The sequence below is a fragment of the Leptodactylus fuscus genome, chromosome 1, assembly GCF_031893055.1.
Source record: "Leptodactylus fuscus isolate aLepFus1 chromosome 1, aLepFus1.hap2, whole genome shotgun sequence".
NCBI lineage: Eukaryota > Metazoa > Chordata > Amphibia > Anura > Leptodactylidae > Leptodactylus > Leptodactylus fuscus.
Genome location: NC_134265.1, coordinates 119995232 through 121119925, shown reverse-complemented (window position 1 = coordinate 121119925; position 1124694 = coordinate 119995232). Strand labels below are relative to the sequence as shown.

The 1124694-nt window shown below is 41.5% G+C and overlaps 6 protein-coding genes across 7 annotated transcripts; 5 read left to right on the top strand and 1 right to left on the bottom strand.

The window, feature by feature from the left end:
* Positions 1-7732: 7732 nt before the first annotated feature.
* LHFPL7 (LHFPL tetraspan subfamily member 7) lies at positions 7733-11211 on the bottom strand. Its single transcript, XM_075262799.1, has 3 exons — positions 10982-11211; positions 8753-8891; positions 7733-8042 (listed from the first exon to the last, which is right to left on the bottom strand). Exons 1-3 carry the CDS (start codon positions 11189-11191, stop codon positions 7783-7785), a joined length of 609 nt encoding a protein of 202 aa, XP_075118900.1. The 5' UTR covers positions 11192-11211; the 3' UTR covers positions 7733-7782.
* Positions 11212-38183: 26972 nt separating this feature from the next.
* Positions 38184-187566, top strand: KIAA1671 (KIAA1671 ortholog). The gene is made up of 12 exons (XM_075276575.1): positions 38184-38383; positions 72192-73706; positions 76563-76659; positions 86318-89113; positions 90554-90679; positions 155106-155227; positions 176194-176419; positions 178305-178476; positions 179606-179721; positions 180824-180987; positions 181392-181473; positions 183978-187566. Exons 2-11 carry the CDS (start codon positions 72247-72249, stop codon positions 181468-181470), a joined length of 5358 nt encoding a protein of 1785 aa, XP_075132676.1. The 5' UTR covers positions 38184-38383; positions 72192-72246; the 3' UTR covers positions 181471-181473; positions 183978-187566.
* Positions 187567-195722: 8156 nt separating this feature from the next.
* CRYBB3 (crystallin beta B3) lies at positions 195723-211394 on the top strand. The gene is made up of 6 exons (XM_075276622.1): positions 195723-195839; positions 198331-198411; positions 202316-202434; positions 207941-208073; positions 209857-209999; positions 211036-211394. The coding sequence occupies exons 2-6, from the start codon at positions 198337-198339 to the stop codon at positions 211247-211249; spliced, it is 684 nt and encodes a 227-aa protein (XP_075132723.1). The 5' UTR covers positions 195723-195839; positions 198331-198336; the 3' UTR covers positions 211250-211394.
* A 25048-nt stretch (positions 211395-236442) lies between these two features.
* Positions 236443-253969, top strand: CRYBB2 (crystallin beta B2). The gene is made up of 6 exons (XM_075276623.1): positions 236443-236576; positions 238078-238152; positions 243655-243773; positions 247712-247844; positions 250894-251036; positions 253642-253969. The coding sequence occupies exons 2-6, from the start codon at positions 238099-238101 to the stop codon at positions 253808-253810; spliced, it is 618 nt and encodes a 205-aa protein (XP_075132724.1). The 5' UTR covers positions 236443-236576; positions 238078-238098; the 3' UTR covers positions 253811-253969.
* A 165028-nt stretch (positions 253970-418997) lies between these two features.
* Positions 418998-629245, top strand: GRK3 (G protein-coupled receptor kinase 3). 2 transcript variants are annotated; one of them, XM_075276596.1, is made up of 21 exons: positions 418998-420175; positions 492991-493067; positions 551462-551535; positions 560977-561078; positions 564878-564952; positions 576422-576483; positions 578732-578783; positions 579246-579337; positions 579633-579732; positions 588807-588885; positions 590578-590708; positions 598747-598841; positions 602042-602149; positions 612336-612402; positions 612590-612690; positions 613194-613260; positions 614889-614984; positions 617168-617330; positions 618226-618362; positions 621453-621566; positions 623683-629245. In XM_075276596.1, exons 1-21 carry the CDS (start codon positions 420063-420065, stop codon positions 623842-623844), a joined length of 2067 nt encoding a protein of 688 aa, XP_075132697.1. In that variant the 5' UTR covers positions 418998-420062; the 3' UTR covers positions 623845-629245. The 2 variants fall into 2 exon arrangements, with proteins under 2 accessions (XP_075132697.1, XP_075132696.1); XM_075276595.1 differs by lacking the exon at positions 418998-420175 and adding an exon at positions 431686-431798.
* Positions 629246-653480: 24235 nt separating this feature from the next.
* Positions 653481-1109969, top strand: MYO18B (myosin XVIIIB). The gene is made up of 44 exons (XM_075276574.1): positions 653481-653637; positions 671333-671448; positions 674081-674218; positions 674995-675027; positions 677838-678353; positions 680076-680142; positions 681594-681706; positions 687524-687700; positions 689490-689688; positions 698500-698642; positions 698966-699066; positions 711844-711907; positions 744697-744841; positions 804506-804676; positions 811095-811185; positions 813803-813995; positions 815334-815414; positions 823009-823156; positions 823920-824079; positions 831314-831497; positions 835399-835609; positions 853497-853606; positions 860550-860615; positions 872330-872458; positions 874858-875001; positions 875119-875208; positions 900866-900985; positions 903653-903761; positions 906203-906330; positions 934248-934402; positions 945667-945790; positions 950941-951141; positions 954976-955086; positions 955548-955652; positions 962686-962838; positions 1028876-1028989; positions 1033337-1033453; positions 1036191-1036274; positions 1044660-1044797; positions 1044959-1045144; positions 1083966-1084099; positions 1094316-1094480; positions 1100941-1102124; positions 1109783-1109969. Exons 2-44 carry the CDS (start codon positions 671410-671412, stop codon positions 1109794-1109796), a joined length of 6855 nt encoding a protein of 2284 aa, XP_075132675.1. The 5' UTR covers positions 653481-653637; positions 671333-671409; the 3' UTR covers positions 1109797-1109969.
* Positions 1109970-1124694: the final 14725 nt, after the last annotated feature.

Genomic DNA, 1124694 nt, shown 5'->3' with positions numbered 1-1124694 from the left:
AAAGAGTGGCGTTATTTTTTCAAGGACAACTTTGTTTTTATGAATGGTACAGATCATAAGACATATACTTTAATGTATTGCCTTTATCTACATGTTATCATTTTAGGCGTTTGTTTTGTTGCATCTTGAGAAACTCTGCACAACAAACCCATAATTGTGTGCCCAAGCTCCAAAACTGGCCCATGTCATAAAACACTGAGGATTAGGTCACCCACTTTTCTAGGTTTTTTGGGTTTTTTGATGGCCTGTTGTGATAGGCCATAAATATCTGATCGGCGGGGGGTCAGCACCCAGACTGATCAGCTGTTTGAAATTACTGTGGAACAATACAGTGCACAGAGAAGGAAACAGATGACTTAATACATTGTAGACTTGCCAAAAAATGCCTTTGCAACTCACCTCCGTTTTTCTTCAATGTGAACAGAGCCACAGTAACATCACATGGCCACTTTACAGAGTATAGAGTGATCTGCTTCTGGCTTTCTACACTGTATAGTAATGAACGCTGCCGCAGTCCTGAACAACTGATCAGTGCATGTGTCCGGTGTCATTCCCCCACTGATCAATTATGAATGGCCTATTTTAACAGTAGGACAGCAAGTAAGTACCAGAAAGCCCCTGTAAAGATTTAATTTTAACTCTAGAAGTACATGATCATCTCTTTATTACACAGTTTCTACCCACTGGATTGTAGACGGCTGCATAAATGGTATATAGATGTATATTAGGATGACTCCTTTTACTGATCTAAATAAAATCTAATCTCCAAATTTATTCAAAACATCCATGCCCAATGTTCATAGCACAAAGTTTTGCAAAGTAAATAATACAATTAGATTTGTTAGTACTTCTGAACCTCTCATAGTCCATTTGCATCTCAACCAGAAGTCAAGGGCACCTTTATCACTTGGCATCAGGCTTAATATTGCACAACAGTGATTGCAGCTTAGTAATGTTTGGTAGTTGTAGGTGCATGGTATGGAAGTCCACAAAAATAAACCTTTTTGTTATGCACACTCATGCATCCTTCTGTATTCTTCAGTGCAAAGTTTAGCAAGTTAGAAATATTGTTTATAGCTACAAATATACCTCACAAAACATGCTTTGATATTTCTCTTATATTATTTATACCTCTAATGCTTCATCTACTTAAATTTAATTTTCAATTAGATTTGTACAAATATACTAATCTCTCATTAACCCCTGACAGTTCTGAATGTCTCCTGCTCCGGGTTTGAGCACAGTACATTACAGCGTACCCCAAGCTTTTCAGAGAGGAGATGTTCAGTGAATCTGCAAAAGCTCTGGTGCTTCCGGGGTTAGTTCTTGGTCTTGTTTTAAAGCCACGAATAATGACTTTAAAATAAGACCAGGATCATGCCTTTATCTCCAATAAGATCACTAGATCTACTAGCAGCTTCACTTCAGCCAGTGCAAAGGAGAACATGTGCAGCTGCAGGGAGAGGGGAATGATTCCTTATTCTCCTGCCACTTTGACTTCAGATAACCCCATAGGTGGGGGTACCATAGACTTTCGTTCATGATATTATTTCCATCATCAATCAAAGTGTATGCTTGCCGTTTAACCCCTTAGATGCTGCAGTCAATGCTAGTCCACAGCGCCTATCTGGTTTTTGCAGAGAACAGTAAATGTAGACATTTTTTTCTCTTGTTAATTAAAAAAAATAAATAAAAACGCACAACTACTATTACCACATCCGTAAGAAACAAAAGTAAAATCAGTAAATTATTTATTGTATATAATAAACTCCATAAACCATAAAATTCAGATGTCATAATTGATGTATGCTGTTCATCTCACATCTTGAAAATAAAAAGTAATAAAAACTGATCAAAAAGTTTTATGTACCCACAAAATACATGGTCTCATAAAGCTACATTGAACTAAAATTAAAAATGTTCTGAAAATAGGAATGCAGAGAAGGATAAAATGTTACTGGTTTAAGGCTAAAATGCATTTGCTGCTAGGGTTAAAAAGCACCAGCGTTATCTGCCAGGAATATTTATATTTAAAATCTGGCATAAAAAAAGTACCATTTTCAGGAGTCTTTTTCCTTTTTAAGGTGACTATTTGGGGGTTAAAGGGGTTATCTAGAATTAGAAAGATCTGCTTTTTTCCCCCAAAATAGAACTTTTCTTGTACATGGCTATATGTTAGATTGTGGTTAATCCCTATTCACAGTGGGTGACATCTGCATTACCAGGCACAGCCTTTTGGAAAAGTGTGGCAACATTTTTTTTTTGCAAAAAAGTGAGACTTTTTTTTATTTGCACAAAAACCCCACAAGGTTGGTAGTTTTTGAAATACTGGCCTAAGCTTGTGACATCTCTAGAATCACTCATTTGTCCTATTCTAATCTCAAAATAGTATTTATTGTATGAATAGCAAATGAAATATTGTCACTCTGAAGAGTGCCTACTGATCTAACCCTTATGGAGTTGTCCGTGGTTAGTGAAAAAGATCTCCTCTTTAATAAAAACAACAGTGTTCCTGTCTATGGATGGTTTCTGGTATTGCACCTTGATCCCATTAAATTGAAATGCAATACCAGGCACAACCAATGGGCAAGAGCGGCACTGCTTCTGGAAAAAGTATGTCTTATAATCTGATGCAATCCCTTAAAGTAAATGTTATCAGCTCAAACACCATGTATAACTGCAGTTCAGACACATCGGTCTTTTTTATATTGATCTCATGCTCCAATGCTGGGAAATTCATCCATTTATAAAATGCTACCTGGGGGCTCATTTGTATATTTATAAAAAGCTGCATTTGTCAGTGTTGGATCAGTGTGAACTGCCCTGTAGTACTATGAATTTAGTTTATGACTGATGTTGGTGCTCACAGACTCCCTTCTTCTCGTGACTAATTTTGGAGATCTAAATTCTGCACCTTTTCCATTTAAACCACCTTGAGAGGTCACTGTATATCTGCAACTGCAAATGGAATCTGAGAATAGGGACCTCACAATTTCATTGGAAAGCACCAATAATACCTCAGTGTGAGTTACATCAAGATGCAACACTAGAAACGCTGCAGACTCTCTTGGCATTATTTGTGAAACATTTCAAGTGGTAATAATTATGTTTTCTAGAGTGTGATGCTTTTAGAGTACATTATAAGAATCTGAATAATCTCATATGGAAATATGTTCTCTTGTTGAGTTCTCTTCTAATTCCTTATCATTACAATTGGAAATGTTCTGCAAGGTGTATATGTGAGTTGTCTCATATTCTTAATGATATGTCTTGTCATATTGTGGACACTAGGACTTCCTAGAGCATGCTCACATAAGGTTGCAGAGATTTTGGCAATTTTTCCATAGATCTGAATCCAGTTAGTAAAAATGCTTGCTCTTGCTCCAAAAACAATCTCATTCACATGCAAGTAGAGGGTTTTTCAGTTTGCAACAAATCTGCTAAATGTGAAATACCCTTACTATTTTTTACCAAATCACCATGATTAGAATATGGTCACACACACATAAGCTAAATTTCTCACTAAGTCATACCTCCAGTCGTCCCGAATTCAGTGGGACAGTCCTGGATTCCAGTTCCTGTCCTGATTGAAGGGGAGGTCCAGTCTTCAACTCATCTGTGCCCAGAGGACGCAGATAAGTTGAATGCATTGGTGAAGCAGGAGCCGTCTTCTCCCTGCTTCACTACTCCTCCCTGTGTGCTCCAGGAGCTGTAGGCGCAATGTGATGACGTCACTCACATTGTGCCTGCAGCTCCTTGAAGCCTTCAGGAGCAGAGACTTCAGACAGAGTAGCACAGGAGCAAGAAGGGGTGAGTATAAGTGTTTTCTATGTTAAACTGTGGGGGTCGGGGACATTAAACTGGAGACAGCTGGAGGGTGACATTAAACTGTGTGTGCACCAGAAAAAGGACATTAAACTATGTGGCAACTAGAAGGGTACATTAAACTGTGGCAGCTGGAGGGGGACAGTAAACTGGGGCAGCTAGAGGATGACGTTAAACTGTGGATGCACCAGGAGAAGGACTTTATACTTTACGAGCAATTGGAGGGGAACATTATAATTAGGGGGCATATAATGTTAGGGTGACTTTAGGGGTATTATACTGTGTGGAGGCACAAAGAAATTGATAGATATGGGCAGGGTCAACATAGAAGTGGGTGGAGCGAAATTTGCTGCAGTGTTCCATGTGCATCGCACATTTTGTCCCTCTTTTTGTCCTTTGAAAGTTGGGAGACATGACTAAGAACATATGTTAAGTGTAAAGAGAGGCTCTCAACTCTTGCATTCTTTCTTGAGATACCCGCATTGTACTACTGCCCTGTTATTCCTACTGGAAATGTATAAATAAATAAACAGAAAATTAGGAATCAGGATGGGAATGCAAGTACTTATTGTCAGGAGAGCTGAGACGCCCCATTTAAAATCAACCGAAATCTTAGGGCCACAGCTACTTAGGGGCTGTTAATAGGCTTGAAAATGAAGAGGAATGTGAGGCAGACATTGGCTTCAATTCTTCTTCATTTTCCAGCTCTCAGCTTTAGAATGACAAAGCAGAGCATTGGCATTACACCGATTAGGCCCAGATGAATGGCAGGAAGTCTCGGACTACGCCGCTATATCCACGGCACGATTGAGCGGGATGCACAGTTTTTCAGTGTCCTGCTCTGATCTCTGCCTCCCCATAATAACAATGGGAAACACAATCAGGGCAGAATATGACGATGATTTTAGGTTGGCGTTGTCCTCAAAATCAGTAGCAGATTCTGCTGTGTGAACATACCTTTACAGTGCAGCTCAAGAATGAAGTAAAAATTTACTTCTTACAAATATGACTGCTTTTGGAGGTTCCTAGAGATGGAGATTTGGTAAATATATTTGTGATTATGAAGGACAGCATTTTTGCTGACTGACTGTTGACAGTCAGCCTCATCCCAGCCCGAAATGACTGGTAACAGAAAACATACCTTAGATAGATAAAACTTTTTAGTTTTTTTGAGTGTCAATAGTTACCTATTCTCTTCCATCCAAAGCTATTCTACAAACTGTATATTGTACATGTTATGATTATAGTGTATTTTTGCAACTCAACAATGGTGAACTCGTTTTCATTGATTTTATTCACATTTTTTTTTTTTTTATGTAAATTTCTCTGTTCTGTTGTTCAGAGAGGCAAAATAAGAATATATTCTATATGGTATATGTATTTTCAAACAAATAAAACTCTTTGTTGTTACTAAAGTGGGACATGCCTTTTTATTGTCATTTGTTTATCTCATATTTTTTAGGGATATTCCATAAGTAAATTGACTGTTGACGCTTCTTACCTCTGTTCCATATTTTTAATGGCAGTTAGTCTACACTCACACAGTTTATTGCACATGAACCTGTTTTTCAGCAGACTGTCAGATTGACATGGGAGTGTTTGCATTCCTTTATCTACAGCGAAGATGAGAGCGACAGGTGGGAGATTTTACCTGCTAAGTGCAAACAAGCTAAGAAACATATTTTCATACTAAGCTCCCATTATATAATAAGAGCACCAAAACAAACTGGAGGGCCAGACCTCAGGACTACTTGTCGAAACAAAGTTTGTGGCATCAGCTGAAGTGTCTCAATCTTCCAGGGGAGGAGATCTTGGGAGCACATTATACTGTGTGGGCTTAACCAAAAATTTTTGGAAAATTCATAATGAAAACTATAGGGGCTACTCCACTGTGAGGAGGAGCCACTATGGCATACTAAACTAACGTTAGTGCTATGGGGCTTAGACTTTGCTAGTTACATCCCTGGACACTGCAGATATTTACATTTTTCTCAAGAACTCGGGTATCCTTTATATAAATCACATCACCCACTCACACTCGATTTGTGATCCCATTGATCGAAAATACCTAACTATAATTTCAAATTCTAATTATCTGTATAATGGACAGCAGATCGTGAACCCATTGTGACCCATTTTATAATATATTAAAGGGCCAGTAATAATTATATTACAATATAAAAAAATATATTCAATAAAAAAAACTAATTGTTTTTTGGTATTTTGTGTAGATGTCTCCTTATACACTGACCAGGATGAGCGTGATCGCTGCCGCTCAGTAATTTACAACTAGACTCGGCTGCTGATCCAGTATATAATAAAGTGTATAATCTTCTACATACAACCTCAATTCCAATGAAGTTGGATGTTGTGTAAAACAAATAAAAGCAGAATACGATGATTTGCAAATCCTTTTCACCTATATTCAATTGAATACACTACAAAGATAAGATATTTCATGTTCAAACAGATAAACATTTTTTTGCAAATATTCACTCATTTTGAATTTGATGCATGCAACACATTCCAAAAAAGCTGGGCCGAGGGCGTCTTTACCACTATGTTACATCAACTTTCCTTTTAACACTCAATAAGTGTTTGGGAACTGAGGATATGAATTGCTTCATAGGTTGAATTCTTTCCCATTCTTGCTCGATGTACAATTTCAGTTCCTCAACAGTCCGGGGTCTCCCTTGTTGTATTTTGCGCTTCATAATGTACCCCACATTTTCATTTTAAGACAGGTCTGGACCTGACCAGTCTAGTACCTGCACTCTTTTACTATGAAGCTAAGCTGTTTTAACAGCAGAATGTGGCTTAGCATTGTCTTGCTGAAATAAGCAGGGACGTTCCTTAAAAGGATCCCGCTTGGATGTCAGCATATGTTTCTCCAAAACTTGTATTTACCTTTCAGCATTAATGTTTACTTCACAGAAGTGCAAGTTACCCATGCCATGGGCACTAACACTCCCCCATACCATTAGAGATGCTGGCTTTTGAACTTTGTGCTGATAACCCAGACAGTCCTTTTCCTCTTTGGCCCGGAGGACACGACATCCATGATTTCCAAAAATAATTTGAAATATGGACTGGTCAGACCACAAGACACTTTTCCACTTTGCGTCAGTCTATCTCAGGTGAGATTGGCCCCAGAGAAGCCGGTGGCGTTTCTGGGTGTTGTGAAATATGGCTTTCACTTTGCATGGTACAGTTTTAACTTGCACTTGTAGCTGTAGCAATGAGCTGTGTTCATTGACAATGGTTGTCAGAAGTGTTCCTGAGCCCATTTGGTAATATATTCAACAAGAGAAAAAGACATGGGTCTCACATCCCAATCTTATACATGATCTTGTGCTTCTCAGTACATTTTACAATAATGAACATGAGGTTCTAAGTAAAAGCCCACTAGATCCTTCACAGCGACCTTTTTATAGTGGGTCCCTACACTACTGGGTGTGGCACTGAACAGTGACTGCCACCACCACAATACAGGGCCCACAGGGAGAGTAACCCAGCAGCCCAGCAATACCCCTGCTGCCATGCTAAGCCCCCAGGCTCTGGGCCACATTGCTCCACGGGCACCACACCACAGCACTGGCAGACAGCACCGCACCATGTGAACAGATTACAAAGAAGTTCACCTTACCACAATTTCACCTCCAAATCATAGCATCTTTTAATAGATGTTGCTCCAGCACAGATGGCGTTTTTGCTCCCTTGCCTACTCCTGTCTAACACTGCCCTCCTGACTGTACAGAGCCTGAATAGTATATGAGGCACCACAACTAACAGCAATGAATGCTAGAGAAAGAATTCCAAGTGTGCCGAAGTCAGAGGAGCAGCACCTAGTAAATGAAGTGGGTTCTCATGATCACTGGGGGGCCTGGGGTCAGTACTCATAAGCAAAATAGAATAGAATTCTCAAACATGCACACTTTTGGTACTAATATAGGCAAGTTAATACATGTGTTCTTCACAAACCAGCATGCGCTGTGTTAATTTGGACCTCAATACTTTTGTCTTCATTTCATTTATATTGTATCGGCCAATGATTGGAAGAAAGCAAGAGAACATCGCTGTTATTATGGCCATCATATATCCCCATCCCAGTGAGCAGCTGCCGCTTCTGTAGCATGTGGATGAATTGCAGATCTGTTTTGCAAATGTAGAACAAAGACTGATGGGAAACAGGAGCAGCCCAAGAATTGTAACAGCCACTGTAAATGGAGTACAGAAGAAAATAATTAGAATATATGGATATATTGGTATTATTAAAATTTTCTCCTCAGGTAACTGTCCTGATATAGAAATCAATATGAAATTACTGTTAATGCTACGCTGTTGAATCTTTAGAATTATAATACTATACACTGATCAGCCATAAATATTACAACCACCTGCCAAATATTGTGTAGGTCTCTCTCTTGCTGCCAAACAGACATGAGCAGTATATGCCTGACTCCGCCAGAGCGGATCCAAGACCACCCATTTGCCAGTAGAAAGCCAAACTGGTATATCAGGGGACAAAATTAAAGCTTCATGTACATGACAGATCCATGTGTGTTCTATTTTTTTTTTAACAAAAGGCATTCAGATGTCAAAGTGCCATCCATTTTACATTAAATTCAATAGGTTGCTCAGATCCATGAAAACAGATCTGAATAGAATATGCGGTATAAATGAGGCATTGGAAGACAATCTGATAGCGCACTAGTCGTTTGCATAATGCCTAAGTGCATGACTTGCTTTGGAATTGTGGGAGCTCGAGAGAAAATACCACCTGCACTGGAATCGGTGGTACAGTGCCTATTAAAAGATGCAAAGTGGTGCTGGAGGAGGTCATAAAAGGTTTCTGAAATACAAAACACCAGTCTTTGTATAGTCTGCTTATATCTTTTGAAAGTAAGACAATTTTAGGTTTCTGTACCCGCAATGATTTGTGTATGTCTGGCTGGAGTGCAGATCCTTCTTTGACATAGACCAGCTGGAATAACAGTCCATGACAGAACAAGCAAAGCTCCAAAGCTTAATAACAGCCAACCAGCAAAAAGAATCACAGCCGAAATCTAGAGATAAAAGAAATATGTTTCAGTGTATGCTTTCTATATACAAAGGAGGTAGGCAGCATTTAACTAGTAATTCTTTAGCAACCCTTACGCATTACAACCTGCCAAATGATACCTGCCATCCATAATATTGTGTATTGGGCCTTCTGACTCTCACTCTAGGACATATTTCGGAGTTTAATTTCAGCTGTCCATTGCTTTTGTTCTCTAGGAGATAGGAGTTGTCTGACAGTAGCTTTATATACTCTCCTTATTCAGGACACAAGCACTATTTAGCAAAGCTGGGTGTACATGTGTATGGCCGTCAGCTGTCTTATGTGTATGGCCAGCTTAAAGAGAGTTTGTCACCACAAAACTTGATATCAAGTACAGTGCATTGTAAGGGACATTATTCTGTGCACTATCATATCATATTTAGATATATGCAAAGACAGCTCAAGTACAATGGGTGTGCCAGAGCCTGAAAGGCCTGTGTATCTATAGGTTATAATCGCCCAAAAAAAACTACTAATTTTGTTCCTACACTAAAAACTGAGAATAATGTTTAAAAATATACTTCTATAAAATGTAACATTGTGTGTGGTAAAGTACTGGAGGCGGAGTGTTTCCCACCCATAATGCTCCGATGAGTGAAGTAAAGGAAGCAAAACATAGTTGCTGAGACATTTTTCTTTAAAATGTTGGGTGGACTGGATTTTTATGGAGTTGGTCGTGGGACATGCCATGATCCCAGTACAACTCTTTCCCCCAACAATAGGTGAACCCGGTTGTATCTGCTGGGCTCATTACAGGGATAAATAGAAGCCTAAAAGGCCCCATAAGGGTCAGAGCTTCGAGCGTAAGATTATCATCATTTTATAGACAATCATCTTGGCTATCTCATACATAAATTTGACTTGCAACTATTTAGCATAAGATTAGTTGTGCAGATTCTTGTCATGTAACTGAATTGCTACTGTTTTGCTCTTGGTGGAAAAATCTTTTTCTTCTTGTATTCTACAAATTACAAGCTGTTCTCACATCTGTAATAGCTCATTGCATTATTATTGTTGATTCTTAAGTGAAAGGTCACTGGTAACCTACTTGAGAATCAGCCACGAAGATTTTCTAAAAAAGAGAAATAGCATCATCCAGCTTCATCCATCAATAGTGGTTTCTCAGCCAAGAAAATTGCCAAATTGCATCATGTGAGTGCCATGACAGTTGGAAGAACGTGAAATGAGGTCTATCCGTCCATTCAAAAGCCAAGGGAAGGACATCCAGGCAAAATATTGGAGTCAACAAGTCCGCTCATCATAAGGTCTATCAGTTCTAGTGTGGCAAACAAGGCAGAAGGTGCAGAAGCCTCAACTTCAATATCATCATAAGAAGCATCAGCTAAGTGGACAGTAGAAGTTCAGAAACAGGTGAATTTGAGCGATGACATGAAAGTCAATAGACTGGGCTCTTATGGGTACAAATGAGTACAAGGGAAAAACCAGGGAAAAGTTGGCTAACCGATCAGGAAGGGGATAAAACAATGGTAATTTCACATTCAAAGCTGTAGTGAATGGTGAGCAGGGTTGAACCTACCTTTTTCGCCGCCCGAAGCGGACGACAGAAAACCGCCCCACCCCCGCACCCCCCCGGAGTGGGCAGAGTGTAGTGGGCAGGGCAGAGCGAAGGGGGCGGGGAGGAGCGTCGTTAGCAAGCGGAGAGCAGGCAGGAAGAGGACCTGCTCTCTTCCTGAGTGTGAGGGGAGGCCACTGGAGCAGCGCTGCTCCAGCGGCCTCCCGAATCCACCGCTCGGTGACGCTAAGGCAGTCCAGGACAGCTTGTCCTGGACTGGCTTAGGTAAGCAAAAATGCCGCCCTCTCCGGGGCCCTGGCATAGCGCTGCCTGAAGCGGTCACTTCAGGTCGCCTCATGGGAGGTGCGGCGCTGATATGGAGCCTAAAAGTCAAAAGTCCAAAACATTGTTACCCTTTTGCTAGTCAGTGTATACTGTTCTGATGGGCACTTACAACAATGACATATCTATCAGGTGACTTTACAATACCAGTAAAAGCTTGTAGTTGCTTTTTCATGTTGATAATACATTTCTCTGGTTACCTTCCAAAATATATCTGGAATTTCCTCTAAGGTTCGGAAAACTATGCAGGTTTGATTACATGGAGAGCTGGTTTCCCCACCACACTGTACAAACACACCAAAAGATCTGTTCTCATTTTTAAACCATGCAGAAGACATTAGGCTGAATCCTAAGATGAGAGATAAAATGAAGGACAAAGCCACCCAGAGAGATCCCATACAGGACACCATTAGGATAGTAGACCATCAAATCCTGCAAAACAAAAAAGAAAACTTCATTCAGTTCTACTAACAGCTTATCAGTTTGACTGAAGCAAGTGTACTTTAGCCTAGAAACTTACTGACCTTAACATAGAAGGTTTGCATGATGGGTAGCTACTGTAACTAAAGGGGTTGTCCACTTTCAGACCCCAGAATTGAGAGACCAATTTTATTGTTGCGTAATAAAAAGTTGCACAATTTTCCAAAATACTGCCTTTATCAATTCCTCACTGTTTTCTAGATCTCTGCTTGTTATTCATTCTGGATATAACCAGTGGATAATAATCAGTCCATGGTCATGTGATGTACAGTCCATGGTCATGTGATGGATACACATGTGCACAGCTCATTACCAGGCAGATGTCAAATTACTGGGCTGTGACTACAAAGAGTTGTGCCTCTGTGTTCATGATCATGGACTGGTTTTTATCCTCTGTTCTGAATAGTGGACAACCTTTTTGGCATAAGGTTAATCAAATTGGACAACTTCCACCGAAACTATTGCTCACTGGATAAAATTGAAAAAAAATATAATTTTAGCTACCAAATGACAATCAAAAGAAGTCAGCCATTATTGAAATTTTTGGTTCATAGACACTAGTCATGAAATAATGTTCCCAGCAAAATTGTTAATCCTTTGCCAGGTTCGGTCTTACACTTAGGGCCAGTTCATTCATGTATGGACAACATGGATCAAAATGTATATGTATTACCTTGGTGGAAGTTTTGTTGATAGTTTTCTCTATCCTTGTTTAACCTACTTTTATTTACTTCTTTTAATTCACTATTCACATTTTATTGCTTTATTTATTATATAAGTCAGTTATTGAAAGTTCCACTGTGTTGTCAACAGAACAGAAAACGCAAATTGTGGATGCAAAATTTTCAACATTTACAGTACTAGTAAAGTGGATGTGATGTAACCCAATCTCATTCTGCAGATGAAAACAGTTTGTAAATTGACCTGTGATGCAAATTTCACATCTGCAGCATGTCAGTTTATGCTGCTGTAGATTTTCACTGCAAACTTCACTCCTTTGCAATAAACATGGAAAAAATCTATCAGACTCCTTTTAGGAAATCCTTTGCACTTATTGCAGTTATAGGTGTTTCGGGGAGTGAGTGGCACGCTGTATCCATTACTCGCTACTTTGCTCCCTATTCCTCTCTGCTCCAAGGTCACAGCAGGCCTTGTATCAGAATGGTGAGTATAGAATACAGTTCACCACTCACTTATTAGACATCACTGACAACCAGGGCCTTCTAATACAGGACTTGCTGTGACTTTGGAGCAGAGAGGGAATGGGGAGCAAAGTAGGGAGTAATGAATATAGCTTGGCACTCACTCCCCGGGGCACCTATCAACTTCAATGAGCGCAAAGGATTTCCTCAAAGGAGTCTACATGTGGGGACACTGAAGAAGCCATTATACTATACTATATTATACTATACTATACTATACTACAAGATGGGGCGCTGAGGGTGGCATTACGTAATTGTTGTTGGAGGCTACAAATGAAGCTTTGTTTTGTTAATACGTATAAATGACTGCTACATTGAGGGTACTTGGTTGGGACTTTTTTTTTTCTCATTAGGGAATACTTTGCTTCAAAAGAGAACACTGCCCTAGTGAGCCCGAGTTGTGGCGCAATATAAGCGCTAAACGTACATAACACTAGACAATATAGATAACGCTAGATAATACTTATCCTATGCATGTTCTACAGCCTAATGGATTTCCAATACATACATAGTTTTATTAACATTAGATATAATGAATGACACTCTATTGCATTAGCAGCAAATGTGATTTTCTACTCATACTCATGTATGTAACTGTGTATGTAATCTATACCATCATATTAAACATGATAAATAATATAACTTCATAGAACGTTAAGATTCCACTTTCTGTCTTACCTTCGTCCATGTATGAGAGTGTTTTATGTCCTCCAGCTCCTTAGATTGTGCTCTCTTACCTTACTGAGGTAGCTTGCACCTGAACACTAAGTTTGAGTAAGCTTGTACTTGGGATCCCATTTTATCTGTGTTGACTTTTGTACGTTCTGTTTATTCTTCTGCTATAGATGAAAGAGGGACATAACCTTCAAGCCTGTACTTTTTTTTTCAATACCCATAATACCCATTATTTAAACACTTATCTTCCGCCCCGGCCTGGATTGATTGATAAAATGTCCAAGTGTCGATATGCAAAGAAAAAAAATAATAGACAACTATTTTGTAGAACACGTCTTTCATAGTCCTCAAAGCATACCGTATACTGTTCTATGTCAGTGTGAAATATAAAAGCACAGTTAACCAAGCGTCTAAGCAATGTTTGATTGAACACACAGTAACCTGTCCCTTCTCTTGTTAAAGATAATCTATTGTATACAAGATATACAAATTAATTTTAGAAGTGTCTCCACAACTGTTGCTTATTGTTTTTGTTACCACAAGGTTCTCAAGAATCCTCCATGTGTCCTTCACCCTGTAGCTATAGGTAGCAAGTACTATCAGACACACACAGTGTAAACCATGGACACTTTTCTTTATGATTAGATATTTATAGTGTCTATATAAAATTACAGTAACACCACAGGAACAGCTCTACATCTGATTCCATGCAATATTTTTGAGATACTGAATTGCCCTTACAAGCTTTCACCAAGGTGACAAAATGCATGCTGTAAATCCATCTGGTCACATTGTCTCTCTCTGTCCTGAGATTAGTCATGCCAGAAATTACAGCTGCAGTTCCAGGTTTAAGAAGGCCGCTAACAGTCCTATGAGAGGGGAACCACCCCTGCTGATCTATCTGCATCCCAGTGGACACTGCAAAACTCACAGTGGATACTCATATTAGATCTGCACCTCCATCACTGTTGTTTTGCATCGGTTGCCGCTAAATATGAAATGTTTGACTTGCAACACTGTATCTCCTGAGTCATTTACCTACAGTTACCATTATGGACACTCTGACTCCCATCTGTTTTAGGATGTGTCCCAGAAGAAGACTGCCACCACCTTCAGGTAGCCCTGCAGGCCTATCAGCCAGCATCAGGTACTCTGACAAGTTCTTCTCTATCTGATGCAACTCCCATCATCTGGATTCTCTCCAACAGGTTTCTGCATTAGGTTAGTGTATTGCACCAGTTATTTTGGTGGTGGATATCCTACGACATAAGTTGTTTATTACTGAATTTCCCCCTTTGTTGCACTTGCACTGGGCCAGCAGGGCAATTCATGCAGTTGTGCTCCACTACCACTACTGCAGCTCTTCCCAGTCACCATGTCTACATTATTCCAGGCTCAGTTCTCTGCAAACAGCCTTGCACAGTTTTGCATTCACTGTTCCTACTAAATCAATCAATCCAGCCAGCCCTACAGCACCACACTCTAGTCTGTTGCAGCCTAGTGTTCTGCCTTGGACTCAACATAGTTCACTGCCAGTGTCTTTTGTTCTTTGAAGTGTCTCATATTTAGGAGACTTGATGTCTTTATGATGAGTTATGCCCCTTCTCAATGCCCAGGTCTATCTAATGCCACTCGACCAATGGCCACCATGCCATGTGATATGACAATGTTACAAAGGAACAAATACATCTTTGGACCATATTAGTCAGTAGATATTAATGTGAATGCCACATTTACATGATATACAGATGTGTGAATAAGACCTTAGTCTCCTCATTTGCAAACTCCCCACCATCAATCTTAATCATCCAACTCAAGTTGATTCATAACGTCTTTCCCTTGACAATTCTAGACCACCAGGTTTGCTGACGTTAATTCCTTCTCAGTTTAGGGCTCAGGAATATTACTCAATAAAGAACGGAGGAAAATATAGTAAATTATATTATAGATAGGGTTGAGCCGATCTTGAGATTTCAAGATTGATTTTAGAATCCGATTTCCGATCATTTTCCAGCCGATCCCGATCGTGAAATTTGCTCGATCGCCGATCAGAATCCGATCCTTTCCGAACCCGATCCTCAACCCTGGTCAATGCTTCTCTATGGGAAAAGTCACTTTTAGGGTTGAGCCGATCTTGAGAAAACCTCCGATCTCGATCCCGCTGGAAAAGATCGGGTCGGAATTCCGATCGCGATCGTGAAATTTACTCGATCGCCGATCGAAATCCGATCTTTTCCGATCCCGATCGCTCAAACCTAATTATAGACTTTGTTCTGGATCACCAAGCTTAAAAGGAGCAGAGCAGCCAGGTCCCTAGGTTCTCTACTCACTATCTCTCCCAGGTTACCTCTGCTACACACTGTATGGTTCCTACCTGTCAATGCTGCTGTGCACTTTCTTTTGCTGTTGATGCAGCTGAGCCTGCCCTTAGGGCCAGCACACCATTGCAACTTGAAGGGCTAGCATGCACACTTGTGATCCTTCCCAGTCATCCTGCCTGATAACCGTTACTGACTCTTTAGCCTGTAACTGCCCCGACATTTCAGTGTGGTGCATTGGTATCACTCTGGCCTCTGGTCAGTTACCACCTATATCTGGATCATTTTGAGAGAAAATAACCTTATAGTCTCCCTACACAGCAGTGAAATCCAAATCTTTGCACAGGGTTAAATGAACACCAGAAAGACTACTTAGACAACACCGTTAGGAGTGGCCCAACGTCAAACTGGGTAGGTGGCACAGTGGGTCCACAATCCAGCGCTCATGAAAACTATAAAAACTACTATAGATAATACAGAGGGGGGGCTGAGTATCAAACACACAGAAATAAAATGCCTGCTGAGGTCCACTGAAGGGCCTGTTCCTTCATGATAGACTAGAAGAAGGGGCTATCACAAGACTACTCTTCTACCTCTAGTGCACCAAGTTATATTGAGTGATCCCTTAAAGGGGTTCTATCTGTATTAAAGAAGACATGGCAACTTTGTCCATCAGGTCATTTCAATTATGATGATACCATATTTATATAGTTACCATATGTTATTATGTTTTACCGCTATTATTGAATAAAACATCATTTTGTGAAAATAAACAATATTTGCTAGGGGTCACTGTATTCTTGTATTTTTGTTGATGGAGTTATGTGGGGCTTCTTTTTGCAGGGAAAATTGTATTTTGTAATGATACAGTCCTATGAAAAAGTTTGGGCACCCCTATTAATCTTAATCATTTTTAGTTCTAAATATTTTGGTATTTGCAACAGCCATTTCAGTTTGATATATCTAATAACTGATGGACACAGTAATATTTCAGGATTGAAATGAGGTTTATTGTACTAACAGAAAATGTGCAATATGCATTAAACCAAAATTTGACCGGTGCAAAAGTATGGGCCTCCTCAACAGAAAAGTGACATTAATATTTAGTAGATCCTCCTTTTGCAAAGATAACAGCCTCTAGTCGCTTCCTGTAGCTTTTAATCAGTTCCTGGATCCTGGATAAAGGTATTTTGGACAAACAATTCAAGTTCAGTTAAGTTAGATGGTCGCCGAGCATGGACAGCCCGCTTCAAATCATCCCACAGATGTTCAATGATATTCAGGTCTGGGGACTGGGATGGCCATTCCAGAACATTGTAATTGTTCCTCTGCATGAATGCCTGAGGATTTGGAGCGGTGTTTTGGATCATAGTCTTGCTGAAATATCCATCCCCGGCGTAGCTTCAACTTCGTCACTGATTCTTGAACATTATTCTCAAGAATCTGCTGATACTGAGTGGAATCCATGCGACCCTCAACTTTAACAAGATTCCCGATGCCGGCATTGGCCACACAGCCCCAAAGCATGATGGAACCTCCACCAAATTTTACAGTGGGTAGCATGTGTTTTTCTTGGAATGCTGTTTCTTTTTGGACGCCATGCATAACGCCTTTTTTTATAACCAAACAACTCAATTTTTGTTTCCAAAATGAAGCTGCCTTGTCCAAATGTGCTTTTTCATACCTCAGGCAACTCTATTTGTGGCGTACGTGCAGAAACGGCTTCTTTCTCATCACTCTCCCATACAGCTTCTATTTGTGCAAAGTGCGCTGTATAGTTGACCGATGCACAGTGACACCATCTGCAGCAAGATGATGCTGCAGCTCTTTGGAGGTGGTCTGTGGATTGTCCTTGACTGTTCTCACCATTCTTCTTCTCTGCCTTTCTGATATTTTTCTTGGCCTGCCACTTCTGGGCTTAACAAGAACTGTCCCTGTGGTCTTCCATTTCCTTACTATGTTCCTCACAGTGGAAACTGACAGGTTAAATCTCTGAGACAACGTTTTGTATCCTTCCCCTGAACAACTATGTTGAATAATCTTTGTTTTCAGATCATTTGAGAGCGGGCTGTCCATGTTCGGCGACCATCAAACTTAACTGAACTTGAATTGTTTTGTAGAAAGAAATGGTCCAAAATACCTTCATCCAGGATCCAGGAACTGATTAAAAGCTACAGGAAGCGACTAGAGGCTGTTATCTTTGCAAAAGGAGGATGTACTAAATATTAATGTCACTTTTCTGTTGAGGTGCCCATATTTTTGCACCGGTCAAATTTTGGTTTAATGCATATTGCGCATTTTCTATTAGTACAATAAACCTCATTTCAATCCTGAAATATTACTGTGTCCATCAGTTATTAGATATATCAAACTGAAATGGCTGTTGCAAACACCAAAATATTTAGAACTAAAAATGATTAAGATTAATAGGGGTGCCCAAACTTTTTCATAGGACTGTATGTGCAACTTTTTGATCAGTTTTAGGGCATTTAGGAGGGGGCAAAGTAACCTATTAATTTGCACATTGTAGAATTTTAATTTTTTTACACTGTTCCCTGTGCATTACAAATAATGTTATTTTTGGATAGTGTTGACTCATATGTACACAGCAATGTCTAATATGTTTATCTTTTGGTTTACATAATTTATTTTTCAATTTGGAAATGTTTCTTTTAAGTTTTTTATTCATTATTTTATACATTAAAAACTTTTTTATTACTTTGCGCTTTTAATTTTTTAATGCCAACAATGGGTCTTAAACTTGGGGTCACTTGATTTCCTGTGTCACAAACTGCAATACATATACTATTTATTGGTTCTTAGCTGTTGAATGGCCTCCTGGCTGCTGTGGCAACCCCTCAGACCCCATGAACTGAACAGAGGAAACCCAAGAGAAAGAAAGAGGGGCACTCTCATCCCATTATAACCCACATGTCATGATGCATGTTGGGGTCAAAGTTATGTTGGCCAACAGTTCCCATTCACTAATTCAGGTATAAAAAACACTGATCCACAAGAGATACTCTGATAAACCCCATTGCTTACTTTCTTCTGTTTACTGTACAGTCGCCTTACTAGTCCTCTGCTTGGACACCTACTCCTGTGGTAGTCAATCATTATAAGGCTGGAAAATTTGCTTTCATTCTAAACACTGTTAACAACCTAATATGATGGGTAGGTGAAAGGTCCCCTACCCTACCCCACTACCCTCTGTAGGTTCCTATTGCAACATTTACTCTAGACAATGAAGTGGGCTGTAGTAATGTCTTGTGACATCTATACCTGTTTATTCCCATTATATACAACACATTATAGATTATTATGTCAATTGCATTTAAGTGTTATAACGATTTATTTTTTTGTTTTTCAATGAAACTCATGGATGGTTTTGTGTCTCAGGGTTCTATGTATCAATGAAATCAATCTCATTTAGTTTGCCAGGTGAGTCAAATTAAAGAAACCTACTTAAGAAGAATGTTCCACATTGTTAAGCAGGACACAGGTTTCAAGCAATATGGGAAAGAAAAATTCTCTCTCTGCTCTCAAAAAGTGGCAAATGCCAAGTGTCATAATGCAATGCCTTGGACAATGTATGAAAACATTAGATACTTCATGAAAACTTTAGCGTGATTTTTATAATGTGAAGAAATTTGTGGCTGATTCAGTGCACAGACAGGTTTGAGAAAGACATAATAAGGAAGGTTTCTGCCAGACAAATTCATTGGATTAAGAGAGCAGCTGCTAAAATACAATTACGAAGCAGCAAGCAGATATTTGAAGCTGCTTGAGCCTCTGGAGTCCCACGAACCTCAAGGACTTCAGAGGCTTATGTTTGGTTCACATGTGCATTTGGTAATCCGTTCGGAGAGTCCGCATGGGGACCCATTTGCAAGCGGTGTGCAGTGAAAGCACACGGACCTCATAGACTATAATGGGGTCCGTGTGCTTGCCGCGCGCTGCCCGTACAAAACATGCGGACATGAAAGTAGATTGTGAACTATTTTCCTGTCCACACGTTCCCTGCGGAGATCTGGCGGCATGCACATGGACCCCATTAAATACCAACGCAGATATGAACGAGGCCTTACAGTTGTACATAAACCTACTATTCAGCCACCCATAGCAGAAATGGTTGTTGTGAGCCCAAACATACAGGAAAGCTCATTCTGAAACAGTGCAACCCTGGATAAGTGACGTGCAACCCTGGATGTTCCAGATAGATGGAATGAGTAGTGGATAAACATTTCAACATTATACTGACTGCCATTTGCATCGACCACTTGGGTAAATCAGACAAAAATATAATTTGTATAATAATCTGGAACACAGTTTAATAATATTCGGCAAGTAAAATGCAGAACGTAGCAGATCTTCAGTCTGGGACACTGGACATCCACATTAGTGCAGAGATTTTGTTGTAATGGAATCACCCCTTTTAATAAAACCCAGAGCTGATGGAGATGTAACTGTGTGGTTACATTTTTACTTACAAGAAATGACACACATCTATTATTTTTACTAGACATATATAGTGAATCAGGTGCTTCAAAGAAACAGACAGGCTGCAGCCACTGTCCTGCTGCACTTGCTGAATGTTATGACAAGAGCAGGGGCTCATGTAAAACACCTCTCATGGAAAGTATTACAAGTATGCTGGTTGCCATAACTGGTTTGCATATGGCTGTTTATGTTATTGATCCTAAAGATTCATCAACCTATATGTTTCACATCTAACCATATAAGATGAAACAGGACAGGAGATTACATTGCTGTTTTGCCTACACTGTCACACTTAACCTCCATGAAGCTTCAAGGCTAACTATGGTCTCGTTCAGTCAGTATTTACTTGTATCTTTACTTTGTGTCACATTATACATTACAACGTATGTTCATATATATAATACATACAAAAGGAAGTTATACAAAGTTTTTTTTAGTACATTCCTGTGTTGACTAAAGTTCATAATAACACATGTCAAGACCATGTGTTGTTGATACAACCAGCATACAACTGGTTACCATGCTGTGTAAGTGGACAGTCTGTATTCTGTAGACCATCTATAGTTCTCCCTTCCCTCATCCTTGGAATCAGGATGTCATGGACAACAACCCCTTCTGCCTTCCTGGCTCAACTTGTTTGTGTTTTTTTTTGCTCTATATATATTTGTCATAGTTCCTGTTACTGTTCCTGTTTCTAACTATGGCCTTGGTCTCCCTTGCTATATTCCTACATGGACCCCCTACATATTACTCCGGGTACCTGCAGTGCTACACCCTACTGGTTCTGACTCTTTGCTATTCCTGACTACAATTATGCCTCTACCCCTAAAGACTATTGTTGGTACCAGCAATGGCGTAACTAGGAATGGTGGGGCCCCGTGGCAAACTTTTGACATAGGCCACCCTGAAGACCCCGACCAACTCCCTTGCCCCGCATTCCTGCACACAGTATTATGCCCCATAGTGGCCCCAGCACACAGTATTATGTCCCATGGTGGCCCCTGCACACAGTATTATTCCCCATAGTGGCCCCTGCACACAGTATTATGTCCCATGGTGGCCCCTGCACACAGTATTATGCCCCATGGTGGCCGCTGCACACAGTATTATGCCCCATAATGGTCCCTGCACACAGTATTATGCCCCATAGTGGCCCCAGCACACAGTATTATGTCCCATGGTGGCTGCTGCACACAGTATTATCCCCCATAGTGGCCCCTGCACACAGTATTATCCCCCATAGTGGCCCCTGCACACAGTACTATGTCCCTTACTGGCCCCAGCACACAGTATTATGTCCCATGGTGGCCCCTCCACACAGTATTATCCTCCATAGTGGCCCCTGCACACAGTATTATCCCCCATAGTGGCCCCTGCACACAGTATTATCCCCCATAGTGGCCCCTGCACACAGTATGTTTAACACGTGTTTACGCCTCCGCAGAAGGGGAAGCGCAGGCATCCATGAGCAGGAGCCAGGATTGGTAAGTAAATAGGGCCCGTTACCTGCTAGAGTTTCTCCAGCAGATAACGGACTATTAAAAAAAAGAAAAAAAATCTGCAGCGGTAGTAGCTGACGCTAATGTCCCGGGCCCCACTAGTTACGCCCCTGCTTGGTACTCATACTGCTCTGCTAGTGACTACTCGTGTCTCTGTTCCTGACATGTATCTCTGCAGTCTTCAACTATATTAGAAACAACAACCTGGGAATACTCCTGCAGCACAATTGTCACCTCCTTGCATGAGTTGAGAAAAAAAAAAAAAACACAGGATTTCTTAGTCTTTCCACCCTGAATTTGAGTTTGCCAAAAAGACATGTTTAGAGAGATCACTATCCATTACATGATTGTAACACACATATAAGCATGCAACAGATATCCAGGTGTGTCCAAGTATGTGCTTTTTTACATGACAATGCTCAGCACCCCACTGTTCATGATACTGTAAAATTCTATTTCCAAAAGCTTATATTTCCAGCCTGATTACAGCGCCATAATACAGAAAATAGCCATCAGGCTACATTCAGACAAATGGGAAAACTGGTGCCTCTTGGGTGCAAGATGGACATGAAATATGGACATTTTCGTGGCTGTTTTGCACTTCTTTTTTTTGTGAATCTAGCCTGAGATTTGTATTTTGGGTGATGTCCTGCTGCCCTGTGAGTGGTATTTTCCAACTTTTACTCTACAGTGTCTGTGCCCTTCAGACACAGAGTTGACTACAATGAAGTGGCTGATGACTTGGAGTAGTGACATAACCGCATCGACCCAATTGCTCCAAGCCGCTGAGAGCAGAGTGGTGAGGTGAGTATTGCTATTTTATTAACTAACTTGAATATTTTATTGTTTCTGGATTTTGACAACTACTACTTAAAGGGATTGTATAGGTTTTGTGACTTTTGGCATATATATATATATATATATATATATATATATATATATATATATGATCAAACCAACGGACCTTGCCCCAAATGGTATCAATAAAAACGTCATCTTTTTCCACATAAAAAGATGCCATACCGAGCTCCATACATGTAAATATGAAAAAGTTACAATAGTCAGAACATGGCGACAAAAAATATTTTTTTTATTTTGCAAATAGTTTTTAAAAGGTATCCAAACAAATACTATATAAATTTGGTATCACCATGATTGTACTGACCCACAAAATACAGGTAACATGCCATTTTTACCACACAGTGAACGCCATAATAGTTAAACCCATACGAAATTTGTGAAAATGCGTTTTTTTCCATTTGCTCTTCATTCTGTATGTTTTCCAGCGTCCCAGTACATTGTACAAGATATTGAATTGTGCCATCACAAAGTACATTTTGTTTCGCAAACAATAAGCCATCATGTGACTGCATTTTTAAAGTGAAATGGAGAACGGAATCCCCCAGTGGAGACCCAATGCAGGTGTGAACCTAGCCTTATGGCTGTAAAATAGTGTCTAGTGTCTGTAAAATAAAAGTCAGAAAAATAGTAGAGCTTCAGATCTCCTCAGATCTCTTCCAAACAACTAGAGAGTTCCATCTTTATATTACAAAAGACAGTATGGAAATTATTGATAGTAAGACATATATGACATATATATGATAAAATGCAGAATGATAAATGATTCTTCTCTGGACGCCTTGGCTTCCATCGTGTTTAGTTTCCCAAAATAACATTTAGCGCATAGTATTAGATAGGGGCGTAACTGCTGTGGTAGCAGCAGAGGCAGCTGCCACAGGGCTCGGGATACTAGGGGGCCCGGTGACAGCTGCTACCGCTGCGGATTTTTTATTTTATTTTTTTAAATAGGCTGTTACCTGCTGGAGTAACTCCAGCACGTAAGGGGCCCTATTTACTGCAGCATCGGGGGCTGCCTGAAGATGGAGAGGAGCTGCCTCATCCACAGTCCATCTTTTAACAGTAGTAAAGTCAGCAATTGCTGCCTTTACTACTGCACCCAAGTAGGTTCCGCCTGTGTCCGGGCCCCTGCTGCCTCCCGGAACTTGCATAGTGACAGCGGGCAGGAGAAACTTCTATCTCCTGCCCGCTGTCCCCAGGCCCTGTGCCGGCATCTATACTAGTAGATTGAAGAACCTGAGACATGACGTCATCATGACGTCATCAACGGTCCTTTAATCTACTAACATAGACTCAGTGTCTTTTGTGGGCGGAGCTACCCGGATTGTACAGGTCAGTGTACAATGGGGGGAATGGGTTATAGGCTGTGAGGAACAGTGGTAGATGGGTGTGCAGGCTGTGTGTGAGAAAGTCTGCACCCCCATTCCTTCCTTTCTCACATACAGCCTGCACACCTATCTACCCCTCCTACTCACATTCTGCACCCCCCATTCTGCCCTATGTGAGCAAGAGGGGTACATGGGCATGCAGGCTATGTGTGAGCAAAGAGGGTAACCTGGGGGCTCAGGCTGTGTGTGAGAAAGAAGGGGGAATGGGGGTACAGGCTGTGGGTGAGCAAGAGTGTGGTAGAATGGGGAGTTCCCCCCTCCAGATCACCCTCTTGCTCACACACAGCTTGCACCCCCATTTCCCCTCTTGCTTATACACACCCTGCACCCCGCATCACCCTCTTATTCACAAACAGCCTGCACGACCATGTACCCCTCTTGGAGGGGGCCCCATGTCAAAAGTTTGCCACGTGGCTCCGCCACTCCTAGTTACGCCTCTGGTATTAGATAAACAGTAGATATTCTGCAGGTGAAAGTGTCTGCAGATACAGGTTTTGCATCTTCTCTCATTACATGGAAATGAACTTGGTTGTGAGGGAAAGGACACAAAACCAGAAATATTTCTCAAATTCTAGTGCTGCATGTAATACAGAGGAGGCAGGGAGGTTTGCAAATTTTGCTTTTATATAGTTGTCTTTGTAGGTCCCCTTAGCATCCTTCTTGTTAAAAGATTTAGGCACTTTACACAGTATAATGTCTCCTTTTGGTCCTCATACATTATAATGTTGTTATGTGGCCTCCACACAATATAATGACCCCCTTATGGTCTTAAAAAAACTGTATAATCTCGCCCTTATGGTTTTAACACAGTATAAATTAACAATCCTGGCTCACACACAGCACAATTCTGGTCTTCAGACCGTGTTATTAATGTACTACCCTTTGTGGACACCAAGTAGTGTAGTAGACCTTTCGTAGTGCCATTGATTGATTTTAACGTTAAAAGGGTTGTCCATTTTTTGCCTGTCTGGCAGTAATACCTATAGGAAGAATGGGGGTTCCATCCTCTACCATTCACACTTCAGAGAGGAGAAGTCAACGGTTAGGGTTATTCTTAAAGAGGTTGTCTGGGCTAAACAATACTTTCTAAGTAAGCTGGGGGGGGGGGGGGGGGACCCAAAGCATACTTAACTGTCCTTGATGCTCCGGTATCCTCCCAGGGCAGTCTGATCTAGTTGGCTGCCTTCTTGCTGTTGAATTTCTCACTGGCTGTGACGTCCCCGATTACCTTCTTAAGGCCACTGATTAGTCTCAGCGGTCACGTGACTTTGGAGGCCAATCAGCAGCCTTTCTAGAAAACGCTGATTGGCCTCAGCTGTGACTTCTGCCAGAAGACAACAACAGAGCTGCAGGACCGAACCACATGGGGAGGTCTCGGAGCACCGGAGTATCGTTTTATTATATTTTTTTCACCTCCCCCAGCCGAATTAATAAATAAAATTTTAGCCTGGACAATTCATTTAACCCTTGCTGTCCTTTAGTTTATGGTATGGAAGCAATCGTCTGTTTCACAACTACTGTAAATTGCAATGATAGAGCCACATGCACAACCTTCCCTTTAACACATCTTACTTGTTTGGAAAAACATGAAGTGTCACCAAGTATGGGGAGCCAGAGATACAGTAGCTGGCAGCAACACAGAATAGCATGTAAGTGCTGCTTTCTGAGTAATGGATGTACTGTTTCTCCTAGGACTTCCTGGCATTCTATGCATTGTTTATCCGGCAACATATACTGTGTTTATCCTGGCACTGTCTATTTGGCTTGGATGTACAAAACACTTTTTCAACTGATGCTCCATTCACAAGGAGGTTTTAGGGGAAGGAGGGGGCTTTGGTCCTCAGCTCTCCTGATAGCTGGGGAAATAAACCCCCTAGTATTCAGTGTTGAATGTATAAGGCTAAGTTCATATATTCAACAGACATTGCATTTTACTGTTCTATCATAGGGCCAGAAAAACAAAAGTGGAGGACCTTTGGGACAGCAGGACAATCCTGCATTTGAAGTACCGCTGTTTTCTGTTGTGGGTCCTGGCTGCCTCAACTCCGGTGTTGACCGCATGATGAAACAATAAGGGGCATTAAATTGTATGGTGCCACTGGGGAGGCATGGTGGTGTGAGGTTCTCATATGTGCGTTATGCTTTGTGAGGGCCATTATAATTTGTGCAAGTCAAGTATGTCTATGGTGGTGATGAAGGGGCCCACTTATGAAAACTTGGCGCAGGGCCCATCGATATATTAAAATGGCTATGATGTGACTACTGTCAGGAACAGGGGCGCACCTTTCATGAGATGACCTTAAGCAAAGGCCTCAGGCAGTGCCTCACGGAATAAACTGTGGGGCAGCAATTTTTAATTGTCTTTTTTTTTTTTTTTTTTACTCACCTGTCCACGCTCTTGCCATGGCCGCCCCCCGCTGCTGCCCCTAGGCGGTGCTACACTTATGTCATGATGCTGAACAATGCCAAGACGCTATATACAGTGTCCTTGTGTTCTTCAGTGTCAGCTACAGTGTACCTTGGAGGCTGCAGCAGAGGACGGCCAGAACAGAAGCTTGAACTGGTGAGTAAAAATTATTGGCTGCGGATCTGTGTGGGGTTGGGGGTAAAAAGGGAATCATACATTGCATCTGGGCTTTAAGAAAGTGGATGGGTCATATAATGTGTGGGAGGTATAAAAGGGGGCCATAAACTGTGCAGGGGCCATAAATAGGGGGATCATATCCTTTGTGTGGAGGGGGTTTTAAAAAAAGAGGGTCATATACTGTGTGTGAGCCATAAAAAGGGGTCATATACTATAGGAGTGGCATAAGAAAAGGTTCATATACTGTGTGGAGAGCAAAGAAAGGGTTCATGTACTATGGTGTTGGCCAGAAAAAGGGGGTCTTATATTGTGTGGAGGGCTAGAAAAAGGGAGTTATACCATGTTGGGAGCCAGAAAAAGGGCTCATATGCCGTGTGGGGGCAGCAAGAAAAAGTAGGACATGTATTGTGCTGTGCAATGGTGAACCTAGCCTCTCTGCTGCCTGAGGCGGATGATCGCCTCTTTTGATCGCCTGCCTCAGACAGCAGGGGGGGGAGGGGGGGAATATTACAATAAATACAATGCAGTAATACTCATAGGAGACGTCTCCCCACATTTCCCGTCTCTTCCCTTTGGACCGCCATGACCACTTCTTTCAGCTGTGACTTAACTCTGTAAAGTTTGAAACATAGACATCTTTGACTTCTCACTTCTTCACGCACCCAACCCCTATATATATATATACACTCACCGGCCACTTTATTAGGTACACCGGTCCAACTGCTCGTTAACACTTAATTTCTAATCAGCCAATCACATGGCGGCAACTCAGTGCATTTAGGCATGTAGACATGGTCAAGACAATCTCCTGCAGTTCAAACCGAGCATCAGTATGGGGAAGAAAGGTGATTTGAGTGCCTTTGAACGTGGCATGGTTGTTGGTGCCAGAAGGGCTGGTCTGAGTATTTCAGAAACTGCTGATCTACTGGGATTTTCACGCACAACCATCTCTAGGGTTTACAGAGAATGGTCCGAAAAAGAAAAAACATCCAGTGAGCGGCAGTTCTGTGGGCGGAAATGCGTTGTTGATGCCAGAGGTCAGAGGAGAATGGCCAGACTGGTTCGAGCTGATAGAAAGGCAACAGTGACTCAAATAGCCACCCGTTACAACCAAGGTAGACAGAAGAGCATCTCTGAACGCCGCACAGTACGTCGAACTTTGAGGCAGATGGGCTACAGCAGCAGAAGACCACACCGGGTGCCACTCCTTTCAGCTAAGAACAGGAAACTGAGGCTACAATTTGCACAAGCTCATCGAAATTGGACAATTGAAGATTGGAAAAACGTTGCCTGGTCTGATGAGTCTCAATTTCTGCTGCGACATTCGGATGGTAGGGTCAGAATTTGGCGTCAACAACATGAAAGCATGGATCCATCCTGCCTTGTATCAACGGTTCAGGCTGGTGGTGGTGGTGTCATGGTGTGGGGAATATTTTCTTGGCACTCTTTGGGCCCCTTGGTACCAATTGAGCATCGTTGCAACGCCAAAGCCTACCTGAGTATTGTTGCTGACCATGTCCATCCCTTTATGACCACAATGTACCCAACATCTGATGGCTACTTTCAGCAGGATAATGCGCCATGTCATAAGGCTGGAATCATCTCAGACTGGTTTCTTGAACATGACAATTGTTCACTGTACTCCAATGGCCTCCACAGTCACCAGATCTCAATCCAATAGAGCATCTTTGGGATGTGGTGGAACGGGAGATTCGCATCATGGATGTGCAGCCGACAAATCTGCGGCAACTGTGTGATGCCATCATGTCAATATGGACCAAAATCTCTGAGGAATGCTTCCAGCACCTTGTTGAATCTATGCCACGAAGAATTGAGGCAGTTCTGAACGCAAAAGGGGGTCCAACCCGTTACTAGCATGGTGTACCTAATAAAGTGGCCGGTGAGTGTGTATATATATATATATATATATATATATATATATATATATATATATATATATCCCACAGCAGCCCCTGCAGCCTATATTATGCCCCACAGTGGCATAATAGACTGTGGGGCATAATAGAGGTTGCAGGGGGGCCGTTGTGGGACATAATAGAGTTTACAGAGGCCACAGTGGACCCTTCAAGCTCTATTATGCCCCACAGTTGCACACCCATGAACTATTATAATCAGGCCCCCAAGTATAATAATCGGAGCCCCAGGGGAGGTGAGGAAACATAATAAACACTATTACTCACCTCTCCTTGATCCGATGTTAAAGAGGACCTTTCATGGGTTTAGGCAAAGGCAGTTTTATATACCAGTGGAAAGCCGACAGTGCGCTGTTCCCCAGGAGGCAAGCCTTCTGCTTGATGGCTTTGGTCCTTTCTCAGAACCTAAAATCGGTTAGAGATAATGAGGATATGGCTTGGGAAAAGGTACTTAAGGAGGTTGTTTTGGGTTGCATGGCTGGCCCCTTTCAGGAGCCCCCTTTGTCCAATTTGTGGGTTTCCGCATTGGGTCTGGTACCCAAGAAGGAAGCCGGCAAATTCTGTCTCATCCACCACCTTTCTTACCCTCACGGGTCATCAGTCAATGATGGCATTTCAAAAGAGGATGCGGCAGTGTTGTACACCTCTTTTGATCGGGCCATCCTTCTGGTCTGTAGCGTGGGTCCAGGTGCACTTTTAGCAAAATCCGATATTGAGTCTGCTTTTCGTTTGTTGCCAGTGCACACGGATTGCTTCCATCTCCTGGGTTGTATGGTAAGAGAGCAGTACTTTGTAGACATGTGTCTGCCCATGGGATGTTCCATCTCTTGTTATTATTTCGAGCTCTTTAGCTTCTTTTTAGAGTGGCATTTGCGGTTTGAGACAAACATCCCATCGGCATTGCACTATTGGGACGATTTTCTCTTTGTGAGTCCGAGTGGCACCAACGTGTGTACCTATCTGCTCTTTACCTTCCAATCACTGATGGAACAGTTGGGGGTCCCCTTATCCCAAGAAAAGACGGAAGACCCGACTACTTGTCTGTCCTTCTTGGGAATTAAAATCGACTCGGTTAAGGTGGTTTTTAGGCTTCCTCCTGAGAAACTTAGTCGTTTAGTTTCCCTGGTTGATGAGTTCATCACGGCTAAAAAGGTTACCCTCCATCCGATGCAGAGCCTCTTGGGTTTGTTGACTTTCCCCTGTAGGGTGTTGCCGATGGGCCGCGCTTTCTGCTGCCGGTTATCACTGGCGACAAAGGGTGTTCAGAAGGCTCATCATTTTATACACAAATGGGGTATTCTCATGACACTTGTTCACTAACCTGCAGACTGTTGTGCTCTCTTCACTTCCTGCTTCTCTCGGCACATAGGTGGGCAGGGTTTCACTTGCACGGGACTGGTTGTAAATGAATTACCACAGTGTGAAGCTGATGTAGCAGAGCTGGATTTGAGTCAGTTTGAGGTAAGTGACTCCCTATCTCAGCCCTTATCAGCCAAATTCAATTAAACTGACTGATAAGAGCTCAGAAATCCTGGAGCTCTCTGAGAAGCTCCGCTACTTAAAAGACACAAACAGCTCAGAGATACTCCCAGCCCCTCCCTCCCCCGTGAGAGCAGGCAGCTACATCACTTGAAAAATGAGCAGATAATCCCAAGCACCATAGAAACAGAGTGTAAGGGGGCCACACGGTGGCTCAGTGGTTAGCACTGCAGCCTTGCAGCGCTGGGGTCCTCGGTTCAAATCCCACCAAGGGCAAAAAGCCATCTGCAAGGAGTTTGCATGTTCTCCCCGTGTTTGCATGGATTTCCATCCCATATTCCAAAAAAAAGACATACTGATAGGGAAAAATGTACATTGTGAGCTCTATGTGGGGCTCACAATCTACATTTAAAAAAAACAAACAAAAAAAAAAAAAACAGAGTGTAAACAATGAAGTGAATAAATTAAGATAGCGGCCAAACAAAGCAGTTTTGATAAAGCAATGCATTTAGGAAAAGTCTTAAATCCACATAAACTAGCAGTATAGATAGGATCCTTGTGATGGGACAACCCCTTTAAGGAGCATTTGGAAAGCTTTCCTAGCCAACTTTAATGGCAGGGCCGTTTGTCAACAGGAAGAGGTCTGCAATGCTGAGTTGTCGTTGTTCATCAATGCGGTGGGGGGATGGTTTCGCAGCCAGTTTTGCCGATGACTGGGTCAGGGGATCTTGGCCAAAGCATTGGTTTGAACTAGGTTTGGTCAGGAATATGGCTCTCTTGGAGCTATTTTCGATCGTGGCTGCGATTGAGTTATGGGGAAGTAGGATGGCAAACCGTAGGATCTGCTTTTGGTGTGACAACCTTGCGGTAGTGCAGGTGATTAACAGTCAATCTTCTTCCTCCCTCCCGGTCCTGGCGTTGCTGAGGCGTTTAGTTTTGGTGTGTTTAGTTAATAACATTTGGTTTAAGGCACATCATGTACCTGGGGTGGAGAATAAGATGGCTGATGCCCTTTCTCGATCACATTTACAGGTGTTCCACTCCCTCCATCTGTCCCGCACCCAGTGGGCTGGAGCTGCCCAGATATATTATGGAGCCTGGCAGAGAGCAATTGCTAAAATTGGTTCAGGAATCGGTGTCTGCTACTACTTGGAAGAGTCATTCTGCTGCGTGGGTTCTTTGGTTGTCTTCGTTGGGTGGTGTGGTACCCGCAGACAAAGATGAGTTGTTGGCTGTTTCTTTGGATTCTTTGGTGACTATACGCCGGCAGGCTTTCTCCTACTGCATGGTAGTCAAAAGATTGGCCGGTATGGCTTTCATGCTTAAGTTGTTTGGGAGGGTTCACATAATGAAGCAGTTTGCCATCAGTCAGGTTCTGAAGGATTGGAAGAAAGAGAGGGGCGGTGGGGATTGTTGGCGTCCGGTTTCAGTTTTTTGGGGCGCTTGTTGGGGGTTCTAGTGATTGTGGGGATGCGTATGAAACCTTGCTCTTTAGGGCTGCTTTTTCCTTAGCCTTTTTTGCAGCCCTCCGTATTGGGGAACTAGTTAGCCCTAGCAGGTCTAGGTCGGGGGGTTTGGCGGCGGGTGACGTCATCGTATCCGAGTCCAAAATTAAACTTTGTGTCTGTCAGTCTAAGACCGACTGTTTTGGGTAGGGGTTTTTGGATTACAGTGGGTAAATCCGGCACTTCACCTTGCCCTGTTGTCGTAGTGAGGGAGTACATGGGTAGACGCCCACAGACGCCAGTGTTTCAAGTTCATGAAGCAGGTTCCTCCCTTACACGTTTCCATTTTTTTTTCCTGTTTTTAAAGCCTGTTTAGTTGAATTGGGTCTGGAGCCTTGGGATTTTGGGACTCATTTGTTTCGGATTGGAGTGGCCACCACAAGCAGATGCTTGTGGTTTGGGTGAGGAGGCTGTGAAACGTCTGGGCCGCTGAAAGTCCGATTGCTACAGGTCCTACATAAGGACAGACCTGATGACTCACTGATGTCTGGCGTCCGCTGGGTATTTTGGGTACACTGATTCGGCCTTGTTTCGAGATTTCGTTGTTCTTTCTTCACTTGTAACTTTTGTTGGGTTTTTCTGTTATTGCGGGTTGCTGTCCTAAGGTCTGGTTGATCGGACACTCTTACCTGTACTGGGCTGAGAGGAGAGCTGGGATTCGGCCAGGGGCTGCTACCTTTGGTTTTAGCGAGGTCGAAGTTTGCTGGCGTGGATTCCGTGGTCTGCGTTGGCGTCAGGTATTGCCTGAGATTGTTTCGGCTAGCAGGTTGACCAGTGCTTCAGCAGTGGTGGTGATACATGCCGGAGGGAATGACATTAGCCAGTTGAAGCTGGCTGAACTAATTACAATGATCAGACAGGACTTGCAGAGAGTGTGCGATTTCTTTGATTCTTAGTATGAGTCTTAGTATGGTCTGAGGTGGTTCCCCGTAAATCGTGGCGAGGTGCCAGGGACCTTGTTGCCTTGAAGCGGGCCAGAAAAGTGCTCAATATAAGGGTATCAAAATTTGTGTGCTCCATTGGTGGCATATCAGAGCAGCATCTGGATCTCGAGGGAGATAATGGTGGTTTGTTACTGCCGGATGGGGTACACTTGAACCCTATTGGGAATGACATTTTTCTGTGGGGCCTGCAGGATGGTATCGAGAAGGCGCTAGTGCTTCTGTGTGGGGAGGCCAGCAGCCAGGTGTAGGGGTACACTGTCTGCTGGGTGGTGGGTTACCATGCCCAGGAAGTTTACAGAAAATCCTACATGCCCGCTGGTAGAGCGGGGCATCCAGGTTACAGGTGATCCAGAAGTTAAATTTGGGCATGGTTTGCTTGTTTAAGGTTTTACAATATTTATTAAATAAAGCTGTAGCCTTCCCACATAAACCACATATTTTTTTTCTTTTTTTAATGTAGATTGTGAGCCCCACATAGAGCTCACAATGTACATTTTTCCCTATCAGTATGTCTTTTTTTTTGGATTATGGGATGGAAATCCATGCAAACACGGGGAGAACATACAAGCTCCTTGCAGATGGTTTTAAGCCCTTGGCAAGATTTGAACACCAGGACTCCAGCGCTGCAATGCTAACCACTGAGCCACCGTGTGGCCCCTCATAAACCACATATTTGACGCCGTAAAGTGTTTTTCTTTACTGGGAAAGTGATATTCTATTCACCTACTTTTATTTTATATATATATATATATATATATATATATATATATATATATATATATATATGAATCCCCTGGTGGGCCCTGAGCCCCGACTGTTAAGTCCTCATTGTACTAATGCAGATACATTGCTCAGGGGCCCCCAATTGAGCACCTGACCAATGCATCTGCATTTGCCTCAACACACACGGGCCCCCATTAGCTGATGCTGTACATAGTGTCCTCCTGATATATAGGGAAAGTATATATCGGAGGACACGTGTGCAGCTTCAGCATCAGCTATAATGGCTGCTTGTAATCCTCTCACTGACCTGCTGCAGCTACTTTATAGCTGCTTTCCTGTGAGGACCTGCTGTGCTGCCCGGACTTTCTCCCTCCCCCTCCTCCTCACAGTGAGTCGTCTCTCACATCGGAGCGGAGCGTGTGTGGAAGACTGGAAGCAGTCTGCTGTGATGGTTCACTCTTCTGGAAAATGTGAGTCTATTATTTTGGTAAAATCTGTCTATTTAATATGTATATATGTATACATTTGTTTAAAGTTTGTGTCTTGTATATTGTGTGAGTACTGTATGTTTGGTTTGTATACAGGTATATATATACAGTATGCTATAATAATGTGTAGGAGTGAGTGTATATATGTGAGTATATAGTATTCATACATTCATATAAGTATATATATGACATATATGGTATATGAATGCATATAAATGTATATGTGTGTATATATGCAATAATAATGTATATATGGTATATGTATAAGGCCTGGTTCACATCTGCGTTTGGTAATCCGATCAGGGAGTCCGCATGCGGGCCCCCCCGAATGAACTACGAAAGCATTAGCAAGTGGTGTGCAGTGAAAGCACATGGACCCCATAGATTATAATGGAGTCTGTGTGCTTTCCGCGCGGTCTCTGTACGAAACATGCGGACAGGAAAGTAGATCATGAAGTACTTTTCTGTCCGCATGTTCCGTGTGGACACCGCACGGAAAGCACACGGACTCCATTATAATCTATGGGGTCCATGTGCTTTCACTGCACACCGCTTGCTAATGCGTTCAGTAGTCTGTTTGGGGGGTCACCATGCGGTCTCCCCAAATAGAGATGTGATCCAGGCCTGAGTGTGTAGGATTATAGTGTGTGCAATCCCATCCACACATTGCAGAAAAATGCACACAGTGGGCACACTGCAATTTCCAAAACTGTTGTGGTTTTGGAAATTGCAGCATGTCACTTATACCTACATAAACACTGGCAGTTTCTCTATAGATATCAAGGAAGCACAAAGTTCTCAGAGGAAACCTCTGCGGAGTTTCTGCAATAAGTGCTGTGGGAAAACTGATGCGTTGCCGCCAGGGTTTTTCCACAGCATTTTTTTCTGTGGGATGCTACATGGGGCCTTAGCCTTATAGTGTAGTACACAGTATATACAGTGTTGGCCAAAAGTATTGGCACCCCTGCAATTCTGTCAGATAATGATTCCAGAAAATGATTGCAAGCACAAACTCTTTGGTATTAATATCTTCATTTATTTTGCTTGCAATGAAAAAACACAAAAAAGAATGAAAAAAAGTCAAATCATTGATCATTTTACACAAAACTCCAAAAATGAGCCGGACAAAAGAATTGGCACCCTCAGCCTAATACTTGGTAGCACAACCTTTAGACAAAATAACTGCGAACAACCGCTTCCGGTAACCATCAATGAGTTTCTTACAATGCTCTGCTGGAATTTCAGACCATTCTTCTTTGGCAAACTGCTCCAGGTCCCCGAGATGTGAAGGTCCCTTCTCCAAACTGCCATTTTGAGATCTCTCCACAGGTGTTCTATGGGATTCAGGTCTGGACTCATTGCTGGCCACTTTAGAAGTCTCCAATACTTTCTCTCAAACCATTTTCTAGCGCTTTTTGAAGTGTGTTTTGGGTCATTGTCCTGCTGGAAGACCCATGACCTCTGAGGAAGACCCAGCTTTCTCACACTGGGCCCTATATTATGCTGCAAAATTTGTTGGTAGTCTTCAGACTTCATAATGCCATGCACATGGTCAAGCAGTCCAGTGCCAGAGGCAGCAAAGCAACCCCAAAACATCAGGGAACCTCCGCCATGTTTGATCCTAGGGACCGTGTTCTTTTCTTTGAAGGCCTCTTTTTTTTCCTGTAAACTCTATGTTGATGCCTTTTCCCAAAAAGCTCTACTTTTGTCTCATCTGACCAGAGAACATTCTTCCAAAACGTTTTTGGCTTTCTCAGGTAAGTTTTGGCAAACTCCAGCCTGGCTTTTTTATGTCTCTGGGTAAGAAGTGGGGTCTTCCTGGGTATCCTACCATACAGTCCCTTTTCATTCAGACGCCGACGGATAGTACGGGTTGACACTGTTGTACCCTCGGACTGCAGGGCAGCTTGAACTTATTTGGATGTTAGTCGAGGTTCTTTATCCACCATCCGCACAATCTTGTGCTTCCTCATAATTTTGCTTCTCAAGTCCTCAGACAATTCTTTGGTCTTCTTTCTTTTCTCCATGCTCAATGTGGTACACACAAGGACATAGGCTGAGTCAACTTTAATCCATTTCAACTGGCTGCAAGTGTGATTTAGTTATTGCCACCACCTGTTAGGTGCCTCAGGTAAGTAACAGGTGCTGTTAATTACACAAATTAGAGAAGCATCACATGATTTTTCAAACAGTGCCAATACTTTTGTCCACCCTCTTTTTTATGTTTGGTGTAGAATTATATCCAATTTGGCTTTTTGACAATTCTTTTTGTGGTTTTCCATTGAAGACAAATTAAATGAAGATAATAATACCAAAGAATTTGTGATTTCAATAATTTTCTGGAAGAAAATGAGTATTATCTGACAGAATTGCAGGGGTGCCAATACTTTTGGCCAACACTGTATATATATATTTTTTTTTGTAACGTAGATTGTGAGCTCCATATAGGGCTCACAATGTTCATTTTTTCCCCTATCAGTATGTCTTTTTGGAATATGGGAGGAAATCCAGGCAAACACGGGGAAAACATACAAACTCCTTGCAGATGTTGTTCCTGGCAGGATTCAAAACCAGGACTCCAGCGCTGCAAGGCTGCAGTGCTAACCACTGAGCCAACGTGTTGCCCCTAGTACACAGTATATTAAGATGATCAGGATGAGGCCCAACAGCGAGACGCAGCTCAAAAACCCTGTGGAATAAATAGCGGCGAATATCAATGTATTTTTTCCACAGCGTTTTTTATCATGCTTTTGATGCATTTTCCCGATACTTTCTCCCGATTGCGCAGCTAAAAGTAACCGGCCATGTTTTTAGAAGCGCACGCATTTTAGAGTTTGTGGCTGTTCCACATCTTTTTTTCCTGCAGTGTGCGGATGAGGTAAATTTGATTACATTTCATTCACTTTGCTGGTTTTGTAAAACACATTTTTTTTTTCTATAGTAGCCAAAGAAGTTGTGTTTCTGCAATATGAGGTTTGAGGTATTTATGGCTTATTCTGAGCATAGGTTATAAAAAAGATTTAGGGTGCATTCACACTTCGGATACGCTGACTGATTCTGAACGTTAAAACACGTTCAGAATCAGCGCGTATAAAGCAGATCCCATTAATTTCAATGGGAGCCGGCATACGAGTGCTCCCCACTGAAATAAATGGGCTGCTTTTTTCTCTATGGGCCCCTTCACATGGCGTAAGACCTTGGCTCATTCTGAGCCGTACACGCGAGCGCTTCTAAACACTTCCCATTCACTTCAATGGGAGCGCTCGTAGAGAAAAAAGCAGCCCATTCATTTCAATGGGGAGCGCTAGTATGCCGGCTCCCATTGAAATGAATGGGATCTGCTTTATACGCGCTGATTCTGAACGTGTTTTAACGTTCAGAATCAGTCAGCGTATCCGAAGTGTGAATTCACCCTAACCCTGCACAACCCTTTTAATATGCCCCACAAATTTTAACATCCCCCTTCTGCACAGGATGTCAGCCCCATCACTGCTCCCACACAATCTAATGGCCCCATCACTGTACCCCATACATTATGGGGGACCAGTGAAGAGACCACTGTATTGGGGGAGACCAGTGAAGTGGCCATAAAAAATTTGGCCCAGACATCCCCTTAAAAGAGGTGTTCTATAAACTGGAATGATCACTGTGGTGGCCGCCAGGGAGGTGCAAAAAAAAAAATCAAGTATACTCACCTGTCCCCAGCACCCCGTTGTCCCCGCCTGTGTCTGCTTGGTCTCATTTCTGGCAATTCTTTACCTGACTAGTCTCAGCGATCACATGAGGTGCAGGACTCCCAGCAAGGAGGTGCCAGCACGAGACCGAATGGACACTGGCAGCACACAACGGAGCGACGGGGACAGGTCAGTATGCTTTTTTATTTATTTGTTTTTTAATTTTACACTTCCCGCCCGGGACATGAGTTGCTCCAATTCATGGACAACCACTTTAAGGGCTCGTTCACACGAGGAAGTTGGCAGCAGATTTTGAAGCAGAATTCGCCTCAAAATCTGCTGCCAAAAATTGCTTCCAATGACTTCAATGGGAGCTGCTTTCTTCTTTTTTCCGCTAGCTAGTAGCGGAAAAAATAAGCGAGCTGCCCTATCTTGACGCAGATTCCGCGGCTGCATCCATGGCGGGAGGCTCCGGCCCATGCATTTGGGCCTAATCCGGAGTGGAATGCCACGACGGGATGCCTGGCATCTGCGACAGAATGATCACACGCAGAGTTCATGTACCTCCGTGTGAACTAGCCCTAAAGGATTTATTCATCTTTCTAATATTAATGGTCTGTCCATAGGATAAGCCATCAATATTACATCTACGATGATACAACAGCCAGGACCTCTGCAGATCAGCCTTTTCCAGGCCCGAGCAGCTATAGGTAATAGTAGCATTTATAGGAGCCATGCTGTTCACTTGCCATACAAGGTGTAGCAGTACATTTAGGTAGTGCACATGGTATAGTGGGTGAGCAGCATTGGCTCCCGACATGTTATTACCTTTAGTCGTGGTCTTGGTACCGCCGCTGATCTGCAGGGTCCTGGCAGTGGGCCCCTAGAAACAATTCCATTGGTGGGCCCTAGACACCCTAGTCCGACCCTGTGTGCAGTAAGTCCATAACCTTAGTCTAGAAACACCTCTGGCAGTGCACACATTATATGAAAGCGCCTACAGTACATTGGACGCGTGTAATGCGATGCACAGCCAGTAGGTGGCGATGGAAGTCAGCGACACCCTGTTCCCTTATCTTTAGCCACAGGTTGCCATGCTAACAAAGCTGCTTCCAAGACTTAGCCCCGCCTACATGCCTGACAAACAAACTAGGTTGCGCAGCCTTTGTCCCAGCCGGGGTTCCCTGTGGAAGGCACGGCAGGGCAGTGGGCGTGGCCTGGACTCTTTCGCAGCAGGTTGAGTTGGTCGGGTGGAGCTGGCTGTGTTTAGGCAGGTGGAACATGGAGAAAGAGGAAGGAAGACAGTGAGGACAGCACCAGGGAAACAAAGAGGGACGAGGCAGCCGGCCAGGTAAGACTGCTCTGGAAACTGGGTCACGGCAAACTTTCCAACTCCTGCCTGTGTGCTTGTGATGGGGGCAGCGCTCCTGTATGATACACCTGTACCTGGGGGCAGTCCCTTCACACCTGACCCTGGTGTCTCAGGCAACATAGTGCTCATCTGCTGGGAGTACATGGAGGTGAAGGGTCTCCCAGGCAGAGAGGGCAGGCGGCTGTATTGGAGCGGATACTGTATATACTGTGGAGGAGAGACATGTCCTGATACAGCTGTGCTGCAACTACAACTCCCAGCATGTCAGCAGACACACAGGGCATGCTGGGAGGTGCTGGGGAGCCACAGGTTGCAGATCACTGCTGTAGTGTTTCAGTAGGTGGAGGACACCTGTGCTTCCCTCATGCCTCTTCAGATACACTTATGTGCATTTGATTCCAAGCATTGTTCTCTGTTATCAGCCACCTCAGGCTGAGGAGAGACAGAATGCAATGTCCTAGAATTGGATTATTGACAGGAAGTACAGATGAAATTTCTGCCTCCACAATCGCTGCTTTATGTCCAGATCTGAGAACGTCCTGAATGCCACTTTGTGATTTATCCTACCTACATGTGCACTATTATAAGGTCTATGGTCCTCTATGTTTATGCACAAAGTTCCTTTATTCTCCTAGATTAGTATTGTGGTTGCAGATTGATTGTTTGTGGCGTGCTGCTATCCCGTGTCCATAAGGCAGCTTTATACCTGGACCCGAAGAAATCTACAGTCCTATTCATTAGATCAGTAAGAAGTCCTGGTGCAGTATGGTGGGCACAGTGGTGCGCACGTATCACAATTCTGCCAGTTTGCCCACATGATGCACTCCCTATTTATCAGGTCCAGACATTTTCATACTTGCCGGAAGGAAGGGTTTGTGGTTCTTCTGATGTACTGTGTGTACCTGACTTACAAGGATTTTCCACCACTACTACGTGTAGAAAAGTAGTGATGAATTGATCGGATGTAACCATCTTGGGAACTCCGACAGACACTGCAATGTAATGACCTGCCATTGTAAATCCCCATGTGTAGTAGAAAATATGAGCATACAGAGTGCACAATACTGTGGGCTTTGTTTATACCCAGAGTACCCCTTTAACATCCCTAAGTTAATGGGCTGAGTCGCTGACTTTCCCTTGGCTGCAATGATTTGCTCTCACCGTCTTTAGCTTTTGATGTCCACTTTGTCAGTGTCTGTGCTGTAATAAATTTCCGGATTATCATTTCAATAAGAAAGGTGGCCAGTATTGCCATATTAGGTTATTTCAGTCGCAGTATTCCCATGTACAGTAATATCAGTGGTATCCAAAGGTCAGTGCACTCCTACTGTGCCTATCCCACATTCTGCAAATCCTGACTGGGAGGAAAAAAATAAAGTAAACATTCTGTCTCTCTCCCTGTCACCCTATTACACCCCCTCAAACCAAAACATGGACCACTGGGGACAAATGAAAGCAAAAAAGAAATTCCCATTCTTCCCCCCAGCTGTGTGCTGTGGAACATGGACCCCAGTGTTTATATGGGGCATGAAGCCTTGTTTGTAGCTGGAGTCATGGAGTAGAAAGGCAAAGTTCTAACAATAACAAAACTTTCCAAAGGAATTCACGTTTAGGTTGGAGTTCTCGAAAGCAAATGCTGGTCAGTGCTGTAAAATCTGTACAGTGCAATTCTGGCTGCTCGTTCATTCATGCATGTCAGGCCAGGCTAAAGGCATCTGTATCATGTTACATGAAATACAGAGTAAACCCCGTACACATGCTGCAGTCCCTTCTGTAAATGGATCTTGAAGGGGATCTCTTCTTTTAGTGATTTACTTGCATGTCTAATATTGTAAAGGTGGGATCCCTGTGCTGTGACCTTCACCCACTGAATCTCGGCGTGAAAAAGCCTTATTTATTTCATTTTATAGCACCACCGTATTCTGCAGTGTTGTAATAAGGTTGTCATCACTCACATCAGTCCCTGTCCACACTGGACAGGGACCGGATTCACAAAACCATAGTATGTCTGTATAATACTGTCCATATTACAGTTGAGGATCACGTTCCAGCCACCAGTCTATTTATGTGAACTAGCAGCACCAGAGGGATCTGTGATGCTGTATGTTCAGGTCAATAGACTCGTGGTCAGGACAGGATTTACAGCTAAGGCCATGTGAATCCAGCCATGGGAAGATTTCCTAGTCACATTGCTAACTATTAGGTATTACATGCAAAAGTTTAATAAGCTGGATCAAGATTTCTGTGAGGTTCCTCCTAAGGCCTCATGCACGTCTGTTTCGGTTTTTCATCCATTTTTAACATTTACTACCTACAAGAATAAGCACCCAAAATAAATACCAAAAACACATTTTTTTAACATTTGAGTGTCTGATCTGTGCATCAAGGAAACATTGATAATCCCATAGAAGTTAGTGAATGGATACACTAAAGGTAGAGCTAAACTTCCAAAATTTTTACTGGTATAGAGCCACCTTGTGTACATGTGTTCTAGATTTGTTCCATCAACACCAAATAAGGGGGTAGACATCGACCAAGCCAAAATTTAATAAAGTATATCGCAACGTTGATTGATTATATAAATACTGCCAGAAAATCAAAAGTTGTTCCAAAGTTTAGTTACTCAATTTAACACTCCACCCCTACAAACTAAGTGAGTTTATCGAAACTCATAGGCCTGGATGCTCATTTAGTGTTGGGTAGTTTCCATATTTTCAGTTACTTAGCTCCATTTTAGCCCTAGAACCTACTTCTTAAAGGGTTTGTCCACTTTCCAACCAATATTAGACATGTTAGTGTTCTTATAATAAGTTATACAATTTTCCAATATACTTTCTGTATCAATTTCTCGTGGGTTTTCTAGATCTCTGCTTGCTGTCATTCTTTTTGCTTATTCCCGGTGGATAAAAATTAGTCCATGGTCATGTGTTCTACAGTCTTTAGTCATGTGATGCGCACACAGGTATACGGCTCATTACAGCCACAGCACAGTAATCAGACATCTGCCTGGTAACGAGCTGTACACCTGTGTGCTCATCACATGACCACGGACTGTAGATCACGTGACCACGGACTGATTTGTATCCACTATAATTAAGCAGAATGAATGACAACAAGCAGAGATCTGGTGAACTGTCAGAAATTGATAAAGTGTATTTGATTGTTAAATGTTATTATTGGTATAATAAAAAGTTAGTGACTAAAATTGATATGTTCCCGAGGGCGTCACCATTGTTGTCATCACACCAGTTAGTTATGCTTTCCGGTGCCCCCCCCCCTCCCCTCCCTGATATGATTGACACGTACGCATTGTCGTCCTGTCAATCATAGCATATCAGGAAAAAGCCAACTGTTTTGGTTTCAGTGTATACAAAAGGGTTGTACCCCTTATTTTAGTGTTGAGAGTAATTTCCCACAGACTTTCACAATCTGGTGTAGTAGCAATTTGAGATTACATGGAGGCATCTGTCCTGTATCTAATCTGGTTATACATTTTAATGTGGCCATGTTATGCAAACTGACATACGGACCGAAATCCCTTCCTGATTGCAGTCTAATGACTCACAATTATAGGGGTTTTCCAGGATTTAGATTTTTATGGCCTAACCTTAGGAAAGGTCCTAAATATATGATTGGTAGGGGGCCAACCAAAGGCCATCTTACAGTTCCGGTGTACGGGCTGCTCTTGACACCCATACTATACTCAGCACAGGGTTGGAAGCAGATAGTTCTGGACTAGAGATGAGCGAACAATGTTCGGATCAGCCGATCCGAACAGCACACACCCATAGAAATGAATGGCCGGCCTGCGTCACAGGTGCTTCCATTCATTTCTATGGGTGCGTGCTGTTCGGATCGGCTGATACAAACAGTGTTCACTCATCTCTATTCTGGACCATGTATAGTTCCAGTTGGTGGTATTGAAGCTCGGCTCCTGTTGACTTTAGCTGAGCTGCAGTACCAGCTCTGGATTACTATGTTAAGGCATAGAGTCAAATGCTACACACAACTGATCCTTGCAAAGAGCCGCCTGTCAGCCCTACAACAATCACACATTTATGGCCTATCCTAAGGATAGGTCATAAAAACTTAAATCCTGGAAACACCTTTAAGGCCAAATCATTAGAGCCACAGGTGAGATTTCTAATTATAATACGTAATGCGATCGTGTGATGGTTGTATGATCATGGCTACAGGTATGGCCAGTGTAAGGAAAGAGCACAGGTGCTTTGTATGATACCTTGTCTTGAATCAATGCTACATCAGACTGTTAACGTTAGGTCATTAGACCCGCACTTGGGACTGAATTGTGTCCACCTAATTTAGCCCTCTATTAACCTTTAGACTAATATCCACTGAACCTGCCAATTTTGGTGAAGGCAAAAGACCATGTAATGTTTATGGTGGCCCCCCAACTCTGCCCTATATCTGCTGAACGGGCTGTGCGATTTCAGCATGTCTGATCCGTTTGTTGTAAAGAGGGTTAAGTTGCCCCCAGAGATGTTGCTGGTTTTATTACTTATCTCTCCTTTGATATTTGTAATGAGTCTTTAGTGTCTCGTTCTCTAGGCTCCGTTCCTCGAAGAACAGTGAAATCTCATTGCTTTCTGTATTTGCCTTCAGTATTTGTTTGACTGCATCAGCTCTCAATGCCATAATACCTTGTGTTTTAGAAACAGGACATTAGAGAATTCATTGTTCTGTGCATTTTAGTTATGACTTTTGTTCTGATCATAATAGGCTGGATTGTCTCTGGCATTGCCTTTTATAGAATTCATACAAGACTTCTAGGCACAAGGCTATTCAGCTTGGGTTGTATGCTCCAGGAATGAACACGATGCTTCTACAATGGCAAATATGTACACAGAGGGGTTGTTAAATATGTGGCTAAAAATAAGCTGTCTAAATATTATTCATGCATTTTCTTTCCACTTGCTGAGTAAAGGAGGTCCTGTGATGGAGGTATAGTAGTTACATACAGTCATTATTAGTATGCCCTGCACACCATCATCTTCCCTTTGCACACTAGGAGTTGTAGTCGGACTCAATTCTATTTACTGACTTTATTTTTTTGAGTGTAGACATAAACTTGCAAACAAAACAAGTGATGCATAAAAGAAATAAAAACTAGTGTGTATAGCAGAGAATAATATTGTTTACAATCAATGTACAGATGGAATATAAATATTTTATAGTATATAGGGACTATCTTATAACAGGAGGGCAAAGGCCATGTAAAGCCTCCAGAGCATTGAAACTACAACACCCATCATGACAGCTTGCAGAATTCTGGATACACTCATAACAAATGAAGAGTCCCCCTTGTAGAGGAATCAGAGGTGTAAAGGGGAAAATAATCTGATCAATAATATAGCACATTGAAATGTATCGCTTATCATTTGTATGATCATACCTTCCCATACAGTTTACATTATTGTAGGCAATGCAGCTCCTGTTTACATGAGAGAATGTGCTGTGGACTAAAGATGATGCTGACATATGTTTAACACTAGGTTGCAACATGAACATGTTTTAGTGTATATACTACACACTTATATACACAGTCCTCATCACAAACGTATTTATAAATAGGGAGAGCAGAGATAATACATTGAGAACCATCAGATAGTTGAGGAGGAGGAACCTTGCCATATGACGTATATGATATTATGCTGCTGTGTATCCATTACTTTGCCTGGAAGGCTTGTCTCCAGTAGTGATTTCTCATTTCCATCTGCTGTGTTTCTCTTGTGCCAGAAAAGGCTTGTCTGTTGGGTGGGTTAGGCCCATGGGTATACTTCTCAGGATCATACACTGGCCATCTGGTCTTTACTGACCATTGCACTTCCAGATCTTTACTACTGTTCATTTTAGTTTTCAATGCTGTTCTTTATACTCTGGTGAATACTTGTACATAATGCAGGAGAAGTTGGCTTTAGGGCATAATTTAAAGCTTATAGTGTGTGCTGCTCTTGGGTTTCTTGTATTGTTATTCACATGATATACACTAAAGCCTAGGTTGAGGTTATTTGACTGGTGTCTTTTGGTGGATTTCACATGAACAAGCAGCCAAATGAGTTTATTTTTATACATTTAAAGGGGTACTGTCTTTCTAAAAACATGACCTATAGTATTTTTAAGGGTATGTTCACACGGGAGAATTTGAAGAAGAATTTGATGCAGTGTTCTGTCTCGACATCCTCTCCAGTAACCAGTCTTTCTGCTGTGGCTTTGCATGCATGATATGCCTCATATACACTTAGGACCAGTCAAGTGTGGCCTTTTGCCGTGATTTTCACGATTATTTAGACATGTACATGGTGGTAAGCTAGAGCACGTTGCTCCTTTTTTTTTTTTTTTTTTTTTTTTTTTTTTTTCAGCTCATTGCTAAAGGAATTATCCATTGTGACATCTCATTGACAGCAATGTGAGGCAGATGTGGGCTGTTTTTTGGAGACCATGTTGACATGGAAGACCACTTGAGATCCTTCTCCAAATTCTGCTATATTAACAATACCCAATTTTTTTTTAAAATACAGTTAGAATGAAATGATTTCAAGGAGAGGAATCTCATTTTACTATAACACATGAGTGTTATGAGTTGTAGAAAGTATACAAGGACTATTAACCATTCATACTCGGTCACCTAATCTCCTTCATGTATGCACAAAGTGAGCGAAAGCAGGAGGGAATACCTCTGTAACAAGCATTATATTGTATACTTGGATAACATTATTGAAGCACTGTGCCCAACATAGTCAAATATAAGTGAGATAGTGGCACAACCCCTCCTGAATGCGGCAGATCTTTGAATATATGTATTTCTGTTTCTTAAAGAAGTCCTGTCACCTCTCCTGACTTTTCTATTGGTAGATCCTTGTATTGCCCAAACCTAATTCTTGAAACCTCTTTTACTTATAAGTCTGTGCTGTGCTTTTACTCCTCCGAGAAATTTATGGATAATTTGTCAACTGGGTTAAACAATTTTCTTGGTCAAAGGGGTGTGCCTTTACTTATTCCAACAATGTCACCAAGTTGTCAACTTATTGGAAAAAAATCAGAGGATTGGCACAACACAGGTTTAAATCCCAATACTAGGTTTCCTTTCTGATACTTTCATATATCGTATTCCATAGAGACCTGTTTTTCATATATAAGTCTGGAACAGTAGTATGCATGTTGAAATGTATTCGCTGTCCAGAGTGGCAGAAAGACATTGTTAGCATAGGGTCCCCAAATAAGGAAGAAAAACTGTTGTTTTTTTTTTGTATTTGTGACAGTAGAGATGACACGACAATCCCTTCAGTTTTAGTGAGGAAATGTAGCAGTCAAAATGATAAGCATGAAACAATGACACTACTTCCATAAGAAAGCAGAATGGAAAGTGTTAAGGAATTGCTGGTGACCCCATCAGAACTTAGGAGCAAAGAATAACTGTGTATGATATTTAAAGTGGTTTGCCCTTGAAAGCAACGTATGCCCTATCAATGGGATAAGGGGCCAAGTTGCAGATCAGTGGTCAGTCATGATGCTTCTCCTTTTGCTTCTATGGGACTTTAGGAAATAGCTGAACCCTCTACTTGTTCTTGTGATGGGGTGTCCTAGTAGTTGGACACCCAGTCATCTGCAACTTTTCATCTGTGGAAATGGGTTCAATTGTATTAAAGGACAAACGCTTTTTTTGTAGAGTCTAAAGACGTACCTAAGAACCGACATTGATGCCAGATACCTATTGCTGTTTCATTCACAGTCATTCTTGAGTTGGATAGCAAAAAAGTCAATGGTACCGCACACTCTAAAATTATATGTGGTGCTAGCGAAAAAAGGTCCTTCGACCCAAATATACTAGTGAAAATAGATTTTGCTGCACACACTGTTTTGTGATCAAAGGAATATAGAGATTTATTTTACAATATAGTTAACGCCTTTTGACACAATGCAAAATATTGGCATAGAAAGACAGGCTAGATCAATTGGATATGACGTTTCGGTCCTTAGACCTTCATCAGACGCGATCTAGTGTGGTAGCAGGATCAGTATAAGTGTCAAGGCCTGCCGTTGAATAGGTTTCTGCTTACTCTTTTTCGACTATGTGCTCACTTTTCCTATCTTCATTCTCTGGATGGTATCTTCACCAGTCTACTGATCTTTGGAGAAGCTTATTGATATTAAGCAATGTCACAACTGCCAGATGTCCTTGAGCAACAACCTCCTCTGAGGAGCCCTCCACCCATCTCTGAAACATAGCAGCTCAGCCAGTCTTGCTTCCATAGGCAGTCAGTGGAAATTCAACATAATGAGATTGTCAAGAGGCAGAATGTGAAAAGCAAAGCTTCATAAAGACAAGTGGCAAAGTAAGGCATTGTATGTATGTCCTCATAATTTATATAGACCCAAGTGTATTTATATCATCGGTCTCTGCACTAGCTTAGGGACACATATAGTAAGCCATGACACCAATTGTAGAGGTAAATTCTACAAATTGTGATTTTAATGGAGTTGAGCAGGGGAGGCTGAGAACATATCCAGTGTGAATAGTTGGAGAATAGAGTATGTATTGGAACCTCTGCCTGATCTTTTCAGGGCCCCAAAATTGGTAATCTGAGCCAGTGCCTCAGGGTTATGGAATTTTTATTTTTTTTTGGGCTTAAAAGGTTGATTATTTTATTTATTTATATTTTAACCTCCTCAAAGACTGACTGCCACCCCTATCATTTCTCAGCTGTAGGGGCTGTTAGGCTGAGTTCACACGGAGATTTTTGGTCAGACTTTTGAGGCCGTATCCGCCTCAAAATCCTGACCAAAAAGACGCCTCCCATTGAAATCAATGAGAGCTGCTCAGGAGTTTTTTTCCGGGAGCCGTTTCTTCCGGCTCCTGGAAAAAAGAAGCGAGATGCTCATTCTTCAGGCCGAGTCACCTCACGATTCATCCTTAAGACACTCCCTCCTCCGGACTAGGCCCATTCATTGGGCCTTATCCTGAGCGGAGTGCGTGGCTGGATGCCGGTGCAGTGCATCAGCTTTCAGTCGCGGCTACTCTTCTTTTGGTCTGGAACCTGAGGCCGCCTCTGCCTCAGGTTCCGGACTAAAAATCGCCATGTGAACTTACCCTAACTAGTATAGTGACAAAGTGCAGAAAATAATCAGCTGTTTGGTGAGCCTAGGGTGTGACCACGAGAGTAGCTGTTTTTATCTGTATATTTGGGAGTAGCTTTAGGTGCTGACCACGGGCGAAAATGGTTGCCCTAACTCCCCTTAAATTGAAATTCCAGACAATGTTGCCTTTGACCAGGAAGGATCTTCATTTTGAAGAGACAACCCTGCAGTGGTAAAGGAACTAGTACATAGCTTCTAAAAGTGAATATCTGACTAGTATCACCTGCATCCAGTACCATTTGGGGCTACCGTGTTTTACTGAACAATTAGGCCTTATGTATGTGGCCGTAGTATGGATCTGTGTTGTATAGATATGTAGTCGGTGTACCTCTGCTTGTATAATCAGACACTCCGTACCCCACACACATATTTTTATCCTATATATTCTGCTAGAATGTGCTTCATATGTAAAATCCGAAGTATCAAGTTTATTAATGAAAGTTTAGTTGATACCTCTTGTGTGTTTTTAGCCCTACTGCGTTTTGGAGCCCATGAAAACTAATGTAAAAATGTTGATATTAATAAGTGAATACTACTCTTATCAATCCCTATTGCAACTATTAAAGATAAAATTGAAGACCTAAGTATAGTTGCTCTTGGCAGTGCCGCCTAATTTCTTGTGTATACTTAGAGAAAATAATACATCCAGAATAAATATATTATTTGGCAGGGCACTGTTTTGTAGTAAGGTTGTCCATATTGAATTGGCGCTGGTTTTAGTTTGACTTGGTTGCTGTATTTGATGCACTTGACCAGATCAGTTGGATTACATTGTATATTGTTCTGTGTGCCTGTGTGGAACGCAGTTGGGATTGTATGGAGTACACACACCCTCTGCCTACAGCAATGTGTTCAAGTATGCGATGTTCAGCTTTACATATAAATTCCACTGTATTGCTTCACCCAGTAATGCAGGTAATGACACTAGTGGTAGCTAAGGAGGTTGCAAAACACATTTTTGTTGTCCTTTCTTGCTAATCCAACCGAGTTAAACTGGTAATGTTCATTTTATCTTCAGCATATGGGTGTGAGTGGAAATGCTTAATACTGGCTATAGTGCCCTCATAGCTGGAAGTGAATGGCAGCCATTGGACCTGTCGAAAGATGCAGCCCCAAAGGATATTGGACTGTGGAACTGATCTGATCATGCAAATCAGCATTATACCTTATTCTATGATAGGATTCTTGTGCAAAACCTCAAGTCATGATGGATTCAGTTGTCTATAAAGATTCATTTACTGCTGTTGTGCCCTCCCGAATGATGATGAAGGTTATGATGATGATGATGGTCATGATGATGTTGTGTTGCTATTTCATTCTATTGGCGTGGTTGGCTTTATCTTGTGAGCTTGCTGTTTTTGTGGTCAGATTGTGTCAAAGCCTGCATGAGAATTAGCAACACTTTATATGTTAAAGGAAGTAATATTGCGGTAGAGCCTTTCGAATGTGTAAGTCAGAAAAATATTTGCAACAAATCTTTGGGTGAATTTACTCTAACCATAAAGATATATGGCATTGCCATATGTAATCCTCTCTTGTTTCTTATCATATAAAGGTTATGAATAGAAGATGGTACCTATAAAAGTTGATTGAATACGGTTTAGATGGTCTTATTGATTGCAGTGTCAGTTTCATGCCCTATATATTATTTATCCTATACAAATGGCACAGTAGTGAAAATGGTTGTTCTGTCCAGGGCGGCAGCATAGGAACAACATGAACCAATCGGCTGAAGCTCACACGAGCAGAGACATACATTACACTGTTTGCTGTGACAGGTTTGCTTATTAGTATGCCAAGGATCAATGCTCTTCCAAGGTCTGGAGGTAAGCTCTTGCTGTACTTACACTAGCGTTTGTTTCATGTCCCTCATCTCCCCTTCTTCATGCTTGATGATTCACATCTACAAACTACTATGAAGTCTGCCTTGCATCATTTATCTTGCATGCCTGGTTACATTTACAAAAGTGTGCAGGGTGTGAAAAATAAAATGTAACTAAATGTTCCAAAGTTTTGCGAAAGGAAAAAATAGATCTGACAAGAGTGCAGGCGGAAACGGTGCAAACCTTCCTCCTTGGAAGCAAAGACTCTCATGGTTGTGTATCACTTTTCCTTGTCACAAGATTTATTGTTATGTTGTTATGCTTACTTGTATAGCGCCATCATATTCCACAGTGTTTTACAGACATTGTCGGTCACTGTCCCATATAGAACACACAATCTACATTCCTGATCAGTATGTCTTCGGTAGTATTTCCTATGCCTCATGCATATGACAGAAAATTTCAGTCCATTCTTTGGCCTTTATTATGTGTACATGGAGGTAAATTTAAGAGGGATTGAAAAACATTTACTTCAAATATAGATATATTTGGAGTAGGCAAACAGCAAAATATTGTCTACAGAGTTATGGGTTGTCCATCTCCTATTCATATGCCCTTCACAGTCTCGGAGTCTACTTGCCCCATTGCGCTTACAGTATTGTGTTGTGCCATCACTTCCTGGTCAGAGGAAAACTTGTCCAGTTTTTGTGGGATGAGACAAGATGCGCCAGCTTATGTTTTCCACGTGCATGCGTTAGATTTGGGTGTCCATGACCCCTTCACTGGTCGACAGATTGGTCCATTTTTGGTAGATCTTAACCACGGAATACTTTGAACATTTCACAAGCTTTTGCTATATTCTCTGACCCAGCTGTCAAAGTTAATCGGATTCTTCCTGTAGCCTATTTTTCCTGCTTCCATCCTCTTGAAGGGCCTGACTATTTACTTCCTGCCTAATATATCCTATCACTTGACAAGTGCCGTTGTAATGAGATATTCAATGTTATTTATGTCACCTGTGGATTTAATGGTATGGTTTATCAGTGTATATTGTGCCATGAAATGCTCAGAATATGATTGTTCCATTTCTCCGAAGGAAGGGTTGACAAACGGTGATGTAGAAAATTCTAATTATAGACCTGTATGTATAAGCAAATAACACTGGCTTGTGATGTCTGCCTCATTTTACTAACCTGTTTCTTGTTTGCATTGACTGCGCATTGTAAGCCAGCACATCTGTTGATGCACCATCCCCAAATACCAATGTATGGGTGCTCCACTGAAAATGGTGAGTGATGCACGTCTATGGATTCACACCCTGCAAGTAACCTTTTACCACGTGTAGCTGGCTTGCTGCCCGCATCTCAGACTCATTAAGTAAAAAAAAAAACTTTGATATATAAATTCCAAGTTCATGAGTCACAATGAGTCCGCCCAGGTTATTAAAACATGTAGACTATGTTTTGTGGCTAATGCCTATTACCGGTCTGTTATGTATAAACATAGAAGATGTTCATAGATTACATGAGTATTCCCACTACGGAGTAATTATAAACTTAATATGCAGTTAATGTGCATTGTCCTCCATAATATGATCAGTTGTGTAGTCTTACAGCTGTTAACGAGTTGCCATTGGTTATATCCTGTATTAGTCCTGTGATGTGCTACCATTAATTTGCGATTGGATATTGTAGTTTTTGATGGATGGGAAGGCAGCCAGTCACTTTGGGGTGGATTAACTAATAAATACTTTTTTTTTTTTCTTTATGTAGATTGTGAGCCCCATATAGGGATCACAATGTACATTTTTTTTCCTATCAGTATGTCTTTGTATGTTCTCTCTGTATTTGCATGGATTTCCTCCCATTCTACAAACTCCTTGCAGATGTTGTTCCAAGCGGGATTTGAACCCAGGACTCCAGCATTGCAAGGCTGCAGTGCTATCCACTGAGCCACCTTGTTGCCCCATAGCTAATAAATACTTTAATAGTTAAATAATTAACTCTCTCTAACACTTTGTGTACTTCGTACGATGTGTGGGCAGGGCTTTTTGAAAAAGAGGTGTGGCTTAATATACTAAACTTTAAGCCAGAAATTGCGCCAAAATGTTGACCATTGTATAAAAATTTAGTCGGAATCTAAGCCATCTAATAAGTAGGGTAAAGTTAGACCATACAGTCTAAAAGTATGCCAGATCAAACCACATTAGACACTTTGAACAATCTGGTGAAGTTTAAGGCTGTCTAGTCTAGTCCAATGTATGTAGCGCTGCAGCACCCATTTTGGCTTGCTGCTATTAAATACGGTCTCTCCACAAAGGTTTCCCCCGTTTTGTACCTATGTATATATCAGGTCTGGATGGGTTTCCATGGGTTACCATAAAATTACCCAGGAGTAAATTCCAACCGAAACCTGTCTCTTAACTCTGACCACCTCTCCAAAGCCGGAAAAGCCCATTACTTTCGCAGACCTAGTGACAGATGGTCCACAGTACTTTGGATAATTAACCTGCAGCTTTGGCTTCCTATACTTATCTTTCCAGAACTTTATAGGAGCAAAGTGGTCTATGATTGAATCCTTCCATAGGACCACTATGTGGAGTATGAGTATCGCAGTGCTGAGAACTAGGGACTGTTGGAACATTTGAGATTGATGGGAAACAAAAGTTTAGGCTCCATGACTGTGTGTTTTGGTCAGGACCCAGTAACTTCTATGGCCCCATACACATGTGACATGTAAAGGCCTATGTGGGGACTGTGGGCCCATAGAAACTCAGGGCATGTCTTGCCCTGTTTCCCCGAAAATAAGACAGTGTCTTATATTAAATTATCTTCCGAAATATATGACCTGTCTTATTTTCGGGGGATGTCTTATGGAGCGGCTGGAGCGGGGGACAATCGGCAGTCATGCCGGCGCTTCCTTAACGGAGTGCCGGCATGACTGACGGTTGTAGGTGGTGCAAGAGGTGGTGGTGGGGGGGAGGTATGCTAGTTACCTTCCCCATCTTCATAGCAGCGCTGGTGCTGCTGTTGGTCACGGTGGTGGAAGTGGTTGGTGGGGCTTAGCAGAGATTAGCGAGGCTTCCGGGTGCCAGAGAGCCTCACTTAGTGGGCATTGGAGCCGGCTGAACGCTGTGCTCCGTGTGCACAGGAAAGCTGGCTGCCTCCTCTGCTGTGATACTACTGTTCTGGCTGCTGTGGGATAAGCTGGGAGAGTGGACTCCCCACAGCATACGATGCTTTCCCAGCTCATCTTACAGTAGCAGGAACAGTGGTATCACAGAAGAGGCAGCAGCCGGCATACCTGTGCACACGGAACATCGTGCACAGTGTTCTGCCGGCTGCAGTGTTTTTGGGGATGTCTTATTTTCGGGGGGGTGCCTTATATTAGGCAATTTAACAAAACCTCCCCATGCCTTACTTTTGGGGGATGTCTTATTTTAGTGGAAACAGGGTATTATGGTCTGTTTTACAGTCCAGCCTCACTTATTGAACTGTATGAGCCATTGTAAAGCACAGATACCTTCCATGTTTTATCCATTCTATGTGCACATGGTTGTTTGGTGGAAGCCAGGGCGGTGGAGTCCTGTTTGGGATCAGTTTTGTTTGGAGTCTGAGTCAAGGAAAAAAAGTTATAGACTCTAGCTTCAAAATCAAGTGCTAAATTTTTACTTTTATCTATAATTATTGATACTGTATAATTAACTAGATTCATAGTTCGTTGCATATTGACTTTCTTAAGAATTCAGTCACTAAATGTTTTGTATGGTGGAGGACTTTTGCATTTTTTTTGTTACTTGTGGTCTGGTAACTGCTTTTCCTGTAGATGAAGGGTATTAATATATTTAGTTTCTAGTAAGGTCCTATATCTTAAACCGGGTAGCTTCAAGCTGGGACTAAACTATTAAGGGACCCTGTAATACAGGATAAAATACTAACGTAAGAAACCACTTTTACACTAACATGTTCCAGGTGCTGAGGTTATGGAGTTAAAGAGGTTACTCACATTTTGAGGATGTGTGATATCCATATACATAAAGATCTGCCTGCGCACCCATTTATTCCAATAACAGAATGCAGACATGTGGTCATTTTTAATAGACCCATGATCTATGGAAAAATAATAGAGAGATTTTATCTGGGTCCATTTTGCAGACAATAGAACTCCATTAAAGTTTTTGGAAATTTCAAACACGTACTGATGCTTCCCCATTTTTCAAAGACCCAGAGAAATAGAAAAGTATAGGAAATGAGTAACAAAATGTATCTATTTTTCACAGACAGCACCAGATCTTAAAGGGATCCTATCAGTCAGACACAATTTTTTGTAGGTACTACGTCGGAATAGCCTTAAGAAAGGCTATTTGTCTTCTACCTTTCGTTGTCTTCTTCGCGCCGCCATTCGCCTACAATCCTAGTTCTTGTCGGTATGCAAATTAGCTCTCCCGCAGCACTGGGGGTGGGCCCCAGTGCTCAGACAGCACTGGGGGAGTCCCCAATGTTGCGAGAGAACTCTCTCCAGCGCCGCCTCCATCTTCTTCAGCAGCGTCATCTTCAGCCTCTTGTTCCAGCGGTGGCTTGTAACTTCTAGGCCTCGGGCAGAGCAGACTGGCCCACAGGCCACGAGAAAATGGCTGCTTCCACAGTATTATAAGCGTCCGTTTTCTCGTGGCCTGTGGGCCAGTCTGCTCTGCCCGAGGCCTAGAAGTTGCAAGCCACCGCCGGAAGAAGAGGCTGAAGATGACCCTGCTGAAGAAGATGGAGGTGGCGCTGGAGAGAGTTCTCTCGCAGCATTGGAGACGCCCCCAGTGCTGCGAGAGAGCTAATTTGCATACCGACAAGAACAGTGATTGTTGGCGAATGACGGCGTAGAGAAGACGATGAAAGGTAGGAGAATAGCCTTTCTTAAGGCTATTCCGACGTGGTACCTATAAAAAATTGTGTCTGACTGATAGGATCCCTTTAAATAAGGAGGATCATGTGATTATGACGCGCATCACACATCTGCAAAATTTGGATGTGTGAATTAGTCCCGAGAGAGCACTTGTATTATAATGTATGGCTGTTTCTAAAGTGGTTTTCTGAAATGTTAAAAAATTTAGGAAAAAAAAGATAGTCATAGAATAACAGAAGAAATTTTACTCACCTATCACAGTCACCTCCTTGGTCTTTACTTATTTTCATGTATCAGTGAGGTACTGTAAACACACTTGATCGCAGGCCTCGGTGATGCTGGTTTATATAGCATGATACAGCTGATTCTAGTGAATGACTGCAGTGCCCATATAGGTGTATAGCACATTGTCTGCTGCAGGAAAATCAGTGATGGCCAACAGGGACCACCAGAGAAGCAGGGAATTGATCCATTAAGTAATGTTTCTTTTGTTGTGTTTATGGTGTATCCTCCCTTTTGCCATTTTTTTTCTGATCCTATTAAGCCCCATTTAAAGCTTCATACAAACGTTTTGGTCCATGTGCTATCAGTTATTACAGATATATAAAAACTGGGAGCATATGGACCTATTCATTTGTAAGGCCCTATACACGCATACATAGCCTTTACAGACCAAACTGCAAAATATGGAGCAGGTCAGTTTTTGCAGCTTGGTTCATCATTTCTTTTAATAGAGTCTGTGGGAAAACGCTGACTGCATATGGATGCCATCCATGTGCCATCTGTCCAGTTTTCCAGAGACCAATGAATATAGTTTGTAAGAAGGTCAGCTGAAGTATGGATTTTGATCATATGGATTCAATTCTTGTGACCACCAACTCTGGAAATCACGTACCTTCCTAAGTGTCTAGTCTCCTGGCTTAACCTGTTTTTCATTCCAGTCCCAGCTATCACTTTTCTGCCTCGCTGCTATTCTCAGATGCTTAAGGGTGCATGCACACTGAGTAACGCCGGGCGTGTATGAGAGCCGTACACGCCGGCATTACAGCAGACTGCCGAACACTTCCCATTCACTTCAATGGGAGCGCTCGTAACAGCGGCGTTTACGAGCGCTCCCATTGAAGTGAATGGGAAGTGTTCGGCAGCCCTGCTGTAACGCCGGCGTGTACGGCTCTCATACACGCCCGGCGTTACGTAGTGTGCATGCACCCTAAAGCTCTAATCCTCGATCCTCTGAACAGATAAATGTTTTTTTTCTGTTGCCGATTGCTGACCTGAAGTCCTGAAAATAACAAGATACGCTGACATACATACAATGGTACATTTTTGTAAGATGTAGTTAATATTAAAAAAAAAATTTGCTGAAACGGAACAGATGACATAAGAGATATGTATAATTTTAGAATATAGTGTATAACACAAACACACAAACTTTCTGTATATTTGCAACTTTAATAAACTAGAAACAACAAATCCATCGTGACTTATTAGCATAGCTTTGAAGCCTAGTAATGGGGAGGGTACAGAAGCAGCAGTCACCTCTAGACCTTCTGCCACCAAGGAAGTGGGGGATATGCTGCATTGAGGCTGGGGGTGGGGGCTTTAAGTTATTCCTCATGCCATATGTATAGTCTGAATAGGCAGTACAGAGTTTATCACAACCCAATACTGTTTAGTATATGCCTCTTCACCTGCAACTAAGGGGTTAGTCAGCCAGCGGCCTATTCCTCTGTGCCTGAATGAGATGATCTGTCCCTGCACTGGCAGCTCTCGCCCCCTCCCACCAATTTTGCACCTAGTCTTTGTATTTGTAAACCAGGCCTCAGGCCAATAAATAATGTCTGAAACTTGACTCCTTCAAGTCTAAAGTGCATAATGATTTCAAAGCGTTCCCTTCTTGTGCCACATCCTGTGATTTTTGTTTTTTTTTGCTTTTTTTTCAAATCTTTTTCTTTTTATCTGCTTTAACTTGTATGTAATATAAATTTGTGCTTCACAACTTGTTCCCGATCGTGTAAATGCTAAATGGTTACATTCATTGTTGTACTACATGAGATCTGGAGAGAGGCTGCACTTTCTGTTTCACAACTTGGATACAGGGCCTGAGAAACTGGGAAGATTTGGCTCTTGCCCCAAAGCTCAAGAGTCCGCATTGAATCAGCTTGAATGTCAAATACGGCCAGAAATGGCATCAAATTAGAAGATTTGTTATTCCCACACTGCTTATTTTGAATTGATTTCTTTTATCATTCTTGAAAGATTCTGACAATATCAGTGTTTGTACTTAGTGTTTTTCTAACACTCTTGTTGTGTGTATGGATGGTTATATCTTAGTACACGCATATTGTATATCACTGTATATTAGCACTTCTGGCAAACCTTATTGAAGCTTCACATGATAGGCAGTGCAGAATACAAACGAGTAGGTACTATCTGAAACTTTCTGTAGTTAATAATCTTTTTATTTATTTATAGATAGAGCACTATTAATTCCACGTATTTCCATGGTGCTGTACATTTGAGGGTTTACATAAAAACAATATACAAAACAAGTGCAATAGGTTTCCATTTTCACTTATTTATATTATTAGCTTTCATTGACACGAGTTTACTTTAGCCGTGTGTTCCTCCTAAAATCTTCTCTTTCTGAAAGATGGAATTGAATGCTTGCAGGAGGAGAAAAGAATATGAGCTAAAATCTCCTTGTGAAAACAAACGCTATATGTAGATACGCAAATATATTGGTTCAGTGGTCAGCACTGTTGCCTTGCAGGGTTGGAGCCCTGGGTTTGAATCCAGCCATACAGCTGAATGAGGTTTGTATGTTCTCCTCATGTTTGCTTGGGTTTTCTCTGGATACCCTGGTTTTCTTCGAACACTCCAAAGACATATGATAGGGAATTTAGATTGTGCACTCTACTTGGGACAGTGATGACAATATCTCGGTAAAGCACCGTGAAAATGATGGCACTATATAACCCCCCCCCCCCCCCAAATAAACTAAAACTTAATAAACTAAATATATGTGCATGTGAGGTTAGATTCACACCCAGTGACATGAACAATGGAGAGGTGGATACACAAATCAAATCAAATCAAACAAGTTTTATTGGCACGTCTGAATAGATATTTGGCATTGCCAAAGCTAGTAAAGTGTGTGTGTGTGGGGAGAGTTGGATTCGGGTGGTTGAGTGGTGGGTATGAGGGTGTGTGGGGGTTTCTTTTGGGTATAACAGTCCTCGGAGTCTCATCTTCCTCTTCGTTGGCGACCGCTATATGGGGGTGGGGGGTTTGGGGTATAACAGTCCGTGGAGTCTCATCTTCCTCTTGTTTGGTGACAGCTGGACACGTATTGGGCAGCGATCTCCACAGTGGCCTCTTCTTCTCCCAGTAGGATGTAGAGTTTCCTCTTCTCGTCTGCAGATGTGAAGTCTGGGATGTGGGCAGAGAGTCTTTGGTAGTAGACGGCCCTCACAGCTGAGTATTTGGTGCAGTGTAGCAGGAAGTGGGTCTCGTCTTCTAGGACCCCCTGGTCACAGTGCTGGCACAGTCTGTTCTCCCGTGACTTGTACGTCTGCCTGTGTCGCCCAGTCTCCATCTCTAGGTTGTGGGCGCTCAGTCTGTACCGGCTCAGGGTCTGTCTGTGTTTGGGGTGGCGTATTCTCTCCAGGTAGGTGGCCATGGTGTAGTTCCTTTGTAGGGATTGGTACACTGTGAGTTTCTTGGAGTTATTTATTTCGTTTCTCCATTCTTCAATGTACTGCTCTCTGTTTGTCTCTGTGGTCGCCTTTATTTTGGCCTTGGTTATCATCTGTTGGTGTTTTTGGTTTGGTGGTTGGCTGTTGTTTGGTTGGGGGGTGTCTGGCTTGCTCAGGTGGCTTAGCCAGGCTTGGTAGTGGTAGGAGTCGGGCTTGCTCCCTTGGATGTGTGCCTGGAAAGCTAGCGCCCTCTTCTGCATGGTGAGCCATAGGGGGAGTCTGCCTAGCTCTGCCCTGCAGGCCATGTTGGAGGTGTTGCGATGGACATGGAGCAGGTATTTGCAGAACTCCAGGTGGAAGTTCTCTGTTGGGCTGGAATCCCACTTTGACTGGTCTGGGTAGGTGACTGGGCTCCAAACACTGTGCCCGCAGACCCCAGTGACTATAATGGGGTTACTGGAGTGTCCGTTGTTTTTTTTTTTAAAACCTATAAAGATGTTATCTGCGGACTGAAATTTAGTAGCATGCGCAGTCTGGGTTTTGCAAGCTGTGGTTTTTTGTTTTTTTTTTAAATTTAATAGGACTGCTGAAGGGGCCATAATCATTTATAAAAAGAAAAAAAAAAAACAACTTTGCCCACTCTTTACTTATTCGTTCTCCCTGGCCTTAAGTTTCCAGCATCAGGTCTGGTATACAGGTCCCTTGGCTGAAGTTACAAGTGACATCTTGCTTGTGGTCAGTGACTTCTGCAGCCAGTCACAGGCGTTAGCGTTAACTTTCTCACAAACAGTGTGCGACTGGTTATGACTTGCTATTTCAGCAGAGGAGATCACTGAGGCCTGTGATTGGCGGCTGTGGTCACCTGGCACATACAGCCTGGAGACCTGTAAACAGAAGACATGGCCTGCCTATGCTAGAAACTGGATCAGGGAAAGATTAGGTGTGTTTTTTTTTTTTTGTTTTTTTTTTGCGTGTGTTTAGGGATCCTTCAGCATTCCTATTAAAAACTAAATAAATAAAAAGGTGACAAGTTAGGCCCAGTTCACATCTGCACATGGGTTTATATTCGGGGAGTCCACTTGGGGACCCCCCGAACAGAAACCTAATCTGCATCAAAAAGAAGTTACCTGAGGAAATGCACGGACCCCATAGACTATAATTGGTTTCTGCATGAAAAATGCGTAGAGAAATAAGCTACTTGCAGGACTTTTCTCTCCGCATTTTTCATGCAGAGAGGGGAACGGAATGGCCCGGATGCAGATGTGAACCGGACCTCAATGGGGCTTTCCAGGATTATGATATTGAAGACTTGTCCTTAGGGTAAGTGTTCAAACAGCTGACAGGTGGGGTCCTGAATGTCAGATTCTTTCTGATCTGATATTGAAGAGGCCACATTGTTGAAGCAAGCACTTCAGCTTCTCCACTAATTAAAACGGTTGTCCATCACATCCATTGGTCATATGGCCATACGGCAACTTGGTCACATTCAAATGAATGTGTCTGAGCTGCTATACAAGTACAACCACTATACAATGGATATACATGACTGTCATCAGTAATACCTGAAATCTACAGCAGCTCTTTCTGTTTCTGTTGCACAGACCACCAAAGAAGTGCCAAAATTATTAATAAAACCAGGATGTAATTCCAGTGTTACTGTATTTAGAAAAATATGAAGGTACTATGGACCCTTTATTTTTAAGAGACATTTTAAGGTTTGGTGGCATATATTTCATTGTGGAAATACCCCTGTAATGTGCTACAAATAATATACTGGAAAGTACTGTGTCTGCCATACTGACTTCATATATAGTAGCCCTACGTTTATTCATGTATATAGATGTTAATACATCAATACTGCAGAGCTAGGCAAATGTGTGCTTTGCCTATTTTAAAATGTATGTCTCACTTTTTTGTTCCTGTGTTTGTTTGCTGTCTTCACAGGTTTATTTTTAAGGGCTATTCCATCTGGTAAGGTGATGGCCTATCACTGGGTCCAACATCCAGTAACCCCAATGATTCTGAGTTTCAGTGCTGCAGCCCCTTCATACTCAGGATCTTTGAGTGTGTTAAAACCCCAATGAATTTTATTGCATGCCAGTGATATGCAATCACTTTATTATATGGGAATAGCCCTTTTATCCAACATATTCCATAGATAGCCTAAAGGATTATCTAGTGAATAAAAATAATTTTTCAACCAATTTCAGGGAAGGCATACTCGCCGATTACAATGCCCTTCCACTCTAAGACTATTCTGCCGGCATTGGAATCTATTTCCTGCTGCTGCGATGATACCCTGACATTTTCAGCCAATCGCAGGCTGTAAGTGGCCACTGCTGCAAACAGCATTTGGCTGCAGCGGTAACCTATCTCTGTGTTAGGATGTTATCGCTGTATCAGGAATTTTGGGGGAATCTAGCAGTGTCAGAAATATAGTAGTCAGCGATCGGTAATGTAAGGATGGCTTTTATTTTCGTGCACCATTCTAAGCTGTTTCAAAAATACTTCTCGTTAGTTGGACATTTGGTGCACACCTTAAATGTTATTCCTTCATGGGGAGAGAGGCATAAACTTCTGCAAGCCTCCTCTGGCTATGACCTACTAAGCAAGAATAAGGAATTGGGCATTTAGAAATCTGCTGTTGGGGAGATTTGGAAACATCCACTATACATTTGTTGGTTTAACAAAAAGGTGTTTAATGCTCATGCAAAAAAAACCTTTTCTGAAAATAATCTAACACTACTTTGAAAGTTTACACAAGTAGCGTTACAAAGTTATACATCTCCACCATCGTCACCATCTATGTCCTCTCTGTTCTGCCAATAACCTTAGACTTGTATCATCTGTTATCCGAACATCACACTCCCCTCTCCAAGACTTTTCTCGAGCTGCACCAGTGGTCTGGAACCCTTTACCCCAGACGATCAGATTAATGGCCAAATACGCCAGCTTCCAAACTGCCCTAAAATCACATCCATTTAGGCAGGTTTATCACATAACTTGATCACATTGTTCTACATTTCTGCACACTAAGCCAACATTCTTATCCTAAACCATCCTTCCTACTCTATTCCTCAGATCCTGACCCCCCCCTCCATTTAGATATTACCTGGCACTCCATGCACTCCCTACTTCCTCATGGATTGTAAGCTCTCATGAGCAGGGCCTCACTGTTGTTTGATAAGTTAATTTCTTTGTCACATTGTGATGTCAAATACTGCCTGTTCATGTACCCTCTGGCTTAGTAAAGTGCTGTGGAATATATTAGCGCTATGTAAATAAAGTTATTATTAATAGATGTATGCAGTTTTCTAGTATCTAAACTTAAGCTGCAGTAAATTGGTTATATACCTAATCACAGCACCTTGTACTGGTGCTACTACGAGGGCTGTGGAGTCAGAGTTGGGACCATCTTTGGGTAAAGCTAGGCCTGGTTAACATCTGTGTGTGGGTTTCTATTTGGAGAGTCTGCTTGGGGACCCCCTGAATGTAAACCTATATGCGCGTATCACATTGAAACCAGTAGGGAAAAAAGCAGCCCATTCATTTCAATGGGGAGTGCTCGTATGCCGGCTCCCATTGAAATGAATGGGATCTGCTTTGTACGCGCTGATTCTGAACGTGTTTTATGTTCAGAATCAGTTTAGCATATACTTCGTGTGAATGCACCCTAAGGAGATAAGATGTGAATCGGTGGCCTGCCCACTGGTTCCCCCCACTAATCATGACAATGGAGTAATTTTACTCCCTGACCTGAATGGTCAGACAGATGTACTCCCATTCTTTTTTCATGGAAGTTGGAACTGAAGAAAGTAGCCGATAGTCCTCAGGAGTCCCATTGTCCTCTTTTTTTTTTTTTTTTTTTTTTTTTTTTTTTAAATTTGTTTTTTAAAAAGTGCCATGTGCCCCCCCCCAAAAAAAAAATAAAAAAAAATAAAATAAAATAAAAAAATTGCCAATGCTAGTTGCTCTTATTTTTTGGATTTGTGCGTTTCAACAAATGGGCACGTGTCTGAATAAACATTTTGCAGTGTGTCAATGTACATGTGAGGGTGATTTAATTCACTTTAATCTGTTTTTCTTTTAATATTCATAAGGGAGTCCATGGATAAGTCATAGTGTGAATCACTGACCGGCACTCAATCAAATTTACATTTGCAGCATATTTCTTAGACATTCTGCCATATGTCATTCATATATTCTAATGGAGTCACGCTACTGTAATAAACTTGTTTGGAGAAATGTACCATCGAGCTTCGCAGAGCTGTTTATAGATGGATGCACGTTTAATGGACATTTCAGATTTTCAAAACCAGAACTAATTCAGAATTCAAATATCTCTAAAAAAACCAAAAAAATGATACCCTGATCTCTTTGGTGCATACATGAATTATGCTAACAATGCAGCTTATTGGGAAGGTTGGAGAGTTGACCATTTACATGTAACAATATGACAACAATAATATGACTGTATGAATAGACAGTTTTGTGCACTTACATTGGGAGACCATCATTAGGGTAAGACCACATAGTCTGACTGTCTCATACAGCTGACACCCTGTACAACTAATGGTCATGGGGGTTCAGTTTTGACTGCATCGGCAAACTGAACTTGTAAGCTTGTCTTTTACAATTGTTTAGATGTAGTTTATTCATAAACCGTTTGGGGTCAGTTTCCTTGTCTGTCTGTGCCTCAGCACCCCCAGAGGACTTTGAGATCCCGTAAATGGGTCTCCCCATTCAGATTGTCTATTGTTTATTTTACCTGACAACAAGTGCAAGTTGCTTTTCTTGTCAAGGTCAGTGAGTCATGTGGAGCTCAGCTCAACATTCTTCACCACACCTCACTTGCTTAAAGTTCAGAGAGTCTTCGCAGCGGCAGCTCAAGTTCAGGTTGTGCAAGCAGCAATTTGTAAGCTGATCACAGTATACTGTGACTTTTAAGCAGCAGTTATTCTTTGGACAGCATACAACCACATTTGCTTCTGACATATACCATGCGTCCAGTTGAAAGGTACAGTTTTATTTTTTTTTTGGCAAATTTACTGTTTTAACAAGCTAAGACAGGACATTAAATGGCACGGGCTTCCTTTTTTTTTTTTTTTTTTTTTTTTTTTTTTTTTGTCCTGTCCAAAACACAGGATCCACACTACTCTAGTGCTGTCTCCATCAATGACTGGTTTCCATGTGGCCACTGCAATCAGTCCCTGTACTTATTGGTCATGTGTGGTAGTCTAAGGGTGAGTTCACACGGAGTAAAGTGCCGCGTGATGTGGCACGTAGACGCTGCATGAGATTTTGTGGGCTGTATACGCTCCCATTGATTTCAATGGGAGCGTGGATCGTATACGCGGCGCTATTTTGCGGCCGTGATTTTGCGGCCGCAAAATAACGCCGCGTCTACGATCCTCACTCCCATTGAAATGAATGGGAGCTTTTGCGGAGCGCAATCTGCCGACACGTGTATACGTGCCAGATTGCGCTCCACTTTCCTCCGTGTGAACTCACCCATAAGAGGAAACTTCACCACCTCTTTCAACTCCAGCTTTTTGCATCCTTCAATAGGTGCTCCACTGATTCTGGTGCCGTTGGAAGTTTTTTCTGACCCCACCATTCCTGAGCAACGAGTGCTGTTATTGCATAATCTAAATAGCAAACTGTTTGCCATAATTGTCAGGTGACTAGAACCAGGTAGAAGCAGTCATCCAAAGACCTTCCATTTGACATTTGAGGACCTAATTAGCATATTGTGTACTAAAACTAATAATTAATTGCTCGAGAACAATGGGAGGTTGGAGAAATAATTCCAGCTGTGCTGGAATTTGTGGAGCTTTGCCTATTGAAAGATGCAAAGAGTTGGTGGAGGTGATGAAAGGTCCTCTTTAAGGCACTGCTGAAGAGATTCTCTACACAGACGACATGACCGACGCACTGATTACTGAGGACAGTGATTGGCTGCAATAGTCACATGGGGGGGAGATTGATGTCATGGTTGGAGAAGGTCATGATCTTCGTTCCCCACACATATCAATGAGCCTTTACTGCCCAAAACCTTGTGACCAGTTCACCAGTTGTTCTTCCTTTTGAACCACATTTGGGAGGTATGAACCACAGCACAAGACCTGTCATTCTGAATGCACTGCCCTAGTCGTCAGCCATTATATTAATTCAGTTCTTTAAAGGGTTTGTTCCAGAAATGTTTCTTTTTGCCCTATCCTTAGGCCTTAAATCTCTAAATGGTGGAAGTTGATGACCCCATGCCCTGTACCGTGGTCGGATATAGTTACTGAAGTTCAGCTCCTCTTGATGTTGTCTTCACCCCACCAATCAAATATGGCATATCCTAAGGGTAGTCAATGAAGAAAATATTCTTGATCAACCCCTTTTAACCTTGACTATTTTTCCTGTTTATAGCACACAAACTTTGAGAATTAACAGTTCACTTGCTGTCCCACACACCCCTTTATAGTTGCCTTTAAAACATGTTAATGTTCTGTATATCACTTGTTAGTGTGAAGATACCCACTGTACTGTCACCGCCTTGTTTTCACTTAGTGCTAGTTAACTTTTTACCTGATGTATATTTTTACAGGTTAAGGGTGGCACACAATGTACTGGGATGCATGGGGCAACACAGTGGCTCAGTGGTTAGCACTACAGCCTTGCAGCGCTGTAGTCCTGGGTTCAAATCCCGCCAGGAACAACATCTGCAAAGAGTTTTTATGTTCTCCCCGTGTTTGCGTGGATTTCCTCCCATTCTACAAAGACATACTGATAGGGAAAAAAAGTACATTGTGATCCCTATATGGGGCTCACAATCTACAAAACAAAATGTACTGGGATGCAGGTATCGCCACATCCAGTCCCCAGGCTGCCTGCATTTTCACTTCTCAGTTAGTGATGATATATGGGAAGAATATGCAAATCTGCCTTCCATGATGTAATTAGGAAGACAGTTGCTGCCTCATTGTTGCAAACCAATAGAGGGCGCTCACTGGAATGTGCAAGCCTGTCTTAAGACAGGATTCCAGTGAAATAACCCAATAATGGCTGCTCCCTTTAGCCTCATGCCCGACCTTCCAAGAGGCCTTTGTTTAGCAATGACGCTGGGATTAATACCAGGTATAGTCTCTCAATCGAGGACAGCTGTTTCGATCTGGTTGGATCTCTTCAGCCCGATGTAGAGAGGACTATAACCTGGTAGAGGTGAGAGGCTTAGACAGGGTTCGGTGAGCGCCCTCTATTGGTTTGCAACAATGAGGCAGCAACTGTCTTCCTAATTACATCATGGAAGGCAGATTTGCATATTCTTCCCATAGTTCCTTGCAAAGTGGAGTGCTAAAGGCTTAACAAGTCTCCACACACCTATATGGTGGTCTCTCCCTAAGGAGTGACAATATCCCCCGAACCCAGTTAGTGATGGGCAGATTAAATTCATATGTCTTATTACTGGGTGCGTGTAACAACAGATCTGTGCAGCCAGTAATTTAATACTGCTGAAATTAATTGGCATTTCACTTCCATTGGAAGCCTCGGGACTGAATGTGGCCTTAGTGGGTAGGGGGGTGTTCACACATGGAATATGATGCTGAATTTGTCAAGCAGAAAATTTCTGCTTTTGGAATTTGAAAAAGATTTTTTTTTTTTCTTCTGCTTGTCAAAAACCAACACGGACATAGTGCCTCGTATATTATTTTGCCTTTATTGGGCAGAGCCAAATTCTGCTAGCAGATTTTCACAAATTCTCCGTCAAATCCAGCATCAAAATCCAGGCCTATGGAAAACCTGTACTTTCCACCTCCTGTTTATTTCAGTGGTAGATCTCAGATGAAATCTGCCTGAAGAACGAGCATTATGCTTGTTTTTTGCACTAGCTACGATCTCTCCTGAAATGAATGGGAGTCGGATTTCAGGTGGAATTTTAGGTAGATTCCATCTTAACTGCAGTGTCAAATTCCTTTGTGTGAACACCCCCTTACCGTGCATTTTTAAGGTTTACCTGCAAAAAAAGCTCAGCCAGTAACGGACTGGTCAGTTAGAATGAAAACACTGGTGGATTGGTCTGGTGTGCAGTCTGATACCGCACAATGTTGTGTGTGTGTTTTTTTTTTTTTTTTGTTTTTTTTTAACCCTTCCAGGTATTAATATTATGGCTGATTGGTGTGTATGATGTGTATATACTGCATGTGTGATTCTGTGGGTGTAGTGTTATATTCTCATTCCTTATGCAAGTTTGAGCTCTAGTCAGCTGACAAAACATGTTATCTAACCTGTTGAGGCTCATACTTTGCTTTATTATATGTAAGCCATCCTATAGAATTGCTTTTTTTCAGTAAGTGATTTATCCTCTGGCCTACACACCCACACAGTGTTAAAATCTAAAGTTCACAGTTAGTGTTCACTGAAGTTCCTTGTTGAAAATCTTTCTTAGTAAATAATAAAGTTATTAAGATATGGTAGTGCTAAAAGTCAATGGCCGTGTCAATGAGAAACTAGTTTGTGAGCAATCTTTGCATATACATTATTATCATATGTAGTGGGTTTGTAAAACGCAATTTTATGTAGTCAAGACATATTAAAGGGTTCTCTGAAATTAAGGACATTATGCGATTCTTAGTGCAATCTCTTTATCTAATGGAGACCTTTTAATCTATACATTAAATAGAGAGCTGCTATTTTCATTCTACAGGATAAGACTGGGAACCAGCATAAAATCTGATCAATTATTGTACTATTATTGTATAGAATAAGAACCTCATTGGTGCCCATTCTAGGATATGAAACTTCTTTAGAAAGAAGACTTACAACAACCTGCAGTAGACTGTATGTACTTACCTGTTAGCAGCGGTATACATTTTATTATTAGTGAAAGAAGGGAATACTTTTGTACCTACAGAAGGGTTCCTGGGACTATGATATTGAGTGTCTATCCTTAGGATAGGCCTCCTTTATTAAATCAGTGGGGATTTCAGTCCCAGACCTCACTGAAGGAGTTGTGGGGCTGCAGAGAGAATTATATCTCCTTTATTGTTTACCAGACATAATGTTCTTCACCTCAGCTACCCTGAACTTTTTTTTAATATAGAATACAACATCATTATTATAACATGGTAAACCTCTTTAATGATAGGTTTATTCTGATTACTGCAGGGGTAAAACCTCAAGACACTTGTAAGTCCAACCTTTTTCCACAGCGTGTCTATGTGAACCCTACACTTGAGGGAGGGGTGTGTGGTGGTGGTGGGAGAGAATGTGATAAAATGATAAAAAGTATATCCTATCCATTTATTCCCCTCTGTCTCTGGTGTTCTCTACCAGTCTCTGTTTGCTTGGCTGCAGTATTGTGCCTTATGCCCACGTCACCACTTCAACCAATTGCTAGTCTCATTGGTTAACCGTAGAGGACCAGCAAGGCCAATGATAAGGGTATATGACCATGTCACTGCTACATCTAAGTGATCAGATATTAACAGAGGACTGCAATTGTGATGCTGGAAACAATATAGAATTAATGGGTTACTACTTCTTTAACTTTCCTTACCGTCATATGCCCAACTCAAAAACCCAATTAGGTTAAATTTCGTGCTATGGAGGTAACTAGAAGAAAAATATGGCTTTTGGCAGGTTCTCTCAAAGAGTAACTGTTAGGCTGGGTTCATATCAGCGTTGGCTCTCTGTACAGGGATTCCGTTCCCTTCCTTGTTTGAAGAATGTGAAGAGAAATGCGTTGCAATCAGCACTTTTTTTCATCCTTTTTGGGTGGAAACTACGTTGACCCTATTATAGTCTATGCTATAACTGCTATAAAAGTGCTAAGGAAAATGTTTGTTTTTGTACCGTGTTAACCAGTGGGTATGAAATATAAAAAAAACCTAAAAACTTGCAAGTCTTCAGTATCACCTACTGAAGACTTGCAAGTTTTTTTTTTTGTTTTGTTTTTTTATAAAAGTGCTAGAAATATTACTGTTGTCTGTAGCAACTAGTGCCTTTGGCGATTTCTCACTTTCTTGGCTCCTCCTCCTCCTCCTCCTCTCTCTTCTGCGTATACTTCTATGTTGCCTGATATGACTGTGACCACTAATCATCATCAAACTACAGACCCATCACAAATAAAACAGGTACTCTTTACATTTAGAGATCCCCCTATAAAACATTACCATGTATTGTAGAGATACAGAATATTATTTTGTTATCGTTATTAATACGTCTTTGGTTTTCAGTTTGGTTACATTTGAAACTTGACAGAAAGCATCAAAGGCATTTGTTTTCTTTTCTTTTCCTTTGCGTAATATAAAAGCTTAAGCTGTATAATAAGAACACACAATGGGGTCAGGTTTAAAAATAGTTCAAAATCCTGGCACCTGAGTGACTGCCAGGAGCAACCTCGCTTTTTCCTTTTGCCACTGTGCTAGTTTTTATGCATGGCTTCAGTGAATGCACTTGCCATTATCTAACATAAAATTTGGATGAAGGGATAAGATTGAAGATATGACAGTGAAGCGCTATACTCCGAATTACAAATATTTAGAAATTTATGTGGATCTAATCGGAGTTGCTTTTCGTGTGACCTGGTTTGGGATAATCTGCAGCTTCAGGTCACATGCTTCAGTATATTGAAAAGTTTGCCAGTAATGGTTAACTCTGATCAGTTTTCGGCACTGGATTTCAGTTACCATCATTGCTGTCTTTCATCTAAAGAGAAGCCTCTTTATTTATGTCCGTGGCACATCCATTCACTTACATGGGAAGCCTTATTATAGATACACTAAGCATGATTGAATTTCTCAGAAATAGGAAAGAAGATCAATTACCATTACAAATAGTGCACTTAAACCAATCTAGAAAACACAGCCAATATGTTTTAAGATCATATATGCCTGCTACCACACATTGATTGATGAAAAGTAAGATGTTGGCATACGGTGTTTTTTTTTTTTTATTTTTTTATTTTTTATTTTTTATTTTTTTTTTTAGTTTTTTCTACAGATGAGTACGTGTCTAGAAATGTCTCCTAGATAGCACCATAGTAAAGAATATAGTATTAATATGTTTTTTGTTTATATACCACCTACATATTTTATTGCCCTTTTACAAATCATAGGTTTCACATATAATCTGCACCATTACAGAGCAATAAATTATAAGTTTACACAATAAGAGTGAGGGCCCTGCTCACAAAAAATTACCATCTATTGGGTAGAAGGGGGGACACAAGAAATAAAAGTGTTTATTCAGTGGTCCATACATTTTTATGAGATGGGGGTAATTCTGATAAATAAAGCTGCTTGATCCGTCCCCAGCCGGTGTTTTTCTGAAGCTACATTCACTCAGCCATATTATGGATCTGAGTTACATGAATCTGTATTATGGCACCACCTATAATGTACATATTTCATATGCCATACAGGGTTTCTTCATCACAGATTTATTTGAAATCTGTTAAATGATTTATTGCATGCTGCATTATGGTGGTATTCCCTCCCAAGAGTACTGACACTTTGAGAATATACAGTCCTGTATGGAGACCCTTTGGATACATGGGGTTATAGGTGCCGCCTTAGTATATAAAGTGGTTGTCCCAACATAATAGTTTTTCATTTGCCCAAAGAGTAGGGTCATAAGAAATATCTGAAGGTCTCACTCTTGGACTCCAACAATCACTAGAACAGGGCTTTCTTGTCTTTCATGGTTAAATGGAGTGAGAGTCTGGATGTATCACTTCCATTCATAGTTTACTAGAATGACATAGATTTATGTGTAACCCCAATAATCAGACCCTTATCTATTCTCTGGATGCAGCAGATCCATTGCCAAATGTTTAATATAAGGTTAGATACACTTTTATCTCTCTTTAGGCCATGTAACAATCAGCAGTTTAGTAATGGTGCGAAATTATATCTTTCCTTTGATATATTGGTTTATGTACAGCTGCATTAGGTGTGGCCTTTTTATGTCTCTCCACTTGTACTTGGCTTTGTGCTTTCTGTGAGCCAGACAATGTACTTGATGTATGTATTACATTTCACAGCATTTATTAACTTCCCTGTTAATTATGTGTAAATTACATAGTATTTGGCTTTTAGGCATGGTGACAATTTATAGTCAACGCAATATTGCATTAATAACTTGTAAAAATGGCACTTAGGAACATAAAAGGTGTAATAAAGTAATGCCTTTAGTAGTATGAGGATTATTATATTGTATGTGAATGTTCTTTAGTTTTTCAGTGGGTCTTCAACATGAATTGCACTTTATATATTGTACTTATCCTGAGCCCTGTTGGGTCTTTGTTAGGTCTTGCTACATTATTAGTAACTGGGCTATGAATATCTGAGAGTACCTGCATTTCTTTGTTTCCTTTGCAACCACACTACAGAGAAAATGAGTGTCCACAAAGTTGTTCTACTGGTTATACCAGCTGATCATAAAAGCTTTCTAAAGTTGGGACCCTTTGTGATCAGGTGTATCATGGGGAACAAGCAGGCTAAGATATTGTTATCCAAATGAAGCCACCCCTTATTATTAGCTAGCAAACATATTAGTCTTCAGCGTTTCTTAATTATAGTTAGAGTGCTACATATCTGGCATTGAGTTAGAATCTAATTCTCTACACTAAAATAGCACCTTTTCTAGTGCTACACTTGTTATAAAGTACTATATAAAGTCAAAGTTTAAAACTGATATCAAAACACCACAATACTTTTGAAGAGACCTGAAAAACAGATGGTGGCATATTCAAAGTATTTATTTAAAAAGGACCTTTCACCACCTCCACCTGCTCCAAATCTATTCTCTCAGTAAGCTCTGCATCACTGATTCCTGAACGTTAGAATTTTTTCTCTAGCCCCCACCATTCCTCAACAATCTGTTCTGTTCATTTTAGAACCCTATATACTATCAGGTTTTCCGCCCAGGTCATGGGTGGAAAAAGTCAGAGACTGCCCATCTGACAGTAGACAGTCTAATTAGCATATTGGATGCTGAAATTAACATAACCAATTCCAATACAAAGGAGTGGTGGGGACAAGAGAAAAAAAATCTAAGTGAACCAGAATCAATGGAACGGCACTTATTGAAGGATGCAAAAAGTTATTGGAGCTTCTCATTGTATTTGGTTTTCCAGTCTTATGTACATAAAGCTTATGAATTGGAATATACATTATAAAGTGTTGTTTCTGACATATTTTGCACATATTTTCTATATTTCTTGAACAAAACCAGATCACTCCTTAAAGGGGTTGGCCACTTTCAGACCAATATTGACAAACAAATGTACAATAAAAAGATATACAATTTTCCAATATACTTTCTGTATCAAGTCCTCACGGTTTTCTAGATTTCGGCTTGCTGTCATTCATTCTGTTACTTCTAGAGGATAAAAGTCTGACCTTGGTCATGTGATTTACGGTCCATGGTCATGTGATGAGCACACAGGTGTTGCTCGTTACAGTCACAGCACAATATTCAGACAGCTCTAGAAGTAACAGAATGAATGACAACAAGCCGAAATTTAGAAAACCGTGAGGAATTGATACAGAAAGTATATTGGAAAATTGTATATCTTTTTATTGTACATTTGTTTGTCAATATTGGTCTGAAAGTGGCCAACCCCTTTAAAGAAGGAAATGCTAGTACTTCATGTTAACTTTCTAGGAGTTCTCCAGCTGTTTTTTTTTATTGATGACTTATCCTTAGAATATAAAGTTGTAAGCAATTAGTGGGGCCTTGGACCCCTGCTGATCAGTTTTTTGAAGAGTCTGTTACATACCAGAACTATGACCTCTTAACTGTTTAAATTGGACACTATCATACCAATAGCAGTTATAAGATGTATTTACATCCTCGTAGCGTTGACAGTGTGTTGAGGCTGTAATTGCATTGCACACCTGCTGAGAAACAGCCTGCAATGTAAACCGTGAAGAGGTCACGGTTTTCGTGTGAGCACGGTGGTCTCTTCAGACAGAAGATCGGCAAGGATCCTGTGTGTTAGACCTGTGCTGATGTTTGACCTCTGAGTTAGGTCATGATTAAAAGAAGTTAGACAACCCTTTAACTTAATGTTTCATGTTGCCATCCAGAGGAAATTAATGTAAATAGTTTTTGTTACCTTCTTATTGAACTATTTTATTTTTGAGCATCATATTTTAAAAGATTTAAAATATGTATGAGCTTTTCAAGGCAGTGTAATACATGTCTTTTTTTCTTTTTTTTCAGTATTGTTCGTTGATCGCTTCCCTGACTTGGAAATGTTGAAAGTAACTGATCGGCCATGGCTACGAAGGTAGAATTGTCAACCCGAACCACACGAAGTGATATTTTAACCGAGACAAAACCGTCAAGGACATATATTAGCCCTCTCTCAGATGCAAGCAATAAGTCCAGTGATACCAATATTTCCAACTCTTTAATTATTGAGGATACGTTAAGAAATCGTCCCAAAACTGTAAGCATGCTTAATACTGGATTGAAGCCAAGACTCTCACCAAAGCCTTTTTCTAGAGAAAAGCCTCCAGAAAGCAGGAGGTCAATAGGAATGCCTTTCACCTTGTCTGGAGATGTGAAACAACACAGTGATGTGCCATTTCAAGCCACTACCAGCATATCTTTATCTGGAAGTACAAAAAGTAATGAAAGTGAAAGAGTAGGCCGTCGAATATTTACATCATCCCCCCAAACAAGCACTGATGAAGACCAAGACAATAACTTGGAAGGGTCTTCTCCAACAGCAGCCATAGGTAGGCGGCAGACCAGCCCTAGATGGTCTCCAGGATCAAATAATATTTGTGAATCTAAGCCTACTCCACAAACAGATGAAAGGCAGGTCACATCTAAGCCCCCACTAATATCTAGAAAACCTGAAATTTCTCAACAGGAAAAAATCTATCCGATCTACTCAAGAAGAACGCTTTCCGATGTTGTGGATGAACCAGGAACATCTGTAGATAAAAGTCTGGAAAAAGATAAACCTGAAAACATTGATAGCTTAACGGTTAGGGCTCGGTTAAGGCAAGTACGTCGCCCAGTGTCTGCTGTGTTTCTAGAATTAAATGAACCTGTAAGTGACCAAAAAGTAGTTGATGAACCAAGAAAATGGAATAGAAGACCGTTGTCTGAAGATCTTACCTCATTGTTTGAAAGCAGAATCATCGGAAACAAAAAAGAAAGTGCTTCTGAGGAAACTAAAGAAAATAGGCCTTTCAAGAAAAATTCTCAGAGCAGCAGCATCACAGATGATCTGTCTAATCTAAGTGCTAAGGAGGGAGAATACACCAGTGATAAGAACTTTATTAGCGACACTAGAGGTATAAGTGGAATTTCCTTGAAAAATACATATTCTCCACGCTTGGAAAGAGCCAAGACCAAGGAAATGCCTTCTAACAAGGAGCAGCAAATATCTGATGTTGCTGAAAATGAAGGTATTATGAAGCTGTCAGCAAATTTTAACAACCAGTCTTCAAATTTACTCCTTGATCAATATGATGGTTCACTTGGTGAAGCAAAGAAGTCAGATGAAAGTGGAATTACTCCTGGAATTATGAAAAAGCGTCTTGGTCTTTATGTAGCCAATACCAACTCCTCTGAGGAAGCCGAAGTGCCTTCAACCACAGAAGATAGAAGTGCTGCCAACGCCGAAAGAAAATCTAGAAACTTTATTTCTGATAAAGATACAAAGTCAGAGAAAGAATGGACAACACCATCCTCAACAGTGACCACAGATTTGACAAAAAAGTAAGTGTATTAATACAGGCACATGTACAGTAAAACAGGTTGCCCTCCTATTAAAAAAAAAAAATGATGGCGTATCCTTTTAGATAGACAATTAATTTTAGATTGGCGGGGGCTTCCACAGTCAGGACACTACTTTCGGAAGCAGTTGATGTGTGGGAGCTCTGACAGTCTAACGGTAATGGCCTATGTCAAAGGGGTTTCCAGGAATTGAATAGATCCCTGCTCCTGTCCATTGCAGCCCATATTGTTCCTCCAGGGGGCTTCAGTGTTCTTCAGTATCTGCTCCCTAGAGGCAGAAGTGGAGGCCAGACGTGACAGGAGTGGGGATTGATGAGTAAAATATTGGCCACTACCTGTTGGAATAATCAAATAGGTAACAGCTGGACTTGTGTGGCACCAGGGGAAGTGAATAAAAACAAAAAAACAGTTATGCTCTCCTCTCCTGGCTGTCCCGGGTCCTCTTCAGGCCTTCGTCTGACGTCATGTGCCTAGGGGGCACCTCTGGCGGCACAGTCAACACCGTAAAAACGGTCTGTAAGAAAGTCACACAAATGCATTTTTTTCCTCTAATTTCCCCTGTACAGAATTTTTTCTAGCTTCCCAGTACATTGTCCGTACTACTAAATCATACCATTATGAAGTACAATTTGTTCCACAAAAATTAAGCGCTCATATGGCTTTCTGAACGGAAAAATAAGAGAGTTATGGCTTTTAGAAGGTGTGTAGTTGAAGGAAAATCGAAATATGGCTGTGGTGGGAAGGGGTTAATACAGAAATTAAATTGGAAAACTATACAACTTTTCATTATACACAGAAGATCGTTTATTTGCTGAAACTGGACATCATCTTAAAGTTTCAGTTCCCCATGATCTGTGATATTAACGGTTGACCTGATGTCTCAGGGCCTGTCACTTTGTTTGCAGTGTCCTGGTCTCTTTGCACTGATTGTTTTTACGCCTCTACCTTGTTTATTGACTCCCCAACAGTCTCCATGTTGGATGCTAGAGCTCAGGGGACTGATTCAGATCTGGGAACTCCATAGAAATGAATTCCAATGCAACACTTGCCATTGCAGTGCAAATGTGTAATAAGTTTTCCTTGGTCATGCAAGAACCAGACCATGCCCTGAGGTTTTTTTAAATTACTATACCTCTCACCTGCCGAGCATTGTATCAGGACTGTGAATGGACTCCCTACAACCAATGAGTGAGAAATATAATATATACCCTTAAAATCCTAACCCCTCACTTGGCCATTGCGGAAATAAAATAAGTGGTCAGTACAGCACCTAAATTTGTGTCTGGAACTGGGTTAAATGTTAACAGTTTAGAAATATGACTTCAAGTCCGTGTTCTAGTAAGAGGATAGTAATATGTGACAGCAATGTAATCCTTTTCTTGACATGTTCTTGTAGGGGTGGGGGAATTCATTTCACAGAAAATAAGATAATCAACCTTTTGTAAATCATTAACTAGGTAATAAAAATGGAGTAAAAAGTGTCATAAAAATATTAACTGCCTAACAACCATATATCATAAGTTCATATCTTCTGCACACACTTGCTGCTTTGACATGGATGTCAGTTTAGTGCTTTTTCGTGAAGTGTACTTTATGATTTGTGGTGTTACGATGGGGAGTAGGATTAAAATGTAATCCTGTGTATGCTTTTGTCTGAAATAATGCAAAACTAAAATAAAGTATTAAAATGGGTTCCCTTTCGTGGTATAGTCCTTTTGATATATGACATGTTGTTGTCTTGGCTCTGCGTATAAGAGCTCGAGTATGGATTTCCCATGGGCATTCCCATCTCTGCCATAACATTGGTGGTATCTGATCTCTAGGACTCTTGCCAATTTCAGGAATGAAGAGACTGAGGTTCTTTCAGATTATTTTGCAACGGCCCTATGCGGCGAACTGCAGTCCTCTCCATTCGAGTGAAAAGGAGCTATGTTGTAAGAAGAAATCGTGAAATAACCTCAGCACTTTTCAGGGGGAAAACTATATAAAATGAGTCTGTACATGCCTGTTAAAATCTCTATTATTCTAGGAATACTCTTTCAGATTGCATTAATAACATGCTTTAAAACCCCTTAAAAACTTGTTCCACATCTCCTTCATTCTAAAGTTCAGTAGGGGGCCTAACTACTCACAGCTAGCAGCAAGGGGTCATTTCTACTTGTTAGAAACACCCATTAAAGGGAGCGGCATGTAGGGGTCTTTAATAAGAGTATAAGCATGCCTTTGTGGTCACAATCCAATGCCTAAAAACAAACATGAGGCAGGCAAAGGCTGGAGGAACCAGGGCATAAAATATGCTGAAAATATTTTAACATGGCCCACTTTACTAAAGTCCCACACCTTATGGAGTGACATGCCCATAAAATTCCCATGTCATATATAATACCGTATGTGCTAAACCCTGGTGGATGCAGGAGCATTCTGCTAAATTGGGATGTTTTTGGACCATTGGGAAATCGCCCCTCTTTGCTTTGACATCTTGGTAGAGTTTGCATTCATTGGCCACACACAGATATTTTTTTACTCCACTTAATAGCCCCTTCATGGCACAGTTGTTGGTTTAGGAAGGGACTTTATAGTGTGTATTATAACACAAAATGTGACTGATGTTATTTAGGTGTCATTTTTAGTTGTGTGACTTCTAGTCCTTTCACAGTGATGTGCAGAAAACAAATTTGGCCTGCAAAAGATTGGACTAAAGATGGAGTCCTATCTCTGTCTACCTTGGTGCAGTCCTGCCAAGTGCCAAGATAACTATTCTTCAGCCGTTACTGTGTAAGTCACAACATTTCTGTATTTTTACCCATTTTCTAACTTTCTGTTTTGGCTTTTTAAAAGGTTCTTAAACTCTTCTTCAAAACTGGATATGAAATCTGAGAAGCCAAGTGAAGAAAGGAGAAGTAGTTTTTCCTCTCAAGATTACATAGCTCACAAGGTATGAATTAGCCTATCCCTAAGGATATATTCTAAGTCTCTTTTCATGTTGATTCTCTAAGGCCTGGTTCACATCTGCGTTCGGGGAGTCCGCATGGGGACACCCCCCCCCCCCCCCCCCACGGAATACCGAATGCATTGACAAGCGGTGAGTAGTGAAAGCACACGGACCCCATAGAATATAATGGGGTCCATGTGCTTTCTGCGCAGAGTCCACACGAGTCATGCGGACAGGAAAGTAGTTCATGAAGTGCTTTTCTGTCCGCATGGCTCGTGCGGACTCCGCGCAGAATGCACACGGACCTCATTTATAGTCTATGAGGTCCTGTGTGCTATCATAAGCTCACCACCAATGTGTTTGGTATTCCATTTGGGGGGTCCCCATGCGGACTCGCCGAACTGAATAACAAAAACAGATGAGAACCAGGCCTAACACACTTAACATTTATTTTATTTATTTATTTTACCACAAGTTTTTTTTTTTTTTTCACACAAGGAATCTGGCAATAAAAACTAGGTTGATACCATGTTTCATTCATTCCTCCATATACCAAAAAAATTATGTCATGGAAAGGGCTTTAATTTCAATTTAAAAAAGTATATGTCTGTCTTTTTTTTTGCAGGATTGAAAAGCAAAGTCTGACATGTTTCTGTCGTGCAAATAAATTGACAGACATATATAGTTTCTTTAACTATTGAAGTCAGCAAAACTGATCTGTTTGCATACATGTTTTTTTTTTGTTTTGTTTTTTTTTTTGCTGTCATTGTCCATTATGGGTGGGGTTTTGTCTACCGTTGTCAGCTGGAACATGTAGATGCACCCTAAAAAGTACATGGATATTACAGCATATTTTCTGCTTTCAGAAGGTCTGTCCCTTCAGGATACCTGCTTTTCATGTACCTTATTAGTGCATATGCACACATAAATGTTTATTCATCTAAATATGCTCCATGTAATATTATGTTGTTAAATTTCTTCGACAACTGAATATATATCTGAGCTCTTCTGTTGGGTAAAATTAAAGTTCTTTGCAGTAGCTTAAAATAACCAGGGATCTTATGGGTGTATCAGACTGAAGATATTGTGTATAATGAGACAACCCCTTTTAACACAGGTAGGCCTGCTTTATGTAGTAGCTCAGATAAATTCTATATGGACAATAGTATTGAGACAGCTATACATTACACGTATAGGAGCTTTTATCAAATCACATTCTAAATTTATGGGCATTAATGTGGAGTTAGCCCTCCCTTTGCAGCTATAACAATGTTCACTCTTCTGGGAATGCTTTCTGATAGATTTGGTGCCCACTTATCCATCATAACTTTGGAGGTGGTATTGGTGGGGGGTGGGGTGGAGCTGCCTTGCAGTCTCTGTTCTGGTTCATTGTAAAGGTCTTAAATGGGGTTGAGGTCTGGGGTCTGTGTGGACCAGTCAAGTTCTTAAACACCAAATTCATCCAACCATGTCCTTACGTACCTTGTTTTGTCACTGGGGCACAGTCAAGCTGAAAAAGATCATGGCCTTCTGCAAAATGTTGGGAGCAAAAAATTATCAAAAATGTCTTGGTATGCTGATTGTGGGGATAACGTCTATCCTTAAGGAGAGACCACCTTCTCAGGTGTGTGGAGACTTATACAGCCATAGTTGCTCCACTGCAAGGGAACATGGGAAGAATATGCAAATCTGTCTCCCAAGATGTAAACAGGGAGGCAGTGCCTCTGTTATGCTGCCCTGTATAGCAAGCACCCTGAACAACATGCCCGACTTCCCAGAAGCCTTCACTGCATGACGCAAGGTTATAACCAAATCAATTTCTCAGCTACGGACGGCACCGTTTCTGTCTCTTTGGACTTCATCAGCGCAGCCTAGAGAGAACTGATTTGGTTTAAGTGAGAGGCTGAGAGACCAGATTGAATGGTGCCGTCCGTAGCTGAGAAATTGATTTAGTTATAACCTCGCATCATGCAGTGAAGGCTTCTGGGAAGTCGGGCATGTTGTTCAGGGTGCTTGCTATAGAGGGCAGCATAACAGAGGCACTGTCTCCCTGTTTACATCTTGGGAGACAGATTTGCATATTCTTCCCATGTTCCCTTGCAGTGGAGCAACTATGGCTGTATAAGTCTCCACACACCTGAGAAGGTGGTCTCTCCCTAAGGATAGACGTTATCCTCATAATTTGGTCTTTCTGCCTCTCACTTAAACCAAATCAATTCTCTCTAGGCTGCGCTGATGAAGTCCAAAGAGACAGAAACGGTGCCATCCGTAGCTGAGAAATTGATTTGGTTATAACCTCGCATCATGCAGTGAAGGCTTTTGGGAAGTCGGGCATGTTGTTCAGGGTGCTTGCTATAGAGGGCAGCATAACAGAGGCACGGTCTCCCTGTTTACATCTTGGGAGACAGATTTGCATATTCTTCCCATGTTGGTATGCTGAAGCATTAACATTTTTCTTCATAGGAACAAACTGTAGAAAACAACCGCTCCACCATATTTACAGTCAGCACAAAGCAGTCCAGGAAGTAATGTTCTCCTGGCATTCGCCAGGCCAAGACTCTTCCATCAGATTGTCAGATATAGACGTGTGATTCATCACTGCACAGAACATGTTTCCAGAGTCCAGTGGCAGTATGTTGTACACCACTCTATTTGATGCTTAGTGCTGATCTGCCATGGACAGTCTTTGTGCTGATGTTGCCTGAGAAGTTTTGGAACGTCGTAGTTATGGAGGCACCAGCGTGTTAGTGACTTTTAAGCCGCTTTGTCTTCATTAAGCAGGTTTATTATGCCTTGTACACCAGTTTCTCTGGCATCTAAGGAATAAAAAGTCACATTTTTTTTGCGTAAAGTAGCTTTTTGCATGTCCTTTTTTTTTATATACTTTTGCCTTTACCACTTCAATGAAAAGTGGGCGGTGAGCTGGTGTACATTTCCCTTGAGGTGTGTAAAGCCTGATGGAGGCGGGCACCTTGTCATATATGAGGCACACACTTTGTCATTTATGAGGTGCACCTTCTGCTGGCTCCAGGGTTCTGCCCCTATGTGCCTCATCACTTGACAACCCTGCTCTGTAACTTTTCGATTCCTAAGCACTTTCACTTTTCAATATTACCACTGTGACGCATGCTCTATCCAAGATGGGAGAAATTGTACAAATTGATTTGTTACAATGGTGACATTTTGTTACAGAACCATGCTGGACTTGGGTGACTTTTTTTTAGAATGACCCATTTTTTTCATAAATTTCTGCAAAGGCAGATTGGATATCTAGGTGCCTGGATTTTATACACCTATGGCAACAGGACTGAATGAAACGCCCTGCATTCAAAAAAGACGACCTATGATACTCTTGTCATTTCTCAGACACGCTGTGATCAAACGTAGTTATATAACAAATGAGCTGTCATACCATAAATGTTATGTTAGATAATGTGAACAGACTAACCCTACCTAAAAGGGCTAACTAAGTGCTGAATATGTGACCCCCTCCCCCGATTGACACTTTAATGTGATTTTTAGAAGGTGCAGTAGCACCTAGCCTCAAAATTAAATCCATGAGATTCCCTGGTTTGTTAGTCTGGCTGGTGATAAACTCCCTTTGAATATCCATGAAACTTTTTGCATTATAGAAAATGATCCCTAAAGTTTACTGACATCTACAAATTATGTGTAAAAAAAATAATTAAATAAATAAATCTGCAGTTTTATGCTCCTAAACTGGTGTACCAATATGTGCTGGAGAGAGATTTCTAAACCTCCCCATGTGGCAGCAATAGTATCCCACGGCCCTTTTTATCGACTCCCCAGCAAAGTACACTGTAGGAGACAATGAGCTCACCCAAGCCTAAGACTTATTTTCTTACTTCTGTGTTTGCCTTCTATTTATTTCCTTTTAAGTCATTTTTATATGAACGTACACTTATCCTGGTAAAATGTTTGTTTTTCGTTTCCAAGCTAAATGTCTCGCCTTGGTGTACCTCTTTTTCACTTGCTGAGCTCATTGAAGAGAACACTTCATGGAGGTCACGGGAAGGAAAGTTTCTGGCTGCGGGGCTTGCAGGATATTTTTGGTTGTGGTTAATTAATAAATGCCGTCTGAAATGTTCAGTTTGTTTTTTCACGTGGTTAGTGAGACTGTTTTCTGCTTTCTTTCCCAAGATGATAGAGTTTACAGAAACAATGGGGGTGATGATACACTAAGGATTTCTTTGTTATAAAAATGTTAGGAAGATAGCGCAGAAGTTTTAGTTGGCTTTTGTTAGCTGCACATTCCACTGGTTGTGTAGGAGTTGGTGGTGGCAGAGAGAATGGATGCAAATGGATTCGAGCTGGAGTATAAATGAATAGCTGTAAGGAAAGAATTCTAAGAAAAAAAAATGACACTGTTTTCTAGTAGAATAACTTGCAGATTATTGGATGCTGACAACAGTGAGTTCATGGATCTGCCAGTCTTCAGAACTGTTGTTAAAGTACAAAAGCTTTTGTGGCCATCATTTCGGTAGAAGTTTAGGTAAGAGACTCAACGCCTGTACACCTATTTATAATACAGGCAGATAATCTGCTGGTAACAATCACCTATCAGAAATATGGTCAGGTCAGTCATCACCCATCACTGTACTTCAACTGCAACCTATAACACCCTCTCACTGCTGCTATTATTATTATTTATTTATATAGCACCATTAATTCCATGGTGCTTTACATTTGGGGGTTTACATACAGTACACAAAATATACAGGTAGATACAGTCCTATGAAAAAGTTTGGGCACCCCTATTAATCTTAATCATTTTTAGTTCTAAATATTTTGGTATTTGCAACAGCCATTTCAGTTTGATATATCTAATAACTGATGGACACAGTAATATTTCAGGATTGAAATGAGGTTTATTGTACTAACAGAAAATGTGCAATATGCATTAAACCAAAATTTGACCGGTGCGAAAGTATGGGCACCTCAACAGAAAAGTGACATTAATATTTAGTAGATCCTCCTTTTGCAAAGATAACAGCCTCTAGTCGCTTCCTGTAGCTTTTAATCAGTTCCTGGATCCTGGATAAAGGTATTTTGGACAAACAATTCAAGTTCAGTTAAGTTAGATGGTCGCCGAGCATGGACAGCCCGCTTCAAATCATCCCACAGATGTTCAATGATATTCAGGTCTGGGGACTGGGATGGCCATTCCAGAACATTGTAATTGTTCCTCTGCATGAATGCCTGAGGATTTGGAGCGGTGTTTTGGATCATTGTCTTGCTGAAATATCCATCCCCGGCGTAACTTCAACTTCGTCACTGATTCTTGAACATTATTCTCAAGAATCTGCTGATACTGAGTGGAATCCATGCGACTCTCAACTTTAACAAGATTCCCGATGCCGGCATTGGCCACACAGCCCCAAAACATGATGGAACCTCCACCAAATTTTACAGTGGGTAGCATGTGTTTTTCTTGGAATGCTGTTTCTTTTTGGACGCCATGCATAACGCCTTTTTTTATAACCAAACAACTCAATTTTTGTTTCCAAAATGAAGCTGCCTTGTCCAAATGTGCTTTTTCATACCTCAGGCAACTCTATTTGTGGCGTACGTGCAGAAACGGCTTCTTTCTCATCACTCTCCCATACAGCTTCTATTTGTGCAAAGTGCGCTGTATAGTTGACCGATGCACAGTGACACCATCTGCAGCAAGATGATGCTGCAGCTCTTTGGAGGTGGTCTGTGGATTGTCCTTGACTGTTCTCACCATTCTTCTTCTCTGCCTTTCTGATATTTTTCTTGGCCTGCCACTTCTGGGCTTAACAAGAACTGTCCCTGTGGTCTTCCATTTCCTTACTATGTTCCTCACAGTGGAAACTGACAGGTTAAATCTCTGAGACAACTTTTTGTATCCTTCCGCTGAACAACTATGTTGAACAATCTTTGTTTTCAGATCATTTGAGAGTTGTTTTGAGTAGCCCATGATGCCACTCTTCAGAGGAGATTCAAATAGTAGAACAACTTGCAATTTGCCACCTTAAATACCTTTTCTCATAATTGGATACATCTGGCTATGAAGTTCAAAGCTCACTGAGGTTACAAAACCAATTTTGTGCTTCAGTAAGTCAGTAAAAAGTAGTTAGGAGTATTCAAATCAATAAAATGATAAGGGTGCCCATACTTTTGCACCGGTCAAATTTTGGTTTAATGCATATTGCACATTTTCTGTTAGTACAATAAACCTCATTTCAATCCTGAAATATTACTGTGTCCATCAGTTATTAGATATATCAAACTGAAATGGCTGTTGCAAACACCAAAATATTTAGAACTAAAAATGATTAAGATTAATAGGGGTGCCCAAACTTTTTCATAGGACTGTATAATACTAACAATGACCGACTGGCACAGTGGGGTAGGGGGCCCTGTCTGCAAGGGCTTACAGTCTATGAGGGGAGGGGGGTAGAGACAGTAGGTGAGGGTAGAGACTGTACAGATGGCAGTGTGGTGATAGTGTTATTGCAGGTTGTAGGCCTTCCTGAATAGGTGAGTCTTCAGGGCCTTCTTGAAGCCTGTGATTGTGGGGATCAGTCTTAGGTGTCGTGGTAAGAAATTCCAGAGTATGGGGGATGCACAAGAGAAATCTTGGAGACGGTTGTGTGAGGAGCGGATGAGAGCAGAGCGGAGTAGAAGGTCATTGGAGAATCTGAGGTTATGTGTGGGCAGGTAGCGGGAGATTAGGTTGGAGATATATGGAGGGGACAGGTTGTGGATGGCTTTGTATGTTAACATTAGTAGCTTGAATTCTATTCGCTGGGCACTGGGTAGCCAGTGAAGTCATGCCTGTGTGTGAGACCTTCCCCATTTTAGGATAGGTCATCAGTATTATATCAGTGGGTACCCTACAGCCAGAACTCCAATGATAAGCTTTTCTTGGCAGTCTCCAGCACCTCTAGACAGGGCTGGAAGTAGAAAACTACATACTGTATTTAGCGATCTTGCTGCAATATTGCAGCTTAGCTCCTAAATGAATGGGAGGCGAGTTGCAGTGCTCTGGCATGAACAGTACACAGTGTACGGAGGCTTCTGCTTACAGTTTCATCCACTGTATATTTCGAGCAGCTGATCAGTGTGAATGCTAGGTGTCAGACGCCCGCCGATCTTATATTGATGACCTCTGTCATGTGAGGCTAAACCCAGGTGCACAGCAAAGCTTATTAACATACAGATTAAAAGGTTTTTTCTACAGCAAGATTACACAAAAATAAATATTCACTATGTCACAAATATACCCTAAAGTAGCTTATAAATAGTGGTCAAGATTTGGGTAAAATCATGGTTACAACTAAAATAATGGCGTACAGTATATACTACATTTTAGAATGCTTGTGTTTAAGTATTAAGCTATACATTCCAATGAACAACCTCTAGAGGTAAAGTAACACACTATCCTAAGGATAGGTCATCAGTATCAAAACCCCCTCAAAGCATGGATAATCTTCTTTCAGCTACTTTCTCACACTGTGTTTTCATGAGGGTTTTTTCCATTGAAAAAAACAATAAACTACATAAAAAATCCCTTTATTGCTTTGCGTTTTTGTCCTTGTCATTTTTATTCATGCAACATTTTTCCTGTTCCCTCAGCCTATACAACTCTTGCAATAAAAAACACTAAAGTGACAAAGCTATAGAATGGCAAGAAAAGCCAAATGAAGAAAAAAAACCTCACAAATAATTCTTGTGTGAAATCATGTATTTTATTACTTTTATGTACTTTGTACTTTGAATGTACATGAATACTGAGTACTCCTATACATTGTACTCTCTACTTCTGCTGTTTGCACTTAGGAAATAAGTGGATACACTAATACAAGTTTCTAATGTGAGCTTTGCATCAGTCTGACAGAACCTGGTGCATTATTTATTCAGACCTCTTTACATTGTGCTTACAATAAAATAAATGCTTAAAGAAAACCGGTTGTCTTGGACTTCTTGTCCAGCCTCATTATGTCATGGAGCAGCAGGGGTTTAGCATATTCATCTATTTAGATGCAAAAGGTTTAGTATAACTATTTCTATTGGATATCTTAACTGAGACTCTGTCTTCCTAATTACATCATGGAAGACAGACTTGCACATTCTCAGTCAGCGCCCTCTATTGGTGTGCACACTTGAGGCACTGGCATCCTAATTACATCATGGAAGGCAGATTTGCATATTCTTCCCATGTTCCTTTGCACAGTGGAGCGCTCATGGCTTAATAAGACTCCACACACCTAAATGGTGGTTCTCTCCCTATGGAGTGACGATATCCCCTCAACCCTATTTCCTCTTACTAAATGTCTCAGAAATCTGAGTTTTTACATATATATTTTAGTGGCCACTCCTGCTCACTGACTGGCATCTGTCTGTATGCACACTTACAAATCCCTCCACCCTCTAGACTCAGAATTAGCAGCAGTCTCATTCCATATTTAAAATTGTACTGAAACTGTTTTTCAAAAGCTATATATTATTTTCTCAGCCCCTTTGTATTTATAGCATGATGCTTGCAGATTGGACAACATCTTCAATGTCCCAGGTTCTCTAGCTATGGTTCCAAAACCTTTGTCAAAGCACAAACTTGTAATGAATATTTGTAATGTTCTGCCCTTTGTTATTTACACATCAGTATCCCAACTACTAGTGAGTTCAGCCGCTGAACGGGTCCTATGGCAGGTCATGTGATTAGCAGACTGACCAGCCATTTCACTTCAGATGGTAGTCCCTGCTTCCTGTGTAAGTCTATGACAGTGGGGCATCCAGGCTGTTATAGACTTGCATAAGGAAAGTGACTTCTGTTTGAATCAGCAGGGCCTTCTACCAATCACATGACCACTTTCGGTGGCTGGATACAGTGAATATTCTGTTGGCTGACTGAGCTCGACAATAATTACACTTCAGTATTCCCAGGACTCGAACATTGGAGTGGTACAATTGTGGCTAGCGACAAAGGGTCCGGTTTTGTCAGATATGTGGGATAAGATATTTCATGCTTGAGCAGAAACAGAGTCTTAGAGCCATTTTAAGGCTGTCTACTGTTGAATTCATTTTAAATACTCATTAAAAGTGTTTTCAGTTCTGTTTTTGTGAAATGTGACAGAGAGATAACATTTTAATGAATGTCCTAACATACATTTAATGCAGTGCTTGATTTGCTAACTATAGATCAGTCCGTAAAAGCCCATCAAACACTTAAACTTGTAATAGTTTCCCTGATGAAAATTGCATTTGTCAATGTTCACTTCGTCATCACATTTATTGTATCTGTATAAAAGGACCATTTGTATCTATCATTTATGACACACTGACTTGCATCTCTAGAAATACAATTCCCATCTAGATGAATTTTTAGTTTAACATAAAAAGTTAATGAAGTGTGATGTAATTCTCAACCCTTTTACATAAGGCACTGGTTGCTACTTATACCTTGGTAATTCATTTAGTGAAAACCTATTAGTCTAGTGAAGTCCCTTATATACTCTTATAAAGTCTATAAGAAGATGGTAAAGTTATTTTTATAGTATTAAAAGTTGAAATGTTCTGCAGGTTATTGTAATACATTGTTTATTGAGAGAAGACAGTCTGATGAATGGTTGCACACCATTAAATATTATTAATGTTATTTATTTTATATTTTCAGGAAAAAAAGGACTGGCAAAATAGTTCATTATTAGAGGAGAAAGCGTTCAGACCAAGAAAGTCTTTCAGACGAAATGATGAACCTATAAAACTTGACAAGAGTTCAGATGTACCAAAAGGCAGGAGAGATTACAGTTACAAAGAATTATATGATACAAAAACTGTTTCATCGGATGAAAAAGATAACTCTACCCAAGTGGAAAAAACGGTGAAAACTGTGAAAGCAACCATGTTTGAGCACAATGTGGAAAAACATAGTCCTCCTGAGGTATACCACTCAGGAAATGTTGTGTCCAGCGAAGTCTCCAGAGTTTTTGCCATATCAGAACGTCTAAGGACCAAACATGAATCTTCGAGTTGGTCACAATGGTTAAGTGAGGATATTGTGCAATCCATGTCCCACGTTCAGAAGGACCCTGGAATAAAAGACAGTAAATTTAGTGAAAAGTCCCTTGATTCAGTTTCTTCTTCAGACTTTGGAAATTTACAAATTATGGCACCTCAAAATCTTAGAAAAGTTGATGAGAACAGGAGAGTAGAGCCAAGGTATGAAGTTGTCCAGGCCATAGGGGAAAGAGTTCAGAGTGAGTCTATTGAAATGGCACCCGAAGACAAAGCCGTGACGCTTCGTTCTCGGCGCTCTTTTCACAACAAAGATCGAGAGCTAAGCAAAGATAGTATTGAACGTTCGGGGAGTAGTCTACAGAGAAGTAAAAGTGAGTATCGAAAGAAAAACCCCCTTAATAGTCCTCAGGAATATTCTCAAGGCAAATTTTTTACTCGAGACACTGATTTTCAGTTTGAAAGAAAAAATTCCTTTAAAACAGACAAAATTGATTCTGTTAGTCCACAATTGGAAAGTCTTTACAGAAGAGAACAAGTTTTTACAAGAAAAAGTTCAAGTGATGAGACTGAGAAAGAGAAATCTCAAGAATTGGACAATAAGAAAGAAACACTGGAAAATACATTAGGGAAATATTCTTCAGACTATTCTCATTTTGGTACCAGTACAGCAGGTAAGGGAGAATGGAAATCATCTTTCCGAGGTTTCAGTCAGAAAACTGACAAGACGATTAGTTCTCTGGACTCAATACAAAAAGATTCAGAAAAAGGTAGCAAAATTGTGAAGGAGGTTCCAACAATTCCAAGCTCAAGTGTAAGAGATGAAACAAATTATTTAACTCAAGTAAAAGAATATAAAAAGCAACCGTCACTTAATCAATTTCATCTTCCGAAAGGATTGTCAACCAAGAACACCAACAAAGAGGAGTCAAATGACTTCACTGACATCATGTTAAATTCGGAAATTGAACAAATAAAGAGAGACTTATTCACCCGTCGGTCTTCAAAAGACGCTGATAAGAAAGATTTCAAGGAAGAATTTAAAGGAGATGATATTCTGCTAAAAAGGAAAGACTCTTTTCAAAGAGGACAGAAAATTGGTGATGGCACGCATGGGATATATGACTCTTATAAATCTGAGCATGGTGACATAAGGAATAAGACAGATGAGTTTAGATTCTCATATGAAAGAAAAGACAGCGTGGAAATTGCTCCTGCTAAAGACCCAACTCCAGTGGATAAGAAAGCAACGTATTTTGCAGTAACAGGTATAGACAGTAAAAAACAGAGGAATGATGAAGAAAATCAGGTCAGCAGTAATAACAGGTTAACGTCTGATGAACTTTACTTTAAGCGCAGTGTGAAAATGGGCATAACAAGCTACAACTCCACAACTGATTCTTTCATAAAAGAAGAAAAAATTGCAGAGAAAGATATAGATACCTCATATTCAACAAGAGGAATTAAAACCTACAGAACTATGCAGGCTCAAGATAATTTAATGGAAAAACCAGAAAAGGCACCAGAAAAACACAGTGTTATTGATATTGATGCTTTGCTCAAGAAACGCAGGGAAAAGTCAAGTGCAGATGATGAAGCTCCATCATATCTGGATACTCAAACAAAACCCACACAGAAATCACATTTAACAGAGCCAGAGAACACGCAAGAGTCAATCACCAAAGGATCTCCTCCTAAGCTTGATGGGACATACAAAACTAAAGTTGTAGACATAGATTCTCTTATGGCTGACTATAAGTCCAATCAAAGAAAGGAGAAGGAGAATGTAACCAGAGATGATGACTATAATTTACCTAAATGGGAAAGGTCAAGATCTTTCAGGGACAGTGCCTCAAAAGGTTCAAGTAGCAAATGGAAAGATCCATCAAGACATTTAACTCATGATGAAGGCTATAAGTATGAGCCTGTGGCATCACGGTATAATTTACCTCAAGAAACTACCTCAACAAAGGTTGATCACAAACCGAATATTTCAAGAAGTTCTACAGGTTTAGAGAACTTAAACACAGTTGCAGATAGAAGTTATGACAGAGATCCATATAAAGGAAGAGAGGTTCACAGCATTCTGGAGTCTTCGGTAAGAACCCGCAACTATACAACACAATCAACCACAACAGAAGCAACTTCTACTTCACATATACAAGGCAAACAAATTCTAATAAAAATGACTGGTGATGAAAAGGAAAATCAAGTGGTAGAGCGTGAGCATCAGTCCTCTACACGTAGGGGATCCATTCCAGACGAAAAGACGCAACCACTTTCTGAGGCTAAAAAGCCAGGAAAAGCCAGTGATTTAATCAGCCTTATGTTGGAAAATAAAGACCGGAGAACGGACCGACATCGTTCTAGGATAAGTGCACAAATGGATCTTCCGCAAGAGCCAAGAACACACCGTGCAGTAACGCAGCAAGAATGGACACACTGTGAGAGCAAGGTATAGCAATTTTGTTTTATCATTAAGTATAGTTCAGGCTGTCCATGTACTCAAGAATTTTGTTTGTTTTCTTGAGACTTCTTTGATCTAGGGATTGCATTGGTAGAATTACTACTTAGATTCTTAGATTTTAGAACTACTGTAAGCCCTAGGACTGTCTCTGCTGTGTTACTGTCTCACCCTGTTGCTTATAGGTATGCTTGCTGTTGTAATTTTGGATAAGGTTCTCACACAAAACTTGATGCTTCTAGAGGCAAGTCCTAATAGAATGCTTGTTACAATTCATTAACCGGCACAATACACTGCAATACTCTTTTATTGTAGTATATTGGACAGGTGATTGAGCCCCCTTGTGGTAAATTACCCTCAACGAGACTTGGGGGGGAAAAAAAGAAAATTTAATAAAATATTTTTTTAAAATTACAAAAACTCTATTTTCCCCATTAATATATTTTGCATGTTTTAAAAAGATAAATGTGAAAAAAAAAAACCTTATTTATTGTCGCCACCTCTGTAACAACCTGAAATATAGTATTTTTACACTATTATGCCAAAATCAACATTTTTGTTTATCTCGCCATCCAAAAAAAGGATTCCAAAGCGATCAATAAGTTGCTTGTATCCTAAAATGATTCTTTGTCCTTAAGGCCGAAATAAGCTGGATCTTTAAGAGATTAGGAGGAGTTTCTCAAAGTGGTCTGCTGCTGTAACACACTGAATTTTCCCATGGTGGGACTATTAAAGCATTATCTTATCTGAGACAGGGTTCACACTATTCTGTTATGAAGGTGTCCGATAAAAAAACATATCATAACAGACATTAATGGACACTAACTGATGTTAATATGTCTGTTTTTTTAGCTGATCCATTTAATGGATCAATAAAAAAAACCAAACACACTAGCATCCGTTTTTTTTTTAATACTGTCCGTTGTTTTGATTTTCTGCTTTCTGAGCATGCGCAGAAAACGAACACAAAATAACGGATACTAACTGATGGCTATCAGTTTTTGTCTGTTATAGGTCGTTGCCCATAGACTTCAATGTTAAAAAAAAAAAAATTACGGACTATTGCCTTCCGTCTAGAATCCGTTTTTTTTTTCAAACTGACACAAATGTCCTGCACGTAGGATTTTTTTTTTTTTTTTATCCCCTGGGAAAAAAAGGCTTCTGAGGGATTGTGTGTAAACGGACACAAGATAAAATCCCATCGCAATGGATGGAAATTTTAACGGATTACTGACGGTTCAGCTAGTGTCTGTTGCTAAAATCTTGTAACGGACAATAGCTACAGACACTGATGACTGTCAGTGTGAACTTCCCCTTATCTTACCTTTTTGGAGTTGTGTGTGTATAATATATATATAGATACACACACACAATGTTACGAGTTGTATAAGATATGTAATAAGTTATGTTACAAATGTGTTTCTTTTGTAGGAATTTTACAAAACAGAGGAAATTAAGCAACGACCAACAAGAATACGAGAGATGGAGATTGGAACAGATATCTCTCAAAGAAAGAGTCTATATCGTTCCAAAGAGTATAAAATGAGCTCAAATGAGGTGGGATTTTTACCTACATTCAGACTTACATGTTTTCTTAAATATTTTGGCATTATGCCTACTATTTTGATGTGCTTTCATGTGTTTTTTAATATAAAAAATACTGTACGTGCGAAATGTTCTTATGCAGGGAAAGCCTATTACATACATTATATTTGTTTTACATATGTGTAGAAAATGTGGGACTTTACTTATAGTTTTAAGATCTTAGTACAGTCTTGGTAATTGTTAGTAGTTTTTCCCTCCAAAAAACACAATTCTCATGGGAAATGAATTTTTGGAACATCCAGTATGTTTAGTATTTGTTTTACTGATAATTAGAAAACTTTGACTCCATAATGGGATATGATCCCAGCACGCTACATCCTGTTGTGGTCCTCCGTTGTAGCTGTATGTTCTGCAAACAAATGTAGAGGAATGTGGTTAGAATTACCAATGTAGATAGTAATGGATGTAGCATGTTGCTTAAGGGTTGTGAAGACAGCAATGTACATATTCCCAATTATACTAGTAATTCCCAATTATACTAGTTTTTCTGCAAGGAAAATGTTTCACTGGTTACTTCTTTTCGCGTTTGCTGCAGCACCTGTATTGTGAATGGGGTTGCCCATGATGGGAAAAAAAACCCTTTAGGCTGGGGCCCCACAGACCGGAAACCCCGCGATTTGCCCACAGCAGAGACGCCGTGGGAAAAATTGCGGCGTTGTACAGTGCAGGCAAAGTGGATGGGATTCATACGACTCCCATCCCCACTTTACGGAAAAGATCGCAGCGCGGACACACTGCGATTTGAAAAGCTGTTGCGGCTTAGCAAATCACAGCATGTCAATTATATCTACGGAAACACCGGCGACTTTCCCGTAGATATAATTTTAAGAGAAAGTCTGCAGAGGAAAACTCTGTGAACTTTCTCTTAAAAGCGCTGTGGAAACAACCGCTATGCGTTCACGTAGCGGTTCTTCTCGCAGCGCTTTAGTGCTGCAGATACGGCCCGTGGGGCCTTACCTAAGATTCCATATAGCAGGATGCTTCCATAAGGGTCCATTCACATGGAGTTTTTTTGGCGCTGAGTTTGCATCAGAATCCACGTGGAAAAATAGCCTCCCATGACATCAAGAAAAAGGAACCCATTGAAGGCTTTCTTTCCACGTGGATTCTGACGCAGATTCAGCGTCAAAATCAGCGCCAAAAAACTCCATGTGAATGGACCCTTATACCTATAGTGAAACCACCAGCATTTCCATAGGCAATTGACATGCTGTGATTTCCAAAACCGTGACAGTTTTGGAAACTTCAGCATGTGTGCTACGCATATTTTTCCGCAATGTAATCCCATCCACTTTGCAGAGACTGTAAAAGTTATGGTTTTTTTTCACATGGGTCCAGCTTTAAAAAGGACCTGTCACCAGATCTAAAAAGGCAGATGACTGATCACTTTCACCATAAGCGTTTTGGTATATTGTTTTTCCAAATCTGTTCAGCTGTTCCAAAGCTATAAGCCATTTTATTGCTGATGTAAATTAGGGTTTACTAGGTAAGTGGACAGTAACTTTGCATGACCTACAGCACACTAAGACCTCATCTCACTTGTCTTGTATACCCTAATTTTCATTAACGCTACTTATATCTTTGGAATGGGTGACTCCTTTTGTCTGGGGTATGGGGGCACTCGTCCACATTAGGGAGAGTGTGTGCCTACATAGGCAGTACGGAGACTTACAAGTCATTCCTACTCTGCTAGGGATTATGGGTAAAAGATATGCAAATCTATTCTCCTGGATGGAATTAGGAGAACACAGTGCACTCTGTACACCACCCTATAGAGGGCAGCATCCTTAACATCATGAACGACTCAGTTATAAAGTCTTTTAATCATAATGTGGATTTAATTGCTAAATCAGTATTTCTGTCCCAAAAGGAACAGATTCCCAGTTATGGACAGCGCTGTTTCGGCCTATTGGGCCATCCTCAGCATAGCGTAGGGATACTGATTTAGCAGAATGAGAGACTATAGACCAGGGTATGGGGGCACTCGTCCACATTAGGGAGAGTGTTTGCCTACATAGGCAGTACGGAGACTTACAAGTCATTCCTGCTCCTGATGTTAAGGATGCTGCCCTCTATAGGGTGGTGTACAGAGTGCACTCTGTTCTCCTAATTCCATCCAGGAGAATAGATTTGCATATCTTTTACCCATAATCCCTAGCGGAGCAGGAATGACTTGTAAGTCTCCGTACTGCCTATGTAGGCACACACTCTCCCTAATGTGGACGAGTGCCCCATACCCTGGTCTATAGTCTCTCACTCTGCTAAATCAGTATCCCTACGCTGTGCTGAGGATGGCCCAATAGGCCGAAACAGCGCTGTCCATAGCTGGGAATCTGTTCCTTTTGGGACAGAAATACTGATTTAGCAATTAAATCCACATTATGATTAAAAGACTTTATAACTGATTCGTTCATGATGTTAAGGATGCTGCCCTCTATAGGGTGGTGTACAGAGTGCACTCTGTTCTCCTAATTCCATCCAGGAGAATAGATTTGCATATCTTTTATCCTTTTGTCTGTACTAGGTAAAAAGATTAAACACTACTCCCCCTGCTGGTCTCAAGTTAGAAATCAACAGGACCTCTTTTGTTTTCTGCAAGAATTAGTTTTTTCAGTAACATGCAGACTGCCAGCAGTGTGGGCAAGATGCATCTTATTCGTGTGCACTTCTACATCTGAATCGACTACACTTCCTCAGCATAAGTGGGATTTTTTTATTTTATGAATGACCTGGTACCATGTTACCATATCTCCGGTGTGGCAGAGAAGCAAGAAAGTAAATCTGCAAGGATTAGGATAGGGGTTGTTTGTAAGTACTTGTTTGGAGGACAGGTTCACTTTAATTCCTGACTTGCAGTATATTTGCTGCAGGGCTTTGGGGCTTGTTCTCATTACAGAGATCATCCTTTGAACTGTGATTATAAAACCAGGTCATAAATCAGAAGTCATCAGCTCACAGGCAGCGAGAACTGCTGATCACATACATCTGCCCTTCAGGCTTTATCTGCCTCAAGATTTTAAAGTTCACTGTTGAGTCTTCTGATTTACTTAATGTGATCTAGTCTATAAGTAAGATCTACCTTATAGTGTATCTAGCACTTTGGCCTATTTATATCAGTGTCTATGTGCAGATTTCTGAACCTGAGCAGAATCCAAGCAGTGGCAGTCTGAAGTGAAGCATAGATGTAGTTGTGGTTATGCTTGATATTACAGCATTGTGCCAATCATTTGAATGGTGCTGTATAGAGCAATGAAAACAATGAATGGCTCCCGTTTGGGGAGTCCACTTGGTGACTTCTCTCCCCCTTCCCGAACGGAAACCTATACGCATTAAAAACCGGTTACCTAAGGAAAACCGCAAACCCCTAGACTATAATGGGATCCGTGTGGTTTCCGCACGAAACATGCAGAGAGAAAAGTGCTGCTCTCGGTACTTTTCTCTCCACTTGATTCGTTTGGACACCAAGCGGAAACCACACGGACGACATTATAGTCTATGGGGTCTGTGCGGTTTCTTAGCTAACCGCTTTTTAATGCATATAGGTTTCCGTTTGGGGAGTCCCCAAGCGGACTCGGTGAACGGAAACCAGAATGCAGATGTGAACCGGGCCTTAGGGTGCATTCACACTACTAATACGCTGCCTGATTCTGAACGTTAAAACACGGTCAGAATCAGCGCGTATAAAGCAGTTCCCATTCATTTCAATGGGAGCCGGCATACGAGCGCTCCCCATAGAAATGAATGGACTGCTTTTTTCACTACGAGTGCTCCCATTGAAGTGAATGGGAAGTGCCCGCGTGTACGGCTAGCTCTGCTCATTCCGAGCCGTACACGCGAGCGCTTCCCATTCACTTCAATGGGAGCGCTCGTAGTGAAAAAAACAGCCCATTCATTTCTATGGGGAGCGCTCGTATGCCGGCTCCCATAGAAATGAATGGAGCTGCTTTATACACGCTGATTCTGAACGTGTTTTAACGTTCAGAATCAGGCAGCGTATCAGTAGTGTGAATGCACCCTTAGACTGGAAAATGAATGGCCTAAAGAGAAGCCCTCCATTTTAAAAACTTGGTTAACCCCTTTAAAGCTTGAATAAATTAAAGCAATTGGGGTGACTTGATGTGTATTGAACTGCAATTAATCAATTTTATTAGCATTTCTGCTGTGAATTAACATGGTTGTTGTGGATGGGACCCCCTAGATAATGGTGGACTTCCCTTCACGTCCGTACTGGAATTCCTTCTGCGAATATCCTCGGGTGACACGTTCTCTGTGTTGCTTCTGAAGCTCAGCCACTGACTAAAGGATCTTGTGATATGACTTACCCTAAAATATGTCATTTCTGTTTTTGTACTTAAAGGGATCCTATCATTCACACACTATTTTTTCTAGGTACCATGTCGGAATAGCCTTAAGAAAGGCTATTCGTCTCCTACCTTTCGTTGTCTTCTCCGTGCTGCCGTTCGCCTACAATCCCGATTCTTGTTGGTATTCAAATTAGCTCTCTCGCAGCACTGGGGGCGTCCCAATGCTGCAAGAGAACTCTCTCCAACGCCGCCTCCATCTTCGTCAGGAGCGTCATCTTCAGCCTCTTCTTCTGGCAGTGGCTTCCGTCGTGATACTTAGAAAAAATAGTGTGTGAATGATAGGATCCCTTTAAAAAGCAAGTACACTGGAAATTATCTATTTCAGAGGAATTAGAGTCAAGCATCATTGAAGGTTAATTTTTCTTTAGAAGAGCAATTCAGATTAATGTAAAGCACTCAGTATGTTCCAATATTTTTCCACATAGGTTGTAGCTTTTGGCTTTATTACTAGAGGGGCAATTCACTAGGCATCAAATTTAATACCGTAGAAAATTAGCCACGTTTTAGTAAAATATGTAAAATGTAATAGTTTTGTTGCTTTGTCATATAGAAGTAGAGAGATCATTAATTTCCGTGCACCACTACCTTTGTAGCTATTGTGCAAACCTATGTAAGTATATTGTTTAGAGAGGAATTTCCTAATATAACTACTTCTGCTATCACTACTTTTAGATGTTGTTCCACTTACTATCTATTAACAGGCCAGAGATGAAACCTTCACATATACCTTTAATATGGGTAGTTGGGAGGGATAGCTACCTGCTGAGCCAGCATTCTGCCTAAAGTTACTCCACCGTTTCCTTCCTATATGTGTGCACACTTACACTAGTCTGAGCATGTATTCTAAATGGAAAGAAGGAGATAAGCCTCTGATGCTGTGGCTTAACTTTCCTGGGAACAAAGTAAATTCTACATACCCAGTTCTTCCTTCCTCAGCTTCATCTGCCAGGAGGCCCATATGTAGGTTTTTGATTGTGCCAAAATAAGCAGGCTTGGCACCAGTTTGCTTTATGGGTAGAATACATGTTAGGTGACCAGGCGTGATGCAGCCAATCGGTTACTGAATTGGATCATACCTTCTTTAAGACCTTGTCTGTGTGCTGTTTCTGGCATTTCAGCATATCCTAGTTTATGTGACTGCAGTAATACAATATATATATATATATATATATATATATATATATATATATATATATATATATTCAATGAAAGGATTGAAACCAAAAATCTGCAGCAAACACTTTTATGTGTGTATGCAGCCTTGATGTGAACACCCAACTGACCTACTATACAAAAAAGGTGTTATGGACTCATAGTGTTGATCTCTCATGAGCGCTGTGGTATTCTCTCTTTCACATACTAAATGTATTTCCATTTCCGCCCAGGGCCATTCATTTACTACTTATGTAATTTAAAGGGATCCTATCATTAAAACTCAATTTTTTTTTGTCCCTAACATGTAGGAATAGCTTTAAGAAAGGCTATTCTTCTCCTACCTTTAGATGTCTTCTCCGTGCTGCCGTTCAGTTTAAATCCCGTTTTTGTCGGTATGCAAATGAGTTCTCTCGCAGCACTGGGGGTGGGCCCCAGAGCTCAAACAGCACTGGGGGCGTCCTCAGTGCTCCAAGAGAAGTCTCAAGCACCGCCTACATCCTCTTCAGGAACAGCCTCTCCCTGTGTCATCTTCCGGCTGTGGCTTCAAACTTCTAGGTCTCGGGCCTAGGGCAAAGCCGACTACACATGCCTGACGGCCACAAGAAAGTGGCTGTTTACACAGTATTGTAAGCGGCCATTTTCTTGTGGCCGGCAGGCATGTGCAGTCAGCTGCCCAAGGCCTAGAAGTTTGAAGCTGGCGCTGGAAGAAAACGCAAAGAAGACCCGTTCCTGAAGAAGATGGAGGCGACGTTGGAGAGTTCTCTCACAGCATTGGGGATAACCCCAGTGCTGTTTGAGTGCTGGGGCCCGCCCCCAGTGCTGCGAGAGAACTCATTTGCATACCGACAAAATTGGGAATTATACCGAACGGCAGCACGGAGAAGACATAGGAGCACGGTAGGAGAAGAATAGCCTTTCTTAAGGCTATGCCTACTTGTCAGGGACAAAAAATTGAGTTTTAATGATAGGATCCCTTTAAACTACCCATATACCATGGTTTTGTAAAAGGTAATAAATCCTTGCAGTTTTAGGCCTTTGTTGTGAAGTGATAGATTCTGGTTTAAATAATGATCCCTGGAGTCAGAAATGCATTTGATGCTGCTGTGGCCAGCCATGTCTACAGATTACTGTATTCAGAGGAATGTTAACTATTATTTCATTTAGAAAAGGCCATAACCACTGTTTAATGTAGACCCCTGTAATGGCGATCTTATGCACGGAGTACTCTTACAGTTAAAATATTAACATAGTGGTTTGCCTGACCTAGTTCTGTCCACTGTACTCTATGTTTTGCTTGACTCTGGTACGAAGCACAACTTGGATACATTTATAGAACTAAGTTGTTTTCTCTGTAATGTTCTTGAGTTGAGAATACGGTCACACTCCAGGTTCCTTCTTTTTCATGTCATCTGACCTGTGGTTGTCACTTTTGCAGCCATGGTTGATGCTAAGAAATTGCAGCAGTGGTTTAGTCTATGAGTACAATGGAAACCACCTTGTGAGTCACATTCTGCATTGTGAGTTTTGTCTGTAGGTGAAGACACGCTCTGTAATATCTCCACATGGTGGCAGTGTAAGCAGCAGAAAGCTTATATAACATAATTTCTAAGAATTTATCCCTCAGGACTGAAGCTCGGAGCAGTCACCGTGCAGCTGCCTTTATAAGACGTAACATGTCATGGCTGCTACAATAACTTCATAAGCAATGCTTAGCATTAGTTTAGCGTCTAGAGCAGGTTTATACCCCTGTATGTGGACGTGCTGTATTATGCTGTACACACATTTTTGAGTTGCTCTCCAACAGCGTCTACTGAATAAAGATCAAAAGAGCGACTTTTGTGAGGGAGTGGGAGTGTGTACATGCTTTTTGTTGAATAAAGAGAATAGACCAGTGTGGCAAGACATGTTTTATACGCATGACCCTTTTTTTTAACACCTTTTTTTCACCGTATGTGAACATGGTCATATAGTACAGTAAAAAAAAATGGTTTGTTTCTAACGAAGAATAAAATATGACGTGAATTCAGAAGTCTTAGGGCTAGTTCACACGGGGACATGGACGCTGATTTTGACAGCTGATTTCGCGGCCAAATCAGCCTCCATAAAATGGAGCCCTATGTGAATTGCTAGCTTTTTTTTTTCTGCTAGCTTTTTTTATTGCTAGCTTTTTTTGCTAGCAGAAAAAGAAGCGACATGACCTTTCTTCAGGCGTTTTCCGCCTGAAAAAATGAATTGGAGTCTATTGGGCGCTGAAAAAACAGCTAGCGGTTTTTGGTCGCTTTTTTTTGCAGCTGTTTTGGCAAAAACAGCGACTGAAACAGCTAGCTGTTTTTTATCACACTTTTGGAAGTGACATCCCAGAGGAGTGGCCATGGGTGTTGGCTGCTTCCTGCAGCCATTTTGTGACAGTACTCATCACAGCACAGCACATCTGGATACAGCAGCATTCATTGGGCTCCCTTCTCTCCAGGAAATTTTATTTTTTGATATCAAAGATAGCAGCTTGCTATGAAGTAGCAGTGAGCTCTGCTCAGTTGGAGATGTGTGCTAAAATGGCGCCTACAGACAAAAAGGGGTTGGTTTTGGCCATGCCCAGTGGGCTGGCTAGTTAAAAAATGGGCTGGGGAAAAAAAAAGCTTCAAAAAAACAGCGACCGAAAAAGCGTCAAAAACAGCGTCCAAAAAAAGCGAGGCTTAAAAATCAGTGACAAAATCAGCTAGCTTTTTTCACGTGTGAACTTAGCCTTATAGTTTAGTGCTCTGTTCTCTAGTTTATACTTTACATTGTACTAATCGTATGGATTATTAGACGTTGGATCAAGGGAATTTCATTTTCGTTTTATTTGTGGCTAATATTACATGGTAGTACAGGAAAGAGAATCTTTCACCGGTTCCAAAGTGTTAAGTGATGCATCATTTGATTGATACTGTGCCTCTAAATAATTGTCTGTTTTTAAATCTGTCCAACTTTTTAAAATATTTGCCCCTTGGAAGGTTACATGCTAGCTCATAGGCCTGGTTCATATCTGTGTTCGGTACTCCGTTTGGGGAGTCCGCTTGGGGACATTAAACGCATTAAAAAGCATTTTGCAAAGAAATCACACAGACTTCATAGACTATAATGGTGTCTGTGTGTTTTCCGCGCAGTGTCCACATGAATCTTGCTGAGAAAAAAGTACTTCAAGAACTACCATATATACTCGAATACCCTATATTCACCCAGGCTGAATTCCAAGTGGGGGAAAAAAAAACTGCCCTCAAGCTCAGGGAAGGGGCAGACAGACAACCAAAACACCCCCTCTACTTCCCCAGCACCCAGCATCTGCTGCACCCAAAAACTCCGACCATTTTAATTTTTTTAAATTTTCCAGTAGCTGCTGCCCCCCCCCCCCCCCCTCGGCTTATACTCGAGTTAATAAGTTCTCCCAGTTTTTTGTGGTAAAATTAGGGAGGTCGGCTTATATTCGGGTCGGCTTATACTCGAGTATATACGGTAGTTTACTTTCCACATGATTCGTGCAGACACACCAACCCCCATTATAGTCTATGTGGTCCGTGTGCTTTCATTACTCACTGCTTTTTAATGCGTTCGGTATTCCATTCGGGGGGTTTACCAAGCAGACTCCATGAACGAATTGCTGAAATTTTTACCAGGCCTAACAGTGACCAACTGATACAGTGGGATTGAGGGCCCTGCCCCTATAGGTTCAGTGCACTGTATTCTAATGTATACCTGGTAATCTGCGATATAACAGAGAGGACCCCTTCAGCTTCAGCTCTATAAGATGCTTTTCTGTCTGACTGTAAGAGAATGCCAGTTAGAACCAAGATAAAAATAACATGTATGACATTTGTTGTGTTGTACCTCTCCAAAGTTACCGCAGTTTGTGGGTTAAAACATAGTGACAGATTCCCTTTAAAGATGATCATTTAAACACTCAGACTTTTGGGTTTTAGCCATTCAGTCGGCGACTAGTTTGTGTTTCAACCTACGTTGTATTTTGTTTCCTGCTAATGTGGCTTTTTGTATCCTGTTTGTATTTTTAGTCTATTGAATATGTTGAACATAATAGGTTCTTTTCAGTTGCTTTATTTTTGCACTTTAGAACATACATACTGTATTTCATCTATCTTGGGTGAGTCTAACATTACATAGCAGCATTGTTGTTTTTTTCCACAGAAACTGTGTCACTTTTGACTATAGGGTGTGCCTTGTATTGCAATTATCTGGACCGGATGTGCAGTACCAGACATGGCCAGTGAACAAGAGTGCCGCTATTTCTGAAAGGATGGGGGGGGGGATTTTTCTGCTCTCTAATGGCCAAATACCAGTTTTAACATACATGTGTCCCCCTTTGCTCACGCAAGTTAACCAGAAAGTTCAGTTTATGATTTTTCCTCTGTGCCACCTTGGAGAAAATGAAGTGCAGAATAAGTAGTCAGTGAGTGGCTTTTTATACAGCATATCCTTCCCTTTTCTTGGAATTAGTGTAGTTAGTGATCTATAAGAGTACTTAGTGCAAAGATACAATTAAACACTGCCAGGGGCTGAGAATGTCAACACAATTAAAAATGGCGGCCATACATCAGCTTCCACCTTTCTATGAAGTACTTGGATAGAGGTCTGTGTTCATTTTGAACTCAGTCATTAGTAAGATCTTGTGCATACAGATCTCAAATGGACCTAGGCTTTTATTCAAAGGCTTCGACTAGTCACGCAGTCATTACACTAAATTGCACCCTGTGTGGCGTGACTGACATGTCTGCTACTATCAGGTATGGTATCAGGCTGACATCTGCGGGCCTCACAGGTTGTAATTTAGTATGATAACTACATGACTAGATGAAGCTGCTCCCCAACCCTGTGACAATTACAGTACAATTTACATTAGGTCCTTAAAAGCTTATAACTTTTCAGCAACACAAAGTTTAGTGAGGGACACAGTCACTACTTGAAGCAAGGTCCAGTTTAGAGTGAACAAAATACACTCGACAGAACTGCTTTAACACACGCTGCCATTGTTATTAACCCATTCATGAATAAAGAAAGGATCAGCAACTGTCGGCACTCCATCTGTTCTGAAACTACCACTACCATAATACTATGAATGTTGTGTTTCTCTTTATTATAATTCATACTGTAATATATATATTTTTTTTTTCTTTCCTATTGAGAGACATTCACTCCAGTCCTACCATAATGCAGCTTCCAGGCATATCTTCCTTTACTAATGGCATTGCTAGTAAGCCATTCTCTGCTTGTCCAGATACTTACCGTATTTTTCGGACTATAAGACGCAGGTCTAAGGTTTTAGAGGAGAAAAATAGGGAAAATAAAATTTTCAGGCAAAAAATGGTAAAATATTTAATGTATGGGAGTTGTAGTTTTGGAACAGCTGCAAGGCCACATTGACAGGTGACCCTGCAGCTGTGCGGGGATGTATAGGGCATTTTTTTTGTGGGGCCAGGTGTACTTTTTAGTTATACCATTTTGGGAAATGTTTATTGCTTAGATCACCTATTATTTAATTCAGAGGCAAAACAGAGAGAAAAACCCGGCGGTTTAGCACTTTTGATTTTGACGTTCACTGTACATAAAACTATTAGTAGACCGGGCATTTTCAGACACAGGGATACCTAATGTGTATGTTTCACAGTAATGTTATACTTTTATATGTATTCTAGGGAAAGGAGGTGAACTTTTATTTATTTTATTTTTTATTATATTAAGTTTTTTTTTTTTTTTTTTTTTTTTACCATTTTATTATCCCCCGCCTAGGGGGCTTGAACCTGCAGTCATTTGATTGCAAGTCCCATAGACTGCAATACAAGTGTATTGCCGTCTATGGGAGATTCTATACATTACTATCGCGGAGTGTCATAGACCAGCCGCGATAGTAATGTATAGCTATGACAGGCCTGGGAGCCTTCATTAGGCTCCCAGCTGTCATCGGAACAGGTCGGCTCCTGCGGCCTCGCCGTGCAGGAGCCGGCCTGCATCACTAAAGGTATGGGGCTGGGGGGGACCGGCCCCGGGGCTAACTAACTGCCGGGACCTGCGGAGGAGGAGCGGATTTACAGCATGCCACCGCTGGTTTTCTTCAGCGGCAGGAGCGTGGCAATCTGCAGGCCCCGGCAGCTAAGACACTCCCCGGCATCTGCTGTAATAGACCGGCAGATGCCAGGGACTGTCTTAGCTGCCGGGGCCTGCAGATTGTCACGCTCCTGCCGCTGCAGAAAACCAGCAGTGGCAGTAGCGCGGCCATGCTGCAAATCCGCTCCTCCCCCCACATTCGGACTATAAGACGCACCCTCATTTTCCTCCGAAATTTTTGGGGAAAAAAGTGCGTCTTATAGTCCGAAAAATACATAAATAAACAGTTGAATTCTCATTTCTAGGTTACTGCTCCCACATCTTCTTCTTCTTCTTTCCCTTCTCTATTTTCCAGCTTACCTCGGTTTATTTTAGTTTTATTCTATGTAAAGATGACAATAAAAAACCAAAAATTATAAGTACGCAAACCTGCAAGCATAAATACTAAAAGAAAACCATAAATAATTATGCAATCTATAACCGAAGTCTTATAGAAAAAAACCCCATTATTCTGAGTGCACAAAATATCACTTGTTTTGGTCGTCTTTGGTTGTACAGAGATGCTGGCCAATGGATAATATTAACCAATATCATAATAAAATGATGCATATTTATATGCGGATGTGGCTGATTCTCACACACACATAAAACTATATATGCATAAGCTTCTTTTAACGCATGTTTGTGTTTGTAGATCATAAGGTATCATTTTCTGTGTCTCTTTAATAGTGAGCTTTTTAATTTTTCCATCCTTTAGTTTAAGTATATGACAATTGCCAAAGTAACTACAGATAGAAGTGGGAGTTGCTGTAGATGACATAAGGTGGCTCCTAGGATACTGTAACAGTTTCTTGTTACATGCCATCACAACGTGGATGCAGAGTTCCTCCAGCCAGCGGTCTAATAGATACTGTAAGGTCGGTCACATGAGCAGCCTGTGGTGTGCTGATGAGAGAGGAAGTGTCTGTGCTGCGGGGGAACCTGTGAATTATACATGCCATTCTACAAACTGAGCTAATGCTATAATGACCTGGTCTGTGTAGTGTCCTAAGAATATGGACTATTACTACCTGCCTCAAATGTTCAAATGCTTCCAGACAACTTGGGTAAGAGAACGAATGAAGTGGGGTATCAGATGTGTTCTTGTTAATTCTTCTGTCTTCTGGGAATTTAGCTTTTACATAGACAGTTTATTACAACAGTATGAATACAATATTGCGCGGCGCACCTTGTAATCTGAGAGGCGTAACTGATCACTGGTGTAATTCCTGCGACTACATATTGCTACCTATAATCTATCTACTTTATCTATCTGATTTTAGCAAAAGGCATTCAAGGTTCTGAAAACGAGGTCCTTTATTACTTTTTTATGTCTTGTTTAATAGTATAATATTCACATTTACGTCACTAACAGCAATGCTTCTGATATTTCATTTATAGTATAGATATTCACAGTATACCCTTCTCTAATAGCATTGTTAAATTCATATTAAAGATGTACTTTTCCTTTAATTTAACTGCTGTAATGTACAAGTATTGTAGACGAGATGACATTTTGTCAGGTTGTGCTGTCAGTTTTAATTTACCTTTAGAAAGGGCTAAAATGTTGGTGTATTTATTAGCCTAAACATGGATATTATATACTTTCAGCAAAAGTTGTTCAGTCCCCACTTAATTTGTAAATGTGATTTAGTGAGTGTAAAAAAATAATTGTTTTCTGCATTCATTTCGGTCGGGCATTGCACCATGTAATCCCCCAGTCTTAAATCCTACATTATGTGAAATGTGGACCGAAAGTCAGTTTCCCCATTCAGCCATAAAAAACTGACTTTTAGTGTCTCATAGAAATAAATAGGAGAACTTCCATTTTGGCCAGCAAATGCTTTAGAATTTGGACAATCTGGTTGGGGGTCACATAACACTGGACCTAGGAAGAGTTTGACAGTACGTGAATAATGCAGGTAGTAAGATTATTGCACTAGATATTGTTCATAACATGACATTTGCAAATGGAGGGAAGGACAAAAACGTTTTGTCGTTTTTTTGTTTGTTTTTTTTTGTTTTGTTTTTTTTTGGGGGGGGGGGAGGGTTTGTTCACAACCTGAACCACACCTGGGCATAGGTTCTTTCTGGTATTGCAGCTCATTCTATTGAAGTGAATGACGCTGAGCTGCAATACTACACACACAGAAGCTATGGACCGGTAAAGAAGCCATGTTTTTGTAATCCTGGACAACCAGGATAAAAGGGGTTACCCAGTTTCTGCAAATATGTTATTGTTTGTTTAGGTGTAAGCTAAAACCTTGTTCAGCAAACGACTATTTCGCCACCCCTCACCCAACACAGTATGTCTGATGTAGTCAGACACCCTTCATGTCTATCAGCTAACCTTGCCAAAATCGGTGGGTTTGCCCAGCAATGTGTATGCCCAACTTTCCCTTATAAGCATCTGCAAGCAAACAAGTTACATAATGGGACATGGCATGGCACTGCAATAGTAAGGTTGTATGTAATAATAGTACAAAAACATTAAAATACTAGGCACATCATCACTGTTATATCTAAATGTAATTCCTCCCGCGAGCATACTATGGGTATGGTTGTGTTATCCTGGTGCAAAGTTGTGACTAATATACATGTTTATGCCTGAGTGATGGTGTGACAGGTGGACAGAATGGAACATTAAGCTTCCTTTACTTCATCCTGTTTTGTTAATATCATATTACTTCTGTGTGTGAAGATGGTAACCTGTAGGCATTGTTTTCTCTCTGTGTTGTGAGGGCCTTGTCTCTTTTATGGAGAAAACCTGCTTAACTGGTCATGAGAAATCCAAGGAGATCAGTGTATACCATCTCTCTTGTAATGCCAATGACCTGGTATAAAATCAAAATGTCGGGGACCACACGGTGGCTCAGTGGTTAGCACTGCAGCCTTGCAGCACTTGAGTCCTGGTGTTCAAATCCTGCCGAGGGCATAAAGAAATTTGCAAGGAGTTTGTATGTTCTCCCCGTGTTTGCATGGATTTCCATCCCATATTCCAAAGACATACTGATAGGAAAAATGTACATTGTGAGCTCTATGTGGGGCTCATAATCTACAAAAAAAATCAAATAAATAAAAATGCCATTTTTAGCTTTACTTTTCCTAACAACCTGAATGAAAGTGCTAAGAAATGTAGCCTGCCCCTTGTTGCACTGTACATTTATCACATTATTTCTTCATCCTATTAGGATATTTTAACACTGGCATCATGGATTCTATTCATAATAGAACCATGGCAGCTATCTCTGGTCCATGCCTCCATAAGGATGTCTGTGTGCACCAGTATATAACACTAAATAATCTGTACCCCTGCTAAAATCCTAAATGTAGTAGTTGTGAACACAGCCTAAACACATCCAAAACAACCAAAGAAATAAATAACTAGGATGCTGGAGAGAACCTACTGTGTCTGCTCTTCTGACATTTTAGTAATTGTATTCCCTGGACAATAACAATGCTACACCACCTGGTTTACACTTCTGTATTGTGTAATTTCTTTATTTCTCCTAGAAATTCAGAAATAAATTGACAACTGGGTGTTGACATTCCCCTTGGCAAAGGAGTGCACCCCACACAGTTGGCATAGGGACAGTCTGTGCAGGGACCCGTACTTACATGTTTATGGTTGAGAGGAATAATTTTCAGCCAGATAAGTGTTTGCCTGGCTCTTAAGCTAGGTTCTGTCATTTTTGTTGGGAAACCTCATTCTATAGTGGGGTGAAGTGGCTATTGTGTATAGAGAAGTGGTGCTGCATACATGGCTATTTACATTACCTTCTATTGGAGTACTGAAAAAAAACAAAGCTAATGAAAGCGATTTATAGGGTGACAGATTGTGTCTAGTTTAGGCAGTTATGTTTTAAGCCTCTTGCACACAATTGTGTGCTAGATTAGTGTACTGTCCAGGATTTTCCCGGATGGCACACTGATTCATTCCTTTCTGTGAGCCCATGCACACGACTGTGAATTACTCAGTCCCGTGTCCGGGCCGACAGTCCAAGCCACAAAATATGGAGCAGATCCTACTCCTGTCCGATTTTGCGGCTCCTATTCTTTGAATGAATGGGATTGCAGGTGCACGGACAGCCCACGGGTAACATCTGTGTGCCACCCGAGGAAGTTGATCCTGCTACTGTTCTTGGTCCTTGCAGCATGCTCTTGTAGTCCTTGCAGCATGCTCTTGTAGTCCTTGCAGCATGCTCTTGTAGTCCTTGCAGCATGCTCTTGTAGTCCTTGCAGCATGCTCTTGTAGTCCTTGCAGCATGCTCTTGTAGTCCTTGCAGCATGCTCTTGTAGTCCTTGCAGCATGCTCTTGCAGTCCTTGCAGCATTCTCTTGCAGTCCTTGCTGTTTGCTAATTCTCTGTGTGCATGAGCATACTGCATACACAAAATTTTGCTATTGATTTGGTGACATTTGAGCAGTGGAACGATCAAGTCCCACAACCCAGAGGCCACACTAACAGCATCATAAGAAAGCTATGATTTTTATTTGTTACCACAATTTTTTCAAAATCTTTAGATTTTTCTTGTACATTAAACAAAACAAAGTGAATACAGAAGTATTAGATAAACCATAATAATGACAAAAATGAGACCCAAAAAAATGATCCTTGTCCTCGAAGCATGGTCAACTCTTTACTTATGTATCTCAATCTCTTCTGTAATAAGTCCTGGCACCTTAACCTACCCCAGTGATCCTTTCTAATTTGTAATATTGTACAAGACCTGAATGACCAAGTTATCACTTTGTTTCCATTTTGCAGAGGATTTTGTGGAATGGCTTTCTTTGTACCTCTAAGCATACTGTACATACTAGCAAAAGATAAAGCTGGACTCTTTCCCCCGGCTATGTTAGGCATTTGTCAATTTTTGTAGGAGAACCAGTTTAGCAGTCAATACCACAATCGGGATAATCATAGGAGTACCTTATGCCCTGGTGCCTCCCTAACCTTGAGGGGGTTAGGTCATGAAATAGAAGAAACCGCAGTTCCTTTCATAATAACTTTGTATTTCGTGAAATATGCAAAAATTGTAAGCTTTTTTTGTATTCAGGAAGGATCTCTTATTTTGTGGTAACTTTTCTATGATGCATGTCAGCTAAAGGGCAATGTTTACAGAATGCTGTAGCCTTATATATTACTTGGAAACAAGGGTGGGCTAACAGATTAACTGGGTGTTGGTGCCTGTGTAGCGTCTGATAAGGCCTCAACATGTCACGTTACAGCCATTGCATTCCACAGGACATAACCAAGTGCTAGCATCCTGTGCCCTTCCTAGATCTTGATCTGCAATTGTATTCACAAAAGAACAAGACGCCTCAGTCCAAGTGAACTTTTTTTTTTTTTTTTTTTTAAAAAAAGAACTCCTGGATAAAGTTTTTAACAGACTAATAAACTCAGAGATCTCAGTATATATACTGTGGAAACCAAAAAGTTTTATAGTAAGAAGTGAAATCCTAAATTGACTGTGTGTTCTTCTGTTTGCATTTTGGAGATACTTAGCGGAACAGGTTTATTGCTTAGACTACAGTTCCCTAATTTACTATTATTGGAATGTCTCTGATGAAAAAAATGTCCTCCAAAATGATAACATTGGTGAAGATCTAGGTTACTTTAATTCCCTTTAAAATCCTTCATAAACGCTCCATTTAGGGTTTCTATTATGTCATCAGGATTCATGTTCCTGAGTGCACTTGAATAAATCTGTTTTTTCTGGATTGTACCCATCCATAACTGCACTAGATCCATATTTCTGCATTAAGCAAGTGAATATACAGTCCTATGAAAAAGTTTGGGCACCCCTATTAATCTTAATCATTTTTAGTTCTAAATATTTTGGTATTTGCAACAGCCATTTCAGTTTGATATATCTAATAACTGATGGACACAGTAATATTTCAGGATTGAAATGAGGTTTATTGTACTAACAGAAAATGCGCAATATGCATTAAACCAAAATTTGACCGGTGCAAAAATATGGGCACCTCAACAGAAAAGTGACATTAATATTTAGTAGATCCTCCTTTTGCAAAGATAACAGCCTCTAGTCGCTTCCTGTAGATTTTAATCAGTTCCTGGATCCTGGATAAAGGTATTTTGGACAAACAATTCAAGTTCAGTTAAGTTAGATGGTCGCCGAGCATGGACAGCCCGCTTCAAATCATCCCACAGATGTTCAATGATATTCAGGTCTGGGGACTGGGATGGCCATTCCAGAACATTGTAATTGTTCCTCTGCATGAATGCCTGAGGATTTGGAGCGGTGTTTTGGATCATTGTCTTGCTGAAATATCCATCCCCGGCGTAACTTCAACTTCGTCACTGATTCTTGAACATTATTCTCAAGAATCTGCTGATACTGAGTGGAATCCATGCGACCCTCAACTTTAACAAGATTCCCGATGCCGGCATTGGCCACACAGCCCCAAAGCATGATGGAACCTCCACCAAATTTTACAGTGGGTAGCATGTGTTTTTCTTGGAATGCTGTTTCTTTTTGGACGCCATGCATAACGCCTTTTTTTATAACCAAACAACTCAATTTTTGTTTCCAAAATGAAGCTGCCTTGTCCAAATGTGCTTTTTCATACCTCAGGCAACTCTATTTGTGGCGTACGTGCAGAAACTGCTTCTTTCTCATCACTCTCCCATACAGCTTCTATTTGTGCAAAGTGCGCTGTATAGTTGACCGATGCACAGTGACACCATCTGCAGCAAGATGATGCTGCAGCTCTTTGGAGGTGGTCTGTGGATTGTCCTTGACTATTCTCACCATTCTTCTTCTCTGCCTTTCTGATATTTTTCTTGGCCTGCCACTTCTGGGCTTAACAAGAACTGTCCCTGTGGTCTTCCATTTCCTTACTATGTTCCTCACAGTGGAAACTGACAGGTTAAATCTCTGAGACAACTTTTTGTATGCTTCCCCTGAACAACTATGTTGAACAATCTTTGTTTTCAGATCATTTGAGAGTTGTTTTGAGTAGCCCATGATGCCACTCTTCAGAGGAGATTCAAATAGGAGAACAACTTGCAATTGGCCACCTTAAATACCTTTTCTTATGATTGGATACATCTGGTTATGAAGGTCAAAGCTCACTGAGGTTACAAAACCAATTTTGTGCTTCAGTAAGTCAGTAAAAAGTAGTTAGGGGAATTCAAATCAATAAAATGATAAGGGTGCCCATACTTTCGCACCGGTCAAATTTTGGTTTAATGCATATTGCACATTTTCTGTTAGTACAATAAACCTCATTTCAATCCTGAAATATTACTGTGTCCATCAGTTATTAGATATATCAAACTGAAATGGCTGTTGCAAACACCAAAATATTTAGAACAAAAAATGATTAAGATTAATAGGGGTGCCCAAACTTTTTCATAGGACTGTATGCTTCTATGCTCCACAGCGGTATCTAGTTTGTAAGTCATTCTTGTACTATGACAGGAGGTGTTATAGCAGTGGAGTGTAATATCACTGGTTGCACTATTGGACAATAACTGGAGCTGCCAACATTGGGGGCACCTGCAGGGGCCTACAGAGCCACTTGTTTAAAAACACACATATATGGTATATAGCATAAAATGTAAAACCTAAAAAAGCCACTAGGTGGTGCCCTATTCACAGTTAAATTCCTGCTGTAGGCGTCCTCTTGTGCTGCAAAGAAGTGGATACCATTAGCATACAGTACATGTAAAGCTGTAATATAAGAATATATAAATGGGATTAACATCTATCATTATTCAGTTTTGTTCTGTAATTCTATTCTTCTTAGGTTCATTACAAGGCATTTGTAAATAGAATTGCTTTCAATGTACTCCATAGATGATGATGATGATAATGGCAGAGCAGGTTTCAGTCTATTTAACACCTAGCACTTGACATAACTTGACCCCTATAGCGGTGAATGTGGAAAAGTTATTTTATCTCAAGGCCCATATAAAAACATGATGTTTTGGGATGATCAGTATTGGGGTTGGTTTACATGATCAGGTTTTTTTTAGATGCGGTTGTCTCCAGAGGCAACACAGATTGTTCTTTGTAAGGACTATGAACCTATGGAATAGCCTACCCAAGGAGCTGGTAACAGCAGCAACACCAGGCAGCTTCAAAAACAGCAAAATAGCATGGATGATTATGGAAATGTACAGAATGGTTTATCATTTCCTCCAGTTATGCCTTTTTCCATTCCTTAACTTAAAAAAAAAAAAAAAAAAAAAAAAAAGGCTATCCATTTCAACAATTTAACTACGTTTTTGAAGCCAAAATTGTGTTTGGCTCATAATAACTTATGATGAACAGGAGAATTCTCCATTGGGCCCCTGAGTGAAGGTGGGCGCCCGAGTGGCCCACCATTGCATGAGTAGCGCACAGCATAGTACATATATAATACAAGTAGGAAGATGGTGCACAGCATCTCAACCAGTCTGTAAACTAAACCAGGTAGATTAATCAAGAAATGACCAATGTTATTACTATATAGTTGTCTAGACACAGAGAAAGTGCTACCATTACCTTCTCTCCTTGAGCCCTGTCTTTATGTCGCTGTCACCAATCATCTTACACTGTTTTGCTGCTTCCATATGATTTGTATTCCTGGCTTGCTCCACCTGAAGAGATAAGCTAGTGTGCAGGCTACTGACAGTCTCCAGTACATCAACAGTCCAATGTGTGTCAGTTCAGGTTTAGGAATTTTGTAAACAGGTATTATTGGCCCCCAGAATAAATTTACTGGTAGGCCCTAGGCACCCTAGTCTAACACTGAGGACAGGAAGTAGCTTGCAGACAGCAGGAATGCAATAATTCATGGAGCTTGGTTCTCTGTCACTTGGTCACCTTTAGACTCGTGTCACTTTGTCTTTCCTTTACAATCAGTGACTGGCATTGAACCATCTCTGTATTGTCTTTTTTTACTATGCTAACTATAGCTGTGAAACATAATACATATGAGGCATCCTTGATACTCAAAAGTATTTGTTTGCAGATCAATTTGACCCTTCATTCTAGTTTGTAGCTTATTATGTTATACACACAGATCTTGTTATCCCCTACCCCACTAGAGGATGTGTGTTACTCTAAAAGGTACACTTACTCTGAGCTGGGAGAAGCTCCAGAATCCTCTCTGATCAGTGCACAGACAAGGAAACCTGCGTGTCGACATCTGGAAGTTGTGAAGAGAGACCTGGCCCTCCCCTTCCACTCCTGTCTTGAGCCAGCTGGTTTCTAAGGACAGAACTTTCCTAGTAGCAATTAAGCAAGGAGACAGCTAATGGCAGGAAAATTAGTGGACATTTCATTTATGACCAGGCACGCGCCTCACTATAAATGAAACACATCCTTTAGCAGCCCATTCACCTAGATTGACACTAGTTTGTGGTCGCAAACCCCTGGTTTGACCTTTTTTTTTTTTTTGTGCCAGAAAAGTCTTTTTGTATAATAATCTCTCACTATGTCGTGCTTTTCCTTGGTTCTTGCTACTAGAAATTTGACAACTGGGTGTTAACATTGCCCTTGTCAATGGAGTGTGTACTTACGTACTCTCACACTGATGGCACTGACTGGACTTTATAGGGACATACCCCCAACTGGTAATACTATTTTTAATTTATACATTTCTAGGAGGAATAACAGAGCTAATATAAGGGATAAGATGCTCAAGAATTATTATATTATGATCAATACTATTATTTACTAGGGTTAGGTTCACATTTGCACTGCAGAATTGGCAGAAAATCGGCAGAGAGGAAATTCCTGCAGACCTGAATGACAAAGACCCATGCGCAGATGTGAACATAGCCTTAAGGGTCAGTCTACAGAATTCCATGGTGCAAAATTCTTAAGCACAAAAATGCACATGAAGGGTGGGAAATCTTCTGTAGGGAAATCATTAAAGCACAGGAACTAACAATACCTAGAAGGAAGAAAAATGGGAAGCACCTAAAAATATCAGGATGGATGACCAAAAAATTACATAATCTGCTAAAAAGGAAAAAGGAAACATACAAAAAGTGGAAGATGGGAACTATACCTAAGGAAGAGTACACAGCAGTCTGCAAACTCTGCAAGACAAGCATCAAAGGAGCTAAGGCTGAACACGAATTGAAGCTTGCAAAAGAGGCAAAGAGTAAGGTAAAAGGATTTTGGGGATATGTTAAAAGCAAAAGAAAAGTGAAGGAGACCATTGGAGTCTTGAAGAATGACAAAGGAGAAACAGTTAACATGGTGGAACAGCAGGTGGAGCTACTAAATTCATATTTTGTATCCGTCTTCTCCCAAGAAACTAATGGAAATATCGACATTAATGGTGATGGAGATGAGGGGAAGGAGGACTCCAAGCTGACTATAAGCAAAGGTCTGGTAAGAGAGCACTTAGCCAAATTAAAGGAAACCAAGTCCCCAGGACCAGATGATTTACACCCTAGAGTCCTGAAAGAGATAGCAGAAGAAATAACAGAACCCCTTGCTATAATCTTCGGTAAGTCATGGGAAACAGGAGTGGTCCCTTTAGATTGGAAAAGGGCAAATGTTGTCCCCATCTACAAAAAGGGGAAAAGGGACGATCCAGGAAATTACAGGCCGGTAAGTCTGACCTCGATAGCAGGAAAAATCTTTGAGCAAATTGTCAAGGAACATTTACTTCGGTACCTGGATGGGAAGGCATTAATTAACCAGAGCCAGCACGGCTTTATGACCAATAAATCTTGTCAGACTAACCTGATTTCCTTCTACAACAAAATCACTGAATGGTTGGACCAAGGGAATGCCGTGGACATAGTATATCTTGACTTCAGTAAGGCATTTGATAAAGTATCACATAACCTTCTTATTGAAAAAATGATTAAGTATGGCTTTGACAAAAAATCAGTTAGGTGGATTCACAACTGGCTTAATGATCGGGCACAACGAGTAATACTAAATGGCTACACATCGAACTGGAAGAAAGTCAAAAGCGGGGTGCCGCAGGGCTCTGTTCTGGGCCCAGTACTTTTAATATCTTTATAAATGATCTGGACGATGGAATTATTGGGGAACTCATAAAATTTGCAGATGATACGAAGATAGGAGGAATAGCCAACACTAGAGAGGAGAGAGAGTGTATTCAAAAGGACTTAGACACTGGAACAATGGGCTGAGGCGAACAAAATGGTATTTAACAGGGACAAATGCAAAGTTCTACATCTGGGTAACAGAAATGTAAAAAACATATATAGTATGGGAGGAATAGAACTAAATGATAGCATAGGGGAAAAGGACTTGGGAATAATAGTAGATCACAAATTCAACATGAGCCAACAGTGCGGTGCTGCTGCAAAAAAGGCGAATAAAATTCTGGGATGTATTAAGACAAGCATTGAATCTAGATCAAGAGAGGTCATTATTCCGCTGTACTCTTCCCTGGTCAGACCACACCTGGAATACTGTGTACAGTTCTGGGCGCCCCAATTCAACAAAAACATCGATATATTGGAGCAAGTCCAGAGAAGAGCAACCAAAATGGTGGAAGGTCTGCAAACCATGTCCTATGAGGAGCAGCTAAAAGAACTGGGATTGTTTAGTTTGCAGAAGAGAAGGCTGAGGGGAGATTTAATAGCAGTCTACAAATATCTGAAAGGTAGTCACAGTGCAGAGGGATCTACGCTATTCTCATTAGCACAAGGAAGTACAAGAAGCAATGGGATGAAACTAAAGGGAAAGAGATACAGATTAGACATTAGGAAAAACTTTCTGACAGTGAGGGTAGTGAGAGAGTGGAATAGGCTGCCACGGGAGGTGGTGGGCGCTCCATCAATGGAAATCTTCAAGCGGAATCTGGATAAACATATAGCTGGAATGATTTAGGAAAACCTGCACTCGCAGGGGGTTGGACCCGATGGCCCTTGAGGTCCCTTCCAACTCTACCATAAGAATAAATGGGTAGTTGAAATATGTTTGCCATTATGTTCTGGGAAAGCCCATATATATTTGGGATCATCCGTTCTGCTATTGTATGTCTCTGTAAGGAATAGTCTTCTGACCTACTCAGGATGAGGCCTGGTTCACATCTGCATTCGGGGAGTCCGCATTGAAGTGTTTTCCGTGCGGACTCTGACCAGATTACCGAATGCAGATGTGAACCAGGCCTAATATAGTTTAAAATAAATAAATAACACTCTGATCTTTTTTGCTATAATGGGGGCCTATTCGTCCAGAGACCTTACTGTGAAGGGACTATAAAAGACAGGAGCTAAAATAAAAATAAAGCATGAGATTTGTATAGAAATGACACATGGAGTCACATATAATCCAGCATAAAGCCTACATGTGGAAGGAAATGTTTTTAATTCTTCCTTTACCCTGCTTGGTAGTTATTGTAACATTTTAGCTTTTTTTTTTTTACTGTTTTATGCCTTTTGACCTGCCAGACTTATATTTGATAAAAGGATCACACCATTGTTTTCAGAGTACGCCTTTCAGTTTTCCAGCAAGTGAAATGTTTACTATGTAAAGAGGAAATTGTAGTGTTGTATCAGGAAAGCATTCCATTGTGTTATGACTTTTTTTTGTGTGTTTGTGTATATTGTTTTTCAATCTAAGTTGCTGTGTAAACATCGTCATTAGCCGCTTGTATTGGTCTGCAAATCTCTCATCTGGGACCTGCCACTCTCCATTGCTGCAAAGAAGCCGTACTCTTACATACTGGAGTAATGTGTGACATATGAAATTTTTATACAATATTCCTATACTTTTTCATGTAACATTTGGTGACTGTGCATTCATTTGAATAGTAGCTGAGCTGTGATGCCGCAATTTAGCCACTACTTCCAGGTGTGTATATAGATATTACAAGGCTTCATACAACTGTGAAAGTGCAATAATAAGTAATTGAGTAGTTCTTAAAGGGTTTGGCTTGAGTACAGACCGCATGCCCTGTTTGACTTTCAGCAGACACCGCTCTGATAGAGTTGGCCTGCCCATGCGTAACATGTAATGCTACATTTCTACTGTAGCCCCTTCCCCAATAACAGCTGATCACTGAAGCTTTGCGAAAGCAAGTTCTTTTATAAAGCGGTTATCTTTATGAAACCTACCCTTTTATTCCACAATTGGTTTGGTCCTGAAAGGGTTAAGTTAATTTAGTAAATGTTACTAGAGTGTATTTATTTTAGCAGCTATTAGTCTTGTAAAGCTGTCCCCTTAAGTTCTGTATGTTTTTCCTTTTTCCTCCCTTCTATGCCTGTGATAAATGTTGAATCAACATCGGCTTTTGTGAACCTTTTTTTCCTGACTGGGGGGAAGGGAGCCATGCCAAGGAGAGATAATACATGCATGCTTTTATGGAGCGGCACCAGTAAAATAATTCTCCTGGATCCTTACTCTCTATCGCTGTCTCCGTTACAGTAAAAGCATTTATTTAGGAGCCTGAACTGTTTGGGTTTTGCTTTTGTTTTTTGAGGGGTTTTACCTAAAGAAAGTGTTGGTCATGTTCCATAATAGAATGTATTTCATTCGGCTACAGTGACTATCTGGTATTTCAGCATTTAGGCGTGGTTGTTGCCCTCATGTAAGTGTACGAGTGAGAAATGTAGCTTGGAGTGGAGGAATCCTTCATGCACAGAGAGAATGCCTTGCCTGCCTGCTTGTATGGCCTCCTGGAATTTATAATGTATTAAGTAAGGAACAAGTCCAGACTGGTCCCAAGATAAAACATATCACTGTTTCATTCCACTGGCTCCATTCTTCCTACCTGTCGTAGTGTCAGAGATTAGATTTAGAATGTGCAGTGCTATATATCACAGGTCCCAAACCTTTTCTAACATAAAATCTGTTCATTTGCAATATATAACTACATTTACACTGTAGCACTGTTCTGGGGATTAGATAGGTCTGTAATATTTTGAGTTTTACTTGGCACATTGTAACCACTGCATATGGCCACAGCTTGAGGCCACTATGGCGAGCCACACAGTAGGGTGACCAATGCTACATTTGTATAAAGTCTTAGATGGTGACAAATTCACCTGTGTGGCTCCTTTTCATTCAGACTCTTGTTAGATACACTCAGAATTGTGTTTTTCTGTGCTTAGGCTATTGTGTAACACAAAATGTTCCAGCATTGTGAATGAAGAACATTAGGGCTCATTTAGTAATAGCCTCACAAAGGGGACGCTTTGATATCAAGTGCCCCCTGCCCCCATAGACTGAAGACTGATACAGATGTTATTAGTGATAAGGGAGGAAGAAAATATTTAAGATATAATACAAAGTTTCCTATATATGTATGTACATGTGCTATTCATTTACGAAAGTGGTAAACATAAAGTATTAATTCAGAATGTATATAACATTTCTTTTCATTACAATGGCAAACCCACCCACCTTATGATCAACTGCATTATTAGTCTGACCCCTCTAAGTCTTCTCTATCAAAACTGAGCAGAACACAAGCTTTTTGATAGATTTCTCTTGCCATCAGCCAGTTTTGTCCGCTTGGTGCTTATTATAAGGCAAGATTTCTCATTCGGGATTGAATATGGCTACTTTGCCATAGAAACAAAACCATAAAGCTCCATATAGATTGCCCCTTATGTTGACGGTGCTTCCAGAGACTATTTGGACTTTTCAGAGTACTGTAACCAAGGCCAGATGATTTTACAGTGTTAAATGTTCTGTGAGGATTATCGTTTGACAGCTGAGCTGTTGTTGCTAAAGATCAGCTCCAGCAGGGCAGAGAACTGTATGCTATGACAGTCACTGAGGACACTGTTATTGTATGCCTGGAAAAGTAAGGAGGTTAGCAGGGCGGTAGCTAAAGACTTATTGGCTTAGTATGACGGCTTCTAAACTTTGTAAAGATCCCTTGCTTGCTCTGAATTATAGCCCCCTTTTTCATGAAATGCAGCATTTTATTCTTATATAAATTATATGAAAAGGGCTATGTGGACATTTCTTCTCCTGCTGGGGCGCCACTCTTTGATCTAGATAACCTCCCCTAAATGTCGCACAGACACTATCTGCTGTTAGGAATGGTTGCCTGGAGCAGAGAGCAAAGCACCTTATCAGCTAATTCACATAACAGTAAAACACTTTATTTTTTTTTATGAAATGTAGCCACAATGCAGAATAAGAAAGGCATATTTGAAAAGTGCAGAAGTACTGAGGTACTGTCATTAGTTTGATACAGATTTTTTCTGCTGACAGACTCCCTTTAATTAGGCAGTTTAAAAAAAATCTACAGAAAAAAAGAGGAACTCTTTAATTCAGAAATATCCAGGTGTTACGTACGTTGTGTTCCTTAATCTGACATAACTAAACAACTGCACGCATTTCTGGTAAAATATTCCCTTTCTGTGCCAGAGGTCTGCAAGTCACATACAATAACCTTTGTGATACACCTCATTACTGCACACTCGATTGAGTCTTCTGGCTACCTTCCATGTTACCATGTTAGCGGTAACTAGGCGTGTTACCCAGTGCACTTGTTAAACAGTAAAAGGAAAACAGAAGATGCTAGTAGATAAAACATAAGAAAATGACCGTAAGGTTAAATACTTTAGCAATGTCATCTCTCCAGAAGAAAGAAGGCCTCTTTTTATTGTAGTTACCCCATGCACCTTTTACCTGAATACAGTGTGTACATAGCTCTATAACTCAATGCGGCCTACAATGAGGCTGACAGGGTTCTGCTGCGGCCTCTCTTTGCAGTTGTTTATGGCAGCCATTAAATGGCTTTACGCATAATATCAAACAAAGATTTGCAAACTTTGAGTCAGTTTCTTTGTAGCGTAAGTTAATATATTTGGCAGTGTTCTCATATAAGCCATGGTTGTAAATTGTTTTTATTTTTTACTTGGCTGTTTTCTGTGCTAGGTCCTAGATATATTGTAAGTTATAGGACTTAGTTAACTGTAAACACTTTTTAACAAGACCACCCCTGTCTGTGTAGTAATTTGTTGTATTTCACATAATGTAACAATTCTGGAGTAACATTTGTATAACTGTGTAGTTATTCCTAATAGTACTTTATGAACAAGCTGACATGTTACCATTCCCCTTGTCAAATACCGTCAATACTGATTTTACCGTGCCACTGATTGCTGGGACAAATCCCCAACTGGTACACTCAGCTCTCTAAATATTCATACATTTCTAGGAGGACTAACAGGGGAACAGCAGAACACAAAGTTACAAGGAAAGATGCTCCCGAATTATTTCATGGGGAAAAGAAGTAATTACTAAAATGAGCAAGGAGGAGACGTGACAAGTCTTCTTTAGCTGCCGACTCCTTTGGAGTAGTAAATGTGCAAGGAGCACCGTGCAGCAGATGTGTGTGTGGGGGTATGTAGAGGCTTTGAAGTGAGATCTGCTCCTCTTTTCTCCAATTACTGTGTTCCCAGCTTGAGCCTGCTGGTTTCAAAAGACTGAATTTCCCTTGTAACAGGAAGTAAGCAGCAGATTAGCAAGAAGTAACTACCTAAGGCTAGGTTCACATCTGCATTCATGTTTCTGTCTGGGAAGGGGGGTCAGGAACTTTGTAGAGAGGTTTTTCAGGCAGAAATATTTCTAAATGAAGTAAATTACATTTCAGTCCAGAATCACATTTTTTAACATAGTAGGGGAGATCCCTTCTTACGGTTTTCAATAGTGAATGCTTTAAGGTTGAAGAAGTGCCAAATTTGTCACAGTGGCTCAAGATGTCTGATAACTTCTCTTGCTAAACAGTTAGATTAAGCACAAACAGGATTGAAATGCGACAGAATAAATTGGAGAAAATGCTTCAGAAATGCAATATAAAACACAGACTGAAATATTTTTAATTGTGTTTTTGCTCATAGCTTTTTTTTTTTTTTTTTTTTTAACTTCTTGGAGTCTTTTCTCTAACCCTCGCCATTCCTGAATTTTTTTTCTCTAGCCCTCACCATCACTCAATACTTCCATAATGTGCGTAGAGGATCGAGAGTGATGAGAAGACCCAGTAACCATTGTCTAGCAGTTGTCTAATGTCTATAGGTAGTTTGTAGGTAGCATTAGCACATGAATACGTGTTGCCTGTTTTACAGTCTTATCAGGAAGCTGAGGTAATATACATAATGTACAAGCATATTTTGCTGAAGAGATGTCGCTGCCAGTTCTGTCCATTACTTCAGCAAGGTTTTCCCTGATATTTCTAACCTTGATTGTAGCCGCATGTTCATTCATACTACGGATATTCAATTTTAGACAAAATGTTTTTTAACTGCGTTTGTCAGAAAAGTATTCCACTTAGGCACATTACTTAAGATGGTAATTCTATTAGACAGCATGCTCTGTTCCTGACCCTGACACACATCATGTGATAAACCTCGGATGTCTTTCCTGCTTCTAGCCTGTAAATGTTTCTGATAGCGCCCAGAAAATGTGTTTTCTCTAGAAGTAAATAACATCCTATGGATTTTGGTTGATTATTTGTGGCTTTATTTGACATTTTGGTACACTAGACAAGTCCTACTCCAGACACTATAGCAATTCTGGATTTTCTTTTATACTCTATTTTATGCCATTCCTCTGTTACTCTTTTTAAGAAACATAAGGATAATTTGACATCTAAGTGTTCCCATCCATGGGGGTTTGTCCATGCACACTGTGACATTCTCCAGTCAGCATCGATAACTGTGAACAGATACTCTCCTTCAAGGGAATTGGTACACCCAGATATTTAAGAATAAGTTGTTGGGTTTTTTTTGTTTTACCAAAGACATGCCTGGGACAGCGCTGTAATTTACCTTGGTTGACTTCTACAATTTAAATAGTTTACAGATAGTCTGACTTCTGCTATGGTCACGGTATGGTTCGAGGCGGGCCTCTTCCGGATTACTGATATGGTTGACCCTGCGACATTGGAGCTCAGGTCCTTTGCCTATCTTACGGCCACTTTGAATCTCCCAACTGCTGAGTGGCTTCACTACTCCTAGCTAGCCCACTTTGTTCACTCTTTCCATGGGTCCCCCAAGGTATCACTTCCCATGGCCTTTGAGTGGATTTTCCATGCGGGCACGTCCACCAGAGGCCTCATCTCCTCCACCTACCAGCTTCAGGCTCAGAAGTCCTCTCAGTATGTGACTTTTAGGGAGGCTCAGTATAAACTGTTGATGCACTGGTATCACACCCTCGCCCTTCTTTATGCCTTGAACCCGGCAAGTCCTTCGAGGTGCTGGTGCTGCGACACTGCAGAAGGTACTCTACCATATTTTCTGGACATGTCCCCTTGTCCTGGGCTTCAGGGGGTACCCTCTTTAATCCGGTTGTCTATCTCATGAACCTCCCTCCTAGATACTTGGGTTGCAAGGGCTACAGATTCTTTCTCTACCTATGTAGTGCAGCGAAGACCCAGTGAAGGATATGAGGAGCCTTAATTTCCTGACTGCTAATCTCGATAATACTCTGGATGCCTTCCACTCCATCTGGACCCCCTGGCACATGTCTCCTCGCTCCCTTTTGTTCTTTCCTTGTCCTTTGTGGTTTGTTCCCCCACTGATCTTTAAAGGATGACCTATCTTGAGGATTGATCAACAATAAGAAAAAGAACTGAACGGAAACCTTAATGCAGATGTGAACCAATCCTAATTGGTTACCTCTGTGCTTTCACCCCTGTCCCTAGAGTTCTGCTGTGAGCTGAATAGGGATCCAAATTTCTTTAGATATTTTTTAATAAGATATGTACTATTCGTTTATGAAAAATGTTTTTATAATGGATGTGCGCTTTATGGGAAATGTACTGTGTTCACTGAAACATGTCCCCCTTAAGCAGCAATGCTTTGGATCTATATTGGTTGACAGCTTTGTAGATTTACATGATTTACTAGAAACTACAAGTGTTACCATAACATCAGCAGTTATGAAAAAACATATAGTGATTGAGTTGCTTTAAGTTTGTGCTTATGAAAAGTGATATATTTTTTTATTAACTCTCTGCATTTGTGGACAAAACATTAGCATAGCAACCCTTGTATCGCTTTGCATGAGCTGCTATTATTATGCTGACCTTATGTAGGTCATTCTTGTCAATTGGCCCAAATACCAGGACTTGTTGACAATATGGCAAGTAATTTGAGTGGAGTACTGGGAAAGCGTTTTCTGTTCAGTGCTGTGAATGGTAAGAGCACAGCGGAGGGAGGCATAAGAACATACTGCCTGTTCCAATCATGCTGGCCTTCAGAAAAACAGCTGACCATAGTGCTCTCCATCATGATGACTGTCAGGTAGCCCAGATTATGAGTCCCATGATCACTACTTTATTTTACGTATAGGCTATGTTCACATCTGTGTCATAATCCCCATTCAGAGTCTCCGCTGAAGTACATCAAATATCCTAGAAGTAGAAGTCCTGCAGGACCAGTCCTGAGAGCCAAGTCCAGTCCTGAGAATTACCTGATACTTTAAAGAGGGTTTGTCAATTCTAAAATGCCCTCTAAATGAATAATATTAGTATGCAGGGGCCTTTAATAGGGGCAGAAACATACCTTTGTGTACACAAACAGATACATGCTGCTACAAATTTGCTGGGTGTGAGTATATCCTAATTTTCTGGTATTTTGAGTTTTGGACTCCTTTGGATATCAGTGGGTGACAATTTGTCACAAAACCTAACGTCATGGATAAACCAATCCCATCACTTATTATGTATTTATCATGAATGTATGGTACTTCTGCAGGCCTCTATCCTAAATCCATCACTGACACAAGATTTCTTAGCAATTCTGAACAGGCAAATGTTTCCTAGTATAATATAAAATAGCCCAAATATAGAGTTTGACTCCAAACAATGAAGTGTGTGGGAGCGCTCCTCCTTATGAACATAGTGCAGCTTCCATGTGCTGAATGTAAATGAACAAACTCCTTTTGTAGTGAGGAGGCGGCTAGGTACAGTACATACTGGCACACTAGAAATAGCTTGCTGGTGAGGTGCGCTAAATTCCTTAACTCATTCTTTTCCTGGCAGTCTCCATGTAGTGATTTTATAACGGCATACAAATTTTATTGCATGCAAAAGGTGGTGGCAACCTATAGTGCTGCTTTCACCAACTTTCTAATAAACATCATTGTGCACATCAGGCAACATTCAGACAAGCCACTGTAAACCTCTATGGACTATTGTCTATAATATTCCATTGGATTGGGCATGCTACATATTTAAAGAGGTTGTCCAGGCTAAATAATATTTTCGAAACCATACTCTCCTGACTCCAATGGTGTCCCATGGCGGTCCAGCCCTCTTGCAATTGAATTTCTTATTGGCTGTAATGTCCCAGCTCCCTTCTTTAGGCCGCTGAGTGACCTCGGCTGTCACGTGTGGCACGTACTTCCACCAGAGCTGCAGAACCAGGAGGCATCGGGGACAGATGAATATGGTTTTCTTTACCTTTTTTTTTTTTTTTTTTTTTTCCTTTACTCTCCCTGGCCTAAATGAAATTGTAGCCTGAACAACCCCTTTAACATTATGAAAGTATGTGCATAAGTCAAATCTATTATCTGTATCATTCAGTGTTTAAAATACAGAGCAAGAATGAACTCCTATGACCTAGGACACACAGCCAGAGCACCTTCTGACAAGTATAATTTTACCTGACAGGTTAATTCCAGGCAAGATTCCATCAATAATGGTCATTTAGAAACAATTGCTATTGATCAGTTACACTGAGATGATCACTTAAGGCCATGTAAATTGGAAGGCACATAAAGTTATAGAATGTAAATTCACTGATGTGAGAGAATTTTATTCTACAATATTTCAGGACAAGTAACAGTATGTAGGGTACAGAAATTTTTTAAAAAAAATCAAGTTTTTACAGAGGCATGGTGTGTATGCATGCTTGAATAATTCAGGTAGTTATGAGGTTAAATGGGTTTATCCTTAGCATAGGATATCGATATCAGAACAGTGGGGCTCCGGTGCCTCTCAACCCCATCAGGCAGTTGTTTTAAGTGGCCACGGTGCACAGATGAGTGCTACGGCCTCTGCAATATCTACACTGGTCCAGGAGAACGCCATACTTTTGCATCAGCTGTTCTGTGCATGGGGGAGTGCTGTAATACCCACGTAAGCCTCTTCCACAGTTTGGTATTCTAAGTACAATGTTTTGTGCTGATGTAAACATTTAGAGGTTGCAGCACCCACCTCAGTGCCCCAGTCCCTCTAGACAGCTGATCAAAGGCGGTGCCAGGAGCTTGCCTCCCAATTCTATGATATAGATGGTCTATAATAAGATTAGCTGGATAATCTCTACATCCCAGAGAATGTGTCTGTTATTACAGTTCAATCTCTATCGAGGAAGTGGGTTTAACTAATAAATGTGACTTTAAAGGGGGTTCATAAGTTAAAAAAAATGTATGGCCTCTCTTAAAGGATAGCTCATCAATATCAAATTGATGGAGATCTGACACTTGGCACCCCTATTGATTAGTTGTTTTCAGCAGCTGATGCAGAGAATGGAGCAGAAAGTAGACAGTTCTGTTCTGTGTTGTGGCCAAAATAAGTTTCTGCAGCTTAGTTCCCATTTGAGTGAATAGGAGCCGATCTCCAATAGCCTGCTCTGGCCACTGTAAAGAAAACACAGCTGTCTGCTCCTTGCTCCATTCTCTGTATCAGCTGCCAAGAACAATATTGGGTCTCTGATAGCGATGACCCATTTTTAGTCTTGTAAACCTCTTTAAGGCAAATGCACATAACGGAATTTATTACATTGGGCCTATATAAAGCTCTTGTGTACTTTAGAGCTTTAGTTTCCAGACTTCGTTCTAGTGTACGTCTTAAATCGTATGTGCAGGTTTATCATGTGCAGGATTATCATGTTCTATCACAGTGTGTGTGTATGTGTGTGTGTGTGTATATATATATATATATATATATATATATATATATATATATATATATATATATATATATATATATATAATCATGGTTTTTCTGATTCTAGGCGTTTGGGTGCAGAGCATATAATATGTATTTGGTATTCAATATGTCACCCTATATTAGTTCTATGCAGATTGCTCCAGGTACAGCACATCCTAAAAATATTCCTAAATATGTTCCTTCCTCTCCTTTTATGGTAACGATGAGGGCAATAAACAAAACAACCTTTAGATCCTGTCCTAAAGGGTTAAGGTGTCACAATGTCACATGACCATAAGCTGTACATAGATCATTCCCATAGATCTCACAACCCCAGCCTTCCCAGGCAGATGCTGTCCCCTGGTTGCTATGACAATGGCTGCCTGTAGCGTAAAGAGGAGAAAAAAAAAAAAAAGCCCTGCCCAAATCGTTTTCCTTTGGCAGACCTCTGCGGCTGCCTCACCTAGCCTATTGTTTCACTGCTGTGGATTATAAGGAGAAGGCAATACGATAGTAGATAAAGGCAGAAGCAGGCGGATGGAAGGCAGCAGTGACAACCTTTCATTCTGCTTGCTACAATATTTGGAGAAGAAGGCAGGGGATTCAGCCATTCATTCTACTCGGCAACATCTAGGCAGGATTCTTGGAAATGCTTGCAGAGAAGAGGAGGTCTGGGGGATTTTGAAATAGGCGTGGAGGAAGTGTGTGCATTTTTTTTTTTTTTCTGGCTCTTCGCCTTTAGGGTTTATCTGTCCCTGCTGCATTCTTCAGTTATGCAGCTCCTTTGCAAAGCAAAGACCTGATGTCATTCAGAAAAATCTCTTGGCAAAAGGAGAGAGTGTGCTTGCAAGCACGGTCTTGAAGAGAGCAGAGCAGTCCCTTTCAGGCAGTTCACTGGCTAACACAGCCGTGGATTTACACAGAGGCTTAAGCTGTTCTATTCGACGTCTGCTCACAGTTTGAAGAAGAGCCATGGTGTGTGCAAAGAAACCAGAGCTTATTATTTTTCCTTAATTCTCCATTAAACCACCTAAAACGAAGCGTTCACCCTGTGTAATAACGGCTTACCAGATTTGGAGGAGGTAATGTACATTTCCAGCAACAATTGGGAATTGAAGAGCTTTGTAGACGGAAGAGAGAATGGACAGCTGCTGCTATATGTGCGTATGCTGAATGTTTAGGAGATGGCAACTTACTCAAGTTTGTAAAGGTCAAAGCACCTTGTCTGTGCCAAGTACTGTCAACAAAGATGAGGACACAGGCTTTAGTTTAGGTCGCTCCATTGGATTAATGAACTAGATTGACTTTATTCTTTGTACTGTTGATGCTTTTTTTTGGTAACTTTTACCCCCTGGATGAAAACAAGGACGGTAGGCCCATAGACCCTTTTTTTTGGTCTTGCTACTTGTTTTGGCCCAAATATTGCAGTCTTTTGATTCTTTCTGGGTTATGGAGTATCTTGGAGACAAGTTAACCGTGGCACATACTCATATGAATCAATGGATGGGCACCATGAGGAGATCCCTGCAAGAAGCCTTCAGTTTGGTCACAACTGCTGTTACCCACGAGAGAACTAGTGTGGAAGGTGGCAGCAGGAACCCTTTTAAACGCACATCGTCCTTCCGACACTTTGCCTCCCGGAGCCGTGAATCCTTCCGTAGGTTTTCCGTAAGGAGCCAGCAAAGGTTTTCTTCTCTAAGGAAAAGGCATGCTGTCCCAGAACAGGCCGACTCTGTAAGCCTCTTCATGTTTGTCTTTTGTGGAGTCATGTTCTGCAATGCAAAAATTGCTATTTATTTATTTTTTTGTTTCCTAAAACATATGCTTTCATAATTACCTTTTAAGTCGTCATATATACTTCCTATGTTTATAAAGAAATGGGCAATATTGGTAATATTCACTGTATTCAATGTCGTCTTAATTTTATATTGTTTCTTTTACACTTCCATTTAGTCTTTAGTGTTTCGGTTAAGGATTTCTCGTATCATGGCTTTGGATCAGCATTGCATCTGTGTGTTTACAGCAGTGTTACCTGCTGCAGTGTAATGATGGTGGCGAATAGCTAATACTGGAGCTGTATGCAGCTGTAAGATGACTACCACTAACCCTTTTTCCAAGCAAGATATTCAGTATATATACTAACATGAATGCATTATTATATATGTGTGCTGAATTTCTAAGTAGTCTCCCCTGCATCAGTGCCTACCACTATATGACTTTTCAGATAATCCCTTATCATTTGCATGTGTATTATATCCTATTTTTGCTCCTCTCTTCATTAGGGGTACGGATCCATAATAACTAAACTAAAGACTTTAGTTTGGTAGTATTAAACCAACCCTTTTCCTATAGCTAGCCCATACCTTATATGTATATATGGTTGTCAGTAGAAATACCAGCTACTGCAGTAGGCCCTAAAGAAGGCTTTACTCCAACCCCTTTCTCCTTTTGGTTCTCTGGATCGGTTCTTGACTGCTGTATCACCTTATCCTATGATCTTTATCTTAATGGTGCCATTTTGTGCCAGCAGGCCATAGCACATAGTGATTTTATTCTACCACTAAATGCAGGGCCATGTCTGTTAGGGACCAACGTGATGTTGCTGTGGTTTTATGCCTGCCTTTAATAATTTAACATGCTTCTGAAATAAAAATAACTATATTGTGAAATGACTTTAACCCATCATCTCATCAGATAGAAGGTTAATGATATGGCACTTGTTTTTAGCACAGAACTGGAAAAGTGTGTTTTAAAACATGGCAAAAACCTTTTCCCACCTGGCCCCTTTTTTTTGGCTGTGCTATACCCACTGACTAGAAGAGATCTAGTAATTTTGGTCCTAAGGCAGAAATATTTAGATTGCCACATCTGGGGAACAACCTTGCCCTCGGGGAACTGTATCCATGCGCCACACAGAGGAATGGCTTGGTGGAAAGTGTTATATCTGGGCCTGTTAATTGATTGACTTGTACAGAAAATATGCAGCCGCCTCCTCCCCCGAGGGTAACATCCCTAATTTCCTGGCATGTGTGAGCACATTTGCATTAATCAATAGCACATATGAAAGTTGATAGCTTTATACATTCATGTTGTATATAACAATATATAGCCTAATAAATATGTAAATTAGTCTGCCATATGTTATGGGATTCCCATAATAACAAGATGGTAGAGAGTACACATTTAGGGCTCTGTTCACATATGCATTGGAGGTTCAATTAGTAACTTCTGTTGTAGATTCTGTCATTTTTGATGAGGAAAATAGCGCTGCCAAGGAATCATCAGGCGACACTCGTGTTCCTCCAGCAACAGATTCCTTACATTGTTGTTGGTTTCATTCAAGCTGAAATATATAATGCAGATGTGTACAGAGCCCAAAGGTGGCCATATACATTAAACTAAGGTGGTTGAACCTGCTGATTTTAGTAGGGCTGTCCTGGCCGACCATCTGATATTATTTTTATTTATTTTTTTAAAATGTAGATTGTGAGCCCCATATAGGGATCACAATGTACTTTTTTCCTATCAGTATGTCTTTGTAGAATGGGAGGAAATCCACATAAACACGGGGAGAACATACAAGCTCCTTGCAGATGTTTGAACCCAGGACTCCAGCGCTGCAAGGCTACAGTTCTAACCACTGAGCCACCGTGTTGCCCCCATCTGGTATTAGTTAGATGTTTGGCTGATGTTCTTTTGGCCTCTGTAAGGGGATGATTTTTATTACAGTATTTCTGACACTTTGTTCTCAAGGCAGATAAGCCACTGTTAGAAGTGTCTATCAGTGTCCTATTTTCATCTCCCAATTGAGAACACATGCATGCTTAGCTGAGCCAAGCATGCATGTGTATGGGGGTGGGGAGGAATAGTTGTCCTGTATAAAAGTGTTTGGACAACAGCTAATGAATGTGCATGGCTAGCTTCACACATCAATTGCCATATATAATCCTACCTATGGCCGGAAAAGTAGGGATAAGGCTTGGTACATTCAAACTATGTAAAATGGACACGATTTCTGTTGACCTTTAGCAGTGTTAAGATGAAAACCGTATATTTCCATAAATTTTCTATGAACCAACACATCAATAGTTTGTCCTACATTATGTATTCATACATTTTCCTTAAGTACATAAGCAGTCATGTGTATACAATGTGATTCACAATTACACAACTTCCACTACAGCATGAATGTCATGTGAACCATTTTGCCTTCTTTTGAAAAAAAAATAAAAAAAAATTATATAATATTTTCTGCAATAATGTAACATAAACCGCTTTTACTTGGCGCTGGCATGACAATAACCCAGATGAGAAACTTACCAGCGTTCAAGTAGGAACAGATTGTTCATAACCTTCCTTATCCTTTTTACAGGACTAAATGCTTTGATATGGTATTGAAAATCCATTTTGTAATGTTGATGATATTTTTCTAATACTATTTCTGTGGTAATTTGTTTTGTATTTGTATTTTGTATAGGAAGTTTCTGGCTGCATCCCATGTGCTCATCCATGGTCAAAAGCCCAGGTATGGTTGCACAGTCAGCTGGGTTGGACTTGAAGTATAGTCCAATAATTTTACCTTTTGTCCTTTTTTTTAATTTTTTTTTTTTTAATTTTTCTTTTAAAATCTGGATCACGTTCTTGTAAGTACTGCATCATGTGTAGTCCTTAACATATGGGCCCCTTACAGAAATTTTATGCTTACTTGGAGGGCATTTTGTGACATATTTGACCACACATAAAAAATAATACAAACGCTAAACATTCAGTCAAAATTATTGTGTCTATAAAGAAAATAATTCACGAGACCATAACTCTGTTTGGCACTCAACAATACGCTTTTCATGTGGTCTGAAAGCCACTTCAGCTACAAGCCAACCTTATAAGCACCTTAGCTGGTTGTTAGTTGCCAAGTGAAAGGAAGCTTGATCCCAAGAGATATATTCCTAGTACAGGTGATGTCTTCATTGATCTTGCAGGACTTCAGTGTTGGTTTTTCTGTCTTACATCACCACTTCTTCATCATCTCTTGCTTATTTGTCTATTGGCAAGAATGGTCCTCAACAAAGATCTGTAGCAGTACAGTTTTCTTCATATTGTATCTCGGGCATCCTTTTCATTATCTATGTTCAAATACCGGTTTTGAGGTTTGGTGAAACTCCAACATAATGGTAAAATTCCATGGACTTTTAACATTTGCCTTTTGGCTTCTTTAATGAAGACCTCGGATAGAGCCATTTTGTCATTTTTGGTTTAGGGCAATTTGTTCTTGATAGCTGAGAAAAAAAGATAATTATTTGTGAGCATGGCCGTTCAGCTCAGTGGCTCTGGGACGTAGGGTCGGGTCGATGGTGGTTGAGAATGATTGTATTTGTCAGCAATTCTCCAGCCCGTGAAATTTGACATTGGGAACTCGTGTAAGATTTCAGAACACTGTGTTTCTGAGCTGTTTGGTAGAGGGAAAATTGATGCATGCTGCAAAGGACATTTTGAAGGTAGGATTTATACAGGTGAACTTGAAACTTGGAAGGCCAACTATCAAGACTCCCATCATAGTAAACACAAGCCTCCATATTTTTATATATATTTGCCTTTTGCCTTGATAGGGGCAGAGTTTCCCTTTTTACTAGTGTTGCCCTTGGATTTATATAATTGATTTTATAATTTATAAATGAGTCTTGTATTTTTAGTTGCTTATAGAAATGTCAAGTGTAGAAGTCGCTGCAGAATTTTTACATTGATTATATTACTAATTTATATGAAATTATGCTGGATACTTCTACCTTTTATAGATTTCTAAAGAATGAAGATGATTGTTCCTTGTGGTAGCTTAGAATGCTGAACAAATGCTTCTTAGGCCAAAAGCTCTTCCTCTCCTTGTTACAATATATATATTTTGGGGCATGGCCCTTTTTTGCACCAAAGATGTACTGCTTTGATATTTTTGTACCCCGCTCAATACTTTTTAGAAAGCACCAATGTTAAATTCTACCCATAAACTGTGGGTCATTTGTAAGCTAAAACAAAGTCAACTGTGTTTTTGAAATTTTTTTTCTTTCATATTTGGACAAAAAACATTTATTGTGAAAGATCGTTCATCCACCAACAATGTTTTTGAAAGAACATCCCCTAAAGATTGTTCGTCCTTTGCCTGGTTCCATTGACATTGTATGGTTTTTGAAATGCGTGTGGCTGTGTTGGCAAAATGGTCATTCACGAGACGATTGATGGTTGGTCAGCAATCAACCTACTTTGATCCAATATGCATGACTACTTTAGTACTATATAGTAGGTATAATGGGTGTGGCTTGATGACAGGTGGGTAAGGGTCCCAATCCGTACGTAGTATAATAAAGAGTCCCACCAAAAATTGATTTCTTTTGCGTGAGTGCTTTAATATTCTGAAGATTTGAACACGGTTGGTGAAAACGATATATAACATAAACGTTTTCGGCCACGACGGCCTTCTTCAGACTCTACAATTGAAAAAAGTGTCAGACAAAACGACAAGTGAGTGTTCCACCAAAATTTCGCATTTTACATTCTATACATGAGAAATTTAACCATAACCAACTGTACAAGATAAACATACTGTACAAAATATACATAATCATCACTCAAGTTGAAATATTATGATGATCCCGGACACAAGCAGATAGACCAGGAGATTCTCCCAAACATGGCATAAACCACATGGAATGATCTCATCTTTAAATATAAATACACATATGGAGACATATATGAGGTCCTTGGTCGTAGATAGAAAGGATAGAATCATAGAGAGAAGCCTGTAGTACATAACCCGTTTTTGGTGAGCAAATTGAGATGATCCCTTGAGTGCCATAGTACCCTGTGATAAGCAGATAGGAGCAATTACTGTACATAGATGATGATTATAAGACATACCGTTTCAGATAAGATGCAAGAAATAGAGGATTAGGGAAAGCCCAAAATTAAAGAGGGATGCCCCTGTAGAGAGAAATTGAGTGTGTTATGCCTGAATCTAGAAGATAACCCTAAGGCACTGAATCGGTATGAGGCAGAAAAAAGATGTAGGTGCTCACCCTAAAAGCTGTATCTCAAAATGGAACATAAAAGATTGGTTCCAATAAGAGCGGGGATCTTAGCCCTAAAAGAACAATATAACGTGATATCAGTATTCTGTAGTAAATGATATATCTGTAGTAAGTCTCATATAGGATACTGGCTTACCCTAATATGGACTGTAGTGAATATAGTCACCAGGTCAGTTAAGCATTGGAGTAAGCAGGGTCAGCTGCAATAAAACCAAGATATGTAGAAAAACAGACTATAAAAAAAGGGAGCATATGTAAATAACAGTGAGAGGGATGGTTCAATTATAATACCTGCTAATTGACGCCTATGTGATATCTCAGGGAGTATAACATTGGTGGTGCAGTGTCTCCTATGGTAAACAAAACAATATTAGCTGGACTATAGTGAAGGTAAACACTAAGGAGGTGCCCAAAGAGTCCTGTCCTGTCCTTACCTCTAGCGAGCGTTGTGTACACATCATACAACGCTCGCTAGAGGTAAGGACAGGACAGGACTCTTTGGGCACCTCCTTAGTGTTTACCTTCACTATAGTCCAGCTAATATTGTTTTGTTTACCATAGGAGACACTGCACCACCAATGTTATACTCCCTGAGATATCACATAGGCGTCAATTAGCAGGTATTATAATTGAACCATCCCTCTCACTGTTATTTACATATGCTCCCTTTTTTTATAGTCTGTTTTTCTACATATCTTGGTTTTATTGCAGCTGACCCTGCTTACTCCAATGCTTAACTGACCTGGTGACTATATTCACTACAGTCCATATTAGGGTAAGCCAGTATCCTATATGAGACTTACTACAGATATATCATTTACTACAGAATACTGATATCACGTTATATTGTTCTTTTAGGGCTAAGATCCCCGCTCTTATTGGAACCAATCTTTTATGTTCCATTTTGAGATACAGCTTTTAGGGTGAGCACCTACATCTTTTTTCTGCCTCATACCGATTCAGTGCCTTAGGGTTATCTTCTAGATTCAGGCATAACACACTCAATTTCTCTCTACAGGGGCATCCCTCTTTAATTTTGGGCTTTCCCTAATCCTCTATTTCTTGCATCTTATCTGAAACGGTATGTCTTATAATCATCATCTATGTACAGTAATTGCTCCTATCTGCTTATCACAGGGTACTATGGCACTCAAGGGATCATCTCAATTTGCTCACCAAAAACGGGTTATGTACTACAGGCTTCTCTCTATGATTCTATCCTTTCTATCTACGACCAAGGACCTCATATATGTCTCCATATGTGTATTTATATTTAAAGATGAGATCATTCCATGTGGTTTATGCCATGTTTGGGAGAATCTCCTGGTCTATCTGCTTGTGTCCGGGATCATCATAATATTTCAACTTGAGTGATGATTATGTATATTTTGTACAGTATGTTTATCTTGTACAGTTGGTTATGGTTAAATTTCTCATGTATAGAATGTAAAATGCGAAATTTTGGTGGAACACTCACTTGTCGTTTTGTCTGACACTTTTTTCAATTGTAGAGTCTGAAGAAGGCCGTCGTGGCCGAAAACGTTTATGTTATATATCGTTTTCACCAACCGTGTTCAAATCTTCAGAATATTAAAGCACTCACGCAAAAGAAATCAATTTTTGGTGGGACTCTTTATTATACTTTAGTACTATGTCTGACTTTGGCTTATCTTCCTTGAGAACAAAAGGATTGGTCTTGACATCCCCATACACTTTGGATGGTCGGTTGTTCTCCCCAACATTGCCAACTCAATTACAATACATAATATTTTTGATGGAACTATTCTTTCACTTAGAAGTAAAAAAAAACATTAATAGGTGAAGCATTTGGTTGGTCATCTGTTAAAAGTAAATAAAGGCAATATAAAAAATATTTATTCTGTATCTATGTAATGCAGTAAAACTGGCAATGAATCGAGATAAACAAAAGAGTCACAATATCAGGTTGGCAGAAAGAAGTAAGTAGTATTTGTTTGGTCTCAGGAGCAAGTATACCATATGTGCAAAATGTAGTTGTATAGGGGCCAAGAAGGTAAGGGGGAGCACATAGCTCACATTTACTGATGGATTGTTAGAGAGACATAATGGAGTATTCGATGATGGCCTGTTCAACTACCAAGGACCCATATATTGCGCTTTCAAAGGGTCCCTTTGCTGTCTATGCCTACCACTGACTTCCATAGATTTCAGTGGAAAGAATCACATGTAAGAACGGCCACATATCAATTGATTTCTGTTCAGAGGAAGCAGAAAACTTTGATATCAGCAGTCCCATTCTTCTGAAAGGTGAAAGTCCCAGATGTAGGGGCCACACAGATTAAATATTTATTGTATATCCATATTAAGAGGTAACTAACACCTTTTATAGGTAGCATATGCCTCTTTTCCACTTTGTGGTACTGAATTGTCTCAGCTTGTCTTGATGCACTTGTGTAGTTTTCTACCTGGTACTTTTATTACAAAATAACAAAATGAAAAAAGTGAAGCTCTTACCATTTGGAACGAAGTGAAGTCAAAATGTCTGCATGAACAACTTCAAGAGGCTGCACGGAGGGAACCCCGGACTGTGGCTACGGGATGTAACCCCAAACTGCAAATGAAGAAATTGTCCACTCTAGCATGCCGAATAAAAATTTTTACTTCAAAAAGAGTTAAAAAAAAAAATTACATGAATATGGATCCCATACATGTTAAAACCAAAAAAGAGGACTAGCTTACGCGTTTCAGGAGTATACAATGGGTTCCCTTAGTCATAGCTTAAAGCTTAGTCATTAGAGTAATGTTTTAACTCTTTTTGAAGTAAAAGTAATTTTTTTTATCCGGCATGCTGGAGTGGACAATTTCTTCATTTGTACTTTTATTAGTACCCAGTTTCTGCTAGGTACCAAGGAAGCCAAAGTGGTACTGATATTCATTGCTTAGATGAAAACCAGCTACACGAAGAGGGCACTTTTAACAGAGGAAACAGAATGCAAGGTACCTTAAGAGTTGAGATGAACCAAGCTGAGTCGATAGGGTACTATGCAGTGGAAAAGTGTGTTTAAAGTTTTTTAATGCTGTTGTTTCCCATGATATGTCTCACTCTGGCAGTCTCTTATCTCTCTCAGCTCCATAAGGTTGGTATGCTAATTCATTGGAGTTGTTGATGTTAATGGAGGATTCTTATCTGTTGGCCAATGTCACGGAGCAAAGGTATACGTCTTCCTCCGGAAGGTCTTTTGAATCAACACGGACACAAGAGGTCGGGAGACAACAGCAATTTATTGTAATCCACAAAGTTAGTAGCCGGCGGCGGTCACATCAACCGTAATAACAATAAGTCCACAGAAGTCACAATCCAATGATAGCTTTGGTTCCTTGGTCCTGTAACTAAATCCTGGCTCTCTACAGAGCTGTGCACAGGCCGGCTAACTCATACTAACTGCAAGCTACAACTATATACTAAACTGTTACTTCCTCTATCTGTGGGTGGGAAGGGCTGAGTCACAGATCCTTCCCCCCTCACCTATACCAAGGAGAGCAGACTCCCTGTCTCTTTTGAACAATGCACAGTCCAACATCTTCTTGGAGACACTGATCAGATTATCTCCACCCATTGTCCTCACTGGTCCTCACTAGTTAGAGGGATTTGCATACAATGTGCTAACACACTAGACCCGAATCAGCCAACTACACACTGATGTTTACAACAGGTTACAGAATACATTCCACATGAAATATATATTACACATTGCCTATTGCCGGACTCTAACCATCCCATGACAACCCCTCCCCCTCTCAAAACATGTGCATGACACAATTTGCCTACACAGGTAAATTGGGGAATGCACATCAGTCTCTATAGATCATATGTCCTCCTGCCGGGATAACCCATCTGCGTTCTGGTGTTGGTTCCCTCGGCGGTGCTGAATGGTAAAGTTGTAGGGTTGAAGGGCTGGCATCTGTCAGAAAATCCGGTGGATCCATGTTGGCTTCTCCCTGAGCTTGGCTTCGGGTCACTGCTCCCACAAAGTGGCACTGTAGATTTCCAACATCGTTGCCTAACAGAACATCGGCCGGCAGCCCGCTCATCACACCAATTGTGCATCGTTTTGGTCCATAACCATAGTCGAGTTCCATGGTAGCTTTAGGAATACGTCTTTGAGTACCTCCTGCCAACTCGATAGAAATGCCAGGGCCCTCCTCTAGGGCCTCGGGTCGCACAACTCGGGGGTCCGCTACGGTTAGGAAAGCTCCCGAGTCCCGGAATCCAACAACTGTTCGGCCATCCAGTAGGACCTCCTGCAAGTGCTTCCTCTGAAGGTTTGCGGGATGTGTGGCGGAAGGCTGAATCCCATAGACCCCTGGAGGTGGAACAGATGGGTCATTCATGGAGTCATCTGGAAATGGGGCCAAACTTTCTGTCCTAGGGGTGGTTCCCAGGTAGTGAATAGGCCGGGATGCCACGGTGGCCCGTGCCCCCATGTTAGCAGGGCAACTAGCTTGCAAATGTCCAGGCCGCCCGCACCCAAAACATCTGCGCTCTAGCATTCTTCCAGTGGGTCGTTGTCTAGGGACAGGGTTGTTCATAGCTGGAGGCCGATGGGCTGGGGCAGGGGTAGAGGGGGAATTGTAATCCTGAGGCCGGACACGAAAGGTGGGTGGCTGGCTGAAGGGTGTCTGGCGGACTGTGGTAGTTTTACGCTCCTCTGCAAACAACCTCTTCCACTGCGGCTTGATGGTCAGGCCCTCATCTGCAAGAGAAGCAGCTTGCTCAACTGTGGCTGGGTTCCGTTCCAGCACCCACTCACGGATCTCAGCGGGGCACTGGGAAAAGAACTGTTCCTTAAGTATGACTTGGAGGATCTTATCGACTGTGACAGCCTCCTCTCCTTCTAGCCAGCGCTTGCATGCTTGCTTCAACTTGTGGGCGAACATGTGGAAGGAGCTTCCCCCATTGTAAGACAAAGAGCGGAACTGAACTCGGTAGGACTCTGGAGTGACTGCATAATACTTCTGCACCGCTCTTTTAATGGCCTCATAGTCCCACTGATCACTAGGGTCCATGGCTCTGAGAGCTTCCGCAGCCCCATCTCGTAGGTTCCCCACCAGATACCGGACCCAATCCTTCTCTGGGACTTCCATCAGGCGGCACTGGTGTTCGAAGTCCTGAAAATATCCATCAACATCCCCAGCCGCTTCATCAAAGGTCTTGAAGTGTTTATGGGAGACATATGGTGGTTCTCTCACTGTTGGGCTGGGGGTCGACGTTTGATTATAATTCCGCGCAGTTATCTCAGCCATTCGCATTTCATGCGCCATTCTTTCCTTTTCATACGCCATTCTCTGTTCCTCCTTCTCCGTTTCCTGAGCCCTCTGTAATGCTCTACTCCTTTGCTCTGCAGTTGCTCCTAGCCCCAGCACTGCCAATTCCTCCTCATACAAAACAACCCATCTGCTCTTTTGGGTCTGTACCTGCCACTCCCGTATCTCTACTGTCTCCTGGGGGCAGCCCTCCTCATGGTCGCTTTGCAGGGTCATCTCCTCCAGTGCCTCGATCAGTTGATCTTTCGTTCTTCCCTGGTAACTCAGGTTTAGTTCCCGGGCCCTTACTTGTAGACTTGCCATAGTCCAGTTCCTGTATTCTGAGGTTGTGGCTCCATTAATCGCTGGGCTGCTGTAGTCCATCTCGCTGTCCGCTGTTGATCCCACCGCTGCCAACCAGTTGTCACGGAGCAAAGGTATACGTCTTCCTCCGGAAGGTCTTTTGAATCAACACGGACACAAGAGGTCGGGAGACAACAGCAATTTATTGTAATCCACAAAGTTAGTAGCCGGCGGCGGTCACATCAACCGTAATAACAATAAGTCCACAGAAGTCACAATCCAATGATAGCTTTGGTTCCTTGGTCCTGTAACTAAATCCTGGCTCTCTACAGAGCTGTGCACAGGCCGGCTAACTCATACTAACTGCAAGCTACAACTATATACTAAACTGTTACTTCCTCTATCTGTGGGTGGGAAGGGCTGAGTCACAGATCCTTCCCCCCTCACCTATACCAAGGAGAGCAGACTCCCTGTCTCTTTTGAACAATGCACAGTCCAACATCTTCTTGGAGACACTGATCAGATTATCTCCACCCATTGTCCTCACTGGTCCTCACTAGTTAGAGGGATTTGCATACAATGTGCTAACACACTAGACCCGAATCAGCCAACTACACACTGATGTTTACAACAGGTTACAGAATACATTCCACATGAAATATATATTACACATTGCCTATTGCCGGACTCTAACCATCCCGTGACAGCCAACAATTATATTCTCTAAGCTCTAGGGTTTTGTTTCACAAATGAGCTCATGATTCTGTGAATTATTCCAGTAAAACTGTGGTTAATGCTTGTTCTATTATATTTTAGTTGTTTCTGTGACCTGCAGATTGGAAGAGGGAATTTGTAGATTAGAACATTTAGTTGGTTTTTTTTTTCAGATTCCTGATCCAAAGAGTGTAGCTTGTGGTGTGTGGGCATAACCTGGATTGTAAGAATTTATGGGTTAATAAACCAAGCACAACCTTTCAGCAGCTAGATAGTGTTACAGAATGTGATAGCACAAGTGTGGAAGAAGCTATGTGCTTGTCATTTGGATGTGTCTGCTATTTATATGGCTTTGGCAAGGAGCAGATTCTACTTACTTTAAAGTAAAAGTAAATGTGAAAAGTACAAAAAAAAAGTTGGTTTGAAAAAGAAAAAAAAATGCTAAAAGGATCAACAGCAGGGTCAACTTTTCATGTCTGCAAATAACTGTATGATCAAATGTATCTGCCTGTCTGTCGATCTGTTCGGGGAATAATTCTTGCATCAGGGAAGAAATGCCCTCAACCTTCCATTACTGGTTTCCTTTGCTGCCGTTTATTGTTGTGAGGTCGGGTGACAGATTGTTATAGCACTAGTTTAATTAAGTGACTGAACATATTCAATATTAATGGTGAGCAGGCCCATATATGTACAGCTGCTTGTCTGAAACCATACTCTACTGTGGGCTCTGTTTATATATAGATATGAAATCGGCAATGTGAAATATATCCGGGTGGAGAATATAGCACCAAACTAAAATGCTGTAATGTTTGGCAGTCACCCATGGTTTAGACCTTTTTCTGTTTTCCTCTTATTTTTCCTGTCCTACTCTCACTAGGTCAGAATCTTTGCTCTATTTACTAATAGGGCTTGTTCATGTTTGCACTGTGAAACCCATATTAGCTTTTTGATAAAGTGGCATTCTGCGGGCTGTGCACAGTAATGCACTCTTGGTAAAAACAAATGACTGGTCGCGGGTGCCAGTTTAACCTCAATCCATTCCTTAGTATTTCTTGGTTTTAGGCATATTGTCATTTATAGGGCTAAATTGTGAGCTTTGTTGACTAGTCTCCCTAGACAGTCAGGAGCCCCTTCAATCTATGTTTATACACTGATGGTTTCTGATATAGCCCCCTCCCCATATATCTGTATTTTCTTTTAATATTTACTTTTTGCCTTGAAAATATATTCACCTTTTGAACAAAATGAGTAAATCAGGAAATGTGATTTTCAGAGTTTTATGAAAATGGCTGACTGTGGTGTATGCCTACTTAGGGTAGATAAGCCACTGTCTGAGGTGCCCCTCTCCCCATCTAGAGCACGTATGCTTGGCTGAGCATGCATGTATAATGGCTGTTCAGGAGAAATGGCTCAATCTCTATTGAAGGTAACACCTTTTGTTATAAGTAAGTGAATAAACCTTCTTAACCTGTTCTTTTTCACTTCAAACCTTGCACTTGTAGTAGCTCTCATCCAGAAAAATGCAACTTGTATAGCGTTCATACCTATTTCAATAAAAGAAAATTGAGCAAAATTGCTGTAACATGTTATTGTGCCTTTGGCATTGAACAAGCTTAGACTACAAAATAATGTAATGCCTTTAAATGTGTGAACACAATTTTGAAGGTTTTGCCATCATTTATTCTGCCTTCCAAAGCTGTACAGAATGAATTCCAAAAAACACTGCATTGTAGTTTTCTAATGAGTTGTAAAAGAATGTGAATAGCGCTTTTATAACATAACATACAATGGCACACACATTATTGTAACGATGCACAGAAGTCCTTGGATGGCAAATGGTTTTGGGGTGGAAAAGTCATTTTACTATATTTTAGAGCTTACTAAAAGCTGAAGTGAAAATGGGGTTGATTTAAATATAAAGAGCTGTTCTTTCTGTGATTGTGATATTGATGGCTTGTTTTGTGTGTCAGAATCAATAAAGATATTCTAAGAGAATATCTTAGAGAATAGAATGCAGTGGTTTGGGTGTAAAGGCGCTATATCTGCGAATGTAAGCTTTTACAAAATGGAAAATGTGTACATTGTCACTAGTCAAAGCAAAAACTATTTTGCACACTGTTAGAGTAGAATTGTTAACAATGTAAAGTTTGTAGACTGTAAGTTCTCATGAACTAGGGTGTTTCCTTACTGTACCAGTCAGTTCATAGTTATTATACTTCTCATTTAAGGGATAATGGAATGGTATTCTAAGATGGTGTTACTTAGGTGCAGTGATGGGTTCCCACGCCCCGGCAATGCTGAAGAGAAATCACACTCACTCCAGTAACATTTAGCTTATGCACATTTATTGAGTACAGTAGTTGTAGTGTGACCTTTCCGTCACATGGACCTTTTTCAACAAAAACAATATATGTGTAGTTTAGAATGTAAGAAAGGAACATATATATTGCGTAAGTATAATACACATAACAGAGATGGTTGAAGTATAATATCTAACCCTACTGGATATGCTGCATCAGACTCAAGTAGTATATTCTGAGGTTCAAAAATATAAGGTCCATCAGAGGTCCATTTTCAGTACAAGATAATCAACTGTTGAATGCAAGAAAAAAAGAAGGGCATCCAGGTTCAACATTTTTAATATGGTTAGGTTCACACTTGCTCTGGGCTGTCTGCCAGGGGACCCAAATGACTGAGAGCCCATCCTCTAAAACCGCGTTTACCAGCAGAACTCATAGACTATAATGGGGTCCATCAGGTTTCCAATATTTTTATATTGAAACTGGCAGACAGAAAAGTCCTTCGTGCAGGACTCTGCAGATATGAACCTAGCCTAAGACTTAAACGAGTTCTTCAGGCAGTTTTTTTTTTTTTACATTTTTTTTGTTTTAGGTCTGTTAATGATGTTAATGGGTTAAAAGTACACTCATATACTTGTAGCAGTGTTTTGAGTGATTCTGGCGTCTTCTGCATTTGTTTACTTGGTGTTAGTTTCCTGCTATGTAGTTTGCTGTTGTACCTTCACACCTCACCTCCCTGTCACTGCTCTCCCCCCTTCTCTCTCACTCCGTTACACCCGCTTCCTGTCTCCCTAGCTAAGCAATCTCCTCTCCCCCTTCCCTTTTGTTTCCCTAGCTATCCAGCACATTACTAAAGACCCCGTCACGTTGCGCAATACTCAGCTATCTTCTGCTCTGGGAGACTATTCCTCCTCTCTCCTTCACTGGGCACAGGCTGGATTCACTGCGCAAAGACCGGAAGTACCTGTGAGGCCTGCGCTGTAGAGATGGAGTGGCATCTCTACTGCACATGTCTCGCAGACTAAGCATCTTCAGCCTTCAGAAAGCACTTGAAGAGAGAGAGAGGGGGAGAGCCGTTCCTGGACAGAAAGGCTAGTAAGTATTGATGGGGTTGGCGGGGAAGAAGAGTACTGGTGACGTTCGGTTTCGGAAGTAGTGAAACGGAATGTCACCAGATTATAAGAAAGTGTTATGGGTAATTTTAAATGTGGGTTTTTGGGGTGTTTTTTTTTTTTTTTTTATACAAGTAAATTAGAAGTTAGGTGGTGGGGGTTTAGTTTAGGGGTTAATTTGTATTTTATCTAGGATAACCCCTTTAAGGAATATAAAGTTGCGTATGGGCAGTTGTTCTGTATTATAATGGCTCTATACACTAATTTACAATAGTTTACAGTTAGTACAAAATAATTCCATGTAGTAGGACAGTATGTGTGCCAAATTCTGCAGCTTTTTAAATGTCCGAGGGTACATATACAATCCAAACAACTATTCAGATAAAAATATAGGCTCTGCTCACAAGAGCATACTGTCTATATGAATACAGAAGTCTTACAAAAAGTTTTGTTTGGTACAATGATCCAGCTAACCTTCATGAAGGAAAAGTTGGATAAGCCCTCTTTCATAGGGTTGTATTGGACTAAAACGACAAAACATGCCAATCATTCTTGGTCTTCATCATCGCCTATTACACAGGCTGATGCAGAGCTCATGCTCCATTTTTTTGCGTGAAGTACGGCCTGTGAACAAGCAGTGTGCTGCCTGTGATTTTTTTCGTCCTGGAGATTGTAACAGATGACCCAATGAATGAGCAAATTCGTGTTCGTCAGGTGATTGTGACACTATTAGACTGTTTACCAGGAATGAGCACCTGTATGAACATCAGTTAAGAATTGTTTCTTAAATTTCTAAGTTTTAGTTACGCTTTTAGACAATTTTTTCACATAAGAAACAGTATGGGTAGGAGTAATCTTTGAACATGTCCAGATCAAAGAATAAGTTGTGATGCTTAAATATGGTCGTTCCTCCATCAACGATTGAATACTAGGTATGCAAAACTGGCAGGAGGCTACATTCTCTGGCAAATCTATTTCTGCAACGAGGTCTTCACCGCGTCTTCTTTCGGTGGTGTCTTCTAACTTCTAGGCCTAGGGCAAGCCGACTGCGCATGCCCACTAGCCACGAGAAAATGTCCGCTTACAATACTGTGGAAGCGGCCATTTATCTTGTGGCCGGCGGGCATGCGCAGTCGACTTGCCCTAGGCCCGAGGCCTAGAAGTTAGAAGACACCACCGAAAGAAGACGCGGTGAAGATCTTGTTACAAAAAAAGATGGAGGCGGCGCTGGAGAGTTCTCTGGCAGCATTGGGGACGCCCCCAGTGCTGTTTGAGCACTGGGGCCCGTTCCCAGTGCTGAGAGAGCTCATTTGCATACTGAGAAAAAACGGGATTGCAGGCGAACGGCGGTGCAGAGAAGACAAGGGAAGGTAGGAGATGAATAACCTTTCTTAAGGCTATTTCGACTTCTTAGGGAGAAAAAAATGTGTTTAAAAGATAGGATCCCTTTAATGGTAATAGCAATCTTGTATAAATACTGTGTATATAGACTACTCTAGTTCTTCATACTTCACTTTGACCAGCTGTCACCTTTATAAGATATACACAGTTTTTCTCATTGTTCTGGTGTAGTGACCTGTGCTAATAAAGTAGACTGTATAAATATGGCAGGCCTGTCAACAGTAAATGCCTCGATAAGATGTATTAGCAGCGATAAACATGACCTTTTCACGCTGCTTTCAACTGAGAGGATGGACATTGACCTGCTGGAAACTTTCATATCTACAGTATTCGTGCCGCCAGGGTTGTAAAATATTTTAAAAACAAACACATCTCTTATGATGCCAGTGGAATTCTGACAAGCTTTGTGCTGTAGATTACTTGGCAAAGGAGGATTTTACTGAACGTGATTCATGTACTTCTGTTTTTCACTTTCAGTAAATGAACATTTATCTCTTCTGCTTCCAGACACACATTTGAGCATTCACCTTAATAGGCACATTTCTCACTAAACAAAGCCAGTATGTTCTAAAATTAGAGTCCTCATTATACACATAAAGAAGAACTGAGAAACCACATCTTCTATACTAGAGAATGAGGTCTGCAAATGTACTGTGGACTATACGAATATACGACCAAATACTGGGGAGAAGGGAAAAGGAATTGCTTTATACTCAGCCTATACGTTCTCCTGGTGCCTGTAGTTCCTCAAATGCCTCCTTGGAGGATTGCGCTCGGATGAAGAGAAAACTCTCTCGGTGCAGAGTTGCATAGAAGAATCCAACGAAAAAAACATCCAGCGAAGCAGTGGAGTATGTTGAATAAAAACTTCTCCTTTATTATAACAGCCTTAAAAGTCAGCACTACACATAAAATCGGAAAAAGGGGAGGGGGGGCGTCAGACTGACGCGTTTCGGATGTTAATCCTTCTTCGAAGACTTCGAAGAAGGATTAACATCCGAAACGCGTCAGTCTGACGCCCCCCCTCCCCTTTTTCCGATTTTATGTGTAGTGCTGACTTTTAAGGCTGTTATAATAAAGGAGAAGTTTTTATTCAACATACTCCACTGCTTCGCTGGATGTTTTTTTCGTTGGATTCTTCTATACGAATATACAACAGGTTTGTAGAAAGCAGATATAGAAGGATCAGCATGTAACTGTGAAAAGAGATGTGTTGCAGAGAAGTTATTGATTTGGAGTGCCGTCGTCCTGTGTCACACTTCACATTACAAAACTATATACGACCGATTTAATAAGGAAGATACTGTATAAACTATTATAGTCTATTTACATCAAGTATGGTAAATGTTCCACTCAAAAATGTCATGTTCCATGTCCTTATTTTGTTTATAACATCCAATACCATGGATATAATCCACTAGTGGGATGTTCATGAAGTGGTCACACACGTGCAGTTCTCTGTCTCTGTGTCTTGGCTCTACAATATTGGTGCATGGTAGACGGACTCATCTGGGCCTGGGCTCTGTGAGATTGTTGTGCATGAAAAATGATAGGACAGTAGCATAGGATCAGAGGAATGGTACAGCCCGCAGACAATGTGCAACAATGGGGACAGTGGGACCGAGTCAGTCATATATGACAAGGTGAACACCATCATAAATGAGGTACACTCCCTACTGGGCTGTGCGCTTGGGGTGAAATGTATGTGAGCCTTAAACCACTGAGCTACTAAGACTAGGTGAAAGATCAGGACCAAGATGGATCAGTAGTCTGTCATTTTCGCTTGCTCATCCAGAAATGCAACATATACAAACCAACCCTGTACAAGTTGTTCAACGAAGAGTTGTTTGAAATCTTGAATGTATGGCAAGCTATACTTCTAAAAGCAGTAAATCCATAAACTGTTTTATTTGCAGTGTTACAAATTGTAAAGAATATGGCCACCTTTTGGGGTACTTTTTTTTTTAATTTTTTGTTTATGAACTACTTACTTGTTGGCTAAAATAATTGTATGTAATTTGGATTTTGTTAAACATTTCAGTCTTCTGCAGTCTGCATGTATTCTCATACTGTGCAAGCTGCTCAGTCCCATTCAGTGTGAAATTTTGTAACCGCAATGGTATCACATACCGATCAAGTAGTACTCAGTGGAAGGGATCTTCAAGCCATAAAATCATGTATTAGAGATCACTGAACTTCATAGTTCCTCTCTCTGATCCACTGAACACAAATCTAAGCTGACATCGTTGTCACCTAAAAATTCTTAATCAAAGAAGATGTAATGTTTAGAACACCGTAGACTTTAACTTTGTCTCTCCCAGAAATAAATGTTTTCTCACTGACGGATAGGAGATGTTTTTGCTCCCTAATTTTGCGCTATATTACAGGACTTCTCAACTCACAACTGTTTCAACCCTTGCAGGAACTCGTAGATGGGTTTGCGTTGAATCATCTCTCATTTCTTGCTACACCTTGCTGGATTTGCTCAGGGCCTTGCCTGATGGACTGTCCTCCACCATCATTCTTGGCTCCATTAAACTATGGCGTCAATCCCAATTTCATTACCACTTCAAACCATCCCTCACCCCTGTTGTCTGTTTTTAACAACCTTATGTTCCTGATCATCCTGGATGCTAGACCATTTCATTGGTGGATACAACAACGCTTTATACACCTTCAAAATTTTAGGGTCAATAATCCCTCTTACCATACAGATATTTTTATCTCTATACCTTCGGCCCTTCTCAGAGGGTTTTCATTCCATTCAAATATTTTACTTAGAGACCTTCCTCCAAACTCCTCTAGCCTTAGTTCCACCCAGTTTGGATGAATCTGCTTTGATGACCCATTTGGTAGAGGTACTATCTCTCGCCTGTGCTTTATCTTTACAAAGGATAACTGACTTCCGTAATGTAACGGCTGCCACAGGACCTGGGATATTAGGGGGCCCGGCGGGCCTCTGATGTGATTTTTTTTTTTTTTTTGTTTTTTTCTTTAAATAGGCAGTTACCTGCTGGAGTAGTGTTTGCCTTAAGGTAATGCTGTACCTTTATTGTTTTTATATATAATCCTTATTTGTATGCCCCTGACGTGGGTTTTATATATTTTGTATTTGTATGGAATTTTCTTTACAGATCTTTCATTGAAACCTTTTTTTAACACTAAGAATACCACAGAGAGGGGCATTTATTTAATAAGGGGGAGTTCACACTTCGTCAGCTGTGTCCGTGGCTATTGTCTGTTATAAGATTTTAGCAATGGACACTAGCTGAACAGTCTCACATTTCCATTCATTTCAATGGGATTTTATCTTTTGTCCAATAGTGTTTGTTTGCACCCAAGTCTGTTTTTTTTCCAGCGGACAAAAAAATCCTACATGCAGGACTTTTCTTTCAATTAGAAAAAAACGGACAGCAAGTGTCGGTTATTTATTTTTTTTTTAACATGGAAGTCTATGACCAATGGACTTATAACGGACAGTAACTGATAGCCATCAGTTAGAGTCCATTTGTGTCTGTTATAATAGGTATGTATAATATACCTATAATATAATAATAGTAAATGTCCTCCAAAGTTGTCTGTAGATTCTATTTTCCATTTTTAAGTAAACATCCAGTGTAAAACATATCTGCTAAAAATATTTTAGAAACTGATTGTCTAGGGCCAAGTGTCATAATATATGCCTGCTGTTTCTCCAAAGAGGTACCCAGCAACGCCATCATTGATCCAAAGAATATGGACAAAAACAGCAATATTTTGGCACCAATTCATAAGGAAAACTGATTCAGCTGACCCTAACCTATCTGTGGTGCTGGGTTGATATGCTAGGTTTGGGGGACAGACTCCCTATAAAAATGATTTTGAAACATACTATATTATTTTGGAAGAAAAACATATAGCAGAAAGAAAAAAAAAAAAAACAGACTAAATTTTATAGGCAGCTATAAACCCTTCCTAGACTGTGCCCAACATAAAGTAGAATACAAAATGATTTCCTCAGCTGTCAACACCTTGCGGATACACAGCCTTAGAATAGCCCCCTACGGGAAGAATAATAAATCTTGGCTGTTTTTAAAATCCTATCTAATGGCAAAGCTGCAATAAATTGAAGGGGCAGCATTTGCATATGTATCGGTGCACACTCATATATCATGTAACATGAATGTTTATTAAATTCAAAGCTGTATTTTTCCTGTGATCTATTATTTATTACTCTTTAGGCCAGTCTAGTCATGAAATATTTGGATTTTTTGATATAGTGGAATAAATCTAGTTCTCGTGGCATAGCGGTGTGTTGCTTATTGATGTGAAGGAATGTTGCCTTGTTTAGCCTCGGATGAACATTAAATGGGATGTTCAACCCCATGATTTTGTTGAGGTAGTGACCTCCGCCAGAATACGGGTCACTTCCAGTGGTCAGTCACCTGCTCCAAATCAATCATGCATGTGCGCGCTGATTAAGATGAACACTGACACAGAATGCAGTTTTGATCTCAGTCCATGCAACTGGGCGCTCTGGCTGCTCACACAGTACTGAGGTTTATCGAGAAAGTCACAAATCTTATACAGGAATGCAAGAAAGATAAGATAACGGCAGGCTGTAAGCATGTACGTCTTGTATCCGAATACACTGGCGATCAGTCATTGGCTCTTAAGTTTCAACATCTCTTAGATTTCGATTTCCAGAGAAATGATACTGTCTTTCTTGTAAACCACATGACGATCATGTGCGTCAGCCTCTGGGTGCGGTGCCGGATACAGGCGCCATCTTAATGTATAAACGTTGCACAAAGAAAAATATAATTTCTTAAGCAGTATAAAGAATGTATAAAAATAAGAATGGACATGGTCTACCTTCACAATTTTTTTTTTTCTTTTCCTTTTTTTGTTTATATCGATTTGTTAATAGAAGAATTCCTGTTGGAATATACAGATGGGTAACTTAAGATATAACTTATCTTTGGTATCTCACTGTGTAGTAAGAAGTGGATTGTCCACATAATGTGACTATTGCCCATTTTCAGTACATGGTTGGCATGTAGGTTGTTTTGTTCTGCACAGACTTACCATAACATTGTTTCTGCTAGAGGACCTGGATGTTCCTGGATGCATAATGATCTTATTTCTTCTAACATGGCCATATGTAGTAGCAGAAGTATATTACTGAGTCTATGCTCTGCTCTTTGGTTGCTCAGCAACTGTGATCTTAGGGATGTTAAAATATAACCCATTACAATATGTTTGATAGTTACTACGACAGTGGATCACTATATATATATTTCATAGGGAAAACAACTCTGGCAGCAAATATTGTGGAAAAACTAATATGACTAGGTAAAGTAAAGGGGTCATCTGCTATTTTAAGATTGATGATCTATACTTAGCATAAGCCACTGTATTAGTTTGGAGAGGTCACAGTTAAAAAACGGAATAACCCTTTACCGAATTGTGGCCACACCTGGGATTGGTTTATCTCCCTTGAGGATAAAAGGATTGGACATGTTCACACCCTACATGCATGTCCTTTCCGTTCCCAAACATCTACTGTGTAGGAAAAAGATGGGACATCCCATTATAGATTAGATGGCTTGTAGATAACTTTCTTAAGGTTGTCTAATGGCTGATACGCTCTCATGTTCTTTTGGTTATGGCATCCATGACTTTTCCATAAGGGAATGATTTGGTGTACGTCACATGGCAGCAATGAACCATAATAAAATAATGCGTTCTATAGCCTACTGCATATAATTTCACTCTCTATACACCCACCTAGGAGATAAATCTTCACTTTCGTTTAAATGCACTTTCTGGCTGTGACACAGCAGGATCCTGGAATTGTACAGCCCACGTCCATACCTATGTACTGCTCACAACCTTTTATTTGTCAGCTGTGACTCATGCTTCAGAGTCTTTATAACCTATGTGAGCCACAGAGAAGGAATAATAAAAAGTGACATCATTTCTCCATTACCCTCTCTTTTTAGTAGTCATTATATTTACTGAAATAAAGAGCTAGAGGAATGCTGACTTTTCTGAACAATATACGTACTGGGAAATCAATCCTATTTTTTCAGAAAATAAACTGTCACCTAAAGGTCAATAAAATATCATGTGTATTTTTATTTGTTTTGTCACATGACACAGTATTTCTTTCTTTATTTTTGTATAGAGAACTGCCTCTGATACCTTATTGCAGGGGTCAGGAACCTTCGGCTCTCCAGCTGCTGTGAAACTACAACTCCCAACATGCTCCATTCACTTCCATGGGAGTTCCAAGAACAGCAGAGCAAGTGTGCATGCTGGGAGTTGTAGTTTTACAACAGCTGGAGTGCCGAAGGTTGCCTACTCCTGCCTTACTGGATTACATTTAGTGGCTTGCTGTCTATGAAATATTCTTGCTTGCTTTTTCTAGATCAGCCATGGCCTAAGCTTTTAAAATGACTTTACTGTTAGAGTCATAGACAAGGCCATAGAATGGCTCTTTACAGTCTCTGAGCTGTATGAAGCCGTAATATGTCACCCATGGATATTTATGGGGCCCTCCTTTACTTCCATATTCTATACGATTCTATTTTAAGGCATCCATACTGCATCCTGGCTCTGCTACATCGCAGCATACTCAGTTGTATGTACATCTCTGCATATGGAGAGCATACTCAGCTGTGCTACAGCGCTGCTTAAAGGGGTTGTCCCATGAAAAGCATCCTATCTATACTAGTTTATGTGGATTTAAGACTTTTTTCCTAAATACATTGCTTTATCAAAACTCCTTTGTGTGGTCGCTATCTTAATTTATTCACTTCATTGTTTACACTCAGTTTCTGTGGCCACTGGGCTTATCTGCTCAATTCCCAAGTGACTTAGCTGCCTGCTCTCAGGGGGGAGGGAGGGGCTGAGTGCTGGGAGCAGCTTGTGACTGTTTATGTCTAACAAGTAACGTATCTTCTCAGATAGGGGAGGTGAGAGCTCTGGGATTTCTGAACTTGGCTCTTCCACTTATCAGCCGATTTAATTGAATTTGGTCTGATAAAGGCTGAGTTAAAGAGTCCGTTACCTCTGTATGTAATGTAAGCTGACTCAAATCCAGCACTGCTAAATCAGCTTCTACATCTGCATTTACAACCAATCCCTCATTACTTACTGCAAACATAGCAGAGCAAGTGAAACCCCGCCCACCAATGTGCCGAGAAAACCAGGAAGTGAAGAGAGCACAGAGCCTGCAGATTGGTGAACAAGAGTTATGGGAATACCCCTTTAAACTCTGCTACATCTGGCCATTTGGATCACAGGGGTGTTCTTATGTCAGTGTCTGAGCAGCTTCTGTGTTGGAAACTGCTGAATGGATGTTGCATGCAGAAGAAGGAAACCTGTCATGCAGAGTCCAGCCGTGAGCGTTTTGAGCTTTCTGCGGCGAAACGTTTTTCTTTTTTTAAACCAGACACAGAGTACTGCATGTCGGACTGTGTCCGGTTTAAAAAAAACTGTTTAGCCGAGTTTGGGTTTGAAAGATGCCTGCAGGTTTCCGTCTCCTGCCCTGTTTTGTGCAGGAAACTGACACCTACAGAACGGAGACCGGGCGCAGAAGTGAACGAGCCCTGAATCTGATTTTTCATGTTTCACATGACTTAAAAAAAACTTTGCATTAGGCTAAGGCCCATCAGGCTGCAAACGCTGCGCTAAAGTGCTGTGGGAACAACCGTGGCTGGAACGCATCACTATTCTTTCCATAGCGCTTTCAACAGAAAGTTCACAGAATTTTCCTCCATGGACTTTAACATTACATCTACGAGAAAACTGACAGTGTTTCCGTAGATATAATTAACATGCTGCAATTTCCAAAACTTGGCCGGTTTCGGAAATCGCACCATGTCCGTACTGCGATTATAAACACAAAGTGGTCATGGGATTCGCATGAATCCCATCCACTTTGCAAGTACTGTAAGACGCTGCAATGTTGCTGCTGCGGGCAAATCACGGTGTATCCAGTCCATGGGCCCCGGCCTCAGTCTGGTTTTTATGTCCCTCCCAAATGCCACAGATTTGCAGCATTCACCTACTACTTTCTCAGTTTTCATAACCTTATGCCTTGTCCATCCTGGTGTTGAAATTTTAGTGTTGAGGATTATACCTTCCTTAAAGTAATTTGGTCTTTACTTCAGTATACAGATAGAACTGTAATCCTAGAAATGTCATTGTTTATTCTCAACTCCATAGAAATTACGCTGGAAGACTTAGTGTTTTTCAAAAATACCCTTTTACTAAAACTTACTGCATCAATATAATACCGTATATACTCGAGTATAAGCCGACCCGAATATAAGCCGAGGCCCCTAATTTTACCACAAAAAAACTGGGAAAACTTATTGACTCGAGTATAAGCCGAGGGGGGGAAATGCAGCAGCTACTGGAAAATTTAAATGGTCGGAGTTTTTGGGTGCAGTAGTTTCTGGGTACTGGGGAAGGGGAGGGGGTGTTTTGGTTGTCCGTCTGCCCCTTCCCTGAGCTTGAGGACTGGGTTTTTTTTCCCCCACATGGAATTCAGCCTGGCTGAATATAGGGTATCTGCAGTGCTCCTATTAACCCCTTCCCGACGGAACAGGAGCACTGCAGATCATCTATATTCAGTAGACCGGGCACTTTCAGACACAGGGATACCTAATGTGTATGTGTTTCACAGTCATTTTCTACTTTTATATGTATTCTAGGGAAAGGAGTGATTTAGAACTTTTATTCTTTTTTTTTTTTTTTTTTTTTTTTTTTTTTTTTAAAGCGCTTTTTTCACTATTTTATGGGAGATTCTATACATTGCTATTTTTTTGCTTGACTCAAGTATAAGCCGAGGGGGGCTTTTTCAGCACAAAAACTGTGCTGAAAAACACGGCTTATACTCGAGTATATACGGTAATTATAGCAAAAAATATAATAAAATAACTTTCTAACCATAGAATTAAATACTTTATTTGGAAATACATTTTAATAGACATTGGCTTAGTTTTAATTTTATTTTATTATTTTTGCTAGTAATCAAAAAATGTTTCTTCATGATTGATTCATTGTACATGTTGGAACATAGCTGAGGTAAGTGCAAGTGAAATACCTGAGGACAGAACAGAGTACCCCCAGGGCTGTTTGTTCACTATTGTTGCTGAGGAACCGGTTGTTATAGGCCAAGTCTATGACGTTAATATGTAAGCTGAAGGTCTAAATTATATTTTTTTCTTTAAGAAGCTCTTAGGTTGCTATTAGGCAGTAGCTAAATGTCATTGAGTGTTCATATCAATGGTATGCATCAACTATAAATAAAATGATGCGTATGCTCTGTGTAATGGACTTTTTAATGTTTCAGCTGGGGAGGGGGGTGATCTTAGGTTTTCCCGTATCTGTAGTCATCTTCCAGCTGACCACAAATAATCAAATTCTGTCACTCTGCTGTCTGGTTTGTGCACTATAACCGGTAATATACATAATGTCATATGTGACTAATAGTTTCTAGTAAAAATCAAAACCAGTCAAATAAGAAATTCTTACTGTTTCTGCTATATAGTCATGCCTATAGTTTGCACTATTATAGTGCTTAAAGGAGTTGTCCTTTTGGAAAAACTCTTGTTGAATAACCTCCCGGTTGGGATCCCTCTATTAGAACAGAGAGGTGTTGCAATGAGAGACGTTTTCACTGTTTCCATGCAAGTGGAACCCGGTGTTTGCCTTTTAGGTTTAATGGGAGATTGGATTGATATGAAGTCTGGCCTTGGCATTTCACAGTCTCAATCTCTTTTTTTTTTTACAACTTTTGCAGAATTGAAAGCTAAAATGAATCTGCTTATTCACTTTGAGCGTGGCACCCGGCTAAAGAGGAAGGCCCCTCCATATGTATGAGAAAATATGAAGTGGGGGGCCATCTGCCTAGTGTTCTCCTGCTGGATAGAATATTCACCCTGGGCATTACTACCAAGATACCCTGGTTCCTAGCCTCATTTGTTCATCTAAGGTGTACAAAAAGCCTCTTTTAAGCCTAATTGTGCCTTATTTATTGTCCTTATACTCTGTTGGCTCCTTGTAACAGATGCCTTTTGAGTCTTATGAGATGTCATTATGCACTGTTGCTGTATACCATATACAGCTCTGGAAAAAATTAGGAGAGACTGCAAAAGTTTCTCTGATTTTTCTCTTCATTGGTATATTTTTGAGTAAAATGAACATTGTTCTTTTATTATATAAACTACTGACAACTTTTCTCCGAAATTCAAAGCAAAAAAATGTTGTATTTATTTGCAGCAAATGAGAAATCGTCAAAATAATAAAAAAGCAGTGCTGCCAGACCTCAAATAATGCAAAGAAATCAAGCTCATATTCATTTAGAAACATCAATACTAATGTTAACTCCAGAACAGTTCAGAAATCAATATTTGGTGGAATAACCATGATTTTTAATCCCAGCTTTGATGCTTCTTGGCATGCTTTCCATCAGTCGTTCACACTGCTTTTGGGTAACCTTATGCCACTCCTGGCACAAAAATTTAAGCAGTTCTTTGTTTGATGGCTTGTGACTATCCATCGTCCTCTTGATTACATTCCAGAGATTTTCAATGGGGTTCAGGTCTGGAGATTGGGCTGGCCATGACAGGGTCTTGATGTGGTGCTCCTTCATCCACACATTGATTGACCTAGCTGTGTGGCATGGCGCTGTAAAAAAAAACAGTCCTCAGAGTTCACAGGGAGTGCTCTTTGATCTCCTCTTTCTGCTGATTGTTGGGGGACCTAGCAATCGGTCCACTGAGATTTGACACTTATCCCTTATATACTGAATAGGGGATACGTTATACAAATAATGTATTAAAGTAGACAACCCATTTAAAGGGATTCTATCATTAGAATCCATTTTTCAGGCCTACCACATTGGAATAGCCTTAATAGAGGCTATTCTTCCCCTACCTTTAGATGTCTCTTCAGTGATGCCCTCCATCTTCTTCACCGCGTCTTCAACCGAAAGCGCCGACTGTGCATGTGCGGCGGCTATTTTACTGTGGCCTCTTACGCGATAGTCTGTTGGGCCAAATGAAAGTGGCCGCTGCATATGTGCAGTCAGCACTTTCCGTTGAATATCACCATAACGTTGACACGGAGAAGACATGTAAAGGTAGGGGAAGAATAGCCTTTCTTAAGGTTATTCCGATGTGGTAGGCCTGAAAAAAAAGGTTTCTAATGATAGAATCCTTTTATTTCTGTTAATACTGAATTTCCCCATGGTGGGACTGTTAAAGGATTATCTTATCTAAAAGGGGCTCTATCACTAGATTTACGTGTTATGCGCTAAAGATATTCCTGAATAGCCTTTTAAAAAAAAAATCTATATGCAAATGAGCTCAATCGTGCACGGTGGGCATTCCGTGCACCCCTTAGCGTCATAGCTTCCGGGTGCCCACCGCTGCCTCCAAGCCCTCCTCCTCTTGCTTACTCACTGCCTCCATTGTCAGCGTTTTCTATTGAAATCATGCGCGTGCGCAGTAGCGCCCCCTCCAGCTTGATTTCAATAGAAACTGCCGACGATGGAGGCAGTAATTAAGCAGGAGGAGGAGGGCTTGGAGGCTCAAGGAAGAGTGGTGGGTGTCCAGAAGCTATGATGCTAAGGGGTGCACGGAACGCCCACTGTGCACAATCGAGCACATTTGCATATCAATTTCCACGGCAATTAACAAAAACGGGGGGGGGGGTCTTTTTACAAACTAATAACAGCATCTGAATAGCCTTTTTAAACGCTATTCAGGCATATCTTTAGCTCATAACATGTAAATCTAGTGATAGAGCCCCTTTAATGTAAAGAAATGTAACTACTGTGACTCATCATAATTTTCTACCCATAAATACCCCCAGTGTCACTTAGCTTCTTGTATTTTGGTAGGTCCATACAAGGTGCATTACCTAATTAAGTAGGGCTACTAAGCTCAGAAATAGCACTGTTTAGTGTAAGTAGATAGTAAAATACGGAAAAATAATTAGTTTTTTTTATTTTTTTTTATTTGTTAATGGTTCCTGCTGTGTCTGGAGTTGCCTTTTTAGATGGTCTGTTTTAAAAGAAAAAAAAAAGTAAAAAATCATTGCAGTAAAGTGTGTAGTTAGTAAAAGATTCATAAAAGAGAGTCCCTGTATCTAGGTCACTGTAGAAGCCTATAAACATTATATACACAAGAGCGAACATGTTTTGAGTTTCACATGAATGGCTTTAAACCTTATAATTGAAGTCCGTATAATGAAGATCTAGTCTTTACCTGTTTGATTAATTTTTACAGAATTTGATATGCCTCTTTGGCTGAGTCTGCAAGTTTCCAGCACTTATTTGTGTGCACTACCCAAAAATCCCAGATAGGTTATACATAATACATTAATACTTTTTATTTATATAGTACCAGCGTATTCCGCAGCTTTCTCATAAGTATTGTATCAAAGGCATTTAGGCTATTTTGTAACTCTTACGTCGGCTTTCCTTGAAAATTGTCTAGCAGAAGTAATGGTCATGATCTATAAATTGGGTCATGGTCACACATGACTCCTTCACATTATTAATATGATCTCAATGTTGAGTGCAGACATTACGTATCCACACACATACTTACCGTTATAATGAAGTTGCTTATTTTTTATTTTATTATTATTTTTTTAATCAATGATTGATGTATTATTTTACTATATTTTCAGGACCATGTAAAGCAATGTTTCTCCAGATCCTCCACATCCAATAAGGACACAGATTCTCTTGTGCAAGAAACAGACAGACAGTATGGCACATGGGCTCAGGATAAGCAACAGCCTGGAGAAAGGTGAGATGGTTTCTGGGGGGGTTTTATGCTACAATTTTATATAACAGAAACTGTATATGGAACAAGAAATCAGTATGGATTGTGAAACTATCCCATGAATTGTAAAAAGAGTATAAAAGAGCAAGTATTTTGTCTGGAGTCCATATTATTTTACTAACCATGTGGCTTCAATATCTTCAGGCCACAGTAATTTGGCATCTAATTTTTTTAGTGGTTATTTCTGCATTGTATAACATTTTATGTACATTTTCATTTTTTAGCTACTATTTTCTATTATCATTATAATAAAAAGTTATGTTGGGCCACACTGACTATTATTAATATGAATATATTTTAATAAACAGTAGTCCCCTCAGCAGTCCTCCCATCAAGCAGGGACAGTCAGCAGGGACCTTTGTTTACTTGGTGCTGAAGTCACCAATCAAGCAGGGACAGTCAACAGGGGCCTTTGTATACAAGCAGCTGACGTGACCACTCCAACCAATCAATGGTCTCACAAGGCGTACTACTGTTATTGCCACTGTTATTGAGTGAGAGGAGCCATGATGCCAGTTGTATTGGAGGTGACTGTTGAAGCCACGGATTGACTGGAATGGTCACATGAACAAAGACCAGGGAATGTTCTGAATGTCGTGCACTGAAATGGTGGTGGATCAGAGAAGCAAGTAATTTTTTGGATTTTTTTTGGGGGGGAGGGGGGATTTTTTTTTTCTCCAATTTGCTGTTGTTTTACCTTTTTGTTAATAATTTTTGATAAGGGTCAGCTAACCTCTTGTAAGATATAATTACGTGATGGCTCTTAGTACTATCTGTCAATGATATAATGTTGGCTTTAGTATTAGTTATACTGTAACCACCTTGGTAACACTAGTGCATAAATGTATTTACAGCTATGAACACATCCAGAGCCAAATGTAGAGAACTAGAGAACCACATGTGGCTTATAAGCCACTGATTTGTAAACACTGTTGTTGAATGCGTACATATAAAGTGTTAAAAATTCAGATTTCTTTTGTCTCCCATTCAATATGCACCTATTCCCATACACATGTATAATCCAGCATGTATAACCTTATTTAGTTTATTGCTTTTTATCTGGATCCTTCACTTCTGCTAGGTCATGTGACTCTTACTCTACCCACATAAAATCTACTGGAGTTAAGACCTAGGGAACTGACTTCCTGTATGCCGGACTATACCACACAGGTTCTCCACAGGGGGAGACAAAAATTTCTATTAGTAGACAGCTCCTACCTGGTTACTCTTGGTGATTTTACTGTGTGCCTAGTTTTTGGCTGTTGACTATCAAAACGGTCATCATTATAAAGCCCGGGGACTGCCAGCTTGCCAATGATCTTGTTATAGGTCCTTCGCATTGAAAGGCATGTGAAAAATTAGTTTTCATATGATACCTTTCTTTCACTCGTCTGTAGCCCTCAGTTACTTGTCTTCCTACTGTTAATTTCCTGTGGTTAGAAATCTGAGCGTAGGTAGCGCTAACATTACTGTTCTTGCTTTAAACTTTGTAGTACAAGTAGTCTATTGTTTAGCGCGGTTGACTCTAGTTTCAGGACAGTACACTACCTTGTCTACAGATAATAGCCTTTTTATCTATAAGGGACACCACTATTCAAATCATAATCTAAAATGTTGTGTACTGGCTCACTGCAATATTTGGTGGCATATCAGATATAAGATTGGAAAAGCTACTAGGACATGAATCTAATGCAGGTCATACACATAAAATAGCAATCTCACCTGATCTCCCATACACATGCATTGTGGACTCTGCTCCACTGGGTATTGCATGTATAGTGAATAGGAGAGGGGAGAAAAATCTGGCCATGGCATATGTCCCAGAGAGCAAAGGTATTGGAGATCTGCCATTGGAGGAGATATAGCTGGCGTTCTTGCACACTATATGATTGGTGAGGTTTTGGCCAACAATGATGTAATTGTATGGGCTACTGTAGGCCTGAAAGACATGCACCACACTAGATGGTCAGCCAGACCTGTCAAAATTGAAAAGTTTGGCCAATACACATCTAAGGGGTTGTTCACACTACTGTCGGAAAAAAAACTGACATAAATGATAGTCCGTTACCATCCATCATAGCCATTGACATTAACCTAAAAATGAAAAATAACGGACACGCCACATCTGTCATAAGTCTGTTATTTTCAGCTAAGACAAAAATCCTGCACCCCCAGTTGTTTTCACCAAAATAATGGGCCTGTAATGGATCTGATGAAAATGGAGGCTAAAGAACAACAGAAAAAAATCCCATTGAAATCAATGGGGATTTTAACAGCTTTTTGATAGATCTGTTAGGGTCCATTCACACAAAGGAAAATGGTGAGGAATTTGGTGTGGAATTTTCCACGTGGAAAAAAGCCTCACATTGATTTCAGTGGATTCTGCTAGCTTATTTTCCACTAGTGGAAAAGAAAAGCTAGCAGAACCCATTGAAATCAATGGGAGGCTTTTTTCCCCGTGGAAAATTCCACACCAAATTCCTCACCATTTTCCTCCGTGTGAATGGACCTTTAGTGTCCATTGATAACATTTTCTAAAGGATGCTAACAGTGGACACTAACAATGGTAATGTGAACGCACCCTATTTTGTATGGAAAGCTTTTTTTTTTTTTTTTTTTTTTTCTGTCTAAAATCCCTCATATTCAGTCACTGTAAATGAGAGTTCTGATTTTATTGTATCATCAGACCTGGGAATGTTTTTCTATGGAATTTTGTTGCAGTGTGTTTTTCTTTTTACTATTACTGTAGGTTCACTCTACCACTGTTACAATCCATTGTTCTATCCATCATAGGATGCTAGCAATGGTTATTAATAGAGATGAGCGAACAGTGTTCTATCGAACTCATGTTCGATCGGATATTAGGCTGTTCGGCATGTTCGAATCGAATCGAACACCGCGTGGTAAAGTGCGCCATTACTCGATTCCCCTCCCACCTTCCCTGGCGCCTTTTTTGCTCCAATAACAGCGCAGGGTAGGTGGGACAGGAACTACGACACCGGTGACGTTGAAAAAAGTAGGCAAAACCCATTGGCTGCCGAAAACATGTGACCTCTAATTTAAAAGAACAGCGCCGCCCAGGTTCGCGTCATTCTGAGCTTGCAATTCACCGGGGACGGAGGTTTCCGTCCAGTTAGCTAGGGCTTAGATTCTGGGTAGGCAGGGACAGGCTAGGATAGGAAGGAGAAGACAACCAACAGCTCTTGTAAGAGCTAAATTCCAGGGAGAAGCTTGTCAGTGTAACGTGGCACTGACGGGCTCAATCGCCGCAACCCAGCTTTCCCAGGATCCTGAATGGAATACACTGTCAGTGTATTCCCGTATACCCGATATATACCCCCGATACCCGTTCCAACGGTGTGCCCCCCCACCTTCACCCCAGAAATACCCTGCAAGTCCCCTAGCAATAGAATTGGGGCTATATACACCCACTATTTTTGCTACTGCCATATAGTGCCATTGTCTCACTGGGAATTCAAAGAATATATTGGGCTTACATATAACTTCAATTCCAGGGAGAAGCTTGTCAGTGTAACGTGGCACTGACGGGCTCAATCGCCGCAACCCAGCTTTCCCAGGATCCTGAATGGAATACACTGACAGTGTATTCCCGTATACCCGATATATACCCCCGATACCCGTTCCAACGGTGTGCCCCCCCACCTTCACCCCAGAAATACACTGCAAGTCCGCTAGCAATAGAATTGGGGCTATATACACCCACTATTTTTGCTACTGCCATATAGTGCCATTGTCTGACTGGGAATTCAAAGAATATATTGGGGTTATAAATACCCTCATTTCTTGCTACTGGTATATAGTGCCATTGTCTGACTGGGAATTCAAAGAATATATTGGGGTTATAAATACCCTCATTTCTTGCTACTGGTATATAGTGCCATTGTCTGACTGGGAATTCAAAGAATATATTGGGGTTACAAATACCCTCATTTCTTGCTACTGGTATATAGTGCCATTGTCTGACTGGGAATTCAAAGAATATATTGGGGTTACAAATACCCTCATTTCTTGCTACTGGTATATAGTGCCATTGTCTGACTGGGAATTCAAAGAATATATTGGGGTTACAAATACCCTCATTTCTTGCTACTGGTATATAGTGCCATTGTCTGACTGGGAATTCAAAGAATATATTGGGGTTACAAATACCCTCATTTCTTGCTACTGCCATATAGTGCCAGTTTCTGACTGGTAATTCAAAGAATATATTGGGGTTACGTGCACCCACAATTTTTGCTACTGGTATATAGTGCCATTGTCTGACTGGGAATTCAAAGAATATATTGGGGTTACAAATACCCTCATTTCTTGCTACTGGTATATAGTGCCATTGTCTGACTGGGAATTCAAAGAATATATTGGGGTTACAAATACCCTCATTTCTTGCTACTGCCATATAGTGCCAGTTTCTGACTGGTAATTCAAAAAATATATTGGGGTTACATGCACCCACAATTTTTGCTACTGGTATATAGTGCCATTGTCTGACTGGGAATTCAAAGAATATATTGGGGTTACAAATACCCTCATTTCTTGCTACTGGTATATAGTGCCATTGTCTGACTGGGATTCAAAGAATATATTGGGGTTACAAATACCCTCATTTCTTGCTACTGGTATATAGTGCCATTGTCTGACTGGGAATTCAAAGAATATATTGGGGTTATAAATACCCTCATTTCTTGCTACTGGTATATAGTGCCATTGTCTGACTGGGAATTCAAAGAATATATTGGGGTTACAAATACCCTCATTTCTTGCTACTGCCATATAGTGCCATTGTCTGACTGGGATTCAAAGAATATATTGGGGTTACAAATACCCTCATTTCTTGCTACTGGTATATAGTGCCATTGTCTGACTGGGAATTCAAAGAATATATTGGGGTTATAAATACCCTCATTTCTTGCTACTGGTATATAGTGCCATTGTCTGACTGGGAATTCAAAGAATATATTGGGGTTACAAATACCCTCATTTCTTGCTACTGCCATATAGTGCCAGTTTCTGACTGGTAATTCAAAGAATATATTGGGGTTACGTGCACCCACAATTTTTGCTACTGGTATATAGTGCCATTGTCTGACTGGGAATTCAAAGAATATATTGGGGTTACAAATACCCTCATTTCTTGCTACTGGTATATAGTGCCATTGTCTGACTGGGAATTCAAAGAATATATTGGGGTTATAAATACCCTCATTTCTTGCTACTGGTATATAGTGCCATTGTCTGACTGGGAATTCAAAGAATATATTGGGGTTACAAATACCCTCATTTCTTGCTACTGCCATATAGTGCCATTGTCTGACTGGGATTCAAAGAATATATTGGGGTTACAAATACCCTCATTTCTTGCTACTGGTATATAGTGCCATTGTCTGACTGGGAATTCAAAGAATATATTGGGGTTATAAATACCCTCATTTCTTGCTACTGGTATATAGTGCCATTGTCTGACTGGGAATTCAAAGAATATATTGGGGTTACAAATACCCTCATTTCTTGCTACTGCCATATAGTGCCAGTTTCTGACTGGTAATTCAAAGAATATATTGGGGTTACGTGCACCCACAATTTTTGCTACTGGTATATAGTGCCATTGTCTGACTGGGAATTCAAAGAATATATTGGGGTTACAAATACCCTCATTTCTTGCTACTGGTATATAGTGCCATTGTCTGACTGGGAATTCAAAGAATATATTGGGGTTACAAATACCCTCATTTCTTGCTACTGCCATATAGTGCCAGTTTCTGACTGGTAATTCAAAGAATATATTGGGGTTATAAATACCCTCATTTCTTGCTACTGGTATATAGTGCCATTGTCTGACTGGGAATTCAAAGAATATATTGGGGTTATAAATACCCTCATTTCTTGCTACTGGTATATAGTGCCATTGTCTGACTGGGAATTCAAAGAATATATTGGGGTTACGTGCACCCACAATTTTTGCTACTGGTATATAGTGCCAATTTCTAACTGGGAATTCAAAATGCGCAAGGCTCCCGGAAAGGGACGTGGACGAGGCCGTGGGCGAGGTCGGGGGAATGGTTCTGGGGAGCAAGGTAGCAGTGAAGCCACAGGGCGTCCCGTGCCTACTCCTGTGGGGCAGCAAGCATTGCGCCACTCCACAGTGCCAGGGTTGCTTGCCACATTAACTAAACTGCAGGGTACAAACCTTAGTAGGCCCGAGAACCAGGAACAGGTCTTGCAATGGCTGTCAGAGAACGCTTACAGCACATTGTCCAGCAGCCAGTCAGACTCTGCCTCCTCTCCTCCTATTACCCAACAGTCTTGTCCTCCTTCCTCCCAAAATTCCCAAGCTTCACAGAACAATAACCCCAACTGTCCCTGCTCCCCAGAGCTGTTCTCCGCTCCTTTCATTGTCCCTCAACCTGCCTCTCCACGTCACGATTCCACGAACCTAACAGAGGAGCATCTGTGTCCAGATGCTCAAACACTAGAGTCTCCTCCATCTCCGTTCGATTTGGTGGTGGATGACCAGCAACCCACCCTCATCGACGATGATGTGACGCAGTTGCCGTCAGGGCATCCAGTTGACCGGCGCATTGTGCGGGAGGAGGAGATGAGACAGGAGTTGGAAGAGGAAGTGGTGGATGATGAGGACACTGACCCGACCTGGACAGGGGGGATGTCAAGCGGGGAAAGTAGTGTGGATGTTGAGGCAGGTGCAGCACCAAAAAGGGTAGCTAGAGGCAGAGGCAGAGGTCAGCAGCTTAGGCGAAGCCAGGCCACACCCGGAATCTCCCAAGATGTTCCAGTTCGTACCCAGCCCCGAAAAACTCCCACCTCGAGGGCACGTTTCTTGAAGGTGTGGAGTTTTTTCAAGGAATGAGCCGAGGACAGATATAGTGTTGTCTGCACAATTTGCCTCTCGAAATTGATTAGGGGCTCTGAGAAGAGCAACCTGTCCACCACTTCAATGCGCCGTCATTTGGAATCCAAGCACTGGAATCAGTGGCAGGCAGCAACGGCAGGACAAAGGCCGCCTGCCGTTCACGCCACTGCCACTGCCTCTGCCACTGCCACTGCTGACTGTGCTGGCGATGCACTCCAGAGGACGAGCCAGGACACCACTTCATCTGCCTCCGCCACTTTGTTGACTTCTCCCTCATCCTCCCCTGTTCCTGTCTTATCTCCTTCTCCTGCACCATCAAAGGCACCATCAGGCGCTTCTTTACAACAACCCACCATCTCTCAGACATTGGAGCGGCGGCAGAAATACACTGCTAACCACCCACACGCGCAAGCCTTGAACGCCAACATCGCTAAACTGCTGGCCCAGGAGATGTTGGCGTTCCGGCTTGTTGAAACTCCCGCCTTCCTGGACCTGATGGCAACTGCGGCACCTCGCTATGCCGTCCCTAGCCGTCACTACTTCTCCCGGTGTGCCGTCCCCGCCTTGCACCAGCACGTGTCACTCAACATCAGGCGGGCCCTTAGTTCCGCGCTTTGCACAAAGGTCCACTTGACCACCGACGCGTGGACAAGTGCATGCGGACAGGGACGCTACATTTCACTGACGGCACACTGGGTGAATGTAGTTGAGGCTGGGACTGCTTCCCAAACTGGCCCGGTGTACCTCGTCTCCCCGCCTAACATTCCTGGCAGGGACACGAGAAGAACACCCCCCTCCTCCTCCTCCTCTACCGCCTCCTCCTCCGCCACCGCCTCCTCCTCCGCTGTTAGATTGACCCCAGCTACGAGTTGGAAACGTTGCAGCACTGGCGTTGGTAGACGTCAGCAGGCTGTGCTGAAGCTGATCAGCTTGGGGGACAGACAGCACACTGCCTCCGAGGTGAGGGATGCCCTCCTCGATGAGACGGCAATATGGTTTGAGCCGCTGCACCTGGGCCCAGGCATGGTCGTTTGTGATAACGGCCGGAACCTGGTAGCAGCTCTGGAGCTTGCCGGACTCCAACATGTTCCATGCCTGGCCCACGTCTTCAACCTAGTGGTGCAACGTTTCCTAAAGAGCTACCCAAATGTTCCAGAGCTACTGGTGAAAGTGCGGCGCATGTGCGCCCACTTTCGCAAGTCGACAGTAGCCGCTGCTAGCTTAAAATCTCTCCAGCAACGCCTGCATGTGCCACAACACCAGCTTTTGTGCGACGTCCCCACACGCTGGAACTCAACGTTTCAGATGTTGAATAGAGTGGTTGAGCAGCAGAGACCTTTGATGGAATACCAGCTACAAAACCCTAGGGTGCCACAAAGTCAGCTGCCTCAGTTTCACATCCATGAGTGGCCATGGATGAGAGACCTTTGTGACATCCTACGGGTCTTTGAGGAGTCCACAAGGAGGGTGAGCTCTGAGGATGCGATGGTGAGCCTTACAATCCCGCTCTTGTGTGTTCTGAGAGAATCCCTGATTGACATCAGGGATAACTCCGATCACACAGAGGAGTTAGGGATAGCATCCGATCCGTCACAGCTGGAGAGTAGGTCCACACATCTGTCCGCTTCACTGCGTTTAATGGAGGAGGAGGAGGAGGAGGAAGAAGAGTTGTCCGATGATGTGATGGTGATACAGGAGGCTTCCGGGCAACTTCGAATCGTCCCATTGTTGCAGCGCGGATGGGTAGACATGGAGGATGAGGAGGAAATGGAGATTGAACTTTCCGGTGGGGCCAGAGTAGTCATGCCAACTAACACTGTGGCAGACATGGCTGAGTTCATGTTGGGGTGCTTTACAACCGACAAGCGTATTGTCAAAATCATGGAGGACAACCAGTACTGGATCTTTGCTATCCTTGACCCCCGGTATAAAAACAACATCTCGTCTTTTATTCCGGTAGAGGGGAGGGCCAATCGCATCAATGCTTGCCACAGGCAATTGGTGCAGAATATGATGGAGATGTTTCCAGCATGTGACGTTGGCGGCAGGGAGGGCAGTTCCTCCAGTAGGCAACCAAGTTCTCACCGGTCCACACAAACGAGGGGCACACTGTCTAAGGTCTGGGACACCTTGGTGGCACCCCCTCGCCAAAGTGCCACCACGGAGGGTCCTAGTGTCACCAGGCGTGAGAAGTATAGGCGCATGTTGCGGGAATACCTTTCCGACCACAGCCCTGTCCTCTCCGACCCCTCTGTGCCCTACACGTATTGGGTGTCGAAGTTGGACCTGTGGCTTGAACTTGCCCTATATGCCTTGGAGGTGCTGTCCTGTCCTGCCGCCAGCGTCCTATCTGAGAGGGTGTTCAGTGCAGCCGGTGGCATCATCACTGACAAGCGCACCCGTCTGTCAGCTGAGAGTGCCGACCGGCTCACTTTGATAAAAATGAACCACCACTGGATAGAGCCTTCATTTTTGTGCCCACCTGTGTAAAGCACCCCAACATGAAACTCCATGTCTGTACTCAACCTCTCCAATTCCTCCACATCCTCATACTCATCCACCATAAGCGTTGCACAATTCTGCTAATACTAGGCTCCCTCCACCCTGATTTCCCCCAACTCTGCTGGTTAGAGGCTCCTTTCACCCTGATTTCCACCAACTCTGCTGGTTAGAGGCTCCCTCCACCCTGCTTTCCCACAACTCTGCTGGTTAGAGGCTCCCTCCACCCTGCTTTCCCACAACTCTGCTGGTTAGAGGCTCCCTCCACCCTGCTTTCCCACAACTCTGCTGGTTAGAGGCTCCCTCCACCCTGATTTCCACCAACTCTGCTGGTTAGAGGCTCCCTCCACCCTGCTTTCCCACAACTCTGCTGGTTAGAGGCTCCCTCCACCCTGATTTCCACCAACTCTGCTGGTTAGAGGCTCCCTCCACCATGAATTTGCCCAAACTGGGCTGTTTAGAGGCTCCCTCCACCATGAATTTGCCCAAACTGGCCTGTTTAGAGGCTCCCTCCACCATGAATTGGTCCAAACTGGGGTTTTTAGAGGCTCTCTCCACCATGAATTGGTCCAAACTGGGCTGTTTAGAGGCTCCCTCCATCATGAATTGGTCCAAACTGGGGTTTTTAGAGGCTCCCTCCACCATGAATTTGCCCAAACTGGGCTGTTTAGAGGCTCCCTCCACCATGAATTGGTCCAAACTGGGGTTTTTAGAGGCTCCCTCCACCATGAATTGGTCCAAACTGGGCTGTTTAGAGGCTCCCTCCACCATGAATTGGTCCAAACTGGGGTTTTTAGAGGCTCCCTCCACCATGAATTGGTCCAAACTGGGGTTTTTAGAGGCTCCCTCCACCATGAATTTGCCCTAACTGGGCTGTTTAGAGGCTCCCTCCACCATGAATTTGCCCAAACTGAGCTGTTTAGAGGCTCCCTCCACCATGAATTGGTCCAAACTGGGGTTTTTAGAGGCTCCCTCCACCATGAATTGGTCCAAACTGGGGTTTTTAGAGGCTCCCTCCACCATGAATTTGCCCAAACTGAGCTGTTTAGAGGCTCCCTCCACCATGAATTGGTCCAAACTGGGGTTTTTAGAGGCTCCCTCCACCATGAATTGGTCCAAACTGGGGTTTTTAGAGGCTCCCTCCACCATGAATTTGCCCAAACTGAGCTGTTTAGAGGCTCCCTCCATCATGAATTGGTCCAAACTGGGGTTTTTAGAGGCTCCCTCCACCATGAATTGGTCCAAACTGGGGTTTTTAGAGGCTCCCTCCACCATGAATTGGTCCAAACTGGGGTTTTTAGAGGCTCCCTCCACCATGAATTTGCCCAAACTGGGCTGTTTAGAGGCTCCCTCCACCATGAATTTGCCCAAACTGGGGTTTTTAGAGGCTCCCTCCACCATGAATTTGCCCAAACTGGGCTGTTTAGAGGCTCCCTCCACCATGAATTGGTCCAAACTGGGGTTTTTAGAGGCTCCCTCCACCATGAATTTGCCCAAACTCTGCTGGTTAGAGGCTCAATCCACCCTGATTTTCAAAACAAATGTTGGTGCCAACCTCAACTTACTACAAGGGCCAAATTCACTGCTGGTGACAAGCTCTCCTCACTGCAAGTGCCAAATACACATGTTTCAAGGTGTTTTCCTACTGTCAGAGAGGTGGTATTGAGTGTGTAAAGTGTGTAGTTGTTAGGCAGTGATGTTGGGGTAATAGAGGGTCTTTGGTGTGTTAGATGCCCCCAGACATGCTTCCCCTGCTGTCCCAGTGTCATTCCAGAGGTGTTGGCATCATTTCCTGGGTTGTCATAGTGGACTTGGTGACCCTCCAGACACGGATTTGGGTTTCCCCCTTAACGAGTATCTGTTCCCCATAGACTATAATGGGGTTCGAAACCCGTTCGAACACACGAACATTGAGCGGCTGTTCGAATCGAATTTCGAACCTCGAACATTTTAGTGTTCGCTCATCTCTAGTTATTAACAGATTAGAGTGAAGGACACAAGAAAACAATACCGGAAAATTTCTTTTGTTGTGGAATGCCATGTAGCACCTACCAGATAAGGGTGGGTTCACACTACTGTTATGTAATGTCCATTGCTCTCATCCATCACAGGATTAGAGCCACAGACCTTACATGAGAGGTGTAAATGGAACCCCCTCTGTCTGTGTACATTCCCATTGACTATAATGTCAAAAATGTGATGACTGCTTCCTTCGTGATTGTTTAATTCACAGGGAAGAAAAGTGAAAAATGGGGTGAATGCAGAATGGCTCCAGACATTTGTCGTTTAACGTCCATTGCTCTCATCCTATGATGGATGAGAGCAAAGGACATGAAATATCGGTAGTGTGAATCCACCCTTACCTGGTAAGTGCTAGATGGTATCCCACGTTAATAGGAATTTTCTGTTTCTAAAAGTGATCAACCATTTCACATGGCATAAAGAAGATTGGATGACTGTTTACACAGTACACTTGCTTTTATAAAAGTACTTCTGACTGTTCTATTAATGTGCCTCTTTTGGCCTGCTTCTAAGGAGGGCTCCTGATAAGCATCTATTGGCACTTAGAGAAATCTTAGAGAAAGCAGTATGATCAAACAGGAAGTTCCCATGAGTCTGTGGGATCTGCCAACTACAGACCAAAACAGGCATTCCATTGTCTGAATCAGGTTTATTGTAACAGTTATTCAACCAGAGACAGTGGAAGGAATTTACTATTCCATCTACACCAGAAAGCAAGGATTTTTTTAATTTATTTTTTTGTTTTTGCACCAAAGATGTGCAACTTTTTACGTGCCACTTTGTAAGGGGGCGTTCACACTACCGTCGGTGTCCGCTCCTAGTGTCCGCTCAAAATCTGGCCCGGACATTAGGAGCGGACACTAGCTGTGTCCGTGACACCTGTCATTTATTTAAATGGGCATCGGGTGTGTTATTTTGCACTCCGTGCCCGTCCTTCCCTGTCCGCAAGTGAAGATGTCCGACTTCTCAAGCGGACAGAAGAACCCTACATGTCAGGTTTTTCTGTCCTCTTGAGAAGTCGGACATCTTCACTTGCGGACAGTGAAGGACAGGCACAGAGTGCAAAAGAACGCACCCGATCGCCATTTAAATAAATGACAGTTGTCACGGACACAGCTAGTGTCCACTCCTAATGTCCGTGCCAGCTTTTGAGCGGACACTACCTGTTGGACACCGACGGTAGTGTGAACGCCCCCTAAGAGAGTCAGGTGGAGTGGAAAAGATATGTTTTGGCCCATAATATTTACTATAGCTAATGTTAGAAAAATGGCATGACTTTTATACCTCAAATATAAATGGCACACTGGGCCGCCCATGGTGCACCAGAATTAATAGGCTTGAGTGTCTTAATTCGGGTGCATTGCACACCAGTAAGTAATGGATTAAGACTACAGTGAGTGAAGTCTGCTGACCTGGATTGACAAAATTTGCTCAGAGGTGTACTCAATCTCCAGCTGCTAAAAGAGCAACATGTTTAAACACAGTGACATTTTTCTCTTTATTTTTTACATTTTTAATGGGAACACCCTTTTACTGCTTTCTGTCAAAGGTTTGTTAGAGAAAGAAATGCAGATGGAGTTGAGACCTGATTATATTGACAACCCTTCTATCAAAATAAGAGGCTGTCGGATTACTGTAGTTATGGCTATCGGTATGCTGAGTGTGTGTGTATGTATGCGTGTGTGTGTGTATGTGTATATATTTATATATATATACACATACACACTATCTGTAAAGCGCTGCGGAATATGATGGCGCTATACAAGTAAGCATTATATATATATATATATATATATATATATATATATACACTCACCGGCCACTTTATTAGGTACACCTGTCCAACTGCTCGTTAACACTTAATTTCTAATTAGCCAATCACATGGCGGCAACTCAGTGCATTTAGGCATGTAGACATGGTCAAGACAATCTCCTGCAGTTCAAACCGAGCATCAGTATGGGGAAGAAAGGTGATTTGAGTGCCTTTGAACGTGGCATGGTTGTTGGTGCCAGAAGGGCTGGTCTGAGTATTTCAGAAACTGCTGATCTACTGGGATTTTCATGCACAACCATCTCTAGGGTTTACAGAGAATGGTCTGAAAAAGAAAAAACATCCAGTGAGCGGCAGTTCTGTGGGCGGAAATGTGTTGTTGATGCCAGAGGTCAGAGGAGAATGGCCAGACTGGTTCGAGCTGATAGAAAGGCAACAGTGACTCAAATAGCCACCCGTTACAACCAAGGTAGCCAGAAGAGCATCTCTGAACGCACAGTACGTCGAACTTTGAGGCAGATGGGCTACAGCAGTAGAAGACCACACCGGGTGCCACTCCTTTCAGCTAAGAACAGGAAACTGAGGCTACAATATGCACAAGCTCATCGAAATTGGACAATTGAAGATTGGAAAAACGTTGCCTGGTCTGATGAGTCTCGATTTGTGCTGCGACATTCGGATGGTAGGGTCAGAATTTGGCGTCAACAACATGAAACCATGGCTCCATCCTGCCTTGTATCAACGGTTCAGGCTGGTGGTGTCATGGTGTGGGGAATATTTTCTTGGCACTCTTTGGGCCCCTTGGTACCAATTGAGCATCGTTGCAACGCCAAAGCCTACCTGAGTATTGTTGCTGACCATGTCCATCCCTTTATGACCACAATGTACCCAACATCTGATGGCTACTTTCAGCAGGATAATGCGCCATGTCATAAAGCTGGAATCATCTCAGACTGGTTTCTTGAACATGACAATGAGTTCACTGTACTCCAATGGCCTCCACAGTCACCAGATCTCAATCCAATAGAGCATCTTTGGGATGTGGTGGAACGGGAGATTCGCATCATGGATGTGCAGCCGACAAATCTGCGGCAACTGTGTGATGCCATCATGTCAATATGGACCAAAATCTCTGAGGAATGCTTCCAGCACCTTGTTGAATCTATGCCACGAAGAATTGAGGCAGTTCTGAAGGCAAAAGGGGGTCCAACCCGTTACTAGCATGGTGTACCTAATAAAGTGGCCGGTGAGTGTGTGTGTGTGTGTGTGTGTATATATAATATATATATATACACACTTTATTAGGTACACCATGCTAGTAACGGGTTGGACCCCCTTTTGCCTTCAGAACTGCTTCAATTCTTCGTGGCATAGATTCAACAAGGTGCTGGAAGCATTCCTCAGAGATTTTGGTCCATATTGACATGATGGCATCACACAGTTGCCGCAGATTTGTCGGCTGCACAGCCATGATGCGAATCTCCCGTTCCACCACATCCCAAAGATGCTCTATTGGATTGAGATCTGGTGACTGTGGAGGCCATTGGAGTACAGTGAACTCATTGTCATGTTCAAGAAACCAGTCTGAGATGATTCCAGCTTTATGACATGGCGCATTATCCTGCTGAAAGTAGCCATCAGATGTTGGGTACATTGTGGTCATAAAGGGATGGACATGGTCAGCAACAATACTCAGGTAGGCTTTGGCGTTGCAACGATGCTCAATTGGTACCAAGGGGCCCAAAGAGTGCCAAGAAAATATTCCCCACACCATGACACCACCACCACCAGCCTGAACCGTTGATACAAGGCAGGATGGATCCATGCTTTCATGTTGTTGACGCCAAATTCTGACCCTACCATCCGAATGTCGCAGCAGAAATCGAGACTCATCAGACCAGGCAACGTTTTTCCAATCTTCAATTGTCCAATTTCGATGAGCTTGTGCAAATTGTAGCCTCAGTTTCCTGTTCTTAGCTGAAAAGAGTGGCACCCGGTGTGGTCTTCTACTGCTGTAGCCCATCTGCCTCAAAGTTCGACGTACTGTGCGTTCAGAGATGCTCTTCTGGCTACCTTGGTTGTAACGGGTGGCTATTTGAGTCACTGTTGCCTTTCTATCAGCTCGAACCAGTCTGGCCATTCTCCTCTGACCTCTGGCATCAACAACGCATTTCCGCCCACAGAACTGCCGCTCACTGAATGTTTTTTTCTTTTTCGGACCATTCTCTGTAAACCCTAGAGATGAGGGGCCACACGGTGGCTCAGTGGTTAGCACTGCAGCCTTGCAGCGCTGGAGTCCTGGTGTTCAAATCCCGCCAAGGGCATTAAACCATCTGCAAGGAGTTTGTATGTTCTCCCCGTGTTTGCATGGATTTCCATCCCATATTCCAAAGACATACTGATAGGGAAAAATGTACATTGTGAGCTCTATGGGGGGCTCACAATCTACATAAAAAAAAAAAAAAAACCCTAGAGATGGTTGTGCGTGAAAATCCCAGTAGATCAGCAGTTTCTGAAATACTCAGACCAGCCCTTCTGGCACCAACAACCATGCCACGTTCAAAGGCACTCAAATCACCTTTCTTCCCCATACTGATGCTCGGTTTGAACTGCAGGAGATTGTCTTGACCATGTCTACATGCGAAATGCACTGAGTTGCCGCCATGTGATTGGCTGATTAGAAATTAAGTGTTAACGAGCAGTTGGACAGGTGTACCTAATAAAGTGGCCGGTGAGTGTATATTTAATGTAGAGAGCATGTGAAGTAGCAGAAATATTCTTTTCTTTCACTATCCCCAGTATGTTTTATTTTGCATTTTAAGCCACAGCATTGATCTGCACAGATTTTCTAGTTAAGAAATTGCAGTAATATTTCAGGTTCTGAGCTGTGCTTGAGGCAGGTAACACCAGTTATGTCTTTATGATGAATGAAGTGCAAACACAGTGATGTTTTTGACAAGGCTAGCTCAGATGTTCTTCTTTAGGTTACTTGTAGTCAAGTGAAAAAATAGGTATTTTGCCTGAGGCTTAGGTTATAGTAGCCAATCCTTCTTTTAGCTGAACCCTGTCCATTCTATTTCCATTTTCGCCTTTTATGTCTTCTCCCTCCCCCGTCTTCTCTCTTAAACTCCTACTCATTTTTCATTTAATAATCTCCTCTTCTCTCTCTTCTACTCCATATTCTTTATACTTTCCAGAGTTACCTTTGCCTGCAACCACCATCTAAATTTTCTTATTCTGGCTTGGCTATAATTTCCAGATTATTTCTTTAAAAACTAGGTATTAATTTATAGGGAGCTACTGTCCAATAGGTTGAACTAGTAGCAAATTTCTGTTTTTCACCAATGAGGCCTTATTTGTATTCCTTATGCAGAATTCTTAACAAGGCTGCACCAGTCTCCCCCTAATAAGGCATTAGCCCTTCTGATGCACCTTTTCTCCATCTTCCCAACTCTTTGCATCCATTAATAAGCACTGTTCAACTCATTCCGGCAGAGTTGGAATTTTTTCTCTAGTCCCCACTAGTTAGTGCAATGGTATTGGTGCCCAGTAAACTATAGTTAGGCTTCTACCGTCAGGTGGGTGGTCTCCAGCAGTATGCTACTGTTTTCTCTAGGACTCGGTCATTGTATGGAATAGTCTAAGTCCTCTAGATCTTTTAATTTATATATTGGTAAAGCATATTGGTTTATTCCTACAGAGCAAACTTGAATAAGGGATGAAAAAGTTGGGAGCCTTCTCTTAAAGGGACTCTACTGATATCCCCTAGCATATTAAACTGCACCACCATGTTACAGTGATAAACAATATCACGCAAGTTGTAAAGCCAATGGCAGAAGAATGGCGCCATTCTTCTGCCATAGGCTTTACAACTTGCGTGAGTACACAGTGTTCCTCTTTTCCTACTACTCGTTTTGCCATACATGCGGGCTAGGTCCGGTCTCCAGGAGGCTGACCTGAAGTGGTTCCTTACTTACCTTGCTAACGGAATATATTTGTCCTCTGAAAAACAGAGTCTGCTGAAGGTCCATGGGACCGAAAACGTTCACTTGACTTTACTAATAAAATGGTGATTGTTATGACATTTGAAAAATGTGACGTTTTTCTCTACAGAGGTATATTATGTATCACTGTAATGGGCTAACAGTTGAATGTGCCTGAGGGAGGTGATACACTCCCTTTTAAGATATCTTGCACATCTTCCAGGAGCTTTCCCAGGCCATACATTTAACATAGTCTGAATGCCGTTATTGCCTATGTTCTGTCTGCTTTTCCTATTGACTTCTTGCCTTCCCTCCCCCACACTTCCTCATCATGGTAACAACATTTTTTCCATTGTTAAACATATCCCCTGTGGTGTAAATCTATGCACTGTTATAATTGCTGTATAGTCGTAGGAAGCAGAACTATAGAGGCATCTCTAAGAATGTCATTATTATAATATTTGTCCTATTAGGCTACAAGGATTTAGTTGAGGTGTATTCACACCCAGCAGATATGTTTCAGCCATTTTGGAGATGGAACATCCGTTCCATTTAAGGTAGAACATGCCATGTTGTTTATAGTGTTGCAGCTTTTTCTACTGTGACAATATCCGTAAATAACACTAAAGATGTTGGCATTTTAGTGTAACTTAGAATACTCTCATGTACTGCCATGGGCGCAGCCCTAATTCAAGCCAGGGGGTAGATTTCACTGTAGATCTTTGGGGTCCCATCATGCAGGGAGTTTATTTCTAGCTAATCTGTAATAATGCAGTGATAAAGGAACTCTCCAGGTTAGTTGATTGGTTGGCATGTTACTTAACAGCCCAGTATATTAAGGCTTGTTTAGTCTGCCCACATAGGATAATGGCATTGTTACTGTGCTGCTAGAGTGACTGCATGCCTATAAATAGACCCGTGACACCCATCCAGAAGGGAATAAGCGCTGCGTGACGTACGCCTCCATACACTTAACTCACTGCTACATCCAAATATTTACAGGCACTGCAGGACTGCCTCACATATCTACTTCCCTAGTAGGACAGAGATAAAGAGGAAGGAGTCAGGCCTGAAAGAGAGAGGCTTATCTCATCATCCTTGTTTATAGGATCAGTCATGGCAGAATTCCTGTCAGAAGCTGGGGCTGGAAATAACACTTGTGCTTAGTGCCTGCAAATCTTGTATTGTGTGGAGTGGACTGTGTCACACACAAGGATAGGGAGGAGGAGGAGGAGGAGGAGACACATTTATCCAAGATGTTTCATTACCTTATTCAGCGTATAAATGAGATTCCTCATAGCACCTTCACTCGCTCCGTCTAATCTGGTCTATTTTGGTTAAACCTTTGTAATCCCTGTAGTCCGGGGCTTCTGACACCAGAGGGATGAAGTGTTACACCCGCAGGGGGCAGTTACAATGCAAGTCTTAGTATAACGCTATGCACTTTGTGTTTTCAGAGGGCAATATCAATTCTTCGATTTGTCTGTGCATCGGATTGAGGATGTTTTTTTACTACTTTTATACTACTAGAAAAGCAGCAGTTTGTCTCCTGTACATTGTGGTGCATAAAACTACCCCTAGACATTAGATGTAAATTGTCGGGGTCTCCATTTTGGCTCATAGTTGTATAAAGATATTACTCCAGTGATTTGCAATGGCTAACTCCTAACAGATGTCGGCACAACACGTAGTCCATTGTATTTTTTCATGATTTTACGTTGGATTTTTTTTAAAATCATTTTCTTAAAATGTCATGAAAAAGGCGTCTCCTTTATAAGACTGAAATGGCTAATTCAATGTGTAATTTGTCCATTTTGCTGCTGGTCATACGTGTGATTCCTACTTGTAATCTAATGTGTACATGCTCCAATTCAACTGGATGAGCAGATAATTGATTATCAGGATGCCAGTCTGAACAATGCACAGGAAAACCTGAACAAATTCCCTGACATTCCCGTAGTTTTCATGGTTTGACATTGGAAACATTTTCCAATAGGATGCCATACATTTTGATTATTTTGACTGTTAATACATAATAATTATAAAGCTAGTAGAAGAATAGTGGTTATTCTCCATCTCTCCAATTTTGCTGTAGACCCCATGGATATAACCTTTGCTCTGTTTTTTTGCAGAGCCATAATAGGGTTTCCATTAAATTTCTTCTTCTGTGTCTCCGTTATATGAAGGCGCATACATGTTTTTTTTTCTAGTGTTGGTTTCTGTAGGAAATATAAATTGTGGCTTTCTCCCTCAGATATAGTATGTGGAAGTGTTCCTTGTGGAGAAGAATACGCCTCTTTTTGCACTGACATTCAGGCTCTGAGAACACAGCAGCTTAATAGGCTGATATATCTGTTATAGGAAGTGAGCTGTGAGCAAACCTATAGGAGAAATAGTTGTACATGAACAGGCTTCTGGCATCTCTCTAGTTTGGTTTGGAGAAGGTACATCTGAAAGTCAAATGGGTGGTCTTAAGTGACCGCTATTACAATATGCAGGAGAGGCTCGATCACTAGGTCAAGGCCACTTGATTCTTTATGAAAGAGAAACAGAATCTTATTAAAAAGCTGTACCTTACTCTTTCCAATAACCTGCTGCCTGTACACAAGACTGCATGCTCAGTGTGATAGGTTTGCTTTAAAGGGATTTTTTTTGCAAATGAATGGCCTATCCTCAGATCTAACTCTTGACATCGCTCCGATTTTAAGCTTTCCCTGAAGCCACTGTATGGAAAAACAGCCAGAAGCAAATGGCTGTGTTCTCCGTGTAGTGACTGAGCTGACTTACTGCAGGTTGTTTCTTATGCAAGTGAATTATAGCTGACCAGCAGTAACTCAGCACAGCCATTATACATAGAATAGGGCTACATGCTTACAGCTCTTTTCTCTGTATAGTGGCTGATCAGTGAGGTTCCCGGATGTCATACTCCTGTCGATCGGATATTGGTAACTTATGCTGTAACTAGATCATCAATATCATTTAACTAGAAGACCCCTTTACTAGATAAACGTGGAGTGAAATGGTAAATTTTGACAATTTGTGGACAACAGTGGTCAAATTATTCTACACTAAATGATTATTCACAATGATTTTGTACATGCCCAATGTCTTTAAAATGTTGTGAGCTGGTGGAAACCTTAATTTGAAAGAACCCACAGACAATTGATTGCCTGCATTCTGGTCGATCATACTCTTCTGGCTATGGCTGGCTGTAGTCAGTGCTGTTAATAAATAAACAGAAGCTATTGCAGTCCCAGAGGCCCATAGTGCAAATGTTTCAGGTCTGGTAACTGAAAGCTGCAAAATGCACACTGTGCTTTCATATTGAGACTGCAGTACATTGAGAGCGATAGCAAATCTAATATATAAGACCACACATTTGACCAGCTACAGAGCATCTGCCTCCTACAATGTGCCTACAGAAGTCCCAATTTCTGTCCTTTTTGTTAGTTGGCTACATTAACACTACCATTATTTTCCTCTGCTCAGATCAATGAGAAAAGGAAAATGGTTATTGTAAACACCGCAGCTTCCTGCATTTCTGCTGGTTCATCTTGCATGGTATGCAGACCAATCACTAGATTTGTATGACATGACTGCCCTCTGCTGTTTGCTCAATGTATTTATTGCATTAACAGCTACAATATGTCCATTTTTAGAAAACAGTTACTCTAGCATCAATGTACGAGTAACTAACCAGTATACAATTTTATTAAATAGTAAATGAACCACGCTAACCCTCCTAAACTATTTAACTTATCTTTCGCAGCTTTGTTAAAGAATCCTCATCATATGATAACATCAGTAGCCGCAAACAGCAGTCACACAGCCGCTTGTCCTCACTGTCCCACACTGAGACTGACCAGCATGATTCCATCACTGAAGCTCGTGAAGGAAGTCTGGATAGATCCAGCATGGACCTGGATTCCACCGATGGAACAGCAAGCACACCATCTTTTCATGAAGCCAAAGCATCTGATTTCTCCTTCATGGATGTAAGAAACATTTGCAACTTGTAAAACGAGAATGTTCTGAAAGCAAAACCCCTTTGAATTATACTCTAAAACTAGGCGCAAACTAGCAAAAGGCCTCAATTCTAGTAGCAGTCTCTGTTTCTCTGTAATAACTGAAGGGTAACTCTCCACACTCTGTATTAATAGGATAGAAGAATCTTGTTTAAGGTTTTATAACCAACTATTTATGTTGGTTCATTTCGCAAAAACCCTACCTAAGGAAGCGATAATGGGTAAAATCTATATGGCATGCCTAGCAAAAGCCTTGACAAAGTGTTGCAGATGTTAGCTCCAACTTTGGTCACACTTCTGAATACAACATGGTCATACCCACAAAGTAACAATAAAGCAGCATCTTTTGTACAGGCTGTTGTGATCAAGTACAAAAGTGAAGATGGTTGTTATGGATCTTACTGTTTTATTCTGCAAAACAGTACATATCTAGTGAATACAATAAAAAATATAATGTAGCCAGTACTTCTAAAGGGAACTAAGGCATGTACTATATGATGTGGTGAGGTTTGTGTGAATTATTTTAAATGTTTTTATGTAAAAAAAAGAGAAAAAAAAATGCAGTCCTATTCATTGGTTTGTTGGCCATCAGTCCACATAGAAATTTGACTATTGTTAAGAAAAGTGACTATGGTTTATGTCTTCTCTCCTCTGACAATGTTTTGACACACGAAATGATTGTGAAGTATCAGGCACTCCTATAGTTAGACACACAAACAGCACACTATTTTCATGGCTACAGTACCTGTTTTTTTTGACAGAAGACTACCTGAAGCTTTAGATTTGCTGACAAGTATATTCTTCTATAAGAATGTAAAACCAGTTATGCTGCATTACTTGGTCCGCATCTGAGCCATTCGTTACGTTTTTCTATTTTGTCATAGAATCAGAAAAACTTAAAGGAGTATGGGAACAGAACCTTTACATGATACCAACAGTGCCGAACAGATCCCAGTGACAGAGAGTCGGGTTACTGTTAGGGTGTCCCTCATTTTGTTGGACCTTCAGGGCTTTTTCGCCTGGGACTTTTCACTGAGTCTGCACTTCATGACCCTGACGGAGCCTCCACAGATGTGTACAGTTTATCTAGTATTCCTGTACATATCATTCAGTGAACGTCCATTGTTGGTTAGATACACTTGGGCAATGTTATGAACATTGTATGCAGTTGCCTGATCTTACAACTCTACTGGTACATTTGAGGCCCAGTTCACATCTGCGTTGGGTATTCCATTTGGGAAGTCCACTTGGGGACCCCCCCCCCCCGAATGGAATACTGAACTCATTAAATAGCGGCTAGCTAAGCAACCACACAGGAGTATAGACTATAATGGGGTCCATGTGTTTTCCACACAGTGTCCGCATGAATCATGCAGAGAGAAAAGTGCTGCTTGCAGTACTTTTCTCTCAGCATGATTCATGCGGAACACACAGACCCCATTATAGTCTATGGGATCCGTGTGATTTCTAAGCCAACCACTTTTTAATGCGTTCGGTATTCCATTTGGGGGAGGGGGGGTCCCCAAACAAACTCCCCGAATGGAATACCCAATGCAGATGTGAACTGGGCCTTAGTATGATATTTACAAATTCATTTTTATGTGCTGGTACGATGAGAAAATTTTTTTGTAGAATTTTTACAGTCAATTTCCTCTAATTTAATTCCAGCTATGTAGTGCAAAACAAAAGACCTCCTTGTTTAGGACCGCAGAAGTATTCAGCTCCCACACCCTCCAATACTGACATATTCACTAAAACTTGATGTAATTACTATGTCAACAATTTCAATTATTTCGCCACATCTACTTCTTCTGAAGTACAAATCCTGTTTAAACCTTTCTTGTTTCATTCACAGCAAACTTCAGTCTTAGATTCCACAGCACTGAAGAACAGGGTTCAGCTAAGTCGTAAGAGCCAGCGTCGTGCACCTAGCCAGGCACAGCGTAGAAGTCGACTTTTGCTGTCCAGTAGCCAGCTAGCGGTGATAGAGGATACAGACAGTCCTTGGATGTTTACTGATTCCACAGGTATGTATGTGCTAGATATGGCCATTGACTCTACTTGAACCTTTAAAACAGAGGGAGTTTTAGGGGCTAATAAACTGGATAATTGGCTACTATTTACTTGTAAAATTGTGCGATCGTTGGCGATTCTATGCAAACAAGGACTGCTCCTCCCAGAAGCCTTAAGGGGTTGACCAGGCTAAAATTTTATTTTTTTAATTAGGCTGGGGGAGGTGAAAGAAATTAAGAAAAAAAAAATAAAAAAAAACCATACTTCCCTATCCCCAGTGCTCTGGTGCTTCCCAGTGTGGTCCGGTGTTGCATCCCCATTGTTTTCTTCCAGCGAAGGACGTGGGACGTCACTACCTGTGACGTTCCTGGGTCTCTTCGTTAGGTCACTGATCAGCCTTGGTAAAACTCTTTAAGCTCTTCAATATTAACTCAATGTATGGCGGTATTATTCGGGGATGAAGTGGCTCTATATGCTAGTAAGTTTTTAATACTGAAGGACGATAACCCGCATTGGACAAATCTGGTGTCAGACTCCCTTTTAAGCCTAGTGCAGTTGTCTCTGCTAAACCAGGTTTTAAAGTCTTTTTCTCTGATACCCTCAGTTTTCCAGATAGCATTAAAACTCTGCTAAAATGTTCACTCTTATGACCTTTTTACATTATATTAGTATTTTACATAAAATGTTGAAGGGGTTCTCATTTATCTCAACATTTATCTTGTAGCTGATCCTGAATTACAGTCTCCATTATACTTCTGAATGCTTCTATGCTGAAATCTGTACGGTACATAGAGATTTTTTGGTAATTTCCATTCGGGAACTTTACAACAGTATAGTCTTTACAATGTATTAAAAGATATACCACTGCAGTATAGAAATTCATTTTTCATCCAAGATGTGTCTGCTGACAAGCTGCAGGTCAGGTCTGAGTTATCATACAGACTGTAAGTCAGTATCAGTGCAAAGTCTTGTAAATTTTATCTGTACATTTATAAGCTGTCAAATCGTGTTATACCCTGTAAATAGTGCTGTAGGCAGAACTCTGTATACAGCACACCCTGAGGTCCTGCACGAAGCATACAGCGTATTAGTTTGGTTTATTGGCGATCTTTACTGTTGTGATCACTATTTCTGGTATTTTAGAAGACAAACCTGAGAAAAAGGATGAGGTTGATGCAGAAGAAGAAAAGCCTCATAGGTCTTCACTTCCATCCCAGAGGATGCCAATGTTTCCTGGAATGGACCACTCTACTCTGATGGCAAGTGAATTTGATGACAATCCTTTTTATCATGTCACGTATCTGTAACTAGAGAGAGAACATTAAAATTGTGCCTAGTATATATTACATTTATACTGTTCAATTTATTTACGGAAAATAGCTTGGTGTATGTATATAGCTTAAAATGAATGTCCACTTGGGATATTTCCATTTTGGTAAAAGGGCTCGTCCTGCTGCTGGGACCCCTGGTGCCCATCTGTAAACTGGTGTAAATGTAGAAAGGCCTTAATCTCCCAACTGCACTACCACTGCTGTTGCAAAGCATTACACATTAATGGACTGACTGTGTACTGCACGGACTTGCTTGCTTTACCATAGTAAGAGGCTCGATTTGTAACTACTATGCACTGTAAAGATAGAGGTCCTGAGTGATAACCCCATCTACTAAATCAGAATAAAGTTTGGATATATTGTGTACACATATTTGCAATGTAATGCTAGCAGTTATACAAGCAAGTTAGGATATAGATATTGATGTAGGTGATGATCTGAACACTTCTGGTAGGTTTTCTACAATATTGTGTGTCCTGTCCTCTCACCAGCACAGTCTATCACTTTTCACAGTTTAGGCTAGGTTCACATCTTCACAGGAGTCTCTGCTGGAGACTTCACTAAAGGACTTTTCTCTCTGCCAGTTTCAGTATAAAAACGGCAGACCCCATTTATAATCTATAGGGTCTGCAGGTAACCACTGTTTTAGCAGTCCAACTCTCCGTCATTCCGAACCCCTGGCGGACCTGAATGGCGGAGACCTGTGTGCAGATGTGAACCTAGCCTTACTTTAGTTTATTATCCAGTATTGTAGTTGAACCTAGAATTATAATACCATACATTTCTTTCTAATATTCTTGTAAATGTTCACATATTAGTGCCATTTTTTTTCTGCCAAGGAACATATTAAAATTTTACAAACTTAACACAAAGGAAAGTGGCTAGATTACCTATAGTAGCAAATATGGGTGCTGCTTTACTTTTTACAAAGGGCTGACCACTGGAATCTCTATTTATGCTGTGAAATCTTCAATTGCATCATCATCATCATATTCCATTGTCATTTTTCACACTTATATTTTTTCAATAGGCCCAACTTCGGAAAAGACAAGAGGCAGAAAGCAGCAGTGAATCTTCAACTCAACCTTCTTCACCTCAGACTTCTGCTCAACCCTCAAGGTCGCCAAAATCCCCTCTCCCACAAGGAACATTGGGTGTCAAACTTTTGCCAACCTCTGCGGACATACAAGACAGGTCAGCTGCCCCGACCCTATCTGTGTAACTGCCAGCCGATGGCCCTCTACTCTTATGTTACTGTAAGCTGGAGTGCTGAGCAGGCATGTTTTCCATGAGATAGAAGAGCTTTGATAGAGGCCTAGCTCCTCTTATCTTGTGAGAAGTCACGCAATGCATTTCCTCTGATGGAAAATGTACTGTAATATGAGATTGTTTGCAGATCCAACTAACAAAAAATCTCATGTCTGTGGCCAGTTTTAGCAAATTATTAAGATTGACCCATGTTATGAAATGGCAAAAAAGGGAATACTGCTCCTACATGAAAAGTGTTAAAGCATGTGTAACTGTATAGATGAAACATTTGATGGGCCACACTGAGGAACATAGTTGCCATACTAGTTCTTTCTGTTTTGTTGTTTCAGAGGGGCAAGTGCATCCCCACAGTGGTTAAAGGAGCTGAAAACAAAGAAGAGACTTAGCCAATATGAGAACCACAGTTAACAGGTACGCTTGTATTCTACCCTTATGTGCTTAAAACATATATTCTATGGTGCTTTATGTGTAGCGTATATATGTTATGGGCATATTTGCATGCAGATTTATTGCAGGAGTTTCAGCAACTGAAAAGTAGTACATTTATCTTAATAGTGTTAAATTGGTGGAAAACACAGGGATTTCTACAAATATCATTTAAGTGAATGAGACAGATGTAGAAATTTCTGTAACAAATAAGCCATATGTGAATACACCCAAAGGCTGGAGACACACAGGGAGCACTCATGGCAGGTTACCTACCGTAAACTCATTGGTGCCTAACCCGCTGCAATGCACAGTAGCGATGTACATTTCTACGAATATCATCCACTTGCCGCTAAGTCATTAATGCTGCAGGTTTCACCAGCAGCTTTCAACCTTTGCAATGCAGGTACTGTAAAGGTCTTTAAAGGGTACCTGAGTTTTTATGAAATGTTCAAATATGAGCAGAATCTTACTGGGCAATCTGTTCTATGACTGTATAAGCCTTCATACATTATGTCCTATCTGTTTTTGCTGCTAATAATCACATTTTGGCTGAAGCACAATTTAAATTTTTTTCTCAGGTGGTTCTTGTGTACAGTGAGCTCAATGAGCCTCGGTATGTCCGTGGGTTTGCCCGATGCTGATGCCAGCCCTGGCTGAAACACAATTTACATTTATGTCTCAGACTGTGGGCGTGTCAGTAAGGAGCAGTCTGCCCCTCTCCATTACTGATACTGTTCTTCCATTCTGCTGAGAGTAACTATACAATAGCAAACAAATAGCTGAGAAAAGCCCAAGTGACCATAATCTATGAGATTCTGAATCTAGGAGATACATGAAGCCGAGCAGTGAAAACACAAGAATAAAAACATCTAAGAGCAAGTCTGGAAAGCTGTCCGTGAATAATATCTCATCTGCAATCACACAATCAGCTAGACGTAGATACAAGTACATACCGTATTTTTCGGACTATAAGACGCGCTGGACTATAAGATGCACCCAGGTTTTAGAGGAGAAAAATAGGGAAAAAAAATTTTCACACATTTTTTCCCCCAGATTTCGGAGGAAAATGAGGGTGCGTCTTATAGTCTGAATGTGGGTTTGCAGCATGGCCGCGCTACTGCCACCACTGGTTTTCTTCAGCGGCAGTAGCGCGGCAATCCGCAGGCCCCGGCAGCTAAGACAGTCCCCGGCATCTGCTGTAATAGACCGGCGGATGCCGGGGAGTGTCTTAGCTGCCGGGGCCTGCAGATTGCCGCGCTACTGCCACCGCTGGTTTTCTTCAGCGGCAGGAGTGTGACAATACTGCAGGCCCCGGCAGCTAAGACACTCCCCGGCATCCGCCGGCCTATTACAGCAGATGCCGGGGACTGTCTTAACTGCCGGGGCCTGCGGATTGCCGCGCTACTGCCGCTGAAGAAAACCAGCGGTGGCAGTAGCACGGCCATGCTGCAAACCCACTGCTCCTCCGCAGGTCCCGACAGTTAGTTAGTCCCCCCCCGGCCTCATACCTTTAGTGATGCAGGCCGTCTCCTGCACGGCGAGGCCGCAGGAGCCGACCTGTTCCGATGACAGCCGGGAGCCTAATGAAGGCTCCCAGGCCTGTCATAGATATATATTACTATCGCGGCTGGTCTATGACCCTCCACGATAGTAATGTATAGAATCTCCCATAGACGGCAATACACTTGTATTGCCGTCTATGGGACTTGCAATCAAATGATTGCAGGTTCAAGCCCCCTAGGCGGGGGATATTAAAATAGTAAAAAAAAAAAAAAAAAAAAAAACACTTAAAAAAAATATAATAAAAAATAAAATAAATAAAAGTTCACCTCCTTTCCCTAGAATACATATAAAAGTATAACATTACTGTGAAACATATACATTAGGTATCCCTGTGTCTGAAAATGCCCGGTCTACACCTGGCCCCACAAAAAAAACGCCCTATACATCCCCGTACAGCTGCAGGGTCACCTGTCAATGTGGCCTTGCAGCTGTTCCAAAACTACAACTCCCATATATTAAATATTTTACCATTTTTTGCCTGAAAATTTTTTTTCCCTATTTTTCTTCTCTAAAACCTGGGTGCATCTTATAGTCCAGTGCGTCTTATAGTCCGAAAAATACGGTAAGTAGATTCTTACCTTGTAAGCTGTGAGATTTGCAGAACCTTCAGTTCTTTGCACAGTGTAACACTTTACAAACGTGTGTGCTGTCGGTAAGTGGAATCAGCCCCTCCCCTCTCCATTCACTAGACGTCTTTCTTATGTAACGTATCTATGGACAGACTTTTCTGGTAAAATAGGAGTGCAAATTATCTAATAGGGAGACACTTAGAGGCAGAAAGAAGAAACAATTTAAAAGTGCATTACATTTTGGTTCAGAAATAAGAATAAGTCGTCTGAAAAGTGAGTGACCATTTAAGTTCTACGTGAATTTCTTCTTATTTTATGGTATTTAATGCTGTAATTTTTATTGGTTTATTCTAGATCAACATTCGTCCAGAAGAGGACACAGCAGTTTAACATAAGCCTTAATCCACCCAGCCCTACAGATGCACACCTTTCTGCTGTCTTGCTTCATCTCAACTGCAACGTGTTCCGTGCCTTCCCATTTTTGCGGAAAAAAGCTGCTTAGTACTTACACAGATACAAAAATGTATTTTATTGTAGAAGAGATAAGTCACTTTAAAACCGAAAAGGATACCTACTTGAAACAGAGCTGTACAAAAGCCAAAGGTCATGCCTCCTGATGACCTAATGATACAGAGGGAGTCAGGACAGTGGCCACTAGCGCCTGTCAGTGGAACGAATGTGTATACATGTTCTGTATGCGGAAGACTCAATGTAGAATGAGTGGGGGGAAAAAAGACTGACTTTTGTATTTGTTTATGAGAAAAAAAATCAATTTCACAAATGAATTTATCTTTTATGTCGCTTAGAATATTGTAATTCACTATCCAGATGATTTATTCGTCCCAGAGTATATAAATATATATATATAGAAAAGAACAAAATGTTTACTGCCAATAACAACAAAAATGCTTGACTACTTTTGTAAAATAATTTTTAAAAATTGTTAATAGGAAAGAGAATGTCAGAATGAACACTTGTATTTTATGTTTTCCTTGCTTTTATTTTGGCCTCTGCACAATACTGTTTTTACTGCTGAACAATATTTTTTCTGTTCTCCCATAGACTTTGCTTAGAACACAATATTTCAGTTTGTAATTTTTTTTTCCATTATAACAGGCTGCCAACCATTCTCTGACCATGTAACTACCATACTTTTGGCTTCCAGGAGACGCACTAAAAATATTCACATAATATAAGCATGGTTTGCCTATTTGCTGTTTTACATATCCTTCTATGCTCCATGTTTCGCTTTGCATGACCCAAAAGATTCATACCTTCAGTCTGTGTCTTTACCATTACCTGTCTTCCATACATATCTGCTGCCCCTTGTGTCCCCGTCTTCTGTGTAACGTCTTATTTCCTGCATGTTTCTGCTTTAGATCTTGTGCCTATTTTTGCATTTCAGATGGGGCTGGATTTATCAGAGTCCAGTAGGCCTATGTCTGTTCGGGGCAGCTCTTTCTCTGCCGAGCTAATTTATAGTTATTATATGGTAGAAGCACAATGTGACAAATATAAAAAGCTACAAAATGTTCTGCGTAAAAAGATGTGGTTAGTGGTGTGGATGGAGCTTAAATTGCCAAAGGTTTTGTCTCTTGCTGTGTAAATCCAGCCCTGCCCTTCCATGCAAAACCATTAACTCTTCTTCTTTGGCTCTTGTGCATGGGTTAAGTACAACTTCATATTGTTGCCTTATAGCAGATCATGCTTCAGAAACTAGATTCTACCTGACCACAAGTAGAATGGAAGAAGGCTGAAGCAGCAATAATTGTAACCTCTTGGTGTACATTTCCCATTACTTTGAATGTCTGCTTTTATCGGGGACCATTAGGACTACTGTGTCTTGTGTGGCAGGCTTTTCCCTTATGGGGATGATTATGTGGATCTTATCTGCATCATGAAAAAAATGAAGTGAGGAGTTCAACAAATCCATCTGACTGGTCATGAAACCATAAAGTGGGACAATGTGTTTTGAACAAGATTTTGAGGGGAAGAATAACTTCCAAATGAATATGTACAGAAGTGTTTTCTATTTCTTGTCAGGGTATGATGGAAAGCATTATGTGGGGAATGGGAAGTTCCTTGTGCTTTCCTGCAGAGAGAGGGTTAAATCTGGGGATTTATTCTTCTACCAACAATCTTAGGAGGAGTTTATTAAGAATGGCGTTTCCTACACCAGTCTTACTTCACTCCTCAAGAGACACTAGGTGTACCAGAATTATTGCTGCAAATTTTTGGGAAGTCCCAACTCCTGAACTCTCAAAGGAGTTCAAGAGCTGGCTTAGATTTCTGGTATAGCTCACTCATTTTCTTTTGGCTTGAGTTATAGTAAATTTGACAGACCACTCTGCCTACGGTCATAAAAAGGGGTGAGTGGGGCACAGGAGATGAGATGCAACATTGCATGCCAAACTTATGCCAGTTGAGGCAGTTTTGACACAGCCCAGTTAGCAAAGATGGGCCATTGTCTCTGCTAAGTGTTTGTTGTTTTTTTTTGTTTTGTTTTGTTTTTTTTTTGCTTTGGACAATCCCTGCTTGTTGGAAGGATCCCTTGACAAACAATATACAAAATTTGATCCTGCAGTGAACCCAGTCATTGGCAGTATTGGGATAACCTGCCAGTAAGTGTTCTGTTTCTATCTAGCATCACTACAGGTGAAACTAGGAATTACACATTCAGATCAGTGTCTGTGTGCAAGCCACTCTGTTTAACCCCTCGTCACTGTGGCAAAGGAACACTAATCCCAGAAAATAAACTGAAAAAAAAAATTGTACGTTTTTTTATATTCTCCTCTCCTTTGGTTCTGTTTGGTCTCAAATTTTAAAGATCTGTTCCCACTAGCCAGCTGACTGTTACCCTGGTCTAGATCATTGTAGATTCAGTGAGTTGTGTTTTCTAGAAGGGGTTTTACTGCTCAGCATATGGCAGGGGCTACCACAACTCCAAAACCAGTTTGTAATAACAAACACAGACCATAGACAAGAACGGTGCTGTTTTTGGAAAAGAAACATACTTTTTTCTTTTTTTTTTTTTCTCCGTAATCTTGGACAACCCTTTAATGTGGTTATAAAAAAGGGTGGGAGGGGTTTATAAAATTCTACCTCTGAGGTTTAGGCTGGTTTTACATTGCCTTGTCTTGGTTGGGAAACAGTCTGTATTGGTCAGATTTACCAGCACTAACACAGCTTGGATGAAGTATACAGAGAAGCTGCCTTCGGACTGGTAAATTCTGATCACACATGGACAGGTTTTCTCATCCCCAGATGGGGTTGTGTGAATCCAACCTTCCTTTCCTTATTTAACCCTTTCTCTGATCTGACAAATTTATTGCAGAATTTGAAATGAGCTGTAAAAAATACAAATTTTGACCATGGGTAATTTTATCCTGGTATGGATTGTACATGGGTGTATTTTTTTTTTCCTTTTACCATTAAGTAAATGCTTTGCCATAAGTACCTTTTACATTATTATATGTGTACCAGAGTGACACTACTGACCAAGAGAGGCTTCCTGAAGCTGAGGGTATACAAGTGTTGTTATCCGCCAGTGGAGCCACAAATAAACCTTGTAAAAACATGATTGGTAATGAATGAGTGAACAGGACTCAAGTCTATATGTATATGTGAAACCTCAGTAGCACTCCCACTGTAAAACTTCTTGCACAGAAACTAACTTGTATATAATCCCAGAATCCTTTGCACTTACTGTCGCACTACTGTATCAGGAGGGGATGCTTGTGAAGAGGCCTTTACATGTTCCTTGCATCTCAGTGACCTGCAGCAGATTGTATTGTTTGTTGCTCCAATAAAGAATTCTATTCCATTATAAGTGTGTATATAGATATATAAACCGATTTATATATACATATACACACATTCACATTATACAAAGATGGTATTGCAATAAAACTGGTTTTGAATACACAGAATATATATTTAAAAACCTAATAGTCTGCTTCTTTATTTGTGTCCTTCTGTGACTTCTTTAATTTAGCAGGTAAAATGGGAAGTGACTGGCAATTTTTACCTGGGTAGTCTTTGATAAACCACGCTTTTTGGTGCATTGCGTCATTATTATAGTGCATCTGTATTATTTTCTTAGCACAGCTGCACACTAGCATTGCATTACAGTGGACATGGCACAGTACCAATGTTCGATGGGTGCCTGAGACATCTGTATGTAAAGGTCATACGTTTTGTTTCAAAGTTGGTCTGTCATCAAAACCCAGCATACCAAACCAGATCGATAGATAGATAGATGGATAGATGAGATTTAATTCTATGTTTGGCACTAAATTTCTGACTCTCACAAGAACTGCAAATACAGACATGTGGATGAAGATTTAGGCCTACAGACATGTCCACCCTTGCCTTAAATACTGCAGTCTAATACAGTATTGTGACATACCTACGAAACTCTTGACAGACCATAGATAACACAATGACTGAGTGGCCCACACAGAAAAATATAGCAGATCGCTTTGTCACAGAATTTTATGAAAACATGTTGTCTTGAAAAGCTGGACATCTCATGACACATGTATTTGGACATGTCCAGCCAAGAAAGGTAAGAAAGGACTCTTTTGTATCGTAACTCTGACTCCCAAGAGGACAGCATGCTGGGATTTAATAATTAGGTTATGTTCACATTGGTTTTTGAATGCTGCAATTTCAAGAACACTCATGTTTTTGTAAATTGTAGCATGTGAATTATACCTATGGCAACGTTGGCGTTTTCCATATAGGTATAATAGAAGCAGAAAGTCTGCAGAGGAGGAAACTGCAGATTTTCTGTGAAAAATGATGCAAAAAAAAAAATATGCGTTTTTGCTGCGGCTCGCTACGTGGGGCTTTAGCTCTACAGAGTTTGCTAAACCTTTGATTTCACAGACATTAAATGAAAATTGGTGTGAGATTTAGAAATGTAAAAAAATTTTTCAATGATCCTTTCATTTTCCCCTAATATTTACAAGAGGTTAAAGGAGAAAATACATCCACAATTTGCTACACAATTGTTCCCTAATATAGAAATACCCCACATTTGTATGTAAACTGCTTTGTTTTTTTTTATATAGCGCAGAAGGGAAGAACCACCATTGGGATTTTGTATGATAGATTTTGCTAGAATATTTCTCAGGAGCCATGTCCCTTTTGGAGAACCAATGAGGTAGCAGAAAAGTGGTAACCCCCAAACAGGGACCCCATTCTGGAAACTGCACCCCTCAAGGAATTTATCAATGGGTATAGTGGACGTAATGAACATTTTTACCCCATAGAGGTTTCATAGAATTTGGTGGTGCAAATTAAAAATTATATTTTTCTAAATAAAATGTTGCTTTGGTATGAAATTTTTCATTCTTTCAAGGGGTTCAAAGAGTAAAAGCACCCCAAAGTCTATTACACAATTTCTGAATATGGCAATAACCCATGTGAATGTAAATGCCGATTTGGGTATGTAGGAGAGCACAAAAGGGAAGGAGCACCATTGGGCTTTTAGAGAACAGATTTTGCCTGAATCGTTTTCAGGGGCCATAATGCGTCGGCCAAGCCCCTGAGGTACCAAGTGAAACATCCTAATAAATGACCCATATTTAGAAACTACATCCCTCAAAGAATTTATCAAACAAGCATTTTGACACTAGAAGTGTAAATTAATAACACTGAAAAATCTATTTGCCCCAAATTATTCATTTTCTTAAGGACCTTTGTAATGCAATTTGTTCTGAACACTGAACTATCCAATGTGTGGTTGTATGCTGCTGTATGAGCATATGGTAGAGCGTGGAAGGGAAGGAGTCCTGTTTCCAGAACAGTGGAAAGACCAAAAAAGTGACACCCCCCCCCCCATTTTGGAAACTACATTCCTCAAAGAACTTATCAAAACCTACAGTGAGCATTGGGGCCCCACAGTTGTTTCATAGAAACTATTAACATTGGCCCATGAAAATGAAAAACTTTATTTTATTTTTTATTTTATTTTTCATTTTGACAAGGAGCTCAAGGAGTAATTGCACCCCACAATTTATGACACGATTTGTCCCAAGTATGTAAATACACCACATGGCAGGATGCAGAAAGGGAAGAGTGCTCTTGGAAGGATGAGTTTGCTAGAATCCCTTTTCAGGTGCCATGATGCATGTGCAGATTCCCCAAAGCTGTCAATATAGTGAGAAGTAGCAAGAATGACCCCATTTTGAAACCTACACTTCTTAAATTTATTAATGGCTACAGTGATTTTTTAACGCTAAAGGTGCTTTCCAAAATTTAATGCATAAAGTCTGGCAACAATGAAAAATTTTCCTAAATATGCCATTTTGGTGTCCGATGTGTTTTATCACTGTGAAAAGTCAGATCTTTAATTATACTGTATACTCGTATATGTAGCCAAACTATTAGGTGGCATCTATTACACTTACCATGACCATGGCATTTTACCAACATTTCCTGGGACCTTGAAAGGCATATCTGGCTAGTTACTGAACCATTGCAGAGCAAGGTGGGGCCTATTAGGTATATTTAGTACTCTGCAGCTTCTATTACAGCATTATTTGGTATGTTACCCAGTTTTTACTGGGTTGCTAAATCCCCGAGAGGCAAATCTAGCAAGTTTTAGTATTATTTAGTATCAGCAGTCCATATTACTGCATTACCTAGTATGTTACACAACTTTCCCAGAACCCTGAAAGAAAAATCCTGGCAAGCAATGTTATTATTAATGTAGCAGAGCCGAGTGTGCATCAGATGTGTAGTTGAGCAGAACTGGCTCAGCACTGCTAAGTCTCTGCATTCGCATAGGAATGCATTGGCCAGCCTTCGGCCAATCAGCGCTGGCTCTGCCGGAGGAGGCGGAGTCTAAGATCGGACCTGAATGGAGACTGGTGTGGAGCGATCTTAGAATCCGCCTCCTCCAGCAGAGCCAGCGCTGATTGGTCGAATTCCGTACTCTGGCCAATCAGCGCTGGCCAATGCATTCTGTTAGCCCGATGAAGTAGAGCTGAATGTGTGTGCTTAGCACACACATTCAGCTCTACTTCATCGGGCTAATAGAATGCATTGGCCAATCAGCGCTGGCCAATGCATTCTATTAGCGTGAGCTGAGTTTGCACAGGGGTTCTAGTGCACCCTCGGCTCTGCTACATCAGATGTACATCATCTGATGTAGCAAAGCCGAGTGTGTATCAGATGTGTAGTTGAACAGAACTGGCTCAACACTGCTAAGTCTCTGCATTCGCATAGGAATGCATTGGCCAGCCTTCGGCCAATCAGCGCTGGCTCTGCTGGAGGAGGCGGAGTCTAAGGTCGGACCTGAATGGAGACTGGTGTGGAGCGATCTTAGTCTCCGCCTCCTCCAGCAGAGCCAGCGCTGATTGGTCGAATTCCGTACTCTGGCCAATCAGCACTGGCCAATGCATTTCTATGGGGAAAAGTTAGCTTGCGAAAATCGCAAGCTGACAGGGATTTCCATGAAATAAAGTGACTTTTATGCCCCCAGACATGCTTCCCCTGCTGTCCCAGTGTCATTCCAGGGTGTTGGTATAATTTCCTGGGGTGTCATAGTGGACTTGGTGACCCTCCAGACACGGATTTGGGTTTCCCCCTTAACGAGTATATGTTCCCCATAGACTATAATGGGGTTCGAAACCCGTTCGAACACTCGAACAGTGAGCGGCTGTTCGAATCGAACCTCGAACATTTTAGTGTTCGCTCATCTCTAGTAATTATCAAAGCATAACTGCACCTATTTGTCATTCAGCAGTTTGGAAAAGTTGGAGCTTCAATGGGTTGTATTGTTTTCACTGTAAGTCATCTGGACTCAGTGACATCAGTACATTTCGCTGAGTGCACACTACTGCATATACTTTTGATGCAACTGCTGGCACTGTTACTGTATTTATTTCATACTATCACTATTACTTGGGGGATTCCTTTCAACAAAATGTCCACACTCGTTGTACAGACAAAAAGTGTGCAGAATAAACCCAGTCCTTTCCTTCGCCTCCTAAACTTTCTGCCTCATGTCCTAGTATTAGTTTTTCCTCCTAGTAAAGATGGAGGAAAAACATGGCTGCTGCTATTAGAAAATACACTGCTTTTCTACTTAATTTTTCATGATTTATTGAGCAAGAAAATCAGGAGATGATGTGAGGTGCCATATAGGAAATGATTTATTATTTTTTGTTTGGATTCTGGGTTTAGTTGTCCTTTATTTTATTCATGGTTGTTTTGTATATGTTGTTCATTCCCTGTTTCACCATTCAACTCAGCCTCTCTTGCCCACAACTTGGAAGTAGGCAGGACTAATGTAGTAGCATCAAGCGATTGATAGTATTCCTATGAGTGGACTTCAGGGGAATGGAGCGAGATGAGTATTACATAATATAGGGGTCCCGCCGCACCTACCTTTGCCAACTTGTATCTAGGGCATTGGGAGAAGATAGTGGTATTTGGCCAACACGCAGAGACCTGGGCCCGGCATATTGTGCTGTGGCTCAGGTTTATAGATGACATCGTCATAGTGTGGTCAGGTACCCCTAATGAATTTAAAGAATTTGTGGACCAGCTAAATGATAATGAACTTAACCTGCATTTCACGTCTCATTTTCATCTGAGTACTGTTGAATTCTTGGATATACGGATTATGTTGAATCCTGATGGAACATTCAAATCAACTCTATTCCGCAAACCAACGGCTACAAATGCCCTTCTTGAGTGGGGGAGCCACCATCCGACCCCACTCAAGTGAGGAATTCCCAAGGGGCAGTTCCTCCGGTTACGGAGGAACTGCTCCGATTTGAATGATTATGATCATGAAAGCGAACAATTGCTTGAAAGATTTGCAGCCAGGGGCTATCCAAGGGCATTGTTAAACTCGGCAAGGGTTTCTGCTAGACGGACGCCTAGGGAATCTTTGTTGACTCCAAAACAAAAGAATGACGAAAAACAATTGATCCGGTTGATCGGTCCCTTTGACAACTCCTCTCGTGAAGTGATGAATATAGTTAAAAACTACTGGGGGATCCTAAAACAAGATCCGGACACACGGGATGTCATTCCAGAACAACCCTCGATCACCTTCCGGAGGGGTAGGAATCTAGCAGATATTATGACACGTAGCCACTTATACCCCTTGAGGAGGGATAATACTTGGTTGGATAGGACTCAATTAACAGGCACCTTTAGATGTGGTATTTGTAGGGCCTGTGCCTATATACAGCGGGGCACTGAAGTAAGAGCCTGTGCAACTGGTCGCAGTTTTAAGATCAGGGACTTTTGCAACTGTAAGACGGAAGGGGTTGTATATGTTATGACATGCCCATGCCCACTTAATTATGTGGGCAAAACCCGCAGACAACTGCGACGAAGAGTTCTTGACCATGTGGGTGATGTTGTAAGAAGTGACACCCCTGTCTCAAAACACATCTGGGAATGTCATGGAGGTGATCCCCTGTCACTGAGATTTCAAGTGATTGAAAGAATTCCGAGACATCTACGTGGAGGGGATTGGGATAATCACATTCTACGTCGTGAGGCCTTCTGGATATTTCAGTTCTCCTCGGTGAAACCTCGGGGTCTAAATGATAACATTTCTTTTTTACCGTTTGTTTGAGGAATATATTATAGATAAACATTTTAGTCTGAACATCATAAATAGTGGGTCCTTTGACCACGTCGCACGCACTTTCATCTCACGGTGGTGTGTATGTGGTGGGACATAACTATAATAAAGATCACTAGAAAGCGCTCAACTATAATGTCAGCATGGGAAGCGAATCACATGGTGCGGTTTTTCTATACTTCAGTAGTATGGGTATATCCCCAATGGACTCTATTGTATTGATGTGCCAATCATGGGATTTATTAGACCATGGGTGGCATAAGTGATGGAGTTTTAAATCTACGTTGATGGCATATCTACATGTAGTTATAACCAAACCATGAAATATATCGTATGAATATGTTTGGTCAGCGGTACTACACATACTCCTACTGTAGTATTTAGAGTAAAATATATAATCATTACTTTAGGGTTAAAGTCGCACCATGTATTTAGATGATCGCACGATGTGTACAAAGGGATGCGGCAGGTTCACACTGTGCATTCCTTCTCATGCGTTTTTGGAGATCTCGTTTTAAAGCACAACCAGGAGACTCTTGGTGGTAATCCACTGATTATGGGTGGAAATGTTTTATCTGGAGAATAGAACTGAAGCGCTGCTGTTTTGGACAATACTTACCTAATTGAATCCTTCTTTGTGAAACGAAATGGCTTTTCTACGAGCCGAGCCGATGACACGCCTATCTGACACACCCCTTCAGTCATGTGTTACTTACCGGCCGTCCTCTACCATATGATTGGACGGCTTGGAGAAGGGGCGGGCATTTGCTTCGCTCCGGGTCTATATAGGAGCAGAGCGCACGTAACGAAGTGTCAGACCTTATGAAAGTAGCGGCACCCACCACTAGCGTCCCGCGAACTGCGGTTTTGACCGCACACCGATATCTAGGTGGTAGAACCCGATAGGTAGGGTATAGCTTAGTCTCCTGATGAGTGAGAGAAACGAAACGCGTAGAGACTATTGAAATATTGTCACCGAAGAGAGGATTTAGCTGTTATGCATTTAGACAGCAACTCTAGTAACCGGTCAGGTGCCCTTTGAACCTATTCAGAGCATATTATTAATGAGACGACATCTGCAGCTGTTATATGTAGGTGTGGACTTTATAGAATATAAATTCTGCCTGAAAGGTTTTTGTTTGGCTGCTGATAATTTCAACAGCTGATTTTACCCCACAGTGGCAATATTTGAGTGTTCACTGTTGTTTCCAAGAAGTACCTGAGTGAGCAGTCACGTGATCACTTTGGGGTTTTCTTGTTAGGTGCTCACTTTCATAGGGAGTGCACAGGTTTTATTTGTTTTAATGCATATCAATAAAAGTTAAATTTTATTAAGTTTCTTTGGGGGGGACACCCTTTTGAGCTGATATAATAACAGTCACCCTCGATCCTCAGGTTCATATATTACATAATATAGGGCTGTGACGGCGAACCTATGCCAGAGACGGCACACAGAGCCCTCTCTGTCGGCATGTGCGCGCGCGCCTTCACCCTGATCGCTCATTAACGGGGAATCTGCTACAGGATTCCCCGTTAGTGAGCGATCGCTGCTTTCAGCTGTATATGCAAATGATCTCCTCTCACAGGGTAGTGAAGGGATAGTAAAACAGTCATGGCAGTGGTAAAAAAAAGCGCACTTGATTTGCCCAAATTAATTTAGCACCAAAGCATCTGCTTTGGCAGGATAGGAGGGAGGAAGAAAGTGCTCCCTGGAAATCAATGTGAATTGCTGGGCAGACCTGCAATGTAAAAATGAATTTGCCACAGTGAGACTTATCTATACAGGTGGATCGCACTAACATGTAATGTTAACAATTGCTACATCTCTATAGAGCTCTTAGAGAGGCTTGATAATGGAAGCCATTGTGTAACAATTTCTGTTCTCTATAGATACAGAGAATTGTTATAAATTTGCGCAGAGCTGGCAAACTGAAGTTGTTTTTGAGGTAGGAGAGCAAACCCGACATTTGTTATGTGATTTTTTTTTTTTTGATAGATAGATAGATATGCCCCTAACTATAAGGATTAATATTTTAGTAAGTAGCATGGACATATCCATTGGGACATGTAAGTTCATGTTTATGTGAGTCAGGTAACTCAGACCTGATTGAAGACATTGTTGTATTCTTTTATATTTAAATATAGAAATTTGTTTAAAAAAAAAAAAAAAAAGCCCTAGGAAATTCTAAACAGTTACCCTTGCAAGGATAGGATGTTATTTGTTCTGTCCTCACTTTTCTTCCTCTTGTCTAGTTTTTATACAGCGGGATACAAAATGACACTTTACAAACTGCTGATAGCTGCGTTTGAGCCTAAATATTTGGCATGAAGTGAGGGAGTGAGGCAATCTGAACATGCTGACCCAAAGTCAATCACTAATCTTCTAAAAATGATGTGAGCTGTAAGGCAGAACAGTGTCTGGGGTGTACAGTGGATGCCCAGCACAGACTATTCATGTGAAATGTGATGGAGACAATGGGATAGACACAGCTGCTGCCTCAGCACCCTTGTAATCTAAAGCTCTATTCACTGCTATCATATATATATGGTCCATCTGTCCACAAGGGTATGGTCATTTCAGAATACAGTCAGCAGAAGAGGTATGGTGGACCACTCGCCATGGCATGTGCTGTGCAGATCTCTGGAGTTCTTCATTTTTTTGACTTTGGATATGCATAACTTTGGTCTGGGTTTGCTTTATGCTCTGGCTTATGAACCAGGTTCTATATACTTCTGAGACTCTGCTCCATGTAGGGCAATGGCTTTGAAGGACTAAGGCACCATGCAATGATTGATATGGATGAGCATCAAAGAATTACTGAATACCTGGCAGTACATAAAGTTCAGGCAAATAGTATCCTGAATTAATGGCGTGATGGACCGTACATGTTGTAACCTAGACAGCTTAGGTCATGCATGTATGCTGAGATATGGTGTTATTTATGGGAATTTCATGGAGTATTGTTTAGATTTGTGTCCATTGTGTATATTTGTGTCCATGTTGTTTTGAGTTTTTTTCTAATGAGTGGAAAACCCAGTGCTACTTGTATTGCAGATGTCACTGACATAGTCTGTTATTGAGGCCATTCTAAGGCCAAAAGACATGTTAATACAGCTGCCGGAACTTATTTTATCAGCACTGTAACAATCATTTAAAGGGGTAGTCCAGAGTCAGAAGAAGGGGGTCTTTCCATGAACTATGTCTGGTATTACAGTAATGACTTGAATGATAATGACACTGTCATGGAAAAGAGTGACATGGAAAAACTGTCATTTTTTTTCTTATCTAGACACACTCTTTGTCTTTGATGGAATAGGTTTGATAGAATATCTACCCTCATGCCATAATTTTCTGCCTTTGCAGACTATAGCAATTTCTTGAGCCATTTATTACAGGGGAAGTTATAGGAGTGAGTTTAATTTAATTGTATAATTTATATGTAAATATTTCTCTCTGTTTTTCTCTTTAAATCTATTTCCATTCTATTCTTACTTATATGGCATTGTTATATTCTGTAGTCATTCACTTTAGTCTCGGGCACAAAGGTGTCTTGTTATTTCATGTATAATACCGTTGCCTTCTTGTGTGTCAGACCTGCATATGGCTGCTTATTATTATTATTATTATTATTATTATTATATTGCTGGCCAAGGCTGCAGAACAACAAACACTTTACAAGTGCGTCAGAAAATAATTTCAATGACTTCTTCAACTTCTTCTCACATAGTAACCCTATTGTTTCCATGATTTTGGTTGCAACTCCTGATAAACTGTTGTAGATGTCATGTACTGCAACGTTCTACCACAGTATCCCTCTGGTGGCGATGATGGGAAATGCGGATAAATGAACAAAATATTGAGATATATTGATTTGGTTTAAACTGGTTCAAATCTGTTCTGTCTCTGCATAGTGAGATGTACAACAGTCATCCACTACAATACATTTTACATTAGCAACAAAGCGACCTTTTTATTTGAAAAGCTCATTCATCTGGATGAATATAAAAGCCGACAGGCTGGACAGTTTAATGTCTATCAGTCTCATTTGATCTAAAGGTCATACGTATAATATGCACAGATGGTCTTCGTATCTACGCCTACAGACTCTGAATATCTATTACCAGCACTTAAACTGGTTATTAGTTTTTACAAAATATCTTCTAGGCAAGACACTGATGTGTAGGCGAGATAGAAAGTCCCATTAATCCAATTGCACAGGATTACCCAAAACTTCAGAGGAAATAGAGTGATTGTACATTACTTAACCATGCTTAACCCTTCATGTGCTACAACATAGACAACTGAAAACCATGTCAGTAATACCTAAGCTTTCTGCTGGAGTTTATACTGTGTAGCATAGAGACAGCCCATGTGGCCACTATGGGGCACCTGGAGAAAGGCAAACCTTCATTGTGATGAATAGTAGAAACCTATGCAGGGATTCCCTCTTTAAGCTAAGGCCCCATGGGCCGTAAACGCAGTGATAAAGCGCTGCGGGAAGAACCGCTGCATGATCGCATTGCGGTTGTTTCCGCAATGCTTTGAAGAGAAAGTTCATGGAGTTTTGCTCTGCGGACTTTCTCTTCCCATTATATCTACAGGAAAGCCACCGGTGTTTCCGTAGATATAATTGACATGCTGCGATTTGCAAAGCCACAACTGCTTTGCAATTTGCAGCGTGTCCGCACTGCGATTTTTTCCGGAAAGTGGGGATGGGATTTGCATGAACCCCATCCCCTTTGCTTGCACAGTAAAACGCAGCGATTTTTCCCGCAATGTCTCCGCTGTGGGCAAATCGTGGTGTTTACGTCCCGTGGGGCCCCGGCCTTAGTGTTCATGCCACATTAGCAAGTAAGGAAAGGGTATGGAGAAGCAAACCATGGATCATGGGGAAGTGATCGATTATCAATTAATTTGATCTGTTAAACTAAAATAGTTCACAACTACGGAACTGGAAAATTAAAATCCATAAATACTCATGTAGTCCTGAGTTATCTATTATATTGTAAGTTCATGCTATATATAAATAGTATGTAATATATTGATATGCTTATTATTGTTTAATGAATTACTAATTCTTTCTGCTCTAGGCAAACATGAGTGAACCACAGAGCACTCCAGAACAGATGGCAGCTGGCAAGAGTCATGGTGGTATTGGAGGAAGTTACAAGGTATTGTGCTACATCAGGCTTCAATGATATGTTATAGGCATTTCCATTGCAGGGATTATTGCTGTATGTTGGTATCTACATTATAGGGATCTTCATAAGTATAATTTTTTCTTTTTACTTTTGTCAATTATCCAACCAAATGTTATATTGTGCGTGGATAAGATAAGATAATCCTTTAATAGTCCCACAGTGGGGAAATTTCATGCAGTATAACTGCATGATGTATTTATACTGTATATGGTTAATGTGCAATACAATATAATGTTACAATATTCAACTACAGTCATATATGATTCATTTATACTTCTATACCTCAAAAATGACTTTCTGCAAAAATATAGTATCTTGGTGACCTTTAGCTAGGCTCTATGGTCAGCAAATGTAGAGTCTAGCATCTTATTTGTGCCTCTTCATTATTGCCTTTGCTTTTTTTGCCTCATTTTCACTGTTTGCAGGCCTTAGCCAAAAACATTTGCCCATATGACTTTTTTTGTAGACAGTAGAATATTTAGGACATGCAATGAATTGCCAGTGCAGTAGAAATGTAATGTGACCATATCAGGAAATAATGTTATGTTCGGTAGGAGTATTATTATTGCAGGTATACATCATTATATGATTTTAGTGCTCCATTTCAATGGAAAGGGATAGGTATACTTTGTAATGACAGTCCAAAGGCTTCTTCATTGCACTCTAGAAAATGTCTCACTGGTGGGACAGTCAAATGAGAATTTTGAGGTGGGAGTCCCTTCATACACTGTGACAGAGAATAGGAAGAACTAAAGCACTGTTATCTTTAGGATACATCCATACAGGTTTTACTTGCAGCAGTTTACCTGCTGCAGATGTCCAGGGGTAGCTAATGTGCTGCAATGTATAGTAATGTACAGTATAATGTGCTGCAATGTATAGTAATGTACAATGTGCTGCAATGTATAGTAATGGATAATGTGCTGCAATGTATAGTAATGTACAATGTGCTGCAATGTATAGTAATGGATAATGTGCTGCAATGTATAGTAGTGTACAATGTGCTGCAATGTATAGTAATGTACAATGTGCTGCAATGTATAGTAATGTACAATGTGCTGCAATGTATAGTAATGTATAATGTGCTGCAATGTATTGTAAGATGTAAACACTGTGCAAAAACCCCATGGGGCAAACTGAACTTCCAATTTACGCTGCGGATTTGCTCTGGGGCTTCTACCCTTTGTAGTGCACATTTTGTAAGCAGCCGCACACCCTTTCAATTTCAGGTGGTTTTTGCCTCTGCAGAAATCTGAAAAATCTACTGCTGATTTACTACAATGGAAAACCAGCAGCAGACTTATTCCATTTGTATGTAACCTTAAACTTATTACTTAGAGTGTCCGTGTGCCCCTGCACGCATCCACAACATCTGCCCTTAGTACAACCTACCACTCTTATGTGACAGTATCAAACCCTTAAGTCTCTTCAGATAACGCAGTAAGCGTAATTTAATTTGGGGACCAGGATAGATATAAGGGGTGACTATCCCTGTACTGCACTGTGGAGTATGTTGGTGCTAATAATCTTGTGTAATTGTTGCTCAACAATTACGCAGCAGAAAGGTATGTGAGCCCCTGAGGAAGACCCTACTCCTACTACCTCTGTATCCCCTTTAGCTATGCCATCAACTGCAAAACTCTGAAATGATAGATAGATAGATAGATAGATAGATAGATAGATAGATAGATAGATCAGAATGGGAACCTGATCACTTATGCTAGTACTGATTCAAGAGGGACTCTGGGCCTATCGGGTATAGCGACCTAAAATGAGACTGCAACCCATAGAACCACTATTGGTACAATATTGCTATAACTAAGCTTGGGCTAAAATAACTCATATACATAATTTTAATTTGTCATTAAAGTATAACGCTGATAGAGCAGAAAGAATAGCCATATTTACACAGACTTGTTCAACAGTACAGTTGCATGCCCACATAGAGCTCGCAATGTACATTTTTTTCTTATCAGTATGTCTTTGTAGAATGGGAGGAAATCCAAGCAAACACGGGGAGAACATACAAACTCCTTGCAGATGTTGTTCCTGGCGAGATTCAAACCCAGGATCCCAGTGCTGCAAGGCTCCTATGCTAACCATTGAGCCACCGTGTTGCCCCTTGACTATGTACATTCTGTAGGATCACACCATGGCACTCATCCTCCAGTTTCATAGCATGTAGTAAGTGTTACTAGTGAAGACTTCCCGGTGCAGAGACAACCTTCATCCGCAGGAGGTGCTAATATGATTTATCTCCACCTATTCAGTTCTAGAGTAAGGTATTTTTCACTTTGCTTTTTCTATATGAATATTATAATGTATGTGTTGAATGAAACACCATGCCGTTCTAAACTAACATCTGATTCATTGGTTACTATTAGCTTTTTTTTTTTTTTTAATAAATATAAGCAATACAATATCAGTATTACTCGCCTTACAAAATGTTTACCATAATATAGATAGCAATACAGGAGTGAAATGGGAATTAACTCAACTCTTTCCTATGTAATTGCACCCATTACAGAAAAGTGGCTTTAGATATAAAACGGCGAGTCAGTTCCTTATTTCTACCCGAATAAAGTAAAGTATATGTCACAATGGATTATGCACTAATATTTGCATAGAAAACAACTTCACTAAGGCTAAGGGCCCCATGTGAAGAAAAAAGCGCAGTGTTTTATAGTCACTGCAAGGTGGATGAGATTCTAGTGAATCCAATCTACATCTTGAGGAAAAATAAGTGCAGTGGACACGCTGTGATTTCCAAAAACGTTGCGGTTTGGGAAATCACAGCATGTCAATTATACCTACAGAAACGCTGGTGTTTTCCCTATAGGTATAATGGACCAGCTACGTGGGGCCTTATCCTAAAGTAGAAATGTCTACTGCTGGACGCAGGCAGCCAGGGTTGCACAATGCTTCAAATTTTAAATACTATTTCAATACTTTGGAGGAGCAAGCAGTCGATATTGGTAATTTCAATACTTCAATACTAAGCAAGTCCCGCTGTTCCATTCACTACAGACTGTTACAAGCAGCACAGGCCACGTGTATTTAGCACCTTAAGGAGTAGAAATCAGAAATATATGCTCGTGTGTACAGTCCCAGTCAACAAATAACAACTAATTCATACGACTGTGTTCCATACATAAATTGCAGTCCATACGCAGGATGTATTTCCTGAACTGATCACAGCCGTGTGTATGGTAAAGACTACATCATAGTGAGTTATGATTAATAGAACATAACCCCATCATAATTCATGATATTACACAAAATATGTATCGAAGTCCAAATTCTGGTATTGTGACAGCTCTAAAAATAACTGAAATTTTAATTTAATTGATAGTGTACAAAATCTCATAGATTCTAATAATTAATACTACATCTATGGGTATATGCAACATTGCCATAATCAAGGGTTTACTACTATCCATACCAAAGGCAGGAAGGAAAATGTTTAGAAAAGTGGATTTAAATCCCATGTATGTTCAGACCTCAGAGGCCAAAACTACACTGTAAGGCTTTGATCAGATATTGTATGCATCAAGAGTACTCCTGATGTTTACCTCCAATGGAAGGGTGCAAAATGTATATAATCTCCCAATGCAGTGCAGTAAAATATTGTTCCTTATTCAATAAAAGAAAGGTATGGGATGCGTAGTGGTCCAGTGCATGGAGACTCTTCTCATATACGCTAAGTAACTATGGATACAATATGTTAGGTGTACACAATGGGACTTTTCCTTGTGCACACACCGAACTTATTCCAGTAAGGATCCGTGAGTAGCATCTAAGCTTCATCATTTAACAAGACTTCGGAAACTAATAAAATAGATTGACTTTATTCCATTTATGTCCTTATTTTCAGATCACACTTTTTGAATTGGAGAATTTCCAAGGAAAGAAGTGTGAGTTCACTGGAGAGTGCCAAAACTTGGGAGAGAAAGGACTTGACAAAGTTGGATCCATCCAGGTGGAATCTGGACCGTGAGTAGAAAGATACGTTCACTTAGGAGACAACCTGAATTCATTTCTAAGAGATCATTGAGCGGTCAGCTATTAAGATCCGTTTTGGCAAGAATGTTGAATGTTGAATAGTATTTGTGACATATAGACTAGGGCTTCACAGCAACCAGCGCTGGATTACCACCGCCACCACCACCACATCATCACTTTAGTATTTTCCTATGGTAAAAAGAAAAGTTGTGACTGAGATAAGAACATCACAAATAATATACAAGTTCAATGAAATTGCCACATAATATGCAGTTCCCAGCTAAGTTTTACAATTATAGGATCCCTTTAAAGGCTAATCTGCACTCCCAACTAGGCCTCTTTCACATGTGGAGTATTTGATCAGTATTTTGCATCAGTATTTGTCTAGCCAGAAATAGGGATGGACCCAAGTCACAGAAAAGGAACAAATATTTCCATAATACTTTATTTGTATGCTCACTTCTGGTTTGGGTTTACATATACTGATGGAAATACTGGCCAAAATCTCGCCATGTGAAAGAATCTCTTTGACAGGCATATCTCATGGCGTACTTGGAAACAATTGCCAATTGATTTTCTGACATAAACGGAGGGGTTCTTTGGGTTCTTAAAAATACACAGCAATCATATATAGTTGTATAGAAAACCTTGTACTTGTAACATGTAAAGACGGTTTGTGCATCTGGTACTGCTAAATCACGGTGACATCATCACCTTTACAGACATACTATATATGTGTTACCTATAACTGCTCACAATGTACTGGTAGATTTTAGAATCTATTCACTCCTCATTTTTGTCATCGGTATTTGGTATATGGTATATAAATAGGAGCTAAGCTGCAGTAACCTGGCATAGCCACTACTGCTACACACTGGACAGAGCCATCTACTTCCAGCTCCACTCATTGTGTAGGTGCAGCGCTGTCAACAGCTGATCGCTGGGTGTGCCAGGTGTTGGACCCCGAAGATCTGATATTGCTAGCCTATCATAATGTCTGGACAACACCTTTAGTACTGTTTTTGATAGGACAGTAAGCTACGGTAATAGCAATATTTTTTTTTACAATTTTATAATTTTGAACAATTTTTCCATTAACCTTTTTCATAAATATAGTGTGAACCTTAATGGCATGTTAACAATTGGCATTATATATAATTAAATTATATTCATTTACATACTTTAGGTGCACAATCATCCTTGTTTTAACAAATTACACTGAAATTCAACATTTTTCATGAACAAAATACTTGAAACAGTATAGTTATGTATTGCTGTTGAGAATTAGGCAATACAAAATTTGCTTTACAGAAGTGGAACTTGAAAAAAATCATTGCTGTATTGAAAATGCAGCTTGCACTGTATTGTCCAGGCATTGAATAACCAGGCCCAATAATATTTTCATTATTTTAGCCTGCATATGTTCCTGCTTTAAAGTAATACGGCTATATAGGATTGTTTGTTTTTTTTTTAGAAATTTAAAAGTTGATAAGATTGACATCAGAAGTAATAAATATATAAGCAATTGCATCATCAATACAAATGGCAATACAAAGTAAATGGAATATATACTTGTAATAGAACCCTTGGTGTTCAAAATGTATAGGTCCAAGGGTGTAATTTGAGGGGATTACAGATTACCCTAACCACACTAAGGTGGATTAAACTCCTTAGCACCCAGAACCATCGCTATCAAGAATTCACTGTAGGGATGAGTTAGGGGCCCCATACAAAAGATTGCACTGGGGTCCACAAGACTTTAGTTACGCCACAGTATTGGTCTGTACATACCATTCTAGTTAAGCTCTGTTAGTCATGCACGCCTAGTAGAATACAGTACAGCTTCTACTGTGTCTTCAGTGAACGGAGCAGGGATATTATTTAGACTGGACAAAGGATCTTTCTTCTTCTCAGAGAAAAATCCTAACATGGGCTGCAGCATGTATAATAGTTAGACTAGGGCTCCACAGCAACTTTGGTCACCACTTACATTGCACAACCAAAGATTTCTGTCACCTTGGGACTCTTTCACTCATGTTAGGGAATGGAGTTGCACCCTAAACATGAGTGAAATTGTCACAAGGCGACATGGCAATCTTTTGTTGCATGATGACAGTTAACCTTAAAGTCGAATATAGCCCTAGCCTAAAAGGTAGACCTCTTGATATTGACTCCAAACTGAGAGGAAAACCCATTAAAGGGGTTGTCCACTTTCAGACCAATATTGACAAACAAATGTACAATAAAAAGATATATAATTTTTAGAGATGAGCGAACACTAAAATGTTCGAGGTTCGAAATTCGATTCGAACAGCCGCTCACTGTTCGAGTGTTCGAATGGGTTTCGAACCCCATTATAGTCTATGGGGAACATAAACTCGTTAAGGGGGAAACCCAAATTCGTGTCTGGAGGGTCACCAAGTCCACTATGACACCCCAGGAAATGATACCAACACCCTGGAATGACACTGGGACAGCAGGGGAAGCATGTCTGGGGGCATAAAAGTCACTTTATTTCATGGAAATCCCTGTCAGTTTGCGATTTTCGCAAGCTAACTTTTCCCCATAGAAATGCATTGGCCAGTGCTGATTGGCCAGAGTACGGAACTCGACCAATCAGCGCTGGCTCTGCTGGAGGAGGCGGAGTCTAAGATAGCTCCACACCAGTCTCCATTCAGGTCCGACCTTAGACTCCGCCTCCTCCGGCAGAGCCAGCGCTGATTGGCCGAAGGCTGGCCAATGCATTCCTATGCGAATGCAGACTTAGCAGTGCTGAGTCAGTTTTGCTCAACTACACATCTGATGCACACTCGGCACTACTACATCAGATGTAGCAATCTGATGTAGCAGAGCCGAGGGTGCACTAGAACCCCTGTGCAAACTCAGTTCACGCTAATAGAATGCATTGGCCAGCGCTGATTGGCCAATGCATTCTATTAGCCCGATGAAGTAGAGCTGAATGTGTGTGCTAAGCACACACATTCAGCACTGCTTCATCAAGCCAATACAATGCATTAGCCAGTGCTGATTGGCCAGAGTACGGAATTCGGCCAATCAGCGCTGGCCAATGCATTCTATTAGCCCGATGAAGTAGAGCTGAATGTGTGTGCTAAGCACACACATTCAGCACTGCTTCATCAAGCCAATACAATGCATTAGCCAGTGCTGATTGGCCAGAGTACGGAACTCGGCCAATCAGCGCTGGCTCTGCTGGAGGAGGCGGAGTCTAAGATCGCTCCACACCAGTCTCCATTCAGGTCCGACCTTAGACTCCGCCTCCTCCAGCAGAGCCAGCGCTGATTGGCCGAATTCCGTACTCTGGCCAATCAGCACTGGCTAATGCATTGTATTGGCTTGATGAAGCAGTGCTGAATGTGTGTGCTTAGCACACACATTCAGCTCTACTTCATCGGGCTAATAGAATGCATTGGCCAGCGCTGATTGGCCGAATTCCGTACTCTGGCCAATCAGCACTGGCTAATGCATTGTATTGGCTTGATGAAGCAGTGCTGAATGTGTGTGCTTAGCACACACATTCAGCTCTACTTCATCGGGCTAATAGAATGCATTGGCCAATCAGCGCTGGCCAATGCATTCTATTAGCGTGAACTGAGTTTGCACAGGGGTTCTAGTGCACCCTCGGCTCTGCTACATCAGATTGCTACATCTGATGTAGCAGTGCCGAGTGTGCATCAGATGTGTAGTTGAGCAAAACTGACTCAGCACTGCTAAGTCTCTGCATTCGCATAGGAATGCATTGGCCAGCCTTCGGCCAATCAGCGCTGGCTCTGCCGGAGGAGGCGGAGTCTAAGGTCGGACCTGAATGGAGACTGGTGTGGAGCGATCTTAGACTCCGCCTCCTCCAGCAGAGCCAGCGCTGATTGGTCGAGTTCCGTACTCTGGCCAATCAGCGCTGGCCAATGCATTCTATTAGCCCGATGAAGTAGAGCTGAATGTGTGTGCTTAGCACACACATTCAGCTCTACTTCATCAGGCTAATAGAATACATTGGCCAATCAGCGCTGGCCAATGCATTCTATTAGCTTGATGAAGCAGAGTGTGCACAAGGGTTCAAGCGCACCCTCGGCTCTGATGTAGCAGAGCTGAGGGTGCACAAGGGTTCAAGTGCACCCTCGGCTCTCCTACATCAGAGCCGAGGGTGCGCTTGAACCCTTGTGCACACTCTGCTTCATCAAGCTAATAGAATGCATTGGCCAGCACTGATTGGCCAGAGTACGGAATTCGGCCAATCAGCGCTGGCCAATGCATCCCTATGGGAAAAAGTTTATCTCACAAAAATCACAATTACACACCCGATAGAGCCCCAAAAAGTTATTTTTAATAACATTCCCCCCTAAATAAAGGTTATCCCTAGCTATCCCTGCCTGTACAGCTATCCCTGTCTCATAGTCACAAAGTTCACATTCTCATATGACCCGGATTTGAAATCCACTATTCGTCTAAAATGGAGGTCACCTGATTTCGGCAGCCAATGACTTTTTCCAATTTTTTTCAATGCCCCCAGTGTCGTAGTTCCTGTCCCACCTCCCCTGCGCTGTTATTGGTGCAAAAAAGGCGCCAGGGAAGGTGGGAGGGGAATCGAATTTTGGCGCACTTTACCACGTGGTGTTCGATTCGATTCGAACATGGCGAACACCCTGATATCCGATCGAACATGTGTTCGATAGAACACTGTTCGCTCATCTCTAATAATTTTCCAATATACTTTCTGTATCAGTTCCTCACGGTTTTCTAGATTTCGGCTTGCTGTCATTCATTCTGTTACTTCTAGAGGATAAAAGTCTGACCATGGTCATGTGATTTACGGTCCATGGTCATGTGATTTACGGTCCATGGTCATGTGATGAGCACACAGGTACCGCTCGTTACAGTCACAGCACAGTAATCGGATATCTGCGTTGTAACGAGCGGCACCTGTGCACTCATCACATGACCATGGATTTTGGAAAATTGTATATCTTTTTATTGTACATTTGTTTGTCAATATTGGTCTGAAAGTGGCCAACCCCTTTAAATCGGAATCTTAGTGTTCTGCGTGCCCCGTCATGAACAATCGTTCCTGTCTCTGTCCCAGATGAGGAGAGCAGTATGGAATAGTGAGATGGTTATCTGCAGCAATTGCTTTTACCATCACTGCTTGCTTTGTATATGTTTCTGTCATAAATACTGCCGCTGCCCATACGAGGCTTTTTCTCTGAGTATCAGAAAGACTTGTTAGTCTATATGATATCCTTGCCTTATTCACTGTGAATTTACCAGAAGCTGTTCTGTATTCTACCAGGCATGCATAACTTACAGAACCTCAATAACACAGAGCCTAGAATAACATACAATACACAGACCTATGCATTTTACTATTACAAGCAGATAACTGCAATATTTCTGCAACTAAACATTTGTTATTAACCTTATAATGCATATTCACACCTTAAATGTGACATAAGAATAAGTTGTAATGTACGTTCTTCTCCTGTAGATGGCTCAGTTTTGAGAGGCAAGCATTTGGTGGAGAGCAGTTTGTCCTTGAAAAGGGCGACTATCCAAGATGGGACACCTGGTCTAACAGCCACAGGAGCGACTATTTGATGTCCATCCGTCCCTTGAATATTGTGAGTTACATTATGTATTATTTGCCTCCACCTTTATAACAGATGATTGCTAACTTGTCCCAGTGTACACAGTACAAGCTGAAAAGTAATTTCTATAAGACAGGAAATTTTAGTCTATTATGAGTGCTATGTGATGGAGTAAATATACATATATATAATACGTCAGGAAATCTTTCTAATAGAGAAGGCAGAACTACGACAAGGCATTTTGCTGCCAGATTAAGAAAATTGCACCTGCGAGACCATACACCAGAACCCAGAATAAGTACAAACCCCTCTATAAATACAGACTTCAGGTAACACCCCAAAATAATACAGACCTTAAAATAAGCACAGGCCAGACTTAAATCCAGATCCCCTTTAGAAATATAGACTTAGGCTAGGCCTAATAAACATTAACTCCAGACCTGAAGGAAATCAAATATACACACTGTTCTAGTGTGCTTCCTACATTATGGCGGTTCTATGGGTCAGACTAAAGTAGTGCTATAGGCGTCAGCATTGAGTTTACCATGCACTGGGATCAAGGCGTGACGTACATCACAACCGCAGACATCTTCATTTGCATGGGTGTCCAAATACCAGAGGTAATACTTGATGCTCCTGGGCCCCTATGCATAATGCAGGACACTGCTCCCCACTAGCCATATGTCATTTTTAATACTGGTGTCTTCTACATTTGCATCCGCTATATCTACACTGAATTAAAGAGCACCTCTCATCACCTCTACAAACATCATTCTTTTATAGGAGCCCTTCCACTGATTCCGATGCAGTTGGATTTTTTTTTCTCTAGACTCCACCATTCCTGAGCAACTGTTGCTGTTAATTTTGGTGTTTAGCATGAAAAGTATGATTTTTACTGTCAAGGGGGCATAATTCTGAGCTCTGACATTGCTCATCTCTGATTGGACAGTTTGACAGCTCAACATCACATTCCCTTGTGTATTTCTCCCACTTGTCAATAAAAAGCTTGTCATCATATCATATCAGGCTTGAAGACTACCTGCACTGAATCCTTGTGAATGGCGGGAAAGCATTTAAACTGTGCTAGAATCAGTATGTAAAGATACCAATAACAGACAAAGGTGGAGATGGTAAAAGGTTCTCTTTCAGTCCTTGTCTCCACTTCTTAAATTAAGTTAACCAGATTTTGAAAGTCTCTTGGCAACTATAATACTGCCATGCATGTCACTTGTTTTGCCCTTTTAGTGTTCATACCCTTTTTTTAAAGGAGTCTACCATCAACAAAATCACTTCTATCCACTTCTGTGCCATGTAATGAGCTATTAGTGACATAGTGATTATACATTTTTGTATCAAAGTGTCAATCTTGCTGGCCCAAAAAAATAATTTTAGTTTATATGCAAATACGCCCCTGGGACATGACCCTGCCTGTTAGAGCACCCATTTTTTTTTGCCTCTGGTCTCCGTCCATTACAAGCATCTAATATAAAGGTTGACAGATCCCAAAGTGCGGTGACCACAGGCAAAAATGGGAGCTGTCCTAGGCGTGGCCATATCCCAGGTGTACCAAACTGTTCGTTTGCATACAAATTAAAGGTTGATTTTCTCGGCAGCAAGATTGCAGTTTGACACAAACAAGGTATATGTACTATGATACTAACTACCCATACAACAGCTTATATGTGGTTTAGAAGTCATTTTGTTGGTGGGATAGACCCTCTTTAGGTGTCTGGCTCAAAAATAATAAAATTGATGAAAAAAAAAGATTTATGTGTGACTGCCCACATTTACCTTGTTAATGCATGTTCTAATACAGGACAGCGCTGAGCATAAGATCCACCTATTTGAAAATGCTGGTTATAATGGAAGGAAGATGGAGATTGTAGACGATGATGTACCCAGTCTGTGGGCTCATGGCTTCCAGGACCGTGTGGCCAGTATTAAGGTCCTCAATGGAACGTAAGAGATAATTTTTTCACATATTGTATTATATTGTTTAATGTTATTATAATATTATAATTTGTTCAACTTGATTTCCTGGTGATAATGGAAATAATGGAGGAAATATATTAAGTGGAAACTGGCATAGATGGATGCAAATGTAGTGTGGTATATGCCAACTCATGCCAAAGGTGAGCCGCATTGCTGGTTCTGCAGCCTGCTCACTACTTTTTATGAAAGTGGATGGTTGGGATAGAGACCAAGGCGGGTCAAGACAGGAACACCTCGGCCTGAAAAATTGACTGACCTATTGTAGATTTCAGTTCTGGTTCATGGGAGTGCGCCTGGATAATAAAAAGCCGGAGCCTCATAATTCAGGCACATCTCTCACCAGCCGGAGACTTCATGGCGTACAGAATGCCAGCCTCAATCAATTTCCACCAGTGTTTCTCCAGAATTTCTTCTCTTCTCTTTTGGCGTACAGTCTTCTCCATAAATTGTTCATGATTTCTATAATAGCATCAATCTTTTCACAAAGGTTAGTTTAGACAATGATGAAGTAGCTTATACCAGTTATCATTGTAGTTATCATCATTGTAAAGGTTATAGTAGACGTGTATAGTAGATGTGTTTTTATTCGTCTTTTAGTAATCTTCATGATTTATTATGGTTCCTTAGTTTAACAATAAAAAATTGGCTTTCCATCACTTCTGGATAATTTGTCCAATAAAAAAAAAAAAAAGAAATTGGTTGGCAACATTGGTCTACCTAATGGTGATCTGATAGAGTAGAAGTCTTTGTGATTTGGGAAGACACATGCACATTTTCCATGTAGCAATATTTTTTCTTGTGGTGCCCACTGATGTCATTGGACAACCTATTAATAATGAGATCTAATTGTAGCTCTAAGCGCAACAATCCCATAAGCTGTACTAAGAAACACTGGTATAACTAGGAATCTTTCTCTGTGATTTTTATTTTGGACATACAATGGCGGAAGAGTATTTTCTGTCTGGGCACAATAAGAGTTAACCAAATTTGTTCTTTCTTGCAGCTGGGTAGGGTATGAATACCCCGGTTACAGAGGTCGTCAATATGTCTTTGAGAAGAATGAATACAGGCACTGGAATGACTGGGAGGCCAACCAACCCCAGATACAGTCTGTTCGCCGTATCCGTGACATGCAGTGGCACAAACGTGGTTGCTTTGCTCCAGCCCCAGTAGCAGCAGCAGCTGCTGCACCTGCCCCTGCCCCAGCCAGTAGCTGAAGGAGAACAAAGCACTCTCACCAGCTGTCACCCTCTTCTGCTGACAAGCACGGCAAGAAGAGACGAGTAAAATGATTTTAAAACTCAGTAACGTCTCTTTATTTTGTCAGTCTGTAATCTTAAATAAAGATTACTGCATCACTGAGTCATTCTGTTGGTTATATTTTCCCATAATGTATATAAAGGTGAGGCTGCAGAGGAACTTTCTGGCCTCCTTTCTTCTGATTTCTGTGGGTCCAAGCAGTCAGACCCCCCAGCTATCTTATCAATTATTCCCTGTCCACAGGATAGGAACTGCGTGTCTATATTGGCACAACCCTTTAACATTCAGGTAATATAAATACAATCTGGTTGAATTGAATAGTATGAGGATGGCTTTGCAGTGACTTGGAGTGTTAGTATCAAGTAGAGCTGAAAACACTCTGGTTTAGGAAAACTGCTCTCAGTGAACAAGAACATAACTCTAAGGAAGGGATTACACTATGCTTTTAACATTAAAGGGGTATTCCCATGTACATCATTATTTTGAAATTTGTAGATAATTAAAAGTTAAACATTTTTACAAATATAAATAATTATACATTTTGCAGAGTTTTAAAGATTTTCTCTAAATATTGCTAGGTTCACACATCAGTATGCCATCCGTCCATTTGAATTCAGTTTGAGACTAAAAACGGACTGATACACATACTGATTGTATACTGACACCTTTTTATGCTGATAGCAATCAGTATGTGTATCAGTCCGTTTTTAGTCTCAAACTGAATTCAAACGGATGGATGGCATACTACTGTGTGAACCAAGCCTAAACCAGTGGTTTTCAGTTTACTGATTCTTCACATACAGGAGACATGCTTAGTAACATGTGCTAAGCATTACTGCAATTAAAAACTGTGAGCAGTTCTCTAGAAAAAACAGTGCTGTGTAAACTCAGCCTTAGGCTACATGCACACAAATGTACAAGTTCTTACTATCTGCAAAAATGGATCCTCAGTCCCAAAACTCATTTCTGCATTCCTTTTATATATCATCTGCAGTGACAGATCAGCAAAAAGCCTTGTATGATCCCATACACTTGTATGGGAGAGTCTGTGTCACAAATACTGTCAGTAATAGAAACTGTTCCATATTTATATCACAAGAACTACAGATAGGTATAACCCTTATAACCCTAGCACCGTTTTAGGGCATTAAGAGTTAATATAGTGTTACTGATTGGACACCTCTCTACTAAACAGAACCAAGTGTCTACAAACAGCATGAAGGATATCATGACTTTTCTGTTCATACATGAATGACCAAATGATAGTAGTATGTAGATCTCTGTGGTGTGGTCCCTGAATAGGCACCGTATGACTATCCATGTGAGCTGAGACCTAGAGAAAGCAAAGTACTTGAGCAGCGCCGCACCTCCCATGAGGCGACCTGAAGCGACCGCTTCAGGCGGCGCTATGCCAGGGCCACGGGGAGGCGGCATTTTTGCTGACCTAAGCCAGTCCAGGACAAGCTGTCCTGGACTGGCTTAGGGTCACCGTCACTGAGCGGTGGATTGGGGAGGCCGCTGGAGCAGCGCTGCTCCAGCGGCCGCCCCTCACGCTCAGGCAGAGAGCAGGTCCTCTCCCTCTATGCTCTCTGCCTGCTAAAGACGCTCGCTCCGCTCGGCCCCGCCCCTCCCGCCCCCTTCAGCTTGGTCCCGCCCCCTCCTCCGGGAAGGGGGGGGTGGCTTTCTGACGTCCACCTCAGGCGGCAGAAAGCCATGGTTCACCCCTGTTCTCAAGAGATATTGGTCAGTGAGACCTGAGAGTTATTACCAGGGAAGAGCCAGTGAGCTAACAGAGACAGAGAGACTGTGATAGTCTGTGAGCCATTGCTTAGTCAGGATGGACAGACTGGAGTCAGCCCAATGGTGGAGAGTAACCAGCAGACAGAGATACGGCGTGGCTGCCCAGATGCCTAGTGCGCAGGTTGTTGGTTCTAGGACAGCAGTGTGAATGGACAGAGGAAAGTTCAGGGGGAAATAAACAACCTCTTGGAAGTAAGTCTGAAGAGTATCTCTACTTTAGTGAAAAGTTCAATGTAAAAGATACATTGTTTGCTGCAAGGAAGTTAATATTTGAGTTTGACCTATGTAGAGTATTCCTGTTACTACTATTGTTACTCTTCTTGGTACACTTATATTGCAAATTAAATGGTCCTTAAAGACAAGGACTTGGACTGGGACTCTAACTGCCACTCTGTGGCTCCAAGACTGTATTCTCAGAGTATTGTGCGACAAACATATTGCAAGCTCACAGCTATGAGTGGTTGTGTAGTATGTGAAAGAGGGTGTAGGTCAGACCTATACAAAGTGCTACCCTATGGGGTTGGGTTTTGAAGGGACTTGCCTCCCAGAGACCCAGAATTGTACTGTAGAATGAGCAAAGGCCAACAGCCACTGTGATCTCAACCCGCCTGTGGCAAACTTGTTGGAATATCACACAGTCTCTATTCCCAGCTAGTGACTGCTCCAAACTGTTTTTGCTATTAAACACCCTTTTAGGGCACTAAGAGGTAGTTCAGTGTTCGTGACTATGACCACTTAACTACTAGCTAGAACGACACACAGCATGAGGGGTAGCATTTCTTTTTTTCTGTTCATAACATGGATGGCCAGTTGATGGCAATGAGCAGTATGTAATGTTTAATTTTTTCCATGGTGGTATTTTAGAAGAATTGGACTGGTATGGATTGCAAGTGTGTGACACCATGTGACCAAGGAACTGCTCTAAGGGGGAGGTGGAGGGTTATCCATTAGACTCCGGCAGCTCTTGTGCTTAACTGTTTCCTTACTAGAGTATGTTGCGAACAAAGTATAACAGGCATAGCATGTACTTGCAAGTTTGGAGGATTTAAGCAGTCTCTATTTGCTGGCATCAATAGTAACTAGCAGTCTCTTAAACAGTCCACTCGTAAAACTGGGAACTAGAGCTATTAAATTCAGCAAGTCTTCCCTTTAAATCAGTTGTTCTATATACCAGGTGCCCTTGTCCTTATAGATGGCGGTTTCTCTAAACACAGCTTGCTTGCAATTCTCTAGGAACTGATCTGCTCTCACATGCACTTGCTTCAACAATTCTTCACATTAACTTCCAACCTCAGTAGCCCCTTCCTCAGCTGCCCTGACCAATCACTTAGTACCCTCTGCTATGCCATATAGGAATAAGATGCTGTAGTGTCTGCTTTTTGTATAGTTTGCTTATTTCTGTTCCTATCATAATGTAATAATACATTTCACGTACAGACATGGCCAAGTTTAACATTATAGTCACTTCACTGTGATATTTTCTCAAGAAAGACCACAAAAGCCATGAAGATATATTTAAAAAGTTTAGTTAACATTTGCAACAAGTTTTATTTCATGAGGATTTTGAGTAATTGAGTTAGTTTTAGTGCATAGATGGGGATGTGTTTATTTCATTGTATTACATTGTACAGTAGTGCATCTAGTGTGATTCTGCTGTGCCAAGGTATGAAACAAGGCTACAGTCAACTAGGACTAATACTATGAAAAACTATGAACAAGTAGCTGGATCTTATTATGAGTATAAGGAAGAAATTTGAGTCACCTATAGTTTTTATTTGCACCACTGCATTGCAATTGTAAAATCCCTACACTGGCTATGTGGTAGTGGAGACCCCTCAGCCAACATGGATTGAGTAGAACAGTTCTATATTATGGCTGCTATTCCACTGGGCGGCAGAGAATGAATCAAACTCAATTTGCATCCTTAGGACTTTGGCCTCGGCTGATGTCTACAGCAGGGACCCACAATAAAAACTGATATGGAGACATCACTATAGCCAGAGCCTGCGGGCAACTTATTGTTTAATTGTAATATGTAATATATTGAATGGTCCCTGATGGGGGCCCGGAGTATTATTTGGGGGATACTTGAGGGGACACTATATTGTATGGGCACTTGAGTGGACAGGTTTTACATATACAAATAAAGGGAAAACTGCAGAAAGGGTAGAGCAATTTTAATCTGTATATTAGGAAGACACATGTTGGTGTTCATATGTGCATTCCACAACCCAGAAGAAAACATACAGTTTTGTTTGGTACTTTGGTTTAGTTTCTCAATTTACAAAACATTGGGGCAAATTTACTGTTGGTGTTGAGCCAAACCTGGTGGCACATTTTGACACATCTCATTCTAAAACTATAGGCATTAATATGGCTTTGGGATGGTTTTATTCAAGATTTTGGAGGGTGCCCGTGGCAATATTTGTCCATTCATCCAGGAGAACATTTGTGAGGTCAGACAGTGATGTTAGATGAGAGGACTTGGCTCACAATCTCCATTCTAGTTGATCCCAAAGGTGCTTGATGGGGTTAAGGTCAGGGTCTGTGCAGGCCAGTCAAGTTCTTCAAACTCATTCAACCTTGCCACTATGAACCTTGCTTTGTGTTCTGGGACACAGTCATGCTGGAACAGAATGTGTCCTTCCCAAAACTGTTCCACAAAGTTGAAAGCAGATAATTGTCCACATGTCTTGGTATGAAGAAAAAATAAAATTTTATTTCACTGAAACTACGGGACATAGGAAACCCCTGAAAACAGCCCCATAGTATTCTGTTGGCATTCACCAATGCCAAACTCATCCTTCAGACTGCCAGATTGAGAATGATTCATTACTCCACAGAAGACATCTCCGCTGATCCAGGGAACACCACTCCATCTGGTGCTTGGCTTTGTGCTTGATGATGTAAGGTTTACTGGTGCTCAGCCATGGAAACTCATGCCGTGAAGGTCCCAGGTGCAGTTTTTGTTCTAGTAAGGGAGCCTTCACACAGAGTATACGCTCCGCTTATTCTGAACATAAAAGTTGTTCACAATGAGCGCGTAAAAAACAACTCCCATTGACTTGAATGGGTGCCTGCATACGAGCGCTCCCCATTGAAATCAACGGGAGGCTTTTTTCCCTATTGCTTTTAATGTGATACGTGCGTGGTAGAGGAGGATTGGAACTCTGCAGCTACTGAGCCAGTAATGCAATAGTGACATTTATGCACTATGCGCCTCAGCATTCGGCGTCCCCAGTCTGCCACTTCGTGCCTGATTTGTTCTGGTTCCAAAACACTTCCACTTTTCAGTAAACAGTGAACTCTTTACATTGACCCATTCTTTCACAAATGTTCATAAAGGCAGACTACATAGTCAGGTGTAGGATTTTATCCACCCTTGGCAATAGGACCTGAATTAAGAGCTGTGCATATCATACAGATATACACTATATAAATTAAATACAGTATATTATATTATGTATAACAATTAAGGAAGTTGTCCAGGATATCATATTTTTTGGCCTATCATTAGATCAGCTGTATAGGGCCCCTTCTGCCTTCTGGCACCAGTGCTACACACAACACAGGGCAGAAAGCAGTTTCTCCATACAGCTAAGCTCCCACTTGTCCACTATATAAGGACTGTAACTTTCTTCTTCTGTAACTGTGTGGTGTATAGTACAGGCACTGAGAGTGGCCCCATACCGCTGATTGGTGTGGGCACTGCCTATTGGCCCCTCACCAATCAAATATGTATGGCCTGTTCTAAGGATAAGCATTAAAATCCGATATCTTGGACAAGCCCTTCAATTGTGCTTTAGAAAGAATAATAATAACATCAATTACAAGAATTGTCCGATTCTTGATAATTTTGAAAAAACATTCTCAGAATGGATTAAAAGGAAGACTTATCTCAACGATCTCCTAACTTCCAAAATATACAGAGGAAGCATGGTGAAATACTGTATACGCCTCCTAATAATCTTGTACAAAATGCTTCTATAATACAGTATAAGGGTCGGTTCACATTAACGTTTGGCTTCCTTCTGGAAGGAGTCCACATGAGGATCCCCCGAACGGAATACCAACGCAACTGCAAGCGCTGTGCGAGATTTGTACGGGCAGAGCGTTGCAAGCATATAATCATTATATACAAAAAGAGAAAAACATGGCCCGCACATCCCAATCTTATACATTGATCTAGTAGTGCTTCTCAGCAAATTCTACAATACTGAACATGAGGTTCTTAGTATACATATTGATCAAGGTGTATAAGCCCACTAGCCACTTCACGGCGACCTCTTTATAGTGGGTCCCTACTCTACTGGGTGTGGTGCCGCACAGCGACCGCCACAACCGCAACACGGCGCCCACAGGGCGAGCGACCCAGCGGTCCGGCAACACCCCTGCCACCAGACCAAGCCCCCAGGGCTCCGGGCCGCGCCGCCCCATGGGCACCGCACCACAGAAGCAGCAGACACCACGCAACACCACACCATGTGAACAGATCTCAAAAATTCACCTTACCATATTGCCCCAGTCAGAGGACTGAGAGCTAGTAGGTGGGTCCCTTTTTGCAGTCTCCTGCTAATTAAAAACACCTGGGCAAAATGGGGGGAGTGCTGGTACCAAGGCAAAACAAAAAAAATTGGTGAAGGAAGAAACTTACCGGAAATATACAAAAAGAGAAAAACATGGCCCGCACATCCCAATCTTATACATTGATCTAGTAGTGCTTCTCAGCAAATTCTACAATACTGAACATGAGGTTCTTAGTATACATATTGATCAAGGTGTATAAGCCCACTAGCCACTTCACGGCGACCTCTTTATAGTGGGTCCCTACTCTACTGGGTGTGGTGCCGCACAGCGACCGCCACAACCGCAACACGGCGCCCACAGGGCGAGCGACCCAGCGGTCCGGCAACACCCCTGCCACCAGACCAAGCCCCCAGGGCTCCGGGCCGCGCCGCCCCATGGGCACCGCACCACAGAAGCAGCAGACACCACGCAACACCACACCATGTGAACAGATCTCAAAAATTCACCTTACCATATTGCCCCAGTCAGAGGACTGAGAGCTAGTAGGTGCCTTGGTACCAGCACTCCCCCCATTTTGCCCAGGTGTTTTTAATTAGCAGGAGACTGCAAAAAGGGACCCACCTACTAGCTCTCAGTCCTCTGACTGGGGCAATATGGTAAGGTGAATTTTTGAGATCTGTTCACATGGTGTGGTGTTGCGTGGTGTCTGCTGCTTCTGTGGTGCGGTGCCCATGGGGCGGCGCGGCCCGGAGCCCTGGGGGCTTGGTCTGGTGGCAGGGGTGTTGCCGGACCGCTGGGTCGCTCGCCCTGTGGGCGCCGTGTTGCGGTTGTGGCGGTCGCTGTGCGGCACCACACCCAGTAGAGTAGGGACCCACTATAAAGAGGTCGCCGTGAAGTGGCTAGTGGGCTTATACACCTTGATCAATATGTATACTAAGAACCTCATGTTCAGTATTGTAGAATTTGCTGAGAAGCACTACTAGATCAATGTATAAGATTGGGATGTGCGGGCCATGTTTTTCCCTTTTTGTATATTTCCGGTAAGTTTCTTCCTTCACCATTTTTTTTTGTTTTGCCTTGGTACCAGCACTCCCCCCATTTTGCCCAGGTGTTTTTAATTAGCAGGAGACTGCAAAAAGGGACCCACCTACTAGCTCTCAGTCCTCTGACTGGGGCAATATGGTAAGGTGAATTTTTGAGATCTGTTCACATGGTGTGGTGTTGCGTGGTGTCTGCTGCTTCTGTGGTGCGGTGCCCATGGGGCGGCGCGGCCCGGAGCCCTGGGGGCTTGGTCTGGTGGCAGGGGTGTTGCCGGACCGCTGGGTCGCTCGCCCTGTGGGCGCCGTGTTGCGGTTGTGGCGGTCGCTGTGCGGCACCACACCCAGTAGAGTAGGGACCCACTATAAAGAGGTCGCCGTGAAGTGGCTAGTGGGCTTATACACCTTGATCAATATGTATACTAAGAACCTCATGTTCAGTATTGTAGAATTTGCTGAGAAGCACTACTAGATCAATGTATAAGATTGGGATGTGCGGGCCATGTTTTTCCCTTTTTGTATATTTCCGGTAAGTTTCTTCCTTCACCATTTTTTTTGTTTTGCCTTGGTACCAGCACTCCCCCCATTTTGCCCAGGTGTTTTTAATTAGCAGGAGACTGCAAAAAGGGACCCACCTACTAGCTCTCAGTCCTCTGACTGGGGCAATATGGTAAGGTGAATTTTTGAGATCTGTTCACATGGTGTGGTGTTGCGTGGTGTCTGCTGCTTCTGTGGTGCGGTGCCCATGGGGCGGCGCGGCCCGGAGCCCTGGGGGCTTGGTCTGGTGGCAGGGGTGTTGCCGGACCGCTGGGTCGCTCGCCCTGTGGGCGCCGTGTTGCGGTTGTGGCGGTCGCTGTGCGGCACCACACCCAGTAGAGTAGGGACCCACTATAAAGAGGTCGCCGTGAAGTGGCTAGTGGGCTTATACACCTTGATCAATATGTATACTAAGAACCTCATGTTCAGTATTGTAGAATTTGCTGAGAAGCACTACTAGATCAATGTATAAGATTGGGATGTGCGGGCCATGTTTTTCCCTTTTTGTATATTTCCGGTAAGTTTCTTCCTTCACCATTTTTTTTGTTTTGCCTTGGTACCAGCACTCCCCCCATTTTGCCCAGGTGTTTTTAATTAGCAGGAGACTGCAAAAAGGGACCCACCTACTAGCTCTCAGTCCTCTGACTGGGGCAATATGGTAAGGTGAATTTTTGAGATCTGTTCACATGGTGTGGTGTTGCGTGGTGTCTGCTGCTTCTGTGGTGCGGTGCCCATGGGGCGGCGCGGCCCGGAGCCCTGGGGGCTTGGTCTGGTGGCAGGGGTGTTGCCGGACCGCTGGGTCGCTCGCCCTGTGGGCGCCGTGTTGCGGTTGTGGCGGTCGCTGTGCGGCACCACACCCAGTAGAGTAGGGACCCACTATAAAGAGGTCGCCGTGAAGTGGCTAGTGGGCTTATACACCTTGATCAATATGTATACTAAGAACCTCATGTTCAGTATTGTAGAATTTGCTGAGAAGCACTACTAGATCAATGTATAAGATTGGGATGTGCGGGCCATGTTTTTCCCTTTTTGTATATTTCCGGTAAGTTTCTTCCTTCACCATTTTTTTTGTTTTGCCTTGGTACCAGCACTCCCCCCATTTTGCCCAGGTGTTTTTAATTAGCAGGAGACTGCAAAAAGGGACCCACCTACTAGCTCTCAGTCCTCTGACTGGGGCAATATGGTAAGGTGAATTTTTGAGATCTGTTCACATGGTGTGGTGTTGCGTGGTGTCTGCTGCTTCTGTGGTGCGGTGCCCATGGGGCGGCGCGGCCCGGAGCCCTGGGGGCTTGGTCTGGTGGCAGGGGTGTTGCCGGACCGCTGGGTCGCTCGCCCTGTGGGCGCCGTGTTGCGGTTGTGGCGGTCGCTGTGCGGCACCACACCCAGTAGAGTAGGGACCCACTATAAAGAGGTCGCCGTGAAGTGGCTAGTGGGCTTATACACCTTGATCAATATGTATACTAAGAACCTCATGTTCAGTATTGTAGAATTTGCTGAGAAGCACTACTAGATCAATGTATAAGATTGGGATGTGCGGGCCATGTTTTTCCCTTTTTGTATATTTCCGGTAAGTTTCTTCCTTCACCATTTTTTTTGTTTTGCCTTGGTACCAGCACTCCCCCCATTTTGCCCAGGTGTTTTTAATTAGCAGGAGACTGCAAAAAGGGACCCACCTACTAGCTCTCAGTCCTCTGACTGGGGCAATATGGTAAGGTGAATTTTTGAGATCTGTTCACATGGTGTGGTGTTGCGTGGTGTCTGCTGCTTCTGTGGTGCGGTGCCCATGGGGCGGCGCGGCCCGGAGCCCTGGGGGCTTGGTCTGGTGGCAGGGGTGTTGCCGGACCGCTGGGTCGCTCGCCCTGTGGGCGCCGTGTTGCGGTTGTGGCGGTCGCTGTGCGGCACCACACCCAGTAGAGTAGGGACCCACTATAAAGAGGTCGCCGTGAAGTGGCTAGTGGGCTTATACACCTTGATCAATATGTATACTAAGAACCTCATGTTCAGTATTGTAGAATTTGCTGAGAAGCACTACTAGATCAATGTATAAGATTGGGATGTGCGGGCCATGTTTTTCCCTTTTTGTATATTTCCGGTAAGTTTCTTCCTTCACCATTTTTTTTGTTTTGCCTTGGTACCAGCACTCCCCCCATTTTGCCCAGGTGTTTTTAATTAGCAGGAGACTGCAAAAAGGGACCCACCTACTAGCTCTCAGTCCTCTGACTGGGGCAATATGGTAAGGTGAATTTTTGAGATCTGTTCACATGGTGTGGTGTTGCGTGGTGTCTGCTGCTTCTGTGGTGCGGTGCCCATGGGGCGGCGCGGCCCGGAGCCCTGGGGGCTTGGTCTGGTGGCAGGGGTGTTGCCGGACCGCTGGGTCGCTCGCCCTGTGGGCGCCGTGTTGCGGTTGTGGCGGTCGCTGTGCGGCACCACACCCAGTAGAGTAGGGACCCACTATAAAGAGGTCGCCGTGAAGTGGCTAGTGGGCTTATACACCTTGATCAATATGTATACTAAGAACCTCATGTTCAGTATTGTAGAATTTGCTGAGAAGCACTACTAGATCAATGTATAAGATTGGGATGTGCGGGCCATGTTTTTCCCTTTTTGTATATTTCCGGTAAGTTTCTTCCTTCACCATTTTTTTTGTTTTGCCTTGGTACCAGCACTCCCCCCATTTTGCCCAGGTGTTTTTAATTAGCAGGAGACTGCAAAAAGGGACCCACCTACTAGCTCTCAGTCCTCTGACTGGGGCAATATGGTAAGGTGAATTTTTGAGATCTGTTCACATGGTGTGGTGTTGCGTGGTGTCTGCTGCTTCTGTGGTGCGGTGCCCATGGGGCGGCGCGGCCCGGAGCCCTGGGGGCTTGGTCTGGTGGCAGGGGTGTTGCCGGACCGCTGGGTCGCTCGCCCTGTGGGCGCCGTGTTGCGGTTGTGGCGGTCGCTGTGCGGCACCACACCCAGTAGAGTAGGGACCCACTATAAAGAGGTCGCCGTGAAGTGGCTAGTGGGCTTATACACCTTGATCAATATGTATACTAAGAACCTCATGTTCAGTATTGTAGAATTTGCTGAGAAGCACTACTAGATCAATGTATAAGATTGGGATGTGCGGGCCATGTTTTTCCCTTTTTGTATATTTCCGGTAAGTTTCTTCCTTCACCATTTTTTTTTGTTTTGCCTTGGTACCAGCACTCCCCCCATTTTGCCCAGGTGTTTTTAATTAGCAGGAGACTGCAAAAAGGGACCCACCTACTAGCTCTCAGTCCTCTGACTGGGGCAATATGGTAAGGTGAATTTTTGAGATCTGTTCACATGGTGTGGTGTTGCGTGGTGTCTGCTGCTTCTGTGGTGCGGTGCCCATGGGGCGGCGCGGCCCGGAGCCCTGGGGGCTTGGTCTGGTGGCAGGGGTGTTGCCGGACCGCTGGGTCGCTCGCCCTGTGGGCGCCGTGTTGCGGTTGTGGCGGTCGCTGTGCGGCACCACACCCAGTAGAGTAGGGACCCACTATAAAGAGGTCGCCGTGAAGTGGCTAGTGGGCTTATACACCTTGATCAATATGTATACTAAGAACCTCATGTTCAGTATTGTAGAATTTGCTGAGAAGCACTACTAGATCAATGTATAAGATTGGGATGTGCGGGCCATGTTTTTCCCTTTTTGTATATATAATCATTATAGTCTATAGGGTCAGTGTGCTTAACTGCACAGTGCTTGCAGTTGTGTTGGTATTCCGTTCGGGGGGTCCTCATGCGGACTCCTTCCGGACAGAAGCCAAGCGCTAATGTGAATTGGGCATAACTGCCCGATACCCTTTAAAGCTAAGGCTCCACATTGCGGCAAAGCTGCTTTTTTGTTGCAATTTTTTTAGCCACAGGAATAGCTACAAAAGGAATGGGAGATATATAAGAAGCTCTTATAGTTTTCTATCTTGGCCAATTCACTCCTGGCTTTGGCTTAAAAAAAAAAATCTCAGCAAAATCTGCAACAAAAAAAGCAGTTTTTCTATAATGTGGGGCCTTCGCCTAAGGCCGGAGCCCCATGTTGCGAAAACACAACCTTTTGGCCATGGCGTAAACGCCTCAAAAAAAAACAAAAAACTCTGTTTTTTACATTGCCTACAAAGTGTATGGGATTCTGGCTAATCCCATTCCTACATTGCAGAAGAAAATCTGCAGTGAAAAGGCTGCATGTATAAAAACGCTTGCACAACATGTCAGCTATATCTACAGAACAAGTGATTATGAAGATAATCTTGTTTCCCTTAGTCCTAACAGCGGCACAATGTGGGGTATTTCTGCCCCTGTGTGCTGGTAGGACAGGCGGATATTTAATTAGCCAATCAAATGCGTGGCAGGCCCTATAAGAGGGCACAAGAACCTCCCCTCTGCGTGTAAATACAAAAGTACCTCCATAACATTTATATACAGTTTTATACATAAGATATGAATCCCAGGGTGGGAAATCTTGTGCCGCTGTTAGGACTAAGGGAAACAAGATTATCTTCATAATCACTTGTTCCCTGTCGTCCGTACCAGCGGCACAATGTGGGGATATAGCAAGCAGGTCCCCAAGATGGGTGGGACTAACCCATGACCGAACTTAAAACGGTCTGGGTAAAGGCAGTGGAATCTGCCACTTGGTCCTTCAGGCGGTAATGCCGAATGAAGGTGGATTCAGATGCCCAAGAGGCAGCTGCGCATATTTGGTCCACAGACAAAGCACTTCTTTCTGCCCGTGAAGTGGACACTGTCCTGGTTGAATGGGCATGAAGGAAAGATGGAGCCGACAGCCCTTGGGCGGTATAGTCTCTAATAGTCTCGGTAACCCACCGGGATATTGTAGCTTTGGCGCCCTTGTTTTTCCCCGTGTAGCTGACCAACAGGTTTTCAGTCCGCCTAAAGGGGCGAGTGCGCTGCAAGTAGATCTGCAGGCATCTAACCACATCCAGCTTGTGCCATCTTTCTTCTTCAGCAGAAGAAGGTAAAGGAAAAAATACTGGAAGGAAAATCAGTTGGTTCCTGTTTACAGCAGATGGCACCTAGGGACGAAACCCAGGGAGGAACCTAAGCTGTACATGGTCAGAGAAAAAGGTGGTATATGGCTCCTCAGCGGTCAAAGCTTGTAGTTCACTAACGCGTTTGGCAGTTGTGACTGCCAATAGCAGCGCCATTTTGCCGGTTAGCGACTTGAGGGAGACCTCTTCCAGAGGTTCAAATGGCTGGCCACATAGGGCGTTCAGGACCGGAATAAGGTCCCATTGGTGGACAGGGGTGTTTACCACCGGTCTCAGCCTAGTTGCCCCTTTAATAAAGGTGCTCACTAAGGAATCCTGAGACAAACGCCTCCCCAGATAGGCGGACAGGGCCGCTACGTGTACCTTGAGTGTGGCCGCAGCAAGACCTCTGTCTAGTCCGTCTTGAAGGAAGTCCAGGATCGCCTCCATAGGGGGATCGGTGGAGTCCACTTGATGCTGCAGACACCAGGCATTAAAGATGTTACCTATTCGACGGTAGTTCCTGTTAGTCGAATCTGCTCTGGCGCTGGATAGGGTCTTCAAGACGGCTTGTGACAGTCCTCTATTCCTCAATAGGGACTGGTCAACCTCCAGGCTGTCAGGTTGAGTCTCCTCAGATCCTGGCATCTCAGCTCTCCTTGGGTTACCAGGTCTGGGAGAGGGGGAAGCCTCCAATATATGCCCTGACTCATTTGTATGAGCTGAGCAAACCAAGCCCTTTTTGGCCAGAACGGGATTATGGCTATTCCCGAGGCTTGGTCCTGTCTTATTTTTATCAATACCTTCGGTATGATTGGAATTGGAGGGAATATGTAAAACAGCCTGAACCTCCATGGGATGGACAGGGCATCCACTGCCAAGGGATTGTCCTCCTGGTACAGGGAGCAGAAGGCCCCCACCTTGGCGTTGAGTCGGGTAGCCATAAGATCGACCTCCGGGAGACCCCATCTCTGGACGATCTGTTGAAATACGTCTGGATTGAGAGACCATTCTCCTGATACGGTAATACCCCGACTCAGCTGATCCGCTACTATGTTCAGGGAGCCCTTTATGTGAACAGCGGATAACTGGACCAGATTCTTCTCCGCCCAGGCAAATATGAGATTCGTCTCTCTCAGCAAGGTTGGTGACCTGGTGCCCCCTTGTTTGTTTATATAGACTACCACCGTCGTATTGTCTGACCGGATTTTGACAGACTTGCCTTTCAATTCTGGGGCAAAGTGTACTAGGGCCAGGTACACTGCTCTGAGTTCCTTGAGACTGGATGACCCCAGCTCCGGACATCTCCATCGTCCTTGTACAGTTTTGTCTTGACAATGGGCTCCCCATCCCCACTGGGATGCATCTGTTGTCAACAGGGTCCACACTGTCGGGACCGTGGACCTTCCGTCTTTCAGGTGTATCCACCATCTGAGGGAAAGACGGGTAACAGGAGAAAGGCAGATCTTCTTGTGCAATCCCCGTGGAGACCTGTTCCAGGTTCTCAACACTTCCATCAGGGGACGCAAATGCCATAAAGCCCAAGAGACCGCCCTGGCCGAGGATGACATCAGGCCCAGGACTCTCATGGCGGTCCGGATGGTTACCTGCCGAGTGCGCAATAGGAATCGTGCACTGGCTTGGATTCTTTCCTTCCTTGGACTGGAGAGGAAGATCTGCATCGCTTCTGAATCCACTATAAATCCGAGGAACTTTCTTCGGGTGGATGGAACGATTTTGGACTTCTCCCAATTGATAATCCTAACTCCTGTAGGAAGTTGATGGCAAGGTTGAGCTGCTGGAGGAGGGCAGCAGGAGACTGAGCTTTCAGTAGCCAGTCGTCTAGATAAGGGACGATGAAAAGACCCTGAAGTCTGAGGGCCGCGGCGACCGGAGCGATCTCCTTGGTGAATACCAGTGGGGCGGATGTGATGCCGAACGGCAGAGCTGTGAATTGATAGTGCTCCCTGTGGCCGGCCATGGAGACGGCAATCCTGAGGAACTTCCTGTGGGAACGAGCAATGGGACATGTAGATAGGCGTCCTTCAAGTCGAGGGTAACATCACCTCTCCTGGCTGAAGAAACACAGCCACGGAATCCACGGTTTCCATTCGAAATGACCTCTTCCTGATAAACCGATTGAGGTACCTCAGATCTATTATCATCCTCCAGCCCCCGGTGACCTTGGGGACCAGAAAGACGGGGAAGTAGACTCCCAGACCGTGGTCTGAGGCTGGTACCTTCTCCAGGGCGCCCTTGGTAACATATTCGGCGACCGAGGCTTCTAGACTGGCCTGCTGAGAAGGTGGAAGAGTTCGGGTGGAAATGAACCGATCTGGAGGTGGAAGATGAAAGTCGATGTGATACCCGTGCTGTATGATCATCAACACCCATGGGTCTTGGATATGGGTGAACCATGCTCTGGAAAAGGAGGAAAGACGTCCTCCCACAGGAAGGGGGGGCCACAGGGAGCTGCCCCACGTCAAAACTCAGGCTTCCTCTTGGTATCCTCCTTGGAAGCGCCACGACCAGCTCCCCTAGGGCGATATCTAGAACGCTGTTGTTGGGAAGGGCGTCTATAATTAGAGGAAGAACCTCTGCCTCTAGAGGGAGCACGTCTGCCCCTGGATGCTTGAGGTAGAGACCTTCCCCTACCTTCAGCTAATCCCTCCATAATGGCGTCTAAGCTTTGGCCAAACACGCTTCCCGGCTCAAAGGGGAGAGCACAGAGAGCTGCTTTAGACGCAAAATCTGCCCGCCAAGGCTTTAGCCAAAGGGGTCTACGGGCCGCAGTAGACAACGCCATAGATTTGGCGGAGATTAATTGATGGCGGGAGGATTCCGCCAAGTAATCTGCAGCCCTATGAACTCTTTTCATAGAGGCCAGAATCTCATCTCTGTCTACGCCCGAGTCTATATCCCGCTCTAAGGCGACTAAGCGGTTGCGCACAAAGTCACCAACCGTAGAGGAGGCTATGGCCACAGAGGCTTGCGCGGAGGAAGCTGAGTAGACCTTCTTCAGAACGGAGTCCGCCCTACGATCCAGAGGGTCCTGAAGATTTGAACTATCTTCCAAGGGCACCAGGGTTCTGCGGGACAGCTTTGCTACAGCCAAATCCACCTTCGGGGGAGGCCCCCAGAAATCCCACTGGGTAGTGTCAACAGGAAACAAACTCTTGAAGATCCTGGAAAGCGAATGTCCTTTCTCTGGCTGTTTCCACTGCTGAGCCATAAGGTCGGTCAGCGTGGCGTCCGCATGGAAGGCAATATGTCCCCCAGAGGCAGACGTGGAGGCTTCCCCGTCAACATCTCGGCCCACTGTAGACCGGATGGACTTCAGCAGCCTGCCCGTTTGTTCATAATGGAACGCAGGTCTGCTGGAAATGACTGAGTCGTCCTCGGAGGAATCATCCTCTGCCACCCGCAGGTGTTCCAAGGGGGGGAGAGACGAGGAACGGTGCTCAGAGCATGGTCTCTTGGTGAGCTGAGACAAGGTGGAATGGATCCCTTTGAGGGAATCATCCTGCAAAACAAAAAGGAGTGTACAAGCAAGGGAAAAACTATTTACCCAAGCGATGCCCAAACTCACCATCTCCTTGACCCAGGCCATCATATCTCTGGGAGAGGGCTCCACAGGTGGAGGACCTCTGCATCTGCGACAACAGGCCCACTCATAGCCTGAAAATAGGCAAGTTATAGGACCAGTAGTACCCCGCAGGGAACAACCTTTCAAGCCGCTACCTACCATCAGGGAGCGGTGTGTCGCAATCGAAGCAGGAAAGATGTTTCCTCTTGGAAGAGGTTTTCCTCCTACCATCCCCAGGAGGGGTAGTAGAGGATGACATATCCTACAGAGAGAGATAATAGACCATGCAACACTGTCACCATGACATCATACCAGCTTTAAAAAAGGGTAGATCTTACCAGGTCCTGTAGACCGGACAGCGAGGTGACGGATCCCAATAAAGTTTGCAAACTGGCAAAGAGTTCAAGATCAATGAACACCACAATCGCACGCCTTCAGCAGATACTGCAGGAAGGTCTCTGACACCAGGCCAGCCAGCCTCTTAATTCTGGCCGGCTGGAAGTGGGCGGAGCCACAATCAAAGCAGGTGAGGCAATCTGCCCAGACAACTACCCCTGTAGTCAGGGGTCTGCAAAGATATACATTCCCCCCCACCAAGAGGTCCTTAACCCGAGCACTTACCCCCACATCTCCCCGTCTTTTCCGGCCTTTAATAAGGCCTGAATCTCCCCTGAGCGAGCGGCCGCTGGCGCCAGGCCGTTGCCATGGCGCCATGATACTTCCGGCGAAACCGGAAGTGCACGCTTACAGCGGCGGGGAACAGGATACACAACAGTGTGGTTCCACCCGCCGGCAGTCCGCGCGGCCACCAGAGGCGGCATGCGGAGTCCCCGGACTCTCACCAAAATGTCAGGTAAGTCACAAGGAGCGGAGGAGAGAGGGGGAGGGGGGATAGAGGGGGGTAGCCACACATGGCTAACAAGCACCTTCTCCCCGCAGGGCACAGAAGGTGACAAGAAGAAAACAACCGCTCAGGAGGTGTGTGATCCTGCTGAGCTTCTCTAAGAGGACACAAGTCCTCCCACCTGTCCTCTGTCCACACAGGACAGAAAAAAACACGCAGAGGGGAGGTTCTTGTGCCCTCTTATAGGGCCTGCCACGCATTTGATTGGCTAATTAAATATCCGCCTGTCCTACCAGCACACAGGGGCAGAAATACCCCACATTGTGCCGCTGGTACGGACGACAGGGAAACAATGGAGTTTTCCATATAGGTATAATTAGCGCAGAAAGTTTCTAGACTTTCTGTGAAAAATGCTGTGGAAAAAAAAGTGATGCGTTTCCGCCGTGGTCTTTTCTGCAGCGCTTTTTGGCTGCGGCTCACTAGATGGGGCCTTAGCCTAAAGTTGGTTTGACATAATAGCTTTTTTAGGTTTCTCCTTTTTTTTGACACAAGCTGTTAACTGTGACACAATAGGGAATTGTGAAACACCCTGCAAAAAGTGCAGTTTTTTTTATAGCGTTTGTTCTCCTTCTGTTGTTTTCTTAGGTCCATGGCGTTTCTTTTAAAACACAGCATGCCCTGGGTAGGACATTTTTATAGGTGTTATCCCAGGAAAAACAAAACATTAAAAAAAATACATTAATGAGATGGTATTTAAAAAAAAAAAAAATGCACAAAAAGGGGACTTGTTTAGTACTGTTGCCTTGTAGAGATGAGCGAACAGTAAAATGTCCGAGGTTTGATATTCGTTTCGAGTAGCCCCTCAATATTTGACTACTCGAATTGAATATCGAACCCTATTATAGTCTATGGGGGGGAAAATGCTCGTTTCAGGGGTAGGCAACATTCGATCAAATTATACTTACCAAGTCCACGAGTGAGGGTTGGGCTGGATCCTCCGAGAAGTCTTCTCCGTGCAGTGTCCCCGCGGCATCTTCCGGCTCTGAATTCACTCTGCCAGGCATCGGGCCTGGGCAGAGTGAATTCAGAGCCGGAAGACACCGCGGGGAAGCTGCAGAGAAGACTTCTAAAGATTGGAGAAGAACCAGCGTTGATTGGCATTGTATAGCATTCGGCCAATCAAAGCTGGTTCTACATCAAACTTTTCCATTCGAATAGCGAGTGGTACTCAATCGAGTTCGAGTATTTCGAATACCATAGTATTCGATCGAATACCTACTCGATCGAATACTACTCGCTCATCTCTATTGCCTTGCAGTTCTGAGGTCCTGTCTTCGGATTTGACCAATGTATTTGTATGTTCTCCCCATGTTTGCGAGCTCCAGAGAAATAACGATAGAGATTTTGACTGTGAGCCGTACCCGTGACAGACAGTGATGACTGTGTTTGCTAATTGCTACAGAATATGTTGGTGCTATATATGCATGATATGCATGATAAATGAATAAATATGATGGACGTTTACAGGGTATTTTGGCATGTACACAACATCTCTGACACTGGTTTTGCAGCATTTACTTTTTTATCAAAAGAGTGCAGTAATACATTTAGTGCAGATCTTCTATATAACATTATATATAGGCACATCCTTACACCATAAGAGACCACAAAATCAACAATAACACAGTGGGGCACAGAGCTAACAAGTCCAGTGACTGAATGGAATCAATTATTGTAATGGCAAGGAATAATAATAGAATAATAAAAGGAAATTATTAAGCACAAAGGCAACATTATCTAAATGCAAGCACTGGCCATTACTTCGGGAGCACTCATATGACTTTATAATCTAAAAAAAACATGTGACAGCTTCCTGTGTGTTAGGACTATACACAAATGACAGAAAGATAAACTAATGTGACCAGCAGAGGGAGCCAGTGCAAAGCACTGCGCACAATAAACAGACTGGAAAAATTACAGAGTCACTAGAAAATGGATATACAAACATTAACGTTAGGCCTCATGCACACAGGCATATTGGAGAGTTGTATCACACACATACTAAATATGGCTTCAAAGCATTTCATCGTATCATCATATGGCAATACAGGCATACGTGATGAAGAAAAGGATATATGGCATTTTGCAATAGCAATGACCTCAATGGAAAACATAGTATGGCTGTGTGTTGTGTACATCAGGCCTTAATAATGATCCTCAATAATCTTCCTTTATTATATTCATACTCACAAAAATATCATATTATTGAATGATTTCACAATATTATTGCAGAAATCAATGCATTATCTAAACATATTCAAGTCATTTCAACACAACATTGGACTAAGTCTGCTATTACGTCTTGCCCGTGCCATCTGCTCAGTATATAAGGGATGGTGTATGTTATGGTGAATGGATGGTAGTTGTCATGTGTTTCTGTATCTAGTAGTCTGCATATCAGATTGGGATGAATGATGTCTGTATAGCGCTGGTGGGATGCTAAATGCAAAGTTCATTCCTATGCTGACAGAGGGCCAATTGAACAGCTCACTTTTCAATTTATTCCTATCTGAAATAGGAAGGTAAAAATTATTTATAGATTATTGATACAGTTTAGTAGTATGTTTGGTAAGCAGTGACATCTAATAGTCCTTGACACTGAAGGGATTTTCCCCTGAACAGAACCATACTTAAAATTGTAGATTAAAAATGTTGCAGCATTTTAAAGAATTTATCCAGTCACCTTAGTCACCTGTTGTCTTTAGCAGTTGCCAAAGGAAATTACTAGAGATGAGCGAGTACTGTTCGGATCAGCCGATCCGAACAGCACGCTCCATAGAAATGAATGGATGCACCTGGTACTTCCGCTTTGACGGCGGCCGGCCGCTTAACCCCCCCGCGTGTCAGCTACGTCCATTCATTTCTATGAGAGCGTGCTGTTCGGATCGGCTGATCCAAACAGTACTCGCTCATCTCTAGAAATGACCATTAATACAAGAACTTTCTACAATCAGACACACAACCACAAATTCCTTATTGTGGTCAGACTGTCTTCTCATACATGTAGTGCCCCTGCCTGATAACCTGTCCACTATAAGGACATCATGGCTGGATTTCTGACAAGTCCCATTCCTTCCTTATTGTTGTATCCATTGGCAACCGGTCAAGACAAAAGATGTCACCACTAAGATGATTAGATAAAAGCTTTAAAATCTGCAAAATGTTTAATTATTTATCTTTATAAAAATGTTTAACTTTTAATTGTCTTCACATTTATATATGGTTATGTACGTGGGAAACCCCTTTCAGGCTCCGTTCCCATGGAGTAACGCGCCGCTCATTTAGACACGTATACACATGTCAGAGCACGGTGCTTCAAAACAGATCCCATTGACTTCAGTGGGTGCTGGCTTAAGCGTGCTACACATTGAAATCAATGGGATCTGTTTTGAAGCGCTGCGCTCTGACACGTGTCTAAATGAGCGGCGCATTACTCCGTGAGAATGGAGCCTAAGGCAGTGGCTTAAGAATAAGTAGAAAAGAGCTCAACCTCTTTGAAAGTTACAATGATTTTGTCCTTGTAGTTGTGTTGTTGCTCACTGCCCTTTATCGTGACTGTTCTTTGTTTCAGTAGGAGTGTCAGATGTAGCGGTATAATGCTCCCTATCTTAATGGGGTTTTCAAATCCTGGACAACCCCAATACGGTATCTTTGAGAAGAAGCTATATATGTGCATGTGCATCACATTTATGGGAAGAATAGGCATATCTGACTTCCATGATGTAATAAGGAAGACAGAGCCTCAGTCATGCACACCAATAGAGGGTGCTCACTGAGGATGTGCAAGTCTATCTTCCATGATGTAAATAGGAAGACAGAGCCTCAGTCAAGCAATCCAATAGAGGGCGCTCCCTTTAACATCATGCCGATATCCCCCCAACCCCATCACATGTATGTGATATTATTAAACTTCTCTGATCTTGAAGATGCCCTAAGAAACACTGATCACCTTAAGGCAGAGAATTAATATAACTTGTGTTCTTATTTTCAGTGGGAAGAAATCCTTTACATCTCTAGAAAACCAGCTGCGGGTTTCTCATCTGTTATACAGCAACACAGTTTTAAGCTTTCCTGTTCTCACAAAGACCACACAACAGGATGTGTGCTAAAGACCATCTCCTCCCTTTATAACCACAAAGGTGTTGAAATAACAAACTGAAATGGCAGCAGTGTGAGCTCCTTCCTCACACATTTGTATAGGGGGAGGGAGCAGGAGATTCAGTTCTGTACACATTTCCAAGCGACGGTTTAACCAAACGCAGACTTACTATCTGCTGCCGTCTCCTTTGTCCCATCATATTATATATGTTATATCAAATATATTGGTAATGATCTGGTAAATAATTTATTACGCAAAATAATTTATAATCCCTTGTTGGGTCCCACCTTCTTAGCATTGCTACAGTGGTCTAAACCACCATTCAACTCTCAGCACCTTGAAGATGCCTGAGGTCTGTTGCTGTGTGGGTATGTATCTCCAGCACAAAGAGCTAAGAGGGGTCAATGGGACATAGTGACAGTACCAAAACCCGCCTTATACCCATGCATATTTATTATTCATGGCCTATGTAAAAGATTACGCATCAATATTAGAGAATGGATAATTCCTTTAAATTAAAAAAAAAAAAAAAAAAAAAATCTCTCAGGAATTCTATTTAATGTGGTCATGTGATGAGGACACAGGCGTTAACAGGCAGATGTCTGACTACTGTGCTGTGACTATAAGGGTCCATTCACATGGAGGAAAATGGCACTTTATTTGGTGCTGAATTCTCAACGCTGAAAAAAAGCCTCTCATTCATTTCAATGGGTTCCACTAGCTTTTTTTTCCGCTAGCAGAATTTCCCACTAGCGGAATTTTCCACGCTGAAAAAAAGCCTCGCATTGATATCAATGGATTCCGCTAGCGGGAAAACAAGCTAGCGGCACCCATTGAAGTTAATGGGAGGCTTTTTTTTCAGCGTGGAAAATTCAGTGCCAAGTTAAAGCGCAATTTTCCTCCGTGTGAACGGACCCTAACAAGCTGTGCACCGGTGTGTTCATCACATGACCATGGACTGTTTTTATCCACTGGGAGTAAGCAGAATGAATGACAGGAACAAGAAGAGATCTAGAAAACCCTGAGAGATTAATACATAAAGTATATTGGCAAATTATATAATATTTCATGATACAAACAATAACAAGTATTTACTAAAACTGGACAGCTCCTTTAAATAAATGTTTCTAGACAGTAGAATACTTGTAGAAAACCCACAGAAAAAAGGGAAGACCATATAAGTCCCATGTAGATGTTTCCCTTGTCTGAGTATAGGCCCAGTTTACATCTGCGCATGGGTATCTGTTTGGGGAGTCAGCTTTGGGACCCCCTCCCGAATGGAAACCTAGTCTACATAAAAAAGCGGTTACCTTAGGAAACCCATGGACCCCATAGGCTATAATGGGGTCCATGCGGTTTCCGCTTGCAGGACTTTTCTCTATGCAGTTTTCATGCGGAGAGGGGAACAATATGATCCGAATGCAGATGTGAACCGGGCCTTACTCAGTCCTGTAAGTAATAACTATGGCATCATGTTCTATGTCTATACATCTTTGTTAGTATTACTTTTATGTGGAATTAATAGGTTGTCTAATGAAAACCCTTTTTTTTTTCTATGTAGAAAAATACTGTGGGGTTCCAACCTTTATGACCTGCTCCAGAGCTGTAGCAAGGCTTTCTATCCCATGGCTACTGTCATTACTCTATGTCTAAATACATAAAAGTAGCTTGTTGGCACCCACTGAAAACCAGCACCCGGGGCACATGCCCTATATATGCCTCTCCAGATATACCCCTACCTGCTCTATTGCTGAGAACAGTGAATGGTAGCAACTACAAGTGCACCCTCGGCTCTGTCTGATGTTTCCATCCAATAATGGCTGCCTTGCTTTTGCCAGTGAACAGGGAATTAAGGCTCCTAGTTCTTTGTAAGGATGGGCATCACACAGGCTGGACCCTCACCTAGCTGACATTTCTATTCTGTCTAACTGACAGGTCATAAAGTAGAAAATACTTTTTAAAAAATCTCATAAAAGGCTTATTCCCATCTGGACAAAGAATATGCCATAAGTTTTCATGAGATGTGTGTCCTTCCTCCCTGTCTGACTATTTTAGGAAGTCCCACAGAGGTGAATAGAGAGAGTAAAGCAACATACTCTCTACTCACTGCAGTTGCAAGATGGGGTTGAGGTCCCTGTGAATTGGGACCTGCATTTTTTGGGGCAGTTACGGAATATCCCGTGTATATGCTAAAATATCCCATTTAACTTTTTCCTAGAGGGTGGCAATAACTAATCCCTGTGTAGGAATATTTCCTATAAGTCCTATATTCGGGTATGTATTAGGTGTGAAATTTAAGGAATATGGAGGCACTGTAGGTTTTCACCGAAGTGTGACTGTGCCTATTATGGCTCAGTAAAACTTACGGTACATTCACACGGAGGAAAATGGTGAGGAATTTGGTGTAGAATTTCAGCGCTGAAAAAAAAGCCTCCCGTTGACTTCAATGGATTCCTTTTTTCTGCTAGCGATGAAATTCCACACCAAATTCCTCACCATTTTCCGCCATGTGAATGGACCCTTAGAGGCTGTATGCCTATTTGAAAAAAGCCTTACACTGATACAACACTGTGCCATCTTCAGATGGAATTATAAGATATTGTATGCTCTATACAGGTTTTTTCTAGATGTCTACAAATGATGTTATCCAAGGAGTGATTCTAGAGATTCTTTGCTGCTTGAGGCTAGGTTCACATCTGTGCTTGGGTTTCCGTTCAGAGGAGGGGGGGTGGTCACTTGGGGACCCCCCTTACGAAAACCTAATCTGCATAAAAGCAATTACCTTAAGAAACCCGCAGACCCAATAAACTGTAATGGGGACTGCATGGTTTCTGTTTGGTTTCTGCCCAAAAAGGAATGCTTGCAGCGCTTTTCTCTCTGCATTTTTCATGCGGAGAGGTAAACGGAATCCCAATACGGAGTGCAAGTGCAGATGTGAACAGAGCCTGAGGCAAAAATTGTATCCTCAAGTTTCCTCACAGACCTAACTACATTGGGAGACATAGACTATCAGTGTTGACTAAGCAAACATTGCCAGCAATACATAACATTCATGTAAACATTTTGGCGCTTTAATTATTAAAATTTATTGATCACATCTAGAAGAAAAAGTGTCTCTTTGCCCACATACCAACCAATCATAGCTCAGCTTTCATTTTTTGTTTTATCTCTTTGTCCAGCTCCTTTTTTTTCTAAAAATAAATATAAAAGTCAGTATTTTATTATCTTGCTAGGGGCGCAGCCTTGCACACTCTGACATTGTCCTATCAGCTTTGCCTTGTATTAGAATGCACAAAAGACAAAAGAGATGGTAACACCCAGGTGTCAATTTATTCATACATTTCTAGTGGTATACGATGGGGCCCCACAGAGCCATCCCCATCTTAGATATCTGACCTGTGCTAAGTATAGGTCGTTGCACAGGGCAGAATCATTGGCTCTAAAAGCCCTGAAGCAGGACTGGCTGGCCGCTATCATTGTTCTAATGAGATGTTCCAGGTCTTGGCATTCAGAGGGCTGATGCATGCAAAGTTCAAATCTCCCCACCAACAGACCAAACAATACTGGGCCAGACGAATGTGAAAGCTAATGAAATAATTCTCCAACTCTGCTTCTTAAAACAATGGGGGCTGTGCATCAGCAGAGCTGGGTTTTCATCAGAGCTGTAATCCAGTATTATCGTTTTGCATCACGCTGGAACTATGTTGTAAATAGTCTTGGCACTATTCTCATGTCCCCGTTCAGTATAAATGTAACCAGGAGCTGTAGGCCCTTTACTGGAACAAGCGGGTACTGGCATACGGGTAAGATCTGCTTAATTCTTGGGCTTTTCTAATTGGGCTTCAAGTAAGGATTCCCAATCAGAACATTTCTGTACATGCTGACATACAGTATTCTACCTAAAACTCAACTATATAGAAATAAATTGAATCAAACTAGTGGTGAAAAGGATGTATGAAGCATCTAATGCCGATGTTATCGACTGACACAAAATACACAGTGGATTACATTCGTATGTGTTCTGATTTCTCTTAGGACTCTTGTGGGTGGTGGATAGTTATTTGATATTTTTTCAGATGATATTCAGTTGAATTCACTTTATGTTACACCCTTTATCGGACACGTTACAAACACGGCAGTGTTAATGGATGTACATTGTAATAGTTGTATGCTATTTGGAGATATCTAATTGACCACTAGTTGGAGACATAGTTGAGGCCTCATTCTTATTTCTTCTTTTACAAAGCATGACTTTTATATTTATCTAATGTATACTAGAATTTAAACCGCCATATAGCAGAGTTGAAAGGTTTACTTACTGTAACTGCATAGCCCATTTAATTTCTTTGGAAGCTATTATGCGTTTTTGAGTGGTTTTAATGATGCAGTTTTATTACAGGGATTGAACACTAATGTAACTTGGCCTTCCGATGGCAGCAATGAATGGTATTACTGTAATATATTAAAAGCTAAATATCATCATAAAGAATAGATAGAATTCTTTGTATTCAGTGTATGGGAATTTAGCGTTTACTTGTGTAGAAATGAAAAAGCTCAATTAATCAGAATTGAGGACTGAGAGGGAAAGTCTATAGGGTTAGACTAACTGTATCTTGACAGACCTACAGTAACTATTCTCTGGCTGCTGTCATGTATTTACTATTTTCTTGTAATTCTTTATGTACACTTGGAATAAATAGAAGGGATACAATATAATCACAATCTGAATATTGTGTGGACAACCAAGTGATACATTATGTGTAAACTAAGATTTATTAAGGTCAGGTTCTCATAGTCATCTAGCTCACTAAAAGCTAGTATGGACATGTGCTGGGAAGGGAAGGTAAACATGGGTTTCACCCTTGTGTTGTTTGTTACTAAGTTGCATTGTGCTGTTGTATAGTGTTAAAACCAATAATGATCAATTAACAATGAATATATTAGGTGCTATTTAAGGAGGAATTATAGCATGCGTCATGGAGATTTTTATGTTTCTGGTTGCAAGGACTATAATATCAAGATAGAGCAGACATCTGACTTCCTTTAACAGACAGATATATTTTAATCCATCTTCTTTTACAATAAGAAGATGCGCTTTATAGAATATCAACCTATTATACAGCATTTTGGAGTTCAGTCCATAGCCAGAGGAAGGTGAAGCTAACCATTCATTACCACCATGAGGAATGCATCGCACAATGACTAAGCAGTGAACTCTGTTTATGCTCCCAAAAAGGAATTGACTAGACAGCATGCATTGTATTGTATATTACTATGTCTCCTCATATTGTATATGTCTTGCAGGAACAAAACACCAGCATAACAATGGCATCTGACCATCAGACTCCAGCCACTAAACAACAGCAATCTAACTCAAAGGTGTGTGCAGGAAACCTAATTCTGAACAAATGCATTTCTGTTCTCCTACATATACTAGGAATGAGAATATATGATGAATATTCGTCCTTACAAATGACTTCTCACCTTGCATGACTTATCTGTTTTAGTAAATACGATGGAAATACCATTGTTGGAAAATCTTTTCTTGTACCTCCATGTTCTGCCATTCCTCTGTTATTCCTCCTACAAATTTATGAATTAACTGACAACTAGGTGTTACCAATTGGAGGTGTGTCCCTACAAGCTGTGCCCACTGTCCAATCAGTGCTGCCAGTATAAGACTGTGTAGGAGCCCACCCCTTTGACAATAAGAATGGTAACATTTGTCAAGTTAGACATACATTTACATGAAGAGCATTAGGCCTGGTCCACATCTGAGTTTGGTATTCCATTCGGGGAGTTCGCTTGGGGACCCCCCCGAATGGAATACCGAACGTATTAAAAAGCGGTCAGCTAAGATACTACATGGAACCCATAGACTATAACGGGGTCCTTGTGTTTTCCACACAGTGTCTGTGCGAAACATGCAGGAGAAAAGTAGTGCTACCGAACTTAGATGTGAATCGGGCCTAAGACAGGTTGCTAAGAAACAATGCTCCAGAATAGTTCTAAAGTACTAAACCATGTAATTTATGAGAGGTGAAAGGTCCTCTTTAATATCACCATGTACATGAAGACAATGCTCATATTTTGCTCAGGAATTATTATTTTTTTTATTAGCACATTGTTTCATGCCTGCTTTTTTACAATTATAGTGCACCTTACAATAAATGTGTAACTATACTATGTCATTTTAGATCCACAATTCTCTGCTCATCCATTTCTTAGTATATTCTCATAGCAGTTAGAGCTATAAAGAGCTTTCCTTCCATAGACATAGACCTAAAGAGGTGTTTTAATTCCTTTTTATTATCCCCTGCAACTATTTCTAATCACCTTCTTGACCTTTGTTTCACACATGAGCGATACATTGAAATGGAGCATCACCGCTCAGTCACCGATTTGTGATGTGTTTACACGTGGGCAGGATATCAACAAAGATCAGGGACCTGAATTGAGACTCTCTGCTAGGGTCAGTGCATACAGAGTTTTTTGGTGCTGATTTTGACGCTGAATCCGCCTTAAAATCAGCCTCCAAAAAAGCCTACCAATGGAGTTCTATTGGGAGGCTTTTTTGGAGGCTGATTTTGAGGCGGATTCAGCCAAACAGTTATGAGATCTTGAAGATTTTCTTATTTTAAGGTTCCTTGGGGTTCTGAACATCCCTTTAAATGCTATACTTCTACCAGTATGCAGCTACTACTAGCGGAAACTTAGACAACTACTTGTTACTATCTGTCTACTGAATCAAAAGTTTAAACAGTCTGCAGTAAAATCCTAAACTGCCCCTAGTGGTGGCTGCTGGTAGTCATAAATCTATCATTTATCAATCTATCCATACAGGGTATTTTTGACTTTTATTAGAAAAACTGAGCTCTAGCTGTAAGTTTACCTTCACATTATGTTCCTACTGCTTATTTAACAAATTGGGAACCTACCAACACATATGTTAAATGGAAACTTAGCAACATCCATCCCACATAGGTGCCAATGTTAAAAAAATCTTTGCATGTGGTATAAAATTTTCACTGGATACAGCACAAAAGCACAAAACCCTGACAAATAACAGGCTCTAATGAAAAACAATTTTTTAGCTTATTTTTCTATGGGTCCGTTTATCATGTGTGAAAGGAAAGCTTGTTACAGATGAGGTGGATGGGATTGTAAAGTAGCCTTATAAAGGCAGAATAAAGGCTTAAATATTTAGTGCAGAATTTGTTTTGATTAAAAAACTAATTGGTTTGTAAGTGGAAAGTCACCTAAAGTCACCTTACTTCCAACCCTACTACCATCTATAAAGGGTGTCTATACAGAAGTCCTGGGCTCTCTAAGGGTGAGTTCACACAATGGCTTTTGGCTCGTAATCTGGCATGTCTACGCCGCGGGAGTTTTTGCGGGCTGTATACGCTCCCATTGATTTCAATGGGAGCCGGGATCGTATACGCGGCGCTATTTTGCGGCCGTGATATTGCGGCCACAAAATCACGGCCGCAAAATAGCGCCACGTATACGATCCCGGCTCCCATTGAAATCAATGGGAGCGTATACGGCCCGCAAAAGCTCCCACGGCGTAGACGTGCCAGATTACGAGCCAAAAGACATTGTGTGAACTCACCCGAAGTCACTTCAAGCTTACTTGCATCCCTACCACTGGCCATAAAGGATATCTGTACAGAGTTCCTGGGATCTCTAAGCTTAGTGGCACAGTCACCTAACGTCACCTTACTTCCATCCCTACCACCATCCATAAAGGGTGTCTATACAGAGGTCCTGGGATCTGTAAGTCACTTCAACCTTACTTCCATCCCTACCACCGTCCATAAAGGTTATCTATACATAGGCCCTGGGATCTCTAAGCTTAGTGGCAATTGGTATGACAATAGTATAGCACCAGAATTTCTACTCAGAGCAGCTCTATCTCCTGTAACTAAACATCCAACGTCTGAAGCATTGTGGCGATTCTTTCTGAGATCACCAATGTTGCTTGGGTTAAGGGGATATTGTCACTCCTTAGGGAGAGACCACCATATAGGTGTGTGGAGACTTATTAAGCCTTTAGCACTCCACTTCACAAAGGACCATGGGAAGAATATGCAAATCTGTCTTCCATGATGTAATTAGGAAGTCAGCTGCTGCTGCCTCAGTGTTGCAAACCAATAGCGGGTGCTCACTGGAATGTGCAAGCCTGTCTTCCCTGATGTAGTTAGGAAGACAGACAATGTTGCTCGTTCAATCAATTTAATATGACAGTCGCCATTCTCTGCAACAGTGCAGGGCTTTAGCCTTATTATTTTTATAGAGTTTAAATGGAAAAGTTTGTTAAACAGAGCCTGACAGCAGAAAAATGATGTCGATCTGGGAGCCCCCTTTAATAGCCTGTAAGTGCTGAAGGACTTTTCTGTTTTCTGTCAGATATGATTCCTTTATTCTCTGCCTAGTTGTTCGAGCTATTGATTGTGAGACGTCTAATGTATTTATGAGATGCCTTGTTTACTCCTCCCTCATATTACCGCCAGCCTGTGATTGATAAATTTCTCCACACAGCTGATAGATTAGAAATAGAATTTATCAATGCAGGAAGGAGTGATGGAAGGAATCAATGCATCTCATGAATATATCAGACTTATGCATAAAGTACAATGCTCATTGCAGATTCATGACACCATGTTCTGACACTTGATAGACTTACCTTCATATGCTAAGTATTTCAAGAGCTATTAAATAGAGTCCTCCGATCAGTCAGTATTTTCCTGCTCTGTTCATGCAGAAAGGCTATTTTTAACTGCCAGGTACCAGGATGGCGATATTAATGGGATATTCCAGGACTTTTATATTGATGACCTTAGGACAGGTCATCAATATGAGATCGGTAGGGCTCCAACTACCAACAATCTCACTGATCAGCTGATTGATAGGCCGTGGCACTTGAGCAAGTACTGCAGTTTCTTCTTAGTGACAGCTACTTTGCAATACATGGCACAGTGCCTGTTACACAGTAAAGAGGACACAATACTCACCCAAGTGCCAATGTCCTTTCAAGCAGGTAAGTAGTGGAAGTGCCAGGAGCTGGACCCCACCAATCTGATATTGATTACCTAAGGAGAGATCATCAATATAAAAGTTCTGGAACACCCCTTTAAATACAAAGCAAAATTGGAAAATTGCATTGGTGGCCATTCTAGATTGGTTATGGGTTAACTCATTAGTATTTTATTCTAATTAACATAACTACATCCAGATGGATATGAACGATCACACTCCCTCCTTATTTCATTAAAGAGGATCTATCACCAAGTACAAAATAATAAATGCCGTAAATATAAAATGCTGCTATGCTCCCGATCAATTCAGCCTTTTTATTTTTAAGCCCAGAGGAATTTTAAAATTTTTGTTTTAACTCCCACCTTCCAAACCCCAAAATGTTATTTTGCTATTCACAGAGCTATATGAGGGCTTAATGTTTGTGGAGCAAATTGTTCTTCATAATGATACCATTAATTATTCTGTACAATGTACTGGAATGCTGGAAAAAAATTCTGAATGGGGTGGAATTAATGAAAAACTGCATTTGTGTGATTTTTATGCGGCGTTCACGCTGCAGCCAAAATGCTATGTCATCTGTATTCTATATTTCGGTACAATTCCGGGGATACAAAATTTATATGATTTTATTTACATTTTAACCACTTAACAAAAATCAGAAACTTTGCAAAATTTTTTTTTCTAAAAGTCACCATCTTCTGACACTGTAACTCTTTTTTGGAGCTATTATCTTATTTAAGGGGTTATCCAGTTCTAACATTGATGACCTATCCTACAGTTTGTATGGTGAGTGAACATTGCAACTCACAGTATGTAAACATTACCAAAAGCCAGTCTGTCTTGCAAGTGATGTTCGGGGGTCCTGGGTGTCAGATAGCTGAAGATCTAATATTGATGGCCTATCTTAAGGATAAGGCATCATTGTTAAAAACTGTATAACCCCTTTAAACATATGTAAACTGGAGCAAAACATGTCAAGTGGAAAAGAGAATTTAAGTGAAAAAATGGAATGCCTATATTCAACTATAAATTTTTTTTGGGTTCATTGACGTATTTTTTAAATGAATTTTTATATTAAATATTTTAGATGTCTCATGTTTTTATCTATATCATATTATTATCCTGCAGTTTCCGACTATGGCCAATAAGCCATATAACATGCTGTCACTTCCTGTTTCCTGTAGGAGATTTCTGCATTAGCTTCCTCACTTATTAGCACACGCTATTATGCATATGGTGATAAGACATAGAATCCATCACAATTGACTATTTATCTACCCCCGCCTTTGTATAATGACCTCTGCAAAAAAATCAGTAGGGTTTGCTCCAGACCATTGTGTCTATGGCTCATGGTCCATCTGGAGGAGATAGGCAGGTTTAGTGACAACAGTTGGATTTGCAAGATTTTTAGAATTTTTTAAATATAAATGATAAAATGGAAAATGAAGAACAACAGCACCAAACATTCTTTAAAAATATGGTTAACAGGAAGTAGTCACTACCAAAACCATATACCATACCAGTACCGTATAGCGCTCAGATCTGTGACCACAGTACTATAATTTGTCTGAAAGACTACTTTATTTTGACTATGCATTGGGGGTGAGTTCTGGGGCAGTAAGATCTTCCTCTCACACAATAGTCCTCTTGGTAAAATTGACATAACCTTTTCCATACCTCCTCCTCAGCAAGAGATTCTTAAAGCTTAGAAATGATTGAGATCCATATTAGATTTTTTTCCTGGATTGTTTCATTTTTTGAAGGCTACTATTAAATGTGAAATTGTGAAATATTTGGTGCATCTGCATTCCATCTTAAATTCTGATTTCAATTTTACAGATTATTATCTTTGAGCAAGAAAACTTCCAAGGCCGCTGCCATGAACTCAGTGGACCCTGTACCAATCTGAAAGAGGCTGGCATGGAGAAAGTTGGCTCAATCCTCGTGAACTCTGGACCGTATGTATCCGAGTGTAATTCAGTAAGCTCTAAGTACTATTGTGAAGATACATCAAAGTATTCTTTAACAAGAAGTGAATACATTCTTGTAATTCTTGTCCTCTATTAATTGACTAAGGCTAGTGTTATAGGGCAACATGTGTCTAGTGACACAAATTCTTACCAAAGCTTTCTATGTATCTTTATTGTGTTGTATTGGACATGCAATATTGTGGGACTGCAACTGGCACAGAAAATTCAATCCTGTTGGATTTTGGTTACATGCAACTTTTTTTTTACCATAGACTTCAATAAAAGTCACATGCGACTGCAACTAGTATGACATGTCTATGACTTTTCTGTGTTTTTACAGCTCTCACAAATTTGCGTAATTTTTGTGCAACTTTTTGTCACATGAAACGTGTCACCGTGTAGCCGTACCCTAAATGAACATGCCAAAGTGTAGCTATTTTACTTACTAATCTCATATACTGTAGAAACGTATTCAAACTAAACTTCTGTATTATATAAAGGTAGAATTGTATTATGACAAGTATGAGCTGGTCCATCAATCCAATCTCCAAAGTTCCATATGGTAATTGACAACTTTCTAAAATCCTGAGATGGACATGACAAAGGAAAACTGTCTGATCAATGGGGATTGATTACTTGGACACCCACCAAGCATGGGACTGCTCTAGAAAGCTGAGGACAGTGTTTTAATTACAAGGATGTCCTTTTAAGTACAGGCATTAGGATGCTTTTATTGTATGATACCATTGTATGATATTGTATGATACCATTGTATGATAGTGTACGATTTTACTGTGTTTAATTACGAGAACGTCCCTTTAAGTACAGGCATTAGGATGTTTTTATTGTATGATTTTACAGTATTTCAGGAAATGCACATTGAAAATGTTTTGGAGCAGAAAATGGAATGTGAAAAATTAATTAACCATATGGAAGATAATGTATGTAAATGAATAGTTAAACAGACAGCCATGGATAAGAAAGCTTAAATATGATGCTATATAATACTTCTAGTTTTTAGATTAGTGAAATGATTTAGACCCTCAGGCCCTCCAGGTGGAAGGCAACCATATGTATACATCACACTGAATTAGGTCAGTTGTGTGTATATTATTATCATCCAGTAAGAAATCCTTTTATGTTATCAGCTTACTGTAGATTACTTATAAGCAGTATATAAGCAGCGGGCATTTGTGACCTCACCCATTGGTTTAGTACTTGATACTAATTGTAGCAATGGAATATTTATAGCACGGAACGGTTGGATTCATTTTCAGCCTGTAACAAAAATATATCTGCTACAAAACATATGTGGAAAGGTAGGCAGATGACATAAGATGAATAACCCTTCAGCCATGTACTAGGCATCACATAGTGTACCAATTTTAGCTGGAGTAGGGTTTTTAATATTTTTTTTTTGCTGTAGGTTTTTGCTGTCCGCTTGAAAAATCTGACATCTTTGTGAACAGACACTTAAGGACAGACACGGTTGTAAAAGAACGCACATGATGTCCCATTAAATCAATGCAAAATGTAACGGAGACAGCTAGTGTCCGATGCTAATGTCCGCGCAAGATCTTGCGCGGACATTAGCATCGGACACTAGCTGTCGGACACCGACGCTAGTGTGAACGCCCCCTAGTTGTTGTGCCTTGTATCCCTGTCTGTGTGTCTTTTTATTATGTATGATTGGCCTTTGCGCTTCTGCCATGCATGCATCTCTGCCATCGTGTGGCTACATATATTCTTCTGTTATGTATTCCTATGTGAGCACATTTCTCCTTCCGCCATATTTGTATTTCTGTTTGCCATGTTTGGATGTTCCTTTGTCTGCTGTGTTTGAAGGCTTGTCCTTCCATCCTGGCATGTTTGTATCTCTGCTTCCTGTAGTCTTCAGGTTTCTGTTATAAATGTAGGACCTACAGTCTTCTGTTATATTTACATCTCTGCTACTTGTGGCCTCTGAACTTACTTTATGTTTGCACTTCTACTACCCATCCTGATGTCTTACCTTGGAATCATATTTTTGACCTGGTCCCTGTTATCTGATGCTCTGGTCTGTACGTGATTTAGGGTCTCTGTTACCATTGCTGAATACCTGTCTGTTTATATTCTGTGTATGTGTTTTGTCTATTCTGATTTTAGTCTATATTCACACTATGAATTTTGCCTGACTGTGTGGCCTGCTATCCCGTAGTTCCTGACCTTCCTGGTCAGCCACTACCAATGCCGGGACCACCTGGCAGATTTCCCTCTGTAAAATTTAGATCCCTGTATGGGGTTAAAGCATGAATACTGTGGCGTTTGCTTAGACAATGCCCTGATAGGTGGCCCTAAAGCTGGTCATAGACCTTAGATTTTAGACTGCTGAAGTGGCAGATATTGAACATTCAACAAACCATCATCTGTGCATAAACCTATGAACATTTGTCTCATACAGCCAACCATGAATTTGAGCTGGTCACAACCAAAATTGGTTGTGTTGGATTTTTCTGCCCATCTGTCAGATGTAATCATTTCTGTAAGGACTAGACTGACAGATCTGTGGCCAGTTTGTGTATTGTAAACATGTATTTTTCCAAATCTGGGCTGGTCAAAACCCTGTGTAATGAACGTTCTTCTCAATGTTCTTTCTTGTTTGTGTTTTTAGAACAGTCATCTGTACAAATGATCAATGAACTCTTATTTCAGAGGGGCAATGGCAGTCTAAATTCTAATGTTTACAGCCAGTTTATGTCTAACTGGTTTGGCAGAACAGTGGCTCCTTAATCCACTCCCATCAAAATAAGACTGCTTCAGTTACATACAAGTTATAGAAAAGCCCAGACACAGTAAAGATATGTATTAGTTACATTAAACCCAGTAAAGTTAGAGTTCCTTTGTGTTATAATTGAGTTTGTTCATTGAAAAAGTCCAGTGTATTTTTCAACAGGCTGTTTATGATCACCAGCTATCATTTATTTACCCATAGTGATATCTGTTACTGTCACTTTAACATTACTAAGGTTGTCGGGCAACACGGTGACTCAGTAGTTAGCACTGCAGCCCTGCAGCACTAGAGTCCTGGGTTGGAATCCTATCAAGGACAAAACAACTGCAAAGAGTTTGTATGTACTACCTATGTTTGCGTGGATTTCCTCCCGTACTCTAAAGACATACTGATAAAGAAAAATGTACATTGTGAGCCCTATATGGGGCTCACAATCTACATTAAAAAACCAAAAAAAAACCCCATTACTATGTTTGTGTTAGAGAACTAGAAAGGGGCTAGATAGAATTCTAGGAGCCTTCAGAGTATCATACATGACTTTTTTAAGGCTGTTTGTAGTTCTGGGTTGTAACAAACTGGTTCTGGCTGTAATCGCACTTTTGGCTCAAATTATTGAAGCCGTAAACAAATCGAAGTTTCAAAGGTTCTCTCATCTCTAGTTGTAAAGCATTAACAATTAAAAGCGGTTACCTGCAGAAACTGTGGACCCTATAGACTATAATGGGGCCCGCTGTGTTTCCGCCCAAAAAATATGGAGAGAAAAGTCATGCTCACAGGACTGTTCTCCGCATTTTTCAAGCAGATTCGGGGACGGAATCCCTGAACGTAGAGCGAGTGCTGGTGTGAATCTAACCTAATACATTAGGGAAAATGAAAAGGAAGTTATATTTATTTAAAAGAGTTTTACTAAAGAAAATTCCAAACAAATGGTCAGCTGAATAGCTACATGTATAACACCTTTAGGAATCTATTTGTTGTTTAGTTTTTGAAGTTTTTTCATGATTCTTGCACAAGGGTTGACAGGCACTAGACATTACTTCCATTTGTGCTTGTCTGGATGTCGTAGAACATCATTATATAATGTTTCTGAAGACAAAGCTCTGAGATGATTCCTACTTCAAAAAAATGGAGCCTAAAATTGTATTTTATTTCACAGCTGGGTAGGATATGAACAACAAAACTGCAAGGGAGAGCAATTTGTCTTTGAGAAGGGAGAATACCCTCGTTGGGATTCCTGGACGAATAGCCGAAAAAGTGACAGCATCTCTTCTCTGAGGCCAATCAAAGTGGTGAGAAAATGTGACAGCTTGAGTATAATTGCCTTTCTATGCAATACCGTCTGCTCCAATGATTTACCTATATTTTATTTTACTGTTTGTCGCTTCTTTTCTGCCTAACAGTAAATAATACACAGTGACTGCATCTGTATCAGTAAAATTTGTGAAATAAGAATACTTTCTGCATTAAGTATAATGGTATCTATTTATAATGGCCAACCTTACAACGGAGATGACATAAATTCATAAGGAAGCTTTATTTACATTTAGCTGCAATTTTTGCTGTAGCAAAACAGAAAAGTAATGTAAAAGATTTGTGCACATAGCAGTAGTATTGATTTGGGTTGTATGCAGGGTCATGTGCTCTATTTTTAGATCAGTATACATGACAATATAAGATGGCAGTCTAACGCCTATGGTTCTGGAATAAATCTGTTAAGATGCTAAAAAACATAAAATGTATAGAATTGAGAGTTAAATGACTGCCAATATATTGGTGGTAATTTGTTTGCAAACCTTGTAAACTTAGTGTGTTGCACTTCTATAGAAGCTGTTATGGTCTACATGTGAAGTTACTTTTCTTAAAAATTCACCAGCAGCGCTACATTGTAGGGACACCTTTCTGAACAGCTTTTTATATTCCCAGTTTTACCAGTCCATTTTTTCCTGTATTTGTGTGTTGTCTGGTTAGCATGCCAAAAGACTTCTAGATCTAATGATTTTAGATTTATATAGTAGTTTTATTTTGTCTTCAAACTACAGACAATGCTTCTATTACTTGTCCTGAACGTAGCTTTGTTTTTTTCTCATTCACCATCTACTTCTCAAACCAAATAACAGAACAAAAGAACAATTATCTCATCCTTCCAGCTACTGTTTATTATGATCTGAAATGAAATGACCCTTGTGTTGATGGTACTATGTGCACCTTGTGCAATAGGATGTACTGAATGATGACTTTCTGGCAGTTTGTCAGTAATTTGTCCTTCCATGGACACGTGTAGTTATCTGAGGATTTATAAATACAACCCTGCTACAGCAGACTGAGGACCTTTCTTCTCTTGGTTGTACTAGTATTTTCTTGTGTAGTACAGCCTCATCTATGAAAGGGATATAACATGTATTTTAGTGATGACATTGTTTATTTCTGTCTGACGTGCCTCGGCTCATCTATCATATCTTTTATGCTTACATATTGCTAGTTATCTTTTATTCTTTCTTGTGTCTTAATGAAACCCTTCCTAACATTTGCTTTATATGTACTGAACATCATAATGTCAGGCAGGGGAATATTTAGAGAGCTCAGTAGTTGATCCCTCTCCTTATACTGAGTATGGTCCTGTACTATACATCAGGCACCCAGAGGTAACAGCCGTGAGCAGAATCAGCACCAATTCCGGTTGTTTAACCACTTTAGATGCTGAGGTTTATTGTGACCATGGTATCTAAATTGTTATAGCGCATGGGCGATTGGTTGTCATGACAGCGTGTGGCCTATTGTCACTTTACAACTTCTATTATACCCAGCCAGAGGCAGAAGCGCAATATAGTCTTATAATTAGAATAAAAATGAGAATAATCTCTCTTAAAAAATAAACCCATTAGGTATCACCGCACATGAAAATTCCCAAACTCTTACATTATGAAAGAATTTATCCTGTATGGCACTGACCTGCAGAATAATGTGTTGTTATACCACAGTGAATATCATAAAAACAAAATCCATTGAATACAGTGTATTTCTTCAATACTACCTCATTCAGAATTCATTTCCACGTTCCCATTTTATGTAATTGTAAATGGTGTCATTAGGAAGTACAGTTTTTCCCCCAGTTTTAACAAAAAAATACAAGCCCTCTAGGCCTGTGTGAATGGAAAAAGTAAAAACAAGAATCTCTTTTGGAATGCAAAGAAGAAAAAATGAAAGTCAAAAATTTGCGGCAGCAGGAAGGGGTTAAACTGTCCTGTATTTCAGGTTATAAAAGTGATATCACCCTTTTTGCTGTTATATTGTGTTCCTATCCCCTTCCACTTGTCCCTAATCCTTGCCTCATGTCTATAGTTACATTGCATGACCCTTATGAACAGAGATGGGCGAACCTCTGAGGATTTGTTTCGGTTTGGGTAGCTCGTGTCCAAGATTAGTTTTGGATTGAACAAGTTCCACACTTTCAAAATGGCTTAAAAAATAATGTAAAACACTGTCAGAGCTACTGGAAACCTATCTATCCATTTTCTAGCTCTCTAAGGCAAACACAGCCAAAGTTAGGTCAAAGTAAAAGTGACATTATTATATACTGGGGTCTCTTCAGAATCCACAGTTTAATAGTTGGAGGCCCAGGGGAGTTGTAAAAAAAAACAAAAAAACCCCCCCCCAAAACCCCAAAACATTCATACTCTCTTTCCATGACTTCTTTTGGACCTCCTCACAGCGTTTGGTGCTATGTCTTCGGCTCCTCGGTGATATACTCTGGGGTCACCAATGAGGCCTGTGATTGGGCCTCAGCGATGCCAATGGCACACCAAATGTCATGATGTCATCACAGGCCTCAGTGGTGACCCCTAGCCCATTACATTCCCAGGAGTGTGCCCAATGTTTTTTTATTTTTGTAACCCCTTTGGACCCAGAATATAATGCAGCAGTTGTTGATGTCACCCATCTCTAGTTATAAATCAGATGTCGTGCAATGCAAAAAGTGAAGAGGTCATGGCACTTTCACAAAAGGCACGGCCTCTTCACTCAGCTGATCAGCAGGGATCCTGGGTGTTGGACCCTCACTGATCTTTTATTGAGGACAACCTATTTTGTTGTCAATTATTTAGTAGTCTTATGCTGGGAAATTATTAATAAGGTAGGGAAAGGTACTGTATATAGTATAACTATAACTGATACGTACAAGCAGGCCTTCACGTCCAGGTTTTTGTGGTTTTTGTGTGGAATTTTAGTATTTTTTTTTCCTAATTTTCTTTAATGATTGCACTCTTGTAGTGTACGCTTCTGAAAAAATGATTTTAGTCTTAATACAAGCATTATCTTATGGCTATAAATGATCATTTCCAGGACAGCCAGGAACATAAGATTGTCCTATATGAAAACCCAAACTTCACTGGGAAAAAGATTGAGATCATTGATGACGATGTCCCAAGCTTTCACGCTCATGGCTACCAGGAAAAAGTGTCTTCTGTGAGAGTACAAAGCGGAACGTAAGTTAACCATGATCAACCCTGTGTTACATTCTCTATAGAAAATAAAACTGAGCTTTCTTCTTAGGAACGAAAATTAGAGCAGAAGGGAAATGTACAGTCTCTTCACAGCTGTTTAAATCCAGTCGTGTAACATATGTCATACATTTGGCCTCTAGGGAACATCTGAACATCACAGATAAGTCTTTAGCATAGGGTACAGCAGGAGATCAAACAGAGCAGACTTGTATGCAATGTGTTCATCTAAAATAATGCTTGCTATGAAGTAATGCTATGAATGTATTTTGAACTCTTATACAATGTTAATGTTCTTATATTGCATCAGTGGAAAATTTTAACTGAAGTTTGAGTAGATTTTTACATTTTGAAATATGGGAAGCAATGTATTATGTGTGCATTGAGATGGCGAAATGGCATCATGTACCTCATCCAGCTGTTTCAATGACATCAAGTCTGTATAGCTTGCCCGGTAGATAGCAATATAGAACAATTATACACATGACTCGGTTTATTACATTTTTTCCTGTGCTGAAATAATTTATAATTTTTAGTATCCCTTCTCCATCACCAGCAACTAAAAATGGTGCAACTGGTTTCATTGGTGGAGTGAAGAAGGAAGTGCTAGTAGGTTCTACGTAGGTTATACCCTGCTCCTCCTGTTGTAGTCTCTGTCCATGATAGCCCTGTGACTGTAGAGTGTGAACATGATCCTTTACTACTGTTATATTCTAAAAAACACATGAACTAGTATTGAGGGAGATTGTGGAATAAAATCTGCAGAACAATAGGCAGAAAATTGGCCTCATTTAAAGCTCTAGGACTTGTGATATCAACTTCATTAGGCAAGCAGAATGCTTACTACATGACTGTATAGGTGAGATGTCCTTAAAGCATATCTGTTGTCTCACTTGACTTTTTAGGATTTGCTATTAGGTGTGTACATGAGAAGAAACTATTTTTGGACACTATATGAGTTTTATAAATATGAAATGTTAGCACTTTTCCCCTCGGCAGGCTCTGTCTGTAGTTTGCAGTTCTTCCTGAGCTGTTAGGTGGAGACTACCCCATGCAGTAAGTAGAGGACAATTTGCTCCATAACTTTATCACATCAATTCAGAAACAGCTCATCCAGGACATATATATATAGTGATGTACTGATGGATGTGAATACAGCACTTGCACTTTCGTTGTGCTAAAAATTCTTATTTAGTTCCAGCATCAGCCTAAACCTGTGTATCGGCTGCTTGTGCTCACTATTCCCCCTCCATATACTTCTATTGACATGAGTAATGTAATATATGTGACCTGCAGTCCATCTTGAGATGGTTATAGCAGAAATGTCTGAGTGAAATTCAGTTTAGTGGAGGGAGAGGGAGCAAGGAAACACTCTGATAGGAGGAGAAAGAAGCATTTTCCTCTAAGATATATTACAAAGTTTCTTATAATTGCCTTATAAGTGCCAAAATAAGGCTGGCTTTACACATGATATATGAGGCTAGTAGTGTGTTAGTCTGACAGTGTTGCCTGCATGTTACTATTGTAGCCCTATACTCTACTCCATCTAATATTACAATATTTAAACAAGAACATACCAGTAGAGATGAGCGAGTAGTATTCGTTCGAGTAGGTATTCGATAGAATACTACGGTATTCGAAATATTCGTACTCGATCGAATACTACTAGCTATTCGCAGTAAATATTCGATTCAGAACCAGCGTTGATTGGTTCAACGCTGGTTCTGCACAATGCTCGTCCTTGCTAGGAGCAGGCAGCTTGCTGTTACGAAGGAGCTGACTTTTTCTCATAGGAATGAATTAACCAGCGTTGCTTGGCCAGTGTACAGCATTCGGCCAATCAACCCTGGTTCTGCCAGAGGCTCGTCTGTATGGAGGTGGAGTCTAAGATCGGACCACAGCACACAGCAGTCTCCATTGTGGTCCGATCTTAGACTTTGCTTCCTCACAGATGAGCCTCCGGCAGAACCAGCATTGATTGGCCGAATGCTGTACACTGGCCAATCAACGCTGGTCAGTTCATTCCTATGACAAAAAAAGTCAGCTCCCTCGTAACAGCAAGCTGCCTGCTCCTAGCAAGGATGAGCCTGCTGCAGAACCAGCGTTGATTTGCCGCAGGCTCGTTTTTGCTAGTTGTGAGAGCTGGCAGCTTGCGGTTACGAGGTTGCTTACTTTTTATCAGCGCAATTGCAAGCGCTGTGCAATTAAAACGCACGGACCCCATAGACTATAATGGGGTCCGTGCACTTTAACTGCACAGCGCTCCTCCTAAACACTCTCCTCCTGCTATTCGTGGACTTGGTGACTCTCCTTTAGTCGAATAGTGGTTTCCCCTGAAACAAGCATTTTTTCCCATAGACTATAATGGGATTCGATATTCGATCGAGTAGTCAAATATTGAGGCTCTACTCGAAACAAATATCGAATCTCGAATATTTCACTGTTCGCGCATCTCTACATACCAGTATTTAACATGCCACTCTTCAAAGCAAGTTATCCCCTATAAATACAGTACCTAACCTACCATAAAATGTGTAATTCCCATAATCATGTTATAATACTTTCTGATACGTTAAACCTTTCTTTACAGGTGGGTTGGCTATCAGTATCCAGGTTACAGAGGTTACCAGTACCTGTTTGAGAAGGGGGATTATAAGGACAGCTCAGATTTTGGCGCCCAACACCCCCAGATCCAGTCTGTGAGGCGCATTCGTGATATGCAGTGGCACCAGAGGGGAGCTTTCCACCCTACCAGTTAAAAGAAACAGTTCTTCCATCTAGTGCCACTTACGAGACAGAGACACCGAAAGGCTTTTACGTGATCTGCTGCTGTTTTTCCCATGGCATGGTTAACCCGCATGCCACTGTGTGACTAAACCTGCTGAAGCAATTTAATAAAAGCTTTGAGTTCCAAACTCCTGCTGACTCCATGATTGTGTTCTTTATGCATGTAACAATAATGTTCTGGAGGAAACCTAATCTACTGGATTATTATGGGAACCAGCATAGAAGTGATTAGAGTATATAGTGTTGTGGTCTCTAAAGCTCTGTAAGGGGGTATTCACACTACCGTTGTTAATGTCTGTTGCTGTTTTCTGTCATAGGATGACAGCAGTTGACAGTAAACTGTTGCAGGGAATGGTCATAGACTGATTCTGTGTCCGTTCCCATTGACACTAAAATAAACAACATGATGGAAGTTGTCTTGCATGCAGGACTTTATCTTTGTTACGAAGGTAAACAAACATGACAGAAGATAGCTTCCATCATTTCTTTACATTAGTGTCAATGGTAATAGACACAGAATCAGTCTATGAATGTTCTCTTCAACAGTTCAATGTCCGTTGCTGTCATCCTATAACAGAAGACAGCAAAGGACATTAATAACCGTAGTGTGAACAGCATTTCAATTGGGTTACACTGTTTGTGCTGATGTTGTATGTTTGGGTTTTACCAGAATTGGTGCTGTGTATTATGGCTAAACATCTCCACTTTGGTCTTCTCTGGCCAGAGGACATTGCTCCAGAAGTCTTGGGGTTTGTTCAGAAGCCACTTTTCAGATTTAATCCATACAGTCATGCTCACTTTACAAAAAAAAAGTTTTCTTCTGGCAACTCTGACAAACAAGCCATACTTGTTCAGTCTTTTTCTGATTGTATGGTCATGGACTTGAACATTTAACATGACAGCTGAGGCCTGTAAAGTCTAAAAGATATAGAGCTTGGGTTTTGTGCAGTTTCTCTGAGCACTGCACAGTCTGTACATGTCAGAAGGAAAAACACCAGATGTTCTTTAATACTAAAAATGATCTGCCTTTTCTTGATTGCAGCTGAGAAGACATATAATGAGTATACACAGGATAAGGCCCATGTTAACCAGTAACTTCAGCCACTTGGGGCTCACTTACATAAGTCAATGGGCATCACTCCTAGCTGATGCTCCCTGCCACACTGACTCACAGATTAGACCTGCAACCTCTTTTATGCAGTAGCTGCTTCTTGGAAAAAAGTGAACAAACCACTGTTAATAGAAAGACGCCATGCCCCTTTCTAATTGGGGAGGGAGCTCTTGGGAACATTTTATACTGTGTGGGGCCACTATGGAACATTATGCATTATATTATGTGGGGCCACTGTGGAGCATTATACTGTGTAATGGCTCTGGGGGTATATTATACTGTGTGGGGTTACTGTGGGGAGCATGTTATATTGTGTAGTGTCGCTGTGGGGAGAATATTATTGTTTGTGGGGTCATTCTGAAGTAATATACTGTTGGGGGGGCTCTAGGTTACACCTTCACTATGGCACCTATAGCACCTTCACTATTTACATCATACTCCATCTGTTTTATAGCAGCTGTGCAACGTGATTACCTTGCAGGGTCACTATAAACTGAATACACTGTAAACAGTGAAAGGGTTACAGCACTCGCAAAAACACCACAGTCCCTTCAAACAGATGATTTGCAGGGGTCCCAGGTGTTGGACCCCCACCAATTTCTTTGACCAATAGGACCCCTGCAAATCAGATGTTTACCAGAGCAAACAGCTCCCAGAATTGTTTACATGCTGGGGGCCTGTTTTTATGGCTGGTGGGAGACCCAGCAGTCGGACCCACTAATTACACATTAGAATATCTTGTGGGTGAATGATAAGTTTAAAGTTTAGTGCAACCCCTATAGTAAGTGACAATAGACATGGGGGCTGATTTATCATATCTTATGTCCTGTACATGGAATGGCACAGCTGAGGACCGCTGTGCAATCTTAATTCTTTAATCTTATTCTTAGTTTTAGCTTCTGAAATAATCCATATTTGATTACATGCCCACTTACAGTAAGCGTCCCTTGTGCCATTGATGAGAGTCTTTCTGATCAGCATTGGGTCTTTTAGCACGTCACTATTTACTGGAGGCTCGCTCTGGAGCAGTATCTCATAAGTATATTTCTATAATAATGATATCACACTGTTGAGATTCATGCTGATAATCTCTTATCATCTACAGTGAGCACAAGAAAAGTGGTTTTATAGGGCAAAAGGAAAACATTTATTACATGTGATGGGTGTTGTGGCAAGCATCCCAGAATCATGTGCCAGGATCCTGCACTACAGAACAATTCTCTAATCTGTTGTTATTCATATTATCAGTATGAGCAGAGCCGCCACTGCAAAGCTTGTGCTGAATATAAGACTCGCTATATATTATTAAATACTGCAATAAAGGCTCCAAGGGATAAATAATATTGCTTTTAAGCAAACAACAAGAGCCATACATTATTCAGTAATATCAGGGTAAAGAATACAAATAAGACCTCACTGGTCAAAAAGAGGAATTTGCTCCTAGCGCCACCTATTGAAAAAGATTCTTTTAGTGGAGCCTTAGGGCACTTTCACACCGTCAGTATATGATCTGTGTTTTTCATTAGTATTGGTTTTTATTACTTCTTCAGATGACAGGGTGTCATGGCCCTGTGCTAGCCATATTTTTTTTTTAAAAATGGCTCCATAGAATATTATGATGTTTGCATGCAGGGTTTTTCTGTCCGCTTGAGAAGTCGGACATCTTCTCTTGCAGACAGGGAAGGACGGGCACGGAGTGCAAAAGAACGCACCCGATGCCCATTAGAGTGAATGACAGGTGTCACGGACACATCTAGTGTCCGCTCCTAGTGTCCGTGACAGATTTTGAGCGGACACTAGGAGCGGACACTACATGTCGGACACCGACGGTAGTGTGAACGCCCCCTTAGTCTTGGACACGGTGCAGATTGAACTTGAGATTGTTGACTGAGAGTTGTGTTTTAGATTGATGCATCTGCTTCAGTACAGTAACATACGCACATGTCTTCACTGACACACGCACAGTGTCACAGACAGATTTCGCTATTTTGCTCTGTCAATTAAATCAAAGTCTTCTTCTTCAGTCCTAACAGTTCCCTTCCTCACAATCCTTCCCGCCCAGTCTGAGACCTGTATCTCTAATCTTTCTGTACAAAATGGACACCTCTTCCTACCTCAGCTTTTTATACTGCATTCCCCCTGTCATTAGGTCTGCTTGCAAGGCATTATGCAGAAACCCACCTGATTCCTCAGCTCATGTGATTCTTGTTCTCTGCTTCCACATGGAGGCTGCCATTTTAGTTGGTTTTTGCAAATCAAACATCAAAAACATTCAAAAAAAGTTCATATGAACGCAAAATTTTTGGGAAGTTCAAGCTAAACATGAAATGATTCCCTTATCTTTACAAATAACGTATTTGACCTTATTGATGATGTGACTTGTATCTACAAGGTAATGCTTTTGACACATATACATATATTATATTTTTGTAGATGGAGTGTTGACCCTAACAATCATTTAAGGCCTGGTTCATATCTGCGTTCGTGTATTCCATTCGGGGAGTCCGCATGGGGAGCCCCGAACAGAATACCAAACGCATTGTCAAGCAGTGAGCTTATGAAAGCACATGGACCCCTTAGATTATAATGGGGTTCATGTGTTTTCCGTGTGGTGTCTGCATAAGTCATGCAGAAAGGAAAGTATTTCATGAAGTACTTTTTTTCTCTGCATGATTCATGTGGACACTGCGTGGAAATACATGGACCCCATTATAGTATAGGGTCCCTGTGCTTTCATAAGCTCACCGCTTGACAATATGTTTGGTATTCGTTCGGGGGGTCCTCAAGCGGACTCCCCGAATGGAATACCGAATGCAGATGTGAACCACGCCTACATAAGAAGATTTTCCTATCATAATGGGAGCCTTCACATGGAGTAAACGCATGTGTATTTTTGCAAAATACACGTGTAAAAATACACGTGTAAAAATAAGACTCCCATTGACTTCAATCACATTTTACAGGCGTATTTTTACATGTGTAAAAAATATCATTGAAGTCAATGGGAGTCTTATTTTTACACGTGTATTTTGCAAAAATACACGCGCGTTTACTCTGTGTGAAGGCTCCCTTATATACACAGAACATTCACACATTGTATGGTCCGAGTCTAGTCTTAAAGTGTTGCTCTGTTAAAGTCGCTACCACTACTGCATATCAGTCCTAGATTTCAGTAGTAATTACAAATGACTCTCAAGCATCTCTACAACTTAGATACATTTTGCAACATAAGAAATGACAGAAGGGCAATTAAAGAAGATATGGAGGAAGAAGAATGTAGTAGTGTGAAAGAACAAACATTGGGACAGATGGCATTAGAAGTAGGTGGTGAATTTTACGAGGTTGGCAAGAAGAGCCTGGGTTTTACAAGGCATGAGGGAGGAGCAGACTGAGAACAGAATAAAAGACATTTTGCATTTCCAGCAATTTTTAAATAAATCAGAAGTCACACAGAAATGTTCTATTTGCTTGGAGCCCATTTGTGTGTTCTCGCATATAGGGATGAATTCAATTACTTACAATGTTTTCAAAACAGCAAAATTTTCCACTTCAGGTACCAATTTTCTGATCAAAAATCCCACTTATTATGTTTTGCATTCATTCTGCTGTGCCATGTAACTTACTGGCATACAGTGAACTGTATTACCGTGAATGTAGGTTGTATTGTTACTGTCATTTACAAAAACAGACTGAAGAATAATAAAATAAATTTTATAAGGGCAAGGTACAGTACAAGTGGACGAGAAAATCAGCATTTACAAGTGTTCTTCTATCTTTCTGGTTCTGCTTCTTTGAGCATGAACTCTCATGTTTGAGAGTATTATGCCATCCAAACATTGTGCCAATGATTTCGAGAGACTGGTCTACTTGCAAAATTATGACCACTTGCCTACTTAAGTATACAACTGACATTTACTAAACCAACAATAAAAGATCTGAATAGTGATATAAGATTTAGGGTATAGGATATAGATTTATAGAATATATCCACCTGTTTGATTTGACTAACTTACAGTTCCTTTATTACAAAACTTATTCAAGTTTGAGGGGGTTATGTCAAATCTTGACTATGTGCTTATAAGAACACTATGAAAACATGGAATGGATTTTTACTGCGCTAACAGGAAAAAGGATTTTTTTCAATAATGATGTAGATTGAGACTTTTTGATCATTTGGATTGTATTATGAGTCCATGTTCATCGTGACTCATATAATTTTATATTTGCTTTGTGGTATGAACATATATGGTAAAATGGATGCTGGTTATACTTTTTCGCTTTATTTGAGAATATGGAATACAGCTAAGATATGGGATGTTACATTTTATTTATAATTTGCTTGTAGAAACTATTGCACCTGAAGAAGGGCGTGGTCTGACGCCCGAAACGCGTTGTGTGTGAGTTTTGATGCCAATAAAACCGTATTTTCCAATTACACTGGTCAACAAATTTTCAAAAGTTGTTTGTTTCTGAAATGAAATGAGTCATTCCCTAATGATTTTTATGTGCTGAATTCAAATATCACAAGGAAAACTGTCAATTGGCTCTAGTTTCTATGATATCGAAGAGTTCTCATTTTACTGTTTTGTGAATTGTATAGAATGATACATATTTATTACTTCTGCAATAATAGGGGTGCAAGTTTACTGTTTTTAAAATTTTGGAAATATATTCTTAGGAAACTTAGTTCTATCTAAAATCAACTATAATTTATAGTCATATCTAAGAATTTTTTACAAATGAAGTATGTTTATTGAACTTTGCAACGTAGATCCTTATTGAATTGCTATTCGGCTCCTTTACTCACGTCTCTTGTATTCAGACATGGGATTGTCTCTGATAATTGTCCAGCAGTAGTCTGCAAGCATTGATGGGTTCCATTTACCCTGATATCTCTTTTCCATAGTCGCAATTTCCTGATGAAATTGTTCACCATGTTCATCGCTCACCGCTCCACAGTTTGGTGCAAAGAAGTCTAAATGAGAGTGTAAGAAATGAATCTTTAAAGACATGTTACATCCCAGGTTTTTATATGCCTTCAGGAGACTTTCAACCAACTCTTCATAATTATCTGCTTTGGTGTTTCCCAAGAAATTAGCCACGACTAACTTGAATGCTTCCCATGCAGTCGTTTCTTTGCCACGCAGCAAATGGTAAAACTCGTCATCTTGAAGAAGCATACGAATCTGAGGACCAATAAAGACTCCTGCTTTTATCTTCGCTTCACTCATCCTTGGAAACTTACAGAGGAGATATTTGAATGCCTCTTCATTTCTATCCATTGCCTTTACAAAATTCTTCATAAGACCAAGCTTGATATGTAAAGGAGGTAACAGAATCTTTCCTGCTTGAACAAGTGCTGGATGCATAACATTTTTAGTCCCTGGCTGCAGTGACTTTCTGAGTGGCCAGTCTCTTTTCTTGTAGTGTTCTAATCTTGCACGACTGTCCCACTCACATAGGAAGCAGCAGTACTTGGTGTATCCTTCCTGTAGACCAAGCACTAGCGCTACCACCTTCAAGTCACCACAGAGGCACCACAGATGTTGATCATAGTTTATGCATCTCAAGAGCTCTTTCATGTTGTTATAGGTTTCCTTCATGTGAACAGCATAACCAATTGGAACTGATGGTAGTGCATTGCCATTGTGAAGTAAGACAGCTTTAAGACTTAGCTTTGATGAATCGATAAATAGCCTCCACTCATCGGGGTTATAGCTGATTTTGAGAGCATCCATTAAACCACAAACGTTATTGCATACAACAAGATGACCCTCCATGAAGAAGAATTGGACATTGAGACTGTTGACGGTTCCTAAAGAAAGAAATTCGAACATCATCTGCCAACAGATTCCACTGTTGAAGTCTGGAACCTAAGAGCTCGGCCTTACTCTTGGGCAGGTCTAGATCTCTAACAAGATCGTTAAGTTCACTTTGCGATATAAGGTGCGGTTCAGTGGAGAGTGATGCAGGAAAGTCTGGATCTGACGAGGTAGATGGTTCATGACAAACTCCTTCTTCTTCCTCGTCAGTGGAATTGAGCGAGAATGTTTCTGGAGCATTTGGAACTGGCAATTCTTCAGAATGAGCTACTGGGCGTATCGCAGATGGAATATTTGGATACTGTAAAGTCCACTTCTTTCTTTTTGAAATTCCTTACCCAATTGGAGGCACCTTGCAGAAGTAGCAATTGTCACTATGGTCAGATGGCTCTCTCCAGACCACTGGCACTGCAAATGGCATAGACTGTCTCTTCCGGTTCAATCACTGTCTGAGATTTGAAGAACATGTATTACAGCATATGTGTGGAGCCCAACTCTTGTCCTGGTCGCCTATTTTGCAGCCAAAATACAGGTGGTAGGCTTTCTTAACCAAATATAAATAGAAATATAAAATGCACGTCTATATCATGAAAAGTAAAGCCAATTTTAAATTTTTTCTATCAATTTCAATCTCAGCACCCCAAAATTAGTTAAGAACAACTGGTTTGATGCCCGAAACATTTTGGCTGTTGACCAGTGTTATTAAGAAGAGCACAGTTCCTCAATGCCAGATTTACCCGTGAATCTGGTTCGCTGGTCCTTTTTACTTTACAACTTTACGCCCGTGTGGTGTTAGGAACATTGCTGCCCTAGTTGAAGAGAAGCCCTCCGGTTATCTCATATTGTGATTTCAGAGTTGTGACTTGGGTTCACAACCCCTCAAGGTGAGCGTCATTCCTCTGTCACATTTTCAAATTTCTTAGAAAAATACTACACTACGGTTTGCTCGGTGTCCATATTCCCTTTTGTTTTTGAGATACCCTATACAATGGCGTTCTTTTAAGAAAACGGAGTTTCCGGCAGTTTAATTCTGCAATAATATGATCAATAGCAGAGAGGGGAGGAGTCCTTTCTTACCCATGACTGTACAGTGAGAAGATCACAGGTTTCCAAAGAGTTGCCATGGCAACCAAGAGGTCAATCAATTCCTTCCTGGCTGTCAGGTATGGAAGTGTATTAGACCTGACTAGAGATGGGCGAAATTCTGAAGATTTGTCTCTCTGCTTTATTTCGGTCCAAACTAGTTCAGATGTTGAAATTATTATACTATGGGGTCTCTTCAAACTCTAGACCAGGGGTCCTCAAACTTTTTAAACAGTGGGCCGGAGGCAGAGCAGGTCGCACAGACATCGGGAGCGGTGCCCTCCAAATTTAAAGTGAAGTGCGCTCCATGGCCTGGCCCGAGCTCCCCAGGAGCTTCATTATAAATGCACGCCTGCCGGCGTTGTCGGCAGGGCCAGACAGAAGTGCTTGGTGGGCCGCATGTGGCCCGCGGGCCGCAGTTTGAGGACCCCTGCTCCAGAGTATAATAGATTTAGGCCCTGGGGAGATGGTGCTCTCCTGTAATGTTAAGCTCTCAGTGTCACCACTGAGGCCTGTGATTGGGCCCTTAATTGGTGACATGGCCAAGTTGGGCGTAAATTTTTTTTATTTTTGTCATCTCACCCGGGCCTCTACTTATTATGCTCTGGGGTCTGATGAGATACCAGTGTAAAATAATTTACTACAATGCATGTCATGGTGTCCATTTTATTTTGTCAGAGACAATTCCCATCAGCATAAAATTGAAAGTGGGTGTCAGAATATGATGCGCTGATGCGAATTTTTTATTTCATAAAAATGCATTTTCTTTAGTAAAAGTGGAAATGACAGAATTTCAGTTTGCTTCATGCAAAACGTTAATAAAAACTAAACATTATTTGCATCCCAACATGGCGCTATCTAAAATATTGTCATGCAAGAATAATCCCTCATATGGCTACTTCTAGAGAAAAAAGTTATGAATTTGGGAATGTGGAGATGAAAAAAGCAGAAAATGACGCCAAACCTTAAAGCCCAAACTAGGCTACATCCTTAACCTAACAGTATATTATAGAACATTGATCTGATCTGAATGTGGAACTTGTGTTGTTTCAAGCTATAAGAGTGCAAGAGACTACAAATAGCATTTTGTGTTGTTCTGGGGAATTGTCCTAGTTCTATAATAAAGACACTAGTTTCAGTTCCAAAAAATTAAGTTCTTAAAAAACAACATGGTGATGACATCAAATTAAATTCAATCTACTTTGTAGAAGCTTTGATGTTGCTCCAGTTGTAGCGATTGAAAGACACAGTAACATAAATAGTGCAACATCCACAGACTTACATAATTTATGTCCTGGGCACATTTTACAAACAAGGGGAGTGACAGCTATGATAAAAAAAACTGTAATACAAGCTGCGTATTACAGCTTACTATGTATACTGCTGCATAACCACAGACCAGTCAGCGTACCTATACTGACCTCCGTCTACTGCCACAAGTGTCTACAATGAACTTTAAGCAATTTGGTTGGACCATAGAGCAATTGAAAAAGTGGCCAGAAGTATCACTTTTATACATGATGTGGAAAGCTGGGTGAGCTGACTCCAGGATACACACTGGGAAGATGGCAAGCTAGTAAAGGTAGTTTAAAGCACTGGGCAAAGTTATACTTGGAAATATTGGGTCCTGGCATTCATCTTGATGGCAATTAAATATATACCATGTAACTTACCTAAACATTGTTGTCGACCTACAGACCTTAAACAGTATTCCCATACGGTACTGGCCTCCTTTAGCAAAGTAATGCTAACAAATGGCAAATATTGTTGAGGAATGTTTTCAGGAACATGATAAAGTGTTCAAGGTGTTCACTTGGCTCCCAAATTCCCTGTCTGATTGCAATCTAGCATCTGGGGATAATAACACTCCTTAGGATGTGTGCACTTTCACAGGCTTGTTAAGGGGGCTGCCCCTAGAGGGCAGCAAGCAGAGGCACTGTTTTCCTATTTACATCTTGGAAAACAGATTTGCATATTTTTCCCATAATCTAGCATCTGTGAGACATACTGAAAAAACAAATTCGATCCATAGAGGCTTAGAGAATTTACTGTCAGGAATATACTGCTTTCTGACATTCTGTATAATAGTAGTTGCAGCATTATGCTCTGGATTAGGCCCAAATGAATGGGCCTAGTCAGGAGGAGAGTGTCACGCCGCTGATGCCGTGGCGGATTCAGACGCGGAATCCTTGGCAATAAAGCAGCAGGTCGCTTCTTTATTCCATGAGCGGCACAAAACCGCTTGCGGAAAAAAGAAGTGAACAGCTCCCATTGAAGTCAATGGGAGGTGTTTTTTGGAGCCAGATTCTGAATCAAAAACCCAGCCCAAAAAACTCTGTGTGAAGTTACCCTAAGGCTAAGGCCCCACATTACGGAAACACAGCTTTTTTTTGTTGCAGATGTTGCTGCGGTTTTTTAAGCCAAAGACAAGAATTTCTACAAAAGAAATGGGAAATATATAGGAAGTTCTTAGACTTCTATCTTCTGCTCAATCCACTCCTGGCTCTGGCTCAAAAAACCGCAACAAAATCTGCAACAAAAAAAGCTGTGTTTCCGCAATGTGGAGCTTCAGCCTAAGATTAAGGTCGGGGCCCCACGGGCCAGAAATGCCGCAGCGTTTTACAGTATTTGCAAAGTGGATGGGATTCATGCAAATCCCATGTCCACTTTGCCTAAAAAATCGCAGCGCGCACACACTGCGATTTCCAAAACCGTTGTGGTTTTGAAAATCACAGCATGTCAATTACATCTATGGATAGATATAATTGTAACAGAAAGTCCACGGAGGAAAACTCTGTGAATTTTCTGTTCAAAGTGCTGCGGAAAGAACCGTGATGCGTTCACGCCACAGTTGTTTCCGCAGCGCTTTAGCGTGGCATTTCCGGCCTGTGGAGCCTTAGCCTAAAGCACCACGTTGCGGAAATGCAGCTTTTTTAGTTGCAGATTTTGTTGCAGTTTTTGGAGCCAGGAGTGGATTGAGCAGAAGGTACCAGTATAAGAACTTCCTATATAGTTGCTGTTCTTTTTGTAGACATTCTTAGCTTTGGCTAAAAAAACCCGCAACCAAATCTGCAACAAAAAAAGCTGCGTTTCCGCAACGTGGGGTCTTAGCCTCATAACTGCTGCTGCTACATTATGAGTGACATGGAAACTGCAGCAAGTCAATTATATCAATGGAAACTGGCAGTTTCTCTATAGGTATAATTGAAGCAGAAAGTCCGCAGAGAAAACTCTATGGACTTTCTGTGAAAAGCACTGCCAGAAAAACTGCAATACATTACCACAGTGGTTTCTACCAGAGCGTTTTTCACTCTGTTCCGCTCTGTGGGGACTTAGCCTAACAGTCTCCTGTTCTCCCTCTCTATAGAGTCTTGTGTGTATATGAAAACTTATGTAAAGAAAAAGTCTGACTGAAGATAACCAGAAAGAGAGAAGTGCAATAAATGGTAAAGTACGGTATACATATTTCTGTAATGAGATATATTACAAAGCTTATTTTAGTCAAATACACTATCCATTTATGACAAGTTGTTTGTAACTAGAAGTACACCTTATATTTGCTGCAAAGTGTTTGGCTCAATTGCAGTATTTTTCTAATTCCACTCCATTCTGAATTTTTTTCCAGCTTTCTGGTAGATTGTACATAATATTAAATATGAGGAATTACAATTTGTCCTGGATACACAAACATCACGATAAAATTTTGCATATGCGCTGTACATGACTAGCTTCTCTGGAAGCAGTGAAGTGGTAACAGGGAGCACAGGGTAACGGCCCCCTGAAGACTAATTTGCATATGAAGAAAACCAGTTTCATGCAAAAACGGCTGCGAGGATCAGGGAAAGACTGGTATGCCTAGAATAGCCTTGCTAAAGGCTATGTAAAGATATGCTTAGTTAAAAAACGATATAGGCAATGATAGACTCCCTTTAAGGGATTAACTGGTGGTTTTTGTCTTGTGGCTGATCAATGTATATATAAAATACAGGAAACATCACAGTGGATGTTTTGCCAGATATAAGGCTTGTTGTTTAAGCCCCGCCTTTGTCTCCATGCTACATGTTGTTCGCATTGGGGATAATACTTTGGAATTTCCCCTGCTACCTCTTGTGTCACCCCCTCTACCTCATAGATTGTAAGCTCTTTTAGATTGTAAGCTCTTTTAGATTGTAAGCTCTTGCAAGCAGGTTTCTCAGTCCCATTGTGTGAAGTGACTATTTCTTTTGTAATATATCTTTTTGTCTGTACTCGAACCCTACAAATTGTACAGCGCTGCGGAATATGTTGGTGCTATATAAATAAAATGTATTATTGTTTCTGACTTCTCTGCAGCCAAATTGTTCTCAGTTCTCCCATGTCACAGACCAGCAGTTATCAGTGCTATACTGCTTCCATGGCTCAAATTGGACCAGGGACACCACTTAGAAATTTTGTAGGTGTTTGGAATTCCTTTATGGTCTTCTCCAAAACAGTGACGGGAAGACTGGTTTCCTATGAAATCGACCCCAGTGTGTGTGTGTGTGTGTGTGTGTGTGTGTGTGTGATGAATAGAAAAAACATAAATTATTATGTAATTTCCACTAACACCTAATGAATTAATAGAATGATATATAGTATTATAAAATGTCTATGTTTCTGGATATCTATCTGGTATTGTTTCCTACCCAGAGATCTTTTTACTAAACAAAATGCTATCTTTTGAGGTTATGATACACATGAGTCATTGCCCTAGTTCTGCCTCTGTCTCTGCCTGTAACACAAAGTATTGCATAATATATTATTCTATTTTAGATATACAAGCACTAGATTCATAGTCAGCCAATAAATCTACTGATATGTTTTTGATCATTAGTGGAAATCAAACCTTTTGAAACAGACATTAAGGAAAAGAGTTATCGCCAAAACCTCACCTTTCTTTGCATTAGCATAATTCTTAAGGTATTAAATGCATACAAATGATCATACCTGAAACATGACTTATATAACCTTTCACATCTCAATATTAAGAAATGTTATGCCTGAGCATCCTCAAAGCAAAGGACAGGCTTCGAATATCCCAGGGGAAAGGAATCTCCAATGTTTTTCCAGTTCAGCCCACATAGGCAATTCTCTTCTCTATTTTTTTATGACTCAAACTTATCATAAGAAGCTCTGTAGGAAGATGCATCTGTTCCATTGTGTGCAATTACATAGCTAGTTATGTCAGATATTAAGTGGCAAGGAGCTGTCAAATAAGACCTGAAGACAAAGTATTCAGGATCCAGGATTTTTTTTCTAAATTGCTCTGTGTTTTGAAAGAGTTTGGTTATGCTGCTTTCCAAAGTATCATGAATAGTGCTTGTACCGTAAATGTGGAGGGAATAAAGAAAATGTCACTTTATATTACTAGTTAAGGAAAAGGTTGCTTGTACTTTCCATGAAAATGTATATAGTGTGCAAATTTGCAATATTGTTTTACTATATTGTAAATTTCTCTTAGTCCTAACAGCAGCTCAATATGGGGTATTTCTGCCCTTGTGTGCTGGTTGGACAGGGAGAATTTTTAAGTAGCATAATTAATTGCAGGACAACACCCCTATAAGAGGGCAAAAGATGGTTCTCTCACAATACAGTGCTTAAGACAGTATGAATGTCCAATGGCAGTAGCCTCTGAACTACAGACATCTAGCTGATAGTGTTTAACATAGGTTAGTTGGGTTGACCAAAAAGCAGCTGCACAAATCTGCTCAAAAGGCAAGACGGACTCTCAGCCCAGGAGGATGACACAGCCTTGGTTGAATGGACTCTGATGAACTCGAGTGGTGAATCTCAGGCAGAGAGGGCCAGGCTGCAGCATGTTAGCTGCAGAGGAGTGTGGTTCCAACTGCAACAGAGCATCCATATTGCCACTGTCTGACTGCTCACCCATGGCTCATTTACAAGGTAACACCAGGCATCAGTCTCACACCAGAAGGTTGTAAAGAGATTGTCAATCAGGTGTGCGGGGAAAACATTGAGTAAAGTTTTCATTGGAGATGCAAAGGTAGAGATGGAGCCCAGAAAGGCTGTGTAATGCCACTGCTGCACTTCAAACAATTTTCATGGTAATGCAACATTTATCAAGATTTTATTAGTTTTACACTGTGGTGTATTGGAGCTAGGGTACTATTCCGTTATCGGGCCAGCAGAGCTGTTCAGCACTAGTATCGGGACAGCAGCAAGCAAGGCCGCATACCCGCATCGCAGTACAGTTCCGGACAGCATCGCGCATCGCAGATGAGTTTGGGACAGCATCGGGTTCAGCAGCATTCACACACACACACAGCTAATTGTAAGTGGATATACTTTATTTCGTAATTGCCGGCAGAGATGCTCAGCACTAGTTATCGGGACAGCAGCAGCATCGTAGTGAGAGAAATGGACGTGTCGGGCTGTGTTATATAACTTGTCTTAAACAGGAGGCATGAAATTAGCGATCTCTTTTAACAAATCTGTGAACATTGTTTCTTTGGAATGATTTTGTCGCGACATAAATTCGGCTAAGTATGACTCCAGATGCTGGCGGGCTGTTCCGCGCTGTCTTTTATTGCGCCATTTAGCACTTCCCCACAAACGTTCCACATTTTGCGTGTGGCACTGAGTGTTTGGGTCAACAAAATTGTACTTGTGGTTCACTGTTAAATGGTCGTAGCCAGCAGCTTTTAAGTCTGTAGTATTATACCCCTTCCAGCAATCAGAGTATATTATACTCCCATCTGCCACGTTGGCTTTAATAGAAGCTATCAATGTTGTAGCTGATCTTTCTGGGACTGCAACAACAAAACACTCCTTAGTCTCACGGCACAATCCTCCAAAGATCCATTGTGGTGGCAGAACCCGGCCGCTGTTGTTTTTCCTTTTTGTAAAAAGGCTTTCATCCACCTCAACCACTTTGTTTAGGCCTCCTATTTTTGTAGAAGGTCGGGATATTAAGGCACTTGTACACACTTCGCGGAGGTAATTATTCCAATCTACGAAGGTGTTGTGATTCATCTTCAATTGCTGTTCACAAAACTCTACGGATGTCAGCTCTTGGCACCAACAATATATGAAACGGGCAGCCGTAAGAAAAGGAATGCGTGAGTTGGCAAACCAAGTTTGCGATCTCACACCCTTTTTTTCGTCACACGGACGTTTGCTGCACCGCCATTTTGGAGATGCTTTGGCCAAAAAACACATTTTCATCTGGTGGTTACGAACACAAAACCGGCTCTTATGGATCAGACCATTGGCTTGGAACAGTTCAATTGCTGATTTTTCATCTGCAGGTAAATCCCACAGCGTGTAATCCATCTGACAAAACTGCTGAGAACTGTGACTGAAACAATGGTGAGTACTGTGACTACAACTACGAACACACTAATTTGGCGCCCAATTTTTCTGTCAGCATCGGACCAGCCCGGCACGTCCATTTCTCTCACTACGATGCTGCTGCTGTCCCGATAACTAGTGCTGAGCATCTCTGCCGGCAATTACGAAATAAAGTATATCCACTTACAATTAGCTGTGTGTGTGTGTGTGTGTGTGTGTGAATGCTGCTGAACCCGATGCTGTCCCAAACTCATCTGCGATGCGCGATGCTGTCCGGAACTGTACTGCGATGCGGGTATGCGGCCTTGCTTGCTGCTGTCCCGATACTAGTGCTGAACAGCTCTGCTGGCCCGATAACGGAATAGTACCGGAGCTAGTTTAAAATTAATTTCCTTGTCGACAAATTCCTTTAAGATGTGGGCCACTTGATGGGCACAATGTGCTGTAATGTGCCATGCAGTCTGCACCAACAGACCTTTAAGGTGTAGCTTGATGGATTCAAGGCAGGAAAATGAACAACAGTAAATTATTTAAAGTGCATCTATCACTAGATTACGCTGTCCTATGTAAGGGCATCATAGTTTTTCTGCAGCTCCACTCTTCAATTACCCAAAAGAGGACAAAAACATCAAAGCTTTTAGCTAACAGAGCGATCCGAGATTCTACCTGACATATAATAATAAAATTTTATTTATATAGCGCCAACATATTCCGCAGCGCTGTGCAATTTGTAGGGTTCAAATACAGACAAAAAGATATATTACAAAGAAAGTCATTTCACACAATGGGACTGAGAGCCCTGCTCGCAAGAGCTTACAATCTATGAGGTAGAGGGGGTGACACAAGAGGTAGCAGGGGCGGCATTGCTTATGCAGAGGTCAGACAATGTTATAATAGAGGTTACTGTCATTGCACAAACATAAAACTTTATGAGCCATCACCAGTCGTGTCCTTTAACATGTGAATGGTGCTTGAACATATAATGTTAGCCTGATATGGCATCATATCCTGTGAGGTAATGTGGGAGCTAGAACAGAGGGATTCTAGGGATTTTAGGGATTCTAATTACAGAAGGGTTTACATTTGGAATTGTGATAGGCCTGTCTGAAAAGATGTGTCTTTAGTTTGCGCTTGAAGCTGGAGAAATTGTGATTTAATTTGATTGTCCGAGATAGAGCATTCCAGAGAAGTGGTGCAACTCGGGAGAAATCTTGTATACGAGCGTGGGAAGTTCTGATAATAAAGGATGTAAGAGTTAGGTCATTGAGTGAGCGGAGAGTACGGGTTGGGCGGTAGACAGAGAGGAGGAAATGTAGGGAGGTGCAACATTGTGGAGAGCCTTGTGGATGAGGGTGATAACTTCATATTTTATTCTATAATGAATAGGCAGCCAATGTAGCAACTGGCACAGATCGGAGGCATCACTGTAGCGCCTAGACTGATAGATGAGCCTTGGCGTTGCCATATAGTTTACCATCTTCCTTATCCCCTCTTATCAGAGATTTAAGAGGACCTTTCACTATCTCTGCTCTTTGCATCATTTAATAGGTACTACCCCAGTGACTTTGGTACAGTTGGAATTTTTTTCTACAGTCCCCACCATTCCTGATCTATAAGTGCTGTTAGTTACCATGCCTATGATATTTAAGCTTTGTGCTGTCAGGTGAAAAGTGTAAGGCGGGAATAGGCAAGGGCTATGATTGGCGCTCAGAATCACAGCCCTATTTTCCTCCTACCTCATGCTTCCCACCTGACAATACAGAGCTTAAATAGCATATCAGGCACCAAAACTGTTAGCACTTATTACCTGGGAATGGTAAAGGCTAGAGGAAAAAATTCTAATTATACCGGAATCAGTAGAACAGCGGCTATTAACAGAATCTAATAACTGAAGTTGGTGAAGGTGGTGAAAGGTTGGATGGTGTGCATCTACATAAATAACAGCCTGTCACTGTGAAGATGGCAAAAAATGGAGAGAAAGTCAAGATGAATGTTTTCCTCATGAATACATTGGGTTCACAAACTAACAGCCCAATATATTTTTTCATCTCTCCTTCTAGCCTTACAGTGCAACAACATTTGTAGGAGTGTTGTGGCTAAGGCCTCAGGTCAATGAAATGGAACGGATGGCACATGGAATGGTCCGTAATTTGCACTGACCCATACACATGAATGAATGGACATAGAAACAGACGAGTGAGGGACCTGCATATTTTTCAGATCTTTTCTATGGCCCGAACAAACAGCTGTGTGTATGGAACCATAAAAAATGATAAGATCGTATATTATCCCTAGTTTCAATGCCGCAGTTGTGAATAAAATGCAGAAAATAACTACAGTCATGTGCACGAGGCCTAATAGGAGAGCGAACCTGTTCTCATACTTTGCTGCCTTTACATGAAACATATAGTAACATTTTTACTAGTATTTTCTAATGTGAGAATATATATATGTGTCAAGCATTAAAATCTCCAAATCTGAATATTCAACACATTAGAGACAACCATTATATTTATTAAGTGGCCTTTAAACACCGAGGATAGGATCTATCAATCCTATTCAGAAGACATTCCTGTGCTTGTACAATACAGATATCTGCTTTAATTCTGCAGTTCATCCTAACGAAGATGCATTTTCCACGGCTGAGAGATCAGATGTGGCCTAGTAAGCAACTCAGAAGGAACAATAGAATGAGGAAAATCCAGTCAGCGGGTTGGAGGGCAATTAGACGGCTCCGAACTATTCTGCTTCAGTTTGAGCTCCTGCTGCTCTTGCTGTTATAGGCAGGGTTTTATCACTCATGTCAAGTAATATGTTTGTGGCAGTCAACCAAGCTAGGATTAACACCAGGGAGGATAAAATCTACACAAAATGATATTAATCAGTGGAGGTTTTTACTGGCATAAAGAAGCAGGAGCACCTGCTGCGATCACCAGCCACTTCTGGGTACATTTGGCACCAAGAGCAAAACAGCCTGCAGCTACTGAGCTCTGCCTTACTGAAGTAACACTCACTGCAGTCCATTAAATAATTCACATGCATCTCCGAGACCTCAACACAGGCTGCGTGGAAAACAGGCGCTCACACGGCATGGAGGGGACACTGAAAGTACGAAGAGCTACAGGCCGCACCTATGAATACTAAAGGCTTGTCACATGTATCCAGAATTGGTCCTGTTCTAAGAAAAACTGATTGAACATGCATAAAACGTGTTATTTGTGATACACATGTTTCTTAATCAACTTTTACATTTACAGTACATGTGCCTGTTCTCTTGTATTTGTGTATGAATATTGCATCAGTATACAATACTTTTATTCAGTATATAGTTTTTGAAATAATTCTTCATCTGTGGCTCCTTTAGTATTAGATTGCTGTATATTGTAATACAACTTCTGTGTCAATGTGAATGAGTCCCACGTATCGAGCCGCAACTGAAAAAACACAGCAGAAAAGACTACGGTGGAAATGCATTTTCTACCTCTATTATACCTATACGAAAAATGCCAGGTATAATTGGTATGCTGCATTGTACAAAAATGAGTGCAGATTTTTTTTTTTTCTGCAATGTGTTGTAAGGGATTAGCCAGAATCCTATCCGCTTTTCAGGTAATGTAAAAGGTAGCATTTTTTGCCGTGGCCAAAATGCTGAATTTTTGCAATGTAGGGTGCTAACCTAAAGCTATTTATCTAGATATGTCCTATAGAATCGTATGGAGATAGCTATGTATGTGCTACTCTTCATACACTCCCCATTGTCTAAATAAGAACGGGACTCAGAGGTGGGTCTCGCATTAATTGGAAATTTATATAATTTATATCCCTCATTGGAGTACTCCTTTATATGCCATTTTAGAAACTGGGCAGTGTACACATGCATGTATAATTACTGTTCCAATGTTCTGTACCTTCCTGCACTGCCCTCAGGGCTGGCTCTAACATAATGTAGGCCATTTATTCATAAATTTCCAGGAGGTATAGTAGAGGGATAGCACAATTCTATTCTAAGAAAAGATGTTAAAAAAAAATCATTATGTTTTATTTAATTGCAGAGATTTACATTTTCCTTTAAGTTGTGGTGACCACTTTTGCAAAAGTCGAAGAAGTGCTCAGGTCAGTATTTGCAGTGTCACTGCAATTTATAATAATTATTACATCCCTACTTTCTCTATTTGCCCCCCCCCCATAGATGTCTATGAGCAGCTACAATCTGATGCTTCTGTGTGATCTGTTTCATCTCCCAAAATGGATTTAGCAGAAAATTCAAAGTGATGCTAGGCTCACACTAGCATTCGGTTTCCGTTCTGTGGTTTCCGTCTTCTGCATGCAGAAGATGGAAACCTGTCAGATCGGGTCCGGCCGTGAGCGGTGGTGAGTGTTTTATGCTCTCCACTGCGAAACCGTTTTTTTTTAAATCGGACACAGAGTACTGCATGTCTGACTCTGTGTCCGATTTAAAAAAAACGGTTTCACGGCGGAGAGCATAAAACGCTCACCGCCGCTCACCGCCGGACATCTTTCAAACCCATTCAAATGAATGGGTTTGAAAGAGTTCTGCAGGTTTCCGTCTCCTGCCTCTGTTTTGTGCAGGAAATGGAAACCTGCAGAACGGAGTCCCGGGCGCAGATGTGAACGAGCCCTTAGTGGGAAATTTATAAGAAAAGGGGGAGCCAGATTAGTTAAGGAGGAGGCATTTTTTCCTGATATGCTATATTACGAAGTTTCTTACATTTGTCTGAGCTATTGATTTCTGCAATGTTTGTTGAAAGTGTTTTGTTTATGGGAATACTACATACATTGTATTGTGTGTACGTGGTATTTTCATTATCTTGTTAAAATATATTATATAGGTATGCAAAATTATATATAACACAATTACATAATTGAGGCAGAAAGACTCAAGGCAGTAGTTTCACTAAGGAACACAAGCTACAATAAAGAATTTTTGCTTAAACTCACCCCAGAGTCTTTGGCTTTTTCTTAAGAGTAATAGGAACAAACTAACAAAGCAATAAGTCCTTGACAGTCCGGCCACTAGCCAGACAGCTTTCCTAAATGTCGCACCACAAGCCTCATGATTAGCACCAAACAACAATGTCTATATGTGTATCAGACATATCACCACGGACCTTAGAGGTTGGTATTACCAGTACACCAGCATGGAGGTTTGTTGTGTAAATGACTTTCCCCTTAGTAATAGGACACCAAGTGCCTGTTATTTAATAGCAAAGTGACAGTGCACCAGCATGGAGGTTTGTTGTATGAATTACTTGCACCAGTGACATTGCATCATGACTACTAATGCTATGTTTTATGGAAAATTCCAACATACTAGTTTGTTCTTTACTACAGATGAGCCAATCTTTTTGCTTCAAGTGAATCTGAATATTTTGCAGTTTAATTTGTACAACTGGACTAAAATGGCAGCTTCCAAGTGAAATGAATGGAGAATTGTAACACATGACCTTAGAGACCAGGAGGGCTTACCCATAATATCCCATCCCATGCCATGACAGGGACATGCATACAGACATTTGAAAGCAGAAAGAACAAGATCTGATGAAGGGGTGGTACATGTAAAGGTGCCGAAATACTCCGAAACGCGTTATCTTTAAATAAATCAATTTAATCCTATCTTCGCATCAACATTGGGTTTACCGTAAGGAGCGCGTTATTGGTTTTTCAGTCTGGGATTATGTCTCAGTCCATCCAGTAAATATTTCCAAGACTGTGTTTGTGTTAGAGAGCTAGAAAGGGGTTACATAGATAAACTAGGAGTCCTCAGAGTGTCATTCACAGCTTTGTACTGCAATTTACACTTCTGGTTTATCATTCCCTCTATTTCCTAATTTTATTATATATTGTAACAAGATCAAGGAAATACATCAATAACCCTTATTTATTCTCATCTTCACTATTGCATTTCTCTACTAAACGGTCTTCCACTTACTAAACTTTTCCTTCTATAGTCTGTTGTGAATGCAGCAGCCACACTAATATTTCTGTTGATGCATCTACCTTGTTCTAGTCTGCAGTGGTTGCCCCTCCAATGCAGAATGCAATTTAAAGTTATCACACTCACCCCCAAATCTCCCCTCCATGTTGCACCTCCCTACAACTCTTTTCTGTACCATGCTACCAGTCCTCTCCATTCTCCCAAAGGCCTTAGAGTCCATTCACATGGAGGAAAATGGTGAGGAATTTGGTGTGGAATTTCAGCGCTTAGACTTGTATCCTCTGTCACCTGACATTTCTTGAGCGACACCTGTACTCTTGAATTCTCCTGACAATGACATTAATACCCAACTACCATACCCTTTTTCACATGACCTGATTATACATTTCCTCTATTTCTACTCCATTCCCCAGAACCCCTCCATTGTGAGGTTATTTTACAGTCCATGTGCTTTGTATCTGTATACTCACAGATACCAGCGGTTGATTGTCTCATGCAGCTTCAGTTATATCACCTTATTTATTAAATGGTGTCTGGACCATTCTGCCAAACAAGCCCTCTTACCTCTTGTGTCCCTCTATTGCCTGATAGATTGTAAGCCCTTGAGAGCAGGACCCTCACTCCTGCTATTTGATAAGTTAAATATTTTGTTCCCCAATATTCATGTCTGTTCATGAACTCTCTGATTTGTAAAGTGCTGTGGAATTTGCTGGTGCTATATAAATAAAGTTATTATTATCATTATTATTATATACACACATGATATATATAATATGTAGTATTCCCATAAACATAACAATGTATGCACTTAAATAGTCATTGCTCTAGCAATAAGCTTTATGTAAATCAATACTACATGTGAATATAGGATCACAGAAAGGAGTGCCGGTGGGTTCACAATATTGTTGAAAAATATGCAATTGCACTGTACTTGGTATTTGATACATTGCTCCAGAAATTTATCAGAGCTTTGTGACATATTCACAAGGGAGCAGTTCTTTAGTCTTGGGAGCACTGCTCTTGCTACTTAAGGTTCGATGGGTGATGTCGTAGCAGTGAGAGGATCAATCCCTACTGCAAGTATAGGCAGGAGGTGCTAGGAGTTGTAAGAGCAGTGCTCCACGTAGCTGAAGGCCCACCCTCAGTGCACCAACTTCAAAGTTGTTTTTCACAAAACCTACAAAAATTACATACATAGCAATGGTATATTATTTATCACTGTATTGTGCACAGAAATGTTGACAGCTGAGCATTCTTAGGGTAGGTGGTAGACTCCCTTTAAGTGTTATTAGGGAATTGCTGTTTAGACAATTCTATATATAAAAAGGAAAAAGTGATAAATGCCATTGTTAATGTTTATGATTTTTTTCTGCACATTCTGCATCCAGAGTTTTTGCTACAAATCTGCAGAAAATCTTCTCAGAACAGTAACTTTCTTAATCTATTCTTTAATTCTATAAACTTCATATTGTCATCCCATATCATTTGTTAATTCCATCACTGAGATGGCTCCAAAGGGAATGGTGAAGGCTTAAGACACTAGCATGTTAGTCATGGGACTCAGAATTAACAGATGAGTAATTCATTTGCTATTTTAAAAAAATTAAGTACTGAACTTTAGCATGGGTCACTGCTGAGACAATGTACTTTATTAAATTGTGTTTTTAAAACTAAGGCTTAGCAGATGTCCTAGATATCTTACCTATTATATTCATATGTATTTCGTATACTGCATATGTTTAGCATCTTAAGGTATATTACCGTATATACTCGAGTATAAGCCAACCCGAATATAAGCCGACCCCCCTAATTTTACCACAAAAAACTGGGAAAACTTATTGACTCGAGTATAAGCCTAGGGGGGAAATGCAGCAGCTGCTGGAAAATTTAAAAAATTAAAATGGTCGGAGTTCTTGGGTGCAGTAGATACTGGGGAAGGGGAGGGGGTGCTTTGGTTGTCTGTCTGCCCCTTCCCTGAGCTTGAGGACTGGGTTTTTTACCCCCAGTTGGAATTCAGCCTGGCTGAATATAGGGTATCTGCAGTGCTCCTATTAACCCCTTCCCGACGGAATAGGAGCACTGCAGATCCCTATATTTAGTAGACCGGGCACTTTCAGACACAGGGATATCTAATGTGTATGTGTGTCACAGTCATTTTCTACTTTGAGGGCAGGTTCACACTAGCGCCCAATCTCCGTTATGCATAACGGTTTCGCCATGGGCAGCAGAAGACGCTCACCAACAGACACTGAATGTCGGTTTCTGTCCTCTCCCGACAGAAAACGGAAACCTGCATAACTGAGATCAGGTGCTGGTGTGAACCCGCCTTTATATGAATTATAGGGAAAGGAGTGATTTAGAACTTTTATTTATTTAGTTTTTTATTATATATATTTTTTTTAAAACTTTTTTTTTTTTACAATTTTTTTAGCCCCCCCTGGGGGATTTGAACCTGCAGTCATTTGATTGCAAGTCCCATAGACGGCAATACAAGTGTATTGCCGTCTATGGGAGATTCTCTACATTACTACGGCTGGTCATAGACCAGCCGTAATAGTAATATAGCGATGACAGGCCTGGGAGCCTTCATTAGGCTCCCGGCTGTCGTCGGAACAGGTCGGCTACTGCGAGCTCGCTGCGCAGGAGCCGGCCTGCATCTTTAAAGGTATGGGGCAGGCCTAAGGGGGGAGGACATCTCCGGAGGGGGGAGGACATCTCCGGAGGGCACCTCCGCTGTAACACTTATAGCGGAGATGCCATAGCTTATGCCTACAATCAGAGATCACAGGCATAAGCTTCAGCATCTCTGTTGTAAGCATTACAGCGGAGGTGCCGGTTTCTATGGCGACCGCTCTGCAGAGCAGCGCCATTACACTTACATACCCGGCATCCGGACCCGGCATCCAGACGGGGCGGGTGCCGGGGCCCAAAGCATCGCCACGCTCCTGCTAGGAGCGCGGCGATGCTGTACATTAAGAGCTGCAGAAGTACTTACAGTACTTCTGCTAGCAGGGCAGGAAGCAGCCACACGCCGGGTGCGGGCCTGAACTTACATGGCTACGTCACCCGGCGTGTGATGGAGCGGTGGGGGGGCGGAGTCTGCTATCCTGGCCTGCTAGCAGAAAATTACCGTAATGACCCGAATATAAGCCGAGGAGCACTTTTTCAGCACAAAAACTGTGCTGAAAAACTCGGCTTATACTCGAGTATATACGGTATATCATGTGGACTGTAGTGGACAGCTTTTCAGAATGAAAGGGACTATCCAACCATCTAAAATGTAAAAACTGACTTTGGATACGGCCCCAGGTCGTGTAAAAGCTGCTTTTTTGATTTCATATTTTGCTGTGTTTTTTTAAAGCCACAGTCAGGAGTGAATTGAGCAGAAGGGAAAAGTATAAGTACTTCCTATATATAGCCCATTCCTTATGTAGCAATTTTTGGCTTTGGCTCCAAAAACTGCAGCAAAATCTGCTAAGAAAAAGCTGCATTTCCACAATGTGGGGCCACAGCCTTAGAATACTGTAAAAGGCACATGATAATTATTAAGTGATCACTTCAGTGGTGTAAGTACCGCCATAACAGAAGTAGCGGCTGCCACAGGGCCGGCAAGCTTTTGGCGCCCTGTAGGCCCCTGTTGTTTTTTTGTATTTTTTTTATAGGCTGTTATCTGCTGGAGTAATACCATATATATGACATTATACTATGTGAAGGTCACATTGCAGGCAAAGAAGGCAGAATTTCTAAAGCAATTTATTTAGGAAAAGTCTTCAATTTACATATGCTACCAGTATAGATAGGATCCTTGAGATAGGACATATAATATACATATACTATGGAAGCAATCTCCTTCTTGCACAATTGAAATACATACATTTTGGAGAATTGACAGATATTCATGCCCCTGCTGTAATAATATGCTGCTGTTTCACACTATGGCAGAAAGAAGTAATAAGAACATTTGCAGAGGTTATGGTGTTATGGTAACCTAAGAAACATCAATTCGCACTCTCCTTCCCTTCTGGGATCTCATCTCAATGTTTAGCAATTAAATAGAGCAGTCTGGGTTTACACACTTGAAAAATGTTTTGGATTATTTTACTGAAGCTGTAGTATTAAGCCAATCCTCCATTTCAGCATAGCTGGGTGTAAGTAATATGTAAAAAGAGAGACTTAAGAGCTAAAAAATAAAAGAACATATGTCTTAGAATTCATAGAAAGACTAAACATACAAATATAGCAGCTATAAAACAATTAATGTTCTGTAATTAGCAGACATCATGTGTCAGTGAGTTGATCTACTTCTGTAAATCTAAGTTTATGGGTACATGTAGCGGCAGTCCGGGGCCCCCTATCCCCTCCCTACAACATATTCTTGATAGTGACGGTTATGGGTGCCGCAGCAGTATCTCGGATATTTGATAGTACCCACAAGTATGGTTATCAAGAATAGTGTGAGTGAGCAGCGCAGTGTCAATAATACTGAGAGCTGCGTGCTGTGGGAAACAGTTGATCTGCAGGGTCCTAACAGTCTAAGAGATCAGTGGGGGTCTAATATTTGTGAGCTTCGGTCTTCCGCTTAATTTCTGTTATTATACTCTGGGGTCTCCTCAGACCCCAGATTATAATAAGTAGAGGCCTAGGGAAGGTGACTAAAAATAACGAACACTTATACTCATCTTACCTCACCTCTCTTGGGCATCCTCGCTCTGTTCATCTCTCTTCAGCATCTTCTCTGGTCCTCTTCTGCCTCACTGCTGGGGCCTGTGACTGGGCCTTAGCAGTTGCACGGGGTACACCGACATCCTTCTATTTCTGGCCGACCATAAGAGAGGGAACAGGAATCCCTGGTTTTACTGATGGGTGGGACTTCTAGTGCTTGTATCCCCAATCTAGCATTTATTGTCTATCTTATAGAATGATGATGAAAATGATTTCATAGAAAACCTCTACAGCTAAGGCTTTTGGTTGGTTTTCCAGAGATACTTCAACAATTACCACCCTTGTATGTACTGGTGGTATTAAATCACAAATAAATATTTAAACAAAAAAATTGTGACCTGCTAAAACAATGATTCGATTTATTTAGGGTACGTAACCCTCTTATTAGATAGTGATATTAAAAATATAGCGCCTAGCTAAGGACATAAATAAATATGGCTAAATACAGTACACTTTAGAGGGATACATTTTAGTTCACTCCTCCAAGCTTCAGTTCTTTCTGTATAGCCATTATAAAATAAACATATACAGATTGTAGGGAAAAGAGGTAATAAATGTTTCCTCCCTCTACAAATTTCCCCTATATCTTGCTATCAATCTGTATATATCGCACTGCTTGTAACATCCACAGTGTTGGTATGCCTATACAAGTACAAATAAACACAGACCAAGGATTTTTACAGATACAACTGTGCATACGGGGAGCTATACAAATCTATCGTCGGGACGAGGATTCGTTGACTACACTCCATCCCACACGATCATGTCTTAGCCCCTTCCCCAGTATTCAGTGTCCTGTTAGCACCATCCCTCTGTTAGGTCAGTGTCTTAGTCCGATAGGGTCGGTCATTTATAACTATATCCTGCTAACTTGCATTGGGAGTCTTTGCTCTGTTGCGTCCACCTAAGTATTCTATCCTCCTTTTTTAACCCTACGCGTTTCGCCTATGTGTCAAGGCTCATCAGGGGTATCTATGGTGGATATATCGTTCGCAAGTTATCATCTCTCCCTAAAGTCTAGGGCAAACAGGCGACCACCGTCTAGTGACGCCGCACTGATGCCCTGTTCGGTGTTGAATGACCGCAGTCGCGGCCGTCTCTGCAGCGCTTGATATAGCCTAGCGCTATAGAATGATGCCTCCCACTGGGCGGGGTTTCGATCTCGCTTCTACTCCAATCAAGGGATGCCACCGCACAGCCCTATATTAGAAGCTACATGTCATGATCCGCCCTCCCCCAATGGAGGCGTGGTTATCGGAGAATACGGCGGCTGTTTAATATGAGGCAGTAAGATTACGGTAGGTACTATGTTATGATCGGTTGTCCAATTATTAGAGAAACCCTCTCTAAAGGTTCCTACAGTAGTATTTATGTCTTTTATGTATGTCTCAATGAAGAATCCATGTACATCCCGTGTGTACTTGGTGTATCATAACCACCACTTACTTATCGAGGATCCCATAACCTCTCTAATAATTGGACAACCGATCATAACATAGTACCTACCGTAATCTTACTGCCCCATATTAAACAGCCACCGTATTCTCCGATAACCACGCCTCCATTGGGGGAGGGCGGATCATGACATGTAGCTTCTAACATAGGGCTGTGCGGTGGCATCCCTTGATTGGAGTAGAAGCGAGATCGAAACCCCGCCCAGTGGGAGGCATCATTCTATAGCGCTAGGCTATATCAAGCGCTGCAGAGACGGCCGCGACTGCGGTCATTCAACACCGAACAGGGCATCAGTGCGGCGTCACTAGACGGTGGTCGCCTGTTTGCCCTAGACTTTAGGGAGAGATGATAACTTGTGAACGATATATCCACCATAGATACCCCTGATGAGCCTTGACACATAGGCGAAACGCATAGGGTTAAAAAAGGAGGATAGAATACTTAGGTGGACGCAACAGAGCAAAGACTCCCAATGCAAGTTAGCAGGATATAGTTATAAATGACCGACCCTATCGGACTAAGACACTGACCTAACAGAGGGATGGTGCTAACAGGACACTGAATACTGGGGAAGGGGCTAAGACATAATCGTGTGGGATGGAGTGTAGTCAACGAATCCTCGTCCCGACGATAGATTTGTATAGCTCCCCGTATGCACAGTTGTATTTGTAAAAGTCCTTGGTCTGTGTTTATTTGTACTTGTATAGGCATACCAACACTGTGGATGTTACAAGCAGTGCGATATATACAGATTGATAGCAAGATATAGGGGAAATCTGTAGAGGGAGGAAACATTTATTACCTCTTTTCCCTACAATCTGTATATGTTTATTTTATAATGGCTATACAGAAAGAACTGAAGCTTGGAGGAGTGAACTAAAATGTATCCCTCTAAAGTGTACTGTATTTAGCCTTATTTATTTATGTCCTTAGCTAGGCGCTATATTTTTAATATCACTATCTAATAAGAGGGTTACGTACCCTAAATAAATCGAATCATTGTTTTAGCAGGTCACAATTTTTTTGTTTTCCAGAGATACCCTTAATGTCACATGAAAGAAGAGATCTTCATATCACACAAAAAGCAGGTTTGTATGTTTTACACTATCTGAGATGTAACTGTTTAATGTGACCCTCCCCTTTACATGTTACACAGTCCGTACTCCTATACACAGTAACATTGACTGAGAGGCATAGAACAGCTGTCAATATAGGAGAAGAGTTTTTTAAAAAATGCAGAATTTCAAAAGAAATTATCCAATACAAAATGTATTAATTCCACACATACTGCCAAAAATCAAAAGTAGGATTTGCCACGTGTTTCATTTCTAAGGCTAATGCACTCACATCTGCCATTGGTGGAGGCAAACCATGAACAGACTGCCCATCCAATCTTATTGTTTTCCATGGAGATACATGATAGCAGAGGTGTACAGCTCTTGCTCGTTTCAGGACTCGTTCACATCTGCGCCCAGTCCCCGTTTATACCGTGTGGCCCCTGTGAAATCTTATTATATACAATAATATGATCAAAGGCTTATTTTCTTTGGTTGATAATTTTTTATAATTATAGAGCTGCCTTGCCTCTTGGCATCATGACAAATTTATAGTACTTTTTGGAAAAGTGACATATCATCCTTCAGTAAACAGAGCCTATAATTTATTCATTCACACTAATGCAGCAGACCAGCTAAGGCTCTATTTTTGCATTTGCAATGTTATGTGTATCTTTTTCAGAGCAATTACTTTGCCACTAATGTCTCATCTCACTAAGCTCTTTCCATAATGTTACAAAATAAACACGTCCACAAGGATTCTTCTTCCACTGTTAAATTTGTGTTGCATACAGAGTAACATTCTCATCTCATATAGGGTAAGACTGTATTGATTTTATATATTTTGTGACATATACATGCACAAAGGTACATCCCTAAAAATTATTAAATGAAAAAAAATCTGGGTTAGACCAGGGCCCCACGTGGCATAAACATGGCAGAAAAAAACTGAGCATTTTACAGTCACAGCAAAGTGATTTTGCAAAAAAATATGTGCAGCAGACACACTTCGATTTCCAAAATATTGCGGTTTTGGAAATCGTAGCATGACAACTATACCTAACAAAACAGCAGCGGTTTCCCTATAGGTATAATTGAAGCCTCTGCAAACTTTCTGTGAAAAGTGCTGTGGGAAAAAACGTGTGTTATCGCCATGTTTTTTTCTGTGTGGCACTACGTCGGGCTTTATAGATGCATCAGGTTCCTGCAGTGAAATATATTATATACTTTGTGCAGCCTAGCAAATGTTACAAATCTCATGTTACCAATTAGACACTGACTCCAGTAGTAGTGACAGTCCATAAACATTGTCACCTCAATAGGGCACTAATAAACCCTAATACGTGTCTGCTGTGGCCACTTCGTAAATCAGCCACAAGTCCCAGAATAGAAAGCTACACTAGATAGGACCTGCCATATATCCTATCCTACTAATCCTACTAATATCCTACTAATATTATAAATGTGAAAGTTAGTATGTTTGTGTGTTTATATGTTTGTATGTTTGTTCCTCAACCACACAAAAACAACTGAACGGATTTGAATGAAATTTGGCACATAGATAGATAGGAACCCCGATTAAAATATAGGCTACTTTTTATCCCGGTAAATGACACGGTTTCATGACAGTTATGAATTTAGGTTCACATACTATATTACACAGTTCTTAGCAGCAGCCTTATCTTAGCCAGGGCTGTTATCTCTGTGTAAACACATGCTAACCCTCAGTGTGGAGACACCTTTGCATATTATCTGATCTGCTCCAGTGCAGACAAACATGGACCTTTCATCCAAATTGGCAGTTTGCCAATTTTAAACATGCCTGGAAAAAGAGAATCTAATTTGTTGCAAACAACGACAGCTATGAAGGTAGCCAGAAGTCACGGAGATCTTAAGCGCAGTCGAGGGGGATCATCAACATCAACAACACACTCATTATATGGCATCCCAGTGAGCTGCTGAGATGTCAGAACAATCACGGGCACAGCACCAGGAATGAGTTCAGCGGCAGGCCAGCTTGACAGATGCTGAAACGCCGGAGCAGGCGGATCATCAACAACACGCTCATTATAAGGCATCCGAGTGAGGTGCTGAGATGCCAGAACAATCCCAGACACAGTGCAAGAACCAAGTTTAGTGGCAGACCAGCTTGAGAGCTGCCGAAACGCCGGAGCATGCTCATTAATATGGAGTCCCAGCGAGCTGCTGAGATGCCCGAACAATCACAGGCACGAAGTGAGGAACAAGTTCAGCAGCAGGACAGCTTACAGCTGCTAGAATGCCGGAGCAGGCAAACCATCAACGGCCGCAATTTGCTAAATGTAGGCGGATCATCGACGCCAACAACCCGCAGACGAAGTCACGGGCAGAGGCTAGTCCATTATAACTCACACCAGAAACTACAAATGTGCACCATAATATCGTCTCTCTACGCCAGAAAGATCCCCAAAGCGCTTTTGCTTCTGGTGTTTCGGAGCTTTTGGTTCCAATAGCATTTTTCCCAAAAAGACAGCATACCGTGATTGTAAAATTATGAGGGCATTTTCATATATATCTTAAGCTATGTTCACATGAATAAGTCTGATTCTCAGCCATGAAGGGCAATCAAAAATTTTAATGGCTACATCCGAGGGGCTCCCGTTTTTCACAGATCCATCATCAATTTGAATCTACTGAGCAATCCATGAATAGGGAAAATAATGTTCTATTTTTTTGAAGGACCATTAAAATGGACTGTTGTAAAACTGGTCATGAGACTAGCCCAATTCAAATGAATAGAATTGAATGCAGCTGTGTGACAGATGTTAAATTAAAAAAAAAAACAACAAACAGCTGGCATATGGCTCTTATCGTTCATGTGAACACAGCCTTAAGAAAAACCCCACAATGTCAATGGTACTTGTTCTATTTTACTTTTTTTTAATAAAGGAAACAAGCTACTAAACTAAGCTGTTCTATGAGATTCTTTTGGAATTTCTTTTTCAATAACATGGCACATCTGATCAGCGTTGTAAAAGAAAACCCAGTGGCACAGTGACTGACAAATCGCCATGGTTGAGTTCTTGTGGTCTTCTGCAGTAAACAATCTTTGTATGATGTGTGTAACTCAATGTAATTTGTATGTACTGTGAATTCTGTTGTGTTCATATCCTATGTAGGATTTCCAAAGATGATATCTTTATAATTAATTCACCTTACAGAACCCACCTATAAAATGTCTGAAGTAGTTTTCCTGCAGCAAAATTAAAAATGTAATACAGCCATTTTTTCCTCATCAACAAACAAAGTTTTTGGCAGCAAGATTGTTAATTAAACAACATCTGCTGTTCACAAGGCCGCTTAAAATAGCCACATGGAAAATGTAATGGGATTAAAATGTATCAGAGGATTATAGGAACGCGCTGCAGAGTTAGTCACTCATACTATACCCCATAGTTGGAGGTCTTTCGACGGCAGACACATAGGAGGTATGATGAAACATAGGTGTCCTATATCCTAAAGGATAACCTTTACTGTAAATACTGCACAGTCACCCATTATCCTGATCCCATCTTATGTCACTGTAAATTACAGTCTCTTTAAGGCTTCTCACACAATTTTCTTTTGCTAAAAAAACCCTCCATGGTAAAAAATAATGTGTTAATAAATACCAGCCTTGCTTATATTTATTTCACCATTTTTGTTATGGTGTTTTTTGTCCACACATAGGCCCAGATCATAGTGCTTACGGCTTGATCTCGGTGTAAACATGGCACATCTTTGATGCAGTGTGATGCATCTTCGGGCTCAAATTTTTCAATATGCTAGACAAGTGAATGTGGATGATCAGACAAAGGGAATGGACTTAAATGTGCCACAATCCACCAAAAAATGTGACATAACAGTGTTGTAAGATTCTGGCTTTAGTAAACCAACTAAAAGGTGATATAAACATAGACTAGACAGTGTAAAGATACACCAGATTTATCATTCAGCATCAGCCACTGTGATAATTATGGTAATTTTTTATATGACTGTCTAAATTTGCATTGTCTAACTATTATTAAAGGATTTTACCCCCTAGAAAGAAATCTACAGAAAAACACCTGGAAAAAAAACCCTGTATAATCAGATTTAAAGAAAATTACAGACGCATTGTTTTTTGTTTTTTTTCATGAATAGCAGACAAATTTTTTTTTTTTTTCACAGACTATCCAGGAATTTATGAACACTGCAATTCTACATTTGGGTTATATATGTAACACCAAAAACTATTCATAGTGTGTACCTATTGTTTCGGTTAACTTTTATGCATGTGTACATAAAGAGGAACAATATTTCTGGTCATTATAGGGCTTAGATTATTTAGCGGTCTCTGATACATGGTCAGAGGAACAAAGACAGCACCAGTGTTAGTGTAGCCAATGTGTAATTTAACCATTTTTGGGGTTTTTTCTAACCTTCATAAACTAATGTTTATTGTGAATCAATATTAGGGGAAAATGTTAGTGTCTAACACCATAAATAGTTCACTCATCTCTATTAACTAATTCTGACTATTTACATACATATTATAATTAATAAGTACTTCATGATAAAATACAGTAAGTGCTAGAGGATGAGATTTCTGTGTTACACCATGACAATTATTAGACAAAGGAGACATCAATACATTTGTTCAGTCCTAAAAGGTGTCACTGAAAATTATCTGACTACTATCCGCTGGTAAATGCTCAGATCTGTTATTGGGAATATGAAAAACAAAGTCCAAGCTTCTATTACCAGTGAATTTACAATCCACAGCTAAGAATATGAGGATATGTTGCTCATTACTGTCTATCTTCTCCTTTCAGTAGGATGTCAAGCCATTATAATTGACTGTTTCTTTTGCAATGAAGCATTGCAAAAGAGACAGTGGAAGGAAGAACGGTCTTTCTCCAGACCACTTTCAGTGTCATTGTTCAGGAGTAAGGAGAGCATTTCCTGTGATCCTCTGCACCTTCACTGGTGGGGGCATTACTGTGTGGGGGCACTATGGGAGAATTTATTCTGTGAGAGGGCAACTAAGTGGCATTATACTGTGTGGGGACACTAGTATGGCATTATACTGTGTAGGGGACAATATACTGTTTGGGAAGAACTAAGGAGGCATTATGCTGTGTGGGGGCATTATACTGTGTAGGGATATTAATGGGGCATTATATTGTGTGGAGGCACTAAGAGGGCATTGTACTATATGGAGGCACTAAGGAAGCTTCATCGCTATGTTACACAGATATTACACTGTAACTGTATGGGGACACAAATGTACTAGGTGGGATCAAATGGCACATAAGCAAGATTGGACTGACTTATCGGTATGTCTCTACGTACTGAACACAATCAGTTTGGACTTTTATCTAATAGCAAACCACCAGTCACTGGACCTCTACTAAAAGTCGATGAATGCCCCAGCTATATTTTATACAGTATAACAGCTATTGATGAAATGTGAAAATCAGACTTGTCATTCCAGTTTCTGAAACTTCGTAATGTTGTCACTTTTAACCATCTTATAGTGTTATTGTCTTTTCAGAATAAGTTCCTAGGTTGTCAAAGTGGGCTAAACAATTCAATGAAATTATAATACTATTATAAACGTCTATTCTTTTCTTATTTAAGGTGTTAAAAGAGTTTTCCCACATGTCAACACAGAAAATGATGGCACACTGCTAGGATATGCCATCACTTTCTTACTAATGGAAATAGGACTGCTGGGAACCCCTCTGATCTTTAGAAAGAAAGGGCCACAGCATTGGTTAAGCTCTGAAGCCCACCATGGGCACACCTATCAGGGTAGCAGACCTAACAGCTGCTATTGGGCCCAACAACTAATGGGGTCCATTTCCACCGAGACCTAGGGTGCAGTTATTGACAACTACAGTATGCAGGCAGAGGAGTTAAATATTTGTTGCCAGTTTTGTATTTTTTTTTAGTCAAACCCAGGAATGGAATACATAAAGGAATGGAAAATATAAAGGAAGCACATCTCTCTTTTGCTCAAATCATTCCTGGCTTTGACTGAAATATCATCAAACCCTGCAACGAAAATGCAGCTTTTCTGCAACATGATACTTTAGCCTGATAGTGTTGTCAGTATCAGTACTAAAGCCTTCAAAGATCAGAAACTGATTGTGTATTCCAGCTACAATATATCAATACTTTTTTACTATTCTATTGTTTAGTTACATCACGTTTATCTTTATATGTTGCTTGAATATTGAAGATCAAATAGTGAAATCTTTACATACATGCTGTTTTAATATTACACAAACCTCTATACTGATTGTACCATAAGTAACAATATCACTCTAACCTTTTTTTCTTATGTTGATATAGCATGATGACATACTGTAGGTATATAGCTGGCGCTAGGACATAGTAGCTTCTCCTCTGTATATAGTTATATTGACTAAACATTCTGACATTGTTCCATATCTGAAGTTATAACCAGGTAACAGAAGAGTTTCTATGATTCCAGAGATAAACATGAGTCACTATGTAATTGTATGTATATTGAAATGATCCACATAGAAGGGTAAATATTTGTGTAAGGCAAGGTCATAGAGTCTAGTATTGATAGGGAATCATGCAGTCTTTGACTATGGCTCAGAAATAAGTCTAGATAAATATATGCAGTGGGTTATTCCCTAGATTTCCACGTATCACTTTTAATAGAAAAAATAACAGTGGTGTCCACACAAAAAATGGTTGGTTACTGCTGCAGTGACTATTAAATTTAAAGGGGTATTTTTGCAAATATAAGTCATTAATAATCCTGCAGAGTTTAAAGCTCATTAACACATTGTGGAAAAAAAATACTTGCAGTGGATATGCTGAAATTTTCAAAACCATTGCAGTGTTGGACATCGCACCTCTGCGGACTTTCTGTGAAGAGATGTGAGAAACAGAATTTTTCCCGCAGCCCTTTTTTGCTACAACCTGCTATGTGGGGCTTAGCCTTAAAGATTTTCTCTATCCATCTTAGTGGTGACAGTGTTTTGCCTTGATTGGTTGCCAATGGATATGACCATGAAGGCAGGCAGTTTTTACTGTCTGGCACTTGTCAGAAACCCAACCATCAGATAGGAATGCTACATATATGAGAACACAACCCATCCACAAGAAGGAAATCATGGCAGCATTTCAGAGTATAAAACTGTCCTGCATTCACAGTTCAACGGGTTCCTTTCTCTGCTAGCATTCCACGCCAAATTCAGCACCATTTTCCTCCATGTGAATGCACCCTAAGTTGTAGGGCAATGTTACAGATGTTGCACGTGGTCACAGGTGCTTTAAGTTACACCTTTGGGTTATATAGTTATTTTGCAAATTTTTACTGGGAGTCACAGATCTGTTATGTAATCTGTATTTTTCTAACATTGAGAACAAACTGAAGGAACTCAAAAAGAAAGAGTGATATATTGTATTATTAAAAGATTTCTGGACAAAAATGATAAGAAAACGTGTACAATATCATCTGCATGACTTGTAATGGTTAGACAAAGTGGTATAAGGCTGAGGCCCCACCAGTGGCGGATCCAGGGTTTGCGGGGCCCTGGGCAATTGACTTTGGCGGGGCCCTACTTACTGGGGGTCTCGCACTTCTAACCTGTACCTCCCAACTGTTGAAGACTAGAAAGAGTGAATAAAACGTGCGGCGCGCGCAGCAAATTAGGCCCCGCCCACTTTTATGTTGACTCCACCCATTCTCATTCAATTTTCATGTGATTCCACACAGTATAATCCTCCTACAGTCACCCGTAAATTATATCTCCCCCCCATTTTCATATACACCCTTCATCTACCCCTAGTTTCATGTCCCCCCCCTCTATCTCTGTCCCCAGTTTCATGCCATTCTCCCCCTTTATCTGCCCACAGTTTCATTTCCCCCCCGTCTCTGCCCCAGTGTCATGCCGTTCTCCCCCTTCATCTGCACCAGTGTCATGCCGTTCTCCCCCCTTCATCTGCCCCAGTGTCATGCCATTCGCCCCCCTTCATCTGCCCTAGTGTCATGCCGTTCTCCCCCTCCATCTGCCCCAGTGTCATGCTGTTCTCCCCCCCTTCATCTGCCCCAGTGTCATGCTGTTCTCCCCCCCTCCATTTGCCCCAGTGTCATGCCGTTCTCCCCCCTCCATCTACCCCAGTGTCATGCCGTTCTCCCCCCTCCATCTGCCCCAGTGTCATGCCGTTCTCCCCCCTCCATCTGCCCCAGTGTCATGCCGTTCTCTCGCCCTCTATCTGCCCCAGTGTCATGCCATTCTCCCCCCTCCATCTGCCCCAGTGTCATGCCATTCTCCCCCCTCCATCTGCCCCAGTGTCATGCCATTCTCCCCCCTCCATCTGCCCCAGTGTCATGCTGTTCTTCCCCCCTTCATCTGCCCCAGTGCCATGCCATTCTCCCCCCTCCATATGCCCCAGTGTCATGCTGTTCTCTCCCCCTCTTCATCTGCCCCAGTGTCATGCTGTTCTCTCCCCCTCTTCATCTGCCCCAGTGTCATGCCGTTCTCCCCCTTCATCTGCCCCAGTGTCATGCTGTTCTCTCCCCCTCTTCATCTGCCCCAGTGTCATTCTGTTCTCTCCCCCTCTTCATCTGCCCCAGTGTCATGCCGTTCTCCGCCTCCATCTGCCCCAGTGTCATGCTGTTCTCTCCCCCTCCATCTGCCCCAGTGCCATGCCGTTCTCCCCCTCCATCTGCCCCAGTGTCATACCGTTCTCACACACACACACACACACACACACACACACACTCACCATTCCTCGTTCCCCCGCAGCTCTCTCCCTCATACACATATTGTAGCCGCGATGTGATGACGTCATCACATCGCGGCTACAAATGCCGGAGGCCGGAGCTCAGCGTTAAAGCAGGAGCTGAGCTGTGACAGCTCCGGCTTTAAACGCCTATGCATTCAGCTCATCGGCGTCCTACCACCGATGAGCCGAATACATAGGCGTTTAAAGCAGGAGCTGTGAGCTCAGCTCCTGCTTTAACGCTGAGCTCAGTTGGAGTCGGGACATGCCGACCAGGACCATTTTGTTAGGTCCCGGCCGCGCCGCGGGGCCCCGCTAAGCGCGGGGCCCTGGGCGGTTGCCCGGCTCTGGATCCGCCCCTGGGCCCCACGTTGCGGAAACGCAGATTATTATGTTGCAGATTTTGCTGTGGTTCTTTGAGCCAAAGCCAGGAGTGGATTGAGCTGAAGGGAGAAGTATAAGAACTTATATATTTCCCATTCCTTTTGTAGCCATTCTTGGCTTTGGTTGAAAAAAACACAGCAAAATCTGCAACAACAAAAAATCTGCGTTTCCGCAACAGCCACAGCCTAAAACAGTGAATTTTCTAATCTATTAAAGGATCTAAGAAAGAGGAATTCCCATGTCAATTACATTGGAATCCATGTGTTATCCTTGATTTCTGCTGATCCATACATTTGAGCTCCTCAAATTGACCCCACAGTATAAAGTATCTCTCATGGTGAACCCACAGTTTAATGTCACCCTCCAGCTGACCCAATTTAAACTGGGGAAACTGGAAAGGAACATTAAAGGGGTTGGCCACTTTCTAACTGTCTGTAATGTGTAGCCCAAAGATAAATAATAAACTTTCTCATAGACATTCATTTTTAATTCTACACCTGTCTCTTAATTTTTGAGGCCACGCCCCCTGCTTCCCTGGCTCTGCCGACTCTCTGACACTCCTCCTCTGACCACTGAGCTCGTGACATGGAGGGGCATGTGACCCAGCTTGACCATGTCACGTGTCTGTGCCTGCTCTGCTCTCTGCCTGGTCTTTCACTACTCAGGAAGGACCTTATGACGTCACAGTCACATGACTCTCTAGTCTTGTTACTGGGTAGGCGTGTCTGTGCTTGCAAGAAGGTCCTTGAACATGTAATAAAGTTTTATCCCATTGCAGTGGAGGAACATGCAGAGATGTGAGGTGCCTGGTGTAATGTGGGGATGTGAAAGATGTGGGGTTTACTGTGTAGTGTGGGTGAGATGTAGGGTGCATAGTGTGGAGGGGAGGACACATCTGGGGGATAGATCTGGGCTGCATTGTGTAGTGGGGCTGAGAGATGTAGGTGCATGGTGTGCTCTGTGGGGGGGGGGGGCAGATCTCAGGTGCATGGTGTACTATGGGGTAAGAGTTGTAGGGTGCATGTTGTAGTGTGGAGGTGGAGAGATGTGGGGTGTATTGTATAATGTGGGGTGCATTGTCTAATGGGGAGAGATATGGGGTGCACAGTGTACTGTGGGGGGGCAGATTTGGGGTGCATTGTGTAGTGGGGGTGAGAGATGTAGGGTGCATGGAGTACTGTGGGGGGGGATCTTGGGTGCATGGTGTACTATGGGAGTTGTCGGGTGCGTGTTGTAGTGTGGAGGTGGAGAGATGTGGGGTGCATTGTATAATGTGGGGTGTAGTGTGTACTGTGGGGGGAGAGATGTGGGGTGCATAGTAGAGAGGCACGTGGAGAGCTGGGGGGTGGTTGTGTGTGCTCCTTGCACTGAAGGTACATTCAGGAAGGGGGGGTTTGGCGATGCACAAGAGGCTCATGAAGAATGGAGGAATCTTTCATATCTGTGTTAGGGCTAGTTCACACGGGAACATGGAGGCGGATTTTGACTGCAGAATCCACATCATAATCCGCCTCCATACAATGATAGTCTATGTAGAGGCCTTGTTTTTTTGTTTTTTTTTGCTAGCTTTTTTTTACGCTAGATGAAAAAAAAAGCGACATGACCTTTCTTCAGGCGTTTTCCGCCTGAAGAAAGCAATAGAAGTGAATGGGAAGCACAAAACGCACGTTTTTTACCACGCTTTTTTTTGCATAAAAATGCGTCGCGTTTTTTTACAAAAAAAGTTTGGTAAAAACGCGATGCATTTCTTGCAGCCCGTTCTTTTTTAAGGGATGGGAAAACCACCTGGCCTTGTTGGAAGCGGTTTTTACAAAAAAAAAAACTCCACAAAAAGCGGGCCATGGTCCCAAAAAACACTTCCTAATTAGGAAGCGTTTTTTCCGGTGCCAGAATAAGCCACACATAATTTATGTGTGAACTAAGCCTTAGGTTTGCATGAGAGGCACAAAGAAACTCTATAATATGCTGCAGTTTTTGCCGTGCTTTTACCACCACGTTGGGCTTCAGCCATAAAAGACACATGTGGAGCTGTGTGAAACTTGTTTGGAGTGTTCTGAGCTGTGGAGTGCTTATTAACACTATGGGGGTGCAGTAGAAAGATATAGAATGCTTGTCTGGCGGTGCACAGGAAATATATGGCTATTGGTGAAATAACTGCTAGCAGTGTGGGGGTAGGCTTATAGGGGTTATCCCCTCCCCTGTGGGTATCTTGCAAGGGGGCGTATATCTTGTGAATAATGAACCGTCACTCGGTGATTAGGCTGGTGCTCGGAAATGGCGTCTCACGGCCATCATGATATAGTAAATGAATTTCCCGGCACTCTAAGTATGCTTCCAAAGTGAAATTTTATTCCGACAAATAAACGTTTCGGTCTACAAGACCTTCCTCAGTGTGTCGGTAGGAAGAAGGAGGTATAGGAAGCCAAACAAAATGGATAGGGAGTCCTGGTGGATGAGTGCCCAGGACTCCCTATCCATTTTGTTTGGCTTCCTATACCTCCTTCTTCCTACCGACACACTGAGGAAGGTCTTGTAGACCGAAACGTTTATTTGTCGGAATAAAATTTCACTTTGGAAGCATACTTAGAGTACCGGGAATTTCATTTACTATATCTTGCAAGGGGGGTCATAAGAATTTGGACTCTTCTCTGGAATTTGGACTGGTGAGGACCTGGCTGTGTATATATATGTATGTACATGTATGAGTCACTGGTGAGGAGCTGGTCCTTCTGGAGTAGGGGATTTGGCCATTTTACTGTGAGCTGGCTAAATACTACTTCAGTTCAGGACATGACCACTAGGGGGGAAAAAGGTCCTGACCAGTAATGTGAAATAGATCACACTGAGGCGGCTAGTACTATAAGTGATAAGGAGCAGGTCCTTACTGAGTATAGTATTTAGTCACAACCCTATTGTAATCGATGGTGTTCGGTGGCATTTTATTGAATTTAGCACTAAAGAAGGTGTTTTGGGGCTCCATTCAAATTGGATGAATCATAGCGGCCCTCAGCGGCTATTAGTTGAGCAGGACCCCTAGGATTCAGCCCAGTGTTATGACAGTGACAGTCACTGTGAGCGCATTCTGCTAGCCGGAGGTGCTGAGGTAAATGATGCTGTGTGATAACGTCCTATGTGTGGGCAGCGCTGTGATGCGCCTCAGCCTGGAATGCAGGCCAGGAGTTTTACTTTCAGTTTATTGATGTCCCGCCCACTCAGGCCAGCTGAGCTCACACTGCAATATCTCATTTTAATGGGGAACAGATAAGATAAATTTAATTTTTTTCAGCACATTTGTCCTATAACCATCTTTCTGAGTTGCCTGGGGCACTTTGGTTTTTTCAGCTTAAGAGTGGCCAACCCCTTTAAATTGTTAGGATAGCTAGTAGGAGTCATTAAACTGGGGCAACTAAAGAGGCACATTATCCTGGAGCAACTGGAGTGGGACATTCTTACCTCTTCTCGCTGCTCAGCTGTGCAGTCTGCAGTCTCTTATCCCAGACTGTTCAGGGAGCTGCAGGCACGATGTGAGATGGCATCACATCACGCCTACAGCTATCAAAGCTGGAGCACATAGGGTGCAAAGTGGTGCAGCAGGAGCAAACCTTCACCACTGTATTCAACTCATTTGCATCCTCTCCAGACGCAGATGAGTTGAATCCGGAACATATCTCCCAAAGACCAGTACAGGACCTGGAATCCGGGTCCTGTCCCGCTGAATCCAGGATGGTTGGGAGGTATGGTTTAAGGGACTATTCAGTCCAGGAGTATCTCAAGCTTTCAGCCTCAATTTGCAGCACTATTTTGAGGATGGCATGAATCAATGTGTGGTCAGGGTACAAAGAGATGGAGTTAAAATGGAGGCATGTATCTGAAGAAATTATTGTGATTTCTGCTTTCAGGATTGAAGCTCCTAAAAAAGCAGCTAGACTATTGTAGATCCCAAACTGTTTTGGCTACCATAATGCTGCATAGGATGTTTATACATACTGTTTTAGTAAGACAATATACTGTGCTAGTACAGCACTTTTTGGGGTATAAATGCTGTTGTAAACATTACAAGTTACATTCTGCCTACCTCAAATGCCCTGACAGCAATGGCGTAGGCTGTCACTATGGCAGGTATGCCCGAGCAAGCGATACATATAGAATGATGTAACAGTAATACATTTGCACAGCTTTTCTACTGTCAACAATATGAAATAATTACTTTTATCTGGAACTTCTGCAAAACAAAGGAGATGACTCAGACCGCATAATAGTATAGGAGCGTTCAGCTTGGTGAACAGATACACTGACAATTGGCTTCAGTGATTCCCAAACTATTCATTCTTTGTAACAGTACTGCACTAAAACTATTATGAAGTATTCCCACAGTACACAGCCATACTAATAATAAAGCGTAATTGAGGGAAAGTGGGATATTTCAGGGGAGACGGCATGCTTATTGCGCCAGTCTTTTTTTAAATGAAGCAAAGTCAATCTCTTAAAACAGTCAGCAGAATTCAGTTATCATGATTGTAAAAGATAGGTTTATGGTTTTCTTTATATTTTTTCTATTGCATTAGTAGAAACAAGGTTCCAGCATGCCATATATAATAAAATATAACTTTTACTGAAGCATAGTTAAAAACCTAAACAATAGGCATGGATCCATATAAAAGAATTACATACAAGAGCTTACGCGTTTCGGGTGTTCAAAAAGAAACGATCCCTTAGTCATAGCAGATGACTATGACTAAGGGATCGTTTCTTTTTGAACACCCGAAACGCGTAAGCTCTTGTATGTAATTCTTTTATATGGATCCATGCCTATTGTTTAAGTTTTTAACTATGCTTCAGTAAAAGTTATATTTTATTATATATGGCATGCTGGAACCTTTTTTCTATTGCATTCATTTCCTAACCCGTGTAACAGTCCGGGAGTGTCTCCGTGCAGCCGAGATTCCTGCTCAGTGTGAACAAGTTTCCATACATGGTAGAGCGGTCAGTGACACCTAAGGTGTGTTTGTTTCTACTAATGCCTAATACAGTCACATACAGGGAATGGGGCACACAGTGATGTCACACTACACGGATAATAAACACAGTGGTGTCACTACAGAGATAGTAAACACAGTGGTATCACAGTACAGGGAAAAGAAACACAGTGGTATCACAGTATGGGTATAATGCACACTGTAATGTCAGAGTACAGGGATTATAAACACAATGTCATAGTACAGGGATAATGCACACTGTAATGTCAGAGTACAGGGATTATAAACACAATGTCATAGTACAGGGATAATGCACACTGTAATGTCATAGTACAGGGATTATAAACACAATGTCATAGTACGGGGATAATGCACACTGTAATGTCATAGTACAGGGATTATAAATACAATGTCATAGTACAGGGATAATGCACACTGTAATGTCATAGTACAGGGATTATAAACACAATGTCATAGTACAGGGATAATGCACACTGTAATGTCAGAGTACAGGGATTATAAACACAATGTTGTCACAGTACAGGGATAATGCACACAGTGATGTCACATACAGGGATATTAAACACAGTTGTATCACAGTACAGAGATAATGCAGATGCAAAAAGATCACTGTATGCATCATGATATTAGAGTACATGAAGAGAGTAATTATAATAATGCCATATGCAGACATTATGATGATGTCCCAATGATATAACTGAGGCACATTTGGTTTTCCACATCCCCTGTAGTCATCCATAGTTATCGTTAATTACACTATGGGTCTTAGTGAAAATGGCTCCCCTAAGTTGCTGGGCCCCTTTGTAGCTGCTATGTTTGCTATTCTAGTAATTATACCCATACTAAGCATATTGCTAGGATCTACCATAAGATTCTAATCAGAGGGCTTTAACACCCTGGGAATTGTCCAATCCAAAGAACAGAAACGACCAAGGTCATGTTAGAAACACTGTGAATTTACCAATGTAGCCTCTTTATTTTAAGAATTATGAGAGTTTCATGCATTGTAACCAAATCAAATCAGATCAAAAAAGCTTTATTGGCACGTCCGAATAGGTATTTGGCATTGCCAAAGCTAGTAAAGTGGGGGGGGGGGGGAGTTGGATTCGGGTGGGTGAGTGGTGGGTATAGGGGGTGGGGGTGGGGGTTTGGGTTATAACAGTCCATGGGGTTTCATCTTCCTCTTAGTTGGTGACTGCTATATGGGGGGGGGGGGCGGGTGTGTTGGGATAAATATAACAGTCCGTGGAGTCTCATCTTCCTCTTGTTTGGTGACAGCTGGACACGTATTGGGATCTCCACAGTGGCCTCTTCTTCTCCCATTAGGATGTAGAGTTTCCTCTTCTCGTCTGCAGATATGAAGTCTGGGATGTGGGCAGAGAGTCTTTGGTAGTAGATGGCCCTCACAGCTGAGTATTTGGTGCAGTGTAGTAGGAAGTGGGTCTCGTCTTCTAGGGCCCCCTGGTCACAGTGCTGGCACAGTCTGTTCTCCCGTGGCTTGTACGTCTGCCTGTATCGCCCCGTCTCTATCTCTAGGTTGTGGGCGCTCAGTCTGTATCGGCTCAGGGTCTGTCTGTGCTTGGGGTGGCGTATTCTCTCCAAGTAGGTGGCCATGGTGTAGTCCCTTTGTAGGGATTGGTAGACGGTGAGTTTCTTGGAGTTATTTATTTTGTTTCTCCATTCTTCAATGTACCGCTCTCTGTTTGCCTCTGTGGTCGCCTTTATTTCGGCCTTGGTTATCATCTGTTGGTGTTTTTGGTTTGGTGGTTGGCTGTTGTTTGGTTGGTGAGTGTCTGGTTTGCTCAGGTGGCTTAGCCATGCTTGGTGGTGGTAGGAGTCAGGCTTGCTCCCCTGGATGTGTGCCTGGAAAGCTAGCGCCCTCTTCTGTATGGTGAGCCATAGGGGGAGTCTGCCTAGCTCTGCCCTGCAGGCAATGTTGGTGGTGTTGCAATGGACATGGAGCAGGTATTTGCAGAACTCCAGGTGGAAGTTCTCTGTTGGGCTGGAATCCCACTTTGACTGGTCTGGGTAGGTGGCTGGGTCCCAAACCTCGCTGCCATAGAGAAGGATCGGGGAGATGACTGCGTCAAATATCTTCAGCCAGACCCTCATCGGTGGTTTGAGGTGGTACAGTTGTCTTCTGATGGCGTAGAAGGTTCTGCAGGCTTTTGCTTTCAGGGTTTCTATTGCTGCTTTGAAGTTTCCTGATTGGCTGAGCTCCAGCCCCAGGTAGATGTAGCTGTTGGTTTTCTCCAGTGTGGAGCCGTTCAGTGTGAATTGTGGGGTGGTGGAGGCTTTATTGTGGCCCTTCTTCTGAAATACCATGACTTTGGTCTTCTTCTGGTTGATGGGTAGGGCCCATGTGGTGCTGAATTTTTCCAGCACTTACAGGCTTTCTTGGAGGTCTTTCTCAGTGGGGGCCAGGAGTAGGAGGTCATCGGCATACAGCAGGAACTTCACCTCCCGGTCGTTCAGGGCGAGGCCTGGGGTTGGTGAGGCCTCCAGGGCTGTAGCCAGTTCATTGATATAGATGTTGAAGAGCATTGGACTCAGGCTACAGCCTTGTCTGACCCCTCAGGCCTGTTGGAAGTATGCTGTCCTTTTCCCATTCACCTTCACACTGCACTGGTTTCCGGTGTAGGAGCTCTTGATGACGTTGTACGTTCTTCCTCCTATTCCACTCTCTAGTAGTTTTAGGAGTAGGCCTGGGTGCCATACTGAGTCGAACGCCTTCTTAAAGTCCACGAAGCAGGCGAATATCTTGCCTCTTCTGGTGTTGTGGACGTGCGTCTTGATGAGGCTGTGCAGGGTGTAGATATGGTCTGTGGTGCGGTGGTTTGGCATGAACCCTGCTTGGCTCTTGCTGAGGACCCCGTGTTGTGTGAGGAAGGTGAGGATTCTGTTATTGATAATGCTGTTGAACAGTTTCCCCAGCGTGATGCTGACGCAGATCCCTCTGTAGTTGTTGGGGTCATATTGGTCCCCATTCTTGTAGATGGGGGTTATGAGCCCTTTGTTCCAGTCTTCGGGGAAGTGTCCAGCGTTGAGCACGAGGGTGAATAGCTTTGCCAGTGCCGCGTGTATTGCTGGAGGGCTGTATTTGATCATCTCTGGTAGGATGCCGTCAGGGCCACTGGCCTTTTTGCCTTTCAGCAGGGCAATTCTTTCTTGTATATCTTTTATGGTGATTGGCGAGTCCAGAGGGTTCTGGAAGTCTTTGATGACTTTCTCCATGTCCCTCAGTTTGGTGATTATCTGTTGCTGTTCTGGAGTTAGTTCTTCTTCTGGGATGTTTTTGTAGAGACCTCTGAAGTAGTTGAGCCAGATATTGCCATTTTGGATGTGGAGAGAGTTTTTCTTGGGCTTTGTGCCCATGTGGTGCCAGGTCTCCCAGAATGAGCTGTCCTGGAGGGAGTTCTCTAGTTGCTCTATTTTGTGGGAGAGGTACCTCCGTTTCTTCTCTCTTCTCTCATTTGGAGATGTTATATAAATATACTCCACCCCTTACTAGTAGTAAACAGTGCTTTTTAGGCAGATTGATATGACAAATTGTTGTTTTAAGAGTTATTCCATTATTGACAAATTGATTGAAAGATCCAACCACCAGGACAGGATCTACAGAAGCAGAGCAGCCTTGTTCTATGCTTTTACTATAACTCCCATAGATGTGAATAGGAACTTTGTAAAGGATATTAAAAAAAAAAAGTTCCAGAAATATAGTTCACAGTACAATTTAAAGGGAACCTATCAGGTTCATTGTAATTGCTTATTGCATATTATTAGTCATTCATTGTTCAACCTTCAATGCTTGTCACTAAATATCGTTCACTTACTGTTTATACTTTTCTATCACTTGTCTTAAGAAGACTAGAGTTTCAACTTGGTCAGCAATAGAGATGAGCGAACACTGTTCGGATCAGCCGATCCGAACAGCACGCTCCCATAGAAATGAATGGAAGCACCTGTGACGCTGACTTTGCTGGCAGCCGGCATCACAGGTGCTTCCATTCATTTCTATGGGAGCGTGCTGTTCAGATCAACTGATCCGAACAGTGTTCGCTCATCTCTAGTCAGCAACAATATATCAGAATCTGGAACTCAAAGAGGATCTTTTACCACCTTCACCAACTCCAGTACCAAGTATCTGTAACTATAAAAAGATAAAATGGGAGAGACACCGAGCGCCAATATAGTGTAGTAATTATAAACACTCTTGGTGATGATATGTAGTTAGTCTCTTACCTATTGGTGTTGTGAAATAGTCACAACTCCATATGAGCATATAAAAGGTGTTAAAGCAGCAGCTCTTTCCCTTACACTGTGAAACAGCGTGATGCAATGATAGGTGATTCCTCAGGCAAGCCCGACAGGAGTGGAGGAGTAGGGAGTAAGCGCGCACACCAACGTATGATCTTGAACAGTTTATTAAACACGACGCGTTTCGGGCATCTGCCCTTTCTCAAGTGTGATACAAACTGTGTAGTGGTGAATACCAGTATGCTGCTTCGCTTCTGCATCAAGCGAAGCAGCATACTGGTATTCACCACTACACAGTTTGTATCACACTTGAGAAAGGGCAGATGCCCGAAACGCGTCGTGTTTGATAAACTGTTCAAGATCATACGTTGGTGTGCGCGCTTACTCCCTACTCCTCCACTCCTGTCGGGCTTGCCTGAGGAATCACCTCTCAAGTATCTGTAACTAGGCAGGCATCACTCCACTGATTATGGCAGAATTGGAATTTTTTCTCTAGCTCTCACCATTCCGAGCAATCAGCAGTGTTAGTTTTGGTGCCTGAGATGTTCTATACCGCCAGGTGGGATGTGTTAGATACGAGCAGGCAAGGGATGTGATTCAGAGCTCCAATCAGGGAGTGGCTTCAGGAGTTTTTTCTCATCAGGAGGATGGAGGTCTTGGTTGCAGAGGACTCTGCAGACTCTTCCAAATTGGCCATTTTGCAGTAGTCTTTGGAGATTTCCACCCTCTTCACATAAGCCATCCTGTCTCTGTGGGACCCCCTGCTATTGCTCTGTCGACCTTTGTCCCTCTCCCCCCTGGACCCTCCCCTCCTTCTTCCTAGTGTTTCCTTCTTGTGTCTCGTTCCCCCTTGTGCGTTTGTCTCCTTATTGTCTTATGCTTTGTTTCCTGGTTGTTTCTCTACTAGTTTTCCCCTCGATATGCCTGTTTTCGATTTGCTTTGGTTATTTGCCTAAGTACTGGTTCACCACATTTCTCTTGTTTGCATTTCTCTGCAAGTTATGTCTTAATTTTGTTTTGTTCTGCTTTTTTTAAAAAAAACTCAATAAAATTTGATTACACCTAGAGCTCCAATCAGAGGCGGCCAGTGTCAGAACTCAGAATGGCACCCCTTGCCTGCCCCTGCCTGACACCGCCCTCCTGACAGTATAGAGTTTAAATAGAATATCAGGGACAAAACTAGCAGCATTTATTGCTCGGAAACGCTGGGGGCTAGAGAAGAAATTCCAACTTTGTTGAAAACAGTGGAGCGGCGTCTATTCATGAGCTGGACTTGTCGGAGGTGATGAAAGGTCCTCTTTAAGTTCAACAAATAAGATATCAAAACATGAAAATGTTTGCTGATGTAAAAATTCAGAACAATATATTTAAACTGGTGCTTAAACAATAATAATAGCTTTTTATGTCTCTATATTATGTATAAGATCCAGTGACTATTGTAAACGAAGAGGACAAGGTGTCAGATTTAAAGAAACTGTCTTAGTTGCCCATAGCAACCAACAAAGCACTGCTTTCATTTCTGATAGTGCTTTTGAAACTGAAAGCTTTGCTGTGATTGGTTGCTCTGGGTTCCAATCTATGCTAATGGGTTGTCAGTAGAGTTGAGCGAGTACTGTTCGGATCAGCTGATCCGAACAGCACGCACGCATTGAAATCAATGCACGCAGCCGGCACGCGGCGGGTTAAGCGGCCGGCTGCCGTCAAACCGGAAGCACCAGGTGCTTCCATTCATTTCAATGCGTGCGTGCTGTTTGGATCGGCTGATCCGAACAGTACTCGCTCATCTCTAGTTGTCAGGACTGTAATCTTGCAGTGCCATAGAAGTGAATGGAGCGCCATTCACACAAATGCACGGGAACTTCATTCAGAAGAATGCTTTAGGAAGACTTATGGTATACTCATTTCTAATGATCCTCTTATGTTAGAAGGGTCCCCTAGTGGGGGAAACTCCAATGATCAGCAATAATATGTGGGGATCCTAGCATCACTTCCACCACAGATTAATTCTTTTTAAAATGAATTAACTATCCATGTAATGCACGGATATGCCAAGCCTGCAAGGATGTTTTTTGTAGCCATTCCCTGCTGCAACTAATAGTCTATATAATACCTATATGAAAACCACCAGCGTGAATTTTTGAAATTGCAGCATTTCCATTGTGGATTTTTTTCTGCAATGTGTGGATTGGATTAGTCAGAATCTACTTTGCAGGTACTATATGCAGCAGCCAAAATGCTGCATGTATGCAACGTGGTGCCCTGGACTTAACCCCTTCATTTTCTTCCCCTTACTATCACGTTGTACTAATGCCACCCATACAGGAGCTGTGCCTGCAGCATTACTTCCGGCTCTCGGCTGTGTTACAAAGCCGATGGCCAGGATCAGCTGCAGGAGTCAGAATATACTATAATCTCGATCAAGATAATCAATAGAAATAACAACATCCAGGAGGTCCAGGGGCAAGATTGGCCCACCAGTCGTTCTTTGGGCCCCCGTGATAAGATCGCGGGTTCTGAGGGGGTTTCTATGGCAGCCAGGAGGCCAGGCGATAGCCTTCTGACTGCCTGTGCATAGTTCCAATAGGAACTACCGTGCGATGTCCTAGCTTCAAGTCCCCTTGTGGGATATGTAGAAAGTAAAAAAAAAACTCACATAGTAAAAATATACAAAAATAAATAATATAAAGTTAAAAAATCACCTTTATATTTAATGTAAACAAAAAAATAAACAAACATGTTATGTTTCCCCATGAGCGTATAAGTCCCAACTATCAAAAAATAGTGTTAATTATACTATACGGGGACCGCTATAATAAAGAAAATATATATATATTGCAATGCACAAATTAACGTATTTTGGTCAATTTGCTTCCCCAAAAAATATAACAATAAAAAGTGACCAGAAAGTCATATATATATTATACACCAAACATTGGTGCCAATAAAAAGTACATCTCTCCCAATACAGAGCCCTGATTTATCTTGGTTGACAGTACAGTAAAAAAGTCAGAATATGGTGACCCCCCAGGAAAATCGTTTATTTTCAAAAGGTGACATATTATTTGTAAAAGCGTTAAAATAATAATAAAAACTGACATAAATATGATATTACCATAGTCGTAATGACCCGCTAGGCAAAGCTGCAATGTCATTTTTAATGAAGATTGAATGCCGTAGAAACAAAATGCAAAAAATTATTATAGAATTGTGTGTTTCACATGGACCCCAAAAAAACATAAATAAAAACTAATCAAAACATTATATGTACCCCAAAATGGTGGCAACTGAAAGTACAACTCGTCACACAAAGAATAAGCACTCACATAGCTATATCGAAAGAAAAATAACAATTATGAATTTTGGAAAACCGGAAGGGAAAATATGAAAAAAGTCACTGGGCACTAGCGTACAATCTACCTAGCATTAGTGTGAAAAACATACCTACATGACCCGGTCCTGCAGATCTGCTGTTTTTTTTCGGCAGAAGTCCTCGCTGCATGTGACCACTGAGGCCAATCAGTGGCCTAAGAAAAGAGACACGGGACGTCTGGCAAAAGACGTCAGCAGAGAAGCAGGACTGGAGCATGCTGGGTGGCACCGGAGCATCCAGGGATAGGTATGTTTGGGATTTTTTTTTCACCTTCTTTGGTGACAACCTCCAGGCTCTGACTTAAAACTACTGGAGATTGTAGATTGAATATTCAAACCATTTATGGGGAAAACAGTCTTCTACTCCCACATTGTGTACATCTAACTGGATGACAGTAGCATACACATAACATACAGGGTACACTTGCTGTGACTCATGGTCTGTTGCTCTGGCTATGTTTATGAGTCACATGACTGCACTGCTTTCTCACTAGCTGTTCCCTTACCTCTTTTCTCAGTTAAATCCTTTACTCAAATAAGCATACTGGAAATAGAAGCCACATCTTAATTTCCAAAAGTGTTTGTCATTTATTAGGACCATTACTGGACGCCACGAGTAATCAGATGTTTGACATTTTCTCTCATCCATTGTAGCTATTTCAATACCTAATGCATTCAATAGTGACACTGGATGCACTTCATCCCTCTCATCTGCTCTCAGTAATTAAAAAATGTCCCCTTGACTACCTAACAAAATTTAACAGACTGTCAGCTCTGTGATATAAACTCAGCTTGCCAGCTCCATGCTCAGTCATCAGGTTAAGTAAAGTAGAGAGTTTCATTATATTATACAACCCCAATTCCAAAAAGTTGGGATGTTGTGTAAAATATAAAGGAATCAAAAATGTAATGATTTAGAAATCTCAAATAGCCATATTTTATTCACAATAGAACATAGAAGATGAAAGTTAGACATTTTTCAATTTAATTTAAAAAATAAATAAATTCATGGCTGCAATACATCATAAAAGGTTGGAACAAGTTTAACAAATGGCTGAAAAAGTAAGTGGTACTAATGTAAAATAGCTGGAGAGTCAATTTTCAACTAAGTCACATGACTGTAGAAAAAGAACATGTTAGAGAAGCAGAGTTACTGTAAAGGTTTACCAATCTGAAAAACTACATCTAAAAATTGTGGTTTTATTGAGTAATTTCATCAAAATGACACTCAATGTAAAATTGCAAAGACTTTGAATGTCCTACCATCTGAAGTATATAATATCATTAAAGGATTCAGGGAATCTGGAGAAATTCTTGTGCACAAAGGACAAGGCTGACAATATTGGATACTCGCAATCTGTAAGTTCTAAGGTAGCACTGCATAGGTTCAGGAATATTTACAGTAATCATTGTCTGCAAACACAGTTCACCATGCGATCCACAATTGCAAGTTAAAGCTGTACCATACAAAGAAGAAGTCATATATCAACACAATCCAGAAATGCTGCCATCTTCTCTGAGCCAGAGTTTATTTAAAATGGATTGACACAAAATGGAAAACTGTTCTGTGTTCAGATGAATAAACCTTATTTTTTTATGGAAACCACAGACACTGTGTCCTGCAGAGGGACCATCCAGCTTATCAGTGCACAGTTTATAGGCCTATGGTATGGACAGCTTACACATTTTATGCTGAGCAGTATATAGATGTTTTTGAACAACATATGCTACCATCCAAACAATGTCTCTTTCAAGGAAAGCTTTACATATCTCAACTAGATAATCCTAAACTACACACTGTATAAATCACAAAAGCATGGCTTCACAGAAGAAGAGTGAACTGGTCTGCCTACAGCCTAGGTTTACAGAAGTATTTACACTTACATAAAAGCCAACTAAGAAGACCCAGGAGTGTTGAGCAGCTAGAATCTTACAATGGGACAACATTTCTGTCCCAAAACTCCAAGAATTGTTCTCCTCACAACATTTACAGACTATTGTAAAAAGATGCTGTACAATAGTAGACATTGCCTTGCCACAGTTTTTTTTTTAAATATAAGGATAAATAGATAAATCTTTTCAGCTCATCTCTCTGACATCATTTTTCATCTTTGATGATGCAATAAAATGCCAGTAAGTCCAAGTCTAAAAGCAAACAACAATCCAGTACTCAGTGTTGAGAGAAAATCTCCAGTAGGTATTCTAGTAGCCACATCGAAAATCCAATATGCTGCCCTATTTAATAAGGATTGTCTCGGATCTCCACCTCTACCACGCAGTTGAACCTGTAATAAACCTCTTGTAAACTGAAACACGTCCACAGAGGGTTGGGAATGTATTTTATACTTTATAAAGCTGCATAGAGATTTTATCTCAAAGTGAATGAAGTACGTTTACATGAGAATTACAAATCATTGCATTTTTGTTTTCGTTATATTTTACAAAGTGTCCCAACTTAGGGCTCGTTCACATCTGCGTTCATCGGTCCTTATTGCAGGTTTCCGTTTCCTGCATAAAACAGATGCAGGAGACGGAAGCCTGCAGGAGACTTTCTCACCCATTCATTTGAATGGGTGAGAAAGCTGTCCGGCCGTGCGCGGCAGTGAGCGTTTTGCGCTCTCCGCCGCGAAACCGGGTTTTATAATCCGGACACAGAGTCGGACATGCACTACTCTGTGTCCGGATAAAAAAATCCGGTTTCGCGGCGGAGAGCCTAAAACGCTCACCGCCGTGCACGGCCGGACCCGGTCTATGGTTTCCGTCTTCTGCCATGCAGAAGACGGAAACCATAGTACGGAGACATGAACGCAGGTGTGAACCCAGCGTTATTTGGATTTGTGGTTGTATGCATGGGATTTCGGCACTGCCACTGCCTCTAACCCTATCCCAGAGAGGATATTCTGACTCTTCTCCTGATGATCCAACGCTATTTAGGGTGCTGGGGAAACACGTAGGGATTTTTTATTTTAGCCACATTTAATGTGAAGGACAGAGACCACTCTGTGATGATTTGCTTAGGTGTCAGCAGGGCCACCATCAGGAATTTTGGGGCCCCATACAGCCTAAGTGTCTGGGCCCCGCCCCCCCCCCCCGCCATTTTAAAACTACTTTATTTTGCAACATACCAATTCTGTATTACATTTCCCTTTATTTAGCAGCTTTACAAGGCTTAATCAGATTCTATTTGCAGGTACAATCTGCTCCGTGTGACCGCGCCTATAGAGAGCCAGCACCATTTATAAGAGCCCTCCTAATAAATCCTCAGTGCTTATTCACATTGCGTTTTTGGCCTCCCTTGCCGGGATACGTTGGTAACCAGTCAGAATCAGCTGTCAACTTATCCCTGCATGAAGAACTGGCCATTAAAAAAAAGGGGGGGCCTGCAGTTCTCCGTGCAGGGATAAGTGGGGAGCTGATTGTGACTGGTTACCAATGTATCCCGGCAAGGGAGGCCAAAAACACAATGTGAACACTCCTTTAAAGTGAAAGTCCCACCCCCAAACAGGCTGCTATGCTAGTAACATAGCCTACATCATTATTAATACAAAGCACACATAGCTTTGGAGGTATTGTGTGCTTTGTTGTTCTCCAGCTAAAAACTTATATATTATTGCCCCAGTTCCCTCTCCGCAGTGCCGCACACCCGATGCCCCAACAATCCCCCTTACCCCCCCGTTCACCTTCTAACATCTTTCCATTGCCCCCTGTACCCATACCTCCCAACTTTTGAAGAACCACAAGAGGGCAAAATGTGCGGCGCGCTTTCCGCGGCAAATTTAGCCCCACCCACTGTTATGTTGACTCCACCCATTCTCATTAATTTTTCATGTGCCCGCACACTGTATAATCCTCCTACAGTCACCCGTACATTATATGTCCCCCCTCTATCTCTCCCCCAGCTTCATATACACCCTTCATCTGCCCCCAGTTTCATGTCTCCCACCCAATCTCTGCCCCCAGATTCATGTCCGCCCATCCATTTCTGCCCCCAGTTTCATGTCCCCCCCTCCATCTCTACCCCCAGATTCATGCCCTCCATCTCTGCCCCCCAGATTCATGTCCCTCCATCTCTGCCCCCATATTCATGTCCCCTCCATCTCTGCCCCCATATTTATGTCCCCTCCATCTCTGCCCCCATATTCATGTCCCCTCCATCTCTAATCCCATATTCATGTCCCCTCCATCTCTGCTCCCATTGTCATGCCGTCCTCTCCATCTCTGCCCCCATATTCATGTCCCCTCCATCTCTGCTCCCATATTCATGTCCCTCCATCTCTGCCCCCATATTCATGTCCCTCCATCTCTGCCCCCATATTCATGTCCCTTCATCTCTGCCCCCATTGTCATGCCGTCCTCTCCATCTCTGCCCCCACATTCATGTCCCCTCCATCTCTGCCCCTATATTCATGTCCCTCCATCTCTGCCCCCATTGTCATGCCGTCCTCTCCATCTCTGCCCCCATATTCATGTCCCCTCCATCTCTGCCCCCATATTCATGTCCCTCCATCTCTGCCCCCATTGTCATGCCGTCCTCTCCATCTCTGCCCCCACATTCATGTCCCCTCCATCTCTGCCCCTATATTCATGTCCCTCCATCTCTGCCCCCATTGTCATGCCGTCCTCTCCATCTCTGCCCCCATATTCATGTCCCCTCCATCTCTGCCCCTATATTCATGTCCCTCCATCTCTGCCCCCATTGTCATGCCGTCCTCTCCATCTCTGCCCCCATATTCATGTCCCCTCCATCTCTGCCCCCATATTCATGTCCCTCCATCTCTGCCCCCATTGTCATGCCGTCCTCTCCATCTCTGCCCCCAGTGTCATGCTGTCCTCTCTCTGCCCCCAGTTTCACGTTCCACATTACACTGACTGACTTACCTTCTCCTTCGTTCCCTCGCAGCTCTCTGCGCGCCTCTCTCTCACTGGCGCACAGTTATAGACGCGATGTGACGTCATCACATCGCGTCTACAAGCCAGTAGCGGAGGCGGCGAAGCGAGGAGCTGACACAGGTCAGCTCCTCACTTCAGCCGCATATGTGACAGCGAGAGAGGCGCACAGCGGCGAAGCAAGGAGCTGACCTGTGTCATCTGCCCCCAGTGTCATGCCGTCCTCTCCATCTCTGCCCCCAGTGTCATGCCATCCCCTCCTTCACCTGCCCCCAGTGTCATGCCGTCCTCTCCTTCATCTGCCCCCAGTTTCACGTTCCACCTCCACATTAAACTTACCTTCTCCTCCGCTCCCTCGCCGCTCTCTGCGCGCCTCTCTCGCTGACACAGGTCAGCTCCTCGCTTCGCCGCTGCCGCCGGTCTCGCTGACACATATGCGGCTGAAGTGAGGAGCTGACCTGTGTCAGCGAGAGAGGCGCGCAGAGAGCGGCAAGGGAGCGGAGGAGAAGGTAAGTTTAATGTGGAGGTGGAACGTGAAACTGGGGGCTTCAGCCGCATATGTGTCAGGGAGAGAGGCGCGCAGCAGCGAAGCGAGAAGCTGACCTGTGTCAGCTCCTTGCTTCAGCTGCATATGTGTTCAACTCAGATCTGCGTCCTCTGGACGCAGATCTGAGTTGAAATCGGGACATACCTCCCTCCAACCGGGATCACGGGACATGTCACCCAAATCGTGAGTGTCCCGCGGAAATCGGGACGGTTGGGAGGTATGGGTAGGTATGCTATGTGCAAATTTTTTTTCAGGGATGCTCAGAGTCTGAAATGGTTGGGAAAGACTGCCTTAACCCCTTCCCGACATCTGCCATACTAGTACGGTGGACACCGAGTGTTTAACTATGGTGGCCATCCTGGTGTATGGTTTATCATATAGCAGACAACATGCGGTAATGCCCATGGTCGGTGCCCACACCTATTGTCGACATTAACCCTTCTGGCTCATCGGTCAAAGCTGACCGAGGCGCCATTTTCCCGGTGGCGCATGGGCGCCACCATTTTGTCGGTGATCGCCGGCGCCTGGAGCAAGCTCCAGGGCTGACGTCACATTGGCATGACACCTTGGAACCTTGTAAAGGCTCCCAGGCCTATCTGCAGTGCTTTTCTTTTGCGGTCTGCTCTATGCAGCCTGCAAAAGAAATGACGATTTATTTTTATTTTTTTACAATGTATTGCAATGTATTAGCATTGTAATGCATTGCATTAGTGATCAGACCCCCCCTGGGGTTGAAGACCCCTAGGGGGTCTAATAAATGCAAAAAAAGTTTAAAAAAATATATATAAAAAAATTAAAAATTCAAATCACCCCCCTTTCCCTAGAACACATATAAAAGTAGTTAAATACTGTGAAACACATACACATCAGGCATCCCAGTGTCCGAAAACACCCAGTCTACAAATCTATAAAAATATTTTTCCTGTACAGTAAACGCAATCTCAGGAAAAAAATCAAAAGTGCCAAACCTCCATTTTTTCACTGTTTTGCCTCTGATAAAAATTTGAATAAAAAATGATCAAAGCAATAGCAATTCCCCAGAATGGTAGAATTAAAAAGTACACCCGGCCCCACAAAAAAAGACACCCTATGCATCCCCGTACACAGAAGTATAAAAAAGTTACGGGTGTTAGAATATGGCGACTTTTAGAAAAAAAAAATTGCACAATTTTGGATTTGGGGTTAAAATGTAAATAAAACCATATAAATTTGGTATCCAAAGAATCGTGCTGAAGCACAGAATACAGACGGCATATCATTTTGGCTGTGCAGTGAACGCCGTATAAATGAATCGCGTAAGAATATCACACAAATGCATTCTCTCTTCAAATTCACCCAATTCTAAATTTTTCCAGCTTCCCAGTACATTGTACAGAATAAATAATAGCAACATGAAGAATTTTTTTACTGCAAACATTAAGACCTCATATGGCTCTGAGAGTGGAAAAATAAAAAAGTTATGGGGTTTGGAAGAGGAGGAGTCAAAAACGAAAATCAAAAAATGCCGGGGGTTAAACAAATGTAACATTTCCCATTTACAGACAGACACAAATATACAATGATGGTTTATAGTCCTGCAGAGTCACTCTGTTAATCCCCAGCACAGGACTGTGGCATGAATATCTTAGAGCGTTATACTGCACAGTAAACAATGGGGATCTGCACAGCAGTTTTTAGAACAGACCTGCTTTAATGCCATATGTATAGTTGTCTACCTGATGGCTTTTTTTTTTTTTTTGCAGACAAATTGCACTTTGTAATGGCACCATTCAATTTCCTGCATAATGTACAGGGAAGCTGGAAATAAATTCAGAATGAAGTGCAATTTGAAAAAAAATGCATTTGCACCAATTTCATATGGCTTTAATTTTTACGGCATTCATTATGTGGTAAAAATTACGTGTTAACTGTATTCGGCAGAACAGTACAAACACGGCGATACCAAATTTATATAGTATTTGGAATTAGGGTTGAGTCAATCTTGACTTTTCAGGATCGATTTTGAAATCCGATTTCCGATCATTTTTCATTCGAACCCAATCTCGATCCCAATTCCGATCCCAATGCAAGTCAATGGGATTTTTTTACTAAATGGAGATCAGATTTTAAAAACAATCCTATTTCACTATATAGAATGGAATCTAACAATTGAACTTTGTATTAATCTTTAAGGACTGTCATGGTGTCTATCATACACCATCATACACATATCATTATGATAGACACCATGATAGTACTTAAGGGTTAAGACATGTTTATTGTGGCATTATGTTTTAGACCACATTCCGCATTTTTTTTTTTTTTTTTTAATGTAGAAAGTATTATAGCTAGCCCACAATACTTAGAAGACCTTATATCATGTCCACCAATTCCATTTCTTAGCATCTGCTAACAGGCATTCCTCCACTGGAATTGTTTTCCTAGCCCCTACCGTTCCCGAGCAATCAGTCCTGTGAGTTTTTGTGACTGATATGCTACTTAGGGCCGGTTCGAGATTGGTACGAGATTGTGCGGGCAGTGTGCGGCAAACACATGGACCTCATTATAGTCTATGGGTTCTGTGTGCTTAACTGCACAGCGCTTGCAGTTGCGTTGGTATTTTGTTCGGGGGGAGCGGAAGTCCTCATGTGGACTCCTTCTGGACGGAAGCCAAACGCTAATGTGAACCGACCCTTAGGCTCTCTAATGCCAGGTGGGCAATATCAGGCAGAAGCAGCAACGGGTGTGATTGTGAGCTCCAATAACAGATGAAGAGTGTCAGACTCAGAATCACTCCCAGAGAAGAAAGATGGGGATGTTTTGCTCCTCAGAAATAACAGATATACTATATAAATTTGGTAGCACTGTGATTGTATTAACTTGTAAAATAAAGGTAATAACTCAGAGGCTACTATATACAGTAAATATGGTGTCATCATGATCGTACTAACCTGTAGAATACAGATAATGTTTCATTTTACTACATAGTGAATGCTGTAAAAAAAAAAAAAAAGAAAACTGTAAGGAAATTGTGCAAGTTTTTTTTCCAATTCTACCCCAATAATAATTTTTCTAGCTTTCCAGTATATTTTAAGGAATATTAAATTATGTCAATATGAAGTACAATTTGTCACACAAAATTAAGCTCTTATATGGCCATGTGAATGGAACAAAGAAAAAGTTACGACTTTTGGAAGGTTGGGAGTAAAAAGTAAAAATGCAAAAATGGAAGGGGTTAATTTTTTAATGATTCATAATGGAAAAAAACTCCAGCTATACGTTTAACATGATTTTTGTTCCATGTATATTTTCTAGATTGCTAAATAATATGGTACATATACTGGTAAACTTTATTTTTTATTTTATAACATGCACTACTGTAAAATGCTCTCAGCGATGCTTGAACTGAATTTTTAGATGCTATGAAGTTACCTCCTACTATCATCTGTTAAATAAGACTCACCACTGCAAGCAATTTATTTGTAGGGATGGCAGATGTGTTTTGCATGGCGCCATTCCCAAACCCATGTGCTTGGCTGCAATAGATGACACAATGTATCATAGCATGCTAAGAATGCTGCTCAGATAGCAGTAAAGTGGCAATGTTCCCTGGATATCAAACAAGAGAGCAAAGCTTTAACATGTTTCTGGAAAGGTCTTCAACAAATGGATAAAGTTCTAAGTGATAAGCCATTATTATCTTTAAGATAGGCTACTTGTGTTTCAGAAATTCTCAAGGTGGGTATACTCAGAACCTGCTGCACAAGCATGAAAAGCACTGAAAATGTGTTTGTAATATTTGTCCATAATTGTATACCTATTTATCTTCTATATAAAATTCAGAACATGAGTGTTTTGGGAACACTTTGCACCTGTATTACAAAAATGAAGATACAATGAAAAGTCATGGGTAAATGTGGCCACAATAGTTTAGGTGTGGTCACCAGAATGAACATGGAGAATGCAGGAGTTGACCAAGAACCCTTTGGTGAGCACCTTGTAATCCCTATAGATATAGTATGTGTGCTCCTCTTTTGAGAACTCTGTCATAAGTAAAGTGAGACAGTTTCTTATACTGTATGCTTAACAATGCAGCACTAACTGAGAATGTATGAAGGTGGACTCCAGTTGCATAGTATCTCATGTAATACTAAAGTTTGACTATACCATTTCTCTATGATTGTACTATATCAAATCATAATAGGGGCCATTGCCTATGGAAATTTCACCAAATCACATGCTGTCTGGAGGGTATACATTCACTGCAAAATGCACAAATGCAATACCAAACATATATACTGGCCAAACAACTTTATAGAACGGAAACTCTCAAATGTCAGCTAAGAATATAGATGATCCTACGGATATATAATAGAGAGAGAGAGAGAGTACTTTTTATATTCTACATAAACATGACTAGCATACTGGTATACTACTGTATAGGAAATGTGGACAGTACAACCAAAAAAATTATCAGTGAGTATGTCATCTCAAAATGTTGTTTTGGCCGTCTTATGTCATCTTAATAGGATCACTACTTTATTTCATCATATAGCTTTGTAGTGGCTGAAATTTTTTTGTTATAGAGAACCATATCCCCGGCATAAAAATAAATGAATTTTTACACAAGCGGAGGTCGCCCACAGTTTCAATGCAAAGAGAACAGCTGATAAGATAAAGTAAAATAAAGCTTGGACTCCTGAGGAGTACTTTGCCCAACAATGCCTAATGATTGCAATGCATCGTCATATAAGCCAAAATTGTGTTTAATAAAACTATAATTTGTCCCATAAAATGCAAAGTCGTATACAGCTGCTTTAACAAAATTACAAGTATTTCATTGTGACTATTAAGGGGGTTAAATAGATACATTACAGGCTGCCTTTCAGCGACCACTTGTTTCTTAGCTCCCTCTAGTGGTGACTGTAAGCAGCAAAAATGTTATCTCTATGTAAGGGATAGACATACATTACAAGGAGAAAAGAATTGGGACATGTGTTATTTATTGAATTGAGGCGTTTAATTCAGTCCTATTGCTACAGGTGTATAAAATAGTAAATGATGCTGCTTGTCTAAGCATGCAAGCAGTGTCTGATACCATTTGGCAAACCATTTTTGTTCCATTAAACCCCCCAGAATCCCTGTGGATCCCTAATGAAGCAGCAAGGAATGGTCATTGGTCTATAGCAGGGGTCCTCAAACTTTTTAAACAGTGGGCCGGAGGCAGAGCAGGTCGCACAAATATCGGGAGCAGTGCACTCCAATAGGTAAAGCGAAGTGCGCTCCATGGCCTGGCCCGAGCTCCCCAGGAGCTTTATTATAAATGCACGCCTGCCGGCGTTGTCGGCGGGGCCAGACAGAAGTGCTTGGCGGGCCGCATGTGGCCCGCGGGCCGCAGTTTGAGAACCCCTGGTCTATAGTCTGATTGCAGATAAGTCTTTTTCAAGGGAATGGGCAGAGCTGCGATACCAAGCACAGCCGCTGCACAAATTCATGGATATCATTCCACTCAAAATCTCTAAATGATGACCTATCTTAAAGAAAGGTCATCTATTATAAGGCCTGGAAAACCCCTTTAATTTTAGTTTTGTTGTAAAAAGACATCTAATCCGTTTTGAAGCTGTCAGCTGTGATTGCTGTGACCAGCTCCTTGGGTAAGCTATTCCACAGATTCACAGTACTTACAGTGAAGAAGCCTTGATACGCCTGTTGATTAAAAATGTTTTTCTCCAATCAGGGAGTACCCTCTTGTCTTTGAGGGGATTATACATGGAACAGCTTTTCCCAACATTTCTTGTATGTGCCATTTCTATATTTACATATTTAAACCATTCAATAATTCTTGGCTCCAAGCTCAACTTTCCAAGGCCAAAGTGACTCAGAGTAGAAAGGGAAAAATATCTGTGCTGTGTCCATACAGGACCGTATTTTGCAAAAATGATATCTTTCCTCTTGGTGATGATGGTGACCAAGGGCATGCTGGGCCAGTCAGAGAACACCTCAGAGTGGTTCCCCATGGCATCTTTTACAGTGTCAGAGCCATTGAGGATAACCATGAGGCGGCTTCCAATGTATATGCCAGAGATCCTGCCATAGATTTTGGACATATTACTGAGGACGATGTAAGGAGAATCCACCACAGAACCAGCATGAAACCAAAGTTGCCTACAAAAGACAGTGGAGTAGGACCAGGCGGAGAGTTGTGGGTGGCCTCTCTATGCTCCTGTATCGAACTACAAGAGCAAGAGAAGCCAGAAGAGGCGGAGTTGCTGCAGAAGAAGGAGGCGGCGCAGGAAAGAGCTCTGGGCAGCAATGGGGACGCGCTCATCAGTGTTTCAGCGCTGGGGCCCGCCCTCATTGCTGCGGAGAGCTCATTTGCATACCGGTTAAAACCGGTATTTCTACAGAACGGTGCGGTGGAGACCACGTCTAAAGGTAGGAGACGAATAGCCTTTCTTAAGGCTATTCCGACATGTTCATTAGAAAAAAAGTAGTTTAATGGTAGAATCCCTTTAAACACTTTTTTTCCAGACTAAACCATTTTATACCTTTAAAGGGGTTTTCCCATCTCCTTGTTTTAGCAGCTTTGCCTGCCGTCTCTTCATCTCACTTCCTGTATCCCCCACTCCTAGCTTGCTGAACAGGGCACTATCAAGTTTGAATCTATTGTAAGTGAAGCTTGAAAAAAATCAGATGGGAAAAATGTATTTTTGCAGGTCTTGAACATTTTTGAATTCTTTTCTAGCAGTAAAATAGCTATGTCAGTTTGTGGTTGATGCCGATATGTTTCCTACTATACAGGACATTTGAGTTTAAGGTCTACTGTTAAATTTTAAATAGAGTAACTATGGATCCTTACTGACCTAGAATGCTACAGGTTATTTATAAGTGGCAGGTCATACACATAAGATACTGAACCCACTGATTTTGATGGAGATCTGCCAACCACCTATTATGTATGGGGCCTCCTGACACCTCCTCGATGTCTCTTCCCCCATCTCAGTATACATACATTGCATATGTATTCAACAGTTATGCAAGGTAACTGTGATTATGCCAAAAGCTAAAGACCTTACATTAAAACTCTACAAATGTTCAGTACCTCTTCATTTAATGTTTTATTATCCTTTCAGAGCCCTACTTAAACTGCTCTTCTACTTTGCATAGATATTTAATAGGATATACTGCAAATGTGAGTCATAGTGTTTCCAAGAGGAGATAAAAGATGCAGAAATGGTAGTAGATTTGCCTTCCTTATTCACCAAATACATTTCACTGTATCATTGGTCACTGTTGCTGATTTCTCCTTGACATTTCACAATACTAGAAAGGATCTTGTGCAATACATAATTGTATTTATAGGTTCAGTACTTCTTCATGCTGAGAAATAACACAGCTACACATTGTACTGGAGCAGGAGATCATTGTGTAAGATTGCTCTTCCACTTTAGTCTAAGATACAGTGTTGGTAATCCCTATAATTTAGTTGTAGGTCTTAAAAGTGTCACACAGAAATAGTAATACCTGAAACACTATAATTTCATCTTTTAATTAGAGTGGATTAAATGTGCTATTTTGGAAGATATATTTGACAGTATATTCCTTAAAAGGTAATTCTACAGGCTCAGAATTTAATGCAGGCTTTTATCCCTGAAAGGTACAGTATGTTATACTCATCCTTATCCGTTAAGAACAGCACATCAAATTTCTAGTCCTCTATCCACAATCTGTGAATTTATAGGACAACTGCAGAAATGAATAAGTCTGAAACAAAGTGTGGAGCAGTATAAAGAGTCCTCACCCAAAAACGATTTTGATGAATGAAGACCATTTATTACTTGGATAAACTGTCATGTCTGTGAACACCGGGGCATGGCTAAAGGTTCACAAAGCCTGGTCAGCTTGGGATCCCTTTACAACTTTTCATTATCAGTCATGTCATATCTGTACATTTTAGCAGCATTTACATTTCCCCTTCCTTCTTTATGTGATCTTATTCACTCTTGTGTGCACAGAAGCTTTCCATCATTCTGATTCCTTGTCAGTGCCTCTCACACAGTAATTGCTCCCCTTTTTTGTACCTCACCTTGCCCTCCACAGAATCCCTCCTTGACTAGAGTATAAACTGGTAATAAAAGTTTAATTTTCTACTCTTTGTCAGTGGAAGGTTATGTGCCATGTATTGTCTTGCCATGTATGCCATGTATTGCCATGTATGTCCCACTCCAGTACATTAGAGGGCAGTAACTATAAATTTACAATGCACTGACTGCCAGAAATGAAAGATAATGGGAAAGGAGATCATAGAGGTTTATTCAGCCTCAATGTGGTGCAGGTGACCTGTGAGCCCCCCTGGCTTATATATATATTTTACTACTACTATTATTACTATAAACTAATACAATCTATACATACAAATTAGAGATTCTTTCTTATACATATTTGATCAAAGAATAAGAAGCCCATCTACCTCGACAAGGCAACCTCAAACAGATGGGACCATACACTAAATAAAATACCATTCTTTGACCCAAACCAGGTCTACAAATTTCAGGGCCGAAGGTAGATGGGGGAATGAAAACTATATATACTCTTTAGCTCGCTTATCTCAGTCACAAGATGATATCGCATGTGAAAGTGATGTGATCTTGAGTCAGACTTCTGTGTGTTCCTCCTCCTCCATAACATGTAATTTACCACAGGCCCTTTCTAGACTGTGAAACATGTCTCCTTCATGTTCTTCATTGACACAAATTTCTGGTAGTGATGTGACACATTCTAAGAAATGTATTACTCTTAGATCAGACTTCCTCCTCTTCTTGATGACCTGGGTCACAAGAGTCAGGATTGTGTGAAAGCCATGATGTTTCAGAAACAAGCAGGAAATACAATGTTATGGCAGATAATGGTTATTTTGTGGAAAGGACCAAAGACCTAGGGGAAGCTCAAAGGGTGGGGGTGGTGGCAGTGGCAGACAGGCTTCAGCTTCTGCTTTTGATGGCAGTAGCGAATACACACGGTCATCTTCTGTGTGGGAAATTTTTTGTGCATTGGCAAATGATAAATCATGGTGCAATGTGCAAGCTCTGAAAGCAGAAATGTAGCCATAGCCTCTGCAGGTACAAATGTAGAAATGACATCTTTACGTACTTACATGAAAAGGCATCAATTTCTTATTGATCTTCCTTGTAGGCAGGCCACCTATCATTAAAGTGTTTCTCCTCCTCCTCCTCTGTCCTGTCAACCTCAGACATCCATAAAGGAATGTATGTCCAGGATCTGGGCAATGAAATTTATTGTGGATTGTCTCCCCAACTACATTAACAGAAAACAAAATACAGGCAATATTTGCAATGTGACTATTGTGTCAATGTAGGGAGGCATGGCGTAACGTAACAAGGAATTGCGGGGCCCGTGGCGAACTTTTGACATCCCCCCCCCCAACCGACACCTACGTCAAAGACCTCCACCTCCCCCCCTCCCATTCCTACGTGCTCTATTATGTCCATAGTGACCCCTGCACACAGTAGTATGCCCCAATAGTGGCCTCTGAACACAGTATTATGACCCATGGTGGCCCCAGAGCTCAGTATTATGCCCCATAGTGGCCCCTGCACACAATATTATGCCCCATAGTGGCCCCAGAACACAGTATTATGCCCCATAGTGGCCACAGAACACAGTATTATGCCCCACAGTGGCCCCTGCACTCAGTATTATGCCTACTGTGGACACTCATGAACAATTATTATACTCTGGGGTCTTTTTAGACCCCATAGTATAATAATTGGAGACCGAGAGGGGACACCAGCATAAAAAACACTGTCACTTACCTATCACTGGCTCCGCAGTCCTTGGTGGTGTCAGCCATCTTCAATGACGTCCAAACATCACATGACCCGGAACACAGGCCCTGGTCATGTGACGTCAGGCACGTCACACAACTAGGCCCGAAGCCTATCTGGAGCGCGGAGAGGTAAATAACAGTGTTTTTAATGTTCTCTTATCTCTTCCGGGCCTCCAATCATTATACTTGGGGGTCTTTTCAGACCCCCAAGTATAGTAATAGTGTTTGTGGGGCACGCGGCATCACTTACTGATTCAGGCCCCTGCCAGGATCGGTAAGTTAATAGGGCCTGTTAACGAACTATTAAGAAAAAAACAAAAACGCAGTGGTAGCGGAGTAGCAGCTGTTGCCGGGCCCCTAATGTCCTGGGCCCTGTGGCAGCTGCTACCCCTGATACCCCGGTAGTTACGCCACTAGAGGAGGGGATGTTGTCATGGCCGTTACAGCAGTACTGTCAGTGTCATTTCTGTCAGTGTAGAGGGTATAAACACAATAAATACTAGATGACATAAGGAAGAACAGCCACAGAGGAGCTTTATTTCCCTCTTCTGCTCTTTGGTATTTCACAAATAATTCCTTCTGGCAAATGAGCTATTTTGCTAAATTAGGTATATTAGGAAATAGCTACAGAAATAATTCCATCACATAAAAGCTTATAAAAATACTTATCAAATTGGGGTAAAATCAGTGGTGTAACTAACACCATAGCAGCAGAGGCAGCTGCCACAGGGCCCGGGACATTAGGGGCCCGGTGACAGCTACCCCTACTACCCCCGCTCTTATCACAGACAAACTGTTGTAACTGCGATAAGATCGGGGGGGGGGGGGGGGAGCTTGTAGGACCTGTAGATGAAGGACCTTGTGTGATGTCAGCCGTCACGGACTAGGTGGGCGTGTCTTTATAGCCCGTGCAGTCCTGCAAGAGATGAAGAGAAGGAGAGATGTGGTACTAGGTACTGAGGGAGAGGGGTAATATGAGATGCAGAATGGAGAATGTGTGTCTGTGTGTATATATGTGTGGTCTGGAGGAGGGGAGAGGACAGTATCCTGATATCTGTGTATTAGGAGGAGAGGACAGTATCCTGATATCTGTGTATTAGGAGGAGGGGAGGTCAGTGTCAGTAGATGGATCAGTAATCTACACATTGTTTGTATTCAGACTTGCCTGCAATTGCTGTTACTAATGACTGTCTAATAGTAGTCAGGGGGGCTCTGTGTATTGTATTGTATTGTATTGTATTGTACTGAAGGGGAGGGGGATGTGAGATGCAGAATGGAGAGTGTGTGTCTGTCTGTGAGTGTGTATGTATGTGTGGTGTGGAGCAATTGAGGAGCAACAGTAACTTAGTGGCAGAGATGGAGGGGAGGACATGAAAATGGGGGTAGAGATGAGGGGTGCATGAAACTGGGGGCAGATGGAGGGAGGGCATGAAACTGGAGGCAGATGGAGGGAGGGCATGAAACTGGGGGCAGATGGAGGGAGGGCTTGAAATGTCATGTGACATCTGTGCGTTATTAAAGATGACCAACACCACCAAAGACTGCAGCGGAGCCGGAGACAGGTAAGTTAACTTTTTTTTTATGTCTGTATCTCCCCTTGGTCTCTGATTATTATACTCTGGGGTCTGAAAATACCCCAGAGTATAATAATTGTTCATGGGTGTTCATTATGGGGCATAATCCCGTGTGCAGGGGCCACAATGGGGTATAATACTGTGTGCAGGGGCCACTGAGGGACATAATAGAGCACGCAGGAATGCGGCGTGAGGAGGAGGGGGGGTCGGTCGGTCAAGGTCTTCGGTGTCGGTTAGGAAGGGGGGGCTCCATGTCAAAAGTTCGCCATGGGGCCCCGCCATTCCTAGTTACGCCACTGGGTAAAATCATTCTCATATCTCATAGGACTAGCTCTTTTGAAACTTGTGTAAAACCATGGCATCATTGCATTAGAATGAAAAAAGTAACTAGAATCTACTCCTGTATCCTATGCTAGACATTGATTACATTAAGTAATCAATATTTAATGGGAAGGAAGAGGAACATAGCCAAGACCAATATGTAAATTGTATGAGATACTTCAATGTACCATGAGATGAAGATCAAAAGTTCACTCCAAGTCCCGGGTGTGACTCGAATTCATACATAGAGTGACAAATAGATCAATTTAATTAGTTTCCTTCCTGGCAGCTGAAGGAGTCCCACGTGGGCAACCGACTGCAGAAAAGTTTTCACATTACTTTCCAGAACAGTAGTTAAGAATTCCAGATTTAGAAAACAATGTTGACACTGTTAAAGTTGCGTGTCTCATATAGGAGTTGCAAACTATATGGGGAAAAGCCATGAGGTAAATATGTTTATGCATTCATCAATAATATTTAAAGGTGAGACTTACAATCAAATGATAATCTGATACCATATAACTCTGGTTTTATATAGAGAAATACTGTAAATGTCTACTGTATTTAGAGCTGTCTGTACACAATTTTCTATATGTATGTTGTTGTATTCCAGTCTAGTCAGTGACCATACCAGTCTTGCACTATTTGTTACTTCTGTAAGCCGATGGCCGGCAAAATAATGGAGGGGGTGTACATCTCGCCCAGACTACTCATGTGGGCAAGATGAGAGAAAGTCCAGGGATTACTTGTTCTCAGCAGACAGCTTTTGTCTGCTGAGCATTTTGTTACATGTATTTTTTAGGGATGGCAGGTAGGATTAGCAGTGGGACCTGTCATTCCACACCCCCTCCAGTCCACACATTGTGGATGTTTCTGCAGTGTGTCGGCTGCTGTGGATTGCCCTCATCAGTGAGGTTTAAAAGGTCAGCTATCATAGGGGAGATAACATATTGATGTGTGTAGTTAGAGCCTAGCCGGGCAGGTATTTATTTTTGTATTGTTTCCTTTAGTTGCTGCTCTACCTTTTTGAGTGAAAATAAAACTCTATTTTTGTTTTGGACTAAAGAAACTGTACTTGTGTGTCTATGCCATCCCACCTAGCAACCCCAGACCCTGACACTTCATATCACCAAATTTCACCTTGTTAGACAATCCTTACTCATAAACCTTAAAGGGGTTGTCCAGTTTCACTCAGATATGTGTGAGTCCATCACATGACCATTGACCATATATCACATGACCATGGACTGATTTTTACCACTTGAAGTAAGCAGAATGGATGACAACAAGCAGAGATTTATCAAATCGTGTGAGGAATTGATAAAGACAGTATAATGGAAAATTGTATAACATTTCATTAGACAAACAATAACATTTGTCAATATTTGTCTGATACTGGACAATCTCTTTAAGATTAATGAAATTGGGATAAAAGTCACTGTATGAGGACAGGCCAGGACTGATAAGAAAATAATGAGTTCCTATTGACTTTTCTTGATGTAAACATAACGGAGTGAGTTAAATATTGATTCAGACAACAATGGGGTAAACACTTTTTTGACAAGGCAATTCATTTTTATTTGACCTCAATCTGGTCTCCTGAAGGGTGTGTTTAAGTGTGTATGTCATATAATATTAGGGCAAAATGGAAAACACTATTATGCATATAACTTAGATTGGATTTATAAGACGTTAACGCATTTTACCCAATATTTTGCAGCAATTTCGGAAGTGTGATTTATGAGCCGCTGTAGTAAAGGCCCCTAGAGTTCTATTCCAGATGTATTGGCTATATATTGGCTCCACTGGGTCAGCAGTGGTGTACATTTGTAGGGATGCACCATAACAAAGCCCAATGGCTGAGATGGTAAGATTGCCATAGATGGCTTAGAAAGCTGGTTGTGGCAGTGACAACTCTTATAAATTTTCAGTTACTTATCATCCTCATATGTAGTTCAGACAAGGCACATGTTTGCTTACTGTTGTCAGTAAGTTATCTTTACAGATTGTTTCATAGTGATAGGAAAACCTAAAGCGCCAAACTGAGGATCACATTATTGTCTGAATCTATGTCACAAAGTTACTGTTCCCTTCATCAGCAGGAGTCCCGTGGACCTTAGGTAGCATTCACACAACCGAGTTTCAGTCATCAAACTAGGCCCATGTGTTGGCCAGATTTACAGGCCTGCATCTTATGTCGGAATAGGGATTCCTAGCAGTATAGTTATCTACAGTATGCTGCTAGGAGTCCCTGCCTCCCAGCGATATAATGTCTGATACTGATTATGTATGGGACAGCAAATCTTTGGGAGGCATAGATAACTATACTGCCATAAGTCACTCTCTTGGCATAGGTGCAGGTCCAGCCAACGCATGCACCAATTCTAATGGCTGCAACTCTATCATGTGAACGCGACCTTATTCTTGTCAGAATATTGGGTGTATGTATCAAAATTACCAGTACAGTTTTCCATACAGGTTCCATATTTACTGAAAGAATTGTCTTATTAAAGAAAACACTTTATAAGCTAAGGCCACAATTTTCAGAAATGTATGAGAGCTTCAACGCTGTACTACACATGCACCAATAATCATAGCAGAAGTGCTAGCACGAAAACTTGGAGCCAGGAAAGATTTCAGCTACATTGCCAGGTCATGTCAATCAGAGAGGAGAGAGAAGATGGAGGGTGGTATTGGGCAGTGGGGGCTTTTTGGTAACACTCTTGTTTCTCTAAATAGGTTATATCTCAAACTGTTATATCTCAAGGATGTAGTTCTCACGGAAGGGGAAAAAACAGCATCCAGGTAACCTTAACCTATCTATCTGAGGGATTGTTTTTATATGGATGAATCTGGTGGAACACTCAATTTAAATGAAATCATATTCACTTAGCTTGGATCCATAGCATTTTTGACCCTTGATATCCATAGCGTCCAAAATAATGTGTTTTTACAATGTACGGCCTTGGCCTTGGAAATAATCTGCCTTTTGTGACCCTTGGTGATCATCTGGTATTACCAGGGAAAGCAACATCTGACAGCCACTTCAGTAGAAATGTATCATTGCATAGTGTACCTGCAAGTCAAATTCAATGCATGGACAGACCAGTTCTGCCAGAGCCAAAGGCACTTTTACAGATGAGATCTAGTATGGCTCATATACAGGGATCCAAAGCAGTTTCACTAATCTATTCTTTATCTGACATATTTTTTTGCTCTACTTCTTTGTGTTTAGGTTAAAGGGATTTTCTGAGGATCTATCCATTGGATCAGTGCGGTTCAGATACTTGGTCACTGGTCAGCCGTTCTCAGCATCTGATAGAGAATTGGGCAGTTAGCAGAAAGCACAAATTTCTGTGTAGTGGCCAATTCAGGTCACTGCAGATCAACTCCCAATCACTTAATCATGAGCTAAGCTGCAGTGACTTAGTTCAGCCACTTAGCAGAGAACAGAGCTATCTGCTTCCTGCTCCATTCTCTGTGTATCAGCTGCTGAGAACAACTGATTAATAGGGGAGTTAAGTGTCAGACCCCCAACCAATTTAGTACTGACAAGCTATCCTTAGGACCAGCCATAACTCCTTTAATATTTACTCAGGGAAAATGATTGTGTATGTGAAAATAATTGGTATAGTAAGAGTCCTCAGTATCGCTGTCTTGTAAGCAATGCATAGAAATTGCAAGGCAATACAGTGAATTGAGTACATGACCAACATGATTTGCAAAATAGATAAATTCATTTTACATAAATCTGCACAATAATGCATTTCCAGATATTTAATGAACAAGACCTTTTGTTACAGACTAAACTAAATCCATGTTTTTTGATGTGTACCAAAGCTCAGTTTTTCTTTTGAATTTATGGCACCATTTTCTAATCTAACTAGTGGAAACATAATTGTATCTTTGATATATTTTATCTGTCATACATATGAAGAATAAAAGAAGACAGGCTGTTACATTCTGTACGCTCCAGCTGTTCTAAATAAGCTATAGGAGGTAATCTTACCTAGGCAATAACTCAGTTTTCTCCTGCGTTTTCTTTTGCAGCGCTTTTTCGCTGCGGCTTGTAACATGGGGTCTTAGTCATAATCCCATTCTAGGATTTGGAGGGGGGACGTTATCTGCTGACGTAACTGTAATTTAATTGCACCATTTAATGTTCCATGGTATGAATTCTGAATTTTTTATTTTTCTTTTTTAAATGTTTATAATGTAGAATGGGGAAACATACATTTGATACATTGTTATTTGGGGGAGGGGAGAGCGCTTTTAATGGTGTTCACTATGCAGTAAAGATAACTTTAACTTGCAGGTTAGTGTAAATACAGCAATACCAAATTTATATTAATGTATAAAAAATTAATAAATTGTATGAAATTTGAAATATAGCATGTAACAAACAGCGGATGAAATTAAAAGTCTGCATATTTTCTGGTCTAAAACTGTGCCAAAATGATACACTTAAGAAATTAGGTTTAACCATTAAAAAGTCATAAAATTGATGATAATTTTGGTGCAACTTTAGACTGTCTAGTGCATATTTATAGCACCTATACGTTTGCTTACTATACAGTGCAATTTTTGTTCTAGAAGTCTCGTGAAATTCTGGTGCACAATAAGGATTGTCACATTTTAATCCATGTCCATTTCCTTATTAGCCATTTCTCCTTCAGAGGTGTTGAATATACATCATAAATCTACAGAATGAAGGTCTAAATTAGGCCAGTATTTTGGGGTTTTAGTTTAGTAAATCTCTGAACTATGGTGCTAATTTATCATTGCTTTTGTGACAGAATTGTGACATATTTCTTTATTTTGTGCCTTTTTTCTTGTGTGTGCCTAATTTATTAACTGGATGTTAACTTTTTGGACAACTAGTCTCATATCATAAAGCATATGTTTCTGGAACAAAATGTAATCCTCTTTAATATATAAAAAAATATGGCTGCTTTCTGCCTAAAAAATTTACTATTAATTTACTTTGTTTTTTGTTAGCAAGGAAGTCCATCCATAGATACATTCCCTTCAGTCTTGCTTATCTCAGTGAGTGTAGAGGGCCATCCTTTTCTTTCTTCACACAGCGAATGGAGAGGGGAAGGTGATTCTCCTCACAGCCTGAACAAATATGTCTGCAAACTGTTGCTATGTACAAAAGACTTAGAGGATTCTGCAAATCTCACAGATTACAATGTAAGAAACGTCTAGCATGTATTTGTATCTATTTTTTTGGCTGCTTGTGTGGAATATTATTACAGATGGGATATTCTTCAAAGACAGCAAGCAGCTTTGCTGACTGTGCTCATAGATAGTTTTTTTTTCTTGTGTTTTATTTAGCTTGATTGCATGTATTTTCCTTGTATTTATTCCTGTATTCTGGTCATTTGGGGTTTTCTCAGCAATTTGTTTGCAATTGTATATCTTCTCCTGGCAAACCTCTATGGGACATAATACTGTGTGGAGGGACCACTGTGGGACATTATATTTTATGAAGGTTGCCATGGAACATTATACTGTTTGCAGGGGCCACTATTGGATGTAATACTGTGTGGAGGGGCCACTATGGGACATAGTACTGTGTGGAGCGGCCTCTTTGGAACATACTGTGTGGAGGGTCCAATATAGGACATTATACTGTGTTGGGCGGCCACTGTGTGACATTATACTGTGTTCAGGGGTCAGTATGGGATATTATACTGTGTTTGGGCCACTTTTGGACATTATAGTGTGTGTAAATGGGGCATTATACTGTGTGGGGTCCACTTTGGGACATTATAGTGTGTTTGGGCTACTTTGGGACATGATAGTGTGTGTAAATGGGGTATTATACTCAGTGGTGAACCTAGCCCCTCTGCTGCCTGAGGCGGACGATCAAAAGACGCCCCCCCCCCCCCGGATTGAAGACCAGGGAAAGGGGGGTCAGGGTTATGGGGGGGGGGGCACGATTAGGTTTTTCTTTTGATAGTCCAGATCAGGTAGCGGGGGAAGGTGCGTGTTCTAGCATAATAGAAGTTGCAGGGGGCCACTGTGGGGCATAATAGAGGTTTGAGGGAACGCCGACATTAAAATAGGGCAGCTGGAGGGAGACATTAAACTGGGGCAGCTGGAGGGGGACATTAAACTGGGGCAGTTGGAGGCAGATATATCCCCCTCCAGCTACCCCCATGGTTTAATATCCTCCTCCAGTTGACCCCAGTTTAATGTCACCCCTCTATCTTCCTTCAGTTAAACTGCCCTACATCTGCCCCCAGTTCCCTCCTCTTGCTCACACATGCTGTCTCTTCTTACCTTCTTATCTTTCTTCAGGCTCCATTCTTGGCAGCTTGCTCTGTCTGTGTTACACTGCACTGTCCCGCATGGTTCCGCCCACTGATGAGTCTGCTAATAGCCTAGTGAAGTAAAGGACTTGTGATGATGTCATCACAGTTCCTTTAGGTGATTTGCAATTCGGCATCTATCTAGGTCTTTAAAGGTTCTTTAACTTTAACAATGTTTAGGAAAAAACAAAGTCCTGTGGCTGCCGTCCCATCTGAAAATGCCGCCTGAAGTGGCTGTCTCACCTCACCTCATTAGAGGTGCAGCCCTGATTATACTCTTTTGGGGCCAGTAATGGGGCGCGATGCTATGGGTAGGGGGGGGTTTCCCAAGTCAAAAGTTTGATATGGAGCCCAGTCTTTACTAGTTAAGCCCCTAGAACCAGTGAAACACTTTGATAAATATGTCACCAAAATAAACATGCTAGTAAAAAAATGAGTCAAATTAGAAAAGCATGAAAAGTAGAAAAACACGAGACTCCAATGTGATGTGTACAAGACCAGTGCTCATTTATTACATCAATTATATCTACTAAATCTGTTTGTGAAATATTATGCTTTGAAAACTGTACTGAACATAATCGATGTAATACTGGCACTGGCTCCCAGACACAACAGAAGAGTGCAGTACAACCAACGTATTCCTGCTCAAATCAGAATAACAGCTCTTCTTTCAGAGGCAATGCTGTATCATTTGAACATATTGCCATGGATCACAAACCTAAGGATAGGTGGGAAACCTCAAAATACTTTTATTTTCCAGTTACAATACAGTTCCAGTTAATATTGCATCACTGAACAAAACATAATCTCTCACATCAGTATAACTAAAACTTGACAGAACAAAAGGCTCACAAAATTTGCTATATGATGTTATCAACGTCTGTAATTTATGTATCATATGTGTGCAAACTGTACATGGATTCAGATCACAATGTCAGAGAAGTGTGAATAAATTATCCTGATAATAAATACAGTGTTTAGTACATTCAAGTACTTTCTCACTAATAGGATTAATGCTCCTGCTTTCTAGTCCTGAGTAGGGATGTTTTTCTGGCCTCGCTCATAAATTTTTGAAATGGTTCATACATTGTATTACAGTAATCCATAAATTGCTATGGATTGAAATGAATTTGGGTCTAAGGCAAATGGACATCTGTTCTACAAATTACGTAGCCCTGAGCTGACCTTTGCTGATTGGTCTGATATTGACCCATGCATATAAATGGTTGCCTCGGCTTAGTACACGACAGATTCTGTCCTGGAAGGCTTTCATATCAAAATGGTTATGAGGAACCTGTAAAGACACCTTGCTTTTATAGATGCAGTGCCATTTCTTGTGCAGAACATTAAGTTTGGCAATATGTCATTTTGCGGCCAGTTGTCATGCTTGCAATGTCAGTGCATTTACTATCTGTCACTTTATGTTGTAAATTATTGGCGTGCCTCCACTAAATGTTTTATGAAATGCACAGGCGTTAATGCAGGTTATTCTTGTTACGCCATGATAAAGAGCAGTTAACACTGCAAATGGGTTATCCACTTTCTAATATTAATGGCCTATCTTTAGGATAGGTAATCAATATTAGATTTGCAAGGGTCCAACACCTGGGACCCCTGCAATTCATCTGTACTGGGAAAGCATAGTTCCCAGTACTATTTACAGTACATGCTCACTCATAGTACAAAGTGTAGAGGTGCCTTTAGGTATTATAGCACTGCCCCATTGTAGGCTATGTGGCAGCACTGCAGTAAAGCCTCCACTATATGTTTTTACAGCGAAACAGCAGTGCAACTCCTGGAATGTAAGCATTACTGGTTCCCTTCTGTCTGCTGTCCTTCATCTGAGGACCCTATTGCAGAAAAGTTACAGTATATAGATGGGGAATTAAGTAGTTCAGTGTTCACACTTGCGCCGCTGTCTGCCCTTTGTGATTCTACCTAAATCTCCTGAAAAACTGCTTTGGGGCGGCTTGCCAGCGGTCGAATAAAAACCCATTCATTTCAAGGGTTTTTAAAGCAAACCACCAGTGCCCGTATATAACCTCTCCACCATGAAACTGTTTTTATTTTGCATGGACACAAAGCCCTGCATGTCCAACTTTATGTCTGTGCAAAAAGAACGGTTTCACAGTGGAGAGGCTGCATACGGACACCCGGGGTTTGCTTTAAAAACCCATTGAAATGAATGGGTTTTTAAACTGACCGCCAGCAAGCCATCTCTATGCAGTTTTTCCGGCAGTTTAGGCGGAATCACAAAGGGCAGACAGCGGTGCAAGTGTGAACGCTGCATAACATAGTTGACATGCTCGGATGAAGACAAATGTCCATCAAGTCTACCTTGTAATGTAAGGGAGCCTTCAAATGGAGTTACGGTGATAAAAATACGTTCAGAATGAGCGCGTAAAAAGCAACTCCCATTGACTTGAATGGCAGTCGGCATACGTGCGCTCCCCATTGAAATCAATGGGAGGCTTTTTTCCCTATTGCTTTCAATGTATTACGCGCGTATCACATTGAAAGCAATAGGGAAAAAAGCCTCCCATTGATTTCGATGGGGAGAGCACGTATGCCGACTGCCATTCAAGTCAATGGGAGCTGCATTTTATGTGCTCATTCTGAACGTATTTTTATGATCAGAATGAGTGCACCGTAACTCCATGTGAAGGCTCCCTTACAGTGTTACAAAGGAAGTAAAAAGAAAGGAAGAGGTGGACAATTACCTAATTTTGAAGGAAAAACAATCCTTCCCAACTGCAAATATTGGAATAAATACCTGTATTAACATCCCATCCCAAAATACTAGTTCTCATCACTGTTTTTTATTTTTTATTTTCAAGGGGCATCCAGTCCCTTCTTCAGCTACTATGACATCATGTACAAGTGAGTCTCACTTCTCTTAGTGTGAAGAAGCCCTGTCTATGGCAGTGGAAAACCTTTATCCCTCTAGACCAGACCTGGGCAAAGTCCGGCCCCCGGGCCATATCCGGCCCTCTGACTGATTCAGTCCGGCCCGCACAGCTTTGACTAGGGAGGCGTGTCTAGGGGGGGGCGTGTCTTAGTGCCGGCCGAAGATGGAGATGTGGAGCATGTCATAAAGTACTGAGAGATGTAAGGTGAGCTGCAGGGGGGAGAGAGAGAGAGAGAGAGTGTGTGTGTGTGTATATGTGTGTGTGTCTATATGTGTGTGTGTCTATATGTGTGTCTGTCTGTATGTGTGTCTGTCTATATGTGTCTGTATGTGTGTGTGTCTATATGTCTGCCTGTCTATATGTGTTTGTGTCTATATGTCTGCCTGTCTATATGTGTTTGTGTCTATATGTGTGCCTGTCTATATGTGTGTGTGTGTGTGTGTGTGTGTCTATATGTGTGTCTGTCTGTCTGTCTATAAATGTGTGTGTGTGTGTGTGTGTGTGTGTGTGTGTGTGTGTGTCTCAGTAACCTAGGGGCAGAGATGGAAGGGGAATGTTATACTAGGGCAGAGATGGCAGATGGAGGGGGGGACATGAAACGGGGAAAATAAAGGGGGATATGAAACTGAGGGAGAAATGGAGGGGGGGGACATGAAACTGGGGGTAGATGAAGAGGGCACAGACTGGGGGGACATTAAACCGTGGAGGAAGCTGTAGGGGGACCTGTCTGCCTCTAGTTGCCCCCAGTTTAATGTCACCCTCCAGCTACCCCTACAGTTTAATGTCTGCTTCCAGCTTCCCGATTTTAATGTCCCCCTCTAGTTGCCCCCAGTTTCATGTCCCGCTCCAGCTGTCAATTTATTGCCCCCCTCCAACTACCCCCACTGTTTAATGTCCCCCTCCAGCTGCTCCAGTTTCATGTCCCCTCTAGTTTCCACCAGTTTATACTGGGGCACCAGGAGAGGGGCTTAATACTGTGGGGCAGTTGGAAGGGAACATTACAATGTAGGTGCATATAATGTGCTGGTGACTGTAGGAGGATTATACTGTGTGGGGGCACATGGAAAGATGATTGGGAATGGGCGGAGTCAACGTAGAAGTGGGTGGAGCTAAATTTGCCGTGGCGCGGCCCTCTAGCATAGTTTCAATTTCTTATACGGCCCCATGGGAAAATTAATTGCCCACCCCTGCTCTAGACCTAGGGGGTGCTCCTTTGTCATGGTTACATGTCTAGGTGTAAAGAGATCGTCCAATCATTTATTTGTGTCTTGTTATTTAGGCCACCCATAAACTAATTTTTTCCAAGCTGAATAACCCCAATTTTGGAACCTGTCTTTCTACTCTAATCCAACCATTCCCTTAATTACTTTGCACCTGCTCTAGCTCAGCTATGGATTTCCTATATATAGGTGCCCAATTGTGAACAGTGTTCTATATGTGGTCTGGACAATGATTTTTATAGCGGCAAAACTTTGCCTTGTCATGATCATCTATGCCACTCTTAATGCATTCCATGATATAAACTATAGCCTTGTTCTTGGCATCTATGCCTCTCTTGTTGCATCACACAAGTTTATTTGCCTTGGCAACAGCTGCCTGGTACTGGCTGCTAAAATTAAATTTAACGTCAACCAGTATCTCTGTCTTTTTAGCTGCAGTTTTAGCCAATATTTTATCAATTAACATATATCTGTAAAACTTGTTTCCATGGTCCATGTACATACCTTTACGTTATCCGCTGATATTCATTTGTCATTTTTCATGCTTCCAGGTTCTCCAAATCCCTCTGTAGTATTCTCCTATCCTCCTCCAATGTGAGATACAGATATTGAGATTCTACTCTGTAAACCCTCTACCAAGTTGTTAATAAATATATTAAAATTAACAATCCCAATAATGAATCCTGGGAGATTTAAGCTTTAAAGGGAATGGGTAACAATAAAGTAAAAATAACTTGTAATTTCAGATTGTGTTCAACTACAACATCTGAAACCAGTAAACTGCCACTCACAGTCACTCAAATAAAAATGTTTCTCCACTCAAAATAGATAAATCCCCAAGGACCATGTGGCTCTTCTCCCAGGCTCCCATGTTCAGTACAGGCGGTCTTGTTCTTCTATCTCTAATAAGTCTAATAATGATCTTATTAAATCCAGGATTAGGAATTACCTTCTAAAGTACTGCTACAGAACCAAAATTAGAAATTTAGAATGTTTTCCTATAAACTTCTAACTGTATGATGAAGAAAATGAATAAATGATTTCTTTTTTTTTATTTTCTTTAATAAAAGTAAATTTAAATTCATTTTTGTTATTTTTCCAGTGTTTTATCTGTTCCTTGGCAGATGACCATGAGACATTTCCGGACTGCTACAAGTAATGGACCAAGACCAGACTTTCCTTCGTTACGTTAATGGCACAGTCACCCGTAACAGCTGGTCAATTAGTAATCATTACTCTGAAATAGGAAATTAATGTTTTGACAAAATTCTAATGTGTTTCAGAAATACAAAGCCACAGAAAATGTACTTACATATCCACACTCACATCCAGTACATTTACCGCAAGGTTCTGACAATGGCTTCAATTACAACTTAATCTAATAGATGCTATACTGAAGCCATTTCCTGAAATATGTCGGTCAGTAAAGATTTTTGCCCATTTTATAACCTCTCTAGCAGAATAGCATGGAGCTGGCTAAGATCAGCTGTCAAAAAAAATTGTATTATTTACCCAGATATGTTCTTCTAACATAAAATTCTAGCCCTCAAAATAATAACTTATTTATATTCAAAAAAATCTAATATTCCCACTATTTCTAGGATGTTGACTCATGGGGCACATTCATTAAGACGCCTGTTATATGTGTTGTTAATGTAGTCCCCTGGCGTCACATGAGCCACAATTATTAAAAGGCATTGGTTTCTTTATAATTGTGAATCATTTCAGAAAAGTGTGCACCAGAAACTGAAATTTACTCATGTTACTCATGCAGAAAATGGGATTAACTCATTTTAAAATTGTTCAGCTCTTAAAGGGGTTGGCCACTTTCAGATAATATAATTAGAGATGAGCGAGTACTGTTCGGATCAGCCCATCCGAACAGCACGCTCGCATACAAATGAATGGACGTAGCCGGCACGCGGGGGGTTAAGCGGCCGGCCGCCGTCAAAGCGGAAGTACCAGGTGCATCCATTCATTTCTATTTTGCGTGCTGTTTGGATCAGCTGATCCGAACAGTACTCACTCATCTCTAAATATAATATATAATATATAATATAATACAACTTTGTATTTTACAAACCATAACATCTGTCTCTCAATATTGGTCTGAAAGTGACCAACCCCTTTAATTCATTGTCCTTACTCATCCAGCCCTGTCCACTCCCACCTTTTTCTATATGGAAGTGTCATAGGAACTTTTGTGCCCCAGGCACATGGACCATGGTGATTCTGCCACCAATAGTTACATAGATATCATAAATTGACCTATTGCTTAAATTAAGTTTTGAAGTTAAATATTTTTTAAGAGTTATGGGTTTTTTGTTAAATTTCCTTTCTTACTATCTCCGCTATATTAAAAATAAACCTGTACAATTACTGTTTATTGAGCCTTATAATAAGCTACTACTCATTACATTATCATCACAGGCAGGATTACAATAAAAAGTAACACATACATAAATAACCCAGGATACACCACAAGTCCAAGAGCAAGCTTTTCTTCCATAGAAGTCAATAGGTTAATTTACTTAGAATGGAGCTTTGGGTACTGGTGTTAATCCATTTGCAAAGACTCTTACTTCCTAATAATTCAGGTGAATATTGGAGGCATTTCACTAGTTTTCTGGCATGAGTAACAGCAAACCTGTCTGACCTTGCCTAGATCCACCCAGTTCTGTCCACTTCTAACACAAAAAAGATTGAACCACGGCATGTGGCCAAAGTTGCGATTTTGTTCATGCTGGAAGACTGAGTACAAAACATGATATCAATCCAATAAGTCAACTCCATACTACAAATTCCTATGGTCCATTTCACAACCATAAAGCCCATATATCTGGATGCTGTTAACAGCAGCTAAGGCAAGATAGAAGCCTATATAATCATCTACAAAAATAAAGACAGACCAGAAAATATGAAATATGTAACAGTATATGGGTGAGTAAAACATAGATTCATATTTATATTAAACGTGATAGGTTTTATAGATGAAATGGCTGTACATTAATATATGTCCATATCATCATTGTAAGCAGAGCTATTGATGGTGAACTGTTATACCACATCACCTATACTGCATCTCCTATACTGCATCTCCTCTACCGCATCACCTATACCACATCTCCTCTACCGCATCTCCTCTACCGCATCTCCTCTACCGCATCTCCTATACCGTATCTCCTATACCGCATCACCTATACCGCATCTCCTCTACCGCATCTCCTCTACCGCATCTCCTATACCGCATCTCCTATACCGCATCACCTATACCGCATCCCCTATACTGCATCTCCTATACTGCATCTCCTCTACCGCATCACCTATACCGCATCTCCTATACCGCATCTCCTATACCGCATCACCTATACCGCATCTCCTCTACCGCATCTCCTCTACCGCATCTCCTCTACCGCATCTCCTATACCGCATCCCCTATACCGCATCTCCTATACCGCATCCTCTCTACCGCATCACCTATACCACATCACCTATACCACATTTCCTATACCACATCTCCTATACCATGTCTCCTATACTGCATCTCTGCATCTCTTAATTTACATTGTACTTATCTGCACATAAATCCATTATCTCTGCATTGTACATTGTGCCAAACAGTGGTTACAACTTGTGCAAGATATTTCATTTATCCTTTTTATTAGTTACTTGTCATAGTGTATAGACAATTATGGAAATATATTTCCATATAAGGAAAAACATATTTTAAAGAAAATTACAGTATAAAACAAACACATAAATTATTTGACCCCCTAAAAAAAAAAATAATAATTTTTGGATAATTTTAGACTCAGTGCTTCTGAAGTTCATAACTGGAATCTCGTTAGTTCCTGTGGACATCCATATGTGCACATAACCCTTAACACGGAGACAACAATAAATATTAGGCATTTATACGACATTGCTGCCTCATAGACAAAATCCCAGAACCCCAGAGAATTACTTTTAAAACAAATTAAGTTGAAAATCTGGCAAATCTGTTTTTGATTATGTGGAAAAATATCTTTTAGTGACGTAGTGAATGCTCAGTGCAGCACTGGCGCATTCTCTTTTAAGGAATATAACAAGATTGATGGGCAAACATCTCTAGATTACTGCGTATTACATCTGGAACAGGTCTTTTCATATGGAAGTTCAATCTTCTGCTTCTCTTCTGGCATTTACTTGGGAATTTATTTTATGTTCCAATATGCAGTGGTCTGCACCCAAAGATATTGCTCTTCATACTGCAACTATTGCTTGGAAGGTTAAACAGTGAGTAGTAAACACAAGTAAATTGTAGAAAAAGAAGAACTAAAAATAAAAAGATGCCAGAACTCTGTGTTTTTTGACATACTACCTCACCCATCAGACATAGCTGCTGAGTAAACGTCTTATTTAATTTCTAACATTGATGGTTTATCCTTAGGACAGACCAACAATATTAGCTCTGTGGGGTTCTGTATTGGGACTGTTAGGAGTATTTAGGTTCATTGCTTTCTTTCTTGGTTGGTTAGTCTGTCCTCCCATTTGCACCTGGGAGGAGTGGTCTCTACTCGGTATTTAAACCCATGCCTCCCATGGTTCTGTGCTGAGTGTCGCTTTTACAGAGCTAGGCCTTAGCAGGAGGAGTAGGTGGTTATCTTGGATAGAGGAAGTTCCGTGGTTGATTTTTGGGAGGTTTGGGTGAACGAGTTGGTTAGTGTGTTTTCCCTTCTGTGTTCACCAATCCTCCCTCTGTGTATTATTGACTGTGTGAGTGAACTGCCTTATCCTTTGATTTCTACTCAGTTTCCCTGTGTTTGTTTCCTAGTGTATTGTTCCTTCCCATATTGGTTTGGGGAATTCCTTTCCTACATGTTTCCTGTGTGCTGCTTGTGTTGTTAGTCAGCGCACACCCTTGTCAGTCCCTGTCAGTAGCAGCTTCACTTGTTCGTTAGGGGTGACCCCCTTTAGTCTCCAGTCCCTAGAGATCTTATAGGGCATTCCTTCTCCCCCTTCCCTCTAGGCCTACGGTGTCAGTGAGAGAGGAGCTGTCGGGGTCAGGCTTAGCCTGAGAACAGCCGACCTACACCCGTGAGGCAGGGACCGGGTTAGCTAGTGGGAGTAGTGCAGGGCGAGATTCCCAACTGCTATCCCTTAGCCCCGTTGCAGCTACCTGGACTGACATAACAGGGACACGCAGTTCTCGGTAATGTCTGCATATCATGACCTATGTTGCTCACTTGACGTACAGACTGTAGCAGCGAGTGTAGGTACTGCAGCACTGCCATATGGAATTAACTAAGCACATCCTTGCATAGCCTTTAGAAAGGCTATTCCACACCTACCTTTAGTATGTAAATTGCCTCAGTAGTTTTTGAATAAGTGCGCTTTTATTCATATGCTAATTAGCCTTCTTCGTGCCCTCTGGAAGTGTCTGTGAGCACTGTCTGCTGTATGTGTGTGAGAGCAGATAGATGAGTCATCAGCACAGCAGCCTCTCTGCTCTCACACACATAGAGAATGGCAGAGAGGGTGCACACAGATACTGTCGGGTGCACAGAGAAGGCTAATTAGCATATGAATAAAAACGGGCTCATTCAAAAACTACTGAGGCGATTTACATACAAAAGGTACATGTGAAATAGCCTTTCTAAAGGCTATGCAAGGATGTGATTAGTTAAAAATGACTTTTCCCAATGATAGAGCCCCTTTAAGTTTTTATGCGAGCGAGCAGTGTAGTTCGTATAAGGTAAACAATACCAAGAGCTGATCTGTCTCAGTATAGGTGATCTGTTGGGGTTCCAGATGTTGGACCTTGCAGATCAAATATTGGTGGCCTAGCAATGTTAGAAACCAATGTTATAGACCATCAATGTTTGAAACCAGATTATCCTTTTAAGGGTTACTATGCTTACGTTCAAGCTTTCTTCTGACAATCTCTGCCTGTATTTGGGCATAAAAGTCTGCTTCTCTTGGCACACCATGCTTGCACAATGCTTTAGTTTTATCTATTTTTTTTTGTGTCATGACCTGGTTAGATGCAAATTCTTCTGTTTGGATTATTGTGTGTCATGATCTCCTTTTTGGACATATGTTCTGTCTGAACTCTTTTGTGTCATGACCTTCTGTTTGGATATATGTCCTTCTGACTGTATTCCTGTGTGCACACATGTCCTTCTGCCCAGTTACCTAAGCTTTTTATTGTTAGAGTATGCACCTCTGTTACCTGCCCTGGCCTCCTGGCCTTCTGTTATAGATTTCTGATATAGTACATATCTTTGCTACCTGTCCTAGTCTCCTAACTTCTACTATGAATTTGTGTCAAAGGAATATCAAGCAAGACTATTGTCCAGATAACCAGCCTAGGTGTTTTGTACAAATCCCAGTCTCTGCTATCTTTATGTCCCAACCAGTTTCTGATTTAGTGCCTTTGTTACTATTCCTGACCAACAGTTTGTATATTCTCTGTGCATGTTCGTTATCTGGTCTGACTTTAGTCTGAGGTCACATTCTGTGTTTGCTTGATTATTTGGCATGCTGAACCATAGTCCCTGACCTGCCTAGTCAGCGGTCATGCGTGCCGGGAGCACTCCAAGAGGAAGCTATCTGGTGGTGTCCCTGCAGTGACGTTCAGTCCTTCCAGGTTACCAGCACATTGCAAAAAAATACTGGTAAGCTAACTGTCTGCCTATGAAGTTGTTCCTAGTATGTATATGGCCATTTCAAATTGGGAATAAAAACTGTAAACCCTGTTGGGGACAGGAACTATTGTGGACGATGACAGGACAGTATTGCAGAATAGTTAGTTATATTATATATTTTGCTATATATGCAATGGAAATTGGAATTAATATAAATAAAACATTTCTACTGGTTTCAAAAAAATATAATTTGCAGCTTTTACTGTGTTGTTTAATATTGTGGTTGTCTGATTTACAGAAAAACAGTTTAATATATCCTGTTATAACTTATAAATGGGAGTGTTCTATTCAGAACCCACATTTCTTAGCCCGATAAAATAATGGCTTCAAAGAGGGTAGTAAAATACCTAGTACAAGCATATACAGCAGGGGTGCCCAATACGTCGATCGCAAGTATGGGTCAATCGCGGGATGCAGCCAGGGATCCCCGGTGTCTGCTTGTTCACAGCGCAGGCTGAGAATCATTTTTGGACACTGGCAGGTCGGGGCCTTGCACGCGTTCGCAGTCAGGGCTGCGGCAGCCCCACCTGCAAGTGTCCGGAGATGACTCTCAGCCTGTGCTGTGAACAAGCACTCCGGACACTTGCAGACCAGACAGCAGCAGCCCTGACTGTGAATGAGTGCAAGGCCCCAGCCTGCCAGTGTCCATAGATGATTCTCAGCCTCACCGGAGAGCTGTCTCCTGCTCTTACGCTCCGCCCCGCCCACAGGTGCCGCCCTGGCCCGCCACGGCACTGCCCACAGGTACCGCCCACAAGAAGTGGGTAGTAGATCTTATCCCTTGGTCAGTTTCTAAAGTAGCTCACATGCTAAAAAAGTGTGAGCACCCCTGATATACAGTATTACATGACAGGGTATTGGTTATAATGGAAATTATGATTTTTGTTTCTATGTTGTCTGATAGCCTGGTAATTGAACATCTTATCTTTAAGGGCCGTTCTAGCAAAAATGATTGTCTATACACCACACCTGAAGGTAAATATGCATTGTAATTGGGGATTTTACTCTGTAGTCATTGGTGTGAGTAAATCACCAATGTTTAGGCTAGAAATCACTCATAACGGCATTTTTGATATTACCTTTTCTTGTAACAAGTCAGGAAAACTGAATCCAAATTTTCCCATACATATATTTATCCAAAAGCTAATTCTGAAAAGTGTGCACAAAACATGACTATACAAGAAAAAGTTCTGTTACATAGCAGATCATAGAGTATTCTCACACAATTCCCTACTTAATCTAGTCTACAATGTATAAAGTGATGCTCCTCTCCAAATGTCTACATCTATATATCTATCTCTAGCATATGAGCTCACACAATTTGATCAAAATGTACTAATAACCTCAGTTTCACACATTTATATATGTAGTCGGCATAAACTTTTATAAACTATTTTTGTTTGCACTTCTATTGCAGCGATCGCAGTGTGCACCTGCACTTATATTATTTGTGCTGACTAATTTTGTTTGTCCGTTAAATTGTGCATATGGGGGTGCAGTTGACTCCATTTTGGTCCTACATGCCACCCATCTGCCTAAAGCTGGTATAAGGATAATATGGTTGAACTTCACATTCCCTGAATTCATTTGGAGGTCTAGGCTCAGAGAGAATTGAATATTCATAGAGCAAGCCCCATTTAAAGGGGTTTGCCTTCCCGCTAGCAGATGGGCTGACATGATTTGATTGAAATTTGTGCTAAGAATCTCATTTTCATGTATTTATAGATACAGTAGGCATAGCAGTACAATCTTGGTGTTAAACCAGTGCGGTTGCAACATCAACAGGATCTTTATATCTTTCAAATCATCCAAACATTTTTTAAATTCAACATTAACAACAAATGACAATTTGGCAGAACTGCAATATAATAAGAAATTTCACAAGACCAGGGGGAGAAAACTGAGCAAAACTATAACATTAGAAATTCCCTCTATTTCTTATAAATTATGGTTGAGTATAGTGTGCTGACAGTTATGTTACCCTGAAATTCTTCTATGATTGAAAATAAGTTTTATAACATTTCTATAACCATCTAACAAACTATTATATCTGCTGTTATGGAATTGCTAGGACAGCAATACCACAGTAGCTTCTGGAAACCCTGGGGCGGGGCACAAGAGACAGTGAGCCCTAAGCTGAAGCCCCCCACTGTCCCTTCCTATTGCCAGGCCCTATACTACGTAATAAGTGGCAACTCGAAGATGATCCCTTCCTATACATGTGATACACAAAACGCAGACAAGACGAACAACAACAAAGGGAGGTCAGCTAGCCAGGGTTCGGTAAGAGTTGAGCAATGCAGTGCCAAATCGAAGTCCAAAAGAATAGTCAGTACGGAAAGCCAGAGGTCAAGGATTAGAATACAAGTAATAACAGCAACAGAAAAAAAGCAAGTACGCACAAGGCAATAACCGGCACCAGTGTGAATGTGAGCCAAGACTAAATAGGGAGGAATAACCCGCCCAGAACCTGATAGAAAGGCAGGCTGTCATTCACAGGCAAGACAAATTTTAACCACTTAATGGACAGAGGCAACAAGGGCAGAAGACGGGTGTGGTGCAAATTCAATTACAGAACTAGAGACGTGTTCACACAGTACAACTAAAAACTCTGAGCAAATTATCAAACTGCACATGCCTCCTGCACCGCAGCATGCGAGCAGAGGATGGCGCAGAGATGTTACTTCTGCCATGTATCTATAGGTCTGTATTAATATATCTCATGTCTTGTGATCAAGGGAATTCACATATTAATTCTCTGTGCTATCAATTGTATTGACTTCTTATTTTACCCATAGGGCTAAATAACACTGGTCTCTATTGGGTACTAACAGAGTCAAGCACTGTATGTCGAGTCCAGTTTCGAGTTATAGTGGTCCAGAAATTATTATAGTTGAAAACACCTCGAGGCCATTGGAACTTGAGGAACCACTGTACCATTATATCATAGGGCTGTGAATAGAAAAACATACATAACTTAGGGCCTTTTCACACTACTTTTCTGTCCATGTTCTATCCATGAAAAAAATTGCACAGCACAGGGACCCATTAAAGTCATTGTGGCCTTTTACAGGTTTGTTGTCCTTTCTTATTTCTCTACTCGTCTTGGCTATTCATGTCAATGGAGCTATAAAAAACAACGGGCAGCACAAGAATGTTATTGGTGTACTGTCTGTTCTTCATACTACATCACTATACATGTGGAGCAATGTAGGTGTGATATTTTGCAAAAAAAAAGGATGATCATCGACAAAAGTTCAACAAATCCAAGCAATCCAGTGTGACCTGAAAGACAAGAAAACCCCCAACAAAAAACAGCAGCACAAAAAATTTAATTATACCTACTGCTGTCTTCTTTCTGCAGTCTTCTGTTATAAAATAACAGAAACCAGAATTAAATATAACTGTTTGCTATTCAAATGAATTTCTGGGTGGCTCCTAATCTGCAAATTACCTTATTCAAATGAATAGCCGGCAACATCATAGGCATCCATATAAAGCACAACAATGTCACATGGATTGGATACGAATCGCACATGGAAATACACTAGGATGCACAACATCCATTCTTTTATAGTCCTCAAAATGGATAGCTAGCTGATAAAAAAGAATAGCTACTGTAAAAGCAGGTTTAAAGGGTTTCTCTACTTTTAACAACTCCTACTGGTTAAAAGGTTTCCGTGACAATAAGTTGATTAAAAAGTGTCATACCAAAAATCAAGGCAATCCTACTAATATTATAAATGTGAAAGTTTGTATGTTTGTGTGTTTGTTCCTCAATCACGCAAAAACGGCTGAACGGATTTGAATGAAACTTGGCACATAGATTATAACCTGAATTAACATATAGGCTACTTTTTATCCCGGTAAATGACATGGATTCACAACTGTTATGAATTTATGTTCACATACTATATTACACTGCTCTTATCTGAGTTTCTGAGAAAGCCAGGGCTCTTATCTCTCTGTGTAAACACACACTAACCCTCAGTGTTCCTGCATTAACATATTATCTGATCTGATCCAGGCACTGCAGACAAACTGACATGGGCAATCACCTTTAAACCAAATTGACAGTTTCTCAATTTTAAACATGCCGGGAAAAAGAAAATCTAATTTGTCGCAAACAACGAGAGCTATGAAGGTAGCCAAACAACACAGAGCTCTCTTCAAGCGGAGCTGAGGGGGATCATCGATGCCAACAACACGCTCATTATATGCGAGCTGCTGAGATGCCAGAACAAATTACAGGCACGGTGTGAAGAACAACTTCAGTGCCAGGGCAACTTGAGAGCTGCCGAAACGACGGAGCAGGCGGATCATCACCGCCAACAACACGCTGATTTTATGGTGTCCCAGCAAGTTGCTGAGACGCTGCAACAATCACAGGCACAGTGCAAGGAACGAGTTTTGCAGCAGGCCAGCTTGACAGCTATCAAAACGCTGGAGCTGGTGGATCATCAACACCAACAACACGCTCATTATATGCCCTCCAAGCGAGGTGCTGAGATGCCGGAACAATCACAGGCACAGTCTGAAGAACAAGTTCAGCAGCAGGACAGCTTAAGTGCTGCCAAAATGCCGGAACAGGCAAACCATCAACGGCAGCAATTTGCTGAATATGCTCATTATATGGCATCCCAGCAAGCTACTGAGATGCCAGAACATTCACGTACACTGTGCGACCAACAACTTTAGTGCCAGGCCAACTTGAGAGCTGCCGAAAAGCCGGAGCAGGCGGTCATCAACGCCAACAGCATGCTCATTATATGGCATCCCAGTGAGCTGCTGACATGCCGGAACAATCACAGGCACAGTGCAAGATACAAGTTCAGCAGCAGGACAGCTTGAGAGCTGCCGAAACGCCAGAGCATGCAAAACATTGACGGCAGCAATTTGCTAAATTAAAGCAGATCATACACGCCAACAACCCGCCGACGAAGTCGCGGGAAGAGGCTAGTTTGTCATTAAATATTGCACTTCCCTGTGGCTTTCTTCACAAATTACCTCTCTACTACAAGAAATAAAACTGTCCCTTTAATGCCACTTATAGGTAACTAATAAATCAATGTCCAACCCATAAAAGAATCTTGAAATGTGACTATGGATTTTAGCCAAATCGGCATCTAGATCTCTGTAAGGAAAAACAGTTTCACCATCCTCTTCCTTGAGAGATGAATGTCTTTCTATGAAATTGAACGAAGGATTATGTAGATAATCTTGTTTCCCTTAGTCCTAACAGCGGCACAATGTGGGGTATTTCGTGCCCCTGTGTGCTGGTAGGACAGGCGGAGTTTTAATTAGCCATGTATTAATTTCACATGGCTCGTTCCCTTTAAGAGGGCACAGATACCTCCCCCCTGTGTGTAAATAACAAGTAATACATACATTTCAAATAAACAACAATAGGGGGGGAATCCTTGTGCCGCTGTTAGGACTAAGGGAAACAAGATTATCGTCCTTACCAGCGGCACAATGTGGGGAAATAGCAAGTAATCCCCATAAGGGTGGGACATTAAACACAAGCAGAATGTAATACAGTGCGCCTGAAGGCAGTAGCTTCTGAGCTATACCGATCAAGTCGGTAGTGCTTCACAAAAGTCGATTCTGAAGACCAGGATGCTGCTGCACAAATCTGATCCAAGGCAAGAGCCTTGATTTCCGCCCAAGAGGTCGACACTGCCCGTGACGAGTGGGCCCTTAGGACAGTGGGCGGAGGTAAGTTCTGTTTTACAAACGCCAACTTGATTGCTTCCTTCACCCAGAGGGAGATGGTTGCTTTAGAAGCCTTGCGGCCTTAATGGCCACCTACATAATTTATTAATACGTTTTCAGATCTCCTGAAAGCGCGCATGCGCTGAAGATAAATCTGCAGGTTCTGGACTAAATCCAGGGTATGCCACCTCTCCTCCTCAGGGGAAGTGGGTACTGGAAAAAAGGTTGGCAGGCAAATGAGCTGACACACATTTGCCCTAGAAGAAACCTTAGGCCTAAATCCCGGCAGAAATCTTAACTGAACACGGTCTTCAAAGAAGGCAATGTAAGGAGCTTCCGATGAGAGTGCTTGAAGCTCCCCTACTCTTTTTGCCGAGGGAGAAAAGATACCTTATAGGTCAGCCACTTTAGATCCACCTCCTCCAGGGGTTCGAATGGAGCAACACAAAGTGCCTTTAGGACCATGTTGAGGTCCCATTGGTGGACAGGAGCAGATACTGCTGGTCTCAGCCTAGTTGCCCCTTTGATAAAGGTGCTCGCTAAAGGATCTTGAGACAACCGCCTCCCCAGATAGGCGAACAGAGCAGCCACATGTACCTTCAGGGTAGAAGCTGCAAGCCCTCTGTCTAGGCCGTCCTGAAGGAAATCCAGGATCGCCCTCACAGGGGGATCGGAGGAGTCCACTTCGTGATCCGTGCACCAGGCCTGGAAAATATTACCGACCCTACGGTAATTCTTATTGGTAGAGTTGGCCCTGGCGCTGGCTAAAGTCCTTAGGACACCTTCAGACAGTCCTCTATTCCTTAATAGGGACTGGTCAACCTCCAGGCTGTCAGATTGAATCTCCTCACATCGTGGTGTCTCAGCTCTCCTTGTGTCACCAGATCTGGGAGGGGGGAAGCCTCCAATACCTGCCTTGACTCATCCACATGAGCTGGGCAAACCAAGTCCTTTTCGGCCAGAACGGGATTATGGCAATTCCCGAGACTTGGTCCTGTCTGATTTTCATCAATACCTTGGGTATGATGGAAACTGGAGGGAAAATGTATATCAGCCTGAACCTCCATGGGATGGACAGGGCATCCACTGCCAAGGCATTGTCCTCCTGGTACAGAGAACAGAAGGTTTCCACCTTGGTGTTGAGTCGGGTTGCCATGAGGTCGACGTCTGGAAGGCCCCATGCTTGGACAATCTGTTGGAATCTGTCTTGATTGAGAGACCATTCTCCTGATACAGGGATACCCCGACTCAACTGATCCGCTACTATGTTCAGGGAGCCCTTGATGTGAACAGCGGATATGTGGGACAGATTCTTCTCTGCCCACGTGAAAATCAAGTTCCCCTCTCTCAATAGGGCTGGAACCCTGGTGCCGCCTTGCTTGTTCAAGTATACTACTGTCGTCATGTTGTCTGACCGGACCTTGACTGCCTTCCCTTCGAGAAAAGGGCGAAGTACTTCAGCGCCAGATAGACTGCTTTTAGCTCCTTCAGGTTGGAGGTTCCTACCTTTGGATTCCTCCACAGACCCTGGACGGTCCCGCCGTCTAGGTGGGCTCCCCATCCCGTATGGGACGCATCTGTTGTCAACAGGGTCCAACGAGGTTGGACCGAGGACCTTCCGTCTTTCAGGTGTCTCCACCATCTGAGGGAAAAACGGGTACCGGGAGAAAGGCAGATCTTCCTGTGCAGTCCCCGTGGAGATCCGTTTCAGGCTCTCAACACCTCCATCTGAAGGGGACGCAAATGCCATGAAGCCCAAGGGAATGCCTTGGCTGAAGACGACATTAGGCCTAGGACCCGCATGGCGGTGCGGATGGTGACCCGCCGGCTCCTGAAAAGGCCCTGCACTGAAGCTTATATTTTCGCTCGCCTTGGACGGGATAGGAAAATCTGCATGCTCTGGGAATCCAGAATAAACCCTAGGAATCTCTTCCGGGTGGATGGCACTATTTCTGACTTCTCCCAATTGATCAGCCAACCCAACTCCTGGAGGAAGGAGATGGCTATCTGGAGGTGGTGATGGAGAATTGAAGTAGACTGAGCTTTTATAAGCCAGTCGTCGAGGTAGGGAACCACGAAGAGGCCTTGCAGTCTGAGGGTGGCGGTAACTGGTGCGACCATCTTGGTGAATACGTACGGGGCTGACGATATGCCGAATGGCAGAGCAGTGAACTGTAGGTGCTCTCTGTGACCAGCCATAAGAATGGCTATGCGTAGATACTTCTTGTGTGGCGGGAAGGTGGGGATATGTAAGTAGGCATCCTTCAGGTCCAGGGTGACCATGACCTCGTCGCGCAATAGAAAGTTGGTTACTGAGTCTATGGACTTCATCCTGAATGGCTTTCCCTTTATGAAAAGGTTGAGGAACCGAAGATCTATAATCATCCGCCACCCTCCTGTGGACTTTGGAACCAGGAATACGGGTGAATAAACTCCTTATCCCACTTCTGAGGGAGGGACCCTTTCCAGGTCCCCCTTTGCGAAATATTCTGCCACGGAAGCCTCCAGGCAGACCTGTTGTAGAGCTGGTAAAACCCGCGTAGTGATGAACCGGTCCACAGGAGGGTGTGAGCACTCTATTGCGTACCCCCGCTGAACGAACTGAAGGACCCATGGATCCAAAATGTGAAGATGCCACGCCACGGAAAATTTTGGAAAGGCGCCCTCCTATGGGAGAGCTGGACACAGAGAGCAAAGCCTCCTCAAAACCCCTTCTTCTTAGGGTCTTCCTTGGGGACCCCTTGCCCCGCCCCTTTGGGCGGTATCTGGAGCGTCTCTGGTTACCTTGCTGAGGCCTGTATTGGGATGTAGAGTCTCGACCCCTAGAAGGGGAAAGCCTTCTTCTTCTGGTCGCTTGTGGTAGCGACCTGCCTTTACCTTCAGCCAGCCCCTCCATCAGGTCGTCCAGCCCCTGGCCGAAAATCTTCCCTGGTTGAAAGGGTAGGGAGCATAAAGAAAATTTGGAGGTGACATCAGCCCGCCCAGGATTGAGCCACAAGAGCCTCCTGGCAGCGGTATTCAGAGCAATGGTCTTGGAAGCCAGTTTCACCTGCTGTCTTGCTGACTCTCTCAGGAAATCCATAGCGAGACGGAATTCCCCCATGGACGCCAGGATGACGTCCCTGTTGGCCCCGGAGTCGATGTCCCGCTCCAGACGGTCCAACCGGGCTTGAAGCTTATCAGCTACTTCTGTGGAGGCGATGCCCACTGCCATCTGGGCTGAAGCAGATGAATACGCCTTCTTGAGTGTTGAATCCACTCTCCTATCGAGCAAATCTTGGAGGTTTGACCCGTCATCGATAGGCACGACAGTGCGACGGGAGAGCTTTGAGATGGTCAAATCCACCTTGGGCGGAGGACCCCAGCGATCCAGCTGGGAGGAATCAATTGGATATACTGCTTTGAAAGCCCTGGTGGTGACATAAGCTTCCTCCGGCTGCTTCCACTCTTGTTCCATTAAACTGGCCATGGAGGCGTCCACTTGAAAAACCCTCCGCTTTTCAGAGGTGGACGCAGAGGCTTCCCCCTCGCCAACCTGGTCCCACGATCAGATGGCCTTCAGCAGCTTGTTAGTCTTCTCACGATGAAAAAAATGGGTCTGCTGGAACAGGAGGACTGATCGTCCGATGATATGGACTCATCCTCCACCTGGAGGCACTCCAGGGAGGGCAGCAAAACAGAACGCCTCTCACGCACTGTTTCTTGGTGAGCTGAGCCAGTGATGTACGGATATCCTTTAAGGAATCATCCTGCAAAAACAAGGATACTTAGAAGCCAGTGGGGACCCTACCCCTTTTAGCGGCTAACGTACTCACCATGTACTCCTTGACCCATGCTACCATATCACTGGTAACGGGTTCCTCCGCAGAGGTCCCCTGCATTGCTGGCAGCGTGACCAGTCATAGCCTAGAGGCAAAAAATGACATTCAGGATACTCCCACCATTGGGAGAATTAGCAGACGAAAAAGACCGCGCCTACTATCAGGTAGTAGAATGTCACATTCAATACAAGCCAGATGTCTCCTTTTTGAAGACTTCTTCCGTCTCACTTGATCCCCGGGAGGGGTGGAAGACGAAGACATGACAAAGAAACTAGCTTTCAGCGATACCTAAGCATAGGATACGGAACATAAAGGAGTACATTCAAGGAACCATAAAGGAGACTCAACCAGCTTCAGTCAGACAACTTACCAAACTTCAGTCAAGTTTGCACTAGAACAAGTGTAGTTGAAGCAGTAACATGAGCCACAACACGGAACCAGCTAGTGGTTTAAACTAGCAGGCAATGAGGGAAGCAGCCATGCCCCTGTTTACAGCCCTGTATCCGGAAAGGGGCGTGGCTTAACAAAAAATATGTGAGCTCCGTTCCTTGCCCTCCTGAGAGCACTCTCAGGCCTTATGAGTTGCTCCCTCCCTAGCCAACAGACCCTTGGCACATACCTTGCCTCTATAGCCGCACTGCACTGCTGTCTGCGTGGTCCCAGAGCGGCGGATGCCGAAACCGGAAGTGCCGGTGTCACCTCTATGAGCGCCCGGCCGGGAACCTCCTAGACAGAGAAGGTTCCACGAAAACGGAAGTTCCCCTTCCTGGAGCCGTGCGTACACGCCAGCGGTGCGCGGCTCCACAAAGCCCAAACAAGACGGGACTGACGGGGATACATGAGGCAAACATTGTGGGAGGGAGGCAGGGATATATGAAGAGATAAAGGAGCCTTTAAACTTACCCCTCTTCTCCCTGCAGGACTGACACAGAAGTCCAGCAGGCCAGAGTGCTTCACTGAAGATGATTTGAACAGGTGAGAACCTGCAACTTACAACTTCTTCCTTCTTTCTCTTTAGGAGGACACAGAGTCCTCTCCACCTGTCCGATCCTTTACACAGGACAGGAAAAAACACACAGGGGGGAGGTATCTGTGCCCTCTTAAAGGGAACGAGCCATGTGAAATTAATACATGGCTAATTAAAACTCCGCCTGTCCTACCAGCACACAGGGGCACGAAATACCCCACATTGTAAGGACGACAGGGAAAGCGTGTGTGCGCATGCGTTTGCGTGTGTGTAGACTTCAGACAAAAGTATCTGCTTTATATGAATACTTATTTAATTATTTCATTTTAAGTTACATCCTAAAAAGTAACACCCATTTATTCTGTAGGGAGAGTACTAGAATTTAGAATTTGCCTGTTCCAAAGTGGCTAGCGTACATCATTTGCAGCGGAACCAATAATATCAGACATGATGGAAAGTAATTAAAATGACCACCGTGCCATCCAGCTAACAGTGGTGCCCTAGCCGAGAAGCTATTTTCTGCTATTTGAGTGCACATGTTGATAGAATTAATGCCTGCTAATAAAGACATTTTATACATCTTTCCCATTGCCAAAGTGGATGTAAAAGCTCCACATTATTTCATGAAAAATGACATGATTGAAAAATCTTCCCTTTCAAGCTACTTGAGATAAAGTAAAGAATTATGTGCACAGCAGGTTTTGTTGAGGAAAATTATACAATGTAACCAGCCACTTCAACAACAAACGTATGGCTCGTCTACCATCTCCAAGGTAATTCTGAGATCCTCTGAACGATCTGGCAAATATATCTTAATGAATTCATACTGTTGTTCTTAGGAAAATGCCATGGGAGGAAAGGAGTTTATTTGATCTTGTCTCTTAATCTGCAGGCTCTGCTGAGAATACGATAGTTTACATGAATAGTTAAGTGATTTAGAATCTCTTACCATGTACTGTAAGTGGTGCAGGTCAACTTTCTTAAAGCTACCAATTATGAGATGTTTAGGGGAAAAATGGTAAGCAGCCATTAAGTGATGAAGCCATGTCTTCTTAGCTTGAAGACCATTTTGTGTGGCTGCAAAGATAGGCCCATTTCACAAAAACAAACCCCATACACATAAGAAATAATAACTCTTCCCATATCAGAACTTGAGACTGGATAGCAGCAATAACTTTACCTAGATTTGTTAATTTAGTGTATCTATTTATGGACAGGATTAGGATATTACAGCACCTTATGGGCATATCTCACATAGAGGAACACTGCCATTCCACTGGCATGGGACCTACCACATTGGCTCTTGGAACTTAATGGTAACGTAAATTGTATTGTCAGTGCTATGCTGATTTAGCAACAATATTTCCTTTAGACACCCCAACAAAATATATTACATACAAAAAATAAGAATACTCTAGTCCTATTCCCATGGAGCTATCGGCAGGCTCCTGCTTATGGTGCAGATAGAGTTGAGATGGGGACCCCTGCCAAGGACAGCAGCTGAAATGCCTCGCTAGATCCAGGATAGCTGACAGGAGCTCCCCTGCTACTGCCACAATTTCTATGAATTCTACATGATCTACTGTATTTCTCTGCCCCAGAGACATTGTAAGGGCGGGTTCACGCCTGTACCTGATCTCTGTTCTTCAGGTTTCCGTTTTCTGTCGGCAGAAAACAGAAACCTGGCAGACCGTGTCTGGCCGTGAGCTCCGCGGCGGACATGAAGGACTTTGTGTATGGTTAAAAAAAAACGTTTTTGCCGTGGAGAGCATAAAAGGGTTGGAAAAATGACTGTATGTGTTCATCTCCTGTCCGGTTTCGGGCAGGAAACAGAAACCTGCATAACGGAGACTGGGGCACAGGTGTGAACCTGCCCTTATGGAATCCGCCTTTCAGTGGGAGTCAGTGAGAGATTTTTTTCATCTAGCTGTTTGTTTTCTTCTAGAGGAAAAAGAAAGCGACATGGCCTATCTTCAGGTGGATTCTGCCTTGAAAAACCCATGGAAATCAATGGGAGGCGGAAAAAAACGAGAAGCGAGAAAAAGTATATGTGAACATACCCTTATAAATCTTGTGTTGGTTTCAGTTGCCATATGTAGTAAACATATACAGTATATGCTTTGAATAATAAAAAGGTCAAAACCTTCTAAAACATTTTTTTAGGTCGGATCTCCACTTAGAGTAAATCGTGGCGTTATACAGTCCCTGCAAACTGACTAATGAATCCCATCCACATATTGGAGAAAAATACCCACACGTTGTGTTTTTTGGAAATTGGAGCAGGGAACGCTGGCAGTTTCTGTGTAGGTATAACTGAAACAGAAATTCAACTTTCTATGAAAAGCATTACAGGAAAATCCGTAAAGTGTTTCCACCATTGTTTTTCCCGCAGCACCTTCTGTCTGCAGCCTGCTACATGGGACCTTAGCTTTACTCAGTTTTCAAATACCATTAAACAGAAGATCAGGATACAGGACTGAGTGACATTTGGCTATTCTGTTATACAAATTATATTACACCAACAGCCATTTTTTCATTGCTTGTAACATGGTAGACTGTACCCATTGTAATATTTATCACCAACTGAGAGATCAAATCAATAAGTGCTGAAATGATTTCCACAATGGGAAATGTTCCTGACCTGCAGCAATTACAGTGAACTCCGCATTATCAGAAATGTTCTATTCCTATGATGATGATGGATGATTGTAGCTATTATAGTAAGGCAGTTCTGCATAGAAATACACAGGACAGACAATGGTTCTGCTATAAGACAATGGCACAACTGGCGATAACATGATTATGCTCAAAGTCTGCTTAGGCCTCATGCACACAATCATATGTTTTGTCAGTTTTTTGTTCTTTTTTATGGACAGCACACTGACCATAAAACAATGTGTAAACAATGGGAGGAATAATTTCACACAGCAGGTAAATGAAGCATTGCTAAAGCAATATACTTAGGAAAACTCCTGAATTTATATAAGCTAGCAGTATAGGTAGGATTCTTGAGATTAGAATACCCCTTTATATGCATCCTTTACGTAGCAGTGCCGTGAAATGCAAAGCAGAAGGAAAGCGGTAACACAAGATAAAGTGGAAAATGGAGAAATGAAGTGGAAACAGACACAGCAGCATAAATGCATCCATTAAAAAGTGCAAGACATGAGGTCAGGTACACAGAAAGTCAGACGGATTTCAATAAATAACAGAAAGGAGGCAGAGACTAAACTGTGTTGTCCTCAAAATGTTCTCTTCGCTACAAGAGCCTTGTTATCTATGTGCTTGCTGCAGAGCCTCCTAGATGCTCAGTGGCCCAGTTGTTAAATAACCCTTAGGATAATGAAAGTACAAGCTTATGCATCTGTATAAATCATTCAAAGTTTACAGCAAGAACGTTTGGCGAGATTTCTCTGGTGCAAACTTTTCAAAGAGCAGCCCATCAAGTAGTGGATGACTTCAGAGCGACAAAACTCAATAGTTTATAGCTGTAAGAACAAGTAGAAACATATTCTGGTCATTATAAACCTCACAGAGGTTGTGGAATATATGTAATTCTGTATATTTTCTCAGGTATTAGAGACTGATCAATGTACATATAATAGCATCTCATTCTGCTATAGATTTTCTCTATCACATCATATTGGAGCTCTGGGGAATTGAGATCTGGTCACTATATAAATTTATTAAATGTTTATCACAGTATTTCATATTCGAAACAAATATATGAAGAAATAACCAAAGATTAATACAAAGATCAATAATACTCTGTAACCCTGCAGAAGTCACAAATCAAGGAACGGAAAGCGAAACACAGGGTGTGAACCTAGCGTAATAGTAATGGATACAACTGAAAGAAGAAAGAGAGAAGAAAAGAAGACGTTCGGACGTCACAGGATCCGTGACGCAGGCCTCGGTCATGTGACGTCAGAGACATCACACAACTAGCCCTGAAGCCTGCCAGGAGTGTGGAAAGGTAAGTAACACAGTTTTTTATGTTCCCTTACCTCTCCCGGGCCTGCGATCATTATACTGTACTTGGGGGTCTGAAAAGTAGTGTTTGTGGGGCCTGTGGCGTCACTTACCGATCCCAGGCTTGTCTGCAAATTCTCTCTTTTGCAGGCTGGTCTATGCAGCCTGCAAAAGAAAGGATGATTTTTTTGCAATGCATTAGCATTGTAATGCATTGCATTAGTGATCAGACCCCCTGGGGTTCAACACCACTAGGGGTCTAATAAATGCAAAAATAAAAATCAAAGTAAAAAAAAAATATTAAAAAAATATAAAAAGTATAAAAAATTCAAATCACCCCCCTTTCCCTAGAACACATATAAAAGTAGTTAAAAACTGTGAAACACATACATGTTAGGTATCCCCGCGTCCGAAATCGCCCACTCTACAAAGCTATAAAAATATTTTTCCTGTTTGGTAAACGCCGTAGCGGGAAAAATAGTCAAAAGTGCCAAACCACCATTTTTTCACTGTTTTGATTCTGATAAAAATTTGAATAAAAAGTGATCAAAGCAATAACATTTCCTGAAAATGGTAGAACTAAAAAGTACACCCGGCCCCGCAAAAAAAAGACGCCCTATGCATCCCTGTACATGGATGTATAAAAAGTTACGGCTGTCAGAATATGGCGACTTTTGGAAAAAAAAAATTTTTAACACAGTTTTGGATTTTTTTTAAGGGATCAAAATGTAAATAAAACCATATAAATTTGGTATCCCTGGAACCGTACCGAAACACAGAATATAGGGGACATGTCATTTTGGCTGCACAGTGAACGCCGTAAAACCAAAGCCTGAATTTTTTTCCTTCTTCCCAGTACATTATATAGAATAATTAATGGTGGCATCATGAAGAAAAATTTGTCCCGCAAAAATTAAGACCTCATATGGCTCTGGGAGTGGAGAAATAAAAAAGTTATGGGGTTTAGAAGGAGGGGAGTCAAAAACGAAAAACGAAAATCAAAAAAATGCAGCAGTAGCAGCTGTCGCCGGGCCCCGTGGCAGCTGCTACCCCGGTAGTTACGCCACTGACCTTAACCCAACCAAATATGTATTCTCATTCCTTGTTACATTAGCAGTCTCATTTATTAAAGTGAGGCAGTTGAGTAGGTAATATGTAATGTAATAACGTACTAGTTCCATCTGGTAAAGAATTGTAATTTTTCTCTATGTATAAAATCAGCATTTCTTTTAAGTATTTTATTTTTTTTTGTCTGTGTAGATTTTTTTCTTTTATACATTTACAGAATTATTAAAGGGAATCTTTTACAAGGAAACTTGATTTCAAAACAGCAATATTGCATTGAAGGGTACATTATTCTGTGTACCATCATACATTTTCCATGCGGCACATGAGCACTAACATTTTTTGTAGGTTTGCTAGCGCCCAGAACAAGATCAAGGGCCAGCGTTCCATTGCCATGAATGCCCTAAAAACAAAGCCCTTAAGAAAGTCGCACAAATGCACTTTTTCTCCAATTCCACCCCACTCTTTTTCCAGATTCCCAGTACATTGTGCAAAATAAATAGTATGAAGAACAATGTGTTTCTCAAATATTAAGCCCTAATATGGATTTGTGAGCAGAAAAATAAAAAAAGTTATGGAGTTTGGAAGGAGTCCAAAATGAAAATTGAAAAATGCCACTGGCGGGATGGGATTAAATCCATGTTTGTATGCGGTGTCTGGTACTTTAACTTAATTCAAGTGAATGGGACTGACCTGCTGCAGCAGTTACAGCCTTATGGTACTTTGTCCTCAGTATTGAAGCATGAATGATCCAGCACGCACTAATGCCCTCTTTTGCACTGATAAGGAAGGCTACTAACAATTGGACTCCATCTTATGGGTAGACCTCCTAACTCACACAAAAAAAGTACAAAGTTAAAGTTAATAATAGAAAAAAGAGGCATAATTAAAACAGGAATTGGAAAAAAAAAAAGTATAAAGGGTGTCCCGACAAGCAAGTAACACCCAATATTTAACTAGTATTTAATGTTATCATCAAGAGAGAAATCAGAAAATAAAGCTTGTTCTTGGCTCAGACGTGTAATGGACAGTGGGTTGTAGTCTCACGGTGTCATCAAACCAATTTCGCAACTCCTAAGGGTGTTGTTTTAGTTTCCTTTCTCCCTCGGTCTTCAACCTATAACCCCAGTATTGGAATTCGGACTTTGCTACAATATTATGGTGGTCTGGAACTACTACTGTATGTCTGCACAAAACACTCCAATGTAAAAAAAAAAAAAAAAAAAAAAAAAAAAAGAAATCCATAGCATTGTTTTTTGTTGCCTTTTTTTTTTTTTTTTTTTTTTTAACCAAGAACCATCAGGGTAAAATAAAAGTGTGATAGAAGCCTTAAAAAGCTGAGAAAAAGAACTAGATTGTCAATGAGCAAACTTGGACTACAACACCAAGTCTGAACATCTGAGGTTTTGAGTAAAATTTTATGGATTAATGAGGCTACATTTGAGATTGTTGAAAGTAAAGTAGACAGCAGATATACCAAGCAAAGTCCCTTCAAGTGTGTCTTCAATTGCTCGGAAAACATGGTGAAAGATCTCTGCAAGTTTTTATCTTCAGATATAATTAAATGCTTGTAAATGGACAAAATGTAATTCCTCGTTCAATTCCCAACGGGAAATATTTATTTTGAAACAATTCCCAGTGAGCTCCAGAACAGACCGATGGCTATTAGACAGATATAAAACTGTAGGCTTACCGAATCCTAACTGACTATGATGTAGTGACTGCTATACACATGGCCAAGTTCAGTCTGGACAATATGTCCCACACGGACTGTGTTTCCTGTATAGGACTTGGTTGTGCACATGGCCATTAAAGTTTGAGTGTGTTTACAATACGCATAGAAAAACAGAAAGAAAGTCATAAGGATTAAGGTGTTTGCCCTTGAAATACTGAACAATTTACTGTAACCTGCTATTTAGTTGTTCAGGATTCTGTGAAGTTTACTGTTAAATATATGCATAAGGTTTCTTTCTAACCTGGTTAAGATTTATTCAGTGCACTTATGGCTTGCCCAGCAGCAGAATTTTTTTTTTTATTGAGTTTAAAATGTATACATAGTGAATAGAGATGAGCGAACACTAAAATGTTCAAGGTTCGAAATTCGAATCGAACAGCCGCTCACTGTTCGTGTGTTCGAAGGGGTTTCGAACCCCATTATAGTCTATGGGGAACATATACTTGTTAAGGGGGAAACCCAAATCCGTGTCTGGAGGGTCACCAAGTCCACTATGACACCCCAGGAAATGATGCCAACACCTCTGGAATGACACTGGGACAGCAGGGGAAGCATGTCTGGGGGCATCTAACACACCAAAGACCCTCTATTACCCCAACATCACAGCCTAACAACTACACACTTTACACACTCAATACCACCTATCTGACAGTAGGAAAACACCTTGAAACATGTGTATTTGGCACTTGCAGTGAGGAGAGCTTGTCACCAGCAGTGAATTTGGCCCTTGTAGTAAGTTGAGGTTGGCACCAACATTTGTTTTGAAAATCAGGGTGGATTGAGCCTCTAACCAGCAGAGTTTGGGCAAATTCATGGTGGAGGGAGCCTCTAAAAACCCCAGTTTGGACCAATTCATGGTGGAGGGAGCCTCTAAAAACCCCAGTTTGGACCAATTCATGGTGGAGGGAGCCTCTAAAAACCCCAGTTTGGACCAATTCATGGTGGAGGGAGCCTCTAAACAGCCCAGTTTGGGCAAATTCATGGTGGAGGGAGCCTCTAAAAACCCCGGTTTGGACCAATTCATGGTGGAGGGAGCCTCTAAAAACCCCAGTTTGGACCAATTCATGGTGGAGAAAGCCTCTAAACAGCCCAGTTTGGACCAATTCATGGTGGAGGGAGCCTCTAACCAGCCCAGTTTGGGCAAATTCATGGTGGAGGGAGCCTCTAACCAGCCCAGTTTGGGCAAATTCATGGTGGAGGGAGCCTCTAAAAACCCCAGTTTGGACCAATTCATGGTGGAGGGAGCCTCTAAACAGCCCAGTTTGGGCAAATTCATGGTGGAGGGAGCCTCTAAAAACCCCAGTTTGGACCAATTCATGGTGGAGGGAGCCTCTAAAAACCCCAGTTTGGACCAGCTCATGGTGGAGGGAGCCTCTAAACAGCCCAGTTTGGACCAATTCATGGTGGAGGGAGCCTCTAAACAGCCCAGTTTGGGCAAATTCATGGTGGAGGGAGCCTCTAACCAGCCCAGTTTGGGCAAATTCATGGTGGAGGGAGCCTCTAAAAACCCCAGTTTGGACCAATTCATGGTGGAGGGAGCCTCTAAACAGCCCAGTTTGGACCAATTCATGGTGGAGGGAGCCTCTAACCAGCCCAGTTTGGGCAAATTCATGGTGGAGGGAGCCTCTAAAAACCCCAGTTTGGACCAATTCATGGTGGAGGGAGCCTCTAAAAACCCCAGTTTGGACCAATTCATGGTGGAGGGAGCCTCTAAAAACCCCAGTTTGGACCAATTCATGGTGGAGGGAGCCTCTAAACAGCCCAGTTTGGACCAATTCATGGTGGAGGGAGCCTCTAAACAGCCCAGTTTGGGCAAATTCATGGTGGAGGGAGCCTCTAAAAACCCCAGTTTGGACCAATTCATGGTGGAGGGAGCCTCTAAACAGCCCAGTTTGGGCAAATTCATGGTGGAGGGAGCCTCTAAAAACCCCAGTTTGGACCAATTCATGGTGGAGGGAGCCTCTAAACAGCCCAGTTTGGACCAATTCATGGTGGAGGGAGCCTCTAAACAGCCCAGTTTGGGCAAATTCATGGTGGAGGGAGCCTCTAAAAACCCCAGTTTGGACCAATTCATGGTGGAGGGAGCCTCTAAAAACCCCAGTTTGGACCAATTCATGGTGGAGGGAGCCTCTAAACAGCCCAGTTTGGGCAAATTCATGGTGGAGGGAGCCTCTAAAACCCCCAGTTTGGACCAATTCATGGTGGAGGGAGCCTCTAAACAGCCCAGTTTGGACCAATTCATGGTGGAGGGAGCCTCTAAACAGCCCAGTTTGGGCAAATTCATGGTGGAGGGAGCCTCTAAAAACCCCAGTTTGGACCAATTCATGGTGGAGGGAGCCTCTAAACAGCCCAGTTTGGACCAATTCATGGTGGAGGGAGCCTCTAAACAGCCCAGTTTGGGCAAATTCATGGTGGAGGGAGCCTCTAAAAACCCCAGTTTGGACCAATTCATGGTGGAGGGAGCCTCTAAACAGCCCAGTTTGGGCAAATTCATGGTGGAGGGAGACTCTAAAAACCCCAGTTTGGACCAATTCATAGTGGAGGGAGCTTCTAAACAGCCCAGTTTGGACCAATTCATGGTGGAGGGAGCCTCTAAACAGCCCAGTTTGGGCAAATTCATGGTGGAGGGAGCCTCTAAAAACCCCAGTTTGGACCAATTCATGGTGGAGGGAGCCTCTAAAAACCCCAGTTTGGACCAATTCATGGTGGAGGGAGCCTCTAAACAGCCCAGTTTGGGCAAATTCATGGTGGAGGGAGCCTCTAAAAACCCCAGTTTGGACCAATTCATGGTGGAGGGAGCCTCTAAACAGCCCAGTTTGGGCAAATTCATGGTAGAGGGAGCCTCTAAAAACCCCAGTTTGGGCCAATTCATGGTGGAGGGAGCCTCTAAAAACCCCAGTTTGGACCAATTCATGGTGGAAGGAGCCTCTAAACAGCCCAGTTTGGACCAATTCATGGTGGAGGAAGCCTCTAAACAGCCCAGTTTGGGCAAATTCATGGTGGAGGGAGCCTCTAACCAGCCCAGTTTGGGCAAATTCATGGTGGAGGGAGCCTCTAAAAACCCCAGTTTGGACCAATTCATGGTGGAGGGAGCCTCTAACCAGCCCAGTTTGGGCAAATTCATGGTGGAGGGAGCCTCTAACCAGCCCAGTTTGGGCAAATTCATGGTGGAGGGAGCCTCTAAAAACCCCAGTTTGGACCGATTAATGGTGGAGGGAGCCTCTAAACAGCCCAGTTTGGGCAAATTCATGGTGGAGGGAGCCTCTAAAAACCCCCAGTTTGGACCAATTCATGGTGGAGGGAGCCTCTAAAACCCCCAGTTTGGACCAATTCATGGTGGAGGGAGCCTCTAACCAGCCCAGTTTGGGCAAATTCATGGTGGATGGAGCCTCTAAAAACCCCAGTTTGGACCAATTCATGGTGGAGGGAGCCTCTAAACAGCCCAGTTTGGACCAATTGATGGTGGAGGGAGCCTCTAAACAGCCCAGTTTGGACCAATTCATGGTGGAGGGAGCCTCTAAACAGCCCAGTTTGGGCAAATTCATGGTGGAGGGAGCCTCTAAAAACCCCAGTTTGGACCAATTCATGGTGGAGGGAGCCTCTAAACAGCCCAGTTTGGACCAATTCATGGTGGAGGGAGCCTCTAAACAGCCCAGTTTGGGCAAATTCATGGTGGAGGGAGCCTCTAAAAACCCCAGTTTGGACCAATTCATGGTGGAGGGAGCCTCTAAAAACCCCAGTTTGGACCAATTCATGGTGGAGGGAGCCTCTAAACAGCCCAGTTTGGACCAATTCATGGTGGAGGGAGCCTCTAAACAGCCCAGTTTGGGCAAATTCATGGTGGAGGGAGCCTCTAACCAGCCCAGTTTGGGCAAATTCATGGTGGAGGGAGCCTCTAAAAACCCCAGTTTGGACCAATTCATGGTGGAGGGAGCCTCTAAACAGCCCAGTTTGGACCAATTCATGGTGGAGGGAGCCTCTAACCAGCCCAGTTTGAGCAAATTCATGGTGGAGGGAGCCTCTAACCAGCCCAGTTTGGGCAAATTCATGGTGGAGGGAGCCTCTAAAAACCCCAGTTTGGACCAATTCATGGTGTAGGGAGCCTCTAAACAGCCCAGTTTGGGCAAATTCATGGTGGAGGGAGCCTCTAAAAACCCCAGTTTGGACAATTCATGGTGGAGGGAGCCTCTAAACAGCAGAGTTGTGGGAAATCAGGGTGGAGGGAGCCTCTAACCAGCAGAGTTGTGGGAAATCAGGGTGGAGGGAGCCTCTAACCAGCAGAGTTGTGGGAAATCAGGGTGGAGGGAGCCTCTAACCAGCAGAGTTGTGGAAAATCAGGGTGGAGGGAGCCTCTAACCAGCAGAGTTGGGGGAAATCAGGGTGGAGGGAGCCTCTAACCAGCAGAGTTGGGGGAAATCAGGGTGGAGGGAGCCTCTAACCAGCAGAGTTGGGGGAAATCAGGGTGGAGGGAGCCTAGTATTAGCAGAATTGTGCAACGCTTATGGTGGATGAGTATGAGGATTGGGAAGTATGAGGAATTGGAGAGGTTGAGCACAGACATGGAGTTTCATGTTGGGGTGCTTTACACAGGTGGGCACAAAAATGAAGGCTCTATCCAGTGGTGGTTCATCTTTATCAAAGTGAGCCGGTCGGCACTCTCAGCTGACAGACGGGTGCGCTTGTCAGTGATGATGCCACCGGCTGCACTGAACACCCTCTCAGATAGGACGCTGGCGGCAGGACAGGACAGCACCTCCAAGGCATATAGGGCAAGTTCAAGCCACAGGTCCAACTTCGACACCCAATACGTGTAGGGCGCAGAGGGGTCGGAGAGGACAGGGCTGTGGTCGGAAAGGTATTCCCGCAACATGCGCCTATACTTCTCACGCCTGGTGACACTAGGACCCTCCGTGGTGGCACTTTGGCGAGGGGGTGCCATCAAGGTGTCCCAGACCTTAGACAGTGTGCCCCTCGTTTGTGTGGACCGGTGAGAACTTGGTCGCCTACTGGAGGAACTGCCCTCCCTGCCGCCAACGTCACATGCTGGAAACATCTCCATCATATTCTGCACCAATTGCTTGTGGCAAGCATTGATGTGATTGGCCCTCCCCTCTACCGGAATAAAAGAGGAGATGTTGTTTTTATACCGGGGGTCAAGGATAGCAAAGATCCAGTACTGGTTGTCCTCCATGATTTTGACAATACGCTTGTCGGTTGTAAAGCACCCCAACATGAACTCAGCCATGTCTGCCACAGTGTTAGTTGGCATGACTCCTCTGGCCCCACCGGAAAGTTCAATCTCCATTTCCTCCTCATCGTCCATGTCTACCCATCCGCGCTGCAACAATGGGACGATTCGAAGTTACCCGGAAGCCTCCTGTATCACCATCACATCATCGGACAACTCTTCTTCCTCCTCCTCCTCCTCCTCCTCCTCCATTAAACACGATGAAGCGGACAGATGTGTGGACCTACTCTCCAGCTGTGACGGATCGGATGCTATCCCTGACTCCTCTGTGTGATCTGAGTTATCCCTGATGTCAATCAGGGATTCTCTCAGAACACACAAGAGCGGGATTGTAAGGCTCACCATCGCATCCTCAGAGCTCACCCTCCTTGTGGACTCCTCAAACACCCGTAGGATGTCACAAAGGTTTCTCATCCATGGCCACTCATGGATGAGAAACTGAGGCAGCTGACTTTGTGGCACCCTAGGGTTTTGTAGCTGGTATTCCATCAAAGGTCTCTGCTGCTCAACCACTCTATTCAACATCTGAAACGTTGAGTTCCAGCATGTGGGGACGTCGCACAAAAGCCGGTGTTGTGGCACATGCAGGCGTTGCTGGAGAGATTTTAAGCTAGCAGCGGCTACTGTCGACTTGCGAAAGTGGGCGCACATGCGCCGCACTTTCACCAGTAGCTCTGGAACATTGGGGTAGCTCTTTAGGAAACGTTGCACCACTAGGTTGAAGACGTGGGCCAGGCATGGAACATGCTGGAGTCCGGCAAGCTCCAGAGCTGCTACCAGGTTCCGGCCGTTATCACAAATGACCATGCCTGGGCCCAGGTGCAGCGGCTCAAACCATACTGCCGTCTCATTGAGGAGGGCATCCCTCACCTCGGAGGCAGTGTGCTGTCTGTCCCCCAAGCTGATCAGCTTCAGCACGGCCTGCTGACGTCTACCAACGCCAGTGCTGCAACGTTTCCAACTCGTAGCTGGGGTCAATCTAACAGCGGAGGAGGAGGCGGTGGCGGAGGAGGAGGCGGTGGCGGAGGAGGAGGCGGTGGAGGAGGAGGAGGGGGGTGTTCTTCTCGTGTCCCTGCCAGGAATGTTAGGCGGTGAAGCCGAGGTACACCGGGCCAGTTTGGGAAGCAGTCCCAGCCTCAACTACATTCACCCAGTGTGCCGTCAGTGAAATGTAGCGTCCCTGTCCGCATGCACTTGTCCACGCGTCGGTGGTCAAGTGGACCTTTGTGCAAAGCGCGGAACTAAGGGCCCGCCTGATGTTGAGTGACACGTGCTGGTGCAAGGCGGGGACGGCACACCGGGAGAAGTAGTGACGGCTAGGGACGGCATAGCGAGGTGCCGCAGTTGCCATCAGGTCCAGGAAGGCGGGAGTTTCAACAAGCCGGAACGCCAACATCTCCTGGGCCAGCAGTTTAGCGATGTTGGCGTTCAAGGCTTGCGCGTGTGGGTGGTTAGCGGTGTATTTCTGCCGCCGCTCCAATGTCTGAGAGATGGTGGGTTGTTGTAAAGAAGCGCCTGATGGTGCCTTTGATGGTGCAGGAGAAGGAGATAAGACAGGAACAGGGGAGGATGAGGAAGAAGTCAACAAAGTGGCGGAGGCAGATGAAGTGGTGTCCTGGCTCGTCCTCTGGAGTGCATCGCCAGCACAGTCAGCAGTGGCAGTGGCAGTGGCAGAGGCAGAGGCAGAGGCGTGAACGGCAGGCGGCCTTTGTCCTGCCGTTGCTGCCTGCCACTGATTCCAGTGCTTGGATTCCAAATGACGGCGCATTGAAGTGGTGGACAGGTTGCTCTTCTCAGAGTCCCTAATCAATTTCAAGAGGCAAATTGTGCAAACAACACTATATCTGTCCTCGGCGCATTCCTTGAAAAAACTCCACACCTTCGAGAAACGTGCGCTCGAGGTGGGAGTTTTTCGGGGCTGGGTACGAACTGGAACATCTTGGGAGATTCCGGGTGTGGCCTGGCTTCGCCTAAGCTGCTGACCTCTGCCTCTGCCTCTAGCTACCCTTTTTGGTGCTGCACCTGCCTCAACATCCACACTACTTTCCCCGCTTGACATCCCCCCTGTCCAGGTCGGGTCAGTGTCCTCATCATCCACCACTTCCTCTTCCAACTCCTGTCTCATCTCCTCCTCCCGCACAATGCGCAGGTCAACTGGATGCCCTGACGGCAACTGCGTCACATCGTCGTCGATGAGGGTGGGTTGCTGGTCATCCACCACCAAATCGAACGGAGATGGAGGAGACTCTAGTGTTTGAGCATCTGGACACAGATGCTCCTATGTTAGGTTCGTGGAATCGCGACGTGGAGGGGCAGGTTGAGGGACAATGAAAGGAGCGGAGAACAGCTCTGGGGAGCAGGGACAGTTGGGGTTATTGTTCTGTGAAGCTTGGGAATTTTGGGAGGAAGGAGGACAAGACTGTTGGGTAATAGGAGGAGAGGAGGCAGAGTTTGACTGGCTGCTGGACAATGTGCTGTAAGCGTTATCCGACAGCCATTGCAAGACCTGTTCCTGGTTCTCGGGCCTACTAAGGTTTGTACCCTGCAGTTTAGTTAATGTGGCAAGCAACCCTGGCACTGTGGAGTGGCGCAATGCTTGCTGCCCCACAGGAGTAGGCACGGGACGCCCTGTGGCTTCACTGCTACCTTGCTCCCCAGAACCATTCCCCCGACCTCGCCCACGGCCTCGTCCACGTCCCTTTCCGGGAGCCTTGCGCATTTTGAATTCCCAGTCAGAAACTGGCACTATATAGCAGTAGCAAGAAATGAGGGTATTTGTAAACCCAATATATTCCTGGAATTCCCAGTCAGACAATGGCACTATATGGCAGTAGCAAGAAATGAGGGTATTTGTAACCCCAATATATTCTTTGAATTCCCAGTCGGACAATGGCACTATATGGCAGTAGCAAGAAATGAGAGTATTTGTAAACCCAATATATTCCTGGAATTCCCAGTCAGACAAAGGCACTATATAGCAGTAGCAAGAAATGAGGGTATTTGTAACCCCAATATATTCTTTGAATTCCCAGTCAGACAAAGGCACTATATAGCAGTAGCAAGAAATGAGGGTATTTGTAAACCCAATATATTCTTTGAATTCCCAGTCAGAAACTGGCACTATATGGCAGTAGCAAGAAATGAGGGTATTTGTAAACCCAATATATTATTGGAATTCCCAGTCAGACAATGGCACTATATAGCAGTAGCGAGAAATGAGGGTATTTGTAAACCCAATATATTCTTTGAATTCCCAGTCAGAAACTGGCACTATATGGCAGTAGCAAGAAATGAGGGTATTTGTAAACCCAATATATTATTGGAATTCCCAGTCAGACAAAGGCACTATATAGCAGTAGCAAGAAATAAGGGTATTTGTAACCCCAATATATTCTTTGAATTCCCAGTCAAAGGCACTATATAGCAGTAGCAAGAAATGAGGGTATTTGTAACCCCAATATATTCTTTGACTTCCCAGTCAGACAATGGCACTATATGGCAGTAGCAAGAAATGAGGGTATTTGTAACCCCAATATATTCTTTGAATTCCCAGTCAGACAAAGGCACTATATAGCAGTAGCAAGAAATGAGGGTATTTGTAAACCCAATATATTCTTTGAATTCCCAGTCAGACAAAGGCACTATATAGCAGTAGCAAGAAATGAGGGTATTTGTAAACCCAATATATTCTTTGAATTCCCAGTCAGAAACTGGCACTATATGGCAGTAGCAAGAAATGAGGGTATTTGTAAACCCAATATATTATTAGAATTCCCAGTCAGACAAAGGCACTATATGGCAGTAGCAAGAAATGAGGGTATTTGTAAACCCAATATATTATTGGAATTCCCAGTCAGACAATGGCACTATATGGCAGTAGCAAGAAATGAGGGTATTTGTAAACCCAATATATTCCTGGAATTCCCAGTCAGGCAATGGCACTATATGGCAGTAGCAAGAAATGAGGGTATTTGTAAACCCAATATATTATTGGAATTCCCAGTCAGACAATGGCACTATATGGCAGTAGCAAGAAATGAGGGTATTTGTAACCCCAATATATTCTTTGAATTCCCAGTCAGACAAAGGCACTATATAGCAGTAGCAAGAAATGAGGGTATTTGTAAACCCAATATATTCTTTGGATTCCCAGTCAGACAAAGGCACTATATAGCAGTAGCAAGAAATGAGGGTATTTGTAAACCCAATATATTCTTTGAATTCCCAGTCAGAAACTGGCACTATATGGCAGTAGCAAGAAATGAGGGTATTTGTAAACCCAATATATTATTGGAATTCCCAGTCAGACAATGGCACTATATAGCAGTAGCAAGAAATGAGTTTATAGTTTTGCATCTCTCTCTCTCTCTCTCTCTCTCTCTCTATCTCTCTCTCTCTCTCGTTCCACTGGAAAAGCCCAACACACAAGAAAGTAGACTATGTGGATGTATGTGGAGATTCCTGCTCATGAGAACCATTACCCATTTTTATGTTACAGCCCTGAGACAGGGAAGAATTGTTCCTGTCAGCTATGCCTATGTATACATTTATTTTCAAAAGTATACATCTACTCTGATGAGCAAAAGGGTAACAATGCTTTGAACTTTTGACTTTCAGGCTCTATATCTCACCATCCACTACAACTTTGAGCATGAGACTACCATCATTTCATAGACAATCATCTTGGCTATATCATATATATATTTGATTTAGCATATGGTTAGTTATGCAGATTCTAGTCATATATCTACATGGTTACTGTTCTGTTCCAGGTGGTGGGAAACTCTTTTTCTTCCTGTGTTCTGTAAATTACAGCCAGGTCTCAACTAATAGCTCAGTGTGTTATTAGGTAAATTCCCAAGGGAAAAGTCACTGGTTCAAATCAAGACTCAGCCATGAAGAAGATTTCCCAAGAAAAGAGAAACAGCATCATCCAACTCATAGCGGTCACTCAACTAAGAAAATTGCCAAACTGCATCATGTGAATGCCCTAACTGTTGTAAGAATGCAAAATTAAGTCTGTATATCCCTGGATGTCCATTAAGAGGTGGACATCCAGGCATGCTTTGTAATAGTGAAATAACAGAAGTCCATGCAAGCAATGCACGTTACACACGCCTGGAATGGTGGCCTGAAAGGTGAAGAAGCCTCAACTTCAATATTGTCATAAGAAATGTTGGCTAAAGTTTGCAGAAAAGTAAACAGTAGAAGTTAGTTAGGAATCGGGTGATTTGGAGCGATGGGAGGAAAGTCAATAGACTGGGTGCAAATGGGTCTAGAAGAAACAAAGTAAAAAGGATTAATGGATCAAGAAATTTAAAGGACTGCTGCTGTGGTTGGCACCTGTTTATGGACATGATGCACAGAGCTGCATTACTACAGTCATTCCTTCTCTGAGTAGTGTAACTAAAACTGTAATTCTTATGCCATTTTATAGGCTAACAAAGATGATCTTTCAATTCCCAGGATGGCATTTTAATTGAGACAATCAGTAATCAAGTACTGATAAAACTAATGACCACTTATTAAATCTTTCAACACAAATTTCAAAATATAGATCCACTGAGGTTTGTGAAGCGGGATGTAATAGTAATGTAAATATTAGCAAATGTAGACATTTAATAGGGTTCAATCACTGTAGATCAATAAAAAAAAAGATCAATGAATTAGTACCAAGGACTTGCATAGGTCAATGGCTAGATATGCTCAATTATTAAGATCACTTATAAATCTTTCATGGCCTCTAGACTGTCATTATCAGAAATTGTAATCTTTTTCAGTTTATGGATGGTTTGACACCAAGCCAGTTACCAGATATTGGTTTACATCATGCGGTAGGAATGGGCACATATCCTAAAACAGTATCAGTGCAATAGAGTACTCATGCCCTGTTCACTCCAGATTGATTGAGTTCTTAAAAAAATCAATTTGTTTGCAAGACACTAAATCCTAAATAGAATCTGATTATAAACAAATACACTATGTTTTCTTCATGTAGCTATCCTGGTTTATGTTTTATTTGAAGGAACAATATATTTCTAACTTGAATGGCCCTATTATCACCTGTTACCATGGTTAAGCGAATAATGGATGCTAGAGTTCTCAGAAGACTAGAAGATGGAATTCCCTTGCAATTGCTACACACTTCCTTTTCACAAAGAGGGTTGATGAAGCTGCAGGATATTCCTCAGGTTTCGGCTCCCTAAACATTTGCCAGCTGGTGGGGGGACAACAGGTGAATCAGTGAATTATTATTTTTTTTTATTCATTAGAGATCTATATCTATAATACACATAATTCAGCCAGTATTGCCTTATTTAGATATTGTGTTCTGACTCCTTCTTGTCTGCTAGGTCATATGACTCTTCACTATGACCAGATAAAATGTACAGGAGTTAGGCTAGTCTTACATGACTGTAATGGTTATTGCGGTCCGCAATTTGCTGATCAACAAGTTAAATTTCATTTAAAAATGTCATTCTGCAGACGTCCGTTTCCATCCGCTAGCACCCATAGAGTTCTATGGGACAGTCCGTGCTGTACCGTGATGTCCGTGACTTTGCGGACCTGCGGTATTCAGTGCGGACCCTGGTCACGGCACGACACACCATGGATAAAATATCTGGTGGTGTGGCGGGAGCAGAGCCTGACCACGGTCTGTAATGGATGCCTAACCTGTAAGCTCCGTTACACGAGTCTCCTTATTTACCATATTTCAGCGATTTGTACAGAAAATGGGTAAAATCGGACGTGACAAGTCTGCTGACCCTCAAGAATCCAGAGGATCACATCAACACCAAGCTGTGATGCAGAAATTTCTCAAAAAACAACTTTTCAACTCACCTGCCTTGACCCCAAAGATGGCGCCAGAAGAATGATGGCGTTGTACAAGTAAGCATAGTAAATAAATAATTATTTTTTTTGTCAAAAAAGACATTTTAGATACAATACCTTTATAGAATACCTCTATTATGTATCTGAAATCACCATTTTTGTGATCCATTAGAATCAGGACTTTCAAGTCTGCAAAACTTCTGTCTCGTTCAGAGAAGGGTTTTCTCACTGGAGTATCCAGCTGACACTTTATTATGTGCCTGTGTAAATTCATCTTGAACTGTAGCTTTTGTTTGGTTTCCCCAATGCAGATTCCTTCAATGCGCACCATGTACACAGTGTCATCAACACGGCTTTGGAAGATGTACATGGAAATGTTCCAGTGGTTTTATAGACATGTTGTGTGTTTGGTATACGGACGTATGTGCTTATATTTTTTTATGTTAAATGGAAATATGCACAAATGGATTTTAAAAATGGACTGAAGAAACTAGCACAACTGAATAGCGACATCTTTTTCCTATTCAGATGCAAAAATGAAAATCTTATCCCAAAAGGCATCATGATCAAGAATCCAACCCAATATACCTAAAACATCCACTTTTCACAGAAATTTTGCTGCAGTTCATCTGAAAGACTGTAGAGTCATATTATTATTAGGGGCCGCTATTGGATATTATAGTGTGTGAAGGGGCCACTATGGACATTATACAAAGGCGCAACTATAGGACATTATACTGAGTGAAGGGGACACTATGGGACATTATACTGTGTGAAGGAGCAGCTATGAGACATTATACTGTGTATGGGGCCACTATGTGACAGTATACCCTCAGCACAAGCTAATACATAATCTCAGCATTGAAGAAAGAAAAGCGACAACTGTACTATACAAACTACAATCTATGATAAACCTAGAGGCTGGCCAGCATATCTGAGATGGAACATCTCTCATCCAAAACCCATAACGAAATCCATCATCTCCAGCCAAGCTCTGCGATATATTTGCATCTGTTCATATAGTGAAGACAGGAAACAACACCTGCTAACACTAAGAAATAAATCTTTAGAACACGGACACCATCCACGGGTTGTGTATGAGCAGGTTCATGGAGCTTCAAGAAATTTGAGTAGTCTCGTGGTTACATATGACCCTCAAAATAAACATTTTAAGGAAAACTGTGACTCACTTCCAAACCAAATTTCACAGAAACAATAAACTAAATGAAGTATTTCTGAATTTGTCCATTTTTGCATACAAACAGCCATCAAACTTGAAGAATCTTTTGGTAGAAAGTGTTCTTTTAACACCATCAGAGAATGGCACATTGCCATACAATAACATGAAATGCTAGTCTTGTACCCATATCTTGCCATCCAACACTATTCATAAACCAGACACAAAACAGGACCATAAAATCACTGGAACATTTCAATGTGCATCTTCAAAGGTGGTGCACATGATACAGTGTACAAAATGCCGCAACGAAGGAATATATATTAGGAAAACCAAATAAAAACTACAGGCCATGATGAATTTACAGAGGCACACAGTAAAATGGCAAGTTCCACATTTGGTAGCCAAAGGGGCAAAGCAGGAAGATAGTCAGAAACAGTCAGGAATCAGGTATAAGTAGGACCGTAAAGTCCAAGTAGACTAAACAAAGGAAGAAGCAGAATCATGGTCAGGACCAGAGCTGGGCTCAAAACTGAGCAGTGTACAATGTTCCTGAATGTTTATCACTTATGTTATGATTTATACTTTAGTTTTCACTTGATGTACACCTTTATATGTATTTATCTTCAGCAATGTCCATTTGATTTTGGGTGGGATCGCTAGTCAGTGAGTGTGGGAGGAGTTAGGTTTAGTGAGACGGAGAGTTTAGTAATGGAGTGAGAGAGAAGGAGGGCAGGGCTGAGTGGGAGGGAGTTAGTGCAGCAGCTACACTGCACTGAAGGAAGCTACAGAGGTAAACAAAGACAGAGAATGCAGCAGCAAACAGCGACACCCAGAAATCACTCCAATGACTGCTAAAGGTATAGGTAAGGGTGTACTTGTTAACCCATTTCTAGCACTAACACACCATTGTAAAAAAAAAAAAAGAGATTTTCTGCCTGGAAAACCCCTTTAACATTTAAAACGGTCCAAAATTTAAACTGTTTTGGAGGAAAGTGCTTGCCTGTAGTTTTTTATACATACAAGGCATTTTGCAAAAAGCAATGGCTTTATTTTAAAATTAGCCAATTTTGGTGACTTATAATTGCAACAAACTTGTTATTTTGGAGAAAATTTGTAACCGTAAATTATATGGGAGCAGAATGCCATACCAACATTGCATTGGCATTGGAAGAAGCAATGGTGGAGTTGTTTGTTTTACTTTCTTGTTATTATGCCAACGATGTGGCAGTGGCAACTACAGAATTTGAAGAGAAATTTGTGACACACTGTAAAATGATAAAGAATCGAGTTTATAGAATGTGTGACAATTACAGAATTTCAAGAAAAACTTTTTCCAGACTATTAGCGTACCAGACCTTCCAGCTGAAAAACTAGAATATCTTCTGAAATGAAAAGGATTCTATGACCATGAAAACAGTTTGGAGCCAGATAAGAATCTGGATTCTTCTTTGGATTCAGTTTGGAGCCACAGCAACATTATGTAGGCAGAGTCATGATTTATAGAATTTCAAGAAAAAATTGTAGCAAACAGTCAGTTGCTGCCAGTTGAAATTGACTGACTTTATAGAACTGACTTTAAAAAAAACATCAGCAAAAAGTATTTCTTTATGAAAACACATGCAGCACCAAGGTGTGACAATTATAGAATTTTAAGAAATCTTTGTGGCACACTGTCAATGTGCCTCGTGTGCCAGATTAAAAAGCTGTAATATCTTCAGATTTTCTGGTTTCTATGACCACAAGAACAGTACTTAGGAGTCACAAAAGAGCAGGTTATTCCTGAAAGGGAGCAAATAGCACAGCAACTTGATGTTTAAAGAGTGGTCATTTACAGAATTTCAAGAAAAAATTGTGATACAGTTATGAAAACTTGACTTTATCAAAGAAAAAAAAACTACCAAAAATTAGCACTTTATTGGAGCAGACATGGAACCAAGGTGGGAAAATTTACAGAATTTCAAAAAAAAAAATTGTAAAAAATAAAATGGGAAAAAGAATTGAGTGTAGATAAAAGCAACCAAAATTATCCCTTAATGGAACCAAATATAGTACTAAAGAGTGACAATTCGCAGAATTTCAAGAATACATTTGTGGCACACAGTCAGGGTATTTGATAGTCCTTGATTGTTATCTACCCCATTGAGCCTGTAGTTTGATGTTAGTACATATATCTAGCCTTGCTGCGTTTCTTGAATGGTAGCTGCTGATGCTCAAAACATTAATCCAGTGAGCCATGAAAGCTATGTGTTGACCCTGTTGTGTGATATTTTTTTTTTATGGGCTTTGTTTTTAAGTTGTTTTTATGTCACTTGTATTCTATGTTTCGGTGTGATTCTGGGTATACTAAAGTTAATTTTTTTTTTAATAATAATGCATAGGGAGTCATTTTTTTGTGGGGCCAGATGTACTTTTTAGTTATACCATTTGAGGGAATGTCTATTGTTTTGATCACTTTTTATTAAAAAATTTTATCAAAAGAGTGAAAAAATGGCAGTTCAACCATTTTGATATTTCTTTTCTGCTACAGCATTCACCGTACAGGAAAATATTTTTAGAAGTTTGTAGACTGGTTGTTTTTGGACACAGAGATACTTAAAGTGTACATGGTCCATTTGAGTCATTTTCTACTTTTATATGTATTATAGGGAAAGGGGGGCAATTTGAATTTTTAATTTTTTAAAAAAATTTTAATGTTGTTTTTATTAGATCCCCTAGGTGTTTTGAACCCCAGATGGTCTGATCACTAATTCAATGCATTAAATGTTAATGCATTGCAATGCATTGCAAAAGTAGCCTGTCGAAAAAATTAATGCTAGACAAGCCTTTTAACTTTTGTTAAAAGTCAAAAGTTTTGGAAAATCTGGGTCAAATGTGGTTCATTACAAATTGATATGCCCATCTATAACAGTATGCTAAAGCTAGGGGCTGTTCAAAAACAAATCTATCCATTAAACCTTGTCAGGGGGTGAGATACAGTCAGTTCTGCCAATCTGGTTGTTAAGAATACAGTCAGATAATAGAACTGGGGAGATGTGGAACCCTGACTTGATTCTGTTTCCAGTAGAGTAGGAGGCTACAGGCTTCCTGCTCTATCATTCTTTGAATTGTAGGCCACAGGCCTAAGGAGGCCTGCATGGACTAACTGGTAATTGTTAGTACTTACCTGTCTGATCCTCTGCCACTCCTACTCCTTCCTGCTCTGGGCACACATGATGTCACAGGCAAAGAAATACAGAGGACCAGAGGGAGCTGACAGGTAAGTAATGAGACTGCTGTATGGGGAACCAGTGAAGGGGCCACTGTATGGCCCCCCAATACATTAGTCCTTTCATTGGCACCCCCATACAGTGAGACTTTCAGTGCTCCCCCTGCCCCCATACAGTGGCCTCTTCACTATTCCCCCATGCTGTAGGGGGCCAGGGATGGTGCAACTTTATGAGGAACCAGTAATGGTGCCATTACATTGTGATGGGGCAGTGATGTGGAACAATATCCTGTAAGGGGTAATAAACTATGTGAGACATTAAGGGGTATATTATACAGGTTTCCCAGGAATTCTAGTGACCCTGTGGCACCCAGCATGGATGTAAAATTCAAAAAAACTCACCTGTCCTCAGAGCTCCATGTCCACTGCCACTGTCTGTATAGTCTCATACTGGTACCTCACCACTGGAAGTCATGGATCTCATGTGACCATGTCAGTGACCTGAGGATTTGCCTGAGAGGGATCATTGACATTACTCACATATTTTACCGGTCTCTTACCAGCAGTCACTAAGACCACTAATCGGTCTTACCAGTTATATGAATCACAGGATTTCCAGCAATGAGGCTCTGGCACAAGAAAATGGAACAGACACTGGTTGAAAGCAAAGATCCAACTGGGACAACACAAAGATCAACTAGTACAACCACCGGTAATGTCAATTCCCGGAGCCATCCTGCTAACTTACCAGGCATTGTGTGGTGGTAGGTTTAGGCACTGCAGTGGTACACATCGTATGGTGATTCAGCAGCATGGCTCTCAACATGTTATTACTGGAAATCGTGCCGTCTTGATAAAGCTGATCTGAGGGGGGCCCTGGCTGTTAGATCCCTACAGATGTAATTTTTATGGCCATTAGTATTAGATAGGTGGATAACCAATTTAATAAACTAGGGAATAATTTCCATTAGGAGGACAAATTAACACTGAACAAAAGGAGGAACTCTGGAAGGGCTTTCATAATGGAGGTATGGATTTCTGGTAAAGGGGCTGGTTTGAAAGCGTGCTGTGTGCACCAGCCTTTCTACCCCAAAAAACATTTGCTCAGTGTGTTTTGTGCACATCCCACCCACCTCCAGTTTCCATGGAACCTGTAGTTAAAAATTGTAATCCCAACTCTGTACCTTATTTCTGTGTATTCTCCATTCCTGGTTTTAGCTTACAAACTGACATGTGAATAAGGCTTTAAGCTCTGTTCACTTCATTTGTGTATTTCTGCGATTTTGCTCCATCATAGGACAGAACAATCAAAATAATAGAGGTAGTAGTTCTATGGCATGGCAGATATCTATGGTGCTTGAATACAATGGGGTCTGTCAGGTTTTCATGTTGAGGCTTGGCATTTTACCAAACATTATATTACAGCATGCTGATTCAATGGAATGGAAGATATTAACAATACAAGAGTGAACAAAGTACAAGTTTAGCACACAGATATACATGTTGATATGCAAACACCTAATAACTGGGACAAATTGAAAGACTCTGAAGAATCATACAGGATGTCCAGCACTTTCATTAGTTGGACAACAGAGACCTCTTATTGGCCTATTAGAGGACACCACTAGCTGTGCATTCAGACTGACTGAGTATGGGAAAAATATGCAAATCTGTTTTCCAAGATGTAAATAGGAAAACAGTGTCTCTGCTTGCTGCCCTCTAGGGGCAGCCCCTTGAACAGCATACACAACTTTTTCAACAAGCCTTGAAGGGGCTCTATCAGCAAAATTATGCTGATAGAGCCCCACATATTTTAAAAAGGCCATTCAGGCATTGCTAATGTTATATCAAACTACCCCCCCTCGTTTTAAAATAATACCCTAAAAAAGAATATGATAATCATACCGTATCGTCAGGTCAGGCCTACATCTTCTTTCTTCTTGCAGCGATGTCCTCGGGTTCCGTCTTCCTCATCTTCTTCTTCCGGCGTCATTGCTTGTTATCCCATGCCGGCGCAGTAGCAGGGGAACAGTAGCAGGGGAACTGAGCATATTCAGCATACCTGCTTCTGTTCCCCTGCTACTGCCCCGGCACGGGATTGAAGACGAAGAAGACGGGACCCGAGGAGTAGCAGGGGAACAGTAGCAGGGAAACTGAGCATGTAGGCGTGGCTAAAGATGACGTTGGACCGTGCATGCCCACCCAGCGTGCACGATATGGTATGATTATCATATTCTTTTTTAGGGTATTATTTTAAAACGGGGGGTAGTTTAATATGACATTAACAATGCCTGAATGGCCCTTTTAAAGGCTATTCATGCATATGTCGGGCTCTATCATCATAATTTTGCTGATAGAGCCCCTTTAATACTATTATGCGAGGTTTAGCCAAACTAGTATGTCTATTCCAAAAGGAACAGATTCCCAGCTATGGACAGCACTGTTTCAGTCTGTTGGATCTCTTCAGCACAGCGTAGGGATTCTAGTTTGTCAGAGTGAGAGACTATAGACCAGGGTCAGGGAATAATAACACTCCTTAGGAAGTGTGCACCTTTACAGGCGTATGGAGACCTACAAGCCTTTTTCGCTCTACTGGGGGATTATGGGAAAAATATGCAAATCTGTTTTTCAAGATGTAAATAGGAAAACAGTGCCTGTGATTTATACATACATTGCCCACCAACTTTTCACAGTAGAGGCAAAGAGACAGCACAGGACTATAGCAAGATGAATATGTTATAGCCTCCTCATGGTCCCTGAAGTTCTGCATAGCTGTCCATGATCCATACATTTTGCAAACTCCAGGGGCACAATTACACAGCCATATTTATCTATCCCATGTACTAGCCCTACATGACAACAAGTCAAGTTCATGTTTCTTTTCATAGGTCAGTACCTAGCTAATGATTTAAAAAAAAATACAAACTATGTGACATTGCTGTCATCAATTTTAAGTAAATTGTAGTGTAGTGTCATGGAAATATTGAACATATGCTTATTCTGTGCACCATAGTTGAGATTTTAAGAGATCCTATTACCACTGAATGTAACCTTGTCTATAAAAAGGAAAACAATAGTTACTAGTTACTACTTTTATTAAAAACTATTTTCTTTTAATGTTAGCTGTGCACTAAGGCAATGTGGAATGAAAGCTTTACAATGTAAAGTATCCTAGGATTATCATCATAGTAATCCTCTGAACCTACAATATTCTGCAGTTAGCACAATTACAGTATTCAGTATTTATAATGTTATCTTTTTCTTGTTTTTCTTTGACTTTTGTGCAATACTAATGCATAAATGTAAGATTATGCACTTCACAGGAGAAAAATTTACATGCAAAATGGCAAAAGTGTATGTGATCATCATGTGGAGGTAACATTTGGTAACACTGTGGTGGTATTAAGTCTATATGCAGTGGTAATGTGTGATCAAGGTACAGAGATATTAATTGGTAACAGTATGAATCTTTATGTGAAGGTGACACATAGGTATGATATGGCAATATCATTGTCCCTTGTATGGTGGTATTACATGGTAACTGTATATCTTTATTATTTATACCCTGTGTATAGTGCTGTAAACTCTGCTGGATAGAGAATGCAGTGACCTTTCTCCCTGAACAGCAGGAGCGATATATTCTAATAACATCTGCTGTACTGTCCAGCTTGCCCCACCTGTCCTAGTGCTGAAAGAGAACACTTGCTGACTACTGCTTCTGTGTTCTCTCCTGGCAGGCAGGGTGAACAGCAAAGCAAAAGATATGGCTTATGGTTTTCGGGGAGAAAAGAATCAGTCTCCTTTCTCCATGATCAGGTATATCCTTAGTTCAATATGTTGCCATAAAAGCTATGACAATGGAGGATGGTGCACAATATTCCAAATTCGCCGAAAGTGTCATGATGCATATTTCTCAATTCTTAGGGTGGGTTCACACTACCGTTGGATGTCTGTTCTGATAGTGTCTGTTAAAAAATAATTGTACACCTATCATAATAGACATTAACGGATACTAAATGTTTTTTTTACTTAGTCCATTCTTTTAACTGATCCATTTATCCATTGGTTAAACCATCACCAGATTTGGCTTCCAATACCATTTTAATGCTCATGACACCCAATTATACACATCTTCCTGTGACGTCACCCTTGCACTAATACAAAACACCAGTGACTGTCTCTCTGCTGTCTCAAATATCATGTCTTTGTTCAATCTGAAACTGAATCTCTCAAAGACTGAACTAATACTGTTTCCACCATCTAATAGATCTGCCCCTGTCCCTGCCCCTGCCCCTGCAGTCTCTGGCCTTACTCTAACTCCTAGCAATATGCCCGCTGCCTTGGGGTTGTGTTTGACTCAGACCTTTCCTTCACCCCCCGATATCCAATCACTCGCATGTTCATGTCATCTCGACCTCAAAAACATCTCCAGAATACACCCTTTCCTTACCAGAGATACACTAAAGACACTTATTGTCTCTCTGATTCATTCTCTCCTTGACTACTGTAACTCCTTACTTATCGGTCTTCCCCTTACTAAACTCTCCCCTCTACAATCTATTCTGAATGCAGCGGCCAGGCTCATCTATCAGGCGAGACTCTACAGCGATGCCTCTGGTCTGTGCCAGTCGCTACACTGGCTGCCTATTCATTACAGAATACAATATAAACTTACCACCCTCATCCACAAGGCTCTCCAGAATGCCGCACCTCCCTACATTTTATCCTTCATCTCTATCGTCCATCTCTATCACACATCTTTTCAGACAAGCCTATCACAATTCCTAAATTCCCTTCTGTAGTTAGAATCCCTAAAATAAACCCTCCTCTGTTTCAGCTCCCACAGTACCTCACACGATATGATACCGTTTCAGACTAACGTTACAGTCCTATGAAAAAGTTTGGGCACCCCTATTAATCTTAATCATTTTTAGTTCTAAATATTTTGGTGTTTGCAGCAGCCATTTCAGTTTGATATATCTAATAACTGATGGACACAGTAATATTTCAGGATTGAAATGAGGTTTATTGTACTAACAGAAAATGTGCAATATGCATGAAACCAAAATTTGACCGGTGCAAAAGTATGGGCACCTCAACAGAAAAGTGACATTAATGTTTAGTAGATTCTCCTTTTGCAAAGATAACAGCCTCTAGTCGCTTCCTGTAGCTTTTAATCAGTTCCTGGATCCTGGATGAAGGTATTTTGGACCATTCCTCTTTACAAAACAATTCAAGTTCAGTTAAGTTTGATGGTCGCCGAGCATGGACAGCCCGCTTCCAATAATCCCACAGATGGTCAATGATATTCAGGTCTGGGGACTGGGATGGCCATTCCAAGAACATTGTAATTGTTCCTCTGCATGAATGCCTGAGTCGATTTGGAGCGGTGTTTTGGATCATTGTCTTGCTGAAATATCCATCCCCAGCGTAACTTCAACTTCGTCACTGATTCTTGAACATTATTCTCAAGAATCTGCTGATACTGAGTGGAATCCATGCGACCCTCAACTTTAACAAGATTCCCGATGCCGGCATTGGCCACACAGCCCCAAAGCATGATGGAACCTCCACCAAATTTTACAGTGGGTAGCAAGTGTTTTTCTTGGAATGCTGTTTTTTTGGACGCCATGCATAACGCCTTTTTGTATAACCAAACAACTCAATCTTTGTTTCATCAGTCCACAGGACCTTCTTCCAAAATGAAGCTGGCTTGTCCAAATGTCCTTTTGCATACCTCAGGCGACTCTGTTTGTGGCGTGCTTTCAGAAACGGCTTCTTTCTCATCACTCTTCCATACAGCTTCTCCTTGTGCAAAGTGCGCTGTATTGTTAACCGATGCACAGTGAAACCATCTTCAGCAAGATGATGCTGCAGCTCTTTGGAGGTGGTCTGTGGATTGTCCTTGACTGTTCTCACCATTCTTCTTCTCTGCCTTTCTGATATTTTTCTTGGCCTGCCACTTCTGGGCTTAACAAGAACTGTCCCTGTGGTCTTCCATTTCCTTACTATGTTCCTCACAGTGGAAACTGACAGGTTAAATCTCTGAGACAACTTTTTGTATCCTTCCGCTGAACAACTATGTTGAACAATCTTTGTTTTCAGATCATTTGAGAGTTGTTTTGAGTAGCCCATGATGCCACTCTTCAGAGGAGATTCAAATAGTAGAACAACTTGCAATTGGCCACCTTAAATACCTTTTCTCATGATTGGATACTCCTGGCTATGAAGTTCAAAGCTCACTGAGGTTACAAAACCAATTTTGTGCTTCAGTAAGTCAGTAAAAAGTAGTTAGGAGTATTCAAATCAATAAAATGATAAGGGTGCCCATACTTTTGCACCAGTCAAATTTTGGTTTAATGCATATTGCACATTTTCTGTTAGTACAATAAACCTCATTTCAATCCTGAAATATTACTGTGTCCATCAGTTATTAGATATATCAAACTGAAATGGCTGCTGCAAACACCAAAATATTTAGAACTAAAAATGATTAAGATTCATAGGGGTGCCCAAACTTTTTCATAGGACTGTATATGTCCAGGAACAATCTGCACGTTAAAGGACACGACTGGTGATGGCTCATACAGTTTTATGTTTGTGTAATGACAGTAACCTCTATTACAAAATTGTCTGACCACTGTATAAGCAATGCCGCCCCTGCTACCTCTTGTGTCACCCCTCTCATAGATTGTAAGCTCTTGTGAGCAGGGCCCTCAGTCCCATTGTGTGAAGTGACTATGACTTTGCAATGTATCTTTTTGTCTGTACTTGAACCCTACAAATTGTACTGTTCTGAGTAATATATTGGCACTATATAAATAAAATGTATTATTATTATTATTATTATTTTCAGTTAGTGTCCATTACTACTTCCAGTCACATGCTGCTAGCTCATAGGATACTGGGAAGTGTCACATTCCTACTGCCCGGGTACTAGAGGAGTCAGATACATTCACAGCTGTCCTGAAGATCAGATGTGTAAGAAAGCTTACCTCTGCTTCAGGGCCCCTGTGCAGTTTCACATGCTGCACAGGCGATACATCCATAGTAGAGTGTTGTAGACGTCAGCTAAATGTCACAGGTATTAACAAAGAGTCACAAGTTCAAGCTATCTATGGCTGTCCTGTAACTTCCAAGCGCACTGCATCCTTTTGAGTAAAGTTCTACAATTTTGCAATTACACCTGAGTCTGCTTTAACCCTTATCCCTGATTTGGGAAACACTCCAAAACCAAGTGCTATAACGTTCTATATAGATAGATCCTTAGCAACATATGATGAACCCGTATGTCATGGAGTTACTAAGGAAGTATGGAAAGAGCTCGGCAGCTGAGCACTCTCCATACCCAGCAGGTAATGGCTGTTTTGTATAGCAGGTACCCACCATTAACAGCCACTGTAACAGAGCAAGAACAAGGGAACGGGTGCTCTCTATTGAAGCCTGTTTTATCTAAGGAGAGAGAAGAAATTACAAACTTTAGCTTAGATCTCAATTCCTCAAAGTTGTGCAATGTCAGACACAACATTGTATCATCACATATGAAAGTACAAGGTAAGGTTATTGATCCTCTGATCTTTTCCACTCCCCTGGCTGCTGTTCCTTTTCTGATGAATGCTATGTCAGAATTCACCCTACAAAGATCATAATGAAATATCTCAAAAAGTCTTGGAAATTCTTTCTATTGCAGCTGCCAATGCAGAGCCCTGACTCAACATTTGTGTTTCACTGCTTTAAAAAACTTTATCTTTATTCTCCAGAAGTACAGCAACACTTATGGACCTGTCAAGAAGTAGTGTTGCTGTTGTGTCACACATTTTTATTGTTAGTATTAGTACATGCACTGGTGGATGGCATGACAGTAACACAAGTGTTTCATCCTCTCATTTTAGCCTATCCCTTGCCTTGTCTTTTTCCAGTCATTTTATTTCACTGCTTGTGAGATGGACAATAATTCTGAGACTAAGTATATTTACTGTGTATATACTTGTGCATAGATAATAACCTACAAGTGGTGCATTTACAGGTTTTTGCATGCAGCTTTTGAACCCAAAATCAGATGTGGCTCATACTGGGACAGATAATATGCATGACACGTGCCAATCTTTTTCTTTTTTTCCTCGATACAATCATGGTTTTGGCATCAGAAATTGTATGGAAAAACATGAATGTATAAATGTACTCTTAGGGAAATGCAGCATACTGGTCACTGATCCTCAATCAATGATTAAGCCTGTCTAAAGCTATTTTTACACATAATAATCGTGTTTATGTGATGGCTGGTTACTGTCAAACTCTCTGCAAAATATTAAAACAAGATTACAAGTATATTTTTACAATTTCAACCTTTAGTTATTTTTATATTGCCATTTCCCATAAAACAGCATAACTTTCATAGTTTACTCATTTATATAAAGTCTATAATAATTTCACAATGCTGGAAGAGACCCCTGTGAGTAAAAGTTCCCAAACAGATGACAAATACCCAATTCTCAGTGGAAAACATATTAGAGTGAAGTTATCAAGGCCTGCTCTCCAAAATTTTAATATGTCTAGGAAAGACAGTGAGGTGGGGATGGCTTTATTCACACCAGCACTCGATTTCTCTTTGGAGATTCCATCCCCTCTTTTGCTTGAAAAATGCAGAGAAAAAAGTCCTGCAAGCAGGAACTTTCTCTCTGAATTTTTTCAAGAGGACATCCGGCGGAAACCCGGTGGATCCTACTATAGTCTATTGGGTCTGTGGATTTCCGCGGGTAATAGCTTTTAAAGCAGATCGGGTTTCCATTTTTTGGGGTCCCCAAGTGGACCCAAAGAATGGAAACCTGAGCGCAGGTGTGAACCTAGCGTAAGTCTGTTTAACTGTCTAACTTCAAAAAAAAATGTTGTAAACATTGTTGCAATCTGTCTCCAGTAGGTTCATAGTATAGAAAGTGGAGTAACTCAGGACAGAAGTGTTAGGATTATAGATACACCACATTTGTCAATGCCTCAGAGACTGCAAGCAGTTATAAAAGCCAGAGGTGGTGCAACAAAATACTAGTGATGTGTTGTTATTTTGTTTGTTTTTCATGTTTCCTTACTTTTTTCTTCAGAATTAAGTGATTCCATAATTTATTCCCTGTGCTTGTTATAAAAATCTAACTGGCTACCACAATGATTTTTCTTGATTTCTTTTAGTGTTTCTTAAAGCCATAAAGTTGCCATATAAACTGGCTTTAGTTTTTTTTTTCATGGCTGTGAGCTGCTTTTTTTTCTACGAAATTAAACAACTGAAGGAATATCCTCAGGGACTGGTGATTCCATAATTTTGTCAGGGGTTGTAATACCTAGTATAGCAGGAATTTTAGGTGGAAAAAAAAAAACATATTTTGTACAAAAAATTATGAATTCTTCTTGATGTTTGTCTAATGTTTGTACAAAATATGCAAATCTATTCTCCAGGATGTAATTAGGAGAACAATGCACTCTGTACGCCGCCCTCTAGAGGGCAGCATCCTTAACATCATGAACGACTCAGTTAAAAAGTCTTTTAATCATGATGTGGATTTAATTGCCAAATTAGTATTTCCATTCCAAAAGGAACAGATTCCCAGCTATGGACAGCGCTGTTTTGGCCTATTGGGCCATCCTCAGCATAGCGTAGCGATTTGGCAGAGTGAGAGACTATAGACCAGGGTCAGGGGATAATGTTTGTACATGAATTGTCACTACTCCAGCAATGGTAAGAAAGTACTATTATAAGACACACATGAAGCACACTATACAAGATGACTCTTGGTCAGGGCATTTATTTTTGCTACCCTTGTTTGCCCCCTACTTAACAGAGCTAGTCCAAGTACTTGGCTTGACTACAGCTACACTCAGACTAACATCATAATTCTGTCTTTAACAAATTACCATTATGCAATACCTTTGTGTATTTCCCCAGCTGGTACTGACTTTAAATCCTACCTTTTGGCACCAAGATCAGATGAGAATGAAAAGAGGATGGTGGGTGACATTGTTTATTACATTCTTGCCTAGTTCTGGTCATTGCATTTCTAGAGCTTCATTTAGAGATGTTAAACAAAACTATCTACTGTGGTCTTACACTATATGTCATATAAAGGGATCGTAACTGAAGCAAACAATTGTTTTTATACACATGGTTAGGTATATTGATATTAGTTGTAAAATGGTCTTTACTACTATGTGTCATAGACTCATCCTAATTAAAACATCCGGATTAAAATGAGATGATGATGTTATTCATTTGGATATAATTTACAGTAAGGTGCATCGCTGTTAAAGGGGATCAAAATTAGTGAAGGGCAGGGAAAGGATTAAAATAAAAATAAAAGATATTCACCTATCCTATGCCCATCTTGTCAGCTGCAAGTCTCCTATTCCTAGTTCAGGTCTTCTGTTCCACTGAGGCCAATGATTGGGAGTGAGACACGTCCTCTCTGGAGCCCCAGAACAGAAAACCGGTACCAGATACCAGGAAACTTTAGCTGGGACAGCAGGAGTAGGACACTGAGCTTTATTTCTTTTTTTTTTTTTTTATAATTTTAGCCCCTTTCTTGCCCTTTTAGAACTTTGATCAGGGGTCAGAAAACACCTTTAAGTGACTCTTACAGCACACTGTATTTCCAGGCTGAATCAGAATGCATGTCATTAATTTTTCATATATTTTTCCGAATGAGCTTTCATTGAAAGTAAATAAAGATATACTACTGAGATGTATGATATATCATTACTGAGTGGGTTACAGTTTGTTGTGGGGGGTTAGTGTAGCTCAGCAGGGACAATGTGCTCCCCCACACCTGGACACAATAGAAGATCTTGAATTAAATGGTGGTCCCATCCGGCGCATCACATGTTTTTGGCATCTCCATCCCTCCTGAGAGGGGCACGGTCCATACTGAGGATAGACCCATTTATTATTCTGGCTCACATACCTAGTTTTGAGAACAGAACAACCTATTGGTTTTTTTTGCTGTTATTTAGTGATATTGCTTTATTGTTACCCTTTTTCCATCTGTTCCCCCTTTCTGATTCCCCAACAATCCCAATATCACCCTTGGCGTAGGATTAAATTTATGGGAAGATCACATATGAGACAGTATTTTTCTTTAGCCTGAATGTTTATCATAGGAAACCAGGTTGGATATTTTGCTATGTTTAGTAGTTTTGTTCTGCGCCATATTTAAGTTTTCTATTCTCCCTTTACCCTGCATGTTTGGTTACTATTGAAAATAATTAAAAACATTATTAAAAATATAATGGTAAATCTAATTCTAGGAACCTTTGTCATCATTTCACTAAGGTCCCTAAGAGTTTTTCATGTTTATTTTGGATGAACTATGTAACCAGCAGTTACAGCAAACTTTTCTCAGTAGAAAGTTACATTTCAGTGAAAACCAAAGTCCTCATCCTGTGAAATAAACTTTCCAAGCTAAATATTTGAATAGTAAAAAAAATTGGAACAATTAACGACATTAAAAGAAAATATTCTTAATTGAATAAAAATGCTTTATACTATTATGGACACGCTAACAAATCCAAGGAGCCTTCCGCTATGTACAAGTGAATGGAACATAGTTACCTGCACAAAGGCTTTATTTAGCTTCAGTATACTGTATGTGTGTTGTGCTGAACATCCTCATTTATGTAGGTTACTTGAACAGTTATTCCAGTCATATAGTTACATATTTGCAGCAAGTGTATATTTACATTTACTGTAAAGGCATGTTTGGACAGGCAGAGCAAGTACAGGGTTGCACACAACTTTCTATATATGAAGATGAAATGGAATTCTTTCAACATTTCCAATTCTTCGAAGTCTTTCTTCTTTTCTAGTGCTTAGACTATTCACACAACCTTGTCCATTGTAACTGCTGCTTTACATCTCTTTCTTCATTTTTAATTGGTGAGAGTCATCCATTTTGCATCCATATTTAACAGACTTATAACAAATGGATTCATTTGATTCTTTTTTTGACCCAACACACTGATCATTTTTCAATGGCTATCAGTTGCATGCTTCTACCACCTCCTCCAAGCATATTCAACTGCTAGAAAACATTACAGTGATAAATACCATATCTTTATATTGATGTCCTTTTTGTAAATTTGGAAATAAAAATATTGGGGTTCAATGAGGAAGTAGAATGAGTAATGTCATAGAAGTAGGAGGATCAACTCTCACTGCACGGAGTGGAGCAGGCAGAAGGTGGTAGGGGTCTCTAGGGAGAGCAGTTCTCTAGGGATATGAAGACCCACCCCCATGCACCAACCTTTTCATTTGCATACTACTTCAAAGTTGTTTTTCCCCAAATCTACTAAAGTGATATACATAACAAAAGTATATTTTATCATTTTTTTTACATTTAACCATGGACCCATGGTTTGGTTCTGTTTCACTCTTTCTTCTTTGCTTTTGCCCTTCTTACTAGTTATAGGTTTGAGAAAATAATGAGCCCTTTGCTGAAATAAAACTGGATTTACCATAGGTATAATGGTGTGCTGTAGTATATTTTTCTAAATATGATTTATTGATATAATTATAATAACATTGTTGTTAAATACTCATAATACTTCAAGACACTAACATACATGTCTGTAAGCCAAACTCCCCTTACACCAAGACCCTGCCTTTGATGTCTAATTCTGTACAATTTGTGGTATGAGAAACAAGTTTGATTCTCTGACTTCTTGATCAGAGCTGTGCTGACTGTGTTTTTATGTCATTTATGATCACTATTCATTATATTTCCACGTTTTAGTAAAAAAAAAACAACTAAAAACTTGTTGCCTATGGTCTACGTGTAATTAGGTTAAAGGGTTCTCTGTGTGAATGGAGTCCTATGGGACTGATGGTATGTAGTCCAGGCAGTTGGAGCCCCAGTTATCATGCATTTATCCTGTGCCATCCTGTGAGTAAGTGATAACAATTATTATGGGAATCTTAGACTCGGTTCACATCTGTGTTTGGGCCACTCCGTTCCCCTCTCCACATGAAAAATGTGGGAGAAAGGTCCTGCAAGCAGCACTTTTATCTCTGCATTTTTCATGCAGAAGCCGAGTAGAAACCACACGGACCCTATTATAGTCTATGGGGTCTGCCGGTTTCCTTAGGTAACCGATTTTTTACGTGGATTAGGTATCCATTTGGGGGGTCCCTAAGTGGACTTATACATGAATCCGCTCAGTTTCTCTTGCTCTAAGACATGCTGTCCACATATTGGATGGCATTTTTCATGTCACAGGTTCCCTTTAACTGTAACTGCAGATATTCAGATATACAAATATTTGACAATATCCATACTGATTTGTAAGAACAATATTCATTTACCAAAGAGAGACTTTATTTAAATCTACTATATTTGCTTTTTGCTGCAGATTCTCCTTTGTGTAGGTTACTATAACAGTCATTCCCGCTTGTTACATATTTGCTTAAACAAAACAGGGTTTGCATACAGTCACAGACATTATGCACAAAATAAGAGACCTGGACACAGTAAGCATTAGGTATCATTATTGTGCTATAGAAAATGTGTCTTTGTTGCCTATAGCAGCCATGGTCTCTGGGGTTTTTTAGAGAATAAGGTTCCTGTTTGTCTGGGATAGATATGAATGCTATGTAATCTATAAACATTGACACATTGCCAGTGAAACAAAGAGGTTCTGTATCATAGACTGTTAAAAATTAAGCAAAAAAATGATGTTTTAACATCTATAACTACCTGACTTCTTCACAAACCATATTAAGTGGCAAACTGGGGTTAAGCTATAGATACTTCTATGTAATAAATGCCCGATAAGAGCGTCTCTGCTCAGAGGTGTTTAACCAATTCCCACTCAGACCTGTACTAATGTCACACTGAGCGTATCGGTAACGCTTAGCACCGTAATAACACAGGAGTTGTGTCTGCAGTATGACTTCCAGGTCACAGCTGTAATACACAACTGGGACGGCTTAACCCCTCAGATACTGTCATCAATAGTAGTGATGGCATCTGAGTGGTAAGCCTTGGATTCCTTGCGATGAGATCACAGAGAGGTTGCCATGGCAGACAGGTGGCCTGTCAACAGCTTCTTACCAAATACAGGAGTATTGCAGTATATTGCACTGGAGATCAGGAGATCTCAGGTTTCATGCATGAAAAAATAAATAATATAAAATTTAAAAAGCTCCTTTAGTCCCACATAGAGGTCAGCAGCAAAATGATTGCTGCAATAAAAACTGCAGCAAAGCATTGCAGTTTTTCCCACAGCGATTTTCACAGAAAGTCTGTAGCGGACTTTCTACTTCCATTACACCTCTAGGAAAGTCACTGGCATTTCCACAGTCATAATGCACATGCTGCGATTTCCAAAACTGCAATGGTTTGGGAAATTGCAGTGTGTTTGCTGCACGTATTTCTCCACAATGTGTGAATGGGATTTGCTAGAATCCCATCCACTTTACAGTGACTGTAAAATGTTCACAGCACTTGAGGCATTGACCTTATAATTTAAATACATGTAATTCAATGCAATAAAAACTACAATTGATCCTGCAAATAAAGGTCTCTGACATAGTTACGTCAACAAAACAGTAAAAAAAAGTTATAGATAGACATCAAAATATGGTGACCCCTCACTATGTTGCCGATATATGAAATATAGTACCTAGACATGATACATGGATACAGTTACAGAAGCAAGGAATCCAGAGCAAGAATCAATAAGCATGATATGAAGTTCAAAAGGAGAACAAGAATAATAAAAAACAAAATAGCAACAGAAAGCCATAACAAATTTGCCCCCACAGCAATACATGAGGAAGGAAGAGCACAGCATTGGAAGAGGTATCATGGACTAATGGGTCAGGAAATGGCAAACCACATCATTCACTTTATGCAGCTGCCAAATGGACTTCTCTGCATCAACTGCAGATTACCAAACCAAAGTCCCTGATTTATATGCAAGTCTACGAAAGCATTGCATCTAAGCTTTCATAGCCAAAGTGACTTTCGGTTAGTGTGTGAATTGACGGGTCAGTCTACTGACAACATTATGACATCCACACAGGTGTAAGGACAGCGAGAACAACCCAACAACTCAATAGAGATTTTACTGAGCACGATTGTAGAATAAAGGATACAAATGGTCTACAAAACTTCACAGCACATTAATTACAAAAATTCAAGTTACTGGGGTTTGTACGAGGCAATGCAATACACTCCTGTGTCCACAAGTGTCACAGGCTGCTTTTCAGAATGGCAAGAGCTGGAATGAACATCATACAGTCAGATACTTAACCAATAGCTTGCCTAAGTGACACGGAGGCTCCTCTATATATAACTAGTCCTTATTGCAATGCAACTGAAATATTATGCAACAGGCACTGCAGCGTCATATCCTAAAAAACTGAAAAATGGGCCCTTTTTGCCACGGAAATGGATTAAAGACCTTGGAACAATAGAATACTTTCATACTAGACTCTTTAGAATCTGAATATTCTTATGTGTGGAAGAGATTGCATCGGTTTTCCAATCCATCCATCCAAATCTCTAATCCATTGTACACACAAAAAATCAAACCAAAAATACACTTGTTGAATGCGCCCATAATGTGACTAAATTGTTCATTGCCAAATTCAAGATATCTAAGTTCTAAACACACATGTTCATTGTAAAAGGGATGTTTATGAAAAGAATTGTCATGAAAAATTTTCCTTGAGAATTTAGTTAAAAAGCCTAAGAGGGAGCGGGAAATAGTTACAAAACAAGCAAACAGATTACTGTATGAGCTTTTAATAAAGTAACAAAGCATCTATAAAAATAAAGCTATGTCCACATTTGCAACCAATTTAGTTAATTTTTCAATTACAAATGAAAAATGAAACAACTTTGCAAATAGTCTTTACATACAGTATTGTGCAAAAGTTTTAGTCACATGTGGGAAAATGCTGCAAAGTAAGGATGCTTTCAAGTTAATGAACAAAAAAATCAAATCTAAATCAATATGTGGTGTGATCAGCCATTCGAGGACGAATTCTGGAAGTGATGATCTCCCACAGAGACCAGATCTCAATATCAGAAGTATGTTTGGCATTACAGAAAGAAACAGAAGGATTTGTGCAAACCTACATATGCAGAAGATCCAAGATGTTTGAAACAACCTCTCTACTGGATTCCTTCAAAAATTGTGTGCAAGTGTACCTAGAAGAATTGTTGCTGTTTTGAAAGTCACACCAAATATTCATTTGATTTAGATTTCCCTTTGATCATTCAACTGATTTTTGTTAAGAAATCATACTTTGCACCATTTTAACCACAATGACTTAAAACTGTTGTACTGTTGTATTGTACGCCCTACAGTTTTCTGCATACAGCTGGCATAGGAACCTATACCATCCAACATGCCCAAATCTGCCTTCAGGTGATAGTTGAGCACCTTGAAATACAATATATAGTTAGCTGATATACTGCCATGCAGTAGCCAAAAGAGTATAGCAATACAACTACTGTGACTTGCATTCATAGCTCTGCCTCAGAATGCAATACTTTTACCCTTGTGTTATATTATGTGCAACTGCACACTTAATATTGAACTGCTTAGTATTTAATGTCAGTTGATGTCTTATTCATTGCAATGATAGAAAAGCTTACTGTATTGAGCAGTTAAATGGCCTACTTCATAGAGGTAAGCAGTGAGTTATAGAGCTGTCAACAGAAAATTGTTATGTCAAGTTATGTCACCCTTATTAAATTGTTAAATACCTAAACATTTGTGTGTAAAATGACTTTGCAATGGATGACTCATTTCTGAAAAATGAAAGAATACACCCTGTAAATTATATTTGAGCTGTCTGCCCTTATACAGAAGTACAATGTTGGCCAAAAGTATTGGCACCCCTGCAATTCTGTCAGATAATACTCATTTTCTTCCAGAAAATGATTGCAATCACAAATTCTTCGGTATTATTATCTTCATTTAATTTGTCTTCAATGGAAAACCACAAAAAGAATTGTCAAAAAGACAAAATGGATATAATTAAACACCAAATATAAAAAAGGGGGTGGACAAAAGTATTGGCACTGTTTGAAAAATCATGTGATGCTTCTCTAATTTGTGCAATTAACAGCACCTGTTACTTACCTGAGGCACCTAACAGGTGGTGACAATAACTAAATCACACTTGCAGCCTGTTAAATTGGATTAAAGTTGACTCAACTTCTGTCCTGTGTCCTTGTGTGTACCACATTGAGCATGGAGAAAAGAAAGAAAACCAAAGAACTGTCTGAGCACTTGAAAAGCAAAATGGTGAGGAAGCATGAGCAATCTCAGGGCTACAAGTCCATCTCCAAAGACCTGAATGTTCCTGTGTCTACCGTGTGCAGTGTCATCAAGAAGTTTAAAGCCCATGGCACTGTGGCTAACCTCCCTAGATGTGGATGGAAAAGAAAAATTGATGAGAGATTTCAACGCAAGATTGTGCGGATGGTGGATAAAGAACCTCAACTAACATCCAAACAAGTTCAAGCTGCCCTGCACTCCGAGGGTACAACAGTGTCAACCCGTACTATCCGTCAGCGTCTGAATGAAAGGGACTGTATGGTAGGATACCCAGGAAGACCCCACTTCTTACCCAGAGACATAAAAAGCCAGGCTGGGTCTCCCTCAGAGGTCATGGGTCTTCCAACAGGACAATGACCCAAAACACACTTCAAAAAGCACTAGAAAATGGTTTGAGAGAAAGCACTGGAGACTTGTAAAGTGGCTAGCAATGAGTCCAGACCTGAATCCCATAAAACACCTGTGGAGAGATCTCAAAATGGCAGTTTGGAGACGGCACCCTTCAAATCTCAGGGACCTGGAGCAGTTTGCCAAAGAAGAATGGTCTAAAATTCCAGCAGAGCATTGTAAGAAACTCATTGCTGGTTACCGGAAGCGGTTGTTCGCAGTTATTTTGTCTAAAAGTTGTGCTACCAAGTATTAGGCTGAGGGTGCCAATACTTTTGTCCGGCCAATTTTTGGAGTTTTGTGTAAAATGATCAATGATTTGACTTTTTTTTTTCATTCTCTTTTGTGTTTTTTTCAAAATAAATGAAGATATTAATACCAAAGAGTTTGTGCTTGCAATCATTTTCTGGAATCATTATCTGACAGAATTGCAGGGGTGCCAATACTTTTGGCCAGCACTGTAACTGCAGGCAGATAGTTACCATACAGATCATAGTAAGCTAATATTAGTTATGACACTCACCAAACAACAGGTGTTAAAATCGATAAATTTTTATTTCATCTTCTTAAAAAATACAGCATTAGTGCACGGGAATAGAGTGTGATGGAACAATGTATAAATGAAGCGACGATCGCTTCATGCAGGTTGCATTTGATCAGGAGGTGGAGTCTAAGATTGGGCCACAATGGAGACTGCTGTGGTCCGATCTTAGACTCCGCCTCCTCACAGACGATCCTCCGGCAGAACCAGCGTTGATTGGCCGAATGCTGTACACTGGCCAATCAACGCTGGTCTATTCATTCCTATAAGAAAAAGTAAGCTCGCTTGTAAAAGCAAGCTGCCAGCTCTCCTGATTAGCAAGGAAAAGCCTGTGGCAAGTCAACGCTGGTTCTGCAGCAGGCTCGTTCTTGCTAGTCAGGAGAGCTGGCAGCTTGCTGTTACGAGGGAGCTTACTTTTTATCAGCGCAACTGCATCCGCTGTGCAGTTAAAGCGCACGGATCCCATAGACTATAATGGGGTCCATGGGCTTTAACTGCACAGCGCTCCTCCAAAACACTCTCCTCCTGCTATTTGTGGACTTGGTGACTCTCCTTTAGTTGAATAGTGCTTTCCCCTGAAACAAGCATTTTTTCCCATAGACTATAATGGGATTCGATATTCGATCGAGTAGTCAAATATTGAGGCTCTACTCGAAACGAATATCGAATCTCGAATATTTCACTGTTCGGTCATCTATGTTTATTATGTGTAACACATTTTTGTTTTTTAAAACTACAGGGACCATTATGGAAACCGAACAGAACTCATTAATGTCAATGCTGTCCATAGGTACCATTGGGGTGATGGATTCCGCACTGATAATACTTTTCTTTTCCTATAATAAAAACTAAAATACAAGTGATCCCAACCCAACACTACCAAGCAAATGATAAGAAATTGCAAACCACCATTCTACTATAGATGCATATGACATCCTTCTGCCCTTGTTTAAATCCGGATGGGTCCATAGTAAGTGAAGAAGAAAGGTTTTTTTTCACGCAGTGAATGGAAAGGGGAGAGGCAGGTCTGTCCTCACACCCTCTACATGGCTGGACTTATCTTATTCTGTACACTGCACAGAAAGGATTCTGCAGCATCCCACAGCTAACAATGTAAGAAAAGACCACTATGTACTCATATCATCTCAACTTCTGGTTGCTTATGTTATCGCTGATTATGCTCAGATATTTCTGTGTCAGGACTTTATAGCTGCATTATGTTTACTTGGGTTTTTCTTAGCTATTTGTTTGCTATTTTACAGTTACTTCTGGCAGTATGACATGTAGAGAAACCAGTAATAGTAATGGATAAGGGAAGAAGCAGACTGCTCTGGATAGTACATAGTCACAGCCTCTGGGAGAAAAAAAAAGTGCTGCAGCCATAATGGGTTTATTAGCACCAGAAAGAACTTATAGATAAGATATTCCTTTAATAGTCCCACAGTGGGGAAATTTCAGTGTGTTACAGCAGCATAGTAATACAGATATAGGATAAAACACAGTAATATATTACAGACGTAGACACACATAAGCTGAGAAGAGAAGATATACTAGGAGTCAATAGCAGCTAAGGAAAAACGGAAGAGAAAGAGGAAGACCTCATCGTCATCGTCATAATCATTAGTTCTCTGTGCGGAGTGATCTTTGCTTGGTCTTATGTAGATTATACAGCCTGGTCGCGGTTGGAAGGAAGGACCTGCGATAGCGCTCCTTCTCACACTTGGGGTGAAGCAAACGGTCACTTACAGTGCTGCCAAGTCCCTTCAGGGTCCCATACATGGGGTGGGATTTGTTCTCCTGCATGGAGGTCACCACAGACAGTATCCTTCTGTCAACCACCACCTGTACTGGGTCCAAGGGGCTCCCCAGGACAGAGCTGGCCCTCCTGATCAGCCTGTCAAGTCTATTTCTGTCCCTGGTTGATATACTGCTCCCCAGCAGGCCACACCAAAAAAGATGGCTGAGGCAACCACAGAGTTGAAGAAGACCCTAAGAAGTGTCCACCGGACTCTGAAGGCCCTCAGCCTCCTGAGCAGGTAGAGTCTGCTGTGGCCCTTTCTGTGCAGCGCCTCCAGGTGATCAGCCCAGTCTAGTTTATTGTTGAGGAGCATACCCAGGTACTTATAGGTCCTGACTATCTCAATACATGTTCCTTGGATCTCCACTGGGGTCGGAGCACCTCTCCGTTTACTAAAGTCCACCACCATCTCCTTGATCTTCCCAGCATTAATCCTGAGCTGGTTCTGCTGGCACCATTCAGCAAAATCCTGGTTTAAGTCTCTGTATTCCCTATCGTCGCCATCAGTGATAAGGCCTACTATTGCAGAGTCATCGGAGTACTTCTGTAAGTAACAGTTGGATGAAAACCATGTGTAAAGGTTTATACAACCAAAGAACAGCTAGGCCCTAGAGAAATGTAAACTTTTCATGAAAATGAAGGTTCTTGCAATAACCTCTTGCTTGAATGATCCCAAATGCCTTTTTGCCAAATGAACAGGCATCAGTGCTACAAATAACACCTGGTGGATTCAGGCCTAGTTATAGATTTTGCATTGTAGCCCAGAAACCAAGCTTTGTCTCTTATGGGGTAGATGGACATTAAGGCACCCTCAGTCACCCGAATGAACTCCAGATTTTGCACATCTTATAGCACTTTGTATTCTCAGAAACAATTGCCTTTTCTAGACAGGAATCTTCTGATTCAAGCTTATTTTTCATGACGTTCCCATTTCTGTCATCTTCAATTCTTAAACTGTGTATTTGCAGCATTTCTTTGATCAAATGAAGTGTGGGTTGGCTATGATCCTTGAGTGTATCATGTAGGTGTACTGTGTAAATGTAAGTGTTAATTTTGCTTCTGTTATTATGCTATATAGAATACTGGATATGGAGGAAGATGTTACTTTTGACTATTAGAATATGTTAAAGTTCCTTATACAAATCCAATTAATATTGTTTCATATTCCCCTTGAGAATAAGACATTTGTTTCATACAATGTTCTGAATTCCTTTTTTTCCCAGTAGAGTCTATAAAATTATTTTGGGAATCAGCAGAACTGTATATTAAATGTATTAAGTACGATCTCTTTAACATTGACTTATTTCTCCACAGAATCTACATTTATGTATGTACTAGCTGGTACCCGCGACTTCGTCTGCGGTGATTGTAGAAGTGTGTATATACAGGCGTGGGTAAGGTTTTCGTACTGTGTATAAGGTATGGGATATGAAATGTAACTTTGTATCTTGTTTTTGCTCTAATTCAGAGAATACGGGAGACTTTTGTGTTGAAGTTACTTTGTATTTGAGCTGCTATACCGTGTTGTGAGAAACTTTACATAGTGACTTTGGGACAGAAGTATTTGAAGTTAACCCTTTCCCGCCGATGGCATTTTTTGATGTTGGTTTTTCGTTTTTGACTCCCCTCCTTCTAAACCCCATAACTTTTTTATTTCTCCGCTCCCAGAGCCATATGAGGTCTTAATTTTTCTGGGACAAATTTTTCTTCATGATGCCACCATTAATTATTCTATATAATGTACTGGGAAGCAGGGAAAAAATTCAGCATGGGGTGGATTTGATGAAAAAATGCATTTCTGCGACTTTCTTACGGGCTTTGGTTTTACGGCGTTCACTGTGCAACCAAATTGACATGTCCCCTGTATTCTGTGTTTCGTTACGATTCCGGGGATACCAAATTTATATGGTTTTATTTACATTTTGACCCCTTTAAAAAATCCAAAACTATGTTAAAAATTTTTTTTTTTTTTAAAGTCGCCATATTCCGATAGGCGTAACTTTTTTATACGTCCATGTACGGGGATGCATAGGGCGTCTTTTTTTGCGGGACTGGGTGTACTTTGTAGTTCTACCATTTTCGGGAAATGTTATTGCTTTGATCACTTTTTAATCAAATTTTTATCAGAATCAAAACAGTGAAAAAACGGCGGTTTGGCACTTTTGACCATTTTTCCCGCTACAGCGTTTACCGAAGAGGAAAAATATTTGTATAGCTTTGTAGAGCGGATGATTTCGGACGTGGAGATACCTAACATGTATGTGTTTCACAGTTTTTAACTACTTTTATATGTGTTCTAGGGAAAGGGGGGTGATTTGAATTTTTAATCCTTTTTATTTGTTTTTATTTTTTTTTTACTTTTTTTTAAACTTTTTTTTTGCATTTATTAGACCGCCTAGGGGTATTGACATGGGTGGGCGATGTCGCGGATTGTCAGAGCGGTGGGGGTCGGCAAACATGGCTGCTCCCGAGCGTTATAGAGCGCCTCCTGGAGTATCTTTAAGGTGAGGGGCAAAGTGGTAAAGTATATGTATATGTGATTGTGTGGGGTTAGGGGCGAGGCTGTAGAGGGCAATATGAATTTTGTGGCTTGCTATGGTCCAAAGTGTGTGAGATTGCAGAGATGGTGGTGTGAGTTTGGGTATTGTGGGGTTCCTGGCACAAACGTATGTGCGCTATTGTGACGAAAAGTAGCCTATTGCGCAATCGGGTGTATTAACTATGTTTGTGGAAACTTTCAGCCAAATCGGTCGAGCGGGTTTTGCGTGATTGAGGAACAAACATCCGAACATCCAAACACACACAAACTCACAAACCCACAAACTTTCACATTTATAATATTAATAGGATACCAGACCTTTCACCATTTTTCCCAAAGGCAGTTCTATATACTGCCGGAAAGCTGACAGTGCGCTGAGTTCAGTGCACTGTCGGCTTTCCCGATGTGGGCCCAGTGTGAAGAGCTTATGGTCCGGTACCGTAGCTTTTCTATGGTCAGAAGGGCGTTTCTGACAGTTAGCCAGGAACGTCCTTCTGCCTCGCAGCGCCTATTGCGCTGTACTGTGGAGCGGGGAGGAACGCCCCCTCCCTCTCCTGGTAATACTCGTCTATGAACGAGCTGTGTGAGCAGAGGGAGGGGGCGTTCCTCCCCACTCCACAGCACAGTGCGATAGGCGCCGCGAGGCAGAAGGACGTTCCTGGCTAACTGTCAGAAACGCCCTTCTGACCATAGAAGAGCTACGGTACCGGACCGTAAGCTCTTCACACCGGGCCCACATCGGGAAAGCCAACAGTGCACTGAACTCAGCGCACTGTCAGCTTTCCGGCAGTATATAGAACTGCCTTTGGGAAAAATGGTGAAAGGTCCTCTTTAAGGAGATTTGGTGCCCAGATAGGAGACTCAAACTCTAAACCCTTTATCAAAAGAGATGTACTTCTATAAGATATAAAGTATTTATGAAATATAAATCAGAATAGTAGTTATGCCTAGTCAAACACAATGTAAAACATTCACTACTTAGTTACGCATATACGGTAGTATGTAATTCTTAACATTTCAGATTATAGAATATTTCTTCCAAATCTTTTCATTCCACCTAATACATTCTTAGTTTCAATCAAATGTATTGAATGTGGGCTTACACAACACATTTATGTAGTCCAATACTTGACTTCATACAATAGATATTGCATATGATGCTCTCACATTGATTACAGGTTCTGAGAATGTAAAGCCTTATATTTTAACAAGGGTAAAGAAAGTGATGTAATGAAACGTAAACATGATAGAAAATGTAGTGTAATTTATATCATATTCAATGCACAGTGTATTACTTTTTTTATAATAGGCTGTTACTGACTGGAGTTACTGCAGCTGGTAATGGGCCCTATTTACTTACCGATCCTGGCTGGGCCGGGATCGGTAAGTGACACCTGGGCCTCCACAAAGACTATTATTATACTCGGGGGTCTTTGCAGACCCCCGAGTATAATGATCGGAGGCCTGGGAGACGTAAGATACATAAAAAAACACTGTTACTTACTTCTCCAGGCTCCGGGCAGGCTTCGGCCTAGTTGTCTGACGTCTCTGACGTCCCATGACCGGCAGGTAAATAACAGTAGTTTTTTATGTTTTTATTCCCCTGGGTCTCCGATTATTACACTCTGGGGTCTGAAAAGACCCCAGAGTATAATAATTGTTTATGGGTGTCCAGCATAATACTGTGTGCAGGGGCCATTAAGGGACATAATACTATGTGTAGGGGCCACTAAGGGACATAATACTGTGTGCAGGGGCCACTAAAGGACTTAATACTGTGTTCAGGGGCCACTAAGGGACATAATACTGTGTGCAGGGGCCTCTAAGGGACATAATACTGTGTGCAGGGGCCACTAAAGGACATTATACTGTGTGCAGGGGGCACTAAGGGACATAATACTGTGTGCAGGGGCCTCTAAGGGACATAATAGAGTGAGCAGGAATGAGGAGGGGGTGGTCGGTCGAGGCCTTCGGCGTCGGTGTCGGTCGGGGGGGGGGGGGGGGGAGTTCGCCTCGGGGCCCCGCCATCCCTAGTTACACCACTGGTCATGAAAAAAAGAAGGTACACCCTATTTAAATTTCATGGTTGTAAGTATTAGGGCATAATAAAAAAATAATCTGGTCCTTAGGGATAAAAATGAGGTACATTATTGTTTGAAAGTTTATGAACCCTTTTCTATTTTTCTACATAAATTTTACCTAAAACTTCATTAGATTTCCAAAGTCCTAAAAGTAAATAAAATGAAATCAGACAAGTGATTAAAATTCTAAGACTTGGTCATATATTTATAGAATAAAATTAATCTTTAGCATTAACAGATAATTTGAAGGTGAACTTAGAGTCCGGTGTTACCAAGCAATGGGATGACAATTAGATGTGAGTGAGTGACATGTTTCATTTAAATAACAGAGATCTATCAAAGTAGGACCTGTTACAATTTCTTAGAAACTTTAAAATTATTCTTTGAAAAGATATATCTAGTCTGTGAATAAGAATAAGGAGCAATCAAAACAAATATACAATCCTAGTGAAGGTTACCAAGTTTATTGAGTAATGGCACAGGTTTTTTGATAGTTAGAATAAACTTAGATAGGGAGTGTGAAAATACACCAGAAGTGTCACCGTGGCTGATGCTGGATGATAAATCTGGCATATCGGTTTAATCTAAGTTTATACCTTCTTTTTGTTGGTTTACTTTGAAGTAGAATTTTACCACACTATTTTGACACATGACTAGAGATGAGCGAACACTAAAATGTTCGAGGTTCGAAATTCGATTCGAACAGCCACTCACTGTTCGAGTGTTCAAACGGGTTTCGAACCCCATTATAGTCTATGGGGAACATATACTCGTTAAGGGGGAAACCCAAATCTGTGTCTGGAGGGTCACCAAGTCCACTATGACACCCCAGGAAATGATACCAACACCCTGGAATGACACTGGGACAGCAGGGGAAGCATGTCTGGGGGCATAAAAGTCACTTTATTTCATGGAAATCCCTGTCAGCTTGCGATTTTCGCAAGCTAACTTTTCCCCATAGAAATGCATTGGCCAGCGCTGATTGGCCAGAGTACGGAATTCGACCAATCAGCGCTGGCTCTGCTGGAGGAGGCGGAGTCTAAGATCGCTCCACACCAGTCTCCATTCAGGTCCGACCTTAAATGCTAAATCAGCGCTGGATCTGCCGGAGGAGGCGGAGTCTAAAGTCGGACCTGAATGGAGACTGGTGTGGAGCGATCTTAGACTCCGCCTCCTCCAGCAGAGCCAGCGCTTGGTCGAATTCCGTACTCTGGCCAATCAGCGCTGGCCAATGCATTCTATTAGCGTGAGCTGAGTTTGCACAGGGGTTCTAGTGCACCCTCGGCTCTGCTACATCAGATGCTACATCAGATGCTACATCAGATGTAGCAGAGCCGAGTGTGCATCAGATGTGTAGTTGAGCAGAACTGGCTCAGCACTGCTAAGTCTCTGCATTCGCATAGGAATGCATTGGCCAGCCTTCGGCCAATCAGCGCTGGCTCTGCCGGAGGAGGCGGAGTCTAAGGTCGGACCTGAATGGAGACTGGTGTGGAGCGATCTTAGACTCCGCACCCTCCAGCAGAGCCAGCGCTGATTGGTCGAATTCCGTACTCTGGCCAATCAGCGCTGGCCAATGCATTCTATTAGCCCGATGAAGTAGAGCTGAATGTGTGTGCTTAGCACACACATTCAGCTCTACTTCATCGGGCTAATAGAATGCATTGGCCAATCAGCGCTGGCCAATGCATTCTATTAGCGTGAGCTGAGTTTGCACAGGGGTTCTAGTGCACCCTCGGCTCTGCTACATCAGATGCTACATCAGATGCTACATCAGATGCTACATCAGATGTAGCAGAGCCGAGTGTGCATAAGATGTGTAGTTGAGCAGAACTGGCTCAGCACTGCTAAGTCTCTGCATTCGCATAGGAATGCATTGGCCAGCCTTCGGCCAATCAGCGCTGGCTCTGCCGGAGGAGGCGGAGTCTAAGGTCGGACCTGAATGGAGACTGGTGTGGAGCGATCTTAGACTCCGCCTCCTCCAGCAGAGCCAGCGCTGATTGGTCGAGTTCCGTACTCTGGCCAATCAGCGCTGTCCAATGCATTCCTATTGGAAAAAGTTTATGTCACAAAAATCACAATTACACACCCGATAGAGCCCCAAAAAGTTATTTTTAATAACATTCCTACCTAAATAAAGGTTATCCCTAGCTATCCCTGCCTGTACAGCTATCCCTGTCTCTTAGTCACAAAGTTCACATTCTCATATGACCCGGGTTTGAAATCCACTATTCGTCTAAAATGGAGGTCACCTGATTTCGGCAGCCAATGACTTTTTCCGATTTTTTTCGATGCCTCCGGTGTTGTAGTTCCTGTCCCACCTCCCCTGCGCTGTTATTGGTGCAAAAAAAGCGCCAGGGAAGGTGGGAGGGGAATAGAATTTTTTTGGAGTTTGCCACGTGATGTTCGATTCGAATCGAACACATCGAACAGCCTGATATCCGATCGAACATGTGTTCGATAGAACACTGTTCGCTCATCTCTACACATGACACATTTAAGCCACAGCTCTCTTTTTCTCCACACCCAGGTCTTTTAGACCTAGAAATATTTTAGCCCAAACTATAGTTAGAAAAGATGTGCCACATTGTGCCAAACATGTGCCACGTTTACATTATTGTCTAGTCTTCCCGCTCTGCGCCGTAATAGTCCGCCATGGTATGTATACAGTTAGTGCTCAATGCCGTACTATTAGCCTCCCTTCCATTCTCCTAAAATAGCTGTGATTCATGCTGTCCGATACAGCAGACCTTCAAAGAAAAGACAACTAGCACTCACCGCCATTAGTCACTGACTGATAGAATACTAATGGCGGTGACCGCCTCCATTTCTTTTTCATCGTGCATTCAAGCTGGGATAGCTAATGGCAGTGGTCCCACATTAGCAATTGTCGCCATTAGTCATGGGTAAATGCAGCTATGGTGGAAGTGAGACCACTACCATGTGTGTCTATATTGTCGTGTGTAATTCAATGCTTGCTGAGATGGCTGCTGTCTGGGACAGGAGGCCATCACAGCTTGCAACAGAGGGCCTACATAAAAGTACGGGGAACGTGGGACCAGTTTGTGATTATTTATACATCTATGCTGTGATGGCTGCTGTCTGGGACAGTGTTATTGTCAGGAAACTGTCGCCATAGTTAGATTTATCATCAAGGACTGTCATCGTAGTTTAGTGTAGTTCAGTATTAGTAATTTCTGTCAGGAAAGTTTGCCCTTAATTAGTTAGGTTTAGCATCAGGGAAGTTTACATAAAATTAGTTTATGCTTAGTGTTAGTTTAGGAATTCTGTAGTTTAGTGAAGTGTAGGGAAGTCCAAACTTTTCATATATTTATCTGATTTTGGGGGTATTTTTTATTTGTGCACAGTTTTAACTGTATATACAGTTTACTGTGGATACACATAACACCTACATTTCACACCAATATGTCCCAGTTCTCCTTTACTGCTGCAGAGGCGTATGCATTTCTCGCCTCTGACAGCGATTCTTCTGATGGTGCCCAGAGAGAGATGGCCCCATTTTAACTTCACTAATAAATAGACTTCTTATATAAAAATAGTTGTAATGCAAATGCATGGTTTATTCACCACTTGTTTATACACGTACTTACAACTGCTGAATAAACCATGTTAGCAGCACAACTAATTTTGTATATTAAAGGTTGGGCCCTATTTCGTGTCATATATATAGGTCGTGCCCTCTACACCCATTTGGACTTCACTTCCTGAAAATGATGTTCTCCAGAGTACACAGGCACCCCGGGGATCAAATTTGACACTGCAGGGCTTAGTGAATTTGATTTCTTTACATTTTTTTTCACTGTGGACCTCATAGAGCTCATGGTGGTGCAAACTAATTTGTATGCCCAACAATATATCACCAAAAAGCCTGCAGCAATTTCTTTCTCAACTCCACAGGTGGGCCCTTTTAGCAGCAAAAGAAATCCACACATTCAGGGGACTCCAATTACACATGAGGCTTGTAAAGAAGCCGTACATTAGAGACTACTGGAGCACAGACATATTAAACAACACCCCATTATACTGAGCCACAATGTCCAGGATGCGTTTTGAGGCCATACTCCGATTCCTTCACTTAAAATCCACAGGCAAGCACCTTTCCCCAATAAAAGGGTATTGTTGTAGCATTATAAATGTTAAAATATGTAACAGTGAGTAGCAGTGTAATGTATGGTTAAACTCAGAGGTTTTTTGTTTTTTTTTGCGAGGCCAATATAAGGCTCACAATCTACATTTTTCCCTATCAGTATGCCTGGAGTATGGGAAGAAATCCACGCAGATGTTGTCCTTGGCAGGATTCGAACCCAGGACTCCAGTGCTGCAGTGCTAACCACTGAGCCACTGTGTTGCCCCTTCTCAGAGTTTGTATCCACTGCTTACCATCTGTTTTTCCATAGACATACATGTCACTTTCACTTTGCCATAAATTTGGATGTGTTTGCCTAAGGGTCCATTCACACAGAGGAAAATGGTGAGGAATTTCGTGTGGAATTTTCCACGTGAAAAAAAAGCCTCCCATTGATTTCAATGGATTCTGCTAGCTTTTTTTTCCACTAGCAGAAAATTCCCATTGAAATCAATGGGAGGCTTTTTTGCAGCGTGGAAAATTCCACTCCAAATTCCTCACCATTTTCCTCCATGTGAATGGACCCTATAGAGAGCTAGAAATTGTATAGATAGGTTTGTAGGAGCCATGACAGTGTCCTACCCCATGTTTTCAGCCAATTTAAGGTGTGGTTCATACCAAACTTGTTTGACCTGAATCTCAAACCCAAGCTATCCAAACCTGAAATGCAATGAATCTTGAGAGGTTTGCCTATCTGTACAAGTGAATAAATCAATACACTTTTAGCTGAAGCCCCATGTTGCAAAAACACAGCGTTTTTGATGTGGTGGTATACAACTTGGAAAAACATTGCAAAATGGATGGGATTCTGGCTAATCCCATCCACGAATTGCAGAAAAAAACTCTGCAGCAAAAAAGCTGTGTTTTCAAAATCTTGTGAAATGAAAAACACAATGAAAAACCCCACTTCTTTTTTTTTTTTTTTTTTTGCTGCACTTTGCTAAGGGGGCCTTAGTCCTTGTATGTTGTTTTTTATAGTGGTTTCCTCTATAGACTGAAATATACAGGGATTCAGTTATTATTAGCACAACTCAATACATGAAAAGACATTTTTTTGCCTTAAGGGCAACATTGTTTCACAGGGACCAAACCGGTTTGTTATGTGAAAGTGCAAATTGCCTTAAATTGTTGTGCATGACACTTTGAGGTCACAGCCCTATTATCCATGAGGATGCCATGTTGGTGGTGAAACATGCCTGGGATGGGGGAATAAATGGGTGTTTTTAATCTTGCTCTTGAGCATGCAAATTAGGAAGGGAGAACTGCAGACTTCCCTAGCCAAGTATTATTTAGTGAAACGGAACTGTTAAACAGTCAGATTACAATAAGTTACATTTATACATAGACACTCCAAAGATGATAGGCTTTTAACAGATATTTTTAATGGATGTAATAAAGGTTACATTTTATTTAGCTATACTAGAGGCATCAATAATAGATCTGCAGGGGTCCAACAACTGGGACCCCCCGCAGATCAGCTGTACTGCAAGTTTTTATGATCCTGCCACCACTTTGTTGTTGAGTTGCTGTGTTTCTTAAACGGTTCATGTTTTTCAATAATGCTACTCATAGCTGATCATTGAATATTTAGGAGGAAAAAACCGTCTCAAACTGGCTTGTTGCAACAGTGATGTCCTATTACACTACCACAACTGAGTTTCAATAAGCTCTTTACTAGAGAGATCAGTGGTACCGCACACTATATAGTTATATGTGGTGCTAACAAAAAGAGTCCTTCGACCCATAGACATATACAAGTAATTTTGTTGCACACACTTAGGGGTTAAAGTGAAAAAAAAAATTTGTGATTTTATTTTAACAGGATTGTTAACGCCATTGACACAATGCAAAGTAGTATTGACAATAAACTAGATCCGTAAATAAATCTTTTGACGTTTCAGTCCTTAGACCTTCCTCAGAAACGATCTATTTGAAATTTGTATGGGTGAAGCCTCATGTGGGAAATATGAAATGGATACGGACTAGTAGGCAGAGCCTGGAGTGTTGGCATATAAAGCGGCTGTCAAGGCTGAGTTGCTGTGTTTCTTAAACGGATCATGTTTTTCAATAATGCTACTCATAGCTGATCATTGAATATTTAGGAGGAAAAAACCGTCTCAAACTGGCTTGTTGCAACAGTGATGTCCTATTACACTACCACAACTGAGTTTCAATAAGCTCTTTAGACCCATTCTTGCACAAATTCTCATTAGGCAGGGGCCCCATGTGGTGAAAATGCCACTAATTGCCCATGGCGAAAAACAACTCGAGAAAAAACGCAGTGTTTTACAGTCTGGGCAAAGAGGATGGGATGCTAGTGAATCCCATGCCCACTTTGCAGTAAAAACCGCGGTGCGGACACGATTTCCAAAACTGGCGTGGTTTTGGAAATTGCAGCATGTCAGTTATACCTACGGAAATGCCGGCAGATTTCCAATAGGTATAATTTAAACTGAAAGTCCGCAGAGGAAACCTCTGCGAATTTGCTGTCTAAAGTACTGCGGGAAGAACTGCGATATGTTGCTGCCACGTTTTTTTCGTACAGCACTTTTTTGTTGTGGGATGCCCTGGGGGGCCTTAACCTAAAAGTAGACTGGTATGGTTAGGTGCTGGCTTTTATACACCTGGGGCAATGGAAAAAATAATTAAAAAAAACAAAAACGCCTGAATTCAATGATTAATATATGTGTCCCTAATAGGTGTGTCCAATATGGTGTACCTTATCCTAGGAACATGCCCCATTTTCCACTTATAGGACTCTATCTCTTTACCTGAAGTTTTTGGGAAGGGTGAGGCAGGAAGATGAAAGGACAGCTTCATAAAGAGAGAGAAAGAGGTAGATATACACTCACCGGCCACTTTATTAGGTACACCTGTCCAACTGCTCGTTAACACTTAATTTCTAATCAGCCAATCACATGGCGGCAACTCAGTGCATTTAGGCATGTAGACATGGTCAAGACAATCTCCTGCAGTTCAAACCGAGCATCAGTATGGGGAAGAAAGGTGATTTGAGTGCCTTTGAACGTGGCATGGTTGTTGGTGCCAGAAGGGCTGGTCTGAGTATTTCAGAAACTGCTGATCTACTGGGATTTTCACGCACAACCATCTCTAGGGTTTACAGAGAATGGTCCGAAAAAGAAAAAACATCCAGTGAGCGGCAGTTCTGTGGGCGGAAATGCGTTGTTGATGCCAGAGGTCAGAGGAGAATGGCCAGACTGGTTCGAGCTGATAGAAAGGCAACAGTGACTCAAATAGCCACCCGTTACAACCAAGGTAGCCAGAAGATCAGCATCTCTGAACGCACAGTACGTCGAACTTTGAGGCAGATGGGCTACAGCAGCAGAAGACCACACCGGGTGCCACTCCTTTCAGCTAAGAACAGGAAACTGAGGCTACAATTTGCACAAGCTCATCGAAATTGGACAATTGAAGATTGGAAAAACGTTGCCTGGTCTGATGAGTCTCGATTTCTGCTGCGACATTCGGATGGTAGGGTCAGAATTTGGCGTCAACAACATGAAAGCATGGATCCATCCTGCCTTGTATCAACGGTTCAGGCTGGTGGTGGTGGTGTCATGGTGTGGGGAATATTTTCTTGGCACTCTTTGGGCCCCTTGGTACCAATTGAGCATCGTTGCAACGCCAAAGCCTACCTGAGTATTGTTGCTGACCATGTCCATCCCTTTATGACCACAATGTACCCAACATCTGATGGCTACTTTCAGCAGGATAATGCGCCATGTCATAAAGCTGGAATCATCTCAGACTGGTTTCTTGAACATGAAAATGAGTTCACTGTACTCCAATGGCCTCCACAGTCACCAGATCTCAATCCAATAGAGCATCTTTGGGATGTGGTGGAACGGGAGATTCGCATCATGGATGTGCAGCCGACAAATTTGCGGCAACTGTGTGATGCCATCATGTCAATATGGACCAAAATCTCTGAGGAATGCTTCCAGCACCTTGTTGAATCTATGCCACGAAGAATTGAGGCAGTTCTGAAGGCAAAAGGGGGTCCAACCCGTTACTAGCATGGTGTACCTAATAAAGTGGCCGGTGAGTGTATAGAGACATAATGCACAGCTACACTGCACATTATTGCTGTATACTATCCTTCATGCCGCTGCTGCTTTTTAGGCTGTGTAGGATGGATATAGAGGAGCAGAATCTATTTTTCTGTATATGGTCTGAATGGGAGAATTCATAGCAACTAGTTTCTTTCCAATATCAGAGGAAACATAATAATAAAGATGGAGCCAGCACAGGGCTGAACAGCTGTAAAATGATATAAAGAAAAGTCGTAAAATATCTCCAAAGAAAGGATTTTTCAACGTATAAGGGAGGCTTCACACGGAGTTACGCTGTGCTCATTCTGATTGTAAAAACACGTTAAGAATGAGCGCGTAAAAAGCAGCTCCCATTGACTTGAATGGGTGCCGGCATACGTGCGCTCCCCATTGAAATCAAAGGGAGGCTTTTTTCCCTATTACTTTCAATGTGATACGTGCGTAATGCATTGAAAGCAATAGGGAAAAAAGCCTCCCATTGATTTCAATGGGGAGCGCACATATGCCGGCTCCCATTCAAGTCAATGGAAGCTGCTTTTTACGCGCTCATTCTGAACGTGTTTTTATGATCATAATGAGCACAGCGTAACTCTGTGTGAAGGCTCCCTACAACTAGATGTTATAATGTACATACAGCAGATGACAAAAAACACTTGCAGTAAAACTATGCAAATGTAAGGAGATTATGTGTACACTGTCTTACACTGTAATGTGTTTCCTAGGAAGAATGTCTTTGTTTTAATAAATATAATACCAAAACTATGCAAATTCTATAAAACTGAAACAGGAACTTCATTATTGTAAAGGTTACTAAACTAGTATACTACCAAAGCAGCTATTTAGATTGAGAGGGCAAGTTTTTAGCTGTTTACACCTCATCTGCAGAAACACACAGTCATTTTTATTATATTCAAATTTGAAGAGTTTTTTCAATTTTAGCAAATAAATGTTATTCTCTGTGTAATGAAAAATGAGACAAATTTCCAATATTCTTTCTGTATCAATTCCTTGCAGTTTTCTACATCTCTGCTTGCTGTCATTCATTCTGTTTACTTCCAGTGGATAAATATCAGCCTATGGCCATGTGATATACCGTCTATTGTCATGAGACATACAATGCATGGTCATGTGATAGCACAGTAATCAGACATCTGCCTGGTAATGAGTTGTGCACGTGTGTGCTCAATACATGACCATGGACTGTAACCAGTGATATCTGTAAAACTATGGGGCTACAGACATTATTTTTGGCTTTAAAACAAGATCTAGATAGCAGCTCTGGAGTTAAAGCAGTTAAAAGTTACAAAGTCTCTAAACCCACTGTATTTTTTTGAACACTAATGCACTCACCTCAAGCCAGGAGTTCTGTTCGTCCAAAACTATAGGGAGGTTAAAGGGATTCTATCATTAGAATCCCGTTTTAAGCTAAACCCACATCAGAATAGCCTTAAGAAAGGCTATTCTTCCCCTACCTTTAGATGTCTTCTCCGCGCCGCCGTTCCTTAGATATCCCAGTTTTCGTCCATATGCTAATTAGTTTTCTTGCGAGAAAACTATCCAGCGTCACCTTCTTGTTCACCGCATTTGCCTCTTCTTTCCTGTTGAGGCGCAGGAAAATGGGGATGGACACGTACAGTTGCCACTTTTTGAAGAAGACATGACAGGACAAGGAAGAAGAGGCGGAGTCAGAGACCAAGAAGAAGGCGATGCTGGATATTTTTCTCACAGCACAGGGGACACCCCCAGTGTTGTTTGAGCGCTGGGGACCGCCCCCAGTGCTGCGAGGAAACTAATTAGCATATGGACAAAAACTGGAATATCTAAGTATCGGTGGCACAGAGAAGACATCTAAATGTAGCGGAAGGATAGCCTTTCTTAAGGCTATTCCTATGTGGGTTTAGCTTAGAACGGGATAATAATGATAGAATCCCTTTAGATTATTACAAAAAAAAAAAATCTGCTGCTAAAAATTGAGCCGATTTGAAACGTATATCACTGTGCAGTGCTCAATGCCGCAGGACACACACAAACAGACAGCTTGTGTGTGTACCACAGTTAAAAAAGATTCTATCATAAATGATATATAAAATTTTCCTATATATAGAGACTTCTATCCATATTTATAGCAAGCTAACTAATGTGAAAAGTGGATCAGCCAAAGACACAGGGCTGGTTTGAGGGGTGGCAATTAGTCAATTGCCCAGGACCCCTGTCTCCAAAAGCCTGATGCTCTGAATCCTGGAAGCTCCACAGCTGTCACGCTGATACTGTTTAATCCTATGACAGAGCAGGGAGCTTTATTGTCCATGCTCTGCCATAAAAGACCGCCAATAGCACACAGAATGTCACGGCGCAGGTGGTGTAATGATGTCACTGCATCGCGCCACCTGTGCCACTACTACAGGGAGAGTCTTCGACTCATCGTGTAAAGTACCATTGTTTTCTGGTAAGAGAAAGGGATCACCTGTTAAGGGGGCAAATTATTATTTATAGGGGGGAGGTTAATATTTATAGTTTAAATATAAGTGGGCTATTATAAGGGGGGACAATTATATATAAGAGGGTTGTTATAAGGGGGGGAACATATATGAGAGGGCTATAATTTATAATGGAGGAACTGTTTTATATAAAGAGCACTATTAGAAGAGAGGAATTATATATAAGGAGCACTATTATAAGGGTGGTCTCTTTTATTTATAAGAAGGAAACTTTATAAGGAGGGTATTGTTAAAGGGGTTATTTATAAGAGGGAACTATTATTTATAAGAAGGCTATTATTTATAAGTGGGTATTACTGTAAAGAGGGCTATTATTTATAAGAGGGCTAATATTGATAATTTGTACTATTATTTATAAGGTGAACTATTATTTATGAGAAGGGCTATTACTGATAAGGGGAAATTATTACAGATATTTATAAGCAGGGACTATTAGTTATAAGGAGGTGCTATAATAACTGATGACGGGGTGCAAAAATCTATTAGGTGGTACCAAGGTGGTTATTTATTTTTGTGTGGAAATAAGAGGGGGTGGTTGTTACTGTTTTGGAGGCAGAAAGGGGAGTTATTAACGTTCACTTTCACTGAAAATTTGATGGCATTGTTGGTATATCAGCATTTGGGGCTCCACATTTAATTCTGCCCAGTGCCAGTTTGTTTAAAACCGATGGTGCAAAGACCTCACACATTTTTGGATGTTGACATATGGATAAGGCCTTACCATGTAAATTGTGAGCAATTTGGGTTATCTGGTACAGCAAAACTCTCCTTTAAAGGGATTCTACCACTAAAACACTTTTTTTTCTAGTTACCACATCGGAATAGCCTTTAAAAAGGCTATTCGTCTCTTACCTGTAGAAGTGCTCTCCGCCGCGCCGTTCGTTCAAAATACCGGTTTGTACCGGTATGCTAATGAGTTCTCTCGCAGCGATGGGGGCGTCCCCATCGCAGGAGCAGCGATGGGGGCGTCCCCATTGCAGCTCGAAAACTGACCGCAGCGCCGCCTCTCTGGTCTTCGGTGTCCTCCCCTTGCCTCTTCAGCGTCTGTTCTCTGTTCGGCGAAGATTGCCGAACGTACTGCGCATGCGCGAAAGTGCGGTGCCCGCACTATGGCTGGGCCCGCAATTTCGCGCATGCGCAGTACGTTCGGCAATCTTCGCCGAACAGAGCGTACTGCGCAGGCATCCGACAGTACGCTGAAGAAGCAAGGGGAGGACACCGAAGACCAGAGAGGCGGCACTGCGGTCGGTTTTCGAGCTGCAATGGGGACGCCCCCATCGCTGCTCCTGCGATGGGGACGCCCCCATCGCTGCGAGAGAACTCATTAGCATACCGGTACAAACCGGTATTTTGAACGAACGGCGCGGCGGAGAGCACTTCTACAGGTAAGAGACGAATAGCCTTTTTAAAGGCTATTCTGACGTGGTAACTAGAAAAAAAAGTGTTTTAGTGGTAGAATCCCTTTAAAGAGAACTTTTCACCACCTACAACATATCCATTTCTTTACATCATTTAATAGTAATTTCTCCACTGATCTTAAATTTCTTCTCTAGCCCCTACTATTTCTGAGCAAGGCAGGCTCTGTACTGTCAGAAGGGCAGGGTCAGGCTGGAACAGGCAAGGGGTGTGAATATAAGCTCTGACACTGCCTGCCTCTAATTGGAGCTCACCCATACTAAGAGTTTAAATAGTACATTAATGATAAATCCAGATTCTGTTTGGGATCGGAAAATGGTTAGGTTTGAGTATGGAGGTCACTTAGTAAGTGCTTCAATCCTTTCTTTGAAGGATTCCTTTCTTATGATCTGGGGAGCCAGTACGTTACCCCTAGTAGAGATATGAGGAACAGCACAATGAAACATGCAGGAAATCCTGCCACCACATGTTGCCTCCCATAACAGGGCTTCTGACTGGAAATCTTCAGCAGATTGATTATCATCCACATAATAATAATAATTAATAATAATAATTAACAATAATATAATTTTATTTATATAGCACCAACATATTCCACAGCACTTTACATTGTGGGGTTCAAGTACAGGCAAAAAGTAATAGCCAGTTCACACAATGGGACTGAGGGCCCAACTCGTAAGAGCTTACAATCTATAAGGTAGAGGGGGTGACACAATAGGTAGCAGGGACTGCATAGGAGGTAGTATTGCTTATACAGTGGTCCAGCTGTTTTTGTGTTAGAGGTTACTGTCATTACACATAAATAGAGAAAATAATTCATCACCAGTTACAATCCACCAATACAACATCATACCCCGTGGGGTAATGTTGAAGCATGAACAGTAGAAGGTTAGTTTTTGGGTTTTTAACAGCGAAAGGGTTTGGATTAGGAAATGTGAAAGGCCTTTCTGAAAAGCTGAGTTTGAAGCTGTAGAAATTGGGAGTTAATCTGATTTTCCATGGTAGAACATTCCAGGGAAGTGGTGCAATTTAGGAGAAATCTTTGGTTATGGGATTGGTAGGTTCTGATAATAGAGGATGTATGTGTTAGGTCATTGAGTGAGTGGAGAGCATGGGTTGGGCGGTAGACAGAGATGAGGGAGGAAATGTAGGGAGGTGTAGCATTATGTAGAGCCTTGTGGATGAGGGTGATAAGTTTATTTTGTATTCCATATTACATTTGCAGCCAAAGTAGTGACTGATACAGAAAGGAGCATCATTGTAGACTGAAAGATGAGCCTTCACATACAGCAAGAGTTTTCAGGAATGCCATCACCAAATCCAAATTGCAATCTTAGTTTGCCCAGTTGCCAGTTTTATTGCAAAATCATTTATGAAATCAACTGGTATGTGCCAGCTTTGCCAACCTACAAGTATGCAAGATCCACTGGCCCAGCGCAACATCTGTTAACAAACGCACTGCAGGATACCATACAAAACCTGTATGCCTCCATGTCCAACTGTGTCTCATCTTGTATCCATGTTAGAGGCAGCCAAAAGGGGAGTAGAGTCTCCTGTCAATTGTACAGTTTTCCCCAATAAACTTACTCTTATCCTCTCATGTACTATAATCACTTATATAATAATCTCACATAAATTGTTCCATTTGATTCCAATAGCTCCTTCTTAGTGCCTTTTGTTTTGTCATTGGGTGTGTATGTACCATATATATTATTAGGAGAATATTGTCTATATAATGTACATAGTGTATGTACAGTGTGTGACCTCCTTTATATCTCTATAGGGGATGTTAATTGATTTATTGACTCTCATCTCTAGCCTAGCAGGAGTAAGAGAGCTCCCCCTCAAACACAGAATAAGAGAGTGTAGCAACAGTAGATATGTTTGTGTGTTTTCCAGTAGCCTCCTTCTACCCCTCCCTCCTGCATAGACTAATATGTAAAAAGTAACTCAGCCTGATAAATGGAGAAGGCAACATACACAGTTCAGTCACATTAATGTGACCACCTGTCAAAATCCAGAATAACCACCTTTTGCAGAGCGGACCGCTGCGAGACGGGCAGGAAGAGAGGGGATGTTGTGGTGATGTTCTCTGGGATGTTGAGCCATGCCGACTCCAGTGCCGTGGCCAGCTGCGCTAGGTTACACGGTTGAGCATTCATGGTGCGAACAACCCGATTGAGGTGGTCCCATAGATTCTCAATTGGGTTCAAGTCCGAGGAATTTGCTGGCCAAGGGAGTATGGTTAACTCATCCTGGTGCTCCTCGAACCGCACACGTACACCGCGAGCTGTATGACACGTCGTGATTGGTTATTTAACATTGATGTCAAAAGTAGGCGGTGATCATATCAATATGACTGGACTGTGTATATATGAAATAAGACATATTACAAAGTTTCTTATTTTTGTTTGTGTTATTCATTTGTGAAAAGTTTTCTTTAGAATTGGAGGTATAGTTCAATACATCTACCCCATTATGTTTTCTATTACTGCTCCACAAGGATTGTTACCCAGCTTTCCCAGACTGTAGAATGCCAAATCTGCTTAGTTATGCACTGATAAATCTCCACGGCTCATAATGTCAGCTGAAAAGAATAATGGGCACTACTATATTTATTTTACCAAAGGTATATAATTATAAAAACAGAAACCAAAGACTAAAGTGATCCACAAAAAAAAAAAAAATCAAAGGCTGCACAACCCAAATTACAATTCGAGAACTTTATTTAAAAAACAACAACACATATTGCACTATTATTTAAAAACACTTAAAATTGTACACAACTGCACACATGGATGTTATGCTATTGGTGTTTCAACACACGCCTTGACCCAGAAACCATAACAGGTCAATATGAATACCAAATAATAAAGCTGTTTAAGGCTAAAGCCCCATGTAGTGAAACTCAGTAGAAAAAAAATGCAGAGAAAATGTTTTTGAGGCATTTTTACTCTGCATTTTTTCTTCCCCTATTGAATAAATAAGGAAAACGCTTCCAATTCTGCAGCTACACTTTTTCAAAATAAAGCTTTTCCAAAATATCCACTTTGCTGGCACTGTAAAATGCAGCACTTCCATATCAGCCACAAATACTGTGTTTGCACAACATGGGACCTTAGGGGTCTGAAGCTACAGTTCCACTATGGGCTATCTGCAGTGAGATATCCTGCTGTGGACTTGCCTGCTGCAGTTACTAACAGGTTTTTGCTGTAGTTTTAACATCTGTGGCTTTAATTTTGATTTTACTTTCTGTACACATTTATGATGGCTGCCATTTTGCTTGAGCTGATCTAGCACAAGCTGGTTTCCCTGTATGCAGGTCTTTGGTAAGTCTCACATCTTTACTACCCCTTCAGGGCACTTAAATGGGTTTTCTAGCCAATATATGTTTCTGATACTGCCGACATAACATATGATCTGTGGTGGTCTGAGACTTGGACCCTGCACCGATCAGCTACTTTGGCAGCCTCAGGGCACTAGAAGCTGAAATAGTGGAAGAGAAACGGATGCAATCTGCTCTTATTCAAGTGATAGGATACTGTCAGTGGCGTAACTACTGCTGTAGCAGCAGAGGCAGCTGCCACAGGGCCCGGGACATTAGGGGCCTGGTGACAGCCGCTACTGCTGCTATCATTATACTTGGAGGGTCTTTTCGGACCCCCGAGTATAATGATTGGCGCCCCGGGAGAGGTAAGAAACATAAAAAACACTGTTACTTACCTCTCCACGATCCAGACAGACTTCGGCCTAGTCGTCTGACGTCTCATGACCCCGACCGGCGTCCCGGGTCATGTGACGTCTGACGTCATTGAAGATGGACTACTTCGGAGGCCGACAGCGTAGGAGCTGGGAGATAGGTGAGTAACAGAGGTTTTTTATGTTTTTCTCCCCCTGGGTCTCCAATTATTATACTCTGGGGTCTGAAAAGAGAGTATAATAATTGTTTATGGGTGTCCACAGTGGGACATAATACTGTGTGCAAGGGCCACTATGGGGGCTAATACTGTGTGGAGGGACCACTATGGGGGATAATACTGTGTGCAGGGGCCACTATGGGGGATAATACTGTGTGGAGGGGCCACTATGGAGGATAATACTGTGTGGAGGGGCCACTGAAGGACATAATAGAGTGTGCAGGGGCCACTAAGGGACATAATACTGTGTGCAGGGGCCACTATGGGGTATAATACTGTGTGGAGGGGCCACTATGGGGCATAATAGAGCGTGCAGGATTGCGTAGGAGGGGGTCGGTTGAGGTCTTCGGCGTCGGTCGGGGGGGCATGTCAAAAGTTTGCCACGGGGCCCCGCTATTCCTAGTTACGCCACTGGATACTGTATACCATTGGCACTGGACAATTGCAGCTCTGCCCCTATTACGTGCTCCCTGTCCTGTCTGTAGCTTCTGGCGCACAGGGTATGCCTGAACAGCTGATCTGTACGTGGTCCAGGTGTCTGACCCCCACAGATAAAATGCTGATGACTTATCTTGTGGATAGGTAACCAGTCTTGTGGATAGGTAATCAGTATCAGAAATGCATTTGGGGCAGGTAACTGTGGTAATGCCTGATGTCAAACAGGCTGTACCACAAGAGAGTAACACAATTTAGTTCCACTTATAAAGAACCAATTAAAGCAACATAAGCATGTATAAAGTGTATCTTTCAACGCAGTGCAAGTAAATGGTTAACATAATATAACATAACCAATACACTGTGCTATGCCAAGTCGTGAAGTAAACAGGGGCAGTATAGACAAAGGTTTCAAAATTTCTGTTATAACAAGCTACCAGTTCAGATCCCAAGCACACAAGGAAATCCAGGCCAAGTAATATGACCTGTACATCAACCAGATTTCCTGGCATAAACCCAGTCATGAGACAGGTACTCCATGCATCATAGTGATCTATGCACGGTCCCACCGTCTTTACAATATACAGCATGGAACAGTGAATCCTTAAGGAGGCAGGGACCACTAGGATTGTAGATTACTATGATGCAATGAGTTCTAGTTTCTTGACCGAATTAGGGTTAGAGGCATAACTTTAATCTCCTGGGCCCCAGTGCAAAATCTGTGGCATTTGGACCTTTGCAAACTGTCATGGTCCCACCTTTCGGCCCAATATATGTAGGAGTGTCCTATGATCAAAACCGGCATCCTCCACAAATCTACACATAAAAGGAAAAAGAAGAGGGGGAGGGAACCATTGAAGAGCCAACAAACTAATTGTCAAACAAAAACATTAAGAGTTTAACAGGTCCACATGCCCAGGCATTTAACCCCTTCCCCATCCAAACCACAAGCATCTGCCATGATAGCAGTGCTTATACAAAAGGAGTGCATACCAAAATCAGCAAAGTTAAGCCCCAGATTCACCAGCCAAGACCTAAAAACAGAAGAAAATTGAAATTTCGTAAGAGGTAACTCCGAGTGATGCAACAAAAAAGCTCCCCCACAGCTCTAACCCCCCAAAATGCACGCACTACTCTCACTGGACAAAACTCAGAATCAATGGCATTCAACGTAAGCCATGAGCCCCTACCATAAACATCTGTTTTTGACTTACGCACACACACTAACGGACTCAGCACACCAAACTACATCACCGCTACACGGACCACCAGGAACCTTGGAACGTGACAGAACTAATTCACCAATCCGCAGCGTGGCAAAGAAAGCTAAGGTGAAAGCAGTCCAGAACAAGCACACTTCACAATGATCTTGACAAACAATTGATAATACAGCAAACAGCCACTCCAACAACTGCAGCGACACCGGCCGACGCATATCACAGCCAACTGCTTCCTTGGACCAATCCTTAACAATCTGTTGCACCATAAAGTATTTTGTAATGTCAGGACGACCGTACAACTTCAATATGAAGGCCACACCGGCCAAGCCCTTTTGGCCATTATTGCTGATACGCCCCTCCAGCGCAAACGGCTCAGAAAATCCAGTCAGAGCCAGAAGCTGGCTATCCTCCGCGGGTAAAGAACCGCTGGAGCCAGACAGCCAGTCCTCACAACCCTTGTTGTGGCCGTGCCATGTTAAGGAAGACGCTGGTCCTTGCAGCAACTCTATCAAGCACTCTCTATCAGCCTCCACAAGTATTCGGGGCACGGCACACCTTCCTCGTCCACTGTGGGGAGCAGGAACCAGAATATCTGAAATTGTGAACGAGACAGTGCATCAGCAACAGTGTTATGCACCCCCAGCAAATGCCGGGGCCAAACCAAATGTGGGCCTGCAGGCAACCAGGTGAAGCAGCAGCGACAACATCTCTAATGAGGACGATGACTGTCCATTGATAGCCTGTACAACCGACATGTTGTTCGTCCTAAAGCAAACACGGCAGTTGCTGAAGCACTGACTCCACACCTCAACCACAACCACATTCGGAAACAATTCCAGCAAGGTCAAGTTTTTAACCAAACTGAAATTCCTGCCAACTAACTGCCCATGATCCCTGACACCAGCTATTCCTGAAAACCGAAGAGAAACTGTCACCTGACAGATAGCCCTACCATTAAACGAAAACAAAAACCACTGCCGAAAAACCAACAGTAAATACTCACACACCGTAGAATCTGGTGGGCCCAGAAACAGAAAAAAAAAATCATCAGGGTAGTGCAAAATGGACGAGTAACCCGTCTCATACCGCACCACCCATTCAAGGAAACTACTAGAAACTTCAAAAAAAATAACAAGAAATCGAACACCCCATTGGTAGACACATATTGACAAAATACTTGCCAGCTAAACTACAGCCTAACAAGTGAAAACAATGGGGATGGATAAGCAACAAACAAAATAACGATTCTATATCCAACTTGGCCAGAAGAGCCCCAGGATCTGTTTGCCTGACCAAGCCAACAGTCCGGTCAAACGACGTATACGTGACCATCGACTCCTCCCTGGGAATCCCATCATTAACTGACTCACTGCGAGGAAAAGACAAGTGATGAATAAGGCAGAATTTCCCTGGTTCTTTCTTAGTAACCAAACCAATAAGGGGGGAGACACGAAAATTAGAGAATGGAAGATCATCAAAGGGGCCAACCATCCGGCCCAATTCTACCTCGTTCATCACTTTGTCTCAGGCCATTGATGGATTCTCAGCAACTGACTTCAAAATAGAATGTAAAAACGATACCGACTTGTCCTGAAACGTATAATGAAGCCGAACTAAAAACCCTCAAGCAACAACCCTGCCTCCCACTTCCTGGGAAACAACCTTAGCCATGGTTCCAATACCATTCATTTTTCACCGGCGTTCTCCATTGTACCAGAAGAACCCAGCTTGGGAAGTTGCTTTTCCCTATGGGAACACTTGAGGACCGGATGGGCCCTCCACAGATGGAACAATCATGTCTAAACTTGCTGGCCGAAAAGAAGCGGAAGTGGCCCTCATTATAGAGCCAACACGAACCCATGGCCCTACGCTGAACCGACCCTTGGGACAAGCCCCTCCCCCTGTGGGTCCACCACGAAAGGGCCGCTGCGGCCTCTGTGAGAGGATAAGCTGTATCCAGAAATCAGTATCCTACGTGGCACAATCGATGGCTGGGGTCAATGCCAACTGACGCCAAAAATCCTCATCATAGCGCCACCAAGCTGAACCCCCGTGCAGCTTGTGAGCACTATGAATGGTGTCAAGATAAACTAAATGCTCTGGCCCTGTATCCGGAGAATGCTGACACAAAATACGAGCTAAAATAGAAAAAGCCTGCACCCAGTTGCCAAATGGCTTGGTAACCTTGGTGACCAAATATCTATTCGTTTTTCAAGATCTTCTCCCGGGTGTCCGCTGCCACATGTGGGCCGAGCGGAGCCACCCCGCAGAAGATTGAATCACGAAATGTAAGACCCTGTGGCAGACCTACAGGTGAGGCGGATACCACCCCTGAACCCATAAGTGACCCCGCAGTACTATCAGGGTGTTCTAGCTGAGTTAACGCTTTGCACAATACTGAGGCTAAATACTCTTGGGAACTAGAAGGGAGAAGAGCAGACCAAGGTAACTCACCGGTGGTCCTGGTCCCTGTCTCCAAAGATGATGGTTATATGGATGACGCAAATGGCACTGGAAGCTGTTCCGCAGGGTGCTGGACAACTCCCAGAAAAGGTCTGCGGGATGAATGATGACTGGAACGGCTGGACAACGAGGATGGAGCTCTCGAGCGACACCATGAAGAGGACCGAGATGTCCATACAGATGCACGTCAGGTGGACAGACAGCACTGCCTGGAGGACCGATGCTGGGAAAAACAACTGGGACACCTGGAATATCGACGACACCCAGTAGATGTTGAGTCACGGCGCTGATAGCTATGCTCCTGATGAGACCCATGGACGGATTCCTGATGGCGATGGTCAGCACTGCAGCGGCCAGCAGGACCTGCAGAGGAAGAAAAATCGGAGGCAGGAAAAGGCCCACACACGGGAGGTGGCTGCACAAAGGGGAATTCCCTTGCAAGTGAACTCCCCATGGAACCCTGATCCCCCTGTGAAACCGCCAATATGGATGTACCCACAGGGGGTCAAAGGCAGTGCCGCACCTCCCATGAGGCGACCTGAAGTGAGCGCTTCAGGCGGCGCTATGGCAGGGCCCCAGGGAGGGCGGCATTTTTTCTTACCTTACAGCTTGTCCTGGACTGGCTTAGCACGGAGCGGTGGATTGGGGAGGCCGCTGAAGCAGCGCTGCTCCAGCAGCCTCCCCTCACGCTCAGGCAGAGAGCAGGTCTTCTCCGTGCCTGCTCTCTGCCTGCGAACGGCGCTAAGCCCCGCCCCTTCGCTAAGCCCTGCCCCCTCCGCTCCGCCATGCCCCCTTCTACCGGGGAAGGGGGGTGGCTTTCTGTCGTTCGCTTCGGGTGGCGAGAGGGGCAGGTTCACCCCTGGTCAAAGGATTACCCCCCAACCCCCCCCCCCCTCCCCCCCCCCGGGGTAGTAGCAATAGAAGAAACAACAGGCATTGCAGAACTTTTTTATTGGGAGACTTTTTTTGGAGGCTGATTTTGAGGTGGATTCAGTGTCAAAATCCTTGCTAAAAAGCTCTGTTGGAATGGACCCTTATAAGGCAGCAACAGACAGAATACCTACAAGCAGAGTGATATAATCAAAACATACTAGGAGTACAGAGACATCCCAAGGTGTACAAACATTACAATAATGGACCTTACCATGGGAGTCCGCTTGGGGACCCCCCGAACGGACTACCGAAAGCATTTGCAAGCAAAATAAACTACACCTGATGACTGACAATTTAAGGAATGTCATATTTTAAAAAATGCGACCTGTCAGAAGTCCAAAAATCGGTGCATTCATCAATATTAGGACAAGCTACACATTTTCCACAGGATATGTATATTCACTGAGTCATATTTTTTAAGTTGTTTTGTTATACTTGCAAACAGAGAAGCTATCCGTGATATATCTTTATCATAATAGTCCCCTGTGTCACATTATTACTTTATTTCCTTACGTGTTTGTTTTTCATAGATGCAATTTGGTCCCCATATGATTATTATTTTGTCTATTTATGTATCTATATGTTTAATAAAAGAATTTTGTACTTTTTCTATTTTTTTTTAAAAAAATTTTTTGGTAGATTTTGCCTTGTGCGGCATCGTTTATAACCTACAATTAAACAGAAGAGGGGGTTAACAAGGCATTTTTTTCTTATTTCAGAGCAATGTTTTTAAAACCTAATTTTTATTTCAACATGTGATACAATTGAGGCATATTTTATGTGCATTTCAAGGTGGACAACAATTCAAAAATCCATGTAAAAAAAAACCTCTCCATGTTAAAATACGTCTATATTTGGGTCATAAGTGCCTCAGAAAATAGGTGTGAGCCCAGGCGTATGGTGGATAGTGCAGGGATCGAGGCTGCCTGCAGGTGTGTGACTGCCACAACCCCCGTGACCACCATGGTGCCTGTTCAGCTGTGCATGTATAGACTGTAGACTACACTCCAGATCCTGTACAGGGAGAGGATCCAGCTCCAGGGTTTCCTTGCAGTTCTCTCTGCTATCACACACAGGAGAGGAAGTAACAGACATCACGGCTTCTCTGCTCATGGTAATACAGCCCTGCACACTACAAGGAGAAGAAGCTGGCAGCACCGGAGGAAAAGACCAGTGTGCACGGTACCGGACAATCGGTGGAGGAGCTGTTGCCGTCCTGTGCCCGCCGGTGTGAGGTGGGGAAGCAGCTGTTACACGGAGGGGGAGCAGAGCACTGGGGTATTTGCACAGGATTCTCCTCTATGGACCCGTATTTGCTATTGGGATGAATTGAGGAGGCTTTGTTCTGTCAGAATCGGCCCGCTCTGCTGCTCTGTGTGCCCACGTTCAGCAATGGAGGCTGCCTGAGGAGGAAGCAGCACATTGTGGTGACTGCCATTGCTGCAGACACATCCCCTGCTTCCCTGTGTCATGGTGGCGCTTACAATCAGCAGCCAGTGGATGCCGTAGATCTATAGGAGCCGTGCATAGTTCCCTGGAAATATAAGACAGTCATTGTGCCATTCTGCAACATGTTGGCCAGAGGATTTGCTAGGCATCTTGTAGGCACAGCCGCCTAATTTCCCTCCTATGCCCGCTGCTTGCAGAGCCTAGATTGCTGCAGACTCCATACAGACTGGCACTTACTGGCTGCTACAATCTGGATTCCCTCCTCCCTTTTATTTTTAACATTAAAGGTCATTTTAGTTGCTGCCCCCCATAAGAGCATATTCACATGAAGAGGATTTATTCAGGAACCCCTGTCATTGTCCCTTTCAGTATGCATATTGAGCTGTGGATCCTACTAGGGGACTAAGGTGACCCTGGACTACAGTTAAACCCCCCCCCCCCCCCCCCCTTTACTGGTCCTTCCTGAAGCCTGGGCCCGATCACCTCTGGGAGTTGCAGTGTTAGATTTTAAGTAAAAAGAGGACTTTATTTTTCTTATTTAATTTATTTTGGTTAAATCTTACGGATATTGTGACATTTGTGCTGCTGCGTAACTCGCGCTATTACTATAAACTGTTTGCGGTTAACATTGGCGGATTTGTAACTTCATTCGTATTCAAGCATGGCGGACCTGGAAGCAGTGCTGGCTGATGTCAGCTATCTGATGGCTATGGAGAAGAGCAAGTCGACCCCAGCAGCCAGAGCCAGTAAGAAGATTGTACTACCTGAACCCAGGTAAATGGGAGGCTGTTACGTGGGAGGTGGGCTGCAGGTATTTGGGATGATCACTATGTCATCTACATCCTGTTATGGTAACTGCAAATATGGACTGGACACATTTCAGGGGCCAAGTAACCAGTTTGTCTTGATATTTGCTGTCAGCGCCTGTTTTTTTTGTTTTTTTTGGGGGGTGGGGTGGGGATGGCTAGCTATAGAAATTCACGTAACCTGACTACTAGAAAACAAAAACTGAATCGCTTAGCTAGATTAGGAGGTTGCAATATTTCGTCTTCCCCTGGTCTCAACTATGGGTCTGTTCATGTGTTATATTAAAACCCTGTTCACATGTGCGGGAAAAAAATGTAGCTTGTTGTCCAAGTAGCAGAAAAATAATCCATGATAATAAGCAACATTTTACCAATTCGGCCTACATTTACAGATGTAACTGGAAAAGCCAGCAGTTTAGGCCCTCTGAATGTGGCTTCATGTGCATATCCGCGGCACCTGTCAGATATCCAGGTATCTGCTGCACATCTTGTAGTAAATATTATTAGGTTTACCTATGGCAAGTATGAGATGTGTGAGCATATCCTTAGGTGGCCATCATTACTTTATTGTAGGATTGGGTTATATATAATATATATTATTAGTCTGCACTTATTATAAGGAATGGCAGTGGTGGCTCCGTCCATTGCCCTCCAGGATCATCGGCAGAATGCAAGCCATTGGGGAACGGTATTTTGCAGGCAATTTGGCTTCTTTCCTATCTTGGGCCTTACTCACTACAGTGTTTTTAAGCGTTTAGTGAAAAATGAATGTTTTGGACTGTATTTGGTCCCAGTTGTGCGAAAATGGGCCATGTGATGTCTCTTTTTTTTGAATAGCCGTTTTAAAGCACATTGACAGTCTATGTGTATATTCACATGTCCATTATTTTTAACTGTTGAAACAGACATATAGGATGTTTTTTTTTTTTTTTTTTTAGAAAGCCAATTTAAAACTAAAACGTGTGAATACACCCATGAACTTTCACACGTTCTTCACTATCGTGAATAAGGCCTTACAGATTCACTTCTGTATTTTCAAAATAGAGTTGAAGTGTGATGTATGTATGTTCATTCTACATTAACACATGCACTGCTATAATGGGAAAATTCTGTACCATTTAAAAAAAAAATGAAAATTTTGGTCAGAGCTATAATAATGTATGGTAGCCATAAATGCGTCCCTGTATCTCCAGTACATAGCAGATGCAGACCTCTCAAGTGCAGGTGGTTGCACAGCATGTGTTGCTTGTGAATAGGCGGCTGGAGAAAGACGTTCCATTGATCCCTTCATTGTCTAATGAAAATATTGGCCAGCCTCTGAATTGAGAAAAATGACTTGTGCTGTGTGAACACTTTGCCCTCTGCCTGGTTATTGAAGTCATCAATGACCCTTAATTTCTCATGTGAGTTACAATACATTGGTGATATGGAGGAAGGGCCTAGAGCTGCAAATGTCACAAAAGGAAGAATTCTGCATACAAAACCTGCAGAGGTTTCCGTATGTGAGTGGTAGAAGGGAAAACGTCTATTGGTAGCACTAGCAACACCATCATTATGGCAACCAATAGAAATGGGAAGTCTTCCACAGTTGCTAGCTAATCTATTTCAGTATCGATGTATATCTATATCTTGTGTAGTGGTTTCCTTTTATAACAGAAAAAACAACGCCTTGCTGGATACCAACAACGCCTAATGTGCCCCACTGTAAGCTGCTCAGGCTCATGAGGTTCCATAGTGACTGGATCTGTTGTGCTGCATGTAGGGTTATTCTTCCAGTCCAATACTATGGACTCCGTGACTCCTGTGCCATGGTCCTCTGGAATCGTACTGAGCTATTCTTACCTAGAAGACAGTAACTGCCATTAAACTGTGGGCCACAGAGCACCATGAAGAGCCATATGGAGCTGTGCCGCTCTACATTTTTCAGCCAAATGCATGAGGCCTCATGAAGATACAGATAGACCTGTGATGTGACGTGACGCAGGAACACTACATGCTAAGGACCTGTACAGCTGCACTTAGGGTCCTCATGGGAAAAAATAGACCCATGGCAAAACTGCATAAAAATTGTAGTCTAATAACAATATCTTTAGAAAAGAAATTTTGGTCACAATTTACTCTAGTTCTCTGCATGCTAACTCACTGAGAAGATTGTCATCAACAAGCGATGAAGTTCAATGCCTGGAGAATGAACTACACTTTGTGCATTTATATATATATATATATATATATATATATATATATATATATATATATATATGTACACTATTGATGGTAGTTCTAAAGAACTTTGGCTATATGTGTAAACTGTACATTTATTTGATGTAAATTTACTCATCAAGGCCAATTTCACACTTGCATTATACAAGCAAATTTACAGCCCCAAATTTTAATAATGGGCCCGATGACCCGTACTAACAACATCATAGGAATCTATTGTGCTGTTAGTTTGGGTTATTAGACCTGTAGTCAGACCAGAAATTGTGGCTAAGGCCAGGGCCCCCACATGGCGTAAATGTCGAGGGAAAAACTGAGGTATTTTACAGTTTCTGCAAAGTGGATGGGATTGTAGTGAATCCCATCCACATATTGCACAAAAATACCTGCAGTGGAATTGCTGCGATCTCCAAAAACGCTTTTGCTGCGGCCTACATAGCCTTAGGGGAAAAAGAAAAAAAAAAAAAAGGCCGTGTAATGCACCTATCTTGGTTCGTATGAAATTGTATCGGCCTTGGCTAGTCTCACACAGTACATTTTCAGCCAGGTAGATTTGCAGAGATCGGATCAACCATGCTGAATGTTTTTGGCCAGCTGTCAGCCAAGAAATTCCAGTTTTGCCATCCATAAATTAATATGTAGGGACCGCATTAGGGTTAGTTCACATGTGGCAGACTTTTTGCCTTAGATGTAGTTGTATATCTGCAGTTACATGTGAACTTTCTTGCAAATTTGCAAAGATTTCGACATAAGGGTAAGCATGCGCAGTCTGTACCTTGTCTGAATGAGGCTTAATCTTCCAGTCCATCATGAAGGTATGCACTTGTGCTTATACAATGTCAATGGGATGCCTAGTTAATTTTTTTAGAAACTAGGGTGTTTAAATCTCATGACGCTGTACAGCATATGTACCCAGTCTTCTATTGTCAATAGGACTTACTATATGTAATGTACACTTTAGATTTTTCCTGTCACTTTACATCAGATAAAGCTTGTCTCTATTGTTACAGGAACTGTCTCAGTGTGACAGGAACTTGGCTGCACCCTGTATACAATGTGCCGATATTCAGAGAGCGATTGTGCTGGGCTTTATACAGTACTGACCCCACCAAGTACACACTATGGGATATTTGTGGATAACTGGGTAAAGGCCAGTTGGTGATACCTATAAAGTATCTACTTTAATTACTATATTTAATTTTGCCTAGAAAAATAACTTTTATAACTACTTAATATACTAATATTTTTATTACATCCTTTTCACTATATACATTTATTTAAAGGGATTCTATAATTTAGAAACTCTTTTTAAAATAAATACACGTAGGAATAGCCTTAATATATATATATATATATATATATATATATATATATATATATATATATATATATATATATTATAGCCCCCATTGCTGTTTGAGCGCTGGGGAACACCCTCAGCGCTGTGAGAACTCAATTGCATGAGGAGGAAAGAAGAAATTCCTCAGGAATGGCGCAGATCAGAATAATAAAGGTAAAAGAAGAATAGTCTTTCTTAAAGAGGACCTTCCATGGTTTGGGGCACAGGCAGTTCTATATACTGCTGGAAAGCCGACAGTGCACTGAATTCAAGGGAACTGTCTGCTTTCCCGATCTGTGCCCCGGGAGAATAGCTAGCAGTCCCAGTCAGAATGGCGTTTCTGACACTCTGCCAGAAACGTCTTTCTGTACAAGCAGCGCCAATACTGCTGTACAGTGTGAGCGGGGAGGAACGCCCCCTCCCTCTGCTCACAGTACTAATCCATAGACGAGTATTATCAGGAGGGAAGGGGCGTTTCTCCCCGGTCTCAGAGCAAAGCGCTATTGGCGCTGCTTATACAGAAGGATGGTCCTGACAGTGTCAGAAACGCCCTTCTGACTGTGAAGAGCTACGGTACCAGGACCGCTAGCTGTTCACCCGGGGCACAGATCAGGAAAGCCGACAGTGCGCTGAATTCAGCGCACTGTTGGCTTTCCAGCAGTATATAGAACTGCCTGTGCCCCAAACCCATGAAAGGTCCTCTTTCAGGCTATTCCCACATGTACTGTATTTATTGTAGAATCCCTTAAAGGCCGGGGCTCCACGGGACATCTCCGCTGCGGGAAAAATCGCGGCGTCTTGCAGCGCAAGCAAAGGGGATGGCAGTTACCACGTCTCAACGCGTTTCATTACCCTAATGTAACTCATCAGGAGACTTTTTTGTTTGTTTTCCCTGCCTGTATTACATATAAGATTTTGCTACACCCTGATTGCGGTGTGCGGTCAAAACCGCATTTCCCGGGACCCAGAAGGTAGGTCCCAGTACTCAGTTGGTCGGCCTCCAACTGAGTACTGGGACCTACCTTCTGGGTCCCGGGAAATGCGGTTTTGACCGCACACCGCAATCAGGGTGTAGCAAAATCTTATATGTAATACAGGCAGGGAAAACAAACAAAACAGTCTCCTGATGAGTTACATTAGGGTAATGAAACGCGTTGAGACGTGGTAACTGCCAGAAGTAGAGCATTATCAGACTCACTCCATTATTCCTGCACGCTACTATTGATGTTATATTTATAGCATCAGAGCCTCTTTATTTCTTATCCACCAGCCCCTAATTTTTGCACTAGACCTGCCATTTAGACAGTGTGGTATATATGCCAAGCAGGACGCAAGTTATGCTGGGGATTGTTGTTTATTTTTGGCAACTAGTGGGTTTTGTAAGAAGTGGTTACTGAATGCAGCCTAAGTCAATTTGAAACAAACTAGCAGTTGGATCCTGTGTAGTTCATAGGGAGGAATACCAATTATACTAAACTGGTTACTTACCTTTATTCCCCTGACACAGTAGGAATCTATATGGGCTACTTTGTTATTTTTGCATAAACTACATACAATTGACTTTATATAGGTCTATATACCACTATATTAGGGGCTGTCTAACAATACCAGGTGGATAGATTATTTATATTGGGCTTCCTTGGAGGCTAATAGCTGTCCTTTTAACAAAGTGGGTTCATTTTAAGTATATTTAATAAAGGTTATTTTTTATCATTTGTTTTTGGGGGGCATCCACTTGTGGAGTTCAAATTTATTTTGGTTGCTCTAGATCCTTTGGGTTATTTGAAGCATTTTTACAAATCTAAACAATTAACAATTTTGTACTGTTTTAAATATTTTCTCCAACCATCATTGTATTCTTAGGTTATCGACGGATATGACCATGCATGCAGAAACTTTCTATGCTCTGTCATAGAATCATAACTTCCTTATTGTGGACAGGTTATCAGGTAGTGACATCACACGTATGAGAAGATAGCCCAACCACAAAAAGGAAATCATGACTGGATGTCTGATATTTCCCAGACCCTAGAAAATTCCTGTATTCATGGTTGTATCCATTGGCAACCTAGCAAGACAAAAGGCTATCGCCACTATAATAGTTAGAAGAAATCTTTAAAACTCTGCAGAATTTTAGTTATTTATATTTATAAAAAAGTTTGTTTTTAATTGCCTAAATATGATTGTTCTTGGGAATACCCTTTAAAGTAATATGGAGGAGAGCAGTGGCATAACTACCGCCATAGCAGCAGAGGCAGCTACCACAGGGCCCGGGACATTAGGGGCCCGGTGACAGCCGCTACCACTGCTATCATTATACTCTGGGATCTTTTCGGACCCCCGAGTATAATGATTGGCGAACCAGGAGAGGTAAGAAACATAAAAAACACTGTTACTTACCTCTCCACGATCCTGCCAGGCCTCCTTCCTGATGTCCTTTCTGACGTCTCTGACATCACATGAATCCGGCCTGCGTCCCGGGTCATGTGACGTCCGACGTCATTGAACAAGGACGGCAACGGAGGCTGACAGCGTAGGAGCTGGGGGACAGGTAAGAAAAGAAACAGTAGTTTTTTTATGTTTTTATTCCCCCGAGTCTTCGATTATTATATTCTGGGGTCTATGGGGCATAATACTGTGTGAAGGGGGGGGGGGGGGGGGGTGCGGTGGCATGTCAAAAGTTCGCCACGGGGCCCCGCCATTCCTAGTTACACCACTGGAGGAGAGTTTATCTATGTTGGCTAGGGACACCCATCTATGATGCAAAGCAGTGATAGTGTGAATGAGACCTTTGCAAGACCTCACTGCTTGCCACTACAGCTGGCTACAAACCTCTTCAGGCTGAAGCACCGGAAACGCAGCTTTTTTTTTTTTGTTGCAGTTTTTTGAGCCAAACCCAGGAGTGGATTGAGAAGAAGGGATACGTATAAGAACTTCTGTATATCTCCCATTCCTTCTGTAGCCATTCCTGACTTTGGCTCAAAAAACTGCAACAAAAAAAAGCTGATCTTCAGCCTAAAGCCCTAAACTATATGGGTATCTGACTTACTTCATCAGCCTCCTTACAGCCAATGGACCAAATGTATCACTTTCTTGGAGGTACCAGTGGTAAATCATGCAGTGACTTGTTTCTATGAAATACAACGTAGACATTAAGGGACACGTTCCACTGTTCAGCAGCTGGGAATGGTACTGCAACTTTCTCTAAAATACTTCTTTTTATCAGTTGGGTTCTGGTTCTGCATCTCTTTAATAAGCTGACTGGAGGGGGAGCCATAAGTCAGACCCCACTTCACCTCCCCCTTAGGTCAGTTGCTACAGGATTGTATCTGTTTCTTTGCTCTAGATATTGTTAAACATCCTCTTAAAAACCATGACATGGTATTGGATCTTTCACATGACGGACTAAAATGGACGCTCAGTGGACCCCATTGACTTATCATGGAATCCTTTAGTTTTCATCATTGTTTCTGCTGTTGCACTAGGAAAACAGAGCTGCTTGTAGCACTATAGTTTTGTCAGTTGAGCAATATAGCTTTTGCAGATTTCAACTTGGTCTTATATACACGATCATGTTCAGGTTGATGTTATTCTGGTGTCAGATTGTGTCCTTCTATGCAGTTCCATGCTGTGGTTCATAATGCATATGGTTGTATATAAAATACTTTTAAGCAGTACATCATTTTCCTCATAGTTTGTTGTGAAATAACGTTTACTTCCCGTTTTACACAAAGAAACTGAATTTCAGGCATATATTACATACAAAGCCATCTTTACAGATGTATGTCCTGTTAGTGGTGCAGCAAAATGCATTACCATAGACTTACTATACATCACTTTTATTATTGTGTTGTGACAGAAAGAAGATAGGGTGCATTCACACAGAGCAAAATGGCGCGGATAGAGTTCTATGGGGAGGCTTTTTTTTCCTGTGCAGAATCTAACACGGTATCCACGCCATTTTGCTTTGTGTGAATGCACCCTTAAGCATTGGCCTCTTTCCATTAAGAGATGTTCCTACCGAATTTGTCTCATTGAGATGTTGCAAAGTTTTTTTTTTTTTTTAACCTTCCATGTAGAGTGTTGTGGCTGTAAGGGTCAACACAAATGGAGTTTTTTGGCGCTGATTTTGACGCTGAACCTGCCTCAGAATCAGCCTCCCAATAGAACTCTATTGGGAGGCTTTTTTTGGAGGCTGATTTTGAGGCGGATTCAGTGTCAAAATCAGCGCCAAAAATCTCTGTGTGCATTGATCCTAATACCAGCTAGAGCCCATATACCCTTATTGAACACAAGCTTTAAGGACAGTCCAATACTTCTTAAACATGAAAGGTGTATATTTTTAGACACAAACTTTTGTTATTAATTGCTTAGGTTTATTTGGATACATAACTACTTTTTGTTTGTGCTTACTATGAACTAAAGGGACTGCCAAGGGCACAGCATATGAAACAAATTATTCAGATTTTTTTCTTGGGTGTTGGAAGGCCGAACATGTCTTTTTTGGGTAAATTTGAGTTGTATATCCAGCATGTTTCTTTTTGGGGGCATATATAGATATATAGATTTGATTTTGAACAATAACATAGGGATAAGGTTAACATACAAAATGCATTAAGACCAAGATCATGTTTTTGTATCTTGTTCTTAATGCTGTGAGTCAGTGGAAATGACTGCGAGCATAGTCTGTTGATGAGGAACGACTGACATGGGGTGTTTAAAATATTATAAAATTTTATATTTATCTATGTCACAATATGGACATTCATAGGTATGTAAAATACTTGCACTAAACTCACTCTCGCATTGGCCTGTCCATTATTGTGGTCTGTCAGAGGACCAGATCAACAGACAGAGGGGCCACTGCAATAGTGGTTACTTGCAAAATTTGGTGGAGCCCTTTGATTATAATCGGGTGTAACCGGCAGAGGAAAAGCTCTACATTGAGGACTTTTTTGTCCGCTGATTTCAGGTGGACATTGTGACGGAGTCTCCAACAGAGGCTTTGGCGCAGATGTGAACTTACGCTAGGTTCACACCTGCGTTCTACTCTCCGTTCTGTGCTTTCCGTCTTCTGCATGCCAGAAGACGGAAAGCACAGACCGGGTCCGGCCGTGAGCGGCGGTGAGCGTTTTGTGCTTTCCGCCGTGAAACCGGATTTTTTAATCCAGACACAGAGTACTGCATGTCCGACTCTGTGTCCGGATTAAAAAACCCGGTTTCGCGGCGGAGAGCACAAAACGCTCACTGCCGCTCACGGCTGGACAGCTTTCTCACCCATTCAAATGAATGGGTGAGAGACTCCTGCAGGTTTCCGTCTCCTGCTCTGTTTTATGCAGGAAACGGAAACCTGCATTACGGAGTGCTGGGCGCAGATGTGAACGAGCCCTTAGCCTGACTGTAATAAACCCTACTCTACTACTTCAATGGCTTTAGTTGTATTATGTGATAAAGTATGCTGCAGCAAGTTACAGTATTGGTGTTACGTTACACTTTGCTACGTCTGTATACCTCTGCTTATAAGAATGCAGATTCTATGGCAGATAATAGACTGCAGGCCTGGAATATCCCCAACAGGTCATGTTTTCAGGATTTCCTTAGTATTGCGTGGGTGATATAATTGTAAGTGCCTCAGTTTTTGCCACAAGTTTTCTCTCTATGGCTGAGTTCACACAGAGTTTTTTGGTCAGGAATTTGGTCAGGAATCCGCCTCAAAATCCGCCTCCAAAAAAGCCTCCCAAATAATAGAACCAAATTCCTCACGAAAAAACTTTGTGCGCGAACTCAGCCTATGGGATATGCTCAATTCCCAGACACTGGTAGACAGACCTAGTCACATCTGCATTGGTCAATTCTGCTCAGACAGTTGGTAGTGCCAGATGTGTGACATGCCTGATCGGTGGTGCCTAGTGGACCCCATTGACATAGGCCTAGTGTGCAGGCTGAGGCTCTCCCGAGGGGACATTCAATGCTCTGTTTTTGTTCTGATAAATATAGAGCAGGTCCTATCATATTCTGTGTCATCAGAAGCCCCCATAGAAGTGAATGCATCACTGAAGGCACTGTGTGACATCCAAGTGCACTGCATTGTAAAATCGTCACACTTAGGGTGCATGCACACTACGTAACGCCGGGCGTGTATGAGAGCCGTACACGCCGGCGTTACAGCAGGGCTGCCGAGCACTTCCCATTCACTTCAATGGGAGCGCTCGTAAACGCCGCTGTTACGAGCGCTCCCATTGAAGTGAATGGGAAGTGTTCGGCAGTCTCCTGTAATGCCGGCGTGTACGGCTCTCATACACGCCCGGCGTTACGTAGTGTGCATGCACCCTTAGTCGTGTTTATGGGGCCTCATAATGGGATATGTTGTATTTCCACTATAGTGTACAGTATGTTATTTTATGTGAATAAATAGAGCAGCATTTTGTTCAGTTTTTTCTTTTGCCTTTTTAGACTGAATCTGTGACGTGTGAACACAGCCATAGTAGTTTAAAACTTTCTTTATACATACATTACAGACTAGTAAGCGATAGAAAGCGTGAAAAGCCTTGCACTTGCATCTCCTCAGCAACCAGAATAATCCCTCACCAGCATCAAGCAGACTGCCTGTTTTAGCTAGTGCCTGCTTTGTGTAGGAGCTTTGTGCCAGTGACAACCTGTGCCTCCCTATGTTGTGCTGTCTCTATTTGCACAGTCTGTATACATTGCAGACTGTGGCTCCAGATCCTGTACAGGGAGAGGATCCGGCTCCAGGGTTTCCTTGCAGTTCTCTCTGCTATCACACACAGGAGAGGAAGTAACAGACATCACGGCTTCTCTGCTCATGGTAATACAGCCCTGCACACTACAAGGAGAAGAGGCTGGCAGCACCGGAGGAAAGGAACACTGTGCACGTTAGAAAAAAAATACACGATCGCCTTAAATCTAGAGGTCAATGGGGAGACCTGGATGCTTTGTGACCCCCACTTGTTAGTTGTTCATAGGGGCTAAACCAGCTGTTACACACACCACTGCAGAGGGAAGCGGATATTGTGTTTACACAGCTCTGTGCTAAGGATTTTTTTTTTTTTTTGTAACCATTCTTCATGTTAGTGTAACCAGGGGTGCTATTGTGAATGCGACAAGAAAGGCAGTTTGTAGTGTCTGCCATTGCAGTGGGATAGAAAACCTTGTTTTTTTTTTGTTTTTTGTTTTTTTTTTCCCTTTTTATTTTTTTTTTTTTTAATTTTTTTTATATTTACCCAAATTGTGCAAAGTGGCTTGTGTAATGTAGAAGAGTGTCGCTGTTCGCTGCCAAAGCAGCGTAAACCAGTAAGCTTGGATGTGCACGGCTAAATGCAATGAGATCAGCAATGTCGGAAGAGGAATTGAAAGGCATCTTGTAAGCAAAACTGCCTGCTTTCTCCTGAAGCAGTACTGTACTACGCTCAGTCCGTGAGATTGCTTTTCGCACTACTGTCTACAGACTGATATGGCGCACACACTGTGGGTGAAACCACTATGAAGTAGTTAAGCAGAAGCTGATGGGCTGTTGCTAAATGACAGCTCTGGATTTTTTTCCGTTCAGCCGTCACTCACAGTTTATTTTTTTTTTTTTTTTAAATATTTGCACCTTTCAACCATTTGTGGATTTTTTTTTTCTAAGACAGTTCTATGATATGGACATAATGAATGAATAATGTACTTAGAAAATGATATGAGGCCTGGAATCCCAATAATATGTCGACTGTTATTCTTCCGTATTTCGATGAGCTCTTCAGTCCCAATATTGAAATGTAATAGATTATAAATATTACATGCTAGGACTAGCCTCTGCAGTTGGCACACCTCTTTTTTAGCTTGTATTTGACGTTTAAGTACTCGCTGCTGCTTTTGCGCCATTGTTTTTTTACCGTTGGTCTTGGTGGCTAGTAAAGAAAAAAATGGCAGACCTAGAAGCAGTTCTGGCTGATGTCAGCTATTTAATGGCCATGGAGAAGAGCAAATCGACCCCAGCAGCCAGAGCCAGTAAGAAGATTGTACTACCTGAACCAAGGTAAATTGGTGAAAAAAGCGCATTGGGATTTGCTTTCCAGTTGTGACTTCTAATTTTGCACATAATAACCTATAGTATTTGTCTTACTCATTTCCTAAGGGTACTTTGTTACTGTATTTTGTAATATTTGTTCACCATATGTGTCAGGAAATCTCCTGCTACATGTGTGAAACGTATCTATAGACTACCATGCCTCCGAAGAGGACCAAGAGTGGTTCCCCCCCCCCCCAAACATAGGAGCCTATAGGCAATGAATACCAGTGTATGTTCATAGCATAAGTGGATAAGGTACACTGCAAAACATTGCGTGAAAGCACCCTGTTATTGCAAATATTTCATTACAAGAAACCCTTTGATACATATTTATTTTCTCATAGACTAATATAGATGTATTACGAAAAAAAGCTGCATTTCCGCAATGTGGGCCTTAGCCTAAACGTTTGGGGTTCTCTGCATTTATGTGAAGCTTTCCAGACCTGTTATGGCATCAAATGTGCTGTATTAACACAGGTTGCAGGCAGACCTAGTACCCCGAGATGTTTTGGTATGGTATTGGATTCTTTGAAGTGCACAGGCATGTTAATCTGCATCTATAGGTTCATGGTAGGGGTTGGGCACTAATAGGCACTCAAGTGCATATGTTCTTCCATTCAACACCCTTGACATTTATAACTAGATATTCACACGCTGGCTGTGTAACATGACAAAGGATTGCTATAAAAGTCATGCACCTGACTGCTTCTTGTTTGCATGCCATCAGGGTCAAAACAGTAGTTTGGCTTAGTAGATATACACACCATCAGTAAGTATTTAGTTTGTTTATTTCTTACATTAAGTGTTAACCATAAAAATAGGGCCACCAACCAAAGACTTGCTCCAATTTCATTATATAAAGCCTGTTCAGGCTCTGGCACCGTGCTCTGCAACTGCGGCTGCTGGGAAGTTGGGGTTGCTCATTGTGAATATTTAGTGGTTTGGGATTTTTCTTCGTAAATGCTGTGGATTTCAGGAATTTAGATGAGCAATTAAACTTGAGTGCAATATTTGACACGTTGTCAACTTGGTGCAAATGAATGTAAATATGTGCGCGTTATGCCTGGAGAGTAGTGAGAAGTGGTGCGGATGGCATGACTCAGTGTAAGTGAGAATCTCGCCACTATCTCTGATGTCATAAATATGCCAATTACCCAAATCACCATGGTTTAAGTTTCTGAAACGTAGGATTATGCATTGACCATAGAGCTAGCTTTTCTAACTCAACTAAAGGCTCGCTTACAGTTAGAAAAAAAACAAACATATTAGTTAGAGGGTTTGTCCAGGATAACATACAAATTAACCCCTAAACTAAACCCCCTCCCCAGCCTAACTGTTAATCTACTTGTATAAAAAAAAAAGTATAATTACCCTTATCCCTGGGACAGTCATGTTACCGCCCCAGGGACACTTCCTGATAATCCGGTGATGTTCCGTTTCACCGCTTCTGAAATGGAACTTCACCATTACTCTCTTACCTCCGAACCCCATCAATACTTAACAGCCTTCCTGTCCGGGAACTGCACCTCCCCTCTTCCTCTCTTCAATTGCTTGCTGGGGGCTGGATACGCTGCATCTGTAAGACATGCGCAGTAGGGAGCTATCCACTTTTTTCTAAATTAATGGCCTGTCCTTAAAGAGAGTAAAATATGACTTTTCGCAGGAATAAGTCAGTGGTGAGGTTCTAGGCCCTCATACAGTTTTGTTTTGTACCAGTTGAAAAATCCAGCTTCGGGAATTTGTGCTAGCCAGGTGGAATTTTTTTGCCTCCCTCACTTCAATGGGACTTATCAAGATTGAGTTTGACTCTTATTTTTGACAGTAGCTGAAAAAAATCAGCAAGATCAAAAAATGATTGCCTTCCAATGAATTGAATGGGAGGCAGATTTCAAGCGGAATTTGGAGCTTATTTTGAGTCTGAATCCAGTCATCCTCCTTTCATCCTCTTCATCACTGTGGTCATGTAGGATGAATGGTAGGATCAGGAATCACTTTCTAATAATCGATGAAGTCACCATCTATCAGACATAATCACCTGTCATTTGGAGAAGTGGAAACTTCCCTCAAGTATTACAGTATACTGTGCATTTGATAGGCTGCCACACATCAGTTGTTTAGCTCCTACTAAATGGGAATAGTTGTAAAGTTTTATGATGTATTTTCTATGTTATTGGTGCTGGTCATCTTGTGAGATGTAGACGCTATTGTGGCTATTAGATGGATTACAGTACGCTCCACTTGTGTGACAAACACCTCAGCAAAGATGAACTCCCTGAGTATTCAACACATTGCAAGCAATTTTATCACAGAAGAGACATTATAATTCCTTCTCATCTTAGGCGCCACTAGTACCATGGATATCTGGGTAATATTTGCTGTTGGCACGTCTGTGTGATGACATTTATTTACTGTAGTGTGTCCTTCTGGGATAAGGCGGCCTTTTCTAGCATTCATCCTTTCAATGCATTTCACAAGAGGGTGTTAAATTGGGAATAAAACATTGTAGTGCACAACAACATTATACACGACTGTATGTATATACACAGATCATGTCCCTTGGTCTCTGGTGAAGAAGGTCGACTTGCATTTGTATGTTACTTACAGTATGCTCTATAGGTGAGATAATGGACTGTACTGCCTCATATGCCATGTGTAAGCTGTGGGCTAGTGATGTTTCAGTACAGTGCCAGTGGCAGGGAGTGCGACCTGTTTCATTGCTTAAGAGGCGAGGGTTACCACATGACAATCAATGATGATTTGTTTGGTAATCCCTGGGGGCAGCATTTTGGAGTTGCACACTTCCTTCCTGTATATTCAGTACAGCGGGGTGTGTGCTCTTTATGGCATCTGAAATGAACAGAACTCAATTGACAGAAATGTCATCCATTTTTACAGTTACAGGAAGTGACACAGGTTAACCTCACCAGAGACCAAGGGACATGCGTGCACACAAAACATAATATGTGCCTATACAGTAGCGTATAATGTTGTTATTCTGCTATAATACCTTATGTAAGCATACAGAAGTACAATAGACTGCTTTAGTGACCAACGTGGAAACTGCAGTTTATTTATGGGAATAATAATCTAAAAAGGGGGGGGGAAAGACATGTTTAAAAAATTATAATAATAATTCCTTGTAAATAACGTTATTCTCTGGCAATTTACTGGTAATTTATTTCATTTTAAAGGGGTTTTCCAGTCTACAGGATAGGTCATAAGTGTATTACCTGTGGGTGTCCCGACCCTCTACAGCTTTTCTGGCAGTCTCTAGGTGACAGAAGCTACTGCGGTAGACGGGGAGTGCGTGCAGACTGCTCCTATTCAGGTAACCTACATAAACAGGAGCAGTGCTGCACTTCCCCTGCAGCTTCTATTACCCGAATAGGAACAGACTGCATGTGCTCCCTGTACGCTGTAGCAGCTTCTGGCCCCTGGAGGCTTTGGAACTGCTGATCTGTGTGGGGTCCGGAGATTGGATTCCCACATATGACATACTGGTGACTTAATCTGTGGCTAGGTCATCGCTATGAAAAAATCCTTTTAGGGCCAGAATTTTACAAATGTTTTAAGATTCACATATCATGGATACTGAAACAGACAGTAATGCGCTCAAGGCTTTTTTCCAATTATATGTTGCTATTATTATTATTATTATTATTTATACTAATAATATTAATAATAATGATATATTTTTTTCATCTAGTATAGTGACAGAATTCTCCTGAGCGCTTTACATTCAGGATAATAAAACAAAATGAACTCGTACTACTTGGCATATAATGTGAATAAATAATAAAGTGTCTCGTCCCACGTTTGTGCTGACGTTCAGTAGCTGGTGTGAGATCAGTAAGATGAGGAATATTTCTTTATGACTGAGGTGTGTGTGTTGTGTTTTTTTTTTTTTTTTCCATGTGCAAGCAGTAATACAAACAAGAGGAAGTGGTGTGACTGCGTCTGTAGAAGAGTAAAGGGCAGGAGTGGGTGATGGGTGATACCACTAGTTATTTGCAAATGACCAAATCTCCTAAAGGGCCAGAACCAATACATATAGGTAGGGTGGTAACCTGAATGGAGAGAGGAGAGATGTAGGAGTAGAATCTCTGATCTTTTGTAAATGAGGATGTGCAGACAGTACTCTGACAGACAGGGACAATATTAATATTATGACTAGTAAGGAAAACAAGCCTTGAAGGTGTATTCAAGATGGATTAAGGCAGAGCTGGTTTGGCTAGTAGAGGGATAAAGAAGTGAATGAAGGTATATAAAGTATGTGTTAATGAGCTAAGGACAAAGGATTGAGCAAGGCAAGTGTTTAAGAAAAAAAAAAAAAAGTGATACCATTGTGACATCCGGTTACTAGATTTTCTTTTTTTCCCCCTTTTTTTTTTGCAGCTGTGTGGAATTCTGCTGTGCTAGTACATACAGAGTCATGCAGGAAAAAAAAAATAGAACAAGAATTAAACATGGGATCTTGTGGGTGACAGGTGCTACTGTATGCATGTAATAGAGGTAAATGTTAGGAAATCCTTCATGTACATACCTCTGGTAAACACTGCAAACTGCATTGTGACTGCTCGGAATAAAGAGGGATCAGGTCAGACCTTTACTTTTCCAGCTCCAGTATTTCATGTGGAGATCGTCAGCATCAGTGGAATCTTGCAGTCCCATATGTTCCCTATTTATTGGAATAAAATACATGTTCATCCAATAATTATCTAATATCTGTGCTCCGCTTCAGATGAGAGCTGGTCATACACCTTAGGCAGTGCGTTTTTAATGTTTTTTTTGCAACGCAATTGAAAAAGTGCGTAACATTGAAAACTTACTGTGCGAATGTAGTTCCTCAACAGTCAGAGATATATATATATATATATATATATATATATATATATATATATATATATATATATATATATATATATATATATATATATACATTTCTGTCCTTCATATATATATATATATATATATATATATATATATATATATATACATTTCTGTCCTTCATATATATATATATATATATATATATATATATATATATATATATATACATTTCTGTCCTATATATATATATATATATATATATATATATATATATATATATATATATATATATATATATATGTGTGCGTTCTTGGCTCATTTCAGTGTGCTCATGTGCTCCTAGTTGGATGGTGGTGCTGAGATTCCTCCGACGGCCTCCTTTCTCCATCAGGCATACAGTTTGCCAGAAACTTGTTTTTTCTTGACTTCTAACTTTTGGGTTATGGTTGAGACCCCAACATACACATTAGGTGATCGGCCATTCACGCTGAAATCATCAGACTAGGCCAACAGTCATCTAATATGTATAGGCATTAAAGGTGGTGTCTGCATTCAGTTGCTTTTATTTAAAAGTGACTGTAGTGGCCAAAAGAATATTATAATGCTGGATACTATGGTGAGACACCCTTGGCATGTTACTGCTGCGGCTACTCACCAGTCTCGGCAATCACGTGACTGGCTGCAGCAGTGAGGATCTCTCGATGTGACTACTAAGGTTATAGCAGTCACGTGCCATGGGCCTCTTACCACAGCAGGCCAGGTCCACCCTAATGGAAATGATGGTGTTAGAATGGGCAGGTGAGTAGTACTTCTTACCTTTATTGTAAAAGACTATAGCTACAAAAAAGGTTTATCCAGCAATGTTTATCAAACAAGAAAAATGAATGTGGCAGGACACCTTTTATGGGTTGAAAATGAGTGTGAGCTCTGCATTTATAATGGACATTAAATCTTTCTAATTGTTTTATGATATTCTGATCTTTTTCTGAATAATCTTCTATATTGGCACCTCTTTGCGTTGCTGTCACTAAGATTGGGTCGGTCTTCTGCGCCGCAGCATGGCTCAGGGAGCGAATTGTGTTAATATGCAGTGCTAGTGCTTTGTAAATTGGACACATTTATTTCTCAAAAGCAAAGTGTTTTAACTGTAAGATAAAGAGATTTGCCAAAGGTCAGACAGATCTGGCACCAGTTTCCAAAACAATTGAGGCTCGAAGGCTTAGCTCTCCCTTATTCCATTTGTCCTACTTGATTTATACAGGACTTTATATGTCTAAATGCCTGTGATTGTGATCCCTGTAATAGATAGCTGTCTATGTTATTCTCTGAAATCTATGGGGTGTGGAGTAGTATATTAGGATGTATCGTAGTGGGATATTACAGTGTAAATGTTGAGACAAATACAACTCAGTGTGTAGTACTAGCTCACTGTAAATCTCTAAAATATATTACAAAGTCATTTTAAAAAGGGGTTTTCATTGCTCATGCCCAGTGTCCTATTGTCCTTTTCTTTGTTCCGCTCACTTGCCAGTCTCCATCTACTTCTAGCCTCTGTTTTGCTATTTATTCGACAGTGGCATCACCCGTGCAATGGCCCTGGAAGTCTGATATTACAGAGCACATGTGCTGTTCACGGTATCCCTGCTGTAGCAACCCATAGATGATGTTGGGGGCATAATGTAAGTCTGTCTGGCTTAGTGCTGATTCACCTAGACACTTAGGGAGGTTCAGATACTCTCAGAGGACAATTTAGTAGCTCGACTTACCATATCGCGCATCAGTAGATAATGGGGATCAATAGCAAGGTTTGTACATGTTATGTTTTAGGAACTATTTGTAGGGGTAAAAATTGGTGACAGGTTTTCTTTAAAGGGAAACTTTCGGTTCAGATACCCCTATTAAGCTAAGCATAGCACCATCATACCTCTGCTGTATAATTTGATCCTGGCATTGTAGCGAATTATTACTTTTAATATATATGTAAATGAGTTGCTTAGAGCATCAGGGATGTGTATTCTCAGGCCTGAGCACCATCAGTCATGTTGTCTTGCTGAACAGTCCTGCCCTGTGTGCCTCGCTCTGAACGCAGGCTGACGTTATCTCCAGCGTTTAATGTGGGGGGGTGGGGGTGGAGCTGGGAGGCAAGACTATGTGATTGATGGTGCTCGGGTCCCTGAATACACGCCCCTGATGCTCTGAGCACCTTATTTACATACAGATGAAAAGTAAGAATTGCCAGGATGAGATTACACAGCAGCGGTATGATGGCGCTAGTACTTAATTACACTACATGGCGCTATCAGGGTTGTCTGAGCTGGCACTCTCTCCTTAACCTCTGTCACCTCTTTAGACATACAGTAAATGTTTTAGAAAATGTGTATTTTTTTAAGAAACCTTCTGGGGCAGCTTTTCTTAAAACTATGGGGCACAAACATGCTACTTTTGTGATGTGAAAATTTGCATCTATTTAAAATGCCACTTTAGAGAAAAATTCTTACACTGCCCTTGTCACCTTCCTTAAAGAGTGAGTGGCAAGGGATGTGGCATGGGTGGAGTTAGTGGCTCTTCCAGACTCATGGTCATTTTTGCCAGTTTACAGGTGTAAATAATGCCTGAAATTTCCACCATCTTTGATCTGCTGTAGATATCAGTGCAGCTGTACCGCCTAATGGATGATTTATGAGGAGACCTATCTTTTGTTGGTGCAGGGTTCACCAACACTGCTGTACTAAAAGCTAGCCGTCTTCAATCCCTTTCTATGTGTTTTGCACGCTCCTTTGCACCCCATTCTGGATATTGTGATTTGTTAGTGTGCCCCTGCACACTGTCTAATCAGAGCAGACAACGTCATACTATATAGGGTCACCCCTTTGACAAGAGGAATTGTCAACTTTTACTTTTTCCGTATAAAATCTGGAGAAAGAAATTTTTTATTTTGTTTGGATTGCAAGTATTTACTGAAAAAAATGACCTGTCTGGAGAGTTGACAGGGTCAAGTTTGTATTGTAGAAAAGTTGTCTTTGTACCATGCACTCCTTAAATGAGACACCCATCGTACCCCATTATAGTCTATGGGAGGGAACCACAAGTGGCACACCTGATACAGTTTTGATGTCTCTTTGAGTGGGGGCACAAAGATAACTGGATCAGACTAAGTGAAACCAAAGTAGAGGTGGGCAAGTTTTACAATACCTAAATTTGCTGTGTAGCGCAGATTTTGTCCATCTTTCCTTTCTTGAAGGTTAGGAGGTATGGTCTTCAACCTCATCTCTCAAGACAGTGACATGTGGCTGTCTCTTATCACCAGTCTGAACAATCACCGTGATAGATGTATTGTAGAGTGGTATGCATCAGTAATGTAAAGCCCAGCTTTTCCGGCATATTTCTCAGGTGGAACCTTACGACTGGTGTCAAGACAGTTGCAATTGTGCTGTTAATAATTTTCCTTAGTTTATTACGTGAAAGGCCTCATGAGGATGAAGAATTCTCCTTAGACTTTGGCAATGATGTCAGCACATGCAGATGCGAGTTTAATTGCTACTGAGCGTTACCTTTAGGGACTTTACAGAGGATATACATTAAAATTTAATAATCTGTTATAATAGATTGTGCATATGCTGTTGTTGTTAGGCTGGCAGTGCCCTGGATATTATGATGAATAGATGCTAGCAGTTTTGCTATTGGTATTTATTATTTTAAATGTATGCAGTGAAAAGGGCAGCCATGTTCTTTGTATGTATATAACGCCATTGTTGTGTAGATTCATAAGGAGGTGTTGGGTGTGTGTGTTTTTATTATTTTTTTTATTTTTTTTAAATGGAGGTACACTTAAATATTTTGGTTAGAAGACTTCTGTATTAATATCAGTATATGTATGTTAGATCATTCTGAGCTGACTTTTCTATTTTTCTCATCTCTCCTGGGTATGGTTGATACATTTTGGATAAAGTAATTTTAGGTCTTGCTGTCGGAAACCCCACCGATCAGCCGTTTTTGGCTTCCGGCGTTAGTGTTTGTACCAAAAGCTTGATATGTCTTCCTAGTGGTGGTTGTGAGTTGCTGTAACAGTGTGCCATTAAAATGTATCGGACACCGCTGTAGTCACTCATAACCGCTGCATTGAAAGAGACTGCAAGTGAGTGGTCAGATAAAAATAGCCCATGAGAGGATTTTAGTTTAAGAATTAGCCATCAATATTATAAAAGTGGCTAAAATTTTATATTTGATTGAGAGCTTTTCTTACCCATCCATCCTGACCCCCCCCACTCCATACACATTCACCTATCCCTTGCGATGTGATAACGTAGGTGCCCATCTAGTTTCAAGAAAGAGAATATTCCTCCTCACCCCCTCATATACACCTGACCCCCTCATATACACCTGACTGCCTGTGTTCTCAATAGGGAGAGGGGAATAAGATGCTGCTAGACACGTCTTATCTCTCATGAATGCAAATGACTGCCCACGTTGAAATCCAAAATGACCGATTCTTTCCCCGACATCTGTCATCCCATTCACATTAGATGTTTGGATGGTCCTGTCTCAATCTGGGTATTTGGCTGTACTTCATCTAATACACATGGCCACCCTTATAATAACACTGTACATATTGCATTTTTTTTTAGCATACATCTAACTGCAAATTTAAACACTCCATATGTCTGTTCATTTGGAGTCTATGGAGAGGGTTGGTGTATGTAAAACACCAAAATGTGAACATGGCCTTATTTGGACATGGTTTTGGGTTTTGTATTTCCTAATGTTAAAGCTCCTGTGCTTGGATGTCATTGTGTGTGGAGGGGGTACTTTTTATTTTATACTCCGTTACTGTCACTATCTAATGGATTTGTATAGAGTTATCAGACTGAGATACCAGTAAACATGAAGTATCTTGCTTCCCTCTTTACTACTTAGCTTGAGTTCCTCCTTAGCTTGTGGTTGTGCAGTGGTATGGGGTCTGTGACTCATAGCTATGAGCAATTTTGATATAACAGTGCAGAAAGGAGGAAGGTGCTGTTTATTTGCCATAAAAGCATAAAACATGCACACTCATCTGAAATATAAAATTAGAAAGAGGTCTACTATATTACTCTCAAGTTTACATGTTCATTTCCCCTCTGTCCTATGCAGTTAAGCTACGGTCACATCTGCATTAGGCCTAATGTGCACACCGGACTTTTTATCCACAATCGTAGATCAAAGTACATACACATTCATTTCTATTGGCCCACATACACATCTGTAGTTCTTGCTGCTGTGTGTTCAGGCCTTAAAGGGGTTTTCCGAGCAAAAATAATTTTTTTAAAAGGTCTGTTATTGCTAATAATGGGTTAAGAAGTACACCCATATACCTTTTAGAAGTGTTTTGAGTGATTTCTGTTTTTCTCTGGGAGCTCATTGCATCCTCTACATTTATTTACATGGTGATCGTCCTGTGCTTCTAGCCTACAACTACCATAATGCTTTTGCTCGCTCCCTCCCCTCCCTCTTTCACCAGTCAGAAGGGCGTTCCTGACACTCAGTCAGGAACGTCCTTCTCCACAGCAGCGCCTATCGCGCTGTACAGTGTGAGCGGGGAGGAACGCCCCCTCCCTCTGCTCACAGTGCTCGTCCATAGACGAGTATTATCAGGAGGGGAGGGGGCGTTCCTCCCCGCTCACACTGTACAGCTTGATAGGCGCTGCTGTGGAGAAGGACGTTCCTGACAAACTGTCAGGAACGCCCTTCTGACTGTAAAGCGCTACGGTACTGGGACCGAAAGCTCTTTACCCGGGGCACAGATTGGGAAAGCCGACAGTGCACTGAATTCTGCGCACTGTCGGCTTTACAGCAGTATATAGAACTGCCTGTGCCCCAAACCATGAAAGGTCCTCTTTAATATTACCATTGCAATGTTTTCTTTACCCACAATTCATTGGTTGTTGTGTTGTACTTGTTTTTCAGCATAATAATTTGCATTGTTTCCTTAGATACGTCTAGGATTATTCTGTAATGTATGAACAATTGTTGCATTGCCTAATTTGTGAGTTTTGGAAATAAGTTTTCTTAGGGCCTGTTCGTAGAGGTATCGTTCTTATCCATGTGCTGCATGATTGTAAACAGAACACTGACACATTGGGGCACATATATTAAAATGGTCTAAAAGCAAAACTGTCTCACTTGCCCATAACAACCATTCACAATGCAACTTTGATTTTTCAGAAGCAGAATACAAAATGCAAGCTGCAAATCATTGGTTGCTATGAGCTAGTTAAGACCATTTTACCCCATTGTAGCCAAAGGGTCAATTTACATGTTTAGTGTTTTCCAGGGACCAGTTTTTAACAGACAAAACAATGAATGGACATCTAAATAAGTATGGTCAGTTTTTGAAGAAATTAGATGGGATGATGGATTTTTTTCATTTGTGATCCCTTTATTATAGATTTTATTTTTTGCAAATGGCGAGCCGCTGGCCTTGCTTTTGTTGCCATAAATGTGAATATGCCAAGGAGGGGCATAGAGCAATGTGTACCTTATTACTGGCTTAGTGTATATGTCATATGTCGAGTGTTATGGGACAAATTTATGAAGATGATCTAAAACAAATACTGTCTTAGTTCCCCATAGTAACCAATAACAATGCAGCTTTCATTTTTCAGGAACAGAATCTAAAATGAAAGCTACATTGGGATTGGTTGTTATGGGCAACCAAGACATTTTAGCTTTTAGAAGTTTTTAAGAATTTTTCCCCTTTTTATTTGTTACAGAGCTGTGGAGTTGGGGTCTGTTTTTGGGTGAAGTCAGAAAAAGTTACCGACTGCGGCTTCAAAATAAAATGACTGTTTTCAATTGGAATATACAATTATTGGTTACATAGTTTGTTGCGTATCTGCTTTCGTAGGAACTTTTTGCGAGCTTCTGACCTTGGATGTCAGTCGAGCTGTGAAAGTAGAGGAGTCGGGGGTTTGGCCTTCCCACCCCACACCCCTGGTTTATTATTTTCTCTGATCATACAATATTTTCTGCCCTGAACTCAGAGCAATTCTCCAGCTTGGCTTTTATGGTAGAAATTTTTGGGCCTTTTTTCACTGAGTTTGTCTTTTCAAAGCAAAATTCTCATGAAACTTTTGTGTATAGAAATGTCCATAAAATACCCAGGCTGCAGATACATTAAAGTGAAAGAACTGCTTAGTGATTTATCTATGCAGCTGTGTCTTTCAGCGTCCGTCTGCTGCAGCTTCCCTGTGGCCTAGTACATTGAAGGCTATTTTTGGGTTGTTTTGACTTGTTTTGGATCACATGGAAATCGCATGTGTGTTTTTGGTTTCTTTTTTTCCATCAATTGTGTTGATATGAGTTGCTGTTTTATGTGCAGAAGAGATGATAGAAAAGTAACCTCAGTTCTGCTAAAGCGGATCCTGACAGGCTGCAGTAATGCTGTCCAGCATGTCCTTCATATTTTCAGGCTTTGTTTAAAAGGGTTTTCTGGGCATTTTGAGTGATTTCTGGTTGGGTTGTCGCTGGGAGCTTCTGGTATGTCCTGCATTTGTTCAGCTTCCTGCTATGTAGATTCCTCACTAACCCCTCTCACCTTGCTCACCCCTCCTTCCTCACCTTACTCCCTTCCTCAATCCCCCCCACCCTCCCATACACTCCCTCCCTCCCATACACCCCCTCCCTGTCTCTCTGGCTCTCACTCCCTTCCCTGCCTACTCAGCCCGACCCATATTATATACTTACCCTCCATGCTTCTTTCTGTGAGATGGCTCCTCCTCCTGTATTGATTCTGAAGGGTGCACGTTCTTCTCCATTGCTGCTCTGTTCTCTGCAGTGATGATTAACCTCTACTGTACAGGTGTGGATGCGTAGTAGAGGTGAATTATTGGCAGCAGTTTGCACATTGCTCGGAAAAGAGAAGAACTCGCAACCTGCAGAATCGGTGCAGGAAGAGGAGCTGTCTCACTGGACGAAGGGAGAGTAAGTATAATGGGGTGGATAGGGCGGAGGGTGTAGTAGTGACTGTCTATTTCCAGAATGGGGGAATGGATAGTCACTAGATAATCAGAAAATATCTCTGGGACGGTCACATGACCACCCCAGGGATATGAGTAACTATACATTTTTGATTATGTTATTTAAAAAGTAGGAGGGCGTTTAGATTAGTGTAGGGATTTCCAGTTATTGCGGAAAACCCATATAAGAGTGGCCTATTATTTTTTTTTTTCCTTTGTCTCCCTGCTTTTCTTACGCTACCTGTTGGGAAAAACTTCATTTTCCACATTAAACTTTATTATAAGACTTGTGTAATGATGTTGGTTCATTCTTTTTAGGGTTTATACAAAATATAATGACGGCCTGGGCAATAAACTCCGGAGGGCTCTGAGAGCACACTGTTGCACCCGAGCCGACTTCATATAAGTGCATGATTACATGTTCGCTTCTGTTGCAGTTTCAGGTTCTTTTCAGTTTGTTCACCTCTTTTGTTCTCATTTCATGTCAAAATATCCTATTATGTAAGAGCTCCATAGAAGCACTATTTTAGCTTTTTACTGTTGACTGCCTGCTTTGTTCATCCTGAACATTACTGCACTAGACAATTGCCTGCTAATGTTAGGAGTGTGAGGGGAAGCATCAGGTTTCATAATACATGTCCCTTGTGTGCCACATGAACTGCGTCTGTATGACAGTGGGGCTTCTGTCCTCTACTTTCTTCTGCTGTTTTATGATGCTAGGTGTACCATGCAGGTCTTTCCCACTAGACTGTCATTTGCCATGCCTGTTTTGTTATGTGTTTCAGGTTTTGGTACTTTATAAACTTCAGGCTCCAAGTGCATCCTGGTGAATTAGATTTTGTCTGCTACTTTGCATTTATAAGGGCCATATCTGTGCATGTTCTCGTTTCTTCATTATGAATACAATTATGTTGTATTCATAATTGATGAGTTAACTTCACATTTGGATTGTTTTGCATATTGCTAAAAAGCCATTAAATTTACTGCTAAACCTCCCAGGAGCAGCCGAATCTTCCCCACTGCTATCTTCTTTCTACCTTCATATGACTGTAGAATCTTCTCCACATCCAAAACTGTCCTTACATTATAGTGACCCACAATTCTCCTTTTTAACCCACTTTTACAAGTGTAAGTGATTTCAAGCCATGTGGCCATCAGATCAACCTTTTAATGCTTTGAGAACTGATGTCATTAGGGCCCTATTTACACTACAAATATACTTTGAGCTGCAGTGTCTCTTATTAGAAAAGTGGGCTATGTCTCTCATTCAAAGAACCTCTTTCATTCTGACATAGATCTTGCACTAGGTACAGACTCCAGCATCATACTCCATCACCACTGGCACCCTTAGTGTCCATTCACAGGGAGGAAAATGGCGCTGAATTTGGTGTGAAATCTGCCTCAGATTCACCGCTGAAAAAAAAAGCCTCCCATTGACTCCAGTGGGATCCTAGAAATAGGAACCCATTGGAGTCAATGGGAGGCTTTTTTTTCAGCACTGAATCTGAGGCAGATTTCATATCAAACTCAGCGCCATTTTCCTCCATGTGAATGCACCCTTAGACTGCATTCTTTAGAGACTCGGCAGGAGTGAAAACGGCTATGATTATGGTCTCTCCCGATCCCCAGCCAGCCAGTGCCACTATGTTATTCTTTTGATGCTGCGATGTCCCCATTGTGTTGGGAAGTCGCTTACTCTGGCGTCAAAATAATTTAATAAGTAGAATTAAAAATACTGTATACAGTATTAATACTGTATATTTTAAATTAATTAGAATATTTACGGTTCATTCATTTAAATTCTGTAATGTCCAAAACTGACATGATTATATTAATAAATGTGCCACCGTGTGTTATTGCCACTGCTGCATTTTATTGAACCCTTCACAAGGTAAGATTACCTGAATAACCTAATTGAAGTCATATCTTAACATGCGATAAGTGATCTGGCAGTGTTGGTATTGACTTTCATATGAATACCAATCTAGCTATTTTTTCTAAATTGTTGACAGAATGAAACCTGTATATCACCTTGTTGACTACGGTATTTAAATATGAGCAGTCTGCCAGCTGTAATACTGCCGTTGTATCCTACTTTTGCACATGTCTGACGACCCGACACTATTGGATTGTATGCCATATCTAACTCAGTTGTGTGAGTTACTTGGGAAGGTGATTTTGGCTCCTGAGGAAGATGTGTGGGGATCATCCCATGTTAAAGAAGCACTCTAATGAAAGTGGGGGGTTTTCTGTCCCTGTTTGAAATGAGTCTGTGTGTAGTGTAGTACTATTCAATAACCTATTGACAGCTTTATTGTGATATGTGCTACCTTATGAAGCACTGTTCTCATGTCTTCTCTGATGCACACAGAGGGGGAGTTTTATTAAGACTGGCATTTTCTTTGCCAGTCTTAATCAGTTCACCCACTGGCGCCAGATGTATCTGAAATATTTATAGGTTTCAGTGGTGAACGCAGTGCAGCATGACTTCTTTGATGCGAAAAAAAGGACAGTGCGTCCACATTTATGTCTGACTATGGCAGAAAACTGGCATAGACTGTTTAGTAAATTCCCCTCCTGTGTTAACAAGAGGTCAATCTCACAGTGCAGGTTTATTAGAGCCCTGGTTTGATTTCCCATACACACAAGAACCTGTGTGCATCTGAGGAGTGCCGAGAGAGGAGGCCAATGCTTTTGGAAGTTAGTAACCTGTCCTAGTAACATTAAACTTCAAACAGACCCCCCAATGGGGAGGAAAAACCATTTTTTTTCATGTATATCTGAAGTACTTCAACAGGTTTCTTCTGATTTATATTTTGTAGGGACTGAGGACCCTAGTAATAGTGCATATCCAATGTCCTCTTCGTGTCACATTTGCTCTGTACTTCTGTCCAGTATTCTGTAAGCACTGGTTCTCCGAAGACATATTGTAGGTCTTTGTCTTTTCATCTTGCTTTTTTTCATGGTGTCCCGTTGATAACTTTCCACCCTATGGGCAGTTATGCCATTGGATTAGATTAAATTATAATAACTGAATTCCTAACTGATTCAAGACACATCAAGCGAGATAAAACAGATCTGGTACACGATACTGAAACTGTTGCATTTTCAAGTGTTTGGTTGATTTTCAGATGATTTTGAGGGGGGAAGAGATATGGTAGACGTTATACTTACTCTTTAATGTAAAAATATGATTTACCCTTGATAACTTAACGGTAAACTGCAATGTAAAAAAAAATTGCATCTGTATTGTGTACTGAATCATTTTAAATGAGAAGAGGGAAGCAAAACCACACGAGAGTGTTTGACACAAAATGCAGCTTGACTTTTGGAGACAACTGCACTACTTTAGTATCTAATTTAAAATTTTCCAGTGACCAGAAATAAAAACAAGTATATATTAAATACAAAATTTTAGGCTTTAATTCTTTTTGTTTTTAAGTTCCACAGGGTTCTTGTGATTTTCTTAATTGCTCACACAATAGATTGCACTGATTATGTATTATTTGGTCAGGGCTGAATTGACAGTGGTGTATGGTGGTTCTGGCACAACCTGATAGGCCTATGCTAAAGGTAGACCTGGGGGACCTTCACAAGGCCCATGGAAACCTCCAACTGGCCGAAATTTTGATTTGGATAATTACATAGACTGTTTCAGACACATGGTCAAATCAACTATACTGGATACAAATAAAGCACTGCCATCTAACATCAGTACCCAGGAAAGAAGGGCCATAAAATCTCTGAGAAATAATAACGACATCATCATTAAGCCAGCGGACAAGGGTAGCGCTATAGTCGTGATGAACACATCAGACTACATACTGGAAGCACACCGACAACTGAATGACACGCACTACTACTCCAAGTTGGATTCAGACCCCAACTAAAAAAAGGTTATCTCCGGCCTATCTGATGGAGCAATAAGCCTAAGCAGCCTCATACCAGCAAGCCCTAGGACAGGGACTTTTTATATGCTTCCAAAACTGCACAAACCTGGGAACCCAGGGAGACCGATCATCTCATGTGTTGGGACTCTCACTGAACAAATCTCTGGATGGGTGGAGGGTATCCTCAAACCTTTAGTGAAGGATACAGCCAGCTACCTACAGGATACTACAGACCTATTAAATAAACTATCCACTATAGGTCCCCTTCCAGATGGAACCATCTTGGCCACCATGGATGTAGAATCACTGTACTCCAACATCCCACACCAGGACGGTGTAAACACCTGCCAGTTTTTCATGGAAAAGTGAGGTATGAACGCTGAATCGGTGGTGAAACTGACAAAATTCATCCTCACTCACAATTACTTCTCCTTTGGTGACTGCATCTATTTACAACGTACCGGCACCGCAATGGGGAGCAAAATGGCGCCACAGTACGCTAATCTCTTCATGGCCAAGCTTGAGAGTGACTTCCTATCCACCTGCACCATTAGGCCTTGGGCCTACTATCGCTTCATTGATGATATCCTAATCATTTGGACCTGGTCTGAGGAACAGCTGAAAACCTTCCATGAACAGTTCAACCAGTTCCACCCCACCATCAACCTGACGCTCAATCACTCCTTCTCCAAAATAAACTTCCTGGATGCAGTCATCAAGATACAGGACAACAAAATTGAGACATTGCTGTATCGGAAACCAATTGACCGCCCTACCTACCTAAGATGGGATAGCTTTCATCCGAAACACATAAAGAACTCCATTGTATACAGCCAGGCCATCAGATACCATCGCATATGTTCAAACCCTGCAGATAGAGACAAACACCTTGGGGGCCTCAAAAACACATTCTTGAGGCAGGGTTACCATCCAAGAACAGTTGATAACCAAATCACTAGAGCCACCAGGATACCAAGATCGGAGTTATTAAAATACAATACCAAACAGGAAAACAATCGGGTGCCCCTGGTCGTCACATATAACCCCCACCTGGAGACGCTGAGAGGAATCACACGCAAATTACATCCACTACTGCAAAAAGACAACCGTCTAAAATCCATATTTTCAGAACCCCCTCTCCTGTGCTATAGACAGCCATCAAACCTCAGGAATATGGTTGTCAGCAGCTCACTGTCACCTCCAACTAACAAAGGAACATTTCCATGTGGACAGAAGAGGTGCAAAACCTGCCCCACATACTGACCACTGACAGGATAGAGATACCAAACTCTAACAGGGAATATAAAATCCCAGGTGTGTTCACCTGTAACACACCTAATGTTGTGTATTTTATCATTTGCACCAAATGCTCCACTGAAAATCTGTATGTTGGAGAGACCGGTCAGAAACTCAGAATGAGAATTAATTCACATCGCCATACAATCAAACAACAGAGAACTAATCTTCCTGTGCCAAAACACTTCTGCCAGGAAGACCACAACATCATCAATGACATGAAAATCTTGATCTTAACCCCTTCCCGACCCATGTGGTACTATTACCACATGGATGTCTAGTGCTTCACGACCGATGTGGTAATAGTACCACATGGATGTAAACAATCCCCGCAGCGCAGTGCGGGCGTTCTAGGAGCGGGTGTTAGTTGTATCTGACACCTAACACCCTGCTCCATCACCCTCCATCGGACATGAGTGCCGATTTTGGGTTTTAACCCATTGATTGCCGTGATCAAACATGATCACGGCAAACAACGGGTTGCCCGATCGTGTAGGGGTCCCCAGCACCCCCCGCTGCGAGATCGGGGGGTGCTGGTATCCCTACTAAGTGGCCAGGGGTCTGTTTAGTGACCCCAGCCAGCCCTGAGTCCCACTTACCTCTGTATCCTGGCCGGCGTCTTCTGGAAGTGAGTCTGTGCCGTCCATACGACTCACTTCCTGTTTGCAGAGTGACACGTGCAGGCTGTTACTGCAGCCTGTGTCTCACTCTATGATAGTGGATGAGTGATTCAATCATCACTCCTCCAAGTGTCCTAAAGGGATACATGAAAAAGTTTAAAAAAAAGTGGAAAAAAATAAATAAAAGTGTTTTGAAACAATTAATAAAGTTATAAAGCTCCAAAAACCCTTTTTCTCTATAGAAAATGAATTATATAGAAAAAAAAACTAAAAATTAATAAAAACAATACATATTTGGTATCACCGCGTCCGTAACAATCTGTACAATAAAACTGAAACAATATTTAATGTACACGGTGAACCACAGAAAAAAAAAATGGAAAAAACCCGCCGGAAATAGTGATTTTTCGCCATCTCACCTTACAGAATGTGCTATAAAAAGTGATCAAAAAGTCAAATGCACCTCACAACAGTGCCAATAAAAAGCACACATTGTCCCGCAAAAAATAAGCCCTCAACCAACACTGTCAACCAAAAAATAAAAATGTTACGCCTCTCAGAATATGGCGATGCAAAAAACATTGATTTATGTCTCCAAATGTGTTTTTATTCTGCAGAATTAGTATTGCATAAAAAAATAATATAAATGAGGTATTGCCGTAACCGTACCGACCCGCAGAATAAAGATAATATGTTATACTGTATGCTGCATGGCGAAAAATTTAAAAGGTAAAACGCAATACCGGAATTGTTTTTTTTTTTTTTTTTTAATCCAGCAAAAAAAGAGTTAATAAATTGTATTCGGTAAGTTGTAGGCACTCAAAAATGGTGTCATTACAAAATGCATCGCATCCCGCAAACAACAAGCCCTTATATGGCCACGTCACCAGAAAAATAAAGAAAATACAGCATCTAGTAATGCAAGAACAAAAGCCCGCAAAAACCGCCAAATTATTAGAACACGACTGGCTGCATCAGGTAGAGAATATATAAGCTGTGCGAGCGTATATCAGGGGACACCCCAGATTTACAGCTTATGAACGAAAAGACACCAGAAGTGACCCCAAAGTGACCCCCCAGAGTGACTCCCCCAATCATAGGAGCTACTGGGACATAGTAGGCAATTTGGTGTTTGCAATGTTCTCCGCACTGCTTATATATTCCCTCTTCGCCATCCGCTGTGCAGTCACGTCTGGGATACTAATACTCACTACACCCCCTGATAAATTCTTTGAGGGGTGCAGTTTTCAAACTGGGGTCACTCCTTTGTGGAATCCACTTTTCCGGTACCTTACAGACTCTACAAACATGACATTGCGTCCAGATACCAAACATCTGAATCTGTACTCCAAAAGCCTCATCGCGCTCCTTCCCTTCTGCGCCCTGCTGTGTGCCCAAACTGCAGTTTATGCCACATGTATGACACATGTATGACACTGGTGTACCCAGGATAATGCACGTAATGTCATATGTGGGAATAAACTGATATTAGGGCACAGCCAGACACAGAAGGGAAGAAGGGTTATTTGGTTTTTGTAGCACAGACTTAGACGGTTTGGGTTTTTTTTTTTTTGGATGCCATGACACTTTTGCAGAGACCCTAAAATTGCCCTTACAAAATGGGGTCACTTCTTGGGGAATTCCAGTTCACTGGCACTCCAGGGCTCTGCAAAAACAACATGGCACCCAGAAAGTCCCTCTAAATCTGTACCCCAAAAGCTAAAAAGCTCAGTGCTCCTTCCCTTCTGAGCCCTGCTGTATGCCCAAGCAGCAGTTTACACCCACATATATAATTTTTTGCCCCTCGGGATCGCCCACTTAATAGTTTTAGGAGTGCAGGTCTCTGACAATACAAAGTGGGTGCAACGTATTGGGCACCGAAATGACATATTTCTTTAAAAATTAAAATTTTCATTTTGTACATTAATTTTTGGGAAGCATTTTTTAGGCTCAAAATGATAATACCCCTTGATTCATTCCTTGACGGGTGTAGTTTCTAAAATGGGGTAACTTTTGAGGGGTTTCCATTGTATTGGTACTTTAGGGGCTCAGCAAATGCGACATGGCACCTGAAAACTGCCCTCAAAAGCCAAATAGCCATCTTTCCATTCTGAGCCCCACCATTTACCCATACAGCAGATTATGGCCACATATGGGGTATTGCCATGTTCAGGAGAAATTGTGTAACAAACTGGGGGGGCTTTTAATTCTCTAACTACTTGCAAAAATTAAAAATATGGCGCTAAATGGACGATTTATTGGAAAAAAAGTAATTTTTCATTTTCACATCTCAATGGTAAAAAAAATCTGTGAAACACCTGTAGGGTCCAAGTGCTCACTAAACCCCTTTATAAATTCCTTGAGGGGTCTAGTTTTCAAAATGGGGTCATTTTGGGGGGGTTTCCACTGTTCTAGCACTTCAGGGGCTCTCCAAACGCAACATGGTGCCTGAAACAGATTTCAGCTAAATTTGCCCTCCAAAATCCCAATAGAGATCCTTCAGCTCTGGACCCTACAGTGTGCCCATACATCACTTTACATCCACATAAGGGGCATTTCTGTAGTTGAGAGAAAATGCTTGACAATTTTTGGGGTGCATTTTCTCTTTTAACCCCTTGTGGAAATGCAAAATTTGAGGTTAAAGCAACATTTTATAGCAAAAAATGTCACTTTTCCTTTTGTTGGGCCAATTCTGTTACACTCCTGTAGGGTCCAAGTGCTCACTATACCCCTTGGTAAATTCCTTGAGGGGTCTAGTTTCCAAAATGGGGTGACATTTTGGGGGTTTCCACTGTTTTGGCACCTTGGGGGCTCTGCAAACAGGACATGGTGCCTGAAAAGTATTGTAGCAACATCTGGCCTACAAAATCCAATTAGCGCTCCATCCGCTCTGAGAGCGACCGTGTGCCCGTACATTAGGGTAACAGAACATATGTGGTATTGTCGTGTTCGGGAGAAACTGTGTAACAAAATTTGGGGAGCAATTTTTCCTTTAACCCCTTGTGAAGATGAAAAATTTGGGGCTACAGTGACATTTTATTATAAAAAGAGTAATTTTTCATTTTCACATCTCAACGGTAAAAAAATCTGTGAAACACCTGTAGGGTCAAAGGGCTCACTATACCCCTTGGTAAATTCCTTGAGGGGTCTAGTTTCCAAAATGGGGTGACATTTTGGGGGTTTCCCCTGTTTTGGCACCTTGGGGGCTCTGCAAATGGGACATGGTGCCTGAAAAGTATTCTAGCAAAATCTGGCCTACAAAATCCAATTAGCGCTCCATCCGTTCTGAGAGCGATTGTGTGCCCGTACATTAGGGTACCAGCACATATGGGGTATTGTCGTGTTCGGGAGAAATTGTGTAACAAAATGTGGGGTGCAGTTTCTCCTTTAACCCTTAGTAAATGTGTAAATTCTAGGGCTAAATGAATATATTAGTGACAGAAATTGAAAAATGTAAATTTGACCTCCATTTTGTTTTAATTGTTGTGAAATGCTGAAAGGGTTAAGAAACTTTCTAACTGCTGTTTTGGATTCTTTCAGGAGTGCAGTTTTTAGAATGGGGTGACTTTTAGGGGGTTTTATTAGAGAGGCCTTTCAATTTCCCTTCAGAACTGAACTAGTCCCTTGAAAAATGTGTTTTGGAAATTTTCTTGAAAATTTGGAAAATTACTGCTTGACTTGTAAGCCTTATAATTTCTGAAAAAAATGAAAGGGTGCTTAAAATTTGATTGCCACATAAATATGAGACATGGTTAATTATATTTATGAAAAAATTTGGGTAGTATGACTTTCTATTTGAAAGGCTTGCAATTTCAAAGTTTGAAAACTGCATTTTTTTCAAAATTTTCACCAAATTTCCTATTTTTTCATAATTAAAGACAAAACATATTGTCGAAAATTTACTACTGACATGAAGTACAATGTGTTACGAAAAAACAATCTCAGAATCACTTGTATAAGTTAAAGCGTCTCAAAGTTATTGACATTTAAAGTGACACATGTCAGTTTTGAAAAAAGAGGCCTGGTCCTTAAGTCACTTTTGGGCTGTGTCTCTATGGGGTTAAAAGGGAACTTTAAATCAAGGAAACAGCGACTGATTTATGAGTACAAGGCCATGACCCTATTCCAGACGCTGGACAATGGAATTAACGTCTCACGTGGGTTTATGTCTTTTTATACAAATCATTAAGACAGCCATTAAGATAACCTGGGATCTGGCAATTGATTGTTTGTTGTTATAAGTGTATAGTAATAAGCCTCTTCCCCCCCCCCCCTCCCTCCTGTAATCCTACCCCTGAGTCCAGTCATAAATATGCAGCCTCTACAGAGTGTTTTTAGTTATATCTGAAGAAGAAGCTCAGAGGAAGCTTCGAAACGTTATATTCTGTCATCATTATACTGAAGACTTGCAAAGTTTTTTTGTTTTTTATATTTTAGGCCCATGGCTTCCATGTACAGACTTTGTTTGAGTTTGCGGCGGTGCTGTTGCCTAGAACTAGTTAGATGCAGGGGTTTCTATTGTCCACAGCATCTAAAGGATTAATGCTGCCAGATTGGCTGTCTTTGCCCTTTTACTAACTGCTACTGTGACTGATGAGTGGAGGACAGAGGAGATGCCCACTGCCCTGGAATTACAGGGGCCATTTGCAATGCTGGTTTGGCGGTTAGGACATAAGATGCTGTGCAGTAACAGGAGCCAGATACGTTCACTTACTGTAGATTTCTCAACCACATCTGTTGGAAATTTGTTCCAAGCCTCAATATTGGGAGAGCTTTATTAATTGTGCAATAATTGATGATATTCTGGAATGCAGATTTTTGCTTTTAGCATTATTTATTTATTTTAATATTACTTGACCTGAGCTTGGGTTAATGTGAATTGCGGAACACAAAAGTTCCTCTATTTTTTTCTTTAGGTCTTGTTTTGTTCTTGTTTTGGAGTTTTAATTTCTGTGTGGGATAAGCTTGCATAATAGCTGCATATTTGCTTCAGAGAAGCAGTGAAAACTAGTAGCATTAATAGTAACTATTGTTATTGATTGATAACCTTGTATTTTCATAACCTTTAAATTGTGTGTGTGTGTGTGTGTGTGTGTATATATATATATATAATATATATATATATATATATATATATATATATAATATATATATATTTCCTGTGTTTGACAGTTTTTTTAATTAAACTGTAATTTTTATAAAGTTTTACACATCTATTTTCAAGCGTGTTTTTCATGCATTTTTAAAAAGTTCATGAAATGTAAAAAAACAAAAAAGGCAAGAAAACGAATGCTGTTTTCTGATATTTTGCTACTGGCCAAACTTCTAGCTTCAGTGTTTTTCACAGTGACAACGCCCAGAAGTGCTCTGTGAAACAATTTTTGACATGTATATTTTAAGACAGAGCTTCAAGTTGCCATATAGCATGTGATATGTTTTGCTGTGATCTAAAGCAAACACTTAGGCCTCTTGCACGACCCAAGATAAAAGTATGGATCCATTAATTTCCATGAGCCCTACATATATGGCCATAGTTTTTGCGGTCGTATCCAAGGACAAATTGTGAAGCCTGTCCTATTTTTGCCTGCATTTGCGCAAAGACAAGTGTAGGGATCATACAAATCTTTTTGCAGATCCGTGTTTGTGGATGCTCACTGCTTATAGTAATTGTGGGAAGTTGGAGTAGTGTCTCCATTATTTGGACGACTGTAGATGGGTGAAATTATACAATATTTCTGGATTTTTTGCAATTGTGGATTTGCAGAAGGCACAAGATCACAGCTATGTTTTCCTAGGCATGTACAATTGTCTTGTTCATATAGTTACCATGGTGCTGTGCTAAATACTATATACTGTGTTATGTATACTATGCTACTAAGCTGGTATGTACTCTCCTGCTATACAGCTATTGCTAGCTTTAAACAAAATATGAGAAGAAATGTGGATGAATATTATTATTATTGTCCTTCACTTTCTTGCATTACTCTGTTGGCCTGTTGAAGAGCCGTTCAATGTCGGCTATATTCTTAGTTTGCTAGGAAGGAAATGCTGTAGTGTGCTCACATCCTGCTTTTTAATTTGTGTAGAAGACAATGCACTATCCTTTCATGTGTAATATTACATTTTCCTCCTCAAAACTGTGTAAAACAATATATTTGTGCCTATCAATGTTTCAGTGCATATCCAAATTGCTTATAAAACCGCTGTCTCTTCCAATAAGATATACTTGCTGACGATTTATCATAACTAATTCCTTCTAGAAGCTTCTATCCACAGTATAGTATATCTTTTGTATGATTATTTGTGGATACTAGGTGCAGTGGTGTATGTCATGGAAGTTGTAGACTCCTGTCCAGTGTTTGGTGGTATGGTACGCGATTGTTCACTTTCTGCACCTCCAGGGCCTTATTTACTCATTGTTCTTTTTGTCAGTGCTCATCTTTCAAGTGTAACTCCCATTTTATTTCATTTTTTTTTTTATTGCTATTGTGTAAGGAGTGTGTGGCAGACATTTTTGTAATATACTTTATTAGCCTATCAAACTTTCTTTTAATAGAAAACAGGCTGTAAATTTTCCATTAGCAATTCTCTAACTAAGCTTTGCCAGAGAGACTCTGTCTATACACCTGCATGTAGAACTGAAGCAAAGAGAGAATAGTCACTTCAAATGGCTGTATCTCTGGTCTTATATCCACAACCTGTCCCCTCCGTATATCTCTGAACTAATCTCATGCTACCTGCCCACACGTAACCTTAGATCCTCCAACGACCTCCTGCTCTGCTCTGCCCTCATCCGCTCCTCACACAACCGTCTCCAAGATTTCTCTCGTGCATCCCCCATACTCTGGAACTCCTTACCACGACACATAAGACTGATCCCCACAATCACAGGATTCAAGAAGGCGCTGAAGACTCATCTATTCAGGAAGGACTACAACCTCCAATAACACCATCACCGCACCGCCATCTGTACAGTCTCCCCCTCTCCTTCTGTCTCTACCCCCTTCCCTCATAGATTGTAAGCCCTCGTGGGCAGGGCCCTCTACCCCACTGTGCCAGTCAGTCATTGTTAGTATTATATCTACCTGTATATTCTGTGTACTGTATGTAACCCCCAAATGTAAAGCACCATGGAATTAATGGTGCTATATAAATAAATAATAATAATTATATCACATAGCAAAATGGTTCTGGTTTCAAAAGAAAGCTAGACAGATGAAATTCTCCTCCTGCTTCCAAGATGTAGTTCTAGCTATAATAGAACATGAGATATCACAAGTTAAAAACACAGTCAAGAATGTGGTCTTAATATGCAGCAGTTCATGCTGCATGTAAGTTCAAACTACTGACTGTGTTTTTAACTAGTGATATCTCAGGTTCTGTTGGAAGGCATGAAACCAGAGATAAAGCCATTTGAAATGACTCCCCTTACCCTATCCCCCCTTCCCCTCCTTACCCTGGTTAAATGCTTCAGTGCTGCATATTCACAATATGAATAGGTATGGACTTTCCCTAGTAGAGGGTTTCTAGGGAGAATATTACAGCCTGTTGTCCAATTAACCTATCTAACTTACTTGTTAATAAAGTGTCTTACAAAACCGTGTCACAGTTGTTTGTAGGGAAATCTCCCAAATCAGATTCCACCTCCAATGCACTTGCTAGTTTATGTGCACATTTGTGATAAGATGGTTATGTCTGTATTGCTTCATTGGTTTGTGACCATGAAAGCATGTTTCTGCAAATATTAAAGGCCATTACACAGCACAGCATGTTTATTGGTTTTGGAGCAGAGGTTGCATTACTTTTTTTTTTTTTTTTTTTGGGTAGAGTAACAATACATTTTTGGGGAACATTTTTTAGCTACAGAGGAGTATTTTAGCCAAGTAGTGTGAAATTTACAGTAACTATATGAAATGATGCAAAGACGTTGCTAAGCAGGGAAACCATTACTGTAATTGTCTTCCATATATAAATAGCCTTTCCTTTTGACTGTGTTCACTGTGCAATAAAGAAGTTTTTTATATTCTTTGGGTTGGACTGATCTTAGTGTTTTGACATCCATAACTTAGTTTCTGTGTAAGGTGTCTTAAAGGGATTCAATCATTAAAATGACTTTTTTCTCTCAATCACACATAGGAATAGCCTTGAGTAAGGCTATTCTTCTCCTACCTTTAGATGTCTTCTCTGCGCCACCATTTGGTAGAAATCCTGGTTTTATTCTGTATGCAAATGAGTTCTCTCGCAGCATTGGGGGCAGTCCCCAATACTCAAACAGCACTGGGGGCGTCCCCAATGCTGCAAGAGAAATCTCCAGTGCTACCTCTATCTTCACCTGGAACGGGCTCTCCCTGCGTCGTCTTCACAAAAAAATGGCCACAGGCTTGCGCATGCCTAGAAGTGTGAAGCCAGTGCCGGAAGAAGATGCAGGGAGAGACCGTTCCAGATGAAGATAGAGGTGACGCTGGAGATTTCTCTTGCAGCATTGGGGACGCCCCCAGTGCTGTTTGAGCGCTTGGACCGCCCCTAGTGCTGCAAACTCATTTGCATACAGAAGAAAACTGGGATTTCTACCAAACAGCGGCATGGAAAATAAATGCCATTTTAATGATTAAATCACTTTAACAAATGCTATTCCAGATTAAAGTCATTTAACACTGGCATGCAGCAGCTCTAGCCTCTGCTCAAACACCGATGGTCCCGGCCGGTGTTAAATGACTTTAATCTATTAAAGCATCTATTAACCTATTCCTCACCATTGACAGATGTTGTAATCCGTTAATGTCCCTAAATGTGCTTGCGATATCCCTGTGATAAGGCTGGGATTCACCAGGGGAACACAAAGTGTCTGTCGGTGGGTAGAGCTTAAGTGTTTAAATACCGTGAAAAGTTAAATACGTAAATAAAATTTTTCAATGCGTAAAAATGCTTATACAGAGGCCTGTACAGGTGTTATTGCCACCTCTGTTTTGGAAGCCTTTTAACCCTCTGCAAAGGAGATGACCTATGTGTAAACTTTAAGTTTACAGGCAATGATTCTGAGACTCTTTTGCCAACTTTGACTTAGAACAATTTACAGTAACAACATATTTCATTCTTTGAGCGCTGCTCTGGAGTAGAGAAGTCAGGAGTGTGTGCTAATAAAGCGTGAGATTGAAAGCGGAAAATTGAGTTATTTTTGGATGAGCTGCATGCAACTGTGCCTTAAAAGGGAAAAGGATATAGAATAGTATTCAGACATTGTTACTGTTAATTAACCATTTTACTCCCAAAACAAGTGTGAAGTGCTCCGGCTCAGCCTTAATATAAGCTATTCTAGAATTATATTATTATTACTGTAATATTGTTCCGCTAATCCCTAGTGGTTAGGGCTTTATTCTGAAGGAAGAAGAACCATTACAAGGTGACCTAACTATTTCTACCTGCATTTTATTTGTGCATACTGTTTCATGGCTTCGCAATGTTTGAGGCATTTTCTGTATCTAAACATGTTAACAGTTACTGTATGTATAATGTTGCAAATTCACTTGGATAATGGCTGACTTATGTGAGCCATTGGGGTTGATTCTCATAAATACAAATTTTCAGTATGCATATATAAAGCTGTTCACCTATGAGCTATCTCTTGTATTTTGGGTTGTAAGTTGTATATGTAGTGTTTTTATACCTCCCATTACTTAAACGGTTTCCTTTTAACTAGCAGGAACAATAGAGAAAGAGGATTTGAGAAATACAACCCCCCTGCAGCTGCCTTCCCCAGATGCCTTTAGCAGAACACAAGCTCTGAGAGGCCGGGCTGGGTGTATATCGGCATAAAGTGCGCCTTTAAGGAAATGTAGTCAAATATTGTTGTGTTGCTCTGCGACTCCTTTTCTAGTGTAAGTGAATGGAGTTGCACTGTAACCCCTGAAAGTGCTGTTAATTGACTAGATCTTTTAGGCTGGTCTTACGCAACCATAATATAAGTCCGCAAATGGTCCACAATTGAGGGTTTTCAATTGCGGACCATTTGCGGACACATTATACTCAATGTGGCCTCTTACACCACCGGATATTTTATCTGTGGTGTGGCTGGGCCGCAACCGTGGTCCGCAATTTATAGAGCATGTCTGTAATGCCTGTGAATTGTGGCACTGCACGGACTCGCCCATAGAACTCTATGCGTGAGTGCGGCAGGACACGGACATCTGCGGAGTGTATGTTGCTGACCAGCAACATGCGGACCATAGAATCATTACGGTTGTGTAAGACCAGCCTTACTGTTTACTCACAAAAAAATCAAGCACTGCTGGATTTTATGCATCTAAGTCAGTCGTAGCGTCCACGGGAGTTGAAATGCGGCTACATTTACCTGCATTAGGGAAGGAGTCACAGGGCGACACAGCAATCTTTGGTTGCTCGATGGGAGTCACCATGTAGCCCCAGCCCTATTCTCTAATCTTTTCATACCACCTTTTTTTCATTAAATGATGCTTCTAAACCACACCAGAATACAATGCTGCATTAGGTCATGTGCACATTTTGCATTAAAAACCTGCCACAAGATGCACTATAATGCACGTTAGGCTCCGTTCTCACGGAGTAACGTGCTGCTCATTTAGACACATATACACGTGTCAGAGCGCGGCGCTTCAAAACAGATCCCATTGATTTCAATGGGTGCCGGCTTATGTGCGCTACACGTTGAAATTAATGGGTTACAAAGCCTCCCATTGTCTAAATGAGCGGCGCATTACTCCGTGAGAAAGAAGCCTTAGCGTGGCTGAGAAACTGTGCAAGTTTCCCATCTTAAAAGCAGCACATTGCGGTTTTCAACACATATGTCTTGTACTTTCTGTGCATTTTGCCGATTGAAGGTTTCAAGCCAGCTTCATGGTGGGAAATCTCTACTGCATGCATACATAGCTTACGTGTCTGTAGACATAAAGTTCATGTATATCTCTCTCTGACCTATATTAACAGCCTCTCCTCTAGCCAACAAAGCGTCTGTGGAGACAAGAAGGCTGTTGCTTCGGTTATTATCTCTAGTCATGTTGCAAGGCCTCTGAAGGAGTTGGACATTGACTGTAAGGCTTAGTTCACACGTGAAAAAAGCCTAGCTGATTTTGTCACTGATTTTTCAGCGTCGCTTTTTTTGGACACTCTTTTTTACATTGGACGCTGTTTTTGACACTGTTTTTGACGCTTTTTCGGTCGCTGTTTTTTTTAAGCTTTTTTTATGCACTACAAAAAAGTACATGATAAAAAACTGCTAGCGGTTTCAGTCGCTGTTTTTGCCAAAACAGCTGCAAAAATAAGCGACCAAAAACCGCTAGCGGTTTTTTCAGCGCCCCATAGACTCCAATTAATTTTTTCAGGCGTTAAACGCCTGAAGAAAGGTCATGTCGCTTCTTTTTCTGCTAGCAAGCTAGCAGAAAAAAAAAGCTAGCAATTCACAAAGGGGTACATTTTATGGAGGCTGATTTGGCTGCAAAATCAGCTGTCAAAATCGGCGTCCAGAGGCAGCTTACACTAGGTCCACACCTGCGCTTGGGTTTCCATTCATTGGGGGCCTGAAAAATGGAAACCCAATCCCTTAAAAAGTGGTTAACTGCGGAAAGCATTGGTATCCCATGTTTGCAAGACTCTTCTCTCCCCATTTTTCAAGCAGAATGGGAGACTGAGTTCCCGAACGGGAAGCGATGGCTGGTGTGAATGCAGCCTAATCGGCATATAATTTTTCTCAGGAAGCATTGTCTGATATAGAATATTGCCTAGGTCTGTTCTGGCACTCTACAGATTGAATTACAGTAAACTTGAGACCTCCGATTTTGTCATGGTTTCCATGGCATGGTATCATCACAAATGCTGTGTAGGAAAGGGATTCTTCTCTAGAATAATTGCTTTTTTAGAAAAGTAAATGGTTTTCTTTGGAGGCTGCACATGGACTTGCCTACAGGACCTGTTGGGATTCAGTAGTCAACTGTCCTGATCTAAATGGCTGATTTCACTAATGTGAGTATGTAAGGCTGTGTTCACATGTGCCCTCTGTTGCAGTTTCTGTCATGTCTAATGGAAAAAAAAAATAACAATGCTTGCAGTGTTGAACACCTTAGCAGAATCCAGCAAAGTCATCTTTGTAAGTCAGTCGCATTAGTTAGGTGACGGTGGTGTCTGTTGTGTAACCACAACACAGATGTAAAAAGAGCCTTAGGAAATTGTTCTGTCTGCAGTTCTCTAATATTTAACCTTCTTAAAAACCCACATATGCTTGCAAAATATCATTATTATTTGGGTCGCAGTGGAAAGTTAACTTGGATTACAGCTCTTACTACTTGTTTTTATGCCTCTTTTTCTCTGCGTAACCTTTCAAAGGAAAACAAAAGTGAGTTTATTGTGGCATGTAGTAATGTATTATTGCTTTACTTACAAAAGGCACAAACGTAAAATGTGCAAAAAAGGAGACAACAACAAATAAAAAACGTGCCTGAAACCTATCTGGGGCTTAAACTACTACTAGGCTGTATATATACAGTCCTATGAAAAGGTTTGGGCACCCCTATTTTTTTTTTATAACTCAAATTTTTATTGAAAATTTTTTTAAACAATAAGAAAAGAAAAAACAATTACAAGTTACAAGGCGAACACCCGCCCTGCGAACAGAAAAAGCACACAGTGCAATACAAAATACAATCAGAAGAATAAAAAAAAAAAAAAAAAAAAAAAAAAAAAAAAAAATTAAAGACAAAGAAAGCAACATAGAAAAAAAAGAAAAAGGAAAAAAGGGGGGGGAGGGAGGGGTTAGTGGGACAGATGAGTGGGGGAGAGGACTAAATGTGGGGGGTGAAAGGGTAGGTAGGGGTGAGTGTGAGCAGTCAGGAAACCAGTGAGAGCGCTCGCCAGGTCATCCATACCACAGCCAGTTGGGAAGGGCTCGGGAGCAACCACTGGTCAAATACCTGAGACGAACAACAAGAGTATCAATCAGAGGAGGGGTCAGAGCCCAGGAGCGTCCGGTACTCTGCAGACTGTTGAAACCTGAACCAGTAGAACCAGGTTTTGATGTACGCCTCAGTCGTGCCATGCAGGAAAGACGTGAGATTTTCCATGCGCATTATCTTGTTGACCTTCGAAATCCAGAGGGAGAGAGGAGGAGGATCCACTCGTTTCCAAAAAAGGGGGATACAAGCCCGGGCAGCGAGGATCAGGAATCTAAGTAGGGAACGCTTAAAGACCTTTACAGAAGACTCACAATGATTAAGGAGGAACAGGGCAGGGCCCAAATGGTGAGAAGTTTCAGTAAGCTGGAGGGTTATCCGCTTGACCCCCTCCCAGAAGGACGAAAGGGCAGGACAGGACCAAAAAATGTGTAGCAGCGTGCCTTCCTCGTCGCCACAGCGCCAACATAATGGGGAGACCTGAGGAAACATAGCATGGAGTCTCGTAGGAACCCTATACCATCGGGACAAGATTTTGTAGCTGGCCTCCTGGTGGCGAGAGCTGATGGAAGCAGTATGAGAAAGGCGAAAAATGCGCCTACGCTGCTCCTGAGAGAGGGAAAGGGATAAGTCAGATTCGCAGTTCAACAAGAACGGCGGAACAAAGTCCTCCGGAGGTTCAACCAGGATCCGGTAAGTGAGCGAGAGGGAGTGGCGAAGGGGGCCAGCACCAACAAAAATCTTCTCCAAGGGGGTAGGTTCGACGCGGAACTCTGCAGGAGCAGGGAGAGAATGTAAAAAGTGACGAAGTTGCATCCCCCGCCAAGCATCCAAAGGGGGCAGCTCAGGAGGGGCCTGGGAATTCAGAAGTGTAGTCCATCCCCCAGCGTCCTGGAAGTGACAGGCACGGAAAATCCCATGACGGCGCCAATTACGAAAAACTCGGTCAAACATTCCAGGTGGAAAGGCAGGATTGCCCAGCACTGGGAAAAGAGCGGAATCCTTAGGGAGGAGAGTGGAGCGAACAAGGCCCCTGGAGCAAATCCGAAGCGTGGGACCAAGGGTAGGGTGAGAAAAGAGAGATGACAATGAGGAGGAGTCCAGCCATGGGGCAACCTGCAAAGGGATCGGAGAGAATGCCTGTTCGATGTAGACCCAAGGTTTAGAAACAGCATGCCTACACCAGTCCACGACACAAGTCAGGTGGGTAGCCAAGTAATAGGACTTCAGGTCCGGAAGCGATAAACCACCGCAACTCTTGGGACGAAAGAGAAAAGCCTTGCTCACTCGGGCGGGTCTGCCCGACCAGATGAACTTCAATTGGACGGAAGTGAGGGATCTAAGAAAAGACAGAGGGATGTGAATGGGAAGCGCCTGCATCAAGTAGAGAAGACGAGGGAGAATGTTCATTTTAAAAATCGCGCATCTCCCGAACCAAGTAAAGGCTCCAGTGGACCATCGAGTACAATCAGCCCTGATAGACGCCAGAAGTGGGGGGAAGTTGCAACGAAAGAGATCTTTCGGGTCCGGAGTAAGATAAACCCCCAAATATTTGAGAGAAGTGGGGGCCCAATGAAAAGGGAAAGATTGACTCAAGGAGGTGGCCGCCGAGGAGGAAAGGGTCACATTAAGGGCTTCCGACTTCGAAAAGTTGATTTTAAAATTCGAAAGGGTCGAGTAAACCTGAAAGGCAGACATCAGAGCTGGAAGAGAAACATGAGGGGAGGAGAGAAAAAATAGCAAGTCGTCTGCATAAGCCGCCACTTTGTATAAACAGGAAGAATGAGCAGCGCCTGAGATGTTCGGGTCGGCTCGAACCTGGCGGAGGAAGGGTTCAAGAGTCAGGACGAAAATGAGAGGCGAGAGGGGGCATCCTTGCCTAGTGCCATTTCGGATAGGGAAGGACTGGGACAATAAACCGTTCACCCTAACCATCGCTGTAGGGAGAGAGTATAGAGCCATGATCCAACTCATCATGCGATTTCCAAGACCAATATGTAACAGGGTCTCTTCCATGAACCGCCAGTTGACCCTGTCGAAGGCTTTCTCAGCGTCAGTTGAAAGAAGCATGAGAGGAGAGCCCGATTGTTTAGCCCCATACATGAGGTTGATAGCTTTGGTAGTATTATCTCGAGCCTCACGGCCGGGTAAAAATCCAGCTTGATCCGCGTGAACAATATTTCCTAACAAGGGCGATAAACGCGTCGCAAGGATCTTGGCTAAAATTTTTAGGTCAACATTGATTAGCGAAATGGGGCGGTAGTTAGAGCACAGAAGAGGGTCCTTTCCGGGTTTGGGGATAACCGCTATGTGAGCACACAGGGAGTCACGACAAAGGGCCGAGCCATCGGTGAGAGAATTGAAAACTTTCAACAGTCTGGGGCGGAGTTCAGGGCCAAGTTTCTTATAGTATACCAAGGTAAGGCCGTCTGGGCCTGGGGCCTTACCCGTTGCCATACTGGAGATAGCTAAAGAAATTTCCTCTTCAACAATAGGAGATTCCAAGGCCGTCAATTCCTCTAGAGACAACGACGGGAGACCAGAGGAGGAGAGATAAGAACGAATGCGATCTCGGAACTCCGCTTCAGGGAGAGGAGAAGGGCCAGAGTTTACAGAATACAAAGAGGCATAGTAGTCCCGAAAGGCAGCTGCAATATCAAGGGGCATGTGTAATCGAGTACCCTGGGCGGAATTGATGCATGGAACGTAGGTGGAGGACTGCTGAACCCGAAGGGCCCTAGCTAGTGAACGCCCGCTCTTATTTCCAAACTCATAAAAATGACGTCTGCATTTAGCTAGATGGGCACCCCTATTAATCTTAATCATTTTTAGTTCTAAATATTTTGGTGTTTATAACAGCCATTTCAGTTTGATATATCTAATAACTGATGGACACAGTAATATTTCAGGATGGAAATGAGGTTTATTGTACTAACAGAAAATGTGCAATATGCATTAAACCAAAATTTGACCGGTGCAAAAGTATGGGCACCTCAACAGAAAAGTGACATTAATATTTAGTAGATCCTCCTTTTGCAAAGATAACAGCCTCTAGTCGCTTCCTGTAGCTTTTAATCAGTTCCTGGATCCTGGATAAAGGTATTTTGGACAAACAATTCAAGTTCAGTTAAGTTAGATGGTCGCCGAGCATGGACAGCCCGCTTCAAATCATCCCACAGATGTTCAATGATATTCAGGTCTGGGGACTGGGATGGCCATTCCAGAACATTGTAATTGTTCCTCTGCATGAATGCCTGAGGATTTGGAGCGGTGTTTTGGATCATTGTCTTGCTGAAATATCCATCCCCGGCGTAACTTCAACTTCGTCACTGATTCTTGAACATTATTCTCAAGAATCTGCTGATACTGAGTGGAATCCATGCGACTCTCAACTTTAACAAGATTCCCGATGCCGGCATTGGCCACACAGACCCAAAGCATGATGGAACCTCCACCAAATTTTACAGTGGGTAGCATGTGTTTTTCTTGGAATGCTGTTTCTTTTTGGACGTCATGCATAACGCCTTTTTTTTATAACCAAACAACTCAATCTTTGTTTCCAAAATGAAGTTGGCTTCTCCAAATGTGCTTTTGCATACCTCAGGCAACTCTATTTGTGGCGTACGTGCAGAAACGGCTTCTTTCTCATCACTCTCCCATACAGCTTCTCCTTGTGCAAAGTGCGCTGTATTGTTGACCGATGCACAGTGACACGATCTGCAGCAAGATGATGCTGCAGCTCTTTGGAGGTGGTCTGTGGATTGTCCTTGACTGTTCTCACCATTCTTCTTCTCTGCCTTTCTGATACTTTTCTTGGCCTGCCACTTCTGGGCTTCACAAGAACTGTCCCTGTGGTCTTCCATTTCCTTACTATGTTCCTCACAGTGGAAACTGACAGGTTAAATCTCTGAGACAACGTTTTGTATCCTTCCCCTGAACAACTATGTTGAACAATCTTTGTTTTCAGATCATTTGAGAGCGGGCTGTCCATGTTCGGCGACCATCAAACTTAACTGAACTTGAATTGTTTTGTAGAAAGAAATGGTCCAAAATACCTTCATCCAGGATCCAGGAACTGATTAAAAGCTACAGGAAGCGACTAGAGGCTGTTATCTTTGCAAACGGAGGATGTACTAAATATTAATGTCACTTTTCTGTTGAGGTGCCCATATTTTTGCACCGGTCAAATTTTGGTTTAATGCATATTGCGCATTTTCTGTTAGTACAATAAACCTCATTTCAATCCTGAAATATTACTGTGTCCATCAGTTATTAGATATATCAAACTGAAATGGCTGTTGCAAACACCAAAATATTTGGAACTAAAAATGATTAAGATTAATAGGGGTGCCCAAACTTTTTCATAGGACTGTATCTGGCGGGCTAATCTCCTTTTATACAGCACATTATAACCACTTCTAATCCTTCAAGTGTCTGTCAGTATTTCTGTTTTTATTCTTCTTTCAGCATTAGAACTCGGTCTTTAGATACAGTGCTGACCCTGAGCAAAGGTTGGAAACCAAACCAAAAGTCACTGGCCCTGCAGAAACTTGCTCTGTAGTTCAATTCTAGAATTTCTGCTGTATTTACTGAAAAAATATTTGATTTGGATGCAGTTTGCATTTATTTCTTGTGTAATAAAAGCTTCTGCCTTTCTGCCTAATGATTTAATGTTCGACCAGGGAACCTGCTTTTCTTGTTTATTTCCCATTAGTGGCTTCTATTTTTAACATAGCAGTCCATTCCCAGTTGGATACATTCCTTGCCTACTATAAACCATAGAATTTTACAGACTCCTTCCATGTGTTTGTATTCATGTTCCTTATGTTACAGACTTGATTCAGATTTTTATTAACAAGAGTCATCTCTTTCTTAAGTAGGTATAAGGCTATTAGTTGTGGAAGACAGCAACAAGTCTACAATGTTATACATAGTAAGGCTGCAGCTCACTGTCGCAGGCCTTCTGCTCAATCCACTCCTGGCTTTGGCTTAAAAAATCACAGGAAAATCTGCAAGAAAAGCTGCATTTACAAAATGGGGCCTAAAGTGGATGGCACAGAAAGCAAAAAAACACTGTTTTAATCCGTTTATCAACATTTCCGTCAAACACAGTACTCCTATACAGCAGCTTTCTGGCTGAGATAGTATGACAGACTGAGACCAATTACACCTACACCTTACTTTCCATTAGCAAATGGAACACATTAAGAAGTGAATCTGATTCTGTTTTACAGCACTGCAATGTTCATCAAGAATCAGTGAAAATGAGAACCATTTATAGATGATCTGTCAGAAAGACACAGGTTCATTTGGGGTGCATTCACATATCTGGCAATCCCATATATTCCCCCCCCCCCCCATTGTTATTATATTGGATCGGAAATGGAGACTGCAGCCTTTTATGACCATGCTAGTTAACAGGTCCAGAGTGGTTGGATGCTGGGGTTGGGGCATTGGAGCCTATAAAGCACATCCAGCTTTCCCGTTCAGGGTGATCTCTCTGGATCACCACATGTTTGTGAGGTCTCCAACATTGTAAAGGTGATGGTTTTTAAGGTGTGTGTTTTTTTTTGCTTTTTTTAAGTAAATAAGCACCTTCAGTAACAGGCGTTCCTTTCAATCCTCCATTTTATCTGCATTCTTGCCGAGTATGTAGAGGAGAGCCACTACTAAGGCTCCTCTGGTGGTGGTTTATCCCTCTAAATAATTAAAAGGATTGGGCAAATTGGATTTCCTCTACAGTCAGAACACCTCAATACTCAATGATGGATTTGACTGACATTTGTGTGAAATATATAGACATAGTTTGAATTACACTTTGTCACATAAATGGCGTAAAATCTCTGGTGCAATGGCTTTTACTTAAAGATGATTTTGTTTTTCTTCTCACAATGGCGTAGAAGACGAAAAGAAAAACCAGTGTTTCCTGTGCCAGTCCCAGTTTAACGCTTTCTAGATGCCTTCTGGTCTCTACTTCCTGGTCCCATCTCTTCACATAGAAAGTGTCTGCTCAAGCTCGAGCTGGCTTATTGATGCCCTTGCCATTGACACGACTTGAGTGACTTGGTGGTGTACTTGCAGAGCGAAGTTAGCATGTCTGGCTCAGTCCCACACAAGAAAAGAACCTTTTAGAGGTCTTGAAAAGTCTCGACATTTTATGACACGACATAGACAATATTACAGAGAGGGTTTTAAAGTGATGACTTATCTGTGTACATATACAGTAGATGTAGTAAATGTCAATTGAGCAATATTCTTTATATTAAGTATCAATAAATTTTGCTGAGTGAGTCCAAACATCAGGTTATTCTTCCTGACAATGGCCTAGTAGAAAGCCTAAAAACCCAGCTCTAACTCGTATATCTTGTTGCAGTTGGTCCACTTATGTTGTACTGTAATTGTAATGGTTACCGTGTTATAGAATACATTTTTTTTTTTGACAGTCGTTCACCCAGCATCTGTGACTATGATGTGTTGATGCCTCCTATCATGGCAGTGAATCACACATCAGATCACATGAATACTTACAGCTGTCTTTTACACATTCAGATCTTCCCTTTCTGAATGTTGCCAGTGGTGGCCTTCACTCCTGCGGACTTCTGGGTCTATAAGCAAAACCTGGAGGAGAGGAGTGTGGGGCTAATCTCCTGGAAATGTACACACACAAGTGGAAATGTAAACTGTGCTCTGTACAGAACAGCCTCCTGTGCTGCTACATTGTGCAGTATAACTCGGTGACACTGACAACGGCCAGCGCTGAGGTGGGAATTAAAGACTAATATCCTCCAGATATATTATATATAGTGCTATTTGTACAGCTGTTCTCCAACTAGATGATCAACTAGATTAAAGCTTTCCAGGCTGCTAAAATAGCTGACTACTATATAATGCATGGAGAGGACGAGGTTGGTTCATGCTCCGTTACATACCACAATCCCTTTTTCTTTTCTTTTTTCTTTTTTTTCTTTTTTATTATTATTTATAGAAATTAGTCCCATGTATAAAGGCGTGAAAAGTCTTCTAATATACCTTTTTGCGAAATTATGGATCTCTTACTATCACACCTATGCTATCAAAGGGTGCCGCTGGCAGCAAGAACATCATGTTTCCTATAATTTTTCAGTTCAGTGGCCAACAATAAGTTGCTGCAATCACTTTTCTGATCTCATAACTGTAACGATATGGCGACTTGTCTTAAAACTGATATAAACGGATAATTGTTGGCTGAAAATGTGATTTTTGCATAGCATGTCACCATTGTGGGATGTGTTTGTGTGTGTGTTTTTGTTTTTCGTTTTTTTCAAGAATTGGATATGAATGATGCCCTCCACTGCCTTCTATCAGCTGTTTCTCTGCACCTTAGGTTGAAAGGAGTGGAAGTTTAACAGCAGTACCCGGTTTGGCCACTACTCATAGAGCTGCTTTCTGTTCCATTCTCTATGTTTTAGCTGCTGAGAAATGCTGACTGATGGGGGTGCCAGGTGTCAGACCTCCACCAATCTGATATTAATGACCTATCCTGACATAAATGACTAATCTGTTAGGGTAAGTTCACACAGGGTTCTTGGATCAGAACCGGAGGCGGAGGCCGCCTCAGGTTCTGATCCAACAAACCGAGTAGCCGCGACTGAAAGCTGGAACACTGCATCAGCATCAAGCCGCACACTTTGCTCCGGATTAGGCCCAATGAATGGGCCTAGTCCGGAGGAGGGTGTGTCTTCAGGCCGAATCACGAGGCGACTCAGCCTGAAGAATGAGCACCTCGCTTCTTTTTTACGGGAGCTGGAAGAAACAGCTCTCAGAAAAAAGACCTGAGCGGCTCCCATTGTTTTCTTTGTGGTCAGAGTTTTGAGGCGGATACAGCCTCAAAACCCTGACCAAAAAAACTACATGTAACTCACCCTTAAGGTCAGACCCTGCTTTTAAGATTTTTTTTTTTTTTTTTTTTTCAAATAATGGACATAGTAAAGTCATTTGGCAACAGCCAAAAACAGCTATGAAAACACTGGCATTTTCTGTATAGGTATAATAGAGTTCCTCTGTGGACTTTCTGTGAAAAACGCCATGTGGGGCCTGAGTCTGAGGCCCCATGTTGTGGTAAGGCTAAGGCCCCACATTGCGAAAACGCAGCTTCTTTTGTTGAAGACTTTGCTGCTTTTTTTTTTTTTTTTTGAGCCAAACCTAGGAGTGACTACTCAAGGAATGAAAAAGCTATAGGAAGTATTTTATACTTCTACCTTATGCTCAAACCACTTCTGACTTTGGCTCAAAAAACTGCAACAAAAAAAGCTGTGGTTCTGCAAAAACCGCAGCTTTTTTTTTTAATGCAGATTTTGCTGGTTTTTTTTTTTTTTTTTTTTTTTTTTTTTTAGCCAAAGCCAGGAGTTGATTGAGCAGAAGTTAGAAGTATAAAAACTTTTTGTATATTATCCATTCCTTTGGAAGCCATTTTTGGCTTTGGCTCAAAAAAACGCAGCAAAATCTGCAAGAAAAAAAAGCTGCGTTTCCGAAATATGGGGCTTCAGCCTAAGGGTGCATTCACACTGAGTAAACGCTAGCTTATTTTGTAGAGTAAAATTACACTTGTAAATTTTGCTATCCCATTGACTTCAATGACTTTTTACAGGCGTATTTTTTACAGGCGTATTTTTACACTTGTAAAAAAATATCATTGAAGTCAATGGGATAGCAAAATTTACAAGTGTAATTTTACTCTACAAAATAAGCTAGCGTTTACTCAGTGTGAATGCACCCTAATAGTGTTTTCTAATGCTCGTTGCAAGTTTATGCTGTAACTTGTAGGCTTTGGTAGTTGCAGAGTGTGTCTACCCTTGGATAACTTTCACTATTAGGGCCCCTTCACACGGAGTTTACGCTCCGTGTATTCTGTACATTTTACACGTGTAAAAATACACGTGTAAAATGTAGTTAGCCATTGAGTTCAATGGCATGTTTGTATAACGCGCGTCTTTTTGCGCGCGCAAAGAGACGCGTGTTATATGAAAAAGCCATTGAACTCAATGGCTAACTACATTTTACACGTGTATTTTTACACGTACAAAATGAGCGGAGCGCATACAGAATACACGGAGCGTAAACTCCGTGTGAAGGGGCCCTGAAATAGTTACCATAAAATCAGTTCTGTAGCATTTCTTTTATGGATTCTGACAGACATGAAAGTCACAGGGTTCTATATGTAGGTATAATGCTTTGTATTAGTTATGTCCTCAGTAATAAAGAGAGTCCACATTTTAGTGTATTGGAGCTGTTTAGCCAATGAAGCCGATCTCTGGCTGCTGAGGACTGCAAGTCCGCTTCTTTTATAAAGTCCATGTTATGTGCGCTTATGAGGCGGTTCTGTAATGTCGCCACTTACTGGCTCTGGCGACTGTTACCGTGGTGAGCATCCTTTTTGAAGAATAGTAATGTAAGCATTAGCATGAGGGCAAAGATCTTGTTTCAGCTGTGTGACTCATATTGTAGATCCTCGGTGCAGCAGCTGGAGCGCACACCTTAGTGACTGAAGTCTATTTCATGTGTTGTCACATATGCGGGGCCCGATTATGTACAGCATCCACACTTTACTCTCTTATCTTATCTTTTGACTTGTAAAACATACATGTATCATAATGACAGCAAACTGCACATAGGCTGATAGGGGTTATTTTTATTTTTTTACTTGTAAACTCTACTGTGTTACATGTAGGCTTGGAGCTCTCTGAGTTGTTGTAGCAAGATGTTGGCTGTATATTAGGCCTTAGGCCCCATGCATGCGACAAGGTATGCCGTCCGAAGGGGGATCTGATGTTCCATTCCAATTTCAGAATTCTAGAAAAGGTCCTAACTTGCTCCGTGAGATCAGATTGAAACAGGATTGAACCTCCATAGAAATTAATGAAGCACAGAAGACACACTGATGTCATTGAAGTGTGATCCAAGTGCCTTCCTTCAAAAAATTGGTCCCCACTTGGCCTACACACGATCATACCTGACCTCTGTTTAGGCTCCACTCCTGGTTTTGGCTCACAATCACTGACCAAAACACTGGTCATATGGTGCACACGTGTTAACATCCAATTGTTTTCCTTAATTTTATTTTATTAGGGCCTAAGTAATGAAACCCAGAGATATTGATATTAAGATATTGTACATGACATGTAACTATTGTTTAGTTTTTTTTTTACATTTATTACACTGCTTTCCCCCCATTATATACAGTAGCTATTTCGGCCATTCTGCCCTAATATGCTGTTTTCTTTTGAGTGATGACATCACACCTCACCACGCCTGGCATGTCCCTTGTTTGCTATGGTAGCCATGATGAGTATGAGGTTTCTCACAGCCTCATCGGTATTAGTGTGTGTATGTATGTATGTATATCTAAATATGTGTGTGTGTGTGTATATATATATATATATATATATATATATATATATATATATATATATATATATATATATATATATATATATATATGTGTATGTATATATATATATATATATATATATATATATATATATATATATATATATATATATATATATATATATATATATATATATATATATATCTCCTCAGCTGTTGTGACTAACTACTGGGCCATATATGGGTTAGTTCTGAATGAGCCTCTCATTGTGTGACTAGACTCCAGATCTCATTTTGCTGATTCGGTGGTGAGGATTATTCACTCACCGTCTTCTAGTGCTCTGCAAGTTTTCTGAGACCGCACCTAGCTGCCACTTTCTATTTTTACTCGCAAACTAAGGTGTGGGAAGAAAAATGATGGGTTTTGTGTTGTAATTGAGGTTCTTGGAAGGCCTGAGGCAACTGCTACCTCTGCAGAGTAGTCGAGCAAAGCTGAACATTGATTCATTTAGAAACCTGGTTAACAAATAAGGGGACATTTTGCTTAATTTTAAGAATTTGCTTGAGCAGATGAGTGGTTTCTTCTAGTGAGGTGTGCAGAACATTCATGTTAGTTTCAGGACGTGATATGTTTTTCTAATACACGAATGATGCCTTGTAAAGAGCAAATAGGGTTATCCATCCAGATGATTTAGGGAACTAAGATATGTAGTATTAAATTCTCACTTGGTGAATGACTACACTTTGCTATAGTGAGCCAGCCTCCATAGCACAGGTAAAATATGTGTGAGGAGGCGGTCGTAGGCGACAGGGGCTGGAAACAGCCCAGAAGCCCCAAGTCGGAGATAAGAAAACTCCAATGCATGTACAAAGTACGATTACACTCCTCAAAAACACCCTTTTAATTAGTACCAGGGTTTAAAGGGTGTAGAGGGCAAACTGGGCACTTAGTTGTCAGGAGGACTCCCAGATCATTGATGTAAACAGCAAGCCAAAACATTTAGGGTGTGTTTCCATATTCAGGTTTTCTGATGTCATTTTTAAATCCAAAACCAGGTGTGGATTGTAAGTGAAAGTGTAAGGCTGCGTTTACACAATGCTTTTTACAGAATACAATACACTCTACTTTTGATACCTTTATGTAAGTAATATAAGCGTTATTTATTCAACAAAAGCCAGGCAATGACTCCAAATATTTCCACATATAGAGCCAGATGATATATTAAGTAGCGAGTAGGAAGGATTGGCCTTCCCAGGCATATCCCTGTATTTGGAAGAGTGTAAGCATGTCTCAGCACAGCGTCCAGCTATCGATATTGTATAATGAGATGCATCACTTGTTGCTTATTGACCTGGTCTATCAGTAATTTTTTTTGTGAATTAGTGGGTCTTTACAGCGTATGTAGGACTATGGCTATTATTCATTTATGAAGGAGCCTGTGCCAGGAGTGTTTGGAGTCTTCCATAGAAAAACAAAAAAAATATAATATATAATTTTTTTGTTAAATGTTGGTAAGAAACCTGATGGGAGGGAACTTCCATTTTCATTTTAACAAAGTGAATTATGATAGGATGGATGCAAATGGAAATGCAACCTTTTGGTTTGTATGAGTGCATATTAGAGACCTCCTATGATGAGAGCAATGGATAGGAAATAGCAGTGCGAATATAGCCTAAGGTACATTAACCAGATAGTTTGTTTGGTTACCACAGTAGAATGTTTGCATTTACGTCGGCGCCAGGTAGCGTCATGGTTGTTGTCGTTCGCTGCATGCAAGGCTTGCTATTAGACCTCAGGCATTTAGAGATGAGGTTGCTAATTTGTTTTTCCTACTTGAAGTTGGAGACCGTACAATGAGGAGGATGTGACCCATGCACGCTTGTCTGAAAAGGCAAGCTTCCAAGTAAGCTAAAACAACGATTGCCATACGCAGTGTTTTCTTATGCTCAGTAATGTGGACTGGCTACGTGACACATGCTCAGCATTGCACAGACATTTGAGTGAAGAAAATTCCTTGGCTGTCCAGGTCTTAGCTACTTTAACCCCTGTTTTTGGTCTGAGTGCTGCTGATATATGGCGGTTTTCCTACGTTCTGTCACTGATCATCAGATTTTACAATTCTCATCTACAGAGTGGGAAATCTCACTTTTATCAGACTTGTTGATGGGTATAATATGGCTCACGTCTGCTGTCTTTTCTCTATGAATATATCAGATTTGTTCAGGACATGGGAGACTGATGTACAGTAGGGCAAAAAAGTATTTAGTCAGTCACCAATAGTGCAAGTTCCACCACTTAAAAAGATGAGAGGCGTCTGTAATTTACATCATAGGTAGTCCTCAACTATGAGAGACAAAATGAGAAAACAAATCCAGAAATTCACATTGTCTGATTTTGTAAGAATTTATTTGCAAATTATGGTGGAAAATTAAGTATTTGGTCAGTAACAAAATTTCATCTCAATACTTTGTTATATATCCTTTGTTGGCAATGACAGAGGTCAAACGTTTTCTGTAAGTCTTCACAAGGTTTGCACACACTGTTGTTGGTATGTTGGCCCATTCCTCCATGCAGATCTCCTCTAGAGCAGGGATGTTTTGGGGCTGTCGCTTGGCAACATGGACTTTCAACTCCCTCCAAAGGTTTTCTATAGGGTTGAGATCTGGAGACTGGCTAGGCCACTCCAGGACCTTGAAATGCTTCTTACAAAGCCACTCCTTCATTGCCCTGGCGGTGTGCTTTGGATCATTGTCATGTTGAAAGACCCAGCCACGTTTCATCTTCAATGCCCTTGCTGATGGAAGGAGGTTTGCACTCAAAATTTCACGATACATGGCCCCATTCATTCTTTCATGTACCCGGATCAGTTGTCCTGGCCCCTTTGCAGAGAAACAGCCCCAAAGCATGATATTTCCACCCCCATGCTTTACTGTAAGTATGGTGTTTGATGGATGCAACTCAGTATTCTTTTTCCTCCAAACACGAAAAGTTGTGTTTCTACCAAACAGTTCCAGTTTGGTTACATCAGACCATAGGACATTCTCCCAATACTCTTCTGGATCATCCAAATGCTCTCTAGCAAACTTCAGACGGGCCCGGACATGTACTGGCTTAAGCAGTGGGACACGTCTGGCACTGCAGGCTCTGAGTCCCTGGTGGCGTAGTGCAGCTCTCTGCAGTTCATTCACTAGGTCCCCCCACGTGGTTCTGGGATTTTTGCTCACCGTTCTTGTGATCATTTTGACCCCACGGGGTGAGATTTTGCGTGGAGCCCCAGATCGAGGGAGATTATCAGTGGTCTTGTATGTCTTCCATTTTCTAATTATTGCTCCCACAGTTGACTTCTTCAATCCAAGCTGGTTGCCTATTGCAGATTCAGTCTTCCCAGCCTGGTGCAGGGCTCCAATTTTGTTTCTGGTGTCCTTTGACAGCTCTTTGGTCTTCACCATAGTGGAGTTTGGAGTCTGACTGTTTGAGGGTGTGCACAGGTGTCTTTTTATACTGATAACAAGTTTAAACAGGTGCCATTACTACAGGTAATGAGTGGAGGAAAGAGGAGACTCTTAAAGAAGAAGTTACAGGTCTGTGAGAGCCAGAAATCTTGATTGTTTGTAGGTGACCAAATACTTATTTTCCACCATAATTTGCAAATAAATTCTTACAAAATCAGACAATGTGATTTTCTGGATTTGTTTTCTCATTTTGTCTCTCATAGTAGAGGTCTACCTATGATGTAAATTACAGACGCCTCTCATCTTTTTAAGTGGTGGAACTTGCACTATTGGTGACTGACTAAATACTTTTTTGCCCCACTGTATGTAAAAAGGTATGTTGCTAAAAGGAGTCTATTGGGTCCAAATTGCATAGCAAACCAATAGTGCACAGTAGAGATGTTTTAATAGGAAGAAGATAGCTCTTTGGCCACAAGTCAGCTTGCAAGTATACCATAGGGGGCCTGCTTTTACTGCAGGCAGAGGTTAAGGATGGGCCCCATGATCCGGAAACGTTGTGGGAAAAATCGTGCATTATACAGTAACTGCAAAGTGGATGGGATTCATGCGAATCCCATGCCCACTTTGCTTTTTAAACCACAGCGCGGACACGCTGGGTTTTCCAAAAACAGCAAGGTTTTGGAAATCGCAGCATGTCAATTATATCTACGGAAATGCCAGCGGCTTTCCCGTAGATATAATTGTAACAAAGTCCGAGGAGGAAAACTGCGAACTTTCTATGCGTTCCTGCTGCGTTTTTTCCCACAGCGCTTTATAGCTGTGGGTCGTCCCATGGGGCCTTAGCCTAAAAAATGACAATCCCAACTAAAGGGATAACATTTGGCACTGACTCCCTTTAATGAAAACCTTTCACCACCTCTACCAAATCTAGTTCCTTGCATCTGGTGCAGTTGAAAACTTTTTTCTAGCTCCCACTGTTCCCGAGCAATCAATGCTGATAATTGTGGTATTTGATATGATATTTTGTCTCTGTACTGTCAGGTGGGTGGCGTCAGGCAGGGACAGTAAAAGGATGTGACTCTGAGCTCAGTAGCTACCTCTGATTGGCCCTCCCCCCAGTGCGCCAACGTCAGAAGACTTCAAAGTTGTTTTTCTACAAGTAGTTTATCACTATAATGGCTCTCTAACACATTGGTGGCAGAATCCCTTTATCTAGCTGACAGACTAATCTGAAAGGATAAACCCTATTGACGATCTTGTTGGTATGATTTGGGACACAGAGCAACGTCTTGTTTGCATTCTACAGTAAAGCGACACAGAGCAGTCTCCTTTGCTGCTTGTGTCTAAAAAGACAGCATGGTTTTCCTTGAACTCTTTATAAAAGAAGGACACAGTGGGCAGTCTTTTGTACACTCTACAGTAGAGCGATTTGGGGTACAGTCTTTCCACTATAGAATGGGAGAAACTGTTTGGACTTTGTGGATTCCCATAAAATGGTGCTATCTGGGTGTCCCTCTACTCAGAGCACAGTTGTGTATCCACTGCATACTAGGACACATTGCAAGTCTTCTTTGCACCTTTATAACAGAGGAGCAGAAATCATGGTTGTCTTCGCACTCTAAAATAGACACCGCACATTTGCTTCCTCACTAGTAGAAGTCAGATCATGGATTCCTTTTTAGAAGCATATATAGAGCATGGTGGTTTACAATCTCTGTATTGGGACACTCTGCATAGTCTATCTTCTACGTTTTCAAGTAGAGCTTCCCAATTGTAAAGGCAGGTTGTACTTGTTTTATATGCTTTGAGTTGCGATTTCTTCTCCCAGGTCACAGCCTCACACAGGCGTCTCTGGCAGACGGCCAGTCCATGTCATGTAGCTGCTGTGGTTTACACACTCACTGAGGTGCAATACTTTTGTTTTTCTTTACACTAGATTGTTTTAAGCCGGTTGTCACACAAATATTTAGACAGGTAGTGCAATTCCTGCTTTGTCCCTGATCTGGGTGTAAAACTATTGCTTGTAATTAAATTGTATTTGTTTAGACTGGATTGTCCATGTGGCCAAGTTACTTTGGCTAAACATTTTCTCACCCTAGACTGCATTGTGCATGATGAAGCAATGCAAGCTGTCAGTTGTGATTTTCACACTATTTCTACTGAACAAAAAGATATAGGAGGGTCATTCTCTATTACTAGGACGTATAAAAATATATATAATCGGACCCTTTTGCATGTGTTCTGGGAATGTGTTGAACTCAAGGACTTCTTGATTGGAGTACACAGAGTCCTCTGTCAGGTGTTTCACTCCTATCTGCCCTTCACCCCGGCCTTTTTCCTACTTCATTTATCGGATCTTCCTTTACGCTCTTACCGCAAATCCTCCTTGCTCCATATGCTCAATGCAGCCAGGGCCTGTGTTCCGGCCCTTTGGAAATCTTCCAAACCCCCCCCCCCCTTCCCTCCGTCATTGGGTCTGTAAAGTGGAGGACATTAGGACCATGGAGGATCTCACATCCTCCCTTCGGGACACTCATGTGGCTTGCATGGATGCCATAGCTTCTTTTCCAGGACACTCAGCCTTACAAAACCTTGGTTGGATGAATCCCCTTGGCAGATGCCTTGTTGTGGCTCTTGCTCTGGAGCCCTAGTATCCCTTCCCCCCCCCCCCACTGTTGTTTTTTGGGTTTTTTTTTGTTTTTTTCTCCTTCTCTGACCGGCATATGTTGTAATTGTATTGTTTTGTTTGCTAGTATATGGTCTACTTTTCTGTTCCTTTCCCCCATCCTGGATGTATCTTTCTTTACGTGTCCGGGCCGTCTGGGCCGATGTTTCTGGCCTTGCCTGCCCCAATGTTTGTTTTTGTTGTTGTTTTTACTTTAAATAAAATATATATATATATATATATATATATATACAATCTTTATTAAAAGATTATTAAAAACGGGACTCTTAACATAAATAGGAACGCCTACTAACATGTGAGGGTAGGGAATGGGTACCATTATTAGGACAGTGTAGATCTCCTTACAATCAGTAAATCCCCATATGACGGTGGTCAGCCTTTAGCTCAGTTCCTTTAGCTATCAGCTAGCAAAATTAATAGGAACCCAACGTTATTAAATGACCACCAGCAACATAAAGGAGATCTGTAAGAAGAGCATTCTCTAGAAATTTTGTGGTATAACAGAAGTGGGTAATTATATCATCCCCCCCCCCTTAGAATACAACTTGGGGGTGTTCCTAGTCCGATATGTAATTGAATAAAGATATTCTCCCTCTCCCTCTCCCTCTCCCCTAGGAATATTTCCGTGTAAGATACATTGGTGCTCTATAAAGCTACTTAATATTCTACACCATGCTGTAGTTGTTGGCTGTCAGGCTTTGACTTCATGAAGAAAAGGGCCAAGAAACTAAGGAAGTTGAAATATCCGAATATCAATGGTTTTTCACAAAATGGTGGCTTGGGATGTTTGTTAGTGACATGGTGGGTCATCTTTCAAACATTTTTGTGTTTCTTTTGAAATGCCTAAGTGTAACCAGCCATCAAACAGATTTTTAGAATGCACAAAGGTAATGTAATATCTGGATAGACTGCCCTATTGGACTCGTAGCATCCTCAAAGGTTAGACTTCAGAAGGAACTGACTAAGGAGGTCCTTTCTGTGTGTTACAATTGATTTTTCTCTCTGAGCTTTTAAAGGAGTAAAACATCAAACACGTTAAACACATCAATTACCTCTCTGGGAGTTTTCCATGTTGGTAAAAGAAGATTTTCTGAGTTCTTAAATTTAGTATCTTCCCCTCCTTTCAGTCCAGAGAATTTTCGAAGCACGGTGTAACAATTTTTAGGGGTTGTTAATGACCTGTCTACTGTTTGTAGGAATGGCTAGTCTCAGTAGAGGCTTCAGAAGAGACTAGCCTTCCTTGAATTTCACTAGCACTTTAGGAATCGTTTGTTTGCTTTCCATTACTATGTCATGCTAGTGAAGAGTTGACCATGCTAGCATTAGAGTCAGGACTAGAATGGGCACGCTCAATAAGACTTATGACATAACTGAGTAAATGTGATTCAGTATTTTCTTGAAGGAACGTAAGCCTGCCAACCTTGATGAAAGCCCCAGAGAGATTACACGGTGATGTCACTGGGATTTTCTGTACCAAAGCAAGAGCACCTTGGTCTACTCGAGAAATGTTTTGCATGGATTAAATAAAAGTAACCTCAACATTCATCAACCACCTCATGACCTCTGCAAAACCTGCTAAGGGCAGTTCTGGTCATTGCACTTGACCACTATTATCCTTGTACTGACAAGTAGGACTGAGGATGAGACCTAATGGGGTTATCACGATGTTATGGGCTTTGTTTTAGAAAAAAAATAGTGTGGAAGTTGTATGCCTCTATACCGGCAAGTGTAGTTCCCAGATTTTCATGTGCCATATGGCAGGTCAACTGAGACTTATGGTTAGATTTTGCCTATATGCCAGGATCTTTCTAGTACATACAGCAAATATTGTAATGTACAAATCTATATTTCTATGTTCTTTGGTTTACTTTTAGTTTCTAAGTACTTGTCTCCTTTGAGTGTGTGCTTTTATTTACTGTTCTACCGACATCTGCAGTCACAATGTATTTTCTACAACCTGTTGTCTAGTTTTCATGCTAACATAAAGCGATCCATAGGAATTCTGGATTGCAGCGTGTGCTTCTAGTACTCTTGATAGCTGTAAGCTGCTGCGTGCTGCACTGACTTTAGCCGGCTTTCCTGCCAGCTGACAGCTTGGTACCATGCAGCACACAGGATTCTCCTGACTAGTACAACTATTTGCTATATAGTATTATCAACTAGTTACGTCAGCATCTCTATGACCTATACAGCTACCTCAATCTTTTTCTGAGCTTTATTTGTACTGTGTAAATATTGGCAATTTAGTCATGGGCAATCTAAATCTTCTCATTGTACATAAAGAAGTAGTAAGATCCACAGTTGTATATGCGTCATGTCTTTTACAGTATTTGTTTTCTTATAAAGAAGGAACAGTTTGAAATTTCACCATTGAACATCATGTTATAAATTCAATATTTTAACTTTTTAGAAAAAGTACAGAATTGTGCAGTAGAAAATCACATAGAAAATGTGCATGAACTTCAATGGGTCTATCGTTTAAGTCAAAGTCTAGTTTGTCAGGCTCAGACTGTCCCGGAGATGTTAAGCTTAGTCATCTGAATGAGCCCCTGACAGGAGCAAACATGCTTACATTCAGTGTATGTATTTTCTTATTACATGCGGAGGCAATTATTTCCTATAAAGTTTTGGACTTGTTTATATCAGGGAGGATTCCCGAAAACCTACAAAAGGTCGCGCTGCTCTTCACTTTCATTTGACATGTCTTCTTCTTTGCCTATGGCATTTACTTTATGACCTCACTGTGCCCGTCTGCGCGTTTCATTATTTTATAAACAAGGCTGAAGTGATAGCAGAAAAATGCTGCACACATGTCAGAAGATTTCGTAGAACCCTACTAAGGTCACACTTCTCCTTTTATCACTTGTGCTAAAGATCTTGTTTTTTACATTCCACACTATGAGGAGGGCTTTACGGTCTTGCTCATTTATTAAAGATTTCGGAGTGGTGGGTGGCATGTGTTTTCACTTATGTGATATGTAGGACAGTGCACAGACCATGTAAACCGTTTAGCTAAAAGCTTAGCCACTTAACCATTGTTGTGGTGCCTCGGGATCCTGGCAAATTATATAGATAGAAAATCTCCGATTATAACCACTTTTATGAACACAAGTTGTAAATTTGGCAGATGATATGGCACTTCTTAGTAACATAAATATGGGGTATGTATGAAAAGGCTTATTTCTTAGTTCTTCATAACCGCATAGGCACGAGCTTAAAGGGAGCCTGTCACCAGAATGGGTGCTGATGGGTTAGTCACCTGATGTTCTTCTCAATATGCAAGTTAGGCCCAGTTCACATCTGCGTTCGGGCCATTCCGAACAATACTGTGCAAGCGGCCATTTTCTTGTGGCCTGTGGGCATGCGTAGTCTGCTGTGCCCGAGGCCTAGAAGTTACAAGCCACCGCCGGAAGAAGAGGCTGAAGATGACGCTGCTGAAGAAGACGGAGGCGGCGCTGGAGAGAGTTCTCTCGCAGCATTGGGGATGCTCCAGTGCTGTTCAAGTGCTGGGGCCCATCCCCAGTGCTGCGAAAGAGCTAATTTGCATACCAACAAGAACCAGGATTGTAGGCGAACAGCGGCGCGGAGAAGACAACGAAAGGTAGGAGAAGAATAGCCTTTCTTAAGGCTATTCTGACGTGGTACCTAGAATAAATTGTGTCTCAGTGATAGGATCCCTTTAAGGGGAGACTGTCAGGTGAACTATACCTAATAAACCATGGACATTGAAAGAAGTAGAAAGCTAGAGAAAATGACTTTATTCACATATGCAAATATAGGAGTAATACAAACTCATTTGCATTTCTTTTCTCTGCAGGTTTAAAGGGGTTTTCCAGGCAAAATTGGACAACCCTTTTAACTTTTTAATCAGCTGGGGTATTGAAAAATTATTTTAAAAATTCTTACTCTCCAGTCCTCCATTCTCTTGTCATCCCAGTGCATCCCAGTTCTTCTGCTGAAGGGGTCTCTTCCAGATTTCTGTTGATTCCTCTTCCTGAGGCCGTTGATTTGATTCAGCGGTCACGTGAACGCTGAGGCCAATCAGTGGCTTCAGCGGAACTCTGGAAGAGTACCGGAGAAGCTGCTGGAGCAGAAGAGCCAGGACATTCTGGGAGGAAACTGGAGAATCGGGAACAGGTGAGTATGACTTTAAAAAAAAATAAAAAAATTTCAATGTCCACGGCTGATTTCAAAATGTGTCCATTTTTTGTCTGGACAACCCCTTTAATCCCATTGGCAGCTACAAAGATGTGTTTCTGCACCTTTCCCTTGGTTTATTAGGCATAATTCTACTTACAGACTCCATGTAGTGTTTCCCAAGTGCTGTGAACACTGAAGTCTTTTGGCAAGGCTGAGTTTTTTCCCTATTTATTCTATCGTGAGGTTAGAATAAATAGGAAACGCACAGCAGATTTTTTTGTAAAAAATCTGCAACTGAAAAGTAGTTGACGACCTCTGAAGAAGACCAGGCGTTAGTGGTTACAACATCCCTATTCAGATTAATAAAGGAACTGATTTTCAGTAACAGATTTTCTGCAACAAAATCTGCTATTGTGGAAGTCCCTACTAGAGGAACTCTGCTACTGCTCACTGGTCTGCTACTGATGGGAAGTGACAACTCAAGCTCCAGGTACATAATGTACCATAGATTTCTAGTGTCCCCTCCTTGTCAGCTTGGGTCCTGATGGAAAGGGGCTGCAGATAGGATAGTTATACCACTTAATGTGGTGAATCAGGCCATGAAAAAAAATTGCAGTTGAAAATAAAAAAAAAAATAGGCAGGTTGGTAGCAGCTTTTACCTTCAATTTCAAGTGGTCATACAAATTTGGTGAACATTTGCTGAATCTGCTGTTTTTGTCAGGACCAGATGACCATCTAATGTTGAGGACACATGCATAAATATCTCATAATTGAATGTCTCACTTATGGGAACTCTATCTGCTTCTAGAATGGGGCTCTAAAGCTGCCTGAGTGGTTATTTCTGTAACTCCCATATAAGTAAATTGAGAGGTGCACATGGGTAGCCCCCTCTTAAATCGTATTTGAGAACAAACTGTTCCCCATTTTTGATATCGGTGGATGTCCAAAAGGTGGGATCATTCAGGTATGTGTGACATATTTTATGGCTATAGCTATACATTCTGAGATAGGACTTTTAGAGGTGTTTTTCGGTTGTAGTGTCTGAAAGTGCCTCTGCGTCTTCCCTATGACTGGCACTCCATTCACTTTTATGAGGCTACTAAAGATTGTGGTCCTGGAAGCCCCATGGAAATGAATGGAGCGTCAGTTGCTTCATTCACAAGGAGGGTTTGTGGAAATCTTTGGAACTCAGTTCTCCAGGTCACTGTGGATCCTATCAGTCGAAACACCGAGTGATGTGATGCTCCTTTCATTGTCATGTAGTTTAGAGCTGAGGTTACTTTTCTTATTTCATCTAGGGAAACTTAGTGGGTGATGTTCTCAGAATTAGTTCAAGGGAAAAGTGGTGCAGCTTGGAAAGCAACAAGTTGTATGCCAGGACCCGTTGTTCTAAGGCCCTCTAGAAAATGTAGCCATCAATCTGAGTTATTGCTATGGCAAATGTTTCCAATTGTTCCTATGCATTAGTTTTGATTAATATGATTTTCATTCTTCAGGAAACTGCTTTTTAATAAAATTGACAATACATTAACTGTGTCTAAAGAGTGTGGGTGGCAATTCTCTTTTGTTGGTTTCCTTCACTCCACTGAGAAACTATGTAACATGACATGGAGTCTTATGGAAAGGTCTCTGAGTGACAGCCAATGACCATAGAGTTTATTTTTGGAATCTTCTGGATATGGCTGTTGTAGATATCACAATAACAATGTGTAACTTGGTGGTGCTGTTTCCTCATGCCCTCAGATGCTCTTGTCTGTGTCAGTCTTTAGAGTCTTATCTATAGGAAAATGCTGCTTCTTGTTCATTTAGAGGGTTGCCTTCAAGAAAAAATAGTCTCTTGTGTGCACGACCTATAGTTTTGTTGCATACTTTACAATGGAATTTACTGTGTCATAGGTTGTCTGCTGGCAACTTTTCACGTATGACTTCATATTGCAGGGTGGGTAGCATTGTAATATGGTGCAATGCAGGATATATACATGTAAATAAAATATAAGGTCAATTCTAGTAGAAATGTTATAAACATTAAAGAGTAACTCAACTTTCAGACAACACTTGATTTTCTTTTTTTTTTTTTTTTTGTTTTTTAATCTTATTTTATTGAATTTTTAACAATTTTACAGTTCCAACACTTGATTTTCTGTCAGTATATGTGTCTTTAATTAGAGATGAGCGAGTACTGTTCGGATCAGCCGATCCGAACAGCACGCTCCATAGAAATGAATGGATGCACCTGGTACTTCCGCTTTGACGGCGGCCGGCCGCTTAACCCCCTGCGTGCCGGCTACGTCCATTCATTTCTATGCGAGCGTGCTGTTCGGATCGGCTGATCCGAACAGTACTCGCTCATCTCTATCTTTAATAAATTTTGTAATATACCTTATTAACAAATTTTGGCTCCTTTCTGTGAAATCCTGTTTTTTTTTTTTTTTTCACTCTTTCCCTTCTTTCTGTATTGAGAGATGTTTCTCAGTCTCAAAGAATATTGTACATGGGTGTACAGGGCTGTACAGAAAATGAGGATAGGGGAGGGTCACTTCAAACTGATATATTTCAGACATTATAAAATGTACAAATTTGCTTTTAAAGAAGAGATTCTCTACTTTCCAAAGATTTCACTGGTTGGAAATTCAATTGGGATATATATATGCAGCTGCATATAAATATCCTAACCCCGACTGTGTTTTCAACCAGTAATATTTAGAAAAAATAATTTAGATAGGTCTGCAACCTTAGTGTCGTATGAAAGAAGAGAATCTCCTCTTTTATAGGACACCAAAAGCAAGTTGATGTTTTATAATGCCAGACATACAACTGTTTGACGTGACCCTCCCCCACCCTCATTTTCTCTACGTTACACAGTTCTCAATATGGAAACGAAGGGAAGAGTGAAAAAAAATGCAGGATTTCACAGAAAGGATCCAAAATCTGTTAATAAAGTATATTGCTAAATTTATGACACAAATATTGCCAGAAAATCAAAACTTGTCAGTTTAGTTACACTTTAAGGCCAGGGCCCCACAGGCCGAAAATGGCGCTATTTGACCGCGGCGGAAACATCACGGGAAAAATAGCGTCGTTTTACAATACTTACAAAGTGGATGAGATTCGTGTGAATTCCATGACCACTTTGCAGAAAAAAACGCAGCGCGCACACGCTGCGATTTCCAAAACCGTTGCGGTTTTGAAAATCGCAGCATGTCAATTATATCAACGGAAACGTCGGTGGCTTTCCCATAGATGTAATTGTAACAAAGTCCACGGAAGAAAACTGTGAACTTTCTGTGAAAAGCGCTGCGGGAAGAACCGCAATGCGTTCACGCTGTGGTTGTTCCCGCTGCGCTTTAGCGCGGCGGTTCCGGCTCGTGGGTCTTAGCCTAAGGGTTTATTGTGAGGTTTAGCAAAATGTCTGTTATTACAGCATTCAGTTCAATGGGACTTAGTAGAGTAACCGGAACAACACATGGACAAGATCGGTGCTAGTAGAAAAGGACACTTTTCTACCACAGAAATCAGTTTAAAGCCTCTGGTTTCCACCACAGATATACTTGTGCTTCCCCATGCTGCTGGTCTGACTTTCCCTTACAAAGGACCAGACCCCGCATCATGCTGCAGGTTCAAGACCTGAATCGCGCAAAGCACTTTATGTTGACAAACCATGTATTGGGCTTGAAACAGCCCTTGGCTTTCTGCTCTGTATCTGTACTGTTTGGGTAATAAAGGAGTTTTTTAGCAGGTGGTGAGGGCCACAATTTACTTTTTCTTCTCAAGTGTAAGACCCTTCGTGCTGCATTTTTGGTCAGCAGTGTATGGATAGGACTTATTTATTACTGTGGGATACTTTTCTTTACAATGTATTTTTGTTCTATAGATTTATGTGCTAATATCACATTTGTCATTCTGATATATGTAACACATTCCATGTCTACATACATTGAACTTTATATACATTTGGAAAAATCCAGCAGTATTCAGAAATCCAGCAGTATTGTTAGAATGTATTTGCCACATAGAGACAATACAATGCTATTTACATGTTACATGGAAAGAAGTAGATTTTGTTCTTACAAGTCACATGTTTATACAGCGTGATCTCTTTGGTTAAGGGTGTGAGCTATTTGCGGAAGCGCTTCAGTATCAAAGTACTAAACCCTCCAATTCTGATAAGTCATGACCAGCAAATGATAATCCAAACTACCTTAAGATGATTTACTGCATGCCGATATTGCTGAAGGCCATACTTTTATCCTGATTAGATGCAAGGGATATCCAGATTCACTGCAATGAATTAGCACATAATAAGAGATTGACCTAGCCGACAGCTGCAAGGGGAGAAGCGCACGCTGCACAGTGAATGAATACTCTATGGCAAGTCATGAGCCTGCATTAGATAGAATAATATACATGGTCTACAGTGAGAATAACTGTCCTCATAGAAATTCAAATATGTTATGTATACATTCTATCTGCATTTGGTTAAAAAGTAAAACTTTTAACCCTTTTTTTATTTAGTTATTTTTAAGCCTTATCTGTTATAGAATATTCCTATCCATGTACCTCATTGAACATTGCAGTGTAAGGGTGCATGCACACTACATAACGCCGGGCGTGTATGAGAGCCGTACACGCCGGCGTTACAGCAGGGCTGCCGAGCACTTCCCATTCACTTCAATGGGAGCGCTCGTAAACGCCGCTGTTACGAGCGCTCCCATTGAAGTGAATGGGAAGTGTTCGGCAGTCTGCTGTAATGCCGGCGTGTACGGCTCTCATACACGCCCGGCGTTACGTAGTGTGCATGCACCCTAATAGATTGTCTCTGTTGTCCATAGAATCCAGTCATTTTGTTACCTGCTCTTTGAGAAGTAAGAGGGTTGTTCAATTTTTTTAAAAAAAGTTTTTTATAACATATCCTCAGGATTGAAGATTAGTGGAGTCTGAGACAGGGGCCGAGTGCTTCAACCTATAAATCTCATGTTGTTTGTTTCCTAACAGCTGTGCAATGTGAAATGGACATGTACAGTGTACACCATGAAGAGATGACGGTGCTTGTACCAGTGCCTTAGTCCACTTAAAAAGCTGATCCGCATGGTTTCCCGGTCTTGGACCACCACAGATCTCTTATAATGGGGATATGTTATCGATGTAAAGGAGTTCGACAGTCCCTTTAATTCTTATTGGTTGCTCAGGGAAGACTGTTTTTCTATTAGATAGCCTTAATAAATGAGGCCAGGGGTATGTAGAGGTAGCACTTACGATCAGTTCTTGGAGCCCCAGGGGACCCAAAGACCTTTTTTCGACATGAGAAGATAACATTATAGGTAGCACATGGATAGGTGTAGGCCCCATTACATATTGTACATTAGGGCCTAGGAGCTTCAAGTTATGCGTCTAGTGAGGACCCTTGAGTTTTGCCTGAAAAGATTTTTCAGTATTTATGTTCTACTTGTTTCTATCTATATATAAAAATATTTTTTTAAACATCTTTGTGTGTATACACTTACAGATACATATATGTATGTATAATAGTGCAACCATTGTGTGAGCTCATATGTCAATCTATACATATAACACGGTATTAGTTGTAAATATAATATACATGTGTAGCTTCTGATTCAACACATGCGTTTGTTGGGCCGTTGTAAAGGTTCAGAGTTATTCCCCGCTGTGTCATTTTGTAGGTTTACAATAGGATTTCCTGTTCAGAAAAGGAAGAAGGGTGAACGCAGAAATAAATGCTTCCCCTGCAGATTGTAGTCTTATCTTTTATCTTCTATATCCAGTGGTGCAAATACGGTCTGCCTAGGAGTATATGGTTAAGGGCCTGCTCATATACAAAGTTTAATTGTTTTGCTACTTTTAGTTATATTGAGTTTTTTTTTTCATTTGCTGTCAGTGAATAGAAACTGTGCTTAAATTCAGAGGCTAAAAACCTGAACATGCTTTATGCTTCGGTTGTGTGAACATGCACTAAGATTCTGAACCTGCACAGGTATGTTGGAGCGATAGAGGAAAGAGGTTTATTGAGTAGCTGAATGCATTACCTGAACTGGATACAATTGTATCAGACTCATGCACAGGATGAAACCTCATAAATACAAAGAAGTTTCCATTCACAGGAAGATGATTTTGAAAATGTAAGGAATATAATATAAAGGCTTTTGTGCTCTTTGGCAAAAACTTTTATTATCCCAATCCATCTGTTTTAGGAATCTATTAATTTCATGCCTTACGCTAGATTCACACTAGCATTGGAAGACCAGAACAACAGAGAGGCGGACCGCTAAAATAGCGGTGACCCACAGAGTCCGATGGACCCCATTGACTATAATGGGTCGGTCGGGTGCCTGTTCCTCCGCTGGAAAAACTGTTTTAAAATGACAGAGTCCTGCGCAGAGGATTTTCAGGCAGACGGTGCAGTAGAGTCTCCGATGCAGTTGTGAATATAGTCTTAGTCTATTGTTTTTGAGTCTACAGCTCTTATGCAGATTTATGTTACTCTAATAATAGACCTCAAATCTTGTATAGTCTGAACCTGCTGTCACTTTGCCATCCATCTGTCCAATAATTTTTGTAACCTACCAATGTTAGTAAGAATTAGTGGACAGATGGAAGGCAGTGAGACTCTGGGATCTGACTGCTCTGAGGTCACCTTTAGTTATTACCAGGACAAAGTTATGTCTGGCTATGCCTTGTTGAGTGAGTGAAGGATGTATTTTATGTATTCCTATATTATCTTATGTATTTGTGATCACAGTATTGATTGATCATCTTTGTGCTTAAATTAACTTAGAAAGTAGTACAACAGTATCTCTTGCCAATTCCAATCTTTGTGTTTTGGAATAAGGTGTCTTCTGGTGAAATGTAAAGATCTCTACTTTTGGAATACAATTCATGATCTATAAGGGATATGTGGTGGTCTGATACTCTGCCCCCCCCCCCCCCAAATGCAATGTTTTCCCAGGCGATACATAGACATTGGAGCAAAATGCAACTGTTTAGTTCTCTGTAGTGGCCAGCCTGGGTTACTTTAGGTCAGCTCCCATTAACTTGAATGGGAATTAAAGGGGTTGTCTCACAAAATAAATTGACAAGCACCACAGCCAGGCTGAATGTTAGCAGGGCTTGTGACTGTCAGCATTCCCATTCTACCAGGTTGAATGTGGAGTGGATTGTCAGTTTACTTTGTGAGACTTTTAAGCTGCAGTGACTCAGTTCAGCCACTAGGCAGACAAACAAAGCTGTCTGCTTTCTGCTCTGTTTTGCTGAGAATGGCTGAACAGTTATTGTCTTCTCACATTTGCTGTTTATTTATTTTTTTAGAATTGGAGGTATGCAGGACATGTATCTGCATAAAAAAGGCAACAAACAGGTTTAACTCTTGCAACAAAGCACTGAACCACCTATGTGGGAGAGCCAAAAAAAAAAAAAAAAATCCCTGATGTATTTCTTTAACTAGACTGCCCATTGTCTATATACGTCTTTGTAGTCCACTCTTAACCCTGCATGGAGACTTTATAAATAAAACCTCCTTGCAAAATTATGCAGCTTTAGGAGCGGGGTATCAGCTGTTACTACAGCCAGACCTTCCGAAGTGAGGGCAGGGATAGTTTATTCTTTGAGTGTTACATATATATCTATGGGAACTGCCATGATCATACACATTACATCTATGGGAGCCGCCATAATGCAGCTCCACTACTGGCCCAATGGTTACTTGATCACTAGGAGCCGGGAGCTCCGTGAGCTGCTGGGTCCTAGAGGAAAGAAAATATTAATGCCATTAGCACACCCATGTGTCACATTTGTAGAAAATACCGTAAGGGAGAAAACTATTTCAATTTTTTTTACAGTAGGACTTATGCTATTAAAATAAATAGATAAATAATAAAAAATACATGTTCCTTCTCCTTTATTGTTTTGCATTTTACACCCCCCCCAAAAAAAAAAAAAAAAAAAAATTGTAGGTAAATCTGATAAAATGTCTTCTCTGATTCACTGTAAAGTTTACAACACAGATATCTTTGACTCCTCAGATCTCCACAGTGGCCCCTGCAGCCTATATTATGACACCCAGTGGCACAATAGACTGTGGGGCATAATAGAGGTTGCAGGGGGGGTCGTTGTGGGGCATAATAGAGGTTACAGGGCCTAGGATACTTCTAGCAGGCTTCGGGCCTGTCACATCTGGGACATTACCATACAGGCCCGAAGCCTGCAGTAACTGTAACAGGCTGTTACTACTAGCACAGGCTTCGGGCCTGTATGGTACTGCTAGCGCAAGCTTCAGGTCTGTATGGTAATGTCTCAGACCACGTGACGTCTGGGACATTACCCTACAGGCCCAAAGCCTGCTAGGATTAACATTGGATCCCGGAGAGGTGAGTAACACGGTATTATGTTCCCTCACCTCCCCTGGGGTTCCGATTATTATACTCATGGTTCTGAAAAGACCCCCGAGTATAATAATAGCGGTTGTGGGTTCACGGCCTGGGCTCAGGCCTACTCAGAGCCACCCCCCGCGTCCTATAGTAGAAGGGGAAGCAGGGGGCGGCTATGAGCAGGCCCGGTGAGGTAGGTAAATAGGTCGCTACCTGCTTGCGATACTCCAGCAGTTAGCGGCCTATTCTAAAACTTGCCAACCTCGCCGCTGCTGCCGCCTCTTCACTTCCCCGGCAATAAGACGTTTTCGTCTCAGCGCAGGAGGCATGATGACGCCACCTGCACTAATATGCAGAGGTCTAAACCAGTGCAGGAGAGGGTCGCTCGGGTTGTTTTCAGAGCGATCCTTCTCCTGCTCTAGTTTAGAAAAAAAAAAATTGTAAAAAAATCTTGAGTGCCGCTTGAGGCCACCACCTCACCTCGCCTCATTAGAGGTGCAGCCCTGATTGGGCGCATAGGACGAAGTATGTGTATCAAAATGGCTGATAGTGCACACTCCTATATTAACCCCATCTACCTCTTTACTTTCAGTATTCGAAGTGTGATGCAGAAGTATCTCGAAGAACGAGGGGAGCTGACCTTTGACAAGATATTCAACCAGAAAATAGGTGAGGACGTCATTTCTTTATGCAGTGATAAGAGTCCTGGCCTGGAGTCCTGAAGAGTTAAGAGTTTTCTTTTCCAGATCTAGACAAGTGATAATCTTGTGGTGAGCAGAATGTTATGTAGATGAGTCTGCAGAGATATTGTAGCTATTGTTTTGCAGTGAATTTATTATGTACAGATTATAGGGAATATGAATGAATGTAGGCCGGGTTAGTCATTTCACTGAAAGTGTTATCCTTCTACTAATCTGCCTTCTTATGTTAAGGAAAAATCTTTTTTTTTTGGCTTGCCTGACAACAAATGTGAAATTAAGTGAGTTTTGGCGCAGAACTTTTGTTTAACTCTTTCCCAACACAGCCATTTTTCGATTTTTGTTTTTTACTGCCAGCCCTCCAAAGGCTATTTTTTTTTTTTTTTTTCCCATTCATAGAGATATATGATGGCTCAATTTTTGCAGGACAAATTGTACTTTGTGTTTGGTACCATTTAGTATTCTGCCTGATGTACGGGGAAACTGCGAAAAAAATTCCGAATGAGGTGGACTTAGAGAGAAACTGCATTTGTATGACTTTCTTAAAGGCTTTGTTTTTACAGCATTCAGTGTTGGCACTATTAGGCCCCTTTCACACGGGGAGCGGAAGGGCGGATTTTGGCGCCGCGTCACTCTCGGGTCAAAATACGCCTCCCATGACTGTTGCGGCTTCCCCCACTGGAGTTGGCTTAAATGAATGGGCTGACTCCGGAGGTTGCTGCCGCGAGGCTGATGCCGCTGCTCGATGATCTGTGGCATCCGCCTGAAGAAAGGGCAGCTTGCTTCTTTTTTTCCGCTAGCGGCAACAAGAATGCTAGTGGTCTCCATAGACCACCATTGTGAGGGGGCGGATTATGATGTGGATTCTGCACCATAATCCACCCCCGCTGTGCCCATGTGAACTAGCCCTTATGGTCTTACCAAATTTCTATAGTTTTTTTTTACATTTTAACACCTTTAAAAAAAAAATAAAAAAAAAAAATTGAAAAAACTTCTTGATAATAGAAGTATGCTGATAAGCCTGAGGGCATTCCAATAGGTTCCCAGCTGTCGTAGCAATTGATTGCCGCCCTTGGATCTCGTTCCAAGCCAACACCGATCGTAGGTAAGATGGTGGCGCCTATATGCTGCTGGGAAGATGATGCCTCGGTCAGGTTAGCATTCGATTTTGATTCTAGTTTGTCCCCACCCCCTTGGCCTGCACATTTGGTCATGTAAATGAGCCCTTAGACTAGATGGACTAAAGATATTTTATATTCTAATGGCCCATACACGTGACTGTGTTAGCACAGGTCACCTCAGGGCAGGTCCGATTTCTGTTTGTTTTGTGATCCAGGCTAAGTAATAGTCTATGGATCTGGATGTCATATCATCCATATGCTGTCCATGCTGTTTTCCCACTTACCCTGCGCATGCACATGTTTGTGTGCATGTCGGTATAGGAGATGCAGAGATATAAATCGTTATCAGGCCAAAAGACCTCTTTACAATATAAGAAAACACAAATACTATAGAAGACATATGTTAAGTTGGGGTCCTGACAAGTCAAGTTGCTTATCTGAATGTTGCTGAAGGCTATATGAGTCTGTCTTGGGATAGAGAGATATGATCCATTTCACTCTGCTTTTTTCATGATTGTCGATTATTATTTTTTTTAGAGATGCTTCTCTTCTCTGTTAACAGCATTTAGTGATATAATTCACAGCATAGTCATGGCCATAGGTGGTAATATACTGGAGCTGACATATTGAGAACCATACAGAAGTTTTCTGTGTATGGATGAGAAGTAGATAAGCTGGGACATCATCCATCGTCAGTAGTGGATGTAGTGATTAATGGTTTATCTTCTGTTGTAATTCTGTTTATGTAATTTAAGTGATTGCTGTAAAGAAACCCCATACAGATTAGGCAAGTGTCATTCTTTATTAGGCTTAGTGGCAAGAGTAAAAAATTACAGAATTTTTAGTTTTTTTTTTTGTTTTTTTTTTTTGGGGGGGGGGGGGGGTTATGTAGTGACATGGAATTTTTTTTTTTTTTAAAATCATCAAACATTCTTAAAAACTATGCCTAACTTAAACACTTGGAATGTGTCACTAGAAAATGACCTATTCCTTAACCCCTTACCTCTCTCTGCCATACTGCTGTGTTTCTCCGAAAATAAGACCTACTCCGAACATAAGCCCTAGCTTCATTTCATTAAAAATTAAGTGTCCAAACAACTATACATGTAAAAAAAACAAGTAAATGTGATACAGCAGAAAGGATACTGCAGACCATTCATCAGTGAAAGCATACGCCCCAAAAACAATTGCACCCCCAAGAGAATCACACATTGTATTTATGAGAGCTATCTGCATAAGATTGCACTAGTGAGAGAGTTCTCCACAATAATAAGGGTGGACTACTGCTAGTGCTGCTTTCTCACACACAGATTTGGTAGTCCCGCTGGCATGACTGTTTTGTGGCTGCCTCTGGTCACTAGGGGGAGCTAACACTTGGCTGCAGTGGAACACTGATGCAGTGGCAAGGGGCCTGAGGCAGGAGTGACACAGATCTGTGTGTGAGAGCCCATCCACCATTAGCAGTTGCCAACTCTAAATTGGTTTGGGTGTAAGGGGGATTGGCGAGTGGATTCTTGTTAATGGGGAAGAAATAATACATCTCCTGAAAATAAGCCCTAACCTATATTTCTGAGCAAAAAAATAATATACTACTTATTTTTCGGGGAAACACGGTACGACATTGTGCTGAGTGTACAGTGAACGCTCAGTGGCTTATGTATAGTATGGCACAGAAGCTGGGTTTTGGGTCCTGGCTATACTAAAATGCACTGTCTACCAATAAATATTTGGACACAAATGCAAATGAAGATATCTGCGGTCCTGATGTACGTCACGCCTTCCGCCGTTAAATAGGAAATAGCATTTGCATTTTTCGCATGCAAGATGCCACGAAGTGCAGAGCTGTCCGATTTTGAGAAAGGGGAAATGGTCGATCCTTAGGGACATAGCAAGCGAACTGAATTACCCAAAATCAACAGTGGCCTATGTGATTATAAAGTGGAAGGTGAATGGTGATTGTCGAAATGTGCCCCGAGTCGGCAGACCCCCGAAGCTGGGAGATAGACACCGACGAGTGCTGACCAGAGAAACCGCAGCCAACCGATGGCTCACATACACCAGGAGTTTCACCAGGCATCCGGGAGTATTGTGTCCATCAATACCATCCGTAAGGAAGCATCTACTGGGTTCTATCAACTATTGGATATGAAGAAATGTTGTTTTTCTATTCTACCACAGGTGTCCAAATACTTATTGGTAGACAGTGTAGCTGGGACCCAGTACTAGTTTCCGAATCATGGAGCTTAACCTCTCAGATGCCGTGATCAATATCGTTTACAACATATGGTTGTTTAGAGGGATGAAATCTGATACCAATCGACAGCATACTGGCTGCCTTTTCCTATGACACACATGGAGCATGGACTTTTCTTTCCACCGATTTTTAGCAAATTTTGTGCTGGAGTCTCCGCAGGTATAAATCCAGCCCAAGTCAATTCGCCTTCATCCAAAATGACTGCAGCCTTTTCATAAATCTTTCGGAGCTCCCAGATGCAGAATGGATGTTGCACCAAACAGGAAGTAGTTTCATTCAGACAGGAAGTAGGGTAGATTTCCATTGTAATGAGTTTTAGTAAATCCACCTTGGCTCGCTTTCCTTGCATTCGCACGGATCAGAGCCAGTGTGCGCCTCGATATCCTCCCTCTACTCCAGTTTTCTAGCATAGAGGGAAGGATAAATTCACCCCATAACGTTTGAGGGTGGTGATATTTCTTTCACCGTGCTGTCAGTATAATTGTTGGTGAGAAGTTCATTAGGTGGATGTGGTAATGTTATAGTGTTTTCTTTTTTGCCGTGTCGCTTTACTTTACTATTATTTAATATAGCCATGTGTACTTTGTTTCTGAATTTATAAACTTTGAGGTTTATTAAAGCTGTTAATACAGATTCCAAGAAAAAATTGGACAAGAATAGGCCTGTTGCTTATTTCATTTGGATTTTGTCCCAGTAATGCCATGGAGCTAAAATGAATCATATACTTTTACATTAATGTTTGCAATGCTGCGATTCTCCGAGTGTTTGGAAAGGAAGATTCCGAGTTCTTCAGCTCGCTTTTATTGAAGCAATTCATCTTCTCGATTTATTCCTGTAATATGTGGATAATTTGACCACGCTTTAGGCGTACTGTGAAAAGCCATACTTTTCATGGACTCTGCAGGGAACACAAACTGTGCTCGGTTTTATAAACACACAGAAAACAAGTATGAACGTGTTTGGCTTAGTCCTTGGAATTTGGTTGGTAAGGTGATAATCTCATAGGCTTTTTTGGAAAATAATGGAATGTAGTTGACATTTAAGGAATATGTAAAGACCTGTACACGATGTATTAACCTTTATAGCTGTGACCTTGCTTGCCATTACCCAGCACTGAACGTTCTAGACAGTGCTTCTTGTAGAAATCTGGAAATGAAGCATGCTTACGCCTCGTTCACGTCTGTGTTGGTATTCCGTCCGCGGGAGTCCGCAAGGGCCAAACGAAATTGCAAGCGCGGTGCAGTAAAAGCACACAGACCCCATAGACGATAATTATAGTCTATGGGGTCCGTGTGCTTTCACTGGCACACCGCATGCAGTTGTGTTCGGTCCTCAATCGGACTCCCCCGGACGGAATACAAACGCAGATGTGAACAAGGCCTTACTGTTCCATTGCCTTGTCAGCTGCCATTGTAAGGCCTTTGGTTGTGTCTTTGAGGTGTAAAACTATTGACTGAATTGTATAAAGTTTGTGATAGAAATTGAAGCAGAAGTTTATAGGTATGTAAATGACTGTACTGAATATCCTGGTTAGTGTTTGCAGCCAAAACATTCAGTAGGATTGTAAAGTGTACAGTTACATTATTTATGCCATCACTTCTCTGATATAAAAAGAGCATGCCTTAGGCGGCCCATAAACGGGCACACAATTCTACAACCCAGATGGCTAATGAGAGTACTTTCCCTATGCCATCGATGTTCTCTACACACCACCTTATAGGTCTTTAAAGAGGACTTTTCATGTCTTCATGAATGTGCAGTTTTATATACTGCTAGAAAGACAGTGTTGTCTTTCCCATTGTGTGTCCCGGGGCTAAAGATATCGTTGCTGTTAATTTTGGCACCGAAATCTCCCCACTGTCAGAATGGCGTTCCTCATAGCTCAGCATCATTGCTGGGCTGTGAGGAACGCCCTCCCCCTGACTGTACTCTAACATAGCCTGTACTGTCAGAGGGGGTGTTTCTTACCGCCCAGGGATAATGCTAAGTTATGACGCTCTTCTGACAGTGAGGAGATATTGGTGACGAAATTAATGGCACCAATATCTCCACCAACAGAGTACATACAAGCTTTCTAGCGGTAACCGCACATTCATGAGGACGTGAAAGGTACTCTTTAATCAAGCCATACACATGAGACAATGACATGCTGCTATCCAATTGATGGGATCATTTGGATGGCAATCCCAGTATAAACTGACCAAAATCTAATGTGTATGCACAGCTTTGTAGCATGTAGCCAGCATATACATTAGAACATCAGTCTCTTGTGACATTTCATGCCAGGGCAGTTTCTGAATATCTAGCTCGCAGCAAATATATATCAATTTTATTTTTTATCACATTTTGTGCTCTTAGGCAGCCCCTCCAAAAATGTGCATGTTTAGCCTGGCCAAGCATGCTTGTGTTCTTTATGTGTGTTTTATCTATTTGGATCTAAAGGATCGGGCATGTTGAAATCTAATAACCCAATCCTGGTCTTCCTTGACATCAGGGGAGTCAGGAGCACCTCATACACACTAAGGGGCCGGATGGTGCCTCTGAAATCTGTGGTTTCAGGCCAACAGTAAGCTGATGTATATCCTGATATGTAGCAGGTTTAAGGTACTTTATTAACCATTTGAACACCCTATTTCATGATTATGAGGTTTATATTGAGTTTTACAGTATGACAATAACCTACATACAGCGCTCCATTTTTCTATTTTTGTTTGGCTTGTTCTTTTATATATTGGCTCCTTTTGGGTTACCTGTAGTGTTTGGCCAATCTTGTTTGTTTTTTCTAGGCATCACAGTGAAATGTTGTTACCAAACGTGTTCTGAACGTTACTACTTGGAAAGCAAATGCATAGGCCATTTGCCATCTGTTGTATTTTTTTTCTCTCCTTATGGTGGGGGTGACCTGTATTACTGAATACATATTGTTCCAGTTTGTTCTCGCAGTGGTAGCCATGTATTATGTATATATAACACGATTGTCCCGATCACGTGTTTGTTCTGCAACGATGCTGTAAACCTTCATTATGGCGTTGCCACCATTTTACATGCCTGTTTCTGTTCTTTTAAGGATTTGGTGTTACATAATTTTATGATACACAAGACATAGGTGTGATTTTTTTTTTATCAGATGTTGGCAGTAGAATCATTTCATGGGGCACGGCGGGCACTTTCATGAAATAAACACATTCATCCTGCAAGAAACAGATCTCTGTTTTACATCTCCCATGTGTTTTCTTTATCTATGCTCCGCGCAATTTATGTTTTGTGATTCATGTTCCTTGAAGGAATGTCCTGTGGTATATAATATTTATATCATCTGCACACTGGTGGAAAAACCTGTAACTCAATATAATTGCTGCAAGCCGGCGCTTTCTTGCTGCTCTGTGTGTTATGGAACAATTTTGCCTCTCACACACTGGTTTCTGTGCGCTCGCTTCAGACACCAAACCTGTAATTATTTCAGGTCTCCATAGTGGTTGACAAGAAATACACGCTGGTCCGTCATTCATTGTTTTGTGTCCTGGCTGCAGAAAACCCACCAGATACACCCTTATGTATTTGAGTACATGTTGGGATGGCTGACTTCCATTTGTTGCTGTATGTTAATTATTAACCGCTATAATCATTTTACAATCGATTGTGCCAGCTGGTGCGATCATTACTGGTGATAAGCGTGCAGGATGGACAAGGTTTTCAGTGGTCAGTCAGTGCAGGTTGATGCTGCTCTTACATTGACTGAACAATAGTAGCTGCCAATAATAATAATAATAATAATAATAATAATAATAACAATTATAAATGAATTGTAAAAAACAAGCAAGCTACCTTTTTAATAAGGAAAAAGATACTCAATGGCATACTGTACCTCAGCCAAAAATATTGCCTCTAAGGCTCTGTGCACTGTGGTGGAAATTTACCAAACTAAATGTGCCAGAAGTCTTATGCCAAGAAACTGGTGGGCATACCTCGCTCAAGATTTACTGTGGTGGTGTTACTTTTTGCACTTCATTGAAAGTGTCTTGAGAAAAGTGGCATAGCATAGAGAAGTATTAAAATATACCAAATAAATAAACTTTCTCCATTGCATTAGTCATACATTTTAGCATTTACAGCAGGAAAGGTTTTCAATGTTTACTTTAGCCATATCTATAGGCCTCTTTCAGGACTGCATGGGGACCCGAAAGACGGAAACTTGGTCCACTTTAAAGGAATCCTATCATTAAAACTCATTTTTTTTCTGTCTTTTTAGATGTCTTCTCCGCTCCGCCGTTCGGTATCTAATCCGTTTTTTGTCGGTATGCAAATGAGTTCTCTCGCAGCACTGGGGGTGGGCCAGTGCTAAAACAGCACGGGGGTATCCCCAATGCTGCGAGAAAACTCTCCAGCACCGCCTCCGTATTCTTCAGGAGCAGGCCTTCTTCAGGCCGTCCCCCCCCCCCCCCCAGTGCTGCAAGAGAACTCATTTGCATACCGACTAAAACCAAATTATATACCAAATGGCGGCGCAGTGAAGACATCTAAAGGTAGGAGAAAAATAGCCTTTCTTAATGCTATTCCTATGTGTTTGGCAGAAAAAAAAATAGAGTTTTAATGATAGGATCCCTTTGACTATAATGGAATTCACTGGGTTTCGGTATAAAATTGGCAGAGAGAAAAGGACTTTTCTCTCTGCAGATTTAAGTGGAATCCTGAACAAAGAAAAGCAAATACTAGTGTGAAATTTTAATTTTTTTTTTTTCAAAATTTGGGCCCTGTAGTTTGTCTGTCATTGTGTGTTTGTACAGTGGCATACATCTGGGATGCAAAGTTTGAATTCTCCGTGTGTGCAAAGTTTAGGTCTTTTTTTTTTTAATAATTATTATTATTATTTTCTTCTTGCTTTTGTAAATGCACTCGCAATTCCTAACAAAGGTGCCCAAAGCTGTCTACAGCTCAAATAAACATGAATCATTTTTAATTTCATATTCGTATATATTTGAAATGATAAAATACATTTGATTTAAAAACCATTTATACATATAATTATTATCCAACTATGTGAAAAAAACAAAAAAACAGTTCACTAAAGATACAGAGCCATTTAATGTGTACCTCCCAATTATAAACCACATTGCATAAATGCAAATAAGAAACTTTGAAATATATCTTTATTAGGGATATGTTTCTCTCTCCACTTTTTAAGCTGTTGTCCTGCTCCCTATCTTCAGTCTGACTACTGGTTTACATTTCATTTGTATCCGTATACAGCTTTGCACAGAGTTATATGGAGAAGGGAAGGGTGGAGTAGGCTTCTCCTGCCATCTTGGGTAATTAATTTATTACCTCAGTCTGTGCACTGGCAGCCTCTTTTTTTTTTTTTTTTTTTCAAATTTTTTTTTTATATTTAGATTGTGAGCCCCATATGGGGATCACAATGTAATTTTTTCCCCCCTATTAGTATGTCTTTGTTGAATGGGAGGAAATCCACGCAAACACAGGGAGAACATACAAACTCCTTGCAGATGTTGCTCCTGGTGGGATTCGAACCCAGGAATCCAGCACTGCAAGGCTGCAGTGCTAATCACTGATGGGTCATGTTGCTGCTTTTTTCCACTACTCGCTAGTGGAAAAAAGAAGCGAGTGGCTCCCATTGAAGTCAAAGGGAGCCAATTTCGAGGCGGATTCTGTGTCAAAATAGTCTCAAAAAAACTCAGTGAACAGACCCTTAAGGTAAATGTATACATAGGAAATCACTGCCTGCGTACAATCCACTGCAAGTGATCCTTTAACAATACTAAAACTCTAATTGTGACATATTTATTACATATATGATATACAAGTTATTTCTGAATGAATATATGAAGGAAAGAACACACACAAAAAAAGGTCTGGATTCTTATTACATTAACTTCTGTGTGTAGATTCGCAACACTTTTTTGTGTGGTTTCATTAGATTCTGTGTAAAATTCTAGGAACTTCTCCACAACTTGTGACTGGGTCTTGTATAATCCACAATGCTTCCAGTTATCTCTCCTTCTTACCATAAATATATTTGTGTCTCAAACATTTTTGCCAAGTGTAACTCTTCCCTTCTAAACTGTGTGTGTGAGAGCACATTTATGTTACACAGGGTCTACCCTGGATGAATGGCAGCTGAATTGTTAGGTAAAGCATACCCGCTTGTTGACCAACAGCTCCAGAGATGTTTCTTCCTCCTCTTCTATGATTCTACATACATTACCTAACCTCTGTTCTCCAGTTCTTTTGTTCCTTGGATAATTCGTTTTGTGACTTTCCGCCGTCAAAAGAATGTCATGGCAACATATCAGGCAACCGGTAATTGTACTTTAATATTTTGCAAGGGAATGATTTCCTGTTGGTTGGCTATTTAAAGCACCACCCTGTCTGTCTGTGAAAAGGGCATGGCTGTGCTTTGAAGCAGTCTAAAATGATGTGAGATGTTGCTCTGTATTATCTCATTCTAGGCCTTGGTAATATTCTTACTCCTTGCTTGGTGACTACTTGCCTTCTAGATTTCGCACCAAGTCAGCCATAAACCAGGCAGCCGCCACTGTTTTTTCTTTTTGTGTTGTTGTATAAAGTGGTGTTTTTGTCTTGTGTATTGAGATTCATATAATGTTCTTTATAGGGTCTGTATTAACCTTACTTTATCTGTCTCCTTATATGGAGCACCCAAGTGCTGCAGCAAATGCCTGTGCTTGGGAATAAGATGGAATGCCTTCTTAGGATACACCAAGATGTTCGTGACGATATTAAGTTGTACTTGGGTGTCATTCACTGTATCGGCATATGCTGGTCAGCAAGTGGATTGTGGACCGCTTATAAATGTGGTTTTCTAGATTCACATGAACACAATGGCCATGAAAAGTGTACATTATTCATGGCTGTTTTGTACCCAAGAGGTGACCGTGGCTTTGAGTGTATTGAGGGATCTGTGAAAACAGACAAAAATAGACCTTGGCCTATTTTTTGAGGTCCATTAAAACATTGGTCATGTGAATAGCCCCCATTCTCATGTAAATTTAATGCAACCGTGTGCCAGCCATTAAAATGGCTATCACATGGCCGATTTTCAGCATATCGTGTGAATGTAGGCTTAGCGTTCACTGAATCATCAGTGTCTTGTGCACACTAAGATTACAGGAGTATTCTCATTTGGGGCATTTATGGCATATCCACAGAATTATGCAAAAGAGGAAAAAAACGCTCAACTCTATAGTTAAATACGAATGGAATTTAAGTGATAAGGGGTGCACGGAACCTCCGACTGAGAGGTGATTATGACTAGGAACCAAGGTAAAACATCCAGCACGCCCCACACTGATTGATGAATAAAATATAACTTTTACTTCACATTATTAAAAAAGAAAAAAAAAAAAAGGGTTTTTTTTTTTCTTACAGCATGGATCCAGAAGATAAAAGCATTTCGAGACACATATAGTGGTCTCTTAGTCATGGCTAAGAGACCACTATATGTGTCTCGAAACGCGTAGGCCTTCATGCTTTTATCTTCTGGATCCATGCTGTAAGAAAAAAAAAAAACCCTTTTTTTTTTTTCTTTTTTAATAATGTGAAGTAAAAGTTATATTTTATTCATCAATCAGTGTGGGGCGTGCTGGATGTTTTACCTTGGTTCCTAATATCCACAGAATCCCCTATCTGTCTTTAGAACGCGACCTCATCTTGCGACTGTGGTGAATGGAGACTATGTTGCTCACGCACTGCTGTCCATTCACTTGTATGGGGCTTTCAAGAATAGTCAAGCTGTCCGTTCAATTCAGACACCAGGGTAGTCAGGGACCCCTTTCTTAATGAAGGTGGGGCAAACTGGTATGGGACATTTATCACACATCCTATGGATATGCCATCAATGTCTTAAATGGGAATATTAAATATGCCCCAGTTAATAAGACTGATGTTAATAACTCGCTGCCTGGACTGGGTTAAGAAAAAGGGGGTTAACAAGTTTCCAACAAATATATTTACTAAAAAAATTAAATAGTAATAATAATGACACTTTAGTGAGCAAAATTTAGTTCTGACTTTTCATACCTCACTGCCTGCGGGTTTTAATTACAGTAATGAGTAGCACATTACTATGCATCTCACCTGTATACGAACAGCCAGTGCACCATTTGCTACTCATTACTGCAGTTAAAATCTGCACACAGTTCTTTAGTAAGGGAGCCTTCACTTGGAGTTTACGCTCACTCATTCTGAATGTAAAACTCATTCAGAGTGAGCGGCATAAAAAACAGATCCCACTGACTTCTATGGGTGCCGGCATACGCACGCTACCCATTGAAATCAACGGGAGGCTTTTTACCTATTGCTTTCAATGTGATAGGCGCGTATCACATTGAAAGCAATAGGAAAAAAAAGCCTCCCATTGATTTCAATGGGTAGCGCGCGTATGCCGGCACCCATATAAGTCAGTGGGATCTGTTTTTTACACCGCTCACTCTGAACGAGTTTACGTTCAGAATGAGCGAGCGTAAACTCCGTGTGATGGCTCCCTAAAAAAGCAAAGTGTAAACTCAGCCATAAGCTGAAGATCATCCGAGTCAGCTGGACATAAGTGGAGCATCATTGACTATTCTATAGACAGAAGAAAAAATCTGAGAGCTAAATTTTTCCCACAAATGTCATGTATTGTTATTATTCTAATTATTATAATTATTATTATTTATTATAACTTGTTCATCCCCTTTTTCTTAACCCAGTCCACCTTTGTCAATACTTCAAAGTGTTGAGATGAACTGGGGCAAAAATCCTAATGGCACTTTGTGAAATGATGCTTGTGCTAGAACCAATCCAGTGAAGTTTTCTGAGATGGATTGCCCCCTTGCATGGGCATTTCAGCTCCTCTACTTCAGAAGTGATAGCTGACTAAAGGGTTGGTGACATTGGCTACTTCCATCCATTATGTTGTTTGGTAGCCCCAGATTTCGCCCAGATTATGCCTCCCATTGTTTTAGATAGGAGGCAGCGATTGCAGCAGGATGCTGAAAAAATAAGTGTCATGCTCGATTTTGCCGTATATTCGACGGATGATTCAGCCATGGCTTGAGACTCCATTCTGATTTAGACTCATTCATGTGGCATCCTGTAACGGGTAGCCTGCAGGTGGAAAATGCAGAGGAATTCCTCTTCATTTTCTGTTGTGTGAACGTACCCTAACTCTCTTAGGCCAGTTTCAGATCTTGAAGTGCCCAATCTGTTAATGCGTACCTCTAGTTTTTTTAATCAGATACTTTTTATTTACCAATTTTTCTTTACATGAAAACAAACAACATCAACAGAACAACAATACAAGGTACATATGGAGACATTATCTGACATGTAAAGACGGACTGTCTATTAAGACCCCCCACTAAAAGTGTACCTCCTAGTTATAAACAACATTTCATTAATAGTATAGGTGAAAATAAGAAACTTTGTAATATTCTTATTAAGAAGATCTGTTTTCTTCACCATTTGTGAAGCTGTTCTCTTGCTACTTATCTACAACCTGACTGCTTATTTACATTATGTTCGGGATCATATCTCCATATTCAGCCTTACACATAAAGCAGTATAAAGAAGGGAAGGGCTGAGTAAGTTGGGTAATTGATTTATTATCTAATTCTATGTAATAGCAGCGTCTTATCTACAACCTAGTAGTGTTAAAAATGTACAGAGTGTAGGAGCAACCATAATAGGATGTCTTTTCTATTCCCTCTCCCATGTTCACAGACTAAAGGAACTCTTCCTAAAATGTGTAGAAGAAACGAGTTTCTTCTTTTCGCCTGTACTATTCATTTATGCAGTTATTTATAACTGGAGGTCTGCTTTAAAGGATTGATATGAATGGTGTTCAATGGATCACTTTCACTATAATAAAATCCATTTATTTTCCATCAGGGAACTTAGTATTTTCTGTGGTTTTTTTTTTTCTGGCCTTTTCAACAGAATCTGGGATGGTGGCTCCTAACATGACCTTTGGCACTAAAGTAGCCTTGGTGTCCTATAGAGACATAATAGTGATAGGAAGTCATTTTCAAAACAAAGATTTTGACACGGTTCACATCTGTGTTCGGGTTTCCATTCAGGAGGTCCTCTTGGGGACCCCCCCGAATGGAAACCCAATCTGCATAAAAAAAAGTGGTTACCTTTAGAAAACTCGCAGACCCCATAGACTATAATGTGGTTTTTGCTCTGTTTCCAAATGAAAAGGGTGAAAAATGCGAAGAGGGTAATGGAATCCCCGAAAGTTGTGTAAGCGTTGGTGTGAACACAGCGTAAGTGATGTAGAGATAAGTTAGGAGGACACAGAGAATATTGAACACCATGAGCGCAAGTAGTTTACATGCCGCATAAAGGCATATACAGTATGTCCTGTCTAGTGCAAATCATTGATCCCTCTGTCACTGCCTAAAAAGCTTTAGTGCTTCGTGTTTCTGGAGCAAAATGTTCTTTTTCTGAATTTTGCCATTCCTTTGTTGTTGTTCCTAGAAATTGATGACTACATTGACATCTGAGTCTAAGCATTCTTCTGTGTCACTACACAGTCTGGCACATGTAGCACTGTCAGGACAATGGGTAAAAAATATGCAAATCTATTCTCCAGGATGTGATTAGGAGAACAGTGCACTCTGTATGCCGCCCTCTAGAGGGCAGCATCCTTAACATCATGCAGGACTCAGTTAAAAAGTCTACTAACATGATGCGGATTTAATTGCCAAATTAGTATTTCTATTCCAAAATGAACAGATTCCCAGCTATGGACAGCGCTGTTTCGGCCTTTTGGGCCTCCTCAGCATAGCGCAGTGATACTGATTTGGCAGAGTGAGAGACTATACACCAGGGTCAGGGGATAATCGTACACATCAGGGAGAGTGTGTGCCTACATAGGCACACACTCTCCCTGATGTGTACAATTATCCCCTGTCGGGACAATGTCAGAGTATGAAGGGGCAGCAAGTTGTTAATTCATTCATGTATTTTAAGGAGGGATAAAAGATGTTTCAGAAAGAAAAGATGTCCAGAACTGTTTTTGCCAAACAGAGGACAGATCACAGATTATCTTTAAAACCCAATGATCTTTGTTATCTTAACCAGTGGAACTGCCGGAAATAAAACAAAGAAATGCCCCTATATTGAATACAACCACTGCGGATAACCATCTCTTCAACATGAAGATGCTGCTCAACTACACTCAATGCCTGGGATTTTGGAGACCTGGATATGCAGATGTAGTTTGGCATTAATGCAAAGCGGGATCTTATTTGGTAGCTTTCTAAACCCTTTCATAGCCGTGTGAGTACTCGCTGGGCAGGCATTGTGTTTTGGGCTTTACTTAAGCTACATCTTTAACAGATCCACAGTTGGTGGTAGTGTGAATCCAATTTCCACAAATTATAAACTTGGATACCTTTTAATGTTTATGGCCCTGTAAAAAGCTTGAAGAGGATTAGTGTTTATATGACATGAATAGCTGCAGCGTGGATGGCTTCCTTTCACATAATAATGATTTTCTGCACCTCGCACTGGATTTTCAGAATTAAGCATTTCCTAATAATAGCTTCTTAATGAGGAACTGTAGCTGTGCCGAACAGAATCAATTGACATTATCTAGTTCTCTCCACTTCCTTATGACATCCTGTTTATTGCACTTCATGATCCTGTAGCAACGTGCAGGGCCCCCATATTTACCAATAAAAAATGCCAGCAAACGCTTGCCAAATCCGATCCTGCAAAACATCAGCGATGATCTACAATATGGAAACCATGTGTGTCATTGACAGCCATCATGCAACATTTGTAGGTGTCCATAATACAGAAATAATCTTTCTCTTTAACCCCTTAATGGCAGCCTAGCCTTCTCCTAATGACCCCATTTTTTTGCATGGTCTCATTCCAAGATTTCATTGTTCCCATTCTATTTTTGTTTTTGCATCAATGTAACAATTTCAGGTCTTGTTTTTTGCAGGAAAAGATAGTTTTGGGCTTCGTTTTAGGGTACGCATATCTCAGTGTTTAACTTTATTAGCTTTTTCTTTTTGTGAGAGGGAATATACAAAAAAACAAACCAAAACGGCAATGGATTAAATAACATGATACATTTATTGTCTGTGTCAGTACAATTACAATGGTACCAAATTATTTTTAATGGATAAAGGAGACAAAAAATCAGGGTGTGATGGGAGCGCCACTAGAGGGAATCCAAAGGAAATCAAAACCATTGTTGTTTCTCACTGCCTATCGGGTGGGTGTCCGGGTAGGAGCTGAACTCTAAATTATTTTTAGTAATTTGTGCAATATTTCATTAGTTTCCAGGACCACAATCTTTTTTTTATTTTTCATTCGCTTGAAATTGGATTGGATTGCATTGCAATTTTTCATGGGGTGTGGTGAGGGCATGCAGGGGTGGAGCCGTCAGGCTGACTAGATTTATGCCATGACTAAGGAACCTCGTGTTCTGAAACGCGTTGGCGTTTTTCAATGTTTTTTTCACTTTTCTTTTTCACTGGTTACTTAGCTGTACTTTTTTTAACTTTATGGATTAAAAGTTAATTTTTATGGAATTCTTCCGGAGAGATGCCGTCCTTCTTTATTGTTTAATGACTAGATTTATCTTCATGTAGGCTAGAAATCGGGTGTAAATGATGCAGGAAATGAACTGGTGTGCATTTCCGTTCAGGCAGATGGGCCTGACCGAGGGTGTACTTAATTTATGCAGAACCGTGTGCGTTATCATAAATGAGGCACACCCTCCATTGACTGTGGAATTATGAAAATTGACATTAATATTTTGGAACTGGCCTAATTATTGCAGATAAAAAGTCAATAGTGGTTGTACAATTGTAGCTTTTGTGATCCTGCACCTTAAGGCCAGGTTCACATGGGGTTTTTGGACTGGACTTTGACGCGGAGGCCGCCTCAGAGTCCAAAAAACAGCTAGCCGCAACTGGATGCCGGTGCAGTGCACTGGCATCCAGTCGCGGCATTCCGCTCCGGATTAGGCGCAAAGGAATGGGTCTTGTTGGGAGAGAGGTGTTGCGAGGCGAATCCGCCTGAAAAAAGAGCATGTCTCCTCTTCTTTCCTTGTGCGGGAACACACCACTCGCGGAAAAAAAAAATGACCGGCTCCCACTGGTTTTTTGGTCCGGAATCCACCATTGCAAATAAAAAGTCTGTTCATGTGCATTACAGCTTAGTAACTCCATGTGCCTCATAGTAATAGCAGTTAACCCCATCATGTCCCTCACATTAACCCTCTGTGTGCCTCACATAAGAGTTACTGATATGTGGGACATATGGAGGTAATAATTAGGTATCTTAATAATTAAGGTCCTTCATTAGTACCCTCATGTGTCTCACATATTAGTAACCCTTATATGGGGCACACAGGGGTTAATATGAGGGACATGATGGGGATAACTGTCATTAATGTGAGGCACATGGAGTTACTGAAACTACATTAATAACCCCAAATGCCTGACATTAATAGGCAGAGTAACTAAAGGAAGGTACCTGTGTGTGTCACTTTACTGCAGCTTCCTCTCCTCCATACAACAGACATCTTCCATAAGACACAATGAGACCTGGCCACTCATCTGCAGGGTAGATGCTAAATCCTAGTGTGCTAAAGGACCTCTGATGACGTCATGACCATGTGATCGGACTCTGGTGTGGGCGGAGCTACTGGGATTTAGACTCAACCTTATCTGCAGATCTTACATACCAATGGCTACAGGACCTTTGACATCACAGTCACGTGACCTCATGACAAGCCAATCACAGAGCAGTAGCACTAAAGGACCACCCCCTTCCGGGTCCTTCCAGTTTTCTGTGCTCCGTGGACCCTGACTCGTGTATAAGCCAAGGAGAGTTTTTTCAGCATGAAAAATGTGCTGAGAAAGTCGGCTTATACTCGAGTATATACGGTATTTTACAAATAATTTCTAAGGCATGAAGCTGAAATATCCCTTAAGACTATGGGATATACTTCTATTCTGTGGTTATATAGTGCTTTCAGGGTGCTTCGAGCCTGAACATAAAAGTGATCAATAAGCAGATGTGATATGATAAACTTTCTTTAATATGATAAACTTTCTATGTGGTATATCTGTAGAATCTTTACTTTTAATGTGTTTAAAGAGGCTTTGCTGGGAAAGCCGTAGTAAATCCTTGTCCTGTTCTTGGATTTATCTGTTGCACTCATCAGGTTAAAATAAAGCTGTAGCTAGCCAATGATGATGTGCAAATACCGCACAGTGGATTCCTTCGCAGAGGTTCAGAGGATCACCGTCACTTGTCTGTGTACTAACAGAAAAGATTTTACAAATAACTGTGAATAATCTGAATAACGCTGTCTAAAATAGAGAAAAGAGAATATCTGTAGCAGGAGCCATCTAATGGGTGTATTTATGTGACACATCTATCTATCTATCAATCTAATCTATCCAATCTAATCTATCCAATCTAATCTATCCAATCTAATCTATCCAATCTAATCTATCCAATCTAATCTATCCAATCTAATCTATCCAATCTAATCTATCCAATCTAATCTATCCAATCTAATCTATCCAATCTAATCTATCCAATCTAATCTATCCAATCTAATCTATCCAATCTAATCTATCCAATCTAATCTATCCAATCTAAATCTATCCTATCTATCTAATCTAATCTAATCTATCTAATCTAATCTATCTATCTAATCTAATCTAATCTAATCTATCTAATCTAATCTATCTAATCTAATCTATCTAATCTAATCTATCTAATCTCCCCTCATCTGACACTCCAGTCTGTTTCTACCTTTAACTATACAGTTCAGAAGCACAATAATCTGTTGAGGATTTGTAAGGAAAAAAGTCCATGTCGATTCCATGGTCACTATTTACATATCTGTCTAAGTTCCAGGGAAATAAACTTTCCCTATAATATTACATTTAGGGCTAGTTCACACGGGAGCAAAGAGGCTGATTTTGACAGCGGATTTCGCTTCAAAATCAGCTCCTTTACAATAGTGGTCTATGTAGACTGCTAGTAGAGAAAAAGAAGCGACATGACCTTTCTTCAGGCGTTTTCCGCCTGAAGAAAGCAATAGAAGTGAATGGGAGGCGAAAACCACGCGTTTTTTTTTTCAAAAATAAGCAACATTTTTTTCAGCCCATTCACTTTACAGGAGGGGAAAACAGCCTAAAGCTCCAAAAAAAGCTTGGCAAGGTCCAAAAAAAGCTACCAAATTAGGAAGCTTTTTTTTCCGGTGCCAAAAAGCCACACGTTATTTATGTGTGAACTAACCCTTACAGACCCACTGTGTGTTAGGGTGCCCAGGGACAGTGTGTCCAGCCTACACTTGCTCTTACCCTGCATTCACACAACCAAGTTTTAGTCAGTATAATTGTTATGGGACAGTAGGTCCTGGAATGGCGGGGAGCCTTAGCAGCTTAGATAACTATACTGCTAGGAGTCTCTCTTGGCATATAAAATGCAGACTGCTAAATCCGGCCAAACACTGACTGAATCTCACGTGTGAATCTCTGTTGTATGTGACCTAACCTGCATGCTTTTACCACTGACTGCCAGGCTGCACCTATACTTGCTTCTGCTTGAGATGGAAGAGTACCGGTGCATTTAGCACATGATGGACATGGCTGGAACGCCTTGTCTAAGGGCACTCTTATTGTGCTGGGAGTCTTCCCAATATGCCAAATACAACTTCAGTCTACGTATAAAAAATACATATGTGAGTGTAACAACGTGTTTTGCTTGTCAGCAGGGGTCTGCAAGGCACAGGTTGAATTTCAATCATTTCAGAGTTAGTGGTTCTCTGTATTTTTTTCTCATTTCCCCAAGGAAGATTTATGTGGGAAAAAGATTTTAGGCACATAGATTGGAGAACAGAGCCAATTGTTCCTTGCAAACTAAGCTCTCTAGATTTTTTTCTGTAATGAAATATGACTGTAGCAGCGAGAACAAGAATAAAATGACAGGAGGTTTTCTTCAACTGAACATCCATTTGATTGGGAGGCAGGGTTTGCCCATTTCTTTATGGCGGTTGAGCTGTTGAAGAATACTTCAACCACAATAGTATTGATCTGAGGAAGTATTCAACATTCAGGCCTTTATAATCCATCATGACACCATTGACAGTTTGACACCTTATGGCTTAGGCCGCACTTTGCGAGCTTCAGCAAAAATAGACTGCAGCGGAAAAACATCGCACTTTTTTCTGAAACTTTTTTCACAGAAAGTCTGCAAAGTTTTTATCTGCAGACTTTTTGTCCCTATTATACCTCTATAGAAAATGGCAGTGTTTTCGTAGTTATAATTGACATGCTGTGATATACAAAAACGTGACTTTTTTTTCTAAACAAAGCATATCCACTGTGGATATTTTTCAGTAATGTGCGGTTGGTATTAGACAGGATCCCATCCACTTTGCAGGTAACGTAAAACGCAGTGGCAAAATTATGGCATTCACAATTTAAATGGCACAATCCAATCCAGTGTGAATAATGTTTTAAAAAGCCCCAATTTACTGGAATGGTTTGTATTGACTTGTATAGAGCATGAGGACACCATGCAAAATATGTAATAAAAGCCACAGAGAATATTTATAAGGAGTATATTATTGACCAAATTTGAAAAATACCTTAAAGTGGCTCTATCAGCAAAATCATGCTGATAGAGCCCCACATATGCGTGCATAGCCTTTAAAAAGGCTATTCAGGCACCGTAAAAGTTATATTAAACTACCCCCCAGTTTTAAAATAATAACCTAAAAAAGAATGTGCTCTACTTACCGAACGTGCACGCTGGGCGGGCATTCAGGGTGTATCTTCATCTTCTTCCCCGCCTCTTCTTCCTCCGATCCCGTCTTCCTCCAGTGCTCGCGAACGGACAGTGATAGCCTGGGCGCATGCGCAGTAGCTGTAGTAGAAGCCGAATGCTACTGCGCATGCGCCCAGGCCGTTTTTTAATATCAGTGTCTGCGAGCGAGCGCCGGAGGAGGACGGGACCAGAGGACATCCGAGCAAGAAGAGGCGTGGATGAAGATGAAGACACACCCTGAATGACCGCCCAGCGTGCACGATCCGTAAGTAGAGCACATTCTTTTTTAGGTTATTATTTTAAAACTGGGGGGTAGTTTAATATAACATTTACGGTGCCTGAATAGCCTTTTTAAAGCCTATTCACGCATATGTGGGGCTCTAGCAGCATGATTTTGCTGATAGAGCCCTTTTAATCCTGGAAAAAGTAGAAGTTTTTGAGTTGTTTCCTTCTCCAGACATTTGGCATATTCTTATTTCTCCCTACCTCCGGCAATACTTTTCTTATGACTTGCTTTGTCAGTGTGTAAATCTAGCTTCTGTTTTGAATTCATGCATTATCTTACATTTTCTGTGTTGCTACATCAGGAAGTAGGAAACCTCCAAAAATGTCAATATTTTCACAGTAAAGTATCTTTTGCTGTTACATAATGTTTCTTATTTATGTCAACAACATTTTTTCTGCATGTACTGTGTCTTTAAAGGAGTCTTGTCATTTCCCATATGAATATTAAACGTGGCATAGTGCCATGCAGGGTGTTTACACACATGGTCAGTGGTACCTGTGCAGTGTCATTTCATCCCTGCAATGCTGAGAATCTTCATTGTGGTGCAATGCATAACCGAGGTGTTAGGAGCACAGGGGTGTGTATTGCAGAGTCTGACTACTTCCTACCACTGGTTCCCCAGCTAGCCTAGTCCCTCTCCCATCGCACCAAACACAGGAATAATGTGAGCTGGCGTTCAGTGCGAAGTGAGCAGGACAATGCTGGGCTTGGACACAGTGATAGATGGTGTTCAGATGACTCTCCTAGTGGTCAGAGCATCACATTTACATGTTGGAAAAAAAAAAAAAAGATGATTCTTGGCATCGTGAAGATGAAATTGCACAACGGGGTATCACTTTGCATGTGGTGAAATACCCTGTGGCACTGTGCCATGTTTGAAAAGGATGTGGGAGCTGACTGACTCCATTTAACCACTTACCGACCAAAGGCTGTATATGTCTTTTTCACACCACATGGCACACAATAAGCCGTATAGAGCAATTACAGGAAGTTGCAGAGCCATCACTACTGTTGGATCCGGCCATCACCTGATCGCCGACATTAGTCCCTGGAAGAGCTGATCTGGGTTCCCTAACTGGTTGGTTTTCTCCTATAATTGGGGCTTCTATGGATCCCCCAGTTACATTGGATATATGTAAAGTAAAAAAAAATCCAATGCGTGAATAACATTCTATTACAAATCATACAAAGAAACAAGGAAAAAAAAAAAAAAACACAAAAAGGGAACCTGTCAGGGCGATTTGAGATACTAAACCACCCACAGATCCTTATGGACCAGGGATTTTTGTGTCCCAAATCTCCCTGTTGTAAAACCATATGTGCCAGGGCTAAAAAAAAAAAAAAAAAAAAAAAAAAGTTTATACTCACCCTGCTGCTGTACTCACTGCTCAATAGCAGTTCTTCACTGAAGCCATAGGAGTACACCTCTGCTTTTTTTATTCAATTATTTTACGGCAGGTACGGATGCCTTTAAAACTGGGCGATTTGGGACAGTAAACCCTGGTCCGTAATTGCCTGTGGGTGGTTTAGTGTCCCAAATCAATCTGACATGTTCTATTTAAGCTATGTGAAGTACATCTCTAGCCAGAGCAGAACACAGTATCCTTTAGCCCAATGTACTGTGTGAACTAACAGTGAACTTTCATTGTGAAGTCTGGATATTAATTCAGCTTTGTGTTTGCAATAATGTTTTCTGCTGGCAAATAATGACTCATTTGTTTTGGTTTTGTTGTCCATTCATTATCGTTTACCCTCTAAAACTATAAAGTGTAACTAAACTTTCGGACAATCTTAGATTTTTATTTATTTTTTTAAACATTGGCTATGTAAATGGATGGCCATCCGTTGGCATTAATTTGCATCTGTTCTTTGCAGCCTAAAATGAAGAGAAAATACGGGTGGGGGAGGACCGCTTCAAACAATTCAATCTCATAGTTCATAACAAATTTACTGCTTACAGGGGTTACTTAAGGGACTTATTTAAAGACTTGGGTAAAAGCAGGAACTTGTGTAAACTAAATAAATAAATAAAAAAAAAACATTTAGAAGTCTGGTCCCTGGCATTTTTTTTGTCCTTGCTGGACCAGAAGTAATGGTGTCCTGATCATTGTCATGTGATTGCTGCAACCAATCACTTACTGGTGATGAGTGTACAAACAGCATGTGACTTTCGAGGCTGCTGACTGACCACGGTGACCTGATGACATTGCTTATGTCAAAGACCGTAAGTGATAACGGTAGGTACCAGACTCCTACTGCTACTTTAAAATTTTCTGCCTTTATTCATTTTTCTTTCTTTGCCAAAAGTTGGTTTTGCGGAGAGCAGTCCGAAATCCTTATGATGTGACACCTACAACATCAGTACATTTAAATTTGGATCTGCTCAATAAACCAAAATTGCATCAATGCAAGCTCTAGGACAATGACTCCCAACCTTAAAACGTTTCTCTCCCTGGGAACCCCCCTAATGCCATTCTTGACATAGGTTAAGGCCCCACGTATCCTCTCGCAGCAAAAAAGTGCTGCTGCAAAAATCGTGGCGGCTGCGCATTGCAGCTTTTCCTGTAGCGCTTTTCACAGAAAGTTCGCAAAAGTTTTCTCTGCGGACTTTCTGCTTCAACTACACCCATAGGGAAACATCGCCATTTCTGTAGGTATAATTGACATGTTGTGATTTCCGAAACTGCGAGAGTTTTGGAAATTACAGCGTGCCCGCTGGACGTATGTTCCCGCACTGTGGGGACGGGATTCACTATAATCCCATCCACTACAAAGTGACTGTAAAATGCTGCATTATTTATGTGACATTTAGGACCTGATCACATGGACACAGAGGGGGCGGATTATGGCGCGGAATCCACTTCATAATCCACCCCCTCACAATGGTGGTCTATGGAGACTGCTAGCGTTCTTTTTTCCGCTAGCGGCAACATGCAAAGGTCATGTTGATTCTTTGGCAAAAAGAATCCACGTGACCTTTCTTCAGGCGGATTCCGCCTCAGGAGGTCAATAGAAGTGAATGGGAGGCGAAAACTGCAACCAAAAACCTCAACACTTTTTTTTACGGCCCATTCACTGTCCAGGAGGAGAAAACCGCCTGGCGTTTTCTGAAGCAGTTTTTAACTGAAACCGCTCCAGAAAACGCTCCAAATAAAATGCATCAAGGTCCAAAAACCGCTTCCTAATTAGGAAGTGTTTTTTCCCGGAGCAAATGACGCCACATGTAATTCACCTGTGAACTTAGCCTTACACTACGTAGGGCCCTCAATAAAAAAAAAAAAAAAAAAAAAAGTCTCTTATCCAGTGCCATAATGTGGGTCAGATAGGGCTTCCTGCTTTGTATAGCATCTCAGAACTGAAATCTCTTTACGTTCTCTCTTGTGAAGTTCCATGTTCTGGAAACAATGGTTGGTAAACCTACTCTAGGTAGTGTAGAATAGGAATTGATAACTTAAGCCTTGCACCATAAATAAAGGGCCTATCAGCAGTTATAAGCAAGATGTGTCCGGCACTACTGGAAATGTCGTATTACATGCTGTACATTCTGATAAATAATCATCTATGTAATACCTGAGCAAGTCATGGCTCTTCTTTCTGGCTACTGAGGGGATAGAGGGTGATGCTGAGCCAAGACATTCATTCCATCACGTCCATATACCCTAGCAGGTTCTTCTTTACAATAAAAAAAAAACATTTAACATAACATGTAAGAGCTAATTATTACGTTATTTTAATTCATTAAGTAGTATTTGTGTTCCTGAATTGTTCTTTATGTAAGTGCTGAATATTTTTCCTTTAAGCATTACCAGGTACTGTATGGGACAAGCACAAGTTTACATTTATTTAAACGTAAGGTCTGATTTTAACAGGTACTTGCAATAACAATGAAAAAAATGCTTAAGGTTGAGAGTCAATTCCTAGTGAACAGTGCTGACATTTCTGTTCTCTGGCACTGGTCAGTGTTTACTAGTGACACCTCCTCCGCTCTAATGAAGTCTGTGTCCTGGAACTATATGTACAGAGATCAGTCATGTTTACCTTTTCTCCAGACTCTTACAGGGGGATTCCGGGAATTTTATATTAGTGCTCTATCTTTAGCCATGAACCAGCAGTGAGTCGCCATAAGAGATATGTGACTGATGGGGTGAACATTTACACTGACCAGTTATCAGGAACAAGTGTTTCTATGGACACCTGCTCCAGTAATAGGTCTTCTCTTAAAATGTTTAGGTCAGTGCACATCATTCTGGTAATACTACATTTGATGTGTATGCCCAGGCGAATACAGTATTGCTCCTGCACAGTGAAAAACAAACAAACAGGTGTGCTGTATTTTTAAGGCTGAACTCCCGGCTTAGCGTCTGTAAGCAGAAGGAAGTCTATGGTCAGTCTCAAAGATATTGCATGCCTCTTTTTTTTCCCAATGAAGATACAACAGAAGCTGTACTGTATTCTACTGGCCATGCATGACTAGCAGCCTCCGCTATACATTGTGAATACGGAGGATCTATTACTAACAGATAATTGCAATATTTCAGCAGGGAGAATTTTCCTTTAATAACATTAGTTAAGTTACTCTAAACTGCTTATTGTGTTGACTTATTGCCATATAGATGACCCTACCCCTCGAGCCTGCCTAGCATGGTGCGACAATTTCAGTGTTCTGTGTGCAGCCTTTTAATTAAATGATTGTTTTCTCTGAATGCCAGGCCACCATTTTTAACAGGTGACTGTACAGAAAAGTAATGAGAATACACATTGTTATCTCACAATCTATAAGGGACATCTGCTGTAAATGTTCTGATCTTTTGTGGGGCTGCTCCATTAATAGGAAAACTGTCTAATTTTGTCTTGTCTGCTTAGTGCCTTCTCTTGAGAACATGATTGATTTTCCTTCCCTTCTCTGTATGTCTTAAACGACCTCAGGGATAATCCCTTATAAACTCGTTCTGGTTCTGCTTGGCTCTCTTTACTTTTCATTCCTACTCATTACATGGGAGATACAGCAAGCAGCTTGAGCTCAATTCCCACTAATACTGTACAGTATTAAAATTACTTGGCTCCTTCAGTCTTGTGTCCTCCTTAGATTGGATCTATACATATACCTTGTGTAACTACTTTGTTCTAATAGTTATTTACTATGCATGCATAAAATGCCTCATACATTGCAGGGAAAGCGAATAAACCTGATGTAAAAACATTCTGGGAAGAAATAATTTATGCAGGATTTTAGTGGATTTACATTTTCTAAATTACGTTTCCTGCATCTAGATAATTTGTAAAAGGCAGAAATCACGTTGATGGCGTCTAGAGACAACCAGGTTTTACTAGAGCAGCAGTGATAAACATAAAAACATGAATCAAGACAGATCACTGCTATGAATTATCAGCTCTTCATAAGTCGCAGAGCGGGGGAGGGTCTCAAACCATCCAAGCACCATTGTACATAGACTTAGAAGCTAGCGGCCATGATAGAGGAGTGTGGAAGGGACCAGTAATTGCTGGATCAATGGCAGAAGGACTAAAATGAGGGAACCAGGTATATTAAAGGGAGTCTACCACCAAAACCACTTATACACTGCTGTAGGTACAGCTGGTGACATAACCTGTAAAACTTTGTGGTAATGGGACTGCACTGGGTGGCAGTCACAGTGGAAACAGGCACTCCCTACTGCGCCAAAGCAAGGTTGTACTTTGATACAAAATATATGTTTGCAATGCTACTAACACCCCCAACAGCATGTACGGTAAGTAGTTTTGACATGATTTTGGTGATGGTAGACTCCTGTTAGCTATACTTTTCCCACATTATATTACAAATTATGTAGAGAACCAACGGTCTCTTACATATGTTCATCTTTTCAACAGACAGCCCACTTTGCTTTTCTTGGGAATTCCTCCTTTTGTCAAAACAGTAACCCATTGACCCCATTATAAGTCAAATAGGAGTGAGGTGCCATCCAGATGAGTTTCATTGCAGATCCAGCACACTGCACAGATGTGTACAGAGCTACAGTAGTAATCCTATTAATACTATGTTGATTATTATGTCACAGTCATGGATATATGTCATCAGCCTAGGGTGCAAGTTAGTGGACTATCACTGTAGAGCATCATGGATACTGAGCATGGAGCCTGTATGGCAGCACACGATAGGTCTAAAGTAGGAGCAATGCTTCTAAGCACAAAGCCTCGGGAGTATTGCATAAGATGAAGTGTATAAAAGAGGGGGCCTATGGAGATAATTTTGGACCCTGTGGATTTCTGTGTAATTTTAGTATATGATCCTTGTGAGTGGTAGTAGTTGATCAAGGAATGTTAATGTGAATGTTGTCATCCTACAATTCTTACTGTGTGCGTTATATATCATGAAGAACCAGCCATTTTTTTTTTTCACCTTCTATGATCTAACAAGGCATGTGCCTGCTATGATTTCTATAGAAGAGATATAGATGGTAATGAAGTATGGTGTATGCTCCAGCCTGTACACGGAGCTGCCGTCTATGTAGTTAGCGTTACTTTTAATGAGTGGAAGTAGAGCAGTAAATTTGTGTTGATGGAAATGACTGCACTTATTCTATAAAGTCACTTCAGGCACTATCTTCAGTGCCATGTGTCCTCTGTGTAATGATGAACTGGTATGCTCTATAGTCCTCTGTCCTATCAGCCGCTGTACAAGTACGCGGGCGCACATTCACTAGATGTATTTGTAGATGAAGAAACCTAGTAATGCACATGTTCTCTGTGCAATCCTATAGTGCTGCTCCCTGAATGCTATATCTCAGGGATTGGAGTTTGTGATTTATTCCCAGTGATATGCAATCCTTCTTCCAGACTGCTCAAGGTTATATTCTGCCCATGCATTACTGCACTGTGTGACAGCTGACAAATGGCACATTCTTGCAGATGGAAATTGCCTCTACTAGTATACAGTTGACTTGGGGTATCATATACAATTATTAATATTGTATAATTCATTGCATATATAGTTTGTTACATATTTACTTTTTAATAAATTAGAGACTCTGTACTGCTTCTGGTGACCGGCAATGTAAGTTGTTTGAGAGTTGAAGTTGGTCTGTGGAAAAATGGAGGAATCGGTGGTTTGGCCTTGCTTTGCAGACTTCTATGACTGACTTTTGTGAGGGGTCAGAAGCTGGACCGTCTTACCTTTTCTTCTGCAGAGTACTTGAGGGAATAACATGTGGAAACTCTTCTGCAGCTGCTGGAGAGAAGGCTGTAGGTGCCGGGACCTCCTAAAAGAAAGGCATGCTAGGCCTGGTTCACATCTGCGTTCGGGAATTCCATTCCCCTCTCCTTCTTCGTGCAGAAACCACATAAACCCCATTATAGTTTATGGGGTCTGTGGGTTTCCTATGGTAATCGCTTTTTTATGCGGGTTAGGTTTCCGTTCAGAGGGTCCCCAAGCGGACTCCTTGAACAGAAACCCAAATGCATATCTGAACCTCATATCGGCCTCAGTTGGGGTCACCAGAGATGGCAGGGAGGGGTGGGACTTTGATCTGGCACCCTCCTTTATTGGTCTTTATCTTTTCTTGGGACACCTTGACTTTCTCCTGTGGCGATGTCATTGCTACTACTGAACTGGTTTATTACCAATACTGCTTAATCTATGGTAAAGAGAGAATGTTATAGCAGGGGCGGCTGAACGGATTCCTATATAGTTTTATGGTAAAGATTCAGTGTAACTTGCATTTAATTGATTAAATCTCTGCCTATTCTGGATCTAGGCATCCAGTGGACAGACGTAACCAGTGACTGACAGTCTTGCCTGTTTAACTGTGCATAAAACCGCCCACTGGACTCCTAATCGTAGAGCAGGGATTTAGACTACAGCAAAATTTAACCTGACACCAGTGTCATATTGTACGAAGTTATCGGTGTTGAATTAAACTTTGCTAAATCTATAACTGAATGAAAACACATTATACTAAACTTTCCACTATGTAGAACAGGCTCCTTCCGCTTCCATCACATGTTCAACATGACAAGGTCCTTTTAGCTGAATCTAAAGAACCATATTGCAGAATGAATAAATTGGAGTAGGCATGAAGGAGTACCGGGCTGAGATTCTTAACCTGACAGTCATTGTGAGGTGACTTGGGTTTTCCCTGGTGACGTGTGGTACCTCTAAACAATGGTATTATGTAGATTTCTATCCCTGGATTTTGACTATTGAGCTAATGGTACTATTTTGTGTGTGGGTTTATTATACTATATCTTGTCTTTTCAGTGTGTTAACTGCAGAGGGAAACTGTCCATCTACAAGATGTTGCCCTTTCTGACATCTCTGCGGAGTAGATTATTCAGGACCCTAAAAGGGAAAGGCTCTTTGCTGTCTTGTCTTGGCCTGTTTTCCATCATGCACTCCCACGTGACCCTAATGCTGGAGCCAGTCCAATGCTGCCTTTGTTAACCTTTAAATGGCCATAGAATATATCTTGTACCATTCTTAGAAGGCGACACACGGCACACGCTTCTCAGTTAGCTAGGGTCCAATTTTATACATATAAAACAGGTACTATGTAAATGGATGCATCTGTTTGTATCCTTTTTTAAGGATAAATGTTAAATGTTTGCCAAAACTTCATATGAATATATCCTTAATGAATTTGCTTCAATGTCAGATTTTTCCCAATTATCAACTTTCTTTGCAACTCTTCTTGCTTTGGTCTTTTTTTTTTTTTTCATGGGAGATGATCACTAACATATGTACATTATGTACATATGGCCAGTGGGATCTAGGATAAGCCTACCTTCCATGTTTCCTGCTCGCTGTCAGATCACAATAATTTCTTTAATTATCTGCACTGCATCTGCAGGACTTGCTAACTAACAGGACTTCTATGAAATAGATTGTTAGGGTACTTGTACATACTCTGGTAAATGTGCAATTGCACATGGCAGTGTAACAGTCAAATCTGCATTAGAAGCCCCATGTTGTCACCAAGGTTCCCCTCTCTCTCTCTCCTACCCTTTTTTGCTCTGTTTCGCCCTCTGTTTTGCGTTCTCTCCCCCTCTTTCGCTTGCTCTCTTTCTCTTTGTTTCGGTCTCTTTCTCTGTGTTTTTGTTCTTTCTCTGTGTTTTTTGTTTTTTCTTTTTTTTTTTTTTTTTTTTTTTTTAAAAAAAGGGCTCACAATGTACTTTTTTTTTTTTTTTTTTTTTTTTTTCTCTATCAGTATGTCTTTGTAGTATGGGAGGAAATCCACACAAACACGGGGAGAACATTCAAACTCCTTACAGATATTTTTCCTGGCAGGATTTAAACCCAGGACTGCAGCGCTGCAGGACTGCAATACTAACCACTGAGCCACCGTGTTGCCCCCTCGTTCTCTTTCTCTGTGTTTCGTTCTTTCATTGTTTTCATTTTCTTTCGCTGTTTTGTTCTTTCTCTATTTCATTCTTTCTGTTTCGTACTCTCTCTGCCTTGCTCTCTCTCTTGCGCTCTTTCTCTCACTGTATTGCACCCACTCTTTCACTCCCTCTTTCGCTCTCTCCGATTTGCTTGCTTTCTCTGTGTTTCTCTCTCTGTTTCGCGCTCTTTATTTCTCCCACTCACTCTGTGCTACCCCTCCTTTCCCTCTTTTTCACTACAGATCCATTTTTAACATCTATATAACTGGTTCTTTGACAGGTACTAAAAATATAGTTATTGGGATCACGACTAATATACATGAAGTTACCAGGTTTAGTGTACGTGTGATGTTGTTATCACAGTGAATACTTTGCGTAGGATAGTATGGATCCTGCAATATACTGTTGGGATTGACATGTATTCACACTATAGTTTAACGTATGTTTGCTTCAAATTAGATAGCACCAATCCATTTCCCTAGTGGTCCAAGTTTCCATTACACTTTATTTAGAACAGTACATCACAGTGTGGCAGAAGTCTTAATAATAATAATAATAATTATTATTATTATTATTATTATTATTTATTTTTTTAGTAGTTTCTAAAGCACAGTTATTAGTTATTCCAAAGTTTAAAAGTTAGAATGTACTAAGGCTTGTTGATGCTTATCAGATTCAAGAAATATTCCTGTAACCTTTTGTTTCCAACCAGAGATTTCTGGCAATCCCTTATCTTGGAGAAGGACTGGTGATGGGTGGATGAACTTTTATGATTCCTTAACTTTTGCTTACGAAGGCTAGGTTCACACCTGCATCCAGTCTCCACTCGGGGATTCCATTCCCCATGCTGCTTTAAAAATGTGGAGAGAAAACTCAAGCAAGCAAGACTTTTCTTTCCGCCCTTTTCGGGCACAAACCCGGCAGACCACATTGTAGAACCCCTATCACCTAATAGTAACCAGATGAGCAGTCATTTCTTCCTAATAATACAACTATTAACCATATCACTTTAGCTGAATTAACTTGGACGCTGCCCAATATTTTTCTAGGTAACCACTTTCCTATGCCATTAGTTTCCAAGTAGTTTTGCATACATCTTTAGGAATATAGCCTGAAATGAACTTTCAGTCCAGTTGTTGCCACAATTTATCTTAATGGAAGAAGTAGGAAGTCATTTGCAGCCTGTCCATTTCCCTTTGATTTCATATTGCAGGATATCTCTGTGACCATTAATCCATCTGTAAGTGTATATCACCCACTGAGCATCTCAAGAACACACAGTCGTCTTAATTATATCTTCAGTAATGGGATGTCTCAGGGTTATGATTCTTACAGTATAAGACAGGATGGCAGATTCACTGCTCACATCTATTGCACAGCATTTGAATACTTGGCCCAGTGTCCAATAAAGCCCTTTAACTACAGGCTGTACCTTGTTAAATCTTTGCACACAGTGATCCTTTACAACAAACCAGACTATATATTGAACGACATTACTCGGGATTCCTGAAATCTTCTCAGTGAAATTCCCTTTGGATCAACATGTCACACTTTAATGTAAATGTGCATTTATGTTAGCGGGACATGTGATCGGGTGAGAAACATGACTTTGTCTGAACAGCATGCCATTTACCAGAGCTGAAAAATATTAAGTATTTTCAGTGTTTTTTTACCATTTCATGTACCATATATACTCGAGTATGTCAACCCGAATATAAGCCGAGGCCCCTAATTTTACCACAAAAAACTGGGAAAACTTATTGACTTGAGTATAAGCCGAGGGTGGGAAATGCAGCAACTACCGGAAAATTTAAAAAATTTACAATGGTTGGAGTTTTTGGGTGCAGTAGTTGCTAGGGAAGGGGAGGGGGTGTTTTGGTTGTCTGTCTGCCCCTATATTCAGTAGACCGGGCACTTTCAGACACAGGGATACCTAATGTGTATGTGTTTCACAGTAATTTTCTACTTTTATATGTATTCTAGGGATAGGAGTGATTTAGAAGCTTCTTTTTTCTCCCCTATTTTATGGAAGATTCTATACATTACTATTACGGCTAGTCATACCCCCCGTCCAAAAAAAAACTTTTTTTTTTTTTTTTTTTTTTTGATTGACTCAAGTAAAAGCCGAGGGGGGCTGTGCTGAAAAACTCGTCTTATACTCGAGTATATACAGTAATTGTAAATTGAGGCACAAAAGTGGAATTTACATTATTCTTGTTACTATAGCTCAAAGCTTCCAGTAGTCAATTCTTTATGTAGAAGGTCTATGTAAAATAATGAAAAGGAAAAATCACATGTCAGGGGCAGGTAGAAAGAGAGCAATATTGGCAGAATGTATTTTTGCGGTACTGAAAATGAATTTATTATGTCCTGACCAAATTTACCATGTTAACCGGAAAAACTTCATTGGGCACAAGCACTGAAATACCATAGATTTTTTTTTTTAGAATTATATAACCACTTTGTATTTACCTTTTATGGACATTATAGTAACATATTCTCCAAGCTATTTGTTGCTCACATATATAATGGAACCTTTTAATTCAAAACACCACTTTGAGGAAACCAACTTTTCAGACCCCATAGTATAATAATCGGAGACCAAGAGGGGATACCAACATAAAAAACGCTGTTTCTTACCTCTCCACGGCTTCCCTGCAGTCCTTGGTGGTTTCGGCCATCTTCAATGACGTGCAGGAAGTCACATGACCCGGGACGCAGGCTGAAAAGACCCCTGAGTATAATAATGATGTTTGAGGGGCCTGTGGCGTTATTTACCAATCCCAGCCACTGCCAGGATCGGTAAGTAAATAGGGCCTGTTACCGGCTGGAGTAACTCTAGCCGGTAACGGCCTATTAAGAAAAAAATAACGCAGGGGTAGCGGCTGTTGCTGGGTCCCTAATAGTTACGCCACTGGGTGGGGGTTTAATCTTGAGAATAAAGGGGCCAGAACTTTGATTTGGCATTGTAGTGTGCTGTGTTTCCCTGCAAAGCAGCAGCATCACCAGCTACCTGGCTGTGCAGGTAACTTTAGCCCACTCCATGCTGCAGATCCCAGTACAGCCTGGGAAAACAGAGAAGGGCATGGGTCGTGTGGGTACCAGAGGTTGGACCCCCATTTATCATAAAACAATGGCCTTCAATTTTTAAGATTGCCTTTTCGCGTGGACTTGTAATCTGTATGCTTTCATTAGAGTACATTGCCACTTCCACAGGCAGCAAGTGGTTAATTTTCAAGGTAAAAATGGAGCTCCTTCTGTCTAATTTCAATAATGTTGTTCATAAATGTCAGAAATTTGCTTCAGTCATAATAGTGGTTGTAGACGCTAGACAGCCTTTAAGGTTGTTCCATGTAAATTATTCCCATTCCTCCAGCTGCTTGTTTTGGATGTTTTTTAGTTTATTCTAGCAGCACGGACAGGGAGATTTCATTCTAGGCGTACATTGGAGTTTTGTAAATAGATGTGAAGCAGCAATATCTGAGTGATGGGAAGAGCACTAGGGCTGAGTTATATAACTTATTTTTAGCTTTGAATCCTCTTTTAAAGAGTCTCTCCAAGGGATAAAAATATAGAAATATGCTAAGAATTTGGGCTCAGAATAATATGAATAGTGTCTGCCTTTTACAATTTATTGGCAGTCCATCTGTGCAAGACATGAAAACACATTTGGTATTCAGCTGACATGCCTTGTCTCTGTGCGCAGAATTTTAAAGCGCCGTTCCAGTTCTCGCTGTCACATGGTGAGAGCGCCAGGCATGCAGCGATAGAGACGGCACTGCTCATTCTTCAGCATTGTTATGGCATCACCTATTTGACCCTTTCAGCTGAGGAAGGGAGGGACTATCACTCAGGATGTGCATAACTGGACCATGGCTTTAGTTTCCAGAAGCCCATTGTTCTACGTCTGAGAGCTCCATCTTTTCAACACATATAAAATTAGCCCATGTTGTAATACATCTCTATTTAGACTGCACAGACTTCCTTTATAAACACTTTCGTTGGCCTTGCTTATATGGAATATCCAGTCCAGACAGTTGGATTAATTCTCTGGTTTCAAGACAACTTGGAGTCATGTATGGAACAAATAGTGCTATAAGATAGTGTAAAGAGAACATTGAAGAAAGTGGTGGCTGACCTTACTGTTGTTTTTATATATTTCACATCTAACTATATTTTATTGTTTCAGCATTAGCAAGTATGGGGAATCACTGATGTGATCTGGGAAATATCCACTGGGTGTTTAGAGGACTATAGAGAATGTTGTATTAAAACCATTTTAAAAATTGTAAGTTCTTAGTCACTTTTGATGGGAGCCTGACAGCCCTATAGTCCATTCTGTTAAAGTGAACCTGTCACTTTATACATGAAGTCCTGTTTCTGGGCAGCATATTATAGAGCAGGAGGAGCTGAGCAGATTTGTGTGGAAAGATCCAGTATTATCATTGTTGATTCTTTTCATTTATTGCCAGCTCCTTCTAGGCCTAGGAATTTGGTGGGTGGTCCTACTTTATAGCAGACAGATATCTCTATATGTCCATTCATGTAGGGGAGGCTGCCAGTCACTAAATAGGACTCCTAAGGCCAAGCATTTGTACAGTTAAAATATAGATTATAAGATCCGTCTACTCCTCTCCTCCTGCTCTGTAACAAGTCACCATATTCAACTTAATTTTTATAGCTTGCATTTTATTCATTGGAATGCTTTTACCAGTGTGTCTTTTGGTTGAGACGTGTCTGAGGTTCTGTCAACACTAAAGTACACAACAGCAATATATGGTTAACAGAGGTGTTTTGGAGACAGGAAAAATGTCTTCTTCTGCTAGAAAGTGTTGCTTGGCATTTTTGCTCCACCGAATGACGGAGCGTATTCTTCCTATTATGGGTCAGGGGTCAGGTGGATACCCACCGTTCTTCTCACCCCAGCTGGTTCCCACTTTCAGGGTTCTATTGTGGATGCCATCAGTGAAAAATGTTGTGAGTACTTGCAGCAGCTTTGAACAATTTCTGCTCCGTTTCTTATAGTTTAGTTCACCACTTTGCTTGTGAAGTTTCAATTGTCATAAATGTGTTTTACAGGGTTAACGTTTGAGCTGTGTCGATGGCTCATTTATTCCACTCCAAATTTGGCAAGCCACTATTTTTTGTCTGTGGGTTTGTGCATGGGGCATTTTATGTTGCAACAGGATGAGAACTTTCCAGACTGTTTCCACAAAGTTGGAGGTATGCAGTTTTCGTGAAGGTCGTTGTTTGCTGTAGCATTACATTTCCTGACGGAATCACTAAGGAGCCCAATCTTGGCAATAAAAAACACAGGATCAAGCTGTTACTCCTGCTCCAAGAAGCTGTACAGCTAAAACGGACTGTTCTTCTGGCATTCACCAAAGCCAAATTCGTCCATTGGATTGGCAAATCATGAAGCGTAACTCATCGTTCAGAGAATGCGCTCCATTTCTGCCAGCAATTGGCATTGTGCTTGCTGACCTAAGGCATGTCTACAGCTGCTTGGCCTAAGAGACCAAATTCATGAAACTTCTGACGAGTGACGATCATTTGCTACATTGACGTCTGTAGAGCCTTTTTAGATATTAGTAGTCACACCTTAATACAATTTACTGTTCTTTGTCCCTGAAAAAAATGGACTGTTTTGGTCCATTTTGCTTACTAAACACACTCCTATTAAAGTCTATGGGTCTTGAGGAAATCATGGATATCACACAGATGCTAACCGTCTTTGGTCTATCATTCACAGATCCAGTGAATAATAAAATAGTTTAAAAGTTTGCTACAAAAAAACATAGACATGTCTTTAAGACTGACCTTTGAAGGAATAAAATGTTGCTTTCAAGTAGTCTGTATTTACCTCACATGCTTTTCTAAACGTAGAGCATAGATGTATATATTTTACAGCGTTTTTTGCTTATCATCCTTGTTATCTAGATGGATAGAGAAAAAGCAGTGATGTGTGCTTGCTCGCTGTATAAGAAAAGCTTTTTTATTTGCATTGATTTGCAATAGGCAGTAAATTGATGGTGAGGACTTGCTGGCGCATTTTTCATGGGGTTTGTTTGGTACATTGATCTTTTGATAGTGATTTATTGTAATGGTGAGATAGCTGTTCCAGCGAGCACGGTACAGTCAGCACTAGTGACTGATCGCTGCTGACATGATCTAATACATTAATGCATGGCATGTTTGCTATAGGCACTTTTCTTGTCACTGCTAGGTCTTGTTTCTTTTCTCAAGTCTGACCATTTTTTTTTTTTGTCTGTGAAAGTGTCAGTGTGTGGCGACATTACATGATACTATGCGTGCCTGTATTGTATGATCTGTATATCATCTGAGACACAGAGTTACGTTGATATGTCCTTCAAGGTTAATGAAGATGCTTTATTCTCAGGATGAAGACACAAAGCAAGTTGGCAGCTATTTCATTGTGTTGTCTCCTTATGATTTATGATATGCCTCGTACGGTGTAATTTGGGGACTCTAATGAAAGCCTGGCAGCTTTTCTAATAACTGTCTGCGTGTCTTTTCTGTTACATTTTCCTGATTTTCAGTATGCAGTTTCAGAGAACAGATTCTTATCCAACTTGTCATTTAGAATTTTAGGCAATTAAATTGTCATATGTTCAGTAATGTAGTGGATGCTCTCGCCATTACCATCTACAGCAATGAGTCTGGATATGGAAAAATTGTCTGCTGTGAAGTGTTTGGATTAAGGGCTATATCAGTTGAACTATTATGGGAATAGTCAAATTTGTTGTTTTTTATTTAATGTGATTACCAGAGGCAACTTTATTTGTATTTAGCTTTTAAGACTCAATGCATTTAGAATTATATCTCCATATTTCAAAGCTTCTTTCTTACGCAAGGGTCACACCGGCGCTCAGGTTTCTCTTCTTTGGGTTTACTTGGGGACCTGAAAAATGGAAACGCATTCTATTTAGACTAAACTATTACGGTATAGACTAATGGGTCCTCCAGGTTTCTGTCCACTTCCAAGACTTTTCTCTCTGCATTTTTCAAGTGGACTGGCGGATGGAATCCCCGAACAGTCACACAGCACAAGTTTGAACCCAGCCTTAGATTGGAATCTAGTGTCACTTCAGTTTTTCATTTCTTAAAAATGGCTTTTTTCAATCACTAAGCTCAGGCTAGAACACTTACAATAAATATTGCAAGCCTACTAAGTAGCACAGAAGCGCAACATACAGTAGAGACACAGATGCTACATGGTAGGGGAATTGCAGGCCCAAAGCTTTAAGGAGAAACACACACCAAGGGAAGATGGGAAAGAGGGGGTGGGGTATCAATCCTCTTCATCATCTATGTCTGAACTGTCCAAGATGGGTTGTTTGGGCATGGAAACCTGGACTCGCTGTGGGTCACTGCCTCACCAGAGAAGTACTGTCCCAGCATGGTTACAGAAAAGGACAGTAGTTATGAGGCAAGGTGGTGACTGTCAATTATACATAAAGGGACAATAGTCGTTCGGTGAGACAATGATACTTTTCAGTCCTAGAAATACAACCAATGTATGGACTGTATTTTTTGGACTATAAATGTAGCTTGTCTGAAGTTTTTATTATTATTGTTTTATTATTCTGTATATGTTTGTAGAAAATGTTTCTTAAAGGGATGCTATCATTAAAACACAATTTTTTTGACTAACACGTAGGACTAGCCTTAAGAAAGGCTATTCTCCTATCTTTAGATTTCTTCTCCGCGCCGCCGTTCGGTAGAAATCCCGGTTTTCGTCGGTATGCAAATGAGTTCTCTCGCAGCACTGGGGGTAAGCCCCAGCGCTCAAACAGCACTGGGGGCGTCCCCAATGCTGCGAGAGAACTCTCCAGCGCCGCCTCCATCTTCTTCAGGAATAGCCTCTTCACGCATCGTCTTCCAGTGCAGAGCCAACTGTACATGCCCCCAGGCCACAAGAAAATGGCTGCTTACTTACTGTGTAAGTGGCCATTTTACTTGTGGCCGTGGGCATGTGCAGTCTGCTTTGCCTGAGGCCTAGAAGTTTGATTCCCAGCGCCGGTAGAAGATGCGTGAAGAGGCCATTCCTGAAGAAGATGGAGGCGGCGCTGGAGAGTTCTCTTGCAGCATTGGGGACGCCCGCAGTGCTGTTTGAGCGTTGGGGACTGCCCCCAGTGCTGCAAAATAACTCATTTGCATACCGACGAAAATCGGGATTTCTACCAAACGGCGGCGCGTAGAGGACATCTAAAGCTAGGAGAAGAATAGCCTTTCATAATTTTTGATGATTTCAAAATTCTATTGCTTCCAATTCTTCCATTGTCCAAATCTGTTTTTGTTGCAAACCTCGAAATATATTTTTTTTTTTTCTTTCACTGAGCTTGGTTGGTATGTACAGTTACCAATAAGAAGACAATTTGGCGACTTCTTCTAAGCGTCAGTTTACAGCATTTTACACACCTAGCAGTGTGGATTGTTACTAGCTCTTCCTAGTTAGAATGCATGGGAAGCTGTGCCTGTGTCAGCACATTTCTACTCGGGGGTCCCAATATATTACTGTATGTCAAGTATTTTAGTGTTATACTGCATTATATAACACTAGCCCAGACCTCTGTACATTTCCTAAGGGTTAATCTGACGTAGTCATGGGGAGTTAAATAAACAAAGCGGAGGTAAAGGCCACTATTCTCCTGGATTGTATCTGAATTGTAACAGTTAAATATAACTTCTGAGAATTCTTGCTTCTAAGGCAACAGGGGGAAGATGTGGGATTGTGTGAAATGTGGCAGATGGGTTCTAGAATGCAGGGCTTTGAACATGGAAAACTGTTATCCTTAAAACGCATGCTTGACGTCATCCTTTCTTCTTTTCTTACTTTTTTTTTTTTCCCCCTCTCCTGTCAAGATGTTCGCTGTTCTCCAGCTGAGGCTGAGACCTGCATTTGGTTTTCTTCAATGTAACAAGTGTACTTCCCAAATATATCCTTGTAAGGATATCCACACTTATATTGATCATAGTGACATGGAAATGTTTAGTGAAGCAAAGCTCTTGGGTTATGATTTACAGTAGTAGATATTTCATGACTTTTAGGTGAAAACATATACAGGATAATATCATTGTCTCTCTTGATGCTGTCACATTTTACTCTAGTTGTTTCCCAAAATGTAGGTCACTGGGGAAAGGATGGGGGTGCTTTAAAGATCTCCCGGGAGTCATGAGTCGTTCATAGATTTGTGCAGTACTCCGGTCCCAATATGGCTGCTAATGGACAGGGCAGGATGTCTCCAACAGCCATATCAGGACCTCCACGCAGAATTCACGTGGTCCGTAGTCCCAATGAATATGAACCATTGAGTTAATGTCCTGCCCTCTTCTATCCTTCTCTGCCAGCTAGTGCCAATTCAGACAGATGTGTCCTCTTTCCTGCTGGCAAGAAACAATAAACATTGACTTGACCTTCTCATTTCACCCTGGACAGGGAAGCCACCATATTGGTAGTGGTAGTATTTTGGATGCGTAGTGTATTAGTGGCACCCTTAATAATTAACCTGCATACTGCTATAACTGCCCTAGCAAATACACAGCTAGCAAAGAAGATACAAGAGCACAGAAAAATAGGGGAATAGGAGACAGCAGGGTAGCAAATTTAGAGGCAGAATAGAGAAGGATGGCGGAATAAAGGTAGGGACTTATTTTTTGAGAGAGACTAATCATGGTATATGAGGGGCTCCCAAACAAAAGCTCAGCCAAAAGTTGGTCCCAGCCTTAGAAAAGTTTTTGTTGTTTTTAAGGCAAAGGGTGGGCACAAGTAGTGTCAGACTAGGATGTCTAGGCGCCACCATCAGAATTGATTCTAGGGGTCCCCCTTACTGCTTAGGTATACAAGCCGTAAAAAAAGTAATGTCCTAACTCTGTCAGATTTTTTTTTATCATTTGCTCCAGTTTTCTGGCATGACTAATTCTAGAATTCTATTCTATGGAGCTGGTGTGGAATTTTTTTTAGGTACACGGACCCTGGAGGTTGTGCCCAATTTATGACAAGATGCAAACTTCATTATAAATCAGGTGCAAACTCCACAGGTGGAGAACATTGATAATTTAGCCCTTATATTTTCTATATCGCTCAGAGGTGTCGCAGTCTGTGTTGACTGCCGCGTCTGAGGGGTTACGTGGGTGAGATTGTTGTCTCAGCCATTATAGTAGGCCCTATCCCTGCAGTATAATGGTACAGTGGTTGGCGTATGACCCACCAGGGCGTTCACAGGTACTCCAGTGGACCAGTCTGAGTTTGGTCACACCAAATAATAGTGTAATTTAGATATCTTTTTTGATCACTTTTTTGTTGATTGGCAAAAATATTTTTGTTCACACTTGTCTGAAACTTTTGCACAGTACGATAGATGTCACATCTATCCTTCTATCTATAGTGTATATTTGCAGTAGGAAATCTTTTTTGACATTTCAAACATGTTCCATTTGGTGCACATTGTAGATAATGTGCAGACATGTAATACATGTAGTTACTGTATATCACATGTGTTGCAGTGATTATTCTCTTGGTCCTTGGTAATGGACGCTGACTTGTTAACGCTGTTGATAAAATTGACTGACCTCAATAACAGAAATCTTTATTCCCCAAGATGCTGTACTGGTTGCTGCAGGTCACAGTAAACACCAGTGGCGAAATATGATAACCTAATGAAGCGACCTGACCTACATGGGAAGCACTCTTAACCCTTTCCAGAATTGTAATCCACAATAACATGAAGGTCTGAAATGACAGTATTGACAGATGTATCTTAGGTGTTGTGAGTCGCCCCGGCTCCGCCTATGTAGAATCACGGTGCGAGCAGGCCCGACACCGGGGGCGGCAGCGCCTTGAAAAAGGGGAGTTTTAAGCGAAAATGGATGAAAGAAAAATAAAAGTTTGTCGTGACGCCAGTTGGGGTTTCGGCTTGAGATGAAGCCGGGCACTGTAGATTGGGCCTCTGGGAATAGGTGGTGATGCAGTGCCAGATGTTATACCCTCCCCAACCAGGGCAGGTCCCAGGGCCAGATGATATAGGTGAGGACTGGGTGATTTCCAGGAGGAGTAACAGAGGATTGATGAAAGAATACAGTCCAGACAGGGGTTAACCAAACACTTACAGTTTACTTCTGTAGTCAGCAGGAGGTAACAGATGTTACAGGAGGATTCACCTTGCTCCAGTATAGTGAGATGCCAGTCTTCCCTTTTACCACTAGTATGATTCAGCCTTCCACTGCTGCTCACATTCTATAATAGATTTCCACTGGTCCTGGGTTCCAGGAGCTCAAAGGTTAATTGCAACTGGGTAGATCCCCCTTCTGGACAGCAGGTAACGCGAGTTCTTTGGGATGCTGGATACATTCACCCCAACTCTGTATGTTACTGAGCCTCCAGGAAACTTGCATTCACTAGGCCTCAGTCCAGTGAATCTCTCAATGTTCTTAGTGTTTCTCACACTAGTTAGGAATTGATGGTCCTATAACTGCAGCTCCGTCCCTGCAAGGTCCTGTCTCACCTCTGCAGGTCTCCGGCCTCCTGTGCTATCACACCATGAGGCTGCAGCACACACTGCACCTCCACACACCTCTCCTCTCTCTTGCACTCCCTGACCTGGAACTGAAAGAGAGACCCTCTTCCAGTCTGTAGCTCCACCCCTTTTCTTAAAGAGATAACGGCTGTGGAACTTTGTGTGTGCTAACAGGTTGACTGGATCTCACTATACCTTCACAGTACACAGTGTAGATCACATAAGATGACATTTGTAGTGACCCACTCCGTGGGGCGCTACAGTTGCTACACGTAGCTTATATAGTGTCCAGGAGATATTTGGCTACCTCTACTCTATAAAACTCTGTCCACAGCTACTACTGTTTGTCTATTGCTCGTGTAGACAGCAAATAAGAATGCAGTAGCCTCCTCCAAGATATACAGCTTATTCATGAAATTTGGTCTATGTGTGAGCTATATTTTCATTGCATTTAGATTACTTTTCTTGAACATTATGCTGGTACACAGACTCGTAGCACTACAATTATTGATGATTCTAGGAGTCCCTGTCACTGTGTAACAGCACAATATTTCATTGTTCACTAAAACACAAGTGTACAAGATTGTGCAGTAATACACCATCCACATTAACCATGAGGCTGGTGACATTCAGCTGCCAATTTATTCATACATTTCCAGGAGGTGCAGCAGAGGGACCCTGCAATTCAATGAAAGATGCTCCAGACTTTTACCTGTACTACAGGATAACTGCACATAACACAGGTAGAAACTAGCTTTTTTTTTTTTTTTTTTTCTAGACTATAAAATCAACCAACGATGAGAGGAGGCAGCACCAAAATGGAGGCCTCAATCCCAGATCACGATGTAAAATACAGAAACTCTTAGTAGCTCATAACATAAGTAAGACCGTGTAGGTCACAGTCTTTGAGTACTTCAGGCATACATGAGCAAATAAAACAAAAACAAAAGGTATTCCCGTTTTATATTTAAGTTTCTAGTTTTATCGGACTGAAGTGTTCTTAAAGTTCTGTTTTTTTTTGTTTTTTTTTTGCCAGATACTGCTTTTTATGCCTTCTCATTGTTTACAGCTTGTTGCCTAGGTTACTGTCCACCTCTTCTATCTGTTAGCGGTGGCCAGTCCTGTATCATCAGTCATTGATTTTCTTCACCGTGATTGATGGTTAATGCAGTGTTCTGTGAGCTATTCCAAGTGCACTTAGCTGCTAAGCTAACATACCTACCAACTTTCAAAGAGAAACAAATGTTGGGTATAAATGATGCTTCCAAATCTGTCCATGACTGAATGTGTCTTCTGGATACAGATAGGGTTGAAGAAGTGACATGCCTCCTACTACCTGGGAGAGCACCGGAAATCGGGGACTGTCTCTCAGAATCTGGCAGGTATGGGCAGTGGGTTTGAGCAATGCCTCGGTTATTTCTGTATGCATATATAACAGGTAACATGTGAAGTCTAGACTCCAGAACATGCAACTGTATATGGCAAACTCTGAGACTGCCCACTGAACTTGCCAGGAAGTGTAGGGGAGAGGAGACAAGAGAATAGATCACAGTTAGTTAAAGGGGTATTCCCATCTGTTTTAGAAAGCGCTAGAGGAAGGTATGCACTGAAAACTGCACTTTCCAGATCAGAATATTAGTTGCATTAAGAACTTCCAAACATCTATCTGCATGTAACTTGCCAAGCACTTTTCTTGACCACTATCTCACATGCAACATCTCCCTAACATGTGCACTCCTTATGTGACTGACCCATTATACTTTTATCTGCTGCCAGTTATCCTACATGCTTGACCAGATAAGTCCAAGGAACGTCCCATTTACTGACCTTTTAGAACAAAAGCAGAATGAGTGTAAAAGGATTCCCTACAAGCTTGCAAACTAGGCAAAAGGGTAACAGTGAATACCAAGAATAATCTGTAAATGCCCCATGTACAGTATATAGTATAGCCAGTGGCGTAACTAGGAATGGCGGGGCCCCGTGGCGAACTTTTGACATGCCCCCCCCCCCCCCGACCTACACCAAAGACCTCGACTGACCCCTCCTCCGCATTCCTGTGCGCTCTATTATGTCCCTTAGTGGCCCCTGCACATAGTATTATGTCCCTCAGTGGCCCCTGCACACAGTATTATGCCCCTTAGTGGCCCCTGCACACAGTATTATGCCCCTTAGTGGCCCCTGCACACAGTATTATGTCCCTCAGTGGCCCCTGCACACAGTATTATGCCCCTTAGTGGCCCCTGCACACAGTATTATGTCCCTTAGTGGCCCCTGCACACAGTGTTATGCCCCTTAGTGGCCCCTGCACACAGTATTATGTCCCTCAGTGGCCCCTGCACACAGTATTATGTCCCACTGTGGACACCCATAAACAATTATTATACTCTGGGGTCTTTACAAACCCCAGAGTATAATAATCGGAGACCCGGGGGAATAAAAACATAAAAAAACACTGTTGCTTACCTGTCCCCCGGCTCCTATGCTGTCGGCCGCCACTCTCGTCCTTCTTTAATGACGTCAGACGTCACATGACCCGGGACGCAGGCTGGGATCATGTGATGTCAGACAACTACCATAGGCCTGAGGCCTGCACGGATCGTGGAGAGGTAAGTAACAGTGTTTGTTACGTTCCCCTACCTCTCCTGGGCCTCCAATCATTATACTCGGGGTGTGTGTGTGTGGGGGGGTCTGAAAAGACCCCCGAGTATAATGATAGTCTTTGTGGGGCCCGCGGTGTCACTTACCGATCCCGGCCCAGCCAGGATCGGCAAGTAAATTGGGCCCGATACCGGCTGAAGTAACTTCAGCCGGTGACGGCCTATTAAAAAAACAAAACAAAAAAAAAACAAAAACCCAGCAGTAGCGGCTGTCATCGGGCCCCCTAATGTCCCGGGCCCTGTGGCAGCTGCTTCTGCAGTAGTTACGCCCCTGAGTATAGCCTGCACACAGCCATGTTGAAACTTTTCTGCCACTTTGTCTTGCTGTGCAGATCTGAAATCCCTTTTTCCTGGGAACATCTTCCCTGCAACTGCATCTAAAAAAGAAAAAGCAATTACTCATCCCCAGTGTATTTTAGAGAACAGCTTTGTGCACATTTGTGCTGGATGACAAAGCACCCATCCGTATGGTTTGGCTAATGTACTTAATTTCCTCTGGAGCTACCACAGCCTTGGTCCTGTTTTCATCTTTGTCATTAAATTGATGCATTTTCCAACTAAGCGCATATAGTTTTGTTTTTCTCTCTGTGCTGTTGTGAGAGTGATGGTGTTATTGTGTGGTGGGCTGTTTTTTATTCCAGCAGTAAGGCAATGTTCACATCTATGTCAGAGGCTCCTTATTGTGAGAGTCCGACTGGTCACCCAGAAGCGGAGACCCACAGACATATTGTGATCTGTTTGGTCAGTATGATAGCAGATTGTATGGAGATGTCAGTGTGATCATAGTCTGACAGACTGGCAGTAAGTTGATCCATTGGGGAAAAGGCTTTATATAGAAATTTAATCTGATCTTTATTCTTCTAAAATTCCATCTACCTATGTAGCCTCAGACGTCTCTCATGAGTCTCGTGGTTACAAAGATAGTAATTGAAGATGTACTTTTAAAAGAAGGATTTGTCCTTTAAGTAAAGTCTTGCCGTGCTCAGTATATCACTGAGGCTCCTACCTGCACTTCCAGTAGCTCCATAAATATTGCATTATATTTTACTGCTGGCTTTCCCGTGTTTTTCTCAGCCTTTGATATGTGGCCGCACTTTAATTTACACCACTGGTGCCCAGCTGTTTTATAAGGCTTTGGAGTAGCAGGCACCTGAAATTTCAGCATACATAAGTCATATCTACAATTGTACTGTCAGGGTAATTTCTACTGAAACTAGTACCACTGCTTTACGTTTCTTTAGTAATATCTCATTATTATATGACTGGTATTGTGCCATAAATATTAAAATATTAGCTAAAAGTCATTTCTACAATTTACATCTATGTTTTAGCCGTTCTTCTTAACTCTAGCTGGCCAAGATCTGGAAATTCAGCTAAAGCTATACCTCCTTTTACCAAAGCTCTGTCCCATTCATGGTGACTCTCTCATTTTTGGGGTAAGACAGACCGCTTTTGTGACACAGAGAAAAAAAATGTGGCGGTCTCGCCCATTTTTGTCACGTGCCTGTGATTTTCGTATTTTGAGATATTGCATCATGGCTGGTTTAATAGTGTTTTGCAGTTCGGCTGGCCATACACATTAGATAAATACAGTATATACAGTACATTTCCATATTGCATGTTATTCCATATAGACAGACTGTATAGACTCACAGATGTTGTGCTGTTATTACTTCCTAGCATTGATCAATAGGTTACCTAGTAGATGTCCATTATTGGTCTTCTGGTTGTTATCTAGATAGTATGGCACTGTATTGATCCTGTCCACAAAGCATAGCCTTTACATATGGTTAGTGCCTTAAAACAGCACATGGACCATACCCATTATTGAATGAATGTCATTTTTTTTGCATATTTACACAAAGATAGTGTTTTATTCAATACGCTCTCTACATTTTTTCAATACTAAACTTGTTTTTTTTGTTTTTTTTATGGATGTCTAGAATAAAGTGATTGTCTCCAAGAGAATCTGTCACCTTTCCTGTTTTTAGTAAATACTTGTATTCCCTATGACATCTTGTCTCAGATTTCACTGTACATGAGGACAACAGCTGAAAATGGCATTAAATGAGTGGTCTTTTTAGGAGTGTGATTCTCAAAGAAGTTGGTTAGCATGGAAATCTGAAAATCCATCATAGAAATGTGTTGTGGGTAAGCATACCTCCCAACTTTTGAAGAACCGAAAGAGGGACAAAATGTGCGGCGCGCGTAGTGCGACGCGGCAAATTTAGCCCTGCCCACTTTTGTGTTGACTCCGCCCACTCGTTAATTTTTCATGTGCCCGCACACAGTATAATCCTCCTACAGTCATCCGTAAATTATATGTCCCCCCTCTATCTCTCCCCCAGTTTCGTATACACCCTTCATCTGCCGCCAGTTTCATGTCCCTCTTCCATCTCTGTCCCCAGATTCATGTCCTCTCCATCTCTGCCCCCAGATTCATGTCCCCCATCTCTGCCCCCAGATTCATGTCCCCCATCTCTTCCCTCATATTCATGTCCCCCATCTCTGCCCCCAGTTTCATGTCCACTCCATCTCTGCCCCCAGATTCATGTCCCCACATCTCTGCCCTCAGATTCATGTCCCTCCATCTCTGCCCCCAGATTCATGTCCCCCATCTCTGCCTCCAGTTTCATGTCCCTCCATCTCTGCCCCCAGATTCATGTCCCCCATCTCTGCCCCCAGATTCATGTCCCCCATCTCTGCCCTCAGATTCATGTCCTCTCCATCTCTGCCCCCAGATTCATGTCCCCCATCTCTGCCCCCAGTTTCATGTCCACTCCATCTCTGCCCCCAGATTCATGTCCCTCCATATCTGCCCCCAGATTCATGTCCCCATATCTCTGTCCCAGATTCATGTCCCACATCTCTGCCCCCAGATTCATGTCCTCTCCATCTCTGCCCCCAGTGTCATGCCGTCCTCTCCTTCATCTGCCCCCAGATTCACGTTCCACCTCCACATTAAAACTTACCTTCTCCTCCGCTCCCTCGCCGCTCTCTGCCCGCCTCTCTCACTGACACATGCGGCTGAAGGAAGGAGCTGACACAGGTCAGCTCCTCGCTTCGCCGCTGCCCGCCTCTCTCCCTGACACATGCGGCTGAAGCTGCTCACGTGCTCGCTTCGCCTCTCTCTCGCTGACACATGCGGCTGAAGCGAGGAGCTGACCTGTGTCAGCTCCTCGCTTCGCCGCTGCCGCCGGCTCCTGGCTTGTACATCGCGTCTACAAGCCAGGAGCCGGCGGCAGCAGCGAAGCGAGGAGCTGACACAGGTCAGCTCCTCGCTTCAGCCGCATGTGTCAGCGAGAGAGAGACGCAGCGGCGAAGCGAGCAGCTTCAGCCGCATGTGTCAGGGAGAGAGGCGGGCAGCGGCGAAGCGAGGAGCTGACCTGTGTCCTCTGGACGCAGATCTGAGTTGAAATCGGGACATACCTCCCTCCAACCAGGACCGCGGGACATGTCACCCAAATCGTGACTGTCCTGCGGAAATCGGGACGGTTGGGAGGTATGGGTAAGGGCTTGGACTTCTAAAAGAGATGAGCATTCGGATAAGTTTCACTGTATATTCTTATTATACATTTGTGAATAATGCACAACTGAGTGTTACCATTCCTCTTGTCAAGGAACTTGTCCCTAAAAAAAAATCTGATACTGTCAGCACTGATGGGGGGCATACCCCTGCACACTATGACATGGCCCAAACTGTGAGCATCTAGTTTATTCCTAGACTTCTAGGATGAACAGTGGAGCAGAGAGTCACAAGGAGTACAATTATTTACTGGAACAGACATTTCAGGAGAGGTGACATCCCTAATATTAACCAAAACAGTGAGCTGCAAAGAAAGATTGAGACCCACTTTGAAAAGCTTGGCCCAGTAATATTCACTCAGTAGAGAGAATACATTTTACACGCTTCCATATGTTCATGCGGTAGTGTCAGCTGATCTTCAGTGAGACTATCTAAGGGTGCACAAAATCCCCACTCCCCAAAACCCCCCCATCAAAAACGTACGGAGAATGCATGTAGAATACACATTTTTAAAGAACCTCACATACATTTTCCATTTTTCATCACGGACGATGGCAAAGGATTAACATTGGTTAAAAATGTATGTTTTGGGTGTGTTTTTTAATGCAAAAAAAGTTGACATCACTTTTATGGGCAAAAAAGCATTAGAATGAAAGTGTTAGTAAAAATTTATGGTAGCGATTTACTGTAAAAATCACTTTAGAGAAAATACAGGGTGACAGCAGTAGGAAATGCTACTGCTCTTCGATGTGCTCTTAGCCTACATTTCAGAAGTCATGTTTAGCTGTGAGGGAAACCTTCATTGCTGCAGTGTTTTAATGTGTTAAGTGTAAAGTTAAACCTTGCCACATGTATACATTAGATGTCTTATGTGTACAGAGCCTCTCCAGTGCCTGTTGTGGTACTTTTTGTAGCTAGTTTTACTGTAGAACTTTTTTGGCATTGTGGCTTATATTTAGAAATCTACTAGCTCGATATAGCAATAACTGGCTTTTCCGCCACAATTGAATGACCTTGTGGAGACCAAGAGCATTAGTATTGGGTATAGGGAGGGAAGACTAATGCTGTAATGCAGCTGGATAAAACTCCTACACCTAGACAGAGTAACCGAATGGTGTGAATGTATGGAGAAAACAGTGTATGACTTAATGTATGGGAAAGAACTTTTAATGTTGAGACAATGTCTAGTACTGATGAGTCAATTGACTGGGTCATGACATTATATTCTCCAATATGTCTGTGTGGGGATAGATGGATAAATATGTAAATGAATTGTTGTTACTACTATTATTATTTTGGCTGACCCTGGCTTTTACTTGTCCTGTGCATGATACTGACAGTAATTTCCTGCCATTTACAGACATCTAAAACTTTTATCCTTGGTCGATTTGTGTAATGGCAGCTAGAGCCTTCACACGATGTAACGCTCCGCCCATTTTGTCCATTTTACACGTGTAAAAGTGTAAAACTCGTTCAGAGTGAGCGGCGTTAAAACAGATCCCATTGATTTCCCCACTGTGGGACTATTAAAGGGTTATCTTCTATGGGTGCCGGCATACGTGCGCTCCCCTTTGAAATCAATAGGAAGCTTTTTTACCTATTGCCTTCAACGTGATACACGCGTATGCCAACACCCATAGAAATCAATGGGATCTGTTTCAACGCAGCTCACTCTGAACGAGTTTGAATTGAGTGGAGCGTAAACTCCGTGTGAAGGCTCCCTGTAAAATGTAGTTAGCCATTGAGTTCAATGGCTTACGCATGTATTTTTGAGCGCGTAATTTTGAGCGCTCAAAAATACGCACATAAGCCATTGAACTCAATGGCTAACTACATTTTACACGTGTATTTTTACACGTGTAAAATGGACAAAATGAATGGAGCGTTACATCATGTGAAGGTTTACGGTGAACAATATGCTTCAAAAGGCTTGGGATTATCTGTTTAACACTAACATTACCTGTTCTAGTTTACAGTTCTTGGTTCCGCTTTGTTAGACTTCCAGTACACCACAGTCATTTTTACATTTGTAATGATAAACAGACAAATGTTACATGAAAAATATGTTACAAATGTTACAGCCTGTAATGAAAATTAGCATGGAATTAATCTGTGTTTCACATATTTATAATGGAAAGCATTGGCGGCCCCAGTACTGCCTGGAGACACTAAAAAACATAAATTTTATTAATTGAGTCATAAAATAGCCAATATAGTTGCACAATTGCCATTTAAAATGATGCTATGTAAGGGGGACAATGACAGGAATGACAAATGCTAAGCTGAGTGGGGATTGGTGTAATGACATGTCTGAGCGACGCGCTACAACCCAGCAATAGCAAGTAAGATAGAGCGACTTTGTGTACGGCCAAAAAAAACAGTTTCCCCACGGAGAGGCTGCATGCTGACACCGGCGGTTTGCTTTTAAAACGCAAATGATTGGGTTTTAAAACTACCTGTCGGAAAGCCGTCCCCTATCCAGTTTCTCTGGGGAATAAGATGGAGACCTGGCGGGCGAATACTGGCGCAAGGGTGAACGTCCCCCTAAGGCTGGGTTAAACATTTCCGCTGTGTCACTGTTCAGGGATTTGGTCTCCCATTCCGATTGAAAAATGCAGAGAGAAAAGTCTTGCAAGAAGGACTTTTATCATCTTATTTTTCGGGTGGAAACCAGGATCCGGAACCTGGAGGACCCCATTATAGTCTTTGTAAGTGGATTAGGTTTTCATATCCATTATTCAGCTCTGCTTAGTGATGCAAAGAATGTAAACCCAAGCGCAGGGGTGAACCTAGCGTAAATGCATTTGCTTTAGCGTAGCTGTTGATGCACTACATGGCTTTAAGGGCATGCTGGAAATTGTACTGTGGTTTTATGACAGCTGGAGAGCCATAGGCTGGAAACCACTAAACTTGTGTATCTTAAATGGGTTATCTAATTTATCAAAGAAAATTCTTGTAATGATACAGGGGCCTTTAACAAAACAACCTATACTTGCCTTACGTTCTAGCATTGCATTCTGGTCCTCCACACTATCATTAGTTTTCAAGCCCCAGTTGTGGGGTGTCCGTATAGACATCACCACTAGCCTCAGTATTATATTGGCTGCAGCGGTGAGGAGTGTCCCTGTTACAGACAGTGGGATGCCAGGTGCACAATACTGGAAGCCTTGGCAGCAAAACACTAACAAGTAGAGGTTGTTTTATTAGTTTAACACAACCTGCATTTGGGCATTATTTTTTTACATATATAGTGGACAACCCCTTTGAAGAAAACCTGTCCTGTGTAACCTTTTAATAGGATAACTAACATCTGGCACACTGATGGTCAGAAGATGGGAGTTTACATGCAGGCTAGAGAAACTCCCTTGTCACTGCTGCTATATTTAGTAAAAGAACATTGCCAACTTTCCAGTATGTTAATACGGATAAAGCAAATATGATGGGAATGACTCAAGTTCATGAATTTCTGCAGTATGAGGAGCTTTGTCCCATCATGACACTTAACTGACCTCATATTTGCTGCTACTTTTTAAAGGGATTCCTATTTAAAAAAAAAAAAAAAAAATGAAAAAATAAAGTTTAGTGATATGAGCAGATGACATTCTCATAGATTCTAATGCATTCTATATAGGGGTTCACAGCCAGAGAGCAGATCTGTGGGTACAGATCTTATAGGTAGCAATAGAAAGTAAAGGAATGCCTTGGTGTGAATCCAATTGTCTCTTATCTTTTTACATTATTCAGAAGGTGTTTCATTAGAAAGTAGGTCATCTTTGCCTAGTGCATTCATGTGAACGAAGACTACAGTTAGCAGAGAAGCCATTTTTGTTGCACTAGGTTATGTAGAGACTTCACTTCTCTGCTGCAGTAACTGCATTAAATGAGATGTGTACAAGAGACATCTGCCACGTGCATAGTGATAACTAACATTATATTGGTGCTACAGAGCAGATGGTGCTAGGAGACATACGACATATGTAACCGGTTTCAAGTCATACTATGAATTTCATTGAAAGGATTTGAATGTACTATGCTATCTTAAAAAAAAAAAAAACTGCTTCCACTCCCCCCCCCCCTGTGAATCAACAATAAAAACGAATATTTTTTTTTTTTTTTTATGTTCTTGAACAAAAAATCTGTGCCAGCTTTTCTGTTCATGAGATATATGCAGCTACAGCACCATGGTTACAGACTACAAAGAAACCCTATGTAGTCCTATATTACTGCCTCTGCTTGCTGCCGGTTTACTTCTGAGCACTGTTCTTCAGGCCCGCCATATTTATAATCATTTAGGTCAGAAATCTGGCGTAAGGGAGGTGGGAAATGTCATAAATGAGGCAGCCCCACTGACTCGGGTTGTGAAGACTGGCATTGATGACGCCAATCTTCATAAAATGCGTCTGTGTTGTAACAGTGCCAGTATAATGCACACAGTAATTTCACAATGCAGAGATAATGCAAATAATAACGTTGCAGTACAGGAATAATGCACACCGTGATGTCACTGTACGGGGATAATGATAACAGTAATGGCACATTACAGGAATATTCAACACTGTGATGTCACAGTATGGAGACTGCTATGACATCAAATGAAAAAAATAGGGTCCAGGGCTCTGTCAACCTATCCAAAAATTTTCTATGTTTGCTGTTGGCTTCAGAGTTTAGTTTTCAATCTGTTGTGTCCCGATTTGAGTTCCAAACTTGCCCACAGCACATTTTACAAGGACATTTAATATAGCAATGTATTTCACGGGTCTCCTCCAATAATCTATTAGAAAGTTGTGATAAAAACCATTGATGTAGCTGAGATATGGTGATATATAAAACAGGCAAGGAGCACAATTATTGTTTGTTTCATTATTGTATTGAATGATATTTTGCAGTTATAAACTGAATTCTATGAAATAATAAATAATAAAATACATAAATTAATAAAGGCCAAAGCCACATAGGCACTAGTCATCGCACACTCCCCCCGCAGCATGTCAGAGAAACAGATTTCTTTTGCTTACTTGTATAGCGCCATCATATTCCACAGGGCTTACAGAGTTATTGTCATCACTGTCCCAAGTAGGGCTCATAATCTAAATTATCTATCTTTGGAGTGTGGGTGATAACCGTATTACCCAGAGGAAATCCACACAAACACAGGGAGAACATACAAACTCATGGCAGGATTCGAAACTTAGATTCCACCAAGAAGTCCACCGAGCCACTATTCTGCCCATACTTACAGAGCTGCAGCAAAAAGCACTCAGTTACCTGCAGGTGAACAGTCTGCAGAACGTCACAGAAATTCTACACTATTTGTCACACACAGCAGTTTTAGGGAAAACACTAGAGATGAGCGAACAGTAAAATGTTCGAGATTCGTTTCGAGTAGCCGCTCAATATTCGACTACTCGAATTGAATATTGAATCCTATTATAGTCTATGGGGGAAAAATGCTCGTTTCAGGGGTAGGCAACATTCGATCAAATTATACTTACCAAGTCCACGAGTGAGGGTCGGGCTGGATCCTCCGAGAAGTCTTCTCCGTGCAGCATTTTTTAAATTTATTTTATTTGCTTTTTTTTTTTTTTTTTTTTTTTTTTTAAATCTTTTCTATTAATTTTTTTTTCAGATGATGTCCCCATAAGGTCAAAAGAGACCTTTGGGGATATCTGATCACTTTTTTTGTATTAGAGACTGATTTCCCCTGCAACTGGGGCTTGGTACATTTAGCCCCAAATGCAGGAGGAATACAGCTTCCTGCACACTCCTATACAGTTTACAGAGCTGATCTGGGTCCTGTAGGACCCAGCAGCTGTTGTAAGACGCTGAGCCCGGCGGATCACATGACTCATTTGAGCGCTGTATACACAGTGATCGAGAAGGCAGGGAAGGTAATAAACCTTCACTGCCTTGTCTCTGGGACCTCCGGCTGAAGTTACAGCCGACTCTGTTTCAGCAGCTGCACAATATCGTGCAGCTGCTGTGTTCTGATTGGACGTACCGGTACATTGTGTCAGAACAAGGCAGCCACTTTCCAGGCGTTTATAGTCTATGGGCGGTCCGGAAGTGGTTAAATAAATCTATTTTTTTTCTTAACTGAAATTTGCAGACTTATTTCTAATCCATTCTTTCTAGAGGACTGACTTCTTTCATTGCTTTGTATATACACTATTTATTCATGTTGGACTTTGTTCTCACTGAAGCTCATGATACACATTCCCTATCAAGTCATGCACATGTACACAAAGACTAATTACATATGAAGACAATTAACCTTAGTACAATTTGGAAGGCTTCATTGCCCGATTTTTGTACAAACACAAAGCAGCAAAGCAATTTTAGGCACAGAATTGCCTCTTTATTAACCAGCCAGTCTCAATGCTTATGCAAAAGTTGAATACTTTCGGATATATTTACTTTTTTGTGCCACTTACTGTATAAACCAAAGGAAATATGAGTCCTGTTAAGCTGTTCACACTGGTTCTGACTAAACAGGTATCCATTGCTCTTAACAATATGGACGTCTGCTATAGGTAAGCAAAACTTCATAAATCATTTGGCAGGTCTACCATAATCCTATCCTTACAATAACAATCATAGTAAGGAGTGTCCTTTTATGAATCTTTATGGATATTTTCCACCATTGCATAGACATGAGTTCCCTAGTTCATATCTATTGTTAGACTTTTTTATTCTCTTCTAAAGAGCGCTGAAGTGTATTCATATCGGAAATGCAGAGATGGGCTGTCATAAAATAGGCAGTGTCTGTGACAGTAAAACCCCAGGGGATAAGGATTCCCTCCATGCTTCCCTCCTCCTGCCATCAGTGCAATCCTATGCATAGACTATGGGTGAATACAGTTGATGCCATTATTTTTGATATTGCCGTTTAAGTAGTTGCTTTGTATTTTAGTGTAGGGTCACCACCATACGCTCTAAAGAATTAATTGTTCCTTGCTAATTTTTTGGGCTGTTAAACGTCAGAGGAGACTTAAAACTGCATACACCAGAGAAATGTAAGGACAAAACCATGTTATTTCTGAAAGATTCATGACATGCGTTCACTCTGGATTCTTGATGCATGTGATCCGCTATCTATTCTCAGTCTCCATTGACCTATTTTATCTTCTCTGTTCTCCACATAGTTTGTAGGGATTTTTTTCAGGACATCCTGGTAATTTCCCAGGGAGCACATCCGTCAAACATGGCGCACAGAGATGTAGGCTTAATTGCTTTGTCTAAGAATTACTGCTTCTGTTTTGTATCTCAAAACTCTACTGATTAGTTCTGCTATTTGTTTTATTTTGTGTTACCTTTTTTATAACACAATGATGTAAAGCAGCGTTCACACTACCACCGCTGTCCGCCCCGCGGTTTCTGCCGCAAATTCTGGGCAAAATGGTCAGAGAACGGCTACATGCAGGACTTTGTGTCTGTACAAAAAAAAATGGTTTCCAGGCAGATAGGCTGCAAATGGACACCGGTGATTACCCTTAAAAATCCTTTTAAAACTGACCGCTGGGAAGCCCTGCCCTGTCTAGTTTCCCCGGGGTTTATAACGGAAACCCCGGGGCAGACAGCTGCTATAGTGTGAACCCAGCCTTAGTTTACATTTTTTAACTAAAGGGTGGCATTTTTTTTTTTTTTAAATCAGTTGCTACTTATTGGATTCCAACAGGTGAAGGCTTATACTTTACTGTCCGATCCCTGTTCCTGTCCAGTCTGGCCTCCGCTTCTTTTCCACGGGGCTTGCAAAAGTCCTAGGAGCTGCTTCTGTACCCTGTAGTACAAGCGGAGGCTAGATTCAACAGGAGTAGGGATCATTGAGTAAAACATCATCCACTAACTGTTGTAATAATCCAATAGATAGTGGTTGTATTTATGCGGCACCAGGGGAGGTGAAAGCAACTAACTCTCTTCTCCTGGGCATCCGACAGTCTCCGATGTCCTCTTCAGTTCTCTCATGACATCATGGACCAGGGTCAATCACAGACCGCAACAGTTACATGGGATATGGTGAGCATCATGACGACAGAGAGGCTAGGTTCACCCCTGATTACTTGGTTTCAGGCCATAAGACGTTCCTGCATTCATGGTTGTAACTGTTGACCATTGATGAAAACTACATATTGTCACCATGAAGATGGTTAGAGAAAATCTTTTGATTTAAAGGGAGTCTAACACTACCCCCAGCTATTTTAAACTGCTCCCATAGTGCCATAGTTGATGATAGCAGAATAAAAACTATACCTTTCTTATGTTTCAGAGCGCCAGGGATGCGGAGAAAAATCACACTTATTCTTTATTTAAATGAGGATCTTGGGGCACAGGGGGGGCTTTCTTCTATTAATGAGCACTGTTGCATTATGACTAAACACGCCCATCCTGCGTTCGGCTCCTCCCCCTATCCTAGGGGACAACAGTACAAATTAGTATCAAGGGAGGAAACAAAGTAAAAATATAATGAAAAGCCTTTCTTTTATGTAGTCAAAGTGGACAAAAAGCTGCTTTTTGAGGCCATTTATAACTGGAAATGGCCAACCACTTGTCGACTACAGCACCCTATCATCTATGGTGTACTTTATCAGTCTCTGCCAATTTTTATACATGAAAATCATCAGGTCAAGTTGTACAGGCATTGGCCAAGCCGTGCTGATAGATTGCAAGCTGAATTATAAATGCTGCTGTAGATAAGAATAGACTGTAATATATATAGCTCAGAACATGTATTGCAGTGGAGTTGCAAATGTTCTCAAGATTTATGTAGATCAAGATGTAGCATGTGTATGATATATACAATGTGAGTGTGTATACGACTGTAGAATTTTTACAATCTATAAGTCCTTCTTCTGATGGCACTAGATTTTAGTAATAGTGCTGGCATCAGGGTTTTGGGTGGCATTCCATGCCACAATCAGATTTAACAGGAGGTTTTATACTCTCCGTTGAGCGTGTAAATAAAGCGGTATTTTGGCTTACTATTACATGGTAATAGTTAGTTTCCTGTGGTTTAGAATAGGAGAGAGGATTAATGGATGCATATGTATGTATGGATGCCCCTCAGAGTTGGCATGCTGCCTAATACTGAATAAATACTATTAGATTGTGCTTTATAAACCAGACCTTGGAATTGGACCAACTGTGATCAGGCCTGGATCTACTGGTCCACACTAAGCACATAATTACCATATTACATTCACTCATTGCTAATCCATACTAATGCTATTTATGTGGCAGAGTGGACAGTAAACCACTTACCCATAGCTTAGATTATTGGTAGCAACACATTTCACTTAAAGGGAATTTACCACCACCAAAACCGTTCATAAACCGATTATGTGTTGTTGTAGGGGCACTTAGTAATATAGTGAACAGAACTTTCTTCTTTGAAAGTGCATTTTTGTTGCTGAGAAATTCAATTATTTTTTTTTAAATTGTTTATTCATGAAATTTTTCCACAAAGAAAGGTCACAACAGGTGCGATAACCAGTATCAATCCAAACAAAAAGGAGAAAAAAACAAAAAGGAATACACCATTAAGGTAATGCGAGAATTAAATCAACACAGGTCATCAAACCAAACAAAAACATATGACATAATTAGAAGAACAAAAAGGACAACAGTGGACAAAGACAAGACAGGACAGGAGATGGAGGGGAGGGGATGGGGGGGGGGGGACGACTTTGGGACACCAACAAGGTAAGACTGGTAGGGGTTCAGTGGACCACTCATTCATATAGTCTGATTTGGCCAAAATGCGTCCCACAGGTTCCAAATGGCGTGAAATCGCTCCTCCTCATTATTAAGGACAGCGGATAAGTACTCCAGAGAACGCGCATTCCTGATCCTACAATACAGTTCATCTAGGGATGGGGGGGCTGGCAGGCGCCAGTGCTTAGCTATTAGACACCTAGCAGGCATAAAAAAAAAAATAAAGAGATGGAGAGCAGGCTTGCGCAACTTGACAGGTGGGAGATGAAGGAGAAACGTCCTGGGAGAAAGGGGAAAGTGCATCCCCATCACCCGCTTTAATAGATCCTGAACCTGGCACCAGAAAGGAACCAGGGAAGAACAGGACCAAAATAGGTGGAAGATATGAGCGGGGCGTGCACCCTACCCCAGATGAGGGACCAATCACCGTCTGAGATGGGTTGACCCGAATAGGTCTCCCATCAGGACATATAGGAATGCTTGGGTAAGACCTCAGGAGTGGGGTCCGATAGAAGGCGGTATATATCCAAAACTAACCCCTGCGTTCCAGTACCAGCTTTGCAAAGCCTCTCAAACATCCTAGGGTGGATCAATTTTTATTCTATATACAGTTGATCAGTTTGGTGCATTTGGGATGTGGAGCACCATCTTTTTTGTGGTTACTGCAAATCTTTGACCATAGGATGTATCAGTCTTTCTGTTTTGGGGGTGACACCTGGTGAAAACTGCAAAACAAAATGAGTGTGCCATGTGTGCCCCGTTCTGAGTGCACCGAACAGCTCATCTGTATACGACATACACAGTTGAGTTTTCAGCAGCAAAATTACACTTTGTTACCAAATAAGTTTATTCACCATATCACTAACCAGCAATGAAACAGCATATATGTGGTTTGGAAGTGATTTTGATCGTGGTTGACTCCATTTACAACTGAAATGTTACAATTTGAACACAGTGCATTTTTTATGGTAGAAAACTATATAAAATGGATTATTAATAATGCTGTTCAACAACATTTGGCTTTGAGAAAATATCATTTACCAATTGCATTGTTTCTTTTTTTTTTTGTAGGCTTCCTGCTTTTCAAAGACTTTTGCATGAATGAAATTGATGAAGGCGTCCCACAGCTCAAGTTTTATGAAGAGGTATGTCAAGGGATTTCTCTACTGATAAGCCATAAAGTAAATATTTAAGAATAATCCTTATTCCCTATCTGACCATCGGATTCTTGGGAATTCTCCACTGTGGACAAGCCACACTTGTTAAAAGGATTCCTTGAGCATAATCCGTTAAGTTCCAAGTGTCTTCAAGTGTCCACCCCAACATTCAGTTGTTATGAGAGTCGAAATCTGCCAGTAACTTTTCAATTTCCCTCTATTTCACTATTGGGAAATTGGGCATTAGACAGTACCCTTTTAAATCCATTCAATGGCTTGTCATGGTAATGTAGGATAAGATGGGTATTCCAAAGGGAGGGATTCACCCTCTGTAACCTTTCTCAACTCTAGCCAATAGATGAGTATATTGGTATTGGTATAAATATCTTTTGTTCATTGAATCGGCCAGCTTTAGCTGATCGTGCCAAAGGCTGACTTTTTTGGTTGACAGAAAACATCCAGCATGGTCAACAATTTGTGGCACAGAGATAAGAGAAATGAAAAAAATGAAAATACATACATCATACAATAGTTGTTAGTGTAAGAAGATCACAAAATTATCAGATTCTATATCTGTTGCCCTAACACCTGCCTTTGGGTCACATTAGATTATCAGTGGATCCCATCAATTCCCAGGATCTGACAATGCTAGCAAATATGGATTCCCGTATGCATCAAACAAAAGTTTTTAATTTGTTTTATTCTTTGATATGTTTTGTCGTTTGTGTGGTGCAGCAAAGATCATAATTGGGAAGAGGCTTTATTCCTGGAATATGTGTCAACTGGCAGTACACCAAAGACATTGATGTAGTTTAGCTTTCTTGTAATTATAACTTAGACACCCTGCAGAAAACAATCCAGAAGAGTTCATTTCTATTGTCTAAGGGGGCGTTCACACTACTGTCTGTGTCCGACAGGTCGTGTCCGCTCAAAATCTGGCATGGACATTAGGAGCGGACACTAGCTGTGTCCGTGACACTTGTCATTTATTTAAATGGCGATCGGGTGCGTTCTTTTGCACTCCGTGCCCTTCCTTTACTGTCTGCATGTAAAGATGTTCGACTTTTCAAGCGGACAGAAAAACCCGACATGTAGAATGCACCTGATCGCCATTTAAATAAATGACAAGTGTCACGGACACAGCTAGTGTCCGCTCCTAATGTCCGTGCCAGATTTTGAGCGGACACTACCTGTCGGACACAGACGGTAATGTGAACGCTCCCTAATTAATATATTATTATTATTATTATTATTATTTATTATTTATTATTAATCACTTCAGTACCGGGCCAATTTGTGGTCCAGGACCAGACACATTTTCGTTTTTTTTTTTTTTTTTGTGTATGTGCGGTTTTGAGGTCTGTAACATTTTTCTCGTATGTCTCATTCAACTAATTTCTGCGTATTTTTTCGGGGACACATAGGGCTTTATTTTTATGTTGTTTTTATTTTTGAATGTTTTAATTTTTTTTTATATCTGGGAAAATATAAACATAATAGGAGGGAAATTGTGTCTGATTTTCATTTTATTATTTTTTTAAAATTTAATTTAACACAAAGTGCTACTGAAAAACGTTATAAAATAGTTTTTCCTCTCTATTATGGTAATTTTTATTTTGTATGGTCGTTGGGGGTGGGGCTATAACCTTTAATAATGGTGTTTTATTAGCGTATTGTTATTTATTTTATTTTTTTTATTTACTTTTTTTATTTATTTTTTTTACTTTTTTATTATATATATATATATATATATATATATATATATATATATATATATATATTTTTTTTTATATATATATATATATATATATATATATATATATATATATATATATATATATATATATATATTTTTATATATATATATATATATATATATATATATATATATATATATATATATATATATATATTTTTTTTTTTTTTTTTTTTTTTTTTTTTTCAGATTGTGTCCCCATAAGGTCATAAGAGACCTTTGGGGACATCTGATCACTTTTTTTTTTTTTTTTTTGTATTGGAGACTGATTTCCCCTGCAACTGGGGCTTGGTACATTTAGCCTCAGTTGCAGGAGGAATACAGCCTCCTGCACACTGTTCTATACACTTACAGAGCTGATCTGGGTCCTGTAGGACCCAGCATCTCTTATAAGACTCTGACATCAGCGGATCACGTGACCGCCAGGTCAGAGGGCAGCCCCATCATGGCGGCGCCCATAGCCGTGTATACAGCGCTCATTGAGCGCTGTATACACAGCGATCGAGAAGGCAGGGAAGGGAATGAACCTTCCCTGCCATCTCTCTGGGAGCTCTGGCTGAAGTTACATCCGGTTCCCAGAAAATCATGCAGCTGCTGTTTTCTGACTGGACATACTGTCACGTCCTGTCAGAACAAGGCAAGGCATCCACTTCCCAGACATTTATAGTCTATGGGTGGTCCGGAAGTGGTTAAAGGTGTGTCTAGTTTCAGCAAACAAATATTCTGTAAAGAAAGGTTATACAATTTTCCATTATTCTCTCTGTATCTGTGTTCTCCAGATCTTTGCTTGCTGTCATTCATTGTTTACTTCCACTGGACAAATATCAGTCCATGGTCATGTGATTTACATGGACACACAAGTGCACTGCTGGTTTACCAGGCAGAAGTCTGATTACTGTGCTCTGACTGCAATGATCTATGTATCCATCACATGACCATGGACTGTATGTCACATGACCATGGGCTGATGTTTATCCACTGGAAGTAAACAATGAATGACAGCAAACCGAGATCTAGAAAACTGTGAGGAATTTTTATTAGAAAATTGTCTAACTTATTGACATTTACTTGCTGAAACTAAACAGCCCCTTTTACATTTGCATTGGCTTGCTAGCCCTAGGACGACTTTTCAGTTTAATATCATAATATCTAAAACATGCTCCTTCCAATTCTATACTGTAGATGTAGACAATGAGGTGAATATCCTGAGTTGCCTGGAATTCATAATTCAGTATAAATATTGTTCTACTATTATTTCCTGATGCTACGACAAGTCCACTGATTTCTTCTGTTGACCTTGCACTACTAGAATAGAAATATCTTGCTATATTGTTCTGGCTCATGGTGACCTCTACATCTGGTCCACTCTGTGTGCCAGCATGCATTCTTCTCAGCCTTGGGAAATTGCATTAATCCAGCCTAATGTCCGCTGTGCTTTATTAAACTAGAACAACTCACAAGTAAGTGTGGGGATGGACCTGAAGTTCATTAGTGTCCAGATTGTTATGGCACTAAACATCAAAACAACGTGCAAGCCAATGTGTCAGCCATGATATTCACTGCAATTCTCAGCTTGTCACTTAGTAGCAATTACAGAATGGTCTTGTATGTTTCCTAGATAATGAACTTAGAAATCTATTGGGCTGTAACAAAGCACTGCATATTTTTGTTTTATTAATGTATGTCTGTGTAGGTTGTATTTAATGCTTAGTCAGAAAAACAGCCTTTTGTTAAATTGGTAATTTTTTAGTATGGATGGTAAAAACATAATCTGGACATCCTCTAAATGACATTTATTTAAAAATGTTGGTGATCTCAAGATGGTCTCTGTTACACCTCTCAAAGGGACTGTCACCCAGACCTCTGAATTAGATGCTTGGTATTTAAGTTCAACCTCTTTATAACATAGGAAATCCCCCTTTAAAGGGATGGCATATTGCTACTTTATGCTTTCACTTTATGACTGGTGGAAGTCCATCCTATAGAATATCCACAAATCCGGAGAATTAAGGGGTCCCAACCCTTGTTTATTGTTTAGTAAGTGTTCCCTGTACATTGACGTTTTCAGCCACTTGACTGTGCAGAGAATTGTAGTTGGCCTGATTTACTTGAATAGATCATGTCGCAGTTCTCTGCACAGCAGTTGGCTGGGGTGCTGATGTGAAGGGGATACAGTACTACACCAGTTCTCTGGCCTTCTCATTTTTAGGATTGTTGGTCCTAAGTATCTCAATCCAACACTGCCAAGTCATACAGCTTTTTATGGATGAGGTAGCACTGCATACTTTCATGAGCCATATTAATTCTTCTGGGCAGTAGTAGGATGCCATATAAATGCTACACTGCTTACCTTTTAGATTCAGTGCTGGCACTCAGATAAACAAAGTGCTACAGGGAGAAACTGAGTGTCAGCACTGACCCAACATTGACATTGAGTTACTAGTGCACTCCTGAGACTAATGATGTCAGCTGCATACAGCTAGAGTACAACAGTATTGGCTGCCTTCTATCAATTACCTACAGCTAGAGTACAACAGTATTGGCTGCCTTCTATCAATTACCTACAGCTAGAGTACAACAGTATTGGCCACCTTCTATCAATTACCTACAGCTAGAGTACAACAGTATTGGCCACCTTCTGTCAATTACCTACAGCTAGAGTACAACAGTATTGGCTGCCTTCTATCAATTACCTACAGCTAGAGTACAACAGTATTGTCTGCCTTCTATCAATTACCTACAGCTAGAGTACAACAGTATTGTCTGCCTTCTATCAATTACCTACAGCTAGAGTACAACAGTATTGTCTGCCTTCTATCAATTACCTACAGCTAGAGTACAACAGTATTGGCCGCCTTGTATCAATTACCTAAGCTAGAGTACAACAGTATTGGCTGCCTTCTATCAATTACCTACAGCTAGAGTACAACAGTATTGGCCGCCTTCTATCAATTACCTACAGCTAGAGTACAACAGTATTGGCCGCCTTCTATCAATTACCTACAGCTAGAGTACAACAGTATTGGCCGCCTTGTATCAATTACCTAAGCTAGAGTACAACAGTATTGGCTGCCTTCTATCAATTACCTACAGCTAGAGTACAACAGTATTGGCCGCCTTCTATCAATTACCTACAGCTAGAGTACAACAGTATTGGCCGCCTTCTGTCAATTACCTACAGCTAGAGTACAACAGTATTGGCTGCCTTCTATCAATTACCTACAGCTAGAGTACAACAGTATTGTCTGCCTTCTATCAATTACCTACAGCTAGAGTACAACAGTATTGGCTGCCTTCTATCAATTACCTACAGCTAGAGTACAACAGTATTGTCTGCCTTCTATCAATTACCTACAGCTAGAGTACAACAGTATTGGCTGCCTTCTATCAATTACCTACAGCTAGAGTACAACAGTATTGGCTGCCTTCTATCAATTACCTACAGCTAGAGTACAACAGTATTGGCTGCCTTCTATCAATTACCTACAGCTAGAGTACAACAGTATTGGCTGCCTTCTATCAATTACCTACAGCTAGAGTACAACAGTATTGGCTGCCTTCTATCAATTACCTACAGCTAGAGTACAACAGTATTGGCTGCCTTCTATCAATTACCTACAGCTAGAGTACAACAGTATTGGCTGCCTTCTATCAATTACCTACAGCTAGAATACAACAGTATTGGTCGCCTTCTATCAATTACCTACAGCTAGAGTACAACAGTATTGGTCGCCTTCTATCAATTAAAGAGGATCTTTCATGGGTTTGGGCACAGGCAGTTCTATATACTCCTGGAAAGCTGACAGTGCGCTGAATTCAGCGCACTGTCTGCTTTCCTGATCGGTGCCCCGAGTAAAGAGCTATCGGTCCCGGTACTGTAGCTCTTTACAGTCAGAAGGGCGTTTCTGACGGTCTGTCAGGAACGCCCTTCTCCATAGCAGCGCCTATAGCGCTGTACTGTGTGAGCGGGGAGGAACGCCCCCTCCCTCTGCTCACAGTGCTCATCCATAGACGAGTATTATCAGGAGGGGAGGGGGGAGTTCCTCCCCGCTCACACTGTACAACTGACTGTCAGAAACGCCCTTCTGACTTTAAAGAGCTACGGTACCGGGACCGATAGCTCTTTACCCAGGGCACAGATCGGGAAAGCCAGCAGTGCACTGAATTCAGCTTTCCAGCAGTATATAGAACTGCCTGTGCCCAAGTCGGTGAAAAGTCCTCTTTAACTACAGCTAGAGTACAACAGTATTGTCTGCTTTCTATCAATTAACTACAGCTAGAGTACAACAGTATTGTCTGCTTTCTATCAATTACCTACAGCTAGAGTACAACAGTATTGGCCACCTTCTGTCAATTACCTACAGCTAGAGTACAACAGTATTGGCTGCCTTCTATCAATTACCTACAGCTAGAGTACAACAGTATTGGCTGCCTTCTATCAATTACCTACAGCTAGAGTACAACAGTATTGGCCGCCTTCTATCAATTACCTACAGCTAGAGTACAACAGTATTGGCCGCCTTCTATCAATTACCTACAGCTAGAGTACAACAGTATTGGCCACCTTCTGTCAATTACCTACAGCTAGAGTACAACAGTATTGGCCGCCTTCTATCAATTACCTACAGCTAGAGTACAACAGTATTGGCCGCCTTCTATCAATTACCTACAGCTAGAGTACAACAGTATTGGCTGCCTTCTATCAATTACCTACAGCTAGAGTACAACAGTATTGGCCGCCTTCTATCAATTACCTACAGCTACAGTACAGCAGTATTGGCCGCCTTCTATCAATTACCTACAGCTAGAGTACAACAGTATTGGCTGCCTTCTATCAATTACCTACAGCTAGAGTACAACAGTATTGGCTGCCTTCTATCAATTACCTACAGCTAGAGTACAACAGTATTGTCCGCCTTCTATCAATTACCTACAGCTAGAGTACAACAGTATTGGCCGCCTTCTATCAATTACCTACAGCTAGAGTACAACAGTATTGGCCGCCTTCTGTCAATTACCTACAGCTAGAGTACAACAGTATTGGCCGCCTTCTATCAATTACCTACAGCTAGAGTACAACAGTATTGGCCGCCTTCTATCAATTACCTACAGCTAGAGTACAACAGTATTGGCCGCCTTCTGTCAATTACCTACAGCTAGAGTACAACAGTATTGGCTGCCTTCTATGAATTAACTACAGCTAGAGTGCAACAGTATTGGCTGCCTTCTATGAATTAACTACAGCTAGAGTGCAACAGTATTGGCCGCCTTCTATCAATTACCTACAGCTAGAGTACAACAGTATTGACCGCCTTCTATCAATTACCTACAGCTAGAGTACAACAGTATTGGCCGCCTTGTATCAATTACCTAAGCTAGAGTACAACAGTATTGGCTGCCTTCTATCAATTACCTACAGCTAGAGTACAACAGTATTGGCTGCCTTCTATCAATTACCTACAGCTAGAGTACAACAGTATTGGCTGCCTTCTATCAATTACCTACAGCTAGAGTACAACAGTATTGGTCGCCTTCTATCAATTACCTACAGCTAGAGTACAACAGTATTGGTCGCCTTCTATCAATTAAAGAGGATCTTTCATGGGTTTGGGCACAGGCAGTTCTATATACTCCTGGAAAGCTGACAGTGCGCTGAATTCAGCGCACTGTCTGCTTTCCTGATCTGTGCCCCGAGTAAAGAGCTATCGGTCCCGGTACTGTAGCTCTTTACAGTCAGAAGGGCGTTTCTGACGGTCTGTCAGGAACGCCCTTCTCCATAGCAGCGCCTATAGCGCTGTACTGTGTGAGCGGAGAGGAACGCCCCCTCCCTCTGCTCACAGTGCTCATCCATAGACGAGTATTATCAGGAGGGGAGGGGGGAGTTCCTCCCCGCTCACACTGTACAACTGACTGTCAGAAACGCCCTTCTGACTTTAAAGAGCTACGGTACCGGGACCGATAGCTCTTTACCCAGGGCACAGATCGGGAAAGCCAGCAGTGCACTGAATTCAGCGTTCCAGCAGTATATAGAACTGCCTGTGCCCAAGTCGGTGAAAAGTCCTCTTTAACTACAGCTAGAGTACAACAGTATTGTCTGCTTTCTATCAATTAACTACAGCTAGAGTACAACAGTATTGGCTGCCTTCTATCAATTGCCTACAGCTAGAGTACAACAGTATTGGCCACCTTCTATCAATTACCTACAGCTAGAGTACAACAGTATTGGCTGCCTTCTATCAATTACCAACAGCTAGAGTACAACAGTATTGGCTGCCTTCTATCAATTGCCTACAACTAGAGTACATCACTGAAGTGCTGTTTTAGCCTAACCCTGGCTTTATACGGTGTCACACACTATACATGTGTACTACATGGCTGATTGTATTGACATGCATTTTTCTGTGACTTGCTTAAACGTTCATGGTTAAGCATGTTTTGTAGTTATATAGTTGTAAATGTGGGTCGTTCATTTTTATGGGTGACTCATTGCAGTTATTTATTGGAAAGTTGAGTTTGTAAGGAAAGGTCACACAATGTGGTATAATGTTTTATGGCTTTCATACCACGAACAATTGGAAGAGGCGTTTTTTTTTTTTTTTACTCTTTCTAAAATTCATTCTAAAATTCTGAGCTTGTATGTATGTTTCTACATTGTAGTCTTTGTTTCACCTGTGGAAGGTGCCCTGCCACTTTAGACTAGAGCGGCCATTGATCTCCAGTCACTGCTGAAGCTGATTGCTATAATTGGCACTGGATCTGTTATAACATTGCTGTCAGAATTAAGAGATCTGAGGACAGGAATTTTCCCAGGCTTCTAAAGCTCTCTCTGCTGCCTAGACTAGAATAGCAGCAGGTTTTCTGAAGTGCTTCCTCTTACTCGCTTTAAACGTATTATTCACTACAAGAACATGTCGCCTGTGTAGTCTGCACATTCTCTGGTCATTTATAGGTAAAATTACAAATATCTCACTATGGCTAGCTATACTAGGTTAGCAAGGAGAAAAGATCAGGATCAGACTGCACACAGGGGTTTCTTGTAGTCTGTAATCATGGAGACCCATAGATCTGCTTAGGAATCATGTAGACAAATGATAGGACATTTGCAGAGTTGTTAATTTTTCTTTAAGTGCATTGGTTACAAAGTTGTATAAGATGTGTAAAAATAAAGCTGTCGGTACATACTAGATATTTATTCACAAATTCTACCATTTTTTACCAGTTGATAGATCTGTGTGGAGGACTGCTGTAGGCCTCAGCGATCACATATCCTGGATAACCCCTTTGATGAATTTTGATGTCGTCATTTACTTATTGCTCCAATGGTGCAGCAGAATATGCCAGTGTTACTTACAGAAGCATTTTATTCATCACTGGTGTTTTTAATTAACGTACTTCAGATTAGCTATTGATCATCTATAACATGGAACGTATTAGGAGAAGACCAGACATGCTGTGGCATTTACACTATGGTCTTCCATAAATCCTTTTAATTACTTTGTAATGTTTTTTCCACCTACGTTCAGCAGAGCTACATATTTATTTGCTCGCCTATGGTAATTCATAATTAGACCGTCTTCTGTAAAATATACTTTGTAGCCCTGAATTAATGAATATTACAAAATGCCAAGAAGTTGTGGTTGACACGAGGCATTGATCACCTCTCTCGGTTTCAGATAAAAGAGTATGAGAAGCTGGATTCGGAGGAGGACCGCCTTTGTAGAAGTCGACAGATTTATGACACATATATAATGAAAGAACTACTATCTTGTTCACATGTAAGTATTCTCTTTTATCTTCCTATCTTTAAGGCAGAATTTGCTTAAAGCTGGCTCTTGGTCTCCAGGCATTAAGTAGTGAGTGAGCAGTGTTTTTTGCCCACTTTCTGCTTTTACATTTACAGTTATGTTGCAAGAAATGACTGTCGCTGCCCTCAACCAGACATGGCATTTCATGGTCTAACCATGGGTACAGTGCTTACAGTACTGGAGGCTATCAGACATGTTTGCTGTCTGCTAATGTAGTTTTCCTTGGGAACATTACTTTGTGTTATCTTATCCATGTAGATTGAGAATATTTTATATTTAGTAGTACCATAAACATGCTAAAGAAGTATCCACTGGATATGCCATAGGTGTCTTCTAGATCCTGGTCTCACTTCAAGGACTCATATGGGACTGCTGGAGGTAGCCAAAACATAGAAGTCATTGAAATTAATGCAGTAGCGCACAGTAATTCACCCTGCTGCTTCATTCAAAACTGAAGTGTAGAGAACCACTGATCCCCACAGATTAGTAAATTAACCCTATCCTTTGGATACTAGGTAATTTGTTGTAACTGAAATACCCCTATAAAATTGCATATGTTATACTGTCAGTCTGGTTGTGCAAAAATTTATCATGGTTGGAACTTGCAACTTGGTGGTTGCAGTGTGTCCAAAGTTGTGTCAAGCAACTACAAGTCACAGTTTTTATTTTATAACATTTTGGGGGAAATTTAATCTGAAGGATAGACATAGGAACACACGTCTCTGATCATTTCACCATGAATTTTGTATGGTAAAGTCTGTAGGTGACAGGTAAAGAGATATAACCTTCAGTACATTCTTAGGGGGAGGGGTTCTTCACTGAAACACTTATAGAGCATATCATTCAGTTTGTGGTATAAATCGAATCACTGGTCCTATGAGATTATTTCTGTTTATTGCTTGAAATGGAGATGGCTGCTCATAGTCGTCATACTTTGTGCACATTAAGTATAAGAACACAATCATTGTATGCATGTGACAGTCCCATCCATTTTAGTGACGAGCAGTGTGGCACAGTGTCAAGTGCAGCACAAAGGACCTGACATGTGCATGTTATGTCACTCATGATGAATTGCATAAAGTTTTTTTGAACAAGGAAGGAAGTGTTGCATGGGATTCTGTTTTTATCTATCTATCTATCTATCTATCTATCTATCTATCTATCTATCTATCTATCTATCTGTCTTCCATATCTATCTATATCTCTTCCATATCTATCTATATCTCTTCCATGTTATATATAACTATATTGTAACCATTATATATATTGTGAGAGAGTGAAGGGTGGGGTCTGGGAAGATAGGTATGTCCCAGCCAGGCAGCTAACTGGTGTTTGGTAAAGACCCACACCAGGGAGGTCAGCTGACTAATCAATGCCTGATAATAGTCTGTGTGTGAGGACTAGGAGTGTGGAACCACACTGACAGAGCTGACCTGTTCAGACTGAACATACAGAGCAGGTACTGTGCCACCCATTGTTGTTGCCAAGGTGGGAGTCTGGTAGCCAGGCTTCTGTATTGACAGGGAAAAGTTTGTTTGTGTTTAGCATAGTTCTCAGCCGAGAAGGGTTTTGTTTTGTTTATTTGAGCCTTTGCAAGGCAATTAATGCACTACAAGTGAATAAAGCTTGAACTTGTGTGCAACCCAATGTCTGTGTCCCTGTTTTCTGCACTGCTACCGAGCATCTGCCTGAGCGGTTCACCACAATAAATATATATATATATATATATATATATCTTCGATTTTTGTAATGGAGTATGATGTGACCCTTAGTTATTGCAGGTGTCTGCTTCACAGTAATTCCCAAGAGCCATTTTTTTTTTAAATATGGAGCAATCAAATATATTCACTATGTATTGTAGTGTGTTGTCACATATTATTTTGGACTGATAACTTCCTGTTAAAGAGTTTTTTCAGGAATACCCAGAAAAAAAAATCAGACCTAGAGGGTAATTTATTTATAACGCCACCATATTCCACAGTGCTTTACATGGCTTAAAATAATAATAATACAGATTTGGGAGAGTGTGTGCCTACATAGGCAGTACGGAGACTTAAAAGTTATTCCTGCTCCGCTAGGGATTCTGGGTAAAAATCTGTTCCTTTTGGAATAGAAATACTAATTTTGGCAATTAAATCCGCATCATGATAGTAGACTTATTATGCATGATGTTAAGGAGGCTGCCCTCTAGAGGGCGGCATACAGAGGCACTGTTCTCCTAATTACATCCTGAAGAATAACTTGCATATTTTTTACCCAATAATAATTATTATTGTTATTACTATTATTATTATTATTCTTACTCTTGTATAGCGCCAACATATTCAGCAGCACTTTACAGACATTGTGAGCCCTATATGGGACTAACTACTTTCCCTATCAATATGTCTTTGGGGTGTGGGAGGAAACCGGAGTAATATATATATATATATATATATATATATATATATATATATATATATGACCCCCCTGTTGAGGAGTCCACCATTCCTGTGCTGCCAGTCATACTACTATTGAGGAGCATCAGAGCAGAGGTGAGGGACTATGTGACGGGATTTAGTAGACGAGGAGTGATTCTTTTAATATGTTATGCCCCATTGGCCCTTTCCAGATACCAGGATTGTGATGAATGTAAAAGTTTTCTGTTTTCTTCCTCTATTTAAAGAATGCTTCTACCAGTTCTTGCTTTGTCCTTTGTGTGCTATAAGCTGTGAATGCATGCTCTAGGGAATTGGCTACAAAATCGAGCTGTCACTAAGAAATTGCTTCATATAATAAGTGGTCAGATAGGATCAGCTCTGCATTTCTCAGCTTGCCCTTGGGATTCAATCACATAGATATCAGCAAGTACCTAACAATATACCTGCCATTACCATTCTAAACATTTGCCTAATTTTACCTGGTAAGCAGAATATGCTCACATACAAGTCAGGAAATTATTATATTTTGTTTTATGCAAATATTATTCGTCTTTACTTGTTTTATACACATGACTTGTGAGTAGAGGCTGCTAAGTCATTTAGTAATAACTGTATAAAATGCTACCAGTATCTTGTATAATGACTCACATTTGCTTTAGTACATGGATGAAATTAAACTTTCCATTTCCATGAAAGGGTCATTGAAATTGCAGGAAGGTCATTGTGTTTAGTTGTCAATTATTATATGTTGTACTTAAAGGGATCCTATCATTCAATCACTTTTTTCTTAACTAACACGTTGAAATAGCCTTAAGAAAGGCTATTCATCTCCTACCTTTCATTGTCTTCTCTGCGCCGCCATTCGCCTAAAATCTGTTTTTTCTCGGTATGTAAATGAGCACTGAGGGCAGCCCCAATTTTCTCGTGGCCAGCGGGAATGCCCGAGGCCTAGAAGTTACAAGCCGCCACCAGAAGAAGATGCGGTGAAGACCTTACTGCAGAAGAAGAGGAGGCAGTGCTGGAGAGAATTCTCTTGCAGCATTGGAGCCGCCCCCAGTGCTGTCTGAGTGCTAGGGCTCACCCCCAGTGCTGTGAAAGAACTCATTTACATAAGGAGAAAAAACAGGATTTTAGGTGAATGGCGGCGCAGAGAAGACAACGAAAGGTCGGAGACTAATAGCCTTTCTTAAGGCTATTCCGACGTGTTAGTTTGAAAAAAAGTGATTGAATGATAGGATTCCTTTAATGGTAGTACACTATTACTTCAGCTGACATCTCTACATAAATATATTTATGGGATTGATTATATAAATCAATGTAATAATGACCTGTATATTATTTGTCCATAGGCATTCTCTAAACAAGCTGTAGACCATGTGCAAGCTCATCTTGGAAAGAAACAAGTGCCCCCTGCTTTATTTCAGGTAAGAGATACTGTACAGAATATTAAGCACAATTATTATTGTTCGCTATGTTCACATAAATTTGTTTCCAATTATAAAGCCATTAAACCACTTTTTATGCAAAACATAATTTTTATGAAGTTTTGATGATTTTCTTTTTAATTTTCCATGTGATTATATTTAAGAAAAATAAACTACAGTATCCTGCTATTTTCACTCTGTTCGACTGATGGCAGTCTTTGGCTGGGTTTACACCTGTGCTTAAATTCTGTGCAACGATTCCGTCCCCAAATCTGCTTGAAAAATGTGGAAGTAGGACTTTTCTCTGCATTTTTCGGTCAGAAACCCGGTGGGTTCCAGCCGGTAACCGCTTTGTAAACGTATTGGGTTTCTGTTTTTCAGATCCCCAAGAATGGAAACTCGAGCACTAGTGTGAACCTAGGTTTAACTTGCTAATTCTGTAGGAATTCTCATTGCAGCAGTGACATCACAAATAGGACTGATAGGATCACAATAGAACCTCACACCTCTTCAGATAACTCCCATTGTGAGCCATCTTTGCATGTACTACTGACAATAGCTGAGGTCACAGCTTATTTACTCCTCTCCCTTCACAGAGCATGTCCAGTAAATTCTACCATAGACCTAAATGAGTCACCTCCAGACTATTATGGCCTATGACCATGAATATACTGGAAACCATATCCCTAAATGCTGTTAACACAGCAGAGGAGAACCTCAGGCAAGATGACAGCCTCTATAATCATATACAGAAAATAAAATCAAGAAATGTACTTAGCAAATAGAAACAGAATAGAAAAAAAAATTGATATATTTCACTGCTATTCAGCTTTCAATAAATCAAATTGTCAACACTCTCCTATTAAGGGTGGATTTTATGCCTCAAATCTAGAGGTGGAATTTTGCCTGACAGTGCTGAATGGTAGCAAAATCTTCATGTATAATGTCACGGGATGGTTAGAGTCCGGCAATAGGCAATGTGTAATATATATTTCATGTGGAATGTATTCTCTAACCTGTTGTAAACATCAGTGTGTAGTTGGCTGATTCGGGTCTAGTGTGTTAGCACATTGTATGCAAATACCTCTAACTAGTGAGGACAATGGGTGGAGATAATCTGATCAGTGTCTCCAAGAAGATGTTGGATGGTGCATTGTCCATAGTAGACAGGGAGTCTGCTCTCCTTGGTATAGGTGAGGGGGGAAGGATCTGTGACTCAGCCCTTCCCACCCACAGATATAGGAAGTAACAGTTTAGTATATAGATGTAGCTGGAGTTAGTATGTGTTAGCCGGCCTGTGCACAGCTCTGCAGAGAGCCAAGATATAGTTACAGGACCAAGGAACCAAAGTTATCATTGGATTGTGACTTCTGTGGACTTATTGTTATTACGGTTGATGTGACCGCCGCCGGCTACTAACTTTGTGGATTACAATAAATTGCTGTTGTCTCCCGACCTCTTGCGTCCGTGTTGATTCAAAAGACCATCCGGAGGAAGACTTATACCTTTGCTCCGTGACAACTGGTTGGCAGCGGTGGGATCAACAGCGGACAGCGAGATGGACTACAGCAGCTCAGCGATTAATGGAGCCACAACCTCAGAATACAGGAACTGGACTATGGCAAGTCTACAAGTAAGGGCCCAGGAACTAAACCTGAGTTACCAGGGAAGAACGAAAGAGCAACTGATCGAGGCACTGGAGGAGATGACCCTGCAAAGCGACCATGAGGAGGGCTGCCCCCAGGAGACTGGAGAGATACGGGAGTGGCAGGTACAGACCCAAAAGAGCAGATGGGTTGTTTTGTATGAGGAGGAATTGGCAGTGCTGGGGCTAGAAGCAACTGCAGAGCAAAGGAGTAGAGCGTTACAGAGGGCTCAGGAAACGGAGAAGGAGGAACAGAGAATGGCGCATGAAAAGGAAAGAATGGCGCATGAAAGGCGAATGGCTGAGATAACTAAGAGGAATTATAATCAAACGCCGACCCCCAGCCCAACAGTGAGAGAACCACCATATGTCTCCCATAAACACTTCAAGACCTTTGATGAAGCGGCTGGGGATGTTGATGGATATTTTCAGGACTTCGAACACCAGTGCCACCTGATGGAAGTCCCAGAGAAGGATTGGGTCCGGTATCTGGTGGGGCACCTACGAGATGGGGCTGCGGAAGCTCTCAGAGCCATGGACCCTAGTGATCAGCGGGACTATGAGGCCATTAAAAGAGCGGTGCAGAAGTATTATGCAGTCACTCCAGAGACCTACCGAGTTCAGTTCCGCTCTTTGTCTTACAATGGGGGAAGCTCCTTCCACATGTTTGCCCACAAGTTGAAGCAAGCATGCAAGCGCTGGCTAGAAGGAGAGGAGGCTGTCACAGTCGATAAGATCCTCCAAGTCATACTTAAGGAACAGTTCTTTTCCCAGTGCCCCGCTGAGATCCGTGAGTGGGTGCTGGAACGGAACCCAGCCACAGTGGAGCAAGCTGCTTCTCTTGCAGATGAGGGCCTGACCATCAAGCCGCAGTGGAAGAGGTTGTTTGCAGAGGAGCGGAAAACTACCACAGTCCGCCAGACACCCTTCAGCCAGCCACCCACCTTTCGTGTCCGGCCTCAGGATTACAATTCCCCCTCTACCCTTGCCCCAGCCCATCGGCCTCCAGCTATGAACAACCCTGTCCCTAGACAACGACCTACTGGAAGAATGCTAGAGCGCAGATGTTTTGGTTGCGGGCGGCCTGGACATTTGCAAGCTAGTTGCCCTGTTAACATGGGGGCACGGGCCACCGTGGCATCTCGGCCTATTCACTACCTGGGAACCACCCCTAGGACAGAAAGTTTGGCCCCATGTCCAGATGACTCCATGAATGACCCATCTGTTCCACCTCCAGGGGTCTATGGGATTCAGCCTTCCGCCACACATCCCGCAAACCTTCAGAGGAAGCACTTGCAGGAGGTCCTACTGGATGGCCGAACAGTTGTTGGATTCCGGGACTCGGGAGCTTTCCTAACGGTAGCGGACCCCCGAGTTGTGCGACCCGAGGCCCTAGAGGAGGGCCCTGGCATTTCTATCAAGTTGGCAGGGGGTACTCAAAGACGTATTCCTAAAGCTACCGTGGAACTCGACTATGGTTATGGACCAAAACGATGCACAATTGGTGTGATGAGCGGGCTGCCGGCCGATGTTCTGTTAGGCAACGATGTTGGAAATCTACAGTGCCACTTTGTGGGAGCAGTGACCCGAAGCCAAGCTCAGAGAGACGCCAACATGGATCGACCGGATTTTCTGCCAGATGCCAGCCCTTCAAACCTACAACTTTACCATTCAGTACCGCCGAGGGAACCAACACCAGAACGCAGATGGGTTATCCCGGCAGGAGGACATATGAGCTATAGAGACTGATGTGCATTCCCCAATTTACCTGTGTAGGCCAATTGTGTCATGCACATGTTTTGAGAGGGGGAGGGGTTGTCACGGGATGGTTAGAGTCCGGCAATAGGCAATGTGTAATATATATTTCATGTGGAATGTATTCTCTAACCTGTTGTAAACATCAGTGTGTAGTTGGCTGATTCGGGTCTAGTGTGTTAGCACATTGTATGCAAATACCTCTAACTAGTGAGGACAATGGGTGGAGATAATCTGATCAGTGTCTCCAAGAAGATGTTGGATGGTGCATTGTCCATAGTAGACAGGGAGTCTGCTCTCCTTGGTATAGGTGAGGGGGGAAGGATCTGTGACTCAGCCCTTCCCACCCACAGATATAGGAAGTAACAGTTTAGTATATAGATGTAGCTGGAGTTAGTATGTGTTAGCCGGCCTGTGCACAGCTCTGCAGAGAGCCAAGATATAGTTACAGGACCAAGGAACCAAAGTTATCATTGGATTGTGACTTCTGTGGACTTATTGTTATTACGGTTGATGTGACCGCCGCCGGCTACTAACTTTGTGGATTACAATAAATTGCTGTTGTCTCCCGACCTCTTGCGTCCGTGTTGATTCAAAAGACCATCCGGAGGAAGACGTATACCTTTGCTCCGTGACATATAACATTCATCTTTTGCTTTGGATATCAGTGTAAGTTTACCCGACACATGTCATATATTAAAAGAAGTGAAATCCGCTGTGTAAATCTGCAGGAGATGTAGACATGCTGCAGATGTTAAGATCTACACTACATGTCAGTTTCTGCATGGAAATTCTCTGTCGCATTTAGATAAGGTTTCTAATCCTCACTGTCCACAAATTTACCGTAATCGTCAGTATCTTAATCATTTACTCACAGAAAAGGACCAATCTAAAATATAAACTTTAGTACATAAAGCTAAAACACTAAACTGTACTAAACCAAATAAATATCAGTGCTCCAAATATTCACAAAGCCAAAAATGTCACTGAAGGATAAAACCAGAAAAACTTCATATGGTATGGTACCACGTTCACCCTTATGACATTATGGCATACAAAAAAGAAAACTAATATACAGCAAGATAATATACCGCAACTCATTTCCTCAAATCTTAAAGGGGTTGGCCACTTTCAAACCAATTTTGAAAACAAATGTTATTGTTTGTACAATAAAAAGATATACAATTTTCCAATATATTTTCTGTATCAATTCCTCACGGTTTTCTAGATTTCAGCTTACTGTCATTCTGTCATTCATTCTGTTACTTCTAGAGGATAAAAATCTGGTCATGTGATTTACGGTCCATGGTCATGTGATTTACAGTCCATGGTCATGTGATGAGCACACAGGTGCCACTCGTTACCAGGCAGATGTCTGATTATTGTTTTGTGACTATAATGAGCGGCACCTGTGTGCTCATCACATGACCATGGACCGTAAATCACATGACCATGGTCAGACTTTTATCCTCTAGAAGTAACAGAATGAATGACAGCAAGCCGAGATCTAGAAAACCATGAGGAATTGATACAGAAAGTATATTGAAATATTATTCAACTTTTTATTATACAAACCATAACATTTGTCTCTCAATATTGGTCTGAAAGTGGAGAACCCCTTTAAGTTTGACCATCAGGGGACAAATATTAAAACCATGGGCCTACCAATATAATACAATACGTACCTAGCAGTCCCATAGCTAACTGAGATAACACAACTGATGAACTTACTAATGGTGAGAGAGTTAAATTGCAGACTCCCAACCCTACAATGACAGAGGAGGACAAAAGCCATTGGTAGCCAGATGAATAAAATTACTAGAGGTCTTCCTCATCCCATATGGGATGTGGAAGCCTTATATATTAGTCATATATTATATAGATCCTTTTTCTGTGAGTAAAATATAATTAGGTTTGTTAAAATTGATCTACTTTTCTAAAACAGAGTTTTCTGTAGGTTAAAGGTGTGTAGGAGGCCTAAGGCTTAGTTCACACACGGCAGATGTGTTACAGAAAGTTTTGCGACTGTTCTATTCGTTTGTATAGGACTTCCAGAAACCTAGACACATTGCAGAAATAATCCTATTTATTCATTTGAAACTGATGTTCAGATTTAAAGGTGGAGCCACGCGATGTCGTAGGTGCAGTTACAGCCACATCCAGTTTCTGGGCCAGTTAACTGGACCAGTATATTTCGGCAGTATATTAGGGCCATAGCACATAGAGAATATCATGAGGCACCACCTTCAGGCTGATCATACATATTTAGATTAATGTTAGTAGAAACGTCATTAGGACTGACTAACCATTAAGGGAGCGTGGAAGGGACGTTTCTGGCATCATCCGCCGCCATCACCCATTGCATGCAAAATGTAGAAGTTGTGCAGGAAAAGTCTTATCTCTCCATCTATCTATATACACTCACCGGCCACTTTATTAGGTACACCATGCTAGTAACTGGTTGGACCCCCTTTTGCCTTCAGAACTGCCTCAATTCTTCGTGGCATAGATTCAACAAGGTGCTGGAAGCATTCCTCAGAGATTTTGGTCCATATTGACATGATGGCATCACACAGTTGCCGCAGATTTGTCGGCTGCACATCCATGATGCGAATCTCCCGTTCCACCACATCCCAAAGATGCTCTATTGGATTGAGATCTGGTGACTGTGGAGGCCATTGGAGTACAGTGAACTCATTGTCATGTTCAAGAAACCAGTCTGAGATGATTCCAGCTTTATGACATGGCGCATTATCCTGCTGAAAGTAGCCATCAGATGTTGGGTACATTGTGGTCATAAAGGGATGGACATGGTCAGCAACAATACTCAGGTAGGCTTTGGCGTTGCAACGATGCTCAATTGGTACCAAGGGGCCCAAAGAGTGCCAAGAAAATATTCCCCACACCATGACATCACCACCACCAGCCTGAACCGTTGATACAAGGCAGGATGGATCCATGCTTTCATGTTGTTGATGCCAAATTCTGACCCTACCATCCGAATGTCGCAGCAGAAATCGAGACTCATCAGACCAGGCAACGTTTTTCCAATCTTCAATTGTCCAATTTCGATGAGCTTGTGCAAATTGTAGCCTCAGTTTCCTGTTCTTAGCTGAAAGGAGTGGCACCCGGTGTGGTCTTCTGCTGCTGTAGCCCATCTGCCTCAAAGTTCGACGTACTGTGCGTTCAGAGATGCTCTTCTGGCTACCTTGGTTGTAACGGGTGGCTATTTGAGTCACTGTTGCCTTTCTATCAGCTCGAACCAGTCTGGTCATTCTCCTCTGACCTCTGGCATCAACAACGCATTTCCGCCCACAGAACTGCCGCTCACTGGATGTTTTTTCTTTTTCGGACCATTCTCTGTAAACCCTAGAGATGGTAGTTCGGGAAAATCCCAGTAGATCAGCAGTTTCTGAAATACTCAGACCGGCCCTTCTGGCACCAACAACCATGCCACGTTCAAAGGCACTCAAATCACCTTTCTTCCCCATTTTGATGCTCGGTTTGAACTGCAGGAGATTGTCTTGACCATGTCTACATGCCTAAATGCACTGAGTCGCCGCCATGTGATTGGCTGATTAGAAATTAAGTGTTAACGAGCAGTTGGACAGGTGTACCTAATAAAGTGGCCGGTGAGTGTAGAATCTTTATACATGTACATATATATATATATATATATATATATATATATATATTCACTCATATAGGATGCTCATGTTTGTAGATCTTCTGTAATTTGCATCATAATTGATCATTTTAATAAGTATACCAGGGATACTTTGCATAGCAAAATTGATTCATTTTTTGTATTGTGTGCTGTGCATGAGCGACCCAAGACAACACATTGATTCATTTCATACCCGAGGACGGTGGATATAGCTCCAAGTAAGATCTATTAGTAGGGAAAGTTACCCTTACTTTGAATTATTATACAGTCGGTGTATGATGAGGAACATTGCAGTATTGTCAGGTACAAGGTGAATACATGAGAAGAGAAGTTGACCTGTGTTGGAAGTGGCCATTGTATGATATTAAAGAGATGTCATGGTAGCCTTCTTTTTACTCAAATGGAAGCCCTCATAGTCAATTTACACTTTGTTTGCTGTTTTTCTATAACATCGCCTGAAAAACCGTTCCCTCTTCAACCTCTGGCTTGTAGATTTCCCCACTGTTAATAATGGCTTTGTATTTTCTACCAGCATTAGTGATAAGTGTGAGGACTGATGCTTTCTGTGTGACCCTCAAGAGCTCTTGAGACATTCCACGTAGAGATGCTGATGGCTTGGCAGGCACTTGCTACTTCTTTTACTCACTGTGAAAACCTACACGGCAGCAGCCTTACACCTGATAAAGGAACCGCTGGTAGTGACAGTGTTTTGTCTTGATCATTTGGCGATGTATACGACCATGAATGAAAGAACTTTCTATGGTCTGAGACTTGCCAGAAACCCAGCCATGATTTCCTTATTGTGGTTAGGTTGTCAAGGAGGGACACTATGTGCATGAGAGAGTTGCCAAGACAGGCTAAGGAAAAGACTTCTTCATGGTCATATCTGTCAGCAATCTGTCACCACTAAGATAAATAGAGAACTACATATTTAAATTTGAAATAAGTCATTAACTTTTAATTGTCTATTAATTTAAATATAGTAATGTTTATGGGAATATTCCTTTTAAAGGGGGATTGGAGTACAGCGAGGATAACCTTAATATCACCTGATACTGAAATATTATGATAAACCTGTTGTAATACACAATGCATTATTTTTGTATTAGGATGGACTTGAGAAGTATGCTGTACATTTAGACCCATCCATGGGGTCTATGCATTTTTTGAGGGGGTGGAATCGGTTAAAACTATGGTACTGCTGGTGATACTTTGTTTAACCAAGGGATCCAGTCAGTGAACTGTAGGCAACCTTTTACAGCTTAATGTACACGGCTTACAGATTTTTGTGCCTTCTAGGATGCGCTATGTTTAGCTTACATCTAAAAACAAACAAAAAAATACATTATTAGCAATTCCGCTTTCAAAATGTTGTGATGCAGTGGTGATGGTATCCAATGCACCTAAAAGTATTCTGCTGGCACCTGCTATTATGGATTGGCTATTAATAAAATAACTAGCTCCTGGAATGAACTAGCTGCGGTTTACAGTAATATGGCAGTAATATATAGGGACAATATATGGCATGTTTAGTCTTTTACAACATTGGCAACTGTACAAGTGGTGATATCAATTTGGTCACAGCTCAGACTGTGATTTTATTTTTGGAATGGGTCTGCACATAAAACAACTTTCCCAATAGACCACCTCGGGATAGTAGGAGGAATCCTCTTTTCCTTATGCTCATTTGGAGGGTGTCGCCATCAGTGAGGTGTTTGCTGTGTCACCTAATGGTTATAACTTGGCCTGGGGTGAGATATTATTCTTCTATCTAATAAGCTGCCAGTAGTGTTATGCCAGTGACTTGGTCAGTTTGTTGCTTAATAAAGCGTTACAACTGATTCCTCTACCAAGGTTAGAAGAAAATGGCAAGAAAGGGATTCACCTCGCTCCATGTCATAACCGCCAATAAATCCGTATCTCTCTTCTTCAGAATTGGCCATTGTCAAACAGCAGGTTTGAGGTTGAATTATTAACTCCTTGTGTTATTTGTTTGTTGGTTGAAAAGATAAAAGTTCCGTCTTCTACTTTAATACTTTAAATCCTCCACATTTATTATTTTTAGACAACATTTCTATAGCTTGAGAGATTCCATTGTAGAGGTAGGACTCTCTGTGCTTCATATGTACAGTAAACCTAGAACTGCCTTGCTGATGTTCCTTATGGCATCTCAGTTGCATGTTTTACCTACACTTTTTTGTAGCCCCCTATGTAGGTGGTCTTGTATTTTCCCCTCAAAACCTTACACATTAGCTAACTATCAGTCAAACCTACTGAACACCTAATGCACATGAAGACCCTTGTGGTAGATGTTTAGAGTTAAGAAGTTAGTTTGATCTTGACTTCCCAACCCCAAGACAGCCATACACGTTAGAAAGAAATGGGCTGATGGTTGAACAACCAATAAATGAAAGGTCATTCAGTTTATAGTCCATATTAGTGGTTCCAGTCATTCAGACTGATCATAAGTGTGGCACCGGGTGACGGCCAGTCTTTCTGGGATAGTACTGGGAATGCTTTAAGAAAAACTCGTTAATGGTCAAAAGATCTTTCCTATAACTATTGACAGTCATTGATCAGTTCAAATGATATTTCAGCTAAATGTACTGTACATGTGTATTAGAGGAGATTGCTGCCGGCCAGACAAGTATTTGACGATGATCTATCTAATGTTCTTGGACTTCAGTAATAAATAGAGGCTGTATGGATTGGTTGTACTATTGACACGTGAACACAGTTGTTTCACACCTTTTATTTGTCAGGTGGTTGGTTTGCCAAGGATTAGAAGGATCTTTCTGCAACAGATTTCTCCCTCTACAGTAAAATTGGTGAAACTGATGGACAATTTACATAATGGAAGACAGATTTGCATATTCTTCCCATGATCCCTCACAGTGGAGCACATATGGCTTAATAAGACTCCACACACCTACATGGTGGTCTTTCCCTAAGGAGTGACGATATCCCCTTGGCCAAACTAGTGTCACAATTGCATGTACAGATTTCATCACTAATTTCTACCTTGTTCCACAGCCTGTATTTTCTGCTTTGTATGACCCTTTATAGTACTGGAATGTACAATAGAGAGAGGACCAATATGAGTGGTGTTGTAATGACAAATTATTTAGGTAACTTGTTTGTATTTGTGGTGTAGATGGCTGCCTGTGCCAGTTGGGTTAACGGGGCCTTTTTTTCCCCCCTAAACGTGTTACGTTGATCCTTTAGGGCTAGTTCACACGTAAAAACCGCCTGGCTTATTTTGGTAGTGAGAAAAACTAGGTTTTATGACCTTGAGGTGTTTTTTGGAGCGTTTTCTGGAGCAGTTTTTGGTAAAAACTGCTTCATAAAATGCCAGGAGGTTTCCCCTCCCCTAAAGTGAATGGACTGTAAAAAAAAAAAAAAACAAAACAAAAAAAAAAACGCTAGGCGTTTTCGGTCACTAGGTGTTTTTCGCCTCCCATTCACTTCTATTGCTTTCCTCAGGCGGAATCCTCAGGTCATGTTGCAGAAAAAAAAAAGCTAGCAGTCTCCATAGACCACCATTGTATGGAGAGAGATTTTGAGGCCTCATTGCCTCATTGATGAATAACACTGCTCTCTACACTAAAGGGGCCACTACTGTAAAGCCTGTATTGCCTGTATCTGATACAATGTTGTGGTATTGTCAGTAGTGCTAGGAATATCATATATAGGATACCTTATTCCTAATATGTTCTCATACCGTTTCATTGACTTTCTTAACTTGTTGTGTTTTCCAAAACTGTTAAAAATAAATCAAAATTGCTGGTGGATAAAGATATGAAATACTTATAACTATTCTCTTTTTCGTTCATTTTAATCTGTGGCTTTTGCTGAAATTAGTTTTCCAGTATTTATATAATGATGACTTTTCTTTTGAATAGACTATTAGAGGAATTGATGGTGAGGAATCCAACCCCAAGCACAGTAATGGGGTGGCATTCCTTATTTACACTTATGGGCAACAGTGCTTGATGCTGCCAGCCAGTCCCACTTCACCCTCTTCTCCATGCCGCTCTGAAGGATCCTGGAGATTGGAAACTATTAGAAACTCTCCTCAAATCTCTGTGCTTAGTACAGCAGAGATCCTCACTTACTACAATGAATGATTTCCTGAATAAGACACATTTATTTATGAGATACATTTTCACTTATATTGCAGTTAACTGGATTGGCCACTAGATGGCCACAGCTAAAAAGTCAGTATTATACATTGTGATCTTAGAAAAGTGACATTTTGTTCAAATTGGAGTTTGTCGACATAATTATTTTTTAGTTTTTGTATGTGAAATGGCGTTTTTAGCTGATTTTTTTTTTTTTTTTAAGGTAGCTGGGTTTGTATCGTTGGTTAACTTACTTACACAATCTCTGATGTGTGTTACAGCCATACATAGAAGAAATATGTGACAGTCTTCGGGGAAAGATATTTCAGAAGTTTATAGAAAGGTAAGACCCCTTTATCCCTGTGTAAGACTGTACTTAATCGCTATATAGGTTTTATAGTACCCAGAGCATGTGAAGATTTGAGTTGGCTGAAATAGAAATAGAAAATGTGTGAATGATGGCAAACTGGCACCCAATCCAACAGTCTTAATAAATCTGTCTCTTTGTTCTTTAATGTTGTTCTACTTAAAGATACAGCTCGTAGAGATGAGCGAACACTGTTCGGATCAGCCGATCCGAACAGCACGCTCCCATAGAAATGAATGGAAGCACCATTCATTTCTATGGGAGCGTGCTGTGAGCGTGCTGTTTGGAACGGCTGTTCCGAACATTGTTCGCTCATCTCTAAGGCTTTTGTAATGTGTGACCCTTGCACTACAGATGGATTGGGTTAATACTTGTGCAGGCTCTTGACCAGTTGTGTTCAGCAGATCCATTGATTCCTTAGCTAATGATATACAACATTTGCACTTTTCAAAGCAGTCATATATTCATTTAATCTTTCTTTTAGAGATCTGTATCAGCAATTGCTAGACCATCTGTTCCACTGCATTTGCTGTGTCTAAAAGCAAGATTAGTTACTTAAAGGAAGTCTGTCACCAGGGTGGACCCCTTAATGTAGGGCATCTAAAAGATACCCTTATAAAGTCAAGCTGGCTTGTGATCATGCGTGGTAACAACGTCCCACTCAGCGGGTTGGGTGAGCGAAACCATGTCGCCTCATCTGCCCCACTTCCACATTAGCAGACACAATCAACTTTCATCACAATACAATTTCCGTATGGGTAGAATTTCTTAAAGAAAACTTGTCATTATCGTATACTTTCCAGTTCTGTTCCCCCACTAAAGGGGTTTTACTATGTGGGAAACCCACTTTATATATTCTTTTAAAGAATCCTGGGACAATAGTGTCCACTGTTCCTCCTCATCCCCATGGTGGAGAGCAGTTACATCTCTCACACTGGAGGACCTGTCCTATCCTGCAGTACACATCAATTGGAAGGTGCGCTGTGTAATACTTACTTTCCCCTGGTGTGGCACTGCAGGTAAATTGAACATTTCCCAGACATTTTACAGCTGATTGCTGAGTAGATGCTGGAATGGAGTGGGTAAAATCAGGTCCTGCCTGGTATGCTGTGGATCCAGTAGGTGGCGCTGCCTTCTGTGATTAGTACGAGACACCACCTGTTGTATCCATTTCATACAAGCATAGGCATAGCTAGCCAAGGCTGCAGGGGTGTTAGCTGTGATGGGCGACCACAGAACTAACACTCCAGGACCGAGGCAGTGCCACCTACTGGATAGATTACACAGAATATATACTGCTACTTTCTAGGCTCGACCCTAATCGCTGGAAGCAGAAAGGAAAAGAGCCAAAATCCGTTAATAAAGTATATTACAAAATGTATTCATGCCACAAATGCTGCCAGAAAATGAAAAGTTCTTTGAAAGTTGATGTACACTTTAAATTTCACCACTGAACCCATAGCTCTATCTGGTAGGGTATGAAGTCTGCTTTTCAGCTACCCCTCTGTTCTCCTGTTTACCTAGAAAAATCATCTCAGAAGTGTCTTGCAGATTTGCCAGAGAGGAGACTCCCTGGCCTGTTCTCTGATGGGGTGAGGCACGCTGAGAGGCCTGGCAGGGATTATTCCATATGGCGATATCTTGGGCTCTGTAGCAGCTAAAGCCATACTTCTTATCTGAAAGTGGAAAATCTCAGCTTTAAACTTGCACCAGGAATATGATTCTATATGGTACCAAAATAGAAGTTTGAGCAGTTGAGAATGAGAGCTGCAGATATCCCTTCACTTCTGTAGCGTATAGGACAACCTTTCGGTGTGACTCCTCACCTCAGAGAGCAGGCCAGTGTGACTCTTCTTAGCTGATTTACATACAGATGTCTTGGGTGATTTTTAGCATATCGGGGAAAGTTAATACTGATATATTGTACCCTACCCTATTCAGGTTACTTGTAAAGAAGGCCTGACATTTTTGCAAAATTTATTAAACACATGTATCATTTCTTGTATTTGTATCATTTGAAGGTGTATATGCAGGTTATCTTCTAGTGGAGGCGGGTATTGTAGATATGCCATTTCCATAGGTGTTTAGCTGTTGCTGTAATCTAGGCCTGAGCCTGTTCAAGTGCAACCTGAATGATTCTCTTCTTTTCTAATTTCTTGTCATGAAATATATAAGATTTTAAAAATATGAATGTTTTCTAAAGTCTGCTGTTCTCTTTTAACAGTGATAGGTTTACTAGATTTTGCCAATGGAAAAATGTGGAATTAAACATCCATGTAAGTATAAAAATACATGTTGTATAACGTGTTTTAAGTAAAGGTGTACTCCAATGTCAGACATTTATGGTATGTCATATGGCAAATCCACCTCTAGAACCCACCTTGTGATGGCTGTAACAGGAGAGATGGGAGTGCAAGAGCGCAACTCTAACTTCATTTTAGCGGGTGTTCCAGGAATAGTCATGAAGGCAGTCTTGGCTGTTCTTAAAACTCCCGTACACATGAAAGAATTGAATTGCGCATGTGTGGTCACCTCTCCTCTCATAGCAGCCACAAAACAAGGACAGGATGAGCCCATTTCTTGAGATAAAAATACCCCATTATGGTGGGGGCTTTCCTCATAAGAATATCAACACTTATGAAATATCGTCTTGTTTTACAACTTCCATTGCCATCCATTTCTAGTGGTTTTTACCATTGCTTCTAGTATAATGGTGATGTATTTGTTCTGGTTTCCAGCTTACAATGAACGACTTTAGTGTCCATCGAATCATTGGCCGAGGAGGATTTGGTGAAGTATACGGATGTCGAAAAGCAGACACTGGTAAAATGTAAGTGCTGCTGACAGCAATCCTTCCAGGTCAGGCTGTACTTATGTACATTGGGTCATAACAGTATATCATGGCGGCTTAGCCACTTTAACCATTTCCACTTAGAACTGACCACCACATGGTCTGGGCACCTGTGTTTCACGACACAACCTTGTCTATCACTCCCAGTACTTGTATAACATGCTAGTAGGTTTATCAGAAATAAAATGGGTAGCACTACTCCGATGCCAGCTTTTTACTAATTGAAATGTAAGCCACTTGCTTCACTGCTCAACATGGTTCTGTCTCATTTTAGGTATGCAATGAAATGTCTAGATAAGAAGAGGATTAAGATGAAGCAAGGAGAGACCTTAGCCTTAAATGAAAGGATCATGCTGTCCCTGGTCAGCACAGGGGTGAGTGTCTAGCATTACCTACTCGTGCAAGTGTGCCAACTTCACCCCTGATTCTATAGAGTTAATGTTGACACTAAATAATTGAAGAAAATGTCTTTGAAGAGCTCTTAGTGAGTCATTGAACTTCGGAGTCACAATAACTGCATTAGACAAAGCTTAAAATTGTCTCTGATCACCATGGTTACCAAGGATGTTGGCAGAATGGTTAATACTCTTCTGTATATATGGATGCCAGGTTTGTTGTTCGGAAACACTGTGCCTTCAGTGCAGTAACATAGGAAGCACTCCATTTAAAACAATCTGACTTGTAATGGCATTAGAAACTGATTTTGCTAGTGCACCTAATCCAATATCAGCCTGCGTTTATCTAGATCCTGGTGCGTACAGAGATGCTTTATATGCAGCCAGTGTTTCATGTCCTTCTAGATAAGAACTGTACGGAGCAGATGGTATCGGTGCTATTAGAATTGTATGTAGTTGTTACTTAGCGGACCATGAACACTACAGCAAAACAAATTGTCATTGCCTCTCAAATCTTTGTGTATTTTCCCTTCGTTTTTTTCAGTAACTCTTCTCAGATACCACTATGAGCCAATGGCACACTTGATCTTAGTCTTGCATATAATACAGTTAGTTGACTAAATTCAGGGTTACTGTAGCTTGTTTTTCACTGGTCGCCAATGTTACTGGTATTCCAATTTGAAGTATTGCACGATGCCATTCATTCTTTGCCTGGTGGACGCCTGGTATACTCCCTGTTGCGGGCCACAGCTTCACAGAAGTACTGTGCATTCGTCGCAGGCACCAACATGACATCCATACAACAGTATGTCATCAATGCAACCTCAGTAAGCACAGTCGTCCACACCAGGGAGCATAACATGCGTATGTTATATTGGTGACATTGGAAAAGGCTGGAGCTGCCAGTCAGGGTAAAGAGAAACCAGAGCTCTTACCTGGATTGCGACCACCTTTCGGACGCTGGCTACCTAATCTGCATGACAAATTAAAATTCACTTTATTGGCAATTAAAATGTTGGGAGCAACCACATAGGTATGTACCCCACCAAGTGTTGGGAGTCATTTGGTAGGAGCAGTTCGCCTGTCAGACTACTTTTTAATAAATACATAAGGAAAAAAATAAAACCTACCACAAAGTAACAGGACAAACATGCTGGTCATAAAGGTGCAGAACGTGTCAAGTGTCAACAAATGAACAAAGACAAAGGTGTTTGGCCGTTTCCACTTTTTCCTTGCTATTCAGTATTGTTAATATACGTGTGACAGATGTTCAGCTTATTAAGCAAACACTTATGAACAGCCACTTGTAACATACATTGTGTACTTTCATAGTGCTGGGGGTAGAAAGCCTTTCACATAAATGAAAGATCTAAGCCCGCCATGAATAATTGATGCTGTTGGAAATTATGTTTGACTAGAAAACAGAGGATTTGGTGACAGCTAATTTCAGACGTCATGTTCAGAGAGCCATCATTTTCTAGAGGAGATCGGCCTTGCTGGCAGTCACTGAATGTGGGTTTCCATTATTTAGTAAATATGAATGTCAGCTGCTTTTTTTTTTAAAAAAAAAATTTCATTTATTTATTTATAGGATATCTCAAATGCATACATGATTCTGATACGCTATAGTACCATTTGGCTTAATAGCCCAGGATTATAGAGGTCTGGTTTCACCTACTATGTTGCTTTTACACCTACTTGGTCGGAGTTGATATTTACACAGAAGATTGTGTAGCTAGAATGGGAGCAACTGGAATCCCTTTTATTTCCTATTAATTCCATCATGATAATCTTTCTATATATAACGCAGTCGTTATAATCTGTATATACATTAAATTGTAAATTCAATTTTCTGAGTACTTCTAAATGAAAGCACACCATCATTGTTTACACTGAAAGAGAATTGGAGTAAGGAAGAGAAGTCCACATCAACAATATTGAACAAAATTAATTCTCTTTATTTGACAACATGAGGATAAAATCCATAGACACACATTAGAGGGGTTGTATCATGAAGGAAACTCCTATTCATATGTCCAGTAGGGGAGCATAAGCAACACAGGTTGGGACCCCAGACGGGAGCCACTCTGTAAGAGGCCTCAGATCTTGTATAACATATATGGTTAGGATGACCGTACCATTTTCTCAGAAAAAAACAGCTATTTACCAGTAGTGGAGAATGATCGGGTGATGGGCTCAAGCAGGTGCATTTAAACAGTTGCTTCTTGTAGATATAAGACCATACTTGCCAATTTTTTGATGAAGATATCCATTGTCAACTGCAGAAATAATTTGAGAGGCCATACTCCATTTTCATAACCTTGACCCACTATGACAGCGAGATACACCCTGTTTTTGTTTGAGCCTAACCAACACTTGTTAGGTGAACATTAAATATGCTGGTTATTCTCCTTTATCATGATGTGACTGGCCACCCATAACCGGACTGAAAGTCCGGCAGATCTGGGAGCATATCTGGCCTAGGAGTCAGGCCCACTCTTCTAGCACTCCAGGAGGTCCATGCAGGACTTTTTTCTTCCATTATGAAAGTTAACATATTTGATGGAAGATACCATCTGTCATGTTTTATTACATTATAGTCTATCAGAATGGATACAGGTGGAAAGGTGCTCCTTCTTCGTCTGTTACTCTACTACCGTTAATGCGCTTTGCAGTCATCCTATGACCGATGACAGCAACAGACTATAATAACAGTAGTGTGAACAAACCTTTACATTTTAGTGCATTACTCTTAAAAGAATAGATGCTTTTATGTAACAAAATGCAAAAAAAATCCTAAAAGTAAAACTCCACCAAAAAGCCTACAGCCCAGACGACAACACAATGGCCAGAATTAGCTCCATGTATTTTTGACCAGTTTAGCAGCAGTTTAGGGTGCAGTTAACTACAGCCTTTCTGGTTGGAGAAATACTACTACTTATTAAGCTGTATATCTTCTCTGTAGACTGTGTAAACACACAGAACATGAGCATAATCACTCTCCAAAGACATCTAAAAAAATTAGAACTGGTTACAGCATTTCTCCTGACTTCCCCGACATAAATAATTGATCAGCTTTACTAGCATAGCTTCGTTTTTCTTTATTGCATGCTCATTTTTGCAGTTTCTTTGCATGAATATCATTCTTCTCTCTTCACTCTCATGATGCATTCCTTCCAGTCTTCTGTTCAAGAATAGTATAAACCCATAGCTGTGGTGATATGGGAAGTAGGCTCTACAGTAGTAAAGTGCAGTGGCATAAAGCCTATAAATTGAACATAAACAAGTGGTCTCAAACATGCAAACAGAGCAGCAGATGTTGACTTGATGGGCCTCAGGCTACTGAGGTAATCTGGACCAAGTAAGAACTGTAGTCTGTCCATATGGGAATATTTGCATGAAGCATTTTGTAACAAGCTACTGTCCTGACATCTGTTATATGTCTGAACAGCTCTTGGTTAGTTGCACTGCAGAAGAGTTTCCAGATTTTTTTTTTTTACCCCCTGCTCTTTGCGGTTCTCATTAGTTAGGATTGTTTCTCACAGATGACTTTCTTCTGCCAAATGGTAAACATCCTCAGACTATTACTAGGAAGATATCCCCTTCCATCTCACTGTTCTAGCCTTCTATTGATTATATACGGTACATTGGGACAGATTTATTAATACTATTAGACCATACAAACTTTATTGATGTATACCTTTTTGCTAAAGATGTCATTATCGATAATCATATTGCAGATTATTTGGTTATGTTATTTAAGTCGACATATAATGTTTTTCCACCAATATTTCTATTGGAGGATTTGCTCTATTTTTTGTTTTAAGGCATGGTGGAAATCCCTAGACTGACACCTGGAGATGACATACGTTTTCTGCCTTTATTGCTCCCCATTGAACATTTGTCTATTTTGGTAATGTTGTAAGTCTAATTTCTGAAGGTTGCCTGCTATTCAGAACATCACGTAACAATGATTTGTTCTGCAACCTAAAGACCAAGGTATATTTGGTTATGCAAGCTGTAATTTTGCGTATGGCCCATTGAATAATAGCTGCGTCAGTGGGTGGCATGTACACACAGATAAAAGGTCGGTTCAATCCCTGTGATATTACATTGTCTCATTCATCAGCCTTCCCACAGAAGCCGCTTATAATTGGTAATTTCTCCGGCTGTAATGATGAGAATATCGCAGTGGGCTTTTGCTTCTTTTCACAGTTATGAATAGCTTATAGAAAAAAACATTCATCCTAATAATAAATTGTAGAAAAGTCGAAGGAATATGACATTGTCCTTTCTAGCTTGTTTACCCCTAGCAGTCACTACCGATCTATATATGTAATTATTTTATTTAGCTGTGTTCACAGAGTCTGGCATGAACAGCTGTAGTTACCCTGTTATAATCCTCGCCAACAGTTAAAGGGAAACTCTAACCAAAACTAAAGGTCATCCAACGCCTCGTTATAATAGGAAATTTTTCATACTTTCATACATATTTTTTAAACTACATGATGTCTGAACAAACAAAACAGTACTAAGTTGTGAGCAGCTGAACTGAGTACATTTATTTTCTAGAGTCTAGTGATTAGGGTTGAGCCGATCTTGAGATTTCAAGATCGATTTTAAAATCCAATTTCCGATCATTTTCCAGCCGATCTTGATCGTGAAATTTGCTCGATCGCCGTTTGAAATCCGTCCTTTTCCGATCCTCAACCCTAGTCAATGCTTCTCTATGGGAAAAGTCACTTTTAGGGTTGAACCGATCTTGAGATAATCTCCGATTTCGATCTCGCTGGAAAAGATCGGGTGGGAATCCGATCTTTTCCGATCCCGATCACTCAACCCTACTAGTGATACATATGGTGCATTCCTCTCACTGTATAATAGAGAAGGTATACTGATTTTAGATCTAAGACAATTTACTGACCAGTGAACATACCTGAGGCAAATTTAAGCACTGGGCAGGAATTACGGGATGCTTTCTGCCACAATACCAAGCTCAGTGGTGAGCCTAGCCTTTCTGCCTGAAGCGGATGATCAAAAGACCCCCCCCCCCCCCCCCCGTGTTGTTCATCTTTGACTCCTCACTTCTCCACGCACCCAACCCCTATATGGCACACTAGACTGTGGGGCACAATAGAGGTTGCAGGGGGGCCGCTGTGGGGCATAATAGAGGTTACAGGGGCCACAGTGGACCCTTCAAACTCTATAATGCCCCACATTTACCCACCCAACTATTGTGCCCCACAGTTGCACACCCATAATAATAATAATAATAATAATACATTTTATTTATATAGCGCCAACATATTCCGCAGCACTGTACAATTTGTAGGGTTCAGATACAGACTGATACATAACAAAGAACTTAATTTCACACAATGGGACTGAGGGCCCTGCTCGCAAGAGCTTACAATCTATGAGGTAGAGGGGGTAACACAAGAGGTAGCAGGGGCGGCATTGCTTATACAGTATTCAGACAATTCTGTAATAGAGGTTACTGTCAATACACAAATAATACTGTATGAGCCGTCACTAGTGGTGACCTTTAACATGTGGATGGAGATTGAACAAATAAGTTAGGCTGGAAAGGCATCATATCAAGTGGGGTAATGTGGGAGCGGGGACAGAGGAGGGTTAAAATGTAGGGATTCTAATTGTAGTACGGAGGGGTTGACATTAGGAATTGTGATAGGCTTGTCTGAAGAGATGTGTCTTTAGTTTGCGCTTGAAGCTGTAGAAATTGGGAGTTAATCTGATTGTCCGGGGTAGAGCATTCCAGAGAAGTGGTGCAGCTCGGGAGAAGTCTTGTATACGAGCGTGCGAGGTTCTGATAATAGAGGATGTAAGTGTTAGGTCATTGAGTGAGCGGAGAACACGGGTTGGGCGGTAGACAGAGATGAGGGAGGAGATGTAGGGAGGTGCAGCATTATGGAGAGCCTTGTGGATGAGAGTAATAACTTTTATATTTTATTCTATAATGAATAGGCAGCCAATGTAGCGACTGGCACAGACCAGAGGCATCGCTGTAGCGTCTAGCCTGATAGATGAGCCTGGCCGCTGAATTCAGAATAGATTGTAGAGGGGAGAGTTTAGTAAGGGGAAGACCGATTAGTAAGGAGTTACAATAGTCAAGGCGAGAATGAATCAGAGAGATAATAAGTGTCTTTAGTGTATCTCTGGTAAGGAAAGGGCATATTCTGGAGATGTTTTTGAGGTGGAGGTGACATGAACGTGCAAGTGATTCAATATGAGGGGTGAAGGAAAGGTCTGCGTGAAACATGACCCCGAGGCAGTGGGCCTGCTGCCTAGGATTTCTAGTAAGGCCTGAGACTACAATGGATATATCAGGGACAGATCTATTAGTTGGTGGAAACAGTAGTAGTTCAGTCTTAGAGAGATTTAGTTTCAGATAGAGCGAGGACATATTAGAGACAGCAGAGAGACAGTCACTGGTGTTCTGTATGAGTGCAGGGGTGATGTCACGGGAAGATGTGTATAGTTGGGTGTCATCAGCATAGAGATGGTACCTGAAGCCAAATCTGGCGATGGTTTGTCCAATGGGGGCTGTGTAGAGAGAAAAAAGCAGGGGGCCGAGGACCGAGCCCTGAGGAACCCCAACAGCAAGGGAAAGAGGGGAGGAAACAGAGCCTGCGAATGATATACTGAAAGTGCGGTCTGAGAGATAAGAGGAGAACCAGGAGAGCACAGTGTCGTTGAGGCCGACTGAGCGGAGCATAGTGAGGAGGAGATGATTGTCAACAGTGTCAAAAGCTGCAGAGAGGTCCAGAAGAATAAGAAGAGAGAAGTCACCATTGGATTTAGCCGTCAAGAGATCATTGGAGACTTTTGTGAGAGCCGTTTCGGTAGAGTGCAGAGCGCGGAAACCAGATTGTAAGGGGTCAAGCAGAGAGTTAGCAGAGAGATAGCGGATTAAACGAGAATAAACCAGGCGTTCCAAAAGTTTAGAGATGAAGGGGAGGTTAGAGACGGGTGGATAGTTAGCAGCACAGGACGGGTCCAGGGAGGGTTTTTTTCAATAGCGGAGTTATAACAGCATGCTTGAAGGAGGATGGGAAGATTCCAGAAGAGAGAGAGAGGTTAAATATTGTAGTAAGGTAAGTTGTGACAGCAGGGGACAGAGATTGGAGAAGGCGTGAGGGGAAGGGGTCACTACTGCAGGTTGTAGGGCAAGATGAAGAAAGTAGCTGGGAGACTTCCTCTTCTTTAACAGGTTCGAAAGATGAGAATGAACTATTGATGAACTATTATTATACTCAGGGTCTTTTCAGACCCCCGAGTATAATAATCGGAGCCCCAGGGGAGGTGAGGGAACATAATAAACAGTGTTTCTTACCTCTCCGGGATCCGATGTTAATCCTAGCAGGCTTTGGGCCTGTATGGTAATGTGTCAGACGTTACGTGGTCTGGGATATTACCATATAGGCCCAAAGCCTTGCTAGCAGTACCATTCAGGCCCAAAACCTGTGCTAGCAGTAACGGCCTTGGGCAGAGCTGACTGCGCATGCTCGCGGTAACAAGAAAAATGGCTGCTTGCAAAGTAAACAGCCATTTTCTAGTGGCCTGTGGGCATGCGCAGTCGGCTCTGCCCGAGGTCTAGAAGTTTGACACCTCCAACGTCAGAAGAAGACGCATGAAGAGTCCGTTCCTGAAGAATATGGAGACGGGGCTGGAGAGTTACCAATATAACATATATATATATAGTTAGTGTCTGGTTTTTTTTATACTGTCCAGTTTTTTTGGTTTTTTTTTTTGCTGTTTATGCTTTCTGAGTATGCGCAAAAAATAAACGGACACAAAAAAACAGACAAAAGTTTGGATGATTGTCTTCTCAGGCTTCATTGTGAGTTACATGATGAGATAATGGAGGATCCCTTGGGCCTCCATAGAGAAAACTAGTTGTTCTGCAGCAAATTGTGGAATATGACTAAAGTTAATGAAACAAATATGTAACTCGAAAGAATGTTTCCTCTAAGGATATAGAATTTTTATTAGTCCTCTTATCTTATTAATAATATGCATCATCAGTTTTCACTGCAATATCTGATATATCACTTTTTTTTTTTTTTTTTAACTTCCCTATGAATTGGTGATATTGTTTTGTTACTTTATCTCTTTGGATATTTGGATTATAATATTATTATACATGTTAGGGTTCAGTTATCTGCAGTATTTTCATTTGCTATTGTAATATTTCTAAGCATAAAGACCTTCCTTTGGTTCTCTATTATTTTCCTGATTAGTAGGTGAGAGCTGCGAATGTTTCGTGTGATGTGGGGGGAGGGAAGCAGCTGTGTGTCTGATGACAGATCCGCGCACCCTCACCACACAGTGACGCATAGATCAACTGATAAAAAATTCATGCTGCAAGAAAGCATTCACACGGCTTGTGTAGCCAATGCCGGGGAGTTACAGATTGTGGAAAGGCCTCTCTCTGCCATGGCTTCTTTTGGATGTTGGATAGTTAACATAACATATCAGATAATGTGTTTTATAAGAGAGAAGCGAATATGAGAGTAAGTTACAGAAAAAGAAAAACAACCGCAGTAGATATATATATTGCACAATGAAAACAGTAGAAGTGGTTGTCTAGCCAGGAAAATGATAGTTATAGAGTAACAAAATAAGTCATACTCGCCTCATTGATCCCAGGTACTCCAGTTGTGTTGTTCTAGGCATTTCTTCTCGGCACAAACATGTCACTGTTGCAGAAGATAACTGGCTGCAGCAGCTCATACCGCTGCCAATAACTGGATGCATCGGTCACATTTGTATCAGTGCATCGTGAGGCGACATAATTTTATGGTTTATTTTTTAGACTATGACATTTGCTTGTTTTCTTAATGATGTTTCCCCTTCTGGACAACCCTTTTTAAACTCTATGAATTAATGTGCAGTGTACAGTATAAGAAAAAAAAAAAAAAAAAGACTCTTGTGGTATTGAGGTAAAATTACCGTAGTCTCCTTAGTTTTCTTCTTTATCTTTTTTTTTTTTTCTCATATTACCTGTTGAGTAACTTAATTCTGTATTGCAGGATTGTCCATTCATAGTGTGCATGACATATGCCTTCCATACACCAGACAAGCTCTGCTTCATTTTGGATCTGATGAATGGTAAGATGTGGCTGTCTGTATTGTCTGTCTGTATTGTATTTGCTATAAAATTATTTGCACTGACATTTTTCAGGGTGACCATATTGCATGAAATATAGTACTGTCTAGTGTATATTATCATAAGGTTGCTTGTTGGCATTTTGTTCTCTAGCATTAAAATTGCTGTAAAGGTATTCAGTTATTTCTGTATTCAGAATTTCACATTAAACAGAGCATTTTTCATTCAGCAATGTTCTAGGAGTGTGTTTTATTTTTTAAAAAAGACCATTGCAAATATTGGGGCTTTTGTGCCAGTCGGATCATTATATTGTACCATGCAGCCCAGCAAATAGCGGAGTATACCCCTGGGGTTACGTGTACTGCAGACTCAGAAGCACTGCTTTACATCGTAAATACATGCCTGTATGAAGATATTTTGTATGTGGTAGAAATATTACTTTATAATTATTTTTGCTTAATAGGCCCATGACAGTCCTTTGTCTTATATGTGCAGTATTTTACTGTAAAGCCTACCCTGGGTGATCTGTACTGCTGGAAACTGTGGAGATGTGCTAATGTACAGTACACTGTGTGCTAGAGATTACTCTGGTGTATAGTACTCCACCTGCTTGTGGTGCAGCCATAAAAGATTCTTATAAGCATGCGGCTGTACTAGCAGAGTTTACTTCTATAACAAAACATATCAACCAAAAACTCTGTCCCAGTGAGCACCACAGGATTTATTGGAATTCATACATATCCAGCTTAACCTTGACATGAGGCGAGGAGGAGACACTTTGTCTCTCCCACAAAGACAATGGCTACATTTAATCAGAGGAGTCATTTTTTTCAAGGAGGCCATTTAAAGGACATTATAAGGAAAAAGCCATATTTAGTTTTAGATATGCAGGAGATTGCTTCATGTGTGTCACAATGACTGGCATTCATTAACCTCCATGTGCCAAGCTGTTTATATAGTTACAGTTAAGTGCAATCGGATATTGCAAGAGTTCATCCCTTGTCTAATATTGTCCCCTCCTCATGATTTCTTTTACTTTTGGCACAATACCTGTTACCTAGGTGCCATATTGAACAGCCTCATGCCTTTCACTACTAGAGCCCTGAAGCACGATGCCTGGTTTACATTACTATTCTTATTTTCATCTTAGCATAGTTTGTAAGATTCAGTTCAGGATCTGTCACCACTCCTGACATGGGTTCCCTATGTAAAGAGGAATTCTGAGGCATCTTTTTCAGAACTGTGTGTTATGCTGTTCCTCATTTAGAAGTCCTTGAAATTTATAAATATATTGACAACTGGGTTTTACTATTTCCATTATCGAGTGGGTGTGTACTATCAGCATTGATTGGACCGTGCCACTGTGTGACGTACAAACCCCTAAATGTTAACGCCCAGTTGTCAATTTATTAGTAAATTTATAGAAGGGATAACAGAAGAACAGTAAAACACAGAATTATATTATAGAGAAAGATGCCGCAGAATTGTTCTAACCTAGGGAATTCTCAATTATCTGCTAAAGTAGACCTCTCTTAAGAAGTGACAGGTCTCTTTTAGCTACCCTAGCAATGCATGTATAGCTTGTATACCTCATCCTTATGACTGTTTCCTTTGCCATGTCTACTAAACCTGTTCCCTAGATCATATTTTTGATCATGAATTTAATATATTGTTTTCTGTCGTCTTCATTACAGGTGGGGATTTGCACTACCACCTGTCACAACATGGTGTCTTCTCTGAGAAGGAAATGAGGTTTTATGCTGCTGAAATTATTTTGGGCCTGGAACACATGCACAATCGCTTTGTTGTATACAGAGACTTGAAGGTAGGCAGTTCCTTAATGTTGTTTTTTAATGCAGCAAACAGTATTGAAGCTTCTTCTATGAAATAAAATAAGGGGTGTTATTTATAATGCCTTTACTGCTTTATGTGGGCATCTGAAGCCTGTCCATAGATTTGAGATGTAGTTTTTGGTTCACTTTTTTCTGTAGCCAAATGGAGGAATTATACGTTTTTATCCTTTTATCCTGTTCTTGGCTTTGGCTAAAAATACTGCACCAAATATGCACAGATCTTTCCATTCACTTGTACGTCAGACAGCCTCAGCTACTCCCATACAAGTGAAAGAGAGTTGCAAATACATGGCCACCTTTCTGTTTCCTTCAGCCACAAGACTGGCTCACTGGATCCCTGACATCTAGCGGGTTTTTAAGTTAATTGTCAAGTTAAACTTTGCTACATCTGCATGTTTAAAATTTGGTTGCCCTATGAATGCCCTCGGCAGCTGCTGCTTTGTGCCAGACTCTCAGCTGACTTCCAAGCTAATTCCAAGATGGGATACTAATGCTTTTGTCTCTCTCCTTGTAATTAATATGTTGTGTTTCACCCTGTTCCTTAATGTCTATTTGTCCAGATCAACTGGTCAATGGATAAGATTACACGAAAGAAGCAAAATACAAATACAAAGATCCTTTCAGCTTGTGGTTTCTGTTAGGATAACATACACATTTCCTTTTACTGTGTCCTTTCCTCTCAGGCCCTCCACTATGCTCACCAGCTGTGTGGCATACAGTAGGTTTATATTGCAGTTGTAACAATCTGCCGGAACTCCTTAAAGTCAGATTACTGTTTACGATGCCAGTGTGAGGGCCAGAAATCCCTCAGGGCATTTCACTGGATAGATCCCAGGGCCTGTCAACTGTGCCAGTGAAACCGTATTCTCTGAAAGTCAGTCATCCCAAGTCTGTCCCCTCTTTGGAGCTATGTCTGTTTTCTCCTCAAGACAATGCAGCATTTGTCAAGGATATTTTTAGCGTTCTTATGTTTGTCCTTGATTTTGTGAGGCAAAATCTGCTGTCTACATTCATTGTATTGTATGTGAAACTTCCTTTACCATTTTTTATAATGTTAGGTATGTATAACGTCAGTAATCTCTGTAATGTAGCACTATGTACCTGCTCTCGACCATGGGGTCACCTTTGAGAAGGGCATAAATGATTGGACCACATACAATCTGATACAGCTGATATCCATCGGCTTCCTATATGATCATGGCCAGTATGTTTCATGAGTTCTTGGAAGTGTTTATCATGCCAGTTACAATGAATGTATCAATTTAAAAAACAATCAAAAAAATCTTTAAAGAGATTTTACAGGATTGTAATGTTGATCTGATACGCTCACTCTATTAAATACCATTTATAGCAGTATATATTGCATAGGAGCTGTGCTTGGTATTGTAGCTCAGCCCCATTCTCTGAGCTGTCAACAGGCCATGTGAATAGTAAATGTCACTGTTCTGTGAAATGGCTTTTAGCCGCATCTGTTGGGGTCCTGGTTGTCAGATATTCTAAGAATAGATCATCTAATATCTAATTCCTGGAATACCCCTTTAAGGTACCCCATGTTCATATATGATTGCGATATGCAGGTTCTATACCTCAAATCTATATCAAGTCACAATGCAGTGCACATGAGAATAGTCTTGCAGTCTCATTATGAGTTTTTAGAAGATTTGTTGCAAAATCTGCAATAAAAAAAACCCAAAAAACTTGGCCACGTCTGTACTTCATTTCATGGCTTTTATGTAAGGGATCACTATTCCACCTCTGTAGCATTAATCCAGTCTATGGTTTACTAGAGAATTGGCAAGACCTACCATTTGTTACTTGCTGCACACTGCTTACAATAACAGGGTTTGTCCTTTTAGTATAATTTAGAGAAATGTGGTAATTGCTTTCATGGTGCTTTTGTAAGTAAAGTTTATGTCGTAAAAGCCATTTAATGTCCAGTTTCATTCAGAAGGTGAGACTACAGCAGAGCTTTTGTTGGAGCGAGTATGTCTGTCGCATTGCACTCTATAAACCTAAGCTGTGGATTATGTTATGGCTGTACAAATCACTTTCCCGTTCTCCCCTTAAATAATTTTACAAACCAGCTCATGTCCTGAAGACATTGCAATACAAATAAGTTGTCTTGTCCTTCATACATGCAGGTATATAACATTGCAGAGAAGATGAGTTGTTCTAGGAGAAGCACGTTTATCAACTTCTGAGTTTATATTCTTATATACAGTCCAGTTCTTTAAGGCTCCATCATGGGATGAGAGCAACAGACTTTACAGTGAGATTGTGATAGACTCAGATGGAACCCCTCCATCTGCGTCCCCTTTTATTGACTAGAATGAAACCAACATGACCGATGCCTTCCTTTGTCATCTTTTCCTATTTTTGTAATGGAAGAAAAAGCACTGCTTGCATAACTTATTCTTCCATCAGTAAAATAAAAAAACACTACAGAAGAAAGCTTGTTGTGAATGCTGGCAAACACCAGGGGTGGCATGCCCCATCTGCATTCTACAATTAATATCCGTTGCTCTCATCCTATGACTGATGAGAGCAAAGGGCATTAGTAACCGTAATGTGAACATATTCTAAAACCTTGCGGTTCTTACATGTTGCCCCAGTTACCGATTTACTTATGAGTTCCAAGAAGGCAGTATACATCTATATCCACTGTGCATACTATATCCAGCCAGGATTGGACAATATATTGCCAACATATGTTCTGCAAGAAGCACTAGTTTTCCATACATGTATGAGACAGAGCTCCCAACCCTCATATTAGTTTTTTTATTTTTTTTTCTTAAATGCTTTTATTTTGAACTAGCCTCTGCTCGCGACTTCGTCTGTGGGTTGTTAGCGTCAATGATCCACCTATATTCAGCAAATTGCTGCCATCGATGGTTTGCCTGCTACGGCATTTCGGCAGCTCTCAAGCTGTCCTACTGCTGACCTTGTTCCTCACACCATGCCTGTGATTGTTCCGGCATCTCAGCAGCTCGATGGGAAGCCATATAATGAGCGTGTTGTTGGCGTTTGATCCACATGCTCCGGCGTTTTGGCAGCTCTCAAGCTGGCCTGCTGCTGAACTTGTTTCTTGCAATGTGTCTGTGATTGTTCCGGTATCTCAGCAGCTCGCTGGGACACCATAGGCATTAATGATCCCCCTCAGCTCCGATCAGATAATATGCAAATGCATGAACACTGAAGGTTAGCGTCTGTTTACACAAAGAGATAACAGCCCTGGCTTTCTCAGAAGCATAGATAAGAGCAGTGTAATATAGTATGTGAACCAAAATTCATAACAGTCGTGAAGTATCGGGATAAAAAAGTAGCCTATATTTTAATCAAGGTTACAATCTATCTATGTGCCGAATTTCATCCAAATCCATTCAGCCTTTTTTGTGTGATTGAGGAACAAACACACAAACATCCAAACACACAAACTTTCACATTTATAATAGTAGTAGGAATAGAATGTCATTCTATAAAAGTTGTGATAACAACCAGATCAGAATAGATGTCATTCAGAAAGCTTAAAGAGGACCTTTCATCAGATCGGGCACATGCAGTTTTATATACTGCAGTAGAAGAGAAAGAGGATCCAGCACCCAGAACTCTTGCACACGGGAGTGGGGTTAAAACTTCGCTTTTATTTTTCACATTAAAAATTCGGACATCTCACAATAATGTGGTCCATATGCAGAGGTGGTACTGTTGAACGCCGACGCGTTTCAGTGCCGTGGCACCTTAGTCATGCCATGACTAAGGTGCCACGGCACTGAAACGCGTCGGCGTTCAACAGTACCACCTCTGCATATGGACCACATTATTGTGAGATGTCCGAATTTTTAATGTGAAAAATAAAAGCGAAGTTTTAACCCCACTCCCGTGTGCAAGAGTTCTGGGTGCTGGATCCTCTTTCTCTTCTACTGCAATTGCCACGGCTCCAGCCGGAGGGAGCCCTTTTTCCTGTGCATCCAGGAGGACTCTTCAGGCGAACACCGTAAAATACATAAACTGTAAGTGAACATGTTTTTTCTTTTTTGGCACCACAGAAAACTGTCTTATTATTAAGGGGCTGAGTGCATGCCATATTTTTCCACAGTTTTATATACTGCTGGAAAGCTGACAGTGCGCTGAATTCAGCGCACTGTCGGCTTTCCCGATCTATGCCCGGTGTAAAGCGCTACCGGTCCCGGTACCATAGGGCTTTACAGTCAGAAGGGCGTTTCTGACACAGCCAGGAACGTCCTTCTGCCTCGTGGCGCCTATCGTGCTGTACTGTGGAGCGGGGAGGAATGCCCCCTCCCTCTGCTCACACAGCTCGTCCATAGACGAGTATTATCAGGAGGGGGAGGAGGCGTTCCTCCCCGCTCGCACAGCGCGATAGGCGCCGCGAGGCAGAAGGACGTTCCTGGCTAACTGTCAGAAATGCCCTTCTGACACTAAAGCGCTACGGTCCCGGGACCGATAGCGCTTTACACCGGGCACAGATCGGGAAAGCCGACAGTGCGCTGAATTCAGCGCACTGTCAGCTTTCCAGCAGTATATAAAACTGCATGTGCCCGATCTGATGAAAGGTCCTCTTTAAAGCGCACACATTAATTTTTTTGGCTTCTGTTGTGCTGTATTGCCCGAAGGGAATGGACTGACATTCATTGTCTTAGCCAACCATCACTAAACCTTGTGACCTCCCCAAAACTCCTAAGCTTTCTTCTTGTGCAGCAGTTCCAGAGCCAAATAAGAAAGGGATGCTTAAACAGCCTCCTTATCATAGCATGCCAAAACCTAGTGTTGTCAGTCTGGAGCAGGATGAACACGCTGCATTGATCATCTGGGTCATAGGAAACATTCCTCTATTCAAACTTAGGCGAATTGCGTAATGAAAAGGAGTTATTTTAGAATTGTGAAATAAAATGGTTTTGTTCAGCTCAATCCACCCCTCATTCCATTACATCACAGTCTCCTTATCATAAAGAGAGGAAAAACCTTCGTTATGAAGGACAGTTTTAATACTTCTAGCAAGAGACTTCAATACAAATCCATCGCACCTCTCAATGTCCATGTCTTTAGTAACGTAGAGGCATTTGTTCGAGGAAGCTACTCCGAACGATTCACTTGGCAGCTCTCTTTTTTAACAAATAATACATTGCATGTGGTGCTATCTTTTGTTGTAGATATATGTGTGCTTAAATAATAGATTGAAATGTTTCCAAAAGATCACCTCTTTGAGAAGATCACTAGGTGCCAGATTATAAAGTAAGCCTGTTGGGTGTTTCCTTATCTGAGAGCAAGGTTTGATAGAAAGAGAGAAGCTGAGCTCTATGATACATAGGTTTATATAATTTATAATTTAGAGTGGGATTAAAAGGCAGTGTAAATCCTGACAGGACTCCTAGGAGAGACCATAAGAGTCCTGCTTACCCCTTCCACACATTATGGTTGACCGCTTTCAGGTTGTGTACATACAAGACTGATGATCACAGTATACCAAGGGGAGTAAGCAGGATTCTCATTGTATCTCCCCAATTAAATGACCATAGCACTCTCCATCATGTGATGTTCTCAAACAGGGCAGCAGAAAGCACCTGACAGGTTTGCTTTAAAGTGAAAGCTTTCGATTTTCTACCAATTGTCGATAATAAGTTTTGTAATATACTTTATTTACACAGTTGCCTAATTTCTGTGAAATCCTGCATTTCCACACTTTCCCTTGCTTCTCTGTTAAAAACAGTTCCCTGCTTTTCATTGTGTAGTGTAGGGGCTAATGTGAAATAAAGAGAAAATGGATTGGGTCACTTTAGTTAGCTGTATTACAGGCATTATAAAACGTAGAGCGAATCTGATCTTTCATATGACACTAGGATGCAGTTCTATCTGTATAATTTCCAGAGATGTCACTGGTTTAAAACAGTGGGATTGGGATATTTACATGCAACTGCGGGGAACAACGATCAATACAGAAACAAGGGAGATAGCGAAAAAATGCAAGGTTTCACAATAAGGATCCAAAATGTGTTAATACAGCTCTGTTACAGTTTCATAATTTATATACTGCTCATAGTCTTTGAGAGGACCAGCCCTGCAGTATACTTACTATATATACTGTATATATACTTACACTATATATATATATATATATATATATATATATATATATATATATATATATGCACTCACCGGCCACTTTATTAGGTACACCATGCTAGTAACGGGTTGGACCCCCTTTTGCCTTCAGAACTGCCTCAACTCTTCGTGGCATAGATTCAACAAGGTGCTGGAAGCATTCCTCAGAGATTTTGGTCCATATTGACATGATGGCATCACACAGTTGCCGCAGATTTGTCGGCTGCACATCCATGATGCGAATCTCCCGTTCCACCACATCCCAAAGATGCTCTATTGGATTGAGCTCTGGTGACTGTGGAGGCCATTGGAGTACAGTGAACTCATTGTCATGTTCAAGAAACCAGTCTGAGATGATTCCAGCTTTATGACATGGCGCATTATCCTGCTGAAAGTAGCCATCAGATGTTGGGTACATTGTGGTCATAAAGGGATGGACATGGTCAGCAACAATACTCAGGTAGGCTTTGGCGTTGCAACGATGCTCAATTGGTACCAAGGGGCCCAAAGAGTGCCAAGAAAATATTCCCCACACCATGACACCACCACCACCAGCCTGAACCGTTGATACAAGGCAGGATGGATCCATGCTTTCATGTTGTTGACGCCAAATTCTGACCCTACCATCCGAATATCGCAGTAGAAATCGAGACTCATCAGACCAGGCAACGTTTTTCCAATCTTCAATTGTCCAATTTCGATGAGCTTGTGCAAATTGTAGCCTCAGTTCCCTGTTCTTAGCTGAAAGGAGTGGCACCCGGTGTGGTCTTCTGCTGCTGTAGCCCATCTGCCTCAAAGTTCGACGTACTGTGCGTTCAGAGATGCTCTTCTGGCTACCTTGGTTGTAACGGGTGGCTATTTGAGTCACTGTTGCCTTTCTATCAGCTCGAACCAGTCTGGCCATTCTCCTCTGACCTCTGGCATCAACAACGCATTTCCGCCCACAGAACTGCCACTCACTGGATGTTTTTTCTTTTTCGGACCATTCTCTGTAAACCCTAGAGATGGTTGTGCATGAAAATCCCAGTAGATCAGCAGTTTCTGAAATACTCAGACCAGCCCTTCTGGCACCAACAACCATGCCACGTTCAAAGGCACTCAAATCACCTTTCTTCCCCATACTGATGCTCGGTTTGAACTGCAGGAGATTGTCTTGACCATGTCTACATGCCTAAATGCACTGAGTTGCCACCATGTGATTGGCTGATTAGAAATTAAGTGTTAACGAGCAGTTGGACAGGTGTACCTAATAAAGTGGCCGGTGAGTGTGTGTGTATATATATATATATATATATATATATATATATATATATATATATATATATACAGTATATGTATTATACACACACACATATCTATGAGAGGGAGAGCTATACGTATATGTAAATTATATATGTGTATGTCATCTAACATCAGACTGTTTCCACTTCTGCATCTCTGCAGAGTGACCAGGCACCTCTATTTTCTCTGGTTTGATGGGAAACTCACCGGTTTCTTCTTCTCTCTTCACCTACACACAAATGCTTTCCGCATGAACAATTAGGGTATATTAGCAACATTTAGAATAGCAAAATAAATCTCATGCACCCTCTTTGGAAAAAGCATGTTATGTTGTGGGGTTTTTTCATCGGAGATTTAATCCTTTACAGTGCATATGAAAATCCACATGAAATTCCATTTGCATATGCAGATTTTGGCTGATATTTTCCATTGCGAGTTCTGGCCTGTGTCTATGTACTCTAATTGTTCAGACTAGTACGCTGACATTGTACCCTGTGCTTAGCTCTTTCAGGAATTCAAGCAGTGTTTTCAGTTGTTACCAGACGTTATATACCTTTTGTTAAGCAGGTTTGCCTGAATTATTGTAACTTCTGTTCCTCTCTCTGTCTGCAGCCAGCAAATATTCTATTAGATGAACATGGACATGTGAGGATATCAGATTTGGGACTTGCATGTGATTTTTCTAAGAAGAAGCCCCATGCTAGTGTGTAAGTACATTACATTTTATAATAGCTTAAGGTTAAATGATTAATTTGACAAAGTTGCAATTCATTAGAAACCGATGGTAAAATACAAGGTTGGATGTATCTCTAGTTATTGTAGTAGTATTTTGTATATTTATGTAGTATGTCATGATAGTAGTAGTTCACTAAAACCATTAATAATGAGGGGTAAAATCTATTACAGTCCTTGGTAAATTTTTGGGATTGCCTCTGACTGTACCAGCAGTACATTCTTGCTAAAGGTATCTGATTATTTCACCACCAAACACTGTACACATTCTGCTGCACCTACCATGGACTGTTTAATATCATAAGTCACTTTCCAGAAATGAAGATGAATGTATTATGGAGTTAAGAGCATATGGCAGCTTAAGGTAGTGAATTGCTCTCAGAAGATACAGTATGGATTGGAAGCGCTCCCTAATTATGGTGGGGTAGGGGGAGGTGAAGTGCTGCTCAGGAATCTCATCTCTACAACAATCGCGGCCGCCTTTAAATAGTACTAATAATTATGAGTCATCGGATGTGATTCATGTTGCCATTTTAACCTGCACAATAGATGCACTCTTCCACTACTGTTAGCTTTCAGGTTCGTTCTCTGTGGCTTTCTCAGGTTACAAATATACTTTAGCAACAATGCTTCTGCTGTAAAACAGTGATAATAAATGCCTTTTTTTTTTTTTTTTTACAGAAGTGTTGTATTCACGGCAGGTCTTCTTTATACATTTATTGTAATGGGATGGGGGGGGGGGGGGTTGAAGTGGCTTCAGCTATTTCAGGGTCTGCACACTATTGCAATCCTGTTTCTGATTAATATTATACAGTATGTTGAAAATTATATTTAACCATTTCTAAAGAGTAAACGTTTTTCTTATTTTTACACAACTTTCAATAGCTGAAGTGCTCATATTTAGTTAAAGGGGTTGTCTGGGACTGATATTGATTGATATATGTGACCTCTTGGCTACTTACCAAGCATAGCACCATTCATTGTATAATGGCTGTGCTTGGCATTGCAACTCAGCCTCATTCATTTGAATGGAACTGAGCTGCAACATGGTCATGTGATGCCTGAGCCGAGGTGAGGAAGCAAAGTTCAATATTACAGTCGTAGAAAACCCCTTGAAATGTATAGAGGGTCTTATTATTTGTTTGGCACTTCACGTGTTCAGAAGTGTACCACATTTTGGTGAATGACCTTAAAGAGGCTGTCCGCCAATAAATAAGTTATTGATTTTATTAATCATTAAAAGGTAACCAAAACCTGAAAACTGTGGTTTATGTTCTCAAATAGCTCTATCCCAACAATGTCTGTAGCTGCACTGGGATAAAACCTTTATACTTAGATTTGTCTGAGACTCATTGGACTTGTCTGTGATGCCCCTGGCTGCTGTGTAGTAATTCACTGAAGCTAGGCTTCGTTGTACTCGTTGTACTGAGGTGTAGTACTCAGTGAACGCCTGCACCATCATCAGGAGTACCAGGAGCAGGTCAACGATACATTTATTTTTGTTTTATTGCATTGTGGCCATTGTAGGTGACTTAGTGTATTATATGGACATGACGGGTTCCCCTTAACAAAGACAGGACTGACATTTACTTAAATATAGGGATTCCACCTGGTGTTCAGAATGTATCACAATGTCCGTATCCACCCGCTGAGCTGAATGCTGGTGGATACAAGTGCTCAGTCAGTCTTTCAAAAGCCAGTTCTCTGCGTAGAGATCCTCCATTCATCCAAGCGGCACATATAAATTACTTTCCGTCCTGCTTGTCAGGGAAGGAGCAGAGCCTCTGAAGTACCCTAAGGCTAAAGCACAACGGGAATGCATCGCGGTTCTTCTCGCAGCGCTTTAAACAGAAAGTTTGCGAAGTTTTCCTCTGCGGACTTTACCATTATATCTACGTGAAAGTCGCCTGCATTTCCGTAGATATAAATGACAAGCTGCGATTTCCAAAAACGCGCCATTTTTGGAAATTGCAGCGTGTCCGCTCTGCAGTTTGAAACACAAAGTGGGCATGAATCCTATCCACTTTGTAGATACTATAAAACGGCACAATTTTTCTGGCCCGTGGGGCCCCGACCTAAAATAGTAATATAGCTAGGAGAGAACATATTGTTAGCTGTCAGAGGGGAGAGGAAACTGATTCTCTCCAGAGTCTTCCCCAGTGGCAAAAATCAGCAGCACCAAAGGGGACATATGGAAGCAGAGGAAGATTAATGGGCATTTTTATTCTAGTTTGTTTTACAAAAAAAGTTTTATTTATATGTTCAATAAATATAAAATATATAGATATGTTGAATTTCAGCTTGTGCAATTCTGTTGTTTTCCCTATAAATAATGTAGGTGGTATCAAAGTTCTCCAGCTGTTGCATATCTACCCCTTACCCATTATAAATATAAAATAATATATCCATTCTTCTCAGCTGAGTGGGTTTATTCAGGATGCCTGAGAAGAGCTGTTAGCCGACAACTACCTAGTCTCTTTCATTTTTAGATAAGATAGATTGAGTAGTTATTACTCTTGCTTTTTTGCTACAAGAATTTATCAGGGTATTAGCTGATATCCTTTGGAGATTATCGGAATTCATTGATCAGAAAGTACAGTAAAAGTCCTCTGAGATTACGGAAACTGAGCCGAATTAACAGAAAAAGATATGCTCTAATTTCTACAATTGTTACAATTTGCGGCTTGGCAACTGGTCACGCATTGTAGCCTACAAAGGCTCTACGCTAACTCCATACATATTGCATGTCTATGGATATTAGTGTAAGTTTTCCTGATGTAACATAATCTACAATTAGATCAATGGTCCTAATTTTATGTGTAAAATTTAATTAAGTTTGTGGGTCAAATTTTGTACAGTTTGGGATCAGAAGAAGTCTTTGTGACGATATGGATCCTGAAAAGACCAAGGCTACAATTTCAATTGAGATTTCTTTTTTTTTTTTTTTTTTAAGAACAACCTTCTTCCATGCTTTAGCCTAGATTTCCCACCCTTCAAACCCTTACTTTCCTGGGTTCATGAGAATATTGCAACAACTTTAGGGCTTGTGCAGTGTGCTGTTACAATGGATAAATCATTGGTATATACGGAAGCACTCCCATTGCTAGATCATGCAACATCAATATCCATGGTCATTGGAAAGACATTAAATGACTTGTATCTCTTTAAATTCCAGAGGAACGCACGGGTACATGGCGCCAGAAGTTCTGCAGAAGGGCACAGCATATGACAGCAGTGCAGACTGGTTTTCCCTGGGATGTATGCTCTTCAAACTTCTGAGAGGGTAAGACTCTTTTAAATGGACGATATGCAGAATCTTAATGTTCACAGTCAGGCTCAGACTTAGCCCACAGGGAAGCAGGTAAATCTGGGGCTTCCACTAATCATGAGAATGGGAGTGTTTAGCTCCCTGTTATGAATAGAGCCATTGTCAGACAAACTCACCTGTGTTTTTTCATTTCATTTAAAGGGGCTCTATCAGCAAAATCATGCTGCTAGAGCCCCACATATGCGTGCATAGCCTTTAAAAAGGCTATTCAGGCACCGTAAATGTTATATTAAACTACCCCCCCCCCCCCCCCCATTTTAAAATAATAACCTAAAAAAGAATGTGCTCTACTTACGGATCAAGCATGCTGGGCGGGCATTCAGGGTGTGTCTTCATCTTCTTCCCCGCCTCTTCTTCCTCCAATGTCTTCAGGTCCCGTCCTCCTCCGGCGCTCGCTCGCGGACACTGATATAAAAAAACGGCCTGGGCGCATACGCAGTAGCATGCGGCTTCTACTACAGCTACTGCGCATGCGCCCAGGCTATCACTGTCCGTTCGGGAGCGCTGGAGGAAGACGGGATCGGAGGAAGAAGAGACGGGGAAGAAGCTGAAGACACACCCAGAATGCCCGCCCAGCGTGCACGTTCGGTAAGTAGATCACATTCTTTTTTTAGGTTATTATTTTAAAACGGGGGTAGTGTAATATAACTTTTACGGTGCCTGAATAGCCTTTTTAAAGGCTATGCACGCATATGTGGGGCTCTAGCAGCATGATTTTGCTGATAGAGCCCCTTTAAGGTAGCGGTTAGCACAGTTGCCTTGCAGCGCTGAAGTCCTAAGTTCAAATTCGACCACAGACAACATCTGCAAGAAGTTGTATGTTTGCCCATGTTTGTGTGGGTGTTCCCTGGGTAGTCCTGTTTCTTCACACATACCAAAAACCTACTGTTACAAGAACTACAGCACTTGGCTATCCTTGAAGTTCCTTAGAAATTAATGGAGTAAAGGGGCCATACGGTGACTCATTGGATAACACTGCAGCCTTGCAGCGCTGGAATCCTGGTGTTCAAAACCCGCCAAGGGCAAAAAACATCTGCAAGGAGTTTGTATGTGCTCCCCGTGTTCGCATAGATTTCCATCCCATATTCCAAAGCCATACTGATGGGGAAAAAATGTACATTGTGAGCTCTATGTGGGGCTCACAATCTACATTAAAAAAAAATAAATAAAAAATGAATGGAGTAGTGGTGTACTTGTCTGACCACTTCTACAGTAAAGGGAGTTAAAGCAATTGGACCCCCCTGTTCATAGGATAGGGGATTAGTTGTTGGAGTAGATAAACCTTTTAATAAATGACCTAGTATATTTTTCTATAGACACTTCAAGGGGCTGAGATGACCTCTAGGCTTGTGAACCAGTGTCCTCCCTGCCTAGTCTTCTGCTGTTGCTGTGGCGTCCCCAATCCCCCATTATCTCTCAGCAACTTGCAGCTGCCGGAAACCTGCTGCTATATAAGCATGTTTTCCTACATCACACAGCTAGGAGGTCGTATGCCTGTTAGTAATTCTGCTGGCAAGGCCCCCAAGACAGAATCTTAGTTAAGGACTAGGCAGCAAGCCACTAGTGGAAAAATATCTGCTTTAATGCTAGTTAAATGGATAGATATTGTATGTAAATGTACAGCGGAACCTCAGAAATAACCTTCCTATTGGCCCTTGTGCACCACAGTCAGACCGCTGCATACCGTTAAATATAAGAACCTGAGAAATGTCTATGTACTTCTCCTTATGGTATTATTATTATTATTATTATTATTATTATTATTATTATTATTTATTTATATAGCACCATTAATTCCATGGTGCTTTACATTTGGGGGTTACATACAATACACAGAATATACAGGTAGATACAATACTAACAATGACTGACTGGCACAGTGGGGTAGAGGGCCCTGCCCGCGAGGGCTTACAATCTATGAGGGAAGGGGGTAGAGACAGAAGGAGAGGGGGAGACTGTACAGATGTCAGTACCTCTACTTATCTTATGTGCACTCATTGGCGTTTTTAGCTTTATTCCTTGCTTGAGTACACATATATAGCATTTCACTACAGTTGATCTAAAGTACTGTATATGGTGCCATTTATTTCCCCTACAAATGAAAAATGCAGCCAAGGGAATGATGAGGACCAGTTTGTCCCCCATTAGGATTTGCCACCCAGCTTTTCCAATATCGAGTGTAACAGTTTAAATAAATGAAAGTATTTTTTGTTCATTTTGAGTGCAAAGGGCTCTGTTAAATGCTTAAGAAGCCTGGCCACAAATGGTGAGCACTACAGATAAAGTACATTTGCAGAATTCAGTACATTCAGAAGTGATGAAACACAAGACATGAGCGGCGACTTAAGTACATAGTCTTTCCAGCCATAAATTGCGTAGGAGCGGAGAGATTCACAGGTAGTCAGCTGTCATGTAAAACGGCCTGTCAGCACATTACAGGAACCAGTTCACCAAAGTACTCAGACAAAATCTCCCTACTTGGAAATATATTGTCTAAGAATAAAGTAATAGCTGCCTAGGTTAAATTTTGTTCTCCAGGTTCATTTGGAATGAATAGCTCTGTTCTGTATCAATACAAACGTAATTATGTGGTAGGAAATGGCGTTTCCATCTGCCTCAACGTATAAAGCGCAACATGGAACAAAACCCATCAAGCGGCAGGCGTATCTCTAGTGTGCTGTAATACACAATGAAATGTGCAGTACATCATAGAAATAGATTTTACTGCATATATCTACACTGGAATGAATGTGGAATGGCTGTTAATGTGGTCATTCTTCTATATGAGGTCCTTGATACGGTTATGTCTTTATAGACCATTATGTTAAAAGCAATATGTAGTTCATATGCGTTGTGTACTTAGTTTTATTTGGATTGAAAAACATTGGTTTTATGAATAAACTGCATATGAGAAACTTGCATGAGAAAAGCTATTTTTTTTTTTTTTTTAGTTCTTAGCATAGAATGTGTAGGGTGGTCTTCTAAAAGGGATCTAAAAGTATTCCCATGATCCTCAGTTGTAGTAGACAGTGGGGTTGAAAAAAAACAGCTCATAACCTTTCCTTTGTCCCAGTTCTGAAAGCTATGATTGTGAAGGGCTGAAGTATTTTTTTTGCTCCCCTTTCCCCTGTTTTCTGTTCTACATCTGTGGTACATAGGAAGAAGGATGTCAGGGGCAGAGTAAATTAGATATTGAAGCCCTTGCTCCTGAGTATACTTATTTATACCAATTTTTACACTTTGTGGTTTGGACCACTTCTGCTGGTCCACATTTGCTACTGAGGTATTTCAGTTTTCTGGCTTGTTTGCTCCAGAAATCCCCGACACACACACTTTCTCGCAACAGTCACTAGTTGACAAAGACAGATTGCAGAACTGAGCAGGCATCATGGCCCACCTTATTTAGTGTTACCACAGAAAACGCATGAAATATGTGATCAGGGCTCTCTCACACAAAATATATCCGACTTGTACCGACGCATACCAATATTGTGGGTACACCCTACTCACTACACACATGTGTGATCCTAATGGAGACTCTACTTCCTCTCTCCCGTCCACACTCGCTTACCACACTAGGCTACACAAGAGTGAAGCAACCCTCTACAATCTCATATCTACACAAATAGCTGCTACCACTCGCCTTTGTATGATAAGCAAGATACCAATATACCCTCTGACACCCCCCCCACCCCCCAAGCTACTTTCTGCAACATCACATGTGTATTATTATTTTTCACTATTCAGTGAGCCTTGGCTCCTCAAGTCTTCAAACTGACCAGGAGTTTGCTAATTCTCTATTAAAAGCAAAACCTGTGCGGACATTAGCATCGGACACTAGCTGTGTCCGTGACATTTTGCATTGATGTAAATGGACATCGGGTGCGTTCTTTTACTGTCCTTAACTGTCCGTTCCTAAAGATGTCCGACTTTTCAAGCGGACAGCAAAAACCTACATGTCAGATTTTTCTGTCCACTTGAAAAGTCAGACATCTTTAGAAACGGACACTTAAGGACAGGCACGGAGTGCAAAACAATGCACCCGATCGCCATTTAAATGAATGAAAAATGTCACAGACACAGCTAATGTCCGTGCAAGATTTTTAACGGACATTAGCAGTGGACACTACCTGTCGGACACTGACGGTAGTGTGAACGCCCCCTAAGAGTCTTTAATGTTTCAGTGGTAAGGAATGGGTGAATTCTGGGGATGTTTTTGAGGAAGAGATGTTTGAGTTTGCGAGTGACTGAGTATAGGGAGGGGGGGGTGAAAGAAAGGTACAGCTCAAGGAAAGATCTATTAGATGGTGGAAACCGCAGTAGCTCAGTCTTTGAGAGATTGTTTCAGATAAAGCGAAGACATGCTATTTTAGACAGCAGAGAAGCAGTCACTGGTGTTCTGTAGTAGTGCAGGGGTGATGTCATGTGATGAGGTATATAGTTGGTTGTCATCAGCATAAATATGGTACCAGAAGCCAAATCTGGTGATGGTTTGTCCAAAAGGGGATGTGTAGAGAGAGAAGAGCAGGGGGCCTAGGACCAAACACTGAGGAATCCTAACCGCATGGAAAAGAGACAGCGACCACCAATGATGCACTTAAAGTTCAGTCTGAGAGATATGAGGAGAACCAAGAGAGTGCAGTATCGCAAGGCCCACAGAGCAGAGTAAAGGGGAGTTGGTGGTCAACAGAGTGAAATGCTGCTGAGAGAATAGTCACCATCAGATTTAGCCGTCAAATCATTTTAACTTTTCTAAGGGCTGTTTCAGCAGAGTATGGAAACCAGATTGTAAGGGGTCAAGAAGAGAGCAGAAAGATAGCAGGTTAAACAAGAATAGACTAAGCGATCCAACATTTTGGAGATGAAGGGGAGGTTAGAAATGGGTCAAAAGCAGCACAGACTGGGTCAAGGGAGGATTTCTTCAGTAGCGTGGTTATGACAGGATTCTTGAAAGAGGAAGGAAAGATTCCAGGAAAGAGAGAAAGGATAGATGGGAAGTTTTCAAATTGTATCTCTAAAGGACCGAAGGAATCAATAGTTATTTTTGGGTTGTTGTTTTTTTTTTTGTTTTGTTTTTTTTTTGCATTACAGGTAAGGTGTGTGTGTATTCCATGTACCCCAACATCCTACATATCCTGCATAGCACAATATTCAAGCTGTTTGGCGTCTGGCCTATGTACTTGATACTGTCCTATCAGTCCATTGAAGAGAATAACAGCTGCTGGCGCTTTCTTTTTTTCTCTTTAAAATTCATTGTCGTCATAATTTTGTTTTAATCCACAGACCGTATCATTTGTGCTATAGATAAAACAGAGTTGTACAAAGCTTTGCTGCTCATTTAAGCGGCTCAGAAACCTAATTTAGGAATGACTGAAAAATGAATGTTTTTTTTCCATTGATGAATGTCAGCCCAATCCAAGCTCCTTTATACCAGAGAAAGCTTTGTAATAGAAATACAGTCTCTGGCAGCAGGATAAATGATGTTGGCATCAAGTCATAAAGGACTTTTACCCAGTAGTACAGGCTAGATTAAAAATAGAGCAAGCAGGACCAATCATCTGATGAATAAGTCTGGAGAGCCAACGGGTTGTATGAAGAGAGCAACCTTTCCACTTGTGCTGTTAATATATGCTCTATTTATATAAAACAATATTCAGTATAAAATGCTGATATGTGATTTCCCCTGGCTACCTGTACTCTTCAGCATTACACAGTGCTCTATGGAGGGGGGAGAAGAGGGAGAGATTCTCCTGCCGGCTGGTTACTTTATTTATTGCCTCATTTTGTGCTCTTACAGCCTGTTATCTACAACTTAGTAGCGTTACACTCTGCTGTTCTTTAACAGCAGCTAATATCTGAGTATCTTTTGTAAATCCCCCTCTTAATAGACTAATATTGAGAAAATAAGGGCTATATAACAAAGATATAACAAAGTTTCATATTGTAAGCTGTACTATTCATTTATAAAAACTTGTTTGTAACTGGAGGTTTGCCTCAAAGAAAGATTGTGTATAGCTCTAGCCTCAAACAATCCATCTCAACAACATTGTTATTGCCTGTCAGATGGAGACAGCCACTTGTTTGTTTTTACACAACTTTCCACCTGAATTGAATGAACACGAGCACCAGGGTAACCTCGGACAGCTACTGAGCAAATGCATGAGCGTTCACGCCTGAGCAACCATATGGAGTGTGTCTAAAAGGGCAGGACTCCCCTACAGCACTTGTCTCGGCTAGTCATGTGTGGATTCTCCTGTTCACTTCAGATTCAACCTTTTGCTTGAAAATAAAATATGAATTTGCAGCAAAATGAAACTGTACCAATGAGTGATGGAGTACTTCACCATCTCCGTTCTTATAAATAGAATTCACATTACAGGAAGTCTGGTATCCACCGTTATTTCATGTTACTACAGTGCTTACGGTAGATCAGGCGTGGGAGGGAATAAAAGCAAGATGTGGTGTAGAATATAAAGGAAGTGTCATTATTTGCTTACATAAAGTCATGCTGAAGAGAAAGCTCTTGGGCGGTACGGTGGCTCAGTGGTTAACATTACTACCTTGCAGTGTTGGCGTCCTGGGTTTGAATCCTGCCAAGGACAACATCTGCATGAAGTTTGTATGTTCTCCCTGTGTCTCTATGGGATTCTTACAGGTACTTTTGGATATCTCACACACTCCTAAAACCTACTTGTAGGTTTATAGGGAAAGGGAATTACAATGGGGACAGGGACCAATGTGAGTGATGACATTCAGTGTACCGGTGCTGTGGAATTTGTTGGTGCTATGTAAATAACAGGAGATAAATAACAGTGAAATCAGACATTTATTGAATATGGTTGCTTGAGCGGGTGACTTATAATTTAATATTTTTGCCATGTTTTCCATCATCAAACTTTTCTTTTGCCTTGCTGTAAAGTTCTAAATGGAAACGAACACTTTCCTGTATACATACTGAGCATTGATAGACCTTTTCCTTTGATAAATACATTGCAAGTGTATATATATATATATATATATATATATATATATATATATATATAGTATAATGTAGATTGTGAGCCGCATATAGGGATCACAGTGTACATTTTTTTTCATCATCATCAGTATATCTTTGTAGAATGGGAGGAAATCCACGCAAACACAGGGAAGAACATACAAACTCCTTGCAGATGTTGTTCCTGGCGGGATTCGAACCTAGGACTCCAGAACTGCAAGGCTGCAGTGCTAACCACTGAGCCACCGTGTTGCCCCCTCAATACATTGCAAATATTGAAATACGGTAGAAAGGGTTTTTTTTTTTTTTCGTTTTAAGGATTTATTTGGGGTATTCTCAAATGGCAGATAATACTCATTGAAAATATCTGATGTGTATTTTTGACATGGAGTCTGTTGCAGAAAATGAAGGCTGAGCTTCAGATTTCTGTCATTGTTAGCCCTATTCAGTGGAGCCAGTTGGTGTCTAGTTAAAATGTTTCATCAGGAAAATAAATACATTAGACTGGGTTTTGGTCTGTCTAAATTCACCTTCAAGAAACAATCTCAAAAATTATGCATGTGTATATATGTTTAGTTTTATTGCAGTTTTAACCATGATGCCAACTGTTCCCAGTGTAGTCGATGGATAAAAAGTGCTGGAAACAAAAATAAATAAAACAAGCATGCCTCCCAAAATCTCGCAGTTTTCATGTGTGACATGTGCATAGAATTTTTGACCATTCTGTTCACAGTATGGCCAAGACGCCTTCCAAGTTGTATACTTAGCAGATTCGGGTTGCAATTTTTTTATGGAGGCTTTTGATTGGCAGATGAGATGTTTGATCAAGTTGAACATCTTCAGCACTATGTTATACGATATGAGCATACTTCTCAATGTGAACTGTTAATAGGAGTCCTCTGTAAGATATATCTTATATACAGTACTGTGCAAAACGTTTAGGCAAGTGTGGGAAAAACATTGCTGCAAAGTAAGAATGTTTAAAAAAAAAATATATACATGCTATTAATAGTTTATTTTGGTCAATTAAAATTAAATAAATGATCAAAAGAGAAATCTAGTTTTTATCAATATTTGGTGTGACCGCCATTTGCCTTTATAATGGCATCAATTCTTCTATAGCTACACTTGCAGACAGTTTTTGAAGTAACTGCAGGGAGGTCATTCCAGACATCTTGGAGAACTAAGCAGCGATCATCTTTGGATGTACACTGGATTTCCCAGACACTGGATGATGATGAGATCAGGGATCGACAGGACTTTTCTTGCAACAAATTTAAGCAGAATGAGTACAGAGTCCTCGAATGGTCACCCAACAATAGTATGACCACGGCCTTCCTTTTACAGCATTTCACACACACACACACACACACACACACACACACACACACACACACACACACCCCTGCCTAAAACATTTGCACAGTACCGTGTGTTGAAAATATTGTTCTCCACCAGTTGCAGCATAAACGGTTCTCCAGGGATCATCTTTTCTCTGAATAGATCAGTTTTTGTTGGGAAACGATTACATGGACTTTCATGGTTGTACTGACCTTGTCTGGTGTCCTTCATAGCAACACAAAGACTAGAGCATCTACTGCCCTCTAGTGTATGCATGGGCTAGTTAGTTCAATGAATGTCTGTGTCATATTCCATCTTCTTAATAAGATGAGTCTATATGGATAGAAATTAAACATGAGCAGTATGGTTTTCTTTTTTTTACTATTCCGTTTCAATTCACTCATTGCGTTTCCTAGTATTTAGGATCTGTGTATGGGGAGTTTAGATAATATTATTTTAGCACTATAGCTTCATCCACTTGGACATTATATTTCTTTAAGCTGTTAAATGACTCCCTCTTGATGCTGTCCACCATGCAAATAGAGACCTCTCAATCAAGCTGAGGCAGGCATGGAGTACCAAGGGTGGAGTTACCTAACATGCACTTCTTCCCATACCCAGCTAAAACCATACAACTGTAGACAGGTATGGAACTGTTTCAGCAAGAAGGCAGCCATGTTTTTCTAATCCTGGACATCCCCTTTAATTGTAAGGCTATATCAACGTGGCAGTTTTAACACCATAGTCACTTTACCTTCTGCTGTTAATGCTGTACAAAATCTCAGTGATCTCTTACCTCTATTTCTTCTTTATGATTGGGACTTTTACAAGAGACGGAGATCAAGGAGATTGTCTCTTCCCACTTTGTAAATGGCCACCCATGCTGTTACAACTAGGAAAAGTTTTCAGTTTGCATTGTTTAGCACCTATAACATTGCGTCCTGTTCTTTGAGCATATTAAAGCACATTAATACAACTTTCATAAAAATCCTTTAGCAGTTCTACATTAAAGGGGCTCTATCATTGGCAAAATTCATATTTAGATAATCACATCCTTGCATAGCCTTTAGAAAGTCTATTCCACACCTACCTTTTGTATGTAAATTGCCTCAGTAGAGTTTGAGTAAGTCCGTTTTTATCCATACGTTAATGAGCTTCCACCGTGCAACGGAAGTGTCTGTGATCACAGTCTGCTCTATGTGTATGTACAGCAGAGACGAGTCATCAGCACAGCAGCCTCTGCTGTACATACACAGAGAGAATAGCAGAGAGGAGTGCACGGTGAGTCTTCCGGTGCGCGGAGAAGGTTAATTAGCATATGAAAAAACTGACTTATTCAAAATCTTTACATTAAAGGGGCTCTATCATTGGCAAAATTCATATTTAGATAATCACATCCTTGCATAGCCTTTAGAAAGTCTATTCCACACCTACCTTTTGTATGTAAATTGCCTCAGTAGAGTTTGAGTAAGTCCGTTTTTATCCATATGTTAATGAGCTTCCACCGTGTAACGGAAGTGTCTGTGATCACTGTCTGCTCTATGTATATGCACAGCAGAGATGAGTCATCAGCACAGCAGCCTCTGCTGTACATACACAGAGAGAATAGCAGAGAGGAGTGCACGGTGAGACTTCCGGTGCGCGGAGAAGGTTAATTAGCATATGAAAAAAAACGGACTTATTCAAAATCTTTTTTTGTGGGTTTTGGTTCATCAGGCGGAGTTCCACGATATTAGTTAATATGTCTCTGTATACATGAGCAGTTATTTGCCATTAATTGATTCTTTTTTTCTCCCTTTATAGCCACAGCCCATTCAGACAACATAAAACCAAAGATAAGCATGAGATTGACAGGATGACACTCACTATGGTAAGATTGGTGTTTCTATAGGATACCAAATGTCTGTATGAACTTGTCTAATATTTATGTAATTCTGGTTTACGTGGTCATGGAGATTCTTTCTGTTATCAGATATTCTTCAGTACATGTGTGTATTTGTTTTCCAGTTCCTCACAAATGTATATGATATAATTTTGCTTTTCTTAAACATGTCAAGAATGTGGAGCTGCCAGACTCATTCACTCCAGAGCTGAAGTCCCTCCTGGAAGGTCTCCTTCAACGAGATGTGAGCAAGAGACTTGGCTGCCAGGGAGGCAGGTCTGTATGCCACCTAAAACATGGACTGTAGCCTACTCTAGCCAACGCACAGTGTAATAACATATGGTATATACCCATATTTATAGTATGACTCCTGAGTGTACCCCCCCCCCCCCCCAATATAGTCTGCAGTGTGTAATATGCCATACACCGCACAAAGACATATTACAGCAAGCCACCCTCAATTTGTTGTAGATATTATAGGTATACAGAAATCTGGGGATGTTTTACAGTATAAGTGGATTTTTTTTTCTAAGCATTTTAAATCATTATCTTCCATTTTCTATTTGAGTCATCAGATCCTTGCAGACATGCTTTATCCTATGAGCAATATGGTCCATTAGCTTCACAGTAAAGTGGGTACTTAATAATTGTTTAGAAATTGAGAAATCTTCTGCTACAATGTTTTAAGCTGGAGGATAAAGTATTAAATTACAGTAAAAGAAAAATGAGCATAGAGAGCACCCTCCAAATGTCATATTAACTTTATTTCTTCCCTGTAGTGCACTGGAAGTAAAGGAGCATCCATTCTTTAAAGGCATTGACTGGCAGCAGGTGTATATGCAAAAGGTAACTTGGTTCATGAGAAACATGCAGTATATTTGGCGATAAACACATGCCATGTATAGTATACTTAAACCATATGTTTATCCTCACCGTGCTGGTACTTGTCTTGTTTGTGCATTTACAAAGCTTACCTTAAAGAGAATCGGTCACTCCCCTGAAATAAAAAAATTCTGGAACATCTTTTCTTGAAACTGTATAGTTCTGTTCCTCTGTTATTCCTCCTTGAAATTTCTGAATAAATTGACAGCATGTTATTATTTTGCTGCCCATACACAGTCAGAGACTGGTAGCACTTATTGGACAGTGTTTGCATGATAGGGACACACTGGGAAGTGGTACACCAAGTTGGCAAGTAAGATATAATTTAGTAGGGGGAATGACAAAGGAACATGGAAGACTTATAAATGGAAAGTCCTACTCTTGGGTAAGAAGAACATAAAAAATAATTTATCGTATGGGAGGAATTGAACTAGGGTATAGCGCTGGGGAAAAGGATTTGGGCATATTGGTGGATCAGCAATGTGGTGCTGTGGCCAAGAAGGCTAACAAAATTCTGGGATTTATTAAAGCAAGCCTTGAATCTAGATCAAGAGAGGTAACTATTCCACTGTACTCTGCCATGGTTAGACCCCATTTGGAGTACTGTGTACAGTTTTGGGAGCCTCAATTTAAGAAGGGCTTTGATTTATTGGAGCAAGTCCAGAAAAGAGCAACCAAGTTGGTGGAAGGCCTACAAACCATGTCCTATGAGGAGCAGTTAAAAGAATTAGGATTGTTTAGTTTGCAGAAAAGAAGGTTGAGAGGGGATCTAATAGCAGTTTATATATATTTCAAAAGTAGTCACAGTGCAGAAGGTAGTCATTAGCACAGGGAAATGCAAGTAGTAATGGGATGAAATTAGATTTAGGTTAGATATTAGGAAAAACTTTTTGACAGGGTGGTGAGTGAGTAGAATAGGCTGCCACAGGAGGTGGTGAATAGAGATGAGCAAGTAGTACGCAGCCATTCATTCCTATGGGTGCGTGCTATTCGAAACGGCCGTTTCGAATAGTACTCGCTCATCTCTAGTGGTGAGCTCTCCATCAATGGAAACCTTCAAGCGGAAGCTGGATATGATTTAGGGAAACCTGTAGTGCAGGGGGTTGGACTCGATGGCCCTTTGTGGTCCCTTCCAACTCTAAAGTACATATATAAGGAAAGGAAAGTATATACTAAAACAAAGTACATGGGTAGAGACTGAATCCCAGAAGGGTTAAAATGTTGACATAATTTTGCAAATTTGCAGATTGAGCAGAAGCAGAGTTTGTATATGCTGGTGAATTGTATATAATGTCATACTTGGCATTCTGTAGACCAGTGTAACAAAATCCTAGGTAAATAACAAGGTTGTCTTCACACAGTGATACTGTAAACTAAGCATAGACCAGATCTGTTATTGCAGTTCTTTCCTTACTATAATTACGATGGCATGTAATTGTTATTACACAGTTTCCAGCTTACACATACACATCAGCTAGACCTGCATCATATCTCTTATCAGGGTAGTGCGCCATTGGCCCTTATCTGAGAGATGAATATGACTTCTATTTATCAAATATACAAAAACCTAATGAGATAATGTGTTCTTCCAGTATCCTCCTCCACTGATTCCTCCTCGAGGTGAGGTAAATGCGGCTGACGCCTTTGACATTGGGTCTTTTGATGAAGAAGACACAAAAGGAATTAAGGTACTATATCACCCACTGTTGTTTCCTATGTTACATTACCAAAGCTTTGATCTTATGCTCTTACATTTTTAATTTTATTACCTCCACACTAGATCTTTTTTTCATATATGCCCTAATGCCTGACTGGTACAATCATTGGTATGGTAAGGATGCCAGGAGCGAACTTCTGGGCTTTCATCTAATGGTCCTTGGTGTTGCACTCTCAAAGGGGTTGTCTATGTTGAGACCGTGCCTTCAGTGTTATGTTTGACTATGATCTGCTTTTTAATGAGTATCTTCTAAGTAGATCAATACTATAAGGCGGCATTCACACTGCCGCTGCTGTCTGCCCTGGGGTGTCTGCTGTAAACCCTGGAGAAACCGGACAGCAGACAGCTTGTGAGCAGTCGGCTTTAAAACCTATTGATTTGTATGGGTTTTCAAAGGTGACCACTTGTGCGCATTTTCAGCCTCTATGCCTGGTGCCTTTTTTCCAAGGACACAAAGTCCTCCATGTAGTGTTTTGTGTCCGTGGAAAAAAAACAGACACCAAATGGAGAGGCTGAAAATGCGAACGGGCTTTAAAGCCGACCGCTCGCAAGCCGCCTGCTTTCCGGTTTTTCCGGGGTTTACATCGGACATCCCGGGGCAGACAGCAGCAGCAGCGTGAACGCCGCTTAATATATTTAGGAGCTGTGCTGTAAATAAGTGAGAATACTTTATGCTATTACTGATAAGTACAATGTGATACATTATTCAGCTACAGGAAAATAACACATTTATACACATTTAAAACCATGACATGCTTTACTTAAGGATTGACTGAAATTGTTCCTTCTTCCTTGATATTATTATATCCAATGGTTCTGGTTCTGTATGATCTTTATGTATGATCATACACATGAACGTGTTTATGGTATACTACACTCCTGTGTCCATAGCAATATGTATGTATAAATAAACTATTCATATAGTTAAGTAAGATGAGTCAGAAACCTGTACAATCTGCAGCTACTATACATTACTGCTGCAGTGAGAACGTAGTATTACAGTTCACCCATCAAAGTACACATACAGTGTCTTTCATTGCAATTCATAGTATAGTAATAAAGGATTGGAGGGACAGTAGGATGTAACATGGACAATAAAAAGGCTGTTTTTCATATTGGTATACGTAAACCGTTTTTTATGGGATTCTTCCTATGTATACTGTACCAATGATGATGGAATCTTTTTGTTGTCACTGAGACTCTTTGCACATGTACAACCTCTGTTCGTCGTATACACAGGAATATACTGTTGTTTCTGTTTTGGGAGAGTGCTGTGTAGGTGAAGAGAATCTTATAGACCATGCATTGCTTATTTGGGTAAAGTTATCCAATTTAACTTTATCAGCAAAGAAAGTTGTACCTCTACTCGCTAGTCAAAGCTTAAATCTCTAAAAAGCCCTTGTAACATGACTATGATGTAAGCCAAAGAAGAGACGTATCTGCAGACAGCTGGTTTGGGGTACTTGCTAAAGGAACAGCTTTCGTGTTTGAGAAGGGAGCTGCTTGGCATATATTTAGCGTGTACTTTTTTCTACTGGATACCATTTTATGGAATAGTGTAGTCTGCTACAATTCTTTTTGTTTTGTGGTATACTAACATATACCAGAGAGACAGGGGATACAATAACCATCTTTTGGTTTTCATCTACATTTTTGGCTCCATGTGCAGGTTTACATGGGATGTACATGACAAAAACTCCTGCTGCTTTCTCTTTTCTGCTTTTTGGATTCAGGGTGGGAAGAGCTCCTTCCCACCCTGAAAAATCCATTCATTCAACAGAAACCAAGCTGAATATGTATGGCAACTTAGAAACAGAATTCACAGGGTTACACCTCAAAAACATGTAACATGTTTTGATCCCCATAGACAACTTTATGACGTTTTAGAAGACAGCTACTCACCACTCAACTAATGGTATAGGTAAAAGGTAAAGAGCAGCTATCATCTTGTAAAGTATAACATTTCTTAGTTTTACTTCACAAAAAAGGATAACACAGCCATATTTAGCTGTGTTAATAGCAGAGAAGGGGGGGAGGACATGAATTGTAGAGAATATATGCATACTGCGTGTATGCCTATCATTCTTTCCACTGAACTTGCATATTTTTGTTCCTGATAACCCTTAATAGTACATGTGATTTCTCTCTTTCTAGCTTCTTGATAGTGATCAGGAGCTATACAAGAACTTCCCTCTGGTGATATCTGAGCGTTGGCAACAAGAAGTTGCAGAAACAGTTTATGAAGCTGTCAATGCAGATACTGATAAGATTGAAGCCCGGAAAAGAGCCAAAAACAAGCAACTGGGTCATGAAGAAGGTGAGTTTTGTAACCATGGTCTCAGACATATTGTATACAAGTAAAACTCCACTATCTGCAGTTTCATTAACCGCGGTTTCCTCTATTGCAGTTATCGCAGACACATTATTGACCATGCTGTGGTTACTGTACCTGTGCAGTACAGACATGGTCACATTTTGTTTAGTTCTGGACAGGACATTAGGAGGTCAACAGAGAAATTATATTAAAGGATTTGTCCAGTTTCCGCTAATAAATGTTATCAGTTCCACACGGTTGTCCAGATCTCTGCTTGCTGTCATTTTTTGTTTACTTTGGTGAATAAACATCAGTCCATGGTCATGTGATGGACACACAGGTGCAGAGCTCATTATAGTTATTGCACCTTTGTAACGAGTTGTGCACCTGTGTCCATCACATGACCATGGACTGTATATCACATGACCATGGACTGATTTGTTTCTACTGGAAGTAAACAAAAGGGAACAGCAAACAAAGATCTAGAAAACTGAGTTTAGTATCTGTATATTCAGAAATATTGGCTGTGAGCTGACTCAAAGCTTTATTTATATGACCTTGTTTATTAAAGGATGGCTGGACCATTGTACCAAACAAGACTTCTTACCTCTTGTGTCCTTAATAATAAAAATAATAATAATAATTCTGGAAAGCCCTTTAAAGGTTATCTGTAATAGTAATATCAGCGATTATAGTTGTGTGCGTTGAACAAAGCTAAATAAACTTCCCTTTGTATATAAATCAGTGGTGTGTCTGTCTGAAAGTATATAAGTATGGGGCCTGTCTAGTTGTTATAATCTCAATTCATGCCAGCCCCTGAGTATTTAACCATCTTTCCATGAAGAATCTAGGTTGTCATTTGTCAGGCTATTATACTGATAATTCTTCTTTTTCATAGATTATGCACTAGGGAAAGACTGCATTATGCATGGATATATGCTGAAGCTGGGAAACCCTTTCTTGACTCAGTGGCAGCGGCGTTACTTTTACCTCTTTCCAAACAGACTTGAATGGAGGGGAGAAGGAGAATCTCGGGTAAGATAGCAGTTTGCAACTGAGATCCACCACATATTTGGTAAAGGGAAGTGCAAGAAGCAGCTGGTTCATCAGAAGAGTACAGCTTTCCAGTTCCATCTAGAGAATTCTAAATATAAAATATGTAGAGGGATGTGGAAAACTGAATGTGCCCCCATTACTTTACTGGGGCATCATCATGCTTGCATATGATGTTATTATAATTACTCTCTTCATATTCTGTGGTGTCACAGTGTACACATTTATGATTTTGCGCATTATCCCTGTGATATGATGTCACAGTGGGCAATCTCTATACTGAGACATAGCTGTGTTATTATTCCTGTCCCATGATGTCAGTTTGTGCATCATCCTGGTACGGTGACATTACCGTGTGTGTTATCTTTACTGTAAAATTACTACCCCTGTGTATAATGGATAATTATTAAAATGCTCATGCACTTTCAAGTTCTAGGCTTGATGTTTAAAGAGGACCTTTCTCCAACTCACAAGTGTAGCTCTTTACATGAATCCCCTTATGCTGGCACAGTTGGAATTTTTTCTCTAGCCCCCACTGTTCCCAATCTATCAATGGTGTTAGTTTTGGTGTCTGATATGATATTTAGGCTTTGTACTGTCAGGTGGGAGGTGTCAGGCAGGAAGAGACAATAGGTGTGATTATGAGCTCTGACACCAGCAGCTTCTTATTACAGTTCTGTACCAAACCCCCTGCCTGACACAGCTCTTGTGACATTATAGAGCTTTAATAGCACATAAGGCACCAAAACTAACTGCACGTGTTGCTCAGGAACCGTGGACGCTAGAGAGAAAAATTCCTTCTGCGCTGGAATCAGTGGATTGGCACCTATTAAGAGATGGTGAGAACTGGAATGGGTGGAGGTGGCAAAAGGTTCTCTATAACGTGGTCATGATGATTGGGGCCTCAGTGTTACTTTTTACGCCTCTGATGAAAAATGAGGAAATGTCATTCAGACAAGTGACTTACTACAAACAATCACTGGCCTCAACAGTCTTATTCTCTATATGCTAACATCACTCATGAGGCCAGGGATTGCCTGCAGCAATAATGTGGATATGCAGCGCATCTCCACTGCAGGAAAGTAATTTAACAGGCACCAGTGGCGCCTCAGCTCTGGAGAGGTAAGGGATTTAACAGGTGAGTAATGGTTTATTTTTTATTTTATGCTGTAAATTTCCTGGACAACCCCTTGTTACTATGTTACTATAAGATGCTGAATTGATATGGGCTGTTGAATATTTGATATACCGTATTTTTCGGACTATAAGACGCACTGGGCTATAAGACACACCTAGGTTTTAGAGGAGGAAAATAGGGAAAAAAAATTTTGAAGCAAAAAATTGTAAAAATATTTAATATATGGGAGTTGTAGTTTTGCAACAGCTGCAAGGCCACATTGTATTCTAGGAAAGGAGGTGATTTAGAACTCTTATTTATTTCATTTTTTTTAATTATATATTTTTAAAGCTTTTTTTTTTTTTTTTAAACTATTTTATTAGTTCCTAGGGGGCTTGAACCTGCAGTCATTTGATTGCAAGTCCCATAGACGGCAATACAACTGTATTGCCGTCTACGGGACATTCTGTATATTACTATTACAGCTGGTCATAGACTAGCTGCAATGGTAATATAGCAGTGACAGGCCTGGGAGCCTTCATTAGGCTCCCGGCTGTCACCCGAACAGGTCGGCTCCTGCGATATCACCACGCAGGAGCCGGCCTGCAATTTTACAGGTATGGGGCCGGTGTGTGTGTGTGGGGGTAGTTTACACTTTGGGTGGGGGGGAAGGGGCCGCCAATACAGACCCGGCATCCACTGTAATAGGCGGATGCCGGGGAGGGTTAGACGCCGGCACATGTGCCGGGGCCTGAGACATCGCTATGCTCCTGCCCTGCATGAAGCCAGCAGCGGCAGGAGTGTTGCTGCTATTGCAGAGAGGGACGGAGGAGCGGAATAGCAGCATCACTCCTGCCTCTGCTGGCTTCATGCAGGGCAGGAGCATAGCGATATCTCAGGCCCCGGCACATGTGCCGGCGTCTAACCCTCCCCGGCACCCGCCTTCCTATTACAGCGGATGCCGGGTCTGTATTGCGGCCACATTCGGACTATAAGATGCACCCTTCTTCCCCCCCCCCAAATTTTGGGGGAAAAAGTGCGCCTTATAGTCCGAAATATATATGTGTTATATATTTTGCCAGGAGGCTAAGTTACTAGTCAGCTAAAATTAGTTTATTGATGATGTTGTTTCTTATTTAGGAACCCTGGCGTGTATATATAAAAAAACATCACCTGGTAAGGTATTAGTGCGCTAAATATAGGATGTCCCTTTTAGTGTAGAATGTTCATGAAGCACAGCTGTGATCCACAGTCTCTATATTAATAATAAGAGGTTGTCTGGGATTTTAAGAAAAGGTGGTGAAGAGTAGGAACCATGAAAAACCATTGCCACTGTAGTGTTACCCCTTGTTCCTACAGCTGTGACATCACATACACCATACATAAGACTACAGCAGCTACTGACCTCATTGGTGACTCCTGTATAGTAAGGCGTGTTACTGCGGAGGCAGAAATTGACCTCAGTGGTTACATTAGAATAATGTACCTGATGTCATCACTGGAGGATCAGTGGGAACACCTTGAGTGGTGGTGCTAGAGTGGCAGGGTATTGAATCGGTAAGTATTAGTTACCTATTTTGTCATGGTTCCTGCTCTTAGCCGCATTTAAAAAAATAAAATAAAAAATCCCAGCACCTTTACAATCTTGACTCATTCATATAGGATTTTCCAAGATTCCATATATCAAGTGATGGGAAAGTTAATGTTATACATTGAGAATACTAAGAAATACGCTGGGAATTGAAACAAAATATTGAGACTGTATAATGCAGTATATGTAGGTCCACTTTAAAAACAGGTTTTCTAGACTCCCAAATCACTCCATGTGCTCCATGTAAAGTGATTTCTTCAGGATTGTAGTTTTCATAGAAGTTCAACTCACTGTGTAGACCATAAATGTTATGGTTATAGCAATGAATCTGATCTCTTTATTTCTATGTTTTTCTTGCATGCAGCAAAATTTATTGACAATGGAACAGATAGTGTCTGTGGAAGAAACTCAGATTAAGGATAAAAAATGCATCTTGTTGAGGATTAAAGGGGCCAAGCAATTTGTCCTGCAGTGTGAGGTAAGTGTTTTAATATACACAGTAGGATGGAAAATTCTGCCAAGAAATTACATCCTGGCTTTATGAATTTTTACACATCTGTAATACAAGCACGTTTTAGAGTTTTTAACAAATGAGCACTAAACATAGAAAATGGCCGGAAAAAAAAAAAAAATATTGCACCTCTTTCTCCCTCCACTGCCACTTGCAACTAGGTTTAGGGTCCTATATAGAGACAGTGTGTAGTTCTTCTCAATCAGCTTTAGAACCTTCGTATCAACAAATACTGTAGATTATTAATACTGGTGCCGCACAACCATGTTTATATTAGTACTCGGTGAAAGGGTTCAGATGTTATTATAGAAGGAAACATTATATGTATATATATATATATATATATATATACATATGTGTATGTGTGTATATATATATATATATATATATATATATATATATATATATACAGTATATGTAGAAGTGCCATGAAGGATAAGAATATTAGAATTATTTGTTGCAGTGTTGATTCAATCCTGGGTCACTAGAAAATAACCTATTCCTTAAATCAAGTGGAGGTTTTAACATATTTTAAGAAGTGTAGGTTTGTTTTTTATTTTTTTTATAAATTCCTATTCTTTGCAGTAGCCACCTCCATTCTCAGCACACTGATAATCTCCGCTACCAAGTATATTTAGATAAATAAAACATAGACTCCACCAGTCACAATCCTAGAAAGCTCTCCCATAGCAGTCATTTGGGTCTGCCCCAAACCATTGTGTCTATGGCACATGGCCTGACTCTAGAAAACAGGAAGTCACTGATTTTAGGCTTGGTGGCAAGAGTCGGAATTTCAAGTTTGTTTATTTATTTATTTTTTTAATATATGGTAGATAACATGGAAAATTAAAAACAAATCAATTCTATAAAAATATGTGCAAACTAAGTGATTTAAACAATAGATCAATTTTCTAATGAGACATTCCCATTAACTTTTTGAAAAAAAAACTGCCATTCCTTTAAAAGTAAATAAATCAGACTTGGGCAACACGTTGTGGAAAAGCTGCCATTGCTTGTTGCAGTATTTTCTGTTTTTCAAAGCTAAGAGTGGCTTCTATAGCTGTGGAGGGAAATCTATAGGAATCATTTATACCTCTCCCTTCTGCTAAGTCCATTCCTGATTTTGGCTAAGAAAAAATAAATACAGTACAATCAGCAACGAAAAAGCAGGTTTTCACCAAAATGGGGCCTTAGGCTAAGAGTTTGTTCACATCTATGTTTGGATTCTGTCCAGGGGATTCTGTCCAGGGGAGTCTGCATGGGGACTCCCCGAACGGAATACCAAACGCAAGTGCAAGCATTGGTGCAGTAAAAGCACACGGACTGCATAGACTGTAATGGGTTCGTGTGCTTACTGCCAGAACTCTGCAGGGATCGTGCGAACAGGAAAGTAGTTCACCATCTAGTTTCCTGTCCACATGTTTTGAGCGGTCAGCGAGCGGCAAGAACACGGACCCCATTATAGTCTATAGGGTCCGTGTGCTTTTACAGCACAGTGCTTGCAATTGTGTTTTTATTCCGGTCGGGGGGTCTCCATGTGGACTCTTCCCGGACGGAATACAAAAGCAGATGTGAATGAGGGCTAAAGCCCAATGATGCAGAAAAACAGCTTTTTTTGTTGCTGATTTTGCTGGGGGGGGGGGGTTTTGAGCCAAATCTAGGTGTTGCTACAAAAGATATGGTAAATACAAAGGGAACACTGATACTTCTCTCTTCTGTCCAATTCACTCCTGACTTTGGCTCAAAAAATCGCAGCAAAATCTGCAGCTTTACCACAACATGAGGTCTTACAGTCACATTGAAATGGTAAAAACTAATAAAATGTCCCTTTTTTTCGCCATAACTTACATCAAGTAAATATACTTGACACATAACTCAGATACTTTAAGTGGAGTTTAACCCCTTAATCACATACCTAATGTTAGCTTTAAAAAAACAATAACAATGTTTACCCTTCTGTGTTACAACAGTTCTAATGTGTTTTATTGGCTCATCAGTGTAGCTGTATGAGACGTTGGGTTGCTTAGGAAAAGTTGTCAGCATTGAAGTGTTAATAGAATTTTTTTTACATTTGATTTTACAGAGTGATCCAGAGTTTGTACAGTGGAAGAAAGAACTGACTGAAGCATTTACTGAGGCACAGAGGCTTTTACGTCGAGCTCCAAAGTTTCTGAACAAGTCCCGGTCTGCAGTTGTAGAGATTTCCAAACCACCACTTAGTCACAGAAATAGCAATGGCCTTTAGGGGGCAGGACAGGACCAAGAAATCTTAGGGATAACTACTTATAACACCTTGACCAAGGTCCACAGCATTGTTATTAGTTACTTGTATGGTCCTCAACAGCAAGGTGTACATAGAAGAAGCTTTGGGAGCCTGCATCACACTTGTCTACTGAAGACTGGTCTTAACCGCCTGAAGTCTAGAAGAGGTCATACAGCTTGAGGCAATGAAGAGATGAATTTTCACTAAGAGAAGAGATATGAAAGTTGCCAAATTTAGTGATTGCTCATCATTCAGTTGCATCAGCTTGTCCTGAATGGCCTGTGCTGAAGAAGCAGGGCGTCCCACCCTTGCTATTTTTTTTATTTTTTTTTAATTCTTGGCATATGCATGCTTTCGTGTATGCCAAACAAGAATGAAATGGTTTTTGCAGTAGTTGCTTTTATGTTAATTTTTATGTCTGAAATTCAACATATCCCTGGATGTTTTTGGAAGGGATTGCCGCGTCGCAAGAATGTTTTCAAGATGATAGCTTTCCTGAGTGTTGCCATATTTGTTACTTAAATCCCCTTTGTCCTCCCAACTTGCACTGTTGACCTTACCTGGCAGTGTGATGAAACAGTTATGCACTTCAAAGTACTGACTTTTATCTGTCCTGTGGTTAGAAGATGTAGATACTTCATGGGAATACAAACCAAGAATAATCACCCAATTCTGTATCTTCACCAATATTGTGGCTACCACTGTCTTGCCGTCTATGAGGGTAGAAATATACTAGTAGAGTAATTATCGGTGATAAAAGGAGTGCATGGTAGCTTTGTCCAGTGTCCTGTTAGCCAGTTAGCAAGTTTAGCACAGTTATTAAACAAGTTCATTCTACAAATACGTTTACAATTGTTCTAAAGACAGCTTGTTTGCCATTTCAGGTCAATTGCACTTATTATTTTTAATCACATTTATGCTGAAGTGTATAGTGGGTGAGAACGTCAGAGAACCCTGGTACGTGTCATGCTGTAATCTTGAATCAGTCCTTATCAGAAATTCCTGTCCTTGTCCTCCATTTGTCCGCTATTGGGCTTTTCATGCTGTCCTTCTGTTAGGCGTCATCTAAGCCACAGAGCTATGAACATTTATAGTAAGACTGTGCATCTGGTTACCCAAGGAAGGACAAGACAATCAGTCTGATCTTTTGTTGCTACCTACTACATACACCTGTGTTAGGTTGGAACAAGCACTCACTGGAAATGGCATCTCGGGCTGATGGTGTCTCTACGTCTCAGCTGTCGCTTTGGCTTGCACCACACGGTTTTCGCATCCCACTTTTCATTTTACCAATGAAGTGCAAAGTGCCAATGGACTCAAACACTTCCTAGATACACATTCCCTATATTTAACAGAAACTTTTTAATGTATTTGTAAATATTAATTTAATTAGTTCCATGGGAAGAGAGGCGGAGCGTTGATGTTTCTGCACTTACATCTGCAGCTGCGTTTTACATAGTCTCAATTCTTTTGAACGCCTTTTGCTCATCATAAGCATTCTCCTTGGTTTCGGTAAATGCAGTGGTACTCACCGTTCCATGGGCAGATTGAAACAACGGGGGAAGTGTTATGAATGTGATATATTTTTAGTGTAACAGAAGTAAATGGTTATTGGTTAAGTATAACTGAACTACTGTGAAGTATGAATCCATGTTTGTATTACGATCACATGCAGTGTTGGCAACAATTGTTTGATGTTACATTTAAAGGGAACACTGAAACCCACGTCATTTTGTAGGTTACTCCTAACCCCAGTTTTCCTCTTGTCGATAGTGGTAAAAAGAAATTCAAAAAATACTGAAACAACAAGAAATGGTTACAAGATAATCTTTATTTCTTTGCTGGTATTAGTGAATCCATACATTTAATACATAGCAACAAAACATTGAATGATTTCCTTATCTGTATGACCGAAGTAGTTTTGTTCCATAAAGAGGTAAAGAGATTTGGTACAAGCTTCTTAATCTGGATCTGTCAACAGCACCTTACTCTTTCTATTTACATTTCAGGGAAACAACCCTGTTTTTCCTCATTTCCATAGAGCTGTCTATTTTCTTATTGTACTGTAGTTTTAAGAGATTTATGGAAGCCATAGTTATGGATAGAGGTGCAATGACTGTTACTGAGCACTAAAGTGCAGACATTGTCATACGCAGCAATAACAAGACAACCGACACTGCATTCAAGACATGGACCCATTTAGCTTGGCAGCACCTTATTTTGGAAGTGTTGATCATGTAACACAATATTTGTCAAGTAACCCTATAGAGCTGGAAGGTTAGGTTTTAGGGATGTATCTAGAAATGGAGCAAGAGGGCTCTTGACAGAGAATATTTCCCATCCATTATGAAGAATAAACCTTTGTTGCTACATAATACAAGGACCTTCACAGTTGTGGATGTAGACGTTTCTATGGCTTGACAGAAAAGTGAAACCAACTAGAAAAGCGGTTATGCACTGTATTTTTTTTTGTACGTATATGAGAATGATATTGTAGCGGACAGTGTATTATGTAACCAATAGTAATTCTAATCCTTTTATTTGTATCTAACTAGGGATCTATTTCCTGCATGGAGTGTAAACATATCCCAACCTGTACTGGATCTGTCAGTGACTAGTCCACATTAAGCTGATACTGTGAATGTTCCTTCAGTCCACAACAAGCACAGTTATGACACATACCATTCTCATAGACTCTCTTAGGTTCAGGCCCCATGTAGCAGGACGCAGTGAATTAGTGCTGCGGGAAATCCTGTGGTGGAAACTCATGTTTTGTCCTGCAGTGGGCACTCTGCTTCCATTATACCTATAGGAAAACCGCCGGCGTTTCTGAAGGTATAATTGCCATGCGGTGATTTACAAAACCGCAGTGGTTTTGGCAATTGCAGCGTTTCCGCTGCACATATCTTTATGCAATGTGTTGATGGGATTCGCTAGGCTGTAAAACACCATGGTTTTTGCCATGACCAAACCGCAGCGTTTATGCCACGTGGGGCCCGGCCTTAGGATAGATTTTATTTTGTAACCATTTGCTTGCTTGTTTTTTTTCTTTTCCTAATTAACTGTATTTCTACATAAAATATCGGGGGACTGAACCATTTCACCAATAGCCTAAACACTGAGAAATCACCAACAGAGAGTTTATGCGTGATTCTTCCTATATTCATTTACAAGGCATCTACTGTATGTTCTTCTATCTGGCCCTGATATACATGTATGTGGTCTGTATTTGTTTTATAAGCTATGATATGCCTTATGACAAAGTACAGCTAAATTTCTATGATCCATCCTAGCTTTGTCAGGCGGCTGTACGCATTGGACAGTACTAAAGAAAGCTCTTAGACAATGGAGGACAGATCACACGGACATCCTGGCGTCTTACCTGTGTTAGCTACTGAAAAGCATATTTATTTGCCTTAGGTTATTCAAAGTAGCGCCATTTCACGGCACAGCAAGAACTTTGTTACATTTTCTGATCTTCTGTTCCACATCTGTCTACATTACATATTAAATATATATCTATATACACACAAGCGCATTGGTAAAAAGGCTGGGGGAGAAGCCGAGCACAATGTTGAAACCAAGACGAAAAGCACATTACTAGAGAAAAGCTATTTTTACAGATTGGTTGTCACACTTGTCAAGCTGCTCATATGCGGAGCTTCATTACTAGCATGGATTGCTGACACAAATGTATCCAGAAAATCCTTTTTTTTTTTTTTATATCAAAACCTTGTTCTGTTTGCATTGAATCTACTGTTCTGGTGTTTACCTTGTGTAGCTGTCCCTGTGAATGCACAATATCCCACTGTAAATATAACTCTGGTATATTGATGGATTGGATATGTTAGTGTTGCATGTCTCTAAGAATGACCAGCCCCTGTCCCTTATTTTTAGCATAGAGTATAATGGCAAATATGGATCTAGCGTGGATATGAAAGAGAAGAGTACATACTGTCGTTTGGTAGTCTCTTACCACAGTATGTAATATAACCCAACCGTCCTATAAGGCATCCAGAGTAAATATAAGATTTATATCATGCATACAAGTATATATCTCCCCATACAATCCATCTGGTCATGTTTTATAGTTAAATCACCTTAGACCACTTCATTCTCCCATTTATTGCTTTGTTCTATACAATTTGGAAGTCAGGCTCAGCTCATATTGGAATTATTTGCTTTCCATCACAGGGTTCGGATCATTAGATGTCAAAACTATTGAGATCCATCTGAAAACGGGTCAGTCATAGCAGTCATGCCTTCATTGTAAGCCATGACACTAGTGTGAAGAGAGTCTACCACAATATCATTAGATATTAAAGACAACAAGATACATGATAATAACTATAACAAAGACTTGTACAAAGTTTAATTAGCAAGAAATACAGACGTTGTGCCAATATTAGTCTCTAAACCGTTCTGTACAATTTATGTAGCCTAGTGATCTATAAGCTTTTTATAGATTATATCAAATGACCTATTGTGAAGTTTATCAAATTCTTATTATAGTGATATGTGAATATACATAGTTCTAACCATTAAAGTTCATTTCAGATCTGCTTTAAAGGGACAGTATATCACTTGACTTGGGGCCTTAGTTAATATCACAGCTGTCTTTATTGTGGGGCCTCTGCCGTCATGGACCTGGATGGCTGTCCTCATATAGAGACATTTCTAATATATAAAGTGTTTTGATATATTCAGATTTCCATATTTAGCAGAGTTGTGTATGCATGACCACGTCTTCAGAAGATAGGTGCAGCCATCGCTAGCTGTATTCATGAATCGCTATACTGGAAGAACTTTGCTGTGCCAGTCTACAGACCATGCTAATAGGAGGAAAGGCCACGCATTGTATCATTACCTCTGACTAGCTCAAGCTTTAGCATCCATACATTTGTGATCATGAAAACCATCCTTGTGTTGTGGCATCACTGTTACATAAAGGTGTACATATTTCATCCAAGGTAAGGCAACTCCTCTCCTCCCTGTACAGCAGAGACATGGGCATATTCATGTATTCTGTCTGAAAGATGTCATTATGGACTGGGCTGTATTTTGGTAAATGAAGGTAGTTATGTAGGAATAGAACAAGAGTTATATTTTAACAAGAATTCATTTTATATTATTTATTAAATCCATGCATTTCTTCGATGTTGCTGACATTCCACAGAATTGTTTCTTATCTGTATAGTTGGTTATTTAAGGTGTGCTGGCAATTTCATTTTAAGTAGAATTATCCGCTTTATCCTGTTTTTCATAAATAAACGCCAATTGAACCCAGAAAAGCATGTCCGGTTTACAGTTTTGTCCTCCGCATTAGATTAACCTGCACTATAAAATGAATATCTCACTGGTGGCTCCTTTATTACTTATTCAGATTTTATGCTTTTTTTTTTTTTTTTTTTTTTTTTGCAGTAGCCCGTCACTGGAGCTGCTGGTTATTTCTCTTCTATTTTTGTTTAAAAGCACAAGAAATGCAATATTGTTGTTAATATATACACTTATATACATACTGTGCAACATTCTCAGTGTCACATAACGTAGTATCCTTGTTACCGTACAGTACAAGCAAGATATAAACCTGTAATAAACCAGCTGGCACTACTGCGGCTTGTCAGAGGACCAGATCTTAGGGATTGCCGGGCATTTCATTGGATGGAATTGCTGACTTTTCTGCTTTTTAGCATATACAGTATTCAGCAAACTTAAATTGTTATCCACACAAGTTATGCGTCTGATGGTTGGGACCCATAATGATCATTTGGCCCACCTATATGAATACATTGGCAGATTGCACATGTGTACTGTTGGCGTAGGGTAATCTCATAATGACAGAGTACAGTGCTCACCTATTTCTGGTTGTCCTATAGAGCTGAACAGAGCAAGACTTGACACTCTCTTCATTTGGCATACACAAGACACCCACAATTATCATATTACCCCTTTAAAGCATTATACCCAAACTGTTGTTCTCTGGCAGTGGAAAAAATACAACTCTCAGCGTATCTTGATAGCTGTCTGTGTATATAGGAAGTTTCAGTTTTGCAACAGCTAAAGAAGAACAGGTTGGGGAACACCTACAGTATCTCTTTGCTTAAAATATCATATATTTGTAATTTACATCTGGGCATAAATCAATAATGGAGGGAGATGAATCTGGGGCCTGCCACAGGTAAAATTGTCTCCCAGATTTAGCTTGACCCTAGGTGACCAGTATGTAGGAATTAAACGTATTCAGAACCGCACTGTAGAGTAATATGTTACCTGCATGATTGTCCTATTTGCCTCTTCAAGATCAGTGCTGAAATAGTAAAATTATTCTGCGTAACTTAACAATTAATGAAATATAATAAATACAAATACTTGTCACTTCCTTTCCCTCCTACCAAATCCTCTTTACAGTCAAAATGTATTTACTTTTTAGGGGATGACACTGAGACGAAGTGTACGATAGAGGCACAAAGCCATCACATGGGGTCCCTATAGATCTATACTGCACAGTCTTAGGGAGTCAATATGGTGCCTCCACATGGTAATCTTCGTATTGATGAGCATACTATTTTCTTGTAGGGATCTGTATGAAAGTACCCACAACAGCGCGGTACGGCCACATAGATTTCTGCAGGTGCCATATAATCACTTTGTCATACTACAACTCCAACCTAAGTGGTGCATGTGAATCCTAAAGGTATACCTAAGGTACGCCCAATTTATCATCCAACATCAGATACTGTGATAAATCTGGAGTAGTATTTTCAGACTGCCTGTAAAACCGTTAGTAAATATGGGTCACTGAGGCTAATTTATGAAGCTCTCAGCCAGTTTTTTGGTGTAGTGGCCCCCCTCTTGGGCCCAAGATTGCAACACATTCAGCCAAGGTGAGCAGCCGACATATTTATTCTAACTCATGCCAGCTTTCTAGAAACAACATTGTACATGGCATATAAGTTTTACACTTCAAGGTTTAGCATTCTCTAGATTCCGCACCATAACAGCATTTACGTGCCGATTAAAGCGATGTTTCCATAGATTATCACTGAATATTTCCACAGTTTTAATAAGCGTGATATCTTCTCTGCAAACCAAAGTTAAAGGGACATATTAGAAAGTGACATATCTTCTAAGCTTTTAACTAGCTGTAGATTTATTTTTCACTGCATTTGTGTCTTATTTAAATAGTATAGTGAATTATTTTCTCCTTTCATGGTGACATATAGTGGAAATAGGCTACTCTATAGCATTCCTATATTTCATTTTACAGTCTCCATCACTTGTAGATAGAGGGTTAATGACCAAGTGACAGGTCTGTTGTACTGCCTAACCAAGATGCTGGGTAGAGATATAGCTGACATTTTATTTAGCAGTTCCTATGGGAAACAATGCAACATATAATGTAAAATAGAAGTTAAAGAAATAAATTCATACAGAAATATGCATTACATCAAATGTTAAGTCACTCTCCGTACCACATGTCCAGCTGTAATATGGTGTCTGCATGTGCAAGTGGAAAAGCTTGACATAATGGGGTTGTCAAGTTCTGCAACACAACTTGTCCCATCTCTTGTGTATAATCTGCATGTGACTTGATCTTGCCAGCCTACGTGTATATAGTAGAAGGGCCTCCTTTATACGTTACATATTCTACACCTTCCCGTGTTTTATTTTTAGGGTGGTACTCTGCAATATACAGAGCTGCTGACAGAACGTGACATCCCACTGTCTCGTATATGATATTAGAGAAAGCATATATTGGTGGGGTGGCGCTCTAAAAGTCAGCAAGATTTCTCCCCTCACTCAAGCTTTTATGCACTGTGATACTATAGATGATACATAGATATTCAACTTCATAGCCACAACACCTTTTGTATGGTCAGCCCCATCCCATGTACCTCTATGAACGATCATAAAACTAGGAGTGTTTCCTAATGGTTGTACCCAGCATTGATACAGACTTACTAGACATATCCACCCACTGATGCTGGCTGGTGGGTTTACTAGTTTGGTCCAGTAGGAATATACAGTGTGATATGACTCCATCTTGCTCCCCCTCCCACTACCACCACTGCATATCCTCCATTGTGTGTTTCAGTACCAAATGATCTGGTACAATGATAATAAATTGTGTGTTTACAATCTTGTAAAGATGTAAATATTTTGGATATTGTATTTATGAGAAATATTTTTCATTTGAAAATTTGTTTTATTTGTTGTATTCAGGAGAGATTTAGATTGCAATCCAGTACAATACTGCACGTAACAGTATACCTCCCACTCACTGTGAAGATTTGCCTTGACTATATCTGTGATGTGCCACAAATAGCTAAACCACTTTTTTGTCCCCAAAGTTTTCTGAAACAGCAATGCTGCTTCTATGTGCTAGTCAATTGCTCATATAAATCTGTTTCAATAAAGACCCCTGTGTACTGTCCAGAGTGTTTGGTTCATTCATATTTGTAACCCATCTAAGAGCGTGGCTGACCATGTATCCATGGACTATCTGGAATATCTCCACTACTATTGCACTGAGCGGTCCAAAGAAAAAAATTAAAAGGAAAATAAAAAAGGGATGAAGCGGAGGCTCCCATTCATTTGTATAAATCACAGCAAAGATATTTTCCATCCCAAGCCATTCAATTTTTTCTACAGTACTGTACTTCATAACTTATAATCCCAGGATGCATGTTGAATCGTGGTCTTTATCAGTGGTTCTCAAGTTTCTGTATGGGTACCCCCAGTGGTACATGCCACAGTGAGACTGCCCCACCCCTAATGGTGGTTCATGGGGTTTTCACCCAAAAACTACTATTATATTCTGGGGTCTCTTCAGACTCTTAGAGTATAATAAGCAGGGACCCATGGAAGGTGATCAAACTTAAAAATGGTGTTACCTCCGTTGTACTCCGACACTGCTCCCTGTTCTCCCTGTTAAACATGGAGGAATGATAATTGCAAAATTTGAAGAGATTTGATGCACGCTGTCATTGTTTGGCCTGCCAGATGAAAAAGTTGGCATATGTTCTGAAATAGAAAACATTCTTTAATCATTATAACGACTCTGGAGACAAAAGAGAACCAGGTTTATTCTGCCAGTTATCCCTTGGAAGAAAAATATCCCTTGCTCAATTGGGAGCAAATGTCACTGCAACATAGCATTGGCAGAGTAACCGTTTACAGAATTTCAAGAAATATATTTGGTACACAGTCAGTGACTGGCCTGCCAGCTGAAATATCTTCTGTGATGAGGACAACACTTAGAAACCAGAGGAGAACGTTGACTGTGCTGCCTGTCATCCCTTTGTAGGAGCAAATGGCACAGCAATATAGCATTAGCAGAGTGAAAATTTATAGAGTTAAAAAACAAACAAAAAAAAATATGGTCATCCTACTTCCTGGCTGTGAAATATCAAGGGTCTCCTTCTACGTTCCAAAGAAAAGTCTTACTCCTCCTGTTAGGAATCCAAGGTTATCCACCCAGACTCAGTTCTTCATTGTCCTCCAGTTAATCTTCTACCACTTAGGTTAGTTCCCGTGACCAAGAGGTAAAAGTGGTAATTCTACGTTCAATGTCACTGAAGCTGAAATTATCCCTGGTGCTGATTCCTGGTGGCCTCCTGAAAAGACTTCAGAAGGGAACACATCTCCCTTGTGCGCCTCCAATGGATACAGTATTCATTCACTTCCTTCTGCTACTCATATAGGCACTCTGTCATGTGCCATGGCATGTGTGATTTAGCATACAGCCATGAAATGAAGGAGGGAAAGTGGAAGCTATGGCTTGTCCTGGTAGAGATGGGAGTAGAAAATGTTCCAGTTCGGAGGAACTTAAGAAGGTGGAAGGGCCCTTCTTGGTGTTGGAACTGAGTCTGCACCCCAGTGTGGTATCAGTCCTAGCACGCCTTGCTGTGTTTCTGGACTGTCGCCGCAACTGTTCTAAACGATGATCCAGTGGGCTTTGAAGGCATGAATTTGTATCCCTGCCCTTAGTTGCTGCTCCATATGTCGAAGATGACCTGCATCTTTCCCCACATGGAACTATCCAAGGATAGGCCATATGGTGATATCAAACAGGTACAGCTTTCCTAGAGAAATAATGGTGGCTACATAGCCTCCATTAAGGCTGAGTGTATGTCATCAGTAGGTGAGATGCAGTAGATCCATTAAGTAGCACAGCGGCGACTGCATCACCAGAAACCTGGCCACGTGTGAGTCAAAGTTGCAGACCAGCTGGATGACTGCAGAGATTGTTGTTTTCTGGGTATACTTTCCCTTATTGAATAACTGGCAATGAAATGGCAGAGGAGGAGGGGAAGCATTCTGAGAGGAACAGGTTAATAACGATGACCATGTGCTAGGTATGGATGTGGCCTTCCCACAAAGTTGATCGTGGTGAGAGAGTAAGATGGTCTTGTTTATTTTGCCTGAAAGTGCCATTGTAATTCTATTTTTCCAAATGAGCTGGTGAGTAGGGAGAATTGCAGTTCCTACATTTGTGCCTGCACAGCCTTGGCTTATATGCTTGCAGAACTTGCACCTTGCCATTTAGTAATGTACAGTAAAATTCCTATATGGGAAATGACTGCACATAGCTGCTGCCGCCAACACCAGGAGCAGTGATGAGAGCACGCTTCTGTATAGTATGCAGGCAGGTCTATGCAGTATATGATGCCTGTAGCGTATAATGCTGAGAGTTATCTATACATTCAGCACAACGGAATAGCACAAATACTAAGAACTGGAGATAGTGGAGATTGTGAACGAGTCCTCTCTTACCCTTCACTGCTATTATTTTGAATAAGCCCCTTTCAATGAATGACTCAATTACTCAGAATGAGCGGCGTGCATGAAGTATGTAGAACTGTCACTTCTACAAGGTTAGTGACGTTGGACTGCTAATTTTTATAACAGTAATGTGTGTCGCTCTGCAGTAATAAGCAGAATTAAAGCTCTCACCACAGTGTCTCCATACTCAAACCTGACCTGAATTTGTCGCTAAAGACAATGCGTTCCCAGTCCAAGTATCTCATTCATGACATTATTGCAAATGAAGGCCACAATGAGTGGCTGTCAATGGAGAGGCTTGTAATAGGGCACTGTGAAACCAAATGTCCTGCTGCTACGCGTATGGAAATGGCCAGAGAGAAGGGTGTGTAATGAAGATGCCTCATGTGCCTGGATGTGGATGGTGGAGAAGAAAACTGTAAATGCTATTCATGCTTGTCAGCAGATTGAACGGTCCTATTAGGAGTCTGTCTGGGCAGTCTGTAGCCTGTCTGCTGTGCACGGTTTCTCTCTGGCCAATGATGTGCCCCTCTCAAAGTCAGTAAAATGGGAAAAATGTCTTCAAGTGCATCATAAGGGCATGTCTAGAAGTCATCGGTCTCTCACCATGAGATGCACTACCTAAAAGTAACCTCTGAGAACATTCTTATATAGCAAAAGGCAAAGCACTTTTTGACCCTCTTACAGCATTGTACCTATAAACAGTTTAAAAATAGTTAAATTATCCTTTCTATTTTTCTCACTGTTGGTTATTGTGTAAGTGCTGGATGTAGTTATGTCCATTAGGGCCAAGTGCTACAACTTATTACACATTTTATTATATATGTAATAGCCACTGCCTACGACTTCGTGCGTGTTGTTGGCATCAATGATCCGCCTATATTCAGCAAATTGCTGCCGTCGATGGTTTGCCTGCTCCGGCGTTTCGGCAGCTCTCAAGCTGGTCTTCCGTTGAACTCATTCCTCGCACTGTGCCCGTGATTGTTCAGGCATCTAAGCAGCTTGCTGGGAAGCCATATAATGAGCGTGTTGTTGGCGTCGATGATCCGCATGCTCCGGCGTTTCAGCAGCTCTCAAGCTTGCCTGCCGCTGAACTTGTTCCTAATACCGTGCCTTTGATTGTTCCGGCATCTCAGCAGCTCGCTGGGATGTCATATAATGAGTGTGTTGTTGGCGTTGATGATCCCCCTCAGCTCCGCCTGAAGAGAACTCTGTAACTTCTGGCTACCTTCATAGCTGTCGTTGTTTAAGACTTTTGCGACAATTTTCTTTTTCATGTTTAAAAGTAGCAAACTGCCAATATGGATTAAAGAGTTGTTTTCCCATCCAGTGTGTCAGCATGTTGCCTGGAGCAGTTCAGATAATATGCAAATGTATGTACACACTGGACTGAGGGTTAGCTGACTGTTTATACAGAGGGATAACAGACCTGGCTTTATCTGAAACTGAGATAATCTGATGCCAAGAGCAGTTTATTGGGGCAACACAGTGGCTCAGTGGTTAGCACTGCAGCCTTGCCACGCTGGAGTCCTGGGTTCGAATCCTGCCAAGGACAAATATCTGCAAGGAGTTTGTATGTTCTCTCCGTGTCTGCGTGGATTTGGTACCATACTCCAAAGACATACTGATAGGGAAAAATGTACATTGTGATCCCTATATGGGACTCACAATCTGCAGAAAAAAGGAAAAAGTCCAAATGATGTAGAGGAAGGAGTTAAGGAGATATAGTCTGGGCCCAAATCACTATATAAGTTAATGTCTACATCCAAACTAGCTTGACTCATAGAGTATGTGAAGGGATATAAAAAAAATGAAAAAAAAGAGCAGTTTAATATAGTATGTGAACATAAATTCATAACAGCTGGGATAAAAAGTAGGCGAGGTAATTGAGGTTACAAACTATCTATGTGCCAAATTTTATTTAAATCTGTTCAGCCATTTTTGTGTGATTAAGTAAGAAACACACAAACTTTCACATTTATAATATTAGTAGGATAGGATATCCTAAATGAAAAACATAAATAATACATTGTGAGTGACTGCACAGGTTACACACAAAGAGAATAGAGAAATCAATAAATGTAAACATTAAAAAAAAATCTCCTATCTTTCAGAAATCTAAAGAACTTGATGACAAGTATAACATTGGCCATTGGAGACCAAACATATACTATTAGAGATGAGCGAACACTAAAATGTTCGAGGTTCGAAATTCGATTCGAACAGCCGCTCACTGTTCGAGTGTTCGAATGGGTTTCGAACCCCATTATAGTCTATGGGGAACATAAACTCGTTAAGGGGGAAACCCAAATTCGTGTCTGGAGGGTCACCAAGTCCACTATGACACCCCAGGAAATGATACCAACACCCTGGAATGACACTGGGACAGCAGGGGAAGCATGTCTGGGGGCATAAAAGTCACTTTATTTCATGGAAATCCCTGTCAGTTTGCGATTTTCGCAAGCTAACTTTTCCCCATAGAAATGCATTGGCCAGTGCTGATTGGCCAGAGTACGGAACTCGACCAATCAGCGCTGGCTCTGCTGGAGGAGGCGGAGTCTAAGATAGCTCCACACCAGTCTCCATTCAGGTCCGACCTTAGACTCCGCCTCCTCCGGCAGAGCCAGCGCTGATTGGCCGAAGGCTGGCCAATGCATTCCTATGCGAATGCAGACTTAGCAGTGCTGAGTCAGTTTTGCTCAACTACACATCTGATGCACACTCGGCACTGCTACATCAGATGTAGCAATCTGATGTAGCAGAGCCGAGGGTGCACTAGAACCCCTGTGCAAACTCAGTTCACGCTAATAGAATGCATTGGCCAGCGCTGATTGGCCAATGCATTCTATTAGCCCGATGAAGTAGAGCTGAATGTGTGTGCTAAGCACACACATTCAGCACTGCTTCATCACGCCAATACAATGCATTAGCCAGTGCTGATTGGCCAGAGTACGGAATTCGGCCAATCAGCGCTGGCCAATGCATTCTATTAGCCCGATGAAGTAGAGCTGAATGTGTGTGCTAAGCACACACATTCAGCACTGCTTCATCACGCCAATACAATGCATTAGCCAGTGCTGATTGGCCAGAGTACGGAATTCGGCCAATCAGCGCTGGCTCTGCTGGAGGAGGCGGAGTCTAAGGTCGAACCTGAATGGAGACTGGTGTGGAGCGATCTTAGACTCCGCCTCCTCCAGCAGAGCCAGCGCTGATTGGCCGAATTCCGTACTCTGGCCAATCAGCGCTGGCCAATGCATTCTATTAGCCCGATGAAGTAGAGCTGAATGTGTGTGCTAAGCACACACATTCAGCACTGCTTCATCACGCCAATACAATGCATTAGCCAGTGCTGATTGGCCAGAGTACGGAATTCGGCCAATCAGCGCTGGCTCTGCTGGAGGAGGCGGAGTCTAAGGTCGGACCTGAATGGAGACTGGTGTGGAGCGATCTTAGACTCCGCCTCCTCCAGCAGAGCCAGCGCTGATTGGCCGAATTCCGTACTCTGGCCAATCAGCACTGGCTAATGCATTGTATTGGCGTGATGAAGCAGTGCTGAATGTGTGTGCTTAGCACACACATTCAGCTCTACTTCATCGGGCTAATAGAATGCATTGGCCAGCGCTGATTGGCCGAATTCCGTACTCTGGCCAATCAGTGCTGGCCAATGCATTCTATTAGCTTGATGAAGCAGAGTGTGCACAAGGGTTCAAGCGCACCCTCGGCTCTGATGTAGCAGAGCTGAGGCTGCACAAGGGTTCAAGCGCACCCTCGGCTCTGATGTAGGAGAGCCGAGGGTGCACTTGAACCCTTGTGCACCCTCAGCTCTGCTACATCAGAGCCGAGGGTGCGCTTGAACCCTTGTGCACACTCTGCTTCATCAAGCTAATAGAATGCATTGGCCAGCGCTGATTGGCCAATGTATTCTATTAGCCTGATGAAGTAGAGCTGAATGTGTGTGCTAAGCACACACATTCAGCTCTACTTCATCGGGCTAATAGAATGCATTGGCCAGCGCTGATTGGCCAGAGTACGGAACTCGACCAATCAGCGCTGGCTCTGCTGGAGGAGGCGGAGTCTAAGATCGCTCCACACCAGTCTCCATTCAGGTCCGACCTTAGACTCCGCCTCCTCCAGCAGAGCCAGCGCTGATTGGCCGAATTCCGTACTCTGGCCAATCAGCACTGGCTAATGCATTGTATTGGCGTGATGAAGCAGTGCTGAATGTGTGTGCTTAGCACACACATTCAGCTCTACTTCATCGGGCTAATAGAATGCATTGGCCAATCAGCGCTGGCCAATGCATTCTATTAGCGTGAACTGAGTTTGCACAGGGGTTCTAGTGCACCCTCGGCTCTGCTACATCAGATTGCTACATCTGATGTAGCAGTGCCGAGTGTGCATCAGATGTGTAGTTGAGCAAAACTGACTCAGCACTGCTAAGTCTCTGCATTCGCATAGGAATGCATTGGCCAGCCTTCGGCCAATCAGCGCTGGCTCTGCCGGAGGAGGCGGAGTCTAAGGTCGGACCTGAATGGAGACTGGTGTGGAGCGATCTTAGACTCCGCCTCCTCCAGCAGAGCCAGCGCTGATTGGTCGAGTTCCGTACTCTGGCCAATCAGCGCTGGCCAATGCATTCTATTAGCCCGATGAAGTAGAGCTGAATGTGTGTGCTTAGCACACACATTCAGCTCTACTTCATCAGGCTAATAGAATACATTGGCCAATCAGCGCTGGCCAATGCATTCTATTAGCTTGATGAAGCAGAGTGTGCACAAGGGTTCAAGCGCACCCTCGGCTCTGATGTAGCAGAGCTGAGGGTGCACAAGGGTTCAAGTGCACCCTCGGCTCTCCTACATCAGAGCCGAGGGTGCGCTTGAACCCTTGTGCAGCCTCGGCTCTGCTACATCAGAGCCGAGGGTGCGCTTGAACCCTTGTGCACACTCTGCTTCATCAAGCTAATAGAATGCATTGGCCAGCACTGATTGGCCAGAGTACGGAATTCGGCCAATCAGCGCTGGCCAATGCATCCCTATGGGAAAAAGTTTATCTCACAAAAATCACAATTACACACCCGATAGAGCCCCAAAAAGTTATTTTTAATAACATTCCCCCCTAAATAAAGGTTATCCCTAGCTATCCCTGCCTGTACAGCTATCCCTGTCTCATAGTCACAAAGTTCACATTCTCATATGACCCGGATTTGAAATCCACTATTCGTCTAAAATGGAGGTCACCTGATTTCGGCAGCCAATGACTTTTTCCAATTTTTTTCAATGCCCCCGGTGTCGTAGTTCCTGTCCCACCTCCCCTGCGCTGTTATTGGTGCAAAAAAGGCGCCAGGGAAGGTGGGAGGGGAATCGAATTTTGGCGCACTTTACCACGTGGTGTTCGATTCGATTCGAACATGGCGAACACCCTGATATCCGATCGAACATGTGTTCGATAGAACACTGTTCGCTCATCTCTATATACTATGCAAGTAATGTGCACTGTCCCATATAAAATGATAAAACACCGTCATGAATAATACAATAGTCAGTGTAGCAGTGACAATGATCCCACAAATGATGGTAAATAGATAATCTGATATTGCAAAATGAATGGCCAATTCTTAGATCTAGTATTTAGATGCTGAGTGTTTTTATTTATTTATTGTGGTATAACTTTTTTTTAGTGCATAACATAAATCTTACAATACATACCTTAAGGGCTAGTTCACACAGGGCCAAAGGGGCGGATTTTGACAGTGAAATCCACGTCATAATCCGCCCCTTTACAATGGTGGTCTATGGAGACCATTAACGTTCTTTTTTACGCTATCGGCAACTGCTGATAGCGGAAAAAAAGAAGCGAGTTGCCCTTTCTTCAGGCGGATTTCACGGCTCGCTGAGCTGAGCCGTGGCTTCCGCCTGGTAGCCGCAACCTTCATAGATTGTAAGCCCTCGCGGGCAGGGCCCTCTACCCCACTGTGCCAATCGGTCACTGTTAGTATTATATCTACCTGTATATTCTGTGTATTGTATGTAAACCCCCAAATGTAAAGCACCATGGAATTAATGGTGCTATATAAACAAATAATAATAATAACCTCTGGCGTCGGCCCATTCATTTGAGCTGACACCGGGGTGGGGGAAGCCGCGACCTCGTGGCAGGCGGGTTTTTACTATATTTTAACTTGGCTCCCCGAGTCAAAATATGGTCAAAACCTGCCCCACTGCCCCCCGTGTGAAAGAGCCCTTAGGCTAAAGCCCCATGTTGCAGAACACAGATTTTTTTTTTTTTTGCTGCGGTTTTTCAAGCCAAAGCCAGCAGCAGATTGAGCAGAAGGTAGAAGTATACACTCACCGGCCACTTTATTAGGTACACCATGCTAGTAACGGGTTGGACCCCCTTTTGCCTTCAGAACTGCCTCAATTCTTCGTGGCATAGATTCAACAAGGTGCTGGAAGCATTCCTCAGAGATTTTGGTCCATATTGACATGCTGGCATCACACAGTTGCCGCAGATTTGTCGGCTGCACATCCATGATGCGAATCTCCCGTTCCACCACATCCCAAAGATGCTCTATTGGATTGAGATCTGGTGACTGTGGAGGCCATTGGAGTACAGGGAACTCATTGTCATGTTCAAGAAACCAGTCTGAGATGATTCCAGCTTTATGACATGGCGCATTATCCTGCTGAAAGTAGCCATCAGATGTTGGGTACATTGTGGTCATAAAGGGATGGACATGGTCAGCAACAATACTCAGGTAGGCTTTGGCGTTGCAACGATGCTCAATTGGTACCAAGGGGCCAAAAGAGTGCCAAGAAAATATTCCCCACACCATGACACCACCACCACCAGCCTGAACCGTTGATACAAGGCAGGATGGATCCATGCTTTCATGTTGTTGACGCCAAATTCTGACCCTACCATCCGAATGTCGCAGCAGAAATCGAGACTCATCAGACCAGGCAACGTTTTTCCAATCTTCAATTGTCCAATTTCGATGAGCTTGTGCAAATTGTAGCCTCAGTTTCCTGTTCTTAGCTGAAAGGAGTGGCACCCAGTGTGGTCTTCTGCTGCTGTAGCCCATCTGCCTCAAAGTTCGACGTACTGTGCGTTCAGAGATGCTCTTCTGGCTACCTTGGTTGTAACGGGTGGCTATTTGAGTCACTGTTGCCTTTCTATCAGCGAACCAGTCTGGCCATTCTCCTCTGACCTCTGGCATCAACAACGCATTTCCGCCCACAGAACTGCCGCTCACTGGATGTTTTTTCTTTTTCGGACCATTCTCTGTAAACCCTAGAGATGGTTGTGCGTGAAAATCCCAGTAGATCAGCAGTTTCTGAAATACTCAGACCAGCCCTTCTGGCACCAACAACCATGCCACGTTCAAAGGCACTCAAATCACCTTTCTTCCCCATACTGATGCTCGGTTTGAACTGCAGGAGATTGTCTTGACCATGTCTACATGCCTAAATGCACTGAGTTGCCGCCATGTGATTGGCTGATTAGAAATTAAGTGTTAACGAGCAGTTGGACAGGTGTACCTAATAAAGTGGCCGGTGAGTGTAAGTACTTACTATATATTTCCAATTCCTCTTGTAGCCACTCTTGGCTTGGCTAAAAAAAAAAGCGGCAAAATCTGCAACAAAAAAAGCTGCGCTTCCGCAACATGGGGTCTCAGTTTAATGATTCGGACTATAGAGGTTAGATGTCAAAATTCTAGTTTTTGAGGTGACTTCTATTACTAAATGTGTTCTGGGACATTTGTACAATATGCTATTTGTGTGTTTCATTGTAATGCTCCTGAATCTGTCTACATTGTCAAATAGCATCATCTTTTTATGCTGCCAATAATTATATTGACACTAGATGGCAGTATTATTCACTTTACATTTTAATAGAACTTGCAGAAAACCATATGCTTGCTACCAAAATAACCCCATTCAGATGAATGGAACTGAATTCAGCTGCAAAAATTTCTGTAACCTAATCTGCAAAGCGTAACTGCTAGAATATAAATGCACTTACACACTAAATGCCTGGCAATAAATAAACATACAGTGTTTTTGGTAGGAGACTCACCAACCCGCAAATAATTTGACCTGCCAAAGACACTTAGATCTATAGGTAACAGACAATAGGGCAGATCTACTAAACATGTTTAAAGAGAATCTATCACTCCCCCTAGACACTCTACACTGCCTCCATAGTGCTGTAGATGCGGTAACGTGAATAAAAGTCATACCTTTATGTATCACAGCCCCATGTGTGCTGAGAAAATTAAGTTTTATAAAATATACAAATTAGGTGCTTGAGTTCTGGGGCCTTGGGGGCATTACCTTCAATCAACCTTCGGGGATAGAATATATGAGGCAGACAGAGCACTATCTGCATTCACTATAATGTAGAACATAATGGAAGTTTCTTGTGCAGCATCCCAGAGTGAGCTGCTATTTTTGATTTTGTCCTTTGTACCTGCAGGTTGTCTTGGTTTGTCCTGACCTATGTGTTTTATGTTAAATATAATCTGTATATTGCTTATCTGATATCCCCCCCCCTGCAGTTCAAATTGATGCTTTGGTTCAGCCCTGGCCAATCACAGACCACTGGGCGGGGTTGAAAAGAGACTCTAGTCTCCTAGTTGGCAGTTACAAAGCTGCAGTCTAGTGTGAGCAGCCATCCTGCACAAGTCATGCTGTTCTGTGCAGAGGGAGAACTCAGATAGGATTTCATTGGTCACCAGTTCAGCCTCTAGGAGGATTTCTTCTTGTCCCAGGTTCATACAGAGACAGCCCCTGAGACGGAGATAATTGGTGCATCTCTGAGAGACATCTGCCATCTGTGCCGGTAGGAGCAACAGAGGACCCTGGCAGGAGTAACTCGTCCAGGCCTAGTTTCCAGGTACCCAGGTCCCTATCAGGTCTCTTTGCCCCTCTACAGCCCCTATCTACTGATGCTGGAAGTGGTACGAGAAGAGGAGTAGTGGAAGTGTGTTTCTTCAGAGTCTGTGTTTTCCCTGGCAAACCTCCTATGACCAAGGCAATGGGAACTGAACTGTAACTCTAAACCCATCTGCAAGCTGCTGATGAAAGTGTTTATGCTGTTAATAAAGAGTTCTCTGGTTTACACTGCAACACTGAACTCCTGAGTCGTTGCCTGCATCACCATTAAGGGCCCTTCTGAACACCGTCACACCAACTCGGCTAGGAGAGGTCCCCTCTCCCAAATAGAAGTGCCCGGGGAAAACAAAACCACTATCACCTCCATTAGGTAGTGCTGCAGGACCCCCCTCGGCTGTGTACAGCCCTGGAGATGGATTGGAGGGAGTGAGGAGTGTCCCTGGCCTAGCAGGTGGTACAGCCAGTGTCAATACGACTCCGATCCCTCCTCCAGTCTCCTCCACTGGGTTGCTGTACTTGCTTGCATGAAGCACTTTTCTCTCCGCATGTTTTGTGTGGAAACCGAGCAGAAACCACATGGTCCCCATTATAGTCTATGGAGTCTTTGTTTATTCTTAGGTAACAACTTTTTAATGCATATACGTTTCCATTTGGAGGCACCCAAGCGGACTCCCCAAACAGAATACCGAACACAGATGTGAACCAGGCCTTACAAAATAAGGTTTCTATCTTTTTTTTTTTTTTTCTTTTCTAATGCTTAGTTTTTAGTTTGCTACATAGTCTATTTTGGCACATTGACTTTGAACATGTGTTTTATTTTCTTTGAAGTAAATGATGGCTTGAATCCAGGCAGCTCCACACATGTACCGGTGTGCTGTGTACACCAATACTGCTTAATCCTATGATAGAGCAGGAAGCTGAAAAGTCCCTGCTCTGCCATAGAGGATCGACGGTAACGCACAGAATGTCATGGCGCAGGTGGTGTAATAACGTCGCTGCATCACGCCACCTGTGCTTCTACTGCAGGGAGAATCTTTGGCTGCTCCGCTCATCGTGGAAGCGTGTTAAGGTGAGTACAAGATTTATTGTTTTATGGTAAGAGATAGGGATTACCTGCTAAGGGGGCAAACTATTATTTATAGGGGGAACTAAAAAATATGAGGGGGCTATTATAAGAGGAAATAGATATATAGCGGAATATTACACAGCGGAAACATATAAAGCAGACTAGTATTTATAAGGGAGGAACTATTTTAATAGGCCTATAATAACGGGGACATATAATACAATATATATATATATATATATATATATATATATATGGAGGAGGCTATTATAATGTGGTCTCTTTTATTTATAAGGGAAACTTTATAAGGTGGGTATTGTTAAAGGGGCCATTATTTACAAATGGGCTATTATTTATAAGGTAAACTATTATTTATGAGAGAGCTATTATTAATAAGGGGGACTGTTTATTTTGGAACACTTATTTATGAGAGGGGCTATTACTGATAAGGGTGAATTATTACAGATATGGGGCACTGTTTATAAGCAGGGACTATTATATATAAGGAAATACTATAACAACTGTTGAGGGGGTGCAAAAATCTATTGGGCGGTACAACGGCGGTTATTTGATTTGTGTGTGGACATAAGGAGAGGTGGTCGTTATTGTGTTGGGGGCATTATTAAAGGGGCTGTCACTGGAAATATGATGGTGTTGTTGATATACCAACATTAGGGGCTCTATTTTTAATTTTGCCCAGGGCCACAGTTTATCTATAACTGGCCATGGTGACAAATATGTGAGTTTTGCAAAATGTCAATAATAGTTAACTTAAGCTTTTTTTCTGAGCTAGTGACAAAGTAGTTGCAGAAAACTTCTGGCATGACATAGGGACATGTTAGAAGTTTTGATTAGTAGGGGCCCTGCTGTGGACACCCCCACTAATGGCTGAGAAGATGCAGAAGTGCTCATCTTAGAGCCATAGGCAGTGTGGTATACAGATTCCTCAGTTCATACAGTACTTCTGTGTCCAAGGAAAGCTGAACAAATTCGATTAGAGGCAAGCATTCTACCCCTTTGATCACAGAGGGGTCTCAGCAGCCTGACTACTCTTGAAATCTCACAGTGAAACCTCAGCATTCTTCTGAAACTACAGACACACTTTAATGCATGAAGTATATGCATTAACATGCCTTAATCCAGCCTCAGAGGGAACAAAGTACATAATTCTAGATTACCTGATATGTCTGTTCAGTTTTCACTGCTGTTTGTGCCCTGACAAATTAGCTCCAGTATTGGATTAGTATGTTTGACTAAGGCAACTCAGCAGTGTTTTGGTCAGTACTATGTATCAGCATTTATAAGCCAAAATCAGGAGTAGAACCTACACCTACAAAATTATAATGGGAAGATTTACACCTGTTTTGTGTCTTTGCCCCCTTCTGGTTTTAACTTACAAATACCAAGGGTCTAAGGGTATATTCCCACATGGCAGACTAACTAATGGTGCTGGTTCAGATTTAGCCATCTTCAGATCAAGGGAACAGTCGGATGTTTCTGAAACAATTCTGCTGCTTGTGAACATAACCTGAAGGACTATCCCAGGTGATATTTCTGCTATGGTGCGGCAGGTACTTCAGATGAATGCTATCAGGCTGTAGGTCGGATTTCCATATACTTTGCTAATTAAATTCTGCACTCACCAAGGGAAATGTTTATGTCGTGCAATTAAAGCTGTAGCATTTGTGTAAGTCAATCATCTTATGATGACCCCAGCAGACTTTTATAGGTTTTCATTCTCCACGAGCTCCTGATACTGCTGAGCCAACGATTCTTTATCTACACTCATTGGCAAAATAAATACTGCACCAAGATGGAGTTGTTGGAATCAAATGAAACTTTCTATGTATGAATGTAAAAATTATATATGTAAGTGACCACAATATTAGAGCCAAAAAAGGTTAAGTTTATTGGAGAAAACTGTACAATCAAAAGAAGGCTTTAGTGTCCAGTCAGGATACAAGGATACAGGATATGGTTGGACATGGAGGCATACAAGATACATATATACAGTACAGACCAAAAGTTTGGACACACCTGCTCATTCAATGAGTTTTCTGTATTTTCATGACTATGAAAGCTGTAGATTCACACTGAAGGCATCAAAACTGAAGTAAAAGTGGTGGTGAAAGCCACCTTTTGCTTTCATTACTGCTTTGCACACTCTTGGCATTCTCTTGATGAGCTTCAAGAGGTAGTCACCTGAAATGGTCTTCCAACAGTCTTGAAGGAGTTCCCAGAGATGCTTAGCACTTTTTGGCCCTTTTGCCTTCACTCTGCGGTCCAGCTTACTCCAAACCATCTCAATTGGGTTCAGGTCTGGTGACTGTGGAGGCCAGGTCATTTGGCCTAGCACCCCATCACTCTCCCTCTTGGTCAAATAGCCCTTACACAGCCTGGAGGTGTGTTTGGGGTTATTATCTTGTTTAAAATAAATGATGGTCCAACTAAACACAAACCGGATGGAATAACATGCCGCTGCAAGATGCTGTGGTAGCCATGCTGGTTCAGTATGCCTTCAATTTTGAATAAATCCCCAACAGTGTCACCAGCAAAGCACCCCCACACCATCACACCTCCTCCTCCATGCTTCACGGTGGGAACTAGGCATATAGAATCCATCAATTCACCTTTTCTGTGTCGCACAAAGACACAGTGGTTGGAACCAAAGATCTCAAATTTGGACTCATCAGACCAAATCACAGATTTCCACTGGTATTATGTCCAGAGCTTGTGTTCTTTAGCCCAAATAAGTCTCTTCCGCTTGTTGCCCGCCCTTAGCACTGGTTTTCTGGCAGCTATTTTACCATGAAGGCCTGCTGCACAAAGTCTCCTCTTAACAGTTGTTGTAGAGATGTGTCTGCTGCTAGAACTCTGTGTGGCATTGACCTGGTCTCTAATCTGAGTTGCTGTTAACCTGCGAATTCTGAGGCTGGTGACTCGGATGAACTTATCCTCCGCAGCAGAGGTGACTCTTGGTCTTCCTTTCCTGGGGCGCTCCTCATGTGAGGCAGTTTCTCTGTAGTGCTTGATGGTTTTTGCAACTGCACTAGGGGACACTTTCAAAGTTTTCACAATTTTTCGGACTGACTCCCTGGGAAATCCTTATGTATGTGGATGATCAATATTCTGTTGAAAAAAAGAAGTTGCTAGCCCTGCCATGAGAGAGAACACATGTGGTCGCAGGATGTCCTCTACATATCACTGAGCTGTTAATGACCTTTGTATCTCTACTAGGGGTGATCAACTGCCACATTCAAGTCGGTCAACCGTATAGATCATCACATTAATAGTTGTTGCAATGTGTTGTTACACAGCTCCATGGCATGACTGAAGTGCTCACCATGATGCTTCCATATTCGAGCCAGACTGTCATTGGGTCCCAAACAGAACCTGCATTTGTCTTCTAATGATTATGTGGTTCCTGTCCATAATAGCCCAGGTTTCGCATTCACTACACCATTGCAAACAAAGAAGACTGACTATCAATGGCACGGCATGTAATGGGCACCGTGACACCCAATTTTTTTTTGCTGGGTGCTGGAAAATGGCCCAGGTAGAGACATAGTACAGGGTTGTGACAAGCATTGGATTAGCACACATATGTAACACTGTGTACCAGTGGTGTAACTAGGAATGACGGGGCCCCGTGACAAACTTTTGACATGCCCCCCCCCCCCCCGACCGACACGGACACCAAAGACCTCTATCATCCCCCCTGCATTCCTGTGCGCTCTGTTATGCCCCATAGTGGCCCCTGCACACAGTATTATATCCCACAGTGTCCCCTGCACAAAGTATTATGCCCCATAGTGGCCCCTGCACACAGTATTGTGCCCCATAGTGACCCCGGCACACAGTATTGTACCCCATAGTGACCCCTGCACACAGTATTATGTCCCACTATGTACACCCATGAACAATTATTATACTCTGGGGTCTTTTTAGGCCCCAGAGTATAATAATCAGAGACCGGGTTGAGGAGGGGGGGAATACAAACATAAAAAACACTGTCACTTACCTATCCCCGGCTCCGCTGCAGTCCTCGGTGCTGTCGGCCATCTTCAACAATGTGGGACGTCTACTAGGCCTGATGCCTGTATGGAGCGCGGAGAGGTGAGTAACACTGTTTTTTATGTTCTCTTACCTCTCCCGGGCCTCCGATCATTATACTCAGGGGTCTGAAAAGACCCCTGAGTATAATAATAGTGTTTGTGGGGCCCGTGGCGTCACTTACCGATCCCAGCCCCTGCCAGGATTGGTAAGTAAATAGGGCCTGTTACTGGCTGGGGTAACTTCAGCCAGTAACAGCCTATTAAAAAAAAAAAAAAAACAGCGGTAGTGGCTGTCACCGGGCCCCTAATGTCTCGGGCCCTGTGGCAGCTGCTACCCCGTTAGTTATGCCATTGCTGTGTGCCAGAAATGCACCGAAGTTTTGATACTTTTTTGCCAAAACTTAAGCCAGCTAATAGATTTTTGTCCTCTGACATTTCTCTCTGCCTATTTTGAGAGGAATATGGGACTGATTCCCTGAACGGTAGTGTGAAACTAGCATAAGATTGCATTTTACATGATGCAAAAAAGCTGTGTTTTCTGTTGCTGATTTTGCTGAATTTCTAAAACCAAGCCAGGAGCTGATAAAGTAGAAGAGATTGATATACATGCTTTATTTCTTTATTATTTGCTTCTTCTGGCTTTGGCTCAAAAAATCTGCAACATTCTCTGCAACAAAACGAAACTTTCACAATGTGAGGCTTCAGCCACAGGATTAGTGAATCTGCCCAGCTGAGTTTCCTACTCTGTAGGTTCTTGCTGAATCTGACATAATTTGGGCAAAGCCCACCCTCCCACTTATGGGAAGTTTATAGGTCCTATGTTAGGATAGCAGATGCAGTTCCAAATCAGTATTGAGAACCGGTACTAGACACGCTGATCAAAATGGCAAACACGAAGCTGAGTGTCCAGCAGCTGCACCAACTCCAATACCACAGTGGTGTTCACCAGAGCCCCAGATGGTGGGGATGGACTTGGCGGCACTGCCAGGCAGAGTGGTAGGGAACGCCGGACACACAGCACACCACAAATCACAGCAGAACCAGAAATTGGGAACTCTTACCAGCAGATCTTCAGAGTAGCGGTGCAGGTCCAAAGAACCAGAAGGCAGCGGTGGGCAGTAGTCAGTAGATGGCAGCAGAGTACCGAAGGTCAAACAGGCCGAATCGGTAACCGGTGAGCAGAGCAGCACAAAATCAGGTTCAGGGAGCAGAGGTCAAAAGGCAAGCCGGGGTCACCAACAGGAGAAGGCACAGTACAAAAGTCAGGAGGCAGAGTCAGAAGTCAAAGTTACGGGTCAGAAAACGAGGCAATCAAACACCAGGAGAAGCGCTTACTATCTGGATTCAGGGCACACTGAATAACCAGCGGTGGGCCAGAGCCAGAGCTCACGTTAAAAACCTCCAGCCCACTGCCAGACCTAAAATACCGTAAGTGCCTGGTCCGGCTCAGGAGGAGATTGGCAACCCCCGCATACTGCCGTGGAGGTTTCCGGTCTGCCTCCCGAGACCAGGAATCAGTGGACCAGGAGCGCAAAGCCGAGAGAGCTGGCATCTTCCGCACGGTGTTGTATAGGCTCCAGCCCTACTCCTAACATCGTTTGCTAATTTCAAAGATGAAATCTCCCAGCATTCCTTGCTGGCTGAATGTTAACTCAAAGCTTGCATTATGGGAAGTGCAACACTATAGTGTCTCACTTAAAGATGACCTTTAATGTCCTATCATGCAGTATTATATAACACTAGAAAATTGACAGTGCACTGTCTGCTTTCCAGGTATGTGTCCTGGTGCTGGAGATAGCAATGCTGTTAATTTTGGTGCAGCTATCTCCCCACTGTCAGAAGAGTACTGACTGTACTCTAACATAGCCTTGTATTGTCAGTGGCGGATTTCCGAATTACCATGCGATGACTCTACGCTGTAAGGTCGACCCTTCTCATAGTGGGGAGATATCGGTGCCGAAATTAACAGGGCAAATACCAGTAAAGCCAACAGTGCATTGAATTCATTGCATTGTCTGCTTTCTAGTGGTATATAATACCGCACATTGATTAGGACATGAAAGGTCCTCTTCAAGTGAGCTGGTCTTCAGTCTTATTCCACTACAGCCAAATGTATACATTCTGGGAGAATTTATCATGAGGTGTTTTTTTTTAAGGTCAGTTTTGCTAAAGTCTGCTTTGTAGGAACTTTTACCAAATTTATCAAATGCCGCACAGTGACCCACATTTACTATTACTGCTGCAGCAGAAAGGTGTGTAGACTTGGTGTATTTTTGGTACACTATAGCGCATCTCATCTCCTGTGCCCTACTTGTCACTTTTTAAATCAGGACAGGAATCAAGGCGACCAGAGAGGGAATTAGATATGGGAGAACCGATTCTGCATGAGCCAATTTCTAAACGTATTTGGGATTTGTCTCAGACAAACTAAGTCCTCGTTCACATCAGCATTTGGATTCCGTCCGGTGGAGTCCGCATGGGACCCCCCGAACGGAATACCAAACGCAAGTGCAAAGCGCTGTGCAGAGAAAGCGCACGGACCCTATAGACTATAATGGGGTTCGTGTGCTTACCACCAGATCTCTGCAGGGATGGTGCGGACATGAAAGTACTTCCCAATCTAACTTTCCTGTCTGCATGATTTGTGTGGGCAGCACGCGGCAAGCACACGGACTCCATTATAGTCTATGGGGTCTGTGTGCTTTTACAGCACAGTGCATGCAATTGTGTTTGTATTCCGTTCGGGGGGTCTCCATGCGGACTCTCCCCAGGCAGACTACAAAAGAAGATGTAAACCAACCCTAAAATGGCCACTAAAATGGTCACCTCCCCTGAGCCTCAACCGACTATACTATGGGGCCTGAAGAGATCCCAGAGTATAATATATTCACTTTTGGTTTGGACCGAACTGAAGAAGAGGACACCTGGATAAAATGAATCTTCAGAGATTGTTCATCTATAATGGGGATGCCTTGGTCTGATTTCCGATTAGTAGAGCTAATTTTCTGGCCTAAGTTCTACCAGGACCAACAAAAGTAGTGAACAGCTAATATATACAATTTTATTATGGGTACATGGTGGTCATTCTAGCACCGGGCAGGGCATTGGAGCGGTGGCACTAGCCAGTGGCCACCTGATGCCTTGCATTTAGGGAGCTGTATTCAAGCCTATTGATATCTATATCCCGACATATACCCCTGATGAGCCAGCAGGGTAGCCGACGAAACGCGTAGGGAAAGGGTTAATGCATCCTACTTAGGCTTTAGGCATCTATAGCAGGCATATCATTTGGGTGACAGTAGCAGTCAGCAGATTCTAGGCTGAATAAACTAACTCAATCCAGGTTGGAGTGGGCATGGGGAGGGGATAGGTGTGGGACATATCAGCGATGGAGTGTAGTGAACTCTACCCTCGTCACCTTCTGTCTGACTTCAATATGTGCCTACCCAACCAATAGGAATTATGGAGTTATGATTCCTCTAATTCTCTGACCCCTATGAGTATACCGACAGTATAATCAGTTCTGCCAACAAACCTAGGCAGCGGGTATTGTATGGGTTAACTAACTAGATGAGGGAGTGGGAATAGGCTGTTTATGCATACCAGCTAACTCTCCTCTCATAGTTATACTTACCTTTTTATCTGTTACAGTGTGGACAGGCTAGGCAGGAACGGGATTATTGATGTAATATAACTAATTTGAATGGTGTTCCAGCATAGCAAACAAAAAACTACACAACACAAGCGTTTTTATAAAATATATTTTAATAGGGTCATGTACCCATAATAAAATTGTATATATTAGCTGTTCATTATTTTTGTTGGTCTGTCTAATGAGTGAACTATACCTACATCATTATTGATAGAGGATTATTGTTGTCAGCTAAGTTCTACCAGACATCTATGCCTGTCCCTAGTATAGAATTGATTTCAGGTGCACTAGAAGTCTAGCACTTCTCTCCTAAGATATTAGTCTACTTTTTATGTAACTTCCTTACTTGAGTGAGATTTTGACAATTAAAAAAAGCAAAAAGCTCTACTTTGTGACTGTTTGATGCCAAAATTCTGGACTTGATAAGATCCCCCTGCCCTGTTACTCTGTACAGGCTGCCATCTGAGCGTTCACATTATCTATCTATCTATCTATCTATCTATCTATCTATCTATCTATCTATCTATCTATCTATCTATCTATCTATCTTTCCATCCATTCATCCATCCATCCATCCATCCATCCATCCATCCATCCATCCATCCATCCATCCATCTATCTATCTATTTATCTTTCTGATTATATTTACTAGGTCCATAGAAGTTGTGGGCTGGCTTAGTTTCAAAAGTTCCTGTAGCATGGTCCAGTGTCTACTGGCATCTTTACAAATGCAGAGGTGTAAGCAATAATACAAACATATACAGATGTAGTAGAATTCAATTTGTCTTTGGGGTTGCATTGCTTGTGAAAAACTGCAGATAATGAAACCAACATCTGACTGTGTAATATACATTGCATACAGAACACATATTATTCTAGAAATACGTTCTCATAGGAAGGACTACAGTCAATTGAAATTTTCTGTACCTCTAGAACAAGGCATGCCGTGAAGGCTACGTAAAGGAAGCTAGCATTAATAACAGTTGGTGTTGTTTGCTTAGACCATACTCTTGCAAGCATGGACTCTGCTAAACCTATCTCACAGCAAGTCCTGTCAAAATATCTTCTCTCCCTCCCCCAGACCATAAGCTGTTTTGGATATTTATAGACATGACTTGTGTCCAGTCAGCTGTCCCTATCACACTCCAGGTATTTGGGAAAAGGGGGGGAACCAAGCTGTAGAGTCCCAGGGATCCTAACATAGTCACTTTCTTTGCTGCCTGCTCTGTCTGCTTTGTAGGACATATAGCTGCTGCTGTCCCCTAGGATCCTTGGATTTGAGGATTATACCTGCTATTGAGCCTGTATTGGGACCGTTATAAAGAGGTAGAGTTTTGAGTTCTTTATAAATTTATATATTTAACTTCATAATTTCTAAATGTTATATCTTAAGGTCAACCAAGAATAAAAATAAATAAATAGTGCCCTAAAATGTCTACATGACCTTTGTAATAGGATTCCAGATAATATATATCCCACTTTATGGTAAAAGAATCCATGACTTATTTCAGTTTGTGATCGGAGAACTTTCCGAGACTCATGAGCTGCTACAATCACAAGGCCTCAACTTCCTAAGGTCTCAGCTTCCTTAGGCCTCTATCTTCTAAGTCCTCTCTCTGTGCCAGAATCTTTAGAATCCACTGCAGTGATGTAATACGTATGTTTGTTTTATACTAGATATGGCATTATTATGTTGCACTTGGTAATAACACTTCTATTACATGTATTGTATGGAGGTGACAGTATTTTACACGTGTAAACATCCTATAAATCTGCTGCAACATCTAAACGTAATACAATCTAATACTAGTTTCTCCTCTCATGCAATGTCTATCATTATGCATATCTGTGTCTTGCAATAAATAAAACAAATCTAGACGTTTTTTACAATTACAATCCTGCAATTGCAATATTCAGGCGATTATCTGCAGATTTGCCACATGAAATATCATGGCCAGATATCGTAATAGATATATTATATATTTGTTCCATGTTATTAGCTTTATCTCCGCACACTGTGCTCTATTAAGATGATACTTCTGACTATATTTAGAGAGCAGAGAATTAGGAGGCTCAGCACTTAGAACTGTTCCAAGTCCTCTCATAGCTAGTCAATTGTGACAGACAATATCAGTGCGAACTGAGGACTGGCAATTAACCCCTTCCTCTCCTTTTAGTTACGTAAAATGGCTGCAGGACTACATTACACAAGTGTGAAGATATTGCATTATTAATTATACAGTATATGATGGGTGATTTGTTCGTGTTCATGTTGTTTTATTTGAGCACAGCCAAATCTTTGCATATATCTGGTCTGTTAGATAAGGCTTCATGCACATCTGAGTGTCAACTGTTTTACATTGATTTCAATCGGTGGCTCGGAACCGTGAAATCGGATCTGAATAGGACGAAATTGGAACAGAAAATTGGAAGTCACACGGAATACAAAATCTGTTGTGTGCATGAAGACTTAGTGTTACGTGTTTAAGCTCATATTTTTACAACAGCGTTTGGCCTTTTGCTGACAATATGAACTTCAATTGATTTATTGGACATCATGTATCATGCATTTGGTGTTCATGGTGGTTAAATGTTCCATAAAAAACATTTACGGTATGTATTTAGTTTACCATTTAGTTGTCCGGTTGGGGACACATGTTTCAGCCCTGATATATTTAAGAATTGTGGTCTAATTCTCACTCAGTGTTAGCTGCAGCCCTCTATACCTCAATATATTGTATAACACAAGGGCTCGTGTTTTTCCACTATTATCCAATTTGTTAGGATAATATGACTGATACATAAGGGCCATGCTTGCATTCTCTGAACAAACAACAGGTGTTGTCTGTAGGGCTAAGACGTGTTCCTTCGGGTGACAGCTGGATGTAACAACCCAAACACTGAACAAATGTGAAACAATCTTGACATCATGCGACTTGTATAGGATAAGATAAATGAAACTACTGATCATGAAGCAAATTCTGTTTTTGGCTTTCTTTGTGGTTATGAGTTTCTGCAATGTACATTATAGTGTATGGCTTGGCATGAATCTTATCCTTGACTGCATTAGGTGCTGTACCATGAGACACAAGGTCCTGGGATGATGGGAAATAATTGAGTCATGCTTCTTGTACTGGTGTTACTTTGCTTTGCTTACTCCTTTAAGGCTCACCAGGAAATTACTTATTGTTTAAATCCCATTTTTATATAAAATATATTTTTTAAGAATTTTTGGTGGTGGGGTTTTTAATTTTCCATGTTTTTATATATATTTACAAAATCCTAAAATCTTGCGCTTAGAACTTTTGTCACTAAGCCTAAAATAGTTTGTGACTTCTTGTCTCAGGAGATAGATCATGGGTCATAGACACAATGGTTTGGGAGAGACCCTAGTGACTTCTGTGGGGGAGTTTTTGTAGTCTGGCACTGCGGCCTGTGCAGATGGAAGTAGATAAGCTAAATCACCTAATGTGACTGGTGGATTTTGTGGTTTAACTAAATGTAGCTACATAGTAGATGAGGTTGGATGAAGACACAGGTCCATCAAGTCCAATCTAGAGTGTTAATCCAGAGGAAGGCAAAAAAAAAAACCATGAGGCTTATGCCAATTGCCCCATTTCAGGGGGAAAAAAAATGTCTTCCTGACTCCAATATGGCAAGCAGTATAAACCCTGGATCAATGTGTCCTTAACAAAATCTAGAACCCATAACCCATAATATTTTTCTGTTTGAAAAAGGTAACCAGTACCTCTTTATACTTGTTCAATGAATCCACCATCACCACTTCCTGGGGCACAGAGTCCCATGGCCTCACTGTTCTTACTGTGAAGAATCTCCTTTTATGTTGCTGGTGAAACTTTCTCTCCTCTAGACGCAGAGGATGTCCTCTTGTCACTATCACTGTCACAGATACCTGTTGCAAAAAGAAATGTCCTACAGAAAACCTGTCTCAGCATATTATTTGGCTTAGTGGCTAGAATCAGAACGGTTGGATTTTCAGGATGTAAAATAAATAAATAAACTATATATATATATATATATATATATATATATATATATATATATATATATAAACTTAAAAATAAGATTATTTAAAAAATATTTTTAACATCAAACTTAAAAAAAAACATAAACAGGTCATTTTCTGGCGACACATGTCCTTTCATCGACAAATCACTGATCGATCTCTGCTGTGATCTGTGACTCAGGTATCTAGTCATTTTGTGCTTATCTTTTGTTCCATATCAAGGACTTTCCAGTTATTGCCAACTACCACACAACCTAAACAATCCAGCATGTCAGTTGAAGTATTTTACAAGGCCAGTCTTCTGTCTGATAGTCTTGCATGTGATGAAAAAGTTTTATTGAGTGCTGTCAAAATCAGTCTTTTCAGATAACAAAAATCAGATTTGAGGCTGGGGCCCCACGGGACGGAAGCTCTGTGATTTGCCTACTTCAGAAACACCGCTGGAAAAATCCCTGCATTTTACAGTATGGGCAAAGTGGATGCGATTCTAGCAAATCCCATGCCCACTTTGCGGTAAAAACCTCCGGCTGGACATGCCGCGATTTCCAAAACAGGCGTGGTTTTGAAAATCAAGCATTTTGGTTATACTTACGGAAACACTGGCGGTTTCTCCATAGGTATAAAACTCTGCAAACTTTCTGTTTGAAGTGCTATGGGAAGAACTGTGATGCGATGCCGCTGCGTTTTTTTGCGCAGCGCTTTTTGGCTGCAGGATGTACCGTGGGGCCTTAGCCTTAGGCAGTGTATGTAAGTGTGTGGCCAGGTTCTAGTCAGAAGGGGTAATGTCTCTCATTAGGATTAGACTGGTACAGGTACTTATAAGACCATTCATGCTCTGCTAAGAATTCTGGGTAAGGAATATATAATTAAGATGTTATTGGTGGAAAAGAGAAATTTGCTCCTAGCACCACCTTCTAGTAAATACTGACAGAGTTGCATGGAATGTGAATAGTTTGATAATCTCTCTGTTTTTATAACAAGAAATGTGCAGAAAACAATGCAAGGTCCTATGTGTTTCACCCTGGTCTGCATTCGTAGAGTGTGGCAAATAAAGGAAAGAATCTGGTACACTGCTCATATGTTGAACCTGTAGTAATAAATCTCTCTAAGGCCGGGTTCACACAGGGTTTTGTGGTCCGGAACCTGAGGTGGAGGCTACCTCAGTTTCCGGACCAAAAAACGGGTAGCTGCAAATGAATGCCGGTGGACTGCACCGGCATCCAGTCGTGCACTCCGCTCCAGATTAGGCCCAATGAATGGGCCTAGTCAGGAGCGTCTTCAGGCCGAATCACGAGGCGACTTGGCTTGAAGAATGAGCATGTTGCTTCTCTTTTCCGGGAGCCGGAAGAAACGAGCGGCTCCCATTGACCGGCTCCCATTGATTTCAATGGAAGCCGTCTTTTTGGTCAGGATTTTGAGGCAGATACGGCCTCAAAATCCTGACCAAAAAACCCTGTGTGAACTTACCCTTAGGGTAAGGCCAAAAAACTCTGAGTGTCCAGACCCTTATTGTGTTTGGTGTTGAGAAAATAGTATCCGAAACTATTCGTCGAATACTTTGCTCCCATAGGAATGCATGGAAGCGGGAGCGAGGTATTCGTATCTACTATTCGCTCAACACTAACTGTGTTCATTGCATCGTGTATGTAGAAATGATATTTCACAGCACTATTTCGAGCATAGGACTGCACAGCATAGGGCTGTCACTTACAGCACAGCTATATTTCTGCATTCAGCATTTGACATTAGAGATAACATTACAGAGGATTTGGACAATATTTTGAAGGTACAATTAGATTTCTTTACAAACTACAATACTCAACACAATCATTATTCCAGTTAGTGAATGGAAATTCAGATGAGTTCTATTTTTGACTAGTGTCTGCTCTTGTAAAAGCCATTCATTAGTCAGTGATGCATATGAATAATTGTTGCCATGAGCAGCACTAGAGATGGACCCGAGAATAATGTCATGTTCACTTTAACATAACTTGGCTATCTTTGCCTTAAAGAACTAGACATAGGATAGTTAGATAGTCCTGTTACATTCCCAACTTTCAAAGGGCAGAAAAAGGGACAAAATGTGCAGCGAGCGTAGCACGCTGCAGCAAATTTAGCTCCACCCACTTCTAAATTGCCTCTGCCCATTCCCATTAATTTCTCTTTGTGCTCCCCACACAGTATAATGCTTCTATAGTCACCATAATATTATATGTCCCGACATTATAATGTTCTCCTCAAATTAACCCCACAGTATAAAGTCTCTCCTGGTACACCCTCAGTGTAATTTCTCCCTCCAACTGCCCCCAGTTTACTGTTACCTTCTAGCTGCTCCATAGTTTAATGTCCTCCTCCAGTGGCCCTCAGTTTAATGTCCACCTCTAGTTGCCCCCAGTTTAATGTCCTCCTCCAGTAACCCCCAAGTTTAATGTCATTCTTCATCTGCCCTCACAGTTTAATGCCCTCTATCTGCCCCCAAAGTTTCATGTCCTCCTCTGTCTATCCCCAAAGGTTAATGTCCTCCTTTATATGCCCCCAAAGTGTCCCCCTCATATGCCCCACCCAGTTTGCTGTACCTCTTCATATATCCCCCCAGTTTAATGTCCCCCTCATATGCCCCCCAGTATATTGTCCTCCCACTTCATCTGCCCCCACAGTTTAGTGACGGTCTTGAGCTGCAAAAGTTTAACATAAAAAAACCCACTGATACTCACCTCTCCTCGCTACCCTGCTGCACAGTCTACAGTCTCTTGTCCTCGGAGCTATAAGCGTGATGTGAGTGAGGTTATCACATTGTGCCTACAGCTCCTAAAACCAGAGCACACCGAGGGCAAAGTGGGGAGGCAGGGGCTGTCTGCTCCTGTTTCACGATCACTGTATTCAACTCATCTGTGTCCTCTTTGAACGCAGGTGAGTTGAATCTGGGACATACCTTTTGCCGACTGAAACAGGGGGCACCCAACTGTCCCGCTGAATCTGGGACAGTTGGGGGGTATGGTGTTATACACTGTTTTAAGGCATTTTAAAGGGATTCTACCACTAAACTAACATTTTTTCTAATGACCACGTTGGAATAGCCTTAAGAAAGGCTTATTCATCTCCTACCTTTAGATGTGGTCTCTGCCGCGCCGTTCCGTAGAAATACTGGTTTTAACCGGTATGCAATTGAGCTCTCCGCAGCAATGAGGGCGGGCCCCAGCGCTGAAACGCCGGTGAGAGTGTCCCCGTTGCTGCCCGAGAGCTGTTTCCAGCGCCGCCTCCTTCTTGAGCAGCAACTCCGCCTCTTCTGTCTTCTGATGCGGTCCAACTTCTGACGCCTGCGCAGTAGGCTCCTGTATTGAACTACAGGAGCAGCCTCCCAAAAATGGGTTCAAAACAGGAGCGGCCGGCGGCCATTTTTGGGAGGCTGCTGTATGCTCCTGTGTTGAACTACAAGAGCAAGAGCTCTTGTAGTTCAATACAGGAGCCTACTGCGCAGGCGTCGGAAGTTGGACTGCATCAGAAGACAGAAGAGGCAGAGTTGCTGCTCAAGAAGGAGGCGGCGCTGGAAATAGCTCTCGGGCAGCAATGGGGACGCGCTCACCGGCGTTTCAGCGCTGGAGCCCGTTCTCATTGCTGCGGAGAGCTCATTTGCATACCGGTTAAAACCGGTATTTCTACGGAAGGGTGCGGCGGAGACCACGTCTAAAGGTAGGAGACGAATAGCCTTTCTTAAGGCTATTCCGACGTGGTCATTAGAAAAAATGTTAGTTTAGTGGTAGAATCCCTTTAAGGTGTGGTTCATACGGAATTTGTTTGACCCGAAACTAATCTTGGACCTAAGCCATCCGAGACTAAAACAAAACCTAAGAGTTTTGTCCATCTCTAAGCATCACCTTTGCCATTGACCCTCCTTTTAACCCCTTCCCACCTGAGGCATTTTTTGTTTTTCGTTTTTGACTCCACTCTCCCCCTTCCAAGACCCACAACTTTTTCATCTTTCCGTTCTCAGAGCTATATGATGGCTTAATGTTTGTGGGACAAATTGTTCTTCATGTTGCTACAATTTATTATTCTGTACAATGTACTGGGAAGCTGGAAAAAAAATCAGAATGGGGTGGATTTGAAGAAAAAGTGCAATTGTGTGACTTTCTTACGGGCTTCCGTTTTTACGGCGCTCAATGTGCAGCCAAAATGACATGTCATCTATATTCTATGTTGCATTACAATTCCAGGGATACCAAATTTATATGGTTTTATTTATATTTTAACCCCTTAAAAAAAATGCCAAATTTGTTATTATGTATTAAAGACAAAATTCTAACCTATTCTGTTGCTATATTGATCCAGGGGAAGACAAAAACTGTTTAGACTATCTGGAGATGGTCCTTATATAAGTTTGGTATACATTGAAATCCAAGTAAGCTTTTATACAATACAAGAAGTTCAATTGCATGTACAGTATGTATATATAAGACATCCCCTCAATATAAGACCTATTGCAATTTCTTACAAGCAGCAGCGGCTGCAATGCTTTCCTTTATATGTTCTTTGAGCAGCAAACACAAGGCACTAGCAAGAACGTGTTTATTTAACCACTTCCGGACTGCCCATAGAGAATATATGTCCGGATAGCGGTTGCCTAGTTCTGACAAGACGTAACGGTACGTCCAGTCAGAACACAGCAGCTGCACGGAGATCGTGCAGCTACTGAAGCTGGGAGCCGGAGCTCCCAGAGAGATGGCAGGGAAGGTTTATTCCCTTCCCTGCCATCTCGATCGCTGTGTGTACAGCACTCAATGAGCGCTGTATACAAGGCTATGGGCGCCGCCATGATGCGGCCACCTTCTGACCCGGCGGTCACGTGATCCGCCAGGAGCAGTGTCTTGCAAGAGCTGCTGGGTCCTACAGGACCCAGATCAGCTCTTTATACTGCGTATACAGCGTGCAGGAGGCTGTATTCCTCCTGCAACTGAGGCTAAATGTACCAGCCCCAGTTATAGGGGAAATCAGCCTCCCTAACAAAAAAAAAAAAGTGATCAGATGTCCCCAAAAGGTCTCTTATCACCTTATGGGGACACAATCTGAAAATAAAAAAAAAAAAAAAAAAAAAAAAAAAATATATATATATATATATATATATATATATATATATATATATAAAATAAAAAAAGTTTAAAAAAAAAAAAAAGTAAATAAAATAGTAATAAAAAAATACACTAATAGAACGCCGTTATTAAAGGTTATAGCCCCACCTCCGACGACACTATACAAAATAAAAATTACCGTCACGGAGAGGAAAAACTATTTTATAAAGTTTTTCAGTGACACTTTGTGTTATTAAATAAAAAATAATAATAATACATTGAAAACCAGACACAATTTCCCTCCTATTATGTTTATATTTTCCTGGATATAAAAAGAATTAAAACGCATTCAAAAATAAAAACAACATAAAAATAAAGCCCTATGTGTCCCCGAAAAAAAGACGCAAAAATTAGTTGACTGAAACATACGGGAAAACTGCACATACAAAAAAAAACGAAAATGTGTCTGGTCCTGGACCACAAATTTGCCCGGTACTGAAGTGGTTAATAAGACAATGCTAATGTTTAGTTGAGGAGGGGGGAACAGGAATGATAAGATATCCCCTGAAAATAAAACCTAGCGTATCTTTAGGAGCAGAAGTTAATATAAGACACTCCTATTTTCGGGGAAACACGAGCAGAAACCGAGTAGAATTTATAGTATATGTGGTTAGTGGGTTTCCGCAGGCAACCGCTTTTTTAAGGGGATCAAGTCTCTATTTGGGGGGTGCCCAAGCAGACAAATGAAAACCTGAATGCAGATGTGAATCTAGCCTAAGTCCTTTTAATCTAAGTTCACGTGACCGTCATTACAGTTCATTACTCTGTCATAGTATAGAGCAGTGGAATTAAACAACAGTAGAGTAACTGAGGCAGACTGAGCCCCCTCTGTTTGCATTCTCTCCAATGTAAAACATGCTTTCAATTGTCAATAGCTATCTATGATGTTAGGAGTCCTTGCCTCCCAGTGGCATATTATTCCATACAGATTATAGTATGGGTCAGTATGTCACTGGGAGGCAGGAACTCTGAGCATCATAGAATCTTCCTGAAAATTTCACCGTATGAACCTAGTCTTAGGGCTTCCAGCTCACACGCTCCCTTACTCTCTTCACATGGTGGTAACTTGGGATATTCCTCCTCATACTTCAGTCACTCTTTCTCACTGAACCTCTCTCAGCCACCAATTTGCTCTTCAGTAGTTGACTAGGCCCGGACCTCTACTCAGGGTGCTCCCTATGGGGTATATGACATAAAACAGTGCAGTACAGTATCAAAGAGTATAATATATTCACATGCAGGATACAGCAGCTTTACAGTGCCAAAAGTAACAGCTCAAATTTGTAGAGGGTAAGTGTAGGGCAATTGTCATTGTACCCCCTCACACTTCATTCATAGGACACCATATCTGATATTTTCTTTATTTTGACTATTACTATACAGTTTTATATAGCATAACGACCAAGTAATAGGTAGGGGCATATAAGGAGTGCATAAGTAACCATTACTACCAGGCCCTGGAGCCTCAGGGGCTTCAAATGTCTCTATACAACATAAGGACACAACATTATTATAGATAGCACATGGTAAGCGGGGGCCCCATTACATCTTTTGCATTGGAATCCAAGAGCTTCTGGTACTAGCTCAATTATTTATGGCACATATGCTCTGTAACATTTTATTCCTGGATATGATGTTCTATTTAGTAAGTCTCCAGCTGGTCGTGACTAAAATGTTGTCACACCTGACCATTGACAGTCTTCTCTATGAATATCCGCTTTATATACTGTCTTATATATGATATGCTGCACAGTGTGACAGAATCGTCCATGAACTTCATTTACAGTATTTGTTTTCTATAGAGATACATGACTTTCTACGTGCAAAGACAACATCCAAATACTGCACTGTAAACCTCTATAAAAATAAAAATTCAGTTCCCTCTCATTCTGTCACTTAATACTGACAGTTATATATTAAAGAGGACCTTTCACCACCTCTATCAATTATAGTTCTTAGCATGTGTTAATAGGCACCGTTCCACTGATTCCAGCACAATTGAAAATTTCTCTCTAACCTCCACCATTCCCGAGCAATAAGTGCAGTTTATTTTGGTGTATGTGGTGTCCTGAAGGGCAGTGTAAGGCAAGGAGTTTGATTCAGAGCTCCAATGAGAGGCAGCCAGTGTCAGAGCTCAGAATCACATCCTTTATCTACTACTGCCGGACACGGCCCTACTGACAGTACAGAGTCATGCATTGATTGCTTGGGCACAGTCGGGGCTAGAGAAGAATTTCCAACTGTGATAGAATCATTGGAACAGGTGCCGTTAAGTGAACTGGACTTGATGAAGGTGGTGAAATGTCTTCTTTAAAGTAAACCCATATGGCAATTTTTATTGACCTATTTGAGAACAGCATATGGTAGAGGGCTAGAAGCTGAGTTCTGTGATATATAGGTTTATATGATTTTGAGCAGGAGAGTGTAATGGCAGAATAATTCATTACAGGACTCCCACTAGCCTGACACACTATGATTGGCAGCCTTCAGTGTATACAAGGAAAGACTGGTCCTAGAGGTAGCAAACTTGTGGTTTCCTGAACCGAGCTCCGGTTCCCATTTATGCCCTAACATAAATTTGTTTGGTGGCACAATGGGTCTGCACCAGCTGTGTTACATATAGAGGTATCAGAATTTTACTATTTTTTTCTCAACATGATCTTCTAGTGCCTGTATTGTCATGAGTAGAGATGGGGGAACTTCATGAGATTTGTTTTGATGAATATTCATGAAGTTTAGCCCTTCAATTGGTTTTGGGCTGAACTTATTCAGCATGAACCAGAAGCGCTGTCATTATACTGTCATGTATCCTCAGACCCCAGAGTATAATATGTATAGGCCCAGGGGAGGCATGTAAAAATAAACTGTTATACTCACCATGTCCCACATCTCCTGGGCATCCTTGGGACATCAAACAGTCCCCTGGCATCCTCAGTAGACGTCTTCTGGCTCCTGGCTGATGTTCCACACCTGGCACGTCACAACGTTGTGCATCACTGTGGCCATTTACAAGTCCCTGTGGTGCATAATATCACTGGAAGAGGCCTGTAGAGGATTGTAAGAGAACCACTGCATGCCCAGGAGAGGTGAGGTAAGATGAGTATAATAGTTTATTTTTATTGCCTGTGTCTCCACTTATTATACTCTGGGGTCTCAGGAGACCCCAGAGTTCATTAGTTTTTCTTGGGTGGCGAACTCTAAAAGTTTTGGACTTGACCCAAAATATGGGTCAAATCCTGTTTATCCTGTTTTTTTGACTCCTTAATTCCTAGTCAAGAGCCAGAATAACTAGCAGGGATGGCTTCAGGTTTGTGTGGGTTCTTGGCAACAGAGCTTCAGTGGGTCTCTTTACAATCCAAATCATGTGGCAAGGCTGTGTTCCTTAAACAGCCGCTGAAGAAAAGAACACAAGAAATTGCGGCACTACTTCTGGAATAACTGTTGATCTTCATAATGTGCTCTATCTGTTTTGCTGTTCTGAGTTCACATTGTACAGCACCAGTATCAGAATATTTCCATCAGTAATCATAGTACCACCACATTAATATATACAGTCCTATGAAAAAGTTTGGGCACCCCTATTAATCTTAATCATTTTTTGTTCTAAATATTTTGGTGTTTGCAACAGCCATTTCAGTTTGATATATCTAATAACTGATGGACACAGTAATATTTCAGGATTGAAATGAGGTTTATTGTACTAACAGAAAATGTGCAATATGCATTAAACCAAAATTTGACCGGTGCAAAAGTATGGGCACCCTTATCATTTTATTGATTTGAATTCCCCTAACTACTTTTTACTGACTTACTGAAGCACAAAATTGGTTTTGTAACCTCAGTGAGCTTTGAACTTCATAGCCAGATGTATCCAATCATAAGAAAAGGTATTTAAGGTGGCCAATTGCAAGTTGATCTCCTATTTGAATCTCCTCTGAAGAGTGGCATCATGGGCTACTCACAACAACTCTCAAATGATCTGAAAACAAAGATTGTTCAACATAGTTGTTCAGGGGAAGGATACAAAAAGTTGTCTCAGAGATTTAACCTGTCAGTTTCCACTGTGAGGAACATAGTAAGGAAATGGAAGACCACAGGGACAGTTCTTGTTAAGCCCAGAAGTGGCAGGCCAAGAAAAATATCAGAAAGGCAGAGAAGAAGAATGGTGAGAACAGTCAAGGACAATCCACAGACCACCTCCAAAGAGCTGCAGCATCATCTTGCTGCAGATGGTGTCACTGTGCATCGGTCAACTATACAGCGCACTTTGCAGAAATAGAAGCTGTATGGGAGAGTGATGAGAAAGAAGCCGTTTCTGCACGTACGCCACAAATAGAGTTGCCTGAGGTATGAAAAAGCACATTTGGACAAGGCAGCTTCATTTTGGAAACAAAAATTGAGTTGTTTGGTTATAAAAAAAGGCGTTATGCATGGCGTCCAAAAAGAAACAGCATTCCAAGAAAAACACATGCTACCCACTGTAAAATTTGGTGGAGGTTCCATCATGCTTTGGGGCTGTGTGGCCAATGCCGGCATCGGGAATCTTGTTAAAGTTGAGGGTCGCATGGATTCCACTCAGTATCAGCAGATTCTTGAGAATAATGTTCAAGAATCAGTGACGAAGTTGAAGTTACGCCGGGGATGGATATTTCAGCAAGACAATGATCCAAAACACCGCTCCAAATCCTCAGGCATTCATGCAGAGGAACAATTACAATGTTCTGGAATGGCCATCCCAGTCCCCAGACCTGAATATCATTGAACATCTGTGGGATGATTTGAAGCGGGCTGTCCATGCTCGGCGACCATCTAACTTAACTGAACTTGAATTGTTTGTCCAAAATACCTTTATCCAGGATCCAGGAACTGATTAAAAGCTACAGGAAGCGACTAGAGGCTGTTATCTTTGCAAAAGGAGGATGTACTAAATATTAATGTCACTTTTCTGTTGAGGTGCCCATACTTTTGCACCGGTCAAATTTTGGTTTAATGCATATTGCGCATTTTCTGTTAGTACAATAAACCTCATTTCAATCCTGAAATATTACTGTGTCCATCAGTTATTAGATATATCAAACTGAAATGGCTGTTGCAAATACCAAAATATTTAGAACTAAAAATGATTAAGATTAATAGGGGTGCCCAAACTTTTTCATAGGACTGTATATTGTAGAAATATCTGTCGCTATCATGAGGACGCAACGTAAAACTATATAATTGGATCATCTGTGCAATGACACATAAAGGAGCTCACATTAAAACTACAATATACCAGCACATTGATGTCTCTTCAAAGTAATTTCCATAAATTAATTCCATCAGTACTTTACATGTAGCATGTGTATCTTTTATAATAAGAGTAATTTGCAAGTGCCAGACAGCCATGTAACTCTTAGTGAGAGATCGTAGATTGCTAGACATACATCTTTGACATTCCTAGTTGACAGATTTTCAGAGTGGGCATATCATTGGACTGAGAAAAGATGGATAGTTGTTCTCACAAATTGCCCATAATGTAGACCGTTCTGATCTAGCTGTGAGCATGTGTTGGCAGCAGTGATTATTTGAGGGTCTTGATAGCTCAGACAGACCATCAGCAGAAAGGATCACTTGATCTGCAGCAACATAAATTTGTTTGGTGCCACAATGGGTCCGCACCAGCTGCATTACATATAGGGGTATCAGAATTTTACTATTTTTTTTTCAACATGGTCATGAGTAGAGATGGGGGAACTTCATGAGATTTGTTTTGATGAATGTTCATGAAGTTCAGCCCTTCAATTGGTTTTGGGCAGTGTTCAGCAGTGAAGCTTGAGTATACCCCACATTTACCCTGCTTATTTACTCTAGGTATGGCCATACTTTATAGGAATATTTGGGAAATAAACCACAAGGTCCTGTTGGTGGTCTAGTGTTCCCAACTTTATGTGACAAATTTATAAGGGGAGATTACAGCAAAAGCAAATAAGTGGTCAACTTTTAAAATGCCTTTTAAGATAATTCTACATAATATGGATCCATTAAGAATATGTTTTGTATGTGTAATTGGAAAGAAATGGAAGGGACAACAGGTGTCCCTGTATCATTAAACTCTGCAACAAGCTTATCTTACAAGAGTGGGTGTGCTGTTTTCCCTTGGACAGGTCTTGTTGGCTGGGGACTTTGGCTTCTAGGTCTGGTAATACCTAAGGTGAATTCAATCTCTAAATATAGAGAATACATTATGAGTAAAACTGGAAGCCTTTAGCAAATGATTAACTGAAGCAAGCATTTGGCAGACTTCATTGTGAGGAGAGCAGGATTTAGTGTCACACAGGATTAAAGAAGGTCACGACAAGTCGTCAAAGATAGCCCCATGTCTCACCACTGCGTCCTCTAGTAGTGTCACACAGGGCAACTATAATCCTTAGGCTTATTAGATGATAGGGACTAGAAAATCTGTTACTTGCCTTCTAACCCCCTAACAGTCACATTAAAATTGTAAAAAACCCTCCGAAAATGTCGCTTTTTTATTGCAGATTTTCAACTTATTCAAGTAAACATAGCTGTCACATCTGGTGCCATATTCACATTGTAACCCTTTAGCGATCTAATACATTTTAGCCTTAAACCAGTAGCATTTTCTTCCTCTCTGCATTCCAACTTTCATAACGGTTTACATTTTATTTCAATATAGTTTTATGAAACCTTGTATTTTGTAGGTACATAAGTTTTTCTTACACTTTATTTTTGAGAGGTGAGATGATCATAAAATATGAATTCTGGCATTTTAAGATTTATGGACAAAGAAATATATGTTTATGAAACTGGTCAGAAACAAAGATAATCACAAAAGTGACCTATTGAACCTACTGATTGTGATACTATTGGACTTATGTAATAAAATGTCTCAAGGCTCAAGGTTTTCATTGTTGCTTGCTTTGGGTATTAGTATTAGGCTTTAGCCTTTAGTCTACAGGCTATGTGATAATACGAAGAATTGTTCCTACTTTCCCGATCTTACAAGTTGTAGAAATGGTATAATACATATGTAAACCATAATATATATAATGTACCAGACAGGGAGGGTTTTTGGTTGGATGGCACTCTATGCACTTTTGGTGCTCCCCGCTCATCATAAGAAAAATATCCACACTATACCCTCTATTAAAAAGGTTCCCACTGTACCCCCTGTTTAATAAAAAAAAAAAAAAAAAAAAAAAAAAATTGCCCCACTGTGCCTGCTGTTTAGGAATATGTCAACAAGATTTCCCCAGTTATTAAAAAAATGACCACTGTGCCCCAACACTTTACCCCCTAAATAAATATATGTCCTATTCTGTACCCTAAATAGAAAAGAAGCCCCTGTTACTAATGTTGTGGAGATGAAATGGTGACAGGCGAGAGACACTTGTCTATTAGAGATGAGCGAACGGCGTTCGATCAAATTGATATTCGATTGAATATATCAGGCCGTTCGTGGTATTCGATTACAATCGAATACCACGAGGTAAACGCATCCCCTCCCAGGAACTACGACAACGGAGGCACCGGAAAAAAAAATCAGAAAAAGTAATTGGCTGGCTAAAACAAGTGACCTTCACTTTATACGAATGGTCGATTTCAGATTCGGGTCATATGAGACTGTGAACTATGTGACTGTGAGACAGGGATAGATGTACTGGCAGGGTTAGCTAGGGATTTCCTTTATTTAGGTGGGAATGTTACTGAAACAACTCTTTGGGGCTCTATCCCTGTCAGCTTGCGATATGCGGGAGCTGACTTTTTCCCATAAGAATGCATTGACCAGCATTGATTGGCCGAATGCCATACAGAGTACAGCATTCGGCCAATCAACGCTGGTTCTGCCGGAGGAGGCGGAGTCTAAGATTGGTCCACAGCAGTCTCCATTCTGGTTTGATCTCAGATGTAGCAGTGTTGAGATCACAGGTGTAGCAGAGCTGGCCGTGCACTGAGCCCTGCTACACCCGAGATGTAGCAGAGCTGAGTGTGCGCTGAGCTCTGCTACACCCGAGATGTAGCAGAGCTGAGTGCGTGCTGAGCTCTTCTACACCATAAATGCATCAGAGCTGGTGTAGCACACTCAGCTCTGCTACATCTCTGGTGTAGCAGAGCTCAACGCACACTCAGCTCTGCTACATCTCATGTCATAGTGGACTTGGTGACTCTCCTGAGTCGAAGTGTGGCTTCCCTTGAAACAAAGCATTTTTCCCGATAGACTATAATGGGGTTCAATATTCGTTCGAATAGTCAAATATTGAGGGGCTATTCGAAATGAATATCGAATCTCGAATATTTCTCTGTTCGCTCATCTCTATTGTCTATGTATGTAACAGTTTATTGACTGGCTTATCATAGCACACAGAAAAGTACTTAGGGACAGTGAATACAATAACTGGTTAACTTGTCTATAATACTCCATCTTTGGTAGTTTTCACCTCTCCTCTGTAAGCAGTCTCCCAGGGTTACATTGGCAACTTCTGGTAATTCACATGAAGTATTCAACAATAGTGAGTAACAGAAGTGCTTCACTTTTATAATGGCACAATCTCAATATAACTGGTACTAGGTCCAGAATACTTCACACTCAATACACCAACAATAGGGATAACGCAGAACTGTCTCACCTAATTCTCTTCACTGAGGAAGTACATTCTCCCTTCTAGTCACTGGCAAAATAACAGAACTAGTTTAGTTATTCAGGCTGAACACACCATGTTTCTGATATTGCCGTCTCTTTCTTGTTTCTGAACTGTGGCTTAACTTTCCCTCTGGACTAGAGCAAGATGGCGACTTTCATGCTGTTGCCGGCTTGTTGTGTGACTTCTGCTAAATCCATCCCAACTACTGGCAGGTGTTTTCCTCTGTTTAGCTGTCTTTTATGATTTTCTGCTCTTTGGCTCATAGTAGTGTGAATTGGCCCCATTGTCTGAGTTTTGAAGCCTGCTTGGTTTACAGGATGCTCAGTGGTTCCATTCCTTTCTCCTTCTCTTATGGCAACAAACGGCCATTTCCATCCCTCTTTTCCTGTAGATACCTTTGGCTTCTTAGAATTGGAGACCAGTTCTCCAAGTAGAGTATTTTACTATCTCAGCATAGAATACTCACCTGCCAACATTCCCACTTGTGGCCAGGCTCCTGAGGACTAAGGTAAGTGAACCAATGATATCATCAAGCCACCTCCATTACAGAGAAGGTCCTGAGTCATGGACCATGTTCAGTTGTATCTTGAAGTGGTTTCCCCATGAACATAGCCATATTTAAATTTGTGAACAATTATAACTCAAAGAAGAACTTTCGCCAACTCCAACAACTCCAATTTTTTGTATCATTTTATAGATGCCACTCCACTGATTTCATTTCATTTGGATTTTTTTTCTACCCCCTACTGTTCCTGAGCAATCAGTGCTGTTCGGTTCAGCACCCAGTAATCTAATTATGCTCCTTACTGTCAGGTGGGAGGTCCTTGTATGTTTTCTCCAACTCAGGCCTGCATATTGAAAACTGAAAATGACAGCATAGATTGCTCAGGAATGGTGGGACAAGAGAAAAATCTCCAGCTGAGCTGGAATTATTGGAGTGACACATATTGAAGGATTCAGAGAGCTGATGGAGGAGGTAAAAGGTCCTCATTAAACATCTTTGAAAATATAAATAATTAATAATTTTTCTTGCGTTTTAATTGGTTTTCTCTACACATTTTAGTGATGAAAGTCTTTTGTCTTGATAGGTTGTCAATGCATATGATCAGGAATGTTCCTTTTTTTTATTTCTTTTCATATAATAAGAATTTCCATTATTCATTTTTAATAACTAACCATTTCTCTTCTCTTGTTTCCCTCCACATCACCTCATCCTGTCTGTCCAGTGTTGAAGCCTAATGTTGCACTTGCCTTGACTCCTCACTTCTGAAGCAACAAGCCACCTCCAGACACTGTTAACAGCATGGCTATCTCCTCACGACTTGCACTGTGGGAACAGAAGGAAAGTCTCACTTCTCTAGCACCATACCCATTCCCCTTACTATGCATGCCATTTTATGTATAGACTAAGACTGTCCATGATCTGTAGATATCTGCCAAGCAATTGCTCATTCAGCCGCTAAGTATAGCTTCTGATCTACCCATACACGTATGAATGGCTTAGAGTACACACATCTTTAATAGGGAAATAGGAATAAGTCATCCCAGACACCTCTAGCAATGGCTTATCTCCCTAAGAATAAGCATAAATGCAACATGTTAGATCCCTCCTTTCATCAGAATTAGATGTTTGGCTGACATTCATGTAATGTGTAAGTCCACCTTATGGCTATTTGCAATCTTTGTACGATGTGCACCGATATACTGTACATCATGGTGCACCCCTGTAAGATAACACTGATTCTTCCTATAATATATATATATATATATATATATATATACATATACAGTCCTATGAAAAAGTTTGGGCACCCCTATTAATCTTAATCATTTTTCTTTCTAAATATTTTGGTGTTTGCAACAGCCATTTCAGTTTGATATATCTAATAACTGATGGACACAGTAATATTTCAGGATTGAAATGAGGTTTATTGTACTAACAGAAAATGCGCAATCTGCATTAAACCAAAATTTGACCGGTGCAAAAGTATGGGCACCCTTATCATTTTATTGATTTGAATACTCCTCACTACTTTTTACTGACTTACTGAAGCACAAAATTGGTTTTGTAACCTCAGTGAGCTTTGAACTTCATAGCCAGGTGTATCCAATCATGAGAAAAGGTATTTAACGTGGCCAATTGCAAGTTGTTCTACTATTTGAATCTCCTCTGAAGAGTGGCATCATGGGCTACTCAAAACAACTCTCAAATGATCTGAAAACAAAGATTGTTCAACATAGTTGTTCAGCGGAAGGATACAAAAAGCTGTCTCAGAGATTTAACCTGTCAGTTTCCACTGTGAGGAACATAGGAAATGGAAGACCACAGGGACAGTTCTTGTTAAGCCCAGAAGTGGCAGGCCAAGAAAAATATCAGAAAGGCAGAGAAGAAGAATGGTGAGAACAGTCAAGGACAATCCACAGACCACCTCCAAAGAGCTGCAGCATCATCTTGCTGCAGATGGTGTCACTGTGCATCAGTCAACTATACAGCGCACTTTGCAGAAATAGAAGCTGTATGGGAGAGTGATGAGAAAGAAGCCGATTCTGCACGTACGCCACAAATAGAGTTGCCTGAGGTATGAAAAAGCACATTTGGACAAGGCAGCTTCATTTTGGAAACAAAAATTGAGTTGTTTGGTTATAAAAAAAGGCGTTATGCATGGCGTCCAAAAAGAAACAGCATTCCAAGAAAAACACATGCTACCCACTGTAAAATTTGGTGGAGGTTCCATCATGCTTTGGGGCTGTGTGGCCAATGCCGGCATCGGGAATCTTGTTAAAGTTGAGGGTCACATGGATTCCACTCAGTATCAGCAGATTCTTGAGAATAATGTTCAAGAATCAGTGACGAAGTTGAAGTTACGCCGGGGATGGATATTTCAGCAAGACAATGATCCAAAACACCGCTCCAAATCCTCAGGCATTCATGCAGAGGAACAATTACAATGTTCTGGAATTGCCATCCCAGTCCCCAGACCTGAATATCATTGAACATCTGTGGGATGATTTGAAGCGGGCTGTCCATGCTCGGCGACCATCTAACTTAACTGAACTTGAATTGTTTGTCCAAAATACCTTTATCCAGGATCCAGGAACTGATTAAAAGCTACAGGAAGCGACTAGAGGCTGTTATCTTTGCAAAAGGAGGATCTACTAAATATTAATGTCACTTTTCTGTTGAGGTGCCCATACTTTTGCACCGGTCAAATTTTGGTTTAATGCATATTGCGCATTTTCTGTTAGTACAATAAACCTCATTTCAATCCTGAAATATTACTGTGTCCATCAGTTATTAGATATATCAAACTGAAATGGCTGTTGCAAATACCAAAATATTTAGAACTAAAAATGATTAAGATTAATAGGGGTGCCCAAACTTTTTCATAGGACTGTATATATATATATATATATATATATATATATATATATATATATAAAATCTGTGTTGAGATATTCATAAAGCGATCCTGTGTCATTCATCAATGCACCCAATTGAAATTCTTTGTTGAACCAAGCTACTATCAAGCATTGTATGTACATGGCCTAGCTGTTGGCCAAGTTGCTCTTTCAGCAGATAGCTATCACTCCTAACATGTAGTAAACACGTTTGTTTATTGGATTGGATACAGGAAATAACTGATCTATCTACCCTGAACAGTAGCTTAGCTTCAGTATGTCCAGTCCTTCTTTCACATGACCTCTGGCAATAGGAAACCGTTAGTCTAACCCCAAAAACATACTAATATCAGTAGATCTCACATAATGTGGTGGGTTCTGGTGATAATAGTCTAATGTGTATGTGTTGTTTTTATCATTCTGCCATCACTAATGTAAAGGTACTATACGTATATACATGGATATCACTGCTCATTGCATGCTTTATTCCCTGAGGTGTTGTGCGGGCTTCAGACAGTCATTTCAGTATTATGTCACACAATGTTCTGTATTTATAGTTTTTTGAACTTATATAGATCAAAGAAGAAGACAAGGGGCCAACACCTACATCTCCTCCACCTCTATTTTCAGTCATTCCTGGTGGGTTCATCAAGCAGCTTGTAAGGGAAACTGAAAAGGAAGCAAAGCAAAAAGTAAAAGAGAAGGAGAAAACAGTAAGTACAACATGTATAATACAGACCAACCATATGAGCTTTATCAGGATATATTCTGTTACCTCTCTCATTTACAGAGTTCTGCAAAATTTAGGAAAAGGTCAGATGACATGAGATGGAAAACAACATATTTAGGTCCCCGATACATGTAAAATATATGGAATACATAGATTGATAATGTTAGAATCACTAAATTATCTTACATAGGCCATTATTTATTTCAATGGCACCATCAGGTTCTGTAGTACATTACATAGCACAATATTGGGGTAACAATATGTAACATTTACAATACAAGTAACCTTGCATGTGCACCCTTATTCAGAATGGGCTCACAAACCATAACATGTAGACCCTTTACAAAAATTTGGACTGAATCTTATTTTGCACCACCAGTTTTCCCACTATGTATTTTTCTACAATCTTGCACCCCCAAAATGGAATACTATGTTTTAAATGTTTTCCTTTCTTATCTCAAGTCCAATGTTTATTTGTAAATTCGTATATAGGGACTGTAGACTAATATTACGGTTTTTGAAAGAAAAACAAGCAGTTTTGTACTACGGAATATATGTTGCTGTATTACTCACTAGGGTGGTAAAGAGCTAACTAGAGAGAAAGGTAACATTCAGTAGAAGGACCCAGATCAAACGAGGTTTCTTCTTTGAACTTTGAAATTATGTTCCTATATTTGTATCAATAATCTTCTTTATTATGGATACTATTATATTTTATTAAGTATATCTATAATCATTAATATTAATAATTGCTTATAGGTGAAACAAGAACCCACAGTGGAAAATTTAAAGGTAAGAAAAGTTATGCCTTATATTTTCTTTGTGCAATGTACCATGATATAGTAAATAAACTTTTTTTTTTCTCCAGAAACAGTGCAAATTCTGTCCGTGTTCTTCATGACACTGTTTCTGGGAAAAGGCAGGCTATTTTTAGACTATTTCCGATCCCGTGACGTACTATCACTTCAGTAGAGGGAACCCATTCATGCCATCATGAGGATGGTATGGACTCAGTAGCTGAGCTGCAACATGGGGAGAAGATGTCAGCTGTGAAACACTGCTGAAATTCTCCTATAATGGCTGTGAAAAGTGAAAACATTGTTCATGGACGTTTAACCCCTTAATAGGATCAAAGGGGTCTTTTTGTGTTCGCCGCTCCATCAGAACTCCTGCAAAGTGATCATGGGATGATAATACATTGCCATGGTGACTAGGGCCTACCAAAGGCCCCCCATGTCATCCTCACAAGCTTCACTATACAACTTTACCAAAGGCAAGTTTTTATAGTGAGGCTTTCACTTTGTACGAAATGATAAAAAAATATAAAATATAAATAGCCATTTAGCCATTTTCCAATAATAATAATAATAATAATAATAATAATAATAATTAATCTAACAATGGTGAAGATGAAACAGCCACATGTAGTATTAAAGGGATCCTTTCATTAAGGCTGGGTTCACATGATGTCTTTTGGCACGTAATGTGGCACGTAGATGCCGCGGGAGCTTTTGCGGCCTGTATACGCTCCTCCAGAGCTCAAACAGCACTGGGGGCGTCCCCAATGCTATGAGAGAACTCTCCAGCACCGCCTCCATCTTCTTCAGGAACGGGTCTTCTTTGCGTCTTCTTCTGGTGGTGGCTTGAAACTTGTAGGCCTCGGGCAGCTGACTGCGCATGCCTGCCGGCCACAAGAAGTTGGCCACTTACATTACAGTAAATTCATTATAAACCTAATCCCAGTACCTTGTAGAGGTGATTTTACAGTTTCTGAATATATCTCTGTTATTCAGTTTGGAGCCCCATTCTCTTGTAAATGAGGTTTTGGCATATGCGATAAAGGACATGTGCTTTGTCTTTGCTTGCTTGGGCATGGGTCTCCACACTAGATTCCCTCCCCTTAATCTCACGAAGCTCTGCCCTCCACTACTTGATTAAAGTTCCAATATTATACCACTATTGATTAACAGAGTTCCCATTGGTTTTGGCATCGCTCCTGGCAGTCACAGTACTGGTGTACTGCAGTCTGCAGAGGCCAGAAGCAATTCTGTAACCCTGGGGAATAGCTGTCAATGAAGTACTGGAGGGAGGAGTTTGTATCTAGTTTTAGGATAAAGGGGTGCGGATAAACATTTTGGGTCCCTCGTGACGTCTAGGGGTAGGTTGGTGCGGCCATTAAGTTCCCTCCTCCCTGAGTTTTGGTTAACCTCTACTTTTGTGGAGGTGGACATAGTTGCAGGCTCTGGGAGTACACTTAGGGTGAGAGCCCTTGAGGAAAGCAGAACAAGTAGCCTCCCTGCTCCGGCAGGAGGCAGTTGTAGCCTTAGGTTGCTTGGTACCTTTTGGTCCAGTAGCCTTGGGAATGTCGGGAACCTATTCTCTTTTGAGATGGGCTACCATTCAAACGCATCCTGTGCACATTTTTTCCGTTCACTGGGTGTAATGTTGGCACAGTTTAGAGGCCTTCAAAAAAAAAAAAAAAAAAAACCAGACCAAAGTCTGTCCAAGCAAATGGACACCCTAAAGCACTTTCCAATTACTTTCATATGACAAATAGTGATTACATTAAATGGGCCTCCAAAGGTAAATCACAGAGGCATATATGGAGACTGTAGAACCACCTCTACAATGTTCTATGATTAAGTTTAGAACAAATTTACTGACTCCCTTTTATGCAATAATGATATTGGGATCATCAGATCCTAGCGCTGACGTAAAGACAACGATGAAGTGAAGATCCAGTTCTGAGACATTAGCTGGCATTAGCTATGGAAATTCAGATACTATCTGTCCTCTGAGATACTCTGATTGATGTCCCCGAGATTAAGTCACAAATATCTATTCATCAACTATTGCATATATCATATGCTCCTAAATGTTTTAAAGTCTCAGGATCTTGGATGTATTATCAGCAGATCGGAATATCTAATTATATTATATGTGAATATGACAATTATCTGGACTTATGACCGATGCCTTATAATTCATTAGGATCTGTTACAAAAGATCAAAAGAGATCATATCATAACCTTCACAAACAGCTTTACTGCTCATTACATAGGCGGAAAGAACATCTAGCCACAGAACAGGCAACATTAGCTGGTCAGCAAAGTCCCCCAGGACTGTCCCTATGGAATGACTGGTAGTTTTCCCTACAATTTGCCGGGCACAAGCTCTAAATATATGTTTTTGACATGCGTTGATTCAGAATGGTACTCTTTAGGGGTCAAATTGAGCTGTTTCTTTAATATGAATGGTCTTTAATGTCATTTGCTTTTCAATCCACCCCCATATAGGCACAGATATGTAACACACTGGCTGTTTGAAGTCACCACTTACTGCAGAGCTTACTGTATGCTGTTACTTGTTTTCAGGCTATATTTCTTATAGCTTCTTACTCAATAATGCAGCTCAATTTTCCATGTAGGACCATACAGTGTATACATCCTTTATAATGTTAGCAGTGACATCAGATAAAATAAAAAAACCTTAATTATTTCATTTAGTCAACTGTCGACTAAAAAACACTGTTTAATGGATGAGTAGTCTAGGTTACCTTTATTATATCATTTCACCTTAATTTTGTTAAATTATTTGTTCAGTCTCCAGGAAAACTGAACGATTCACTTGTACAACAGTTTGTATATAAGGATGAAAACATTCTCACAGTAGGAGAAGAAATGGCCGGTACCAATAACGTCTTCATGAATGGAATTAATGGAGACAAACATCGAGAAAAAGAGGAACCCCCCGAAAAAGCTAACAAAAGAGCCATACATCTGAAGCCTGTGAAGAGCCCTACAAAGAGACAGAGCACACAAGTACCCAAAAATATTAACAGGAGTGAGTCCACAGTCAATAAAGTCAATGAACTGAATGAGAGCAAGTCACCAGTGCCAGTGGAAGAGGATACAGCCATGCCAGAGGCCGAAGAGAGCACACCAGTGCATAGTACAGTCATAGACAGCACAGGTACACAAACTGACCATAAACAGTCTGCCCACGAACATGCTGCAGTAAATAATGACAACCCTGAAGAAGATAAAACACAGACAGAAAACCACGATAATGATGTGCCAGGAGCAAGTACTGAAGAACAGCATACTGCTCCAGAAAAGGTAATGCGTGCATGAATGGGAATGACATGTTTGTCACATTTATATAGGGAGAATTGTTAACGTAATTGTTTGTCCAGTTTCATGTTATTATTTGGATAATGAAAAGTTAGACAATTTTCCAGTATACTTTCTGTGTCCAATCTTCATGATTTTCTAGATCTCTGCTTGCTGTCATTAATTTGATTACATACAGTAGATAAAAATCAGTCTATGGTCATGTGATGTACAGTCCATGGTCATGTGATGTACAGTCCATGGTCATGTGATGTACAGTCCATAGTCATGTGATGTACAGTCCACGGTCATGTGATATACAGTCTATGGTCATGTGATACACAGTCTATGGACATGTCATATACAGTCCGTGGTCATTTGATGGACACATAGATGCACAGCTGACCCTGACCCTGTGTTGTGAGTATAACGAGCTGTGCACCTGTGTGTCCATCACATGACCATGGACTGTATATCACATGACCATGGACTGATTTTTATCCACTAGAGGTAAACAAAGAATGAGTACAAGTAGACATCTAGTAAACCATAAGAAATTGGCATTAATACTATATTGAAAAATTGTATAACTTTTCCTTATACAGACAATAACATTTATTTGTGGCTCTTTAAGAGGATCAGACTAAGTATATAGATAGAATAGAAGAGGTTGCTTCACTTCTCCTGTTGTGAAGGGCCCATTGACTGGGCACCTTAAACACTAAATTTCAGCTGAGATTTCACAGCATTGCTACTGTATATGGCTGAAACTTCTTATGGTGTCCAATGGCCACACAAGTTTTTTCCACAGCATGGAAACCCAGCCTTTCTCTGCAGGGAGAATCTTCAGTTGCCCGTAGCTTCCTTTCATATCAGCTGATCACTGAGATTTCATCAGCGACCCCCATTGCATTTAGGCTGACCACAATGAATGCATTCTGAAGGGATGATGTCAATAGGGATGCCCAATATTTTGTTTTAGTTTTTTTTTTCTGGACAACTTATTGATAAATTACAGATTGATAACTTGTTTACAGACATACTGGAAAACTACTATTAGTGAATAAGTTGATAAGTAGTACATTTAGTTTTTTTTGGGTAAGTTCTAAATTTTTTTTGTAGCTATATTTATTGAACCTAGAAGCAGAGACTATAATCATATTATATACTGGGTAAATTATCTTGATAAATTAGGTTATAAAATGAAAAAATAACATTAAAAATACCAGATTAATTTCATGTTAGGAAGAAAATAACCAGAAAATACTTTGTAGCTCTCTACCTATTTACAGTTTTTATATCTTCTGATATGTATTAATGTATCATACAGTTTACATAGATTTGAAAATGTGTTCCTTGATTTCTTCTAACATTAGTTACACATTTAACAGAACGCCTTCTGTCAATGTGACAAACTTTGAAGTCATATTTAAAACATAACTTCAAATTTTCTGCCTACGCTAATACAAAATGAATGTGGGAGAACAAGGTGCTCATTTTCTGATTTTTACTACTCTTAGAAATGTTATGATCATGATAAAGATGATAATGTTCTTTATTTCTTCCTTAATTTCTCTGGAAAAGTGATAAAATAAGAGTCCAACTGAGTAATGCAATGGTATCCCAGCCTGTTAATAATACATGTCTGTAGCAGAATTATTGGGTCTCTAACTTTCAGTGTTTTGGATCTTCATCTACTAGATTAACTCATTAGAGCTTTCACTCTAGGTAACAGAAGATGTGTGGTATGAGACAGAGCAAGTCTGGTTTGTTCACAAAGATGGCTTCACACTGGGTATGTTTTTGGTGTCCTAGGTACTAGGTCTACTCAGTATTTTATTAACCTGTTGAAATATATTTATTTTTTTAAACCAGACTATTATTATTTATTTATAGCGCACCATTACTACCGTGGCGCTGTACATAGAAAACATGAGTACACTAAACTAGATAACATAGTGGTTGACTGGTATAACTTAGAGCTTCAGGAGAAGTAATAAAAATAACAGACACTTATACTCACCTTGCCTCACCTCTGCTGGGCAATCTCGCTTTGCACGGCATTCTTCAGTGTCTTCTTCAGTCCTCTTCCGTTCTGTGACTGAGGTCACGTGACCCAGGTGTCACTCCTGGTGCCTGTGATTGGGCACAAGCAGTCACATGGGGATTCTGGGGATGGTCAGAAGCCCAGGAGATGTGAGTCTACTTATTTTTAACCACTTTGCCCGGTGTAGCATCTATTGGAATGAGTCCTGGCAATATGTTGAGTTGCTTTCCCTTAACAATATGTATAGCAGTTGGGTAACCAGGCTTTTCCCCTTTCATCATGGTCGTTAGGGGCCGCAGACATCTCCTGCTTGCTGCGGGCCCCATACCCCTCCGGAGCTGGTTGTAGTCACTCCCCCTGCGACTGCAATTGTTATGCTGCTGCTATTAATAGTCTAGATTGCTTATACAGAGAGTCCATAGATGCAGAAATAGAAAGAAACAACTGCAACATTTATGAAACAGCTAATACAGCTAATCCAATTAAAGGCATGCACTTACTCTATATATACTCTATATAATACTACAGGTTTGACATAACAAAAGTTGCAAATTTTTGATGTTTTGATAACTTTTTGATGTTTTTTGACTGTCATTGTGTGACTGTGAGGTGTTAATTCACTCCACTCATTCAATGTTGCCCTGACCATTTACTTGGTCTGAAAATTAAAAATGTTATTAAATAAATCACCCACAGCACATCCATGCACCCCAGATACATGTTGACCCCACAAAATGATTTTGGGATGCACACTTCTCTCTAATGGTTAGATGGCAAAACACTTTAAAAGGCAATGGATCCATAGAGCATATCCAGACCAACATTAAGTTGAATGCTTTAATACCAAAAGGTTCAGTGCTTATATAAAAACAAACAATGGTGACATAGTCAAGCAAAACAGTTTGTAAAATAAAAATGAGAAAAAAAAACAAACGAAAAAACCTTGTAAGTTATAGCCCCTCTGGTTCCTTGGAGCTTGGAAAGAATCTCAGTTGGCCATCACCCAGCTATTAGCCGCTTCAAAAAGCTGTGACAAAGTTTTTCTTGGCATTAACAGCTAGGTTCCTCCAGACCCATCTTCCCTTCTTCAGTTTCAGGAAAAAGTTCATTTGTCAAGTAGCTATAACCAACCATTAACCATTAAGAAATGTAACTAATTTAACCATACTTTTATTTGCTTTTGCCCTGTGTGACTACAGCAACAGAACTTAAGCCAGATGTGGGGACACCAGAGTTGGCGGATGGGAAAGTCAGGATACGTATTGATGCTGAAGAGAAGACTATAGATGTGGATGAAGAAAACATCCATAGGGTAGGTTTCCTAAAGTTTAATTCTGCACATTTCTCTTCTTTTCTGTTTCCAAGTCATTGTTATAAACTTTTGTTTGACACAAATACAGATATGCTTATAAAATTATTGCAGACTAAGTGAGGGGCAAGACTAATATCAACCTAGGCCTATTTGTAAATACCGTGCTCTAATCGTAGGTAAAATAGTATCATTTGTATTAAATAATGGTACCCAAGAAATATAATGCATTATTTATATAAGATCTGATATGGACAACCATGTTTGGGTTCCATGCTATGTTACATTAATCCAGGACACAATAGTCCAGGCACTATAACTTACATAAGTGATTTTAATTATCTACCATATCTCTGCTTCATATTGGTATCATCTTTTAATTGTCCTTTAATTAATTTTTTTAATTTATGCCCACATGTATGACACGGTTGTACCCATGAAAACATATTTAACAATGTTGTACATAGGTATAAATTGCTGTATGGGCACAACCAGGGATAGAAGGGAAGGAGGACTATTTTGTTTTTTAGGCACAGTTTGGTTTTTGGACGTCATGCCACTTTTGCTGAACCACTAAATTGCCAGTAAAGTGGACTCTGCAGGAATGTGAACCCACTTTGGAAACTGCACCCCTCGTGGGATTTATCAGTCGGCATAGCAGGCATTTTTAACCCTTGAGTATTGCATTAATTTAATTTCCAGAAATGAATACACAGCTGATAATAAAAAGTGAAAATTGCAATTTTTTCACAGATATGCCATTTTAGTGTCCAATATGTTGCATCCAGTTTGTGTCAGCATAAACAAAAACTCAAAAGCTGTTATTCGAGTATCCTAGGTACAAAAGCTTTTGAAGCATTCATCTCTGATACAAGCTGGGCACAACATATTACACACTGAAATGATGTAGTCCTGGAAAAATTACCAATTTCTCCTTTCACCGTATGGTTGTTATTCATTTCTGGAAGATATATTATAGCAACACCTGGGGATTAAAAATGCTCTCTCTACTCCTGAATAAATTCCTTCAGGGGTGTAGTTTCGAAATCAGGTCATACAGCATATTAAGGTTCCTCTTAACTTGCATTTCAGGGGCTCTGCAAAAATGCCATGACATTCCAAAAACCAAATCATCTAAATACGGTATGTCTGCCAAACACCAAATAGCGATCCTTCCCTTCTGTGCCTGACAGTGTGACCAAATAGCAGTTTATACTGACATATAACATTAATTATGTTATCCTGGCTACACTAGTGTTGTACATGTGGGAATATACTTTAGTTTGGTCACACAGCAGGGCACAGATGTGAAGGAGCGCTATATAGCCCCATTTTGAAAACTGCACCCCTCAAAGAATGATGAAAAGAGGATGGTGAAAAGTGAATACGTAAGCTATGCAGAGTGCATTGGGAACAACAAATTCCCTATTAAGTTCCTATGATTGGGAGTCACTCTGGGGACATTTCTGGCATCTTTTCCCTTGTAACCTCTAAATTTGGGGAGTACCTTGATATATCCTTGAACAACTTATACATTCTCTTCCTGATGCAGCCAGTTTTTTACTAATGATTTGCCAATTTTTAAGGTTTTTGTCTTCACATTCTGCAAGCTATGTATTTTTTTTATTTTTCTGGTGATGTAGCCAAATGAGGGTTTCTTTTTTTGTGGTATGAAATGCATTTTGTAATAACACCATTTTGGGGTACCTATAACTTATTGGCTAAAGTTTATTAAAAGGGTTATCCCATGTCAAGGATCCTATCTATACTGGTAGCTTATGTAAATTCTTCTAAATATATTGCTTTAGAAATTCTCCTTTGTTTGCCTGCTATTTTATTCTTCCCATTATTTACACAGTGTTACCATAATCATGGATCTGTGAGATAGGACAAGTGACATCACTCACTTTTCTATAATCAGTTCAGCTAATTGCAGTTTGCTGATAAAGCAGAGTCTGTTATCTCTTTATGTAAACACACAGATAACACTGAGCCTGTTCTATACAGGCATCTGCATATTATCTGATCTGTATAAGTATTGTGATACTTTAGTGTCCCATTCAGCAAGAGGGGGGAGGGGAAGTGAGAAGAAGAGACATCAGGCAAACTTCTGAAACAGAGAAATGGGAAAACCCCTTTACCTTGCTTGGTGGATTAAAAAAAAACAAACAAACAATTCTGGCATTACTTTTTTTTGTGCAGTGTGCAGCATAAATAACATATTCTGTGGGTCGGTACAATTACAACAATACTTAATTTAAATGTGTTACTAATTTTGCAGAAAAAAATCCCATTTGGGGACATAAATCAGTGATTTTTTTCTTCGTCTTTTTCTGAGAGGTGCAACATTTTTATCTTTCGGTTGTCTGAGTTGGTTGAGGACTTATTTTTTGTGGGGCAAGCTGTGCCTTTTATTGTATCAATGTATTGTTGTGGGGAACATGTGACTTTTTCTTCACTTTCTATAGTATATGTTGTGAGGCGAGATGGCGAATCATCATTACTTCCAGTTTTTCTTTTTCAGTTTTTTTTTTTCTTTTTTTTAGGATGTTCAGCGTGTAGGTTAAATAATGTTTCAGTTTTATTGTACGGGTTGTTACGTACACAGCGAATATGTATTGTTGTTTTTATTCATTTTTAGTTTTTTTATATTATAATTCATTTTATATAGGAAAGGGGAAGTTTTGGGCCTTTGTTTGTTTATTAGTTTTTTTTAACACACTATTTTTTTTTTACACTTTTTTATTAATTTTTTTTTTTTTTTTTTACATTTTACTGTTGTCCCACTAGGGGACCAGAACCAGCAATGCTCTGATCACTGGTTCAATATAATTCAGTACTTTATACACTTGTATTGTAGTGTATAATGGAAGTCAGCCTATGCCTCCCATTGCGGCAGGATCAACCAGGTATTGGGGGTGGTGGCAGCCCTGGGTCACTTCCTTTAACTTTGCTATTAATCATTACTGAGTCTTTGTGTCAGGGTATATAGTAGCAGCAGGAGCTCCAGCACTGTCTACAGATAACCACAGAGCTGTACTTTCTTCAGACCTGTATAGACTGGTTTCACATTTACACTCTTCAATTTTTAACAAATCAAAATGAAAAGCGTTTCTGATTATTTAACTTGCTAGATTGAATATATATTATTTATGGATGTCTTATTGCTTTTTTCTCTTGGACACTTCAAAACTGCAAGAGAAAAAGATAAAATTCATCATTTATTTCCTACCTTGTTGTTACAAAGTGTAGGAGTATTAAAGTAGACACATTATTATAATGTATTATGCATAAACCAGTAACACATATAAAAATACATAATTTTGTAATATATATTTTGATACTGGAATGTGTAAATTCTTACTTCCCTGCAGCCCCCTATGTGTGCCTAAAGGCTCCTTAGAGATGTTTAGGCCTAGTTCACACGGGGACGGAATAATGTATTTTGGCCCTGATTTTGACAAGAGAAACCGCATCAAAATAGGGACCAAAATACACTTTCCGCGTCAGTCGTGGCTTCCCGCTCCGGAGTAGGCCAAAATGAATGGGCCTAGTCCAGAGGGTGCTGCCGCGAGGCTCATTGAGCCACGGAATCCGCCCGAAGAAAGGGCAGCTCGCTTCTTTTTTCTGTGAGCGGCAACATGCCACTCACGGAAAAAAGGTCGCTAGCAGTCTCCATAGACCAACATTGTGAGGGGGCGGATTATGACGTGTATTTTGCGCCATAATCCGCCCCCTCTTTGCCCGTGTTATAATACTCCAATAAGAAAATGAATGGTCATGCAGGTGCATTGTCTCCCTCTATCACTGTGTCCGTGAGACTTCAGTCTTTGAGAGTGGATAAAGAGGAGTGGAGAGACATCTGATTGACTCAGAATGGGCACTGTAATAGCATGACACAAGTAGGGGCACCTGGAAAATTCTGTAAGCCTTTAAAGGGAGCCTGTCAGCAAGAAAATTGCTGTCAAACTAATGACAGTACCTTTTAAGGCTGCTTTTACTCTTTCCAAAGATGTCTTTCTTATTCTACATTGCAGCTCCATTTTTATGAAAATCAGGATTTTATTTTTATCCACATTAGCTGAGAAGGGCTTTAGTATTTCTTCTCCTGATAGGGCTTTCTCTCTGCTCCAGATAACCTCCCTAACTGCAGACAAAGTAGGAGATGTCACTCAAGCAATAAGGGGAGCAGCTGGGTAACAGGGGCCAATATCTAGAGCAGACAGTGATGCCACAGCAGAGAATACAGTTTTTCAACAAAATAAAGTTGCAATGCAGTATAAGAAAGATATTTTTGACAAGCATCCCTACAAGCTACTGTCATTAGTCTGATACAATTTTTTCTGCTGATAGACTCCCTTTAACACTAGTAGTGTGGCATTTTTCTTGTGCATTGAATGCAACTAGAGAGGCACGATGTATTAAACAATTCTCATGCACCAAAAATCAAATCAGATTTTAGCACAGACAAATATTTAGACATATTGTGATTTTATGCCACATTAGGCATTTTTCAAACAGAGAGGACAGCTTAGTAGATAGACGTATTTCTGTACCTCTAGTGTAAATTATATTTCTATACCAAAGCATAGATATGCTTTCTGGCACATGGTCAGGCATAAGATCCCCTAATTTGTTAAGCGGCATGCATATACTGATGAGCAAAAGGGTAACAATGTTTTGAACTTTTGACTTTCAGGCTCCATATCTCTCGATCCACTACAGCCTCAGCCATGACACTAACATCATTTAATAGACAATCATCTTGGCTATCTCATATATAAATTTGACTTGCAACTATATGATTAGTTAGGCAGATTCTTGTCCTGTAACTGCATTGTTACTGTTTTGCTCCTAAAAATCTAAATTTTAATTTCTATTATTTTAAAACCTTTGGTTTTCAACACTGCCTGAATCCTTCTGGGCATGATCTTGATCAGATTCAAGCATGTCTTGACTGAAATCTGATCCCAGGTCTGTTCTACACATTACCAAAGTTGGTGCATATTGGTCAACTCACTTGGGTATAAATAGAGCTTCTTCTTCAACTCTACCCAATAGTGTTCGATTGGTTGAGGTCTCGGGTTGGTTGGAGAGGGTTCAATCCAGCACCTGTAATTCATTGTCATAGAACCATTTTTCGCTAATCTCGATGAATGCTTCAGGTCCTTTTCCTGCTGGAACACCATGTCATCCATTTAATACCCATATGCTATTCCCATAATCCTAAGAATATGTTGCTCTTGTGCTGCAGTAAAGTGTTCTTGAATCCCCTTCATTGTGTTTCCTGCATAACAATGTTGTGACCAACCACAATGTAGGGAACTATAAGCATGGTCCAATGCAGGTGAATGACGTCAGCATCAGTTTCCTGCACAGCCATTTGAGTAGTCACGCCGTTGTGCAAGAAAGATTTATCTGTGGACACAACTCATAATTAAAGTTGTGTCTCCTTTAATGTCAGGATCCCTCTGATCTTCATTGCCTGATTCCATAGAATGATCATAAAGTTCTTCTATGCTGTGGGCATATACACTGTTCTTCATAGAGTCCTGTCCTTATTGTTCTAGTATTAGTACTTGTCAAGTTGAATCCACTCTTTATAGTGGTAACCATACAAAAAATAGAGAAGCCATCTGACCTATGGAATTAAGATATTCTCTGTAAATGTACCTTTAAGGTTGGCTGTATTATATTCTTGTTATTAGAGTGTAATATTGATGGATACATCCTAGTTGTGATCTTTAGAAATTCGTCTTGTGACATTTTTTATCTTTTGTATTCATTAAGATGTTAACATATTTTATTTTCTTCCCTTAGACAAATCCTTCCAAATTTGACTATGCAGAAGACCTGACCACTCTTATCAGTCTGAATGAGTCCAGTGTAATCCACACTCTATGGCAGCGCTACCAGTCCCAGCTGATTCACACCTACGCTGGACCAAACCTGATAGTACTTAAACCAAGTGGACCCGTCACAAACTTTTCTACAAAGGTTGGACATGTTTCATTAGTTGTGTGATCTGAACAATGGCAAGGCCATAAAACACATATATGATATCTGTGCTCTCTCTTTTTACCAGCCATTTTATGTTAGGTAGAAGTATGACATGAGGCCCAGATAAATTATTACCCCCTCATTACTTTATTGTTATCATCTGTTGTCAAATATGCACTTTACAAAACACAACGTCAAAAAGACAGGATTACTTATAAATAAAATACAAGTATTTATTGAAATAAATAAGAACAATAATACACAATTAACCACAATATATTAAATATGGGAAGGACCAATACAAAATGTATACCATAGTAGGGTGGCTAGTATGCTATAATATAGTAGTGGTATAACTGGACTGGGTCATATATAAAGAACTGTGTAAACAACCTATAAATAGCTGAATAAACTAAAGTGCCAAAAGCATACCAATAATAAAGTGGAACACAGTACATGTAACAACAGTGAACAACACAACCCTGAAGTAAAGTGTAAAGAGACCCGGTACAGAATATAGTCCACAATATAATGAGCCTACTCAGACTATGGAGCGCCCGACGCGCGTTTCGCCACTTCCTGGCTTCGTCAACTCTTAGGAAACGGACCATAGTACCCTTCAAATTTGGTTGTACTCTGGTGGGCCAGTCCAACATTGAGCGAAGGGAGGAGAAAACAGAGAAAGCTGATAGAACCAGAACTAATGCGCTTTAAAGTGGTGAAATTGTAGGGATTTATTTAATAAAAATGATTTAACAAGCAGTTAATTTTGGATTTAGGAAGTAAATTATCAATAAAAAAAATCATTGCAAAGGTTTCTACAGCCTTATAGCTTGCAATTTTAGACTTCATGCATATGACCTAATCGTTCTATACCGAGTAGTAAAACAGCCTTCATTTTAGTGTATCGGGTTTTTAATGTACTTCCACGTGCTTTAAGATTCATAGATACAATTTTGACTGTAGCATGCCCTGGTCTATTGGATGTCATATATATGGAGGAATACTTCTGTACATAATGCACCCAACAGAGCACAGTACAACAGCAAATGAAGACTGTACAGTATCACAGCATTGCCATTTTAATTCATGCGCATGGTTGTGCCATTTTCATGAAGGCCTACTTAGTAACTGAGAAAACTAAAGCTCCAGTTGCAGTTTTCCCTGAGTACACTAGGTGGTGCTGTACATCTATGTGTTTAAAATTGTGTGCACAACTCATTGCTATAAAGAATGATGCAAATTCATTTATATTTGCTGTAAGCAGCTCATACATTTCAACACTGGCAATATTGCTGTCCTAGTATTGGTTTCAGACTAGATTATAAATATATTACAATTTTTCAACGCAGGTAAACATGAATTTCCCAGGATCAAAAGTTTGCAACCAGTTAGATTCTGTTTTATACTGTCTTTCATCTGAAGAATGTATACTTTTCAGTTGATAATTTGCATACAATATGGAAAGAATAATCCAACTGGTTGTAGACTTTTCAGTTGATAATAGATAGGATGAAAATAATAATATAACTAGTTGTACATTTTTCAACTGATAGAAGAATAATCCAACAGTTGAAAAGTTTACAATAGATTATCCTCTTCATACTATCTATCAGATGAAACCGGTTCCCCTATTCTTCCCATACTATCTATCAGTTGGTTACTGCCCCAAGGTAAACTTCAGATCTCTTTACCAGGTAATAGATGGCCATTCTGCAGGGGGAACTGAATATTGGCTTAGTTCATAGTCTATTACAGGTTTACTAAATTCGGCAGCTCTTTCTAGGTATTCAAAGGGAAGAAGGACAGCATGCCACCTCACATCTGCTCAGTGGCCCAGAAAGCCTATTGGAACATGCTAACTCAGCGCCAGGATCAAACCATTGTGCCCTTGGGCAGAAGCAATGCAGGCAAAACAACTTGCTGCCAGACCGCATTGGAATACCTTGTGGACGCTGCTGGGACTGTGGACAACAGAGTAACAGGTAGGGCCACCAGCAACACTGACATACTAGACTTCTTTACTGCATTAATATATTATGTCTTTTGTCATATATGTTGACTATTAATGAGCCTAAACTAATATATGTGGGAATTACATTTATTTATTATGCTTACTTGTATAGCGCCATCATATTCCGCAGCACTTTACAGACATTGTCAGTCGCTGTCCCATATAGGGCTCAGAATCTACATTCCCTATCAGTATGTCTTTGGAGTGTGGGAGGAAACAGAGTATGCGGAGGAAACCCACGCAAATGTGGGGAGAACATACAAACTCCTTGCAGACGTTGTCCTTGGTAGGATTCGAACCCAGGACTCTAGCGCTGCAAGGCTGCAGTGCTAACTAGAGATGAGCGAGTAGTATTTGATCGAGTAGGTATTCGATCGAATACTACGGTATTCGAAATACTTGTACTTGATCGAATACTACTAGCTATTCGCAGTAAATATTCAATTCAGAACCAGCGTTGATTGGCCGAATGCTATACAGTGTACAGCATTCGGCCAATCAACGCTGGTTCTTTTTTTTTTTTTTTTGTTGCATTTATTAAATTATTATTATTATTTTTTTTAATAATATTTTTATTAAACATTTTTTGGTAATACATGAGGATACAAAGATGTGAGAGGTACGTAAAATATAAGCATCAAAGGTTAGTGTATTCGATATAACATATCTCCATGGACAATAGGGATGCGAATAACATTTGAAATCATATCTATGTGGAGCAAATTCAAAAGGATTGAATACAGTCAGGTGTAATTTTCTATTCTTATTTTCAGTGAATTTATGAGGAGAAGGAAAGGTAAAGTAGAGGGAAATAGAGGGAGACGGATGAAAGGGAGATAGGGAATGGGGAGTAGAGTGTATGATGAGAGTAGGGGGGGAGCAGGAAGAGGGGAAGTCTGGAGGAGGAAAGGGAGAGGGGGGACATGACCCAATTTCAGTTCAAAATACATTCAAGGGTGAAACAAGCAATCACATGGTATCTAGTCATCTCTAAGAAAAAAGGCTATGTACTAGGAGTAGAAGGCGGCTCGGGACACCGGTATATGGTTGCTGTTCACAGGGGAGTACATAAAAGAAGTCTAAAAATTAAGAGCTCTCCAAGGCGACCAGATTTTTAGAAAACGATCATGTCGCCTAGACTGCCAACTCGAGAGCTCCTCAAAGCGAGCAATTTGGTGGACTTTATTGATCCATTCGGCTCTGGTAGGAGGGTCTGGATTTAACCATTTTTGAGGTAGAATCGAGTTGGCCGCCAGGACTAGATGAGAAATCAGATTTGATTTAGAGGGTTTGTACTCTGGAGAGGCGAGGGATAATAGCACCATAGATGGAGTGAGAGAGAAAGACGGTGAGGATAGGCTCCTGATAGTTTCTTGTACGTCTGTCCAGTATTTTTGTATTTCTGGACATGACCACCATATGTGTAGTAGCGAACCTGTGTGTAGTTTACATCTCCAGCACAAGTCGGAATCCAACAGACCCTTATCGTGAAGCCATTGAGGGGTGCGATACCACCTAGCAAGGAGTTTGTAATGTGCTTCTTGCATCCTCACACAGGGTGAGAATCCATGTGAGTGGGAGAGAATCTGTTTGACTTGTTCTTCCGTGAGAGATAGTTTGAGATCAATCTCCCAGGATGCGAGATATGCAGGTTTATATGTTTTAGGAGGATGTGCAAATTTAGCTAGGACATAGGAGGTCTTTCTCAATAGTTTGTTGTGTGCTAAGGTAGCACGTTCAAATGCTGTAAGATTCGTGTGAAGTCTGTGGGAGTCCGACCAGCGCCTGAAGCTGTGCAACACGTGTTGTTTGTGAAGAAAAGTAGGGTGGGTCGAGTCTAACAGTTGTAACAGTTTCTCAGTGTCAATTTCATATGAGATATTCATGACATCTAAGAAGGTATGTTTACTCAATTGAGACCATAGTGTGTCATATGTTGGTTTGGTAGTATCCGACCAGAAAGGCAGGAGTCCCAGTGGCATCATGGGGGAGTTGTTTGGAGCTAGGGGGTCACCCAGGTCTCTCCATGTCTCACAAGCCCCCAATAACAGCTGATCTATTTGCCTGGATCTATGACCTTGCTTTCCATATAGCCACAGATCTGCCAGGGAGGCTGGGCCGAAAGTGGCCAGTGAGATATCAAAGAGGGTGGAGGGGTTAGGGGTGGATAATTCAATCCATCTTTTAAGTTGGACCGCCTTATAATAATCCATGACATCCGGTAGTCCAATGCCCCCCTCCAGCTTCCTTTTCATTAAGAGTTTAATGGGTAGGCGGGGGTGCCTGCTTTTCCAGAGAAAGTTTGAAAAGATGCTTTTGAGTGTTTTAAAGAAGGCAGGAGGGAGGCGCATAGGGATCATGTGTAGGCGGTAGAGTATAGTGGGGAAGGCATAAGTTTGTAAGAGGTTGCGTCTACCAAACCAAGAGAAGGGTAACGAGTTATAGGAGGCTAGTTTAGAGCGTATGTCCGACAGAAGAGGTTGAAAATTCTCTTGGTATAAGAGAGCGGGATCAGAGGGTATGCGAATTCCAAGATATTTTATAGACTTAGTGGCCCAGGAGAACGGGCGTGATGACTTTATGTCCTGAGCTAGGTTTTTGGGTATGGTTATGTTGAGCACTTCTGACTTTTCTATATTTATCTTATATCCTGAGATTTTCCCGTATGTATGTAGCAATTCGAGGATAACCGGGAATCCTTTTTCCGGATTGGAAACTAGGAATAGCACGTCGTCGGCGAAGGCCGCTGAGTGGAGTGTGTGGTTGCCAATCTTTAAGCCATGAATATCTGGGTGATCCCGTACAGCCTGTAGGAGGGGTTCGAGGGAGAGAATGAACAATGAAGGGGAGAGTGGGCATCCCTGTCTCGTTCCGTTTTTGATGTTGAAATAGGTGGTCAAGGTATCGTTTATTTTAATGCGGGCATGTGGTTGTTCATATAACGTGTAAATAGCTGAGATAAATTGGGCTGGGAAATTAAATTTGCGTAGAACCGCTTCCATATATTTCCAATTGACGCGGTCGAATGCCTTCTCGGCATCCAGACCTAGGAGAGCTAGTTTAGAATCAGATTTTCTGGCAAATGTGATGGCATGCAGAAGGCGATGGGAGTTGTCCTTACCTTCCCTACCCACAACAAATCCGGACTGTTCTTGGTTCAGAAGTTTAGGGATAAGGTGTTTGATACGGAGAGATAGTATTTTGGCCCAGATCTTGACATCCTGGTTGAGCAACGATATGGGACGATAACTCCCACATAAAGTGGCATCTTTCCCTTCTTTGTGTAATAGAGTGATGTGCGCTTCTTGCGCTTGTCTTGGGAGTTTGGCACCTGAGAGAAGAGAATTCAGGGACAGGGAGAGATGTGGTAGGAGTTCATTCTGGAAGATTTTATAATACTGGAGTGGGAAGCCATCGGGACCTGGACTCTTGCCCGTTGGGAAACTTTGCAGTGTGTCTCTAAGCTCTGTTAAAGAGATAGGGTCTGTCAAGGTGGAGGTATCCTCAGCTGTGAGAGAGGGTAGCTTGAGAGAAGAGAGAAATTCCTCACTTCTGTCAGGATTTGGGTTCGCGTTAGCGGGTTCGTTACTTGCATCAAGATTATATAGATCAGTGTAGAAAGATAAGAAGCTTTCTGTTATATTGGGAGTTGAAGTATGTAAGACTCCATGTTTGTCTTTGACCGAGTTTATGAAGCATTTAGCTTTCCTCTTTCGAAGCATTGAGGTCATGAGCTTACCACTCTTGTCACCGTGTGCGTATAGTTTATGCTGGTAATGCAAGTATTGTTTAGCTGTGCGCGAGTTAATCATGTCTTTTAGTTGTTCTCGTAGCTGTAGGAGGTTGTCCCTAAATGGCCTTTGTTGACTAGACTTTCGAATTCTCTCAATAGCTGCTATGTCTGCGAGGGTTTTGTCAAGGGCTGCTTGGGTATCTTTTTTAATTTTGGATGCTAGGGAGATGAATATCCCTCTGATAACTGATTTGTGGGCCTCCCATGTAATAGTGGTACAGGTGTCTGCATTGGAATTCAAGCTAAAATAAGAGCGAATGTGTTCTCTAATTTTTGTGACAGTTTCAGGATTATCTAGTAGCGCTTCATTGAGTTTTCAGCACCAGTCTTTTCTGGGCAGCTGGGCCATAGTGAGAGACGCCCAGACTGGGGCATGGTCTGAGACCGTTATATTTTCTATACGGGCCTTTGGTGCGAAGGGGAGAAGAGAGGAGGAAAGAAATATGTAATCAAGTCTTTGATATGATTGCTGGGGGTTTGAGAAGAAGGAGAAGTCTTTTGTGGAGGGGTGAAGGGATCGCCAGAGATCCACTAGTCTCATGTCATGTAAGAATTGCATCAGCCTGCCCAAAGCTTTTTGAGAAATTGAAGAAGTGCCAGAGGACGTATCTAACGTCGGATTTAGAGCTACATTCAGGTCACCAGCCAGTATTATTTGACCTTCCGCAAATAGTTCCAGTGTGTGTAACATATTTAGTAGCCAAGGGATCTGTCCCTGGTTTGGTGCGTAGACATTAGCCAGGGTGTATTTGTGGGAAGCTATCGTACCCTTCAGGATAAGGAGTCTACCCTCCGAATCTTCATATGTTTGCATGCATTCGAACGGTACGGAATGGTGTATCAGAATGGATACGCCGGCCGTGGGTTTTATAGGGTTCGTGGAGTGAAAGCTATTGGAATAAGCAGAAGTGGGAAGACGTGGGATGTGCCCTCTTTTGAAGTGGGTTTCCTGAAGAAAGACTATTTGTGATTTCAGTTTTCGTAGTACTGTGAAAATTTGTGATCGCTTGTTTGGGGAGTTCAGGCCATGAGTATTGAATGAGGTGACAACTAAGGAGGACATGTTGAAATGAGTCTATGTGTCCCCGGGTATAGGAATGTGGGTGCTATGTTAGAACCTTGGAGGGGAGATGGGAGTGTTGGAGGGGTAGATGTGAGAGTAGAGAGGGATAAAGTGGGTGAGGGAGGGGGGAAGGGGAAAAGATGTGGATGGCACGAGGTAAGTTAGGAGGGAGAGGGGAGAGGAGGAATAGAGGGGGAAATAAGTAAGACTGTAAATCAAACCTCAACGTTTACAAGAAAAGAAGAAAAACAAGGGGAATGGGTTGTTGATGAGCCTGCAAGTCAACAACCAATTTTGAGTACGCTGTCTGAATTAGACAGTGTAAGAATTAGGGATACAGAGGAAGTTCTGATCGTGGGGGTCAGAAACTATGTCACTTATAGATCTGGATATGAGGAAGGCAGGTAAACGAGAATTGGGCCTTTGAATGGGTATCAGTGGTCTGTACGACTAAGCAGGGAAGAGAGAGGATGTTTCCGAGTGTGTGGTGAGAGAGAGCCAGATGGTGCGACTGGGGTAGTGTTGCAGGAATAGAAAGGCAAGAGAGCAAGTCGTGAGTTTGGTGTGAGTGTGAAAGGAGTGTGGTAGAGTGGGTGAGCAGCATGTGCGTGAGACATAAGACGGCAAATAGACAAGTATGGGTGGTACAATGTCTAATTTTGGAATGAGGGTACAGGGGTATGTGAGATAGTGTATGGGGGTAACATATAGGGAGAACTGGTGCTATAGGCACATGCATGTTATTTGTTGGGAAGCGGAGTACAAACGTATTATCTCGGTATGTTTACATATTGTTAGGCAGTTCAAACTGAAACATTAGAAACAAGACATTCTACTGCTAAGTATTGTAAGAGAGACACAAGATACGTAAAGAAAATAACAATGTTCTATTCCGCTAAATACCTGAAAAAGTGAGGAGGGTGAAGCAGATGAGACAGAACCTCAAGAAAACATAGCACATTATATGAGTGCAATTCTAAAAAATAAAATAAAATTCCCCCTCTCTAGGAGGGTCCGGAGAACAGCAGCCCCCGAACCCGCGGGGCCCAACGAACCTATGTCCGGGGGACCCGGGGATCCGGGGAGAAGCGTCCCCCTAGGATACACTAAAAGAATCAAACATAAACTTGAACAGGTCTGAAACACAGGAGTGCTTGATACATAAAATTAAGTACTTATTAGCCAAAACGTCAGGCAATATCGCAGGACAGACCTTGTTGCGTTTTATCGCACAGAAGACATTGTCTCATAAGTCCAGACAGGTTATAACAGGCAAAATTCAGAAAGTATGTGAAAAAGGCTATGCAACTATGAATGAGCATAGGAAGGGAACAAAACTCTAATTCACTATCAGATAACCTTAAACTAAGTGAGACGGGCTCAAAATCACTGGGGAGATTGTGAAGGGTACCTGGGTCCACAGGAGCATAAGTCCACAGAATAAGATAGCTTGTCCGTTGGAGAAAGCCTAGTTAGGGGAAAGGTTGGTGGGGTGGGATGGGTGGGGGGGAAAACAGGGTCCGAGTCAGGTAATGAACCATGAAAAGGGCTTGGGTACAGGATCATGCTGTCGCTGATATATGTGGGTTTGGACTTACAGGTTGTTGTTATGCAAGACGAGGATCTGTAGTGAATCCATCAGCAGAATAGTTACATGGAGTCCTGGTCTTTGCGTTTGTTTGCAAGTTTCCTCGATTTCGGGGACCTGGAGGTCTCAGGCTGTTGAAAGAAATCCGGCTGCGGCAAAGGTGGTAAAGCCGATATGTCTTCGGGTATTGCCATCCACGAGGAGATTGGTATAGGCTGGATATCTAGTAGGGGCCACGCCGAGGCCAGGTCCTCAGGAGAGCGGATAATGATACGGCGGCCTTGCTTAAGTATGGATAGGCCGAAGGGGAACAGCCATGCATACGGCAGGCCTTTGTCTTTGAGGGCCTCCAAAAGCGGGCGTAACAGTCGTCGTTTTGCTAATGTGGACGGGGCCACATCTTGATATAATTGGAAGTCGTGATGTTCATAACGCAGAGGCCTTTTCTCTCTTGCTGCCTGTAAAATTGCGGATGTGTCGACCGAAGTTAGCAAACCACAAATTATATCTCGTGGGGGTTCATCATCTTTGGGCTTTGGTCTGACCGCTCTGTGAACGCGTTCTATTTGAATAATGGCGGCCCTGTCTTGGCCTAGTAGAGAGGTGAACATCGCCATAACAACTTCCCTCAGGGATTCTGGAGCATATGACTCCGGGAGTCCTTTTATACGCACATTGCGTCTTCTATTGCGGTTTTCAAGGTCCTCAATCATATCATAAGCCCTGTTAAGGTGTCTGTGATGAAGCGTGAGGTGCTGTGTGGAAGCTGCAGCATGCGTGGTAATGGCGCTGCATCCTTCTTCCAAGGATTCAGTCCTCTTATGCATGTTGTTGAGATCCGCCCTCATGTCGGCTATTTCGGCCAAAACAGGGGCCATCTCTTGTGTCAAAACCTTTTTTAGATAGGTCTTGGTGATCAGATTAGCGGAGAAGTCCTGCTTATCTAAGCTGGCGGTGCTCTCTCCATCTGAGTCATCTCCCCCCTCACGCACATCCGCATCACCAGGCGCCATCTTGCGCGCCAGTTGTGGAGACTGTGCGTTCTTTCTCCGGAAGAATTTGTGAACTTCCCCGGAGGTATGCTTCGTTATTGGGGTACCTGGGGTATCACTGCTCCTATCCCTGCCGGATTTGCCCATTCTTGTAGCTGCTGGAGAGGTAAGTGATCCGTTTCTGGCTCTCGGTACGGAGGAGCTGCAGGCCTAGCACTCCATACACGATGACGGTCAGGCTCCGCCCCCTCAACGCTGGTTCTGTCGGAGGCTCGTCTGTGAGGAGGCAGAGTCTAAGATCGGACCACAGTAGTCTCCATTGTGGTCTGAATTTAGACTCCCTCTCCTCACAGATGAGCCTCCGGCAGAACCAGCGTTGATTGGCCGAATGCTGTACACTGGCCAATCAATGCTGGTCAATTCATTCCTATGAGAAAAAGTAAGCTCCCTCGTAACAGCAAGCTGCCAGCAATCCCGACTAGCAAGGACGAGTCTGCGGCAGAACCAGCGTTGATTTGCTGCAGGCTCGTCTTTGCTAGTCCGGAGAGCTGGCAGCTTGCGGTTACGAGGGAGCTTACTTTTTATCAGCGCAACTGCAAGCGCTGTGCAGTTAAAGGGCATGGACCCCATAGACTATAATGGGGTCCGTGCACTTTAACTGCACAGCGCTCTTCCTAAACACTCTCCTCCTGCTATTCGTGGACTTGGTGACTCTCCTTTAGTCGAATAGTGGTTTTCCCTGGGATTCGATATTCGATCAAGTAGTCGAATATTGAGGTTCTACTCGAAATGAATCTCGAATCTCAAATATTTCACTGTTCGCTCATCTTTAGTGCTAACCACTGCCCTGAGCATTAAGGGGTTTGTTCTATTAGGGAATATGGAGGGTAGCATTTTGCTCAGGATCCATTCTATTGGCCAGAGTGGCATCCTCAACAAGAGATCACCCTCTCTGGCTCAGGATGTCTACTCTAATAGATCTAAGTCGTCCAAGTATTGTATGAATAAATGTCACATAATACTACACTTTTCCATGGTATAGTTGTCACCATCACCCACATTGTCCATCATTTGTAAGTGGTAATTGTAGTTAGACAACCACGGTAATAGAAATTGCTAATGCTATTTACTGTTATTGTGACAGATGGGAGCTAACTGTATTCCACAGCACTGCCGCTGGTCTATTAATACTACGTAAAGGGGTAATATCAAGTTATCACGTGCCCACTGTATAATCTATAGTACAGCACTGCTTAGTGGTCAATAATAGCAATTGTAAATGATTAGTTTTATCACTGATCTGATATACTGAGCATCCAATAAACTAACACCCGTATGTTTTTCAGTGGAGAAGATTCATGCAATGTTCACCATTCTGAAATCCTTTGGTGGAGTATCCACTAGTGAATGTAATAACTCTACTCGGTTCTCCATGGTTATGTCTCTGGACTTTAACTCTGCTGGTCGCGTCACTGCAGGACACTTACAGGTATGGCTCTATTTAGCTTAGGAAGTCTAAGGTTAAGAAGCTCCAGAACATCAATTCTATGTACAATATTAATCATATAAACTTATCCCACCTCCTCAGACTACCTGGCACCATCAGCAATGTGGCCTGTACTGTTTTCCAAAAAATCCATTACTCTAACTACTTAAACAGTGATTCCTAACCAGTGGGTTAGGAACCACATGTGGCTTGTCACCCCTTGCTGTGTACCTAACTACATGAGTTATAGTCATATATACTGTTGTCTTGGGTTGTAATGTGTATTGAGTTTGTTGCTGATCATAAAGTCTTTTGTAATTTTACAGACCATGCTCTTGGAAAGAATCCGGGTAGCCCAACAGCCAGAAGGGGAAAGTAACTTCAATGTCTTCTCGCAGTTGCTAGCCGGAGCAGATTTAGATCTCAGGTACATCTAATACCTTATATAAAACTTCTGGAGTCATTGGAGAAGTTATTCGAGAGTGACAGCAGATGGCGCTATATTGTCACATTGTCTCTGCTACATACTGTTCTCCTAAACAGATTATATCGTGTCTTTTTGTCTTCATATGTTTGGGGTTGATGGGAAATCTCTTATGCAAACACTGACCCTGCTAACAAATGGTCTTTATCCCAGACATGTATTCCCACATTATATCTGGTCTCATCTTTAAATGTATTTTTGGCCTCTAAAAAGGCAACTTTTAATGGCTAATTTTCAGAATCTTTAGGAATATCCCTCTGTGCAACTAACTCTGAGGAGTCTAAGAAAGCTGGATGGCAGTCTATGTGAGATACCTCTATGAAAGATGTACTGGCTGTAGTATTGTTCTTCATCCAGGAACTGATTTAACAAAATAGCAGAATTTTAAGTAGCTTTGTTTGTAATTTGTGTTGAGAATGTTTCTTATTTGCTTTCTTTTCTTATTATATGTCTTTTTTGGAATACTTCATTATGACTATTGCAGTTCCACAATTTCTGATATAATAAGAGTTTCCCTTCAGAATTAGACTATCATCAATTTGCAAAAGAACCTCCATATGCATTGAAAAAAGTGATTTAGGTTCGATCTCTGATTTGCAAAATTTCTGTTTTGACCACTAGATGGAGAAACTATTCAAATGAACCCTATAACGGAGAGTTACGTAAAAGGTTTCTGTTCCATATGTTATTTGTAGGACAGTTGAAACACTTTTCACACATTTCACAGACACAAGTTAGTGTACCTTGCAGCAAGAAGGCCATTTCTTCAGAGGAGCTATTGCCTAAATGCAGGCCCAGTGCTTTCCATATACATTCCCTACGTGCATGTTTGGCAGTTCTGTTTTCATTAGATGCCATCTCCCGGTGGCACAGTGCTGCAGAATGTGTTACTTCTTCATAAATACATAATGAATTTAGGTGGCAGCCAAGAGAATTTTGTTTACATTGCTCCTTCGCCAACTGTATGATCACGTAAGTGGGTCCCACTGTGTTCTCTTAGGGACCCTGTGCTGGAAAGTAATTCATTCTTCATTAACCATGCATTTACTTCCACATTATCAAATTGCACTGGATAAAACCTAGACTCGTCTTTAGTCTTTTTTTTTTTTTTTTTAAAGCCTGCAGCAGCTTTTCAGTTGTCATTGATGGAACCCTGGAGATTTTTAGAAAAAGCTTCCAGCCATCGGTTATCGGCTTCATGTTATATTGACATTGCCTGTAAAGGATTTGATACATGGTTCAGGGGATGGGATTTTTACAGCCTGGGAATAGCCTGATTAATGTCCCGTGTCAAGACAAAGTCTAATGGTAATCAGGCGGAGGCTGATGCATAGTAAATGGGTAAACAGAGAGTCTCCTTGTCCTTAGCTGTGACATTGCACGATTAACACAAGGCTCTCTTGCTTCTGCAGGCTCTGTAGTGATGGAGTGCGTAAGACCATACTGTGTCTTACTGACTGAATAACGGACTCATGAATCAAAGTGTAAGGTCTAACCTAAACTAAATCGATATTAATCGTGGAGCACTAAAAGGCATTGAAACTCATACAAAGTTGTACAGTAGACAGCTTTTCTTTCCCTGAGGCTACAATTCAGTTCCTGTATCTGCACTGTGGCTTGTTGACCCTTCCCTTAATTAGTGTTTCCTCTAAGCTGTGTAACCCGGAAATGATGGAGTTAAAACATCCTACACCCTTCCAACAGGTATATCTGTAATTGGGCTTGCTGACTTCATTAGCATGTTGTTTTAACACTTTCCATTTTAGATTGAGGAGCTTAGAGGGACCTTACCTGACATACTGGGTACATGGGCCCCTAGTCCCCCTAGCTATGTCCTAGATATAATGTAAATATAAAGCATTTTAATTATTATTTTTCTCCTGTACATGAGAAGCAAACCGGTATAATCATAGAGACAACATACTACAATGCCAGTAACTTCACAGGACCATCTAATTTAGATCCATTCCATAGACAATGATAGTAGATATCATTGTCTAAGGAATGGATCTACAGCAGATGTACCATATACTTGTGGAGTTAAAAGCTGCATAAAACTTACATCATAGATCAGACCATTGATCTGTCCCCCCTAGTTTTATTCTGCAGTTCTTTTTGACTGATTTACAAATAGGTTGTTGTACAGTTTGTAGATACAACCTCACCAGAAAGCCATGAAATGGAGAGACCTATATAGTAATGTAAAGTCATGGCCAAAAGTTTTGAGAATGACACAAATATTATATTTTCACATGATCTGCTGTCCTCTGGTTTTTATGTGTGTTTGTCAGATCTTTTTATCACATACAGAAATATAATTGCAATCATATTATGAGTAACAAAAGCTTATATTGACCGTTAGAATGAGTTAATGCAGCAAGTCAATATTTGCAGTGTTGACCCTTCTTCTTCAGGACCTCTGCAATTCTCCCTGGCATGCTCTCAATCAACTTCTGGACCAAATCCTGACTAATAGCAGTCCATTCTTGCACACTCAATGCTTGCATTTTGTCAGAATTGTAGGTTTTTGTTTGTCCACCCGTCTCTTGATGATTGACCACAAGTTCTCAATGGGATTAAGATCTGGGTAGTTTCCAGGTCATGGACCCAAAATCTCTATATTTTGTTCCCTGAGCCATTTAGTTATCACCTTTGCTTTATGGCAAGGTGCTCCATCATGCTGGAAAAGGCATTGTTGATCACCAAACTGCTCTTGGACGGTTGGGAGAAGTTGATCTTGGAGGACATTCTGGTACCATTCTTTATTCATGGCTGTGTTTTTAGGCTGAGAAGCAACCCCACACATGAATGATTTCAGGATGCTTTACAGTTGGCATGAGACAAGACTGGTGGTAGCGCTCACCTCGTCTTCTCCGAATAAGCAGTTGTCCAGATGTCCCAAACAATCGAAAAGGGGATTCATCAGAGAAAATGACTTTACCCCAGTCCTCAGCAGTCCACTCCCTGTACCTTTTGCAGAATATCAGTCTGTCCCTGATGTTTTTTTCTGGAGAGAAGTGGCTTCTTTGCTGCCCTCCTTGAGACCAGGCCTTGCTTCAAGAGTCTCCGCCTCACAGTGCGTGCAGATGCACTCACACCTGCCTGCTGCCATTCCTGAGCAAGCTCTGCACTGCTAGTAGCCCTATCCTGCAGCTGAAACACTTTTAAGAGATGGTCCTGGCGCTTGCTGGTCTTTCTTGGGCACCCTGGAGCCTTTTTGCCAACAATGGAACCTCTCTCCTTGAAGTTCTTGATGATGTGATAGATTGTTCACTGAGGTGCAATCTTTCTAGCTGCGATACTCTTCCCTGTTAGGCCATTTTTGTGCAGTGCAATGATGACTGCACTTGTTTCTTTAGAGATAACCATGGTTAACAGAAGAGAAACAATGATGCCAAGCACCAGCCTCCTTTTAAAGTGTCCATTGGTGTCATTCTTACTTAATCATGACAGATTGATCTCCAGCCCTGTCCTCATCAACACCCACACCTGTGTTAATGGAGCAATCACTGAAACGATGTTAGCTGGTCCTTTTAAGGCAGGGCTGCAATGATGTTGAAATGTGTTTTGGGGGATAAAGTTCATTTTCTAGGCAAATACTGACTTTGTAAGTAATTGCTGTTAAGCTGATCACTCTTTATAACATTCTGGAGTATAAGCAAATTGCCATTAGAAAAACTGAAGCAGTAGACTTTGTAAAAATTAATATTTGTATCATTCTCAAAACGTTTGACCATGACTGTAGAGAGATGGCAATTTCCAGGCAAGTAAACCACCAGTAAAATAAAGAAGATTACTAGGTGATTTCCAAATTTGCACTGGAGTAAATAGGCTTCAATAAGGAGGAAACCTACAGATTCCCTTTAAAGTGTACCTGTCATTTCATGTGACTTTTCAGGATAAGTGATTGTGCACACAAGGAGTAGACCTACTAAAACTATGATATGATTTATATTCTTAATTTTTACATTTTTCTCTCTGTTGGCTCTATCTATTATTGTCAGTCTACACTTACTAGTTTAGGAAAAATGATCTGCTATAATGTCTCCCAAACACAGCACAAGGAGAAGATTTTTTTTTTTTTTTTTATTTATATAGCGCCAACATATTCTGCAGCACTGTACAATTTATAGGGTTCAGATACAGACATACATAACAAAGAACGTCATTTCACACAATGGGACTGAGGGCCCTGCTCAAAAGAGCTTACAATCTATGAGGTAGAGGGGGTGACACAAGAGGTAGCAGGGGCGGCATTGCTTATACAGTGTTCAGACAATTTTGTGCATTAGGAATTGTGATAGGCTTGTCTGAAAAGATGCGTCTTTAGTTTGCGTTTGAAATTGTAGAAGTTGGGAGTTAATCTTATTGTCCGGGGTAGAGCATTCCAGAGAAGTGGTGCAACTCGGGAGAAGTCTTGTATACGAGCGTGGGAGGTTCTGATAATAGAGGATGTAAGTGTTAGATCATTGAGTGAGCGGAGAGCACGGGTTGGGCGGTAGACAGAGATGAGGGAAGAAATGTAGGGAGGTGCGGCATTATGGAGAGCCTTGTGGATGAGGGTGATAACGTTATATTTTATTCTATAATGAATAGGCAGCCAATGTAGTGACTGGCACAGACCGGAGGCATCACTGTAGCGTCTAGCCTGATAGATGAGCCTGGCCGCTGCATTCAGAATAGATTGTAGAGGAGAGAGTTTAGTGAGGGGAAGACCGATTAGTAAGGAGTTACAGTAGTCAAGGCGAGAATGAATCAGAGAGACAATAAGTGTCTTTAGTGTATCTCTGGTAAGGAAAGGGCATATTCTGGAGATGTTTTTGAGGTGGAGGTGACATGAACGTGCGAGTGATTCAATATGAGGGGTGAAGGAAAGGTCTGCATCAAATATGACCCCGAGGCAGCGGGCATGCTGCCTAGGAGTTATAGTAAGGCCTGAGACTGCAATGGATCTATCAGGGACAGATCTGTTAGATGGTGGAAACAGTAGTAGTTCAGTCTTAGAGAGATTTAGTTTCAGATAGAGCGAGGACATGATATTAGAGACAGCAGAGAGACAGTCACTGGTGTTCTGTATGAGTGCAGGGGTGATGTCACGGGAAGATGTGTATAATTGGGTGTCATCAGCATAAAGATGGTACCTGAAGCCAAATCTGGTGATGGTTTGTCCAATGGGGGCTGTGTAGAGAGAAAAGAGCAGGGGGCCGAGGACCGAGCCCTGAGGAACCCCAACAGCAAGGGAAAGAGGGGAGGAAACAGAGCCCGCGAATGATACACTGAAAGTGCGGTCTGAGAGATAAGAGGAGAACCAGGAGAGCGCAGTGTCATTGAGGCCGACTGAGCGGAGCATAGTGAGGAGAAGTTGATGGTCAACAGTGTCAAAAGCTGCAGAGAGGTCCAGAAGAATAAGAAGAGAGAAGTCACCATTGAATTTAGCCTTTAGTAGATCATTAGAGACTTTTGTGAGAGCTGTTTCAGTAGAGTGCAGAGCACGGAAACCAGATTGTAAGGGGTCAAGCAGAGAGTTAGCAGAGAGATAACGGATTAACCGAGAATAAACCAGGCGTTCCAAAAGTTTAGAGATGAAGGGGAGGTTAGAGACGGGTCGATAGTTAGCAGCACAGGATGGGTCCAGGGAGGGTTTTTTCAGTAGCGGGATTATAACAGCATGCTTGAAGGAGGATGGGAAGATTCCAGAAGAGAGAGAGAGGTTAAATATTTTAGTAAGGTAAGTAGTGACAGCAGGGGACAGAGATTGGAGAAGGTGTGAGGGGAAGGGGTCACTACTGCAGGTTGTGGGGCGAGATGAAGAAAGTAGCTGGGAGACTTCCTCTTCTGTGACAGGTTCAAAAGATGAGAATGGACAGTCTGAAGTGCGGCTGGTGAGGGGATCAGTACTATCGTAGGTATGGGAGTCAATGCCACCTGGGGCTTGGGCAGTAATTTCCTGACGGATCTTATCAATTTTATCATGGAAATACATGGCCAGGTCATCAGCACTAAGGTCTGTGAATGGCGTCTGCACCTTGGGTGTGAGTAAGGAGTGAAAGGTTTCAAAAAGCCTTTTAGGGTTGCTGGAGAGAGAAGAGATGAGGGCGGTGAAATAGTCTTGTTTGGCGAGGTAAAGGGCAGAGCTATATGTTTTAAGCATAAACTTGAAGTGGAGGAAATCTGCAGGTGAGCGTGATTTTCTCCAGAGACGTTCGGCACACCTAGAGCAGCGCTGAAGAAATCGTGTCTGTGGCGTGTGCCAGGGCTGCTGCCTTCTATGTGGGACTTTACGAGTGGAGGGGGGAGCAACCTCATCCAATGCATTTTTGAGGGTTTCATTATAGTGACTGGTGGCCAGATTGGGACAGGAGATTGAAGAGATGGGGGACAGGGAGGACTGTAGAGTATCTGAGAGGTGCTGGGTGTCAATAGCACGCAAGTTCCTATATGTGTGATGGGTAGGGGCGTCATGTGAAGGGGAGAGAGCACTGATGGTGAGAGATAGAAGGTTGTGGTCAGAAAGCGGCAGAGAAGAGTTAGAAAATTTAGAGACTGTGAGGAGTCGATGGAAGACTAGATCAATCGTGTTACCATCTATATGTGTGGCGGAAGAAGAGCGTTGTGAGAGACCAAGAGAAGTGGTTAATGAGAGAAACTGTGAGGCAGCCGGGGAGTGAGGGGGGGCAATAGGGATGTTAAAGTCACCCATGATGAGGGTAGGAATGTCACTGGATAAAAAGTGGGGAAGCCAAGAAGCAAAGTGGTCCAAAAATTGGTAGGGTGAGCCAGGTGGACGGTAGATCACAGCTACACGTAAGGAGAGTGGGCGGAAAAGTCTGATTCTATTTGCCTGTCTTTTTCTATCACACACAGAAATAGCAGCAGCATGAAGGAAAACATGCAGCAGTACTGAGCAGTGTAGCTGTGAATCCAGCATTGGGCTGAGATAGTAGAACACTTGCTAAAAGCAGCAGCCTGTGTTTGTACGACTCTCTCTCTCAATGCAGGGGTCCACAGTAGTCACTTACGACCAGTTAGTTGGCTTCTTTTGGAGCACTATACTGGAATATCTAATTGGCTGTGTAAATAGTGCCGTCCTCATGCTACATATGAGTGTATGTCAAAACAGAGGAAGACTATTTTGTGATGTTGTATTTGTTGTTGTTTTTTATTTTGTTTGTTTCAATTTTTTTTGTTTAGTTGTCTTCTGACAACTGTGGACAGTAGTTGACCTTTTAATTGAATTGCAAATATAGGGGCTATGATTGGTAATGCAACTCAGCCCATTCATTTGAATAGGAATGAGATGTTGCTTTACCATGTGATCGATGAAGGTCATGTCATCATCGGAACAGGGAAGAAGCTGCATTGCTTGTGGGTATCAGACCACCACCGGTATCAGACCCCACTAATCACATATTGATCCTAAGAATAGCTCATATACATTATATAAGATACTAGAGATAAGTCTGGCACTCAACTGCTTGGCTTCAAGCACAAGCAGTGCACAGATGGACCAAGAACAGTAACCCTTATCTAAAGTGTGCCTAAAGACAAGGAGCTGAGTCCCAGTTACAGTTTCTCAAGATTGACAAATTGGCTGGTTTTGATATTAGCAAATATGGTACTCTAAATCTTGGCTCTATGTTGGTGGTTTGGTGACCCTAAGTCTGGTGAAAGTTTCCTTTTAATGTCCATACTGCTGCTGACCAAAAAAGCCCTAATCCTAGCAATATCCTATCAATAACCTCTATAGAAAAAAATAGAGTGAAGAGCCTATGCAAAAAGCAATTGTCTTTCTGGAGGAATAGCCATTCTATACAACAAAAAATAGGCACCGAACAAGAAATGCATTCCCAGTGTCACCAGGATAGCTGCCGCACATTCTGTACTGAATATTTAACCTCCTTAAACCCCATCTGACTCAGTGAAAAATCAAGTGGTAAGTGAAAAAGTTGATTATTGGATTATTGATTTCCAACTCGATCCATTCCAAGATGAATCTCCATATAGAGCGACATCTACAATGACATATAGCCTTCAGATGATAAAATATTACAGACTCACAATGCCCTGTAATGTTTTACGAGCTGAAGTCTATTTTTTCTGTAGTTGTATGTTTTAATGTCAATGTTGAAAAGAAAATCTTAAGTGCTATAAGGAGCCTGTTTTTTCTATCTGTAAACTAAGTTATTTTAAAACTGTCTTTATTTCCATAGTATTATTGCAAGAAAATTATTGAAATTATGCATGTTTTATTATAGACATGTTTATTTCCTTTGTGATTAATAGAACAGCACACACAAAAAAAGAGAAAAAAAAGGCAAAATTGGACATTGTTTCACACAAAACTCCCCCCCCCCCAAAAAAAAAACAAAAAAACCAACAACCCAAAACTCTGGAAAAACATTGTAGGCATCTTTTCAAAACTGTGGGTAAATAACTTTGTTTCAAGTGCATGTTCAGACTCACCTGTGGCAAGTAACAGGTGTGGGCAATATAAAAATCACACCTGAAACCAGATAAAAAGGAGAAAAGCTGGCTCAATCTTTGCATTGTATGTCTGTGTGTTCCACACTAAGCATGGTCAACAGAAAGAGGAGAAGAGAACTGTCTGAGGGCTTGAGAACCAAAATTGTGGAAAAATATCAACAATCTCAAGGTAACAAGTCCGTTTCCAGAGATCTTGATGTTCCTTTGCTTGACTGCAGTTTGCCAAAATGTACACGAATAGGCCAAAATCCTTCTAGGAAAACATCTTGTGGACAGATGAGATCCGGCGGGTATGATCACTAATTGAATGCATTAAAATGCTAATGCATTGCAATGTATTGCACAATATCAGCACTTCTATTGCAGGCTGTATAGAGCAGCCTGCAATACAAGGTAATGCCTAGACAATCCTGGGAGCTTTCCATAGGCTTCTGGTTGTCATGGTTATGGGAAGCCGATCCTGGAACATGCTCCAGGTGCCGGTGATCCCCGGCAAAATGGCAGGGCGCCTAGGTCAGAGTTCACCTAGGCACCAAGAGCTTTAATGCCCACAATCATACACCAAAGACTCACTGACAATGGTGGCTGTTCAGCTCCTGAGCGCCTGCCTTATTTAAATACCCAACATTCACCATAATGGTTAAAACAGACCAGCATACCATTCATGTATGTGTATACATATTGTATGTACACACATTCATCAAGGTCTCTATTCAACAATATAAATATGAAAAAAGTCCATAATATTTAAATTCAGGACATAATAAAAAAATCTGACCCTTAGAAGGTCTTAAAAAGGAGTAAATACAACCTTAGACAAATAATAAGACATCGCAAATTACACAGTCTCACTATTTATTTAACAAAATCTAGGACAAAATGTAAAAGCAGTGTGTAAAAAATAAAGTGAACCCCCCTAAATTCATGAAAAACAATGCGACAGACTGAGAAAGTCATACTGGAAACAATTACTTCCCGATATTACTAAGGTGATTCTACAAACTATTGATTTATTGGTTGTACTTAGCTTTACACACATGAATATTCCATTTTGGCTTCATTTTTGATGAATTAATAATAACATAGTGAAATCTATTAGGTGTTGTTCATCTGAGGTTGTACTTACCCAACGTTTAGTCAATTTATTGAAGACAAAGAGTGGTCACTCCTAATATTGACTTGATGAGGATTTTTCTTTTGTTCATTTACTTTGCATTTTATTAAATGACAAAAATCAAATATTAACAATTCTATTATTCAAAGTGTTTTTCCAACACCTGCCTAAACTTTTGCACAATACAACTGGGTGGATACCTGTGCCACCTGTACTGCCATCAGGGATCCCATCAAACTATCTACCCTCGGCCTGAATAATAAAGGAGCTTGCTTTATACAGCTAGTATTGAAGATAATGGTATCTATATGAATCCGTAAACAGTGGGCTACTCCTGGTGCTAGCTGCGGGAAGCTAGAAATGTAGCAATAAAATGTAACTGTGTGAGGGGAATGACATACTTTACAGTATTTTACTGTATCTGAAAAATGGAGCATTCCTTTCTGCAAAGATATATTTTTAACATAACTCAGTTCTGATATTAAAAGAAATACTAGACATCATCTCAAATGACACCAACAAAGCAATGAGAGCAGCTCATCTTCCTGAGAACATTGGGATTGGACATATAGAGATAGGACAGCACGGTGGCTCAGTGGTCAGCACTGTAACCCCGCAGAGCTGGAGTCCTAGGTTTGCATCTGACCAGGAACAACATCTGCAAGGAGTTTGTGTGATTGATCTCCCCAAGTTTGTGTAGATTTCCTCTGGGTAATCCAGTTTCCTCCCACACTCCAAAGACATACTGATGGGGAATGTAGTTTGTGAACCCGAAATAGGACAGATAGGAAATGTAGATTGTGAGCCCTATATGGGACAACGATTGACCATGTCTGTATAGTAATATAGAATATGTTGGCATTGTAAGTAAGCAAAGTAAATATATATATAGATCCAACAATTGATCATTATCTCCCCCAATATAATACATACTAGTTTATGGCTAGTTCCAGACTTCAATGTACAGTAGACAGTCTACTGTACAGTAGACAGTCTACTTACATTAGACAGTCTACTGTAAACATGTCTTAGTCCCTATCAGTGTAGTGTGGAATATACAGATGTGTCCATTCTCACCTTCCCTGTATGAGATGACAGCATTAGAATTGTGCACAGTTGAATTTAGCAAGAAGACCCCCAATAACAGATTAAGGGGGAGATTTATTAAAACCGGCTTATTGTGCTCTGGACTTGTAAGCACTAGAGGAAGATGCTTTCTGGTGTGAATTACAGTAGAAGGCTGAGGTGTCCCTGCCCTGGTCCACTCTAATCCCTACTACGTCCCATCCACTTTTCTCATAAGTGTCGAGCTGATCAGATAATGGCCAAAAAGGCACATTGTTTGGTGTAAGTGCTATGCGCCAAAACTGTGACACTTTAGCAACAGAAAACTGCAATGAACAGTCTAGTAAATTCCCCCTTGTATATTTAACCTGTCATTTTCCGTGGTATGAGTTACATTTATGAATCAGAGATCATAACAATTCCTATTCCCCACCCAGACTTGCAGGCAGTATATAGCTGCAGGATAGTCTGCAGGGGTTTGCCCACATGGAAACAATGACAGCCATAAAATACCTGGAGATGGGGTGGGTTTTTGTTAGGATTGGGTCCCGCAGGTTTTCCTTCCGGCGCACAGCGCCACCTGCGGATCAAACCAACTCTCGCCCTCTGCATCAGACAGTGAGGTGTGTGGAGTCTAAGTCCAACTTTCTCCCTACTGAGCATGCCCAGACCTTCTGGAGGCGCTCAGAGGCTAAGTCCAAATCTTCCTTTACTGAGCATGATCGGACCTTTTGGAATCTCTCGGAGGCTAAGTCCCATTTTGCCCATACTGAACATGTGCGGTGAAGTTATGGCCACTGCCCCGTGGGCAGGGTCTTGCCTTTTTATAGTGTGAGTTGACGCCCACCGCGTGCTCACACTTTAACTAACAATCCTGTAAGGCAGGAGTTCAGGGCTAGGTTCCAGTATAGGCAGGTTGCCAGATAGGGCGTCTAGGATAGGATTCCTTGGCCTACCAGGGCACTGCCGTTAGGGACCCCAAAAGCCTATTGAACTGTCTAGTTACATGGTAGCTTCTAGTGGTGGAGCCCTTTGTGTTAATGGCTAGAGGTGACGTTTAACCCCTGGCAACCTCTACCATGTAGCAGGGTGAAGCAGTTGCTAGTACCTATCCCTCTGCTGTATTGAGCAGAGGTCTGTTGCAAGGCTTCAGTCAGCTTTACCTGCCCAGTGAAGTCAACTGGGGAAAGCTTCATTGCAGCCTGTACACATTAGAGCTGCGCAAACACTTTTACCCAGTGAAATAACTGGGGAACTCATTGCTCTCTGTTCACACTAGTGCCGCACAAACATACGGCTGCTTTGCTCAGGCAGATGGCCGCCCTCTTGGGGCCTGTGGACCTCGACTGCAGTCAAGAGGTTCTGTCAATTATAAATATATATATATATATATATATATATATATATACAGAACCCTAACAGTTTTGCTGTGTTATTCTGGTACTTTCTACCTTACAAATGCAATGGTGACAATCCTCAAGGTAAACTGACATGTTGAGGTTTGATAACCTGCAGCACAGCTAAATTTGCAAGGCAGTTGTTTTTTTCACATTGTGTGGCAGAGATTTAGTGAACTTTTGTATACTTGAATGTCACTATATAGTACACTGTAGTGTCTAAAATTTGGCAATAGCATCCAGTGTGGACATGGCCATAGGAAACTACTACTGACTGTGGCTTTACATTAGTTTTGCAAGCAAAACAGTAGCCTAAAAGCTCGCTTCCAAAAATCTGTGTTGGCTAAGTAAGGTTTCAAAAGCTAACACTTACACCCTATTACATACAGCGTGATAGTTTCTTCTTTCTCATAGATAGTACATTGTTACTGTATTAGTAGGACCATAAACTAAAAGTCCTCAAAAAACTAAATCTCCATTAAAGACTAAATACAGGCCACATATGTACATATCTTACTGAAGACTATATTGGTAGCTATGTTGTGAATGCAGTTGTTGTCAATCTTGATTTTTTTTCCATCTTTGCTGTTATTGTTACATATGTGCACATTGTTCCGTGTCACTCATACTTATAATTGTAATCTTTTTATCCGTGCCCAGGTCAGAGCTAAACCTACACCAGATGGCAGACTGCCACTCCTTAGGGATCATGCCATGTGTGAAGGTAGGAAAATCTTTGTTTTGCAAATATACACTATCATTGGTTTCAACAATTTTCTTCTTCTTTTGTTCCATATATGAGACTATACACATCAGCCAGGTGCATTTCACATACTTTCCAACTGGAAGTAAAAAGGAAAATTTCAGAGACTATACGGTGCCAATGTCCATTGTTTCTTGGAATGTTCAACCTGTCCTATTAATTTCTACTTTCTATTTTGGAAACAAAAGTTGGACAATGTGACCTACCGAATGAAATAGGTCAATGAGAATAAAGGGAGGTTAAAGAGATCTGTGGATTTTAGTCATAATTATAATTATTCTCTTTTCAGAACAGCATTGTTAACTTAATAAACATGTTTACCAAGTTTAGCAGTTTTGCAGATTTTTAGTCATCTGACCAATAGGAATGGTGACTGATCTAATATTGCAACATAATTAATATATTTTCTTCCAGAGCAGGTGACATTAAAGGAATTCTATCATTAGAATCCCGTTTTAAGCTAAACACACATTGGAATGGCCTTAAGAAAAGCTATTCTTCCCTACCTTTAGATGTCTTCTCTGCGCCGCCGTTCCTTAGATATCCCAGTTTTCGTCCATATACTAATTAGTTTTCTCGCAGCACTAGGGGTGGTCCCCAGCACTTAAACAGCACTGAGGGCATCCCCAGTGGTGTGTGAAAACTATCTAGCGCCGCCTTCTTCTTGTTCGGCCCCTCCGCCTCTTTTTCCTTGTCCTGTCACGTCGTCTTCAAAAAGTGCCAACTGTGCATGTCCATGGAAAATGGCTGATAGACATGCGCAGTGGGTGCAGTTGGCCATTTTCCTGTGGCCGAACAGAAAAGAAGAGGCGGCAAACAAGAAGAAGGTGGCGCTGGATAGTTTTCTTACAGCACTGGGGACGCTCCCAGTGCTATTTGAGTGCTGGGGCCCGCCCTCAGTGCTGTGAGAAAACTAATTAACATATGAACGAAAAACTGGGATATCTACGGAATGGCGGCGCAGAGAAGACTTCTAAAGGTAGGACAAGTATAGCCTTTCTTAAGGCTATACTGACATGGGTTTAGCTTAAAATGGGATTCTAATGATAAAATCCCTTTAAACTCTGGGTCAGGACCATCAAATTATATTCAGAACTCTGCATTTTCACGGGCTTTTTTTTTTTTTACTTGACTACAATGAGTAAATGTATAGACTTCCAGAGCATATGTAGTGCACTATTAAATAGTATAACGTATGTCGAACACGCACTTATAAGATTGAATCGTTCTTGCTCTGTGTAGCTGACTTAAAGCTTTCCAATGAGGAGTTTATAGGTGCTATAGGCAAAGGATAAGCAATAAAACCTGTTAATGTGTGAAATGATTCATGTGAAAGGTTGTTAGTAAATGTAGCATGAAAGACAGCTCAACTGCCTAGAGCAGCTCTTGCAAAATTTCCTTCTTGACTCTTTGAGTCACTCAGAATTATTTTTGTGCGTGATCATTTCACATGACAAAGCACTAAATAGCTGGAACTGCTCTTCAGATACCTGTCAGACAGAAATGCTGCTGCAGACTTCGCTGTTGCGGAGAGGTTCATTCCTGATTTGAGATGCCACTTTGTAATTGTCACAGATGTCAGTGTCAGTCTCCAGGTAGAATTACACCAATTTGGAAAGGTTTTGCATCACTAACTAGGGTGTAACTGGGCAACTATTATTCTTCCATATAGTATTTGCTTTTTTTTTTTTTTAATATTTCGACCGTAGCATTTAATAAATATAAAAATATGGTCTTTGTAATGGTTTGCGTGCTCCTCATGTCTAATGTATTGCACAGATACCCTTCAGCCTCTGAATGGGTACAACCAAGGTAACTGGCCTACTGAATTATTCACTGATCATAATCCATTTTATCGAGGAACCCAGTTTACCCTTAGGACTTGGACACCCTAACACTATTTTCCCTTTTTACACTCGGAAACAGAGAACTACAAGTGACTGCAAGTCAAGGCAATCCAGTCTGGCATATGAGAGGATAATAAACTAGGCATAGTGATGGCCACCATTAGATAGGGCCACCAAAAGAGGCCAGTATGATCAGGTCTGGACTATCCTTAAAATACATCTCAGACATACGAATCCATCAGCCCACATACAATAGTACCACCCCTCTATATTGTGCATACATTATGATACATAATGCATAGTATGGAAAATATTTTATTAACAGGGGATATATTGAATCTTGCTAGTCACTGCTTAGTAAATGGCTCAGATAAAAAGGAAATCTTTATTAATATGTATTAAAAATACAAAACTCCAGGTATAAAAATGAAAAAAACGCAATGGCTAAATAGGTGATTGTGTCTCAATGATAAAGCAATCCTCGTGATGCGTCTTAATAAACATGGCAGGTTTGTATAAGGATTTAACCCCTCCATCTCTGAATATGCTAAAGGACAGAGTCAATGAGGATAACACATCATCTTGTAATGGGCTATACATGTAGAAACAAACACTAGAACCAAACCGATGTGTGTGAGGGAATTGCATTGATAGATCATGATACAGATAGAGAAGACATGTGCATCATATTCTCTGCTTGCTTTCAGTGAATAATATTGTTTGTGTCCCCTGGCATGTCTGTTTTTGCTCATTCTTGTAATCTGCTTGCAATGGGTATCTTGCATTTTTGGTAGGCATTTGGTGCACAAAATAGCTACCCGTCCCTAGCAGCACAAAGCAGATAGCACATTGCAGCACATAATAACTTCCAGAGGCAAGAAATACAGAAGCACAGTACAATATGTAATACCGAAACACCAAGTGCCGCATAATATACTTCTCCAGAAATGTAGAATGCCACACAACAGTCCTCCCTAAAAGCATCAACTACCACAGTGATGTGAGAAATACCCCCCCAAAGAACTAAATACCACTATGGAACACAAAATACCTGCACAGAAGAGCAAAATACCACAGTGGAACACAACATGTACACATAGAAGTTACATATCCCCTTCATATCCCTCACCCAGTGACATCAGCTTTGTCCTCCTTCTGATCTCTCTCCCACTAATTGCAGCATTGTCCCTCTTCCCACCGCTCCCTCAATGAGACATTTTCCCTCTTCTCACGACTACCCCTACTAGCAGCCATATTGTAGAGTTGGCATAAGCAGCAGTTTCTGCTGATTTAATGTGGGCAATGACCAACCAATTGGCTCACTAAGAAAAAAACTTGTAGGGCCAATTACCCATCATTATGCAGAAATGTTACTCAGAGGCAGGTGTTCCTGGTGCACAACATGGTGCTGCTTCCCATAGCAATGTGATGGTGCATTATGTGGCACTCACCTGGCTGCGTCCAGTACCATAATCACCAAGGATGTGGAACCTGCCTCATGAGTCTGTGTTACTGCTAAGCAGTCTGGCCAATACCCTGGATCCAAGAACCAGCCACTAAGTTAGGGGTGCCAATGTGCCTCAAAACCACATGTTAACCATGCCCTACATATAGCCCTCTAAACAGCAAGCCACTCCTCTTCCGACAGCTGCCCAAATCTCCATAAAAACAGTATCGGGATCAGGCAAGAAAAGTGCTATCACAGTATAGTCCTCTTGATTGGAGAGATATTTCCTGCATGGTATGTCTCGCTTTGGCACATCCAGTGGCTTAGGCCTTCACATTGTAGAGCTTTATGAAAACTTCCGAGAGTGGTACCCCTATAAATGACAATGGGGAACCACAAACTAATTGTATGCTGTATTATACTGTACACAGACTGCTGTACACGAGGCACAATTTCCTATTGTATAAAGCCCCTGAATGAAACCATATAAGTATTAAGGACACAATCTAAGATAGCCTTGATATTCAGTATAGCACAAAAATAACTATTTTGTTTGTATTCCATTGGACAGAATTGTATAACTGATGCATACTGTGCTATTCTTTCCAGTTAAAAAAAAAATTATATTTTTCCAATTTTCTCTTCATTAATCTGTAAAGAAATTGGATGGCGTATCTGATACAACTGTGTGACTGTTGCACAATTCCACTCTAGTAAATTATAGCAAATGAAAATAACGCAGATCCTGGCTCCATTTTTTTCTATCTGAATAACTGAAATGACAAACTAGCAAGTGTTGATAGAAAGAACTGTCATCTGCTCAGGACTTTGTGCTTATCAGGCGACACACAGTGCATTGTACCCAGGTTCTTCCTATTATCAGTAACAATGTGATAGCCCTTAACCTGCGACCTACACTGATAAGGGTATGCTGCCTGTTGTTCGGGTCCTGAGAAAATCTTGTCTGTTCTTTTCTTCTCTGTATTTCTTTTTAGTGCTTGGAGCTTCTGCTTTCTTGTGTTGTATATGCTAAGCCATAGCCTGGTGAACTGCTACCATCTAACATTAGTTGTCTGCTGTTTTCTACACCTATATCTTCATATACAAATGTCCACTTGGATGCACATGCCCAGATATCTGTATTACAATTTAATCTGCTTTTCCAAACAAAACATGGTTTTGTGACAGGTTGTCACAAAGTGATGTCTAAGTTATTCTATTTGTGTTTCTGTGAGACCACCCACTGGGGTAAGGATGGATTACAGCCTTTCAAGATTTTTTGTTAGCAGGTCATGATATTGTGTTGAATTGTTTTCATGACAAATTGGAATCTTAAACCAATTTGGGGATAAGTTAAATGTGGACAGGTCTTTAGTCCATTGATTTTATTTGTTTTTTTTATTATTATTTATTTGTTTTAAGCACCATTTATTCCAGTGTTTCAGTATATAACAAGGCAAGTACAATAAACAAACATACAACATATACAGCTAAGTAAAGGAAAGAGTGGAAAGAGCAGACCCTCCCCATAAGAGCTTGGGGATAACATACCAGGTCAGCACAGGGGTTCTAGCCAGCGGACTTACATCTGGGTGGGATACAGTATTACAGTAATCGGGAATCGTTACATTTTTTTTTTTGTGCAACATGAACCAGAATTCTGCCACATATAACTTAGAAAAACTTCCCAAATCTTTTTACTGCCTTAAATCCAGCAACAATCAGAAAAGTTGCTGCCTTTATTTTAATTTTAATTATGACTAATATAAATATAGCAACAATCTAAGAAAAGCGAGATCTGTGTTATTGCATTTCTTTCCTTTCCTCTGTATACGGAAAATACTTTCTTTGTTGGCAATAGGTTCTCTTAGGAAATGTGCGGCTCCTTAGCTGATTTACACAGATGTATGGGATTTTAATTCAAAAACTATTGAAAAGTCAAATAAATTGTATTGCACAAATATCTTTGTTTACATGGATTATTGATGTATCAGCCACAGAAATAAATAAAACCATAAATTATGTGTAATCCCAATCTCTTACTCTTGCATGGCATTTTATCACATGACACGTCAAGACAAAGTAGTTGCTAGAAACAATTGATCATTTGGGAATCCAGTAGGAGGAGATTCCCTCTCTGTTCAGGAAACACATTACCAATCAATGTCATTTCTGTCCTCACTAATGAGCTCAATTACATGCTGGAGCTGGGCTGTCTAAGGACAAAGCTAGGCATGCAGGATTGCATTACAGATTAGTCACTGTCCATTGACTTTACATGGGTTCTGTTTCAGCAGGTTCTAACTACACACTGGAAAGATAGTTTTAAACATAAACCATTGTGAGCACAGAGCAGGTTCGTATGGATTGAACCATTAAATACTCTAAATCGAGTATGTCATTGTTCGTGCCTAACAGGTCCATATGGATTGTATCATTAAAGGGTTAGTGCTGTTAAGGACTATCAGCGACAGGGGGTCCCCAGCGATCAGGGAAATGGGGGTACAAAAGTCTCCCTAAAGCCTAATCATGAATGAAGAGCCAGTGCTTTGTGTGCTGGTGCTCCATTCACTGTTATGGGACTGCCAAGACTATAATGGTGCACCAATCACACACCTGCACTGGCGTTCCATTCACAAGGAGGCTTTAAGAGGAATTTCAGTTCCCCATTCTCCTGGTCGTGGGAGGTAGGTAGCTCCTTTTGTAAGTCTGATCTAAAAATGGAAGGTGGGGGGGAAAGGGAACCAATTACAGGGATTCTATCACCAAAACCAAGTATGTCAACACTGCATATAGATATGTTAGATAGACAATTTTTGTCACTACATAAATGAGCTCTTTGGAGCAACACGTGTGTTGTCATTGCACTAAAGTGGTAAGCAACAATGTTCTCATTGCTCCAAAGAGTTTATTTTCACATCCTGCTCAATCATCTTACCATTTGGATGCAAAAAAATATTAGATAACTAGTTTTACATTACTTTGAAGCTTGTACTTTGCCAAGATTTTCAGGCGCAAGTCACAAAAGAACACCTATAAACTGACTTTCAAGCCAATACCATGCCCCTTAGAATCAGAGATGTCACATATTCTTAGAAAGCTTTATGGCAAAACTTGTTGTAAGGCTTTACACAGTGGCTACATAAAGTCAGTAAATAAACAGCAAATGGATAATACTATCTTAATAACCACTTGTAAAGTCAACCCTTAAAGCATAAGTAAGGGATTCATAAATCAATAGTTCCAGTGAGGGAGCAATATACTTAACTAAAGAAAGTACCTGAGTCTTTAACTATTACTTCTATCTTTACTTCTTATCTTATTATGGTCCATACTTCAGACACATAGTAGATAAGTTTACAATTCGGTCTGTGGAGGCCCTGTACAGCATTAAATAAGTCATTTCTCTCAAGCTGGACACTAGTTCCTGATAACTCAGCTGTGTTGTGAATGAGAACGGTGTCTGTGATTGCGGAGCTCCCTTTTCCTCCTCTTCACATCACCATAGACTTCTATTGTACATCACCATAGACTTCTATTGTACAGATCTGATATGTGGCAGAAGGAGGCAAATAAGTGAAGAAACAGGCACTTTTGTTTAATAAAATATATTGAAAAGGTCAGTTCTACTTTCTATTTTCTGTACCTATTAGTAAATAATTTGTTTAGTGACTCTCTATGAATGAGCGCTACTATAATACATCTTTGAATCACATTAGGAGGCAAAAGAAACTTCCACACCCATCTTATATAGCCACACATAAGGGTGCTAGGTGAGGGAGAGTATCAAAGATTATTAAATTGCTCTCTCCTACATAAAATATTATCAGTTTTGAAGAGTAAATGATGACAAATTCTTTTGCATATAGTGTGTATTTATCTTCCTCAAAAGATTTATAAGAAGATCCTTAGCCGTTTTGTATAGAATAGGACAAAGTAAAATGGTCTTCTGAGTATATAGTTTATGCAAATGTACATTGAGTCTGAACAACCAATTGGACTAATACTAGTGTGGGACTATTATTATAATGTATGGTTTGTTATAAAGTAACAGCTTGTAACACCATAGTAACATATGAAAGAAGTATATGTGTATATTCTATAAAATGTACTGTGATACTTCCGAGATTTTCTCAATAAAGAGAGAGTTACTTTAAATTGCATAGAAATGTTTTCTATTTTTGGTGAGGCTGTGAATCTCCGTCACAGTATGATTCTTATTGGTCTTTGTGTTCAGCCCTAAGCTAATATAAGAGGATCTTTGTGACATCGGTGCTGCTATAAATACCGCTTTTCTGAAGAAATAATTATCTGCGGGTTAATTATTCTCAAAGACACGATGTACCGTATAACTACTATATAAAGAACTCTCCATATATATCACCCAATACATGAAAGATATGAAATTGGGAGCATTGACTGTAAAATATTAGGCAAGCTTCCACTTTCACTAATTATAATTTCAGTACAAAGCTTCTGCTATACTAGACATGTAAATTCCTATCCTACACCATAATATATAATATATTTTCAAAGTCTTGGTGGAAAAAATATGTACAAAATCATTTATCCAAACTTTGTTTGTTTGTTTTCTAATATATTGACAGCTGCTTATAAACATACAAGACTGGATTCAATGTGGGTGTAGATTTATTCCCTATGACACCAAGTACTATCAATGGCGATATATTTCTCTATTACATACAGTTCCATAATGGAAAAGTATTAAAACCAACCCATTACTGAGTCTTACTTATAGGAGAGCTGCTTGGATCTGCCTTGCTGTTCACAGGGTCCCTATAGTGTTGTCAATGAGTGGATAGGACTGACATGCAGAAAATACTATAGTCACTAGCAAACATCCTTTCAAAGGAACATGGCTGAATAGTAAATAAACACCTTGACGCCATTCAATGTTCAACAAGATATATTATAGATCGTATTAAAATCTCATAATACAAATTAACAGAATTGTTAAGGGTTTTACTTTTTATGGGATTTTTATTTTGATGGCTTATCCTTAGGAAAATCATCAATATTCATATATGGTGGCTCCTGAAGCCCTATGGGCCCATTACCAGGAATGGTGAGACCTACAGCAATCATATACTAAAATATCTATCAATAGAAAAGCCCCGTCAAACTCCAAGGAATATGTAGTTTGCAGATTTTAATGTCATTATAAGTCAGTTATAATTTATAGCTATGAGTTGATAAATAGATGTAGAGGTGGTAGTGATGGTGATGGTAGTCGATGCCCCACCTTTTCCACTTTTATGGCATGTCATACTAGTTGGCTGAACCACCACATCAATTATTTGAGCTTCTGCTTTTATGATAACTGCACTAATGCGGTAATAACTCTTGCCCGGTGAGGACTGAACAAATAATAACATCATCTGATTATTTCTAGATCATTACTATATCTCTGATGTGTACTGGTAAATGTCAAATACAGACAGTATATGCAAAATCGCCCACCTTCTAATGACTGGGACTGGTTAATCCATATGTAGAATGAATGTACAGTGTATAGTGGATGGTAACAACAGGCAGAGGTCTACTGATAAATTCATCACTACATCAGGACAGTTCTCCTAATTAGGTAGAATATTGTGGAATAAGCATATATTGTGATCTACTGGGATGTGGCTCGTATACGCAGCACATCAGACTTTAGATTAATATATGGATTTTAATACTGCATAACAATAAATAACCAAGTGCCTGGTGACTGCATGGACTGTCACAACCAGATTGGAGATAGCACTTGGCATAGAATCTCCATCTCAGAGGTATCCTATCCCTAATATAATATGCAAATGTTCTTTGTCAGCTGCAATATAATATGATGAAAATAAGTTAATCTAATTGTTTAGCAATTAACTCATTGAACTCCTCCTTAGGCATTTTTCCATTAATTTTTTTTTTCAAGATTTGCAAAATACTCCATGAATTTTAACATTTAGCATTTTTGTGACTTTTTAAACATTTTTGGTATATTGTAACATAGATTTTATATCCTGTAGGAAAGCCTATGGTAAAAATGCCAAAAAAAAAGGCCAATTCAAAGCACGCTCCATTAAAAAAGCCATCTGACTCTCAATAAACAATGCATAAAATAGCTTTGTTGTCATTAAATTACTTTTATAGGGAGGTATAAGGATCAATGTGCACCAAATTATTTTGCTCCAGTATCTGTAAAAGAGGTTGTCCCAAGTTAACAACGTATCCCCTATCTGGTGAATAGGTGATATGTGTCTGATTGGTGGAGGTCCAAACACTGGGACCCTCACCATTCATGGTAAGGGAGTTCCCTTGAACCACCATCTGAATGGAGCAGCAGTTGAGCAGACATAATGCTGCTTTCATTTCTATGACACTGCTGAAGAGAAGCCAAAAGCAGCTATTTCCAAAAAGCTACTAAATATAAATGAAGTAGCAGGGGGCCTGCCAGAGGGCCTTCATACAGATGGGGGTACAAGGGACCACTCTTCTTATGAGGATGCCAGCAGTCAGAACCCCACCAATTAGACACTCAACACCAATCTACTCTTGATGGTTTCCAATGTTCCAGTCCATTCTGCTATAAGTAAAAAATGAATCATGTGATTGGACAATGAAGACTATGTTTTTGTACAAATATATATATATATATATATATATATATATATATATATATAATCAGTATGTTCTGAAAATCAGTTTATAGTCTAAATGTGCACTCGTAGGCTCTATTCTGCCCCATAGGTTCAATAGTTTTCAGTGTATCCAGAATGCTTCCCTTTACTTCAGGGTCAGGGGATAATCGTATACATCAGGGAGAGTGTGTGCCTACATAGGCAGTAGGGAGACTTACAAGTCATTCCTGCTCCGCTAGGGATTCTGGGTAAAAAATATGCAAATCTATTCTCCAGGATGTAATTAGGAGAACAGTGCACTCTGTACGCAGCTCTCTAGAGCAGCACACAAAGTGCACTGTTCTCCTAATTACATCCTGGAGAATAGATTTGCATATTTTTTCCCTTTACTTCAGTAAAGCAAGATTCTTACCTCCACCTTTGAGGGCTGGTACATGCTCAATTACTTGGAAGTGAAGTTGTGAGATAGTGGGCTCATACCACTGAAATGAGATGGAATAGGCAATGTGTTGATCTCTTATTGTGGGCTTGTGTTTAGATGTGGTCTCATATAGGTTGAATAGTTTCCCCAGCATGAGACTTCATGGACACTTGATAAGGTTTACCGCAAATGAAGATGTGAATATGAAAAATTTGCTAATGGGATATCTCCGTCCTGTTCTGGAGTGAGAGAAATAATCCCTCTCGATTACTGAGGAGCATTGTATGCAATGCAAAGATGGCAAAGTGCCCTTCTTCTGAGTTGAGAGAAGGTCTGTTGCGGTGCTCAGTTAAGGCTACCAATATCACCATTGACTAGTTTATCCCTTAATAGAGATGAGCGAACACTAAAATGTTCGAGGTTCGAAATTCGATTCGAACAGCCGCTCAATGTTCGTGTGTTCGAACGGGTTTCGAACCCCATTATAGTCTATGGGGAACAGATACTCGTTAAGGGGGAAACCCAAATCCGTGTCTGGAGGGTCACCAAGTCCACTATGACACCCCAGGAAATGATGCCAACACCTCTGGAATGACACTGGGACAGCAGGGGAAGCATGTCTGGGGGCATCTAACACACCAAAGACCCTCTATTACCCCAACATCACAGCCTAACAACTACACACTTTACACACTCAATACCACCTCTCTGACAGTAGGAAAACACCTTGAAACATGTGTATTTGGCACTTGCAGTGAGGAGAGCTTGTCACCAGCAGTGAATTTGGCCCTTGTAGTAAGTTGAGGTTGGCACCAACATTTGTTTTGAAAATCAGGGTGGATTGAGCCTCTAACCAGCAGAGTTTGGGCAAATTCATGGTGGAGGGAGCCTCTAAAAACCCCAGTTTGGACCAATTCATGGTGGAGGGAGACTCTAAAAACCCCAGTTTGGACCAATTCATGGTGGAGGGAGACTCTAAAAACCCCAGTTTGGACCAATTCATGGTGGAGGGAGCCTCTAAAAACCCCAGTTTGGACCAATTCATGGTGGAGGGAGCCTCTAACCAGCCCAGTTTGGACCAATTAATGGTGGAGGGAGCCTCTAAACAGCCAAGTTTTGGGAAATTCATGGTGGAGGGAGCCTCTAACCAGCCCAGTTTGGACCAATTCATGGTGGAGGGAGCCTCTAAACAGCCCAGTTTGGGCAAATTCATGGTGGAGGGAGCCTCTAACCAGCCCAGTTTGGACCAATTAATGGTGGAGGGAGCCTCTAACCAGCCCAGTTTGGACCAATTAATGGTGGAGGGAGCCTCTAACCACCCCAGTTTGGGCAAATTCATGGTGGAGGGAGCCTCTAACCAGCCCAGTTTGGACCAATTAATGGTGGAGGGAGCCTCTAAACAGCCCAGTTTGGGCAAATTCATGGTGGAGGGAGCCTCTAAACAGCCAAGTTTGGACCAATTAATGGTGGAGGGAGCCTCTAAACAGCCCAGTTTGGGCAAATTCATGGTGGAGGGAGCCTCTAAAAAACCCAGTTTGGACCAATTCATGGTGGAGGGAGCCTCTAATTAGCCCAGTTTGGACCAATTAATTGTGGAGGGAGCCTCTAACCAGCCCAGTTTGGACCAATTAATGGTGGAGGGAGCCTCTAAAAAACCCAGTTTGGACCAATTCATGGTGGAGGGAGCCTCTAATTAGCCCAGTTTGGACCAATTAATTGTGGAGGGAGCCTCTAACCAGCCCAGTTTGGACCAATTAATGGTGGAGGGAGCCTCTAACCACCCCAGTTTGGACCAATTCATGGTGGAGGGAGCCTCTAACCACCCCAGTTTGGACCAATTCATGGTGGAGGGAGCCTCTAAACAGCCCAGTTTGGGCAAATTCATGGTGGAGGGAGCCTCTAACCAGCCCAGTTTGGACCAATTAATGGTGGAGGGAGCCTCTAAACAGCCCAGTTTGGGCAAATTCATGGTGGAGGGAGCCTCTAACCAGCCCAGTTTGGACCAATTAATGGTGGAGGGAGCCTCTAAACAGCCAAGTTTTGGGAAATTCATGGTGGAGGGAGCCTCTAACCAGCCCAGTTTGGACCAATTAATGGTGGAGGGAGCCTCTAACCACCCCAGTTTGGGCAAATTCATGGTGGAGGGAGCCTCTAACCAGCCCAGTTTGGACCAATTAATGGTGGAGGGAGCCTCTAAACAGCCCAGTTTGGGCAAATTCATGGTGGAGGGAGCCTCTAAACAGCCAAGTTTTGGGAAATTCATGGTGGAGGGAGCCTCTAACCAGCCCAGTTTGGACCAATTCATGGTGGAGGGAGCCTCTAAACAGCCCAGTTTGGGCAAATTCATGGTGGAGGGAGCCTCTAAAAAACCCAGTTTGGACCAATTCATGGTGGAGGGAGCCTCTAATTAGCCCAGTTTGGACCAATTAATTGTGGAGGGAGCCTCTAACCAGCCCAGTTTGGACCAATTAATGGTGGAGGGAGCCTCTAACCACCCCAGTTTGGGCAAATTCATGGTGGAGGGAGCCTCTAACCAGCCCAGTTTGGACCAATTAATGGTGGAGGGAGCCTCTAACCAGCCCAGTTTGGACCAATTAATGGTGGAGGGAGCCTCTAACCACCCCAGTTTGGACCAATTCATGGTGGAGGGAGCCTCTAACCAGCCCAGTTTGGACCAATTCATGGTGGAGGGAGCCTCTAAACAGCCCAGTTTGGGCAAATTCATGGTGGAGGGAGCCTCTAAAAAACCCAGTTTGGACCAATTCATGGTGGAGGGAGCCTCTAATTAGCCCAGTTTGGACCAATTAATTGTGGAGGGAGCCTCTAACCAGCCCAGTTTGGACCAATTAATGGTGGAGGGAGCCTCTAAAAAACCCAGTTTGGACCAATTCATGGTGGAGGGAGCCTCTAAACAGCCCAGTTTGGGCAAATTCATGGTGGAGGGAGCCTCTAACCAGCCCAGTTTGGACCAATTAATGGTGGAGGGAGCCTCTAAACAGCCAAGTTTTGGGAAATTCATGGTGGAGGGAGCCTCTAACCAGCCCAGTTTGGACCAATTAATGGTGGAGGGAGCCTCTAACCAGCCCAGTTTGGACCAATTAATGGTGGAGGGAGCCTCTAACCAGCCCAGTTTGGACCAATTAATGGTGGAGGGAGCCTCTAAACAGCCAAGTTTTGGGAAATTCATGGTGGAGGGAGCCTCTAACCAGCCCAGTTTGGACCAATTCATGGTGGAGGGAGCCTCTAAACAGCCCAGTTTGGGCAAATTCATGGTGGAGGGAGCCTCTAAAAAACCCAGTTTGGACCAATTCATGGTGGAGGGAGCCTCTAATTAGCCCAGTTTGGACCAATTAATTGTGGAGGGAGCCTCTAACCAGCCCAGTTTGGACCAATTAATGGTGGAGGGAGCCTCTAAAAAACCCAGTTTGGACCAATTCATGGTGGAGGGAGCCTCTAAACAGCCCAGTTTGGGCAAATTCATGGTGGAGGGAGCCTCTAACCAGCCCAGTTTGGACCAATTCATGGTGGAGGGAGCCTCTAAACAGCCAAGTTTTGGGAAATTCATGGTGGAGGGAGCCTCTAACCAGCCCAGTTTGGACCAATTAATGGTGGAGGGAGCCTCTAACCAGCCCAGTTTGGACCAATTAATGGTGGAGGGAGCCTCTAACCAGCCCAGTTTGGACCAATTAATGGTGGAGGGAGCCTCTAAACAGCCAAGTTTTGGGAAATTCATGGTGGAGGGAGCCTCTAACCAGCCCAGTTTGGACCAATTCATGGTGGAGGGAGCCTCTAAACAGCCCAGTTTGGGCAAATTCATGGTGGAGGGAGCCTCTAAAAAACCCAGTTTGGACCAATTCATGGTGGAGGGAGCCTCTAATTAGCCCAGTTTGGACCAATTAATTGTGGAGGGAGCCTCTAACCAGCCCAGTTTGGACCAATTAATGGTGGAGGGAGCCTCTAACCACCCCAGTTTGGGCAAATTCATGGTGGAGGGAGCCTCTAACCAGCCCAGTTTGGACCAATTAATGGTGGAGGGAGCCTCTAACCACCCCAGTTTGGACCAATTCATGGTGGAGGGAGCCTCTAACCACCCCAGTTTGGACCAATTCATGGTGGAGGGAGCCTCTAAACAGCCCAGTTTGGGCAAATTCATGGTGGAGGGAGCCTCTAACCAGCCCAGTTTGGACCAATTAATGGTGGAGGGAGCCTCTAAACAGCCCAGTTTGGGCAAATTCATGGTGGAGGGAGCCTCTAACCAGCCCAGTTTGGACCAATTAATGGTGGAGGGAGCCTCTAAACAGCCAAGTTTTGGGAAATTCATGGTGGAGGGAGCCTCTAACCAGCCCAGTTTGGACCAATTAATGGTGGAGGGAGCCTCTAACCACCCCAGTTTGGGCAAATTCATGGTGGAGGGAGCCTCTAACCAGCCCAGTTTGGACCAATTAATGGTGGAGGGAGCCTCTAAACAGCCCAGTTTGGGCAAATTCATGGTGGAGGGAGCCTCTAAACAGCCAAGTTTTGGGAAATTCATGGTGGAGGGAGCCTCTAACCAGCCCAGTTTGGACCAATTCATGGTGGAGGGAGCCTCTAAACAGCCCAGTTTGGGCAAATTCATGGTGGAGGGAGCCTCTAAAAAACCCAGTTTGGACCAATTCATGGTGGAGGGAGCCTCTAAACAGCCCAGTTTGGGCAAATTCATGGTGGAGGGAGCCTCTAACCAGCAGAGTTGGGGGAAATCAGGGTGGAGGGAGCCTAGTATTAGCAGAATTGTGCAACGCTTATGGTGGATGAGTATGAGGATGCGGAGGAATTGGAGAGGTTGAGTACAGACATGGAGTTTCATGTTGGGGTGCTTTACACAGGTGGGCACAAAAATGACGGCTCTACCCAGTGGTGGTTCATTTTTATCAAAGTGAGCCGGTCGGCACTCTCAGCTGACAGACGGGTGCGCTTGTCAGTGATGATGCCACCGGCTGCACTGAACACCCTCTCAGATAGGACGCTGGCGGCAGGACAGGACAGCACCTCCAAGGCATATAGGGCAAGTTCAAGCCACAGGTCCAACTTCGACACCCAATACGTGTAGGGCGCAGAGGGGTCGGAGAGGACAGGGCTGTGGTCGGAAAGGTATTCCCGCAACATGCGCCTATACTTCTCACGCCTGGTGACACTAGGACCCTCCGTGGCGGCACTTTGGCGAGGGGGTGCCATCAAGGTGTCCCAGACCTTAGACAGTGTGCCCCTCGTTTGTGTGGACCGGTGAGAACTTGGTTGCCTACTGGAGGAACTGCCCTCCCTGCCGCCAACGTCACATGCTGGAAACATCTCCATCATATTCTGCACCAATTGCCTGTGGCAAGCATTGATGCGATTGGCCCTCCCCTCTACCGGAATAAAAGACGAGATGTTGTTTTTATACCGGGGGTCAAGGATAGCAAAGATCCAGTACTGGTTGTCCTCCATGATTTTGACAATACGCTTGTCGGTTGTAAAGCACCCCAACATGAACTCAGCCATGTCTGCCACAGTGTTAGTTGGCATGACTCCTCTGGCCCCACCGGAAAGTTCAATCTCCATTTCCTCCTCATCCTCCATGTCTACCCATCCGCGCTGCAACAATGGGACGATTCGAAGTTGCCCGGAAGCCTCCTGTATCACCATCACATCATCGGACAACTCTTCTTCCTCCTCCTCCTCCTCCTCCTCCTCCATTAAACGCAGTGAAGCGGACAGATGTGTGGACCTACTCTCCAGCTGTGACGGATCGGATGCTATCCCTAACTCCTCTGTGTGATCTGAGTTATCCCTGATGTCAATCAGGGATTCTCTCAGAACACACAAGAGCGGGATTGTAAGGCTCACCATCGCATCCTCAGAGCTCACCCTCCTTGTGGACTCCTCAAAGACCCGTAGGATGTCACAAAGGTCTCTCATCCATGGCCACTCATGGATGTGAAACTGAGGCAGCTGACTTTGTGGCACCCTAGGGTTTTGTAGCTGGTATTCCATCAAAGGTCTCTGCTGCTCAACCACTCTATTCAACATCTGAAACGTTGAGTTCCAGCGTGTGGGGACGTCGCACAAAAGCCGGTGTTGTGGCACATGCAGGCGTTGCTGGAGAGATTTTAAGCTAGCAGCGGCTACTGTCGACTTGCGAAAGTGGGCGCACATGCGCCGCACTTTCACCAGTAGCTCTGGAACATTGGGGTAGCTCTTTAGGAAACGTTGCACCACTAGGTTGAAGACGTGGGCCAGGCATGGAACATGTTGGAGTCCGGCAAGCTCCAGAGCTGCTACCAGGTTCCGGCCGTTATCACAAACGACCATGCCTGGGCCCAGGTGCAGCGGCTCAAACCATATTGCCGTCTCATCGAGGAGGGCATCCCTCACCTCGGAGGCAGTGTGCTGTCTGTCCCCCAAGCTGATCAGCTTCAGCACAGCCTGCTGACGTCTACCAACGCCAGTGCTGCAACGTTTCCAACTCGTAGCTGGGGTCAATCTAACAGCGGAGGAGGAGGCGGTGGCGGAGGAGGAGGCGGTGGCGGAGGAGGAGGCGGTAGAGGAGGAGGAGGAGGAGGGGGGTGTTCTTCTCGTGTCCCTGCCAGGAATGTTAGGCGGGGAGACGAGGTACACCGGGCCAGTTTGGGAAGCAGTCCCAGCCTCAACTACATTCACCCAGTGTGCCGTCAGTGAAATGTAGCGTCCCTGTCCGCATGCACTTGTCCACGCGTCGGTGGTCAAGTGGACCTTTGTGCAAAGCGCGGAACTAAGGGCCCGCCTGATGTTGAGTGACACGTGCTGGTGCAAGGCGGGGACGGCACACCGGGAGAAGTAGTGACGGCTAGGGACGGCATAGCGAGGTGCCGCAGTTGCCATCAGGTCCAGGAAGGCGGGAGTTTCAACAAGCCGGAACGCCAACATCTCCTGGGCCAGCAGTTTAGCGATGTTGGCGTTCAAGGCTTGCGCGTGTGGGTGGTTAGCAGTGTATTTCTGCCGCCGCTCCAATGTCTGAGAGATGGTGGGTTGTTGTAAAGAAACGCCTGATGGTGCCTTTGATGGTGCAGGAGAAGGAGATAAGACAGGACCAGGGGAGGATGAGGTAGAAGTCAACAAAGTGGCGGAGGCAGATGAAGTGGTGTCCTGGCTCGTCCTCTGGAGTGCATCGCCAGCACAGTCAGCAGTGGCAGTGGCAGAGGCAGAGGCAGAGGCAGTGGCAGTGGCGTGAACGGCAGTCGGCCTTTGTCCTGCCGTTGCTGCCTGCCACTGATTCCAGTGCTTGGATTCCAAATGACGGCGCATTGAAGTGGTGGACAGGTTGCTCTTCTCAGAGCCCCTAATCAATTTCGAGAGGCAAATTGTGCAGACAACACTATATCTGTCCTCGGCGCATTCCTTGAAAAAACTCCACACCTTCGAGAAACGTGCCCTCGAGGTGGGAGTTTTTCGGGGCTGGGTACGAACTGGAACATCTTGGGAGATTCCGGGTGTGGCCTGGCTTCGCCTAAGCTGCTGACCTCTGCCTCTGCCTCTAGCTACCCTTTTTGGTGCTGCACCTGCCTCAACATCCACACTACTTTCCCCGCTTGACATCCCCCCTGTCCAGGTCGGGTCAGTGTCCTCATCATCCACCACTTCCTCTTCCAACTCCTGTCTCATCTCCTCCTCCCGCACAATGCGCCGGTCAACTGGATGCCCTGACGGCAACTGCGTCACATCATCGTCGATGAGGGTGGGTTGCTGGTCATCCACCACCAAATCGAACGGAGATGGAGGAGACTCTAGTGTTTGAGCATCTGGATACAGATGCTCCTCTGTTAGGTTCGTGGAATCGTGACGTGGAGAGGCAGGTTGAGGGACAATGAAAGGAGCGGAGAACAGCTCTGGGGAGCAGGGACAGTTTGGGTTATTGTTCTGTAAAGCTTCGGAATTTTGGGAGGAAGGAAGACAAGACTGTTGGGTAATAGGAGGAGAGGAGGCAGAGTCTGACTGGCTGCTGGACAATGTGCTGTAAGCGTTCTCTGACAGCCATTGCAAGACCTGTTCCTGGTTCTCGGGCCTACTAAGGTTTGTACCCTGCAGTTTAGTTAATGTGGCAAGCAACCCTGGCACTGTGGAGTGGCGCAATGCTTGCTGCCCCACAGGAGTAGGCACGGGACGCCCTGTGGCTTCACTGCTACCTTGCTCCCCAGAACCATTCCCCCGACCTCGCCCACGGCCTCGTCCACGTCCCTTTCCGGGAGCCTTGCGCATTTTGAATTCCTAGTTAGAAATTGGCACTGTATACCAGTAGTAAAAATTGTGGGTGCACGTAACCCCAATATATTCTTTGAATTCCCAGTCAGACACTGGCACTATATGGCAGTAGCAAGAAATGAGGGTATTTGTATTCCCAATATACTCTTTGAATTCCCAGTCAGACAATGGCACTGTATACCAGTAGTAAAAATTGTGGGTGCACGTAACCCCAATATATTCTTTGAATTCCCAGTCAGAAACTGGCACTATATGGCAGTAGCAAGAAATGAGGGTATTTGTATTCCCAATATACTCTTTGAATTCCCAGTCAGACAATGGCACTGTATACCAGTAGTAAAAATTGTGGGTGCACGTAACCCCAATATATTCTTTGAATTCCCAGTCAGACACTGGCACTATATGGCAGTAGCAAGAAATGAGGGTATTTGTATTCCCAATATACTCTTTGAATTCCCAGTCAGACAATGGCACTGTATACCAGTAGTAAAAATTGTGGGTGCACGTAACCCCAATATATTCTTTGAATTACCAGTCAGAAACTGGCACTATATGGCAGTAGCAAGAAATGAGGGTATTTATAACCCCAATATATTCTTTGAATTCCCAGTCAGACAATGGCACTGTATACCAGTAGTAAAAATTGTGGGTGCACGTAACCCCAATATATTCTTTGAATTCCCAGTCAGAAACTGGCACTATATGGCAGTAGCAAGAAATGAGGGTATTTATAACCCCAATATATTCTTTGAATTCCCAGTCAGACAATGGCACTGTATACCAGTAGTAAAAATTGTGGGTGCACGTAACCCCAATATATTCTTTGAATTCCCAGTCAGAAACTGGCACTATATGGCAGTAGCAAGAAATGAGGGTATTTGTATTCCCAATATACTCTTTGAATTCCCAGTCAGACAATGGCACTGTATACCAGTAGTAAAAATTGTGGGTGCACGTAACCCCAATATATTCTTTGAATTCCCAGTCAGAAACTGGCACTATATGGCAGTAGCAAGAAATGAGGGTATTTGTATTCCCAATATACTCTTTGAATTCCCAGTCAGACAATGGCACTGTATACCAGTAGTAAAAATTGTGGGTGCACGTAACCCCAATATATTCTTTGAATTCCCAGTCAGAAACTGGCACTATATGGCAGTAGCAAGAAATGAGGGTATTTATAACCCCAATATATTCTTTGAATTCCCAGTCAGACAATGGCACTGTATACCAGTAGTAAAAATTGTGGGTGCACGTAACCCCAATATATTCTTTGAATTCCCAGTCAGAAACTGGCACTATATGGCAGTAGCAAGAAATGAGGGTATTTGTATTCCCAATATACTCTTTGAATTCCCAGTCAGACAATGGCACTGTATACCAGTAGTAAAAATTGTGGGTGCACGTAACCCCAATATATTCTTTGAATTCCCAGTCAGAAACTGGCACTATATGGCAGTAGCAAGAAATGAGGGTATTTGTATTCCCAATATACTCTTTGAATTCCCAGTCAGACAATGGCACTGTATACCAGTAGTAAAAATTGTGGGTGCACGTAACCCCAATATATTCTTTGAATTCCCAGTCAGACACTGGCACTATATGGCAGTAGCAAGAAATGAGGGTATTTGTATTCCCAATATACTCTTTGAATTCCCAGTCAGACAATGGCACTGTATACCAGTAGTAAAAATTGTGGGTGCACGTAACCCCAATATATTCTTTGAATTACCAGTCAGAAACTGGCACTATATGGCAGTAGCAAGAAATGAGGGTATTTATAACCCCAATATATTCTTTGAATTCCCAGTCAGACAATGGCACTGTATACCAGTAGTAAAAATTGTGGGTGCACGTAACCCCAATATATTCTTTGAATTCCCAGTCAGAAACTGGCACTATATGGCAGTAGCAAGAAATGAGGGTATTTATAACCCCAATATATTCTTTGAATTCCCAGTCAGACAATGGCACTGTATACCAGTAGTAAAAATTGTGGGTGCACGTAACCCCAATATATTCTTTGAATTCCCAGTCAGAAACTGGCACTATATGGCAGTAGCAAGAAATGAGGGTATTTGTATTCCCAATATACTCTTTGAATTCCCAGTCAGACAATGGCACTGTATACCAGTAGTAAAAATTGTGGGTGCACGTAACCCCAATATATTCTTTGAATTCCCAGTCAGAAACTGGCACTATATGGCAGTAGCAAGAAATGAGGGTATTTGTATTCCCAATATACTCTTTGAATTCCCAGTCAGACAATGGCACTGTATACCAGTAGTAAAAATTGTGGGTGCACGTAACCCCAATATATTCTTTGAATTCCCAGTCAGAAACTGGCACTATATGGCAGTAGCAAGAAATGAGGGTATTTATAACCCCAATATATTCTTTGAATTCCCAGTCAGACAATGGCACTGTATACCAGTAGTAAAAATTGTGGGTGCACGTAACCCCAATATATTCTTTGAATTCCCAGTCAGAAACTGGCACTATATGGCAGTAGCAAGAAATGAGGGTATTTGTATTCCCAATATACTCTTTGAATTCCCAGTCAGACAATGGCACTGTATACCAGTAGTAAAAATTGTGGGTGCACGTAACCCCAATATATTCTTTGAATTCCCAGTCAGACACTGGCACTATATGGCAGTAGCAAGAAATGAGGGTATTTGTATTCCCAATATATTCTTTGAATTCCCAGTCAGACAATGGCACTGTATACCAGTAGTAAAAATTGTGGGTGCACGTAACCCCAATATATTCTTTGAATTACCAGTCAGAAACTGGCACTATATGGCAGTAGCAAGAAATGAGGGTATTTGTATTCCCAATATATTCTTTGAATTCCCAGTCAGACAATGGCACTGTATACCAGTAGTAAAAATTGTGGGTGTATATAGCCCCAATTCTATTGCTAGGGGACTTGCAGGGTATTTCTGGGGTGAAGGTGGGGGGGCACACCGTTGGAACGGGTATCGGGGTATATATCGGGTATACGGGAATACACTGACAGTGTATTCCATTCAGGATCCTGGGAAAGCTGGGTTGCGGCGATTGAGCCCGTCAGTGCCACGTTACACTGACAAGCTTCTCCCTGGAATTTAGCTCTTACAAGAGCTGTTGGTTGTCTTCTCCTTCCTATCCTAGCCTGTCCCTGCCTACCCAGAATCTAAGCCCTAGCTAGCTGGACGGAAACCTCCGTCCTCGGTGAATTGCAAGCTCAGAATGACGCGAAGCTGGGCGTCGCTGTTCTTTTAAATTAGAGGTCACATGTTTTCGGCAGCCAATGGGTTTTGCCTACTTTTTTCAACGTCACCGGTGTCGTAGTTCCTGTCCCACCTACCCAGCGCTGTTATTGGAGCAAAAAAGGCGCCAGGGAAGGTGGGAGGGGAATCGAGTAATGGCGCACTTTACCACGCGGTGTTCGATTCGATTCGAACATGCCGAACAGCCTAATATCCGATCGAACATGAGTTCGATAGAACACTGTTCGCTCATCTCTATCCCTTAAGTTCTTTTCCCTCTTGTAACAGATTCTTACAATTACTCAGTTTGAGGAAATGCCCATTACAATGTCAGCCAACGTCTATGTATTATGTAGGCTAATTTGGGGGAAAACAGATAATACTTGTGCATGAACTGGATATGGAGATCGATTAGAAGTATTAATGGTGGACATATCATTAATATATTGCAGTTGGTTATCTGGATTGGTCCCTGTTCATCACACTCTTGAGAACTGCAATAGAGGGAGTGATTTTTTTTTTAGCATTGGGAAGGTGATTACTGGTGTAATGGAGGAGACTATTTCAGCTCATAGGTTTAGTGTACAGATCAATTCTATATGTCCCATGTTATTTTTAAATACAAGGGTGTCAAGGAAGTTCATCTTTTCTTGATCATGATGCAAAGTAAATTGAAGGGAAAATGTTATTTAGTATGTCATGGAATTGTAGGCGTGGGTCCCCCCCAAACACAAATCATCAATGTAGCTTTGCCAATAAATGCCATGTTGTGAGATGGGTGGAGTAGGATATACAGTATATATGTGTGTATGTTGTTCCTCCACCAGGTTCATGTATTGATGTATCGGCTGGTTTTATTATAAGGTTGGTATAAGAACAAAAAAAGAATTAGATATACTGGGGCATATTTATCAATATAGGTCCGACACTTTTCGGTCTATTTTTGTGCCAAAATTAATGGTGCACAATATTTATGCATACTTATGAACAGCGGGCACCAGAAAGAATAGGAAAATGCGACAGGATCGACACTTTTGAAAAATGTGCCCCAGATTTGGTGTGGTTTAGAAGTGCCTAACTCTATGACACATTTATGAAACAGAAAAGAATGAATATGGTGCATAGTTCCTGTGTGTAGTACACCAAGTTTAAAATAGTGTAATGAATGGATGACAATTTACTTAATTGTCCCTTTGTTATATTGTGCCAAGAATTATAGGGTTATTGACGTGTGCACCAAATATTTACTCCTTACAGCCTGCAAGTTAAGTTTTTTTTGTCTATAGATTTTGTCTACATGCTTTGCACCAAATATTTAGCACTTTTAGTCATATGGTATTTGAGTCAGAATTTTGGCGCTTCTAGAAACTGTTAGGGAATTGCTTAGATGACAATTCCCCAGTAGCTGCTGGAGAACCCAGGAGAAAGGGACACAAGAGACAGTGAACCCTAAGCTGAAGCCCCCCACTGTCCCTTCCTTCCTTGCCAGGCCCTATCCTATGTAATAGGCGGCAACTTGGAGACGATCCTTTCCTATATATGTGACACACAAAACTCAGACAAGACACAACAACAAAGGGAGGTCAGCTAGCCGAGGGTCCAGTAACAGTCGAGCAATGCAGTGCCAAATCGAAGTCCAAAAGAATAGTCAATAGGAAAAGCCAAGGTCGAGATCAAGAATACAAGTAAAATAACAGCAAGAGAAAGCCAGCAAGCACGAGGCAATAACAGGCACCAGTGTGAATGGGAGCCAAGACTAAATAGGGGAGGATGAACCCGCTTTGGACCTGACAGGAAGACAGGCTGTCAATCACAGGGCAAGACCAAATTTAACTACTTCATGGACAGAGGCAGACAAGGGCAGAAGACAGGTGTGGTGCAAATTCAATTAAAGAACTAGAGCCGTGTTCACACAGTGCAACCAAAAACTGTAAGCAAGGAACTAAACTGCACACGCCTGCTGCACCGCCGCATGCAAGCAGAGAGTGGCGCAGTGACCTGAACAGGCAGAGATGTTACAGAAACACTCCATATTTATGAAGCTCCGTATGACAAATTCATAAATATGTCTAACACTATGAATGTGATTCATAGTTTAAGGCAGTGCAAAGTTCGACAATATTGATAAATGTGCCCCACTGTATCTACCTAAATATTTATAGATAGGGTTTTTTCAGATTATAGAAATATTTTTTACTTTCTCCCTTTTAAATTTTTTTTGCTAATACTAAGCTACAATCATCTGTAGACAGTAAAATATATTAGAAATGTGCCCATACTTAACTGATCTCTAATTTGGTTAAAATAAATGCGTTTCCTTTTTTTAGTGTATTTATAAAAACCAGATATTGAAATATATCACTTTTTTTATCACAACTGTAGATATTTTAAATTGTATTTGTTGTGCATGTTTATGGGGCCAGCCATCTCTCCTGATCTTCTCCTCATCTCTGTTAACAGCATTTAATGGTATACTTTACTGCATAACCATGGTCACAGGCAGCAATAGTCTGGAGACATCTCATTGAGGTCTATGGGATCATCTAATTTCAGTAGTGCATGTAATATTGAGTCAGCAGGTTTATCTATAGAAGTGTGATCATCTTTTTTAATCATGTTTGTAATATAAAAGTGGTGGCTGCTACAAAGAAAATCCATACAGAATTATTCGCAAGTGTCATTCTATTGTCATTATTAGTGGTCAGAGTGTAAATTGCAAGCTGTAGTACTTCCATATAGATAGGTACGTGGAAAATGTAAAAATAGATTAACAAATATATTCACATGGCTTAAAAATGGGTCATTTTCTGGTGATACATTTGCTTTAAGGAAAGTAAAATGACAGTACAGAGACTAAATAGCATATGAGGCACCAACACTAACAGCATTGATTGCTCAGGAACAGTGGGGGCTAGAGAAAAAAATTCCAACTATGTCAGACTCTGTCAGAAAAGCAGCTATTAATCAATGCAAAGGACTGGACTTGCTGTAAGTGGTGAAAGCTCCTCTTTAACATGTGACACTCATGTTTGGAAGACATGAAGAGTACTGGTAAGAAAGGATATGTGTCAATGCTATGGCCTATGGGGTAAAATGCCACTTATTATTTCCAGTTTTCCTTCAAGTCAAAATACAGAAATAGTCATGGATAACCAATGCGTGACAAAAGAAATGGCAAAGAAACGTATTGGTATAGTGGTTATACTGTCTTAGGTGTGAAGTAGCATAGATGCATCTCAGACATAAGCTCCTACTATGATTTTTTTTTTTCTATAAGGGTTCACTTCTTGTTCAGATCACTTTAGTTGAAAACCTTATTAGAGCGCAGTTTGTATTTACTGCATTGACTGGCCATGATGCTATAAATGACTAGGTCTGTAAGAACTGAGCAGATATTGTATGAATGGAGGTGACAGCTAGCACCAAACCTCCCAGTGCTTTTAGTGTCTTGAACTGCAGGGAACTACTTCTTTGTAGACTTGGTTCTCACTGACATCAGTCATCTCATTGATTTTTGATTAAAAAGATGGAGCATTGTTCTTTACTTCAGTATAAAACAGATGCTAACATTTGATGCTGCTTTTATTAAAAACCAAGACTGAAATTTACACTATTATATATTCTTGGCATCCATCAATGAGGACCAAACTCTATTCTCCATACACTCATCTGCGGGAATCTGTGGAAATGAATAAAGAGAGAATAAACAACCACTATAATTATACTAAAAGAACCTTTCTCCCTGCCCAGCGCCTATTTATCACATCCAATGTGCAGGTGACTCCAGCTCTTAGGGATACATGTTGAATGCCAATTCTTTTTCTTGGCAAGATACCAAATAATTGCTCTTTTCATAGAGGTTACACTAACACCTTTGCTGTTTGTGCTTGGCTTCAGTCCTAGAAGCCATTCATTGCTCTTTTCTTAACCTTTCCTTTTGGAATCATAATACACCAGCAAGTCTGTCATTAAAAACAGCTTTGTCTGGTGGAAAAATACACAGTGTATCGTCCTGCTGCACATCTTCCTGTTCCAGTCTGTTTAGGAACTATCCATTGTGCAACACAGCCATGGATCGTACAGAAATCCAACAGTTAAAGGGGTTGTCCAGTGTCATGACCTGTTTTTCCATAAATGTGTACAATGTTCTAAAATAACAAAGAAGTGATGCCGACACTTCCCCAGTGCCCGCTGGTGTCTGTATACCAGGCTTGAGTGATTACATGCCAAGTATGCCCCTCTCAGACACCTCTGAATGCAGCTTATCTCTTCAAGGGCAAAATCAGGTAACTTGAAAGCCAATTGCCTGATCCTTCTTGTGAAACAGTAGCGAGGCTTCCACACACATTAGATGTCAATCAAGCTCCCAAAATGGGCAACTTTGCCTGAAAGTAATCCAAAATTCCAGCCTTAGTCCTAGCGTTACTTCAGGACATTGTAAGGCATGCGTAAAATATCATAGGATTCAATCCAATTCAAAGAAGTTCAGCAAAAAAAATAAAAAATCCCTCTCCTAAATGAAGCCCCCCCTGGGAATTAATTCTGGAAACCCCATGATTTTGTATAGGGAACCTGTCAGCACATACACATTTACCCTCTAAATGTTATCACTACACGGTGGCCATTGAAGTCATTTGATGACCATGTGATATCCAATAAGCCCTCCACCAATAAGACATATGGACAAGACTTCTTCTACACAGATGACCCTTCAAGCAATAAGCAATTCAGTTTTAGAGTGAGCGAGCAGTAAAATGTTCGAGGTTCGATATTCGTTTCGAGTAGCCCCTCATTATTCGACTACTCGAATCGAATAGCGAAGCCTATTATAGTCTATGGGGGGAAAATGCTCGTTTCAGGGGTAGGCAACGTTCGATCAAATTAAGCTTACCAAGTCCACAAGTGAGGGTCGGGCTGGATCCTCCGAGAAGTCTTCTCCTTGCAGCGTCCCCGCGGCATCTTCCGGCTCATCATTCACTCTGCCAGGCATCGGGCCTGGGCAGAGCCAACTGCGTATGCCCGCACTACAAGCGGACATGCGCAGTCGGCTCTGCCCAGGCCCGATGCCTGGCAGAGTGAATGAAGAGCCGGAAGACGCTGCGGGGAAGCTGCACGGAGAAGACTTCTAAAGCTAGGAGAAGAACCAGCATTGATTGGCCGACTCTATAGCATTCGGCCAATCAATAATGGTTCTGCATCGAACTTTTACATTCGAATAGCGAGTGATACTCGATCGAGTACGAGTATTTTGAATACCGTAGTATTCAATCGAATACCTACTCGATCGAGTACTAGTCACTCATCTCTAGTCAGCATGTCTTGGAAAAATTATATTGATACATGTTTCTTATTTTATGAAAATGATTTTAAGAACATTATTTCGAAATGAGTTTTTGTGTATAGTCAAGATGTAGTATGGTAACCCAGTGGAAAGTGCTGCGGCTAAATGTCAGATGCCATATACAAAACATATCTCACGAACACTAATGACTCTTATGTAGTTATTAAGGTGTAATGATGTTCATTTTAGCAAGTTTGCAGAAGTCATCAATTGTACAACACGTGATTTGGCACATGAGTGTTAGGTTTCTACTTCCATTGAGTACAGAAGTTATAGAGGCCAGTGGTGATCTTTGAGTCTTAAAAGCAAACTTTTCCATATTGCTGTTACAGTTAAAGATTGTAATAACTGGTGATACAGTGATATTGAGATAACTAATAAATATATGCTGGAAAGAATTAACACCCATTGAATATTAGATAAGAGTATGACATTGTGCTAAAGAAAAAAACTGTCTCTAAATTAGATATGAAGAACAAGAAGGCTACTTTGTAAAATTTTCTGGCATACTTGAAAATATAAATTTTTATTGAATTCAACCTTTTTAACACTTCCGTTTTAATCCATGACCAAGCTGATCTTGGAGAAAAAATAAATGTATTTGGAAGAATCAAATGTGACCTAAAATGTAAGGGCTCGTTCACATCTGCGCCGGCACTCCGTACTTGAGGTTTCCGTTTCCTGCCTAAAACAGAGGCAGGAGACGGAAACCTGCAGTAGACTTTCTCACCCATTCATTTGAATGGGTGAGAAAGCTGTCCGGCCGTGAGCGGCGGTGAGCGTTTTGCGCTCTCCGCCGTGAAACTGGGTTTTATAATCCGGACACAGAGTCGGAATTGCAGTACTCTGTGTCCGGATAAAAAAATCTGGTTTCGCGGCGGAGAGCATAAAACGCTCACCGCCGCTCACGGCCGGACCCGGTCTATGGTTTCCGTCTTCTGGCATGCAGAAGACGGAAACCATAGAACGGAGACCCTGAATGCAGGTGTGAACCTAGCGTAACTAGTTAAACTCTCAGAACTAAATTTTGCAAAGAAATACATATTCATCTATGCTGCCGGATTACAGGTTTTTGGCAATATACCAAAACCAAAATCCAAAATTGTGAACATTAACACATAATGTCTATTAATAATAATCTAAAATATGTGAATGTGTTAATACTCTCAAGTCATCAATATGTCTGAAACATCTAAAAACACCAGGAAACGACCAAAATGACAAGAATAATTAGATGATTATTGATAAATGTGCCTTACAGGATCTCACATGTCATAGAAACTTGGTTATGGATATAAAATATCCCAGTATATTTGGCCTGCCGCCAAAGAGGACTCGTACAAGATGAGAGAGCTGTGGAATGGGCTGGTATAGCCTAAAACATGTAGGTCTTACATGCACACCCTCACCCTATTATTCCCTACAAGTATTTCTATTAATGCCCTATGATTTGTATCCTTGGGGCCATATTCACAAATGACCACCTCCCTGAATGGAACCTGTCCCCAGTTAGGAAAGCCTAGAAGGCCTTACCTTGCTAATGTGTCCCAAAAAAGAGAGATCTAATTCTCACTGGTGGACAAGGCATTGCATGTTTGTGGATACAAGTTACAAGTCTTTTGGTCAAAGCATCGTATTATGGTTATTACTAATCGCAAATCCCAACATGACATTGATAGATCTAATCGGGGATCAAGTAAACACTTAACTGAAATAGAGTAAAACATATTAAACCAGATATTGCAGAGAAGCAACACAGTCCAATAAGTCAGGCTCACCTGAATGTAAAACCATTTTTACCACATGAAAACTTGTGTCTGCATTGCTGAGATATTCATTTGTTTCACAATATGCAAGTGAGCGATCTGGAGCACTGAGGACGGCTCCATTTCTCCAAACTGCTATATCCTACACTGTTCTGATACATCCTCCTTCCTCCTCCGTTATTTGAGCGGCAGAGCCAGATAGCTGTGCTGAAATCTAACCTGGAACAGTGGGTGGCATAGCAGATTGGATCAATGGAGCCGCCCTCGGTGCTCCAAACTGCTCATTTGCATATTGCAAAATAAATTAACATCTCAGCAATGGAGACATGAAGGTTAACAGGGGAACTTGACCTATCTAACCATGTTGCTGGTTTAGTATGCTTCACCCTGGTGGCAGACTCTCTTTAAGTGACCTGCTATATGTGTTACAGCAACCGGAGCAAGCGCACAAGCTGTCATAGTAGTCCATATAAACAATCAATCAATGAAAGAAAGCATCATACTACCAGTACCCTACTGGTAATACACTCAGACCAAATGGTCATAGACATACAGTATAGCGAGGGGCCAATAGGTATGGCGACCAAAAATTATAACTGGGGGGGGGGGGGGGGTTGGAAAAGACGGCTCAGCTGAGTTTCAGCCTGTACGCTACTTTATTCTACACGTAGAGGCCAGGATTCAGCTCAGCCCCATTTGCTTGTAATATTGATCTCTGCAAACTTTGTTGAAAACATAGTGAACATTTAATAGTCGCTGAATCAATGCTAGGTCTCTTTATTGGTGTTTTATATTGGTAGGAACATTTTGCTTTGGTGTGAGAAAGAGAAACGATTGTGACTGCAAAAATATCTAAAATGTTCCCATTTTCCATTCAGACATAAAACAGCAGGCTCCATCCTTTTCATTTCTGCCTTAATACATGTCCAGTCCCACACTAGGCCTGTTTGTATGGTCTATTGAAGTAAAAAATTGCAACCAAAATTCAATTAGCGATCAGTTGATGAAATAAAACGAAAAATGACCTAAGAAAATCTCATTAACAACACAAATAAATTGCACATAGTTAATGCAATTTTCTACTCTGAACTGATCTCAACAAATCCTGTTATCTGCTATGGCTTCTGCACACTAAGCAATTTATATGCAACCAACATTAAAAGTGGCGAAATACTGAATGAAGGTGAAAAAAAGTGCTCAAAGAAGACCTGTTATCTCACCTGATGTAAAATGCATTTGTATGCCCCGTAATATAACAAGTCTGGAGCAACTCTTCTGGGTTCCTCTGTTGTTCTTCCAAGAAATTTGCAACTAAATTGACAGTGAAAGATAAGTATTTATAGACGTAGACCTGCCAGGAAAGCTGAAGGATGAATGATTTTACCTCCAGAAATCTTGGGCTCCATGAAATGATTTTTTTTAAATGACTGTTTAACTTAATATGGAGTCTATAGGCAGGTCCAAGAACAAGGTAAGTGATGGAGGTAGCTACCTAGGAGACAGCTGACTCTTCTATCCAGGGAGTTGCTTATTTATGAGTCATAAAATGGAGTAGCTACATTCAAAGGCAGAAGTGTAACGTGAAGCTCTTGGGCCCCAGTGCAAAATCTGTAAACTACCTCCTTTTTACCATGTGCTATGTATAGTGCTGGTGTTTTCTTATATTGTAGATAGTTCTTGGGGCTTCCTATGGCTCCGGGGCCCGATAGCAATTGCTACTTCTGCATCCCCTATAGTTTTTTATTTTCTTAATGTACTCATCATAGCAACTGGGACAAGATGAAACAGCCTATCTTTCTGTGGTTGCTTATTACTGTCAGTGAAGAAGAAGCTAAGGGCAGACATAACTTACGTAGGGCACTAATGTGGGCACTTGAGTGAGGGTGGGTTCACACCTGCACCGGTCTCCACTTTAGCCAATTCGGAATTTAGCCAGTTCCATCTTCTGCCCCGAGAAACTGGAGAGGGGACGTAAACCCGGCAGTCAGTTTTCAAAATCATTCACTTGAATGGGTTTGCAAAGTGACCGCCCATGTGCGTCTTCTGCCTGTCCGTGGCGAAACCAGTTTTTTTAACTGGACACAAAGTCGCACATGCAGAACCTTGTGTCCAGTTTAAAAAATATAGTTTCGCCGCGGACAGGCAGTAGACGCACACGGGCGGTCACTTTGCAAACCCATTCAAGTGAACGAGTATGAAAACTGACCGCTGGGTTTCTGTCCCTTGTCCAGTTTCTCGGGGCAGAAGAATGGAAACCAGCAAAGCGGAGACCGGGAGCAGGTGTGAACCCGCCCTTAGTAGTGATGGAGCGTTGTGGTTGTTACTGTTATGGGAAACATTTACTTTGGTTGTCTTTTTGACTTGAGTACCATAAAAGCTGGTCTTGGAGAAGGTTATTCCTATATTTCATTCGCTTTACAAATTTCAAATTTCCGAATACAGTAGTTGTCCAAAATAGGGTTGCGTATGAAAAAATAACAACATTGAGTATTCAGCTCTGAAACCCTTGGGGATAACAAAGGTGGGCTGCATATGCACTTCTATAAGGCGATCTTCAGGTTCATGAATAATATGGTCACAGTCAATGAGGATCTCAGCTTAGTGTGAGCAGTAAATAAACCTGGAATCACCCCATTTATCATCATTATTATCATTAATAATAATTCAGACAAAGTAATAATAATAATAATAATAATAATAATAATAATAATAATAATAATAAAGTATCCAATTATAATACTAAGTTATAAGCCAAACATGGCTTTGTACTACTAGTTTTGCACTATGATAAGCCGGACACTTTTAGGGCACTTTAATGTGTTTAACCTTACCTGATAATGGTCGAGCTGCCAAGCAGTGAAGGGCCAGTAAAACGTAAATGGTTTTTCCTTTAATAAAGCACAGGTAATGTTGTATTGAGTGGAGGGCGCTCGTGCATGCATTATTTACTTTGTAATTTGTCGTACACCAAAATGTTAAACATAAACCAAATTTGGCAGAGCCATAAACACAGCTGCCTAGTTTACAATGCTACATGCAACTGAGAGAAATGGGGTTTATGGACCGGAAAAGTGAACACTCTATATTTTATGGAATTCCTTAAACAGTGAATAAACTGACCCGCTGGGCTACTAAACAGCACTCTTTTCAGAGCAAAATAATAGGGTTTTATATTTTATATACGGTACTTGTTGTGTAATGGATAATGCCCAGCTAATTTTATTTATTTAATCTTATTACTTGTGCTCATCGGATTGTCTATGTCGTAAACATACATGCAACATATTTATTACGTATCGTCCTGAATTAATGAAACATAAGCTGGTGTTAATAGTCTTTTATTATCTCCTGTAAGGGCTACAATGTATATGTGCCAAATGGAAGACCCCCTTAACATTACTTAACCTTGACCAATTGATAGTTCACCCCTGAAAGTTGCTGGATTATAATTTTTTTTTAACTACAGACTGGTTGCATTGAAATATACAGATGAAGCAGAGCTAAATGTGTCTTGTGAATTGAGTATGTTTACCTGTAGTCTAATGAAAAACTACTAATATGGGTGCCTGATGAAAATTTAATGGACTCTGTTATACATCAATGAGGTTGGTCAGAATTCATCGGAATACATACATTCATCATATAGCTGTAATGGCTCAGTTCTGAGTGCATATGATTCTAGTGTGAATATTGCATCATTTCTAATCCATATGTTTAATATATATATGAGATTAGTTTATGTTATACTTTGAGTTAATGCCGCTCTTTTATCTTTTGAAGCCAGAGGAGAAGCAGAAGGCATCTGCAGGATTTGAACAGCTCCAATCTGCTATGGAGGTTTTGGGATTCACGGTGAATGAACAAAAGGCCATTTGGCATGTTCTAGCTGGTATCTATCACCTCGGAGCAGCAGGTGCATGTAAAGGTAAGGCACAAAACTTCTAGCCTCAATTCTATTATCGTGCCAATTCAGTGAGTGCAAACAAAGGCAATGAATGAGCAGACATATTCTTGTCTTGATGGAGTTTGTTTCTGAACACCAATCTTTTACTAGATACGCCTTCCCTGTAGCAGATGATGTCATCAGTGCCATCATCACTATCCTCCTCCTTTTAATTAAATGGCCGCTATTTTATGGATTTTTCTTATTTTTATCTCGGACTTCAACACTACATTCCATTTTATAGAGATTATTGCAAAAACAAAAGGTCTCATGTATCAAAGCTGTCTCGGAGGAAAGTGGTAGTGTTACCAAAGCAACCAATCCAGCTGCTTCAGCGTTTCGTTCCAGATTTCATTTCATTCATTGCAATAGAAAAATGAAACATGGGCTGCAGCAAGGCCACTTTACTCTGCGAGATTTGATACATGAGGCCCAAAGTGCAGTCAGTGTATCATGTTCAGCAGCAGCAGGACTTGCACTGTTAGTCTGTACGTCCTGCTGTGTAATGGTGGTAGCAGAAATACATTTTAGATTTCAGGTTGAAGGCTTTGCCCGGCAGCAGGAATAATGTTCTTTTGTTTATGACCTAAAATGATTGAACTTACACATATCACTCACGGAAAAAAGAGCGCTAGTGGTCTACATAGACTGCTATTGTGAAGGGGCGGATTATGAAATGGATTCTGCGTCAAAATCCACCCCCTCTTGCCCCGTGTGAATGGGGCCTAATAGTTCACAGCCATGCCTGCTTTGTTTGCCCATTTACCAAACATCTATGAACAAATTAAGGTTAACCTTTCACGTTAAAAAGGCAGCCTGAGCAATAAGTAGCATTTAAAGAAGGACCTTTCATGTCCTCGGGCACATGCGGTTTTATATAACGCTAGAAAGCAGACAGTATGTTGAATTCAGTGCACTGACTTTACCGTTATGTGCCCCGGGGCTGGAGATATCAGTGCCATTACTGATAGTTCTTCACTATCAGAAGGGCGTTCCTGACAGGCTGACTTGGCTGTGGGGAACACCCCTCCTGACAGTACTGTCTGAAGCCCTGTACTGTCAAAGGGGGCGTACCTTATCGCCCAGCCATGACGGTGAGTTGTGAGGAAAATCCCCCACCCCTTACAGTACTCATCCATAGACTAGTACTGGGGGGCATTCTTCACAGCTCAGCCATGACGCTAAGCTGTGAGCAACACCCCCCTCCTGACAGTACTGGTTCATAGAGTACTGTCGGGGGGGAGGGGGTGGCGTACCTCACAGATCAGCGTCATGGCTGGGTGGTAAGGTACTCCCCTCTGACAGAACAGAGCTACGGACAGTACTGTCAGGAGGGGCATTCTAACAGTATATAAAACCTATCTATCTATCTATCTATCTATCTATCTATCTATCTATCTATATGTCTGTCTGTCTGTCTCTCTACCTATCGAGATGGGGGACTTGCACAATTGATTTACCAAGAAATTCCTGATAAACTATTTGCACAGATGATTTGTGGGTAACTAGACATTTTTTGGATACCAGAGTCTCTCCTTTAGGATCATGAATACACTGTATTTGTTTTTCATTCCTTAAAAGTAATTATTCCCCAGGCTAAAAGTCCAAGCTTATTATTAATTATTCACATTAGTAAAGCTGCGGGATCATTTTCTCAGAAAATACAGCTTGACTGTAGCATGGACTGACATGAGATGAGAACATTTATTGTATATTTCATAGAACTGTAAAATGTCATTAAAACTGGGATTGAATGTAGAAAATCTGAAAATATTCAGAAACAAACACTCCCCTCCCTTCAGGAGCACTCAGCAGACTTAGAAAATAGCATGTTTGCATATAAGTAGGGTTGGAAAACTGCAATGTGTGACTTAAGATGAAATTAATCAAAGTATAATTGTATATGACAAATCCGCATTCCCTCTATTATTGAAAATTGTGATATACAGCAGTAATCCAGCACTTAACATACATTATAGTTATTACTGCCTATTCATTCTAGGATATGACAATGTATACATGACTACAGAATCATCATTACGTTGCGATGTGATTAAAGTAACAATAGGGACTTGTCACAGAGAGTTGCTTACCACTGCTTTGTGAATGGGAGGAACTAAATTAATTTCTACACTATGGTTTTCTAGTTCTTTCTCTTATTGTATAGTAAATGTTATCAGTATGAAACAGACCTGATGCTTCAGCTAGTCATTATAACCTGATCATGATATTTAGGCCTCATGCACACGACTGTGAAAAACGGCTTTGTGGCCACCGTTTTTAGAACACAACAGAGCAGATTTGTTAAAACTTTCTAAGAACAAAACTGTCTTATTTGCAACCAATCACAGTATAGCTTTCATTTTGTATTCTGCTCCTGAAAAATAAAAGCTGTAATAGGATTCCTTGCAGTTGCTTACTTTATGTTTTAGACTGTTTAATAGATTTTCTCCGATTGCGCAAATTTGTGAAAACTGTCTTTGGGTTAGGACACAAGTTGTAGAAATGCGGCTTTTCTTGTTGCAGATTTTGTTGTGGTGTTTTGAGCCAAAGCCAGGAGTGGATTGAGCCGAAGGTAAAAGTATAAGAACTTCCTGTATATTTCCCATTAATTTTGTAGCCACTCTTGACTTTGGCTCAAAAAAATCCACAACAAAATCTGCAACAAAAAAAGCTGTGTTTCCCCAATATGGGGCCTCAGCCTTATTATTTTTTATTAGGCTGGGGGAAATGAAAAAAAAAAGCGATGATGCTGAGCTATGAGGAACACCCTTCTGACAATGGGGAGATATCGGTGGCGAAACTAACAGCACCAATATCTCCAGCCCTGGGGCACAATACTGAATTCATTGCACTGTCGGCTTTCTAGCGGCATATGAACCTGCATATGCATGAGGACATGAAAGGTCCTCTTTAAGTGGTTAATATAATAATTTAATTAAATATCAAATGTGTTAAAAGTATCAAAAAGATGCATATAAAAAAAGTCAACAAGAAAAAGTCAACAATTAATTTCTCCCATGAATCCCCCCATACTCTGGAACTCATTACCAAGACACATAAGACTGACCCCCACAATCACAGGCTTCAAGAAGGTCCTGAAGACTCAACTACTCAGGAAGGCCTACAACCTCCAATAACACTACTGTCACCACATCACCATCTGAACAGTCTCCCCCCTCTCCTTCTGTCTCTATCCCTCTTCCCTCATAGACTGTAAGCCCTCGCGGGCAGGGCCCTCTACCCCACTGTGCCAGTTGGTCATTGTTAGTATATTTGTTTGTATATTTTGTGTACTGTATGGAAACACCATGGAATTAATGGAGCTATATAAATAAGCAACAATAATAACAATTATTATTATTATTATTTATTAATAATAATAAAACAGTATAAAAAGACAAAAAAACACAAAAACAATGCATCAAACATAGCACTTTTAGGGAGCCTTCACATGGATTTACGCTCTGCTCATTCTGAACGTAAAACTTGTTCAGAATGAGTGCGTAAAAACCAGCTCCCATTGATTTCTATGGGTGCCGGTATACGTGCGCTCCCCATTGAAATCAATGGGAGGCTTTTTTCCCTATTGCTTTCAATGTGATAGATAGAAATCAATGGGAGCTGTTTTTTACGCATTCATAGTGAACAAGTTTTACGTTCAGAATGAGCGGAACGTAACTCGGTGTGAAGGCTCCCTTAGAACCAGATTTTTACCAAGTCAACAAAATGCCAATGGCAGGATAATACGACAGAATAGTATTAGTTCCTGGACTACTACCTTCCACTTGTACTAGGAATACTGATACACAATATTAAACCCCATAAGAATCATACACCTGACACCTATCATTTTTCACACTGTAGATTCCATTTAGACTTGATTCAGCCAGAAAGAGCTGATGTGGGAGTGTGATTGAGACATCTGCATATCACTTTCTGTTGCACATTAAGGTTTACGGGAAATGGTCTAAAAATCTGTAATCAAAAGGAACAACCCATGTGTGATACCACAAAATCAATAAAGCATCAAAGGAAAAATGAAGCAGAAAATGATATTGACGTTTTATCATATTAACATTTGTGCTTCACATCAGGAAGGTGACCTGAGCGTCAGCAATTACTGCAGCCTACTGAGATCCAAATATATTAGCTTCATCGCCGAGATGCCTCCATGCAATATTCTTTCACAAGTATAACTATAAGGAATTCTCTAAATGAAAACAAAAAATCACATTTTAAATACATAAATATGGCATCCAGACAGTATCTTAAATGACAAAAAATGTGTGATTAAAACTTTCAAACTTTATTAGAAAAATCTAAAAAGACACAGACATATAGTGATGAAATAGTGATTCGCTATTCACCCTATTAATTTTTTTGCCTCAATCTTCATATATATATATATATATATATATATATATATATATATATATATATATATATACAGAGAGAGAGAGCGAGAGAGAGAGACCTATGGGTAAGTACGCCTTAACATGTCCTCCAGCGCAATACATGCGATGAAGAGACTAATAGAAGACGCTTCAGTTAAATTTCAAAAAGGCCCAGTTGACAAACAGTACAATCATGTAATCTAAGTGCTAGTCCACCCACGCCCTTACAATCCCCCACTTCTATATGTTCAGGGCGTGTAACTTAAAGTAATCTGTTGTAGGGGCTACGAGTGAATAGTCCTATTTGTGATGTAAACTAAATATTTGAACTCTTTATGGATCTCCCAACAGCTTAAAGTTGCGGTTTATACAGCTCTATTGCACTACTGATGCCTGATCCGTCTTTATCATAAACACAAGACAGTCTAAAAAGCTGCTAGCACTTCCTTCAATTCATTAAAGATTATAGTGAACGGGGTCGTTATAGCTCATGATAACACTCAAAAGAGGTACAGCAGAGTTTATTATAAATAGAGATGAGCGAACAGTGTTCTATCGAACTCATGTTCGATCGGATATTAGGCTGTTCGGCATGTTCGAATCGAATCGAACACCGCGTGGTAAAGTGCGCCATTACTCGATTCCCCTCCCACCTTCCCTGGCGCCTTTTTTGCTCCAATAACAGCGCAGGGTAGGTGGGACAGGAACTACGACACCGGTGACGTTGAAAAAAGTAGGCAAAACCCATTGGCTGCCGAAAACATGTGACCTCTAATTTAAAAGAACAGCGCCGCCCAGCTTCGCGTCATTCTGAGCTTGCAATTCACCGGGGACGGAGGTTTCCGTCCAGTTATCTAGGGGTTAGATTCTGGGTAGGCAGGGACAGGCTAGATAGGAAGGAGAAGACAACCAACAGCTCTTATAAGAGCTAAATTCCAGGGAGAAGCTTGTCAGTGTAACGTGGCACTAACGGGCTCAATCGCCGCAACCCAGCTTTCCCAGGATCCTGAATGGAATACACTGTCAGTGTATTCCCGTATACCCGATATATACCCCCGATACCCATTCCAACGGTGTGCCCCCCCACCTTCACCCCAGAAATACCCTGCAAGTCCCCTAGCAATAGGATTGGGGCTATATACACCCACTATTTTTGCTACTGCCATATAGTGCCATTGTCTCACTGGGAATTCAAAGAATATATTGGGCTTACATATAACTTCAATTCCAGGGAGAAGCTTGTCAGTGTAACGTGGCACTGACGGGCTCAATCGCCGCAACCCAGCTTTCCCAGGATCCTGAATGGAACACACTGACAGTGTATTCCCGTATACCCCATATATACACCCCAAATCCCCGTTCCAACGGTGTGCCCCCCCACCTTCACCTCAGAAATACCCTGCAAGTCCCCTAGCAATAGAATTGGGGCTATATACACCCACAATTTTTGCTACTGGTATATAGTGCCATTGTCTGACTGGGAATTCAAAGAATATATTGGGGTTATGTGCACCCACAATTTTTGCTACTGCTATACAGTGCCATTGTCTCACTGGGAATTCAAAGAATATATGGGGGTTATGTGCACCCACAATTTTTAATACTGGTATACAGTGCCATTGTCTGACTGGGAATTCAAAGAATATATTGGGGTTATGTGCACCCACAATTTTTACTACTGGTATACAGTGCCATTGTCTCACTGGGAATTCAAAGAATATATTGGGGTTATGTGCACCCACAATTTTTACTACTGGTATATAGTGCCATTGTCTGACTGGGAATTCAAAGAATATATGGGGGTTATGTGCACCCACAATTTTTACTACTGGTATACAGTTCCATTGTCTCACTGGGAATTCAAAGAATATATGGGGGTTATGTGCACCCACAATTTTTAATACTGGTATACAGTGCCATTGTCTGACTGGGAATTCAAAGAATATATTGGGGTTATGTGCACCCACAATTTTTACTACTGGTATACAGTGCCATTGTCTGACTGGGAATTCAAAGAATATATGGGGGTTATGTGCACCCACAATTTTTACTACTGGTATATAGTGCCATTGTCTGACTGGGAATTCAAAGAATATATGGGGGTTATGTGCACCCACAATTTTTACTACTGGTATATAGTGCCATTGTCTGACTGGGAATTCAAAGAATATATTGGGGTTATGTGCACCCACAATTTTTACTACTGGTATACAGTGCCATTGTCTGACTGGGAATTCAAAGAATATATGGGGGTTATGTGCACCCACAATTTTTAATACTGGTATACAGTGCCATTGTCTGACTGGGAATTCAAAGAATATATGGGGGTTATGTGCACCCACAATTTTTACTACTGGTATACAGTGCCATTGTCTGACTGGGAATTCAAAGAATATATGGGGGTTATGTGCACCCACAATTTTTAATACTGGTATACAGTGCCATTGTCTGACTGGGAATTCAAAGAATATATTGGGGTTATGTGCACCCACAATTTTTACTACTGGTATACAGTGCCATTGTCTGACTGGGAATTCAAAGAATATATTGGGGTTATGTGCACCCACAATTTTTACTACTGGTATATAGTGCCATTGTCTGACTGGGAATTCAAAGAATATATGGGGGTTACGTGCACCCACAATTTTTGCTACTGCTATACAGTTCCATTGTCTCACTGGGAATTCAAAGAATATATGGGGGTTATGTGCACCCACAATTTTTAATACTGGTATACAGTGCCATTGTCTGACTGGGAATTCAAAGAATATATGGGGGTTATGTGCACCCACAATTTTTACTACTGGTATACAGTGCCATTGTCTGACTGGGAATTCAAAGAATATATGGGGGTTATGTGCACCCACAATTTTTAATACTGGTATACAGTGCCATTGTCTGACTGGGAATTCAAAGAATATATGGGGGTTATGTGCACCCACAATTTTTAATACTGGTATACAGTGCCATTGTCTGACTGGGAATTCAAAGAATATATGGGGGTTATGTGCACCCACAATTTTTAATACTGGTATACAGTGCCATTGTCTGACTGGGAATTCAAAGAATATATGGGGGTTATGTGCACCCACAATTTTTACTACTGGTATACAGTGCCATTGTCTGACTGGGAATTCAAAGAATATATGGGGGTTATGTGCACCCACAATTTTTAATACTGGTATACAGTGCCATTGTCTGACTGGGAATTCAAAGAATATATGGGGGTTATGTGCACCCACAATTTTTAATACTGGTATACAGTGCCATTGTCTGACTGGGAATTCAAAGAATATATGGGGGTTATGTGCACCCACAATTTTTAATACTGGTATACAGTGCCATTGTCTGACTGGGAATTCAAAGAATATATGGGGGTTATGTGCACCCACAATTTTTAATACTGGTATACAGTGCCATTGTCTGACTGGGAATTCAAAGAATATATGGGGGTTACGTGCACCCACAATTTTTGCTACTGCTATACAGTTCCATTGTCTCACTGGGAATTCAAAGAATATATGGGGGTTATGTGCACCCACAATTTTTAATACTGGTATACAGTGCCATTGTCTGACTGGGAATTCAAAGAATATATGGGGGTTATGTGCACCCACAATTTTTACTACTGGTATATAGTGCCATTGTCTGACTGGGAATTCAAAGAATATATGGGGGTTATGTGCACCCACAATTTTTAATACTGGTATACAGTGCCATTGTCTGACTGGGAATTCAAAGAATATATGGGGGTTATGTGCACCCACAATTTTTACTACTGGTATACAGTGCCATTGTCTGACTGGGAATTCAAAGAATATATGGGGGTTATGTGCACCCACAATTTTTAATACTGGTATACAGTGCCATTGTCTGACTGGGAATTCAAAGAATATATGGGGGTTATGTGCACCCACAATTTTTAATACTGGTATACAGTGCCATTGTCTGACTGGGAATTCAAAGAATATATTGGGGTTATGTGCACCCACAATTTTTAATACTGGTATACAGTGCCATTGTCTGACTGGGAATTCAAAGAATATATGGGGGTTATGTGCACCCACAATTTTTAATACTGGTATACAGTGCCATTGTCTGACTGGGAATTCAAAGAATATATTGGGGTTATGTGCACCCACAATTTTTACTACTGGTATACAGTGCCATTGTCTGACTGGGAATTCAAAGAATATATGGGGGTTACGTGCACCCACAATTTTTGCTACTGGTATACAGTGCCATTGTCTCACTGGGAATTCCACAAATAATTTGGGGATTCATTCACCCTACATCTCAGGCTCTTGCCATATTCACCCAGGTTGTCAGTGCTGCACCAGCTCGTTCCCAGACAGCTCGGCCCGAAAAACACGTTACCTATATAGAGGATTTGGACAATGAAGACAACATGTTCTAAATCTAATGTCTGCACCTTCTCCAGAATTAAAATAAAGGCAGCGTTTAACTTTCAAATAGCACTGCACAAAGGAAGAGCTTATCAGCTTGTCTCATGACATGCTACTGAAAAGTTTCATTTGTGTATCTTAATGTAAATATAGTTGTATAAGCTTTTTGGGTTTTAGGCACTGCCAAGTTATTTATTACCACCCGCTCCCTTATAATGATGATGACGCCAAAGTCACTGTGGGTGTTCAGAGCTCACAGCTTTGGGTGACATTTGTCTTGCTCTCTGTCGGTACCAGCTGTCTTTTTGGATACCGTAAAGTTATGTTGACTTTATTAACAGCTATAGAAGCTTTAGCCAGGTTGTGACGGTGTGTAACCCTAACAACACTAAGTGGGATACACATTAATAGTCTATGTACGCTAAACGTATCACTGAAGTAATTTTTTTTCCCTCTCCCCTAATATAAGAAAGGAACAGACATTAGACCTAGACCGGGGTTCGAGGCTTGAAAAAATCCAGTATTATTTGTTCTTCATGATGTGAAATATGTGTTGAAAAGCAACCCAAGATGAAGTCAGCCATGTGTGCCAGTGTGTTACTTGGCATGCCTTTGCTGGCCCCAACTGTAAGGGTCACTCTCCATTTCCTCCATTTTCCACTCCCCTTCACACCATTTGTGGTGAAGCAATGGGATGCACTGAAGTGCACCCTCTAGCCTCGTGTGGGATAGGGACATCAGATGCCACTCCAACCCCCTCGTCTTCCTCCGCCAGCCAACGGTGCGAAGATGAGAGGAGTGTGCTCTGAATGTTTTCTGCCTAGCAGAGGCTAGTTCTCACTTACGAAAATGGCCCCACTTTGACCTGTATATCAGGCACAATGGTGTAGATTTCAAAGAAACATGGCACCAACAAGTTGGAAAACGTGGGCCATGCGTGGACCGTGTTTGAGTCTGGCAAGCTCCAGATCTGCTACCAGGTTCCAGCCATTATCACAGGCGCAAAAATGCCAGGCCCCAGGTGTAGCAGGGAAAAAAAAATGCCATCTCAGCCAGGATGGCATCCCTGACCTCGGAGGCACTGTGCTGTCTGTCCCCCAAGCTGATCAGTTTCAGCACGGCCTGCTGACATCTCCCCATGCCAGTGTTACAGTGTTTTCCGCTAGTAGCTGGGGTGGAGGTTGCAGCTTCGTAGGGTTTCAGTCTACTCCTGCCATGAATTTTGGCCTGGGAGAGGAGATAGGCCACCCCAGTTTGCACCCGGGGAACAGACTCCACCACATTCACCCTGCCTGTCATTAAAGATAAGCACTGCAGCATCCCTGACCACAGGCGCTTGTCCATGTGTCGGTGGTCAAGTGGACCTTGCAGCAAAGCGCAGAGCTCTGGGCCCGACTGATGTTATGGGACACATGCAGGCGCAAGGCAGAGACAGCACACCAAGAGAAGTAGTAACGGCTAGGCCCAGCATAGGGAGGTGCTCCAGCTGCCATCTGCTGACGGAAGGCCTGGGTCTCCAGAAGCATAAACAAACACCAACATCTCCAGGGCCAGCAGTTTATCGATGAGGCTGTTACAGGCTTGGGCATGGGGGTGGGTTGTATTGTACTTCTGCCTGCAATGAAAAGCTTGGGAAATGTGGAGTGGCTGGGAAGAGGCGCATGATGGTGCAGGCCAAAAGGGCGCATGAGGGTGAACTCCCCAATGTGTCAGAGATAGGTGTGTAGGTGTCCTTGCATCATATACTTGCACCATATTTGGCTTTGGAAGTTAATTTTGTGCCAAAAAGTGGTTAAGACAGCGATCCCTCAGCTACTCCCGTTACACTGTCTATTGAAGTTACCATCTGTGGAAGTGGACCACCATTTCTAAGATCCCAAAGGAAGCAGGCAAGAGATGTGCAGTTCAGAAAAAAAGATGAGAAAATAAGTTTAGGCTGTAGAGCACAGAGAGATCGGAGAGGACAGAGCTGGTGTCGGCCAGGTATTCCCACAACATGCGCCTATACTTGTCCCTCCTGGTGACACTAGGCCCCTGAGTGGCAGTAATTTGTCCAGGGGGGCCATTAACGTGTTCCAGACCTAGGAATAAGTCTTCCAACAGGGTAGAGTTTTGCATGCCTTTGCTTCTACCCACTGTTTTTGCTGCTTAGCTTCCCTCCACATCTACTCTGCTTTCACCCCTAAACATCACCCCAGTTTATGCCTTTGCTTCTACCCAGGTTTTTTGTTGATTTAGCTTCCCTCTACATCTACACTGCTTTAGCCCCTAGACATCACCCCTGTCCATGTGGGGTCGGTGGCCTCGTCATCCACCAACTCCTCTTCCAATTGCGCACTGCCCCCTTACTGCAAACCGCACATGACCACAGCTTGCCTTGATGGCAACTGTGTCTCATGATCCCCACTTAGGTCCAGACAAGTCGGTGGCGGGTCCAAAACCCCAAAATTGGAAGGAAATGGCAGATGCTGCAGTATTTCTAACACCTGTTCCTGGTGCTCGGGCCTGGTCTGTGTTGTACCCTGCACCCTGCTTAACGCATCTGCCATATCCGAAGTTGTGCTGAGCGCATGCTAATGTTTCGTGTCCAGTGCAATGGATGGGATGGGATTTCACATAAGTCTGCCACCCATGGCCACTCATGGTTGAGCAACTGAGGGAGTTGACTTTGACGAACCCGAGGGTTTTGGAGTTGGAACTACATCAAAGGTCTGTGCTGCTCACACACTCTGCTCAACACATGATATGTTTAGTGCCAGCAGTGTGGAGACGTCGCACAACAGCCGTTGTTCCAGCAGGTACAGGCGTTGTAGGAGTGCATAGAGGCTAGCAGCGGCAACTATACACTTTAAAAACTATCCGCACAAGCACCACACTTTCACCAGTAGCTCAGGAACATTGGGGTACCTTTTTCAAAAGATTAGCAGCAATGAGTTAAAAACGTGGCCCAGGCATGGAATATGTTGCAGGCTGCCAAGCTACAGAGCCAATCCCAGGTTACGGCCATTATCACACATGACAACATGCCTGGGCCCAGGTGCAGTGGCAAAAACCACATTGCCGTCTCATCGAGGATGGCATGACTCACTTTGTAGGCAGTGTGCTGTCTGGCCCCCAAGCTGATGAGCTTCAGCACGGCCCGCTGACGTCTCCCCACACCAGTGTTGCAGCGTTTCCAGCTCGTAGCTGGGGTCAATTTAACAGCGGAGGAGGGTGGTGTTTCAGCCCTCCTCCCAGGAATGTTGTGTGGGGAGACAAGTCAGGCCACCACATTTTGCGACCCGGTCCACGCCTCAACTACATTCAACCACTGTGCCCAAATTGAAAGTTAGCGTCCCTGTCCGCATGCACTTGTCCATTCGTAACTGGTCACATGGAACTTTAGGGCTAAGCGCTGAATTTAGGGACCGCCTCATGTTTGGGGGAAAGTGCTGGTGTGGACGGCACAGTGCGGTGGCGCAGTAGACACTCTGCCCAAAAAGGGCAGAGTGTCCCCCAGCCGGGATTCCAACATCTCCTGGGCCAGATTTCTTGAGATGAGGCCGTTGAAGCCTTGGGCATGTGGGTGGGTTGCGCTGTACTTTAGCATGAAATGAAAGGCTTGGGAGATGGGGAGTTGCTGGGAAGAGGCGCATGATGGCGCGGGCAAAAGGAGAAATGGCAGGAAAAGGTGAGGATAAGGGTGAACTCCCCAAAGTGTCAGAGGCAGATGTGGAGGTGTCCTGGCTCCTGGTCTGGACTGCAGCGCCAGCCCTGTCAACAGTGGAAGAGGCAGTGGCCGCCAGGCCAAACGACGATTATCCTGCGCTTGCTCTCACCCACTGAGCCCAGGGCTTGCCTTCCAAATGATGGCACCCGCAAGAGGTGGTGAGATTCCTCTCCGCAGATCTCCAAACCATCTTGGACTTGCAAATTGCACTAAATTTGTCATGTAACTGACATGTATATGATGAGTCTATCCATTGTCTGTTCATTTTGGTGAAAGTCAGCCTGTCAGCTGACAGACAGCTGTGCTTGTCAGTGATGATGTCACCGGCTGCTTGTACCCCCAGTTTTTGCTGCTTAGCTTGCCTCCACATCCACACTGCTTTTGCCCCTACACATCACCCCTATCCATGCCTGTGCCTCTAGCCATAAGTCTGCCACCCATGGAAACTCATGGTGCAGAAAGTGAGGGAGCTGACTCTGAGGAACCCTTGGGTTTTGTAGCTGGTACTCCATCAAAGGTCTCTGCTGCTCACACACCCTGCTGAACATACGGTATCTAGGGTTAGAGCGTGTGGTGACCTCGCACAACAGTAGGTGCTTCAGGCAGATGTAGGCCTTGCTGGAGTGTATTGCGGCTAGCTCCAGGTACTGTAGACTTGGGAAAGTGGGTGTCCAAGTGCCGCACTTTCACCCTTAGCTCAGCTAATTTGGGGTATGTTTTTAAAAATCATTGCACCACTACATTGAACATGTGGGCCAGGCATGGAACGTGTTGGAGGCTGGCAAGCTCCAGAGCCCTCCAACAAGCTAAAAAACCTGGCCCCAGGGGCAGCGGGGATAAACAAATTGCCATCTCATCCAGGATGGCATCCCTGACCTCAGAGGCAATGTGCTGTCCGTCTCCCAAGCTGATGAGCTTCAGCCCAGCCTGCTGACGTCTCCCCACACCAGTGTTGCAGCGTTTTCAGCTCGTAGCTGGGGTCAATCTAACAGCGGAGGAGGAGGAGGGTGGTGTTTCAGCCCTCCTCCCAGGAATGTTTTGTGGGGAAACAAGTCAGGAAAATTCTTGAAACGGGAGAGTTTTGCATCTTTGCCCTTGCTGCCTATGGACATCCCTTTGCCTCTAGCCACCATTTTCCCTGCTTTGCTTGCCTCCACATCCACACTGCTTTTGCCCCTAGACATCACCCCAGTCCATGCCTTAGCTTGTACCCCCAGTTTTTCCTGCTTAGCTTGCCTCCACATCCACACTGCTTTTGCCCCTAGACATCACCCCAGTCCATGCCTTAACTTGTACCCCCAGTTTTTCCTGCTTAGCTTGCCTCCACATCCACACTGCTTTTGCCCCTAGACATCACCCCAGTCCATGCCTTAGCTTGTACCCCCAGTTTTTCCTGCTTAGCTTGCCTCCACATCCACACTGCTTTTGCCCCTAGACATCACCCCAGTCCATGCCTTAGCTTGTACCCCCAGTTTTTCCTGCTTAGCTTGCCTCCACATCCACACTGCTTTTGCCCCTAGACATCATCCCTATCCATGCCTCTTCCCCTAGCCATAACTCTGCCACCCCTGGAAACTCATGGTGCAGAAACTTTGGTTGCTGACTTTGAGGAACCCTTGGGTTTTGTAGATGGAACTCCATCAAAGGTCTGTGCAGCTCACACACCCTGCTCAAGATATGGTATTGTAGGGTTTCAGCGTGTGTGAATGACGGACAACAGCCTGTGTTTGGACAGATGTAGGCCTTGCTAGAGTGTTTTTAGGCTAGCAGCGACTCCTGTGCACTTGCAAAAGTGGGCGCACAAGCGCCGCATTTTCAACAGTAGCTTCGGTACATTTGGGTATGTTTTTAAAAAACTTTGCACCACTAGGTTAGACGTGGGCCAAACATGGAACGTGTTGGAGGCTGGCAAGCTCCAGAGCCGCTACCAGGTTCCAGCCATTATCACAGGCGTAAAAATGCCAGGCCCCAGGTGTAGCAGGGAAAAAAAAATGCCATCTCAGCCAGGATGGCATCCCTGACCTCGGAGGCACTGTGCTGTCTGTCTCCCAAGCTGATGAGCTTCAGCACCGCCTGCTGACGTCTCCCCACACCAGTGTTTTAGCGTTTGCCGCTAGTAGCTGTGGTGGAGGTTGCAGCGTCGTAGGGTTTCAGTCTACTCCTGCCATGAATTTTGGCCTGGGAGAGGAGATAGGCCACCCCAGTTTGCACCCGGGGAACAGACTCCACCACATTCACCCTGCCTGTCATTAAAGATAAGCACTGCAGCATCCCTGACCACAGGCGCTTGTCCAAGTGTCGGTGGTCAAGTGGACCTTGCAGCAAAGCGCGGAACTAAGGGCCCACCTGATGTTGAGTGACACGTGCTGGTGCAAGGCGGGGACGCCACACCGGGAGAAGTTGAGACGGCTAGGGACGGCATAGTGAGGTGCCACAGTTGCCATCAGGTCCGGGAAGGCGGGAGTTTCAACAAGCCGGAACGCCAACCTCTCCTGGGCCAGCAGTTTAGCGATGTTGGCGTTCTAGGCTTGCGTGGGTGGGTGGTTAGCGGTGTATTTCTGCCGGCGCTCCAATGTCTGAGAGATGGTGGGTTGTTGTAAAGAAGCGCCTGATGGTGCCTTTGATGGTGCAGGAGAAGGAGATAAGACAGAAACAGGGGAGGATGAAGGAGAAGTCAACAAAGTGGCGGAGGCAGATGAAGTGATGTCCTGGCTCGTCCTCTGGAGTGCATCGCCAGCACTGTGAGCAGAGGCAGTGGCATGAACGGCGGGCGACGTTTGTCCTGCCGTTGCTGCCTGCCACTGATTCCATTGCTTGGATTCCAAATGACGGTGCATTGAAGTGGTGGACAGGTTGCTCTTCTCAGGGCCCCTACTCGATTTCGAGAGGCAAATTGTGTAGACGACACTATATCTGTCCTCGGCGCATTCCTTGAAAAAACTCTACACCTTCAAGAAACGTGCCCTCGATGGGGGAGTTTTTCTGGGCTGGGTACAAAAGGGAACATCTTCGGACATTCCGGGTCTGGCCTGGCTTCGGCAAAGCAGCTGACCTCTGCCTCTGGACATGTCTCTGCCTCTAGCTACCCTTTTTGGTGCTGCACCTGCCTCAACATCCACACTACTTTCCCAGCTTGACATCTGCCTTGTCCAGGTGGGGTCGGTGTCCTCGTCGTCCACCACCTCCTCTTCCAACTCCTGTCTCGCCTCCTCCTCCTGCACAATGCGCATGTCAACTGGCTGCCCTGACAGCAACTGCGTCTCATCGTCGTCGATGAGGGTGGGTTGCTGGTCATCCGCCACCAAATCGACCGGAGATGGAATGGAGGAGACTCTAGTGTTTGAGCATCTGGACACAGATACTCGTCTGTTAGGTCCGTGGAATCGCGAAATGGAGGGGCAGGTTGCGGTACAGTCAAAGGAAGGGAGAACAGCTCTGGGGAGCAGGGACAGTTGGGGTTATTGTTCTGGGAAGATTGGGAATTTTGGGTGGAAGGAGGACAAGACTGTTGGGTAAGAGGAGGTAGAGGCTGACTGGCTGGTGGACAATGTGCTTTAAGCGTTATCCGACAGCCATTGCAAGACCTGTTCCTGGTTCTCGGGCCTACTAATCTTTGTACCATTCAGCCTAGTTAATGTGGAACTTTTGTGCAAAGCGCAGAACTTAGGGCCCGCCTGATGTTAAGGGACACACGCTGGTACAAGGCTCAACTCACCCTAAGTGCCAAAAACACTGCTGGTGCAAGGCTCTACTCATGCCAAGGGCCTCAATCTCTGCTGGTAGCTCAGCTTAAGGTCATGTAACTTTGTTTGGAAGGGCTCATGTTAAGGGCTAGAAAAGTGAATTTTGGAAGGTCTTACCACATCACTCACACACACACACACACACACACACACACACACACTCAAAATGACAGTTAAGGGTGAGGGCTTTTGGAATTCCCATTGCCTATTCCATTTGTGGTTGTCATGGGGAACGTGATTTAAAGGGGTGGTTGTTACTGTTTGTTGAGCTTAAATTGGGGTTTGTGTCCATCCATTTGGGGAGTAAAGAAGGTTTCCAGGTATTTTCCCACTTTGATAGAGGTTTTTTTGAATGTGGAAAGTGTGTAGTTGTTAGGCAGTGATGTTGGGGTAATAGAGGGTCTTTGGTGTGTTAGATGCCCCCAGACATGCTTCCCCTGCTGTCCCAGTGTCATTCCAGAGGTGTTGGCATCATTTCCTGGGGTGTCATAGTGGACTTGGTGACCCTCCAGACACGGATTTGGGTTTCCCCCTTAACGAGTATCTGTTCCCCATAGACTATAATGGGGTTCGAAACCTGTTCGAACACACGAACATTGAGCGGCTGTTCGAATCGAATTTCGAACCTCGAACATTTTAGTGTTCGCTCATCTCTAATTATAAACAATCCCTGCTGATAAGCACTCCTGCTGACAGTGGGGTGTGATAACTGGCCATTGTCTATATAAGCTTAGCAACAATGTAACCCATCCCCACTATTTACAACATCTATCTCTCAACACGTTTCCCCTGGCCTTTCTATTTTGACCAAGTTCATCAGGAGAGTAGTCTATGGAGCCATATAAATAACCCCCAATAAAATAATAAAGATGAGATTGCAGTAAAAACCGCAGTTCTCAGTGCCCTGGTGGTGGACGCCGATACTTGATGTGAAGGCTCACATCAAGTATCTGTCTTGTGTTTATGATAAAGACGGATTAGGCACCAGTAGTGCAATAGAGCTGTATAAACCGCAACTTTAAGCTGTTGGGAGATCCATAAAGAGTTCAAATATTTAGTTTACATCACAAATAGGACTATTCACGAGTAGCCCCTACAACAGATTACTTTAAGTTACACGCCCTGAACATATAGAAGTGGGGGATTGTAAGGGCGTGGGTGGACTAGCACTTAGATTACATGATTGTACTGTTTGTGAACTGGGCCTTTTTGAAATTTAACTGAAGCGTCTTCTATTAGTCTCTTCATCGCATGCATTGTGCTGGAGGACATGTTAAGGCGTATTTACCCATAGGTCTCTCTCTCTCTCTATGTATGAATATATATATATATATCTCCCTATATTATAAAAATGAACTTCTGTCTGTCTGTCTGTGCTCTAATGCGAACCAAACGACTGGACCGATCTTCACCAAATTTGTCACAGAGATACTTCAGGTATCCGGGAAGGTTTAAGATGAGACTCCAACTCGCTCGGACGTACCGTTGCTGAGATACAGCATTCCAAACACAATGCCCCCCCCCCCCCTTAGCCAATACAAACCTGCAAGACTTTCACTCATATTCCAACTGCAATACACATGGTCACTCCACATACACAACCCAACACTGATATCCAAACTGAGATACATGCATCAGAGGATTAGATACACAGTATCACACGCCAGAGGATTAGATACACGCGTCTGCACACAGTCCCACAAACCAGAGGATTAAATACGCGCTTCTGCACACAGTTCCACATGCCGAAGGATTAGATACACGTGTCTGCACAAAGTACCACACGCCGGGGGATTGGATACATGTGTCTGCACACAGTACCACATGCCAAAGGATTGGATACACGCATCTGCACACAGTTCCACACACCAGAGCATAAGATATGCACATCTGCACACAGTACCACATGCCGTAGGATTAGATACGTGCATCTACACAGTTCCACATGCCATAGGATTAGATACGCGCCTCTTCACACAATACCACACAGGGGAGGATTAGATACGTGTGTCTGCACACAGTACCACACTTTGGAGGATTAGATACATGCCGCTGCACACAGTACCACAAGCCAGAGAATTACATACACGTCTCAGCACACAGTACCACACAGGGAGGATTAGATACACACGTCTGCACACAGTACCACATGCCGTAGGATTAGATACGCGCGTCTACACACAGTTCCACATGCCGTAGGATTAGATACGCACCTCTTCACACAATACCACACAGGGGAGGATTAGATACGTGTGTCTGCACACAGTACCACACTTTGGAGGATTAGATACATGCCTCTGCACACAGTACCACAAGCCAGAGAAGTACATACATGTCTCAGCACACAGTACCACACGGGGGAGGATTAGATACGCACATCTGCACACAGTACCACATGCCAGAGGATTAGATATGTGCATCTGCACACAGTACCACACAGGGGAGGATCAGATACGCGCATCTGCACACAGTACCACATGCCAGAGGATTAGATACACGCATCTGCACACAGTACCACACGCCAGAGGATTAGATACGCGTGTCTGCACACAGTACCACATGCCGTAGCATTAGATATATGCCTCTTCACACAATACCACACAGGGGAGGATTAGATACATGTGTTTGCATACAGTACCACACTTTGGAGGATTAGATACATGCCTCTGCACACAGTACCACAAGCCAGAGAATTATATACGCGTCTCAGCACACAGTACCACACATAGAGGATTAGATACACGCATCTGCACACAGTACCACATGCCGTAGGATTAGATACGCGCGTCTACACACAGTTCCACATGCCGTAGGATTAGATACGCACCTCTTCACACAATACCACACAGGGGAGGATTAGATACGTGTGTCTGCACACAGTACCACACTTTGGAGGATTAGATACATGCCTCTACACACAGTACCACAAGCCAGAGAAGTACATACATGTCTCAGCACACAGTACCACACGGGGGAGGATTAGATGCGCACATCTGCACACAGTACCACATGCCAGAGGATTAGATATGTGCATCTGCACACAGTACCACACAGGGGAGGATCAGATACGCGGATCTGCACACAGTACCACATGCCAGAGGATTAGATACACGCATCTGCACACAGTACCACACGCCAGAGGATTAGATACGTGTGTCTGCACACAGTACCACATGCCGTAGGATTAGATATATGCCTCTTCACACAATACCACACAGGGGAGGATTAGATACATGTGTTTGCATACAGTACCACACTTTGGAGGATTAGATACATGCCTCTGCACACAGTACCACAAGCCAGAGAATTATATACGCGTCTCAGCACACAGTACCACACATAGAGGATTAGATACACGCGTCTGCACACAGTACCAAATGCTGTAGGATTAGATGCGCGCATCTACACACAGTTCCACATGCCATAGGATTAGATACGCACCTCTTCACACAGTCCCACACAGGGGAGGATTAGATACGTGTGTCTGCATACAGTACCACACTTTGGAGGATTAGATACATGCCTCTGCACACAGTACCACAAGCCAGAGAATTAGATACGCGCATCAGCACACAGTACCACACAGGAAAGAATTAGATACGTGCGTCTACACACAGTTCCACACGCCGTAGGATTAGATATGCGACTCTTCACACAATACCACACAGGGAAGGATTAGATACGTGTGTCTGCATACAGTACCACACTTTGGAGGATTAGATACAAGCCTCTGCACACAGTACCACAAGCCAGAGAATTAGATACGCGTCTCAATACACAGTACCACACGCAAGAGGATTAGATACGCGCATCTGCACACAGTACCACATGCCGTAGGATTAGATATGCGCGTCTACACACAGTTCCACTCGCCGTAGGATTAGATACACGCCTCATCACACAATACCACACAGGGGAGGATTAGCTACGCGCATCTGCACACAGTTCCACACACCAGAGGATTAGATAAGCACGTGTGCACACAGTACCACATGCCGTAGGATAAGATACGCACGTCTGCTTACAGTTCCACATGTCAGACGATTAGATACGCACATCTTCACACAGTTGTACACGCCATAGGATTAGATACACATGTCTGTATACAGTACCACATGCTGTAGGATTAGATACGTGCGTCTACGCACAGTTCCACATGCCGTAGGATTAGATACGTGCCTCTTCATACAATACCACACAGGGGAGGATTAGATACATGCGTCTGAACACAGTACCACACTTTGGAGGATTAGATACATGCCTCTACACACAGTACCACATGCCAGATAATTAGATACGCGTCTCAGCACACAGTACCACACGGGGGAGGATTAGATACGTGCATCTGCACACAGTACCACATGCCAGAGGATTAGATACACCTGTCTGCACACAGTACCACACGCCAGAGGATTAGATACGCGCGTCTGCACATAGTACCACATGCCGTAAGATTAGATATGCACGTCTGCACACAGTTTCACTTACCGGAGGATTAGATACGTGCCTCTTCACACAATGCCACACGGGGGAGGATTAGATACACACATCTGCACACAGTACCACACGCCGGAGGATTAGATATGTGCATCTGCACACAGTACCACACCAACAAGGATTAGATACTTGCATCTAAACACAGTACTACACGGGGAAGGATTAAATACAGCTTTACTCCAGGTATTAATAACAACTGATCACAGGTTTTTCACTGATATCCAAAATGAGATACACATAATCACATGACGCTTATGGACATACACACAAACCACATACAAAATACACCAGTGCAAAATTGGACATTAAAATTGGCCACTACACAAACATAAAATGTAATATACCCGTGCGAAGCCGGGTCCTCCCTCTAGTATATATATATATATATATATATATATATATATATATATATATATATATATATATATATATATGAAGATAGAGGCAAAAAAATTAATAGGGTGAATAGCGAATCACTATTTCATCACTATATGTCTGTGTCTTTTTAGATTTTTCTAATAGAGTTTGAAAGTTTTTATCACACATTTTTTGCCAGAAACCGGATTTAATTTTATTTACCCATTGAGTTGTGTAGTATCTTAAATGAGACGTATTTTTCCAAGTGTTATAAGGTCAAGTTGAAAGGCAAAAAAATGTACTATTCAATAATGTTATAACATACAGTAGAAGAACAGCTATAGGACCATATTAAGAACAGAATCCAGTTATGGCTTGTATATTTGGGCTTCTCTTCAGACACAAACACATTTGTATGTATGCCGCAGTCAACAGTATATTGTATCCCTTATCTTAGCTCCACTTTTGTTAAGGAATTCAATTTCTCATGAAACCGATACAATACATTACTATGATATGCTAGCAAAACCCTTGACCAGCTGCAGGTCACAACCCAACCACTGAGTAGACACATGCGGCACTATGCAAAAGTCTCAGACAGGTGTGGAAAAATGCTGCAGAGTAAGAAAGCTTTTCGAAATAGAAGTGCTAATAGTTTATTTTTGTCAATGATCAGAATAAAGTGAATAAACAAAAGAAAAATCTAAATCACTTCAATACAAGATGTGACCGCCCTTTGGAGAAGGTGTCTTTGAAGTGATGATATGGCCCCCACAGCAACATTATCCAGTCTGTCTGGGATTACAAGAAGAGACAAGCAGATCTGAGCAAGCCTCTATCCACTGATGATATGTACTTAGTTCTCCAAGATGGTTGAGCAATCTCCCTGCTGAATTCCTTCAATAACTGTGCAATCTAAACCAGATATCAATTTGCTTTAGATTGCTTTGTTCATTCACTTAATTTTGTTGATAGACACTAGAGATGAGCGAACACTAAAATGTTCGAGGTTCGAAATTCGATTCGAACAGCCGCTCAATGTTCGTGTGTTCGAACGGGTTTCGAACCCCATTATAGTCTATGGGGAACAGATACTCGTTAAGGGGGAAACCCAAATCCGTGTCTGGAGGGTCACCAAGTCCACTATGACACCACAGGAAATGATACCAACACCTCTGGAATGACACTGGGACAGCAGGGGAAGCATGTCTGGGGGCATCTAACACACCAAAGACCCTCTATTACCCCAACATCACAGCCTAACAACTACACACTTTACACACTCAAAAAAACCTCTATCAAAGTGGGAAAATACCTGGAAACCTTCTTTACTCCCAAAATGGATGGACACAAACCCCAATTTAAGCTCAACAAACAGTAACAACCACCCCTTTAAATCACGTTCCCCATGACAACCACAAATGGAATAGGCAATGGGAATTCCAAAAGCCCTCACCCTTAACTGTCATTTTGAGTGTGTGTGTGTGATGTGGTAAGACCTTCCAAAATTCACTTTTCTAGCCCTTAACATGAGCCCTTCCAAACAAAGTTACAGGACCTTAAGCTGAGCTACCAGCAGAGATTGAGGCCCTTGGCATGAGTAGAGCCTTGCACCAGCAGTGTTTTTGGCACTTAGGGTGAGTTGAGCCTTGTACCAGCGTGTGTCCCTTAACATCAGGCGGGCCCTAAGTTCTGCGCTTTGCACAAAAGTTCCACATTAACTAGGCTGAATGGTACAAAGATTAGTAGGCCCGAGAACCAGGAACAGGTCTTGCAATGACTGTCGGATAATGCTTAAAGCACATTGTCCACCAGCCAGTCAGCCTCTACCTCCTCTTACCCAACAGTCTTGTCCTCCTTCCACCCAAAATTCCCAATCTTCCCAGAACAATAACCCCAACTGTCCCTGCTCCCCAGAGCTGTTCTCCCTTCCTTTGACTGTACCGCAACCTGCCCCTCCATTTCGCGATTCCACGGACCTAACAGACGAGTATCTGTGTCCAGATGCTCAAACACTAGAGTCTCCTCCATTCCATCTCCGGTCGATTTGGTGGCGGATGACCAGCAACCCACCCTCATCGACGACGATGAGACGCAGTTGCTGTCAGGGCAGCCAGTTGACATGCGCATTGTGCAGGAGGAGGAGGCGAGACAGGAGTTGGAAGAGGAGGTGGTGGACGACGAGGACACCGACCCCACCTGGACAAAGCGGATGTCAAGCTGGGAAAGTAGTGTGGATGTTGAGGCAGGTGCAGCACCAAAAAGGGTAGCTAGAAGCAGAGACATGTCCAGAGGCAGAGGTCAGCTGCTTTGCCGAAGCCAGGCCAGACCCGGAATGTCCGAAGATGTTCCCTTTTGTACCCAGCCCAGAAAAACTCCCCCATCGAGGGCACGTTTCTTGAAGGTGTAGAGTTTTTTCAAGGAATGCGCCGAGGACAGATATAGTGTCGTCTACACAATTTGCCTCTCGAAATCGAGTAGGGGCCCTGAGAAGAGCAACCTGTCCACCACTTCAATGCACCGTCATTTGGAATCCAAGCAATGGAATCAGTGGCAGGCAGCAACGGCAGGACAAACGTCGCCCGCCGTTCATGCCACTGCCTCTGCTCACAGTGCTGGCGATGCACTCCAGAGGACGAGCCAGGACATCACTTCATCTGCCTCCGCCACTTTGTTGACTTCTCCTTCATCCTCCCCTGTTTCTGTCTTATCTCCTTCTCCTGCACCATCAAAGGCACCATCAGGCGCTTCTTTACAACAACCCACCATCTCTCAGACATTGGAGCGCCGGCAGAAATACACCGCTAACCACCCACCCACGCAAGCCTAGAACGCCAACATCGCTAAACTGCTGGCCCAGGAGAGGTTGGCGTTCCGGCTTGTTGAAACTCCCGCCTTCCCGGACCTGATGGCAACTGTGGCACCTCACTATGCCGTCCCTAGCCATCACAACTTCTCCCGGTGTGGCGTCCCCGCCTTGCACCAGCACGTGTCACTCAACATCAGGTGGGCCCTTAGTTCCGCGCTTTGCTGCAAGGTCCACTTGACCACCGACACTTGGACAAGCGCCTGTGGTCAGGGATGCTGCTTATCTTTAAGGACAGGCAGGGTGAATGTGGTGGAGTCTGGTCCCGGGGTGCAAACTGAGGTACCCTATCTCCTCTCCCAGGCCAAAATTCATGGCAGGAGTAGACTGAAACCCTACGACGCTGCAACCTCCACCCCAGCTACTAGCGGCAAACGCTAAAACACTGGTGTGGGGAGACGTCAGCAGGCGGTGCTGAAGCTCATCAGCTTGGGAGACAGACAGCACAGTGCCTCCGAGGTCAGGGATGCCATCCTGGCTGAGATGGCATTTTTTTTCCCTGCTACACCTGGGGCCTGGCATTTTTACGCCTGTGATAATGGCTGGAACCTGGTAGCGGCTCTGGAGCTTGCCAGCCTCCAACACGTTCCATGTTTGGCCTACGTCTAACCTAGTGGTGCAAAGTTTTTTGAAAACATACCGAAATGTACCGAAGCTGCTGTTGAAAATGCGGCGCTTGTGCGCCCACTTTTGCAAGTGCACAGGAGTCGCTGCTAGCCTAAAAACACTCTAGCAAGGCCTACATCTGTCCAAACACAGGCTGTTGTCCGTCATTCACACACGCTGAAACCCTACAATACCATATCTTGAGCAGGGTGTGTGAGCTGCACAGACCTTTGATGGAGTTCCATCTACAAAACCCAAGGGTTCCTCAAAGTCAGCTCCCAAAGTTTCTGCACCATGAGTTTCCAGGGGTGGCAGAGTTATGGCTAGGGGCAGAGGCATGGATAGGGATGATGTCTAGGGGCAAAAGCAGTGTGGATGTGGAGGCAAGCTAAGCAGGAAAAACTGGGGGTACAAGCTAAGGCATGGACTGGGGTGATGTCTAGGGGCAAAAGCAGTGTGGATGTGGAGGCAAGCTAAGCAGGAAAAACTGGGGGTACAAGCTAAGGCATGGACTGGAGTGATGTCTAGGGGCAAAAGCAGTGTGGATGTGGAGGCAAGCTAAGCAGGAAAAACTGGGGGTACAAGCTAAGGCATGGACTGGGGTGATGTCTAGGGGCAAAAGCAGTGTGGATGTGGAGGCAAGCTAAGCAGCAAAAACTGGGGGTACAAGCTAAGGCATGGACTGGGGTGATGTCTAGGGGCAAAAGCAGTGTGGATGTGGAGGCAAGCTAAGCAGGGAAAAAGGTGGCTAGAGGCAAAGGGATGTCCAGAGGCAGAAGACAGCTGCATGACAGAAGCTAAACCTGAGCCAGCAAGGCCCAAGATGCCCTCTTTTCTAGCTTCCTTAGAAAAATTCCCCCATCGAGGCCACGTTCCTCGCTGGGGGAGATCATTTCTATATGTATAGGTCGAGGACAAACTGAGTGTGGTTTACACACTTTGCAATGCGACTCCCCATCTCCCAGGCCTTTCATTCCAGGCTAAAGTACAGCACAACCCACCCACATGCCCAAGGCTTCAACGGCCTCATCTCAAAAATTCTGGCCCAGGAGATGTTGGGGTCCCAGCTTGTGGACACTCTGCCCTTTTTGGGCCTGCTGGCTACTGCGCCACCTCACTGTGCCGTCCACACCAGCACTTTTCCCCAAACATGAGGCGGTCCCTAAGTTCAGCACTTTGCCCAAAAGATCCACGTGACCAGCTACGAATGGACAAGTGCATGCGGACAGGGACGCTACCTTTCAATCTTGGCACAGTGGTTTAATGTACTTGAGGCATGGACCGGGTCGCAAAATGTGGTGGACTGACTTGTCTCCCCACACAACATTCCTGGGAGGAGGGCTGAAACACCACCCTCCTCCGCTGTTAAATTGACCCCAGCTACGAGCTGGAAACGCTGCAACACTGGTGTGGGGAGACGTCAGCGGGCCGTGCTGAAGCTCATCAGCTTGGGGGCCAGACAGAACACTGCCTACAAAGTGAGTCATGCCATCCTCGATGAGACGGCAATGTGGTTTTTGCCACTGCACCTGGGCCCAGGCATGTTGTCATGTGTGATAATGGCCGTAACCTGGGATCGGCTCTGTAGCTTGGCAGCCTGCAACATATTCCATGCCTGGGCCACGTTTTTAACTCATTGCTGCTAATCTTTTGAAAAAGGTACCCCAATGTTCCTGAGCTACTGGTGAAAGTGTGGCGCTTGTGCGGATAGTTTTTAAAGTCTATAGTTGCCGCTGCTAGCCTCTATGCACTCCTACAACGCCTGTACCTGCTGGAACAACGGCTGTTGTGCGACGTCTCCACACTGCTGGCACTAAACATATCATGTGTTGAGCAGAGTGTGTGAGCAGCACAGACCTTTGATGTAGTTCCAACTCCAAAACCCTCGGGTTCGTCAAAGTCAACTCCCTCAGTTGCTCAACCATGAGTGGCCATGGGTGGCAGACTTATGTGAAATCCCATCCCATCCATTGCACTGGACACGAAACATTAGCATGCGCTCAGCACAACTTCGGATATGGCAGTTGCGTTAAGCAGGGTGCAGGGTACAACACAGACCAGGCCCGAGCACCAGGAACAGGTGTTAGAAATACTGCAGCATCCGCCATTTCCTTCCAATTTTGGGGTTTTGGACCCGCCACCGACTTGTCTGGACCTAAGTGGGGATCATGAGACACAGTTGCCAACAGGGCAAGCTGTGGTCATGTGCGGTTTGCAGTAAGGGGCCAGTGCGCAATTGGAAGAGGAGTTGGTGGATGACGAGGCCACCGACCCCACATGGACAGGGGTGATGTCTAGGGGCTAAAGCAGTGTAGATGTGGAGGGAAGCTAATTCAACAAAAAAAAACAGGGTAGAAGCAAAGGCATAAACTGGGGTGATGTTTAGGGGCTAAAGCAGTGTAGATGTGGAGGGAAGCTAATTCAACAAAAAAAACAGGGTAGAAGCAAAGGCATAAACTGGGGTGATGTTTAGGGGTGAAAGCAGTGTAGATGTGGAGGGAAGCTAATTCAACAAAAAAAACAGGGTAGAAGCAAAGGCATAAACTGGGGTGATGTTTAGGGGTGAAAGCAGTGTAGATGTGGAGGGAAGCTAAGCAGCAAAAACAGTGGGTAGAAGCAAAGGCATGCAAAACTCTACCCTGTTGGAAGACTTATTCCTAGGTCTGGAACACGTTAATGGCCCCCCTGGACAAATTTCTGCCACTCAGGGGCCTAGTGTCACCAGGAGGGACAAGTATAGGTGCATGTTGTGGGAATACCTGGCCGACACCAGCTCTGTTTTCTCCGATCCCTCTGTGCTCTACAGCCTACACTTATTTTTTCATCTTTTTTTCTGCACTGCACATCTCTTGCCTGCTTCCTTTGGGATCTTACAAGTGGTGGTCCACTTCCAAAAATGGTAATTTCACTAGACAGTGTAACGGGAGTAGCTGAGGGATCGCTGTCTTAACCACTTTTTGGCACAAAATTAACTTCCAAAGCCAAATATGGTGCAAGTATATGATGCAAGGACACCTACACACCTATCTCTGACACATTGGGGAGTTCACCCTCATGCGCCCTTTTGGCCTGCACCATCATGCGCCTCTTCCCAGCCACTCCACATTTCCCAAGCTTTTCATTGCAGGCAGAAGTACAACACAACCCACCCCCATGCCCAAGCCTTTAACAGCCTCATCAATAAACTGCTGGCCCTGGAGATGTTGGTGTTTGTTTATGCTTCTGGAGACCCAGGCCTTCCGTCAGCAGATGGCAGCTGGGGCACCTCCCTATGCTGGGCCTAGCCGTTACTACTTCTCTTGGTGTGCTGTCCCTGCCTTGCGCCTGCATGTGTCCCATAACATCAGTCGGGCCCAGAGCTCTGCGCTTTGCTGCAAGGTCCACTTGACCACCGACACATGGACAAGCGCCTGTGGTCAGGGATGCTGCAGTGCTTATCTTTAATGACAGGCAGGGTGAATGTGGTGGAGTCTGGTCCCCGGTGCAAACTGGGGTGGCCTATCTCCTCTCCCAGGCCAAAATTCATGGCAGGAGTAGACTGAAACCCTACGATGCTGCAACCTCCACCCCAGCTACTAGCGGAAAACACTGTAACACTGGCGTGGGGAGATGTCAGCAGGCCGTGCTGAAACTGATCAGCTTGGGGGACAGACAGCACAGTGCCTCCGAGGTCAGGGATGCCATCCTGGCTGAGATGGCATTTTTTTTTCCCTGCTACACCTGGGGCCTGGCATTTTTGCGCCTGTGATAATGGCTGGAACCTGGTAGCAGATCTGGAGCTTGCCAGACTCAAACACGGTCCACGCATGGCCCACGTTTTCCAACTTGTTGGTGCCATGTTTCTTTGAAACCTACACCATTGTGCCTGATATACAGGTCAAAGTGGGGCCATTTTCGTAAGTGAGAACTAGCCTCTGCTAGGCAGAAAACATTCAGAGCACACTCCTCTCATCTTCGCACCGTTGGCTGGCGGAGGAAGACGAGGGGGTTGGAGTGGCATCTGATGTCCCTGTCCCACACGAGGCTAGAGGGTGCACTTCAGTGCATCCCATTGCTTCACCACAAATGGTGTGAAGGGGAGTGGAAAATGGAGGAAATGGAGAGTGACCCTTACAGTTGGGGCCAGCAAAGGCATGCCAAGTAACACACTGGCACACATGGCTGACTTCATCTTGGGTTGCTTTTCAACACATATTTCGCATCATGAAGAACAAATAATACTGGATTTTTACAAGCCTCGAACCCCGGTCTAGGTCTAATGTCTGTTCCTTTCTTATATTAGGGGAGAGGGAAAAAAAATTACTTCAGTGATACATCTAGCGTACATAGACTGACTATTAATGTGTATCCCACTTAGTGTTGTTAGGGTTACACACCGTCACAACCTGGCTAAAGCTTCTATAGCTGTTAATAAAGTCAACATAACTTTACGGTATCCAAAAAGACAGCTGGTACCGACAGAGAGCAAGACAAATGTCAACCAAAGCTGTGAGCTCTGAACACCCACATTGACTTTGGCGTCATCATCATTATAAGGGAGCGGGTGGTAATAAATAACTTGGCAGTGCCTAAAACCCAAAAAGCTTATACAACTATATTTACATTAAGATACACAAATGACACTTTTCAGTAGCATGTCATGAGACAAGCTGATAAGATCTTCCTTTGTGCAGTGCAATTTGAAAGTTAAACGCTGCCTTTATTTTAATTCTGGAGAAGGTGCAGACATTAGATTTAGAACATGTTGTCTTCATTGTCCAAATCCTCTATATAGGTAACGTGTTTTTCGGGCTGAGCTGTCTGGGAACGAGCTGGTGCAGCACTGACAACCTGGGTGAATATGGCAAGAGCCTGAGATGTAGGGTGAATGAATCCCCAAATTATTTGGGGAATTTACACTCAGAAACTGGCACTATATACCAGTAGCAAAAATTGTGGGTGCACGTAACCCCAATATATTCTTTGAATTCCCAGTGAGACAATGGCACTATATACCAGTAGCAAAAATTGTGGGTGCACATAACCCCAATATATTCTTTGAATTCCCAGTCAGACAATGGCACTATATACCAGTAGCAAAAATTGTGGGTGCACGTAACCCCCATATATTCTTTGAATTCCCAGTGAGACAATGGCACTATATACCAGTAGCAAAAATTGTGGGTGCACGTAACCCCAATATATTCTTTGAATTACCAGTCAGAAACTGGCACTATATAGCAGTAGCAAAAATTGTAGGTGCACATAACCCCAATATATTCTTTGAATTCCCAGTCAGACAATGGCACTATATACCAGTAGCAAAAATTGTGGGTGCACGTAACCCCCATATATTCTTTGAATTCCCAGTCAGACAATGGCACTATATACCAGTAGCAAAAATTGTGGGTGCACATAACCCCAATATATTCTTTGAATTCCCAGTGAGACAATGGCACTATATACCAGTAGCAAAAATTGTGGGTGCACGTAACCCCCATATATTCTTTGAATTCCCAGTGAGACAATGGCACTATATACCAGTAGCAAAAATTATGGGTGCACATAACCCCAATATATTCTTTGGATTCCCAGTCAGACAATGGCACTATATACCAGTAGCAAAAATTGTGGGTGCACGTAACCCCCATATATTCTTTGAATTCCCAGTCAGACAATGGCACTATATACCAGTAGCGAAAATTGTGGGTGCACATAACCCCAATATATTCTTTGAATTCCCAGTCAGACAATGGCACTATTTACCAGTAGCAAAAATTGTGGGTGCACGTAACCCCAATATATTCTTTGAATTACCAGTCAGAAACTGGCACTATATAGCAGTAGCAAAAATTGTGGGTGCACATAACCCCAATATATTCTTTGAATTCCCAGTCAGACAATGGCACTATATACCAGTAGCAAAAATTGTGGGTGCACATAACCCCAATATATTCTTTGAATTCCCAGTGAGACAATGGCACTATATACCAGTAGCAAAAATTGTGGGTGCACGTAACCCCCATATATTCTTTGAATTCCCAGTGAGACAATGGCACTATATACCAGTAGCAAAAATTGTGGGTGCACATAACCCCAATATATTCTTTGAATTCCCAGTCAGACAATGGCACTATATACCAGTAGCAAAAATTGTGGGTGCACGTAACCCCCATATATTCTTTGAATTCCCAGTCAGACAATGGCACTATATACCAGTAGCGAAAATTGTGGGTGCACATAACCCCAATATATTCTTTGAATTCCCAGTCAGACAATGGCACTATATACCAGTAGCAAAAATTGTGGGTGCACGTAACCCCAATATATTCTTTGAATTACCAGTCAGAAACTGGCACTATATAGCAGTAGCAAAAATTGTGGGTGCACATAACCCCAATATATTCTTTGAATTCCCAGTCAGACAATGGCACTATATACCAGTAGCAAAAATTGTGGGTGCACGTAACCCCCATATATTCTTTGAATTCCCAGTCAGACAATGGCACTACATACCAGTAGCAAAAATTGTGGGTGCACGTAACCCCAATATATTCTTTGAATTACCAGTCAGAAACTGGCACTATATAGCAGTAGCAAAAATTGTGGGTGCACATAACCCCAATATATTCTTTGAATTCCCAGTCAGACAATGGCACTATATACCAGTAGCAAAAATTGTGGGGGCACGTAACCCCAATATATTCTTTGAATTCCCAGTGAGACAATGGCACTATATACCAGTAGCAAAAATTGTGGGTGCACATAACCCCAATATATTCTTTGAATTCCCAGTGAGACAATGGCACCATATACCAGTAGCAAAAATTGTGGGTGCACGTAACCCCCAGATATTCTTTGAATTCCCAGTGAGACAATGGCACTATATACCAGTAGCAAAAATTGTGGGTGCACATAACCCCAATATATTCTTTGAATTCCCAGTGAGACAATGGCACCATATACCAGTAGCAAAAATTGTGGGTGCACGTAACCCCAATATATTCTTTGAATTCCCAGTCAGACAATGGCACTATATACCAGTAGCAAAAATTGTGGGTGCACGTAACCCCCATATATTCTTTGAATTCCCAGTCAGACAATGGCACTACATACCAGTAGCAAAAATTGTGGGTGCACGTAACCCCAATATATTCTTTGAATTACCAGTCAGAAACTGGCACTATATAGCAGTAGCAAAAATTGTGGGTGCACATAACCCCAATATATTCTTTGAATTCCCAGTCAGACAATGGCACTATATACCAGTAGCAAAAATTGTGGGGGCACGTAACCCCAATATATTCTTTGAATTCCCAGTGAGACAATGGCACTATATACCAGTAGCAAAAATTGTGGGTGCACATAACCCCAATATATTCTTTGAATTCCCAGTGAGACAATGGCACCATATACCAGTAGCAAAAATTGTGGGTGCACGTAACCCCAATATATTCTTTGAATTCCCAGTCAGACAATGGCACTATATAGCAGTAGCAAAAATTGTGGGTGCACGTAACCCCAATATATTCTTTGAATTCCCAGTCAGAAACTGGCACTATATACCAGTAGCAAAAATTGTGGGTGCACATAACCCCAATATATTCTTTGAATTCCCAGTCAGACAATGGCACTATATACCAGTAGCAAAAATTGTGGGTGCACGTAACCCCCATATATTCTTTGAATTCCCAGTCAGACAATGGCACTATATACCAGTAGCAAAAATTGTGGGTGCACATAACCCCAATATATTCTTTGAATTCCCAGTGAGACAATGGCACTATATACCAGTAGCAAAAATTGTGGGTGCACGAACCCCAATATATTCTTTGAATTCCCAGTCAGAAACTGGCACTATATAGCAGTAGCAAAAATTGTGGGTGCACATAACCCCAATATATTCTTTGAATTCCCAGTGAGACAATGGCACTATATACCAGTAGCAAAAATTGTGGGTGCACGTAACCCCAATATATTCTTTGAATTACCAGTCAGAAACTGGCACTATATAGCAGTAGCAAAAATTGTGGGTGCACATAACCCCAATATATTCTTTGAATTCCCAGTCAGACAATGGCACTATATACCAGTAGCAAAAATTGTGGGTGCACATAACCCCAATATATTCTTTGAATTCCCAGTGAGACAATGGCACTATATACCAGAAGCAAAAATTGTGAGTGCACGTAACCCCAATATATTCTTTGAATTCCCAGTGAGACAATGGCACTATATACCAGTAGCAAAAATTGTGGGTGCACGTAACCCCAATATATTCTTTGAATTACCAGTCAGAAACTGGAACTGTGTTTTCAGTTGTTCAGTTTCACATGTTTTCGGCAGCCAATGGGTTTTGCCCACTTTTTTCAACGTCACCGGTGTCGTAGTTCCTGTCCCACCTACCCTGCGCTGTTATTGGAGCAAAAAAGGCGCCAGGGAAGGTGGGAGGGGAATCGAGTAATGGCGCACTTTACCACGCGGTGTTCGATTCGATTCGAATATGCCGAACAGCCTAATATCCGATCGAACATGAGTTCGATAGAACACTGTTCGCTCATCTCTAATAGACACAAATAAACTATGAACACTTCCATTATTGAAAACCTTACTTTGCAGTATTTTTACCACACATGCCTAAAAATACGGTCCTTTATAGGATAAACACCTTGTTGTGATAGATTAGCTAAAAAAAATGTTGTTTTGAAAAGCTGGTCATCTCATAGCATGCATATCTAGACACATTCAAACAAAAGGAAAGATAGGAAAAGAAACAACTTTATGTCAAAAGCTTTTGCTGTACAAATATCCTCTGTCACTACCCTCTGCAGCCATGGACCTAGTACTTTCAGTTATCTGCAATCATGCAGTTATATTTGTCTTTTATTATGAAAATTTACTGGGCAATAGCTTTATTTGCAATAGCAAACAGAATTTACCTTTTCTGTATCTCACTGAGAAAATAAGTGTTCTTACTGTATTTCTTTGGGATACTCTACAAGATCACAAGACATGTAAACACATTACTTTCCTCATTGCTCCGTGTATATATAAATATTGAGAATAGAAGGGGCAACACGGTGGCTCAGTGGTTACCACTGCAGCCTTGCAGTGCTGGAGTCCTGGGTTCGAATCCTTCCAACATCTGCAAGGAGTTTGTATGTTCTCCCCGTGTTTGTGTAGATTGCCTCTCATACTCCAAAGACATACTGATAGGGAAAAATGTAAATTGTGAGCTCTATGGACACTCACAATCTACATAAAAAAAAAATAAAAAAAAATAGCAATGAGTTTGTCATTTACACAACTCAATAAAATATTGGGGCAAATTTGCTAGTGAAAATATCTCAGAATACACACAAAATAGTGTACATTCTATAAACATTAACTGTTTTAGACAATTTCTGTACTTTTTCTGATGGAGAGGGGCTTAAAGAGGACCTTTCATGGGTTTGGGCACAGGCAGTTCTATACCGGTACCGTAGCTCTTTACAGTCAGAAGGACAGTCCTTCTCCACAGCAGTGCCTATCGCGCTGTACTGTGAGAGTGGGGAGGAACGCCCCCTCCCCTCCTGATAATACTTGTCTATGGACGAGCTGTGTGAGCAGAGGGAGGGGGCGTTCCTCCACGCTCACACTGTACAGCACTTCTCTGAAGGAGGACGTTCCTGACAGACTGAACCAGCACCACTAGCTCTTCACTCGGGGCACAGATTGGGAAAGCAGACAGTGCACTGAATCCAGCGCACTGTCGGCTTTCCAGCAGTATATAGAACTGCCTGTGCCCAAACCCATGAAAGGTCCTCTTTAAGATGAGCCAAAAATATGAACAATATGAAAAATAATCTATATGATAGAAAGTAAACAAGTGTATCAGGACTAGTTACCTCTGCTCCTGATATAACCTTTAGTGGTGAAACGTGTCAAGGTGTGTCTGCTACTGTACAGAGGGAAACATTTGCTCCATTATGTCTGTTTTTTGGGGGGGGTTTCTTTAAGATGTCTGTTTGGAGGTCAGTTGTGATTGAGATAAATTGGAGGTTTATCCAAATATAGTACTGGCCATCGTAGAATTACATAATACAGGTATCATTAAAAAGGTATATTTCATTTATTTTTTATAATAAACAATCCTAAAATCTAATTTACAGAAATGGCCAGGTTGCTATGTGCAACTGCTATCTGGAACTCTCTGAATGACTGCAATATCAAAGACAAATCTAATAATAAATGCCTCCGATCTACTAATGTACCTGTATGTAGCACCAATATACAGAGTCCAACAATTGTTTATTAGTCCACCATATACAGATACAGTCCACATGGAGTTGTAAAACAACACTTCTTTCCCCAGATGGAGTATGCAACTTCGTATTCCCATGATCAGTAGATAGTAGTGCAACGTGCTGCCCCCTTGCTGTGTGGAGGCTGATCACAAAGGTCCCACATAGCTAAGGCTGGCCATGGTTACCACCACCAAAGACAGTGACCAGAGGAACCTTTCATTTTGGACATTTTTCATTCAGCTAAAACCCATAACTGTAAGATTCTTACAATAAACTCTATCAATGACACAGTCCCCATAACTATAATTGTATTGTCCACCCATGTCATCAATCGGATGTTGGGCTTTTGTCTGAAAGATACTGTGTAAGCTACTACTAGACTCTCATGTTCCTTCCTAGCATAGGCGTATAGATTGTTCTCATCCTTCATTGTTGAGGAAGATGACGTTTAGACCCAGTAGTGTAAATTAGTACTGTCTAGAAATTTCTGAACAAGTACAAATCAGACTATTTTTTTTTTTATCAGGCTTCTGCTTTGAGATTAAAGCTTTTAGCTACAAACAGAGAAATGCTGCTGTGTTTTTCTGACCTGGACACTAGGCAACAGAGGATAAACGCTTGGACCTCTTATTAAATCGTGACCTTAGTTTGATTTCTCTTTGTTTCTCGTCTCTGCAACAAACTGCCAGTGCACATTGTAGCTACAGTATATTAATAGAGAAAAGTAGATGAAAGGCAACTAAATACCTCAATATATCTTACTCTAGCCAAATATGTTAGAATAGACATAATGGGGCAGATTTATTATGCCTAGTATACCAGTTTTCTGCTGTACATGGCATCAAAATTTCACAATTTATTTTTCAAAAATTGGGTATTTGTGAAAAAAAACCTTGACTTTTTCTTGCAATTTTAGCCCGATGTTCTGTATTATGCAACCTGTCCTCATACATTTTACAAATTTTGGCAATTAGAAGTCCAAAATGGCCTTGAAAAACATCCATTTTTCCTGCTGTCTTGCACCCGGAGGGCGTCCGTTTTCCCAGTTCCCCCATACATCTTACCGTATGAAGTGATCTGGGAAACGGATCAATATAGGACATGACCTATATTTTGACAGTCCCTGACTGTCATGTGAATGGCCCCCATTCACTGAGATTGAAATGAATGCTCCTGTGTGATGTCCATTAAAAAAAAACAGACATTACAGGTCAGTATTCACTGTCAGGTAAGGATAGACTAAGCCTATCTGTTCTAAACATTCCCTCAGGACCAGGGCAAGGAGTATGGTGACAGCCTAAGACACCTTTGAGCGTACCTTTTTAAAGAAGACCTTTCATGGGTTTTGGCACAGGCAGTTCTATATACTGCTGGAAAGCAGTATATAGAACTGTCAGCTTTCAAGATCTGTCCCCTGGGTGAAGAGCTATTCGGTGCCTGTACTGTAGCTCTTCACAGTCAGAAGGGCGTTCCTGACAGTCTGTCTGTCTTCAAAGCAGCGCGTATAGCACTGTACTGTGTGAGCGGGGAGGAACGCCCCCTCCCATCCTGATAATACTCGTCTATGGACAAGCATTGTGAGCAGAGGGAGGGGGCGTTCCTCCCCGCTCACACAGTACAGTGCTATAGGCGCTGCTGTGGAGAAGGGCGTTCCTGACAGACTGTCAGGAATGCCCTTCTGACGATGAAGAGCTACGGTACCGGCACCGATAGCTCTTCACCCGGGGCACAGATCGTGAAAGCCGACAGCGCGCTGAATTCAGCACACTGTCGGCTTTCCAGCAGTATATAGAACTGCCTGTGCCCAAACCCATGAAAGGTCCTCATTAAGTTCAATAAGATATTGGGAGTAAGTAGCTATTAATGCTGCGTGACAATGCCATGTATAATGTACATATAAGGTTGCTATATTCACAAACATGCATGCTCAGCTAAGACACATATTTCTATTACTATCTGACTTATATTATACTAATCTTTAGGACCTTTGAAATTAGGGAGTTTTTTTTGGATTTGAGTGGTTTGTTCTAAAGACTTGTTTTGGGTTGAATAAATTCCAGACCAGAGTTTCAATTTGTTTAAAACATAGAATCAGGGCTCCTAGGATTCTGTATAGCTCATTTCTAGCTCTCTAGGGCAAACACAGCCAAAGTTATGTCAAAGTAACACTTGCATGTATATCTATGGGAAAACGAATGATAAACTGCTAATTTAACCATACCTGTATACTACTCTGCCATTTTCTTTTACACATTTTAACATTTTGGCCTGTTTTGGGGGAAGGTGCTTGTCTGTGTTTATTTGGCAGTTATATTCCAAAAAGCAATAGTTTTATATTAAATTAGCCAGTTTTGAGGACTTTTACGTGCAACAAAGCTTGATATTTTGGCGAAAAATTTGGGTCTGTGTGCCAGGTTAAAAAGTGATGAAGAAGAAATGCGTTTTTTAAAAAAAAAAAAAAAAAAAGACACCAAAAATAATCTCTCTTTATGGGAGAAGTATGTTGCAGCATTGGTATTGGAAGAGGCAATGGTGGAGTTACTTGTTTTATTTTGTTGCTATTATACCGGCAATGTGGCAATGGCAAATGGCAACCAAGGAATTTGAAGAACAATTTGTAAAAATTGGTATGCCTGCCAGTTGAAAAGTGAATTGACTGTAAAAAAGTCACCAAGAAAATCTCACTTTATTGGAGCAGATTACAGAATTTGAAGAAAAACTTGTGGCGCACCACTTTTGCCTAGCCTGACAACTATAAAAGATGGACTATTTTCTAAAATTGATCAGTATGTAGAAGTTGTTATTCTTTTTCTATCATAAATATTTGTTATATGATATAAATCAAAGGGATGACATTACTGATGCTGCAGTTGTCCCTGCTGCTGCTGAGACATTTGGTGGCTTCTTCAAAGGGCTTTAGAAGACAACACACTTCTCTCATGAGCCTTCAATGGCAGATTTTAGAATAACACAATGCCCCTATGGTTTGCTGCAGACAGTAATTTATCATTGGCTTCTGCCGCTCAAAAAGACGCTCCAGCATATGCCACCATGCCACACAATGTGCGCTTCACCTTACAGCCAAAAAATGAGGGAGGACAAGTGGAAGCTAGGGATTTCCCTGGTAAAGTTGGAGGTGGGAAATGACCAGTGAGGAGGATGGGTACTACCTGGTCCTTTTTATTATTATTATTTATTATTATTTATTTATATAGCACCATTAATTCCATGGTGCTTTACATTTGGGGGTTACATACAATTTGGGGGTTACATACAATACACAGAATATACAGGTAGATATAATACTAACAATGACCGACTGGCACAGTGGGGTAGAGGGCCCTGCCCGCGAGGGCTTACAATCTATGAGGGAAGGGGGGTAGAGACAGAAGGAGAGGGGGAGACTGTACAGATGGCAGTGCGGTGATAGTGTTATTGGAGGTTGTAGGTCTTCCTGAATAGGTGAGTCTTCAGGGACTTCTTGAAGCCTGTGATTGTGGGGGTCAGTCTTATGTGTCGTGGTAAGGAGTTCCAGAGTATGGGGGATGCACAGGAGAAATCTTGGAGACTGTTGTGTGAAGAGTGGATGAGAGCAGAGTGGAGTAGGAGGTCATTGGCGGATCTGAGGTTACGTGTGGGCAGGTAGCGGGAGATTAGATCAGAGATATATGGAGGGGACAGGTTGTGGATGGCTTTGTATGTTAGCGTTAGTAGTTTGAACTCAATTCGCTGGGCTATAGGTAGCCAGTGGAGGGACTGGCAGAGGGGAGCAGCCGATGAAGATCGGGGGGTGAGGTGGATTAAGCGAGCAGCACAGTGTAAGGTGGACTGGAAAGGAGCGAGGGTGTTAGCTGGGAGTCCATGGAGAAGGGTGTTGCAGTAGTCTAGGCGGGAGATTATGAGGGCCTGGACGAGCATCTTGGTAGTTTCCTGGGTGAGGAAGGGGCAAATTCGGTGGATGTTCTTGAGCTGGAGGCAGCAGGAGGTGTTGAGGGCTTGAATATGTGGCTTGAAGGATAGGTCAGAGTCCAGGGTTACCCCAAGGCATCGGGCCTGTGGGACAGGGGTAATTGTGGTTCCATTAACTTTGATAGATGGGTCAGGTGGAGGGGCCATACAGGATGGGCTGAAGATGATAAACTCTGTTTTCTCCATGTTGAGTTTGAGAAAGCGGGAGGAGAGGAAGGAGGCTACGGCCGCTAAACAATCTGGAATTCTGGCCAGCAGGGAGGTAATGTCTGGTCCAGAGAGACCCTGAGAGAGGTCCTGAGACCAGACCTGCATCTACAGGGTGGTGTCAGTACTAGCACCTGACCTTGCTTTGTTTCTGGATTGTGGCTACTGACCTTTAAATCACTGACCCAGTGGGCCAGGAAAGCTATTTATATTCCCTCTTATAATTGCTGATCCATGTGTTGATGGTGGTATGCACCTTTCCCCACAAGAGGTCAACATGGTGGGACAAATTTTCTATATAAATAATGGCGGCTAGGTATTCTTGATCTCAAACTGTACACATGCCTGCCATAAGTTTGCAAAATTAAATGTCATCCACTAAGTGGCATGACAGTGACTACTAACTTGGCTAAATATGAATAAAAGCTTCAAACCAGCTGGTTTTCTGTGTGCCACCACCAAAGTTTGCCTTAGACTTTCCCCAGGCAGGTTTTTTTGTGTGTTAGGGCTGCAAATTGGATAGAATTGTTAGTATTTCAACTGCTACCACCCTCTTTCTCTAGTTTCACTCTGTCATCCTGACCAGGTTGATAGGCTTTTTCTGCAATAGAATCATCTTTGTATACAGTAATTTCATCATCCACCCTACTTTTTGTTTTAACTATCATGGCAATGAGATTCCTCACAATTTCCACCTTCAGATTTCCCTTAGTGCCTCTATTAGCATGACTACTACTATCACAGCCAATGCCACTCGTACCTCAACCACCAGTCATGTCTTCCACCTCTGTCTCCTCTACATCCGAAAATCACTGTTTGTTCTCATCCAACTCATCAAACAGAAGAAGAAGAAGAGAAAGGTTTGGGGTGCAAAGAATATCTCTCAGCAGATGCCACATGACTAGGGAATGATGTGAAGATGAAGAAGTCATGACTGACAATGCAGAAAGGCAGCATGATAAATTATATGTTACAACACTTGAGCAACACACAGAATTGTTATTCAGCATTTGTCTTTCACTGCTTTTAAAACCTTCATCTTTGTTTTCAGCAAGTATAATAACACTCAGGCTACTGATGGGGATACCAAGACCAGAAGTGTTGCTGTTGCCACTCACATTTAATTATTAGTATTCGTACTTGCAATGGTGGATGATGTAACAATATCACCAGTATTTTTTTTACTTTAGCTTATGCCCTACCCTATTTTGCACCAGTCATTTTACTTCACTTCTTATATAATACTGATTGATGACAATTCTGACTTTGTGTGTATTTGACTTTCTTTTTCTTACAAAAACTCTAGTTGAAGAAAATTAGGAAATAGATTTAGCCTGTGATCATCCTTCTCCTTCGTATATTAACTACACATTGCATCTTCTTGCGACCATTTTTGTTTAGTCTGTTGTCAAAAACCAAAACTTTTTAAAAATTCAGGTCAAATCAGTTTCTTACAAATCAGTTTGCTCATCTATGATATATATATATATATATATATATATATATATATATATATATATATATATTTAAATATATATATTAAACTTATAGGAAAAGAGTCCATCTCATTTTCTGGTGGTCTTATACATAGAAATATGTACATAGGATGCCTTCTACATATATCCTAGCAATATTGAGCTTTGTCGTATCTCTCAGAGGTCACTGCTTCCATCTATAAATAAGTACTCTATATGTGATGCTTATTAAACTCCTTGAAAACCCTGCCATCACCTCATGAGGTTCCTTCTAATCCGCTGTCATAGAATGCTATTGTACTGAGAATCACAATAATTGGGCAGGTGAAAGTACAGCAGTAGGCTCAGCTCTGAAATGAGACATTTCAGTCCCTTTTCTAGCCGGAGAGCAAATGCCAAAGAAGTGTCCTAAACAGTTTCTGACGGAGCACAGAGCAAGTCAGAAGGAGGTACTTCAAAGGGAGTCAAAAAGGAAAAGCAGGAAGAGATGTCTATCAAATCCTAAAAGGTTCTGTGCTTTCAAAGGGCCTCCTCGGAGACTTGTTTCCTACCTAGCTTTGATTCATTTTTTATCCACATTTTCTTTCATTTCATTTCTCTCTTTGGCAGAAGGCAGGGGGATCGATATCCACGCAGGGGATGCCGAGCTTCATGTTAATACACACTCATTTCAAGCCCCCTCTGCTGCAGGGGACTGAAATATATTATTTGCAGTAATCGCTCTAACTATCCTTCATATGGCAACATCTTCAAAAATAATTGAATAATTACATTTTTCCAATAATTTTTTCAGTGCACAGCTTTGCAATATATTCCATGTACTAGACACAAAATCTACAAATATTAAGCCCCTCCATATTTTATAAAAAGCAACATTTATTTAGTTTTTACAGAAATGTCTTTATACAGCCAGCTACAGACTCTAGAAATAAGTTCGCTGTCAAGCCTCATTCACATGCCAAGGTTTATCAGTCATTGTTTTGCATCAGTGTTTGTAAGCCAAAACCAGAGCAGGTTCAACTTGTTCCATTATACATTATCTCTGTGTAGCCTCTACTCCGGGTTTTGGGTTTTAAACACTGACCTAAACACTAATGGGTGTCTACCATGACAATTTGGTAGGATTACCCAATTATAACATTTTTTGCAGACTAAGTGCAATTTTTGTTTTTTTCTTAACTGACTCTCTTGATCAGACAGCTTAGCTTCTTTTCTTTTTTTTTTTTTTAAATGTAGATTGTGAGCCCCATATAGGGATAACAATGTACTTTTTTTTTTAAATTTCCCCTATCAGTATGTCTTTGTAGATATTGAGGAAATCCACGCAAACACAGAGAGAACATACAAACTCCTAGCAGATGATGTTTCTGGCGGGATATGAACCCAGGACTCCAGCGCTGCAAAGCTGCAGTGCTAACCACTGAGCCACCGTGTTGCCCCCACTGCTTAGCTTCTTCTGTTGATAATGGGATCATTCATAGGAATGTGCCCACCACTGCATGATTGGCCACATTACGACCAATTTTCATGTGAGATGCATGGCTATTAGAGATGAGCGAGTAGTGTTCGATCGAGTAGGTGTTCGATCGAATACTACGGTATTCAAAATACTCGTACTCGATCGAGTACCACTCGCTGTTTGAATGTAAAAGTTTGATGCAGAACCAGCATTGATTGGCCGAATGCTATACAGTCGGCCAATCAATGCTGGTTCTTCTCCTACCTTTAGAAGTCTTCTCCGTGCAGCTTCCCTGCAGTGTTTTCCGGCTCTTCATTCACTCTGCTAGGCATCGGGCCTGGGCAGAGCCGACTGCGCATGTCCGCTTGTAGTGCGGGCATGCGCAGTCGGCTCTGCCCAGGCCCGATGCCTGGCAGAGTGAATGATGAGCCGGAAGACGCCACGGGGACGCTGCACAGAGAAGACTTCTCGGAGGATCACTCACTCGTGGACTTGGTAAGTATAATTTGATCGAACGTTGCCTACCCCTGAAACGAGCATTTTCCCCCATAGACTATAATAGGGTTCGATATTCGATTCGAGTAGTCGAACATTGAGGGGCTACTCGAAACGAATATCGAACCTCGGACATTTTACTGTTCGCTCATCTCTAATGGCTATCCTTAGTGTTCTCTGCCTTCAGTTTGTTCTGCTCACAATTCTATAGACTTTATATCTGTCTCGACTTGCTCTTGAATTTACTTTTTTTTTGGTCAGTTTGCATTTTTCACTAATTTTCTAGAGAACTATAGTGCCTATTCCTAGAGATTTCCTCCCTCTGTTGTAAGTGGACTACAACACAGTGAAAGCTGGGTGTAGGAACCGCCTGTGCAGATTTTATGTACGGTACCATGATAGTTTTATGTTTCTACTTGTCTGATATTAAATATTTATTTAACTGCACAATTTGCTGCATCCTTTTTGACGTAGTAATGGTATAGTTCTCAGTCACCCCACTACCTATTTGTGTTATATTTTTCAAATTATACATTTATTAGACATGTATTGTTTAGTAATTGCACAATAATATATGTTCACCATGAATAATTTTAAACTACTAAGATATTCTGTAAATATATAATTTGGGTTCAACCAAGTCTTCACTTATAAATTGTTGAAAATTCATAAATATCAGTTCGTTCTAATGTCATGCTCATAAACAATATTGTCTAAACATGTGTTATTATGCCAGGCCTGAGCTTTTTATAGTAGAATAAGCAGACCACAGACCTGAGCACGAACATTCTTCTAAGCTAATTATTAGACACAGTATCCATTCCTCATCGTAGCATCTGTTTTCTTCGCCATTGTCTAAGACTTGTCTCTTAAATTCAGTGTAGCAAATGAAGAAGAACACCATAGGGTCAACCAGAGTCAGTCCTGCATCTAAATGTACTTTACTTACTGAAATCCATACAACAGCCAGTGAAATCAATCATCTCTGCTTCAACTGGTACAACCTCACATATTCATTGGTACTTTACACTAGAAACTACTAGAGATGAGCGAACAGCGTTCGATCGAATTGGTATTCGATCGAATATCAGGCTGTTCGAGGTATTCGATTCCAATCGAATACCACGCGGAAAACGCACTAAAAATTTGTATCCCCTCCCACCTTCCCTGGCGCTTTTTTTGCACCAATAACTGTGCAGAGGAGGTGGGATAGGAAGTAGGAAAACGTAGGCATCGAAAAAAAATCGGTAAAAGTAATTGGCTGGCTAAATCAGGTGACCTCCACTTTATACGAATAGTGGATTTCAGATTCGGTTCATATGAGACTGTGAACTATGTGACTGTGAGACGGATACATGTACTGGCAGGGTTAGCTAGGGATTAGCTTTATTTCGGTAGGAATCTTACTCAAAACAGCTCTTTGGGGCTCTATATATCTTCCTTGCCAGTCTGAGATACATGCAAGAGTACGGTCAATGCATTCCTATGGGAAAAAGTCAGCTCCCGCATACCACAAGCTGCCAGCAATCCCGACTAGCATATGGTGCGCTGCCACGATGTGTTTGCATTGAACTTACTCTCGCATTTAGCATCTGAGATGTAGCAGAGCTGGCTGTGCGCTGAACACAGGGCTGGCTGTGCGCTGAGTGCTGCTACATCTGAGATGTAGCAGAGTTGGCTGTGCGCTGAACACAGAGCTGGCTGTGCGCTGCTACATCTGAGATGTAGAAGAGCTGGCTGTGCGCTGCTACAGAGCTGCTATATCTGAGATGTAGCAGAGCTGTGCGCTGATCTCTGCTACATCTGAGATTGGACCACAATGGAGACTCCTGTGGACCGATCTTAGACTCCACCTCCTCCGGCAGAACCAGCGTTGATTGGCTGTATACTGTATGGCATTCTGTCAATCAACGCTGGTCAATGCATTCCTATGGGAAAAAGTCAGCTCCCTCATTATTAGTGGCGTAATACAGGGACTTGGGCTTGTTAGATGCCCCCAGACATGCTTCCCCTGCTGTCCCAGTTGCATTCCAGAGGTGTTGTCAACATTTCCTGAGGTGTCATGGTGGACTTGGTGACTCTCCTGAGTCGAATAGTGGTTTTCCCTGAAAAAAAGCTTTTTTTCCCCATAGACTATAAATGGGATTCGATATTTGTTCAAACAGTCGAATATTGAGCGGCTAATTGAAACAAATATCGAATATCGAATATTTCACTGTTCGCTCATCTCTAGAAACTACTATTAAGATTAGAAAACTATCCTCTATGATATATTCTCTTCTCCAAGAATTACAGTAATAATCTGGACCACCATCATGGCAGTACAGACAGTACTGTAGTCAGAGGCCTAAGCTAATGAACCAATGCCACCTTTATGTCACAGCATAATAATATAGCCACATAGTCTCATATGTAAAAAATCTGTACACTGTGCATGTCAAGGGGTAAAACACCATATTTATGCTACATAATAATCTGCTGATTCCCCAATTGCATGTTCCCACCAAGTATGCATCATGGTGTACATAATAATGGATAGGAGTTATAAGAGTAAGTTCTCGGGACACTTACCGTTTTACTGTATGCAGCCCAGGTATTTCCATTAGTGCCCCTGATCATAATAGTAGAGTCTTATGTTCTTCTCCTGTACACAAACATATGGCCCTATAAGTAATGTTGAATCAAGGAGCTTTTGAAATAAAAATCTGTAGAGCCACTTTATAGACACTTCTGATTTACGCTCAAAATTAGTTGATAATCATAAAGATGTACAAAGATAGTATCAAACATCATACATAAAGAGATGGATACAAAGAAAAGGTATGTATGTAGGAGCTAGCCCAACTAGACCAGAAATTCTATCTAGTCATGTGACAGAAGCAAAAGACAAACCAGAACTGAAAGTATTCTCTATATTAACCCCTTCCCTTACTGCTTACAGGGGATTGTAGGCATTGCATTTAGTGAGGCCAACCCAAAAGTAAGAGTCCCCACTGGCCCCATACATTTTTTGGTGTAAGATCACAGGAGCCATCCCGTTCCTATGACAGCCAGAAGCCTAATCTGAATAGGTGCTGCTCCACTGATTCCAGTGCTGTTGGAATTTTTTCTCTAGCCCCACCATTCCTCAGCCACAAGCGCAGGTAGTTTTGATGCCTGATGTGATATTTAAGCTCTGTAATGTGAGAAGGGCAGTGTCAGGCAGGGATTTGGAGCTCCAGTCAGAGGCAGCCAGTGTCTGAGCTCAGAATCACACCCCTTGTTTTCTCCTGCCTGACACCGCCCACCTGACAGTACAGAGCCTAAATAAATTAACATATCAGGCACCAATACTAACAGCATTGATTGCTTGGAAATAGTGGGGGCTAGAGAAAAAAATCCCAACTGTTGCAGACTGAGTGGAGCAGCAGATGTTAAATGATGTAAAGATCTGGACTTGTTATAGGAGGTGAAAGGTCTTCTTTAAGTTTTACATTAAAAAAAGACTTTAATGCGATGTGTGAACACAGCTTAATAAAAATGTATGTCTATTAATGTAATCACCCATAAACAGTGGGCCTAACCTATAATATGCTTGCTGTCTACAATTGATCAAGCTTTCCACTTCTAATCAATAACTTTGATCAGTTAGCTTTATGACCTCACTTTTTGCTGTATAAAGCAGAGTTGTTGAATTTTGCAAAGTTTTCAATTATACCTAAACACTCCAAGGTAAAATTCTTGCTTGCAATACATTTCATATTCAAACTGCTTTTCTTAATGTAAAATATTTAAAGGGCAGTTGAGTTTACATGAAAGTTAGAATATGTGCAGAGTCTTGCTGGACAGTCTGTTATATGAATGCATTCACACATGACTTCCTGTCAGTTTTTCTACATCATAGCTGCAACACATTTTACATTTTTCTCCCAGGCTGGGGCATGTACAATAAGGAGCAGTCTCACCCCTCCCCCATCTATTTCTGCTACTGTTACTGGTTATACATGTAATTCTGCCAGGAGTAACTGTAAAACAGTAAACAAATAGCCAAGAAATGCCAAATGAGCGTGTAATTAGAGATCCAGTTATAATGAACTGCAAATACAGTGCAAATAAATGCAGGCATGATGCAGGTAAAATTATCCCTGACACAGGAAAAAGAGCAATCTATATGCACAGTCAGGAAATCTGCTTGCTGTATGTGAATAATATCCTGTTAGCAAGAAGGGAGACGCCACGGGGCCCCATGGGACGTAAACGCCACGATTTGCCCACAGCGGAGACACTGCGGGAAAAATGGCAGCGTTTTACAGTGCAAACAAAGGGGATGGGATTCATGCGAATCCCATGCCCACTTTGCGGAAAAAAAAGCAGTGCGGACATGCTGCAATTTTCAAAACTGTTGCGGTTTTCAAAATAGCAGCATGTCAATTATATCTACGGAAACGCCGGTGGCTTTCCCATAGATAGAATTGTAACAGAAAGTCAGCGGAGGAAAACTCAGCAAACTTTCTGTTGAAAGCGCTGCGGAAAGAACCGTGGGAACTTTGCCTTAGAAAGGTTTTTTAGGCAGAAAGTTGTCTGATAATGTTTGAAATCCTAGTGATCATTTAAAGGGGTTGTCCAAGCTATTTTTTTTTAATTGGGCTCGGCGAAGGACACTGGACATCACTACCTGTGACATCCCCAGGTCACTTCCTTAGGCCATTCATTGGCCTCAGATATCACATGACAGCTGAGGCCAATTGATGACCTCAGCAGAAGGGACACGGGACGTGACAGTCGGTGTGAAATTCCACACTGGGAGTAGCATTGGGGACAGGTGAGTATGTTGTTTTTTATTCACCTCCCCTGGCCTAATTAAAAATGTAATTTTTTACAACTTCTTTAACTGTTTTGTCTACAAAAACCAATACTGCGCAGAAGTACAGAGCATTCTTTTACATTTTGCAAGAAAAGATATAACAAAAACTGGCAACCTCATAACAACTTTTATTTCCTGGTAGGGAAATGCTGTTTCAGTGAAGCCATTTCATGGGTTAGAGTTTGTAGAAAATTTGTAGCGCTTGCAAAATTTAAGCAGTGCAAAAAATAGAAGAGTGTGCAGAAAGGAAAAATATCTTTAACCTCTTACATATCCTGGAGGGCCAAGGGGATCAAGACCAGTCTTTCATAGTGTTCAAGTAATACACCAACCAAACTCACTGCAATAGAGAATGCAGTACAATACTGCTGAAGGTGGTCTTGGTAGAGTGATGACCAGGAATCTATCACTGTATGTGTATAATCCATGTACAGTGATATCACTGTGTGTCTATGTATTTTCCCTTCTACTGTGTCATCATTGTGTGTTTGTGTATTATCCCTGTACTGTGACTTTGTTTGTATATTATCAGTGCAATGTGATATCACTTTGTATTTGTATATTATCGTTATACTGTGACTTCATTCTGTGTTTGTGTATTATCCCTGTACTGTGACATCACTGTATGTGTATTATCCCTGTACTGTGACATCATTCTGTGTTTTTTTTATTACCCCTGCACTGTGATGTCACTGTATTTTGTGTTTTATCCCCTGTACTGAGATATCACTGTGTATTATTCCTGTACTGTGACATCACTGTGTGTTTATATTACAACTGTACTGCACCTTGGGCATTACTTCTGTGTATTAGACAAAGAAATATGTCACAAAGTCTAATTATACAAAGAATTTTTATGTTCTAAATTTGCTGCTGAAGGTGGTCATGGTGCAGTGATGACCAGGAATCCATGTTCAGAAAGAAGACGATGTGTTCCTGAAGTTTCATGCATCAGTTTAATGTCCCTCTATTTGTTCAGGAACAGACCTGACCTAGCCCTTTCTGCTCGCCATCCAGTTTTTAGCTTCCAGCATCCATGGCAAAGAGCTGATTTAATTTGGGAAAGCAGCTTCCAGATGGACTATTGTCCATGTAATACAAGGACAGCTTGACTTCACCTTAACAGGACCTGCCTTTACAAAGGGGGCCTTTGAGTGGGTGACCCCTTCTCTATGATATCCAGGTGCCCAAAAAGTGCATAATATGTAAAATATCAATGGTACCACACTCTCAGGAGATGTGGTACTAGTATGGTAGAGTTCTTCAAGCCAATGCAAGAGAAAAAACCACAGCATACACTGTTTAACAATGCAAACTATTGTTCTGATTTCTTGAACAATTCACATATATTGTGTAAGGCATATATCATGTAATGTTCCATAGGATGTAAGCATAGCCATCATCCACCATATGGGAGATAATTCAAGAAGGCAGTATCCATATCAATATGCAACTTTCGGTCCAATGACCATTTTCTAGAAAAATTTGTTTGTAGTTGAAAGAGCATGATGGAGGGCTTTACACAATATATAGGAATTAAATAAATTGGACTCATAATTTCCATCACTTTGGAGTGTGGGCTGTAGTTTCTCCTCTTGGCTAATAGTGCAAACAGACCGGTTGTTTTCATGAGACAAGTCCTTTAAAGTATAGGTTTACAGTCTTTAAAAATAATCCTTGTTATTTCTATACCATATTTGGTAAAACATTCAGATCTATACTGAATGTGTTTCTTTCCTTTTTATCTATTATTTACCAATTACTTACTTTGTGGTGACTCTGCATCACTGAAAATGCATAGAAAATGCACTTAAGCCAGTTTTTGTCTCCATGGAACTAATAATCTAATTTCTGCTTTTCAAGCATGCAAACATATCCTCAGGCCAATTTCATAGGAAACTGATTGCCCTTAGGATATTTTTGGAGAGAGGGAGAAAACATGTGCAAACACTATGCAGTGCACATTCATGCATTGTCCTCTATAGATTCATTCCCATTGCCCCAGTGCTGAACTATTATTACCCAAACTATCCATATTTACTGTACAAAAAGGATTTCTTGTCTCCAGACAATGACATGAAGCTGTTCAATAATTGAGCTCATCAGTTTGGATTGGATTAGAGTTTCCTTCATATTGCCTGGGCTCAGTGTCTGTTTAATTGATTGAATATTTCATGGCTTGCTTGGTCTATATTAAATTATTTTGACTATGGCTCCCTGTGTCCATTAGAATTTCAGGCAGGTTTTTCTATATTTTTTTTTTACCTTTCAGTGTGTTCTAGACCTGTAGCGCGTACATTAGATGTGAGTCGGAGTGCTTTTAATTAGTAAAAAATGTAGTCGCACTAGTTTATAATTCAAGGTACATGAACGTACATCATCTCTTGGGGTTTCAAATGCACAGGACTTCTACAAGGTTTACCTCATAGTAATTGTTTGCTTTTTAGTATGTTTGCTGTCAGGCTGATGATTTCCAAGCACTTGAAGCCTCCTATTTTATATTAAATAAGGTGATTTAAGGTCAATAGTGAAAAAAAACATGTCCAGCAATCAGCGCCGCACCTCCCATGAGGCGACCTGAAGCGACCGCTTCAGGCGGCGCTATGCCAGGGCCCCGGGAAGGGCGGCATTTTTGCTGACCTAAGCCAGTCCAGGACAAGCTGTCCTGGACTGGCTTAGGGTCACCGTCAGGGGTGAGCCTGCTCCTTTCGCCGCCCGAGGCTAACTGCAGAAAGCTGCCCCCCCCCTGCCGGGAGGAGGGGGCGGATAGGGGGCGTGGCCGGGCGGATCGGGGGCGTGGCCGAGTGAAGGCTTAGCCCCGTTTGCCGGCAGAGAGTAGGCCCGGAGACTGCCTGCTCTCTGCCTGAGCGTGAGGGGAGGCTGCTGGAGCAGCGCTGCTCCAGTGGCCTCCCCAAACCACCGCTCGGTGATAAGCCAGTCCAGGACAGCTTGTCCTGGACTGGCTTCACTTAGCAAAAATGCCGCCCTCCCTGAGGCCCTGGCATAGTGCCGCCTGAAGCGCTCGCTTCAGGTCGTCTCATGGGAGGTGCGGCACTGGTCACCGTCACTGAGCAGTGGATTGGGGAGGCCACTGGAGCAGCGCTGCTCTAGCGGCCGCCCCTCACGCTCAGGCAGAGAGCATGTCCTCTCCCTGCCTGCTCTCTGCCTGTTAAGACGCTCGCTCCGCTCGGCCCCGCCCCCTCATCTCAGCCCCACCCCCTTCCACTCGGCCCCTCCCCCCCTCCGGCTTTATGACATCTGCCTCAGGCGGCAGAAACAAATGGTTCACCCCTGCCAGCAATAGAAGGTTTAGCTCAGTGCTTATAAAACTGTGAGTCACAGTGTGTCAGGGAGTTGCAGATGGAGATGCAGTGTGGCAGCACAGTGTCTTAGTGGTTAGCACTGCAGCGCTGGAGTCCTGGGTTTGAATCCTTCCAAAGACAATATCTGCAAGGAGTTTGTATGTTCTATGTTGTATGTGTTTGTGTGGGTTTTTTGCTACACTCCAAAGAAATGCTGATAGGAAATGTAGATTGTGAGCCCTATATGGGATAGTCAGAAAGAAAGAACACTAAGCAGCCAAATAATGCAGATATGTGAAAAAAATTCCAGAGCACAAGTGTGTTGTACATACAGAACCAAGACCAGTTGGCCTCTCACCTATACTGGTTGTGAGATTGTCACAACCATATATAGAGCATATATGAGACCCAGGCAGAGAAGGCAGCAGAAACCACTAACCATACAGGAAACCGTGAACACGAACAGAAGCAACAAAGTACCAGGGAATGTTAGGGTTGCACACTTGGGTCAAGAAGGATGGGCGAGCATTGAAAGTACTGTATACTATATTGGATAACGGCACTAGGTACCTAGTGCTGTTAACTAATAAAGTATACAGTACTCTCACTGCTATATGGGACAGTGACTGACAAGGTATGTAAAGCGCTGCGGAATATGATGGAGCTATACAAGTAAGCATAAAATAAAAGTTAAAAGTAGCCAAACTTATAACAGGAAAGTCATTCCATCCAGCGAATTTCATCAGGCCAATTATTTTATGTGTATGGGAGTGGTCCAACACTACCCCATCAGATGGTGCTAGGGAAAAAGGATCAAATGGGAGCAGAGCTATAGGACCACTACATAGTGAATGGTGCTGTTGGCTTTCAGCTTTGTACACTGTGATGAGAACAGCTGATTGGTGACGGTGCCAGGTGTTGTATTACTACAAATCTATGTTGATAAGTTATCCTAAGGCTGAGGCCCCACGTTGCAGAAACACAGCTTTTTTTGTTGCAGATTTTGTTGTGGCTTTTTGAGCCAAAGCCAAGAATGGCTACAAAAGGAATGGAGAATTTATAGGAAGTTCTTATACTTCTACCTTTTGCTCAATCCACTCCTGGCTTTGGCTCAAAAAAACGCAGAAAAATCTGCAACAAGAAAACCTGAGTTTCTGCAACGTGGGGCCTTAGCCTAAGGGTAGGCCATCCATATGTAGTTTTGGACGACCCATTGGTCTGAAACAGTGCTCAGCTAATTAAAACCTAGCTTTAAAAACTGTAGAACGACATGAAATATCTTATTCATAAAGATCATAGTTTCATATATTGCTTTCTCTGCTACTAAATCACACTACCTGTTAATAAGGCTAAAAGGAGTTTTATATACTAGAAGCATCAATAAATTATAGACATCTGTCTGCTGTTTTTGACAAGCATTGTAACAAGAAGCCTTGTCAATTAATCCCATTAAAAGCCCTTTTAACTTCTTAAAATAGCAGCACAGATTTGAGTTTACTAGCACAATCCATTTCATTAAAATATATTGATTGTAGTTACACATTTCTCTTTGTTGTTAAATCCAGCCTGTTGCAGCGTCTGCCTCTCTGAGACTTTTGACAAATCTGTCTTTAAGAAAAGGGAACATAAACATACTGGGATCATAGGTCAACAGTGAATGCAAAAAAATACAAAGCAATGTGCTATGTTATATAATATTATTTTTAATAGACTGAATATACTAATAAACTGAAAATGCAGGAAAATCTCTCTCTACAAGGTATCAAGCCATGGTATGCAAAGACTGTACATTGAGCCAAAGTTACACTACAAGCTGTACAACAAATGGGGACATACAGATTTTGCCTCTTTGGGGAGACATTGTGGCACCCACTTTCCAGAAAACATCAGACCGAGGTAGATTCAGTGACTTAGAAGAAAATACACAATTAAAGTGGGGGTATAATATGATACAGTGCAATAAGTCATCAGCATATTAATAAAATCTGTGTCATAAAATGCATGATAAGATGCACAAAGTATAAGTAAATATGCAAAACAGTTGCATAGGTCAGTCTTTGATAAGGAAATAAACTAGGTGTAAGCCGATGGCTGGTCAGGTAATGGAGGAGGTGTACATCTCACCCAGACTACTACGGTGGGCGAGATGAGAAACCTCCAGAAGGAATGTTTGTTCTCAGCAGACAACTTTCGTCTGCTGAGTGTTTTGGTAAATGCTTAGTATTGAGCTGAATTTTTAGGAATGGCAGGTAGGTTGGTAGTGGGACCTGTCATTCCACCCCCCTCCAGTCCACACTTTGGGGCTGTTCCGGCAGCGACTCAGCTGCAGAGAGTCTCCTCGTCAAGGGAGCTTAAGAAGCCAGCTCCAGCAGCAGACTTTGGGCAGAGGTTGGCTGGAGTGTCAAACAGAGAGGTCGTATTTTTGGAGCTGTGTCCTGAATTATTCAACTGGCTTTTGATTTCTGTTATTCTAGGTGAGGTAACCTATTCTATGTTTAGTTAGAGCCTAGCCGGGCAGGTATTCATTTTTGTATTGTTTCCTTTTGTTGCTGCACTACCTTTTTGAGTAAAAATGAACTCTACCTTTGTTTTGGACTAAAGAAACTGGACTTTTGTGTCTATGCCACCCCTCCTAGCAACCCCAGACCCTGACAATATTCTGGAAGGCAGTGACTCCTATCACCTGAAAATAAAACATAGGATTACCTTTACTCAAATGCTTTGTCAAATGAGGGTAGGTTCACATCTGCGCCCGAGCATGCTATAGCCAATCCAGTTGAGTTTCCGTCTTCTCCCCCAAGAAACTGGACAGGGGACGAAAAACCGGCAGTCACTTTTCAAACCCATTCAAGTGAATGGGTTTGAAAATGAGCGCCCATGAGCGTTTTGTACCTGTTCGTGGCGAAACCGTTTTTTTTTTTTTTTTTTAACCAGACACAAAGTCCTGCATGTCCAACTTTTTGTCTGGTTAAAAAAAGAGAGAGCTGGCATATGCATCCTACGGGCGAGGGGAGACAGCATTAGAGTTATTGTCTTATTGGTGGCTAGGTGTGTGAGTTATCCATTTTGTGCTGGTCCTCAGCTGTCTAATGTGACCAGTAATAAGACTTTCTAGCTTACACAGCATCCAATATGTGGACGGGAAGTCAATTTCTCTATTTATTCCTGAGACTCACATAGTGGCATTTTTTGTCAGAATGAATAAATAAAGTAACTTCGTGTCCACACATAACATTGGTTACATAACAGAAATGTCACAAATGCAGCCTCCAGTAACATTACCTTCACTATAGTTTACAGTCTGTGTGTGTTTCTAACAGAATAGAAGCATAAACCAATTTATACATTATTTTTTTGTAGGACTGCTACAGTCTCAATCTATGGGTGCATATATGTATGTATATATCTAAATGCACATTTACTGTATATATAGCAGGCAGCTAATATTGTGCAACCATACTTTTTGCCTTCAGATTGTTCAAGGTAGATCCATTTTGGAGGTATAGTAACTGTGAAGGGTATAAAGTTCTGTATCACTACCAATGATAGTGTCTATTATATAGTACTTAATAACTATGGGAGCTTATCAAAGACCTATCGTACAGTGTGCATTATAAATGTCAACCCTAAAGCTCAGAAGTCCAGAAATCTTTGGCTGTGTATTCCTGCGTAGACAATAACAATACTTTATTTGCTCTTGCTGCTTTTACTACCATGTCATCGAGCTAGAATACTGAAAGGCAGGCTATGAAAGTATTCTCATATAAGAGAAAATCTCTGAAGCAAGAGCTTCGTTTTTCCTTTTTCCCCATAAATTGTCTTGACCTGATATATAAATTTCTCCCCATATCTGTCTTTTTCATTAAAGTCATCATTTACTAGTGGAATGGAGGCATCAAGTAAGAAAGGGACATTTCCTGACCTATATCAGTCTGTGCCCTTATATTATATTTTCAATTGATTTCTCTGCAGCCTTTAATATTGCAAAATGTCTCACAGGCTTTCAGCATCAAGCAGACAAGAGGATGGTTAGTGAACATGTCTGTGAAGATCTCTTTTCTGAATCGTATATTCCTCCTGCCATGCACCATTATCAGAAATAAGCTGCTGTCTTCTAAGTGACAAGATAAACAATGGTGCCAAGGCATCATGGTGCCATGGTAAATGTGTTTCCATTCACTTATGCAGGTGCTAGGAGGGGGATCAACAAGCACAAAATAGATAACTTCTCTGATATTGCAAAAGAAAAAAAAATCCTACTTTTAAATTTTTAAATATTTTCAATTTCTACTAAAATTTTCATGAGTTTTCATTCTTTTTATTTTGTTGGACCTGCATGACTTGGATTTTCTTACTTGAAATAATGGGGCTAGTACATGACAGTCGTATTTCATTGCTCAACTCTCAGGAGCAGATAGCAGTCAGAGCATGTCCAAAGCTTGTTCCAGGCATTAGGAAGGATGCCACTGATCTTTACGGCACTTCTGGGTAAAATTAGTAATAGCAAAATGGGCTAGAGCTGACAAAAACGAAGCGATTATCTAGAAGTACAGTAGACCGCCACTGCTCATCCTTTTCCTATATATATAATATAACATCAATATCTTTATGTGCCAGCTATGGTAAAGCATAAGAGCTGAGATAACAATAGACTACAGCATTATGAAAATATGTAGCATGGTAGCTAAGGGGTTAGCACTATGGGTTTGCTGCACTGGATTCTAGGTTTGACTCTGACCAAGGACATCATCTGCAATGATTTATTATCTCTCCTCCCATATATTCCATCCAGCAAAAAAAAACAAAAACCAAAAATACAAACGAATATCCACAAAGTGTTTTTCTTTCCTGATCCATCAATAAAACTGAAACAAAATATGTGATATAATAGCAACCTTATTGCTACAGTCCTGGTCATAAGTGACTGTTTACCAAACTATCCTGGGGCTCCATAGTAATTTGGCAAAAAAACAAAAAACAAATCCAAAACATTTGTTTCTGCAACTGCTGGAAAATAAACTAGAAGTATTGTAAACTTGATCCTAATCCTTTGTAGTAGGGAATGTGATGATCTGTACACAGGTTTGCAGCTAGCAGCAAAATTTCCACCAAAATTGTTGTGTTCAGGATCCATTTATTGCAAGTGGGTAGAATACAGTGTAGGACATGCCCCATAAGGCTTCATGCACATGACTAACTAATATGTGGTCAAAGGGTTAATCAATTTGTCAAAAATTGGTTAATATAGTAGGGATGTTCGTTGCAACTAATCCTTTATTAAATATAATAAAACCCAAAACATAAACCTGTGTTCTTCATGTGAAAAAACACATCCTACAAAAACCTAAACTCCTCCTCCTAATACCGCAGGCAGTAAATACAGTGTAGGATACCATATAAATGACAAAATATCCTATCTACTGTGGTATGGAGGTAGTGGTTGAAAAGGTGCCCTCTGTATAAATAAAACGGTGGCACCAGACTGATATCGCAGACTAGCTTAAGAGAATGTGTGTTTTTGAGTACTATACAAAGGGTGGATATCTCACTCCACCTCAAGGTCCCGCTATATATACAGCTCCAGAATTAGCCAGATAAATATCCTATATAGCTGTATTACAGGTTCTCTAATCCACTCATACATGATGAAAGATAAAATATAAGGGGTCATGTGCTAATGGGACTAGAGACTAAATAAACTATGTGCAGGAAGAAAAACCCACAATAGCACCCTTTATATACCACTCAAAAAACACATTCACTGAAGCGAGTTGGCGATATCAGTCTGGTGCCACCGTTTTATTTATAGAGGGGCAACATGGTGGCTCTGTGGTTAGTGCTGCAGCCTTGCAGCGCTGGAGTCCTGGGCTGAAATCCTGCCAAGGACAACATCATCAAGGAGTTTGTATGTTCTCCCCATGTTTGCGTGGATTTCCTCCCACATTCCAAAGACATAGTGATAGGAAAAAATGTATGTTGTGAGCCCTATGTGGGGCTAACAATCTACATTAAAAAAAAAAAAAAAAAAAAAAAAAAAAAAAGAATTAAAACCCCCTCAGGCTGCACACTTGGCCTTTCTTAGAAGAAACATTACAACCAGTATAAACCTAACAACTGACTATCACAAAATCAGCACCAATTTTGGGATTATGAGGAAATACACACATTTTATACATACTAAAAAGTTTCCTGAAGTCAGGCCATGTATTTGTCTTGAGATTTTTGCAAGGAGCATTGTCTCATGAAATGTGCCCAGTTTAGTTTTGAGGTGGTCATTTCTCTAACGTTCACATGGAAATTTGTTTAGTAAACGGGAAGGTTTTTTTCCTTTTCATTGTCATGTTTTATCAAAAGTGAGTGCTTTATTGAATCTGTAGCATTCCCTTCAGGGTATTAATCATTTACTCATTAACCTCTCACCTATATTGTCTTCCCTTCAGAGTAATAGACTAGCGTTTTAGCACTGTGTTCCCAAATCACTCTGCAATTTTCCTTCATTAACTCCCTTTTTGTAGCAACTGGGGCGGAAGTGCGAAGTCTTTTTGTTTGTGATTTCTCAGGTCCGTTAATTAATGAGTGTGAATTTAACACATTCTGCTGCCGTGTACAGTGTCGCATTAGCATGAACTCATGTCCCTTCTGAGATGAACGAGTCTCACAAGGACCATCTCATTTTCAAGGCCCGATGAATAGCTCTGCCTCGCAATACTGATGATGGTCTACATTTATAAACTTTAATCTCATTATTTGTGTTTTTTGTGCATCAAAAAATACACAAAAAAAGGAACAAAAGCTGAGATTTACGGATATAGTACATAGGATCAGAACAGCTAGTATTTATACAGAGCAAGGGCTTGTACAATTATAAGAGCAGCCAATCTGCATTGCAGAATCCACCATGGCACAATAGTTAACACTATAGTAACACTGTAACAGCAAGCATATTAATACTATAACTTCAAAGTCAGTACAAAGAACTGGCACGTAATGTAATTCCTTGAAGAAGTGTAAATAGGACCAGGGGGCATTCCTTATAGGTGAAGGAAAGGTTGTCTATACATCTGTATAGGAAGGAGTTCTTTACAGTTAGAGCAGTAACACCATGGAATACCCAACCCCAAGAGGTAGTAATGGCAGATAACATATCGGCATTAAGGGCGGCTACATCCTTATTAAATAACAAATAAAATTGGGGGTTATAATTAATCGAACTACAATGTACAGGAACTTACTCTTCTGCTAGATCAATGCTGTATGGTTATAGGTTGAAATTTATGGAACTGTGTATTTTTAACTTTATTGACTATATTACTACATAATGCCATACTGATATATTGAATCTTAAAAACCAATCTTGAGTTCAGTTAGCGTATTGTGATTTCTCGTGCTATATTTCTAAGTACTGAGAATAGCACGTGTAAAGCATAGGAAAACCATAATTAATTAATTAATTAATTAATTCGTTTACATCAGGGGTGCTCACACTTTTTCAGCATGTGAGTTACTTCCTAAACTGATTAAGGCAAAAGATCTACTACCCACTTCTTGTGGGCGGGGCCGTGGCGGGCATGTGGGCGGGGCCGGGATGGGCCTGTGGGCGAGACAGGGCGTGTCTGTGGGCAGGGCCGGCTTGTGGCATTCTGTGGCCGCCCACGGATCCCCGGTGTCTGCTTTTTCACAGCGCAGGCTGAGAGTTATCTCTGGACACTGGCAGGCTGGGGCTGCGGCAGCCTTCATCCCTAAGAGCGGGGAGCATGTCATCCCCCCAGAGCTGCTGCTGCCCGGCCTGCAAATGTCCGGAGTGCTTGTTCACAGCGCAGGCTGAGAGTAAACTCTCAGCCTGCACTGTGAACAAGCAGACACCGGGGATCCCTGGATCCCGCGATCGACCCATATGTCCTTCGCGATCGACCGGTAGATCGCGATCGACGTATTGGGCACCCCTGGTTTACATCAATACTGTAGGTGAAGGGAACAAACTTTGCCATATACTTCACCAAAGAAAAGAGCCTGTGTCTCTAAGTATAATCTCTGTCATTTTATTATGTACTCTGTACACAAATGGTCTTAATCGGGCTCTATGGAGAAGACGGGGGGGGGGGGGGGGAGAGAAGGAAAGAAACAGAAATATAAGGTTTTATACATTTTTAAAGTACTAAATGAATCCTTTCTGTCAGGAGAAGGCTGGATAGTAATTTCTGATTACCGGACTATGTTGTACAAAAGAACTGTCTCTGTATAGTGCAGATGTCTCTCTGTTTGATGAGCTCTCCTTTCTCCCCTTCCCATTTTCAGACTTTATTGTATACATTTGATCAGTGGCAAAAGGCAAAAAATAAGTAAAGTAACAGGCAATTTTTTTTATAGAAATTACAAAGTCTATCTTCACCTGAACTATGAATTTATGAAAAAAAATAAATAAATAAATTTACACTTTAACAAAAAACAGTGTAAGGTTGAAGTTATCTCACTAGCCAAATGGGACCAGATAACATATTATGGACACTGGAACATGCACATAGATCATCCATCTCTGCTGTGATTTATGGGTTAATCCACCTTCTCGGTTACTTGTAATGAAAAGAATGAATATAATACAACATTGAGGGATACATTATAGATAATATGTATCTGCTAAAGAACATTTTGCCAAGTTTACCTTGAAATTCTCTCTTTTTCTGTACTTCAGCACCAAGGACAGCGACAAAGACTTTAGTTAAAGGAATATTATAGCGAAACACAACTTGTATGTAGGAAATATGTTTCTCATTACAGTCTTTGTTTTACAGAACACAAGAAACATACATTAGTAGACACAAGCTATGCTTCTTTCAGTGATAAGTTAGGGTAATATATGCATTGTTCATTGTTGGTATTTCATCTCTTTCTATGCAAGCAGGCACAGTTTATTTATAGTAATATATATTTAAGAAAAATACATTTTCCTATAAAACATTTGAATTGTAACATAAAATTTCTTTCTTAATTTGCCATAATGCAAATTGTAAAATGTATATTGGTATGAAACATGAACAAGTGTTTTCTTTCAGTTGGCAGGAAGCAGTTTATGCGGTTTGAGTGGGCAAATAAGTCTGCGAGTGTCTTGGGTTGTGATTGTGAGGAGCTGTCAACGGCCGTCTTCAAACACCATCTCAAGCAGATCATTGAACAAGTGACACAGGGAACAAGAGGGGGTAACCAAGAAGAAGATGCAAAGACAGGTATGGTAACCAAATAATGTGCTTTTTTGATTTGATATTTTTTGACAGATAGTAATTTACAATCGATGGTATAGCCATAGCATCTTTCCTACATACTCAGCCCTAACCTTAAAGGAGTTGTCCAGGCGTATATTTTTTAATGGCCTATATATATGATCAATAGGAGACTGACACCAGGACCCAGGACGATCATCTGTACAGAGCCACAGTGAAGGCACAGGGCTACTATACAGCAGATGGAGCTTTCTGCTTCCAGCGCCATATTATTGACAAGATGGGCGCCAGGAGCAGCTCTGTACAGCTGAGCAGTCTGGGGGCTTGATGTCAGCCCTTTATCAATTAGATATTTTTGGCCTACCTGAAGATAATAAAATAAAAAAGCCCGGGCAACCCCTTTAAGATTCAAGTAGTGACGCAATTGTTTATACTGTAGATATAACAGGACAATGACCTGTATTCATTAATGATTTGGATGATTAATGTACACACCCACAAATATTAACACCCAGTTGTCAATTTATTCCATTTATTCATACATTTCTAGGAGGAAATACAATGGAATGGCAGAAGACACAGTTATAAGAAAAATGAGCAAGCATTTTGTACTTAGTAAAATAGATATTTTAGGGTTTAGAGGTCCTCTTTAAAGGGGCATTCCCATCTCCAAGATAATAGTATAGCTTAAGGAAGTGTTTTACTTAATTCATTGGTTTAACTAAATTACTCCATGTCAGATACAGCTAAATATGTCACCTCAGTGTTTTCAGCTTGTTGCCTAGTTTCCAGACCATTTGTATTATCTAGCTGCAGTTTTCAGGCTGTAGACATCAGTCCATGTATCTCTTCACTGTGATTGCCTGTTAATGGAGCCGTCTGTCAACTCTGCAAAGTGCTCTCAGCTGCTGAGCCCTGAAGAGGGCTAAAATAACTCCTTCATCAGTGTCTTTCTTATTTCTATATGTTAATCCAGAGATAACACTTCAAAGTTTAGTTTTGAAAGCAAGTTGTCATGAACTGTCCATTACACAGGCAAAGCCCACCAACAAATTTGTCAATGAAACCAAGAAGCAAAGGGGAGAGGACACAAGAGAGAAGGTGAAAAGGGTTGTACCAACTTTTGAAGTTATACCCTATTGATAAGATATGGGGATAACTTCATAATCATAGAGGTCTGACTGCTGAGACCCCAAAGATCTTGAGACAGGGTCCTGTGGGAGTGTTGAAGATAGCCAAGTACATTCAGAATCATATGATATGTCATTCTGGTGGAAGTTCTGTTTAGGTCATGGTGGCCAGCAGTGCATGACTCAAATGTAATAAACACATACACAGTGATTGTTTCATAGTGACTACGGACCTTTACTATATCATGTCTATGTATTATACAGTAGATAACACTATGTAAATGGGATGTTCCTAAGTATGATATGACATATAGTGCTATGAGTTATTATTTAGTTAGTAAAGAGTTAGATCAGAATTACAGTCAATCACCTATGCCAGGCATGGTTAATGTTAGTCAAATGAAGTTTACAAAGGTTATTGAATACTTGCTTATGAAGTGCCCTTAAGTATATCTCATATTGACTTGGTTGTATATTGCATCTCAGTCCCATTCGCTGCAATGGAGCGACATAACCCATTGCCAGGTATGGTATTGTTTATAAAAGAAAGAAGCCATATTTTTTTGTTTTGTTTTTCCAACCCATTTATGAAATTATCACATATCAACAGCTTTATAGGTTTTCTTCAAGTGGTCGATTGGTACAATATTGCACCAATCTTCAATGCAAGGGACCGGATAAGGTTCTCTATCAGCAAATACCAGTAGGTTTACCTCAATAATACAACAGGTGTCCTTTGAGTTGTATCAAAGTGTTATCTGAACACACTAAACTTATCAACTATAAAGACATTCATACCAAATTGGTCTGTAAAATGCACTTAGAAAAGCAACTTAAACATGTGAACAAAACAAAGCTTTTAAAGCCAAACACTTACCTTTTATGTAAAGCTATCTCTCTTGTACTATAATGATTGAATTTGATCAGGGTTTCCTTTGGGATCTTAGCTAATTTGTTCCGTCTTAACCTTTATCAGCAGTCATCTATCCTGTGGAGAAACTGCAACATCACATGTACACTATCTTTCCTTCTTAAAGGGTATTGTACTATGCTGTTAAGTTAATTTGTAAGCATTCATTCTACTGTATGTACTTATGGTTATGTTTTTCAATCTATCATGTTCAAATGAACATTTCCTAACAGTATAAATAACAGTAGGGTAATGGAAGTTTCATAAATAGGAGTTCCTTATAAGGAGTCTACAAACTCCCAAAAGCATGTTCAACTGTCATCGCCATGTTATAGATCACATTCTAGTGATACACAATGTACTTTTGATATGTATGCAGATTTTGAGAAAAACAACTTTGAAATCTTATGTGAATGAGGCAGTTGGTGCACTGGGGGTGGGCCTTCAGCTCCTTGAAGTATTGTTTGCGCCATTCACACAACTACCATCTCTTACCTGTCTCATCCTATACAGTGTAGAGTACATCTTTACTCGGTTATGACATTGACCATCCTACTTGAGCAGCAAGGCCAATGCTCCCAGGGCTCATCCACCCTCAATGCACCAGGTTTGCATAATACTTTAAAGTTGTTTTTTGTCAAGATTTAGAAAAGTAACATATATAACACATGTATGTTGTTTATCACTGTAATGTGGTGGTAAAACTTGAATATGTTTGGATTAAGATGGAAACTTCCTTTAAAGTTTTCTTTTGGTAGTTGTTACAGAATCAAGTAGAAGCTCTTGTCCTATCTAATGGCAGATGCTAAGTCATACTGCAAAGACTACAATATATTCTTTTTTTTTTTAATATAGATTGCAAGCCCCATATAGGGATCACAATGTACTATCAGTATGTTTTTGTAGGATGGTATAAAATTCACACAAACACGGGGAGAACATACAAACTCCTTGCAGATGTTGTTCCTGGTGGAATTCGAACCCAGGACTCCAGTGCTGCAAGGCTGCAGTGCTAATCACTGAGCTACCATGTTGCCCCCTACAATATATTCTTTGAGATGTTGATTCACGCTGTCACCCTCTGCCTTGAACTTATAAATGTTGACTGGTGAAATATATTAACCAGAAGCAAGATGCATGGAAGAAAGCTGTGAAAACTAGGATGATAAAAAAAATTCTAACATTTTCCTGATTTTTACTGACTTTCTCCTTGAATTCTACCTGAGTGTTATGTACTAGTATGACACATAGCTTCACTCTGCTCTCCTCCCTCCTTTGTTTGATAGGTTTATTTCTGCCATCTTTAAAAAGCAGGAGGTAGGTATAGTGCAAAACCTGTGTGTCTCATGGAAATACACTGGACATTCTGCACACAGCAGATTGCAAATAAATATGACAAGAATTAGTTGCATAACTTTGTAGCTAATCATTATAGGGACAAGATCACTGCATATGTATCAGAAGGGACTAATAGATACTGGTATAATCCAGAAAGCAATTCCTGGACTGGTATTCATACTAGGATATACAAAACAATAATTTTTCTTTTATTGACTTTAATATTCTATCTACCTACTATATGTATAGTAATAATTATATAATGCATACACTGACCTGTAAAAAGGGGGGTGAGGGACTACATGACTTGTGGACAAAGCAGGGATTGAATAATGAACACTGGAGATAATAGTTTATTATTAGTTTGTTGTATTAAAAATGACAGTATTTTAGATTGTCCATGGCAGTGATATATACTTGACACCTTATACACTTTTTACACTCAGAGTCACCTTTGTACAATTTGGAAAAAAAATGCTTGAAAAATCATGTTTGTGGCTAAATGACTAACTCCAGTAGAGTTGTGTTCACATCACATTAATACTCTTCATTTGAGGTATATTCCAAGAAAACCACTTGGTGTATATGCCATGTGTATCCATAGGACATTATTCATCTAAGGCTAGGTTCACTCTAGCATTCCATTCCAACTATGTTCGGGGGTTTCCGTCCTCGAATCTGCTTGAAAAATAGAGAGAACAGTGGGGGAGAATTGAGAATCCTCCATAGATATTATTGTCATTTGCCAACAATAATCTAATGTGCATGGGGCCGTTTAGCGCTAACAAGCCATGCAACTCTGTTTTTAACCACTGGAAGGAAAGCACTGAAGTGCGTGTTGCACAACTGCAAGCAAATACCACAAATAACCTTTATTTGCTGAAGCTGTAATATCCCTTTAAATAGATGTGACTTATCAGAGCACATGACAGTAATGTCATAGCACAATTGCATGTTTGGCAGCTCTGTATAGACATTTCAGGAATATACAATGTCGACCAGTTCACGGATGAAACGGATGCACAGTTTGCAAATGAAAATGGGCAATCCTGGCTGGTTAAATCGACATCTTTCAGTTCTACAGCTATTATACTGTAGCTCATGGGATAGTTTTTCATAATGTCCTTTGTGCAATTCTTTGCTAGAACTTCTGTCACATTCTCAAACGAGATTAACTATTTGCATGGGAATGCTTGGCCCGGGCCCTTTGGTATTTGCGGTCTAATAATCAGCAGTCTTATTATTCAGATATCTGCCAAGCAGAGAACCCAGAATAGTCTGAAGGCTGATCTAAGGCGAAGCGTTGCCTAGCAGCCAGCCCAGGTGTACAGACAGTCCTCTGCCAGGATTTGCAATGTACGAGCATAGAAATTGGCATCTGATAAAGACCATTTGGTTTGATTATTCTCCATCTTCTGCTGTTATTCTTTGCAATGATAAAACTAATTTTGACCTACAGCTTCTCGTATTAAGTTTAACATATTAGCTACAAAAGGCAAGCTGGAAATCTACTACTAGAGTCTATAAATATTGTACTCCACCACATATTCAGCCACATAAGATGCCATTCTGTCACTCTTAAGACAACCCAATCATGAAAAGTATATGCCACAGAGCCCCACAGGTAGCCCCCCAAAAAGTGACACCCCTTCGTGTAATCCTCGGTAGGCAGGCTGTACTGTAGTTCTCAGATCACTATGGCGCAGTGTCCTCCCGAATCTTACTGGGAGCTGTGTAGGAATATTGGAGGGGTTCCATTGCAGCCACATGGCAGATTTATAGTGGGCAGGGTAAATAGAGGTTGGCCAAGTAGAAAGAATACAGACCAGGAGGAAGGACAATCAGTCACATAACACAACATGGGTACAATCTTCTATAGTGGTAGTAAATGGGCTATGTGCCACGCCTGGCTGGAATAACATTGTAGAAATCCCCAAATATATTAAGCTATGGGGGGATAACATATAGTAAAGCTACTGTCTTCATCAAACATTTTTTGAAGTGCTGCCACAAGGTATGATTTTAGTGCACACAGGGCCACGCCGCTAGTGGTTTTACTGCACCTGGTTAGTCGCCATGTGGTTTTGGGGGTACTGCATGGGCAGCATAAAGGAGCAGGCAATACTGTCTACCAGCGCTGCATCATATTGTAGCACCCTTACAGTGTCTACAAATGACAATGATCACACACTTTTATATTGCTAGTGACAGCTAGTACACACTGCATAACTAACTGGAAAGATCATAAAAATAATAATAGCTGTTGCAATAAAATGAACACAGTCCAACCATTGGGGCACAGATATCATAGACAACTGCTGACATCAATGAGGAATGTATACATGTTCACACAGCCATGTTATTGCCTCCTATCTTTGTATAGCTGGTGGTGTGTATTTTGCTTATCAGACCACTGATTATATATTCCTATAGAAATGCAAAGGGTCCTTTTTTTTTTTTACCATAGACTTTGACATGCTTTCAGGAGCCATTGGTACACCTTATTAATGATAATATTCTCAGGAGAGGTTCTTTCACTAACTTCTCAATAGCAACTCTATAATTCCCAGTAATATCTACTCATTACCTATTCTTTTAATTCTACTGTCTAGCTTGGGCTGCAGTGTTCAGATATGTGGACACCGATAGAGTGGGGGAAAGATCCATCTGCCAAGAAGACTAGCGTTCCACTTAATAATCTTTGTTATACAGCAGCTGAGGCAAAGTCTTACGAGACAGATTGCAGAGACTATTCTAGAGTGTGGATACCCCAATGGGGCACCTGCTATCTACACTGTTTTTGAGAGGGAGTCACTTTTGTCTCCTGCAACTCTGGATTCAACGATCTGCAGAACAGGTTTGAATGAAAGATAAAACGATTTGTAAAGTGCTGCAGTACATTGACACTTTATATAAATAAAAATACTACTAATACTGTTTTTACACACTTTTGCTGCCTGGTGTATATAATTTATATAGTTTATTTTGCGCAGTAGTGTATGAGACATAAGTTATAGACTAAAACTAATGTTCTTTTCTGTTTCAGGGCCAAAACTGAGTGGGGTGGAGTGTGTTGAAGGAATGGCTGCAGGACTCTATGAGGAACTTTTTGCAGCTATTGTCTCACTCATTAACAGGTACATGGTAGATGATGATTGATGCTTGTTCTACATGCAGTGCAAATATTCACTTTTGTTTGCAAAAGAATGCATGCTTACTTGATCCTGTAAATGCACTATATATATATATATATATATATATATATATATATATATATATATTTATTATGTGTGTGTGTGTGTGTGTGTGTGTGTGTGTGCGCGCGCTTCATACCCCATACAATCTTAAGTGACAGTAACTCTTTATCATTCTCTTTGTCAGCACTTTAGTTAAAGAAGTTAGGGTATGTTCACACTACTGATATTTAATATCTGTTGCTCTCATCTGTCACATGCATTTAACAGACATTAAGTGACAAATGTGGACTAAAACCTTCTGTTACATAAGTAAACAAACATGGTGGAAGCCATCATCTTGTTTATATTACAGTTAAAGGGGATTCTATCATTGGTTTCATTGGTTTTGAGATAAAGATTGGATAGCCTTTAAAAAGGCTATTCTACTACTACCTTCTTTTTTTTTAATTTTCCCTGCTGTTCCGTTGTATTCCTAGTTAATTACTTTATATAAATGAGCCCACCGAGCACCCTGGGTATTCCCCAGGGCCTGCGAGCCATCCCCCGCCCCATGTCATACCTTTATTCACAACCCTCCATCGCTTGTGCCCTGTCTGCCCTCCTCTTCTCTGGATGTTCTTCTGGCCAGATCATGCTGCTGCATTTGAATTCTCAGGCATGTGCAGTTCTGCTCTGTTCAGTGCTGTAATGTGCATGCCCAAGCGCCATTTTGTTGTAGCTACCCATAGAACTCAGCATACTGCTCAGTATGATGTTCTATAGCGAGCTACACCAAATGAACGGAATTCAAATGCAACAGCGCAATCTGGCCGTAAAAACATCCAGAGAGGAGGATGGCAAACGGGGCACAAGCGATGGAGGGGCTTGAATAAAGGTATGACGTGGGGGAGGGGTGCTTGCAGGCCCGGGAGAATACCCAGGGTACTCAGTGGGCTCATTTACATAAAGTAATTAACCAGGATTACAACGTAATGGCAGGGAGAATTGAAAAAAGAAGGTGGTAGTAGAATAGCCCTTATAAAGGCTATCCAGGAATGTCTTTATCTCAAAACCACTGACAGCAAAGATAAAATCCCTTTAATGGGAACGGGCACAGATGGAGGAGACTTCGTATGTGATCATTACTCTGCTATAGTTAATGCCCGTTGCATGCATCTCAATGACAGTTGACAGCAATGGGCATTAATAACGATAGTGTGAATATACCCTTATCTGTAGTTTGAAAAAGTCTGTTTTCCCTCCAGAATTAGTACTTTTTTGCTTGGGCTGTGTCTAGAATGGCAGCCGGGCCTGACTCACCTGTACAGACCTTATTTTCCATTCTAATACAACCCTTCAAAGGTTTATGAGGAGAATAAAGAGTTACATTCTTGAACCTCAGGGAAATTTGATTCATTTGAGCCACTGTTTTTTTTTGCTTGGATTTGTAGTTTTGTCTTTACGGTAAATGTCAAATCCATAAGGTTTGAATCTGCAAGTTTTCATTTGTAATAAGATTTTATTTTAATTCTCAGTTCCAGAATACTTACAGATTCTTGGAACATATTACACAATGAATGCTGATCAGTTTATGAGAACATCTTAGATTTTGTGTAACCTTTCTTAATTAAATAAAACTAACCTTGTGGATGTGGCCAGTTATTGTAATACATTGCCTTGTTTCTTATCTGTTGTTGCTTTTACCGAATGTACTGTCTGGTACTCTCATGATATAGGTACATAATTTTAAGGGGCTATTTTGGCCCTGTTGATATTTTTGATAGTGATGATACTGTATAGCTTTCAGAGTAAAATTTTTCACATGTCAGATTCTTCCTGTTTTCCCATACTTGTAAACTCTTCATTCACTCTGAATTCTCTGTTGAATGAATCCTGCTCTACCAAGAGAGACTGTCAGCTGATGGAAGCACTGTATCAAATTACAGCTGCCCATAGAAGTCTATGGAATGGGGAGGGAAGAGAATAGAGGAGAAGCCGAGAGAGAGAGAGAGAGAAGCGGAGACACACACAGACATGCAATTGCAGATAATAATAACGGGTTGTCTGATAATTTTTTAATTTAATACTGCAGTATAAGAGCCCTTAAACTTAACAAACTGGTGCTACTTCTTCCCGTATCTTAGTTTCTAGCACCAGTAGCTCCATTATTCTATATACAAGTTCTATTCTGTTTGTGCCTAAGTGGTCACCTCTTCACAAATGGTATGTCACACCAGTCATATGCCATTGTGAAGAAATAATCAATGAGGTCTGTAATTAACTGCTGCGGTTCCCTAGCACAAAAAGGACGTCACTGGTAATGTCAACTGGGAGCCACTGGTGATGTCACTGGTGTATGCAGACCAAAGGAGCTTCCACCTTTGCAAAATGATGGGAGGCCTCTCACAGGCTGGATTGAATAATAAAAAAAAATGCGTTTGATGATACCTTTAGATTTTCCAACTCATCCCAATTGATTTATACACATTGACATGAACGATGATGTTGTTATCCTATTTAACCGTTGCTTGTGATAAAATTCTGAGCTATTTAAACTCAATTTAGATTTTTTTGTAAGGTCTTTGTCCTCCACTCTGTTGACCCTGGCTTCCATAATGGTGGTTGATATTCCTGGCTTTCACAACCCACGTCATCAGAAGAAGGAGAGGGCTGCCACATTTGAGGAGATGTGCAATAATTATATACAAGAACGCTTACAATGCTTGTCCTACAAGAGAACCTTCAGCGCTCCCTTGGAGAGGTTTAATGCGGTGAGGCTAACCAAGTTTTTATCATTAAAATTACAGGGCTCTTGATTCTAGTGCAAAATAATCTGGTTTAGCTCTAAGATTCTTCTGTAATACTCCACCATTTACTCACTAAATTCTCATTTACTCCAGTATACATGTGATACCATTTCCTTTACAATGGGGGCGCATAGTCAAAAAGATGACTAGTTAGGCTATCACTAGGGTTGAACCGATCTTGAGATTTCAGGATCGTTTTTAAAATCTGATTTTTGATCATTTTCCATTCGAACCAGATCCCAATTCTGATCCTAATGCAAGTCAAAGGGATTTTTTTAATAATCGAAGATCGGGTTTTAAAAATGATCCTATTCACTACACAGCATGGAGTCCAAAAATTGAATGATTTAATTTTTAGACTCCATGCTATGTAGTGATTTAAAAAAATCCTCTGGTTACTTAGTCCCCCCTGGTGTCCACTTACCTGCACAGATCATTGCCGCTGCTGCTCCCCGACATTCTCACTCCTCTTCTCTCTCATTTAAAGGCCTTCAGAGCACTATGCGCAACCCTGCCTCCCTAGGCTAGTGTTAGAGATGCTGGGAGTAGGTGGGGCTTGTTGTGGCTTAGGAGAATGTGGGTGGGTACAGGGCATGGAGATGTGAGTGCATCACTCACGTCTCCCCTCCCAGTACCCGTCCACACTCTCCTAAACCACAAGCCCGCCTTCTTCCTAGGTCTTTAACACTAACCTGGGAGACAGGGGCGTGCATGGCGCTCTGAAGGGCTGTAAATGAGAGAGAACCGGACCAAGAAGAACGGGGAGCGACAGCGGCAGTGGATCTGTGCAGGTAAGTTGAGCGATCGGGATCGGAATTCCGTTCCCGATCTATTTTAGACGGGATCGGAACCAAATTGCGATCGTGAAATTTACTCGATCGCCGATTGGGATCCGATCTTTTCCAATCCCGATCGCTCAACCCTAGTTATCACGAGTTATGAAGTTGTGGTATATCTTATATGCCCTGGTTATACTGTCATAACATGATTTCTCTTTGAACAACATGATAATGTTAAACGGTGATGAAATGTTTTTCATGTATTTTATGCTTTAGGTAATGTGAGCTAGAAAGATTATCCAAAACCCTTATTACTAATCCCTTTCTGACTAACCTCCTCATGTTGAGTCTTAGTGTATTTTGTAGAGAACAATCAGGATTTTACTAAAATGAATAAAACATCAAAATATATGCGGGGGTGACTTTATACCTAATTCACAATACAGCTGAGATAACTTTACTTTGGGTGAATTGCGTCTTAAGTATATAATGAATCGTTTTATATGTTGACATTTCTTCACAGGAAAACATTGAAGTTGCTTTTGAAATGCCTGAGGAATCACCATTCAACATTGTACCTGTCATAGACCAGACATCTACACAGGCAAGAAGAGCATCGATATTTTACATTTATGTTATTTATAAATGAAGTTGAATTCTTGATGTATATGAGATAAGTAATATTACTATAATTCATCGATTTATTGATACACTATTTTTTTAGGTCATAGACATTATAGATAATGACTTTACGTCTCCTGCTGGGGAAATAGTTGGATTTCAATCTGCCCAATCCCATAGTTTTGTTTGGGATATGCAATGTCAGTGTTGTATACCTACTGCTTTCTCCCATAGAAAATAACATGCTAAGTTTAGTGACTTGCTAATACATGTTCATCGGCCAAATGAGCATCATATACATATATATATATATATATATATATATATATATATATATATTTTATTTTTTTTTTTACAGGGTGGGCCATAAGCATGGATACCCCCGGGTGGGCCATACACCCAGATAAAATGGAAGTGGTTGCTGATATCACCTTACAATTTGTGGCATATTAGTACATCGGAGGGAGTAAAGATTTGAGGTCTGGTGACGTCCATGGCGGCCATCTGCAAAGCCGCCATTTTATATTCAACTTTACTTTTTTCAGTGGGAATGGGTTAATGTGACACATCAAACATATGGAGAATTGCACAAGAAAATCAATGGTGTGCTCATTTTTAATGTAGCTTGCCCCTCCCTTGTACTAATATGCCACAAATGGTAAGGTGATATTAGCAACCACTTCGATTTTATCTTTGTGTATTCATACTTCTGGCCCACCATATATATATATATATATATATATATATATATATATATATATATATATATTAGAAATATTTATATATTTATAACTTTACTAGTATTTCCTGTTTTTATACAATTGTCTTTTACTCATCAATCTCTGTACACGTGTCTTATAATTGATCTATTTAGAGATTAGTAGTTTATACAAGTTGCTTACTTGTCCTATGAGATGGATTTTGGCTACCTAGAGGAACACACAAATACAAAGTCTTACAAGATTTTGGTCTATAGCAGGGTTGCCAGTGGAACTTATTCGAGGACCAGCTTCTAAATACTATCACTGCATCATCCTGCCTTGTTTTGTATTGTACTGCATTATATTGTGTATTGAGCAAAGCTAATGTGTAATAGTGTATAAAATGTTCAGTTAATATGAAAATAGTTCAGAATACTTATTTTAAGTCAGTTCAACCTTTTATTATGATATCACTTACATATTAGTAGAAGTCCAGCTACTGGCAACCCCTCAAAATGAAGGGCCTTAACTATTGGTGGTGATCCTGCTTTTCTCTATGTATCTGTACTCCTGGTTATCCATTGTGCAGGAAACACAACACAACTCTTTTCATTTGAATGGAAGTACTGTATGCTGCAGTTCCTTACTATGATGGTGGACAGGAGCATTACTGAGCAGGGAGAATGCTAAAGGGACCTCTCTGTTCCTCAATTTTCAGCAAGGATCTTAGAGGTCAAATCAGCAGAATGTTGTGTCATTTCCTAGTGATATAGTGTTCTGAAATGCTGCAACAAATGGTTACGTCTGTCACAACCAAAGTACTTAATTCACATCAGTAGGGGTCAATACTTGTCTATAAGTTTCCCACATGACCCTGGGGAAGTTTCTGAGCGAAGGAGCCAGTAATAGAGCAGACTCTCCTTACTTACTGTGTGCAGGGTATGGCAGCTAGTCTCTACCCATCAATTCAGAGAGGAAGGAAAAGTATAGATGATAGCATGCAGAGGGGAAAACTGCTAAATACAATTAACCCATAAAATGGTATGGCAACCCACCCTGGTAGGCACACTTCCTACCAATGTAATTTGAATGTAATGAAAAGAGATGAGGCCTGCTGTATGTCTCCTTCTTCAGCACAGTACAGATATAATCTGCCCTCCGTGTTGCCCTCTGTTATTACCACATTTGTACAGGGTATTGATCAGAAATCCACTTTGACTATTAATTAACCTATCCGCCTATTAGAGCTGCGTGATATAATGTGAAAAAAAGAATCAATAGGATTCAGTGGCTTATTACAGAGTAATGTGTATAATGTCAGAGACGCTCAGTCTTCAGAGTGATGACCTCTTTACATTATGCATCTGGCTTTGTGGAAATGGAAATATCTAAGTCCTTATTGTAAAGAGAAAAAATGGACGGCACAGCTATATACAGACACCATAACTTTGGTCGTTTGCTTCTTCCTCTATTGAGCCCTCTATCTGGCAAAAAGTTCCAGTTGCACACCGCTAACGGTAGTGCTCAACAACCCCTAATGTATAGCACACAGCATTTAGAAGAAAAAATAGAAAAAATCAGGGTGGGCACTCACCATTCCATAGTCGGCAGATGATACTTGACACTTCTGGCTTGACATTTCTGGCTTGAAAAAGCGTCAGATTAGACGCGAAACGGCTGTTGCCATTTTTTGTGCCTATAATGCTTTTTCTCCCTCCCTGTACTATAATTTTTATTTACACTTAATAAAGGACTTTGTTTTTATATACGAGAAGTGTCAAGTATCATCTGCCGACTATGGAATGGTGAGTGCCCACCCCGATTTTTTCTATTTTTTCTTCGGAAATATCTAAGCTTCTCAATCTACTGGTAAATATTGTGGTGGAGACTATAATATGTAATCCATCATCACCACTAATGTAAGTCATACAAACTCCAGCAATTTTAACTTAGTCTTTACAATGGAATATTAATAAATGCATTGACCTAAACAATTAAAATATCATAAAACCGAGTCAGTAGTGCCGAGTCTCTCATCAATAATGTATGCCTTCAGTTTTATATCTATAGTCCAGTCTTTCACTACGACTGTAGGTTTGCTAAGCTCCTATTCAGTGCAGCCTATCGTAACTACCTTAAGCGTTTATATTATTCCACAGAAACATACTATGAGGATTGAGAATTACTGTATAATCCTGTAAGAAATCTGTGCTATAATATGCATTGTGATGTGTGCCCTGTAACTGTGACATAAAGAGGACCTTTCAGCGGCTATGATAATGCCAATGACGTATGTCATCAGATAGGATCTGTCACCCAGAGCATTTTGGTGTTTTATTTATCCAATTCCCTACAGCCTTTCTAGTGCCAAGTGGGTGGTAACACTGCACGACATAAAGTACACAGAGATCCCCCCACCCTGCCGAGTATACCATAATTTGCATCAATGAACAGATCTGAACAAAACCCCAAAATGCCCAAGGTAACAAGCTTTACATGTATAATGATATATACTGTAGGTATATAAATATACCTGGCAGCTTAGATAAATAAGTTGTATATTACACATGAAAATATTGTAGTTCCACCCCAATGTTACAATGTTCAATAACTATTAGGAATTTCTTTTATATTAGGCATCGTTGTGACATACCATTTTATATATTCACAGAGCCGATAGGACTTTAAAGAATATATAAAAATAAAACTTGACTTTTAATGAGGTCTTGATAAAATAGTAATTCAGTATTTGTGACTCCCCAAAGCTGACCACAAAATATAATAAATAACTCAAATAACAGGTGTTGTGGAGCACAAGAGCGCTATAATCTCTTTCTGCACTAATATGTTGTTGACAATAGCACCAGGGAGCAATGTGTACACTGTAGACTAGTGCAGAGCCTCTCTCAGGTAAGTATGCTGTCAGAACCCTTGACCTCAGTGCATTGACCAAAATATCCTTTATCTTTTTCAAGACATGTCAAGGCTCTAATCTCTTCAGGGGATCAAGTCATTATGGTAACCTATGGAATCCATATTCATGCTCGCCAGAGCTTTAAGCTCCATTGACACCAGAACCACAAATAAATTGATGTGTGCGAAATCACTAAATGGGAAGGCTTTCACACTGTTTGGTCTTAATGCCATAAAAGGGCCCTCACCAATAGGTCTGCGTAATTCCTCCCATAAATCTTCAAACACAATTCATCCAAACCCTTCAAATCTTCTACTATCTAATATAACTCTAATACTTCTAATATCTAATATACTTCTAATATACCCATCTCAGCACAGTTTTTTGATTATTTTGTTTAAAAAAATTTTCCTATTTTAATTTTCATGTGAGAAGATGAGTATCCTTAGTGTATAAAAATGAGTCAAATTTCACAGTAGGCCCAAAGGACGAACCCTTTTCCAATAGGGATGCTTCAGTTGCAGTCAGTGTTTCAGTAACTAGAGAGATATATAACCTGCAATGAATCTTCTGTCTCTATCTCTCCTGTATCATTTGCAGCAATTACCAGAATATAGGGGGATACTTGGCTAAAAAGCCAGAATTCTGAGGGCCACCCCTACCTTGATTTCTATTTCTTCCATATGTTGCATTTCTGAAATAATTCTTAGTGCTTTGTTCATTAACCTTTCCTTCTGCTTTCAGTCAGCAGTCTTACCTTCTGATGTTGATTATTTAAAGTCCCACAAACTCATATGCCCGTTTATCTGTAAACTCCTGCAAATCCTGCAGAAATTGGAAGTGTTTGTGTTCTTTAATATTAGGTGTAAATCATTCCAAGACTTGTTGTAATGTCTTATCTTTCTTCTCAAAGCCCTCATCACCAGATGTATCAATTTTTTTTAGGTCACAATTCACTTGCTCAAACTGAATTTTTTCTTCTTCTAATAACATGCACATTAGCTTGAGATAACAGGCTGTGACCTAATTTTCCCATTTCTCCTTTATAGTGGCAGTTCTAAGTTTTGGTGTAGGATCAATGGGAATCCTGAGGCCACATAGGATTATTTTATGATTTAGATAATTCTCCAAACTCTGGATTTCCCACCACCTGCGAGTATAAGTTATAAAAAAAATCTTAGTTAAATTCTTTAATGTTGTTTTCAAAGAGACAGGATGACTAGTCTGTGGAAGATCACCCTCAGAAAATACACCTGTAACCTCTCCAGCCCAAGCATCAATACTAGGATCAGAGAACACCGGAGATCAGAGAATCCATTTCTCCAACAGCCTTAGCTGTGTGCAATACAAAAACCCTTCACTGACTAGTACTGGTGCTTTAGTGTAGCTCTTACATATTAGTTATATGTTCACTGAGCTGGTAGGAAATATGGAAATAAAACTTAACTTTTGATAAAATCACAATATTTACCAGTTGTCACTCCCCAGAAGTGACCCCAAAAGAAAATAATAAATCATTTATTTAATTGGTCTTGCTGTTTAAAGGGGCCATCTTTATTCCTTAAGATAGGCCAATAATACCAAACTGATGCTGAATGAAGGGACTGCATCATGCCAGTCAGAAACAGATCCATAAATTGCGCAGTGACTGACCCTGGTTTCTGCAGCTTATGCTCATTAAAGTAACTGGGACTAAAATGCAGTACCATTTCTGACCACTTAGCACCAATGAACTCTTTCAATGAACTGACTCCCACTGATCTGATATGCATAACCTATTCTAAATTCATTGTTTTCCAATGCCTCCCATTTCTGTATGGAAATAATATCATATGGAATATATACTGTATGATGTTTGGTTCACATAGTCATTCGACAGTCTCTAGGCTTGTGATTTATGTGCACCTCGGGTAAACCCCTTTAAACATTAGAATTTTTGCGTGACTTAAAAACATATAAACCATAAATATGTAATGGCTGTCACAAAACCGCTCACATATAGTTTATATATCACTGTTTCATGACGTTCACCCCTGGTTTGTATACATCTGGACAAAGTTTGTAAGAGAATATGCTTTTCAAAGGCCATGAGGCTAATGAATTAAAAATCGCCATGAATGATGTATCTGATATTCACACACAAGTGGACAGTTACTTGTACATAACATTCATTATTTACAGCATGAAAAAAAACAAAATTGAAGCTCCATAAAGTTTATGAATAGCTGTTTTATCTGAGTGATGAATCTCATGAGACAGAGACATTATGCAGAATAACATTAAGCAAATGTGTCTAGAGCCATAAAGACAGTGCTATGTCTTCCAAACTATATAAAAGCAACTTGGAAAAAACTAGATTTAAGTGGTGCCAGGCAGCAGAAACTGAAGTCATTATGGAGCCTTCCCTTATTTATGACTCTGCTTGACAGATCGGTAAGGACACATAAATATGCAAAACACTTGAAACTCTCCTTAGGTGACTAACATATTCCAGGATAGATCACTTATTAGGTTAGCAAATAAAAACATAGTAGATTGTATTGCTGGCCTGTCTGGCAAGATGACAGGGCTTTATTGCCAAAGTATACTACACAAGCATGTTATATGGTACCATAATGCAGCCGCACTAAGAAATATACCTGTATATTACCTATAGCAGGCAGGCAGTAGAGTACACTTAGCTTTAATGTATTATATAACCTCTGTAGTAGTTGATGTATTTCATCCTTTTGTTTCCGTTTTTTTTTTCACTTCCTTTACAAGTGTTCCATCTTATTATTTTATAGAGGGATTCTGTTTTGAAATGAGCTTAAAAGAAAAAAATATATTTATAAGACTTTTTGTATGGCAAATCAGTGAGCATTGATATATGTAAGGTAATGTCTTGTAATACCCAGGGAAAGAATCATCTGGAGGGCACCTTTTCTCTATAGCACCCACGTATTTTTCACAAATTGTTATGGTTGAGGGACTCAACTGGATCCAAGACTCAGGTGCTCCTATTTGATCCAGTAAGTGTTCCCTGGTTAAGGTCTAGCAGGAGTTGAACAATGGGAATTGTTGGAGGTATGGTTACAAGGGGCATTGGCACAGGTAAAGTCACTAGAAATCCACCAGAGGGAATAGCAAAGAAAATGGGGTCCCTGAAGGAGGAGAAAATGTGAGCATATAGTGGGATGAGCCAAGGGTCAGAAAACTGGCACAACCAAGTATGCAGGGTCATGAGATTGACAAGGGGGTAGTGAAATGAACTGAGGGTTGATAACAGTGGTAAGGAGGAATCAGAATGTGGTACATTGGAGAATAGTTAGGAAACAGGTTCAGACTTTAAGTTCACTTTATATACACAGCCTGATATCCAAAATGTTGTGGGCATCCCCGCTAGGCCTGCCACCATACTTATTGTGATGATGACTGGAGCGGCAGAAAGAGACAGAACATGGGCAGGCAACTAGTTATCCTTTTAATGCTTCATGCTCAGTTGATTGACCTCTGGTTTGTCTACAGAATGTTGGATAGTAGTTAAACATGGGCCCTTGTGACCCAAAATTCCTCTTCCGTACAATAAACTGCGCTGTACAATGACTGCTCGACTAGGGATTTCAGTTTAACTTCCAATAAGCCAATGGTTTGTGTTCACTGTTACATTTTACAAGTGATCTTTATGTAATGTCTTTTCATTGATGACATTTTTATACTTGATTATCTCAAATGTTCTTTATCTACAGTTCAATACTCTTTACAGCCTGTAAACTTTTATAGTCAGGAAACTATTATCTGTGTCAGTTTTAATATTCTCAAGTTGACATTTGTATTGTATTTGGAGCTTTTAGGTATTTCCCACTTTTACATTGCTAAAAGGATCTTCCTGGCAGTAGATGGGATCTTTTAACTAAAATAATGACAATATTAGATCTTAGTTAAAAAGATCCGTATTTTTCATCTATTCTCTATCTATATAGATAAATTTGCAAGCCAGCAATCAAATGGAAGAAAAGAAAGGTCTACTGTGGATTCTGGATGAGGAAGTTCTCATCCAAGGCTCTACGGATGATAATGTTATCAATCGCTTGTGCTCATACTATGAACTTAAAGGGGAAGATAAGCAAGGTGAGGATAAAGTAAAATAATCAACATGTCTATAATTCACATCTTTTCAATATGTCTGTACATTCATATTCAATATTTCACTTTTTTACCTGTGTATCACACATCTAATCACATGTAACAATTTCACTTATTGAGATATATATATATATATATATATATATATATATATATATATATATATTTGTAGGAAAGGCAGCTCAGTAGCAGCAAAGGGGCGGACCCAACTAGTCAGAGACAGGGACATGATGTCTGGTGCAAACAGGTTTATTTGGAAAAACTGAAAAAAAGTAACTAATTAAAATAAGCAAAAATAAAATACAGCCTTAACTTCAGGGAAAACGGCAAAGAAAACCTTCTCGTCCGAGCTCTAACTAAATAGTAAAAAAAAAAATACGTGTGCCTTACTACCAACCACGTGAACAAAACAAAGTTGCACAGTACAGTCTCACCAGACTCTCAGTATTCCAGGACAGACCTAGGCACCTCCTCCCGCTCCCAGGATCTACCCTGAAGTGTAGCCTTTGTTATACTAACTCAGAACTTCTTGGGAAATAGCATTTCATGTATGGTCTTGTCTTAACTTAATCCTGACAGGTGTTCCAATAATAAAAAAAAAAAAAATCGTTATCATATAATATTTATGTCAGTGGCCAACATTAGATCTGGAAAATTCAAGATTCCAACTTTTAAGTATTTTAGTAAAAAATGTGTATGAGTGCTTGAAGTCCAATATCTATGTAGGAATAACTGATGTGTTTTTCAGATCATGCACCCCTTCGAAGGTGTGAACAACCTCTCCAGTTTGAGATCCTCCACCACTTGGGTAAAGATCCTGTGCGATATGATGCTTCCAACTGGATCAACAAAGCCAAACTAAACTTATCTGCAGAAAATGCTGTTCAGGTTCTGCAGCAGTCTAAAATGTAGGTAGCTAAATGATGTTCTACTGATGTTCTCATGGTAATGCTGAGTGCCTAATGGAATATCCTGCTGTGTAACACATTTACACTAGATAGAAATCTTATGGCGCTCCGGTCACTCAGCATTATCATACTATATGTACTGTAGTTGTTAATGTACTGTACTGCGGGGAATATGAAACTTTATAAAGGTGAAGGACCCTCCTAAGAAATTAGATTGGAGTTCCTTCAATCTTTTAAATTATAACTTCGCAAAACTATTTTTCTTCACAGGAAATCAGTTTGACATGTTATTTAACTGTTGAAGTTCAGGGATTTACCATTGATTTCCCCCGCCCTGCTTGATCTATTTCAGCAGTAAGCTGGACAGAAAAAGCAAGAAAAATACTCCCTCTTTTCCTGATCTGTGCTTTTCTGCTACAAACCAAGATTGCTATGCAGGTTTTACTTTTATACTGATATAATTCCTTGCCTTCTGTGGTTTAGTACCTTAGTCTCTTGCATTTACTTGTCCGGTACAGCAGTCTCTTTTAATTCTGTGCTCCAGTTCCTAGACTATAGAGTCTTAGATTCTAGTGTCCGGTGACTGTAAGTTAGGGAATAATAATAATTTTATTTATATAGCATCAACATATTCCACTGCACTATACAAATCTGAGGGTACATGACACAGACAATATGTGACAATATGACAAAAAAATGTATATATCAAACAATAGGAGTGAGGGCCCTACTTGTGAGATTTTACAATCTATGAGGAAATATGGGAACGCAAGAGGTAAGAAGGCTTGTTTGCTACATTGGTCCAGCCATCCTTTAATAAATAAGGTCATATAACTGAAGCTGTATAACCTAGTCACCAGCTTCTATATGGGAATATAAAGATAATAAGTACATGGAGTGCAGGGTATCTAAATGGTGGCGTCAGGTTTTTAAGAATAGAGAAAAAAGGTTAGCTTAAGATAAGAAATGTTAGCTTAGTCTAAGGAAATTTAAGACAATGTGACCAGGTTGTGTCATAAGCCTGCCTAAAGAGATGTGACATTGGGGCATGATTCAGGCTACTATAGTTGGGTATGTGGTCACTGTCCTTCACTGTTCTGTACAGGAGACAACATAAAATCAGCCAATGGTTATATTAGACAGTAATCGATCCAACACTCTCTTCTTTGTTTGAGCTGCTTTCCAGTAGACATTGGAGGCAGCTGAGCCTTAAGTAGCTACTTCTAGTTCTCTCCTTTCAGTCAGACTCTATCAATTGCATACTCTTGCTTTGCTCCTTTCTTAGTTTTTTTCTGGTTTGAAATTTCACTTCAATGCAAAGTTTTATAAAGTTTTAGGGAGAGTAATAAAATTGCTGCAAAGCAACAATCTTTCCAAAAATTGTTGTGTTGATAGTTTATTTTTGAAAATTAACAAAATAAATTGAATTGACATAAGAGAAATCTAAATGAAATCAATATATGAAATCAATAGATTGTGTGACCATACTTTGATATAGACCCACAGAGCCCTCACTCAACATTATCGAGTCTGTCTGGGATTACAGAAAGAGACAGAAGGATTTGAGCAAGCTTACATCCACATTCATCTTTGATTAATTCTCCAAGATGTTTGGAACAACCTCTTTCAAAGCCTGTATACAAGTCTACCTATTGGAGAATTGATGCAATTGAGGCAAAGGGTGATCACACCAAATACTGATTGTATTCAGATTTCTCTTTTGTCCATTCATTTCCTTTTATTAATTGACATAAACTATTAATAGAGATGAGCGAACACTAAAATGTTCGAGGTTCGAAATTCGATTCGAACATCCGCTCACTGTTCGAGTGTTCAAAAGGGTTTCGAACCCCATTATAGTCTATGGGGAACATATACTCGTTAAGGGGGAAACCCAAATCCGTGTCTGGAGGGTCACCAAGTCCACTATGACACCCCAGGAAATGATACCAACACCCTGGAATGACACTGGGACAGCAGGGGAAGCATGTCTGGGGGCATAAAAGTCACTTTATTTCATGGAAATCCCTGTCAGCTTGCGATTTTTGCAAGCTAACTTTTTCCTATAGGAATGCATTGGACAGCGCTGAATGGCCAGAGTACGGAATTCGACCAATCAGCGCTGGCTCTGCTGGAGGAGGCGGAGTCTAAGATCGCTCCACACCAGTCTCCATTCAGGTCCGACCTTAGACTCCGCCTCCTCCGGCAGAGCCAGCGCTGATTGGCCGAAGGCTGGCCAATGCATTCCTATGGGAATGCAGAGACTTAGCAGTGCTGAGCCAGTTCTGCTCAACTACACTGTGTACCGGTCAGCCCATCTGATATAGCAGAGCCGAGTGTGCACAGCAGTACAGAATTCGACCAATCAGCGCTGGCTCTGCCGGAGGAGGCGGAGTCTAAGGTCGGACCTGAATGGAGACTGGTGTGGAGCGATCTTAGACTCCGCCTCCTCCAGCAGAGCCAGTGCTGATTGGTCGAATTCCGTACTCTGGCCAATCAGCGCTGGCCAATGCATTCCTATGGATTCCTATATCCACACTCGGCTCTTCTACATCTGATGTGCCGGTCAGCCCATCTGATATAGCAGAGCCGAGTGTGCACACTTGGCTCTGCTATATCAGATGGGCTACATCAGATGTGCACACTCGGCTCTGCTACATCTGATGTAGCAGAGCCGAGTGTGCACACTCGGCTCTGCTATATCAGATGGGCTACATCAGATGTGCACACTCGGCTCTGCTACATCTGATGTAGCAGAGCCGAATGTGCACACTTGGCTCTGCTATATCAGATGGGCTGACCGGCACATGGTGTAGTTGAGCAGAACTGGCTCAGCACTACTAAGTCTCTGCATTCCCATAGGAATGCATTGGCCAGCCTTCGGCCAATCAGCGCTGGCTCTGCCGGAGGAGGCGGAATCTAAGGTCGGACCTGAATGGAGACTGGTGTGGAGCGATCTTAGACTCTGCCTCCTCCAGTAGAGACAGTGCTGATTGGTCGAATTCCGTACTCTGACCAATCAGCGCTGGCCAATGCATTCCTATGGATTCCTATATCCACACTCGGCTCTGCTACATCTGATGTGTCGGTCAGCCCATCTGATATAGCAGAGCCGAGTGTGCACACTCGGCTCTGCTATATCAGATGGGCTACATCAGATGTGCACACTCGGCTCTGCTACATCTGATGTAGCAGAGCCGAGTGTGCACACTCGGCTCTGCTATATCAGATGGGCTGACCGGCACACGGTGTAGTTGAGCAGAACTGGCTCAGCACTACTAAGTCTCTGCATTCCCATAGGAATGCATTGGCCAGCCTTCGGCCAATCAGCGCTGGCTCTGCCGGAGGAGGCGGAGTCTAAGGTCGGACCTGAATGGAGACTGGTGTGGAGCGATCTTAGACTCTGCCTCCTCCAGTAGAGACAGTGCTGATTGGTCGAATTCCGTACTCTGACCAATCAGCGCTGGCCAATGCATTCCTATGGATTCCTATATCCACACTCGGCTCTGCTACATCTGATGTGTCGGTCAGCCCATCTGATATAGCAGAGCCGAGTGTGCACACTCGGCTCTGCTATATCAGATGGGCTACATCAGATGTGCACACTCGGCTCTGCTACATCTGATGTAGCAGAGCCGAGTGTGCACACTCGGCTCTGCTATATCAGATGGGCTGACCGGCACACGGTGTAGTTGAGCAGAACTGGCTCAGCACTACTAAGTCTCTGCATTCCCATAGGAATGCATTGGCCAGCCTTCGGCCAATCAGCGCTGGCTCTGCCGGAGGAGGCGGAGTCTAAGGTCGGACCTGAATGGAGACTGGTGTGGAGCGATCTTAGACTCTGCCTCCTCCAGTAGAGCCAGTGCTGATTGGTCGAATTCCGTACTCTGACCAATCAGCGCTGGCCAATGCATTCCTATGGATTCCTATATCCACACTCGGCTCTGCTACATCTGATGTGCCGGTCAGCCCATCTGATATAGCAGAGCCGAGTGTGCACACTCGGCTCTGCTATATCAGATGGGCTACATCAGATGTGCACACTCGGCTCTGCTACATCTGATGTAGCAGAGCCGAGTGTGCACACTCGGCTCTGCTATATCAGATGGGCTGACCGGCACACGGTGTAGTTGAGCAGAACTGGCTCAGCACTACTAAGTCTCTGCATTCCCATAGGAATGCATTGGCCAGCCTTCGGCCAATCAGCGCTGGCTCTGCCGGAGGAGGCGGAGTCTAAGGTCGGACCTGAATGGAGACTGGTGTGGAGCGATCTTAGACTCCGCCTCCTCCAGCAGAGCCAGCGCTGATTGGTCCAATTCCGTACTCTGGCCAATCAGCGCTGTCCAATGCATTCCTATGGGAAAAAGTTTATGTCACAAAAATCACAATTACACACCCGATAGAGCCCCAAAAAGTTATTTTTAATAACATTCCTACCTAAATAAAGGTTATCCCTAACTATCCCTGCCTGTACAGCTATCCCTGTCTCTTAGTCACAAAGTTCACATTCTCATATGACCCGGATTTGAAATCCACTATTCGTCTAAAATGGAGGTCACCTGATTTTGGCAGCCAATGACTTTTTCCGATTTTTTTCGATGCCTCCGGTGTCGTAGTTCCTGTCCCACCTCCCCTGCGCAGTTATTGGTGCAAAAAAAGCACCAGGGAAGGTGGGAGGGGAATCAAATTTTTTTGGAGTTTGCCACGTGATGTTCGATTCGAATCAAACACATCGAACAGCCTGATATCCGATCGAACATGTGTTCGATAGAACACTGTTCGCTCATCTCTAACTATTAACAATTCTATTTTCAAAAGCTTTCTTACTTTGTAGCATTTTTCCACAGCTAAAAACTGCCTAAACTTTTGCACAGTATTATATATAAAGAACCTACTGCAAATACATCCTTGAAACGTTCCTGAATTGCTCACTATATATTGTGCTTTCTTATTGATGAATTAAACCGCGTAGGATCCTAAATCCACATGTTTGATGCCAACTAAAAGGCAGCTTCTAGCCTGGTGAAGAGCTCCCTAAAATTAAGTCTATAACTTACCAATTGTAATCATGACTACTCCACACAGCGCCATTGCAGGTGATAAGTGATGCCGTCTTTGCTTTATGTATCTGCTATTCTCATAAGCTGTATTTATTTTAGAGCACATTGGCCCAGTGGTTTCAGATACCTAAGATATACTCACCAGACCAAAGTCTATAGCTGTTATTCCATCATATTATTTATTAATATTCCTTATTGTATATTACATTTATATCCATAGAACTATAGAAAACATGAGTCTAGGTTAACAAAAGATTGCATTTTGTCCGTCTCCATATTAAACTTCCTTTGAGTCAGCTGACATTTCTCGCTTTATGGGTAGTCTGGGTACATGGATTCCAATTGAAATGTAATCAGAACATTATGCTCTTTACACCTCCAGTCGATATAACCTGCCATGAAATAGGTCGAGACGATTTGAGTTTTGTTCATTTATTGCACTAATGTCTTTAATTCCTGTGTGTGGAAGCAAAGAGGAAGATTAGCAGAGGCTTTAGAGACTGCTTTATATGAGCCTGGCACAATGTGTCAGCCACATTAGCACAGATCTCATTGCAATTGTTATTTTAGTCATTTGCTCTTAGGCTTTCCATGGTATACAGGGATGTCTGGAGCACTGCTCCCTATTGATTTTTCTTGATTCCATTACCTGTCATATTGTATTTGAAAGGAAAGAAAAAAATCAGGCTTTGTAAGGAGTGACTGTAATTCACATTAAAACGTCCTAAAAGTTTCCAAGGTAAAAGTAAGTGTCACTAGAACAAAATATCATATGAAACTGTATAGAAGGCTTCTATTTATCATGGATATATGAATGGTGATGCATAGGCATAAAAGAATGTCTTGAGTTGGTAATGGGGATAATGTCACTCCTTAGCGAGAGAACACCTATTAGGTGTGTGGAGACTTATACAGCCATAGTCGCTCCACTGTAAGGTGTCATGGGAGGAATATGCAAATCTGTCTCCCAAGATGTAAACAGGGAGACAGTTCCTCTATTATGCTGCCCTCTATAGGAAGCACCCTGAACATCATGCCCGACTTTCCCAGAAGCCTTTACTGCTTAGTGTGGGATTTTTATCTAGTTTCTCAGCTACGGACAGCCCTTCCTATAGAGGGCAGTATAACAGAGGCACTGTCTCCCTATTTACATCTTGGGAGACAGATTTGCATATTCCTTCCTTGAGTTTGTAAATGAAGGCCCCTTATTCTGTCCCCACTATAGAAAATGAGATCAAATGCATATAATGCTTCTTTATCATACTATAGAGAATTCCAGTTCAAGCAGGGTAAAAAGTCAATTCCTTCAGCCATAACCAACTTAAAGGGGCTCTATCAGCAAAATCATGCTGATAGAGCCCCACATATGCGTGAATAGCCTTTAAAAAGGCTATTCAGGCACCGTAAATGTTATATTAAACTACCCCCCCCCAGTTTTAAAAAAATAACCTAAAAAAGAATGTGCTCTACTTACGGATCGTGCACGCTGGGCGGGCATTCAGGATGTGTCTTCATCTTCTTCCACGCCTCTTCTTCCTCCGATGTCCTCCGGTCCCGTCCTCCCCGGCGCTCGCTCGCAGACACTGATATTAAAAAACGGCCTGGGCACATGCGCAGTAGCATGCGGCTTCTATTACGGCTACTGCGCATGCGCCCAGGCTATCACTGTCCGTTCGCGAGCGCTGGAGGAAGATGGGACCGGAGGACATCGGAGGAAAAAGAGGCGGGGATGAAGATGAAGATGAAGATGAAGACACACCATGAATGGTTATTATTTTAAAATGGGGGGTAGTTTAATATAACTTTTACGGTGCCTGAATAGCCTTTTTAAGGGCTATTCACACATATGTGGGGCTCTAGCAGCATGATTTTGCTGATAGAGCCCCTTTAAATCCTGTCAACCTTATAGCACATACTTGTATTATTGTTCCAGTTGAGCTTTCTCCCTATTTGTGCTGCGGAATATGTTAGCGCTATAAATAAAATGTATTCTTCTTCTTCTTCTTCTTCTTCTTATTAATGATGATAATAATAATAATAATGGTACAAAGTTAGTTAAAAATAATCTACCATACTCTATATTGAATATTTCCATACTATAGTCCTGTGTAGTCTATAATTTTGTATTATTTAGTGAAAACTTGTAACCTTGTTTTTTTCCACTTGACTTCCAGTGACTACCTAAAGGACTTGTTTTTGCCTCGGACTAAGTTCCCATTGATTTGTCGCTCTGTTGCTGGAATGGAAGGAAAGTCTCAGCAGGCCATGCAAAGAGTTAGCTGTGTGAGGAAGACTTTTGCTAGCAGTTTTGCCGCTGTAAAGAGAAAGTCCGTTTGTGCCCAGATCAAGCTACAAACGGTGAGTATCCATTAATCAGGAGAAACAAAAGTTAATGGTATTTACAACAGAGAATGTGTAAGTTCCCTGGACAATTTTGTGCCAAAAATTGTGACTTTTTGGATTTTTGTGGCCCACATGCCAGTTGTTTGGTGTGTTTGTCTGGGGCTTAGTATGAGAAGGTCATGAGCTCTGAGGCTCAGCAGCTTTACTATAATTTGCATTAGAAAGGGACATAAAATATAACTTAATAATGTATGGCAGCTCCTAGTGGGCATTGATTTGAGTTTCTGTGGCACAGAGGGCAGAAGATTTAGGTACAACTCTTCTCCAGCACACAGGGTTTCAAGACTAATGTATGAAATGCCATTCTTGATGAATTCATCGCTATATGTCTAGTTACATATGTTTTGTGCTCACTCAAACTTGTGTGAGTTGTGCTAAACAGAAATACCAGACATGGTCTATGAGGAATGAGTAACGTAACCATATATTCCCAAAAATATCCTAAAGACAACAGCTAGATGGATTAAAGTGCCACGGACATTTTAGATTTTCTTGTTAAACGTGACTACTAATTAATACTTAGATCTGTGAGGTTTTTTTTTATATTCCCTTATTTGCTATTACCTTCATAGTTGGCATTCTAAGCCATATGGGCCATATTACAATGTTTAAAAGGGTTCCTGGCACAATTTGATATGTAATTCACTCACTTCTATAGTAAAAATAGGTCAGGCAGCTGGACACTCCATTGACAAGAGCATACATTTCTTTAGGCTATTTGGGCTATTTCTTATAATAACACATTTAGCCTTTTACATGGTGAATTGAAAACAATATTATTTATGTTCTGCTTAAAAAAAAATCTGTCAGGCCCGATTCAAATCTGCGTTCGGTATTCCGTTTGGGGAGTACTTTTGGGGACCTCCCCAAACAGAATACCGAACACATTAAAAAGCGGTGAGCAATGAAAGCATGTGTTTTTTGCATGCTGTCTGCATGAATCATGCAGAGAGAAAAGTACTTCAAGCAGCACTTTTCTCTCGGCATGATTCGTACGGACACTGTGCAGAAAACACACGGACCTTATTATAGTCTTTGGGGTCCATGTGTTTTCATTGCTCATTGCTTTTTAATGCGTTCGGTATTCCATTCAGGGGTTCCCCAAGGAGACGCCCCAAATGGAATACCGAGCCCAGATGTGAACCGAGCCTCAGCATATAGTAGTGTAAGACACACAGACTGCAGCTGAATGTTTTCTGTGGAAAGATGGCTAAACTAACAAATCCTGGCTGCAAGTATTGTGAATTTGGAGTCAGGCTCCCCTTGCCTACCTGCCACTACATGACAGCTTTCTCCTTATTACTGTAAGTAGGCAGAAAGCTATAGATCAATGGAAGATGGAGTCTCCAGCTCATGAAAATGCCAAACTCCACGCTCATGGCACTTCCATCAAGGCTGACTAAAATACACAGTGCTGTTTTCATCATGCCTGGCACTGCTGTATTAATGTTGAAAGGTTCGATTTAATGTTTGTATTAAATATTTTCACAAGAAATATATTAGCCATGAGTACTGAGCGATAAAGAATCTTCTACTGACCCATAGACAAGGGGGGAAATATTAGCTTTTCTGTAATTTCTTATATCCTAATGTTGATGAATTTAATCACGACAATCGAGAATAAAACCGGACTGAACTGATTTTGAGCTGTATATCAAGCTTCATTTATACAAGGTTTAGTTATTTGCCTTTTTCTCATTTTCATATTGGTAATGACTTGAAGAAACCACAATATTTATTAAGGCTTAGGACAGAGTCTTGAAAGCAATTTGAAATGAAATGCATATTTCCACAATCATTTACACTGGATTAATATTAACAGAATCACTACTGAGCATATTGCATATTAACAAGGCTCCAGCATCAATGAGGTTACTTTGCATTCTTCAGTCTATGTGGTTGTCCTTGGAGCCTTGCTAACCAAACTCTTTCTTTTGTCAACATCCCCTGCAAGAAAATCAAAGTTGGCAGCCAAGCTTGTGGATCTGAATTGTTCATGTAAACTTCACATCTTTGGGTTATGTAATAAAAATGTAGAAAGAATCTCAGAGGCCGTATATAGAAGAAGAAAGCTTAAAAATGAGGCAGGTTTTGCTGAAAAACTACACCTGCTCATAGCAAATGTAGATTTCCTTTATTGACTGGTTGACAATTCTAACTGTGCCAAATTTATTACGAGATGTGCACCTTTTATTACATTTGGCACAAGTCATTTTAATAGTCTGCTTTTCATTTTTTAGATATCCTAAAGACTTAAGATATAGACATACACATTTGATGACTGTCGATGGAACCAATTTCAACAAAGTTAGCTGCCCATTTAATGTGTATGGGGACCTCCCAACATGTAATGTGTATGAGGATAGGAATAACAGCTTTCCTTCCTCTCCCATCAGTACACATGAAATTTGTTTTTCAGGATGTAATTAGGAAAACAATGCCTCTTTTCGCTGCCTCAAGGACAGCCCCCTTAAACATCAGGCATTGCTTTTTCAGAAAGCCTAATACCATGAAGTGGGATTATTGCCAAACTAGTATGTCTATTCCAAAAGGAACAAACTTCCCAGCTGTGGACAGCGCTGTTTCGATCTGTTTGGATCTCATCAGCACAGCATAGGGAAACTATTTAGGCTGGGTGAGAGACTATAGACCAGGGTCAGGGACTAATAAAACTCCTTAAAGAGAGTGCGTTTGCAGGCATATGAAGACTTACCAGATAAAAAAAGTGCTGTCCACAGCTGGGAAGTCTGTTCCTTTTGGAATAGACATACTAGTTAGCCAATAAACCCACATCATGGTATTAGGCTTTCTGAAAAAGCAATGCCTGATGTTTAAGGGGACTGTCCTAGAGGCAAAGAGCAGACGCATTGTTTTCCTAATTACATCCTGGAAAACAGAGTTGCATATTCCCCAGAATCCCACAGTGGAGCAAAAATGACTTTTAAGTCTCCATACGCCTGCAAAAGCACTCTGCTTAAGGCGTTTTCTTACTCCCTGACATCAGTACACATGTTCTACATGGGTGATCTTACATGTGTATGGACAGATCTGCTGAGATACAGCACTACAGCTGTCACTCTTTTACATTTGTGGAAGGAGATATTAACTAATGGATTAAACCAGTGTTGGGGCTAATTCCATGCATAGTCCCTTATTTTATTCTATAAGCAATGCCAATGATAAAGAATAAAATATCTCTTTAATCTGGCTGAATATGGTAATAAGTAATACCCTGTCTACCAAAGATCTCGAACCCAGTTAATCGATTTTCCCATCTGATGAAATTAACAAACCTCTAGAAATTCTGCCCATTTATCTTCCAAGATAAGAATCAACACACATTACAGTTTCTGAAAACTATTATTTCTTGTCTAGTTGCCATATGTATCCACAGCAAATTGTAAACTAGTATGGACAGGACTCCCAACGTATTTAGGTTATATTTTATGATTTTCTATTAGTTACAATACTTGCTTTCTACACTGTTTTTAATGTTTCAGGGTAACTTTAGGCCCTATGACATGTATAATAAAGTACTATAGAAGAAGGATACTGGACTTAGATGTTATCAGCTGATTTAAGACCCAGAAAGACTTTATTATGCTACATTTATGGCTTCTTTCCTTACCCTTAAGATAATGTTTTCTTTTTATGTTTTCTTTTATACATTTTACTGCCTGTCTACATAAAAGTTGTACATCTGCATTGAAGTTCTCATTGTATAATCTAGGGAAAGTGCAGCATATGTAAAAAAAAGAAATACAAGCTTGTTTAATGTGTTGTCGATGTCAGGAGAACACGTCTTAGCAGAAATGATCTTACACAATTTGATTTCTGCTTCCCTTGTTTGCCCCAGGATGCTCTGATGAATTTGCTAAAACGGTCCCAGATACATTTTGTACACTGTCTAGTCCCCAGACTGGGAATGGATGGCACAGAATGCAAAAGCTCACAACTTTGCAGAGGAACAGCAGGAGATCCAATTAATGCTGCTATTGATGTCCCCACTGTAAGAATTCAGCTTGCAGGAGCTCAGCTATTAGATGCTATACGTCTCTGCAGGATAGGTAAGAGAGTTGTGTATTTATTGGACAATGAAAGCTGCTCTTAAATGGTGCATATATTATGTGTATACAAAGCTTTTCACTTTATTTTCATTTTCCTTTGTAATGGTTCTCTTCTAGGTTAAATGTTCAGTAAGGTCTCTTCGGGATGTACTTGGTAAATGAAAAAAGCTGAGAAAGAGGTGCTTTAATTCAGCACAAAAAGAGGTCGTAATGAAAATCCATGCATACTTTCTCAAACATCACTTATAATACATCTTTACAACATAGAGTCTTAGATTATTAAAAAATATTCGGTGTTAGATAGGTTTGTGGTTAAAATATTAAAAGTACAAAAGGAAACAAACTTTGAAATTAAATATCTTGTCTTTCTAACTGAGATTGAATAATTCTAAGTATACAGTTTACAATTTATATATATATACGGTATATGTTTCTATAACATGCAAAAAAATCTTTATTAATTATTTAGTTACAGTAATGTAAATATACATTACATCTGGCGCCCAAGGGCCCATAAAAACCTGGAGCCGGCCCTGCATATATATATATTATATATATGCAGGGCCGGCTCCAGGTTTTTATGGGCCCTTGGGCGACAGAGCCTCAGTGGGCCCCCTTGTAAAGGAGGCGGGGGGAGTCGAGACACTGTGCGTCGCAGATGAAGCAAATGACGTCATGCAGGAGTGTGGCGTCACCAACGCCATACCTCCCAATTTTTAAAGAGAAGAAAGAGGAGCAAAATGTGCAAATTTGGCTCCACCCACTTTTGTTGATTCCACCCATTCTCATTCATTTATCATGTGCTCCCACAAAGTACAATCCTCCTACAGTCACCCGTAAATTATATGCCCCCCCTCCATCTCTCCCCCAGTTTCATATACACCCTTCCTTTGCCCCCAGTTTCATGTCCCCCCTCCATCTCTGTCCCCAGTTTCATCACGTTCTCTCCCTTCATCTGCCCACAGTTTCATGTCCCCCGTCTCTGCCCCAGTGTCATGCTGTTCTCTCCCCACCCCTTCATCTGCCCCAGTGTCATGCCGTACCCCCTCCCCTTCATTTGCCCCCCAGTTTCATTGGGCCCCCTCCATCTCTGTCCCCAGTTTCATGCCGTTCTCTCCCCACCACCTTCATGTTCTCCAGTGTCATGCCGTTCCCCCCCTCCCCTTCATTTGCCCCCCAGTTTCATGGGACCCCTTCATTATGTTCCACCTTTATATTTAATACAAAACAAACACTTACACTCACCTTCCATCACTCACCTTCCATCGATCCCCCGACGCTCCTCTCTCCAGTCACATACGCGATTAATGCAGGAGCTGTGAGTTCAGCTCCTGCTTAGCTGCGGCCCGGCTTGCGTGTGTAGGCGTGATGATCGCGCCTACACACGCAAGCCGGGCCGGAGCTTTAAAGTAGGAGCTGAACTCACAGCTCCTGCTTTAATCGCGTATGTATTCCAGCTCATCGGCGGACGGACGCCGATGAGCTGAAATCGTGACAGGCAAGTGCCGGGGGGCCCCCAGAGGCTCTGTGGGCCCCGGTACTTGCCTGACTATGCCGTGCGCTGACGCCGGCCCTGTATTTATGTATATATATATATATATATATATATATATATATATATATATATATATATATATATACACTCACCAGCCACTTTATTAGGTACACCATGCTAGTAACGGGTTGGACCCCCTTTTGCCTTCAGAACTGCCTCAATTCTTCGTGGCATAGATTCAACAAGGTGCTGGAAGCATTTCTCAGAGATTTTGGTCCATATTGACATGATGGCATCACACAGTTGCCGCAGATTTGTCGGCTGCACATCCATGATGCGAATCTCCCGTTCCACCACATCCCAAAGATGCTCTATTGGATTGAGATCTGGTGACTGTGGAGGCCATTGGAGTACAGTGAACTCATTGTCATGTTCAAGAAACCAATCTGAGATGATTCCAGCTTTATGACATGGCGCATTATCCTGCTGAAAGTAGCCATCAGATGTTGGGTACATTGTGGTCATAAAGGGATGGACATGGTCAGCAACAATACTCAGGTAGGCTTTGGCGTTGCAACGATGCTCAATTGGTACCAAGGGGCCCAAAGAGTGCCAAGAAAATATTCCCCACACCATGACACCACCACCACCAGCCTGAACCGTTGATACAAGGCAGGATGGATCCATGCTTTCATGTTGTTGATGCCAAATTCTGACCCTACCACCCGAATGTCGCAGCAGAAATCGAGACTCATCAGACCAGGCAACGTTTTTCCAATCTTCAATTGTCCAATTTCGATGAGCTTGTGCAAATTGTAGCCTCAGTTTCCTGTTCTTAGCTGAAAGGAGTGGCACCCGGTGTGGTCTTCTGCTGCTGTAGCCCATCTGCCTCAAAGTTCGACGTACTGTGCGTTCAGAGATGCTCTTCTGGCTACCTTGGTTGTAACGGGTGGCTATTTGAGTCACTGTTGCCTTTCTATCAGCTCGAACCAGTCTGGCCATTCTCCTCTGACCTCTGGCATCAACAACGCATTTCCGCCCACAGAACTGCCGCTCACTGGATGTTTTTTCTTTTTCGGACCATTCTCTGTAAACCCTAGAGATGGTTGTGTGTGAAAATCCCAGTAGATCAGCAGTTTCTGAAATACTCAGACCAGCCCTTCTGGCACCAACAACCATGCCACGTTCAAAGGCACTCATATCACCTTTCTTCCCCATACTGATGCTCGGTTTGAACTGCAGGAGATTGTCTTGACCATGTCTACATGCCTAAATGCACTGAGTTGCCGCCATGTGATTGGCTGATTAGAAATTAAGTGTTAACGAGCAGTTGGACAGGTGTACCTAATAAAGTGGCCAGTGAGTGTATATATATATTATATATTATATACATGTAATTTTCCTACACTTATACACAACAGTTTCTACAGCCTCACTCCACCACTACATGGTCAAAGTTTATATAGAAGTATAATGTTCATTTTGTACTGTATAGGAGCATATATATATATATAGGGGTTCTAGTGCCAATCCTAAAAGGTAGTCATGATTTTTACATGTATGTGTATGTCTGTCACCCTCTCTACAAAGCATGCTTGAAGCGCCTGAGTGATGTATGTTCACACTCAGGATAGGCTAATGTACAGTTTTGTGCATATATTTTATTGTGTATTATATTGGTGAAAAGTCTGCTGAGGATTATTTATGTTCCTTACTAATGTAAATGTGAAGAATTGAGTTTTTGATGATGCTTTGAACATGTTTTTGATGTAACTATGACTTAAATGATGTTTCTGAGTCATTGAGTCACTTTCCGTTCTGGTAATTTCTGGATAGAAGGCACCAGAAAAGCAAAGGGACAGCTGTTGTTCACCATTTTGGATATGCAGGTGTAAAGGGTGGTACAGTACGATAATTTATACAAAGGAAAAGATCACTATAATCTTGCCATGTATATAAAGAGAACACTATAAATATTTTGTACTATGCTCATGACATCTTATAAATCCATTGCATTGGTATTTTTATTGGTATTTTACTGGTATTTTTTACTTTCTGGAATAAATGTAGCTAATTACTTTCTTGCATTATCTTTTCCATCTCCAATTCAGTTTTTAAAATTCCCCAACACCATTTCCTCTGCTAGAAGGTCCAACCCAGATTATGTACATTGCAGTTCCCTTTCATGTTAGAAGAGGTTTTTGGTTTTCAAAACGGACATAACTGCTGCAGCCAGTATTGGTCAGGGATGTTATTTGTAGGTATAAGTTATCATTGGTTGTACAGTAAACCTAGAACAGCATTGCAGCTTAAAGGGATTTTAAAGGCATTTTTTTTTTTAGGCTGAAGCCCAATGCTGTCTTGCGGAAATGCTGGTGTTTTCCCTATAGTTGTAATAGAAGCAGAAAGTCTATAGAGGACACCTCTGCGAAATCACAATGAAAAATATTGCATAAAAAACATGTTGCATTTCCGTCGCGTTTTTTTTCTGCAGTTTTTTTTTTTTTTTTTTGCTACCATGTGGGGCTACCTGAAAAATCCTTTGATAAGATCTGTTTCCACCTAAGTACAGATTGATCTCCTTAGTGAAAGAAGTGGACTTTTAACAAGGAGTAGTGGAGAGCAAAACACAATTGCTATTAAGAAGAGCATTGCATGAATTGAAAAGCTTCTTTTTTATCCCTGGTGATATCAGATTGGTACTGGAGATTTTAGCTACAGAACTCACATTTCTCATCAGTGGTCTAGATTTTAGCCCTTTGCTGACATTCGCTGTACTATTATGGTGGATGTTAGCACTTTAAATATGGCGCCTGTCTGAGTGGGGGCCATGGCTGCAGGGTTTCTGCTCTAGTACAAAAGACCTGAGACCTTTAGCAATGCCTATGATCAGAGTCCACTCTTTACAGGCCTTGGCTATGCACACCACCATGCTTGAGAATATCCAATGAGATGCGGGATGGCGGTCTGTTCCCATGATAGCTGGGATCTATTGTAGACTCTCTGTCCTGTCATTAGTATAGTTCTATTACAGGCTGCTGTAGGTATCCTAGGGCTAGTGTTCAAAATCAAAGTAAAAAAAAGTTTTAAAACTAAAATATAAAACTATAATATATATATATATATATATATATATATATATATATATATATATACGATCAAAAATAAAATTCAACAAACAATTCACACATATCCACATTAAGTATCCACAAGCCCAAAAATGCCCAAACTAAAAACATATTTAAAAAATATATATTTTCCCATATGGTGAACACCATAGTGGGAGGGGGGGATTAAAATAGGTGAGTCGGCATTTTTTACAAAACAAAGACCATCCAAAATTTGCAGTTGCAAGTGCAGTTTTTTTATAATTCTACCCAGCCCCAATTTTGAATTATTTCCACCCTCCCAGTACATTGTACAGAATATTAAATTGTACCATTCTGAAATACAATTTGTCCTACAAAAAATAAGCCCTCAAAGGCTCTGTGAATGGAAAAATAAAAAAAAATGTTATGGCTTTTGGAAGGTTCTAGTTCCTGTACACATTTATTTCCTGTTTCTAAAAACCCCCACTGCAGAGCTATTACTAAAATAGACCTTCTAGGAGCTTAGACAGTGATGATGATTTCACCAAATGTGTGGTCCTTGTAAATCTGCACTAACTGCTGCAAACACCGGGGAAGGTAATGAGGGCATGGTACCCTGACTGTGAAAGAGGCAGGCTAAAGGGAGAAGATTATACGTAGGTGGAAGAGGAACAGGGAGGCTTTTTACAGAAGAGGAAGGTCAGAAGAACAGGGGAAAATACTTTGATGAATGTGAGGGCACATGGAAGTTCTCAAAAAACTCTTCCTATTTGCACAGCAACCCATGCTCAAAAAGAAGTCACACTCTGAACATATGACTTATTGGAGAATCTGAAAGCAGGAGAAGGAAAGACACTGTTAGGCGACAACTAAGACAATATAATGAGTGTAACTTTAAGCACATTACTAATGATTTATATGACCTGCTGACTCCCTGAGCTGTATTTGACATTCACATAGAAGTAAGCTGAGAGATACACTCATATAGCCACCTCTGCATTCACAAATAGCAAGAACACTTGATAGGAGAGGGATTTGAAGGTCCCCGATTTTAGATATAGGTGCAAATCCCAGATGTGGGAGCCCTATCCTGAAGATATGCCATACATGTCTAAGGGCTCATTCACACGGAGTAAACACGCCGCGCATTGTGGCGCGTTTACGGCGCGTGTACGCCGCGTTTTTTTATGGTGCGCGATTACGCTGCGTTAACGCCGCATTTACTCCGTGTGAACGAGCCCTAAGATACTACAAATTTCATACCACAGTGCTATAAATGTATAACATGTCAGTTAATGAAAAGAGATCCTTTGTGTTTTACACACATTTCAGATTCCCAATTGACAGTACATGTTTATTCACTGATTAAAGGGAATGTATTGCGAAAAAAATGACCTATTTCTTTATACCAGGTATTCATGTTAAACATATTTTTAAGAATTTTTGATGATATTTTAAAGAATTTACATATCCATATCTATTTTTTAAAAAGTATCAAATCTAATAATATCTTGACACTTGACAATTCTGTTGGTTGCTCTTGTTACATAACAGACAGGATTACAATAGAAGATAACACCTCTTACATCCACTAATGACAATAGGTGATATCACAGCTCATCTACTTCACCTTCTTACATGGAGTGGGTCTAGAAAACGCTCCCATATAACTCACTGAGTCATCTATTGTCCATTGCTGCTTTTGGCAATGACTATGATGTAAGACATATTACTAAATATGAAGGAGAAGCTCAGGCAAGATGGCAGCCCCTATAATCATGAAAATAGTGATAATTTTCACTTGTTTAAATACATTAAAAACAAAAATGACAACACATAATCACTAAATTTATGAGCCATATGAGGGCTTAATACTTTTAGTACAAATTGTATTTTGTAATAGTACCATTTAATAGTCTATGTAATGTATTGAGAAGCTGGAAAACAAATTCAGAAGGATACAATTGAAGAATTTATATAGTTATTTTATGTTTTACATCTTAAAAACAATCCTAAACTTTGTGAAAAAAAAAATCTGGAACTTTTTTTTATATTTCTGTGTACACAGATACATAAGGCCTTTCATTTTTTTGCAGGGCCAGATGTATTATTTAGTTATTCAAACAAGAGAAAAAGGTTTTTCCAACATCCCTCCAAAACCACAGATTAGTTATAATAAAACATAGCTTTTATTGCTAGAAGTTAAAATGTGTGTTCATCGGCATAGTTCCCAGCAGCCTACGCATTTCGGGAGCGTACCTCCCTTACTCATGGCATCATGGTACTTTTTAGTTATACAATTTTGGGAAATGTCTGATGTTTTTATCACTTTTTATTCACATTTTTATGGGAGGCAAAATGGTGAAAAAACGGTTTGACTCTATTCAATTTTTTTCCCCGCTACGGAGTTCCCATTATGTAGGGGCGTAACTACTGGAGTAGCAGCGGTAGCAGCTGCCACAGGGCCCTCAACATTAGGAGGCCTGGCGATAGCTGCTACCTCTGCTTCTTTTTCTTTTTTTTTTTTTAAATACGCTGTTACCGGTTGGAGTAACTCCAGCCAGTTACGGGCCCTATTTACATACTGACCCTGGTTCCCCCCCACGGCTGCCCAAAGAGCTGGAGGCCACTGTGAGCAGGAGCAGAGGATTGGTAAGTGATCTCACGGGCCCCACAAACACTATTATTATGCTCAGTAGTCTTTTCAGACCCCCGAGTATAATGATCGGAGGACCAGAAGAGGTAAGAGAACATAAAAAACAGTGTTACTTACCTCTCCGGGCTCCAGGCAGGCTTCAGGCCTACTTCTGTGACGTCCCTGATGTCACACGCCTGGGGCCTGCATCCTTATGCGTCGTGATGCAGGCCAGGGTCACGTGACGTCCCGTACGTCATTGAAGATGGCCAACATCACCAGGGATCGCATTGGTGCCAGGGATAGGTAAGAAACAGTGTTTTTTAAGTTTGTATCCTCTACTGGCTCTCTGATTATTATTCTCTGAAGTCTGAAAATACCCCAGAGTATAATAATTGTACATGGGTGTCCACAATAGGGCTTAATACCGTGTGCAGGGGCCACTATGGGATGTAATAATGTTTGTGTAGGGGACACTAGGGGAAATAATAGTATGTGCAGGAGTCACTATAGGGTAATAATAGTGTGTGCAGGGGCCACTATGGGGCATAATAGTGCATGCAGGAGTGTGGGGGAATGGGGGCGATCAGTCAGGGTCTTCGGCGTCGGTTGCGGGGAATGTCAAAAGTTTGCCATGGTGCCAGACCATTCCTAGTTACGCCACTGCCAATATGGGAAAAATGTTTTTATGTATTTGCAGACCAGTTATTTTTGGACACAGGGATGTATAATTTTTTATATTCATTTTGTTTATTTGTTTTCGTTTCAAATATAGGAAGAGGAAGTGATTTCATTTTGTAAAATATTTTTTAAAACTTTTTTTATTTTGTTTAACTAAGTTATTAGCCTCTCTAGGGGCTTGAACATGCAATCCTTTGAACACCTGTTCCATAGACTGTTATTATACTGTACAGCAGTCTATGGAAGATTCACTACTCAGTTATCTAAGTTAGTCTATGACAGGTCTGGGAACTTTCATTAGGCAATGGAAAAGAAACAGGGCAGGTAAGGACTGGGCCCCGGGGGGCTACTTTTGATTTTAGGAAGGCATGACAAAAATAAATGCACATGATCAGAGTATTGCAAGTGGAGACCCTGGGACTATGGTGGCTGCTTTGATTCAAATACCCAGCATCCCCTATACTATTACTGTGGATGCCAGAAATGGGTTGAAGAGGACCTGTCACCTCTCCTGATATGTTTCTCTTATATTCCTCCTAGATAATACATAAATTGCTAACTTGGCTTTTCCCTTGTCAGTGGGTGTGTCTGTATACAGTTTCACACAAGCAGCACTTATTGGATATTTTATTAGTAGGAATAACTGAAGAATTGTACAACGCAAAAAGTATATAAAAAACATTATTTTATGATCATTACAAATATTTATTAAAGTAGATATGTCAGGAGAGGCGATAGGTCCTCAAATGGCTCAGTAAAGTTCAGAGGTTATGTTCCAAATAATATTGAAGCCAAATAGAGGGGTTTTTAAAAAATAAATAAATAAATAAATGCTGAACATGGTAAAAAGAGATATTTTTACTCAAAATATGGAGCCGATTTTAGTAAATTAATGTATGCTTCTTTTAGGTTGTAATTACCTAGTCTCTGTAAGACAACTTGGATTTCAATGGCCTGTAAAGACATTTTCTTCTGGTTGGAGATCATTTTGTCCTCATTCACAGTAATGCACAGTAATACACAGTAATTCCCTGTATAGCACAGTATAGCTCAGCATACTAAATAGGGCTTTGTCATTTCCATCAATCCTAATTTTGTAATACTATGCCAAAATTCTCTCTGATATTAGATATTTTCAGTGAATCACAAAATGTTAACTCTGTCATTTCCTCATCTTTTTGGCTAGAATGGGAAATATTTTTCATTCTCATCATGACAAAAATAACATTGCTGAACATCTGTATTGTCCAAAATTTCCAACAATTATTTATATAAGTAAAAATGAACTTTTCTGTTCCTTTATACAGCCAATGCACCGCATTTGTACTGACCAGGAGTAATGTATTAGAATGAGCGTTATTGTTCGCACCTGCTGAAATGCATTTGGATTTTTTGTTGGGTTTTCGTGTGATTCCATTCAATGAAAACAGAGGCCTAATCTATTCACATTGTATTTAGAATGTCTAATCTTTTGTATAAAGTGCGTGGAATTGTGTGGTATGTCCCCAAATACCCCTAATACTCCAGGCTGTTCCTGATGTCCCAAGATATGACATTTCAGTAAATTGCTTCATCTTGGAAGATACTGTGTTGATTTGTATAGGAACAAGAAGCTGGAATGTGGAATGATATTCTGAAAAAAGGCATCATAGCTGTTATAGGGTGACTGTGGCTAGTAGAGATGAGCGAGTAGTATTCTAAACGGCAGTTTCGAATAGCACGCACCCATAGCAATGAATGGAACCGGCCGGCACGTAGACGGGGCCGGCGTTCTGCCGCTTAACCCACTGCGTCCGGCTGCGTCCATTCATTCCTATGGGTGCGTGCTATTCTTTTCTTTTCTTTTTTTTTTCTTTTTGGTAGAGTTGGAAGGGACCTCAAGGGCCATCGGGTCCAACCCCCTGCGAGTGCAGGTTTTCCTAAATCATCCCAGCTATATGTTTATCCAGATTCCGCTTGAAGATTTCCATTGATGGAGCGCCCACCACCTCCCGTGGCAGCCTATTCCACTCTCTCACTACCCTCACTGTCAGAAAGTTTTTCCTAATGTCTAATCTGTATCTCTTTCCCTTTAGTTTCATCCCATTGCTTCTTGTACTTCCTTGTGCTAATGAGAATAGGGTAGATCCCTCTGCACTGTGACTACCTTTCAGATATTTGTAGACTGCTATTAAATCTCCCCTCAGCCTTCTCTTCTGCAAACTAAACAATCCCAGTTCTTTTAGCCGCTCCTCATAGGACATGGTTTGCAGACCTTCCACCATTTTGGTTGCTCTTCTCTGGACTTGCTCCAATATATCGATGTCTTTCTTGAATTGGGGCGCCCAGAACTGTACACAGTATTCCAGGTGTGGCCTGACCAGGGAAGAGTACAGCGGAATAATGACCTCTCTTGATCTAGATTCAATGCTTGTCTTAATACATCCCAGAATTTTATTAGCCTTTTTTGCAGCAACACCGCACTGTTGGCTCATGTTGAATTTGTGATCTACTATTATGCCCAAGTCCTTTTCCCCTATGCTATCACTTAGTTCTATTCCTCCCATACTATATATGTTTTTTATATTTCTGTTACCCAGATGTAGAACTTTGCATTTGTCCCTGTTAAATACCATTTTGTTCGCCTCAGCCCATTGTTCCAGTGTGTCTAAGTCCTTTTGAATACACTCTCTCTCCTCTCTAGTGTTGGCTATTCCTCCTATCTTCGTATCATCTGCAAATTTTATGAGTTCCCCAATAATTCCATTGTCCAGATCATTTATAAAGATGTTAAAAAGTACTGGGCCCAGAACAGAGCCCTGCGGCACCCCGCTTTTGACTTTCTTCCAGTTCGATGTGTAGCCATTTAGTATTACTCGTTGTGCCCGATCATTAAGCCAGTTGTGAATCCACCTAACTGATTTTTTTGTCAAAGCCATACTTAATAATTTTTTCAATAAGAAGGTTATGTGATACTTTATCAAATGCCTTACTGAATTCAAGATATACTATGTCCACGGCATTCCCTTGGTCCAACCATTCAGTGATTTTGTTGTAGAAGGAAATCAGGTTAGTCTGACAAGATTTATTGGTCATAAAGCCGTGCTGGCTCTGGTTAATTAATGCCTTCCCATCCAGGTACCGAAGTAAATGTTCCTTGACAATTTGCTCAAAGATTTTTCCTGCTATCGAGGTCAGACTTACCGGCCTGTAATTTCCTGGATCGTCCCTTTTCCCCTTTTTGTAGATGGGGACAACATTTGCCCTTTTCCAATCTAAAGGGACCACTCCTGTTTCCCATGATTTACCAAAGATTATAGCAAAGGGTTCTGTTATTTCCTCTGCTATCTCTTTCAGGACTCTAGGGTGTAAATCATCTGGTCCTGGGGACTTGGTTTCCTGTAACTTGGCTAAGTGCTCTCTTACCAGACCTTCGCTTATAGTCAGCTTGGAGTCCTCCTTCCCCTCATCTCCATCACCATTAATGTCGATATTTCCATTAGTTTCTTGGGAGAAGACGGATACAAAATATGAATTTAGTAGCTCCACCTGCTGTTCCACCATGTTAACTGTTTCTCCTTTGTCATTCTTCAGGACTCCAATGGTCTCCTTCACTTTTCTTTTGCTTTTAACATATCCCCAAAATCCTTTTACTTTACTCTTTGCCTCTTTTGCAAGCTTCAATTCGTGTTCAGCCTTAGCTCCTTTGATGCTTGTCTTGCAGAGTCTGCAGACTGCTGTGTACTCTTCCTTAGGTATAGTTCCCATCTTCCACTTTTTGTATGTTTCCTTTTTCCTTTTTAGCAGGTTATGTAATTTTTTGGTCATCCATCCTGATATTTTTAGGTGCTTCCCATTTTTCTTCCTTCTAGGTATTGTTAGTTCCTGTGCTTTAATGATTTCCCTACGGAAGATTTCCCACCCTTCATGTGCATTTTTGTGCTTAAGAATTTTGCACCATGGAATTCTGCTAACCCTTGCCTTCAGGCTCTTGAAGTCTGCCCTGCTAAAGTTGAGCCTTGAAGTCTGTGTCTTCTCAGTTCTTCTTCTTCTTACAACCCCAAACTCAAGTATAGCATGATCGCTGAATCCCAGTGTCCCTGCTACCCGTAGTCCCTTAACCATGTGCTCTTTGTTGGTTAGGACTAGGTCCAAAATGGATGTTCCTCTCGTGTTTTCTTCTACTAGCTGGGCAATGAAGTTGTCTGCTAGAGAGGATAAAAATTTGATGGAGCCTTTACTCTTGGCTGTGTGGGTTTCCCAATGAATGTCAGGGTTAATTGAAGTCTCCCATGATCACTATTTCATGTTTCTTTGAGAGCGTGGTCATTTGCTGTGAAAAAATCTCATCCATGTCTTCTGTCTGTCCTGGTGGTCTGTAATAAACACCTAGTATGATGTCCTTATCATTGTTTTTCCCTTGAATTACTACCCAAATAATTTCCAGTAGATTATCATTCTGTAAAACTGTAATTTCTGTGGAGATGTGTTCTTTTTTAACATACAATGCAACTCCACCCCCTCTTTTATTAGTTCTATTCTTTTTGAATAAGTTGTATCCTTCCATCTGTATGTTCCAATCATGCATGTCGTTCCACCAGGTTTCTGTGATGCCGATGACGTCATAGTTTTCCTTGTGTATCATCAGCTCTAGTTCTCCTTGTTTGTTTCCCATGCTTTGTGCGTTTGTGTAAAAACATTTCAGATTGTGCTCTGTTGCATCTTTTTTCATAATTTCCCTCTGTGTATCCTTTCTTGGGTCTTCTTTACCACCTCTAGTAACCTTGTTTGTATGTCTTTTAGCTGCATGTTCTTGTCTTTCTTTTTTCTTCCCATCCCCTCTTCTTCTAGTTTAAAGCCCTTCTGATGAGTGTGGCAAGTCTTCTGGCAAATATGTTTTTCCCAGGTTTTGTGAGATGTATCCCGTCTCTAGCAAGGAGTCCATCGTAGAGGTAATTCACGCCATGGTCCAAAAATCCAAATCCTTGCTCTCGGCACCACCGTCGAAGCCAGGTGTTTACCTTTAGTATTCTATTCCATCTCCTGATGCCATGACCATCAACTGGGAGGATTGATGAGAATACTACCTGCGCATCCAGTTCCTTCACTGTCTTCCCCAAATTTTCAAAGTCTTTATAGATAGTTGGTAAATCATTTTTTGCCGTGTCGTTTGTACCCACATGTATCAGTAGGAATGGGTAGTCGTCCTTGGAGCTGAGGAGGCTTGGCATCCTATCGGCCACATCCTTGATTTTTGCTCCTGGGAGGCAGCATACTTCTCGTGCGGTTAAGTCTGGCCTGCAGACAGCTGCCTCTGTGCCTCTTAGCAGTGAGTCACCCATAACCACTACTCTTCTTTTCTTCCTTGCAACACCATTTCTTGTTGCTCCTGATTGTCTCTGGGTGACTTTTGTTTCTTCTTTTGCTGATAGGTTATTTTTGTCATTTTCATCCGCCTGCATGAGAGTTTCATATCGGTTACTTAGCTGTGTGAGTGGTGATGGCCTTGTGATCCATTTGCATCTCTTGGTCACATGTGTCCAGTTTTCTGCCTCTGTAGGTTCTCTCAAGTATTCTTCCCTTACTGTATTCGGGGGACTTGCATCAGCCTCTGCAACTGTAGGCTCTCTAGCACTTTCATCCCCTACTGTGTTCTGGAGGCTTGCTTCAGCTTCATCAATGAAGACCTCACTTTCTTTGATGCTTCTCAACGTCACTATTCTTTCTTCCAACCTCTGCACTTTTTCTTCTAAAAGGGCCACTAGTTTACATTTCATACAGGTGAAGTTGGCTTTATGGTCCGGCAGATCTGTAAACATATAGCAAGTGTTGCAGCTCACCATGTGGGTTTTCTCCTCTTCCATGTTGCTCATTAAATTTGGATGAATGATCTTGTATATGTTTTTTTTTCCTCATCTGACGGCATCTACGAAGTGTAGAAATATTCAGATGAGCTTCCAATCCCAGGTTTTGCGATGTCCTCTAACCAGCGAGACCCAGCAATTCCCAGCAATCGATAACATTAAGGCGACTCTTCTCCTCTTCCCAGAATGCACCAGAAATATTCAAATGAGCTTCCAATCCCGGGTATTCGAAACTGCCGTTTAGAATACTACTCGCTCATCTCTAGTGGCTAGTACTAGAAGCAATGTGGCTCACTCTAAAGCACAGTGGGTCACACTGGCATTATGGTTAACATTGTCATTGAAATTGTTTGCAGAACTTGAAGCATAAAGTATGCTACACTGTCTGCTTCTCATTTACATGTCCATTATGCTACATGGATATTGAATTAGTTGGTAAGACCCAGTTATCTCCATGTCTCCATGATTTTGCTGGTACGTCTCCAAAGGAAAAAGTTTGGAAAGCCTCTAAATAAAATGCATATCCATAACAATGTACTGCTACTAGGCAATAAGCTATAGGATAAAATATTTTATATACTGTATTTTTTGAACTATAAGACACAGCGGACCGTAAGACGCATCTAGGTTTTAGAGGAGGAAAATAGGAAAAAAAATTGAAGTAAAAAAAATAATATATAGGAGTTTGCAACAGATGCAAGGCCATATTGACAGATGACTCTGCAGCTAGTAGGGGAAGCAGAGGGCCTTTTTTCTACGGCCAGATGTAGTTTGGGAGGGATACAATACATACTTACATGTCAGTGGGGAATTTGGGATTACACGCGTAATACATTGAAAGCATAGGGAAAAAAGCCTCCCATTGATTTCAATGGGGAGCGCACGTATGCTGGCTCCCATTCAAGTCAATGGGAGCTGCTTTTTACGCGCTCATTCTGAACGTGTTTTTACAATCAGAATGAGCACAGCGTTACATCGTGTGAAGGCTCCCTTATAGTCCAAAAAATATGGTAATTAAATGTGGATTTTTAGTGGAGAAAATTTAGTTATGTACCGTATATAATCGACTATAAGCCGACCCAAGTATCAGCCAACCCCCCTAATTTTACCACAAAAAACTGGGAAAACGTATTGACTTGAATATAAGCCGAGGGGAATATGGGCGGGGGGAGAATGCAGCAGCTACCGGAAAATTTCAAAAATTAAAATGGTTTTTGGGTGCAGTAGTTGCTGGGTGCTGGGAAAGGGGAAGGAGTGTTTTGGTTGTCTGTCTGCCCCTTCAGAGCACTTTCAGACACATGGATACCTAATGTGTATGTGTTTCACAGTAATTTTCTACTTTTATATGTATTCTAGGGAAAGGAGTGATTTAGAACTTTTACTTATTTTATTTTTTTATTAAATTTTTTAAAGCTTCTTTTTTCTTTTTTTTTTTTTTAATGTAGATTGTGAGCCCCACATAGAGCTCACAATGTACATTTTTCCCTATCAGTATGTCTTTTTTGGAATATGGGATGGAAATCCATGCAAACACGGGGAGAACATACAAACTCCTTACAGATGGTTTCATGCCCTTGGCGGGATTTGAACACCAGGACTCCAGCGCTGCAAGGCTGCAGTGCTAACCACTGAGCCACCGTGTGGCCCCATGTTTTCTTTTCTTTTTTGTCGATATTCTATGGGAGATTCTATACATTACTATTGCAGCTGGTCATAGACCCCCCACCCCAAAAAAAAAAAAAAAAAAAAAAAAAAAAAAATATATATATATATATACACAGTGGGGCAAAAAAGTATTTAGTCAGTCACCAATAGTGCAAGTTGGTCTTCACCATAGTGGAGTTTGGAGTCTGACTGTTTGAGGGTGTGCACAGGTGTCTTTTTATACTGATAACAAGTTTAAACAGGTGCCATTACTACAGGTAATGAGTGGAGGAAAGAGGAGACTCTTAAAGAAGAAGTTACAGGTCTGTGAGAGCCAGAAATCTTGATTGTTTGTAAGTGACCAAATACTTATTTTCCACCATAATTTGCAAATAAATTCTTACAAAATCAGACAATGTGATTTTCTGGATTTTTCTCATTTTGTCTCTCATAGTTGAGGTCTAGCTATGATGTAAATTACAGACGCCTCTCATCTTAAGTGGTGGAACTTGCACTATTGGTGACTGACTAAATACTTTTTTGCCCCACTGTATATATATTTTTTTTGCTTGACTCAAGTACAAAAACTGTGCTTAAAAATTTGGCTTATACTCGAGTATATACGGTAGTTAATGGTTTGTAGGAGACATGAGCCCATTGATTTCAAGACCCAGCCTATTGCAGAAGAAGGGAAAGAATACCTTTCTACTAGAACCAAGCTAGCTGTATACACCAGTATGACGACACACACACATTTGTATTTAGGTCAGTATTTGTAAGGCACAAAAAGGAGTTGGTCCAAGACATGAAAGTATGGGGGTCTGTAACAGGGACACATACTGAATGGTGGGTCTGAAATGGTGGTCCTTACTATATGGTGGGGGGCTGCATATTGCAATAGGTCTCTCCCCTTTCCAGCCTTCCAGATTTCTCCCTTGGCTGTTTCTTTTGGATGGATCAGTGGGATGTCTCACAACAAGGGTTCTGATGCTGACTCAACCGCAAAATCTATGGGAAGATTGAGCAGGATTGTCATTTTCATCTCATTATCATTCTGCATCCTACTTCAGTCTCTGTCACCCATTAAACTCAATGAATCTGCCTCAAAATCTGCTCCAAATTCCTGCGTGTAAACTTACCCTTACTTTTGCAAAAGGCAATGACTTAATGTGCTTTTTTGGGGGGTGGCATATGAAAACAAAATGGCAATGGCATTCTTAGGTATATTTCTATAAAGATCTTATGCATAACATGTAGTTTTGACAACCTTTCTTTCAACCTGAAATATTTTTTAGGAAGTGGTACGTAAACTTATCATAGAAGATAATATATTGTTAGCTTTAGCGGCAGCAGACTAGTATTGATTATTATTCTGAATTTATTTCAGTTATCCCTGATGCGCCAGTGAAATTAGAATAACACTGCTCCTCTATTTGTCCTATGATGACACTGGGATGTTAATGGAGATACATGATAATTGATCATTGCAAATACTTAATATGATCTGTGTCACACTTTTGACAGGCTGTTTATAAATACCTGCATACCGTGCGAGAAAATATATTGCTAATGTCTTAATGATTGTTCCAGATAATGACATGGACTGAAGATGTGATTGCTGCTCATGACAAATAATGTAACTGGCCCATTAGGATGAAGAACATAATGACTTCTAAGTAATTAATGAAGTTAACAAATAGCTGCTAGGAAGTTTTAGGTGGAATTGCTACATCCATTATATCTACTTGAATTAAAAAAAAACATTTATTGACAGCTATCATTAACATTTTCAGTGCCGGAATCTAATCCCACAAACTTCATATATGTAGAATTTATTCAATTATATAAGATATTAACATGATTTGAGGATAATGGGGAAGATTTACTAAGTTAACATATTCTAGACTGTCTAATCTAAGTTTAGAGAGAATTAGTAAATTTGTCATATTGTATTCATCCTCTTAAGGGTAAGTTCACATATCAGAAACCTTTTCCGCCGTGTGACTTTTCTGCGTGACTAGCTGCAATGCAGTGAACCGCCGTCCCATTGCGACATCCCGCTCCTGATTAGGCCTGAATGAATGAGCCTAAACAAAGAGTGTGTTTCGAACCGCGGACACCGCAGCTGACTCAGCTGCGGAATACGTGGGATTATAAGGCATGTCGCTCCTTTTTCTCGCTAGCTGAAAAAAATCGCTAGCAAGGAAAAAAAAGGGAGTGACTCCCATTGAAATGAATGGGAGACGTTCTTGCAGGAGGATTTTGAGTCGTATTCCGCCCTTGAAAGTCAAAGGAATATTCCATGTAGATGGCAGTCCAAGAGCATTTTTCAGGTACATTAGACAATTGGGCATATGCAATATATAGTCCAGGAAATAAGTTTGGGTTATTGGTCATATTTTACAGACTTAATATGACTAAGGCCTTGTTACATCTGAAATGTATGTGCAAAAATAAGGGTACAAATATCAATCTGTTTCCTTCTGTTCTGTGTTCACAGGTTATACTGATCGTATGGGCCTCACAGAGTTTCGACTTCGTTTTCAAGTCCTGGCGTCACAAGTTATGAAGAAGTATATTTCCACATATGAACCTGTGGATGAGAGAAAGGTATAATAATATAAGCAACCGATTCAATATGCGGCTGCTAAATCCAGTACATACAGTGTAATGGAAATACTAAGTTAAAAAAAAAAAACAGTGAAGGAAAAGATGATAGAATATTAAAAGATCAGGTCAGGAATAAAAAAAAAAAAAATCAGATTAAAGTTTTATACCAGGCAACAAACTTGACAGTCGTGGGGAAATATATCAAGTCCTGAACACACTTTTTTGACACAAAAAAATTTATGTTTTAACTTTCATGTGCCATTTTGAAGGAAATTTGTGACATTTCACAAAAGCTGCTATAGCTTATCAGGGGGGTATGGGCCACTGCAGAACTATTAGAATTTATGCCAGAAAACTGGTGTATAGTGTAGCAGAAAAGATAAAAGACTTAAGATAAAGACTTCAGTGATGTAAGGTCAATCCACAGATGTGCCAAATGTAGGAAGAGGCGCTTGCTGCCTAATAAATTTAGCACACCTTACCCTCGCCGGTATGAAGTATATTGGTATTGGTTTCAATAAATTACAGGTGTGTTAAACATATTTTTAAGAATTTAATTTTCCACACTGTTATCGATATTTAAATACAAATTCTAAAATTTTGCAGTTCTCACTCTGACCACTGAGCCTAATAATATGTTAATACTTCCTGTTCAGCCCTCAAACACATCATTATCAGCATAGACTGAATTACAATGACACATATCATCTATAGAGCACATAAACAACTTACGGACCAGTATTCGCAATAGGAGATGGACACAGCTTCTCTGCACAAGTCCTAGATCATGTCTAGAAAATGCTCCCTTAGACCTCAATAAACATTCCAGACTGAAGTGTTTATGGCCCATGTGACTGCTGTAAAGCATATTTCTAAATGCTGTTAAATGGACTATGAAAACATAGCTGCCTTCTTCTTTGCATGAAGTGACCTATGTTCATTGGCCATATGGCAATTCATTAAAATAACTAGGATTGATTTGCAGCATGGCCACGTGACCAAGGAATAAGATGTCACTTCCTGAGAAGTAGAACTCAGTCATGTTTTCTAAAATTGCACAACCCCTTTAATAACAGCACAAAGAAAATAGTAGCTCCATAAATATACACAGAAAAGAGAATAAAAAAATAGCTAAAAACAAATTTGGTGATACATTTTCTTTAAGGTTGCACACAACTTCTTAGTTATACCGAGTTGTAATACAGTATATTGCATGCAACATGCTTATGCCTGGTACACATCTGTATTCGGTAATCTGTTCGGAAAATCTGCATGGGGACCCCCCCCCCCCCGAACAGACTAATGAACGCACTGACATGCGGTGAGCTTATGATAGTACATGGACCCCATAGACTATAATGGGGTCCATGTGCTTTCCACGCAGTGTCCACACAGAACATGCAGACAGAAAAGTACTTAAAAGGGTATTCCCATGTACATAGTTTTTTAAAATTTGCAGATAATTAAAAGTTAAACATTTTTGCAAATATAAGTAATTAAACATTTTTAAATATTTTCTCTAGATATCTTGTGGTCACAGTTTGTTGTCTTGATCAATTGCCAGTGGATACGACCATGAATGCAAGAACTTTCTAAGGCCAGAAAATCAGCCATGATTTCTTTATGGTGGCCGGGATATCTTCTCATACATGTAGTGTCCCTGCCTGATAACCCAGCTACAATAAGAAAATCATTGCTGGGTTCCTGACAAGTCCCAGACCATAGAACGTTTCTGCATTAGTGGTCATATCCATTGGCAACCGATCAAGACAACAGACTGTCACCACTAAGAAAGTTAGAGAAAATCTTTAAAACTTTGCAGACTTTTTAATTTGCAAAAATGTTTAACTTTTAATTATCTACAAATATAGATATGATTATAAAATCTAAAGAAGAAGAAAAAAAACTGGGCACTCACCAATAAGAGGATACAATAAAACTTTACAACTTTGAGCTTGAAAAGTGCTAAAAGTGCACAAAACGGCTGTTGCTCCCTCTTCTCAGGTGTGCCTCCTCCCGTGTATACTTTTAATGGATTTTTTGAAAATAAAGTTGTAAAGTTTTATTGTATCCTCTTGATGGTGAGTGCCCAGTTTTTTTCTTCTTCTTTATATTTTATATGGACTATGTTGTTTACTGAGAGCACCACCATAGGATCATTCAATAGTGTATTCCCCTCATCCTACCTTGTTACTTCAAACCTGCATTAAGTAGTGCTACCTCGCTCTTTTTGTATATAGATATGATTATGTTCATGGGAATACCCCTTTAATGATCTATTTTCCTGTCTGCATGACTCGTGCGGAGACTGTGCAGAAAGCACACAGATCCCATTATAGTCTATGGGGTTCGTGTGCTTTCACTGCTCACCGCTTGTGGATTCCCCGAATGGATTACCAAACGCAGATGTGAACCAGGCCTTACTTGTATAGCGCCATCATATTCCGCAGCATTTTATGGGCTATATTGTACCTGAACATGACTGTGTGCATACAAAATATTATAGCCATCAGATTACTAATATCTCTGGAATGCCTGGCATTGTACTATAGATTCATAGGGGTTCTATGTGTTGTGTTACCTCTACCTTGTGCATGAGGCCTTACTTTATTACATTTTTTATGCCATACAAAGAGAGCTCTCAGTACTAGCTGTATACCTAGAGATTAGTGTATACAGATAACCTTGGTTAATGAATGAAGCCATTTCCAACAATCACTGGTGTTCTGTGAGAATATAAAGCTATATATTCTGTTGTTACCATTATATTCTTCTCTTATATTGTTCAGATTGGCTAATGCAACCTTGAAGTTATGAGTATAATACCATATCATTTCCCAGACAATTACACTTATATTAATAAAGTTAAGGGTTATACAACCTAAATAAAACATTATCCCTATCATCTTTCCAAGTGCAGCATCTATAAGCAGTTTCACGGGGCTGTATTTTTCAGCTAGATAGAAGTGTTGCAAATATCGTTTATCATTTAATATTGATATTTTATGGCAGATATTCTTATATGCAATTATTTTTTATCTGTTTCCAAAAGTGTCCTATATGTGTGTTAATCTTTCACAGTTTTCATTGAGAATGTGAAATTTATAAGCAAACACACAGCAAGAAACAGAGCAGATGAAAAGACTATTCATTGAGTCCCATGAATAATTTAGGTGGAGAATAGAGGGGAAAGCAGTCATCCCATGAAATGAGAGATTTAACATGCAAGCTCCTGTAGTTCTGAGCAGAATAAATACGGGAGAAGGGATTTAGTGTTCTGTCGGAGGAATATCGCTGTTGTAACAGAGCAGCAATTCCTGCTGCTTGACATCAATATTGAAATATATATATTATTATTGATGGCGGCTTCAGCATATGTGTTCAGTGATATTGCCTCCTCTAATATCTCTAACTGCACTCTGGATATATCAAGCTATGAAAATGTCTCTTCCTGGGATATTTAATGTACTAAATATAAGACTGTTTTAGCAGCTCTTCAGAATGATGGCTGAAGTCATCCTATGAATAGTGATGGTGATGGCTCCATAGGAGACAGTGATCGGCATTAATGTATGATTTACGGATCCAAACTTCCTCATTATGTTAAAGAAGATTGGTTTTATGGTAAAAGTGTCCTATATCTTCTCCTGCTATAGGTTAAATAAAGTGCTTTCCCTTTACTTAGCTTTAGTTTCCCAGATCTGTTTTATAAGGATGTCTTGACTCTGCAGCCAGGCTCCGATGTGATTTAACATTTATATAGAATTAATGCCAGGCGTGCAGTTAATCTTTTCGGGAAGACTACAGAGAGACTGAGCAGGGTAATAGCAATGAATAATAGTCGAGATATACAGCAGGTCGGAGTTAAGGGTAAGTCTGTGAATGAATGAAAAGTTGTCAAATACACTTCTCTTTGCTGGAGCAGAATGTTTTATCATTTACAAGGATTTTCCACTTGCTGTATTTGCAGACTGTGTCAATTCACCGGATTATAATACATTATTATATGATAATGATTAAATATGGCAAAACTCCAACTTCATTGATTCTCCAAAATGCAAATCACTCTGATTCACATGCTGAACCTTTTCATGGTATTATCATTTATGGCAATACAGAATGTAATACAATACACATGTTCTAGTCTCATGTACAAAGCTGCAAGAGATGAACTCACTCTGTAAGGAGGATACGGCTAAGGCCCCATGTGGCGTCCTGTAGCAAAAGAGCGTTGCGGCAAAAACGGTGGCAGCAACGTATTGCAATTCTTCCTTCAGTGCTTTGCACAGAAAGTTGGAAGAGGTTTCCTCTGTGGACTTTCTGCTTTAATTATACGTATATATAAAACCGCCGGCATTTCCGTAGATATAATTGATATGTTGCAATTTCCAAAACCACAACAGTTGGGGATACCGCAGCATATCCGCTACACATATTTTGCCATAAAGTGGGAAAAGGATTCGGTCCAAAGGAAATATCCCCCTTAAAAGATTTGCTGCATTAGCAAACTCATCTGTTCTATATTGTATAGTCATGTTATCTTATAGAAACAAGAAACACACTGAAAGTATATAGCCTTAGAGGAACTGCCAGTTGCCCCGAGCATTCCAGTACTTCCCACTGTGGGGTTTGTAGTGGGTAAGCCATAAAAACCTTACATTACCTTTAAAGATGAAGGAGCAGATTTATCAAGACTGGTTTATTATATACAGGCCTTGATGATGCCTGCAATGAAGGAGAATTCACCAGATTCGCCAGTCCAAATGTTTATAACTGGCATAGATTTGTGTTGCCATGTTGCTACTTTAGCGTATTAGGTACAGGTGGTGCCAAAATAGTGTGGCAGATTCAAAATGAATCTGTCCGAATATGTTCTCATAAAGTGACCTGTTTTTTTGCATTAAACTTTAAATTAAACATATTTTTTAAATAATTTTTTTGGTATATTTATTCTAAGTCTCCATGTCGCTACCTGTATTTATTTATTTTTTTAAATCCTGCAGTTTCAAGATTAGATGACACAAACAAGCCAAGTAAACTCTTAAATACGTATAGGTCAAAATTATTATGTTAAATTATTAAAATTATTTTGCCACATCATGGTCCATGTCTTGTTCACATCTGCGCCCAGGGTCTCCATTATGCAGGTTTCCGTTTCCTGCCCGAAACTGGGCAGGAGACGAAAACCTGCCAGCATTTTTCAAACCCATTCATTTGAATGGGTTTGAAAAGTGTCTGTCTGTGAGCGCTGGTGAGCGTTTTATGCTCTCCGCGGCTAAACCGATTTTTTTTTAACCGGACACAGAGTCGGACATGCAGTACTCTGTGTCCGATTAAAAAAAAAACTGTTTCACCTCGGAGAGCATAAAACACTCCCCGGCGCTCACGGCTGGACACGGTCTGACAGGTTCCCGTCTTCTGTCCGCAGAAGACAGAAACCTGATACGGAGACCCGAATGCTGGTGTGAACACAGCGTTACTCTGTCAGCTGGAGGGCTGGTAAAATCTTATCTGTTATTGGCACCATTGGGGCTAAATTTGTAGGTCTGTGAAGTTCCATCCATGTCCTGACCACATTTTAGCAAAGTGGCAAGCATAGTGTGAACATGGGGAAAGTTGCTATTTTGATGCAATTATGATGTGACTTTTATGAGTATAAAAGTTACATTCACTACAATGGACCATTGTAAGTCCTGCTCTCTGTGCATTTTGTATGTACTTAAACTGGATCTGTATAAGTAGGATGCATTATTAGCTAATACAGAGAGTGTATAAAACCCCATAGGGAATATCGAAATACTTAGTTTTTTTTTTCCAACAGATTTTTCTACAAACTACACCATTATTAAAATAAATGAAATACACTGTTAAATATACAAAAGCTATTATGTCTGATAATGAATAATGCATACCCACATGCCGTACTAGTCAAGGCTGTCAATACCCTTGTACTAGGATGGTAAAGATTTCTTATCTGTTTTTCATGAATTCTGTATTGTCATCATGTGCTTTTTACTTTATACTGAATATTCAGTACATAGTCCAATATACATAATAAGAACAGTAAGTATAGAATCACATTCCTACAATAGAAAGTTTGATAAATTACAATTTTCTGAAGGGGTATTATGATTTCAGTAAAAAAATGATTTTCTTCGTATTATTAAACCCTCATGACTCTCATGATCTCAGATTGATGTCATTCAGTAGGAACTGTCATTGTTTAGTTCGAGTGGATAATAATCTTTCCTGATCATGTGATGGACACACAAGTACATGGATTGTACAAGACACAGACCTGACACATATGTAACTGTAAATATAAGGCTCTATTCACATGAACGTGCATTGTCAGCATACTATGTGTTTTCACAGCAAGCAAGCTGATCCATTATAGTCTAATGCACTTATATACATACCCTTTTATTATTACTGGTCCGTGTACGGAGCAAAACGCAGGACAGATCCTATGCTTGTATGTTTTGTGGCCCGGGCTCAGTGCAGAATATTAATATTCATTGGTTAGTAATTTTTTGTGCATAAACTAAAACAAAGTAAAAAAAAAAATATAATTTGTTAATAGCTAGTCAAAAATTCACTGATGCAAAGCTAACATTTTGAAAATGACAAGTTTTAGAACCTTTTTGTAATAGAAGAATCACGTGTACTTTATATATATCCCAGATAAAAAGATTTAGAATCCAGCCGAAGGATATAAATAAAACTTAGCTTTTATTCAAGCAATTCATTAAAATTTCTGTAGAGGTATGAGCAATCAAGCCGCAGTTCGGCTGACGCGTTTCGGTTTACAAAACCTTAATCATAGCCAGTACGTGTACTTTACATGAATATGTTGCTTCTCTCTTGATTTAACTATTTTATCTGTAATTTTTGCAAACAAGCACTGTTTTTACTGATGCTAAATGGGATTCTATCTCTACAGGCTGTAGAAGAACTCTTCCAGCTACTAGACCTGGAAAAGAAGAGCATTGTGATGGGCAGAAGCAAGGCAAGTCCCCCAGTATTTCCAAATGTCTATACAGAAATAGTGAAAAGAGTTCCATGTACATATCAAGGTCCGAATTGTTAGGCCTGGTTCACATCTGTGTTCAGTATTCCGTTCAGGGAGTCCGCATGGGGACCCCCAAACAGAATACCGAATGCATTGACAAGCAGAGAGCTTATGAAAGCACACGTATCCCATAGACTATAATGGGGTCTATAATGTGTTTTCTGTGCAGTGTCTGCACGAGTCATGCGGACAGGAAAATAATTCATGAAGTACTTTTCCCTCCGCATGTTCCATGCGAAAAAACACATGGACCCGATTATAGTCTATGGAGTCCATATGCTTTCATAAGCTAACCGCTTGTCAGTGGGTTTGGTATTCTATTCGGGGGGTCCCCATGCAGACTCTCCGAATGCAGATGTAGATGTGAACCAGGCCTTAGTTGGAAAATTTACACAGGATTATCGACCTAAATATGTTATTGACAAATCGCCCAGCTCAGTAAGTGCCATCTGGTTCAAATTGAAGAGCTCTTTTCACCAACTCCAACTCTTTGTGTCATTCAATAGCTGCACTGATTTCAAAGCAGGTGGAGTACTTTATATTACCATTATAGCACCAAATAAGCTAGTTAGGCTCTCTACAGTCAATTAGGTGGTCCGTGTCTCTCTGCCCCCTCCCAGGACTGCCCACCTGACAGTAGAGAACCTAATTATCATATTGGATGCTGGAACTAAAATAATTAATTACTCTGGAGCGCCCCAGAGACAGTGGAGCAGCACCTATTCGAGATTGCTAAGAGTTGAACTTTATGGGGTTTGTGAAAGGTCCTCTTTAAATCATACTTTGTCACTTAAAGTGTACCTGAGTTTTCATGAAAAGTATAAATATATGCAGGATCTTGATGGACAGTCTGTTCTATGACAAAATAAGCTTTTTTTTGCTGCTAATGTCCCCATTTTGGCTAAATCACATTTTACTTTGAGTCTGTGAGTGTACACAATAAGCAATCTACCACCCCTCCCCCACTCCATGGTACTTAGTTTGGTTTTTTTACATGATGTTTTTCCTCAAGTACCTGTACAAGAGCAAACAAATCACTGAAGATAGCTCAAGTGAGACCATCATATAAGAGATCCAGGAACAGTGAACTGCAAATCTAGAACAGATATATGCAGATACCCACTACATTCTAGCATATACTGCAGGCATGACACAGGAAAAGAGCAATCTAAGAGCCCAGTCAAACTGCTTGCTATAATATCACATCTGTAATCACACAAGCAGCCAGAACTATATAAAAGTACATAGAGGAGCTTTTTTTCTTAAATCATAAACTGAGAGATACTGCAGAATCTTCTATCCTTCTAGATTGTAGACATGCCTGTGCAGGATGTGAGCAGTCACCCCTCCCTCCCCTTCTGCATTCACCCCTAACTGTCTTTCTGTCTTGCTACTAGGGATGTACCTCCTTGGTAACAAAGGATTAGACTGGAAATTAGCTAGAAGGGAGACACCTAGTGGCAGGAACCTTAGAGAGGTCTTTCAGGCAAAAAAAGGAACATTTTTAATTAATGTGCATTACATGTTGGCTAGAATTACATGCTTCATGAAATTGGACTAAGATTCCAAGAAAGTTAGTATGTAACATGTAGATTTACAAACATGTACAGGAGCATACTTCCCAACCATCCGGATCCAGGGCCTGTCTTGCTGTCCTAGTTGGTGGGACTGAGGTATTTCCTTGTTTCAACTCATCTGGATCCGGAGGATGCAGATGAGTTGAATACACTGGTGAAGCAGGAGCCATCCTCTGCTCCTGCTTCACCACTCTGCCTCCTGTGTGCTCCATCTCCGGAAGCTGTAGACATGATGTGATGAAATCACTTACATTGCACCTAAAACTTTCTAAAACCTACGAGATTAAACTTTGATATAGATAGAGGGGGTATTAAAATGTGGGGGCAGATGAAGAGGGATATTTAACTGGGGAAGCTGGATGGAGACATTAACTGGCAGCAACTGGAAGGGGACATTAAAGTGTGGAGGGGTCATTGGACTGAGGGCCCCTTCACACTACAGATATGCTGCCTGATTCTGAACGTTAAAACACGGTCAGAATCAGCGCGTATAAAGCAGATCCCATTAATTTCAATGGGGAGCCGGCATACGAGCGCTCCCCATTGAAATGAATGGGCTGCTTTTTACTCTATGAGCGCTCCTATTGAAGTGAATGGGAAGCGCTCACGTGTACGGCTCGCCGTGTGAAGGGGCCCGGCGCTCGGCTCAGTCCGAGCCGTGCACGCGAGCGCTTCCCATTCACTTTAATGGGAGCGCTCATAGAGTAAAAAGCAGCCCATTCATTTCAATGGGGAGCGCTTGTATGCCGGCTCCCCATTGAAATGAATGGGATCTGCTTTATTCGTGCTGATTCTGACCGTGTTTTAACGTTCAGAATCAGGCAGCGTATCCGTAGTGTGAAGGGGCCCTGAATGTAGTCATTAAATAGGGGGCAACTGGAGGAGGACTTTAAACCATGGTGGTAGATGGAGGAGGAAATTAAATTGGGTGTAGCTGGGACATCATCCCAGCTGTCCCCAGTTTATTGTCACCCACCAACTACTCCCACAGTTTATTGTCCCTCTCCAGCTACCCCCACCGTTTAATGTCCTCCTGCAGCAAACGCCAGTTTAATGTCCTTCTCCAACTACCCCCATGGTTTAATGCCCTCCTGCAGCTATCCCCATGGCTTAATGTCCTCCTTCAGCTACCCCCAGTTTAATGTCCTCCTTTAGCTGCCACTAGTTTAATGAATGTCACCCTCCAGCTGCCCCCACAGTTTAATGTCACCCTCCAGCTGCCACCAGTTTAATGTCCTCTTCCAGCTGCACCCACAGTTTGATGTCACCCTCTAGCTGCCCTAATTTAATGTCCCCCCTCTAATTGCTTTAAACTGGGGCAGCTGGGTGGTGCATTAAACTGAGGGCAGCTGAAGGGGGACATTAAACTATGGGTGTACCAGGAGAGGGACTTTATACTGTAGGGGCAATTGGAGATTACCATTATAATGTGTGGATATATAATATTAGGGTAATTGTAGGAGCATTATACTGTGTGGGGGCACAAAGGGAAATGGTTGGGAATGGGCAAAGTCACTGTATAAGTGGCTGGAGCTTAATTTGCCACGGCACGTTTTCTGTCCTTTTTGAAAGTTGGGAGGTATGCAGGAGACTATTAGATTTTCTTCTTGTGTTCAGGTTGGGTAACTGGCAACTACTGACACACTAGGCTCATGTAATGTGCATACAAAGTTCCTTATGTTACGTTACAAGGATTTTCTGCTCATAATCTAAGTATAGGTTACATACAGTATTTTTCTAAGTTGTGCCCTGAATCTATTGGTGTGAGTGAGACCACAGAAAGTCTATAAAAGTCACAGTGCCACCTTTGTGCACTGTGCCAGGTATTGTATTTGTACTGCAACTCAGCACCATTAACATGCTGAAGGCTCAGCTGCAATACCATACACAGGGTGCTGACAAGTATTTGCAATGTTTTGTAAAAGGCAAAGTGGCTGCTGGGTCCTAATGGGTGGATTCACAATGGTCAAATATAGGTAAGGCATCATTTAACATACATGATATGATTGACTGCGATATCTCAAAAACAAAAGCCTTAAAAAACTCACTGAAAAAACCTTGTTTTAAATTGCTAAGAGTCATGTTAAACTTGGCTACATCTGTACTGATGGCATAACCTAGGCATCTTCAAAAATCTTCAAGATAAATGTTGATGTCTCTAGAATGACTTGTGTTGGTTGCAATGTAATTGGAGGTGTGGAGTTGCAAGCCAAGAGACTATATTGATCATAAGAGTGGAAGTAGTGATGGGTGAACCTCTCAAGTTTAATTTCCTTTCAGGTTCATCTGTTTTGGTCTCAAGATTCATTTCAATCCAAATAAATTCATTCCGAGTCTGAGTTTAAATTGGCTTAAAATATAGTATATGACACCCTCAGGGCTCCTAGGATTTTATCTAACCCATTTCTAGCTCTCGAACTACATGCAGACAAAGTAATGTCAAAGTGTCAATAACATGTACTGTATGTCTAAAGGAAAGCAGATGGGAGGCGGTGGAAATAAAGAGCTTGTTTAACCACATACTGCATATGTCTAAACGCTTTTTAATATTAAAAGTACTCATTTTGAGAGAAGGTGTCCTCCGGTACACACATGGTGGTTGTATTGGAAGAAAAGTATCCCATTTTGATGATCTGCAAATCCATCAGGCTCAGTGTTATTTTGAAAAAAAAATTGTGGCAGTGTCTAGTTAGATAAGTGAAGAAGAACTGTTTAAAAAAAAATTACAAAATGTATCCCTTTGTGGGACCATATTCTGCATCAGTATTGGAAAATACAAAGTCATTTTTTTTTGGAGGGGTCCCTTTTTTTAAAATAATTTTTAAAACTATGCTAACAGTGTTACCAACAGTATGCAATATAATGCACCAACAGCATTTAAATGACGCACCTAGCCTGAGAAGATGTCTGGCTGAGTGATGGCAGTGGCAATATCAATGGCAGTATGGAATAAAACATGACAGATCAAGTGACAGGAGATAAATAATAATAATACATTTTATTTATATAGCACCAACATATTCCGCAGCGCTGTACAATTTGTAGGGTTCAAGTACAGACAAAAAGATACATTACATAGAAATAGTTACGTCACACAATGGGACTGAGGGCCCTGCTCACAAGAGCTTACAATCTATGAGATAGAGGGGATGACACAAGAGGTAGCAGGGGTAACATTGCTTATACAGTGGTCAGACAATTTTGTAATAGAGGTGACTGTCATTACACAAATAATACTGTATGAGCCGTCACCAGTCGTGTCCTATAAAATGCAGATGTTGCCTGGACATGTAAATTTAGACTGAATCGGCATAATATTGTGTGGGATAATGTGGGAGCGAACAAAAGAGGGTTCATTTTAGGGATTCTAATTACAGTACAGAAGGGTTTACATTAGGGATTGTAATAGGCCGGTCTGAAAAGATGTGTCTTTAGTTGCAGATTTTGAGTTAATCTGATTGTCCGGGGTAGAGCTTTCCAGAGATGTGGTGTAACTCGGGAGAAGTCTTGTATACGAGCGTGGGAGGTTCTGATAATAGAGGATGTTAGACTTAGGTCATTGAGTGAACGAAAAGCACGGGTTGCGCAGTAGACCGAGATGAGGGAGGAGGGAGGTGCTGCATTATGGAGAGCCTTGTGGATGAGGGTGATAAGTTTATATTGTATTCTATAATGAATAGGCAGCCAATGTAGTGACTGGCACAGACTGGAGGCATCGCTGTAGTGTCTAGACTTATAGATGAGCCTGGCCACTGCATTCAGAATAGATTGTAGAAGGGAGAATTAGAAGAATGTTTGTTAGATGCCCCACTCCTAAGTATTCTGCGCCCTAAGGACCTTGGTCCCTCACCTCTACACCCCCTCCCCTGCTCAGCATTAAGGCCTCCATAGTGGCGTGGCGCTATTTTCTGTCCCATACTTCTAGGGAAGACCTGGTTCCCCTGAGCAAGTTACCTCTTCTCTACACGACCGCCTTCCTCCCCCAGCTGAGACTCCGTGGTTGGGTTTCTAAGGGTATCCGTAAAATCACCCACTTGTACTCTGAAGAGGGTATTAAATCCTTTTCAATGTTACAGGATGAATTCCACCTCCCTAAAACCGACTTTTTCAAATATTTGCAATTGCGGCACCTTCTTCAGACCCATGAACCCTCAACACTTATTTTTCCTAGAATAGCTTTAAGACTGTGGAATCGTACTATGCCTGTAAAAGGTGGGACCTCCGCATTCTATAATTTTCTCTCTGTCCCAACTTGGCAGGTTAAACCCTTTCACCTGCTCCGCTGGGAAGCAGATTTCGACAGACCCATCTCCTTGACAGAATGGTATGAGGCTAGTGGGTTTGTCAAACATGTCTCCAGGGGGGCGCTACACTGGGAGACAGCCCTAAAGATAATGCTGCGCTGGTACAGAACTCCTAATCAACTGGCGCATGTAAACCCTTCATTTTCGAGGCTGTGCTGGAGGGGTTCGGTGGCGTGGGTTCGTTTATGCATTTATGGTGGGACTCTTTGTTTTCTAGACATTGGCCTTTTCCCTTGAGGCACACGGGTAGTGTTGGGACAAATAGTGCTGGCAGCTCGATCTATGATTGCCCATCAATGGAAGTCCACACTTTGCCTGACCATTAGTGAACTGATCCACCATGTTGACCTGGCCTTCACCCTAGAGCTCATGCGGCTAGCCAGTAAAAACCACTCTATCCTTAGTTTTCATTCCAAGTGATCTCTCTGGTCCTCTCACATGGAAACTAGGAAGTTACCCGCCCTCTCTCAGCCCCAGACCCTCCCCACTTCGGCTCCTTAACTGTCCACTAGTGTTGGTCGGTATTATGTTTCTCTCTCTCATGGGCCTGATGGCTATTACCTGTTTGCCCTGCGGTGACCTAACACATTTTACCTCTGATTTACGCAGCTCCGAAATTTATCCAGGTATATTGTTCTTGTTCTGGTTGGGAATTTTTTGTTTTTCTATGTTTTTTCCTTCCCCCTTTCTTCCTTGCTCCCTCTCCCTTCTCCTTTCCCCTGTCTTCGTCTTCACCTTTCCCCTGTCTTCGTCTTCACCCACTTTCTCTTCTACACCTGCGTTAACATGCAATTGTATATTTCATATATGTTTTGTTATTACATTGATTTGTATTGGGGACACTGTTTTTTCGCTTCCCCCATCATGACTAAGTGTTGTATTGTTTCTTTTTTTGCCCCCCTTCTGTATATATTGTAAAACCTTCTTTTTCTCTTAATAAAAATCAGATTTAAAATAAAAATAGATTGTAGAGGGGAGAGTTTAGTAAGGGGAAGACCAATTAGAAGAGAGTTGCAGTACTCAAGGCGAGAGTGAATCAGAGCTGAATGCTGGCAGGGTGAAAGCAGTAATAACATCAATGGCAGAACAATATGGAATACAACACAATGGACCAGGATGCAGGAGGTGATGTCCAGCTAGCTAGGGGTGACAGCATTACAGTAAATATAACATGAAAGACAGGGAAACAGCAGCAGAAGCAAAATTGGACTGGTGATAATTACTCCCCACCCCCACTGTCTAAAATGGCAGATCTATTCATTGGCTGTAGCTGAAGGAGTGTGCATCCAGAACAAACTTTCACAAATCCATGCACACAGTTTTCTTCATGCCTTGTGAAGTTCTCAACACCCTTTGATATTAGAATGGAGGCTGAACAAGATAATGCACTCCTGGCAAACTTCGCAGTTGGTACATCTGTTTAGTGCTGTGAGCAAAAATTTGGTTCATCTTTCATTTTCTAGATGCCATAAGCCTGCCTCTGTTGGTCTTGGCCAGCATGGTCATTATCATCATCATCCCCACATGAATAAGAGACAGTCTGGTCTCCTGATGATATGTGATATGACACTGCCAGTACCACCAGTACCGAATGTTAATAAATCACAACTGGAAGTACCACACAAAATTATTAAATGCACTATTGCCGTATCACAAATGTGGTAATGAATGCAGTTTAGAACTGGCAATGCCACAAGGAATGAATAAATGCACCTTTACTGTATGACAAATTGTGTAATTATTGGAGTTTGGAACTGCCAACATTGTCCACAAGAAATGAATAAATGCACCTTTACAGTCTCACAAATTTTGTTCTGAATGAGGTTTTGTTTTTTTTTTAAGGGGTTTAATGTAAAAAAAAATAAAAAATGTAAATTTGGTATCTTCAGAATCGTACTGGCCCTTAGAGTACAGTGATGTAATTTTGGCTGCACAGTAAATGACGTGAAAAAAAACCTGTAAGAAAATCGCTTCTATTTTTTTTTTTCAATTGATCCCCCTTTCTGAATTTTTTTCCAGTTTCCCAGTACATTGTACAGAATATTAGATGGTACCATTATGAAGTACAATTTGTCCTGCAAACATTAATCCTTTAAATGGCTCTCTGAATGGAAAAATGCAAAGATATGGGGGGTTGGAAGATGGGGAGTAAAAAATGAGGTTAATGCTGTGGTGTTAAAAAAAAAAAAAAATGGATGTCGCATGGTCATTAATCACTGTTGTGCGAATGTAGCCTACCACTCCACTATCTGTATTTTATTGATGTTTGCACAGTTTCTGCTGACCAAGATCTGATCTGCCTGCTCTCTGTATGTTTCATTAGCAGTGGTCATTATAGGTTTTACCAAAACTAATCAAAAAAGTTTGGGTTTCATCAGGATCCTTTCTTATGTTTCAGAGCCCCAGGGATGCAAAGAAAAATCACTTTGATTCTTTACTCAATTAAGGATCTTGGAGCACAGGGGGAGTTTTTTTTCTAATACTGAGAATTGCTGTATCATCACTAAAGACACTCATCCTGCATTTAGTTCCTCCCCCTGGGCATGATCAACTGGCACTGGAAGGATCAAATCACATTGCCCAGGGGGAGAAGCTGAACATAGGATTGGTATGTTTAATATATATATATATATATATATATATATATATATATATATATATATATATATATAATCATAATAATCTAGAAGATGGGATTAATAGCACTGTCTCTATTTTTGTAAATGTGTAAATTACACCAACTGTGTAATACAGTACAGTCTATAGAGGATGTACGTAGTTTAAGAGCAAACTACTGCAGTCTCTCCAACAAATGTCAATATTTTGCAATGCATTTTAATACATTGCATTAGTGATCAGACCCCTGGAGTTCAAGACCCTGGGTGATCTAATAAAAACAATAAAAACCCCCAAAAGAAATAGGCCTGGTTCACATCTGCATTCGGTATTCCATTCAGGGAGGCCACTTGGGGACCCCCAAATGGAATACTGAACGCATTAAAAAGCGGACCCCATAGACTATAATGAGGTCCATGTGTTTTCTGCGCAATGTCCACATAAATGATGTGGAGGGAAAGGTACTTCAAGCACCACGTTTCTCTCCACATGATTCATGCGGACACCACGCGGAAAACACATGGACCCCATTATAGTCTATGGGGTCCCTGTGCATTCATTGCTCACCACTTTTTCATTCCCCAAACACAGATGTGAACCGGGCCTTAAAAGTTCAAATCACCCTCTTTCCCTAGAATACACATAAAAGTTAAAAATTACTATGAAACACATACACATTAGGTATCCCTGTGTCCAAAAATTCCCTGTCTACAAACTTATAAAAATATTTATACTGTACGGTGAAGGCTATAGTGGGAAAACAAAATCAAAAGTGCCAAACTGCCAATTTTTCACTGTTTTGCCTCTGATAAAAAAAATTTGAATAAAAAGTCATCAAAGCAATAGACATTCCCTAAAATGGTATAACTAGGAAATACACCTGCAAAAATATACGCCCTATGCATCCCCATACGGGTGTTAAAATATGGAGACTTTTTAAATTTTTTTTTTTTATATATATTTCTTAAGGGGTTAAAATGTATATATATATATATATATATATATATATATATATATATATATTTGGTATCCCTTGAATCGTACTGTAATAATGAAGCACAAATGCACTTTTTTTTCCAATTCCACCCCATTTTGGAAAAATTAAAAACTTATGGGGTTTGGAAGGTGGGGAGTCAAAAATGAAAATAGAAAATAGAAAAAAAATCCATCAGTAATGGGTTAATACTTAGGTTTCTTTCAGGAGTGATACAGTGTTGTGGCAACTTAACCATTCATGATTATTTCACATGACGTTGATGTGTTGCATCAGGGCTGAGATACCCCGTATCTGCATTTTCTACTTTGTACTTCTATTTCTCATTTTATGGCATTGTGCTACCAAGCCTGTTTAATAAAGGACTTGGCACCGGCCCTGATTGTAGAGAGGTAAATCCATTAATATGAACACTGATTTTGCGACGGCTTTGAAGAACTCATTGGGGCTGTGCAGTTAATGCAGTCATTATTGAAGCAATCAAACCCTTAATGAGGCATTACTCCATCTCCACTAATTCTCAGTCTATTGTTGCTGGGAACATTTATGTCAATGCAATGGGAAAGGAGATTGATTTTAAAAAGAGAAATTTGTCTATTTAGGATTTTTAGTGACTGTTAATGTTTTATATATATACATGGTCCCCAGTACTGAAAATTAGTCACTTTTTTTTTGTGGGAAATTCTTATTTTCCCTTTTTTCGCCAGAGGTGCTACGGTATAGTGAACTGATGTGTTCCAAGCACAGCACTCGTTATTTTGCAGATCGTTTACTGTAGATGAACATGATTATGAAGTTTTAGACTTTCACCACTGATGAACCGAATTGTAATGTTGTTTTATATGGCCAGGTTATATTGTCTCTGTTGTTTGGAGAAGAAAAATAGAATCAACTTCAAGGATAAAGCCCCATGCAGTGAACTGCTGCAAAAAAAAAAAATGCAGCAAAAATGCAATATCCTTTATTTTCTACAGCGTTTTTCATTGAATTTTTGCTGTATTTCTCTGTGTTTTTTCTTCCCTTTAAGGCTAAGACTCCACATAGTGAAACACAGCAAAAAAGAAAACAAAAAACACTGCGGAAAAAAATGCAGCAGAAGCGCATTACCTTTTTTCTGTAGCATTTTTCACTGCGTTTTTGCTGAGTTTTTTTTTCTACAGACTTCCTGCCCTTATTATACCTATATGGAGAACATGAACATTTTTACATGCATAATTGACATGCTGCAATTTTTAAAAACTCCAGGGTTTTGGAAAATACAACGTGTCCGCAGCACAGTTTTTACCACAAAGTTGGCATGTTGACAAGTGGGACATCCCCTATGCTCTGACTGTACCACAATTTTTTCTGCTGCGTTTACGTCATGTAGGACACCAGCCTTACATCAGCATTCTGCTGTGGTGAGTCGGGGGCAAATCCAAGTACCAATCTGAGGCATCTTTCAGTAAAGGGATCTTACAATGACCCTTTATTGCTATACTTGTAGACATGCTACTGTATAATGATTCCCTGAAGCACCAGATCTTTTCCTAGAAGTGTTATTTTTGTGAATCCAAAAAATGTGTATTTCATGTAAATTCAGAAACCTTATAGCAGATTTTGGACACTGTATTCAGTAACTTCCCTAAACTTCCCTATGTTTACTCCAGATCTTCCAAAATTATGACTTCAATTTTATGGCACATTTCCTCTTCATTGCCTCAACTGTTCACCCTAACCAGAAATCATCTTTAACTGATTCCCTACTCCATTTAAACGGATATATATATATATATATATATATATATATATATATATATATATATATATAGGGTCTGTGTGTTTTCCGCGCAGTGTCCACACGAGTCATTCGGAGAGAAAAGTACTTCATGAACTACTTTCCTGTCCGCATTACTCGTGCAGACACCACGCGGAAAACACATGGACCCCATTATAGTCTATGGGGTTTGTGTGTTTTCACTGATCACCACTTGTCAATGCATTCAGTATTCCGTTCTGGGGTTCCCCAAGCAGATGTGAACCAAGTCTAACACTGACAGAACACAGTGAGGTAGATCATTTATTGAACACACCTCTTACTATGCTCAGGTGCCCATGTTGGCACTGTGTGATGCAGTATTGATTCTGACGCTTCCTCTGACCATATATTATTCTTTGTAGGTGTTCATGAAATCTGGTGTTCTATCCAGGCTAGAGAAACAGCGGGAGAAGATGATTTCCCAAAATTTGATGCTTTTTCAAGCGGCATGCAGAGGTTTCCTTTGTCGTCAAAAGTTCAAGAAAATAAAGGCAAGGATTGATCTCATTTATTTTTGTCATATATATATATTTAGGTCATTTGCTGCCACCATTATTGTGCATTTCTATAAAAGATAACAATATATGTTTCTGTAAACTGTTTTAGATTCCAAGTTCATTACTTTTTGGAGGAGAGCTACAGAATCAGTTGTTTTAGCATAATATCCACCTTTTTAACCATTCCCGAGTATTTGTAAGATTTATCTTCTGTTAGGTCCAAAAAAACAGCGTATACAGAACACTGATCATTTTGAATTACTGTTGGAGAAAGCAGCCATGGCTTAAATTGAGTTGATTTTTTTATTTTGATATTTGGAAGGAGAAATTGATAAATCAGTTGCACAAAAGATGTCATACAACATGCATCTCTATGATAAATTGTGTGCAAATTCAGATAGACTTGGAAGAATTTATTAAATATGAAATGTGTCACATCTTTGGCGCAATGCCCTCCATTGCACCAAAGATACGACTCATCCCCTGTTCTGCACTTTGCTCACACTTTCCATGAAAGAGCTGGGTGGACAGCTGGGTAGGAAGGGCTAGGGGGAACTCCGCCTGACATATTTATTATAATTCACTCCAGTTTTCTGGCGTGGGCTATAAAGGAAATATATCCCAGGTCCTAAGGCTGGATTGACACCTGCATTGGAGTCTCCAGCAGCAATGAATTGCGTTTTTTCCTACAGCGCTTTTCGCAGACTTAATGCTTACATTATAGCTATAGGGAAACAGTCAGCATTTCCGTAGGTATAACTGATATGCTGTAATTTCCAAAACCGCAACAAGTTTCCAAAAGCGGAACTGCTACGTGTATTTTTCAGCAACATGTGGGCGGGATTTGCTAGAATCCCATCCACTTTGTAGTGACTGTATTGTACCGACCCAGGAAAATAAGCTAAAATTGCATTTTTACTGCACAGTGGAAGCATTTTGTTTCTTGCTTCCCAGTACATTATACAAAATAATAAATGTTACTATTTTAGGGTACACCTTGTCACACAAAAAATGAAGCCCTTGTCTGACTATGTAAATTTAATTTTAAACATAGTGTGGCAGATTTAATATTGGAAATTTGCCTAAATTCTGGCATAATTTGCATCAAAAAATGGTCTTACATTTTTTTTTACCACATTTATTAAAGGGATGCTATCATTAAAACTCAATTTTTTGTCCCTAACAAGTAAGAATATCCTTAAGATGTCTTCTCCGCAGCGCTGTTCCGTAGAAATCCCGGTTTTTGTCGGTATGCAAATGAGTTCTCTTGCAGCACTGGGGGCGTCCCCAATGCTGCGAGATAAATTTCCAGCGCCACCTCCATCTCCTTCAGGATCGGGCTCTCTTTGCGTCTTCTTCTGGCGCTCACTTCAAACTTCTAGGTCTCTGGCCTAGGGCAATGCCGACTGCGCATGCCTGCTGGCCACAGGAAAATGGCCACTTACACAGTATTGTAAGCGGCAATTTTCTTGTTGCCGGCAGGCATGTGCAGTCGGCTTCCCGAAGCCTAGAAGTTTGAAGCCACCGCCGGAAGAAGAAGCGAAGAGAGCCCGTTCCTGAAGAAATGGAGGTGGCACTGGAGACTGTTCTCGCAGCATTGGGGACGCTCCCAGTGCTGCGAGAGAATTCATTTGCATACTAACAGAAACCGGGATTTCTACAGAATGGTGGAGAAGAGATCTAAAGGTAGGAGAAGAATAGCCTTTCTTAAGGCTATTCACATGTGTTAGGGACAAATAATTGAGTGTTAATGATAGGATCCCTTTAACTCTTTTAGGCTAACAGTTTTAGTAAATCTGTTCTATTGTTTTCATTAGGAAATATTTAAAATAAATGCTCATTGTCTACAATAAATAGTACTGTTACACATTGTTATATTGCCCACTACTGTTCCTTAGACTGTCTCTCAGAACATCTGTCTAATACATCTGGTGGTCGCACATGCTCAATCAGATTACCATGAGCCTTTTGAACCTGGGAGGTGCAGAGATTCCTTATAAGTTAATTAATAATACAAATTCTAGCCCCACCCTGAAAACCTCCCCAAAATGTATGCAATTCTGAACCATCCAGGTCTGAACCCGGGAAAATGGCCCAGTTCTGCAAAGTTTAACTTGACTTTCTGCAGGATGATATCTTATCACAGACGACAACAACAAGCCATCCAGAAGCCATGGAAAGAATTCAGTTAATACTCTGAGCCTCAGTGTTGGTCATATTAATTAATGTTAATTATGTCTAGCAAAAATTATGTTTTGTATGAAAATGTAATATTTATTTGTGCAACAATCTCATTAAGGCCGGGGCCTCATGTTGCAGAAACGCTACGACAGAAAACAAATTCCATTATAAACTATTTTAAACAACCATCTTGCTACATTTATTCTTTCCAGATTCAAATGGTTGCCCTGAAGTGTATCCAAAAAAATATCAGGAAATTCTACTGCATCCGAGACTGGTTCTGGTGGCAATTGATGTGTCAGATTCGACCCTCTTTGTCTATTCATGTCGATGAGACCAGGTTTCGGGAAAAAGAGGTATGTGACTATTTATATAGAAGTGACAGATAAAAGGAACTGAAAAACCTTTTCTTACCCTATGTATGTTCTAGACTACTATTTGACGTGATATAAACTTCTGTATGGCTTCCGTAGGAGGAAATCATTGCTTTATCAGCAAAACTTGGCAAGTCGGAGAAGTCCAGAAATGAACTGAGGCAAAATGTGGATCTGCTGGAAGGCAAGGTAAGGCAGTTACAAGCTGATCTCTGTTAGAAGAACTAGTAGATTACAGTAAGGGCTAGTTCACACGTGGGCAAAGGGGAGGTTTTTGACAGCGGAATTCGCTTCAAAAACCTCTCCTTTAACATGGTGGTCTATGTAGACCACTAGCTTTTTTTTTCCTCCTAGCGTTTTCCGCCTGAAGAAGCGACATGACCTTTCTTCAGGCGGAAAACGCCTGAAGAATTGCATAGAAGTGAATGGGAGGCGAAAACCGCGCGGTAAAAAACCGCGCGGTTTTTTGCACACAAAACCGCGCGGTTTTTTGCAAAAAACCGCGCGGTTTTCGCCTGCAGTTTCTATAGCACATATAGGAAAAAAAAACCCTAGCGAAAACCGCTAGCGAAAACCGCGTCAAAAACCTCGTCAAAAACCGCGTGGAATGCAAAAAACAGCGTCAAAAAAACTCCTCGAGGTTTTTTACCTCGCACAAATAAGCTAGGCGGTTTTCACGTGTGAACTGACCCTAAGGAATGAAGAGATCCACCACAGTATGAGCCTTTACTGTACTTATTGACTTTCAGCAATTATATTGTTTTATACGACATATATATTGTTTTGTATAATCATGAAAAAAAAAATGGAAATCATAGTAGAGGATGTACAGGTACCTGTTTCTTGTCTAAATTAAGGCATAGGCATCAATAGCATTTGTACACTATGGAGCATAGTGTATAGCATTTGTGTGGAGGGGTCACTATGGGACATTATATTGTGTGGGCCACTACGGGACATTATATTGTGTGGGCCACTATGGGACATTATACTGTATGGAGGGGTCACTATGTGACATTGTACTGTGTGGAGGGACTGATATGGACATCATACTGTGTGGAGGGTTTGCTATGAGACACTATACTGTGTGAAGGGGCCATTATGGGACATTATACTGTATGGAGGGGCTACTATGTGACATTGTACTGTGTGGAGGAACTGATATGGGACATTATGCTGTGTGGAGGGGCTGCTATGAGACATTATACTGTGTGAAGGGGCCACTATGGGACATTATACTGTATGGAGGGGCCACTATGTGACATTGTACTGTGTGGAGGGACTGATATGGACATCATACTGTGTGGAGGGTTTGCTATGAGACATTATACTGTGTGGAGGGGCTGCTATGGGACAGTATATGGTATGGAGGAGCTGCTATGTGACATTATATTGTTGGTGGTCCACTTTGGGACATTATAGTGTGTGTAAATGTGGCATTATACCATGTGGGGGCCAAAAGTTTGCTATGGTGCCAAGTTTTTGCTAGTTAGCGCTACTGTGTATATCATATGACCAGAATCGATAGAGAAAGTGAATTGGAAAATTGTATAATTTTTTTATTATACAAAGAATAACATTTGTCTCTCAATAGTAGTCCGAAAGTGGCCAACCCCTTTAACTGTATTAAGTTTTTTCTGTTCAACAAGTGTACATACAGAACATACATAGAAAGGGAAACCTTAAAAAAAAAAACCCACCTCTTTGAGAAGACTACCTCCTTCCTGAAACCACATTTTCTGTGATGGATTTTCAGTTTTCAATAGAAGTCATCTCCTTTTAGAAGACCACCTTTTTCATGCAATATCGGGTGGTCATCTCAAAGAGGTTTTACTAAATACACTGTCTACCAATAAGTATTTGGACACCCATGCAAATAAAGATCCAGTATCTGCGGTCATGATGTACGTCATGCCTTCCGCCTTTAAAAAGGAAACAGCATTGGCATAAGTGCATTGGCGGCAATAGTCGCATGCAAGATGGCACAAAGTGTAGAGTTGTCCGATTTCGAGAAAGGGGTGATGGTCAATCCTTGAGGGACATAGCAAGCAAACTGAATTATCCAAAATCGACAGTGGCCTATGTGATTACGAAGTGGAAGGTGAACGGTGATTGTCGGAATGTGCCCCGAGTCGGCAAACTCCCAAAACTGGGAGATAGAGACTGATGAGCACTGGCCAGAGAAACCGCACCCAACCAATGACTGACGTACACCAGGAGTTTCACCAGGCATCTAGGAGTATTGTGTTGATCAATACCATCCGTAAGGAAGGATCTGCTGGGTTCTACCAACTATTGGATATGAAGAAATGTTGTTTTTCTATTCTACCACAGGTGTCCAAATACTTATTGGTAGACAGTGTATAAAAAAATAGATAGATAGATAGATAGATAGATAGATAGATAGATAGATAGATAGATATGTTGTTATATCTTCAGCATCTAATTTTATACATAGTATATTCCTGTACGTTTTTCTTGTTGAGACTTACTGCTAATGAAATATCCAGTTTAATTACTATGAATAATCCCATCCAAAGAGATGCTGAATGATGTAAGCCTAGCTATTATATATGCATTAATACATCCATTCTAGACTTTTATCACTCAGAAGTAAAGCAGACAAATATTTAACTAAGAGTCAGCCTAATATATATGTAAAGTGCAAAGGAAATTATTTGTCTCTGATAATACAAAGTTTAAAGGGATTAAATCATGAAAATTGAATTTTTTCTCCCTAACACATAGGAATAGCGTTAAGAAAGGCTATTCTTCTCCTACTTTTAGAAGTCTTCTCTGCGCCGCTGTTCCATAGATATCCCGGTTTTCTTCGGTATGCTAATTAGTTTTCTTGCAGCACTGGGGGCGGTCCCCAGCACTCAAACAGCACTCAAACGCTCCAGTGCCAGCCTCTGTCTTCATCTGGCTTGCCTCCCCGTGATGTCTTCTTCCGTCTGGTTTTTCTGGATTTAAAATTCACGCATGTGCAAGCATATGTCTGCGTCCATTTTCTTGTGGCTGCTTACACTGTATGCATGTGTGTTTCTATAATTCCTGATGGAGATGTATGTATGATGGATGTGGTAATGTAACTTTGAATTTTCTTTAACATATCCCATCAGTGTGCAAAACTACTGTATATAGTCAGTCTGTAGAGGAGCTTGAAGTGACAGACATTCACTTCTTTCACATAAATGGCTAAGCATGCGGAAGCATAACATGAAACTCCTGGGCCCCAGTGCTAAATCTTTAGCAGGCCTCCCAACTAGAATGTATAGTATATAGTACCGGTATCAACATCACCCTCCCTCTGCATTCTTATGCCCTTTTGAGCATTCTTTCATAATGCTTCATAAACCAATTTGTCATTCAATAGTTGTTCAATCATCAACCTACACTACCTTATCTAATGTGTGTGGCTATTTTCTGTGAGCACAATCCACTCTAAGTATCACCATATTGAAGTCCAAATTATTCAAGTTATTTTTTTATGCCAGCATAGAGACACACACAAATACACTCAGTTTATGATGTATATAGTGGGTTCTGCTTTAATGGCGGCAAAGAGGTAGTTTAAAATACATTGTATAGACAAAGAACAGGTTGGACTAATATAATTAGCATAACATGATTGGTAGCAAAGTTGGAACAATAGTCCTGGCGCATGCCTATTGGATAAGAAACTGGAGAGAAGTGGTATTCCATCAGACGCTGAGGGGGGATATGAGCTCTCTAAACAAAGAGGAGTTGTAAAATGGCTTCAGGCATGGCACCACATATCCCTGGAATCCAAAATGGAGGTTACGAGCACATGGCTCTGGAATCCAAAATGAAGGTTACACAAGCTGACATCCTCCACACTTTTTACTCCACTTCATTGTATAAGTTAAAAAAAGAAAAATCAATGAGGTTCTGGTTAATCCCATCCACACATTGCAGAAAAAATCTGCAGCGGAAATGCCACAATTTCAAACACAGTTGCATATTTGTAAATTGCAGAATGTCAATTATACCTACGGAAACACTAGCAGTTTCCATATAGGTACAATGGAGATGGAAAGTCCACAACGGAAAACTCTGCAGACAAAAACGTAATGTGTTTCTACTGTGGACTTTTCTGCAGCGTCCTTCGGCTGTGGCTCGCTACGTGGGGCCTTTGTCTAAAGAAGTCATTTCTCCAACTGAAAATAGTCACGAGCATGTCGGTTACAGCCCATCACTAAGTGTTAATCAATGGCAGTTTTCCACAATTAATTACATTATCACACTTTATTTCCCAATTGTGTTGCTTGATGTTCTTATCACTAATTGAATTTGCACTAAGAATCGCAGAGTTGATGACTTTAGATTTTTATAGGAATTAGTCAGATACCTAGTAATTTAACACAAGTGTAGGGGAAATGCCTGATGCACAAGTGCTGCATACTGATCCTGTATGGGCGAACACCAAGTCCCTTTGGGTTTGAGCTCCCAGATATGCCACTATATGGTGTCTGTGTAATGCATTGTACACGGCCAATGCCTTCTCCTCTAGAAGCAATTCTTCTACAGGAAAACACTTCTAGAATTACGAGCCATGAAATTCGTTAGTTTTATCCCTTATATGCAATGTAATAGACACTAGTACACAGCTCTTAAAGGGTTTATCCATTAAAGACATTTATCCACAGGAGATATATATATATATACATATATATATATATATATATATATATATATATATATGGCTAGCACTCCTCCAGACTCTGTCCCAGAGCTCACCCCATCCATCAGATCTGAATAGCTGATTCTTCTGAGCTGTTTCCATGACTCTCATAGAATAGAATAGGAGTTACAAGGACAGCAGAGAACAGTGAGTTATGCTACTTTCTCGTCTCACAAGTTACAGATTGGGCACAGCTTATCATGTTACCATAACTCGCATTCACTTTTAATGGGGTAGTAGTTCCTGTTACTGTGCAGGGCCACTTATATGCTGCTGTTTATGACATTGGAAAATATGTAATGGTGCATGGCTGTCAGTGTGGAGGAGGGGAGGAGGCCCAGGATTATGGTTACTCACTCCTTTTTGTGCCATGATGACTTTGGCACCAATTTAATAGTAATATGCAGACACAATAACTTCTACACTTTACAAACACGGACGGGCGAGGAGACCCAGAGCACTTAAAGGGGTATTCACATGAACATAATCATGTCTATATTTATAGATAATTAAAAGTTAAACATTTTTTGCAAATGTAAGTAATTAAACATTTTGCGAAGTTTTAAAGCTTTTCTCTAACTTTCTTAGTGGTGACAGTCTTTTATCTTGATCGGTTGCCAATGGATACGACCACTAATGCAGAAACTTTCTATGGTCCGGGACTTGTCAGGAACCCAGCCATGACTTTCTTATTGTAGCTGAGTTATCAGGCAGGGACACTACATGTATGAGAAGATATCCCGGCCACAATAAAGAAATCATGGCAGATTTTCTGACCTTATAAAGTTCCTGCATTCATGGTCATATCCACTGGCAACCAATCAAGATAACAGACTGTGACCACAAAGAAAGTTAGAGAAAATCTTTAAAACTCTGCAAAATGTTTAATTACTTATATTTGCAAAAATGTTTACATTTTAATTATCTACTAATTTAAAAATAATTATGTACATGGGAATACCCCTTTAATATTTGAGCCAAACAAGTTCAGTCAGATCCACAGGGCCGAACCTCACAAATATTCATTAAAACAAATCTGGTGAGGTTTCCCAACATTGCCAACCGGTGAAAATAGCTGTTCCTGCAGACACAACCGTGACCCCAGTACATTGATACGTTCATTTGCATACAGATTAATAGGTGATTTTCTCCTCAGATAGAAGAAATACACCTTCACATGGAACACAGCACCTACAATACAATGTCATCAGCTGAGAAGTGATTCTGGCCGTGCCTTTTATCTTAGAAATTTTTGTGTTTACAAAATGTAAGAACATCCACAGCTCTTAATAGGGATAGAATATCTTAGGGGGCGTTCACACTACCGTCGGTGTCCGACAGGTAGTGTCCGCTCCTAGTGTCCGCTCAAAATCTGGCCCGGACATTAGGAGCGGACACTAGCTGTGTCCGTGACACCTGTCATTTATTTAAATGGCGATCGGGTGCGTTCTTTTGCACTCCGTGTCTGTCCTTCCCTGTCCGCAAGTGAAGATGTCCGACTTCTCAAGCGGACAGAAAAACCCGACATGTAGGGTTCTTCTGTCCGCTTGAGAAGTCGGACATCTTTACATGCGGACAGGGAAGGAAGGGCACGGAGTGCAAAAGAACGCACCCGATGCCCATTTAAATAAATGACAGGTGTCACGGACACAGCTAGTGTCCGCTCCTAATGTCCGGGCCAGATTTTGAGCAGACACTACCTGTCGGACACCTACGGTAGTGTGAACGCCCCCTTACACTAACATATATTCTAACAACTATAATGTTTCTTGATACATTTCATCAGATGGAACCAGTTCTAATCTTATGGAAGTTGGTGACATATAGATCTATTTTGTCACTGACACAAATACCAGATGACTGGATTATATTCTATAATTATCTTCTGTATACTGCTCTGTACTCTCCCACAACATCATAACATGAAGACGAACCTTCACATGCGTGATCATCTCTAAAAAGCAATTTAAAGGGGTCAAACAATCAAATCAGCACTGATGCAATAACAATAAAACTTAACATTTATTTATGAACCCCTAAAAATGCTGTCAGCATATATAAAAATATCCAAGACAAATCTGCCACTAGGCAAAACTCACAAATGATTCCAATGGTTCAGTTGGGGACAAGGATGTCACACAAAGAAAAGGACTATGTGTAATTAGATGCTATACAATAATTCATAGTCGTACAGAGTTGTCAATATGATGCCAAGAAATAGACAACAGGACATCATAAAGTATCACCGTATTTTGGTAAATAAAAAAGGTTCGGTCTTACCGCAATAGATGGAGGTGAGGTGCTGTAAACGTTAATATCAGCAACACGACAGACCCTAGATGCCCCTAGGTCACTGTCCTTCACCCTGTATTACTCCACTGCCATTATGTGAATGGAGATAGAAAGAGAATAGTCTCCATGTTTGATCCCTGCTTGTATGCACCACTGTGCCATTTCCTTTCTTTGAACAACTATGTAAGGGAGGCTTCATGTTCTAAGTGTTAGTATTAGTCAGGTCCCCTGAAGAGGGGTGTATGCAAAATAAGAACAGAGACACCGAGCGCTCTAAGTGTAGTATCACTTGTAGAAGAAAAATAAGCCTTATATTATAGGAAAATGACCAATCAAGCCTCTCACCTGAAAGGGTTGTGATAAAGTCACAACACCTATAACAGCAATTGCAAGATGGATGGGCCAGGTGAGAGTGGCAGCAGTTCTGTCTGTAGACACCGGAGAACCGGGAGATGAAGAGGGGTGTAGACGCACCCTGAAACGCCGTGTAGGGATTGTAAGGGTTACTTTCAGGTTCAGCTTGGGACTGCCCTTGTTAGGGCGGGAGTAATACGGGGTAAGAGGTTAATGGGGTTTACTGTACAGTCACATAGGTATTGATGCATAGCGTATTAGACACTTGCTACTTTCTTTTAGAACATCTTCAAATGCTTCCTTTCACATAATTTGTTAAGTACACATCCCTCACAATATAAAGATAGAACAGATTGTGCTATTTTTCTGATTTTAGAGCTGCAAATGTTTCCAGTGACACATAAGCAGCCATCCATGGGTCATTACTTTGACAATGGCTATAATTTTGGACTTCTGGACTGTTCGTGCTGTTATTATTAAGGCTTCCAAGGCACTGTCTGTTCCCTGAGCTGACAGATCTCTCTAATTTGATGCCTAATGGCTTTTATGCTAAATGACACAGCAAGGCAATGATTGTATTGTTCATCCTAAAGCCAGGTACAGGCCAACATGCTGGTTACTCAGCCCGCTCTCCTTCCATGTACTGGCAGAGATACAGTATATGTTATAAACTATATACAAGAAAACCATACAGTACTTATCCAGATTGTAGAATTTGTTAAAAAAGTGTTAAATAAGTTTATACATGACACCACCAAAATTAACTATATACAAAAGGAGCCATGTATATAAATATAGGATAGTAGACTGATATGTTTGTGTTTTTAGTAGTAGATCACTATACTTATTTCTCCTACTTCTCTTTTGGCCATGACTCATACTGTATAATTGGTGTTCAGGACAGGGATGAATATTGACCTTTGAGGTTAGGAAATGGGGTCTATACAGCGCCGCACCTCCCATGAGGCGACCTGAAGCGACCAAAAACACTAAATAAATTTATTTAAATTTATTTAGTGTTTTTGGTTTACAGTGTAGGTGCATATACCTATGTATTTTTCTGATCAGTTTTGAGACCTGAAGCGACCGCTTCAGGTGGCACTATGTCACGGCCCCAGGGAGGGCGGCATTTTTGCTTACCTAAGCCAGTCCAGGACAAGCTGTCCTGGACTGGCTTAGCACCGAGTGGTGGATTGGGAAGCGCTGCTCCAGCGGCCTCCCCTCACGCTCAGGCAGAGAGCAGGTCCTCTCCCTGCCTGCTCTCTGCCTGCGAACGCCGCTAAGCCCCGGCCCTTCGCTTCGCCCCCTTCACTCCCCACGCCCACTCCGCTCCGCCTCCTCCTCCCGGTGGTGGTGGTGGTGGTGGTGGTGGGGGGGGGGCGGCTTTCTGTCGGCCGCCTCGGGCGGCGAAAAGGGCAGGTTAACCCCTGGGTCTATATATACAGCTCCTGCAGTAAGCCATAATATGAGCGCATCACAGAGTCTAACCTTTAGAGTTTAGAAATATTACATGGAAGGTTATAGTTGTAAGGGGGCATTCACACTACTGCCGCTGTCAGCCCCAGGGTTTCCATCCTAAACCCCAGGGAAACTGGACAGGGATCGGCTTGCCGGCGGTCAGCTTTAAAACCCATACATTTCACAAACTCATCTTTATTCACTCACATACAAAATATGTGACTTTCTGTCTAATCTGTAAACCTTTCTTAAACCAACAGTGTAAAAAAATTATTAGTATCCATCTAAATTCCTTATATCAGGCTTTATTTCTTCTGCAGAGAATTCAACAGCTGCTTGTTCAAACCTTAGGAAATTGTAAGTTCTCTCAATCTACGGCACCACCTTGTGTAGACCTCTTTAAAAATTAATATTAGCAAATTGTGACAAGTAAGAGAAATACTTGGCCATCCTCCATCAGAGTCCCTTGGTTTTTGTAAGATTCATGCAGCACCTGCAGGTAGATCAGAAAATTCTACAGAGGAAAATCCCATCATTTTAATTTCAGCTGCGGAATCACAATTTTTGTTCCCACAGATTTTATAGGGGAAGAAAAAGCACAGAGGAAAACACAGCGAAAATCTCTGAAAAATGCTGCAAAAAAGTAACATTTTTTTGGTTCATTTTCCATGGGTCTTAGCCTGAACTAAAAATTTTTGAATTTTTTTTAGCTATCAATATGGCTATAGCCCATCTATATATACAACTAGATATATGACCTTAGACATGCAAACTTCTTGAAGACTTCCACCTAGTGGATAAAATAAACCCTTTGTTTCTCAAGTGTGCACCTGTATAGAAAGAAGAAAAAGATTATTTCCACTGTAGAAGTATGTGAAAAAATGGACTAACATTTTTACATAAAAGTGAAGCATAATTTTATAAAAAAGCTAAATAACAAAGCGTTTGTCTGGGATACTACAATTGCCTGGGTATAAATTCCTTTACTTAATATGTATTCTTACAAGTTCACACATATTACTTGAATTGTCTTTGCTGCATACAAAGAAATCCTGGCTTATACTTTCGCCCCAGTTAAGTGGATTCATGGCCTTCTTCAAGGGGAAGATCAACATGTTACAGTTCAACCTAGAGCTATAAAGCCTTACCTGGTGCCTTAAGCCAAAAGGTGCAGCATAATATCCAAGGTCTTCTACAAGGTTATATTTACTATGCAAAAATGCCTTCAAGGTTTTCTCAGACTCTAGAAAATCATCTTTATCTTTCTACTACAAAAGATATAGTTTCAGATTGTGTAAATTCTGCTTCGAGAAATACTAAAAAAAAAAAATTAGCTCCCTAAAGGTCTAGATTCTCAAAGATCCCATTAATATGTATCTGCCAAATATCACGTCTAGAAATCTTAGTTCCTATAAGAAACACATCATGCTTTCAGCAACTCTCCATTTTTACTATCCACACTACCAGGATACAGGAATAGAGTCGAGCTTTTGTCTCTCTTGTAAGCAAGAATGAGATTGATCCTTTTATCTTTTCTTCTTCGGATCATTTTCAGTTTTGGATGAATTAGTAAAACTCCTATCGATCTGTGCCAAGCCTTACAGCAGTTTAGTGGATTATAACACCATGGCAATTTTTTTTTTTTTTCCAGAAATAGCGCCACACCAGTCAGTGTGTTGTCTCTGGTATTGCATCTTGGCTAATGAAATGAATGTGGATAACCTGATAGTGAGATATCCATTTTGTGCATGTCGTACTTTTAGATTGCAACATTTTTGCATTTCTTAATATGATACTGTATTACTAAGTGGAAAAGGTAAAGTGGGGTGCGAGGGATATTTCTTGGTGTTACAGATACTGCAATGAAATCCAATTATCATTCGGTTGTCTTAATGTTACCATTACTTGGATTCATTTTATGACAATCCAGTATATTATTTTGTGTTGCAGATAACACCATATGTTTCCCGTGTGTTGAAAGGCATTGTTTTCCAATATCACTTGTCTGTGGCTGCCATGGTAACTGTACAGACTGTACTGAGTATTGGACATACCTTTTAACCTTGCAGGCACTTCATCCTTCATCTTTTTATATCTCTTAAATGAAGTATTACATGTGGAAAAAAAAACATTCAGAGGATACATAAAGATGTTTTCCTTATCAACAGCATGTATGCAGAAAATAGCCTGAGACACATTTGTAAGAAAGACGCAGTAAACAAGTCTGACTATCTAATATCAATTACCTGCCTTAAAGCAATCCTTACGTTTATGACAAGGCTGGCTGTAGAGACGCTCCATATCCGTTCAATGCTGACCCTTGCACCTCAGTCACAGAATTGGTAGAGTATAGATAGAATTCTGGCGAGGTACAATGTATGTCTCAATGTGCATCCTCAAGACATGGATAGGCTTTATATCTCCACTGGAGGCCCCTTGTAAGTACGCCCATAGTGATAAGCACAACAGCGGCAATAATCTCATTTACTATCCAAAAATTGTATAATGTGCAAAAATCTCTGAATATATTTAATGGAAGATGCAGAAACATAAAAACGTGAACAAATGCAATTACCTCAGTAGGGATGAATTTACAGAAACAGCAGAACATCTTCCTTAAGTGTTCACCACCTGCTCAATGACAATCCATTCCTTTGAGGTGCACTTCTTCTCATCGGGAGGCCTTCCATTGCTAGCTGCACTTTACCTCTCCATCTGTGATATGTACAATACTTCAGAGCATCATGGGAATGCAATAAAGGAAAAATCATAGCAACTTTTACAGTTTTTGCAGTTATGTTTAGGACATCGATTCCTGCATATATTAATTCTCTTAAAGAAGACCTTTCATGTCCTCGCACACATGCAGTTTTATATACCGCTAGAAAGCCAACAGTGCACTGAATTCAGCGCACTCTCTGGTTTCCTGTTATGTGCCCGGGGGAAGAGATATTGGTTACTTACTGATAGCTCTTCACTGTTAGAAGGGTTTTCCTGACAGTCTAACTGGGAACGTCCTTCCTGACAGTACTGTGTGTAGTGCTATACTGTAAGAGGGTGTTCCTTATCGCCCGCCCTCCTGATAGTACTAGTCTATAGACAAGTACTGGGGGGGACGTTCCTCACTGCTCAGTGTCATGGCTGGGTGGTAATTGACGTCCCCTCACAGTATAGCGCTACACACAGTACTGTCAGCAGGGACGTTCCCAGCTAGACTGTCAGGAATGCCTTTCTGACAGTGAAGAGCTATCAGTAATGGAACCGATATCTCTTCCCCCGGGGAACATAACGGGAAAGCTGACAATGCGCTGAATTCAGTGCATTGTCAATTTTATAGTGGTATATAAAACCGCTAGAAAGGCGCCGAGAACATGAAAAGTCCTCTTTAAATATATTTATATCTTGAATTTTTTCTTTGTATTCTTTACAAAATTGAAACTTCCCCACATTTTATTGTGTCTTGTTCTACTATGAGTTTTTACACCAATATATAGACTTTGTTGCCTCCACATCTTGTTTGATAAAATTAGGCAACTGTTACATGATATTCTGCAAAGGCACTCATCATTTACATCAGACACAAATAAAGTGTTGTTTATGAGCTCTGTATGAATCTCAAAAGAGCAGGGGGTATGTCTGCTGCTAAAAACAGTGAGACAATAATGTTCTAGTCTCAGTAATATTTTTCTGATTATGATCACTCTATTTTTTATTATTTAGCATACAGTTATGTCTTCCCACTCCCTTCCTTTCGACTCGACATACATTGTTGGAAATTGTTTGTGTCTATATGAGGCCACCTACTGTATATGTGCTTGTTTTCTAACTTGTAGTTTGTCAAGGGTTTTATGAGTTTGCCACAATATTTTCATTAGTGCAATTAGTTACGCCAGGTACCCATGCGGACCCAAAAGATGGAGCGTCTGTCCACTGAAAACCATGGACAACAGTGGATCCCATAGACAATGATGGGGTCTACTCGGTGTCAGGTTTCCGCAGGTTTTATACTGAAACTGGGGGATAGAAATGTCCTCCATCTGTGGTGGAGTACGGAGACTCTAACACAGATATGCAGCCAGCCTTAGGCAGTGTAAAATGTGCTAGATTTATCACAGTGACTGATGCTGGATGATTAATTTATATACAGTAGAAGTTTATATCACCTAATAATTGATTTCTTGGTGCCAGAATTGTTTGCCAAAATGTTATGCAATTGTGGTGCACATTGTTACATCTTATGTCATACCCAGTCTAAGCCATGTCCCCTTATAAAGCTATTTGCAAAAAATGACCTGAATTTAGATGCAACATTGTATAGCTAAAATGCACCTATTTTAGACCAAACTTCACACACAGTTGCCATAGTAAATTTCTCCCAATGTATTGAATTTATGAGAAATTGAAGAAGTTTGTCAAAAGTAAGTTTGGCCATATTCTTAACTCCACTGAATGCTCCTGAATCACCGTCTGCAGTAATGTGGGAATTATTTCTCTCTTTTGGACAAGAAGTAGCTGCCCGACACCAGCTATTAGCAATATCAACTGTATTACAGCTTGTGTTGTCACATAGTGATCCTCTCCACTTCCATTTAAAATTTCCCTGCCTCTTGACATAGCTAAAGCACAGCACTCAGCTATCTGCAGCAGTCCCATTGAAATGAATGGAGCCCTGGGGGCCAAACGGTGGCTCAGTGGTTAGCACTGCAGCCTTGCAGCGCTGGAGTCCTGGTGTTCAAATCCCGCCAAGGACAAAAAACCATCTGCAAGGAGTTTGTATGTTCTCCCCGTGTTTGCATGGATTTCCATCCCATATTCCAAAAAGACATACTGATAGGGAAAAATGTACATTGTGAGCTCTATGTGGGACTCACAATCTACATTTAAAAAAAAAAAAAAAAAAAAAAAATGAACGGAGCCCTGCGTGCTGTCCAACCAACCGAGCCATTCAAAACTGGGATGCAAAGCATTGTAGCATCTGTGAAGCCAACAACTATGTGCAGGTTCTCATCAGCAATTAAAATGGTGACAAAAGCTACATCAAAATGGGATTAGTCAGAATCCCATCCACTTTGCAGGTAATCCAAAATGCAGAGTTTTTGCAACGTGGGGCCCCCTGGACTATGAGGGAGTCTTCTATATGTGTTCATATAGATGATTTCTACTTTTCTCTGCTTGCTGTTTCCTGTGTGCAGATCCTTTATTACACAAGTTTATATATTGCATTTAATAACATTACTGATTATTTGTTTATGATGATGTGTATTATGTGGATTGTGACGCTGCAGTAAAATTGCTTTGCATGTGTTTTTATCCCTGAGCGATTCCCATGTTGGCTGTTGCTGTTATTTTTGTTAGCAATCAGCACAGAATTGAAATACCACGCTTGGCGCAATTCGGCTTTATTAAACGGAGGCTTCTCAAGGTCCTAGCATATTCCAAACAGATTTCCAGGGAAAATGAGGATTTTCTTTATTTCTTCCACCTTATCTCTCTCCTATTCACAACTACTTGAATTGAAGGGTGTTACACTTCCTCGGGTAGATTTTAGCTATCATGCCATCTGTTTTGTTTGCAAGTAGAAGAAAAAAAAATCAATCAGAATTTCCATTTATACAAGAATGCAGTAATAAAAATATTAGATTCTAAAAAAGTTTTATAGTACCTAATATCAGTAACAATGTCTGCTATTGGCTAATTGTATAGTAGAAGAGATTGCTATGCCATCCATCAACTGAAATTCATAAAGGGCATGAGAGGATACAGGCTGTTAAAGGAAGAGGCACACATTGATACCAGCTCTATGAGTTGTAAGTAAGGTAGCTTTTTACCACTGTAGAGAGTGAGACAATCAAATATTTACTATACAACAGCTGTGTATGTGTGTATGTGTGTGCATATGCGTGTATGCACATTTGTGTGTGTCCCCTCGCCATCCAGCAGCCTTCTTATTCCCCTGCCCTCTCCATAGGGATTCTTTGTTAGAAGTATCTCAATCTGTGTTTTGACACTGACAATCTTCTTCTTTTCTGGATATAAATTCTACTCTTTTTTCTAAAAGACTGTGAAAAAAGAGTAGCCTGGTAAATGGAAAGGACCTTAAAGGGAGTCTGTCAGCTCCAAAATGCCTAAACCTCCTAAACCAATAATAGTGTTACATAGGAGCCTTTAGGAGAAGCAGAAACATACCAGTTTGATCAAAAACCAATGAAAAAATTCAGAAATAATATTTTTTCTTATCCTTTTATGGATATACAAATCAGCCTAAGATGCATTGTGGGTGGGACTATTTATAAGAATTATCTACAGATAGCTATAAGGGTAAGTTCAGACAGAGTTTTTTGGCCTCCGCCTCAGGTTCCGGACCAAAAGCCGGGTAGCCGCAACTGAAAGCTGGTGCACTGCATTGGTATCGAGCTGCGCACTCCGCTCCGGATTAGGCCCAATGAATGGGTCTAGTCCGGTGGAGGGGAGTGCCTTAAGAACGAATCGCGAGGCGAAATGGCCTGAAGAATGAGCATCTTGCTTCTCTTTTCCGGGAGCTGGAAGAAACCGCTCCCGGAAAAAAGACCTGAGCGGCTCCCACTGATTTCAATGGGAGCCGTCTTTTTGGTCAGGATTTTGAGGCGGATTCAGCCTCAAAATCCTGACCAAAAAAACTCTGTGTGAACTTACCTTAAGTGCTCTGAATGTCCTCTACAATTGCTGCCTAATGTCACCACTTTAGCAGTGCTAGACATTTTCTGTCCCTGATTATGAGATTATGTCTGCATTGCTAATGGGTTTGTGGCCAGAAAGGTATGTCTCTATGCCTGCACCCATTAATGGTCTCCAGATGGCCATCATTTTAGGGAGACATTTTGGACCATACAGGCTACTTAATATCAGATAGTGTCTATATTATGTGTGTCCATCACATGACTATGACCTGTATATCACATGACCATTGAATTACTTTTATCCACTAGAAGCAAGCAGAATGAAAGATAGCAAGATCTAGAAAACAATGAAGAATTGATGCAGGAAGTATATTGGAAAATTGTCCAACTTTTCATTATGCACACAATAAGATTTGTCATCCAGTATTATCTGAAAGTGGACAACCCCTTTTATTACACATGACAAACTCAACACAGATGCATTGACAAACTCAGTAGCTACAGCTCTATATACTATACAGATCTGCATTATCCATAAGAATACCTACTAATGAGAAAAAAAAAGAGTTATGATTACCTCTTCAGGTAGAAGAAATTTGTAGATATTAAGAGGCAGGACATATGGAGGAATCATAGATTAGAATTAAAAGAAGGAGGTCCGGCATTTAAAATGTGTGGAATCGGGCCAGGGTTTAATTTTATGATAATGTATTCATTCATAGACATGCAAAGCTTCAGTTCAAAGATGTGAATAAAAAATGCCTTTTCCCCAGTGTACGAGAAAAGCTACTGACGCTTTCTAAAGAGTATAAAAATTCAGTCCTAATGTGTCTTAAATACCTTGTTAGCATAAGTGTTTTGTCTTAAAACATTGACTCTTTAATAGCTATGTTTTTTACAGTTACTTATAAATTTTAAGCATTTTAGTATTTTCTTTCTTTTAATTCTGGGCTAGAGAAAAATATTGGTTGCAAAGCTTAAAAATCAGAGGAATGGATAACAATTTGTGCAGGTCATTGTACTGTAGGCTTAATTCAGTTATATATGGTAACATCTGTTATTGTTTCTACGACTGCACACAACTATACACAACCACCAGCAGAGCAGAATACACTGGTATTTGTGTACATGAGGAATACCAAGATTTCTGGCTGTTACCACTATTATATGATTCTATTTATATGTAGAGTTCCAGCAAACTTTACCTTCATTAGACTTAATCAATTAAATAAACAGTTGTCACAGTGGTTTTAAATGACTTTTATCTTAAGATATCACATTGCAGCAAGTTATCACCCCTTCTTCACATATGTGTTTGGTAATCCGATCGGGGAGTCCACATGGGGACCCCCGAATGGAATACTGAACGCACTGACAAGCGGTGAACAGTGAAAGCACATGGACACCATAGAATGTAATGGGGTCCGTGTGCTTTCCGCATGCTGCCTGCACAAATCATGCGGACATGAAATTAGATTGCAAAGTACTTTTCTGTCTGCATGTTCCGTGCGGAGACCGCGCGGAAAGCACATGAACCTCATTATAGACCATGGGGTCCGTGTGCTTTCACTGCACACCGCTTGGCAATGCGTTTGGTATTCCGTTGGGGGGCAGTCCCCATGCACACTCCCTGAACGGATTACCAAACGCAGATGTGAACAAGGGGTTAGCGTTAAGTAAAAGTTTATTATCTTTGTAACCAAAGGATACCAAACAAAAGCCTTGTTAAGCATTGGTTAAGTTTTGGATATTGAACCTGGGCCAAATGTATATATTAGTAAGTTGCAATCTCAAGGGCGCCTATCACATTGAAAGCAATAGGTAAAAAAGCCTCCCATTGACTTCAATGGGGAGCGTGCGTATGCCGACACCCATTCAAGTCAATGGGATCTGTTTTTTACGCCGCTCACTCTGAACGAGTCTTAAAATCAGAATGAGCGAGCGTAAACTCTGTGTGAAGGCTCCCTAAGTGAGTAAACTCATGGCTTCGACTTTCTGCTGGGGGATGCATAGGGCTGGAAAGTAGAGAGGAATCTGAGCCATCTCAAATTGCTCTTCATTTTAAGCCTGAAAGGGCCCTTAGGATGTATTTTTGCATAACTGAAAAATCTATTCCATGCATGTACATTGTAGGCCTTGTTCAAATTAATGGAACAGTTGCAGAAATTTCTTCATCAAAAGGGCTGCAGGCAAAAACGTGATAGCAATGTATAGAGTTTTTTTTCCTGCAAAGGTTTTCACAGAAAGTGCCAGCTTTTTCCGTATTGATAATTGATATCATGCAATTTCCTAATCTGCAATGGTTTTGGAAATCTCCACATTTCCACTGTGTGCATTTTTCTGCAATGTATGGATGGGATTTGCTAGAATCCCATCCACTTTGCAGTAACTACAAATCCACCATGGCTAAATCATGGCGTTTGTGCCTCGTGGGGCCCCAGGCTTGACAGTAGAAGCCTGGTGTCAATGATTACTGATTTTATGCAAGTGGTACCCTCTGTCACATTGTATAAAGACACGATGAAATAGCATTTTAAAGGAGCTCTATCATTGGGAAAAGTCATTTTTAGATAAGCACATCCTTGCATAGCCCTTAGAAAGACTATTCCACACCTATCTTTAGTATGTAAATTGCCTCAGTAGTGTTTGAATAAGTCCGTTTTTATACATATGCTAATGAGCTTCCACCGTGCAACGGAAGTGTCTGTGTGCACAGTCTGCTCTATGTATATGCATGTTTGGAGCCATCCAGGCCAGTGACTGTGCACTTGAGGAAGGACTACCATATGTCCGAAACACGTTGTGCTGTTCCATTTGTTATTAAAGAAGTTTCTGTCATCTTCTGGGTGAGCGCTGTTCTTCAGGCTGAGCATTGTATCAGGCCGGCCCCAATTTTTCGTTGTACGTTCCCGTTCGTGTAACGGTCCTGCAGCTGCTGCCCTCCACCTTATTCTACATACCCTGGATTTGCTTGCTCTCAAGGTTATTTGGGTTGTTGTGACTTCCTCACAACCCACCCAGGTGAGCAAGCACTTGTCTCTACATTTAAACCACATTTTCTTCCAGTGGTAATACACAAGGATCGGCTCGGTGTTGTTTGTTTTTTGCCTATGTATATGCATAGCAGAGACGAGTCATCAGCACAGTAGCCTCTGCTATACATACACATAGAGCATGCAGTGCACACAGACACTTCCGGAGTGCATGGAGAAGCTCATTAGCATATGAATAAAAACAGGCTCATTCAAACACTACTGAGGCAATTTACATAAAAAGGTACATGTGAAATAGCCTTTCTAAAGGCTATGCAAGGGTGTGCTTATCTAAAAATGACTTTTCCCAATGATAGAACCCCTTTAAAGGGATTGTGTCATAAAGAGTAAAGCTGGCTCAGTGATCAAGAGATCACTGTGAGTTTTACTATTTAAAGCTGTGGCTAACCTTAATTATACAATGTATTATTGCCAGAGATTCCCATGGTATTTTTAACAATAACTGTTTGTTACAGATTTTTGCTCTCTTTTATAATCATATGAAGTCTAAGGGAGGGAGTTGCCTCGAGGAGGCAAGTGCTTTAATTGTGGTAAATCTCTAAACATATAAAGTATTCTCAGTATTCTATATGCATAATCAAACCTGTATGCATAATATTTCACATTAAGTGTGGCTGACAGTCAAGCTCCCCAAAACTAAAACATCCCTAGGCATAAGCCAGTGGTGCATGACGGCCTTATAAATCAGATTTTTATTGCATTTAAACATGTAAATTCTAAATAGCACATGTAAATTAAACCCTGAAGTGGGGGACGTAGTATAACGTATATTTAATGTGTAGAGAAGAGTTGTCGGAAGAAGTAAATACAAATTACCAGGCACATTACTTGTGTGATGAGTTGTACCACATTTAACTAGCACTTTACGAAATCATTTTACAGTTTACTCTTAATATCATTTGCATAATTTGCTGTGCCGGTATTCTTAGGTGTCAGGAAGGGATTAATAATTACCACATTTAACTAAAGAACTGTGTTTTTTCCCATTTGCACAAATCCCCACCGTCCATTAGAGACAGACTTTGTTTTTAGCTGTAAGAAGCTATGATAATTTTTGCAAGCCCTGGGACATTGCAACATAATTAGGTTATTAATGGAGGAATTGTTAAACAGTCTTTTATGCAATAAACAAAGACGGTGCCAAATACCATTTAGGATGTTATTGCAAGCTGAACATTTCCCTGCGCTGTGATTGAACCTGATAAGAGGCTCATAGGCTATGTGCAATATCGTGAGGGCTGCTGGGTCTGGTGAATTGTTCATTGCACCAGAGACATATATAGAAAGAAAGTCTTTTGATATGGGTTCATGAGGTTGTTATAATCCACTTATGGTTGGGGCTTTCACAGATCACCTGGTGATTTAATAGCCACACAGTTCAGTGCTATCAAGTGGCTATTTGATGCTTACAATCTATATGCTTTTTCGGTAAGCTGCTTTACCTTCCAGGGGCCTTTTATAAGCCATTTGAAGTGAAATACAATGTGGAGTCTTCTTTTCTATTACTATCATAATTTTAGGTTAGTGTAGAGAGGACAAAACATATTGCCAGTAATGTTCTATGAGCTCAGAGTTATCTGATATTGGGGGCATAGGTCTTGCAGTTCGTGCTGTAATGTACAGTTAATGGAAGTCTACCACTCATTGCACACTATTTATGTAAGTTATGGGGTACTGCAGGCATAACATGTGACAATGGTTTGCTGATGGGATATTATTTGATTATTCTGAAATGTGGACTATAGGTATATTGCATGCTTTTGTATACAACATGACTTATAATGCAGCAAGTTATCTCAGCAGGACATTCGAATATGTTGCTCAACAAAGTATAGCAAAAATAGGCCAAATTGTCTATTGGCAAAGTCATCTGTTGGTGTACTATAGATAATATGTGTCAAAAGACAGGTGGTAGCAATGCTGTACATTCCCATGGTCACCTTGCACTGAATAGGTCTACTGACTTATGCTGCATAAATAGTATACAGGAATGGGATTCATCAGAGTAGCCATTTGTTTTCCTGTCCTTCTATCTGAAAAAATACACCAAAATTTATTCTTTTCAGCAATTTGAGGATGAGCTCTAAAAAAATGTGATCCACTTTGCTGAGAATGTAACATTGCAGATTTGTGTAGGTAAACATGCAGCATTTCCTCCCTGTGTGTCTGAAGCCGGTTGGAGTAAAACACACATACAAAAAAAAAGGTCATGAATACATTGATAAATCTCTGCCTTCTATATATTGGTTAGAATAGGACCTTCATGGAGTATTTGCTGTTAATAGATCATTTGTTGCTAGATTTTTATTAAATTATCTTAATTTTGCATGTAGATACTACTTGCTAGACCAGCTGATGGACTTAAGCCTCCAAAATCTTTAGCAACCTTTTATTCCTCATGTTATAAAGCCATTTTCATCACAGGATTGCAGCATGTTATCGTTTGTTATATACCATACATTTCTGCAATGGTTGTGTACAAGAGATAGAGACTTCATTTAAGTTTATGGAGATGCCCTCCTGCCTGGGCTTCTGCAACAGCAACTCCAGTGAATTTCTCCACAGCAAGCCCTTGGACATAAAAAGACAAGCCCTTGGGAGAATGCTGCAGTAATGCTCTTTGATATCTGCAGAGGTGTTTGTGAAAGAACAAGAGCTGTGATATTTCTATAGCTTGTGGTCAATGACAGATGTCACTATTCACTGTAATCATGCTCCATGACGATAATAAGATGAGTGATGAGAAGTGATCTCTACAGAACAGGAAGTGGTGAAAGCTAGACCAATGGTTGCAAACCCACATCTTCCAGGGAATACTTCTTACCACCTTTTTATAGTGCAGGAGTCAGATAGTGTGCAGAGCAATGAGTCCTTATGCTTGGTTTGTCTAAATCTTTATACAGGCATGGACTACAAGTTTAACATGTCCTGTAAGATCTTGCAATATCTTTTGAACAACAACCAGACAGAAGACAATAAGTGGGATTCATTTCTCTACACAGTCTTTGAAGATGTACTGGGAAGCAGTCCTTGTAAGATTTGTATTTAGCATTGTTGGTCTAGTGTGTAGTCCCTGAGCCTCACTCTTGTCTTTTTTTAAAACTCATTTTAATGAGAATTGTATCACAGGCACAATAAAAAACAGTGTTATGAAGCATAAACCCTAGCAGAACTCACACCACCATCACCCCCTCAGTTCATATTCAATCATGTATATCACATGCCCTGCTACCTCTTGTGTCACCCCCTCTACCTCATAGATTGTAAGCTCTTTTGAGCAGGGCCCTCAGTCCCATTGTGTGAAATGACGTTCTTTGTTATGTATGTCTGTATCTGAACCCTATAAATTGTACAGCGCTGCGGAATATGTTGGCGCTATATAAATAAAATGTATTATTATTATAAGTCTACAAGACAGGTACAACGACGCAGGAAGGGTCAGCCAAGAATGTAAAAAGGGGCATAACCCAATATCTGAAAATAAAAAAACCAAAACCAGATGTTTGGCCAGACATCCAGGCAGGATTATACATCAACACAATACATGACAGAGATCATGGATATTCCTGTTGTCTCTTAGTCTCTCACAACATTAATGGCTTAATGGTGAATCAAAAAGAAGGGGCCATGTACTGAATTACTGGGGAGTTGTACCACAGTCCCCCTACCTTGTGGAATTTTTTTTAGGACATCCTCTCCCTACACATACTATTTGATTGTAGGGAAAATATTTAAAAGTTTCCTACACAAAGATAATAATGGAGGCTGCAGAGCCATTCCGTGAAGTGCAATGAATTTCCTAGCAAGGAACCCGAGATTCTAACCTAAAAAAGTTCTGATTAGGGTTGAGCCGATCTTGACTTTTCAGGATCAATTTTGAAATTCGATTTCCAATCATTTTTCATTCAAACCTGATCTCGATCCCAATTCCGATCCCAATGCAAGTCAATGGGATTTTTTTACTAATCGGAGATGGGATTTTAAAAACAATCCTATTCACTATACAGCATGGAATCTAACAATTGAACACTATAATTGTTAGAATCCACACTGTGTAGTGATTTTTTTTAATCATTAAGTAGCCAGAGGATTTTATTTTAATCCTCTGGCTACTTAGTTCCCCCTGGTGTCCACTTACCTGCAGAGATGGCAGGTCCGGTGCCCGGTGTTCTCGTTCTTCTTCGCCTCGCTGCCCCTTGCCTCCCAGGTTAGGAGAGTGTGGGCGGGTTAGGAGAGTGTGGGCGGGTATTGGGAGGGGAGACGTCACATCTCCCCGCCCTGTACCTGCCCACACTCTCCTAAGCCACAAACCCCGCCTTCTTACTAGTTCTTTAACACTAACCTGGGAGGCGGGGGTAGCGAGGCGAAGAAGAAAGAGAACACCGGGCACCGGATCAGCTATCTCTGCAGGTAAGTAGCTACTAGAGATGTTAGCTAGTCTCCCATTAGAATGAATGGACGCAGCCGGCGCGCAGGGGGTTAAGACTGTGTGCCGCCTGCTTCCATTCATTCCTATGGAACCGCAGCGCAGCCTTCACACTGAGTATACACACCACTCAGAATGAGCGGAGCGTATACTCAGTGTGAAAGCTGACATTGTTAGCTTTTCCCACAATGCTTGGCCAATAGCAAAGCATTGTGAGAAATAATCACCGATCTCGATCCCACCTAAAAAGATCGTGTTCGGAATTCCGATCACGATCGTGAAATTTTCTCGATCGCCGATCAGAATCTGATCTTTTCCGAACACAATCGCTCAACCCTAGTTCTGATATGATGCAGCCAAGTTTCTTCATCTATAATACTGTACTAAATAGGCAGATTTCAGGGATAAGGGGGAAAGGGGTATATTCAGTACCTCAGACAGAAGATTTCCTCGATCTAGATCTCTAGTTTTGCATAACTAGACATGTCCAGATCATGTGCCAAATATGTGATTGCAGACAAGGACACCTGAAATAACCCGGTTATTTAGTGTATGAATATACGTGTTACAGTATATGTAGACAGCTTCTTTTGGTGTAAATATTAGAGATGAGCGAACAGTGTTCTATCGAACACATGTTCGATCGGATATCAGGGTGTTCGCCATGTTCGAATCGAACACCGCGTGGTAAAGTGCGCCAAAATTCGATTCCCCTCCCACCTTCCCTGGCGCCTTTTTTGCACCAATAACAGCGCAGGGGAGGTGGGACAGGAACTACGACACCGGGGGCATTGAAAAAAATTGGAAAAAGTCATTGGCTGCCGAAATCAGGTGACCTCCATTTTAGACGAATAGTGGATTTCAAATCCGGGTCATATGAGAATGTGAACTTTGTGACTAAGAGACAGGGATAGCTGTACAGGCAGGGATAGCTAGGGATAACCTTTATTTAGGGGGGAATGTTATTAAAAATAACTTTTTGGGGCTCTATCGGGTGTGTAATTGTGATTTTTGTGAGATAAACTTTTTCCCATAGGGATGCATTGGCCAGCGCTGATTGGCCGAATTCCGTACTCTGGCCAATCAGCGCTGGCCAATGCATTCTATTAGCTTGATGAAGCAGAGTGTGCACAAGGGTTCAAGCGCACCCTCGGCTCTGATGTAGGAGAGCCGAGGGTGCACTTGAACCCTTGTGCACCCTCAGCTCTGCTACATCAGAGCCGAGGGTGCGCTTGAACCCTTGTGCACACTCTGCTTCATCAAGCTAATAGAATGCATTGGCCAGCGCTGACTGGCCAATGTATTCTATTAGCCTGATGAAGTAGAGCTGAATGTGTGTGCTAAGCACACTCATTCAGCACTGCTTCATCACGCCAATACAATGCATTAGCCAGTGCTGATTGGCCAGAGTACGGAATTCGGCCAATCAGCGCTGGCCAATGCATTCTATTAGCCCGATGAAGTAGAGCTGAATGTGTGTGCTAAGCACACACATTCAGCACTGCTTCATCACGCCAATACAATGCATTAGCCAGTGCTGATTGGCCAGAGTACGGAACTCGACCAATCAGCGCTGGCTCTGATGGAGGAGGCGGAGTCTAAGATCGCTCCACACCATTCTCCATTCAGGTCCGACCTTAGACTCCGCCTCCTCCAGCAGAGCCAGCGCTGATTGGCCGAATTCCGTACTCTGGCCAATCAGCGCTGGCCAATGCATTCTATTAGCCCGATGAAGTAGAGCTGAATGTGTGTGCTAAGCACACACATTCAGCACTGCTTCATCACGCCAATACAATGCATTAGCCAGTGCTGATTGGCCAGAGTACGGAATTCGGCCAATCAGCGCTGGCTCTGCTGGAGGAGGCGGAGTCTAAGGTCGGACCTGAATGGAGACTGGTGTGGAGCGATCTTAGACTCCGCCTCCTGCAGCAGAGCCAGCGCTGATTGGCCGAATTCCGTACTCTGGCCAATCAGCACTGGCTAATGCATTGTATTGGCGTGATGAAGCAGTGCTGAATGTGTGTGCTTAGCACACACATTCAGCTCTACTTCATCGGGCTAATAGAATGCATTGGCCAGCGCTGATTGGCCGAATTCCGTACTCTGGCCAATCAGCACTGGCTAATGCATTGTATTGGCGTGATGAAGCAGTGCTGAATGTGTGTGCTTAGCACACACATTCAGCTCTACTTCATCGGGCTAATAGAATGCATTGGCCAGCGCTGATTGGCCGAATTCCGTACTCTGGCCAATCAGCACTGGCTAATGCATTGTATTGGCGTGATGAAGCAGTGCTGAATGTGTGTGCTTAGCACACACATTCAGCTCTACTTCATCGGGCTAATAGAATGCATTGGCCAGTGCTGATTGGCCAGAGTACGGAATTCGGCCAATCAGCGCTGGCTCTGCCGGAGGAGGCGGAGTCTAAGGTCGGACCTGAATGGAGACTGGTGTGGAGCGATCTTAGACTCCGCCTCCTCCAGCAGAGCCAGCGCTGATTGGTCGAGTTCCGTACTCTGGCCAATCAGCACTGGCCAATGCATTTCTATGGGGAAAAGTTAGCTTGCGAAAATCGCAAACTGACAGGGATTTCCATGAAATAAAGTGACTTTTATGCCCCCAGACATGCTTCCCCTGCTGTCCCAGTGTCATTCCAGGGTGTTGGTATCATTTCCTGGGGTGTCATAGTGGACTTGGTGACCCTCCAGACACGAATTTGGGTTTCCCCCTTAACGAGTTTATGTTCCCCATAGACTATAATGGGGTTCGAAACCCATTCGAACACTCGAACAGTGAGCGGCTGTTCGAATCGAATTTCGAACCTCGAACATTTTAGTGTTCGCTCATCTCTAGTAAATATGTACCTAGTCATTAAATCTATGTGAAAAATTATATTTTGCAGATCACTGATTTAATAACTGAGCTGTCTGATGAACGTTTCAAAGGTGAATTAGCTTGTCAAGTTTTAGAAGGGGAGAGAGCAGAGAGGTTAAGGGTAACCCGAGAAATCAAGGATATGCAGGTAAGTTGTCTAATGTCTATGAATATTTAACATGTAATGGAGATAGTGTTGGAAACAGTAGTGTACTCAGTGAATAGAAAGAGAGTTTAGTGGAGATTTCTTTCTTTATAAATATACAGTATAATATTTTCATTATACAACACATACAGTACTGTATTTTACTGCAATAGCTGTGTCTTTGTTGACTTCTACCTTTTCTGTATTATTAATTGCTAATCTCTGGAACATGTTACATAGTCCTGTTTTTACCAACAAAACTCAAGGCTAATATCCATACTTGGTAAAATGGAGTTACTTTTTAAGTAAGAATGGCAAAATTCATGGCTACAAATGAACAACTATTAAACAGGTACAGTAATTATTGGAACAACAAACAGTTAAAAATATATACATCTAGACCATGTAATGGTCCACGAAAAGACAGTATGTACTGAATAATATGTGAAAAATATGGCCACCTACTACAGTAACAAAATACCAGACTCAACAATGAGAGATATGGTCAGAGTAAGTTCAGATAAACACATCATATAACACATCGTACTATTGGGAAGGGGTTAATATAGTATGTGAACATAAATTTGAACATAAAGTTGTGAAGCCATGTCGTTTACCGGGATAAAGAGTAGCCTATATATATATATATATATATATACTGTATATATATATATTGGCTGGACAACTACTTTTGTTGTGAACATTTTCCAGGAGTTTCACAATAATGATGACACCCAAATATAATAAATTTTAATGTTAAGAGAAAAGTAAACCAATGCAATCTGGATTCATCCAGTTTTTATTTACTGTATAGTAGGGTTGAGCGATCGTCAATTGAGAAAATTTCACGATTGCGATCAGAATTCCGAACACGATCTTTTTAGGTGGGATCGGTGATTATTTCCCACAATGCTTTACTACTGGCCAAGCATTGTAGGAAAAGCTAACAATGTTAGCTTTCACACTGAGTATACGCTCCACTCATTCTGAACATAACCTCGTTCAGAATGAGCGGCGTTAAAACAGATCCCATTGATTTCTATGGGTGCCGGCATACGTGCGCTCCCCATTGAAATCAATGGGAGGCTTTTTAACCTATTGCTTTCCATGTGATATCTCAGGTTAGTGTTACAGACCTAGGAAGAAGGCGGGGTTTTTTGGCTTAGGAGAGTGTGGGTGGGTACTGGGAGAGGAGCCATCACGTCTCCCTGCCCTGTACCCGCCCATACTCCCACACTCTTCCTAGGTCTTTAACACTAACTTGGGAGGCGGGGCCAGTGAGGCAAAGAAGAACGAGAACACCGGGCACCGGACCAGCCATCTCTGCAGGTAAGTGGACACCAGCGGGGACTAAGTAGCCAGAGAATTAAAAAAAATCCTCTGGCTACTTAGTGGTTAAAAAAAAAATCACTACACAGCGTGGATTCTAAGGGCTAGTTCACATGTGGGCAAAGGGGAGTTTTTTGACAGCGGATTTCGCTTCAAAATCAGCCCCTTAAGGGCTAGTTCACACATGGGCAAAGGGGCGGATTTTGACAGCGGATTTCGCTTCAAAATCCGCCCCTTTACAATGGTGGTCTATGTAGACCACCGGGCTAGCGGAGAAAAGAAGCGACCTGCCCTATCTTCAGCCCCGGCAGCTCCCTCCTATGTCGGCTCATTCATTTGAGCCGACAGCGGAGGGGAAAGCCGCGACGGTCGCGGCAGGCGGGTTTTGACAAGAGAGAGACGCGTCTCTCTCGGTGTCAAAACCCGCGCGGGCAGTTCACGTGTGAACTGACCATTACAATGGAGCCCTATGTGAACAGCTAGCTTTTTTTTTCCGCTAGCTTTTTTTTTCCGCTAGCTTTTTTTCTCTGCTAGTTATTTTTCAGCTAGCAGAAAAAAGAAGCGACATGACCTTTCTTCAGGCGTTTTCCGCCTGAAGAAAGCAATAGAAGTGAATGGGAGGCAAAAACTGCGCGGTTTTTTTCCACGCGGTTTTTTGCAAAAGTAAGTGATGCGTTTTTTTGCAAAAAAACGCATGGAAAAAAAACGCTAGCGGTTTTTTCAGCCCATTCACTTTATGGGAGGGGAAAACAGCCTCGCTTTTTTTGGAAGCGGTTTTTACAAAAAAAAGCTCCAAAAATAGCTTGGCTAGGTCAAAAAAAAGCTTCCTAATTAGGAAGCGTTTTTTTTCAGGACCAAAATAAGCCAGGAGGTTTTTACGTGTGAACTAGCCCAATTGAAGCGTTCAATTGTTAGATTCCATGCTGTATGGTGAATAGGATCATTTTTAAAATCCGATCTCCGATTAGTAAAAAAATCCCTTTGACTTGCATTGGGATCGGAATTGGAATCGAGATCAGGTTTGAATGAAAAATGATTGGAAATCGGATTTCAAAATCGATCCTGAAAAGTCAATATCGGCTCAACCCTACTGTATAGATTAATATAAAATGAAGAGAATACAAAATATATTCTGAAATTATTGAAATTGTAATTTTCTGGACATATGTGCTAGTTCTTTCTTTTTCTGACTGCACATGGCCTCTAGAAAAGATTTGATTTATCTGTCTGTACTCTGCAGTGTAGTAGGTGGTCTATGGCAAAACAGATGCTTATTGAGAGTATGGGAGATAAAAAGCTAATTCTCCCCTGTTTAATTAAAAATAACGTTTTCTTACCTAGGTGAAGTATGAGCAAATGCAGAAAAGCCTTGAATGTGTATCCAAGCAGCTAGAAGAAGCTAATCAGCAAATCCAACTTCGGGAACTTGGAACAAGCTGTCCAGGAGGGGGTAAGAAGGAGATATTATTTCCCTCCTCTATTATGTGATCTAGCAAAATGACAGTAAGAAATTGTATTGAGGAATTCAGTGAACACATTTTTAATCATCTACATAATTCCGTGTGAAGAAAGGTTCAATCAATATTAACATCTGATGTGTACTTCTTTATGAATAGGTTGCATGGGCTCCTTGTACTGTGTTACTGTATGCTTATCAGATACTGCGTGTTAATTATGATATACCGCAATTACTGGACTGAGCAAAGCAGCAGACAGACAAGAGGGATGAGATTAGACATGCAATTCTCACAGGCATTCGTTTGCCAAGGAAAGCAGTAAACTTATGAGGAAGGTCTAGAGTAATTAATATTTTAATGACACTTATAGACTTACAAGGGAGAACATTGCTGTTGTGTTGAATTCTTGAAAACAAGGAAGGATTTAAAGAGTATAAAATCTCCAATACATAGTGTATTTCTCAGGAAAGAAAAATAGGAATAGAAGATCTCTTTTGTTAAATTCCATCCGCTTACAACTTGAAGCTCCTTGTCCAAAGCCTAACAATTTAATAACTTATAAAAGACACAGCATAACTATCCCCTATCTTTTTATTATTTCTTTGTTGTTACTAAAACATCTGCTATATTACTGTATATAAAAACAGTGAAAATGATAATTTAAAGGGGAAATTCTGTCAAAATGATTTTTTAATACTGTGTGTCATATGTGCAGATTTGCATTGAGAAGTCTGTGATCTTGAATCACCATTGATTGCTTTCTTGAGTAAGGGAGTGTTCACACTACCATTTGTGTCCACTCAGCAGTGTCCGTGGCTATTGTCCATACAAGATTTTAGCAATGGAAACTAGCTGGTCCGTCTGAAATTTCCATTCATTTCAATAGGATTTTATCTTGTGTCCTTTAGTGTCCGTTTACACCCATGTCCATTTTTTCAAGCGGACAAAAAAATCCTACATGCAGGACTTTTCTGTCCGTTTGAAAAAATGGACAGTAAGTGTCCGCTATTTTTTTTTTAACATTGAGGTCTATGGGAAACGGACTTATAACGAACAGTAACTGATAGCCATCGTTATGATAAGTGTCCGTTTTTTTTTTTTTTTTTTTTAATGGACACCATCTGAACGGAATCCAATGGTAGTCTGAACCCTACCTAATTGCCATGATACATAATTGTATGTATCTATGGTGTACCAAAAATAATTTCCCCTTAAGAATCTAAGGACTAGAAATCTTTCTGAGCCCTCTCACTGGATGTATTATTGGTGAGTAGAGGAATTAAAAAATACTAAACCCTCATCTGTTCTCTTGCTGCTCTTCTTCCTACAATGTAGGACACAAATCTGACTCCCACTTTCTCCATATCACCACTGCAGAAAAGTGGTAGACTATAGTCAGGGGTGAACCTTCCCCGTTCGCCGCCCGAGGCGAACTACAGAAAGCGCCCCCCCCCCCTGGAGGAGGGGGCGTGGCCGAGCGGAGGGGCGTGGTTGAGTGGAGGGGGAGGGGCTTAGCGCCGTTCGCAGGCAGAGAGCAGGCACGGAGATGACTGAGCGTGAGGGGAGGCTGCTGGAGCAGCAATGCTCCAGTGGCCTCCCCAAACCACCGCTCGGTGCTAAGCCAGTCCAGGGCAGCTGGTCCTGGACTGGCTTAGGGAAGCAAAAATGCCGCCCTCCCTGGGGACCTGGCATAGCGCCGCCTGAAGCGCTCGCTTCAGGTCGCCTCATGGGAGGTGCGGCACTGACTATAGTCTTAGTGACATTGGTGGCCATAGATTCCGGAAGAATCATAAAAGGATTCAAAGAGCAGAAAAAGCCAACATCATCCAGTATCCATTAAACCTTTTATTTATCCAACAATATGACAGAAAATGCTATGTTTGACCCCTTATAATAGCTGGGATGTAAGAAATCAAAATTTAGTAGTTTCTCAAATGTTGTTGGATCTGGTAAGAAATTTAATGAAAGTATCAATGGTTGAAAAATGTGAAGAAATCTTACCTTGAAACAAATTAAATGGTTCCCACAAGACTTTAATTTACCAGGGTATAAGTAACAATACAAAAACCTTATTAGCAGATAGTATAAGGTATCCAAAAAAATGGCAGAAAAGAAATAATTTTTCATTTTCTATGATATTACTGGTTACATATAATTGATGACACACAAAAGTGAATAGAGATGCTGCACATATAATCATATGTGTACATAAGATACATGGTATACTAAAATATATACTGCAAATATCTGAATATAAGAGCTTCTAACTGCTGTGCTGTAACAAACATATAATGCATTATAGCCATCGTAAAGTATGCAGTAAATATCCGCCATGTCAGAGCCTGATGAACATTTCATTCCACGACCTGGTTGTAAGTGACTGGTAAGTCTGACAAAAACATCATATTTCACCAGTATCATACTTTTTGTTTAGGAGCAGATGAGTGGCAAATACGATTTGACTGCGCCCAAACTGAAATCAACTTTTTGCGGAAAAGGCTTTCACAGTTTGAAGAACGACTGGAGTCTGAGAAAACCTATAAGACGGAACTAGAGCAAAAGGTAAAGCAAGAAACTACATGCAGAATTCAGTAGTTGACTTATTTGCATTATATGAATCATGCCCGGATGGAATGTGCAATGAGGAGGATACAATGTGGCTTTGCATATTGTTCATTAATTCTGTAACTACAGTACATCTCATTTTCTGTTGGACGGCTACATATCCCCTGCAGTGTATGACTGGAGAACACAGATAGCCAATAAAACTGGGCACAAAAACAACATGCATTTGTCTCTTCCAAATTTTAGATACAACTGTTTTGTTAACATCTTTCTATGCCAGTGATAGTACTATTTATCACTATAATGCAATGCTCTATTGTGAAGCAGAAAATCTTTTGCCTATTTGGATTACATCTGCAGTCCTCAATAGATTGTTATAGGATTGATTTGCCAAAGGCAAGATGAGTTTTATGCTGTGTGCTTTCCCAAGTCTGCCTGTTTGTTTTTAAGCTGCAGTATAGCCCCTACGGCATACATAGCCAATATTGTATAAGTTTATTAAAAGTATGAATCCATCTACACAAAGGAAACAACTGATGTGTTTACAACCTGAAGAATTTTAGTTTGTTCTGGTATTTGAGGGTAAAACCTTTTTTTTTGGTGGTAGAGGACAATAGAAGTAGATACTATGTCTGTATACCCACACTTTCTTTTGGGAAGCAACATCAGTATATAAGTAATTTTATATAGTGAATATGGCTGTGAATGGAGATATTGACATCTGCTCACATGGCTATGCTCTCTGATCTGTACAGAACGTAAGCAGAAACAGTTTGCAGCCAACCTCTAATGGGGTTTGTATAGTATTGTAGGTATGCTTAGAGGCAAGTACTTTAAAGACTCTCAGGCTATTTATATAAGATTATTTATATGCTATGTCTGGTAACATTCATTTCAGCTCAAGCTCTCATGAGTGCCCATAGCTCATTATTAGTTCTAATTAACATGATGGCTTATGCATTGATATGCATAAATGTTAATGACACAAAATTTATTTACAGTGGCACTACACAATAGGATAATGGTAGCTCTGCACACCCATTTTGGTGGGTCCAGCTAAATTGTACAGAGGTGTCCCTATGTATATTTCAGTTGAAAAAGGAGGAGTTGGCTGCTGGATTTCAATGTATCTGATCCCTTTGTTTTCAGGGTGATAAACCACCACCAGAGTTTTGTGTTAGTGACACCCCCCCCCCCCTCCCTGTTTAGAACACATTCTAATTCAGGCTACATATAAAGTATATGCCCAGCATTAGAATCAATGTTGGACTGGAATTGATCAGTGCCATAATAGTACACAACTTCAATGTAGAAGATACAGAAACACCACCTGCGAAATCGCCGAATGGTGTTGGTTGTACTTTACTGGAGCCCTAACAATGGCCTTCAGTGTGCCATGTATGGATGCCTATTAGGTCTATCCAGAGACAGGACCTCAGAACCTAATAAACATCTACAAAATACAGAATTATTCCAGTATATTGTACAGGTGATCAAGGAATCCAATGTTGGATTTAAAAGATGTAAAAAAAATGTAAATTGTTATGAAAATATTTAAAAACTAAAATAATAAAAAAAAATAACTCCAAGTTCCCCATTTCCTATATAAATAAACAAACAAACAAACAAAAACATTATTTATGTCACTGTGTGCGCAAAAGTCAGAAATATGAAAATATTAAATTAGTTATCCTATACAACAGTCAACATAAAAAAAAAATTATATATATATATATATATATATATATATACAGTCCTATGAAAAAGTTTGGGCACCCCTATTAATCTTAATCATTTTTAGTTCTAAATATTTTGGTATTTGCAACAGCCATTTCAGTTTGATATATCTAATAACTGATGGACACAGTAATATTTCAGGATTGAAATGAGGTTTATTGTACTAACAGAAAATGTGCAATATGCATTAAACCAAAATTTGACCGGTGCAAAAGTATGGGCACCTCAACAGAAAAGTGACATTAATATTTAGTAGATCCTCCTTTTGCAAAGATAACAGCCTCTAGTCGCTTCCTGTAGCTTTTAATCAGTTCCTGGATCCTGGATAAAGGTATTTTGGACAAACAATTCAAGTTCAGTTAAGTTAGATGGTCGCCGAGCATGGACAGCCCGCTTCAAATCATCCCACAGATGTTCAATGATATTCAGGTCTGGGGACTGGGATGGCCATTCCAGAACATTGTAATTGTTCCTCTGCATGAATGCCTGAGGATTTGGAGCGGTGTTTTGGATCATTGTCTTGCTGAAATATCCATCCCCGGCGTAACTTCAACTTCGTCACTGATTCTTGAACATTATTCTCAAGAATCTGCTGATACTGAGTGGAATCCATGCGACTCTCAACTTTAACAAGATTCCCGATGCTGGCATTGGCCACACAGCCCCAAAGCATGATGGAACCTCCACCAAATTTTACAGTGGGTAGCATGTGTTTTTCTTGGAATGCTGTTTCTTTTTGGACGCCATGCATAACGCCTTTTTTTGTAACCAAACAACTCAATTTTTGTTTCCAAAATGAAGCTGCCTTGTCCAAATGTGCTTTTTCATACCTCAGGCAACTCTATTTGTGGCGTACGTGCAGAAACGGCTTCTTTCTCATCACTCTCCCATACAGCTTCTATTTGAGCAAAGTGCGCTGTATAGTTGACCGATGCACAGTGACACCATCTGCAGCAAGATGATGCTGCAGCTCTTTGGAGGTGGTCTGTGGATTGTTCTTGACTGTTCTCACCATTCTTCTTCTCTGTCTTTCTGATATTTTTCTTGGCCTGCCACTTCTGGGCTTAACAAGAACTGTCCCTGTGGTCTTCCATTTCCTTACTATGTTCCTCACAGTGGAAACTGACAGGTTAAATCTCTGAGACAACGTTTTGTATCCTTCCCCTGAACAACTATGTTGAACAATCTTTGTTTTCAGATCATTTGAGAGTTGTTTTGAGTAGCCCATGATGCCACTCTTCAGAGGAGATTCAAATAGGAGATCAACTTGCAATTGGCCACCTTAAATACCTTTTCTTATGATTGGATACATCTGGCTATGAAGTTCAAAGCTCACTGAGGTTACAAAACCAATTTTGTGCTTCAGTAAGTCAGTAAAAAGTAGTTAGGGGAATTCAAATCAATAAAATGATAAGGGTGTCCATACTTTTGCACCGGTCAAATTTTGGTTTAATGCATATTGCACATTTTCTGTTAGTACAATAAACCTCATTTCAATCCTGAAATATTACTGTGTCCATCAGTTATTAGATATATCAAACTGAAATGGCTGTTGCAAACACCAAAATATTTAGAACAAAAAATGATTAAGATTAATAGGGGTGCCCAAACTTTTTCATAGGACTGTATATATATACACATGTACCAATGGTTGTTTTTCTCCCCCAAAAAGAATAAGAGGTGATCAAAAATTCATATATACCACAATATGGGACTATTAAAAACTGCATTTCACCATGAAAAAGGTGCCCCTGGCAATTAAGATTTTGTTTGTTTTTCTAAAAACAAAAGTAAAAATAAGCAAAAACTACATACCATTGGTATTTCACTTGCTTTTTCACCTAGTACCCTCAAAAACATTAGTAAAAGCTGAACAAACATTGCATGTAGCCCAAAATAATGCCATCTAAAAATTTTACTCACCGTTTTTGTTGTGGGGCAACACACTGCTAGTTTGATGCTTTGGGATGCCATTGCATACAACACTTGGTCACCCCTAGTAGGGACAGCACCGCACCTCCCATGAGGCGACCTGAAGCAACCACTTCAGGCGGCGCTATTCCAGGGCTCCAGGGAGGGCGGCATTTTTGCTTACCTAAGCCAGTCCAGGACAAGCTGTCCTGGACTGGCTTAGCACCGAGCGGTGGATTGGGGAGGCCGCGGCGGTGGATTGGGGAGACCCCCGAAAGGGGCAGGTTCACCCCTGAGTAGGGATATGAGGAACACTAACAGCTCAGCTATATACACAGGACATATATTTGTGTATGGTGATTTCTGCTAATCTTCATGGGTTCATTCAGTAAAATAATGGCCAATGATAATGAAAACCAAGCCTCATCACCAGGTATAAACTTGGAGGTGGTATTTATTAAGACTGGGATTTCCTGCAAGGCCCATTAGAATTGTCAATACTCTATATCTTTTTAATACATCAGTAACGCTCCTGTGCGCCAGAATGGAGCTCTATGCCACTCAGGAACTTGTATAGACTTCCTGGTGTAGATAGGTTGATAAATTTGTAAAACTGTAAAATTCACTTGAAGAGATAATTTTGGGAACATATTCAGCTTCTTTAAATTAAAATAAAGTTTATTGCTGCAAATAAAGAAGCTGGTTGCTCAATGTTTTTTTCTACTGCTGTAATGTTCTACCCTGGAACAAGCAAACTAAAAGACAGAATGAGATATGTGCATATCAGTCCATGTCATAAATCTGGTATAGATCAATTCTAATTATGATGTGAACAGTGACTCTGGTTTGAGACTTGAAGGCAAGAACATGTTTCATATATTTGCAGTGTAACCTGTCTTCATTTACATTGCTTTATTTACTTTGTCAGGATGAGTTCCAGTAAAAGCGATGAGCACTTTGGATTAAAACATCTCCAATAGCTCAAATAAAACGGCATCACTCACCGACTCTGTAACTGATGTTGTAGTTTCATTGCACCAATATATTTCACTAAATGAAGTTCTCAATACTACAACAAGAGTTTACCATCTTTGTGTGTTTTCTGCATATCACATCAGCATCCAGTGAATTACATTGGCAAAGATCAAACTGGCATAAACAGTCTTGGCATTCTGCTCCAGGGTACTTGTCAATCTACTCACTATTAAACATTATGCTACATAACTTTCTATAAACTTGCTTCCTTATATAACTATATTAAGGATTCTGCATCTTTGAGCAACTTTACATTTAAAATAACTTTATATTTACGATGTAGGTTCATCTAGAATCAGCCGTCATTTGTTAAATTTGTTTCATTTAATTTGGATCATTTGGTTTAGTTTTATGGTGCCCATTTAACATCAGCCTATTAGTTGTCAGTAATTGTAACTTTATTGTGACGACTTTTAAATAGTTGTATTTTACAGATATGGTTAAAAAGTACCGCCCAGTTTACTACAGTATGCAACTGTACAACTGCAAAATACTGATGAACGTCCACTCATGTGCCTGAAATCCATGACGTTTAACTCCAAAAGGCTTCTATATGGTGTTAGTGACATGGTTAAGTCTGGTGTACCATGTTGGTTAATAGTTTATTGCAAACATCCATACTATTAGATAAAGAGGGTTGTTCTGCACATCAGTAGGTATACCACATTATTACTGACAGCCCATTCACAAGGCCTGACTCTATCCTGGAATAAAGATAATACTCTTGATAGTTTTGGCAAAATATGCAAGCTCAAGCTCAAAGTTGATCCCATTGTCTTACACGTCTCTACAATGCAATAAAAAGGCCATACAAGATTCAAATGAGCTTTATTAGCATTACCAAAGAATAAGACATTTGGTGTTGCCAAACCAAAGGGAGGTTGGGGGTGGTGGAAGGTACGGGGTCCGTGGGTTGGGGGTATGAGTGTCCTTAGGGTCTCGTCGTTCTTGTTTGAGGCATCTGGGTATGGGGTAGACAGGTGATGGGGGGGCTTAGTGGTGTTTGGGTGGTGGGTGGGGGGTTTAATAGTCCATTTGTCTAATCTTCCTCTTTTTTGGTGACAGCTGGACGTGTATTGGGCAGCGATCTCCACAGTGGTCTCCTCTTCTCCCAGTAGGATGTAGAGTTTTCTCTTATCGCCTGCTGAAGTGAAGTCTGGGATGTGGGCAGAGAGTCTTTGGTAGTAGACTGCCCTCACAGCTGAGTATTTGGTGCAGTATAGCAGGAAGTGGGTCCCGTCTTCTAGGGCCCCTTGGTCGCAGTGCTGGCACAGTCTGTTCTCCTGTGGCTTATACGTCTGCCTGTGCCACTCTGTTTCGATCTCTAGGTTGTGGGTGCTCAGTCTGTACTGGCTCAGGGCTTGTCTGTATTTGGGGTGGTGTATTTTCTCCAAGTAGGTGGCCATGGTGTAGTCCCTTTGTAGGGACTGGTACATGGTGAGTTTCTTGGAGTTATTTATTTTGTTTCTCCATTCTTCTATGTACTGCTCTCTGTTTGCCTCTGTGGTCACCTTTATTTGGGCCTTGGTCGTCATCTGTTGGTGTTTTTGGTTTGATGGTTGGCTGTTGTTTGGTTAGGGGGTGCCTAGTTTTTTCGAGTTATGTGGCTTAGCCATGCTTGGTGGTGGTAGGAGTCTGGGTTGCTCCCCTGCATGTGCACCTGGAAAACTAGTACTCTGTTCTTTATGGTGAGCCATAGGGGGAGTCTGCCTAGCTCTGCCCTGCAAGCTATGTTGGAGGTGCTGCGATGGACATGGAGCAGGTATTTGCAGAACTCTGGAAAGTCCCTGTTGGACTGGAGTCCCATTTTGGTTGATCTGGGTAGGTGGCTGGGCCACAATCCTCACTGCCATAGAGAAGGATAGGGGTGATGAATGCATCAAATATCTTCAGCCAGACCCTCTCCGGTGGTTTGAGGTGGTACAGTTGTCTACTGATGACATAGAAGGTTCTGCAGGCTTTTACTTTTAGGGTTTCTATTGCCGTTTTGAAGCTTCCTGATTGGCTGAGCTCCAGCCCCAGATAGGTGTAGCTGTTGGTTTTCTCCAGTGTGGAGCCATTCAGGGTGAATTGTGGGGTGGAGGCTTTGTTGTGGCTCTTCTTCTGAAATTCCATGACTTTGATTTTCTTGTGGTTGATGGGTAGGGCACATGTTGTGCTGAATTTTTCCAGCACTGACAGGTTTTCTTGGAGGTCTTTATAGGCGGGGGACAGGAGTAGGAGGTCATCGGTGTATAGCAGGAACTTCACCCTACTGTCATTCAGGGTGAGGCCTGGGGTTGGTGATGCCTCCAGGACTGTAGCCAGTTCATTGATGTAGATGTTGAAGAGCGTTGAGCTCAGGCTAAAGCCTTGTCTGACCCCTCGGGCCTGTTGGAAGTATGCTGTCCTTTTCCTGTTCACCTTCACACTGCATTGGTTTCCGGTGTAGGAGCTCTTGATGACATCGTACGTTCTTCCTCCTATTCCACTCTCTAGGAGTTTTAGGAGAAGGCCTGGGTGCCATACTGAGTCGAATGACTTGTTGAAGTCCATGAAGCAGGCGAATATTTTGCCTCTTTTGATGTTGTGGACATGGGTCTTGATGAGGCTGTGCAGGGTGTAGATATGGTCCGTGGTGCGGTGGTTTGGCATGAACCCTGCTTGGCTCTTGCTGAGGACCCCATGTTGTGTGAGGAAGGTGAGGATTCTGTGGTTGATGATGCTGTTGAACAGTTTCCCCAGTGTGCTGCTGACGCAGATCCCTTTTTTTTTTTTTTTTATTTCTTTTTTTTTAATGTAGATTGTGAGCCCCACATAGAGCTCACAATGTACATTTTTTTCCCTATCAGTATGTCTTTTTGGAATATGGGATGGAAATCCATGCAAACGCGGGGAGAACATACAAACTCCTTGCAGATGTTTTTTTTTTTTGCCCTTGGCGGGATTTGAACACCAGGACTCCAGCACTGCAAGGCTGCAGGGCTAACCACTGAGCCACCGTGTGGCCCCTATGACGTAGATCCCTCTATGACGTAGCTCCCTCTGTAGTTGTTGGGGTCATATTGGTCTCCATTCGTGTAGATGGGGGTTATGAGGCCTTTGTTCCAGTCTTGTGGAAAGTGATTTGCGTTGAGGATGAGGGTGAAAAGCTTTGCCAGTGCCCCGTGTATTGCTGGAGGGCTGTGTTTGATCATCTCTGGTAGGATGCCGTCTGGGCCGCTGGCTTTTCTGCTTTTTATCATGGTGATTCTTTCTTGTATGTCTTTTATGGTGATTGGTGAGTCCAGAGGGTTCTGGTAGTCCTTTCTCTCAGTTTGGTGGTTATCTGTTGCTGTTCTGGGGTTAGGTCTTCTTCAGGGATGTTTTTGTAGAGACCTCTGAAATAGTTGAGCCAGATGTTACCGTTTTGGATGTGGAGGGAGTTTTTCTTGGTCTTTGTGCCCATATGGTGCCAGGTCTCCCAGAATGAGCTGTCTTTGATACTGTGCTTAATGATGCAACGTTAACATAACAATTCACTTCAGGACACAGACAGTTCATGGGACCTGTCAGGGTCTGAGGTTGCTAGGTGGGGTGGCATAGACAAACAAGTCCAGATTTTTAGTCCAAACAGGTAGAGTTTTATTTTTACTCCACAAGAAACAGTGCAGCAAACACAAAAAGGAAGAAAAAAAAACATACAAAAGAAATACCTGCCCGACTAGACTCTAACTACACACATCAATAGGTTACCTCCCCTATGATAGCAGATTCAATCGGAAAATTGAAGGATACAAGACACAGCTCCCACAGTGTGACCTTCCAGCTGGCCTGCAGCCCAGCTCTGTCCAAAGTCTTGCTGCTGTAGCTGACCTTTTAAACCTCACTGATGAGGGCAATCCACAGCAGCTGACACGCTGCAGGAACATCCACAATGTGTAGACTGGAGGGGGTGTGGAATGACAGGTTCCACTGCCAATCCTACCTGCCATTCCTAAAAAATCCAGCCCAATACTGAGCATGTAACAAAATGCTCAGCAGACAAAAGCTGTCTGCTGAGAACAAGTAATCCCTGCACTTTCTCTTATCTTGCCCACCTGAGTAGTCTGGGCAAGATGTACACCCCTCCATTATTTTGACAGCTATTGGCTTACAGACCCCATAGCAAAATATATAATGGGGCACCAGACTACATGACCATTTTAAGCAGCAAGTACCGAACTTAAAAAGTGCACTAAGTTGATTATAGGGCAATCCCATGTAAGACTCTGTGAACATACTGTATGTCATCTCATAACCAATCTATAGATAGTTCCATAGGTTTCTATGGAGTACATCTACATGTACTGTATGTTTATTTTGGAATATATCTAATCTGTATGATATTGCATACAGTGATGTCACAGTATAAGGATAATGGACACTGATGTTACAGTACAGGCATAATGCACACAGTGATGTCACAGTACTAAGATATTGTGTACAGTGATGTCACAGTATAGGGATAATGGACAGAGTGATGTGACAATACAGGAATACTACACACAGTGATGTCATACTTCAAGGATTATGCACATAGTAATGTTACAGTACCAAGATATTTCACACAGTATTGTTACAGTATAGAGATAATGGACACAGTGATGTCACAGTACAGGTATAATGCACATAGTGAGGTCACAGTACCAAGATATTGCATACAGTGTTGTCACAGTATAGAGATAATGGACACTGATGTCACAATACAGGGATAATGGACACAGTGATTGTTATGTACACTTTGGCATCACTGCATATGAGGAAAGTACTTATAATGATGTCCCATAAAGGCATTAAGATGTCCCAGTAAAATAATGGAGGTGCATTCAGTTTCCCATATCTCTTTCATCATCCCTAGTTATCACTAATTATACCATAGGTTGCAATGGAAATGTGTTCTCTTTGTTGCTGGGCTCTATAGCAGCTGCTATGAATCCTACCCTGGTAGTCACAGCCATGGCAATTGACCAATGGTATTTGGTGAAGGTTGCAGATGTACAAATTTCTCATGATCATCCATTTACAAACCTGTCATCAATGAGGTATAGATGCTTAGTATTCTAAATTCACACTATTAAGGCTTCAATATGGGGCGAGTACATGAATTTAATTCCCCCAAAATGCTGCAAAAAAAGTATCAAACAAAGCTTGATACATTCGAGTTACTTAGTGCAGTAAGCAGTCAAAAATAGGACAGAAATATGTGTAACAATGTAAAAGTGGATAAAAGCCAAAATTGTTATCAAGAGTCACACTCAGCAATGCTTTACATTTGCAAAGTTAAAAAGCCCCATACTATCAACCAAAACATTACAGCCGCTGAGATAAGAGACATTTAATTTGTACCAGGAGCATTGGAAGACATCAAGCTTTGTAGTTATTCAGAGCAGCTGTACACATATTCAGACAGGTCAGTCTGCCCAATATAAAAAGAATGATCTCAGTACATTAAAATATAATTAAAATCAACTGTTTTTGCACAATTTGGGGAAAGAATTGTCTCTTTTAGTTTCAGATGCTTATTGTCTAATTACAGGCCTCATTAACTCAACATTGTGCTTATTTAATGCAACTTTATAATGATCACAGTCCTCTGGTTCCATCATTGTGTGACCTAGTGCTCTGTACAAGATGAGAGCATGCAGTTTCCTTCTATCTCGCAAAGTAGTGCTTAATATCAGAACTCAGGGTTTCCGTATATAGGTTACTCCCGCCAAGGTCTCTGAAGTATACACAGAAAATATTGTAAGGTCTGTTCACGTACCCTGATTTGTAAAGTGCTGTAGAATATGTTGGCATTATATAAATAAATATTATTTTAATTTATTTAGCGGCACAATGGTGCAAAAAATTGTGACTTTTCAAATAGTTGCATATAATGAATTAGTCATTAGTATGTATTAGTATTAGTATGACTTTGTAATTGAAAACTTATCAGTTTGTAATTAGTTTACGGGACAACTAACATGGCCATCTTACTGTTATTAGATTTGTAAAATTGCCCACCTTGACTGAAAGGAAAAAAATAATTTGTTCAAATTGATATAAATATTATTTAATATGTAACAGTTTATTTTTTATCACTGGGTCCAGAAAATGTAACACGTGTTTCTTAATGGACAGACCTCTATATAATGGACAGACCTCTACATAATGGACAGACCTCTATATAATGGACAGACCTCTACATAATGGACAGATCGTTATATAATGGACAGACCTCTACATAATGGACAGACCTCTACATAATGGACAGACCTCTATATAATGGACAGACCTCTACATAATGGACAGATCTTTATATAATGGACAGACCTCTACATAATGGACAGACCTCTACATAATGGACAGACCTCTATATAATGGACAGACCTCTATATAATGGACAGACCTCTACATAATGGACAGACCTCTATATAATGGACAGACCTCTACATAATGGACAGACCTTTATATAATGGACAGACCTCTACATAATGGACAGACCTCTACATAATGGACAGACCTCTATATAATGGACAGACCTCTATATAATGGACAGACCTCTACATAATGGACAGACCTCTACATAATGGACAGACCTCTATATAATGGACAGACCTCTATATAATGGACAGACCTCTACATAATGGACAGACCTCTACATAATGGACAGACCTCTATATAATGGACAGACCTCTACATAATGGACAGACCTCTACATAATGGACAGACCTCTACATAATGGACAGACCTCTACATAATGGACAGTACTCTATATCTTCTTGTGCAGATTCATTCAGTGATGATTTCTGTATGTCTGTCCATATGATTGTGGGCTTTCCACATATATAAAGCATAAACCTGCAGCTGCATTCTACAATACCCAAGTCTGAGGACTAACTCTAGATGACTGTTACCACATGTTACAGTACATTTAAAGAGGACCTTTCATGTCCTCGGGCACATGTGATCTTATATAGTCTATGGACGAGTACTGTCAGGAGGAGTGGGGCATTTCTCACCGCTCAGTGTCATGGCTGGGCGATAAGGAACGCCCCCTCTGACAGTATAATGCTACACACAGTACTGTCAGGAGGGGCGTTCCCAGCTAGACTGTCAGGAATACCCTTCTGACAGGGAAGAGCTATCGGTAGCTTTTTCCCTGGGGCACATAACGGGAAAGCCAACAGTGTGCTGAATTCAGCGCACTGTCGGCTTACTAGCGGTGTATAAAACCGCATGTGCTGGAGGACATGAAAGGCCCTCTTTAATAGGTTCTATTTATTAAAACTGTGATCGTTTAAATAGTTCTTATATCTTCAGCATTCCTTAATACAACATAGCCAGAGACATGGCTATCAGGTCTGCAGAGATAGCAGTAACACTTTGGCTGTGGTCTCTGAGAGGGCTCAAAGCCCACATAACATATAATAGGGGGGAACCTGTGCCAGGTTTTGTATTGGAGCCCCAAAGATTAAAGCCTTGCCTTTAGAAGTCCACTACCCTTATAATGGTGCGTGATCAGGGTTGGACTGAGGTATCTAGGGGCCCACTGCCAGAACCCTGCAGATCAGCGGTACCGAGACATGACGACTAAAGGTAATAACATGTCCGGAGCCTTGCTGCTCACGCACTATACCATGGGCACCACTGCACTACCTAAACCTACTGCTACACCTTGTATGGCAAGTGAACAGTGCGTCTCCTAGAAATGTTACCATTACCTGTAGCTGCTCTGTCCTGGAAACTGATCTGCAGAGGTCCTGGCTGTTGTATCATCACATGTGTACTATTGATGGTCTATCCTAAGGACAGGCCATCAATATTAGAAATATGGATAAATCCTTTAAAGTGGTTGTCCAGGAATTGGAGCAACTCATGTGCCAGGTGGGAGGTGTAAAATAAAAATGAATAAAAAAAATTATACTCACCTGTCTCCGTTGTCCGCTGCCAGTGTCCGTTCAGTCTCGTGCTGGTGCCTCCTTGCTGGGAGTCCTGCACCTCATGTGATCGCTGAGACCAATTAGATACAGGATTTACAGAAATGAGTTGCCACCATGAGACTGAACCGACACAGGCGGGGACAATGGGGTGCTAGGGACAGGACAGTATACTTTTTTTTTTTTACACCTCTCTGCTGGCCACTACAGTGATAACTCCTGTTTATAGGCAACCTCTTTTAAGGGTTTTTCTGAGCCAAATCTTGTATGGCCAATTCACTGCTCCCCATCATACAGTGGCCTCTTCACTGGTCTCCCATAATGTATGGGGTACAGTGATGGGGCCATTATATTGTGTGGGAGCAGTGATGGGGTAACATCCTGTGCAGAAAGGGGATGTTAAATAGAGATGAGCGAACAGTGTTCTATCGAACTCATGTTCGATCGGATATTAGGCTGTTCGGCATGTTCGAATCGAATCGAACACCGCGTGGTAAAGTGCGCCATTACTCGATTCCCCTCCCACCTTCCCTGGCGCCTTTTTTGCTCCAATAACAGCGCCGGGTAGGTGGGACAGGAACTACGACACCGGTGACATTGAAAAAAGTAGGCAAAACCCATTGGCTGCCGAAAACATGTGACCTCTAATTTAAAAGAACAGCGACGCCCAGGTTCGCGTCATTCTGAGCTTGCAATTCACCGAGGACGGAGGTTTCCGTCCAGCTAGCTAGGGCTTAGATTCTGGGTAGGCAGGGACAGGCTAGGATAGGAAGGAGAAGACAACCAACAGCTCTTATAAGAGCTAAATTCCAGGGAGAAGCTTGTCAGTGTAACGTGGCACTGACAGGCTCAATCGCCGCAACCCAGCTTTCCCAGGATCCTGAATGGAATACACTGACAGTGTATTCCCGTATACCCCATATATACACCCCAAATCCCCGTTCCAACGGTGTGCCCCCCCCCCCACCTTCACCTCAGAAATACCCTGCAAGTCCCCTAGCAATAGGATTGGGGCTATATACACCCACTATTTTTGCTACTGCCATATAGTGCCATTGTCTGACTGGGAATTCAAAGAATATATTGGGGTTACGTGCACCCACAATTTTTGCTACTGCTATATAGTGTCATTGTCTGACTGGGAATTCAAAGAATATATTGGGGTTACAAATACCCTCATTTCTTCCTACTGCCATATAGTGCCAGTTTCTGACTGGGAATTCAAAGAATATATTGGGGTTACGTGCACCCACAATTTTTGCTACTGCTATATAGTGCCATTGTCTGACTGGGAATTCAAAGAATATATTGGGTTTACAAATACCCTCATTTCTTGCTACTGCCATATAGTGCCAGTTTCTGACTGGGAATTCAAAGAATATATTGGGGTTACGTGCACCCACAATTTTTGCTACTGCTATATAGTGCCATTGTCTGACTGGGAATTCAAAGAATATATTGGGGTTACAAATACCCTCATTTCTTGCTACTGCCATATAGTGCCATTGTCTGACTGGGAAATCAAAGAATATATTGGGGTTACAAATACCCTCATTTCTTGCTACTGCCATATAGTGCCAGTTTCTGACTGGGAATTCAAAGAATATATTGGGGTTACGTGCACCCACAATTTTTGCTACTGCTATATAGTGCCATTGTCTGACTGGGAATTCAAAGAATATATTGGGGTTACAAATACCCTCATTTCTTGCTACTGCCATATAGTGCCAGTTTCTGACTGGGAATTCAAAGAATATATTGGGGTTACGTGCACCCACAATTTTTGCTACTGCTATATAGTGCCATTGTCTGACTGGGAATTCAAAGAATATATTGGGGTTACAAATACCCTCATTTCTTGCTACTGCTATATAGGGCCATTGTCTGACTGGGAATTCAAAGAATATATTGGGGTTACGTGCACCCACAATTTTTGCTACTGCTATATAGTGCCATTGTCTGACTGGGAATTCAAAGAATATATTGGGGTTACGTGCACCCACAATTTTTGCTACTGCTATATAGTGCCATTGTCTGACTGGGAATTCAAAGAATATATTGGGTTTACAAATACCCTCATTTCTTGCTACTGCCATATAGTGCCAGTTTCTGACTGGGAATTCAAAGAATATATTGGGGTTACGTGCACCCACAATTTTTGCTACTGCTATATAGTGCCATTGTCTGACTGGGAATTCAAAGAATATATTGGGTTTACAAATACCCTCATTTCTTGCTACTGCCATATAGTGCCAGTTTCTGACTGGGAATTCAAAGAATATATTGGGGTTACGTGCACCCACAATTTTTGCTACTGCTATATAGTGCCATTGTCTGACTGGGAATTCAAAGAATATATTGGGTTTACAAGTACCCTCATTTCTTGCTACTGCCATATAGTGCCAGTTTCTGACTGGGAATTCAAAGAATATATTGGGGTTACAAATACCCTCATTTCTTGCTACTGCCATATAGTGCCAGTTTCTGACTGGGAATTCAAAGAATATATTGGGGTTACGTGCACCCACAATTTTTGCTACTGCTATATAGTGCCATTGTCTGACTGGGAATTCAAAGAATATATTGGGTTTACAAATACCCTCATTTCTTGCTACTGCTATATAGTGCCAGTTTCTGACTGGGAATTCAAAATGCGCAAGGCTCCCGGAAAGGGACGTGGACGAGGCCGTGGGCGAGGTCGGGGGAATGGTTCTGGGGAGCAAGGTAGCAGTGAAGCCACAGGGCGTCCCGTGCCTACTCCTGTGGGGCAGCAAGCATTGCGCCACTCCACAGTGCTAGGGTTGCTTGCCACATTAACTAAACTGCAGGGTACAAACCTTAGTAGGCCCGAGAACCAGGAACAGGTCTTGCAATGGCTGTCGGATAACGCTTACAGCACATTGTCCAGCAGCCAGTCAGACTCTGCCTCCTCTCCTCCTATTACCCAACAGTCTTGTCCTCCTTCCTCCCAAAATTCCCAAGCTTCACAGAACAATAACCCCAACTGTCCCTGCTCCCCAGAGCTGTTCTCCGCTCCTTTCATTGTCCCTCAACCTGCCCCTCCACGTCGCGATTCCACGAACCTAACAGAGGAGCATCTGTGTCCAGATGCTCAAACACTAGAGTCTCCTCCATCTCCGTTCGATTTGGTGGTGGATGACCAGCAACCCACCCTCATCAACGATGATGTGACGCAGTTGCCGTCAGGGCATCCAGTTGACCTGCGCATTGTGCGGGAGGAGGAGATGAGACAGGAGTTGGAAGAGGAAGTGGTGGATGATGAGGACACTGACCCGACCTGGACAGGGGGGATGTCAAGCGGGGAAAGTAGTGTGGATGTTGAGGCAGGTGCAGCACCAAAAAGGGTAGCTAGAGGCAGAGGCAGAGGTCAGCAGCTTAGGCGAAGCCAGGCCACACCCGGAATCTCCCAAGATGTTCCAGTTCGTACCCAGCCCCGAAAAACTCCCACCTCGAGGGCACATTTCTCGAAGGTGTGGAGTTTTTTCAAGGAATGCGCCGAGGACAGATATAGTGTTGTCTGCACAATTTGCCTCTCGAAATTGATTAGGGGCTCTGAGAAGAGCAACCTGTCCACCACTTCAATGCGCCGTCATTTGGAATCCAAGCACTGGAATCAGTGGCAGGCAGCAACGGCAGGACAAAGGCCGCCTGCCGTTCACGCCACTGCCATTGCCTCTACCTCTGCCTCTGCCACTGCCACTGCTGACTGTGCTGGCGATGCACTCCAGAGGATGAGCCAGGACACCACTTCATCTGCCTCCGCCACTTTGTTGACTTCTTCCTCATCCTCCCCTGTTCCTGTCTTATCTCCTTCTCCTGCACCATCAAAGGCACCATCAGGCGCTTCTTTATAACAACCCACCATCTCTCAGACATTGGAGCGGCGGCAGAAATACACTGCTAACCACCCACACGCGCAAGCCTTGAACGCCAACATCGCTAAACTGCTGGCCCAGGAGATGTTGGCGTTCCGGCTTGTTGAAACTCCCGCCTTCCTGGACCTGATGGCAACTGCGGCACCTCGCTATGCCGTCCCTAGCCGTCACTACTTCTCCCGGTGTGCCGTCCCCGCCTTGCACCAGCACGTGTCACTCAACATCAGGCGGGCCCTTAGTTCCGCGCTTTGCACAAAGGTCCACTTGACCACCGACGCGTGGACAAGTGCATGCGGACAGGGACGCTACATTTCACTGACGGCACACTGGGTGAATGTAGTTGAGGCTGGGACTGCTTCCCAAACTTGCCTGGTGTACCTTGTCTCCCCGCCTAACATTCCTGGCAGGGACACGAGAAGAACACCCCCCTCCTCCTCCTCCTCCACCACCTCCTCCTCCGCTGTTAGATTGACCCCAGCTACGAGTTGGAAACGTTGCAGCACTGGCGTTGGTAGACGTCAGCAGGCCGTGCTGAAGCTGATCAGATTGGGGGACATATAGCACACTGCCTCCGAGGTGAGGGATGCCCTCCTCGATGAGAAGGCAATATGGTTTGAGCCGCTGCACCTGGGCCCAGGCATGGTCGTTTGTGATAACGGCCGGAACCTGGTAGCAGCTCTGGAGCTTGCCGGACTCCAACATGTTCCATGCCTGGCCCAGGTCTTCAACCTAGTGGTGCAACGTTTCCTAAAGAGCTACCCCAATGTTCCAGAGCTACTGGTGAAAGTGCGGCGCATGTGCGCTCACTTTCGCAAGTCGACAGTAGCCGCTGCTAGCTTAAAATCTCTCCAGCAACGCCTGCATGTGCCACAACACCGGCTTTTGTGCGACATCCCCACACGCTGGAACTCAACGTTTCAGATGTTGAATAGAGTGGTTGAGCAGCAGAGACCTTTGATGGAATACCAGCTACAAAACCCTAGGGTGCCACAAAGTCAGCTGCCTCAGTTTCTCATCCATGAGTGGCCATGGATGAGAGACCTTTGTGACATCCTACGGGTGTTTGAGGAGTCCACAAGGAGGGTGAGCTCTGAGGATGCGATGGTGAGCCTTACAATCCCGCTCTTGTGTGTTCTGAGAGAATCCCTGATTGACATCAGGGATAACTCAGATCACACAGAGGAGTCAGGGATAGCATCCGATCCATCACAGCTGGAGAGTAGGTCCACACATCTGTCCACTTCATCGCGTTTAATGGAGGAGGAGGAGGAGGAAGAAGAGTTGTCCGATGATGTGATGGTGATACAGGAGGCTTCCGGGCAACTTCGAATCGTCCCATTGTTGCAGCGCGGATGGGTAGACATGGACGATGAGGAGGAAATGGAGATTGAACTTTCCGGTGGGGCCAGAGGAGTCATGCCAACTAACACTGTGGCAGACATGGCTGAGTTCATGTTGGGGTGCTTTACAACCGACAAGCGTATTGTCAAAATCATGGAGGACAACCAGTACTGGATCTTTGCTATCCTTGACCCCTGGTATAAAAACAACATCTCCTCTTTTATTCCGGTAGAGGGGAGGGCCAATCGCATCAATGCTTGCCACAAGCAATTGGTGCAGAATATGATGGAGATGTTTCCAGCATGTGACGTTGGCGGCAGGGAGGGCAGTTCCTCCAGTAGGCGACCAAGTTCTCACCGGTCCACACAAACGAGGGGCACACTGTCTAAGGTCTGGGACACCTTGATGGCACCCCCTCGCCAAAGTGCCGCCACGGAGGGTCCTAGTGTCACCAGGCGTGAGAAGTATAGGCGCATGTTGCGGGAATACCTTTCCGACCACAGCCCTGTCCTCTCCGACCCCTCTGCGCCCTACACGTATTGGGTGTCGAAGTTGGACCTGTGGCTTGAACTTGCCCTATATGCCTTGGAGGTGCTGTCCTGTCCTGCCGCCAGCGTCCTATCTGAGAGGGTGTTCAGTGCAGCCGGTGGCATCATCACTGACAAGCGCACCCGTCTGTCAGCTGAGAGTGCCGACCGGCTCACTTTGATAAAAATGAACCACCACTGGATAGAGCCTTCATTTTTGTGCCCACCTGTGTAAAGCACCCCAACATGAAACTCCATGTCTGTGCTCAACCTCTCCAATTCTTCCGCATCCTCATACTCATCCACCATAAGCGTTGCACAATTCTGCTAATACTAGGCTCCCTCCACCATGATTTCCCCCAACTCTGCTGGTTAGAGGCTCCCTCCACCCTGATTTCCCCCAACTCTGCTGGTTAGAGGCTCCCTCCACCCTGCTTTCCCACAACTCTGCTGGTTAGAGGCTCCCTCCACCCTGATTTCCCCCAACTCTGCTGGTTAGAGGCTCCCTCCACCATGAATTGGTCCAAACTGGGGTTTTTAGAGGCTCCCTCCACCATGAATTGGTCCAAACTGGGGTTTTTAGAGGCTCCCTCCACCATGAATTGGTCCAAACTGGGGTTTTTAGAGGCTCCCTCCACCATGAATTTGCCCAAACTGGGCTGGTTAGAGGCTCCCTCCACCTTGAATTGGTCCAAACTGGGGTTTTTAGAGGCTCCCTCCACCATGAATTTGGCCTAACTGGGCTGGTTAGAGGCTCCCTCCACCATGAATTGGTCCAAACTGGGGTTTTTAGAGGCTCCCTCCACCATGAATTGGTCCAAACTGAGGTTTTTAGAGGCTCCCTCCACCATGAATTGGTCCAAACTGGGGTTTTTAGAGGCTCCCTCCACCATGAATTTGCCCAAACTGGGCTGTTTAGAGGCTCCCTCCACCATGAATTGGTCCAAACTGGGGTTTTTAGAGGCTCCCTCCACCATGAATTGGTCCAAACTGGGGTTTTTAGAGGCTCCCTCCACCATGAATTGGTCCAAACTGGGCTGGTTAGAGGCTCCCTCCACCATGAATTTGCCCAAACTGGGCTGGTTAGAGGCTCCCTCCACCATGAATTGGTCCAAACTGGGGTTTTTAGAGGCTCCCTCCACCATGAATTGGTCCAAACTGGGGTTTTTAGAGGCTCCCTCCACCATGAATTTGCCCAAACTGGGGTTTTTAGAGGCTCCCTCCACCATGAATTTGCCCAAACTGGGCTGGTTAGAGGCTCCCTCCACCATGAATTGGTCCAAACTGGGGTTTTAGAGGCTCCCTCCACCATGAATTGGTCCAAACTGGGGTTTTTAGAGGCTCCCTCCACCATGAATTTGCCCAAACTGGGGTTTTTAGAGGCTCCCTCCACCATGAATTTGCCCAAACTGGGGTTTTTAGAGGCTCCCTCCACCATGAATTGGTCCAAACTGGGGTTTTTAGAGGCTCCCTTCACCATGAATTTGCCCAAACTGGGCTGGTTAGAGGCTCCCTCCACCATGAATTTGCCCAAACTGGGCTGGTTAGAGGCTCCCTCCACCATGAATTGGTCCAAACTGGGGTTTTTAGAGGCTCCCTCCACCATGAATTGGTCCAATCTGGGGTTTTTAGAGGCTCCCTCCACCATGAATTTGCCCAAACTGGGCTGGTTAGAGGCTCCCTCCACTATGAATTGGTCCAAACTGGGGTTTTTAGAGGCCCCCTCCACCATGAATTGGTCCAAACTGGGTTTTTTAGAGGCTCCCTCCACCATGAATTGGTCCAAACTGGGGCTGGTTAGAGGCTCCCTCCACCATGAATTTGCCCAAACTGGGCTGGTTAGAGGCTCCCTCCACCATGAATTGGTCCAAACTGGGGTTTTTAGAGGCTCCCTCCACCATGAATTGGTCCAAACTGGGGTTTTTAGAGGCTCCCTCCACCATGAATTTGCCCAAACTGGGCTGGTTAGAGGCTCCCTCCACCATGAATTTGGCCTAACTGGGCTGGTTAGAGGCTCCCTCCACCATGAATTGGTCCAAACTGGGGTTTTTAGAGGCTCCCTCCACCATGAATTGGTCCAAACTGGGGTTTTTAGAGGCTCCCTCCACCATGAATTGGTCCAAACTGGGGTTTTTAGAGGCTCCCTCCACCATGAATTGGTCCAAACTGGGGTTTTTAGAGGCTCCCTCCACCATGAATTGGTCCAAACTGGGGTTTTTAGAGGCTCCCTCCACCATGAATTTGGCCTAACTGGGCTGGTTAGAGGCTCCCTCCACCATGAATTGAAAAAGGCATTGAAGTTAATGGAAGGAGTTTTTTCAGCGCTGAAATTCAGCACCAAATTCAGCGCCATTTTCCTCCGTGTGAATGGACACTAAGACAAAGGCCCCATGTAGCATCCCACAGTAAAAAAAAATGCTGCAGGAAAATCCCCGGCGGCAACGCATCAGTTTTTCCCACACCGCTTATTGCAGAAACTCCACAGAGGTTTCCTCTGAGGACTTTCTGCTTCCATTATACCTATAGTGACACTACCGGTGTTTCTGTAGGTATAAATGACATGCTGCGATTTCCAAAACCGCAACAGTTTTAGAAATTGCAGCGTGTCCGCTGTCTGTGTTTTTCTGCAATGTGTGGATGGGACTGCACACACTATATACCTACACACTCAGGCCTGGTTCACATCTGCATCCGGTAATCCGTTCGGGGAGTCCGCATGGCCCTCCCCTCCCCAAACAGACTACAGAACGCATTAGCAAACGGTGTGCAGTGAAAGCACACATAGACTATAATGGGATCTGTGTGCTTTCCGTGTGGTGTCTGCAGAGAACATGCGAACAGAAAAATACTTCACGATCTACTTTCCTGTCCGCGGACACCACACGGACCCCATTATAGTCTATGGGGTCGGTGTGCTATCACTGCACACCACTTGCTAATGCTTTTGGTAATCCGTTCAGGGGGGTCCCCATGCGGACTCCCCGAATGGATTACCAAATGCAGATGTGATCCAGGCCTTATACATATCCTATATATATTTTCACATATACATTATTATAGCATATATACTCACACATATACATTTATATACATTCATATACCATATATATATATATATATATATATATATATATATATATACTTCTATGAATGTATATGAATACTATATATACTCACATATATACATACAGTCACCCATACACATTATTATAGCGTACTGTATATACTCACACATACCTGTATACAAGCACACAATACTCACACAGTATACAAGATGAAAGAAATTTTTTGAGAGAAGTCCTCAGTAGAGATGAGCGAACAGTGTTCTATCGAACACATGTTCGATCGGATATCAGGGTGTTCGCCATGTTCGAATCGAATCGAACACCACGTGGTAAAGTGCGCCAAAATTCGATTCCCCTCCCACCTTCCCTGGCGCCTTTTTTGCACCAATAACAGCGCAGGGGAGGTGGGACAGGAACTACGACACCGGGGGCATTGAAAAAAATTGGAAAAAGTCATTGGCTGCCGAAATCAGGTGACCTCCATTTTAGACGAATAGTGGATTTCAAATCCGGGTCATATGAGAATGTGAACTTTGTGACTATGAGACAGGGATAGCTGTACAGGCAGGGATAGCTAGGGATAACCTTTATTTAGGGGGGAATGTTATTAAAAATAACTTTTTGGGGCTCTATCGGGTGTGTAATTGTGATTTTTGTGAGATAAACTTTTTCCCATAGGGATGCATTGGCCAGCGCTGATTGGCCGAATTCCATACTCTGGCCAATCAGTGCTGGCCAATGCATTCTATTAGCTTGATGAAGCAGAGTGTGCACAAGGGTTCAAGCGCACCCTCGGCTCTGATGTAGCAGAGCCGAGGCTGCACAAGGGTTCAAGCGCACCCTCGGCTCTGATGTAGGAGAGCCGAGGGTGCACTTGAACCCTTGTGCACCCTCAGCTCTGCTACATCAGAGCCGAGGGTGCGCTTGAACCCTTGTGCACACTCTGCTTCATCAAGCTAATAGAATGCATTGGCCAGCGCTGATTGGCCAATGTATTCTATTAGCCTGATGAAGTAGAGCTGAATGTGTGTGCTAAGCACACACATTCAGCTCTACTTCATCGGGCTAATAGAATGCATTGGCCAGCGCTGATTGGCCAGAGTACGGAACTCGACCAATCAGCGCTGGCTCTGCTGGAGGAGGCGGAGTCTAAGATTGCTCCACACCAGTCTCCATTCAGGTCCGACCTTAGACTCCGCCTCCTCCGGCAGAGCCAGCGCTGATTGGCCGAAGGCTGGCCAATGCATTCCTATGCGAATGCAGAGACTTAGCAGTGCTGAGTCAGTTTTGCTCAACTACACATCTGATGCACACTCGGCACTGCTACATCAGATGTAGCAATCTGATGTAGCAGAGCCGAGGGTGCACTAGAACCCCTGTGCAAACTCAGTTCACGCTAATAGAATGCATTGGCCAGCGCTGATTGGCCAATGCATTCTATTAGCCCGATGAAGTAGAGCTGAATGTGTGTGCTAAGCACACACATTCAGCACTGCTTCATCACGCCAATACAATGCATTAGCCAGTGCTGATTGGCCAGAGTACGGAATTCGGCCAATCAGCGCTGGCTCTGCTGGAGGAGGCGGAGTCTAAGGTCGGACCTGAATGGAGACTGGTGTGGAGCGATCTTAGACTCCGCCTCCTCCAGCAGAGCCAGCGCTGATTGGTCGAGTTCCGTACTCTGGCCAATCAGCGCTGGCCAATGCATTCTATTAGCCCGATGAAGTAGAGCTGAATGTGTGTGCTTAGCACACACATTCAGCTCTACTTCATCAGGCTAATAGAATACATTGGCCAATCAGCGCTGGCCAATGCATTCTATTAGCTTGATGAAGCAGAGTGTGCACAAGGGTTCAAGCGCACCCTCGGCTCTGATGTAGCAGAGCTGAGGGTGCACAAGGGTTCAAGTGCACCCTCGGCTCTCCTACATCAGAGCCGAGGGTGCGCTTGAACCCTTGTGCAGCCTCGGCTCTGCTACATCAGAGCCGAGGGTGCGCTTGAACCCTTGTGCACACTCTGCTTCATCAAGCTAATAGAATGCATTGGCCAGCACTGATTGGCCAGAGTACGGAATTCGGCCAATCAGCGCTGGCCAATGCATTCTATTAGCCCGATGAAGTAGAGCTGAATGTGTGTGCTAAGAACACACATTCAGCACTGCTTCATCACGCCAATACAATGCATTAGCCAGTGCTGATTGGCCAGAGTACGGAATTCGGCCAATCAGCGCTGGCTCTGCTGGAGGAGGCGGAGTCTAAGATCGCTCCACACCAGTCTCCATTCAGGTCCGACCTTAGACTCCGCCTCCTCCAGCAGAGCCAGCGCTGATTGGCCGAATTCCGTACTCTGGCCAATCAGCACTGGCTAATGCATTGTATTGGCGTGATGAAGCAGTGCTGAATGTGTGTGCTTAGCACACACATTCAGCTCTACTTCATCGGGCTAATAGAATGCATTGGCCAGCGCTGATTGGCCGAATTCCGTACTCTGGCCAATCAGCACTGGCTAATGCATTGTATTGGCGTGATGAAGCAGTGCTGAATGAGTGTGCTTAGCACACACATTCAGCTCTACTTCATCGGGCTAATAGAATGCATTGGCCAATCAGCGCTGGCCAATGCATTCTATTAGCGTGAACTGAGTTTGCACAGGGGTTCTAGTGCACCCTCGGCTCTGCTACATCAGATTGCTACATCTGATGTAGCAGTGCCGAGTGTGCATCAGATGTGTAGTTGAGCAAAACTGACTCAGCACTGCTAAGTCTGCATTCGCATAGGAATGCATTGGCCAGCCTTCGGCCAATCAGCGCTGGCTCTGCCGGAGGAGGCGGAGTCTAAGGTCGGACCTGAATGGAGACTGGTGTGGAGCGATCTTAGACTCCGCCTCCTCCAGCAGAGCCAGCGCTGATTGGTCAAGTTCCGTACTCTGGCCAATCAGCACTGGCCAATGCATTTCTATGGGGAAAAGTTAGCTTGCGAAAATCGCAAACTGACAGGGATTTCCATGAAATAAAGTGACTTTTATGCCCCCAGACATGCTTCCCCTGCTGTCCCAGTGTCATTCCAGGGTGTTGGTATCATTTCCTGGGGTGTCATAGTGGACTTGGTGACCCTCCAGACACGAATTTGGGTTTCCCCCTTAACGAGTTTATGTTCCCCATAGACTATAATGGGGTTCGAAACCCATTCGAACACTCGAACAGTGAGCGGCTGTTCGAATCGAATTTCGAACCTCGAACATTTTAGTGTTCGCTCATCTCTAGTCCTCAGTAGTTGATACCTTTTTTAATGGCTAACTTAAAAAGTTTTTTGATGACATATCGAGCTTTCAGGACTACTATAAAGGTCCCTTCATCAGGATGGTAAAACACAATTTCTGAAGGTAGGCATATATATACACAGAGAAATGGAGTGTTAGATGCAAAATAGATGGAGAACAGAACACCATGTAAATAAACAATTCAGAGGGGTTTAAACCAGGCCCAGGGTTTTATGACGTTTTACAACCACTAGACACCACGTCACTGATCAAAGAAGCCATAAACCCAGAGAACTTTCCTGTGAACCGATATATATGGTTTTTCATTGTTTATTTACATAATGTTCTGTTCTCCATCTATTTTGCATCTAACACTCCATTTCTCTGTGTATATATATGCCTACCTTCAGAAATTGTGTTATACCATCCTGATGAAGGGACCTTTATAGTAGTCCCGAAAGCTCGATATGTCATCAAAAACCTTTTTAAGTTAGCCATTAAAAAAGGTATCAACTACTGAGGACTTCTCTCAAAAAATTTCTTTCATTTCATATCCACTGGCTAACACGGTACAAGGACATATTTTTTCTTTTACAGTATACAAGACACATACTTTACACAAATGTGCACACATATATACATATTAAACATACATATTATACTAAAAGAATACAGTCCTATGAAAAAGTTTGGGCGCCCCTATTAATCTTAATCATTTTTAGTTCTAAATATTTTGGTGTTTGCAGCAGCCATTTCAGTTTGATATATCTAATAAGTGATGGACACAGTAATATTTCAGGATTGAAATGAGGTTTATTGTACTAACACAAAATGTGCAATATGCATTAAACCGAAATTTGACCGGTGCAAAAGTATGGGCACCTCAACAGAAAAGTGACATTAATATTTAGTAGATCCTCCTTTTGCAAAGATAACAGCCTCTAGTCGCTTCCTGTAGCTTTTAATCAGTTCCTGGATCCTGGATGAAGGTATTTTGGATCATTCCTCTTTACAAAACAATTCAAGTTCAGTTAAGTTAGATGGTCGCCGAGCATGGACAGCCTGCTTCAAATCATCCCACAGATGTTCAATGATATTTAGGTCTGGGGACTGGGATGGCCATTCCAGAACATTGTAATTGTTCCTCTGCATGAATGCCTGAGTTGATTTGGAGCGGTGTTTTGGATTATTGTCTTGCTGAAATATCCATCCCCGCCGTAACTTCAACTTCGTCACTGATTCTTGAACATTATTCTCAAGAATCTGCTGATACTGAGTGGAATCCATGCGACCCTCAACTTTAACAAGATTCCCGGTGCCGGCATTGGCCACATAGCCCCAAAGTATGATGAAACCTCCACCAAATTTTACAGTGGGTAGCAAGTGTTTTTCTTGGAATGCTGTTTTTTTTTGGACGCCATGCATAACGCCTTTTTGTATGACCAAACAACTCAATCTGTGTTTCATCAGTCCACAGGAGCTTCTTCCAAAATTAAGCTGGCTTGTCCAAATGTGCTTTTGCATACCTCAGGCAACTCTGTTTGTGGCGTACTTGCAGAAATGGCTTCTTTCTCATCACTCTCCCATACAGCTTCTCCTTGTGTGAAGTGCGCTGTATTGTTGACCGCTGCACAGTGACACCATCTGGAGCAAGATGATGCTGCAGCTCTTTGGAGGTGGTCTGTGGATTGTCCTTGACTGTTCTCACCATTCTTCTTCTCTGCCTTTCTGATATTTTTCTTGGCCTGCCACTTCTGGGCTTCACAAGAACTGTCCCTGTGGTCTTCCATTTCCTTACTATGTTCCTCACAGTGGAAACTGACAGGTTAAATCTCTGAGACAACTTTTTGTATCCTTCCCCTGAACAACTATGTTGAACAATCTTTGTTTTCAGATCATTTGAGAGCGGGCTGTCCATGCTCGGCGACCATCAAACCTAACTGAACTTGAATTGTTTTGTAAAGAGGAATGGTCCAAAATACCTTCATCCAGGATCCAGGAACTGATTAAAAGCTACAGGAAGCGACTAGAGGCTGTTATCTTTGCAAAAGGAGGAGCTACTAAATATTAATGTCACTTTTCTGTTGAGGTGCCCATACTTTTGCACCGGTCAAATTTTAGTTTAATGCATGTTGCACATTTTCTGTTAGTACAATAAACTTCATTTCAATCCTGAAATATTACTGTGTCCATCAGTTATTAGATATATCAAACTGAAATGGCTGCTGCAAACACCAAAATATTTAGAACTAAAAATGATTAAGATTAATAGGGGTGCCCAAACTTTTTCATAGGACTGTATACTCACCTTTGTCAGAAGCGAAGCATCGGAGCAGACTGTCCCTGTATTCCCCACACGCTCCGATGTGAGAGATGAGGCAATAGTTTTTGAGAGGGAGGGGGAGGGGAGAAGTTCAGGCAGCAGTGACAGGGAAGAAAGCCGCGATCCCTACAGCAGATAAGTAAGAGGATTACAAGGGGCCATTAGCTAATGCTGAAGCTTTACCTGGTGTCCTCCTATATATATACTTTCCCTATATATCAGGAGGGCACCATGTACAGCTTCTGCATCAGCTAATGGGTGCCCCTGTGTGTTGAGGCAAATGCATTGCTCAGGATCCCATTCGGACCCCTGAACAATACATCTGCAGTGACTAAATGAGGAATTAACAGTCGGGGGTCGGGGCACACCGGGGGATTCACCAATTCCCCGATGGGCCAGTCCGACCCTATGCATGGTATATTTCCTTCAAGTGTTCCCACTGATGACTTTGTGTGAAGTGCTTATACAGTACATTTCCTTTGGTATTCTGAGCCTTTAATGTTTTGCAGCTTTTATATTGCACACTTCTCTTGCACAGCTTATTCGGTAGTATTCATCAAATTACTTTATGCAAAGTCATATATGGAAAATAAAATGCATGGAAGATTTGTAAGATTTATAGATTTCTCTGACAGTACCCTATTGGAACCTGCCAGTAGTTTTGAAATGCATAAAATTTGTCCATTTCCATAATCATTTATTTGGCCAGTGACTGATTTATAAAGGAGGCTTTTCTTCCGCTTGTTTTCATCACAGATGGCAGAGAAAAAGAATCGTACAGTTGCTTGGGGGTTATCTGTCCATTAAACAACCATTTCTGCTGTACAAATATGTGTGCTGGAGCATAAATTGTGGACTAAAATTGCTGGTATCATTCACCTTTTCCTTTGGTTCCACAGCTCAGTGATTTACAAAGTGCTTACGAGAATGCTAGGCGAGCAGCTCAGCAAGCGAACAGGAAGTGCAAGCACTTGACCTCTGACCTTGAGGACACTAGAGTATTAATGGAAAACCAACAGATCCGGAACCATGAGCTAGAAAAAAGACAGAGAAAGTAAGAAAAGTTTTTTTTGAATGCAAAGAATCTGATGTTTTGGGCTATGATTGATATTTACTAACAAATATATGTGTATGAGTCTCGTCCTAAGGCCTAACTCACACGTCCATATTTGTTTCTCATCTGTAAACACAGACTGCTTTTCATCTGTGGCAATGTCTGTTTTATCAGTTTTCTTTTTGTGTGGCTATAATTTTCTATTTGCTTTTCATCCAATTTTTTGTTTCTTTATAAAAAAACGGAAGGATGACTAAAGAGATACACAAATGTGATTTTTTAGTTATGCATGCCCATGTGACTGTTGGTGGCCCAAGCACAGGCTTCACTGGTGACCCCCAGCACATGACATTACCTAAGTAGGCCGAGACAGAGCATTGGGCACTGCTAGGAGACCCAAAAGAGATAGGGGAAGTTGATTGACAATGTTTATTTTTTATTTTATTTTTTACCCCTGGGCCTTCACCTATTATACTCTGTGATCTGAAGAACCCCAGGGTACAATAATTTCACATTGACAAAACTTCGACTGTGTTTGCCTTAAAGAGCTTGAAATTGGATAGATAAGTTTCTAGGAGCCTTGACAGTGTTATACACTATGTTTTAAGCCTTTTTAAGGTGCAGTTCATACCAAGATATGTGTCTGGTGCTACTGACAATTGTGCAGCTCTTCACAGAGGCCGGTATGCTTTGAATTCACTGTGAATGAGCCCGAGGTCCGACACTTGGGCAACGAAACCGAGTTACACTACCTTGGCGTCAGTGAAGAGCTGTGCAAGAGCTATAATGGTTTTTTCAATATACCCATAGATATCATTAGCATAGGGTATTTGAGACACTAAACTAATAGGGATAAACAGATTCAGATAGAACCAAGTTCAACTACAATTTTCCAAAAGATTTGTGCTTGACTCAAACCCAAAACTTTTGTGGTTTACCACCCACAAAACACTATTATATTTTGGGGTGTGAGTATATCCCAGAGTATAATGCTAGTAGGGTTGAGCTGATCTTGAGATTTCAGGATCGTTTTTAAAATCTGATTTCTGATCATTTTCCATTCGGACCCAATCCCAATCCCAATTCTGATCCCAATGCAAGTCAATGGGATTTTTTTAAGAGTCGAAGATCGGATTTTAAAAACGATCCTGTTCACTACACTGTTTACTTCCAAAAATTGAAGCCTCCACGCTGTGTAGTGATTAAAAAAAATCCTCTAACTACTTAGCCCCCCCTTGGTGTCCATTTACCTGCACAGATGCTGCCATTGGTCCAGTCCCCGCTGTTCTTGCTACTGCCCCTGCCTCCCAGGTTAGTGTTACAGACCTAGGAAGAAGATGGGGCTTGTGGTTTAGGAGAGTGTGGGCGGGTACAGGGCGGGGAGACGTGAGTGCTCCCTTCCCAGTACCCCCCACACCATCCTAAGCCACAAACCCCGTCTTCTTCCTAGGTCTGTAACACTAACCTGGGAGGCGGGTTCAGTGAAGCAATAAGAGGAGTCAGAAAAGGGGAGCTGACCGGCGGCAGCGCTTTTGTGCAGATAAGTGTTATGCCCAGTTCGCATATGCTGATGTGTCCTGTCCGTAAAAGTCCTCATGAGGACCCCTACGGACGGAACACAAATGCAACTGCAAGCACTGTGCAGTTCAAGCCCATTATACTAGTAAATAAAGAAAAATCGGTGGCACTGCATATATAACCTTAATAGTTTTTCATTCGAAAAAGGTCGTAGCTTCTTAAACTTCTATGAAGGAAGTGTATGCGATTATTCTACCTTTTTTAAGGGGTGCTCACATCCAATAGCAGTATAGGTAAATTTGTATCAAGCCCATTATAGTCTATGGGCCTGTGCACTTGAAGTGCACAGTGCTTGCAGTTGCGCTTGTGTTCTGTCCATACGGGTCCTCATGCGGAATCTTATGGACGGAACACATCAGCATATGTGAACCAAGCCTAAAGCTACTAGAGATGTTAGCTAGTCTCTGATTAGAATGAATGGATGCAGCTGGCACGCAGAGGGTTAAGCGGCCGGACGCCGGCACAGGCTGTGTGCCGGCTGCATCTATTCATTTCTATGGGACCTAGCTAACATTGTTAGCTTTTCCCACAATGCTTGGCCAGTAGCAAAGCATTGTGGGAAATAACCTCCGACCTCAATCCTGCCTAAAAAGATCTGGATCGGAATTTCGATCGCGATCGTGACATTTACTCGATTGCCGATTGGAATCCGATCTTTTCCGATCCCAATCGCTCAACCCTAAACGCTAGCTTTTCCATTTTATGCCTCGCAACCTTGGCCCAAAGCAATCTGGACCTCATGAATATTCATCAAAACTAATCTTGTTAGGTTTTTGCATCTTTATTAACCACCAATCCATAAGGACCTGTGGTTGGCTTAGTTTCCCAAATATACCTGACCTGTATGCAAGACTTTTTATATATCAGTAAATGCAGATGGACACCAGATGGAGGATACTCCATCTGCATTCTACGATTAATTTGCTTTTCTCTCATGACAGATGAGGGCAATGGACATAAATAGTGGTAGTGTCAACCTAAACTATCTCTGTTTTAGTAATTGTATACACATAGTAGATTTGAGATTTGTTGAGATTCACAAAGCAAATCAGAAGGTTGAACATATATACATATTTTATTTTATTGTTGCACTTAACCATATATAGATGGTGATTTGAAGTATTTGGGTGGTTGGCAACAATATTATTTAATATCCAACATTAATATATTCATATAAACATAATTTGTATTAAATAGTCATGTTGTATAAAATCTGCGCGTGCACTGCAGTTATTATTACAGCAAATTTATCATGTCTATGGCTGTATATATATTGAGAAGGTCCAGAATCACATAATAGTATTTTTTAACAGCAGTTATTTTTCAATTGTATTTTTTTTAAATATTTTATATTTATATATTTATATTTATATCTGTTGTTTGCATTGCATATACAGTTGTGACTTTCTGCCTTTCAGAAACTAACTTTATAATGTGTTACATATTTTATATAGATATACCTTTATTTATTTAATATTTATTGTACTAAACGTAACCTTAGGAGACTATATCATTATTCTCATGTAGAAATGAACAAAGCGCTTCCACTTTTGCAATTCGTCGTGGACAAACTTAAAAAATGGCCTCTGCCACATGTCACATGCAATAGAAGAGCAGAGGAGGAGGATCAAATCAAATCAAATCCAATCGAGGCGACACGGTGGCTCAGTGGTTAGCACTACAGCCTTGCAGGAACAACATCTGCAAGGAGTTTGTATGTTCTCCCCGTTCTCCCCCCCCCCCCAAAAAAAAAAGACATACTGATAGGAAAAAAAGTACATTGTGATCCATATATGGCGCTCACAATCTACGTTAAAAAAGAAAAAAAAATCTAATGAATTCAAAAAGGCTTTATTGGCACGTCTGAAGACATTTGGCATTGTCAAAGCAAATAGAGTGGTGGATATGGGAGGGTTGGGTTGGGGCGTGTGTGAGGTGAATGGGTGATTAGAGGGGGCAGTAATGAGGTATAGCAGTCCATGGGGTTTGATGTTCCCCTCAGTTGGTGACAGGTGGACACATATTGGACGATCTCCACAGTGGATTCCTCTTCTCCCAGTAGGATGTAGAGTTTCCTCTTCAAATCTACAGAGGTGAAATCTGGGATGTGGGCAAAGAATCTATGGAAGTAGACGGGCCTCACATCTGAGTATTTGTTGCAGTGTAGCAAGAAGTGGGCCTTGTCTTCTAGGGCCCCCTGGTCACAGTTCTGGCACAGTCTGTTCTCTCGTGGTTTGCATGTCTGCTTGTGCCATCCCATCTCTAGGCTGTGGGTGCTCAGTCTGTACCGGCTCAGGGTCTGTCTGTGTTTGGGGTGGGGTATTTTCTCCAGATAGGTGGCCATGGTGTAGTCCCTTTGCAGTGACTGGTACACGGTGAGATTCTTTGAGTTATTTATTTCGCTTCACCATTCAAATCATCTCCATTCATATGGTTTGTGTGACCTAGGCAGGCTTTTTACATAACCTGCACAGAGGGAAGAGAGAGTGCTCCTTAAGGAGAGCAGTGTAGCACTAGTAAAAATTAGTGTTGAGCGAATAGTATTCGTCTAATACCTCGCCTGCATAGGAATACGTGTAATTGGCCAAACACCAAGGAGTTAAACGCTTCAAAGATTTGATGCGTTTAACCCCTTGGTTTTCGGCCGATTACATGCATTCCTATGTTGGCGAGGTATTCGATGAATACTATTCGCTCAACACTAGTAATAATAATGTTTTATATTGAAAAGAAAAAAAAAAAACTGTTGCCATCACTCACTCAGTCCAAAAAGACTGTGACACAATGTGTTACTATAATTTACACTGTCAAAGTCACCCTTTAAGTGCTAAAGTTCATCATCTTCTTAAAAATTTCCTTGCAATAGAGCTTTGGATTTAAAAAACTGCCGAAAAACTGCCACAGTAACTCCAAAAATCTAGTTAGTCTATGACGTCCTTTCAGTACCAAATCTGTTTATTAGGCCAGGGCCCCACATGGTGTAAATGCCGCCTTAAAATCTGCACCCTTTTACAGTTCCTACAAAGTAGATGAGAGTCTATCGAAATAGAACGTGCAATGCAATGGAAATGATCTGATTTTCAAAACCATTGGTCTGTAGTTTGCCTAGCAATCTTTTCTTGGCTTTTTGCCCACTTTTTTTTTTTTTTTTTTTTTTTTTTTATATACATGTAATCTATGTAATTTGTTACTGAAAATCTATATATTCTACTTGATATTGTACCAAAATACCAAAAATACTGAAAACTGTTCTACAGGTCTCACACTATGTTATCTGTCCTTGTTCTTTTAGAACTGACATGGTGGGAATAACAGATTGTATATAATGAATAGAAACAGCATATGCTCATGTAAATTATGTCAAGTTTAATTTTTATCTTCTTCATTAAAAACTAATTTAACTATTAGTAAATCTGTTTTCTGTTATATTTATATGCAAAAACAAGCCCAGTGGCCTAAACAGCAACAGAAATATGGGCATATACTAATTATAGTGTCCAGTCTTATTAAGAGAGGAAATAATGCAATTCGTATAATGTCTAATCCTATTAGAGTATACTCCAGTTCTTCATTTTAGCCATTAGCGACTAATTTTCATTTTGATTGAGTTCTTTTGAAAATAGAATAATATGCAATAGCCTTTTGTGTTGCAGTGCATAATATAAAAAGGTTAGGTTATATAATAATAATTCTTTTATTTAAACCAGTTTAATCCCTTTTCAACATCTGCCATACATGTTGAGTAGGACTGCCATCCCTCGCAGCAAGAAAAATACCCCCAAATTACCCTTTCCCATACAAAATGATTTATAATGTCCAAAAATTTGAAAAGTAGCAAAAAATACATATTTGATTTAGTTGAATCTGTTTAATAAAGCAAAACTACTATTTAACCCACATGGTGAAAACTGCAGTGCACCCAAACAGCACTTTATGATCACATTAATTATTGAATATGGGATAACCTATTACACAGTGCTATTTTTGCACACTGCAGGATGCTATTTGGCTTGTGGAGCACAGATTTATCATTTTCCTAATATCCACCATCCTATTACATCAGATTTCGGGTACTTAAATATGGCGGCAGTGCCATGGTCAAATCTGACCAAAGCACCATTTTCTTGGTGACACGTAGGTGCTTCCATTTTGGAGCATATCACTGGCCCAGGGAGTGAGACCTGGGCCCAGCAATCTGTGAGTGAGTATGACATTTTGGAACCTATTGAAGGCTCCCAGGCTTGTCTGCAATGGACTTCTATGAAAGGCTGTTCTAGGTTAAAAAAAAATAAAACTAAAATAAATAAATTAGAAAAGAAGTAAAAATTTACCCACCTTTCCCCAGAACACATATAAAAATAAATAATGTGTCCAAAAATGCCCGACGTAAAAACTTATAAAACTATTATTTCCATACAGTGAAAGCCCTAGTGGGAAAAAAAATCAAAAGAGCTAGATCACTGTTTTTTGCATGTGGCTTTGCAAAAAAAAAAAAAAAAAAAGATCCCTGTACATGGAAATATAAAAAAGTAACAGGTTATAGAATATTCTTTTTTTTTGCAAAGTTGAGATAGCACTTGAGTAGGGTTGAGCGATTGGGATCTTTTCGGGCGGGATTGAGATCGGGGCTTATTTTCCACAATGCTTGGCTACTGGCCAATCATTGTGGGAAAAGCTTAGCACCCGTAGGAATGAATGGAAGTGGCCGGCCACTTAGCCCCCAGCATGCCAGCTGTGTCCATTCATTCCTATGGATGTACCACAGCCTGCCACTCTTCTGCTTCGTCCCTGTTTTACTGTATACTCAGCTGAATATACGGTAAAACAGGGACGAAGCAGAAGAGTGGCAGGCTGTGGTAAATCACTGTGTGCTGCGCTGCTGTGAGGACGACAAGGCAAGTTCACGAGTAGATAGATACTACTGTACATTGACTTGTCTATCTACTAGACAAGTCAGTGTACAGTAATATCTATCTACTCGTGAACTTCACTCAACTTACCTGCTCAGAAGTGCTGCGGCTGCCCTCTTCTGGTCCAGTCCTCTGTCCTTCATGTGGCTTCAGAGCGCCCTGTGCCCCACCTCTGCCTCCCTAGACTAGTATTATAGAGAAGGCGGGGCTTAGGAGAGTGTGGGTGGGTACTGGGTGGGGAGACGTGAGTGATGCACTCATGTCTCCCCGCCCACACTCTCCAGCCGCACCAAGCCCCACCTGCTCCCTGTATCTCCACAATACTAGTCTAGGGAGGCGGGGGGGGGGGCAGGGCGCTCTGAAGACGTGAAGGACAGTGGACCGGACCGGACGAAGAAGAACTGGGAGCTGCAGGCAAGCGAACACGGGAAGGGGGGGGTTAATCACTACGCAGCGTGAGGTCCAAAAATTGAACAGATTTTTGGACTACATGCTGTGTAGTGAATAGGATCGTTTTTTAAATCCGATCTCTGGTTATTTAAAAAATCCCATTGACTTGCATTGGGATCGGAATTGGGATCGGAATCGAATGAAAAATGATTGGAAATCGGATTTTAAAAACGATCCTGAAAGTTCAAGATCGGCTCAACCCTACACTTGAGATATCTCACACTTGATATTGAAGACTAAAAAACATTTAGTCCGGGGCCCCATGTGGTTTAAACTTACAAATCCCATCCCACTTTGCGGTAAAACACTCAAGGTGGACACTTGGTGATTTCCAAAAATGTGGCTGTTTTGGAAATCGCATCTGTTAATGATATATACTGAAACACTGGCGGTTTCACCTATAGATAGAATTGAAGCAGAAAGCTCTATGGACTTTCTGTGCAAAGTGCTGCGGGAAGAATTGAGATATGTTGCCGCGAGGGCTTTTCCTGCAGGACTTTTTTGCTGCGGGTCGCCATGTGGGGCCTTATTCTCATGATGTCGCAATAGTTTATTTAACTAAAACCAGTTGTGATATCACAGAATCTTGCCTAAATGATAAACATCTGTTTTGAAATACAGAAAACCAGTTGGGCTGTCACAGCAACATATCTGCACAATCTATTGGCCCACCAGTGTCATAGTCACGAAATACTAAATTCACTTCATCTATCAGTGGTTTTTATGTTCCGGCTGATCAGTGTATATACTGTACATGCTATTCAGTAAATTTACATAAAATACTAACCCCAATTTCATTGTTATTTAAAGCAGACTCTGTCAGTACCAGAGATTGTATTTTGTGACCTTCCATTTTCAACATTATCTGAAAGAATTTCTCGATGCTGGGATTTTTTTTGTCATCACAAACAATAGAGAAGGAAAAACAACACTCAAGCCATCAATATAAGAGAAAAAATCCCCAGCTGCAGAGCAGAAAAGAAATTGGTCTCACTACTCAATAAGCAGTCACTTTACGATTATTTGGCTGTCCGCTACTTTTCTTTCCTACGTCTTTTTTTCATCAATCATGACACAATTCTTTAATTTCTCTGAAAATAGTGACTGCACCGATCTGTACACTTTTTGTAGCTTAATTTAACACTAACATCTTCCATTCCATTGTAGGGATTTTACACAATAATATTTCAAGATAAAGTAACGATTGGTAATTTGTAAGAATTTTATGTCCGAAAAAAGTTATGGTTGGGGAGAACGTATAAGAAAAGCTCTTTGCTTTAACGTACAGTAAATTTTCTCTTTCTTTATCATACACTGTAAATTTTCATCATATCTTCAATAACTAGGCACTAACTCCGTATTTATGAAAGCTGTTCTCAAGGAAGCTCCATGGGGTGCGTGCCAAATTGTAGCTCTGTTTCCTTCCTTCTAACTTGAAATCTTCCAGCTACTGGTGTGATCTAGACTATCAGACCTAGAATTATAAACTCAGGTTGAGGCTTCATGTTGGTATATTTTGCTACAGTTTTTGGTGTTTTTATGGGTTTTTATCTTCTTTTACCTGTAAAAACTTTGTGGGCCAAACCACAATATCTTATGGTAAAATGGAGTCATGATTTTTCATTGCAATGTGTTGCCTCATCGTAAGAGCATGGCAGCAAGGGTTACACTGCATTTATTTAATTCAGTCCCTGAAAAGTGGATGGGATTCTAGCAAATCCCCGCCATGCATTGTGGAAAATTACGCAAATTTCAAAACGGCCATGGTTTTTCCTGCTATGTGGGGCCTTAGCGAAGGATATATTCACATGTGCCATATTTATTATATAATGCAATAAATAATACACCCCTACCTGCTCCAAATTCCTCGCTTTCCAAGTCTTTTGTTGGTCTTTGTACTTCCTAGCCCTTGTCAACAATTCCTTGGTAATTGGCACATTGAGAGTTCCATGTTGATGTATATCAGAAGGTACAGAAACTGACAAGGGAATTTGGGAAGAGGGGGAATGGATGCAGGGGCTAATGGCATAGTATTTTTGTTTCATTTAAAGAATTATGAGCATTTTTTCTAATTAAAGGGATTTTCTGACCCCCAAATTGATTTCTCATTCTGATGACCTATCAGTATGTAATATGTGGGGGACACCAGAACCCTGCTCAGATCAGTTGTCGGAGCAGCCTACGGGTTCCAGAAGCCTGTGCTTTGGACAGGGAGCATGTACAACACTGCTCCTATTCAAGTACTAGGAGTGAAGCTGCAGTTCTCCACAGCGACCATCATGCAATGGACAAGACTGCCGCACCGCTCCTGTTACTTGAATGGTCACAATATTACATGCACCCTCCATATCTCCATTTGTTAGCAGCCTCACACCTGGAGGCTGCTGCAACAGTTGTTTTATGAAGGGTATGTGTATTGGACCTCCAGAGATCACATACTGATGACCAAGTCTGGCGCCAAGGTGTCAGAGCCTTTTCGGGTTTGGTAATGAGCGCTTCCATCTCTACAGATGGAAGCATTCATTACAATGACAGAACTGAGCAGTTAATGCAGATTTCAATTGTACTATTCATAGGTCCTTGGACCCCTTGCCCCTTCCCTGTTTCAGCACTAACATGGTTGCCAGAGCAGAGAAGGCGCAGGGGTCTGAAGTGAAAGTGAAATCCTTCATTTACGGCTCTCTCCTCATAAAGGGGAGGAAATAAAGTATAATGAGGCACTGTATTTTATGGCGGATTAGGGGATGTTATATGAGGGCTTAAGGAGGCACTGTGCTATATGGGATCATAAAGGGCTATTATATGGGAGAATAAAGTAGCAATTTACTGTATGGGGCATAAGGAATCATTGTATGAGAGAATAAAGAGATATTGTATGGGGGCATTAGGTGGCATTGAACTGTATAGGGACGTATTGAGGCAAAAGGAGGACATTATAATGTGATGGCATAAGGGGGACATTATACTTTATGGGAAAATAAGGGGCCATTATACATCTGGGGTATGTCAATAGAAAATTTCACCCATGGTTTTTGATCTTTGTAATCGTAAGGTTAAAGTTACAGAAGACTTACAGCATTCCAGTAGATCGTCATGGAAAAATCTACACAATTTTGTGTGCTGTTCGGTGCATTCTAGAGGAAAACACTGTTGCCATGTGAGTTGTGCCACAAGATGGCCCACTGAGGTTGTGTTACTAAAGGGCCCACACAACCTTGGAGCTGGCCCTATCCTTTAGGTCATCAGTATAAAGGATTAATTTAAGGACATAAAACTTCTTTAAATGGGCGACCAACCCCTATAATGGGAGCAAGAACTGAATGGACAATTACACTGTCTTCACTTTGGGACTGTCTTGTACCTTTGAATGCCTCTAATTTCATATAGAGTTTTTTTTTTGTTAATTTCTATATAAATTTTTAAGATGCATGCTATGCTCCACTAGATGCTGTATGTAGCTTTGCTTCTAGGGGACAATTTTTCCATATGTGATTTTTGTACAGAAGCGCTTGAAGACCACAGAGCTTGGTATTATAAAAGATAATATATCTTCTTGAAAGTTAATTAATAATGACTTATAAAAGCAAAATAATAATAATGACATGATTAGAACAGTTGGTTCTAATATTACTAATACATATAGCCATGGTTACAATTAATATGACTTGGCACCGCATAATAAGTATAATGAGTAATGGATGGATTGAGATTTTATGCCAAATAGAAAAAATATTGGATAAAAACAAGATTGATATGAGTTGTATCAAGGGAGAAAGCAACAAACAACCATGCAATGGAATATATCATTAAATACCCTGTATAGTTGATACTGATGTGTTGTCAAACTTCTAAATTGTATTCGTATGACTTGGGGTATTTTAACCACTGATAAGAGTAAAGCTAGTCAGAAAAATTGTGTACGCCGTCTGAAAGTTGTTCTTCCAAATAACAAGTTCTTGCAGATAAATGCGGAGCTGTTGGATATTGGTAACAGTGCTTTAGGGAGGACGCTGTAGGATTAAATGTAAGCACTGTTCTTTTGAATAGAAATGACTAATTTCCATGATTTTGTCACTTTCTTCAGCAACGTATGATTCATGATTCTAGCATTTTGCCATCCAGGGATGTTTTATCATGCTTTATGGTGACAGAAGTGAAATGTCACCTCACAAACGTATTGGAAAGTAACTTGCCGAGTTAATGATATTGCTTTAGCCTGCTATTTTACTTGCTGCACATTTAATCCTACCGTAACATTTTCTGAAGCGCTCTTCCCATTTCAGAGCTGTGTAAGAAAACAGTGTAATTGGAACCTTTTCTATGCAGGTTTGATATGCAGTTAGCTCAAGCTATCGGAGAGGCAGCATTCGAGAAGAGCTTACGAGAGAAGGTGACTCAGGAGAATACATCCTGTCGATGGGAAGTTGGCAAGCTTCGTCAACAGTTAGAGGTGAGATGTGGAAAATATTTTTGACAATGCCGTAAATTCTTCTAACTCTCCCTAAAGTCCATGGCTAATGTGGAAAACAATATTATATTATTTATGTAAAAATAATACACATTAAAATTTAGTAAATTTTTACAGCCTATGTGGTAGGTTAGGGCTGCATCCACGATTGCTCTGGCTTCAGAGCTGAAACCACTCCGCTTCCTCTGTTGCCCTACTATTTATTAATGGATTGCTTTTGCAAATTACAGTCTTTATTGTTTTGTGACTTAAAAGGGTTTGTCCAGGATAAACCATTTTTAGAAAGGAGGCCTGGGAAGATGAAAAGAAAAACCATACTCACCAGTCTATGATGCTCCGGTGTATCCTAGCTCAGTCCGGTCCTGCTGCATTGGGGTCTTGTTACGGCTGAAGTCCCTGCTGCACATGATTGTTGAGGCCAGTCTGCAGCCTAAGGAATGGACCCGGAATGTCACAGTTGACATATGTGAGTGACAATGCGGTTCCTTTCCTTAGGCTGCTGATTGGCCTTAATGGTCACTTCAGCCAAAATAAGACCCAGAGCAGCAGGACCGGAGGGCAGTGGGAGACACCAGAGAACCGGGGACAGGTGAGTATGGTTTTTTTTTTTCATCTTCCCTGGCCTGCTTGCCAAAAATAGGCTATCCTAAACAACCCCTTTAACTAAGTTTCCTACTGCTTTAATTGCACTAAATGTATTAAATGTCACATGATGTTTGATAAATTTGGTGCATTTTTAAAGGAATTATGCAGGGAAATATAAAGCTCCTCAGTGTATTGCCTGCACTGGATAAGACTAGTTACTAATATACAATTACCCTGGAGCCCTAGTCATTGAATTTAGTGAATGCAGCTGGGGAAGCCTAAAATCTTGCTACCCTGCTTCCCTGCTAATGTTCCAACTTGTGCAACAGAGAAGAGCAGAGTCAGTAATGTCATGGGGGGCTGAAGCAGCTTACAGAGACTTCCAGCCCTTTGTTGAGCTCAGCAAATAGTCATTGGGGCTTCAGGAGACCTGCTTATATATTAGTAGTAAAGCATATCCAGTGCAATAAAAATACTGGTAAGCTTTATTTTTCTCTGCATAACCCCTTTGAGTCAATCATGCATCGTTTTTTTTCCGAGTAGGCAAAATCATAACTTAAAGCTCCTGAGCTCCAATGCAACATCTGTAAAGGGGTCCCTACCTACAATGTGCCATTTAGAATAGTGGTATATTGTCTCTGGCAACGGGACCTTTGGAGCCCTCTCAATTTCCAGGTCTGAACTAACCCCTGGTTCACACTAGCATATGTATTCCGTCCAGGGAGAGTCCACATGGAGTCCCCCCGGACGGACTATAATCGCAATTGCAAGGGCTGTGCTGTCAAAGAGCACGGATCCCATAGACTTTAATGGGGTCTGTGTGCTGGTTAATAAACCATCATCACCCATTACACAGGCCGAATGAAATAATTGAGGAAACATTTGTGCCATTGTACTGCTATGCAATTCTACACATTTATTTGCACACAGAGGTCTTCCCATTTTTCTTTTAATAATTTCCTTCTCCCCAGCTAGTCTGATTCTAATTTTGGACGTTATGGAGTCCATTTCATCATATTAGGGGATACGTAGTGAATTTTTAGTTATAGTTTTTGTAAGCCGATGGCTGGTCAGGTAATGGAGGGGGTGTACAGCTCACCCAGACTACTCAGATGGGTGAGATGAGAAAACCCCAGAAGGAATGTTTGTTCTCAGCAGACAACTTTCGTCTGCTGAGCATTTTGGTAAATGCTCAGTACTGGGCTGGATTTTTAGGAATGACAGGTAGGTTGGTAGTGAGACCTGTCATTCCACCCCCCTCCAGTACACACTTTAGGGATGTTCCGGCAGCGACTCAACTGCAGAGAGTCTGCTCATCAAGGGAGCTTAAGAAGCCAGCTCCAGCAGCAGACTGTGGGCAGAGCTTGGCTAGAGAGCCAAAGAAAGAGGTCATATTTTTGGAGCTGTGTCCTGATTGAGTCAACTGTTTTTTGGATTTATGTTATTCTAGGTGAGGTAACCTATTCTATGTTTAGTTAGAGCCTAGCCGGGCAGGTATTTCTTTTTGTATTGTTTCCTTTTGTTGCTGCACTACCTTTTTGAGTGAAAATAAACTCTACCTTTGTTTTGGACTAAAGAATCTGGACTTTTGTGTCTACGCCACCACACCTAGCAACCCCAGACCCTGACATTTTACATTCTGTAATAATGTTATTGCGAGAGTTTCCAGCTTCATCCATCAAATGATTTCCACTCGTCTCATCAAGAACACTTTATTGGAGGCTGCGCCACAACTTTCACATAGATATCTTAGTATTTAATTGGATATGCTGTGGTGGATTTTTCTTTTGTAAGAAAGCGCACAATATAGGTCAGAGCTATGGGTAAAAGAGGGAATCCTTATATATTACATAGCAACTAGGAAACGGTCCTCACTAATTATATACCTTTGTTAGGGAGGGATAGGAAGGTTAGATAATTCCACCCATACAAGCAGAATATCACTATAATGATGGAGGAAATAACTGTAATGTTTCCAGAACAAATGAAACTACAGCTAATGATAATTTTTGTCACAAGACCAGATTTAGCAAAAAGCCAGCCGCACACAAGGTAAGTGGATATTATTAGCACGGTAAAGTGCGGTTTCCTCCAACTCAGGTATATAAATAGAAGGACAAATTAGGAATAAACACTGCTAGGTAACCTCGGTTTCCCAACAAAATATGACAGAAACTTGAAGTGATTCTACTAATAACATTATATTAATAATTCATGTGAAGACTGAAACATCCATGAATATGCTCGAAGAAACAAAACTATGCCATAGGTATAACTAAACAAGCTCCATTTTGGCTTTAATACTGCACTAAAAAACTTATACAATAAATGTCAAAGTACTCAAGACTTTTCATGCACAGGGACACAACCAGAAATCGGGTCAATTGTGGTCTAACATGCTGATCACACACCACTCCTATTTTTTTTGTGAAAAATAGTAAGTAGCACTACTGACAGGGATGGCTACCACAGTTTTAATTCACCCCCATACAAGTCATAGTAAAAGGACCGATATTTTGTCCTATCAAAATAACATTACTCAGAATAATCCCCATTCACTGTGAAATTAATGCTGCCTAGTGATGTCCTTTAAAAAAAAAAAAGCTCATCACACAGTCATGTGACTGTAATCTATGGTCACACATTGCAGAAAGCTAAGTTTTTTGTTACAGATTTAAACTTACAGTATCGGATGTCGGGAGCCTTCACACGGAGTAAATGTAAATTTGTTCAGAATGAGCGGCGTTAAAACAGATCCCATTGATTTCTATGGGTGCAGGCATACACGCACTCCCCATTGAAATCAATGGGAGGCTTTTTTACCTATTGCTTTCAATGTGATACGGTATCCAACCACCCATTCAAGTCAATGGGATCTTTTTTTTACGCCGCTCACTCTGAAGAGTTTAAGTTCAGAATGAGCGGAGTGTAAACTACGTGTGATGGCTCTCAAAGGCCCACCAGTGGAATAGATTCTATGGGCTCACCCTACAATCCATAAACAAAAGTCACTTTCCTATTCCTATCATATCTATCATAATTTCCACCAGTTTTGTACACCAGCAAGAAGCTGGAGTGGAGTTCTGTTTAGGTACACGGACCCTGAAGGATGTGCATAATTTATGATGAAGTACCAACTCCATTATATATTAGGCATAAACTGCAGGTGGAGAACATTGTTCTTGAAAAATCAGCCCTTATATTTTCTATACTGCTCAGAGGTGTTGCAGTTTGTATTGGCTGTGGCATCAGAGAGGGTTAAATAGCTGAGATTGTTGGCACTATCACTGCAACATAATAGTACAGAATAAAACTACAACTCCCAACATATCCTGAGGATCTGATGCTGCTGGTGGTTGTAAGGGCCTATTGAGACAGTGGAAAATGATATCTGACATCTGCCTTAGATTCTTCTTCATTTTCCGATCTTGTACCTCTGCTCACTGGAAAGTCAAAGCAAAACTTCACCTGCTGATCAGCTGATTACTGTCTTTCACATGGTGTAACACCCCCCCCCCCATACTGGCCTCTACACAATATAGTGCACCCTCTCCTGGATCCACAGGGTATAACACACCATTTTCTGGTGTTCACATGGTATAAAGCCCCCTTTGCTGGTGTTCACGTAGTATATTTCCCCCTTTCCTGGTCCTGACATAGTATATCAACCCGTTTCTGGCCTCCACATGGTACAATACCCCCTGACCTCCCACACAGTATATTGGCTCCTACACAGTAATTTCTCCCTTTACTGGTTCCCCCGACACAGTATACTGTCCTTTTTTTGGCTGCCCAGTCAGTAAAAGGAAGCTCCCATGTACTAAGTGCCCATCTGGTGACCACTATACAGTAACTAGCCCTTTAAAGGCTCCCATACAGTGACTTTAAGAAGCTAGTAATCCAGCTGACAATCCACTCAAAAAGCAGGGGAACAGTCGGGCCTCCTAATGGCATGGGGGATTCACCAGTACCCCAGTGAGCCAGGCTAGATTTGGTGGAAAAGACCAACAAAATCTGCAATAGAGAAACACAGCTTTTCCAAAACTTGTGGCCTCATTTTCCTAGTGCAAATTAGAAAATTAAAACCTGTCTTATTTCCACTTGAGTGTAATACATATCAGAAATACATATATATCGAAGTATGGAGATGTTCGTGGCCCACCCAGCTCTTCCGACATTTGCAGAAAGAAACACAGAGCAGAATGGAGGACGTGGCACATCTTTGTTGCAAGACATGGCCTTGTGCCAAAAAGGTGCAACAATATCGCACATCTTCACCAGTAAACTGTGGTAAACGTGTTGATGAATCCCCCCATGTATTTGTACTGGATCACCCAGCCGTAATATTATTATTATAATAAAAAAAGCGCTATGGCATTACATTATCAGTCTGTGCTGTTATATAACTCTGTGACATTTTGCGTTATAAATATACAGTATAAAGCAAAGACAAATAACTCAATGTGTAATACTAAAATTATTCACTGGAACAAAAACTTGCTCATATAAGTTACTTGTTTAGTAAGCACAATTCTTTTCTCCTGCAGCAAAAGGAGCGAGATACTTCCAATTTAACCAAGCAGTTGGAAGTGCTGAAGACGCAGATAAAAGATTTATCCTCCTCCAGTGGGTTGGATAGTAATTCTGTCATTTCTTTAAAAAACAAAGTATGGGAGTTGGAATCCAGTGTTGCTGAACAGAACCAACAGTTGCTAGAACAAGCAAATTCTATACAACGCCTTGATCAGGTAATGCTCATGCATCTGGGGAATGCTGAAATGACTGTGATCATACATAGGGGAGCATAAATTTGCTTTTGTAGTGTAATGTATCTCTCTTTTGCCACCAAAGATCATGAACTTGTCAATATGCTCATCTCTGTTAGCCTCAAGGTAACTCATGCTACCTGCACCCAAAAATGTCCCAGAATCCATCCTTTCCTTGCCATGGAAACATCTTCTCTTCACTAAACTATCCCGCTCTACAATATATCCTGTATGCGGCAACCACTCTTCTTTCTCACAAAAAAAGTTACAACTGGACCTGGCCTGCACCAATCACATTACTGCTAATACCTATTCTATAAAATACTTGGAAATGAAGTTCTACACCACAAATAGTCTTCTCTCTGTGGATCAGGGCCTCTAAATGCATATTGGGAGAGTGTAGTTAGTCCATATTATGCTTTAAAATTGTCCTTAAGCAGATTAGTTGTGTGCACAACCAAAATGGATTCAGCCACACCCTGCAGCAAACATGCAAAAATATGTCAGCACTTTAAAACAACATAAATTATATGGAAGGGTGCATATTTGTATGGCTGCAATGTAAAAGCAAACACAAAAACTATTGAAAGCACTAAGAGCATTACTGTTCATCTATTAGTCTAAATGCTGCACTGGTGTCTGCAGCCTGTGTAGTTCACTGAACTGGTTGCCTGTCCACTACAGAATACAATTTAAACATATTATTCCCATCCACAAAGCTCTACGAAGCGCTGCTCCCTACATTTCCTTCCTTATCTCTGTCTACCAAACCTACATGTGCTCCCTATTCTGCCATTGAATTGAGACTATCATTGTGTATAATTAGAACTCCGCACTCAAAATTTGACTTCCAAAACTTCTCCTGAGTTTGACCACTTCTCCGGACTGCACTGTCACAGACAATCAGATTAACACTCAACTTCCAGAGCTTCAGGTGCATCCTAAAGACACTTCACTTCAGTGAGGCCTATAGCATTTCCTAATCTAACTAACCCTCCATACATTATCCCACAGGCTGTGATGCCTTTATCTAAGTGTGCCCTCTATGGCCAGGCACTTTCAATCTGTACATAAAAGGACAGTGGCTGGTGAATTTTTCCCGTAGCTTTATTTGGCTGGAACAAAAATGGATGGGCCACTATATGAGCACTTTAAACTATTTTGTCACTCCTTCTATTTCAATTGTAAGCTCTTGTGGTCAGGGACCTCACTCCTATTGTTTAAATTGATTTATTACTCTGTAATCTCTTTTTTGTCTGTACTTGTACCCTATGATTTGTAAAGTACTGCAGAATATGTTGGGGCTATATATTATAGAATAGATAGCTATTATTATTATTATTGTACACTTTGTACTGAGTTGTTAAAATATGCTTGGTTTTGGTTATATAAAAGCAACCAATCTAAACCTATTAAACGGAAAAGTTGCCTATATCAAATTTGACTTTACTAACATGGATCTTTTTGTACAGTTGGAACAGTAACCAATATCAGAATAATGTATTATTAATAGAGATGAGCGAGTAGTACTCAATCGAGTAGGTATTCGATCGAATACTACGGTATTCGAAATACTCGTACTCGATCGAGTACTACTAGCTGTTCGAAGTTGCAGATGCAGAACCAGCATTGATTGGCAGAATGCTATACATTACCAATCAACGCTGGTTCTTCTCTTACCTTTAGAAGTCTTCTCCCTGCGCAGCGTCCCCGCGTCCTCTTCCAGCTCTGAATTCACTCTGCCAGGCATCGGCACTACAAGCGGACATGCGCAGTCGGCTCTGCCCAGCAGAGTGAATTCAAGGCCGGAAGAGAACGCGGGGATGCTGCGCAGGGAAAAGAATCCAGCCCGACCCTCACTCATGGACATGGTAAGTAGAATTTGATCGCATGTTGCGTACCCCTGAAACGAGCATTTCCCCCAATAGACTATAATGGGGTTCGAAACCCGTTTGAACAGTCGAACAGTGTGCAGCTGTTCGAATCGGATTTCGAACCCCGAACATTTTAGTGTTCACTCATCTCTAATTATTAAATATCTTATAAATGATATAGTAAGGGAACACTCAGTGGACTTCAGAAAGACTCATTATTGGTAAAGCTTCAAATAAGAAAGTAGATGACTAGAAAGTCATCCTTATAGACTTATAGGATTATATACTTCCATACATTTTCCGCATAGATAAAAGCTGATCTTGTATTAGGCTCATGCATATGGCCGTATTACACAAATGCATAGTCATTATTAGAGATGGGCGAACCTTTGAAGATTTGCCTTGTTTCTAGTTTAGATGAGTTTTTTTTTTTTTTTCGGGATAGAAACAAAAGCGAAAATATTTTTCAGACCCCAGAGTATAATGGGTGGAGGCCTAGGGGAGGTGTGAAAAAATAAACACTTTTAGGAGGCATTCACATGGAGGAAGTTGGCGCTGATTCTGGCGCGATAATTCATGTCAGAATCCATGTGGAAATAAAGCCTCCCATTGACTTCAATGTGTTCCGTTTTCCACGCGGAACCCATTGAAATCAATGGGAGGCTCTTTTTTCTCATTGAGTTCATTGGGTATCTGGATGGACATCACATGGCATATCCACACATCACATCACATGGCATATCCACACATCACATCACATGGCATATCTACACATCACATCACATGGCATATCCACACAGCATATCACATGGCATACCTACACATCACATGGCATATCCACACATCATATCACATGGCAAATCCACACATCACATCACATGGCATATCCACACATCATATCACATGGCATATCTACACATCACATCACATGGCATATCCACACAGCATATCACATGGCATATCTACACAGCACATCACATGGCATATCCACACATCATATCACATGGCATATCTACACATCACATCACATGGCATATCCACACAACATATCACATGGCATAGCTACACATCACATCACATGGCATATCCACACATCATATCACATGGCAAATCCACACATCACATCACATGGCATATCCACACATCATATCACATGGCAAATCCACATATCACATCACATGGCATATCCACACATCATATCACATGGCATATCTACACATCACATCACATGGCATATCCACACAGCATATCATATGGCATATCTACACAGCACATCGCATGGCATATCCACACATCATATCACATGGCATATCTACACATCACATCACATGGCGTATCCACACAACATATCACATGGCATATCTACACATCACATGGCATATCCACACATCATATCACATGGCATATCCACACATCACATGGCATATCTACACATCATATCACATGGCATATCTACACATCACATCACATGGCATATCCACACATCATATCACATGGCATATCTACACATCACATCACATGGCATATCCACACAGCATATCACATGGCATATCTACACATCACATCACATGGCATATCCACACAGCATATCACATGGCATATCCACACAGCACATCACATGGCATATCCACATATCATATCACATGGCATATCCACACATCATATCACATGGCAAATCCACACATCACATCACATGGCATATCCACACATCATATCACATGGCATATCTACACATCACATCACATAGCATATCCACACAGCATATCACATGGCATATCCACACAGCACATCACATGGCATATCCACACAGCACATCACATGGCATATCCACACATCACATCACATGGCATATCCACATATCATATCACATGGCATATCCACACAGCATATCACATGGCATATCCACACAGCACATTTAACATTATTCCCATTTTTTAAACAGATGCGTGTATGTTTTGAAATGGAAATTGAGAGGATGAAACAAATGCATCTGAAAGAACTAGAAGATAAAGAAGAGGAATTGGAGGATATTCGGCAGTCATGTCAAAGACGGGTATTTCAATGAAATGGTTATGATTTAGAACATAAAACACTATTTATTTTTATTCATCACACATATGAAGTTTACTTCTATATAAAGCCCACCTTGAATATATTTGATTTCACATCTTATGATGATATGCAGCGCTTAATATTGTAGTTTTGCATAGAAAAAAATTCAAGTAAATGCAGAGATCGAGAAAAGTGTCAAAACAAACCCTTTGTACTAATATTGCATGTCAGGAAATTATATATTTCAGGGATTCTTCCTTTTTATTGTTATTGCCATTGGGTGAACTAGATTATACATAATATAGAAATATTGTACTAATTTTGTAATGTCTTACAAGTGTTATCACCCATGTTAGGGCCAGAGCTCACCTGCTTCTTATATCTATCCAATAATTTTGGAGACATAAATGCACTGTTTAGCTATATATGGCAATTTTCAGATTTTTTTTTTTTTTTTTTTAGCTTCGACAGTTTGAAATGCAATTAGAACAAGAATATGAAGAAAAACAGATGGTGCTGCACGAAAAGCAAGACTTAGAAGGACTCATCGGAACCCTGTGTGAACAGGTAGGAAATTAGGCATAGCAAAGAGAGAAAAATACAAATGTGAACCTTATATTGTGTGAAAATTCTTTTGGTTTTGGGTTTCACATGAACCTCATGGCTAATAGCAAACATTAAAGTGGCTATCTAGTTCGCAATACAAAAATTCACAACAAATACACAATGAATAATAAAAATTTCTGGCCCACCCTTTTTTCTTCTTTCTTGGAGTTGATATTATATATAAGACCCCAGATTGGTTGATCTATAATGTTTTTAAATTGTTTTAACTAATTCTTGCCAAGAAAACATGATCTTTTAAATGAAAATTATGCTTGGGTACAGGGTCTCGTTTATATGTATGCATACTTTTTTTTTTAACTTTATCTCTGTTTCTAGCATGCATGAAATGATTCCCACCCACAGTATTTTGGTAATGCCCATTCTATTATTTTCAAAGACTGGTGTAAACATGGTGTATCTTTGGCACATCTAAATTGGGCTAAAAAATGTTCACATCCCTGACATGTGGGTATAGAACCTCAAAAAAAGGGGTGTGTCTTATGCCACAATGTGCCAATCATGCACTAAAATAGTGCTGAAGAATTCTGGCACAAAGTAAACCAAATAAAAGGTGGTATAATGAAGCCTAGTCAGTCTAAAGATAGGCCAGATTTATCATCCCGCAACAGTCAGTGTGATAAATCTGGCAGATTTTCAGACTGCCTGTCTAAGTTTGCACTATCTAACTGACGTTGGGTTCACACCTGCGCCTCGGTCTCCATTCTCAGGTTTCTCTCTTCTGCAGACAGAAGACGGAAACCTGTCAGACTGTGTCTGGCCGTGAGACCCGGTGAGCGTTTTGTGCTCTCCGCGGCGAAACCATTTTTTTTTTTCACCGGACACAAAGTCCTGCATAAAGTCATGACTTTGTGTCTGGTTAAAAGAAACCGATTTGGCCGTAGAGAGCACAAAACGCTCACGGGCACTCACAACTGAACACTTTTCAAACCCATTCATTTGAATGCCTGCAGGTTTCTGTTTCCTGCCCAGTTTCAGGCAGGAAACGGAAACCTGCAAAACGGAGACCTGGGGCGCAGATGTGAACGAGCCCTAATAGTAAATCTGGGGCTATGTACTCAGCAGCTTCATTTAAGAGCAGGGGGAAATGGAAGGTTTGGGGACAGGATTATTATTATTAAAACACATAGAGTTCATAGAGTAGTACATAGGGCAGACACACTTTCCCCATGTCTGACTTTTCAACGATGGTCTTGATATCACCTGTGCAGACCTTAATTTATGACAAGACAGTCCGACAATCCATGCTCCTAGACTAGTTCTTAGCTGGTTTAGATTTCAGTCATCATTTATGCCAGATAACTGACGGAAATTAAAATTAACCTGTAATGTCCTTGGGACGCCTCCTTAAAAAAAAGTGAAGTTGGCATAAAAATGCCACTGAAACAACATTTTTATGCCAATTGTGTTTAAGAAGTTGCCATTCTTTACTACGCTACAGAACTGCCATAGGGGAATGACAAATCTACTCCTACATTTTCTCTAAAGTGCTTAAAGTGTAATGAAGGAGCCTTTTGCTATGGGTAGTGTAGAATGGATCTGCTAACAGGTTCCCTTTAAGTACAAGTCTGCAGCATTTTAGTCTGTCTACATGATAGAAATAAGGACTCTTTATATACCTGTGCCCCTTTATACTATGTATAATACCTTTCATGCCTTCCTTCAGCTGGCAGAATAAGAAATCCCCAATCTTCGATATTCAAAGCATCTTCTTTTCTAATTCTTTTAATACATTCCTATTTCAGAAGCGAATCTTTTCCTGCTCTTGACTGCTTCTCAATGGATGTAGCTTTCTTTTTTGCCCTAGTGTAGAGCTGCGCTGCTTAATATGCCTGCAACATAGGCAGCAAACTTAAAAACATCACAGATTAAAGGCTCGGCCATGCTCTCACTCATGTATGAAGCATCTTTCATGACACTGTGTGCAAGTCATACATTTTCTGCAATTAAATCTGGAATGATAAAAAGGCCAGTGAATTCTGTAGACTAATTAGTATCACATCAAAGCGCCATACCCCAGCAGAAAACCAATGACAAGTAACTGGAGAGAGACACACATCTTCTGCTCTAGCTGAATCCTGATAGCTTTCATAGCTCACTTATAATGATGTCTCTATGCACAGACATACTCATTCTATTAAATGTCCTCATAATTACAATCAATTGCCCAGACACATATTGGGCATGACTATAGGGTTTATGTTTAGCCAGCCTTTATACATAAAGGATTGGCATCCTTGTTTGGTAACTTGCTGTTATTTTAAGGTGAGTAGTGACATCAAGTGTGATAACATATATTCCTTCACATCCATGGGAAGACCACAGCGATATATCTTTATTCACTGGATTGCTTTTTCTACTGTTTTGGCTTCCACTCCACTTATCCACATTCTACCCGACACACCGAAGAAGGTCTTGATGACCGAAACGTTTGTATATGAATACAATAAATTTTTCAGCTTGGAAGCATATATATTGAGTGCCGGAAATAATTTTTCTAAGCCCACAGCATTGACATAAGAGGTGGACTGTGGTTGATGCAAGTTAGGAGTATTATATAAGTACCATTGTCGAAGCTACTGTGCGAAGGTGACAGTAAGAGTCCCGGTATATCTCCCCCAGATTCCTGACTTATGTGTGGTCCAGGGTGGATAGTGAATAGGCTTCAGCTCCAGCTGTGAATCATAGGCTTATTACTGGGCCATAAAGGGCTTCAGACCCTGCATTTCAGGGCAGATCCTGAGAGGAGAGGAAGTGCCTGGGTCTGTCTTGATATAGTGAGTCTGCTGAGACAGTATGGTGCTCTTTTTGTTGATTCGTATGGCTGATAGTAAGCCACACATAGTTAGTTTGTATTGTCTAGTGAGTGCTCAGATGAGCAGGGGTTTTTTTCATTCTGTTTTTGCCTGAAGTGGAGGCTGCATTTTATTTTGCTCCTTTTGTGCCTGATGTGAAGGTTTATTTATTTTTCAGGTTTTTGGGTTTTTTTTTAAATAAACCTCTTTGCTATATATATCTGATGGACTGAGGCATCCCCACCATGCCCTGACTAGATACCTGCTCTACTTTGCCTACTTTCTAAGCAAACTGAGTTGGGTGAAAAACTGCTGTTCTGGCACATTTTACGCCAGGTGCTAAATATGCCCTACTGCTATGTCACAGTTTCTGTGGTTCCTCACTATGGAGCGCCACTTTTTTCACCTTCAAAATTATTGTAATTAATCTTTTTTCTTTTAGATTTTCCAAATTTAATCTATTCTAGTCTAGCCTTTTTGTTGAATCAGAATTTCATATATGGGTCTTGGATGGGTCTGAGTTGCAGTAGTAGACATAGCTGCAACTATATGTATGGAGCTATGCTTGTCTAAAGGGACAGAACTGGACATTTGTATTGGTTATGTTCAGCATTGAACCCCCATGAGGAATAGGCAATCAATTTTAGTGTGTCGGAGACCCCTTAAAATGCTCACTATGAAACCATATGCGTTCCTTGTAAATCTGTAAGGTATGGCATTAAAAGCAGTAATTTCCAGATTGGGCTTTGCCACTCTACTTCTTGTTAGACCTGTTTATCTTTGCTGAGCTTAAGTGGCATGTTGTGATGTTAGGGATGGAATTTCATAGTAATGTCAGAACAGATAGCTTTATTATAATTGAATCTCTCAAGTGCAGCCATATTCCCCTGGCAGTAATACACTAAAGGACCATTGGCACTGGTACTGCAACTTTATTTTAAAAACACACCATTTATCTCTGTGCAAAGTGAAATAGATTGCCAGTATGATTTATCAAAGAGATTTGGAGCAACAAGGGAAACATAAAGTAAGAAATTCAATTTCACACTAAGATTGTAATGGGTGAGCAGTGAGTTCAATGGACACAGAAGATGCTATTATAGAGTGTTTTGCATCTGGTCCCAAGATATTGTACAGAATGTAATTGTTATTGTAAACCTTATCAGGAAAACAAGAGGTAAATATAGACATGATGTGCACCAGTGAGTATTCTACATAATGCAATGTATGAGGGTTACATCATCTACTAAAGTAGAATTAGTATCCTAAACACTAAACACTTTACTAAATTGAATATTCCAGATTTCTAGCTTCAGTTGTGCTAACAAACTGGTCTGCATGCTGTGCATAACATTTTTCATGTGTTAGATACTTTTTCTCCTTGCCTGAGCAGAGGGTGGGGCTTCATAAGCAAGAGGGTGGGGCTTAAGATGTGACAATGTCTGCTAGAAAATTCAGTTATTAATAGGTGGTAAAAACATAGACAAGACAGCCTTAAAGGGGCTCTATCAGCAAAATCATGCTGATAGAGCCCCACATATGCATGCATAGCCTTTAAAAAGGCTATTCAGGCACCGGTAAAGTTATATTAAACTACACCCCCCCCCCCCCCCCGTTTTAAAATAATACCCTAAAAAAGAATGTGATCTACTTACGGATCGTGCTTTCTGGGCGGGCATTCAGGGTGTGTCTTCATCTTCTTCCACGCCTCTTCTTCCTCCGATGTCCTCCGGTCCCGTCTTCCTCCAGCGCTCGCGAACGGACAATGATAGCCTGGGCGCATGCGCAGTAGCTATAGTAGAAGCCGCATGCTACTGCGCATGCGCCCAGGCCATTTATTTTGATCAGTGTCCGCGAGTGAGCGCTGGAGGAGGACGGGACCAGAGGACATCAGAGGAAGAAGAGGCGTGGAGGAAGATGAAGACACACCCTGAATGCCCGCCCAGGGTGCACGATCCGTAAGTAGAGCACATTCTTTTTTAGGTTATTATTTTAAAACTGGGGGGTAGTTTAATATAACTTTACCAGTGCCTGAATAGCCTGTAGGCTATTCACGCATATGTGGGGCTCTATCAGCATGATTTTGCTGATAGAGCCCCTTTAAGATGCACCATATGTATCAATAAATCTGGTGTATTTGAAGACTGTGTAAGTTAAAGGGGTTTTCTGGGCCAAATTAAGTTTTAATACTGATGACCTAAGCAAAGGATAAACCATCGGCATGTGATCTGTAGGTGTGCCACACCCAGACCCTGCACAGATCAGCTGTGGACAGAGAGCACAAGCAGCCTGCTCCTATTCAAGTAATAGCATAGAGGGGATTAACGAGAAATGCAGCACCACTTCTATAACTTGAATGGGAGCAACCTGCACCACTGCACCAGCTTCTGAAGTGTAGAGACTGCCAGAATAGCTGATCTGTGTTGGGCCCAAGTGTCGAACCCCCAGAGGTCACATATCGTGGATAGGTCATCAGTATGAAAACTTCATTTGGGGCTGGAAAATGATGTTAAGTATCCACTCGATTAGTAAATCTGCTATTATGAACCCATATTTTAATGGTATTATTGGGAGGATATTGTATACCAGTCATGATATTCCATGTGCTGACAGAGGATTAATGACAAGGTGCTCCCATCATCATGAATTTGGTACATACTCTGGGAGCCCCTGCACCTCAGCTAAAATGTATTCAAGATATGTGCTGGCGTAGATTTCTACTGTCATTTATACAACAGAAGTGACATAAATGACAGTAAATCTGGCACAGCTGGTGGCTTTGCCCAAGACACTATGATAAAAGTGGCATGTGTGTCGCAAAAATGCAACCAGCTGTTTGTGACTGTTCACACCCAAAAAGTGGCATATATCAGCTGTATAGGGCTGCTTCAGAAGCCCATACTATACACAGATGCAGCTAGCTCCAGATCCTGATAGTGGGCATTCTGGTATTGCACCTCAAAGAAAGTTGAGCTGCAGTACCAACCCCCAGTCACTATACAGTGCATGGAGCTCACTGCTTCTGGCCATCTTTTGTGTATAATACAGACATCTGAAGCGGCTCGATATAGCTGATGGGTGCGAAGGGTGGCTGTCAACCCTCCACTGATATTTATGGCCTATTTTAAGGATAGGCAATAAAATCCTAAATCCGAGACAACCCCTTATCATGTCTGGCAATAATATGGTGCATTGACAGGTTTCCGCTACAGTACTCACTGGCAATAGTAGTGAAGTGTGAACATCCCTGCAGTCACCACTGCAATAGTCGCATATCAACACAGCATGGCTGGAGACGGATAAACAGAGAAAAAAGTGTTAGCTTGGTGTGGCAGGGAATTTGTTACCTGAGTGTTATATTCTTTTATACCAGTGTTGGCAGTCTACAAAAATTTCTCTTTGTGTGTTGTACGTCAGACTGTCAGTATGCCATCCCATAAATATATATTAGTAGTGGTAATTCTAGCTCAATATGTATAATACTGCCTCATAGTTGTCTGTAATGTAGGATTGCAGGGAAAACCTTGCCAGACATCAAACTGCAAAAGGAGATGTTCAGCAGGTCATTGGAAATCTCCTTTTATTAATCAAAGTTCATTAAAAGCATTTGCAACTTTTATTAAAAATTAATTACTTTTATTAAATGTCATGAATGCTTCCTTGTTTTAGATAAAACCAATATTACTAAATCTCCCTCAATGGTTGGTATCATAAAGGATGGTATTATTTGTCAGTTTTTGTGAAGCACAATACAATTGTGAATATGATGTGATGGTTAAACAGATGCTCAGCTCATTACAATACAGTTAGCAGGGAAATGTCTTACATCAATGGGAACGGCTTTGAAGATGAAGAGTTTGATGGTGGCATTGTGACCCTTGGTACAGACACTGGCTATGTATATTCCAAGGTTTTCCTACACTTTTCGTTCTGGTTCTGCAATACTTGGTTTGATCAAACAGATTACCGTAATCATAACAATGTTTTCACTTGATGTTTTAAGACACCTTGGGTCATCTGCAGTAAATCAGAAGAATCTTTCTACATTCTAACATGTATCCATAATGCAGATTCTATATGTATCGTACATACTCTATATAGCAGTGTTTTATAGAATGGTACTTTTACTATAACCATTCTCCTTTTCGATATGTGAATAAATAATATAATTTGCTCTTCAGATAGGACATCGTGATTTTGATGTTGAAAAGCGACTTCGAAGAGATCTAAAGAGGACTCACGCATTATTGGCTGACCTGCAGCTTCTTTTGGCCTCCATGGGGGACTCAGGACCACCTGTTGACCGTGGAGAACTTGAAAGAGTTCACTTACAGGTGACATTTCAGATTATCAAAAAAATGCAATACTTTCATTTGGATAGTTTAGTCTAGTTAAACACGTCATAGCTTTATCTGAGTTGTATATAAAACTGAAAATATTGAGAAGATACGATATATCACAACTGGATAAATAAATTAGCTCCATATGGAAAAATGAGTGAGGCAAATACTCCAAGTGGAGGAACGCCCCCAAACAGAAAACACAACAGTATTGTGAATAGATTAGACATGTATTGCTTGAAAATGTATTTGATCAATGTCTTGGAACAAAACTGGCAGGCCACCATTCCTAGGATTCAGACGTATGATCTTTTTGTAGTTATCTCATCATTCAGCTTGATCTTGAGCAGGAAATCACCCATGGCCCAATCATGTCACCTGGTCATTTCTTTTTTTTTTTTTTTAATGTAGATTGTGAGCCCCACATGGATCTCACAATGTACATTTTTTTCCCTATCAATATGTATTTGGAATATGGGATGGAAATCCATGCAAACATGGGGAGAACATACAAACTCCTTGCAGATGTTTTTTTTGCCCTTGGCAGGATTTGAACACCAGGACTCCAGCGCTGCAAGGCTGCAGTGCTAACCACTGAGCCACCGTGTGGCCCCATCACCTGGTCATTTCACCCACGATGCTCTGGCCTTTATCCTTAAAGGCAAAATTATTTAATACAATTTAAAGGCAACCGTCCATTGTAAAATAGAAGTTTCATGATTTGAACTCTGTAGCATAGGGACTATGTATAGAAACACCATATGATCAGTTGTGTGTAGCATGTACGATTTTTTATTGCAATAAATTTTTATTGAGTTTGTTAAATAAGGAAAACTAAAACAATACCGAAATTTCCAGTAACAAGAATAGATACAATGTCAGAGTCCTGTAGGAATGTACACAAAACAATGTAGATATCAATGACAAACAAGGCAAGCTTCTAGGGTGTCCATAACTGTGGGTAGGGAGGAAGAGGGCAGTTTTGAGACATTAGCCCTAGAGAGTAATAAATCCTTCCACACACCCCTGTCTGACAAGGGACACAATTTATCATGATCGGTTGAGGTCCAGAATTTAATTTGGCCTTAGAAAATGGCTAGGTGGTAATGGTACAAATCTGGTATCCTTAATCTACCATGTGCACTTCTCCTTGATATTAAAAAGAAAGCCACACTTGGTTTGGCGTGACTCCAGATGAATGCATTCTTTAGTTTGTAAAAAATCATAAAAGACACTCCGAGGTTTCGGGATTACCAGGATTCTAAAGTACTATCCTACCCATCCAGCTATGCTTGAATCTAGAGAGAATATTGAGTTCTTGTTGCAGGGTAGAAAATTGTCTAAGAAAATTTTCTTTAACGATAGCATGTAAGTTTTGATATGTAATGACAGTATAAGATGCTGAAAGATTATAAAATATCACATCACGTCATAATAGTTCAATTTAGTGGCATTATTAAGTAAGGGCCAGTCCAGAGCTATGGTGAAAAGTGCATATATGTGCATACAGAGAGTAAAGATAGCACATTTTAACCTCTAAAAAGATGCCTGGGTCTGATAGGGAGATCACTAACCATACCCCAAATCTGCTCTCTCTATTGTCATACTCTACTTCACAGAGACAACTTGCCACATACATTCTGTGTAACTATTCTGTTTGTAACCTTCAGGCTCCATATCTCACCATCTACTACAGCTTCAAACAGGAGACTGCCATCTTTTTATAGACAATCATCTTGGCTATCTCATACATAAATTTGACTTACAACTATTTAGCATATGATTAGTTATGCAGATTGTTGTCATGTGACTGCATTGTTACTGTTTTGCTCCTGGTGGTGGAAAAAACTTTTTCTTCTTGTATTTATATATGAGATAGCCAAGATAATTGTCTATGAAATTATGGTAATCTCACGTATGAAGCTGTAGTATATGTTGAGATATGGAGCAGGAAAATAAAAACACATTGTTACCCTTTTACTTGTCAATGTATAAGATATCCTGTTAAACCAAATAGGCCATTGCATACTCTTATTGTTACCATTTTTATACATATGATAGCTATTTACTACGATTGTATTGTAAATTTAGTCACAATCGTAACCAAAATAATAAGTATATGTTCTGAATTGATAGTTAAATGCCAGGGGCCGAGCAGAATTAGCTTTTATTTGATCTGCCAAAAAGAGTGTCCAAGAGGATTGAAAAATGAATGTACCAGTGGGCTCTTTGCCATGTCCTGTTGTGTTAACTGTAATAAATATGCTCAATCTGCTACTGCACAGCTTGCCATACTCTTCATGGCATCCCATCCCACTTACAAACTGATCTGTTCTTCAGTGTTTCGATGGCATGAGTTCAGCAGAGGAGCTTACTGTTGTGGCCACAGTTAGGGTTAGATCTGTCCATCACCAGCATAATGCTTACAACACTTGGTTTTGTTCTGCTCTAAAAATAAACACAGTGCAAAATAAACCAGAATGGAAAGTGACCACACAGGGATATCCAGCAAATTGTGACACAGCTGTCTTAGCAATTGTGTGCCAAAGATTCTTCCCAGTACAATGGGAAAATTTGTAAGGAAAAAAATCTTAACTATGAATGATTTGTACACCAATTCCCTTTTATTATCGACCCAAGTAAATCACAGTACAAGCTGTCGCTCTTATTTCTCAAATGAAAGTCGGCAAAGTGGAGGGTCATTTCTCCATTTATCTATTACAATTAAAGAAAAAAAAGATATTTATCCATACTTTATGCCTAGTATTGCAGCTCAGCAACATTCACATGAATTGCAATAGCAGGCATGGCATATGTACAGGAGAGGTGCTGTTTCTGGAATAAACCAGACCCATTTTTGTCATCTCAACCATGAGTGTAACTATAGCCATAGAAGCTGCTCAGAGGGCCCACTCAAAGTATCACTCCCAAAAAAGTATTCCCTGGCTTGTTAGGAAAGTAGGTAATACAAGTTGTAGCAGAGGTAATCTTCTTACATTCAGTACAAGTGAAGGTAAGTAAATTACATTTAAATAATACTGCCGTAAAAAAATGGTACTTGATGTGAATTGTGGTGGTTGTCAGTTATCCACTTTGTTCTGATCCTCAGTTGTGTCCTGTGGGTATCAATAAGATTCTTCAACTGGACAGGATCTTCTGTGGACTGGAAGTGTGTTCTTCCATTAATTCTTATGAGACTCTCATAGGAATGGCTAGAGAAACTGACTTCTACACATAAAACAGTGTGCCATTTGGAAAGTCACATGATACAGCTGAGGACTGGAAGGGAGTGGTTAACTCCCAAATACAACCACCAGTAAGACAATTGTATCCAGTGCAGTTCACATTATGGACCTTTCTAATGGACCAGAGAGGAACAATTTTGTGGGAGAGCTAAAATACTTCAAGTGTAAATAGATTGTTCCTATTTAACAAACCAAAGTGTAATTATTTAATGCTTTCCATGTGCAGATTATATGGCCACTTACTATACTAGGTATCATGATCTAGTTTGCAATTTGTTAATTTACAGTAAATCAGTCTTTTCTAAGAGTTCTGTACATCCGCAAATGTAAAATGTGCCCATCCTCTACTTTATAGTTCCTGTAACCCTAAGCTTTCAGGTTATTGACGTTACTTGAATGGATTGAAAAACTGTGATGGAATTATTACGATTAAGTATTTTTTACATTTTTTTTAAGTATCTATTCTTATGGGGCTCGCCATGTGATTCCTAGATTTCAGATATCTGTACTATACTCTCAACATCAACATCAAATAGGCTTTATTGGCACGTCCGAATGGATATTTGGCGTTGCCAAAGCTAGTAAAGTGGGGGGGGGGAGTTGGAGTTGAGGGGGAGAGTATGGGGTGGGGTGGGGTGGCTGATTTGGGTTATAACAGTCCATGGAGTCGCATCTTCCTCTTAGTTGGTGACCACCATATGGGGAGGTGGGGTGGCGTGGGGCGGGTGGTTTGGGGTATAACAGTCTGTGGAGTCTCATCTTCCTCTTGTTTGGTGACAGCTGAACATGTATTGGGCAGCGATCTCCACAGTGGCCTCTTCTTCTCCCAGTAGAATATAGAGTTTCCTCTTCTCATCTGCAGATATAAAGTCTGGGATGTGGGCAGAGAGTCTCCATGTATTCTTTACAGCAGCTGTAGGGTAAATGCTTGTTCCGCAGACAGCTATTCCTTCCAACAACCCATACTTGCATGCTTAGCTCAGAGGAGTTTCAATGTGTTCTGAATGGGAATAGAGGAGTAAGTTGTGGTAAGATACCTCTTGTGCCATCCATCTCTTATGAGAACAAAGGATCAGGCATGTTGAAATTTAAGATGCTTGACCTTTCTTTTTACTGGGATCATCTGTTTGGGCAGAGTCCCTGAAAAGAGTGGGTTTGGACAACTCTACTCTTAAGGGTTGCGGCACCTTTAATGAATTAAAGGATTGATCAACCTACATATATGGGGAGAATATTAAAGTTCAGGATAGATTTTGTCCTAAGTGGGTTGGTATTTTCAGTACTGAAAGACTTCGGTATCACCCAATAAATCCCCATTCAGCCTATATAATGTCAAGTTACAAATAAATGCATCCTTATTGGAAACCGAATAGCAGCCTGGATTGAAGAACATGTAAATTTTACCGAGGATGGATACGTTTCCATAGTGTAAAATCAGTATTTCACAACCACTGTAGCATTTTGCCTTATATTTGATTGAATGTTCTGTCTGACTTAGATTATATGTGGTAAAGCAAAAGCTGACATTGTATAATTCAAGAAGTCAGAATGTATATTTCAGGACTGGTTCTTTCACAAACAAAAAACTTTAGAAAGACTTGAAGGTATGAATTATTCTTGAATTCCTATGCTTTTAAGTTGAAAGTATTTTGGAGATGTCCACAAGGTTTGGTTGATGATCTTGGGCACAGGAGATGAATGTACACCCACTCCTTTGCTTCAAACTGACAGATCTCAACAAGCTCAAAGTAAAAGGCCAAAGTAATTTGAGGGTGAATGATTGAAAAGAAAATGATATTTGGATGTTTTCTATTGAGGGAGAAAATAGTCTCACAGATACCTTATGGGAATAGAGGGAAATTTTCGATGTGACTTCCTACAATAAAATTATACAGGAAGGGAACAAATAGGCTGTATCATATTCTATACCTGTTTGCGAATGTGTATATATATATATATATATATATATATATATATATATATATATATTGAATCTTGTACAGCTTGAGAGATGATCTGACCGAATGATTCTACCAATGAAACATAATTGAAAAGTTTACATACATAAAATGAACAAGACAAGTACAATATTAACAATGACCAACTACAATGGTGGAAGTACAATGCTAAAGGGGTATTTTGGTCATAATCACACCTGTAGAAAAAGCTGGTATAAAGACAACTCTCTTCTTAAGCATCTAAACCCAATATCCCCAAACCCAAAGTCCTATTGTTTTGCACACCGAGTTGTGTTGGAGCAACTTTCTTAATAGTCTTTTTAAAAATCTCCTACTGTGTTGTGTCTACAGCTCCTGTGTCTTCATGTTCCAGACTTCAAGCAGTTCATGTGTGTAGTCTGATCTTTCAACTACTTCTAGTTTAGCAAAAAGCATGGGGCTGCTGGAAAAAGTATAACTGAGCTATCACAGTGTACAGGGTCTGTTAGTAGTCTGTAAAAATAGACACCTACAGTAAGAGAGGCAAGTAGGATTACTATAACCGTAAGATATTTACTGCTGACTGTGGTGTGTTTCCTATTTTTTAATGTAGAGACTGTAAAGGTAGACATGTAGGGAACAAGATCCATGTGATGAAGTTTTTTCCTTAACGAAATCGAGGTAGTCAGTTCTAGTGTTATTTGTAACGTATACCTAAATGTTCAAGACTTTTATTCTTATTTTAGAAATGAATAGTGCAGGTGATGATAATAAACTTTTGTAATATGTGTTATTAAAGAAAAGTACCTGTTTCTTCACTTAGAGGCAGACAGCGGGCAGAGAGATAAGCAGACCCCTCTGCACTATACAGTGACAGAGCTGGAATATTAGTCAGATTATTATCCAGCTCTGATGTGGGTGACTTATTAGATGCTATAGACATGTCCCTCTCTGCACTCTGCCTCCCTTGTCTACCCCTGGTGTCAATTCGCGCAGCACTTTCACAGAAAATTTTCCTCTGCAGACTATCTGCTTCTGTTACACCTATAGGGCAACCACCAGTGTTTCCATAGGTATAATATATATCCTGGGATTTCTAAAATCGGTTTTGAAAATCATAGCATGTCAGCTGTGGGTATTTTTCTACAATGTGTGGATGGAATTTGCTAGAATCCATCAACTGTACAGTGATTGTAAAAAGCTGAGGATTTTGCCGCAGCGTCTCTCCTGCAGCCAAACCACTGTGTTTTCACCATGTGAGGCACCAGAGGCGTTCTGTTAATTGAAAGTGATCCTGTATCCACAGAATAGGGGATAACTGTTTGGTGGAGTCTGACTGCTGGAACCCCCTGATTATGAGAACAAAAGTGCAGTGGGGCCCACATGAATGGCGTTTCAAGATGTAGTATTGATTTCTATGGAGCTGCTAGAGATAGCACTTAGCTTCAGTTTAATAGTTACTTTAGAGATGCATGGAACAGCAGCATGCATGTGCAACCTGCTGCTTCATACATAGGAGTCTTATGGGACCCCTCTTCTCATAAATTATAAGGGTTCCAGCACTTGTACCCCCACTAATCAGTTATTCCCTAAGTTGTGAATAGAGAATCATTTTGTATGACCAGAATACCCCTTTAACATTGTACTCCCACCAGTCTAGTTGGTCATTGTTAATATTGTACTTGTGTTGTGTATTTTATGCTTGTAAACCCTTAAATGTACAACAAAATGAAATTAATTATAATAATAATGACTATTGACCACCTTGTCCCCACTTCTGTAAATTAGTCCTAAAGGAATATCTGAAACATTGTGAGCAGGACCTGTGCTGATATTGGGATGTCGAGCTGGATATTGTAATAATATTATTTCACATTTTTTTTAGAACAGAGGTCAGAGCAATAAAACAATGATACGGGCGGATTTCATGTACAAATATTATATTTCTTTGACATATTATTTAAAGATTAAGTTATCATTTGCAATGCGAAGTGACACCTAAGGCAAGCCTGATCTAAAGAGAACATTTGTGTATGTCAAACGCAGATAAATAGCAGATTTTACATTGTGATTACTCTAAGGTAAAGAAAAATACATTGTGTATGAATTTATACATAATATACTACCATTGAATATGGAATACTCACTTGAATCGTAATATAGATCTGTCTTTAGCTCTACTATGCCTCTTTTATCATACTACTGTTATATTCTTATGTGGCACAGGAGTCTTGGTATAGACAAAAACTACACCAAATTATAACAAGTTGCCCTCGGGCCCTCTAAGACATGTTCACGTTGAGCTTTTAGAAAAGGATTTTGAAGTACTTTTTGTACTGAAATCCATGTTCAAAAATCAGGGGTGTACATAGGAATAATGGGGCCCCCGAGGCAAAAGTAGGAAGCCCCGTTTCAAAAATGGAAGGGTAAACAAGGACAGTGGTAGTAGATATAGTGTATGTTCTCTGATTATTTTTTAAGGGGCTCTATCATTGGGAAAAGTTATTTTTAACTATACACATACTTGCATAGCCTTTAGAAAGGCTATTCCACACATATCTTTTGTATGTAAAGTACATACAAAAGATATACATGTATAGTTTGTGAATAAGTCAGTTTTTATTCATATGCTAATTAGACTAGAGTGCACCCCGGAAGTGTCTGTGTGCACCCTCTCTTCTATTCTCTATGTGTGTGAGAGCAGGGAGATGAGTCATCAGCACAGCAGCCTATCTGCTCTCATACACATAGAGAATAGAAGAGAGGGTGCACACAGACACTTCCAGAGTGCTCGGAGAAGGCTAATTAGCATGTGAATAAAAACTGACTTATTCAAAAACTACTGAGGCAATTTACATACAAAAGCTACATGTGGAATAGCCTTTCTAAAGGCTATTGTTATACAGTGTTAGGGAACCCTGGGACGGAACACAAGAGACAGTGAGCCCTAAGCTGACGCCCCCAACTGTCCCTTCCTACGTAATAGGCGGCAACCACGAAGACGTTCCCTCCCTGTATATGTGCAACACAAAACGGAGACAAGATGGACAACAACAAAGAGAGGTCAGCTAGCCAAGGGTCAGTAACACTCGAGCGATGCAGTGCCAAATCAGAGTCCAAAGAATAGTCAGTGAGGAAAGCCAAAGGTCAAGGATAATAGTGTAAGCAAAAACAGGGACAGTAAAGAGCAAGTATGCACACGGCAATAGCAAGCACTGGTGTGAATGAGAGCTAAGGTTAAATAGGGAGGAAGAATCCACCCATGGAGTTGACAGGAAGGCAGCTGTCAATCACCGGGCAAGGCCAGATTAACCATTAGAGGAGCAGAGACAAACAAGGGCAGAAGACAGGTGTGGTGCAAATACAATCACAGCAGTAGAGCCATGTTCACACAGTGCGACCAAAAACTTTAAGCCACGAACCAAACTGCACACGCCTCCTGCGCCGCAGCATGTGAGCAGAGGGTGGTGCAGAGACCCGAACAGGCAGAGATGTTACAGTACCCCCCCTTTTATGAGGGGCCACTGGACCCTCACCAGACAACCCAGTTCTAGAGGGATTCAGAATTTTTCCTGCCTTGTATTTCAGTTCTGCTTCAACCACAGATGTTTGAGGACCAGGCAAATGTTTAATCACCTGGCATTTTTGATACTGTTGGGTTTTAATACCAGAGGGGCGTTCCCAACTTTTAGTAGCCGAGACCTTCTCCTCACGGACACAATCTAAGGAATGCAACACAATACAGTGGGATGAGCACTGATCTCCCCACTTTACCAACTCCTTTTTACCCCAATCAAAAATAGGGTTATGGAGCTTCAGCCAGGGGAACCCAAAAATAACATCAGCAGACAGATGCTCCATAACAAAAAGGCTTATGACCTCTGAATGTGTAGAACCCACTTGCAATGGAATTAAGGGGGTCTTAAATTGAACCTTTCCCCTCGCCAGTGGGGCAAAATCCGCTCCAGTAACAGACAGAGGGGTATCAAGTGGCAAAAACTCAATGCCCATAGATGAAACAACCGAGTATTTAATAAAGTTAGCTGCAGACCCAGAGTCAACTAGGGCCTGGCCAGAAACAGATCTTTCCCCAGAGGACAAAGACAAAGATAACAACAGCATATTGTTATTTCCACCAAATACCTGGTTGCCTGAGTCGTTCTTCTGATTACCATTCAGGCACTGAAGTTTTTTCGCTGGTGTCAGGGGTCTGATCGAGCAGTCTCGGATGATATGATCTGGAGAACCACAATACAGGCACAGGTTATTCCTGAGACGATGTTCTCGTCGTGTCTTGGCGTCCATAACTCCCAGTTGCATGGATTCCTCACCAGAAGTGACGGGAGGAAAGGTGAGTTTTTCAGGAAAGAGAGAGCAAGAGACAGAAAATTTGGAGGAAACAAGTCCTACTCTCTCTTTCAAATTTTCCCGGATCTTACGGTCAATACGGACCGCCAAAGTCATGGCCTGCTCAAGAGTAGGGGGATTTGGGTGACCAACCCAGAGCTCCTTCACACGGTCACACAAACCTGGCTTAAAGTGAGCCTTTAGAGCTGACTCACACCAACCTGCAGTTACACTGCACTTACGGAACTCTGCGCAATACTCCTCTGCAGAGCGTCATCCCTGCCGCATGGTAAGGAGTTGTGATTCCGTAAGCACAATGTGGTCTGGCTCAGCATAAATAGAACCTAGAGACTTAAATTTTTTTTCCAAATCAGACCACTCATCAGAGTCAGGAGGGAGTTTAAGGGCCCAAGCTTGTGGATCCCCCTGTAGCAGAGATATAACCACCCCCACCATTTGGGCCTGAGTCGCATGTGGATTAATACGGAAGTACAGGCGACAAGACTCCCTGAAAGTTTCCAATTTTACACGGTCCCCTGAGAAACGGTCCAGGAGTAGCATCTTGACTTTATAAGGTGCCGAAACAGCTGGGGATGATGCAGCAGCCTCAGTAAGTGTCTGAACCTGTTTAGCTAGCTCAGCTACCAGGACTTTTAGGTTTTTTGGGCTTGCTATTATGTTATACAGTGTTAGGGAACCCTGGGATGGGACACAAGAGACAGTGAGCCCTAAGTTGACACCCCCAACTTTCCCTTCCTATTGCCAGGTCCTATCCTACGTAATAGGTGGCAACCACGAAGACATTCCCTCCCTGTATATGTGAAACACAAAACAGAGACAAGTCGGACAACAACAAAGAGAGGCCAGCTAGCCAAGGGTCAGTAACAGTCGAGCGATGCAGCGCCAAATCAGAGTCCAAAGAATAGTCAGTGAGGAAAGCCAAAGGTCAAGGATAATAGTGTAAGCAAAAACAGGGACAGTAAAGAGCAAGTATGCACGCGACAATAGCAAGCACTGGTGTGAATGAGAGCCAAGGTTAAATAGGGAGGAAGAACCCGCCCATGGAGTTGACAGGAAGGCAGCTGTCAATCACAGGGCAAGGCCAGATTAATCATTAGAGGAGCAGAGACAAACAAGGGCAGAAGACAGGTGTGGTGCAAATACAATCACAGCAGTAGAGCCGTGTTCACACAGTGCGACCAAAAACTTTAAGCCATGAACCAAACTGCACACGCCTCCTGCGCCGCAGCACGCGAGCAGAGGGTGGTGCAGAGACCCGAGCAGGCAGAGATGTTACAGCTATGCAAGGATGTGCTTAGCTAAAAATGACTTTTCCCAATGACAGAGCCCCTTTAAGTAAATGTGTTTGAAAAATAAAATAGAAAAAAATAAGCCCTCACTAAGAATTACAACAATAGTATGCTTATCTCTGCCTACTCAGTCCACAAGTGCAGCTGACCTTTTTAGTTTCATTTTTCTCTACAGCCTCCCTTATTTGACTATGTACTGACTACTGTTTTTTTAAAGGGTTAATGATTTCCTGGCAGGGTTGGGGACATGTCTGACAAACGATACCATAAATCTCAATGAGCAGAGGGAAAGGTTTTTATGATGTTTCGACTGCCAGACATCAAAAGAGATCAGTGTTGTAAAAGGTTCATGTGGCCCTCATTTTCCAAGGGCCCCATAGGAACTGCTTACCCACCTCCACAGTAGGCATGCCATTATCATGAATCACCTGTACTGAGATCCCTTTATTTTCAATAGGATTCAGTCACTGACACTGCTTTTTTCCAGCTCACTGACGCATTTTCAGCACCAGAAACAACGCACACTGTTAATGGGGTTGACCATGATGCCAATGGCAGTACCATCCAACCAGCGACAGGTCATTGCTGCAGAGTTTAGGATAAAAATGCGCATCACATTTTTCTGCATGTTTTATTACTGTGTGAACATTACCCCAATAAATCATTTCAAAAGATGAAAAGCTTATTAATACTTGTTCCTATGTTCTTATTATGATCTGCACCCCACCTTTGAATAGGAACGGGGCTCCTTACTCGCTGAGCCCGATTATAGGAGCTATGTCTGCTAGCTAGTTACAATCATACTCAATAGACACAAGGAATATTACATTTCGTTTCTCATTGCTTCTATTCTGTTCATGTTTATAACACGTTGCTGACTGTGGCATTTATCTATTAAGTCTTCCCTTGTTAATGGTTACATTTCATAAAGCCTAAAGCAACCTGGCATTATCTATAGCGAGTGCTCGGGCTGAGATGCCGCTGCAGCCATTAACCCACTGTTAGATTTTTTTCAACAATTACATCTGCAAACCTTGCAATCTGTAACTGAAGGATAATGTATGTATGCAGCCAGGAATCTCTTATTGCTACACACATCACATCTGTGTTAGGCAGATGTTTGCACCTGTCTCTTAGGAGAAGAACACAATTGGAAATAGAAACACTTGAACCTAATGCCGCATCTCTTCTTAATCTAACTGCATGAGAATGGGCTGGTTTCACGTTGAGAGCCTTTTATCATAACAGGCAGATTTTCTCTAAGCGTCTCCAGTAAAATAGATACTATAAAATCATTTGCTGCAGTGTGCTGACAAAATGTATAAGCGAACCCACAAAACAAAAGGAACAACATACAATGATGTATAAAAATGGACATTTTATAACATTGCGGAGAGCTGGACCCATAAAACAATCTTATAGCAGGAGAAATACTACAGCAACAGATACATTATATGTTTTGTATCACTCCAGAGAGGTTCAATGCAGTCAAAGCAAACAGCAAATCCAGTTGTTAAAAGCTCCTATTACCTAGTAACTGTTGGGGCCGGTCACCTTGTGGGCTCTAATTCTTGTGTATGTAAACAGAAATTGGTACTAAAGGAATAAGACACTTCACGAAAAAAAACAACTTCAGAGCATCTAGAGCAAATCACAGCGTGACGTCCTGGCAAGATGGAAATTGAAAGCATAAAGGCGATTTTTACATCTTTGGCAAACAAGAGATCACCTTTGTTTACAGTAGTGTGAGTCTTATAACTGCATCAATAAAGTGCCCAGGTGCCTGGAGATGGACTCCGCGTGCTAACATCATCCCTATATGATTGCGCCATTAGTGACTTTACTGTCATATTTTATATTTTGTGATATAAAATAAGTATTACACACATTTTAGTACAATGTTTAAACAGAAAGAACATCATAGAACTATGTGCCAGACTGGTCCTAGGTAGGAAGAGCATATAATCTCCTACTGAGCACAATATCCACTTCCATCAGAGCATAGTCAGTGCCACGCTGTTGCATGTTATAGAGGCTCTTGGATTGTAGAATACTTTATATTATAGACACTATACTGCATGCAATTTTGCAAGTATTTTTTATTGCTCTTTTGCATCTTAATTAAAAAAATAACCAGTTATGCCAAAAATCTTGCTGCTCATCCTCATTTAAAGGGGTCTTATGACTGGTGTGAGAAGGTGACAGGCAGAGTGCTGGAGTCATGGTATATCTCCCCCAGGTTTCTGATATTTGTGTGGTCCAGGGTGGGTCTTGAGTAGGCTTCAGTCTCAGGTGTAAGTCCTGGGCTCATTACTGGGCCAAAAAAGGCTGCAGAGCCTGCACTTCAGGGCAGATCCTGGGAGCGAAAGGAGGCATCTGGGTATGCCCTGTAACAGTGAGAGACTGGTAAGACTTAAATGTATTATCTGCGTTATCCACTCATACAATTAGCTTTGTCCTATTTAGTTAGTGCTCGGATGTGCAGGTTTTTGATTGACGTTTTTGTACCTGAAGTGAAGGTTTATTTTATTTAGCTATTTTTCCAAATAAACTTTTTTGCAGCAGATATTGTATCCCTGTCTCTGACTGGTTGGGTCCGCACCATTGCTGCTACTGAGCTACCTTCCCCACAGTGGATAGGGGATAAGTATGTGATCATTATATTGTAGACTTCGTGAAGGTTTCAGTGGAGCAGATGCACAATAATACATGTTTAATACAAAAGCAGAGGTGGTACAAATTGGAAATAGAGGCTGCATAGAGCTTTAGACCTTCATCATAATCTACAGCACTGTACAGAAATTGTGTTTACTTACAATGGCACCCATCCTGTGAGAGGATGTACCTCTGGTACCAATTTTATAGTATGCAATCTTTCTTCTCCCTTGTTCGATATTCATTTTGAGTAGAGCCTCAATATTCGACTACTCGATCGAATATCGAATCCCATTATAGTCTATGGGAAAAAATGCTCGTTTCAGGGGAAACCACTATTCGACTAAAGGAGAGTCGCCAAGTCTACGAGTAGCAGGAGGAGAGTGTTTAGGAGGAGCGTTGTGCAGTTAAAGTGCACGGACCCCATTATAGTCTATGGGGTCTGTGCGCTTTAACTGTACAGTGCTTGCAGTTGCACTGATATTCCGGTTGGGTGGATCCACCTGCGGACTCCTTCCGGATGGGAGGCAAGCGCTAATGTGAACCGGCCCTTCCTCGTCCTGCAGAACCAGCATTGATTGGACAAATGCTATACACTGTATAGAATTTGGCAACTCAACGCTGGTTCTGCAGCAGGCTCGTCCTTGCTAGTCGGGAGAGCTGGCAGCTTGCGGTTATGCAGGCACTGACTTTTTCACATAGGAATGCATTGACCAGCGTTGATTGGCCAGTGTACAGCATTCTGCCAATCAATGCTGGTTCTGCCGGAGGCTCGTCTGTGAGGAGGCGGAGTCTAGGATTGGACCACAACAGTCTCCATTGTGGTCTAATCTTAGACTCTGCCTCCTCACAGACGAGCCTCCGGCAGAACCAGCTTTGATTGGCCGAATGCTGTACAATGTATAGCATTCGGCCAATCAACGCTGGTCAATGCATTCCTATGAGAAAAAGTCAGCTCCCGCATAAACGCAAGCTGCCAGCTCTCCCGACTAGCAAGGACAAGCCTGCTGCAGAACCAGTGTTGATTTACCGAATGCTATACAGTGTATAGCATTCGGCAAATCAACGCTGGTTCTGAATTGAATCTTTACTGTGAATAGCGATAGTATTCAAATGAGTACGAGTATTTCGAATACCGTAGTATTCTATCGAATACCTACTCGATCGAATACTACTCACTCATCTCTAGTTAAGAAGACATCGCCTTACAGGTGAAGAGGTTAAGGAGACGTCATGTACAGAGACCATAAATGCCCTGCTATGGATTTTGGGTAAGGAATATGCCAATATTTCCTCCTTGATGGAAAAGAGGTTTGTGCTCAAGTACCATCTTTTGGAAGGTAGTTTCCTATAGATCAATGCCTGGTTTTCCTGAATTCTATTGGCAAAATCTAGAAATAATGTCAAGTGAGAATAACATCTCCATAAGGAAGAGGAACCTATCTGCAGACAGCTGTTTCAATGTTCTTGCTTACTGGGAGATAAAAATCAAGGAGAGCATGCAAAGTCTATGCAGTGTTGCCCTTGTTAGGTTAAGACCCTTGGGCTTAGTGTTTGCCAGCCATAATAAGATGCTTTACCCTGCTATAACTTTAATAACCGCTTTTACACTAACATTCTTCCATCACTCTGAAAGTAACATACTTGTATTATCAAACACTATTTACCTTGATGGTTAAGAATATATATATTTTACTAGAAGCTTCCATTACAAGTGATTGAATTCTAAATAGAGGAACCATGGCAAGTAATTTTATATAGTTTTCACTGTAGTTAGAGTTAAGTGGTTTCCTAACAGAGCGTTCCTGGGATATATCGAAAAGCAAGCAGAGACATACAGTCAAACAAACAATTACTTGGGCGACTATGTTTAATGTTCACAGTAACTTGTGCCACTTGTCTTAAGCTGTTGGAGCTCCCTAAAGAATACAAAATGCTTTTTAGCAGATTTTTTCCCCTTCATTTTAATGATCCACTTACTGAGGAGGCAGCAACACTGCTGTGGAGAGATAAAGTACCCAGCCATACTCGATTGGTCTTTAGAGAAATAATATAGGGGATATGAGCTCTAAATGGTCATTCTTCATCTACTGGATATAAAAAAAGGAATGGGAAAACATAACCATTCGCTTTATAAAACATGAGACGTAGAAAATCCCTAAGAACAAAGTCAGTCTGTGCTGCCTATATTTTGCTATATTTATCTTCCAGTATTAAAAGGGTTGTTTGTCCAGGATAAAGCCATACTTACTAGAGATGAGCGAACAGTGTTCTATCGAACTCATGTTCGATCGGATATTAGGCTGTTCGGCATGTTCGAATCGAATCGAACACCGCGTGGTAAAGTGCGCCATTACTCGATTCCCCTCCCACCTTCCCTGGCGCCTTTTTTGCTCCAATAACAGCGCAGGGTAGGTGGGACAGGAACTACGACACCGGTGACGTTGAAAAAAGTAGGCAAAACCCATTGGCTGCCGAAAACATGTGACCTCTAATTTAAAAGAACAGCGACGCCCAGGTTCGCGTCATTCTGAGCTTGCAATTCACCGGGGACGGAGGTTTCCGTCCAGTTAGCTAGGGGTTAGATTCTGGGTAGGCAGGGACAGGCTAGGATAGGAAGGAGAAGACAACCACAACAGCTCTTGTAAGAGCTAAATTCCAGGGAGAAGCTTGTCAGTGTAACGTGGCACTGACGGGCTCAATCGCCGCAACCCAGCTTTCCCAGGATCCTGAATGGAATACACTGTCAGTGTATTCCCGTATACCCGATATATACCCCCGATACCCGTTCCAACGGTGTGCCCCCCCACCTTCACCCCAGAAATACCCTGCAAGTCCCCTAGCAATAGGATTGGGGCTATATACACCCACTATTTTTGCTACTGCCATATGGTGCCATTGTCTCACTGGGAATTCAAAGAATATATTGGGCTTACATATAACTTCAATTCCAGGGAGAAGCTTGTCAGTGTAACGTGGCACTGACGGGCTCAATCGCCGCAACCCAGCTTTCCCAGGATCCTGAATGGAACACACTGACAGTGTATTCCCGTATACCCCATATATACACCCCAAATCCCCGTTCCAATGGTGTGCCCCCCCACCTTCACCTCAGAAATACCCTGCAAGTCCCCTAGCAATAGAATTGGGGCTATATACACCCACAATTTTTGCTACTGGTATATAGTGCCATTGTCTGACTGGGAATTCAAAGAATATATTGGGGTGACGTGCACCCACAATTTTTGCTACTGCTATACAGTGCCATTGTCTCACTGGGAATTCAAAGAATATATTGGGGTTATGTGCACCCACAATTTTTACTACTGGTATACAGTGCCATTGTCTGACTGGGAATTCAAAGAATATATGGGGGTTACGTGCACCCACAATTTTTGCTACTGCTATACAGTGCCATTGTCTCACTGGGAATTCAAAGAATATATTGGGGTTATGTGCACCCACAATTTTTACTACTGGTATATAGTGCCATTGTCTGACTGGGAATTCAAAGAATATATGGGGGTTACGTGCACCCACAATTTTTGCTACTGCTATACAGTTCCATTGTCTCACTGGGAATTCAAAGAATATATGGGGGTTATGTGCACCCACAATTTTTACTACTGGTATATAGTGCCATTGTCTGACTGGGAATTCAAAGAATATATGGGGGTTATGTGCACCCACAATTTTTAATACTGGTATACAGTGCCATTGTCTGACTGGGAATTCAAAGAATATATTGGGGTTATGTGCACCCACAATTTTTACTACTGGTATACAGTGCCATTGTCTGACTGGGAATTCAAAGAATATATGGGGGTTATGTGCACCCACAATTTTTACTACTGGTATACAGTGCCATTGTCTGACTGGGAATTCAAAGAATATATGGGGGTTATGTGCACCCACAATTTTTACTACTGGTATATAGTGCCATTGTCTGACTGGGAATTCAAAGAATATATGGGGGTTATGTGCACCCACAATTTTTAATACTGGTATACAGTGCCATTGTCTGACTGGGAATTCAAAGAATATATTGGGGTTATGTGCACCCACAATTTTTACTACTGGTATATAGTGCCATTGTCTGACTGGGAATTCAAAGAATATATGGGGGTTATGTGCACCCACAATTTTTAATACTGGTATACAGTGCCATTGTCTGACTGGGAATTCAAAGAATATATTGGGGTTACGTGCACCCACAATTTTTACTACTGGTATATAGTGCCATTGTCTGACTGGGAATTCAAAGAATATATGGGGGTTACGTGCACCCACAATTTTTGCTACTGCTATACAGTGCCATTGTCTGACTGGGAATTCAAAGAATATATTGGGGTTATGTGCACCCACAATTTTTACTACTGGTATACAGTGCCATTGTCTGACTGGGAATTCAAAGAATATATGGGGGTTATGTGCACCCACAATTTTTAATACTGGTATACAGTGCCATTGTCTGACTGGGAATTCAAAGAATATATTGGGGTTATGTGCACCCACAATTTTTACTACTGGTATACAGTGCCATTGTCTCACTGGGAATTCAAAGAATATATTGGGGTTATGTGCACCCACAATTTTTACTACTGGTATATAGTGCCATTGTCTGACTGGGAATTCAAAGAATATATGGGGGTTATGTGCACCCACAATTTTTAATACTGGTATACAGTGCCATTGTCTGACTGGGAATTCAAAGAATATATGGGGGTTATGTGCACCCACAATTTTTAATACTGGTATACAGTGCCATTGTCTGACTGGGAATTCAAGGAATATATTGGGGTTATGTGCACCCACAATTTTTACTACTGGTATACAGTGCCATTGTCTGACTGGGAATTCAAAGAATATATGGGGGTTATGTGCACCCACAATTTTTAATACTGGTATACAGTGCCATTGTCTCACTGGAAATTCAAAGAATATATGGGGGTTATGTGCACCCACAATTTTTACTACTGGTATATAGTGCCATTGTCTGACTGGGAATTCAAAGAATATATGGGGGTTATGTGCACCCACAATTTTTACTACTGGTATACAGTGCCATTGTCTGACTGGGAATTCAAAGAATATATTGGGGTTATGTGCACCCACAATTTTTACTACTGGTATACAGTGCCATTGTCTCACTGGGAATTCAAAGAATATATTGGGGTTATGTGCACCCACAATTTTTACTACTGGTATATAGTGCCATTGTCTGACTGGGAATTCAAAGAATATATGGGGGTTACGTGCACCCACAATTTTTGCTACTGCTATACAGTTCCATTGTCTCACTGGGAATTCAAAGAATATATGGGGGTTATGTGCACCCACAATTTTTACTACTGGTATACAGTGCCATTGTCTGACTGGGAATTCAAAGAATATATTGGGGTTACGTGCACCCACAATTTTTACTACTGGTATATAGTGCCATTGTCTGACTGGGAATTCAAAGAATATATGGGGGATACGTGCACCCACAATTTTTGCTACTGCTATACAGTGCCATTGTCTCACTGGGAATTCAAAGAATATATTGGGGTTATGTGCACCCACAATTTTTACTACTGGTATATAGTGCCATTGTCTGACTGGGAATTCAAAGAATATATGGGGGTTATGTGCACCCACAATTTTTAATACTGGTATACAGTGCCATTGTCTGACTGGGAATTCAAAGAATATATTGGGGTTATGTGCACCCACAATTTTTACTACTGGTATTCAGTTCCATTGTCTCACTGGGAATTCAAAGAATATATGGGGGTTATGTGCACCCACAATTTTTACTACTGGTATACAGTGCCATTGTCTGACTGGGAATTCAAAGAATATATTGGGGTTACGTGCACCCACAATTTTTGCTACTGCTATACAGTTCCATTGTCTCACTGGGAATTCAAAGAATATATGGGGGTTATGTGCACCCACTATTTTTACTACTGGTATACAGTGCCATTGTCTGACTGGGAATTCAAAGAATATATGGGGGTTATGTGCACCCACAATTTTTACTACTGGTATACAGTGCCATTGTCTGACTGGGAATTCAAAGAATATATTGGGGTTATGTGCACCCACAATTTTTACTACTGGTATACAGTGCCATTGTCTCACTGGGAATTCAAAGAATATATTGGGGTTATGTGCACCCACAATTTTTACTACTGGTATATAGTGCCATTGTCTGACTGGGAATTCAAAGAATATATTGGGGTTACGTGCACCCACAATTTTTGCTACTGCTATACAGTTCCATTGTCTCACTGGGAATTCAAAGAATATATGGGGGTTATGTGCACCCACAATTTTTACTACTGGTATACAGTGCCATTGTCTGACTGGCAATTCAAAGAATATATTGGGGTTACGTGCACCCACAATTTTTACTACTGGTATATAGTGCCATTGTCTGACTGGGAATTCAAAGAATATATGGGGGTTACGTGCACCCACAATTTTTGCTACTGCTATACAGTGCCATTGTCTCACTGGGAATTCAAAGAATATATTGGGGTTATGTGCACCCACAATTTTTACTACTGGTATATAGTGCCATTGTCTGACTGGGAATTCAAAGAATATATGGGGGTTATGTGCACCCACAATTTTTAATACTGGTATACAGTGCCATTGTCTCACTGGGAATTCAAAGAATATATGGGGGTTATGTGCACCCACAATTTTTACTACTGGTATACAGCGCCATTGTCTGACTGGGAATTCAAAGAATATATGGGGGTTACGTGCACCCACAATTTTTGCTACTGTTATACAGTTCCATTGTCTCACTGGGAATTCAAAGAATATATGGGGGTTATGTGCACCCACAATTTTTACTACTGGTATACAGTGCCATTGTCTCACTGGGAATTCAAAGAATATATTGGGGTTATGTGCACCCACAATTTTTACTACTGGTATATAGTGCCATTGTCTGACTGGGAATTCAAAGAATATATGGGGGTTACGTGCACCCACAATTTTTGCTACTGGTATACAGTGCCATTGTCTGACTGGGAATTCAAAGAATATATGGGGGTTATGTGCACCCACAATTTTTAATACTGGTATACAGTGCCATTGTCTCACTGGGAATTCAAAGAATATATGGGGGTTATGTGCACCCACAATTTTTACTACTGGTATATAGTGCCATTGTCTGACTGGGAATTCAAAGAATATATGGGGGTTATGTGCACCCACAATTTTTACTACTGGTATACAGTGCCATTGTCTGACTGGGAATTCAAAGAATATATTGGGGTTATGTGCACCCACAATTTTTACTACTGGTATACAGTGCCATTGTCTCACTGGGAATTCAAAGAATATATTGGGGTTATGTGCACCCACAATTTTTACAACTGGTATATAGTGCCATTGTCTGACTGGGAATTCAAAGAATATATGGGGGTTACGTGCACCCACAATTTTTGCTACTGCTATACAGTTCCATTGTCTCACTGGGAATTCAAAGAATATATGGGGGTTGTGTGCACCCACAATTTTTACTACTGGTATACAGTGCCATTGTCTGACTGGGAATTCAAAGAATATATTGGAGTTACGTGCACCCACAATTTTTACTACTGGTATATAGTGCCATTGTCTGACTGGGAATTCAAAGAATATGTGGGGGTTACGTGCACCCACAATTTTTGCTACTGCTATACAGTGCCATTGTCTCACTGGGAATTCAAAGAATATATTGGGGTTATGTGCACCCACAATTTTTACTACTGGTATATAGTGCCATTGTCTGACTGGGAATTCAAAGAATATATGGGGGTTATGTGCACCCACAATTTTTACTACTGGTATATAGTGCCATTGTCTGACTGGGAATTCAAAGAATATATGGGGGTTATGTGCACCCACAATTTTTAATACTGGTATACAGTGCCATTGTCTGACTGGGAATTCAAAGAATATATGGGGGTTATGTGCACCCACAATTTTTACTACTGGTATATAGTGCCATTGTCTGACTGGGAATTCAAAGAATATATGGGGGTTATGTGCACCCACAATTTTTAATACTGGTATACAGTGCCATTGTCTGACTGGGAATTCAAAGAATATATTGGGGTTATGTGCACCCACAATTTTTAATACTGGTATATAGTGCCATTGTCTGACTGGGAATTCAAAGAATATATTGGGGTTACGTGCACCCACAATTTTTACTACTGGTATATAGTGCCATTGTCTGACTGGGAATTCAAAGAATATATGGGGGTTACGTGCACCCACAATTTTTGCTACTGCTATACAGTGCCATTGTCTGACTGGGAATTCAAAGAATATATTGGGGTTATGTGCACCCACAATTTTTACTACTGGTATACAGTGCCATTGTCTGACTGGGAATTCAAAGAATATATGGGGGTTATGTGCACCCACAATTTTTAATACTGGTATACAGTGCCATTGTCTGACTGGGAATTCAAAGAATATATTGGGGTTATGTGCACCCACAATTTTTACTACTGGTATACAGTGCCATTGTCTCACTGGGAATTTAAAGAATATATTGGGGTTATGTGCACCCACAATTTTTACTACTGGTATATAGTGCCATTGTCTGACTGGGAATTCAAAGAATATATGGGGGTTATGTGCACCCACAATTTTTAATACTGGTATATAGTGCCATTGTCTGACTGGGAATTCAAAGAATATATGGGGGTTATGTGCACCCACAATTTTTAATACTGGTATACAGTGCCATTGTCTGACTGGGAATTCAAAGAATATATTGGGGTTATGTGCACCCACAATTTTTACTACTGGTATACAGTGCCATTGTCTGACTGGGAATTCAAAGAATATATGGGGGTTATGTGCACCCACAATTTTTAATACTGGTATACAGTGCCATTGTCTCACTGGAAATTCAAAGAATATATGGGGGTTATGTGCACCCACAATTTTTACTACTGGTATATAGTGCCATTGTCTGACTGGGAATTCAAAGAATATATGGGGGTTATGTGCACCCACAATTTTTACTACTGGTATACAGTGCCATTGTCTGACTGGGAATTCAAAGAATATATTGGGGTTATGTGCACCCACAATTTTTACTACTGGTACACAGTGCCATTGTCTCACTGGGAATTCAAAGAATATATTGGGGTTATGTGCACCCACAATTTTTACTACTGGTATATAGTGCCATTGTCTGACTGGGAATTCAAAGAATATATGGGGGTTACGTGCACCCACAATTTTTGCTACTGCTATACAGTTCCATTGTCTCACTGGGAATTCAAAGAATATATGGGGGTTATGTGCACCCACAATTTTTACTACTGGTATACAGTGCCATTGTCTGACTGGGAATTCAAAGAATATATTGGGGTTACGTGCACCCACAATTTTTACTACTGGTATATAGTGCCATTGTCTGACTGGGAATTCAAAGAATATATGGGGGTTACGTGCACCCACAATTTTTGCTACTGCTATACAGTGCCATTGTCTCACTGGGAATTCAAAGAATATATTGGGGTTATGTGCACCCACAATTTTTACTACTGGTATATAGTGCCATTGTCTGACTGGGAATTCAAAGAATATATGGGGGTTATGTGCACCCACAATTTTTAATACTGGTATACAGTGCCATTGTCTGACTGGGAATTCAAAGAATATATGGGGGTTATGTGCACCCACAATTTTTAATACTGGTATACAGTGCCATTGTCTGACTGGGAATTCAAAGAATATATTGGGGTTATGTGCACCCACAATTTTTACTACTGGTATACAGTGCCATTGTCTCACTGGGAATTCAAAGAATATATTGGGGTTATGTGCACCCACAATTTTTACTACTGGTATATAGTGCCATTGTCTGACTGGGAATTCAAAGAATATATGGGGGTTACGTGCACCCACAATTTTTGCTACTGCTATACAGTTCCATTGTCTCACTGGGAATTCAAAGAATATATGGGGGTTATGTGCACCCACAATTTTTACTACTGGTATACAGTGCCATTGTCTGACTGGGAATTCAAAGAATATATTGGGGTTACGTGCACCCACAATTTTTACTACTGGTATATAGTGCCATTGTCTGACTGGGAATTCAAAGAATATATGGGGGTTACGTGCACCCACAATTTTTGCTACTGCTATACAGTGCCATTGTCTCACTGGGAATTCAAAGAATATATTGGGGTTATGTGCACCCACAATTTTTACTACTGGTATATAGTGCCATTGTCTGACTGGGAATTCAAAGAATATATGGGGGTTATGTGCACCCACAATTTTTAATACTGGTATACAGTGCCATTGTCTCACTGGGAATTCAAAGAATATATGGGGGTTATGTGCACCCACAATTTTTACTACTGGTATACAGTGCCATTGTCTGACTGGGAATTCAAAGAATATATGGGGGTTACGTGCACCCACAATTTTTGCTACTGCTATACAGTTCCATTGTCTCACTGGGAATTCAAAGAATATATGGGGGTTATGTGCACCCACAATTTTTACTACTGGTATACAGTGCCATTGTCTCACTGGGAATTCAAAGAATATATTGGGGTTATGTGCACCCACAATTTTTACTACTGGTATATAGTGCCATTGTCTGACTGGGAATTCAAAGAATATATGGGGGTTACGTGCACCCACAATTTTTGCTACTGCTATACAGTTCCATTGTCTCACTGGGAATTCAAAGAATATATGGGGGTTATGTGCACCCACAATTTTTACTACTGGTATACAGTGCCATTGTCTGACTGGGAATTCAAAGAATATATTGGGGTTACGTGCACCCACAATTTTTACTACTGGTATATAGTGCCATTGTCTGACTGGGAATTCAAAGAATATATGGGGGTTACGTGCACCCACAATTTTTGCTACTGCTATACAGTGCCATTGTCTCACTGGGAATTCAAAGAATATATTGGGGTTATGTGCACCCACAATTTTTACTACTGGTATATAGTGCCATTGTCTGACTGGGAATTCAAAGAATATATGGGGGTTATGTGCACCCACAATTTTTAATACTGGTATACAGTGCCATTGTCTGACTGGGAATTCAAAGAATATATGGGGGTTATGTGCACCCACAATTTTTACTACTGGTATACAGTGCCATTGTCTGACTGGGAATTCAAAGAATATATGGGGGTTATGTGCACCCACAATTTTTGCTACTGCTATACAGTTCCATTGTCTCACTGGGAATTCAAAGAATATATGGGGGTTATGTGCACCCACAATTTTTACTACTGGTATACAGTGCCATTGTCTCACTGGGAATTCAAAGAATATATTGGGGTTATGTGCACCCACAATTTTTACTACTGGTATATAGTGCCATTGTCTGACTGGGAATTCAAAGAATATATGGGGGTTACGTGCACCCACAATTTTTGCTACTGCTATACAGTTCCATTGTCTCACTGGGAATTCAAAGAATATATGGGGGTTATGTGCACCCACAATTTTTACTACTGGTATACAGTGCCATTGTCTGACTGGGAATTCAAAGAATATATTGGGGTTACGTGCACCCACAATTTTTGCTACTGCTATACAGTTCCATTGTCTCACTGGGAATTCAAAGAATATATGGGGGTTATGTGCACCCACAATTTTTACTACTGGTATACAGTGCCATTGTGTGACTGGGAATTCAAAGAATATATGGGGGTTATGTGCACCCACAATTTTTAATACTGGTATACAGTGCCATTGTCTGACTGGGAATTCAAAGAATATATTGGGGTTATGTGCACCCACAATTTTTACTACTGGTATACAGTTCCATTGTCTCACTGGGAATTCAAAGAATATATGGGGGTTATGTGCACCCACAATTTTTACTACTGGTATACAGTGCCATTGTCTGACTGGGAATTCAAAGAATATATTGGGGTTACGTGCACCCACAATTTTTGCTACTGCTATACAGTTCCATTGTCTCACTGGGAATTCAAAGAATATATGGGGGTTATGTGCACCCACTATTTTTACTACTGGTATACAGTGCCATTGTCTGACTGGGAATTCAAAGAATATATGGGGGTTATGTGCACCCACAATTTTTACTACTGGTATACAGTGCCATTGTCTGACTGGGAATTCAAAGAATATATTGGGGTTATGTGCACCCACAATTTTTACTACTGGTATACAGTGCCATTGTCTCACTGGGAATTCAAAGAATATATTGGGGTTATGTGCACCCACAATTTTTACTACTGGTATATAGTGCCATTGTCTGACTGGGAATTCAAAGAATATATTGGGGTTACGTGCACCCACAATTTTTGCTACTGCTATACAGTTCCATTGTCTCACTGGGAATTCAAAGAATATATGGGGGTTATGTGCACCCACAATTTTTACTACTGGTATACAGTGCCATTGTCTGACTGGGAATTCAAAGAATATATGGGGGTTACGTGCACCCACAATTTTTGCTACTGCTATACAGTGCCATTGTCTCACTGGGAATTCAAAGAATATATTGGGGTTATGTGCACCCACAATTTTTACTACTGGTATATAGTGCCATTGTCTGACTGGGAATTCAAAGAATATATGGGGGTTATGTGCACCCACAATTTTTACTACTGGTATATAGTGCCATTGTCTGACTGGGAATTCAAAGAATATATGGGGGTTACGTGCACCCACAATTTTTGCTACTGCTATACAGTGCCATTGTCTGACTGGGAATTCAAAGAATATATGGGGGTTACGTGCACCCACAATTTTTGCTACTGCTATACAGTGCCATTGTCTCACTGGGAATTCAAAGAATATATTGGGGTTATGTGCACAAACATTTTTTAGTACTGGTATATAGTGCCATTGTCTGACTGGGAATTCAAAGAATATATGGGGGTTATGTGCACCCACAATTTTTAATACTGGTATACAGTGCCATTGTCTCACTGGGAATTCAAAGAATATATGGGGGTTATGTGCACCCACAATTTTTACTACTGGTATACAGTGCCATTGTCTGACTGGGAATTCAAAGAATATATGGGGGTTACGTGCACCCACAATTTTTGCTACTGCTATACAGTTCCATTGTCTCACTGGGAATTCAAAGAATATATGGGGGTTATGTGCACCCACAATTTTTAATACTGGTATACAGTGCCATTGTCTCACTGGGAATTCAAAGAATATATGGGGGTTATGTGCACCCACAATTTTTACTACTGGTATATAGTGCCATTGTCTGACTGGGAATTCAAAGAATATATGGGGGTTATGTGCACCCACAATTTTTACTACTGGTATACAGTGCCATTGTCTGACTGGGAATTCACAGAATATATTGGGGTTATGTGCACCCACAATTTTTACTACTGTTATACAGTGCCATTGTCTCACTGGGAATTCAAAGAATATATGGGGGTTATGTGCACCCACAATTTTTACTACTGGTATATAGTGCCATTGTCTGACTGGGAATTCAAAGAATATATGGGGGTTACGTGCACCCACAATTTTTGCTACTGCTATACAGTTCCATTGTCTCACTGGGAATTCAAAGAATATATGGGGGTTATGTGCACCCACAATTTTTACTACTGGTATACAGTGCCATTGTCTGACTGGGAATTCAAAGAATATATTGGGGTTACGTGCACCCACAATTTTTACTACTGGTATATAGTGCCATTGTCTGACTGGGTATTCAAAGAATATATGGGGGTTACGTGCACCCACAATTTTTGCTACTGCTATACAGTGCCATTGTCTCACTGGGAATTCAAAGAATATATTGGGGTTATGTGCACCCACAATTTTTACTACTGGTATATAGTGCCATTGTCTGACTGGGAATTCAAAGAATATATGGGGGTTATGTGCACCCACAATTTTTAATACTGGTATACAGTGCCATTGTCTCACTGGGAATTCCACAAATAATTTGGGGATTCATTCACCCAAGTTGTCAGTGCTGCACCAGCTCGTTCCCAGACAGCTCGGCCCGAAAAACACGTTACCTATATAGAGGATTTGGACAATGAAGACAACATGTTCTAAATCTAATGTCTGCACCTTCTCCAGAATTAAAATAAAGGCAGCGTTTAACTTTCAAATAGCACTGCACAAAGGAAGAGCTTATCAGCTTGTCTCATGACATGCTACTGAAAAGTTTCATTTGTGTATCTTAATGTAAATATAGTTGTATAAGCTTTTTGGGTTTTAGGCACTGCCAAGTTATTTATTACCACCCACTCCCTTATAATGATGATGACGCCAAAGTCACTGTGGGTGTTCAGAGCTCACAGCTTTGGGTGACATTTGTCTTGCTCTCTGTCGGTACCAGCTGTCTTTTTGGATACCGTAAAGTTATGTTGACTTTATTAACAGCTATAGAAGCTTTAGCCAGGTTGTGACGGTGTGTAACCCTAACAACACTAAGTGGGATACACATTAATAGTCAGTCTATGTACGCTAAACGTATCACTGAAGTAATTTTTTTTCCCTCTCCCCTAATATAAGAAAGGAACAGACATTAGACCTAGACCGGGGTTCGAGGCTTGAAAAAATCCAGTATTATTTGTTCTTCATGATGTGAAATATGTGTTGAAAAGCAACCCAAGATGAAGTCAGCCATGTGTGCCAGTGTGTTACTTGGCATGCCTTTGCTGGCCCCAACTGTAAGGGTCACTCTCCATTTCCTCCATTTTCCACTCCCCTTCACACCATTTGTGGTGAAGCAATGGGATGCACTGAAGTGCACCCTCTAGCCTCGTGTGGGATAGGGACATCAGATGCCACTCCAACCCCCTCGTCTTCCTCCGCCAGCCAACGGTGCGAAGATGAGAGGAGTGTGCTCTGAATGTTTTCTGCCTAGCAGAGGCTAGTTCTCACTTACGAAAATGGCCCCACTTTGACCTGTATATCAGGCACAATGGTGTAGGTTTCAAAGAAACATGGCACCAACAAGTTGGAAAACGTGGGCCATGCGTGGACCGTGTTTGAGTCTGGCAAGCTCCAGATCTGCTACCAGGTTCCAGCCATTATCACAGGCGCAAAAATGCCAGGCCCCAGGTGTAGCAGGGAAAAAAAAATGCCATCTCAGCCAGGATGGCATCCCTGACCTCGGAGGCACTGTGCTGTCTGTCCCCCAAGCTGATCAGTTTCAGCACGGCCTGCTGACATCTCCCCATGCCAGTGTTACAGTGTTTTCCGCTAGTAGCTGGGGTGGAGGTTGCAGCTTCGTAGGGTTTCAGTCTACTCCTGCCATGAATTTTGGCCTGGGAGAGGAGATAGGCCACCCCAGTTTGCACCCGGGGAACAGACTCCACCACATTCACCCTGCCTGTCATTAAAGATAAGCACTGCAGCATCCCTGACCACAGGCGCTTGTCCATGTGTCGGTGGTCAAGTGGACCTTGCAGCAAAGCGCAGAGCTCTGGGCCCGACTGATGTTATGGGACACATGCAGGCGCAAGGCAGAGACAGCACACCAAGAGAAGTAGTAACGGCTAGGCCCAGCATAGGGAGGTGCCCCAGCTGCCATCTGCTGACGGAAGGCCTGGGTCTCCAGAAGCATAAACAAACACCAACATCTCCAGGGCCAGCAGTTTATCGATGAGGCTGTTACAGGCTTGGGCATGGGGGTGGGTTGTATTGTACTTCTGCCTGCAATGAAAAGCTTGGGAAATGTGGAGTGGCTGGGAAGAGGCGCATGATGGTGCAGGCCAAAAGGGCGCATGAGGGTGAACTCCCCAATGTGTCAGAGATAGGTGTGTAGGTGTCCTTCCATCATATACTTGCACCATATTTGGCTTTGGAAGTTAATTTTGTGCCAAAAAGTGGTTAAGACAGCGATCCCTCAGCTACTCCCGTTACACTGTCTATTGAAGTTACCATCTGTGGAAGTGGACCACCATTTCTAAGATCCCAAAGGAAGCAGGCAAGAGATGTGCAGTTCAGAAACAAAGATGAGAAAATAAGTTTAGGCTGTAGAGCACAGAGGGATCGGAGAGGACAGAGCTGGTGTCGGCCAGGTATTCCCACAACATGCGCCTATACTTGTCCCTCCTGGTGACACTAGGCCCCTGAGTGGCAGTAATTTGTCCAGGGGGGCCATTAACGTGTTCCAGACCTAGGAATAAGTCTTCCAACAGGGTAGAGTTTTGCATGCCTTTGCTTCTACCCACTGTTTTTGCTGCTTAGCTTCCCTCCACATCTACTCTGCTTTCACCCCTAAACATCACCCCAGTTTATGCCTTTGCTTCTACCCAGGTTTTTTGTTGATTTAGCTTCCCTCTACATCTACACTGCTTTAGCCCCTAGACATCACCCCTGTCCATGTGGGGTCGGTGGCCTCGTCATCCACCAACTCCTCTTCCAATTGCGCACTGCCCCCTTACTGCAAACCGCACATGACCACAGCTTGCCTTGATGGCAACTGTGTCTCATGATCCCCACTTAGGTCCAGACAAGTCGGTGGCGGGTCCAAAACCCCAAAATTGGAAGGAAATGGCAGATGCTGCAGTATTTCTAACACCTGTTCCTGGTGCTCGGGCCTGGTCTGTGTTGTACCCTGCACCCTGCTTAACGCATCTGCCATATCCGAAGTTGTGCTGAGCGCATGCTAATGTTTCGTGTCCAGTGCAATGGATGGGATGGGATTTCACATAAGTCTGCCACCCATGGCCACTCATGGTTGAGCAACTGAGGGAGTTGACTTTGACGAACCCGAGGGTTTTGGAGTTGGAACTACATCAAAGGTCTGTGCTGCTCACACACTCTGCTCAACACATGATATGTTTAGTGCCAGCAGTGTGGAGACGTCGCACAACAGCCGTTGTTCCAGCAGGTACAGGCATTGTAGGAGTGCATAGAGGCTAGCAGCGGCAACTATACACTTTAAAAACTATCCGCACAAGCGCCACACTTTCACCAGTAGCTCAGGAACATTGGGGTACCTTTTTCAAAAGATTAGCAGCAATGAGTTAAAAACGTGGCCCAGGCATGGAATATGTTGCAGGCTGCCAAGCTACAGAGCCAATCCCAGGTTACGGCCATTATCACACATGACAACATGCCTGGGCCCAGGTGCAGTGGCAAAAACCACATTGCCGTCTCATCGAGGATGGCATGACTCACTTTGTAGGCAGTGTGCTGTCTGGCCCCCAAGCTGATGAGCTTCAGCACGGCCCGCTGACGTCTCCCCACACCAGTTTTGCAGCGTTTCCAGCTCGTAGCTGGGGTCAATTTAACAGCGGAGGAGGGTGGTGTTTCAGCCCTCCTCCCAGGAATGTTGTGTGGGGAGACAAGTCAGGCCACCACATTTTGCGACCCGGTCCACGCCTCAACTACATTCAACCACTGTGCCCAAATTGAAAGGTAGCGTCCCTGTCCGCATGCACTTGTCCATTCGTAACTGGTCACATGGAACTTTAGGGCTAAGCGCTGAATTTAGGGACCGCCTCATGTTTGGGGGAAAGTGCTGGTGTGGACGGCACAGTGCGGTGGCGCAGTAGACACTCTGCCCAAAAAGGGCAGAGTGTCCCCCAGCCGGGATTCCAACATCTCCTGGGCCAGATTTCTTGAGATGAGGCCGTTGAAGCCTTGGGCATGTGGGTGGGTTGCGCTGTACTTTAGCATGAAATGAAAGGCTTGGGAGATGGGGAGTTGCTGGGAAGAGGCGCATGATGGCGCGGGCAAAAGGAGAAATGGCAGGAAAAGGTGAGGATAAGGGTGAACTCCCCAAAGTGTCAGAGGCAGATGTGGAGGTGTCCTGGCTCCTGGTCTGGACTGCAGCGCCAGCCCTGTCAACAGTGGAAGAGGCAGTGGCCGCCAGGCCAAACGACGATTATCCTGCGCTTGCTCTCACCCACTGAGCCCAGGGCTTGCCTTCCAAATGATGGCACCCGCAAGAGGTGGTGAGATTCCTCTCCGCAGATCTCCAAACCATCTTGGACTTGCAAATTGCACTAAATTTGTCATGTAACTGACATGTATATGATGAGTCTATCCATTGTCTGTTCATTTTGGTGAAAGTCAGCCTGTCAGCTGACAGACAGCTGTGCTTGTCAGTGATGATGTCACCGGCTGCTTGTACCCCCAGTTTTTGCTGCTTAGCTTGCCTCCACATCCACACTGCTTTTGCCCCTACACATCACCCCTATCCATGCCTGTGCCTCTAGCCATAAGTCTGCCACCCATGGAAACTCATGGTGCAGAAAGTGAGGGAGCTGACTCTGAGGAACCCTTGGGTTTTGTAGCTGGTACTCCATCAAAGGTCTCTGCTGCTCACACACCCTGCTGAACATACGGTATCTAGGGTTAGAGCGTGTGGTGACCTCGCACAACAGTAGGTGCTTCAGGCAGATGTAGGCCTTGCTGGAGTGTATTGCGGCTAGCTCCAGGTACTGTAGACTTGGGAAAGTGGGTGTCCAAGTGCCGCACTTTCACCCTTAGCTCAGCTAATTTGGGGTATGTTTTTAAAAATCATTGCACCACTACATTGAACATGTGGGCCAGGCATGGAACGTGTTGGAGGCTGGCAAGCTCCAGAGCCCTCCAACAAGCTAAAAAACCTGGCCCCAGGGGCAGCGGGGATAAACAAATTGCCATCTCATCCAGGATGGCATCCCTGACCTCAGAGGCAGTGTGCTGTCCGTCTCCCAAGCTGATGAGCTTCAGCCCAGCCTGCTGACGTCTCCCCACACCAGTGTTGCAGCGTTTTCAGCTCGTAGCTGGGGTCAATCTAACAGCGGAGGAGGAGGAGGGTGGTGTTTCAGCCCTCCTCCCAGGAATGTTTTGTGGGGAAACAAGTCAGGAAAATTCTTGAAACGGGAGAGTTTTGCATCTTTGCCCTTGCTGCCTATGGACATCCCTTTGCCTCTAGCCACCATTTTCCCTGCTTTGCTTGCCTCCACATCCACACTGCTTTTGCCCCTAGACATCACCCCAGTCCATGCCTTAGCTTGTACCCCCAGTTTTTCCTGCTTAGCTTGCCTCCACATCCACACTGCTTTTGCCCCTAGACATCACCCCAGTCCATGCCTTAGCTTGTACCCCCAGTTTTTCCTGCTTAGCTTGCCTCCACATCCACACTGCTTTTGCCCCTAGACATCACCCCAGTCCATGCCTTAGCTTGTACCCCCAGTTTTTCCTGCTTAGCTTGCCTCCACATCCACACTGCTTTTGCCCCTAGACATCATCCCTATCCATGCCTCTTCCCCTAGCCATAACTCTGCCACCCCTGGAAACTCATGGTGCAGAAACTTTGGTTGCTGACTTTGAGGAACCCTTGGGTTTTGTAGATGGAACTCCATCAAAGGTCTGTGCAGCTCACACACCCTGCTCAAGATATGGTATTGTAGGGTTTCAGCGTGTGTGAATGACGGACAACAGCCTGTGTTTGGACAGATGTAGGCCTTGCTAGAGTGTTTTTAGGCTAGCAGCGACTCCTGTGCACTTGCAAAAGTGGGCGCACAAGCGCCGCATTTTCAACAGTAGCTTCGGTACATTTGGGTATGTTTTTAAAAAACTTTGCACCACTAGGTTAGACGTGGGCCAAACATGGAACGTGTTGGAGGCTGGCAAGCTCCAGAGCCGCTACCAGGTTCCAGCCATTATCACAGGCGTAAAAATGCCAGGCCCCAGGTGTAGCAGGGAAAAAAAAATGCCATCTCAGCCAGGATGGCATCCCTGACCTCGGAGGCACTGTGCTGTCTGTCCCCCAAGCTGATGAGCTTCAGCACCGCCTGCTGACGTCTCCCCACACCAGTGTTTTAGCGTTTGCCGCTAGTAGCTGTGGTGGAGGTTGCAGCGTCGTAGGGTTTCAGTCTACTCCTGCCATGAATTTTGGCCTGGGAGAGGAGATAGGCCACCCCAGTTTGCACCCGGGGAACAGACTCCACCACATTCACCCTGCCTGTCATTAAAGATAAGCACTGCAGCATCCCTGACCACAGGCGCTTGTCCAAGTGTCGGTGGTCAAGTGGACCTTGCAGCAAAGCGCGGAACTAAGGGCCCACCTGATGTTGAGTGACACGTGCTGGTGCAAGGCGGGGACGCCACACCGGGAGAAGTTGAGACGGCTAGGGACGGCATAGTGAGGTGCCACAGTTGCCATCAGGTCCGGGAAGGCGGGAGTTTCAACAAGCCGGAACGCCAACCTCTCCTGGGCCAGCAGTTTAGCGATGTTGGCGTTCTAGGCTTGCGTGGGTGGGTGGTTAGCGGTGTATTTCTGCCGGCGCTCCAATGTCTGAGAGATGGTGGGTTGTTGTAAAGAAGCGCCTGATGGTGCCTTTGATGGTGCAGGAGAAGGAGATAAGACAGAAACAGGGGAGGATGAGGGAGAAGTCAACAAAGTGGCGGAGGCAGATGAAGTGATGTCCTGGCTCATCCTCTGGAGTGCATCGCCAGCACTGTGAGCAGAGGCAGTGGCATGAACGGCGGGCGACGTTTGTCCTGCCGTTGCTGCCTGCCACTGATTCCATTGCTTGGATTCCAAATGACGGTGCATTGAAGTGGTGGACAGGTTGCTCTTCTCAGGGCCCCTACTCGATTTCAAGAGGCAAATTGTGTAGACGACACTATATCTGTCCTCGGCGCATTCCTTGAAAAAACTCTACACCTTCAAGAAACGTGCCCTTGATGGGGGAGTTTTTCTGGGCTGGGTACAAAAGGGAACATCTTCGGACATTCCGGGTCTGGCCTGGCTTCGGCAAAGCAGCTGACCTCTGCCTCTGGACATGTCTCTGCCTCTAGCTACCCTTTTTGGTGCTGCACCTGCCTCAACATCCACACTACTTTCCCAGCTTGACATCTGCCTTGTCCAGGTGGGGTCGGTGTCCTCGTCGTCCACCACCTCCTCTTCCAACTCCTGTCTCGCCTCCTCCTCCTGCACAATGCGCATGTCAACTGGCTGCCCTGACAGCAACTGCGTCTCATCGTCGTCGATGAGGGTGGGTTGCTGGTCATCCGCCACCAAATCGACCGGAGATGGAATGGAGGAGACTCTAGTGTTTGAGCATCTGGACACAGATACTCGTCTGTTAGGTCCGTGGAATCGCGAAATGGAGGGGCAGGTTGCGGTACAGTCAAAGGAAGGGAGAACAGCTCTGGGGAGCAGGGACAGTTGGGGTTATTGTTCTGGGAAGATTGGGAATTTTGGGTGGAAGGAGGACAAGACTGTTGGGTAAGAGGAGGTAGAGGCTGCCTGGCTGGTGGACAATGTGCTTTAAGCGTTATCCGACAGCCATTGCAAGACCTGTTCCTGGTTCTCGGGCCTACTAATCTTTGTACCATTCAGCCTAGTTAATGTGGAACTTTTGTGCAAAGCGCAGAACTTAGGGCCCGCCTGATGTTAAGGGACACACGCTGGTACAAGGCTCAACTCACCCTAAGTGCCAAAAACACTACTGGTGCAAGGCTCTACTCATGCCAAGGGCCTCAATCTCTGCTGGTAGCTCAGCTTAAGGTCATGTAACTTTGTTTGGAAGGGCTCATGTTAAGGGCTAGAAAAGTGAATTTTGGAAGGTCTTACCACATATCACACACACACACACACACACACACTCAAAATGACAGTTAAGGGTGAGGGCTTTTGGAATTCCCATTGCCTATTCCATTTGTGGTTGTCATGGGGAACGTGATTTAAAGGGGTGGTTGTTACTGTTTGTTGAGCTTAAATTGGGGTTTGTGTCCATCCATTTGGGGAGTAAAGAAGGTTTCCAGGTATTTTCCCACTTTGATAGAGGTTTTTTTGAATGTGGAAAGTGTGTAGTTGTTAGGCAGTGATGTTGGGGTAATAGAGGGTCTTTGGTGTGTTAGATGCCCCCAGACATGCTTCCCCTGCTGTCCCAGTGTCATTCCAGAGGTGTTGGCATCATTTCCTGGGGTGTCATAGTGGACTTGGTGACCCTCCAGACACGGATTTGGGTTTCCCCCTTAACGAGTATCTGTTCCCCATAGACTATAATGGGGTTCGAAACCCGTTCGAACACACGAACATTGAGCGGCTGTTCGAATCGAATTTCGAACCTCGAACATTTTAGTGTTCGCTCATCTCTAATACTTACCTGTTCCTGGTGCTTCCCAGTGTGGTCCTGCTTCTCCAATGTCTTCTTCCAGCAGAAGTCCTTGCCACCAATCAGCGGCCTCAGGAAAGGACATAGGAGGTTACTGCTTGTGACCTACTGTGTCCTTTCCTTAGGCTGCTGATGATTGGCCTTGGTGCTCATGTGCGATAGGAACTTCCGGCAAAACAATACATCGGAGCAGCAGGACCGCACCGTGCTATGAGACACTGCAATACCGAGACAGGCGAGTGTTTTTGTTCTGATTTTTTTTTTTTACTTCCCTGATCATATAAAAAACATGGTTATCCTGGACAAACCCTTTAAGAGTTATGGAGCATTGACTATTACTAAACCTATCTAGAGAACCATGGAAGATTCAGCATGTCTTCTTCATTTTGAATATATGGAGCTAAAAGTTCCTGTGAAATAATACATTTTCTTCACTGTACTCTATGTAGATTATTGTAGCTGCTGTTTCCGTGAAGTTATGATTCTGTACTAAGAGTCGTATGTCACAGTGCCCTTTAAAGTCTTTAAAGGGGTATTCCCATGAATATATCTGTAGGTAATTAAAAGTTAAGCATTTTTGCAATTCTAAGGGTGCATTCACACTATGTATACGGCAGCTTATTCTGAACGTAAAACACATTTAGAATAAGCGGCATATAAAGCAGTTCCATTCATTTCCATGGGAGCCGGCATACGAGCGCTTCCCATAGAAATGAATGGGCTGCTTCTTTCACTGCGAGCAGTCCCATTGAAGTGAATGGGGAGTGCCCGTGTGTACGGCTCGGCGTAAGCTGAGCTAGTCGTACACGCCAGCACATCCCATTCACTTCAATGGGAGTACTCATAGTGAAAAAAGCAGCCCATTCATTTCTATGGGGAGTGCTCGTATGCCAGCTCCCATAGAAATGAATGGAACTGCTTTATACGCCGCTTATTCTAAACGTGTTTTACGTTCAGAATAAGCTGCCGTATACATAGTGTGAATGCACCCTACGTAGTTAAAAATTCTGCAGAGTTTTAAAGATTTTCTCTATCCATTTTAGTGGTGACAGTCTGTTGTCTTGATCGGTAGCCAATGGTTACGACCACAAATGCAGAAACTTTCTATGGTCTGGGACTTGTCAGGAACCCAGCTATGATTTTCTTATTGTAGCCGGGTTATCAGGCAGGGACACTACATGTATGAGAAGATATCCTGGCCACAATAAGGAAATCATGGCAGATTTTCTGACCATAGAAAGTTCCTGCATTCATGGTCGTATCCACTGGCAACTGATCAAGACAACAAAACTGTGACCACAAGGTAATTAGAGAAATCATTAAAATTCTGCAGTTAGTTTAATTACTTATCGTATATACTCGAGTATAAGTCGACCGAATATAAGCCGACCCCCCCCCCCCCCCTAATTTTACCACAAAAAAACGGGGAAAACTTATTGACTCAAGTTTAAGCCAAGGGGGGGAAAATGTATGACATTCTGTTTGTGCTCATGTTAATCCTAGCCGGCTTCAGGCCTATATGGTAATATCCCAGATGTCACATGGTTTGGGATATTACCATATAGGCCCAAAGCTTGTGATAGTAGTAATGGCCTGTTACTGCTAGCACAGGCTTTGGGCCTGTATGGCAACAGGCTACTACTGCTACCATAAGGCTTTGGGCCTGTATGATAATCATACAGGTCCAAAGCCTTATGATAGCAGCAGCAGCCTGTTGCCATACAGGCCCAAAGCCTGTGCTAGCAGTAACAGGCTAATACTACTACCACAGGCTTTGGGCCTATATGGTAATATCCTAGACCACGTGACGTCTGGGATATTACCATATAGGCCTGAAGCCGGCTAGGATTAACATCGGATCCCGGAGAGGTGAGTAAAGCTGTTAATTATTTTCTCATACCTCCCTGGGGCTCCGATTATTATACTCGGGGGTCTGAAAAGACCCCCCAGTATAATAATAGCGACAGTGGGATTGCGGCTGGGACTCGGGCCTACTCACTGCCGGTCTCCGCAGCCTATAGTATAAGGTGATGCGGGGGTCGGCAGTGAGCAGGCCCGGGGAGGTTGGTAAATAGGCCGATACCTGCTGGGAATACTTCAGCAGGTAGCGGCCTATTATAAAACAAACAAATATTTAAGTTCTCATACTTACTGACCTCGCACTGCTGCTCCTGCTGCCGCCACTGCTCATCTTCTCCCACAGCTGCTCCTGCGTCTCAGCGTAGGGGGTGTGATGACGCCGCCTGTGCTGAGACGCAGTAAGACGTCATCAACACACGCCGGGTGAGGGCCTGAGCTAACGTGGCCATGTCACGCGGCGTGTGATGTAGCCCGGGGAGGGAGCCGGGACTGGAGCGGAGGCCCGCTGCAGCCGAGTTAATACGGTCGAGTCAATTACCGTATTGACTCAAGTGGTAATTTAACTGGTCCGCAGTAAAAGACATCTGGAGGCCGCTGGAACAGCGCTGCTGCCGATAGGTGGTCAGTGAGGCAGCGCTGTCTCCAGGGCACCTTAAGATGTTTCCAAGACAGAGAAGATGCTCTGGAAACAACTTGGGGTGGTCCTGGAAGCAGCGCTGCCGATAGTTGCCGCTGCTCCAGCGGCCTCCAACAGATGTCTTTCACTGCGGACCAGTTATGTGACATTTTCAATTACCATATTGACATGAGTATAAGCCGAGGCGCACTTTTTCAGCACAAAAACGGTGCTGAAAAACTCAGCTTATACTCGAGCATATACGGTATATTTGTAAAAATGTTTAACTTTTAATTATCTACAAATTTAAAAATAGTTATGTACATGTTAATACCGCTTTAATTAGTACTTCAAGAGGTATTTCTACCTAGATATTTAGAATATATATTCATAAATCTCTGAGAAATGTGTGTGCCACCTCTGGGTCCCCATCCATATCTCCTGCCCTTGTTCTTTAAGGTTCCAGATCTGAGCTGATCCATGCATAACCATTTATATTCAGTGCTAAGGATTTTGATTCCATTTTGGGAGATCAGAAAACCCTTTTCTCATTTCTCAATATAAGATTCAGTTCAGTCCTACAAAATTCTGTATGTAGCTAAGGTACAGAACTGTAATACAATTATATGCATATGTTTTTATTTGCGTAGCTATCTCATTATATGGATGGGTGCACACATAAGGGCCACTATATTTACCTGCATCATTGTTCGGCCATTGGGTAGCCATGGGTGGGTTTTACTGTGTATGCATGCATTTGCCATGGGTGTCATCACCATCATAGCAAAAGGAAATTGTTAATACACCCATTTAGGAATACCTGCTCCATATTAAATGGTCTTAAAATTATTTGTTATAGCAGTATAGCTTGGGACTGCAACTACAACAATGAACCATATTAATGTTTAGTAATACTATTAAATAGAACAAGGCTGAGACAACGTTATGTTGTGAACACTTACATGCTTTACCTGATGTTTGTATGAAATCATACAGAATGCTTTATAATACTCATTAATAGTATGGCATGTGATAAAACTTGACTCTGCTACATCTGAGGTTTTTCATATACATATATTTAAATGATGTGTCCCATAAAATGTAGTAAGTTTTTAATCTAGAAGAAAAGTCAAATGCAGGTCATGAGAAGCAGTTCTTCCTATATCAACCAAAATTCTAATTCTTTTGATGTTTCCTCAGCCAGCAATTAACTTTAAGCAACTGTGAATTTTATTAGCCTTTTTAGATTGATTTTATTAAAATGTCTAGGTAAATGCAGGTCATAAAATATACATAAACGTTAATAAGTTGTAGAATATTAAAAAAGACAGACTAAAATGTCATGTTTTATATAGATGATATATAGACTAGACAAGTGCTACAAGCATAGGGATACAGACACTTTCATAAGGACGGGTATATATTATGCATAGTCAAAACATTGCTCTCATGCTCAGATATTTTCTATCATATCTAGACCTGAAGAATTGGGTATATTTGAGCTTTGTGCTGTTACCTTATAGATCCCAGATTTCTGCATATGTAAATTCAAACCTGTAAGGAAAGGTGCAGTGACCACTCATCATATACATATATAATGTAAAAAAGTTTCCACTGTAGAGTAGTACAATACATGTAATATACAGTACGTAAATTCAGATATATATTTTAAAATAACTCAGTATCCAATGTGCTACAGAAAGTGCAGCTGATAATAAGAGTAGTTATTATGTCACTCACATACATATACATTGTTCCCATAGATAAAATATTAATTCACTCCAGGAAGATCGCTACAATTTGAACATATTGTAACTTGAGATCATTACTCCATGGATTTCTAGTAATTGGCACACAAAGCCTTAAAATGTTAACCTCAAATAAGAAGAAATGAAAGTTCAGGAATAAGGTGATAACTCACATAAGTAAGTTCTTACAACTCAGAAAAACCTCCGGAAGCTGGTGAATCACTTTCTATGTTGAGGACTGAAACATAGGAGTTCATTTACTAAGCCCTTACTCCTGAATATAGGCATTAAAAAGGTCACAAACTATGAAATTGCAACTTCTTAAACTGTACTTGTGACAAAAAACTGTTCCAAGTGCCATTTTATGCTATTACATACAGTACAGATATGTAGATAGCAGTATGTATATGACAGTAGTAAGTGCATGCAGGTAGCAATAAGTGTATGTAGTAAAAGGACATTACGGTACATGTGGTACAGGTAGTGGGCAGTACCATGCATGTAATACAGGTAGATTACAGTATAGTATATGGAATACAGATAGATAACAGTATAGTACATGTAGTGCAGCTAGGGAGCTGTAAAGTGCATGTCGTAAAGGTAGATGGCAGTACAGTATATGAAGCAGGGGTAGAGAGCAGTACAGTATATGTAATACAGGTAGAAAACAGTACGTGTAGAAAAAAGCGTTCACAGCCCTGTGGTTTTTCTCGTGGTCTTAGTGCGAAACAGTACAGTACATGTAATACATACAGGTAGAGAATGGTACAACACATTTAGTATAGGTAGAGAACAGTACAGTGCATGTAGTACAGGTAGAGAAGTATGCAGTACATTTAGCACTATACTTCACAGAGGCTGTACTACACAAACATCCTATCAATGCATGTACATTTGTAGCAGCCATTGACCACTGATGCCACTAATATGGTATTGCTCTTATACGGGCTTGGCAAAGTCATGGTATATTGTAAAATATTGTTACTGAGTTGCAGAGCATAGTGGTATTATCTAGTCACTATATGGTGGTGTTTTCAGTTACAACATGGTTACCAGTTACTGTATTTATGGAGGTATAGCTAATCTCTGTATAAATATTCCATACATATTTCTCAGTAGGGTGCATAAATCTTGGCGTTCACTGTCAGTGTACTGGAGATTAAAGCCTGGTTATCACACATGGCACTGATTACTTTTATAGCACCAAGATTTGATGATCAATGACAGGAGATTTTTATCCTCATTCTCTTCCTTTCTTAACACTAGCCAGTTATCTTTACACTGGTTAAAAAATGATTCACAAGGGGTGAGTGTCTATTTAAAGAATGAATGGGGACCCATTAAGGGCTAGTTCACATGGGGCAAAATGGTCAGGATTTTGACGCGGAATCCGAATTGGAAATTGAGAAATGACTGCTTTTACCCACAAAATCCCCTGATGTATGTCTCATCCAGCAGCTGAGGTATAAGCAGCTGTTTGATGGGCTCTTCACCCTAAAGATCTGGTAGTCACCAAAGATTTTATCCATAATGACTCAGCCGTTTCTTGTTGTGTCTTGTTGTGGATTGCGTTTTAGCTGTTTTCATGCTTTCCATTAGTAAAGCCATTGATTTTCTGTGTTAAACATGACCTTTCTTATTGTTAGTATGAATTTCACAGTGTAATTCAAGAGGTCTTTCCTTTATTTCTTCACATAATAAAGCTGAAGAATAAATTCTGAAAGATTATAGAGCTCTGAAGACTGATGATGCCCATTCAAACTCCCTTTTTACTTCTGCGAATGTTAATTGAGCAATTTGTCACAATTTGACTAATGCTCATACAACATGCACAATTTAAAGAAAAAATAATAATCTACTATGTAATGATTGTGATAAATTGACTGGAGAATTCATACAGTAACATAAACAATACAACAACTAAAAAACATAGGGACAGATTAAGTAACATGACCTAAATCATTGGTTCTTAACCTGCAATATGCGCGTCCATGGGCGCGTCCAGCTCATGATCCCCAGTGAGAGCCTCCTCCCATAGTGGTAGTTCATGGGATTTGCCACCCATGAACTACATATATTATATATATTATTTTCTGGGGTCTCTTCAGACCCTCACAGTATAATTAGCTGAGATCCGATGGAAGGGAAGTGGAGTAAACATAGCAAACAGTGATACTCATCTTCCCTCAGTTCCCTGTCCTCTTTGAGCCTCTTCCGGCCTCCTGAGTGACATCAGGGACTGCTGAAACCGTTGATAAATCTGTTGCATTATTTCTTCAGACTGTTTAGTCTAATCATTGCATCTCCCATTGGTTCACTTAGTTTTCACAAGAAAAATGAGCCAAACTTTGGAAAAAATTTTAGGCTCATGGTGGCTTAACATAGGCCACAGCACTTTCATTAAATCCATGCCCCTTTTTGTGAAGTTACCTTTTGTATAAGTCATACAAGTGTCTAAAATACTTGATAAATGTGGCATATATCAGGTTGGCAGTTGTTTTGTGTCAATTATATCATTTTGGTGCATTTTGTTTAGTAAATCCCCACCCCCCAACCCCTTAGTGTTGTAAATTCTGTCCTCCATTGTCGTGCACTGATCCAGAGTCACAGTCTGTATTACAGCTTGGAGCTGCATCTATAATTCTGCTGGTTGTTACTGGTGGTTTCAGCTCTGAAGCAGGATTGTGTATCCAGTAGAGATGAGCGAACAGTGTTCTATCGAACACATGTTCGATCGGATATCAGGGTGTTCGCCATGTTCGAATCGAATCGAACACCACGTGGTAAAGTGCGCCAAAATTCGATTCCCCTCCCACCTTCCCTGGCGCCTTTTTTGCACCAATAACAGCGCAGGGGAGGTGGGACAGGAACTACGACACTGGGGGCATTGAAAAAAATTGGAAAAAGTCATTGGCTGCCGAAATCAGGTGACCTCCATTTTAGACGAATAGTGGATTTCAAATCCGGGTCATATGAGAATGTGAACTTTGTGACTATGAGACAGGGATAGCTGTACAGGCAGGGATAGCTAGGGATAACCTTTATTTAGGGGGGAATGTTATTAAAAATAACTTTTTGGGGCTCTATCGGGTGTGTAATTGTGATTTTTGTGAGATAAACTTTTTCCCATAGGGATGCATTGGCCAGCGCTGATTGGCCGAATTCCGTACTCTGGCCAATCAGTGCTGGCCAATGCATTCTATTAGCTTGATGAAGCAGAGTGTGCACAAGGGTTCAAGCGCACCCTCGGCTCTGATGTAGCAGAGCCGAGGCTGCACAAGGGTTCAAGCGCACCCTCGGCTCTGATGTAGGAGAGCCGAGGGTGCACTTGAACCCTTGTGCACCCTCAGCTCTGCTACATCAGAGCCGAGGGTGCGCTTGAACCCTTGTGCACACTCTGCTTCATCAAGCTAATAGAATGCATTGGCCAGCGCTGATTGGCCAATGTATTCTATTAGCCTGATGAAGTAGAGCTGAATGTGTGTGCTAAGCACACACATTCAGCTCTACTTCATCGGGCTAATAGAATGCATTGGCCAGCGCTGATTGGCCAGAGTACGGAACTCGACCAATCAGCGCTGGCTCTGCTGGAGGAGGCGGAGTCTAAGATCGCTCCACACCAGTCTCCATTCAGGTCCGACCTTAGACTCCGCCTCCTCCGGCAGAGCCAGCGCTGATTGGCCGAAGGCTGGCCAATGCATTCCTATGCGAATGCAGAGACTTAGCAGTGCTGAGTCAGTTTTGCTCAACTACACATCTGATGCACACTCGGCACTGCTACATCAGATGTAGCAATCTGATGTAGCAGAGCCGAGGGTGCACTAGAACCCCTGTGCAAACTCAGTTCACGCTAATAGAATGCATTGGCCAGCGCTGATTGGCCAATGCATTCTATTAGCCCGATGAAGTAGAGCTGAATGTGTGTGCTAAGCACACACATTCAGCACTGCTTCATCACGCCAATACAATGCATTAGCCAGTGCTGATTGGCCAGAGTACGGAATTCGGCCAATCAGCGCTGGCTCTGCTGGAGGAGGCGGAGTCTAAGGTCGGACCTGAATGGAGACTGGTGTGGAGCGATCTTAGACTCCGCCTCCTCCAGCAGAGCCAGCGCTGATTGGTCGAGTTCCGTACTCTGGCCAATCAGCGCTGGCCAATGCATTCTATTAGCCCGATGAAGTAGAGCTGAATGTGTGTGCTTAGCACACACATTCAGCTCTACTTCATCAGGCTAATAGAATACATTGGCCAATCAGCGCTGGCCAATGCATTCTATTAGCTTGATGAAGCAGAGTGTGCACAAGGGTTCAAGCGCACCCTCGGCTCTGATGTAGCAGAGCCGAGGCTGCACAAGGGTTCAAGTGCACCCTCGGCTCTCCTACATCAGAGCCGAGGGTGCGCTTGAACCCTTGTGCAGCCTCGGCTCTGCTACATCAGAGCCGAGGGTGCGCTTGAACCCTTGTGCACACTCTGCTTCATCAAGCTAATAGAATGCATTGGCCAGCACTGATTGGCCAGAGTACGGAATTCGGCCAATCAGCGCTGGCCAATGCATTCTATTAGCCCGATGAAGTAGAGCTGAATGTGTGTGCTTAGCACACACATTCAGCTCTACTTCATCAGGCTAATAGAATACATTGGCCAATCAGCGCTGGCCAATGCATTCTATTAGCTTGATGAAGCAGAGTGTGCACAAGGGTTCAAGCGCACCCTCGGCTCTGATGTAGCAGAGCCGAGGCTGCACAAGGGTTCAAGTGCACCCTCGGCTCTCCTACATCAGAGCCGAGGGTGCGCTTGAACCCTTGTGCACACTCTGCTTCATCAAGCTAATAGAATGCATTGGCCAGCACTGATTGGCCAGAGTACGGAATTCGGCCAATCAGCGCTGGCCAATGCATTCTATTAGCCCGATGAAGTAGAGCTGAATGTGTGTGCTAAGCACACACATTCAGCACTGCTTCATCACGCCAATACAATGCATTAGCCAGTGCTGATTGGCCAGAGTACGGAATTCGGCCAATCAGCGCTGGCTCTGCTGGAGGAGGCGGAGTCTAAGATCGCTCCACACCAGTCTCCATTCAGGTCCGACCTTAGACTCCGCCTCCTCCAGCAGAGCCAGCGCTGATTGGCCGAATTCCGTACTCTGGCCAATCAGCACTGGCTAATGCATTGTATTGGCTTGATGAAGCAGTGCTGAATGTGTGTGCTTAGCACACACATTCAGCTCTACTTCATCGGGCTAATAGAATGCATTGGCCAGCGCTGATTGGCCGAATTCCGTACTCTGGCCAATCAGCACTGGCTAATGCATTGTATTGGCTTGATGAAGCAGTGCTGAATGTGTGTGCTTAGCACACACATTCAGCTCTACTTCATCGGGCTAATAGAATGCATTGGCCAATCAGCGCTGGCCAATGCATTCTATTAGCGTGAACTGAGTTTGCACAGGGGTTCTAGTGCACCCTCGGCTCTGCTACATCAGATTGCTACATCTGATGTAGCAGTGCCGAGTGTGCATCAGATGTGTAGTTGAGCAAAACTGACTCAGCACTGCTAAGTCTGCATTCGCATAGGAATGCATTGGCCAGCCTTCGGCCAATCAGCGCTGGCTCTGCCGGAGGAGGCGGAGTCTAAGGTCGGACCTGAATGGAGACTGGTGTGGAGCGATCTTAGACTCCGCCTCCTCCAGCAGAGCCAGCGCTGATTGGCCGAATTCCGTACTCTGGCCAATCAGCACTGGCTAATGCATTGTATTGGCTTGATGAAGCAGTGCTGAATGTGTGTGCTTAGCACACACATTCAGCTCTACTTCATCGGGCTAATAGAATGCATTGGCCAGCGCTGATTGGCCGAATTCCGTACTCTGGCCAATCAGCACTGGCTAATGCATTGTATTGGCTTGATGAAGCAGTGCTGAATGTGTGTGCTTAGCACACACATTCAGCTCTACTTCATCGGGCTAATAGAATGCATTGGCCAATCAGCGCTGGCCAATGCATTCTATTAGCGTGAACTGAGTTTGCACAGGGGTTCTAGTGCACCCTCGGCTCTGCTACATCAGATTGCTACATCTGATGTAGCAGTGCCGAGTGTGCATCAGATGTGTAGTTGAGCAAAACTGACTCAGCACTGCTAAGTCTGCATTCGCATAGGAATGCATTGGCCAGCCTTCGGCCAATCAGCGCTGGCTCTGCCGGAGGAGGCGGAGTCTAAGGTCGGACCTGAATGGAGACTGGTGTGGAGCGATCTTAGACTCCGCCTCCTCCAGCAGAGCCAGCGCTGATTGGCCGAATTCCGTACTCTGGCCAATCAGCACTGGCTAATGCATTGTATTGGCTTGATGAAGCAGTGCTGAATGTGTGTGCTTAGCACACACATTCAGCTCTACTTCATCGGGCTAATAGAATGCATTGGCCAGCGCTGATTGGCCGAATTCCGTACTCTGGCCAATCAGCACTGGCTAATGCATTGTATTGGCTTGATGAAGCAGTGCTGAATGTGTGTGCTTAGCACACACATTCAGCTCTACTTCATCGGGCTAATAGAATGCATTGGCCAATCAGCGCTGGCCAATGCATTCTATTAGCGTGAACTGAGTTTGCACAGGGGTTCTAGTGCACCCTCGGCTCTGCTACATCAGATTGCTACATCTGATGTAGCAGTGCCGAGTGTGCATCAGATGTGTAGTTGAGCAAAACTGACTCAGCACTGCTAAGTCTGCATTCGCATAGGAATGCATTGGCCAGCCTTCGGCCAATCAGCGCTGGCTCTGCCGGAGGAGGCGGAGTCTAAGGTCGGACCTGAATGGAGACTGGTGTGGAGCTATCTTAGACTCCGCCTCCTCCAGCAGAGCCAGCGCTGATTGGTCGAGTTCCGTACTCTGGCCAATCAGCACTGGCCAATGCATTTCTATGGGGAAAAGTTAGCTTGCGAAAATCGCAAACTGACAGGGATTTCCATGAAATAAAGTGACTTTTATGCCCCCAGACATGCTTCCCCTGCTGTCCCAGTGTCATTCCAGGGTGTTGGTATCATTTCCTGGGGTGTCATAGTGGACTTGGTGACCCTCCAGACACGAATTTGGGTTTCCCCCTTAACGAGTTTATGTTCCCCATAGACTATAATGGGGTTCGAAACCCATTCGAACACTCGAACAGTGAGCGGCTGTTCGAATCGAATTTCGAACCTCGAACATTTTAGTGTTCGCTCATCTCTAGTATCCAGTTTTAGACTTTATTGCTACAGTAGCCTAGGATCTGTACAAATTAAGTAACATGTAAAACAAACCTATTAAGTTCTATTCATAATATGAATAATGGCCGTGCGATGTCTGTTTTTTAATGACTGTCATCTGTCAGGATTAAATTCATTTCAAGTGAATGGGGGCTATTTACATGACTGTTATTTTACAATTGGGGTTCCGATCTTGAGATTTCAGGATCGTTTTTAAAATCCGACTTTCGATCATTTTGCAGCTGATCCCAATTGTGAAATTTGCTCGATTGCCGATCGGGATCCCTTTTTTCCCGATCGATCAACCCTAGTTATAATGGATGGTCAAAATATAGGTCATGTCCTATTTTTGTCCATTTTCACGGACCCCACCATACCCTCAAAAGAAGGGAGGATTCGTGAAAATGGTTGCAAGATGGCCATGAACTGTTTTAGATGCTACTTGCATTTTTTATTATATTACACTTCTAGAGCATCTTCCCTTACATTTCTACATTGTCCCATTCCTTTATTATTTCTTCTGAAAAACTATGAGTGATTTAATAACATGGCATTGCCATTCTTATTGTCAAATGGGTGTATCTTTAGACAGTCTAGTCAACTTTGATCGGACAGTGACAGACACTCCAAAGGCGACTGCGAGCAAGTCTGAGTATTTCCCATTAACAAGTACCCCCTGTTTTCTATCACTGAGCCAGTTGTGAACCCAAATGCATATATTTTCCCCCAGTCCTAACATTCTCATTATGCATACCAACCTTTTATGTGGTACAGTATCAAAAGCCTTTGAAAAGTCCAGATACGCCAAGTCCACTGCATTACCCATGACCAGTCTACAATTGGCTTCTTGATAGAAGCTGATCAGATTAATCTAACGTGACCGATTCCTCATAAACACATGCTGTCACAACCTGCTGCATTTATCCTTGGCCAGTGTTTCCCAACCAGTGGCAGGTACATATATTATTGGACTATATATTATTATACACTGTATCATTATAACATTTGTAAAACCAAGGTTTGAACTATGTCAACAATTTTCCTTGAAACATAGATTAAAAGCAAAAATGCACCATTTTACAATACCTTCAAAGTGGATAAGATACTGGCTAATCCCATATACACATTGCAGAAAATTAACCACAACGGACATGCTGCAATTTCAAAAATTGTCAATTATACCGACGGAAATGCTGTGGACTTTCTGTGAAAAGTGCTGTAGAAAACAACGCGATGTGATTCCGCCATGGTCTTTTTCGCAACGCTTTTTGGCTACAGCCCACTACGTGGGGTTTTAGCCTTAGGCAGTCACTTTTTTTTTCATGAATTTCCCTGAAAATATTCTGGTCACAGGTTCTCCAACTGCAGAAACCTTCAGCAATCATTATCCATTTCCAGGTGATATTGGCGCTTTAGTGTCTAATTCTCCTGCAGTGCCATCACTGGGGAAATGGAGCATTACAAAGTTCAATCAATGGGCTGTCTCCAATATGAATGTACATGCTCAGCCTTCCAAAATGAATGATTCTCAATGAATCTCTTTTCTGCACTGGCTAATAGATGAAGATCCTTGGGGAATCTACTCAGTTGACTGAGGTTGAGTTCACACAGTGCTTTTTTAAATTAATAACCATGCTTATGGGCTAGGTTTATATTGAAGAACAGTATGCAGTTTTTAATGCAGTCATGAGTAGCATTTCACTGGGATGGTAAGTAGCATGTTACTATGTATTTCACCTGTATGCTAATGGATTACATTGAAAACCTCTGGATTCCTGGCCATTCACATACAGGTGACCTGTATAGTAACATGTGCTGCTTATTACTGCAGTTAAAAACTGCATGCAGCCTGTGTTGACCCAGCCTTTTAGTCAGAGGCGTAACTTGAAGTTCCTGGGTCCCAATGCAAAATCTGTGATTTGGCCTCTACCTGCTTTGTACTATTTTGGAGCCCCTTTAGGGTAAGTTCACACAGGTTTATTTGGTCAGGATTTTGAGGCCATATTCACCTCAAAATCCTGACCAAAAAGACATCTCCCATTGAAATCAATGGGAGCCGATCAGCCGATCAGAAGCGAGAGGCTCATTCTTCAGGCCATTTCGCCTCGTGATTTGGCCTGAAGACACTCCCTCCTCCCAACTAGGTCCATTCATTGGGCCTAATCCAGAGCGGAGTGCGCAACTGGATGCCGGTGCAGTGCACCAGCATTCAGTCGCGGCTACCCGTTTTCTGATCCAGAACCTGAGGCGGCCTCTGCCTCAGGTTCCGTACCAAAAAACCCTGTATGATATTACCCTCAGGGTCCATGGACCAGTAGCACATTCACCTCAAAATCCTGACCAAAAAGACAGGAGTTTTTCCGGCATCGGCTTTCATTCGTGGCTACCCGAATTTTGGTCTGGAACCTGAAGCGGCCTGCGTTTCAGGTTCCGAACCAAAAAACCCCATCTGAACTTAGCCTTAGGGTCCATGGCCCAGTAGTGACTGCTACCACTGTGCTTCTTATAACTACATCCTGCTTCTAGTTGTAGTAATGAGTAGGAGATTTTACTGGGCATTGCAGTTGAATAGCAAATAGCAGTAAACCAGAAGGTTTTAGTTAGATGGCCATTACTTTTTAGGCTGAATTTATATGGCGCTTCTTTGATAAACTACTTTGCACATTTTTTAATTGCAGAATGCCTAGAATTTCACCTGGATGGTAATGTTCAATAACCTCTCTGCCATAATACTATGGCGGATGTTGGCTCTTTAAGGGTCAGTGCACACAAAGTTTTTTTGGTGCTGATTTTGACACTGAATCCGCCTCAAAATCAGCCTCCAAAAAAAGCCTCCCAATAGAACTTTAAAAAAATTAAAAAACAAAAAATTATAAGTTCAAATAAAGCCCAAATAAAAACAAAAATGAACATATTATGCATCCTAACGTCTTAAAATGTTAAATTTCCAAACATATAAAACTATTTTTTTTACATACATTGAACACAAAATATAAAAATGGTAATTTTTTTGTTCTCATTCGCTTCCCAAAAAAATGTTAGACATACTATATGAATAAAAGGTAAATTGTCACAGAACACAACGAAAACCATTGAAATAGTCAACGTAAAGTTCTGGCACAGAAGTTAATGTGGTAAATGTCAAAGAAACCTTTGTTACATCTGTAGATTGTTAGTTGAATAGTTTAAAATTTTTGCCAATTCACTGAAAACAAAGTCTGTCAACCTTACCAAACTGAAGTATGTGGATATATAATTATTCATTTAAGTACTGAACAAAATTAAAGGCAAGATCCTACCGTAGACCCAAATGAGAACATTGTCACATTTTATGTTTCTTCAGGCGTAAACCGATCATAATAAATAACTGCAAGTTTCATTAGGACTGTTAACAGCTGACTTTATCAAGGCTCGTGACATATTTATATAGATGTAATTGAGCATGAAGCACTTTTCACATCAACTTTAACAATATCCACTCATAGGGAATGCGCAGAAATAACATACTGACCAACTTTTAGGTGAAGCGCTGATAGAATGATGAGCACATTCTGTTTGCTTGTATATAATTTATATATATAATACACTATCCACTATAAGTCTGGGCTTACCAACATGGGCTATCTGGGCTTATCAACATGGCTACTTAAGTTTAAAAATAATTCTTCTCTGAGCCTTGATGTGAAGTCCGTTTATTAGATGACCAAGTTGCAGCTCAGTCCCATTAAGTGGACACTGCTTTATTTCATTTTTGTTATTTTTATATTGTTTGTGCCTCTATCTGTATATATTTTTTTTCTTTTGCAGTTTCCCTGTGTTGCTTGTTTCAGGAGTGTTTCACTGTTGAAAGGCACATCCTTCCTTTGGGGGAAGGTAGTCCAATGAAACTTAGTTGCTGCAAGGTTGCTGAGTCTCCAGCACACAGTAGTCTAGTTGACTCCTCTGTGATGTCATCTGTCCTGTCTTATCACACAGGTCTGGTGCTACAGAAATGCTGTATAAACAATGGGAGGAATAATTTCAATTAGCAGAAAAACAAAGCAGTATTGCTAAAGCAATATATTTAGGATATCTTTCCAATTTACATAAGCTAGAAGTATGGATAGGATCCTTGAGATGAGAATACCCCTTTAATGAAGCAAAATTTGTCCTGCAATCATTAAGACATGGGAGGGACCTTGTCGTTTTATGTATGGCATTTGACCAAAATAACAGAAAACTGCCCCATTGTTTTTCTTCAAGGGTAAAGATTGGCAAGTGACAAAGACCCATAAACCATTCATCTTGACCAAGGTTGAACACATATAAAATAATTTATTAGAACATTATTCTTAAACTGGTTATGTTAGAATATACAGTTCTATGCATTACAATACATGAACACGGAGCATAGATAAAACACTGAATTCCTGAATAATGCTTTCTAATAGATGTTTGACTCTCCGGATTATCTTTTAGACAAGCTTTTAAAAATTAGCAATTACGACGTTACAAAAAAATCTATTCATTGAGATTCTTCCATTAAAACATTGGTAAAATTTCTATTTTCCTCTTCCTACTTATGTATGTACAGAAAGCCATTTTTTCTCTACCTGTTTTTATCAGAGTCCATAGAGATTATAATACATTGTATTTTATACATGAATGTTATGTGCAAATAGTTGTGCCTCCAGTTGGCAGTGATAGCATTATCTCTGTTCTTAAAGACATCAGATACGTTTGTTACAGCTTATTTATGTGAACAGAATTGACAGATAAGGCCGAATAGAAATCCTTTACAGCAGTCGTCATTTGCTTATCTAATTCTTTTAGATGTTGTATGTGTCATAACAGACCATATCTATACACATTATTTTGGAACTAAATAGGTTTTCTAAAAACAGATTTTGTACTTAGATTTTTGCTAGTCATTTTTGCACAAGTCATGCAGCTAATGAGAAATTCTCAAGGACTTCAATCCTGCCCAGTTTATATCATATATCTGTGATATCTATAGAGGGGTTTAAATATGAATTATTAGATTAAAAAGATTGATGACCTCTCCTAATGATAAGTCACTAATTAGATTGTTAATGGTCCAACATCCACCTCACCTATTCATTAGGTGTTTGCAGCAGCTGATGCACAGAGAATTGCACAGAGAATTGAACAGGAAGCAGATAGCTCTGTTCTCAGTGTAGTGGCAGAACTGATTCGCTGCAACCTAGATTCAATTTAAGTAAATAGGAGCTGAGCTGGTACTACACAGAGAAAAATGCTGTCTGCTTCCTGCTCCATAATATATATACGAGCAACTAAAACAACTGGTCATGGAGTTGTCAGATATGGGACCCTCACTGTCTTATATCAATCACCTATCCTGAGGATAGATTGCCGTTATTTTTAGCCTAGGAAGCCCAATTTAGCATCTGTAGATAAAAATGCCAGTGGTCCACTGATAGATAGTGAGGCACTGATATATAGCGAGGCACTGATAGATAGCGAGGCACTGATAGATAGCGAGACACTGATAGATAGCGAGACACTGATAGATAGCAAGGCACTGATAGGTAGCGAGACACTGATAGACAGTGAGGCACTGATATATAGTAAGGCACGCACTGATAGATAGCCTCTCCTAATGATAAGTCACTAATTAGATTGTTAATGGTCCAACATCCACCTCACCTATTCATTAGGTGTTTGCAGCAGCTGATGCACAGAGAATTGCACAGAGAATTGAACAGGAAGCAGATAGCTCTGTTCTCAGTGTAGTGGCAGAACTGATTAGATAGCGAGGCACTGATTAGATATAGAGGCACTGATAGGTAGCGAGACACTGATAGTGAGACACTGATAGACAGCAAGGCACTGATAGAAAGCGAGGTACTGATTGCAATTACATTAAAAACATTACACTGAATTCCTGAACATTTTTAATACAGTTGAGGCAAAGTTGTACTGTACCATTGTATACTGGCAAAATGTATGTTGAAAGGATACACTTTTGCTATTCATGTGTCTAATGAAGTATATGTGCTTGTTAGATGTAAATGTCAAGAGAAATATCTGACATGTACAGTACACCCATATGTGGAATGTAATAGACAAACTTGATACAATGATAGGCTACAACTTCAACATTCGGGAGTAGGCACTGGCTAATCTATTGGTCACACCTTCGCTGCATCTTTGCAAGAAAGTTTTGGATATTAGTATTGTAACAAAGTATATAAGTATATACAACTGCATTACATTAAATTATCTTCTAAACAAAACCTAAGTTAATCTACACTATTAATAATAAATGAAATTGGATATTGGTTTTAGTTTTATGGATCAACTAACTTTCTTATTACTGTATTATTTAGAACATAACAGAGGTGTATGGGATTTAAAAAATGTAGCTAATAGTAGGCAATGATGATATTAAAAAAAGAAATACCCTATAGTATATTGACTAGTATTCAGTTCTCTGCAAGTTCAATGCCACCACTTCAGTTCCCAGCGATCCTGTCGCAATGGCATCCAATATATCATACATGTTGTCAATCACTGGCCTATGCTGTCAAGTACTGTACATGTGCATGTGGACCCCTAAAGTCACTGAATGGCTGCAAAGGTCAGTGAGTGATGTACACAATGTCATAACTGCAAGACAGACAGTCTTATCTTAATTTTTGAATATAATAGACAACCTTCTTTTCATGTTTAAAATGTTAAAAAACATCAAATAAATTTAAAACCTTAGAAATAAGATTGGATAACATTGGATCAGCAAGTAGATATATCTTGGCAATTGTCCACAAAGTGTCCTCCATGCTTTATTGGTATAATAGACACTTTTGTGGTTTTGGTAAAGGGGACTGTAACATGCACCACAATTGTGGTGGAACTCTAGGGCTCTTTGCATCAGAGTGCAGGAACTCCTACTATAGTAGGAGGCACTGCACTGTAGGGGGTCAGGTGAAGACAGATAGTAACCCCTTGTAAGCCAGTGGAGTGCAGGAATCCATGCACTTTGGCCACGAGGTTCCTTGGTCCAAATTCTGCAGTTTCTAAAGTGGGACCATGAGAGGACATTCAGACTGTGTGGGTGTGAGCATAAGATAAGATAATCCTTTAATAGTGATAATACAGCCTGACCATGGTTGGGAAGAGGGATCTCCGATAACGCTCCTTCTCATACTTGGGGTGAAGCAGTCGGTCACTGACAGTACTGCCCAGTGCTGTCACAGTCTCATACTTGGGATGGGTGTTGTTCTCCAGCATGGAGCTTTCCATGGACAGAAGTCACCCACCACCTGTACTGGGTCCAGGGGGCTCCCCAGGACAGAGCTGGCCCTTCTGATCAGCCTGTCAAGTCTATTTCTGTCTCTGGCTGGTATACTACTCCCCCAGCAGGCCACTCCGAAGAAGATGGCTGATGCTATCACAGAGTTGAAAAAGGCCCTAAGTAGTGCCCCCTGGACTCCAAAGGCCCTCAGCCTCCTGAGCAGGTAGAGCCTGCAGTGACCCTTTCTGTGCAGCGCATCCATGTGATCAGCCCAGTCCAGTTTATTATTGAGGAGCACACCCAGGTACTTATAGGTCTTGACTATCTCAATGGATGACAACTGGTTTTGGTGCATATCTCCGCTTACTAAAGTCCACCACCATCTCCTTGGTCTTCCCAGCATTTATCCTGAGGTGGTTCCGCTGGCACCATTCCACAAAATCCAGGTTTAAGTCTCTGTACTCCCTCTCGTCTCCGTATGTGATGAGGCCTACTATTGCAGAGTCATCGTGGTACTTTAGGACTATATAGTGTGTATGGGGTCAAAAGTGGAGATTGTACTGTGTAGGGGCTTACATGGTTTGTCCAGTTTCAGCAAATAAATGTTTTTGTTATTAAAGGACCATCATAATGTTTGTTGGCCACAAAACTACATTATAGTTTGTGTAAGGGGGCATTCACACTACCGTTGGTGTCGGACTGCAGTATCCGTTGCTACTGTCCGTTCAAGATTTTAGCAACGGACACTGGTTGTGTCCGTTACAATTTCCATTAATTTCAATGGGATTTTCATCTGTTGTCCGTTTGTGTACTTAAGGGTCCGTCAACAACCATGTCCGTTTTTTCAAGCGGACAGAGAAATCACACATGCATGATTTTTTTGTCCGTTTGAAAAAATGGACAGAAAGTGTCCGTTTTTTTTAACATTGAGGTCTATGGGCAACGGACATATGACGGACAGTAACTGATGGCCATCAGTTACAGTCCATTATTTTCTGTCCGTTTATTTTCTGCACATGCTTAGGGGGCGTTCACACTACCGTCACTGTCCGACAGGTAGTGTCTGCTCCAAGTGTCCGTTCAAAATCTGGCACAGACATTAGGAGCGGACACTAGCTGTGTCCGTGACACCTGTCATTTATTTAAATGGGCATCGGGTGCGTTCTTTTGCACTCTGTGCCCTTCCTTCACTGTCCGCATGTAAAGATGTCCGAATTTTCAAGTGGACAGAAAAACCCGACATGTAGTGATCAGACCCCTGGGGTTCAACATCCCTAGGGGGTCTAATAAATGCAAAAAATAAATAAAAAAAAAAGTTAAAAAAATATAAAAAGAATGAGAAGTTCAAATCACCCCCCTTTCCCTAGAACACATATAAAAGTAGTTAATAACTGTGAAACATATACATGTTAGGTATCCCTGCGTCCGAAATCGCCCGCTCTACAAATCTATAAAAATATTTTTCCTGTTCGGTAAACGCCGTAGCGGGAAAAATAGTCGAAAGTGGCATTAATGGTGGCATCATGAAGAAAAATTTGTCCCGCAAAAATTAAGACCTCATATGGCTCTGGGAGCGGAGAAATAAAAAAAAGTTATGGGGTTTAGAAGGAGGGGAGTCAAAAACGAAAAACGAAATTCAAAAAATGCCATCGGCGGGAAGGGGTTAATCAGCAGCAGCAACAACAACAACAACATTGTCTGCTGGGAACCCAAGGCTGCACTGGTGTGGACTCAGCAGCAAAAAAGGACTATGGAAATCGAGGAAAAGCATATGATGGTTTTCGGTTCTCCAAGTGTCGGAAATTTCGAGCAGCAAAAAATGCGATGTAAGTAAAACACATTTTTCGAATGTGGAGCCATGCTATACTAGAGCAAAAACGTGTGGAGACATGCTACATTAACACCAACTGATGAATATACCACTATTTTATTTTGCCACTTTGTTTTTTCATTTCACTGGACTTATGGTAGTATGCTTTTTATTTTTTTTACTTATCAGTTAAATACTCTATTATAAGGGATAAAAGAAACAGTTCTGCATGCCAGATTCAGCTCTGATATATACTGAATATATTTAAATTATGGCTACATTGACCCCACTGTCCTACAGTGTATACTCAGGGTTGTGTACCATTCTTCTTACTCACTTTACCAGCTGTATCTAGCAAACATCTGCACATTAGGCTACTGTAATAGATTTTGGTGTCGTAGAGATATATGTTCTGCTGATAAATGGTGCTAAGTAGGGACATGACTAGTTGCCCTACGATTGTTCAGTTTTCCATATCTACAGTCCCATACAGATAGCGGGAAACCATGATGTAGATAAAGTAGACGTCTCACTTTTCTAAAACCTTACATTATATTACATTACGCAAGAGATATTATTAGAGACACTTGAAGAACATAATAGTTACGGCTCGTTCACATCAGCGTTGTGAACTCCGTACTTCAGGTTTCCGTTTCCTGCCTAAAACAGAGGCAGGATACGGAAACCTGCAGGAGTCTGGGTGAGAGAGATGTCCGGCCGTGAGCGGCGGTGAGCGTTTTAGGCTCTCCGCCGCGAAACCGGGTTTTATAATGCGGACACAGAGTCGGACATGCAGTACTCTGTGTCCGGATAAAAAAATCCGGTTTCGCGGCGGAGAGCATAAAACGCTCACCACCGCTCACGGCCGGACCCGGTCTGTGGTTTCCGTCTTCTGGCATGCAGAAGACGGAAAGCTCAGAACGGACAGGTGAACGCAGGTGTGAACCTAGCATTGTACTGTAATTCACTCTATCTATCTATCTATCTATCTATCTATCTATCTATCTATCTCCTATCTATCTATCTATCTATCTATCTATCTATCTATCATCTATCTATCTATCTATCTATCTATCTATCTATCTATCTCTTATCTATCTATCTATCTATCTATCTATCTATCTATCTATCTATCCTATTACTATCCCACATTACCCCACATGATATGATGTCATCTCAGGATAACTTTATAGGTCCAAGCTCCATCCACATGTTACAGGACACGACTGGTGACGGCTCATAAAGTCTTATGTTTATGTAATGACAGTCACCTCTGTTACAAAAGTGTCTGACCTCTGCATAAGCAATGCCGCCCCTGCTACCTCTTGTGTCACCCCCTCTACCTCATAGATTATAAGCTCTTGCGAGCAGGGCCCTCAGTCCCATTGTGTGAAATGATTTTCTTTATAATGTATCTTTCTGTCTGTATTTGAACTCTACAAATTGTACAGCGCTGCGGAATATGTTGGCGCTATATAAATAAAATGTATTATTATTATTATTATTATTATTATCCTATCTATCATCTATCTATCTGTCTAGTACGTAGCTATGTCAACGTTCATTTCATACTTTGCAGTTTTGATTCATCTAATCACTTTTTTGCATTCATCATAGTTTTAAATTAAAAAAATATCATGTGAACTAAATGTGAAAAGTGTGTAATTGATATATTCAGGTATTCATATAGTTCTAGTTGTGCAGTAGGTGGGAGAGGCTATAGTCACAATGTCATTTAGACTGCCTATTCAATTTACATGTGAAACCGATTATCAGTGGCAGACCATGTACCAGCTGCCACAGTGGTTCCCATTGACTTTAGATTTCAATGCACACCTATCCACTTATCACTCTTACCCATAAAGCTGTCCACCAACTTACCGTAAAATATATCTCGTCCCTCATCTCTGTCTATAAACCTATGTCAACCAACCTTGTTCTGCCAATGATTTAAAACTGACCTCCTCCATAATTGAAGCTTCCAACTCACTCTTTGAGTACTAAAAATGTGTCTTGCTATCTCCAATACTTTTCTTATGCTGCACTAATTCTCTGGACTGTGCTAGCCCAGGCGATGAGATTAATTCTCAATATCTACAGCTGAGAGTGTGGGCAGGCATCTGATATTCTACACAGTACCTTCTACCCATTTATGTCCCCTGTGAAAGATCATGAGACAAACTTGTGGATGGGGTCAATACTCTACAAAGATTTATTGCTTAATTCACTGCATCTAAAGCAACCAGGGAGTTACCGTATTTTACGGGCTATAAGGCACACTGGACTATAAGCCGCATTGCCCATGAGCGCCTTATAGTCCGTCTTGGTTCATATATAAGGCGCACCGGACTATAAGCCGCAGTCCGGTGCGCATTATATCTTATTGAAAGCGGAGGCAGGCAGACTTTGCCAGCGGCCGCTTAACCCCCCGCGTGCCAGCCGCTTCTATTGGAAGCGCTCGGCAGGCGAGGAGGGGCTCTATCAGCAAAATCATGCTGATAGAGCCCAACCGTAAACGTTAGGTTTAACTACCCCCCCCCCCGTTTTAAAATAAAAGCCTGAAACAGAATGTGAAACTTACCGAGCGGTGTAGAGTGGGCGGGCATTCAGGCCTCCTCTTCCTCCGATGTTCCGTCCTCCTCCGGCGCTCGCAAGCTGATAATGGCCAGGGCACATGCGCAGTAGAAGCATTATGATATTGCGCATGCGCCCCGGCCATTATCAGCGAGCGCCGGAGGAGAAGGACGGAACATCGGAGGCAGAGGAGGCCTGAATGCCCGCCCGCCCGCCCTGCACTGCTGGGTAAGTTTCACGTTCTGTTTCAGGCCGGCGTGACAGCAGGGCTGCCGGACACTTCCCATTCATTTCTATGGGAGCCGACATGCGAGCGCTCCCCATAGAAATGAATGAACTGCTTTTTTCCATTCATTTCTATAGGGAGCGCTCGCATGCCGGCTCCCATAGAAATGAATGGGAAGTGTCTGTCCATTCATTTCTATGGGGAGCGCTCGCATGCCTGCTCCCATAGAAATGAATAGGAAGTGTCCGGCAGCCCTGCTGTAACGCCGGCGTGTACGGCTGTGATACACGCCGGCGTTCTGTAGTGTGAATGCACCCTTACGGTGCCTTTTATGTATGTATGGAAGCGGCACGCAGTCTTTGCCGCCGCTTCCATCCATATATAAGCCGCACCGGACTATAAGCCGCACTTACGATTTCTGAGGAAATCGTAGGTTTTTATGTGCGCCTTATAGTCCGGAAAATACGGTATTTTAGCAGAGACAGGCAGTGCCTTAGGCCATGGTTAAAGGGATTCTGCCATTAAAAGCTTTTTTTTCTCTGCCTAACACGTCGTAATAGCCTTAAGAAAGGATATTCGTCTCCTACCTTTAGATGTCTTCTCCGCCCCGCCATTCATTTAAAATGCTGTTTTCTGTCGGTATGCAAATGAGTTCTCTCGTAGCACTGGGGGCAGTCCCCAGGGCTCAAACACAACTGGGGGCGTCCCCAATGTTGCATGAGAACTCTCCAGCGCTGCCTCCATCTTCTACAGGAATGGGGTCTTAACGCGTCTTCTGCCGGGGGTTTGCTTCAAACTTCTAGGCCTCGGGCCTAGGGCAAAGCCGACTACGCATGCCCGTGGCCACAAGAAAAATGGCTGCTTACACAGTATTGGGGCTAGGAGACATCTAAAAGTAGGAGACAAATAGCCTTTCTTATTTTGTTGCGGTTTTTTGAGCCAAAACCAGGAGGGGATTGAGCAGAGTGTAGGAGTATAAGTACTTTTTATATATTTCCCATTCCTTTTCTAGCCATTCTTGGCTTTGGCTCAAAAAAACACAGCAAAATCTGGAACAAAAAAGCTGCGTTTCCACTACATGTAAACTGCAATTTTCTTCTCTGCCGGCTCCAGTATGCATGTCTACCAAATGGGATGACAGAAAAAATGTAAAAGGCAAAAGTCCCATCTTTCACAACACTTTAATTTTGTACCTTTAAAATACATTAAGCTCTAAATCTTGATATATAAGACACCATCCACAACTATCTAATATGATGTGTAATAACAGGTACTTCATACATGTATACACAGATAACAGCTGGTGACTGACTCATGCAGCTTTAAAATGCTCTGCTATTTTTTATAAAAGATCGCCAAGCCAGTTCCTTACAGATTGTGTATACTTGAAGGACCAACAACCCGTGCCCAAGTTTGTGAGGAAAGGAACCGCGATCCACAAGGACCTGTTTCCAAGAGGTCAAATTTATTAAATACAGCAATCACATGATGAATTTCAGGGTAGGGTACCCCTTTATCAAGTGTTGTACAATGTAAATAAAATACAGATAAAATACAGTGCTGACTGTCTCTTCTCATGTTCAAAGAAGAGACAGTCAGCATTGCATTTTATCTGCATTTTATTTACATTGTATAACACTTGATAAAGGGGTACCCTACCCTGAAATTCATCGTGTGATTGCTGTATTTAATAAATTTGACCAAGGGGAAACAAGTCCTTGTGGAGCGCGGTTACTTTCCTCACAACCCTGGGCATGGGTTGTTGGTCTTTCCAGTATATTCTCCAACACCTTCGGATGACAAGGTTCCAGCTGCTACAACCCACTCAGGGAGGGACCCTCTGCATAATCGGTTCCATGTATATATATGGTGGTTGTGACTGGTTAGCAACCCTTAAAGGTGAGAGGCATTCCTATACCCACACGTTACCTCTACACTACACTATACTATGTGCCACTCGGTGCTTTGTTTTTGTTTTATTTGAGCCTTACAGATTGTGAGCAGAGTCTTTGCTATTCTTGTTTTAATTGTTGTTTAGATTGTAACCCTTCAATGCTCAGGTTCTTTTGTATATATGTCCCCTGAAATGTGCAATTCTGCAGAATATGTCGCTGCTATATAAATAAAGATTACTGAATATACTTGAGTATAAGCCGACCTGAATATAAGCCAAGGCCCCCAATTTTACCACAAAAAACTGGGAAAACTTATTGACTCGACTATAAGCCGAGGGGGGAATGCAGCAGCTACTGGAAAATTTCAAAAATTAAAATGGCTGGAATTTTTGGGTGCAGTAGATGCTGGGAAAGGGGAAGGGGAGGGGGTGTTTTGGTTGTTTGTCTGCCCCTTCCCTGAGCTTGAGGACTGGGGTTTTTTCCCTCCACTTGGAACTCAGCCTAGCTGAATATAGGGTATCTGCAGTGCTCCTATTAACCCCTTCCCGACGGAATAGGAGCATTGCAGATACCCTATATTCTGTAGACCGGGCACTTTCAGACACAGGGATACCTAATGTGTATGTGTTTTTTTTCACTATTTTATTAGCCCTCCTAAGGGACTTGAACATGCAAAATTTGATTGCAAGTCCCATAGATGGCAATACAAGTGCATTGCCATCTATGGGAGATTCTATACATTACTATTGCAGATGGTCATAGACCAGCCGCAATAGTAATATTGCTATGACAGGCCTGGGACCCTTCATTAGGCTCCCGGCTGTCACCAGAACAGGTCAGCTCCTGCAACCTCGCCATGCAGGAGCTGGCCTGCAACTCTAAAGGTATGGGGCCGGTGGGGACCAGCCCCAAGGCTATTTTTAAACTTTTTTTTGGGGGGGGGAGGACTTTGATGCCTGTGATCAGAGATCGCAGGCATTAGCTCTGGCATGTCCACTGTAAGAGTTACAGTGGAGACCCGGTTGCTATGGCGACTGCTCTGCAGCAGATTATGCGCCATTATAGCTACAGATCCGGCATACAGACACCGTGGCAAGTGGTGGGGCCCGCAGCATTGCCACGCTCCTGCCGCTGCAGGAAACCGGTGGTGGCAGGAGCTTGGCAATACTGTTCATTTAAAACTGCAGAAGTACTTATGGTACTTCTGCTAGCAGGCCAGGAATGCAGACACACGTCGGGTGCGGGCCTGAGCTTATGTGGCCACGTCACCCGGCATGTGATGGGGGGGCGGGGTCTGGAGAGCAATGGAATGGAGGCCTGCTGCGTTCCTGGCCTGCTAGCAGAAGTACCGTAAGTACTTCTGCAGTTTGAAATGAACATCGCCATTGAAATTCCAGCGGCCGCCTACCTTGACTCAAGGGGTCCGCCTACCTTGACCTTGAGAGGTCTTTTTCAGTACAAAAACTGTGCTTGAAAACTCGGCTTATACTCGAGTATATACGGATATTTTTGCTGATAATGTGAGCCACACTCAGAATCCATGCGTTATACATAATGCCTTATCTGTAAAAGTTTCTTAAATACTCTTATAGAATTCTTAATTCTTCCTTTTCTAAAAACTTGTATCACTGTGCCTAAAGAGCTTCCACTTGGCCTATGTTATTTAAAGCAAGCAGAGAGAAGTAAGTAAAAAGTGTGCATACCATTCATCATGAGACTTAGAAATGAAATACTGTGCTAACCTTCAGACTTTCTCATACATTTCTAGAGCTGAGAAACAGAAGGGAATTAGCATTTGCTCAAACTATCCATCTGTTCGTAAAAATAATTCATGAAGTCTGCGAACGTGTGTAAAATAGAGTTTCATTTCTGAGGCTGTTCTTGCTGTGCGAGTCACACAGAAATAATTCCATCATGTACAACCGCCACTATACAAGGATGCCTTTGACAGACAACTAGCCAGGTGCAGGCATAGGGCAGATTTTTTTGTTGAGCTGAGTTGTGGACTAAATTGCAGAGCTCGGTAATCTCTCGTATTTGTACGAGATTGGACATATAAGCCTTTTTAGTGGTACTAGCTGCAGAAAGGTTGTGATTTGTAGCTATATTTAGCTTTTTATTGCTGGACAAGCATGTGTTTACCTACAGGTCTCACTAGGAGCTAGCACACAACAAGCCTGCGTCCATCAGATTGTAAAGCTTAGAAAATGTAACAAGTTATATTCAGCAATGTCTGCAAAGATGTTAAAGAGATGTGAATGGAAGTACTTACTGGAATATATGCAAACCACTCTCCACACCCATATATGCATTTACTTACTAGCACTCCAACTGGGTAATGTCAATGCATATCAGTATCTGTTGTTACGAGGACCATTTACCTCACTCCCATATGAATGGAGCAAATGAGGCAAGAAAATGATTAATACCCTCTGGTTTAGCCAGCATTCAACATCTAAAAGAGAAAAAGAACTAATATAAAGGTGCCTATTCACACTATAGACTAACATCAGCTGAACCCAGCGATTTCAGTGGGACCAGGCTATCTGATGTGTATGGACTTTTCTGCATTCTTCTTTGACAGATGTTTTTTGCTTTTTTTTTTTTTTTTTTTGGGGGGGGGTTGTTTTTTTTTTGTTATAATTAGAGATGAGGGAACACTAAAATGTTCGGGGTTCAAACAGCCGCACACTTTTCGACTGTTCGAACAGGTTTTGAACCCCATTATAGTCTATGGGGGGAAATGCTTGTTTCAGGGGTAGGCAACATTCGATCAAATTCTACTTACCAAGTCCATAAGTGAGGGTCGGGTTGGATTCTTCTCCCTGTGCAACGTCCCCGCGTCCTCTTCCAGCCTTGAATTCACTCTGCTAGGCACTGGGGCTGGGCAGAGCCGACTGCGCATGCCCACACTACAAGCGGACATGCGCAGTCGGCTCTGCCCAGGCCTGATGCCTGTCAGAGTGATTTCAGAACCAGAAGACACCACGGGAACGCTGCGCAGGGAGAAGACTTCTAAAGGTAAGAGAAGAACCAGCGTTGATTGAAAATGTATAGCATTTTGCCAATCAACGCTGGTTCTGCATGGAATCTTAACTTCGAACAGCTAGTAGTACTCGATCGAGTATGAGTATTTCAAATACCGTAGTATTCAATTTAATACCTGCTCGATCGAGTACTACTCGCGCATCTCTAGTTATAATGTAGGTTGTAAGCCACATATAGGGCTTACAGTGTAGATTTTTTCCTATCAGTATGTCTTTAGAGATTGGGAGAAAATCCACGCTAACACCAGGAGAACATGCAAACGCCTTGCAGATGTTCTTCCTGGCAGGATTCAAACCCAGATCTCCAGCAAGGCTGCAGTGCTAAACACTGAGCCACCGTGTTGCCCCTTCTTTGACAGATGTTGTGGGATGAGAAGTATTTCAACATCCCCGTTCCTTCTTTTCCTTTTATTTTGACGGTAGATAAGTTATTACCAGTGGTATTTGGCAGCAGTTTGCCACCCCATTCCTGGATTTAGTGTCAACTTTGTACATGCATGTTGGGTTGGGTCTATTGGCATCTTTTCTTTTTATAAAGAGACCACCAATAAATTCTGCGGGGTGGAACAAATGATCTACTCATATAAATCCACTTACAAAATATGTATACACTCATATGGCCTACAATCTAATTTCATTCTAATAATTCTAAGAACATCATACAAATACTCTTCAAATATGCAGGGGACGTATTAATAGGGGTCTAGAGCTAGTGATTGCCAACTGGTCTGAAGCCTGAAGGGTACCAATGGTCTCTCTACAATATAAGACACCAGTATTATAGATACTAGATGGTAAGTAGGAGTGCCAGAGATTTTAGAGATTTGCATTGGGCCCAAGTTACACCTCTGTACATATATGTACATGATAGTCAATTGACCTATCAATATGTTTTTGGCATATGGAAGAACATAAAATCTCCACGCTGATAATGCCCTGATCTACCACTGCCAAGAATTGTGATATACTAAACCAGGGGTAGGGAACCTTCGGCTCTCCAGCTGCTGTGAAACTACAACTCCCAACATGCTCCATTCACTTCCATGGGAGTTCCAAGTACAGAAGAGCAAGTATGCATGCTGAGAGTTGTAGTTTTGCAACAGCTGGAGAGCCGTACGTTCCCTACCCCTGTACTAAACTGTATGTGGGATAAACATACTATTAATGTATTTATTATGATGATGGTATTTATTGCATTAAAGTACAGTAAATGATTTTCTGTACAAACACCATATGCACAGATTACTGTACCTTTTCCCTCTTTTCGTAACAGTCTTTTCCTTTCATATTTGGAAAAGGTTTGAACAAATTTTGCAGCTGATTTACTAAATGTGTTCTACAATTGGTGAAGAAAAGCATTTTTCTTGGAAATATGTCCTATATCTGACAGCATATGTAAAGGGGAGGAGGAAGAGGGGAGCAACTAAAAGCTCATTGTAGAGCTGTAGGGATTCCATATGTCAACGTATGTATAAACCACAATAGTATGTTCCTTGGGTAGAAAACCCCACAACTACCAAAACATGTGCTGCAACAGAACAGCAGAGCACACAAAAATATATATAAGATATGATGGTTTATTTAAGCAGAAGCAAGGCAATAAAGCAGAAAAAAAATATAACATTTTCAATGATGTGGTTTAATATACTTATTTTGTGATATCATGTACAAAACACTCGTAATATAAGGAAGGCCTTAATGACACAAAACATATAATATATTAGGGCAGATTTACCTATCCCGTTTATTATTTGCACAGTGTAAACTTAGACCTGGACATCTACCAGATGTGCCAAAATGATGAAGTGCTGCATATTAAATGTTGTACATCTTTAGACAATTGTGTGTAATTTTATATTACCTATTGGTTGGCCTACCTTGTGCCAAGACACTGCTGAAATTTTTGTGTCATTCCCCATTTCAACTAAGCAACAACCTTTCTCACCAAGCCATGTTCTTCATCAAATGAAGCAAAATGTATAACACGCAATAAATCTGGTGTGACACTTGTACATCATTTTTTGATAAAAATTAAGCGAGTTTCGGCACATTCGGTTTTGTAGATTTCTATCAGTATGTTCAGTCCGGTTCATGATGGAAAATGCAATGTTCAATCTCTCCTTCAGTTCTTTGATTTAGAAGACAGCTTGTGTCAGTGATATTTGTCACTAAACTATCCTTTTTTTTTCAGCTTGAAGACAGTGAGGCCAGGTATGCGGAGTCCCAGAAGTCTCAGAAGTCGCTGAGCTTGGAGGTGGAAAACCTGCACATGGAACTAGACAGTATTACGCGGAATAAGAATATGGTAATTTACATGTTTATCAGCTGCCGGCTCCTATACGCTGCTGGAAGTGACTGCGGCTTCTCCAATAAATGAATGTGATGACCTTTAGATCACATTACCACTTTATTTCTTTCTATAATGTTATTTATTGTTTTAATTATTGTTTAGCGAATGCTGCGGATAGCATTTATATGACGGGATGTTTGCCAGCACCGGCGTGCTATATGAGTAACAAGTCTTTTTAGATAAATTAGACAATGACTGTACTGCTTTAAATCGATCAGCCAAAATATGAATTATATTTGTCCTATGGCAAATTAAATATAAATCTAGATCCTTTATCTCTGGCAAAGAGTGAAGACTACAGAATGATCTCACCTGCTAACTAGCTGCAGTATACAGTAGCCGCATATTTATTACAATCTTATTCACATGCAGCACAGGTCGCTTACAGTACAAAAGACACAGCATGTCATTCATTTTGGCAGCTTTTACCCATAGTTCTCAAAGCTTTGGGAGACCCACAGACATTTCTGCAGGTTTGCTGCAAGAAAAAAAAGTGCCATGGCTGCTCTCTGGAAAATATGAGTTTCTCTGAATAATTTACAGTTAATATATGGAATTAAATATACATAAAGTGAGTAAAATTGGTATAAATGTATACATTATTCTATTATCCTGCGCCTCGGTCAGCATCGTCTCAACATTTTATAATTCTGATGGTTGCTACTTACATAGTTACATAGTAGATGAGGTTGGATGAAGACATCAGTCCAGCAAGACCAACTTATAACCCTACAGTCCCCTAAAGTGTTGATCCAGATGAAGGCAAAAAACCTCATGAGGCTCATGCCAATTGCCCCATTTCAGGGGAAAAAATTCCTTCCTGACTCCAATCTGGCAGTCAGTATAAAAACCCTGGATCAACGTGTCCTTAAAATCTAGAATAGTTGAAAAAAAAAACTGCCCCTAAACACATAGCTGAGCACTGATAGGGTTGTGGGAGAGCCATTTACCAAAATTATTATATTCAGCAGGATATGGAGAGAGATAACTAGGAAAAAACCATCTAAAGAGGCAGCCACTCTTTTCTTTTCTAATTACTAGAGATGAGCGAACACTAAAATGTTCGAGGTTCGAAATTCGATTCGAACAACCGCTCACTGTTCGAGTGTTCGAATGGGTTTCGAACCCCATTATAGTCTATGGGGAACATAAACTCGTTAAGGGGGAAACCCAAATTCGTGTCTGGAGGGTCACCAAGTCCACTATGACACCCCAGGAAATGATACCAACACCCTGGAATGACACTGGGACAGCAGGGGAAGCATGTCTGGGGGCATAAAAGTCACTTTATTTCATGGAAATCCCTGTCAGTTTGCGATTTTCGCAAGCTAACTTTTCCCCATAGAAATGCATTGGCCAGTGCTGATTGGCCAGAGTACGGAACTCGACCAATCAGCGCTGGCTCTGCTGGAGGAGGCGGAGTCTAAGATCGCTCCACACCAGTCTCCATTCAGGTCCGACCTTAGACTCCGCCTCCTCCGGCAGAGCCAGCGCTGATTGGCCGAAGGCTGGCCAATGCATTCCTATGCGAATGCAGAGACTTAGCAGTGCTGAGTCAGTTTTGCTCAACTACACATCTGATGCACACTCGGCACTGCTACATCAGATGTAGCAATCTGATGTAGCAGAGCCGAGGGTGCACTAGAACCCCTGTGCAAACTCAGTTCACGCTAATAGAATGCATTGGCCAGCGCTGATTGGCCAATGCATTCTATTAGCCTGATGAAGTAGAGCTGAATGTGTGTGTTAAGCACACACATTCAGCACTGCTTCATCACGCCAATACAATGCATTAGCCAGTGCTGATTGGCCAGAGTACGGAATTCGGCCAATCAGCGCTGGCTCTGCTGGAGGAGGCGGAGTCTAAGGTCGGACCTGAATGGAGACTGGTGTGGAGCGATCTTAGACTCCGCCTCCTCCAGCAGAGCCAGCGCTGATTGGCCGAATTCCGTACTCTGGCCAATCAGCGCTGGCCAATGCATTCTATTAGCCCGATGAAGTAGAGCTGAATGTGTGTGCTAAGCACACACATTCAGCACTGCTTCATCACGCCAATACAATGCATTAGCCAGTGCTGATTGGCCAGAGTACGGAATTCGGCCAATCAGCGCTGGCTCTGCTGGAGGAGGCGGAGTCTAAGGTCGGACCTGAATGGAGACTGGTGTGGAGCGATCTTAGACTCCGCCTCCTCCAGCAGAGCCAGCGCTGATTGGCCGAATTCCGTACTCTGGCCAATCAGCGCTGGCCAATGCATTCTATTAGCCCGATGAAGTAGAGCTGAATGTGTGTGCTTAGCACACACATTCAGCTCTACTTCATCGGGCTAATAGAATGCATTGGCCAATCAGCGCTGGCCAATGCATTCTATTAGCTTGATGAAGCAGAGTGTGCACAAGGGTTCAAGCGCACCCTCGGCTCTGATGTAGCAGAGCCGAGGGTGCACAAGGGTTCAAGTGCACCCTCGGCTCTCCTACATCAGAGCCGAGGGTGCGCTTGAACCCTTGTGCAGCCTCAGCTCTGCTACATCAGAGCTGAGGGTGCGCTTGAACCCTTGTGCACACTCTGCTTCATCAAGCTAATAGAATGCATTGGCCAGCACTGATTGGCCAGAGTACGGAATTCGGCCAATCAGCGCTGGCCAATGCATCCCTATGGGAAAAAGTTTATCTCACAAAAATCACAATTACACACCCGATAGAGCCCCAAAAAGTTATTTTTAATAACATTCCCCCCTAAATAAAGGTTATCCCTAGCTATCCCTGCCTGTACAGCTATCCCTGTCTCATAGTCACAAAGTTCACATTCTCATATGACCCGGATTTGAAATCCACTATTCGTCTAAAATGGAGGTCACCTGATTTCGGCAGCCAATGACTTTTTCCAATTTTTTTCAATGCCCCCAGTGTCGTAGTTCCTGTCCCACCTCCCCTGCGCTGTTATTGGTGCAAAAAAGGCGCCAGGGAAGGTGGGAGGGGAATCGAATTTTGGCGCACTTTACCACGCGGTGTTCGATTCGATTCGAACATGGCGAACACCCTGATATCCGATCGAACATGTGTTCGATAGAACACTGTTCGCTCATCTCTACTAATTACCACTTGTATTCCCCATCATATTAAGATGCAGACAAATCTTTATTGGTAAGCGTTCTGTGTTCTGCCATTCCTCTGTAACTCCTCTTGGATGGAGAGATATCTTTATAGATGTGTGTTACTGTATCTCTCAGCAATAATTTTCCCTGTCTTGGCCTGACCCTCAATGTTCACATTTGCAGAATGCGGCAGGTGAGGTTAGAATCAGGGATTGAGGTGCACATTTGGTTCAACAAAGGGCCTAATGCCAAACTTGTGCCTCAATGTCATCCCTCTATGTCATATTTCTGCCGTAAAGGGAATGATACATTCCCCCAATGTGTGGACATACACTATGACAAGAAGAAGATTATAGCCCAGGCGTCAATGTATTTATACAATTCCAGGAGAAATAACAGAGAAACATTGTGATGTTGTTATAAGTATGTTCTGTATGTTCTGTTCTGCTTAAGGGCTCGTTCACATCTGCGCCCGGTCTCCGTTCTGCAGGTTTCCGTTTCCTGCACAAAACAGAGGCAAGAGACGGAAACCTGCAGGACTCTTTCATACCCATTCATTTGAATGGGTATGAAAGATGTCCGGCCGTGAGCAGCGGTGAGCGTTTTATGCTCTCCGCCGCGAAACCGTTTTTTAAAAATCGGACACAGAGTCGGACATGCGGTACTCTGTGTCCGGTTTAAAAAAAAAACGTTTTTGCGGCAGAGAGCATAAAACGCTCACCGCCGCTCATGGCCGGACCCGCTCTGACAGCTTTCCGTCTTCTGCATGCAGAAGACGGAAAGCTGAGAATGGAGACCCGAACGCTAGTGTGAACCTAGCGTCACTTATGTTGCTTTGTCTGCGTAGCAACAGTGAGGTAGTAATGGAGGAGGAGCTGACCTTAGGGGGAGGAGTTGCTAGAGACAGGGAGCCATGATGGAAACATGGAATAAAGTGTTCTGATCTATAACAATAATTATCTCATGGTGGACTTATTCCAAAAGACCTGTATCCTCACTACAAACATCACATCACAGAGTTAATATAAGCCTGTGGAACCTATAATCCTAGAAATGTGATATCATATTTTTCTTTGGAGGTGACAAGACCATAAACAGCATAAGCTTTGAGGACACAACAATGGCTATTTCCCAGTGTTCACAATTCATTCTTACCAGGATGCAGAAAAGCACAACTTTCTGACCCACTATTGTATTTTTGCCATTTTAAGGCTGATGAACAATTGTTCCAACTGCAGCATGAAAAAGCCGAGCTCCTGAAAAGGATCGATGAGGATCAGGAAATCCTGAATGAGTTTATGAAGAAACACAAAGCGCTCATTGCACAGGTAGGAAGAGAAAACCTACAACAAAGGTCTCTGCAGTATCTTGTCAATGGAGAGGACAGACACATACTAAATCTCATTATGGCTGAAAAGAAATAGAAAGTGCCGTTTATTCAAGGGCATGTCTCGCGATGTGTATTACTCACCTCATAAGGATCAGAAATGATGAACACTGTGACATCAGGATGACAAGAAGGGACATCTTTGTCACAGTGCTGTGTAAGGTGAAACAAATATTCCAAATCTATCTGACGTGCATGTCAGAACCTCTTTCCTATATTTGTAGTCTATGGTTTAAAATTACATGTCTACCTTTAATAGGAATTTCATGGAATGTAAAGGGTTTCCAGGCTTCTCGAAACTTTTCAAATAAACTGAATATGGGTGAAATATCAAATAAAGATATCCTCACCTTTCACATTCTGCACCGCTCCTGTGCCAATGGTTTTGTAGCCATTTGCCAGTGTTCTTTTACAACACTGCAGCAATGGCATATATCGTGCCGCAGCATAGTCGGTGTGTCATGGCTGCCGTAAGTGATTGGCTTCTTGTGACCAGTTGAGTACCACAACACCATCCATGAATTAAAAGGTGACTGTTTCATCATATATGATATACAGACTATTCAAAATTTTTCTTAAAAACCTGGACAACTTCATTATCATAAGAGTATTGTTGAGCTGCAACTACTGGAATAGTTGATCTGTGTTACATTAGGATTAAATTAGAAAATGGAATAACATATTTATATAAGGGATATTCAAATTTTTATGTTTAATCTAAGAAAATATCACATCTTAATCTACATCAACCAACAAATAACATTGACCTTTGTCTGCACTGTGGTTGGGTTTCTAGAGCTGTCATCAATGATCATAGCTAACCCAGAACACAAAAAAATCTGATGGATCTCATTGGCGCTAATTTATTAAGACTGGCGTGTAGTATGGCAGTCCTAACAATTGGTAGTGACGTGTGCTAAAATTATTAAGAGGAATATGACTCCTAAACATTGCGGCACATCTTGGGGTGCTCCTTGTGCCAGAAATCTATGTCAACCAGTGTATGAATTGCTGAGTTATAGTTTGTGCCCCTCTCCTTCCACTCTCCTTTGCAAAATTAGCATTTTCAAAAAACTGTCAGAAATACCAATATAAATCCCCCATTGTTAGGGTTTTGAATTTGTCTATAACTTGAAGCTCCTGGGTCCAATGCAAAATCTGTAATGAGGCCCCTACGTCCTTTTTTCTGTCTTTTAGAATTGTATATATTTTATGTGGCAGAAGAAACTTTGGGGCTACTTGGGGTACAGGGCCAATAGCAACTGCTACTGTTGCACCCCCTATAGCTACACCCCTTCCACTCAGCATCATCCTCTTAAAAGTCCCAAAATGTGAATCGTATTGTGAGGCCATCATGTGATAGTAAAACACTAAAACCACTGCACTCCCCATTCCATCTGTGATGTTAGTTTCCTCTGTATATGAAATCCACCTCTTAGTAGGACCAGACTTAACTACCTCTTTATGTGATGAATTTATCATGTCAATTAGATGTCAGTTCTTGAATATTACCTGGTGCATTATTTCAGGGTTTTATCCCAGGTAGAGTAATATGTCTGCAGTCAAAAAAGGATATGATCTAGGGGAAAGTACTCACCTCGCCTTATTGTTGGTGCACCTTAGGTAACAATTAGGGTTGAGCGATCGTGTTCGGAAAAGATCGGATTCCGAGAAAATTTCACGATCGCCATCAGAATTCCGAACACGATCTTTTTATGTGGGATCGAGATCGGTGATTTTTCCCACAATGCATTGCTTAGCCTTCACACTGAGTATACGATGTATATTCAGTGTGAAGGCTCCGCTGCAGTTCCATACGAATGAATGGAAGCAGCCGACATACAGCCTTAACCCCCTGCACGCCGGCTGCCTTCATTCATTCGAATGGAAGGCTAAACTAAATCTCTAGCAGCTACTTACCTATAGAGATGGCTGCTCCAGTGCCCTCCTTCTTCTTGCCTCGCTTCCCCGCCTCCTAGGTTAGTGTTTAAAGCGCTAAGTAGGTAGGGCTTGTGGCTTAGTGTGGGCGGGTACAGGGCGGGGAGACGTGACGTCTCCCCTCCCAGTACCTGCCCACACTCTCCTAACCAGCCCACACTCTCCTAACCTGGCAGGGAGGGGGCAGCGAAGAGAGAAGAGCAGCGTGGAGCAGCAGCGAGGCGAAGAATGAAGGCACGGGGCACAGGACCAGCCATCTCTGGAGGTAAGTGGGCACCAGGGGGTAGGATTGCTTTTAAAGTCCGATCTCCAATTAATAAAAAAATCCCATTGACTTGCATTGGGATAGGAATTGGGATCGAGATCGGGTTCGAATGAAAAATGATCGGAAATCGGATTTTAAAATCGATCCTGAAAAGTCAAGATCGGCTCAACCCATAGCTTTATAGATGACTCTTGAGATTCCCTTCAGAGCCTTTGATGTAGTAAGGAATACATACTATAAAATTGTGGAAATACATTATAATGGAGAAAGCAGGTTAGATGCTTTCTTGAACATCTGAAACAAAAGAATAGTCCTAGGTCATCAGTTCACAGAGGTATTACCAACAGATCTAAGTTGTGCACACTGAACATATAACAAGTGATGTATAACAATATTTGACAATGGTAAATAGGCCTGTATTACTGTTTATGTAGACTATTGATAAATGTATATAATTTTCCCTATTTTTATATAGTCTGCAACAGATATTACTCATATTCGGGAGCTACAAACTAAGCTGGAAGATATTCAGAAAGAGAAACAGAGTCTTCAGGAGAAGGTGAGTGTTATTATTATTGGAGGTTGAAGTCTGTATTCATACTACACAGATATATTATCAGCTCTAGTTATTGCTTCTTATAATATAAAGGAGGACTGCTGCTTCTAAGGTTCCTTATAATAGTTGTTTAAAGGCGTTGTGCTGTTATGGACACTTATACTACAGGACAGGTGATAAATGTCTAGTTGCTGAAAGGCCCAACCACCAGGTACCCAAGTGAACATCAGGATGCGAGATACAAAGTGACCTTCTGAATGTAGTGCCAGCGTTCACAGCACATTAGTGCTCCATGTACAAGAAGGGCTAAGGAGCATAATAGGGCAAGCCCCAACACTTGGTTACCAGTGCTTTTACCGCACTTACCTGCCTGTCCAATCTTGGCATTTTTTTGTCCATTTTAGTGTTGATACATTCAGAGAGAGCTTATATATATATATATATATATATATATATATATATATATATATATATATATATCACTTATTGATGAGTAAAAATTATTGTTTGTGTAGGTAGAGGAGTTGAAGAAATTTCAGCAATTTCGCCATTATATACGATATATATATCCGTATTTTTCGGACTATAAGACGCACCCAGGTTTTAGAGGAGAAAAATAGGGAAAAAAAATTTTCAGGCAAAAAATGGTAAAATATTTAATGTATGGGAGTTGTAGTTTTGGAACAGCTGCAAGGCCACTTTGACAGGTGACCTTCAGCTGTACGGGGATATATAGGGCGTTTTTTTTTTGTGGGGCCAGGTGTACTTTTTAGTTATACCATTTTGGGAAATGTTTATTGCTTAGATCACCTTTTATTTAATTCAGAGGCAAAACAGAGAGAAAAACCCGGCGGTTTAGCACTTTTGATTTTGACGTTCACTGTACATAAAAATATTAGTAGACCGGGCATTTTCAGACACAGGGATCCCTAATGTATATGTTTCACAGTAATGTTATACTTTTATATGTATTCTAGGGAAAGGAGGTGAACTTTTATTTATTTTATTATATTTTTTTTAAGTTTTTGTTTGTTTTTTTTTAAACTATTTTATTATCCCCCGCCTAGGGGGCTTGAACCTGCAATCATTTGATTGCAAGTCCCATAGACGGCAATACAAGTGTATTGCCGTCTATGGGAGATTCTATACATTACTATCGCGGCGTGTCATAGACCAGCCGCGATAGTAATATATATCTATGACAGGCCTCGGAGCCTTCATTAGGCTCCCAGCTGTCATCGGAACAGGTCGGCTCCTGCGGCCTCGCCGTGCAGGAGCCGGCCTGCATCACTAAAGGTATGGGGCCGGTGGGGACCGGCCCCGGGGCTAACTAACTGCCGGGACCTGCGGAGGAGAAGCGGATTTACAGCATGGCAGCTCCTGCCGCTGAAGAAAACCAGCGGTGGCAGTAGCGCGGCCATGCTGTAAATCCGCTCCTCCCCCCACATTCGGACTATAAGACGCACCCTCATTTTCCTCCGAAATTTTGGGGGAAAAAAGTGCGTCTTATAGTCCGAAAAATACGGTATATATATATATATATATATATATATATAATTTTTTTTTAAGTATTTCTTTAGTTTAAATAAGTGCTAGCTTTCTATAAGTTGTTACAATTGTTGGGATGACATATGTTGTAATAGCTTTATATGGAAAAAATATTTTGTTTGACTTACTATGAAAATTTTATTAAACTTTTTAAACTTTAATTATGTTTTAGAGCCACTAAGGAAAATCAGAATTTGATACCCTGATTGATTCTATAATGCTTTGCTGTAGATTATTGCCTGTCAGTGATAAGGCTGTACTAATTAGACTGTGCTTTTGGGGGACCTTTTTTTGATGCATGGCGGTTCAGCCTATCACTGCAGCGTATATAATCGCATAGTGGTTAAGTCAAGCATTGAAATCTCTTGGGTTTATAGAAAGACTTTCAAGTTTTGTGTACAATCATTTTTCCTCTTTTATTTCAATACAGCATATAAATACATCAATAAAAATCTCACTGCCAAATTGTTTTCTAACAACAATGCATTTTACAAATACACATACAAGGATATTTTGGGAAATGCAGGTAGTTATATTGCAGTATATCTGACACTTCTTTGATATTCAGTGGTTCTAAGACAAAGCAATGGAATACTCATTTTTGAGGCCAGCCTTGGTTTGGCACATTTCCTTTGCTATTGGGTGGTGATAACTTGAGAGGAAAATGACCCCTGAATTGTGGCAATGATGTGAAAGGGATAAAGAAACACAAGAACCCGGCAGTACATGGCAAACTGATATACACTATTGAGGTGAATTTCATTAAGCAAATGATTCGGATAAATTCCTGTAAAGCAAAGGGAGCCTCTGAAGATTTGTTTTACTTCGGGTTTGAAGTGTTCAACCAAAAGAATTGTTTTGGGCTGAACTTGTTCATGTAGGAACACAAGTGAAATTCTTATACTCTGGCATTTCGTTTAGATTTCAGAGTACAAGAGGTATAGGCCCAGGAGAGGTGTTAAAAAAAGTTAAACAGTAAGGGCCCCTTCATACGGAGGATACGCTGACTGATTCGGAATGTGTAAACGTTCCGAATCAGCAGCGTTTAAAGCAGGTCCCATTGCTTTCTATGTGAACCGGCATACGTGCGCTCCCCATAGAAATTAATGGGCTGCTTTTTCCCATTCATTTCTATGGGGAGCGCGCGTATGCCGGCTCCCATAGAAAGCAATGGGACTTGCTTTAAACGCTTCTGATTCGGAACGTTTACACGTTTCGAATCAGCCAGAGTATCCTCCGTGTGAAGGGACCCTTATACTTATTTACTTCTCCCGGGCCTCCTTACAGCATCTGGAGCTCTCTCTCTGGTTCCTCTTCTGGACTGTTCTTGCCTCCTAGGTAATGGCATGCACCTAGAGTTACCGCTGAGGCCTATGATTCAGGTGAAATCTGGTTCAATCCAAAAAGGTTCACTCATCTCTAGTTACTGACATTGGTTTGTTCTACTGGAATAACCTCCTGGTTCTAAGTTGACTGTATCTAAGTCCCTTGGATTTGACGTGGCTTGTTTTGGCAATTCCTGTTCTTTCCAGGTTTGACCTACTTTGGGGGTTGCAACTTGAGTCTTGAGCAGCTAAGTTCATTCTGCCTTGTGGCAGGCTGTGTTGAATACCTTGGGGGTGTCTTAGACTCTAGGAACCAGAGCATTGCTGAATTATTGGTAGCTGTTTTATTTGACCCCTGAAAATCTTATAAATTCCTTGAAGCATATCTGGGAATTGCTCATATAGTAATTCCATAACACTTATGACTTACACCTGACTACATGGTTGTAAGATGCAATGTATTCCACTGATGTACATGACTTCTGTAGTTTATAGTAATTTATGGACCAGTTTCTTAAAGCACTCAGGTTTTATTACTTTTAAGGATGAAAATGTAGATAGCTTTGTTCAACATTTCCTTATCTGCAAAAGTACTGATTCATATTTGATATGCTGAGACAAAAATCTTAAACAGCAAGAATAACTTGTAATGAAAAAGACTATTGGTTCATGTGTTGCAGATAGCACTTCTCCTCAGGAGACAATTCCATCTCAGCCTAACATCAATTTATTTACTGCTTCCAGAAAAAATACATTTTCAGTTTAATGGGATTTTACTTAAAATGTTGAAATAGCCTCTTATTAGTACCCAGAAGTTACAGCAGTGTCAAACAATTGAACTGTTCTGTTCATTCTTTACATACAGAAATAATAGAGTTTTCTTTTCTTAAATATGATGTTAAATAGGAAGTATAGCCATATTGGTTGTTTACATTGGTGTCAGTGAGTCACTGAATGGAGTGTAGCATCTACTATATAGAGCTTGTGCTTCCTGTTAACGCTTTTCCAAAAATAGTTGCCGTAGCAATATCGGAAAAGTACATTTTCTCAGCAAGTAAAAAAACATTATTAGCAAACTGCCCGATTTTGATTTTCTAATGCTGTAGTATTTTTTTTACATTTTGGGTGACAAGAGTATTTACAGTAAAAGTTCCAGATCAAAGATCCTAGAGGTGGTCAGATCCTTCTACTCATACCTCTTGGGGAAGAGGAATCTAGATTGGGATGTTATGTAAGATTTCCTGGCTGAAACTGTCCCTGAATCAGGGGATAACATCTCTCTTGGTGTTTTGACACAGATGATCCGGAAAAGAAGTCAGTCATTGATAAATTTGCCGTCAAGAAGTCAACTGGGAAAAATGGCTTAACATCTGAATTTTATAATACCTTTAAAGATATCTTGGTTCGCCTCTTGTTCAATGAGTGTCTTTTCTTGGGCACTCTTCTGAGGTCAATAATGAGGTCAGTTCTGATCATCTTGTCAAAGGGTAAAGATCCGACCCTTATTAAGAATTGGCATCCCATAGGGCTACTCAATGCAGACAGAGAGATTCTGGCGAAATCGCTGTTTAATCGTCTGGTGAAGTATGCACCCCTGCTTCTTTCTTTGGCTCAGTATTTATCTGTTTTGGGACACAGTACAGTTACTGTTGTACATGGTGTCCCAGAAGCTGTGGAGCAGAGTAGGGTGTAAAAACCGGCTGAGTGTGAAAGTCTCTGGCTCGGGCTCAGAGTTTTTGATCTGGTTTTGATCTCCTGGACACCCTTCCAGGACCTCAGGAATCTGCAAGAGTCCTCGGCATTGAAGTTGCTAAACCTGAAATAAATCTTATCAAAACTTTCCTGCTTCCTATATTGATCTATTTGGGCAGTGCTTACCTTTTGCCAGAACCTCTCTGGATTTGGGTCTACAGTGTGTTCTTCTAGTTGTTGTGAGGGAATAGAATAAACCTAGTCCAGAAAGAGGTTACTTGCACAAGGAGGGGGTTGGATTTGGTAATCCTGTGATATTCCTAGTGAATACATTTCTTAAGACCAACATTGCAAACCTCTGGCCAGACAGTGCTCCTCCATGGGTATATTCCTGTAGGGAATAGTTTCAGCCTTTCTTCTAGGAAAAATAAAATATAGGATAATAAAAATAAAGGTAGGATAAATAAAATTTAGGACTCTCAGACTAACCTTAGGCCTTGATTTCTGGTCAGTGAGTTTCTGTGGTAGAATAAGTTGTGTATTTTGGAGAACAAGTTGTGGACATTGAATATTGTGTATATTGTATATTGGTGGCTTGAATGTGGTGGGGGGAGGTGGCAGCTAGGTAGCTTAAAGGGACTGTTAATTTGGACTGATAAAGCCGGGTCCATTGGACAGGATGATTATGATGGGGATCAGGCTTCACTTTAATAAAAGAGGGGATTGGTGCCGAGATATCGCTGTTTCTGTCAATATGCTTTTGCATCATCACAAATCATTTTACCCTCAATGGAGTAGTGGAGCACATAGAATTTACTCTGGGATCTTTAGAATTCTTTTTTTTTTTTTTTTTTTTTTATGTAGATTGGGAGCCCCACATAGAGCTCACAATGTACATTTTTCCCTATCAGTATGTCTTTGGAATATGGGATGGAAATCCATGCAAACACAGGGAGAACATACAAACTCCTTGCAGGTGTTTTTTTGCCCTCAGTGGCATTTGAACACCAGGACTCCAGCGCTGCAAGGCTACAGTGCTAACCACTGAGCCACCGTGTGGCCCCTTTAGAATTCTTGTAAATGCCTTGTATACTCTCCACAGGCAATTTGTAAATTTGATATGAACGTTGCTTTGTTTCAAGTTGTATATCTACTATGCTAGTCACTATAATGAATTTGGGATCTTGTTAATATTTTCCCCGTAGTTTTGAAACAATAGTCTATTTACTTCAAATCTTCTAAAAAATGAACAGTTCTGTTGTATAGCGATTTTTGCTGTATGTATATAAGGAGAATTTACTTCTTTAGAATGCATGGGTTCTAAAATTAGAATTAACACATAATACTCAGCAGTTTATAGTTAGACTACGTCTTTTGGTTTATAAAAGAACATCAAGAGGAAGCTTACCTACCAATAAAGAAGCAGTAATTGTAATCGGAGAGTTTTTGTTCCATGGCTGCCACTCCAGTGATTACTGCTGCTTGCGGGAATCATTTCCATGTAATCAATGGAACCTGTAATTTTAATCACTGGTCACTGGAATAGCAGGTTGGTTGTTAAAGGGAAATTACATTTATCTTCCTTTATTTTATGTTCATGTTTTTTGCTGTTGAGGATTAATACCCTGATTGTCATAGTTGTCTACAGATCTTTGTTTATTATATATTGTGCAACAATTGCCGACTGTCTACCTGTCTGCGTTTGTTTTCTGTTCAGACTAGAAAAGTGGTGTCACTATAGTTTCACTAGGAAAGTAATGGTACAGTAACCTGAAGCTCTTCAGACCAACCCTATGTAGGTCTCAATATATGCATATGTAGCCATTTTTTACTTAAATTTGCTAACACAATAACACACAACAAAGCCATTGAAAAAAGAATTCAAGCTAGGGCATGCAGTGGAAGTACATGACAAATTGGATCCACAGATCTTAGAATCTGTCAGACCCCATGATTATCTTTTAGGATTTTTCAGTGTAATGTGCCAATAACATCCCAGCTTTGCACAGAATCCTCAGCACAGCCCCATTCATCCTGATTGTTTCTGTCAAGGCACTTGATTGAGAGCAGAACTATGCAAGGAACATGTGTAATGGCCTGTAATATCTTCATTCAAGGGTTTGGTGGGATCCCATTGGTGAGATCAACATTATTTTCTAGGACTATAATATGGAGTCCCACTTTTTCTTCTCAGGCCAGTAACGTATCCAATGGTCAAATGGCCATGATACTGCTCAGTCTAATTCAAACGAATGTGGCTAAGGTTCAATACCAAGCATAGCTACAATAAAACGTACGGTGCTGGGCTTGCTAAGTAGTGAAGAAACCATAGAAATAATATCATAGTCTTGGACAACCCCTTTAAGGTTCGATATATCCTAACAATATTCCATAGTAGACAATTTTTTGTGCCTGATAGTCACTGAGTTATCGTAGTGCATTAAACTGATATATACGTTTTACATGTAATTTTATAGGTAGAGTTTGTTGCCATTCAGGTTATTTGTGCAGTTTTGAAGCTTTTGAGCCCTACATTCAGGTATTTTATGCAATTTTTGAAGCCAAACTTAGAATTAAAAACAGTAGAGACGCAGTTCCTGTCCTTTGTATATCTTGTTCCATTATGATCCATCCATGATTTTGGACAACGTGTCATTACTGTAAGGCTAGGTTGACACTATCATTATACAGTATAAGTTGCGTTGCTCGCATGCACTACTAGATGAGAGCAACAGACATGAAATGACAGATGCAGATAGCTTCCCCTCCATTGAATGTCCATATGCATTCATCCCAATAAAAAAAAAAAAAAAAAAAAAAAACATGAAGGAAGCTTTCATTAATTTCTTTACTTTTTTGCCAGAAAAGTAAATAATCATGAAGGCAGACATTGTTCGTCATGATATTTAGATTAGACAGCAAACAATTAATGGATCTGCCCTCCGCCAGGATATCTCCGGGTGCCTTCAGAATGTTGTTTCCTAGCCATAAATATATCAAAAAGTATTCAAAGCTCTCCGTTTGTAAGATGAATAGAATTAGAGATGAGCGAGTAGTATTCAATCGAATACCTCCCTGCCATAGGTATGTGTGTAAGTGGCTGAACACCAAGGGGTTAAACACATTGAATATTCGATGCGCTTAACCCGTTGGTGTTCGGCCACTTACACGCATACCTATGGCGGGGAGGTGTTCGATCGAATCGAATACTACTCGCTCATGTCTAATAGCAATGTGTGGACAAGAGACAACCAAATCCAAATGGCACAAATATTGTCTAAGCAATACAGACAACCAGGTCATGTGGTAAATCCCAGACGTTTCGGTAATAATCTTCTTCAGTGGGAATACCAGACCAGAAGCAGTTACAATAAACTTATATTGTAGAGGAAAGCTGTAGGCCGCTAGGAAAGTAGGCTCTCTTCCTTGGTAGTCTACACATTTCCTCTAGTTTTCAACTAATATGTTATCTCTTTAACAATATTTCAACGTATTATTTTTACATTGTAATAAGCTGCCTGATGGCCAAGTCCACCAATTTTGACTGGATTGGCCAACTATTTTATATGTACGGGGTGTGTTGAGTTTTACTCTGCCTAATCCCTTGTTCTCAGAGGTTCCTAGCAGTGGTTTGTTCATCTCTGCCTATTGAACACACTTTCTTAAGCAGCTGAGCAGAGTATGCATGTGTATCTGGAGAAAACGCTTTTGTCTGAATGAGCATTCACTACCTATCTAGGTAGCATGTCCACTTTAATTTAGAAACATTACTATATATGTTGTTTGTATTCATTAACTTGTTAATGTACTTTGGGTTCTACAGCTCCAGGCGGCCCAAAGTCGCATTGAATATTTGGAACAATCTATGGTTGAGCGTTCAATAGTGAGTCGGCAAGAAGCAGTGATTTGTGATATGGAAAACAAGCTTGAGTTTCAGAGAGCTCAGATTAAAAGGTTTGAGGTAAGTAATATTTGCAGTGTGTTGTCATGTCCCAGTCCTATTAAAGTTCATAAGTGTCATGTGGTTATGGCTGACACTGTAGATGATGTCATCATGAGTACAATGGTTTACTTATATAATCTTAGTATATTATTTCTTTGTTGCATTTTCTCTGGATCTAGATGTTGATATTGCGTTTGAGGGACAGTGTAATAAAGATGGGTGAAGAATTGGAAAAGGCAGCAGACTCTGAAGCCCGAGAAAAGGAAAATGCAAAGTATTATCAAATCCGAATGGAAGAGATGAAAGCTGAGATGAATGAGCTCATACAAAGAGAGATGGAGGCATGTAGGAGACGCGTGGAACTGGTAAGTGCAAAGCTTCTACCCATAAACCTTATAAGAGTATGTTAAATGATTAATGTCAGAAAGTGGCTACAAAGAGAATTTCTGTCTTTGGATAACTGGTTCTGTTTCCACAAATCTGCTAATTTCCAATGCCATTGATACTTAGATTATTGAAAACAATCACAGAACCACAAACAGTCCATGCACCATATGCTAATGTCTATGGGCTTAGAAGTTAAGGTCATGCATTACAATGCAGACCAAGGACAGCTTTCTATCTGACTGCTGGGAAATAAATATGAGTTCTGAGATAATTGCAATGGAATCTGAGTCTTTACAATATAATAGTTTGTTGGTGAGTGGGTGTTCATAATAACAGATTATCTCTAAAACCCCATTCCAAAGTACAAGTATCCTAGTGTACTTTATTACAGATTTCCAAAATTGAATCTGCACTGAAAATATGCAACAAATCTACCAATTCTAGACACGACCTGACAGTCTTTTTCTACAAAAAGATATATAAAATGTACAAAAAAAATAAATATTGCACCTAAAAATTAATAATATACCTAATATCAGTAGGAACAGCGCTTTTTTTTTTTTTTGGACTAAGTGTATTGGATAGTGCAACAAAATGCAGGTAATTTTCTTAAAGAAATAAATATATCAGTTTCTATCCCAGCGGGTCAGAATCTAATAAAATCTAATTTTAGAAAGCGGCAGCAGTCAGCATTTGTAGTGTTAAATGTTGGCCTGTGATTGCATCAAAGTTGCTGTTTGCATTTCCTCCAGTGAGAGCTGTGACCTTAACTCAATCTGACTACTTTTTATTACCTCGATTTGGAACACTATTCCTTGTAATAACTGATTGCTGTCAGCCTGGCGTATTAAACACTGGATGCTGGTATTAGCTCGTAAAAGCAAATCTCTTGGGCTAGCACACATTTTAGAAAGTGGAAATTGTTCTTATTCGGTCCATCAGATGTCAGTGGCTGCACAATGTCAGGGAGGGATGGGGAACCTGAGCTATGGGGTTTTTGCATTAATATGGTTGATAGATGGCATGCTACGCTTTGTATTGCACTTGTCAGTAGAAATATTATGCAGCATGCAGGTACATCTTTTGGTGACATGTTAGGAGAGAATATTTATTTCCTTGTGGGTGTTTTTACTTCCATTGTTCGGTGAAATTGCCTTCTCAAACTGCTTAATTTGCGTCCTATGAAGCGATAAACTAAGGCAGTCAAATACATTTTTACTGCTGCAAAGAAGTACGACAGCTATTTATTTAGTGACAAGGAGGCACAGTGTGTCAGGAATTTAGTTGAATGTCGACCAAGTGGCAACTTTCATTATACAGTTACAATAAACACAACAAACTAAAATGTTAGGGTATGTTCACACAGAGGAAATTGAGGCGGTCTTCTGCCTTGGATTTCTCTCCAATATCCAGTTCTATGTCAGGTCTCATTCACATCTGCATCGGTAATCCATTTGGGCGAGTCCGCATGGAGACCCCCCTGAACGGACTACCGAACGCATTTGCAAGCGGTGTGCAATGAAAGCACATGGACCCCATAGACTATAATGGGGTCCATGTGCTTGCTACGAGATCTCCGCACATTACATGTGGACAGGAAAGTACTTCACAATCTACTTTTCTGTCTGCATGACTCGTGCGGAGACCACACGGACCCCATTATAGTCTATGGGGTCTGTGTGCTTTCACTGCACACCACTTGCAAATGCGTTGGGTAGTCCGTTCGGGGGGTCCCCATGCAGACTCTCCGAATGGATTACCAAACGCAGATGTGAACTAAGAGTAATGTGCAACAGAAAGGTAGTTGAAAATTCCTCCAAGTGAACAGACCTTTAAAATGTACACAACCTATTATATGTGTTTGACACAACAGAACAAAAGCCATCCAAGGTAGGTCTCTGACTTTACTATATTATTATTCTTCTGGTGACCAAAGATGGTGGTTGCAACTAGACAAATGTTATCGACAGTAAGCTGAAGTACCTGATCTATAAAACTGATTTTCAGATATCCTTTAGGCTTCTCTGTGTTAATCAGGAAGAATTCTTCATTTGTAACCTCTATCAATTAGAAAGGTTTCAACTTTTTCTCCCCCTCTCACTCCGGAGGACCTACCACATCCATTCAGTATATTATACAGGCACCATACCATGCTTCCTTAAACCTGTGATGAAATAGCACAGGAAATGGAATACTTACTGCCAGATTCCACCACAGCGGATTACATTGGATTGCTGGAGATCTTAGCCAGACACCATTTTTAGGGTTCCATGTAACGCAAAGAAATTATGTATTCCTTGGTTTATCTTGATGGACATAAGTCTTTTTTTCAACCGTAATAACAATGTAACCCCTTTTCTATGTGCTTTGCAAAGACTGTATATACAAAATAAATCCATAAGCCAGTGAAAAAAAAAAAAAAACACTTTTGGGCCGGAGCCCCACTACAGAGTTTCACAGTGACAATGAAATGGATGGGATTCAAGCGAATACAATCCCCACTTTGTGTTAAGATGCATGCTGCTGACAAGTGGCGATTTCCAAAATCGTTGCATTGTGGACCGCCATGCTGGGCCTTAGCCTCAAATCACATGTAAATGAATTGTTCGGTGTTCCTGAGACACCGCTGCATCAGCTGCAGCACCTGTTTTGTCTGGGGTTGCCACTCAGCGTTGCCCCTATGAATGCAAATGAATGCACCAGTAGAGCAGTGATCTTTGGTGCACTGACAGTCTCATATGGATCCAAATTTGATATTTGTGGCAGCAATATTGCACTTTGACACAAAAGAGATATGTTCACTATACCACTAACAGCCTTTAAAACAACGTATAAGTGTTTTACAAGTGATTTCGGTGTGGGTAGATTTGCTTTAAACTATTCTCAGTAAGTATTATCCAGTCATATATGCAAAATTACTTTTTGTATTGAAACAATTGAATTCTTATTTTCAATATTTCCAGTATATTTAAGCAATGTTCAGTGCATGACAATTTATATATTTATAGAGAGCACATCATTTCCATACATTCTCTGCAAATCGTCCTCAGGTGACTCAACATGTGGACCCTTGACATGAAGATATACAGTAGTGGGAGGTGTAGTGCTCTCTGAGGCGCCATATTTTTTCCAGCACTTTATTTATAGGCTGCCTCTTGGATATTCTGTGCAGCTCATAATTTTGTCCTGAGCTGTATGTTTTATCTCCTCTCAGTTGGAGACTGAGGCAACCGATCAACTTGAGACTTGGCCCTGAAGCACACAAACAAGTTATGTTTCACAGCCCACTGGTTTCTACTGCAGCTCATGTCCTGTAGCCTGCTAATATAATCCAAATATTTCATTTGACCCCCTGAGCAATTAGATTTTCTGTTTTCAAGATGCTATTTTTTGACTCCTCACTAAATCATGTGACTGAGTTCTTTTAATGCCAGAAGTGCCATTACCAGTTTTCCTTAACTTATCAGTGATGGTGTATGTTATGCACAGGGCTATTCAAAGGCTTCTCAGAAACCTGTGGCGAGAGGTAGTTATATTGTTCACAAAACACCAATTCTGTAGATTCTGGCACTGTGTATCAGCAACTTGCTAGTGAGGCACTGTGTCTTAGTGACATGTTAGTGAAGTCAAGTCCCCTGATGATTGGTGCATAACTGTGCCAGGAAACGCGTAGGGACTAGGGACAACCTGGGTCTTTTCAAGGGACAGCTTGGTACTGCCCTTGTCAAGTTGGGAGCAACTGGGGATGAGGGTAAACTGGTAAGGGAGATAATAGGGTTAGTCCTGGTCTCCCTCGGGCGTGCCCTGTACCACTTTTCCTCCTGCCCTCTGAGAATGGTAACACCGTTTCAAATCATTTTTTATACCATATTGTTGTGACAGACTGGAGGCTTACACGGTATGATATCTCTTCTTTCAGTAATTCTTTATCATCTATCATCATTCTGTGTTAGCCTTCCTGAGCTATACTTGTTTAGACAACCATTGTAGGACATTATTTGGCATATTGTGTGGACATTGTTTTCTACAGGGACATTTTTAACATAGATTATTAAATGTTAAGTTTTATATTTGCATCAGCTAGAAGTAGATACAAGTACATGAAAGACTTTTCTTCATACCTCCGAACTTTCAAAGAACAGAAAGAGCAAAGGAATGGTTGCTGCAGCAAATTTAGCCCCACCCATTTCTACTTTGGCTCTGCCCATTCGCAGCCATTTTTCTTTGTGCCTCATTACAGTATAATGACCCTACATTTAATGTCATCCTCCGGGACCCCCACAGCCTAATGTCTCCCTTCAGCTGCCCCAGTTTAATGTCCACTTCCAGCTGCTCCCAGTTGCACACATTGTGCCTACAGCTTCTGGGGCCAGAGCACGCAGGGGCACAGTGGTGAAGCAGGAGCTGTCTGCGGATTCTGGGACAGTTGGTAGGCATGCTTTTCTTACATTAGAAACTTTGAGATTCACAGTTGCATGTTCAATCCAGTGTGCAAAGGAATCAGTGTGCAGACTGGAGTCTGTGATGAGAATCAGCCCCTCCCATCTACATTTACTGTAAGAAGAGTCCAATCCCTCTTCTTTCCACTCACTGTGAAGCCATCTCGCATTTTAATGTACAGTCATGGCTGTTGTACAATCATGACTCAAAAAATGGGCCGGACAAAATTACTGGCACCCTCAAGTTGGTTGCACACCCTTTGGAAAAAATAACTGCAATCAATTGCTTCCTATAACCATCAACAAACTTCTTACACCTCTCAGCTAGAATTTTGGACCACTCTTCTTTTGCAAACTACTTCACGTCTCTCATATTTGAAGGGTGTCTTCTCCCAACAGCAATTTTATGATCTTTTCACATGTATTTAATGGGATTTAGATCCAGACTCATTTCTGGACACTTCAGAACCCTCCAGAACTTCGTCTCTTTCGATTTCTAGGTGCATTCTGAAGTAGGTTTGGGGTCATTGTCCTGCTGGAAGGAATGACCTAGGATGCAAGCCCAGTTTTCTGACACTGGGCAGTCCATTGCAACCAGAGATCCTTTGTTAATCTTTGACACTACATTCTAGCAGCTGTAGACATGTATAAGATTCAGTGAGACCATAAATGTTTTTAGTAGATTCTAACTAGTGTGATGCAAGAGCTGTGATGTGTCCCCTCACTGCTACCCATCTTTCCCCTAATGCTGTTTTAATGAAACACTGAGCAGAGAAACTGCAGCGTCATCCCCCTCCTCCTCCTCCCTAGTATATATTTAATATCCTTTACTGTTTCATGCTAGCTAGATGTTATGGAGACCGAGGAGGTTTTAAACATTTTTGGAAACCCTGAAAAAAGTTATAAATAACATTACGTAAACAAAGCCTGTAAATTATTGTTTTCTATTATAATTGTTATCATATCATCATTTTTTCCAAATATTGGGTAGGCAATCGGAAGTTGAGGAATGAGAAGTGATACACGATTACCAATTATACAATCTCTATTTAGTCTTGAGGTTCACATATTTGTTCTCCTTGGCTATGACAGATGTATTTTGTGTTTGATTGTTCATGAGAATGATTGTAGGCTGCTGACATTTCATTTGGAAGAAAAGTTTAGTAATATATTTGTGTTATACTTAGTTTTCTCTTTGTTGAAAAAAAAAAAAACTTTTTGTGCAAAATTCACGGATGAAAGTAATCTTGGTTATGAAAGCAGGAGATGTAAGCAAATATCCGGCTCTGATATGAGAGCATACTGTGTAAATGACACTATTTGCATCAGCTTTGCTCCAAAATTGTCTTCTGTCACAGATCCAGTTACCGTTATGAGACGAAAATAGCAGACATCTAGTAAATTGGGATTTCTCCATGCATTATGCATGTTACTACCCTACCCACTAGTATCAGTTCAGTTTTATTCCAACATAAGTACCATATTTATCTGTGATCCATATTCTCATACATGATCTTCAAAATCAAGATTTTGTTTATAAGTCTTGATTCCTAATGAGATGGAAAAAGATTCCTGCTAATGAAGACCATGCAAACCCCGACAAAGTATTAAGGACGCAATGATCTGTTTTGTTTTGTCAACATTGCTTCGGCTCTATGATTAAGTCAGTTTATGCAAGAGCAGAACTTTCCCTGGGAATTCTGATCACTTCTACGCTCTACAATTAAAATAAATTGATTTTTTTTTCCCGCCAGCCACATGCTGAAATCCTCCAAAGACCAGGTTGATTTATATTGTGAAGTCCCGGACCTTGTAACAGATATTTTTCAGTAATCAATGTGTAAGTTATGCATTCCATGCACCAACTCTCAACTACAAATCTTCATGTATTCAGATCAGAAGTGATTTAGGAAATAGTATTTTATGCTTATGTGGGGATTTGATCAACCTCCTAATAACACACTAAATGAAAACATAAGCTTAGTATGCAACTCTTGTTACTGTAGTAAACTTGTAAAAAAAAAACAACTTCTTGTAATTATGTTCTAACCTTTGTAATGCAAAGTTTCTTACCTTGTTTGAACAAATGAGCGAATATATAGTATATTGTATTCTATATAATAAAAACATACTCCAAAACCTTATCACATTACATGGGTATCCCTCCCAGGTCCCAGACATAACAGTCACTATGGAGCTCAACAGTAAAGAGAACTCATCTGTTCTATAAAGGGACCTCGGAGAACAGGGACATTTAATAAATTATATTATTATTAATAATAAATAATTCCTATTAAAATAAAAATAGTAAGCTATACATATATATATATATATATATATATATATATATATATATATATATATATATGTTATTCTATGTCTATGCCTGGAAATTAGTTATCTACCTTTCTCCTTATCGCCAACCTGTGTCTGGTTCTATGGGTATGCCCACATGGCAAGGAAATTGCAGGAACAAAATCAGTTACTGAATTTGTGGTGAAATTCAAGGCAAAATCTGCATGTTATACATGTGATATTGCTGCAGATTTTCCATGGATTTTACCCTATGTCAAGGTTGAACTCTACAGGGAAAAACTGCAAAATAATTTGACATGTTGTGAATTTTAAAGGGAGGCTGTCAGCAGGAAAGTAGGAAATGAGAAAATCTCTGTTTTATTCAAACACAAATAAGGTGAAATGGGTTTTTGTCATGTTTCATATCTTACCTGGACTTTGCTCAGTGCTGTCAATTACTTTCTACAACTGCTGACTACTAGCTTTCCTGGGCAGAGAGTTGCCAATCAAGGAGTGGGTGGAGGGTGCTAGGCACCAGTTAGGGGAGGTAATCTGCTACACTGAATAAAGTCCAGGGAACATAAGAAACTCCCCAAACGTCCCAGAAACGCCTTTTCACAGTGACATAACTAAATCTTCTGGGGCCCCCTATATATTCTAGAAAAGGAAAATAGGTGAGTATAGTCTTTCTAAAGGGATGTATTAAAACATACTTCTTTATTAATACCGTTATAAAAGAATAAATTAGGAGTAAACAAATTCAAACAGCAGTGTCACAATGTATGTATAGTCAGACAGAATTAACTGGGTTAACAAAGAATTGTGGTCCAAAACCAGTTTCTGATCTCAAGAGACTTGGACACAACGCCAAGACCCCACATATAGAAACCCGGGAGGAAATTGGAGCCGCTCCCTAGTTTCACAGTAAAGTGAGAATTCCAACTATCTAAACCTCACATCATGCACAAAACAGCCAATAGTGGTAGTTATTCCTATATGGCTATTCCGAGGCTACCAGCTGGATATCTCCTGACAACAGGGCTCTGGATGATGATCAGTGAAGCTACAATTCTGCCTGGTGGTCTCATAGCCCCCTACTAAAGGCAACTAAATCACTAATATCTAGGCAGCAGCCCTGCCTCCTGACACAATAATAAATGAATACCTGACGCGTTTCAAAGCACTGGCAGAACTTGTATGCCAGCGCTTATCAACAGAGGAGCATGGGGGAAGTGGTCTAGGTATTATGCTGATAGTGGTCGAAATTGTGTATAGATTCCACCCTCCCACTCCCCCAGCGGCACTGATGTACTTGTCTATATTAAGTCTGTAACAGCAGAGGATATGAGTTAATTCATTTAGGCTGCCACTGTTTTGAGATCATTTTGTCTAATAGCTTTTGGGCAAGCATGCAGTAACCGGAGAGACCTGAAGATACTTTATATCACTAAATCCCCGACATTTACCGACAATGGAATAAATTTGTTTCTCTAACAGGGCTGGTCCGTAAACTGAACACATTGTTAATGTTATCTAAATGGACCTAGTGTCTCTATTTTTTTAATGTAATTTATATGTGGGTAAATATATATTTTTAATTGAGCATATTATTAAAAGTTAAGTTTTAGCTTTCTTCCTTCTTTCGTAAACCTTCAGTGCAGTCCTCTTATCAGTTCCAACTCATCTTTGGTTTTCAGAAAACAATAAATCTTTTACTTACCCTGCTGTGGTCCACCATTAAGTGGCACAACTGAAGCCTCTTCCTGCTGGTATGGCACAGGTAGCACATTGCAGTGATGTCATCACGCCAGCTGGGCATCACTCTCAGTCTTCTATGACAGAGCAATAAATACCATGAAAAACAGGCAGTGCTGATCGCTAATAGCATGATGCTATACCTTACACAGACATAGATAAATAAACAGGTGTATGGAGAGCTCACAACTAGAGATGAGCGAACAGTGTTCTATCGAACACATGTTCGATCGGATATCAGGCTGTTCGATGTGTTCGATTCGAATCAAACATCACGTGGCAAACTCCAAAAAAATTTGATTCCCCTCCCACCTTCCCTGGCGCTTTTTTTGCACCAATAACAGCGCAGGGGAGGTGGGACAGGAACTACGACACCGGAGGCATCAAAAAAAATCGGAAAAAGTCATTGGCTGCCGAAATCAGGTGACCTCCATTTTAGACGAATAGTGGATTTCAAATCCGGGTCATATGAGAATGTGAACTTTGTGACTAAGAGACAGGGATAGCTGTACAGGCAGGGATAGCTAGGGATAACCTTTATTTAGGTAGGAATGTTATTAAAAATAACTTTTTGGGGCTCTATCGGGTGTGTAATTGTGATTTTTGTGACATAAACTTTTTCCCATAGGAATGCATTGGACAGCGCTGATTGGCCAGAGTACGGAATTCAACCAATCAGCGCTGGCTCTGCTGGAGGAGGCGGAGTCTAAGATCGCTCCACACCAGTCTCCATTCAGGTCCGAGCTTAGACTCCGCCTCCTCCGGCAGAGCCAGCGCTGATTGGCCGAAGGCTGGCCAATGCATTCCTATGGGAATGCAGAGACTTCGCAGTGCTGAGCCAGTTCTGCTCAACTACACCATGTGCCGGTCAGCCCATCAGATGTAGCAGAGCCGAGTGTGCATAAGGGTTCTAGTATACCCTCGGCTCTGCTACATCTGATGTAGCAGAGCCGAGTGTGCATAAGGGTTCTAGATCAGCACTGCTAAGTCTCTGAATTCCCATAGGAATGCATTGGCCAGCCTTCGGCCAATCAGCGCTGGCTCTGCCGGAGGAGGCGGAGTCTAAGGTCGGACCTGAATGGAGACTGGTGTGGAGCGATCTTAGACTCCGCCTCCTCCAGCAGAGCTAGCGCTGATTGGTCGAATTCCATACTCTGGCCAATCAGCGCTGTCCAATGCATTCCTATGGGGAAAAGTTAGCTTGCGAAAATTGCAAGCTGACAGGGATTTCCATGAAATAAAGTGACTTATATGCCCCCAGACATGCTTCCCCTGCTGTCCCAGTGTCATTCCAGGGTGTTGGTATCATTTCCTGGGGTGTCATAGTTGACTTGGTGACCCTCCAGACACGGATTTGGGTTTCCCCCTTAACGAGTATATGTTCCCCATAGACTATAATGGGGTTCGAAACCCGTTCGAACACTCGAACAGTGAGCGGCTGTTCGAATCGAATTTCGAACCTCGAACATTTTAGTGTTCGCTCATCTCTAGTAATTAAGTTATATGAGAGGGTGTCAGGCAGAGTGCTGGAGTCCTGGTATATCTCCCCCAGATTTGACGTATGTCTGCTGCAGGGTGGGTCTTGAGTAGGCCTCAGACCCAAGTGTGAGTCCTTGGCTTGCTACTGTGCCATAAAAGGTGCAGAGCCTACACTTCAGGGCAGATCCTGGAAGGAGAGGAGGCTGCCGGGGTCTGTCCAGGAATACTGAGAAACTGGTAAGACCTAAGGGTCACACAGAGTTTTTTGCAGGTGGATTTTGACGTGGAATTCCTCTCAAAATCTGCCTGCAAAAAAGGTTTGCTTTTTTTTCTCACTAGTGATTTTTTTCCTGCTAGCGAAAAAAGAAGCCGCTTGCCCCTTCTTCCCGCGGAATCCGCGCTGAGACAGCCACGGTATCTACAGCGCAAGACTCACTCCCAATTAGGCCCATTCATTCAAGCGTAATCAGGAGCAGGATGTCGCGATGGGATGCCGATGCACTGCATCAGCATCCCGTCGTGGTTCGCTGCATGGAGAGAAAAGGTTTTCGCCGTGTAAAGATAATCCTTTAATAGTACCACAATGGGGGAATTTCAGTGATACAGTTTCATGGATGGTACAGTAGTATATAACAAGAGAGAAAACACATACAAGCTCATGGCAGATAGAGAAATCCTAGGAATCATAGCAACTAAAATGAAAAAAATACAAAGATCCACTGCAGGATCATTTAGTTCTCTGTGAAGAGTGATGTTGATAATACAGCCCTTACATACCCTTAGTGTGGTATTTGTTTGCTTGTGTGGCTGGTAGTAAGCCACACATATAGTTAGCCTTATCCTGTTTAGTTAGTGCTTGGACAAGCAGATTTTGTTTGATTTTTTTTATTTATTTATTTTTGTACTTGAAGTGAAGGTTTATTTATTTTGCAATTTTTTGGGTCCGCACCATTGCTGCTACTGAGCTACCTACCACATAGTTATTAACCACTCCAACTAATAGATATTGTTCAAAGCCAAGAGCCCCTCTGTACTACTGAACCTTAAATAAAATCCAAAATATTTCAGAATATTTACCTTCGGTAGTTTCAGTTGTGTGTGTTTGTCCTCAACAAATCTTTCTAATATTATGCCATTTCATAGGAAATGGATAAATTCAGTACATGACATGTCCTAAAACTAATAATAAGCACCATTCTAGGTAATGTATCACTTAATCCAAGGCCACTGGAAATCCTATTGTTTACCGCTGATACTACAGCAAAGGTAGCTCTGCTCCACTCAAGTCCTTGACTTGTGTTTGTAATGAGATTATACATTTATCAGATGTGTATCTTGTTTAAGGGAGGTGCAATGTTTCATTAATCGAATTAAGACAGGAAAACATATCTGCTTATAACAGCACTTCTCAGCTGGACACGGGAGTGGAATGTAATTGAACAGTATGACTCACGCAGATCTGAAGTTTTTCTTATAATGAACTTATCTTGTATCCTTCAAAGGCAGTGACCTTTTTATACTTTGGGATTTGGTCTCTGATCTTATTATCGTGTAGCACTTACACCCTGAAGATCAATACTAATATTAAGATATGAAACAGCGAAGACGTTCAACTTTCTAATAACAAACTATTATTTAAACCAAACAAAACATGTCAATTCTTTCCTGTTTATGCTTGTAATACAAGGAATATTTTAGGGCTATATCATAGCTCATTACTTGCACTTGAAACCCATCTCAGCCTGTGAGTTTATATTGAAAGGATTAACCTAGAACAGTGGTCTGCAGCACTAAAACGTCCAGCACTTCACATAGAGTCATAGGCTGGAGACTACAGCTTAGAATGTGTGTAAGGCAATTTTCACATCCACGCTGCAAGGACTTGGGATTTAAAGTTCAGATTTTGACCTATGAAATATCAGCAGTATTGTCAAGGTTAGCAGTGAGAGGGAAAATGAAAAGGGGAACTACACTGGGGTCTAGGAATAAGAGGGGGAGACATGAGAGGAACCGGGATTGAGAGCCATACTGTCCAGGAGGGACACCATGCTGAGGACAAAGAGTCAAAGTTATATCATGCTGTGAACTATCATGCTGGCATAGTCTGTTCTCCCGTGGCTTTTACGTCTGCCTGTGTCGCCCCGTCTCCATCTCCAGGTTGTGAGCACTCAGTCTGTACCAACACAGCCAGACCCTGAGCCGGTACAGACTGAGCGCTCACAACCTGGAGATGGAGACGGGGTGACACAGGCAGACGTACAAGCCACGGGAGAACAGACTGTGCCAGCACTGTGACCAGGGGGCCCTAGAAGACGAGACCCACTTCCTGCTACACTGCACCAAATACTCAGCTGTGAGGGCCGTCTACTACCAAAGACTCTCTGCCCACATCCCAGACTTCATATCTGCAGACGAGAAGAGGAAACTCTACATCCTACTGGGAGAAGAAGAGGCCACTGTGGAGATTGTTGCCCAATACGTGTCCAGCTGTCACCAAACAAGAGGAAGATGAGACTCCACGGACTGTTATACCCCAAACCACCCACCCCACCTCCCCATACAGCGGTCACCAACTAAGAGGAAGATGAGACTCCACGGACTGTTATACCCCAAAAAACCCCCTCCCACCCCCCCCATACTCTCCCCTTCGACTCCAACTCCCCCCCCACACACACACACTTTACTAGCTTTGGCAATGCCAAATATCTATTCGGACGTGCCAATAAAGCCTATTTGATTTGATTTGATTTGATTTGACTAAGGATGAAAGAGAAACCATGCTGATGACCATGATTTAAAGGGATACTATGTTGGCGACTACGAATGAGAGAGAAACCCTGCTAAGAGCCATAGTTTAAAGGGATACTATGCTTCAGACTAGGAATGAAGATCAAATATTTAGAAAGATGCCATGCTGGGGATGAAGAATGATGCGGCTATCTTGAACTAGGAAATGGTCGCTAGTGATGTAAGAAAGAGTAGGGCTCCCCTAATGTTGTGTGTGTGGGTTGGAGTGACTTGTGTACACTATCATTATTGTTTAATTAGTCCAGGTCTATGCCTGGTTCTGTATAGTATACTGATGTGATACCTGGATCTGTGTGGGAGGGTTCACACGGTGTAACGTGACGCGTGATGTGGCACGTAGACGCCGTGTGACCTTTTGCGGGCCGTTCACGCTCCCATTAATATACTGATGTGATACCTGGTTCTGTGTAATATACTGATGCGATACCTGTTTCTATGTTTCTATGTTTGATGTTGTAATATGTGATAACTGGTTTTGTGTAATATGCTGGAGCATAAAAGACACTTTTTTGGCTTTTTCATCATTATATGGGTTACATGCTTGTTGATGCTATTAGAAACCTTAACCTTTGAGAGGACCACCCCTATAAAAGACCATTTTTCTGGGCAAATTTGTATGGTTGCCTTAAAGACGTTTCACTGAACATAGTTCACCAAAGATCTGACTTTCCTGCTGTATTTCCAATATCATAAATTTACTCCACTCATACAATTCACATGTCCTGACCCTTTCTTTGTATGCTCACATCCAATAATATAAACATTTTGGCCTCTTAAACTGATATTCTCCTACAAAGCTCTCTCATAATTTGAGAAATCTTTATGTGCTGTGCCTCAGATCAAATCCAATTCTCTCTCATTCATCTCTAAGCAGCAAAAACTGCACAAACCTTGCTGTAGCATTTGTGAAAATGAAGGATTTTTGCAACACAGAAAGAGGAAGAAGCGGATTGATTGAAAATGAAAAGAGTCTAATGAATGTGAATGACAAGGGAAAATCACCAATATGGGAAGAAGAAGGCAGGTTAACAAGAAGATATTACAGACATAGAGAGGGAATGTTGTGGAATTACAGATGAAGTTAGACAGGTGAAAGCATAATAAAGGTAATAAAGCAGTGATAATGAGATGTTCACTGTGAAGTAGTAAGAAAGAAGATGTAATAAGGTATTGTAAGCACTTATGTGCTAATGTACTTCTGAAAGGATCATAACACAAAAATAATTATATGGGTTACCCATTACAAAACAAAACACATATCAGTTATGTGCTGTACTACTGGCAACATGGCTTCTATCTGTAAGTTAATAAGGAGTCACAGAAAGATGGCAATACAACTGCAGAATCAGACTACTAAAAGTTTATTTATAGTCTGTTACCATGGAGACATATGGCACTGCTTAGTAGCTGCAGGAGAGAGTGCTCTATAATCATTTTACTTACTTTACTTGGAGTATTCTTTTTGACTTTACATGGAGTATTTGCAATGCTGAACATGGGGCAGCTTTAGGATGAGCTTGTAAAATTGGTGTTGTCCATAGCTTGACTGTATAATCAACATCATCCTTAGCAAAGATCACTCTGCACAGAGAACTAATTGATCCTGAAGTCTTCTTTTCTTTTTCGTTACTATGACTCCTAGTATCTTTTCGCTCTGCTAGTCTGAGCTTGAATGTGTTCTTTGTTATAATATATTACTGTATATCCATGCTGTTGTTAAACACTGAATTTGTCAAGGTAGGACTATTAAAGGATTATCTTATTTTATCTTATTTGTCAAGAACATGGTAAGAAACAAAAGCTGCTCTGTGATTGGTTGCTATTTTTTTCATAGGGTATAATCACATTGGATGGGTCTGAAACTGGTTTTCTGTAGTGGGAATTCGACAGGGCAGAATTCTGCCATGGCAAACAATGTTATTTATACAATATTTCCTATTCCTTTTGTAGCCATTCTTAGCTTTGGCTCAAAAAAGCGCAACAAAATCTGCAACAAAAAAAAATGCATTTCTGCAAGATGTGGCTTCAGCCTAAAGTAATTTTTTGTTACTGTTGCACATGCCAGACCAGTATTGCTCCAAAGGACTTTTCAAATGAGATTATTTTCTGCTAGACATTTGGATCCTGTTTTATTAAGGATCCGTTATTGTATTGGTGCTTGGACCCTCTAATCCTAGATCCATCCCATGTGAACATACCACTATGACTAAGAGTTGAAGTACTCGAAACGCGTCAGAGGTTAGCCATGCGTATGTGAATTCAATTTTCCATCTGGGTATGTTTTTGTAGGCAATACCTTTTTTATCCACACACAGTATCTCAATGTTTTTTATGGACTGTACTATGCATTAATAAAAGTTAAGTTTTATTTTACTACTGGACTTTCCTTGGTAGCTGGATATACTTACCTTTTTGCAACATACCCTTAAACCAGGGGTCCTCAAACTACAGACCGCGGGCCACATGCGGCCCGCCGAGCACATCCATCCAGCCCGCCGGCACCGCCGGCAGGCGTGCATTTATAATGAAGCTCCTGGGGAGCTCGGGCCAGGCCATGGAGCGCACTTCACTTTACTTATTGGAGGGCACCGCTCCTGATGTCTGTGCGACCTGCTGTGCCTCCGGAGATAGATCAGGCCACGCAGACATCCGGAGCAGTGTCCTCCAATAAGTAAAGTGAAGTTCGCTGTGTCCATGGCCTGACCCAATATAGTCAGTTGCGCCCCTCCGCCTACGCCCCTCCACGTCACTTCGTCACTCAAGTCACCATAGCAATGACCTGACCTGACGCAGCCCAAATTACAGTGAGCAAAGCCCCTGCTACAGTTTGCTGCCTTCCTGGATCCCAGACGTTACCTGTGCCCCTTTAAGTAAGCACTATAATCTCTTACTGAAGGATAAATAACACCTCAGGTGGCGTTCACACTTGTGCTCAGTGTCCACTGTGTGCATTCCGTCGGGCTTCCGTCTTCAGCCCAGGCGAAACTGGACAGGGGACGGAAACCCGGTGGTCAGCTTTAAAACCCATTTAATTGAATGGGTTTATAAAGGTGACCGCCGGTGTCCGCCTGTGGCCTGTTCACAGGGAAACCGTTTTTTTAGTCGGACATGCAGGATTTTGTGTCCCGCTAAAAAAAAAATGGTTTCCCCGTGTACAGGCGGACACCGGTGGTCACCTTTACAAACCCATTCAATTAAATGGGTTTTAAAGATGACCGCTGGGTTTCGGTCCCCTGCCCAGTTTCGCCGGGGCTGAAGACGGAAACCCGATGAAATGCACACACTAGATACCGAGCACAAGTGTGTATGCCCCCCTGAGATTCAAAATTGAGTGTCCCTCTCCACCCCACTGACACCAGGTTCACACCTGCATTTGGGTTTCCCTTCAGGGGGTCAGCTCAGAGAACCCCTGAAAAGAAAGTTAATCTGCTTAAAATAGTATTTATCCCCTGAAGTCTGCGGACCCCATATAGACTATAATGGGGTCCGCCGGGTTTCTGCCCAAAAAGAGCAAAAAAATGCGGAAAGAGAAGTCCTTCTTGCAGGCTAAAAAGAAGGGGGTCATATACTGTGTGGAGAGAGAGAAAAAGGGTATCATATATTGTGTGGGGAGCCAGAACAAGGGGATCATGTACCGTGTGGTGGGCCAGGAAAAGGGGGTCATATACTATGTATGGGACCAGAAAAAAAGGGGGCCATTTATTGTGCGGCGCGGGCAGATAAAGGGGGTCTTATTGGGTCGTGTGTAAAAAAAAAAAAGGGAGTTATTTATTGTGGGGGGCAGAAAAAGGGTTGTTTTTGATCTGCCAATGGGAGGGGGAGTGTCCAAATTAGGGGGGGCTATAATGCGGGTTGCCTAGTTCGCCTCAAGCAGGAGAGACGTTAGGTTCACCCCTGCCTGCTACATATTTTGCCACCGCTGCCTGTCCTGCTTAGTAGCCGTCCTGTCCCTGACCTGCAGTGTGCATACACAGTAAGTAAGCGGACATTTTCTTGTGGCCTGTGGGCATGCGCACTCGACTCTGCCCAATGCCTAGAAGTTTGAAACCAGCTCCGGAAGAAGATACATGAAGAGCCCGTTCCTGAAGAAGATAGAGGCGGCACTGGAGATTTCTCTCACAGCATTGGGGACACCCCCAGTGCTGTTTCAGCACTGGGGCCCGCCCCCAGTGCTGCAAGAGAACTAATTTGCATACAGACTGAAACCGGGATTTCTACCAAATGGTGGTGCAGAGAAGACATCTAAAGGTAGGAGAAGAATAGGCTTAAGGCTATTCCTACGTGTTATCGAGAAAAAATGTGATATTAATGATAGGATCCCTTTAAACTATATTTCGGCCCTCCAATGGTCCGAGGGACAGTGAACTGGCCCCGTGTTTAAAAAGTTTGAGGACCCCTGCCTTAGACTGTTATAAATCTCCCTTATAATTTTAAAGCAAACTGAAGTGTCTTTTGTTAACTATGATGTGGATAACAGTGGGACATAAGGTGCTACCCATGCTTATTGTGGTTTTCTAAGCTTTCTTATACTCTGTAATTGTAGAACTGACCACTTCTATGCTGGCGTCTGGCTTTTTATCACTATAATTATGTAAGCCATGCTGTGAGTAAAGAGAATAGTATAATGTAATCTTTATACCCACTAGCATCTTGGGAAATCAATATTTTCAACTAAAAATAAATAGAATGCATTTTATGTAATCCAAGAGCAATTCAATTTGTACCACATAAGTGGCTGAGTCTGCATATTGTGCGGAAAAGGGCTGATCTAATATGTAACAAATAAGATATTGCGTTTTGTGAGAGGCAATGGTCCTAAAGCTAACACTAAAGGAAGATTTGAAATAATATATACCTGTATACAGATATAGCAGAGCTAACCTGAAATGCAGTTAAACTGCTGCAGCGTGATTTCATGAAAGAAAAAAAAATAAAATAAGCATACCCTCTTTGAATTCTTTAGTTTTACATATCTAAAAAATTTTTTTAGAAAAATCTAAACCTCAGATGAACAAAGCTGATGTTCTTAGGAGTTTATACACAGTGAATGGAGCAGGAAACAAATAGCTCCGTTCTCTGTGTAGTGGCCAAACCAGGTTACTGCAGATCAGCTTCCGTTTACTTGAATAAGAGAGCTAATCTGGAGTAAGTTGTTTAGTTAGACAGAAAAAATCTTTAGACTGTCTGTAAAGTTAAACTTTCATTGGTCCATGAAATAAAATTACTGGTGAGAGTGGGTGATACTGTTTATTGTAGTCACACCTAAACCTGGAGCATTTGGGCATTATGTTACCTCAGTGTCAACCAATTCCCACTTTTCCAATTTACTGCCTTTATGTGACCAATCTGAATGCTACAGTATTTGTGTCAAATAGTTACCATGTGAAGGATATGTATGAGCTACACCATTTCCATAACTTGTGATTTTTGGAAACAGCATAGCTTGTTTCATAATGATTTAGTACTTTTTCTGCACCAGAATCCACATGGAAAACATGCAAATTTTTTTGCAAAAAGTCTTCCATTGACTTCAATAACAAATCACAACATCTATTAAACAGGCACATTTTTTACTTTACAAGGTTTTTCAAAAAAAGAACTGATATGTCAATTATTTTTGTGGAGTACATGTCCCTAGTTTAGTAAAAGTCAATGCAAGGACAAAGAAAATTTGTCAACACATCATAAAAAACATGGGAAAAAAATGAGTCCATTACAAAAACCTCATGTTTCGTGTGAATTTCGTGGGATTTACATGAAACAGCTCCAAGGGGGGGCTCTTGGGAATATATTATATTGTGTATTATAATGTTTGGGGCCACTGTGGAGGATATAATACTGTGAGGGCCACTATGAATCATATTATACTGTTTTGGGACCACTGAACAGTATATTACACTATGCGGTAGCCATTGTTCAGCATATTATACTATGGGGATCATTGTGGAGCATATTATACTGTCTTAGGGTCATTGTGGAGCATATTATACTGTGTTGTGACCACTGTGGAGAATATTATACTGTGTGGGGGCCACTGTGCAGCATGTTATACTGTGTGGGGCCCCTTCACTATTCTAATAACACACCATCTATGTTAAAGTAACCGTGCACTATTATTATAGGCTGTAATAACATTGTATGGTGATTATTAAACAGATATTGTGCAACGTAAACAGTGAAGGAGTACCGGCTCTCTCAAAAGCACCATAATATCTTCAAACAGCTGATCAACAGGGGCCTTGAGTGTTACTGATCTCTTAGACTGTTAGGACCCTGCAGATCAACTGTATCCCACATCACGCAGCTCTCAGTATTGTTTACGTGCGGGTGCTGCTCACTGTATTCTTGATAACCATAATTGTGGGTACTAAAGCTTTATCCCTTTCAAAAATCTGATATACTGCTGCAGCACCCATAACCATCATGTGCATGAGGCCTAGTAGCTGAGTGGTAATTCTTCTTTGCTCTCTCTACCCAGTGGCTCCTGGTGAGAATTTCAACTAGAAAAGTATAAACAATAGCTGTATGAAGCCTTTCAAGTGAAATACTGAAAAGAACATTACTAGAACATTTTAGTTGTGGAGTGCTGTGCATTCCTTTGTTATCAATGTAGAATGAAATGGGGAAAAAAATAAAATGGTTTAAAAGAATAACAAAATTCCATATACGGTAATTGGGCAAACACTTGCAAAGAGAACAAAGCTCAGAATGTTTCACGTCTTTTTTTTTCTTTTCTTATTTTTTTTTTTAATTCCCTTTAGTGCTCAAAGGTTTATTCTGCACAACAGGTATTCTTACAAATAGATTTCTCACTATAAATTGCATTACAAGATGTTAACTTGGCACATTGCGCAAAGTGAAATAGCAGCATCCAATAATCCTGTACAAATTTTATTACGTGATAAAATGTTTGCTTTCAGTTGTCTTCAACCTCAGGGATGTTTTACGAGTACTGAATTCCCAGGCATAAAATATGAAACTTGATTTGCTAAAGCAAATATTTAACAGCTGTTTTTATTTAAAATGTAAAAATGTGCGGAAAAACCGTGACAAATAAAACCATGGTCCATGCAGAAGCTATCCTTACTAATTGTGGAAAATTGGAATTGAACTAAAGCAAATATATCTTGTAAAGCTGTGCGCATGGTGTTATACTATGGCACACACATATTAATAATTAAAATATTATGCCACGATTCTAGCTCAGTTTTCCCCAAAAACTGTTGTAAATGTTTTCTACCGCATTTATCAATGGGCGTGGTTTATTGGGAATCAGATGTGTCCAAAGACGTGAAACTGTGTGCCAAAAAATTTTCACTAAAATTTTTGAACATTTTTGTCCAACACTAAAACTGGTTGCACATGACTGTATGAATGGTTAGTGTGCTATGTGAGTTTTTCCTGGATAATACACTGGCCCATTCATTTCTATGGCCCCATACACATGACCGTGTATTACACGGTCCATTGTGCGAGCCGACAGTCCTGGTTGCAAAATATGGAACATCCATGTGTCTCCCGTGCTGTTCGTTCATGGCCGCCAGTTGTGCAATCAGTTTTTCTGTTTTGTTAAAAGAACAATAAAGTAATAAAGGCTGAAGCCACACCTTGTAGAAAACCTCTGTGTTTTGTTGCAGATTTTGATTTGGTTTTGTGGGCCAAATGCAAGCGTGTCTTCAACAGGAATGAGAAGTATAAGGGCAGCATTTATACTTCTCTTTTGTAAAAAATCCACTCCACTCGAAAACGGATCTGTTCAAATACCCATTGCGTCTTTTTTTTTTAATCATGGTTCTGTTTTTCAATGGAGAAAAAGGCTATGTACACAATTTTTTTTCCATTCAAAAAACAGATCCATAACAAGTTCTGGATCCATGAATACAGGAACATTCTATGGCTTGGTACTTGTTAGAAACCCAGCAATGATTTCCTTATGCACTGTCTATGCCCCCTTCTATGTTTTAGTACAAAAAGATAACCTAGCCACAACAAGGGAATCATAACTCCCCTCTACATTACACCACAGGACATGATGTCTTTATCGAAGTGTAACCTTGTATGCCCAAGCATTTTGGATCTGTACTTACAAAGACACCACCTGGTGATGGGTTTATTCAGCTTTATACCTTTAGCGTGTTTTGAGTGATTTCTGGGTGTCTCTGGTAGCTCCTGCTTTCGTTTACTTAGTTCTGCTTCCTGCTATGTAACTTTCTCAGTAACCCCTCTCAACTTACTCCCTCAAATTTCAAATTTTTCAAAAACAGACAATAACAGACATCAGGACTTACAAACACCCCATATTGTATAATTACCCATCCATGCTTCTTCCTGTGAAATGGCCCCTCCTTCTCCTGTACTGATTCAGTCCGTACGAGCTCTTCTCCTCCATGTCTGGCTTCACAGTAGAGGTGAATTTTCGGCAGCAGTGCACACCGTGCACCGCGCATCCTGCAGAATCGTTACAAAGGGAAGAGCCGTCTCACCGGAAGAAGTGTGGAGGGTAAGTATAATGGAGTGGATAGGGGGAGTAGTAGTGACAATCTGTTTGCGGAAATGGGGAAACAGATCATCACCGGATAATCCAAAAATGAGGTTAACTATACATTTTTTATTTTAATAATGTTATTTAGTAAGTAGGAGGGTGTTTAGATTAGTGTAACTAGTAGGATATGTATTACTCTGTGATATACTACTTTGTACATAAACCCTAAGATATGTAAAGTACTGTGGAATATGTTGCCATTATTTACATAAAATTGTGTATATTGTATGTCTATAGATATCACAAGTAAATATTTATTGCACATCGTTTCTATCAAAATTACTGATTCCATATAATTTAGTCTCGTTGCTTTATTAATGCGTAGGATTTGACCCAGGCGCTGTATTAAAAGCCCGTATAGATGAAGATTTAGTAGCTTAGAATAATATCCTGTTCATCTTCTAATTTAGCTCTGACTAATCCATTATGACTTCATGGCATGCTAATAAAGGTACTCTGTTTTTAGAACCACATGTAGCTTTACTGTATATCACATCCAATATATTCATTTCCCTTAATGGTACCAAAGTAGGAGCCCAATTCTAACAGCATTATTATAATGTAATCTTCATTGCCATAATGACCACGTGCATTGATATACCAATTACGGTCATTAATTCTCAGGATATAAATGGCTGGTTTTGCAATACCAAGGATGTAGGATTAATAATTGACGCTACTATTATGGCTTCAAGTTCCCTGAGCAAAGCTTATAGAATACATCCTCCTAAGACAGAGTTAAAACTAAAGAGCCATATGTAGTGAGGCATAAAGATCCAATAACATTGCCCTAGAATTGGAGCAGTTTGTTAACCATAATGAAAACCAATGGAAGGGGGAAGCGAGAAAGTGGAGGCGGCTGTGCACACTTGTTATGTAATTATGAGATATCTCGTAAGCCCTCAGGGTGTAATAAGATGTAGATACAAAGCTGACCTGACCCTCAGTAAACAGGACTCTTATGAGGAAGATATTGTGCCTTTACGAGTCAGATTAAATTGTATCCTTAATTAAAGCCATGCTCCAAGAATCCACAGCCTATTTTTATCACACTCTTCAGGGTTCAGCAGCACAATGAGGTAGAAACCAAATGAGGCTGCGTTCACACGGATTCTTTTTGGTCAAGAATTTGGTCAGGCAACTGACTCAAATTCCTCCCCCCAAAAAAACGTCACAGTCCTATGGTGAGGCGTTTTTAGGAGGAGGAATTTGAGTCAGTTTCCTGACCAAATTTCTGACCAAAAAGAGACTGTGTGAACGCAGAGGTTTTCCGCTTTGGACAATCCCTTTTCCATTTTTGCTAATGAAAACCTCATTACAACATGTCCTTCTGCTGGGAGTGAAGTGAACAGTTCTACCTAATACATAGACATATTGGGTCTCTCCGCTTTTAGCTATGATGAATAGATAAGTGTCTTGAATATGGGTGCTGAATAGCGGACTACCCTCCTTTACAAGTGATGATAGTTCAGATAATAGCCCTAAAATTCCCTACCACTCAACTGCTGTTTACAGTGGCTTAGGCCAGGGCCCCATGCTGCATTGTACATTACCTGCAAAGTGGATGGGATTCTGACTAATCCCATCCACACATTTCAGAAAGAAATGTGTGAATCGGAATTGGAAAAGCTGTGATAACAAAAACGCTTGCATTTTTGTAAACCGAAGCATGTCAGTTATACCTATGAAAGCGCTGATATTTTCCTTATAGGTATAATAGAGGCAGAAAATCCACAGAGAAAAACTCTGTGGACTTTCTGAGAAAAAACATTGTGGAAAAAAACCCCAATGCGTTTCTTCCACTGTATTTTTTGGCTGTGGCTCGCTACACGGGGTCTTATATAGCCTTATATAGTGTTGTGTACACAGAATTGATGCAGTAATGCCAACAAGTACACAATAGCGTCTTTGAGCCTATTGCATGTAGACTTCAGTACATAGTGCCTCTATTATTCCGAATATTTGACTTTTGTATCCCTCTTGTAAAACTGTAAGGGGCAGATTCACTAGCCCTAATTTTTAGATAGGGAAAACTTTCATCAGGCAGTCCAAATTTAGCACATGTTGTTTAGCACATCTTTACGCAATCCTGTTTACCTTTAGGGTCCTTTCATATGGAGGAAAATGGTGATGAACTTGGTGTGGAATTTCAGTGCTGAAAAAAAACTAGCAGACTTCCATTGAAGTCAATAAGAGGCTTTTTTTTCAGCGCTGACATTCCACACCAAATTCATCACCATTTTCCTCCGTGTGAATGGACCCTTATACCTTCTATTCATTGGCTCACTTTGTACCAAAATGTTTGTGCAGTTTTAGAGCACATTGTTGAATTTGAAGCTATGCCCTTTCCCGATATGACATGTATGTCTGCTTTTGAGCATCGGTTCAGGGGCATTTACAATAGCTGAGCAAACATTTTTGAGGAAATGTTTGTGAACTTTACACACTTTGCACACCTATTTTGCAACCTACGGGTTTACACCTTAATGCTAAGGCCCCATGTAGGGACGTACAGCAAAAATATGTGGTGGAAACATATCGCGTTTTTTTTTTGTTTTGCAGCATTTTTTTAATTACATTTTCACTGAGGTTTACTCTGTGGACTTTCTGCCCTTATACCTATATGGAAAACACCAGCATTTGCGCAGGTATAATGGACATGCTGCAATTTCAAAAGACGTGGGCATTTTTGAAAATGCAGATTTTCTGCTGAGTATTTTTCTCTGCAATGTGTGTATGGGATTAGCCAGAATCCGATTCACTTTTCAGGTACTGTAAAAGGCAGATTTTTTGGTTGTGGTGTTTCCGCAACAGCAAAACACTGTGTTTTTGTAACATGGGGCTTCAGTCTTACATTTTGCAGGTGACAACTGCATAGCCCTATGGAAGTTCTGATTACCGTATATACTCGAGTATAAGCCGACCCGAATATAAGCCGACCCCCCCCTAATTTTACCACAAAAAACTGGGAAAACTTATTGACTCGAGTATAAACCTAGGGGGGAAATGCAGCAACTACTGGAAAATTTCAAAAATTAAAATGCCCGGAGTTTTTGGGTGCAGTAGATGCTGGGTGCTGGGAAAAGGGAGGGGGTGTTTTGGTTGTCTGTCTGCCCCTTCCCTGAGCTTGAGGACTGAGTTTTTTTTCCCCCACTTGGAACTCAGCCTGGCTGAATATAGGGTATCTGCAGTGCTCCTATTAACCCCTTCCGACGGAACAGGAGCACTGCAGATACCCTATATTTAGTAAACTGGGCACTTTCAGACACAGGATGTATATTTTGACCATGCCATGACAAAACCTTTTTTGGCTACAGAAGATACATAGATCATATTAATTCATTAAAAATCACCAAGAAGTTTTTGTTGTTATATCCTAGTACCGCGGCCAAGAGACTATAATGAATGACTTTGCTCACTAGTGGATGTAGATCTTTGTTACAAATGCTGGCCCCGTGCACTGTTCGGCAGTCATCCATTACAAAGGCCAGTTTAATTAATACTAACCGTGTAGAATGCACATTTCATATCTTATTAAAATAACATTTGTCACACTGAATTGTACGTTAAACTAGCTTTGAAGATGAAAGTTGAGCTATTTTCTTTCAAGTACCATAACAACTTGTTTGAAACTGTAGACTGATGTAATAGTTTTAATTTTTGCTAGTTTTATAACACAATGATGACGATGGAGATTACAGATTACAGAGAATTGTACATTTAATCTGAGGTTGGCTTTTATTTATTTTACACTGTTTGGATGATAAATGGTAGCAAGAACAGTATATATAGTCATGGCCGTAAGTGTTGGCACCCTTGCATTTTTTCATAAAATTAATTATGTCTCTCAGAAAATTATTGGTTACACAAGCTTTATTTTTTATTCTGTGTATTGAAACAACACAAAAAAACTGAGAAAAAAAAGCCGAAAATTTTAAATAATTTCATGCAAAACTCCAATAATGGGCTGGACAAAATTACTGGCACCCTAAAATTAATATTTTTTTGCACACCCTTTTTGAAAAAAAAAAAACTTAAATAAATCATTTCCTATAACTATCAACAAACTTCTTACACCTGTCTGGAATTTCAGACCACTCTTCTTTTATAAACTGCTCCAGGTCTCTCCCAACAGCAATTTTATGATCTGTCCATAGATGTCCAATGGGATTTAGATCCAGACTCATTCCTGGCCACTGCAGAACTCTCCAGCACTTTGTTTCCATCCATTTCTGAATGCTCTTTGTACAGGGGTCATTGTCCTGTACATAAGATCTATCCCCAGAAGAATTTTGGCTTATTCACGTACATTTTGAAAAATGCAGTCAAGCTTTTTTATGTCTCTGTGTGAGCATTGGGTTTTTCATGGGTCTCATGCTGTAAAGTTTCATTTCATTCAAATGTTGATGGATATTTCGTGCTGACACTGATGCACCCTGAGCCTGCAGGAAATTTTGAATTTCTTTATAACTTGATTTGGGCTGCTTATACACCATCCGAACCAGTGGCGTAACTAGGAACGGCGGGGCCCAGTGGAAAACTTTCGACATGGGGCCCCCGACCGCCGAAGACCCCGACCGAGCTCCTCTCCCCCCCCCCCCCCGCGCATTCCTGTGCTCTCTAATATACCACATAGTGGCCCCTGCACACACTATTATTCACCATGGTGGCGCCTGCACACAGTATTATGCCCCATAGTGGCCCCTACACACAGTATTATGTCCCATAGTGGCCCCTACACACAATATTATGCCACAATGAACACTTATCATACTCCGGGGTCTTTTCAGACCCCAGAGTATAATAATTGGAAACCGAAGGGGGATACCAACATAAAAAACAATGTTACTTACCTATCCCCGGCTCCCCTGCAGTCCTCGGTGGTGTCGGTTATCTTCAATGATGTTGGGGACGTCACATGATCCGGGGCACAGGCCCCTGGTCATGTGACGTCAGTGAGTGTCACAGAAGTAGGCCGAAGCCTGCCCGGAGAGGTAAGTAACACTGTTTGTTATGTTACCTTACCTCCCCTGCACCTCCGATTATTATACTCGGGAGTATGAAAATACTCCTGAGTATAATAATGATGTTTGTGGGGCCTATGGTGTCACTTACCAACCCCAGCCACTGCCAGGATCGGTAAGTAAATAGGGCCTGTTACCGACTCAGTAGTGGTCACTGCGGTCGCTGGGCCCCTAATGTCCCGGGCCCTGTGGCAGCCGCTATCCCTGCTACCCCAGTAGTTACGCCACTGAACTGGACTATCCTGCATTCTAACCTTTCATCATTTTATCTGTTCTGTCCACATACAGGAAGATTAGCTACAGTGCCATGGATTGAAAACTTCTTGATTATGTTACGCACCATAGACAAATTAACATAATATTTCTGGCTATGGACTTGTAACATTGAGAGTGTTGATATTTTTCCACAATTTTAGTTCTCAAGTCCTCAGACAGTTCTCTTTTCCTCTTTCAGTTTTCCATTCTTAGTGTGGTAGACACATGCACACAATGCAAAGATTGAGTCAATTTATCTCCTTTTTATCTGGTTTCAAGTGTGGTTTTTATTAGAGATGAGCGAACAGTGTTCTATCGAACTCATGCTCGATCGGATATTAGGCTGTTCGGCATGTTCGAATCGAATCGAACACCGCATGGTAAAGTGCGCCATTACTCGATTCCCATTGTCTGACTGGGAATTCAAAGAATATATTGGGGTTACAAATACCCTCATTTCTTGCTACTGGTATATTGTCTGACTGGGAATTCAAAGAATATATTGGGGTTACAAATACCCTCATTTCTTGCTACTGGTATATAGTGCCATTGTCTGACTGGGAATTCAAAGAATATATTGGGGTTATAAATACCCTCATTTCTTGCTACTGCCATATAGTGCCAGTTTCTGACTGGTAATTCAAAGAATATATTGGGGTTACGTGCACCCACAATTTTTGCTACTGGTATATAGTGCCATTGTCTGACTGGGAATTCAAAGAATATATTGGGGTTATAAATACCCTCATTTCTTGCTACTGGTATATAGTGCCATTGTCTGACTGGGAATTCAAAGAATATATTGGGGTTATAAATACCCTCATTTCTTGCTACTGCCATATAGTGCCAGTTTCTGACTGGTAATTCAAAGAATATATTGGGGTTACGTGCACCCACAATTTTTGCTACTGGTATATAGTGCCATTGTCTGACTGGGAATTCAAAGAATATATTGGGGTTATAAATACCCTCATTTCTTGCTACTGGTATATAGTGCCATTGTCTGACTGGGAATTCAAAGAATATATTGGGGTTATAAATACCCTCATTTCTTGCTACTGCCATATAGTGCCAGTTTCTGACTGGTAATTCAAAGAATATATTGGGGTTATAAATACCCTCATTTCTTGCTACTGGTATATAGTGCCATTGTCTGACTGGGAATTCAAAGAATATATTGGGGTTATAAATACCCTCATTTCTTGCTACTGGTATATAGTGCCATTGTCTGACTGGGAATTCAAAGAATATATTGGGGTTACGTGCACCCACAATTTTTGCTACTGGTATATAGTGCCAATTTCTAACTGGGAATTCAAAATGCGCAAGGCTCCCGGAAAGGGACGTGGACGAGGCCGTGGGCGAGGTCGGGGGAATGGTTCTGGGGAGCAAGGTAGCAGTGAGCACCTCGAGGGCACGTTTCTCGAAGGTGTGGAGTTTTTTCAAGGAATGCGCCGAGGACAGATATAGTTTTTCTGCACAATTTGCCTCTCGAAATTGATTAGGGGCTCTGAGAAGAGCAACCTGTCCACCACTTCAATGCGCCGTCATTTGGAATCCAAGCACTGGAATCAGTGGCAGGCGGCAACGGCAGGACAAAGGCCGCCTGCCGTTCACGCCACTGCCACTGCCTCTGCCACTGCCTCTGCCTCTGCCACTGCCACTGCTGACTGTGCTGGCGATGCACTCCAGAGGACGAGCCAGGACACCACTTCATCTGCCTCCGCCACTTTGTTGACTTCTCCCTCATCCTCCCCTGTTCCTGTCTTATCTCCTTCTCCTGCACCATCAAAGGCACCATCAGGCGCTTCTTTACAACAACCCACCATCTCTCAGACATTGGAGCGGTGGCAGAAATACACTGCTAACCACCCACACGCGCAAGCCTTGAACGCCAACATCGCTAAACTGCTGGCCCAGGAGATGTTGGCGTTCCGGCTTGTTGAAACTCCCGCCTTCCTGGACCTGATGGCAACTGCGGCACCTCGCTATGCCGTCCCTAGCCGTCACTACTTCTCCCGGTGTGCCGTCCCCGCCTTGCACCAGCACGTGTCACTCAACATCAAGCGGGCCCTTAGTTCCGCGCTTTGCACAAAGGTCCACTTGACCACCGACGCGTGGACAAGTGCATGCGGACAGGGACGCTACATTTCACTGACGGCACACTGGGTGAATGTAGTTGAGGCTGGGACTGCTTCCCAAACTGGCTCGGTGTACCTCGTCTCCCCGCCTAACATTCCTGGCAGGGACACGAGAAGAACACCCCCCTCCTCCTCCTCCTCTACCGCCTCCTCCTCCGCCACCGCCTCCTCCTCCGCTGTTAGATTGACCCCAGCTACGAGTTGGAAACGTTGCAGCACTGGCGTTGGTAGACGTCAGCAGGCTGTGCTGAAGCTGATCAGCTTGGGGGACAGACAGCACACTGCCTCCGAGGTGAGGGATGCCCTCCTCGATGAGACGGCAATATGGTTTGAGCCGCTGCACCTGGGCCCAGGCATGGTCGTTTGTGATAACGGCCGGAACCTGGTAGCAGCTCTGGAGCTTGCCGGACTCCAACATGTTCCATGCCTGGCCCACGTCTTCAACCTAGTGGTGCAACGTTTCCTAAAGAGCTACCCCAATGTTCCAGAGCTACTGGTGAAAGTGCGGCGCATGTGCGCCCACTTTCGCAAGTCGACAGTAGCCGCTGCTAGCTTAAAATCTCTCCAGCAACGCCTGCATGTGCCACAACACCGGCTTTTGTGCGACGTCCCCACACGCTGGAACTCAACGTTTCAGATGTTGAATAGAGTGGTTGAGCAGCAGAGACCTTTGATGGAATACCAGCTACAAAACCCTAGGGTGCCACAAAGTCAGCTGCCTCAGTTTCACATCCATGAGTGGCCATGGATGAGAGACCTTTGTGACATCCTACGGGTCTTTGAGGAGTCCACAAGGAGGGTGAGCTCTGAGGATGCGATGGTGAGCCTTACAATCCCGCTCTTGTGTGTTCTGAGAGAATCCCTGATTGACATCAGGGATAACTCAGATCACACAGAGGAGTTAGGGATAGCATCCGATCCGTCACAGCTGGAGAGTAGGTCCACACATCTGTCCGCTTCACTGCGTTTAATGGAGGAGGAGGACGAGGAGGAGGAGGAAGAAGAGTTGTCCGATGATGTGATGGTGATACAGGAGGCTTCCGGGCAACTTCGAATCGTCCCATTGTTGCAGCGCGGATGGGTAGACATGGAGGATGAGGAGGAAATGGAGATTGAACTTTCCGGTGGGGCCAGAGGAGTCATGCCAACTAACACTGTGGCAGACATGGCTGAGTTCATGTTGGGGTGCTTTACAACCGACAAGCGTATTGTCAAAATCATGGAGGACAACCAGTACTGGATCTTTGCTATCCTTGACCCCCGGTATAAAAACAACATCTCGTCTTTTATTCCGGTAGAGGGGAGGGCCAATCGCATCAATGCTTGCCACAGGCAATTGGTGCAGAATATGATGGAGATGTTTCCAGTATGTGACGTTGGCGGCAGGGAGGGCAGTTCCTCCAGTAGGCAACCAAGTTCTCACCGGTCCACACAAACGAGGGGCACACTGTCTAAGGTCTGGGACACCTTGATGGCACCCCCTCGCCGAAGTGCCGCCACGGAGGGTCCTAGTGTCACCAGGCGTGAGAAGTATAGGCGCATGTTGCGGGAATACCTTTCCGACCACAGCCCTGTCCTCTCCGACCCCTCTGTGCCCTACACGTATTGGGTGTCGAAGTTGGACCTGTGGCTTGAACTTGCCCTATATGCCTTGGAGGTGCTGTCCTGTCCTGCCGCCAGCGTCCTATCTGAGAGGGTGTTCAGTGCAGCCGGTGGCATCATCACTGACAAGCGCACCCGTCTGTCAGCTGAGAGTGCCGACCGGCTCACTTTGATAAAAATGAACCACCACTGGATAGAGCCTTCATTTTTGTGCCCACCTGTGTAAAGCACCCCAACATGAAACTCCATGTCTGTACTCAACCTCTCCAATTCCTCCGCATCCTCATACTCATCCACCATAAGCGTTGCACAATTCTGCTAATACTAGGCTCCCTCCACCCTGATTTCCCCCAACTCTGCTGGTTAGAGGCTCCCTCCACCCTAATTTCCACCAACTCTGCTGGTTAGAGGCTCCCTCCACCCTGCTTTCCCACAACTCTGCTGGTTAGAGGCTCCCTCCACCCTACTTTCCCACAACTCTGCTGGTTAGAGGCTCCCTCCACCCTGCTTTCCCACAACTCTGCTGGTTAGAGGCTCCCTCCACCCTGATTTCCACCAACTCTGCTGGTTAGAGGCTCCCTCCACCCTGCTTTCCCACAACTCTGCTGGTTAGAGGCTCCCTCCACCCTGATTTCCACCAACTCTGCTGGTTAGAGGCTCCCTCCACCATGAATTGGTCCAAACTGGGCTGTTTAGAGGCTCCCTCCACCATGAATTGGTCCAAACTGGGGTTTTTAGAGGCTCCCTCCACCATGAATTGGTCCAAACTGGGCTGTTTAGAGGCTCCCTCCACCATGAATTGGTCCAAACTGGGGTTTTTAGAGGCTCCCTCCACCATGAATTGGTCCAAACTGGGCTGGTTAGAGGCTCCCTCCACCATGAATTTGCCCAAACTGGGCTGTTTAGAGGCTCCCTCCACCATGAATTTACCCAAACTGGGCTGTTTAGAGGCTCCCTCCACCATGAATTGGTCCAAACTGGGGGTTTTTAGAGGCTCCCTCCACCATGAATTGGTCCAAACTGGGCTGTTTAGAGGCTCCCTCCACCATGAATTTGCCCAAACTGGGCTGTTTAGAGGCTCCCTCCACCATGAATTTGCCCAAACTGGGCTGTTTAGAGGCTCCCTCCACCATGAATTTGCCCAAACTGGGCTGTTTAGAGGCTCCCTCCACCATGAATTGGTCCAAACTGGGGTTTTTAGAGGCTTCCTCCACCATGAATTGGTCCAAACTGGGGGTTTTTAGAGGCTCCCTCCACCATGAATTTGCCCAAACTGGGCTGTTTAGAGGCTCCCTACATCATGAATTGGTCCAAACTGGGGTTTTTAGAGGCTCCCTCCACCATGAATTGGTCCAAACTGGGGTTTTTAGAGGCTCCCTCCACCATGAATTGGTCCAAACTGGGGTTTTTAGAGGCTCCCTCCACCATGAATTTGCCCAAACTGGGCTGGTTAGAGGCTCCCTCCACCATGAATTTGCCCAAACTGGGCTGTTTAGAGGCTCCCTCCACCATGAATTGGTCCAAACTGGGGTTTTTAGAGGCTCCCTCCACCATGAATTGGTCCAAACTGGGGGTTTTTAGAGGCTCCCTCCACCATGAATTTGCCCAAACTGGGCTGTTTAGAGGCTCCCTACATCATGAATTGGTCCAAACTGGGGTTTTTAGAGGCTCCCTCCACCATGAATTGGTCCAAACTGGGGTTTTTAGAGGCTCCCTCCACCATGAATTGGTCCAAACTGGGGTTTTTAGAGGCTCCCTCCACCATGAATTTGCCCAAACTCTGCTGGTTAGAGGCTCAATCCACCCTGATTTTCAAAACAAATGTTGGTGCCAACCTCAACTTACTACAAGGGCCAAATTCACTGCTGGTGACAAGCTCTCCTCACTGCAAGTGCCAAATACACATGTTTCAAGGTGTTTTCCTACTGTCAGAGAGGTGGTATTGAGTGTGTAAAGTGTGTAGTTGTTAGGCTGTGATGTTGGGGTAATAGAGGGTCTTTGGTGTGTTAGATGCCCCCAGACATGCTTCCCCTACTGTCCCAGTGTCATTCCAGAGGTGTTGGCATCATTTCCTGGGGTGTCATAGTGGACTTGGTGACCCTCCAGACACGGATTTGGGTTTCCCCCTTAACGAGTATCTGTTCCCCATAGACTATAATGGGGTTCGAAACCCGTTCGAACACACGAACATTGAGCGGCTGTTCGAATCGAATTTCGAACCTCGAACATTTTAGTGTTCGCTCATCTCTAGTTTTTATATTGCCCACACCTGTTACTTGCCAACTGTGAGTTTGAATGATCACCCCATGCTAGAAGTTATTTACCTACAATTTTGAAAAGATGCCACCAATTTTGTCTGCCCCATATTTGTAGTTTTGTGAAATTATGTCCAATTTGCCTTTTTTTTTCTTGTTCCAATACACACAAAGGAAAATAAACATGTCTATAACAAAGCATGTGATGCATGCAATCATTTTCTGCTAGAAATACTTTATTTTCAGGAAAAAATTTCAAGGGTGCAAACACTTACAGCCTTGACTGTACATTTACTATGTATGAGAGAACGAAAGCCCTAAAGATTTCCCACCTATGAAGGAATGATCATTACATTGATATTTGGCAGAAATAATGGGAGTCATTCTATATTCCCTGCTATGGATTTGTGCTAACAGCATTAAGCGTACAATCCATTGTTCCTTTTTCTTTATAATTCTTGACCCCTTTCCATTTTTGTAGCATGTAGACCTGGAGCTGTATCCGGCAGTCAGCTTTTCAAAAAAAAAAAAGAATTACGCTCAGTAAATTGTTCAATACTTTTTGTTAGACAAGCTCTTAAGAGTTATTACATGCTTTCTTTTTAGGTCAAACAATAAAACTCAGAAAGGCTCTCCTTAAAATGCATCGCCCAGCCACACAAGGAAAACATTTTGTTTAAGCGAACACTTTACTGGCCCACACTAAAATGTTTTCATCTCCAGGCTATCTTTTTCTTTTTATAGGGAATAAGCAATCTTATTCTCTAGTATAGGTTATCCACACAGCTCTTTGTACTTCTTCATAATACCATCATTTTTTTGAAGCAATTTACTAATGACTAAATATATAAATGATATATTGATGTGTACAGTAGACATGTCCTCTCTTCTTAAAAGCCCCAAAGTTGTGACATCGAGTCACCATATTCATATTCACCATATTCATTATGATAATAACCAGGATTTTGGGACCTATGATTCTATACAGTGAATGTTTGTATTAATGATTAGGTCAAATTCATCCTGAACCAGTGAAATGAATAAATTACTACTATTATTAAAGTGGATGCTATCATTCACATCATGGTTTTTACTTCTAACTTGCACAAGTTCAATGGCACGTAACACTATTGGGCAGACTGTTATACCGCCATTGCCTTCAGAGTTCTGATTTAACCCGTTTATCACATATTGGTGAGCGGGAATCTTATTGGAATGGTGCAGACTTAGGGTTTACTTGTACATGTGTTTAGACTTTTGCTCCATTTCCCCTCCAGTCGTCTTTACCCCACAGTAGCAAGGTTTGCATTATTTACTTTGACAGTCTGCTGGCTGCAGCACCCAGGGCTGTCGCTCTATGCACCACAAATCATCTCTCACCCTGTCACTGCCGAGATGGCAATTTTACAGCTGGCAGCTTTAATCATGTTAAATGTGCAGTGTAACGCTGTGTTTTGTGCATGAAATTTCAGGAAGAAAGTGTAACACCAAGCACCAAATGTCATAGTCTTAAGTTCACCTGACATGTGAGGCAGCAATAGTTCAGAATTCTTATATAATTGTATTATGCTGCCAGATGAAAAAGGAAGTAAGCTTTTTAGGAAAATGGCAGAAACAAAGTAATTGACTTATTTGCTACTAAAATATGGTATGACTTCTAACATAGAGGCAGACAATCCACCTTGTGTAGTACTAAACATTAAGCAAGGGCATTGATATTGCCAGATACCATTAAACCTAAATGCAGAGACTTTAAGATCATTTCAAAAGAAACGGAAGTGCTACGATTCAAGTACCGAACAAAGTTTCATAGATAAGTCTCATGCCCATTTAACAACTGTTAACATCCTAGAAAAAAACGTCTATATTAGATAAACAAAATACAAAAGTATAGCATGGATCCATAGACTTCTTATATAGGGGTAAGTGGTGATTTCTACTATTGCAACCCTAATATGATTGTTTCTACAGTCTGTACATAAAATAAGATAAGATAATCCTTTAATAGTCCCACAATGGGGACTGTCAATGTGTTACAGTATCATGGATAGTACAATGGTATATAGCAAGAGAGAACACATACAAATGGGAACATATGGGAAAATGTAGGAACCTGGACCCGTAGGAGTATAACCTATGGGATTACTGTTATCCCATAGTCATCTTCCTCAGGTAATTTCTGTTTGCTAGTAGCTGGGAAAATTTTGACTGGTTGCAAGAGTCATGGAGAAGTTTAGCCCCGCCAACCTATACGTGATTGATCTATTATAGGATAGACATTTTTTGAGGGCTTAATTTTTATTGGACACATTACATTTCATAATGATGCCATTTAATATTCTGTACAATGTACTGGGAAGATGAATAAAAATTCAAAATGGGTGGAATTGCAGAAAAACTGTGTTTTTGTAACTTTCTTATGGGTTTTGTTTTGACGGTCTTCAATGTGCAGTTAAAATGACCTTATCGGTATTCTGCAGGTCATTACCATTACAGTGATATCAAATTTATATTAACTAAAAATCCAAAATCTTTGAAAAAAAATTCTTAGACTATGCCACATTTTTGTATATGGGACTGCATATGGCGTTTTTTGTTTTTTTTGTGGGGTTAGATTGCTTTTTTATCTTTACAGTTTTAGTGAATGCCTGATGCTTTGATCGCTTTTCATTTAATTTTTAATGGGTGGTTAAACAGTGAAAAAAACCATCAAGTTTGATTTTTCTTTCTTGTTACAACATCACCATATGGGAAAAAATATTTTCAAGTTTTATACTTTAGGATTATTAAGACGTATGCGTTTTACTTTATTTATTGTGCAAGGATAGACTAGGATTAAAAAAACTAGCCTGGCACACAACCCCCACCAGCCCACATAACACCAAACAAATCATTTACAGTCCTATGAAAAAGTTTGGGCACCCCTATTAATCTTAATCATTTTTAGTTCTAAATATTTTGGTGTTTGCAGCAGCCATTTCAGTTTGATATATCTAATAACTGATAGACACAGTAATATTTCAGGATTGAAATGAGGTTTATTGTACTAACAGAAAGTGTGCAATATGCATTAAACCAAAATTTGACCGGTGCAAAAGTCTGGGCACCTCAACAGAAAAGTGACGTTAATATTTAGTAGATCCTCCTTTTGCACAGATAACAGCCTCTAGTCGCTTCCTGTAGCTTTTAATCAGTTCCTGGATCCTGGATGAAGGTATTTTGGACCATTCCTCTTTACAAAACAATTCACATTCAGTTAAGTTTGATGGTGGCCGAGCATGGACAGCCCGCTTCAAATCATCCCACAGATTTTCAAAGATATTCAGGTCTGGGGACTGGGATGGCCATTCCAGAACATTGTAATTGTTCCTCTACATGAATTCCTGAGTCGATTTGGAGCGGTGTTTTGAATCATTGTCTTTCTGAAATCTCCATCCCCGGCGTAACTTCAACTTCGTCACTGATTCTTGAACATTATTCTCAAGAATCTGCTGATACTGAGTGGAATCCATGTGACCCTCAACTTTAACAAGATTCCCGATGCCGGCATTGGCCACACAGCCCCAAAGCATGATGGAACCTCCACCAAATTTTACAGTGGGTAGCAAGTGTTTTTCATGGAATGCTGTTTTTTTTGGACGCCATGCATAACACCTTGTTGTATGACCAAACAACTCAATCTTTGTTCCAAAATGAAGTTGGCTTCTCCAAATGTGCTTTTGCATACCTCAGGCAACTCTATTTGTGGCGTACGTGCAGAAACGGCTTCTTTCTCATCACTCTCCCATACAGCTTCTCCTTGTGCAAAGTGCGCTGTATAGTTGACCGATGCACAGTGACACCATCTGCAGCAAGATGATGCTGCAGCTCTTTGGAGGTGGTCTGTGGATTGTCCTTGACTGTTCTCACCATTCTTCTTCTCTGCCTTTCTGATATTTTTCTTGGCCTGCCACTTCTGGGCTTAACAAGAACTGTCCCTGTGGTCTTCCATTTCCTTACTATGTTCCTCACAGTGGAAACTGACAGGTTAAATCTCTGAGACAACTTTTTGTATCCTTCCCCTGAACAACTATGTTGAACAATCTTTATTTTCAGATGATTTGAGAGCGGGCTGTCCATGTTCGGCGACCATCAAACTTAACTGAACTTGAATTGTTTTGTAAAGAGGAATGGTCCAAAATACCTTCATCCAGGATCCAGGAACTGATTAAAAGCTACAGGAAGCGACTAGAGGCTGTTATCTTTGCAAAAGGAGGATCTACTAAATATTAATGTCACTTTTCTGTTGAGGTGCCCATACTTTTGCACCGGTCAAATTTTGGTTTAATGCATATTGCGCATTTTCTGTTAGTACAATAAACCTCATTTCAATCCTGAAATATTACTGTGTCCATCAGTTATTAGATATATCAAACTGAAATGGCTTTTGCAAACACCAAAATATTTAGAACTAAAAATGATTAAGATTAATAGGGGTGCCCAAACTTTTTCATAGGACTGTATTACCCCACAGCAGCACCAGTGGAGCTCAAGATACCTCCCAAGAAGCACCAAACAAATATCACATTGTTACACAACATGTCTCCCCAATGTATTGTAGTGCAGGACAAAATGCTTCCCCACACAATTAAAAACATATTGTAGTAAAACAACATAGCTTCTGAGGCCTGATTCACATCTGCTTTCGGTATGCCATTCGAGGAGTCTGCTTTGGGACCGCCCAAATGGAATACCGAAGGCATTAAAAAGCGGTTAGCAATGAAACCACATGAACCCCATAGAATGTAATGGGGTCCTTGTGTTTTCAGCATGGTGTCCGTACAAATCATGTGGATAGAAAAATACTTCAAGCAACACTTTTCTCTCTGCATGATTCGGGTGGACACCATGCAGAAAACACACAGACCCCATTATAGTCTATAGGGAGAGAAGTAGAGAAGTATGCTCCATAACTCTGCACATGGGTACTTGTAATGCTAGGTCACCCCACCTAAATCACTGTACACTTGCAATCAATGGCTCACTATTTCTTTTTATTACTATACATTAAAATTCCTGTCTATGTCAGATATCATAGAATATACTGGTCTTTGATATTTTGTGGTTGGCAGCCCTTGATTCATTTGTTGCTGGAATATGTTATATTTTTACTTACAATGACGTACTATATCTTGGCAACTCATATAGGAATATTGATCTCTGCCAGGATGCAATAGTTGGATGAGCTGCTGATGACTTATGCATAGCTATTTTCTAAGCCTTATAACAGAAGATTCAATAAACTCTCCAGTGGACGCTATATGATATTTGATTTACTGCCAGTCAGAAAATGCAAGAAAGTCCCCACAAAATATAATGTTTATCTTATAATACCCCTAATCTGTATTAATAACATTTCATTTGTAAGTATATTAATACATTTATGAAAATGTCTCATAACTCAAATATATCTGTATCACATTTTACCTTTCTCCCTCTAGTAGGGGTTTTGTACAATATTTAGACATCCTCAATAGTGATGCTTATGGGCCCCCTAAGGCTCATGGGCCTTGGTACACTTGTACCCACTGCACCCCTCAACTTTTGCACCTGGGTACACTACTGTGAATAATGAAATGCAGACTTCATTTATTGATATAGCCCCACCACTGTATTACTGCATGGCTTGATGTATACACCATTTGGGGATGTAAAGATCCTTCTAACATGAACTGATGCTCTGGTAATATGAGTGCCAAGTGATGAACAAGAAGATTGGTGCTCATCGGCAAACTGCATGGAGGGTGAGCGGCCGCTACTGCTATTGTTCTCTCCTCATACACTTCTATTATTTTAGCAGCACATTCCCATGACTAGCAGGCATTTTTATGTCTGAATAACCAATCCAAGTGTTTGCCCATTCATCATTGAATCTCTGCCTTGTTCACACAGGGCAATGATCAGGAATGATCTCTGGCTGGTGTAAGAGAGCATTAAGAAATCTGGGTGAAAACCATTCTAAGATGTTATTAAGAAATGGAGAAATAGAGTTTTGAAATACTTGACAACTGAGATGTGAAGGACTTCTATTTTTTATTTTATGGGAAATACACTGTCAATCGTATCTTTCAGATTTTAAGATTAAGATCAGTGAAGTGAAGATTGAGGTCAGTGTTCTTTTTCTTAATGTAACATTAATCTAAGTTTTACAACCTATTTTTATAGGAGACGCAGGTGTTTGAGCTGACGGCAGTAAGGCAGACATTACAAGCTGATCTGGAAACATCAATTCGACGTATTGCTGACTTACAGGCTGCACTGGAGGAAGTTGATTCCAGTGATGACAGTGATACTGAAAGGTATTGTTTCATCTTTATTGGGTCTTGTGTATTAAAGGGTTTTTGTGGGGTATGTAAAAATGTTCTGCTGTTTACCAGAAACTGCGCCTTTTCGCTACATGGGTTGGTATTGCAGCTCTATCGTATGCTGTAAGTTGGGACATGATTCAACTGCAATACCAAACCCAAGAGAAGAATAGGACTACTTCAATAACAGAAAAGAATTTTAGTCTTATAAAACCTCTTTAAGATAAATACAGTGCAGTGGTCTCTCAAGTTACAAGGTCCTTAGTATACAATGAGACAGATTTATTGTGGAGTCTACGCTAGATTTCTGGCATTTCATGACTTTGTAGATACCAGTTGTGACAATAATTGTCACAGTTGGCATTTTTGCAACTTCTATGCTACTTTCACAAAAGTGGCATGGGAGATTTTCTACATTTAATATAATCTGTGCCAGTTTATGGGCCAAATGATTACAGAAATTTCAGCCCCAATGCATGAACTGATGGAGGAGCCACCATCATTGCATGCACCTTGTCAAAAATGAGGCTGTTCTGTCAGTGCCAGGGATATAAAGACTAGTGTTTAAAGGGTTACTGTCACTATCATCTCACCCCAAAAACTAACTTTACTGGTTAGCAATGGATAAAAAAATCATATCCAATCCCACTTAGGGTGCATGCAGACTACGTAACACCGGGCGTGTATGAGAGCCGTACACGCCGGCATTACGGCAGACTGCCGAACACTTCCCATTCACTTCAATGGGAGCGCTCGTAAACGCCGCTGTTACGAGCGCTCCCATTGAAGTGAATGGGAAGTGTTCGGCAGTCTGCCGTAATGCCGGCGTGTACGGCTCTCATACACGCCCGGCGTTACGTAGTGTGAATGCACCCTTATTCCTGGCCAGTCCAAATTCATCCACAATTAGGTAAGACTCAGGGCTCATTCACATCTGCGCCCAGTCTCCGTTCATGCAGGTTTCGCCTTTTTTCTAAAGTGTACATGCAGTACTCTGTGTCTGGTTTTAAAAAAATGGTTTCGCGGTGGAGAGCATAAAACGCTCACCGGCGCTCACTGCACGCAGAAGATGGAAAGCTGAGAACGGACTCTGGGCGCTAGTGTGAACCTAGCGTCATCCTCCCGAGCTGCTGAGCTAACCATGTCTTCTTTCTTTTGATAGACCGTTTGTCACATTACTTGGTCGGGTACATGGTAAAGTTAGAAAAAGAATGGAGAATAGGGGTGATTGATTTTTCATTCACTGCCATCTAGTTTGAGAGTGGGATGATGGTGACAGCTTCATTTTTAGATAATGTTTTCTCTCTTGAAAAACCCATAAACCTTTTGTAAAGTTACAAAACATTGATTTTCTAGTTTTACTAATAACCCTCAACCAGTAGCAACCAGATTTCTTAATAAATAGTGTTATTGTCAGAATACCCTCCCAGCAAATGGAGTGATTCCACTAATAATATGATATTAGGTGTATCACATGTCATATTAGTTCCATATCTGGAATCTCCTGCATCTATAGCTAATATCAGTTAATGTGGTTATGAAACCTCCAGGTTTATCTTTAACATTATTTAGCTATAATATAACTGGTAAATAAAACTATAAAGGGAGTCTGTCAGCACAAAAATTGTTAATAAACCAGCCCCAGTACCTTACAGTGCTCAGAGCTGTGAGCACAGTGATAGACTTTGTACTTTATACTTTTGTGCTTCCATGCAAATGAGCTAAGAGTGAATGGGGGTGTGGGGGTTCTGGGGCAGCTGAGCCTTACAGAAAAATCGACATCCCTCCTGACAACACCAATGTAATCAAGGCTTTCTCCTGCCTCCTCTCTAGCAAGAAGAAGATCTTTCTCCAATGCTCAGCCATCCCAGAACATGCCCCTGATGCATTATTTGCTTATTTGCGTAATAATAGAAAGATTTTTTTGTCAAAATCAAGCAGCCAATTTATAAACAAATGATAGCAATGTGCTCATGGCTTTGTGCACTATAAGGTACTGGGGATGGTTTAATAACTTTTTGGGTGCTGACAGACTCCCTTTAAAGAGGACCTTTCACCATATCCGGGCACAGGCAGTGTTATATACTGCCAGAAAGCTGACAGTGCGCTGAATTCAGCGCACTGTCGGCTTTCCCGATCTGTGCCCGGTGTGAAGAGCTTACGGCCCGGTACCGTAGCTCTTCTATGGTCAGAAGGGCGTTTCTGACCATTAGCCAGAGACGTCCTTCTGCCTCGCGGCGCCTATCGCGCTGTGCTGTGGAGCAGGGAGGAACTCCCCCTCCCTCTCCTGATAATACTCGTCTATGGACGAGCTGTGTGAGCAGAGGGAGGGGGCGTTCCTCCCCGCTCCACAGTACAGCGCGATAGGCGCCGCGAGGCAGAAGGACGTCTCTGGCTAATGGTCAGAAACGCCCTTCTGACCATAGAAGAGCTACGGTACCGGGCCGTAAGCTCTTCACACCGGGCACAGATCGGGAAAGCCGACAGTGTGCTGAATTCAGCGCACTGTCAGCTTTCTGGCAGTATATGACACTGCCTGTGCCCAGATATGGTGAAAGGTCCTCTTTAAGCACTTCTATGTATGCAACAGCCTGATATATTTTTTTTAATCTACTATAATCCTCATGGTGCAGGCACACGTTGCGGCCAAGCTGCGGTTTATAGCTCATTGTTGCACTGTTCCTGAACTTGCAGTTTGAAGATACAGAGTGGCGATTAGCGGTAACCTCTGATTGCCACAGCTTAGTCGCAATGTCTATGGGCAAATGTAAAGCACCATGGAATTAATGGTGCTATATAAATAAACAATAATAATAATAATAATAATAATAATAATAATAATAATAATAATAATGGGCACCTTCAGTTTCTACAAGGTGTTGATTTCAAATGTTTTCTCATAAATGATCAGCTGAATTCTAACATCACCATATGACTATATGACTACACTCTTCCTACTAATATTATAAATGTGAAAGTTTGGATGTTTGTTAGTCAATCACGCAAAAACAGCTGAACAGATTTGAATGAAATTTGGCACATAGAGTGTAACCTCGATTAACACATAGGCTACTTTTTATCCCGGGAAATGACATGGCTTCAGACTGTTATGAATTTATGTTCACATACTATATTAAGCCCTCAGTGGATTGTGCACATGCATTTGCATATTATCTGATCTGCTCCAGGCAGTGCTGACACACTTGAAACACCTTTAATTATAATTGACAGTTTGCCAATTTTAAACATGCCTGGAAAAAGAAAATCTAATTTGTCCCAAAATTTTAAAACAATGAGAGCTATGAAGGTAGTCAGAAGTCACAGAGTTCTCCTCAAGCGGTGTTGAGGGGGATCATCAATGACAACAACACACTCATTATATGGCATCCCAGCGAGCTGCTGAGATGCCGAAACAATCATAGGCATGGTGCGAGGAACAAGTTCAGCGGCAGGCCAGCTTGAGAACTGCCAAAACACCTGAGCATGCAGATTGTTGACGTCAACAACACACTCATTATATGGCACCCCAGCAAGCTGCTGAGATGCCAGAACAATCACAGGCACAGCGCGAAGAACAATTTTAGTGGCAGGCTAGCTTGACAGCTGCCGAAACATCGGAGCAGGTAGATCATCAACCCCAACAACACACTCATTATATGGCATCTCAGCGAGCTGCTGAGATGCCGGAATAATCATAGGCACGGAGCGAGGAACGAGTTCAGCGGCAAGCAAGCTTGAAAGCTGCCGAAACACCAGAGGAGGCGGATCATCAACGCCAACAACACGCTCATTATATGGCGCCCCATTGAGCTGCTGAGATGCCGGAACAATCACTGGCACGGTGTGAGGAACAAGTTCAGCAGCAGGACAGCTTAGAGCTGCCAAAACACCGGAGCAGGCAAAGCATTGACGACAACAATTTGCTGAATATAGGCAGCTCATCGACTACAACAACACGCAGATGAAGTCGCGGGCAGAGGCAAGTATTATATAAGTATAATCGCCAAGTAGGGATGCTTAAATTGTATGTTACCTGCTTTCATTATATACTGGACCAGTTTACGTGACCACAGTTAGTGTGGCATGTGGTATAATATATCGGATATATTCCATTTATGTGCAGAAACTTGACTTCACCTGATTTTAGTACTGAAACATCTGTGCATTGGTCAGGGAGTGAGTTTCATGCAGAGATTCAGCTACACAGATCAAAGAATCCTGGATAGTGAGGAGATGTTCGGTTAATCACTGAGGAGGAGGAGAAGGAGATTATACTATACGCTCTTATAAAATGCATGTATATGATTATTTCAACAGCAAAAATGGGACAAGATGCCAATACAGACTTAACCTTATACTACAAGGACTTGCATAAAGCACACATGCAGTTATCAACACAGTCTCTGAGGTTTTTCTTGTATGGACAATAGTTAATTGGTGTTCTTGATATCAGCCATAATAAGTACACAAACACTGTAAGTACTTTAGGCAGGCTGCCATTTATATGGATATATCTAACATGTAATGATTCTGCAAACACAAAGGACGACCAAACCAACTTGATACATTACAGAGTTATTTTTAAAAATTATCAAACATATAGTAAAGCCTCTCCAGAGGATCACATCTATGAAAAGTCTTATCCACGCCTTATATCTCATGATTATTGGGCGGTTGTCTTAAAAAAAAAAAAAAAAAAAAAAAAGATTTAGGCAAAATTAACCTATTATTTGCATCATCTTAAAGACAGTCCATTGATTAACCAACCACCAGCAATCAGCTATTATTGCAGACAGAAGAAGACGACCCATCTTGATGTCTTGACTTGACATATGAATAAAGTCATTCAAAAATGTAATAGTTTATGTACTTTGTTTTTCTATCAGACATACTTTTTTTTTTTTTCTTTTACCAAGGAATTAAATTTGCTAAAAAATGCTGTGAACTCAGGAAGGACCCCTTCCATAATGATGGGTAACGGTGCTGATAAAACATGTTTCCTGATCAATGAGAGAGCTTTGAGGCTGCACACTTCTCTCTCTCTACCTTACGTTCTCTGTCCGACACTGATCTATATGATCACTTCAGGAGAGGAAACGTATACCATCACATTCATCTTTCTGTCTTGAAGGTGATCTTTCCATGTTAGAAGACACAGGAGGACCTTTTGTGATGTCATGAGCTTGTGACCAGTCACGTACTGAAAGAGGGCCTATCACCACTTTGCCAACTCCAAAACAACAAAATATCGGCTCAAAAAGGATCACAAAGTTATTTGAGCTTGCAAGACCATTTCTTAGTTGGTGTGCTGGGAGGGGAAACAATTAGGTACACTTTCCCCTATGTCACAGTCACTCAAACATCCATGAGTATGATTTGAGAGTAGCAACATAGAGAAATGGCAAAGAGCACATAGAATCTAGAAGTGACCAACCAAAAGATTGTAACTCTATCATGGCAAGTAAGGGGGTAAGGTTTAAGGGGGCTGTCCTGGAGGCAGCAAAAATAGGGGATTGTTTTCCTAATTACACCCTGGAAAACAGCTTTGTATATTAACCAGAATCCTGCAGTGGAGCGAAAATGGCTTGCAAGTCTCCATAAGCCTGCAAAGGTGCACTCTCCTTAAGGAGTTTCTTAGTCCCTAAACATGGCAAGTAATGAATAGTATTACTGTTGGCCATCTCCAGCTCCTCAGTCAACTATGTTTAGAGGCATATGTATGTTAGAGTTGGTTCAATGTCATCATAATACTTTAAAGGGGTATTCTCATAACTCTTGTTCTGCAGCCTGCAGGGCTCTGTGCTCTCTTCACTTCCTGGATTTCTCAGCACATTGGTGGGCAGGGTTTCACTTGCTCTGCTATCTGCTATGTTTGCAGTCAGTAATGAGGGATTAGCATTACCACAGTATGAAGCTGATGTGGAAACTGATGTAGCAGAGCTGGATTTGAGTCGGCTTGCATTACATACAGAGGTAACGGACTCCTTATCTCAGCTCTTATCAGCCAAATTCAATTAAACCGGCAGATTAGTGGAAAAGCTGAAGATAGACAGCACAGTAATCCCAGAGCTCTCACCTCTCCCCTCCCCTATCTGAGGAGCTCTGTTGCTTGTCAACCCCTCCCTCCCGTCACTTGGGAAATGAGCAGATAACCCCAGTAGCCATAGAAACGCAGTGTCAACAATGAAGTGAATAAATTAAGATAGAGGCCAAACAAAGCAGTTTTGATAAAGCAATGTATTTAGGAATTGTCTTAAATCCACACAAATTAGCAGTATAGATAGGCTGCTTTTCATGGGACAACCCCTTTAATATCCTCAAATGGAGAGAACAAATCACTTCAAGGCATCTGCACATATCTATTAGGATCTGTTGACTCTCTTGACATGTCTATTTAATAATCTTCCCATGAAACAATGATTCTAAAACATATAGAGTTGTGACATTATGTATTTTGTATTTAAAATGTATAAAATAGACAACTGGGTTGTCAATGTATGTGCCATTTTGTAGCAGAAATAAAAGCTTTCTAAGAAAATATGATGCTGAATTGTTATATTATGGAGAATGTACGTATTTAGTCATGGTGGCAAGTCTTCTTTTAATGAAGCCTCCTAATGAGATTAGTTCATACAATGCTTTGAGAGCTTTTTTTTTTTTTTAAATTCATGCCCTAAAGCATTTTGTGTGTATGAAGCTAATACCAATGGTGTCTGAAAGAGTGAAATAAACTGATTGTGCCTTACCTTAGCCTCTGCTTTATGCAGTCAGATTACTGTTGGAAATGAAAAGCCCTAGAAATGGGCTGATGTGGAGAAAAATACCTCCAATATGTTTGTAGATTAAAGTAATTCATTCATGTTTTTTTCTCAGCACAATGGCCTCAAGGAGATGGATTAAAGATTTTCAATAAATTGCTCAGTGGTTCAATGAAAGTCTTGTGTTTGCATGTCAAATTTCATTTATTGCACAATCTGCTTTGAGTTCTAGTTACTGTGAGCAATTTCAGGCAGTGGTTGGACTGCAGAACTTTATCAATACTTCATACTGTTTAAACTCCTTTCCCATTTACTCTCCTGTCTAGATTTTCTTTAAGGTAGAAGAAAAATGTGCTACGAAAAAAATAACGTTGACACATTATTGCATCAACAGTTCTAGCACCGAAACACTCAGATTGTAGCCGAGAATCGCAGATGTGGTTCAATGGCAGTGAATAAGGAAATAATGGCACTACTTTCAGCCTCATTTTACTTTTATTACTACCACTAATAATAATTTCGCCTGTGTTTTCGAGGTGTGAGAACATTGTCATTTAACATTATCTTTAAAACTAAATGCCAATAGAAAGCAATGGTGCTTGTAAAGGATTTCCACCCAAAATATAAATCCAGATATCTAGTATAGTGCTAAACCAAAAATTGGAGCAATAGCCTACATTTACTAATAATGCGTTTTTTAGGAAAGTGTGGGGATACACGGTAAGCTCTCACCATATAAGTACCTTTGTCAGAATCAGAAACTGGTTTTCTGCTGTAATTTATTTTCAGCATGTCCTATCAATAAAGTAATAATTTACCATAACGAAAAACAAAAGAATGTTAATGTTAATAGAATTATGCTACATTTGCACTTTCTTTTCCATTCCTCTGGGTTGCAGGACATAAACAGATTGTTGATAAGATGGACATAAATGGAACCCGAGGGACCCCATTGATTATAATGGGGTCCATCAGATGTCGATCAAATGTCCATTAATTTAACTGAAATTGTCAGACAATAAAATTGGACTTGTAGCACATTTTTGTCCAGTGCTTTCTAAAGAATCTGTACTGCATGGACACCAGGCGCAAATGTAGCCTTGCCAAACATTGGCTTTCTTCGTAATGTCTGATGCAGATTTACTTTTTCTCTTGTGAGAAGGTTTCCACAAGATTTTGGATTGTGTCTGTAGAAATGTGTGCCCATTTACCCAAGTGATGTTAGGGTGAGGTCACACGTAGGAATTTAACTTGGATATTGCTTCAGAATTACGCTGAGTTCAGACAGGGTTTTTTGGACCGTCATTTGACGCGGAGGCCACCTCACATTCTGGTAAAAAAGATGGCCAGCCGCGACTAGCATCCAGTCGTGGCATTCCACTCTGGATTAGGCCCAAATGAATGGGCCTAGTCAGGAGGGAGGTGTCGTGAGGCGGCTCATTCAGTCGCGAAATCCACCTAAAGAAAGGACATGTTGCTTCTTTTGTTCGCGAGCGGGAACAAACCGCTCGCAGAAAAAAGATATGACCAGATCCCATTGATTTCAATGAGAGGCGTTTCTTTGGTCAGGATTTTGACACGGATTCCGCGTCAAAATCCTGACCTAAAAACTCATCTGAACTCAGCCTTAGATGTGGAATCTGATTCAAATTCCTGAAGTAGAAATTTAATGCTTGGCAAATTCAGTGTCTTATTCCACATCATACCCTTAAATGAAAATCTACGGCTGGAAATTGGTGTTCTAAGTCATCCCAAAAGGTTATGGTGAGGTTGAGGTCAAGGTTTAGTGTAGACCCCTTGAGTTCAAATACAGCAAACCTTGCCTTTATGTACATTACTTTTGCATAGTCATGCTGGATATAATATCTTAAATGACTTTTTGTGCTGTAGATTACCATTACCCATCAGTGGAAACGAGCACAAGCCTTGAAAAAATGACCTACCATATATTATTATTCCTGCTGCATCACATTTTACAGTATGTGCTAGGTATAGTTCTGTGGGCATCCTCCAAACTCATTTCATCAATTACACTTCCACATGGTGATCTTAAACTTGTATACAACTGACCTTAGTAACTCCCAATACACATTGCTTGTGCTGATGTCACTTCTTGAGACTGTCTGGAAGACTGTGGTAAGGGATGCAACAGAGGAAAGTGGTTTATACATGGTCCCACTATATTAGTTCACAAAGCTAACCACTTCATTGTAGACTAGAGTGTTGTTACTCCTAGTCAACAAAATAGTACAATACACTTAGACGTAGTAGCCAGCGACTAGCGGAATACACTTAGTTTTAGTTAAACTGATACATATCACATTTTTGGCAGAAAAAAGTCACTGTCAGCTATCACATCCTTCACATTTTATTATTGTAATGAAGGTCCACCAACATGGCCAAAATCAGCGTTTGTGGTTGACTTTTATCTAATGTGAGTAGAAAGGGTCAGTTCTAGAACATCAGAAGTTTCATGAATTGACAAGTGGCAAGTGCTCCATGGTATTACAGATATTTCCAGTTACTGAGCTCCCAAGAGAGACACGGTATGTTCTGTGTGGTGCTGATGCTGGACATGTCACATTCTCCAAAATGTCTGGTTATTGGTCACTGATATAAAGATGGGTGAATTATTGGGTGGCTATTGGTGGTTATTAATAAAACACTGTAAAAACATGTGTGTGGCATAGCATGGCAAACCTACTATTTGTATTAAGGCATAACATGTTATAAAAGAATATCAAAGAGGCTCTTGCTACTGAGGATATAATGACTCTACTCTTTGTAAAAGACAAGCATTTTGTTGTAGAAATAAATTAGAGGAATCTCTGCATATTCACCATTTCATTTGACTTTCATTTGTCTCTGTTTGGATCCCGGTATTCCTGATCATTTGGCCTATACAGTTGGTGGCTGAGCAGTGATGCTTCATTCACATGGGACATCTCTAAATGGACCATCCCTAAATGGGGCATTACTGTTTATACACTGATTGACCGATGCAGTCATATGTGGGCAGAATATCAACAGACTGAATGAAGATTTTCTAGTGGATCCTTGACCGAGTATGCACTGTTTATTATTTTCAACCTATACAGATTTATTTTTTTAAATGGACTCGGAGCGCCCCATTAATTGCCCTTCTGCACATCTACAAGCAATGGTTTAATTTGCAAGTGCAGGTGCAGCTTCACAATTAGTGGTAGATCCAGGCAATTACCAAGGCTGGACTCCACTGTGTATGGTTAACCTCAGTCCACATCTGAATTCATTTTATGATCATACTCTGGTGTACTTATTTTCATATGGTACATGTTCATGTGCTTCATAGATTTTAAACTCTAGCTACGGTATTAAAAAAAAAAAAAAAAAGACACCCTAACATTGCAATGAAAATAATACTTTATTGTACAGCTCAAGTTATTCTGTGTTTCAATATCTTGTCTTCACAGAGATAATCAGTCAACCATAGGTTCAGTAATGAGTTTTGGGAAAACAGAGAGTGTCCGATCCTGGGTTGGCTCATCAGCCAGCTGGGCATCACCCACAGGAAGCAGTGTTTGTGGGCGCCAGTCAAGGCAATCGACATCTGATACACTTAGTGTTCACAGTTTACGGTAAAAAAAATTTATCATATTGTTTTTTTCTTCTATTTGTTTTTCATCATTTTGTATCATGCAAGTTTTAATATTTTCTCTTATTTATTCCACTTCAGTTTTAGTGGGGGAGAATCCACTGTAGAACTCTGGAACATTTATATGCAGTCACTGATATTGTCATTTTACAGTTTTTCTTCTCTGCAACTTTTTGTTGTGCTTCATTGTGTGGTACCATAAAACACAATTTAAACTTGTCTTTAAAAGGACTGAAAACTAATATCACCTATCCACAGGATGTAAATATCAAAGCAATAGGACCATCAATAATCACAAAAATAGGCATCCTCCCATTTATAAGAAGTGGTGGTCATGCGTATATAGTGCTCTACTATGGAACTGACTTACAATAGCTGGCCCCATTAGTCATTTATTGTAGATTTTACTTGCATGCTATTTTATTCCTACCACAATAAACAAAACAGTAGTAGCATCAATATGTTATTATATATTACTATAGTGAAAGGTTATCCAAATGTAGTAGATGAAAATGGTAAGTGTTAAGTATTTTGTGGGACACACAAATGATCATTTCTACTGTCAGATTGGATTTGTGCTATGGAATCACATCCAGAACAGGAAAGCTTTCACAGAAAGGCTGGGTACCCCTCTCATGCCATCTCAAAAATAATCATAGTTAACATTGTAATTATCAAACTCAATAATTGCAGTCCTAACGATTCTTTATGGCAAGTGATAAATTGTCTTGATACTTACTTGAATGGTAAATTTCCCATCTGAAGCATTTCTTGTGAAGTGTAAATGCATGCCAAGACTCTGCTGCACTGTAAATGACTCTGGATGTGAAGATCAGTGAAAGGTGAACAATGTTGGATGTATTCATGGAGGCCTTACACTTTTATAGCTAGGGAATCATCATAAATATCCATCCTCTGTGAAGAAATCAAGAGAAGCCATGTGCACGCTCAGAGTTATTTCTCAGGGAAAATGATTTGCGAGGCTTGAAATGCAATTTCCCTGTTTAGACTTTAAGACTTTGTTGACAAATGCCTAATGATGCCATGAACAGAAAGTATCTAAGCTGAAACTTTACAAGTTATTTCTCCTTTGCCATCAGTCAGGACCTGCATGACAAATGCAGCTATATGTATTTCCCTAAAAAGGCGTTAACCCCACATAGGAAATATATAGGAACACATTAGAAGTGTGAAGAATAGGGAAACTAACATAAAACTAAAATATATTGTTTCTTTACAAATTTACCTCTGTTTTAAGAAAAAAGTATAGAAAGAACAAACTAAGCCTACATTGCAGCCTACAGTATATATATAAGCCTAACAAGATTAGTTTATTATTATGGCGAGAATTTTTCACTACTTATAAACTAGATAGGTAATGAATACTAGATTGGTGGGATATGACTATTGGGACACTCAATAGCCCCACTTGGCTGTTTACTTCCATGTCATAGACTTGTGACTGTGGAGGAATAATCTGTGAGAGTACTACCTGTTGGATATCCTGATCTAGCATGAAATACCATTCAAGTGAATAGGTGACAAATCCAGGCCGGAACACACGTTAATTGTACTCACAAAATCTTATTTCTCTTCTTGCATCCACCATTCCATAGTATAGTTTTACAACCGTTTCAGACTCGGAGCACCCATAGACAAAAAATCTCCTTGGGACACCCATACCAAATAATGTTTGCCAAAAGACAAAGTCTCAGTTCTGATTTGTTTTTAACACATTTTTTTCAATTTACAAAAGTAATAACTGTAAATCTGTTTCTCTTTAGATTAGAAAACCTCACAAAAAACTGCATGAAAACTACATGCATTTTTCTGATTTACCTGTAATACAACAGTGTTTGGGATGCATAGGATAGTATATTTTGGAGGGTGCATTCACACAATCTCCCCTATTCAGAAAATATAAAAATTAATCTTTTAACATCATGCCTAATGATGCCATGAACAGAAAGTAGCTAAGCTGAAACTTTACAAGTTATTTATTCAGAAAATATAAAAATTAATCTTTTAACATCAGACCCCCAGACAAGAAGTAATTCTTCTCAGTGGCTGCCAGGCAAGTAATAAGGCACCCAAATGGCCTCCAGACAAGTAATAATTCTCCCAGTGGCTCCCAAACAAAAAGCAATGCTGCCCGGTGGCCCCCAGGCAAATAATAATGCTCCCCAATGGCCCCCAGACAAAAAAAAATTAATGTTCCATAGTGGTCAGTTGTGCCATATAAATAAGAAACAGTAGCACATACCTATGCTTGTTCCTCTGCTGGTTCCTCATGCTGTCTTCCTTTGGTCTATGGCTTGATGTAGCAGGTATGCAATGAGCCACAGACATCATAGGAAACTGTATTTAACCGTTAGTTGAATGGCAACATGCAGCCATCTTTTCATAGGATTGCTGGGCAACACTGGTGGGTTTCCTTGGCACCCCTTGGTGCAGCAGAACTCTGGTTGTGAATATCTGGTCTATGGGCTGAGATACTCTGGTTGTCTCTCAGCCTTCCTGATTGACCATTTGAAATGCAGAACATGACGTTACACAAACCTCTCAGACAAAGTTTTAGCTTTAACATTCTTCCTGCTTAGATTGAAGCTACATGTTGATTACAGTCAAAGAGCTCTGTGTCAATCCGTGACATCATAAGTAAGGGAATGGGGTTACATTGCAAAGAAATTGAGCAATGTGACCCTATTCAATTATACTTGAAACATTGCAAGGTGATGAATATTGCAGCCAAAATCAAAGTGTAGACCCAGCCTACTGTATATTTGATTGTTTTGGTCTTTTCCATCCAAGTAAAAGTAAATTTTAGAAAGTTTCAAAACAAGACAAAGGGGACAAAAGGTTATTTATGACTTGGGCTAAGAGTTGGCTGCTTGGGGACAGTGTGTGTGGCAAATGGAGAAAAGGTTAACTTAACCATGGAGCATAACCTTTATTTTTGAAGAACACCTGAACATTCTTAACTTCCTAAGAAGCTGTTAAAGTGACAGCTCTTGTTGTTGTCTTCCAGAAAATCAACAATAAAATTCTAAGTAATCCAATAAATGGGAAAAGCTGCTTTATAGTTTTAGTCATTTGTTAAAGATAACGGTAAATACGGGTCTTTCAGTGGGTAACATTGGTGGCCTGCTCTAAGGATAGGACATCAGTATAAGATTTACAAAGGGGTGGGCAGATGAACGGTTACAAAACATCAGCATCAAAGGTAACCAAGTGCTTTTATAAGTTGCTGGATGCAGCACCCTCCTTTTCAGTTGTTCTTCATACCTATAACTGAAACCTACAGTCATAGCAAAGATTTTTTTTCCCCAATTATCTGCCATACATCTAATTTATCTAAATTACCTAAAGTACATTAAACAGCCAATGTAGACTGTCTGAACAGTGCTATTGCTTGGTATTTCAAAGAGATTAAGTCAAGAATGATCACATTTAGAAAACCACAATCCTCATCCATAAGAATTCTCTCTTCAACTATTATACCAATTATCTTATATTGACAATGTGAAGAGAGAAAAGCCATCCACAAGAAACTATCATTTTCACCCAGGCAAATAAATATGTTATTTTTGTACATGGTGAAGGTAAACCAGATTACACTTAGCTTCCTTGAAAATCCAACTGGAAGCGAACATGTTCTTTATGTTCCTTGATCAGCTTATGTTGTATCTCTCTATTCTACAGAAAATCCAGCTGGAGAATTTGTTTTCTTTCTCATGAAAATGTGTGCATTTGGTTTCTAGCGTGCCATTCTTGGCTGATTTTCATAAACCTACTTCATTCCACTTGCAGATTGTAACTCATTTTTCATTTCATATTCAGCCCTAAAAGAAAATAGTTAGAAATAAATTATGATAAACACTTCTTACAATCTTTTTCACAGCATTTTTGCAAGGTTTAAAAAAAATACATCAAAGAACATTAGAAACTCAATCCATCTAGCTAATAATTTTAACCGACAGTGACAAAATAAAAATAAAATCCAAAAAAAACCTCATCAATTTTAGATTATTAAGGCCGGACCCACCAATTGTGAATGTGCCATCTGATGTGTGTAGGGGTGCCCTGACTTTTCCTTGACAGATGATTTCTGGAATAAGAAGGGTTGACTATGTGGAATTTTACAAGGCCAATCCTTTTGTTTTTATGGAAGCTAAGTTACTGGTCACAGAATACTCCCCGCTACATATTCAAATATTCAGAACACAGCTTAGATTTAAGTTAAAGGGATTCTATCATTAGAATCCCATTATTCAGGCCCACCACATCAGAATAGCCTTAACAGAGGCTATTCTTCCCCTATCTTTAGCAGTCTTCTCCTTGCTGCCATTCCGGTGATATTCTCAGTTTTCACCGTATGCAAATGAGTCTCCAGACAACACTGGGGATGGTCCCCATGCGCTCAAACAGCACTGGGGGCATTCCCTGTGCTGCCTGCAGACTCTCCAGTGACACGCTCCATCTTTTTCTCGAGACCACCTCTTCTCCGCATCTTCAACCGAAAGCGCCGACTGCGCATGTGCTTCGCCCATTTTCCTGTGGCCAAATGGACAATCACATAAGAGGCTACAGGAAAATGGCCCTTGCACATGTGCAGTTGGCGCTGTCAGTTGAAGACGCAGAGAAGAGGCGGTATCGAGAAGATGGAGGGCATCGCTGGAGAGTCTGCAGGCAGCACAGGGGACGCCCCCAGTGCTATTTGAGTACAGGCGGACTGCCCCCCGTTTTGCCTGGAGACTCATTTGCATATGGTGAAAACCGTGATTATCACCGAAACGGCAGCGCAGAGAAGACTTCTAAAGGTAGGGCAAGACTAGCCTTTCTTTAAGGCTATTCCGACATGGTAAGTCTGAAAAAAGGGATTCTAATTATAGAATCCCTTTAAACTAAGCAATAGGATGCCGAAAGTACAATATGATGATTTGAATGTACTACATGCCCATGAGTTATTGTCTGGATGAGATACACAATATGTAAGTTCATTTAAAAAAAGAAATATCATTGCACTGTGTTCTTGGGCTGTGTGGCATTATAGGAGGACATTATAGGTCGTGATTTAAAGTCACAATCCTATAATAATCTTCCCTATAGAGTCTTCCAAGCTGTTCTTCTATAACTAAGGTTCAGATATCACAGAATCACCAGTGCACCGATAATTAATGGTAATGGTGTGATAAAATAGTGGATCTAATATAATAACACCTGCATAGCTCTTGTTAGTGGTGTCATTCTATAAAATGTCCTGTGATATATTCTCATTACATATAATGACACTTGATAGAGTCCACTGCAGTCTTAAAGCAAGGCAATTCATTTTAATGCCAGGTTATAAAAGCTTGTCACCACCCTTAAGATTATCTAAACCACCTCAAATATGGCCACCGCCAGACTGTAATAAAGATGAATAAAATCACTTAACGTTTCAAAATGTAATAGTACATATATTTGCTTGAAATAGACCTTGTTAATAATGGCAATAATGTGCTATGTAGATCTTAGAAGCTGCTAATACTTGAAGTCACAATATTATACACATGAGAGCATATATTGGTCATATGTGCCATCATGTTTAATAGCTATCTTATCACTGTGTGGATGTCATAAAAAGGCATAAGAGTCAGACTAATGTGTACGACCAACTTGTGACTGCATACTGTTCAGCTGAAAAACCAAGATCTGATGAAGGGGTGGAGCATCTTGTGCGACTCCTATACCCCAAAACGTGTCATCTGAAATAATGGATAAATACTTATCTGTTCATAGAAGCAATCATTTCAGTCCTGAGTGAGCTCGTTCAACTATTATCTATTGGTTTATCCAATAGTTACCTGTGCATTCCTACCGACCTGTGGTCATCCAAGGTTAACGCTGCCAGATATACTCGGTTTACCGCAAAGAATATATATGCACCCGTGACGTTAAATCTGCTTATCCAAAGATCCGGAAGAAGCGCGGTTATTCTTGTCCACTCCACCAATATAGTTCAATGCCAATAAGCAATATTATACGACTACATAAAGTTCCTACATAAAGGAAAATAGTGATGACCAACTTTCAAAGCTATCTTTCTAGAAAGACAGATATTTTAAGCCATCCAGTCAATGTTAATATACACGTTAACTCCAGTAAACTGAAGGCGCATTACTGCAGATCCATAGTAGTATAAATAATACGTCTCTACAGCTTTGCATACTGCCAATTTTGGGGAATTTTGTTTCCAACAGTAAAGCAGGTTTTAGGGTTCCTAATACAAGGATACCCCCTGTAAATGATGCAAGGGATGGTGACGGTAATGGGAACTTTCATATAAATTTAGTGCAGTATACCAGACAATAATCAGTTGTGTATAATAGCGGTGCCTACTGCCTTATTACCATATGTTTAACAAAAGTTTATATCGTAAGTTTTTTATGTTTTTGTTTCAGGCAAAAAGATATTAAGGATCAGGATGAAAGTCGACCAAGTTCTTCCTTGAGTTCGGGGTCAAAAACTTATGGAAAAAATGTTTTATTCTCAGAAAAGGAGAACACAAGTCCAGTGCCTAACACTGGAAATACAACTCCAACACTTGGTAGAAGGCGAGCTTCACCGGTTGAAGAAAAGCTTTCACGTTCCTCATCTGCTCTGTCTGAGTTTCTAGATGAAGTGAGAAAGAAAAGGGCCTCTGAGAAAGATCAGTCATCCATAGTTATTGAGGACACATCTTCACTGCCTATTTACCGGACAACTGGGGCTTCTTCTCTCAGAAGATGCACACGGCTTAATGATGATGAGGAAGATTTTTCAGTCGCTCTGAGCAAGCTTTCCGATGAAAAACCAGGTCAAGGATTAACACGTTCATCGAGCCTTCGTTGCTTGCCCTCTGAAAAAACAGACCCAACATTGTCACCTGCTGTTAAACGCATGGCAAGGTTTGGTTCTTGTGAATCTCTTAATAATCCAGCACATAATATAGGTTATAGGCAAGCATCTTCAGAATTAGGAGCAGAAGTTTCTACTTCTTCCTTAAGACTAAGGCCATGGAGACAGTGCCTTGAAACACCACTAGAGGAAGCTGCTGAAAATGATTTTGGGAAGCAGCCGCTTGTTTTCCAAAACAGAAGTTTTTCAAATGTATCCGATATTGGAAATGAGGAAAGTTTATCAAACTGGAAAGTGCCTAGTCTAAGTTTTGAAAGGAAAACTAAGGATGATTCTGATGACATCCTTCCGGCTCTTAGAAGGTCTGACTCAACCCAAAGTTTGTCCAAAGCGTCCAGAAGAGATGGTCAACGGCCGCTTAGTGTTCACTTTGGTGATCTCCCATCACATGAACCAACTCTTTCCACAGGGGGATTAAAAAGTGTTTTAAAGAAAAGTTCCAGTATTGGAGAAGATTTGGGAAACCTGTCTGATTCCTCATCATCTACTAGTTCTGTTATATCCTGCAAAAGTGCAGATAGTATTAAAAGTAGGCCCCGTGTACAACGAGTTGATGGAGAAGGTTACTCAGGGAAGTCGGTCACATCAGAAGTCTCACAAGAAAATAAAAGACCTGAAGCAGAAGGCAAAGAAGATGATGTAAATAGCATAATGAGGAAATATTTACGTAAAATTGATGAAGAACAAGGTAAATCTATATAGAAAACCCACCTAAATAACATGTAGAATGTATTACCTGCCTAATAATTACATGTAATACATTGTTATAAATACACCTAAGGCTGCATTCACACTGAGTAACGCTGGCGTTTTTTGTGCTTATTTTTGCACATAGCGCCACGTTAACGCCGCGTATACGCCGTGTTTGCGCCGGTCAACGCCACCGCAAAATAGCGTGGCGTTAACGCGGCGCTAACGCGGCACTATGTGCAAAAATAAGCACAAAAAACGCCAGCGTTACTCAGTGTGAATGCAGCCTAAGGGGTACCTCCCCCCACTTCAGGCTTGCCTGTTTTAGTGAATAATTGCACAGCTTTACATTGTGCAGTTATGTTGTCTAATTATAAATATGTTGACAAGTGGGCAGTACTATTCCCCTTGTCAAAGGGGAGTGTCTCTATATAGCTGCAGTATATGTTCACGTTATATAAATTAAGTTATTATTATTTAGTCAGGCACTGTCAGCATTGATTGGATAGTGTATAACTTGGGGTTGCATACCTGTCTAGTAACATCCAGTTGTCTATTTAAGTTTTTCTACATGTAGTACATCTTTAGAGAAGCAAATCACAGGTAAACACGCTATTGCCACCTATTGGATTTAGGAACATATACAAAGCAATGTATAGATTCCTTGTCCAAGAACTGTACATGCATACAGACATTAAGCACCATAATCCCATTCATTTGAATAGGACTGAGCTGTAGCATGGCCATCTGACCAACAGACATGATATTATTGCCTGAGAAAAGGAAGCTTTTTGTGAAAGAAAGTGGACATATTTTCTAATCTTATAGGATCTTAGGGAATCTTAAAGTATAACACCTTTAATGGATGTGTCCACTATTAGGGCGGGTTCATATCTGCACCTGGTTTCCTGTTTAGCAAATCCAGCAGATTTCTGTCTTCTGCCCTGAGAAGCTGGAAAGGTGACGGAAACCCTGCGGTCAGTTTTCAAACCTAATCACTTGAATGGGTTTGCAAAGTGACCGCCCATGTGTGTCTTGTGCCTCTCCGCAGCGAAACTGTTTTTTTTAACTGGACACAAAGTCCTGCATGTCCGACTTTGTGTCCGGCTTAAAAAAAAACGGTTTCACCACGGACAGGCAGAAGACGCACACGGTTGTTTCAAGTGAATGGGTTTGAAAACTCATCGCCGGGTTTCCGACCTCTGTCCAGTTTCTTCGGGCAGAAGACGGAAATCCCCCGGATTGGCTAAAGCGAAGACCGGTGCAGATGTGAACCCGCCCTTAGAAAAAAATTAACTGCTTTCTACTAGAAACAGGTCTAAACCTGACCACAGGTTGTATCTAATATGAAATTCAGCTCCATTAAAGCGAATAAGGCTGAGCCACAGTGCCATAAATAAATTGTGGACTCTCTATGCAAGAAAGCATCCATGTTTTTGTAATATTGGAGAAACCCTTTAAGTACTAACAGTAGACAATTGCAATCCATGCAGCTGGTGTCGTGACTCTTGAGTATATCCTATTAAATAAACTTAATTCACTATAAGCTCTTGTATATAGAAGACATATATGTTTGTTCATATTCTATCTTCATGATCGAACATACACTATGATTATCTTCATGATACTGTTCTTGCTACATAGAAAAGATTATGGAGAGAATATCAGATTCTGAATAGAGAGGTTTAAGCAAATCGCATACAAAAAATACTTCTGATGCATTTTGAGTGTCTCACAATCCTAATCCTATGGATAAGAGATATGAAAAGCTCAAAAAGAAACAGTAGTTTGTTCTGTTTGATTTTAATTCAAGTTCCAATGAAATCCTGTTTTACAGATAGTCATAGTGCTGGAATCTCTCTATTGTGGATTTGTAGCTCCAGTATTGTATCTTCTATGGTACATGTTTCATTCTAATAAGTCTGTCTCAGGAATCATATAAGCCTGTTACCCATTAAGAGCCTTTGCTATAGATTCTCATCATACTCTGGATCACACTCATCCTCCTTTTGCTTCCCTGAATAGGTTGCATTGCTTGGTCAAAGGTATTCATGCAACTAATAGAGGACCATGTATAGTTCCAGAGAACTTATCACTACCGTTTTCTGTTTTTGGATGTAATGTTACTCCCTGTGGTATAACACTGAATCATCTTTTATTAGACTTCCGCTTCTGTTATTCCTCCCAGAAATTTATGAACAAATTGATAACTGGGTGTTACCTGTTGTAGATGTGACCCGGCACACTGTGACATGATCCAATCAATGCTGACAGTATCAGATTGCATAAGGACACACCCCTTTGACAATAGAAATGGTAATACCCTGTTGTACATTTATTTACCATTTCCAGGAGGGATGTTAAAACGCTTCAGAATTGTTATTTCATCGGAGATACATAAATGTACTAAGATAGACATACCAGGAGAGTGGTATGTCTAGACAAATCCTCTGCTGGTTCAGGAATTATCAAGACATTACATTAATTACAATACATTGGTCTTGATAAATCCCTCCCATTATGTCCATATAGTATCTGTCTAGCATCTAGTATAGCATCTCGCAAAAGTAAATGTCCATTGTTCTGATCCTTTGACAGATCGGAACAATACACTTACAAAGCAGTGTGAAGCTACCCTAAGCTGCTTTTTGTGTTGCAGATTGTGTTGTACTATTTTTGAGCCAACGCCAACAGGAATGGAAAATATAGATTAAGCACTTATAATTCTCCCTTCTGCTAAATTCACTTCTGGTTTTGGCGCAAAAATACGCAGAAAAAGTCTACAACAGAAAAAAACGCAGCTTTTGCTAAACATCTGTGTGGGGTCTTAGCCTCAGAGGGACTTTACTTCACTGCCATCAAATTATAACTGAAGATTTAGTAATCTATCTAACTACATATATTACATTTTAGCTAGATGTCTTAGGGGGAAGGAAGTGTCAATTTAGACCTATTTCTTAAGTTGTTAAGCAATGAAAGCTAACATATTGAAAACAGATATATTGAGAACCAAGGGGCATCAGCTTTTGGTTTTGAAGAAATATTTGTTTCTGTTAGAAAGTGATTTTATGTCTCACCTGACTGATATTTCCATTTCTTGTCCATCTCATTACATCTGTTCATTATCTGCAGCAGGCTGACAAAAGCCATCGTGCATGCCTCATTAGCCAACATTGAGTTCACGTACTTGGCACAAGCTTCTACAGGACTTGCATACACCCAAATACTGAATGAGCAATAAAATGCATCCGATGTATATTAGATTGATAGGGTTCTGGAACAAAATGTCACACTCATTTCTGTGAATCTACAGTAGAAAATAAATAGTTGGGAGCCATCGCTTGCCAACAGATTTTCAACTTTTTCCTTTCAACTTTATATGGCATTTCTTATATGGTAAAAATAAATAGAAATCTGTGATTTATAAAACCTATTTATCGCCTTTCAGTCTACATAGTTTGAAAGGATCTTTAGTTCTATAGCTCCTGGGATCAGCGAGATGTAGGTTGGTTATCCATATAAGTAATTTAAGCAGGTTTCATTTACCCGTTCCATGATATGCAGCTACTCCATTCTCCATTCTCATCATTCATTTACTGTCCTTTGCCATTTACATGAATGCCAAGTCGAGCTGACATTTGAAGCCTGGAGTTTTTATGCATTCCTTCTGTACCCTACTATATATTCCTCTTTATTCTAGTTTTTCATTTTTCCCCCTCATTAGCTTCTATTCTGTAGTTTCCGTTACATTAAAAGAAAAGTCCGTGTCCTATTCAGTTACATTAGTTTTATTGTATGTTAATTTAGCCAGGGTGCTTACTTACTGTTGCGCTCAGCAATGTATAGTAGATTGTAAAATACTATGCTAAGATTGCAAGGCATTATTGACTTTGTAGGTTCTAATGTAGGTTAAATGAATTTAATAAATAACAAGGAAACCCCCCAATACGCAAAATTGATGTATACTTTTATTTGCTTTTTCTGACAGTGTCCCATATACAAGTAGTCTGACAATCTAGTTTGGACCATTCCCATAAACCACAATCTGACTCTTTGCAATATAACAATTATAACAGTAGTCTAGATCTTCTCCCATAACAATAGACTTGCTAGGTAGTCTTTAACAGCAGTCTCTTTATGTAATGTGGACTACCCCTATGAAAGCTTGATGTAGTTCTAAATGATGAAGCAGCCCCCATAACAACAGTCGGACTGGATCATCTCAGATAGAAGCAGTATAGTATACTATAATAATACTATACTAGTATACTAGCAGTCTATCTAAGTACTGCTATGTAACACAAACTAGCCTAAGCCTAATAAGAGCAGTCTGACTGTTTAGTCTGGACTTAACCCTTTAGCAGTAGTCCGGCTTTGTATTGTATAACATCAGCCTGTTTGCCTAATGGGTACTAACTGGTAAAACAATCTTTCTTTATAGTCTGGACTGTTTCCAATAATATCAGCCTGTATGTGTACTCTAAACCTCCCGTTATAACACTTCTTTGATCGTTTATATCAGGGGTCCTCAAACTGCGGGCCGAGGGCCACATGCGGCCCACCTAGCACTTCGGTCTGGCCCCGCCGACAACGCCAGCAGGCGTGCATTTATAATGAAGTTCCTGCGGAGCTCGGGCCAGGCCATGGAGCGCACTTCACTTTACCTATTGGAGGGCACCGCTCCCGATGTCTGTGCGATTTGCTCTGCCTCCGGCCCACTATTTAAAAAGTTTGAGGACCCCTGGTTTATAGCAACAGGTAAAAGTTGTGGTCTGTGCAATTTCTTGCCTGCGCTCTACTACAGCTAATGGCATTATAGCATATAGTTTATGTAATTATGAAATTGCCATATGATGTAACATAATGGATACATTATTGATACTATATAAGGACAATATGCTATTTAGCATTATTTTGTGGACTACGGTGTTTGAGAAGTTATATGTTAGGTACAGTACATAGTGACTAGCATGTGAATTTTCTGTTTCTTGTGACATACATATTAAATATTAAAGCAGATCCTTGAGGAAGGTTGAAGGTAGTCTGAAACCTTTCCAGCAGCCTCTGTTGTCATCTTTTACTGGATATCACCATAGTCTCTAGTTAATGGAGGAAGTGACTTACAGTACATGAGTCTGCCTATCTGGCACATTATACTCTCAGACGCCGGGCAACAAGAAACCAGCGAGTTACTGTCATCACAATTCTGTCAATTTGTTCTATGAAATGTAGAATAAAGTCTCCAGCGCCTAAATCCACTTTAAAGGGAAGCTTAGTTTTAGACAATTTAAAGATATTTCACTTTGATATGTTTAAACAGTAAATAGTAATACGGCTTCAAAGCGAATTTCTATTTATGTAAGAAAACAGCCTTTTATGATAGTATATTTTTATGAAATATCATACCATGCCTCTGATTTACATGTAGTTGTGCACATTTTCCTAAATACTTGTTATGAAAGGGTTAAGAAAATGATAAAATGTATAAGATCCTTGAATTACATGAAGAATAAACAGACTTTCATCTAAATTTGCTGTGACCAAATTACAGTAGTAATTAAAGCCACACCAGGTCTTATCTTCATCCTGCAGCAAAATTCACAGAACAGCCATTACAAATGCAAGTTTCTAAGATTCGCTTTGCTCTATGAGTTGTGTGACTTGAAATTCTGAAAACACATAAGCATCCCAACAGGGAAAATAATGGACCCGCAAGATATGAATGGCCACAGTTCATTGATGCAGTTATTGTTTACCTTTAATCCAAGTAAAGCAAAGTGAGATTCGATGATCTTTACTATCATATTATTACAAATGTTAAAAAACAATCCTCTACATGTTAGCATATTAATCCAATTCTGAATAATAAATTACACATAATGAGAGCTATGCAGCAACCCCTAGGAGGGAACATGGTGAATGGGAATAGTAGTAGGTGAAGAAGCACTTATAACCGTGGCGAGTAAACTCAACCAAGTCCACCAGTTTACTTCCTGGGTTGAGGCAGAGCTGAGGGGGCCTGCGGGGTACTTGATTGGTGGTGGTCTTACTCTCCAGTATGTCTTAAAGGTATTCTGTTAGCAAGAAAAGCGTTGTCAAACTAATGACATTACCTTGCTGCTCCTGTGTTTTCCAAAGATAGCTTTCTTATTCTGAATTGCAGCTTAATTTTCAAGAAAATCAGGATTTAATCCTACGCAAATAAGCTGAAAAGGGCTTTAGGGAAATTTCTTTTCCTACTGAGGCTTCATTCTCTGCTCCTGGTAACAACCCCTAAAGCCCTTTTCCACTAATTGTCATAAGAATAAAAACTGATTTTCATGAAACTGGACCTGCAATGCAGAATAAGAAAGGCATCTTTGGAAAGTGTAGAAATCACCCTACAAGGTACTGTCATTAGTTAAATACCAATGTTCCTACTGACAAACAAACTTTAACAGGTTTCCTGAGCCAGATGGGATTTTTAAGGGCCCTTGATGACATTTACAGGTAAGGACACAGGAGACACAAGGTTGCAAGTGAAACAGTTCTCATCTTTATTGGTAAATGATGCAAATGGCAACCAACAGCTTCCACACAGAATGAAGGTACAGAGTTTAATTTGTAGTTCCTCTGTGGACTTGGGGTAAGCCTTGTGATGACTTTTCCAGCTTATGTTTATTCTATGTGCCACTCTTTCCTCACTCTCTCTGGACCAAACCATTGACCCTTAACTCCCCCATTCTGCATGGAACAGCCCTTTAAAGGGGAATATATCAGTTACACTTATAAAATTATATACAAATTTCACACAATAAAGCAATAATATCATAAACACAGAGCACTAATCATTTTCACAGTGTCCACTGGGATGCTGCCGATACAGTAAGGGTATGTTAACGCAGTGGAATTTGACATGGATTTTGAGCAGATTGAAAACAATGGGAGGCAGATATACAGAATGAACACTGAAAACAGTAAGTGTAGTTCATGATTGTGCCATGTAAATGCCATGGAGCCAATCCTCTCAATAGGCTCATTCAGCCGAGCCTAATCAACACGGAAAAAGCCCACCATGGGAGATCGGAGGGGCAGAGCCCATCATGGGAGGTCAGAAAGACAGAGACCGTCATGGGAGGTCGGAGGAACAGAGCCCATCATGGGAGGTCAGAGGGACAGAGCCCATCATGGGAGGTCGGAAAGACAGAGCCCGTCATGGGAGGTTGGAGGAACAGAGCCCATCATGGGAGGTCGGAGGGACAGAGCCCGTCATGGGAGGTCAGAAGGACAGAGCCCGTCATGGGAGGTCGGAGGGGCAGAGCCCATCATGGGAGGTCAGAGGGACAGAGCCCATCATGGGAGGTCGGAAAGACAGAGCCCGTCATTGGAGGTTGGAGGAACAGAGCCCATCATGGGAGGTCGGAGGGACAGAGCCCGTCATGAGAGGTCAGAAGGACAGAGCCCGTCATGAGAGGTCGGAGGGGCAGAAATATAAGAGTTTTGGAGGTGGTAATATTCACTTTAGAAAGCTAACGTTCTCTATACATACAGAAAATAAAAATTTACAAAAAAATTCAAAATTATATGTCAAGTAAATGTATAATGTTTCACAGTAGTGAAGTTATATTTTCAAGTTCTAATCCTTATTTTATGCTTTTTTGTTTTGTTTTCTTTAAGACTCTACAAATTGAGGAAACTTCAGGCTTGAGTAGAACGCACCATGACTGCTTGGATTCTATTGCCTGAGATGCACATTATATGTTTTCCAGGAGAGCAAGATTGTAAAGATGGATTTATGGCTATAAAATAAAAATGTTGTTCAGTAATTTGTTTGCTTTTTGAAAATAAAGCAATATGTTTCTCACCTTTATGCTGTCTTTATTAAAAAAAAATATATATATATTAATACAGTCTTATTGGGAATAGTTGTGACATTCTCCTCTGAACTTTTGTTTGTTATTTATGGGAGAGGAGGATGTTCTGCTGCATTCGGTTACCTTAGTTTTACTGTATCTCAGATCTGAGATTATACCCAGTCGGTACCAAACAACAAAAGTAATCTTGTTGTGGGAGTCAGAGACATAACAGGGATTTGCTGCATTGGAAATACCAATTCACGGTGTTAAAAACAAGAACAAGTCTTGTGGATTTAATTAGCTTCTTGAGAAGGAAAGCCGAGATGCTGAGTAACAGTAGCATCGCCTGTATGCGCACAAACATTTAGGCAGAACTTCATGGTGCCTCGTCTGAACCTGAAATCTATTCACTAAGCCTCACAAGTGCAATGATTTCCTGAGAACAACACTTACTGAGCAATTTATGACAAGCCAAATGCCAACTCTGCAGAATACAAAGCTTGTGGTGTTATGATTTGTCAAAGCTTGCAGGTATAAACTGTAAATATGGCTAGGTCGCAAGAGATGGCCTATCAGCTATATGATATATATGTAACAGACTTCGCTCAAACTAGCACAATATGTCACTGAATTCTACCCCACGGGGAAACTCTGTGTCAGTACTAGGTAGGTTTGACCTACAACCATATTTCATAAAAGAAGTGCCAAAATAATAATCTGCTGATCTATTGTGTTCTTAAGTAAAATAAAATGAAATTGAAAAGAATTTCCAAGAGAAGGTGATAGATGATACAGACAACATATGGTGGACTTTAAAGCAGGAAGATATATATATATATATATATATATATATATATATATATATATATATATATATACAGTCCTAAGAAAAAGTTTGGGCACCCCTATTAATCTTAATCATTTTTTGTTCTAAATATTTTGGTGTTTGCAACTGCCATTTCAGTTTGATATATCTAATAACTGATGGACACAGTAATATTTCAGGATTGAAATGAGGTTTATTGTACTAACAGAAAATGTGCAATATGCATTAAACCAAAATTTGACCGATGCAAAAGTATGGGCACCCTTATCATTTTATTGATTTGAATTCCCCTAACTACTTTTTACTGACTTACTGAAGCACAAAATTGGTTTTGTAACCTCAGTGAGCTTTGAACTTCATAGCCAGATGTATCCAATCATAAGAAAAGGTATTTAAGGTGGCCAATTGCAAGTTGATCTCCTATTTGAATCTCCTCTGAAGAGTGGCATCATGGGCTACTCAAAACAACTCTCAAATGATCTGAAAACAAAGATTGTTCAACATAGTTATTCAGGGGAAGGATACAAAAAGTTGTCTCAGAGATTTAACCTGTCAGTTTCCACTGTGAGGAACATAGTAAGGAAATGGAAGACCACAGGGACAGTTCTTGTTAAGCCCAGAAGTGGCAGGCCAAGAAAAATATCAGAAAGGCAGAGAAGAAGAATGGTGAGAACAGTCAAGGACAATCCACAGACCACCTCCAAAGAGCTGCAGCATCATCTTGCTGCAGATGGTGTCACTGTGCATCGGTCAACTATACAGTGCACTTTGCACAAATAGAAGCTGTGTGGGAGAGTGATGAGAAAGAAGCCGTTTCTGCACGTACGCCACAAATAGAGTTGCCTGAGGTATGCAAAAGCACATTTGGACAAGGCAGCTTCATTTTGGAAACAAAAATTGAGTTGTTTGGTTATAAAAAAAGGCGTTATGCATGGCGTCCAAAAAGAAACAGCATTCCAAGAAAAACACATGCTACCCACTGTAAAATTTGGTGGAGGTTCCATCATGCTTTGGGGCTGTGTGGCCAATGCCGGCATCGGGAATCTTGTTAAAGTTGAGGGTCGCATGGATTCCACTCAGTATCAGCAGATTCTTGAGAATAATGTTCAAGAATCAGTGACGAAGTTGAAGTTACGCCGGGGATGGATATTTCAGCAAGACAATGATCCAAAACACCGCTCCAAATCCTCAGGCATTCATGCAGAGGAACAATTACAATGTTCTGGAATGGCCATCCCAGTCCCCAGACCTGAATATCATTGAACATCTGTGGGATGATTTGAAGCGGGCTGTCCATGCTCGGCGACCATCTAACTTAACTGAACTTGAATTGTTTGTCCAAAATACCTTCATCCAGGATCCAGGAACTGATTAAAAGCTACAGGAAGCGACTAGAGGCTGTTATCTTTGCAAAAGGAGGATGTACTAAATATTAATGTCACTTTTCTGTTGAGGTGCCCATACTTTTGCACCGGTCAAATTTTGGTTTAATGCATATTGCGCATTTTCTGTTAGTACAATAAACCTCATTTCCATCCTGAAATATTACTGTGTCCATCAGTTATTAGATATATCAAACTGAAATGGCTGTTGCAAATACCAAAATATTTAGAACTAAAAATGATTAAGATTAATAGGGGTGCCCAAACTTTTTCATAGGACTGTATATATATATAATAATAATAATAATAAAAGCATATGTCCACTTTTGCAACCTTTTTTTTTAAATTATGCTCATGCATTTAAAAATAAAAAAATCTTTTCAAATAATCTTGATCAAAAATACCCTACGTTCTGTCTGAGTGTTTCCATGGTTACAGGCTTCAAACGAGCCTTGTGTAGTCTGATCTTGCAGGCATACTCCCTCTTAGCCTTCTCCTACTTTTTACTAATATACAGACTGTATGTTGTTGAGATACAAGGGGCAGATTCAATGATTTTATATAATGACTGCCGAATATGACTAACCAAGGTTCATTTGTTGTTTGTCATTGTGGAAACACACTTGTTTGCAAAGGCGGAATACCTTCAAGGTTGTATAACAGATATACATGATCATATAATATACATCCTTTCAGCCGGTCATCAAAAGTAAAGCATGATATGGCAGCTTACCATATTAATGTAGGCGTTTGTTCATTTCATCAAGGTTGGACTGATTTGTATGGGCTTATACAAGAGAAAAAAGGGCTATGAGAGAGACATCCTCTGCCTCCTCATAGGGGGTTTATTGCAGATCCCTCTACTATTCAGCCAAAAGTCCTATCCATCGGAGAAGAATCATCTTTGCACAAACAAGTAAGAATCACATTGAAATGGAAGTTTAGTCAACCAGTTAATTGGTTACTGTTACGGTGTGTGTTATATAGCTTTCATGTAGGGGTCAACATCATTACAATTATTGACTCACTGACTACTTCATCAATACAAAAAAAGGTTGCTGACCCCTGCTTTAGATATTATAGATGTAAACACAGCTATGCTAAGAGGTTGTTACATACAGCTCTAGCAATCATAATCATACAGCATACAGTGAGGGGGCATTCCAATACAATTACTATTAGAATGTTGTCTTTGTGAGTAGTGTAGCACGCTATGTTAATAGTGTAGTTAGTAGTGTAGGACGCAAACGAGTTCTACATCTGTACATGGCAAATAATATCTATTTAGCATGAATATCATCAGCAGGTGGTTTGTTATACAGTTGTGTATTCTTTGCATATACCAATATAATATTACCCTTTTTAACATTGATTTAAAAGACAGTCTTCCAATACGTGTTTAAGAAAGATGAATACAAGAAGAAATATTTTTAAAAACATTGGGGCAATTTATGAAAACAATCTAAAATAAAAACTGTCTGTTGTCTCTTGCAACGAATCACAATTCTGCAATTCCCTTCCCCTGGATCAACACTGTATGGAGATTATAGGGTTATAGGTTAGACTTGATGGACTGATGTCTTCATCCAACCTCATCTACTATGTAATTGTGCTACGGTTGCTATGGACAATAAATATAAATTTCGTTTTAGACAGTTTAATAAATTTTATTATTCAAGAATAATAGGGCCAAATAAAGACATGTTGAAGAACCGCTTTAAGGCTGTATGCAGGATTGTGAAAATCAATACAATTATCTTGGTTGAACAAGCATCAATACACTGAATATCAACTCTATTATAGTAAATTGGGGCTTCCCTTTATAGAAATTAGTCAATGACCCCTGAGTGAGGCATAAAATGAAGTGACCAAGTTTTTGGTGGATCAGTTTCAATGTGTTTGCCACACTGTGCATGCAATGGAGAATCGTTGATTATGTAGATAATCTGTTTTCCCTTAGTCATAACAGCAGCACGATATGGGGTATTTCTGCCCTTGTGTGCTGGTAGGACAGGCGGAATTTTTAATTAGCAATTAATTATACATGCTTGACTAGGCCCTACAAGAGGGCACAGAAACCTCCCCCCCGCGTGTTAATACAAAAGTACAGTAATAATCAAAATTAGGAAGGGAAGCCTTGTGCTGCTGTTATGACTAAAAGAAAACAGATTATCTACCTAATCAATGATTCCCATATCATACCAGCAGCACAATATGGGGAGATGACAAGTAGTTAGGGAGGGTTTCCTCGACTTACAGAGCCCAAGACTGACCGCCCGAACGCAGTAGCGTCCGAAGCACGTGAGCTCAGTCTATAGTGCTTCACAAATGTGGAATGGTAGGACCAGGAGGCCACCACAAAGATATGTTCCAAGGGCACCGTCCTTTGCTCTGCCCATGATGTCGAGACTGCCCTTGTAGAGTGTGCCCTAAGGCATGCTGGAGAAGGAAGACTTTGAGAGGAGAATGCCATCTTTATGGCCTCCTTAACCCACTGGAAGATAGAGGGTTTAGAGGCTTTCAAGTCTCTGAACCTCCCAGCAAATTTCACCAGAAGGTTCTCTGACCTTCTAAATGATTCCGTGCACTCCAAATATATCTGCAGACATTGGACAACATCCAGCGCATGGAGTCTCTCCTCCTCAGGAGAGGAAGGAGCAGGAAAAAAGGCCAGCAATGAAATTAGTTGATTTTAAGTTTGAGACAGAAGGCACCCTGGATCTAAACTCTGGCAAAAACCGCAATTGTACCCTGTCCTCAAAGAAAGAGGTGTAAGATTCCTCTGATAACAGGGCCTGGAGCTCACCAACCCGTTTGGCCGAGGTAATTGCCAGTAGAAAGGTTGTGTGGTAGGCCAGAAATTTAAAATCAACATCCCTTAACGGCTCGAATGGATAGTCGCAGAGGGCTGAAAAGACAGTTCCAAGATCCCATTGTTGAACAGGAGCTGACACCGATGGTTTGATTCTCATGGCTCCGTTTAGGAATGCAGATACCAAAGGATGTTGAGATAGACGCCTTCTCAGATAGGTGGACAAAGCGACCACATGCACCTTCAGAGTAGAAGGAGATAGCCCTTCGTCTAGGCTGTTCTGTAAAAACTCCAAGATGACCTCCACCGGAGGGTTAGAAAAAGATACATCCCATCCACTACACCACGTTTTGAAGTTCTTGTTTGTGGACTCTGTCCTGGCACAGGCAAGAGTGTTCAGAATGGCCTTTGACAGTCCACTATTTAGGAATAGGGACCAGTCAACCTCCAGGCTGTCAGGTTGAATCTCAACAGATCCTGGCATTTCAGGCCTCCTTGAGTGAACAGGTCTGGGAGAGGGGCAAGCCTCCAGTACTCGCCGTGACTCATGCCTATGAGCTGGGTGAACTAAATCCTTTTCAGCCAGAATGGTATTATGACAATCACCTGGACTTGGTCCTGTCTTATTTTCATCAATACCTTGGGTATGATAGGAATTGGAGGGAATATGTATACCAGTCTGAACCTCCAAGGGATGGACAGGGCATCCACTGCCAAGGGATTGTCCTCCTGATACAGCGAACAGAATTTCTCCACCTTGGCGTTGAGTCGGTTGCCATGAGGTCAACCTCTGGGAGACCCCATCTCTGGACAATCTGCTGGAACACCTCTGGATTGAGGGACCATTCTCCTAATATGGTAATACCCCAACTCAACTGATCCGCTACTATGTTCAGGGAGCCCTTGATGTGACCAGCGGATAACTGGGACAGGTTCTTCTCTGCCCAGGAAAAGATCAGATCTGTGATCTTCAGGAGAGGTCTGGACCTGGTTCCTCCCTGTTTGTTCAGGTACAACACTGACGTCATGTTGTCCGTCCAGACTCTGACAGCTTTGCCCCTCAGGAAGGGAGCGAAGTGAAGCAATGCCAGGTATACCACCTTGAGTTCCCTCTGGTTGGAAGATTCTGCTTTCGGACTGCTCCAATGACCTCGCACAGTCCTCTCGTCTACGTGGGTTCCCCATCCAGTCTGGGATGCATCCATTGTCAACAGGGTCCAAACTGGTTGGACTAAGAACCTTCCGTCTTTCAGGTGTATCCACCATCTGAGGGAAAGACAGGTACTGGGAGAAACACAGATCTTTTTGTGGAGTCCTTCCATAGACGTGTTCCAGGTTGCCAATACTTCCATCTGGAGAGGATGGGAATGCCGTAAAGCCCAGGGGACCGCCCTAGCAGAAGATGACATTAGGCCTAGGACTCTCATGGCGGTTCTGATGGCCACGCACCGGGTTCTGTAAAGAAAATGGGTGGCCGCCTCTATCTTCAGCCTCCGGGGGTGGATAGAGAGATCGGCAGGGTCTCTGAGTCCAACAGGAACCCTAGAAACTTCCTCCAGGTGGAGGGAATCACCTCGGACTCCTCCCACTTGATTAGCCAGCCTAACCTCTGGAGGAAGGAGATGGCTAACTGCAGATGCTGCAGGAGGACTTGAGGAGACTGAGCTTTTAAGAGCCAGTCGTCTAGATAGGACAGATGAACAGACCTTGGAGTCTGAGGGCAGCAGCGACGGGAGCCACCACCTAGGTAAAGGAGTGAGAAGTGGAAGGTATGTCGAAAGGTAAGGCGGCAAATTGGTAATGCTTCCTGTGACTGGAAATCTGGATGGCAATCTGAAGATACTTCCTGTGTGGACATAAGGTCGGCATATGCAAGTATGCGTCCTTGAGGTCTAGAGTAGCCATGACTTTGCCTCACTGGAGAAAGGAGGTTACCGAGCCGATAGACTCCATCCTGAAGTGCTTTTTCCTTATGAAGTGGTTCAAGTACCTTAGATCTATGATCATCCTCCAGCCTCCTGATGCTTTTGGCACCAGGAAAAATGGAGAATAGACCACTCCTCCTTCCTCCAAAGGAGGGACCTTTTCCAAGGCTCCTTTCTTGATCTACTCAAGCATAGATGTTTCTAAGATGGACTGACGAACCGTAGGCAAGGGGCGAGTAGAAATGAAGCGATCGGGAGGAAGATGGCAAACTCGATCGCATACCCTTGCTCTACGACTTGCAACACCCACTGGTCTTGAATGTGAGTGCGGCACACAGGCAGGAACTGAGAGAGATGACTCCCCACAGGACCATCGGCCACAGGGAGCGGGCTCCCGTCAAAAGTTAGACTTGTTTTTAGGGTCCTTTCTGGACCGACCACGACCTTGGCCTCGCTGACGGGTTCTTGTGTGCCTCTAGGATTGGGTCCTCAAGAGAGTGGAACCACACCCCCTTCCAGAAGGCTTACACCTACTTCTGGAAGCCTGGGGTAAGGTAGTCTGGTAGTCTGAAACATAAAGAAAACCCCATGGTTTCTTTGTTTCTTTGCTTTCATATACTTTCACTCTGCAGAGGAATGAATACACATCTTACCATCAGGAAGAGGTATCTCTCAATCTGTGCAAGATAAATGTCTCCTCTTGGAAGACGATTTTCGTCCTCTGTGGTTGTCCGGAGGAGGGGTAGTAGACGACATTAGGAAGTCGCTAATGCACTCGACTCTACGGATAAATAACACCTTAGGTCTAGACCACAGGCAAACAAAACTGCAAGACCTTATTTACGGAATGAATGAGCAGCAGACTTCTGGGACAATCACAGGAAGGTGGTGGTAACTGTTATCGGAACCCCAAACTGGGTTCATCATCTTGATTGTCAAGCGGTGCCAAATTATGTATAGTTGGATATATATATATATCTATAATGAGCTCATGTGGAAATCAACCAGCCTGACACACACAATTGGTGATATCAGCAAGTTCCCCTTTTCTTGTACATCGCATAAGATTTTATACAGTAAAATAAATGGTCGTGTCCATTATAATGAAACATGCCCAACAATTTATGATTACGATTTATCATTGGCGGGATGAGTTTCTTGACCCTCCCATTTTAATCATCTCTATATCTCTATAAGCAATCATTGTGATAATCCTTATAGGGCCTTAACCTTAACAGTTTCCGTTAGTCCTAAAAATAATCATGGCAAAGATCATTTGTCAGCTTATGTTAGGTTTCACCCTTGGCCTAGATATCTAGATTCAGACAACTCTCCTTTGCCCCCCTTCTGCCCTGGGTCAGTTATGCTGACACAAGGTGTCTGATACTTCAATGGCTAGAATCAAAAGAGGAAGGAGAGAGAGAGTTGTGAAATCATATGGTGTAATGCAAGCATCTCTTTCTGCAAATCTTTATATTTTTTAGAATAAGCCAAGCTGGATATAAAATGTTCTCCATAACTCTTAAAGGGACATTGCATATCGATCACATAACACAAAACAATATAGCTGTGGGTAACAGGTAGCATCCCAGAAAAAAACCACTAGGAACCTCACTAGCCAGCTAGTAAGGTCCAGACTGACCACCTCTGCCCCTTTTAAATGTCCCGCCTGGAAGTGGGCGGGGCCCGCTGCCGCATGAAAAAATTCCAGTGATAAGAGGAACTACATAGACAAAAAAAGGACCACAGCCTTGCTTACCTCCAGGAGGTTTTGGTAGAGAGGTGCTCGTCTCTAGGGGACCCTAAATTCCAGAGAAGTGCCCAGTTGCAGCTAGGCCGCGCCGGAGGGGTGGGGCTAACACCAAGAGTGACCCACCCAGAGAAAGGGCCCGCCAGGCCATACAAACATGGTGCGGCCAGAAGGAGCGGGGCTAAGCGCTACCCCGAAGCGCACCCACCCAGTAGCTAACCAAACCACAACAACATGGCCAAAAGGGGCAGGGCTAAGCGCTACCCAGAGCGCACCCGCCCAGAAAAACAAGGCCGGCCACAACAACATGGCACAGCCGGAAGGGGCTGGGCTAAACACTACCCCAGGGTGCACCCGCCCAGTAGCTAACCGGGCTACAACAATATGGCTGAAAGGGGCGGAGCTAAGCACTACACTGGAGCTTCTTGTACTTCCTTGTGCTAATGAGCAATGGGATGAAACTAAAGGGAAAGAGATACAGATTAGACATTAGGAAAAACTTTCTGACAGTGAGGGTAGTGAGAGAGTGGAATAGGCTGCCACGGGAGGTGGTGGGCGCTCCATCAATGGAAATCTTCAAGCGGAATCTGGATAAACATATAGCTGGGATGATTTAGGAAAACCTGCACTCGCAGGGGGTTGGACCCGATGGCCCTTGAGGTCCCTTCCAACTCTACCATAAGAAAAAAAAAGGACCACCATAGCTGAGGTAGGAAGAAGCTGAGGTGGGAGGAAGGGGGGGGGGGAGTGGCAGGAGGTCTGTGATGAGGAATGTGTGTTCTCCTGCAAGAGAGAGGTTTTCCTTGCTGCCAGCTGAGTTTAGCCTTAGACTTCATGGAGCTCACCTTTTTGCCGTGGGAGGCTCTCTGGGTAAGTGCCAGCCGTTCCAGGCTGTCATGTAGGAGGCCAGGTTAACTGGCCGGAACCTTTGTTATGCTGCTATGTTCCGGGGGGAGCACTTTCTTAGTGCACTACCTATTCGCTGCTGTGACAGGAAGTGGTGTATTCTATGCTGTTTTCAGCCAGAGCAATTGAGTCAAGGTGAGCACTTTGCCTGGAGGGGTCCAGGACTGTTTTGGGGAGGGGAGGAAGCTTATGGGACAAGTTTTATCCCTGGTTTGCTGCTGCTTTTAGATCAGCTACAAGGTTGCTGTTAAGCCCCGCCCATGGGTGGTGCTAGGCTCTTATAGAGCTCTCAGTGGCTTCTATTCCCTGCCTTCTTGTGTTACTCAGGCAGGTTCTGGCTTCTCAGTTGCTAGTTGCTAGCTACTTTCTCCTTTGCTGGTCCCAGCATGCATTTACCTCTTACATTCATTGAAGAAGTTGTCTCTATTCAAGGTTTTGGTGAGTTATTATCTGTGAGCCCTTTTCTGTCGGGTAAGTTGGCATCTGATTAATTTTTTTCTAAACCTTTGTTCAGGTTTATAATCACATTGATTATCTTTGGAAAAAGAGTGTATCCTTCACCACTGTCAGCTGGTGAGGTTGGTATTATATATGACGGTTACTTGCTAATTGAATTTTTTTGTCAGTCTAAATACTGATTGCATTTCTTAAGATGTCCTCATCCTCAACCCCTCCTGGGGCTCACAGGGCTAGAAAAGGTCCAACCAAAAGGAAACACTTGGCATGTTTGGGGTGTGAAATCCCGCTTCCTGATGGTAGGCGAAAGTCTTTACTCTCTATTAAATCCGGGAGACCTTCCAGCCTAAGTCTGTCTTTTGTTTCAGGCTATGATTATACCAGATGCCGCTCCTGCCGTGGCCCTCCGGAAGAGGAGCCCTATACCCACGACGTACTGGTGAAGGAGTTCATGGTGAGTCCTGTTTCTGCTGAGGCCTTAGCCTTCAGGCCTCTAGCTAGCGTTCCTCTTTTTATGTTTTTTCTAGGAGGACTCGCTCAAGAACATTATTAGCTCCATATCATAGCTCTCTAAAAGACAGTGGCTTGATAGGCGGTCAGTTTCTCTGCCGTCTATTGAAAACCTGCAGGTTGCTAATAGTCTCTCCTCGGAAGAGGGTGAATCTCAAAGTTCCAGCAGACCTATATGCCCGGTGGATAAGCTCCCTAGGCTGCTGAAGTCCATCCAGCTGAGGGGCCAGGATGTTGATGGGGAAGTCTCCACGTCCACCTCTGGGAGACAGAGGGTTTTCCATGTGGATGCTGCTCTGGCCAAGCAGATGGAGTTTGAATGGAAGTGCCCTGAGAAGTCCCACCACCACCGTCAAATCAAGACGCTGTACCCTGTTTATCCTGCACATCTTGACAGGTGGGGAGTGGTCCCCAAGGTGGACCTTGCAGTGGCCAAGCTATCACGCCGCAGGGTGGTTCCAATCAAGGACGGCTCAAACCTCCAAGACCCATTAGACCGAAGAGTGGACACCACACTCAGGAAGAACTACTCTGCTGCGGCTGCTCAAGCTTCCATCTCAATTGCATCCAAAGAGGTGGCCAATAGTCTATGGGATCAACTTTCTCGTCTGGAACAGGACATCGATACTGGAGTTGGCAGAGATGACATCATTGCCTCTATGCGTTCTCTTTTCATGGCAGTGGATTTTCTGGGTGAATCCTCTTGCCAGAAGCTTTGTCTAGCCTCAAAGTACATTGCACTCTCCACAGCTACCAGAAGGCCTTTATGGCTTAAGCCATGGCGGGCAGATCTCCCTTCCAAGGCCTCCCTCTGTTCCTTACTCTTCGTGCCGGGTAGGCTTTTCGGTAAGGGCCTTGACGAGCTTACGAGCTTATGGAGGGATTGGCAGACACCAAGGGTAAGTCCCTTCCCCAGGGATCCAGAGGCAGACGTAGACCCCCAGGTCTTGGCAGAGGAAGGGATTCTCAAAGAAGACCCCAAGGATTACGCCATTCCCATTACAGGGCTCGTGGCTCTGGTCGTGGCTCTTCTACGAGCGATAGTAAGAAGAAGCCCAATTTTTGATGGGACGCTGCTGCCAGTGACCAAGGTACCTGTGGGAGGCCGCCTTCTCCATTTTTTCACGGCCTGGAAGGATTCTATCCAGGATCCTTGGGTTTTGCAGGTAATAGAGCGGGGCTACGCCATAGAATTCATCTGGCCTCCCCGCAACCGGTTCGTGGTTACCCATTCTCTCCCTCCAGATCGTCAATCCATCCTGGAAGACTCCATTGTGGAATACGTCAAGAAAGGGGCCCTGGAAAAAGTTCCCTTTACAAAATGCGGATTAGGGGGTCTACTCCTCGGTATTTCTAGTTCCAAAGGCTACCGGCGGCTGGAGGATGATCATCGATTTAAGATTTCTGAATTGCTGCATAAGAAGAAAACATTTCAGAATGGAATCGGTAACCTCAGTAACCTCATTCCTTCAACAAGGAGACATTATGGTTACGTTGGATTTAAAAGATGCCTACCTGCACATTCCCATTTTTTCCCCACACAGAAGGTACCTAATTATTGCTGTGGAAATCTCTGGTCACCAGGAGAATTATCAATTTGCCGTCCTTCCTTTCAGCATATCATCCGCCCCTTTTGTGTTCACAAACGTCGTGGCCCCAGTTGCTGCTGCCTTAAGACTGCAAGGTCTATTCATCGTCCCTTACCTCGACAACTGGCTCATCAAAGATCGGTTCAGCCTGGCTCCAACATCTTCAGACAGCCATTTCCTTCCTCCAGAGATTAGGGTGGCTGATAAATTGGGAGAAATCGGAGGTTGTGCCATCAACCCAAAGGAAGTTCTTGGGTTTTCTCCTAGACTCCAAAAAGCTGCAGATCTCTCTAACTGTTCCAAGAAAACAGAGAATTATACGGGCCGCCCGCTTCCTATACTGAACCCACCATGTCTCCATCAGGACGGTGATGAAAGTCCTTGGCTTGATGTAATCCTCGGCCCTGGCAGTCCCCTGGGCTTTATGTCATTTACGTCACCTTCAGATGGAGGTGTTGACGAATTGGAACAGATCTTTGCGGGCTCTGGACAAAGAGTTCTGCCTTTCTCCCAGAACACGTCTTTCCTTGGAAGGCGGAAGGTCCTCGGTCCAACCAGATTGGACTCTGTTGACGACAGATACATCCCAGACAGGATGGGGAGCCCATCTGGATGCCAGGACAGTCCAAGGATGTTGGAACAAATCAGAGGTGGGGACATCATCCAATTACAAGGAGCTCAGAGCTGTTTACCTTGCCATACTACTTTTCGCCCCGCTCATCAAAGGAAAGGCGATCAAGATACGGTCAGATAACATGACCACGTTGTCATACCTGAACAAGCAAGGAGGAACCAGATTTCCAGCTCTGCTCAAAGTCTCCAGGATGATCTGCACGTGGGCAGAGAAGAACCTGTCCCACCTATCTGCTGTTCACATCAGAGGCTCCCTGAACATAGTAGCGGATCAGTTGAGTTGGGGTATTACCGTATGAGGAGAGTGGTCCCTCAATCCAGAGGTTTTCCGGCAGATCGTCGGGAGGTGGGGTCTCCCAGAAGTGGATCTGAAGGCGACCTGACTCAACGCCAAAGTAGAGACATTCTGCTCCTTTGACAGGCAGGGCAAACCCTTGGCAGTGAATGCCCTGTCCATTCCATGGAGGTTCAGGCTGGTCTACATATTCCTTCCAGTTTCCATGATACCAAGAGTATTGATGAAACTCAGACAGGACCAGGTCTCTGCAATTCTAATAATCCCATTCTGGCCAAAGAGATCCTGGTTTGCACAGCTCATGGAAATGAGAAGAGGCAATTATTGGAGACTTCCCCCCTCCCAGAACCTGATCACACAAGGAGAGCTGAAATGTCAGGTTCTGAGGAAATTCAACCTGACAGCCGGGAGGTTGAACAGTCCCTAAGGCCGTTCTGAGGATGCTCGCCTGTGCCAGGGCTGAGTCCACCAACAGATCTTATGGAAGAATTATAAAAATCTTCAAGAGGTGGTGTCAGGACCATGATTTGAGTTCTATTGATCCCCCGGTGCCGGTGATCTTGGACTTCCTGCAGAATGGCCTAGATAAAGGGCTATCTCCTGCCACTCTAAAGGTACATGTGGCTGCCCTTTCTGCCTATCTGGGGAGGCGGTTATCTCAGCACTTGGTAATAAGTGCATTTGTAAAAGGTACTATAAGAATTAGGCCTGCAGTGGCCGCCCCAGCACAACAATGGGACTTGGGAACAGTCCTATCTTCTCTCTGTGGACCCCTATTCGAGCCTTTGGAAGATGTAGATCTCAAACATCTAACGTATAAAACCATTTTTCTCCTCACCATTACATTGGCAAAGAGGGTTGGCGAGCTGCAGGCCTTTTCATCTGAGTACCCCTATACTTCTTTTTTCTAAGATAGGGTGCAGCTTTGCTTTCTTCAAACCTCCAGGCCAAAGGTGCCTTCTGAGGAGAATTTATCTCAGTTGGTGGTTCTACCAACCTTTTTTCCAGATCCCTCCTCTCTTGAGGAAGAGAGATTGCACAAGATAGATGTGGTGCATTGTCTACAGATCTACGTAGACCGTTCCAGAGCTTTTAGAAGATCCGAGCATCTTCTAGTTAGTACAGCCGGTAAACAGAAAGGGCTGAAGGCCTCTAAAGCATCTATTGCCTGCTGGATCAAAGAGACTATCCAACTAGCATTTGAGTTTCAAGGGAAACCTCCTCCATCCTTTCTAAAGGCTCATTCCATGAGAGCAGTTTCCACCTCTTGGGCGGAGAGTAGAGCCCTTCCACTAGAGCAGATATGTGCGGCAGCCGCCTGGTCATCTCATCTAACTTTTGTACGAAATTATAGATTGTCATCCCATACTAGTGAAACCTCCATCTTTGCGGGTGGTTCTTGAGGCTATGAGAGGAGTAATCCTCCCTAGGGGTACTACTTGTCAAATCCCCGTATGTTGTGCTGCTGTTGGGGTCGTAGGGGAATGGAGGATTATGTAGATAATCTTTTTTATGGTTTTTTTTGGGGGGTTTTTCATGTAGATTGTGAGCCCCACATAGCGCTCACAATGTACATTTTTTTTCCCTATCAGTATGTCTTTGGAATATGGGATGGAAATCCATGCAAACACGGGGAGAACATACAAACT

Coding starts and splice junctions, on each gene's coding strand:
- GRK3 (XM_075276596.1), top strand. CDS start 420,063: ATGGCGGACCTGGAAGCAGTGCTGGCTGATGTCAGCTATCTGATGGCT. Junction 420,176..492,990: donor ATTGTACTACCTGAACCCAG/GTAAATGGGAGG, acceptor CTTTACTTTCAG/TATTCGAAGTGTGATGCAGA. Junction 561,079..564,877: donor AACTACTATCTTGTTCACAT/GTAAGTATTCTC, acceptor ATTTGTCCATAG/GCATTCTCTAAACAAGCTGT.
- CRYBB3 (XM_075276622.1), top strand. CDS start 198,337: ATGAGTGAACCACAGAGCACTCCAGAACAGATGGCAGCTGGCAAGAGT. Junction 198,412..202,315: donor GTATTGGAGGAAGTTACAAG/GTATTGTGCTAC, acceptor CCTTATTTTCAG/ATCACACTTTTTGAATTGGA. Junction 202,435..207,940: donor ATCCAGGTGGAATCTGGACC/GTGAGTAGAAAG, acceptor CTTCTCCTGTAG/ATGGCTCAGTTTTGAGAGGC.
- CRYBB2 (XM_075276623.1), top strand. CDS start 238,099: ATGGCATCTGACCATCAGACTCCAGCCACTAAACAACAGCAATCTAAC. Junction 243,774..247,711: donor ATCCTCGTGAACTCTGGACC/GTATGTATCCGA, acceptor TTTATTTCACAG/CTGGGTAGGATATGAACAAC. Junction 251,037..253,641: donor GTGAGAGTACAAAGCGGAAC/GTAAGTTAACCA, acceptor CTTTCTTTACAG/GTGGGTTGGCTATCAGTATC.
- KIAA1671 (XM_075276575.1), top strand. CDS start 72,247: ATGGCTACGAAGGTAGAATTGTCAACCCGAACCACACGAAGTGATATT. Junction 89,114..90,553: donor GGACACACTGTGAGAGCAAG/GTATAGCAATTT, acceptor TTTCTTTTGTAG/GAATTTTACAAAACAGAGGA. Junction 179,722..180,823: donor TGGACCACTCTACTCTGATG/GCAAGTGAATTT, acceptor TTTTTTCAATAG/GCCCAACTTCGGAAAAGACA.
- LHFPL7 (XM_075262799.1), bottom strand. CDS start 11,191: ATGGTGTCCTGTATGGGATCTCTCTGGGTGGCTTTGTCCTTCATTTTA. Junction 8,892..10,981: donor TTCCAGATATATTTTGGAAG/GTAACCAGAGAA, acceptor TTTTATCTCTAG/ATTTCGGCTGTGATTCTTTT. Junction 8,043..8,752: donor ACATACACAAATCATTGCGG/GTACAGAAACCT, acceptor CTCCATTTACAG/TGGCTGTTACAATTCTTGGG.
- MYO18B (XM_075276574.1), top strand. CDS start 671,410: ATGGCTATCTCCTCACGACTTGCACTGTGGGAACAGAAG. Junction 744,842..804,505: donor AGCAGCAGGTGCATGTAAAG/GTAAGGCACAAA, acceptor GTTTTCTTTCAG/TTGGCAGGAAGCAGTTTATG. Junction 823,157..823,919: donor TAAAGGGGAAGATAAGCAAG/GTGAGGATAAAG, acceptor TGTGTTTTTCAG/ATCATGCACCCCTTCGAAGG.